Source organism: Equus caballus, chromosome 15 (genome assembly GCF_041296265.1).
Source record: "Equus caballus isolate H_3958 breed thoroughbred chromosome 15, TB-T2T, whole genome shotgun sequence".
Taxonomy (NCBI): domain Eukaryota; kingdom Metazoa; phylum Chordata; class Mammalia; order Perissodactyla; family Equidae; genus Equus; species Equus caballus.
The window spans coordinates 82,337,260-83,472,022 of NC_091698.1; the positions used below are offsets into that span (position 1 = coordinate 82,337,260).

The window sequence follows — 1,134,763 nt, forward strand, 5'->3', positions numbered from 1 at the left end:
TATAGTTGAATATTTGCTATCCTATTCTGGTTCTATCTATCTGTCTCCCTACTCTGTGGTTTGTGATCCCTTTCTCCCTTTTTTGTTTTTTCAGGTATGAGAGCCTTCTTGAGGATTTCTTGTAGTGGAGGACTTTTGGTTACAAATTCCCTTAACTTTTGGTTATCTGGAAAAGATTTAATTTCTCCCTCATATCTGAAGAATATTCTTGCTGGATAGAGTATTCTTGGCTGAAGATTTTTATCTTTTAAAGTTTTGAATATGTCACTCCATTCTCTCCTAGCTTGTAAGGTTTCTGTAGAGAAATCCACTGAAATTCTGATAGGAGTTCCTTTGTAGGTTATTTTCTTCTGTCTTGCTGCCCTGAGTATTCTTTCTTTGTCTTTCATTTTTTTGCCATTTTTACTACTATATGTCTTGCAGTAGGTCTTTTTACATTGACAAATCTAGGAGATCTGAAAGCTTCCTCTACACACATTTCTCCCTCAATCCCTGGATTTGGGAAGTTCTCTTCTATAATTTCATTAAGCACACTTTCTGCTGCATTTTCCTCTTCCACGTTCTTGGGAATTCCTAGGATCCTTAAATTCTTTCTCCTCATTGAATTCGCTATCTCTCGGAGATTTTCCTCATTCTTTTAATTCTTAGTTCTCTTTCTTCCTCTGTCTGGAGCCATTCAGCCTGTCTATCTTCGATTATGCTAATTTGCTTCTCTATGATGTCAACATGGGCATTCAGGGAATCCGTATTCTGTTTTATCTGGTCCATTGTGTTTTTCATCTCTAGTAATTCTGTTTGATTCTTCTTTATAATTTCAATCTCTTTTGTGAAGTAACTCCAGAACTCCTTGGCTTGTTTCTCTATTATTCTCTCTACCTCATTGAGTTTTTTGATGATAGCTACTCTGAACTCATTTTCACTTAGTTTACCTATTTCCAAGTCCTCAGGACTTAATTCTGTGTTTTTATTGTTTTCCTTCTGGTCTGGAGCTTTTATAAATTGCTGGATGGTAGAGGAGCGGTTCTTGCACATGATGGTAGAATTTGGTTGCAGTTACAGCCTGTCACCACTAGGGGGTCGAGAGCTGCACGTTCTGAGCTCTCTGCCTTCAGGCAAGATGGTGGCGCCCAGCGCAGTTTGCCAGGGGCTAAGGGCTGTTTCTCTTGCACACTGATGTGGTTTCGGATCAGCTCTGTTCTCTGGTCTCCCAGGCCAGGGCCCTGGCCTGATGGGGTCCCCACACATGGAAGCTTTCCCCCTTCAGTGGGTTTCCACTGCACCGGTGGCAGGAGTCCTGGACGATCCCCTGGTCGCGCGGCCCCTCCCCGGCTCCTTCCCTCACTCGCGGCAGCAATCCCAGTCTCTAGGGGAGGGAGCGAAGTTCTCTCCTACCCCATTTCAGCTCCTCCAAGGGTGGCTCCAGCCTCTGCATTCTGTGTCTTCTTACTCTGTAGGTCTCTGAAGGTCTTGGCATTAGGGGACATTGGTTGAAATTCAGTTTTTCCATTTCTTTGGTTTTATTTTGGAGGGGAGAGAGTCCCAGGTCAGCTCACCCCACCATTTTGCTCCACCTCTCCTGCTATTATTACTTTTTAAAATAACTATCTTAGTGGTATCTCATTGTGGATTTTATTTGCATTTCCCTGATGGCTAATAATGTTGAACATCTTTATGTACTTATTGGCTTTTGTATATATTCTCTGTAGAAATATCTATGCAAATCCTTTGCCTATTTTTTAATTAGGCTATTTGTCTTTATATTGTTGAGGTATAAGAGTTCTTTATAGGGGCTGGCCCCGTGGCCGAGTGGTTAAGTTCGCGCGCTTCGCTGCAGGCGGCCCAGTGTTTCGTTAGTTCGAATCCTGGGCGCGGACATGGCACTGCTCATCAGACCACGCTGAGGCAGCGTCCCACATGCCACAACTAGAAGAACCCACAACGAAGAATACACAACTATGTACCGGGGGGCTTTGGGGGGAAAAAGGAAAAAAAAAAAAAAAAAAAAGAGTTCTTTATATATATATATAAACTGGATCCTTATCAGATATGATTTACAAATATTTTCTCCAATTTTGTGGATTGTCTTTTCACTTTCTATATAGTGTCCTTAGAAGCACAAAGGTTTTTTATTTTGATGTAGTCCAGTTTCTCTATTTTTTCTTTGGTTGCTTGTGCTTTTGGTGTCATATCTAAGAAACTGTTGTGTAATCGAAGGTCAAAAAGATTTACACCTATGTTTTCTTCTAGGAGTTTTATAGTTATGGCACTTACATTTAGGTTTTTTACTCATTTTAAGTTAATTTTTGTATGTAATATGGGACAGATATGCAACTTCATTCTTTCACATGTTAGCATCCAGTTGTCCCAACACCGTTGTTGACAAGACTATTCTTTACCCTATTGAATTGTCTTGGCCTCCTTGTCAAAAATCAGTGGACCATAAATGTAAGGGTTGATTTCTGGATTCTCAGTTCTGTTCCATTGATCTATATGTCTACTCTTATGCCAGTACTACAATATCTTATTTACTGTAGCTTTGTGTTAATTTTTGATATTATGAAGTAAGACCTCCAGCTCTGTTCTTTATCCAGATTGTTTTGGCTATTTTGGGTTCCCTACATATCTATGTGAAATTTAGCTTTTCAATTTCTGCAAGAAAGCCAGCTGGGATTTTGATAGGGATTGTGTTAAATCTATAGATCAATTTGGTAAGTATTGCTATCTTAATAAGTCTTCCAATCCATGAACACAAGATGTTCTTCCATGTATTTAGGTTTAAAAAAATTTCTTTCAATGATGTTTTGTAGTTTGTAGTATAGAAGTCTTGCACTCTTTTTTAAAAATTGGTTTCTAAATATTTTATTCTTTTTGATGATATACATTAAGTTGTTTTCTTAATTTCATTTTCAGGTTGTTTGTTTCTAGTGTATAGAAATACAATTGATTATTCTATATTGATCTTGTCTCCTACAGTGTTGGCAAACCCTGTTTATTAGTTCTAACAGTTTGTGTGTGAATGTGTGTGTGTATGTGTATTCCTTAGGATTTTTTTAAATATACATGATCATGTCATCTGCAGATGTAGTCTTACTTCTTCCTTTCTAATCTGAATGCCTTTTCTTTCTTTTTCTTGCCTAATTGCCCTGACTAGAATGTCCAGTACAATTTTGAATATAAGTGGCAAGGATGAACATATCATCATCATAAGGATGATATTAGGGGTAAAGCCGTCAGTCTTTCACCATTAAGTTTGATATTAGCTGTGGCTTTTCATAGATTTCCTTTGTTGGGTTCCTTTCTATTTCTAGTTTGTTGAGTGATTTTATCATGAAAGAGTGGTAGATTTTGTCAAATGCTTTTTTCCATGCATCTGTTGAGATAATCATGTGGTTGTTGTCCTTTATTATGTTAATATGGTATATTACATTGATTGATTTTCATCTTTTGAGTCAACCTTATATCTCAAGATAAATCCTGCTTGTTAATGGTGTATAATCCGTTTTTTAATGTTGTTGTATTTGGCTTGCTAGTATTTTGTTGAAGATTTTTATGTCTGTATTTATAAGTGTTATTAGTCTGTAGTGTTCTGTTTTTGTGTGGTATCTATCTGGTTTTGGTATCAGGGTAATACTGACCACAGAGAGTGAATTGGTAAATATTCCCTTTTATTGTACTTTTTGGAAGAGTTCTGAAGAATTGTTATTAATTTATCTCTACATGATTAGTAGAATTCATGTACGGAACTGTCTGCTTCCAGGCTTTTCTTTATGGGGAGATATTTTATTACTAATTCAATTTCTTTACTTGTTATAGGTCTATTCAGATTTCCTGTTTCCTCTTGAGTTAGTTTTGGTAGATTGTGTATTTCTAAAATATTTGTCCATTTCATCTGGCTTGTCTAATTTGTTGGCATATGCTTTTTCATATTTCCTTATAATTCTTTTTGTTTCTATATGGTCAGTAGTAATTTTCCCTCTTTAATTCCTGATTTTAGTAATTTCAGTTTTATTTATTTTTTCTTGGTCAATCTAGCTAAAAGCTTGTCAATTTTGTTGATCTTTTCAAAGAACCAACTTAGTTTATTTTATTGCCTCTATTCTTCTATTTTCTATTTCACTTATTTCTTTGCTAATCTTTATTGTTTTCTTCCTTCTGCTTGCTTTGGGTTTAATTTTCTCTTCTTTTTTTCAGTTTCTCAAGATAGAAAATTAAGTTGCTGACTTACTCTTTTTTAAATAAAAATGTGTTAAACCTATAAATTTCTCTCTAAGCATAGCTTCAGCTGCACCTCGTAAGTTTTGGTATGTTGTGGTTTTGTTTTCATTTATCTCAAAGCATTTTCCTGTTTCCCTGTGGTTTCTTCTTTGACCCACTGATTATTTAGACTTGTGTTTTAAAATTTCCACATGTTTATGAATTTCCCAAGTGGACTTCTGTAATTGCTTTCTAATTTCATTCTCTGTCATCAAAGAACATACTTCATATGATTTCAAACATTTGAAATTTATTTAGGCCTATTTTATGGCCTAACGTGGTCTCTTCAGGCATTTGCATTTGAGAAGAATACAAATTCTGCTCTTGTTAGGTGAAGTGTTCTATAGATGTCACTTTTGTCTAGTTTTTCAAATCTTCTATTTCCTTCTTGATCTTGTCTATGTAGTTGTTCTGTCTGTTATTGAAAGTAGGATATTGAAGTCTCCAATGATTATTTTTGTGTTGTTTATTTCTCCTATCAGTTTCTGCTTCATTTATTTTGGGGCTCTCTTGGTAGGTGCATATATATTTGTAATTGTTGTATGTTCTTGATGGATTGACCCTTTTATTATTATAAAATGTCATTTGTTTAACAATTGCCTCTGATTGTTTTTGACAAATGCCCCCTGGGAAAATGTTCCCACTGAGCAAGCTGAAAGTCAGGTCAAATAATGACAAGCCTTGTGAGTAGGATCTTCCAGGGAACTATAAAACAGGTCAGATATTTGCAATTCTCTGGCAATTAAGCTTTGAAGCTGCTCCAACCCTGTTCTGCCCCCTCTAGTGGCTGCCAGGATGCTCATTTTCACCATGATTGTAGGCTGTTAAATCTATGGATAGGAGATATCAAGGATACTGTTGATCTGGGGATGGGGTAGGAACTGGAAATAGGGCAAGTTAAAATGCCATAATGGTAATTGTTCTTACTGAAATTTGGTCTTTTTTGTTGAATAAATGCTTGCTGGCATATTTCAAGGCTTTGGTTAATTTCTAGAGTTCCGAAAAAGTTAATTCTGGTAATTTTTTTGCCAGTGTTCTAGTTAATTTTATGGAGGAGAGGATTTTTAGAGGTCCTTACACTGCCAAATTTGCTGACCATCACTGGGTGTTTTTTCATATGGTAGAAGTAAGTACAATAATGATGAATTCCAAGGTGTGTGGGATGCCTTAAACAAATTTTAACAGAGGGAAGGCTTACACTTAGATAGAAAAGGGGAGGGAGTTTTCATGTGATTTGAGAGGCAGTCATGCTCCCAGGCTCCTAAAATGGAGAGTGTCATCTAGAGAATGATGGCTAAACTTGTCATCTTGGAAATATGTTCTCATCCTTAAAAGAAAAACTTTCATGATGCTATCTCACCTTCCACTTACTATTCCATCTTTCTCTTCTTATGTATACTTCTTGAAAGAGTGATATACCATCGTGTGTTGCTTAACCACAGGGATATGTTCTGATGAATGTGTTCTTAGGCGATTTCATTGTTGTGCAAACATGATAGAGTGTACTGAAGGGGAACAACATTTGCCACCCTAAAATGTATGTCTTTAACAGGAGGATTATTTTAGGCTATTATTTTTTTTTGGTGAGGGAGGTTGACCAGGAGCTAACATCTATAGCCAATCTTCCTCTTTTTGCTTGAGAAAGAGTGGCCCTGAGCTAACATCTGTGCCAGTCTTCCTCTATTTTGTATGTGGGACACCACCACAGCAAGGCTTGATGAGCAGTGTGTAGGTCTGCACCTGGGATATGAACCCATAAACCCCAGGCTGCCGAAGCAGAGTGCACAAACTTAACCATTATGCCAACAGGCCAGCCCCTACACTGATTGCTTTTAAGAAACAAAAGACTCCAAGTTTTTGTGTTACCTCCCCCTTAACTGCCTAAAAGAATTCAAGTACACAAACTTGTTTCAGGAAGTGAGCTATCACCTTAGTATTACATAAACTAGGTGATAGACAGGGAGGAACCTAGAAAAGCCTATTTGTTTGGTCCTCGTCTCTATTCTTCTGTTTCTGTGTGGCCAAATAAGCACTTGTTTTCCAAACATTTACTCCTTTTCACCTACCTGTGAATTGCCTTTTTTCCCTTTGAAGTTCCTGAATCTCCTCACCTCCAACAACTTTTTTGTCTTTAGTGGAGGATGGTATTTAAGATGAAGGCTTTAGCCATTTTGGTGAATTACTTGGTTTTCCTGAGTTTCTTATGTGTATACATGTTATTAAACTTCTGTTTGTTTTTCTCCTGTTAATGTGTCTCATGTCAATTTAATTAGGCCAGCCAGAAGGAGCTAGAAGAGTAGAGGAAACTTTCTTCCTCTCCTACAGTGCTTACACAAACCTAGATGGTATAGCTTACTACACATCTAGGCTATATGGTACTAATCTTATTGGACCACCATTGTATATGCAGTTTGTCGTTGACCGAAATGTCATTCTGTGGCACATGACTGTACAGTCTCTCATGTTATATGTCATCTTCAACCCGCTCTAATTTGGCTTCCCCTTCTGTCCAGAGGGTCTGGAGGAAGGGAGCCCTGAAAGAGAGTTATGCCAGCTCGGGATGGTTCTAGCAGAGAGTATGGATTTGGGCTCCGGACATGGAGAGAAAGGGGTGGAGCTGAGAAGGATACTCAGAGGACAAATTAGCCTAATTCAGAAACTAACCACCTAAGGAAAGAGAGAGGTCTGACCTCTCTCTTTAGTGAAATGGTTTTTAGTGAAATGGAGCAAGAGAGACAAACAAGCTAATTAACATGCATTAAGAAATGAAACCAAGGAAGTAATATTCTCATCGTACCCTTTGAGTGCATTGCTGTTCATATTTTCAACTGTAGAGTGTTTTCTAAATCAAGGCACAGATTAGGAGGAGGACATTCTTTCTGCTTGCCCCTTTGGCCAGGATAAAATTAGACTGAGGGTCAGAGCAGCCTTGATATAAGGGACTGAATAGGAACTTTTATTCTTTCTGATGGATAGTTGGATGAGGGCTGATGTTCAGCTCAGCCTGGTTCCTATCACCTTCTGTTTCCCTCTTTCTGCCTCAGCTCAGGGGAAAGATGAACTCACTTTTCCCGAACCCTCACTATCTGTCAGGCATTGTGCTAAGGTGCTCTAAGTGTGTTGTTCTCTGCCAAATCTTCACATTAACCCTAAGGGATGGGAATCATTGTTCTCACTATATAGATAAGCAAACTGAGACTTAGAAAGATTTTTATTTTCCCATGGTCATGCAGTGAATAAAAAAATAATCCAGCAAGATTGTAAATCTAGGGCTGACTGACTCAGTTTGTTGTATTTGTTCCATATTGCTTCTTTCTTTTTTTTACTTTCTGTCTTCAAAGAGTGACCCTATATCAGGTGGCAGGCAAAGAGTGCAAAGATAAATAAGATAAATAAGCCCTGGACCTTAGTCTCAGGGAGCTACCACAGGGAAGGAGACATGGAAATCAATGAGATAGAGCAGTACAGGTGCAGACCTAGATACTTGTAAGGGGAATGTTGGGGTGCAGAGGTAGGGGTGAGAAGTATGGCCTATGAAGGGGGAAATTCACTCTACTCTCAGGTGCTGTCAATAGAATCTGAGTTTTACCAGGTTAGTAGGTATGCCAGGGGGGCCTAGAGATCATTGTGGCTGAGTATTTTTGATGTAAATACTCCCTTCTTTTGTGTATGAGAGCCACAGCCCCTTTCTTCTTTTTGGTTTGGAAAAAAGCAAGAGCAATTTGGGCTCAGTTACTCTCTCTCTCTGTTCCAGGGGTTTGACTCAGAGCACAGCAGAGTTTCATTGCTTGAAGGAAGGGCTGGTGCATTTAGACAAAAGTAAAGAGAGAGAGAGAGAGAGAGAGACTTTCAGACTTTCAGAAATATGGAGGGAGCAAAACTAAGGTAGCAAAAGGACCTGCTGAATCTGTCTTCTCTATGGTAGATGGTGGGCACAGAGCCATCACAGGGTCACAAACTCAAATGCCCACAGGGCCAGGGCAGGTCACAATGAGAAAGGCAGGCAAGATATAGAAAACATGTGGCCTACTTGGTCAATCTTGGGTTTTCCCTTTTGGTGTACACATGGGGGTAAGAAATATTTTACTCTCTTCTCTCTATAAATAACAGATCAAGTGCAATGATAAATGGCAACTAACTGCTGGCTTCCCTGTAGGGAAGACAATAGGACAAGGAGCGGGGTCGGTGGTGATGGGAGAGCAGGTGTCTCACCTGAGATTAACAGGAATACTGGCTCAGGCAGTGTGTTGTCATGTAGAAACGTGGGCCCAGTTTTTCCAAATCTTCTGATTTTTCAAGAGAAGCTTGGGAAGCTAGATTTTTAAGTGAAATCACTCAATTTTTAAGTGTGAGCACCCTATTGAATTTTTTCTTAAGGCTGAGTAGGCTATTAATCTGCAGGCCAAACATGATAAATCTGCATGCTACTAGTTTCAACTCTCATCAAATCATTTTGCAACCAGGACCCAGCCATTTTTGGCCTTAGGGGTAAGCTTTCAAAGTATTTAGGAATCCAGGGTCCCTTTACCCCTTAGGGACCAGAAGAGCATCTGTGCTGGAATGGGAGTTGTTCTACTTTTTCACACCAGACTGACATGCCCTTCTTTCTCTTCCTGGCTCCTGTGGCGCACCATGCTTTATGCTTTTAGTCTCCCCAGACCCCTTCTTCTTTACTTGCTCATACACCTGAAGCAGGCATCTCTAGAATGACTGGGGAACATAAAAGAATGTGACTCTCTGGGGATCCCACCAGAACTATGCTATTCAATATGGTAGCTGCTAGGTGCATGTGACTATTGAGCAATTGAAATGTGTCTAGTCCAAATTGAGAGATGCTGTAAAAGTGAAATATATACAGATTACAAAGCCCTTGTTATGCAAAAAAGAATGTAAAATATCTCAGTAATTTTTTTTGTTGCTTACATATTGAAATGATATTTTAGATAGATTGGCTTAAATAAAATATATTATTAAAATTAATCTGCCTTTTTGTTTTCGCATTTTGTGTGTGTGTGTGAGGAACATTGTCCCTGAGCTACATCTGTGCCAGTCTTCCTCTATTTTATGTGGGATGCTGCCTCAGCGTGGCTTGATGAGTGATTCTAGGTCCCTCATGCCTGGGATCTGAACCCACAAACCCCAAGCCGCTGAAGTGGAGCATGCAAACTTAACCACCATGTCACTGGGCAGGCCCCTTCACATTGTTTTTTTAATGTGTATACTAGACAATTAAAATTTACATATACAGGTCACATTGTTTTTCCATTGGACAGTGCCGTAGTAGGCCCCTCCCATTCCTAGGGTAAACTGGGAAAAGATGATTGCTGATTCTATTCTCATCATTGTGAGAACAACCACCCTCAAGCTCATGGGAGATGATGGGGCTGTTGTGAGAGGAATAACCAGACCTAGCAATGTCGGGCAGGCATCACTTCTGATAGCTCTGCCTTTAAGTGGCAAATATATGCCCATGGAGTGGCCACTGAACCCTGAAAGGAAATGGCAGTCTAAGGGGATGATTGTAGGCTGAGTGCATCTCCACAGATCTGCTACTTGTTATTTCCCTTTATTTTGAACTTTGACCCTAGATTCTACCTCTCAGTACTCTCTAGGATCTGTCATTTGTCGTAGCCCCCCATGTCTGGACTTGAGGGAGTGGCCATGGCTATTTTGAGTAACAGCTCTTCCGTTGTGCAGTTGACACTGAACTGAGCCAAAGGGTGTTTGAGTGTGGGTGAGCAGGTTCAGGGATAAGAGGTCGTTCTGTCACCTCATGGCCAGAGGGTCAGCACAGGAATCCCCTTTCCTGTCTGTGTTGTAGGCTGGATAGTGGCCTCCCAACCACTCTGCCTCTGGTTGAGAGATTTATATTCCCTTACACCCCTGACAGAAGTTAGGAATCTATGCAGTAGAGACCCTGCCCCACTCCCTACCCCATGGGCCGAGGGGTATCTGGAGGATACCAATAGAGGCAAGGAAAACCTAGAGCCACAGTAGGCTCTGTTAACTGGGAGTGCTTGCTGAACACAAGTGCTGAACCCTGGCTGTGCCAGCAGGAATTTTAACCAGCAGAGGAATCAAAGCAGTAGGGATGAGAGTGCAAGTGTTGCATGAAGACATTAGAAATCACTTTTTAAAACACTGTGCTGCATGCTATCCACCTGCATTATCATAGAAAGTTCCTTTTCTTTCCCTCCTTCTTTGACCCTGCCCTCCCTCTCCCTGCCCCCTTTCTTACTTGCTTGCTTCTTTTTTTCTTCTTTCTCTGTGCTGGGGCATGAACCTGCCAACATGTCTTTGCAGTCTATCAGAGTCCTGATTTACACCACTCAGAAGTTTTGCATGGCTGTCACCTCATTAAGGTATTTATGTCCTGGCAGAGCCTGAACTTGAATCTACCTTGAAGGTGTAATTGTGTGTTGCTAATGTAATGGCTGGAGCTGCCCATGCAAAGAGTAACATGAGAAAGGTCATGGGGAGGAATGCAAGGTTACAGAGCCACCCGAAGCGTGCTCAGAGTTGATTTGCTCACTTCCTCCAATCCGAGGGAGAAGGCTCATGATGGCAGGTAAGGCCTGCAGAGGGGAATGGCTGCGGCATGGGCTCGTGCAGATGGGAACGGAGGGGAGCTTGTTGTGCTTTCCAAATGGCTAAAAGTCTCGCTGACAATCTGAGCACACACACAGCAATAACCCCAACTCAGATGCCCATAAATGTGGATGAATCAATGGTAGAGGTGGTTGCCTCTCTCCTAAAGATGGCATGCTGTTTCCCCAGCATTAGCAAATTTGTCTGCAAAACAACATAGGAAGATATTTTTCTTTTTAGAACTAGATGCAAAATCCAAGCTTGCTCTCTTGCATTTGATCTACTTCTCAGGTTCTTTGTGCCATGTTCTTACGTGGCATGAGAGATGTTGCTAGATGGGCCACTGTGATGCCTTTTTTCTCCTGCCACACAGGAAGGGGTGGCTGACTATGACCCAGGGGCCTCTGGCTCCCTGATTATATCACAGCTATAAATTCAGTGAATATTTATTAAGCACCTGCTGTGAGATGTGCCAGGTTCTGGGGATATAGCGGGGAACAAAACAAGCATGGAGTCTCCTCCCTTGCTCACTGACCAGGCGAGGATGCAGGCAACTCCAAATAATGTGGTAAGTGCTGTTACGAAGGACAGAGCAGGGTGCCAGGGCTGCAGAGAGAAGGGACATCTCACCCAGAACAGGTGGCACATGGAATGCTTCCTAGAGGAATAAGACCTTGTGAATCCTACATTTTCATGGATGGGACCTAAGAATACGTCTCATCTAATATTTGCAACAACAAAGAAATTGAGTCCTAGAGAAGCGAAGTAAAACCCCAAGTTTACACAGCTGGTAAGTAGAAGACCAACTGAAGTCAGGCCTCTTTACTTCAGCCTTTTACTCCATTCCACTAAAGTTATGTAATTCTCTTTTCATAATGTTGAGTGTTAAAGCAACTGAACTTTAAGACATAAGATGAAAGAGTGGATGGGAACCAAACTATTGCTGCTGTTAATGATCTAACAGATATAGGAGAATATGGTGTTAGGTGAAGGCTGAACTCCAGGATTAGGCAGACCTATCTGCCCTGTCCCAGAGGTGCTGGAGCCAAGAGAACACATGCATCTGTGGGCAGCTCACTTTGAAGAGAAAAATCAGAGGGAAGGTGACCCCTCCACCCCAGATTCGTCTTCCAAATGCGGCAATGGAATGGGCCATGCAACACCTCCCAGGGTTCAGTGAGTGTGGGGAGGGAATGAGCTAGGAGTGCTACATTAATGAGCTCCCTTCACAAAGAAGAAACACCAGGAGAGGGGAAGAAGCACACTCTCAAAATGCACCTTCCATACTCATTCATTTGTCCATCAAACATGTTTTTGAGCACGTTCTCCTAGCTGACAAAGATTTAAAGATGTCATCTTGGCTATCAGAGAAGTCATTACCTAGTAATGAATAGTATTTTCCCTGAAACTTAACTTTGGGAGAGGAGGGATTATTAAATGTAAATTCTAAGCAACACAGTCAGTAGTAGACAGAGTGCCTTTTTCTGTCCTTTGAATCTGTTGAAGAGAATCCACATGTGGCATGACTTACTATAATAATGCTCTCATCTCAGCTTTGTACAATCCAAACCACCATGAGGCGGTGGAAAGGAACAGAGTTCTGTCTTTCTGTGGTGAGAATGGGGCAATTGTTTCTCTCTTGCCTGTGGCTGCCAGGTTGTCCTATTACGTAGACACACCCTGTGTCCCTCCCTCCCCTCCTCCCATTCCCCTTCCAGGACACAGCATCTCTTCTCCATCTTCCCCCCATAAAGAAGGACCACCAGCCTTTGACTCACCTCTCTTCCAAAACTTAAATGACTAGTCTTCTCAGAGCACATTTGACTGATGTTACGGACCCTGAGATTGGAAGAGTCTCGGTATAAGTGGGCACTGACCTTAATATAAGTGAGATTTCTATTGTCTTATTTTTGGCATCCCCAAGAGGAAACCCTGAGACAGTAATTTGTTTGGGGGGCAGTTCCAGGAAGTAGCAGTAGGGGAGTGAGGAAGTGATAGAGGGAAAGGGAACAAAGCCAGCCAAGTGTGGGTTAACGAGCAAGTTACTGCTGTGGGTACCTGGGGCACTATTCCTAGGCCCTGAGAGAGGCTGTGTACAACAAGCCTCAGATTATCCCCGAGGGTGAGGAAGTCAGGGTATTTATCCACCAACTCCCATCCCTCACTAGGCAAAGGTTGCTCCTGGGACACCAACTCTCTGGGACTTCTGGCCTCCCCCGGAGCAGACTGGAGGCCAAAAAATGCCCTGAAGCAGAGAGACAGTGCAGAAAGCCATCCACATGGACTGAACTGTATGCAGTGACCTCCGGGGTTAACTGGGGGTGTGGGCAGGGCACTGACTCCCTTAGCCATGTCTCTGCTAGCCTCTTAAGCCACTCTTTTTTTTTGAAAAAAATATTGCACTTATCACACTTTTCAATTTTACATTAATTTGAAAGTTCCTATGTCTAATATCTGTCTGATTTACTACTATATACCCAATACCTAGCTCAGTGGCTGGAACCTAGAAGATCCTCAGTAATTATTTGTTAATTAAATGATTGAATGAATGAATGACTCCATGTCCCTGTGTCAGCTTTCAATTCTTGGGACATGTCTAGGACCTCTGGGGCTTTAATAACTGGGGGTAGGAGGAGAAGGTTGCAAATTATGCTTGATTCCAGGTAGTTCTTCCCCTGAGAATCTTTATAGGAACAGGGTATGGCAATCCTTCAAAGCATGTCCCCTCCCCACTCCTGGAACTTAAATCTTTCTGGATACCCTAAGATCTTATCATTGGTTTACTCATTTAACAAATATCAAGCACCCACTATGGACAGCACACTGCATTCAGAGTTCTAAGAAATGTAAGAAAGGTGCAAGACACAATTCTTGTCCTCATAGAGCTTAAAATCGAGTTGGGGGTAATAAAATAACCCGTGTGAATTACAAAATAGCTTATAATAAATTGAGGGATTGCATATCTTAGACTATTTTTAGGGTTCAGAATCACCAGCTGGGATTCAGTACAGCAAAGGGGAATGGAACAAGCTGTGGGCTTGTGGTGAAGAACCCTGGGTTTGAGTCCCTTCTCTATCACTAGACTCTAAGACTCTTGAGGGCACAGACTAGAGTTGATCTAATCTGACGGAAGAACTAATCACAGTACTTAGAGGCCATAGAAGCCACCTTGTTCTCAGCCCCAAGGCTGAGCTCTATGGATTACCTTAATGGTGCTGATGCTCTCTGGTTTCTGGTTGGGTTTGGCCAACGGAGAACCCAGTTGGAGGGAGGAGAGTGAGGCTGGGATATTGGCATTCTATGGCTCCCTCCATGTGGTCGCCTCAGCCTGGCTACTGGCTCTACCCCACTATTTCTGCTTGGGATCCATTTACCTGACCCTCTCTCATCTCTTTGGGTTTCTGCTAGTTCTGGATTTCCTCGCTATCCTTTGAGGTTCCTTATATCTTTCCCACACCTTTGTAAATTAGTCCCTTGGTAAATAAATCCTCTTTGCATTATCCAGTGTCAAGGTGCCATCTGTTTCCTATTGGAACCTGACTATTACAGAAATACTGAGGCTCTGACCTTAAGAAACTCACAGTCTAGTAGGAGAGAGAGCTCGAGACAAATCCACTTGTAATCAGAAGCAGACTGAAGGCAACATGCTGATGGTAACATGCTGAAGGTGTGATGATTCAGATTACAGATAGCTAGAGGGCCTTTCCAAATGCACTTTGTGATATACAGGTGACTTTCCTATAATTACACTAATTTAACTGTGGTAGCATGATTTACTGAAATAGCAGTTGGGGCTTTGTTGTTAATGCTAAACTGTTGATATTTTACATACCCCACCAAAGCCTGTGTCTCCTTACCCCAGGAGCTTCTGCAGGAAGCAGAAGTCCCCAGCACAGCCCTCTCGCCCCCCCAGTAGAAATGGCTCTCCTGACTTTTGTTTTGCCAAAGTCTGTGCTCCAGAGTGGAATGTGCTGAGCTGCAAGGAAAGGGAAGAAGGTAGAGGCAAGTGCTTGGCATTCAGCGTCATCCAAGAAGACGTTGAGGCTGCCATAGGAAAAAGACGATTTTAGAACATTCCCTAAGACCAGGAGAGAAAGAAAAGTTTTTGGGTTCATAAGGTATTAGACACCAGCGTCTGGCCCCTGCAGGTACTGCAGGGAGGTGACAGGATCTTAGGAGAGAATGACTCCTTGGGTGCCCCAGTGAGGCTGGACTTGACACACTGGACACTCAGCCTTGGCCTTGAGCCCAGGACAGAGAAGATGCTCACCTTTGTAGGATTTCATGGGCATTTGAACAATGACCATATTAGTGATGGACCATGGACCGGAGAGCCATTCTGAATGACATGCACTATGCCAGGTCCCTGGGACCTTTGCCAATCCTGAGTGAGAAAAGTACACTCCTGTAGTGACTAAAGTTAAATTTGCTACCAACCCAGTGGGATGGGAGCCCAGAAAAGATTAAATTTTATTTCAGGAGATAAAAATAACGTGAAATTTCTTATGTTCCATGTTGTAGAATAAAATTCGTGCCTGCTACATATGGGGATCTCATCTAGGACTGCTAAGAATCCCAGTGCAGAACTTATCTGTTCACAGATTGATTACTGTCCTAGCAGTGGGACCAACTGGTTTTGAGGAAATGGGTGTTTCTCTACTGCAAAACTAGTGGGCACAGATCAGTGTGAACTCTCAGAAGTCACAGCTGATTTTGGGAATACCATGCACCAGTGATGAAACTGAGTTTGAAAGAGTACTATAGAATGCTTTAAACTTCTAGGTTTACACAGGGTGGCTTATCAGTGTTTGGAAGGAAGAAAACACAAGTATATTTTTGTAATCTAGATTACACTGACAATATTAATTTCTCTGAAATTCCTGAGAGAATACAAAAACATTTTAGACTCAAAGAAGGAGAAATTTAATGCCCTGTCTCTGATTTTACTTTTAAAAACAAACAAAACTTAACCTCTTTCCAGCATAGAGAGACATCAGAGACTGATATCACTAGAGTCCCCCATAAGAGAACTCTCTATTTCCCAAGGTGATGGGTGAAGAGCAGACATCCCTGGGTGATTTTAGTGGCAGTCTTTCCAGCTGGGGCACATGGGATCTTAAAACAGAAGATAGACTGCCAGGGAGAGGAAGAGGCCTGCACCCCATTTGATGAGGCCGCTGAGAAGAAGTGAACTGAATATGCATTTGGCAGCTACCCCATTCTGTGCTCCTTAATGGAAGGGGTTATAGCCTCAGGTTCCAGTTCCACCAAAGGGACCCAGAGAAGTCCGAATGAATATAGGGACCACCTGCCCCCAAGTTTGACCCAGAGCCTGGGGCAGGATGATGACTTAGAAGATGTAGACTGCATGTTTTATATTCTATTGGAAAGATTCATTTATTCATGCAATAACAATATTTATTGAGCACTTATTGTGTGCTACATGCTTCTCTAGGTTCTGGAGATACAACAGTACACAAAATAGGCAAACATCCCTGCCCTCAGGAAGTGTGGCAGATTGCATTTTCTAAAAATGACTCAATATTGTTAAGGTATCAGTTTTCCCCAACTTGATCTGTAGATTCAATGAAATCCTAATCACAGTCTGGCAAGTTATTTTATGGATATTGACAAACTGACTCTAAAGTTTATATGGAAAGGCAAAAGACTCAGAATAGCCAACACAATCATGAAGAAGAACAAAGTTGGAGAACTGGTACAACCCGACTTCAGCTATAGTAATCTAGGCAGTGTGATATACATGAAAAAATAGACAAATAGATCAATTGAACAGAATAGAAAGCTCAGAAATAGACCCACACAAATACTGTCAATCAATCTTTGACAAAGAGCAAAGGCAATTCAATAGATAAAGAATTGTCTTTTCAACAAATGGTGTTGGAACAACAGGACATCCACATGCAAAAAGTTGAATCTAGACACTGACACCTTACACAAAAATTCACTCGAAATGGGTCACAGGCTTAAATGTAAAATGCAAAACTATAAAACTTCTAGAAGTTAAATAGGAGAAAATCTAGGTGACCTTGGGTTTGGTGATGAGTTTTTAGATGCAACACCAAAAGTACAGTCCATGAAAAAACATTGATAAACTGGACTTCACTAAAATTTAAAACTTCTGCTCTGTGAAAGACACTGTTAAGAGAATAAAAAAGATAAGCTAAAGACTTGGAAAAAATATTTACGAAACATCTATCTAGGGGGCCGGCCCTGTGGCCGAGTGGTTAAGTTCATGCGCTCTGCTGTGGCGGCCCAGGGTTTCGCCGGTTTGGATCCTGGGCACGGACATGGCACCGCTCATCATGCCACATTGAGGCAGCGTCCCACATGCCACAACTAGAAGGACCTGCAGCTAAGGTATATAACTATGTACTGGGGTGGGGAGCGGGGGGTGATTTGGGGGAGATAAAGCAGAAAAAAAGAAAAGATTGGCAACAGTTGTTAGCTCAGATGCCAATCTTTAAGAAAACAAACAAACAAAAAAACATGTATCTGATAAAGGACTTATATCCAAAATGCGGTCATGTGTTGTTTAGCAGCGGGGATACGTTCTGAGAAATGCATCGCTAGGCGATTTTGTTGTTGTGCAGACATTATAGAGTGTACTTACACAAACCTAGATGATATAGCCTAGTACGTACCTAAACTAATGGGACCACCATCATGTGTTGTCTGTTGTTGGCCAGAACATTATGGGGCATGTAACTGTATACAAAGAACTCTTAAAACTCAACAATAAGCAAACAAACAGCCCAATGAAAAAATGGGCAAAATATTTGAACAAACATTTCACTAAAGAATATGTACATATGGCAAATAAGTATATGAAAAAATGCTCAACATCGTATGTCATTAGGGCATTACAAATTAAAATGATAATGAGATATCACTATAAACCTATTAGAATGGCTAAAATCCAAAAAACTGACACCACCAAATGCTCATGAGGATGTGGAGCAACAGGAACTCTCATTTATTACTGATGGGAATGCAAAATGGCACAGCCACTTTGGAAGACAGTTTGGCAGGTTTTTACAAAGCTAAAAATAGTCTTGCCTTATGATCCAGTAATTGTGCTCCTAGGTATTTACCCAAATGAGTTGAAATCTTATGTCCACATGAAAACCTGCACATGAATGTTTACAGCAGCTTTATTCATAATTACCAAAAACTGGAAGCAACCAATATGTCCTTCAAAAGGGGGATGGGAAAACAAATTGTGGTGCCTCCATGCAATGGAATATTATTTGGCAATAAAAAGAAATGAGCTATCAAGTCATGAAAAGACATGCAAGAAACTTAAATGCTTATTCCTTAGTGAAAGAAACCAGTCTAAAAAGGCTATATACTTTCTAATTCCAACTATATGACATTCTAGAAAAGTCACCATGTTGTAAGGAAATTACACCTACGTAGAGGCATCATATGATGGTATTCCAGGCAAGAGTGCCAGCTAATGTCCCAGATGACAGAGGATCAACTACAAGATATAGGAGTACATGCTCCTTCAGATAATTCTAGCCCTCTGCTGTCAAGATACCCTTAGCCTTCTAGTCTTCCAGCTGAGGACCCGGATAACAAGAGCAGAGGCAAATCATCCCCACTGTGCCCTGTCTGAACTCCTGACTCATAGAATTCATAAACATAATAAATGCTTATCCTGCCTCTAAATGGCAGGATAACCTTATATCTTAGTAGCAATAGATAACTGGAACTTATATCTTATATTCTGGCTACCATTTTGTTTGTAGAAAATTCTTATGTGGTGGCTGTCAGGGAAGACTCAGAGACAAGCATTCAGAAAAGAAAGAAGGTTTACTTGCAAAGAAATGCAAGATAGTCAGAAGGACTGGCTCTCCAAATTACAAAAACCAAATGAACTAAATTCTTGTATTAGTTTCCTATGGCTGCTGTAACAAATTATCAAAAACTCAGTGGCTTAAAACAACACCTTTGTAGTATCTTGAGTTCTGGAGGTTAGAAGTTCGAAATGGGTCTCATTAGGCTAAAATCAAGGAAGGAGTCAGCAGAGCTGCATTCCTTCTGGAGGCTCCAGGGGACAATCTATTTTATTGTTTTTTTCTGGCTTCTTGAGGCTGCCCACATTCCTTGGCTCAAGGCCCCATTCTTTCATCTTCAAAGCCGGCAACATTGGGCCAAGTCTTTCTCACGTCGCCATCTCTCTTGTTCTCCTTTTGCCTCCCTCTTCCACTTATAAGGACCCTTGTGATTATATTGGGCTCACCCATATAATCCAGGATAATCTTCCCATCTCAAGGTCAGCTGATTAGCAACCTTAATTCCATCTGCAACCTTAATTCTCTTTTGTTATATAAACTTACATATTCACAGGTTCTGGAGTTTGGGACATAGACTTCTTTGAGGGCCGTTATTCTGCCTGCCAAAGTTCCATTCTAGCTTTGTTATCTATTATGGGATGGGAATTTTGGTAGGTGTTTCCATTCCCTAAGGTGGTTGAGAGTATGTTTCACACACTTTTGTCTCCCTCTGCAAACTTTACCTATAGTAGATTCTCAATAAATGTTTGTTGACTCCCTCCTCCTCAAAAAAAAGTACAAGTAGGGAAAGTAAGCATATTCACATATCAATTACATGGTTTTATGGAGAGAGAATAGTTAAGATGACGTGCAGACCGATCTGAAACCCAACTGGGATACATTAGCCTGCTCTTCTTTTTTTTTGTTTTTGAAGATTGGCACCTGAGCTAACATCTGTTGCCAATCTTTTTTCTTCTTTTTTTCCCCAAAGCCCCCCAGTTCATAGTTGTATATTCTAGTTGTAAGTGCCTCCGGTTGTGCTATGTGGGACGTTGCCTCAGCATGGCCTAAAGAGCAGTGCTGTGTCCGCGCCCACAATCTGAACTGGTGAAACCTTGGGCCGCCGAAGCGGAGTGCGTGAACTTAACCACTTGGCCACAGGGTCCGCCCCCTAACCAGCTCTTCTTATTCTGGTTTATCTCACTGAAGTCTTAGCTTAACTTTGTGAAGTAGGTGGGATAGTTCTGTTATCTGTATTTTAGAGATGGGAAAGGAAGTTGCAGGGAGGCTGAATGACCTCTCTAAGGTCACCAAGGAGTCCCTATAGAGCCAGCCTTGAGCTCTGTCTCATGTTTCCACATCCAGTGCTTTTCTTTTATCCTCCCTGATGTGCCAGCATCCCCTTGGCCTCTTCCTCAGAGGGTCAATTGCCTACTTGTGTCAATATCTTATGTTTGCTTTTGTTTTCCCCTTTTCTTCCTTTCTTGGCCTAGGGGATTTCTATTTTCCTCGCTCTGTCCTATGATTTCATTTCCAGTCTGTTCTTCATATGAAACTTGATATTTTGGGGCATTCTCAGGAACCAGCCAAGGAAAGCCAGCGCAGGGCAGCTTTGTGAGCTTTTTATCTCACTCTCTTCTACTGCATGCAGACACTTTAAATTCCATGATTTTATACCAGTATGTTTGGACTGGCGGCAGCTGATGAAGTCTTAACTAGCTCTTTAAGTCATGATCAAACTTCCAAGTGGTTTTTAGGGTTGTCAAGGGTAGAGAGAGCCAGAGTCACCAATAGCCCCCTCAATTGAATATTTGCTAATTTAAACATCCATCTAGCTATTTAAAAATATTTATGGACATATTTAGAGAAATGGAATTGTTCAAGATTTCTCAGCCAGTTAGAGGCAGAGATGGGATTAGAACCCAATCTACTTCCCCAGCTACACTCATCACCATTGTCAAACCATTGACGGGGAACATCATGGCAAGATGGTGTTGTCAGGCTGTGAGGGTTGTTCATCTTCATCAGTCCTCAGATGTAATTTTTTAAGCATTTTCAGGTTCAGGGGTTTGTTCACACTGGGAGATATCAGGGTTCAGAGGAAAAGACAGAGCTCAGAATGAGATTGGGGTTTGAATCTCAGCTCTAGAAGTTATTAGCTCTGTACAAGTAAGTTAAATAGCTCTGAACCTTACTCTCTTCTTTTTGTAATGAGAATAATGATACTATCTTTCTAAGACTTGTGAGGAATAAATGATATGGTTCACAAGAAAATGTGTGACAAAGTATGTGATACATAGCATGTACTCAGAAAATACCTGCTTCCTTCCCTCTTCCTGTCTGTAGTGCATTCAGCTACTCCTTAGCCCTGTCCGTGAGGAAGAAGACATTGAGGGTAGGTAAGGCATACCTGGTAACTGAAATTGAGTCTTGGTTCTGCCATTGTTGCCCTGGATAAGTTGCAACCTCATTCTGTTTATTGACTTTTTTATATCCATAAAAATGTGGGTAGTCAAGCCTAACCCTTCTCACCTCATGAGGCTTGGTGAATGTGGTAAGCTTCTAGGACTGAAAAATCTATAGAATAATGAGAAAAAAGAAGAGACACCACTTCTAATATCACTGTACCAGTGAGTAGAAAATAAGCAACCAGAGCAACTTGCCAATGATCGAGAACTGTAAATATTTCAGGATGAAATGAATTTAGAATTGATCAAAAAGCATTTGATTAATAGCTCCCAGGATTGAAATCGTTTTTCAGTGTAGTTACTATTGTTAATAGACTTGTATTGAACAACAGCTATGCTCTAGGCAGGCTACAAAGAAGAGTATTTAAACACAGCCCCTCCCCAGAGTCTACAATTAAAGGAGATCGAAAAACAAGCCAAACATGAGTAAATGAGAGATGTAATCAGGGGGCAAATGGGTGGGATTAGATTCATTGTGAATCAGGAGACCCCCTGAGCCCTATATATGCCATGGGGCTCAAAGTCTGAGAAAAGAGATGGGTAGCCAGTCCAAAAGAAAGTAGTGAAAATGGTAAAACGAATTCTGAAGGAAGATTAAATGCTTTGGGAGATTCCCCTGCAGAAGGAAGGGTTCAGGTTTGTGAGACTCCAACTGTCCATTGCACACACGTAGATCTATCTTCCTCTCAGCTATTTCCTCCTCTTCCCCTTGCCCCCCAACTCTTCATGGTCAGTTTCCAGTTTTACTAGACAGCAAGTCCTCTGAGGATAAGAATCATATCTTATTTGTCTTTGAATGAAGTCCACTGGAGCTTGTACAGAGTAAGGTGCTTATTGCATGTTTATTGGACTGTTGAGTGATTGGAAGGGTGGATGGATGTAAAGTGGCCAGGCCATAGGTGGCTCAGAGGAATAAGAAAATACAGGCTATTTGTCACTACTCAGAAAAGTGTCCTGACACATTAGTGGGCGGGATAATGGTTTGGATGTCATAGTGGATGTCTGTAGGTTGCTCACCTAGCTTCCAGTGCCGCCTTCCCCTCTTTCTCGTAGCACACAGCGTTCCTTCCTGTGGCTGAGGTGCAGAGTACCTCACCCTTGGGCCAATCAGTGTAATCTCATCTTCCTTGCCAGGGTGTTGGTCTAGGGCCAGGGGATAACCCAGGCCAAAGCTAATCAGTACATGGACATAACTTGGCCACTCTGATTCTTTTAGGTTGGTTCAAATCAGAGTGAAGCTTATTAGTCTTCTCCAAGTTTTGGAGAAGAGAAGGTTCATGTCTCTCTCTTCCCTCTGAATGATGTAGAGTGTGAATATTGTGTTGGAATCCCTGTAAACCACTTTGCTTCAGTCAGAGATGAAGCAAGTACATGGATAAGGGCAGAACCAGAGAAATGCAAGACAAGCCTGAATCAAACTGCACTAAAGACAGCTCTACACTGTGCTTTTCTGTATCAATCAATACATTCCCTTCATGTTTAAGTCAATTTGACTTGGATTTTATTAATATTCATAACACAATGCATGCTAAGTGATGCAGCCATAATTCTACCATCAAAGTTGGAAACTGAGAGGGAGTGGCATGGTGGTTAGGAGTTCAGGTCTGGCTCCACCACTGCATCACAAGCTCTGACACTAGGCAAGTTATTTGCACTTTCTGAGACTCAGTCTTTTTCATATGGAGAGTAGAGTAAGAATAATAGGCTTGTGAGGATTAAATGAGATAATTCATGTACACTGCTGAGCGTATAATGGGAGCTCAGAGGAGAGTAGCACAATGGTACTGACATAAACTGCACAACCTTGAAGGGGCCTGGCTGGGGTTTCTAGTATAAAATGATGTGTCCTAAGTTATAATAGAACTTTCTTATTACATTTCTCTTATTTAGGCGTGCTTACCTTAAGTTCTTTGTGTCTGTTTCTTAGAAGGTCAAGTCAACTCAAATGGCTTATTATTAATGACACTCTTCATTTTATTGTGTTTTACTCATACTTTAGTCAGGGTTCTCCAGAGAAAGAGAACGAATAGAATATGATATCTAGATACCTATCTATTGCTCTCTATATTTGTATATATATCAAGAGATTTATTGTAAGGAATTGGCTCACACAATTATGGAGGCTGAGAATTCTCAAGATCTGCAGTCAACAAGCTGGAGACCCAAGAGAGCTGGTGTAAGTTCCAGTCTGAGTCTGAAAGCCTCAGAACCAGGAAAGCTGATGGTGTAAGTGTCAGTCCAAGGGCAGGAGAAAACCAGTATCCCAACTCAAGCCACAGGCAGGTGAAGTTCCTTCTTACTCAGCCCTTTTGTTCTTTTCAGGTCTTCAACTGATTAGATGAGGCCCGCCCACATTAGGGAGGGCAAGCTGTTTTACTCAATCTGTCATTTCAAATGTTAATCTCATCAATAAACATCCTCACAGACACACTTAGCATAATGTTTGACCAGATATTTGGGCACACTGTGGCACAGTCAAGTTGACACATAAAATTAAACATCACATTTATTAATTGAAAAATACTTCTTGAGTACCTCCTGTATGCCAGGTAGTGTTTTAGGCATATGAGAGTGAAAAAAAGAAAGAAAGAAAGAAATTGCTTGTCTCATGAAGGTGTTTTTTTGTGTGAAAGTTTCTCTATAGTTTAGCAAGTTCTTTCTCTTTGTTGTCTCATTTAATCCTCAAAATAATCCTGTGAGGTTGTTCTGACAAGCATTATATCGTCACCATATAAAGGAGGAGATGGAGACACAGAGAGATTAATTTGTTGACTTGGCCAAGGTCACACGGCTCCTAAGCAGTAGAAACAAGATGAGAATAGAAATCCCCTGAATCCAATGTAATGCTATTTTCACTATACTGGATTTTTATATCCCTGTTTGCCCACGGAGAGCTGCAAAGTTGAGAAGAGTTCATTTGCAGAATTACCTATCTCCATTCTGCAGTGTGTTTAGGGACAGACCGTGCAGAATTGTCAGATCATGTGTAATTACTATTATTACTCATTCGCCAACACAGTCTAACAGCTTTCCATGTCTTTGTCCAATGAGCAACTGCATTTGAGAAACACACTTGGGTTGGCATCAGTTGATCACTTAATTCTCAACCTAAGACAAGCTCTTGCTTCGTTTAATGGCTCTCAAAACGTTAACATGCATGGGAGCACAAAACAGCACTCTTTCTTGTTTTTCCCTCCTTCTAAAACCACAAGAAATTATTTAAGGAAGTTTTAATGAAATGCATCTGTCACTTATTAAGATGGATGGCTGGAGTGCAGCTTTCCATTACTGGAAATGGCAGAATCAAATTAGGAAATAACAGTCCTCAGCATCTTCTCCAACTGGCTTTTGCATAATGTGTTGGGAAACATGCCACCTCGGCAGAAAACTGCTATTGTGAGGGCCAAGGTTCTTTCCCCAAAAAGGTTGTGTTTACCAGTGAGGTTCCTCTTCCCCTTTGGCGCATGAAATGGCTGGGCTTGAGAGTGGCTTCCTTGCCCAGGACACTTTGGTATTTGGAGGTTGGAAGCTCTGTTTCACAGTCCGGGAAGCTCAGAGAACCTCTTATGATGTATGCGTCTCTAAGTTAGAGCCCTGGCTTTTGATATGGCCTTCTGCGCATCAAACTTCTCATTTCTTATTGGACCCAGCAGCACCTATTCAACAAATCCTGGATGTCTACTCTGTGGCAGTAGCACTCTCTTGATACTGGAGTTACCAGTGAGAGCAAAACAATGTGCCTGTTTCACACTGCTACTACACTAGATGGGATCACAGTAAATAAAGTTCAGAAAGTGTTTCATGCTATCACAGTAATAAAGCAGAGCCACAAAATAAAGAGTAGGTGGAGGAGGGGTTTATTAGAAAGAATAAAATCTCTTTCACAAGTCATGAAACCTAGGCCCTTATTTCAGGATAACCATTGTATTTTTATGTCTCCTGGGGGAAACTGTGCAGTTAGTATTTTTTGTTGTTGTTGTTAAGCAGGATTTTGAGATCATTTAATTCATCTTCCATCTAAACACAGGAATCTGTTTTTCAACAACCCAATAAATGATAGTGGACTAGTCACTTTTTCGTGAGTACATCTAGACTCAATTTTCATTTCCCCAGAAGGAAGTCAAATCACCTCAAAATGTTTGTTGATCTGTATAGTCTTTCAGCAAACATTTATTTAGCCTCTTCTATGTGCCAGGCACAGTGTGAGGCACCTGGGAGAGAGCAGTAAACAAGGTACAGAACATCAGCAGCATACCCTTCATTTCCATAGCACTTTATCATTCGGAAGAACTTTCATGCATGTGATTTTATCCTCTTACCCATCCTGCAAAGTAGGCCGGACAAGTATAACCAAGACATTGAAGTTTATTATTGTCATTAGTGCTATCCTCTAAATGTTTCTGGCTCTCTACTTTCTGAGCACAACCCTTTTAAGTACTTGTGCTGGTATGACATGGTCTGGCCAATGAAATATGAAGAAGAAGGATCAAGTTAGCAATGAATAGAGGCTCTCAGAGGACCTTTCTCTTCCCTCTTTTGTGGTGATCATGGATGCTCATGTGCCCATCATCAGCTCACTGAGGAACCACAGAGAGCAAAGATCCTCCTGCCCCACATTGGATGTGTGGTGTGAGTGAGAAATTAAACTTTTGCCGTGTTAAGCTACTGAATTTTGCAGTGTTGTAACTGCCGCATAATCTGACCTCAACTAATACAAGGTTCCATCTGATCACCTTTCCTCACTGGGAGCTTACTATCTTGTGAGGGAACTTAGTGTCTCAGAGAGAGTCCATTCCATTACTAGAAAGTTCTAATTATTGGGAAATTCCTCCTTCGAAATTGAAATAAAAATCTTCTTTCCTATCATTTACTCTGACTCCTCATTCTTCCCTCTGGAGTATCAAGGGAGAAATCTACACCTCCTTCTGCATGGCTGCTCCTCACATAACATGACAGCTGTCATGTCTCCCCTCAGAGCTCTCTTCTGCAGAAGTGAAATGTGACTGATACCCCCAAGTGGTTCTTTGATGACACAATTCCCAGATGCCTCATTATTTTTGTTTCCAATCTTTTGATAAACTCTAACCTACCAGTGTAGCTTTTAAATGGGGAAATTGTAATTTCAAATGTTTTGTGACCAAATATACTTCAATGAAACCTCTGTTTTTTTTAATACTTAGGTACTAAAACTAAAAAAAACAATTTACAAGATTTAGTTATCTTTTAAGACAAATTCAGTCATATACTTCCTGCTTGAAACTGTTCAATAGCTCCCCGTTGTATTTAGGATAAAGCACTTACAAGACCTTAAGTGATCTGACCATAGCCTACTTTCTCAGTTTTATCTTTCCCAAGCATCCCTGTGTTGGTCATTTGCCTGTTTGCCCTCTGATCCCTTCCTTCCCCTCTACTCCTCTGTGTCACAGTGGGGCAGAAAGAATGCCTTCCGGGGCACCTTATCAGCTGGATTCCACCTAGGTTTGGCCCACTGAGGGCACTCACGGGAGATGAAAGGTAGGAGGGTATTTCTACTCCCCCACCAGTCTGCCTCAGATGGTGTCTCTAAGAAGTGGCTACGTTTCTTCCATCTCCTTGTGTCTCCAGCTCCCTCCAGGCTGCTATGTCCTCAGTAGCCCCACTCCTGCCAGGCAGTCACCCATGTTATGACCCCTATCAGATGGCTCTAGCTCTGGACTCTGGTAACCCCACTCCTTCCTTGACTTTCTGCTGTCACTGATCACTGCGTTGCTTCCTCATCCTCTGTTTATCTTCTCAACTCTTACATCACAGTTGTAAAAATTCTCTCTATTGAATTTCCTCTTTTGAAATACCTTGAGAGGTTTCTGTTTTCCTGATTTACCTTTATCCAGCATTCTGTTCTCAACCGCAGTGAACATATCTCAATTCTTGGACTAAGCCATGTTCTTGCGTATCTGAAACAGTTTTCTCTCTTTTCTCCTACACGTGACTAACTTCTATTCATTCTTCAATTCTCAGTGTAGGTATCTCCCCTCTGGGCTCCCTTAGCACTCATTGCCCTCTTTTATCAGTACATTCACTTACTATTGACTTGACCATTTCCGTTTGGAATTATGAGCTCATGGCAGACAAAGGTCATGTCTGCCTCATTCATTGTATTCTCAGAACCCAATGTAGAAGGTGCTCAATGAATAACTGAAGAACAAATGAATTAGTAGTTTATGCAAAACGTGGTTATGAACCCAACATTATGTATTTTGAAAAGTGAAATGAGTACCTTGGTAGCTATCAATAATGTCTAGAACTCTGAAGGCCATGAGGAGTATTTTGGTGAGGCCTTGTATTGTGGCTTCAATGTGTACAGAAACATGTGTGACCTGATTTATATTTTGGATATCTGTGAGGCAAGAAATTGCCTGAGTTTTTACTGCAAAGAGGATAAACTTGGATAAGGAATTGTTGTTGCCGTTGGTTATACCAGATGACCATACTATTGGCAACAGCCCAAGATTCTGTAAAAATGTGTAGATGGGACTGACTGTTGGCCAGGGCGTCCTCTAGTGCTAAGATTACCACTGGACGTTTGGCCAATTGTGCTGACCTTGGGTTCCACCTTGATCATGGATGTCCTGGTTAGGGAATGGAAAACTGCAGCTCTCCGGCAGGCTCCATCCCATGTGCTGGTGTCGCTATCATCCTTAATGTATATAGACTCCCTTTTCTGGTCACTCAGTTGATTCCAAGGTGGTCAATGGGTCTGGAAGAGGGGTCATACCTCTGGTGCCATTGCATCTAGCAAGGGATTGAGGACAGGGGAAGCCATTTTCTCCTCTAGGCACATTATTCCAGATGGCCCAGGTTTGACTTTATCCTACAAGTACTATTTCTGTTTCAATAAAGAAGCCTCTTTGGCCCTGCTGAGCCTGTGGGGTGCTCCTCTATGACCCAAGGCATAAAGTGCAGCTGGTAAAGACTGGTCTGGTAAAGCTGGGGGAGGGCTGGGCTCAGGGACTTTCATCCATCTCTAGAAGAGCCCAATATGTGGCCAGCAGTTGCTACTTTAATAATGTACAGTACAAAGCTGAAGAGTTTCTTGCACTGGAAGCCCATGAGCAATTTATGGCCAGCATGGGTGGTCCAGAGACTTCAGGAGGCACAAGAGGAGGTTTCTAATGTCTCTACAGTGAAAGAGTCTCTAGGGAGCACTATTGAGATTGCCTGTTGCATTGCAATTTGGACAGATGTTAGAGACTTTTGTTGTGTGTGTGTGTGTGGGGGGGGGCATTCAAAGTGGGCTGATTTGCAAGTAACAAATAAATGGGTTTAAATAAAATTTGTAAGTGAGGAAGATGTTGCCTCCAAATCTGAATAGATCCAGTAAGTATTGGGCCTGCCTTAAAGCAGTGGGTGCTGAGAAGGTGAGGAGTTGATTCCTTGATCAAATAATGCCCAGAAATGTTATTGAAGTGGTAGAGCCTTGAATCTTATGGGGAGCAATCGCTCAGCCCTAACTGGAAAAGTTCTATGACAAATGTTTATGTATCCTGTGTGAGTATATCCTTTGAATCTCCTCAGAGGAGGATGTCATCAGTGTGATGTCCTATTTGTGTTCCTGGAGAAAATTTCATGCAGTTAAGATATTGCCTGCAAAGACTGAGTGTGATGGAAGGCTGTTGAAATACCCCATGGGGAGGCAAGTGAAAGTACGTTGTGTTCCTTCAAAGGTGGGGGCAAATTTTGACTGAGAGGCTGTCAAAATAGGCATGAACAGAACATATTAGGCAAATCTATAACAGCAAAAATACTTTCCAGTTGCTGATTGGATGGAGTCAGTAATGTCAGTATTATGTATGGGGACCTTATCTGAGAGTATCATGGCGTTAAGGTTATGTAACCCGCTGTTGGGAATCATTTATTTTCACAGGTTTGAGGACTGGCCACATTGGGCCCATAAAGAGAGATGCAGAGCAGCAATGACCCCTTTGTTCAGTAAGTCTTGTATAATGGCTCTTAATTCCTGTATGCTTTGTGTGGAAAAAAAAAAAAAAATATATATATATATATATATATATAGGGCTATATTAAGTGTTTTAACCAGGTCGAAGAGAGATGTAGAGAAGATCTATGAGATTCCATTTTGTGAAACCAACTGTAATTGCCAAAGACTTCATTTTATTCAAATTTATTACTCATTGAGTCAGTGTGTCCATGCCTACCGCGGGATATTTTAGGGCCATGAGTGCTATGGCCATGGGGAATTTAGGTAAGATAAGAATGCTAATGTTTAAGGTGAAGCATACATGTTTGCCCTGTATTTTATGTCTCATAATTCTCCTAAGATTATAGGGAATACCTTGTTTACATTTTTTGGCATCCTAGGTATAACTGAAACTTGAGCCCAGCGTTGATTAAAGTTGTGAAGATTTGCCATTGTGGGGAGACCAAGGAATCACCAGAGAAGTATAAGGGCCATTACTCACAAGTGGTGGCTGGTGCCTGGGGGAGATGCTGAGTCCCTAGCAGGCTTGTGTTGGCTGCCATTGCCTAAAGTCAGGATATTGGTGCTGGGCCCTTGGGGTGACAGGGGCATGGGAGTCACAGAGGTTGAGGCAACATGCTGTATATCTGGTGTGGCCTGGCATTGGGGACCTTGTAGCTTCTCCATTGTCTGCTGTAATAAAGCTTGTAACTCTTTAGGGGTTATGCCCCAAGTTAAATGATTTTGGAAACTCAGAATTCAGAGTCTCCAATATCAGGCCTCTTTGATGAGGATCTTAGTTTTGGAGAGGCTGATTGCCTGGAGGCCCTTTACAAGTACTATTGCCTCATTTATAATTCTTATTCCCTTGATAGGCAAATATTTATTTGGGTTTCATCTTGTTCTTCATGGGTAACTAATAACTTTAGGCCATCTAACGCTTTCATAATAGTGGCAGCCTGGCTAATAAGGGGAGGTAAAGCTGCTTAATAATTTGGGGGTGCCCTTCTTAAAAATAATTGCTTTGTATCAGCATCAAAAGGCCCTGATTGGAGCTAGTAAGGGCCTCCGGTCGATTGGGATATTCAACAAAATAGTAACTCCACTGCACCATGCCAATTTCCTTAATAGCGGTTGTCCTTCCTCCAAGTTTTTCCAACTGTTGAAGGCATAAGCGTTTACAATGGTGACAGTGGGATGGGCTGTTTTGCATGCTATGAACACCCAGTGGACGAGAAAAAAGACAGGGAGATGAGCTCTAGAATGTTGCAGAGGTGCGTATTATGGGCCCACTTCAATAGCTTAAATGAGTTTCTCAATAAATTATTAATTTTGGGATCATGAGATATGCCCATTAATTGGCACATCTCAATAGATGTTAAAGTTAATTCTGAACTAGTGTTATAGAGGTGCAGAGACCAATTGGTTCCCTTTTCATCTTCCTGTTGAATAAATTCTTTTAGTTAATTTTGGATTTCTGATCAGGTCAAATCACAGGCCTCTGTTTCAGTTTTTGTTTCCTTCATTTGGATAAAAGTTTTTGAGCAGTTATAGGAACATTTCAGGGGAGGTCTCATCCTGTCCTGTCTTTAAACTTTTCTATCCAGGGAATCAGGGTCAGCAATTTCATCCCCCACATAACCTCACCCCACAGTACCACCTGTTCTGTAGCCATGTTGGAGTTGGAGTGGCACTTAGCTTGCTGAGTAGCAGTACCCAGAGTCTTTGGTGACCACTTTTTCAACTTTCCAATAAACTTATAGTTTCTTTTAGCCTCTTTGGGGAAACTAGGCTGAAACATTCTGGTACACTTTCATCAGGGTCTGTGCCTTGGGGCATCAAGGACTTCCGCCTGTATAATGCTAAGGATCAGGATCTTTTTTTTGAGACAGAGCAAAGCAGCAACAGCAGCAGAGGCACTTTCAGCCTCACAGAGTCCGAGTGAGCCGGGTGCCTTGTAGAGCTTATATCTCAGTGTGCCACATACTGGTTTCTCTTCCTCACGTCAGTGACCACCCAATGATGGTCATTGAGAAGAAAGACCTCCAGGTGGTGGTGATCATTGCCTAGACCTTCCTGCTTAACACTGCCTATTCTTGTGGTCGCCCATGAAGGGTGGGATCAATCTTTCTCTCAAAATTTGCTTGGATGTCAAGACTGATGATGCCACACATGCACCAAGAGGGTATGAAAAAAGTTCATTACTCACATATTGAGGCTTTCTGGAAAGAGCAGGGCATGCATCTAAGCCAATCTGAAATGGCTTGAGTGAAACAAAGGGATAATGGCTTTGGTTTTTATTGTAGTTAGAGGGTAGGAGTAGAGTGAGTGTTTCTGTGCACAGCCAGAGCTTGTGTGCTTTGAACTTCTCTGCTGGCACCAGGGAGAGAGCACTGGAGCTTTCTTCTTCTTTTTTTTTTTTGAGGAAGATTAGCCCAGGACTAACATCTGCTGCCAATCCTTCTCTTTTTTGCTGAGGAAGACTGGCCCTGAGCTAACGTCTGTGCCCATCTTCCTCTACTTTATATGTGGGACGCCTGCCACAGCATGGCGTGGCAAGTGGTGTATAAGTCTGCAGCCAGGATCTGAACCAGCAAACCCTGGGCCGCTGAAGAAAGCCTGCGAACTTAACCGCTACACCACTGGGCCAGCCCCTGGAACTTTCTTATCAGCTTGCCCAAATGTGGGGCACGAGGGTAAGAGAGAGGGGCAGGCCCTGTCAAATATGAAAAATGGAGTCAAACTTTTGATTACACTGATACAAAATGTTTTACAAAATTCTAATTTTGGCTTGAAAGCTCAAGTTATATCATTAGCAACAAGTATTGTCAAGTGTGTTACAAGAAGTGACAGTCTCACTTTGTTTGCTTTTGACAAAGTGTGTGTTAAATACACAAGTCTGAATAACTATAGCTTATTAGTTCAAGTAAAAATGGTGTTCCATGGAAAAAGTAGCTAGTGCAGTAAGCAACTCAGTCACACAAGTGCTTTTCCCCACGACAACCACAGTACTTGGATATGTGGCAGAAGTGCTTTCTGCTTTCTTCCCATTTATTCACATAGACTATTACAAAGACATTTACTCAGGCATCAAGATTTAATAAAATTAATCCTGTTTACTGCTTCATCAAGGAACTTTGTAGAGAAACTGGCGTTTTCTTTTGCAGTGACTGGATGGCTGTGAAGAACACCATGACTACTGGTACACTTTGGTGGCACAGCCTTGATTCATGCTCAGGCATCAGCAGTTTTACCCAGTGTTGCCTTGGCACCATCATGAAAATGTCAACCTTAGTGAAAAGGGCAAGTAATGTCTTAGTAGTATTATGAAGATAGTTTTGACCTCATAGCCCATCTGAAAGGATCTCAGAGACCACCCTGCCCCCTTTCAGATGTTTGCATTCCACTCTTTGCAAACTGCTGGACAAGATCAGAATCAAGTGGCGGGGCAGTACCCTTTGCCCTCCCTGAAGCTGTGGTGCGAAGGTGCTCCACAGGCGGGTGAAGAATTAGGACCAGTGATTCCATCTATCCTGATGGGTGTCTTATCAATCTCAGCTTGTCTCTAACTAAACTCATTCACTTAATTTACATTATGTTCCAGGCTGTATTTGGGGAATCAATAATAAACAATGGATAAGATGTGCCTCCTGATGTGTTCCCAGATCAGTAGAGGCTGGACACACTGCAATAAATGATCATAAAGCACTTATCAATAGGTCCTATGCTAGAAGTACATCCTGTGTGCTAAAGAAGCACGGTAACTAAACCTCCACAGTGGTCAGAAAAGACTTAACTAAGGATGCGATATTTAGGCCAAGTCTTGAAGGATAGTAGAAGCGTTAACATGGGGAAAGGATAGAGCTTTTGGCTGAGGGAATGACATGTAATATTATAAAGGCCACAAAAAGTGAAACCTGCTAACATTTCTTCAAAACCGGCTCCAACTCTGTCTCAGTGACTGCTTTAATCACCACAGATCACAATTTGAGGCTTATTCTCATCTCTACCTTCTCTTTAGCCATTCATTCTTTCATTCATTCATCAGATTTGTTTCAAGTACCTATTATACATTTTTAGAGTTGAGTCTTACTCAGGGCTGGTGCTCAAAAGTTGAGTGACTTTTGAGAAGGAAATTACATGCCATCACAGTTACCTCTGAAACTTCCTTAGATTACCCATAAAGCACAATCTATATGGTTTTACAAAGATTTGGGGATCCATGTTGCATGTAAGAAAGGACCTTTAACTATTAGACTTATACATCCCTGCTGTGAGATGCTCACACTGTGAGAGGCATGTGGGAGCTGAGACCAAGTGAAGGAATCAGATTCGTAGCTTCTGGTTTATGCTCACTCCCTGAAATATGACCACTGAGAAGAGTAGAGGGCAGATGAGCCTGCACATTTTAAATTGTTCTTCCCTGTCTTTCATGCATGCGCACACACTCATGTAGTTGAATCTGTAAAGATAAAATGCATGTACGACAAGACTCCCTTCTCTTTTGTCCCTGGTCATGTTGGCATTTATCACTTTCTTTCTGCCACCTCCAGTACCACCCTGCTCTGGGCTCCTAGATTGCTGTTAGAGTCCTGGATAGCTGGCTTCCAACTCTAGTCTCTGCATGCTTGTCTCCATTTTCAGTACTAGAGTCAGATGAAGCTCCTAAAACCTCCTAGATTAAAGCCTTCCACGTGGTCCCCCATTGCCAAGTGGACACTCAGCACAGATAACTTTGTACTATATGATTTTTTATCTCTCTGAATTCTTTCCCCAACCAGAATGTGAGGTCTTTAAGGGTAAAAATCACCTCTTTTACCCTCTGTATCCTCAGACTCTCCCCATAGTGGGATCCCAATGAATTTTGGTCCTTTTTGATGATGACGAAGATGACATTGAAGTGTACATTTTGCCCACTGCATGCAAACTGATGTTTACTTGGGTGTGTTTTTTTTCCTCCTGTGTCCACACAGCTCCTCCCTCACTCTGTCTTAAGATAGTTATCTGACAATGATTACTTGCTTTGTGAGCTTTGCTTCTAAGAAACCTAAAGCTGTCAATCATTTATCTTCTGCAGATCTGTTTTTTCAAACCTGATTCTCTTAAAGTCCCTAAAACGAGTACAACCAGTTTGTAATCATTTACAAGGTTGTTCTCACACATAGGAATCATTCCCAGAGTTCTTCCTTCTGCTTGGAGGGACTGTGTGTGGAATGGAACACCACGTATATTGGAGGGCTTTTCCACGTGCTTTGTCAGGCACCTGTGAAAAGGCAGGGGGGCCCCCATCCATGCAACACTGCACAGGGTAGGATTTAATAAATGTTCCTTATTATTTGTGCCCAACTTCTTTCTAAGAAGAATTCAGGGTAGTTTATAAGGAAAAATAAATTAACCATAAGAAAAAACAGAGGCAAAGAAGAGAGTTCAACCATGTAAGATGAAAAAAGGTAGTGCAAAAAGGCATACACTTGTAAAAGTGGGTCATTTATTTGCTCCTGGCTTTCCTGCCAAGACCCTGCAGTTGGAACTATCGTAGAATCACAGTGCCCTGAGGTGAAAAACAGTGCAGTCAGTTGAGAGAAGCACAATTCCTACTATTGAGTCCAGAGGGAAACTTCTCCCAAAGATTTCTACAAGGAGAATCCCTGTAGTAAACAATGTCCTCAACACTGTCTTACAATAGATGCAGTAGTGGATTTCTCAGGGCTGTTTCTTACAATGTCCCCAAAGATAGCCTGGAGGAAGTAGGATGTCTTGGAGAAAAGAGGCTTCCTTTGAGGCTGGCAGAGGAGGGAGTAGTCCTGAGCAGGACCAAGGCAGGGCTGGACAGGGCTGGGCAGGGCATGGTGGGGCAGGGTAGGGCTAAGCCAGGCAGGGCTGGCTGGGCAGGATTAAGCAGAGCATGAACTGAACTGAGCAGGGCTTAACTGGGTAAGGCAGAGTTGGGCAGGACCAGACAGTACTGGGCAGGGCTGCTAGGGCTGGGTAGAGCAGGGCAGAGTAAAGCAGGACTGGGCAGGACTAGACAAGACTGGACAGGTCTGGGGAGGGGACAAAGCATAGCAGGACAGGATCTTGGACTCTGGAAGGAGTCGCTGAAGGAAGGAGAATGTCCTCTGCTCCCAGCAGTCTTTAGAAACGATAATCCCAGAACTCATCCTCCCTGGATATCAGAAGGTTGCCTGCCCTGTTTCCATTGTGGATTATGAACCTGGCAAGAGTAGCGCAGACTCAGAGACCTCCCCTGAGAATACTGGTTCAGTTGTTGTGCACTGAACAGAGTAGCGTCATCACGGTTGGTGAAGACCATCTGGATCTAATGTGTCCTGTGCCTGGAAGGCCCCTCTTCCCTGGAAAACTCCTTGTCCTTCAAGGTTCAATGCAGATGGCACTTCCTCTCTGCCACCTTCCTCATGCCTCAGCTCTGCAATTCTCTGACCCTTCACCTACATCTACCTTGGAGTACCAATAATTTGTATCTGTGTCGTTCCTAGTGTTCGTTGAAATTCAGTCCTTTCTCTTCTGCTCATTCATCATCAAGAGTGAGAGTGATGTTACTTGAATGGACTCTAATTAGGCACACCTAATATTAGTAACAAACTGTTTGTAATACGCTTCATAGTGAACATGTCAGGACACCTCTGCTAGGATCTGCTTTCATAGGCTAAGATAGATTTGACTGCAGGATCAGGGAATAGAGTTGGAAGGGTTATTAAGAGGTCTTATTAGGAAACTGAGGCCCAGAGATAATTGACTTACCACAAGTGACCCAGAGAATTCTGGGGAGAACCTAGACAAACTTCTTCTGACTCTTGATCTGATATTTTCCCCTGCAGGACTTTGCAAAAACCTATGTCTTTATATCTCAGGGTGCTCTGGGTTAGTGGCTCTGAAACCAAGATTCTCAAAATGTGGGTCAGTAACTTTCAGGATTTGGGGATTTATAGAAACTGCTCTGGAATTTAACTGCCAAGCCTGAACTCATGACCCGTTCCCCCTTGATCCTGTGGCATCTGCAGGGGCTTCTTCTCCTTTTTATTTTAAAGATTGGCACCTGAGCTAACATCTGTTGCCAATTTTCTTTTTTCTTTTTTTCCTTCTTCTCCCCAAAGCCCCTCAGTACATAGTTGTATATTCTAGTGGTAGGCCCTTCTGGCTCTGCTCTGTGGGATGCCGCCCCAACATAGCTTGATGAGCAGTGCTAAGTCCCTGCCCAGGATCCGAACTGGTGAAAACCTGGGCTGCCCAAGTGGAGCGCGTGAACCAAACCACTCGGCCACGGGGCCAACCATTCTTCTCCTTTTAATGGTTTTGCTAGGGGAGTATAGGAGCCCCTGAAGTGGAGTAAGAATCACAAATAAACACATCCAGATCAGCCTGATGGAAAGAGGATGGACATTGGAGTCAGACCTGCGTTTTGACCCCTTTCATAACCTGAGTGAATCATTTACCATCCCTGAGTCTCAGTTTTCTAATCTGTGAACTTGTTGGACTGTCATGAGGAATGTGAGAGATAATAAATGCAAAATGCCTAGCACAAAGTAAGTCCTCAGTAGACACATTTTTTGCCTTTCCCCTTAAAGAGCCCTCAGCTGTCTTTTGTAGAGCCTGTTCATGCCTGGGAGGCAGTTCAGAACAGCAGGCTGCTTAGGAGTACAGGCTCTGAGGTCGACCCCAGCTCTAGTTTGGAGCTTTGCTGCCACTTACAGGCTGTGTCAGCTTGTGTAGGTGAGGTTCAGTTTCCACACTGGCCCTCCTCTACGGAACCATTGTGAGGCTTGAATGGAATACTGCATACAAACAGTTTAGCAGCTCAGTGCTTAGAACCAATCAATGCCAGCAGTTAATAGCGAAATTATTACCTATTAAAACACTTTAAACAGTTGACAATGAGAATCTTCCAAAGGCTGGAGCTCTCTACAGCTGACCAGCAACTCTCCTTAGACCCAGCTCTCCCACCAGGCCTGCTGAGCCCTGCAGACACCTCCTATGTCTGGGTTTGATCCTCCAGCCCTTATGAAAAAGGAAGGGGATTCATGGCAGCTGCCTCTCCCTCCCTGGGTGTGGTCAGCCCCATGCTTGTAAAGGGTTCAAAAACACGTCTGAAAACTGTATATGTAACAGTAATACGTGGTTAAACCAAGTACAGGGTTCTTCTCTTCTCCCCCTGCCCCAACTCAGGACCTCCCTCCCTCAGCCCCCTCCCCAGGACTGCTGCTACAGTACTGGATCCAGGACTTCTCCCTACTCTCCCCCTTCCCCCCTAGCTTGGCAGTCCCTGATTAGCATTGTAGATTTTCCTAGCCAAGACCTGCCTAATGCAGGGTTTGAAGCTTTACCCAGATAAACATTTAATGAACATGGAGTACAGTAGACTCCATCCTGAAGGGGTTGGGAGGGAGAGAAGCAGGCCCCTTGGGACCTGGAGCTGGAGAAGCAGCTGTTGCTTGCGTCTGTGCTCCACACCCCACTCTCCCTTCCTCTCAGTCTTGGCTGACCCAGCATGCTGCAAGGGCGTGTGCATTGGGCTAGCTCCCTGCATCTCAGAGGTATGGTTGCAGTCTCATCAGGTCACATCCACCCTGGCTGAGGCAGGGGTGTGATGTTGGGCCCAGACACATGATATAATTGAGAAACCATTGGCAGAGATGGACTAACAAGGCAGGAAGGGCAAGAAGGGCCCCTTCTTGGCCAATAGCCAGTCCTCAAGGGGAAAGTAAGGCATCAGCACTGTATTTTCTCTCTTCCATGTGCCATGCCTGGCTGGCCTCCTGGAGGGAGTTTGAGTTAACTCTGAAGGATGATGACTCCCAAGATATAGACATCACAAGAGGGCATCTCCAGGGACCTATGGAACACAATGAAATGAAACCACCAACTTGGAAACCATTTTCATATGTGTTATATATACATCATTTTGAGTTCCATAGTATGCCTATGAGGTGGGGGGGGGGGCACATTTCCACCTCCTGTTTATGGATGGGGGAACTGAGGCCTAGACAAGATGAGTGAAGTGCCTGAGGCTGCTCAGTGAATCAGGCAGGGCTAAGATTAGAACCACATTTTTACCACATTTTTAAGGTCTTCTGACTTGTGTCAATGCCCTTCCTAAGGGAGCGAGCTGCTCCAGGCTGCTCCACTAGAGGTCTTCTTTACTCCTGGGGAAGGTCCTCAGAGAGGCCCTGAAAGGCAGCTGGGCCAGGATGCCAGCACCTATGGGGTGAGCGCTGGGCATGCTGGACAGGGGAGCAAAAAGAGCTCTGATCTCCACTTGGCTAGGCAGCTTGGGTGTCAGTTATTCCACAGAACCTGTTTCATCCTCTGAAGAATGGGTACAAAAAGTGCTATTCCCCAGATATATTGGGATTATTGTGAGAATAAAATGAAATGTGTGTGAAAGTGTTTTGTATATTGTAAACAGTCATAAAAATGAATAGCATAATTAACAGAGAGTCAAGGAACTAGACTGGTAAACTTACAGAGGAAAACAACAAGCTAAGAGGAAAGGAGAGTGTTAAAATAGGGATGGTTTTCTTTCCTCGTTTCCTTCCATCTTCTATGCCAAGCTATCTGCTCTGTCTGTTTGGAACATGGTGATATGTTTTATTTTATCCAGAGACCCCAAGACCAGCTTTAAGATGAAAATGATTTTATGGGGCAAAACCCTAATGTATATTCCTAAATTTCCTTGAATTTCAGACTTTAAGCATGCTATTATATTGATATTTTTAATACTACTCTCTCTACTCCCAGGAATACAAATTAGGTATTTATCTGTTTGACACTATGCATGAAAAGAAAAACAATTTAATTTGGATGTGCTAATGTAACTTGCACACAGATACCACTTAAAAACCATGTCCTAAAAATGTCAAACTTACCTTGAACAAGTCTTAGTGGGGATGTATTGCAAAGCAGAGGAAATAAATGCATCATATAGAAAGTCGTAAAATATAGAAACCTTAATCAATTGCAAGTGCAAGTTTAGGCTCCAATAAAAGAGAATGATTATATGTGAGTGAATAATTATTTTAAATATAGGTATAAGTGGGATTACCTTTTGGCTCACATAAAATATTGTAAAACATGAGTTTTATGCAGCAAAGACATTTTGTCATCAGTTCCCATTATTCCTCATAGAATATTATTGGAGGAAAGAAGAGCTTTGCCAATGACTGCTTGGAAAGACCTAAGGGAATGGGTCAATATCATTAACCCTTACCTGAAGAAGGAACTGAAGGCTGGAGAATTTAAGTAATCCAACCAAGGTCACACAGTCATCAGTAGCAGAGGGGATAGTGTAGCCTAAGGGCCCTGACTTCTAAGCTTGTGCACTGGTCTTTAAAGTTTAAGTGCTGCTTTTCACTGTTAGTTTTTGTTAGAAATGTCATCTGGTGCTTCAATCTCCCTTTTTAAAATCTTTTTAAATCTTATTTATGGAGCTAAATATAGTTTTTTTCCTCTCATTAGTTTCAGATTATGTTGCAAGGAGACCCAGGGTTCTGTGAATGTGACTTCACCACAGCATGTGAGTGTGTGGTGGTAGAGAGGACTGGGGGTGGGGAGTGGTGGTGAATCAGCAGCGTCCTTCATCCTCAACCCCTCTTTATCCAGAACTGCTCCACTACTGTTTGTTACGTAGACTGAATTTCAGGAAAAAAAATTTTTTGAATTTGAAAAGAGGATTCCACTGCCAAAAAAATAATATGGAAACCACCACTGAGAGGAAACCATTCCCCTTGGATTGCCAGGTCTGGAGTTGTGGGGGGCAAGGGTAAATAGCAAAGGGTGGGGGCACTTGTTTCCAGTTCAGGGCAGGCCTGCAAAGAGTAGGACTGTGAGTATTCTCATTCCAGGTGAAAGTGGAGGAGCCAGGAAGCACCTGCCTCTCCCAGCTGCTCTGGGAGGTTCTGTTTGGCTCAGGGAATCCAGAGCAGCAGACAAGAGCTGCCTCAGAAACGAACAGGCTGTTTTCTGAAAATAGGACATTTGGTATCTTTAAAGGCAGTATACTCTGAGCTCCGCACGTTGAAAGGTAGCAAGTTTACAGAGATGTTCAGGGCTGAATGAAGGGTTCACAAACTTATACCATCGAGCCGTCCCAAACTCCATGTTTATGGGCCCAAATCCTTTCATCTTAGGATCTCAAAGCACCTTACCTGGCATTAAGGGTGATTACTTCAGCTGTATATAGAGAAAATAGAGACAGGAGAGAGAACAGAGCCTGCGGGATGAGCTAGTTAGGGGATAGTGAGCTGTGAATAAAACTTAGGGCTGGAGGAGACCTTGAGACACTATTGGAAATTTGATGGGATTTCTTTTTTTCTTTTCCTTGTGAAGCTTGAAATTAAGAAAGGGGAGATTATGTGCTTTTGGACCTGAATTTCATTTTTCATTCTTCAAAATATCACCAGTGAAATAATCCTAAAGTGGGGGTTAGATGATTATTAAGAAACCTGAAAAGCAAGCATATTCTACCCTTTGAATAGTTTGTGATATAAAAGAATAAAGAATACACTGCTTCGTTGTTTACACACCAATTCTAACCCCATTAATTTAGTGATAAAGCATCAGCGAGAGATCCAGAAGATATATCTGTGAGGATAAGCAACAAATCTGAAAAAATAAAAATGAAAGCTCAGAGTCCAAGAATCAATAATTATATCAAATAAAGAAGAGTGGTGGTGACAACTCTGTATGCATATTATATAGGCCAACTCATTTCATCCTCACAATATCCTTTAGAGGTGGGTATCATCATCTCCATTTTACAGGTGAAGAAATTGAGGTTCAGAGAGTTTATGACTTATTTAAGGTCACATGGTAAAGAAGAGGAAGAGTCAGGATTTGATTCCAGGTTTACTTGACTCTGAGGTCCATGTTCTTTTTATTCCACCATGGGTGAGTTCTGATTTGAGGCTAAAGATAAATGCTATTAGGCTTTTAAATGTGGTTAGGACAACAAAAAACGTAAAATATTTTGGAATAAACTTAACAAGAAACGTGCAAATCCTATATGAGGAAAACCATAAAACACGTCTGAGAGACACAAAAGTAGACTTGAACAAGTAGAAACACATCCCCTCTTCTTGGATAGGATATCTCAATATCATCAATACATTGGTTTTGTTTAAGTTAATTTATAAATTTGATGTAATCACAATAAAAATGCTAACATGCATTTTTTTCTGTAGCTAGAAAAGATGATACTGAAAGTTCACGCAGGGAAAATAAACATGAAAGGATAGCTTTATATGTGTCAGGGGTGGGTGTGTTAGGGAGGGTGGAAGGAGGGACAAGGTCTACCAGATATTAAAACACACTACAAAGTCTCTATAATTAAAATAGTATAGTACTGAAACATAAAGTAACAGACCAATGAAATAAAATAGAAAGTCCAAAATAGAAGCAAATCAAATACATATAGAAATTTAGTGTGTATGATAAAGCTGGCATCTAAAATCACTGGGGAAAAGATAGATGTTTTAATTTATAATGAGAGACAAATATATAGGCATATAGTAAAAGATAAAACTAGATCCATACAATGCGCAAGAATAAAGTTTGGATGGATCAGAGGGAGAGTGGAACTTCTGGCTGTGGTGGCATCAAGAAATTGGTATATTTTTTTCACTCTAAATAAGTATAAAACTGGAAAAAATTGTAAGAAAAATCATTTAATGGATTTAGAAATCAGCCAAAGGCAGAAAAAATATTGGGAAGCATTTATTCCTAAAATATTACTAGAGCTTAAAAAGTTACTGGAGTCTGCAACCTACTTGCTGAGGCTGCTGTCACCCTCCCACCACCATTCCTGCATCCACACACAGGTCTGTTGGCAGGAATTGTAATTTCACTGTTGTGGAATTGGCTGGGACAAACTGCAGCTTTGCTGCCAAGGAGGTTGAACTCAATAAGAGGCAGAGGGCAAAAACTCAGGGTCTAGTCAGTAAAAGTACAAAAGTATAAAATGAACAGGGAAAACCTACAACTCTTGCCTACCTGAGATTGTGGTTCCAGGGCAAGTAGGGGCAAGTGGTGGCTCAGTCAGATATTTAAGGGGGAACTCTGGAAATGAGAGTCATAGAAGAGCTATGTAAGCTCTCCACCTACCCTTGACTGACTGTGAAACTAGATGCATGCTCAGGAGAGCCTCAAGAGAGTCCACTAGAAAATGAAAGTTAAGGCAGACTTGAGAACTGGGTGAACTTTGAACTCTTCCTAACCTATACATAGATAAATCAGTAGTGGGGTAGGTAGAAGCCTTAAGGGATTGAGGTGTTTGAGAACAACCTCTACTCAAATCATTGGTTGTCCACTAAGCTATATAATCCTTAGAAAGTCAGGTTAAAAAATGAAGGTAGGAATAAAAAAAATTGATGAGAGATGTTAGTGTTTGCTAATCATAACAGAGAGAAATTCTGCAGCTGAAGTCCGGACAAGGTACTCCCTTCCACTAAAAGGGGAAAAAAACCCTCAGGAAAAAAAGCAGAATCCAGAGTTGTTACAAAATATTATCTAAAATGACATTTCCAACAAAAATTATGAAACATGGGGCTGTCCCCATGGCTGAGTGGTTAAGTTCACGTGCTCTTCTTTGGCGGCCCAGGGTTTCACCAGTTTCGGATCCTGGGTGCAGACATGGCACCACTCATCAGGCCATGCTGAGGCAGCGTCCCACATAGCACAACCAGAAGGATCTACAACTAGAATATACAACTGTGTAATGGGGGGCTTTGGGGAGAAGACGAAAAAAAGAAGATTGGCAACAGATGTTAGCTCAGATGCCAATCTTTAAAAAAAAAAGAAAAAATTATGAAACACGCAAAGAGACAGGAAAGTGTGATTCATATTCAAGAAAAAAAGAGAATTAAGTAGAAATGGATTCTGAGTGGGCTGAGAATATTAGATTTAACAAACAAAACTTTAAAGAGCTATTATAAATAGGTTCAAAGGATTAAAGGAAACTTTTTCCAAAGAATTAAAGGAAAATATAGTGACAATGACTCAACAAATAGAAAATTTCAATAGCAAAAACTTATGGAACCAAATGTAATATTCAGGATTGAAAAATATAATAATTTTAAAAATTACTAGATTTTCTCAATAGCAGATTTGATATAGCCATAGAAGGAACCAATGAAATAAAAAATAGTTCAATAAAATTAAGTTCAAAAGCAGTAAAAACCGTTATTGAAGAAAAATTAACAAAGCCTCAGAGACCTCTGGGACAATATCACACATACCAACATATCTGTAAAGGGAGTCCCAAAATCTTTGAGACGAGAGGAAAAAGAAGAGCGAATACTTAAAGAAATAATATTGAAAACTCCCCATATCAGATTTAAAAGATGAATCTACAGATCCGAGAGGCTCAACTAACCCCAAGTAGAATAAATACAAAGAGAACTGTACCTAGACACATAGTCAAAGATAAAATCCAAAGACAAAGAACATCTTGTAAGCAGCAAGAGAAAAATGATTCATCATATCAAAGGAACAACAACTTAATTGGCTGACTTCTCATCAGAAAAAATGAAGGTTATAAGGTAGTGTAATGACTTATTTTAAAGTGTTGAAAGTAAAAAGTGTCAACCAAGAATTCTGTATCCAGCAGCACTATCCTTCAAATATGAAGACAAAAATAAAGTTTTCCCAAGATAAACGAAACAGAGAATTCATTCTCTGAGTGAATAGGGTAGAGTAGCAGACCTACTCTTGTAGGTCTGCTGACCTACTCTACAAGAAATTCTAAAAAACTCCTTCAGACTGAAAGGAAGTGATATCAAATGTTAATTGAATACGTAGGAAGAAATGAAGAGCGCTAGAAATGGTAAATGTGTGGGTAAAGGATAAAGGACAGTGGAGGAAACTGAGCTATATTGGAGCAAACTTGCTGCATTCTACTGGAATTAAGACAATATTAACTTGAATTAGATTATGATTGATTGAAGAAATATAATGCAATACTTAAAGTGACCACTAAGAAAATAACTTAAAAACTATAACTGAAAATAAAATGAGCAACTGAAATGGTACACTAGAAGTATTTGTCTAATATAACAGCCACTAAAGGTGGACCAGAGAAACAAAAGGAAACAGAAGATGTATGGAAAATAAATAGCAAAATGGCACACATAAATCCAATCATATCAATAATTACACTAAATGTAAATGGATGAAAAACTCCACTTAAAAGGCAGAGCTTGGGGCCGGCCCAGTGGCTTGGTGGTTAAGTGTGCACATTCTGCTTAGCTGGTCCAGGGTTCACTGGTTCGGATCCCAGGTGCAGAAATGGCACCACTTGGCACGCCATGCTGTGGTAGGCGTCCCACATATAAAGTAGAGGAAGATAGGCATGGATGTTAGCTCAGAGCCAGTCTTCCTCAGCGAAAAGATGAGGATTGGCAGCAGTTAGCTCAGGGCTAATCTTCCTCAAAGAAAACAAAAGGCAGAGATTATCAGATTGGATTTCAAAAGCAAGATACAACTCTATGCTATTTACAAGAGAGCCACCTTAGATTCAAAGATACAAGTAAAAAGGAAAGAATATCCCATGCAAACAATAACTATAAGAGAACTGGAGTGGCTACAGATAATATTAGGCAAAGTAGACTTGAAGGCAAGAACTATAACTAGAGAGAATGAGGGAAATTTCATAATGATATAAGGGTGAATACATCGGGAAGATATCACAATTATAAACACCTAACAACAGAGCCCCAAAATACGTAAAGCAAAAAATGGCAGAATTGAATGGAGAAATAGACAATTCAATAATAATAGTTGCAGATTTCAGTACCACACCATCAATAATAAATAGAACCAGACAGAGAATTAATAAAGATATAGAAGACTTAACCAGATATTTCTAGAGCATGCCATTGAACAACAGCAGACTACACATTATTTTCAAGTGAAAAATAGAATATTCTCTAGGGTAGAATTTATGCTAGGCAATAAAACAAGTCAATAAATTTACAAGGATTGAAATCATACAAAATATGTTCTCCAACCACAACAGAAATAAATTAAGAAATCTGTAACAGAAAGAAATTTTTCAAATGCTCCAATTTTGAAAATTAAGCACACTTCTAAATAACCCATGGGTCAAAGAAGGAGAAATTAGAAAATATCTTGAAGAGACTGAAAATAAAAATACAACATATCAAAAGTTTTAAGCTGCAGTTAAAGCAGTGCTTAGAGGAAAATTTATAGCTTTAAAATGCTTGTATTAGAAAGGAAGAAAGATCCAAGATCAACAATCTAAATTTCCACTTCAAGAAACTAGAAACATAGGAATAAATCAAACTCAAAGTAAGTAGAAGGAAAGGAATAATACATTTTCAATGAATAGAAAACAGGAAAACAGTAGAGAAAATCAATGAAAAAGTTGTTTCCTTGAAAAGATTTTTTAAAAAGATAAATCTTTAGCTAGACTGACTTAACAAAAAGAGAAAACACAAATTGTCAAGAATCATGAACTGAAAAAGGCACATCATTACAAATGTTAGAGGAATTAAAGGAATTATAAGGGAATATTATGCCAACAAATTCAACAATTTAGATGAAACGAGCAAACTCCTAGACACAAATTACCAAAACTGACTCAAGAATAAATGGAAAATTTGAATAGAAATACAAAGAGTAAAAAAGTTGAATTAGTCATTAAAAATCATCCCACAAAGAAAAACCCAGGCCTAGATGAATTGAATTCAGTCTACTGAATTCAATCAAATATACGCCAATGTTACACAAACTTCTTCAGAAAATAGAGGAGAAGAGAACCCTTCTCAGCTCATTCTTTGAGGCCAGTATTACCCTGACACCAAAGCCAAATAATGACATCACAAGGAAAGAAAACTACAGAGCGTTATTCCTCATGAAAATAGAAGCAAAAATCCTTAACAAACTGAATCCAGCAAGATGTAAAAGGATTATGCACAGTGACCACATAGGGTTTATTCCAGGAATCCAAATGTATTAGAGACTTGCATTTGAAAAACAAAACTACACAACTGCTAGAATACAACATGGGTGAATTCTGTTATGACCTAGGTATATGCTTATTAATTCTGCTTTGAACTTTGATTGTAAAATCCAGATGTATTAAAAGAAAAGATTGATAAATTTGACTATCTCAAAATAAAAAAGAAACTTTTCAATGATAAAAAGGAAAAAAATGCATGCAACTTAACTCTCCTAATAAAAGAAATTAAAATTGTACTGAGAGATCATTTCTCACCCTTCAGAAATAGTGTTGGAAAATAGGAACTCTCATTCATCGCTAGTAGGAGTGTGAAATGATACAACCTCTACTGAGGGAATTTGGTAATTAACAAAACTACCTAAATATTTACTTTTGATCTAGATATCCCTTAATATACACCTATTTACTAGGTTATTCATTACAGTATTTTTGTAATTACAAGATATTGGAAAAAGCAGACTGGTTGAATAAACTATAGTACATTCACATAATGTAGTACTATGCAGTTGTATAAAAAGAGTAAGGAAGATCTCTATAAACTAACATGGAATGATTTCAAGGCTATATTGTTAAGTTTACAAAAAAACTTGTGGAAGAAAGCAAATATGGATATGGAATGGGGAAGGCAAGGAAGAACTCTGTGATTTGGTTGGATTGAAAGAGCAGCTATTAGTATAAACTCATTCTGTCTATCTCTCCATCTCTGTCTCTCTCTGTCAGTCTTTATCTTTCTATCTATCTGTCCGTCTGTCTTCATCTATCTATCTATCTATCCTACTTCTGCCTGCTGGAAGGGCCTGAAAGCAATGACTCCCCAGGACCAATCAGTACACTTAGAACCCAGATCTTATATTCCTCATTATTATTTCCCACTAAAAGAAACTAAGGCTCCTTGTAAAAATGACTGATTCCACAGTTGGGGCAGGAAAGATGCCAGGTGGGCCTGGAACATGTTGTGCTAGAAAATTAACTGCTAAAAAAAAAGATGAGGACATGTCAAAAAGAAACTGAGGGCTCCATTGACTGATGAATGGGTAAATAAAATGTGGTATAACCATACAATGAAGTATCACTCATCAATAAAAAGGAATGAAGTGCTGATTCATGCTACAACATGGATGAACTTTGAAAACAAAGTATGTAATAAATGAAAGAAGCCAGTCACAAGACACTACATATCATGTGATTCTATTTATTATGAAATATCCAGAATAAGGAAATCTATAGCGGTAAGAAGTAGGTTAATGGTTGTCTAGGGCTAGGAGGGTTGTGAGGGAACTGGTAGTGATTGCTAATGAGTACAGAGTTTCTTTTTGGGGTGAAGAAAGTATTCTACAATTGATTGTGATGATGGTTGCACAACTGTAAATATATTAAGACTATTGAATTGTGTACTTTACATGGGTGAATTGTATGGTATATGGATTATACTTCAATATAGCTGTTATGTTTGTATATTAAAAAAGACATTGGTGGCAGCTTGAAGGGATTCCTACCAGCCAAATTTGGGAAATTTGAGCATCCAGGTAAATTAGGACGGAAACGGATTATAACCTATTGAATAAAATAAGTATCCATGAGTCCGTAATGCTAGTAAATAAATAAATAAATTAGAAAGGAAAGCTCTTTTTACAGCAGAATGTCCACTATTAAAGATAGAAGAAATGATGCTGATAGAAAAGCAGCATTTTCCAACTATCATAGTACAAATTGACTCAAGCAAGTATCATCCATTATTCTAAATATGACAAGAGTGGGTTGAGGAAGTTCTAGGATTCAGGATACTTATGAAGTATCAACGTATCTCCTCACAATCACATATTAATTGCAAAAGGAAAATATTAAACATAGAGTGACAAAAATGAACAACTCTTTAAGCAAGTGATCAAAATGAACACAGCTGAATATGGGGTAAATGGATATATAGTGTCAGAAGTGGTGCCTGCAAATGTGTGTCTGAGAAGAGCACATTACTTATATAGTATCAGCCAAAAATATATACCATGAATCTACTCACGAGGAAACATCAAACACACTCAAATCAAGAGAAGTTCTATAAAATAACTGATGTGTAATCTTCAAAAATATCGATGACATGAATGACAGAGAAAGACTTAGGAAGTGTTTCAGATTAAAGAAAACTGACAACTAAATGCAATACGTTATCCTGGACTGGATCCTTTTCTGAAAAAAAAAATTACTGTAAGGACATTATTGGGACAATTGATGAAATTAGAAAACAATCTATAGTTAGATAAAATATATATTAATGTTGAAGTTTTGGAATTTGATAACTGTGTTATGTTTTATAAGAGGATATCCCTGTTCTTAGGAGAGATACATTGACATATTATGCGTTAAAGGGATATGATATATATAATTACTCTTGAATGGTTCAGAAAAAATTATTAAATATATACAACATATAATTTATATACTTATAAAGTATTAATTATTATCAATACTTTAATGATATATATGTATTAGAAATAATATATATGATATGATGTATATGTGTATATATATAGAGAGAGAATGATTAAATATGGCACAATGTTAAAAATATGGGTAAAGATTGTATGGAGGTTTTTTGCTGTTCTTGCAACTCTTCTGTAAGCTTGAAATTATTTGAAAATACAGAATTAACAACAAAATTAATGTGGCTAAAAAAAATATTCAAAGCTCTGTTAAGGCCTGCTCTGTATTATGTGTGAATTAGAGAATTAGATTGCCCTTTAGTCAAAAACCAGGGATACACAGCACTTTTCATGGACACTGGATTTTGAGATTTTTAATAACCCTTTTGGAAATAATCATTTTTCTTTTAAAATAAAACAATAGCAAAACTAATATACACACGTGGTTTATGGTGAGACCAACCCCCCCGGCCCAGTCTGGAGCTGCCCTTCCCATCCTCAACCTTGGCTCTGCTCCTCGGAAGCAATCCCTTTGGGCCCTTCCTGCATTTAGTCTGGCTCCCTTCATATGTTCTACGGCACACTGATATCACTCTCACCTCGAGAAAGTGTCAGTTGACTTCCTCCTGTGGTGAAGGAGGATGTAGTTTATTTATATTCTCATCCTCCCCTTTCTGTTCTTCTAGAAGAATGATGCCCCTGCTTTCAATTCCTTTAGCTTTTTCCTCCTCCAGCTTTTTTATATTGTTATACTGGATCATATCCATTGTTTCCTGGATCCCATAGCTTCCTCTTTATTTCCACCCATAATTTGTTGAAGTGCATCGTAAAGTAACTTTTAAGAGAGGATGCATGGAATGTTAAATTTCTGAGGTTTTGCATGTATCAAAAAACTTTTTTTCTAATTTCACTCTTGATTAATTAGTTTCCTGGATTACGAATAATTTTTCCTTAGCCTTTAAGATATTCTTCTGTTATAGTCTAGCATCCAGTGTTCCTGACGAGAAATATAGTGTCAATCTGATTTTTTTCTTTTGTAGGTAAACTTTTCTCCCCCTCTGGGTAGTTTTGTTAGCTTCTATTTAGGCTTGATTGTCCTGTTTCTGGATGTGGGTCAGTTTCTTTCATCCTCCTTGACACTGTTTTCTCTTCTAGGAACTCTCTCAATGGAATCTAGACTTTCTGAATTGACCACTGTCTCCTTTTTTCTCTCATATTTTACATCTCTTTGGTTTTTTTGTTCTCCATTCTGAAAGTAGTTCTTGACTTTATCTTCCAATGATTCTATTTATTTTTTCTGTGGGAAATTATATTTTTGATTTCTAAGAGATATTTATTGCTCTCTGATATTTAAAAATGGCACCCTGATCTTGTTTTGTTGAATTCCACTGGGGACATTTTCTTTTAATCTTGATGTTTCTTCATTATGAATACCACTGGGGACATTTCTTTTAATCTTGGTATTTCTTCACTATGCTATAGGCTTTGCTTGTCTGCTCATTTTTTGATTGAGACTGGGAAAAGGCTGACTGGGAACTCGGTACTTGTCTGGGCTTCTTGACTGGCAGCTTTCCTTAGCATGTGGAGTCTTGGGAGCCCTTATCCTACGGGCTGCCCAAATGCCCAAATGAGGAGGACTTTGCTCAGGGACCCAACCCTTCACAAGAAAGGCTCTAGTCCTCCCCACATAGTTTGTTCTAATTCATTAGAAAAAGAGACTTTCTTTTTTACTTCTTTGCTTGGGGCAAATGCTAATATCCAGTATTCTGTAAGTGAGAGTGGAGGTAAATTGTTCCATAAACATACCTCTAATCTTTACTCCATTCTGACTCCAAGTTCCATTGTACTTGTCCCCCCTGGAGTTTTGCCTGAAATTTAACTCCTTCCTCGTCTGTAGCCGACTCTAAGTGTATTCTAGGCTGTAGTTTCATCTGTGGTCAGTCAGTACTTACCAAATGATTTCCTTCTCCCTTTGTTGAGTACTCTGGTCTGCTGATGGCTCCCTGCTGTTCTGCTGTTCTGTTTGATCTTTAATGAGGTCTTGGGAGGAATAAGACATATATTCTGTCTACTATCTTTGGGAATAAGTTTTTTTTTTTAATGTTTATTTTCTTATTCTTTTTTTTTTAAAGGAAGATTAGCCCTGAGCTAACTGCTGCCAATCCTCCTCTTTTTGTTGAGGAAGACTGGCCCTGAGCTAAGATCCATGCCCATCTTCCTTTACTTTATATGTGGGACGCCTACCACAGCATGGCTTGCCAAGCAGTGCCATGTCTGTACCTGGTATCCAAACCGGCGAACCCCAGGCCGCTGAAGCAGAATGTGCGCACTTAACTGCTGCACCACTGGGCCAGCCCCTGGGAATAAGTCTTAATTATCAACGTTTTGCTAACAGGGGTCATTGCTCAAGTTCTCTGCCTCTGGCAATGCCACCATTGTGCGTTTGGACTAATCTTTATTTTAAATTTAGATATGGCAGTTCCACAAATATTTTTTTCTAGCACTCTATAAATGCATTCTGTTTTTAATTTTCCTAGGTATAAACCTACTCATCTCCCTCTGAGCCATCACAGCTGATTGTATGAAGCTTGGCCAGGACTCAAGGAAAACCAATCTATAGATGTGACAGCAGCCTATGAGGTGACTTTACCTTGCTTTACCTGATCAGACTGATGGCGACTAAACTGGATCATTTATTCTCTACTGCGTAGTTAGTTGATAGGTAAGAGGGTGAATGTAGTCAGCAACACATGGAGAGAAGCAAACACAGACACAAGCTGAGTCACATTAATGGTGAGGCATTAATGAATGACAAAACAAGACCAAGTGTCTTGGGACCCAAGTGACCTTTATCTAGTCCCGGACTCTATTAGTTTGGGTTGTGCCATGGGCCTGTTCTCCCATGACGTCTGGCTGGAAAGTGTTTCGTGATTTCTGTGAGACCTGGCCGATGGCTGGAGGTCTTTTGTCCTTAGTCCTGCCTGCATTCTAATCACTAGCCTCCCAGTGCTTGGGAATACCATAGAAAAGTTTTAGAACTCGAGCCAGAGTGAAACAAACCCAAAGGCACTCTTCAAAGGCCCCGTGGTTCATGAAACTTCCACTGCAACCCCAGGGATCTCTCCTTCCTCTAAATTTACAGAGCACTTTGAATATTATAGACAGTCCTTACAGGACATGCCCCATGCCCCGTATTTTGACTTTCACACCTGTCGTCTTATTCTGACAGGATTAGAAGAGCACGAGGACAAAGCCTTACACATGATTGTGACCTCCATCGTGCCTGGAGTAGGGATGACACATGGGAACCATTCACCGAATGTTTACTGAATCAGTGAATGAAAAGATGGAAGGGCAAGAAAAGGAGGGAGCAGTAGAGGGAAAGATTTTAATTAAATGCGTATGGGAATTTCTTTCTAGCTATTCTTTATTCCACTAAGCACATGGATGCATGAATTCATTTAACAAACCTTTTCTGGGGCATGTTTGCTGTCTATTAAGTGTTATAAATACAAAGAAAGATAAGAAAGCTACAACCTTCCTTCCTAAGGGATTCTAAATCAAATGTGAAAAAGGGAATTATAAAGTAATAATTACAATAAAATAAATGTTGTGTTCTGATAGTTCTCTGAAAGTAAAAGAGAATCTGATGTATAAACAAGGAAGTCTTCACCAAAGGGGAGGAGAGATTAATTTCCTACTGTATGTCTGCCCTCTGCATGGATTAACTCAGTTGATTCTCAGAGTAAGGTTTTCGTGGTCTATATACATCATTTGTTTCTTATAGGGGAAGAAATCAGGCTCAGGGGAATTTGGGCTGTGCCCTGGGTCCCACAGCCAGAAAGTGATGGAGACATAATTCCATCCAGCTCTTCTAACTTTAAACCCTCCTGCTTTCTTGAGTGTCGGATATCTGCCACAGGTAACTGTCTCCCAGAGCTTAACCCTGCTCAGACATAAGATTGGAGGCCAGAAAACAGAGGGTTTGATTTAAAAAGATTGTTCTGACTGTAACTAACACCCTTGGGACCTTTAGGGGAAAACAAACCCGCTGTTTATTGGCCTCACAAGACTCTTTTTAGCCTCAGCAGCTGGTTTCTGTTCTAAGGAGGGCTGGTTTGCCCATCTTGCACCTGGCCCTCAGACCCACGCGGCCGGGCCCCAGCTGCTGGGCCCAAAGGGAGGTGCATACACAGGCTCCAACCTGCAGCTCACCCGGCTGCTCTGGACCTGGGCTTTGCATCAGCTCTGCCTACAGGGCTTTGCTTAATTATTGCAAATCTGCTGACTCTGGGTTTTGGAGTTTTTCTTAAGTACTGGATATTTAAGTTCAGCAAGAGGCCTGGAAGAAGGATTGAATCTTTGGCAATGTCAGTACCAAAAGCAATCGGCAATTACCAGGCCACAGTTGTGCTGGAGCTAATCTGGAGCTCAGCCTGGCTCCAGGAGAGGAAAATGGAGACAGATATAAGAGGAGGGGGGCACTGGGAGCCCTGAGGGACTCCAGAGCCATCTTTTGCTACCGGTGAGCAAACATCCAAACACCCAAGTGTAAGGCAAGGGCCTAGCAGTGACAGGAGGGAGACACAGGCCCCAAGTGCTAGTCTAAGGGACGCTGCAAAGATGCCAACCTTTGCAGAGTGTGGCAGAGAGAAAGAGAGTGCAAACACATCACATTGCCCTTGAGCATCATGTGCTTTTCTTCCTGTGCCACAGAGCAGAGAGAACACTTCTGAGAGGGCACAGCTGCCCATGCCCTTCCTGACAATTTGCCCTCAGGGTTCGTCTCTTCAGGGTAACCCTCTTGAGCATATCATGTTCCATCCCCTACCCTACCTCTTATGAACGCTCTGAATGAATGATGGATGAGTATGTCCCAGGTTGGAAGAGAGAAGCTCACGCTGCTCCAGGGAGGGCAGACATGTATGTAGAGGTTAGGAGCACAGGCTTGAAAATCAGAACAAGCACTTTTCCAGCCCTACCGCTATCACTTTCTATCTGCAGGATTTGGCCAAGGAAGTTAGTTTCTCTAAGCCCCAATGATCTATAAAATAGGGCTAATGCTACCTACCTAGTAGTTTGTTGTAAGATTAAATGAGATAACATTTAAAGGGCGCAAGATATGGAGTAAGCACTCACTGAATGGTGCCTATTGTATGAGTAAAGGACCCTTAGTCTCACCCCATGAATAGGCTCAAGAGACTCCTTTATCCTCAGTGGACTGTCTGCATGAACCCATACCTTCTTCCAATTCCTGGGTTTGGATGGGTCTTACTGATCCTAAAATACTCAGATTAAGCATTTCGTTCTCTGGAACTTTCCTTGACCCCTACTAGGCTGAGCCAAATGTCCCTCCTCTGAGCTTCATGGTTTGCTTATATCCTACATTGTTTTGAAATGATCTGTTTATATATTTTTCTCTCCCACTAGAGGGCAAGCTCCAGGGTGGCAGGGTTTCTATTTTTCTCTTTATATTCAAGCATCACTCATAGTGTGTGGCATAGAAAGGTCCAATATGAACATAACCGAATTCAGGGTCTAAGTTTGTCCCTTTTTACAGGTCGGGGCCAGGTGCTTGCTGAAGGAAGTAGGGTCGACAGGATCAACCACATCTTTGACAGAACAGGATCCAAAGGGGAGTGAACTCTTATTCCTGCATACTTTGTCTGACCTGGCAATACCTGTGGGGGCTTTGGCAGATCTAAGCTATTAAAGGGAAGAGAACAAGGGCTCCACTTTTGGAGTCAAATTGTCTGGTTGGGATCGCAGTTCCATCAAATGGCCATTCACCTGGCTCTTTAAACCCTATTTTCTGTATTATACCATGTGGCTAATAATAACACCTATTTTATTGTTGTTACAAGGATTAAATGAGACTATCAGTATAGAAGCAGTTTTCAGAGTACTTGGTACATAGCAGGTGATCCATAAGTTATATCAATTATATAAATGTTGCTAATTTTTTCTGAATGTCCCAGGTCTGCCTCTGGAGCCTCAGAGAGTTGAGGGGAAAGAGGGATGAAGGAGAATCCTTGGATATAGGCTAATGTGGCCTAGAAAAAGATCTTCTCCTCTCCCGGTTTATGTTCGTTAAAATACTCAAAACATTTTACTACGTATCTAAGGGAATTAGCCATGTGGAGAGAGAAAAATAAAATCAACAACAGTGAAAAGAATGATCCTGCAGTCAGGATGTCTGAGTTCTGGTCTAAATCCCATGACTGCTCAGTTTTATAACGTTGGGCAAGTTCCATAAACTCTCTGGGTCTCTGCTTACTCATCTGTCAAATAAAGGAATTGGGGAGCCTGTCCAATGGCTTAGTGATTAAGTTCACACAGTCTGCTTTGGTGGCCTGGGGTTCACAGGTTTGGATCCTGGGCGCAGACCTACACACTGCTCATCAAGACATGCTGTGGTGGCGTCCCACATATAAAATAGAGGAAAATTGGCATAAATGTTAGCTCAGGGACAATCTTCCTCACCAAAAAAAAAAAATAAAAAATAAAGGAATTGGCCTGTAAGCTCTTTTTGGATTACAACCACCGTTGATTCTAATATCTAGCCAAACTGAGTTGAAACATTTTTTTTCCTTCTTGTCTACATTTACTTGCTACCCTACCCAGTTGGCTGGGGGCTATAAAGTGATTAATAGGCAAAGCACACATCACCAGACAGGCTTTTTGTAAAAGGAATTGATGGCTGAATAAATACAAGATATAACTAGCACTGTATGTTTAAGTGCTTAAGTTTAAGAACCCGAAGATTTCTGGGACAGAGGTAGGGGAGAGGTGAGAGTGGGCATGAGAAATACAGAGCTTTCTCAGAATGCAGAGCATGATTATGCATGCGTATGCATGGGCCCCTCTCTAAAATACAAGCAGTGACTGAATAAGGCAAAGTTTTCCATCTCAGGGAAGAGAGAACCAAGAGCAAATCACAATGATTGATTATACATAACCAAAGGGTTGTCTGATGCAGGAGGGCAGAGAGCTGTCTAATGGAGGAGGGCATAGCCTCCCATAGCACTCCAAGGGAGAACGATGACCAACAGGGCAAATTGCAGATTTCAGTGTAAGGTAAGAAAACTCATCCATTTCATTAAAAGCAAGGGTTGAGAAACTTTTTCTATAAAGGAACAGATAGTAGATATTCTAGGCTTTATGGGCCATACAGTCTTTGTCATGATTACTCAACTCTGCCACTGGAGTGTGAAAGCAGCCATAGACAGTACATAATAAGCGTGGCTGTGTGACAATAAAACATTATTTACAAAAGCAAGTGGCAGGCCAGATTTGGCCCGTGGGCCATAGTTTGCTGAGCCTGGCATTAGAGGACCACCTATAGGATTGTGTAGCTGTTGGAAGTAGGTAGTAAGTACCCCCCCTACCTCAACACCACAGGGAGGACAGGGTTCCAGTAGAGGTTGAAAGACCTTCTTAATAGTGCCAAGGTGTATATCTCTGTCTTGGGTAGGGGTTCTGATTAGCTGGCCTGTGGGGTCCCTTTTAACACTAAATCCCACACTTCTTAGAGGGTGGACATAGAGTGAGACCGTGCAGTCCTAAGTATCTGTGAGGGGACAGAAGACCTCAGAAGGGGAAGCTGGGGCTCATAAGACAAACTCCACAATTGGCCTGGGGCTGCTACAGTCTAGTTTGACACTTTCAACTTTGAGTCCTTTCTCTTTGGAGGACCATCATCTGGGAAGGATTTTCTGTTCTTATAATTTTGTTAGATTTGAAGGGGATCTCATGGAGATGGTCAATTACTAATATATAGATGGGAAAAAAAATTCTTTCTTCTTTCTTCTGGTATTTTGGTTCTTTCCTCACCCCGTTTGCCAACAAACACACACACACACACGCACACTTTTTTTACCACTCACTAGCTGTGTTTACATTTTCGTGCAGACCAGGTGAATATAGAACAGGCATCTAAGAACCCAAGAGAAGCACAGGCTGAGTAGAAAGCTGCAGCTCTGTCTCACCCCCATGGCCTCCTCTTCGTGGTTTGCTCCCCCTGAACACCATGCCGTTTTTGAATTTCCTTCATAATCTGTTCAGTCTTCCTGAAAAATATAGCATTGTTTGGAGGCAGAAGGAGGGCTTTGGGCTTGCTGGAAGGAATATTAAGTGTACACACACGAGGCTACTGTTATCTGACTCCAGGCCACCTGGCACTGCTGCACATGGAATGTTAAGACACTGGGATCCTCCAGGGGCTGCAAGCAGCTTATTGTGGATCCTGTAACAGCCCACTGATAAATTGAGTCCTTGTAAAGCCCAGCTCAGGTGGAGCCAGGCAGGATTGTAGCTCTTTGCCTGGCCATTCCCTCCAATCAAGAGCCAGTTAGGCATCCTGCAGACTTGGACTGAATTATCTTTCAGTCTTGTGGCATGACTGACTGCAGACTTCTAAGACCTGGTCTGTGGGATACTGGCATTTCTGCTATTTCAGCATCTGTAGCATGTCAGAGTAGAAACTTCATGGGAGTACGAGTCAAGACCATTTGGGTTCAAGTCCTGGCTTTGTCTCTTAGGAGATATGGGGCCTTGGGCAAGAAATGGAAATTTAAAAGTAACATAAAGTAAACCTGTTTGGAACAGTACAGTGGATTCTCTTTATTCACAGTAATGTTCTATAAAATTGCTGGGAACACTGAATTAGCAAATATTGAACCAGTGCTCCTGGAGGAAATACAAAGTTAGGTTCCTGCAAGCCTCTGGTCACACTAGTTTAATAGTCTGTCAATACATAATCCTGTCTTATGTCTGTTTCGTTTAAAGGCATCTTATTTAATGTACATTGTTGATTCCTTAACACTGAACTCCTGGCCAGCAGCTCTGTAACCCATGCCTGAATGAAGCCTATCTGACACACACATTTTTCCTGCCTTCTTACTGTGCAGCACTCCAGACTACACTTAGGGAGTATTTTAAACAGTGAAATCACCAACACAAAGCACAGAAGTGTGAAAAACATGTCATTAAATAGATGACAAAAAGGGCACTGGCTTTTGGTATGAGAATTGAAACAAAAAGAGCATCACCTTGTTTGACCTCAGCTGGGCACATGCACAATAATTTTCTCGCTGCTCTGTGCGTATCTGAGAACGACCATGAAAGCACTGTAAGAATTGATTTTGGAGTTACAAATAAATAGTGAGTAGGAGAATTTGCAAATATCAAGTATGTGAATAATGAGGATCAACTGTATTTGAGAGTCATCATGAGGATCTATTGTGATAAAGTCCAAAAGACTCCATCTAGTGTGCAAAGCCCTCCAAGATCTATTCCCTGCCTGCTTTTCCAGCCCTTTCTGCTGCTGCTCTGTGACTCACACCCCATTTTCCAGGCATCCTTGCTGCTCTCTGATTAGGGAATGCTGTTTCTTGCCTCTGTGCCATTGCACACAGTATTTTCTGCCTAAAATTCCTCTTTGTCCTCACAAAGGTAAGCTATTATTCTACTCAAGGGATGCCAATAGGTAGGAAACCTGGGCTTCCACAAATATGTATATTTGGCTCAGAATAAAAGGGTTTGATTTTCTTTTGGCATTTTTTAAATTAAGATTATGATAGTTAACAACCTTGTGAAATTACAGTTGTACATCATTATTAGTCATGTTGTAGGTACACCACTTCACCCCTACTGTCCTCCCCCCAGCCCCCCTTTCCCCTGGTAACCACTGATCAGTTCTCTTTGTCCATATGTTAACTACCACCTATGAGTGGAGTCATACAGAGTTCGTCTTTCTCTGTCTGGCTTATTTCACTCAACATAATACCCTCAAGGTCTATCCATGTTGTTGTAAATGGGACAACTTTGTCAAAAGGGTTTGATTTTTAAGATTTATTTTTTAAGGCACACGTAAGTCATGGGACAAACACATGAAAAATCTTCTTCGTTAAGGACCAGTTTCTTCTGATTCCCCTAATTGTCAGCTCTTACAAAATCTCAGTCCCTAGTGGATGCTATTAGGATCAAGGCTTGTGGGGAAATTCCTGCTTCATTTTTCCAGGCTTTTATACTCAAGATTTAGGGAACCCTCACTCCCACCCTGTGGTTTCCACCCTTGATCTAAACTTTTATCATATGAGACTCTTCAGAATGGTAACATTGGAACAGCCATCACCAAAATAACATCAGAAATCAAAGCCAACCCTTTATGTCTCAGAATGATAGTCCAGCCGTCAGACATGGTCACTCTAGGTCAGGGCTGGACTTCCTGGAGATGTGGACCAGTAATTCAGCGAGTCCCCTGAGTGTGGATCCCAGGTAATTGCCTCCGAGCAGCTTGGCTAGATGTCATTGCCAGCTGGGTTTGGACTCCCATCTGCTCTGCCTACCCCTTGAACATGCTTGCTCTGTTCCTGCCTTGTTTCATGCCTGCCTCTATCTGGCCTTGGGGCTTATTTCCATGTTTGTTTCATCTTCACTCCAGCCAGCTATTTCCAGCTGCTCCTGGCTTCTCCTACCTGCATGAACTGTCTTTCTGCCATCCCTCCTGCCAAGGCTCTGACAGTGCCATCTGATTCCGAGAAGTGGTGGCACCAGATAATGAGAGAATGATGAGTTCAAAGTTAAGCAGACATGTGTTTTGGCCCTGTTCCCACCTCTCATTATCTGGGTATTCTTTGCACATCTTTTATTTTTCTGTGCCCCAGTTTTCCCATCTGTAAAATGAAAAGGTTGACTAGATCGCTGAGGGCTTTTCCAGCATTCACATTTTATGATGCTATGAGTCTTGGAAAGGAGATGGGTGGGATGCACCTGATTTGTCCACTGGCGCATAAACTACCTTTGACTAGCTCCAGGGCTAATGAAAAATCTGCTCCATGACTGTTTGGTTGAAAAAGTTCAGCCTGTAGATCTATATTTCTCCAGGCTTAGTGATGACAACACCCCTGTGAGTGCTGTCGACAAAAATGAAAATTAGGCAAAAGCAACGACAGTATGGAGGGTGCATTATTTGGTTTTCCAAGTAATCTCACATTCACTCATTACTCCTCTTTTGGAGGAGAAAAACCTCTCAGGGTGTCAGAGAAAGCCTTACTGCTCACTTTTCTAATGCTGCTTGGTGGTTTAGAGATTGACTCAAAAAGGAAACGCAAGCAACCAAATGCCCATGAATCAAGGGAAGAGAACGTTCACTAATTAGGGGTGTTTGTAATTTAAAATGAGGACACATAATGATAATGATGAGGATGGTGGTGGTGATGGTAACACTAGCAATAGCCAGCACATACAGAGCATGTGTATTATGTGCTAGGGCCTGTGCTAAGTGTATACACATACTATTTCATTTAATCCTCAGAGCCATGTTGTATAATCCAAGGTCATACTAATGTATAAACAATGATGTTGTATAAACAACAAACCCAGACCTGCTTAGGGGACAATAGTAATGTCAGTAATAATAGTATTTTACATTTACTCCCAGTTTATAAGCCATTGCTCATCTGTGATACCTTTTCTGTTTTGACTTTGGCCACAACCCTAAGACCTGGAAAGAGTGGATATATCTCATGTTATAGACAAGGAAATTGAGACTAGTAAAGGTAAATTAACAGGCCAACAAATACCTAAGAAAGAATGATGAAGATCGCTTCAAGGGGATTGCATTGGGGTTTTGAGAAAGACAATCCCATCTTTGCAATTTTTACAAGAGAAAGAAAACAAAGTGTTTTCTCTTAGACGCGAAAGCATTTGCTTAGTTGTGTGCCCTTTGGCTCTGTTGAAACCTGATTTGGAAATATTTAAGACTGAAAAGTTCCCAAAATTCTTTAAAAAGAAAAATGTTCCCCTTCCCTTCTGTGACCCTGGGCTTACTGATTTTTCTGTCTGTTTTTCTGACCTGGTGAGACTCTGGCCTTGTCTGCTCAAAGCTCATTCCTTGGGTCAGTGGAGGGAGCTTTGTGGTATCATTGCAGCTACTGCTGCTCTCTGCCCTTCAGTGATGGCTGTTTTTTCTGATGAGTTTTTCTTTGAAATCATTGACCTTTGAAATTCTAGGGCTGCTTAATCTCCAATCTGTGTTGCCTTGGCTGCGGCCAACCCTTAACCCTGGCCCTATGCAGACTGCGGCGATGGACAGTGGAGTCTGAGACTGAGGCCTTCCCTTCTCCGCGCTGCTTTCAATCCCCCCAAGGTCAGCCAGACGGCTCAGACAAGAATAAAAGATGATCTCAGTGTGCTTGCTTCCAGTTTCTACACTCAAGAACTTTATGAACTCATTCTTTTAATCTTTCTTCACATTTCTGCCTTGTCTCAGCTTGGTACCATATGCCCTTCTGAGTAACTTTCTTTTTATTTCATCTTCTAGGTCATTCATAAGGATGTTAATCATTTAGAAGGATGGGAGCTTTCCCTACCTGGAGAATGCTTTTTCCTGAACTCATTGAAAGTCTGTTTGATTTGCCCAGAACTAAGAAAATAAAATCTAGACTAAGTGGGAAAATATTGTGTGTGAATAACATATTTATAAGCTCTGCGTGTTATGTCAAAATCCCCACATTGTGGAGAGGTCTGCTGGCTGCTCCCATTGGCAGAGTGGGTGGTTGCCTATATAGTGTGTTTTAAGGTTTGCTAGAAAAAGCTTCCTGCTTCTAAATATATTTCCTTGGATTCTTCTATTACAGATATATAATTTAGTGTTAAATATTGCCCTCTGTGTTCGTGTGATAGGGGTGAGAACCTGTTAAAATCAGAATAATCCTAGGGTGGTTTTCAGCTAGAATGGTGTTTGGGGTAACAGAGTCTGGACTGAGTTTTACCAGGTGTAGCAGATGCTTTCAGTACCCGACCCGTGCCTGTCTACAAGGGTCTTGCTGCTACTGCAGATGTCCCCAGTTTGGTCCTAGGGATTTTTCAGGTGATAGGAGCATGTTTGGCCTGTCTGCAGCGCAAGCCAGTGTGCTGGAGAATTAATGCCCTACAGAAACCACCCTCCTTCTAGGATGGATGAGATTTAATGCATGTGTACCCCAGCCCCTCTCCCTTCAGTGGAATAATTCTGGTGTGTGTTCTATTCATTCTCCCAGACTTCCCCAGTGGAACAAAGTTCCAGTTTCCCACTATGGTAATTGGCTTGATGACGCTGTTCTTGGCTTCCTTCCCTTCCTGTGTCACTTCCCATCCCCCTACTGGTGTTTCCTGGGATTACTTCCCAAATAAACTACAGTTGAAATCTAGACTCAGGCTGCTTCTGGGGAAACCCAGACTGAGACACCAGGTAACAGCAGGCACAATCCATGAGGCATGAAGGACCAGGCTGCTGCTTCCAGCTCTGCCATCTCCAGTCTGTGGTTTTCAATGTCATGATGGCAAGAGAGCTGCTGTCCCTCTAGGCCTTAGGTCCAAGTTTCAGGCAGTAAAAAGGAGAAAACAGCAAAAGCCAAGACAGAGACCAAAACCTTCTCCACCAGAAGCTTTGCCGTTTTAAACAAGAAGGGATGCCTTCTATAGAAAATTCTGCCTACACCTCTTTTGTCAGAATTAAGTCACCCCACCCCCACCCCAACTACAGTGGATACTGGGGAACTGAATGGTTTTAGCTGAGCATATTGCCCTCCCTAACAAAACTGCAACTCATTATAAAATAAAAGGAGCGTGGATATTGGGTAGGCAGTATTTATCACAGAAGTTAATGCCTTATAGTGTATTACTAACATCTAAGTGTGGCATGGTTTTATTAGATCCAGCCTACTCAAAGTATCTGAGTAGCAAGCATTGGCATCACCTGGGACCTTGTTAGAAATGCAGGATCTCAGGCCAACCCCAGACCTACTGTATCAGAAGCTGCTTTTTAACAAGAACCCCCTACCTTGTAATTGTATCAACAAACTTGTATGTTCTCGAGTTTGAGAAGCTTTGTCTTAAATGACTTTCCTTGGTGTCAAGATGAACAAGGGAATCCCTGGCTCTTGGTATCCTTTTCTTTGTCTTGCTCAGTGCCTTGTCCGTGGTAAATTTCTGCTGAATGATTGAATAACTCATGCCGACTCAAGGTTGGGGGAGAAGCTTCCTCCCTGGTCCCTCACAATCAAAGCGATTATGATCCCATCTCCTTTGCACAACCCTTGTCCTCCTTACTGCCCTCTGCATCCTTCTTGCCTGTATTATAGTCAGTTTTGAACTTCTCTCATTATTCTCTTGGATCAGAAAATTTAGGATCTTACCCATTCATCTTGGCATCCTTCATACCCCATCCCCTCCCAGCTGGGTGCTTTGCTAGGTTAAATTGAGCTGAATTAAACCTTCTTCTTTACCTAATTTCACCTTTGTTTTTATCATTGCTTTGACTATTTATTTCAATGTTCCTTTTCTTAAATTAAAGCAACTCCCACGACTAACAGGGTAGCGTTTTCTTTCTGTGGGTTTTCCTAGTATTGTTTGAAATGGCTATGGTATTTGAATAAAAAGAAAAGTATAGTGCAGAGGGTTCAAACATTTTGGGGCAGCAGGATTCTTTCTGCAAACATAGAAACTCAGTGTGTGCTCAGATTTGAGGCAAGTTGCTGTACTTAAATGAAGTGGGGAGTGGGCCAGACCCCCAGCCATAGGCTTCCCCACAGTGCCCCTCCTGACCCCCACAGTCCTTAAATGTTTTTGACCATAGTCTACTTGCATGAGGCAAAAGACTCCATGGCCTACCCATGCCGTCTGTCAGTGATGGATAGGAGTTGGCGAGGATCAAAAAGAATTGGAGAAAAACAAAATCAACAAATTGTGATAAACTTGTTGCTAGCAAGAAATACATATTGCATATTAGTCACATTGTAAAAGACGAAAGTGAGCATATGGAAGTCTGTATTTGCTAAAACAATGCCCTGTGATCTTAAAACAACCCAGTGATTTTATTACACTTTCTTTGATAGAAATTTCAAGTTATTCAAATGGCACAAGTTCACAGGCAGCACATTACAAATTAAATGTCCTTATAAAAGCAAATTAGCACAGGGATATAGATGATTAATGTTAAACTTTAATTAATGGAAAAATTATAGGCCTGAAATACTGTTAATACAACTATATATCACTACATACTGTAGCATTACCCAAATAATTGATAATTCTCTAAATTGATAATAATGAAGCTAAATGAACAGCAATTTATATATTTAAAAAATAAAAAGCTCTGAAAACCCTCACCAGCCCACAATAGTTGTGGTAATCTTCTTGCTAGTAAGAAATCACATGGAGTGTTATTTGCATTGTGAGTACAACTCACATTAGCACTGCAGACCTGGTGACAAGAAAGCTGACTTCCTCAAAGCTGTTGGAGCACAACTACCTATAAGGCATTGCATGAACAGGAAGGAGGAGCTGAGAAATGTTGCCAAGCTGTGCAGGCATCCTCTTTCAAGGATACCGAATTACACTCCTCTGCAAACTCTAATAATGAGATATTTTTAGTTTATGCATGCCAACATTTAATAACCTATATAACTCAATTTAAGGTGTTACTAAGTAGCCCATAGCCCCATGTCAAGATGAAAGCCTACAGAACAGCTCATCATTTCCGGGAAGAAAGGGAGATCTCTTGCATTTGCCAGGCTTTGAAAATCACTGTTGCAAAGAAGGCGGAGAGACAGGCTGGGAAAATGCTTTGCGTCCCTCAAAGGAGCTTTCTTCATTATGTTGTGCTGCTGGAGATAGAAGCTAAACTCACCAGATGGGCTCCCTTGATGGGCCAGGCGTGCGTTTGTGTCCCTGCAAACTCGCCTTGATGTAGTGTGACTTGTGGGGAAGTAACTGGCGGCAGTGGTGGAGGTTCGTTAGTGGAGTCCCTGAAGGCCCCAGGAGACATGTCAGCGGGATCGCTTCTGAGTGAGGGTTCCTTAATGGATTGAGCTGCTTTACTCTTTTGCTTAAAGACCAATTTAAAAGCAGTTCAGCAGTTCTGCCTCTTCTCACCACCCTTGACTCTGACCACAGGAGCTGCCTGTGGGTCTCCTCAGTGGCCCTGACTCTATGCACGTGAGCAGTAGATAGTTTGTAAATATGGTTGTTCATCTTCAGGGATGTTTATCCTTACCTGTGGCCATAACTCACGTGGGCTGTAGGGGAGACCTGCTCAGCATCATCAGACTATGGGGAAAAGGAAGAAGTAGGAAGAGGGCAGAGATGGGTATGGGACAATCAACCATCTCCCACAAAAATGGGAGCTGGCAGAGCAGTGATTGGGGCAACAAGGAGTGCAACAGATGCCATCTTGGCTCCTGTTAGCCTTAATATCTGAGGCAGTTCAGGAGCAGGTGTGTGGTTGTAAGACACTGTGGAATTAGAGCAGGCTTGTTCCATGGATATGGAGGTACAGAGCCAGCCTTGGGCACATTCTCTCTATAGCTGTAAAGGTCTCATTGTCATAGGCTCTCATGGCCCATTCCAGTAAAGGCTGATTTCTCTAAAGAAGAGTCCAACTTACCTCATCTAGTTCTGAGTTTAATGGACATGTCTTATCTACTTTCTACAGAATGTCTATTAGAATCTATCCAGGGATGATTTGGGTGTATCTCCATCTTCCCATAAATGCAGTGGAATCCTTGCAGACTCTGGGTCAAGATAGTTCAGAAATAGTGTTTATAGTGTTTATTCCTTCTAGGGTGGTCAGACCACACTTAAATAGCTCTAAGGACAGCCTGATGATTTAACTTGGACCTGAAAGAGTTGAGGAAGAAGAGTTGGACCTTCTAGGCCCTGGTGGGGGCGGGGGGTGCAGAGAGGGGATGGGAGATGGCGGGGCTTTTGTAACACTAATGGAACTATAAGGCGGCGATTCTCCTCAAATGTTGGTGTGCATAAGAATCAGCAGGTCTTGAGTAGAGCCCAGGATTCTAAGGTTTTAAGCAAGCCTCCTGGGTTATTGTTATGTTTCTTAGGAAACATTGCTATGAAGCGTGGTTTTACAGTCTGCACAGGGACAACATTAGTTGGTTTAGGGTCAGGATAGAGAATGTGTCTGAAATGGCTCTGGGGCTAGGGTTTAGCTATGCTTTGTGAGTCAGAGACAAGTAAGGACTTAGGAGGCTCAGGAGGGAGAGAGAGCTCAGATAGATCAATGATGTGTAAATAGGTTTGGGTTTGAAGATTTTGCAGGCACAGTTTCCTTTCCTTAAATGTTCCTTGAAAACTAGACAGGCCCCAATAGTAACTTCTCACTCACCCTAAATCGAAGTTTGTGTAGTGCCTCTTTTTTGGTAATCCCTTTTAGAGGATAATGTTTAAAAATACCCTGTCTTGGTCCTCAGGCCAGGGTTTACCACCTGACTCTAGACAACCAACTCATTCCTCCAATTTAAGATGTACACACACATTGTCTGGCAGGTGCTGGATGGCGGCCACAATGATTGATTGAGGGGTCTGAAATTTTGATGGGAGCATGGAGTTTGGAAATGTAAGAGTTGTAATTCAATAAAAATGATATATTTCTCAAGGAAAATCTCAGCATCAGGTGTAATGATACAATGTTCGAATCATTCCCATAAAGTCAGGAACAACAGGAAGCTCTACACTACCCTCACTAGGATTTAATTTTGTTTTTGGAGGAGCTAGCCAATAACATTTGATAAGAGAAGGAAAAGTGGTATGAAAGTTGGAGAGAAAAAGAAAAATATCATTGTTTGAGAGTGATATACTTGTATAGTTGGAAAATCCAAGAGGGTCAACTGAAAAACTGTTACAAGGAACAAGTGTATCTGGCAAGAAAGCTGAAAACAAAATGAGCATAGAAAAGTCAATAGCATCCCAATATATAATGCCAATAACTGGTTAGATACTATATTTTTTTAAAATCCCGTTTACAATAGCAAAAGAAATGATAGGAATAAACATTACAAGGAATATGCAAGAACTATATGAAGAAATTGTTAAATATTATTAAGAACATGGTAAAAAAGACCTCCTATATTCTTGGATAGAAAGATTCAATGTTATAAAGATGTAGATCTCCCTGTGTTAATCTGTAAATTTTAAGTGATCTCAATAAATAAAATAACAGGATTTTTTAAGCTAGTTGAGTCAGTTCTGAAATTCATATGGCAAAAAATAAGGAGCAAGAATAGATAGGTAAATTCTGTAAATGAAGAATAATTGGAAGGGCCAGCTTTCTACTTACTAACCTCTGGGAAGGGGTAGATGGATGGATCCATGAACAGAATGGGGGAACCAGAAAGAGACCCAAATAGCAGGCAAAAAATTATTTTATAATAAAGGTGGCATTTCTTATCAGTGGGGAAAATATTTTTTATAAAAGAATGTTGGGACAATGTGTCCCAAATAGGAAGAAAATTAAAAAATAAAGTTGAATTCTAATCTAATTATTTACCCCCCAAATCCAAATGCTTTACAAAGATTAAAAAATAATATCTCATAAAATACTAGAAGAAAATATAGGATAAAATTTAAAATATCATATGTGTGTTTGCAGGAGGATGAAGGAGTATATAACCTGGAAGCAAAGAAGAGATTATTAATTTGTTAGTTGCAAAATTTATTTTGCATAGTAAGATAAAATAATCAAATGGCAAAAGACATAAATGTGCTAATTGCCTTAATATATAAAGAAATCCTACTAATGGATGAGAAAGAACCAAAAAATCAAAAGACAAATGGGCAAAGTACATAAGCAGAGATTTTCCAGAGATGAAGATACAAAAGACTTTTCAAATAGGAAAATATGCGTGATCTACTCATAGTGAGAGAAGTGCAATTTAAAAGTACAATGAGATACCATGTGTATGTGTGTATATACATATTTTTTTTTTTTGAGGAAGATTATCCCTGAGCTAACATCTGCCACCAATCCTCCTCTTTTTGCTGAAGAAGACTGGCCCTGAGCTAACATCCATGCCCATCTTCTTCTACTTTATATGTGGGACACCTGCCACAACATGGCTTGACAAGCGGTGCTTAAGTCCGCACCCAGGACCCGAACCAATGAACCCCTGGCGCTGAAGTGGAGCACTCAGACTTAACCACTATGCCACCAGGCTGGCCTGGGGATACCATATTTTTAGTCATCAGATTTTAATGATCAAACGTTTGATAACACTGTGATGGTGAAGCTGTGAGGAAACAATCACTCTCAACCATTTTAGGTATAAACATTGATATATTCTCTATGGAAGGCAATTTGGCAGTACCGGTTTTAAATGTGCATACCCTTTGAGCCAGCAATTCCACCACTATGAATTTATTATAGAGCTATACGTGCATTTATACAAAATGAAGAGCATACAAGGTTATTCTGTGCAATATTTATTTTATGCAATAGTAATAATGAAGGCAAAGATTTGAAAAAAAAACTAAATTCCATCAATAGGAGCTGGTTGAATATGTATGGAATGACCACAAAATAGAATGAAATACAGTCACTTAAAAACACCAAGGCTGTTTTATAGGTGCTGAGATGAGATAATCTCAAAGATATATTGTCATATTAAAAAGAACCCTACAGAATAATGGGTATAGCATGCTACCATTTGTGTGTGTGTGTGTGTGTGTGTGTGTGTGTGTGTGTAGGTCTGTACCAACAGATCTCAAACATTTTGGTTTCAGGAGGCCTTTACACTCTTAAAAACTACTAAGGACTCCAATCGAGGATTGTCTTAGAAAATTCTAGAAAACCCCAAAATACACAAGTACACATTCCATTGGCTGTCCAAATGATGTCATCACATATCATGCAGCCTTTGGAAAACTTTGCCATACACTTGTGGGAGAGTAAATGTGAAGCAGGTGAATAATGCCTTGGTATTATGAGAATAGTTTTGACCTTATGGATTTCCTGAAAGGGTCTTGAGGACCCCTGGGAGTCTATGGACCACACTTTAAGAACCACTGATCTAGGAATATGTGATTGTATATACATAGAAAAGTTTTGTATGAATACCCAGGAATGGGTAAAAATTGTTGCCTGTGGAGAAAGACATTGGGAGGGCCAGGGAACCCTGATGTGAGAAAGATGTACTTACACTGCATAACCTTTTGTAACTTTTCAATTTCTCTGCATGTGTTAGCGCTTGCAGTTTTTACAAAGAAATTTAAGGATCTAGAGAAATGAATTGAAATGCAAACAGAGATTTATGAGCTGTAGAATTAATCAGAGTCATGGGCTAAGATTGATGTACATGAATATTTGTCACAGCATTATTTATAACAGCAAAGACTTGGAAACAGCTCACGTGTCCAAAAACAGAGACTAGTTAAACAAATTATGGAACATCTATACATTGTAATTCTGTGCAGTCATTAAAAATCATAAATCCCTAGAATGTTCTGCTATATGGGAAAATGCTTACAATATAATGCTAAGTTTAAAAAAACAGTGCAGGATATAACATTACATGGACCAAATTTCACTAATTTAAAACAATGCTGGAAGGAAATATACCAAAATTTTGAGTCATTTTTTTGGGTAGTGAGACTATGGGTTATTTAAACTTCCTTTTTAATATATTTTTGAAATTTCCAAATTTCCTATGATTAATATGTACCACTTTTATAATCAGAGAGAAAATACTATAAAAGAAAGAAAAAAATGGAAAGGATTCATTCCCAGGGTTATGAGGGGTTGTGTAGCTTCTGTTGCAGGTGCTGATGGAATGATGAAGTGGTTTTTGAGGGATATCCTGCCTCTGGCTACTGAGGCTGGGGGGCTGTGGCCTGTAGTGATGAACCCTATCTTGGGGATTTTTGGGCACTCATGGCACTAGCTGTGGTGGTTGGCCTGCAATGGCATGGTTTGGCTGGGAAAGCAGGTAAAAGAGGAGATAGAGGAAACTGGTGAATTGGAAGGGGTGGTTTATTTATTGTTTAGCACAAAACAAATTAATCCAAAACTTAACAACCTAAAATAGCAATAAATATTACCATCTCACAGGTTATATGAGTCAAGAATTTGACTTATCTTAGTGCTTCTGGCTCAGGGTCTCTAATGAGGTCACAGTCAAGGTATCATCTGAGGCTGCAGGCATCTGAATGCTTGACCTGGCTAGAGGGTCTGCTTCCAAGGCAAATTATTAACATGCCTGGCAAGTTAGGGCTGGCTATTGGCAGGAGTCCTTTGTTCCTTGCCATATGGACCTCTCTATAGGGCTTATCGAGTATTCTTATAATGTGGCAGCTGGCATCCCCCAGAGCAAGTGATCCAAGAAAGCCACAGTGTTTCTTATGATGAAACTCAGAAATCATACACTAGCATTTTCATATATCCTATGGTGACATTGGTGAGCCCCATTCAGGGAGGGGTTGGGAGGCCAATGCACAAAGGTGCAAATATAAGGAGAAAGGGCCATCTTTGATAATGGACACTTGCTGTTCAAAGTAATGAGCAAGGCTCCAGAGCTTGGCTAGTGTACCATGGCCAGGCACTGTGGACTGGTGGGAGGTTTGAGGGTCTGTTTCACAGAGTGGGACTGACTAGCTGGGCCATACCGAGGCTGCTAAGCCACCAGGAGCCATCAGGCAAGGTGTGGGACTTGGAAAGGGGAAGGAGGTATAGAAGAGGTTCTTCCCTCCTGAAACTAGATGGTGCTATTTTTTTTCCACACATGATTTTTGGTGAAGAAGATTGGCCCTGAGCTAACATCTCTTGCCAATCTTCCTCTTTTTTTTTTCCTCCCCAAAGCCCCAGTACATATTTGTATCTCTTAGTTGAAGTCATTCAAGTTCTTCTATGTGGGATGCTGCCACATCATGGCTTGATGAGGGGTGTGTAGATCTGTGCCCAGGATTGGAACTAGTGAACCCCAGGCCACCAAAGTGGAGCAGGCGAAATTAACCACTCGGCCATGGGGCTGGCCCTGGTTCTCCCTTTTTTTTAGGACTCTGTTGTGTGCTAGGAGCCCAAGTATGGGTCACTGGAATTATAACCCTGCATCCTGAATTCTTTGGATCAGCATGATGTAATTTTATTAGCCATAAAACCTTGAAATATCTGCAAAATATGAACATTGCAGCATCCAAATTGCCTGTTATGTGGAAACCTGCCATATAGAGAAGTCCTACCAGACCACATGTCCAGATCTGTGGCTTTGAAAATATGGTCCTTGTGAACCTAGGTTTCCCCAGTGTTGGCCAAATCCACCTGGGTACTCACTTCACAGTCAGCACAGAAGTGAAAACAGAGGACTCTGGGGCTTGGTCTTAATGGGATAAACCAAGCCAGTCCTGGATAGCAAGGTGAGCAGTGCTGGGGGTCAGATATTTCTGGGCTTAGAGAACAGTAGCTAGGTAGGACCTCTGCAGAGAGTCAGTGCCAGGAAGGACCAGCGAGAGGGAAAGGGCAAGTGTCCCAGCTTGTCTTAGCTTGATTTTATAGGAGCAAAGTCCATCCCAAATTTGCTCAAAAAAGTGAGATATTTATTGTAAGCTTATAGATCTGATGGAAAAATCAGTCCTCAGGAAAGGTGGCATTCTGGTGCCCCACTTTTTTTTTTTTTTTTTTTAAAGATTTTATTTTTTCCTTTTTCTCCCCAAAGCCCCCCGGTACATAGTTGTGTATTCTTCGTTGTGGGTTCCTCTAGTTGTGGCATGTGGGACGCTGCCTCAGCGTGGTCTGACGAGCAGTGCCATGTCCACGCCCAGGATTCGAACCGACGAAACACTGGGCCGCCTGCAGCAGAGCACGCGAACTTAACCACTCGGCCACGGGGCCAGCCCCTCTGGTGCCCCACTTTTAACATGACTCAACGGTCAGTTCCACAGTCTCTGCATTCTAGTTCAAAGTTTGGAGAGGGAAGCTGACTGGATTAACCTAGCCTGGGGATTGGATTCTCTAGAGTCAGGTGTTCAGCTCTGGTCTAATAAGCCATGGCCAGGGCCTGCATCCTGTGGTAATTAATGATGCTCCCTCTTGGCTGTGGGCCCAAAGAGAAGAATGAGGAAAGGGAGGAAAAATGGGCTTCTCTAGTTCACATCTCTGGGAGAAAGGGCTGGGAACTAGTATACAAACAGGTAGGCCGGCAAGGCATTGGCATCAGGGAAGCCAGTTAGTGGAGAGCGGACTTCAGAGAAAGGGTATGGCCTGGAGGGAGGGTCCTGTAAGAACAAGGCTAAGTCCATCCCTTTAAGAAATTAGGGATAAGGTATGGCTTGTTCACAAGGGCAAGAAAAAATAACAGTTATTTGAAATAGGATTCAAAGTAAGAAGGGGATTAGCATGAGAGTCAATTGATGCTGTACCTTCTGATCTTAATTCTTCCTAAGTAGAACCAAGATTGGTCTTTAAACTGGGTAGGGCTCAGTCAAGGGGTTCAATCAGCTCTGGGTCTGGGTAAGAAAGGAAGGGAGGGACAGAGGACTAGACATGGCAATGCAGATGTGGAATGATGGGACTGGCCAGTGGGAACCATCTGTTATTTTGATCATTAAGACAGCTAGAGCAAGTCAATTAGATGTAATCCATTGCTCGGAAATTGACTTGCCTGCCGTCAAACTGATCCATCATGTAGACATGACTAGGCTCTAAGATACCAAAGCCTTCTCCTTGAATCCACTAGAAGTCATAGGCCAGGGCACTAACCTGTGTTGGCTGAAAGTCAGAAAGAACTAAATGGAATGGACACCGTGCATTGGTTTGGAGCCCTTTAAAAGGCTTTTCAAGAAGACTATAGTGATAAGCAAATTGCCCCAACAGTTATATTTTCATCTTCCTCGACCAAAAAGGATATTTAAAAAGATGAAAAAATATTAGGATAGCAGCAGATAATAAGACCAACATGTGTTAGTTACAGTAATAGCTCACACCCTTCTTCCCTAATGTACCATGCTTTGGGAACCACCAGGATTGCTGTGAAGTGGTGAACTGTTTGCTTTGATCTCTCTCGTTGTTTCTCTCTCTTCGGTAAATGTGACATTGTTTATAGTCTCCAAGAGAGGGCTGTCACTCTTTAGTGTTTGAGAAGGACTTTTTCCATGTCTGTGCAGCCTCTCGTAGCATGCCTCGGGAGGGATGAGAGGGGTCTGAGCTCTTTTGTTGTTTCCACGATGATGTATGCACAGACTGAGAGGCTGTGCTAGCTGAGGGTGGCTGGGATCCCAGGGAAATCACAGTCGTTTTTCTCTGGGTAACTCTAGTCTTCTAGAACCCCTCCTGGTCTAAGTTATCTAATGCAACACTTGCAGGTTTTCTCCTTCTTTGGGAGTCAAAAAGGTTGTTTGCTAGATATTTCTAACTCTCTGCCTTGTGGGCCCTTCATGATAGGGTAGGACCACATGGATATTTCCAGACAGAGCTGTGAGTGGAAATGACATGTGCCGTTTCCGGGCTGGAGTATTTAATTGTTGGTAAAAGACCCTCCAAGTTTACAGTAGTGGCTGCTCCATCAGCCTCGATCCCTAAATGATTATGACGATCAGAGACCTCTGCTCACCTGAAGTGGACATGGACCATGAGAAGAACATACTTTATGGTTTTTAAGTTACTGAGATTTGAGGGTTTTTTTTTTGTTATTACAACATAACCTGACTATTCTGAGTGATAAAATTTCTTTAAAGGAGTCAAATTCTATTATTTATTATACAAAACCATTTAAAGTCATTCATAAAAAAGAAAAAAATCACCCACAATTCTGCCACCTCATTAAGTGTATTTTTCAATGTTTTCCTCTGGTTACTTTTTTTTGGTATTTGTAATTTTTGCTTAGTTGTAGGATAGGCATGAATTCAATTTTGTATTCTGGGTTTTTCATTTAATTTTAGCAAGGCCTCATGATGGTAGGAACCTTGACTGTTTTATTCACCACAGTCCTTCTCCTCAGCACTTCATGCAAAGCCAAGCATACAGTAGGTACCTAATAATAGTTGAATTAATAACTTTACTTTCTTCTTAGCATGATGATTATTAGAAGAATCTCATGACTGGTCAGAAATTGCAGGCTATAGATTCAGAGCTCAGGTTTGTCTAGAGGCAGAGATATTTTCTTAAAGATGTTTTTGTTTTGTTTTATTTTTCTTCTGGCCAGCCTAGGTCCAAGCTCATTTCCTGGTTCCCCTGAAAGTTCATAGTCTCCTTCTAGTTCCCGTCAATTCTGGTCCCCAATCTTGGATGAGACCTTTTAGTCACTTGGAGAATCTCACACGGAATTTAAGAGTGGATATTTGTCTCAAAGACTATAACTACTCCTTCTAATTTGATAGATGAGCCCAGAGGAATCAAGGGTTTTCCCAAGGTCTTAGAGTCTCTGAGAGCCAAGGCTGTGATTGAAATCCAGTTTCCTGAACCCAAATCCACAGTTCATTTGAATGTTTCTTCTGGTTCCCAATTCCTGCTCTTGGCCCAGTGTAAGCTACACTGGTTGTGGGTTTCCAATATCGTAGCAGTAAGTATCTTCTCTTGCCTTGCTTCAGCTTGACTTTACTGATTTTTCTCTTTCTCCTTCTCCTTCCTCTTCCTCCTGCTCCTCTTCCTCTTTCCCTCTTTCTCTCTCTTTCCTCCTCCTCCTCCTCCTCCTTTTTCTTGACCAGCTGAATGCCTGACTTAATTAACCCTGTAGGTCTCAGTCAGATTTTGCAGTTCTGAGGTGTGTTTTGCCTTAAGTCATTACTTCTTGGATTTGAAATGCTGTCTTTATTACTGCTTCCCTTATAGAGAATTCAAACCTCTCCTTAACTGAGTTGTCCACATCTCCATTTCCAGAAGTGGGGAATTTCCTGAGGAGGGTCTTGCTACTCTCAGTGTCCAGCTTGGCCCTTTCCTCTCTTGGTACCTGGTCTTTTCACTTTCCTCCCTCCTCAACTTAACTGCCGAAGTCATTGGCAAGGTGACCTGGAGCAGCTCACCTCATTAACTGTCTCCTCGGGGCTCCCAGTATCTCCTGTCTGTTCTCCCTGCCATTCCCATCCTCTGTCTGTCTCTTTTTGAGTCAGGCTTTCGGTTTCTTCCTCTGTTCACCTCTGTCCATCTCAGCCTATTCCATCCCCTCCATTTTCTGTCTTATGAGGTTCTCCAGGGTTTGAGAGCATGGGCTTCTTAGTCAGATATCCAGGTCCAAATCATGTAACAGATCTTGTCACCTGTGTAGTCTTCTTGTTGGGAAGTTACCCTCACTGAGCCATTCCATTTGTAATCTGTAAAATAGAGATACTATTACTTCCCCTTAGAGTGTTAATGTGAATGTTAAATGAGGTGACGCATGAAAATTATTTTGAAATATGCTGGCCCATAATAAGTGCACAAGATGTATTAACTGTCACTCTTGCTCACACTTTTTATCTTTCTATCTCTATTTCCTCCACTTACTCTTTCTCATCTTCTCCACTTTCTCATCTCCCATCCTCTAGATGGCAGTGATATAGGATAGAGGTGTCAAAATTTTAGCTGTAGGCATAGGGAAAAGACCTAATTTGTTCCAGTGGGACATGTAAATTTTGGAGAAAAAGAATCACTGGTTTTAATTCCAACTTTGTTATTTACTTGCTGTTTTACCTTGGGCAAATTATTTTGCCTCTCTGAGCCTTAACTGTTTTGTTTCTGTAATGGAAATAATAATATATACCTTCCCCTAAAAGACCACTGTGTGATGTGATACACACACACACACACACACACACACACACATACACATACACATGCACACACTCCTACAGATGCATATGTATAGTGACCAGTAGACCCTATCAATATTCATTCCTGCCTCCTTTTTTAAATTAACAAAAAGGGAACAACATTTTTGAAATTCGGTGTGATTTAATCTACAGGGAGAAGCACTCATCCTTCCTTGGGGGAAATTTGAGAGAATTTATACAAGTGTGAGAATTAATTGAGACCCCTGAGTCCACTAGGTGCAAAGGTAAATGGTCGGGGATATTATCTGGGAGAATGTTAAACCCTGGCAGCTCATCTGAAGTTTCAAGTCTCTGCAGCCCCCTAGTGGCCATTGATTGTAGGAGAAAATTTATAGTTAATTGACAAATTACTGGTGTCAATTTGACTTTGGGCAAGAATTATATAGAGAAATAAGAGATGGAATGGGGAGTGCAAGAGCCTACATTTTAGTCTTTTTAACACTTTAAATAGAAAATTATTCTTCCACTAGTGTGCATGCTAGCGAAATGAAAATCCAAACATATATGCTCACATACTAGGGAAGTATTAATCTCCATACCTTTTCCTTACTTTTCTCTTTCTCTTTCTTCCTCCCCCCTTCCTCCAACAAGGTAGGAGCATCATTTCTTCCACTTGGGTCAGATCATACTTTGCCTTGAACTTGTCAAGTCAGTGCACCCACTTTGAGTTCCAAGGAGAGGCAAGTTGCTTGTCAAATTAAGTGAGTTGTCAAACATAGAGCTGGAAGCAAGTCATTCCAAGAATCAATATTCTTTTGTTATTAGGTCTTCCAGTTGCCAAAGGCAAGCCACAATGCTCAAAGGAGCCCAACCTCAGAGAGCAGAGGCCCTGCTTGGCCACCACCTCCTGTGGGGCAGTGGGCAAGTTACTGCAGCCCTCTGTGACTCAGTGAGGAAGATTCAACTCCATTCTGTGCTCTAACTCTGTGAGGAAGCTCCTCTGCTACCTGCCAGGCTGTGAGCTCCTCAAGGGAGCATCTTGCCTTATTTTTAGCTCCGACAGTTAGCACAAGGCCTGACAATCAACCTTTGAGCAGAAGGAATGGAAGGATTTTTGTAAACCAAAGATTGTAGTTCTGTCTCTGGTTCTAGTGAACTACTTGTTATAAACACAGCCATTATCTGAGTTCTGTGTTGGCAGCTCAGGAGAGATGAAGGGAAAGAGAGACCAGAGGTACAGTTCTTATTTCACAGGTGAGTAAAAAAAGAACAGTGGTTCTGAACTCTTACTCCCAAGGCTGTGAGCAAGAGTGTCTGATCATTATCCCTTCCAGCTAAGTCACCCAGAGAGCTTCTTGGCTTGTTACTCATGGAGGGATATGGCAGAGCAGTGGTTAAGAGCACATGAGTAAGGGCTTGGGAGGCACATATGACTGTGCGACCCAAGGAAAATCAATTAAGATCTCTGTGACTCAGATTTCTCATCTCTGAAACTGGAATTTCAAATATTTACCTTGCAGAGACTAAAGGACACATGTTCAAGCACCCTTCTGAGAAAACGCGGGGTGGCTGAGAGGTCTGAAATAAATGAGTTGTAGCTGAAGAACTCTGCCAGATCGCTGCCACTTCCCACCTCCACCCTGCCAACTTTTCCTGTGTAGATGGTGGGACCACAGGTTCCCGGGATGTATTCAGATAACTGAAGGGTTAGAGAAGATTCTGTCTCAGGGCCCTAATCCAAGCTGTTCTTGGATTTGGCAGTGTCGTGCTGCCCCTCCTCCCTTCCCCTTACCACCAGTTTTATTCCAGAACCTGCTTTTCCAAAGTCGGACCTGTTTAATCTCTTAAGTGCATAGTTAGAAAGAGTGGTTGATTACAAAGGCCTCTTCCGGTCCTCACATTTATCCAAAACAGGCTCCTGTTCACACAGCAGAGAAATAGGGCAGGGAATCTGGAGGAGGGGAAGGAAGGAGAGAGGGGAGAGGCATAGAGGAAGGGCGGGGCGGGCTCTGTGCTTTTCTCAATGAATGCTGAAGCCTCTGCAGATTTGCATAGGAGCCGACCTCGGCGCGCCATTGGTTGGCGGGTGCGAGCGGGGCGGGGCGGGCCTGCGTGAACCAGGCAGCGGCGCGGACTTGGCGTTCGAGCCCCGCCCCCGCTGCGGCTGTGGCCCCGCCCCCTCCCAGAGCGCGCTCGCGGCTCCGCCAGCTGCAAGTGGCGGGCACCCAGGCAGATGCGATCCAGCGGCTCTGGGGGCGGCAACGGCGGTAGCAGCTGGTACCTCCCGCCGCTGCTGTCCGGAGGGTCACGGGGCACTGGGCTGCCTTCTGGCCGCCCTCTGGCCAGCTACCCGAAGTCTCGGGGGCTGCCGATGGATGAGGAGCGGGCAAGAAGATTTCGGGCTCTCCTGCCCTGAATGCTTTCCCTCCGCTTCTGCCTTCGGAGCCGCCTTGGTGCCTGAGAACTCTGAGGAGACGAGACGCGGGAGGAGAACAAGGACGCTGCAAACTTGCGCGGCAGCGGCCTGAGACTTTGCTTCACAGCGCGGGCGTTCAGTTCAAGCCCAGAAGTTCGGCGAGCAGTGCAGTCCGAAGACTTCCCGCTACGGAGGTTCGCAGGAGGGTGCACGAGAAAGCAGCCTCTACCCTTGGTTTCCCCCCCAGACGAGGGAGAGGAGCTCAGAGGAACCGAAAGGAGCACAGGAGGCGTCCAGGACAGCAGACACCAGCTCGGAGCCGCCGTTCCCAGCTAGAAAGTTACGGAGGATTGGAGGCCGCTCGAGAGCGGACAGAGCACAGCTCAGGCCGCGGGGGCAGGAGAGGACGGTACTGAATTACCACCTCCCTTCGACCATAGTAGTTTCTCTTGTTCCAGAGCGCAGCGGGCTACAGACGGGGGCGCGGCTCTCGGCGCGGCGAGCGAGAGGTACAGGGTCCCAGCTGCTAAAGACCTTCGCGCTTCAGGGTCTCTTGACACGCCCCTGAGCTTCCAGGCCCGTTTTACTCAGACTCCTCCTGCTCGCCTCTTTGCAGTTGGAGGAAAGCAAGAGAATCCAGTGCACGCACAATCCCCCAGAGATCAGGTAGAAGGAGCCATTCAGAACTAAGGACTGCTCGGAGCCCCTTTCCCATCTGGGGGCAAGCGAAGGCGAGGCTGGATCCCGGAGAGTCGGGAGACTAGTATAAGCAACCCTCCTCTGGCGGGATGGGAGGTATAGGGCTTCTATGGCGGCTGCTGCCGCTGCTTTCAGCGGCAGCCTCGGGCTCCGGGACCGGGACCGGGACCGGGACCGGCCAGCGCATGGGCTCACCGGCCGTGGGGCCGGCGCTGCAGCCCCGGGAGCCTCTCAGCTACTCGCGCCTGCAGAGGAAGAGCCTGGCAGTGGACTTCGTAGTGCCCTCGCTTTTCCGCGTCTATGCCCGGGACCTGCTGCTGCCGCCGTCGTCCGCCTCGGAGCCCAGGGCTGGCCGGCTGGAGGCGCGCGGCTCGCTGGCTCTCGACTGCGCCCCACTGCTTAGGCTGGTGGGGCCACCACCGGGGGTCTCTTGGACAGCAGGCGCCAGCTCGCCTGCCCCGGCCCCGGCGCGGATGCTGTCCAGGGTGCTGAAGGGCGGCTCGATTCGCAAGCTCCGGCGCGCCAAGCAGCTGGTGCTGGAGCTGGGAGAGGACGCGATCCTTGAGGGCTGCGTCGGGCCCCCAGAGGAGGCGGCTGCGGAACTGCTCCAATTCAACCTCAGCGAGCTGTTCAGCTGGTGGATTCGCCACGGCGAAGGGCGGCTGAGGATCCGCCTGATGCCTGAGAAGAAGGCGTCGGAAGTGGGCAGAGAGGGAAGGCTGTCCGCGGCGATCAGAGCCTCCCAGCCCCGCCTTCTCTTCCAGATCTTCGGGACCGGTGAGCAGCTCCTGCCTGAGCGTGTGGGGATTTGGTTTTTTAGTCACATCAATTTGCAATCACTTTCCACTAACGCCCGTTTGCAAAATCTCAGGCTCTGGTTATTAGCACGCTTTCCTTTTGCAAACCTCCTCCCCCAGTTAGACCATTTTTCTCCCTGGACGCAGTCAGTCCCCAAGTGTCTTCCACTCTAGCAACCAAGTTGGGAGGAAAGTTTCTTGGAGGAATTGCAGAATGCCTCCTTCTACTGACTTACACAGGGTCCCAGCCAAAATTGGGTTTCCTTCTTCCAGGGCCCCTGGAACAGTTGAAATGCCCCTATTACTTCTATGTTCCAAGCTTAGTTCTATATCTCAAAGCTATTGCCCTTCTTCCCTCCCCTTGTTCCTCTTCCCTGTCACCACAGATTTGGGAATTTGGTACACTTTCTCAGGGAATATAGAATTCCTCTTCATATTGTTCAGTCCTACCCAGCTGTCCCCTCTAAATATTGGCTCACCTAGGGATTGCCTCTGCTTCATTAATTCATTCTACCCACCCCTCTCCCCCAGCCCCAGTCTACTATTCATTCTCAGACTCTTGTTCTTCCTCTCAGATGTCATTGAGAAAGCCCCAGAGGAGCTAAGGTACAGGGGACCAGAGGGAGATGTGGAGAGAAGGGGCAAAGTTGCCAAGGTTGTCTTGCTTTGGGGGAGTCACTGTGAAGCCAAGGAGAGACAATAATTGAGTTCCCTGCCTTTCATCCCCCGCCCCCTCCCTCCCCTCCAATTCTTAGCTTGAATGTCTGCAGCAGCAGCTCTGGATGTCAGTCTCTGGCAGGCTTGTTTCACTGCAGATCTCTCTGCTGGAGACTCCTGAAATGAGGTTTCTGTTTCATTTCCTCTCTCATTTTCTTCCCTTATTCACTGAGTTGGGGGTGTGTGTGCAGGCACTTACTTCTAACTCTTCCCATAGTATCCTTTGCCTGGAAAACCAGGTGGTTTTCAATGGATATTTCTCCTGTAAGACCACTGGGGAAAGACTCGTGAATAAAATATACAGTGTAAATGAATGAGAAAGGCCAGAAAAGAAATCATGCCTTTTAAAAGCCTACACTAATTCCATTGAGCAAACCCAGCTTCTTTTCTATCATTCTCATCGTCAGAAATAAATGAAATTCTTATGCTCCACTGGTTACTAATGTCTAGTATTAATTGGATAGAAAGCATTGAAAAAGGCCTATTGTAGAGCTACAAGTATCTCCCCTGCTTATCCCAACACACACACACACTCCCACATACACCCAATACTCTCATGCAGCAGAGATCTCCAGAAGCTGAGGTTCCTCAGTTATTGCACAGAAAACATACTGGTGCGTGGTCCTCAAGGAAAACAGAGTCTGGATGCATATTTCAGCATTAGCATTAGTGGCATTGGCACCTAAAATGACCCCTTTGTGTTCAATGCTGGAATTTATATTTGTCTATAGTAGGAGGCAGGGTCTGATGAGTTTGATAGTGCCTTCTGAACTGAGATGGGAAACCAATACTGTTGTCTCACCACAGGTACTTTTGTAAAGAACAGCTGTGCTTTAAAGTCATTGTGGCCTCTGTGGTTTATACATGCAACATTCTCTTTTACTGCCTGATGTTTTTGTAATGGCTATAAAAAGGACTTCTCTAAAAATGTGGATTTTCTTTCATTTTCATGTCTATGAGCATCTCTGGAGTTTTGCATTCACCTCTTGTTAAATGACCACAGGTCCCAGCAGTCTATATCAGCTATTGTCAGATGTTGGTGACAGGCAAAGGGGTCTTTTCTGCAGCCTTGAACTTGCCTACTATATACAACCAGGTTGCATGAAGTTATCAGTGGGTGTCTCTAAAGAGTCTCATGCTTAGTGCATTTGAAGAATATACTCCAGTCAAGCCTTAGATAAGGAGTTGAAGCTGCTGAGTGGGGGAGTTTCATGTAGAAAGGAGTGAGCTCCAAGAGCTGCTCTGCCTCTGGAAGTAGGGAAGAACTGTGATCATCCCACGTCCTCCCTCAGCAGCACAGTCCATTTGGCAGCTGGACCAAGCCCTTATGCATCATTTGACACATCTAGCAATGCTGTTTTCATAAAGAGCCAGGATTCTGCCATTAAAAGGCTAGAAATTTTGGCTAGGTATTTTTCAGCAGGATTGGGATCAAATGATTATTGATGGGATCAAATAAGACACTAAGTGTAACTGGATGAGCTCCCCATGACCTCAAGAGAGACAGGTAGCTTATTGAAAAGCACTTCAGGCCTTGTGGTGATCACACTTGGAGCAGGCTGGACTCTCCTGTTCTGAGACATATGCTGTCTGCAGTTAGGCAGCCGGCCATGCAGGACTAGCCTCTCACCTTACCACTGCCTCCCTAGCCTCATTCAGATACGGTCACCACTGCAGACCTCCCCATGGAGGGAGTGGACACACCCTACTATATGATGTTTCATGTTTGGGGCAACATATGTCATTGTGGTTCCATTCATTTTCTTGTATGAAAATTCAAGCTTAGGTTCTCCCACTTGGATTGATTTTGCTATTTATCATGTTTGAGGAAATGGGTTTTTCTTTTTATATAGGCTCTGATTTATAGAAAAGGCATTTAACTCTTCTGTAACGTAAGATCTTCAATTATACAAAGGGAAAATAGGCACGACTCAGCTTATTTCTTTCTGCTTCTGCCCAAGTGATTGGTGGTCTTGTCTAGTGGAACACAATCATGCTGATGGAGCTATCTGTGGGGAGGGAAGGAGAGAGGATGGGTGTTCTGCTACCCCTTGTGGTGAGGGGGTTGGAGCAGACTATTTTTCTCAGACTGAAGAGAGCTTCCTAAATCTGAGCAGGACCATGACTAGGGATGTGGTAAAAATGGAAAAGCACCCAGTCAGGACAAAGCAAGACTTTCATATTTCTTGTTTGGTCTTTCTGAGAGGACAAAAGGATGTCTGAGAGGCCTTATAATGCATGACATGCTAATGTTTTTTTCTTTGTGGGCTGCTTTGAATTCATAAATGAGATCAGTGTTTCAAAGTCTGAGGCAGTTCCCCAGAACACCCATTCATGGAGAAGAGGTAGAGAGGCAGTTGCTGGGACTGTATGAATGGTGATGCACCATCCTGGGACAGCCCAGACCTCAGAAAAGGTGTTTACCCAGAGGCTACCACATTGCCAACAGCTCCACTTTGTAACCTGTTTTGTAGATGTTCTGACATCTTGCTTCCGTATTCCCCCAGGCTGATGATGACCTGTGGGATAGGAGGGCCTGTTTCCCTTTAAACACCTCCCTTCCCACTCCAGGAAAGGGGTTATATGACTGGGGACTTTACATGTACTATGGAGAGGCCTGAGCAATTTTAAGTGGATGTATGCAATGCAATATACCTGACTGTTGACCTCACGTATCTGTCAGTCTCTTCCCATTTCATTTCTGGAGAGGGCAAAGAGAGCAAAGGAAGATAGAGAGGAAATTGGAGCTCCCAGAAGGGATATCAGTTATTGGAGGTGAATTGGGAGAGTTGGAACTAGTCCAGAGAAGAGCACAGAGCTGATTTAAGAGTTGAAGGGACTGATTTACGATGAAAGATGAAAAGAATTAAATATATATGGCTGGGCTAAGTGGCGATGAAGGGAAAGCCATGGTAACAATCTACAAATCTCTGAGGAGGGAGAATGGCAGTGAAGGAGATGAGTTATTTAGTGTGGCCCATAGAAGTAATAGGATGAGACTTGCAGAAGGAAACTTCAGGTTGAATATCAGGGAAACCTTATTTTCTGAAATTGATATTCCTCTGACTATGGAATGGAATTCCAAGAGGGCAAAGAGTAAGGTGAGATGTGGGTCAGACAAGCCACAGCATTCATAATTAATCAGTTCTGTATTTTCAGATGTTGAGAAGCCACAACAGACAGGAGAGCTGGGATAGGGAAGAGCAGCAGGTATCAGGATCTTTTGGGATACAACTCTTGAGAGCCTTTGGGTACTGGTGTTTCCAGGGGGAAAAGAAAATTATTTCATATGTCTGTTTGAAGTTGATAGGAAGCACTTACAGAAGGTTGATACTGGAAAAAATATTTTGAAATACAGGGCTTCTTCGTCCCTACCTCCAGATTAAACATAGAATATTTTTCTGGGGTGCTGTGTGTACATCCGCTCGGGGGAGGCACACTTGCCAGGGCATTATGCATCTAAGATGCATCTATAGGCGTGTGCGGCATTGAGTCATTGGGCAAGGCGGAAGGTACCTGGGTCTTGAGCAGATGAGATCAGTTCTAGGTTTGGTGGAATCCTACTGGTTAACTGAAAACCCTTTGAAATGCTGAGAATATATATGACCATTTGAAAGATGAAGCTCATCTAAACCCAACTGATCCTTTCACAAATCAAAACCAGGTAAAAGAAGATCCATGAGGAGTTTGTGTGTGGGGTATGGGGGGAGAGTGTTATCATTAATAAAAGCGAATGCCTTTATAAGGAAGTTTGTCTGCTGAAGGTCAGGAGGGCCTGGCCTGCAGGTGAGAGAAGAAGAGAGGGAGAGTTGGGTCTGCAGAAGTTGCAGCTCCCTGCCACTCTTAGGATTACTGCCTGATAACCTCACTTCATGGGAATTTGCCCAGCCTGACTCATAAAGGACATTTTGCTTTCCTTTATAACCATTATTAATGTCTTGTTACAGTTATGTGAGACTTTACAATTTATAAAGGGCACATTTATTATTTTTACCAATCCTACAGTAGGCAGGGCAAGTATTTGCTTTATTTTATAAATGGAGTAACTGGAATCCAGACATTTGATAACACTTTTTCAAGCTTATACAGATAGAAAGTGGTAGACCTGACATTTTCATTTATGTGTTGAGAGGTTTTGAGATGCTAGATGCTGTGCTAGGTACTGACTAGGACCACAGATCTCCTTGCCTTCACATCAAGGCCCTTTTCACTAAGGGAATCATCTCAAGGTGCAGATTAATAAACAACCAAGACATGTAAATAGATGAAAAGCTTTACATTATCCTTATCAGAAGGCCATGCAACAAATATTTGCTGGTCAATAGCTGTGACTTGGAAAAGTTCCTTAAGATCTTTGAGGCTCAATTTCATCATTAGAAAAACGGGAATAGTAATCTCAAGGTATTGTCATGGAGAATAAATTAGATGATACATGTAAATCCTTAACCCAGTGCCTGACACATAACATAGTGCTCCATCAATATGAAGCGTATGGTTTTTTCTAGCAGCAGCAAAACCCCAGCGTTTGAATGCACAGATTGTTCACTCTACAACTCCAAGAGTTGCGTATATATTTTAGTCTATTTGAATGGTGCCATCTGGAGTTGTGTAGTTCCTTTGTGTGGCTGTATGTGGCAGTAGTCGTGATACTGTGGGTTCCCCATGCGACCAGTTTCTATTGTCTCGCCATAGACGGCCTGTCTTTCCTAGAAATGTGCATGAAGAGCAGGGTTGAGGTATGGTATTTACTTCATTTCTATCAACTAATATCCTCTTGTAGGTCTTTTGATCTTGGATTCATCCAAAGATTCAAGCAGCATATTCGTAATCCAATTCTTTTTTCTTCTACAGAAAGAAACTAAGCTTTAACTTTATGAAAATATGAAATCTAATACTGATGAAGAACAAGATAGAGGCATTACGGAAGAGTAGTTTTGTTATGTGGAAGGCAGGAGAGAGATGGAAAGCACCAACTGGTTAATGGACATGAGCCTGTTAAGAGCAGTTAAACCTTTTAGATTTCATGGAGACACATAGCCCAGGGACTTGAGTGGGAGGCTGCCTCAGGAAAGTGCCTCAACCTAAAAGGCTCTTAAGCATCCATACAGCATTTTATAGGTGGTGTTTTTTATGAACCATAGCTGAGCCATTGCCTCCAAAAGACGCACGTGGACATCATCTTTGCTTGGGAATAGATGAAGAATAGGGCATGTTGGTGAGGATGGTCATAGGTCCAGGGGTCACATGGAGAGAGCTATGAATAAAGCTATCAAGGAGCCTTCTTCCTTAGAGACATTGTGTTGTCCTCTAGGCTCAGATGTGGCCAGTGTAACTTAACCTAGTGATGACCTAGGCTCTTTCACACAGGTCAAGGTATAAGGGGGCAGCAGTTAAAAGACAGTGTTGGCTTGGTGATGGGGTAGTGAGAAGGTGGGAGGTACCCCAGTGACTTTTGTGTTGAGCCAGATTTCTCAGAACAACTTCTTTTTCATCAGTAAATCTTGTGATGAAGTTTCCAGCTGGGCCGTTATGAGCTTGGGTTCTTTCTCAGGGAAATTCTGTCAGATTCACTTGGTGATATAGGCATTCCAGAAAGTGGGAGGTCCCAGAACAGGGCTGAGGAGAGCTCCCTTGGGGCAGATAAACCCAACCATGTGGTTAAATAAGAGTCTTTGTTCCTTGAACCTTCCGTTTCTGGTTAAGTAACAACAAATGCCTGGAGAGGTAGGCAGTCAGAATTTGCTGGAGTAAGGAGAAGGCTAAAGGGAAGGTCTGAAAAATGTATGGAAAAAACCCAAAGGAAATCTAAGCAGGCTTAAAGGAAATCAGGCAAATAGCCAAAGGAAATCAGAAGGAAAATTTAAATCACTGACTATATTTTTCTTTTCCTCTTATTTATCTTTTATTCAGTTTTCTTTGGAATATGGGTTCATGAGGATGGGCATGGGTAGGATTCTTTATAGATCCTTTCCATATTCTCAGCCCAGATCATTAGAGTAAGTGTTCTGTGGTGGAGAGAGCACTACATTGGGAGCTAGAAGACTTAGATTCTCTTATGATATTTGCCTTTTATTAGCTTTGAAATCTTGTGCAACTCCCTTAAACTTGTTGAGCCTCTGGGTCTTTGTTCCTAAAGGAGATAACACATACCTTGTCTTGGCTACCTCATGGAGTCACTATGAGTGTTGTATGGTATAACCTAAGTAGAAACTCCAGTCTGGGTTATTCAGAAATAAATATATAATGCAGTAGAAAAATGAATATGCAAGATCATAAAAAGTGCTGAGATTCTGCTTCATCCATTCGTGGTTTCAACCAACCCTTGGCATTAGGAGGAGCAGTACAAGGTCCCAGCTTTGAGGCAGGCCTTGGGGTTCAGTTAACAGCCCAGCAGCCCTGAAAATGGATTGTGTGGCCCCTCTCCAAGGTTTCTCAGGATGATGTTCTTCTATTGAAGTCATTTTGCCCAATGCCAGACTTTTCTGGAAGAGAATACCTGGTAGTGGGACACAGGAACCTGCATTTTAACAACAGAATATGATTTCTTTTAAAATTGAGGGATTACAAATACAATTGAGTGTGTTAATCTTGTGTACAGCTTGCTGATAATTCACATATGCAACATCCATATAATCACCATCCAGATAAAGATACAGAACATTTCTAGCACCCCAGAAAGTTCCCTCCTGTCCTTTTCCAGTCGGTATTCATCCCTCACCCAAGGTAACTATCCTGATTTCCACATCATCAATTAGTTTTCCTTATTCTTGAACTTCATGTAGGTGGAATCATACCTGTGTCCTCTTGTGTGTCTGGCTTCTTTTACTCAACATGATTTCTGTGAGATTCATCAGTTTTGCTGTACCATGTTCTTTCTTTTTTATTGTTGTATTGTATTCCTTTATAAATATATCACCCTTTTAAAATCCATTTTCTTTTTTATTTTTCCTGCTAATGAATTAGATTTTTGGGAAATCAAAAATAAAAGTCAATATCAACTAATGGATAGAATAAGTCACAGATGGCCAACATTATATGATGGTTATTTTCAATTTTATTGAAGTATAATTCACATACAATAAAATGTACCTATTTTAAGTGTACAGTTTGATTTGTTTTATAAATTTATACACCTGTGTAACCACCATCCTAATTATGATATGGAACATTTCTGTCAATCCCCAAAAGGTCTTTCTTGACCTTTTGCAATGAACCCCCTACACTTCCTGCTTTAGCCAACATCTGATTTGATTTCTATCACGATATGTTAATTTTCTCTGTTCTGGAGGTTCATATAAGTGGAATCATACAATATGTTCTCTTCTGTGTCTGGTTTCTTTCACTTAGAATTCTAATGCTTTAAAGATTTATTTGTGTAGTTGTGTGTATTAGTAGTTCATTTCTTTTTATTGTTGAATAGTATTCCCTTGTATGAGTATACCACAACTTGTTTATCCGTTTGTCTTTTTTTTTTTTATCGGTTTTTTTTTTCTCGCCAAAACCCCAGTACATAGTTGTATGTCCTAGTTGTAAGTCATACTAGTTCTTCTATATGGGACACCACCACAGCATGGCTTGATGAATGGTGTGTAGGTCCACACCCAGGATCTGAACTGGTGAACCACCGAAGCAGAGTGTGCGAACCCAGCCACTCGGCCACTGGGCCAGCCCCTATCCATTCATCTTTTGATGGTTGATTTCAGTTTGGGGCTTTCATGAATAAAGCTGTTATGAACATTTTGTATACAAGTTCTTTTGTGGACATATGTTGTCATTTCTCTTAAATCCATTATGGAATTGCTGCATTGTATGGTAAATGTATGTTTAATTTTATAAAAAATTGACAAACTGTTTTTCCAAGTAGTTGTGCCATTTTACATTCCCACCAGTAATATATGAGAGTTCCGCTTGCCCCACTTCCTTGAGAATACTTGTTATTGTCAGAGTGTGGTGGCATCTCATGGTTTTAATTTACATTTCTTTTGTATTGGTTGTCTAATATTGCATAGGAAATCACCCCAAAAGTTTGTGGCTCAAAATACTACTAATAATTTATTATCTTTTATAGTTTCTACAAGTTAGGAATTTGAGAACAGCTTGGCTGGGTTATTTTTGCTTGGAGTCTTTCATGAGATTATAGTCAGAGCAGCCAAGGCTGCAGTCATTAAACCTTGACTGAGGCTGCTGGATCCGCTTACAAGGCTGGTGAGCTTGGGCTGGCTATTGGTGGGTGGTCTCAGTTTTTCTCCAGGTGGTCTTCTCCACAGTGCTGCGAGAACATCCTTATGACATAGTGTCTGGTTTCCCTCAGAGTGAGCATGTATTAAGATGATCATATAGTTTTTCTTCTTTATTTTGCAAATATGATGACTTACAGTGTTTGATTTTTAAATGTTGAATTAGCTTTACATTCCTAGGATAAACTCCACATGGTCATGTCATATTATCCTTTTACATATTGCTGGATCAGTTCACTAATATCATGTTGAGGATTTCTGCATCTATGTTCATGAGGATTGTTGGCCTGCGACAGGCTTTAGGGTCTGGGTGATGCTGGGTTCATAAAATGAGCTGGAAAGTGTTCCCTCTACTATTTTTCCTGGAAGAGGATTGCAACTTTTTCTTTCTTGAATTTTTGTTTAGTAGAATTTGCCTCTGAAGCCGTCTTGGCCTGGTGTAGTCTTTCTTGGGAAGTTTTAAATTACTAATTAGATTTATTTAATAATAATTGTTGGATTATTCAGATTATCTATTTCTTTTGGAGTGAAGTTTAGTTGTTTGTATCCCAAGAAATTGGTTCATCTAAGTTGCTGAATTAATGCAAGTTAAGTTGTTCATAGTATTCCTTTATCATTTTTCATGTTTGATATTGGTATTTGCATTGTCTCTCTCTTTTCTTTATGGTTATTCTGGCTAGAGCTTTACCAATTTTATTGGTTTTTTCTCCCCCCAAAACCCAGCTTTTTGTGATAGTGATTTCTTCTATTATTTTTCTTATTTTAATTTCATTGATTTCTTCTTTTATTTTATCTTTCCTTCATTTTGTTTGCCTTTGGTTAAATTTGCTCTTCTTGCTTCTAGTTTCTTTTTTCCTCTCTCTTTTTTTTTTTTAAGAATCACCCTGAGCTAACATCTATTGCCAATCTTCCTCCTTTTTTGCTTGAGGAAGACTAGCCCTGAGCTAACTTCTGTGCCAGTCCTCTTCTATTTTGCATGTGGGTTGTCATCACAGCATGCCTGAAGAGTGGTGTAGGTCTGCACCTGGGATCCGAACCTGTGAACCCACACTGCCAAAGTGAGCGAGCCGAAATTAATCACTATGCCATGGGGCCGGCCCCCCTCTAGTTTCTTAAGGTTAAAGCTTAGATCACTGGTTTGAGACCTTTCTTCTTTTTTTGACAGGAGCATGTAGTGCTAAAAATCCACTCTAATAGCTATTTCAGCTGCGCCTCATGAATTTCATTATGTTGTGATAAAATTTCATTTACTTTCAGTTAAAAATATTTTCTAATTTTCCATTTGGTTTTCTCTTTGACCCATGGTTATTTATAAGTGTGTTTTATTTCTGAATATTTGGAGATTTTCCAGATATCTTTCTCTTATTGATTTCTAGTTTAATTCTGATATGGCTGAGAACATACTTAGTTTGATTTCAATTATTTAAAATTTGTTAAGGTTTGTTTTATGGCTCAGAATATTGGCTCTCCTGTTGAAGGTTCCATGTATACTTGAAAAGAACATGTTTTCTGCTGTTGTTGGGTGGAGTGCTTAGTCAATGTCAATTAGGTCAATTTGGTTAATAGCATTGTTCAGGTCTTTTCTATGCTTACTGTTTTCTGTGTGTTTGTTATATATGTTAGCAATGGAGGAGTGCTAAAGTCTCTTAAGTTTTTGTTTTGTCTGTTTCTCCTTTCAATTCTATCATCTTTTTAAAGGCTTCGTTTATTTTGAAGCTCTCTTATTAGGTGCCTACACATTTAGGATCGTGATGCCTTCTTGATGATTTGACTCTTTTTTTTTTGAGGAAGATTAGCCCTGGGCTAACATCTGCCACTAATCCTCCTCTTTTTGCTGAGGAAGACTGGTCCTGAGCTAACATCTGTGCCTATCTTCCACTATTTTATATGGGACGCCTGCCACAGCATGGCTTGACAAGCAGTGCATAGGTCCGCACCTGGGATCTCAACTGGCAAACCCTGGGCTGCCGAAGTGGAACGTGTGCACTTAACTGCTGCACCACTGGGCCAGCCCTGATAATTTGACTCTTGTATTATTATTATGTAATATCTCTTTTTATCCCTGGTGATATTTATATTTTGAAGTTTATTCTGTTTGATATTAATATAGCCACTCCAGGTTTCTTTTGATTAGTGCTTGCATGGTATATCTGTTCCATTTTTTTACTTTTAATCTATTTATTAATTTAATCTGTTTATTAATTTAAACCCATTTAAAGTGGGTTTCTTGTAGAAAACATATAGTTAGATCTTATTTTTCTTTTAATTCAATTTCACAATGTCTATCTTTTACTTGGTGTGTTAGGCCACTTGTGTTTAATGTTATAATTGATATGATTGGATTTAGGTCTACCATTTTATTATTACTATTATTTGTTTCTCTCCCTGTTTTTTGTTCTTCCCTTGTCTCTTTCCTGACATCTTTTGGGTTATTTGAATATGTTTTAGTATTTCAGTTTTAATTTATCTATTTTTTTGGCTTATCTCTTTGTATTATTATTTTAGTGGTTACTCTGGACATTACATATATATGTGTATATATATTTATATATATATATATATATATATATAAAACTTTCATAGTCTACTTCAAGTTGACATTTTACTGCTTCACTACAGGGTCCCTTTACTCTCCTCGTTTATATTATAGTTGTCATATGTGTTATATCTACATAATTTAAAACTCTGCTAGACAAATTTTATATATTTATTTTTGCTTTCGGGAGTTATACATATCTTTAAAAACTTAAGAAGAGAAAATTAGTTCTTTATATTTACCCAGAGACATACCATTTCTTTTGCTTTTCCTTCTTCCTGAAGTTCCAATTTTTCCTATTTATCATTTTCTTTTAACCTAAAGAACTTCATTTTACATTTCTTTTAGAACAGGCCTTCTGGCAACAAATTCTCTTAGTTTTCATTTCTCTAATAATGTCCTTATTTCATCTTTATTTCTGAAGTATATTTTTACTGGGCACAGAATTCTGGGTTGACAATTCTTTTCTTTTCACACTTTAAGAATGCTATTCCTCTATTATTCATAGTTCTGGATGAGCATTCTGCCATTAAATTGTTCTTCTCTATATGTAGCTGTTTTCAGGATTTTTTTCTTTGTCTTGGTTTTCAGAAGTTTGATTTTGATGACTTGTGCATGATTTTATTTGTCTTTATCTGGCTTGCAGTTTGTTGAGATTCTTGAATCTGTAAGTTTATGTCTTTCATAAAATGTGGGTAGTTTTCAACCACTATTTTCTCATTTTTTGCTGCACCAATATCTTTCTCCCCATCTCTGAGTCTCCAATTACACAGCTATTAAACCTTTTAATATTGTTTCACATACTTTTGAGGCTCTGCTAATTTCTTTTTTCAATTTTTTTCTCTTTGTTCTGCAGATCAGACAATTTCTATGCTCTATCTTTAAATTTACTGAATCTTTCCTCTGTTGTCTTGATTTTGCTATAATTGTTAAGATATTCTACTTTTCAGTTTAAATTTTCCATTTTAAAATAATTTTATATAAATTACATAATTTAATGTATGTGATTTAAATAATTTCTATTTACTTACTGAGAACTACCTTTCTATCTATTTTCCACAATGTGAACTCTTGCCTCATGGAACATAGTTATAGTAGCTTCTTTAAAGTCTTTGTCTGATAATTCCAACATCTGCATCATCTCATTATTGGTATTTGTTGATTATCTTTCCCCTTAAGAATTGGTCACTTTTTATCTTTTGTATATTGAGTAATTTTAGATTGTATCCTGGAAAATTTGAATGTTATGTTGTTTGCTCTGAGACTTGGATGTGGTTTAAATCTTAGTTTTATTCTCAAAGCCTTTGTTATGCTGCTTTGAGTCTGTCCACACATGTGCTGCTCAGAGGTGAGCTGGGACCCTTGGCCAGTTTCTTCAAAGAATTTGCATATTTCCCTCTCCAACTCTCTTCTCTTTGAGTTTCTTCTTAAACTCAGAGTTTTACATATCTGTTACTATTGCATAATTCCTGCAACTAGGGTTGCCTCAGGCAAAACAGAGAGATAAGAAAGAGAAAGAAAACAGGACTTTCCTCCATACTCTTTGGCTTAAGGGGACCCCTTCCCTAGTCCTCTAGCCTGGAATATATGGTTTCTAACAGGGTTTTTATTAGGGTTTTGTCTGCTGACATCCGCAGCCATGCTGACTCTGCTGAGGGTTCACCATCATTGAAATGAGAGAAAAAAGAGAAGAAACAAAGAAATGGAAATTTACTTCCATAGTTTCTGGGTCACAGGGCCCCAGTTTTTGGCTTTTTGGCCAGAAAGAAAGGATTTCTCTGGGCATTTTAGCTGTCCATGGCACCAACACCATAGTTTTTCTGGGTGCCCATATTTGGCTCACAGATGCAAGAAAAAAGAGTTTTTCACCCGCCTATGGGTTGGTTTTCCAGGTTTTGGCTCTCTTCCTCAATATTCTCTGGTTTTATTTACTTTTCGGAGTCCGTTAGTAGTAATTTTTTTGTATTTTGTCCAGAGTTTTTGGTTGTAAGCAGCAGGGTCAGTAGGATGTAGTGGGCTTACTCCACCTTGGCTGCACTAGAAGTCCCTCATTCATTTTTTGACTCAGAGTGTCCATCAGCAATATTTTTCTTTCAGCCTTTAATAGTTAAGGTTATGCCATTCTTCCGTATTTAAATTCTTTCAGCTTTTGTTTGCTGAAAGTGTCTTTCATTTTTGAAGATTTTCACTGGATGTACTTTTAGATTGATAGCACTTCAATGATGTTCCATTGTTACATGGTTTGCATTGTTTCTGATCAGAAGTCAGAGATTATCTTTATATATGTTTCCCCTTATGTCTCCCTTCCCTCTCCTCCCACCTGGCTGCTTCAGGATTTTGTCTTTATCATAGGATTTCAACAATTTGATTATGATGTATCTTGTGGTTTTCTTTTTGTTTTTCTTGCTTGGGATTTGTTGAGAGACTCTTGGTTTTGTGGGTTTATATTTTTAATCATATTTGGAAATTTTTCAAATATTTTTTCTGCTCCCCCCTCCTAGGAATCTAATTACAATTATGTTATACTATTTAATATATTCCCACATTCCATTAAGATTCTGTTCATTTTTTTCTGCCCTCTTTCTCTCTATACTTCAGTCTGGATAGTTTTTATTGCTTGTCTTGAAGTTCACTTTCTTTTCTTCTGCGGTGTCTAATCTTATGTGCTAGCCCATCCAATACATTTTCAGCTCTAGAATTCCCATTTCCATTTTTGTTTCTTTCCTTATGTTTTTTTTTTTAGAGTCCTTGAACATATTTATAATAACTGTTTTAAAGTTTTTTCTGAGGCAATATGGTACCATGGGAAAGAGCACAACCATTAGAGTCAAAGTGCATGGGTTCAGATCTTAGTCTTAATGCTTGGAAGCTGAGTTGACCATAGGTAAGTTACTTAGCCTTTCTGTGCTTTAGTTTCCTTAAAGTGGTACAAAGAGATTACCTCCCTTGGAAGGTTGTTGTGAGAATAAATAAGATAATACATAATACTCTTAGAACAACAGTATCTTGCACATAACAAGCACTCAATAAATGTTGACTATTGTAAGATTTTTTTTTTAACTTCTTTTCTTCTAGTTAAAGTATTTCTGTCATTTATGTGTCTGTTTCTGCTCATCATTTTTTTGTCTTGGTTAAAGGTCACATTTTCCTGCTTCTTTGCATACCTAAAAATATTTTTACTGGATGTTGTGCATTATAAATATTACATTGTTGAGTATGTGGATTTTGTTCTCTTCATTTAAAGACTGTTAAGTTTTGTTGGCCAGGCAGTTAAATTACTTGCCCATCAATTTGATACTCTCAAAGATTATTGTCAAGCTTTGTTAGAAGGAGTTTAGAGGCACCTTTATTCTGTGGTTAGTTTAGGCCTGCTCTTAAATTGGCCATTTTGGGATTTCCACTGAATGCCTCAAGTGTTCAATGAGATTCTCCACTCTGGTTATTAAGCACTTAAACATTTCCCAACTCTGTGTGAGCTGCAGAAGTTGTTTAGCTTATAATCCCTGATAGATGTTCTTTTCCTGGCCTTGAGGAATGTACAACTTAATATTCAGCTAAAGACTCAAGGGGACCCCTAAGGCAGTTTTATGGAGTGTATTTCTCTCTCTGCCCCTTCTCTGGTTTTCTCCCTGGAAATTCAAGCTGTGTTAGCCTTCCCAAACTCCGTTCTCTGTTACCTTATGCCCAAGAGACCACCATGCTCTGTTTGGGTTCCTCCTTCCTGTATGGGTGTGGTAAATACCTCAAGGCAGAAAATCAGGACAGTGCTAGGGCTTACCACATTTATTTTCCCTCTCTCAAGGATTATAATCCTATGCTACAGATTATCCAGTAAAACCAGAATTTTTTCATATATTTTGTCCAATTTTACAGCTGTTTATGACAGAAGGGCTAGTCCAATGCTTGTTACTTCATAATATCTGGGAGCCTATATGATGAACTTTGAGATCACGGTCATATTGGCTTGTCTCTAGAGATGCCATATAGACCTGTATGAGGAGTGCTCACCAAATAGAAATTAGACATCCTTTTTATGGATATTTTTTGGACTTTTGCCTGAGGAAATGCTTATTTATTGGTTTGGGTTTTTTTACCAAGCCCTTACCAAGTTGAATGAAGTGCAATCTCTTTCTCCCAGGAGGAGTTCACAAACTAGTTGGGGAGAAAAGGCAGACAAAGCGTGCTAATAAATAACTCCAGTGAAAGGCAGCACTTGAATGCTGAACAAATGATGCAAGTGGGGGCCAGTGCGGTGGCACAGCAGTTAAGTTCACACATTCTGCTTCAGTGGCCTGGGGTCTGCCGGTTCAGATCCTGGGTGTGGACATGGCACCGCTTGGCAAGCCATGCTGTGGTAGATGTCCCACACATAAAGTAGAGGAAGATGGGGATGGATGTTAGCTCAGGGCCAGTCCTTCTCAGCAAAAAGAGGAAGATTGTGCCGCAGATGTTAGTTTAGGGCTAATCTTCCTCAAAAAAAAAAATGATGCAAGTGGTTACAGTGGTCCAATGGAGGTTGGAGAGTTCTATTCCTGCTGAGGTGATTAGGGACAGTTTCATTCTTTACTTCCAGATCTCAAAAACCTTCCCCTTAGGCTGATGAGCTTCACTTATTCAGTGCATGATGGGAGGGGTGAAGTTCTTCTGAGACAGGAAATTATAGCTCTGGAATTTTTGAAAGAGTAAGCTTATTGCCAAGTTGAAAGATATTTACTGAGAATGATGGTTTTCTTTTGGGATTGTGATATAAATGAGTTCGAAAAACTTTCAGAAAGAGGTGATTTGAGAACAGGGTCTTGGAGGGAGTGCAGAATTAGTCTGGAAAAAGAGAAGGGTAAAGGACCTTCCAAGTTGGGGCAATAGCACAAAATAATGCCCAGAGAATGAACAATTGGTTAGAGAAAGAGACAGACAGACAGACTGACTGACTCTGTATGTTTGTGGATATGTGTAAGAAAGTAGGAATAGCCAGAGCAGAGAGGTCTAAGGAGTATTGAAAGTTGAGGGAATGGGTGATGAGTCAGATACTCTGAGTTAGAGGTGGGACTGGCTTATTGAGCCAGGAATTTACATTCGATGCTGAAGAAGTCAGAAATTGTTTAGTTCTTGAGTAGGGGTGATACATGTTGACTGCACCTTGACTGCAGATTCTTCAGAAAATGTAGTTTAGTCACAGGTCTCAGGCCTGGATTTAAGCAAGAGCTGGTAGTTGGACTGGATCCCTGAGAGGCTGTTCCACTGGCTCAAGAGTGAGGGACTCAGAGCTGGGCCAAGAGATGCCCAGATATAAGGGGAAGAGAAAGGAAGGAGTCAAAGATCTAAGGTTTTGGCCTGAGGACCCTGCAGACTGGTGGTATTACTGATAAAGCAGACAGTTAGGAAGAGGATTTGGTCTACGGGGAGAGTGGCTGGCATAATAACTGTTGTAGTGGGCATCCATCTGAAGGTCGGGTTATCTGGTATGCACATGAAGATATGGAACAGAGGCAGAAACTGGTGAGAGGTCTAGGTGGAAGATATGGATGTGGGAGATATTTATATGGACCTGGTGGTTTAATTCTTGAGAGAAGATGCATTTTCCTGAGGAAGAAGAAAGAGGAAGGAAGGTCACACCTTGGATTTATGAAAGTTCATAATTAGATAGTGGAATGGAAGTCAATGATGTCACCAGAAAGAGCTTCTTACAAGAAGAAAGACAGACCACTGGACTGTGTGGTGTCATGGAAGCTAAGGGAAACAGATGTTCCACAGATGGAGTGGAAAGGCCATTGTATTTGGCCAAGAGCCTTCTGGAGTGCAGGCATAGGTAGAAGGAAGTTTAGAGGGAGTGCTGAAGAAATCGAAGCAAAATGTGCTTAAGTAATCTTTCAAGGATTCTGTCTGTGAAAGGAAGAAGGGAAGAAAAAGAGAATGAAATGTCAGTGATGTTAGAGGGTTCAGCAGAATGAAGAAAAGGTGTATTAAGGATAGATGAAACTTCTTAATGTTGAAAATTAGAAGGGAAAAGCTAAAGAGAAAGGAATTTTCAGGTGTCAGAAATGCAGGGGATAATTGTCTAGTAAGACCACTCAATATAGGAGTGCAGACTCTTATACGGGCCTTAGTTACATTCCTTCCAGGCTCCTGTCTGCTTCTGCTGTCTCTTCTTGAAATAGAGTCCCTGCCATCTCATCTTTTTACATAGTTCTGGGAGATGGGGTCACTATTTTACGAGGCTTGCCTGTGCTTTCTGGACAGATCTGTTGGGAAAATATTTAATAATGGCTGAACTTTACTCCTCTGTAACTTAATAATGATAACAGTTACCATTGGACAGTTCTTCAGAGATTACTTTATTTAATCCTCACTATAACATGGTAAGATTGATTTTATTATTATCCCCATTTTCCAGATAAAGAAACAGGCTTGAGAGGTTAATTAACTGGCCAAGGTCACATAGCTAATGAAAGAAGGATCTAGTATTTGAATCCCAGGCTGTTTAACTTCACAACTATAATCTCTATGTCTTATTGCTTCTACTTGTGAATGTCATTCTGCCCCCAAGTATTGTTCTTCTTCCAACATGAGGGTCCTTCAAACGTCTGAAGTCAGTTATCCCACGTTCCCTGGATAATTTCTTTTGTCTCCTTCTCTTCTTCCTTCTCCTCTTTCCTCCTTTTTTTCTTTTTTTTTCAGTTGTAAATTCAACAAATATTTTTTGAGCAGCTTCAGTATATCAGAGACTGTGCTAGGTGCTGCACAGCCAGTAATGAACAAAACAGACCAGGGCTTTGCCCTCATGGGTTTTTAGACTGGGGAGGGAAACCTGTTAAATGTGCAAATTAACAAATAAAAATATAATAAGAAATGATGATGAGTTCTGTGAAAGAAACAGACATTTCTAGCCTCCCTTGTCACTCTTCCTCATAAACTCTGAGTTTCAGAGTGCTCGCTATGCTTGCTTCTTTCCTCCTGACACCCTTCCCTCTTAAAGAGTGGCCTTCAAATGAGGACAAGTTTCTGCAGCTGTGATGTGACCATCCCAGAGCACAGTGAGGCTCTTAACTGGGAAACCTTGTGTTCCTGCAGCTTAGAGGCAAGAATGGGCAGGACCACAGGCAGGGGAGACTGGAGAGAAGGAACACAACTCCCTCCTCTGAGGCAAGAAAACAGAAGTCCAGAGGGCCATACAGAGACCAAGGATGGAGAGCTCAGGAATGGGGCCAGATGATCTCAATCCATTCCATGAAGTATGACCAGAGGTCATGCTAAATAGATCATGAAGCCATGCATCCCCTTCCATTCCACAGAACCTGCCTTTCTCTTCATGCTCCAGGCTCTGCCTCATCCCCCTGCGCACACAACTGCTTGACAAATGCAGCTGATAGGGAAGCACTAAATAGGCATTTGTCACTGTGGGCAGCTGAGGTAGCAAATGTGCTACAGGGAAATGTTTCTCCCCTTCCTGCCTTCCCTCCTTCCTTCCCTTCCTTCTCCTCCCTCCCTGTCCTCTCCCCTCTCCTGCTCGTCCTTCCACCCTTCCTTTTGCCAGCCCACTCTCCCTCTCTCTCTCTCCCTCTCTTTCTTTCTTTTATAGGATTAGTGTCAATACCATAATTTGGAAGCCCCTGGTTAGAGAAAAATGTCAAGAATCACAAATGCAGATTTGATACATCTGACCTTCCTTGTCTTCAGAACAATAAATGTCAAGTAGCTTAAAATGACAGCCAGGATGGCTAGAGATTATTTCTATGTTTAAATATTTAGGGAAGAAACATATAGTTTAGACTTAGGTCTAATTTACGTGAAGATTCTTCCCTACGAAGATCGTAAGTACTTTTAACGAGGCAGCATAAGCAGTGATGTTTACATTTCAGAAAACAGAAAATGTGAAAAATCAGCATAGAATGAAGTGGTAAACAATCCCTGATAGGTAATGAGAACAATTGATAATGTCAAGAAAGTATTTTGCAACACAAAATTGTGTTTGGGTTTTTCATATCTGCGTGATGTGGTATAGTGGCATTCCAGAGAAAGACCCACATTCACATTTCCTCTCCTTTGATTAAATACAAAATATTTTATATATGCATGTTTACTTGTATGACTTATCTTCATTTTACTAAAAACATTTTATTGTTAAAACAGAAAGAGGGAGAATTATCTTGCTCCAGCTGTGCAAATCCTGATAGAAGTATAATCCTCCAGCCTGGAGTGTAATTCTCTACTCAGCCTCATACTCAATTATCATCAGAAGCAGCAGTGTCCCTTTCAGACAGGAGGCTCTGAGAGGTGGTTTTCTGTTTTTTAAGAACTGTGAATGTTAGTTAACCCATTTACTTCTAAAAGGAGATGGTATTGCATTGTGTTAAGAAAACAGAATATGGAGTTAGTTCTGAGTTTGGTACCCAGCTCTAGAACTTACTAGTTAAAAGTTCTTAAGGTAGTAAGACAATAGCTAAACTTTTCTGCTTTTGGCATCCTCGTCTATAAAGTAGAGATTGTTATAGCACTTGCTTTATGAGGTTATTCATAGGAGTAAATGCAATAATTTTTAAAAAGAGTTTAGTGCAGCACCTGGCACATGGTTAAAGCACTGAAAATATTATACATTATCTTCTATTTTATTATTACTTTTGTTTTATTAATAAAGGGGTTTCCCCTGGTTATTTTTTGTGGCTTCCTTTCCATATCATCTTTTTTTTTTTTTTAAGGTTGGCACCTGAACTAACAACTGTTGCAATCTTCTTTTTTTTGCTTTTTCTCCCCAAAGCCCCCTAGTACATAGTTGTATTTTTTAGTCGTGGAGTCCTTCTAGTTGTGGCATGTGGGACACCGCCTCAGCATGGCCTCAGTGTGGCCTGACAAGCAGTGCCATGTCCGCGCCCAGGATCTGAACCAGCAAAACTGTGGGCTGCCGAAGTGGAGCGTGCAAACTTAACCACTCGGCCACAGGGCCGGCTCCTCCATGTCATCTTTGCTGAAATCTAACTATACTCAAAATTAGAGATTATCTTATAGAAAATACAATTAAATAAATGAAGGGCCAAAAATAAATCTTTAAATATTGTGGACTAAAGCAGCCTATTTACTCAAAGTGTAAAGTCATCGGAAAATCAGTGCCATCCCATTATGTGTTGCCTAAGGATTCCTTGTGGAACCAGCAGGTTTGTTTTTTTTTTTAATTTATTTTTTAGTGTTAAAGAATTTTAATTAAGGCATAAAGATTATTTCTAGACTCTTAAGATATTCCTTATAAGATCTTTTGCTTTCATAGTGGAAAAAGTCCTTATTTCAATAATTAACTATAAGTTTTGAAAAACTATAATGTGAGTTGAGGCAGTGGAAGGAGGGAGGAGAGTTCTGGACCAGGAGTTGTGGGATTAGGTTTTCATTTTAAGATGTGCTAAGTTGTCCTGTTTGAACCTGGGCAAATCACCTCAATTTTCTGTGTCTTAGTTTCTTTCATATCAAATAAGCAAGTTCTAATCTCTACTATCCCTTCCATATTAAAATTCTGTGATTCTAACTTATTTCCAGGGCTGGTGTTGAAGTATTCTGGAAAGATGCTATTTCTATAAACAGTTACAGGGTCAACTAGAATTTCACAGAGTTGTGAAAAGAAATGATAATCTTCTCTGATTCTTACATATTTGTAACTAGCAGATTATGATAAGAGCTGCTTACCTCTAGCTAATTTATCTTAGAGACAATGATAAGATTAAAGAAATTTATTTTCATTTCCACCCAAAAGGAAAACCCAAGTTATTTTGGTGCTTTTCTGGATAAACGGTAAACTCACTCCAGATGCTCTGTTCTGGTTTTCTGTTATGATCATTACAGACAGTCAGGGATCAATTGTGAGGACAGAGACGATCAATAGATAGGTAGACAGACAGATAGATAGACAGCCAAATACTTATCTACCTACCTACAAACATACATAAAAACTGTACTTCTTCTTCCTTATTTGGGTAGGGTTTATGTTAGGAGTAGGATTGAAGGATAAAGGAGTATTTGACTCATCTATCTCAGAATGAGGGACACAGAAGGTGCTCAGTAAATACTTGCTGAATCAATGAAGGAAGGAACAAAGAATGAATGAGGAATGAAAATATGGTATATGAAAAGGGCTATTGAGCAAGTTCTTTCCATCTTTAATAACCCATGCCCCAATGAACATAGTGTTTGTCTTATATTCACTCACTCACTTCTTGATGGCTCATTGACTCTTTCCTTAAGTTCAATTCTCCATTTAACAAATGATCATAGAGATCTCTTGTGTGTTCAGAATTTTGTAAAGTTTTATAGGGTAAAAGACAATAATTATAAATGTGGTACCTGGCTTTAAAGGACTTATAGTCTGATAAAAGACATAAAGTGTGGGATTTGCAGTCAAAAGTTGGGGATTCAAGACTTGACACCAGCATCAGTTAGCTTCATGATCTTCATTTAAGCTCTCCTGAGTCCTAGTGAAGTGCAGGGGATGATTCCAACCTCACAGGGTTGTTGAGAAGGTTGACTAAGATTATATATGTAGAATAGTGCTCTGTAAAATTGAGGGCATTGTAAGCATGACACCAGCTTTTTAATTGGAAATAGTACAAGAAGGTGTGGACTTAAAGGCTAAGTGTCTTGGGGCATAGAACTGTGAGTAGAGGTGGTGAGTAGACACTTCCCAATAGAGCTGAAGCTCGATGGGTTTTGGAGGATGAGTAGGGTTTGGAGAGTCAGGATGAAAGGAGAGCATTCCAGGCAGGGAGTATGGAGCATGAAGTAAGGGGTGCTCAATTCAGTTTGACTAAATCTACTAGTCTTCCTGGAGTACCTATTATGACCCTCATGCTCTGCTGTGACTTCTCTGTTTGGAGAGAGATTTTGTGTTGGAAAGTACAGTTGGATGGACAGGATGGGATCAGGACATGATAGGAGAGTCTTGGAGAGCAAGCAAGAGTGTTTAACCTTCATATAGCAAGAAACAGGCAGGAATCAATAGGTCTGATGTGAATAGCACTTCAGGAGGGTGAAACTAGTAATGGTGTGTAGTCCAGATTAGAATGTAGAGACTGGAATCAGTAGTCTGGGGTGGAGCGAGGGGGAAGATTTGGAAAGTGGGATAGCAGAGAAAAGTATGATTCCAGAAAAACTTCATGGCCCCTGTTATCAGAGGCAGAAGAGAGAGAAATTCAAGTTTTTCTATAACTTTCTGTGGGCAAAATTAGAATATCAGTGGTTCATTTGATAGGAAAGAAGAATTAGGGAAGAAAAGATTTTGGGAGGAAGAGTTGAGTTCCACTTGCACATGGGGAGCTGAGATGATAACTGACTCTGGGCAGCAACATCCTGTAAGCAATTGGAAATGTGGGACTAGAACTCATGAAAGAAGTCAGGGCTGGGCGTGGGGATTTGGGAATCATTAGCACAGAGACTTCTCATAAATTATGCACTTTGCTTAGAACTTAATTTCATGTTTTTTAGAAGATAAGAGAAATGAAAAGCTTGCTGAATTATGGATTATGCAACAGTATTAAAAGTAATTCTCTCTCCCTCTCGTCTGCCTCCCTGGTGATTTTTGTGTTCTGTTCTTCCCTCTGATCCACTCCCCCTTCCCCTAATACTTTATAAACTGAGGGACACAATAACTTCTATTTCTGTCAGATCAGAAGATTGTCAATGCAGAGATTAAGGTGATCAGGAATGTTCACCAGAAGATACGACGATCCTCTTGGCATCATCTCCAATCCTTCAGAGATCGGAGGGATAGAAGGTTTCTCTAGAGGAAAGCAACCATTTATATTTATAGGAGGAAATGTTTAAAGAGCTAAATTCTCAGTTCCCTGGACAACCCTGTTGTTTGATTTGCAGCTTTTCCTAAGTAAAGCACTGATTCTCAATGAGAGACAAGCTGCTTAGCAGATAATGTCATCAGATGAAATAGGGCTTTCATACCTCATGGATGGGCTTGAAGCTGGGACTCCTCTCCTGGCACCAAGCTTTCATCTGTGGTTTGGGCTGAGTTAGCACAAACAGCAGGCGCAGCAGTCAGGACTTGAATTTTCTTTAGTTTAATCCTCTTCTTCCTCCCCTTCAAGGAGAAAATTTCCTCAGCAATTTATTTAGATGTTCTCAAGAATTACCTGGCACAGACTTGACATTAGATAAGGTCATGATGGGGAGGGTGCGTTGGAGAAATAAGACACATGGTGCTAACATTTATTGAACATCTACTATATGCCAGGCACTTTACAGACATTCTCGTTTAGTCTTTATAGCTGCAAAAGATGGGTATTTTAATCTCTGTTTCACAAATGAGGCTCTGAGGGGTTATGTGACTTGTCAGATTATACAACTAGTAAGTGGCTGAACTAGGATTTGGTTCCCAGAACTAGGATTAGATTTCTAAGCCTGAAGATCCCCTCCTTGTTCCAAGCTTGTGCTTCCTTCCCATCCCTATTATAAGGAAAAATTATTTTTAAAAAAGACACTTGATTATAATTTTGCAGAGACCTGTGGAGTAGGATGAGAATCTGTAGTGCTCATCTCCTTCTACTTCTCAGCTGGATCAGTCATTTCCCTTGTCCCTCTTTCCGTCCTGCTTTCTCTGTTGTTTCTCCTCTGCCTGTCATACTGGGATTCCCTCTTCTCTTCTTACAATTCTTTCTCTTGAGATGGGCAGGTTAAAGGATGACGCAGAGTGTTGAAGCAACACAACATCAAGTCCTCCATTTTTCAGGGCATCCTGTGCACTTTTCATTGACCTTCTGTGGAGCCCAGTCAAAGGCATGTGGATACTACCATTGGCTGCATTACAGCTTCTGATTTTCTTGTTGGCTATGGACAGACATTGAAAGAAGTACCTCCTATGTACAAGGCACCACAGCGGGTGCTAGAAAAAATTACTTTAAGTGATTAAGTTGAAATTTACTTAAAATAAAAATAAAAGTGTGCTTTTGCGTGTGTGTGTGTGTGTGCATATTTAAGAACTATGTGCCAAGGGGAAAGTGGTGGGGAAGAGAGAAAGGCAGGCAGCAATTCTGCTTAGAACCTAACAGGTTCCTGGGGATAAAAGGCAAGGACAGCTTGATGTGTGGCCCTGGCCACCTGCCCTGGTCCACTATATGGCCACTTCTTGGTCCACAGCCCTCGTTTGTCCAGGGCTCTCTATTAGGCAGCCATTTCCACTGACATCCCTCAGGGAGTGATCCATGCAGATTTCCTTCTCCCCTTACCTTTTTCTCCTTCTCTAAAATCTAATACATGAATGAGTCGGCCTACCCTCAGGGTACATCCATCTGTACTTTTCAAGACCCATTAATCTGGGCAAGACAGGAAAATTGGAGTGGGTCGAGCCCTTTAAAGCACTCCCAGGTCAGCCAGTGCATGTTAACTATAGCCTTCCAGGGAAATGTTGCTAATAGTAAGGATTTTAGGTCAACAAGGAGATGAGGCCTGCTGTGAAGGTGAATTGAGATGATGCACATGAGGCAGTCACCCCAGCACTTAGCACATGGTAAGTGCGTATTCGTGTTATTTGTACTGTGATCATGCTTATTCTCATTGAGATCAGTTAAAATGCTTTTGGCTGCAAGTAATAAAGACCCAACTAAAAGTATCTAAATAGTCTTATATAATAAGAGATCGAGAGTTGGTGTGGCTCCAGGGTTGGTTAACTTTGCACACATGACAAATTCAAGGACCCAGGTCCTTCCTGTCTTTCCACTCTGCTTTCCTCAGGGTTGGTGGCTGCAGAAGCTCCAGGCACCTTCACACACAGCTGAAAAGGGGAAAGTGTCTGTCCTTTATTGCCTCATAAGAAGAAGGAAAACTTTTCCAAAGGGCCTCAGTGGATTTCCGCTTGTGTCCCATTTGCTAGGGCTGCCTCACATGACTATGCCGAAATCTAGAGGAAATAACACAATTCAATTAGTCTCCAACTTGAATGTGCGTTAGAATCACTGGCCAGGCTTGTTAATACAGATGTTGCTGGGCCCCATCCCCAGAGTTTTCTGATTCAGTTGGTCTAGGGTAGGGGCCTGAGGATTTGCATTTCTGTCAAGTGCTCTGTTGGTGTGGGGAACACACTTTGAGAACCATTGGCTTAAACTATTCAACAGTCATCTCCCAGGTCTACGGTAGTGCCTTGAAGTACATAGATGCCCCAAACCTGATCAAAGTAGAGCTTCTGTTAGCAAGAAGGAATGGGGAAATGCCTGCTGAGTAGCCACATCATCATCTTTAATATTTGGAGTTTTAGAAAGGACAGACAGTTCCATATAAGGCTCTTGATTCCCACTGGGTCATATCTTGTAGGGGGCTCTCTTCATTTGGGACAATTCTGGAGAATGTCTGGACTTCAAATCCAAGTCAGCTGAAGATAGGAGAAATTTCACTATCATTCTGGGACATAGGCTTGTGGGTATCAAAGATTTAGATTAGCCGACTACTGGAGATGGTGGTGGCAGCTTCTCCTTTCTCTTCCTCCTCTTTTTCTTCCCTACACACTTCAGTGTCATATGAAACTTCTACCTTTCAGAAGACCAAATTCTTCCTTGCCCTGGAATGAGTCCAGTCAAAGCTTCCCACTTTGGGGATTTGCAGCTCCTGTGGCTGCAAGGGCTGAGGGCCTTAAAGCTGGAAGCTGAGCAGTGCAGGCGGGCTCAGCCATCAGGGAGCTTGATGCTGTGGTTACTTCTAAATGAATGCTCATTATTGATGCTAATTGAACTTGAAGTTAATGAAAAAGGATTATTTTATAGGGCTTAAGTTGAGGCCAAAATTGTTATTACAGGTTAATTATTCTCCTTAAAAGGCACCATTACAGCCATGATTGTTTTTTATCAGCTTTTTCTCTGGTGCTGAAAGAGATTTCTTCAAAGGCAGATTCCTGATATAATTAGTCACCTCATCTAATTTTTAATCACCAATCATTTCTCTCCAGATAAAGGTTAATCAAAGGTATATGAATTGGATATTCTGCCTTAATTGCATTTGATCAGTTTCAAAGAAACTCTTTTCTCTTTCATTTTTGGTTAGGAATGTGGCCTTTCCCTGTGCTTTTAAACCTAAAACCTGGAAGAAGGAATCAAAATAGGCTCACTGAAAAAACGGACATGTTCTGCTACTGGTGGCAGCAGGAGATGGACATCTCTGGGTGTGCCTGGGGCTGGAGGACGGGTTGGGAGAGAGATTCTCTGTGGCTCTGTTAGGAGAAAACGGGGTCTTCTGCTATCCTTTCCCTTTATTCTCCTCCTTTCTTTTTTTCTTTCTTTTCATATGGGGGATTAAGGCTTCAACATAGGAATTTGAGGGCAACACAGTTTGGTCCACAGCAACACTCAGGTCGCCCTCGCAGCTCTGTGCTTTTGTCAAGCTGTTCCCTCTCCGGGATGCCCTTTCCATTCCTCTCCATCCTAGGAAATGCTCTTCATACCTCAAGTCTGCACAAATGTCAACTCCTCCAAGACACATAGCCTCCATAGCCTTCCCTGCCTCCACAAGAGGGACCTGCCCCCTCCTTCATGTTCCCCAAGAGCTTGTGACTGCATGCTTTGTCTTGCCAATTCTCTGGCAGTTTATCTACCTTCTTGCACTCCCACTATGACTGTCACCCTTCCATTGCAGGGAACAATTTGTGGACCCCATGCGGACATTCAGTAAGTGTCCCTTATTTCAGAATGGAGAGACTTATGCCAGAATCTTCTGGCAGCAAACACAATGTCGGGGACATGCATAGACAGCCAGGGAAAACAACAGACCCATAACCTTTCTTCACTCCAGCCATTGAGAATGCTGGAGAACCAGGGGCTTACTCCTGTGGTTCTGCTTTTGAATGCCCATTAGCAAAAACGAGAGTCCTGGGAGAGCCGATAACCTGGCTGGTAAACCAGTAATTGACCAAGTTGAGGCTCACAATTAACTGTTGAATTGAGATGGTGAGGGACCTCCTGGATTAAGCCACTGGAAGGACTATTAAAATGCAAATATTATCTAGAAGGAATAAAATAAGAAACTATGGCCAATCATGCAACACTCATTTACAAAGACATGAATTCTTTTCCACATTATTTAACCAGTCACCCAGTGGGTTTTTGAAGGAATGTTGCAGGAGCCAGACCATGGGTTAGCCAGGCTGACAGCCATAGTGCGGGGATCTTGGAGCCGCAGCTTTCTGCTTCCACTCTCAGTTTTTGTCTCTCTGCCAAGACTTTCAGTCATATAACTTTCCACTTACAGCCCATTCCCTTTTAGAGAAAAGCTTTGTCTTTTAACCCTTGTTCACTTTCAGTGTCTTTCATAATGAAAAAAGATTTTCTAATGGAATCCCGATTCACTCCAGTGTGCTCTGCCTTCTCAGGTTGTCACCCATTCACAGTGCAAACTGGCGGGGAGGAGGCCATCCCACATAATAAATTTCAGAGCTAATTAAGGTCTTAAATCATCCTAGAGAATTAAGATCAACCAGTGCCCCTCATGTGTACCACTGCAACTTGCCAACCCCAAATCCCGCGTTATCTCCAGGCATAAAAGCTACATTAAGTTTTAAGACCTTATTCAAAAATGCGTTATGGATAATGATGACACCTTGATGTTAAGTCTTCGGAAAGGAGCCTGGGCATATGACTTAACATAATGAAGTTTTACCACTAATAGAAACGTTAAGGTTTTTATGGTTCCCATTAATTGTTAAGCAAATACTATATCTTTCTATAGGAAATATTGACCCAAAAAGTGCATTTTAAGAGGAGCACGTGTAAGTGATTTGTGTGTATGTGTGTATATGTGTTTGAAGCATTACCATTCTCAGATATTGACATCTTCCCATGTCATCCTCCTAATGGAAAAGCAAAATATTTAAGAATTTAAAGGGAGTCCAGAATCAAAGAATATGCTGCATCTTTTAAAAAGTGTTTAGGAGTAAGAATGAAGCATTAGATAGATAACATTATACCACCTTGATGTTTAAAATTGTACTTTTCAACAGAGAAAATTTGCTGGACTAGAAATCATGCTGCTTGTGTTCTTGCTGCTCTCCCACTTATCAACTAGATGGTCTTAGATAAGTTATTGATGGTTTTAAGAGCTAACACTTTATTGGGTGTTTTTTATTTTGCTGAGGAACATTCGCCCTGAGCTAACATCTGTCGCCAATCTTCCTCTTTTTGCTTGAGGAAGATTTGCCCTGAGCTAACGTGTCCAAATCTTCCTCTATTTTGTATGTGGGTCACCTCCACAGCACAGCCATCAACAAGTGGTGTAGATCCATGCCCGGGAACCTAACCCCAGCTGCCAAAGTGGAGAGCGCTGAACTTAACCACTAGGCCACAGGGCTGGCCCCAAACGTGGTTTTTTTTTTTTGACCCAGGTTTTGCCTCCATTTCTCATATAACCCTCCCATCAACGCTATGAGGCAAATATGATTGCTTTTCTCATTTCACAGGGGCTTAGAGAAGTTTAAGTAACTTGCCCAAGTGGTAGAACTCTGGCTCAGGGCTTGCAGACTCCCAGCACCCGCCATTTGCCATCGTGCTATGTTGTAGTCTTGAGTCCAGCACTACCATCCATAACAGCAGTAAATATTCATCAAATGCTTCCCATGAGCCAGGCCCCAGGAACGGGATGGAGAGGGACATGACCCCTGTCCTTAGAGCTTGCAGACCAAAACAACTAAGTTCTTTCTGGGTTTCTTCACCTTCTACTGTAAAAAAAGAGTTTGGATCTTCAACATCCCTTTCAACTTGAAAGTTTATAAGCATTTAAACTATTTGCAATGACTTCTAATCTTCCATTTATTTATTAATAAATTAGCAGCACACTTTTATTGGATGACTGTCATGTGCCAGGCACTCTGCTAAGAGTTTTTATAGGACCATTGGATTTAGTGCTCATACTAGTCCAGGGAGAGACTGCAGATGAGGAAATGGAGGCTCAGAGAGGTTACCTCAGCCAAGGTCTGTCAGTTTATAAGTGGCAGGATTGGGATTTGAACCCAGCTCCCTCAGCCCCTTGCATTCCCTATGTAAGCAACTTCTTGAGCTACTGCTCTTGAAATTTAATAAGCTCCATTCATTTAAATGAACTAATTCCTATTACTACGGATAAAATGGAAACAGAAATCTAGGTAAGTGAGCAAGCTAGAAGCCCAGGCACCAGTCTGCTTATTATAGGCAGCGTTGTGTACCAGAGAATTCAGAACTGGACAGCCTCAACTCTGGTGTTTGGTTTGTTTGAAGCTGAGAATGAATCTGGGAACCCTCACATCATTAAGAGTTACCATTTCACCACAGTGAATAGAACTTGGGAAGTTGTTAGTTATAAAAACAACAACAAAGAACTGAAATTTATATGCCCCTTTATAGTTTCCCAGGCCCTTCCACATCCATCATCTCATTTGATAGTAGGAAAGAATAATGGAATGAGTTGGAAGCCTGCAAATATATAAAATGATATTGAGTCTGCCAGGGAGAAACTCAGAGCAATGAGAAGGAGGAGCAGGGTCACTCGTCAGAAGTCAACGGCTTATCTTTAAATACCTGATCAGGAAGGCAGCTGAGCAGGAGATAAATGTAAAAAGGACCATGAAGCTGAGAATAAATGGAGCAATCTTTTTCTGAATGGAAAGTAGCTGAAATTCCAGGGCCAGGGAAGGGGAGGGGTGGAAATATTCAGAAATTATGGCCTGAGAAGAATCCCTAAAGCTGTCAAGCAGCAGGGGATGACAGCAGCCCATCAAGAGTGGCCCGGAATAGATGGGGCTGTAAATCAAGGAAGGAACGTTACAGCCATTGCAAGGCATTGCGGTGCCCTAGTGGGGAATGGGCTGGAGGACTTTATAAAGCTGGGTCTACCAGGCTCTGGGATGATGGAATTGACTGTGTCAACCTTGGAAAGGCTCAAAATTCAACACGTCTCTGAAAGTGGGCTTGTAGGGTGCTTAGATTGTTTGGAAGATCCACAAGTCATTTATTTTCCTCTCTCAAGAGCTTATTTAAAATAAGAGATTATATTCTGTTGGGAAATAGTATGTGTGTGGGAGCAGGGAAGCAGTTCTGGGCCTCCAGGCCCTTATGTGTTCCAATTCCGTCAGTGCCCATAGAAGCAATCTGGAGTGGTGATAGTAGGAACCTCAGTCCTGGCACAGATGGTCTTGGTTTCAAGTTCCAGATCAGCCACATACCAGTCATGTGATCAATCCCTTCAGCTCTCAGCCCTCAGGTTTTCTCAGCCTCAATTTTATCATCTGTGAATTGGGGACAATAATATCTCAATTATAGCTCATTGTGAGGATCAAATGAGCTAATGATTGTAAAGCACTTAACACAGGGTCTAGTGCAGAGTAAATGATCAGAAGCAATTATTAGAGGGGAAAATAGGTGTATCCCTTCATTCAGGAATCACAATCCACCAAGTGAAGTGTGTAGTCGAAAGTTTTCTCTGGATTATACTGCATAAATAACATCAAACTCTTGTTGCTTTACAACATTTACGTATTTCTCATTCATGATGCTTGTTGGTGCCATGGGATAGCTGCTGCTGCTCTGCTCCAGGCTGTCAGTAGGTTCAGATCTGCTCCATGCATCTTCTCATTCTGGGATTCAGGGAGAAGGGGGCACCTCTTATCTAAGCCTCCATATTCTCATGGCAAGGAAAACTAGTGCCAGAGAGCTCTGAGAGCCTCTGTTTGGAGCTGGTACTTTGCTGCCTCTACATACATTTCAATTGCCAAAGGAAATCCTGAGGCCAAAGCCAACATCAGTGGGACAGGTAAGTATATCCTCCCATGGGGGGTGGGGAGGGGAGACTGAATATTTGCAGGACAATAATAGAGTCCACCTCAAGGGGTATGCTTGGGACCATGGCTGTGTATACAACGTTATTTGACTGGATCGAGGAGAGTGGTTGAACTCAGTTAAGCCACTGTTTACCCAAGCAGTGGGCACATGGTCAGAGAATGGGCTTTTGCTGCATCTTGCCCTTGGCTCTGGCATTGTGTGGAGGGAGGCTGGATGTTGGGAGGGCTGTGTCCAGGTTCTCCCTACCACTATTGCGCTTAGGTCTTGCTGCATACGTGCCTCCACTTGTGATGTGGCAGTGACCTCCCTGACCAGCTCCTTCAGCTGTCAGCTCTTGGGTGGCAGTTCCAGGTCTGTGTGAGTTGTTGGTGAGTCAGTGTCTCCCTAAGCAGTTGGATGCAAATGTTAACACTTGTTCCCAGGCAGCATCAGAATTCAGTGGTTTCTTATCGTTCTCCCCAGAATCATAAAATGTCCTTCTTTATGGGCCTCAGACTTGTCATTTTTAAATAAGATGTGGTAGAGTGATCTCTAAGGCCATTTCTACTTTCTATGGTCTATGACCATGATGATTTGACAAGTGTTTAGGAGGCATGTATAAAACTTCCTAATATAGATAAGTGTTAATTGCAACATTATGCTCATTAAAGATCGTTACATTACCCACTTTACTATAAAAGGGTGATTGTCACTCAGCATCCTCTCCAAGTCTCCTGTTACCCTGGGGTGCTTGTTTCTCCTATGTCCCGCTCTTTCAAGAAATCTGCTGCAAGCCTGCAGGGAGTCACTAAAGTGTGCATGACTGATCACTATTTCCATTCTTGGAGGAGATGAGTCTTTACCCCCAAAGGAATGACTTTCAAATCCCATGATGTGACAGGTGTATAGATGAAGACATTTTAGGGTGGAAGGGCCCTTTTCTTCCTTTATTCCAGTTTGATAAATATTTATAGAGCACCCATTATGTTTCTCACCAAGCCCTGTGCTTTAATTTATTTTGGCTCACTTAATCCTCACAGAACTCCCTTGAAGGAAATATTAGAATCCCCATTTTATAGATGAGAAAACTGAGCTCTAAATAAATTAACTTACCAAAAGTCACACAGCCAAGTATGGCAGATGTAGGATGCAAACTTAGGTCTCTTTCACTGCAATTTCCATTCTCCTTTTATTATATTTGGATGAGATGTGCACTGAGCTAAGAGTTGGGGGCCTCTGTCTAAGACTTGAGCCTGCTTCTGGTCCATGCAGGCTGAGGCAAGTCTCTGACAATGTGGCACTGAGGCACAGGAACATTTAGCTACTAGGAGACCTTTATTTTTAGATCCAGGTTCACAGCTTATTTATTCAATGACTTTAGTCACATATATAAAACAGGACTTATGATACCTATCCTGTCTACCTCGCACAGATTCTAAGGGAGTCTGAGGAAAGAATGCATGTGAAAAGACTTCATAAACTGTTTAATATTATTCAAATATATGGCATTGTTGGTGGTCCTCCTTAGAAGGAAATGGGAACAAAGCTAACTGCCACTTCCCCTCTTGAAGACATCAGTGGCTGGAGTTGATCTAGGCTTCCCATTGTGTGTGTGGATGGGGTGAGATTGGGGTGGGGGAACCCCATCCTGTTAACCTTCCTAACAGGGAAGTAAGGGACAAGGACTTTTTTTTTTTTTTTTTAAAGATTTTATTTTTTCCTTTTTCTCCCCAAAGGCCCCCGGTACATAGTTGTATATTCTTTGTTGTGGGTCCTTCTAGTTGTGGCATGTGGGACGCCGCCTCAGCGTGGTTTGATGAGCAGTGTCATGTCCGCGCCCAGGATCCGAACCAACGAAACACTGGGCCGCCTGCAGCGGAGCGCGCGAACTTAACCGCTCGGCCACGGGGCCAGCCCCCGACAAGGACTTTTTAATGCTTCTTTTTTTGAGAAAAAATTCCCTGTCAATATCAACAATAAGCTTACTTGTTTTTCTGTATATGACCAACAAAAAATGTTTGGGCATTAGGTAGAGTTGCTAGATTTAGCAAATAAAAATACAGTATGCCCAGTTAAATTTGAGTTTCAGATAAACATGTTCCGTACAATATTTGGGATATGCATGTGCTACACATTTATTCCTTATCTGCAATTCAATTTAATTGGGCATCCTGTATTTTATCAGGCAACTGTAGTATTAGGAAAATATAAATATCCCCTTTAACTCCTCATGTCTATTCCACAGGTGAGGTGAAACTTACTTGGTATTGTCTAGTTTTTATAGATAAATGAAGTTTCAATTTAACCCAGTGTAGTAGTTTATGTTGAGACATCATGTTTTGTTTATACATTATTTTTTGTTTCTTTTTGTTTTTCTTTTAAACGACCTGTTTGCAATTTGTCATTTAGTTTCTTCCTGTCTGCCTTTACTCTCCTGATTTTAACACTTTCAAGTCTGATGACCATAATTCTGGAAGGTGTTCTGCCTCAAGCCAAGGTTTGCTGTGAGGGGACGCCAAGGCTTTCATACTTAGAATCCTTCGTAAACTTTTGTGTTTAAACTTGGAAATGACTACATTTATTTAGACAACCTCACATGGTGTTCCTGTTTGCAGATGGACCAATTGGCTGGGGGCTGTCTTGCGGGGTGGGGGTCTTCACCAGGTTGCTGAAGAGCTGAGGATCACGACAGGAGGGCATAACAAAACAGGCTGTGCCCCACTCCTAGGACTCACTGGGTTCAGGAGTCTGCAGTTTCTCCCTCCAATTTGATGGCAGTAGAAATTATAGAGAATTTGAGGCTTAAGCCTAGGGAACGGGGAGGGGTACATGCAATGAAGAAGATGAGAGAGTGATTCATTTTGACCTGGAGAAGGTGAAGGGGATGGGGGAGGGTGAGGAGTTGGGAAAAGTTTCATGGAGGAGGTGGCATTTCAGCTGAGCCTTCAAAAGCTGGGTAAAATTTTTGCCCTGTTCTTGCCTGTGTAATCTCGTGCACTCTCCCTGTCCGATCATGTTAGTTTGTGAAGAGTGCAGCGGCCCAAATTGTAACAGCACACAGAGAAGGCAGGGAGACAGCCAGCAGCCTGTTGTGTCTGGATGAGCTGGCAGGGGAGCCTGCCCCACGGGCCTAGAAGTTTGCTGTGCCCACAATGCCACCATGCCCTTTGTTCCAGAGTCAGAACAATTCAGCGCCATCTATCTCTCTTGCTTCCTGTAAGATACAGAAATGCTGCTCTTTGAAACTTGGTGAAATCACCAACTTGCCAATCAGAGGAGGGAAGATCATAATTAATGATAATAGCCCTTTTTAATTGTAGCTATTTAGCAAGTTAGCAGAACAATACCAGTAACACAGCTCGACACTGAGTAGGTCGGGAGCAGCCTGCTGTTTCTCTCAGTATTCTCGCAGTGCCCCTGGAACTTTGCAAGGCTCAGCTCCCTGTAACTGGAGGGAGTGCATGTGAGAGCTAAACAGTCTGCATCTTCTCCTTCCCCAGCAAGATCTCTCTTCCTTGCTCTCTTCCATACAATTTGCATCTCATGCCAGGTGTATCTGGCTCAAGTGAGTGGCCTCTGAAGCTACAAGGTTGAAGGTAGACTTTCCTTCTGTTGGGGTAGAGGAAAGAACTATGCAGATCCCAGTGAGGTGCCTTCTGGGCTATCCATCCTTGAATAATCTCTCTGTCCTGGCTAGGCCTAGACGCCTACAAAGTTAGCCCTTGAATGGACCTTAGAGATTCTCTAATCGAGAAACTTTCAGACCTTTAAGGCTGGAAGAGCTGCTCTAATTGAAGGAGCAGGGTGAGAGAATGCCCACAAAACCCTGCTCACCCAGCCTCCAACTTGTCCCTGGCTATAGCCACCTGGTTGCTCCATGGAACCCTTAAGACTCCTTGAAGAAGTTATTTATCACCCTCATTTTTTAAGACGGGGGAAAAAGGAAATACAGCTCTCCTTCACCCAAGCAATTAGATACTGGAAGAATTAAAACCCAGATCTCCTCTCTCCCAGGCATATGCTCCTTGCAATAAACCCACTTAGGTTATTCTTTCAGTGCTGAAAATCCAAGTCCATCTATCCATAGATCACCCCAGGACCTAAGGAAAAGTCCTGGGAAGGGAGGAAAGGAGGAGCATAGGTAGGTCTTGAGGTGGGGGAGAGGCCCTAGGTCAGAGTCAGTGCCTTTTAAGCTGTGGTCCACAAGTGGGTTGGGGAATTGTGTGTGTGTGTGTGTGTGTGTGTAGTATTTATGGGCAATTTTTTTTTCCTTTTTGAGAAGAGAGTCCATAATTTTCATCAGATTTCAGCAGGATTCATGACTCCTGATATTTAAGGACCACTGCCCAAGATTACTCAGCAAGTCAGTGAAGGGCTCTGAGAAACCAAACCCCAAGCTCCTGTTTCCTTTCCAGATCAGATCATCACACCCTCCTGCCCTGGGGCACATCAGCCATCTCAGCTAGTTCTTCCTACTTCACAGCTAATTCCAAATGACCACAGACCTAATCAAGATAGAAACTGACAGATAGCAAAGGCGTGAAGCAGAATGGAGAGGAGCAGGTTCTTCCCCAAGGCAGCCAGGGGGATATTTGCTCTGAGAGATGACAAAGTGGCCTTGTCATTAATGAGGCAGACATCTCTCCAAGGAAGGGTCTGCAGAAAAGACAGCATTTCCCCAATCCCTTTTCTGACAAGATGCAGCCTTTAACAGATGCAGAAGAAATCTGTAGGACGAGGTTTCTTGGATCTGCTTTAAATCTGCCATGGGACATTGGCAGTCAGAGAAAATCATCTCAGGTGATAAAGAGTTGGATTAGCATCAGATGACTATGAAGTAATAATTCGTCCCTTTGAAATGATTCAGGCAGCCTTTCTTCTCTCTGACAGATTCAGCCCATGAAGTTTCAGCCTTGTTAGTTACCAGATTTACAGGAAACTTACTGTCTGCTTCTTACCAAAGGGAAGGGAAGTTTCTTCCTAAAAGACTTTGGCCTGGCAATCTTCTTTTCTCTTCTGATTCATAAGAGGACATGTCTCTTTGTTTCCAAGGAATAAGAACTCTATTGCTTTTGAAAACAAAAGGACAGAAGAAGCTAGTACATTACAGCCACCCCATCTTTTGAGTCAAGATGAATAGACCATTGTCTAGAAGGGGAGTCCTTGAGGCCCCAACTTCCCATGTTGTCAGTCTCCTGGGACACAAGTGGAATTGCAGTATTGGTGTGAGAGAGGGAGGGCATTAGACCAAGGAGCTGGAGCAGAATAGTTTGCAATAGGCTGCCTGGTCATACACCATTACCAGTCATTGATGAGGTAAGGATCTTTCCTCAGAGTGTAAATCATTTTCATCACTGAGTTCGTGGGTTAGTTTAGCTGACATCTTTTTCATTGCAAGACCTTCTCAAAGGAGGACACAGTATGTTGCTGCATGCTGGGTATACACTCCTTATTTCATCATGGACTGGCACTTTGAGAAGCACAGGTTGAAAATGAAAGTATTTCTTTAAGCTGCTTTGTCGATAGGTTGGAAGTTTTCCAGGCCAGATGAATCTTCCAGGCCAGAATCCAGGAGAATTGATTGGAGGAGGGATTCTTGTCCACTGGGTTAGGTCTGTGTGTCCTGGTGTTGCTACCTGTGGACAGTAGCCTTTTAGGACCACGCACAGGAAGCTGAGCATGACGAAAGCTGAGTGCCCTAGTTCATTTGGACCTCGTTCAAAGGACCTCAAGGTTCTGGAGTTGTTGTTGGCAAACTATGCTGAGTGGAGTTGCCTTCCCTGGGGGCATTAGGGCCCACCAGGGTGACACTCATCAGCATCAGTCCTATTTCTTGCCGGCTCACTTGCCAACTGTAATGCCCTCCAATCCCTCAGCCCAGCTCTCTGCTGGGCCTAGTGCCATTGTGCTAGCTAACTCCCCTACTTTGGAGTTCCCTTTGCTCACTAATCCTATGGCAAGGGAGTTCCTTCCTCATAGTGACTGGCAACAGGTTCATTCTCCAGGGTGGACTGGAAATTCCAAGGCCCCAGTAGTGACCTGGGCCCAATATCCAGATCTGAGCTAGTTGATGTTGTGTTAGAAAATGCCCCAGCAGGACAGTGCAGCATATTTGCCTAGGAATGATAGTCAAAGGACAAAATTGAGGCTTGGAATTAACTCTAGGGTTGATGGTTTACCAGCTGTTGGAGCTCAGGCAAGTCCCATGACCACTGAACCTCAGTTTCTCAGTCTATAAAGTATAGATAATCAAAGAAATGTGTGAGGACAATCAATGCAGTGGACATGCACTTAACACAAGGCTTGGCTTACAATAGTTTCCATTATTATCACTCAACCTCCTGGAGACCTAATTTCTGTAAAGACCCATAACTTTTTTTTGTCTTTTCTCTCTGATTTCTGCACCTCCTGTAGTCTTCACTAGGTAGAATACTGCAACTCCACACTAATATTTCTTGGAGGCAATCAAATCTCTTTATAAATGGTAAACAGGTGGTTTCTTGCTAAACAAAAGCTGTGTACTTGATTTATCCTGCAATCCAACGATGAAACAGCTTTTTATTCTGTACAATAGCAGAAAAGCCATTCTTACCAAACAATACTCTCCTCAATTTGTCTCCCAAGTTGGGGTGGATGGGATAATGGCGCCTACAGACTGCAGTAAGCATGGGGGCCCCCCCACCCTCTGATCCAGTGGTCATGTCTCTCCTCTGGGTCTGGGAAGGAGGCTGGTGTCCTAGAGCCACGTGGCAGCCCATTACACCCCAGGGAACAGCAGCTTCTGGGCAGTCCACTGCATTTTCCCACCACCGAGCTGGGGGCAACCATAAGGAGTAGCCTAGAAGCCCTCCTGCCTTGAAGGCCTGGTTCCCAAACCACAGAAGGGCAGAGCCTCTGTGTGGGAGGAGTGGTGAAGTGGAGGTCTTGCCCATTATTTGCCTCTACATGCTGTGAAATTTTGAACCAATTAAATTGATGATGGACTGGGGCCTTGGGAGTTCATACAGTAAATGATTGACTGACTTACTGACTGACTGACTGAATGAACAAATGAACAATTATTAGTTAATACCTACTGTGTGCCAGGTACCATTCTAGACAGTAGGAACACAGGAGTGAACAAAATGGAAAAAGGTTCCTGCTGTCATAGTGTTTATGTTCTAGAGAGGAGAGCAGACAATAAGCCACGAAATACATAACATATCAGGGAATGACAAGGTTTAGGGAGAAAATGGAGCCTGGAAAAGGGGTAGACAGTGATAAGGGGGTGCTCATTTACCTAGGAGGGGCAGGGAAGGCTCTGCATCAGGCTGATGTTAGAGCACGAGTGGGAATGATGTGAGAGATGGAGCCATGAGGATACCTGGAAGAAAGATCCCAGGCAGAGGGAACAGCAAGCACAAAGGATCCCAGGTGGGAGTATATGTTGATCCCACATTTGCCTCCAGCTATAACTTATGAGTCAGCAAAAAAGTTATATGCTTATTTCTGGTATGTTTAAGTGTGACTCCACGGGGGTCAAAGGAGACACTGATCCTCAAGCAAGTTACTTCACTGGACCTCAGTTTACTCATTTATGGTATAAATGCATTAGATTAGGTTTGCTCTGAGCTCCCTTCTATAGGACAGGGTTTGGAGACTGATTTTTATTATGGGTACTGGTAGGTTATGAATGCAGGGAGAAGCTAGGACCAAGGCATTCTGCTTAGGTGTGCTATCTTTGTTTGTTTCAGCCCTGTAGCATTCATACCCAGCGAAGAGGCGCTCAGTAAATGTTTGCTGAATGAATGAACTAGAAATCAGGCAGAAAGATGAGGGACAGAAGGAAAAGCTAAGTCAAGAATGGAGGTTGCACTTGGGAATGAAGGGGTTGAGGGGTCAATTTGGTGACCTTTAAGGTCACTTTTGGTCCTCAGAATCTAGTTCAACTCCAGTGTTTGAATACAGGTTTCGCTGCATATCAATTTATCCCAAAATTTAGCAGCAGCTTACAACAACAAACACTTATTATCTCACAGAGTTTCTAAGCAATGGCTTAGGTGGGGCTCACCTGAGGTTGTAGTCAACCGTTGGCCTGGGCTGCAGGCACCTCAAAGCTGGACCAGGGCTAGAGGATGTGCTTCCGAGATGGCTCACTCACATGGCTCTTGGAAAGAGGCCACAGTTCCTCATCTCTAGGGCCTCTCCAAAGGGTTGCTGGAGCGTCTGCACCAGGACCAGGACCAGAGACTAAGGTGAGGCAGGTTCTGGCTCTGTTCCTCACAGTGTGGCAGCTAGCTACCCCCAGTGAGAGTGACTCAAGAATGAGGGAGCAAGCCAGAAGCTGCAGGGCTTTGATCTCTTCTTTAGAAGCCAGTCTGTAGGTCCAGCTCATACTCTAGGGGAGGTGACACAGGCTCCCCCTCTTGAAGAAAGGAATGTGAAAGAATTTGTAGACTTTTAAAAATCACTACATCCACTTTTTAGCTGTGGGAACTTCATCAAATGGTTAACTTTTGTCCCTCAGGTGCTCATTTCTGGCTCTTAGCTTACTGCTTAAAACACGCAAGGCATTGGATATAATATTTATTCATTTATCTAGGAGAAAAGGCAAGAATGGATGCACAGAAGGCTGAGAGGGTGGTCAGGTGTTAAAAGACACATGGGCCACACCCAAGAGATTATGATTCAGGTGGTCTTAGGTGAGATTTGAGCACAAGTATGATTTTGTTTTAAGTTTTTTGTGCCTATTTAAAAAATATTTATGTATTTATTTCTTATTGTGGTAAAATATATATAAAATAAAATTTTAACCAGTTCTAAGTGTACACTGACATTCACAATGTTGTGCAACCATCACCACTCTCCATTTATAGAACTTGTTCATTACCCCAAACAAAACTTCTATACCCGTTAAATAAAAACTCCCCATTCTCCCCTTCCTCTAACCCCTGGTAACATCTATTCTACTTTCTGTCTCTATGAATTTTCCTTATCTAGGTCCTTCATATAAGTGGGATCATACAATATTTGATCTTTTGTGTCTGGCTTATTTCACTTAGCATAATGTTAATTGTGTGTGTATACCACACTTTGTTTATCCATTCATCCAGTGATGAACATTTGGGTTGTTTCCACCTTCATCTTCTGTGAATAATGCTGCTATGAATATGGGTGTACAGGTATTTATTTGAATCCTGCTTTAAATTTTTTGGATATCAACCCAAAAGTGGAATTACTGGATTATATAGTAATTTCATGTTAATTTTTTGAGGAAACTCCAAATACAGGTATGTTTTTAAAAGCTCCTTGGGTAACACAACCAGAAAGATCTACAACTAGAATATGCAACTGTGTATTGGGCAGATTTGGGGAGAAGAAGAAGAAAAAAAATAAAATAAAATCTCCTTGGGTGATTCTAATGTGCAGCCAGGGTGATAAGGACTGCCTGTATGTGAGGAGTACTAAGGAGGTTCATCTGATGGGTGGGAAATGTCTGAATTTTCTCATTGATCTCTGAGTTCCTCTCAAGAGGGAGGAAAATGTCCGGTGTGATGTATCTGATATTTCACTTAGTCCCTTTGGACTCAGCTTGTCATTGCCCAGGTTTCTTTCAAGTATATCAGCCTTTGTCACACCAAGACAGCATTTTTGTACTGGGCTTCAGCTGACAGATGTCAAGTGTTGCTTGTCCTGGGTGGTGGGGGTGGGCTGGGGACTGGTGAGGAAACCATAGATAAGGAAATAATCTTAGAATCTTTTAAAGCCACACAAGCAATCATACCAACAAGTATGATTTGGGATGTGCAAATCCTGGGGCATTGGACAAGAGGATTTATACGTCTTTTTCTTTTTTCCACTGCTAAATTTGGGGTATACCAAAAGGGAGAGCTTCCAGAACAAACTAGGTTCCCATGAGAAATGGAGAATTATCTGCTTTATTGACCAGAGGCCATTGCTTTCTTGGGGACATTAAAAGGGTCAGGCTTTTGCGGCCCAACATCAGAGTGGAAGTGCTTCTCAGGCAACTGCAGTCTGGATAGTGAGGAAACAGCAAGGGTTTTTATTGTTCTGGTGGCATTTCCATATCACAGGAGCCCAGGAAGGGTGACTCCAGCTCCATGGGCCACTGCTTTGCCCAGGAGGAGGCCACTGTGAGGTATCTGCTTCTTCCTGTCTGCTTCCTTTAAGATTCTGCTGTCACTCCTGATGCTGAATTCTATTCCTAGAATTTGGCTCTAGGCCCCTTATGGGTTCTGTCTCTGGGCAGATATCTAGCATCTTGGTTTGCTCCACTGATTTTAGTTGCCCTTCTACCTCCTGTCTGACCTGGAGCCAGTCCTTGAGCACGGTCGTTATTACTGTATCCCCACCATCACCACTAAGTTTCCCGCTCCAAGGGCCTGTATACACCAAATGCCAGTGCTCTGGTCCTGCCTCAGCTTCTATTCCTCCCTTGACATGTGCTGGCCTGGCTTCAGGAGCTCTCTGCATCCCAGTACACTCATTCTCTCCAGCTGCTCCCTCCACCCCCTCAAATGTCATCCTGGCTCTGTGTATCTTTGGGGGTATTGTGGGGAAGAGGCATCTGAAACTGAGCCATCAGATTCTTGACTTTTTATCATTAATCTTGAGAAATGATAGGTGGACCTCTTGCTTCTTTGCACTGGGAGCCCATAGCACTGAGCTGCCACTTTGATGAAACATTAGAGTCAGAGGCCAGAGCCACAGCCCAAGGTAGTCACCATCAGTGCCCTTGATTCCTGGAGGGAGTGTGGATGGGGACACAGAGAGCTGAGGAGCCCACACAGTCTGGGCCACTTCCAAGGAAGCCTTTGGAAATTCCCTGGGGCTCCTCTAAGGAGAGATACTGCTTACTTTTTGATGGCTAAATGCTCCAGCGAACTTGAAAGCGAGAAAGAGAGCTGCTTTTGAACAAATCTATAGCAGAGATGAGGAAGAAGAAACTTAAAGAAACATCTAGCTAGTTATAGGAGACCTTAGAGATGATCTTACTTGCCTACCTGTTTTGTCTCCTCATCAGAGGAGGAAGCTGAGGCCTGGAAAGATCACAAGATGCCGTAAGTGCCACACTACTCTCCACTCATCAGCTGCAGCCCCTGTCCGGCTCTGTTCTTAAATTCCTTGAATTTACAAGGCCCTCATTTCTTCTGAATTAAGAATGTTTAGTCAACTCTCTATCATCGTTAAAATATTCTGGAGCCTCTTCTCTGAAAGTATCTAGAACTTAATCTAAAAGAGAGGAAGGTGGAGGGTGTGAGGTTCCCTAAAGCTTGGGTCTGAGAGTCCAGGTGTCCAACAGGCCCATGAGAGCATTATGGATTTAACGGTACCCGATCTAGGGCTTGGCGGGCAACAGACTACATGGTTTCTTTAGCTGGGAGGGCAGGTTAGAAGAGGCCTTCTAACGAGCTATGAGTGGTTTCTCTCTAACCCAATGAGGCAGGTACTATCATTGCTTCAATTTTTTGATCGCTTCTTCAAAGCTAATGCCAGGCTTCTGTCAGAACTGGTTTAGAATATGCTGTGAACCACCTGTGCAACCTTGGACAAGTCACCTTCCCTCTCTGGACTTCACTTTTTCTCCTCTGTAAAACAAGGTGAGTTGCTGATATCTAAGACGTTTAGGGTGTCCATCATTCCATGACCCATGCAATATTCATAACATCCATTAAAGAGTGATTCAAACCTCTTTTTAAGCACATCTTTAGTTTCTGCCTTTCTAACAAGCTTCTTATGGTCAAGAATATAACTGGAGCCATTGGTTGAGAGTTGGTTCCAGAAGCAGAGGTTTTGTTGCTTTTAGATGCTGGGCCTACCCTGATTTGTTTTTTCTCTTTTCATATTACTTGTGCCTAATGAGCCTAAGCTTCCCACTGCCATGTGCTCAGCCAATGACCAATCTTAGACTCCTGTCTATGGGGGACTAAGTGGGCAAGGGTGAGAGGACCCCTATGAGGGAATGTAATGGCTGAACCCATGAAGCCCATCCAGGACATTCCATCCAGTAGGATTTATGAGGTCGGTGCTGGGTAGTTGCATGGATATATTATGGCTTTAGTACTAGTTGGAAATAACCCAGGAGAGCCTGGATTAGTAGATGCAAACTTCTGCTAGGCTGGAGGATGCCTGCACTGGTGATTGGTTGTAGGCTTGATCTCACTGGGATCTCTTTTCCGTAGTTAGGCATCCTATCCCTCAACACTTGGCTTCTACCAACTTTCCTAAAACCAGTGGGATCTATACCAAGGTTCATGTGTGTTGACCAGCTAGACCTCTCTGTCCCACAATGGACTGAAAAAGGAAAATGAAACATAGTCATCCACAAACTGAGAGCTGAAATACGACACAGCCTGGAGTCATCACATCTGGTCCCCTTTCCTCCAAAGTTGGTTATTTGAACTGCATTATGATTCTGCATGGATTTATGCTTCCTGTGGGCAGTGAGAATTGCTCTTCATCAGAGCCATACAGCACTTAACTCCTCCTACAGGGAAGTTGGGACCCATGTCTTAAATAGTCTTACCCTGATTTCTTTTTTCCTCCCTAAAAAATTCTACCAAGGGCCAGCCTGGTGGTGTGGTGGTTAAGTTTGTGCACTGTTTTGGCAGCCCAGGGTTCGCAGGTTTGGATCCCAGGCGTGGACATATGCAGGGCTCATCAAGCCATGCTGTGACAGTGTCCCACGTACAAAAAGAGGAAGACTGGCAACAGATGTTAGCTCAGGGCCAATCTTCTTCACACACACACACACACACACACACACACACAAAATCTACCAAAACAGAAATGTATAAAGTAGGTAAGTAAATTCGTCAATAATCCATAGAGATAACCAGCACTATTAGTTTGAGGTACATTTTCTTAGGCTTTCTTCTTTGCAGAAACATACCTATATTTGCATATTTTTATTTATTGAAAATTTGATTACATTTTCTACATCTTTAAAAACTTTTTGTAAACATGATTTTAATAAATATACAATATTTTCTAAAACAGATATATCATAATTTGATTATATCCTAATGCTGGAAATTTACCCTAAATTGTTTTCAAGGTATTTTTTCTTTTATTTTGCTTGCTGTTATGCATATTGCCAACATACTTCACCAAAAGTTATTTAAATGAACACTTCCACGAGCAATGTATGAGAACATTCAGCTCACAATGCACCATTATTATCATTTTGCTGTTATTGTAGAGGAAGATCATTATTACCTCATTATTATTTTAATGTGAAATTCTTTGATAACCCATCAGGCTGGATATTTACCATTTGGATTTTCTCATTTGGAATTTTTCTGTTTGCATCCTTTGCGCATTAATCAGTTGAGATCTTAGAGTTTTTGTTGTGTTTGTTTGTTTTTGGTGTTTGTTCTTTGCCTCTTTGTTGCAGATATAGTTCCTTGTTCATTGTCGTCTAATACTGTTTATAACTTTTTGGTATGCAATCCAGTCTATCAGTATTTTCCTTTATAATTCCTTTGCTTTTAAATTAGAAAGTCTTTACCCCCAAGAAATATAAAATATACCTTTATCTATATTTTCTTCTTTTTTACTTTTTTACTTTTTTACATTAAGCTCTTTGATTCATACTGAATTTATTTAAGTGTAGGATCTAAATTGATTTTCTTTCAAGTAGTAAACCAATTTTTCCAGTATCAATTTTTAAATAATCTTACTTTCTTTACTGATTTGTGACACTTCCTTTAACTTTCGTTAAGGTTTGTTTCTGGACTATTTGTTCTATTTTGCTGGTCTCTATTAGGGGTAATGTTGAAACTATTAGGCAGTTACTAGGTCAAGGGGCAAAGAAACACATTAATCTCACCTTAGTATAACTGCCTCTCCTCCCTGTGAGCTGCCTAAAGAAGGTATGTGCACAAGGGACAAGCAAATCAATAATATTTTATTATTAGCTTTAATATGGATGCTCCAGCTATCTCTTGCTGCATAACAAACCACTTGAACTTAGAGGCATAAAACAACCATTTTGTTATGCCCATGGATTATATGGGCCAGGAATGGGGAAGGACACTGCAAGGATGCCTTGTTTCTGCTCCATGATGTCTGAGGCTTCAGCTGGGAAGACTCAAAGGCTGGGAGTGATTCGTGGCTGGGTGCTGGAATCATCTGAAAGTTTGTTCACCCACCTGTCTACTGATAGAGGATGGCTGTCAGCCAGAATACATACTTGTAGTCCCTCCATGTGGCTGCTTGGGGTTCTTCACAGTGTGGTGGCTGGGTTCCAAGAGTGAGTGTCCCGTGAGAATCAGGCAGAACCCTTACTACCTTTATGGCTCAGCCTCAGAAGTTATGTAGGGTCATTTCTGCCAATGTCTCAAACCTGTCCAGATTCCAGGTAATGGAAGGAGTGTCAAAGTCACATTGTAAGGAAAGCATATGGGATGGGAGATACTGTTGTGGCCATCTTTGGATGAGGTACAAAATGTCAGAGCAGGGAACCTTGTCAAGCTAGACTAAGGCATTTCTCCTGCTTGATACCCTTGATACCCACATGGCTCACTGCCTCACTGACTTCAGATCTGTGCTCAAAGCCACCTTAGTGAGGTCTCCCCTTACTACCCTATTTAAGTTTCACCTTTCCCATATCCTGGAACTCTGTTACTATTCCTTGCTTTATTTTTTCTTCAATAAAATTTACCATCACCTGACATGCAGTCTAGTTGACTAATTTGTCATTTTATTGTTTATCGTCTGTCTCTCCTTTGTAGAATATACTCTCCACAAAAGTGGAATTTTTGTCTGTTGATATTTATGAGCATCTCCTAAGTGCCTAGAATAGTAAGTGGTACATAGTAGGTGCTCAAAATTATTGAATAAATGAATAGATGAATGAAGGACAGGAGGGCCTCGTCCCTTTCTTTCTCCTGGCCACCTTCCTTCTTGGGGATCTTTTGGAATCCAAAAGAGGCAACCAGTCCATCTGCTTTCCTTCATTTTCCTTTTTTGGCTTCTAGAATTCTCACTCCTACCTTCCTGCTCCAACTCTATAGCCTTTCTGCTCACTGTTCCTTCTTTAATGGCTGGCCCCTGCTCAGCCCCAGCTGAAGTCAGGGCAGTACTCTCCAGGCTCTGAGCCTTCCGGGTCACTCACACCTGCTCCTGCTACCTTTGCTCTCCACCTGTTTATGCAGGGCCTGTGTCTTCTCTGTCCTTCACCCCTCAGTGGGAAGTAACGTCACTGCTGTCTGGGCAGCTGCCTATTCCTTCATCCTCACCAACTGTGGCTGTGTCATCTCCTTCCACCACAGCCCTCGCTCAAGTGGGGTTAGGACACTTGGTCCTCTGGACAACTCTGGGAGGCAGGAAGGCCAAGCATGGAGACCCCCATCTGCAGATGAGGAAAGTGAAGAGTCATGTAGTAGAAGAGCATGCCCGGGGTTATAAAGAACAGCAGCTGGAGCTCAGATGCTCTGACTTGGAGTCCGTGAATCTCCATTTGTATACCTCAAACCTTCTGGTTGGCGACTGTCTTAATTTGTGACTCTGGGTTACTTTTCAGTCTCTTTGTGTTTAAGTTTCCCCAAAAGGAAATTAAAAAACATCCCAAGTTGTAAGGCAATTGTAAGCCCTCAAGTTATCAGGGACAGAAACAGCATTGTTGCAATTCATGAATCAGTTGAATAGCTTGAACATAGCAACAAAATGGTTGAATATCTCTTTAGGACAAGTGAACTTTGTAATTTGATCAAATTACCTTCCAGAAATACCATTTTGACTATTTTTAATACAGAAGTCACATACAGAGTAAATGACTGTTTTGGTTATGATACTTCTACTCCTGCTGCCTTCACTCTGGAGAACATTTTGACAATCTCTTAAATTTGTTTCTTTTTTTAAGGACTAAACTTCCTTGAAGGGACGTGAGCACACAAGAAAATAACTTTTTTTGGCCTTCTTTGACATGCTTGTTTGGCCTCCAGTCCTCGATAAAATGGAGACTATTTTCTAGAAGGTTCCCCTTCAACCTGTCATTCTGCTGTCATTTAGTGGAGTGTCCTGCAGAATGCAGAGTGGGCTAGAGGCTTTCTTTATGTAAATATATTAATCCTTCTACCACCCTGGAAACTGTCATCCAGTGCCAGCCTGATAATGAATTTTGCCCTTCAAATGTTGAGCCAGTATATGTACTTCAGCCAAAAGGTAGAAACCGGCTTGTCTGTAAGTGGCAGAAAGGCATAGGAATGTAGAATTTCGACAGGTGCTGTGGGTTTCCGGTGCACACTGCCTTCTATGAACCACAGATCAGAGATAGAGGAGCCTCACCGGGGCACCTGGTGTGCTTGTCTTGCCCACACAGCTGTTGCAAGAGTTTTGGAGTTTCAAACAGGTGACTTGTACTCCTTGTGGCACATTTTCCGTAGGCCTTTAAGGACTTTTTCCTTCAGTCCCTTCTCTGTTTCATTCTCTCTCAACTTCTTTAATCATGGAGTTCTTTTCATTTGCTAACTCTGATTCCTCCTGATGTAGGTTCTCTTTAGTCCTCGCTAGTCCCTGGTAAATTTGCATATCATAGTGATCAGCCTGGGGCATAGGGGTGTAGCTCATAAGTTTATCCTGTAAATAGAACTGGAGTTTAAGCTCCTTATTACCATAGAAATTAAAAATTCTTCCACTCACACGTAGGTTTGGTCCTTAGACAGGGTCTGCTAAACCCGCCAGCTCCTAGTGGGCTGTGAAACCCTTGTGCTTGCGACACACTGAGCTGGCACCTTCCTCTGAAAGGCATCACACCCTGCCAGCTCCCACTGCTCAAGGCCCCCAGTGTATTGTGTACTGTGCTGTCAAATGCTGCTCTGTATATGTGAGCAGGTTTCTCTGCCCTTCCTTTCACTCCAGTTACCAGAGAGTCAGTGGGAGTGAGTTCAGTGCCTGGAGCTGAGCTGGAGATGAGAGTTGATAGGGAGGAGGAAGACCCCATCTCCCCAGGGGCAAGGTGGCTTCATTCCACTTCCTAGGGGGTGGGAGGAGCTTCTCTGCTGCCTCTGGGCTGGTCAGGGTCAGTCTCTGGTTCCCCCTTGCTTTCCCCATGCTTTGTCTTTCTTTGCCCTGTGGAGAAAACCACTGATGTTACTGTAGTTCTAGAAACAATGGAAAACATCTGTTAGTTTAGTTAAAAAAAAAAAATTAAAGAACCGACTCCCTGCCAAACACTGGGCTAGATGCTGAGGATATGATGCTGAATTGACTGGTCCCTGCCCCCAGAGACCCTGGGGCCCTAGGAGAAAGACCCTGGGTATCCAGAGACCTAGTTTCAAGTTCTGAGTCCTCTCTTACTGGCAGTATGGCTCTGGGCAATAATAATGATAATAACTTCTGTTTTGGAGTGCTAGCTATGTGCCAGGCAGAATATTAGTGATTTCACACACATTATCTAAGTAAATTTTCCTTTTTGACCTTCAGTTTCTTTGTACTAGACAGATTTTTTTGTCAGCTCACTTCTTCTGCTACTGTTGTGCCCACCACCTGTGGCCATGGTTGTGTGATCTAGGGATGGATGTCTGAGCAAAGATGGGCCAAAGTTCCTTATTCTGGAATTTGGGGACAGGAGTGAGTTGTGTCAGGAGAGAGAGAGAGGAAGGTGGTGAGTCTGTGAGTCTCTGGGTGTATGGATTGTTACACATGAAACTTAGGAGCAGCCGAGGAGTAGAGGAAGTCAACTCACACTTAAGAAACAGATAAAGTATATTGGTAGAAAGGAGAAGACAAAAGAAGGTGAGAAGGTTCCAGGGGCTCCCCAGACCCAGGTACCAGTATGCCTTGGTTGCCCAGCTCTTTGCCTGATCTTGGGCTCTGTGAGACAGCCCAAGTTCTAGCAAAATCTTCCCTTCTTGGCTGGAGCTAGTAGGAATTGGCCCTCTAACCTTTGTAACAATAAGTCCTTAATAATACATTTCTTTTGTGCAAAAGGGAGTAATTGTCAGAATTAAATGTGACCACTTCTGAAGATGCTTTGTAATCTGTAAGAATTTATTTAAAATGCAAAAGATTACTGGATGATGATGATGATTATGATGATGATAATGATTAATATCATACAACAATAGACAGATTAAGCTGTTTATAAGTTGTGAGATGAGAAGAATTTTCCAGTAGAGCTTAAATGATGCTGGTATTACCTGGCATCAGGTGGAGTAGATCTGGATTCAGTGTTGGACCCACTGGCTTCCAGCATGACGTAGGAGCTGATCTAGAAGTTTGAGCTCAGTGAGTTTAGAGCTTGGGCCAGGGGAACAGCTGGGTTCCCTTTTAAAAGAGCCCCATGAACTATTATCCTAGATCTGCCAGAAAGGTTCTCCCTCCCTCCCAAGAAAGGATCTGTTTCCTCCTCCTATTCCTGGCAACTCCTGGCCCTAACCCCACTATTTTGAACTAGCTCTGGCCAGCTGCTCAGTAAGAGTAGGGAGCTAAATTGCAGTCACATGGAGTGCACATGCCCTGAACAGGTCACCTTAGGGTGGTGAGGAAGTCACAGCTATATTGGGAAGACGTCATTGAGCCAGATCACCCCAGCCACTAGCTCTGTTAATTTAATTGTCAACAGCAGAGTTCTGCCTTGGGCTGCCAGGGGTAAACCCTTTGAACTCAGTAGCATCAAGGCAGAGTGTGGCTGAAAGGACTTAGCTGACATCTCTGACACCTTTGATGGATATCAGCCCTACTTGGGCTCTAGTGTCCTTCAGGGGAGAGGACGGGAGGTGTTTGTCATCATGATGTGACTTGCATGTTGAACTGCTAGTTCTATGTTCTATACACGTCTCTTTTAGGAGAAACACTGCCTTTTCCCCAAAGATGGGACTTGTCCTTGTAGGCTGCAGACTCTCCCATCATCGGAGACACCCTGGCACCTGAAGCTATTTTGGGGATGTGAGGAGTGATCTTTTTCCATGGACTTAACCTTTCTCTTTTCTCCCTTTGTGTTCTCTTCCCTGTCATTAAACAAGGTAATATATGTGGGAAAATACCATGCAAATACATTCATTTATTCACCCATTCATTCATTTATTCAACAAATAATTTATTCAACAAATATTGACTGGCACACAGTCAATACACATTTGTACTGTACTAGGATTTATCCTATGACTGTACTAGGATTTATTAATACAATAGGAAGGGAAAGACATGATTCTAGGTATCATGGGACTTGCATTCTAGGGACAGAAGCAGATAAAAACACTAAGCAGGAAAGTAAAGGAAATAATCTTATATTGAAGTGAGTGCTGTGAAGGAGATAAACCAGGAACAGAGATAGAGAAAAACAGAAAGCATCTATTTAGTTAGGGAGGCCATGGCTATTTAGTTAGGGAGTACTCCCCTGCCAAAACCCAAAAGAGGAGAAGGAGCTAGCCCTTCATGAGAAGAGCATTCTAGATAGAAGAAACTGTGAGCAAAAACACAAGGCAGGAAGAACTGGGTGTGTTCAAGACACAGAATATCCCCAGTGTGACTGCAGTGTTCTTGGGCAAGGGCTTAACTCTATGCCTCATCTGAAAAATGGGGACAGTGGTACTTAAATCTTGGGTTATCATAGTAATAAAATGGGATAAAGCATTGTGTTCATTCAAGTCTTCTGAGGAACAGATGCCAAGACAGGATTAGCACTGCACTGGATGAAACATCTTGAAGAATAAAGGGGAGGAAGCCAGAAAAGGTGAGAGAGTCTTCAGACCTTGATGCAGGTCTGACACCTGTGAAGGAGAAGGGGAAGCAAGGCGTTCCAAGAAAGATTTGGTCAGGCCCGAAGGAGTACTTGAGCTAGAGCTGCTTGTTGGAGGAGTCTCAGACCCACAGAAATGGGCTGATAGTACTATCACTGCTTTGCTTAGTCATTGACTGGGAACTACCCAGGGAAAGGCGTGGCCTTGTTGTGGACCCCATGGAGCCAGAGGGATGGCTGCTGGGGCTGTCAGTCAACTGTGCTCCCACTGCAGAAGACCTGAGCAGCACATTTTCGTGACTGCCAACAGTATGTGCTTAGCAGACCCTCTGGTACATAACAAGCATTAAAATTAAAGTGCAGCTTTGGTTATTATTACCAAGAATTTTAATAATTACTATTGTTATCTTATCCTTGTTTCCTTGATTCCTTTTCTGTTTCTTTCTCCCCTGTCTTTGTTGTTCCCTAGCCAGCTGCTAGAACCTCTGGACATTACCCAACCTCATGATTGAGCAAGGGGGTTGCTAATAAGAGAGAGCAGGCAGTTGCCATTGGGAGATAACACTAAAATTGTCCTTTCCTAAAAAACAAAACAAAATACCTGTCACACTACCAGAAGTTCCGTCATTAAAAATTTCTTCTTTTGGAATAAGCCATAAACCACAGCTCCCAAAGGGAAGATTTCAAGGACTTATCCTTGTAGGTCTTTGTCTTTGTTCTCTTTGACCATTTGGAAGCACTCAATATTGCTTAATCTCTCCTTGAAATTCTCCCTGTCTTTTTCACCGGTCCCTGCTGTTCTGATTGTCCTAACCCCCTCCCCCTTCTTTGCTCCATATCTGTAATCTTTGTTGATTTCTCTTCTTCCTCCCACTCTTGGGGAACCCCAAGGCACTCTTACACCCCTCCCCTCAGAAATCTATGACTTCAACTAGAAGCATGACTGCCAAATCAATATCTCTAGTGTTTACCTTTCCCAAGCTTCATACCACATCTCTCAACTTTCCTATCATCATTTCTCCTAGAAGAAGTCCTGCCAGTAACTCAGTCTCAACATGACCAACCATCTTCTCCACCCCCAAACTTTGCCCTCTCTGGGTTTCCTGTTCACGTAGGCTGGAGATCTGGTCACTTCTATCTTCTTGGTCACTCAGGGCTGAAAACTGGGTATATGTGTGGCTATTCCCTCTCCTTCTCCTCCACTTCCAGTCACTCCTGAGTCTTCTGTTTATTTTTTCACAAGAGATCACTCTCTTCTCTCCAGCTTCTCTGCCATTGTATTAATTCAGCTTCTTTCCTTCCACCTGGGGTTTTGCTGTGACCTCCTCACTGGTCTTTTTGCTGCCTGCCCAAGATCCCTCCATTAATTTGGAACCATCTGTTGATTATTTAATATGCATGGGTGAAGTCAAAGTGTTTTCAAAGTTCTTGAAAATGGTTTGTCCTCAACAACTTCAGCAGCTTGCAACCTTCTTTACACACATCATTTCCATAGGTCTGGCTCTTAAGGGAGAGCAGACGCCAACTTCAGCATCAAGGCCTTTCTTTCAGGACTGGCCTGGGTCCCATCCCAGACCTGACCGCATGCAAGACAACGGTTATCTGCACCTGACCTTTCAGACACTGTATCTTCTTGTCATTCTCCCTGTCATCTACAGGGGGGTTCTGTCCCCAGTGCGTGGCTCCTCTAGCGGGACAAATCTAATTCCTAGCCTCAGCCCCTCCTCTGCGTCCTGCCTCAGCCACTCAAGTTGTTAAATAAGACAAAGTGGCTGGTTCCTGAGAATGTCAGAAAGTTGAATTGCATCAGACCCGTTGTCTATGTAGCCCACTGTTAGTGCATAAGACAGACTGTGTGAAAGGGAAAGTTCAACTTTTGGGTCTCAATTATTACCTCAAGAGATGTTCCTCATCCTTAATTATGTGCTGTTATCCATAAAATGTTAGAGCTCATATGATTCCATTTATATAACATTATTGAAATGACAAAATTATAGAGCTGGAGAACAGATTAGTAGTTATTGGGTGTTTGGAATGGGGGCGGAAGGGAGATGGGTGTGGTTGTAGAAGGGCAACATGACAGATCCTTGTAGTGAAGAACTGTTCTGTACTTTGGTGGTGGGTACAGAAGCTAAGGCATGTGATGAAACTGCACAGAACTAAACACACACAAGTACAAGTAAAACTGGGGAAATCTGACTAAGACTGTTGGATTGTAACATTGTCAGTAACCTGAGTATGCTCTTGTTAGTTATGCAATCTGTTACCACTGAGGGAAGCTGGGTAAAAGGTATACCACAGGATCTCTCTGTATAATTCTTACAACTGCTTGTGAATCTACACTTACCTCAAGATGTAAAGTTTAATTTAAAAAATGTTAGCACTCCTGGTTTTAATGCTCAGTGGTATTGTTGAACTGAGCTATTTATTCTTTCAGCCAATTCTGCCTCTTGGGAGTAATAAATTTCATGGGATTTTTGTTCAGTTAATGAGAGAATGTTTCCACTTTCTTTTCAAAATGTACCTCTGGCTTCAGCTTCTGCAGCATTCTCCTTATTATATTTATGATTTTGTAGACATCACTCACACCTTCACTGGTGTTCATGCCTATGGACTGAAGAATTCCAATAATTTTAGTGCAACCTCAGTGTCCCTTTAATAGTTTGAACTGCTCTTTTCTGGTCTCTCACCCATGCTTTTTTTTTTTTTCCCCTCTAAAGCAAAAGGGATTGAAACTCTATACTTGGCCACAGCCCACCAGTGACTGCACCATGATTTGGCACAGTCAGCATGGGATCTTCTGTTTGGTTTTTATTTTCTGTCTTCCTCATTTTTTTTCCTTTCCAATGCTTTTGGCTACAGAAACACATTAAATGGAATCCTTTCGGGTCCAGTCTGGGAAAGACCCCCAGGTGAATGAAAGCGTCTTAACTGAGAACTCAGAGCTCAGATTCTGAGTTGAGAAAACTCCCCTGCTGCCTTTCCTGCCTAGTCACGGTCTTCCAGGATCGTGTGGCTTCTTCCTATCAATTAGCCCATTCAATATCCAAAAAACCTCAATGCCACCTGCAAGATCTGAAAGTGTACTGCACATTCCATCCTCTGGGTAATTTATAAATAAGGTAAATAAGTTTGAATTCAATTCTAATTTCCCAGAAAAAACCCTTCTGCATGTATTCTACCTGTAGGTCAGGGCCCTGTATTTGCCACTTCCCATCCCCACAGTCCCCTGACCAGTACACACAGTTACACAAGGACAAGGAATATGACTTGTTAAAAAATAAGACTAAGAACTGTGGTCTACCTTACTCTAGAATCCTAGAGGCAGAAAAGACTGTGAGGACATCTCATTTCTAATTCAGCACTCTACTGACTGAGCTACTTCACTTGTTAGATGTTCTTTCTTATGGTGAGTCCAAGCTGTTCGCCCTCTTGAGGGACACAGGTCCCTCAACATATGATGCTTCTCTGTAAATTGAAACCGCTGTTTCCTTGGTGTTGCACCCACTCACTCTTTCAGCCATTTTGTGCATGTCAAGTGTAAACAGATGACACCACCAGTCCTTCTTTACTGCTTATTTGGGAGCATCTCCACGGAGGTGTGATTTGGTGAAAGCAGCCTGATAGTGGAGTTACACAGATCTGGGTTCAAATATCTATTCTTACACCTACTAACTGGGTGACCTTGAGCAAATTACTAACTCACACACAGACTGATTCTTCGTGTGTAAAACTTTTCTCAAAAGGTTGAAGTGAGAAGAAAGTGAGATCCTGTATGTAAAATACCTGGTACACTGTAGGTGCTTTCACTTTGACTACTTGCATTACTAGTAGTCATTGTAATAATTTACTGAGTTCTTATTATGTGCTAGATACCGTGCCGAGCACTTCACATGCAATATTTATCTTTGCTCCTTACAACCCTATGATAAAGGAGCTATTATCATTTCCCACTTCACAGATGAGAGAGCTGCGGCCAGTTAAGTCACTTGCCCAAGGCCACACGCTGGAAAGTGGTAGAGCCAAAATTCAACCTCAGATTTTTCTGACACCCGAGGAAAGAATCCTAACTCACAATTCCATGTCATCGGTTTTTCCCCTTCCTTCCTCTGAGAAGTTGAATACGTTAATCAGGCAGTCACCTCACATCTTTCTTGGGAAGAGAAGGCATATCAGTAAAGAAAATATGCGTATTTTAACTGGAGGGAGCCACAATACCTCACTCGATGTTTATGTAATTACCATGAATTTCAAATTAATGTCATCTGAATTAATGGGATCACATATTAAAGAAACAAAGCATGATCTTTAGGGTACTTTTTGGCTTTAAAATTTAATGATTCTATACACATAGCAAATTACAAGGGAATAAACAATTAAATAATGGAAGAATTGAGAAGACTAAACATAGGCTAATTTTCATCAGGATTGTTTTAGGAGCTGCAAAGCCATGGCCAAACTAAGACAAAATGGGCAGGGCTTCCATGTGTCCCACCCTCTCTGACCTAGTGGCTCTAAAGTGAGAACCAGAACTTATAAATTCCTGTAACCACTTATTTAAGAGAGGCTTGTAGACTTTTGTCAGTGTGTTGATTTCTACTAATTAATTTCTAGGAGCTCTTCTGTTAATTTTTCCTAAAGTTCAAGGGTGTAATACTTGAATATTGACCAATTAATTAAACGTTATGTATGTCCTGTTAATCAAGGTTCTCATCTTTATATTTTCACTTACCCAGGGGTGTGAGGTAGCAGTCTCTTGGTAGATGGAACAAGGGGATAACTCTTCCAGTGTTGTTCCTGGGATACGAGCATGGCACTGCATAAAGAGATGAGTCACTTATGCATCTAGGCAGCAGCACTGTGCAGCAGGAGCCCAAGATTCAAACTGACTCATGTATAAACCTCTTAACCTATGGGCCTTGGTGTATTAAGTATAGAAAGGAAATAATAGTAGTATTACTGTAGGGCAGCTGTGAAGATTAAATGAGATAATGTATGTTAAGGGCCGAGGTACCTGCTCCTCTGTTGGTTCATTCAATAAATATTTATTGAGCCCCTCTCTGTGCCAAGGCTGTGCCATGCACCAGGATTACCATGAGTCACATTGCTTACAGTGGAAAATAATGCAGGTTGTTCCTGCCCTCAAGGAGCTCACAGTCTAATGGAAAAGACAGACCGAAAAAAAGTCACAGATAAAATATATGATTACAAAATGTGATAAAGGACATGGAAAACAATGCAACATAAAAGAATATGTCAGGGGCTGGAAATGGGAAGTTTCTGTTCAAAGGGTACTTTATTTTTGTAAGATGAATAAGTTCTAGAGATCTGCAGTACAACATCGTGCCTATAGTCAACAATACTATGTTGTGCACTTAATCAGTTATTAAGGGGTAAATCTCATGTTAAGCATTCTTAGCACAATAAAATAAATGCACAAATAAACTAGTGTACCTAACTGTAAAAAGTCTGTATACACATCAATAAATTGATATTAGTAAAGCATTTAGAATATTGCCTGGTACAGAGGAAGTGCTATATAAATGTGTGTTGACTAAAATAAGTAAGTTCAAATATTAGGGCTTTGTTCTAAGAAAATAATCGTGAAATTTATGAAGATTTAATTGCAAGAATGTTTAACTCCAGGATTGTTAATCTAAAGTTGGAAACAACCTAAATGTCCAACAGTGGATGAATGACTAAGTAAATGATATTAATCCATAAAGAATAAATAAATAAAAGAGAACCCAGGGAGTGTTAATATAGATAGTGTGGATAGTGAAGACCTCTTTGAGGAGGTGACTGTTAAACCAATGAAGGATGAGAAAGACCCATTCTGGGCAGAATGGGGGGATGCATCAGGGTAGGAAGTGCACACTACTGGTGTAGAGGGAACAGTAAATGCAAAGGCTGGGAGTTGGGGGCGGGGCTCGGCAAGTCTGAAAGATGAGCCCCCAAGCCAGGCCAGAACTGAAGGAAGACGGAGAGTATCAGAGGCTGGGGAACCAAGCAGGATCTGATCTTGCCAGGTCTCTCAGGCCATCAGAATGAGTTTAGATTTTATTCTGAGTATTATGGGAAGCCTTTGAGGAAGTTTAAGTGGGAGGATGGCATGATCTGATTTACACGTTAAGAAGACTGTTCAGATGGCTACATGGAGAATCAGTGGGGAGGAGGGTAGAGGTGGAAACCAGGAGGCCAGTTGAGAGGCTGCTGGACAAGATTAGGTGAGAGATGATGGCAGCTGCACTAGGGTGGTCGAAGAGGGGAGAGCAAGATGGGCGACTCTGAGATGTTGATTGGAGTCAGAACCAGTAAGGCTTGCTGGTAGATTGGTATCCAGGTGAGAGAAGGTAAAGAATTAAGAATGAAGCCTGGATTTTTGGTTTAAGTAATAAGAAGAATCAAGGTGTCATTTACTAAGATGGGGAAGTCTGGTTTGTGGGGAGAAATAGAGTTCAGCTCTGGACATGTTGGGTTTGAGGTGCCTGTCAATTATCCAATTAGTGACATCAAACAAGCTGTGGAGGAGTTGGGATAAGTTTGGAAGTCATTATATTGCTATTTAATAATAATAATAGCAACTTCTATTTTATGAGTTTTCTCTGTGTGTTTTTCAGTTATAGCTGTGAAACACACGAATTAGGCTGTGTACCATCAGGAGATGTAACTGAGTGACTTAGGATAAGGGGAGAATTTGTGAAGGAAGATTTCAGAACTATTGGTGTTCTCTGCCAGGCAGCCTGCTCCTCCAACTCCAATTCATACAGCTGAGATTTGAGAGATCTGTCCCATGGTGTGAGAGACCTTCTCAACATTTTGGAATGCATCAACAGCAGCTGTCATACACTTAGGCCTACCTGGGGTGGCCTGTCTTGGTGAGCCTGGGTGTTGGTGGGTGAGGCAGCGGGCCCTTAGGGAGAGGCACATAGATTCCACTGCAGAGGAGCAAGTTCACAGCCTCTGCACTGACACACCCTGTCTGCCTGTCTGATTGTCACCTGGCTGGAAGTCTGTGATGTCCATGGAAAGGTAAGATGTTGTATCAATTATAGATCCATTGCTACCTTAGCCATATTAGCACAGCCCTCTCCAAGGAATCAAACTTTGTGCCACAGGTCACGGGATAAATGCTACATAATGGGCTAGAGTTCTTCTTTCTGTGGAGGCACCTGAGGGAATGGAAGAGAAGAATAGATAACAGTTTTTGTTCTGTCTCTATCTTCCCCAACAGGCAGATATGGCCAGAACAGAGTAATAATATGAAAAAGTTCTCTTGGGCTGAAACACAAGAAAATACAGGTTCTAGCATTCATTCTACTGCTGACTGCCTGTCTGACCTTTTTCTGCAAGTCCCCTGAGCATCCTGAACCTTAGTTGGTCCATCTGTGGAACAGGAGCAATCTATGCCTGCTCTGCTCTTCTTCTAGAGCTGTTTTAAAGATCAAATGAGACAACAAGTATGAAGGTGCTTTGGCAACATTAAAGTGCCATAAAAGTATGAGATATCTGTTTTCATGTATTCAGCCACAACCCCGCTCTCGTGGAAGTTACAGTCCTGTGAGGAGGATAAACACTGAAGGAACAATGACAAGTGTGGCCATAAAGTGGTAAGAAGAGGTGTCCTTGGAGACTATAACAAGGTGGGGGTCACTTGGTCTTGACCAGTGGTTCTCGAAGTGGGGTCCCCAGACTAGCAGCAGCATCACCTGGGAACTGGTTAAACATGCACATTTTCCAGGTTCAACCCCAAACCTACTGAATCAGAAAGGCTGAGAACTTGTATTTCAGTGAGCCCTCCAAGAGATTCTGATTCATGCCCAAGATTGAGAACCACTGCTCTAGACATTAAGGAAGGCTTTCCTGAGAAAATGATTTCAATGAAACCAGAGAAATAATTAGAATTTAGTCAGACAAAGAAGAGAGGAGTGTGGGGTTAAGAATACTATCCTAGAGGAAGGTCCTGCACAAGAGAGAACTTAGTCCTTTTGAGAAACTAAGTCTAATGAGGTGGTAGCAAAGAAAGAGCAAGTGTTGAAGAGAATGGAATGAAGGAACCCTGTGGAAGCGGCCTTGTAAGCCTCGGTAAGGACTTTGCAGTTTGTGTTCAGGTCAATGGGAAACCATTACAGGGTTTTGAGTGGGGAAGGGCTTTTGCTGGTCAATAACATGCTATTGTAATTTTAAAACGTTTCCTTACAATCCAATAAAGGCAGTTAATTGTCTTAATTGGACTTTACACTCTAATTCAAGAAAAGGCACAATATAACTAGTGGGCCAATCCATGAATATATAATCACCACTAATTGAGTGTTTGGCACTGTGCTAGGCACCATAAAGGATACAGAAAGAGATATGGTTCCTTCTTTCAAAGGATTGAGAACCTGGGTGAGAAGACGAGATGAAAGTACACACACAACTCCTGGTGAAGGATATCAGACATCTTCATGTTAAATTCCTAATCGCCTGCGTTGGCTGTGGCAGGATTCCAGAGACTAGGTAGTTAAAGAAGTGCTGTGGTAGCAGACAAGGCTTCCTGGAGGAGGTGGGGCACAAGCTTGGCTTGGCAGGGGAGGCGGACCTTGGAGGAAAGCATAGAGACAGAGATTAACAAGGAATTTCCCTGTGTCCTGAGGAACAGGCTTGACAGGAGTTCACATTTCCCATTGGGAAGTACTGGAAAATACAGTGAAAGGAGCAGCTAAGATCAGATTGTGCAACCCATGCAACCCAACCTAAGGAGAGAAGCCCCTCATCCTGGCCATGCAGGCCCCAGATGAAACCATCCTTGGGGTCATTGGCGTGGGCGCTGCTGGGAGGCCAGAATGATAGGGCCCATTTTCTTCAATAGCCCCTGAGAATTTCTTCTCCATTTCTTTCCCAGGCTCTTGGGCAGTCCTGATAGTTGACTGCTTTGTACTTGTTTTTAAATCCTTTCATTGAAATATACTAACCATAGAAAAAAGTGCACAGATCTTAAATTAACAGCGGAAAGAATTTCCCCAAATGAACACCCCTTCATTAACTCCACCACGATCAAGATACGGGACATTTCAGCACCCTGGAGCCTCCCCCACCCACCATTCCCCTTCCAGGTGCATCCCTCTCTAGAGACACTGTTCTGACTCCTAACTTGCTTCTTTTTGTACCTTATGGGCTCTCTGTTTCTGGCTTCCCAATGTTATGTTTGTGAGCTCAATTTGTGTTGTTGCCTGTAGTTGTAGATTATTCTTTCTCATTGCTGTAGGAAATTCTGTTGTGTGAATATGTGACAATTTACTGATCCATTCTACTGTTGATGGGTATTTAGGTAGTTTCCAGTTTGGGGCTGTTATTTTGTTGCATTTTAACCTTTGATCTGGGTCTTCTTCTTCAGTTTGCTCAGATTCCCCTTTTTGTCACTAAATTCATCTCCTCTGGACCTGTGAATGCTCTGTTGTATGTGTGTTTGGCAAAGAAAGTAAACAGAAAAGAATACAAAATAAAAAAATGAACAGCAAGAGGTAGGTGGTTGGAGAAACCCCACCTCCCCCATCTTCCTGCTCCTGCCCCCTCCTCCTCTTCCTCAGGGAACCCGGGTTAAGGGCACCTGCTGCAACTTGCTCAGGGGTACTAGCAGCCAGGCACCTGCACAACTGGGCCAGGTGGATTGCTCTCAGGAGCCTGTGGAGGGCGGGAAATGTATCTTGTTCATTTTTATAAATGCCTAGGTGTAGGCATATGGTAAATGTTTCTTGAATGAATGAGTTTCTAATGAAACAGAGCATACAAGTTGCTGTGAATCTATGATGTGCCAGGTAGGCCCTGAGAATACAGTGAGGTATGAAATCCTTCTCTTGAGGATCTTTTGAAAAATGTTTGTCAAGCACTATGCCTATCCCAGGCACCTGCTAGGCACTTTACATCCCTCACCTCCTTAAATTCTTATACAGCTCTGAGGGGTAGTTACTCTTCTTACCCCCATATGCAGATGAGGAAGCTGAGGCACAGCTGGCCGAAGTAACTTGCCAGGACCGTACTCTCAGAGAATGTCATAAGTAGCATTCATGATCAGTCTGGCTCGAATCCATGCTTTCACTGCCACACGGCTGGTGTCAAATGAGCAGGGCCCGCTGTGGGCCTATGGGAGGAGGGGCAGACATGGAGTAATTCCCAGGTGGGCTGTGGGAGGCCCAGATTTTCGGAGGATGTGGAGTTTGGGTGGAACCTTGAAGAATGGGTGATGCTTATGCAGCTGAAGAAGAGCAGGTAGGTCCTATGAGATGGGGGACCAGCTTCAGCACCCTCCTAGGGTGGGCCTGAGGAGGAGGCTGCTCAGAGGGGGTGGGACTCTGGGGAGAGGAGGGGCATATCCTGGTTGTACTTGGAATACAAACTCTAGGAGGATATTGTGGCAGTTCAATCCCCCAAGTTTTGCCTGAGTCAGTATTTCCCACTCTGGGGTCTCTGTGGCATGGCCACTGTTTGGCTCTCTGGCGCCAATTCTCTGTGGTCCTGACTTCTGCATTTCATCTGAGCTCAGCTTCCCTCCCAACCCAGTCTCCTAAGTTAGCTGCTGTCCTGCCCCCTGGGACATGGCCTTGCTTGGGGCCTTCGCCTGCACCCTCAGAGTGAGGCTGCCCTTACCTTGTCCTCTCGGCATCTGATTGCAGGATCTAGCTGTAGGGAGCTCAGAGCTGAGACCTGCCTGAGCCTCTCCCTTCCCACAGACCTGAGAGCTTACCCTGTAGTCCCCATCCTGGAGAACTCTCTGGACAACAAACAAATCCATTAACATTTGTTAAGATTTTGGAGGCTAGGTATTAAAACACTATACAGAAACCCAGCTTGCTAGCAGAAACGTTTTAGAATTCTCTCCTCATCCCCCTTTCAGTGCCAACAATTTGATAACTACCTTGAAGTCCTTATGGTTTGATCTGCATAGATATGTTCCTTTCCTTCTTCCCTTTAAGTCTAGCTCAGTGGTTCTCAACCTGGCTTGTGAAAAAGGCTTTCTAAACTAGGTGGCAAATGCAAAGCATGTATGCTGCACTTTATAGGCAATTTAACGGATTTTCAAGCATAGTTTTGACTCTATGACGTTTTTACCTTTTGTGCTGTCTTTGGAGTTGAAGCCCCACTATACTGCTGAGTTGGCTGGGAAGAAAAGCCTTCTTCCTTCCCCATTCCTGAAGGACTAAGGCACACTCAAGCCCTCTGCCCCTGAGCCCCTAGGGACTCTGGCAGCTGTGTACCCAGCCTTGCTAGCAGCCAAGAGGACACTTCTTAGAGACCTGGAAATCCCTGCCACTTATGGAGGGATTTAAATCCAGTTGGCTCCTGAGCTGAGCCTATGTTTTTGGAGCCAGGAGTCTGTCTCCCCCACTAGACAATGAGGTCATCAAAGGCAAAAGTGTGTCCTCTCCACTCCTCTTCTCCTTTCCCCCACTTCTCTTCTTTTTCCTCCTCCTTCTTCTTCTCCCTCCTGCCTTCTTCTCTCCTTTTCCTTCCCCCTCCATTCTTCCCCTCCATATTTCCACCATTGTGCACAGTGCCTGGCACAGAATAGCTATTCCATAGTGTTTGATAAATGGATGAATAAATGTCATTATTTGGCTTCAGAGGAAAATTTACTTTTTTTTTTTTTAAGTCTGGGGTGCTTGGAACTGGATTGTCGTGTTCACCTTTCTGTCTTTTTCATTATTCCCTGAAAGCACAAATTCAATTTAGGCTTTAGTGAAAAATGAAGAGCATTAGACCAACCTTTCAAAATTGCTTGGTCAGTACTTCTTGCTTGCCTCTACTTCACGGTGCTGTCATCACTGGGTAATTATAACATTAAGTATGTACCTGATCAGCAAGTTGCTTTTAATTAAAATCCCCTGTTGGTTTCCTAGCACCTCAGGGCTCCTGGAGCATTTGTTCAGCTCTTTGGGCTTGGCAAAGTTTCAGCTCCAGGGGGATAGGAGCAGACTTCCAGGGGTCCTGGGTCAACACATCATCCTCCTGATTCCTGTCCCCAGCTTTCCCAATAGTTTTTTTCTAACTGTGTGGGGAGCAACTCATTATGTTTACCTCTAGAAGAGGGGGCTACCTATCCACAGATAGGGGAATGCTGAGGCCCTGCAGAGGGGGGAGGAAACCCCTGGAACCAGAGCTTCTCTTGGCAATTCCTAAACCATGTCCCAGCCGCAAGGAGTTTCCTCCCTGTGCCTTAGCTGATGGAGCTTCCTGGCCCCTCTTCCCATGTTTCCATGCAGGGGAGATGGCAAGTGCGGCAGAGCTATTTCTGCTCTTATTCCCTTCATGGGAATTTACAGATATACAGATTCTACAGCTCCGCAAGAGTCTAGTTTTAGAGGTAGGCAGATCTGCTTATAAATCCTGGGGCAAATGATTTTTTCTGAGCTTTGTTTCCTCATCTGTAAAATGGAAATAATAATAACACCTATCTCTTGGAATTCTTGTGAGCGAGGATTAAATGATATATGTAAAGAGATTCCCATAGTTCCTGGCACATAGTACACTCTCAGTAAGGGGCGGCTACTGCTGCTCTTACCGCTACTGCTAGTAACAGCAGTACAAGTCGTTCTTCCCAACAACTGCCCAGTAAGGAGGTTGCCCAACTTTTGATGGTCTCCAGGGGAGGATGGCATCCCTTTCTTGCAGTGTTGAATGTCCTTCAATCCCAGGGAGAAGTGGTGGGTCTTGGACCACTCAGAAGACTGTGGATGGAGAAAAGAACACCTTCATCAGAATAGACTGGACAGGCTGTGGAGACTGAGAAAGTCTAAATATGGAGCAACATCAATCTTTGAACACCAACGTATGTGCCAGTAAAATTCACTAATACTTAAAATAAATGCCTATTTCTTTTGGACAATAGGTTATATTCCCCTCACCAATATAAACAAGAAAAAAGAAAATATAAAGTGTTACTGTTTTATTTCAATAAATACTTATTGGGCACTAACTGAGTAACAGATATTTATTCAATCACTCAGGGACCTTTTGTGTGCCTATTCTGAGTTGGAGGTAGGTGTACAATGGTGAATAAGCTGAGTTGCTGTGCAGAAGGAGGAAACGAGGCACAGAGAGGTCAAGAGCCTTCTCTAAGGGGACACAGACTTATTATTGTATCTAGACTTCCTCTTGCTTACCCTAGTGACTTTCGTCTGTACTGCACCAACAGTAGTCTCTGCCTTGAAAGGGATTGTGATATTTCTTATGGGACAAAAGTTATCAGCAATAAATCATTGAGAACATTCATTCATTTAACAAATATTTACATCCCTACTATATGCCAGGATCTAGGTGTTGGATGAATACAAGAGACAAGTTCTTGTTATGGAGCTTATATTCTAGAGGGGAAGACAGACAATAAATAAGCATAAAAATAAATGAACAAGGCAATTTTACATAGTGATAAGTATTGTGAAGAAATAAAACAGGGCAAGGGAACATTAGGTGATTTGGAGAGAGGTGCTGTTGAGTTCCAGTCACTGATGAGAAAGAGCCAGCCCGTGTGAACTGGCTGTGGGGCAGAGGAGAGGGCAAGTGCAAAGGGCCACGGGTAGGAATGAAGCTGACAAGAAACAGACAGGAGTCCAGGGTGACTGGCTTAGGAGAGGCCAGTTCACAGTGAGGTCAGAGAGACTGGCAGGGCCAGACCATGGAGAGCCTGCGAAACATAAGACATTGTGTTCCCGAGTCCCAAATTAAATTTCTTATAATCATGGGCCAAAATGTATGGCCCAGCCTATAAACACTAATGTAGACTGGACCATTGGAGAAGGCTTTCTTCATGAGGTGGGATTTAATATGTGTCTTGAATGGGAAATAAAAGTCGTGCATTGTGCTACAGAGAGCCCTGGCATGAAGCAGGGTACAGAGGCTCATAAAATGAGCACTTTGGAGAGCACATTTCCCAAGATCTGACTTGGAGCACAGATGCTGTGAGATGTTCAACCAAAGGCTTCTAGAAAAGTCTTTAAAATGTCTGGGGATTTTAAACTAAATTTCCTTCTCCAAGGTTAAAAAAATGCCCTAAAGAATTGGGGAAGTCTTGCAGCAAAGACGCCTATTTCACCTTTTGTAATCCAGAGTATCCCAAGTTACACTTGACCATGGAATATTATTTATTTTCAGAACTCCTATTACTCTTCTTTAGAATTAAGATACCAAGGAACATCCTTTAGGAATCACTGCTGATGAAAAAGCTGCGGTTTGTGTGGGCCTGAGGGATCGGTAGCTTTAGCCCCAGGATCCTGGGGTGAATGATTTACCACTTGTGCCCAGATTGTTCACGCTGATGATCCCCTCCAGTGACTCAAATCATTGAGTGTCAACTATGCCTTTGTTGGCTCTGATCCACTTGTTTTATTTTCACTTTGCTAGTAGGACAAGGGAGGGCCTGGAGAGAGGAAGTGAGTAGACATGCATTCATAATCCCCCCAGACTCGGCCGTGACTGAGCTGGTTATAAAAACGCTCTTGGATCTTAGACCACAGCCCTGTGAACCCCCAGTGCCAATCTCCTGAAAAGGTCAATAGCAGCAGCCTGTGAGAGGCCCTTTCCTTAGGATGGGCAGCGTGTGTGTGTGTGTGTGTGTGTGTGTGTGAGAGAGAGAGAGAGAGAGAGAGAGGAATCAGGATGAGGATGATTGTATTCTTTGCTCTACTCTAATGCTAGTGACATCAAACTAATGTTTTCTAACTTTTGGCTCTAATTTCACTGCTGGTGACAGTAAACCTTAATTTGTCAATCACCTGGATGACTCGAGGTTGGCCTTAGGCTCATGAATCTTAGACAGATGGAAGGGACTCTAATGAGAAATCATCCAATCCACTCTCCCAGTAAGAAACAGGATGATGATTCTAACCTTTGGAGGATTGTGTACCCCTTTGGGAATCTAATGACTACTGTGGACCTTGACCCTTGAGAAAAAGCACAGACAAATATTCAAATAACATTTTACCTACAACATCAGAGGTTTACAAGCCATTTTACATTCGTGGTATCCCTTATCTATAGTATATTCAGTAACCTTTTCATGAATATTTATTTAAATCCCCTTAATTGACTCTCTTTGCTCTTAGGATAAGGAAAGAGTGTTCTTTAAACTGGCACACACAGCCCTGCATGATCTGTCCCTGCTCCCTGCTGGCCTTATCTGGCACAACTCACTCTCTCTGCAAACATTTGCTGCCTGTCTAGCCATGCTGTGACCCCTTGGCACACAGTGGGTGCTCAGTGGTAACTGTGTGTGAGATGAGGGGATGATCTTTGGTTGCCAGTGTGTGCTGTATCTCCAGGTAACCCATTCCCTGGCCCCACAGCTTTTGTTGGCTTCTGGTTTTCTATAAGTGACAATTTATTGCTTGTGTCCATTATACCTACAAATGATGAGAGGTTTTGTCCTTCTGTAAGTAAACAATGACCACTTCAGTCTTTACAAAACTGTTGGCCAGGTCTCTCCAATATAAATTTCCCTCAATGGGCACATGTACAGGCAGAACTTGGAATTCACTCTGCCCACCCTCAGGCTGTAGGAGTATATGATGACCACATTCATCAGCAGCCATCCATACAATCACATGTACATTTCCTTCTTTCCTTCCTGCCTTCCTGCCTTCCTTCCTTCCTTCCACACTTCCTTCCTTTCTTCCTTCTTCCCTTCTTTTCTTCTTGCCTCCTTTCTTGTAGCAGTTGTATAGGCATCTTCAGAAGTTAAGAAATTGAGAAGATCATATTTATGTATATACACACATATACATATCTTGGAGGAAACTCTCTGTGTATGTGTATACCTAGTGGGTGGGAGTGGATGCAAAGTAAGACAAAATTTTACTATTCATAGTTGAAACTAACTACATAGTGACAGGGCACTAAGACCCCTCCTAGCTGATGAGTCCTTTCCCTTTCTACCCATTCCCATTGCCCTCCTCTCCATCAACACAACCTCATAATGTCACTATTACTCAAGTCTCAGGCTCTAATACCTTTCTCACTCAACCACCCTCACCTTCTCACCCTGCCCTGCCACTTGGTCCTTGAGACTTCACACAGTGGGAAGGAGAGAAGCCAGAGGCCTTCCCTTTTCTCATTTCCTCTGCACTTAATGCTAGAACATTCGCTAAAACTTTCCCTCAGCATCTCACCATCCAAATATTTATGGCCTTTGAGCCCATAGTTCCCCAGATACAACTTATCTCCCCACTTGCAAGATAGGATTTGGGATGAAACTAGATGTGAAAAGGATGTTTTCACAGCCCCAGGTGCTCAGAGTACACTGCTCTTATTGTTGAGACTACACAATCAAATATAGCACTTGGCAAAGATGCTCTGATGGAAATTAACCTTGCTTGCTCAGTACCTCCTCACCTTCTTCCCTCCCCATGTGGCTCAGTCCCAATGTTTGGTCCATGTTGTGGAGACCTGGAGGGTGGTGGTAATCAGCTGCCGCCCTATTGCCATTGAACATGCCTGGAGTCCTCACTGCCCCTTAACCACAGGTACCCCTAATTCAGAAGCAAGAGTGTCTTACTTGCAGAGCTGAGTGGTAACTGTGTGGTGTAGGGGGTGAGAAAGCCCATTGTTAAGTAAGAAAAAAACCCCCAGACATACAGGATGTAGCTGTGTGCCCTGGTGGAACATTAGAATAATAATCATTGAACCCCTAAAACGCCCTCAGGTTCCTATTCTCCCTCCAGTTCCTGCTTTTTCTGAGGTGTTATGATGGGGCTCTTCTTGAGTTCCTGTGCTCTGGTAACCTTCCAATAAATCCCTTGTTACTTAAAGTAACTCATTGCAACCACAAGACTCTAGCTAGCTAGAACCTCTTCTAGGGTTCTTAGTTTTTTTACTTTTTAAATAGTTGTAAATATACTTGCCATGTATTCCCTTTCAGATTATAAACGGAGGCAGATTCCAGTTCAGAGTCATCTTTCTAGCTTCTGATAAAAATTGTTAGAATAAAGAGAGAAAGGGAAGGAGGGAAGGAGAGGAGGTGTGAAGGAGGGAAAGAAGGAGGGAGTGAGGGAGAGAGGGAGAGAAGGAGGCAGAGTAAGAAGGAAGGAGGGGGAAAGAGAAGAATGGAGGGAGGAAGGAAGGAGGGAAAGTTAATTTTTAGGAATTATGTGACCTGCACAACCTGAATGTCATTACTCTGTACACCATGGCTGGGGTAAGAGTGGGGAGAAAGTGGGTAGAAGTTGGGATGAGGGTGAAGCTGAATTCTTCTTTAAGAAAGACCAGACAAGCCCTTGATTCAGAGCAGAGTTTTGTGTTTGGAGAAATTAATTTTGATGGATATTTTTGGAAGCTGAGAAAATGGAAGTTTATTTCACCGCCAAGTCTGCCTGTTTCAATTTGGCAAACAGATTTCTTCACCCCGTTTTGTGTTTCGGATGGCGCTGAAATGAGCAGCCCTAGCTGGGCTGTACTAACTTGACTCATTGATTGTTCAGTATTGCTGCCCAGGACTTCCTGAGCACAGCCCCCAGCAGAGGCTGTCTGCTATTACCCAGAAGGCCAATAGAGGGCTCCCGAGAACACTGAGCAGAAGTGGATGGAAGTCATCAAGAAGAGGTTCAACTATAATGGCAGTGGTTATTATGGTTACCTAACACACAAATGGATAGAACTGGATTCAAATGGTAAAGGTATGGATGGAGAAGAACCTGCCAGGAAAGCAATAGAAGTTGCTGCATTGGAGGGAGCTCAGGTTAGATTAGCTTGTAAACAGTATGTATACAGTATGCTGGATATGTTGAAGGCTTGATTCTGTGTACTGTTATCTTGGAAAAAATCACTTAATTTCTCTAGGCCTCAGTCTGCCTACTTAAAAAAAATGATGGTATGATAATTAGAGTCTGGCTTTCTAAAATCTTTTAAGGTATAACCTTCTATTACTACAACTTATAGGAACCACTTTCAGGAATGATCTGAGAAAACAAAGCTTACTCAAAAGGAAGTGGGTTAATCCTGTCTCCCCAACACAGGCATAACAAAATGGTCTTATTAAGTACCTCGAGTAATACTTAGATTATGGAAAGCAGTCTTTGATGACCAGTAAGCTAGAGATAGTATGGCATAGGAGAGAGATAACATTGACTATAGCCAAAAGACTTAGATTGTGATCTTGACTTTGTGTACTAGCTAATTACTTCACTTCTGTGAGTCTCAGTTTCTTCATCTATAAAGTTGGGATCATCCAAATTGCTTGCCTATTCCAAAGTGTGAAGATTAGGTAAGACAATACACTGGAAGTACTTTGCCTATTGCAATGTGTCACAGAAGTGTTCAGCTATTAATAGATGCACTAACTTACATGGTCTAAATTTAGTGGCGTAGTATGTGTGAATGCCTTGAGTCCTTTTTTTCTTGAACTTAAGATTTCATATAAACCACTTTATAGCCATAGTTTTTCTTTGTAATCTTCTTTCAACAGAAAATAAATTAGAAAAGAAATATTACTAAAGTGCAGAGAAACAGCAGCTAGATTTTCAGATCTTGGAAATGGAAGGGAATTCAAGAGACTGAGCAGAACCAGATGATTTTTAGCCAATATTGAGACAATGTTTGAAGTAGGAACTAAGATTGTATTCATTTATTTATTCATTTATTCGTTCATTTCAGTTGCTTGAGGAACTGAATACAAATTTTGTATTCTAGGAATACAAATTTTGGAATTTGAGAAAGAACTAGAGTCTCACAATGGGCTTGTCTATCTATCCATCCCTTCGAGCATATGTTGAGATGTACTTATTTGTCAGATACCAGGTTAGATGCAGGAGGCAATACAAAGATGTACAAACCATGATGCCTCCCTTCAAGGAACAGTGAGCACTTGGCCTGTTACGTAGTAAGTGATAGAGAGAGATAGATTTTTGTTCTTGTTCTTTTAAGATAAATGAGACGTGGATGTCAAGGTGGTAGTATAGTGGTTAATAACAAAAGCTGTGAAGTCAGAAAGCTTTGGGTCTAATCCTAGATCTGCTAGGTAGACTAGATTTGTCCTTGAGCAAGTTATTTGGCTTGTATAAACCTTGATTTCCTCTTCTATAAATTGGGTTAATGTTGCTTTCCTTGAAGAGTGACTGTAGGGATTAAATGAGCTGAGGTGTGTAAAGCACAGTGAGTAGCTTGTAGCAAACGACAATACATGGTAGTTATTATTGGTATCATCATCATTATTACAGGGGGTCACAGTACCAAGCCATGCTAGATTTCACAAGCCAGACAGTGAGAGCCACGGAAGTTCAGAGACGGGAGCACTCAGCAAGGCTTTGTGGGGAATGACCCTTAGGCTACTTAAAGGGTAAGAGGATTTGCCATTGGCAAATATAGGGAAAAACTCATTCGAGAGGAACACAGAAGTAAGGATATGAGCAAAGGAGGGAAGCAGGAGTGAATGTGGCAAGTTCTAGGAATGACGAGACATTCATTTTGCCATGAACAAAAAGCTCATGTTGTGATCTACTTAATGTATTCATCTGACTTTGAAATTTCCATAAAGATGTCTTGCCATGTCTCTCTGTGTAGGAAATTGCCTCAATTATCCTAATGCTTTGCTGGTCTGAATTGGAAGGCAGTTATGTGAAATCTTGAAGATGATGAAATTTGTCTTCTGGAATTCTCAGCTACTTTTCCCTCTACCAGTTTTCCATCTTGCTGGGGCCTTCCACCCTGCCCGGCCAAGTAGGATTTCCATGTACCTAAAAAAACTTCATTTATTTTTCTTAATACATAAGTAATATATATTTGTTGAGGAGAAATTATAATACAAGAAAAACTGTCTCCTGTGACCCTCATGGCATTTGACCCAGTCATCCCTCCAAAGACACATTCTTGGAAAAGGAGCTGATACACTAATTTATAATACAGTGCAAGTGGTTTTCAATGTGACCCTATTTAAGGGCTCTTTGCTTTTTGAACAAGCATAGAGCTTCAAGGTAAATGATTTGGAATTTCAGGCATCCATAGTCACACAGGGAAGTCATTTGGGTGGTAAAGATGATACCAGTGTGTACTTAAAAAATAAAAGCAAATTATTGACCACTTAGACATAGATGTTGATTTTATTTTACCTTTTACAAAAAATTTTTATTGAAAAAATATATATATCATGAGATGCACATATGTTTAGTATACAATTGGAAGAGTTTTGGCAACTGCATGCACCTACATAACCCTCATCCCTGTCAAGATGTACATTTCCATCACCACCAAAGGAAGCCTTATGCCCCTTGCCAGTAATCCCCCAGAAGCAACCACTGTTATTTCTTTCAACATAGATTCGTTTTGCCTGTTCTAGAACTTCATATAAGTGGAATGATACAGTATGTGTTCTTTTCTCTGACTTCTTTCACTTAGCATACTTTGACAAAAGTATTAGTTTTTGTGTCTGGCTTTTTTTGCTTAGCATAATATCTCTGAAACTGCCATATGTTGTTGTGTGTATCAGTTTGCTCTTTTCTATTGATGAATAGTATTCCATTATATAATGATATTATAAATTGTTTAAACATTCTCCTGTTGATGGACATTTGGGTTATTTACTGTTTGGAGCTATTATAGATAAAGTAAACTATGAACAGTCTTATCCAAATCTTTCAAGTCTCTAACATTTGTTTTTAACAGTTTGATTATGGTGTGTCCTGGTGTACCCTTCTTTGTTTATCTTGCTTAGGGTTGACTGAACTTCTTAGATCTGTAGATTCATAGTTTCCATCAAACTTGGAAAATTTTTCACTATTATTTCTTCAAATATTTTTTTCTGAACCAATCTTTCTTCTCTTTCTGTTAGAACTAACACATGTGTGTTACACTGCTTAATACTTTCCCAGAGATCACTAAGGCTGTGTTTATTTTTTCTTGTCATCCTTTTCTATCTGTTTGTGTCTTCCTTTTAGTTTGGATAGTTCCTATTTCCTGATTTTCAAGTTCACTGATCTTTTTTCTGCGGTATCATATGTTGTTAAGCCCATCCAGTGAAGTTTTCATTTCAGGTATTATATTTCTCTATTTTAGAATTGCCATTTGATGCTTTTTTTACTTGCCATTTTTCTATTTGATTCCTTCTTTACTTCTCCATTAAGGTCGTATTTTCCTTTATGATATTTATGCTATCTATGATTATTTATGATACCTATTTTAAAATCATGACTGCTAATTCATTCTTCTCTATCATTTCTGATCTGTTTCTACTAACTGACTTTTCTTCTGTTAATGGATCACATTTTCTTGTTTCTTTGCCTATCTGGTAATTTGTTTTGTATGTAGGACATTATTGATGCTACATTGTTGATTGCCTGGATTTTGTTGTCTTCCTTAAGAGATCATTGAATCTTTTTCTGGAAGGCAATTAGCTTACTTGTAAATCAGTTTAATCTTTTTGAGGCTTGTTATTAAACTTTCTTAGGGATGACCTAGAGTAGCCTTTAACCTAGGGCTAGCTTAAGCCTACTCTTAAGACACAGACTTTTTGGGGTCTCTACTGAATTACTGAGGATTTCCTGCTGTGATTGGTGAGAATTCTAATGTCTCCCAGTCCTGCACAGTCTTCAGTAGTTTAGGATACAAACTCTAATAGATAAGGGAACAGTTATCCTCTGGTGATTTTCTTTGGTATATGTTATTTTCCTGGCCCTGTGAAGTCTTGCCCTCCACGCACATATGCAGCACAGTGTTCAGCCAAAAATTCGAGGGGATTTCTGTGCAGATTTGTGGATCTCTTTCTTTGCACAGTTCTTTCTGGTATCATATCCCACAAATTACAGCCACCTCAGTAGCCCTGAACCCCAATATCTGTCTCCTGGGCTCAGGAAGATCATGTTTGGTTTCCCTCTTATTGTGCCACAGTCCAACAAGTGCCTTCAGATAGAAAACTGAGTCAATTGCATGGCTCATCTCTTCTGTCTCCCTTTTCTCAAGACTCAGTCTTTTGCTGCTTGCTGTCTAATGTCTGAAAACAATGATTTCATATTTTCATATATATTTTTCTGATTTTATAAATATTTTCTTTAGGACATATAACTCTGTACCAGTTATTTCATCTTGACCAAAGTGAAAGATCACATAAATATAGTTCATTTTGCATGTGGAGAAACCAAGGCATTGACCTTAGATTATCTAGGATCACCATATTACCACCCCATGGTAAAGCTGGAATAATGGCAACAGCTTTCAGCTCTTGGTTTCTCTAACCAACCACACATCTCTTGTAGAAAGTGTCTATAACCAGATTATGGGGATAAGTTGATATGCATGGAAACCAAACCGTATTTCATAGAGAGGCAACAGATCTAAGTTCTAAGCTCTAATTTACTGCAATACTCATTAGTGAAGTTTGCCCTGGCCTACTTTTAGTTGGGTTGGTCTATGAAACTAGTTCAGGACAATGAGTTCTTAGCAGAACTGGTATGTGTTAATTCTTAGTGAACACATTGCTGGCTGGGCCTTCCAGTCTCTGTTTTCATTGTCATGGTAACTGGCAAAGTTCAAGATGATGGCTCTGTCAGCCTGGGTCTCTGGGTGACTAAGGTGAGCAGAGACCACTTCTTAACTCTCAGTACACAGGTAGCATGAAAAAGAATAATCTTTTATTGTTTTAAGCCACTCAAATTTTGGGGAGTGTATGTTATCATGGTATATTTAGCCTATCCTGAGTAATAGAGAGAATTTTGATAAAACTTAATTTTCTTAGGTTGGTTCCCCAGAAGCAGACCCTGAGATGAAAATTAGTATCCACGTGACTTCTTTTATTTTATTTTATTTTTTTGGTGAGGAAGATTGACCCTGAGCTAACATCTGTTGCCAGTCTTCCTCATTTTTGCTTAAGGAAGCTTGTCGCTGAACTAACATCTGTGGCAATCTTCCTCTATTTTGTATGTGGGATGCCACCACAGCTTGGTGTGATGAGCAGGGCCTAGGTTCGTGTCCAGGATCAAAACTCATGAACCCTGGGCCGCTGAAGCAGAGCATGCAAACTTAACTGCTACCCAACTGGGCTGGCCCCTCCAAGTGACTTAAAGAAGTGCTCCCATGGGAGACTGCCAAGAGAGTGGTGGAAGCAGGATAGGGAAGGGGAGAAACTAAGTTAAGGTGTGATCTCAGGCAAACTTCCCTCAGATGGTATGTTGCAGCCTGATTTTGCAGGAGAATTCTGGAACTTAAGTTTTGCCTTGGTGTTGTCCCAACTCAAGGCAAGGGAGTAGGTCTTCCTTATGGCTACCTACAGCCAGGGTTGGGGAGGGGAGGCTGGTGCACATATAATGAGCAGAAGGCAATACCAGAGGATCTAGGTGAAGCACCAGCATGGCCCACTACGGTGATCACAGGGGAGGAAGGAAAAGCTCTGTACCTGCATTTGCAGTTCTGTATGGCAGGAAGACCCCTAACTTGTTATCATTTTTAAAAATGGCATGGAATAAATGCACTGTAATATTATTTGAGGATAAAAATGCTGGTGGTTGTAGAAGTCTCTGGTGGAAAAGCCTTTTCTCCCTTATTTCAGGATGTCTTGACTGCCAATAAACACTCCATGGTGTAGCTACTGAATTTTTGCCACAAATCTTTTTATTTTCTCCTACTTTTTCAGCCTCTGAATCAACTTAGAGCAAAAGAGAGCTTCAGAATTTGCCTTCAACTCTTGTTACTATTTATTATTTGCTGGCTGCCAGCAGAGTACTCAGACCCTTTTGCTCTACGAAAAGACATGGTCACAAGTGCTTGTTTCCTTGTCACTACTTGATTTCCCCCCTCCGCAGCCCAGCCTAAGTGATGGGGCTGCCTCCTTATTTGACTTAGATCACAAGGCATTGGGGAGCTTGTCTAATGGGGAGATTTTCTTTACTAAGAGAACTGAATGAGTTACTCTGCTTTGTGCTCTTTTGAAGGGTAAAGCAAATGGAATTTGCCTGCCATGATTTGAAGTGAAGGTGTATGCTTCTTTTGGTGCAGTTGATGGTACAATTAGTGCTGAAGGCAGATCAGGGAACTCTGGTCTTTTTGGGTTTTGGTGTGAGTGATGCGGAAAGACTTCTAAATTAGGTACAGTAAAGTGGTGTGAGACCAATCGCCAATTCAGAAGTATAGAATCATACCTCTCTTTTTCTTTCTCTCCTTTCTTTGTGGTCTCCTCTCCCCACACTCAAACCCCTTATGTTTGTTGACATTTCTGGACAAAGTATTTCCTATTGCAATCTCAGTTCTTCATCTTGATTTTTAAACTGATAGAATGTCTAATATATTGGCATTATAGCTGATGTCTAAATCAACTTTACTATTTACTTTGGAAAATCTTTACTGTCCTCTCCCACACTATCTAGTTTCTACAAGTTAGCATTGACCTAATTGTTTAGAGCTGATCCTTCCTGTAGAATTTTCTGCCTCCAGCTCTGTCAACCTGTTTACCAAAATAATCTTGTCAAATCAGTTGAGAAAATTGATGAGACTGGCTATTTGGCATTGTGTCAAGCCCACAAAACCTGGCTAACTCAGCTGAATTTTTTACTAATTGGGTGGGTACCATGTAGACAATAAACATACCATGTGATTGGAGCTCCCAGTCAGAAAGAAGCATTCTTCTCGCATTGTCCCTGAACAGTATTGTCCAAGAAGTCAGTGGTTTTGACCTTACCAGATGTGTGACCTTGCTGGATACATGGTCTAATTTCACTAGCATTTTGGAGTCTCAGATTCCTGGATGTATATCTTAGGATAATTTTAATAATATATCAAACATTTTTATGGCCCTTGGCAGTTTACAAAGTGCTTTTATACACCTGCCTCCATTTTATCTGCCCAACTATGTGTCCTCCTGACTTTACAGGGTTAAACTGTGCTCCCTGGCTTAAGAAAATGAGGGCTGGGTTGGGCTGGGAATGCAGTTGATATTGCTAATGACAGTCTACAAGGGGTCTCCAGAAGCCCCATAACTAACCTTCTAAGGACAATGGCACCAAACTCTCTAGAGCTGAAGGTTGTGAGTTGTGTTTGTAATTTTGCAGGAAAGGAGATACTACATGCCCTTTGCCTGTAGGGAAGGTCTTTAGAATCACGTAGACCTGAGCTCCAATTCTGAATCCACCATTTACTAACTGTGTCACCTTAGGTAAATTCTCCATCTTTGAGTCTGTTTCCTCATTTATAAATGAGGATTGGGTTAAAATGCCTACAATGTGCAGCATTGTTGTGAAGATAAAATGAAACAATTCTTGTGAAGCACATGTACAGTGCCTGGCTCATAGTAAGTGCTCTTACTATAAAGGCAACTATTATTCTGTGTACTGACTAATCCTTGCTATAGGGACTCCTTCATTATGTTTAACTTCAGTCTCTTAGAGAGCTCAGAATATGGAAAATAAATAACTGAATTCTTCAACTCAACTAGTGAAAATTCAGACTGTAGAGCATGGAAAACTGTTATCTCTAAAGACTTAGATAACATCAGGACAGCTAAATTTTCTATTTTGTCCAGTCTCTTCCAGATTCAGGGCCAACCCTCCAGGCTGCTATATTATTGATGGAGAGTTGGTCCTCACACAGGTGCTTTGAGGGGTGCAGGGCAGAGCTGCCTTTTCATCTCTCTTCCTGTCAGTTATCTGCAGAGATTCCAACAGAGGAGAGGAAACTAGGGGTCTGATGCCCACTGGTCTTCTGGGCATGAGGACTTCTAACTGGCTGGAATCTGAGGACTGCCCTGGAGGTCTTGTCCTTTGTAGACCTCTCTGTCCTGCGCAGTGAGACTCTACCTCACTGCCTCAAGTGCTCCCTGGCTCTCCACCCCACCCACAGTGGCCTTCTCTTGGCCCTCTTCCTTGCCATTCTCCTTGCCTCCATTGAGCATGCTCTTCCTACCCCTCTTTGCCAAGTCATTTTCTACATATCCTTCAGAGTGCAGCTCAACTGCTTTTTTCTCAGGGAAGTAACCCTCTCCTGACCTCCTAACTACATTAAATTCCCTTACTTGCTGTCATAATAGAGTGACAATTTTACATTCGTTTCTGTGCTTATTTGATCTATGTCCACAGTCTTTGAGATCCACAAGGGTGGGTACTGCCTCACTCAGAGTCTGGCACATAGTAGGTACTCCATAAATATTTGTAGACTGGGTGGATAAATGAGTAGATGGGTGAATATTAGGAAGCAGGCACAATGGTCTATGGTTGGCTCAATGTGCTGGAGAAGCAAGGTCTCTGGCTTTCCTGCCAGCTGTCAGAAGCTGAGGTCAGGAACTTTAAGATTCCCTGGACAAACACACGCATGTGTAGTCTGATGAGGCACAGGGAAAGCTAGGGCATTTGTGTAGGCCCTAGTGTGCACATGCCTTCACTCTCGTGTGCTTTCTACATATGCCTCCTCTCCAAAGACAACCTGTTTTGAGCTTCTTAGTTGTTGTTTCTTGTTTTGCCCCTTTGGGAGATCCACCTCTTTCTCTTCACTTCACGTTGGTTCCCTGGTTCTGACACACTGGGCTCTGTCTCTGCTTCTCAGACATACTCCTGCTTGTGAGACCTCCTGTCAGGGACTGATGTGTTGGGACTCCCGCACCCAGCTTTCTGAAATTGCCACCTGCTTACCCCATATTCCTGCTTTCTGGGTCTTCCGCTCTCTCTCTTCCTGCCACTAGTCCAGAGACCTATAGAATTTACTTCCGAACGTCCAGAATTTCAATCCAGTCTCTTCATGATGTTGAGTAAGATGCCCCACATTCCCATCCTTTGCCTGTCCATTTCTGTAGAGAGGACAATGAAGACCAGGGGAACTTACCTCCCAGTATAGTAGTGAAGATTCACCCTTACACACGATTCCTTTTCTGTTGCTAGAGGTTCTAAAAAAGCCTGTTAAGTTCACTGAGCTCTTTGAATGATAAGACGGTACCCAGTTGGAGAGTACTGTGAAATCCCAACTTTTCTAACAGTCTCAGAATTAAGAGTGCACTGAAGGTGGTTAGTCTATTCAGGAGATGGTGGCCATTAATTCAGACAGATGCTCACAAATAATGCTTTGCACTTGCTATATAATAATGAGCACTATTAAATATGAAAGACCTCATTTGTCCTCCTGGCATGTGTGTCCCATAGAGAGTGACACATATGTATATCACCATTTAGCATCTGGAGAAACTGTAGCCCAGATAGGTTAAGTGATTTTTATTAACAACCAAGGCTAACTATTAGGTGTTGAACCTTGGGAAGGCATTGCATTTGGTATACTTGTGCCATAAAAGCTGTAAATTAGAGTGAGGATGAGATGAGAAGCCCAAAATATAGAATGACCTGAGTCAACAGTGTTGAGACAGGGTCAGCATGGGACACAGTGCAAGCAGGAGAGGAGCTGACTTGGAACAAGCAGTTCAGCCTGTAGTGGAGTCATCATAACTAAGGGCACAAGGGACAGATCTGAAGCATGCTTCTCAAAGTTTAATATACACACAGATTTCCTGGGATCTTGTTAAAATGCAGATTCTGGTTCAAGTCAGGGGTGAAGCCTGAGATTCGGAATTTCTGAAAGGCTCCCAGGTGATGTTGATGCTATTGGCCACTGGATCACCTTGAATAGCCAGGGTCTCAGGACCCCTGGGCTGTGATGGGGAAAGATCTCGTACCAATAGGACTCTTCATAACTGAAGTCTCTTTTGAATGTCCCAGATCTACTTCCACAATGGGGTCTTCCTACATCCTAAGGTTGGGAAGGTAGTGACTGGCAGTGGGCATACTGGGCTGTGCCCACATCCTGGAAATTGACCAGTGGTTTTTCTCCTAGACTACATTAGGAACAACCCTACGTTTTGAAGATTGGGAATTTTTTTCCTCTGCAATGATTAATTCAGTTGAAAGAAGAGAGAACTCTGCCGTTGCTGTCTTTGTGAAGGACAAAGCATGCATTTGTTCATAGAGTTGAAAGAAATGATTGAAAATAAGTTTTCCTGAAGGTATTTACAGCCAAGAGCCTCACTAAAACATCCACTTCACATTGAATAGAGGGGGTGATAGGCTACACAAACACTCCGTCTTCAGCAAGTTGGAGCCAAGTCAACATTAAACTTCTCAGCAGCCAGCGGCTCCATGCCACTTCAGTTTGCCAAGAGAATGATGAAGGATGCCCAGATTGGAAAATGAAACCTTGAGAGAGACAGCAAATTATGGCATCAACTTAATGGAAATCTCAAATCCTCACCCAGAGGCTGACAGCTCCTGTGTTCCCATCAGCCCAGAGCATTTGCTGAGACTGTAGCTATTGAGAAGAGAGATCAAAGTCCAGGAGGCAAGAGAGCCTCACAGATGAGGGCCACACCAGGCTGAGGGGTAGATGCCTACACCTATAGCTTGGGGCAACAGGCTGCAGAGAATCTGGGACAGCCTTGCACTGGTAGCCTGGGATTTTTCTAACACCAGAACTCACTAGTATTTGGACGAGTTCACTGTTCACGGAGAATTAATCTAATGAATAATGTAATCCCTTCATGGGTGGGAATGTTCTTAGTAGTAGACCCACCTCATTCATACGAAAACACACCTATAGTCTGATTCTAAACATGTTGAAAACAATTGTGCCAGGCCTAAAGCATGTACAACCTTGCTTAGTGATGATCTTAGGCTCCATGCAATAGGGCTGAGAACAAGAGGTGTTCTTGCTCTCTGCTGTTATAAACAACACCCTAGGCTGCTTCCCACCCAGCTCCCTGGTCTTGGGAGAGATACCAGAATCTGTAAGCTCAGTTCCGGTGGAGGTGGGTTAGTTTAGCCATATCCACCCTTCATCCCAGGGCCCCTTGCAACGCCACTGGTGGGAAGCTTTTGGACTATGGAGCTAGTTTCTCAGTAGGGACACTAAATCACCTTAGACAGGGTTTGAGTCTGCCCATTAAGTCCCTGCCTCTGCCCTCAGCCAACAGAGTTCACTAAACACATTGGACTAAGTACTTGAAATAATAACAAAAAAGCACCTCTCATATGTAAACTCTGCAAAGGAATCATTTGATAGCAGCTCATAAGCAGAGAAGACCTGTACATTAGAGAACATCACATGATTACAGTGAATCACAGGGAGCAAGTGTGTTTCTCATTGGAAATGTTTGGCTTGCCCTTTCTTCTTAGAAGGTCAGTGGGGTTTTGCATTAGACAGTGAACCACAGATTAGGGATTTTGAACAAATTCCCTAGATTCTCCAGACCTTGACTCCTCACATTTAAAATAATCTTGGAGGCCTTCCCCTCCAGCTCTGATGTTCTAATTTTCCTGGGCTTGGCAAAAGCTATGTTTCCAGAGCTGGTTCTGAACTGTGTGCTGTCCTGAGACCATTACTTGATATCTCTAACCCTCTCTTTTCCTTCTAGCAATATTTGCTCCATCAAATATCTTACGATCATTGGTTGAAAGATACTGGATTGAAGCCAATTTCCCTGTTAGTCTCCAACACTTGGATTTGAGTTTGTATATTTGGAAATCTGTCTCCTGTAAGAGTGCAGTAGCTGAAGGCAAACCTTTCTGAAATGGTACACCATTAACATACTCCCTTAAATGGGTTTAAAGTTTGATATCTGACTGATATCACCAGAGCATCTGCCTGTAGAATTGCACCATGAGCTTGGATAAAAGCGTTCTGAGCACCAGTCCAATTTTCTGTTCCTTACGGCAAAGAAACCAGGAGTTGCCCTCTCTTCAGCGCTCAGTCAATGCTTGGGGGTCCCAAGGAGGTGGCAGGTAGCTGAAAAGAAAAACTTCTGATTTATTGCTCTGATTAATCATGGAGGGCAAGACAGGAGTTGCTCTGGTGTTGGACTTTCTCCTCAGAGAGTGTGAGAACATTATTCTCCTCATTCTTTGCACGCCACAAACATTTGCTGCTGCTTCAAGCACAGAAAGGGTTGCATAAACATTTTAATATTGCATGAGGCTTGTATAAGACTGAGTATGTGAACGCTAAACCGTGGCACATAAAGAGATGGAGAGAGAGAAAGAGAGAGCCTGGTAAAGACCTGAGATGGTCTCTTTTTTTTTTTTATCAACTGGTGAGGCTCTCTGTAGTGGCTCACAATATTTTGATGATTCTCATTGTAGAATTTTGTCATGGTGATATATCAAATCCCATGATAAATCAAGCCCAAGTGCCAAAAACTACAGGGATATTTTCTGGTTTTGCTTGATTTTTCACACACAAAAAAGTCTTATAAAATCGCAGCCGCTCTGTCTTCTTTTTTCTCCAAGAGTTTGGGGTTTTGCAGTTGGATTTCTACTATCCCAGATGGAGAGGCAGGCTTCCCATAGATTTCAGAACTCTGAGCTGATTGTCCTTCCTACAGAACTATCGGGCCATGACAGGGTTGCTGGGGAGGGGGTGGTAGGGCAGCACAAGGCAGGCCAGTCCCAGGTGAGTGGGTACCTCTTACCTGAAAGGGCCCCAGGAGAGCAGATGTGTAGGGAAAACTTCCTTTGTTTGGCTTAGTATTCAGTGAGTCACAAGACCAGGCCATGGGTCACCTGGCATCCTTAGTCATGATTCCCCAGCCTCCAGAGTGTCTTATAATCACTCTCCTCCGGGCAAAGAAGGGAGTCAATGTCTAGAGCAGACTCTTTCTACTGTAGCTCCTTCCACATACAATCAATCATTGAAATCAGAGATACAGGCCAGAACTGCAAGGACCTTAGGGACAATATAACCAACAGACTCATTTTATAGGTGAGGAAACCAAGGCTCTGACAAGTCGAATGATTCACCCAATAGCACATAGCCAGCTAGTGGCCTAAGACTAGAATCCAGGACTTCTAATGCATATTCTAGTAATTCTCCTGTATCCTTTGCTATATCTCCAAATATTTCATTTGTCAACTCCTAGAACTTTAGAGATAGTAAGAATCTCTTCATCATTTATGAATGAAGAACCTTACTGAGGCGCAGAAGGGAGAGGGACTTGCTCCAGGTCAGTTTTTATAAATTGCGAAAGTCCTAGAGAACAGGATGGACATCAGCTACTCAATTGTAGCCACTGCCAAGCCGAAGTGAGGCAACCCATGAGCCAACAGTGCATGGCTTTTGACTATAGATGAGGCAGGATGGTACCCCCAGCAAATGGTCAGAATTCAGATTCGGCCACACCAGCTTCACCTTTCCTCTGCCCTCCTCCAGCTGATAGCTGGTTCTGTCTTTGTCTTCTCTCTGCCTAATTGCCCTGGCACTTTAGCTCCTTAGGCTGGGGCTGCAAACCACCAGCAGATACTAGGCAGTGGTCCAAGACCAACTAGGTAGAATTCCAGATCCCTCTTGAGCAGCAGGGAGACATGGAACCACTCACTATTCTGTGTTTTGGTTCCTCCTTTTGGCTGAATTGGGAGGCATGCAGAGCCCGGGAACTGACTTTACTGGATTACCAGAAAAATGTGCATAAAATCCTTTGGACTCCTTGGGAAAAAGGACAATGTAAATTCCAGACATCATCTTTATTCCTTCCTGATTTTATGTTTAGAAACTAAGCAAACAGGGACTGAGAAAGCTTCCTGAGATCCTTTTACTTCCTAAGAGGCCATGAGGAGATGTCAGGACAACATGTGGGATAGCCACCTTGGAGTGGCCCTTCAGCCTCCAAATCCCCTGTCTGTGTTCATCTTTAGGAGGGTGACTGAGGGGAAGGGAAGTTCATACAAGACTGATTTTCCTTTGCTAAGACTTAATCATGGCTGGCAGGCAGGAGATTGAGTTTCCCTCTTCTTCCTTAGGTCTGAGGATGGGAATAACAGAGGGAAGCCAGGACAGTTCACTTTGTGAAATGCATCCCAGAGGTCTTCCAGTTAGTGCCAGGAAGATGTCAGGAGCCAAGTAGTCTGGAGTAATTGAGCACCTCAGAACCCCTCCAGATGCACTTCATAAGGGGTGGGTGGCCAGGGCTGGGGGTGGGCTGTCTTCTGTTTCATTCTCATTTGTGGGGATTGGTCTTGGCCCTCCCAGTGCAGGAAGATTGAGTCTCAGGTATCAAAACTTCTTACCCGGAGGGTCCCTTGGTCCTGAAGTTCAGGCTGTCTTCACTTTTGTCTTCTGTGCAAGAGAAATTTGTCAAGATTAGTGCTAGTCATCCCACAGTCTTTCTAAGGGGTAGATTCCTGAGGGGGGAGGGAACAGAGTACAAAGGAGAGGAAAACCAAGCAGGGTAGGAGAGGGTGGAAGGTGGGGTAGGAAAGAATACCCTCTATTATTCTCACAACCCTCCTTTTCTTTCTCTGGCACCAGTGGGTGGGAGAGCAGAAGGTGGATTCCACATGATTCCACATGGCGCCCCCTTCCCCAAGTGTCACAGGGATGCTTGGTTTGATGGCACTCTCGATCACTGCTCTGTGGAGGCTTCAGTCAGACACCTCCCCTCACCCAGGCAGGCACCAGATTGAGTAGATGTGCTATCCCCTCCCTCCCTCTTCTTCACACATCCTCCTCCTTCCCCACCCTCACCCCATAATAGCAACACTGGCCCCCAGTGCAAATGTACTGGGGTTAACAGCTATATAGGATCTGAGAGTTAGAAACAGAAAAAGGAGAAGGAGAAAGAGGAGAAGTATTGTAGGGGTAGCAACTCCAAGCCTTAGAGTCCCATAGGTTAGGTCTCAGACATCACATTGTCTCTATTCTTATAAGAGGAAGATCAGTTAATGGACTCATCCAATGCCACAAAACCAGTCAGTGGCAAGGCTAAAAGCAAACTCAGAATTCCAGGCTCCTAAGTCTGTGTCCTTCAAGATTATTAAGAAGACAAGGATTTTATGAGTCATCTTTTCTCATGGCCTGAGACTTGCTTCTTTTTCAGTTGAATCCCTATCCTCTTTCATTTCTCTGCATTGCTCAGGCTTTCAAAGACATCCATTTGACTTTTCCAAGGCCAGTTATAAGTTATCTTTTATTTAAGCCATATCACAGATTTCCCCAAAACTTAGTGGCTTGAAATGGCAATAAGTGTTTACTATATTACTCAGTTTTGGTGGGTCAGGCATCCAGGAAAGGCTTATTAGCTGGATGGTTTGGGCTCAGGGTCTTTCTCGTGGTTGCAGTCAAGTTATTGGTCAAGGTTGCAGTCATCCAAAGGCTTGACTGGGGATGGAGGATCTGCCTCCATGAAGGCCCACTCACATGGCCTCAGTTCCTTGCTATGTGGACGTCTCTGCAAAGCTGCTGGACGGAGTTAATGACATGATGATGTGGTAACTGGCTTCCGCCAGAGCAAGTGATCTAAGAGAGAGCAAGGAGGAAGCTGCAATGCCTTCTGTAACCTAATCTTGCAAGTCACATACATACTGTCACTTGCACCATATTCTATTCATTAGAAGTGAGTCACTAAGTCCTACTCACTTTCAGGGAGAGAGGAATGAAGCTCTACCTTTTGAAGAGAGGAGTATCAAAGAATTTGTGGACATATTTAAAAACCACCACAGCCTGTTACCCAAGTCACCTCAATCACAGGGACTGATGTTTTCTATCCTCATGCACTGGGATTGCCTGTGCTTCACCTGCAATGGGGCCAAGCCCTAGGAATGACACATTGCATTCTGGTCCACTCACTTAGCATCATGGATCAGAGAGTGTGGATGGTGTAAAGCAAGCAGTCACTTCTGGTAACATCTTTCAGTGCCTGCTGACTGTGGGGAGTCTACCTCTCAGGATAAAGTCTTTTTAGCGAAAGAGAATAAGGGTACGTACATCCTAATGCTGAATATGCTTGCTTTAGCCCATTCCTAAGGCCATGACTATAAATACTACCATTCAATCAATTTGGTGTGGCAACAAACTTTTCTGTGCACAACAGGGGGTTATGAAAACACCAGGGTGAATGGGAGTCTAAGGCTTCACCCAGTCATCCCTCTCAAGGTAGTAATAACACTCAGAGAACACTTACAATGAGCCAGGCACATTGTAAGTTTCAAGCAGTATTAACTAATTTCTTCACATAACAATTCTGTGAAATAAGTGCTGTAATTCATATCATAGATGAGGAAACTGAAACACAAAAAGTTTGTATAACATATCTAATATCAAATAAGCAGCAGAGTGGTTTTGACCCCTGCAGTGTCTGACTGCTGAATCTGAGCTCTTAGACATAGTCTTAGTGGCTTTATATATAGCCTTGAATGAAAGAAACAGGGGAATAAGACAATATTTCTCAATTTGTAATATGAATATGAGTCCAGGGGAACTTGTTAAAATGCAGATTCTGATTCAATGGGTTGTGATTGGGGGCTGAGATTCTGCCTTTTTAGCAGGCTCCCAGGTGATGCTGATGAAGTGGTAGGAACTACATTTTGAGTGACAAGATGTCCTTCCTTTTTCCCGATTCTTCTTCTGGGACAAAGGTTCTCCACCCAGGCTGGACTTTAGAATTGCTGGGGTTGGGGATGGATTGGAGGATGGCAATAGCAAAGAAAACAAAAATAAAAATGAAAGAAAAATGCTTCTGCGTGTCTTCCATCCTCAGATGTTCTAATTCACTTGGTATGGGGTGTCTTCCTGAGGAAGCAGTATTTTTAAAAGCACTCCAGTGATTCTCATGTGCAGCTAGGGTGTAGCACCAATAAGGGTAAATCTTCAGTCTAGTACCAGACCAGTATCATCTCCCTCTACAGAAGCCGTAGCACAGGTCCCCATGGTGAGGGCCGCCCCATGCTGGTCCAGGTACTATCAAACCCTTTATAAGCTGCCGAGCTGCTGAAAGGATTGGGGTCAGACTAGCTCAGAGTTGCATTACTTATGCAACAGAATATTCTTGGAGCACTAATGGGCTGCCTTGCTTTAGGGGAGAACATCAGGTCCCAGCCTGGAAAACCCGTGCGTTGTTTCTGGCCAGTGCATGTTGGAGATGCAGTGCACGCGCCCGGCTGGGCTTCCTCTAACGTCTCGTTTTGCATAACACTTTTTGTTTTCATTGTGCCTAAATTTGGCCTGCCCAGAGAGCGTGATTAAAATGAAAACCTTATTCTAATAGAGCTTGGAAAATGGGAGAGTGAATCTAAAAATAGGCCACGGAAAAGGGAAAAACTCAAATGGTATAATGACCAAGTTAGTTCAAACACACACAGTTGCAGTAATTTCTCTTGGAGAGAGAAAACAGCGGTGACGTCCACGCAGGTGTTTGTATAATCCAGGTCGCATCAAAACTCCTGTCTGTTTTACAGATTCAAAACCCTGGGAAAAATGGAAACAAACAGTAATAAGAGATAATGAGAGGAATAATAAGTCTTACTCCCTGCCTCTTGCAAAGTGGAGTTTGGCAAGCCAAGAGGATATCTGTAATGCACTTTGTTCTCTGTAGAGAAACGCTGGATGGTGAGAGGAAACATGTCATTAACATTCTAACACAAAGCCTGAGGAGGACTACCCCTGGGCACTTCGTTTTTGGTTTCATTCCTTGCTTTCTCTATAATTAGATAACCCACACTTAAGAGCTCTGCTTAAACTTTAAGCCTTTGTAGAAGGCATCCTCTAGTCCCCTGGCCTAAGTTAAATTCTCCAGCTCCAAGTCCCCAGCACCCCCTCCATTTCCCCATTAGGAGACTCGTTTCTCTTTGTTACTTTTGTTTAATCTAGGTGTAGCTCAGCCCTACATCTGCATGGCCTTGCACAATACAAGGCACATAGGAGATGCTTAGTATGAATGAATGAATGAATGAATGAATGAATGAGTCCCTGGGAAAGTTGTTTAAGTTCCCTGGGCCTCTGTGTTCAAGTGAGTACAGTGTTGGTGGAGAAGAGTTTGGGGAGATGATCTTGAAGTACCCTTTCTCTTCTGATGCCCCATTAAGAAACCTTTCATTTTTCTGGCTTAGCAGTCCACCTGCAGTTGGCTGGGCAGAGCAGTGACAGAAGACATGGCCCCAGTCTTCTTGCTCAGAGGAGCATAAAAGGCCACTAGAAAAGATACCACATTTAGTCACATTGCTTACTCAACTCACACCTCATCCCCAACTATGTTCATGCCGTGTGATCTGTAATTTGTTCTAGTGGTTGGGTGTTGAGTGTGTCAGCTCTGGGATCTTATTGCCAGGATTCAGATCCCAGGCCTTGCTCCTTACAAAGCTGTGTGACCTTGAACAAGTTATTACTTAGCCTCCCTTTGCCTCCATCTTGTCTCCTATAAAAGAGGAATGATAATTTTTCTACCTTGTAGGGTAGTTTTGAGGATTTAATGAGTTAATACACATAAAGCCCTTAAAACAGGGCTCGAAGTAGGTACTCAATAAATGTCAGCTCTTTTTATTACTCCCTTTCTCTTGTATATTCCTGTCTCTGCCTCTGCACCTTTATTCATGAGGTCCCACTCCTCTACTGAAATCTGATTCTACTTTCAAGGCCCAGCCCCTCATACGCCATAGATCACTGCCTGTCAAGCTGGGAGGAGCTGTGCAGATAATTGAATCCAACCCCCTCATTTTGCAGATGAAAAGTCAGAGGCACAGAGAGGCACAGCCAGTTGCTCAAGGTCGCAGAGCCAGCTGGTGCAGTACTGGCCACAAACCCAGGGGGACCGACCTTCCAGCCAGGGTTTTCCTTCTGACACTGGGCAGCCTCCCTCTTTGGAACTGAAAGCTCATGGTGTGGGCATCTTTCTTTCTGGTGGTTGCTCTCTTGTGAAGCCTTTTTACTAGGATGTGATTCGTAATCACTTTTAGAATAGCCTTTCTTGATTAATCTTACATCCCCATGTTCTGTGCATGTTGTTTTGTCCCTAGTAGGTATTCACTAATAATAATGAGCTGTATTGGATTAGGAGGTCATTATTTACAAAGTACTTTCAGATATATTACTATCTCATTGATGCAACAATGCCAAGAGGCAGGGATTATTTTTATCTCCTCTAGAGAGGAGGAAGCAGGTTTACAGAAAGGAAGAGAATTGCTCAGGGCCACCCAGCCAATAAGGAGGAAAACCCATCTGTCTGCAAATGGCCCTGCTATTCCTGCTTGCCTGAATGAATGAATCTGTTACCTAATGTTTCATGTGGATTTGTCTTGTTTCCTTCAGTGGAAGGCCTGGGCCATGTGTTAAGAATCCTGCATGTGAAAGAGCCTACAGTAATCACAGCAGGCTCACAATATGTGTTTGTTGAAGAAATTAGTAACAATTTTTCACTGTTGCCTCCAACCCTGAAGAGATAGACTCTGTTCAGACACAAGTATCATTGGCTATATGGCCTTAATCCACTTTCTTCTCAGTCTGTGTTTCTCTTTCTTCCTCTGGACAATGTGGTTAAAGCTATTTGCTTCCTTTCAAATTCTTGATGATGCTCTGAGAGCAGGCTGACAACTAAATGTTTGTGGACTCCTCAGGCTGTTTCAACACAAAGCTGGGAGAAAGTGCATCCGGGAGCTTCATAATTCAGAGGCCCAGTCGTGGAACAGGGTGTTTCAGGATTACATCAGGAAGCAAAAGTTGGGAGGGTCATGGACAGGAGGTGGGAGGGAGGCATCTGACTAACCCACTCCTGTACCCAATTTCCTCAATCTTTAATTACATCCTTATTTCATGAATTAATCATGGCATTACCGCCTTAATATTATTCATTAAAGCAGTCGATTCCATGCAACACTGCGTGGCCTCCTCTGTGAATCCTGCAAGAGAGACCTCTCTACGATCTGACAGCAGAAGGCTTCCAGGAGCAAACCCCACTCTGTCGGAGAGGGACAAGTGCAAGAAGGGGGCAGTGCACTGTCCAGGTGCCTCCGTTGCTTTCTGGGTCCTAACAAAGAGGATTGCTTAAATTAAACAGATGGTGGACCAGGAATAGTGGGGTCACTCAAAGACGTTGGTGAACAACCCCTACCTCCTCCCTTTTATTTTTAAATAAATTAGGAAGATCTGTAGAAACATGGAAAATTTTAATTTAGTCTAAAGGGGTCACAAATTTAAATGCCTGCAGGTGCAGGCAATTTATGCAATGAAATGAAAGAATGAAAAGAGGCCAGTCTGATAAAATGGGATGAGCTAGCTTCAACGAAAGAGGGCAGGCTTAGGCCAACTCTTGCCCTTTGGAAATCTGGAACCATAAGTGAAAGCTCACTGTTTTTAAGTGTTAGCAAATGATTTAAATGAAAACAAAATAAAACAACACACACACGCAAAACCTTGTGGGATAAACAAGACTGACTGTGGGGCAGGATACAACCTGCGCTACCAGTTTGAGAAATCCAATGGGGTGACTGCATCCATGTGACTGACGCCCAGGCCCCGAGCCTTGGGAAGGAGAGAAACTTTTGAAGGTGTATGGGAGGCCAGAAAGTTTTTGCTACTCATATTTTTTTTTAAGTATGAACCTAAGAGGTGTTAGTAGTGACTCTATAAAGAAATGCCAGATATGCGTTAAATACTTTACAAACTTTCACTCCTATCCTCATAACCCTGCGAATTTGCTGTTATCATCCCCATTTGACAGAGAAGAAAACAACGGCTATGAAAGTCTAAGTAACTTATTCAAAGTCACACAATTATTGAGTGACAGAAGTAGGATTTAACCCCAGTTTAGACTGCTGCACCAGAAATACCTGGGTTCCAGACACAATTCACAAGACATCTAGATTCTTACAGTTGTCCACTAAGAGCCTGCAACACACCAGAAACTGTATGTTATACCAAGGCTGGATCTACTCATCTGTTCGTCCTTTCATTCATTCCAGATTAGATTAGAGGGTCTCTAAGACTTGACGTTCCGTGATTCTGAGACACAACCACCACCCCTACTGTCAGTAACATTTCCTGCTAACTAGTTGCCAGGTGCTCTTATGTGCACTTAATTGCATGTAATTCTCAGACCAATCCTACGACACAATATTAGTCCCATTTCACAGAGAAGGAAACTAAAGCTCAGAGAAGTTAAATAACTTGCACAAGTTCAGTCAGCTAATAAGGCAGACTCAGGTTTGGGGCTTAGGTATAGCTTACTCTTAACTCCTAAGCAGAGGTGCCTGGATTGGGATCACAGCTCCATTACTTACAGTGAGTACAGTGTATCATGGTCAAGGGACTTAGCCTCTTTGAGCCTGAGTGCTTCATCTGTAAAACAGGATAACAGTAGTATACCTACCTCCTAGGGTTGTTGCTGAGTTAATGTATGTAGAGTGCTCAGAGACATGCCTGACACAGGCTGAAGTGTTAGCTGTTGTTTCTATTTTTTCCCTCATAGCCCTGAGCCTGTGTCCTCGCTCTGAGGGGAGGAGGTCAGCTGTGTGTCTGTTCTTCCCTTGCACCACTGTGGGAGAAATTCAGCCCCAGACCAAAAGAGCCTCTCTGATGTTATGGAAACATTAACTTATCGTGTCTTCTCTCCTTAAGTTTCTTTCAGCCATGACAGCCACAGACTTAATAGAATTCAATTCACTAAAGTTCTATTAGTTCTGGGTATGAGTGATAGAAGGAGCTTTCCTAGGGAGCTGTTTGTGGGGCTGGCAGGATAACAGCTATTCACCATACAATTATGAATTAAAGGGTTCCACAAGGAGAACATGCTTAGATAGTTTAGGTGAGAGTCTCGAAGTGGGCAGGTGTAGATGCTCTGGGGTGTGCTATAGAGTTCAGTGTCAGGTCTAGGTAATGAGTTGTTCTTACTACAATCGAACATTATTTGTGCAGGGTGGGGGCCTCTCATTTCTTGAGCAAACACACACCCATGTCCCTGAAAGTTCTAGGAGGTTTATTTTTGCCCTTCTCTTTTCATCTAAGTAATGAATTCAGCAGACTGCCTTGAGGGAGACATTGTCCCGTGCTTCTGGTCTAAGGAGAATAAGTATTCAATCTGAGCCCTGGACAGGGTTATTCCTTTGGCCTCATTCTCTGTCCACTCCCTACTTCCTCTTACACATCCATCCTTAGTGCCCAGAGATTCTAGCTTGTGACACCTCTTCTGTGCCCTTCTTTGGCGCTTGCTTGCCAGACTGAAAGGGATGATAGACACTTTCACCTTAATACAAGAAAAAGCATGTTGACCAGAGGATGAGGGATTCCGGAAGAGATGTTTGTATCTCCTTCGACGTCTGGCACAATGTGGAACCCTTAGTAGGGGTTCAGCAAATGCTGGCTGGAGGAAGGCATGAACATGCTGTACAAAGAATCAGCCATGTTTATTGGGATACTCCTCAACCTTCCATCACTTCCTCTGTGAAGCTTTTCCTGATTGTGTCTTCATCTGGAAATAGTGTCTTCCAATCTGAAGTCCCATGAAGTTTATCTTTACCTCTTAAGAGAGTATCATGCTTCACATTGTGTCATATGTAATTCCTGGTTCCTTGGCAGGACTGCAAATATCTTCAAGTCAGGACCAGCTTGACCCCATCTTTATTTTCTGTACAATGCCTAGCATGAGCCCACTAGTGAAAAGTGTGTGTGTGTGTGTGTCTGTGAACTTGAAAGCATTTTCTCTGTGAGGGTGGTCTGTATTATAACTCTGTCTGTCTCTCCCACCATTTTGTCAGCTCCTGCAGGCCAGAGACTGTGTCTTACTCATCTTTGCCTCCCTAGCCCATGGCAGAACCACATGCTTCTCAAACAACCATGTTTATAACCCCCGTATGCAACTGCATTTGTCATCTCTTTGTCAGAGATACACATTTCTACTCATCTTTCAAGACCCTGCTCAGTTACCCTACTCCCACCAGAAGAAGATCCACTGAAGAAGAATTGATTCTTCCTTTATTTGTGCCATCACTATACCTAATAGAGAACCTGGCTTATAGTGGCTAGGCAAAGAGATTGTTGAATAAATAACAGGATTGACATTTTATAAATATTTGCTGAATAGATGATGGAACCTGGGAAGGAGACCAGACTCCATATGCACCTATTCCACTGTCATATTATGTCTGTCCCCTCTCCTAGAGTGTGTATGTGTGTGTGTTTTTGTGTGTGTGAGTGTAGCCCCACTGCCCAGATCAGTGCCTAACACTTAATAAATGATCCATAAATATGTGCTGAATACATGAAAATCATGCAGGAGATGTTATGGGAGGAAAAACAGCCAAAGATGGTGGAAGGGATGGTGGGCTCTATGAAAGATCTCGGGGGTGGAGGTCTCCCAACAGATGGCTAACTCCCTTTCAGGTGACATCATCAGCCTGAATTGGCTGGGCCAAATCAGGGGTTCTTTGTGCCTCATTGGGCTTCTAGTTCCTGGAGCCAAGCACTATTTGGTGATACTGATACACTTACACTTGTTTGGTAGAAGGCAAGTGGAATTTAATCTAAAACCCAATAAAAACAGGAATGGGATATTTATATATATATATGGAATAATATAAAATTCTTAGGGTAACTGATGTGTATAAGATAATGAGCAGTTGTCAGTATCCTTGCATTTCCCTCCCCACAGTGGTGTGTTTGAGGTCGGTTCACACAGGCCCCTGAGAGCCAATTATGTGGATCTTTTCCAAACTCTGTTCAGTGACTTTTTGTTGGTAGCTAGAAGTTGACGATGGTGGGAGTGTTTACACCACAGAAATTGGCAAATGCTACAAATCAGAGTTTTTCTCCTCTATTTTCTTCGAAGCAGGTTGTTAAACATTTACCAGTGTACCCCTGACCTTCTTCCCCTCCTGCTCCAGGCTTTGCCTGTGTGTACTTGGTTTTGCTGTGTGTAGCTGCGATGGGCCCAGCATAGTAAGATATGTGAACAAGAACTGGGTGAATGTGGACTGTGTTGTAGCCTTCTGGGTCTCAAACCTTCTTCTCCCTTCAGGCAACTGCCTTTCCCCTGGCTAACAACCTGGTAGGCACAAGGAGGCATGGAGGACCTGAATTATTGTCATTTAAAATCAGGGATTTACCTTGTCATCTTTCACATTTGTCCATGTTCCTGTCAGTGAGTCACAAGCCTGGAGACTTGAAAGCTTCATACATGTATAGCCTTCATAATTAGGGAACACCCCATTTGAAAGGACTATTAAATTTGGTCTAATCCTCTTCTCTTGAGAAATGGCTGAACCTCATGATGACCCTATGTAAATACTGTTTTTAAACATCTCACAGGTTGGTAATCTCCATATTTCTTATAGGTACATATGGGAAGGACTTTGACCCCATCCTACCAAACTTCTCTCCATTGTGTCAACTCCTCAAGCTACTCCCCTGTCTCTTGCTCTTAAATTCCAAAGGAGGAGTCAAAATGTGCCTTCTCTGCCTCTGCACCTCCCCTTTGATCCCTCATAACCGTAGACCCCAGTGCTACATGAATGTTCCTCATTCGTGTGTCACTTTACAACTCTTTTCATACCTCATCTCTTTGGACCCTGTATTAGTCTGCTTGGGCTTCCATGACAAATACCACAGATTGGGTGGTTTAAATAACAATGTATTTTCTCACAGCTCTGGAGACTAGAAGCCCAAGATCAAGGTGCTATCACCTTGATTTCCGGTAAGACTTCTCTTTCTGGCTGTGGATGGCCACCTTCTTGCTGTGTTCTCACAAGGCCTTTCCTCTGTGTGTGCATAGAGAGAGAGTTTTCTGGTGTCCTTTTTCTTCTTATAAGGACACCAATCCTATCAGATTAGGGCCCCGCCTTTATGTACTCATTTAACCTTAAGAACCTCCCTAAAGCCCCTAGCTCCAGATACAGTCACATTGAGAATTAGGGCTTCAGCCTATGAATTCTAGGGGGAACACAATTCAGTCCAAAACATAACAGACCCTTAATATAAGGCCCAGGAGAAAGTCAGGACAGGCATTGTGATTGCCATTTTATTAGTATGGGATCTTTTTTTTTTTTTTTTCCTTTCTTTTAAAGATTGGCACCTGAGCTAACATCTGTTGCCAATCTTTTCTTTTTTCTTCTTCTTCTTCTCCCTGAAGCCCCCCAGTACATAGTTATGTGTTCTAGTTGTGAGTGCCTCCGGTTGTGCCATGTGGGACACTGCCTCAGCATGGCTTGATGGGTGGTGCCATGTACAGGATCGGAACTGATGAAACCCTGGGCCACCAAAGCAGAGTGAGCAAACTTAACCACTTGGCCATGGGGCCAGCCCCAGCATAGGATCTTGAGGCTCAGAAAGTTGACAGTGGAGTCAAATGACTTGTACAAGGTTGCCAGTCTGGTCAATTGGAAGCTGGGGAGAGAACTTGAGTTTTCTGACTCTGCCCCTGGCCTTTTCCCATTATTCTCCCAGGTCCTCCAACACAAGTCATCCCCAACTAAAAAATACCACAGTCTCTTCTCAGTCTTATCTCCTTGACAATATTTAACAATATGAGTACATACCCATTATTTTTTTAATGATTACATATCTATTAAATTAAATCGTAACAGAGAAAATTTTACCCAAAACACCACCATCTGCACACCATTGCTCTTCTCCTTTGTCTGTGTCACCTTTCAAGTTTTATCTATATATATTTATTATACTTGCTTTAATAAGTAAGTTGGCTCAGGAAATCCACGTGCTTGTCAAGCTCTTCAAATCAATCACTTGGGAGATTCCAAAGCCACATGCAGATATAAGTCCATGGAGTAGAAACTGGTCTCAGATAGACGGGCCCTTTCCCATGAGACTGGACTGTCCAATGCTACTCTGTTACTCTCTTCACAAACCACCACAATACTTCAGAAATAGTATTCACTAGTTGCTTTCTGAAATTTCTTGTCCTCATGTAGGTTTCTGGGAAGTAACCATTTGAATTCAAGACAGAGCAGTGGAAGACACATTGAGAGCCGCTTAAAGTCTATGCTCTGACTATCTCAAAATGGGAAGTGGGTGTCACTGGGATTTTATATACTCTTCCAAATGTCCCACACCCCTCATATCATGAGAAGGAGCTGTGAGGAAGCAAGATGTTAGGCTTAAAACGTCAAGAAGCAGCAGCCCCCCTCCTTAAATCAGGCTTCTTTACTGAGAGAAAAGTAGTAAGGTCTAGTAGAATGATTATGGATGGAGTGAGACCAGCTCTAGTTCACATCCCAACTGTGCCATGTAGTCATTCATTCTTTCCTATCCTCCCTTGTTCCAGCAAAATTTTAAAATGGCTTGCTGCCTTGCTACTTGCTATTGAGGTGACATTCAGCCAGCCTGAATTGATTTCTTAACTGATTTCTGACTCTCAGTATAACGGAGGTACTAACAGCTACCTTGAAAGGCTATTTGGAGAATTAAAAAAAATAATCCATGAAAGTTCCAAGTACAACATGTGGCACACAGTAGGTGCCCAATAAATAGTATCCATTATTTAAAAAATGGAAATGTGTGATAGGCTTATGTTTCCAAAGCCTTGTATGAGAGAATATCTCTTATCCATGTTCTTCTTTAAAACTCATATACTCTTGGATGGGGCTAAATTATTTACTTCATCAAAGTGTCTCTGAGCTTTATCGTGCCGACCTGTCATAGGAAGCTGTACATAAAGATGAATAATGGTCCCTTTAACTCAGGCATCTGAAAGGTCACCGAGGCTGTGGCAGACATACAAAGTTGTGTTTGCTGCATCCATCAAGATACAATTGTGTATGGATGTGATGCATGGCAGGTAGTGTGGGGGTGGACTTTGCTTTCCACTTTGTATTCTGGTCATGCTGGGCTGCCATGTGGAAAGGCTGCGATTAGCCCTCCAGAGGCCCAGAATCTTGTACTTACACCATTCTTTGCAGTCACAACCTCCTATGGTGGAGCATTCAGGACAGCAGGGGTTTGGAGAATGGAGCTGCGAATGTAGGATAATGGCATTGTCTGTTTTTCCATCTGATAGGTGTCCTGGCCTTGAGCTCCCTTATTATCTCCCAGGGATTTAGGAAATTGATGGAAAAGGAGAAGAAAATGAGATGAAGTGACTAATTCTGTCACTGCCATGTGACGTACCCCAGTGGGGGTCAGTGGACTCTTGATGTAGGTTTCCTGGCCTAAGAAGGAGGGACTGGCTCCTGCTGAGGCTCTTGGGACCCAGAGCTTTAGAACAGTCATGTGGCTTCTCCGAGTGCCAGATGCTTTTTGGATGAAGTTGACTTTCACCTTCTCTCCTTCTTCACAGGGCCCCAGCAGTAAGAGTAGAAGACAATAACCAGATGAGCCTCTGTGGGCAAGTCATTTCCTGCTCTGGGCCCAGCGTTCTTATTTTCCAAACTCCAGTCACATTTGTGTCACCTTCATTACCCATGTCCTATTTGTGTAATATGCACTTAATATTTTTTAAAATAGACAAATTTTTTATTTCAATAGATTTATTTTTAAGGAAGAAAGCTTGTATCATTATAGTAAGTGGATACAGAAAATACTTGAAAGAATAGATGAGAAGAAAACCAAACAATGAGATTAAATTCTTGCTAGATGTTTTGGCCACATCCAGTCTCTACACCTGAAGCTCACCTCTTTTTGTTAAAAAGGGAGCTTGGCAAGTGTTAGAGAAGTGGTAAAGATCTATTTGATCCAATGGAGACTTACTCTTTGAGATACTCAGAAGGTTAAAATAGAATTGAAACAGGAGTAACTTTTGCACAATGTAATTTAAGGTTATTTAATAACCCATCCTTGTGTCATCTACAGCATTTTCATATGTCATATTAACAGTGGTATGAATCCTATACTTTAGGGAAAACTAGTTTCCTTTCAACCCCAAATTTTTTTAGTTCCATCTATTATTCCTAATAATCACCTAATTAACCATTTCTATTTCCACTTTCATTTCTACTACTTGCTTACTGGCTTATATTAAGCTGGTATTTATTTAAACTGCCCATCCAGCACATTGCATCTTCAAAAAACTTCCAGGTGCTAAAAACCATTGACGCTTAAACTCAGTAAATTACTGGAGCCTAGAAGCGGGCCAAAGGAGTCCCTGAGAATCCCTCTGCCCATGGCTCCTGGCATGCATTGAGCCTGTGAGTGTAGAGCCTTCCCTAGCGGAAGAAAGCTTCCTCACTCCCTTCCTGAGGGCTGCTGCCGTTGCAATGAGTAATGTTTTGAGACAGATGCAAAATCAATAGCACTGGACTCACACCGCTCGGGTTATCTTCCATTCTTTCTCACTCAACCTCCCTTGGCTTCCCTAGATGAGAGTCTGGGGAGAGATTCATCTCCTCCCTTGTTTCTTATTATATCACTGTTGTAGCCACAGAGACGACAGTGACAGATATTGCTAGGTTGTCAAGGGAGAGAGAGGAAAGATGTGCTCTTTGTAGCACCTGACAACTCGCCATAAAGACCCACAGTGCTATTTGTGGGTTTTAAAAAAATTAACGTTTTAATTGTCATCTTCAGTCTGCCCAGACTGTAATCCTTGCTGAGGATTGCTCCCAAGTGAAGTTTAAAAGTACTTAAGGTGGTCGGGTTGTCTGAGACCCCTATAATGAAGCGGGGTGTGTGTGTATGTCTGTGTGTCTGTGTGTATCTACATTTTCCCTTATGCTTGTCTAATACAGACCGATGGTCTTTTCCTTCAAGACCCCTGCTTGTTCTTCTTATAACCGTCTAACTTGAGACCTTCCTCTGACACTCCCTCTTTTTTTTTCCTGTCTCTTAACCACCCAGAAATGGCACCCTGTCCAGGCCTGGATGCTCCCTGTGTGATGGGGAGAGCTGTCATGAATCAGTTATTTCTCTATCTGCCCTCCTCATAGTGTCACCAGTTCCTCGACATTCCCCTGGAAAGCTTTAGATATTCACCTCTGTGTTTCTCCCAGTCCCAGTATTCTAGAAACATCCACATTGCTCAAGTAGAAAATCTTGCCAGGCGAGCACATGGGAAGGATGGCCTCAACGGGCCGTAGGCCCTGCCCAAATTTGCCAGCCACCGTGGAGTCTTCAGGTAGATTTGTTTTACCCACATGGACTTGCAGCTCCTTCTCCCTAAATTCCAGTTAACAGTAGGGTCTACAGCTCTCCTGACATTTTACTGGAGTATCCCTAGCTTTCTATCTCACTTCCTGTTTTCTAAACTATTTTTTTCCTCTTCTTTTCCTCCGTGGACCCCTTTCCTTCCAATATATGACGCTATTAGTCTTTCTCAAATGCTATTAAGAAGCTAGTTTCAGGCCATTGCCATTCCGCACCCCTCCCCCAAACAACCACAACAGAAACAACACGCACATGCACACAGCTGCTTTAGGGCTTTTCAGTCAACTCTCTCTGGTCCTTGTCCTCAAACCTTAAAACCTCCCTAAAGCATTCAGGCCTTTCCATATGGTATCATAGCTAGAAGACAATGGGAAAGTATAACAATGCATTGGGATTTTTAATTAAATATCTGCATATTTGAAAGCTCCTGGAAGTTGCTCACCTACTGAAGCCTGAGATTTATAGATTCATCTTTAGTTTACCCATGTTGTTGTAGTGGGCATGGGGGTGTGTGTGTGTCATGGACAGACAGGGACAGAGAGATGGGAGAAACTAACAGCCTGACACACACAAACGATCCCAGGGAGGGGTGGTAATAATGAGAAAAAGTGCGCCCTGGGGCTTATGCCCATTTATATAGGGTTCTGTCTTGTAACCCTTGAGGGATGTGAAGTCTCCTTGTCTATTATCTCCGCTGTTCCCCACAAAGCCTGGAGGTTGGGAGGTGGGTACTATCCTTGTTCTCATTTCTTGAGTGATGGATCTAAGAACAGAATGTAGGCATATTGTGGAAGGTCAGAGGCAACACTAAAGGGCCAACACTCCCACGCCTGGTCAGCACCTTAAATCCAACACTGGCATTCCTCCAGAAAATGGAAAGCACAGAAGTATGGTGGGAGCCACAGGCCCTACCTCGAGGTAAGGAGGTTATTATTAGCTCGATAACCTCTCTGAACTTCTGTTGCCTTATCTGCTGAATGCAGTCTTCTTGGCCTTACTTATCTCACATGATCATGGTCATAGGCTGCATATGAGGTGAGAGTATGACCTAAAGAATGCTGTGCAAATATAAGGCTTTGGGGACTGATTCACACCCTGCATCCAGGCCCCCTCCAGCTCTCAGAGAACTCATTAGTTCCAAATGGAATGAAAGGGCCTCAAGCAGGACAGAGATGCTGGCTGCACTGCCTTGTACCCTACTTGTGACACCCCCCTCACCTGTCTGTGGGGCCAGGGGCAGCAGGCAGTCACCTTTAGCATTCGCTTGGAAATTTGTATGTAAATATAGTAGTCAGCTCTTGGAGGATGAGATTACTGTTCTGAAAACATTCTAACTGCTGGCTTCACAGATAGGCAGGCTTTTACATTTGCAATGCAGAAATGAAGGGAAAAAAAGAGATTCAGTTTTCCTGGTTTACCTCTGAGTATTGCCTAATTGTCTTGAAAAACAATTGACTTGGTATTTCTTACTCAGCTTCTAATACTAAGCATACATATATTATGTCTCCCAGCTTACTTCTCTATTTACCACTGTTGCTTGGGGAAGGTTAATTTCTACTCAGCCTAAGTTGTTTGTTTCCTGAAAATGCTGCCTTTAAGGGAGACTGAGGCTGAGCCCATATAGATGAATGGGGAAATGGAGAGTTGCGTGATTTACTGAGGCACAGATCCATGGAATGGTTTGGAACCCCCTTCCTGCCACCCTCGACCTCCAAGCTTGGGATCTGCACTATTTATCTGCATAACTGTCTCAGATCTACGTTTCACTGTGCAGACAACCCAAGACAATGTTTATTCTACATGAATGAATCAACCCTGGTGCAGTCAATTTATTTCTCTTAGTAGGATAAAAAGACAATTTCCACATGATGGATCTGATCAAGCATACAGCAATCGGAATTAATAGTTAAGAAGGTGAAGACCAGCACCCTGACAGCCCCATTTTATTTTTCTCTCTAAACAGAGCCAGCAACAGTTAAAACCCTCTATTTAATTTTTCATATCTTGACTATGAAGAATACCCCAAACATGATAGTAGGGTAGTGGACTTGTGCAAACAACTAGTTACTGTTTTAAGAAGTTAAGAACCAGTTGCTGGTTGTTTAATAATAAGTAAAATTGAATTAAAGTAAACGGGGGTTTGCTTGACTATATTCAGCTGTAAGCTTGTGGAAACTTGATCTCTTTTGGTCCACTCCCTGCCCAAGTCTATTCCCTAATGAGCTAAGTTGCTCAGAACCTCATGTTAATCGAGTTTTGGCAATGGCAGATTTCTTTGGTCTGAATTAGGTGGACAATTGCCCAAATTACCACTTTGTTTTGCTGGCATGGGCACAGATCATTGAAAGTATCTCCCTGAGGTTGCTTTAAAAAAAGATTTGGCATTTAATAAAGGCAATTCCTTACTTGTGTTACAGTTCAAGCTGTTTAGATAATTAAGAAAGAATTCCTTTGACTACATCTTAACTATTTTTAAATGTTCTCTCTCTCTTTTTTTTTAAACCCCATTTAGGTTATTTTCACATTCAATGGGAAACAGGTAAACTGGACTTAAGCCAGAATGCATGGTTTGGGGGTCAGTGTAGAGAGGATGGCTACAACTATCTAAAATGTGTCTTGGACTTCCTTTTTGGTTTTCAACCTCCTCCTTCTTTGTCATTGTTATAAATCAGAACTGCTAATCAAACAAATTAGTTTCAGTGTTTTGTTTCCTTGTCCCTTTTCAGTGTAGGGACAAAGGGATGGAACAGCGATTGAAAAATCATGTTGCCAAAGGGAGATGGGAAAAGCAAAGATTCTGAATAATCTACCAACTTGATAACCGGCACCTGAATACAGAATTGACTATAGAGGGTTTTCTCTCTCTCGAATGATAAGCAAGACCATGGAGTTGCCCACTACAATCAACTATGAAGCTTTCTTCTCCTCTCATTCAGTCTCTGTACTTGACTGACCTTAAGTGGGTGACTATTTTGGGAGACATATATGGGTTTCTTAGTTGACTAAGTCAAACATATTTGATCTTAATTAGGTTTGGGAGATTTTATTTTGTTTTGCTTGGACATTTAAGCCAAGTCAACATTTGAAGCAGAACTATTTTCTTCGACTGTATAGTTTATCTTACAAACCAGAGGCAGGTTTTGATTTGGAATCTACTATTATTATTATTATAATTATTATTTATGCCCTTCCTGACCTAGGGGTTAAGAAGTTGTTAATTCTATTATGTCCCAAACTGATTTGTCCTGCAACTGCATTAGTAGAAAGACTGTAGTAGAAAGACTACGGGCATAGGATCTGAGAGCTGACTCACTGAACAACTATGATTCCAGGCTGTTATTTCTTGCCCTTGATTTCCTCTATTTGAAGTGATGGAAGATTTCTAGAGACTCTTTTAACTTTAGTGGCCTATACTCCCAGCAAATGGAGAGATGTATTTCTTTCCTCCTGGAAAAAGATAGAAGTCAGGCAGAAGGAAAGAAAACAAAAAAGGAAAAAGTTAAGGGAAGAAAAGAAGTCAAAAACAAGGAGTAGAGGCCAGTTTCTACTGAAGTGGCTGTGTGGTTCCTCTGATCCTTAATGGCTAACGGTGGCATAACAGCAGCACACACAATGCATGGTATAGGCAAAGCTTATACATCTTGGAGCTGAATTCATAATCATTAAAAGTAAATGAGAAAACTGAAGCATTGCTCAGTATAGGTAGCAACTATAATGCTCCTTTTTTTCTTGTTTGTTTAATAACGGAACAGTCTCTGGGACCGAGTGATAGATGACTAGTCATTGAGCTTAAAAAATTCTATGCGTTTTTCAAATTGGGTGCAATGAAGGGGAACTGAAACTTGGGAAAGCAAATGGGTTATTGTCTCCCATGTTTCTTGTTTTCATGTCCCCTCTTACTCTTGGTGGGAGACATTTCTTACACCATCCATTAGTTAGTATGTATAGTTTTCTTTTTCCTCCATCAGCTATATGGGAGAAGGGTCTCCCTGGGCTCTGTAGTCTTCTCTGGGTGAAAGATGGCACCTGTCTTGCCATCTATGGGTTCATGGGAGCTTGGGAGAGCTGGTTCAGCACCTGTCCCTCCCTGGGGAAGGAGAAGGCTGTGCATGCCTTTAGGCTACTCTGCCCCTCACTGTGAGTAGGACCCATTTGAATCTAGATAAGAGAGAGAGAGAGAGAGAGGGCCAGTGCATATGGGAGCCAATAACGTGGGCATTCCCAGTTGCAAGGCTCTGCCCTGTCACCACATATGAGAGTTGTGAAATGACTAAGCTGTGAGTTAGCTCCCCAAATTGTCTTGCTTAGGACTTGGAGGCCCAAAGCCTTGAGGAAGTGGTGGTTCTTCTCTTCTGCTGCATTCCTTGGTGGCAGGAGTGGGTGGGGATAGATTTGAGCCAAAAGGATTCTTCTTGGGTCTCCAAGAGAAGAACCTGCTGGTAAGTCCTCTGTGGAGGAAATCTGAATGCTCTCAGGGCCCTGGCCCTTCTGAAAGATCTCCAGTTGCCAGCACTTCCCAGTGGAAGCTCCTGGGGGCCCTAATTTCATTGTGTTTTTTTGGGGGGTGGGGAGCAGTTGTATGGGGTTGTGAGCAGTCTTTCCCTGTTGACTGGTGCTCATAACAAGAATCCTGCTCCATAGCAGCTTATTCTCTGCATAGTCCTAAACTCCTTCCAACTCACTTTATGAAACCAGATTAGATTGCTTTTGAAATAGGGAAGAATATAAATAACAAATAAGTTAAACCAATGATTGGCTCAGGTTCCTTGTCTGAGCTTTAGGAAATGCTGGAATAATGAAGATACATGCAAGGGTTCGTTGTTCTGCCCAGATGAAGGCTAAGGGCTGACTAAATCTGGGGCCTTTCCTTCAGTCCGTATGGTGGTGGCTGGACCTACCTTAGATCTTTCTTCTCTGAGAGGTTGATCCTGCTGTGTTTTAGCCATGAAGGCCCTCCCCCACCTCTCATCCTTTTAGACTCAGTTCAAGCATCACCTCCTCTGAGGGATAGCCCCTTCCATGTTCCTCCACACCCCTCATTTCTACCTCTGAGCACCGTGAGTGTCCTCATTCTGGGTCGCCATCATTCTTAGAGTACTAAATGCACCACAATGAGTACAGTTGTTACTTTGCGTATTTACCACTCCTATTTGGAGTCAGGGCCTTTGTCCTCTTCTGCACCCTGATGCTACACAGTGCCTGGCACAGAGATCCTGAGCACAGGTACACTGAGTGAATAGAGGAATATATGAAATACTGGCTCTGGCCACAACTGTTGACATCATGCCTTTTTGGGGCCCACTTCTGCATTCCTTGTTCAGTAAAATGCAATTTGTTAACGATAGTACAATAATATGTCTGTTTCTCATTTTGAGATCTATCTTCTTTTATAATGATTTTTTCTCTATTTCTCTGTTTCTTTTGCTTTTTGGCCAACTGTTCTCTATCTTTAAAAACAAAAATGCAACAAAATACTAAGATTCTTAAAGTGATGCATGGACATTGTTGCCAACCTATCTCTTCCCTCAGCCCCATTCATTCAGAGCCATTTCAATATCCTCCCTGCTGCCCTGGCTGATCTCAGTGGATCATTCAGGACATTTTAAAATTGTTTTAAAAATTAGATGAGAAGTTTCTGAAAATGTTTCTTCTTTAATATAAAGAGAAGTGAAGTGAACAAAAAACATAGAGAAGATGCTGTGGAAACTTGTTTGGGCTGGTGAGAAATGCCACAACAAAAATAGCCAGCTGGTTGTAGGCATGAGTTCGTATTTCAGACATTTTCGCATCCCCTCATCTCAATGATTCCTTCAATTGCTCCGTGAGGTAGATGAAGCAAAACTTTATGTTCCCATTTTAAAGATGGTAAAACTGATACTCAGAAGGGTTCAACAACTTACTCAAGTTCTCATAGATAGTGAGCTCAGAGGCAGGACTAGGGCCAGGGCCCCTGACTGAAAGCACTATAGCAGATGGACTCCCTGTGCTCTCCCTATTTCTCTAGTTTTTGGGAAAACTCTCCAGAAAGGTCAGCATCCTTCCCTCTCTTTCTATGCACATTCTTCTTAGGGACAGGATAAAGGCTTCTTTACCTAAGTTGAGTTTGAAGGGTGAATGGAGTTCTTTGGGTTCTTAGCATCCTGTCTTTGGATGCCCATGGAGGTGTGGCAGGTTCTAGATGTGGTGGCAATTTACAGAACATGGTCAAGGATTGTTCCCTACTTCTCAAGAGCTTCACCATTCCTTAAATGCACATGAAAATACATTACTAGAAAGAGCTTGACATTAGGAGCAGGAAATTTTGTAGTTTGTGATGAGAAGACCAAATTCTACATATTTTCTATCCAACACAAAATCTATGTCATGTATGACTTCTAACTCCTGACTGACAATTCTCATTCCAGCAATATTAGAAACCACAACTTTCCAGCTGCAATTAAAAAGAATCTCAGTTCTTAGAGTTCCTTTTAATGCGACTTTTGTGGATAATTTTGTCTTTGTGAGTGAACCTATGATTGAGAACACTTGGCTATCCTAAAATTGAGGGGAGCTGGTGAAGATACTGATTTAATAATAAAGCATCCAAATACTTTCACACATGTGCACAGAAAGGGAGGATTTGGCCACATCGTAATTACCAAAGTGGCGGTAATTACTCCCCTATTGGATTTAGACTTCTGAGTTTTCTCCTGATTAGCTAATATAATAAAGGATATAGGCAGGTGTGAGAAATCTGTCTGCTTGCCCTCACCTTCCTGGATCAGTGCTTGATGGCAATACCAAGGTAGTGCTCACCCTTACAGTATCTAGTCATTAATGCTCAGGCAGCACTCCCGGCATCCCCCAGCCCTGCTCAGCTGTAAGACTTGCTTACCGACCAGGGAGATCTGAGGCTCACCACTGCACTGTCTTCTGCAGATGGTCCCACCTACTCATTTTTGGCTTCCCCTTATACCCCTTGGATGGCCAGGGCTAAAACTTTACTTCACCCAAACTTTTGGGCCAGTGACTACATGAATAAACAAGTCTAGTCTTTTGGTGAAAGTGAAAGACTGCTCACATTTCTCTGCTCTCTTTTTTTTTTATATTCAATTCAACAACTACTTATTGAACACCTACTTTGTGCATGGGTCTGGACATGAGTAAGAAAGAATCCCTGATCTTAAAAGAGATTTAAAATCTAAGAGTAGACAAATAACTAGTCAGTACATAAGTAGTTCGTTCATTCAACAAATATTTAGTGAGCACCTCTATGCCAAGCACTGTCCCAGGTATTTGGGCTAAATTGATGAATGAGACAGACCTGGTCCCTGCCCTCAGGTAGCCTAAAGTCCAGAAAGAGAGAGAGACCATTAAACAAGCAATGATAGTAAGGAGTAATAGATAATTTGATGGGGAAAGGAGAGGCTGCTCTGGGATCTCATAGTCAAGGTGACTATTCTAGTCAACTGGGTCTTAAGAGGAATTCAAAGGCAATAAATCAAATATAATTGGGGATGGAAGGGCAGAGATCAGAGGATATTTCAAGGAGAAACATTTGAAAAATACTCTTTGAAAGATCGGTGGATAGTGGCAGGAGGAGAGCATTTTGGTGGAGGGAATAAATAGCATAGGCAAAGGCAAAGGAGGTGGGAAAGCAGCGAATGTGCTCAAGAAACACAGAGTTATCTGGACTGTCAGAATGTAGAGTGTACACCCAATCATGGAGACAAGACTGTTAAAAGAAGTTACAGAACAAATTGTTTTTAAATTTAGTTTATTTTTTAAATCTTTTAAAAATGATTAAATTTAAAGAAAAGTTGCTAGAATAGTATTATAAATCTCCATATACACTTCTGTTAGATTTTCTAATTCTTAACATTTTACTAGATTTTCTCTCTCTTTCTGTATATGCATCTATCTATCTATATATATATACACATCTATATATAATTTTTTGTTATTGTTGTTATCATTGAACCATTTGATAGTAAGTTGTAGACATCATGACCCTATGTGTATCTCCTAAAATGAAACAAATAGGAATTTTATTTGCACTTATTCTTTTACATTAAAAAAAAACTTATTAAAAGACAGCTCAACCGCCCTCTCCTCTGTGATATTCATCGTGTATTGCTTCCATGCACTTCTGCCAGCCCCAAGTTTCCTTTAACGTAGTTCCATCTCCACCTGCATCTTTCTGAACCTCGAAGTGAACAGCTGCTGAATAGCCAGGTTGCTTGGAGTAAAGGAATAAGTTTAAACAACTCCAAAGTCACTTGCAGTCTCTGCTGGGTTGAAGCAGACAGGGCCATCTGTGCTTTCTGCTCATATCTCAGGATCTGAAAGAAAATATTCTATGAGGCTTGGGAGAAAATGACATAAAATGAATCCATTCTGCTGTCAGAGATCATAATGAAACTGGAGAAGAGGTACAAAATCAATTCATTCTTATTATAATTTTAAGATTGGCATTTTCCTGTTTGTTCAGATGCGGGTCTGATGGCTCAAATTGGTCTTTGGAATATTTAAGGAGCTTTCTTGGTCCCTTAATATTGGTTTATCAGTTCCAGTAATTTTACCTCCCAGAGTGAAATTGGCTGCTAACATTTAGAGGAAATCTATGCTGTATTTTTTCATAAGTTTTGCTGATCGTCACCCAGTAGGCTACAGTAAATGTGCTTCTGGCTTATTAGGAAGAAAGCCATGGAGACTGCGCATTTTATCAAAAGCCTCTGGTCCTTCCAGGAGCCTTTCCCCAGCAGAGAGAGCCTTTGTCAAGCATTTATCTATTTTTCTTCCTGCACAATACCTTAGATCTCCTGTTTAGGGGAAATTTTCCCATTTGGCTGCTAAGATAAAAGAGAAAAATCAGGCCTGCAACGAGTGATCCTTTTATTCCTCCTTCAAGGCCATGCATGTGGGCTTCATGGAGAGAGATTAGGAAGGAAGAGAAGGATAGAAAGAAAGGATGACTGAGCTTGAAGACCCAATCCCATTTTTCTTGTGTTGCAAAGTAAATAATTGGAATGTGCATCTATCTTCTGTTTATAAAGCTATAATATTTTAATTATAAAAATGATATATATTTTTTAAATAATTAAAAAATACAGGATATATAATTGTCCGTAATTCTACTAATCAAAAATAACTGCTTTTACAAAATTGTCCCATTCACAACAACATGGATGTACCTTGAAGGTATTGTTAGGTGAAATAAGCCAGATAGAGAAAGATGAACTTTGCATGACTCCACTCATAGGTGGAAGTTAAACATAGAGACAAAGAGAACTGATTGGTGGTTACTAGGAGAAAGGGGTGTCGGGGGAGGGCACAAAGGGTGAAGTGGTGCACCTACAACATGGCTAACAATAATGTACAACTGAAATTTCACAAGGTTGTAAACTATCATTATCTTAATAAAAAGTTAAAAAAAATAACTGCTTTTAACAATTTAATGTCTTCTTGCAGTACTTTGTGAATTATAAACATAGACTTGAAAATATATTACATATAAGCTTTTAAAGATGATATTTTCACTTAACATTACAGAAACTCTTAATAAACATCTGTGTCAGAGGTTACATAGTAACTTATCTTGCAGATGTCCATAATTTACTTTAGCATTTTTCATTTTGGACAGCTAGTTTGTTTCCTAGTTTTTATTTGTTTTTTGTTATTGTTTTATTTGGTTATATTTTTCCAATAAAGATTGCAGCAATGGATATCCTTATGCAAAAAGCTTTATGTGTATATCAGATCATTTTCTTGGGATAGATTTCAATAAGTTAAATTACTGGGTCAAAAGGTAGGTACCTTGTAAAGACTATCTGTATTTGCCTTTAGAGGGTTTGTAAAAATACTCTATAAGAACAATTTACATTTCCACTAGCAGTGTACAAGAATGCTTATCTCAGTGAACACTTGCCAGACCTGAATATTACTTTAAAAAATATTTTAATTTAATAGGTAAAGAAAAAATGCCGTTATATTTTAAATTGCAATTCTTTGCTTACTAGTGAGGTTGAACAATTTTTTATGTTCATTAGCAATTTGTGTGTGTTTACGTGTGTGTGAATTTTCTGTTAATGTTCATAGCATTTTTACCTATTAGTCTTATTAGTGTTTTTCTAAATTATTTGGATGATGTCAGGAGTAACTCTCTGACTACCATGTTTGTTGTAAATTTTTTCCCAGTTTGAAAGCCTTTTACATAATTTTTATGAAGTTTTAAAATTTCATGTGGTTAAATTTTCATCCTTTTTCTTTTAATTTTTTAATTGCTTTTAATCTTAGAAAGTCCTCTCTTATCGAGGGATACATAAAATACTACTTTGTATTTCCACTGAGTTTAGTTATAGATTAGTTTTGTTAATATATACTTACTTTATTCTATCTGCCTTTTGTGGTGGTGGATGATTTGAATTGAGGTTCTCCAAATAGTTAAACAGTGGTCCCAGCAGTATTTATTGACTAATCCTGCCCTCCCTACTAAACTGAGATATGCCATTTATGTTCATTGAATTCTTATGTAGACCTGGATCTGTTTCTAGAGTCTCTGTTCAGTTCCCCTGATCTATTTTGGTGTCAGCACCACACTTTTAAAGAAATAAAAGTTTATAAAATACCCTAATGTATGTTAAGAGAATCCTCCCTCCCTTCATTAATTTTCTTTTTCAAAAAAGGTTAAAACCGTTTTAAACTATTTGTTATAACAGGAATGTTAGAACCATTTTTCCAAGTTGCAAAGAAAACTTATTGGTGTTATTGGTTATTGGTATTATTGGTTATTTGGCTGGAATTGTTAAACCTGTACATGAACCCAAGCTTCTTCAAAGTTCCAAATTAACTTTTCTCTCATCAGCTCATGTTATCATCAGAATTGCTGATTCCCAAACATAAAATACTAAATGCTGATTTTCAGACTACTCGGTACATCTGAATCACCCTGATTGTTTGGAGAGAACTCTGAAATGGAATGTTTCAAATTCTCTAGAATTTCAGTTATTAATTGATCATTAATAACACAGTCTGTCTCCGGGACTATATTGGAGGAAACATGAAAACTAGTTGAATGTAAGTCAATGACATTTACAAATGGGCCATGAAAAACAAGAGATCTGACTTATCAGAGGCCTTCAGGGCCATCTGGGCAGAGTGACTGTTGCTTGGAAATCCCTGATATCAAGCCTGCTAGTAACAACCAATGGTTCCCCATTTATGGTACAGAGATCAGAAACTAAATATTTATTGAGCTATGCCAGGCATTTTGCTAGGTTCTTTTCATGTGTTATCTAACAAAAAAAAAATAAAGTAAAAGAAAAGATAATGGGGCCGGCCTGGTGGCACAGCAGTTAAGTTCACACGTTCCTCTTCTTGGCGGCCTGGGGTTCGCCGGTTCAGATACCGGATGCAGACATGGCACTGCTTGGCAAAAGCCATGCTGTGGTAGGCGTCCCATGTATAAAGTAGAGGAACATGGGCATGGATGTTAGCTCAGGGCCAGTCTTCCTCAGCAAAAAGAGGAGGATTGGCAGTAGTTAGCTCAGGGCTAATCTTCCTCAAAAAAAAAAGAAAAAAAAGGAAGGAAGATACTTACCCAGAGGTCATGGAGGTTCTAAGAGGTGGAGCCAGATTCAAATTTACGTGTTGGTCTCCAGAGTCTTGTGATTCATTTCAGTTCCTATAGTCTGTGCATGAGCAGGTCTAATGTATAGGTTCTCAAAGAAAGATTATTTCATCTGTTCCAATTTCAGTGTATCAAAAGTGGCACGGATAGTAATATTTTAGAAATAGAGTCCCACTGATGATTATTTACTCTTGGAAAAGACTGACAAGATTCTTCTTTTGTTCCTGTTATATGGAAGTTGGTCCACAAAGACTTTGGCCACAAAAGAGTCTACTGATAGACTTGAGGACCAGAGGATTCTACACAGATTAGCATTTTTTACGTCCAGTCCGTGTCAATTGTGATTGCACAAGCATGTCTCATGAAGACTTGACCTGACATCTAGTCTTAACAAGAGCAGACCTGCTTTAATCTACTTTCCACTCTGCCGCTCTCCGTCCAGGCAAGATAGTCTAATTATGGCAGATGCAGGGTTGTGAACTGTGGTTTACTCTTCCTAAAAAAAAATGACATTAATGTTGCTGTAATCATTCTTTAGCTGCATATATTAGAGATTTCTTCCCCAGAGCCCCAAACACTTTGCAAATATGATCTCATTAACCCACATGCCAACCCTCTGTGGTGGGTCAGCCGTCTTGGCGGCGTTAGGGAATTGAATTATGCAAAGAGAAAGTGGTCTTTTCAGAGCTGCTTGCCAGCTGAGGATGGGATCAACGTTAACAGAGAATCTTAGAACTGTACAGGGCCCTCCATAGTACCTGATCTAACATCCTAGTTAAATAAACAGGAAACTGGGGCTGGCCGGGTGGTGTAGTGGTTAAGTTCTCGTTCTCTGCTATGGTGGCCTGGGGTTCCCCAGTTCAGATCCTGGGCACAGACCTACGCACCACTTGTCAAGCCATGCTGTGACAGGCATCCCAAGTATACAGCAGAGGAAGATGGGCACAGATGTTAGCTCAGGGCTAATCTTCTTTAAAAAAAAAACAAAAAAACCAGCAAACTGAGGCCCAGAGGGGCCATATCACTGAGCTCCAGGATTCTCAGTCATGGTATGTGTTATTATCACCTGGGAAGCTTTAAAAATATGTGCCATTGCTGAGGTTCCACCCCAGACTAGTTTAATCAATGTCTCTGGGACCTCCCTCCATCAATGATTTGAAAAGCTTTCTAGATGATTCTAACGAGTATCCAGAGTTGAGATTTAGCTGGACAAAGGCAAACCCAGAGGAAGAAACCCTGTTTATACACTCTAGTCTAGGGATCCATCCATGGCTTCCCTTTGTCATTCTGTGTCATACAGTTTGGCTTATGGAAGAAATTCTTGAGATTTTAGCAATCCAGCCTGGCATCTTTGAAATAGGAAGTATTTGTAGTAATTTCTTAGCTTTTACTTCATTTCGCCAGCAGAGGCACATTGCAAAGCTGTGGCAACACCACGCTGAAGTAAATATATTATTCTTCCAAGCCAGTCAATCAACTAATCAAGTCACTGGAAAAAATTAGTCATATCAGTTGGTTGGGTGACTTAATCATTTCAGATAGAATGGTCTGCCTAGTTGTCTAGGTGTGGACATTACTTTTCTAGACCTTGCCTTTTACAGGGAGGTGTGATGATATTATATTTATATATTATATTATTTTCTATCATAAGCTCAGTGCTGGGGAGCACTGGAGACTCAGCATTAGCCCTCTAAGAGAAAAAGCTGAAATTGTATCCTCTGGCACTATAAGGATTAGACATTTAAGACTTCATCACAGTGCCCATAGTAGGTGCTCAGTAAATGGTAGCAATTGTTATACTCACATTGCCTTGGGATATTGCAATGAGCTAGACCCAGAACTAGACAGGCACAATGAGTGCACACACACATACATAGTGTGCCAGTATGGAGCAGGTTTTTAGACTTGACTATTTGCAAAAGTTAGCTAAAGTTGAGGTAGGAGGAAAAAACCACCAGTCTATTCACTCCTTCACCTCCAGAAAAAAGGAGGAGTACAGAAAGTGGCATTGATTGGGGAACTAGAAACACAAACAACAGAAAGCTGTGTCAGCATAAAACATGCAGTTACCCTTACTTTTTAGCTTACATGAGGTACAGCTATAGTGGATCTCTTGGCTTCTGCTCCTTAGCCCTCTGGCTCCTAAAACTAAAGCCCCTTGACCCTGGAATCTGGGATCACTCCCATTTCTCAGCTCAGTAGCTCTCCATGACCCTTTCAGTTTTATCATTTTTGACAGTAAGCCAGTCTCATTGAAGTCCTGCCCAGACCTGTGCTCTATTCCCAGTGATTTGAGTCTCACTATGTTGCCTGTGGACATTCTCCTGTTTCTTATTCAGGAACTGTGCCCTTGTCTATTTCTCTCCATTTCCCTTTGTTATGAGTCCCTATGTTCCTGTACAACCTCTAAGTTCTCCCAGGCCTAGGAATCCTGCCTCTGCATGACACAAGCAATAAAAATGGAAAGAAAGTGATCGATGTTCCCAGTCCTCAAGGCAGGTCTGTCTAGATCTCTCTTGTTTCAATAGCTAGACCCCTTCCCTCTCTGATGAAGAATGTTAACTTGTCCACTGGAACATCCCCTCACTGCCTGTCTCCCATGACACTCTAATCCTTCTTGGTACGAAACCTGTCATGACAGGTGCTGTGGCTATGTGGCCAGGATGTGAACCACGTCACTGAGGCACTTGGCAAGTTATTACGAGCCTCCTTAATTTAAACAGCTGTTCCACTGTCAGACGGCTGGATGAGCTAAGACAACTCCATTTGTTGTCCCTACAGACACGTCACAGCCTAAAGACCAGGCAGAGGCTATAAAGCAGATCTCTTACCAACTGTAATCACTGCTTCTAAGAAACTCTCTTACCTTCATAGAAATCCTTAATGGCTGCAGCAAATGATGATGTGTTTCCATTTCTACAATTATGCTCTCATGCCACACCTAACCAATATTTTCATATACCAACACTTTCAGTAAAGGTATAGATTCTAATTTTGCTAATGGAATAAAGGTTTACAGAAGAGTACCAAAGAGGATCATTGGTGACTTTGATCCCATTCTTTGGTGCAGGGCATGGTTGGTTATTTAGACCATGCATCATTTCCTGCTTCTGCTTCAAAGAACCATTTAAATGTTCTCCGTTATGGAATCCACCCTGCTCTCTCACAGAGCCATATTTTTATACTTGTTGCTCCCTCTCTCTCAAATGTCCTTTTCCCTCTCTTTCTGGATAATTCTTACTCATCCTTCAAACCTTGACCCACATGTCAACTTCCTTGTAAAGCCTTCCCCAAGCTATCCTCCTTCTCTGTGTCCAAGTACCTTTTGTGTACATCTCATAGACCACTTACATTTCTTTAAGCTCCTTGAGCAGAAGCCTTGGCATCATTTAGTTTCACATCCATTATGTGCACAGTATGAGTGCAACAAGTATTTTGGCACAAGTGAATAATTTAAGTGCAAAATAACAAACATGGGTCTTAGATTGCCATCTGTTACTTTTTGCTCAATCATGGAAAAATGTTAAGTGGCTTGAGGAATGAAGCTCCGATTAATTCATCTTTGTATCCTTCACCCATCACCTAGCACTGTGTCTAGTACATGGTAGGTGAATAATACATGTTTTCTAGACGAGTGGTCACCAGATGGATTACTGTGGTGCCAATGTGCCCTACCTAAAAATGATATTTGCTTAGGTTAGATGAACCTGATATGGAACATGCAGGAGAATTTTCTCTCTGTAGAGTGGGTTTCCTTTCCACTTTGAAAGCTCCCAGGACAATCCTTGGGGCATTTGTCTGTGCAAACTCAAGAAGCAGAAGGAAGAAAAGGAAACTTTTCATTTGCATTTATTTTTCACCTAGACTTTGGGCTGCCACTGAGACTCTGACTTCCTCCAGTCGGGGGACTGTGTGTTATTCTTCCTGAACCCTAATTCCCTAACCCAGTGCCTGGTACAAAATCAGTGCTTTATAAATATTTATTGAATGAAGGACCACATGGTGATGTCTATATTGCCCAGGTAAAGCCTCTAGCACCGTCTCTCCTAACACACATTTTGGTTTAAGGTCCATCGTCATGGATGCCATTTCCTCTCCAGGCGAAGTTATTTGTTCAAGTGCAGCTTGTTTGCCTTCGCATTGTCCTCAAAAAAGAATCCCTGACAGTTGTGCTGATGCTTTAGTTAAATGGAATGAGGTGGTTTCTATTTTCATATTGTTAGAAACTGCCGCTTGTGTTGGTTCATGGATATGGTTAGCACTGGGGGAGCAGCCCCTGTCCTTTTAGGCTCTATAGAAGTTTCAGATAATGGGAGGGAAAGAAATAAAAGATTGGGTGCTTTGAAGAAGATGGAAAAACTAAGCTAGGCAACAAAAACGAATATGAAAAAACTTCTCCAAAGGACACAAAAATTGGTGGCATTCATCATTAAAAAGATGAGCATCAGTCATTTCCGGTCTCATTTTATTCTCATTCTGTGTGTGAGTGAAGGCACAAGTGGAAATGACAATGGTGAATAACTTTTAAAAGCCACTTTATCTAGAAATAGCGAATAAGAAAGATATTTAGTTCCAACCTTGCAGATAGGATAGAAAAGAAATCCATCAACTCTAAAACCTTTTCCCCTGGGTGGATGAAATTCCTCTGAACCTTTCCTATACTTCCTAATATCAAGCGAATAGAGGACAAGGAGTAGTCAGACCCCATAAGGACGTGCCGTTGGTGAGACTAGGATGGGGGCTGGTGATGGTTCATGGCTGCAGTTGATGCTAAATTCTTTTTCCCACTGGATTCATTTTCAGTCCCATCTGCTTTCTTTCTGGGTCTTAGCCTCATGGCCTGCACAAATTTGCATGCCTTGCTTCTTGTTTTACACATTTTCCCAAATCACATGGACTCATACTCATATAACTCTCCTTTGTTAATGCAAGGCTGTGTGAAAGGTTGTGGACAAATGGAACTTTTGTAAATCTAATCATCTTTCAAATGTACTCTGGAGCTTTCTATTTAACAGAGGCCAGGCTCGAGTCTTGCACAAAATGAAAAAGACTTTAGCAATCCCTCTCACATACCAGTTTGTCTGCTCTGAAAGGTAATTTTTTTTTTAATCACCGGTTTTCTTAAAGCTGAGCCCGACTTTCCTGAAGCAATGAGTAGGTGTCTGCAGTTTGCAGAACATCAGTATACTCTGCTGAATCAGCTCCATTTCTCCATTCCCCTCACTTACCAACAGGAAGTGCCTGGCACAGAGCTGTCCTTTGCTTATGTCTAACACCTCACCCCCATTAGCACATGTGCACCCAGGTTTTCTGCAGTGCTTGGAGGCAAGGAGGGCAGGTAGGGCCCATCCATAACCATGCAAGAGTCTAGACCAAGCTCTCCAGATGTCTAAGCAAGTGCGTGTCCCTCTTTTTTCCATGCCATCACCCCATAGTAGAATTCATCCTAAAATGTGATACTTCTTGTCAATGATGTAGAGCGTGTTCCCCTTGATCCTCTCCTTCTCCATCACGGGCACATTCATAACTGCTAAAGGATGAAGATGCTGCCTTTGTGAATTTTTCACAGCTTCCCTACTTGAACTATACTTTATAAACTAAAGCACAAGAGAGCACTGAATCTCTTGCTTTGTCAACTGGGAGAATGGTTTAGGAGGCAGTATAACATAGTGGAAAGGCTGGCTTGGGTTCTTGAGTTCAATCATGGTCTAATTAATTATTAGCAGTGTGAACTTGGACCCGTTTCTTAACCTCTTTGAACCTCCGTTTCCTCATCTGTAACATGGGTATATTAATACCAACCTCAGAGAGCTGTGAATATCAGAGAAAATGTATACAAATGTATATACAGCAAGGTAGCTGCTGAATAAATAGAAACTGTTATTCTTAGTGTCTATTAGCACAAAAGTTGTTTTGACCTCATCTTTGTTTTAACCTCACCTCCTCACTTTGTCTACCCTTCCATTTTCTGTTGTCATACTTCTCTTGTGGTTGCCTAAAGACATTTTCTGCTTTCTGTCTCCTCACTCCCTAATCCCTCCACCCCCCTGGCTTGCTCACTCTCGCTCTCTCTCACATCTAATGCTATAGTATTCCTATTCTCTCTTTCATCTAAGAATCATAAAATTTCAGAGCTAAAATGGCCCTTGGAGATTCTGGGTTCTAGCTCCTGGGTGTCAGATGAGACAACTGAACCCCAAGGAAACTGGCTTCTATACCAGGTCACCAGGTAGTGGAATCCTAGAGGACTCAGGTGGGTGCCCAGCCTGCTTTCATGACTCTCTGTCCCTGGGGGTGGCCATGTGAGCGACATCTATCCCCACGGAGCCTGGGGAGGACAGAGATTTACAGTTTGCAGTCTCCCTAAAGGATAGCGTTTTTCCTCTTTCCTTTATAACCTTCAGGAGCATTTTATATTTCAAAGCTCTTTGATAAAACAGCTAAACCAGCTCATCTCCTGGGGCAGCAAAACTCAGCCGAGATTTCTCCTGAAATTCTCTTGTTGTTGGACTAGGGGTATTTGAAATTTTTTTTTTTTTAGTCATAAAAATATCTACAGTTGCTCAGCATGGATAGTACATCATGAATGAACAGTAGTGGGCCTTTGATCTAATTTTTGTGTGTGTCTGCTTTCTCAGTAATAAGTGGGCTTTTGTTATGAGACAAGTTGACACTTAATGAATTTGCTTTTCATTGGTCCGTGGCAAGTTGGAAGCGGCTGAGGATGTCTTCTCTTTTCTTAGTCCTGTAACAAAACTGTGATTTGACACGTAATCGGACACTGTTGCTTAGGCTCTTTCAATATTCTGGGCATTAGAAGAGAGAGAAAATTGTGTTCCATCTGGGAGAATAGCATCCAACGAAGTGTCAGGTGACAATTTAGCATAGGAGTGCCTGATATGATCCATCACAAAGGAGAGAAGAACTATTGATTATGGTGCTGAAAAGAGAAAAGCCCATCCTGGAGAAAAAGGCAGGAAAAAAATGGAGAGTCTGTAATGTAGCCTGCTATCTTTAAGTCATTGCTCTTGAGTAATGACAAATGTCTTGTGCTGGCCCAGATTTCTTTGAATCAGCCTGGAAATGGAGCCCAACATCTCTACCATCAAAGGCAGCAGGAATGATGTTAAAGAAAGCTGTTTTGACTAATGTTAATGTTGAGCAGAATGGCTCACACAACAAGACATCTGTCTAGAATGTGGTCGAGGGCACTCTGCAAAAGGGCCTGAGAATGAGGACTGGTGGAGAGGATCTGGCATAAACACGTCAAGAGGCTCATTTGTCTGTGCTCTCAAACAGGCGAGGTGAGAGGCTGAGGCGCATGGAAGGCTGGCTCTGGGGAGTGATAATGGTGCTTGGAGCCTTTTGCTTCGGTGCGGGTCACGGGTTCAGTTCAAACCCTAACTGCTGGAAATTGTTACGGCTTGATGGCTGATGGGAAATTAGGTCCTGGCTTTCAGTCGGCTTCCTAAAAGTATTCTCTGTAATTGGTCTCCCTTCCTGGAAGACTGCCGAAGCCTGGGAAGGGTAACAGATACAGAACTGTTCTGAGGCCAGGAGAGGATTCTGCTGGGATGAGGAGGGCGATAAATGCTGGGCAGGCATGAGAGGAAAGGCAGTGCAGTTGGTGGAGGAAAATGCTTTATTCCTCTGGTCCCTGAAAGTGTGAGGGCTGCAGGGATCCTGAGGGCAGCCTGTAGGCAGACCAGCTTGGGGACAATGGACAGAGAGCTGGACTGAGTCTCATGAAGAAAGCCACGTCTGACTCACAGACCTCTTCACCTTGCTCTGATTGAGCTCTAGCCCCCTCCTCCCCACATCTGCGAGTCCTAATCTAATTTCTGGACAGGGGATCATGATTTGTGAGCTAGCTTCCAAATCCCTTGTTTAAGCTTCTGGCTCTTCAGGTCTTAGGCTGTTGCAAAGCCCAGACTCTTGCAAAGCAAAAGCTTTGGCACTTAGATTTGAATCACTCTTCTTGGTTTTTCTACTCTTGTCACCCCTTCCCTGAAGCAGTGAATGGGGAAGGGAGAGTGTCACTGGGTAAGAGGAAATATACGGAATAAAAAGTCCATCAGTTCTTATCTCCAACTGTTATCCCGCTCCACTTCATTCCATATGTTTCTTTCAACACTTACCCTATTCCTGGGATTTGAAGCCTGCACCCAAGTCAGCTGGTGGACCCACCTGTGGGTCCATCAGCTTCTTGTTAAGAAGAAATTCTCCCTGCAAGCAATTCACAGATCCAAAAGCCCTGCAAAGGTCTGTTTTGCAGAGTAAGATAGGGGACAGAGGACAGGAGACAGAGGAAACAGCCCATAAGAAACCTGGCTGGATCTAATATTTTATGGCTTGCAATCTTTTTGTCACAAGGATGGGAGATGAGAGGGGAAAAAAATGCAATACAGCTCATCACCAGTCATAATAAGTGGGCAGTGTAATTTTGTATAGGTGAGATCATTTATTTGTTTGCTTTGCATATTGTAATAATTTCATGCCACTTTGCAGATGATCTGTTTCTAAAAAGTGTGCCTAGTGTGTCAACTGTGTGATCATGGGCATGTTCTCTCTCCACCCTAGAGATGGGGAGCAGTTTCTCCTCAGGGAAGGCCCATAGGTGAGTGGGGAAACTGGTCTGCTAGAGCTATCAGTAAGCCTGGGAGAAGCCCAGAGAGTGGTTTCCACTTGTTTCTTGAACACAGGATTTGTGCAAAAGCTTAAACGCTGGATACAGTTCTTTGAAGGAATGGCCCTGCCAAGGCAGAGGTTCAGAAAGAAAAGAAAGGTGGTATTCTCCAGAACAAGCTGCTGCATTTCTGCTGAGTGTCGGAAGGAGATAGATGTGTTTTAAATATCTGTGTGTGAGTTTCTCCTTCCTTACATCTTGAACTCCCTGGGGGGCAGTGTCTGAATTGTCTCTATTCCCTTCATTCCTAGCAACTGCCAGACACATAGTAGGTTCACAGAAAATACTTATTATAAGAGTGAGTGAAGGAGGCGAACAGAGCTCAGGGTAGTTCTCTGTTTTCTAAAGATGATGCTTGACTGCCTTGGAGTATTTTCAGTCAGTTCCTACCTGGCCTGCTATTGAAACTATGCTTAAGCATCCAGAAAGTTATCAAAAAACATTTTGCTGAGCAGGCAAGAAACAGATCTTAAAAAGTAGAACTTAGGCTTCCATATGATGATAAGGCCAAAGCTTAGTCAACAGAAAGGATGCTGGATATATTTGGAGAACCTCTCACCAGCATCACCTTCCTTAAGCAACATGGGCTCTTCCTTGTGGCATCTGTTTCCCCCCGCAATCCTCAGGCTAAACTAATCTGAACTATCCACTTCAGTGAGTGCTGCTCAGACCTCTCTTGGGTGTCCAGGGATTGACTTCCCCACCTGGCTTCCTCCTGTATGCTTGTGACCCCACAGGGGACCCTGTCATGTTGCATTTAGGCCCAATCAATAGTCTTTTTAAATAAGCTTTGCCCTTTGAAAACCAGCCCTAAGCACTTTGCATTCCTTTCCTGTTTGAAAAGTTCATTTTTGTTCTATGCTCAGTTCTAAAAGTACCTGAGTGAGTGGGAGGCTCAACTCCTGCAGTTCAAAGCTGGTCCAGTAGGTGAGGATCTCCAGGGCTTGATGATAAACTCACAGGGGTGAATGCATTACCTTCATGCCTTCAGGAAATGAGCTTTATGAAAGACAGACTAGGAAAGTGAGCATTCTGTCACCTGGCAATCTCAACTCCATGGAAGACAGGGGAGGGCACCAAGATCCTGAAAGTTGTTGAGATGCCTGAGTCGAAAATGGCTGTGACATGTCTCAAAACTTTTTTTCAAGATGGATGCAGTGTGTAGATAGTATTGACCGCAAGTCGGTTGATAATCTTCAGTCTGTTTTTGAGTGTGCATGTGGAGATCAGGAGTCGATACCCGTTGTCTTCAGGGCTGGGATTCTTATTTATTTATTTATTTGTTTGTTTATTTATTTATTTATTTTTAGGGCTGGGATTCTTAATCCACAGTTGATGCTGGTTATTTGGTTCTCAGCATTCCTGAGATCGAGGAGTCTTGTCCAAAAGCCCTGTACGTGAAAGACTGTTTGTGGGCGTGAGTGAAGTAATACATTTATTCCCTTTGCTCATAATTGTCCTAAAGTGGGTAGCAGAAACCTAATCTCTATTTTGACTCTGTGTCCTTGGAGAAGAAAAGCACAATGAGGTACGTGCTCTTCAAACACTAAGCTTTTTACACTCTGTTTATCTGATTCTTCTGTCTAATTAAAGTTACCTTCTATACTTGATTGGTTTTTAAAGCCCAATATTTGGCAATTAAACCTTCTTTATTCTAACAACTGGGTGGCACTTCCCTGAGTGATTTAGCACATAATGTATTATCTGCAGAACCAAGGACTGGCTTCCTTGGAGAGCTTCTCTTGCAGAATTTAATGTCTGAGTAGCCAGGCTGAACACCCACCAAGGAATCTGCAGATAGATTGTGTGCAACTCAGGAGTCCATGGAGCTGGTGTGGGGAGAGCCTTGGCTTGAATTAGGCATCAGGAGACCTGATTTAATGCCCACTGTGACCTTTCTTCTAGAGCTCCCTCAAGGTCTTCGAAAGTGCACTTTACCCATGTCTACTTGTCATGGCCAAAGAAGTGTGGCGGGTGCAGTTAGAGAAGCTAGCCAGCCCCCACGGTCACAGCGGGCACTTAGCCCAGTCACTCCAGGCCTCCCTGGTGTCCAGAGTGCTTCACGGTGGGATGCAGGACACCCAGGGCTTCCAAACTGGATTTGCTAAGACATCAGGAACAAATCGTCTCCACTTGGTCCTTCTTGGAAGCCCAGTCAAACCTCCACAAGGCTTTGCTTTATTCTATATATTTCTTTGCTTTATTCTATATTTGTTCCCTCAGACAGGAAAATCTGTGGCAGGATATGCAGGGGGTGGAGGGAGTGCCAAGGTGGTAATCACAACCCCTCCCCTTATCTCATAAGAGTGGACTCTATTTCCTATTCAAATTTGTTAGATTTTTGAAGGGCAGAGTTTTAGTGTTGTCTTTTCCACAGAAATAGAGAAAAGGTGGTTGAGTTGCCCTTCAAGTGCCATAGAAAGGAGGATGCTAAGGAAATGGCAACCATTTTACACAGAAAGGATCAGTGTGTTTACTTCTTCCTTTCCATCTTGCTCCTGCTCTCTCCCAGTACACACACACACATACACAAATTCATGCACACACATATGCACATGCACACATACATGCATATACACACACATGCATGCATGCACACACATAGCCTCACACCTGCAAAGCTGGTGAATCTGAGCTGACTACAAATGCAAATGGTACTGTCATTCTGGCCCATTCTCACCCTGGTGGGAAGACATCTTCTCCAAGTCTGGCACTTGAGCCAACTTGTGACCCTTCTTGGGAGCATGGTCCAACCACATAGGTGTTCTTTGTTTGAGAGTATTTTCAGTCTTTTATCCTCACATATGAGTCCAGAGTTATGCTTAAGGGAGGCTAAATTACTGCTGCCAACCTGATCTGATTCACCGTGAGGTGATTAGCTCTGCCACCTGACACCAAGGACTGTGGAGCGCATCCTAATGGGTTTGTATTTCCTGTACTGTGAATGCAAATGATTTAGGGAGTTTCTTCTAGACTTTTAATCCTTTCCTGAGGACTCCCCCGGGGAGGATAACTGGAGCTATTGAAGACCCGCTGTAGTCATTCTGGCGTGTTTGTAAGCTTCCTCAGCAACACAACCCTTTCTGGAGCTGAGGTGACTTCCTGCTCCCGGAGTCCTTCCGCATCTGAGCTTTCCTGTCTTCACCAGGTGGAAGACTGGGCTGGTGTGTGAGGATGGCACAGAAAGCAGGCGACCTGTAGGAATTACCCCTGAGACTTGATTGTTCTGGGAACTTCTAGCTGAGATGGTTCTGGGGCAAGCTCACAGGCTTGGGGCAGTCAGAGCTGGAAGATCCTCTAGTCCCTTCCTACACTTTTGTGGCCTGAGGACCAGAGACATCACCATCACCCATGAACTTGGTAGCATGCAGAATCTCAGCCCCTAACCTAGACATCCTGAATCAGAATCTGCATTTTTGACAAGAGCCCCAGGTGATGTGTAGGTATGTTAGAGAAGACAGCCAGTCAGCTTCCTCATCTTAAGAGCTATTCTCCTGATAACTGTCCCTCTGAGATATATTATATTTAGAAAATGTCCACGTGGAGAGCAGAAAGGAAGCAAGCCAGCAGGAATTTGCACCATGGATTTCTGACTCTGGAGTCTTGGCAGCAGAAGGACCAAGGAACCCAGCAGTAGGCAAAGGAATAGATGGTGGCATGAGGAGGTGCAGAGAAAAGTTTGAGTGGACACACACTTCCTTGACATCCCTTTCTCCTCTTCTCCTTCCCCACAAACCAACTACCACTGACCTTGTCAGGTGCTCATTTCTAGACTGGGTGATGATTTTAAGAGATGCTGGTCTCTAAGACTTTATATTGTACCCATTTCCCTACTCCTGCCATAGAATTAAAAATAAAATAGCAGTAAACTGTAAAACAAGTATAAAAAGTCCAATGAAAATCTAAATGTCCCCTTGATGAATACTTTGATCCTTGTTTTAAAATAGCAAATGTGAGTTTTGTGTGTGAGCCTCAGCTTTGTTGGTGCCCAAGTACATCACTAGGGCGTCAGACTCTGCCCCCTGCACCCTTGTCCCACCTTCGCTGCAGTTTGAGGAGACTTGCTCCTGACACTGGATGAGGAGACTGAGGTTCTGGCTCTGTGACTCCCTCCTGGTGACAGAGCCACTTACCAGTAGATCAGGGGCCAGAACCCTGGTTTCTGAGGTTCTACTTATTGAGGTGCTGCTGCTCAGGTCACAACTAATCCGAGGTCCCCCTTGGCAAAGCTGGCACCCTGAAGGAATCATGAAAATAATGCTGGCTTCCTGGGCATGACACAAACTAGAACCTGTTTTGAGTTTATCCACATCTTAGTGTCTGGATGCTGATGAAAAACAGACCTGACTCAGACTTGAAAAAAGCCAACTAGACATTTAACTACCAGCATTTCACTCAATGCTTGATGAGGATCAGAGGGACAAGTTGGCTTCCTGACAGACCCGCAGGAGGCATGCCTCAAGGGATGGGTCCCTGACAGACCCATTCAGGAGGTCAGCATAGCCAGGAGGGAAAGGGAGAAGCTGGCCTCCCAAAGGCTGTCCTCAACCTCTCTGCCACCACTGCTTCTCACTCAACACTGAATCAAGGTTGGCAGCGGAAGTATCGAGTTAGGGGTTAAGAATCATGGCTGCTTTTGACTCGTCAATCAATTTTTGATGAACATTCTTCTTGTCCATGCTTAAAGGGCCAGCTTAATTGTCACGAAGTCTTTCTGACAGTAAGCTCTCTTTTCCAAATTCCATTGCTTTTTTTTTTTTCGTTTACTTACCATTAAGAGGTATATATATATATATATATATATATATATATATATATATATATGTATATATTCTTCAAGGAAGATCTGAGTATAATTAAGCTGGGCGAGGAGAAGATGATCAACACATGTCTAATTCAGTGAAGGGTTTGTGATACCATAAGTCACATGGTTCACTACTTCAAAGGTGGAAATTAGAAAATGTTTCTCTCCACTGCCTTACAGATGTAATAGACCTGGGAGTTTCCTGATCTTTTAAAAGTCATGTGACTTTTTCAAAATGATCAAGAATTTGTGCAACACCCCATGATGCCAAGACTTCTCTTGCCATAACCTTCATGGTTCTCCTTCAATGTAATACTTTCTCACTAACTCTTTGAACTAAAGTAATTGCTCATTTTAGTATTCCTCAGGTGGTCTCTACAGTCCAGCCAGGAGGCTAAGCAGCTCTATTTAAATTAATTAATTTAATCCTACGATAGCCTATGGGTTAGTACTATTATTACCCCTATTTTACAGATTAAGTAACTGTCTCAAGATCACCCAGCTAGTAAGTGGGAAAGCAGAGATTTGAATCCAAAGAAGTCTGTCTAGAAGAGCCCAAGCTATTAACTGTTGTGTTATCATCTGCTAAAGGTATATGGAACCCTTTTTTCTCTCTCACTCTCTCTCTTTTTTTTTTTACCTCTGCTTTGGCTTTTCTGCAGAGGAGGAAGACTACTCATGTCCTACGTGGTGGAATAGGTTTCTGATTATGAGGAAGAGATTTGGGGTATAGCATCTGAGTCCTCCATGTCATCCCTCCATGTGGTGTTCAGTTACTTAGGAGGGGTTTCCTTCTCTCCTAGTGGCATCTCCGCTTTCTTTGATTAGCAAAATAAGACTCTGATGCTTTCCTTTAGGTCAAGTGTTTTGGTAACAGAATAGTCAGCTTCAGTGAAACATTACCCTGACTTCCAAGTTAGAGAATGGTTTTGCTCAGAGTTAATCAAGACCCAAAGGTTAGAAAGGATTTTAAAGGCCCTTTTGTCCAAATCTCCATCTAATTTACGACTCCCTTTTATAACCTTCCACCAAGCATTGTGTTGTATTTTGGTTTATCTGTTAATCAGTCAAAAGTGGTCTTGTGCTTGTTGACACTTCCAATGATTAAAATAAGAAATCATGGGGGTTTTTTTGCATTGTTCTGAATCTTTAATCTGGCTTCCTTTTTTTGTCTCCATCTTTTCTCCTCTTAGAACTTGCATATCTGCTGACATGAACATCCAGGTTAATTACATCCAGAAAGAAATCCCTTCTCTCAATTATAGAATGATTAACTATGTAAATTTAAATTAACCCATTCCCAAATCAGAATTTTGAAATCATCTTTTTCAGCGGCTCTTTGGTGAAGTTTGTTCCATCTACTGATTTTTCTTGGGAGTACAATTATGTCACCCATTTTCAAAGAGAGGCCATATATATACCACCAAAGCTATTTAATTGCTGTCTCTGTTTTTCACACTTTTCTGGTCCACAGAGTGGTGACTTTTGCATTCTATCACAAGAAATTTTTCAGATGTGCAGCATTCTATTTTTACTGCTAAGGCCCACCCCAGAGTTCAAATGTCAGCATTTTATGGAAAGAGCACTGGGCTAGAAGCCAAAATAACTGAGTGAATCCTAGGTTAGATTCTGCTCTGGGACCTTGGTCAAGGCATTAACTTTTGGGAATCCTGGTTTCATCCTCAGGAAAATGGGCTTTCTGCCAGCCTGCTCTTCTCATAGGATTGTTGAGAGGGTCAAAACAGGGAATGTATGTAAGAGCTCTTAGTAAATTATAATATAAGATGGCAAATGTAAGGCCAAAGTCCTGGGTTCCCAGAATGGTTATCAAGTGGGTAAGTTTGGAGATGGGGAACCAGAGAGCAAGAAAACCCCAGACTCTCAACCTGACAGTTGATTCTTGTCTATCCAGAGTGTGTGTTTGCAGATGTCTGGGAGGGGTTGAAATTAAGTTGCCTCAGAGCTGAGCATTCCTGTCAGTCAAAAGTGTGTCAGTCAGGGAATTTCAAAGCAATGGTGGGGAGAAAATCAGCTGACAGCCATTTGTACAAATTTAATGAACACTAATTAAGCATCCTGTTTGTAAATAGCACCAAAGATAGTATAACATAAACCTTACCTAGGCCATTTCAGGAGGTGGCGTGAACCAGAGGTGTGTTGCTCCAGTCACCACTGTGAGTTGCCTCCAATGGCTCTGAGCATCATCAGGCACATTATTTGTATCTTTTAGACATTTTCCTCAATAGAACTAGCTCTCAGTTGGATATTATGCTCCCAAATTACATTTTTCCGGAGATTTTTATAAATCTGGTGCCATCATAGTTCTAAGGCTTTCTCTTTAAAGAAATATTCACATTAAAGAAAACTTTACAGATCTTCCTTCTCCTTGTTTCCTTCAAGATTCTAAATTAATATCTTCCTCCTTTGAAGTCTTATTTTCTATGATGCTTTATGAAAAGAATAGAATATCACGAGGAAATTCATGAAACAAAATTCAGCCAAAAATGTACATAGTGCTAAATGCAATAAATAGTTCAGTTGTCATTTCCATCATTCATCCCAATAGATGAGTGTTTTACTTGTATTTCATTGAAAAATAATGAGCCTTTCAGTTATCAATAATTCTAAATTTTATACCAAAGAAATCCATTATTATGTAGTGAGTTTTGCCCTCTATGGTCATCAATGGCAATGCCCTTTGGGGAAACCCAACTAGTTGCTAATTGGTGAAATCAGAGCTGAGACCCTCCCAAAGGGCAGAGGCTTCCTCTCCCCAAGTGGTAGTGAATAAAGAGAGGAAAATAGAGGTTGCTTCCAAGAACACAGGCCTCTAAGGGATTACTTTGGTCAATTCTCTGTTTCTCATCAGGATTCCTCATTCCTCACTCATTCCTAAGCAATAGCTATGTAGGTCCAGAGGTGTGCTGGTAAATGTTTAATAACTAGCACTCTGAAAAGAAAAATGTGTGTTTGTATGTGCATGCGTATATATGTATGTATACACACACATTTACTGTATATTTTACTGATATAAAAGATGTGCAGTGCACAATTTACAAGTAATAATAAGGTATTCTTTTTCTTTGTAAATTCAAATTGATTCTCACAGAATGCTTTTGTTGATTTTTGCCAAAATTTTTCTCTGTAGCCAACATATGATTGTAATTAACAAATGAGTGTAGTTCTGACATCAATGTTGGTTGTTATTTTTATTTACATTAACAACTAAAACAAACATGAAACAGCAATGGTGTGTGTTGGAACTCCAGCGTATGTTCTGTGAGTCCCATCTTCCCAGAGCTATGAGGAGAAAGAGGTTTTCCCCCTAAGTCTAACCCAAAGTCCTCATGTTGCATGTTAAGCCAGTCCCCTGCTTTGGACATGAGAACAGATAGGAAGACACTGTTATTACCTGGGAGAGGAAAAGGCACTTGGAGACTTGAGATTCACACTCTTTTTTTACATTCTAATATTTTAGCAAATATTATACATGTCCATAGTTTAAAAAAATAAATAGTTTCCAATACTTATCGTGAGACACAGCAGTCTTCTCTCACCCTTCATTTCTTCTCAGCAGAGACTCCACCTTCAGCTCATTTAGCTGATTTGAGGAGCATGCAGCTCCATATCTGTAAAGAATATGCTTATATTGTTATTTCTTGATTTGGGATTTCAGACACTGTCTGTCGCCTTCCCACTGTGGTAAATGAGGAATGGATTCTTTCATGTGCCACCATCCCTGCCACCTGCCAGCCCCCACCCTAGTATACATACCAAGATATGCCTTTCTTTTCCTTCCACTCTCCCAATAGTGTTACATTTTAATTTTGTTCAAATAAATATTCAGTGTTTATATTATATAGTAATCAAATGATATTCATGGCTAAACCTCTACTTTTTCTTTCATGCACAATCTTTTATTTTCCCTAGAGGTTTTGTTTTGTTTTATATTTACATTTAGATTACATTATATCCTTTTATATTAGCTTTGTTTCCACTGAGTTTGTCACTGTTTCAACCCCAACTCTGCCGGTTGTCTAAATGTCTTCTCCACATATCAGATGCCTCCACTCTCCTGACAATCTCATCTTTAAGAAATCTCTCCTGGAGCACTCTGCCCCTCTTCGACCTGGATGGGTTACCCTCTGACATCCTGGGCCTTCCCGTTTGCCTCATCCTAGGAATTCTCTTTGCCTCTCTTATGTTAGACCCGTCTTTCAGGGTTCCACTGATAATTGGTGGGGCACATCCTCAGGCAGCTTCCTGAGAATAAGTATAGGGAGATAAAATATTGGAGACCTTGTGTATCTAACAAAGCCATTCTTTTACCTTCATATTTGATTGGTATTTTCTCTGTGTATAGAATTCTAGGTTGGGAGTCATTTCTCTTCAGATATTTGAAGGCAACATTCCATTGTTTTGTAGCTTCTGGCATTGCTATTGAGAAATTCAAAGACATTAAGATTCAGTCTTTCGAATGGGATCTGTTCTATTTTTCTCTCTCTGGAAGTTTATTTGATTGTGTCTTTTTCCTCCATGTTCTAAAATTTCATGACATTGTGCCTTTTGAGTTTATTTTAACATTGTTGTATGGACCCCTTTAATCTGGAAATTCAATTCTTTCAGTTTAGGAACATTTCCTTGAATTATTTTGTGGTTAATTTCTTTCCCTCTTTTGTGTATGTGTGTGTGTGTGTGTGTGTGTTTTGTTTTCTCTTTCTGCAATCCTTATTATTTGCATATTGGGCATCCTGGACTTGTCATTTACTTTTCCTAGCTTTCCTGTCCTGTTTTCTATCTCTTTATGTCATAACCCTCTATTGACTTTTTCCATTTCTATTATAATATTTTTAATTTCACCAGTCCTGTTTTCCTCTTTCAGTGTTCTTTTTTTGTATTATCCAGTTCTTGTTTTCATAAATGCAATATATGTCTTTTTATATTGCTCAGGATATTAAATATATTCTGAATATAAAATGTTTTCCTTGCATAGTTTTTGTTAGTTTTCTTTTATCCTGTTTGATTTGATTTCCATCTTTTATGTTAGCAATTTTCTTCAGATGTCTGTAAACTCTAGTTTCTGCTCCTATTAAGAGTGGAGCACTCAAATGCTGTCTGGAAGCTCTGAGCTTGCCACTGGGGCTTGTCACCTGTGGGCTTCACTGTAGGGTATTGTTGGAGAACCTTGATATCAGTGTCTTCAGGTGTTTCCTCTTGTGCTGTTGAAATCCTCCTGGGAAAGCTCTCACAGTCTCCTGCTTATAGGTGTAGGCCTGGCAGCCATGTTTATAAAAACTCAATGGTGAAGAAGGTTGGAAGTCTTGGCATTTAGAATGCAAATTCTCACTTCTTCCCCCTGTGTCAAGTACTCTGCCCTTGTCCTCTAGTTGTGCCTGGTGTCCCCTGGACCATGGAGTCTCCATTTCTCCCAGTCGAGAGAGCAAACATACCTCTCCCTCCTACTGGGGCTGGGGAGGAGATTTGTGGATCCTACTGCTTCTTGAGTGGACTTTGGTCAAGTTTCTTTGCTTAGCTCCCCTTCCCTCCCACACTCCCAGAGGTGGTAGAGTCAATTCTTCATCCTTTTGAGGGATTCTGTTGGGAAAACAGGGCTGCTTCTAGGCTCCACACTGTAAGTTGAGGTTACAGCTTTCTCAGATCTGTTAAATCAGTTGGTTATCAGTCTAGTCATCCACTTGCAGCCCAGTTTCCAAAATGTTGTTGCTGTTGTCTGCTTTCTCATTCTCTTTGTCCTTGAGCATTTATACCCCCCTTTTCTCTCGTAGCATTTCAGTACACGTTTATTTCATGGCATCTCTTTTTGTGTGTTATAGTTCACTGTAAATCTGTCTAATCTCTCCTCTAAAGAGGTAGCTCCTCTGAAGAAAAAGAGGCATACTGCAATTTAATAGCCCTCAGTACTTAGCAGTGAAAGATAGCTATGTGCTGAAGTGCACCTACCCTGAGGTCAGTTCAGTGGCCCAGACAGGCACAGGGCTAGGTGCTGAGGCTCAGACTCTGGTGGGCCCAGTCTCTCCCCTCAAGGAGCTTATGGTTGGGTGCTATTTTCCTCCCTCCAACCAGAGGGAGTCTGGTTCTGACTGTTGGCATCTCAATGGTTAAAGAAAGAAGTGATGGCTGTAATCATGAGCTTTCCTTGCTCTCTCTTTATCAGAAAAGAGACATAGAGGGTGGTGAAAGACAGCCTAGAAACAAAGAGACAACATTCTGTAGACTGGTAGGAAAAGGAAGGGTTGGGGTGAGGATGAATGTCGAGAGGCTCCAACCCCTTTCAGTATTCTTCTTTGCCCTCTTTTATATGGTTGTTTCCTGATTATGAAGCAGTACAAGCTCAATGTGGGAAGTTTGAGAAGTAAAGAGAAGTATAAAGAAAAAACAAAGTTGCTGATAATCCTACTATCTTTAAATATTCTGTTAAAATTGTGTTGATATATGCACATAAATATACATATATACACATATATAAACACATATATAATTTAATGACATTGGAATCATACCAAATACAGTATAATTACTGCTTTTGTACTCAATATTACATTGTGAGTTTTTCTTACATCATTAAATTTCTTTTGATAGCATGATTCTTAGTGGCTGCAAAATTCTACTGTGTAGCTATATTTTACATTTTAAACTATTTAGGCTATTTTATTATTATTATAAATAATGCTTTAATTATTATTCATATACAAAACCATTTAACTAATTTCTGGTTATTTATTTAGAATTTATAGAAATGGATTTACTGGATTATGGGGAATGGATGTTTTTAAAGAGCTTAATGAATATTATAAGAATGCTAAATAAAAAAGTTGCACTGATATGTAGTTCCACCAGCAGTATATGAAAGAGACTGTTTCTCTAGTCCTTCAAACAGTGTGTATGTGTGTGTGTGTATTTTTCACGAGAAAGTTTCATTTTTTAGATTTGCATTTCTATATTTGGTTAAACTATCCCCCTTCTTATTTTTTTAGATATTAAGTAACTTTTTAAAATTACTATTTTGTTAATTTCACTCAATTTAATAGTTTGAGGTTTATCATTTTTGGTTATTAAGAACTCTATATATCAATGTAGTCAACCTTGTGTTGTGTCTTTTCCTTAGGGTGTTTCCTCTTTTACTTTTGTTTTGACATCTCCTGACATAGAGATTAGTAGATTTTTATGTAATCAAAGCTATTCTTCTTTCTTTGCAATTTCTTTTTGCTTTATACTAAGAAAGTATACTAGGCGGATTTCCTGAACAGGACATCAGTAGGTTTATTTCTCTAAAAGCCATCAGATTTTCCTGCAGTTGCTCAATTACCATTTATTAGGCCCACATTTGCTCAGAATCTGAAGGCTGGCTCTGATACTGAATGTGAAGATTAGGCTCTTTAGAGCTCTGGCCTCTTTGCTAAATCAGTCTATTCTTCCCTCTGCCACTTTCACAGAGAGGACCTGCTCGCTGCTGTCAGAACCACAGACATTGCCCACAGCTGTCATCACATCTCTAAACCGTGAAAATTCCCCAGTAACCCCTTGGGATACTCCAGCTTATATCCACCTTAATTTGAAAGTCCGAGGCTCCTCTCCAGAAGACTTGCTAAAACAAGAAGTAGCAAAGACTGCTCCAGGCACTAACTGACAGCCGGACAGTAACAAGTCATTTTTCTTTCCTTGTAGCTACCTAATGAGCAATTGTCATGACTTCCCCCAGACTGGGGCTAGAGGATGAGCAGTGTTCCTTGGAGTTATGTCCTTTCATCTTGCCTGTTTGACGTCCCTGTTGACAGGACATGAGATGCTGGGCCAGATGGCACTAGGCACATTATGCAGATGAGTGGCAGAAGTCCAGGTGTGCTGGGGGTTGGGGGAGGGAGGCAGGGGAGAAACTGGGCATTTCATCACTGGAGTGTACTAGAAAGAACAGTTCCAGCTGGGGTATGTCTCTTCTTGAGAGCCTGAATGATTGATGTTCAAAACAGATTCTGAAATGCCCAGGACAAATAAACATGTGCATCCTAATGACTTCATCTTCCACTACAGAGAGAGAAAATAGTTTGCGGTGGAAAGAGCACCGTACTAGGGGTCAGAGGCCCTGGGTTCTACTCCCTTATACAGTGACTGACCATCCTGGTTTGCTTGGGACTGATGGGTTGCCCAGGACACAGGATGTTTCATTTTAAAATTGCAACATCCTGGGCAAACTGGGATGGTTAGTTTCCTTAACTAGCTGTGTCATTGACCATATCATTTATCCTGCTGAGCTCCTATCTCTGGACATCTGTCCCTGGTCTGCCTTTAAAGAGTTGAAGAAAAGATCACCAAGGTCTTGGAAGGCAGAGTAACTTATGGGTTGTGTGACCTTGATCAGGTTACTTAACCTCTTTACTGATCTTACCTTCTGGTCTCTACAAGGAGGGTAATACTAGTGAACACCTCATCAGATTACAGTGAGAATCAAATGAAGAGTAAAAATTCAATGTAAATTCCTCATCACAGTGCCTGGCATGTTGTAGGCCCTATTAAAAGTTAGCTGTGGCTCTCATTTTCATTGCATGTAGGACATTGTCAAAAGTAGGCTACACTTATATCATTATTACTGGAAGAGTCTTTGGATTTAGGAAGGTCCACTTAGGCCTTTCTGGGTTGGATTGCTCTCATCCTGAGGAGTCAGGAGTCTCAGAAGGCCAGGGTGTACACTAGCTTCTAAAAGAACCTTGTGGAGGCTGGGCTCTGATCAAGTTAGGAGCCACACTTGGAAGCTGGCAGGAAAGATCTCCTCCTCTTCCCCTGGACATGTGTTCCAATTCTGTCAACAATAGTTCCATGCTTCTTATTAGAAAGTAAATGCTGCAGGGGAGGTGGAAAAGTCTATACAGGGTTTATTCAACAATCATTTATTAAGCTCCAGCTCTGCTCCGGGCCTGGTACAAGTTGCTATGGATACAAAAGTGAGGGAGACTGAGTTCCAGTCATATCCTTGAGCGGTCACAGTCCTGTTGAGTAGACAGATCTACATAGCTTTGGGTCATAGATGTTTGTTTAGGTGCCATAACAGAGGTGTGTGTGCAGTGCTGGGAAGCCCAGAGGAAACACTGACTGCTCGGGATATGTCTTGAAGAATGAACAGGGGATGGTGGGGAAGAGAAGGGAGTTTCAGAGAGTGCAGAGACAATGCTCAAGTATGTGAGGCATAGCGTGTATGGAGAATATAGAGATGTAGAGTAATTCATGGTGTCTGGGAAGTGAATGGAGCCCACTCTGTGTAAGTTTAAATGCCCAGCTTGCAGCTTCAAGAGATCTGGAGCAGCCTGAAAGGCACTGAACACCCTGTGAAGGAGTTGGGCTTTTTGGGTGGTCCAAGGGGATCCATCCCAGATGTTTAAAGAGGAGATGGAGATGCTCAGATTTCTGGATTTGAACTTGCTTTGTCTACACAGATTTGTCTTCAGCTATTTTCCCCATGGCATTGTTTATAATAGCAAAAATTAGAAAGAATTTTTACGGATTCTGTTGAGTCCATTATGCTTTGATACAAGAGAATGTCACTGAGCTATTTAAAATTATATTGATGATGTATATTCATTGGCATGGAAAGACTTTAAAGATGGGATACAAAGAAGGATACAGTATTTCCACATGTTTTTAAAATTATGTGTGTATTTTACAGTGGTGTGCTGGAGCCAGATCATATGAGCTCAAAAGAACCAGTTGTTAGCATCTCTTCCCAAGTCTATGTTCAGTGACGTCATTCTGGTAGCTTGACATCAGCCAAGTGAAACTATTTGTCATGGATATGGGCAAATACTACAAATCAGGGCTTTTTGTTGTTATTGTTGTTAACAGAGAGCCACTTGTTAATTTATCAGCACACTGCTGTGTATTTATAAATATTCAGAGAGAAGCCTGGCCACCAGTAGGTGTTGTCATCAGAGGTGATTTCTTTGCTTGTCTGTATTTTCCAAGGTTTTGAAATTAACATGCATTACTTAGGTAAATTTTTAAAAATTTCCTAAAAATGGTGCTTACTCTGGCAGCATTATCATTATGAGGGATGGTAGAAGGGAGACTAATTAGGAGGTCATTTGGACCGTCCTGAGAGAACTCATGAGAGCCTGGGATAGGGCACTGCTAAAGGGAAAGAGGAGGATATTGCCGTAAGATTTCTGAAGGAGGCCACCTTATGACTTCAAAGACTCTCAGTCATATTCAGGTGAGAAATCCACAGAGAATGGATATTTGGGCAATACTTTTATACAACCAACCCAAGGAAAACCAGAAATAAATATGAAAATGAAGCATCCATGGGTTTGAACATGATTGCTGAACTTCATTCTAGCCCAGAATTTCAAGTCCTCTCCCAACCTCATTGTTATTGAAACTGATGACAAAAAGTAAAATAGCCAGATTTGAACATCTTTGCTCTTGGGATTCTCTGTGGACCCTATGGGGATAGATCAAGCCAGTGACAGAACAAACGACGTAAGTGGACAAGATCCTTTATTTGTTTTTATATCTGTAGTGCCTTGCATGGTGCCTTGCCCAGAGTGAGTGCTCAAATAATGTTGGATGGATGAATGAACAAAAGATGGGGCTACTCCTGTGGTGTGCTGGTAAATTTTGAACAACAAGCTCTCTGAAGGAAAGCTTCCTAATTTGTGGCATTTGTGCTATAAATGATCCCATCATGGCCAATTTCAAGCTATGTGTGAAGTCACCGAAGTTGGGGATGGAAATTGATGAGCACAGTGGGCTCTTGGGAGCATGTAGGAGCAGGCTCCAGCACACAGCAGGCTCACTTGATATTCAGGCCTCCAGTGACTACTAACAGGCACCTCTCTGTGTAGACCCACCCTCGCCCTAATCACTTAGAGAGCTCTGCTTTGCCTCCAGCCCTATAGTCATCCCAAGGCTTCTCCCTGACCTGGTAGACACTCACAATGACTGCTATGGTCCCTAAACAGAGTCTCAGAGAAGTTGAGGGATTGACCCCAAATAGGGAATCCATTGTCAACATTGCATTAGGTTTGAGGGAAATCTGGGTTCTGGTCATGGCTGACCACATGATGTCTCTGGTCTCTGTCCTCTCACTTATTTCTTGGAGATTAGTGATCTCTACTTCCCAAGGTAGCTGTGAGAGTAAAATAAGTAAGTTGTTACTGGAGGGAGCTTTAAGGATCCCTGAAAGTGAGCATGGAGCCCTGAAGAAAGCCCTTTCTTTCTCTTCCCATTTACATCTCTCTCCCTAAATTGGCCAGAGACCCTGTTATATGGGAACAAGAGCCAAGACTTACTTTTAGTATCCTGGGGTTAGAGGACATGGGTTAAGGTTTCAGGGATTTCATGCAGCTGAGATAATTTGTAAGTAAGTTGTAGAGCACAGCCCTCAAAACTAATATGAAAGAGACAGCAGGACAACCCTTCTGCTACAGCCTATAACCTGTCAGGCAGGGCCAACTGGTTTCCCTGCAGCAGAGGTGCTATGAGCTCCTCCAGAGGCAGTGGGTCTCCAATGGTGGATAAGCATGGAGACTGAGCCTGATTTGATGGGGAAACACCTAATTTCCTAATTTATGAAGCACTCATTTTTATTAACTGTCCTATTTTATTAGGCCTCATTCATGGCCTGGGAAAATCCCTATCCTCATGGTTCTCAATACCAAGATCTTCATCCAAAGAGAGAGATGCTCAGGAGTCACATCTCTGTGAGAAAAGCTGACTCTCAAAGAAGGAGATAATGGCATTTATATTAATTGTAATAACACTATTTTAGTGCCTGCTATGGGCCTGATCCTGGACTGTTGCCTTATGTGTCATCTAATCCTCAAAGCAACTCTATATGATGGATACCATTACCTCTATTATACAGATGAAGAAATTGAGGTTTAGCAAAGGTATGCAACTTGTCCAATGTCACACAGCTAGAAAGTGGTGGTATGAGACCCATATCAATGTCATCTGACTCCAGAGCCCATTTTTGAGGCACTGCCATAGATTCTTGGAGCTAGGAAGGAGCTTACAGCTCTCCCCTCAGCCTCCTTCTGTGACAGGGTACCCTCTGCTAGTTGTTTAACCCTCCCTGTGTCCCAGTTCCTCTTCTGTTTCGCAGTACAGGCACAGAGGGATATGTCTCCAAAAGCTATATATTTTAAGGTCTAACATTATCCCAGCCTTAACTGAGTCCTAACCAACCCTCTGTTTTTCTCTCTCTCTGCTGAAATGTGGATCGGGCATGATGCTTTTCTCTTGTCAGATGGATCGAGGGCTACAAGTTGCTCCACAATATATACTCTTGGGGTGACTGCAAAAAGCAACCCTCTGCTCAGCTATTAAAATAACCTTCCCTCTGTAATGGATTAGTTATTTCAGCAATGAGGCCCATTTGAAGAGAGATCATGAGATAATTGACTGTCAAACAGTTGAGCAATGTTAAGGTCAATTGTAGTAGAGGTCAATTCGTTTGAACAATGGGCTTGCTTCTGACAGGCCTCATAATGTTGATAATAATAACTTTGGTTTAATGGAAGTGTTCAATGATGTTAGAGAAGAATGAACTATTAGACATTCAGATTAAGTGTTGTCTAAACTCAGAAGGTTTTGGAGATGGTTTGGTCATAGCAAATGCAAAATCCTCGGCTAGGGAAAACTGATGTTAAAGAACAGCTGGATTTAATGTCAAAGGCAAATGATTTTCTTTCCCCCTTTACCGATTGACTTGAATTTACACTGTGCAGACCGTGATTATTCCCCGACTCTATATTTATAGCTTCTCATTTGCATTTTCCAGAATAAATAAGAATTTAACCTAGAATGGGCCATTTTTGAGTAGAGGTGAATGCTTTCTGATTTTTAAATGAACCGTCTAAATTAGATCCTAAATATACATTGTATTCTCCTTGCTTCCTGCTTAAAGTCCTTTTAAACTTCTGGACTCATTATTGGAACCCAAGGGGAGAGATTGCTCACTCCATTTAGAAGTCTTTTTCTGGGAGGGTGACTCTCATCCACAGAAGATGATCTGTTTCACAAATGTGACCCTATACCTGTGGTTGTGTGAAACCAGAGGACAAGCCCAGTGGCTCTTTAATGGGGCAGCGAGGGACTTACCCCTGAGTCCCCAGCAGACAGCAAAAGAAGAAGGCTGCTCCGTTTTCTTTGCTTAGATTCCACTGGAAATCGTTTCCAATCTATTTTGCTTTGCTTGCCAGTGCTGGCTCTTCCTTGTGCTTTTAAAGGATTTACTTCTCCAGGAAGAGTGTAACTCCCCACACCCCTGGGGTGACGCTGTCCTCCAGCTTCAGCTGAGAAGGGGAGAGCTAATCCTCAGGCGTGCCTGCTTCTCCAGGCAGAGTGTCATTATCCTTATCATTGCCCCCATTTGGCACAGGAGGGCTGAGCTCCAAGGATTAAGACACATGCCCCTCATCATGTGGCTGGAAAAACTAGGAGCTCAACCACATCTGTTGGCCTCGAAGTCTGTTTGCTCTTCCTCTCTACTGTGCTACCTCCCACATCTGTAAAGGAGGCCTCATATTCAGGTTCTTCAGAAAAGAAGACCCGTGTCTGCTTATGAAGTTTATTTTCTGTTAGTGGGTAGGGGGTCCCTATGGCCCTGCAGCTGCTGGATTCTGCAATATAACAACAAAGTTTCTAAGAGAGGGGAGGTGTTCTTTCTGGGCAGGTGGGCCCTATGTCTCCTGGCAGGCATGATCAGCTGCAGAGATAATTCCTGAGAGCTTTCTGGAAAACCTGCAGCCACAGGTAGTTGTTTCTTTCCTTAGAGGAGAAGGGAAGGTGGGCGGTACCATGAGGCTCTGGAGGGGTGTAGGTATGAAAACAGCCAGAGGCTCCTTCAGAGATCCAGGAAGGAAGGCAGGGCATGTTGAAGACAGCTCACCCGGTCTTTCTGAAGGTTAGTGAGTTGTCTGCAAAGTTCTCTGTATGCCTGGATTCCAGGGTCCCAAGCACTCTAAACAAAAATGAGCAGTGGTCCCCAACGTTAGTGTCTGTAATGTCCATTGTAAGAGAGGCAAATGCCAGTCAAACAGGGTAACCCATGAATTCACTGGCACTCACCTAGACCAGGTCATAGGTTGGACTAGTTAGCAAAGATCAAGCAAGAGAGCTTTATGGAATCCCATGGGTGCATTTTAAAGTCCAGCACTTGGGACATTACTGGGAAGGATGGGCCTTGGTGAAGGTCTGTGCTGGGGGAGCTTGGCTAATAGTAATAGCAATACTTGCTGACATTAGCAAGCCCTTACTAGGTACCAGTTGTGGTAGCCAGGACTTTGACCTGCATTTTGTCACTTTAGTCCTTACCCGATATGGATGCAAGTACTATTACTATCCCCATATCCAAATGAAGAAACTGAGTCTTGGAAGGGTAAATAGCTTGCCTGAGGTCACCCAGATAATAAGTGCTGGAACCAAGAGTCTCACCTAGGTCAGTCATTCAGATTCCAGAGACAGGCTGAGTATATGGAGAGGGGGGTGTGTGTGTGTAGGGGGTGATAAAAGGGTAGGAGATTTTGCCTACTTCACATTTTGTCTTGAGTTGCTTTGGAATTATTGTGACCATATGGGGAAAAAAAAAATACATATATATGGAAATTCCCAAAATAGACTGTATTTACCATCACTTTCTTCCCCATGGTGAGGGCTATCAGACAAGATTCTTGGTATAAATAGTGATCGGCTATTGCTATAAGGACTTCTGTTTATCTGGAAGGCTGGTATAAAATTCACAGAGTACACAATTTTCAAAGCTATTTCTCCAGTATAAAGGAGGAAAAAATAAAATTCATACGTGCTCAATGAATAGGCCTTTCCTGAAGACCTAGTAAGTAACTCTCCTTTGGAATCCATCTTCCCACCTTCTGGCTAGACAAAATGTGGCCAATCATCTTGCTCAACCTTCAAGCAGCAGTAGAATGGTTGCTGAATGAGAGACTTCTGGCTTAGTTACACTTCCTGTGACAGAAAAAAATGACTTTACCTCCATGAGAATGACAGACAGGGGTTTAAAAAATCCTGTAATATTTCCTTTGTTTTGGCTTCAAACATGCTGTTGATAACAGCTGTTACCAGTGCAGTGTGTTTATTGTTGAGTAATTATGTTTTGCTTTCATATTGGCAAAGCTATTATTTACACCCTTAGGAGCAGCGGACATCTTGTGTGCACAAATGAATTAATGTGACAGTGGCTTTTGACTTTGGAAGCAGAGACTTATTAGTACTTTCATCTGTAGTGTTGTTAAATAAATACTTATATCTGTTCATCGTGGTGCCTATCACTGATGGATTTCTCCAACTAGAAATTCCACAAGATTGTGCAACCCAAAGGATCAGATTATAAAAAAGAGGGAGAGAAATTATAGACATTTCTCTTATTATGATTTTGAACCTTGTCCAAAAGCCATAGAGTGTTTCCGATTTAAAACAGTCAGATTGGTCAAAGCCAGACATTGGAAACTCCCCAGAGTGGATGTCAAGGGGAAGATTCCTGCACTGTATCCCGTGCCTGGAAGACTAAATCAAAATGACATTCCTCTCCTTCCACCCCACACACGTGCGTGCACACACACACATACACACGCATGCACACAGATGCATATACAGAGATCTTTTCTTTTTCTAGAACTTCCTAAGTACCTGCTGGAGGGCTCAGTCAGTAGTATTGCTTGGCTGTTTTGTTATTACTCACCATTTTTTGTACACCAGGCACCATAGAGTTAGCTAAATCACCCACTAAATTGGCTGAATGGAAAGGCAGACAGAAATCCTAAGTTAGTTGAAGGATGAGGAATATTCTCAAGGGACAGGAAGGTATGATAATGAAGAAAATGGTCTTGTGTGAGGATCCTGTAGACTTGCATTCAAATTGGTTAACTTCAGAAAAGAGAGGCTGGCCAGCAGCAAGGGGACAGCTTAGACATACAGAGGAAGGGGATGGGGCATGAAAGAATTCCACTTGGCAAATATTCTCGTGCCTTATTTATGTGTAAAATGAAGTGTGGTTGGCAAAAAAAGAGCATGATGTGGCTTTTAATCCTTGGTGAAGTCAAATTGTATGACAATGTACACTACACATATAAAGAAACAGTGGTTTCCACACATATGAAGGGGCATTGTGGGATGTGGTGAGAGCAAAAGGCAAACAAGGCTCTGCCTCTGAGAGTCTTCCAGGCAAATCTGAAATGTCCAGAAAACAGGAAAGTTGAAGGTCTGGTGGAGGAGGGCGTGCATTTTGGCTGAAGCTTTTTAATTAACAAGAGAAGAAAGAAAGAAGCAGTAGAGGCCAGAGGAGGGTACCCATGAGGACGGGTGATGAATAAGGCAGGAGCAGAGTCTGGGGAGAGAGGAAAAAGCCAAGGAGAATGTCAGGGCCTAATGCAAACACACAGAGGAATGGGGAGCAGAAAGGAGCCCAAGGAGACTTGGTCCACAAGGTACAAATCCTGCTCATCTCTGACACATCCTGTGGGCATGAAATCACTGGGGTCAGATTACCATCCCAGACACAACTAGGACAGGCCTGATCCTCAGAAAAGGCTTATCCAGTGCCTTGTTAATCAGGAGCCATGTTGAACCGTAATGCCTAAATGAGTCCTAATTCTGAGGCCAGCAGGTGGCCGTTCCTCTAGTCAATGTTGAACCTAAAATCACAGCCAACCCCTCCATGCTCCCCAAATAAGAGTGTTGTGTGTAAGGTGTGAATACCATCTCTTATGAATGTGCGAGAGTTTTCTTGAGTGCGAAGAATCAAGACCTAAGTCAGATCTTGTCTGTTCAGTACTCAGAACTTTCTAGATCAAGGATCAGAACTTCAGACAGCATGCCCTGTGAGCTAAGAATGCTTTTTACATTTTCAAAGGGTTGTTGAAGACAAACAACAGCAACCAAAAACAAAGAATATGCAACATAGACTGTATGTCGCTTTCAAAGCCTAAAATGTTTACTATCTGACTTTTTGTAGTAGATGTTTGCCAACCTCTGCTGTATAGGATTCCAGCACATTTAGGAAAACTCCTGTTTATCATGGCTTACAGGTAGTGTTGATAGATCTGACAAAAAAATAAGTGACAACAACAACAAAAAGAGGACTCCCACACAATATTTGGATATACTTATACTAAAACACAACTTACTGTTTATCTGAATTCAGGTGTAACTAGGCATCCTGTATTTTATCGGGCAATCTTACAGGCAGAGCATAAAGGGGCTCTATAGCAAGGGCGTGGGCTCTGGAATCAGACCACCTGCATTCAAATCCCAGCTCTACCATTGACGTAACTTGGCAAGCAGTTGACCTTCCTGTGCCTCAGTTTGTCATCTGTAAAATAGGGATGATGGGATCTCATAGAGCATCTGGAAAGTGCCTGGCACTAGTAAGAGTGTTAGGAGCACCAGCTGTTGTTATTACATCATCTTGCTCCAGGCTATCTCTCTGACTTCAACCCCTGCTCCTCTCCCCTCCCAGATTTCACTCCAGCCACAGTGGCCCCCTGGTCTTTCCCAGACCCTGCACACAGCTCCTGCCTTAAAGTCTTTGCATCCACGGCATCACCTACCCAGAACTCTCGTCTAGCCAGTATCCCCTAGTGTTCATTCTCTCCGTGTATGCAGGATTCTGCTTAACCGCCATCTCCTCAAGAGACGATGCCTGGCCACCCTGTCAGTCTCTAGGCCCTTATTCTGCTTCACCTTGTCATCATAGCTTTTGCCACTACTTGTCATTATTCATTTATGCTATTTGCTCTTGGTCTGCACTCCCACTAGAATGCCAGCTTCCTGGGTGGCAGGATCTTGCTGGTCTTGTTTGCTGTTATGTTCCTAATCCCCAGCACAGCATCTGGCACTTATTTGAAGAAACAATGAGTGAATAAATGATGGACTGCACTTCCATAAGGGGCTTAGTTCAGAGTTGTGTGGCAGTTATAAAGTACAACACGTGTTTATGAGGGTCTTCTACGTGCCGAGGAGGGAGTGGTGAATAAGCAGATGAGGTCCTGGCCCCCTTTTGAGTTTACAGCCTAGTTGGGAAGGCTGGATATTACACAAGCACTTAGGAATGATGAAGGAGAAAATCCGAAAATGGCTGTTACGTCCTGGGGGCTTTGGGAGCATTTGGCAGGGAGGTCAGGGAAGGCTTCTCCCAGGAGGGGACCTCTGAGCTCAGCCATGAAACAAGACCAGAATTGAGCCAGGTAAAGAGGGGGAGGAAGAGCACTGCAGGCTGAGGGAACATCATGTGCAGGGCCTGGAGGTGGGGCAGCCACAGCATGTTCACGGAGCACAGAGGCGTCTAGGATGCCAAAGGGTGTGGGCGCTGTGTCGCCATATTCAGCAGCTTGTCAGTCCTGTGCCCCGTGTTCAGGTGTTTGTGTTCTGCTAGATGCTATGTCGGCACTACTGAGATGGATCTGGGCTAACAGCAGCCTCCTTGCACGTGCTTTTCAAAACTTGTGCTTTTTATTCTTTGTGAGTCCTCTTCGCACTGGTGGCAAGGGATGAACTGACAGGTCGAAAATTGATCTATGGACTCACCATACGGCATTAGATACCATGAGGGGCCACAATCCCCTTCATTGCCATTCCTTCTCGGGGGGGACAGCCTGTAGAAGAGCAGAGTCTTCCAGCCAGCCCTGTGTGTTCTTCCGCCCACAAGCTCTGACCTTGGGCAAGTTAGCTACCTTCTCAGAGCGTTGATTTCCCTGTGTACAAAATGGTGAGGTGGGCATTGAGGTGTGCCTCATAAAGTTAATAAAATAATTACATGAGAAGAGATATGCTCAGTTTGTTGCCTGTCACAGGCAGGGCACCCAGGAATAGGAGCTCCTGTCTCCCGCTCTCCCCTTCTCAAACCCAGCCCTCTTCTACTTGGCAGGATCCATTCTGGGAAGGAGGACTTTGGGTTAGCAACCATCATGTGTCCTTTGAATCCTGGTCACCTGAGAGTCTGCACAAATAGGTGCTGTGATAAAATAGGTCCCTGGAGGATTTCTCCCCCAAAACCTCATGGATTTGTCTCAGCACAGAGCCAGGATATTTGGATGTTTGACACACTGGAGCTTCCTGACAAAGTTGTTTTGTTCTGCAGCATAAGTCTTCACACAGGGCCACTCCCCTGTGGAGAGTCAAGGCTGGTGAGTGCAGGGTTGAGGTGTTTTGGAGTAAAGCAGGCTGGTCCCGTGAGGGGATGTGGACCTAAGAACCCAGCGTCCCACAGAGAGTGGGTTGACCGCTAGCTTCAGATGAAGTCACCTCTTTGTGGAAAACTGCCAGAGGGCCCCTCACTGCCCCTGCCCACTGGCCCTCCTGAAGTTACTGCCGTTAGAGAAGCTGCTGTAGGAGAAACTTCATAAACATTCCTTCGGAGGCAGCCAAGCTCAAAATCACCCATTCATGCATGCTTCATACCTGCTCTGGGGCTGGAGTCTGACAGAAGAGGCCTTGCCATCTGTATATCCATGCTAGCACCCAGCAGCTCCTCAGACTGAGGGAACAGCTTGTCCTGCACATTTGTACACACCTTTTCCTCAGATGAATTTAGAAGCTGTTGTGGTTGGGAAAATATGAACTCATTCAGAATTTTTTTTCTTATTAATAAATAATATAATTGACTAGTAAGGTACAATTACCAATATGCAAGGATTGGCAAAACTGTTTAGCCTAAGAAGGGATCTTCATTCCCAACTAGGTTTGGAATGTTGCTTTAGAATATTTGGTATTCCCTCATCAGAGATGAAGAAACTGAGTCACGGAGAGGCTGGTATCGTGCCTACAGTCAGTGAGGATGGGCAGGAGCTGTGTGTGCCAGTTCATGGCCTGTGTGATGGAGTCAGCCTTCAAACTTCCCAGTCCTCCGCGAAATCTCCTGCAGGGAGATGCATCTGGGGAAGAAAGGACGCTGTATTCTGCATTCTGTCATGCTTGCTCATGGTCACCCTTGATGGCTTTGAGGCCTGGCTGTCTTATCTGATAAGCCCACTCCTACATATGGGCTGGCAGCATCATGCAAAGATACGTGGCAGAGCAGAAAGAACACTGCATTAGGAGTCAGAAAGGCTGGATTCTAATCCAGCTTCACCATTTACTGTATTATCATCCTTGTGGTTGGGGCCGGTCAATTCATCATTGTTTTTTTTTTCTTTTTGGTTTCAATGCTCACATCTGTATAATGGGGAGTCGGGGGATCTCCTTTGTTTTCCTTGCAAAGATGCTTCAAAGTAACAAGATGTAAAACACTGAAAACATTTAAAGCAATTCAGCTAGATTCAGACTGCTGACTGTGTTTAGGTGTCAATGCCAACAGCAAATGTTTCCTTTCTTTTGGCATGTTCAGCATCAGATTCACGCCTAGAAGTATCAAAAACTGACCAGAAAAAAGTTTCTTGGAGTCTGTCAAGGGCACCCAGTTATAGTTCAGTTGAGTTTAAACCTTGGGAAGTTGCAGGATGAAATTGGAAATCGCTCTGGGTAATGGAGAGCCAAATTGGGCCTTAGAGCAGGTAGCAGGGTGACTTATTTTTTAATGTTTCCAACATGAAAGAACACAATTGATTTTTTCTCCTTAATCCCTCCAACTCCCTAGCTTTTATTGTTTCTAAAATAAGATAAACCAAGCAGGTGTTATTTCAGCTCTGTAAACAATCTTTATTTTTCTGGCTGATAGGAATAGAAATTGAGACGGAGACCAGGCTTGCGAGAGGGGGAAGCAAGGTAATCAAGGAAATCATTGATCTTAACTTAGCGACTCCCGGCACTTCTGCAATGCTCACAGTGCTCGTGCTCCCCTCTAATTCACCCTGCGGTCTTTGTTGATGCCTCATGGAAGTACCCAGCCTCCGGCAGCAAAATCTTCAAGTGCTCTGGTTGCTTGCACAGATCAAATCACACTCATTATTTTTTAAGATTAGTGGCCACTTCAACTATACTTTCTTGGCTTTACTTTCTTGATCCAGGCAAATAATTGTCAAATGATTTTATTTTAACACTTGGGTGCTGGGAACATTGGAAGGGTTTCCATTTTACTGCACATTCTGAAATTCGCAACCTGTTTCTCCTGCCTTTGTGTGTTTCTGCCATGGGCAGAACTACGTTAGCTCCAAAGTCCTTTTCTGAGCTGGCAGACCCTCAGCAAGATGTGAATGAGAGGAGGAATGAACCTGAATGGGCCTAGCAGAGGAGACAGGCCCTTTGTCCTGGGCTTGGGGTGAGTGCCAGGGTTGGCATGCACACAGCCCCACTGCCTCTAGCCTCAAGACCCCATGGCAGCTGGACACTTGTGGCATATAGGACATCCCCTTTGGCTCACATGCAGGCCCTGGCAGATACCCAACTAGCTGCTGCTGGAGTCCATCCAGCCAAGCGCCTGTCCCTCTTCCAGCTCCGAATCCCCTTGCTCAGCCTTGGGTGTGTCCCTCGACTTCTTGGGGAGCCAGGTTGACAAGACTGTTTTCCCTTCTTCTCACCTGCCAGGGCCATGCTCTGGTGTTGGGTGGTATGTAAGGGGAGGAGAAGCAGGGAAGAGAGAACGGGCAAGGTCTTTGGTGGCAGACAGACATGGATTAGATAGTGGTAGCTTTATGTAATTACTTAGCTCTCCGAGTCTCTGTTTGCTTATCTCTAAAATGGGACATTACCTATACAACACATCTCAAAAATATTAGTTGTAATTTTCATCACTATTATTTTACAATTATTATCAATAGTATTTCTAGGGTTTATGTATATTTCCATGACCAAAGATTAGGACTTGTGGTCAAATAAGAAGACAGAATATCTGAACCAGAAACTGTCCCCAAAAATCTAGAACGTGAGAACTCGATGAACACTTTCTCTGCCTCTACCTTATGTGGCTATGTCTCACCTCACCAAAGGTGGTTCCCGCCTCAGAACTGCACCTAAGCTTTGGCAAATTGGGGCCTCGTACAGGTAGGGTCCTGACAGTTGGGATCCTTTGCTGCCTTTTAAACCAGTTATCTGGTGTAATTCATTAACTCAGAGCAGCAGAAGGCAGGAGGAGCAGAAACTGCAGTCATTACATAGAACTAAAAACAGAAACTGAGATGTTCATACCCAATAAGTGTGAGACCCAACGCCTTCACCAGCACCAAGAACACAGGGCAGGCTGAACCCAAATAAAACTACTTCACGTGTGCCGGCCCCCTGTACACATGCTCAGCGGAGGTGCTATCTGTCTGGGACGGCTGTTAGCTCTGGTTTCCACCTCTTCCCTGAAATACTTCTCAAGGCTATTCCTTCCTGGCAGGGAGCCCTCATTTCTTCTGGTTAAGGCTGCCCTTGAGATGTCAGCATGAACCTGCTTTCAAGGGTCTGAGGCTGTTTTAGGGGAGGAGGACCACAACTCTAGTTACAACAGTTCACCGGGAGAAGGTGTTCTCCACAAAATCTTCAATGTCATTATCTCTTAAGGTACTGTCCACTAACTGTCTTCTATGAATCACTTGAGGTGCTTATTAAATATGCATATTCCTTGGTCCTACTTCAGATTTGCTGAATCAAAATCTTTGAGGTTGGGGGACTGGGGATAATGCATGTTTAACATGCTCCCCAGAACCTTCTTACACCCAGTAAATTTTAGGAATTACCTCATTGAATATACTCTCATTGCTCAAAGTATAGTCTGTAGACCATACCTGATGCATGGGCATCACCACCTGGGAGCTTGTTAGAAATGCAGAATCTAGGGCCGGCCCGGTGGCACAGTGGTTAAGTTCACACGTTCTGCTTTGGTGGCCTGGGGTTCATCGGTTCGGATCTCAGGTGCAGACATACGCACTCCTTGTCAAGCCATGCTGTGGCAGGCATCCCACATGTAAAGTAGAGGAAGATGGGCACGGATGTGAGCTCAGGGACAGTCTTCCTCAGCAAAAACACAGGAGGATTGGCAGCAGATGTTAGCTCAGGGCTAATCTTCCTCAAAAAAGAAAAAAAAAGAAATGCAGAATCTCAGACCAAGCCAGACCTACTGAATCAGAATCTGCATTTCCAACATAATCCCCGGGTGATTCATGTACATATTAACATTTGAGAAGCATTACCTTAAATCATGTGCCTGGAGCGCTTACTATATGTGGGCAGCTGATTCTTAGAGCTGTGAGTGGAGCTTGTCATTCCAGAGTAGACCAAGCACCCTTAAAGTACCCTGGTCCCATGGGTCCTGACTCAGACAGCCTGGAGCTTGCACCATTGTGTACTTAATGGGGTAATAGATACCTTTGCAAAGCACTGGAGAGATGACCAACACCTAATGAGTATAGGGTTGGGGGACACCGTGTGGATCCCTTGTTGTGAGTCTTGCATCTTTTCAGAAGGGGAAATGCACTCAAACGTCCTTCCAAACTACCACTTGTTTTTTCCAGAGGAGACAGGCAGTCTCAGTTTATTCTTACTACTTAGCCTAGAGAAGCAGAGACATGGGACTCACTTAACTCAATCTTTTGTTTGTAGTTGGTTTCTTGTAGCTTTCCAGAAAGGGCCTGCCAACAATCCTTCACACCTTAGTGTGAGTTGAGGTTAATTTATCTTTCCTTTTGGTCTTGACTATTTATTTATTTATTTTTTGAGGAAAATTACCCCTGAGCTAACATCCACTGCCAATCCTTCTCTTTTTGCTGAGGAAGATTGGCCCTGAGCTAACATCCATGCCCATCTTCCTGTATTTTATATGTGGGACGCCTGCCACAACATGGCTTCATGAGTAGCATGTAAGTCCACCCCCGGGATCTGAACCGTAGAACCCTGGGCCGATGAAGCAAAGCATGCGAACCGAATGGCTACGCTGCCGGGCCAGCCCCTTGACACTTTAGAAGGAAAATTTGATGGTGTGTACTGTGACCAGCTCTACGCTCCCATTAAAGGAACTTGAGGCATCTACAGCAGATGAAAAGGTGTTTGGGCATGGGGACTTTCAAGTACTGAGCCTTTCAGGAACTCCTGAGTTCATATCGGGTGTACCTGGGCCTAACCTCTGAATATTGCTTGTTTCTCTTTTGTATTTCTGGGAGGAAAATGGTTGAGCTGAATAGTCTCTAGGTCTCTTTCCATTTTTGGAAATTCTATGGAGTATTTGTTGAGCGTTCACTCTGTACTAGGCCCTGTGCTGGACATCGAGGGAATGAGAAGTTTAAGATGATGCTTCTTCTGGTCTCCCAGGCCGGGGTTGGTGAGAGGGACAGAGACATCTGCCCTCCCTCTGAGGTCCATGAGATATTCTCCTCCTCTCCCTCCAAAACCAATGTACCTGGATAGTGACCCAATAGTATCCATAAGGAATCTTATGGAAACCTCCACTTTTATTAGTGTGAGGAAACTCGTTCATTCTTCATTCATTTGTTCAACAATTTTTTTTAACATCTATTACTTGTAGATAATTGTTCCTGAGATTTGTTTTTAGGTTTGATTATGGGAGCAATCTCTCTTAAGTGCACCTGTTTCCAAAGATAAGTTTTTACAATTTCAGACTAGTTGGAACATATTATTGTGAATAAAGCACTAATTAGAGGAGAAGAAATGGGCTGTTTCTCCTCTGGTTTCCAAAAGGGCGGTCCAGTTGAAGTTCTGAATAAGGAGGACCTTTGCATCAGTCAGCATTGACTTCTCATAGAGTAGAGTGACCCCACACACATGCACACACTTGGAACTGGTGGAGGAGAGGCAGAAGGATCAGCTGTCATTGCTCAGGGCTTTGAGATGGGACATGGACTTGTTTGCCTCCTAAAGTAACTTCCAACCCTGAGATTCTGTGAGTAATATAGAAATGCATGCGATTCATCTCAAGGACTGTGGTTCTTTAGCATAACAACATCTGCATGGCTTATTCCATTGTATTTGTGCAACATGGATGGAAGGGCTGGCAAATGCAAGCTAGATTCTGTTTTTCTCTCCCAGGTGAGAAAACACTGGAATATAGCTCAAACGCAGTGGACTAAGTAGAAAACATAAAGGGCTTAGAGTGCAATAGATATCTTGAAGCTAGCAACTGGTAACAATTATAGGAACTTTTCCTCCTAAATTGGTCTAAAGCCCTAGAGTTATAGAGGAGCCCAGAAAACATCAGGCTCCTCCACTAACAGGTATCTAAGTTACTTGAGTGTATCACAAGATACATCTAGGGGAGATGTTGGAGATGGTATGGGGGCCACGTTCTGCATCAAACCCTATCCCTGTAGAAAACTGGGAAGTTAGTATAATTTACATCAAGTCATCCTCTTATTTAAAGGGTTCAAGCAAAGCCACACCTTGTTATTGCACTCCCTATTTGTCTTCAGAAGATGCAGGCTTCAAGAGGCTCATGAATGCTGCTCTTACAATTTAAGCACTTGTCACCAGTAAGCAGGGACCTGGTACAAATACTATCTTTACATCAGAAATGCATTTCCAGAGTTTCTGGTGTGTAATTCTCATTTTTCACAAAATTGATCTCCAGTTGCTTTTGTATCAGACCTTTAAAGAAACGCATAGTTAGCAGTATTGCCTAATAGCAAAGAGATGAGGCTGTGGAGTCAACCATATCTCAGTGGGAATCTTGGCTTTGATTCTTCCTAGTGGTGTTAACTTAGGGCAAGCTACATATCTTCACTGAACCTAAGTTTCCTTATCTAGAAAATGGGAATAGTTCTAACACCTATGCCACAGAGCTGTTATAAGGATTAAGTGAGATAATATTCATAAAGTGGTAGCAGAGTTATCTGACTCACAGTAAGTACTTCATTAAGATCACTATTATTATACCTGATCTTCCATAGTGGGGCTTGAGGGTGTGGACCTATGGTCCTAGTATCCTGGAGATCAAAAATTTATCTCAAGATTTTCACAGTCTGGGATCATTCTTTCATTCATTCGCTTGTTCATCCAACAAATACAACACCTACTCTCTGCTAGGCACTATTTTAGGCACTTGGTATAGATGAATAAGATAGAGATTGTCCCTGCCCTCATGGAGCTTACAGTCTAAAAGGGGAGTCAGACAATGAGCAAGTGACTAAACAGATATGTAATTGTAATTACAGATTGGGATGAACAACATGAAGGAAGTGAACAATGGACAGTGATGGAACATACCAGCGTGTGAGAACCTCCTCTGATAGGGTGATCAGGGCAGGACTTTTAAAGCAGGTGACTGTTAAGCTGGACCTGAAGGATGAAAAAGATCCAGCCATGCAAAGAACCACTGATCCCTCTATTAGCACACAAAGTAGACAGTTTCACCAGGAGTACTCCATCCAGATTGAGAGCCCCAGCTTTCTTCCTGTCTGTACAAGTAGACTTTGCCAGCTACTGGGAGAGAGTTTTGCTAATTTTACTGCATATGGTGGAGGGTTCAATCATATCACGGTTTTCTGTGCCTCAGCATTTTGGGGGATGTTGTACCATGTATTAGTTGCAGTTCTCCAGAGAAACAAAACCAATAGGATATACATATATATATATATATATATACACACACACACACACGCACATATATATACACACACATATGTATACGTATAGTGAGGTTTAAGATAAAGAATTGGCTCATGCAGTTATGGAGGCAGTCCCATGGTCTGCCATGTGCAAGCTGGAAACCTAGGAAAGCAAGTGGAGTAATTTCCAGTCTGAGTTGGAAGACCTGAAAACCAGAGCACCATGTTCTAGTTCAAGGGTAGGAGAAGACTCACGTCTCAGTTCAAGCAGTCAGGAAGAGAGAGAAAATTCAACCTTCCTCCCCGGTTTTGTTCTGTTCAGGCCATTAATGGATTGGGTGATGCCCACTCATACTGGGGAGGGCTATTTACTTTACGGCGTCCACCAATTCAAATGCTAATCTCTTCCAGAGACATCTGTACAGATATGCAGAAATAGTGTTTAACCAGATATCTGGGCATCCCTTAGCCCAGTCAAGTTGACACATAACGTTAACCATCACACATCACCAGGATACAGTTCCTACCCACTGCTGAAGAAGTGTAACTTGTGAGAAGAGAGTGGATTTAGATCCAGACCTGGGATACAACCTTTCTCTGCCACTTCCTAGTTGAGTGAACTTAGGCAAGTTAACCAATCTCTGAGTCTCAGTTTCCTCATCTGTAAAATATGAGTGTGGCTTCTGTTGTCGTTAGGACTGAAATTGAAATGAGGTAATGCATATAAAATGTTCAGTATAGTGTGTTTTATAGAGTAGGCACAGAGTAAAGCAAGTTTTCCTGTAGCATCATTAAAAATAGTGGAAACCAACCCCTATTTTCTACCCTGTGTGGTAGAAAAAGATGTCTTGGCTATGTGGTGACTTTAAAACATGTCTGCAAATTCTTTGACACTCCTCCTTTCTCCTTGAAAATGGGCTTGTCTGGACGACTCACACCTAACTAACAGAATGCAGCAGAAGTGATATTGAGTGACTTCTAAGGCTACATCAGAAAAAGTAATAGCTTCCTTCTGGCTCTCCTTCTCTTAGGATGCCCCCATCCCCCTGGAACCTAGCCACCATGCTGCCAAGAAGCCAATCAGCCACATGGAAAGGCCATTTATAGGTGTTCCAGTCACTGCCCTGGGTGAGGTCCCAGCCAACAGCCAGTATCAATTACCAGACATATGAGTGAACAAACCTTAGGATGATTCCAGGCTCTGGCTTTCAAATGCCCTAGCTGACTCTGAGAGGAACAGGGATGAGCTGCCCCTGCCAAGCCCTACCTAAACTTCAGATTTGTGAGCAAAATAAATATAGTTTTTGTTCTAAGCCTTAAGCATTAGAGTGGGATTTTACACAGCATCAGATAACTGGAATAGCACACTTCCCTGTCTTGGTCCATCCTGCTGCCTACCCAGTGTCTCTCTCATCACCCTGGGCTCAGAGTAGCAGGACACTGTACTGTAGTGGGTTCTTGTTTCTTCCACCAACACCCTTCCAAGTTTTGGGCAAGTAGCTTCTCCTCTGTGGGCCAGAGTTCCCTCCTCCGTTTGCTGGCTTTGGATTGGCTACTCTCTCAGGCATTTGCTAGTCACAATGTCATATAGGAAACCAATACAGAAATAGGAAAAGTTGCAAGCTTTAGGTATTTTGGATTATAAGCGTAAGTTTTACATGCCATAATGTCGAAATCCAGTGTTCTCTGAGAGTCTTCTTTGTGAATTTTCAGTTAAAGAAAACACAGTATAAGCACTTTTGATTTGAGAGGGAGATTTTGCACGTCTCCACACATCCATGTGAACCATGAAAGAGGCTTAGTTGGAACCTCGCAGGCCTGTCCTGATCCAATTGTCTAGTAATTCTCATGGAGTCCTCATTAGAACCTGCACCTCAAAGAGGCCTGCAATCCTGGGGGCCCATTTAACACCTGCAAATTCTCTTAAAGTTTAAACAAAGACTAGCCGGCCACAAGCTAACAGAGTTTTAAGCCCCCATCTGTTGAGTGGTTTCTGGCAGATGGTCTCTAAAGGGTGCTGTGTGTTTTATCATTTCAGTTTTTTCTGAAGAAGGATTTAAAATCAATTTAGGGGTCATGTTTGGGGACTTTGTCGAAACTACAGCCTCCGAAGTCAAACAGGAATCGGTCCTCAGGGGCTCTCTAATGACAACGGGAAGTGATCTGGGCTGTTTCAAGCATTCTTGTTCTCATCCCCTTCCTTTGCTGAGGCACTAGCTTTTCTTTTGAAGTCTATTGCCTCCTTCATTTATTCTTTAATTTCATACCACTGAGGTGAGTCAGCTCTGTCTTGTGTACATAACTACTGTCATAGGCTAGGCTTCTCCGATGAACAAAAGCTAGCCTGAAAGGGGTTTCTTTGAAAACCAGATCTTCATATTGAACATCACACTCTAAGTGAAACAGAAGAAAGTCTTCTAATTAAAGGAAAGTTCTTGGCAAGCTTTGGGAAGAAAAAATAAATAAAAGATTATAGAAGCTTTAGAGATCTCAGGTAGTTTATGGATTATCAATATGGAAAAATGGATTTGTTTGTTTTTCTCCCCCCTACCTCCACCCATATATAGGCAGATCATGAAACTCAATGTCAAAAATAGTTAGTACTGATAGCCCAGCAAGAACTCAACTTGTTTTTCTTGGTCTCTTTAAGGCTGCTGACATTGGATTATATTCCTGGGATATTGGTTTTTCTCTCCTACTACTGCTCGGAGCTTGGCCCTTATTGTGATATTGGCAGAGATGGTGCCAAAGTGTAAGAGGTGCTTGGCATTATGAGTCTTTAACCAAAGTGTGGCCCAGCACACGAGGAGCCCTGTTCATCAGCTGAGTTTTGCAGTTGTCATCTCGGTAGGGAGGCTGCAGCTGTGTGTAGAGTTGGCCCTTGCTCTGGGTTGCTCTCTCTGTCTTAGATCAAAGGAAAAGTGTGGAATAAACACTTTTGGGTTGGAATCTCAACTGAGATTTCTCACATGGCTAGAATAAGAGAGTAGGTCAGGTTTGACATGCCAGAGATCTCCTACCTGGGAGAGGGAGCTGTGGTTGTTGGCTTCTGTTGGTTAGAGCACTAGACTAAGGGGTCCATACCCAGTGTTGAATCCCTAGTTGGGTGAAGGATCTAAGACATGGATATAAAGGAGGCAGGTAAAATCAGAGCCAGGAGGGACCTTGGCAACCAATTAGTCTAGCCCCTTTCTATTACTGATGGAGAGACTGAGACCCACAGCTGGGGAGTGATTTTCCTATAGCCTGTAACAGAGGCAGGGCTGCCCATCTCTTCTCTCAACTCCAGGTGGGGCAGCCTGTTCTCAGGCCCTTGGTCACAAGGGTGACCAGAGGAGGAGGTTAGCACCATTAGCCCATACCAACTATCGGAAAAGCAGATTAGACTGTTTGCCCTACAAGTGTTTGTCAGCATTGCCACATTAGAGTTAAAGATGGCACCTTGCCTAATGAACTTATCCCTGCAGTCTCCTCCAGCAAGAGGGCTCTGGGCAAAATAACCTCCATGCCCAGTTCATCCATAGTCATACAGCCCTGCCTGATTTGAGGCTGAATGGAAACGCAGGCCCTGTCACCCGGGAGAGATTGTCTCCAAGTCCCAGGGGAGCCCTGTGGCAGTGAAGTTGTTGGTGTGCAGGAAGCCAGTATGCTCATTGACATGGGAGGCAGATTTCAGGTTTTGTTGCAAAAATATTTATATATTTTTTCATTTTCATGGATGACTGAAACCTTCTGAGTCCCAGCACTTTGGGTGAGTAATTCTCCTCCCCACTCCAGCTCCTCCTCCAAACTTCCTTCGGACCCAGTCATGTAACTGCCAGGCCTTGCTGACTAGAGTCCATCTGTGCCTATGTAGGAGCCGTGCAGCTTGAATCTGATTCAGTCAGTCTGTATGGTGCCTGCAACTTGCCCTGGAGACTTTTGTAAGAGGATGGAGGCCGAAGAGGCTTTTATCTTGGAAGAATCGTCATAAATGATTCTCTAATTCTAAGAGAGGGGTTGAACTTGGTCCTTGTGAGCTTACCAATGACTAGATGAATGTCATGAGGGAGACTCGGGCTGGTTAGCTTTAACAACCAACAGCTCAATTTAAAAGCTCAGAAATGGGGCCAGCCCTGGTGGCCTACTGGTTAAGTTAAGCGTGCTCCGCTTCGGCAGCCCGGGTTTGGTTCCTGGGTGTAGACCTACACCACTCGTCTGTTAGTGGCCATGCTGTGGTGGCGTCTCACGTCCAAAAATAAAAAGAGGAAGATTGGCAGTGGATGCTAGCTCAGGGAAAATCTTCTTCAGCAAAAACAAGCAAACAAACAAATAAAATAAAAGCTCAGGAATGGATAAGGACCTCTTTTTCAGATTTTTAGGCAAAGATCAATTGGCTTCAGTATGCAAATTATAGGAATTTAAAAAAATCAAATATGCTTACATTAGTATGATTTGTCTGTTTTTCTTGAGACTTACTATTGACATTCTTCATTACCAGTTAGAACCTAATGCTTTCACTCATTTTTAAAATATTTGTTTCAAAAGTCCATGAAATAGGAAGAACTGTCATGATCAAAAGTTAAGAGGATAGGTAATAGAGTCTTTCTGTCAGTCTGACTCTCCCTGTGTCTAACCAACTGTCCCTCTGTCTGGCTGACTGTCTCTTTGTCTGTCTTTCTGACTGCCCTCTGTCTGTGTGACTGACTGTCCCTCTCTCTCCCTCTCTCTTTCTATCTTCCCCTCTTCCACCTCTTCCTTTCTTTCTTCCTTTTTTTTTTATTGAATAAGTATTTGATCTCCTGCTGTATGGAAAGCTTTATTTTTTGTTAATTTATGAAGCTGATAGAACTCCTTTGTACCAGCGTGGAGCTTAATGGTTAGGTAAACTGGCCCTGCAGAGTCGAGGACAGAAAACTTCTCAGTGTCAGAACGAAGGACTTGAAACACCAGGCTCTGACCTCACATCAAAATGCAATAGCTCTCTGAAGTTTTACTAAACTAGAGAATGAATATGAATGGTGTAGGCATTCAATAAATGTTTGCTGAATTGAATGCAATAAAAATGATAAAAGAGACATTACAAATGCATTTTTTAAAACTTCATTACATGTACTGAAAGACGTTTTTGACATTTTATCTACATTCCTACTCACATCCCTAGCACCTGGCACATATGATGATAGAGTTCCTTGCTCTGCCGTGTTGTGATTCACTGGCTGCAGAGTCAAAACCCATGCTGGCCTCCAGTAATCTGATTCTAATGGGGAGTCGGGGGGCACTCACATTAAAGTGGGCATTGATATGTGCTTGGCATTCACAATACACATCTCATGAAATCTTTTAATAATCCCATAAGGCAGAATTTTCATCCCCATTATATTTTTTAACAATAAGAAAATTGAGACTTAGATATAGTCATTAATCCGCCTCAATCACATACCTAATAAGTGGTAGGATTGAATTGTAAATCCAAGGTTATCAAACTTTACAAAATATGTAATCATGTGCTTTCCACCTTTTTCTGTGCACCCTTGAAATCACATCACAGAAATAATACTTTGCTTTTTTTGGATTTGGGTTATCAATAGCAAATATTCTTTCATGTTCTATCTTAGAAACATTTCATTTTGAGTCTCATGAAACTTTAAGCATAAAGCTTCAAATTGTCAGGTAGTGCAAATGGCCCATGGTGTTCTTTACCATGTTTTAGCCCTAAATCCAGGCCACTCTTTAATGAATTCAATTCCAATAGAGGGTAAACGAGTCTCCCTTCAATAGGCCCTGGTTGAACATTTCATTTTTTCATTTTACACCCCTTCCCCATGTTGAAAAGTCTTAAGATCTATGGAGCAGTTCCCTCTTATCCGTGGTTTCACTTTCCGTGGTTTCCTTTACCTTTGGTCAACCACTATCAGAAAACAATGCTATGTCACAGTGCCTCTGTCGTTCACCTCACTTCATCTCATCACATAGGCATTGTATCATCTCACATCATCACAAGAAGAAGAATGGTGAATACAATACAATAAGATATTTAGAGAGAGTGACCACATTCACGTAACTTTTATTATAGTATATTGTTATAGTTCTATTTTATTATTATTGTTGTTCATCTCTTACTGTGCATAATTTATAAATTAAGCTTTATCATAGGTGTGTATGTATAGGAAAAAACGTAGTATATATAGGTTTCAATACTATCTGTGATATCAAGCATCTACTGAGGGTCTTAGAACTTATCCTCTGCAGATAATGGGGGATTACTGTATATTACTCAAAGCATACTTCAAAATTTTCTTGGTCTTAAAAACCTGGGCAACCTCCTCTAAATATGAGCAGGGAATGATACATAAGCTGCGTTATCACCACCCCGTAATTCTGGAGTGACAACAAAATAGTAGATGACTGTGCAAGTTAAAGAATTTGCCCAGTGGGCTCGTAAGCTAAATTATGCTGTCAGAATATAAACATGAAAGCCCATTTTATGATAAAAAGTAATGATACATAGAATTTGAGCATGATTCTTCTGCAAAAATAACATGTAAATTTGTAATGTGTCATTTACTTTTCAACAAAGTCCATTTGGTTGTTCTTTTTCTATTGAGACAGGCTCCAAGTTCCATGAGGGCCAGGGCCACTTGGCTTTAGAACTCAGCTTTATGTCTGCAGCACCCAAGTACTCAGGCAGTATTTGATGAAGAAATGAATGAGTATAATATAACATGAGATCCTCCGTGGCCTGAGGCTCTTTAAAAGCTACTGCTAAAGCTGTCTTTCTTCCTTGCTATTGGTGGGATTCTCAATGCTTCCCATGCCAGGAGCTTGGTTTCAAGGCTCTTATTAGGCCCATCAGGCTTGCATTTTAGCACCTGTCCCCTCTCGTACCTGTCTTTTTCCTTCTCAGTTACTCTCGGCAGGACCTTTCTGATCCTCCTGGGTCTCACTCCAATTCCAACTCAAACCATTCCCACTCTCCAAGCAGACATACTGTGTTATTCTGGGGCACCAGCCGAGGATATTTCCTAGTGGTAGATCCTCGGGGAAGATTATGTAAAAGAAGACAGACACCAGGTTGGGAAGATGATAGAGGGAATGCCTCCAGTAGACTCTTCTTTTCTGGGCAAACTTTGCTTATGGCAGATGTCCCTGCCACTTGCTTGTTTTGCTCTGGACTCCCTGGTTTGTTGGTTCTTTTCCTAAAACAATGCAAGAACTGAATGCAATCTTATCAATGTGCTTTGCCCACTGCAGAGCCCAGGGGAGTCACTGCTGCCCATAGTCTTGAGGTTTCATTGCTACTGGTGTCACTTAAGATTGGAATTAATGTCTTTTTACCTGCCATGCTGCACTGCTAGCTGTATAAGAGCTTAGGGCAATCATACATCAAGTTCTGTTTTTTCTTTTTTCTTTAGACATGAAATGTTGTAAAATCACCACCAACTGCAACACCCCAAAACACATTCTATAGTTGTATAGAAGATAGTTTTACATTTTTTTTAAAAAAGTAGTTCACATTCAACAGCCCTGGCTATTTACCACGTATGTATTTTAACCAACTGGGATCACACTGTTTATATTGTTTTATAACCTACCTTTTAACTTAACATATGAGGAAAACATTTCTACATCATTAAATAAATACCTATAATACCCTTTCCTGGATAATATTCTACTTTAGGGATGCCCACAGTATATTCAACCTATTATCTACTGTTACAAATCTGATTGTTTCTAATCTTTAGATATTACCAAGGAACATCACTGGGCCTAGGTCTTTGTGCAAGTTCTTAGTTATTTCCCTGGGAAGTTTCTAAAATCACATGAGCAAATTATTTTAAGACTTTTTTTTGGCAAAGTATTTGTATCGGTAGCTATTTATGTACGTTTGTACAAATCAATTAATAAACATATAAGAGGCAACAATGTATAAACAATATTTCAAGGCTAGTAGCTATAGTTTTATCATCAAAGTAAAAAAAAAACCATTATAATAATATCCAGTCCTGCTGTGTCTGCCTGCCTATGATACCTCCACTTTCTTTTTAATTTTATTTTTTGAACTTTTTTATTGAGGTGACATTGGTTTATAACATTATATGAATTTCAGGTGTACATCATTATATTTGGATTTCTATGTAGACGACATCATATTCACCACAATGTTTCCATCCATCACTGCACACATGTGCCCTGGCACCCCTTTTGTCCTCCTCCCTCCTCCCTTCCCCTCTGGTAACCACCAATCTAATCTCTGTATCTGTGTGTTTGTTTGTTGCTGTTGTTGTTTTTGTCTTCCACTTATGAGTGAGATCATACAGTATTTGACTTTCTCCCTCTGACTTACTTCACTTAGCATAATACTCTCAAGGTCCATTCATGTTGTCACAAATGGCCAGGTTTCATCTTTTTTATGGCTGAATAGTATTCCATTGTGCATATATACCACATCTTCTTTATCCATTCATCCGCTGATAGGCGATTAGTTTCTTTCCAGGTCTTGGTTATTGTGAATGATGCAACAATGAACGTAGGGGTGCAAATATCTTTTCACATTCATGTTTTCATGTTGTTTGGCTAAATACCCAGAAGTGAAATAGCTGGCTCATATGGTATTTCTGTTCTTAATTTTTTGAGGAATCTTCGTATGTTTTCCATAGTGGCTGCATCAGTTTACATTCTCACCAGCAGTGTATGAGGGTTCCCTTTTCTCCACATCCTCTCCAACATTTGTTATTTCTTGTCTTGTTAATTATAGCCATTCTGACAGTTGTGAGGTAATATCTCATTGTGGTTTTTATTTAAGATTTTTGATACATAAATGATACTTTGGAGACTTTAATGAGTATTACGTTTCATCTCACTTTGGCTTAGATAATTTTAAATCTTGACTCTATTCTCTGTTGCATCAGTTATCACTACAAATTTGATAAGCAATTCTTCCATGTCTTGTCATTGGTTTTTTGAAAAATGTTTAAAAAGCTAAGGTCACTCCTTCTGCAAATATTTTCCAAAAGTTAACACTGTATAAGGCACTCTGTTAGATATTGGGGTAAAAGGAATAGAAATTCAAGAGTACATAAGCCTTAATCTTGGTCCTCTTTTATTTACTTAATATAGAAAGCATTGTTCCATTAATAAACAATTTGAAACATTTTTTGTTAAACTTTTCCCCTTTCTTAATGTACTAAATATGTTACTTTGTCAAATTTTAAAATACGTTGTCGAAATGGAAATAAGGGTAATTCAGCACGAGCATGACTTCCTTTTTTTCACCCAGGATTTTTTTAAAAAGCACATGCTTATTTTAGTAAATTAGAAAAATTCAGAAAACTATAAAGAAAATAAATGACTCATAACCAGACCATTCAAAGACAATTACTGTTAATTGGTGTATTTCCTTCCAGGCTTTTTCTTTGTATATTTTTTACATAGCTGAGATCATATTATATATGCAATTTTCCAAGCGTATAATGTAAATATTTCCTCATGTTATGAAAAACTCTTTGAAAACATTATCTCTAATGGCTCCCTAATATTCCATCATGGAAGTAAATTAAATATATAGAGTTTGATAGTTAATAGTGAAAACTCTGGAGTAAGAGTGCATGGATTCTAGTCCTGATGCTGCCATGGTTAGCTTGTGATTTCTGGCAAGTCATTTACCTTTTCTGTGGCTCAGTTTCCTTATATCAAAACAGAGATAATTATGATCTCTATCTTTTAAGTTTTCTATAAGGAATACATGAGACAATTCAAATAAAGTTTAAACTAGTACATACCACATAATGAGCGTGCAATAAAAGTTATTATTACTACTATTATTTTCTTAATCATCCTACCTATTGCTAGATATTTAAGTTGTTTCTAACTGAGATAGCATTTACTATCTAATTCTTTTTTTATTGCAGTAACATTGGTTTATAACATTATATAAATTTCAGGTGTATATCATTGTATATTTCGATTTCTGTGTAGATTACATCATGTTCACCACCCAAAGACTAATTGCCATCCGTCACCGCTAACATGCACCTAATCACCCCTTTTGCCCACCTCCCTGCCCCCTTGCCCTCTGGTAACCACCACTTCAATCTCTGTTTCAATGTGTTTGTTTGTTGTTTTTATCTTCTACTTAAGAGTGAGATCATACAGTATTTGACTTTCTCCCTCTGACTTATTTCACTTAGCATAATACTCTCAAGGTCCATCCATGTTGTCACAAATGGCCAGATTTCGTCATTTCTAATGGCTGAGTAGTATTCCATGTGTATATACACCACATCTTCTTTATCCATTCGTCTCTTGACGGGCACCTAGGTTGCGTCCAAGTCTTGGCTATTGCGAATAATGCTGCGATGAACATAGGGGTGCATGTATTTTTGTGCATTCGTGTTTTCATGTTCTTTGGAAAAATACCTAGCAGTGGAATAGCTGGATCATATGGTAGATCTATTCTTAATTTTTTGAGGAATTTCCATACTGTTTTGCATAGTGGCTGCACGAGTTTGCATTCTCACCAGCAGTGTATGAAGGTTCCCTTCTCTCCACATCCTCTCCAACGCTTATTGTTTGCTGTCTTGTTGATTATAGCCATTCTGACTGGAGTGAGGTGATATCTCACTGTAGTTTTGATTTGCATTTCCCTGACAGTTAATGATGTAATTTAATTCTAAAATTACTGTAGAGTGTAATTGTTCACATCTTTATAACCTTGGGATATTTTCTTAGAAGAGAATCAAAGTCAGTGCTATATACGCTCTTAAGATTCTAAATATTGCCAGAATTGCTTATCTACAGTATAGTGCAGTGTTATTATTCTCAGCAGGGAGATATGTCCAAATCAGGATCACCTGTGGGAATTTTTCACCTCTTCACCCGTTCTCATCCTCCCTCCCCCAGATGACACTTGAGAATCAGAATCTCTGGGGCATTTGAAACTCGTATCTTCTTAATTTCTTCATATGCAAAATGAGGCTATCGATACCTATTTCGTAGGGTTGTTGCTATAAATAAATAAGATGATGCATGTGTATAGGGCTTTAAACATAGTAAGCACTCGTTGTTAGCCATTATTACATTATTTTTACAAATAACAATTAAATTTATAATTTATACTCCTACCAGGAATGTATAAAATTATCTATCTGATTGCCCCTCATCAGTCTTGAGCATTATTATTATAAAATTTATTTTAAATTAATTTAAACTATTTAAATTATTAAAAATTATTTTTAAATATTTTCTAATTCAATAAGTGAAAGGTAGTATTTCAGTGTTTTAATTTGCTTTCCTTTGATTACTGTTGGAGTTGAACTTTTGTCACATATTTCCTAGTCATTTGTATTTCTGTGTGTGAATATGTGTCAGAGGGTGGGGGAGAGGGAGAGAGAGAGATCAGGATCTATTTATTTTACAAGGGTCTTTGTTTTGTACATCTTTTCCTTTTTTAGGGGGAGACTGTGTTGCTCTTCTGATAGTAAGGATATTATCCTTAGTCTGATCATGTCTTATTCCTATTGAACTAGTTTTGTCTTCCTATGATCAGTATATGTTTCTAAAAGTTTCCAAGCCATCTAGTTAATTATCCATTTTAGAATTTTGTCAGAGAGTGTTGTTAAGCTTAGAAGTCTAAGGTCCCTGGACTCCATTCTTTTTTCCCAATAAAAAAAAAAATCTGGGGCTGGCCCGGTGGCGTAGCAGTTAAGTTCACACACTCTGCTTCAGAGACCCGGAGTTCACCGGTTTGGATCCCGGGTGTGGACCTAGCACCGCTCATCAAGCTATGCTGTGGCAGATGTCCCACATATAAAGTAGAGGAAGATGGGCATGGATGTTAGCTCAGGGCCACTCTTCCTCAGCAAAAAGAGGAGGATTGGCAGCAGATGTTAGTTCAAGGCTAATCTCCCTCAGGAAGAAAAAAATCTGAAAACATTAGCCAATCTCCTGTCTCTGGCACAACTTGAAAACTCCATGATTGCTCTGAGCTTCCAGAAGGTGATGGAGATTGTCTGCAGCACCTTTTCCTTGGGCTAGAAAGTGGGTTCAGGGGAATGAATATAAAGAGCACAGATTACTTGATTGTAGTCAATGAACCTGGGAGACAGGGCCAGAAGGATGCTGACACCTTGGCCCAGAGTTGGTTCTGTGCCCCGTCCCTCTGCTTGTTCTTCAGATCTCCCTCCTAATTGGGTCTCTAACTTGTTTTTCCACATCTGAGTTCTCACCTTGGTAACCTAATTTATGCTTTACTGGCTTCCAGACTGACAATGTATCTGGCACTCTCACCCTTTGTAAGCATCAGAACTCCAAGTTCAGGCAATCAACTGTTAGCCTCTCTGAATTGGCCAATGGTCTGCCAGGATCTGCAGGTCCAAGTTCCCAGTGCCACATTTCCTGAGACAGCCCCTTCAACCCCTCCTGTTACTGTCCACACAGCCCTGAAAACTGCTCCATCCCTGTGGTGGTGTCTGGATTCCGGATCTTTGCCCACTGCCCACAAAACTCATCTTCTCCCTCATAGGGGTCATACAGACTCCTCCCTGAAATTTTAGAACTCAGACCTCTTAATGGCTGCTGCCAAATTTTGTCCAGCATTCCCTTTATTTACTATAATAATAATACATTATTATTTATGGCAATATAAATAACATTTTCTGATTACTTACTCTGTGCTAGGCATTGTGCTAAGTAGTTCATAAGCACTCTCTCATGGCATCTTCAAGGCAAGCATTTAAGGTTGGTTCTTTCATTGTTCCCACATCACAGATGAGGAAATCGATGCTTAGAGAAGTTAAATAGCTGCCTGGGATCACCCCACTAGTAGTAAATGTTGGAGCCATGAGCTGATTTCAGGTCAGTGTGATGTCTAAGCCTGTGATCTAAACTCTAAGATATGGCACCATCTGGGATTCCCCATCTGGCCTCCTTTTCCTAATCAGTTTACATCCCCTTTCATAAACCTGCATCTCCTACCACATATTTCTTTTTTTTTTTTTTTTTTTAAAGATTTTATTTTTTCCTTTTTCTCCCCAAAGCCCCCCGGTACATAGTTGTGTATTCTTCGTTGTGGGTTCTTCTAGTTGTGGCATGTGGGACGCTGCCTCAGCGTGGTCTGATGAGCAGTGCCGTGTCCGCGCCCAGGATTCGAACTAACGAAACACTGGGCCGCCTGCAGCGGAGCGCGCGAACTTAACCACTCGGCCACGGGGCCAGCCCCATCCTACCACATATTTCTATAAACAAGGACAATTCAAAGCTGGGAAAGACCCTCACTGCCATTTCATTCTGCTGGGGTGACATCAGGTTTTCTCCTCCCTGATCCTGCTTGTAATTGCTACACAACTTCTGGGGAGCCCAGCTGAGTTACTCTTCTTCAGTGCTCCCCTTTCGGGGCAAAAGCCCCACCAGCCAGTCACGTATCTTTCTCTTTTGTCACCGTCTCCTATTTGCTTTGCAAGTGGACTTCCTTCTACTCACTTCCTAGCTCCTTCTTGCTCTTACTGGCAGGCTGCTTCACATTCTAGAGCTTCTCTCTGAGAGTCTTACATCTTTTCCACTTATATCCACTGTGGAGGTTCAGGATCTCAGTGTCTTTATCTTTGGGATCTCCCTAACAATTAGGAACCCACAAACATGCCTTCCTCAGGTCTGTTCACCTCAAGGGTGAGTTCAACCTATTATGGATATATTTGCTACTTATCTCAGACAGGAAAACTGCACAGATCTACAAATGTGGACAGCGAGGAAGTCACGGATAGAACTTCTGGGGGTGTGATGACAATTCTTTCCTCCTCCCTGCCCATTTCAAAGTCTGGAACTCCAGTATCTCCCAGCGAACTTCAATGTACCTGGAAAAGTAGCTTTTGTGTCTGGTCATATTCCTCTAACTTTCATGTACTGACTACAGCAACTTCTCAGTAGTGGCAGATTTAATAGTCACGGTTTCTACTATTTACAAGTGACTCCAAATTCCATGGTAGGTAGCAAATTGTCATTTTGCTGAGGTTAGAATTTGAAAATCTCATACTATTATTCTGGGTGTGGTCACAAGTCACTTAATGAGTGATTTATTCTTTTCTGAATGCATTTTATGGAGATAATGATATGCTACAGCAGTATCCACAGATATGGGGATTCCAGTAGTCTCTGGATGCATCCTGCGCAAAAAACAAGGGTTTAGTGTGGGTGCAATCCGAGGGCAGAGTGAGCCTCTCCTCCCCACCCACTGTAATCTGTTGCTGAGTGTGAGCAATCAGCAGGGAATTGACTTCACCTTCCTACAGCACCTTTCCAGGTCATTGACAGAAACTCCCTAGAAGTCAGAAATGCTCTTTATACACAATTATAAGTGATATAAATAATATTATCCAATTAGTCCATGTTTCATTCACCTGCTGCAATTATTTTTAATGCTTACTCCTGACTGCTTCTCTTGGGCTGGATTGGTATAGGGCACATTATCCTGCTGAGAATGGAAATGTTTGGTTTGCCTTTGGAGATATTTGAGGAATTGAGGAAATACTTTCATTTCTCCATCTAGAGGTTTAGTGTTGTGTAGATGCTGCCTGAGTGGAAACTGCCCATATGGAATATAACCTTTTATTTGTGGGCTAGAAAGTTTAGTTTCTCACATACCTGTTGCCAGCACCTGTCATGTCTCAGTACTACCCAGAATCTCCAATGACAGTAAGACCTGGGAATTCTTGGGGAGATAGAGTGTCACTTGCAGAAAAGGAGTCCATTATCTTGGAAGCCACTGCAGGAGTCATTCCCGAAAGCAATTTCTCAGAGCTTGTGCTCAAACCTTAGAAGGCTCTTCCTGCCACTGTGATTGAACGGGCAAGGAAGGGAGCCAAGCCCTCTTGGTCAGCAAATGTCATCAGTCATGATGAGCAACTAATCCTGATGAGACTTCTGATAAGGCTCTGGTATGATGACACATGAGGCCACATACAGCAGTTAACTCAGTTATTTGTAATCATTACTTTTTGGCCATTCAATAACCACTCTGTGAAATAATTTTCTGAATTTCCCAGAGTAGAGAAAGGAGCTGAGTTTTACCCCTTTTCTTTGGTGAAGCATCCGAGCTCTTATAAATGCTTGAAGGGAACTTTCTATAGCCCCATCAGATCTGACTTCAAGACTCTTAGTCACCTGAATCACCTGCTTTCTGTAGGGTGATGACACAGTGTTGGACACACCTGCTCTTTTCCTGACTCTGCCCACAGAGTAAACCCAAGGATTCTTCTGTGACTAACATCTCTGTTGCTGTTTCAAGATATCCCCAGGCAAGATGCAGAGTGATGGAGTGCTCTGTTGCTTCTCGCAGTACAAATGCGGCCACATCTCTTGGCCTAGAGCGTCCTTCCCTAGCAATGTGCTATGGTCATGCGTGTGCTGCAGTGGCCAACAAGTGTGTAGAGATACTGAACTATTGAGCCCCTCAGCACTGTGGGAGGCAGGTTGGACCAGGAGTGGCTGAAGCCCTTGGGCCAGTTGCCTCTAACTGTGGGCGGCCTCTTCTGTTTACCCCAGTGGGCCGTACAAATAGTATCATTTTCTGTGTGTCATGGTATGAAAAATGGTTAGGAAGCATTGACTTAACCTCTTTGATTTTCATTTTTCTCCTTTCTAAGTTGGGATTTTTTATTATTATCTTAGAAGACCATCGTGAAGATCAAAAACTTGAATGCATATGAAGAGACCTTAAGAACTGCCATACATTTGCTGGGTGCATCACTGGCCACTGAGAGACAGGAATCTATCTCCATTTATTCTCACTGGCTGTCCCTTTGAGTGTTTGATGGAATTCCACTTTTTTTCACTCTTTCCCAAGTCATGAAATCAATGAACTGCATCTATCATTGAGGTTCAAGCACTGACATGATACATTTTCTGTAGTCTTTGGTTCTTGTGATTTCTTTAAGATTTCTACCAGAGCAGAAGTTCCTTGCCCCTCTGCCCAGTGATGCTGAGGGTACACAGCAGTGTAGCTGCATCCATTGGTCTGTCTACATTCATGTCCCAGCTACTCCCAAGTCCACCCAGGCCAAGGCCTCGCCTTCTTGCTAAAGAGGGAGCCTTTGCTCCCTCTGAGCCTGTGTTGCCTTCGACTGTAGGCCCTTGCCCTGGGCCAAGAGCATCTCAGTTTTTCATGGTTTCAGCATCTGTGCTCTAGGGTGTGAGCTGGCTGGTCTTGGTACCCTAGGTGTTTCCAGAGAATGACTTCTCTTGGCCCTGCAGACAGAGATCTCATGGGCAGAGAGGAACTAGACTGTCCTCCTCAACAGGTCTAAAGCCAAATGCTATCTTGATAAGTATGTGAAAATCAATTCACAAAACAATACACCATAAAATGTTAACACTGGTTTTCTGGATGCTGGAAGTATGAATCATTTATTTTCTTCTTTAGAGCTTCTGATTTTTTCAGATTTTCTATAGTGAAACTGAAAGTGTATTTTAAATTATATTTCTAAAAGATGCACTCAAGATGTGCTGCATGAAGGCAAATAACAGCTCCAACATTCCTTCACACTTGCTGGCTGCAAATTACTGCCTCTGCTTTCAGAGCCAGGCGATTTGGAGGGGGTGGAAGCCAAGAGGGAGGGGGAGCAGGCAGCAATGTGGGCCATTGAATTTCCTCTTTTCAGACATTGCTCTGGCAGCTAATTCCAGGGTGCTCATCTGTATGGTGGCAGCGTGACTTTCATGTTTTCCCCAAGGTGTTTTATGGCCTTTTTACAGTGTAGTTTGAATAACTTTCTCTCAGTAACTTCCAAGTAGTGAAAAATATCAGGTAGTTTCTCTTTCTCCCTCTCTTTTCTTCTCTTCTTTGTTTCTGCCCATTCCTTAATGCTAATGTCTTTACTGTCTCTTCCTTCACCCTGCTCCTTCTTTTCTCTCTCTTCCTGCTGCCCCTCTTCCTCTTCACCTCTTTTCACCTAATCTTTAAAGTAAAATTAAACATGGTGGTGAGAAAGAAAGCATTTGATCATGTTGGCCCAGGCCTCAATGAGGGGAGTGAAAATATGGATTTATCATTAGGAGCTACGTGGCTGCAAGGGTGGTTCCAGGCACCTTTTCATCCCTCCACTTTTCCAAAAGGTAGTTTGGTTTTCAGACCTATAACAACTGACGTATCTTCATTTGACTTCATCATTGAGGGCAGGGAAGTCTGCTTAAGAAATTGATGCTTAAGCTGAGGCCCCAACATAGATGAGTAGTTAACTAGTTAAAGAGAATGGGATGGGGTGGGAGGCTGGAGAGGGCAAGGATCAACCAAGGGGATGGCCTAGAACTGCCACCTAGAATGCCTTCACCCTGTTGGTAGGACTTCCCTGTCCTGTTAATCATCTCTTGCCTTTTCTCTGATGCTCAGCCTGTTGGCCAAGCTTCCTACAGGGAAGGGGCCTGGAATCCAGACCCCAGACTCCAGCCCTTCCCTCTAGTGTCTGGCTGTGTTTGAGTTCTGAAGGTCTAATCCCCTGCAGTTTCCTCCTCAGCATGTTTTCCATCAGACTGCCAGGCCTCTGATAAATTTCATCCTAAGCATCCTTCCCCTGATCAGCCAAGGCCCCACTTCAGGGCCAAGCATCAGGCCTGGTGGGAGTTGCCATTGAAACAGTGCTGGCTGAGCTTGAGACCCTGGAGAGCCAGCTGCCCTGACTGAAGGTATATGTTTCTAGGTGACCTTCCTGGTTGACCTGAAGGAAGTCTGTCATCCTCCAGTTAGGAGAATGCTATAGGAAGGTCAGTGATCTGATCAATCTTTCTGCTATATATAATTCAATGTCCCTGTTTCAGGGGAATCAACATCATCTCCAAGATTTTCTGAATGGGACAGTGGCATCGCTGGTTGGTCCATACAACGAGGGTCCTCAGCAACACCTCACCTTTCTTGATTGTGAATAAGGAGCAGGTGCCCTACACTGAGACAGACTTGGGCTTGAGTAGACGCCTGCCATCTCCAGCCTCCCACCCCATCCCATTCTCTTTAACTAGTTAACTCTACTCATCCACCTTAGGGCCTCAGCTTAAGCATCAATTTCTTAGGCAGTCTTTCCCGGGCCTTAATGATGAAGTCAGATCCGTCTTTTCTTGTGTGAATAAGATTAGCTCTGAGCTAACATCTATGCCACTCTTTCTCTATTTTTTTTACGTGGGATGCCTCCACAGCATGGCTGATCAGCAGAGTAGGTCCACACCCAGCATCTGAACCAGCACCACCGAAGCAGAGCATGCAGAACTTTAACCAACTCCACCCCGGGGTTGGCCCCCAGATCCCTCTTTTATACATTCTCACACAGCTGTGTATCTCTCTTTCACAACACATACCCATGTTGAGACATTGCAAGGATTTGTGAGGTTGTTGGACTACTGTCTGCTGCCCCACCACCTCTAAGCTCCTCAGTCATAAGCTCTAAGGGCGTAATGATTAAGTTTGCCCAGTAATGCATCCTAACTGCCAAAGACAAAACTTGGCACATAGGAGATGCTCAATAAATATTCATTGAATTAATTAATTAATCTTAGTTCCATCCCTTTTCATTCCAGGACCTTGGGCAAGTTATTTAACCTCTCTGGGCCTCAGATCCCTCATTGGAAATGGAGATTATAATCCCCTATTCATAAAATTGTGGGATTTACATGAGAAAATTGTTGAAAAGAACCCATAATGGGGCCTGCATGCATAATAGGCATACGCATACAGTATTGGGTTTTTTCCATAGTTTCATTTTCACCTGAGAGTATTGCACAGATCCGTAGTTTAAGGGTTTAAAGAGCAAAAATACATGTCTCTCTATTTCTTTCCTCTTCTCCTTCTTTATTACCTTCTTCAGTGGTTGGGTAAGGCACAGAATGAAGGGTCAGAAGATCACATTCTCAATTTTTCACTAACGAGATGACCTTGGGTAAGGCATTGGCCTTTCTGTGTTTCAGCTTCCTTGTATATGTGATGGGAAGACGTAGACAAATGGTCTTTACAGTCCTTCCCAACTCTCTCACCCTGGGTCTCTGCATAGGGGTCAAGGGGAACATTGACCACTGTTGTTCACAGTGTAAGATGAATGGAAGCAAAAAAGGAAATGCAGCTTCAGAACAGGGAGAAGCAAATTAGGCTATTGGCCTATCTATTTTAATTCTGTACAAGCTAAGTGTATTTTAGTAATACAGGTGAAGAATGTTTTAAAATGTATCATCATGACAATGCCCCTTGGAAACAGCACAAGGATTTCTAGTGTATCTTTCTTCAAAAGAGCCTCAGGGCTTTGTATATACGGTCTCATTAATTCTCAGAGGATCCCTAAAGTTGGATGAGAAAGCATGATGAGTTCTGTTTTATATGCAGAGAAACAAAGCTTCAAAAAGGTTAAGTAGCTTACCCAAGGTCACACAGTAACAACACTGTTCCCAGACACCCAGCTCTCTATCTGGCACACCAGTCTGTTAGAGCATTCTGCTCCCAGTCTTGGAAATGTGTCCAGCCATGGGTAAGAGGTCTTTGTTCTGAGCAATGTGGTATTTAAAGTGTGGTTTCTTGGAGGCTAGACTCTTTTTACTGGAATGAGAGGGGTGACAAGTAGATAAAAAGGGTTTGAAAGGTTTGGAAGTTAGTAGAAAGTGTTCTGCCCCTCCTCCTCCTCCCACCACAGGTATCCTTTTTGTGGACCAACCAAGGGTCCATCTCAAGGGGCAAGCATCAGACCTGGTGGTGGTTGCCATGGAAACAGTGCTGGCTGAATTCGAGGCCCTGGAGAGCCAGCTGCCCTGACTGAAGGTGTATGTTTCTAGGTCACCTTCCTGGTTGACCTGAAAGGGTCCTGTCACCTCATTTAGGAGAATTCTGCAGGCATCTGTGATCTGATAAATCTTTCTGCTGTATTTGACTCAATGTCATTGTTCTCTCAGGCAGTCAACATCATCTCCAAGAGGTCTTTGTTGGAGAATGGCATTTCCAGTTGGTCCATGTATCAGGGGTCCTCAGTCATATGTCCTATCCTGATGCTAGCTGTGTGACCTTGGATAGGGCAGTTGTGCTTTTCGAGCCTCAATCTTCTCATCTGTAAAAGGGGTTAATTAACAGGACTATCATAAAGATTATAGGAGTAAATGGCTCTGAAAGGCATCAGTGGGTCAAAAGTCATGGTGCTTGTGTAAGTAGTTAGTATCCACTCTTTCCTGCTGGAGCTCACCTCTTCTTGTGAAAGTGGGCTCTCTCTAGGGAGGCACCTTGGTAACTGTTGCTTCCCAACTTGAAACATCAGGTCAAGAGAAGAGCTATTTGTTCCTGGATAGTTTGTAGCTTCTTATCCAGCTTATCTAGAGACTACTGGGTCCTCTGGTAAGTGGTCCCCACAGGCACTCCCTCGTTCCAAAAGAGAAAGGTCTTTCATTGGTGGATTTGGTTTTCTAGACTATCTGGTCTTTGTGTCACTTGCAGTACATCAATTATTTATTGCCTAGTAAAGCTTTCTGAGATCACAAGATAAAAGGCCTGGTGGCAGTTCAAAGTCTCTTCTTTTTGATTATTATTCTAGTCAACATATTTTGGGGGGAGAAAATAGACGTGAGATCACAGTGGAGTAAATTTCATAAAGAGTATAAGCAAGCTGCAGAAATGGAGCTGGGATGGACAGTTGTGTCCCTGCTGAGGGAAGCACTCAGGCTTGGGGTATGTGCTTGTGTGTGTGTGTGTGAATAATCAGGTCACCTGGATAGTGACACCCTCTTCATTGCTTTCATGAATTAGTACAAATGGCAGTTAGTCTTCCTCTGCTACCAAAAGCCATTGAGACCACCCTGGCTAGGTAGATAGGACTAGTGACCAAGTATACTTGGAACAGGGATTCCAGGACAAAAGGAGACATTGCAGGGCTCATAGGCCAGTCAGGAGCACTTGCTTGGGACACTGAAGTCATCTCTAGATAGGTCAAAATATGACAACTTGGAACACAAATTCTGAAGGGGCAGCATCAAGTATCACATTGCCATCATTATCTGGCTTTGACTATGAATTACAAGTCACCTACATAGACATGATATCCCCACCGATCAGGTGATCTCTGGGGTCTGTGCCCCTGATTTGGCCCTGACCTTGACCTTGGGGAGCATGTCCACCATGAGACTGAACAACAGTCCCTATAAATGAGGTTTTCCTAATTTCTTCTAAATCTGTGAGCTTGAGATCTATGAGTGAAATTAATACAATTATACTCTGTTGTCATGAATAACCAAGATAGTTTGAACAACATTTAATAAATGACCTAAATGCCCCTGTTCTAAGTGGCAATAAGCCATGGTGGTTAAGGAGGCAGGAGGGCCCAGTCGAAGTTTTGTTTCAGCCCACCCTGAATCTCAGCTCAACTGCTTTGATGGGGCTACAGCTCTGGGAAGATGGGGAGCCCTGGAGAAGGAAGAATTTGGTTTAGATCTTTAAGAAAGGGTGGGATTTAGGAAAGCAGGAGGTGAGGAAGGACGTTCTAGGCAGAAATCAGCTTGGGCAAAAATTTGGAGATGTGTGTAATGGAGACCATAGAATGTGAAAAGATTGAATGGGAAATAAGGCTGAACAAGTAAGAAGTGATCAAAGTGTGAAAGCTTCAAATTTATACGTTTTAGCCATTTCTGCAGCAACCTCTTTGTGATTCCCTTTTTGGTGTGGGCCCAATATAGTGCAGGTAAGCCACTCCCCAAGGGCAGAGACACATTAGTGATTTCCCTTGTATTGCCCTCCATGCTCCTTAAGACTGTGCCTTGGGAAGGAGTGCCTGCTTTTATTGGCTGACAGATATGGTTCACCACTGAATGAACTCAGTAGTGATCCATGGGTCCTTTTGGGCTTGGGGACAGGCAAGAAACGTGTTGAAACTATGACTTTCAATGGTACAAGGGAGTATTATGGGAGATAATAATTTTTGCTTCAAGACTTGAGCTGCCAAGACAGAGCACAAACTTGGTGGGTGGGAGTGGGGCTGGAGAAAGGTGAGGTGGAGAGGGGGCTGTTTACTTCCATTCAAATTCCGCCCCTGACACTAATAGCTCCTCTCTGAATGAGCCAGCTGCGAGGAAATGTGAAAGCAAACTACAGAGAACCAACTATGTGTGAACTGGAGAGGACCTTAGCGAACAGCCAGCCCAACCTCCTCATTTTCCAGGCCTCAGGAAGGTGTGGGGAGGTCTGTGTGTTTAGACAAAGGACACATCTGCTAACTCTCCCTTTCTTTTCTCTGAAGATCACATCTCTGTTTTTCAGATTAAATGAACTGCCTGTTACAACTCCAGCATCATGGCTGACTCTATTAGTCACGTAAATTCACTGAGAAGGTTTCTTTGGCTGAACAGGTGTGGGCTCAGCCCTGTGAATACCGAAGCCGCTTCCTTCGGCTGCCGATCCCAAACGGGGAGGCCCGCCCTGGGAGCCGGTCTTGCTATGCTTGCTCACCACCATTTGACATCCGGACAACTATTTATTTGCCCACATTAAGCTTTGCTTTGTGTGACACAAAATCATTGTAAAAGAATGCATTATTAAGTGTGTTTTCAAATAAGGGGGGGGAAGCTAGCAGGCTGTCACTGATTGTTTTATTGTTGGAAGAAAATAAATAAGTAAAATGTGTATGAGGCAAGGCAGGAGCAGTTCCAAGGAGTGTTTGGAATAGAAGCATTTTTACATTTTATTGATGTAAGTTTGTAAAACATGCTTGCTAGTGAACCCAGGGCATTCGTGTAAATAGCCATCACACACACATAGCTCTCTATTATTTATACCTATGCAAGTATGATATATCCACTGTAGTATGTACATTGGCTTAGGAATAAATAGACACACAGTAAGACATGTAAATAAAGGCTGGAAACAGAGACATTGCCAGTTGGCTGAAACTAGTGTAGTAGAGATCACGGACAGTTGGCTGAGTTAATAATTTACCAGTGAATGATAGAGAAGCAGCTCTTTGGGGGCACTTTTGATTTCTGGACATCGTATCCAAGATCCTTGGATATAGGAAATGAACCAAGACTGTCATTCATTTTGGATTCTGAAGCAGAGATAGAAACATAAAACTCAAGAATGGTGTGATTGATATTGAAAGAGTATATCATGCACACATTATCTCATCTGGCCCTTACAAAACCCTGCAAGTCGGTAGACCACACATTATTCTTGTTCTTATCATCATTTACAGAACATTGAGGTTCCACAGAGTAGGTGATTAGCCTGTAGTTCAACAGCTAATAAGTGCCAGAGCTAATAATTTTATCGAGGGCTGATTTCATTCATTTGAAAAATATTTATTTCTCAATATTTATTTCATAGTGCCTACTGTGTGTCAGACATGGGGCTGTAGCAATGACTAGTGCAGGAGGTATGCAATAAACAAGTGAAATTAAATATAAGAAATAATAAATGCAGGGCAAGGGGATAGAGGGTGGGTTATGGGCTGTGCTGTTTCTGACAGGATGATCAGGAAGTTCTTTCTGAGGAGGTGACATTTGAGCAGAGACCTGGATGGAGAGAGGGAATGAACACGTGCCTCTGGGAGAGAGGAGTTTTTTAAGGCTGAGAGAACCACCAGTGCAAAGGCCCTGAGGCAGGAGTGTGCTTGGCGAGTTTGAGGAATAGCAAGCAGGCCTATGGGGCTGGAGCTCCACAAGCAAGGAAAAAATGGTTGGAAATGAGGCAGAGAGAGAAGCAGGGGCCAGATCATGGGGCCTTCAAGGGCTGGGCCACAGCAAGAAATGTGAAAGCTATTTCAGGGCTGAAGCGTCAATCTAACTGCCGTGTGGAGAACACACTGAAAATGAACAATAGTAGCTGCAGGGAGTCTAGCTGGGAGCTTATAGCGGTAGTCAGGGTGAGAGGTGATGGGGGAGAGATGAGAAGGGGTAAAATTCAAGTAGAGCCATCAGATTTGTTCATGAATTGATGTGGGGTGTGGGAAAAAGAAAGAAGTCGAGGATTCCTCCTTGGTTTTGGTCCAAGCAACCAGGAGAGTTTTATCATCACTTTCAGAAATGGGGAATGCCTGGGGTGTAGGTGGAGGGAGATCTAGTGTTTATTTTTGCATGTGTTAAGTTTGAGCTACTCATCAGTCAATCAGATGGAGATTTCAGACTGGCAGTTGGATATATATTCTACTGTTCATGGGAGAGGTTGGGTCTGAAGATAGAAATTCAATAGCATTAGAATATAGATGGCATTTAACGCTATGACACTGGATGAGACTGCTTTGGGAGTAAGTTTGGATGGAGAAGAGGAAGGGCGCAAGCTCCCCAACTTTTACCGACTGTCAAATAATAAAACAAAGACCCCCCCCGCCCCCAGAGTTTAAAAAAAAAAAAAAGCTGATCTTATTAACATGTCAGGCAAGGAAAAAATTCACTGCGTAGTTAAGGAAGAAAAGTCAGAGTTTTTGAAAGCCTTAAGAAGAGGGTTACACAGTGGGCATGCTAATTTGGAATTGAAAATCAGCACTTTGGACAGGAGAGAATGAGTTCATAAGTCTGTACGTGCTTGGTTAAAACAAGTCCCTTCTGCATTTGTCAACAATCTCAGTGAGGTCAAGGAAGATGCTGGTGTCCTGGGGTCACTTGAAATTCGTGGTCATTGATCATTAAAAGCTGTTTAAAATCACTGTGATGAAATACAATAGTCAGCCGTGAAATCTCCTAGGTAATTGCTACTGGAAAGTGGAGAATGTTCCTTCTGTACACCCTTGAAAATGGGGAGGATCTGGCAAAGAAGAGTAAAGAGGACCTGCCACTGAAGTAGGAGCGAAGGACGGTGGCAACTAAGGACCATGTGGTCACCAAGATGTGAGGAATCCAAGAAGCAGGGAGGGGTCGGCAGGGTTACATGCTGCTGCGAGGTTAGTAAGATAAGGACCGACCAAGACTGTCCATTGTATCTGCAACTTGGATCACGGTGACTGGTGACCTTGGACTGGAGTAGTGGAGATAATCTTGATTTTATTGAGTTCAAGAGAAAATAGGAAAGAGAAAGTGGAGACAGGAGCATAGACAAATCTTTTAAGAGATTTAGCTGTAAAGGAGAGCAGAGTATTGGGACAATGGCTAAAGAAGAGAGTGGAGGTCAAGGATGTTTTTTCTTTTTCTTTTTTAAGATGGTACATGTTTGCTGCAGATGAGATTGACTTGGTAGAGGGGGCAGAATTGTTGATCCAGGAGAAAGGGGGACAATTATAACAGCACATTCCTTGAGGATGGGTGAGATAAGCACCTAAGTGGAGGGGCGGCCACTGCTCACCAGAATAGGCAGTATATCTGTTTTAACAGGAGAGAAAGTAGTGTATACAGGTACCAGTACTTGTAAGTTGGTAGATTTGGTTTTTTCCCTCAGTGACATGAGAAACAAGATGCCTAGCTGAGAATGTGGACGAATAGGGGGAAGTGGAGGTTTGAGGAGTAAGAGACATTTCAAAGTAATGGTGCTGGAGAGAGAGAGGGTGAATTCAGTGGGTCAGGGAATGCAGTAGGATTCCTGGGCAGTCCTGAGGGTCCTCTTGAGGTCTGTGGTCATGAATTTAAAGTGAGACTTGCGTCATCCTGGTGTATTCCTCCTCCCCTTCAGCCCCATTCCTCTCCCACCACCACATTCAGCAACTCAGGACAGTTGTGAAGGAGGAAAGAGGCAGGAGTTGTAGTTGTCTGCAAGGGAATTAACATAGTGATGAACCTGAAATCTAGGCCAAGGACACCAGAGGGTGATACACGGTGGAAAGAATAGCATCAAGAGGTTGGAGGTTTCACTCTGCCTGGACACCGTGCACTGTCTGGAAAGGGCTCAGGATATCACCAGAAAAAAAATCCCTAAAACGATCTTGTCTGTAGCCAATCAATAACGCCACCGTCCAGAGTGCATTTCTTTACTCTTCTCTCCTTAGCGGTCTTGGCCATTACTGGTCAGCCTCACTTGGGCACCTGGAAACTCTTGCTCCTACTTTCACCTTTCCTTTCTTTTCCACCCCTCTTCCCCAGGGTGCAAGTTACACTCTACTGCAGCCAGCAGGTCTTCATTCACGCCTTCTTCCCCTAAAGCTGTGCTGCTGAGGCCCACTTCACTCTGGATCCTCACATTTTCACAATGAAGCAGCAAGAAACCAAGCCTTTCTCTTGCTTACATGGATTGCTTCTCATGGCCTCACTTTTCCCTGCGCTAGATACCCCCTTCCCACCAAGAGTGAGGTAGGGGAGGAGAGGGAGTGTGAAGGGAACAGAGAGCCTCTTCCCTGCGTTTGTTAAATGCAGAGGTACTTTCTTCTTTTTATTCTAAATTTATGCATATTCTGTGAGTTTTTTTTTATTGAGTTCATGATAGGTTACAATCTTGTGTGATTTCAGTTGTACATTAATGTTTGTCATTCGTGTTGTAGGTGCACCACTTCACCCTTTGTGCCCACCCCCCCACCCCACCTTTCCCCTGGTAGCCACTAATCTGTTCTCTTTGTCCACATTTTTAAATTCCTCATATGAGTGGAGTCATACAGAGATTATCCTTCTCTAACTGGCTTATTTCACTTAACATAATTCCCTCAAGGTAATTCTGATCTCTTTATATCATACATAGAACAGTCAAAAACTCTTTTCTTGTACTCAGGACCCAGCACTTGTAACTCAGATCTTTGGAAGGCAGAGATAAGAGTGTTTCTGTTAGGAAGGAGACCATAGAATGCCGATCCTGTTCTACCTGCGGGGGCACATGGTCCTGTGGTCAGCTTTACCCAAGTGCAGCTGTACTGTTAGGGATCTGGAAACAAAAGGTTGTCATGGTCCTCCAGGCTAGTGATTTTCTTAAAACACGTGAAGAGCGGTTGATACTAAAAGGGGGTTGGAGGCAGGAGCCTAGGGCCCGGAGGAGCTGCTGCTGGAGGTGATGTGGAAGAGACTACAGAGAGCACAGGCTGGAAAAATGTTTCTGCTGCTGCTGCTTCATTTTCATCTTGCTTTTCTTCTTCCTCTTTTTTCTTTTCACCAAGTCACTCCAGGTGGTTTAAGAGTTACTGTTTGAGTAGCAAGCCAGCCCACTCATGGTAGAGCATGCCTTTTTGATGCTAGGTAAACTTGGGTTCAGTTCCTGATTCCATCATTTGTTCCTCTGAGCCTCAGTTGTTGCATCTGTAAAATGGGATGATGATGCTTATCTCAGAGAGCCACTGTGAATACAATGTGAGATTATGTGGGTAAAGAGCCTCGCATGGTGCCTGACCCATGGAAGCTTCAGAAGAAATCCTAGTTCCCTTCCTTCCTTCCTCCCCACACTCAGTCTTGCTACGCATCTATCTACCAAACAGAACCGATTCTCAAAACCCTTCCTTCTTTAACAGAAAAAGCTTTGCCTGCCATAAAACATTAGCAAATACTGATTGAATTGGGGATTTTCTGGGAAGAACTACGTAAGACCATGCAGTGTGTGTTAGTTTGATTTGTAGATATATTATAATTACTTTTCACCACACAAACTCACTTGAGGTACTATTAAAGCAATGGCATAATGCTGCCTCTTTCTTTTTCTCTCAACCCTTTTTTCTCGCTTGCAAATCAGAAATGTTAATCCTGTGGGGCTCCCTGGACTCTGGACTGTGGGAAAACCCATCACCTAGCTTTTATTCCCTGTGAAAATAACATAATTGCCAAAAACTCATAACTTCTGAGTGCAGTTTCATCCCTCTCATTGATAGGGCAATAACACAAGCAAACAACATTAGATGAAGTTACAAGTCTGAACATAAAGTAAAATGGAGGCATTATTTGGATGAGATGAATTGAAGTTCTCTATAAAGTTGCACAGATTCTTATAGGTAGGATAGGCTTTGGAGAGAGCTAGTAGAACAAGCTGTTAAGTAGCTTGGCTTCTAGTTCATCTCCCAGAGATCTTTGGCATGGCCTTGGTCACGAAGTTCAGGCTTCTTAGATCTGGCTGCCCCGGGTGGAAAATGTACACTGAGGTCCTGACGTCAATTAAGTCTACTAGTGGCTCAGTCTTTTTTTTCCCCTCATTTTCTAGTGGATGTAATGAAAGCCCTTTACAAACTTTCCTTTACAAGCAATATGAGTGACAGTTAAAAGATATATCCCACACACATGGATCAGTGTTCTCTTTGTTTTTGTGTCCAGGTCACAGCTTCTTGGAGTCACCAACAAACCTGCCTTCTCTTCCTCCTGATTCTTTTGCATGGAATCTGACCTGGATAATGAAAGATTCCTTTCCTTTCCTGTCTCATCGCAGTCGATATGGTAAGTACATTTTTATAGTTATTTGTGATGTGCAGTCACCACCTCTGTTTGTGACTCATGGCTCTCTGGCATCCCTTAGGCCCTTCTCAGAGGAAGGCCTTCTGTGTCCTTTGTCTTCCATTGGTACCCAACTCTACCAAACCATTCCAGCCAGACCTGCCCTCTCCAGACAGACAGCTGCATTCTGTATCCTGGAGGAAGCCAAGGGCTTTGTTGCCACCATATCCTGCTCCCTCCTCCCCCCAGCCTTTATGGTGTCTAGTATTCCTGACATCTCCTTACCAATCATTGGATGCAATGCTTATTTGCATTTTTACTGTGGTTTTCTAAATAGAGGGCTCTAACTCACGAGTATTTCTAACAATGGTGATCTCTTGAGAGAGTATTATTATTATGAGGGTCGCAGGTCTTCTGGGACCCTGCAAATGACTCTCTTACATTTGGGTAGCTCCTTAAAGGTACCCAGGTGTGTTTCTAGATATTATTTCAGCTCATTTGATTCTGCAACAACCTTGGAGGTAAGGAGGCCAGGTTCCATTCCGTTTTCACAGATGTGGAGACTGACTTAATCAGATCACACAGAGAGGATTCTCTAACTACAAAACCAGAGTTCTTCCTTTATGTTCATTTTTTCTCCCAGGGGGCCACCTACTCAGCCTTCTAGGTCCTGTCCTGGGAGCCCTCGGGAGGCCATATTTACATGGTGTAGTATTCCTCATTCTCCGTGCTCATCCTAACAGCTCATAGGAGCTGGGCTTCTGCAGAGGAAAGAGCAGGTTTGGAGGAGAGCTGATGTATTTCCAGGTGGACATTTTTTTTTCTCTTGAACTCCTCTGGAGTGAACGCTGTGAGGGCAGGCACAAAGTTGTGTTTGTTCTTCACTTTATCCCATCACATAGAAGACACTCATAGAGGTTGTGCGTGATGAATTGTGCAGAAGCCCTCCAGAGATAGAACTCACTCATCAGCCTGATTCAATTAAGTATTTATGAAGCCAGTACAGCACTGAGTTCTAGATTCCCTTCTGGGCATATTTACCTATTCCTGATGCTCAGTCTCTGCCCTTGGGCCTGAGCTTTTAAAAATGCACCTAACTGAGATCTTCCACTCACTGCTGTCCGTCATCCATAATGCGGTTAGTCTTGGTTAATAATAGCTATATCTTTCATTTCAAACTTAAAAGAATAAATGCATCAAAACCTTAGGGCACTTTCGGATTATATTCTGCTGGAACATTCCTGGTACACTAAAGCCTCCCCAGTGGGAAAGGAAGATCGGTAGTTGTCAGGAGATTCCAGATAAGAATTACTTCTTGATTTTATTTAAGCCAGACATTGAGTGTCATCTTATGATAAGGACAAGTGTCTATAAATAATTGAAATCTAGCCCTTTGTATTGTTATTGCCTTCTAACTAGATTTGTGATAAAACCAGTCTTTGGATAACATTTTTGAATTTGCTCTCAAAGTCATTCAGTATCTACACAGGATGACAACTTTTATAAAATGCAGAATGTCCAAAAAAGGTAAGTCTACCTCCTGCATGACACAGACAGCACTGTGTTTTCTGTGGAGCATCCACAGTTATAAGTTATACCAGTTATAAGTTGACAGGGGAAAACCACTGGAGTTTATTAACTGCTACCTAACATTACTTGGCCCTCATACACCTACTTCCTCACCCTGGTCCTCATCTTTCTTTTCTGTAAGATGAAGGTGGAGTGGCATGATGCCTAAGCAAAGGAGTAGATCTGGAAGATCCCTAAGGTCCCTTTTAAACTCTCCTTGTGGCCTAGAATCCTCATGATTTCCCTTCTTAGCAGAGGAGAGGACCCAAACCATCGGCCAGACATTGCCCAAATGCTCAGTGAGAATGCCAAAGTCAGCACCATTATTGCTATTGATTCACAGAGTGGGAAGAGCTTATTCTTAGTTGACGGCTCCTTGAATGAGTGTGGTGGTAATTTCAGAGCCTTTTCATCTTCTTCCTATATTTAACTCAGCTGAGACCCATAAAGACCCACCTGCCCCCCCAACCACCTCTGTGTGCCTGGTCCAGTGCCAGATGCCAGAGGTGATACAAGTGCAAAACTTAGTCTTGCTCTCTCAGAGGTCATAGACCAGAGAAATAATTCAATAGGCTGCTAGACCCATTGACACAAAAGGTGCCTTTGGGGGCTAACCCCAGAGCACAGAGGTTGAGGACTCACCCCAAGACCCATTGTAGAGCAAACTGAAGGCCAAGACTCCTGTCCCCTTAAGGATGTTTGTGAGGGCTCAGCCCACATGTCTCTATGAAGCAAAGAGGCCAGCAGATTCATTGGTGATAAATATACACCTTTCAACTGCCATGAGAGACATTTTAAGAAATGTTAACAACTTCATTAATTTTAAGGCCTCAGACTTGGGCAGAGAAATTTGACTGGAAAATTGCCGCCTGAAGGGATAGTTCTTCAGACAGTGAGAAGTAACCAAGTCTCAGCAAGTTGATGTGGGCACTTGAGTGGTGGAGCTTTCTGCCTGGCTGTCTGTCTTCACTTAGTTCTGGGGAGGAGGCAGGAGGAGACATTCTGGAGGGGAAGACAGGAGGGGGTGACAAGAGTAGGCATCCACAACCACAGGCATCATGATAGACAGCAGCAGCCCAGCCCTCTCAGGCAAGCTGTCCAGTCCTGAATTGAGTATAGCTTTCTTTTCACTGGTGTTTTATGAGAAGAGACGAGGTGGAGAGAGGCTAATAAGATTTACTCACCCCCAGCCTGTAATTATCTGCTTGAGGAAAAAGTTTGACCTACCTTTTTGAAGTCTCCCCATATTTCTTCTAATTTACATTGGGGCCTTTTATGTTGTGTAAAATATATTCTCTTCAGTGGCATTTGGTATCAGATTCCAGCTCTTTCTCGCCTCTTGTCTTGAATGATGGGAGCTCGCTAATTTCATCATCGACAAGCAGAGAGCCGCACATTCCTCCTCCAAGGCTTTGAAGGAGGGAGGACATCTAAAGAAAGCCTTTTTTTTTTTTTTTTCCTTTTATCATCAGCTCTGACATCTTAAGACTTATTTATAGGCTTGACTAAAGGATTGGGCTCTAATTACCTACCCAGATAAAAATCCGTTCCAACCAGTAGCTCCAGGTGCTAGGAGATTGAGGCCACTGGGGTTTTGATCACCTGAGTTCTAGAGCCACAGAGGCAGATGTATTCTGCCCAACTTTAATTCATGTTTGCCCACTCTGGGTGTGGGAAGAATCAGATCAACATTTAAAACAGAATTATCAAAGGTTCTGCCCCAGATGAGGGAGAGAAAGAGAATTTTCATTTGTTGAAAAAAAAGTTTGATAATTTGCAAAACTCTTTCACACCCCTTTTTCTCACTTAAGCTTGTTATAAAATTGTGGTGTGTAAATTACTTTATATCTCATTTTTATAGAAATGTAAATTGAGGGCCAAAGAAGTTTGTTAATGTGCTCTCAAGTTATGGAGCAGGTAAGCAGTTAGGCAAGCCGGAACCCAGATATTTCTGATTCCAAGTTGAGTGCTCTTTCCACACATCACAAAGTTAATTCAAAGATGAATTCTCCCCTCTGTGGAGAGGGCTCTCATTTCCCCAACAACCTGGTGTTTGGACTGAATGACCAGTCTGATAGCTAAGATTTTGGGCAACTGTAGGACCAACGCTTGATGTCCTCAAACAGACTATCCAAGGAAAGCCAGGTAATTCACCTCTTCCTAAACATGGACGTAAGCCCCCCAGGAACCATGGGCAGTCCCGTCTTCCTACTGTAGACTATGGTCCCTGTCATGGGTTGAATTGTGTCCTCCAAAAAGTTATGTTGAAGTTAATCCCTAGTGCCTGTGAATGTGACCTTATTTGGAAATAGAGTCTTTACAGATGCAATCAAGTTGAGTCCATACTGCATCAGAGGGATGCATCTGCAAGCTAAGGATTTCCAAGGGTTGCCGGCAACCACAGAAGCTAGGAGAGAGGCATGGGATGGATTCTCCCCTAGGAAAGAGAACAAGGCCCTGATGATGCCTTGATTTGGGACTTCTGGCTCCAGAACTGTGAGAGAATAACTTTCTGTTGTTTTAAGCTACCCAGTTTGTGGTACTTTGTTATGACAGTCCTAGCAAACCAATACAATCCTCCATCTCTCCAGTCCTTCAATGTCCAGAGCATTGACTCCTGGGAAAGAAAGATTCCTCCCAACATTCCAACATCAGAGCACACCAAAGCCATTGTTGGACTTTAAATAAAAGTTCTTTTAAAACTTTGTCTGCTTTCAAGCCCATGGGGACCCATTCAATTTAGGGGCTAGTGCTTTGGAAAGAAAGAAAAATTAGACTTTTTAATTACTTACCCTGCTGCTGCTACCACCATAACCAGTCCTGTCAATGTATCAATTTTTTTGATTGAAAAGACTGGGTAAATCAAATCTCTCTCTCTATCTCAAAGAACAGATCAACCTACCACAGAATCAAAAGTGGAAACCAAAAAGGCCCTCCAGCCCCCTGGGGAATTTGCTTCATAGGTCTGGCAGGAAGTCAGTTTGATCACATTTCTAAAATTACACATTTAATGTGGCTGGACATGATCAGCCATTCCACCTTCAAGAGCCTGACATCAGTGAAAAGCAGCTCCCAGCTCCTTTGTGGACCATTGTCAGGGCTGAAAGCCTTCTTACCAATTCCTCTGCCCTGATAGGCCAGGCCTTTTTGTGTTCTCTTCCCAGCCCTGCCTCATTGAACTTGGAAGTCAAGTTCTTTCCTAGTCCATGCATCTGCATTTTTATTTGCAACCTGGTAAGCAAAAGGCCTCTGGATACATTACCAAAAAGGTCGAGTCCCAAAGAGGACAGCAATGCTGGCTGTCATACAAGACCAAGAACAGGGAACTCTGTCACTGGCAAAACCACTGACCTACTGGGAGCCAATGAACAAAACCCATGGAAATTAAATAATAAGAAATTGGCTTAGGTGTTTTGAGGAGAGACTTGTTTAGAATACTCCACCTGATCATATACCTTACCTTTAAAATGAAGATGCATAAAGTCACTCAATAAATACCAATGATTTATCTCTACATTACTGGCAGATTGAGTAAGGAGACAAAGAAAGGAAACAAGTCAAATGAAAACATAAAAGAATGACCAACTGACACAAAGGCAAGAAAAGCAAGTCAAAAGAAATCCTTTAAAACTGTTGTTATGGACAGAGAGGGAAGAACATTGACAAAAAGGAAAGAAAAAGAGAGACAAGTGGATGAGGGAACAGAGGAGAGAAAGACACACAGAGACAGACAGACCAACAGTCAGACAAACATGATCACTCAGGGCTGTCTGATCTCCTGTCCCCATATTCTTTCTTCTGCTACTCACTCCTGGGCAGGTGGCTCCCTAATGCTTGCTCTAATCTTGACCTCTCTCCTCAGGGTCACTTGTGCATCCTTACCTGCCTGCATCATTTCCCCCTTAGTGTGTCTCTGACATCACAGAGAATGGGAGCATGGGTATAAACATTCTTTGAACACCAAGTGTATTCCTGGTTCTACTCTAGGCATGTCAGTTGTAAAGACAAAAAGGACACACTCCCTTCCTTCAAGGAGCTCTCAAGGAAGAGACAGACATGCCTGCTCTATGACAAGTGCAGTAACAGTAACATGTTCAAAGCTCCCTGATACAAAGGAAGAAGGGCCAGTTTTGTAGAGGATGCGTGAAGGTAGACGTTCTGCAGACAGGGACAGCTCAGCTAGGGCTTGGACCACAGGGACCACCAAGACCAGTGAGAAGGGCATTCCAGGTGGAGGGAACGAATGTGCAAAGACATGTTCAAGAACAGGTCAAGCTCAATGACATAGCATATAGAGGACCTGGGAGGAAGCAGCAAGGATGAGAAACAGTTGCTTCTGGGTTTAGACATGATCCTACATGTGAAGCATCGGTTGGAAAAGGAAGGGCAGGAAGGGAATCTGGGAGAGATTCTGGACATAAGGTGAGCATAACTTGGTTGACCATTCAGGAGAGTCCAGCATGAGTAATTGAGTAGATGGAGAGCCTATTAACTGAAACAAGGAGGATGAGAAACATTTAACAAAGAGAGATGGTCACCAAGACATTGAGAGGGAGGGGAGAAGGGGGTGAGATCTATGTTAAACAAGTTATGTTTGAAGTGCCTTCAGGACATCCAGATGCAGATGACCAGTAGAGTGTTGTAAATCCAGATCTTGGCTTTGAGGAGACAGGCGACATGGAGAGTCATTAGCCTAGAGATTGCAGTTGAGGCTGGTGATTGGAGGATGAAGACTCAGAGAATATCCAGAATGTTGCATTTAAGAGGTAAGCAGAGGAAGAAGAGCATCGCAAATAGTCATAAATGGAGAAATAGGGAAGACAGGAGGAGAACCAGAAGATGGTGTAGCCATAGAAGCCAGGGGATAAAGAATTTTAGGTGAAGGAATTTACAGTGTTGAAGCTGGCTAGAGATGAAGTAGAACAGGGACTGTAAGGAGGCTTTTCCTCACTCCAGTAAATTCCCTTTATGTTTTACGTTCTTCCTCCCCACGGCGCCACCGTGTTTCCTACTTTCTTGTTCCAGTTTGTCCCCATTGGTTTATTTTACTTTCCCTTGAACCTGTCTCCCTAAAGCCTACCTACTCCAACTTGCAAGGCCCAGTTCAGTCCTGGCCTCCACCACAGAGCTTTTCCTGAAGACCCAGGCTTCCCTGATAGCTCTTTCTCCTTGGATTGTTTTTTTTTTTTTTTTTTTTGCTTGAGGAAGATTAGCCCTGAGCTAACAGATATGCCAATTTTCCTTTACTTTGTATGTGGGATGCCTCCACAGCATGGCTGATGAGAGGAATAGGTCTGCACCTGGGATCAGAACCCACGAAACTTGTGCCCATGAAGTGGAGGGCACAGAACTTTAACCACTGGGCCATGGGGCTGGCCCCAATCCTTAGAATTTTTTGATAGAAAAATTTGATGGGATTTTTTTTATAACACTAGTGTAGTATCATTCCCTCTCTTGAGTCTGAGAAGATTCTGACTTGTACAGGGAATAGTTATTTCCTAAACATCCTCAATTCTTCAAGAATCCCATTGGATCATGCCCATCCTCACAAAACCTAGGGCTTCCCCAATGTTTCTTTTCAACCAAATCACTTTCTTCATTTGTATTTCAGTGTAAACCAGGTTACCTGGTAAAGCAAACATGGATGAATCTATTTTACCTAACCAGAAGGCAGAGATGTTAAATGTCACTATCTTTCTTCTATCTATCTATCTATCTATCTATCTACCTATCTATCTATCTATCTATCTATCTATCTATCTATCTATCTATCATCTATCACAGATTCATTCATCTGATGAGTGTCTACATTTGCCAAGCTCTTTGCCCCTGCCCCTCATTGAGATTCTAGCCTAGTTCATTTTTGTCATAGGTTTAGGATGGTCCCAAACATCCGTCAGGAAGGTGCTTCTTAAATATTTGTTGTATGATTGTTTTGTATGTGTATTCAGTACTCCTGGGTCTGATGAACCATTAAACCTAATAGGGGAGAGCTTCTTTTTAGATACCATATAATGAACATTCACACTCAGCAGCTGGTGACTACATTACCCCAAATTAGAACACCCTGCAAGGTTGTGGACCTTACTTTGTCCCCATTTTCTTACCGAGGAAGGTTATATAACACTTTGCCTGTCTGATGTAACATTTTTCCTCATATCTTAGTTACTTGTGAGCCTACATCATCACAACTCCTAGACTGGAAGCTCTTAGAGATCAAGGAATCCACATCTTGTTCCCTTTTGCATCCTTAGTACTGGTTAAGTACTTTGTGTTTTGTACTCGGTTGAGTTCTCAATAAATGTACACTAGATGAAGTTGCAATATTTGGTGAACAATCGGGGGCAAACTAGGAGCATACTTGAGTCTCTCAATTCCCATGCTGGGGCTTTTCCACCCCTGAGGTTCTCTGTTTTGGTAAAATGTAGAGATGTTCCCACCAGCCCTCTCATTCCTAAAGTCATATTAATTGGTTTCAGGAAAGACGTGTGTCTAAGGGGAAAACAATTCCTGGGCTGGACATACTTCGGTTTAGAATTCAAAACCGTGACTTTAAATACTTTGGGCAGGTTTATTTTTTCTCTTTTCAATCTAAAAAAGCATATTCAGCAGACATGAGCGAGCTGAGGGATTTTTATTTTGACAGCTTTGGGACATCTGAGATATTGTATACGGAGCATTTCTAACCAGCCTAAGAAGACATGTGTCCAAAACATATGCAGGAAAATGACTGATCCAGAGTGGGAAAAATGAGAGGAAATCCTCTTAAAATGAAATGTTTTCTCAAGAGCAACGTCAGATGCAAAACTTTATGTCAGAAGAGACCTCAGATTAACAGGACTTTAATGAGCCCATTTGGGTAGATGACTAGAATAATTTGGTCTGTGAGAAATTCACGGATTGTGAGCTGTGAGAGCCCACAGCAGTCTGGTCAAATAGCCTCATCTTACAGATGAGCAAACTGAGGCCAGAGAGGTCAGTAATCTGCCCAGGGTTAGTGCCAAAGCTGAGACTCAAACCCTGGCCAACTGCTTGGCAGAGCCCACATCTAACCCCTTCACCACAGAGGCATGGGTGATGGCTCATGCTTTCTCAATACTGGCGCTACAAAGCATTTCCTCACATGTCACTCCCATCTATTGCCTTACCCATCTCATCATTTTATATAATTTTTTTCCAGTTTTGTTGAGAAATAATTGACATACATCACCATGTAAGTTTAAGGTGTACAGCATGATGGTTTGATTTACATATATTGTGTAATGATTACCACAATAGGTTTAGTTAATATCCATCATCTCATATAGATAAAATAAAAAGAGAAGAAAAAAGTTTTTCCTTGTGATGAGAACTCTTAGGATTTACTCTCTTAACAACTTTCCTATGCATCATACAACAGTGTTAACTATAAGCATCATGTTGTACATTACATCCCTAGTACTTATTTATCTTATAACTGGAAGTTTGTGCCTTTTGTCCACCTCCCTCCAGCGCCCGCACCCCTTCACCTCCTGCCTCTGTTCACCATGAATCTGATTTCTTTTTCTGTGAGTTTGGTGTTTTGTTTTGTTTTTTAACTAGATTCCACAATATAACTGAGATCACACAGTATTTGTCTTTCTCTATCTGACTTATTTCACTTTGCATAATGCCTTCCATCCATGTTATCGGAAATGGCAGGATTTCTTCATTTTTTTATAGCTGAACAGTAAAATGCTTAGAAATAAATTTAACCAAGGAGGTGAAAGATCTCTACTCTGAAAACTACACAAGACATTGATGAAAGAAATCAAACAAGACACAAATATATGGAAAGTTATCCTATGTTTATGGAGTGGAAGAATTAATATTGTTAAAATGTCAATACTGCCAAAAGCTGTCTATAGATTCAATGCCATCCCTATCAAGATTCCAGTGGCATTTTTTACAGAAATAGAAAAAACAGTCCCAAAATTAAATGGAACCACGAAAGACCCTGAATAGCCAACAAAATCCTGAGAAAGAAAAACAAAGTAGGAGGCATCGCACTTCCTGATTTCAAGCTATACTATAAAGCTAGAGTAATTAAAACAGTGTGGTACTCACATAAAAACAGACAAATAGACCAATGGAAGAGAATAGAGAGCCTAGAAATAAACCCAAGTATATTCATAAACTAATATTTGACAAAGGAGTTAAGAATACCTAATGGAGAAAATATAGTCTCTTTAACAAATGGTGCTGGGAAAACTGGATATTCACATGTAAAATTATGTAACTTGACTCCTATCTTATACCACTCACGGAAATTAACTTGAAATGGATTAAAGACTTAAATATAAGACCTATATTTAGGTCTTATAACGATGAAACTCCTAGAAGAAAACAGGAAAAAAAGCTCTTTGATGTGGGTCTTGGTAATGATTTTTTGGAAATCACACCTAAGGTACAAGCAACTAAGTGAAAAATGAACAAGTGGGACTTCATGAAACTAAAAAGCTTCTGCATAGCGGAAGAAATCATCAAAAAGTGGAAAAACAACCTATGGAATGGGAAAAAATATTTGCAAATCTCCACATTAATTCCTTGAGTCTCCATCAGCCCAGCAGATTCGTGCTGTCCCAAGGGTTGCATCCGTGTAGGGTTAATATTGTCCTGGTGTGGATCAACCCACAGCCAGGCTCAGTCTAGTTGCCTCACAATCACCTGGGGAACTTCCTAAAACCAAGATTCTGGGGGCCCCAAACTGTGAGACTAGGTTTGGGAATCATGTATCTTTTGTTCTCCTCAGTGCCTATTTAAATCTCCTCTGTAACATCCAAGCCAGCCGTCTTCCAGCCTGTGTCTGGAAGCAAAGTGCAGAGGAGTTGGGGAAGAAACTCAAATTGGGATTTGAGACATGGAATTCATTCCCAGCTCTGGTTCTTGTGAGTTTTATTATCTTCAGCCAGTAAACCTCTCTCTTTGATTCTGTTTGTCATCTGAAAAATTAGCATGGTCATAATTCCTAATCAACAGTGTCACTATAAAGACTGACTATGAGGACAGATTTCCATGTGCCTGGAGCACAGGCACTTCTATAATGCTTCCTAAAGAGGAATGAGACCCATTCCAGTGAGAGGCCAGTAGCCTACATTTTGGTGGCATGGCTCTATTTGCTAGAAGATTTTTCCTCAAAATTCTTTAAGTCCATAGTTTTGTTCTCTGGAACCTAAAGAACTTTACCTTTAACCATGATACTATCTGAGCTGGGATTTAATCCCATGAAGTCCAGCTTCAGAATTCATGCAACTACACTAAAATGAGCAATATTAGTTCCCCACCTTCCTGGAATAATCTTATTCCTTCTTCTATTCATAAAAAACTTCCTGGCTAAACCTTTACCATCTGTCAAAATCCTTTCATCCTTCAAAATGCAGCCCCAAAATTGCCTCCTCCATGAGCTTCTGGTCCTTCCAGCAGACTCTCTCTTCTTCTGTGTCCCCATGGCCTCATTGTATCTACTTCCTGTGAGAGTCTAGTGTAAGTCCATTTCCCCAGTTGGACTAGGAGTCCCTGAAGGGCACAGGGTCTGTGCTAGGGAAGCCTAGCATCTGCTTGTTTGTTGAGATTGACATTAGGGAGGAACCCTGTGTTCAGCTCCAACACCCAGCAGACCCTTACCATCAGAGACAGAAGAGTAAATGGGGAGGGTCATTTTGCGTGTTCTGAGAGCATGACCTCCTATCATGGTCAGCCTCCTCCAGTTGTCATGGATGCCACGTTGCTCAGAGCTCTCCTCCAACCTTCTGCTTTCAGGAATGATCCCATTCGGATGGATGTCATGCTGAGCAGCATACAAACTACTAGGGTTTTCACCATGCTCTCTGGAGCCAGCTTCATTCTGTTAGAGACTTCGTATTCTGCATGAACACTCCTTGTAAATTGTAGGCAGAGGGCTGGACTGGAAGTCCAATATGGGTTCTGGTCTCTGCTCTCTTACTTCTCCAGACCCTAGATTATGCCACTTTGGCCAAGTCACTTCACCCTCCTGAACCTCAGTTTTCCCATCTATAAAATAAGGAGGCTGGACTAGTTAACTTCAGAATGTCTTGGATTTTAATTATTCTCAATTTTCTGTTCTGGGATGAAGAGCAAAGTCCCATTTCTTCAAACTGTAGTGTTGTTATGGCCACAGATAAGAGAAATGAGAAGCTTTCTGTGCCTATCTTCCACCATCGTGGGCATGTGTGCACACACACCCTCTTCCGAGACTGTATTTATATAATTGATTGATTGAAGGAGACTTGACCCTTTTTTGCTGCAGCTTGATTATAAGTGAGCTAAACAGATGTCTTGAATTGGGTGATTGGCTCCCAGATGCGTTCTAGGGAGCAAGCTGGTGGAAAGGAAGTGAGTGATTTCAGTTCTGGGGCCCCATGACAAATGAAGAGTGGTTGTGGGTGGGAGTGAGCAGGGGCCAGGTTTTGCACTTAGTCTTATGAAGTGAGTGACCAGATGTTGATGGCAGCTGGTGGATTGATATCAAAGGTGAGTGACTGGTGGGCTAAGTGCCCCTTTAGGAGATAACTCAGAAAGGGGGAGCAGAAGTTCCTAATCATTTAAGCCTGTTAGAGAGCATGTTTTGGCCATCTGCCCAAAAGGGGAAATTAGTCTTAGAATGGTAGAGATGGAAGAGACCTGAGAATAGTTTTATTCCACCACTTCATTTTTCAGATGAGGAAACTGAGGCCTAGAGGGGTTAAAGGACTTGTTTGAAGTCACACCACAGAGCCAGGGCTAGAACCAAGCTCTTCTTTCTCAAGGTCTAGTATGACTTCATGTCCAAAGGGAAGCTTGGTCACCACATCTAAAAGCAAAGATTGAGTAAGGAGTTTCAACAAGTTTTGACACAGTCAAAGCTTTCTACCTTCAGTGCTGGACACGCATCCCTTTCCCTCCCCTCTGCCATGGCTGACCCCTGGAACCACCTGAAGAGCAACAGCAATGACTGCCATCATTTAATAATAATCAAACTATGTGTAAGACACCACCCTAAGTGTTTGACATACATCCAGGCATACCTTGGAGATATTGCCAGTTTGATTCCAGACCACTGCAATAAAGCGAATACCGCAATAAAGTCACATGAACTTTTTGGTTTCCCAGTGCACATAAAAGTTATGTTTACACTACACTATAGTCTATTAAATGTGCGATAGCATTATGTTTAAAAAGCAATATATATACCTTAATGAAAAAGACTTTATTGCTGAAAAATTCTAGCCATCATCTGAGTCTTCAGCAAGTCATAATCTTCTTGCTAGTGGACGGTCTTGCCTCAATGTTGATGGCTGCTGACTGATCAGGGTGGTGGCAGCTGAAGGCTGGTGTGGGCTGTGGCAATTTCTTAAAGTAAGACAACAATGAAGTTTGCCACATGGATTTACTTTTCCTTTCATGAACCATTTCTCTGTAGCATGTGATGCTGTTTGATAGCTTTTTACCCACAGTTGAACTTCTTTCAAAATAGAAGTCAATCCTCTCAAACTCTGCAACTGCTTTATCAACTAAGTTTTTGTAGTATTCTAAATCCTTTGTTGTCGTTTCAGCAATCTTCACTGCATCTTCGCCAGAAGTAAATTCCATCTCAGGAAACCACTTTCTTTGCCCATCCATAAGAAGCAACTTCTCGCCCATTAAAGTTTTATCATGAGATTGCAGCAATTCAGTCACATCCTCAGGCTCCACTTCTTATTCTGGTTCTCTTGCTATTTCCGTCACATATGCATTACTTCCTCCACTGAAGTCTTGAACTCCTCAAAGGCGTCCATGAGGGTTGGAATCAACTTCTTCCAAACTCCTGTTAATGTTGATATTTTCACCTCTTCTCATGAATCACGAGTGCTCTTAATGGCATCTAGAATGGCGACTTCCTTCTAGAAGATTTACAATTCACTTTGTCCAGATCCATCAGAGGAATCACTCTCTATGGCAGCCATAGCCTCATGAAATATATTTGTTAAATAATAAGACTTGCAAGTCAAAATTACTGCTTGACCCATGGGCTGCAGAATGGATGTTGTGTTAGCAGGCATGAAAACAACATTAATCTCATCGTACATCTCCATCAGAGCTCTTGGGTGACTACGTACATTGTCAATGAGCAGTAATATTTTGAAAGGAATCTTTTTTTCTGAGCAGTAGGTCTCAACAGTGGGCTGAAAATATTCAGTAAACCATGTTGTAAACAGATGTGCCCTCATACAGGCTTCATTGTTCCGTTTATAGAACACATGCAGAGTAGATTTAGCACAATTCTTAAGGCCCCATGATGTTTGGAATGGGACATGAGCACTCACTTAAAATCACCAGCTGCATTAGCCCCTCACAAGAGAGAGAGCCTGTCCTTTGAAGCTTTGAAGCCAGGCGTTGATGTCCTCTCTCTAGCTGTGAAAGTCCTGGTGTCATCTTCTTCCGATATAAGGCTGTTTTGTCTATACTGAAAATCCGTTGTTTAGGGTAGCCACCTTCATTAATTATCTTAGCTAGATCTTCTGGATAACTTGATGTAGCTTCTACATCAGTACTTGCTGCTTCACCCTTCACTTTTATGTTATGGAGGTGGCATCTTTCCTTAAAGCTCATGAACCAAGCTCTGCTGGCTTCAGACTTTTCTTCTGCAGCTTCCTCACCTCTCTCAGCTCTCATAGAATTGGAGAGAGTCAGGGCCTTGCTCTAGATTAAGCTTTGCCTTAAGGGAATGTTGTGGCTGGTTTGATCTTCTCTCCAGACCACTAAAACTTTCTCCCTATCAGCAATAAGGCTATTTCACTTTCTTATCATTTGTATGTTCTCTAGAATAGCATTTTTAATTTTTTTCAATAAGTTTTCCTTTGTATTCACAACTTGCCTTTTTGGCTCAATATACCTAGCTTCTAGCCTATCTTGGCTTTCAATATGCCTTCTCACGAGGCTTAATCATTTCCAGCTTTTGATTTAAAGTGAGAGATGTGTGACTCTTCCTTTCACTTGAACACTTAGAAGCCATTGTAGTATTATTAATTGGCCTAATTTCAATATTGTTGTGTCTCAGGGAATAGGAAGGCCTGAGGAAAGGGAGAGAGAGACAGGAGGATGGCTGGTCAGTGGAGCAGTCAGAACACACACAACATCTATCAATTAAGTTCATCGTCTTATATGGATGCGGTTTGTGGTGCCCCAAAACAATTACAATAGTAACATCAAAGATCACTGACCACAGATCACCATAACAAATATAAGAATAATGAAAAAGCTTGAAATATTGTAAGAATTGCCAAAATGTGACACAGAGAGATGAAGTGAGCAAATGCTGTTGGGAAATGGCACCCATAGACTTGCTCAACACAGGGTTGCCATAAACCTTCAATTTGTAAAAAACACAATATCTTTGAAGTGCAATAAAGTGAAGCACAGTAGAACGAGGTATGCCTGTCTTGCATTTAATCCTCCTCATGATAAGTCCCTGAGGTGGTCCCTGCTTTAATCCCCATTTTACAGATGGAAAAATTCAGGCACAGAAAAATGAAATAATTTGCCCTGAGATATATAGCTAGTAAAGTGACAAAGCCATGCTTTCACCTTGAGCAGCCTGACCCCATGCAGGATCTATGCTTCTAATTACTACCCAGACCCTCTGGCGCCCCTCTGAGAGTCTGACATAAAACAGGACAAGGAAGGAGGATACCTGTTTACTCAGCATGCCTGTGGGTCTTCCAAGGTCAAGTCAGTTCAGCTCATCCCTAGGTTCCTGGTAGTAAATCTGAGGCCCAGGGAGACCAAGTGATGTGTCCTGCATCACAAGGCCAAAGTGGTAAGAACATCCATACAGAGTCTCATAGTTAAGAAATCACTTCCACACTCATTACCTTATTTGATTGTCACAGCAGATATTATTATTATTATTATTATTATTATTATTATTTTGATCATCATTATTGTGATAATTCTCTCTGGTTTATACATGAGGAAACCAAAACTCAAGTGTTAAATGAATTGCCCAAAAGCACAAGCCTGATTCGCTCAGAGCTGAAAGAGTTTCTAAGAGTTCTGTAGTGATCTCTCCTTTCCACTTCTAGGCCACCTCTTTCCCTCTCTCTGTTCTCACTGTAACTTCTGGCCTGTGCACAGACCTGCTCGCCAACAGGGAGCTTCCAGCAACCATCAAAAAACAGTTTGTTGGCAGAAGAGTACATCTAGGATGATAGAAGCCAGAAAGCCTTATTGGAGATTATGTGAGCCATCTAATCACTGGGAGATATTTGAAACCTAGCCATGTATGTTTTTGCCAGCTTATTCCAGAAAACCAGTATGGATTTTTGAGAATGTTCCTAATTGTTTAAGGTATTGTTTTGTTTGTTTTTTACTCATAGCTTTGTATATAATACTAAAAATCACATAGTTAGGAACTGAATTTCAGTACCAATTCTGTCACCCATCCACTGTGCATCCTTTGGCAAGCTCCATCATGTCTCTGGGCCTCAGTTTCATCTCAGATGGTCCCCAAGGTCACTCATGAGCATGAAGGTCAACGATTGGAAAGTTCTGGAAAATCTCTTGAGAAAAGGAGACCCTGCCTTGTGCCACAGGATTGATGGCTGCCAAGGGGATTCTCTTGAGTTGGATACAATCCTTAAGAACTGACAGTGTTTGAAGAATGTTGGTTTCTGGGGCTCTATTTAATGAACTGTAGCTTCAAATATGGATGCCTGTAAAGGCCATCTATAAGAGAATTCCCACATGTGCATGACGCTTCGTATGGTTCTTTATTGAATACACAAATCAGGCTTGTCAGGAATACATTGGCGTTTGTATATGCCACCTATGAAGCAATCCAGTCTCGGCTTAAATGTGCTACTAAGCCTGCCTGAGAAAGTAAGAGCTGGTGATTCAATAACTCTGACGTTCAACTTGGCCCAGGCCTCATGCTGCCTGGAAAAGATAGCATTCACAAAAGCCTCCACAGCTAAGAGAAATTCCCTCCACACTGTGTGTGAAGGACTCTCTGATTAGCCACATGACCCTGGGTAAGTCTTTTCTTTGCCTCGGTCTTGGTTTTTCTACCTGTCCAATGTGAGAAATGGTTGACCTCAAATGTCACTTCAAGTTCTAACAGTCTCTGACTCTGTGAGTATCACTTATAGGCAGACATGCCAATCTTCCAATGGTACAATAAAATACTGAGGAAATGGTCACCTGCAATCAGTTAGAATGCCCCACATAAATACTATTTCTCATGTTAAACAGGAGGCTGTGTTCAAAAACAACATGACTGTAAAAACTCTGAATCAGCTGATGTGGTTTTGGGATTTCTCCATTCCAAGCACATGCATCGTCTCATTGCATCCTCCCAGCGCTTCTGGGAAGTTGGTCTTATCACTGAGATGACCAAGGCTCAGAGAGTATGAGAGTGCCCCACATTGCACAGCTGTCAGGTGGCAGAATTGGAGTCAAATCTCAGATCTTGTGCTCTCTCTCTGAAAAGCAATCATGAACCTCTTTGATAATCGGAGTATCTGCCTAGCCTGTTTCACTAGGTGTGGTTTGGCCTCAAAAGAGCCGATTATCAGACTTTCCAGAGTTCAAAGATCCCAGGATTGATGCTGCTCCTTGCTGAGCTTGTATATTCTATTGTCTGCTTGTCCAAGATGTGCACAGGGCACATTTACCAGGCAGTGTCTGAGCTGGCATACCACACCCCTGTCCCAAATGGAAATAGGATGACTTTAATTGGAAGAGAAAATCCAAGGCAGAGAATGGGCTACAGAGGTTGAAGCTTCAGGAAAGGCACCAATAGTTGTCGATGTGGGATGAGGGCAGCTGGTAGCTTTCTCTTTCATCTTCTGACTTGATAACCCACTAATGTGGATGAATCTTTTTGACCATCCCCAAAGGAGCCAGGTTTAATGGCTACACCTTTCATTCTAAGGATAATTTTTGTGTTGCAAAGAACAAAATGCTGGATCGGTTTTGTCCTTGCATTCTGCTGTCAAAACCAGGTGCCTGGTAAGCAAGTCTTGAACATTAAGGCAGCTTACAATTCATGGACATCTACTTATAGAAGCAGCTCAGTCCTCAGAGGCAGGTAGAAAGTCCTCAAGGCTGATAAAATGTGTAGGCAGCAAGTGGCATGTCAACTCAAACAAGGCTAGCTCTGCCCGTTTCAGCTTGCCATTATAAAGGTGAATTGTCTGAGTCATGAAAGGGTGAGTGGTATTAACCTTAGGACCAGAAGGATGGCAGCTTCTGGAGAGAAACTGGTACATAAATCTCTGCAGGCCAGAAAGCAGAAAGATACTTAACAATGGTGTAATTGAAGGATTTTTTTCATTCCTTCCTAAACTTAGATAGTTTGGCTAGTGTCAATGGGAATTATTTTACTCCCACTCTGGGGCAGAGCCAGCTTCCTTTGGGTGTGATTAAGGGACAATCAGTGACTGGCTGCCTGTGATAGAATCAGTCCCACTTCTCTGCATTCTGAAATTCCCAACACCAGACTCATCTTGGAAATCAAGGGAGCAGTAGCCCCAGAAGCAGCTGTTAAAATACACAATGCTGGGGCTGGCCTGATGGCATAGTGGCTAAGTTTGCACGCTCCGCTTCAGCAGTCCAGGGTTCACAGGTTCAGATCCTGGGCACGGACCTACATACAGCTTGTCAAGCCATGCCGTGGCGATGTCCCATGTACAAAGTGCAGGAAGATTGGCACAGATGTTAGCTTAGGGCCAGTCTTCCTCACTGAAAAACAAAACAAAACAAAAAACACCCACCATACTAGTTGAGTGTTAGCACCCATTAGCACCACCATACAGATTGATTTATCAAATTAGCTATAACTCCTCTAAGAGTAAGGACTTTCAAATATTAAAAAAGTCAAATCAACAAGGAGCTTTAGAAAACACTTGGTTTGGGTCTCATCTTGTGTTTGAGGAACTTGAGGCCCAGAGAGATTAAGTGGCTTATCCAAGGTAACCAGCAAATTAGTGGCAGAGCTGGAGCTGGAACCCAGGTTTCATGGAGTGCTTGTTTCTAGAATCATCTAGTCTAAACCCCTTGTTTTGCAGATGAGGGTACCAAAGTCCACACATGAGAGGCAACTGGCTAAGCAAGGACACAAACAAAATTCCCCATATTCCTAGTTCAATGGTCTGTCCTTTATATCAGATTCTCTCTTTCTTCACATTCCCACAGCTGAGGGGAGACGATGAAGTGAAAGGTGACTGACTAATTTGCTTTTTGGCACACATTCTGTTGATCCATCAGCAAACATTGAGAGCTTATCATGTACAAAGTACTTCAGCCACTTTGGGTAATATACAATGAGTAAGGAAGGGACAAGAGAAGGTGAGCTACCCTAAAAGTAGGGCAGGCAGGGAGTGATTGGGACACAAGGATGACTCCCTCCAAAGAAGCCCAAAAACAGATCATAAAATGTCCCAGGGCATGGCTCTTTCTGCCCCGCTGTCTTTCTCTCCTTACCCAGTGACCTCCCCATTCCCTTCCCGAGAGAGAATAAGCCCTGATTAGCTGCCCTAGCCTTGGCCCTCTTCTCTGGAGGGCCTTGAAGGGTAGCTGACAGGGCTGGCATGCAGGGCTGTGAGTAAGACTTGTGTTCCCTTTGGCCTTTCTCTTCTCAGCCAGGGAAGGCTCAGGGTTTTTCCTGAGCATCGCCTGTGTCCCAGGCTCATGTATAAGATAAGGCATTATCCAACTAGTTCTTCCAGCAAACTCCACCAGTAGATATTATCATCTCCAATGTACAGGTAAGGAAATTTGAAGTCAGAAAGGTAAGTTTCTTGCCTGGAATCACCCAGTTGGTAAATGGCAGAGCCAGACTTACATTCAGACCTATCTGGTTGCAAAGCCGAGCTCTACCCATTTGACCTCAGGGCCTCTCCATGTCACCAGCTAATCTCATAGGATGCAGAGCTCCTCGTGGTCAACCTGTTGGCTTTCTTGTTTTTTTTTACTTGCCTTCTCTGAGGACTCCTTCCATAATCTGAATTATGCAAAGAACACTTTTTCTCTCCTAGTCCCCTTTTCCCCAATAGGAGCCTAGCCACCTGCGGAATTGGCAACTCACCACCCCTAGATAGGGTGAAGGTTGTGGATGAGATGAAGGCTAACTTCCTGAGGTGGAGGGATGGGGCTGGAAGGTGGTGTTTGGGAGACAGCTTGCTCCACTGACCTTTGGCTCTCGTTGCAGGTCTGGAGTGCAGCTTTGACTTCCCCTGTGAGCTAGAGTATTCCCCTCCATTGCACGACCTCGGGAATCAGAGCTGGTCCTGGCGCCGCGTCCCCTCCGAGGAGGCCTCCCAGATGGACCTGTTGGATGGACCCGAGGCAGAGCATTCCAAAGAGATGCCCAGAGGTAAGGGTAGAGGCCACTGTGAAGTGTTCTGGATCGGTCGGGACAGGGCTGGGACATCTATTTCTGTTTGATATTTTGAGGCTTGCCCACCTCTGCTCTATCCTTTTTCCCTTAAAACCTGTTTTTAATATCTATGCTTCTGCATGTCTTCTTGGGCTGCACAAGGAAAGGAGAATGCAAGTCCAGTTTCAAAATCAATCCAACCCTTTACTTTCTTACTAAGCAAATAGGATTTATAATTCTCTTTCATGCAGATTTCCCAATGTAAGATGCAGGAGAAAGTGCTAATCTGTTTGTTCATTTGAATAGGGTTGCCATATAAAATACAGGACATCCAGTTAAATTTGAGGTTCAGGTAAACAACAAATGATTTTTTAGTATAAGTATGTCTCATGCAATAGTTGGGAGATACTTATACTTAAAAATTATTCCAATTATACAGAAATATTCGAATATAATTGAGTGTCCTGCATTTTTATTTGCTAAATCCAGCAACCCTAATTTGGAAGATATTGTATAACTGGGTTAAATGTTAGTTTCAAAGCCATTAATGAATATTCAGGCTGAATATTAGCTTTGCAAGGTGCTTCTGGAAGTCCTGAGCTGTTTATGAACATCTTCTGAATGATCAGGGACTGGAAAAGGTAGGTTCTGGATAAGTGGTGGGTTATTTTAAGTATTTGCTGAGTTTTTAAGAGAGAGATGTGGAGGCACTAAGCCCTAGTCCTGCCTTCAGGTCCCTCTGAGGTAAATCTTAAAGCTCCGAATTCCTTGGACCCAGAAAACTCTACTGAGCCAGAACTGGCAGCCTATGGTTCTGGCTTTTAGGAAGAAATAACAACTGACATGGTAATAGACTTACTGGACATTCAAAGTAGTACTTTCACTTTGCAAAGCCCTTCCACCTGCACTGTCTCATTGGATTCCAGTTTTGTGAAGGAGGCAGGGCAGATGAAAAAGCCAGGGCTCAGGGAGGGGAAGTGACTTGGTGAAGATCACACAGCTTGTACATGTGGGTCCAGGTCTAGATGTCTGCTGTGATGCATCATAGACAAGGACACCATCTACCACATCGTGTTTCTGTCTTTGTAACATTGGCTATGGTGAAAGCCTTCCCTGGACCCAGTTCTTGGGGAAAATTATCTCAGGCTCATGCTGCTGAGAATCTAACAGGGATGGGGCTCAGGTAAGCTCATGGGGAAGGTTGGAGGTGGCACAAAAATAATTAATGCTCTCAGGCTTCTACACCAGCCTCGAACCTTGAACTGTGAGACACATTTCCTTTCTACACACTCTCCCAGGCTGACCTTTTCTGTTTTTATGACTCTCTTGCAATTGCTTGGTCTTGATTTATATTTTAAGTTGCTTTCACCTGGTTACTGATGTGTTTTGTGGTGTGTGTGTGTGTGTGTGTGTGTGTGTGTGTGTAGGTAAGTGGCTCAACCCGAGAGTGCCTCTGAATCTTCTGAAGAACTTGTGAAAAAATACTGCCTGGGCCCCACAGCCTGAGATTCTGATTTAATAAATGTGAGATGGAGCCTAGAAATCTGTATATTTTTAAATGTGCGAAAAAGTAGATAGAACATATATACATATGGGTTAAAGATTACAATAAAATCGACGCAGTGTTCTCACCACCAAGTGTAAGAATTTGACTATTGTCAGTCCCTCTTCTGTCTTCCACCTAGATCAAAATCTCTCCCTCCCTTGAGATAGCCCACTAGCCTGCATTTTCTGTTAATCATTCATTTGCTTTTCTTTATGGGCTTACCACTTATGTATTGAGCCCCAAACAACATATTGATTAGGTTTGCAACCTGTTATATAAATGGAATAATACTGGCATTTTGTGATTTGCCCATTTTGATGCATGTAGCTGTGGTTCATTTGGTTTTTAATCCCTTGCATTAAAATACCACAATTTATCTCTTCTACTGTCATTAGACATTTGGGTTGTTTCCAGGTTTTTATTATTACCAACACCACCACTGTAAGCATTTCTGTACATGTCTCTTGGTGCGTGTGCATGTCCAAGAGTTTCCCTAGAGCATAGAAGTAGGAGGGAATTGCTGGGTCTCGGGGTGCAGCTTCCATTTCAATAGGTAATACCAGTCTATTTTCCAAAGTGGTGACACTGAGGTATACTCCCACTAGTGATGTATTAGTATTCCTCCCCAGGACTGTACATCCTCGCCAGCACCTAGAATTGTCAGGCTTTGTCATTTTTGTCCATCTGGTGCATAAAATACACTATCTCATTGCAGCTTCAGTTTCCATGGGACCTTATGTTATTGTATGTTTTTATAAGTTTCTCAGGTGAATCTGAGGCATAGCTAGATTTGTTATACTATTAATGTGGATGCCCTTTCAGACTTACGCCCATTCAACTACCCCTAAGGATATCTCTGGATCCGAATTTCTAACTTCTAGAAACAGTCCTGGCAGTACATGCATTTTTAGTCATTGTAGATTTTTTTAATTTCATAACTATTGAATTGTGGTCACAGTTCAGTGAGATCAGGAGAGAGGGACAAGTGGCAATTGTCCACAGACTTTGTGGAGTCAGACTTTATAACTTTGAAAGTCAGTGCTTTTTAAATTTTTAAACAATTTTTTAAACAGTGCCCATAGATTGTGCATTGCCACTCTCTGACCTGTTTCTCCTCCTCCACCCTCTATCTTGTGATCTCTGGTGTCTGCATGTTACACTGAGAGCTGTGAGAAGAAAAATGGAAGAAGGAGAGGAGGGGAGGAAGAAATAAATGCTCACATCTCAATGTTCCTGAATGTGGAAATATATCGAGGCCTTTGTGTTTTTAAAAAGCTGGGTCCCCAGGGTCAGGACATGCACTGAATGTGAACCTTTTTCCATTAGATGAATCAGTCAGGATTGGAATACCCATTTTTTAGTAAGTGTTGTCAACTTCCATCTCTCTGAGAAACCATTGCTCTTCGCAACGTGGTGGTGTGTCACATCACTAAGAGCGGTGATGTGAACAACCACGGCAGAAGCCCCTGCGGATACACCAGTCCACTTCATCAAGTTCTTTAGTGAACTTGAACTTTAGTGGGGGAATCTCACTACTGTCAGAAGCTTGTGTTCATTTTTCCTGGGGTCTGATAGAGGGATCTATACTCTCACTGGCTTGATCAGTCTTAGAAACAAGGGACCAGCCTCCCAGCCTTTGTAGAGACACTTCTGGAATGTCACTGACAAGTGTTCAGAACTTCCAGTAATGGGCCAGTCATTGCTTTTTGAGTCAACTGATCACATCACTACCTGTTCCCTGAAGTAGAGTTGCTCCTCATGAAGCAGGCTGATGTATCTTAATGTCCCTTGACCTTCAGGGAAAGAGGTAAAGGTGAAGTGAGAGAAAATGATGTGCCCAATTTACGCAATAGCAAAGCAAGGACCTACATCCCAGTCCTAATGCTCAACTCTTTAGAATCTCACTTTCTCTGTCATTTTTGCAGAAAGATGCTGATGGTGGAGCTAGAAGGAGTGATGGGTGATCTTTAGGCTAGTGTAGTCACTAGAGGTTTTTTTTTTTTTAACTCAACATTTATTAGTTGGATGGTATTTAGACTCTACTGCAATATTTCTTGCCAGGGGATATAGAAGGGCCAGAAAAAGGCAGTGAGATAATACCAATCATAGATAATGAACTGTAAGAGTATAAATTGTGAATGATTTTAATTTATGGCCTCTGTAGCTGAGAATAATAAGGGAGATACAATTCAGAGCAGCAAGATAATAAAAAGTGATGATCTTGATGGAACACAATATTACAAATTAATAAAATCTTGAGGAATAATCAAGTTGAGGCATTCTGACTTTTTAAGAAGTGCCAGGGACATGTTTGATGTATACTACTTCCGGTGTTTTGGAATGTAGTTAAGGGAACATATTTTTCTTCTCCAGCAAGACAAGATTTTGATCTCTAGCATGAACCCTAGCTTGGAAATGGAAAACGGATCGGCAGCCCCTCCCCAACTCCTCGCTCATATGCACGTAGAGGAAGAATGGGAGTAGACTCAGCTGGGAGGGCTGACATTCTTCCTGTATCAACTCAAGTCTCTTCCAGGGCACTGATTTTCAAGTTCTTGCTTTTTTTATTTTGTTTCTGGTGGAGGTCCTAGATGGAACTCTGCTACTGAGATTATTCTGTTTATCAAGATGACTTAGTTTTCAAAAGGTTGAGAAACACTGTCTGGAGTTCTGGAATGGCTAACAATGTCACCACAGATGACTGGGTTACTGCAATGCCAGAATAGAGTCATTCAGACTTTTAGTCCACTCCTGTTGTACCTTTGTGTCTTAGTTTCTTGTAGTTGCTGTAACAAATTAACACAAACTGGGTCACTTAAAATAACAGAAATGTATTCTCTCACAGTTCTGGAAGCCAGCAGTCCAAAATCAAGTGAAGGGTTGGTACCCTCTGGAGGCTTTGCAGGAATATCCATTCCATGCCTCTTTCCTGGCTTCTGGTGATTGCTGGTAATCTCTGGTGTTCCTTGGCTTATAAATGATCACTCCAATTTCTGCCTCCATCTTCACATGGCATTCTTTTCTGGGACTCTATATCTCAAATTTGTCTCTTATAGGGACACATGTCACTGTATTTAGGTCCCACCTTAAATGTAGCCTGATTTCATCTCAAGATGCTTGATTATATCTGCAAAAACCTTGTTTCCAAATAAGATCACCTTCACAGGTGCCAGAGATTAGGACTTGGGTGTATCTTTTGGTGACCATTATTCAATTCACTACACATGATTTTTCTCTACTTACATGAGGGTTGGCATATGGATCCTGTGTGTCTCTCCCTGCATCTGTGGGCTGTGGATTCTTAGACTCTTCAAGAAGTTAGATTAGGCAGGTTCAGAGGAGTCGAGATTAATATCAGCATTTCTCATTATTCCTTCAATTCCTTCCCCTGCCCAAAGGGTCTGTAATATTCTGAAAAGAGTCCTTGAACACTTCTCAAGCAGACTCCATCCCAGGGGTAGCTGGAACCTGGGCTACCTTTTGAGCTGCAGATGCAGGCTTGACAGGAAATTTCTCTCAGGATACAGCTCCCTTTGCACTTGCAGTCACTGGAGGCTGCAGCTGGCTGACTGAGTTGGCTCTAAGTCTCATGCTCTGACCCTTGACCCTTTGTGGTGTTGATAGACAACTGGTGTGATGAAAGTCTACCCAGTACTTCTTCCTTCATCCAGAAACTTATCATTAGCTGCCCATTTCTGCCCTAAGGCTTTATTGGCTCATTGACTGGGACCCCATAAATTCACCTCTTCAGTCATTGACACACCTACATGTGAGTGGGTTCACAGATCTTTCTGGAGAGCAAGTTCCATAGATGAGTAAGGGAGGAGATGGCATGAGGATAGGCTGTCAGTGAGATGGCAGTGACGAGTCACTGAGAGCATGATCTCGGGCTTTGCCCTGGAAACACCCTTCTTGTCACCGCCCCGCACTGTTGTAGAGGTGCACTGTGCTAGTGTTGGCTTACAGTCAGGTGGTTAGAGCCCTCAGGGTTTAGTGGTCACCTTTAAGATATCCCGGTTAATGAGAGAGTCAATAATTGCTCACCTCATGTTGTCTGTATAAGCAGCCTTTAGCAAAGACCTCTGGTTTTGGAAGGATGTGGAAGCTGGAAGAGCAGTCAGGAGAGACAGGCAAACTGGAATAGAAGAAAAATGTAATTGGAGTGACAGATTTATATACACACCCACATAGACACACACACATACGTACATACACACATACATATTCTGGGACAGAACAATGTTCCTTTCTTTTCACTTATTTCAAGTGGGATGACCCAAACTGGGACTATCCATGCCAAGTGTTCATGGGTTCCGGCCTCCAGAAGCTCCCTTCCTCTGTTCGCTTTGTCTACTAGGAAGTTTCTGTTTTAAGGCAGTGGTCTCTAAATTTTATTTTATTGTGTGCCCCATCAGTAAAATATTTCTGAGCATACACCCCTACTATGTATATAGTCATCAATTATATGCATATATTTGTTCCTAACTGTGGAATATTGTTAGTAAAACTTAAGTTCTTTCTTAATTCTTTAGATAAAAATAAATGTTGTCATTGACAGACTTTGGAGACAACAGCAGGACATCTGTCCTCTATGGGATTCGACTTCCAGGTTCGCTAAGACATCTCATTCTGGCCCCAGGGTCACTGATGTCTCTTCCTTTTCCAGTCCTTTAAAAAGCCTCCTGGTCAGGTTTCTTCCTATGCACTCACTTCCCATCAGCTGGGCTGTGCTAGCCGGGCACTTCTTCACCAGGAAGGCCTTGCAGACAGATCTGGCCCTTGTAGGATCTCTGACTCTTAAGTTTCAAAGACCATTTAGTCTGTTTTCTCAGAATCTACATGGTTTGAGAGGAAAGAAATCACTTCTGGGCTGCGTGCTACTAACAATACTGACTCACCTTCAAAAATCAAAGATACCTTTCTCATAGAAATTCTTGTTTCCATTTCAACTGATAGACCTAAGGTACTGGGTTGCAACCAAGTATTTCCTACTGGCTTTTCTAAAAAAATTTCTTGTTGGTGTTGTTTATGGTGGTGAAAAATTAGAAATAATTTAAATGCTCAAACAATAAGGAATTAGTTAAATAAAATGTAGTACACCTGAAATATTATGGAGCCATTACATTTATGGTATGTAAAAATATTTAATAATTTGAGAAAGTATTCAAGGCTTATTATTAGATTTAAAAAATAGATTAAACCATGTGTGTTATATAACTTCTTTTGCAAAAGAGAAAACCATATATATACATTAGGAAAAAAGCCTATGAGAAAATATACCAACATAGTGGCAGAAGTTATTTCTAGATGACTGAATTATCAGTGATTTTTATTTTCTCCTAGTGCTTTTGGTATTTTCCAAATTTGAGTCCATGAACATGCATTACTTTTACAATAAGATAAAACACATTATTTTTTAATGCAAGGGGATCAAAAATTCTCATTTGAGGCTATATTCTATTAAATTATTTCAGACTTCTTTTGCAGAAAAAAACATTTAACTCTTTTCTGCCATAACAACAACCAAAAAAGCCAGAATTATTGACTGGAGTGAGATAGAAAAGTAGACAGACAAGCAAATTGCTTTCCCACCTGCTTGGGTAGGGTACAGGGCACCAGCAATTCACATCGGCTCACAAATCCAGAGTGCCCCCACCCAACCCTCTTTCTTCTTGTCTTATTCTTGAAGGGTGGGAAAGGGAGATTGTAGGAACCAAATGTGCGGCAGCTCAGGAATGTACCCAGGGACCAAGGGGAGCGCATAAGCAGTAGTGACACAAACATGTCCTAGTTTGATTCAGTCTTTGCCCCTTCAGACATATCAGAAGGGTTCCAGGTGGTCATGCCTTTCATTTGAGCATAACTTCTCATCATAAGATCACTGGGGGGATTTGTAGCCTCTTATCCCTGCTTCTCTTCTGGAACTCACCATGAGAGGCCACGTTAGTTCTTTGGTTTTGTTTGCAGAAGTGTGTCCTTCATCTCCCAAGCAATGAGGTAACCAGGTCTTAGATCTTGACACTTGAGTAATCCCTTCAATAAGAAGTGACTTGTGATTCATTTATCCTAATGAGATTCTGGTACCAACCTGGCAGCTGGAACTTGAGCTCCAGAGAGTGACTCAATGAGCTGGCATGCTTGCCTAAGGAATGGGTTGTCTGGTGAAGTATTTCCCACCTCCCCATCATGATGGGCCTCTCCCAGGGTATTGCCTCCTCTGCCTTTGAAGGAAAGTCTTCAGTGGGAGGGTATGCATTATGGTCGTTTGGTGAGCATTACACCCTTCCTAAGTAGAACCTAACAACCTTGCCCGTAGGGCGATGGGGAGGTAGGCATGTGGAAAAAGGAAAGCAGGATAAGTGTTGGAGGGAGAAGGGACCTGAGTTCTCATTCCAGCTCTCCATAAGTGACATCACTTACCTCTTTGGTCCTTGGGTTCCTCATCTGTAAGACAAAAGTCTTAGACTAGATTGTCACTAAGCCTATTTCTTGCTCTGATATAAGATTGGGGTTAGACATATCCATTGCAAAGGATGGCAATGTACCAGGCACAAAATCTGTTAGCTATAGAAATTCCTACCAGCTTTGAGAGAGATACCCATCCTTGGCCATGGCTTCTGTAAGTCTCACAGCCCCATGGCTCAGGTCACTCTTTGGACCACAGTGTCAAGATGTGAGCATTGCCTCTAGAAACCTGGGTGCCTGGACAGAAGAAAGAGGAGCTCCTGTGCCAATTAGCCCTTTAGTATAGAGGAATTTCTCAGGTTAGCTCCTTGAGGCTAGAGAGCCTGAGGAGAGTTAGCAGCATAGTGCTGTGGGCTAGTGTGGCACATAAAACGAGGCGGCCCAAAGAAGTCCCAATCTCAGGAACCTGTGACTGTCTTGCCTTACATGGGAAAAGGAGCTTTGCAGTTGCGATTATCCTGGATTGTCCGGGTGGGCCCAATGGAATCACAGGGGTCCAAATAAGTGAAATAGGGAAGCAGCAGAGCCAGAGTCAGAGAAGATGTAACAGTGGAAGCAGAGGTCAGAGAGAGAGAGAGATTTCAAAATCATTTAATTATGTGCTAGTTTGTATCAATTTTTATTTATTCTTTGAATCATATATCCCTTCATTAAGCCATCAATTGGTAAGCCCCTAGTGAATGCAGGACCCCGCAGGTTAAAATCTCAGTCAAAGGATCTAAAATCAAAGCGAGACAGTTCCATGTAAAGTGGTAGCACAGCAGCTGCTTGTGTTGAAGCTGGAGGAATAGACCGTGAGAGAAGGTATGCAGGCAGCTTCTGGAGTCTGGAAAAGGCAAGAAAATGGACGCTTCCTAAAATTTCACCCAGACGGAACACAGCCCCGTCAATCCATTTTAGACGTCTGACCTCCAGAACTGTAAGATAATAAATTTGTATTGTCTTAAGTCACTGAGTTTCTGGTAATTTGTTACAGCAGGAATCAGAAAGTAATACAGCTAGTCTTGACCAAGTTTGGAGGGAAAGTGGTATGCTCTCAGGGCACCATTCTCAAAAGGGCAGGGCTCAGAGGACTGACTGGGCCTTAGAGACACGCTTCTTTGTAGTTATTGTAGAAGGTGCTCAATGAGTCATTGCTGGGAGCGTAGTCTATTAACTGTCCCTTCCACTGGAAACAGAACAGACATCTCTGGACTAGAAATGGAACAGAAATAGCAATAGCAGGAGCTGAGGCTGGAAGCATGCAGCTCTTGTAGGTAAGAAGGACTGAAGGCACCCCCAGCAGGAGCCTGAAATGGAGCTTGGGTGAGCCTACCTTGCCCGAGGAAGGAACCCGTGATGCTGCCCAGGACAGTTTCTGCAAAGCTCCAGTATGAGCTGGCTGAAGGCAGCGAAACCACACACAGCGGGCCTGCAGCCAGCTGCCATCAGCTCAGAGACTGGCCTTGGGCTCTGTCCCAAATAAAACTAGCAAGAGCTATAGTCTGCAAAGTGCTTTTCCATCCGTGATCACATTTGTTTCTCACAACACAGAAAGATAGGTATTACTAGTGTCCCTGACATATAGATTGTTAACTGAGGCTAAATAGTAAGCTCCAAAGACTTACTGAGTTTTTCCTCATTCATTGTGGTGTCCCAAGAGCCCAAGGCCCAGTATAAAATAGAAATTCATCAAATATTTCTTGACCCATAGTTGGAAGCTTACAGAGATGAAAAAGGTTTGCTCAAGTCTGCAAAGCCAGTATGTGACAGAGCCAGACCTTGAATTCTGGTTTTTAAACACTGAATCTCATGTTCCTTCCATTATATAAAACTCTTCCTAAAACAATGTTTCCCATGCCTACTGCTATGTAAGACTTACCCTCATTAAATGTCTGGCAGTGCATTCAGAGTTCAGGGTATTGTCCACATACCCATGATGCTGGGGAGACTCACTCTGTCCTATGACATAACCAAATTATATTTCCTGTGGTATCTGGTAAGGGCAGTGTCTTCAGAAGGTCTTGGAAAGCTCACTCTCACCTATGTCTTCTTTGCAGACGGCTAGGGCAAGAAGTGCTGCGTAAGGCAGCCACAGCATGAAGCTTGCCATCCAGGCTACACAGTGATGCAATCAGTGTGAGAAGGTGGAATCAGATTACTGCAACCAGCCCTGCCCTTTTAGAAATGGAAGGGGCATTGTGCTGAGAATCAGGAGTGGTGGGTTTGCATTGGCAGACATGTGACCTCAGGTCTCAGTTTTTCAATTGGTAAATTGAGTGGGCAGGACTAGATAATTTCTTAGAGTATGTGAGGCTGTCTTTCTGATTTCCTACTTCCTCCTATTAAGAACCTTTTATTAGTGTTATCTGGAGCTTTTAGCCTCACTGATTTCTAAGTATCAAATGGTTCAGATAAGATACATCTTAAAGAAATATGGGCTCTGTTTAAGAAAAGCCATAAACTGCTCTGAATTTATGCTTGAAGAGAATTGAAGGAAAGCCAGGACCTTGAAAAGAGGAATAAAATAGAATTCTCTTGAATGGGGATACCTGTAGTGTAATTCTACTTAAGAGTGGAAACATAATCTTTACTCATTCAAGATGGAGAAAGACTGGTTCAGTGTAAGTTGAAGAGAGATCTGTGGGTCATTCTACTTCTGTGGCTCTCTCTCCTGACTTGTTATAAAAATCAATGGCAATAATGCACAAGAGACCACTCTGTAAACAGGAAAATGGCATAGTAGAGTATCGCGTAGCCTAGCCTGACAGCAGTCATCCCAGCCACAGCAGCCTGAAGCAAGGGGTTCTGCTCTGTCTTGATTTAAGAATCTTGATCATAAAAGGGAATAGGTGTATTTGGCCCAGGTATCCGTGTATAACATATCTAGGAGTGTTTTTAAACTTAAGACTTTTTGGACATGACAAAAGAATTTGCCACGAATGACTGAGCCCACCTGTGATGGTAATCATGCACATTTACGAATGGAATTGTGGTAGGCACTGAAGAATACACAAGGGTTCAGATCTCAGTGTCTAGTTCTCTCCACTCAAGTATTGGTAAGAACCTTTAACCTGGGTGGCTATGGTGTTAGGTTATTCTTATCTAAAGCATTATGATCTATTTTGATTCTTTCCACTTCTTGCTTTGGGATTCCTAGTACTGATTGCTAGTCTGACTTGATCGAAACGTGTTTGTTGGGTATCAGGTCTTTCTTAGTTGATTTTTATGGAAGCTGTTATTATGCTGTATGTAGGATTTACTTGTTATTGAAACTGGTTACATGCATGGTGTGGCAGTTTCCTGTGTCTCTAGAGTACCCTGAACTGCACTTGTGTTCTCTTTAGCAACTGTCTTCTCTCTGATGTGATCAGCATTCTTTGCACCTGAAAGCAGTAGAGGAGATATTTGAAATATTTTGTTGCAAATAAGAGATTATTGCAAGGTACTTAAAGTGAGAATGATCTTATCATTGCAAAGCAGATAGACATTAAATTCACTTCTGCAACAACAGCATAGGATGCTCCTATTTAATACGGTCATCTGTGACATTGCTTGGGTTACACAAATATAAAGTATTATTAAGGTATCACTCCTTAGATTATATACTACCCCTCTCCTAAGAATTCTTTTTCTCCATTTATTAATATGATGTTTTTATATTCAGAAGATATCCTTTTCATAGTGGTGTATACTCAGGGAGCTGAGTGTGGGAGAGCTCAGAGCAGTTGCTGCTATCCCTCCCATGTCCAAGCTCTAAACTCAGATTATATCCTATTTGGAGCCTTTAACTATAAGTTATATCAAGAGCACTGAGAATATCTTAAAAAAAAAAGAGAGAGAAATCAAAATAATGCTTTCAAGATGAGGATTTGGGAGAAGGTAAGAGTCTCAATTCTTTTGGCTTGGAAACCCTTCAGAGATCACTCACAATTTTCCAGCCATCACACCAGTGCCTCGTTCCTTTCTCCTATTTTTTTGGCTCTTACTTTTCCCTCTCTCTCCTCTTCCTGTGTCCTCTGTTCCTCTTCCCTCCTCAACCTCTCTTTCTGCTCAAAAGCTAAATGCATCCTTCCCATCTACAACTCTGAAAGCAGAACAGGCAAGATCAGCAGGGTTGGCTAGCACACAGACTGGAAGTGGGCTTCCCCTAACAATAAGACCAATTCAGACCTGTTGGCCTTTTGTGTCACACATGTATAAGGATAAATTTGAGGAACAAGAGAGTTAGGTGAATTCTAGAAGTCCTCTGCTCCATGAAGAAATAATTAAAATAAAAACCTCATGTAATAGAAAAATAGCTGGGTCAATTGGCTTCTTTATCTCTGGGATCAAAGGCAAGATGGAAAATCAGTGTCCTTCAAAAGAGAACCAAGTGCCTAGATGGAGTGAAAGAAGGATCCTGATGGAATCCTATGTCTTTCAGAGGGATTTAGAAATTGAGTTTCTGCAGGAAAACTAATTAACAGTACTCTTCCCAACACCCCACCATCAGCAGCAGCCCACAACTTTTTTTAAAATTCATGCTTCCATAAATCCATGAGTAAGTCATTGAGCCCATTTACCCTGGAAAAGGGGGAAAAACTAAAGTGAAAATAGAGGAGAAACAACCAAAGACCATCTTTTGTGTGAGCATGTTGGGCCAACTCTAGATAAAGGACTTAGCCTGCACTAAGGAGGGCCAGGAATGAGGGAAGAAAAGGCAACAGGAGCCAATGTTAAGGGACCAGCTAGGCTATATGGCACCTCTGTGTGAATTAGAAAAAACTTGCCTCCTCCAGGTGAGGAATTAGGAAAAGATGCCTCTTCTGGTTGGATGCAGCCAGTGCTACAACTCGTAGCTTGACAAGCAGAGCATGAGCTGAATCTCAGCCCCACTTGATCCCTCACTCAACACATTTGTGCAGGTTACAAATCACCCAACTGTGTACAATGACCCCATCAGTGTTTTTATCAAGGGCTTACTTTATGCTAAGCACTTATCATACATTGCCTTATATGATTCTTATGATAACCCCATAAAATAGTTTCAGAAACGTGAATATCCATGTTTCAGACTAATAAAGTGAGATTCAAACAAGTAAGGTGAGGCAGGACTTCCAGCTATGGCCAAGTGAAGAATTGGCAAATTCTCTCCCTAAAAAGCAGCCGAAAAGGTGGAAAAAGTTGACAAAAACAACCATTTTTAAGTATCTGAAAATTGACCAAATAAGTATAACAATTTGAGAAGCATTTGTACTTAAGAAACTGCGGAAGTTCTATCTTCCCTACAATGTGTGGTTGCAGATGAGACCCTGGTAAGAATCATGGGATTCTGTGGCATTCTCATGTGGTGCTTCTCCTGTCTGCCTTACTCAGCCTGAACAGAGGTCCTGACAAAGTAGGGTACACCATGAAGATCAACAGCTTCTATACTGCAATCCAAGGGGGCTCCCTTGATTTGGAGGATGGGATAGAATACATGTCCAGCAGTGTTGTAGGTGAAAGTGATAATCTATGATTCAACTGGCCTGAAGCTCAGTCATGGTTGGGGCAGGCATATTCATGGTGGAGACTGTGTATATTCCCAATGGAGGTGGGAAACAATCCCAGCTAGCCACAACTTTCTAGCCAACCCTAAGACTGCATGTAGATACAGAGTAGACATGAAATAAATCAACATCCTAAGCATTGAACGCACTCTCTTATGCACACACAGATCTATTGGCAAAAGACACAAGTCGTACTGGTTTAAGGTGTTTGAGCACATCCTTTGTCAAAATATTTGCAGACCTCTAAGCTACACACAGATGACCCATAGAAAGCCAGGATTAAAAATAAAAACAAGAACATTTTAAAAAACAAACTGAACAGAGACATCAGCAGCCACACACTACAGGGAAGACAGATTTTGCAGATATAGATTGGCTAAGTTATTAAACAAAGAAACAAACTAACAGTAAATATTAACGTAAATCCTTCAGGCTGAAATGAAATCATACCAGTAAATAACTTGAATCCACAGGAAGCAATGGAGAACACCAGAAATAGTAAATAAGCAGATTAATATAAAAGACTCAATAAAAATGTTTTTTCTTATTTATTTTCTTAACATCTTTGAAAGACAAAAGATTACATAAATGCACAAAGCTATATTGTTGGGTTGACATATATATAAACATAATATATATGACTATATAGAGCACAAAGGTTAGGAAATGAAATGGAGCTTTATTGGAGCAAAGTTTCTATATTTTACTGGATTTAGGTTGGTATTAATCTGAAGTAGACAGTGATAAGTTCAGATGCATGTAGCATAGAGCAACCAGTAAAAGAAAAACTTAAAAAATGTTTAAAAAAAATCAACAGAAGTTTTTAAATGGTACACTGAAAAATACTTGGCACTCAAGAGAGAACAGGGGAACGAAAACACATGAGACCTATAAAAAACAAATAGCAAAAAGAAAAATGTAAACCCAACCAAATTGCTGGTTACATTAAATGTAAATAGTCCAAACATTCAATCAAAAGGCAGAGATTGTCAGACTAGACATAAAAGCAAGATCCAACTATGTGCTTTCTACAAGAGGTACACCATAGATTCAAAGACACAAATAGGTTGAAAGTAAGAGGATAGAAAATGAGATACCATGAATTTGTAACAATAAGAGAACGGGAGTAGACAAATAGACTTTGTTAATATTAGTATCAAACAAATAGACTTTAGGACAAGAAACATTACTAAGGAAAAGATGGACATTTTTTAATGATAAAAGAGTCAATTCACCAGGAAGATATAACAATTATAAATATATATGTATCTAACAACGGAGCCTCCAAACACATGAAGCAAAACTGTCGCAACTGAAGGAGAAACAGATAGTTTAACAATTATAGTTGGAGATTTTAATAACCCACTCCCAGTGATGAAAAGAGCAGCTTAACTGAAACGGAGAAGACTTGGACAATACTATCCACCAACTCAATCTAACTGACAAATATAGGAGACTCAACCCAAGGACTACAGAATACACATTCCTTTCAAGGGCACAGAGAACTTTCTTCAGGATAAACTGTATGCTAGGCCAAAAAATAAGTTTCAATATTGAATCCATACAAAATATGTTCTCCAACCACAATGGAATAAATTAGAAGTTCACAACAGAAAGAAATCTGAGAAACCCACAAATATTAGGAAATTAAGCAAATAATTCGTTCTTGAAGAAATCACAAGCAAAATTAGAAAATGGTTTGGCTAAATAAAATTAAAATAAAACATATCAAAATTTATGGGATAAAACTAAAACCAAAAATGCTTAGAGAGAAATGTATCGCTTTAATGCCTACATTAGCAAAGAAGAAAAGTCTCCAATCCATAACCTAAGTTTCTGTTTCAAGAAACTGAAAAAAAAAAAATTCAATGAAAACCTAAAGATTAGAGGAGAAATCAATGAAATAGAAAACAGAAAACAATAGTGAGAATCAATGAAACCAAAAGTTGGTTGTTGGAAAAGACCAACAAATTTTTTTTTTTAAAGATTTTATTCTTTTCCTTTTTCTCCTCAAAGCCCCCTGGTACACAGTTGTATATTCTTCAGTGTGGGTCCTTCTAGTTGTGGCATGTGGGATGCTGCCTCAGCGTGGTTTGATGAGCAGTGCCACGTCCGTGCCCAGGATTCGAACCAACGAAACACTGGGCCGCCTGCAGCGGAGCGCGTGAACTTAACCACTTAACAACTTAGCCACGGGGCCAGCCCCCAAAACCAACAAATTTTTAACTAGACTAACCAAGGGGAAAAAAGAGTGAGAAGACAAAACAAATTACCAAAATCAGACATGAAAAAGGGAACATCACTACTGGCCCTAAGGAAATTAAATGATTGTAGGGAAATATTATAAATATTTTTTTTGCCAATAAATTAGACAACTTAAATGAAATGGACAAATTATTAGAAAGATATCAATTATCAGAACTAATGCAAGAATAAATAGAAAAATTTGAACAGACCTATAACAAATAAATAACTTGAATTAGTAATTAAAAATCTACAAAGCGCAAACCCAGACATCTTCACTGATGAATTCTATCAAATATTTAAAGAAAAAATAATACTAATTCTTCATTTACTCTTTTAGAAAATAGAGGAATGAACACCCAACTCATTTTATGAGGCCACTCACTTTTCCCTGATACTAAAGCTAGAAAAAGACATCATCAGGAAAGAAAACCACTTGCCAATATCCTTCATGAACAGAGATACAAAAATCCTTAGCAAAATGTTAGCAAACAAAATCCAGCCACATATGAAAAGGATGATGCTGTGATCAACTGGAAGTTACCCAGGAATGCAGGGTTGGTTTAACATCCACAAAGGAATTAATGTAATACACCATATTAACAGGATAAATGATGTAAACCATATGATCATCTCAAAAGACACAGAAAAATCTTTTAATAAAATTCAACATCGATTCATGATAAAATCTCTCTGCAAACTAGGAATAGCAGGGAATTTCCTAAACCTGATAAACAACATCTATAAAAAAACTCATACCTAACAATATACTTGATGAAAGACTGAAAGCTTTCCTTCAAGACTGGGAACAAGGCAAGGATGTCTGCTTTCATCACTTCTGTGCAACATTGAACCTGAACCTAGCCAGTGCAATAAGGAAAAGACAGAGAGAAATATGAGGGAGGGAGGAAGGGAAGGAAGTAAGGAAAAAATTAAAGCCATAGAGATTAAAAAGGAAAAAGTAAAATTTTATTAGTAGATAACATGATCCTTTATTTAGAAAATCCAAAAGAATTCACAAAAACCCAAAAACTAAAAGAACAAATAAGTCACTTTAGCAAAATCACAAGATACAAAATCAATATACAAAAGTCAGTTATATTTCTATGTTCTAACAACAGACAATTCCCACAAAGGGAATTAAGAAAACAGTTCAGATGACAAAATCATCAAAAAGAAGAAGATACTTAGGAATAAATTTAACAAAAGAAGAGTAAGCCTTGCACATTGGAAATTACAGAGCATTGCTGAAAAAAAATTAAGGATAATATAAGTAAAAAGAGACATTACATTTTCATGGATTGGAAAATTCAATAGTGTAAGATGGTATTTCTCACCAAATTGATCTGTAAATTCAATGCAATTCCTATCAAAATCCCAGCAGGCTTTTTTGTTGTTGTTGTTGTTGTAGCCTATTTTATATGAAAATGCAAAGGACCTGGAATAAATAAGACAATTTTTAAACAAGAAGAAAAAATGACAGAATTTGGAGGACTTATGCTACCTAATTTCAAAACTTACTTTAAAGCCAAAGTAATAAAGACGCTGTGATATTGGGACAAGGAGAGGCACATGTATCGATGGAACAGAATTGAAGAGTCCAGAAATAAATCCTTACATTCATGATCAATTGATTTTTGACAAAGATGCCTAGGCAATTCAGTGGGGGAAAGGTAGACTTTTCAACAAATTGTGCTGGAATCATTGGATATCCATATACAAAAAAATAAACTTAGACCCTTATCTCACATGATATACAAAATTAACTCAGAATGAAGCATAGTTGTGAGAGCTAAATATGAGAGCTAAAACCATACAGTTTCTAGAAAAAAACTTAGGAGTTTGTGACTTTGAAACTTTGTGACTTTGGATTGGGAAAATAGTTCTTAGATAGGACACTAAAATCACAATCAATAAAAGAAAAATTGATAAATTGTACCTTATCAAAATTCAAAACTTTTGTGCTTTAAAGACACCATTATGAAAATGAAATAAGCTACAGACTAGGATAAAATATTTGCAAATCATATATTATATAAAGGACTTGTATACAGAATATATAAATAACTCTTACAATTCAATAATAAGCCTAAAAGCACAATTAAAATTGAGAATCGTATCATCCACTTCAAAGGGATTTAGATCATCCACTTCAAAGGGAATTAAACAACATAATGCACTAAAGCTCTCTTTGGCACAATGTTTGGCATGTAATGAGTATTCAATAATGGCAGTGATAGTTATGACCAGAAAGGTTATCACCGTTTTACAAATAAACAAGTTGAGCTCCAAAGAAGGTAAAGAACTTGCCCAAGGACACTCAGCGTATAGGTAGCAGCATGAACCAGGCTCCAGCTTGCAGTGTCCAGGGAGGATTTAGAAAATTTCATAATGAATGTCACAATGGCTGAGTAGAAGGTGCTCCTTTGGACCATTCCATGATTTTAAGTGACCAAGAATAGGACCTCCTCCAGGGTCCCTATCCCATTAAGTTCTGCCGTCAGTGGAGATTGCTAGGGAGAGGAAGAGGGAGAAACAGCCTGCTTTAGTGGGCAACTCTCATGGTTTCACAGCTCTCACTCTCCCTCACTTAATTTTCATTGTTTTTCAACACTATTATAGTTCATTGTCAGTATTATTTCAAATAGAGAAAAATTGGAAACTACTTTAAATTCCCATTAACAGGGACCAGCCAAATTAACTAGGATTTATCCATAACAAATTTAATTACAAAATTAATACATATTGTGAAAAAATTTCAGACAGATATATGTATTGACATAGAAAGATATTGATATATAGTTAAATGAAAAGTGTTGTTTGTAAAACAGTATGCGTATTTTGGCCTCATTTTGGTTTGTATATGTGTATTTAGGTATAAAAATATCCTGGAAGCATATACATCAAACCATTATCACCAGTTATTTCTGGAGAGTAGAATTTTGGTTGGAGAGCCAAGGGGAGAAAACCCTTTTGTATTGTTAGAGTTTTTTTCACATATTTCGTTTATAATTAAAGACTAAAGAAATACAACTGTTTAATGTTTTTATTTAAAAATTCGTATTTACTTCCCATTAAAAAATAAAATAAAGTGACTTAACTTAAAGTCACACAGCTAGTAAATGGCACACTCAAGATTTGGACTCAGATCTGTGTCTTCTCCACCATACCATCCTCCTTTGGAAGGGACCTGGATGAAAAATTAGGAAGTGCTTCCTGAGCATGAGGTTGTGAATCATTGATTTAATTATCAAAAGAAGCCCAGACGCTTCTGTTAGGAGACATTGAATAATAGATACTGGTCTGAAATGATTTAGGAAAGTGATGAGAGCCTTGTGAAGAAATAAGGGCGTTGATCAAGTGACTTCTGGAAGCCCCTTTCTTATTCTTCTGTGATTCAACAGAATAAGGAAATACCATTCTGTTGATAGTATCAAATTAGATAGCAAACTTTCAAAGCATCAAGGGAAAAAGAGATCCTAGAAATAACCATCTAGTAATTCAATCCCTGTTAAAATAGTGGAACAAATATTAGGAGGAAAGAATACTATCTAGGATAATGGAATTATGAGCAATAAGCATTATGGGTTTTAAAAGAACAAATCATGCCAGACAAAGTTGATTGCTTTTTTGATTAGTAGACTAAGGGAATAGAGTAGATGTAATATATCTTGATTTTAGCAAAAGGTTTGATAGTGTCTCATGAAATTTTACTCAGGAAATTAATTGAAAATGGCCTAGAGATGAGCACTGTTGTGTGAACTTCAGCATGGTGGCAGGACAGCAGAAGAGAATGAGAAAGGGTGATGTATCATACTGAGGAGATGTGGGGTGGGGAGGTTCAGGTCAGAGGTCAGTTCTATTTAATTATTTCATTACTTCTCAGGAAGAAGAGGAGGCAGCTCTTACGTGAGTGAAATTTATCATAGATCTTATCTGTGTGCTTTAATGAAAAACTTCTTTGAAAGCTAGCAAGTCTACCTGGTTTTCAGTCCCAGGTGTAGCCTCGTTCTGGGTCCCAGGAGAAGTCTTATGGATGCAAATAATATCATGAGGTCCCATAATGAACTGCAACTCTAATTCAGAATACAATGGCCTTAGCCAAGAGCCTAACTTATCCTTGTCACCTTTCCCTTATCCTGCGCAGGTTCCCTCTCAACTCTTATTACCTGGGAGCCCTCCAACACCTCAGAGCCCAGCACTCAACCCTCTAATCAACTACTTATTACCTACTATGTGCCAGGCTCATGGTAGATACAAAGAATAAAGGGTGTCATAAATGTATAAGGCATAAAGGATAGATTATGGTTTAGAGTAGATGACAGACACATTAAACTGGTAGTGATCATTGCTGTAATCACATTTAAACAATATTCTATGGAAAAACAGGAGGCTGAGAGTAAAATTAGATGGGGGAAATGGAGAGTTTGGGAGAGCCTGAGGTTGCTGAGGCCAGCTTCAAAGAGGAGGTGATGTTTGACCAGGGGATTAAAAGAAAGGAAAAAATGTTGTATAGGATGGGGGAAGGAAAGTGCAATTCAGCCAGAGGATGGAGATAAGTTGCTCAACCTCTGTGAATGATCTGTAAAACTCTAACAGTAATCTATCAGCCCTGAGTGTTCTTGGGAGAATGAAGTAAAGAGTTATCTATATAAAACAGCACCATGCAGAACACAGAATAGAGGTTAAACAGTTGGAAGCCATTATTCTGCTGCTGTTGATGGGTCAAGGTGGGGTGGGGTTGTGGTGGGACATGAGGATGAAAAGACAGGTTTAGAGTCAACTGGTGAAGAAGGACCTTAAAATTCATATTAAGGAACCCAGACTTTAGAAGGCAGACAATGGGAAAACATTAATAGGCTTATAAACAGGGGGAGAACTTAGCCAGATCTGGTTTTGCCAACATCACTTTGATAGTGATGGATAAAAATATGGGGGAAGAGTGGCCCAAAAAAGGCCAAGAAGGGGCTACTTAAGTGACAGATGAAAACCCAAACCAGAGCAGTTGCGCTGGGAGTAGGAAAAAGGCTATGAATCTGAGGTCTGTCTTGATAGCCGAAGAAAAGAGAATCAATATTAACTTGATTGTATAGTTTTGGCAACTGGATATTTAGTAATACTATTATCTAAGAAATGGAGCTTAGAAATAGAAACAGTGGATTACAAATTTGGTTTTTTATCATCCCACAAAAAGCTTCTCTGGACTTATGCAAATCGAGGCTCTGAACTATAATGGGAATGCCATTCTCATGACTGCCTTTGTCTGTAGCAGTGAGATCTTAACAGGCTGACACTGAGCAGTCTCTCCCGGCAATAGCAGTGTTTGTAAGAGAAACATCTCTGGAGGTTTTACCTGGGGAAGAATTGGAAAAGCTGTACTAATTGGGAAGAAATAAATGAAGAACCAAGAAAGCAAGGGATTTTCCAAAGATACTACTCTCCTCTCTTTTCTCCTTCTTTTTTTGTTGTTTCAACATAACAAATACACATTTTCAGAAATCCCTCTCAAGGTGTTTCCAGCATGGAGCCACACATTTCATTATTTCTCTACTTGACATATAGGCTAATACTAGAGAGAAGCATTATAAATATCCTGACATGAAACGTATCAGCTTATAGACTAGATCTATTTGCTATGATTTTCCTGCATCATTACATGGAACCAAGTCTAACCTTTCATAAACCCTGATGTCCAGAGTTAGATTTTGTCCTATGCTTTACTTTAACCATTAAACAGAAGAGAATGAAAAATAGTTCAAGATATTGCCTGTTTCACTGAAACGTGTTGTGAGAAGATATTCAATATATCTTAGATACGTGACGCAACTGTGAGTCACCCACAATACAATCCAGTCCTCTTGAAATGGTCCTCGTGAGGTTAAACTCAATCGAGGGAAATTGCTCCAGGATCTCACAGCTGTCATCACTGCTTGTGCTCTCTCTTGGGTAAAAGTTTCTGAGAGAATGGGGGAGGGAGTGAAGGAGGATGATGGGAAAGAGAAAGGGAGGGCGAGCAATCATTTTTGGACCAAGAATTTTCTCTCAGTCTCTTCCGTTAGAGCTTTGACTGATTATGTTTACTTTGACTCACCTGAAGTGATTAATAAGAGCATGGCTTCATGAAAGAATTTTGTGTCAGCAAAATCAAGACATTTTTACTTAAACTTTTTTCAATGTCCCAAGACGTAATCACTAGGTCATTTTGGAATCATGTTTTATGGCTGCTCAGGAAGATGAATATTATGAGTTTCGATGGGAAAGTTAGACCCACAATTTAGTCTGCTCTAATTTATGAATTGCTCTTTAAGGAAATACAGTGGTAGTTGAACATAGGTTTATGGAAAGTCAGTGTTGTTCTGAGAATGTGTTCAGTAATGGGAGTATTAGTCTAATAGTCACACTTCCTAAGAGTCGGTGTACGAATATACAAATCTCTGGTTTCTTGTCAATCATCAAACAGCTCTTAAGCACCTGGTATCTACTGGGCACTCTTCTAGGCCTAGTGGGAAATACTAACAGTGTAAGATATGGTACTTGATCCAATGAGCTTATACTTTCATCAAAGTGCTAAGTCACAAACATGTAGCAAGTGTTAAAAACTGTATTATAAAAACTGGCATACAAATTCCTCTGGGGAAGAAACTGTCTTTATTTGGAAAAGTATCTTCATATGAATCACTTGAGGGGTAGATAGTAGATCTGAAGTCATGATGTCCATATGTTCTAAGGAAAATAATGAGAGAACATTTCCTGAATTAAGAGAGAAGGGAGAGAGGACCAATGGTTGAAGCCATCTTTGATGGTTTCTTACTGGAGGGGTGGTTGAAGACTGTAGGAGATAGCATGCCTAATGTTCATTTTGAGGTTGTTTACATTCCTCTGATGTAAATTCTTTCTCTGTATTATTGTTGCCTGGCACCACCACCACCAAATCTTGTTGTAAACATACAAATTGCCTTGTATAAGTGGGGTTTTTGATGGAATTCAAGGAAGGGATCACGTTTCACTTGGGGGCCAACTTGATATGAAACACACATGACATTGGCACAAATGAGACAATCTGTGAGTTTGAAGCCAGAAATGGCCATTACCACCTAGGAATTTTGGAAATCCTAATGAGAATTTGACAATATTAGACTTCCAAAAGGTATGGAACTGGAATTTTAAGCTCATGTTCTCTAGACCTCAAAGGGTAGGGAGGCAAGCTATAGTTGACTTTTGGTGACTTATGAACTGAAAAGATATCGATAAAAGACACAGTATGAAACCTGCTAAGTATGTTCAGCGAATAGGAGTATTTCTTACATTGGCCTCTGTTGAGTTGCAGTTTCCTGCTATGTAGATTCTAAATGATGCAGTCCAGCCATTTCAGTATGTGTATGAGTGGAATATAGAGTGGTTACCAGGACCATGGAGTCAGACTGCTTGAGATCAAATTGTGGCTCTATATTTATGAGCTATGAGATCCTGGGAAAATTACTTTATTTCTCATCTGTACAGTGAAAATAGAGAGTCCTACTTTATAGGATTATCGTGAGGATTGAATGATTAATACATGGCAAGGCCTTAGAACAGCACCTATAAAACCTAGACAATCATTATTCTATCTCGTGTTAGAATTCAAAAGGATTTCACACTTATGTGTCCTCACAACATTGCCATAAACTATTCTTATCTCGTTTATAGAAGTGGAAACATTTATTTATTCATTCAATGAAAATCTAATAAGCCAGACAATGTGGTAGGCTCTGGGGATATGCCCCAAATCACAGCATCAATGTGAAATTACTTTATCATCTATAAAAGAGGAATAATAATAATAATACCTTCTGGTAGGGCTATGATGAGATTTAAATGAGTCAACGTATATAAAATCCCTAGAACAGTGCTTAACATTCAATAAATGTTGGTCTCTTTCCTCTCTTTCCAACGCTATGTTTCCAGGAGCTAGAGAGGAGCAGAGGGGCAGTAAGTGCTCTTGACTACACAGGAAGATACTCAACATGAGGGCTTCATTGGAGAAGTCAACCAAGTGAGAAGTAGGGCAAGCACCACAGTTTCCATTAGGGCAATGTGTAGTCTAATTCCTCTATGCCTTTATGGCTAAAGCAGTACTTCAAGGTGGACATCGGGAGGGGTGGGGCTGTATAATCACATTCAGACAGAGGCATGAAATACAGAACATAAGGGAAATGGAGAAGATTCCAAAGGGAAGAAATCAGCACTCTTTGGTACAGTTGTGCACACTCGTGACTGGAAGCAAAGTTCCAGCCTTCCCTGCCTTCCTACCTGCTGCCTCTACTATTCTTCTTACCACCCTTTCATGCCATCCTTCTCCCTCCTCGCTTGGCCCTATCTCTCTATTTCTCCTCTTTTTCTTCTCCCCAGTCTTCTCCTGGTTTCCTTCATCTCCCTTTCATCCTCACCTCCTCCTCTGTATCTTTCCTTCCTCATCACACCCCATCTTTTGGAAAGGAAAGAAGGGGAAGCATTAAGCATTGGTTTGAGTGTTGACAGGGCTGGTTGGCTGGCATCCAGGAGGTAGCCCTGGCCCCACAGGTGACTTCCAGATGAGAGTGGCCTCTGGAGGAAGCAGCTGAGGCCTGCCTTGGCTACTGTCCTTGGACTGTTTGTTCCTGACTCCTCTGAACAAATTGGACACAGATGACTCAGGCTTTAGAAGGTTCTTGGGTCTGTGTTCACAGTCAGTCCATGTGCTTTCCTTGTTCAGCTGGTACAGCATCTCCCAGACCAGAGTTTAAGCACGCAACCAGTCAGCAAGCATGTCTAGGGTCTGTGGATGCAGAACCCTGGGCCCCAGGGGGACTATTCTGAGCAAACACTCAATGTTTCCATTTTCCATGGCACATCAGGGACTTGCTTGCTAAGGTCAAGGCTTCCTTCCAAAATTGTATATATTAAAGGACTGTTTATTTTATGATGTCCTGGGGTAGGAGTGTTGATCCTTCAAAAGACATATTCTAGCTAATCATACAGAAAATGAGGATATATAAGAAAAGGCCATATTAGGATAAGGAAAAGGGAGACAGCACAGAATAGGAGAGAAGAGAGGAGACAAAATGAGAAGGTGGAAAAGAATATAAAGAGCACAGATAGGAACAGAAAGAAGGAGGGAGGAAGGGTATCTCTAAGTGACTGATTAAATGGTTTATATTAAATTTTTTGATGGAGGTCAAAACCTCAAAATAAAAACAGATACATGTATACATTTATACATACATACATACATACATAAATTAAATTTTTAAAACTGACACCCACACTCACTTTCCAAGAGAATATTGAGTTAGAGTGAATTGTCAGAAATGCCTAGTCCGTGAGACAGCTCTTATAAATGTAAAGATGGGTGGGTTTTTATTTTGGGGTGTATTTACCTGGTAAGCTGGTGGAGTTTGTTTGCTTTCTTAATGTCATGGGTCTGGTCTCAGCCCAGAGAAACTAGGTAATTTGCTTTCATCTCTCTGAACTTTCAGTCTCCTGATGTGTAACACAGCAGTTAGAATGTCTCACCTTCCTTAAGGGGGGCTGCTTATAGGAATTGTGTGGCAAGCTTTTGTGAGCACTTCAGGTCCTATGCAGTGTCACGTCACGGTAAACGGCAGCAGCACTCACAGTGGAGAGCCCCTCCCATCTCCGCAGCTCACTTTCCCAAAGCAGAGGAGCCCACTCTCGGATGCATTGGTCTTAGTCATACATACCTGCCCATGTGGGACCCTCGCCCACTGATTTGCCACGGGACATGAAGTGCTGTCTATCCATGCAATACTTGTTTCATTAAGTAGCATTGTTCCTAGTGAGACTGCAAATCTCCCTATCAGCCGCTAATTCTTTTGTTTGAATGGTTTAGAGGATTCCAATCATTCCTGTTAACTACCTGCAGCAGGCTTGGCAGTGCATGTGCATTCTCTGGGAGGTGGAAGGAGAGGAAATCACAGTTCTCAAGCACCTGGATAGGCAATAAAACTTCGGCTTTATGAAGCCGGCCCTGTGGTGCAGCGGTTAAGTTCGCACGTTCCTCTTCTGGGCAGCCTGGGGTTCGCCAGTTCGGATCCTGGGTGCGGACATGGCACTGCTTGGCAATAAGCCGTGCTGTGGTAGGTGTCCCACATATAAAGTAGAGGAAGATGGGCATGGATGTTAGCTCAGGGCCAGTCTTCCTCAGCAAAATAGAGGAGGATTAGGTAGCAGATGTTAGCTCAGGGCTAATCTTCCTCAAAAAAAAAAAAAAAATACAAAAACTTGGGCTTTACATAGTCTCTTATTCAAGAGGAGGTGGAGGGAAGGTAGTTCTGAAAGCCCAGTAAAATGTGGGGACTTGAGATAATGAGCCCCATCCCAACCTGATTTTTTCTTTTTGGAGAAACTTTATAATTTTGAATAAAATATAAGAAATTTAAAAACCATAACAACTGAACAGTAGCTTAAACTGGCTCAAAGAGGGGATTAAACTTATGGTCCTGCTCCAGTGTAGTTTATGAGCCTCTTTATGTTGGTCTATTCTGGGGGTGAGCATGTAATAAATATTACATATATGTATTATATATTATGCAGCACACATAATTAAGGAAATTTGTATCACTTAATCCACCCTAGAAAGTAAATTTGCTAACATGAATATGTATGATAAACAAAACAGCATTCGCTGTACTTGCATATTACACATCTTTAAAAAAACTGCTAGTATTTTCTGAGGCCAGGTCACCCTCTGTACAAATATGTGGGTATTTTATTCGAGCGCTTTCTTAGCTCTGGCTCTCAAATCTCTGAAGAGGGGCTATACCAGGCCACTGATGTTTTTCTGCAAGCATGTGCAGTAGTATCTGACAAATGCTTATCATTTGTCTGAGAAGAGATATATTTATTAACTCAAACTTCCTAATTCTAGAAGAGATGCCAAATGAGCTTCTAAGAGAAACCTGGGGAAGGCAGGCAACCTTATCAAGGCACCAGAGCTCTTCAGTGGGAGAAGTGGGCCCATAGTCTGGACTAGGACTTCTGCAGGCCGCTGCAGTGTTCATTGCACTCTCCTCATTTGAAAGATGAACAGAGACAGAAATAACCTCATTCTCAGTATTTTTGTTTCCTTTGTATCTCGTGAAATTACAATCCTTTGGCCTGGCTTGAGTGGATCATGAAGGGAAAGGAGCAGGAGGAATGCTAGAAGTTCATGTTTTTTCCACCTTGTAGTTGGCCCCACCTCCTACTCCCAGAACCAGGACATATGCATGGCCTGGAGACACGCCTTCCATCCTTCCAGCTGTTCAGTTTAGTGAGACAGATGCTCTGGCCAGCAAGTGACCCGAAATGACTGGCAAAAATTAATTAACTTGCTGCAGAAGTAATAATAAGCTACTGGTTTGTTTTTTCTTTCCTTAGCACCAGTTGCCAGAGAGTTTTTCATTAGGGGGCTGAATGCTTCCTTTGTAACCAGAATTACCTCATTAGTTACTGTCTCATCACGGCTGGAGAGTTAGACAACAAATCATTGTCTCCTCTTCAGCCACATGACCTAACTTGTCATCTTTTATTGTCTTGCTGGGAGGAGTTTCTCTCCACCCCCAACATTCTCCATCCCTTCTTCAAGGTCTCTTTCAGGAGTGACTTTCAAGCATACCTACTTACAGTTTTTTTCTTGACAGCAGAGCTGTGTTGTGTTGACCTGGGCGTTTGTTGGAAAGAGAGTAATTCTGGCCTCTCCACGTCCATCTTCCTAACCTCCCTGGCTTCTACCCAGCTACCTTTAGTTGGTGCTTTGCCATTGTAATTCATATTTGCAGTGTGCTTTACAACGTGCACATCAGTTTCAAAGACATCTTTAGTCTTCAAAACAACCCTATTGTGCTATCCCCATTTTACAAATAAGGTCATTGAGGCTCGGAGAGGTAACATATCCAGAGTCATGCCTCTATTGAAAGGTGCAACTGGTATGAAAACCAGCGCTTCTGACTCTAAGTCAAGTGCTCTTTCTAACCCAATGCAGCTGCCTCTCGTCCCTTGTTTTCCCATGTTATCTTTGCAGAATAGATTTTGCATTCCCCTCTACCTACTCTCTTTCACCTTAGGCCTGTTGCTCCTTTAAGACTTTTGGGTCCAAGTGATTGTCTTAATCCCACCTTAAGTAAGTGGCAGGGCAGGGGCACTGGATTGCAAAGGATCCACCCAATTGGCTCATGCTCCTTGTAACTTCAAAAATCTTGCTTCAAGCTGGCAGCTCACCCAAACTGATGCCCTAAATCCTTGATGAATACTTTGTGTAGGTGCTTAGTGAGGAGGAGAAATTGAGGAGACAGATCAGGGAGACACCATGCTCCTAATCTAAATAGGAAAGGGTTTCTAAGATTTCTTCTCTGAACAATTTTATTCCATGCAAAAAGAGATGGAGAACGAAGACTAAGGACAACGAGGACCAAGTCTGTGATGGGGACTCATGGGCTCCAAAACTCCAGACCTACCTCTGCATGGAGTACAGTTTTATCCCGCCTCCCTCGCTGGATGCTGAGTCTCCCCACAAAGACTGCAGACTCAGCATCGGACTGCCCGGCTTTAAATCCTGGCTTCACTAGCAACTTGCTGTTTAGCTTTGAACAGGTCTCTATGTTTCACATTCCTCATGTGTAAAGTCAAGACAACAATCTCAGCTTCATAGGGCTGCTGTATTAAGAAAATTAGCATATGTATGTCATGTGGAAATGCTTGGCACACGAGAAGTATTTAATAAATATTAGCTAGTACTAACACATTAGCTAAGAATTGTGATATTAACGTTTTTTTTTCTTTCAATATGTTCCCTTGGGAATGAGAAGAAATGTGTGTATATATGTTAGCCAGGTTTTAAAACATGCTTATGGTCATTTATTCTCCTATTAGTGTTCTGTAGGATATAAATTTTAAAGTGCTTGGTTTGGGATGGTTTAAATATATTCATATAATATTAGAACTGGAAGAAACTCAAATATCTCTCTCTATATATATACAAGAGACTTTTGTATAGCATTCAGTCAATCCCTCTACTATTCCAGTGAGGTCCAGTGAGGACATGAAAGCTGGACTTAATCAAAGACTTTTGTCTTTAAGAATTTTATATATATATAGAGTATATAAATATGTATACTATATATATATGTATGGTTGGGTCTATTGAAGTATTTAATGTACAAATTTACATTTGTAAAATTCACCCTTTGTAATGTACAGTCCTATGAGTTTTGATAAACACATACAGCCGTGAAACCACTACCAAAATCAAGAAAAAATTTCTATCACCTCAAAAATTTCTGTCGTGCCTCCTCTGTGTACTTGGATTTGTATATACACACATGCTTTTGATGCTCAGACAGAATTATATGTTCTTAGAGGAAGAAGCCTAATAGATATAGATATATATATAAATATAGATATAGATATAGGCATTTAGCATCACAGATTCAACTCCTTTGACCCAATCTTCAGCTATTGTATGATCATACGTCAGTCAGTAGAGAAATGCAAGAAGTATTGAGAAACTTGAGATTTAATCCAGCGTTTTTCCAAGTTGTTTAAACTCAGCCCTTCAGAAAAGAGAAATTAATCTCTGTATTTTTAATTTTTTTCTGCACAGAGTATCTAGACTAGTTTATAGTTGTTAAAAAGCAATACATGTTGGTGAGCTTGTTTTTTAATGAACCTGACCTATGAAACTAGTTGAGACTTTACAACAGAAGGTGAGGGTGGCAGAGTCCAGAGATCATGGGCCTAGAACTCAAAGGACTATCTTCTTGCCCACGTGGTCATTACTGAACCTTTCTATACCTCCGTGGACACAGCTCAGAATAACCAGAGGGAGGACTTGATGAGTTCCTCATGGAATCTGTTGTAAGTTAGTAAGATTACAACATTAGTGTGGATCTCCTAAGATAACATGTTTAGTGTTTTTTCAAGCATCCAGGAGACTCACTTGGAAAAACTCCATAGGGAGCTGGCATATATCATTTACTATTCATTGGATGTCTTGAAGTCTTTCCAAAATTATGAAGCTCAAAACCATTCCGTTAGGTCCACAAAATGCACAGCTACCACTTTCTACAAATCTCTAGTTTATTAATGCCACCATATTCAACACCTACCAGCATTTCTGTAATATTCCAATGTTGCCACTTTTCCATCTGCAGGAGCATCCTGAGATCACTTTTCTCTAATCCAGACACAGAAAACCATCTTAGACTTTGAAGGTTGATTAATCAGAGACAAACATTGCTTGCTCTCTTTGGTTTTTGCACATTCCTGTTAGTTTTTCAATGTTTCTCTGAATTCTATTTCTGGAAACCAATATCTGGTCTGTAGCAGTTCAAATTCATTAAGCTTCTTGAAGATGTCTCCAGTTGGTAGAACAAAAGAACTAGCTTTATTGGCCTACAGCAAGCTAGCAATGACAGAACCAGCCAGTTTATCATCTTTTCTTTATTAACAGATGTCAGAGTAATTGATGGGGCCTTTCTTTTTTTCAACCTCTGGTATATTTTTTAAATGGATTGATTCTGGGGCATTTCAGCTCATTTACTGACAGTGTCTTAAGAACTAGAATGTGACTGTAATCAATTTTCATTATCATTGTGTAGTTAATAGGGCTAAAAATAAGAACTCTTAATTTGCTATGGCATGATTGATTATCCAAGAAGAATATGGAATAACGTCCTTTTAATATGCCTGGAGAGTTACATTAGACCTTTAAAATTTGTATCCTCAAAACATGCAACTTTGTGTAATTTTCTGTCCACTAATAACAACTCAGATCTCATAACATTACTTTCCTCTGGTTCTTAATTTCAATGGGTGACCTCAAGTTGTTATTTTCATATTCAGTGCTCCCCTGTATACAACCTCATGGCTCAAGCTTTCTTTCTCATAGATTCTGTCCATCCTTGTTGCTCTTGAAATAATTGTTGGAAGCCATGCTAGATTAAAAGACACAAAGCAGCTCCCTAGAGTCCTGACTCTGCTTGCATTAGTTCTTTCTTGACCAAAAGTAGGTCATCTGGAGGATATGATTCATCACGAAGTCCCTGGGCTGGTCTGGTAAAGATAGAAATTTGAATGTCATGTGGCCTCATGAGCAAAGTACTGGGCTAGGAATAAGGAGACATTGGGTTTAGTTCTAACTCTGTTCCATCATCTTGGCCAACTCTTAATCTTTAGGGCTTCAGCTTTCTCATCTGTAAAATGAATACTAATGCCCATTATGTCTCACAGGGTTATTGGGCTATGACAATGATATAATGTGCATAAATTTTCTTTGTAACTGTAAAATTCTGGATATTACTTTTACTACTCCATCTCATATTCTTTCTCTCCCTATTTTGCATCTTCTGACCTTCACACCTTACATTTTTCCCAATTGCTTTACCTTCCAATCAAACTTTGTTACCCTTTGCTCCTCTCAATTAGAACACCTTCATCCTTCTTGCCACTGATTTTAAATCACTGTTGTACAAAGAGAATTTCTTACCATTTTATTAACCAGTCTCAATTATTTTTTATTCTAGTATGGGCAGGAAACCCTAAACCAGGGGTCCCAAACTCAGAATTATTATGCCTGGGAAGTTATGATAAGGAATCCTGAAATCTGTCTGTGTCTAAAAAGATAAAATGCCTCACCCCTCTACAGGCTATTTTTCCCAAATATATAGTAGCAATACTGAAAAACAAAATACGAATTCATTTAAGAGCATCTCTAAATTCATAGGACAGTAGAAGCTCCCTTAATTAACCTCCACTTTACCAACTCACTGTATTAAGCACTTCCTCTGTAAAGCATCTTGATTGATGCCCACAGCAGCCTGAACACTCGAGGTCAACAGGCTATTCTCTAGTATACCTGCACACGTCTGCTGCCATCAGTTAAGATATTAGCTTCCCAAGAATACACTGGATTCGTTCTCAAAGATATTTATGGTAATTACAGAATTCAACTACAATGCAAGAAAAGAGCTATTGTTTCTATGAAAATTCAGTTGAATACTTGGGAAAGATTCAATAAAAGCAAGCCACTAAAAAAGAAGTTGCTGCTGCGTGAGGCAGGGCCACTGAGAAAGGCTCTATGGGTTGTTACCATGCAGCTCTAAGGAGCGGTCTGGATGATGCTCCCTTGAGTTATCTAGGGTATAACTGCAAAGCGGTGCACAGAGCCTTTGCACTGGGAGAAAGATGACTGTAAAAGTTTGGACAGAAAAGCATTAATATCTTTAAGAACTCTCTATTCAAAATGCTTCACAAATCTTTTCAGGTTCTTATTCCCCTTTATGTAAACCCAAATGGGAAATTATAGACAATGCATTAAGGGTATGGTGAATATAAGAAAGATGACTCACAAGCTGAGGACCTGAGACCTTGACCTTGGCCCCACATCAAAAGATTGGTGTATGAATATATATAAGAAAATAGAATGTTTAAAGTATCCTATTTTAGGATTCTCTGACTTAACTGGCTTTTTGGATTAACACGTGAGCTGCTTATCCCTGGGGACTCTAGCTTTTGCTTGTTTTACATGTTCTCAACCTGCAGGTACCCAAAGTATAGCCACTATCGTGTCCCAAGGAGTGGTCTGTGAAAAGTTCTGAAGTTACAAAGGACATTTGTTTTGGTGGCACTCAGCCAGCTCTTAACTGAGCACAGGGCTAGGTAATGCTGTCATCGTCAGACAGGGGAACTAGATTCCTGCAAACACCCATATCAGTTTCTGTGTATGCTACACACTCCCTGAATAGCCCACACCACTGTTGTTTCAAGAGCTCCAAGTCACTGTGAGGCGACTAGCAGACTCTGCATTCTCCATAATTACACCCAATTTTCCAATTGAATTATCGCATGATTTAATTCGTTGGCTGCATCTGGAGAGCATCAGCATTGTGCAGCTGTTGCAGCTTCAAGAGCTAATTGTTGCTAAGCACATTAAAAGTAGCCCTATTGCAATGCACTGGAGTCAGAGGGGAGGGGGAGCAAACTTTCACTTCCCATTTTCTCTTTGGTTGAATCATCACCCAAAGAGCCTGAGGGGTAGAAAACATTTAAGCCCTGTTAACATGGAGACCTCGTCGGGTATGGTTACTGTCACTGGATGAAAACCCTTAAGTGAGTCAGACATATCCAGATACCAAAATACACAGAGACCTGGGAGCTTTATTTGGCATGTCTCAAAGAATCATGACAAATGAGATTAGGTTCGAAACTAAAGGCCCTGTTAAAGGGGAGGCAGTGCACCGTCAAAAAAGTGCTAGGAAGCCAATTGTTGATGAGGCACTAAGACATCTAAAGACCCCCAAATCTTAGTTCCAGTAAGAAACTACCATTTACCTGCCACCCTCCCATATGTTAAGTTCACCTTAATATATTTCCATAGAGTATCTACTATGTGTATACTCGTTTGAAGACTTGCTTGAGTCTAAAATATCTCCTGATATTCATCTTCAATCTCTTGTTATCTAGTGTCTTAAAGTCAGGGACCTCTTAACTCTGAAAGGCATGAATTGGGTACTTCCTATTCTTCCTTCCCTTCTTCTGGTTCCAAGGATATGGAGTTTGATTCCCAAAGAGTCTCTGTCCTCTGCCTAAATTTAGGGGTCTACATATAGGCTCTATTTTTTATGTGGAAGATAAAAATTATGAGTTCATTAAAAATATCAAGGATATTATATCTGAACTGAAGGCTGGCAGGGGAGGAAAGTGGTTCATGGGGGAGCCATATGTAAAGGCTGAAAGGTAGAAGTGGGTCAACTGAGGGAAAGAATAGAGGGACCCAAAATGGAGTCTAAGGACAGAGACCAAGAGACAGACAGAGGTGAAAGCATAGGTTTGGACCATACTAACTACTGGAGATTAAGGGAGAATCTATATCCTGAATGGTGAGATTCCTTAGCCTATTCCTCATCCCCCAGGCTTCAGAAGAGTGGTAGTCAGGCTTATGCCCTCCTACCCAGGAAAGAAAGCAGAAGTTTCCTCCCTGAGGAGACTAGCAAGCCTAAGAGAAGGATCTACTGTATTGACAAGGGGGACCATTTACACAATGGTTAGGTCCAGGCCCAATCACCTCCTGTGAAGATTACAAGGTGAGAGCCCTCATTCATGCACACAGAAATTCCAATAGGCTTTTAATTTCTCCCAATCTTAAATAAGAAAGGACAACCCAAGACCACCAGATATTTGATGATAGAGTCCTAACAAAAAAAAACAGAGACCAAAACCGAAATCAAGAAGCAAAACAAAGAGGAAGAGAGGGTTCTCAGAGTCAATTCAGGGAGCAGGAATAAACTTTAAACACATGTCCCCCCCCACACACACATATACATATATAAATGATATCCTCAGAGAGTTCCTAGCACAATTAATTCCAAAATATAAGAAGCATCTACAATAACATATAATTGTGAAATTTTAGAACACTAAAGAATAAGGAAAGATTGTACATCCTTCAGAAGAAAATATATAGATCGCATCCAAATAATAGGGAATCAGAATAGTATCTGCTTTAGCAGCTGCAATTTTGGGGTCTAGTTGTCAATTGATAAATACCTTCAAAATCCCAGAGGAAAATAATTTCCAACCTAGAATTCCATACCCAGCCAAACTATCATTAAATGTGAAGTTAAAATAAAGATGCTTTCATAAATGCAAAGTCTCCAAAAATTTACCGTTTAGGCACCCTTTCTTAAAAAGATACTGGAGAGTGTGCCACCTGGAAATAAGGAAATAAAACAAACAATAGGAAAACATGGGAACCAGGAAACAGAAGATCCATCCCAGAAGAGAGGCAAAGAGAACTCTCAGTATAATAGTGAAAGGAAGTCCTGGGATGAATTAGAAGTGTTACATACTACAACATGGATGAATCTCGAAGTCATTCTGCAAAGTGAAATAAGCCAGTTACAAAAAGACAAATATTGTGTGATTCCACTTATATGAGATACCTGGAGTAGTCAAATTCATAGAGACAGAAAGTAGAATGTGCCTGCAGGGGGCTAGGAGGATGGGGAAATGAGGAGATATTGTTTAATGGCTATGGAGTTTCAGTTTGGGAAGAAGAAAAAAGTTCTGGAGATGGATGATAGTTTTGGTTGCACAACAATGTGAATGTATTTAATGCCACTGAACTCTACACTTAAAAATGGCTAAAATGGTAAATTTTATGTTGCATATATTTTACCACAATTTTTTTAAAAAGAATTGAAAATGTTTGCTCTGGGGAGTGGGAATTAGGAGGGAACAGCAACTGTTTTCTTTTTGTAAGCCTAGAATATTGATTGACTTTTAAAACTACGTATGGGTAATACTTTAATTAAATATTTTTTTTAAACTGAAACTAAATTTTAATTGCTATAGGCATTCCAGGCAAAGGGCACTGCGTGAACAAAGTCAGGGAGGCCTGAAACAGCGTGAGGGGAACCATAAGAAGTTCCATGTTCCTAGGGGGCATTCAACAGGCTTTGGGAAGGAGCCGGGGCTTTTTCCCCTAGGCCAGTTTCTCACAGCGTGTTGTGCACTTACAGATGTACCTGATGATCTTTGTCACTTGAATAGTTACATGTTTAATTTTAAGGTTACCTTCTATTCATAACAAATGACACTGGTTTTTAGTTTATGGTGGTGATAGTAGTAATATAGATTCTTTAAACTAAATTTTAGTTTATAAATGTGAGTTGGTTTTAGGAAAAACATTATGTGAATAATATTATGAGAGGCACACAACTGTTGCAAAAAATCGTGAAGGTGGTGCATGGATGACCAAAGTAGAGGAAACACTTTTGTGGGCGATAGGGAGCCCTTGATGGGTTGTGTGAGGCAGAGTGTCCAGGCCAAGTTTGAGTCCTGTATTGATCCAGGGAATATGAACTGCCTTCTACCGCTCCCTGATAACTGGAGACATCTTTAGAGGCTGTCTTGAGGTGAGAGATGGAGCTTCAGATAGATTCTCTGTTCTATGAGTCTGCTTACAAGTAAAAAGAAGTGGCCACTAAAAAATAAAAAATTGCAGACCCCCTGAGATAGATCATTCTGGGTGGAGGTAAATTAGGACAGAAAGACAGAGAACAGGGAGACAAGAGAGAAGCTACTGCAAGTGGCCCAACAGGAGACTATGGGGGCCTCGCCTGGGACAGTATATAGGGGAGAGGAGGAGACAGATTAGAGACATAGAGCTCCTGACTACAAGCCTAGTGTTCTACCTGGTGGCAGCTCATCTGAACTGCAAGTACAGCACTGATGAAGAAATAAACAGCTCTTTGAGAATAAGCCTTATAGGCCCAAATAAAGAAGTGATGGCAGAAGTTCATTGCCATATTGAATTCCCCATGATTAGTTACATCATTAGAAATAGCGGTATTAGAAACTTTTCCAAGCCCAGAAGAGTGTGAAACTAGAAGAGGAGCCACATGTTATAGTAGGACACTCGACTTGAAGCCATCCATTCATTCATTCATTTATTCATTCATTCATTTATACTAGAAGTATTTATTCAATACATGTGTGAGGAATTATTCTATATACTGGAAATCCATTGGTGAACAAAACTGACATCAATTCTTGCTTTCCCAGTGCTTATATTCTTGTAGAAAGAGACAGAAAAAAATAAACAAATAAAATTTACACTGTATTAGAAGAGAATAAGTGCTAAAAAGAATAATAAAGCTGAGAAGGTAGGAATGGTGGGGTATAATTTTTTAAAAGGTGGTCAGTTTAAGACTTGTATGAGGGTTGACATTTGAGCAAAGACTTAAAGGAGGTGAGATAATGAGCCATGCAGAAATCTTGGGGAAGAGCATCCAGGTAGAAGGAGTAGGAAGTACAAAGGCCCTGAGGCAGAATGCCTAAAATGTTCAGAAACAGCCAGGAGGCCAATGTAGCTGGAGCAGAGCAAGCCAGAAGAAGAGTAGCAGGAGATGAGGTCAGAGAGATTTGGTGGGGAGAGGGGGCTGGGGGCAGGCGTCACAGGGTCTTGTAGACCATTGTAAGGACTTTGGCTTTTATTTACTCTTAGAGAAATAGAAGACCTTTGGAGGATTTGGATCAGAGAGGTGACATGCCCTCACTTAAATTTTGAAAGGATCCCTTTAGCTGGAGTGTTGAGTCTAGACTACAGTGCAACAAAGTTAACTTGAATGAGATGCTAGCAGGACAAGTGGTAAGAAGTGATCAGATTTGAGGTGTATTTTGGAGGTAGAGCCAATGATTTGGATGTAGAATATGAGAGAAAGAAAGCAAATAAGAGTGACTCCAATGGATGTCAAGGATGGAGTTTCAGTTGATTGGGGTTAGGAATGACTCCGGATAGATCAAGTTTGTGTGGGTGGATCATGAATTCAATTTTTGACATGGAAAATTAGAAACACCATATTAGATGTCTAAGTGGAGATCTTAAGAAGGCGGAGAGATAAATGGGCCTGGCCTGGAAGTCAGGGGAGGGATTTGGGCTGAAGATTCTTCACCAGGGAGATAAGATTAGCCAAGGGAATGAGCTAAAGAAGAGCAAAGGTCCAAAGGCTGAGCTCTGGGGATCTCCAAAGTTAACAAGTTGGGGAGATTAAAAGCAACCAGGAAAAGAGATTGAAGAGAGGATGGTGAGGTCGGAGGAAAACCAAGAAGAGTCTGTGTCCTGGAAGTAAAGTGAAGAAAGTGTGGGAGTCGGAGTGATCAATTGGGAATAAATGCTGCTGATGTTCCAGGAAGAGCGTCAGAGGGCTGAGGATTGACTGCTAGATTTAGCTACACGGAGGTGGCTGGTGACCTTGACAGGAGCTGCTTGGTGGAAGGTGGAGGCAAAAGCCTGACCGGAGTCATAATTGCTGGGCTCTGGTCCATTCCACTAATGCGCTGGATGACTTTGGATAAATCACGCAACTTCTCTGGAGTCAGTTTCCTCATTTGTCAAGTGTGGAGGTTTGAGCTAGAAGATCTTTAAAGCTCCTTGTAGCTCTAAAATTTTAAGATTTTGTGATGATTCTAATGAAACAAATTTTATTCTTTTTGTGAAACTGATAACCCAAAAGTATTTGGAATCTGAAACTTGTGTATGGGGCTTCTCTTTCCTCAAAATGAGGAAAATGTGGGTGGAAATGCAAGACATTAGCAAACTGACCATTGGTTTTAATGTGAAAGAAGCCAAGTTAGTTTGTAGTTTATTTCAAGACAATTTGACAAACACACACACACAAATTTTATGACTTTTCCCACAGGGAAAGACACCTCATTTATATTTGTATTTTTGTTTTTGTTCTGTGTGTAATATTGATCCTATTTAATTAAGATTTCCAGACTCTCATTAAACAGAGTGTGTTTTGGTAATTTCCTGAAAGTGAGCCTTTACACTTTAGTAACTCCACCTTTCCCATGGATGCACCCACTTACTACCACCTGGTGGTAGCAAAAATATTACAAAATTGAGCAAAAGAGGAAAAGCAAAGAAAGGAGGCTTTCTTAGTTCACTGCTCCTAAGGATTGGTCCTAGGTCCTTCTGGGGAAGATATTGACTGTGTGATATCTCCAAGGCCTCCGAGACTGTGGGATCTGCATGACCTCAAGGAGCACTGATGCCTGGGGCTTGGCAAGGGGTCCTTACATCCAAGGCGGATGAAATCCAGACACACTGAATATTTTCCAAATATTCCTGGGGAAATAAACCAAGTAAGCAAGGGCCATTAAAATTAATCCTGATTTTCTGAAACCACTTTAACTCTCTCTTTAAGAAATTATCTAGGTAAGTGTTGTTTTTAAAATTGTCTTTATGAAAAAGTACTTCTAGAAAACTGTTTTTGGTAGAGGTTGAGTTTTTGTATTTTTAAGATCTTCCATCTGTGTCAGAGGCAAACTGTGAGCATATCTGGTTGCTAAGGGATATAAACTTCTTTAAATTATCAGCAAACGTAATAGGTAACAACTGGATTCCTACATGAATGGAGAAGATTCTGCTATCTCTGGAGAATAAAAAACAAGGTAAAACCAAGGAAAAACATTTCATTTGAAAAACTAGTTACTGAGATTTATTCTGCTGATGCAAAGACACACTGACATGACTATAATCTCTCTGTGTTTCTGAAAACATAGGGAAAGCAGGAAGCAGCTCTAAGCAAGGAATAATAACAGATAACAGGAAACTGCCAGATTTCTATCACTATAGCACCCCATCTCCTCTCCTCCCTGATTTTCCTGAGGCAGCTCAGAGAAGATGGTCTCAGTTCTAAGACAGAGAGAGCCATGGTTAGGAGTGACACTGAGGAGAAGGGAGATTTTCCCCAAAGAAGTCTATATTGTTGTCCTGAATAACCCGAGGATTCAACAGCAGATCAAATGAGTGAAATAAAGATATTGGAATTTCTCTATAATAAAGGAAGCAATTAAATATCACATGAATTTAAGATCACTTTAAAGGATAGCTTTACCTGGATGTTTATTTCTTGCAGTAGTTCTGTGTAAATGTATAAAAATTTAAAATCATTCTGCTTAATCTTTGGGTGGCAGTTTCACTAATCATGGTAGAAAATGAGAGGAAATGGGTAGGATCCAAAGAATGATGGAGATCTATACATGCTACAATCCAAATTTATAATTTGATATGGGAAGAAATCAGAAGCCATTGAAAGCCAGAAATGATCTTAGTTGAAGCAGAAGGCAGACCAAGTAAATTTCGTAGTAGAAGTGTCAAATGATCAGTGATTTGGCATTGGAAAGGAGAAAATGTGGCATATTTGAGTGATGCCGTGGAAAGTTAAACAACTGGTCTTCGTAATCTCCTTCATGTCAGAGTGGAAAGATACATAGAGTTAGACTGTGGATCTTCTGATCTACTTCCCTCCACTTTAGATGCAAACTCAAGGCCAGAGAAGTAGAATTATTTACCCTAAATCTCAAGGGAATTAGTGCAGCAGCAAAACTAGAATCTGGGTTTCCAAGGCTAGTATTCTTCCCAGTATTTCAGTGACATCTTTAAGCCCTCCATGAACTGTAAGACTTAAGAGGCATATCTGAATGAAGAGCTTTGCTAGAGATGGGTAGGGAAAGCCACTGTGAAGGACAGATGGGTGGTGGGGAGGGTAGATAGATCAGAAAGAATCTTCAGCTCTGCCATATTGATTTTATAACATCCAACTAAACACCCTTGGTGGATTCCTCTTCCTTCTCTTTATCCTGTCTCTTTCAATCCCATGGTCTCAACTCTTATCTTGAGATAGAGGATCCCCAAATCACTGTCTTTAGTCTCTTCTAGTCTCCAATATATATTTCCAATTGCCTGCCACACGTTTCCTCCAAGATTCCCCCTGACATCTCAGACTGAAGATGCCCAAACTGTATTTACTACCTTTACTTCAAAATGACCTTCTTGGTTTCCTAATTAGCACCATCATCCTCCTAGGCATCCTGATCCAAACATTTAGCATTACTTTTACTTCTTTCTCTTCCTTGCAAATCTCCCGATGAACTGTGGTCTAGTTAGAAGCCAACTGTAGTCACTTTTCTCATCATTGCATCTCTCACCCCTGCCCCATGTTCTATGCCTGCTCTTAGCTCACACCCTCGTTGCCCTGTACAAAGCCTTTTATGATACCCTTCCTCTGGGCCTTCAGAGTCTAGTACTCTTTTATCAGTGTTTTCCTCCAAAATCTCAGACTCGGCAATGTCACTTCTCTGTTGAGAAAGTCTTCAGTGCCTCCTATTGCTTATAGAGTAAAGTTCAAATTTCTTAGCCTAAAATTTTAACCCTCCACAATCTTTCTAACATATTTTTCCATTATTTATCTTCATGCAGGGGCCACTCATGTCAACTTTGCTAGATTCAGTTGTCCACTAACCCTATATGTGGTCATCACCTGGCCTTTGCATATGGTGTTCTCTTTGCTGGTGATGTCTTTCTTTTCATTGCCAACCCTGGAAAATATAACACCTACCAACACTATTTTCACTTTTCAATGCATATTTCCAACCCACTGTGATCCCTAAGAAACCTTTATTATTTTTCCCCAGCCAAAAGAATTCTCTCCTTTGGCTTTGTCCCAAACCATTTTATCTCTTTCTCTTTTGAAATCTTCACTTTTCACTTTCTGTTAGGTGTTATTATTCCTGAAGTTTAAATCCCTAACAAACTATGAGCCCCCAGAGAGTAAAGACAGGTTTCATTTAATTTCACTTAGTATGATACTCGGGGTATCAAACTAAGTAGGTGCTCAATAAATATTAGTTGAGTGACTAACTAAATGAATGTTAATAAATAAATTCCTGAAGACAATAGGCAACTTAGTTTTGCATGCAAGTAGAAAGGTGAGGATGGGAAGAGATTTGGAATTTATCCATATACTATTATCTATATACTACTGATGGAAGAAGTTACAACAGGTATTTGTCACTTATTTTGTTTACCTTTTTTTTCAGAGTAGCTGCAAAGGTGAGAGCAAGGTCTGAGACAAGGGAAACTGCAGAACTCAGCCCAGGATGAGAAGGACCCAGTGAAAAAGGATGTTGAAAGGGAGGAGGATATACACTACCCCTGAGGAGAAATTTATGCACACCCAGATTTGAAGTCAACCTCTGATTATCTACCATTTATATATTTTAAAGAAATATACACAAGATTTTAGTGCTTCCTTTTTTGTTTGTCTCCCAGTATATGCATGAGCCAGCACAATTCAAGACTTGATTTACCTTTGCTGATTCGGCTTCTTTTCTCTGAGCTTATTTATGGCTATGAGAGAGGTGTTGTGTCCTTGCTGATAAAGGACAACCGAACTATAGTCTAGCCTAAGCCACTGAGCTGCTGTGCGACTCCTCGAAAGTAGGTTTCTTCCCCACTGCCAAGTTTTTCTGAACTGTGGAAAATGAGGACCACATGTAAAAGGTAGAGTCCTAATCTAGAGTGTCTAAAATTTTAATGTGCATTCAATCTTCTGGGACTCTTGTTGAAAAGTTAGATTCTGTTTCAGCAGACCTATAGAGGAGCCTGAGATTCTGCATGTCTAACCAGCTCCCAGATGGACCACAATGCATAGTAGGGTCCCAGACTTTTGAAGACAGAAACAACCTTAGAGCTCAGCCAAGCCAGCGGTTCACAGACCCAACTGGTCACTGGAATCACCTGGGAAGCATCTTAGAATACAGATGCCCAGGCTGTACACCCAGAGTCTCGGATGGGGTCCAAACAGGTGAGTTTTCAGTAAGCTCCCTAGCTCATTCTGATGCACAGCTGCATTTGAGAACCACAAATATCATCTGATTCCCTCACTAGGGATGGCAAAACTGAGGCCCAGAGACTGCTTGAATTCCCTGAAGAAAGATTCCATTCAGAGGGTAGCAGTTTTCCTGAAAAAATAACCTCTCTGCATTTTGTTACTCTAGGAGAAAGTTCCCCTTCAAAGCCACAGAAATAACTGGATCCTGTGTATAATTTATTTCTTAAAAGCTACTAACACAGAAAACCAATTTTTTCTGCCTCTTTTAGAATGATAAATACTCTAGATTATTTTAGTTTCGTCCTAATGGTAGAGGATGGTGGTGGTGGCGGTGGTAAGGAATGGCTATTAAGCAATTATGTTATTCAAACACATCATTATTATTATTACCATGATCAGTGGACTCATTATAATTGAACAATAACAGCATGAATGACTTTGCGTTGTTATTAGTGTCTGTCTCAGGGCTCTTGCCTTTCCCAGGGGCTATTGCGTTCAGCAGACGTGATTCACAATGTACTGTACTTGCAGTGCTAGACTTGCAAGTTAATGGATTGGTTTTCAGAATCCAATGTGGTCATCTTTCCTTTACTGGTGCTGACCTATTGTTCATTCAAGACTCTTGCCCCCACCCCCAAATAAGGTAATCTTAGGAAGACTATGGTCTGCCTGCCCCCACTCTTGTCTTCCCATCCTTTTTTTCCCACAGAAGCTAGTAATCATCAAAATTGTGAATGGCATAATTCCCTTGCTTAAAACCTGCCAATAGCTGCTTGTTTCTTTTAGGATAAAATTAAAATCCTTGGCAAAGCTTCCCAGGCCCTATAAAACCGTGCCACTTCCTTCGGCAGCCTCATTACCAGCCATTCTTTCTCTCCCTCTAACCATACTGTTTTGGGCTTTTGGAATGTTCCAACATCTCTTAACCTAGGGACTTTGTACATGCTGTTCTCCCTGTTTGTAAGATACTTTCCCCAGCTATTTCCTCCTCTTTCTTCAGATCTCAGCTTAAATTTCTGTTTCTCATGGAGCCTTCCCTGACCATCAGACTAAATTAATACCCCAGTCAATCCCTTCCATAACACCTAATGCTTCTCTATTGGTAACAGTGACTACAGCAGTAATTACGTGTTCATTATCTTTCTTCTCTCTCTTATGATAAACCCCAAAAGGATGTGACTGTCCTTTCAAAGCTAATTTCTTATTTTTTTCTAACACATACCTGGCTTAATAGTTATTTGTTGGAGGAATGAGTTTAAGAATCCACCTGCCACCTGAACTAACCATACAGACTCATGGAATCTAAGGGGCACCGAAGGCACTGGGCCTCCCCCAGTCTAATCCCCAGAGTTAGGTGCTGCCTTTCTTTTCCCAGTGTCTACATCTCCCCTTCACCCTCCACCAAATATTTTATTAAAAACTTTCAGTGATTAGAATATTTTATCCCTAAATGGAACGTCAAAACCCAGCGTATTGGATCTACATCTCCTAGAACTGCTGCCTCAGTGTTACTCTAAGAGGGTGCATGGATAAAGCTGCACCGAACGCAGAACTATACTTTTGTGGATACATTGATGAGGATGCTGTTTGCATGCCCATGCCCCCTATGGAAAGGCCCACCCAAGAAATGGCTCTTTTAGATTTAAATGTTAGGAAGAATTCTGCTTCCTTCAGAAGCTGGTCAATGTTTTCCTTGTGTCCACTAAATTTGTGTACCATGTTTTTTTCTCTTAGCTTTTGCTGCCAGGAGCTCAAAGCCACATTCTCAGCCCAACTTTTGTATCTGTGGAAGCCTGTGGCTCACATGCTTGCACTGTAACCCTATCCTGGTCTTGATTTTCTATTCTAAATATATTTTCTCTTCTCTTGATTTATTAAATTATTTATAGCTTTCTATTTTGGAGTATGAAGTCTTGTAAGCTTCCTCAAATCCTTAATAGGATGAGGCAGGGAGATATATGAAAGAAAGAAATTGATGAGGCTCTGAGATACATTTCCTTTAAAGTGCAGAGTGTTCCTTTCTATGGGTGGTACTGGCAGGAGGGATGAATAGAGAGAGTCCTGCTGGCAAGAGTGTTCATTAGCCATGCAAAGACATGGCAGGGCTTCGAGGAAAGGAAACCCTTTTGGAAAAGCTTATTGAGGTGATTTTGTTTCTGATCTCTTGCCAAAGCTATCCTCAAGTGACCCAGAAGTGTAAGTAACTGTCCTCTGTTTGAGGTCTGAATCCTTTTCTGGGGAGTGGCTAGAGTAAGCCTTGTAATTTGTCCTGAAATTCTGTGTGAAAGCTAGATTTCCTTTGGCATAGATCTTCTATTATAAGGTCAGGGTTAGAGTGCTTTTGTAGGCAAGACTGTAATTTCTGCTACTTTCCAATTCTCCTTAAGTGTCCAACATTGCAGTGGAAACCCTATTTACTTTAAGAAGCTGGCATTCATTTCTGTCTCTAAGGAAAGCAGGAATGAGCACGTGATCTGCATGTACTGTACACTGGATACTATGTACGTACCTCACATGGGCTGATTTAACTCCTGTACCCACCCTGTGAAGTAGGCTCACTATCTGCTCATTATCGTATAACGTTTATTTATAGGTGAAACGAGGCTCAGAGAGAGAGACTTGCCCAAAGTCACCTGGCTAATGAGAGGTGATGCCAGGGTTATATCCAGATCCTCTGATCCCAGTGAGGCTGATCTTCTGTGGTCCACGGGAAGATCATGTGAGAGTAGGGAAAACTGATATGGTACAAAACAGACTGCTCAATGGGTGATATAAAGAGCAGTCACACGTGGAGCTGGGAGAGGACTCAGACACAAGCAGAAGAGAGAGGAGGAGACTCTCGTAAGGACCCAGCCTCTGTCCTCAGTGAAGATGTCCCTGCCCTAACCTACATCCATCTGCCTCCCCTTTCCCATCATCTTTGGCATGGTCTCGTTGCCACAAACAAGTTCCCTGACAGTCTAGGCTATCCTGGCTGTCCTCATTCTTGACTCTAGGAAATTATATATAGATAAAGATCAGATATAGATTTAGAAATAGATACAGATATAGATACAGATATAGACATATCCACAGCATCCTTCTGAGTGGAAGGTGCTTCTTGAAGGTGAATACTAATCACTGAATACTGATATTGGTAAAAGTTGCTACATATTGAGATATTGTCATGTTCTGAATCCTTTAGAGGCATTATTTCATTTAAACTTCACAAAACCTAGCATGGTAGACATTATTATCTGTGCAAGGTAGGTGAGAAGTTGAGGCTTACAGAGGTTTCCCATGGTCATGCTGTTAGCAAGTACCGGTGCTCCATTTTCTTGCCCCTTCTTTCTGTCATTGCTGAGATGCCAGTCATGGTCAGGAGAGTCTCTAAGTGTTAAGTTTGTGATATTTTTTTAGGCAGAATGGAGTCAATAAAGAGGAATGAATTTCGCAGACCTCCATACAGCTCTGATTTGAACACTAGTTCTCTCTATTCACTTGATTGACATGCACATTAATTTTTTTCAAGTTTATTTCAAAATTCTGTATTGGATTTAATTCCCAGCTTAAGTTTTAATAGCAACTATATATTTTTAATTAAACTTTTTATTTTGAGATAGTTATAGATTTACATGCTGTTGCAAGAAATAATATAGAAGATTCCATTTACCCTTTACCCAATATTTCTGTCAATGATAACATCTTGCAAAACTTAAGTATAACATCACAACCAGGATATTGGTATTGATAGAAGTAAGAAACAGAACAGTTACACAACCATAAAGATCCCTCATATTGTCCTTTTATAGCCACACTCAGTCCCCTTCCATCCCCATCCTTTCCTTAACTTCTGGCAACCCTAATCTGTTATCCATTCCTATAATTTCATAATTTCCAGAATGCTGTATAAATGGAATCATACAGTATGTAAACTTTTGGAATTGGCTTTTTTCACTCATTATAAATTCTCTGAAGATTCATCCAAATTGTTGCATATATCAATAGTTCTTTTCTTTTTATTGCTGAGTAGTATTTGATGGTATAAATGTACCACAATTTGTTTAACCATTCATACATTGGAGAACATTTGGGTTTCCAGTTTGGAGCTGTTGTGAATAAAGCTGCTCTAAACATTTGAGTTCAGGTTTTTGTGTGAACATGTCTTCATTTCTCTGGGATAAATTCCCAGGAATGCAATTGCTAGGTCATATGATAATTGCATGTTTAGTTTTATAAGAAACTGCCAAATTGTTTTCCAGAGACTGTACAATTTTACATTCTCACCAGCAATGTAGGAGTGCTGTAGTTTCTTTGTGTCCTTTCTAGTATTTAGCATCATCATTTTTTAAAATTTTAGCCATTCTGCTAGGTGTGTAGTGATATCTCGTTATGGTTTTAATTTGCATTTCCCTAATAATTATTGATGTTTAAAATCTTTTATGTGCTTATTTGCTGTCTATATATCCTCTTTGGTGAAATGTATCTTCATGTCTTCTGCCTATTTTCTAATTGGACTGTTTGATTTCTACTCTTGAATTTTGAGGTTCTTTATGTATTCTAGATACTAGTCTTTTCTCAGATATGTGATTCGCAAATATTTTCTCCCATTTGTAGCTTGTCTTTTCATCCTCTTAACAGGATCCTATTCAGAGCAAAAGTTTTTAGTCTTAGTGAAATCTAGCTTATCACTTTTTCCTTTTATAGATAGTGCTTTTGATGTCAAGTCTAAGAACTCTTTGCCTTGCCCCACGTCCACAAAATTTTCTCCTATGTTTCTTCTAAAAGTGTTATAGTTTTACATCTTCCATTTAAGTCCATGATTCATTTTGAGTTAATAGATGTCCAGTTCTCCAGGACCATTTGCAAAGGCTATCTTTCCTCCAATGAATTGCTTTTGCACCTTTGTCAAGAATGTGGGCATACTTCTGTGGGTCTGTTTCTGTCCCTCCACCAACACCACACGGTCTTGATTAATATAGCTATATAGTATTTTGAAATCAGGTAGAGTTACTCTTCCCACTTTATTTGCCTTTTTCAAAAGTGTTTTAGCTATTCTGGTTTCTTTTTTCTGTCTATATAAATTTTAGAATAATTTTGTTTATATCTACAAAAATTTTCCTGGGATTTTGATAAGAATTGTGTTAAACCTTATATTAATTTCCTGTGGCTGCTATAACAAATTATCACAAATTTGATGGCTTAAAGCAACAGAAATGTATTCTCTCAGAGTTCTGGAGGCCAGAAATTCAAAATCGAGATGTCAGTACAGCCGTCTCCCTCAGGAGGCTCTGAGAGGAGAATTGTTTCCTTGCCTTTTCCAGCTTCTGGTGCCTTCCAGCATTCCTTGGCCGTGTTGCTCCAATCTCTGCCTCTGCCATTACATCACCTTCTCCTCTGTGTGTGTATAATTGCCCTCTGCCACTCTGCTAACAAGAAAACTTGTGATTGGATCTTCCAATCAACTGGATAATCTAGAATACTCTTCCCATACCCAAGATCCTTAGCTTAATCACATCTGCAAAGAAGCTTTCTCCTTATAAGATAGTATTTAATTTACAGATTCCAGGGATTAGAACCTGATATATTTGGATGGTTATTATTATTCATTCCTACTATAAACCTGTATATCAATTTGGCAAAACTGACATCTTTACTATGCGGAGTCTTCTAATCTCTGAAGTCGTATGTCTCTCCATTTATTTAGATCTTCTTTGGTTTCTCTCATCAGCATTTTGTAGTTTTCGGCACACAAGTTCTTGTAGAGGTTTTGTTAGATTTCTACCCAAGTATTTCATTTTTGAGCAATTGTAAACTGCATTGTATTTTTAATTTTGATGCCCACGTGTTCATTGCTGGTATATAGAAATACAATTGATTTTCGTATTTTGAACTTGTGTCTGGCAACCTTGCTGAATTCACAGTTATGCAAATTTTTTAATTGATTCCTTGGGGTTTTCTATGTACACAATCATGTCGTCTGGAAATAAGGACAATTTTATGTCTTCCTTTCTGATACATATGCTTTTTATTTCCATTTATTTATTTATTGCCTTACTGTGCTGGCTATAAGTTCCAGTACTATATCGAATAGCAGTGATTAGAGTGGGCGTCATGCCTTGTTCTCAATCTTTGGGGAAGAGCCTTCACTGTTTTACCATTAAGTATGATATTAGCTATAGGGTTTTTGTAGACTTCTTTTATCAAGTTGAAGGAATTCCCCTCTATTCTTAGTTTTCTGAGAGTTTTTTATCATGAATGAGGGTTGAATTTGCCTATTGCTTTTTCTGCATCAATTGATAAGATTCTATGATTTTTCTTCTTAGCCTGTCAATATGGTGGATTATATTGATTGATTTTTAAGTATTGAATCAGCTTTGCTTTCCTGGAATAAATCCCACTTGGTCATGGGGCATAATTATTTTTATATGTTGCTGAATTTTATTTCTCAAACCTTTGTTGAGGACTTTTGCATGTATATGCAGGAGGGATGTTGGTCTGTAGTTTTGTGTTTTTATGCTGTCTCTGTCTAGTTTTGTTATCAGGGTGATTCTAACTTTATAAAATGAGTTGGGAAGTATACCTCTTCTGTTTTCTGGAAGAGATTGTGTAGAATTGGTGTTAATTCTCCCTCAAATGTTTGGTAGAAGTCTCCAATGAAACTATCTGGGCCTGGAGATTACTTTTTTGGGAGTTTTTAAATGGCAAATTCAATTTCCTTAATAGTTATAGGGCTGTTCAAATTATCTGTTTCATATTGGGTGAGTTGTAATAATTTCTGTTTTCAAGAATTGGTACATTTATCTACATTGTTAAATTGATGTGTGTAGAATTGCATATTCTCTTATTATCCTTTTGATGGCTGTGAGATCTGTAGGATCCCTTGTTTTAGTCCTCATATTCGTAATTTGCATCTTCCCTTTTTTTTCTTTGTTGTTCTTCCTGGAAGTTTGTCAATTATATTGATGTTTTCAAAGAACCAGCTCTTTGTTTTATTGATTATTTTATTGTTTTTTCTGTTTTCAATTTCATTGATTTCTGCTCTTATATTTATTATGCGCTTCCTTCTACTTGCTTGGGTTTATTTTCCCTTCTTTTTCTGGTTTCTTGAGTTGGGAGCATAGATTATTGATTTGCAAATTTTACTCTTTTCTGATGTTAGCATTTGGTGCTGTAAAATTCCCTTTCAGCACTGCTTTAGCTATCTCCCACAAATTTCGATGTGTTGTTTTTTCATTTTCCTTTAGTTCAATGTATTTTTAAATTTCCTTTGAGAATACCTCATTGACCCATGGGTAGTATTTGATGTGGGTAAAGCTATCCTACACCTCCTGAGCACATACGTGAAGTGGAGCCTCCTCACGTCCTAAAGATCATGTTTCACATCACTGTTATAACTATGATTATTCTACCAGAGGAAGAAGTGAGGATTTAAGCCTATTAAAATCCATGAGGTGGCTCATCGTGGACTTAGTTCACCCCCAGCCCAAGGTGCAGTATGTGCCCCTGCTGTCTCAGTCTCCTAGGGCTGCCATAACAAAATACCATAGACTGGGGGCTTAAACAACAGAAATTCATTTTCTTATAGTTCCAGAGGCTACAAGCCCAAGATCAGGGTGCCAACATGGTTGGTTTCTGGTGAGAGCCCTCTTCCTGGCTTGCTGATAGCCACCTTTTCACTGTGTCCTCATGTGAGAGAGAAAGGCCACCAATCCCATTGGATTAGGATCACACCCTTAATTACCTTTTCTAACCTTTTTATTTAACCCGAATTTGACCTTATTTATCCTAACCTTATTTAACCTTAATTACTTCAATCACCTAAATTTAACCTTAATTACCTCCTAAATTTAACCTTATTTACCCCCTAAATTGCATAAACTGAACATTAAGTACCTCCTTAAAGCTGTACTTCCAAGTACACCCACACTGGGGATTCAGGGCTTCAACATATGAACATATGAATGTGGGGGGAGACAATTCAGTCCGTAGCACTGGCACTCCCACCAGCTCCACACCCTGAGAGGAGAACCTGGCTCTCTCTTGGCTCTCCCAGATTCAGTTTGGCATCACTCACTTTTATTGACTTCATATTCCGTGTGAAGCTCTGTGTCAAACAGCATGGAGATGGAGAGGGAAGAGTCTCAGCCCTCTAGGAGTTTACCACCTACTCCAGGGAGAGACATGCAGAAACTCTGTATAGGAAGCAGCACTAAGAAACAGATTTGTACTCACCTCCTGGCTCTACCACTTACTAGTTGCATGGGACCTGGGCAGTTCACTCACTTACACCCTTATCTGCTAATTAGAGATAATCCCTATTCTGCCTGCATCAAAGGGTTGAGATGCAAAGCTGCCATATGGGAGAAAATGCTGACTTGATTCATGTTGCTGGAACAGAGGATACATGGATCAATGGAGGGAAAACTGAGGCAGGGTACATAAAATGGAACTAGATAGTGTAGGTCATTTAAGGCTATGTAGCAAGATCTAATCTTTATTCTTAAGACAGGTTAACTGTGAAGTTCAATGCATATCTCTTTTACAGCTTTCAGAAGACCTTGACATCCATTTTCATTTGATGCACAAACAGTCCTTTGAATTGCGCAGATCAGGTATTATTTTCTCAGTTTTAGACATTGGAAAAAAAAAAGAAGCTCAGTGAGGTTAACTAATTTGCCAAGATCATGCGGCTAGTAACTGGCAGAGCTGGGATTTCTAACTCCTACGCTAGTCCTTTGTTTACTGCCCTACCCAAATGTTGTAGGAATGTACAGCCAGTCCCTGAATAGGATCCAGAATCAAAGCCCATTTTCATGCTCAGTTTCACACATATTAGGCAAGCCAGGAGTAGGGGCTCCTCCATGTCAGCAAGATTTCCCCGATTGATCTGAACTCTCTTGAATTTAGGAATAGCTTACAGCTCCTACCTGGAATGATGATAAAGACTAGGTCTCCTTTGATTTGTGAACGTTTTAGACTTAATCTGCGTCACTCTTCTCATGGGATATGGCCCAAGGGCCAAAATCATCACTTGTTCATTGATGTCTATTAATGAGAAATTTTCTTTAATGAACCTTAATGAACATTTACAATGTAGAGAATGCATAAATGCTTTCTAAATCTTAAAGCTCTGTATATAACAGTAAGAACTTGTTATTCACTTAAATTTTTATTGAGTTTGTGTATATTTAGGACAATTTCACTTTGGTCATTTTATCTACAGACCTCTGAATTGGCTTTCTTATTTGCCAATCTTATCTTAAAAATGTACATTTGTAGATCCTCATCTTTCACAAAGAACCTAAAAAGTACCATGCACTACACAAATCACTCCTAAATACATCTATCAATAGAGGGATTAGCAATAGATCTTTGATGAATGTTGGCCAATGTGATGATGGGGCTTGTAAAATTAGCCCACAAGAAAAAGTAGGTATCAATAGGTAACTAGGCTGTGGGTCATGCAGTGTGTTGCCAAAGTTCCTCAAAGACATAGATAACCAAATTTCAAAATATAACCTATGGTAACTATGGTATATATTTCCTATGAAAATATGTCTTCATTAAGATAGCAAAGCATTAATCTAGGAGGATTGCTAATACTTGATGGTTTGCGTAACATTTTTTGTGATACTCTTAAGAACAACATTTAAAGTTATATGAAAATTATAAACAGAACTCACCTCAGAGGGTGGTTGTAAGGATTAGCTGAAATCATGTACATAAAGGACTTAGCATAGTGCCTGGCAGCACAATAATGTTAGATGTTGTTGTTGAAAGATAGATGGTGGTTACTAAGTGGACAACAATGCCTTGGATTGTGGTTTCTTAGAATCTGTGCTTGTTGTAACAGAAGGAATTATGGGAGCAATTTCATATTATTCAATTTAAGATTCTCCTATAAACTTTAGCTTTAAAAATCCTAAAAGAAAACTCTGACTGCTATGTGGGGAAAGTCAATATTTCATTTCAAGAAAGATTCAAACAAATAAAACTATTGTAGGCCATTGTATATCTGTTCACTATCATAGATGTCTGCTTGAAAAAACACCTGTAGTTAGAAAACAATTTTCCATTTGCCCCATTCTTGCCCTAGACTCTTGAACTTTCTAGCACTTTGTACTACTTTGTAAACTACAGTAAAGGTTTAAATATTTGATAAGACAGATTTGTTTAATCATAGTTAATAAGCAGTAGTCCTGTAGATGGGCTTTGAGTATGGGGCTTCTTAAGCACCCAGAAATACGTGCGAGGGGAGAATTCTTCCAGGGTGCCTAGGTCTAGATCTGACTCCATTGCTTTAGTGCACACATCGCTAAACAGAGTACTACGTGCCCTCTTTAAGTAACAACTTGCACTTATCAGAGAAAGTGTACAACTTTACCTTCTAAACATTTCCATGGTAGTCTTAGGCTCCATGTTTATTTTGATTCCTTTCATCTTCTCTAGATTAGAGAGAATGGCTCATCCCTGTGCATGGATCATTCTCTGTCTGTGGGGACGAGTCACAGAGTCTTGAACATACCAAATCTGTATCATGTAATGCTTTTATTATGGTCTCTCCATTTTTCTGTATTTGAATAGCTTTTCCTTTAAAGCTTCATTGATTTAAAAGTGACTTGCATTGAATTACTTGGGATTCACATGAACTATTTTAGAAAACAGGTTTTGCAGTCTGGTCTCTGCCAAAGCTTTGGTTTTAGTTCTTAAGGTGGCCAGACATATTTTTCTGACTCAAGCATTTTAAACAGAATTCCACTAAGTTTTAAAACAGAACTGTACACCAGTTTCTTTATAACACAACGTAGTATTTGCTATCAATAGCAAATGAATACAGTATAATACTTGTGAGGTAGTACAACTGAATTCTGTCCAAGAAAACTCCACCATATGGTTCCTCCAGCTCCTAAGTTTGGCTGAAATCCTGAGGCATTCTCCTGGTAACTGTGGCTGCTTATATACTTACGTCCCATGAAGTCATGAAAAATTGCAGTAAAATGAAAATTAGCTATATAACTTGTTTTAATGGAGAATACATGTGATTCATCCTGAATGTGCTAAGATTATATTGAAAAGTGTAAATTTTTCTTACAGTTTTGTGGGACAATTTAATGCTCATAGATGGCAGGGTTGACAAAGGTAGAATGCTTGCAGTGAATCGTAAGAGGCCTAAATGGTGCTTTTATTGTATTTTGGGGTCTCAAAGACACATATCTCAGAAATCATAATGGGAGTCAAAGGGAAAAGAATGGAGCTTAATACATACTTTTTAATTTTATGCATAGCTGTTTGAGGACTGGCTGAGATGCATGAAGTAAGATCAAGTTTTACTGAATTTACTTGTTCTTCTTCTAAAGAATTCTTAAACCAAGGCCTGTTGATTTCTCAACTGAACGCTGAGAGAGAATTAATGACATTTCCCAAGCCAAATCAAGTTCGATGCTCTAAAGATTATTTCACTCCTTTTTCCTTTTTCAGCACTTTCAACTTGGGCCCTTTGCAATGCCATCTAAAATGAAGCACGCTAAACTTTTCTGTCTTTTAAACACACAAAATCTCTTCTTGCCTAAACTGTAATGAATAAATTACTTTCTGCTGCCTGACAGAAAGATGAATTGTTTAGCACTTATTATGCAGCCATCTACTTTAAGCCCTGATTGCAGTTCAATTCACATTTGATTCATAGAACTTGAAGTATTCATTGTCCCACCCCCTTTCCCCCTTCGGAAGGTCCTGGGACATCTTCCTGTTGTGACAAACGAGACGTGACTCATGCCTTCTCGTTCCTCTCTCCTGCTGGGGTCTCATCAGTAAACCAGCCAGAGACACGTGTGCAAGAAATGAGACTTCAGTTGGATGGATCAAATGTTTCACAATTCCCTGTCCCACTGCAGTTCATTCAACATAAATACAATAATCGTCTTCATTTACTGAATTAGGGAGTGGAAATGGGCTACCTGCCATCTAATGCAGAAATCTGCAGCATCAACAGTGAGCAATGTTTTGAGGGAGAGGGAGTGGAGAGCAGGCAAATGTTCTTCCCTGCAAACAGCTCCATCTTTAGAATGCACAAAGTGATGTGTTGTCCTCTCTGGGTACTGTGTAGAGAGTGGCTGTGGGTGGAGAGCAGAGGAGAATTTTCTGTTATAATTGGGCTAGAAAGAAGTTTTTTATAAAACAGAGCCGTGGTGGTCTGGAAAACGCTGCTGTTTGCCTTCCGGAGATCATCTTGCCTGGCCGAACCTCCTTGCGTCAGCTGGGCCTCAGAGCCACAGCGGCGCCTGGCATTAAGCATCATTGGGGGATGATGGGCATGATTACCTGACACTGGTGTCTTTCTTTTTTGGAAACTGCAGCCAGGCTCCTAGAAGCAGGTCTAATAACTGCACTGGGTAGATTGCAGGTGGTTTGGAGGAGCCCCTGGTTGCAGGGCTGTTTGACAGCTGGAGAAGGAATAAGAGGAGCTTTCTTTTCACTGCAAGTCTCTCCTACTCCTGTGGACCTCCACCATCATCTCTGCAGAGATGGAGGCCTGTCTTGCTGGAAGGCAACCATGTCCAAAGTGAAAAGTAGAGAGGAGAAAGCATACTGTTCTTAATCTTCTTGGGCTGCTATAACACGATACCATAGACAGGGTGGCTAAAAACAGACACTTCTTCTACCAGTTCTCGAGGCTGGAAGTCTAAGGTCAGGGTACCAGTATGGTCAGGTTTTTGGTGGAAGCCCTCTTCCTGGCTTGCAGATAGTTGCCTTTTTGCTGTGTCTTCACATGGTGGAGAGAGAGAGAGAGAGAGAGAGAGAGAGAGAGGGAGCTCTGGTCTCTTCCTCTTCTTACAAGGACACTAATCTCATCATGAGGGCCCCACCCTCATTACCTTATCTAAGTCTAATTGCTTCCCAAAGGCCTCACCTCCTAATATCATCAAATTGGGAGTTAGAGCTTCAACATATGAATTTGGGGAGGACACAGACTTTCAGTTCATAACACGAACTGTCAGCAGCTCTCCAGAGCTCTGTGCTGCTTCTCACTTCTTTGCTTTTGTGTGAGTTGTTTCCTCTGATGAAAATGCCTTCATCTATCTTGCTGTCTTGGCAAACCCATGTTTTAAGATGCGGCTTGAGGGGTCCTTGAAGACCTCCCAGCCTTATCCTAGCTCCCCAGGTGGAGCATAAAGCCCCCAGTACATGCCCCATTCCAGAACCCTCCTCCTCTCTCCCCATGGCACGCAAAGTGCAGGGCCCTCCTCCCCATCAGGCAGGGACAGAGTCAGATTCTTCTCTCTATCCAGAGCCTGGCCCTGGCCTGGCCAACCAGCAGTAGTCAGAGAAGGTTTGCTGGATGAATGAGTCAAGCATGGGATTGACACTCAGAAAAGTGGGTTCACATACCTATTTTGCCTCTTACTAGTTTACTTATCTCTCGTACTCTCTGGTTATCAGTTTTCTAATTTGTAAAATTGAGGTAATTATAATTGCTACTTTGCTGGGCTATTCAGAGAATCAAATTAAACCTCAAGAGTGGAAGAGCTTTGTAAATGGTAAAGTATTGTTTGATGCAAACTCTTTGGAAAGCTTTTTGGGGACACATACATACATATATATGTACACACACACACACACACACACACACGTGTGGATCTTCTTCCTTCCTTCTACCTATGGATTTTGAAATCAAACAGTTATTTCTGAAGCTGAACTCCAGCCCCTTTTTAGCTACGTAATCTTTCATGATTAATTTTCTCATTTGTAAAACCAAGAAAATAAATATAGAATGTTGGTGAGGATGACATAATATATAGTAGTGAAATTGCTTAGCCCAGTGCCTATAGACTATCTACAGATGCTTGACCTTGTATCCCACACATACCTCAAGCCACAGTGACCCAGCACTCCTTGTATCCACAATATCCATGTTGGCAACTATGAATCCCACACAGTATGGGACTCTCAGTTACCTTTTCCCTGGGTGTTAATCTTATCTCCCCAACCAGTGGATATGCTCCTGGAGATGAGGCACCCCCGCCTCACCTAGCACGGGGCTCTGCCCACAGTGAACACCCTCCCTGTGAATATCAGTTGAATGAATGTTCTTGCTTATAGTGCCTTGGAGTGAGGACTGGGGCAGAATACAGTAACAATGAATCTTAGATATTGAGTAATGGTGATGGAGTCCTTCTCATGCTGCTCTGCGGGAATAGTTCCTCCAAACCAAGGTCTGCCCTTCTTTTCTGCAGGTATGAACACCAAGGTGAAAGAGGGGCCCTCTCCTCGACACTTCCTCTCTCTTGCAAACTTCACACCCCTTAGAATTTCTCTCACTCCTCACAGACATTAAACCTCCCTTTGTTAACACAGAAACATTTTTGTGTAAGAGCTCAAGGAATTCTGGAGGGTTGGTTCTGCTTTTATAAAAGACCTCAAATCGGATGAATTTGGAAGGAACTTAAGGATGCCATTCCTTGTGCACCAGAAGCAAGCATAGCACTGGTCTCCCCTCACCCAGTTCCACCTGAGCAGTTCCCCCAGGACCTGGTTTGTGGTTCTTACTACCAGCTAGAGCAGGGCTGGTGTGTGAGCAGAGGGAGAATTCTTTCTCCTTGACAGGGTCTCTCCAACACTGCAGGGAGCCTATTTTGCAAACTGAAAGCAGGACACATGGTTTGACAAAGGATTTTTTTCCTGACTAGTGAATTGATTTCTTTCTATGAAGAGTCTTGCCAGAGTATAAACATCTAATTCCATATGTTACACATTACAGTGAATACACTTTATTGAAAAGGAGGAAAAATGCACAAGCAGAAATACAGTTGTAGCTTTATGTGTATCTGTATGTGCATCAGGTAACTTAGTATTTAAACATTTTAATTCAAGACAGCTCCAGAATATGTAACCCAACAAATGAACAACTGTTGCAAACATTTTCCTCACTTTGCAAGTAGGCATTTGAAGATGACTTCTATATTATGATTAAATTGTTAATTTTTTAATTAACAATATTGTTCTGTTGTAAAGGTAGTATAAGCACATTATAGAAAACTTTAAATAGAGGGAAAAAAAGAAAAATATATATTTTCACAACCTTAAAGAGGCAATGACATTGTTTATTTTCTTCCAAATTCTGGATGAATTTTATATCATGGTGGTGAAGAACAGTCTCTGGACACAGGCTGGAGTCAAAATCAAGCTCTGTCACTTATTAGCCATATGATTTAGGGCAAGTTACTTAACCTTTCTGTGCTTCTGCCCCCATCGTCTATAAAATGGAAATGTTAAGAGCACTGTTAAAAAATTATTTATGACGTTTGTTAAAGAACAGTAAAGCAGACTTTATTTAAGGGGGGCCTGCTACAATGAGTTTGTAGTGGAGGAGAGAGATTGGCCTCAATTCTAAATACAACAAGGAAAAGTGAGAATTTATAGCCAAGGAGCAAGGTGAGGGGTAAGTGGGTAGAAAATTACTAAGAGGAAACACAGGGGTCAGGGAGGATTCTGGCTAAAGTGACCTAATGGGATTCTTGCTGAAGGCATGTCAGGGTGATCAGACCTACCCTGGGGAGTGGTGGAAGATGAAGAACCCAATCAAATATTGAGGGTGATCAGATATTGAGAGTTTCTGGCTAACCTGACATAGTAGGATTCTTGCTAGAACTGGACTCTGCAAAGAAGGACATGGGAGCCCAAGGTTGGGCCTAGTCAAAAAGAGAGCTCAGAAGAGCGTGCCTAGAGTTCAGTCAAGGAGAGAATCTTTGTCAGTACCTACCACAGAGGGTTGTTGTGAGAATTAAAAGAGTTAATACACATAAAGTAAGACACCATATATGCATTAGCTGTTATTTTTATTTTATATAGTCATAATCATCCTGTATATGCATTTTATATCTTTTTCATTAGTGTTTTATTGTAATTCTTTTCCACATTTGGTGTAGTTTTTCATAACCCTGATTTTTAATGGTTGCAAAACATTGCATCAGATTTTAATTAACCATTCCTCTATTATTGAACATTCAAGTTCATTCTAGGTATTTTCTATTTTAAATAACACTGCCCTGAATATCATCATGGAGATCACTTTTTCATAGTTTATACTATTTCCTGAGAATAGATTCCTAGACGAGGAGTATCAGGGTCAAAGGCTATAAAGTTGCTATTGCTCGTGATAAGTTGTGCCAAACAGTTTTCCAAGGGCCTTGATTCAATTTTTATTTTCACCACAAGGTAGAGAATGAGTGATGCAACTCACCCTCACAGAATTGTCCTATCATTTTTTTAATCAGGATATTTAACAGGTTAAAAAAAAGTGGTTCATTCATAATAAATATTGTTCAGCGTTTCCTAGGTGCCAGGCACTGGGTCTCACATTGAGGATGCTGGCTGGAGACCACTGGTTCTGCCTATGCTCTAGAGGAAGAAACTAGAAACTAAGCTAACAATTACAGCCAGAGTGATAAGTGCTGCAGAGTGCAGGACAGGGACCCTCACCTGGCCTGGGAAGTCAGGGAAGCCTTCCTGGAAGGGGCAGGCTTGAGTTTAGTCTTGAATGAGAAATAGTTGTTAGCCAGGTGGAAAGAGCTATGGAGATTCATTCCATGCGAAGGGAACAGCATGTGCAGAGGAGGTGTGAGAGGGCTGGCACATTTGGGGAGCTCCAAGAAATTGGGTATAGGTTTGTTTGAAGGAGTATTGAGAGATGAGACTGGGGCCAGGTCATGCAGAGAAGCTGGGTTCTTTTAAAGTTACAGTCTTTAAAGGTTATCTGTTTGTTTGTTTGTTCTTGATAAATTAAAGCAGCCTCAGTAAAACCCTGCAAGAGAGTTTCCGACTGCCTATGACCAGATTTACCAACTGGGTCACGGTATTAAATGTGAAAGTAATCGACGTTTCACTAAGTAAAGTTAACCTGTAAACTGCTAGTATCGTGCTTCACCGTGTGAAGTTATGGGCTTGTCATAGCCCATGAGGCAGAGTAGTGAGGCAGCAGAAATGATCCTCACTGTCTTCCTGGTGCCCCTCCTCACCCCGTTTTTGTTCCTCTCTTCCTGCCTAGTTCCCACCACAGGTTTGGGGCCCTGCCCTGCCCAGTTCCTCTCTAAGTAATCTCTCAGTACCATGGAGTACCATGGAGAAGCCTTGTTGAATTAAACTCTGACAGTAAGATGCTGGTGCGTGGTTAAGATGTCCAGCCCTCAGCTCTCCAGAAGCATTTGGATTTTAAAGGCGGTCACTTGGAGATAGAAATTCTTATAACTCAAAAAAATCTCCAATGGTGGAATTTCAGCCAGAAGGCTGGCCAGCGAAGGAGCTATTTAAAGTTGGGGCAGGCAGGCGGTGCCTTCTTGGCCCCTGCCATCATCCAGCACAGCAGAGTAACCTTTTTTACCACTGCCCAGGGTAGCTTTCACCTCAGATTGCCTATGCCATCATGCCTTCTAGATGGAGAATGGGATCAGTGTCCTGGGATAGTGTGTGTCTCATGACCAGCTGTCTCTGAAAGCTAATCAGACTCAGGCCGATGGCCCATGGCTGACTGGGGGGGGAAGCCTTCTGTGAAATGGCCACATTTCCATAACCTCAATTTCATCTACTTTTTTATCCCTGGTAGAAAAACATTGATATCTTTTTCCAACCTTCTAGGTAGCAAAAAAAAAAAAAAAAAAAATCATCTAGGACAGTACTTTTTTCCTCACCTCAGGAAAACATTGTAATTCCCTCCCAGAAGATTTCCTACATCTTAAATATCAGCTCAAACATTTATGCATGAAAAATTAGAGGCCATGAATGATGCATGTGTTCTGGAAAGTCTGCTCGTAAATCTCCCCTTCCTCCTTTCGAAAGTCCCAGGATGGCAGCCAAAGTTTCATTTCCAACCCTATTGAAGCCACCTGAGATGAAATTTCCTATTTGTTTCCAACTTGCCTGGCGTTCCCATCTTCAGCCCTCCCTTGTGGCAGATAAGTCTGCTATTATCTTGTCTGAGGTATTCTTCTTTTACTTGACCAGATTATAGCACAATGGTCTGTTTGCTCTTTAATAATCCTACTTCACAGGGGATTTGTAAGTATTAATAAAATAATGTTTGAAAACCACTTTGAATTTGTATGCACTCTTTCTGTGGTGGCTTGGGGGTTATTATTTCTTGGGATTTATACTGTATCTCCAGTGTAAGAAGTTTTACATGCTTGGCAAACATTTGGATCCATTTCAATTAGATGACGAAGCTATTGGCTGTTAGAGCTGGAGGGGCCTTTGAGATGATCTAGTCCTACCTTCATACTGAGGAGGCAAGGAAAAAGCTGAGGCCTAGAGGACTGATTCAATTTACCCAGTACCACACAGCTGCTTAGTGGTAGAGCTGGTTCTAGAATCTAGGTGCCCTGACTCCTTGTTCAGTTCTTCAAGTCTGTTATGGAATGAATTGTGCCCCTCCAAAAATTCGTATATTGAATTCCCAGCTCCCTCGTACCTCAGAATATGATCTGATTGGGAAATAGGGTTGTTGCAGAAGTAATCAGTTAAGATGAAGTCATGCTGGAAGAGGATGGGCCTCTAACCCAATATGACTTGTGTCCTTATAAAGGGGGAAACTTGGACACAGACACAGGTAGAGGGAGAGCACCATGTGAACATGAAGACGGCCACCTGCCAACCAAAGAAAGAGGCCTGGGAGGGATCCTTACCTCGTAGCCTTCAGAGGGAACAAGCTCTGCCAACGCCTTGATTGTGGACTTCTGGCCTCTAGAATTGTGAGACAATACATTTCTGTTGTTTAAGCCAGCAGTCCATTGTACTTCTTTAAAGCAGCCCTGGCAAACTAACACAAAGAGTTTCCTACTTTTAATACCAGTTTTTGCCAGTTAACACATTAAGAGGTTGAGACAGGAAAAAAGGGAGCTATTTGGTTCAAGGCTGGAAAGAAAAGTAATGAACCCAGACACCAATCTGCTTGTTTTCACTCACCCCAGGGCTCCTCTCAGGGCTGCTGAAGTTGGGCAGCCCTAGCTTGGGGTTTCTCGGAGGCCCTCATTGTGGATATAGGCACCTGATACAGCCCATAATGATATGCCAGTGCCCAAGGGCTGCTTCCTGGTGTTCCTCGGACATCCTTCACATCATCAGAAGGCAGCAGAAGAGCTGAGTGAGGGCAGCAGCCCAGGGACCCTCGCTGCATGCTGTTTGACAATCCAGGAGGGGTCTTCAACTATGAATGAGTGGAGATGGGTTCTAAAAGTCTTACTGTACATGAGACACTGGGAACTCGAAATCCACTCTCCTGGGATAAAGCACACTGTACATCAGGGTGGGGGGTGTTCCCAGCCCTGTCCACAAAGCCCATGTAAGTTGTATTGTTCTAGAAGCTGCATACTAGCAGTGCTGCTTGCTATTTAGGAAGTCACAATGTCATTGTAGAGGGCTCTTTCAGTGGGGTTGCCAGGCTGGCAGGCAGATTGTGAGGCTTTTAAGGGAGAGAAGGGTGAAGAATGCAATACCCTCAGAATCCACACACTCAAAAGGGAGGGAGAAAACTAGGAGAACTGGAACTTGGAGGTTCAGCACCCACAGCGAACAGTTTTGGAGGGTTGCATTTTACCACACTGCGAAAAACCCCAGCACATTGGAGAATCAGGAAAGGAGCCAGCCCCGAGAAATCACAAATGATCCTGAAGGAGGCCGAGGGAGGTTACGGCATTTCCCGAAGGCCACACGGCGAGTGAGTGGCGGAGCTGGGGCTCTTGGCTGCCAGCCCAGGGTTCTGTACTGTACGAAGATTGTCTAAACTTCAGTCCATTGTTGCCAAAGCCTCATATCACTCCCGCTATCATTTACTTGGTATTATTATAAGTCAGTTAACTTTTAAAAAAAAAAACTTAAATATATTTAACCTCATCTAAAGCAATAATATTCACAAAATTATGAGTTTGATGTGCTATATATGTAATTTTTTTCTTAATGCATATTCAAATTAAATGCATAATTACTTTTAAAGTGTTTTATTTTTTAATCATCTTGCACATCATCAGTAGTAACCACCTGTTCCATAGTTTGGGTGACTGCACTGGGAGATGGCGGGTGATGGGGACAGGAGAACTGGAGGCAGGGACAGCAGCTTAGAATCATGGAGGGAGAGAGAGGGGACCGGCTGGGAGCACAGGGGGAACGGTTAGGACTGGAGAGGAGGGGCGACCCTCTTCCCCCAAAATGAGGGCAAGTAGGTTCAGAGACAGAGCAGAACTGAAATGAGGTGAAAGAAGATGACAGAGCTCATGCTCACTGACCTTGATTTTTTCAACAAAGCAGTTTAACAACCTGATGACAACTTGAAAGGAGCACTGAGCTTTAGATTTTAAATTAAAATTGTATTATAGTCCCCTGAGATTCAACCTTGTTTGTCAAAGGTCAGAGGCAAGTTCTTTCAGAAAAAAAAGTTGGACTTTGAACCTCGACTATGGTTCTTAAAACACTACTGTAATTGCTTCTGGATTGGATTTTGAGGTTGACCTTTGATCAGAAACAGTGGTTTCCTAAGATGAGGCCTCTCCCTGAATAAAGGCAGGTTTGATTGCTCTGAACTAGGCTGAATGTGGGTCAGAGACTAGGAGCAGCTTCTAAAGGACTGACCAAACCCCTCCAGGGCAGTTCACCATATTGACCCTGAGGAAGGGGATTGAGGGATGTGCTGGGGCAGACTCTGTATCCCCCCTCCCATTTCACCCCAAAGTACCTGCCTGTGGTCACCATATAAGGGCAGGTCTCCCCAGACCAACTGTGATGCCAGGAAGGAAGAGTTATCACATGATTATAGAAGTGCTGCCTTTGCAGCCAGGAACTAGGTAGGCAAATCTCACAATCTCTTGAACCCTAGAAGAGAGGAAAGATAATGCAAATAATCATTGGCATGTACTGTTAAAGAGGAATGATTCTGACATTTGTTAAAAATGGTGAGGAAGGGGGCCGGCCCAGTGGTGCAGCGGTTAAGTTCGCACGTTCCGCTTCTCGGTGGCCCGGGGTTCGCCAGTTTGGATCCCAGGTGTGGATATGGCACCGCTTGGCACACCATGCTGTGGTAGGCATCCCACATGTAAAGTAGAGGAAGATGGGCACAGATGTTAGCTCAGGGCCAGGCTTCCTCAGCAAAAAGAGGAGGATTGGCAGCAGTTAGCTCAGGGCCAGGCTTCCTCAGCAAAAAGAGGAGGACTGGCAGTAGTTAGCTCAGGGCTAGTCTTCATCAAAAAAAAAAAATCAGACAACAACAACAACAACAACAAAACAAAGTGGTGAGGAAGACTTTATTCAAGAGTGTTGCAATAGGGGCGAGAGATCAGGCTCAATGCCAAACACAAGAAGGACATGGGGGGATCTATAGCCAAGGAGTAGGGTGAAGGGGTCAGCGGGTGGAAAATGACTAAGAGGAGACTTCAAAGGTAGGGGGATTCTTGCTAAACTGACTTGGCAGGATTCTTGCTAGAACTGGGCTAGGCAGGCCAAAGACAGGATGGGGCCTAAGGTTGAGGCCTAGTTGAGAAGAGGACTCAGTGGAGCCTGACCAAAGTTTGGTCAAGGAGGGTCTTTGTCAGTACTGAGTGCTCACTAGGTTCCAGGAACTGGGCTATAGCCTTTGAAAGGCAAGCATCATACCACCATAGGAAGTAGAAAGGCTTATTTCAACTTGATTAAACAGGAAACTGAGGCTCACCCATTGCCCATGGCCTATAGCCAATCAGGTATTAGATTTGGATTTGATTTCAGTGTCCTCTGATTCCCCAAGCCCAAAGTTTTCCCACCACATAGTGCTTCCTGACCCCATGTGTGGACTTCTCTTTCCCCAGAGGTGTTTGTAGAAAGAAAAGACACTTGTGTGTCTAGAATGGTCAACACAGATAGAAGAAGGAATTACCTGGTACCATTTCCTCACAGCTTCTTCACACCCCTCCATCCCTGAATCTTAAATCATCCTCCCTCTTGCCATTGTGAGCTCTGTGAAAGTTCAAAAGCGGAGCATAAGTTTAATTCCTAGATGGAAACTGAAGCAAAAATCTATAGCAGTTCCTTCTCCTTTCCTCCCCTCACTAGTCATTGCTGACAGTCCCTTCTCTTCTCTCTAGGCTGCCCTCCCCTCTAATTCCAACTGGAGAAATTTTGCCCATCTTCAAATTCCAGCACACATGATGGTTTCTCCACAAAACTTCCCAGGTATTCCGTGTAGGAGCTTCTCTCTCCCCGCTTAGAATCCCCATGTCCTTTCTAACACTCTGAGAGCTGTGACCACACTGTGCCTTGTGACATAACCTGGTTGGCTGACTCCACCATAGAGATGCCAATCCAACCAGATCAGGTCCTGAAGCTCTTCATCCCTGACTCAAAAACCGTCTTTGAGTAGAAGTCATTTAGGTGGGGCCCAAACCCTGGCCTCTGCATGGGAGATGTGGCCATATACCAAATGAGATTTGGAGGTTAGACTCAAAAGTGTCTGCCTCAGCCTCCTAAATATTAGGTAATTTGACTTCCTGAGGCGACATGAAAAAGGTATTCCTAGTGTTTCAAGCACTGTTTGCAGGCCCCTATTAAAATGCAAATAGACATATACTTTGGATATTAACCCCTTAGCAGATATATGGTTTGCAAATACTTTTTACCCATTCCATAGGTTGTCTTTCGTTTTGTTGGTTGTTTTCTTTGCTGTGCAGAAACTTTTAGTTTGGTGTAATCCCAACTATCTATGTTTTCTTTTGTTGCCTGTGATTTTGGTGTCATATCCAAAAAATTATTGCTAAGACCAATATGTTCCAGCAATCTTACTTCTGGCTATATATCCAAAGGCTCTGAAATCAGGATCAGGAAGAGATATCTGCACTCCCATGTTCATTGCAGCATTATTCACAATAAGCAAGACATGGAAACAATCTAAATGTTCTTTGATGGATGAATTGATAAAGAAAATGTGGTGTGTGTATATATATATATATATGTATATGTATATACACACACACAATGGCATATTATTCAACCTTAAAAAAGATGGAAATTCTACCGTTTGCCACATAATGGATGGAGCTGGAAGATGTTATGCTAAGTGAAATAAGCCAGACACAGAAAGACAAATACTGCATAATCTCACTTATAAGTGGAATCTAAAATGATCAAAATCCTAGAAGCGGAGAGTAGAATTGGTGGCTATCAGGAGAAGGAAATGGAGTGATGTTGACCAAAGGGTACAAAGTTTCTGTTATGTAAGATGAGTAAGTTCTAGAGATGCAATGTACAGCATGGTGACAATAATTAATAATACTGTATTGTATACTTGAAATTTGTGAAGAGGGTAGATCTTAAATTAAATCCTCTCAACACACATACACAGACACACCTACTAGTAACTATGTATAAGTGATGGATATGTTAATTAGCTTGATTGTGGTGATCTTTGAGACTGTATATGTATATCAAAACATCAAGTTGTACACCTTCAATATACACAACTTTTTTATATCAAAGATTTCTCAATAAGGCTGTTGAAAAAAAAATGCAAGTAAACTGCCAGAGAGGTCAAATGAAACCTGTAGCACCCATCAACACCTGCTGTGACTCCTTCATCAGACCTGTTGTTCTCGGCACAGGGACTGAGTGCCTACTGTGAGCCATGGTGATGTGAAACTGGAGGAAAAGTGCAAAGATGAATGAGACCCAAACCCTGCTGCTTGGTCTACGATGTGGTCTAGGTGATGTGGTGATAGGGAAGATAGTATTGATGACAATGATAATTATAAAATGTGAGAAGAGCTCTCATAACAATAATGGTAAAATTTATTGAGAACTTACTATGAGCCAGACACTATATCTAAGCACTTAAAAGAATAAATGCACGAGTACAACAACCCAGTGTGGTAGGTAGTATTATTATCCTCGTTTTTTGATGAAGGAACTGAGGCACAGACAGGTTAAATAACTTGATCAAGATCAAAAGTTAGAGAAAGGTGGAATTGGAATTTGACCCCAGCCTGGCTGATGCCAGAGCCCTGCACTAGACAGGAGTTGGTGGTAGGGGGTGAGGGTTATCCAATGACAATTTCACAGAGAAGGGTGACATTATATCTTGAAAAGTGAGTATTTAACCAAATAAGAAAGAGAAGAACAGGGAACAGCATTCCTAAAAGTCACAAGCAAGAGCACAGATGCTCAGGGTCTTATTAAAGAAAAAAATTGTCCATGACGCTTGTTAAAGAATGATAAGGAAGATTTTATTCAAGACTATTGCAATAGGGATTTTACAGTAAGGGAGAGAGATTGGGCTCAGCCCCCAATATGGCAAGGCAAAATGGGAATTTATAGCCACTGAGTTGGGGCTGAGGGGGGATGGAAAATTGCTAAGAGGAAACGTCAGGGATAAGGGAGGATTCTGGCTAAATGGATGTCACAGGAGTCTTGCTGAAGGCAGGGCCAGGGTGATCAGATATCAAGGATGGGGGATCCTGGCTAAACTATCTCGACAGGATTCTTGCTAAGTTGGGCTCAGAGGAGCCTGACTGAAGTTTGGTCAAGGAGAAAGTATTTGTCAGTCTCTGAATCATTTGCAGTGGAGATATGCTGTCATTCTAGAGGGGAGAACCTAGAAGAAAGCAGACCAGCTAGGTGGGTCTGCAGGGGAGGGGCTGGAGAATAGAGAATGAAGGAGACTAACCACAACAGAGCCTTTGCTGGTGGCCTAACATCATGCCAGGCACTTGAAATAGGTTAAAAATCTTAAAAAACAACTTTTTCAGCTTTGTTGAGATACAATTGACACATAACATTGTGTAAGTTTAAGGTATACAATGTGATGATTAAATACACTTATATATATTGCAAAATGATTACCACCATAGTATTAGCTAAAACCTGCATCCTGTCACATACTTACCATTTCTTTTTTGTGGTTAGAACATTTACAATCTACTCTCTTAGCAGCATTCAAACGTATGATACAGTATTAGTAACTATAATAACCGTGCTGTACAGATCAGGAAGAAGTTTTAAATCCCCAAACTTCTTAATCTTATAACTGGAAATTTGTACCCTTTGAGCAACATTTCCCGATTTTCCCACCCTCCAGCCCCTGGCAACCACCGCTCTGCTCTGTTTCTCTGAGTTTGTCTATTTTAGGTTCCACATATAAGTGATATGGTACAGTATTTGTCTTTCTCAGTCTGACATTTCACTTAGCGTAATGCCCTGAAGTTCCATCCATTTGTAGCAAATGGCAGGATTTCCTTTCTCATGGCCGAATAATATTCCATTGTGTGCATATATACCATGTCTTCTTTATCTATCATCCATTGATGCACACTTAGGTTGTTTCCATATGTTGGTAATTGTGAATAACACTTCGATAAACATGGGACTGCTGATGTCTTTTCATTCTGAAATAGGTTAAAATTTAATCAGGAGGTGGGTATTCTTCCCCCTGTTGAGCAAACCAAATTTCTAAGAGGTCAAGCGATACGGAGCTGGTAAGTGGCCGAGCTGGGCTTAGAAACCAGGTCGCACTGAGGCAGCATGCTCAGAACCTGCTTCAGGGGTTGCTGTCGAGGGAGGGGCTGGGAGGCAGGTGGCCATGGTCACCAGGTGTCTAAGGACCCCAGAGCCCAAGAAAAGTGGGGCACTGGTTTAGGGAAGGAATCACAGGAAAAGCAAAGGGAAAGTAACCATCCCCAGCTCCTCTCCACTTTTCCTGAGCCCCAGCATCCCTGATAATTCTTCTCTAGCCTGGGCTGCCTGGGCTGGATCAACACTGGTTGGAAGCAAGATGATGGAGTTAGGCAGCTGACACTGGCTTCTGCTTTATTTCCCATTAGTCCCTGCTTTAGAGCTTACCTTCTCCCTGACTCGCTGGAAGCCGATCAGCCTCTGCTTAGCCAGAGGGTAAAGCAAGTCCAGCTGGATTCGCCAAAGCTAAGTAACCAGGTTACCGCAGGGCGGGAGTAAATCACTCTTGGTAATTGCATTTGGCACTATTTGAAGCCATTTTGCTCGGACAGTGAAAATTCATTTTGTGGTATAAAATGCTGTTTATTTGTTGTGGAAAAACACAACTCAGGCCCACTACCTTGTGTTCAAATTCTCCATTCCATGGAGAAGAGGGTTTTATTTTCTTAGTGGAGGAGATATAGATGCATAAGGTGCTTGTGTACCTATGTGATATATGCCCCAGCCGAAGATCAAATGTCAGCTGATGTCCACAACAGGGAAGGACAGTGCCCAAGCCAATGGACTGTGTTTCCATTTATACTTGTGGTTCCAAAGCTGACTTTTTACAGGAAGGGCTTATTCCTTGAAAGGAAGTGTCAACATCTGAAAATATTAGCTAATTTGACTTCCTGAGGAGAAATGCAAAAGGGATTGAAGTGGTTTATTATGTTAAATCTCAAATAAACCCTAACAATTAAAAATGGAAGGGGAGCCAAAACTAATTAAAAGGAGAAGAGAATGAGAAATGCCAGGCATCTGGGATAAATTTATGATTGCAGTTGAACACTAAATTTAGCTCTAGGCCTCCTTTTGGTACAGGCATTCAAAGAATAATTTGGGTTAATAAGGTTTTTTAGGTTCATTTACAGAAAGCTACCAATGACCGCAATCATGGCAGAACACTTATGACTAAACAATTAGCTTGGGGATTGAAATGTAAATCAGACTAGAATTCATGAATTTGCTCTCAATTTTTTTCCTTTCCAGTGAAGCTCAGGTTTGGTATTGTACCTTAACATGTATACTCCGACGTATACATGTGTGTGTGTGTGCACGCCCAGAGTGAAAGGAGGTCATGCTCCCTAAATTTTTTATATGTTTTGATTCCTTTCTTCCCAAACTGGTCTGGAGTTGTTCTGTGGGAGATGCGTAGTATGGAACTCCAGAATTCCAGAGGTGTTTGTGGAAGTGTCAAAGAGAATCAGAGGTGGACAGCAGTTACAGTGGTAAAAAAATATTTTAGTCAGGAACAATTGCAATAGGAGAAAAGAGACCTCTGAATAGAACTGGGCTCAGTTCCAAATACGACAAAGTGAAGTGGGAATTTATGACCAAAGAGCAGTTGGTGAATGGAAAATTGCTAAAAGAGTAGGGTAATTCTTGTTACGTTGACCTAACAGTCAGTTGGCCTTCCTGAGGCAGGCTGAGGTAATCAGATATTACCTGGGGATTGTGGGCATTGAGTAATTTGGTCAGATATTGAGGGTGAGGGATTCTGGCTAAACAGACTTGACAGGATTCAAACTAAAATTGGGGTTATGCACACCCAACAGGGATGGAAACTGAAGGTCAAGGCCAGCGGGTTTAGAGCAGCCTGAGTAGAGTGAGGGCAGGTTGAGTTGTTAGTCAGAAGACAGGAGGGAAGGCAGCAAAGGTGCCTGTTCCCAGAGTCACCTCCTTATTAACATTAACAGCCCAACCCCTCAGTAAACCTTGTGCAGCAATCCCGGTCCCACTCTCACCCTCTTCATGAGCTACACCACCTGGAGAAGTGGCCATCCTGGACTCCTCCACAGCAGGGCGAGCCTTCAGGGCTTGGGGCCAGGGGAAAAGAAAGAGAAGTTCAGAAGAGCAGTGGCTGGAATGAGAATGACCACCAGGGAGAACCCTCCTCTGGACGAAGGTGATTCCTCCTTAGCTGGCTCAGCACTGGTTGATCTCATAATAACTTGGGGAACTGGGGAGAAATTGTCCGTGTTGGAAGTAGAATCCCTACATTGGTCTTCGGCGTGGAACCCTGCATTGTGCGCATGACTGCCAGGAATGAGTGAGACCAAGAAAGCAGAGTGAAATGAAACTCATCAGGGACTTTAATGATCATCCAGATAAAGATTTGTTTTAAAAAATCACAGCTAAAATGAAGGAGGCAGATACAAATTATATTTGTAAAGCCTTAATTTTTTTATTTCCTTACATTTAAAATCAGAGACACTGTTAGAACACTACTGAGGTGGTGACTGCAAGCACAAAGGCATTAAACAGATCATTAACAAGGAAGGCAGTGGGCACGGAAGGAGGGGGAAGCTTGGGTTCTGGGCAGCCCTGATGTCAAGGCCCAATTCTGCCACTTCTGGGCCGTGTGATCTTGGGCGAGTTGTTCTGCCTGGATCTGTTCCTGTAAGGAGGTGCTGGCATTGATACTGTAGAGGAAGAGCCTATTCCTCTGTCTGCTGTGTGTTCATTCATTTATCCAATGTCCCCCTTCCTCCTGGTAAGATTTCAGATGGCTGATGTAACCATTTAGTCGAACTGCTAACAGCAAATAAACAAGCAAAGACAAACAGGACATTAAAAGTCCCCCTATCTCACAGGGTTATGGTGAGGATTAAACGAAGTACTGTGTATGAGAATGTTTACTTTTGGATGGGCACATCACAGATACTCAGTAAATGGTTGTTGAATCTGAGCCCAAGGAGGTGAAGTGTTGTGGGTTCTGCCCACAATGCCCCAAGGAGAGCTAGAGAAAATCTCTTCTGCAGCTGCTTTTGCCTGTGCATCATCCCACAGCTCCCATGCCCTCAAGGCCTGTACCTCTGAGGGCCGGGCTGTTTGCTGCCATTTTCCTGCAGCCCGTCCCTCCTCAGAGGCTGTCAGGGGATGGGCAGCATTTTTCCAGCTGTCCCTCTCCCTCTCTGCCGTTGTAATTGACCCAGGTCACATGGAGGAAACTTCTGTTCTTCCCTAGGAGCTGTGCCTGAGAAATGGGCTCCAACAGAGATCTGGAAGAATCATTTAAGGGTCCCAGACATCTTGAATACATTTTTCAATGAGGTCCTGGAGAAAGTACAGTGTCAGCAACTCCAGACTGATTTCGGTAAAAATGAAATGTATTCAAGTAACAAAATTCACAAGCAGACCTAGAGTGTGATTTTATGCAGTCATTTTTTTAATTATTGTTGAGAGGCAGGATCCAGTTACAGAGAAATGATTTGATGCCAATGCCCAGACTCTAGCTGTAAAATGAGATACAGAGTAACATTTGCCCAATGACCTTTTCCTTCCACAGTACAATAAATAGATCCTATTTTTGTATAGCTATGATCTTGTCAGTTTAAATCCAACTTACTGACCAAACTGGAGAGAAACCTTTGTCTCCAACAGACCAAGGGCTCCTGTCTGCTGCTACCTAGAGTCAAGTTTGCTGGCCGATGTGAGTGGAATTTTAGCTTAATCAGGCCAGCAGTGGAGCAGAAATAATAAACATGGAATTCGAATGAAGGGAAAGCAGAAAGCAGAACTCATCTAAGAAGAATGAAACCCTTTAAATGAAAGTGCATCTTTCTCAATAATAGGAATTCTAATGTTCTTGGAGTCGTTATTATAATAGCTTTCTCCAGAGGATGCAGTACATTAGGGGATCCAAGTCGGAGCAAAGGATGAGCAGCCTGGAATCATTTGTCCACTGAGCCAACAACGAGTCACCTGTCATCCATATGCCTTGGTTTCCCCATCCACACCCTGCTAATGGCAATGCTTTATACTCCTGTTGCAGCCTGTGGGTAAATAGAAAGATTTACTAACCTATATTTGCTTCAATAGCCAACAGAGTTATACTTGTATCTAGGGCTAACACAAATGGAATGAATGCTTTCTCTATGCTCGTAGGCCTATCTGAAGACCTGGCAAATAAGTGAAAGGTGAGATTTACATGGGACTGGGGCTCAAGGAAGAAACCAAGACCAATGTTCGGAGGCTTTAGGGAGGCTGGTTTTTACTCATCCTAAGGAAAGTTGTGTGAGAGTGAATGTGTTTTACTGATCAAAGGGCTCAAGTGACGATCACCATATGTCACATATGTTTCAGGGATCACTACGTTGGTGCAAAATGTTGGGACAAAATGACGTTTGAGATCCCATCCAAATCTAAGATTCTGGGTTCCAAGATTTTATTTACTTTGAATGTGTAGATGAGGGAAGACTCTGAAACAATGATTCTTAACATTTTTCTGCTGTGGGCCGTCAGGATGGGATAAAGATCTCACAGAGCCCTGCCTCTCTCTGCTTGCTACTGTGTAGGCATACTTGCAATGCTTTGGACTAGCACCAGTGAAGGTGAACAAAATTAAAACTGTTTACCCAGATGAGGTATAAGCATTAAAAACTGGAAATGCAGATATGAGAGAACAACAAATAAATACTGGGACACCTCTCAAACCACACAAGATACCTAACACTTGTTAACAATGATAGTTTAGAGAGCTGAGGAAGTTGTTTTGAACGTGAGGTCTAAATTCATTTCCTATTGTAGAATCCTCTGTCTAAGACTTATGCCACATGAGGGAGTAATGGCTATTTAAGGGCAAACATCTTCTTGGTCTCAAAGGATCATTATGGTGTAATGATAACAAGGGGCCATAGAAAGAACCTGGCCTAGAGGTCAAGGGTCGAGTTGCTGTTCTCTGTACAAAGTGAGTCTTCTCTGAAAAACTCTACAAGAGCAGAAATGGAACCTGTGTCCCCACTGTCCATCACAGTGCTTGGCACTTAGTAGAAACTTAATAAATGACCAGGTTTCTAATATAAGGTCTACCACTAACAAGTCACTTGATTTGAGGCAAAAAGACCTAAACTTAACTCCCCTTGCTATGAAATTGTGTTAAACCCTAGAATCCTAAAGCAGACAATTCACACCTCTATTTATCCATCCTAAAATATTTCCTAAGTGCCTACTATTTGTCTCCCAGAGTTCACAGCCCCAGGATTATAGCAGAGAACAAAATAGTTCCTGCTTTCATGAAGCTTGTGTTCTAATGAGGTGAGACAAACAACTAACAAATACCTAAGCAGTTATAGAGGCTATCAGATGGTAAGAAGTCTTAAGAAGGAAAAAAAGCACAGTAAGGGAGCACTGGTAGGTGGGAGGCACGAGGGGTAAGGGTATTATTTATACATATATTTATAGAGAGTGGTCAGGGAGGACCTTACTGATAATGTGATATTTTAGCAGAAACATGAAAGAAGTGAGCCAAGCAAATTTCTGGGGAAAGAATGTTCCAGATTGAGGATAAAAATAGAAATGTGGGAGTCAATGGTATTTAAGGCCATGAGACAGGATAAGATTACCTAGAGAAAAGCATTGCAGTGAGGGACCTTGAGGCATTCCAGCAGTTGGAGGTCAGGGAGTTGAGGGTGACCCAAGGGGTAGCTGAGAAGGAGGAGCTGGTACAGTAGGAGGAGATCCAAAGGAGAGTGGGATCCCAGAAGCCAAGAGAAGAAAGTGTTTTGGGAAGGAGAGTCATTATCTGTGTAGAACGTTGCAGATATTTTGAGTATGATGACTGAGCCTTGACCATTGGGTTTAGCCACAGAGGTCATGTGACCTTGACGAGAGCCATTTCAGGGGAGTCACTGGGGAGAAAGCTTGACTACAGTGGGTTCAGAGAAAATAGGGAAATGTCAGGAGAGAAATGGGTGGTAGTTGTATGGGAATGGGGTTCAAGAGAGGGTTTGGGGGTTTTTTCGATATGAAAGATATTATGTTCTTTGCTCATAGGAATGATCCAATAAAGAGGGAAAATACGATAACACTGGAGGGGGATTCCTCTGGCTCACTGAGAGTTCTCCGCAATTTCTGATGTTGCCATCTCCCAGGGGAGAGAGGCACGACTCCCCTGTACTGCTCTGGCCTAAGCGGAACACAGCCCTCCCCTCAGATTGCATCAGCATAACTGTCACTAGACTGGAAAACCTAAATAAGGCTTGTCTACAGACTTAGAAAAAAATAGAAAGAAAATCAATTCAAAGAACAGTAATAAGCAACAAGATTGGTGCTTCGCTGAGTGTGCTCCTTATGCCCCATGGGATGTTGATAGGGTCAAGTGAGTCTGAGGAATGCTGAGTTAAACAAAGTTAAACAGATGTGTGTGCTGCACGACTTCTTGGAGTCTTTTAAAAGCCTAGCTGCACCCCACATTTCCAAGAGGGGCATCTAGTGTGAAGAATTTCCCCCAATATATTTGGGGCAATATCATATAGGATTAGCGTTACAAGGCATACAATACAGGAAATAGTGAACTAGATCAGGGCTTGGCAGACTTTTTCTGCAAAGGGCTAGATAGTATATATTTGAAGCTATTTGGGCCATAGTCTCTGTCGCAACTACTCAACTCTGCTGTTGTGATACAAAAGAAACCATAAGCAATAGATAAATTGATGAGAGTGGCTTTATTTAAATAAGATTTTATTTACAAAAATAGGCAACAGGAGGATTTGACCTGAGAGCCATAGTGGTTTGCCAACCATTGAATCAGATAATCTGCCTCAAGAGAAGAATTCATTCTCCTTCAGTCCAACTGCCCTTAGGGATGCCCAGTTTCTAGCCACCTCTATGTGGCGGGGACTATTGTTTCTTTACTTTTCACTTAGGAGCATTCTCAAATACACTTACACTCTTTGACATTCAGCACAGAGGCCCAAGACCTAGAATAACCCATCTAGATTCCCATTACCTTTCTGGGCCCTGCCCCTTTTCCCTCTTGTTAACACCAGGAGTATCCACTCTTTATGCCATTTCCACAAGACAACCATTTGGGTCCAAACTGAAAGCAGCTCTTAAGGAGGTAGATTGTGGCTTATCAAGTAGGCCTTTTACTTACTTGTGTCTCCTCATTTCCACTTCCTGGGAGGGAAACAGGGAAGGAAAATGAAGTGAACATCCACCACATTGGCTGCTTATTGTCTTTTTAGTAGAAACATGAGACTTGGAACCATATCATGTGAAGAATGGTTAGAAAATAGTAGTTTGTTGGGTCTGAAAAACAGAAGACTGGTAAGGTTATGGGGAGGTGGCAATGGGTGTAGGAAGTGGGGCTGGGTGGAATGTGGAGGGTGGGGACCAGCTGTTTCATTGAAGGGAAACTTTTCCTTTGGAATCCAAGGGATGGAAGCAAGACCAACAGGTTGGACTTATGGGGAGCAAATTTCAGGTGATGATCAGGAGTCATTTGATTTTGTCAGAGGAGTTGGGAGGTGGCATCATGAGCATTCAAGCAGAGGCTATGGAGAAGATACTCAAAACTCAGGTGTGTGGATGGGCTGGTGTCTTAGTTCAGGCTGCTATAACAAAACACCATAGACTCGGGAGCTTTAATCATAAACATTTTTTGCAGTTTAGAAGCTGAGAAGTCCAAGATCAAGGTGATGGCAGATTGGGCTCCAGGTGAGAGCCCTCTTTTCAACTTGCAGATGGCCACCTTCTCTTTAGCTTTGTCCTCACATAGTGGAGAGAGAGCAAGAGATCTCTGGTCACTCTTCCTCTTCTTATAAGGAAACTAATCCCATCATGGGGGCCCCACCCTCATGACCTAATCTAAACCTAGTTACCTCCCAAAGGCCCTACTTCCAAATAACATCAAATTAGGTGTTAGGATTTTAACACATGAATTTTAGGAGGACACAAATATTCAGTCTCTAACAGCTGGACAACCTTTTAAGATCCCTTCCAATCCTGAAAGTTTATGAGATCAAAGCTATCAACTCAAACATGGTTTTCCCTGGGCCATAGATTATTGTCTACGGCCTAGCTTTCTCCAACAACTACCTTGGTCCCCGTTGTCATTGAACATCACCTATATTTATTAGTTGGAGTGAAATATGCCAGAATATCCCAATGGCAATGATTGAGGAGAGGATTCACCAACTTTCAAGAGACTTGAATTGACACCAGTGTCACCACCTTTAAATGGCTCTAGTTTGAGCGGCGTAAGCTGAAGCAAGTCACTATAATCCACGGACATTTGTCTGCATGGGCCTGTGTCTTTCCTCCCATGTCAGAGATGTGAGCAGGAACAAATGCAAGATCTGAAAGCAGAGCAGTGTGGCCTCAGAACATGAAACTCCTAGGGTTACTGCATTTTGTAATAGAATGGAAACCAACCTCAACTTCAGCACAAACAGGACACGTCAGGCCTTTTCACCAGAAATGCTTTTATCCCTTTAAGTGTCCTTTCTCAGGGGGCTGTTCAAAGTGGCTTTTAACAAAGCACCTTTTATCCCGGGTCCTTGGGGATATTTACCTATCACGGATATCTAGAAAACCTGCCGAACAAGCGGGGGCCAGGTTAGCTTCTGGGCCATGGTTTTCGCAGTCCTTGTTGCCAGTTGGGGGAAATTCAATAAGTTGAAACCCTGCAGGAGTTTGAAAGGTCTGAGTTTAATCCCTGACACATTTCTGAACTTCAGTATGGACCTTCTCTGCTTTTTTTCTCTGTTATAACAACTTAACTCTGCCATTGTAACATGAAAGCAGGCAGAGTGAGTATATAAAAAATGGACATGGTCGTATTCCAATAAAACTATTTCTGGACACTAAAAGTTAAATTTCATATAATTTTCATGTCATGAAATGTTATTCTTCTTTTATTTTTTCCAAACCATTTAAAAATGTAAAAACTTTCCTCTACTCTTGGGTCACACAAAAACAGGCAGTGGGCCAGATTTGGCCCAGGGGCTATAGCTTGCCAACCTCTGTGCTAGACCTAAGGTATACAGAGGTGACAATGATGGATGTGGTCCTAGCCTCATGGCACTTACTGTTGATGGAAAAGATGGATATTAAACAATAATTTGAATAATTTTTATGTCATTACCAATTGCATAGGAAGGAAAATAAATGGTATAATTAGGGATTATAACAGGAAAATGCCATTTAGATTGGGAAATCAGCAAGTGAAATGAGAACAAAGACCTGAGGATGAGTGATATTTAGCCAGGAAAAAGTGGATAAAAAAGGAAGTGTTCCAGGCAGAGGGGAATTATAGCTCAAACTGATTAACTGAGTCGTGGTTTTTGTCCTTATTTGCAGTCCTAGCAGGCAATTAATTGCTCCAGGAAGTTTTCAGAGAGAATGTGGTGCCCCAGCACATGGGAAAAGTGTGAGAGAACAACCTCATCTCCAAATGTGATACAGGAAAGGAAGTTCCCTATGCCTCCCTTATTGCCCTCCTGTGTTTTCACAGAGACGCAGGCCTCTTCGTCCTGCTCTTTATCACTGTTATTCCTCCCTTAGGAGGCAGGTGAGGGGTAGTGACATTATGAAGCAAAACAGGAACTCTGTACAACTGGGAGTCGGGTGCCCTGGGTTCTGGATTTAGTTCTGCCACCACCTTGTCATGTGGTCCTGGGCACATTGCTTAACCTTTCCTAAACTGAGAAACAAAGAACTTTTGTACATCAGGAGTCTCCAGGCAAGTGACCTAAGAATGACTGAGTGGTGGGACTCTAGGCTCCTTCAGAGCGGCCCCATTTGCATCTGTTGTATATTAAGGAGTTTATTCAAAAACAGAGTTCCATAAAAAGCTTACTGGACTTCATGACTGCTGGGTCCTCCCCAGGCCTGGCCCTCTGTGATTCTGTGATAGGTATCTTCTCCAAGCCTGTCCATGTTGGATCCTGATGCGGGAGGGAACCCAGGTCTGGGTACTCCTTGGGCAAATGGATAAGGGAGTACCCATCCAAGCTTTCTGTAATGAGTCAGGGAGAATCAAGCTGTTTTCTTCAGGAAAATGATAGACCCCATCCTGCTGGCAAAATAACAGGAAAAATCAAAAATATACGATTCGTATTAAGGTTGTTCAGCTTTCTATTGCCTCAGTGGCACCACAGGCAATTAGTGACATAAACGAGGTGGCAGGCCTTTAATTGCCCAGTAAATCAGCGCCCTACCATGAGGGGCTCCCACCCCAGAGAATGCTGAGCTGAGCCAAGTTCCTGTACCCCTCAAACCTTCAGGTGTTGTCAGAGGCATCCTGGGGGCCTCTGCCTAACTCCATCCAGCTTCCTCACATGCCACTTTGAACATGCTTCTGTCAGAGCTTCTATCTCCCCCTCAGTTCTGATGGGCCCATAAGCTTTGCCTCTGGATCTGGTAAGGGACATCCAGACAAAGAATGCTAGGATGAGCTTCTGGACCCTGTTTGTGGAAACCTGCCCAAACTGTGTTCTGAGTCACCCAGACCCAGCATCAGTCCCCTGGACGTGCTCTTCGGGACTTTTTGTGTGACTTTCCTGCCTGCCTTTTTTTGATTCAGAGGATTTCCTTCCATGGCTCTCTTCACTCTACAGCACACTCAGAGAAGCTGAGTGAGCACCATAATGCTGTCCTGTCTTTTCCACACGATCATCACACTGAGAAAAAACCCACTGGTACTCTTGACATTTCCCACTGAAACGAATGGAGTCATTAGAATCCAAGCCTCTGTGCACCTCCTTCCCCTGGGGGTACATGCCCTCACCGCCTCTGCCCTGGGTTCACATCACAGTTAACAAAGTCTTTTCATTCATATCCTTGCAATGAATACTCAAGATAACCCTAATAGGTAGGCAGAGGAGGCATGATTATCCCCTGTGACACATGGGGAAACTGACGCACCAGGATCAAGTTATTAAATAGGGATGCAGCTAGAACTGTTGCCCAAGGTCTTGATTAAGTATCAAATTAATATTTGTGAAATGCTTAGAACTGGTCTGGGGGACTTGTTGCAACACACCAGGTTCCCACTCTTGGATTCCCCCGATATTTCTGTATTGCTCACAGAGGCCGTTTGCCAAGCTCTGAATTGACTGGCTTGAAAATGCTTTTAGAAGGGGCATCAGACACAGCAAATTTCTCTACATATAGGCAGAGCTATGTGCAAATGCAATTCTGGTTATTTTGAGCTATTTTACAGTGAATTTGAGCTCCAGAAACGAGTGCTTTTTTGAGTTATAAAATAGGTTACAAACCCAATTCTGAAACCTTTAACCAAATATAGTCGGTGATCCAAGCAGCCCTCTTCCTTTCCACCTAGGTGGATGTCCCTCTGGGCTTGCCTGTTAAGGAATTTGCCGTTAAGCTTCAGTGGAGACACTTAGTCCTTTCTTAGTTCTCGAAGCTAAGCTGCCTATTTCCAAATATACGACCTGAATTCCTTCCTGTCCTATGCCTCCCACCCACCCATCATGCGTCTCTGCTCTGCTCATTTCTATTTTGTTGTTTATTTACTACCCTAGCTCTTAAAATGCCCCAATCCTCTCCATTTGAATCATCTCATCCTACTGTCCAGCTTCCACTGAGTTCAGCCCTTCCTGTCCTCTGAGCTCTGAGGGCCACCCCATTGTGCAACCAGCACCACTCACAAGCAGCGCCTTGCACAGGGGCAGCTCCAAGGTCTCAGTCTGCACTGCTCACCTTGTCACCAGGTTGTTTCAGAGTCTGCTTCCCTTGTCCCATCTGCTTCTCCTCTAATGCCAAGAGCTATGTCTTCAGCCTCAGCATTTCATTTCACACATAAATGATACTCTAATTTCTTCTTCTACATTTACAGCCTTCATTTCCAAAATTTCTATGAATTTTCTTTTTTGAAACCAGCTCTTCTTATTCCATATCTTCTGTTCTTTTCCATGGATGTTATTGCCTCCTTTATCTTTTTGAGTTTCTTAAAGATTCTTAGAAGCTCGCTTAAGGTTATTCTATTTCTAATTCCTCATGTAAGTTCTTCTATTTGTTGTCTGCCTTTTGTGGTGTTACTCTCCCACACAGGCTTGAAGATTTTTGGTTTGTGAGCTCATCTTCCACCAGAGATTTCAGCTCTGAATTCTGGGTGATATCCCAGGAAAACAGTCTTGCAGAGCCTTAGCCCCAGGCCTGAAGAGAAGTGGCTCCCAGCCAGACCTGTGCTGACCACTGGTTTGACCCCCTTCTGGATGGGCGGTGTGGTTCTGAGCCCTGTCCTTACTGGTGACACTTGGCCTTGGGTCCTGATCTCATGTGACTGCAGTTTTTCTAACCTAGACACAGGTGAGCAGTTTGACATCACCGCCACCCAACCTTGGGAAGATGGCAGAGGTGGGGGATGACACAGCTCACTTCTGCAACACCAGTGAGCATCATAACCCAGCCCCCTGCCCCGTGAAGGTGGTCTTGGCCTCACTGTAGGCAAAAAATGTTGGCCCTATTGCCCATGATGGGTTTTCTTTTTTCTCTTCCCTTTTGAGGTTTAAGGAATCCCTATTTCGGTCTAATGAGCAGTCTCTTTCTTGCTTTTGAGAATAAATATATATTTGTTAACTCATATTACTCAAATATTTTATCTTTTTCTGCATTTGGTATGGAAAGTGAAATATCAGCTTGTGCTCAATTTTCCATCTTGAACAGAAAGTTCAAGTTCAAATTTTACCTTTCTGGTTCAGATAGGTCTCTGAGAACCTACATCTTCCTGCAGGTTCTGCAGACAAAACCCTGGTCACATTATTGTACCCCAAGAACAGACTCATTCAATGGCTTAATCTAAAAGCGCCCTCGGTACTTCATAATTCAGCCTCCAGCTTCCTTCATGAAAACTCCTCATCCCTGCTGAGGGATTTTTCAGCTTAAAGACGTGTTATCAGGTGAGAGAGCCACCATCCTACTCCTGGCAGTCAGTCCCTCATTGACTTTCAAACATTAAAAAGTACTTAACAGCTCACATTTTTGTTTTATCACATTTGGGATTGTCCCTTATACTAAGGATGTTCTTGTTACACCACAGGCTTTTCAATTACTTCCCACTCCTTTAGGACAGAGTGTAATATTTTTTTGCAGAGTCAGATATTTAAGTGAGTTTTACTGTCAGGTTTTCTTTGTAGCCATTTTAAAGCCAGCCACTGTTTCTTAAGCTACCTCTGAGGGTAACTTACCTATTGATGACACAGCTATATCTTTTTACAGTGTTCCACACCATACAGCTTAAGTGCCTGGACATCATTATTTTAAAGTAGAGAATATTTTTTTTGGTCTGTGATTTTCTCTGTGTCCTTTTATATGTAGTTTTAGGCATCCATTTATTTTGTGTTAGGGAACAAAAGACATGGCTTAAGGTGCCTTATAATTTAAAACATGGTACTTATTTGTAGACTATAAATTACATGTTTATAGTATTTTCCTGTTATAAAAGCAATTCACGTCCATTATGGAATATTCACCAAATACATATATGAACAAAATAAGAAAATAAAAATCTTTGATAATTCTATCATCCAGAGGCTATTAATCACTACTAATTTTTGGAGCATTTCCTTCTAGTCTTTTTTCAGTGCATATAAATGTACATATATATCATATATTCCATAATAGGAATCAGTATATATATGTAGATTTTATAGCCCACTATTTTCACTTAGTGTTATGTACTTTTAAATCCAGAACCAGATGCCCTTTGCTCCAGATGAGTTGCAGCTCCCTTTCTCCTTTCTAAGATGCTGAAACCATGAGCTTTCATGATGTCCCTAATAAAACGTGTTAGGATGAGAACACTTTGCTTTAGGATCATGCCGTGCCTTAGTGTCACCCCTAGCTTCCTATACTAGTCCATGTGCAAAAAAATGAGTGTGCCCTTTTTAAAAGTACTCTCTGAACCTCAGTTTTCTCCTCCATAAAGTGGAGAGGTAAGAGTAGATGTTAAAACTCTGGTCTCCCTTGGCAGACATTGGCTTTGGCACCACCACTCTTCTCATGCAGATGGTGCTCAGCCACTCTTCTCTCCATCCCTCCTCAGCTCTGTGCCTCCTACCTGCCCTGTGTCCTTTTAGTCTCCTGGAGCCCCTTTGCATCTCCTCCTCTGGTGAAGAAAAGAAAGCTCTCCAGGAGCTTCAAGGTTTTAATTAAACATGACGCCAGCCAAGCAGCAGTACATATTAAAACTTTTATTAAAAACACGGCTAAGGTTCCATGTTAATCAGGAAGCCACATCTTCCCTTAATGGACAGAATTACTCATTACACCGTTAGAATCAGTTGAGACCTCTCGGCTGTCAGATTTTTTTTTTCCCCTAATGCAAAATCTGTATGAGTCACTCTCATGTTAAGAATTAATAAATTTATTATTATTTGATTGGTTATGTAATTTTAAGAAAAGGGCACCTGGCTTTGTTGAGGAATGTCTGACGACTTTATGGCAAATGGAACAACTCAGCATCAAATTAGCAGTGTCGATTCATATTCTCATTTGATTTATCGTCTTTCACATGCTCTGAAGCACAACAGATATGATGGCTCTGGGAATGAGCACTAAATCTCCTTTTCCTCACCACCCTGTTGACAGTAGCTGCTTAAGTAGAGTCTGATTTGTGATGCTGGCCAGGCTTGCTGTCTACTACCTCTGTCACCGTCAGTCAGGGGATTGGATTTCCACAAGACTGTCCCTTTCTTTCCAATTTCCTTCACCTAACTTTTAATAATAATGTCATATTTCCCAAGCACTTTTTTGTGGCCTTAAAGAATTTCATTGACTTTGTCTCATTCCCTTGGAGTCTTGGGGTAAGTGGTATTTTCATGTCCATTTTGAAGTTGGGGGATGCTAAGAGATATAGGTACTGACTAGCCCATAGTTACACAAATTAAAGGCTCAATGGCCTAGACTAGACTGTTCCTTCTGGGAAGGAATTCAGCACCAGGCAAGGTCCCTTTAGACCCCATCACAAAGGGTAATGATGAAAGACCTCATGAACCAGTTTATGAGGTCTGACCTCATTCAAGATGTAGTAGCAGTATGCGCTCTGGAAGTATTCCTGGGAGGTTCCCCACATAACTCTCAATGCTCCTTATTAGGAGTTAGGACTTGCCCTAGTAAGCATGGAGAATTCTAGAGTGGCCAGAGTCCTTGCCACCACTTCAGCACTCGTCTAGAGTCATTTTCTCAAAGACTCGTTTGTCTACAACCAGCCCCTTACTATTAGAATTCCCAGAGCAGCAAAGAGACAGGGTGATGGCCCCAAGGCTGGGGCTGGGGTGGGCTGGGCTTGTGGTACTACAGGAATAAAGGATTGGAATTAGGAGGGATATGAGGGTGAGGAGGAGACCCAGAGGGAACAACAGATGCTCTGAGATTCCTCTGAGTACCCAAGGAGCCTTCAGGTGTGGGTTACTCAGGGGGCGACCCTTCCCCACTCTCATTTCCACTCCCTCAAGCCTGTCCCTGAGGATTTTGTCATCTGAGTTTTTTTGGAACTCGTTCTCCAGACAGTTTGCTCAGTCTTAAGTGTTGGGAGCCTTGACTTTGTATCTGAGATAGAAAGGGATCTTAAAAAGATTAGCAAAAGGGGATCTTAAGCTAAAAAGGATAAAGGTGGACCCATGAGAAAGACAGCAGACAGAATAAAACCCAGAATGAGTTCAGGTCCTGAAAAATGCTAGCAACAGCCTGAAAGGTTTGTTTTAGCTCTGATAACAGCAAAAATAAGAGGGCACAGGCCGCTGCCGCTTGGGCAGAACATGTAATATACATAACTAAGGTTCTGGGAATTGATTATTTTTGGGAAAAAAACATTCTTTTTTTCTTCCTTCTCCTACCAAGCCCCCTCCTTTCTCTTCTTTCATCTCTCTCTCTCTTTCTGTCTCTCTCTCTCTGTCTTTGCTGCTCTCCTTTCTTGCCTCCCTCTTGTCTCTGACCTTTAGTAAGAAAAATCCAAAACACAGTCTCCAAGGGGCTGCTTTGGAGCTCTACGTTTATTTCTGTCTCTTTAAATTCTGGCAGAATCCAGCCTTCCCCTGTGCTCCTCTGGTGTTCGATATTCTCCTGTCTTTCTAGCCGTCAACATTAATGTTTCACAGCTTAGCAGTGTAATTGAGGAGGCAGCCGTTCCCACTTGCCCAACTCCAGCCCTTCTTTATGCTCTGTCCTGCTTGCTGTGCTTCCCTTTGTTTCCCATACTGGGTATGGCTGACTAGATGCTTTGGTAAGCCAAATATTCTTTGAGATCTCAAATTTAAGAAGAGCTTTACATCTTTGAACTTCTTTCTAGTGACTAAAAGGAATGAGAGAAGAATTTAGCTTATCAGAATGAGGAATTCCAAAGGACCTGGGATAAATGAAATTGGTTTAGATGGCACTGGTGTTTTGTTTTAATATGGGAGTAATGAACATGTACATGAGTTTGGATGTAAAAAAATCAGCCTTTGAAAATGACCAACTGCAAATGAACTCCGGAACCATGCATGATTTGGGTATACCACTGTAGTGTAATTAATGAAATACAAATTAGTGACTGATTTTCAAACAATTAAAAACTACCAATAATAATATGTTTAGAATAACTAAATTGTGTCATAACTAAGAATGTACGCATTCTTCTTAGAGTGCCTCTAGTCATAATTATGTACATTGGTCATCATTGCCCTGTAGATGTAGGCACATGTTGGCTGATGAAGAAGTCCTTTCCATAACTAGTCCAACAAGCTAGCTTTGACTGTGGCTGGATAGCATTCCAGGGGCGATACTTCCCTAAGGTGCTCAAAAATGTCTTATTCCCTAGCACATAAACAATTTGACTCAATGACCCTCAGAGTCATTCCAGACTTGTAATTTGACAATCATACTACAGGATTCTTTGCTGTTTACTTTCCAATCTGTCAAAGAGCTTCCACCTGGCACAGAGATAACCACTCCCTGGCCACCGACTCCGTCTTTATAGAAGTACTTTTTGCCAGTTCTCTGAATATTGATTGGACCCTTTTGATCTTGGTCCTGTTCTGAAAATAGCTTATTCATCCATAAAATGGGGATAGTGCAACTTCCTATACTGGTATCATGGATGAGAAGGTCTCAACTCTGTACAATAATGGTAGAGTTACCCACTGCCTTGGGATATTGTTGTCTTAGTCACAGCCTGAAGACAGCGGGCTTCTCTGACACCTGTGATAGTAAAAACTGTGCAGTGTAGCAAACCCCGTAAGTTTCAGGACTCCAAAGACCTTTGTTAGAGTTCCAGCTCTACTGCTTATAAGCTGTGCAACCTGGAGCAAGTTGCTCAGTCTATGCCCCTTGGTTTGCTCAGTGTGCAAACTCAGGACCACCACATCTTTCCTGAACCTTCCTTGTGCAGGGCTGTTGTGAAGATCTTTCCCCATCTGAAAAAGGGTGAAGTTGGACTAGGTCAGAGTTTCTTCACCTTCTCCCATCACACAGCTCTGGGACATCCGTGACAGTCATCCTACATGCAAATTTCACCTGTCATTCATGATGTGGCAGACCCTTTCTCTCTACCCTAAGAAAGCAGATCAGAAGGCAAGTGAGAAAGAACAGCATTATTATAGTGAGAGTGTCGAATCTGCTTTAATTTACAAAGAGGCATAAATCACTCGCAAGCTTTGGTAGTTTATTATCAATAGCAAATTACTTAGGATACACCTCACTTATTGCTGCTCCATGGTTGAAAATAGGGGAGATGGTTCTTCCACCTCTAAAGATCTCAAACCCCATGCATGTGTTCAGGCTACGTAAATATAAATGTTGATGACAGTGTTACCAAATCTATACCAAGAGAACAGATCCAACAGAGCCCCTCCCAGAGGAGAGTGGAGGACTTATCCACCAGCACCTGTGAGTGTTCACAAAGCTGAGAGAATAGCACAGGGGCCAACTATGACTTGTTAGCCAAATCTGGCCCATGAGTTAAGAACGGCTTTTACATTTCAAATGGTTGAAAAAAATCAAAAGCAGAAAATTATTTTGTGACACGTCGAAATTGTATGAAATTCAGATTTCTGTGTCCATAAATAAAGATTTGTTGGAATACAGCCAAGCTCATTTGTTTATATATTGTCTATGGCCACTTTCTCTACAATAGCCAAATTGAGTAGTTGCAACAGAGACTGTCTGACCCACAAAGCCAGATTTTTACTATCACATATTTACTATCTGATCCTTTATAGAAAATGTTTGCCAGCTCCTGGAATAGAATGTGACTCACTTTACCTCAATCCCTAAATCTAGAGAGAAAAAAAGGGAGAGTTTAGTTTCTAATTTATTTCTTTCTCCACAAATAACTAGGGTAACTGTATAATTTATTGTCCAAACTAAGACCTTTTTGAGAGTATCTTAGTCCATTCAGGCTGCTATAACAACATACCACAGATTGGTAGCTTATAGACAACTGAAATTTATTTCTCACGGTTCTAGAGGCTGGAAGTCTGAGATCAGGGTACCAGGATCGTTGAGTAAGGGCTCTCTTGCTGGTCCCAGACTTCTCGTTGTATCCTCACATGGCAGAAGGGGCTAGGAAATTCTGCGGGGTCTCTTTTATAAGGGCACTAATCCCATTCATGAGTGTTCCACTCTCATGACTTAAGCACCTCCCAAAGGCCAACCTCCTAATACCATCACGAGGGGCATTAGAATTTCAACATAAGGATTTCTGAGGGACACAAATATTCAGACCATAGTACATAGTGAAGAAGACAATATGCATAAACTGAGACAGAATTTGGAAAGCTGGAACACACGGTCACCCTACTTAAAATCCTTGGTGTGAGCAAACTAAACTAAATTTATCCAAGGTGGGGACAGAAGGCTCTGTTGGCCCAAACTCTAAAAGATTCATTCTCAGGCTTCCTGAACTAGAAGAGGCATCTCTGCACAAGAATGGAGCCCCTTCTGGGCTGGGTCTGGGAGAGCTGACCTCCCCTTGCTCTATAGAGCTTGCTCTGCCTGCCCACCTCTTTCCCCTTCCCACGCCCCCATTGTTTACGCAATATTTCAATATTTTTATATGTTCTTGCTTCTGGAGGGATAAGCTACCTTTTTAAAATTTTTATTTTTAGCTCATAAGAGAATATTGAGCACAACATAAACACAGGATCTCACCTTTATTTGTCCTGGAAATCTCCTAAAAATATGTCCATCGCCCAGCCTCAAGTTATTTGAATGGGAGATCAGAAATGAAAGAAGTCAAAGGAAGAAATGTGAAGCTGCTGACAGTTATGCATTTTAAGGAAAACCAAAAGCAAAATGGTAAGTATTTGCCCCAGGCCAGCGAATTGACACATTAGCATGTGGTTGAACTGAAAAAGAAAGTGGTTTTCAGAGGCTGAGACCTTTGGATCCTCCAACTAGTTCATCTCAAGAAAAAAATAACCTGGTTGCCTCTGGTAAGGGCAAAAGGAAAAGTGATCTCTCAAAAAAAGTCAAGGCCATATCACCTTTGTCTTTATATTTCATTATGAAATCAATGCTTTGAGTTGTGCTTAAAAATAAGCTCACAGCCTAAGCCAGTTATGAAAGACATGTAACACACATCAAGCAACAGCCAGGGATTGCACGTCTGCTGTACCAGGAGACCAGGGACCTGGTGTCTGTGCCCAGGTCTGAAACTTGGAAACATCCTGCCCCTCCTTCACATACAGAGGAGAAAATATTACTGCCCCTCCAGTTGCCCTGGGTATTGCCCAACTCACCACACAGAAAGGTCCACTGTGAGAGTGAGACTATCTCTCAGGCTAGGGGAGGCAGGAGTAGGAAGATGCAGATGCAAAGCTGTGATCCAGACCCCACCCTCACAGGCAGGTTAGGTTGTGCCCACTTTAGCCTCATGAATCTCTCATTCCAGTGCTCTTCCATCCTGGATTCTGTCTCATTGAGTCTGGGACTCTTAGCTAAAAGTCTTGGAAAATAATCACTCCTAACTCTGGAAACCAACTCAAGGATTGTATTTCCCTGGCTTTTGTTTTTTGTTTGTTTGTTGCAATCTAATAGGAAGAAAAAGAATCTATGTATAATGGGGAAATTTGGGTCCTGTCCCTAGATGCTAAGGGTGCTGTATATATTTTGGTCTGTAGCAGTGGGGGATAGATCTTCCTGATTCACTTCTAATCACACCATGTAGGTTGTTACCGGCATTCCTTTCTCCAAAGAGGCAGGCCAATGCCAAGTCTTCTTATTTCCCAGGTTGGATAGCAGAACCACTGGCCCAGAGGATCTTGGAGAGAGCTGATGCGTTCTCATGGGCTCAAGCCTTGAGCCTTCAACAGGAGCCCAAAATATACCAAAATAAATCCTGGATTTTAGCCAAATTTAGTTAAATTTAAAGGACGAAAGCATTTTTTGAAACTTAAAAGAAAATATAAGTGGATAGTTGTTTCATCCTTGACTGTAGAAAGGAATTAAGATGAATTAAACAACTCTGTTGAGATAATTATATAAGAATTAAAATCCTGCAATCAAAAAATTATAAATAGAAATACAAACATACTTACCAAAAATACATAGGAAAGTAGTTAATGTATTTAATATATAAAAAGCTTCATATAAATAAAAAAGAAAAGCATTAATGCCCCCAAGAGATAAATGGGCAACTGATATGAAGCAACAATTCAAAGAAAAATACGTGAAAAAGATTAATAAAGAGATGAAGATTTTGATTGAGATTCTAGTAATCAAAAATGCAAATTAAATTTTGTAACAATGTATGGTGATGGATATTTAAAAATTTTTTTAAATGCAAAATAAAAAATAATTTTTTGCAATTACAAAATTAGCAAAGATTTTTAATGATAATAACACAATAATACCAGTGAAGTCACGATGAAATAGGCAAGCTTCCTGTGCTGCTAGCAGGAATGTGGCTGATGCAATATTTTTGGAAAGCAGTTGTACAATATAATCGAAGCATTAAAAATGTTTATTTCCTTTAAACTACTAATTCTCTAGGAATCTATCCTAGAAAAATGATTGAAAACTCCAACAAAAAAATTCTAGAAAGATCTTAATACGATGTTATTTATAAGATCAAAAACCAAAACCAAACCCTGAAAACATGTTAATTGAGACAATGTTTAAAGTAACAGAAAAATGCTCATGATACTGTAAGTGGAAAAAGCAAGATACAAATTTTATATATTGTATAATTCTAATTTTGTAAAAATGACAGAAAATATATCAAAATATTAGCAATGCATAATTTCTCTAGGTGTTGGGATTACAGTTGATTTTCACTTTCTTCTTTGCATCATCACTTAAATTGAGCATTTAAAAAATTTTTAATTATGCATTTATACCTTGCCTATTGCAAAAAGAACTTAGGGTTTAAAAATATGAATAATTGAGCCAGACAAAATACATTAAAATAATTAAGAAATTAAGATGGAGGAGAAAACGTGGATGAGAAAGTTACTATGGATCTCAAGATGCCCTTAGTACAAAAAATCATGCCATGTTTTATGATACACTGATCAAGGAAACCACAGATTTGGCTGTAGGCTTCCTAGCTGCCTGCACGAAGCATGAAATGCATTCAGTTACAAGATTCACAGTGCATCTAAAGTAAAATCAAACCAATTGCATAATAAGAAAATATACATGGTCTGAAACTATGACCAGAGAAAAATGTTTTAGATGGGTTCTTAAAGAAAGACCAACACTCTACGTCATCTGAATAATCATAGCAATGCATTTTATGCAGCATTGCTTACAATGACCTTAAAATATGGCCTGATGTCACCATACCAAGGTGTAAAATCAGAAAGTAGTTCTGGTCATTCGGCTAAATCCAGGGGTAGACTCTCAGGCCCCTAAGCCAGCCATTCTAGAATGAGTTCTGCAGATCCTTGATCGACAAGTTTCTTCATGAGAAGAGGAAGCTATGGCCCTAGGTGTGTGAGGACGCCCATGTACTCCACATGCCAGTGCATGAATACCAAATCAAACTTTGCTTAATTCAGGTTTGCCCAAATTTATTTGACTAATTTCTTTGAAAAATTTCTGTTCAGATCTAGATGAACCAGCCATTAGTCTTTCTCAGATTTTACTTTGGGAAAAACTCCCAAGGAACATTTATTGCTTTCAAAAACAGAAAAATATCGTTTAACAAATAATAAAAGAAGTTCCGCGTATCATGGAGTGACTGTGCATGCGGTTTCCTATGGATTCACGATGTCCTTACCCTTGCATTAAATCCTACTAAATTTGACTCCAGGATGGTTTCTAGAAACCCCACTCAGATTTGGTGATTCTTTGGAGGTTTTTTGGGTGGGAAGAGAGGCTCTGTCTTTTGAACTTCTGCCCCTCTCAACCTACCCCATTTGGCTGTCCTTTAGCACTTGGCTTCCTGCTGCTCCAGGGCCAAGATCCAAGAAAGACAGCTAATTTTTATTGTTACACTCCATGGCTAGAGTGGCCGAGATGCAGAGCTGGAGAAAAGGGTAAGAACCTTGATAGTCATACAGTAAATAAATCAGGCCTCTAATTAAATTTACATGATAAATAAATAGGTTGTCTCATTTATTTAGTAAACAAATTTTGGAAGGTAATCAGATTTCATCTGGAGGCTGTACAATGCCCCAGAGGCATATGCCAGCTATCACCCTGTTAACATTCCACATTTTCTGTAGAACGGTTTATCTGGCTCATCAGGTGGTTGTGTCTGCAAAAGAAGGGACAAGAGACAAACAGCAAGGAAGATGTGTCCCTGGTACCTCCATGGGTCTGTCCTCCCATTTGTGTTCACAGAAGAAATCAGAGAATAGCACCCAAGAAAGGGTTTTTTAGGGAAGAAGGGAGCAGGTTTCTCATGGTAATTGCAAGAGGAAAATGAATAGAACAGATGGAACATTTTTATCTCAGTGTTAAAAATCAGGAAACTGAGGTCAAGAGAGGTTGGCATTAGAATCAAGATATGTCTGGCATACGATCTCCATGTGGGCTCTGCTGCGACAAAGGCCTAGCAGAGAGGTCTAGCAGAGAGCCAGGCCATTTGGTTGCTTGGAGGAAGCTTTCTTGAATTAACAGAGACAGACTGCAGGATTTCCCACTGGCCAGTGGCGTGGCCTTGAGCAAATCATCCCATGTCTGTGTGACTTAATTTCCTCATCTCTAAGTAGAGACTAATAATGGTGAAAGGATCACCAAACGATTGTGAGACTCAGAGTGCTTTGCAAATTATAAAGCATGATGCAAATGTTTAGTTTTATTATAATATTATGTAAATAACAGCAGGAAGCAAAGTGTAGTGGAAAGAACAGTTTTTATGGATTAAGAAGAGAGCTGGCTTGAATTCTGACTTTTCTTTCTTGTCCCTGTGTGAAGACGATGTTGGAAAAATTCTGCCTCTCTGACTCAGTCTGTCTTTCTCTGTATCCATGTCTTGTACTCTATCTCACCCTCTGTCTCTCTCTATTTCTGTCTATGAAACAAATGTGACCACTTCTTGGAAAGGAATCTTCATCCAAGACTTTGGAGAATCCTGTTCCCCCAGAATTACTATGCAGGTGAACATTCTTTAGAGCCTCAACACAGGAACTAAGTGAATGAGATGGCATCACAGTGTCCCTTTAATTTGCAAGCCTCGTAGCCATACAAAAGCCCGGCAGAAAAAGAACAGGTGAGAATGTCCAGGACCAGGTATCTGGACAATCTGACGCTTCCGTGGCCCCCACCCAAACCCAAGATCCCAATTTTAGCTCCTAGTTATCAGATTGGTCCTATGATCTCCTGCCTCAAACTCCCTCTCCAGGCCCTGTTATGAAAAGACAGGATAAAATCCATTCTACATTTAGGGAGAAAAAAAAAAAAGACATAGGAGGAAAGTGAGATTCCCATCTTCCAGGATTGGAGATGGAGTTTCTAGGGTCAACTCAAACATCTCCCTCCTCCATGAGGTCTTCAGGATTGCCTGAGCAAGGCCATTCTCCTTCTGCTGCACCTGCACAGTGTTTTGTTTCTAACACTCTTAAGCATTCATCCCATTCTCTCCTCCAGGCACAGTTCTGTCTATGCAGATCTTCTTCTCTCTAAAAAGTGCAAACAATATGGGGTCAGGGACTGCATGGGAGATATTTCTATGTCTTTGCTGCACTGGTCCCATGCCTTGCAAACAGACAGAGCCTAATAAGTACTTGTTGAGTGAATGTTCTACTTGAGTCTACACTCAAGGATGGAGGAGGGATAGAATTGCACAGTGACTGTCACCCTGCAGCCCACTCTGCAGAGGCACCACATATTCACCCATGCCCACACTTCCCTTATGCTGGCCTTTCACACCTTTTCCTCTGCCTAAGACATGAGGAAATGAGGCAGGATGGGCATTTAAGCCATCAGGGGGCAGAATCTTGGCAGGGCCAAATGTCAGCCTTTTCAGAAACTATTCCAATTTGAAGAGAAAGAGAAAGAAGAGAGAAGAAAGAGACTCCTTCCTGATTTGGAAATCTAGGGACTGGGGTTCCTGCTTCACCCTCACTGCCCTGGTCTTCTATGATGGTCATCATTTCCTGGAGCTCTGGCTCTTGGTCCAGGTGACTCCCACCTCTAGCCTTGACCTGCAACCTGTAGACCCCCAAGGCGCCCCCAGGCCATATTTCACTTTCCCAGCCTCTCCTCCTCTAGTGCTCTGACAGCAGGGAACGGTGAGCAGAGCCTGGTGGGAAGTGGGCACAGCAAAGTTGTCCTAGCTGGTGTTCCCTTAGTTCTGGGGCTATGGGTGGATTCCACCAGATAAGACCTTGCCTCTGAGCTGTTGCTGTGCACAAGCTCTGCTCCATGCAGTTCTTGGTAGAACCACGTAGTAAGACCTTAGAGCTGTGTGAAACACCTTGACCTTGGGAAAAAGAGGCATTGTGTGTTCACCAATACTGATTCATCCCTTAGTCCTGGCCTTGACACTTCTTTCTTTGCCTGAGACATGAGGAAGCTAAGATAGAAAGGGCATTTAAGCCATCACTCAGCAGAACACGACAGAGCTGACCACTGCTGGGCCCATGGCGTGAGCCTGCCATTCAGCCTTTTTGACTTGATGCCACTGGGCAGCAGGACAGTAAAAATAGCCCCAAACCACGTCAGGGCCTGTCTTTGTTCAAGCTGAACTAAACTGTCATATGGATGGCAACTTTCCCCTCCACATCTGTTTAGAGTAATTTAAAAATCACAGCTCTTGCACCTACTCGATCGGCACCACATGTTGTTCATCTTCCTTATTATCCCAAATTAAAGTGTTGCCTGGTGTCTGGATTTTCTGCATTGCCTGTAATAATGGACCTCTAATCTGACTCTCAAACTTTGGGAGAAAACGTACTGAATCAGAGGGGAGTTATGTAAACCTGATTTCCACTTGGCCGCAGCAAAGGAGACCTCCCCTGTGGCTGGGCCTGAAATCCCAGGCTTTGGGTATAATGACATTCAGATGCCAGCGCTGGCCTTGTGGTTTGGCTCCTGTGCGTGACAGAGAGAGGGAGAGCAAGAGAGGACACTGAAGCGAGTGCATCTGGGCTTCATTAGTTGCAATGTAATTTACAAAAGGCAGCTTTTCAGATGTTGGGATAATCAGCAGGCTGTTATTGAGGTAGCGCACGGTAATCACGGGTTGACATGAGCAATCCATGCTCAGTGAGATAAATGGGTTTGACTGGCAGGGCAGCGGTTGGACTTTAATAAAAAACAAATTGAATTTTTTTTTCCTGTGGCTTAATATAAGAATCATCTGGACATATGCATAAAACCCACACAGTAGCAAAACCCCTGGCAGAAAGAAAATGCCACAGCACTGGGTCTCAGAGGCAATTTCTATATTATAAATTCTGTAGATGTTTGGGCAGCGGTTGAAATGGGGGTGGTGGGGTGAGGAGGAGAAAGCAATGCAGGGACCTCTCAGCCCAATCCTAGCATAAATCACATAATAATGGACAAGTAATTTAATACTGTTCTGAAGCCTCAGAGTGAATCATTGCTTTTTCCTACTATGAGTCTGGGCTCTGGTGGGTAAAGAACTTGAAGGTGTTGACTCCTAGAATTATGCCCTCTTTGGGGGCGATATATCCATGTGCCTAGCTTGGTCAAGATGGAAATCTTCGCTGAGGGGTCTGTTAACCTTTCCTCTTCGTATCCAGTATCCAGTACATGGAACTACCTTTAGTCTGCCATACGTCCCATCTCCACACCCTTGGGAGCTTCATAGAGGCCCTCTCATCCCTCCAAGCAGCTATTTCTTAGTCTGACTAGCTGGCTGTATGGTATTTTAAGTCTGGCACATAGCAGGTGCTCTTGGACAAGCTTTGGGATGACTCGTGTGCACTGAGTTAGTTTGCCTGGCCTGGAGGAAAAGAGCAAAGTATCAGTGAAGAGCACAGAGGACGTGCAGGGAGCTGTTGGAGCTTTGTTTGCACATAACAATGCAGGAAATCATCAAAGCTGGGCTGAATATTTTCTATCATGTCACTCCCGTGTGGACCAGAATATCACCTTTTTGGAGGTCAGATTAAATAAGCCATAGGAATCTTTAAGACACCTGAAGCTTGTGAATATAGAAAGGAGGAGCAGAGACCTATTTTTCATGGCAAGTTGATTTAAAATACAGACTTTGGTGCAAGGATGAAGTCATCGTTAAAGATCAGAGAAAGCCTAGAATTTTAAAGCTGGAAGAATCTTAGAAATAATCCATCCATTGATAAGGAGACTCAAAGACAAAATTGCTTACCCAAGGTCACACAGCAAAGTGGCTGCAGAGATAGGGCTAGAACCCTAGGCTCTTTGGTGCTGTTTCATGTCCTGTGGAGTCCCAACCTGTTCAGCAGGTGCTAAAGAAAGGGCCCGGCAAACCAAGAACTCCCCCAAAGCTCACACTGCAGGTAACTGCTGCTGCTTCAAGACTGTGCAGTCCCAGGTCAACATTGTATAGACTCCCTTCCACTTCCCACATCAGCTGTCCATGGCTACACTTCCTGGCATCACTAGCCAGGAAAGCACAGAGATAGCACCCAGATTGCTTGAAGGGCAGGTCAGGGGAAGAGATCGACTAAGCGCTGGGATCTGTACTAACAAGCTGGGTAAACTTGGGCAAGTCTCCTCAGTTCTCTGGACTTCAGGCTCCTTTGACTCTAAAATGTGGACATGGAATAAACCTTCTCTGGGGCTTTTGTGGCAGGGTTTTTTTTTTGGTTTTTTTTTTTTTTTTTTTTTTGCTGCAGTGGAAACCTTTTGTTCCAGATGACCCTTCATTGGCCACATACCCTAGCATTAAGAAAGAGATGTAGTGGAGTTGTTCTAGTCAAAGGCAGGGAGGAACATGTGCCTTCTTTCTCCCCTCTGCACCCCTGGCAGGCCATGAGGCCCCTTCTCAAGCTCGGACTCTGCAGAGTATGGTTAGAAAAACACTGGGATAGGCTATCTCAAAGGCCCTTTTAGCTGCAGCATTTTATGATTCTATTAATAGCCTGGACTCAGGTGTCTGGACAGAGACCGTATTAATACAGGGCATGATGCCCTGTGGCCCCTCCCTGAGCTATTGCAGATCAAGATCCTCTCGTGCTCCTCTTTACCCAGTGCAGGTAGGGGTGCCACCCCGGGCCTGCCCACCTCTGTGGTACCCAGTGCCTCTCTTTCAGCTTTCCCCTGATCCAGGCAGCAGCGTGGCTACAAGGATTGCGGACCCTACCCTGAAAGAAGAGAGGCCTTGGGTGTGTTGAGAAGTGGGTTAGACTGTCTGTTTAGTTTGCTGGAAAAGATTCATCACTTACCAGTTCACATGAGAACCGGGGCAGAGACTCACCAAGCACATGATTTGCTCTCGGATCAGTGTTTTAGGCCGTCTGGGAAACAAAGAGGCTGTGAGGAATGCTCCTGTATTTGCAGAGCTGGGCCGTGGGTGGGGGACATTGGCATTGCACATGCTAGAATGATGGTCCTGTGATAGGCAATAAAGCCTTGAGCTGCATCATCCCCCCAGATCCGACCCTTGTCTCCTTTCTCTACCTTTATTGATCATTCCCCTCTTAACTTAACCCCAAATCTCCTGTGTGTGGACTTACCAACCCCCCTTGCACCCACATATTATTATCTATGTTATGTAAGGCAATTAGACACACTCTCAACACTGGACTACTCACTAAATCCCTTCTTGCCTTTTTTCACACCTCAGGAAATGCTGTGTGATTTATTCAGTGACTGCTGGGTACCAGCACGGGACATATTGGAACTGCTACCAAAGTCATCTGCCTTAAGCTCATCTGAAGTAGATATCTTTTTTTATTTCCAAGTGAGGAAACTGAGGCTCAGAGGGGTAAAATAACTCAAAGAGAACAAAGGGTGGGCCCAAGATTTGAACTCAAATACACCAGAGTTTATTTTATGAACTTCCAATGCCGCTTCACGTAAGACTATGGATAAAGTCTAGGGCTCTCCCAAGAAACGTGAGGGGGCTCACAGGCAGCTGGGAAGTCCCCCTAGGGACCCGGGGAGGGGCTTTCAGGGGCATTGGCAATCAGCAGGTAGTTTTCCCAAGGGCACTGGGTGGACAAAGAAAGGATCTGAACCAGGAGGGAGCAGAGCTGGGTCCATTTCCTGGGTAAACATTAACAGAGAACCTGCTGGGGATGTACACCCCTCCCTCACCACGCTGATATTGACGCTTGGGAGGGGAAACCGCCAGGCTAGCCTGCAGTCAGAGATGTGCAGGAAGGAAGCTGAGGGAGGAAAATGAAGAGCCCTGCCCAGACTGGGGCCTGCGGCCACAGCCCTAGCAGAGGCAGGAGAGAGGGACTTGGAGTTTTTGCTCCTGGTCTCTGAGAGCTTAAAGGGCACATGAGTTTGAGGCAAAGCACACTTGTAAACTGGACCATTGCTGAATGTAGTGTGATGATTTGGGGATATATAGGCAACCCCTACTTTTTTTCAGCACATCATATTTCTCTGTTTCATTCATTTCACAGTCTCTAAAATGTATTTCTGTTGTGAGCGGCAAATCGGTCAGCCTCAGTCCCTGCCACTGCCCTGCTGTTCATCTACCGTCTGATAGAAAAGGAGTCGCAGGTGGCTCTCCACAGCAGGCTCTTGCCTGGAGTTCCTCCTCGTTTGGTCTTCAGCAGTGAGGCAGCCGGGAGACTGTTAGGAGCCTCCACTCGGGAGGCTGAAAATGCGCACAATGTTTTCAAATAAAAACATTTCCCTTGTGACACTCTGTAGTTTCCGGGGTACGCCTTTCAGGAGAACATCAACCACGTCCCTGGGTGAAGCCCCCAGGTCTCCATTCTGGTTGCATGTTTGGCGAGCCTGGCGCTAGGCAGACTTGGCCAACAGAAACACCATTCTGGGGCCACAGCACTGCAGAAGAGCAATCTTCTGCCCAGAAACCTTCCAGAGGGCTGGGAATTCACTTATCTGCCGGCAAAATTGCCAACGTGGGGATTCAGCGCTGCTTCTCTGCAAAACCAGGCGCTGAATTACCCCGCACTTAACAAATGGTTGCCCTGCTCTCCTAAAGCTGCCAACGCAAATTGAATTGTATTTTTTCACTGGCGTATACAGTGGGTGTGCTCTAGAGCCAGCACTAATTTCCCCCAAGCAAGATAAATGCACAGACCTGAGCCTTCCTGCTTACATTCTGCCTCATTCTAGCAAATTAAAATGTCACAGAGCTACAGTGATCCTTTAGGAGACCTGGTTAGATTGGGGGGTGGGGGAGCAGTTGGGGGTGGCCTATCATTTGATTTCACATCTCAGCCGCCACTTAGATAACTAAGGAGAATGAAAACTGGTTAAAACCCTCACAGCTTGCCATAAAATAAGTCTGTAGAAGGTGGTGTTGATGGACTCTTGCAAGAAGCAAAAAGCTATTATTTCGGCAGTTTTCTTAACAGTTATTTTTACATCACTGGTATCGTCTCGTGGATCCTTCCATCCCTGCCCCAGTTCACTCTTATAACCAACCACAATCGATTTGGTTTAATTGAGTTCTACGAAAATTTCCACCTAGAGTGACTATTTTGTGAATCAGAGTTTATCAGCAAACAAAGTTCACGAAATCAGAAATGGAGTTTGAGTCCGAGAGGCTCTCAGAGGAGAATTGCAGTAGGAAATGGAATTGTGTTTGCAGCAGAATGCCGCTGCTTGTGGCTGCCCGAGTTCTCTGAAGTTACCGAAGAACGAGTATTAATAATGTAACGCCTGGTTTTCACGTGCTCCTCTTCTCTCGGGCATCTCCCAGGCATCAAAGGGCATGCAGAGCTCACTCTCATCCTGAAGGCATCCTTTTAGGAAAGGGGTGTGTAGGTCTGTGCCCATCCATTTGCAGAGCAGAAAGCACAGGCCCATGAGAAGCTCCTGAGGACCTGAGCAGGAGCTGAGAGGAATCCAGGGACCACCCCCCCTGCCCCCCCCGACTCCTCACCAGCCAAGTGGTAGAAGCACGGGCCCTCAGAAGCACTGGGCTCAGAGCAATTCTAGAGAACTTTTACCTTTTCCTGCCCATGTGCCCAGAGGTCAGGCTTTCTCACCAAATCTTCATTAACAAGGGTCTGCAAAGGGGCACTTCGTGTGAGAAGCAGTCAGGAAATGTAGTTTGGAGGCTGAAATGTGAGGTTTTCTGGGACATTGCCATGGTTTACAGGGCCGGTGGGACCAAACATATGAAATCAAAGCTGTCCCAGAAAACTCAAGATAAATGGTAGCCAACCCATGGGGGCTTACAATCAAAAGCATAGACCAGCAGCAAAGACAGGCAGCGGAAGCCCATCAGGATGCTACTTAACCCCCTCATGCACATTTCCCCCTCATGCAGTTTAGAAAGAGACTTTGCATTCATGATCTCACTCGGCGTGCTGGGAAGAGGTGTCATGGCCCTGCTTTAGGGGCAAGGAGGCCGAGGTCAGGGGCATGGAATGGCAAGAGCACCTCTCCGAGCATAAGTGGGATCCAAACCCAGCTCTCCGGACATGCAGCCCTGATCCAACCACCGCACCACACTCCCTCTCCATACAAGAATAGAATCAGTGGAGCTTGCCCTCTCTGCTCCAGCATCAGTGAGTGCTGCAAGGAAAGTTTTCAAATGGAAAGTTCCGGCCAAGGACTCTCCTCCTTTGAGGCCTTTGCACTTAGTGCTCCCCACTACCTGAAATTCTCCCCCTATACATCCAAATCTCTCTCCTGCACATCCCTCAGGTCTCTGCTCAAATGCCAGCTCACTGGTGAGGTCTGTTCTTACCACTCACCCTTGCCCATCAAATTTATCCTCCTTACTCTCTTAAATTTTTCTCCATAGCATTTCTCACTTTTTATTTGTCAATGGCCTCTCTCCTCCCTCTGAGTCCAGCCCTGAGAGCTGAGATGTTGTTGTGCTTGTTGCTCCATCTCAGTGTCTAGATTAGGAGTTGGCTGTTTCTATAAAGGGCCAGACAGTAAATAGTTTAGGCTTTGGGGGATATACATTCTTTGCTGCAACTATTCAACTCTGCCACTGTAGTGTGAAAGCAGCCGTGGACAAGATGTAGACGAATGGGCATGGCTGTGTGCCAGTAGAATTTTCTTTATAGACACTGAAATTTGAATTTCATATAATTTTTACATGTCATAAAATATTCTCCTTTCTCTTTTCCCCAACCATTTAAAATATAAAAACTGTTCTTACCTGTGGGCTGTACAGAACAGGTGTTGGGTTGGATTTGGCCTTCAGGCCATAGTTTGCTGATCTCTGGTCTAGATCCGTGCCTGGCAAAGAGGAGGCATGCAGTAAATAATTGTGGAATGAGGGACTAAACAAATATGTAATGTAAGTACATCACGCAGTTGCAGCGAGCAACAGGTAAGCGGCTATCAGGTGTTTATGAAGCAGTAGGTGCCGTGAGGGGTGCTCCGGAAGCTCCAGAAGTCAGACACGGCTCTATGCTCTGGGAGCCCACACTCTTGTTTTACCTGTAAGGGGAAGGAGGGCAAGGAGGGAGCTGTTTATCAGGACAAGAGGAAGCCAGGGGGTTATCTCATCTTCCCTGAAGCTTACCCAGAGATTAGGTCCCCTTAATGCAAACCTCTTTGGACTTATGGAGAGACAGGATGCTGAGCTCAGAAGCCAGGGCTGAAGGGAGACCAAGTCATCTTTGGGGCCTGGTTCTCTAGAGAGACACTGCAGAATGCTTACCCCCAGATATGCATAGACAACTACAGTGCTGTGTGTCTAGGGCCCTGTGGGAAGGCAGGGAAAGAGGTCCCTCCCACTGCCTGGGGAAGCAGGGTGGATCTGAGGTACTTTCTCAGAAGGAAATATTTGAGGGAAGCCTTCCTTCATACATTCAACTACCACATGTTGAGAGACACTGGGATAGGAGCTGAAGATGAAGACAGGCGTGGCTTTGCCTTTGAAGAACTCCCAGTTGCAAGGGGTTCATAGACATTAACCATTATTTCATTAAATTTGTGGTAGGTGCTATGGAGAAGAAGTAGAGGGTACTATGAGAATATAATAGGCACCCAGACTAGGTGCTAAGAAGGGTATGGGTTTGTCTGGCAGACAAGGTGAGAAGGGGCATGCCATACATGTAGGGGATGTGCAAAGGCCCAGTGGTGTGGAGGAGCCATCAGTATGGCCACACAATGAGATGTGTGCTGGGGAATGGGGGTAAGGACCTTCCCATGAGGGAGTATGCAGCTCACATAGGGCCTTGTGTGCTGTTCTGAGGAGTTTAGGTTCAAATCCTTAAGTCTAAAATCTTTCATTTGAATGGTGGCCAAGTACCTCTCTGGATGCCTAAAATTTCAAGTTCCCCATCAAGGGTTCAAGACCTCTCATCAAATCTGCTTCACAGAGCAGTTTCCAAGAAAAGAAATCCCCTTCTACACTTAGGGCTGAATAAACCCCAAATGGCGTTAAGTGACACCAGCCAAGATACTCTAAACAAAGCACCACAATTTGGAAATGATCCTCTGAACACATGCCTATTTTTCTTCAAAGTGGGATGTGACTCTCCCCACTTTGCAGGATGAACAGTTCAGAGTTGTCTCCAGTGAGATATCCTCCCTCACAGTGGTTCTTAACCTTTATCACTCATTCTGGTAAGGGCCAGCACATTCTTCAGCTGAGTTTTCTTTGTTTTTGCATGTATTCTTGTTTATAAACCACCCTGGTGTGTGGCTGAGCCGCTGTGTATCTCTGGGTGCCTGAGTGTGCGGCTCTGTGTGGCTCTCCCTTCGTCTCCGTAGGTCCCTCTGCAGAGTGGGAAGAGGAGGCAAGTGATGCTGCCTCCCCGCCCTCCAGGCCTGTAGGCTCCTTCTGTGTTCCTCTGTTTCCATTTTTCTCTCCTCCAACTGTCTCTTTCCGCTTCCTCTCTCCCTGAGTCTCTGTTCCGTAATTATCCATAATATAAACAGAAGATTTTATTATTTTGTTATAATTATATGAAAAGATTTTATGTTTCCTGCTTCTGGTTTAAAAGTCTGATGAGAGAACAGTATTATACTCCTCTCACAGAAACAGGTAAATACAAGTTTTTCTTTGTTGATGAGCCCTCGTTGGATAAAATGTTTGCCATCTGCTCTCTGCACAAAGATGCCCTATGCCAGGGAACTCTATTCTCATCAGAATCACAGCCAGCTTTCCTATTGGGAGAGTGAAAAGTCTAAAAAGTAAGCTGTGCTTGTCAGAGGCTCTAAGGATCCCTACCCTGTTGTTGGAGTTACCAAGTCCTGAGGAAGAGCTTTCTCAGCCTTAAGTCCCGCTCCCTCTGAGGTTGTTTCCATCTCCGTGTGAGATCCTGTGCACTGGGACTGGGTGACCCTAACGAGCCCTTTCAGCCCATAGCACTTTCACAAACACACTTTCTGTTCAAATGTTTCCCTCTTCACACAGAACACTCCCAGAATTTTCTCCTTCTTGAGCACCATCAATCCTACCTGAGCAAACTTACCAAGCTCCCTGGGAGAAGAGGTCCTAAAAAACGAGCCAATTTCATATGCATAGATGACTACACATGCATATATCAACTCCTTTCCTTAACATCATCGTCCAGGTCTAGTGGCTCTGTGATATCTTGAGAATCAATCTTAGTTGTTTATCTTTTCTTTCTTTTTAGAAACCCATTAGAATCCTAGGTTTTAATAGTTGTTTCCTTGATGTAGGGAGTTTAATTGTGCAGCTCTTAGCATGCCCTAGAGAGTCTAATGAGAGATAAATAATCCTAAGTAGCCTCCCTTAGGGATGAAGGATAAACTCTTTACCCAGAGGCTCTTGTTAAGAAGATTTGCTAATTGTTTCAACAGTGGTAGGCTACTCCCCAATTAAGTAGGAGGTTCCTTCAGGGCTGGGATCATTTCTTTTCTTAAGAGAATATTTCCTTAAGTCTTCAGCATAGTCCCCAGGCAGAGAGGATTCTGTACTGCCCCCAGGAGCCCTTTGTCCCCCTTAATTGTTTGAGACATGGCTAAGGAACTCTATCAGGTTTCTTGTTGCCTCCATGTCCTTATCTGTAAAAGAAGACAGTCTCTCCACCTCCTTTGGGGGAAGAAAAGGGAAAAGAAGTCACATTTATTGAGCCTGGGTGACATCTGTGCTAGGTACTTTACCATCTGTTATTACTCCTATTCTCTATGAGGCACACTTTAGTATCCATCCCATTTTATAGACAAGGAAACTGAGGCTCAGCAAGTGAGGCTAAGTGATTTACCCAGGTAATACAGTTATTACCTGATAGTGATGGGATTAAGTGACTTACTCGGGGAGGGACCTAGAATGACAGTGGGAAGGGCTCAGGAGGTGGTCACCTCTGCTGCTGCCACTGCTGTGATTGCAAAGCCAGGCTCTGGCTTTGATTTCTAAGCTCAGGCTCTAAGAATGAATAAGAGGAAACATGCAAAATTCGTTGAGATAGCATGAGGAACCTCACACATTGGATGAGATTCAAGTAGTTTAAGCCATATACAGGTGCAGATTAACAGCCGTGTCCAAAGGGCTTGCCAGTGGAGCCCTGTGGTTGGAAGTCCTCTGGGCAGTCAGCGTCTGCATCCTTCCCTGGGTGTAGAGGTGTACAGCAGAGAGCCCAGGCTCCGGTCTCTAAAGAAAGACTTTCCCCCACCCCTACCCCACGGCCAGAAGCAGAGAGACTCAGCATAACTTTGGACAGTGCTCTGTCGGTCCCTCCTGCAGCCTGTACACCAGAGTCAGGTTGACGAGATGTCATCGCCGAAGGCCACACAGTGCCAAGCAATTACTTTTCACACCCAGCCCCACTGAGAAAATGTTGGCAACACACACCAATATTAGGACCCAGAAGAGAAGGGCTTCCTTCCAGTTCAAGTTAGTTCTTTCCCCTGTCTTCACCATCTCTGCCAACCAGGGCCCAGCCCACATTTTCTCTTTCTTCCTTCACTTCAGAGGCTGTGGGATCAGTGAGCAGGTAGATCAGGGGAGGTAAAGAGACATGTGGCCCCCAGGTTCTAGTGGCTGTGCTGTGCCCAGGGACCACTAGGAACCTCGACTTGAAAGGCCTGCCCTATGCTTTGAGTCACCCACCTAAAAAGCACACTGCACATTCAGAATTACTAACTGAAATCAGTTCTCCTTTTGATTTGCTCTGCCCCTTCTCGTTCCCCTGGCTGGACTTAGGCAGTGACACTTGTCACTGCCACAAAATGTGGTGGTGGAAAAAAAAAGGTCTCTGTGCTGTTGACAAAAGAGGAAAGGCACTCTGCTCAATCGACTGTGGGAGAGACTGAATTATTTATACTGCTTTTGTCAGTCACTGGGAAAGGTAATTTCGCTGCTGAATTTTAAGTTTTTCATTAATTAACCACTTTTTCAGTTCAGTGCTCTGCAGCTAGGCATAAACCCACGGGAGAGCCGTTCTCGGGGAGGGCTGGGGGCAGGGGGAGGGAGAGACTTGCCTTTGGCCCCGCTGCTGCCAGTGACATATGGATGTTTTCGTGTTTTTGTTTTTCTGCAGTTTCTTTGGCTGTGTGCTGGTGCAGATATTGGATGTTTCATTTAAGACTCAGTCTCACCCAAACTGTCTGCAATTTAATATGTCACAATATATACGTGGGTAAATCATCTCCATGTCATCTTTCTCAACGTTCTGTTATTAAAGCCCATTTTTCACAGTAAAATATTCCTTCAAGAGACGGCATGAGGTGCACACTTCTCCGCGCCTAGTATTTAACACTAATAGGCTGAGCCTTCTCTCTGAAACTAAACTAGGAATTGAGAAAATGTAGCAGAATAAATCAGGAAAACACTTTCTTGGAAATGGAATGAGATTTAGACTAGAAAGGAGATTCGGAAGAAAGCTGACATTTTAACTGAACTCTCCAGATAATTGCTTCATCTTTTCCAGTTTGCTCGGAAAGTAGAAACCTGGCTATACTTGCCTAGGGGAGAGCGAGTGACTTGTTTCAGGGAGTCTGTGCAGAGGGACTCTGTAAGGAAGGAGCGTGCAAAGTTTTCAGAACTTTTTCAAGTGTAGCAGTAAGTTGATGATATTCCGTGACTGTGAAACTTCTGTCTGAAGACGTTTTTGGCTAAGATCCTTTGAAATGTCACTCCTGCTGGAAACAGAGAGCAGATAGAAGCCTTGTGGATTCAAAGGAGATATGTGAGTGCCTACTACGTGCCAGGCATGGGACTGGTGCCGAGCACATGGGGAAGAACATGAGCCTGGCCCTGTCTGTTTATGAGTGACTGTGCTGAGATGGAAAACGTCAGCAGATCCTTCTTGCTGGCTCTTGGCAAGGCCTGTATTTCTGGGCCCTAGAAACGTGATTCCACTGTATCAATAAGCCGTAGGTAATCTGTCAACAAAGATGTATTGAGTGTCTAGTGAGTCCTTCATGTTGTGAAAATACAGAAGGCAGTAAGAGAACCAAGTGTGTTACCTGCTTTCTGTTGCCTTCGGTCACGTGGCGGCTGGCTTTTCTTGAAGACCCTTCTTGTACTATGACTTCTTCATTTACATAAAGCACAACCCAGAGTTCCTTGCATCTTAAAAAAATCACTTTCATAAGTTATTGTGGTTAAAATAACATATTCATTGTGAAAAACTGAGAAAACAAAAATAAGCAAAAAATACAGAAAGGTTACTCAACTTTATGACTGAAAGTTTACCACGTGTAACATTTTGGTACGTATCCTCCCAGTCTCTCTTTTTCCTGTGCATATATTTACATACATAGTTCATATATCATACTACAATTCTGTTTTGTGACTTTTTTTATTACATAGAAATATATTATGATCATCTTCCAGGTCATTAATTGTTCTCCTCCAACCTTATCTCCTATTCCCATTGTGTGCATGAATTACTTCGCTTAACTGTTCTCCTTTTTAGGCTGTTTCTATCTTCTTTTTAGGCTGTTTATACTTTTCTTTTTTTTGCTATTATAATCAATAGTTATTAGAGTATTCTGGATACTAAATTTTTACTCTCCTCTGTATCATTTCCATTCAACAAATTTTAAGTTTCGAGTTGGTGGGGCTAAGGTTTTTGCCAGATTTTAAGGTTCTTGCCAAATTTTCCACCAGAAATCTTCAACCAATTTACATTCCTACCAGCAATGTATGTGACAACTTGTTTCTCCACCTTCTTCCCTTGGTTTCTTGCAAGGATTAACTTCTTTATAACATGTGAGTATTTGGGGATATCCCACCCCAATATCATCAAACTTCCATGTGGACATGAGTCAGCATAGCCGGAGCATCTTATTTCTTGTATTGAGATACAGCAAGTTGATTTTGCTACTATTACAGGTTTCTTAAATATAATGAGGCAAGTGAGCAATGCTTCCTTGATGCTCTAGTAAGTTCTGTGTAAACCCAAGATGTCCAGATCAACCAAGGTGTGTCCACTCAAATCACTTGGGCCCTAATAACTGATTAGGAGTCAGCCATGGTGAGTGGCCACCATCAACAGCCTGGAATAAATTGTATAGGTTATAAAGAGGTCCAGGCAAGTCGCTCTGGCTTCAGCCTTCACTCGTTTTCCTGGCCTAGCTTTCCTCCCTGCAAGCTTGTAGCTCAAGCAAGGGACACCAGGTTGGACTTGCCGCAAAGGGCAGCTGCAGGAGACCCTCTATAACTAGCCACACTGGAAGAGTCTCTCAAGGCAGTAAAAGCTGATTTGGTGCTGATACACAAAGTTTTAAGTATTATTAGTGGTCCCCACATCTGTCCATAGATGTTTCTCTTTCTTTTCTCTTCTTTTTCCTTCCTTTCCTCTTCTTCTTGTTTTGTTTAACTGCTCTAATTCAGTCTCACCAAGTATTGAACTCATATGTGAAAGATAAGAGAATCATTTTAGTAGTAAAACAGAGCTTATGTTCAGAATAACAATCTGTCAGTTTTGCAAGGTGCTGTAAAGTTGCCGCTATGCACTAGTCACTGGGCAAGGTGAGGCTGGCTGCCTTTGTCTTGTTCTGCTTTTCCATATAATAAATCAAGCCCAGGGAAAAGTGGCCACTGGCAATTAGGAGAGCTGAGCTACTGCCTTGGGAATTCTCCACTGAATAATCTGACTGAGAAGTAGATCCCCAGGGCTCCTCTCATTTGCTTAGGCTCTGTTGTTGTTTATTCAGTAGTTATCAAATATTATTTTTCCATAACCCACTTGCTTGATGCCTAGTTCCTAACACTCCATTGTTTTTCTTTGCATCCCTTTGCTTTGTCTACCCTTCCTTCACTAACTGCATGTCTCCCTTAGGCTTGCTGAATAGCTAAACAGGGTCCTGAGATATCTATATCCTTGTCTATGTGTATATCTATACCCATTTCTATATCTATCTATCTATCTATCTTCCTGCACTTCTGCGCTCTTCATTCTCACCATTAGGAAGCTACATTCTAGTAAAACCTGTTTAAATCTGGGTTCTAACATTTAGGGTCATTTTGTTTAGACTTGAACCTTCTTTGCCTTGAAACTTCTTTGCAAAAATAGGTATAATGATCTTCTCTCCCAGATATTTATGTAAGGATCAAATGAGAATATATTAAGCCATCCTGCCATGCAGGGCCACAAAAGCACGCAAGCCTGAAGGGCACAGTTCACGTTGTCAGCTAGAGTTGTGCTGTGTAATCGTCCCTTCTCCAGCTCCATGCCTGGCACAGAGTACATAATTAGTACATGGAAGCTATAATTATTGTTGTTGTTATTACTATCATCTTCTACTTCTTTCTGAAAGCAGCCTCAAGTCATCAGGCCGGACTGTTATCCCCAAAGGATATCTGGTGAATGCCCGTGGTTATACGTGGCCTGCAAACCTGGGGTCCCAGTGAGAGGTTGCCGTTCTGCCTCTCTGGAAAGACCCATGAATGGTAGACCTGAAGGCAGACAAAGTCTTCTCCTTCCAAAGGAAGAAGGCAAGGTGCCTTTAAGGTTATCATGTGTCCATTATTTAGGCAGAGCAGGCCTGTGGAATGTTGCTTACACCTGTGAGAATGAAACTGGTTGCTTTGCTTGAGCTGCCCTAAAATCCCCATCATCAGATCACTGAGACTCACCTGGACCCCTTCTGTCAGATGTTGTGGTCAGAGTTTGGAACTGATCTCACTGTCAAACTGATCGATTCCTGGATCTCTTCTAGAAACAATGCTTTCCAGCAATTCATCCCAGTGGTTCCCAAATTTATCTGCACATTAGAATTTCCTGGAAATTTTTTCAAGTTGTCAAACCAGGTCCCACCCAGACCAATTAGTCACAATCTTGGGGGTGGGACATAGACACTATAGTTTTTTTAAGCCACCAGATGATTCCCATGACAGACCAGTTTGGGAGGCACTGGTTTAACCTAAGGTGGGAAGAAGGTCAAGGCTGTGCAGTGCCTCAGAGCCCAGCACGGTCCCTGCCTGCCGTTATCTGGTTCACCATAGCACTCCCCCAAGTAGGGTTGCTGGGAAATTTGCTATTTGTTTCATTCCATTGATCATGATGCCATGATGTCTTTTTCTAAGGCTACCTTCTGACATGCATCATGTGCACAGCATCTAATCTGTATTTTCCTGGGAAGAACTCAGAGGATGCTGTACAAATACCATAGTTAGAGCCTTAAGAGAAAGTAAACCAGAGGAGAAGTTTTCCATCACTCTGCCCTCTGCAGGCAGGACTCCCTCCTTTGGTCTCTCTATAATAAAGCAAGAAGGTACAGAGGTCCTCTCAGATCAAACCCCAAAAGAAACATGGAAAAATCAAGTTATAGCAGCACAAACACACCAAAAAATAAAGCAACAACCCAAAGATGATGAGCGTGGCTCAACCTGTCTCTGACTCAGAGCGGAGCTTTAGATAGTACTTCCCTTCTTGGGGCCTCTGATTCCTCACTCATGATGATCTCAGTGGATCCAGTGAGTTCTGCCATTCCAGAACTGAAAATATGGGTGCTTTTTATTATTTTCAATTATTTATTAAAAGAGAAATGAAGAAAGAAGAGAAGTAGATGGGACCATAGGCTGACTAACCCAGTGTGAGGCATCCCCTCAAGATGACCATGATAGTGACAGGAAATCTTGGAGGAGATGGGCAATTTGCTACATGGTCTCAACAGAGCTAGCAAGCAGCCATTTGTCCACTTTTACTAGGGATAGGAACTGGTGGTGGAGATCCTCCATGCCAGGCACAGGGCCAGGTGTTCTATGCTCACTCATTTTTGTTGGAACACCCATTTGACACTGTCTGTTCCTGTTGATTTTATTTTATTTTTATTTTGATAGTTAAATAAATAGATAAGTAAGAGAAAGGCCTGTCACCCCTTGAGATTGGCCTTTGCAAGTCCAAGTTGGAATGGTCTGTTCCCAGGGTTCAGAAGGATTATCCCATGGGAGGGTGTATTATCTGGGGGATGGGTGAGGCAGCTCCCCACATCAGAAAGAGGCTATTGGTTTGTATGTTACAATATCATCAATTGCCCTCCCTCCTGCTGGTATCTCTTTCAGCCTCTGCCATGTCAGTCTGTAGAATTTTGCTAATTTCCTGGGAAGAAGGAGCCATGATCCACATGAGCAGTGTCACTGTGGAAGGGGATGTGTTAGGTTTTGAAAATGATCCTAGTCTATGAACAGTCTCAAGATTAGGCAGGAAGACTAGATATTCCTGAGTTTTTCTGATACTTCCCTGGATCTTCTCCCATCTCCAACATCAACCCTGCATCCCCCTGGAGTCCAATGATCTTCTCTGAATAGCAATTGGTGTCTCCCTTCCATTCTACCATCCAAGTTACCCCATTGCAAAATATTGAATGTTTATATAATAAACCATATGTAAAGATACCCTACCTAGATATCTAGCACAGAGTGAGTATTTGATAAATGTAAATTGAATTTGAAATGAATTGTCTTTGGAGAGAGATGTGGGTAATTAAGCCAGCTAAGAAGCAAATACCTTCTACCATGTTCTGGGCACTATGCCAGCATAGAGGAGTCGAATGTGACCGCTGCTCTTTAGGAGGCCATGTTTTTGTGAGCAAATCTATGTAAGGCCCAGCTTCAATTCATAACATGGAATTTAAATGGCTTCTCCAGGCAGGGGATATGATTTGCATTTGATCTGGGCTTATCTTTGAGAACCAAGTCATTTCCCCAAATAGAATGTACCGTACCCAGGATGGGCCCAGCCTTTTCAGATCTGCTAAGCACTTTGCTGAGTATTGTCATTTTGCCTGTGTCCTCAACCTTTGGTTGCTGAAGCACTTGATGGAAGGCTAATAGTTAAGAAATATGTTAAAACAATGAGAATTCCTTTCTCTGCCCACAATCTCTTCGTTCTCTTAAATTGGGTCCCATTTACTCCAATGAGTATTTTGTGAAGTGCCATGCTCAATCAAAATTTTATAGATGAAAATTTGGGGAATCTAGCTTTCCCTACTTTTTTTCTTCTCTCTCCTCTTTCCAGTTGTTCTGCTATTTAGCCAAAGCAGTGTGGTGGTTGCATTACTAGGGGTGTAATGGCTTATCAAGGAATGTAATTGTCCTGCTATACTCGGGCATGGGCAGACACCATCTGGAGGATGAGCATTTGGAGTTTCCACATTATAAAGGGGAAATTGACAAACTCGTGCTGAGAGATGGTTACAGGCCTGGAGAGGAGGCCATGCCCGGAACAGATCAAGGAACTGGGTGTGTATAGTGTAGAATAGAGAGAGCCTAGAGGTCTTGATAATTGTTTTCAAATAATGGAAAGACCATTGTATGGAGAGAGGACAGACTTATTCAGTCTCGGCCAGATGGCAGGATAGGACCCGTAAGTAGACATTAGAGACATTAGAGAGCAGCAGGTTTGAGCTTGGACTAGGAGGCACATCTCACAATAAAAGCTTGTCCAACACAGAAGGAGCTGCGTCATAAACTGCAGGCAGCACCCTTCTAGAGGTTCTCCAGCAGAAGCTGCCAGGGAGAGCAGAGAGGGATTCCTGCCCTGGCTGGGAGGAAGACTGTAAAGTGTGCGTAGCCTGTGGGAGCCTGTGGTTCCTCCTTGTCCATCTCTTACTCCTCTTCTTTCTAGTAATCCCAAGTCCATTATTAAGTGCTTGCTGAGCAAGGCCCTAGATCGGTGACTCTGATGCTGGCCCATATTAGAGTCACTTTGAAAACCTCTCAAAATATCATTAGCAAGACTCCACCCTAGAGTAGTTAAATCAAAATATTTGGGGATGGGGCCCAGGCATCCACATATTTTTAAAGTCCCCCAGGTAATTTTAGTGGGAAGCTTGAACTGGGAACTAATGGCCCAGACAAGGAGAGAATGTGATAATACCTCCCCCCGCAACCAGGCCACTAACATCTACCCATTTAACATGCTGAATGATATTATTTTTAAAAATAAAATTTAGTTTTGTCTCAATAAATTAGTATCATTTAAGCTTAGATCCTCCTAGATGGTTTTAGTAGCTTATCCTCTTATATTATTTTAGCAGGTAATACTGGCGTTGAGAGATAAAGGATGTGGGGACATGTGCATTCACAGCAAACATGATCTATTTTCAGACATGATGGATGCTCTCCTGACACTGAACTTGGTTTCCCCTTATGCTCCTGTGTACCTCAGCTGGCAAAGAGCCACAGCTTCTTCCATGCCCAGTCCACACCCCTCTTCCAATCACCAGCGTGCTGTTGTATAGTCAGCCTGCAATCCTGGCAGTCCCCCCTACTTTAGAGTCTTGTGAGGGATGCAAGCCCTCTGTTCCCACATGGGGCTTGTTGTGAGCCAGGAGAAGGCAAACACATTCTCTGAAAATGAATGGAGATACGGGGATTATTTAGTTGGTATCATAGGACCTTCTAAAGTTGTGCTGTCCAATAGAGATATAATGCAAACTAGAGATGTAATTTGAAATTTTCTAGTAGCCACATTTAAAAAGAAGTAAAAATGAACAGATGAAATTAATTTTAATATTACATTTTATTTAGCCTAATATATCCAAAATATTATTATTTCAATATGTAAGTGATGTAAAAATTATTACATTACAAATTTCATTGGAAATTATTACATATTAATGAGCTAGTGAGTATAATTTACGTAATACAAACTTTTCTCATTTTAGAAATAAGATTTAATGATTTTTATTAAATTTATAGAGTTGGGTAACTATCACCACAGTCTAATTTCAAAACAGTTCCATCATCCTACGAAGAAGCCTTCAGTCCATTTATAGTCATTCTCAGTTCCCATCCCCCAGCCTAGGCAACCACTAATCTATTCCCTCTTTCCATACCCTTAAAGGTAATCATAAAATATGTGGTCTTCTGTGTTTGGCTTCTTTCATTAACATGATGTTTTTGACATTCATTCATATTGTAGCATGTGTCAGTACTTTGGGTGTTTTTATTGCTGAATAATATTCCATTGTGTGGATATGCCACCTTTTGTTTTTCCATTCACCAGTTAATGAAGATTTGAGTTGTTTTTAGTCTTTGGCTATTACGTATGAATAAAACTGCTATGAACAGTCACATCCAAATCTTTGTGTAGACATATGTTTTCATTTCTCTTGGGTAGGTATCTAAGAACGCAATTGCTGGTATATGTTAACTCTATGTTTAACATTTTAAGAAACTTTAAAATGGCTTTCCAAATAGACATTTCACATTTTTTTAAAATGATGTCTTCAAGATCTGCTGTGTATTTTACAATTATAACACATTTCAATTTGAACTAGCCACATTTCAAAAGCTCAAAGCCACATGGGGCTTGGAGCTACTATATTGGACAGTACAGACAAAAAGTGTACTGTGTCTCTGCCCAGACATCCTGTTTGAATACCAAGCCAGGTCTGGAGAATGTGTTTTGCAGACTCACACACACACACACACACCATAAAAACATGCACAGTAGCTCCACCCTCATTACTCTTCATTTATGATTTATTCTTTTGCCTTTACTGAATATTGCAATAATTAGATTATGCTAAATAAATATGCTTTACAATAATTTATCCATGGCTTGCTGAAATACATTTCTCATGGGACCGAAGGTGATAAATTAACAGAAGTATATCCCCCAAAATGAAGATATAGAACCTCATTAAGGGTTGATGGCAAATATTAAGAATGGAGAGAGACAACAAAGATTAGAAAGCTGAACATATTAAAAATTGTGCCATAATTCTGAAGATCTCTATTACTTATCAGAGATGACAAGTGTTCAGCCAGTGAAGCCTCTATTGGCAAGAGTTTTAGACACTTCTCCTACCTACTCCATCACTCCTACCCAGTTATCCAAGATGCCAAGATGTTTGGTCTCTTGGCTCTCTGAATCCCTAACAAGTAGCTTCAATGTAATTCTGAGTCTCCAAAACCACCTACAGAGTAAGGGTCCCACGGCCATCAGATGGGTCCCTCTTCAATACACTGATTCTTGGAAAGGTTGTTGAAGTTTAGTTTGGGGTTATCTATATGACTTTAGGCAGCTAAGCTGAAGTCCATCCAACATTTCAAGAACTCTCTTTACTTTCAGATCTGGGTAGACCTGTCTGAATCCTTCAAAGTGTGTCAGATACTGGATGCATATTGAGTATAGTAAAAGATAGCTTTCCCACTGTGCATGTATATGGTAGTGTTTATGGACAGAAAATTATAGACTACTATCTTAAAATTTTCAAATTTGATATAACAATTGACAGATTATATCACATTTCTATGTCTAAATTCCCTGTTAATTTAGTTCAGGAGTCATTTATAGGTATCTACTATGTGCCAGGACTGGGATAAATGCTGGAGAGAATGAATGAAAGAATCATGATTTATGCCCTTGGGGAGAACATAGACTACCTGGAAACACAGGCACACAGTCATAATAATGCCCTAAGTTTTATAACATATTAAGTACAAAGTTATGGATGGAGGAAGGGAAAACAAGACTACCTTTGCTTGAGGAAGTTGGAAGAGGAATCCCGGAGGAGATGACCTTTGAACGGACCTTGAAGTATGAGCAGGAGATTTCCAAGTGGAAAAGGGGAGGAAAGGCAGAGGGGATGGTCTGTGCAAAGGCTTGGTGGCATGGAGAAAGAAGAATGGCATCTTGGATGGCACTGACCAGCTCTGTGGATTGGGGGCTGGGTGACAGAGTGAATTCAGGACCTGAGGGCAGAGAGATGTAAAGAGGATGTTGGGTCGGGCTCAAGAGTTTGGGCTTAATTCTGTAGGTAAAACTAAGTAAAAAGGACTCCTAGGAGAAGCAGAGTGAAAGCATTTAGCCAAGGACTAACCCTGAGATAAGCAGGAATATGTTAGCATGGAATCAGAAATTTCCAATTCTAAGAGTCCCTCCAGGTCTAAAGTTCTTGATTTTGTAAATGATCTGAAGTGTTACAACATATGCCATAAACAAACGTATTTGAAAATGAAGAAGAGACCGTCCTTGATTAAGGACAATCATGTAGCATTTATAGATGCCAGAAAGAGGGAAGAATTTTTCACATCAGATTTGATTGGTGTCAGTCTTTTTCAGCAACCAGAAGAGTTTTTGAAATACAAGGAGTCAAACAAGGAATGCAGTGCAGACATCACTGACCAGACATGGAAGGAGGAAAGAGACAGCCTCTCATCTCTTTAAAGGCATGGAGGGCTCTTGGGCCCAGAAGACTCTTTTGCCAGGGCTTCAAAAGAGCACATGGTTGCAAGCTCAGACTCTCTGAGTCACCTTGGAGGAGAGAAGGCAGGAGATGGGACATATACAAATGCCTGACCTTAACCGATAACCTAAAAACCCAGCATGCATTATTTTACAACTCTCGCACTTATGACCTATCTGTGCCTTTTGTTTGTTCTTGCTTTTCTTTCCACTGTACCATATATTCCCTGAGGACAAGGAGGGTGTATCTACCCCTTTAGTGACATCCCCCACCCACCCAATATAATGCTGTGTATAGTAGATGCTTAAGATCTATTTCATAACCTATCAGTGGGTATTTTAGATGAAGGAGAATGCTTTCATTTGGGGGCCCTTCACCAGTTTTGTCTGGAGCCCTGCCGTTAATTAAAGGGTCAAAGTAAATGATGCTGACCTGCCTCTGCTACCTATTCCCGCTCTGGCCAGCTTCACATCCCTCTTGCTGAAAGCCCCAGGATCTGAGGCCAGTGAGCTCTGAGCCCTGAGCTCTGAGGATCTGATTGGAATTATTTCAGAAGCAGTTCCCTAAGAGAGTATCAGCATCCTTGGCAAGATAGGAAATACTGACATTGCTCATGAACATTTGGTTCCTGAGAACCAAGTGCTTTCAGTATACCTTAGTGTTTCCAAATGGGCTATTTGATGCTCTGCTCTAGGCTACTTACAAGCAGAATTTAGAGGATGTGTCTCAGTTTCAGGGTTATGCTTAGCTCCCGTATTCTTTTATTTTTTTCCATTAAAAAAATGGTTGCATTTGCTCTTTTTCAGCCATCAATCAGTCAGTGAACATCTACCTGTTAGTACCTACACAGTACTTAGAGAACAAAGTATGTGTGATTTTATTACACATTTGTGTGACAAATGATCCTATCCATGGAATAGACTGCATGCTCTATGAAATATTGTAGAAGGGAGTCAGATAATAAACCTGAAAGATTTGTAAAGATATTTCTGATTTAACTAGTTAGAAGGAAGAAATCAAAATATGGAAATGTAACTTATGACAAGTTGCTGGAGAAGAGAGATTTACAGCTTATAACATAAGCTAAACAGTGTAAGCTTATAAGGGGTCTAGTAACAAGCCTTGAGAAACCTAGAAGATGTCATCAGTAGAAACCTGTACAGGTAAAATATTGATCAGAAAACCCTAAGCTGAATGTCACTTCCAAGTTTAAATGAAACCTAGATAGTTCTCAGAGGCCCCACAAAAATCACTAGCAAACCCTAAGACTTCTTGATAATAACTTTTGTATTTAAAGAAAAGTAAACCTGGGGCCGGCCCAATGGCATAATGGTTAAGTGTGTACACTCCATTTTGGTGGCCCCAGGGTTCACAGGTTTGGATCCTGGGTAGAGACCTACAGCCCGCTCATCAAGCCATGCTGTGGCATCATCCCACATACAAAGTAAGGGAAGACTGACACAGATGTTAGACCAGTAGCAATCTTCCTCAAGCTAAAAGAAGAAGATGGGCAATAGATGTTAGCACAGGGCCAATCTCCCTCACCAAATAAATAAATAAATAAAAGAAGAGTGAACCTGTGAAATCACAGTGGCTGCCTTTCTAATCCCCCTGACTGGCCTACCCCAATTCAGGTCCGTATATAGTGACTGTGACCTGAGAATTTGTCTCTGCTGCATTTCTTTTATCCCTCATCGTTGAAAATTATCTTGACAGCAACACGAGTGCTCAGGACAGTCTTGTTTGTGATAGTAACAATTGTAATGACAATAATAGTGAGAGTGAGCTATTATTGAGCCCTTGCTGAATACCAGAGAGGATGCTAAGCCCTTTTGCATGGTTTTCCCCTGTTAATCACCACTGCTCTCTAAGAGGGTCCTATTGCCGTTTCTATTTTACAAATGCCTGAGAGAGGCTATTTACCTGATCCTACAGTATGACCACACAGCAAGTAATGCAGAGCCAGGATTTGGCCCAGGTGGTCAGAGCTCTGAACACTGGGACTAGAACCACTTTAGGCTACAGCGTCTCCCAGGTAGGCTCCCGGGTACCAGTTGGTCATTGCAGTTGGGCCAGCAGAGCTCTAATGGCAAGTTCCCCTTGGGGCCAGTTTGACTATCTCCTCGCTCAGTAGGGATGCAGCCACACAGGCTTGAAATCCCCTCTCCTATGTCAGGATCCCTTAGCCTGGCTCTTCAGGCAATTTTTTTCTGCACAAACTTACAGCTTTAACAATCTGAAGACCCATTTTTTCTTCCACAACCAAATTTTTTTTCTAAATCTCACTTATAAATATTTAACAGTTATCCTTTTCGTTTTCTTTAATCCTAGACAACTGACTGATGTTTGGTCTTTTTTTTTCTGATTTTTAAACTCATAGCATTCCTGCTTTTTAAAAAAATTGAGAGCCTGCCTCTATTTATTTACTGTCATTACCTGTGGCCATTAGGATGCAAGATGCAAGATACCAACTGCATCTTCAGGCTCTCCCAATGGGGGTCATTTCACCATTTACTTCTTTAGCTGGGCTTTAGTTACAGAATTTCTAAATTGATGTCAATATAAATTATAATCACTAAATGCAAACCAAGGGAGAGGGGAGCAGAGAGGGATATTGGGCAGAGGTGGGAAGCAGGCAGCAATTTCCACTTATAGAAATAGATCAAATACTCACAGATTAACTGATCTCAGTTCAGAAGCACTGGATTTAAGTTCAATGCTCATAGCTCCCTGGTTGGTAAGATTACCAAGCAGATCCAGGAGCCTGATTTGATGTCCTAAACCAAAACTCAAATGCCTACAGCAGCCTGGAAGACAAAGTAAACGAGTGAAGTGGGCCAAGAGTAAGATGATAAATGGCCACTGATCCTCATCCTCAGTGATGAGATGCGAGGGAGTGGTGGGGGCTGCAGGGAAGTGAGAGCACACGACCATCTGAGGGGTAGCAATACTCAGCTTCAGCCAATTATTGTCACCAAAAGACCAGGTCTATTGTTGCCAGATCTATCTTTTTTTAAATCTTGTCTAGAGCAGCTGGTATGCAGATATTTGTGTGATTGATGTTTCCTGACTCTTAAATGTTGACTACCAACTCAAATTTTAAAACAGTTGACCAAGACTTGGGCCAAAGGAAAGCCTACCCATAGGCAATGGGCTCTGAGGGCTGACAGTTTGCTGGCTCTTTCCCAAGTCTTCTTCAGGCTTGACTACTGTTTTGCAATTTAGATCTCACCTGAAATTTAGGGCTTTTCTCTCTACCTAGCTATAATAGCTATAAGAAGTCTAAAGAAAGCTCAATTTACAATATAAGTTCAGTGACTTCACTTAGATTTTCTTTTTTTTTCACATAATGATTTCTATGAATATAATTATGCTTAAAAGTTCCATCCAAAGACCCATAAAGTAATTGGTATACCTTTAAATAAAATGGTTATTCTCATCAAATATTATTGAAAGTATTACTATGCAAAGCCATTACAGAACATTCAAGTTCATAAATATAAAAAGACAAATTGGTAAACTTTATATATAAGATTTGATAGCATAAAATTGTTCAAATTTTTTACATTAAAAACAAACTTAAGGGGGCCAGCCTGGTGGCACAGTGGTTAATATCATGCACTCTGCTCCGGCGGCCTGGGGTTCACGGGTTCAGATCCTGGGCATGGACCTACACACTGCTCATCAAGCCATACTGTGGCAGCATCCCACATATAAAGTAGAGGAAGACTGGCACGGATGTTAGCTCAGGGCCAATCTTCCTCACCAAAAAATAAATAAATAAATAAATGACAAAGAACAAATGGGAGTAATTTCTTTTGCAAATATAAGAGACAAAGGGTTAATAGCCTTGTTTTAGAGTTTCTTACCAATCATTGAGGAAAACACTAAACCTCCTATAGGTAACTGAACAAAAGAAATGAATAGACAATTCATAAAAGAGGAGAAATTACTAATTAAAGAACATATGGGGAAATGATTCAACCACACTAGTAATTAAAGTAATGCAAATTGAAACAACAAATATTATAATTTGAAGTGCAGGCAAGAGTGCAACAAAACAGGAACCTCCATGCATTGCTGATAGATAAAATGGAAAGGCTTGTTGGTAAGCAGTTAGTTAATATAAATCAAGAGTTCAGTTCTGTTAAGAAATTGTGAGCTCCTTCTCTATGCTAGGCATTGGTGTATGCAGATGACAAAGGCCCACCCTTATTCTCAATGAGTGAGTATGTCCTGTGCTGGAGACAGACACAGATAACTCCATCATTAGGTGGCAAATGGCAGAAGCATCCACAGCATGTAGCAAATGCAGGAGTAAGACCATAGCTCGGTCGGAAGGGTTTGGAAGGATTATTTGAAGAAACGATCCTGAGCTGAATCTTAAAGGGTGATTAGAATTTAGCTGGATGAAAAAGAACAATGAGAAGGAAGAAAAGAAGGCAAGGCAATCTCTGCAAAAGGTAGCGCGTGGGCAAAGACGTGGTGTCTACAGGAAGGTTGGAACTGCTGCAGCATTGGGTGTGAGGCAGAGAGGCTGGATAGGAGGCTGCAGAGGGAGCCCGGCCAGCCCACGCTTTGGTAACGTGAACTTCACCCCAGGCTCAGCGCCAAGAATAGAAGCAGGGAAAGGACACAGTTAGATATGTTTTTTATTTTTAATCCTGCATAAAATTCATTGTGGTTTATTTTTCTAATTTAAAGAGTGACAGATATCCAAAGAAGATATACAAATGGCCAATAAGCACATGAAAAGATGTTCAACATCGCTAGTCATTAGGGAAATGCAAATCAAAACCACAATGAGATGCCACTTCATACCCATTAGGATGACTATTATTTGAAAAAAAAAGTAAAATAAATGTTGGTGAGGATATAGAAAAATCGGAATTGTTGCACATTGCTGGTGGGAATGAAAATAGTGTAGCCACTGTGGAAGACAACGTGGTGGTTCCTCAGAAGGTTCAACATATAATTACCACGTGACCCAGCAATTCCACTCCTAGGTGCATATCCAAAAGAACTGAAACCAGAGACTCAAACAGGTACTTGTACACACATGTTCATGGCAGCACTATTCACAAAAGCCAGAAGGTAGAAACAACCCAAATGTCCATCAACAGATGAGTAGATAAACAAAATGTGGCATGTACATACAATGGAATACTATTTGGCCTTAAAAAGAAGTGAAATTCCAGGGGCTAGCCCATGGCCTAGTGGTTAAGCTCAGCATGCTCTGCTTTGGAAGCCCAGGTTTGCTTCCTGGGCATGGACCTACACCACTTGTCAGCCATGCTGTGGCAGAGACCCACATACAAAATAGAGGAAGATTGTCACAAATATTAGCTCAGGGCAAATCTTCCTCCAGCAAAAAGAGGAAGATTGGCAAAAGATGTTAGCTCAGGGCAAATCTTCTTCAGAGAAAAAAAAACAAAAAGAAATGAAATTCTGACACATGCTATAATACAACATGGATAAGCCTTGAGGAAATTATGCTAAGTGAAATAAGCCAATCACAAAAGGACAAATTCCATATGATTCCACTTATATGAGTTACCTAGAGTAGTCAAATTCATACAGACAGAAATAGAAAAGAGGTTACCAGGGGCTGGTGGTGGGTAATGGCGAGTTTCTGTTTGCGATGATGAAAAAGTTCTAGAATTGGATAGTGGTGATAGTTGCACAACATTGTGAATGTACTTAATGCCACCAAATTGTACACTTAAAAATAGTTAAAATGGTAAGTTTTATGTTATGTATATTTTACTACCATAAAAAAATACAAAAAAGTAACATATGTTTTGGAAAATTAAAAAATATAATGAAAAATATTCTACCACCCAGAGTTACCCATCTAACCTTTTGGTAAATGCCCTCAAGTGTTTTCTTTTTCCATATACCTATTTTATTTCCATATAATTTGTTTATTATATTACATATTAAAAAATCTATATATTTATTAGATTTTGCTAAATTGAGATCAACTACCCATCCTGTTTGGTACCTTTCTTTTCCATCTAATGACAGAGCATGAACATCACAGGTATTTACATAGCATGAGTGAGGGTGTAAGCCCTGGAGACAGACCACCAGGTTTGTGTCTTAGTTCTATTGCTTACTCGGCAATGAGCAGTGTGGCCCTGAGAGGTCACCTAACCCTCTAAGCTTGTTTCCCCGTCTGTACAAAGGAAATGAGAATAATGATACCAAACACATTTGTTGTTGTTTAGGATTGCTAAGGATTAAAGAAGATCCTGAATATGCATAAACACAGTGCCTGGGACTCAATAAGGGAGAGCTGTTGTTATTATTAGCAATGGTGTTTAATAATCCTCACGTGTTCTTTAAGACAATATTTTTAGTGGCTTCATGAAGTGCCTCATCACATGGATACATCATACATTACTTAACTAATCTCCTATGTCAGACATTTGCCATTTCTAAATATTTGTTCGCCTAAATAACACTAAGCAACTTTGCAAAGAAGTCTTTATAGATACTCTTATTTTTTTGAAGCATATTCCTAGGAAAGGACTTGTTAGGTCAAAGAACTTGCACGGTTTAAGGTTTTTGGTACATGTGGGTAGACTGTCCCTCTAGGACGAGTATGATATTCAGAGGAACAGGGGAAAACTTTATATGAGCAAAAAACTGGAAACAACTGAATTGTCTAAACTAAAGCAATAGTTTAAATGTGATATCAACTTATTGGAATATTATACAGGTATTGATAAATATATTTACAAAGCCTACATAAGAGCAGAGAAAATGCTTATGACACAATGTTAAGTGAAAGAGCAAGAAAAAAAGCATATTTAGTGGAATTATAAATTTTAAACATCCCACGCATATGGAGGAACAAAAAACAAACAAAATAGAAAGTTTGAGTAGTAGGACTGTAGATAAATTGTTTTCTTTTACCTTTTTTTTTCTAAATTGTAATTAATGAGCATACACAATGTTTATAACAAAAGAAAAATAATTTCACTGGGAAAGTATGATTTGTCCCCATATTTGAAGGCTGATATATTGAAATTTAGTTTCACATTGCAAGTAGATCTTTAAATAAGCACCTTTAGTAATGAAGCTCATATTTCACTTTTCTGGCTGAAAATTTTTCAGATACAAAGTCACCTTCTCGAGCCTTATCTATATGTTCAAAGACTGTGGTGCTTCGAGATTTCTACTGTCTAGTATTGGAATCAGCAGTGAAAGAGGAAATTAATCTAACAGGCCTCTGGGAGGTACAGCTACATGTTACTCAAACAGAGCCCAGCGCTTTAATGAGAGCCCTAGTCCAGGGAAAGGCCCTAAGTATTCAGTCATCTGCGTGGACCTTCTAGTCTCAGGGCCCCTCAGTCTGCGCTACCTTGAGCTGATAGGCAGGTTAATCAATATCTTTGAGCCTCAGTTTTCTCATCTGAAAATGGGTATAATAATCACTTATCTACCTTATCAGGTTGTTGTAAAATCAAATGCAGTAACCTTGTAAAATGTTAACCTAGCGTCCAGGACATGTTAGGCGCTCATTAGATGTTAGCCCTCATTATCATTATTATCACCCTATAGTTCACTCACTCTTTTTAAAGATAACAGTGAGGCCCAGGGAGATGTGGCTTGTAGTTTAGTGGAAAGAGCTATGGGTTTGGAATCCAATGACCTGGGTTGTAATTGTGGTTGGAGCATTTACTCATCCAGTGGCCTAGGGCAAGACAGTTAATCCTTAGAGCAGTGCTGTCCAAGAGAAATATCATGTGAGCCAAAAATGTAATTTTGGATTTTCTAGAAACCACATTACAGAAAGTAAAAGGAAACAGGTGACTTAATTTTCGTAATATATTTGATTAATCCACTATATCCAATATTACCATTTCAACATGTAATCATATAGAATTACTAATGAAATATTGTATATTCTTTTTTCTGTACTAAATCTTTGAAATCTAGTGTGCATTTTACACTAATACTATATTTCATTTTGGAGGCTAAATTTTTATCTGAAATATTTTATCTGTATTTCATAAAATTTATTGTTGAAAAATTAGGTTCTCATGCCCAAGTTATTCCAAACATATTTTTCCAATAACTGAATCAAGCATCAATTTCTAATTTAAATTCGTTGAAATTAAATAAAATGAATTCAGTTCTTCAGTTGCATCAGCCACATTTCAAGTACTCAGTAGCCATGTATTGCTAGTGGCTGCCATGTTAGACACAGCTACAACTGGGGATAGCATCTGTTTCATTAAGTTGTTGTAAGATTGTTTGTATGAGAGAGTTTTATAAATCATAAAATGCTGTCCAAATAGATTACTTCTCCTCCCAAAGTCACCTAGCTAATGAAAGGTGGCTCAGGGGCCAGAAGCAGGCCAATGTAATTTCCATATATGGACCTGTCAACAATACTCATCTGGAGCCTTTCAGTTTTTTTTAACTGTGATCCACGGTGAGAAGTGTATTTTACAGAACAGCATGGTACGCAGAAGTGTGTTTGCGCGTGTGTGTGTGTGTACGTATAGATCAACAGCCATTATTTCCCAAAGGAAAATTACAATATGGATATTTAAAATTTCATTCTATTTTTTTTCCTCCTCCTGATCTCTTCCTCTCCTCTTCCTTTTGCTCCTTTTCATTTAATTCTGATCATGACCCACTCAATTGATTTCATGGCCCACTGATGAGTCACAAAACACAATTTAAAAAACACTGATCTTAGGAGTCCAAATTTCCAGGTGTTTAAAAATTGATTTGTTTTGGGCCGGCCCCATGGCCCATGGCCGAGTGGTTGAGTTTGTGCGCTCCGCTTCAGTGGCCCAGGGTTTCGCCGGTTCAGATGCTGGGCGCGGACGTGGCATCACTCGTCAATCATGCTGAGGCAACGTCCCACATAGCACAACCAGAGGCACTCACAACTAGAATATACAACTATGTGCCAGAGGGCTTTGGGCAAAATAAGGAGAAAAAAAAAAAAGAAGATTGGCAACAGATGTTAGCTCAGGTGCCAATCTTTAAAAAAAAACAACATTAGGTGATTTGTTTTGCATTGCAAATAATGCCCCTTCCTGTAGCCACCAGTCCATTCAAAAGGGAAAAGTGTTCTCCCCAATATAAATAAGAAGAATGACTCTATTTTAGATAAGACACAAGGAAACAAGTGAATTACCCCCTTTTCTATTAAGTATCATTTCTTTATCAATTCAGCAAATGTTTACTGAGGACGCACTGTCCCTGTCATTGTGTTAGGCACTGAAGAGCTGGCCCAAGACAGACAAGATCCCTGCTCACAGAGCATCAGCTACAAAACAACAGAAGTCCTCGTAACAGCGACTTAGCCAAATAAAGATCTTGGGTGTTTTATTTTCCCATAAGATGACCAGAGACAAGCAATGGTGCAGATGTCCAACAACACCATTAGTGACTCAGCTCTTGCTACCTTTCTATTCTACATGTTCATGCTTTTCACTTCATGGTCACAATACAGTTGCCACACTTCCAGCCATTATGTCCATGTTCCAGGCAAGAAGAAGAAGAAGAAAGAAGCAGGGAGGGGAAGTCTTCCCAAAATTCCCCAGCACATAGAGTTGCCAGATAAAGCACAGGATGACCAGTTAAACGTGAGTTTCAGATAGACAATAAGCAATGTTTTTAGTATAAGCATGTCCCGTGCAATATTCAAGACATATTTGTACTAAGAAATTATTCATCATTTATCTGAAATTCACATTTAACTAGGTGATCTGTATTTTTATTTGCTAACTCTGGCAACTCTATGAGCACAATTCTGCTTAGATTTTATTGGCCAGAACTGTGTCACATGGCCACTCCTATCTGTAATAAAAGTCAGTTAAATCAAGTCATTTTTTAACTTCCAGTCTCAGCAAAAGAGAAAGGCAGGAGAGAAGGGAGTCAGTCGGGGAGTTGAGTGACCCAACCTACTATACCTGCTACGGGTGAGTTCCCCTCGGGCCTTGTAGACCAAAGGTAAGGAACTTGGATTTTAATCTACGGTCAATGGGAAGCCATTGAAGGGAATGACTGAATTACATTTAAGGATATGGCTCTGGCTTCTGTGCGCAGAATGTATGGGAGGAGGATAAGTGAGAAGTGGGAAGACCAGTTAGAAGAAGCCCAGATCATTCTAGAACCTTTGAGAACTCAGCCTAGCCATCTTGCCATGCCTGGCCTGCCTCAGGCAGGTACCTCACCTTCCTACATGTGAGTTTCTGCTCCTGAAAAGTGAAGAGTTGGGAGGGATGGTCTCTTGGTGCTCCATGCAGCATTCCTAGAGTGACACGTGGGTGACACATGGTGGCCTTCCCTTGCTTTTCAGCTGCATGGCTTGGTTGCCAATATTCGCCCACATTTCATATTCCTCTTCAACAGTGTAGTGCTTGAGAGCCACAGGACATGGAACGTCAGAACTTATTATTATGAGTCTGCAATCCTGTGAGATTCCCACAAGGAAAGGGGTGAAAAATTGCTTTTTAATTTTTTTAATTAAAAGAAATCAATGAAATGCACAGAAAAAGTAATGAAATCTGCTGCCTCTTAGCAAAATTTGAAAAGCAACAGGGAAGATTTTTATACCCTGACATCTGGGACTTAAAGCAAAAACTGAACAGTGTGATTCCAGAGCTAAGAACCTACGTGGAAAGGGGAAAACTTGCTTTCGTGCTTCTCTCTCTGCAAAGTGGATTTTGTTACACCGAGGACACTGTGGGCCCCTACCTGCCTCCCTTCCCTACCGCCCACAGCAGGCACTTTCCTCTGTCCTTCCTCCCGTTTCTCATTGAGTTGAATCAATTGTGTAGTTTTCATTTGGCTTCCCTTTCTCCCTCTCATCAGATCAAGTGCTTTTCTGTTTTCCTTGAGGATTACCAAAATGAGCTCTTTGAGAAAAAGGGTTTCTCAGCACTTTAGCTTCTCTTTCCTTCTATTTATTTGCTTTGCCTTTTGTTATCTTTTTTTGCTGACACCCCAGGACGCACATGCAGTATGTAGGGATTATTAGCTTTTTCTCTTTTTGCTAAATGAAACCTGTGGTTAAAAAAACCACTGCGTCTCCTCCAGAAAGGTTTCTTCTTTTTAACAGGATCAGAAATCTAAAAGGGGGTCTATATAAACATACTCATGCACATACACACATACATACACATATATATTCCTACACATATATGTGTTTACGTGTGTGTGTGTATATATATGTATATGTAGCTGTACACACACAGGTATATACAGATACATATATTTACTATACATACAGATGAACATCAATATATTTTACCATTTCTAGGAAAATTGTGCCTCCGTTAACTTGGACCTGAGAGTAGTCTACAGAACTCCCCACGCATACACATGTACTGCTACTTTAGGCTACAACTGAACTCATAGCGTTAGGATTAATAACACTGTCGAGAACAATCAACTACCTCTACCTCCCTCCCCTCCCTTAACAAACACATTTTGTTTTTCTAATCATTTAAGCTCAAAAACTGATACCATTTCTCTTCAAACTGCTGCCCAGTGAAGGTGCATTTAAGTCATGGCAGTATAGGGTAACAAAGCTAATTCTAAATATTTGACCTCATGGCAGGGTAAGACAGTAAAAGTGCACAGGGCTGGTGTTGGAGGGTCCAAGTCCTAATGCAGCTCAGCTACCTGCTTATAGAAGCCAGGCATATCCCTTCACCCCATGGGACTGGATGTCCTCTCCCGCAAGGTGGAAAGGTTGGACTAAAGAGTCCCAAGAGTTCTAGGCCTTTGAAGTTCTGGGTTCCTACATTATCTCTCCATTAGGCAAAGCATGCCAATGAGGATGATCCCATCTATTCCTTCTTCTAAATTTCAAAATTCTCTAAAATCTAAAACCTCAGTTGAGGCTACATAGGGTCAAGGAATTAGAGGGTCATGGAATTAGAATTTGAAAAATAAACAATAAGGGAACTCTTTCAGTGGCCACAATTTGCTTTGGCCACCTTCATGAGACCACATGAACAGATGAGACCCTCAAATACTGCCCAGCTATCGGGGACGACCCTAAGCCCACATGAGTGATTTCCAAAGGAGGACTCATCTGTCTGGGTCCCACCTGCTCCGTCCTTTGTCTGTGACCTTTGAGGACAGTAAGATGGGTGGGCTTGAGACAATCTACTGGGCCTGATCCTCAGAGCTATGAGAGTGCAGAGAAAGGAAAGTGTTGTCTGGGTAAGTGGGGACCAAACCGTAGGACATTTGACTGAAAACATCATTGTAGATTTCTATCATGAACAGGCAGATGCTGAGTGTTCCACTGGACATGGAGTCTGAAAACTTTGCTTCTAATCCCAGATCTGCCACTAATTTGCAGTGTGACCTTGGCAAGTTCTTAACTTCTTTGCTTCTTGGTTTTCTCCCTGGTACAGCAAGGGTTAAGCTATGTGACTACAATGTTTTTTCCTAGTTCTGACATTCTGAAAGTCAGATATGGAATGTAGTGTTTTTACATCTCCCCAGGTAGAGACACAAAACAGTAATTCAGAGGAGTCTTTCCAAAAGCATAATTCTACCATAGAGCTTAGTTCTTTTTTTTGAGAAAGATTAGCTCTGAGCTAACATCTGCCGCCAATCCTCCTCTTTTTGCTGAGGAAGATTGGCCCTGAGCTGACACCCATGCCCATCTTCCTCTACTTTATATGTGGGATGCTTGCCACAGCACGGCTTGATAAGTGGTGTGTAGGTCAGCACCTGGGATCCAAACCAGCAAACCCTGGGCTGCCGAAGCAGAGCACACGAAATTAACTACTTTGTCACCAGGAGCTTAGTGCTTGATGAGAGAATAATTTGAAAGTCAGACAAACCGAGAAGATTTAAGAGATGGTATAGATGGATATAGATATAGATAAATTATTCACCTTCTACACGATCTTCTTGTTTCATGGTGTTTTTTTCCTTTCTTACTTTCTGCAAATAGTCACTAAAGCAGAAGTAGATTAGAGGAGAGTTTCCAAAGCATATTCCATGGTACACTATACACAATAGCAAAAGAGTTCTGTGCCTAAAGGAGTTTGGGAAATCTTCATTTTATATTCCACGCTTGAAGAGTCACAACTCTTATTGGCACATGAAGGTTCTAAGAAGTCCTGCAGTGAAAAAGCCTGTTTGGTCTTGTTTAACCCAGTAATCCGCAAACTTACTTGATCTCCGAGCTTTCTCATAGTACCTATTAGCACCTTGTGGAGCTTGTGTTCTGGGGAAGATACTCTGGGGGATGGCGCAGCATTATTCCCTGACGCTGCATTTAGTGGCATGTGTCTGTATGAGGCCTGTGTGCATCACGTTGCACTTCTTTTGTCCATATTCCAGACTGTTAAACTTCTGCTGTTCCTTAGGTCTCGTCTAATATGAATGGCATCATGATCAATTGAATGAGTATAGCTTATAAAAATGATTTAATAGTTTAATTGCAATATGGACAATTAGCCAATGGTGCCAGAATCATGTGTGATTTACTGAGATGGAAATCTGTCCATCTATACATTTGTTTATTTATGTTCTCACTTAATATTATTGAGAGGCTTCTGGTTCAGGATGGTGGATTGAGCACACGTTTGTCTTCTTCTCTCCTGCAATCCCACTAAATTGATAATAAAGGATTCAACGGAGGAGTAAATTATGAATAGCAAACAGAACAGAGAACCATGAGCAATTTCTAGGGCACAAAGAGGAGATGTTTATGGAGGAAATAAAGTGGCCATAGCTGAGAAGATGCAAAAGGGATTTGGAGCAGAGGAGGGAGCCCATCTGCTGGGAGGCATGACAATGAGTACTAATAAGGCATTGTCCAGAAGTAAGGATGATAGTACGGAAGAAGAAGGAAATTCCTCTATGGTGTGGTTAACCCATCTGGTCTTCACATCTTTTCAATCCCCTTTTTCCAGACTAAATAGTAGCAGGATGCTTAACCACAAGGGAAAGAAAAAGGGAGCTCATTTCTAAAAATTCAAGTGGACTGAAAGAAGTAGGGTTGCCAATCGGACCATTCATGCCCACGGTGATGTGTTCATCACGCTGGTGTTGGGGAACAAGCACCTGAAAAATGGCCTGCCCCCAACACTTGCCTAATATCAGGCCACTTCTGACATAGAGAACAAGCACCATCTATGGACACAGAGGTTCCTATAGTGTTCCTAGCCTCTCTTGCTCAAATATAAGGGGCTGATCCAGGATCATCCACCATATGAATAACCCAGTGGCAGGAAAAAGAAATATCAACATAAAAAATTGACCCCAGAGGAAACATAGATAAATTAGGTAACTGAGAAAAGATAAAGCTCTTCAGAAAGATTGAAGACTGAGAAGAGACGGGAATGACAGTAGCAGAGAAATAGTAAAGCAGATTTACCAGAGATGAAAGAGACACATGTTTTTCTGATTGAAAGAGCCTACCAAATGCTACTGAGGAATTTTTGTAGAGATCCATACTTTGATATATTGTATTGAAATTTCAGCACTTCGGTGTTAAAGAAAGAGCACGAAAGCTTCCAAAGAGAAAAATAGATTGACTACAAAGAAATTAACAATAAAACCCGCCTTAGACTTCTCCTCAGTCACACAGATGCTAGACAACACCGGAGCTGGGCCTTCAAATTTCTAAAGCAAAATTTCTGATCTAGAAACTATAGCGAGAAAAGCTATCAACCAAGTGTGAAGACAATATAAAAATATTTCAGATATTCAAAGATTGACAAAGAAATTTCCCCCTGAGAAAGTTTCCTGAGGGTGGTGGGACTAATGGAAGAGTCCCAGTGGAAAGAAATTATGGAATAATAGCTGTTCTGGAGGCCCAGAAAGCAACTGGTACAAATTAAAACAGAAAGTCAAGGTTTTCAAGAAGAAGGAAGTGAATTTTCAGAGTGTATAGAAGTGTTAGTGATATGGTGAAAAAGGCAGATAGAAAATAAATAAAAGAGAAGAAAGAACGAAGGGCCATATAAAATAAATACAAGAGTAATCAATTAGAAATTTCTGGAAAAACAAACTGCACCAGAAAGTTCTGGTGTAAATATAAGGCAAATTAAAATGTGGGACAATTTTGACAAGTGACAATGTAAGACAATGTAAGAGAGAGAAAGACAGAGAGAATATTCATTTGATCCTGATGCTAGGGACATTCTCCATGGATTGGGATGTATTCTTGAACTTATGGAGAAGATGATAAATACAACCTTTGTTCACTGTAGTGGGAAAATATATAGTCATCAGTATAAAAACTCTGTTTATTGATTTTCAACATTTAGCATTAACCTGTAAACAAAACACAAGACTTAATCATTCTTGCCCAACCTTGACAATGTACAGAAAAGCACAGCTGACTTGGGAGGTGGACATGGAAGAGAAAAAGTGCAGAGAGGGGTAGGAAGACTAATAGTTTCATCTTCTAGTGGGAGAGTCAGGTGATACTGTCTAACATGTATGGAACAAATAATAAATTTATCATGTAAAGTTACAAAGGTAAGTAATAAAAAAGTAAAAAGTGATTTTAAAAATTTAAGTATTAGGAGGGAGGAGTATAATTTTTCTTATTGTACCATTAATCTAAAAAGTATAAAGTTATTGCACCAACAAATAACACTATATCATAATATTTAAAGTTATGAAGGCAGTCATCAAAAGAAATTAGAAATCCTTAAAAATGTTTTTGGGACTTGGTGAGAAGAACAGGATTTTGGGATAGTTTTTAAAAAATTATTATTATGAGGTATTCTGAACTATTGGACTCCTTGCCATATGTATAAATTACTTTGATTTTTAAAGTCATTGAGTACCTGCCCTGTGGCAAGCATTGTGTTAAATTCCAGACATTTAAGGGTAGTACCAGCCTTATAGTAGAAGCGTCTACAGAAAGAAGTGATGCTAGGACAGGAGCCCTTCTCAGGGATGTATTTGTGTTAACTGGAAGAGAGGAAGCAGGGCAGGGAATCAGAGTTAATGGAGTATTTGGCCAGCTGGTTGAAACTGTTGGGATAGAATCCTCAGAGAGGTGAATTAAGAGAAGTCTTTAGGACTTGGGGGCTTGGAGAATTGACATGTTTCCTTTAGATTGATAATATTCTAGGCAGCAAGATAGAATTACTGACAGTTTGGAGCTCTATAGGTCCTTAGAGAGACTCTATCCAACCCTTTCATTTTACAAACAAAAGAAGCTTGGTAGTGGTAGAGCTCAGGCTCCAATTCAGACCTGATTCCAAGATTAGTGATGGATAAAAGGAGCTCCAGACTAAGACTCAAAGCAGGAAGTCAACATTTATCACATACCTACTAAGGGCCACTGTACTGGCCACTTCATGCATGTTATTTAATTTAGTCTCCACAACAGACGTATAAGGTAGGCTACCCATATTAAATTTGAGCAAACTAAGAGTTTAAATAATTTGTCTAAAGCCTAGAACTGGTTAGAGACAGAACCTGGATATGATAGAGTCTGTCTGACATCAAGGTTCAGGCCCCTTCGTTTCTGGCTCATAATTTGAGTCCTGCTGGCTGAGATGAGAGCAACATATCCCTATATTGGTGACCAGAGGTAGAAAATAATAACCGTTTCGTATTTCATTGAACATATCAACACGATCCAATAACAAGCAAAACATGATCCTGGCACCGTATAAACAGGACTCTTTGATCTGCTTCTCCACTCCCCCATGCCCACACTGGGGGAAGGTCTGTGAGCTGCCAGGCCATCCTTCTTAATTAGAAGGGACCCCAGGAGCCTTTGCGTAGCCCTAAGCTAGCCTGAGCAAAATAAACAGGAAACAGAAAAGAGGGCGAGGAGAGATGAATTCTCACTGACTTTAAAAGATTTATACTGACAATATCCTAAGGAGCTTATGAAATGTATTTTTCCTTTTTATTTTTGGTAGAGGAAAGCTGCTGATGAAGAGATAGCTCCCAACTATAGAGTTTCATTGAGAGTGAAAATACTTTAAGCTCAGTCTCTTATTGATAGTCCAGTTGCACAAAATAAAATTCATATAAACATCATCTCTCATATTAGAACTGGAAAAATAATCCGTCTTCCAGTCAGTTTTGAAAGAGTCTCATTATTGAGGTACTGAATTACAAGGACAGAATTTACATATGTTTCCACAGCCAGGAAGGAGGAACAGTAGTGCAGGAAGAGCCTCAGGCCCCAGCACCTTCAGGCTGATTTTCTCCTGCTGGGAACTTGAGTTTCCCAGGAGTGTGTGTGTCTGCACACATGCGCACATGCATGTAACCTTTCTGAGAAGGAGAATGCCTCCTTTATTTTGCCTACATTCTTTCCTTAAGTAGCTCAAAAAACTGGTCTCAAACCAACTTTCCTCCAACTTGAAAACGTCAGAGCAGGGTCTTAGACCAGGGCACAGTTGTTGCTCCCTTATGTGTGATGTGTGTGGCTTCATCCTAATCCCAGACCGTGCCCCCAAAGTGTCTGGAGCAAGACTCTGCCCCTAGAGATGCTTCCAGGACTCTCATCTGCTCTGGATAGATAGAAACTAATTTAGTATTGGCAACCCCAGGCGATCCCTGAGTCAGTCCCCAACATGGCACCTTTGCTTACAACAGTAACATACTAAATACCTCATATTTGCATGTATCCTTGCCTGATGCAGACTGGTGGTGCAGGATGACAAGGATGACGTTGGGTCAATAGGAAAGGATTCTTTCCTTTCCCTCACCATACCAGATTAATCTTCCTGAAGCACCACTCTGATGATGTGGCTATCTTGCTCAAAAACCTTTTCTAACTCCCTATGGTCCACAAAATAAAGCTGGACATCTTCAGCCAAGAGTTACATGTTCTCTATGAACTGGTCCCACATCCACAATCCAAACCTTCCTTATTTCCCAGTCTTCTCTACATGTACCCCACTCTGCAGTCAAATGCTACTGCACACTTTTTACATTTATGCCTTTACTCCTCTTCCTCTCAACTCTTGCACAGCCAGGTCTGCCAATATCTTTCTTTTCCTCTCTCTTTAAGACCTAGCTCAAAGCTCATCTTCTTTATGAACCTTCCCAACTGAACCTAATGTCTCCTTCCTGGAGCCTCCCAAAGTGCTTTACCTGTATGTATCTTGTGACTTTACAACCTCTACTTTTGATTATAGTTAATGCAGACATCTCATCATCCCTACTGTACCTGGAGTTTCTTAAAGGCCAGAACTGTGTCTGGTTCATATCTGTGTCTCCAGGGCAGAGCCAGTGCTTGGGTGTTTGCTCAAAGTAGGTATCCAATAAATGAAATTTCAGAGCAGAAAGGAGAGAATAAGGAAACCAGTGAACAAATGGATCTGGTCCAGTACCCATCTGCTTGTCTTTCTCCCTTTCCATCCTCTCGTTCCTGAACTACACAACTTGGCCACAAGCCACCCTGATCATACTTTAGGATAAAGGATACAGTGGGACGATGAGGAAGATACAAGGAAAAGAGCAGTGGTTAGGAGTCCAGAAACCTAGAGTCTGGTCTGGACTTTCAAAGTAAGACTTTGGACAAGTCATTTCTCCATTCGGATCTCCAGTCTGCTTCTCTAGAGAAGCAGGGGCATTATATCAGGTGATCTCTAAGTCCTTTCTAATTCTAAGTCTAATTGTAATTCTGAGTCTTTGATTCTAATCTGTTTCTTTTACCTCTGTGCCCATGACAAGAATGTGTCCCCGATTGTAAAACAGGGTAATAATATAGATTATTTACTGAGGGTTGTAGAGCACTTTTCAAAGGCCTATATGCCATGCTGAAACTTCCCAAGAATTAAAGAGGGTTCAGTTTCTAGTACTGACCCCATGTCGCCGATCCAGCTCAGAAACAGTCTTGTGCTGACCTCATCCTGAATTTAACTAGAAGTCACATTAATCTACTTCCAGAATACAGGCATGCCTTGGATATATTGCAGGTTCCAGACCACCACCATAAAGCCAATATTGCAATAAAGCAAGTCACATGAATTTTTTGGTTTCCCAGTGCATATAATAGTTATGTTTACACTATACTGTAATCTTTAAGTGTGCGATAGCATTCTATCTAAAAAATGTGAATACCTTAATTAAAAAAATACTTCATTGCTAAAAAAAATACTAGCCATCATCTGAGCCTTCAGTGAGTCTTAATCTTTTTGCTGGTAGAGGGTCTTGCCTTAATGTTGATGGCTGCTGACTGATCAGGATGGTGGTTGCTGATGGTTGGGTTGGCTGTGGCAATTTCTTAAAAGAAGATAATGATGAAGTTTGCTTCATCAATTGACTCTTCCTTTCTGATAGCATTTTACCCGCAGTAGAACTTCTTTCAAAGTTGGAGTCAATCCTCTCAAACTCTGCCACTGCTTTACCAACTAAGTTTACATAACATTCTAAATCCTTTGTTGTCATTTCAGCAATCTTCATAGCAACTTCACCAGGAGTAGAGTCCATCTCAAGAAACCACTTTATTTGCCCATCCATAAGAAGCAACTCCTCATCTGTTAAAGTTAAATGAGATTATAGAAATTCAGTCACATCTTCAGGCTCCGCTTCTAATTCTAGTTCTTTTGCTATTTCCACCACATCTGTCATTTCTTCCTCCACTGACATCTTGAACCCCTAAAAGTCATCCATGAGAGTCGGAATCAACTCCTCCCAAACGCCTGTTAATATTGATATTTTGACCTCTTCCCATGAATCATGAATGTTCTTAATGGCGTCTACAATAATGAATCCTTTCCAGAAGGTTTTCAACTTACTTTGCCCAGATCCATCAGATGAATCACTTATCTATGGTAGCTACATCCTTATGAAATGTATTTCTTAAATAATAAGTCTTGAAAGTTGAAATGACTCCTTGATCCATAAGCTGTAGAATGGATGTTGTCTTAGCAGGCGTGAAAACAACATTCATCTCATTGTGCATCTCCATCAGAACTCTTAGGTGACCATTGTCAGTGAGCAGTAATATTTTGAACAAAATCTTTTTTTCTGAACAGTAGCTCTCAACAGCTGGCTTAAAATATTCAGTAAACCATGTTGTGAACAGATATGCCCTCATCCAGGCTTTGTTATTCGATTTATAGAACACATGCAGAGTAGATTTAACATAATTCTTAAGATCCTTAGGATTTTGGGAATGGTGAGTGAGCACTGGCTTCAACTTAAAGTCACCAGCTGTATTAGCCCCTAACAGGAGATTGACCCTGTCCTTTGAAGCTTTGAAGCCAGGCTCTGACTTCTCTCTAGCTGTGAAAGTCCTAGGTGCCATCTTCTTCCAATATAAGGCTGTTTTGTCTATGCTGAAAATCTGCTGTTTAGTGTACCACCGTCATCACTTACCTTAGCTAGATCTTCTGCATAACTTGCTGCAGCTGCTGCATCACCACTGGCTGCTTCACCTTGCACTTTTATGCTATGGAGATGGCTGGTTTCCTTAAACCTCATGAACCAACCTCTGCTGGCTTCAGACTTTCCTTCTGCAGCTTCCTCACCTCTCTCAGCCTTCACAGAATTGAAGAGAATTAGGGGCTTGGTCTTGATTAGGCTTTGGCGTAAGAGAATATTGTGGCTGGTGTGATCTTCTAACCAGACCACTAAAACTTTCTCCATATCAGCAATAAGGCTGTTTCATGTTCTTATCATTCATATGTTCACTGGAGTACCACTTTTAATTTTGTTCGAGAACTTTTCCTTTGCATTCACAACTTGACTGTTTGGCACAAGAGCTCTAGCTGTTGGCCTGTCTTGGCTTTCGACATGCCCTCCTCACTAGGCTTAATCATTTCCAGCTTTTGATTTACAGTGAGAGATGTGTGACTCTTGCTTTCACTTGAACACTTAGAGGCCATTGTAGAGTTATTAATTGGTCTGATTTCAGTATTGTTGCGTCTCAAGGAATAGTGAGGCCTGAGGAGAGAGAGAGAGATGGGGCAGCCCGTGGAGAAGTCAGAACACACACGTTTATCGATTAAGTTCACTGTCTTATATGGGCACAGTTCATGGTGCTCCAAAAGAATTATGACAGTAACATCAAAGATCACTGATCACCCTAACAAATGCAATAATAATGAAAAAGGTTGAATTACTCTGAAAATGTGACACAGAGGCACAAAGTGAACAAATGCTTTTGGAAAAACGGTGCTGATAGACTTGCTCAATGCAGAGTTGCCGTAAACTTTCATTTTGTGAAAAAAGCAATATCTGTGAAGTGCAATAAAATGAGATATGCCCATATTGCAAATCTCCGGTTCCTGACACAATACCTTCTCCTTCACAAATGCTTGCTTTTGATAGGAACCCCCTTATTTCATCTACATTGTTCTCTATCGAAAGCTGCTAGTTCATTTGCCTACTTGGCAAATTGGATTATCAGCAGAAGGAGACCAATTCAAAGTGCCGGGGGGTGATTTAAGAAGAATGAGCACTCATTAGCTGGTTCCCACTGGAGAAGTCGGGGATCTTGTTGGAATAGGCTTCCACTGCTAAAGGAGCAGTGTCTAATGGTCCAAAACTTCAGTGCAGAAGTGTGGCAAGGAAAATTAATGCATCAGAAGGAATGCCTGGAACAATAAAATGCTACTGTGCTTTTACACTGACAGTAATCCCCATGAATATAGATTTCTTGTAGGTCACTTGGCCCGTGCTATTGGAATTAGGGTTGGCTTGCCCCTGAGGGAAACTCTGCCACAGGCATGGCACCAGGGGGGATTTGTAGGGCTTTCTTTGTGGAGACTAGTTGCAAATTCACATGACTCATAGACTTAAGAGCTGAAATGGATTTTAAGAGATTATTGAGTTCAGCCAACCCTTCTCACTCCATTTTATAAATGAGGAAACCTGAGAAAGTTGATGCTTTGCCCAAGATCACTCAGCTAGTAAACGAAGGAGCAGGAGCCATGATCTTAACCACTACATAATAAGCGACCCAAATGCTGCCTCTCCAAGCCACCCACCTCTCAAGGAAAACCTTTAACCAGTCATAACTATTTGAGAACATAGATCCAACCCATACATTCCTAGAAAACTCTGAATTGTCCAACAGACATGAATTCAGTTGTCAAGTTGGCTTGAATGTGATATGGAAAACTCAGATCTGCCTTGATTTAAACTGTGACCTATAGGGTGGCCTGAGATACCTCTGAGTGTCCTAGTTTGCAGGGTATGGAGATACCGTACATGGATGTTTACAAGATGACACTGATGTCCTGGCTCCACTCTTGGCACATTATGGAGGGAGTGACTCTGTTTAGCCTGTCACCCTAGACCAGGATGTAAATCTATAACAACATGTTAGCACCTGGGTTGGGTTTCTGACTCTGGTTACTCTTGGGGGGTTAGGTAATACTCCCTGTTCTTCCCATTTCCTATGGGACTTTGTTAGTTGTTCCTATTGGCTGGCAAAGAACCTGTGAACTGTCATCGTTTAACTTAGAGGACAGTTGAAATCAAATAATTGATTATTTAATAGGGTGCTTCCTCTCTGCCTAAAACTAGGTAAAGTATTCTCCATACGTATGTCACATAGACTAGTAAGCAGAGTAGCTAAGGTGAGAACTTCGGTCTGCCTGATTGTAAAACCTAAGACCTCAGTCACTGTCCTCTCGCTTCAGGCTTTAGTTTTTACAAAGTCAATCTAAGAGACAGGGAAGAGGGCTGAGTGTGTGTGAAGAAGGTGAGAAAAGCCTCCAGCATCACTGACTTTGTTGCCATTGGTCTCTAAATCCTGCAACAGAACTGCTGTTGGTCCTCCTTTCTGGACACACCTGCAGAGTCACTTTCCCTATTTCTTGGCAGGCTCCTTCCTCCTCCTCAACACTTCAGCGAACTCCAAGCACACCATCCTGAGCCCGTGGATGAGGAGCAGCAGCGAGCACTGCAGGCTGGCTGTCTCCGTGCACAGGCACCTGCAGCCCTCTGGGAGGTACGTCGCCCAGCTGCTGCCCCACAACGAGGCTGGCAGAGAGATCCTCCTGGTACCCACTCCAGGGAAGCATGGGTAAGTCGTTCCCCAAGTCCTAAATAGATTATATAAATGATTTGGCTTTTGGCTGCATATTTCCAGAGTCTGTGACATCTACTTAAAACTCACAATTGTCCTTTAAAGAGTAGGGTCCAGATTGAGCTATTACTGCTAATATCCTCTGGGTAGTGTCTTGGGCACTGATCTGTGGGATCCTCTGGCTGCCCAGGCTGGTAGTCCTTCCAGAGGCCAGAGAACCAGCTGGCAGATTCGGCATTTAATGAGTGGGTGTTAAAGATATTCATTTCCCAGAGTCCAGATGAAGCCAAGAAGAAAACAGCCAAGGGGAATGTTAAAAGACCAAAGTAAAAGTAACTTAATATGCTGGAAACAGTTTCAGCAGCAGAACTTGAGCAGGAACGGAAAGAGCAAACTACTGTGGCCACCCAAGGAGGTCCTACAGGAGTGTGGGACCCCAGAGAAGAATTGGTCAGGGAACCACAATGGTATCAATTCAGCAGAGATTGGAACAAGCTTTGTTCTAGAATCTCTAAGGCTTATACAACGCTGAAGTCACACCCAATATCTATGTCAGTAAATCCTCTAAGCTTCCAGGAAGTACTCACTTGCTCACTCAGTGATCCATCAGACCTCTAGAAGCAGTGACAGTGGGAAGCAGACTTGAACCAGGGCATCTCTGTGCCTTCCTTTTTTCCTCATTCCATGAGTATCAATTCCACCCTAAGACCTCAGTTTTGAGGAACAGCAGATCTGATTACTTTATAATCAGCAAGGCTGAGAGATCCTTCCTTGTGGCTTGTTTGCAGGAGAAAGAAGTCCAGTTTCTAGCTATACGTAGACTTTGCTTCCCTCTAAGAAAATATCTTTCAGAGGGCTCCCATCTGAACAATGCTATTACCCATCCTCCGCCTCCACTGTGTTCTGGATTGGTGAGGGAGATCTTACCTACTGCTTTTCCAATAAAGCTGTATGGCCTCCTTAGTAATTTCTTAAAAGTCTTTACCCCATTCCCCTGCTACTGTATTTAGTTGTGCTTCAAAGAACTGCAGGCTGCTACAATCCCAGCAGGAATGAAATCTTGGCTTCAAGAAGCTTCTCTCCCCATAGCTAAACTCATATCCATCTTCTTGCCTTTGAAATGCCTCATTGGGCTGGCTCATAACTATCAAGTGAGTTCCCATTTAACTGATGAGAAAACTGAGGCAGAGACAGGAAATAGGAAGTTATGTGGCCCAAACTGGACTCCAGGTCTCCTGTTTTATCGTTCATGCTCCTTCTGGGAAACCCATAGCCTCTCAGCAGGATCTCAGGGGGAAATGGTGGGTCAAGAGAGAGGAAATGGAAGGTGAAGGAACCTTGTGAAAAGAGATGATCTAGATTCTTTAGTGTGTCAAGACAGATGAGCCCAGGGGGCATGTGATGGCAGCCTTCCCATCACATGTGGTGAGAACAAGGAGACCAAGACCTGGCAGTGTGTGCAGACCATGAACTTCTCCTGAAGATGTCTCAGCTGCCAGCCTCAAGGTCCACCCCGCTGGCCAGTGCATTTTCTTCCCAAGGCGACTCTTCCATCACCAGAGCTGGTCTGCCCCCTGGAGGCTGGGAGTTGAGGCAGGAGAAAGGGAGCGGGGGTGCTGGGGCAAGCCCACCGACTTGATGGCCTTGCTGGGACTGCCTCTACATCTACAGGGGCTTTGCTTCAGGCCAGGCTCTGAGCATCTCCCTGCAGAGATGTTCTCCCCTAGCCCTGGGAGAGCCATCTTAAAGTTTGATGATGAGCAGGAGTGATTTCAAATTTAAATTAAAGATACCTGAGCCAGGCTTCCCAACTGCAACAAGATCAGCATGGTGAGGGTGGAAGGTAGCAGCTGGAGGTGCAATCCATAGGCTGTTCTGCTGTGGGGAGGAACTCTGCTGCCTCAGGCATCTTGGCAAGCTGCGGGACACAAGCACTTGTCCAGCAATTCCAAGAGCTCTGGGTGTTTGTATAGAGTTGGATCTGGCTTGCTCAGCCTCAGCACTATTGACATCTGGGGCTAGACAATTCTGTTTGTGGGCATCGTCCTGTGCATGGTCGCCAGCTTCCCAGGCCTCTACCCACTAGATGCGTAGCACCTCCCCTGGTTGTGACAACAAAAATGTCTTTAGACATTGCCAAATGTCCCCTGGGGGACAAAATCACCCCCATTGAGAACCCCTGAAATAAACAGAAGATTTTAGAGCTGGGAGGAACACAAGGATTTACCTGGTTCAACCTCGTCATTTCACAGGTGTGGGAACTGAGGCCCAGAAGGGCAAAGGGACTTGCTCCGTGTCACCTGATGAGTGTCAGTGTTGATAAACAAGTGTCGTAAGCCCTACACTCATGTATAGGTGCCAACCACTGTACTAGGTCCTGGGATCCAAAGATACGTAAGTCCCACTCCCTACCCTCGAGTAATAATAACTATTGCTAACACTTAAGGACTTCCTAGATGCACTAGCCAGTCACTGTTGTGCACTTTACATGCATTTTCTTGTTTAATACTCAACAGCACAATGAAGCATGTACTGTTATTATCTTTCACTTTACAGATGAGGAAATTTAGTGAAGTCAAATAACCGACCCAAGGTCACTGGCTAGACAGGGTGAAGGGATCTGAACCTAATCAGCCTGACCAGACTATTTTTACCCATTGTTGGAAGACCTCAATTAGGCCACGATAGTGCAGCAGAAAAATTATTATGCTGTGAATCAAAGCCCTGAATTTAATCCTAGTTCAATGAACAATCGTTTACTGGGTACTTTCTATTTGTTAGGACCATAAAGGTGCTAGGGATACAAAAGGCCAGCATTTGATGGTCCATGAAAGGATGTTCCATGAAAGAGCTCGATGACTTTAGGCAAATCCCACTTTCTCCCAAACCTCAGCTTCTCCATCTGTAAAGTGGGGATGATGTTGCTAGCCCTGCTCACATGCTTCTGTGGGGTCAATGCAATAAATGATATAGAGTTTTGTACACTCTGAGCAGGATGCAAACGTAAGAGGCCATTATTTAATACCTGAATCTGCTCTGCTCTGCTCAGAATTTGGGCTCACAAAGGATTGAGACTTATCTGCTCTCTGATTATGGGGTCAGTGCCAGTCTCAAGAATCCTTTGGTTTTGAGATCCTTGGCTGTTTTCTTCTCTGGAAGCTCATCCCCTTTAATGTCAGAGACAACCCCAGTAGCACAGTGCTCCGTATGGAGAGGGGAACACAGTGAAATCCTGGTGGTGATGACAGTGATGATTACAAATGGGACTGGCTTCCTGTCAGAACAGAACATGGTGGTTGGAGGACTGCTATTTGGAAAACAACATTCGGCATTTGTAGTAACAAGGGAGGAAGTTGTCATGACACAGTCGGCTGGGGAGAACCTGACTCAGAGGAGTGGGCTGAGAAACTACTAGTCAGGGGCCACTGAGCGCCCAGAAACCACCGAGTCGTGAGCACATGCTGCAACGTCAGAGGGAGAGGCAGCCTGCTTGGAGGTGCTGGAGGCAAGGGAAGGCAGTGGGGGAATCCTAGCAGCTGCTCCCTTCCTTGCTACCTAGAAAGCAGGAGCATGCATGAGTTCTAATGAATCACAGAACGTGAGCACATGCGTCTGCCAAGGCAGCCTGGCTTTGGCTGGGGTCTCCCAGGGGGCACATGGCAATGAATACCTGGCCTGCTCATCTGTTCATCTGCCTGGCCAGAATGGCCATAGAAGCAAGGAAGCAAAAAAATGAGCTGTCAAACAGACCAGCCCCTCTGGCCACAGAATCCAGCAGACATAGGACATCTTGACTAGAAATTAGAGGCCACAAAGTTCCCATGAATGAATGAATACGATGATACCCATTTAATACAGTGAATTGTGAAATTCACTGTATTAAAGGCGTAAGGAAAATGGTCACACTGTGCCCAACTGTAGTAGGCCCTTAATCCAAGCTAGATCCTTTTCAGCTCATACATTCATTTAACAACCATGGATTGAGCACCTCCTGTGTAATAAAGTGCTGGGAATACATAGCCAAAGACGACACGAGCACAGCTTTCAGGAGCATCCAGTCCAGTAAGGAAGACACAGGCAAACTAGAAACAGCACATGCTTGTGCAGATGTTTTTAAATTGGAGCCCAGAGATATAAAGAGGCTGAGCCAAGATCACTGGCCAGCAGAACCAGAATAGGCAGCCCAGCTCCTGCTTCCGCCTCCTGTGCCTTCCACTGCGCTTCCCTGCCTTTCTGCTGAAAGCTCTTTTAGAAAGAGCAATCCAGCAACAATTGGCAGCATGAAATCGTCACCCTCCTGGACTCAGGAACACAAGCTCAAGGACCAGTGGTGTTTCAGGCCATGGGAGCGACTCTCCAGGACTCCTTCCCGGACATCCATCACAAGTCTTCCTTCCTCTCCCAGTGCACGGCTTTCTCCTGCAGCCGTGGGTATCTTGGGGACTTTATTATGTGTGACCAGAACTACAAAGTGTGTGGAGGAAAGAACTGGGCCCTGAGGGGATAGAAGTTGCCAATCATTTGAATTACTAATACTTGAAAAGATGTTTTAAATCTAAAGGATTTAGTGATACTCGAGCCTGAGACAAGATAAGCTGTCAGGGCCATTTCGCAGCACAAACAAGGCTTATTCCAGGGGGTGGCAGAGAAATAAGATTCTCCTTGGTGCAAACTTCACCTTTCTGCAAGGTCTTAACCCCTGTGTTCAGAAGGGACTTGAGTTCAATCTTCTCCACACTCCCGTTGATTTCCTGATGGGGAAGCTGAGGCCAAGAGGACCATGTGATGTGATGAAGACCAAGTTGCAAGCCAGCACTCGTGTCCATGTTGGCACTCTGGAGCCCAGCCCTCCCACGCTCTCTTCAATCTGTCTCCTGGCTGAACAGCTTTGTCGAGAAATGCTCCAGCTCACCACTCTTAGATTAAAATCGACAGCCACCCTCCCCAGGTGAACATGCTGGGTACCCACACGGCTGCCACATTTCTTTAAACCAGTCAGTTCTGAGCAAAGATCCCAGCTGTAAAACCAGAAGCAATCCTAATTGGACACCTGCCGTAGTAATTTAATCTGGAGCAATATTGATTTCTGGGCATTCAGAGGATCAGTGTCAGTCCTGTTTCCACCACTAATTTGCAGCACAGTTATGGAACAACCACAGCCCTTCCTGGCCTCGGCTTCTTACCTTCTTAAGTGGACATTCAGCTGCACTCTGCCTTTCCTCCATTCTGCAATGCCAGCAACCTCACTTCAGGTTGCTACTCAAGACTGGGGTACCAGGAAATCGTTCCCCCCACCCATACTCCTGCTCTTTGCTCCCCTCCACTAGTCTGGCAAACAGGACAGTTACCGCTACTGACCCATGGAGACCTTCAGCCGCTAATATACAGAACCCTGACTTTTCCTGTAAATAGACTGAGTGGTCTCAAGAGGCTGAGCGAGGGATAGGCTCAGGGTAGAGCATCACGGAAAGGCACCACAAGCATTTGCTTCTGAAAAGATGCCTGACTGCCTTTGCCAAGCTGTGCTGGTTTTCACATCAGTCAGCCCAGGACAGTGTGGCAGGTCTGGCCAGTGTGGGAAAGTTAGAGGCGTGTGGCATTCAGCACCCCTGGCCAAAGTTCTCCTGCATCCTGCCTGCATGATAGACGGGATTGGGAATAAAAAAGGTGATCATTTATTGAAATTGATGCCCTCGAGTGGCAGTGTCACAATGATTTAATTTCAGGCCCAGCTTTTTCTCACTTTCAAAGTCATTCGTAGTGTCAGCTTCTCTCTTTTTCCCCTTGGTCTGAATAACACACTAATAAATATACAATAAGGGCTTTAATGTCTGGGTGATTTACACTAAAAAGAGAGAGCCATTCAAAGGCTTTAAAGATAATTTTTAAAGGCCTTAAAACTCACACCGAGGCTTGTCAGGGACATCTTTCCTGGACACCCTGACCCGAGAACAATAGTGCAACTCGGAGTTCTCTGAGCACAACACAGTCGTGAGAGTTGGGTCCTAAGTGCACTGAGAGGTAGCTCCCACACACAGCGTGAGCTTGGGCAAGTCTCTGAACCTCCGTGAGCCTCAGCCTTTCCATCTATAAAATGGTAATAACTGGCCCACCTCAAGGGATTGTTGGGAGGATTAAATTGATAACATGAAGAGTGGGTGCTAACAGTATTCCCCTTGCCCCGCTCCTGGCTGCCCCTCCTAGGGGTCCAGGGCCAGCCCTCCTCCAGCTGCTCAGGGTTATAGGGGAGTGGGTGTGAGGACAGCCAAGGCTAGTTATTTCACGCCTCGTTCTCAGAGTGACCATCTGTGTTCTCTATGTTGGATTCCAAAGTACCAGTCCTACTGACTGTCCCTGGATTTATCATATTTCTCACGCCTGTGGGTAGTAACATTGAAGCAACTACTAAAATGCTAGTACTCTCTGGAGCACCTGGACTTTAAGCCATTAACATGCTAGGTCTCAAGCCTTGGGGGTGCAAATCAGACTCCTTTCTCCATTCTGCAACACCAGTGATTTTTCAAAATTCATACAACTGAGTCCCATCCCAAGCAATTCTGATTTTATTCATCTTGGGAAGGGGGCATAAACATATGTATTTTTTTTAAAGTGCCATAGGGATTCTGGGGTGCATGAAAAATTAAGAATCACAGCTAACACTTCAACTTGAATTGGTTGATCACATATGCTGGTGACTTTCTATAACCATTTACTAAACACTAAAGGAGAAAAGTCAAAAAGAAAGCTTAAAGTGAGATAGACTTGTGTGCAGGGTGGAAAGTCTTTTTTTCTCCTCATGGTGGACAGGCTAGTGACAGGGCTGTTCAACTCTGGCCTGATTCTGCCTCTGTAGCCCCCAAGCTGGGGTAGCCAGGGTGTATTCAAGACCATGCATGGGACTTGTCTCCCTTGGTGGTTCTACTCAGGACACATCTGTTATTCTTTCTCCTAAAGGACTGTGGCTTTCAAGGCCACGGGGGACTGAGAAGAACACAGTGTGGACTAGAGAGACCTAGACTTTTCAGAGTCAGAAGGAGTCTCCATCCCATCCTTCCATCCATGCATCCATGTATTTATCCATCCATCCATCCATCCATCAATCCACCATCCACCATCCATCTTTGTTCTTCAGAATGTCACGTGTTGACTTTCGTCTAGGTCCATGTCATGTGTTGACTCTCATCTAGGTCCCAGGTTTATAGCAGAGCCATGGCACCCCTTTTTGTTCTTAAGAGGGAAATACTGTGTTGTCAGTATTCATGGTGAATATCTGTACAGTGCGTGTTCAGGTTATCAGGTTCATCAGCATCCATCAACTCATTTCATCTTCGCTACATTCTATGTCATATATATCATTATCCTCATTTTACAGATGAGTAACTGAATCTCAAAAGGTTCAGTGATTTGCTCATAGTCGTAATAACAGGGAACACAGGAAACTGAGAGCTGTGCTTATCCAGTCAGGAAAAGCTCTTCTTGAGGAGGACTCCTGATTTTTGGCCATCTAATTCTGGGCCACAAGCCTTGAAGGTGGAGATCTCGACTTGTACATCTTCTTATTCCCCGCAGTGCCTGGCACAGTGCCTAGCACACAGTGGGTGTTCTGTGTTAGGGAAATGGACATCATATCAATTTAAGGTAGTCTGTGATGTGACTCTTCTTAAGCCTAAGCTCTGGGTCTAAAACTTAAAGCCCAGTCAGAGATCCCAGAAGAGTCCCCAGTCAATGAAAAGATGGAAAGTATTTTCTCCCCACCCTCTGCTCACGCCCGGGGACAGATGGGTTCTCCGCCTCCAGGCTCAGGAAGCAGCTGTCAGAGTGCACCTCAACTGTGAAGGTTGCCACTAAGTACAAAGGACAGTTCCTTTCCTGGCAGGTACAACTTCTGCTCACAATTGCTTTCATTGATGGGCGTCAAGAAAAATAAGTGAAAAGACTATCGACGTCTGTCAGTTTTGACCTTCGAGATTTGGCAGCTCAAGGCTTGTAGTGGGGCTCTTTTGAACTGGTTGCCTTCATCTTCCCATTCTGCCCTGTATACTTGATGGATTGAACACTAGAAAGATGAGAGAACTGTGACTATCTAGAACCCCTTGGCTTGTCAGAATGCCATCTGGCAAATCCCATAATGATAAACACATGTTGTATACAAAGAAATGACAAAATGCCTGGAAACAATCACTTCTCATCTCAGAAGTGTTTATTGAGGCCTCACCATTTCCCCATGGGGAGGAAGATACTAAAAACAGGTGGAGGAATTTAGGCAATAGACCACTGGTATCAAGGAATTCACTCATTAATTCCATCGTGCTGTCAACAAACGTTTATGAGTCTTACTTTGTCCCCAGCACTGGTTGGACTCTGGTGGCTCATCCTGACTGCAAGGGACTCATAATGAGGTTTGGTGTTGGATGACAAGGCACAACTGCGATGCTGTGGGAAAAGGGGTATAATGGGTGCATGCACTGGTGCCATAGAGGTATAGGGGGGATGCATGCCTGTGTGTGCTGGTGGCCGGCAGGCAAGCTGGCCCAGAGAAGACAGCTTGAGCTGGCTCTGAAGGGAGAAGGGGAGTGGTCAGGTGGAAAATGACAAGACAACATTCCATGCCAAGAGGTCATGTGTGCCAAGGCCTGGCAGCCTGAGAAAGTAGGTGGGGTGCTGGGCCTGAACGATCACTTAGCCGTCCTGCCCCATCCAGTCTCTCAGAGTGCTCACACTTTCATGTGTATGTGCCACTGGCTTATGTGGCAACAGAACCCATCCTCTCGCCACCAGGGCAGCCTCCAAACAGAAGAATCTCATCCCTAGACCCTCCCCCACCTACCCCTCCACCCCCACCTCTTCTTGTGGTAAATGTGTTGCTACAAGTGTTCAAAAGATTTCACCCTGGGGCCAGGCACTTTCTTACTTTCTCTTTCTCTCCACAGTATCTTCCTCCCCATGAGGACTCCAAGTTCCTGTAGACAATTCATGTTTGCAAGTATTTTCTCCCCCAGCACAAGTGGATCTCAGAGTAGGAGCTAGTCACAGCTTCTGGTTACTGTTGGCTCAGACTCCAGGACTTTTCTGTCATCCCTCCACTCCGCCCCCTTTGCAGGGAGACGGGTCATTCCTCATGGATTGTCCTCTACCCCCTTCCCCACCACAGAGACTCTTACTCATTCTTCAGCACCCAGTTCAATGTCTCCTCCTCTGAGAAGCCATTTTAGGGTTCCCCAAATGGCACTGGCCCTGCAGCCTTGTGATGATCCAGCTATAAGCCTGTCTCTCCCACCAGTCGACAGGGGCTCAGGGTCCTTTCACTGCCAGCTCCTAAGTGCCAACACATAAAGGAAAGGGAGAGTGAGGCTGCTAGCTGGGGACAAGCCAGGCCTCTAGCAGCCTGAGTAGGAACTCATCTCCCTTCCTGCATTTCCCTTAATTTGTATAATAATAATAAGGAGGAGGAGGAGGAATGTCTTATTCCATTTGAGTTGCTATAACAGAATACCACTGACTGAGTGGGTTTATTTCTCGCAGTTCTGGAGTCGGAAGTCCAAGGTCAGGGTGCCAGCATGGTCATCTTCTGGTGAGGCCCCCTTCCTGGTTCATAGTTGGTGTCTTCTCACTGTGTCCTCACACAGTGGAAGGGGCAAGGGAGCTCTCTGGAGCCTCTTTTGTAAGAGTGCTAATCCCATTCATGTGGGCATCACCCTCACGACCTAATCGCCTCCCAAAGGTCCCCCTTTCTAATACCATCACTTTGGGGGTTAGGTTACAACACGTGAACTTGGAGGGGATACATTCAGATCATATAGCAAGGAGAGAGAGGAATAGTTACTTGGGGCTTACTCTGTGGTGCCGGGCATTGTTCTAAGTGCCTTCCATGTGTCATCTCACTTAATATTATGCTTATCAAGACTCATTGAGGAAGACATTTTTATTACCTGCATTTTGTAGTGAGGAAGCTGAAGCTCAGTGAAGTTAAGTAACTTGCCCAGAGTCACACAACTAGGAAGGAGCAGACTGGATTTGAACCCAGACAGTCTAGTTCTCCAGTCCATGTTCCTAATCACTATGCTCCAGGCTTCCCTATCACCAACCAATAATTAAGAATACATTATTATTTACCTTTGATGATTAACCATTGTTTATTCTTAATAAATACCAGCTGCATATTTTCTATGGTATATCTGTAATCCTTCACATCCAAAATAATGGGCAAAATTCTAAGGCCTTGGCTTACAGGAAAGCACATTTTGGGAACCAGGCAGCCCTGAAACAGGAACTAGAAAGCATTATGCCTGGCCCTGCAGAAGGTGTAGAAAGTCTACCCAGGGAACGTGGTCTTGGCTTCCCTGTTTCCTGAAGCTCTATGCCAATCCAGTCCCCCTTGCCTGCAGAGACCAGGTCTCTGTGGTGAGGAGGCAGAATCAGGTGATGGAATCATCAGCTCTTCTAGTCTTAATGGAAAAAGTCCAGGCAACCAGTGCTGATGGCACAGCAGAAGGAAACACCACGACCTGCTTAGCAGCCCCACTCAGCCTTGCATTTGCTCCGGGCCTCAAAGAAAACCTCCCTGTTTTTCATTTCCTGGCCTGCTTCTATGTATTCTTTTTTTCCCCTTTGTTTTGTTATAGTACCACTCTTACATGTCTAGCTAAACTCCTTGTTTTTTTAATAAAAATGCAGTCTCTCATGGTTCAGAGCCTTAGTTAAGAGCCATATCAACCATGGGCTTGTGCATTTAAAAGACTTTACAAAATCTACACACGGATTTGATGCAATGTCTATTCCTGAGAGGATGTCACCCCACTAAGCTCTGAGAAGGACTGTTGCCACTGCTTTCAAATTACTGATAGCTTTCCATCTGCTCTGGTAAGTCTTGTGATGGCGAGAAAGGGGAAGGCACGTAGGAAAGGCCACAGCTTTTTAATTTAGAGCAGGCTGAGCCCAGGCACGGGAACTGCCATTGCCAATGGCCTGGATATTTCCTGAGACCATTCATCCAAGGTCACCAGGTTGCCTGAGGGTCTGGGGCCTTCTTCCACCCCTCAAGGCAACTTCGCTCAAATGACTGGTACACAGCGGGAATCTGAGCAGAGAGTTGTATGCTGTGCTGCTTCCCCCTTGGCCCCACTTCTTGACTCAAAATTTCAGTTCATCTGAAGGAGGGTGAGTGAGAAGCCAGAGCCAAATTGTTCTTCCGTGTTGTATTGTTGATTCTGTAGAATGTTCCTTGAAGTCTTTGAGAATGATAACTTCTAGGACTCTTCCTGGGCATTAGGAAGTCCCAAAATGAAGCAAATCAAGACCTTGATGAGCGGACTGGCAGGTAAACATTGCAGGCTACTAATCTTCTGCTTCAAACCCTTCAAGGAACCCCTGTGGAACCCAGGATCAAGTCTGAGCTCCTAATTAGCGTGGCACACAGCCCTGATCTGGCCCCACCCCTCCTGAGCCTGGCTTACCCCATTGCTTTGGATCCATACTTCATTCACATCAAACTACTCACAGTGGCCCCCAGTGAAGCAAGCTGTTTCACACCCTCTTGCCTTCCCCCACCTCCCTGGCCACCAAGTACAATCCTCCTTCTTCAACAAAAGAATCTCTTAGCTCCCAGGCCTTTCCCGAGACCCAAGACCCACTGCAAGCAGTGTTGATTACACCATCCCTTGCACTAAGTTTTGTTGCCTGTTCCACATCTCTGTTAGAGTTCTCAGCACTGCACCACATTTGTTCCTTTATATGTCTTTCTCACCAATTAAGCTCCCTAAGAATAGGGATTGGCATTATTTATCATTGTATTTCCAGTGCCTGGCACAGTGCCTAACTCACAGTATATGTTGAAGAAATGCTTATTAAATGAACAAACCCCCAATTAATTGAACCAGGAACTCTTTGAGAACTTGAGATATGGTTTTAAGAAAAAGATGTGTCTAGAAAACTCGACCAAAATTCCATCTCTATCCTCCATAACAACTCACTTCCTTCTAACCAACCCCAGATATATTGACTGTCCTCAGCCTGTGTCATCTCCATTTGTAGCCCTAACCATCTCACACTACTAAGCAAATGCTGGCATACATTAGCCTTGGAAATGAGATGGTTCCCATGCTTTCTGATTCCCCTTTCTGTGTTCCTTTTAGCCCCTCTGATTTTCCAGGTAATTTCCTATATGTGTTTCCTGTAGGTTTTCTAATCTTCCACAAGAGACTCTACTTGGTATTTTCCCCCCAATTTCTCCCTTTCCTTAGTTTACTAGTGTTTATATTCCCACTTAAACACACTGACTCCTGTTGAGTTTTCATCTTTTCAGACTAGCCAGGATGAATTCCAATTGCATTCTCTCCAATTGTTCCTTAAATATTCCCTCCATTATTTTGTCTTTCTCTCCCAAAATTAAAATTCCTTCCTGACTCCATGAAATTCTAATCATTATTCTATTGACTGTTCATCTGCAGGCCTCAGAGTAACTCCTCTGTCTGCAGTTTTCCAACCTGGTCACTTTTCCTGGGAGCCTCTTGCTGCCCCCTGGGTCATCCTCTTAATAGACCTAGATGATTTCTGTTTCTAAAAATCCTCACTTGTCTATCAACTTTCTTGATTAACCTTCTGCTACTTTGTCTAACTTCAGGCTGGCCTCTGGGGCTTGGGGAGCTGGTGGCAGCAGGTTCATTGTATATGCAGTGTGAGCCAGGAAATTTGGTGGTTGGCAAAGCCAGAGTTCAGATGGAAATAAAAACTCCTGCATTTCACTGTATGCTTGTGGCCCTTGGGTCCTTGGACTGCTTCTGTGGCTGCTTCTCCAATTTCACATTCCCAGGTGACTATTTATGCTAAGATAGATTCTAGCCAGCAAAACTTGAAAAATATTTCAGTCATAGAACAAAAAAGAACCCTAGAAGTAATTGAATTCAATCCCTTGACCTCGACCCCAAACCAATGCAAGAGCCTCTTCCAAAGCTCATCTGACTTCAGCTTGCCTGAATCCAGCCAGTAGCAGCATGCTCACCATCTTGTGGAGCAGACCACCCCACCATGGGGCAGCTCCAGCCACTAGGAAGAACTTGCTAATGGCCTCCTGGCTTTGTAACCTTGGAAAGTTACTGAATGTCTCTAAGAAATTATTTAATTTCTTCAACCTCTGGTGTTTCATCCATAAAATGGGACTAGTAATGCCTACCTTATAGGAGCTTTGTAAGGATTATTGTTTTTAACAAGGATAGCTGAAGTGTATTGAGCGTTTACCATGTTCTTAGCTAAGGCATGTGATTGCATTTAATACTGCAGTGTCCCTATGAAGTAGTACTATGGTAAGGTGAATAAGGCACCTAGAATAATTTGAGCAGACAACATATGATAGTTCCTTCTCCTGTGTCACCATTATCTGGTTGATCCTCTGTTTCTCCTCTGGAATTATAGAGAACAGGCCTACTCTCTCCTACCAAGGCAGTTTTTCATTCTTTTGAGGATAGCTTTCACATCTCTTCTTAATGTTTTTTTCCCCCAAGCTAAACAATTTCAGTTTCTTCTGCAGCATATTTTCCAGAACCACATTCTTCCAATGTAGTCTTACAAGTGAAGGGGTCAGGGGCCTGTTCTTCAGTGATCTGGAAACCTCTACCCACCAATGTAGCTTAAGGTTGGCTCACTCTTCTACCAGCTGCATCCTGCTGTTTGAACCCCAGACACCCTAAAGTTGTCACCATTAGGAACCAGGGAGGCTGCTGGGACATTTCATCAAAACCATTTCTTAGATTGTTTGCATCTTTTCTTTCAGATGGAGAATCCTCATGTTTCTCTTGCAGGCAGTGAAGGCCTTTCTTGTTTGCTATTGACATTCCCCAAAATATCTGATTCAAAAAGAAATTTAATTCTGGCCCCAGCTTTCACGTCATCTTGCTTTGTTTGTCATCCTTGCAGTCCGCCAGCTTTGCCCCTTTGTTCCCCTAATTGCCAGAGACATTTTTATACTGAATAAATTGCATCAGGCTCACTGCAAAATGAATCAATTTGGGAAGTGTATGAGCGGCACTGTTGTCTTAAGTGTGCATTAACATTTAGATGCGTTATTTAAAACGGGTCCGAGGTTAGTGCCAGAGAGACAGCCTCATGACTATTCTGACTCATTCTCTGCAGCCGGCCAGACTCCAGAGAAGGGAACTGGGGAACCCTGTAGCCATCACCAGCCCTGTTTTACTCTCTGTCCCTTTAGCAAGGGCTTGAACTATGTGAGATCTTTTAAGAGCTCAGATTTGGGAATTTGATTGACAAACTGAGTTTGACTTGGTGATCTCAGAGTGAAGCCCAGGCTGGAGTAGGAGACAATCGGGGCTGGGGGGGGCAAGGCAGTAGGAAGGGAGACATTCTCCTTCTCTCTCATCATACATCAGGCATGCACACGACATCTAGGTTTAAGTACAAATCAGACAGCCAGAAGTCTTTGGCGGTAAAACAAAGCACACAGAAAGAAACAAAAGACACCAGCCAACCCTCTTTAGTGTCAAAATTAAACCATGTTCTGGAAACCAGTGAAGAAGAAAAGCTGCAATCCAGATGATCCTGTGGTGATTCAATGAGCTAATTCTTTTATCATCGAGAGAGTCAGGTAATATCTCCATTGGTCACAGAAGGTTTAAAAATTGGAAAGAGTGGCATCACCAGGACAATTGCTTGATTTATGCTTTTTCAATCCCCTGGGCTCATGGCCTAAACTGGTAATGGACTCCATCCATCAAAAAATTATTCCATCTGGCATCCTGGTTTCTGAGGAAATCTGGACGTCCTCATAGAGAATTGGCTAAATGACATAATGTGTGTGAAAGCCCTTAGCACAGTGCCTTAGTAAAAGGTGGTCGAATCTATTCAGTCTATTATAATTTTATGTTCAGAGATATGATGGTGCATTAGATAACATAAGAGAAATAAAATATCAGTTGTATAATTATGATCCTGAGGCCCTGAGATGTATGACTATGAGGATTGTAAGGGTGGCACCTTCTCTGGGACATCTGCCCAGACACCTCTGTCCCTGTGCATCCCTCTCTCTTAACCCCTAAGGCCCCTTGTAACTAATAGCTCCAATCCCATGGAAACTCACCAGTGCATTTCTGGCCATTTCCCCTAATAGAGACCAAACTTCACATAGGTATACACTGTACTTTCATTTTGGTGTGCCCAAAGTCCAAAACAGTGCCCGACACAGAACAGGTTTTTAATAAATATTTGTTGCCTGATATTTACAAGTAGACCTCAAAAATATTGTCCTGCTGATTTCTGAGTTGAAGTAGATGATGAGCGAAGGTATCTTGTGTTGTTGTGCTGGGCAGGCTGAAAGCAGTAGGATCCCTGACCAGAGATGGAAAACATGGATGAAGACCACTGCCACCACTTGTATGGCACTTACTATATGGCGGGTGTTATTCCAAGAACCTTTACTCATTCTATATTCAAATAGCCCTGTGAAGTAACATATCATTATTATCCCCATTTTATGGATGAAGAGACTGAACTTGCCCACAGTCCCACTAGTAATGATCAGAGCTAGGATTCGAACCTACAGAGTCTCGCTCCAGAGCCCATGACTACCATGCTATATGATATGACCTCTCCAAAAGAGATGTGAAGAGGTGGTTCGCCCCCACTCCCACCCCCCAGGGAGTTCACTGGTGGCCCTGTCAGGTGACATGTCAGGTGGACAGGGGCAAACACCATGAGAAGAGACTGTCTCCTCTACCTGTTTCATGTGAAACAGCACATCCATTGCCTACCCAGGGACACACCACCTCCTGCAGGGTAGAGAAATGAGCCCCTTAATTCAGCTAGCTGGGCCTGGGAGGAGGATGCTATGCAAAGCCTCATGTGTGGTGCTGGTTTGGGAAAAACGAGAGCAGAAGAAGAACAGGCTTTCAGTGTGAGCAGGAGAGAAGTTTACTGCACAGCCCTGTGTCCTGAGGACATGAGTAGGGAGGGGGAAGGGAGGAGATCAGATCCGCACTCCAACCAGACCCCAGCAGTGCACTTAGTCATTTTGTTCTATTTAGAGGCAAAATTGAATAACAAACCACTAAGGAGAGGGACGGGCGGAGGGATGCATACGTAATGTCTTATTGGATAAACTGAGGCAAGAAAAAATTAGATCTGCATGCTTACTGCTGTTTTGTGGAAACTCCTGCTGAGCTGGGACCCAGGTTCTAGCTCTCTCACTGCCGAGCCCCCACTCAAATCGTTGGACCCTGCTCTCTCCTCAACCCTGCTCAGTCAGGCTTGAACTGGCCTTTCACATCCCTGTGAATAGAATTTCCAAAAGTTCTAGAGGAAAAGTGAAAAGAATCACTCTCTTTTCCACTTGGCTAATGAGAATATCTTCCTCTAGTTGAACTTTCCCCTCTTGCTTGTGCCTTTTGATGCCTGCGCTTAATTGCTTTTAAACAGGAAGCTGCTGTGATCAGAGAATTCAGAGTTACATCTGCATCTTTTGTGCTGAACTGTTTTACCATAGGCTTCTAAAACTGGTTACAGGTTTTGATTTTGGTGAAAGCAATGTAGTCCCACCAGTCTCGCTATAATTAGTTGTCTGCTTACATGATTGGGGAGAGAAAATTATTTATTGATTCCCGATGCAAAAAGAAGATCAATAACGTGTTTCCCACAACCACATGATTCTATTCTGACCCCCCTGTCTTGGTGAGCTCGTGTCCCATGGCCTTCCTCCTTTCCATCCTAAATTGCCCTTCTCTTTATCTTCATTCATTCGTTCATTCAGTAAATACTTATCTCAATAACTATTCCTTTACTATGTGCAGGGAAATGTGCTAGACTGTAGAAATAGAGCTAGGAACAAGCAGAAACAATTGCTATCTTCATGAAGTTTACAGACTAGGTGGGGGAGATGAGCGTTAATAATTACATGTATAATCATGCAGTTACCAAGGAGTACAGGCTTCTATGAGCTCCTATAAAGGGGGACCCGACCTGGGCCGGGGGGTCAGAGGAACCTTCCCAAGGAAGTGGCATTTGAACTGAAGGCTGAAGGAAGAGTAGTAATATGACAAGTGGCAAGACTCTTCCTGGGAGCAGGAACAGCATGTGAGGGCCCTGAAGGGAAAGAGGTGAGACCTTTTTTAGGAAAACGGATACATCTGGCCCTGAAAGTGAAGAGAACCCTGGCTGAGAAAAAGGATGGGGAAAAAGACAGGCAGAGGAGAGATCAGGCACACTGAGGATCACAACCTTAATCTTAAGAGCCACAGAAAACTGATGTAGAGTGTTCAGGATAGGACTGAGAGCAAATTGGAGGTAGGGCAGCAGTGGGGATGGAGACCCCAGACCTTTGCAGCAGCCTAGGGCACAGGAGGGTAGTCCTAACTAGAGAGTAAGATATGGAGAGAATTAAATGGATTTGCAGATATGTGCAAGGTGCAATAGACAGGATTAGTAATGGATTAGATACAGGTAGGGGAGAAAGGGAGGTACTTTTGTCTTTACTAATTGGGTTGATGGAGCCATTTGCTAAAACAGGCAAAAATGAAGGAGGCACAGGCATGGAGAGGAAAGGAGAGAGTTCAGTTTGGAGATCGTGAGTTTTTAGGAACTTATAAACATCCAAGTGGATGTGCAGGTAGACACAGGGTCTGGAACTCATAGAAAAGATCTGGGCTAGAGAAAAACATTTAGGAGTTGTTGGCATGTTGGCATGACCTTGGAGCCATGGGAGTATATTAAAATACATAGGAAATTAACTGGTAAAGCATCATAGACCTAAATGTAAAATCTAAAACTATACAACTTCTAGAAGAAAACATAAGAGAAAATCTTTTCAAACTTGGGTCAACAAAGATTTCTTAGATAACACACAAAAAGCATAAACCATAAAACAAAATATTAATCAATTGGAGTTTATCAAAATTAAAAACTGTTGATCTTCAAGGGATTCCATTTAAAAAATGAAAAGCCAAGTCATAGAATAGAAGAAAATACTTGTGATTATATATCTCTCTGACGTATATATGTGTGTGTGTGTGTGTATATATATATGTGTGTATATATATATATATATACATATATATATATCTGACGAATGACTTGTACCCACCCAATTAAGAAATGGGCAAAAGATTTTAATAGACATTACACAAAAGAAGATATACAAATGGCCATTAAGCATGTGAAAAGATGGTCAACATCACTCATCATCAGGAAAATTAGAATGGCTAAAATTAGAAAAGCTGACTGTACCTAGTGTTGGCAAAGATGTGAAGGAACTAGAGCTCTCATAAACTGCTGATGAGAATGTGAGATGGCATAACCACTTTGGAAAACAGTTTGGAAGTTTCTTTGAAAATTAGGCATGCATCTCCCATACAACTTAGCTATCTCGTTCCTAGATATTTATCCAAGAGAATGAAAATATACGTTCACACAAAGGCTTACATGTTAAAATTCATAGCAGCTTTATTTGCAATAGTCCCAAACTGGATATGACTCACCAATAGGTAAGTGGATAAATAAATTGTGGTTTGTATATACAACGGAACACTATCCAGATACAAAAAGAAATGAACTATTGATATTTACAACAGTGCAGATGGATCTCAAAATCATTTCTGCCCAGGGAAGGAAACCAGGCACAAAGACCATATGGTGTATGCTTCCATTCGTATACAATTCCAGAAAATGCAAACTATTCTACTTATGTACAGTGACAGAAAGCAGGGCAGGGTGTACCTGGGGAGCAGGGAGGGACTGACTGCAAAGGGGCGAGAGGACTTTCAGGACGTGATGGGGAGATAATAGAAATGTTCTATATTTTGAATGTGGTTATGGTTTCCTGGTGCAACGACTTCTAAAACTCATCAAATTGTACACTTTAAATGAATGTAATTATTGCACATAAATTATACCTCAATAAAGTTGTTTGGAAAAAAAATCCCCAGAGGGAGAAAAGAGTGAGAAGACAAAAGAGCCGAGAATACAAGTAGTGAAAGGGAGATGGGAAACTGAGTGTGTGTGTGCAGACAATTATATTGAGGAGCTTAAGTGTAAAAGGTTGGTGAGAGTTGGTAGCTGGAGGGTCAGGGGGATCAAGGCCATTTATCCATGCCCTACCTCTCCTTCAGTCTGACTTGCATGGCTCAGATACAGCTGGTCAAGATGGAGCCCTTCATTCATGAGTCACCTCCCTCACGAAGGCTTCCTGGAAGACTTCAACCCACTCTATTCTCTTCTCTTCTCAACTCTGTCAAACTGTCTAGACTACAAAATACCACTCCAGTGTCCCATCTGATCAGATCATGCCTGTCAGTTGCTCTACTCAGTTCTTGTTTCCTTAGTCTAGCAATACCCAGTGGTACTTTTGTTCACAAATTGTTTGTGTAGAAGTTTCTGGTTTCCTCCAATGAGACTGTTCTTTCTCTACTAGTTTTGAAGTTTTGCTATAAGCTAAATAGTTTACAAATATTGTACATATTGAATACTTATCCTGTGAAGTAAATATTACTAACTTCAGTTTACAGGGAAGAAAAGTAAGGTTTAGGGAAATTAAGCAACTTCCCAAAGCAGTAGAACTAGGATTTGAACTTAGGTTTTTGTGAGTTCTGAGTTCTCAGTTCACTCTGAGTTCTAAAGCCTGTAGGCATGGCCACCTTCCAACTGGGGCCATGTTTTATACTTATTGTGCCCACCTTTTCAACTGGTATGATGCTAAGCACATTGCAGATGCAAAACAAGTATTGATTTATTCATTGGTTGATTCTCTCCGCTAATATTTTTATGCTTTAAAATAGCAACCACCTCCCTCCAGGGACTCTTAAGGGGCTTTAAGAATGTCAGTTATTAGGTACATTTCATCCTTGATGAAGCAGATGAAGGAATTAATTAAAGGGACGACAGGTTTTTGTCAGTGTCTGAGTGACACTCTTCTCTCTGCTCATCCCAGCTGCCTTTTCACCTCCTCTGGGACTTCTCCTTCCCTTCAAGAGAAGCTATGGTGATGTCAGGGGATTGTGGCCACTTCCACTGGTCACCTTAGCCCAGACCCAATGTAGGAGCTTCCATTATACTCATGATTCCATTTGGATTCCTGGAGCAGGAAGTGGTGACTGAAGCCACTGCTTGGTCTTTCTTCTTCTAAGTGCAAAGTGACAAGTCCCAAATGTGAAATACAAGGGAATCACAATTGCTAAACATAAAAACTACCTTTTAGTTTCCTTGCAAATAAAGTCCCCTCTTTAGCTCTCTCTTTTTTTTCTCTCTCTCTCTCTCTCAATGTCTGTCTCCCACTCTACCTTCTTTCCTTCTGACTCTCTAATGTCCCAAAAGTCTGCATTATAATTGCTTACCTGAAAGATTTTTTTAAGTTGTTGTAAAAGGCATTCGATTGAGAAATACATTGGAACTAGATTCCAGTTGTGTGTCCTTGATTTTTGCGTAATTTAGGATGAGTCACTGTTTTTTGATGAATCAGTGCAGGAATACGAATTCATTCATGAATACAGGTTTCTAAGGATTCATGAGGATCCAGAGTGAGATACTTGCCAAGAAGGTAGAAAGGCTCTTTCTTCCAGATTTCAGAGTTTATATTCAGTGAAAAGCATGAGAGTAGCAGGGACTGAAAGGGATTGTACTAGTGAGTACAGAAAGCTTTTGCTGATCTAATTTAATCTTAAACCAGCTTTCTCCATGGTTGAAGGAATCTGTGTTCTCCTTAAGCCTTTCTTTCTTGGCTACAATAAAAAAAAACGCAAAGTTTCTTTTAACATATCAGAGGAAACTAAGGATGTGTTGAAGATGCTTCAATGAGAGATAAAGCTGAAATCAGTAATGCTGGAAAAGGTCAAAGCCAGAATTGTTATTTAAATGTTGAACATCCAAAATTTGCTACAAATTGTTTATAAATATTCACAAGAATTAATGCTCTTTTCCTCTGGAAGCTTTCATTACAAGGAAGCCTCCCACACATGACCTCCCACATGTGACCCACACATGTCTCTGTGTGTGTGCGAGCATGTGCGTGTATGTGCGTGTGTTCCAGAAACAAGTGTCTTTTTATAGTATGGGTTGAGTATCCCTCTTCCCTTGACACATGGGAGTACCTGCACAAGCTACTCACATCCCATTTTTAACCTTTCTTCTTTTCCATTAAAGTAAAAATACCTACTGAATCAGAATCACCAAGAGAGGAACCTGGAAATCTCTTTAATAATGAAACCCAGATGACTCCCATGACTGAGGAAGCTTGAGAAACAAGAATTAGATGGTCTGAAGCAAAGCTTCTCCCGATTTGTTGTGCATGTGAATCACCTGGGCATCTAGTTAAAATGCAGATTCTGTTTCAGTAGTTCAGGGATGGAGCTGAAAATCTGCATTTCTAACCAGCTCCCAGGAGATGCTTATGCTGCTCCGACCCCTTTGGGTAACAAGGGTCTAAAGGAAATGCATCCGAATGTCCACACACAGGTATTAATTGGGACCAGAGGAGAGAACAATTATAGAGGCACCTTCTGCTCTTCTTGCTCATCTGATAGTAGAAAGGATTCTTAAGAAAGCCAGCACGGCCCTGCAGGGCAGCAATTTCTCAGTGTACTCACCAAGTTCTAGATCAGATCTTCAGTTTTGCAGGGCCATACGTGCTCCGGACCCAGGCTAACCACACTCCCAAAAGACATCTGTAAGTTATGTATGCTAATTTTTACATATCCAGTAAAACATATAATGATTACTGAGAATCCTGTCTTTGGTCAATGCATTCTCTGCCTGCAAGCAGATCCACATGGGCAGCCAAAATATCAGATTATAATCAGCAGGTGGCTTGGCGAGCAGGCCTTAAGAAGTGTCAGCTGAGTGATTTCAGTGGCCTCTTGCTCTACTGTGGGGACACATCTTAAGTCATGATTCAGTCAGCTTGGCCTGCCTTTCCTGCTGCTATTCTGAGAAGTTCTTGCTTCTCTTGAAGTGTTTGGGTTCAACTCATTCCTTCATCCCTCAAATGGGAAACCTTCCCAAGCCCCAGGTGCTCTGCGAGGTACTGGGGTCACAAAAATGCTAATGAAAATTGAGCCCTGCTTCTCCTGGTCTGCATCTGAAAACCATTCTGTCTCTTGTTCTTTTAATAATTTTTAATTTAAAAAAATTTTTATAGTGGTAAAATTTACATAAAATGTACCATCTTAACCATTTTTAAGTGTACAGTTCAGTTGTCTTAAATACATTTACATTGTTGTGCAACCATCATCACCATCTATCTCTGGAACTTTTTTACCATTCCAAACTGAAACTCCTACCCATTAAACACTGACTCCCCATCCTCACTCCTCCCAACCCCTGGCGACCACCATTCTACTTCATCTCCATGAATCTGACTACTCTCAGTACCTCATATAAGTGGAAACATACTGTATTTGTCCTTTTGCCATTGGCTTATTTCACTTACTGTAATGTCTTCAAGGTTCATCCATGTTTAGCATGTCAGAATTTCCTTCATTTTTAAGGCTGAATAATATCCCATTGTATGTATATACCACATTTTGTGTATCCATTCATCTGTCAATGGACATTTAAGTTGCTTCTGCATTTTGGCTATTGTGAATAATGCTGCTATGAACAAGAGTATACAAATGTCTCCCTGGGACCTGCTTTCAGTTCTTTTGGATCTATACTCAGAAGTGGAATTGCTGGATCATATGGTAATTCTATTTTTAATTATTTTGAGAACCACCATACTATTTCCATAGCAGTTGCACCATTTTACATTCCCATCAACAGTGCACAAGCGTTCCAGTATCCCAATATCCTTGCCAATACTTCTGCCTCTTACTTTAAGTGACTTCCTTAGCTATAATCTGGGCCATTGCCCCAGTGTCCCACTTGAAACACTCTGTCAGTCTTCTCTGTCCTCTACAAATCCTGCTCGACTTCTGAAGACAAGTCATCCCAAGTTTTCTAAAAAGTCTGTTGACATTAGCCCCTGATGAAATCACGTTGTCTACACCTGAGACTGCTCCTGTGTTCCCTTGACGGGGTGTCTCAATCTCGAATCTGTTGCTCCAACCAGAGGTCATGTTCTGTGCTCCTTGGTTTTACCTAGCAGTAAAAGCAATTGGTATTTGTTGTAACTTATTTGATAGAATAATATGAAGAAAAGCAAGAAGGATGCAGAAACTGAAAAAGGAATCAAATGCCCAAAGCTCGATTCCTGTTCTGAGAACTCTGTACAAGGAAAAAAGAAACTGAGTCCTGTTGCCCCAGAATGTTGTCTCTGGTGGAGACTTACTAAAAACCTCTGGACCCACCTGGTCAGACATCCTTCCCGCAGCCACGGTTGCCTTGGAGAGCACTGACCCTAAAGATCACAAGGTGAGGAGAGATGCTTCTCAGAGGAGGACTGGCTCTGCGAGGGCTAACCACAAATCTGTAGCAAGCCAGAATTCATTAGTTCAGGGGATTGCTGTGGGAGTCCATGTGGGTTTTATTACAACGTCTGCAGCCACTTACATTACACAAGTGCTGGGTTTTCTTCCACATGCATTCACCCAGTGGTAGACATCAGTAAACAGCCCCAGTGGGGCGCTGCTGACTGCTGAACCAAACAAATGTTACTTTTTTTTTTTCCAATTAATCTTCCCCCTTTTGTGTTTGAAATCTTCTCAGCCTCTCATTGGGTTCTCTTTAGGGAGGCTATAGTACCCTGTGGCTGCCTTATGTTATAGGAAGAGCTGATGGTGCTGGGATTGGCCTCTTTGAATGATGATTTCTCTGCCATCACATGAATGCTCTGACGTGATGTGTCTGCTACCATCTCTGGCTTTTCCTGCACCCATTTATCTGTATGAAGCAACTCCCTGAAGCTCCCAGCCACCACAGACAGTGCCTGCACAGCAGAGGGCCCAGTTCCAATGCCCTTTCAAGCTCTTCCACCCAGAATGAAATTCCAAGCATGTCAGGAGTGCCGGCCCAACACAGAGCTCCTCTCAAGCTCATCAGAACCAAAGAGAACGAGAAGCTCGGGCAGGTGGGAGACTTTTAGGATATTTAGTACAACTTCCAGCTGATACTTCAAGCCTCTGCCAAGTGTTTGAACTTCTGTGACAGGGAACTCACTACCCCCAAGACAGTTCAGTCATCTCTAGACAGCACATTTGTTCTGGGGTCATTGATGCTCCAAAAGTCTCCTGAGGAGGAACTGGCATGTTCCAAGGGAGAAGAAACCAGCTCCCCAGCTCTGGGGTAACAGCAGGTCTCTTGACACCACCCCTTCCTGACAGTCCTGGGATGCTGTGCTGAGGACTATGTCAGGACTGGGTGCCCCAGATGGTTAGAAAACTGCCATCAGGGTATCTCACCCAGTAGGGAATTCATCAGCCTTCCTGCCCTGAGAACCAGAGAGTAGCCCAGCTGCCCCCAAGTTATGCCCCATCAAGAGGCCCTAAAGGTCTCAGAATTACTCTCAGTCCAGTTGGCTTCCCTTACACCAGTCCAGTTACTGTCCCCTCCTAGATAGGAACCACATTTTCTTTCATAATCCTAACAGAGCCTGACACTTGGGTGTCAGCAGACAATAAGCAGTCTGGGGTCTCTTCATCTCTTGTCTTGACCGCTACCATCACCCTAGACTCCTCCCCCTGCCTTCCCCCCGCCCCACCTCTAGGCTCCCTACCTCCACTTGCCACCCAGCTGTCAAAACAACCTTCTAAAGTGCCAATCTGACTGATGCAGGCTCGGCGAGTCAAGGAGTCGAAAGAAAGATTTCTTGGACTCTCAAGGTCTGACAGTAGTGCTCCTTTATTCAGAGAATAGCATGGGGACAGGACCCACAGGCAGTAAAGAGCTGCAGGCACAGGGACAGGACCCACAGGCAGTAAAGAGCTGCAGGCATGGGGACAGGACCCATGGGCAGTGAAGAGCTGCCGGCATGGGGACAGGACCCACAGGCAGTAAAGAGCTGCAGGCATGGGGACAGGACCCATGGGCAGGAAGAGCTGCATCCATGGGGACAGGACCCATGGGCAGGAAGAGCTGCAACGTGTCGAGGATTAGACCTAAATTTATAAGGCATGGGTACGTGACTTATTTTTACTAGACAAAGAAAAGATGATGTAAAAAGTCATTAAATGGTTTCAGTGCAGATGGGGTCTGGTTATTGTGTGGTCGTATAACTTTAGATATGAATCTGGTCATATAGATCGGCATGTAGGCCAGGATGCCCTGGGCTTCTCTCCCTGGGGCAGCCTTGATCCACATCATGGTCACGTTATTCTTCTGCTCAGCATCATTCAGTGGCTTGCTATCTCCTAAGGGATCAAACCCAGTCTTGTGCCAAGCCTCGAGTTCTCTCCAGTTTCTTCATGTTAGTCCACCTTTGGCTGCCTCCTTCACCCCATCTCAGGAAGTGGCCCATCATCTGAGCATTACCCAAGGCCATGATTCTTCCTCATCTCCTCCTTCACCCCTCGCCACATGTTCTCTCTGAAAGCAAGCCCCGTCAATTCTACCTCCAAAATATATACTTACCCATTTACCCCCTTTCTCCTACCACTCTGGTTCAAGCCACTGTCATCTCTCACCAGGATACAGCAGTAGTCTCCTAACTAGCCTTCTTGCTTCCACTTTTGCTCCCTTTAATTCATTCTCTACATAGCAGCCAAAGTAAACTTTAAAAATATAAATCAAATTATGTCATTTCACAGTAAAACCTTTGAATGGCTTCCTATTGGTCTCAGAGTAAAATCTTTGCCAAAAGCCCTGTAGATCCTGGCTTCGCTCACATACCTGACCCTCTCTCATACCATTCTCCCCATAGTCACTGTCCATCTGTCTCTCCCAGCCACAGGCCCTTTGCACTTACTGCTCCCCCGAATACCCTTTCATCGGCTCTATACTGTCATCTCCTCCTCATCTTTTAGTTTCAGCTAAAACATCACCCCCTCAGGAATGCTTGCTGTGACCTATTTTTCTCTATCACAGCACCTTCTTTAGTTCCTTTTAGCACTACTCACAATCTGTAATTAATTAATGTATTTGGTTCCTTATTTATTGTCAGACTCCCTCAAAGCTCCATGAGGGCAAGAATTTTCTCTCATTATACCCACTGCATCTACAGCATCAAATGCAGTTCATATCATTTGGTAAGTGCTCCATAAATTTAGTTAATTGAATGCTAAATGAATCTAGCCCCTGCTCCTTCTCCAGTCTTTCTTCTCCGCCACTCCCCACCCCTACAGCCACATTCCAACCATGCTGACTGGAATTCCCTGAAGATGCAGGCTGCTTTATTTCTCTGTGCCTTTGCATATGCCCCTAGGTTGGGATTCTTAAACTGCCATGTCTACCTAGAAAATTCCTCTGATTGAAATATCATCTCTTCTCCAAAGCCTGTCCAGCCTCACCAAGTGAAGTTAGTGCCCTAAACCTCCATGTGCAACAGTATAGTGCCCATGCCTCTATTCTTGCTCTTGGAAATTTGATTGTAATGATTTTTATTCAAAACCATATCCTCTGTAAACTGTGATATCCCTGAGGAAAGAGATCATGTCTTCTCCATCTCCCCAATCTTCATTCACAATCAAGTATAGAACCTGGAACATGTTAGTTGCTTAACAAACATTTGTTGAAAAGATGACTGAATCAAGTGGGAGAACAGCCCATGGATGTCAGGTCAAGAGGCCAGATTACTAATCCCAGCACCCTGGTAATCCAAGTGACTGATAGTGCCATTTCGTGTCTCAGTTTCTCCACCTATAAATTGGGAATAATAGTTCATTGCCTATCTATCTCATAAGGTTAGTTTAAGAATAAAATGAAATAGTAAATATGAAAATAGTTTGAAAAATATAAATTCATTCATTTCAAAAGTATTTATTGAGTTCTCATTCAGTGCTAAGGTGCTCGAGTTACAAATATGAAGACAGGATCCCTTAAGGATTCTACTTCATCAAGATGGCATTATTGTTAGTTAGCTGCCCACCAGAAAAACATACCTACCCCTGACTGTCTTGGTTCTTGGTCTGCAGCATATTTGCATTAATCCTTTGCTCTTGGATTCACTGCATACCTGTATATTCTAGTTTTACTAGAGGTCTCTGCATGCTTCCAGCTATAATCACGGCTGAATGATTCCCTTACCAATCCTGGTTCCACTTCAGGAAAACTGTCAGCAGTACACACAGCACTAGTCCCATCCATCTGTGTAAGAGATAATGTAATTCTAAGACAATATTTAACATTGTAGGATGAGGCATAAACTCAATATGTTTTCAGGCAGAATAGAAAAAAATATGCGCCCCATCTCATTAATCACAATAAGAATGAGGGATGGGGCAGATACCCAGGCTGGTGCCGTTCTCTCCAAGTTAATCCATCTTCATACTAGGCCCTTGATAAAAAGAATGCCCATGTCGTCATTCTGCTTGTTCAATGGCAATTTACATTGGGGGAGCCCAAGATTTATGGAGTAACAGGAACCTCTCGGTAATAAAAACTTGAGTGATCCATGCTGTGTTTGGAGGTAACTTCTACTGCAAACACTCTCTAGAGATGAAACTTCAAGAGAAGGATTTCAAGGTATGTATTTATAAAACTGATCTATTCACAAGTGTTTATTGGGTTCATTCATTCACTCATTCAGCAAATTTTTACTGGGCACCAACTCTGTGCAAGAAGTTTTGTTAGGGGTTTGGGGCTGCCACAGGAGCCAGATATGGTCTGAACCCTCAAGGGACACCCATGAGGGAAGATGCAAGTCATACCCAGTGAGGGCACCACATGAACTGTAAGCTCCACAAAGACAGGGACGATGTCTGTTCACTCTCCAGTGAACTACCCAGTGTCTACCCAGTGCCTATCACAGGACCTGGCACAGAAAAGCTCATTAAAAATTTGTTAAATGACACCTGTCCATCAATGGTTGAATACATAAACAAAATGTGGCACATACATGCAATGGAATATTACTCAGCCTTTAAAAGGAAGGAAATTCTGACACATGCTACAACCTGAACAAACCTTGAAGACATTGTGCTAAGTGAAACAAGCCCATAATAAAAGGACAAATACTATATGAATCCACTTATATGAGATACCTAGTAGGTCAAATTCAGAGAGGCATAAAGTGAAATGGTGCTTGCCAGAGGTTGAGGGTAGGAGGGAATGTGGAATTATTATTTAATGAGTATAGCGTTTTTCAGTTTTGCAAGATGAAAAAAGTTCTGGAGATGTATAGTGGTGATGGTTGTAGTCCAAAGTAAATGCACTTAATGCCACTGAACTGTTCACTAAAAAGTGGTTACAATGGTAAATTTTATGTTATGTGTGTTTTGCCACCACCACCACCACAACAACAAAAATTTTTAAAGAGCTAGCAAGAAGTCCATAGAGAGCTTGAAGAGAGGCAACAGAGTGTTCCATGGAGAAGGGATCATTGGGAGGACGTATGCTTTCCCAGGGAGGGAGGAATCAGAGGGCATAGAATTGTGCTGAGGTTGTACTCCAGGAATGTCAAGGAAAGGAGGCCAAGGGAAAAGTGGTCAGAAATTGCAGGAGCAGTGGGCCAGTTAGGAACATGGAAATTAAGGGTCAGAGAGTTCCAAGGAGAGCCTTTAGAGAATGACAGCAGTTGATCAAAGCCTTTGGATTTGACAAGTAGGAGGTAACAGGCAACCCCTGGTAGAGCTTCTTCAGAGAATTGTGAACATGGCAGTGAGGCTGTGCAGGGTTAAATGCCAAGTGAATGGAGAATAAGACATTGAGCTTTGATAGTAAAGGAAGGAGAATAAGAGTGGAAACTTGAAGGAATCAGTGGAGGGGAGAGGAAAAAGAATTAACAAGGGACAGAGGATTAAAAGAAAAGGAGAGATGTTCTGGAAGGATCTAGAATGGCTGGGAAGGATGAGTTGGGGGAGTCCTCCTCCCTTTGAAACAAGAGATCAGGAGAAGATGATGGAAGAGGTATCAAGAAGAAGTAAGGTGGGGAAGAGGGAGCTGAAGGGCTCTTGTCTCCTCAGGGAGGTAGGAAGCAAGACCAAGTGCTGACAGTGAGAAGACGGGCATACACCAGAGAAGAGTTGGAGAGTTTGGAGCTGGTTTTATAGGGAATGTGGACAGGCACAAATTGGTGAAGACTACACTTTTTGATCCTGTGTGTACTAGGAGACCAGGGGACCTGACATGACAACACTTGGCTCCTGGTGACCTGAAGGAAGAGAGCAAATGGGAGATTTGCCCAGATGGGCATGGGTGAACAGGGTTAGCAGCAGGGAGACATGTTTCCTCAGGATAGGCAAGAGCATGGATAAAATCAATGTCCATCGAGTCCAGCCTGGATGGTAAGGAAATCGGGACCCAGGGGAGCTAGGAGGATATGAAGTCAGGGACTAGAGTTCATGATGAGGGTGAGGAGATGGTTCTGAAAGAAAGACAGGCTAAGGCCAGGCTGAAGGAAAGGAAACAGTAGCCAGAGAGGAAACTTGGGGTCTGAAATCGTGCTTGAGGAGCAGATGTGTGGGAGGGCAAGGAACAGGAGAGCAGTGCTCACGAGGAGTGGACAGCGTCCAAGTTTAAGCCAAGGAACTGTGAGGTCCAAGTATTTGTGGCATGTTGAAATGTCCCCAGTGATAGTGACAGGGTGATGAGGTGGAGACAAGTGTTAGATGAATGAGAAAATAAACCACTGGAGAGGGAAGAGGGGGGAAGGGGAGGGTTTGCTTGGCTGGCAAGGACAAAAAGGGAAGAGCTTCCTGAAAGATGGAGGCACAGCTCCTGGAGGGATGGGACCCGAGGACTCCAGAAGACGGAGTCTGTCAGGAAGAAACAGGCTGGGGGCAGGATGGACTTCCACTGAAGAGAGTTTGCTGTGGGAAAAGCTGAGGCCACCCATGAAGGAAGGATGATTGGAGGGAGAAAGCTGGAGTTTGGGATTTATAGTTTGGGCAATAATTGTGAAGAAGCTGGATGAAGAGGCAGACTAGAAAACTGAGAGAGGATTACAGAAGGGTGAAGTCAGGGAAATGTGTGTTGAGGAACTTGGGGTCAAAACTCCAAGTGTCTGTAAAACTAGTCAACCTTCAACCTGAATGTCATGGACCCCAGGAAGGAGGTCCAGAGCAGTACTCCAGTGTTGGATTCTGAAGTGCCACAAAACCAGGATGATGCGTCTTGGGAATGGAAGACTTCTGCTTCTAATGTGCAGGCCTGCCTGGCAGGATACCAGGGTTCTCATTCCAACTGCCACCGGGCAGCTTTATGAACTTAAGTAATAAGCCTTTCTTTCGGGGGAGGGGTGGATTTTCTGCATCTTGGACTCCTTTTCTGCAAAAAGAGAGTGTTTGGAATAGATGATCTAACAGCTTCCAAATGCTGTGATCCTGTGAATCTGTGTCCTTGGCCTCTTCATGCCACCGTTTCTGACTGTGTTTGGTTATAATGATGATCCAACTCCACATTCTCTCCACTGGTGGGAGGGATACACACTCATTAGGAAAATGTGGGAGCCCTTGGTTGAATAATATTGTCATTACATACTTATCTCAATCAGGATGCCACTAGCACAAACAGCTCCTTCTTGCAAATTAGAAAGAGCCCCCCAGCTCTTGGCAGACAAATGAGTAAAGACAGATGAGCAAAAGGCCGTGCTTGGCAAGCGGAGCCAGCCTGGACAGGGGCCCTCCTCCCCTCCACAGGCTGCTCCAGTGCAGGCCCCAGGCTGCACAGCTTCCACCCTGATTTCAATCCTTGTGACAACAGAAGTGTCATTGACAGAGAGGCAGCACTCCCATTTTACAGATGAAGAAATCAGAACACAGAAGCCTCGGTAATTTCCCCTACACCTAGGGAGCCCCCACACACAATACTCCAACCCTGCATGCTTTAGATTCCTGAAAAGGGTTGCGTTTCAAACTATTCTGTTTTGGTTTTTGTATATTTTATATCAATGAGTATTTCCTTGCCTTAATAGCTTAATATTTAATGGAGGATATCTCCCCCTCCCCACCAACCGGTCACCATGCTTTCCATGCCACTGTTCAAACCATATTTGGATATTTATCATATCACCCACAGTCAAAATGCCATCTCATTTACATGGAACATAGCTGCAGTATTAGGAAAGCATAGAATAAATACTGAAACTCATAATTCCTCATCGTCATCTCAGCTCCCATATGCACTTACTGAAATGCATTTGGCCAAATGAGAAGTGAGGAGGACAAATTAATCCTAAAGAAGTTAATAGAGGGACCGGCCCCAGAGGCCTACTGGTTAAGTTCAGTGCACTCAGCTTCAGCAGCCCGAGTTTGGTTCCCGGCTGCAGACCTACATTACTCTGTTAGCGGCCATGTTATGCTGGTGGCCGGCATAGGGAAAAATAGAGGAAGACTGGCACAGATGTTAGCTCAGGGTGAATCTTCCTCAGGGAAAAAAAAAAGAAAGGAGTTAACAGTAATGTCATAAGAAACTGTATTTTGACATGCTATTATTACTTATTACAAGTGATTGTATTATAAAGATATCAGGAGCTCGCAATTAGTTTTGTGTTTTTTGGACTTAAGAAGAGAGAAAAAATTTAAATTTACTTTCTGGACCAGGAGAGCAATAATCATTTTATGACTATATTCATTTTCTTAGCTCAGATGAAAAAGGTGACCAGGGACTAGTTATAACAAATGATCATGCTTTCTTTGTCAAGAAAGAAATGACCAAAACAATACGGTTTGTGGAGTTCCCATGGGAGCAGAGATTTGAACCTAAATGGAAGAAAAAGATTCTGTCTTCAAGGGATTTGCCTTCTTAATAGGAATCCAGAACCTCAATACCTAAAAGAGTTATAATGAGTTTTACAAAGACTTAAAAATCATCACCAAGCTCCGATTAGTAGAAAGCAACAGAGCATGAGTCTGTGCAGAGCTCACAGAGGAGAGAAGCGACCTGAGTGAGCTGAGGCCAGTGAGGACGTGCATAGAGCTGGGAGCTCAGGTTACTCTGGGTTGCAAGCACAATGTCTAACACAGACCAAGTCTTTGTATTTGATCAAAGTTTGAGGCAGGGCATAGGTTGTTAGAGAGGTGGGAGCCAGGTATTGTTAATAGAGGTATGCCAAGACGTGGAGAACATTGCCAGAGCTCTGGTGGAAGTTTTGTGTTCTCATGTAACCACAGCTATCATCATGTTCCAGGCGTTATAGATTCATCATCTTGAAATCCTTATAACTCTCTCAGGTAGTGATGACAAGTGGGTGTCAGCTGCATGTCAGCCCCATTTGGTTGGTAGTGGTCTCATGGGATACAGTGTGGGTGGTATCCAGCCTTGGTGAGAAAGGGCATCATCCATGCTAGGTTATTGGGATCTGCCATGGGCAGAGAGTGTTGTGGTACCCATGGCAAATATTTGCCATCTTTATTCTAAGGGGTGCACATTGATTAGCTAAGAAACCAGGGTTAGGTTAAAGAACTTTCATAAACTCACATAGTTGCTTTTTGTGAAGCTAGGAGAGGGTCATATTAGAAAAAGGCATACCTTTCTCAAGACATTTTATTTTTATGTGTTGTAAAATTGTCATAGTATACAATTTTAACAGAGCAAGCCACTCTACTACCATCTTCTGGAAAATTATCATAAAAAACATAATCATCTACAGCATCTATGATATGAGTACTTTAGATGTAGCATCCTTGTGCAGGACACACCCAGCACAGCTGTACACAGTGACCCTGAACTAGGATTTGATTCAAGGTGGTCTGTATTTTTTCCACTACTCCACACTGCCTTAATGAAAAAGCGAGGGAGTTGTAGAGGAAAGGCAGTATGTTTTTAGAGGGCTGTAAAATTTTGCCTGAAGAGTTTGGATCTGATGTAATAGGTAATGAGAAAAAGGGCCATTTATATGTGTATGCTCTCCTTAAATCAGATATTTATAGGTTGAGTACCTATAATGTTTTGCATCATGTGAAGCATGTTACACTTTTTAAAATACTTCATATAAGTTCTTTCATTTGATCCTACATGTGGAACTACAGTAGATTCCTGAGCAAAGAACCAGCATCAGTTGGCAGGGGAAGTGATCTCAGAGCAGGAGTTATATAAAGCTTCCCTCTTTAAAAAAAAAAAAAAAAAAATAGGCATGTAAGGTTGAGCTCTTTTCCTCAACCAGGTTTGGATTCTCTTAACTGAAACTGAAATGTGCATTTCAATATTTAATTTATCAGTATCTCAAGTAGACTTGAAATCTAAATCATAGCTCCATTCATTGGCTTGCCAGCATAACTAATTACTCTGTGAAACCTCCTGACAGCATTTTCCAGGGACTGAGAAAAAAATAGTAAACATAAGAAAACAGGAAAAACTGGGTCAACTTTCTATATATTCATCATGGTCTTCTTCAGTTTGAGTCCTGGCTTTGTGTAGTTGAGTGACCTTGGGTAAATCACTTCCTGAGTTTCCTCCTCTGTCACAATGAGGAAGTGAGAATAGATGATCTTTCATTCAAGGTGGCAGGAAGAAAGAGATGGCACATTCAAATTGGATAATTTGAGGTGATTTTAAGAAAGAAAATTCTTTATAAAGGTATGGGAAGGGTAAGGAAACCACTGGGGACAGGGCAGTAGCCCAGGGCCAGTAAACAGAGGCCATCACTACCCAAGTCCTGAAGGGGAAGAGGAGGCATGGTTACTAGAATCCAGAGGGAGACAGTGTGGAGAGAAGGCCGCCGCAAGAGGGGCAGTAATGTTTGTCCCAGCAAAGGAAGTAGAGAAATAAATTCCCCAATGCCACTCTTTTCCCTTCCTCCCTCTAATCTCTTGTGATGCTCCCCATTGTCCAAACCCAACCAGAAGCCAGAAAGCAAGGGACCAGGGGATGCACTCCATGCAACTCAATATCCTGCAGCATGAAGCAGGGAGGCAAAGGGCAGAGAGTGGGTCTAGGGGTAGGCAGGAGATACCCAACATGCTCCCTGAGTCCATCTAACGTGAACATACTAAAAGTACATCAAACACCTTGTCCCTTTAAGGATGCAAATGGAAATGTGTTATAAAAATTATTTTTTGAGTAGAGAATGTGCTAGTAACTTAGAAGAATATGATGTAAAGCATGGAGTCTGCCACAGTAGGTGAGCAAAATGCACTTACAGAATAAATAGATGAAAGAAAGAAAATAGCTCCACCTGAGGTCTAACAACAAAGGGCTATGAGACTCTACATATACACACACACAGAGCCTCTAAAGAGCTTTGAGCTTCTCACAATAGCATGGAATTTATGAGGCAGTGAGTCAATCCTGAGATTCCAGTCTTGAGACAAAATTATTAAGGCACCTAAAGGGCTCCATTATAATGCCATTTCACATGCCAGGCAGACCTGGAATCCCAGGATTTTAGGCCTGGGAAGGACTTGAGGGAGAAGTGGATCCAACCCACCCCCTTCTGTTCCAGAGTGGGTTACCATGAGCTGTAGAAGGGCCTGACTTGTCAGATCCCCACCTGGATGAGGCAGAGCCAGGCTCAGCCCCCAGTCCCCCACCAGCCCCTTTTAGGACTCAATGCCTCACTCCAATGTCTCAGCCCGTGTGAGTATGGGAAAGATTGCTGGTTTTTAAGATCCCGGAGACCCAAACTTCGTGGGCCTTCTGAACACCCTCTGTTTTGCCAAGCTCTCTGCAGTATTAGCATTCACCTGTCATCATTCATGTATTCCTCCCACAGCTTCTACTCAAGTGCTTTTAAATGCACTTTCACCATTAACAGAGACCCTGAAATGGATTAATTCCAAGTCTGAGGACCTAAAGGCTTGGGCTGTTTTTTATACTAATATTACTAAAAATAATAATAAAAACCTGCCATTTATTCAGCACCTTCTGGGTGCCAGGCTCTGATACAGGCAATCACATATGTTTTATCTTGAGTAATCCTCCCCAAACCCATCAAGTTGGGGATTCTGCTTATTATTGGTCATATGAAGACACAGGGACAGTTTCCCTAGACTCTGAGTAACCTGCCTGAGATTCCATGACAAGTTAGCGGGGGACCCAGTGTATCTCTCTGCACTCCCCTGCTTTCTCCTTTCTGCTCTGCCAGAATCAAAGACCTACAAGGGCAGGAAGAACCTGCTACTTCTCCGTGTTTGGGGCCATTTTATCCTGGCAGTGATGGCTTGCAAAGAGGGTCTCTGAGGGCTCCATCATTAACCAAGTCCCAAGGACTATGCAGGGCACCTCTCAGGGAGCCTTGTTCAGCCTCCTTAGCAAGTGTATGCCCTAGACCTGGGTGCTGGAAGAGGGGAGGGAACCAACATGTATCGAGGGCCTGTTCCGTGCTTTGTACTTCAGATAGGCCATGCCTCTTAACCCTCTCACAACCTTGTGAAGTAGGAATTATTATTCCCATTGTACATATGAGGAAACTGAGACTTACTGAATAAGTAAAGAGTGAAATCAATTGTTCTTTTTTTGTTAAGTACGCTTTTTGGTGAGGAAGATTGGCCCTGAGCTAACATCTGCTGCCAATCTTCCTCTTTTTTTTTTCCTCCCCAAAGCCCCAGTACATAGTTGTATATCCTAGTTGTAGGTCGTTCTGGTTCTTCTGTGTGGGACCCTGCCACAGCATGATTTGATGAGTGGTGCGTAGGTCCACACCCAAGATCCAAACCAGCGAACCTTCGGCTACCAAATTGGAGCGTGTGAACTTAACCACTCAGCTATGGGGCTGGACCCTCAATTCTGTTCTGAAAGTTAATATTCTTTTCACTGCACACTGCTCCCTCATATAGTGTGAGAAAAAAGGGACAACAGGAAAGTTTCAGAGATCATCTTGATTAACCTCTCATTGACACAGGGATGTCCTGGAAAATGTCCCGACTGGAACCCTTAATGCCCTCCAAGGCAGCTCATTCTGTTATGGGACAACTGGAGAAAATACTTACTCTCTGATGTAATATGCCTTTGACCTTGGCTGGGTTAGGGGACAGAGTTTTGGAATGAGGGGAGACCAGGGCCTGAACCAGAGGAGTCCTGAGGCAACTGGAGATGCCAAGATCTCCATTTGAAGCCAAAATGGAGCCATTTGAAAATCTGACTGGCAAGCCTTCTAGTCCTTATCCCACTGTTGGATAAAAACCTTCCACAGGACGAGGCAGAGGACAGAGAGACATTAATCCATATTCCTTTGCTGTTGACACTCAAGTAACTGTAAAGCCACTTAATACTGTTATCAACTAATCCACATCTGTCTTATTACTTGAATGGATAGCAAGAGAGATTTCATCAAAAGCTGAAATGAGATGCATGCTCTCTACTGCGTTATTGCCCAACCTGCCATGTGCCAAGCCCATCAGAAGAGAAAATGAGATTGGTTTCTGTGCCTGATTCTGAGTTTAGCCACGGTGGGTTTTTGGTGATCCCTGTATTCTTTTCTAAATGCTCCCAAACAATCTGGTTAGAAATATGTTTTAAAATTTGGCCAGGCATCTATGCCAATATTACCAGTATGAAGTTTATTTTTTAAATCAGAAGACTTAACTACATCTAATCAGCAACAGGCATCTGCATAACCAAACAGCTCGGGTTACCTCCATAGCTTAGACAACCACACCCTTGATGTTACATCTGGCCTCAAAAATCGCCTTTAAGCACTTTTATGAGCAGAAAGCAGTTCTCCATCTGTACTCTTGGTTTCATTCTCATTAGGCAGAACCACTAGACCAAAGAGAAGTCATCAAAACTTTTGTTAAGCGCCTGCTATGTGCCAGACACTAGCCAGGCACTGGAGAAGCCCAGAACTGAATAGGGCCCAGTCCAAGCCAATGCAGAGTCTCGTCCTAAGCCCCTGATTCTTTCTTCCCATTCCTAATGCCTTTCTCCTACTCTTTTTAAGCAACTCTAACCTGAACCACCGAGGACTTGCACCATTGTCTCTTCCCTCCTCAAGGGCAGGGACTGTTTTATTTCTAGATGCATCCCCACTGGACAGGCCTGTATCTTCCATGGAAAACACACTCAATACACACTTGCAACAATGATAAGAGTGTTGATGATGGATTGGGGCAAGAAGACACAGCCTAAAGATAGATAAATTTCTGATTCAGAAGGAAGAGGTTATGGAAACACATTAAGTACTGTTGCCAATTAATATGACTGAGTATTAAAAGGGACCCTGCAATACTGTAATTTGGAATAGTAACCCCAGCATTCTTCCATTCAGGCCAAGGGTAATATTTTTCATGATTAGCTTTTGATTAATACTACTAGATTGATATTTCATATATAGCCTATGCATTTGTTCATAAGGGTTTAAATGCTTGTGCAATTTATAAGCATTAGAATTGCTGTTATGTAAAGAAATTTCCAGTATCCAATTCACCTTTAAGATAATTAAATTAAGAGTGGTTAGTTAAGAACGTTAGATATCTATAAAAAGCCACGGAGAAAAATTTGCTTTGCTCAGATGAGAAGGTGGCCTTCTGCATTTCTTTTCAGTCATTTTGTATTTCTCCCAGATCCTGTGTCCTCCACATCTCCTCCCCTGTTAGTCCCTGCCTCTCTCCTCTCCTGCTGGCACCAACTAATTTGTCAGTTGAAGGACACATGTTGAGTAAAAGTAACAACCTGTTTCATAAACAAGCTCAGCTGCTTCCAAGAGAAACCAGAGGGACTCATGTTCCTTGCTGAGATGCTCTTCTCCTCAATTTGTTGAATTGTTTTCCAATTTTGATGGGATAATATTGCTCATGATATGTACATTCAACATGAATTTTAGAATCAGATAACTGAACTTACCTTTTCTTGACTCCCGGGTAAATAAGAAGAAATGTCCCATTTTAATAGTAGCCTAGGGTGCGTAAGGAGTAGAAAGAGCATGGACTTTTGAGGTAGGCAGGCTTGGTTTTCCTTCAATCCAGTTCAATTCATTCATTCATTCATTCAGCAAATACTTATTGAGCACAAACTATGGGCCCGGCCCTATTCTGGACATTGGGGAGAAACTAGTGGATTAGACAGGAAAACCTGATTCCTTAAACCTGCAGTCCATATTTACCAGCTGTGTAAGACATGGGATTTATTTCCTTAGTTCTCTGAGCCTCAATTTCCTCATCCATAAAATGAGAATATTAAAAATAAGATTGTTGGGGCCAGCCCTGCAGCCAAGCGGTTATGTTCACGTGCTCTGCTTCAGCGGCCTGGGTTTGCTGGTTTGGGTCCTGGATGCGGACATGGCGCTGCTCATCAAGCCATGCTATGGCAGCGTCCCACATGGAAGAATTAGAATGACCTGCAACTAGGATGGTGGGCAAAAGAAATAATAAGATTGTTAAAAGAATAAAATAAGATGATGTTTTTTAAGTACTTATACCAAAGATTTTAATCCTGGGTCCAATTGATGCTTAGAAGACTGTGGATAGAACTGCAAGGTCTGTGAACTTGGGAGGAAAAAATTGCATCTTTATTTTTATTGCTTGTAAGGGAAATTTAGCATTTCTTCGATTGTGAATGTAGGCAACAAATCTACTGCTGCCATAACTGTAGTAGTATATATGATTTTGTCACAATCACTGTCACATTATAGTTGTTGCAGACATCACGAAATACTGTTTAAGCTCATCACTACTTCAAATTTATGGATGTTATTAGATCTGCTATGATATACTCTTATTAAATGCGTTAATAAAGAAGCACACAGGGGCTGGCCTTATGGCCGAGTGGTTAAGTTCACACACTGCTCTTTGGCAGCCCGGGGATCGCTGGTTCAGATCCTGGGCACAGACCTTGCACTGCTGATCAAGCCATGCTGAGGCGACATCCCACATAGAAGAACTAGGAGGACAAAAAACTAGGAGGTGCAACTATGTACTGGGGGCTTTGGGGAGGGAAAAGAAAAAGAAAAAAGGGAAGATTGGCAACAGATGTTAGCTTAGGACCAATCTTCCAAAAAAGAAGTACACATTAGTATATCATAACTGTGTTTATATACTGATAACTGTATTTTAGTATAATTAGTTTCCTTTGTAGTTCTATGTATTTTATTTTATGTATTTGAAAACCTTACTCTAAGAAGGAGTCCATGGGCTTCACCAGACTGTCAAAAGTGTCTGTGACACACACAAATTGGAAGAACACCTGACGTAGACAGTGTCTACTACAGAGGTTCTCAAACTTGAGTGTGAGTCAAAATCACCTAAAGGGTTTATTAAGACACAAATTGCTGTCTCCCACCCCTTAAGTTTCTGATGCAGCAGGTCTGAGGGAAGGCTTAATAATTGGCATCTCTAATAAGTGCTCGGGTAAGGCTGATGCTGTGGATCCGGGGACCACGCTTTGAGAATATCGGCCTAATATACAATAAGAATTTAAATGTTGTTTCTCCCCGACACTGACCTGGCACATGAATACTTTCAGGTCATTGGGGTGCTAGCAAATGATTCAGCAACACATTTGTTCAGCAACACGTGAATACACCATCTGACTCTGCTGGCCCGGCCATGCTGGGCTTTAGATCCTCCTCTGCCCGTGGCCAAAGTCATGGCACCCTGCTGCTTGCAAGCTCAGCCCCTCTCCTGTCTCTAGCTCCACTTCTGACTTAGGGGCAGTTTAAGAAGCACTGAATATTCTGGCATCCAGCATCAAGTCATACTTGCTGCCTGGCCAACTCTAACCCCTTCTTCCCTGTCCCCAGGGATGATACCTAGCTTCCGCTTTATTCCATGGAACATGAGTCCCTTACTCATGCTCCACTCTCTGTTAGACAAGTGCTTGGCCCTATACTCAGGGTTTGGAGTCCTAGCCTGGGTGTGGTGCAATGACCCAGTACCTGCTATCTATAGAATGCTCACTTTCCTGCATTTATGAGCATTGCCTGCTATTGCTCTTCTTTTTAACACATTTCTTTCTTCTATGAGGCCACGTCTTCTTTAGAACAGCTGCATAACCAGCTGTTTATTGCCATATCTTCAGACACCAGATCCTGCACTTTTCCTGGGCTCAGTACCTGAGACAGCTCCCCATCCTGGAATAAGCTTCTGGGGTTGAGGTTCCAGCCTACTTCAGTTCACCCATCCTGCTGGAGTCCACTGTGACCTACCCCTCATGCCCCAGATAACACATTTGTCATGCTTTGTTATTTGGGGAAGGATCAAGCATCAGATTAATATAACATCTTTGGAAGTGCTAATACTTGTAGAATTAATCATTTACTGAGTGAGCATCTATTAAGTGCTGGCATCATGCCAGGCCCTAGGAATAAAAAAGGAAAAAACTAAGATGCAGACCTTGTTTAAAGAAATGCACAGACTAATATGAGATGTAAACATGTAAACAAATAATTGTGGTCTCTTTTCATCGCCTTTGCATATTGATTTGCATAGTTCTGCTCTAGTTGATAGTTCATCTCTAATTCTTCTTTAAGTGGACATTTTGTTTTTTTAAATCCTGAAGATGACCAATGTGAGTTCTCCTTTGGCAGATTTTCAGTCCTTTTGCTTTCTTCTCTGAGCATGTGGCCCCATTCACTACTCTACTGATCCCAGTGATTATTGGTATTGAGTTGGCTAATAAAGTGATATCCCTCTTCTTTGCTCCATGAAATCAAAGTAATGAGCTTGAACAAAGACAAGAGCCTCCCAAGATGGAAGAGGACCAGGCTGTGATCAAAAATGTTCAACTAATTTCACTTTCCTGCTAAGTCTACCTGGTATTCCCACTTCCAATGCCCTCATCTCCTTTTGAAGATACACCGTGGTTATGGGGCTCCATTGGGTCTGAACAATTTGATATTCTCCCTGTAGACCATCACTATTAAATGAGAGGTAGAGATCTTGAGTAAATTATGAAAAAAAAAGAATGTTAGACATCATTTTTTCCATTCTTTGCTTTTTCAACCAACCTCAGTGTAATTTATAAAATATGAACATGAAGGCTATCTGGATTCTTACCAATATTATCTGGCCCAAGCCAACCCTGTAGCTCCGATGCGATCAGTCATGCGAGGGGAGCTCCTTGACACACTCTGAACTAGTGCTGCTCTGCTCCAGTGCTTCTGTGATTAATTAGACGTTTAGGAAAGCTGGTGAGTCACCACTGTTTGAATATCAGTTTGGGGGGTTAGGAGTGACCCCAGCATTCTGCTGAGTACAACAGCATGATGAAACACAACTTATGTAATAGGATGTAGGCACCTCTTAGAGCATGGTGACAAATTATCAAAGAGTAAGGAACAGGAACTTGTCAGTTCCCTGAAAAGCAGCCTGTAAAACTAAGAGAATGCAAATAGTTCCTACGTAGGCATATATTAATACCACCTGTTTTGTCCAGAGAACTGTCCTGGGATTACCTAGAACTGCATATGGGATGGTTCCTGCTGCAATGAAGTCAAGACCACGTAGGGCAGACAGAATGTGGAAGGCTGTTGGTGTGTGTCTGTGTGCATGCATGTGTATATAACTGTTATGGAAGAGTCCAACAGAAACAAAAATAGCAATCCAGGAAAGTATGCTGAGCAGAGACGACGAAAATAACTCCAACTACTGGACACCCCTTGCCTTTGAGTATGGGCCGAGCTCCAGGAACAAGCACAAGACAGCATGCCTCCTGCAGGGAGGGGAGCAGACACACAAGCTGTCAGTGCTGGGTCTGGCCCTGTCTATAGCCCTGATTCTGTCTCAGTAAATGGGCAGGAAATTAAATGAAATAATGTTTAATATCTAGTGAGGTGACTGGTACATAGTAGGCACTGAAAAATGTTTCCCCACCTCCTGAATCGTCTACCATTAACCCCATTTTACAGTTTAGGAAACTGAGCCTCAGAGATTAAGTGAGCTGCCCAAGGTCACAGAGTTGTTAAACTACAAAGACAGGACTTCCAACCTTGAATCTGGTGCTCTGAACACTACACCATGTTACCTCACATTTCACATTTTCAGGAATTAACCATCTCAAGTAGGGTCCTTTCTTCAGGTGACGTTGGAGTTCATAAATAGCACAATCCAAATCACGTGCAACCTCCTTTCCTCAAAGTTCCTAGCTGGTACTTAGGAAAACAGTCTCACCTCATTATCTAACCTGAATCCTATTCCGTCAGCTGCAGATCCAGTCACAGCCACAGACAGCTGTCGGGGTTCGGCAGTCCTCCCACACTGCTCTCCCACCTCCTGCTCAGTTGCTGCCCTACGTGTAGCAGAGAGCTGATAGGAAGCGCCCGTTCAAGCTCCCCCACACGCAAATCTGTTTATTCCAGTTCCTTTTGGGCCATGATCCCAAACTGGCAGTCCTTAGAAATCCAATTTGGTCTACTTTTTTGATGACTCCAAAGTTCAAAAAGTTAGAGTGTTGCTTTTTAATTAATTCTACTTTCCAGAAGCTCAAAATGCTTAGTCCTACTAACAACTGTCACCTGTAACTCTACTAGAGAATGGATAGGGACCTGTCAGCTGGTATTGCTTTGGTCATTGTTATTCTCTTAAGATTCTGCTTTAGAAAAACTTGCATCTTTGAAATTGCTGTCATTTAATTCCATAGGCAGTTGATTTAAGCTTCATTTTTTTTCCCATTAAATGAAAATTAAATTAAGCTCATTATTGTATTGGACAGGCATTGATTGTACTCGCTTTGGTTTTAATTAAATGCTACTATTCATTATTTCCTCCTCTGTAGTGCTTTTAATTTTCTTTGGTATATAATTTGGGGTAAGAACAATATCAGTAAATTATCCCTCATAAATAATATTCAAAGAAAAAACATACAAAACACACTGTGAAAGCAATTTGAGGGTATTTGCTTATTGTTTTTAATTTACTGGTAGGATGTTTATCAGGGAATATTTTTCCATGTTGCTCCTTTGTGATAAAACAGGGCATGCCCATATCTCTCTTAAGCAGCTCTGACTTTTGCAGTTAATGGCTGACTTCAAGACATCATTGATCTTAAAAATGTGCTGACTTTATGTGCAACACTGAAGTCATTGTCCAGGGGTAGATGTTTGAATTTAAGCCTAAGAACATTATCAGAAATGTTCAGAAAAATATCCAGAGAAGCTTATTTAGTTTTTTCTATAACGTCTGTGAAGCACTCATTTCATGCCAATCTCCTTGGACCTGGAAATGCATGCAATGATAGAGAACCACAGACCTTGTCCTTTTGGTACTTGTATTCTAAAGGGTAGGAGATAACATAGTATATACTAACTCCAACCCTCTGAGAAAGCAGGATTCCCCATTAACCTGCTGACCGTGCCTGGACTATTCTCTGCAAATCTAGACTTGAGCAGGATCATGTATTTTGCACTCCCTTCTTCTTCTAAATATATCACAATAATAGGTATGGAATGGCATAACTGAGCTCAAAAGTGCAGATACCATCTCTCAAATCCAGAACAGAAGTGGAAAATAGTGAGCAGATCAAGCTGCAGGCCTGAAGGTCTCTGGGGAGGGAAGCAGCCACTGCAGCTAGGAATTTGGCCCCTTCAGGGTAGGTAGTTCTAAGGGTGACCACCCAAGATGAGAGCTCAGTGTTCAGTGCTTGCAGCCAGTGTTGACGTGGGATAACCTCCTTCAATCATAAAAGGAACCTAAAAAGTGCCAGTGAGGCTACTGTTTTTAGCAAGCCGCAGTCCTATGGACAATGTCTTGTGACCTGGAAGTGAACCAAACTGCCCAGTGATTGGTTCTGGTTCTGGCTTTGAGGGAGTTGCAAGCAGGGGCAACACAAACAACTAGAAAGGGAAAGGTGAGCCTGGCTGGGAAGAAGAGGACATGTAAATGAACACTGATCACTCAGAATGAGCCTAGCCTTAAAGTACACAATCCCAAAATGTACAAATATGCCGAGAAGAAAGCCTAAAATCAATGATCAGGCTATGAATGCTCTTCAAATTAAAAGAAGTTTTTGTACCAGTCTGAATAAGCTTCAGAATGAGTACATTTAGTATATAGTCAAATAGATACATGAAGGAAAACTACTTTTTAAAAGGTTAGGAAACAAAAGTTAGAAAACAAAAGCAGGCTGACATGAGAACCGAGGGATGTGAAAAGGAACCAATTATAAATATTAGAAATAAAGAAGTCATTAAAAAGGAATGTTTAAGTGAAATTTAACAGCTCAGTAGTTGAGATGAACTCTGGAATGGTCTTGTTCCAATAGAACATTGGTGGAGTGGATGGTTATACTCAAGGATTCTCTCAGAATACAGCAGAGAGAGACAAAGAGATTGTCTACATTTTTGAAAAAGCAGTTTAGAGAAGTGGAAGATAGAGAGGGTCTTACACAGTCTATTAGGGGGTCAGAAGGTCAGAAGGAAGCAGGGGAGATGGAGGAGAATCAACACTTAGGAAAATAATACGAGAATTTTCCAGAAGTGAAGAAATTGAGAATTACTTAGATTAAAAATTTCATTCCAAATATGCAGCAAAATTAAGATATTTAACAGATAATATTTAACAGAATATTAATAGAGATTCTCAGACAAATTATAGTAAAACTTCAGATTACCAAGGATAATAAAGAGAAAAATCTTAAAAGCTAGCAGAGTATTTTTTGAATTTTTTTAAGTGGAAGTATAATTGACATATAACATTAAATTAGTCTCAGGTATACAACACAATGATTCAATATTTGTATACGTTGTCCTAGTAGAATATTTTTAAGAGGATTGGTTATAATCAGAATATCAAGCTTCTCATTAGCAACAAAAGATACCAGAAAGCAGTAGACTAATAATATCTTCAAAGTGCTGGAGGAAAGTTGTCAACCTAGAATTTTAAAGCCATCTAAAGTATCTTTAAGGAACAAGGTCAAAATTAAGACATTTTCAGAATGATAAGGACTGGGAGAGTTTACAATCCATAGACTCTCATGAAAAGAACATTAAAGGATATATTTCATCAAAAAGGAAAATAAATCTAGTGGGAAAGTATGGGATATAAGTAACAGTAGCTAGCAGAGAAATAATTAAAATATGTTGGTAAATTTTAAAATATTACAATTAATCATTGATTACAAGAAATAATTTAGGATATTTTAAAAGATAAAACTAAAACTCTAGGGCCCAGCCCTGTGACATAGTACTTAAGTTTGGTGCACTCTGCTTCAGCAGCCCAGGTTTGCAGGTTCAGATCCCAGGGACAAACCTACACCACTCATCAGCCATGCTATGGTGGCAACCCACATATAAAGTGGAGGACGATTGGCACAGGTGTTACCTCAGGGCTAATCTTCCTCAAGCAAATAAAATGAGAAAGATTGGCAACAGATGTTAACAGGGCTAATCTTCCTCAGCAAAAACAAAATAAAAAACTAAAACTCTAGAAAAAGTAAAATAAAATTAAAACAAAATTGGAAGTGGTGTTCAATGGGTACTTTAAGGATGCTAAGTTCTATGTTGTTTTGGGGAGAAGGATAGAAACACTGAAAAAATTTAAATTTAGTTTTCTCAAAAACAAACTATAGTTATGTATGTATGTAAAAGTTTAAGACTGTTTCAAAGAATAGAAAGACAATCTATAGCTTCTAAATCAGCTTAGGGTAAAACGAATACAATATATATAGTATATACTATATATAGTATGTATAGAAATATAGTATAGTATGGAATTGATCTTAACAGCAGGCAAGGGGAAGAAATAAATGAAAGAAGATTGTAAAAATCAATGAAACCAAGAGCTGGTTCCTTGAAAAGAGAAACAAAATTGACAAACATTTAGCTAGACTCACCAAGAAAAAGAGAGAGAAGCCTCAAATAAATAAAATCAGAAATGAAAGAGGAGAAATTACAATGGACACCTCAGAAATACAAAAGATCATGGTGAACATGATGTAGTCTACACAGAATTCGAAATATATTACTGTGTACACTTGAAATTCATATAATGTTATAAACCAATGTTACCACAATAAATAAATAAATATTTTTTTAACAAATCAAAAAGATAATGATGGTAGTTGGTAGAAATAGGTCAAATATATCAGTAATCACACAAAAAGGTAAATTAACTGAATTCATCTATTAAAAAGACAGATTTTCATATTCTGTCTTTTTAATAGAATTAAGTTTTTAATTTAATTTAATTAAAGAATGTAATTTTTAATAGAATTAGAATTAATAGAATTTAATAGAATAATAGAATTTAATAGAATTAATAGAATTAAGATAAACAGAATTCTGCTACCTATTCCTTATGAGAAGCGTCCCTGAACAAAACCACGCAGGAAGGTTGAAAACAAGGAGATGAAAAAAGATTTACCATGTGGCCAAAAATATTATTAATATCAGTCAAAATAGAACTTACAGCAAAACCTTGTAATATGGATAAAGGGCACAGTAAAAATAATAAAGGAAGACTCTAGCAAGACCTCACAGCAGTACACTTTCATGCACTTAATGATATGACCTTGTTATGTCTAAAGTGTAACAGGCTGACCGAAAACAAAGAGGAGCTGACAAAGCCATTCTATCAGAAATTTGAAAATCAAACAGAAAAATAATTATTAAGGATATAGAATAGTTGAACAACTAAACTAACATGCAATATATTATTCACTCAATAAGTAAAGAGTGTACATTCCTTACATAGACATGTAGGACAATTATAAAAATGTATCACATTCCATATCCGGAGGAAGTCTTATATTTCACAGGACTGATGTCATAGAAATCACATTCTCTGATCACAGTGCAATTAAATTAAAATAATAATAATAAAAGATAGCTAAAAATAATACCAACATATGTTTGGAAACATAAAAATGTCCTCCTAAATAACTCAAGGATTAAAGAGACAAACACAGTGGAAATTACTAGATATCCAGAACCAGGAGACAATAAAAGTACTAATGAAAATGTGTGAAATGCAGCTACAGGGAGCTTTGAGGTCAAATTTATAGACTTATGCACATTTTCCAAAAAAATTTTATAAAATTCAATTCAACAAGCTACAAATATAAAGCATAACTAAACTTAAAGAAAACATAAGAAAAAAGTAATAAGTGGTTAACAAAGCTGAGTCTTTAAAAAAAAAGTAATAAATGAGACAAAAGAGAAAAAGGAAAATCAGGCAGTAACTACAGATACAACAGAATTTTTAAAAGATGAATGAACTAGACAATTTTATATCAATAAATTTGAAAACTCAGATGAATGCGTAATATTCTAGAAACAGATAAATTGCCAACATTGACTCAAAAAGAAATAGAAGCTCTGAATAAATCGATAACCATTAATAAAAAGGAATCAGTAATCAACCCCCTCGACACCCTACAAAAGACACAAGATCCAGATGGTCTTAGGCAAGCTTTTTTAACCCCCTAAGAAACAGATAAATAATTCCTATCTTTTACAAACAATTTCAGAGAATAGATAAAAAGATAAAGCTACTTGACTCATTTAATATGGTCAGCATACTCTTGATAACAAAACTGACAATGAAGAAACACTTGAGACCAATCTCATTTAATACCATAAGTCCTAAATAAAATACAAGAAACTAAATCCAGCAGTGTATTTAAAAAGTATATATCTCATAACCCATTATGATTTGTCCCAGGAATGGAAGGACGGATCAACAACAGAAAACCTATGAACTAGGCAAAGCCATTTTATCTGTGTATCTCTAACTATATATCAATTACCTACCTATGTAACAATGATATAAAAACATTTGTGAAATAGAAAAGCACCAAAGTCAGGATAGTAGCTACATCTGTGAAGAGGGGAAAAAGGTAAGATTCAAGATGAATACACAGAGGGGCTCCAACTTAAAATATATGTTACTACATTAAATAAAACCTAAAGTGAAGGGGTGAAAACTAATGATTTGATAAAGCTGGGTTGGGCATATGGATACTAATTAAATTATTTTCTAAGCATTTCTATATGTTAATAATGTTTCACAATTTAAAATAAAATGTTATTTAGAGATCGTCTGTGTAGGGGCTTCTTGTATGTGCATGAGAATCTTGTTAAAATGCAGAATCCCATTCGGTAGTTCTGTCAGCTGGGGCCTGGATTCTGCATTTCTGAAAAGTTCCCAGGTGATACTGATGCTACTGGTGCCTGGACCACACTTTGAGTAGCCATAGTCGTTCTCAAACCTGGACGTACATTAGAATTAGCTGGGGAGCTTTAGAAAGAATCTGATGCCTGTACCCCAGCCCCGGAGATTCTCATTAAGTTGGTCTGAGGTGGTGCCTAGACATTAGTACTTCTTGAAAGCTCCTCAAGTGATGCTATTATGCAGGTGTGGTTTAAAACCATTCAGTGAAGCTCATTCTATAGCTGAGGAAACTAAGACTCCAGGAGAGGTAGATACTTACCCAGGTTGCACAGCTGCCTGGGCACTAGAACCTACTCTTGCAATTCCTATTCCAATTCTCTTTCCAGGTGCAAATTTTTACTTTAGTCTCTTCCAAGTTCCTGCCGTTTCCTATTGTAGGGCACATGTTGCTCATTCACTCTTAGCCCAACTGTGTAGTCATAGCCAAGTGAAATAGAATTGGGCAGATCCACAGCATGGTGGTAAATCAAGTCAGGCTGCTATTGGCACTCTCCAGCCAACTTCCCGCTCTGTCCATTGCCCCTCTATGCACAAATGGGTACACTCTTGGGGAGCTTCTTGCCATGGATTTGAATAAATGACATCAAAGAGGAATAAAGAACTTTCTTCTCCAAAGACCAGGTCTCAGAGTTTTTCAATTTTTTGTTTCATTTTGTTTTGTTTTTTGCTTTGCTTTCTCTTCTACAGCAATCTCCTGCTCTCTTATCAGCTGAAGTATAAGACACTATAGTCATTCCATTGCACGCACAACCCAACTGCATCGGTCATTTATGTGCAAAGGACCCATAAGATCAGTGGATCTCATGCCAAAGAAAGCCTATTCTGTAACCACACGTCATGCTCTTAGCTCGGCACAGCCCTAAAACAGTGGGTAAACTTTTCCCAGGTGTTTTTAGTTTTCATCCTTCTCTTCTAGTCTTGACCTCTGTTCATTCTTACTAATCCACTCTGATTTGATACTTACTCCCTCAAATGTAGGCATAGACATCTTTCTCCCTTAGTTCTCCTTGACCTTGAACAAGTAGGATTTATGCCTGTGCTCCAAGTCCACCTTCAGATACAGAATCCTAGAACTTTATACTGTTAGAATTATGAGGCTAGAACCTTGCAGACCAACACTTCCTTTTTATAAAAACAAGGCCCTAAGTGGTAGGGTAACTTCCTCCTGCTCATGGCATGCTGTCCAGTGGTATATGTTATACTGACCACCTGGATCCTACCCCAGCAATACCATTCCAAGCCCAGAGAGAGCCTTTATGGTTCCAACTCTAATGGAGTTTTAATTTCTAAGTAGTCTCAAACTAGGACTGTCTCAAGGGAAGGAGGCAGAGGCTGGTCAGAATTTACCCAGTTCTGCTACACCAAAGGCTTATGCTTTGTCCATTTGAGATCTGTGGTCACAGGCAAGGAGGGAAAGTCACAATTGGCTTAATTAGGTTTTCTAACAGGCCCACTGCACCGACCATATTCTTTCTTCTAAGGCAGGTAGGACATGAGGCAATTAATTACTTTTTTTCCTTTGTGGGAAGAACTGAGGCTTAAGAGCCTTTGAAAATCAATCCACAAGTCATTCTGTTGCTGAGTTTTAAATATTTCCTTGACCTTCTTTCCTGAATATAAAGTAACTACTGTATCAATAGTCCTTCCTTTTACTTATCACTTTTCTGGGCAGGGAAGCTGTGAACCATGTAAAGAGAAGAATGACAGCTAGAGAGAAGAGTCCCAGAAAACCATATTCAAGGTATACAAAGAAGAAAGCTTTATACTCAAAAACTATTAAAACTGAAAAGACCTTAGAGACAATGAGTCCAACACCATTTTTAGGTGAAGAAATTGAAGCTTAAAGAAATAGCTTTGCCGAAGTCAGAGATTCTAGAAAGCTAAAGAAAGACACAGACCTAGAATCCGGCAGGAACAAAATAATCAGTTAAGGTGGGCCTTCATTTATGCAATGTGTGCTGATAAAATAGTATGAATAAATTGATTTTTGGCAAAATCAAATTATGTGTGATGTCTATTACAGGAGCTTGCAGTTTACAGGAATCCTATGATAAAAACTGAAAAACAATTTTTTTCCCTTCCCCATTCTTCTTTTATTTTAAATCTGGGTTTGGCTAAAGGGGAGTTGCTTAAAGCCAGCTATGTTGGCAATTCAATGGATTCTTACTGTTGAGTTTGTTTTCTTACCAAGATGAAAATGATGAAATGGTAAAATAGTTAAAGCCCTGAGTTACAGATCAGGAATCCAAGCTCTAGTCCAGATCTACCACTAACCAGCTGTGTGGCCTTGGGTGAGTCACTGAACTTCTGTGGGCAGTTATTTCCTCACCAGCTGTTCTGGAATAATCTCTAAGGCCTCTCCTTCACTAAAGCTGGAGTCAATCCTCAGACACAGGAGCACAGGCTCCTGTTAGAGGAATACATCCAAGAACTATGTGGGTGACTCAAAGGACCACACTGAATCTCTTTTTCCTTCTTTAGGACCTTGCTACTCAAAGTGTGGTCCTTGGACCAGCAGCAGTGGCATCACCTGGGAGCTTATTAGCAATGCAGAATCTCAGGCCTCACCCAGACCTACTGAATCAGAATCTGCATTTTAACAAGGCCTCGAGATTCATATGCACATTTAAGTTTGAGAAGCATTGGCTTAGGACACCTCTTCCAGTTTCCCAGACGATAGATGGCTTCTCTTTGAGCCTCGTCAGTGCCCACTTTTGCACCCACCTGTGTGACGAATTCCTGTTGGGCTCCTGCCTGACCCAGCCAGCCCAGTTCTGCTTGCCGTCCTGGGTCTGACTGGGCTCTCCTCTTGGCTGGGGTGTAGAGTAAGTGGGGAGGTTACTGACAACAGCAAGAAAAAAGTCATTGTGTTCCTGGGGCAAGGGGACAACAAAAAGCAGAGACAAGAAATATAAACAGACAACCTGGGACCATTTAGTTTAGAGATACAGTCCCATACAACTCAGCAAACTGAAAATACTTACAATACGATATGAGAAAGGGCTTAAGATATGTTTATTTAAAGAGTTGTCGTACAAGTTTTTCTAGTTCAAGAATAAAAAGCACAAAAGACAAGCAAATAAGGACAAGACTATGAACAGGAAATTCACTAAAGAGAAGACAGAATGGTCAGTAAATCCATGAAAAGATGCTCAACCTCAGGAAATTCAAATTAAAGCAATGAGATACTGTTTCACAACTCTCCATGTAATTTTTATTCTTTTTAAAATAATACTTTACTTTTAATTGTGAACTATGGCAGACATACAGAAAATAATATACCAACTTTAACAAACACTCATATACCCACTACTTAGAATTCATAGACGTTAACATTTTGCCCAGTTGCTTTGGTTTTGCCCCCTTTTTAATAAAGCCATAGCCTTGCTCCATTCCCCTTTTCTCCTGCCCCATTACCCTCCCGAAGTTGTTGGGTGTTACTCCACACGCGACTTTATACTTTCCCTGTATACGAATGTGTCCATAGTCAATGCATATTCTTGTTTTGATCACACTGTATGTATCTTTTGGAACTGGTGTTTCCTCACTCCACATTTTTTGGGGATTTTTCTGTTCTGAAATATATAGAGTTTATTCTTTTTTTTTAAAACCGCTGTTTAATATTTAACTGAATGAATAAAACAGGTTAAAGAGAATGAGAAAGGCTGTTTAGGAAAAAACCAAACAAATTTTAGTTATGTGTCTAGCGTATTTTAGGTCAAAGAATTTCTGTACCAGATTGCAAGAACCCCATGCCCCTCTTCTGGTCTAATTCTATGACTTCCACTCCTGAGAAGAATGTTCTTCTCCACATCTTCATAACTTCTTCCAAGGTCATTGCCAGAGCAAAAGCACCCATGCCTCTGGGTGGTGGCAGAAGGGCAGAGGACCAGCAACCCCCAGGGCCCACAGCCAAGCTACCTCATGTCCACCTGTCATACCCCATGGTCTGCAATCAAAGTGCCCGTGACTGGAGAAGGCTCAACTCCCTGCATCCAACAAGACATGGAGAAAATGTAAACACTTTATTGCTACAATTTATCCTAAAGGAGATTTGCAAAGTCGCATGCCTGAGATTTATGGTGTGACATCCAGAGATTTCATGCACTGTATTTCTCATTTATGAGCCTCAATTTAGTTAAGAGAAAAGAAGCTTTCTGGAGCAAAAACACCCTAAAGCTTTGTAAAGTGGGATATTTAATTAGTTCCAAAAATCACCAAGCGGTTAAAGAGTGAGTTCCAGACCTGTGTATTCAAGCGTCCTCTGGGCCTGCTTTTTAGCTCCCTCCTAGGTCTTGGCAACAGAGCTGAGAGACTGAGCATGTGCTTAGGGGCTCACATTCCACAGCCTTGAACCGAGAAAGCTCAGGGCAGAAACTTTCCCCTAAATAACTTGATGGTGTAAATTGATTTGCATATGCAAATAACTCATTCCTAGTAGGTCTGTAGGAGCCTCAAGAGCACAGAATTGAGTCCTCTACTCAAAGCTCTCCTACAGGTCAGCACAGAGTAAGGGGGTAGTAGAAAGAATGCAGCAGCCGCCAGGGCAGCAAGTCCTCCACCTGTCCACGGCTGTTTCCGCATTCACACACAGGTGACAGCACCTTCACTACCTGTCTTGGAAGGAGCTTGTGTGACTCCTGGCAGACAATGGACATGAGAGCTGTTTTGAGGTTGCAATGCACTTTATACAAAGTAAGGGTCATTATAGTCACGTGTACAGTAAAAGATGGGTTATTGATTGACTCTAAAAGGAACATGGCGTAAGCTGTCTTCCCCTAAAGATTAATGGAGATAGACATGTACCATATTCATATGTATGTTTTTTTATATTTTTGAACATATTTATGTTCATATGTGTGTTTGTATTCGTATTTGTGTTTGTGATGATATTAATATTTGTATTTCTGTTTGTTCTGGAGCCAAAAGCAGGGAACTGGGGAGCTCTGAGAAGCTGAAAGTGAGACAGTCTCTTCATTTCTTATGGATGGAGACACATACATCAAGTGGGGCAGTGCTTTGCACGGCTTATCAATATTGAACTCAGACTCGGGAAAATAGTCTTTTTTCTTTTTTGTTTAAAATCAATGTGGTATCTGCTGGCAAAAGATCTTTACTTACCTTGCCTATATGCTCCTGCACAGTACCTCCAGCTAGAACCCAAGCTTTTGGATCCTAAATCACGTTCAGATTCAGCTCGTATTTCCTCACCGCCAACCTTGTGCTGGCTGAGTAATCAATTTTCCCTAAGTCATCCAACCACATCTGAAGTCCCCACATTTCTTATTGCTACTTACCACAAAAAGCCCCCTCTTTCCCTCGCATCTCTCAGCACTCCCTATGCCTGCCATCACTGCAGCTCTAAAACTGGCAGCCAGTTAGGATCTGTCACCCTCAGAACTGCTATGTCCCAGAGCAGGAAGAGCTTGGACCTTTGAGGTCATCCTTTTGGTTTGTGACCTTCAAAACTTGGGAACCACTCTGGTATTAAGAATTATATAATGCCTCTGATGAAACAGGCTGAACCTGAGGGTGGGATTTATTGACTTGCTTAGCTGGGAAGGAAAGAAAATCAACATCAATAGAATACATATTGTATGCCAGGCCTTCTACTAGGCAAGTTCATAGTTTCCATCTTCCTAAATCGTCACCACAACTACAGAGGTAAGTATTGTGATTTATTTTATGAAATGGAAACTCAGAAAGGTTAAGTAATGTGTCCGAGACCACACAGCTGGTAAGTGACAGAGCAGCTGTTTCTGTTGCATGCTGCTACCTCTGGCTGGTGGGATAAGGTGCTACTAAGTATGTTGGTGATGGTTATATAATTTCAAGGCCCCCTGGCTCGTTCCAGTCTCTATGACCCACTCAAACCTTCTATGCCAGGAATCATCTCCTTGCTCTTGTTCAAACCTTACCCAACCTGCACTGCTCAGCTCAACTCTCCCTCATGGATCACCTCTTCCTGTGGACTCCCACAGCCTTTCTAGTCTGGGTGTTCCCAGTCTATACCACAACCCAGACCCTCCTGCATCCTCTGCCCACCAAGTGGTAAATGGGAATCCCCTCTCCCCATCACCCAGTCAAGCCCCCAAAGGCAAAGTGTAGGTCTCAGGAGGAACTTTAAGTACAGGCCCTGTTGGCAGTCGTCTGTGGCCCTCCATTTGGCTGGAGTTCCATTATTGGCATTCATTTATTTGGCTCCAGAGTTTATCATTGCTAATACGGGACGTAATAATGCACTGAGCTGTACCAGGCATTTGCATCCTTCTTTGATTTCACTTTATGAAAGTAGTTTTGATAGGAAAGGAAGAATCGTGTGAGGCCCATTGGAGTTACTCAAGGACAATTAAAAGGAGAATAGGAGTTGAGGGAGAAGGAGATTGAGTGGGAGAGGGATGAGAAAGGACAGGACAAAGTCGGCCTTGTCCATTTGCCATTTGCCTGAGGGCTGGGTAGTTGTTGACTGGGTTAGTCAAGGATTTTGGAATGGGAGAAGTAGAATTCTTAGGGATCATCTAAGGCCTGTTCCCAGAAATTACAGAAAAAGAAACTAAGGTCCACAAGAGGCAGCTGTCGTCTTTTAAAAACACAGAACTGACTGTGCCACTCCCATAATACCAGCTCTTCAGCACTATTGGCCACAGCAACCAGCCTTCAATCGAGACGAGCCTCAATCTCATGCATGATATATATCCCTTGGCATGTGCAGATTTTGATTTTTTTGCCATTCAATCCATAATTTTTTTAGTGCCTAGAATGTTCTAGCCCCTTTAGGAACCAACTGAGAAGTAATTTCCTCAGTAATTTCTTCATTCCTCCCAGTCGGGCCCTCCCCATGCAGAACCCCTGTGCTGATATTTCACTATGTTTGTCACCACTTACAATGAAACATTTACTGGTATGTTTATTTGTTTAAAGTCTACCCTCCCACCCCAACTAGTCTGTAAACTCCATGAGGCAGGGAAGTTTGTTCACCGTAGTGAAGTGTGTCAATTTTCTGGCACATATTGAATGAATAAATGACATGTGCTAGGGGCTGGGGATATGGTAAACATTGAGTCAGGTGTGGACTCTGCCCTCACAGAGCTCACAATCAGGGCAGGAAGGGAGACAAAGCACACAGTTGTCATGGGGCGGGAGTGACATGCTCACTTCTGGGGGGTGGCACCATCCTTGCTCTGCTGTACCCCTTTCCCATCCTCTCTTGAAGCCGATCAGTACGTGAATGAGGGAGAGTGAGGGCATAGTGACTGCCTTGAATCTGCTCTGCTGTAAATTAACTATAAAAAGACCAGTCAATCAATACTTGAAGAGTCATTAGTAAGAAATTACTAGCAATTCATCTCACAAGTAATTTCTGCAGTGCGACAACAGAGTGAGAAAGGCTACAGGATGGGATCCGAGTTCTTTGCAGGGCCCAGGAGCTCCTTTGCAATCTGCCTGAGGTGTCTTTGCAGTCTCTCCTCCCACCTCCTCTGCCAGCCCGCACACACCTTGAGTTCCAACCCACAGATCAGGTTTTCCTGCCCCTCCTGCACTCCCTCCCAGGGAAGCACTGCCCCCCTTCTCCACCTGGAAATACCCCTGGCCACTGGGCCTGATACCGTTTCTATTCTGTGCTCTGCCTCTTCCGCAGCACTGGTCACATGGAGCTATATCCATATCTGTAAACATGTTTAGTGGTTGTCTCCACATAGTGGGATTATGCGTGGTTTTTATTTCCTTCCTGATACTGTCAGATATTTTCTATTTTTTCTACAATGTATCTTTCCCACAAGTATCTTTATAAATGGAAAAAAATTGCTGGTGTTTAAAAAAGATCATAGTTATTTTATATCTGTCACTCCAACTGTACTATGGGCCAAGGCCAGAAACCAGGTCTGTTTTGTTTTATCTTCAAAGCTTAGAATCTATTGTGTGCTCATTGTGTGCCAGATGAATGAATGAATGGGTGAATGGATGAATGAATGAGAAGAAGAGGGCAGCAGTTGAGTTAGCAACTAAAGACGTGAATCCAAGCCTCACTTCACCATCTGGAGAGTGAGTAACAAAGCTCATTGGTCTCAGCATCATAAATTAGTAAATCGTTCCAAGGGAGTCTCATGACCATTCCCTTACACAGCAAGTGCAGCTCCCTGGCTGGGTCTCTGTCCCACTGTCCCCGCCCTTCTATCTGGGCAGCCCTACATGGCACAACTGAGGCTTTCTTTTCATTGCAGTTGTGGGACTTGATGTCACCGTCGCATTTGCCGCCTGTCTGGGGTTTTATAGACATGCTTTCTCTGTTTATTGTGATGTCAGTTTGCACAATTTCTCTTCAGGCGCACAGAACCTTTCAAGCATGAAGCTCCTAGAGATGAATGAGCCTTTATCAGGAGCTCAGTGCTCTTTACTCAGTGGAAGCCAGCTGTGCTCTTGGCTGTCTTAAATTTCTAGCCTGATTTTCCAAACCTTTGACTAAGAGGCCAGGGCCAAACGGAGACTGGCCCCAGGGGTTTGCTGTTATCTCCGTAGAGCAAGCAGGGACTCAGCCACTCAATAAAGCAGGGAAATGATCTGCCTCTGCTGCCAGCTGAGAGGGCCTGGAGTGTAACAGGCTCCTGCAGCTAACCCGAGGCGGCCCAGAAAGTTCCCCATGTGGGGGCCTGGAGAAGGGAGGAACCCCCACAGAGCGGGGAGGGGCTCTGGGATGAGAATGAAGGAAAAGGGATTCTGCCACCTACTCACTATGTGGCCTTGGGCAGGGGGCTTCACTTCTCTGAGCCTGTAGCCTCATCAGTCAAATGGGAATAATGTTACCTGAGACAATGTGGAGTACATAATAGACATTGGGTAAAGGGAAGTCTGTTTCTTTCAATGCTGCCTTTGGGCTCCCTGAGGCCTGGGTTTGTCCCAGAGATGTGCCTCTGGTTCAGCAAGGAGGGGATTTCTCCAGGACTGGCTGCTGGATCTCTGACCCTGCCTACTGCCTTCCTTGCTGTTTCTTCTCCACTCTCCTCCCTCTCCTGTTGAGGCTGGGCACTGCTTCTCCAGGAGGCGAGCTGAAGGAATCAAAGAGTTGATGGCCTAGTGGAGGGCAGGGGGGGCGGGGGGTGGCGCAGGGCGGGTGGAGGGGACTTCAGATGAGACAGAGGAGCCGGCGGCTGCTTCTGCAGGAACTTCAAGGGTCCCCTAAGGTCTCCCTTCAAAGTGACGCCGAAGGCTGGGCCCTGACAAGTGGCAGCAGTGGCAAGTGGGCTCTGACTGGCAAAGCTCTTTGAGTAGATAATTAGTTCAGGCCTTTGTGCTCTTCTGTCTTTGCCTTTCAACTTGATCTGATGAATCACCCCTCCCCGTACCCATCTTCTCCACATCCTCCCTCACTTTTATTCCTCTAGAAAACCAACCTGAACTAAACTTCCCCAAATCTAACAGAATAAGAAATGAATTAGGAGTAAGTTTCTGTACTATAATGCCATCTTTTGAAAGAGAGTGTATTCCTGAATTCACAATTTTTTCCCAGAGGCAAAATAGTCAGACATTGTTGCTGTAGAGTTAGTTACACAGTGTTAACTGGAACTCTGTACGTGATACTTGCGTGGAGCCCACTCCTTGGGCATTTGGGAAAAGATACACAAGTCTGCGTAGGAAGAGAAAGTCACCACTGTTGCCAACAGCATCCCAGCCACTACTCATTTTTTTCTTCTTTTAACTTTTAAACTTTTTATGAAATATAATATACTTACACTAAAAAGCACACGTCAGTGGATAAATTTTTATAAAAGGAAATCATTCATGTGACTACCACACAGATCAAGATATGGAACATTTACCACATGTGAGAAGCCTCTATCTACCCCTCCAATCATTAGAGATCTCTTAAAGATAATTATTATTTGGGCTACTTTCCCTATAGGTTAGGTTTTCCTGCTTTTAAAATGTATATAGCTTTATATGAATAAGCATATCAATAATATCAACTATTTTGTGTCTGTGAGATATTTCCATTTAGTGGTATGTAGCAGCAATTCAATTTTCATTATTGTTTAATATTCCATTGTATAAATTTAGCACAATTTATCCTGGTTTATTAGGTTGTTCTTGTACACGTCTTTTGATGCTCAATGGCACAATGTATGCATTTCTTTTGGATATTTAGTTAGGAGGGTCAAAAGTTTGTGTCCATTCAGTTTTAGAGGATATTGCTAAATAATTTGCCAAAATGGTTGTACCAATTTACACTCCCTCCAGCGATATATGAGACTTCCAGCTGCTCCATATTCTCAACTTGGTAGGGTCAGGTTTTTGTTTATTTTGTTCTGTTCTGTTTGTCTTTAACCATTCTGGTGGATGTGAAGTGGTATTTCATTGTACTTTTAGTTTGCATTTCTCTGATGAATAATGATGTTGAACATCTTTTCATGTGCTTATTGGACCTGTGCAAATCTTTTGCTCTTTCATGTTGTTATTGTATTATCTATATTTTTCTTATTGATTTTAGGAGTTCTTTATATGTTCTGAACAAAAGTCCTTTATCAGATTTTGCATTGTGAATATTGCAAATATTTTCCCCCATTCTGTGGCTTGCCTTTCCATTTACTTAACAGTATCTTCTAAGGAAAAGATTTTAATTTTTATGAAGTCCCACTTACCAATTTTTTTTTTATGATCAGAGAGTTTTATGTCCTGTATAAAAAATCTTTACCTGTCCCAACGTCATAAACATATCTCCCATGTTATCTTCTAGAAGCTGTATTGTTTTGCCATTCATATTTAGGACTATAATTCATTTAAAGTGGATTTTTATGTTCATCATGAAGGAGAGATGCATACTCACTTTTTCATATAACTATCCCATTGATCCAAGACTATTTGTTGAAAATATTATCCTTTCTCCATTGTCTTATGATGGAAACTTTGCTATAAGTCAGATGATAAATGTGGATTTGTTTCTGGACTCTATTCAGTTGGTCTCCATGTGTCTGTCTTTGCATCAATATCACTCTGTTTTAATTAATGTAGCTTCATATGTATCTTGATACCTGGCATTATAAGTGCTCCAATTTTGTTTTTCTTCAAGATTGTCTTTGCCATACTTAGCCCTTTATATTTTCATGTACATTTTAGAATCATCTCACATAAAAAGTGCCTGCTGAGATTTTGATTGGGAATGCATTGAATCTATAGATTAGCTTGAGAAGAACTGACATTCTTGCAATATTGAGTCGTCTGATCCATTAGCATAATAAAGCCTTCCATTTATTTAGGTCTTCCTTAATTTCCTTCAGTAATATTTTGTAATTTACTTTGTGTTCTTCCAGGTTTTCTTTAAGTTTATTTCTATGTGATTAAGTACCTTTGTAAAAGTTGTTTTAAAAATTTCATTTTTCTTTTGTGACTCATATTTAAAAATATAATTTTTGTCTTATATTGTATCCAAAGACCATGTTAAATGTATTGATTGATTCTAAAAATTTATAGATTATTTCAGATTTTCTATCTTATCTGCCAAAGTTGATAGTTTTATTTTTTCTTTTCTAAATAAAATGCCTTATATTTCTTTTTTTTTTTTTTTTTTGCCTTATTGTATTGGCTAAGGGAGCCACTAAAAATGTATAAGTAATGATAATGAGTATCATTGATTCATTTCTTAACTCAGAGGAAAGATGTCAATATCTCATCATTAGGTATGATGTTAGCTGTAGGATTTTCAAAGATCTCATTTATCAGATTGAGGAATTTTCCTTCTGCTCCAGTTCCCAAAACTTAGTGGCAAAAAGTAACCATTTATTATGCTCAGAGATTCTATGGGTCAGAAATTTAGAAAGGAAACAATAGAGAAGGCTTGTCTCTGCATCATAATGTCCAGGGCCTGGACTGGAAGCCTTGAAGTTGAGGAGATGGGATCATTTGAAAGCTTGTTCACTCATACATCTGGCAGTTGATGCTAGCTGTTGGCTGTGGTCCTCTCCATACAGTCTCTCCATACAGGTTAATTTGAGCTTTCTCATAGCATGGTAAACAGGTTTCAGTAGTGAGTATCCTATGAGAGGGCAGGGTAGAAGCTGCATTGCCTTTTATAATCTAATCTCAAAAGTCACACAGCATCATTTCTACTATGTACTATTCAACAAGATAGTCACAGAGTCCTGCAAGTTCTGGAAGAGCATGAGGGAACAGAAATATTGCTGTGGCCATTTTTGGAAAATACCATCTGCCACAACTTCTGTTCCTAGTGTGCTGAGGGTTTTATTCATGAATGGATGATGAATTGTAGCAAATGCTTTTTCTATATCTATCAAGCTGTTTATATAATGTTTATTCTTTTTTCTATTAATGTAGTGAATTACACTGAATGAGTTTTAAGAATTAAACAAAACTTATATCCTAGAATAAGTTCAACTTCTTGTGGTAGATTATCCACTTTATGTGTAACTCATAGCGATTTGCTAATATTTTGTTTAGAACTTTTACATGTATGTTCATGAGAGAGATTGACCTGTAATTTTTCCTTCTTGTAAGTCTTCTTAGTTTTTCTTATCAAAGTCATGCTAACCTTATAATACAAAATGGGAAGCCTTCCTTTTTTCTGTATTCTGCTAAGAGTTTGTTTGAAATTGACTTTACCCATCTTTAAATATTCGGAAGAATTCACTGGTAAAGCCACCTGGGCCTTCAATAATCTTTGTGAAAAAGTATTTATTGATGCATCCTATTACTTGTTAGTTATATATCCTTTGACTATGCTGTTAGTTGTTACCCTGGAGATCATTAGAGTATGTCTTAAATTAATATGCTTACCTTTCCTGAAGAAGGCGAGGACCTTAGATTACCTAAATTCCATTTACTCCCACCCTATCATTTGTCCTTTTGTTGTCACGTATTTTATTGCTACACATATTTTAAATCTCTCAAGACATTATTACTGTGTTAAATCGTCAAAATCCACTTAAATATTTCCCTATATTTTCACTTTCCAATTCTCTACAGTCCCTTGTTTTACTCTGCTTCTATCTGGGACCATTTTCTTTTGCCTCGAGAGCTCTCCTTAATATTTCTTTTAGTGAAGCTCTACTGGAAAAAAACTTCTCAGCTGTTTTGTCTGAAAACGTCTTTATTTTCCCTTCATTTCTGAAGGCTATTTTCACTGGGTAAATAATTCTTGGCTGGCATTCATTTTCTTTCTGCACTTTGCAAATATCCCTCTGTTTTCTGGCCTTTAGTGCCTCTGTTGAAAAGTCGGTTTTCAGCTTTATTGATGCTTCCTTGGAGACAATGTGTTTTTCCCTCTGGATATTTTAAAGATTTTCTTTTTGTCTTTTATTTTCAGCAGCTTTAGTATGATGCGATTAGATGTATTTTTCTTTATATGTATTCTGTTTGGGGCTTATAAAGAAACTTGATGTTTTTATTAATTTCAAAAAAATCCTCAGCCAGTATTTCTTCAAATATTGCCTCTGTCTTCTCCTCTCACTCCTCTCTTTCTGGAATTTCAAATTACATCTATTTTATGCCTTTTCATATGTCTTTCGGATGGTTTTCTGTATTTTTAATCTTTTTTTCTTTCTATGATTAAATTTAGATATTTTCTGCTGACCTCTCTTCTAATTTACTAATTCTCTCTTCTGCTGTGTCCAATCTACTATTAAACCCATCTGTTGAATTATTGATTTCAGTTATGATATTTTTCACTACTTGAATTTCCATCTGATTCTTATTTCGTAGATTCATGTTCTCTGATGAAATTCATATTTCATCAATTTTCTGGAGCATATTTTTCAAATAATTATTTTAAAGTATATATTTGATAACTCCAGTACCCAACTTCTTGGTCTGCTTTTCTCTGTTGTTTTTTATCTTGGCTTTGGGTCATTTGGTCCTGTTTCCTGTCATTCCTGGTTATATTTTATTGAATTACAGAAGCCCTGCATGATGTTGCTCTTCAGAGAAGTTTCATTTTCTTTTGGCAGGCGAATCATGTTGATCCAATCAAGGAGTAGATGATTCAGGGCTGTAGAGTCTCAATGAAAGACTGGGTAGAATTGGCAGGAATCACAAAGTTATTGAAAAACAGTGGCTGGAGGAAAGGGGATGGTTAGGATTGGCAAGAGAGAAGGAGAAGTCAAATACTCTTAGCTGGGAACCTCAGTGACAAGGAGGAGGATGCCATTAAGAGAGCTTCAAGGAGGAACAAAATTGGGAAAGAAAAGGGAAGGATTTGATTGCCATGGAATTGGAGCATGCCTGTGAAAGTATGCTGAAGCTGAATAGACACAGTGATTTTAGCTTTTGGGGAGAGAACACCTTGAAATACAAGTCAAAAATTAAAGTGAGAAGGACTTTATCAAAATACTTAGGCTAATAAAAGCTGTAATATCTGAAGCCCACCTGCTGCTTCCTTATTTGATATTCCTGTCGACATCACTGGCACTTCTCAATCCCTGTCAAAGCAAAGGCTCCGAGTATTGAGAAGCCAATTTGGCACAGAATAATGGCTGATGATCACTGATTTGGATAACTCCTTACATTGGACCAAAATATCAACAAATGTGACTAGATCGAACATTCATCTTTTCATTATCTTGTTGACAGGATGACTGCTCTTTCACTCAGATTGACAGTAAGAGTAGCTTCCTTCAGAAAGCTTCTTAGTACCATTTTTACCCTCTCAGGCCTCATTAGGGCTGGCTACTTCCAAGAAACATCAGGCAATTACTGCAGTTTGTTTTGTGCCAATTTAGATTGAAGCAGGAAGTTTTCATCTAGAAGGATAGACATGAGAGATGTGTGTTCATGAACTTATATTGCATACGCCTCCAGTAAGGTGGCATTCTTCTAATCTGTATCTCCATGACTCCTCGGTTTCACCACAAAATATATCTGTTGACCCACCAACTGCTCAGCACTGGTCTGGATTGGCAGGTCTCAAACTTTTTTATCTCAGGATCACTTGACACTCTTAAAAAATTATTGGGGAAGCCAAAAATTTGTGTTCATATGGGTTAAATCTCTTTACTTAATCATATTAGATATTAAACTGAGAAATTTTTAAAATATTTATCTATTAACTCATTTGCAAATAATAATAAACCCATTAGATCTTAACATAAATAACATATTTTAATGAAAACAAACTATTTTTGCCAAAACTAAAACAAATTTAATGACAAGGGTGACATTGTACATTTTTGCAAATCTCTTTAATGTCTGGCTTAAGAGAAGTCATGTAGCTTCTAGAAAACTGCACTATATACTCATGAGAGAGTGAGAGTGGAAAATGCAAATAATATCTAAATACTATTATGAAAATAGTTTTGTCCTTTTTGGCCCCCCAAAAGAGACTCAGGAACCTGGGGATCTTTGAGCCAAACCTTGAGAAGCGTTGGTCTAGCCAATAGGCTTTTATGCTAGAAAGAGTGAGAAGATTCCAAGTCCTGGTCTTCAATCATGCTCTTCTTTTTAAATCATCCTCTTAGCTTTTTAAATCAGAATTAGTAGTGTATTTGAACTCTTTCAAGTGACAGAAATTTAAGGTAAACTAATTTAGGTGAAAAAAGGAAGACTAATTGGCTCATGTATAAAATAATGGGACCAGGCTTCAGATTCCACCCTATCTAGGGACTCAAGAATTCCCTAGAATGTAAGACTTTAGAGGGCTTGTTCACTGCCATATCCCCAAGGTCAAGAACAGTGCTAAACACACAGTCAGTACTCAGTATATATTTTCTGATTAATTAAACAATAGATTAATTACCGTTAGCAGGACTGTTGTCATTCCTCAACTCTACTTTCCTCTTATTTTTTCTATTATCAGTAAGACTCCCTGGCAGGATGGCCCCTGGCAGCTCTGGCCAAACATGGTTCTTAGTGCCCATAATCCCAGAGAAAAGTCATCCCTTCCCTCACATAGCATCCACATTATTCCCCAGGGAGGAAAACTAGCTGTCATGTGCCCAAGCTGAATCAATTATTGTATGTGAGGGGAACGGACACTGCCAGCTTAAAAGGAGAGGTGGGGTGAAATTATTAACAACTTCACCAGAATAAAATTAAGTGAAAAATATGGCAATTCCCAAAAAGAAGGACCACTGAGCATACATGACACAAAATTACAGATGTCCACTCGAGATATCATAGTAACCTATCAACAGAGGGCTTATCTACTCAAGTGTGAACTCAAATTGTCAGATGTATAATATGTGATCTGGTCACATCCAAACAGAGAACTGTATGCCAGCCAAGTTAACAGTTGGGTGATTGATTTGTGATTTTTCAATTTAATTTTAGTCACTGAGCTTCAGAACAAACTATTTGACTTTTTTCTACCTCACTTTCATCAACTGTAAAATGTGTGAGAGCTCAGCTGTCATACATCACACCATTCAGAAACCAACAGTGGTTACTTGTTACCTGTGAGGATCTCAGATTCTCAAGGCCAAGCGCATTAGTTCATCCCAGTGGTTCCATGGTTCCTAACCTTTCCAAAACTGAGGAGCCCTTTAATGACTCCCATGTAGAAGAAGTTAATTGTTTAGTCATAAACATTAATTGATTAAAAAATGTATAATGACAGCAAATTCTATCAATTTAATAACACTTTAAAATAAATTTGCACCATGAGAGCATTCACATGTCTTTGAATATTCTTATACACATATTTGTGAGGCATATTTGACAGTCAGTCCCCAAATAAAATTTGGGATGTGTGTGTGTGTGTGTGTGTGCGTGTGCACGCATGTGGTCTCTGTGACTCTCTGGACATAGAATGACAGCAGATACTGAGAACTAAGATATCAACGCTTTTAAAGAGGTTTGGAGATTCTTTTATGAGGTCTGTACTAATGTTTTCATGGCTTTCTAAAGAATAAGAAATAAATTTGTCTGCATGGGGGCCAGAAGCCCTGGGACCATGAAGAGCTTCAAATTACTGGAATATTTTTTTAAATTCAACTTTAGCTCCACTTATGGTTTATTAGCTATACATGTGTGTTTTTATATCTTAATGGGTGTTCTAGGGTTTTTAGTATTCTTCTTAAAGTTATGTTACTTCATGTGTAGTATAAGATTGTTGTGTTAGTCTATGTCCAATCCCCCACCAGCCTTTGTGCTATTGTTGTTATACATTTTAATTCTACATATACTAGAAATCCCACAGTATGTTGTCATTATTTTTGCTTTATACACTCAAATCTTTTAAAGGGATGGAAAAATGAGACAAAATGTCTCTTATATTTACCTACATATTTGCCATTTCTGGCATTCTTTCCTTTGTGTAGATCCAAATTTCCATCTGGTATCATTTTTCTTCTGCCTGAAGAACTTTCTTTAACATGTCTTATAGTGAAAGTCTCTATCAATTTTTGTTTGTCTGCAAGACTCTTTACTTTGCCTTCATTTTTAAAAGATGTTTTTGCTGAATATAGAATTCTAAGTTGACAGTTTTTTCTTTCAGCACTTTAAAGATGTTGCTCTATTGTCTTCTGACCTACGTGACTTCTAACAATGAGTTGGCTGCCATTCTTATGTTTGCTCCCCTGTACCTAATGTATCCTTCTTCTCTGAATGCTTTAAATTATTTTTTATCACTGGTTTTAAGCAATTTGATTATGATAGGTCTTGATGTGATTTTCTCTTTTTTTAGTGAGGCAGATTGGCCCTGAGCTAACATTTGTTGCCAGCCCTCCTCTTTTTGCTTGAGGAAGATTGTCCCTGAGCCAGCATCTGTGCCAATCTTCCTCTATTTTGTATGTGGGACACCGCCACAGCATGGCTTGATGAGCCATGTGTAGGTCCAACCTGGGATCTGAACATGCAAACCCCAGGCCACCAAAACAGAGTGCATGAACTTAATCACTACATTATCATGTAAAACTCCACCTGAAGTCTCAAAGAGGCAAGTAAAATTATCACTCATTACATGTTTTTATTTTATTGTTGTTAGTATGTTAGTTTTAGGTCAGATTTATGGTGTAGATTTTTATGTTTATAAGTTATATGACTACTTTGATTATACAATAAGCCCAAATGTGCTATAATATGTTCAATATATTTATTCCCATTTTTATAGGACTTGGATCATCATTTTATTATTTCAAATGATGTTACATTTTTCTCTTGTGCCTTATTATTGGCTATATTTATAATTAATTGGATCCTACGTCTTTGGTTAGGCACACAAGCCTTTTTAGATATAATTCCTATGAGGGAAATAGGAATCATTTTATAATGATTTGATTTATAACACTGTTTTCAGGGACATATTGTAGCAAAAAGTAGCCTTTGCTGTAAAAGGCTTTAGTCTAACTCTTGCATTGCTCCTCAACATGGTATGTGTATATGTCTTATCTCCTCAACTAGGTAACAAATGTGCTGAAAACGAAGATGGAGTATGGTGGTTCTTTGTATCTATAATGCCTTACATATAACAGGAAGGCAGCATGGAATAATGCTACATTATTTTAAACTATTCTTTTAAGCAGAACCATTTTTTAAAATTATGTTTTGTGTGAAAGTCCAGTTTATAAAATAGATTAACAAGAATTCTTCTGATTGAAGTGGGATAAGGTGCCCAGCCTCCCAAGTCAGTGCATTCCTTCCACTTTTATTGTAAGGTAGTCACTGGGACCCCTTCATTGTAGAGTTAGGATCCAGAGTGGATGGTTCAAGATTTGAAGTCAGTCTATCTGAGTTCAAGTCCAGGACCCACTATTTACTTGCTGAGAGATTTTGAGCAAGTTACTTAACCTCTCTGAGTCTGTTTTCTATAAAGCAAGGATTTTAATCATTATGATACTTCTGTATCAGCTAGGGATGATTTTAGCTGAAAGTGACAGAGAAAATGTAATTTACAGTGACCTAAAAAAAACAGAGGTTTATTTTTCTCACTTAAAAACAAGTTCAGATGTATGCAGTTGCTGAGAGTTTTTTTCTCACAAGTTCAATGATATTGTTGGAGACCCCAGCTCTTTTTATCTTCCTGCTCTACCATAGTTAGCATTTTGTCTTTCATCCTTATGCTTGTTGCTTCAAGGTCACAAGATGGCTATTCATTTATGAGTTCCAGAAAGAAAGAAGAGCACGCATCCACCTCAGAGGTTGTTTGCTTTTTCAATTCAGGAAGGGAAATTTTTTCCAGCATACTTCTTTTTATATCTCATTGGCTAGAATATGCCCATCCTTTGTCAGTACGTTGCCAAAAGCAATGAGTTTGGACCAATCAAAAGTTTTCCCCTAGGGAAGGAATAGGGGACACATGTTCCCAGGTTTCATGGGATCTCCAGCACAACACAATGCATCAGGGTCCTGTTGGCATGGGAGAAGGAGGAGAAGAGGAGCGCTCACTGGTGTCTGCCATGTCTGCCCCCTACCTGCCTGATGAGGTTGAGGTGACTGCTGTGAGCTTCATAGGAGGTCATATGTGGAAGTGATTTTCAAACTGTAAAAGCACCATCAAAATAAGATTCTTCAGTATATTAACTTCTTGGCTAATGATTGAGAAGTGAATGAAGGGGGAAATTTCAGTAGAAAATAGGAATGGCACTGAAAGTCCTAAGTCAGTGGTTATCAAAGTATACTCCCATGATGCTTACATTGGGAGGCACCAGAAGGATTGATAACTGAAAATGTAAATTCAGACTTGCTAAAGGTGAACCTTTAGGTTTGTCCCAGGAACCTATATTTTAAAACATTTCCCAAATAATATTTCTGGCCCCTTTAAAATGGAGAACCATGGCCCTGCATGCCTGGGGACAACCCAGTGAGGTGGAACCAGGTATTCTTGGGTAGATCTGCACCTACAGTGGGTATTTGGGGCATGAGAGAGAGAGGAACACTGAACAAAAGAATGGACAGCTGAACAGCAACCGCACTTTCTCTTTAGCACAGCCCCACACACAGCGTAAGGACTCAATAAGGTTAGCAACTTTTCTGATTATTGACAATTTTCTCCAGCACCAGGAGACCTAGATCTTAATGGATGCCTCAGCTATGGTTCAGTTGTTCAGTCACCGTCTGTGAAATGAAGTCACTATCACCCAAGTCTGCCGGCAATAGACACCTTTGAAGTCTCCTAGTTCAATCCACAGGGAACGTAGGAGGTTTCCGATGCATTCTATAGGTCAATAAGAAATTTCAAGCCTCAAGATTGTTGTGAAGGTATTTGCAAGACTGATACAGTATCTTTAAAGGATATAGAGTCCCTCTAAATAAAGACAGCCTAAAACAAATTCAAGCTGTAATGATTAGTGTCATTTCCTTAGCCCAGAGTGTTGAGAAGGGCAGATGATAAATTACTGCAAGCCCTTGGCAGAATGCTGAAAAATTCTAGATAACATAACAACATAGCACGTCTGAAGCTAAGTATCTGGGTGTGATTGAGCAAATGCTTTCCTGGTTGATTTTGAAACAAATTAATCAAGTTATAGATGATCATTCTAGGCTGTGTATCCCTAGTTGCATAACTGGACCTGAAATGATTGTCAAATGCAAATACACACACACACACACACATATTTAAAATTATATATATGTGTGTATATGTCTATGTGTACATATACTCATACACATGCATATATAACACACATATATGCATATATATTTACATTTATTTATATATATACACACATACATGTTGTAAAAACAGCGTGGGGGCCACATAGTCAATGTGGTTATTGGCTTAAAAAGTAGACCGCATATCTCCACTTGTCATTCTTTCAACATTTTCCTATAAGCTAAACACAGCTCTAGAGCTTACACAAAGGCTGTTTGTAAGCATAGCATCTGAGACTTTCCTAAACTTCCTAACATGTTGATAGCACCTTCAAAATGCCGAAAAGTTAAGAAGGGGAAGGGTAAAAATGTATGGAAATAAGGAGGATTTTTTTTCCTTGGACAAGGCAACTAACCTCTCTCAACTTTAGTTTCCTCATTCAAGAGATGGGAATAATAATACCGACGTCACAGGATTGTTATGGGGATCGAATGGAATAATGTATATAAATATGTAATGTATATAAACAATGTAAATAGATAATGTAGATAAAGCACCTAGTACACGCATTAGGCCCTTGATAAACTGCCATTATTTTTACTTTTACTACCCTCTATACTTAGATGTGATAGGTTTGAAGAAGTGATTTGAGCCTAAGCTCCCTGATTCATAGTATTCAAAGGCATGGTCTGAACAGGAGGAACAGAGTCCCAGCCCCACCTGGCCAGGTGTGCTGTAGAGCTCAGGGCCTGGCCTGGGCTCCTGCTGGAAGAGTTCTCCCTGAGACCTGCAGGCTGCAAACTGTCCTCCAACATGGAGGCTTCAGACGCACCAAAAGTTGGATTTGGAAGAAGCATTAGAGAAGGAGCTTTTGGCATCATCGCTTGAAAGCCCATTTCCTGCCAGCTGTGGAACCGCTCCTCACATCTGCCTCAGGCAGGGACCCGCCCTCCAGTTTGCCTCCTCACCCTGTTTCTGAAGGGCTCCTGAGCATAGATGGGCAGGTGTGGTGGCTTCCACCCAGAAACCCCATTCAGCAAGGTGGGTGACATTCTGGTTCCCACAGCATAACTAAGCTCGTGCTGAAATGTTAGTTAGCACAGTGAACTAGGTAGGTAAGGAGGTTTTCCTTCACTTTTGAGACCTAGAAAAGTATTTCTCCCTCCCTGTTTTAAGTTCAAGAGAAATTTACAATGATCTCTCAGGTGCACCTTTCTCCATTCAGTTTGCTTCAAGGAGTAGATTACTTTTAAGGCATAAAATGGAAGGAAGCAGGGTCTCCAGACTAACCTGTAATTAATCTCTTGCTTCTTGGAGTGGGATATCTTTGTGTAGAAATGTTTTTCTATACCATCTCCATCTGCGCAGCCTCTTCTCAGTTATAATCCCCTCAGAAGGCAAGGAGATGCTCCATGTAAACTGTATATGCCTTATGGAGAAGGAAACCAGCATGTGTTGAGCAACTAGTGTGTGACAGACATTGTTCTAGATATTTTGCATGTGATATCTACTTTAGTCTTCAAAATAACCCTACAAGTTAGATTGTAATAGTCTTATTTTTCATTTGTGGTAAAATATACATAACATAAAATTTACCATTCTAACCATTTTAAGTGCAAAGTTTAGTGGCATTCACGTTTTTGTGCAACTATCACCACATTCATCTCCAGAACTTTCTTCATCTTCCCAAACTGAAACTCTGTACTCATTAAACACTAACTTCCCATTCTGCCTTCCTCTCAGCCCCTGGCAATCATTTCACTTTCTGTCTCTATGAATTTGACTAGTCTATATACTTCATGTAACCACGTACTTAATCATACAGTATCTGTCCTTCTATGACTGGCTTATTTCACTTAGCTTAATTTCCCAAGAGTCATCCATGCTGTGATATGTATCAGAATTTTCTTGCTTTGTAAGGTTAAATAATATTCCATTATATGTATATACCCCATTTTGTTTATCCATTCATCTATTGAAGGGCATTTGCATTTTTTCCGCCTTTTGGTTATTGTGATAATGTTGCTATGGACATTGGCGTACAATATCCATTTGAGTCCCTGCTTTCAATTCTTTTGGGTATATAACTAGGAGTGGAATTGCTAGATCTTATGGTAATTCCATGTTTAACTTTTTGAGGAACTGCCAAACTGTTCTCCACAGCAATTGCACCATTTTATATTTCTAGCAGCAATGCATGAGGGTTCCAGTTTCTCCAGATCCTCAACACTTGTTATTTTCTAGGTTTGGTTGTTGTTTGATAATAATCATCCTAATGGAAGTGAAGTGGCATTTCCATTTTATAGGTGGGGAAGCTGAGATTCAAAACTGAGAGGGAGCTTATTCAACATCAGGCTGTTAGTAAGCAAAAGAGTTTCAACTCTCGTCTAGAACTCTTAGACCTTAAACTTTTTGCTGTACTCTTTGCACCAGCAGAATGCTAGGGATTCAGGGCCCTCAGGAAAACCACAAAGGAGAAAGTCCGTTTAAGAGAAGAGCCCAGTTTAGTCTGTTTTCATTTCCAAGATCCACCCAAGGATGGACAGGCTGTTTCCATGATGTATTTGCCTGGGCAAGAGCACAACTCAGAATTTCAATTTCTACAGTTAAAAATAGAGAATTTTGAATTCCAGTTTCTCTTACTTCTCTTGGTCAGTCAAGTGGTTGTTGACCTTTTCTTTTCTTTCCTACAGCTGGACTAATGTTTTCCCTGGGGACATCGTGCATGTTCCTTTCTGCAGCCAATTAGATGATTTTGATTGTGGAGCTAACAAACAGCTTGTATTTGAAAACTGGGAGTGAGAGAGACACATACACACAGAGACAGACAGTGAAATAGAAGCAGTGAGGAAGAGAACAGATTGTGAGACTGATGTGATTAGCATGGCACAGCATTTCAGCCTGTTAAACAACTTCTGTATCTAACCCTGGCGTACAGGAAAACAGGAGTCTGCAATGGAAGACCAGATATAAGCCCCCCCTTGCCACTTTCCTGGAGTAGGAGAGGGCTTCCATATCTTCGTCTTCTGACAGATGGCACAGCTAAAGCTCAGACAGGGCAAATGCCTTGCCTGAGATCCCACAGCTAAAATAATATGAGAGGCAAGAAAGGACCCCAGTCTGGTGGCACCCTCTGGGCTTTCTGTACACTGTTCCCACTGGCCTCTTGCTTCAGCACTGTGTGAAAGAGACAATGGCCAAGGGCGCCTTTCTCTCAAAGTCTAGCCCATCTCACCTGCTAATGCCTATTACCAACATGAAAAAATGGGGCAAAACAGTGTAGAATTTAGATTAGATGATGTCTAAGACCCTTTTTCAGAGCTTCGGCTGTGACAGAGGTGGGCTTGAGTTTCTGGCTTCGTGACTTTAGTGCTGTGTAAATTAAGACCGGTCATTTGACCTCTCTGAGCTTCATTTTCCTCATCTGTGGAGCAGAAATATTAGCTTAATCTCAGATGGTTTTTACTGTGAACAATAAGGAAGTATATAACTAGATACTAGGCATGCAATTAGTCGTTGATATGTAGAATTAAAATAATATTCCTCAATGAAATTTCATTCCTCCTACTGGAAAGACACCCCAAATTTTGAGCCCTTTCTAGGTTCTTAGATTTGGAGGACAGCAGGGCACATAATTTTATATATCCTGCAATTAAAAATAAATTCAGTTCTTTAGGTCATCCCAGGATGGGCTATGTTTCACTGAATTAATTTTGCTGCAGTTTCCCACAGTCTATAGAAACTCACTTACCCATGCCCTCAGGACCCAGGCCTTAGACTGTGCCAATTCCACTCAGCAGCCAAAGTTATTAACCTGCCGACCAAAAGCTGGAGAACTTCCTTGGGAGGGCACTGTATGTGTTAATCCAACCGTTGCATTTAATCCAAGTCATTAACTACTTTAATTAAATCAAATTCAATAAATGTATACTGAACACCTAGAATGTGGCATGGGTGCTAGGTTCTGGGGACACAAAGATAAATAACCACAACCCCTGCCTGGGGGGCATCCCCAAGTGTTTGTATATCCATGGCATGTGACAGATGCTGTGAGTGAGCCTTTTCCTTGAGGACCTTAACAGATCTGTAATGTTTCACATCTTCTCCTTCAAGGGACACCTCAACTCTTCCCAAAGCCACATTCTTCCTCCTTCCCACACTTCCTCCAACTCTTCTAACTCCCTTCCCTCCCTCTTTTCCTTCACCAATTCCTCCTTTCCTCTATTCCATCCTTCTTTCTTCCTTCTCATCCTTCCTCCCATTCTCAAATAATGTTAATACCTGCTATGTAATAGGTACTGTTCTAGAAAATGATATATAAACCTCTGCTCAAGAAGTTTATATTTTTTTAGAAAAACCTTTATTTTGAGATAATTTTAGACCTAGATAAAAGTTGCAAGAATAGTTCAGAGAGTTCCTATATACCCTTCACTTAACTTCTCCTTCTGCCAACATCTTATATAGCTGTTGTAGAAATACTGAAACTAGGAAATTAACATTAATGCATTTCTATTACCAATCCTACAGATATTATTAGGATTTTTCCAGTTTCCCTACTCCTTTTTCTAGTCCAGGAGCCAATATAGGTTCCTGTATCATGTTTAGTTATCATGTCTCCTTACTTTTCTCCAGTCTAGGACAATCCTTCAGTCTTTGTGTGTCATGCCCTTGACACTTTTGAATAGAACTGGTCATGTATTCCATAGACTGTCACTCAATTTGGGACTGTCTAATGTTGTCTCATGATTAGATTGAGGTTCTACATTATTGGGTGGATACAACAGAAGTGATGTGTCCTTGGGGCGTCTTATCAAGGAGGTACATGATGTCACAATGTCTTGTCACTGGTGATGTTCATCCTGGGTTACACTGTTGAAGTTAACACTTGGTGAGTGTCTGATAGTTTTCTCCTCTGTAATAAAGTTACCATTTTCTATTTTGTAATTAATTAGTATTTTGCTGGGAGATAGTTTGAGACTATGCAAATCCTCTTTCTTGTCACGCTTTCACCCACCGATTTTATTGTGCCTTGGGTTTTTTGGGGTTGTTTTTTTTTGGTGAGGAAGATTGGCTCTGAGCTAATGTCTCTTACCAATCTTCCTCCTTTGTTCTTTTTTCTCCCCAAAGCCCCAGCATATAGTTGTATATCCTAGTTGTAAGTCCTTCTAGTTCTTCTATGTGGGATCCCACCACAGCATGGCTTGACAAGCAGTGTGTAGGTCCACACCCAGGATCTGAACCCCAAAACCCCAGGCCACCAAAGTGGAGCACATGAATCCAACCACTATACCACCAGGAGGTGGTATAGTGGTTTTTGAGCACTTCCTTACTCAAGAAGCTCACTTTTTATTCGGAGGAGTTAGACAATAAAGAAATAATGAAATAAATTAGGTGATTTTCCATGTGAAAGTGTCATAAAGAAAATATAAGAAGGTGGAGTGACAGAAAGAGAGGTCTACTTTAGTTGGCACTTCAGGGAAGTCCTCTCTAAGGAAGTGACATTTGAGCTGAGACCTGAATGACAAAAACCCAGCTGACTGAGATCTGAGAGAAGAGCACTCCAGGCAAAGCACACAGCAGGAGCAAGAGCCTGGAAGCCAGAAGGAGCAAAACCTGTTTGAGAACAGGAGACAAGCCAGGCACGGCTAGAGCAGAGTGAACATGGGGCGAAGGGGTCGGAGCTAAGGATGCAGAAGTAGGGAGAAAATAAGATATACAGATGGCCAACAGGCATATGAAAAGATGTTCAACATCATTAGCTATCAGGGAAATGCAAATCAAAACTACAATGAGGTATCACCTCTCTCCGGTCAGAATGGCTATAATTAACAAGACAGGAAACAACAAATGTTGGAGAGGGTGTGGAGAGAAGGGAACCCTTGTTCACTGCTGGTGGCAGTGCAAACTGGTGCAGCCACTATGGAAAGCAGTTTGGAGTATCCTCAGAAAATTAAGGATAGATCTACCATATGATCCAGCTATTCCACTGCTGGGTATTTATCCAAAGAACTTGAAAACACAAAGGCATACAGATACTTGCACCCCTATGTTCATTGCGGCATTATACACAATAGCCAAGACTTGGAAGCAACCTAGGTGCCCAACAAGGGACGAATGGATAAAGAAGATGTGGTATTTATACACGATGGACTACTACTCAGCCATAAGAAATGACAAAATCCGGCCATTTGTGACAACATGGATGGACCTTGAGGGTATTATGCTGAGTGAAATAAGTCAGAGGGAGAAAGTCAAATACCATATGATCTCACTCATAAGTAGAAGATAAAAACGACAAAAAAAAACAAAACACATAGCATTGGAGATTGGACTGGTGGTTACCATTGGGGAAGGGGGGAGGAGGGAGGGCAAAAGGGGTGAGTAGGGTCACATGTGAGGGGATGCACTATAATTAGTGTTCGGGTGGTGAACATGATGTAATGTATACAGAATTTGAAATATGATGTACATCCGAAAAAAGTAAAAGTAAAAAAAATTAAAAAAAAAAGAAATATTGGGAGAATTATCAAAATGTGACTCAGAGACACAAAGTAAGCAAATACTGTTGGAAAAATGGCACTGATAGACTTACTCCACCAGGGTTGCCACAAACCTTCAATTTGTAAAAAATACAATATTTGTAAAGCACAATAAAGCAAAGTGCAATAAAATGAGATAGGCCTGTATAGACATTTAAAACTATATGTTTCCCTCTAAGCACTGCTTTAGCTTTGTCCCACAAATTTTGACATATTGTGTTTTCATTATCATTCAGTTAAAATATTTTCTAATTTGCTATTTTTTCTTTGACTCCTTGTTCATTCAAAAATAAATTAGTTGATTTTTGGAAAAAAAAAAAAAAAGTAGGGAGAGCCAGACCAGGTGAACCCTGAAGGCGGGGTAGAGAGTTTGCAAGTTCTCTACGTGCAGTGCTGCTTCCTTCATTAAATGTGTTCTCTCTCTGTCTGTCCCATAGAGTATTTGCTAACCACATCTGCTACCTAAATTTAAGTTTTCATTGATTGAAATCAAATCAAATAAAAAATGCAGTTCCTCTGTCACAATATTAGCCATATTTTTAAGTGCTCAATAGTTACGGTTGTGGCTAGTGGTTATCCTATTGGATGACACAGATCATTTCCATCATGGTAGAAAGTTCTATCAGACAGAGCTCTTGTGTATGCCTTCTGGAAGTCATTCATTTGTTTGTTTCTGTGGGCAATACAGAAAAGAGTGAGTTACAGGCCCTGCTCTCCAGTAACTTTAAGATTAGTAGACAAATGTACAAATAAACACAAGATCAGGTAGTATGTATTAAGACCATGAGCATGGCCCAGGAAAACATGCTGTAGGATTTGGACAAAGCACTTCAACTGAAAGATAGAAAAGGCTTCATGGAGAAGCAGCACTTAAACGTCTAGAAGGATGGTAAGATTCTGAGGGGCTGAGATGAGGAAGTCATTCCTGATGAAAGGTTTGGTATGAGCTAAGGTTTTGGAGACATAAGGTACAAGATGAGGATGACGACTAGTCTAGATTGGCTGGAGTTTGGGGGTGTGTGTAGGAGAATGTGAGAGGAAGATTAGCAGGCAGGTGGGTGATACAGTGTGAAAGGCCTTGGAGCCAGGCTAAGGAGTTTCATCTTTATTCCACAGGCTGTGGGGAGCCATTGATGGTTTTTACCAAAGGAGTAACCTGATCAGAGCTGAGCTTCAGAAAGATTGGTCGATCTGTGGTGGATGAAGTGGACTGTGGTTAGGGAGAGACAGACTCCAGGGAGTGGGTTGGAAATCCATTTGCAGCAGAGCAAGCATGAGGTCATTCCTATTCCAGCATGTATTTTTCTAAAACCTAGAAGCATTCTCAAGCACAGAAAGACAGGCTGCTTGAAATATAACATTCAGAAAATAAACTTTGAGATTTGAAAATATACTACTTACTTTCTTTTGACTGAGGAAGATTCACCTTGAGCTAACATCTGTTGCCAATCTTCCTCTCTTTGCTTGAGGAAGATTGGCCCTGAGCTAATATCCCTGCCAGTCTTCCTCTATTTCGTATGTGGGACAACACCACAGCCTGGCCACCGATGAGTGGTGTAGGTCTGCACCAAGGAACGTGCTGAAGTTCAAGCACGCTGAACTTAACCACCAGGCTGTGGGCTGGCCCTTACCAGTTGCTCTTTGTAGCAAGCAAACATCTTATATAATTATAGTATAAATACTGAAACCATGAAATTAATATTAACCTATAAACTCCACAGGATTTGATTCAGGTATTTGATAAACAGATACTCTTTGTCCATGTTTATTGACCCAAATCAAAGTCTTTTGTTTTTTTTTTTTAAAGATTTTATTTTTTCTTTTTCTCCCACAGCTCCGTGGTACATAGTTGTGTATTTTTAGTTGTGGGTCCTTCTAGCTGTGGCATGTGGGATGTGCCTCAGCATGGCTTGATGAGCGGTGCTGTGTCCGCGCCCAGGATTCGAACTAGGGAAACCGAAGCAGATCACACAAACTTAACCATTCGGCCATGGGGCTGGCCCCCAAATCAAAGTTTTTTAAACTTTGGTGTTCATAAAAATCACCTGGGCAGCTTGCTACAATGCTGAGTCCTGGGCCCTGCCCCAGAGGTTCTGATTTATTAGGCATGGGTTCAGGCCTAGGACCTAGATTTTAACAAAAGGAGCAGAAACCTGAGGACAGGCACCCGAGAAACACTGGCCGCTCCCATTTCCTTATAAGCTTTCTGTCTTCAAGTTAAGAGACTTCCCTTCTCATTATTTATAGGCTGCAGCCCTGCAGATATTAAAAAATGTTCCTCTCCCATGATGCTTTTTTCTCCCACCTCCATGAAGTAGTAGATTTAAGAGAACTGTAGCATATTTTTTCACTTACAATTCTTTTTATTTTATCCACTTAAAATAGGCTTAAAGAAGTATCCCTTCATTTTCCTCTTTTTCCCGAGGTGCTGATTTCCAGAGCTTGATCTGTCTACCCTTCACCCATGCATCCCTGATGTTGACATTGTTTTGCTTTGTCTTGTCTGCACAACCAAAGGTCCTGTGAGGACATGCACTTGCACAAACCCTGCAGGGCTCACGCGGTGCCCTGGGATCACACGGTTGGCACTTGTATGACCCTCATAGCTCTGGCCCAACTGCTACCACAGTATTCTAATAACCCTGCTGAACTGGAGTCCTTACGAAAGCCATGTCACAGATGAGATTACCAAATCTCAGAGGGTTTAAGTGGCATCCTCAAAGGCACACAGTAAATATCCAAGTGGTTTTGGGGGCTGGCCCCGTGGCCGAGTGGTTGGGTTCGCGCGCTCCGCTGCAGGCGGCCCAGTGTTTCGTTGGTTCGGGTCCTGGGCGCGGACATGGCACTGCTCATCGGGCCACGCTGGGGCAGCGTCCCACATGCCACAACTAGAAAGACCCACAATGAAGAAGATACAACTATGTACCGGGGGGCTTTGGGGAGAAAAAGGAAAAAATAAAATCTTAAAAAAAAAAAAAAAAAAAAATATCCAAGTGGTTTTGAACCTGGGTCTCTGCACCCAGCATCCCATAGGTTTTGCTCTTCGCCACGTAGCCCGAAAGAAGATAGGTGTTTGGTGATGCTGCTGTTCTATCCCTGGGGTCATAGGAGCCCTATTTTCAGGAAGGGAACAGGAGAGTGACGGTATCTTCCGCTTTGCCCTTTGGGTTTTGCTTGCTGTCATTCACTTCCAGCTCTGGCACTTTCTCTTCCTATTTCTCCAATGCCATATGCCCAGGCTCTATCTGCACTAACAGGCAGCTGTTCCATTAGCCCATCTTCAAGAGGAGGGTTCCCAATTCACAGGTACCTGGGGAGTCCAGAGGGTGATAATTACAGACCTTGCCTCCAGTTCCACACAAGGAAGGAGCTTTCACAATTTAACATGGCCACTATCTTCCAAATATGTCACATTGCAGACAAAATGCTTGCAAAAGGAGCCTAAAGATTTCCTTTGGCAATCCATGCCTCGGTAAACCAGGTGAGGGTTTTGACACAAGAGCCTCACCTGCACAGACAGTTCCTGAGGGAAGTGACAGGGGAGGGAACTGACATCCATGAGCCTTCAGGTCCTCAGCCAGACCCTTGGGGGCATTGTCCTCTCCCAAGGGCTTCCCTGATCCAGATGAAGTGCCTCCAGGTTGCATACCTAAGTGAAGGAAACTGGGTCTGGACTGTGAGCAGAAAAGTGCCTAACAGTTGTGACTGTCAGAGCCTGTGTTAATGGAGACCCCAACACAGCAGCTGGGCAGACACCACCATGCAAATCTCCCAGTAAGGAATTTTCCAAGCAGCTTGAAAGAAGGTAGGAAATATGCAGCCATCAGAGTCCAAAATCAAAGTCACCACCTTAGGAGGGCTTCTCTGCTTCCACTCACCCTCCCTCCCACTAAGCAAATCAATCTGCTTTCCTGTACGCCCCCAGAGGGCATTGTTTAGACCTTCACTTACCACAGTAAATTCAAATTAGTTGATGAGGTATCTGATTCCCTATTACATTGTGAGAGCAGGTCCCAAGTCTTATCCACCTCATATCCCTAGACCGTGGTTTCTGGCACGCAGTAGATGCTCAATGCATGTTCAGCCGATGAATGAACAAATAAATTACATGGCATGACAGCTGTCTGCAACTATTGGAAGATTGTTGTGTAAAGAGAGATTGTTTTCACCATTTGTGCAGTAGTGGGTAGAACTAGGATCAAGCAGTAGATGCTATGATCTTAGCAACATAAAGTAGAGGGGTTTGTTTTGTTTTCTTTTTTAACCCTCTGGACACTGAGAAGTTGAGATGGATTAACTGCTGTGGAGAAGGCAGTAAGAGCCCCTTCATGGAAGGGGTTCAAACCAGAAACAGGAGGAGAATATGCAAAGATATTAAGAGGATTCACACATGGGCATTTGGATGAATGGTTGGTCTAGACACCTTTAAGGCTTCTTCCAACCTTGAGACTCCAATTTCAGGATTTGTTTTTATTCACCTGCATGGCTGCTTTATTGGCCTGAACATATATAGGGATATTTTTCATCTTCCAAAGTAATCCAGAGGCGGCCTCTCCACTTACCTAAGGAGCTTTTGGTGGGCAGCGTGGATTGACTTATAGTGGGACTGACTTGCATGTTGCATGATTCACTGTGCTCTCTAGATGCCCCCAAACACGTATATCATTGTGTCTGCCGTTCCAAGATGACACTGTTATTTCCCACCTGTGCAAATACAGCTGTAAAAAATGATGCATGGCCAGCCGTCCCTTCCCCAGAGTGTCGACAGAGAACACACACCCTCTGGCTTAACACACCCAAGAGGCACGCACACCTTCTTCTGAATTTCAACACCCATTTTCGAGCCTGGTAATAAGAGAAGAGAATTGCAAATGAACTCATGTTACCAGCAAAACCAAACCAGCCTCCCTCCTAAATTACTTTGTATAGTAAGTCTGGGGACTACAGAAGCCCCTCATCCTCTGTGGCTGCCTGGAAAATCAAAAAGGTTTCCAACAGTTTCAGCAAACAAGCAGGCTCTGAGCCTTCTCTCTTTGTTAGAGATTTGATTCAAACTGTGTTTGCGAGCAGTGAAATACAAAGGGAAAGAAAGTCAGTATGGTATAACTGAAATTTTTAGCAAGCATCATGGGAAAGAATAATAAACCATAAATTGCTGCATCTGGCCTTAAATTTATAAAGAAAACAATAATGCGAGAAACCAAAAATGTTACTCTTCTTTGTCATTTAAAAAAATAGTTTCAACTCTTCATCACTTTTTGTGCACCCTTTTGCTCCACCAATTGTGAAATTGCATCAAAAGTGACATTACTTTCTCCCCACCCCTCCATTAGGCAATACGCTCGTGCTGAAAAATTCACACAAATTCAAGCAGCAAAGAGATGGGGGAAAGTTGAGAGTGGTAAGGCCCTCCTCCCCAAAGATGAGAAAGCAAAGCCAGGAGCTTACCTGGAGGACCTGTGCCATTGCACCTGAGATTTAAAGTGGCCATCTGTGTTCAAGGTGAAATCTTTCCCCAGCCACCCTCTATTTTACCAAAGGTGCCATTGAATCGTGTCATCAACTAATAGAAACAGACTGTGGAAGGAAGGACAGGGCCTGACTCCATTTTCTTTTCTTTTATGTGTGCTCAGCAAACCAGGACCTCTTCGATTGTATTTCGTTCATTCGGGGCAATCATCTTGGACTGCATTATCATAAACACATAGGATTTTTTCCCCTCCTAAAGCCACTGCTTGCTGTGCTGCTCAAAATAATTTCCCAATCTGACAAAAGTACTGCCTGTCAGAGACCTGTTCTGTGTGCACTCTCTGTTCTCATCCTACCCAGAGGCTGTGGCTTAATCTGAATGCTCCCTGCCCAGGTGCTGGCATACCTACCAGAAAAGTTTCTGCAAGAAGTCATAACAGGCCACCCTAAAAAGCAACAGAAAATGCCCTCTGGACAAGTAATAGGACTTGCCCCTAGAGAGTCAGGGGTTAAGGGAGGTCTATGCCCTGTTTGCTCCTTCAGCCCTGTCGGGGGCGGTCGGGGGGGATACAGGGGGGTGGTAGGAGGTAGCTAGATGGTGCATCAGTGTTGAAGCTGTGCTGATGCACTGGGAATGAACCAAATGGGAGGGTGAATTGGTGGGAGAGTCAGAGGACACACGGAGGATCTCTGGGCACAGCGAGCCCATCTCACCTCTCCAGCCTGGCTCCTCCAGGTATGTTAAAAGTATTGATGCCTGGGCCTCACCTCTGAGATTCCATTTAATTGGTTGGGTTGGAGCCTAAGCACTGATCTGTTTCAAATCTCCCCAAGTGATGTTAGTATGCAGCCAGGTTGAAAACCTCTTGTCCAGACTCTGGAGGAGTGGAAGAAAGTTGCACAGTGCCTGACCCAGAGTTAACAGACAGGATGTGTGAGCTATCTCATTATTACTATTATTATTGTTAATCCAAAGGCTGCTTCCACACCATGGGAAGATCTAGATTGTAATCACCTGGAGGGGATGACCTTGTCCCAGGACTTCAGTGTCCCCTCACTGTTTTGCACCTGGTGTAGGTGTTGAATAAACATAGCCTGATTTGTTAAGATGACACCTAGAAACTGAGTCAACTCGATGTTTTCTCGTGCTTATGGCTGTAACCATGATCATGATCCGTTTGTTGTAAAGAGTCCTGGAGTTGGGTCAGGACACTTGTGTTCTTGGTCTAGCTCTACTACCTTGATCAATTCCACTCCTTTCTCTTGGCCTCAGTTTAGCCGTTTGTAGAACAAGAGCATTGGGTTATGTGATTGATCACTAAAAACTCACCTGCTCTGTCTTTGGCTTTGGAAGCATAAATTAACAAAACACTCCTGTTTGTGTACTAATGGGAGACCCAGGCCAGGAGCAATGATATAATGCTCTTTGATATTTGGGAAATAAGCAACATGAGAGGCACAGAGCAGGTGAATATGTTTGGAAGAATACTAGATATTACGTGCTCAACATTTGGGAAAAACAGAAGTTGTTTGAGGAGGGGAAGTGAGGGAGATTCTGATGGAAAGGGCACCTGGGGCTAGGTTGTGAAGAGTCCTGAGTGCCTCGATCAGGTATGTGGACTTTATTCAGAATGGAATTGGGCACCACACATGAGTGTGTGCCAGGAAGTTGATGCCCCAGCTGTGTTTTAACAGCCAGCACTGGTGTCCACATTGTCAGGGAGGTCCTTAAGGGAGGACTCATACCTTACTCTTTTTCCAGTGGTTAAGTGCCTGGCACTATCATTGTTGAATGATTACTGAATGAAAGTCTTGGCTTAACTGATGTCAGATATCCTGAGGAAGACTGACAAAGGATAATAACCACACATTAAACTCTAGGTGCCCTAACATCCACATTTTTTAAACATCTGGAAGAGTAACTGAAGTTTAAAATATTCTTCCTGATTCTTGTGACGATATAAACAGCCTTTGGCCACCAGATTTTTCTAAGCCAACACAGGGACACTATTTGCACATTATTTTGCATGAAATGTAGTCATTTACATACATTTGCATAGTGCTTTCAAAAAGCCTTAATTCCAAGTATGTCAAATAAAATAAAACAAATTAGTGTAATCTACTGCCATTGTATGGCAGCCCAGCTTGGGGATCCTGGTGGTGATAGGGCCAGTGACTGGAAGAGCAAAAAGCCGGCTTTTAGGAGCTATGACCACTGCTGCCTCAGTTAACCAGAGGTAAACAAACACAGTGAAGTGTGAGATCAGAGAACTCTTTTGAGCAGAGTAGTCTCAGGCATCTGGAGAGCACTTGGTAGTTCACAAATCCCATCCACAGCCCTTAATTTCATTTAAGCCTCACAAAATCCTGTGTGCTTGGTAGGGTTGGGGTTGTTATGAACTTTTAATTAGGAAGGAGATTGCAGAGGTGTAGTGACTTGCTCATGGCACACTAGTAAATGGTCATGCCTAGACGTAAACCTGAGACTTTATTCTAAATCTAGGCCTCTTGTTCCTCCAGAGCCTTGAGGCTCTGAGAATTGACCCAGAGGTCCCTCGAGAAGAGACATAATGTCCCCACTTACTGCTAATCCAGCATCTCCTCTTCAGCCATCACTCTGCCACTGGGAAGCTGTATGAGGGAACCCTCTGATGGCTCAGGGACTGCTTTCCCTAGCCTGTGATGCATCTGGCCCTAAGTAATTGCCTTTTTATCGTTTGAGACAGTTACTTGAAAGTTATGGTAATGGGATGAAAATATAAGCAGCTTATAGTTTACTAGAACATTAATCCTCTGGGGATGATTTCTTTTCCCTCTGAGCATCTCTGTAGGGGCTTTTCCATTGCATTATGTAGAATTTATTTTTAGACTTTCTCCCTATGATCCACCATCACCAATCCACCCTTGCCTAGTTACTAATTTTCACATGTGCTAAGGTATATATATATGTAAAGGTTTCTGATACAGGTCCTGGACAGGAAGGCCTCTGGTCTGGGGAAGTGGTGTTTAACAACAGCCCAGGGGTGATACACACAGTGAGAAGCAGGAGTCAGATCATGGGTTTTGGAGCCAAACAGAGCGAAATCCAAATCCTGGCTCCTCCATCTTTGACAACTTGACTGGCTTCTTTGAGCTTCAGTTTCTTGATCTATAAAAGCAGTGCACCTGTACCTCCTAGAAGCTCAAACTGATGCTGTGAGGCTGATCATAAGAATTTGGGTGGGCGTGGTCCGGATGGGCTTGGGCAGACCTGAGGGGTCACCTACTGTAGCCGGCAGCCCTAGGAAGCAGAAAATATCCCCAGGGCTGATGTATCCCTGAGCAGGCACAGTGCCTAGGGCCCATGATACTTTTAGGGTCCTATAAAAATATTTTAATTTCTTCTAAAATCTGAAAGGGAGAAAAGTGAGATTTTAGGTTGAATGAAGTGTTTTATTATATGCTATTAATATATTTATCTGTATATCGATGCAATTGTAAAATAGAATTTTTAACTTTTTTTTGAGGAAGTTTCCCATGAAGGCAAAAGTGCCCAAGCCCTCAAAAGTCATAATGCAGACCTAGATGCTCCTGCCTGGCCCTGTGTTGTCTTCTGGTCACCGATTCCCTTTTCCATGGCCCACCTCTTGCTCCTTGCCCTCTTCAGTCAGCAGTTGTTCAAATAGGGTAAATAAGTATTTCAATAGCAATCACATTGTTCTTACTGTACTTTATTTGATATAAACTGTTGAGAAAATAGGAGAACCAATGCCAATTCATGATATGATTTTCTCCTTTCTGTGCCTCAGTTTCTCTATTTGAAAATTGGGGCTAATAAGAGCAGCCTTGTAAGAGCAATGGGAAAGGGAATGAAATTACAACTGAGAAGGTGCAGAATGCCTTCAGAAGAAACATTCTAGCTGAGCCAGGAGTTATTATTAGCCTGAGTATCAGTCAGCTCCAGCCTCTCAGAGTGCCCAGGGCATAAGGACTTCCTGTGTTTACAGATCTAAATGTCCTCCTCCGCTTCCTTCCTGAATTACCATCCATTAACTTCATCACTACTGGAAGGGCCCTGATTTTCAGTTACTCTCACTTCACATCCACAACCTATAAAAGACTGAGTGAGCCAGCCGTCAGTTCAGCTTGGGGACTTAGCAATTCCTCTTCCCAACCACTTCTGAGAACCTTGGTCAACCTCATGGCAGGCCTGAAGTCTAAGGGGCGAGGAAACAGGAGCAAGAAGGGAAGAGTGAGATGGGAGAAAGATGTCATAGGGAAGGGAAAGGACACCCTCAACTGCCTGATTGTCACTCCAGGCCTGTGAGGAGTGCCCTCATTCCCCATTGCAGTCATCCCATGAGCAGGATACTCAGGAAGTGTTCCCCCGCCCCCTGCATGCTTGTCACATTGTAACCACCATGTGGCACCTAACCTTAGCCAGTGGTAGAGCTGTGGCTTTGTCCCTTTCATGTTCTGAGTTAGAATCAGTGGTCTTTGACCTGGAAACGGCATAGGAAATCATTTGTCTAACACTGTCTTTTTACAGGTGAGGAAATTGAAGCCCAGAAGCTTAAGGGACTTGTCCAAGTTCACACAGCAATGAAGTTGGGACTAAAACCCAAGTGTTCTGATGTCCAGCGCAGTGAGCCCAGTGTTCATTTCACTGTAGAGCATAAGGTTTCTGGGGGTGTGCATATGTATGTGTATACACACACCTGCACACAAACACACGCATGCTCAGGAGTCTGGGTGTGCTTTCATTATTTTATTCATCCTTATAGCAACCAGGCCTAGACAACAAGTAATATATCCCCATTTTTACCAGTGAAGAAGCTGAAGCCCAAAATGGCTAAGGGAGAATATTCAATATCACCCAGGTCATTGTAGCGAACCTGGTAAAAAACCAGTCTCCTGACTCTCAGACAATACACTTCCCACCACCCCACACTGCCTCAGAGCCAACTGTCCAGAGCTCTTGGCTATGGCACTTATGAAGGAGCCAGGATTATCATCCATATTTGTAGGAAAACTTCTGGCTCAACTGTATTCACGCTTGTAAGTCTCAACATTTTTTTTTTTAATTTATCAGGAAAGAGAGTAACAATGGAGTTGATGGGCAATTTGTATAATTAACACCCCATAGCTCCTAGTAATATAAGGTTTTTTGATTTAGTGCATTCTCCCGACAGATGCTCTTTTTACTGGTCAAGTGGCATTATCACAAGGATTATAATGGAGGGGGAAAGACGCCTGCCAGAAGAGAGTGGAGGGTAGGCATGATTTGGGTTTGTCATTAGTGATCTCAGGTACACTTTGATGTACCTGTGAGCCTGCTTCCTGCAAAGATTTGAATGATGAAACCAGCGAGTTCCAGATAAGGAGTTGGACATCTGCTTCTCAATTAGTGCTAATTTAGCTTGTTTGGAAGTGATTTGTGCCTCTACAAGACAGCATAGCTGAAAGTTGTTTCTTTCCTATGACCATAACTTTTTACTCTTCTCACAATGGGCCAGATGGATGCATCAGAGAAGCCTTGCTGAGCTGCGGAGGAATGATGGGTATTCCTGTTCCTGCCAGTGTTGGAAAAGACATTGTTACTCCTTAATCTCAGCACAGTCATGATACCCGAATCAAGGTCTTCAGAAATGTTCAGCCCCTTCCCCTTCATGGAAGCACGTAATAGGCTCTTTTATGGTTGTTAAACCAGGACTGAGGTCCAGGGGGTCCACACCACTACAACTGTGCTAGTTATTAAAACATTGACATATTTCCAGATAAGTTGGAAAATAGCCACTTCTCCAGGTGCCACAAGTGCCCCATCACTTCCCCAACTGCCCCACATTCAAGGAGCCCAGATGAGCCCCGACAAGGAGCTGTCCTGGCATCCACCAACCAGCCACTCAGGCCCCCCTGTCTTCTGCATGCCTGCCCCATTCCTACATGTCCCTCAGCTAAACAGGCTCTGTCCTGCTGAGGGAGACAGAATCTCTGACAGTCACAGTGGACCTCAAGCAGGCAAATGCCCATTCTGTTATTCTCCTAGAGGGACCCTGAGTGAGTGGTTACTAAATGGTTTTAATGTCATGCTGTGTATTCAAATTCCTTAGTGAGGTACACAGGGAAGCTGATGCTTCTCATAGGGGCCTCTGCAGGTATGGGGCCCTCTTGTTGGTTGACATGGGCAAGCCCAAAGAATACCACTGGAGCAGGGCATGCCAAGCCCTGCCCGTTACAGTGATGGGGTTGGCAATGTTGGAGGCTGCCTGCCTAGACTCTGACTGCAAGGCTAAGTTAAAGTCAAGTATGGTGGGGACTAGAAATCCAAAGTGACTATTGAAACCAGAGGCTCCTGATCAAGAGTCACCAGCCAAGGCCCAGAGCCAAACAGGTATCAGAGAACCAAGGGAGACAAGAAGGAATGAGAAATGGACAAAATCTAGATGTTTCTACCCCCCAATCAGAGTCCATGGACACACAAGGGTCTGTGAGTTCTCTATGATAATTTAAGCGATCTGTTTTCATTTTGATAGTAATCCGAAAGAAAGACATTTTCATTTCTACCTTTGGGCTTGTGTCTTCAATCACTTGGGTACCAAAGAGTGGTGCTTTAATTACCATGACACGTGAAAAGAGAAGTGAGACCTGGTGAGGGCTCATGCCCTTGACAGTCAAACAACCTCAGGGGACTCTGATAAGAGAAGAGTTTGCAGCAGTTGGCATAGCAAAAACTCAGAGAAGGATTGATTCATCACACAACTCATGCAGTGCGGGCATGTCAACTTGGAAGGATCTGTGTCCGTTTTCTGGGGCTGCTGTGACAAAGTACCACAAACTGAATGGCTTATTCTCTCACAATATTGGTGGCCAGAAGCCAGGAATCAAGTTGTCAGCTGGGCCATGCTCCCTTTGAGACTCTGGATGAATCCTACCTTGCTTCTCCCTACTTTGGTGGTGGCCACTGATCCTTGGCATTCCTTGGCTTGTAGCTGCATCACACCAATCTCTGCCTCTATTGTCACATGGACTTCTGTGTGTCTTTCCCTTTTTCTTCTTATAAGGATACCAGTCATATTGGATTAGTGCCCACACTAATGACCTCATCTTAACTTGACTGCATCTGCAGAAACCCTGTATAAGGTCGTATTCACAGGTACCAGGGATTAGGACTTCAACGTATCTTTTTGGGGGACCAAATTCAACCCATAACAGAACCTGAGTAGGAGCAATCTGTGCTCTAGTTGTGCTGTGAGCAGTGATATTGTTTCAGTAAATAGTACCTTCCACCAATTGAATTGGTCTGTTCATTTGAATTGCATGGTTTTGTACATTTGTTTGTATTTACTTTGTTAATACTTATTAAATTATTTTGTTGGTTTTAATAGTCATACAAGAGCTATACACATAAGGAGTTTATACTCACTTTTATGTTGAACATTTTTAAATAACATTATAATACAAATAATTTGTCAGTTCAGGTAGTCCTTAACAATTTTCATTTGCTCTATTTAAAGTAGCTGCATGTCGTTTCAGCACTAGTGCCCCTGGGGTCTAGATGAATTCCAGATGTGAGAGGAGGCAGTGCCTTTCCAAAGCTTGTTTGTACAAGTACGTCTGTTAAAAGGAGCTTGCCTGAGCATGTGGTCAGATTTCAAATTCCCTGAAGACCTGTGTACCTCTTGTGACCAGAATATGCCCCCAAGGTAAATGTTGGGTTCTGACATGGCCTGGAGCCAAGGTCAGTTCTGTTAAGATCTTCTCCCCTCCCTCTATGCCTCTTAGCAGTAATATCTGGGCCAGAGATGGGGCAGATTCTGGCTTGAGTCCCACAGGGAAGGCTGCTCTGGAGATAGCCAAGCTCCAGAAAGCTGGGTGGTCCTGGAACCCTAGGGAAGAACTGGCTTCTAGGACAAGTCCACAGCTCTTCTCCCCCAGAATCAATAGGAGCCCCAGGGGACATTGTACCCTACTCCATTGATCTTCACGGCCCTGAGGACAGGTTTGCCCTCAGTGCTCCAACGTGAGAGCCTCAATGTCAGTCCAAGATGTTTGGTTTATGCTTTTTCATCCAGAAACAGATGGATAGACATTAAATGGAATTCTCAACTTTACCTATGTATCTCTAAACACAGACCCTGGAGGGTGGAGGTGGGAATCTGAGAGAGTAGTCTTAAACTACTCGCAGCAAATAATGAATTTCTTTGTTTTCTTTTTATCTTTTTTTAAGTTATGTTTTAACTCCAAAATATTTAAACTTTATTCTTTTAAAAAATAATAAACTAACTTGTTTCCTCAAAAATCTTTGATTAAAACTGATGCTTCTGAAAGATATTCCAACTTATTCCCTTCTCACCTGCAATCTTCAGTTGGAGCACTAAATATCAAATAGTTGAGTGACTTCTTTCTTCCGTGACCAGCCAAGAAGAAAAAATACTGAATGTAGAGCAAGATGACTTCTCTCAAGGCCTTTTCCAATACTTAATAGACATTTGAATTTACACAACCCATTTAACCACACTAAGCCTCAATTTCCTAATCTGGAAAATGGGTCTAGTAACACCCACCTGCCTCTCTCATTGTCATGAAGACTGAATAAGATAAATGGGTGTGAAAGCTTTTTAAATGTAAATTGTTTGTTTAAATGTGAGTTGGTTTTGCCACTCATCAATGCCTTTCAGGCAAAGACCACCAGGAACACACCTGAAGTTCAGCAAGTTGATTTTATTACTCCTTGCAGTACAGAAAAGCAAATATCATGGAGTACCATGGGGTATCTCAGTAACAGGGTGTGAAAAAGAACCTGTTATGGGATTTGGGCTTCGATTGGATAATTTGAGGGAGGGTCTAGGCAAGAAGGGCTTGCTCCAAATTGGATTCTCTCACAAAGTGGGGCAATTCTGTGACTGGCTATCTCAATAAATCTTCTCTGTTGGGAAGGAAGACTAGAAGAGGATAAAGCTGTAATTTAATTGATAAGGAAGCAGGAATAACTCATCTTGGTCAACAAAGGGGGCTGTTTGGTATTTTGTATGCAGTACAGTGATCTTATTTTTGTCTGTGCTTAGAAGTGGCCTTGCTTTGTCTCATTTTATCATGATCTCAGAGTAACCTTGTCTGAGCTCAGTATTCTGTGCTCATGTCTGATAGGAAAATAGCATGGCCGAGCTGTGCGTGCCAGGCCAGGCTCTGCATGTCAGGGACTGCTCTTTTCTTCTTTCTCACATTACACATATTCAAACCAACAGAGTCTCTGTGGAACCATGGGCCCACATGGGGTTTCAAAAATAGATATACTCAGAGAAGGTAACAGAGAGAAGGAAGAAGGGAGGGAGAAAAACAAGGAGGAAGAAATGAGAAACTTAAAGGGGAAAAGAAGTTGTGAGGCTGTAGTGCGTTTGCACATCCACCAAGACTCTCCGGGAGCAGAGGAAGAACTCAAATGGATTGAGTTGTTTCCACTTCGTAATAGGCCCCCATTGGAGGCAGCACCAAAAGGGCAGCCTAGGAAACACCAAGACCACTCAATTCCCTTAAAGGGGCACCAGTTTAATCAAATCCTAGGACTGACTACAGATTTGGCCCTAACCACTGTGGGGGAGGAAGAGCAATTCTTCTACCTCCAAAGTCCTTCTGGCTGGTCTAAGAATTAAATTGATGTGAGACAGAATAACTGTCTCTGGAGAAAATCAAACTAAGTTTAATAATATGCGTACATGGGAGAAACCCAGGAAAACTGAGTAACTTGCCCAAATGGCTGAAGCCACCACAAATGTTTGCTGGGCCATCTATAAACAATTAGACACTAGAGACAGAACTTCAATAAAAAAAGGGGCTTAGCAAGGACCCCCCTAGTCTACCAATACCCAGAGTTATCTATGGTAATGGCCTGTCCTGGGGACAGGCCTTCTCTCTTAAATTTTTTTTGGTATTTAAGGGAAAGGTCAAAGATTTTTTCAGAGTCTTTTGTCCTTAAAAATAATCAAGCCAAAGAGATACATTTTGGGGTGGCAAATTCTGATCCCCCACACTACCTCTTCCATTGCCCCTGAATTCTATGTCACATACATCTCGGGATCTGCTTCCTAAATAGTTTGAGGAAGATTCCAGAGCCATTTTCTTCTTTGGCTGGTCTGTGATCAAAGTGCACAGATGTTTCATAAAACTTAAAATGACTAAGCCATTTACCTCAGATGGCTAATCAAGCAGTTTTAAAGAATTCCAAGGTATCAAGGAACCACAAGTGGAGAGTGGAAATTGAATTGCGGTCACAGACACGGTTTTGCCATTAAAAGCTAAACTTGATGGGCTAATAGAGAGTTACCAGCTGATGAGCAAACATTAATATGAAAGCAACAAAACTGGCCTCTGTTGAAAGGGGCTCTTCTCAAAGACCTCGTGATACCGAGAAGAAGATGAACTCTTGATACCTGCTATACCTCAGTTAATAGCTTCAGTTGAATCAGATTAATTTAAAGGGGCTAATGAAAATGATGTAGGAGAAGGTTTGGAGGTGATAATTTGTTGTAGAGATATCAGCTGAAAGATGATAACATTATGAAACCAGTCTCCTGGGGAATACGCAGCGAGTGCTGGCGAGTGAGACGCAAGCAGAAGGGTCCCCACCTCCCTTATCAGTTCACCATGTCTCACTCAGGCAGGAATGTGGCAAAATTGGTTGACATTTATCAGTAAAAAATTTTAAATGACTATCAGCTTTCTAAGGTGTTCAAATCTTACTAATAGTTTTATAACATATGGATTCAGCGTTTTTCTTGCATTGCTAGAAAAGTCCTCTGGAAACTTGCTGTGCCTTCTCGGCCTCTTGCTATCATTTTTTTGGACCAAAGTTATACTCGAAGCCAAATCAGCATTATTAGGCCATATCTTATACAGAAAAATAAAAATTACCTAAGACAAAAGTGGAAAATTAAATGGTTAACAAATAGGAGGAAAGAATTTTTTTTTTTTAAGATTTTATTTTTTTCCTTCTTCTCCCCAAAGCCCCCCAGTACATAGTTGTATATTCTTCGTTGTGGGTCCTTCTAGTTGTGGCATGTGGGACGCTGCCTCAGCATGGTTTGATGAGCAGTGCCATGTCTGTGCCCAGGCTTCAAACCAACGAAACCCTGGGCCACCTGCAGCGGAGCGCGTGAACTTAACCACTCGGCCACGGGGCCAGCCCCAGGCAGAGGAAAGAATTTTAATGGCCAAGTGGATCCCCCCTTTGCTACGTGTTTTGGTATGCGCGGGCTGCTCTAACAAGAACACCACAGACTGGGTGGCATAAACAAACATTTTCTCACAGTTCTGGAGACTGGGAAGTCCAAGATCATGACTGGCAGCTTTGGTGTCTGGTGAGGACCCACTTCCTGGTTTGCAGACAGCTGCTTTCTTGCTGTATCCTCACATGGTGGAGAGAGGAAGCTCTGGTGTATTCATTCCCTTATAAGGCCGCAAATCCCATCATCCCATCATCTCGTCATGATGGCTCCACCCTCATGAGCTAATCACCTCCCAAAGGCCCTGCCTCCAAATACCATCACATTGGGGATTTAGGCTTCAACATATGAATTTGGGGGTGGGGGGATGCACAAACATTCAGCCTATAGCATTACTTTAAGGGTTAAAGTTGCCAAGGTCTGTCTAGCTGACTGCTCTTGACAGTTCCTCAATAAAATTGATAAATAGAGGATGATGCTTACATTGCCTTTGGGGTTAACTTTACCTATATTCAAATCTTAGCTCCAGCTTTTATTACCTCTGTGACCTTGGATTGACTTCATAAAACCTTTCCAAACTTCTGGGTTCTTACGTTTGTTTTTTTTAAACATGGGGGTTGGGGGCGCGCAATACTTCACTGGTACTGCCAGAACTCGGTGAGGTCATAAATATGAAAGCACCTGGCACTGCACTTGAAGGTTCAGAAAGTTTTTGATATTATGTTGTTCTCAGTTATCCTCTTGCTTATAGCACCTGGCAGAGCCTCCTCTGACAGTTGCATAAAGGCGTTAGTCTTAAAGTAGAGATTCAGCAGAGTGGTTTTGGTGGCGCTGAACACTCCTATGAGTCTTTCTGTTGAGAAATGAGCTTTGTCCTTCTGGATAAGAGAGTTCAATGACTCCTCGGGATTTCGTCATTTGGGTGCCTGGCACATAGTAGGCTCAATATATATTTTGTGTAATGAATGAATGCCAACTGGTAGAGACTCTATTTGTTTCCTTTGATTGATTAGTTCATTTCTGTTGTGTTTTGGATCAAAGCTACAAAAATCTATTGGCAGAAATGGTAAGAGCCTACTAAACTGGAAGCTTCCAGGGCATTGCTTGATATCCGGCAGGTGCTTTCTTGAACTATACTGGCCTCACAACCAGGAAATGTGGGTGCTTTAAATAATCGTGCAACCTTGGGCAAATCAGTTCAGTTCTCTATGTCTTAGCTTCCTTATCTATGAAATGACAGCTTTGGGCTGAAAGATTTCTATGATTCCTTCCAGTTCTAATGATCTGTGATCCAAAATTGACGGTTCCCTTGCAAATGGATTCCCCACTGACCTAATGGGAAAAGATACAATTGCCTCTCAACCATGAGCCCAGTAATGTCCCTTAGAATTGGAAGGTGAGTCTCCATTGTAAGTGGATATTATATGTGTGGCGCCCTGATCAATCAATGCCTTTCCTTTGTGGGTGAAGTGTTATTTTGATAAATGCTTATCTTATGAATTTTAATCATGCAGATTGTCAGCACTCCTCAAACTCTAAAGACCAAACTATTGTTATTACTTATTGACTGATTTAGAGCCAGGTCAAAGAAACAAGTCCCAAACATTGCTAGCTGAAATATTTATGATGTAACTAGTGTCATGTCTAAGTAAGGCACACTGTATTCAGGAAGAAACACATTATGGCGAGCCAGGGCTTAAATTGATGAACATTTTTCCATTTTAGCCATGCAAATCATTCATCAGAGAGCAATCAATATGAATTTGATATTCCTAGGAGACAAAGCAGAGGTGGGAGTGGGCCTTAGGACTGATTCTGCTGTCTCAACTTTCAGAAAAGGACTAAGCTATCCCCAGTATCCCATAATAGCCCAAATCCTATTTTCATTCATCCATTATGCCCCTCCATTCTTTTTTTAAAGGACAGTGTGTCTACTTGGAGTGTGTCTTATAGATATATAAAATAGAGATTAGGAGTTTTTGAAAATATTCAGTTAAAAACTTTATGCATTCCCTTTGTAACCAAGGATAACACGTTGGGGATTCTGGTACAGGTGCAAGTGTGGTGAAGTGATAAGAAAAACATCCTTTATAAAACTGCAGGCAAAAGCATGCATCCCTATGCCTGCCGCTTCTCCACACTTTTCCTTTATGCAAAGCACACTGACTGGTTCCGAGTATTGGGAGGTTGGGGCCAAAGTAGCTCTGAGTTTAAAATATCTTGTTGTAGGTATTCCATTAAACTTGCCCTAAGAGATTCAGAAAGTCTTGATTGGAATTTCCAGGAGGATGGAATGTGATGTTCCAGGTTGAGGGAGCCATTTGGGCTATATTGCCCTAGGTAGTAAATAAGGAAAGAGATGCATTTTCTTCTAACCTTTACACATGAGTAAAATCCATCAATCAAGGAGCAAGCACTTACTAGGCACCTGCTTTGAGTAAGGCCTCAGGGTAAGCGCTTGGGGAGAACACAAGTTAGTGGAAATTTGGTATTCTCTCAGATATGGTATCAAGCTTCCTAATACAGGTCTCATGTCTCCTCATCAAAACCCTCTAGAACCTTGCTACTCAAAGTGTGGTCAACGTCAGCATTACCTGGGAGCTTTTTAGACATATGGAATTCCCAGCCTTTCCCTAGTCCTACTAAATCAAAATATGCATTTTAATAAAATCCTCCTGTCACTCATATGCACGTTAAATTTTAAGAAGCACTGCTGTAGACCGCAGGAGTCTGAGAAACAATCCCTTAGCCAATCAAAGAGTACTCACAGGGGACATCGTGAAGTCCCTACCATGCATCCAGTATTGTCATAACAGCCCATTATACTCGTTAAACATTGCCTGGTGCCTTGGGAAATAATTAGAGATTCTCTCTACAGGTCTGATAAAGAGAATGTTTTTGTTGATTATGTGAAATCATAGGTAGTGCAGCTGGGAAGGATCTGACTACCTGTTTCCTGCTGATAGAGACAAGGATACCCAGAGCAGGGACATAATCAATGGCGCATAGATAGTAAGTAGGAGAGCTGGGGCTAGAACTGAGGTTTCTCAACTTATTATCTAGTGCGTATTCACCTCCACTTCACTGAGAAATGAAGACAGAGCCTGAAGGGCTTGTCTGGATGAATCACTTACAAATCAGTTGCTATGCAATGGATCAGATTAGTCCGTAAAAAATGACTACATCTAGAGCCAGCCCTGATGGCCTAGTGGTTAAAGTTTGGCTGGCTCCGCTTCGGCAACCTAGGTTCAGTTCTCAGGCGTGGAACTATGCCACTCATCTTGTCAGTAGCCACGCTGTGGCAGCAGCTCACATAGAACAACTAGAAGGACTTATAACTAGAATATACAACTGTATACTGGGGCTTTGGGGAGAAAAGAAAAAGAGAGAGAGAGAGAGGAAGATTGGCAACACATGTTACCTCAGGGTGAATCTTAAAAAAAAAATGACTACATTTAATTTACCATTGGATAATCTGCCAATTTTTACCAATCCCAAGCAATGGATACAGTCAAATTCTCAAGGGGAGAAAATGAAATCATAGGGACATAGCTATTTTGTACTGTATAGTTAGGGCCATGGCATGAGTCAGGAACAGTATAGAGACTAACCAAGTTTAATCATCAAATAAATGACCTAGTTATACAATCTATGGTTACTCGTCCCCTGACAACCCCAGGAAATAAGTGTGTCAGAGAGAAATCTCAGGAATGAAGAGAGTCTCCTCAAAGTTCCTTTTGTGCTAGAATGCCCTCCCCCAAGCCCCATCCTTCAAGGGCTGGCTAAAATGCTGCCTCCTCCACTCAATGATTGGAAATGGGAATGAGAATGGAATGAAGTGGAACGCAATACAATAGAATGGAATGCAATGGGACAGAGCACTCTCTCCTCTACTGGCCTGGGAGTTCCTAAAGAGAGAATGCACGTCGGAATCATCTGGGTCCCCAAAGCATCTGGGCTCTCGTAGGCCTTTAATCACTATTTGTTTGGTGGAATGTTTAGGGGAGCTCTTTCATAGTTCACAGAATGAGTCAGCTTCCATCACAAGAATGATTATAGGAGCTGCAGGGAACCCCACATCTCCTGGCAGTCATCACCAGGGGTACAGACCTACCAGAACACCTCCAAAGTCCCGGTTGCTGTTCTTGCTTCAAGTTGGCATGGGACACACATCTGTCAGTCATCTGAGTCAAGGGGCAAGCAGGGAGTTTGCACAGAATCCTGAGCAAGAAGAAAAATTTGACCGAATTGAGTTGTCAGTTCTCATGTGTCTAGAATAGATTATTATGAATGGAGAAAATAAATTACTTCAGTAGTTTTTATTTGTGATTTAGTTTGGGCTAAAATTCAGACTCAGGTGGTTACAGGAGTCAAGAAGACTGACTCCCATCATCTACTTAATCCATTAGCCTGAATGTTCTGCTTTTCACACTGTTCTTTTCTGTCTTGTCAACGTAGCCTTAAATACACATTAATGACTCTTGAGGGTTACAACCAAAGAGCATGTTATCTTCCCATATTTATCATTTGGTTTTGTTTTACAACCTCCTGGGTCCCTTTGCATCTTATATCAGAAATCATTTGATTGAATTGCCTAAATCAATTTTCCTTTGCTGTCAGCTAGCTTACTGTTGTCCTTTCTGGCTCATAGCTTATAACGATTCCTTTGTGTCTGGCATCTCCAAATCTTTTTTGGAAGTGATTATGTTTCCAAGAACTCTTACTTTTACTCCCTAGTTATAGAAAAAAGCCTTCCCTTTGCAGTATAGCCCCTTGTGCTCACCTTGCATTTCAGCCCAGCTGCATTCCATCTGGAATGCTGAGAAAGTGTACCATCGCTGCCCTAGCTGGGCTGTGTTCCTCTTGAAACTCTCAATGGAGATGCCCCAAAACACAGGGTGTCAGGAGATTTGTGTGGAATCTAGCATCAGAATACATGGGAAATCATACACAATATATGGCCTTTGCCTTGCCTCATTCATTTCTTTGTTCATTCATTAAACAGTACTCATTAATTTTTCTTTTTATACCAGGTAATGAGCACCTATCACAGTCTGAGTACACCCATAGATTCCATTTTATCTCCAGAATTGACTTATTAGATTTACCTCTTTGTTTTATTTTTTAGGAGTTGCTCTTGTGCAGGGATTAGCAAACTATGACCCACAGGGCAGCCACCTGTTTTTATAAATAAAATTTTATTGCAACATAGCCATGCTTATCTGTCACATATTTTCTTTTCATTGTAGCCATTTCATGCTACAATGGCAAAGTTGAGTAGTTTTAATAGAGACTGTGTGAACTTCAAACCTAAAATATTTACTATATGGCTTTTAGAAAAAGTCTCCCTACCATTGATTTACAGTATTCATTGCACATTTTTAAATTGGTTTATATGTCTTTTTATTATTGAGTTGTAAGAGTTCTTTATGTATTTTAGATAAAATTCTCTTATCAGATATATGATTTGCAAATATATTCTCCCATTCTGTGGATTATCTTTTCACTTTCCTGATAGTATCCTTTGAAGTGCAAACATTTTTAATTTTGGTGAAATCAGATTTTTATATTTTTTCTTTTGCTGCTTGCATTTTTTATATCATATTTAAGACTCCATTGCCAAATCTAAGATCATAAAGATTTACTCCTATGTTTCCTTCTAAGACTTTTATAGTTTTAGCTCTTACATTTAAGTCCTTGACTATGTTGAGTTAACTTTTGTATATTGTGTGAGGTAGGGGTTCAACTTCATTCTTTTGCATTGAATATCCAGTTGTCCCAGCAACGTTTTTTGAAAATACTGTTCTTTCCCCCATTCAATGTCTTGGTACCCTCTCAAAAATCAATTGACCATAAATGTTATGGTATTTCGATTCTAATGCATTTATCTTTATGCCTATACCACATTGTCTTGAATGCTGTTGCATTGAAGAAAGGCTAAAATCAGGAAGTGTGAATCCTACTACTTTATTCTTATTAAAGACTGTTTTGACTATCCAGATACCTTGCAATTGCATATGAATTTTAGGATCAGCTTGTCAATTTCTACCAAAAAGTCACCTGGCGTTCTGATAGGGATTGCATTTCATCTCTAGATCAGTTTGGGAACTATTGCCACCATAACAATATTAAGTCTTATAATTCATGAATGTGGGATGCTTTTTCATTTATTTAGATCTTTGATTTTTTTCAACAATATTTTGTAGTTTTTCAGAGTGTAAGTTTTGCACTTATTTTATTTATAAAATTTTTATACTATTGTAAATAGGATTATTTTCTTAATTTTATTTTTGGATTATACATTGCAAGTGTGTAGAAATATAATTGATTTTTGTATCCTTCAACCTTGCTGAACTCATTTATTAGTTCTAATATTTTTTAGTGAATTCCTTAGGATTTTCTAAATACAAGATCATGTCATTTGCAAATAGAGAGAGTTTTACTTCTTCCTTTCCATCTGGATACCTTTTATTTCTTTTTCTTGCCTAAGTACCCTGGCTAGAACCTGGCTAGTAAATGTTGACTTTAAGTAGCCTGAGTTGATATCCTTATCTTATTTCTGATCTTAGAAGGAACCACTTAGTCTTTCAAAGTTAAGTATGATTTTGGCTCTGGGTTTTTTGTGGATGCCCTTAACTAGTTTGAGGAAGTTCCCTTCTATTCTTAGTTTGTTGAAGGTTTTCTAATAGAGCTTGTCAAATCCTTTTTTGTGTCTATTGAGATGATCCTGTGGTTTTGTTTTTCATTCTACTGATATGGTGTGTAGCATTGATTTTGGATATTAAACAAATTTTGCACAAATCTTACTTGGTCATGATGTATAATCCTTTTTATATGTTGCTAGATTCAATTTGCTAGTATTTTATTGAGGATATTTATGTTTATATCTGCAAAGGGTTCCTGGACCCAATTCCAATGTGTGTGTGTGTGGAGGCTTCCCCAGACCAATAAGGAATTCTTAGATGCCAGCACGGTGTCTGAGAATTCAACTCAATCCTGACATGATCTATCCAGAGAGAGAATCAGATTCCACAGGTAAAGGACTCAGTCTCACAAGACCACTCTTTACCTGAATGGATTATTGGGATGGATATTATGTCTGACTTGGGGATTGCTTCTCCTACCTAATATTGTAAAACAGAAAGCATGTAAGTATGCCCTCAGGCTAGTTTTAATTGGGCATGCTAAATGGGAACCATTAGAACTGCTTGAGCCCACATTTAATTGTATATGATGGTTAACTTAAAACAATATAGAATACCTAGTGGACAAAAGAGATTACCACTTTAAATAATGACATTCTAGAAGCTGGAGTGCTGGTACCAGTGACTTCACTGTATGATAGCCCTGTGTGCCCTGTAAAAAAAGGCAGATGGCTCATGGAGACTAACAGTAGACTACTGAGGCTTAAATAAAGTTGTACTGCCCATAGCCTCAGCAGTTCCTACCATACAGAAAAATGCAGCAGGCTAAAGGAGACTGGTACTCAGTGATTGACTTTTGCAAATGTTTTCTTCTCTATGTCAATCTCAGAAAAAAGCCAACTGCAGTTTGCCTTCACATGGGAAGGATCCCAATTTACTTTTGATGTGCTGCCACAGGGCTATCTGAACTCACTGGCTTATTGTCATAATTTGGTCAGAAGGGATTTGGACTTGATGCAGGTCTCAAGTGCAATAATAAATTATATTGATGATGATATGATAATATCGGAAACTGAAGAGCAGACTAGGACTGATTTGAATGCAGTGGTGATGCATGTGACCAACTGGGACTGGCTAATAAATTCAGGAAAGGTCTAAGGGCCTGCCCAAACAGTGAAATTCTTAGGAATTAACCTGGGCAGGAGCCACCAGAGCTATTCTACCAGTGATAAAAATAAACTGCTGTCACTACCCACCCCTAGCATCAAACAAGAAGGCTGATGTTTGGTTGGTTTATTTGGATTTTGGAGACCACATATTCCACATCTGGGAATATTGCTAAACTTCATATAAAATGGTTCAAAAGTCCCAATTTTCATTCAAACTTTCACCTTAATCCCATAAACCGTTGCATCTCCGTATCCTCCCAATCTAACTTTGGTCCCCGGTGAGACATCACCAAAAGGTTTTAGAATCACAGTGTTTTGGGCTCCTATATCAAGGAGTCCCAGAAAAGTTTATTCTCTACCCTCTGGCCATGTTACCAACACATGTGCATATGGCCTTGAGTCCCTGGCTGGGGGTGAGGCCAGAAGACCTTGGCCTCTATGTCAATCTTTACCTTGATTAATCTTCCTAAACAATCACCCCAGGGGATTCCTGGTCAGGTTTCTCATGTAATCTTTGCCTTCTGGCTTCCATTCCTCCAAACTGGGGTAAACAGAGCGGATTTGTTTGAGGTCCTTTCATGTCGTACCAGCAAAGGGTTCCATTGGTCCACCCAGTCTCTGGTAGGGCTGCATCAACACCTTTGTTTGAATTCCATCAATGTCCACTTTATTCATCCCATTTTTCAATAACCATCTGAAGACTTCCACTCTGCTGGCTTGAGTCCCTTGACTCTTCCTTTTGTCTTTCCCTATTTTCTTAATTACTTTAATGTTCTTAGTATCGATAAGACCCATACAGGGAAGTTGAGATAGCAAATCTGATAAGGCTTCTCAGACTGTTGTTTGATTCTGTGGCAGTAAAGTTCCACGGAGTTCCCATCCACCAGGGGCCCACCTTAATCATAGCATTTACCATAACCTGGGTAATGGGCATATTCAGTGGGTGAGTATGCCGGTCATCATGAAGCTGGCGCCACATGGCTTGCATACAAAGCATAGTAGGTACTTCATCTGGGGTGTTGCGTTTGGCATTTATACAGGGAATTGGGTAGTCCCCCTTCTCAGGATAACACACAGTGACTTTTATCCAGTCCACCGGGCCAGCTGTTCCCTCTGGAATAACCTCCTGTGTATCTGGATCACATACAGCCATCTGTGATTGTTCAATAGTGAGTTGCAGGTCCTGTATCAACCCGAACATACTCTTCTACTCTGCAGCATTCAAAACCAAAGACACAGCCCCCAAATTGGTTACTCTCATAATCCATTTTAGTAAAGGTTCTTTAGGAAGTTCATGATACCAACCCACACAATGAGCCAGTTCTTTCACACTGTTTCCCCTGGTTTCAGTCATTTCTTGATTTTTCCCCTCCCCTTACATTAACTACCTTCTTGGTGACCAGAGATCTTAGAGCTACTTTCTTTTGCCCTTGCATAATTTTTCCCTTTTCTGGGTGGCTTTAAGGCTAATGACCAAAGCTCAGACCCACCCAAACCTGAGCTTGGTTCAACATCAAGACTTGACCCAGCACTTTCTTTTACTTTCCTTTTGGCTATTTACAGATAATAATCACCAGGGAATTGTATATTTAACATGCTTCTTCTTATTTTGCATTTCCTTACACATCCAATGAGCCAACTCCTCAGGGGTCAGGTTTGCTGCCATTTCTCAAGTCCATTGGTAACTTTTACCTTTAGTAACTGATCATAGTGTTGCTGCAGTTTCATACCATAGGTGACTAGATAGCCATCTAGGGATCAAAGGTTCCTCATCCTCCAGCCTTTTATCTTTTCTCTTCAAAAAACACATGTTTCTGTGAGCCAGGGCCATTCTAGCAAATCCCACTTCACTGACACCAACTACAAAAGGGTTTGTGGACCCAATTCCAGAGAGAGAGAGAGAGAGTGTGTGTGTGTGTGTGTGGTCTTCCCCACACCAACAAGCAGTTCTCGGACACCAGCAGGGTGTCTGAGAATTCAACTCAATTCTAACATTATCTACCTGGAGACAGAATCAGATTCCACAGGCAAAGGGTTCAATCTCACAAGACCACTCTCCACTTCAGAGGTCAGTCAAAAGACCAGATTGTTACCTGTGCTACTGACCGAGTGGTTATAAACTGGAGATTCCAACAACAACCCCCCTACTGCCTGACACCCCGCCAACTCAGGATACCAATCACAAGTCCATGTCGTTATCTGTACTTCTGACCAACTGGCTACAACTCAGAAGTTCCCACGACCCTCTCCTCTGGTTTGATTAATTTGCTACAATGACTTACAGAACTCAAGAAAACCCATTTACTCACTAGATTACCAATTTATTACCAATCAACAGCCAGATAAAGAGGTACATAGGGCAAGGTCCCATACAAAACAGCTTCTGTCCTCATGGAGCCTGGGGCCCAGCAAGGTGGCATGTGGAAGTGTTCTGGTTCCCCAACATGGAAGCTCTGAACAAAGGCCAAGCTGTCCTTTTCGGTTTTTATGGAGGCTTCATTATGTAGTCATGATTGACCAAGTATTGGCCATTGGCAATGATTCCACCTCAAGCCCCCATCTTCCCTGGAAATCAGGGGGTAAGACTGAAAGTTCCAGTCCTCTGAACACATGGCTGGTTCTCCTGGCAACCAGCCCTCACTCTTGGGTGAGGTCCAAAAGTCACCTCATTCACATAACAAAAGACACCTTTATCACTCTCAACATTCAGAAGATTCCAAGGGTTTCAGGAGCTGTGAGCCAGAAACAGGGACAAAGACCAAATATATATTTCTTACAATAAACCACAATATCACAATATCCTTTAGAGATATTGGTAGGTAGTTTTCTTTTCTCATGATGTCTTTGTTTTTGGAGTCAGGTAAGACTGGCCTCATAGAATTAATCGGAAAGTGTTCCCTCCTCTTCTGATTTTTGGGAGAGTTTGTGAAGAACTGATATTATTTCTTTAAACTTTTGGTAAAATTCAGCAGTGAAGCCATTTGGGCCTGAAATTTTCTTTGTGGGTAGTTTTTTAATTACTGATTTAATCTCTTTATTTGTTATATATCTATTCAGATATTTTTATACAACTGTGATTTACATAAGTTAAGAGAAGGAAGCAGAAAAAAAAGCATTTTTACTGTCTTTTATGATTATATAATTACCTTTACCAGTGTTCCTTGTTTTTTTGTGTGTGAAATTAGTCTGGTGTTACTTGCTTTCGGCCTGAAGAATTTCCTGTAGTATTTCTTGTAAGGCAGGTCAGCTAGCAACAAATTCTCTCAGTTTTTGTTTACCTGGAAATGTTTTTACTTAACCTTCATTTTTGAAAAATAGTTTTGCTGGATATAAGATTCTTGTTTGAAGTTCTTTTCTTTTAATACTTTGAATATGTCATCCCACTTTCTTCTGGCCGCCATTGTTTCTTCTGAGAAGACAACGCTTAATGTTAGTGGGGTTCCTTTGTAAATAAGTCATCATTATTTTCTTGCTGCTTTTAAGATTTTCTTTTTGTCTTTAGCATTTTTACTACAATGAGTCTGTCTGTGGATATTATGGGTTGAATTGTGTCCCCCAATAAGAAACACTGACGTCGTAACCCCTCATACCTGTTACATGACCTTATTTGGCTTTAGTGAAGTCTGTTTCCATTGCACTGTGAAGCATCTGATGTCACTCTTCAGAGAGCATAGTCTTGGGCATGCTAGGATGACATCCTACAGTGACAGTGGTTTTAACAGGGCTCTCTTGGACCCTGATCTCTGTTAAACTGTTTGCCTCTGTTGGCATCGAATCAGCTGTTAACTTCCACTAATTGTTAGCTGATTGTTCTATTGTTTTTGGCAAAGCTCTGGAGCGTGTATTGCTCCACAGTATGATCCAATTAAATTTGCGTCCCTTTGTAGTCCTTGTAGTTTGTTTTGACCTCAGATGGGTTCTTCCTAGCTGTCTCTTTCCTTGGCTCTCTCTGGCAAAATAGCTGGTCAACTGTTTACCTTCTTGCTGTCATGAATCTACCAGTCTCCTCTCAACTGTTTACCCCCCAAATCACCATTGTTTTTGAGAGCATACTTAGGCTTGAATTTCTCTACCCTGTTTCAAAGAAAATAAGTTCCTTTGGGGAGAACTTTGGAGATCTCTGTTCTTATGGCCTGCCTCTCCCTGGGGGCTGGGAGCTGGGGGCTGGGGGCTGGAGATAGTGGCCCACTTCTCTTGGAATGATACCTGCTTTACGGGCAGGGTGCTGGGCAGGGTTAGTAGTTTCTCTTCTTTGCAACTTGCCTCTTCCAGCTTGGAACCTTCATCCTACCAGTGAGCTGTGGTCAGAACAGTCAGGACCCCAGTATTAGTGCCATGCCTGAGGTAGAGTCTCCACTATGAGTTGGGGCTGGTGGACTAAGAGAACCTTTTGCCACCTGGAATTTAGCTTTTGCCACACACAGCTGGGGAAGATGAGAAATGCCGGCAGCCTGCCCTACCTGGGGAGGTACCAGAACCCTAGATTGAGAGCTGGGGGAAGAGGGAGCCCTCTGTTCTTGACGGAACCTACCTGCAGTGGAGTTTCCATCACCATGAACAGGGAGGCAGATGGAGGGTTCCAATGTCACACATTTTCACTGTTCTTACTAGGTTTTAGTAGATTTTCTTGAATATTGTAAATTTGTGAGGTTTTTTCACTTGCTGTATGCTCTTAGGACAATTTCCAGAGACTTTAAATGATTGCATTTTTAAAAACAATTTTCACCAGTTATGCTTGTTTCACTGGGGAACAGGTCTTCAGAGCTCCTCATGTCACCATTCCAAAAGTGGGAACCCCTCTGCAATTCTTTCTTTATTTTTATCTCTCTTGTACCAGATGGTGAACTCCTTTAGAATAGGGAATGTGTCCAAATAATAATTGCTGCCTACATTTTCTGTGCTAGAAACCATGCTACTCTGTGAATATTATTTCTAATCCCCTCAATAGCAAGATGGTTATTACCACCACTTCACAGGTGAGGAAACTGAGGCTTAGGAGGTAGTGACTTGCCTGAAATCTCACCATTAGTAAGTGTTGGAGCCGAGAGTCCAAACCAAGTCTCTCTCTCGCTAAAGTCTGTGGTCTTCCCACTCTACCCTGATGCCCTTGTGTCTCTAGCACTCGGCATAGTACTTGGGATACAGGTGTTGGCTGGATAAATCAAAAAATTGTAAATGAACAAATAAATAAACTCTTAGGCCCAAAAAGCCTAAGAATCTCTATCAGCACATGGCCACCCTCATTCCTTTCCCATTTTGCCTTTAGGTTGATTGATGCCCCTTCACAGCAACCTCTCTGACTTTGCTAATTAGTTCCTTTGCCTTAGTGGCAATTACAACATATAAGAAGAACTTTAATCGTAAATTCATTAAATTAGATCAACGGGTATTATATAGGCACAATCTTCAGGAAGTATAATACTAAGCTCTTTGGAATTTGCAAAAGGTCTTCCCTTCAAGTTTATTTCAGTGACAAATCATAGTAATATTCTTTTGTGCTGTTTGAGTTTTACATAATTTGTCAGTTTGGCTATGTTTAGTTTGGTCATTTTTAATGCTGTATTGTTAAGAAATTTAGTCGGCCATACCATTCACAGTATGATGGTACCTGAGTCTGTTTATGACAGACACATCTATTAGACATCTTAACAGCTGAATCAGTAGCTTCATTCCAAACGTGAGCTTTATTTTTTTAAGTTCCACTTTTTGTTTCTTTCCTCCTCTTTCTTTTTTAGAATTAAATTTTCATTACCCAAGCAACACATGAATGTCTTCTCCCTGTGAAAATTTCTGTGGCTACATATTTGAGTGTGTGTGCCACACACATGGAAAAAGCCCTGAAAAGATATATTCCAAACTTAATATAGTGGTTACCTCTAGGGATGGAAATGGGAAGGTGAAGAATGGAGCTTACTGGTCAAAGAGAACACTGGGCTTGTTGCAATGTTTCAATATTTTACAGGGAGAACGTATCGTCCTCCCCTTGGTTCCCTGTGCCCACTGTCATTCTCAGGGCAAACGTGTGAGAATGTGTGCATCCCCACATGTATATGAGGTGAATTCAACCACAGCCTCCTAGTGGGTCCCCTCAGTGTCTCAAGGAATCACTCACCCCTTCTTAATTGTTCTCTCTTGAGTAGGAGAAATGGGGTATCATTATTCTTGCCTGTGCCTTTTTCATCTACAATATACATTTTCTATTAGCTTGGTCTACTGCAGTTTATGGCAGTTTTATTGCTTATATTATTTGCCAGTAAACACCAGCTTGATCCTGAAGAAGCAGAGAGAATTGAAGAGATACTTCTAGAGGCATATTCTGTTACCAATAGCTAGTCACTTCCTTGCTTAGATATTCAAGCTGAGGCAGCCCAGGGAAGACAGACTGTGGTGCAGCATATCCAGGCATTCATTTCGACCATCTCCTCAATTGACACTAATTGCTCCCGTGTAGTTAGTCACAAAAGGATGCAGATTGTTGGTTAGGTGAATGAATATGGTGGAGAGAACAATGACTTTGGGGTTTCAATCCTGATATAAATCCTAGTGTCATCTCTAGCTGAAGGGCTCATAGGCAAGTCACAGTCTCTTTCAAGTCACTTTTAGTTTCTCTCTCTTCTTCCTCCTTCTCCTTCCCTTCCTCCTCTTTCTAGAATTAAATAAAATGACATCGGAAAGAATGTAGTTCCAAGACTGCTGGGGCAAACAGAGGTGTTCTCTGATTGACTACCAGTTTCCTTTTCCCCTGCTAAAACAGAAAAAATATCTTTCTCCTTCTTCTGGCATTAATGTGTCCTCTATTTCTCCTTCTAAAAATACGGGGAGCAGACTTCACCATGCCCATCTCCATGGCATTGTTGGTGACCCTTCCAGGTAAGAGCCCTCAGAATGCACAGAAATTTGATGCAGGAAAAAAAAAAGTACCAAATGCTGTTCTGATTGAGGTTTGGAGCTGTCATAGACACCTCTTCTGAAGCAGTTCCTGAGAAAGCTTTTAAGACGAAAGACTTCCAGTATATGTAGGAGGAGTAAAGCTTAGGCCCCTGGAGGAACAATAGCCCTAGGCCATCCCAAATGCTTCCATCCTTCAGACGGGGCTCTCTTGAGGAAACCGCAGCTGGCAGGAGATGTCGTTGGCATTTCTTATTTCCATATGATAAGCTTGGTGTAAAGGATATCTAACAAGTCTCAAAAAGAAAAAAAAAACCTACATAAAAACTTCTTGAGCAGCATGTTGCTTTCATCAAGCATTTCCTTGGAAAGTAAGTGTTAGGGAAACTGGAAAACGGAGAGTGAGTGTCACATTCGACTAGCACCCCGGGAAACACTGAAACTCCTAATGCCTCTGAGATGCTGCTCCTCATTTGTGGTGAGAAGCCTCCCATAGGATCGGGAATGGGGTTTTCTCTGAGTGAGTAGATCCCACCAATTTGGGGCCTGCAGTCAGTCATCCTCAAGGGTGTCTGTGTGCCATGGGGGACTCTGTTTTCTATTAGTAAGTTGAGAGCTGAGTAACCCTCCTGGATCTCACTGGATTTTATTGGGTACCTTTAGGTTCTTCTGAAAAGGACTTGACTATCATTAAAGTCAGCCTTTTAATTCTATGATCCTGGCCCAGAGGGACTAAGTCACACCTACTTTACCTCCAGGCTCCTGAGAGACTATCCTGGTTTTCATTTCTAGACTCATTCCTTGGCCTCTCCTCATGGACAAAGCCCAAGGAGCCTCAAAGTAGAGAACTTATCAAAATGAAGTTGTCTGGGAAATTCCAGAATGGAGCGTACCTAAAAGCTAATCCTAAACATTCTTAGAGGTTAAGAAAAAGAGAAGTTGGCTATAAAATCAGTTGCTTCTCTAGAATTTCTAGCAAACAAAGGGTCTTCCTCAAGGTGTTACAGTGGAGGCAGTCCATAGTTTGTGATTTGCAGAATGGGGCTTTGCAGAAAGGTTCAAATATATGGCTCTTCTTTAACCCACCATGGCTGTGATCTGGGCAGAGATTACTCAGGATGCCCGAAGAAGGCCAGGTTTCTCGTGCCTGATTCAGATGCTCTGGCTCTCTGGCTCTCTTGGACATAGGAAGCAGCCAGGCTGAGCATGAAACAGTGAACCAAGAGTCAGAACCCACATCTCTAATCTGGTGCCCATCTCTGATGGGGTCAGAGAGCCCAGTCACCCACTCACAGACTGTTAGGGTGGGGAGTGGCCTTAGAAATGTCAAATATTGTCACAGTCACTTGGAGCCAAACACAGACTCACAAAAGATGGCCTCCTGCCTGCACTCCATCTGGCACCTTTCTTCTCATTCCTCTCTTGACCTCTGGATTGAGGGGGCTACAGCTTGCAGTACCAGCAGAGGATATCTGTTGACTTAGGTAGTGCATTGGAGCCAATTTCCCCACTGGATGACAAGAGGAAGGGACCCAACAGTGCTGGTCTACCAGAGCCACCCTGGGCAGAACATGGACTAACAGTGTGGAGACTAGAGGGGTCCCGAGCCAGCAGCAGCTCGCCTGGCCGCTGCTTTCCTGGCAAGTTCCGTGATGGAGGACGGAAGCCTCCAGATCGCTTCTGCTGCAGTTCTGGTATGTAACTGCAAAGCAGAGAGGCAAGTTTGTCAATGTAAAAAGTAAGATCTCGGCAGCATTCCATTTCCCCAGACTTTTTTAATAACGGGCTGCGGGGCTAGCATCTCTCCCCTCTGTGGTTATTATCTGTTTCTTTCTGCAAAGCAAGACATTCCCGTGAAGGGCGCTGAGACCGTAAGGCGGGTCATAAAGGGTGACAAAGCAGAAAGAGAGTCGCCCGCAGTCTCCTCTGTTGGCGATTCACTCCGCCTGGTTATTCATCCGCACAGAGGAGTCGCGGGCCTCACTCTTAAATGGCTTCATTCATGATGATTGACTTCGGAGATCTGCCTGTGCCTTTTGCAGAATGTTAAGCAGGAAAGGATTTGTCCCTCCTTTGAACCAGCTATGTTAGGAAGCTCTAGTTTCACAGGCATGGAGTGGGAGGCTGGCAGGAAAAATCAGCCGTCTGCAGGAATGCATTCCTAAAAATGAGAATAACCACTGAATAAATATGGTAATGAATCTGGGAGCAGCTCCATCATGGTGAAATTGATACCTCTGGGCACTTAGGTCTTTTTCTGACCAATTTTAAGCAGCATCTAAAACCTTCAAACACCAGTAAAAGTTTGTTTCCCTAACATACCTTCTGTCTACTGACTACCATTGATCCCTATGTTACAGAGGTTGGGGAACATTGTTCTTTACAAAATCCAGGTCAGGTGTATTAGTATGATGCCTTGCAGACCATTCCACTGTAGCCCCTACATTTCTAGTCAAACTATCACCACCCTAGTTCAAGCCTTATCCCCCTAAAGCTTGACCTTTGCACTAGTTTCCCAACATGGATCTGTCTCCACTCTTCCCGGTCCCCTTATCCTTAGCTATCTTGGTGATTGCCAATGCCAAGACATTGCTCCTATGGACCACTTTACATATACAACTTCCTTGACAATGATAAACCTTCATGAGCTCCCCAGTGACTCAAACAAAAAACAAACTCCTTCGTAGTGCAGGCAGGTCTTTTGCTGTGTATTATATTAATCCTCTGCCCTCTCCACTCCACCAAGTAGGTTCACTCCTCATTTTTAATCAACCTTCACACCTTCCAACTCCACAACCTTTACTTATGATTATTTCTCCACCTGGAAGGCCCTCACCTCCCATCTCTGCCTATCACATTCCAACTCATGCCCTAGGGTCAAGAAATCTTCATTGATAATTCCTGTTACTGAATTCCTTGTCTTATAGGCATATAATTCTACCCTGCCCCCTCACTTATAGTAGCCCACTGCTTTGTGCATCACAAACGGTTAATAAATAATTTTTTAAATGATGAATGAATATATAAATGAATAAGTGACCAAGAATTAATTAATTGGTTAATACTGGGCAAACCTTTCCTTAACCTCTAGTCTCTATTTTCCTATGCCAGCCAAAGCAAAAAAACTCCCCTCTTAGTAATGTGATTTGAAAAGCAAGGTTATAAAATATCTATTACTAATGCTTTTTCTCTGAAATCTTTGGTTGCAAAAATACTTTAAGAGAGTAAAGCATAAAAATTTGGAACTAAGGGCTGGGTTTTCTGGTCTCACGAATGCTCAAGGAGTGCTGTGGTGTGGAGATTGGAAAACCTCAGGAATTAGACCAGCCAGAGCACACAGAGGTTGACTGCTTTCTGGTCTGGGTGGATATTTTTTAATTGCAGAGTTGATTCAGCCCTCAAGGGTCATGAACTGGGAAATCTAGCTCTCTGTGGTTTTACTTAAATTAAGGACTACTTGAATCCAGTCAGTAAAAGCAAACCACTTCTTATAGGTTGTGAGTATAGGGTAAGAGAAGGAAGCCAGAAAGCATGAAGTTAAAGGGGTGCTGTGCCCCATGTGGTGAAGCTTACAGATCTCTTCTGTTGATTTTCACAAGTAGAATTACAGCCGTACTTTTAAAAAATAAATACACAAAATAAACATGTCCTGAAGCATACAAGCGTACAAGCCCTGCCACTAGGGTAAGTGCACTCTCAATCTTAAGCGTAGTGTTAGGCTGTGTTCCAGGACCTGGGACCGTCATACTCAGCACCTGCAAGAATAGAACAGAGCAGTTCCAGTCCTTATGCACGTAAAGCACAAGCAATTGGACAGCCTTGGGGAAGAGTCTCTCTTCCTGGTCTCATATCTGAATTTTTTATTTGGGTTGGAAGTATCTAGTTGGTGATCACAGGGTGTAGGCTAGAGGCTGTTTAATCAGAAGAAATAAGCTTGCCTTGGAATGAGCATGCTCTATCATTAGCTATGTGATCTTGGGCAAGTCTCTTCCCTCTCCATCAATCTCTTTATCTGGTGAACTAAGGGATTAGAATAGAGGGTCTCTAGGTCTGCTTTCAACTCTAGGGCTCTCATTTGTGCATGGAATTCTATGAGGGTATGAATCTTTGTTCTTTGTAGCATCTGCAGGACTCTAACTTTTCAGTACAAGTTAGTTCTTGAGATATCACAAGAACAGGTTCAAGAATTTTGAGAAAAGAAAGCAGAAATTTTCAAAAGTTCAATAGCAAAGCAAAGAAAGGCTGCTAACATTGATTGACCTGATAGAATGTTTGAAATGCACGAAACATCTATAAGACAGGGGTAATTCTTGTCTTATCACCAATTAGTTTTTGACTACATGCTACAAGGCAGGTATTAAGCCAGGTACGCCAGATGCAACATGGAGCTTATAGTCTAATTCCATTTTATAGATGGAAAAGCTGACGGTTAGAGAGGTTATGTAATTGGCATAAGGTCACGTAGCTTTGGTGGGTAGAATCACAATTTGAACCCTCGTCCCTCTGACTGCTTCAGTATGTCATATTGCATCCTGGGAATTGAGACAAAAGGACCAAAGGGAGTAGTGTCTGGAGCCTGAGACTGGATCTGACATCTTGATATTCTTCCTAATGGAGCCACCAAAGTAAATTTTTTGTGCTTCTTGACACTGTCCTCAAAGTCTGATAGTCTCTGAAAATCCTTTGCTCCTCTTAGTAATTTTTGTCGAAGCATCTTCTGTAAATCATGCTAATCCCTTGGAAAATTGCCTCTGGAAAACTCAAAACGAAATCTCTGAAGCCTGGCCCTTGGATCCCATATTTGGTATTTCTAGAAGCTAAAAGAGGACTTAGTCCTATTTTAGATCGCAAATCAGATACTTGAAGAAATAGCTAAAAGATAGCTCTCTGGCAAATTGGAATTTTATTCCCTAATCCCATTCCCTAAAGCCACTGGCTTCTTGTTGGATTAGCACATAGGCATTCAGTCACCTGGAAGAAATTATGAAGCCCCGTAGAACTGATTCTGTATCCGTCCCACCCTCCCACTTCTTCTGACCTTGCAGCCTTCGAGCCCATATCCTCAACACAGTGGTTCTGACTGGAGAGGCTGCTCATTCCAAACCTAATGGATTGAAGCCACACCATGCCAGCCTGAGGTAGCTCCTTGCCCACTATCTCCTCTAGGGCAGTAGGGTGGAGATCTGAAGGATCAAAGGGATCAAGGTGGGGGCTGGGGGGAGGCTAATGACCTGAGTTTAGATAGACTCCATCTTATGCCAAAAGGATAAAAATTGTTATTGAAGAGAGCATGCCAGTTAGGTGACCAAATAGAGCTTCAGCAGAAGAAACTAGACTAGAGATAAAGAACGTGTTTTGGGGGCACAGTGGAAAGATAATGAGTTTGAATGCCAGCTCAGCATACTAACCATGTGCCTTGGGTCACGAGGCATCAGTGTCTTCCTCAATTGAATGGGGATAATAACACTTCACTTGGAAGGATGTGAAGATAATTGCTAATATAGAGCAAAAGTCTAGTTTGCAATAAAAGGAACTTTCTACTATTTTTGCATTATATTTTGTATTATCCCTCATGAATCAGGCAAGATTTCAGACCTGGCATGTCAGCACCATGACATTCAATAGTCGCTTGTTAGTGAGGGAAAGAGAAGCTTAATTGTGAACAGACATATGTGATTTGGTTTTATGGGTATGTATACGTGTGGGGGTATGCCTGCCTATAAGTGCATGTGTGAGTGTGAACATAGCCTGTGTGTACGTGCATGCCCCTGTCCAGAACCGCACCTCCAGGCAGCATTTCCTGAAGTGACTGGGAATTTTGATAACCTCCCTTCTCATGCAGCCTGCCTTGAATGTGGCAGTTTGAGAATCCCAATTATAGATTCTTGTCTCAAAACGGCCTGGAAGACATAAAGACAAGCCTCACAAACATTGTCTCATTAGTTCAGTAAAACCTTACTAATTTATACTAATTGTGGGGAAGTATCGTTTGTATGCGGGAAATGTCTGAAAGGGGCCTGCTTTAATAAATAGACAGGACTTATTTGTAATTAGTGGTGCCACTCACACACAAACAATCAATGTGCTCAAGTCCTTAAAAACAGTTTGTTCTAGTAAGTGGGTTGCACATTCCCACTGTCATCTTGAAGCTGCTAATGCAAGGAGTGACCTGGGAGCAAGAGTCCTTTATTTTCCTTCTTATTTGCAAGTAAACAACAATCTAACAGATGGCCAGGGGAGTTGAACTAGGGCCTACTTGCAGGGAGGGAGGGAGACAACAATGACAAAGCTGGGAGTTTTGGCAAGAGTCAGGACTCAAAAGACCTAAATTCTCATCCCAGCTCAGTCCCCAATCTGTCAAATTACTTTATCTCTCTGGGTCTTAATTTCTCATCTCTCAAATGAAAGAGTTTAACTCAGTGGTCTCTCAGTGCTTTTAAATCATAGCATTTCAGAGCTGTAAGAGATCCTAGAGGTCATCCTTAATTTACAGGTAAAGATAGTAAGGGGTTCTTCCCATCTTATCTGCCTCTGAGCGTTCCTGAACTACAAATTATGAACGTTGAACATATGTTTAATAATGTATATGATTGAGATAAAGCTCAGGCAAGAGGATGGGACTGGAAGAACTTGACCCAAGTCAAGGTCCGACCAGAGAACAAGGAGCAGCCAATAGGGTATACAGAGAATGCGCAATCAGAGAAGCCATAAACAAGTGATAGAGTAGAGAAGTGGGCAGGAGAAATCTAGAGTTCAAGGAGCGAGTAAGGTCTGGGGTCACCAATGGAGCAGGCAGGCAAGTGGGAAGCCCACGAGGAATCAGGGACCCACATAAGGGTCTTGGCAAGTAAAAGCAGAACTCATCAAAATTATTGGGCCCAGCCCCAGGCACCAAAGAAGAGGATGAGGCTTGATGGAGAGCCATTGGGCCTGCCAGTGGTGGTAATTACAAGACGGGTGATCCAAAGGCATCTTCTCTGATTAAAGGAGAGCAGGGAAGCCCTGGGCTTGTGAATTGTTTTCTATCCTCTGGAGACATGTAGAATTATAAATGGAAGGCCTGGCTGATTGATTGAAAGGAGCTCTGTGTGATGGAGGACATCCAGGTAGAAATGGTTCAAAGCAGCAGGAAATACAGTGCTGATGGTCCAGGTGAGCCATCGGATCAGAGGTGGAGCTGAAGATCTGAAAATCATGCCCACAAAAGCAGCACTGAACCTGTGAGAATGGACAAGCTCTCTGCAGAGAGCAGAAAGAGAAAGAGAAAGGTCAAAGACAATCTTAGAGAACACCCCCATTCTGATTGGGCAAATAAATTAAAAGGTGACCTGTCCTCTTACCTTTCTAGAGGCTAATAGTGAAGTATATATTGAAGGCAGGTGGGAGAAAGGACTAGTAGCATTTTAAAGGACACAAGAATAAATATGGGCTTTCCTCCTTGAGTTGCATATTATCAGATCCACCTGTCTGCGCCTCTCCTTCACTTACCTTATTGTTCACTGATGAGATGGCATCTCCATTGTCTCCAGAATGCAAACAACAACAAAACAAGTCCCTAGTTTTCCTTTCCTTCAGAGAGTGTGGGTTGAGATGTGGAAGCCACAGAAATAAATCAGCCCCTCGATACGGATGTTTCTATGTTTCCTTCTTCCTGGGCACTTCCACTCCATAGAAAATATCAGCAAGTCCTGCTTTTCTCTTGATTCGTTTTCCTAACTGAGCATTCTAGTGCTCAAAACTGGTGACCTTGAGGCGGTCAGCTGGGGCAGCAATCTCAGAAAGGTCTGCCTGCCTCCCAAATGCCTGTCTTCTCAGCTTGAAATTGAACTAAAAACTATCTCATCTACCTCTTCCCCCTCTTTTTTTTAAACATGAAGAGCCAGTCCAGGAGAGATGAAATGGCTTGCTCAAGGTCATTAGTGCATATTATGGATTAGATAGTACTTCTCAAATCAGAGTATTTTGGATGAGCCCCTTTTAAAATAAAAAAGCATATATTATGAGTTCCTATAATATGTTCTTATTCCTCCAGGGAACTCCAGACTCCAGGTTAAGAGTCTGAAGATTAGTTCAAGGTGACTTGTTATAGGGACTTGTCTCCTGAAGAATCCAGTTGAAATGCGTTGTATGCTCCTCTCCCACTGGCATCCTGAGCTCCTGGAAGGTTCCATGAAAAGACTTTTTCCTGAATACTTTTGCCTCCAGGAATCTTCCCAGACCCCACCCCATAGCATTCTCATTCTTTCTCCTTTGACCAATGTAGTATATCTTTCTTTGTCTCTAGTCATAGGGGTCTCTGTGACTTTTTGGTTTCCAAGGCATCCCACTAGGTATTGGTCTTTATTCAGCTCACTTCCTCCCTCAGATCCACACTCATTCAGAAGGTGAGGCAGAAGAAGGTGGAGGAGTTTTCCAGGTGATGTGATGGCTGGGCCACATGACACGGCACATGGGGGAGAAAAATGTCAGTGGCCCAGTAGGAAGAAGGCACAACCTTGGGAAGCTCTGAATGGAATGTGGGGTAAAAAAACCTGCTGGGTCAAAGAGGGTGTGTTGGGACTTGATCCCTAGCATATGGGAACTGGAGGTCCCTAGGGGAATCCTAGACCCACTCCCCTATTTTACAAATAAAAAAGAAACCAAGTCCCAGAGACCCAAAGGGGCTTGCCTGGTTCCACAGGGATCAGGAGGCAGTACAGATAGTGGTTAAGAGCAGTAGTTTTGAAATTGGACAGACCTGGGTCCTCAGTTCAAACTCCACATCGATTATTAGCTGTGTGACCTTGAACAAGTCACCTAGCTTTCCTCAATTTCTGTTTTCTCATTGTGATAGAACTACCTCACATGGTTGTGGTGAACGTTGAGTGAAATGATGGATATGAAGTGCTTAACACAATGTCCAGCACCTAATAAGAACTCAAGAAATGTTGCCTGTGAATAGCAATAAAGGTGGAATTAGAAACCCAGGTCTCCTGAATCCCTCCTTTGGGATGTTACACATCTCACCCACAGGGGACAATTTAATTCACAGGTTTATTTATGGTTGAGCCTGGTGGAAAATATGTTCTGCTAAGAACATAAAGAACTGCCTCAGATGAGAAAGTTATGAATTCTAGGCAGTTAGAAGTGTTGGCTGGAGAGTTGAGGAACAGGATTGAGCACAGAGCATAGGGAATGCATGTGGACTGCATGCACAAAGTAAGATGTGCTGCTAATGGGGACAGTTGACACGTGGACAAAATCAGAGTGTGCCATGGGGTGGGGAACCAGAAAGTCCTACCTCTTGATCATTATTCAGGCCAGTTCCTTCCTGAAAATTCTGACTCTTTTAACTTCCTAAAACAGAAGGTCCAGGAGTTGGGCAGCACTCTCAGCTCCATGCAGGCTCTGCAAATGAGTAGAGGTGCAATCAGTGATTGGTGGGCTTCACTTCAGACGTGTTGGGCATCTGCCAGGCTGAGGCCTCTGAGCCTAAGAGGGAACTCATGTTTATTGAAGGCAAACTTGAGGATGGGTTGGGAATAATTCAGCTCACAGCCTCATAGATTCTCATCCCACCTCAAATCCTAAGGCGACTCAGTGCAAAGGGGTTCTGGGTGTGAGGAATGGAGAATGGAGAGGTGTGGAAGTGGGGTTTCAGGAGGTCAGAGTTCCTAGGGAAGACACAGGCAGCAGATTTGGTGGAATGATTTGTTCCTTCTGCCTTTGTTCCTTCTGCCTTTTCTGTAGAAGATACCCTAGCCTTCCCTGAATTGCATCCCTGGGGAATGGTAGGGGTTGACTTGTCCCAAGGTCATGCTCATCAGTGATAGGGATGGAGAAATGTCACTATAAGCCTTGTTGGCTCTGCAATTATTCAAATGCTTTGCTTATAATACAATCACAGCTCCTAGCTCTGATTATTGGCATCATCAACATCATCTATTAATGGGTTTTGAGCTCGTCTGGGTAGAGAGCATTGTACAAGATTCTAAACGGTGCCAAATACAGATTCAGAAAATGAAAGACAGAAAAGAGCAGAAAGTGGACCAAACCAGGCATCATTCTGAGTAGCAAGATCTAAATCAGCCTGAATCCATTCCTGCCAGCTAATCTTAAAGGGCCAGGGCCTCCTAAATTCCAGCAGGGCATTCACTATTCCAGAGTCTTTTTATTGTTCCTGTCTCCATTATTTTTAGCTGCCTACTTTTAACTAGAAGTATTTAAATTTCTATTAGCTTTCCTTTTATCCCTTTTGTTAAATAAACTTCTCTTTATCACCTATCAGCCTTTCCTGGTGTGGCTGTCTGCAGGGGGAGAACTAGCAGAAATCTAACAAAACAAAATAAATAGGTAAAGGAGGACTTGACTCCAAATTGGCCAGACTTTGCTGTGTTTGCACCGTGGTGCCTTGCTACCTGGTGTTTCTTCTTGATGGGACCTTGGGAACTCAGCACAAAGTGAGGAGACAAACTTTGCAGAAAATGCCCATCACCCTGGCATGAAACATGCTCAGCCCACTGCAGAGCTCCAAACATCTGTTCTACCTCCTTTCGTGCGTGTGCTTTTAAGCCGATGGTGGGAGACAGCCTGCCAGAAATGTCTGCGTTTCCACCAAAGACATATTGTAGGTTGGAAGGCAGACGGCTGTTGAATTGAAAACCTGTTCATCAGAGTTTCTGAAAGGAACAGATATGAAAGGTTCAAATGAACCCTTCAGGGTTTCTCCCTCTAACCAGGCCTTAAGCTCTGCCTCTCATTAATCTTTAATGAACAACAAAGAAAATGTGCCGCTGGCTAATTATCATGTAGGGTGGCAGATGCTGAGCGAGAAAAAGTCCCCAAAGTCACGTCATTTAAAGGGACACTGTCAGAAAGAAAGTCTTATTTTGAAACGGATTCCCTGACCTGTAACATTATCTGTTTCTTGTTAAACTTGAATTACGCTTCTCTCTCGACATTTTTACCATTATCTCTGACTGGGGGATTTGAACTTTAAAAGTCTGGAGTAATCAGGTGACAGAAACTCAAATTTGTCCCTGCACAGGAAATTCTCATCCCTCCTCACTGGAGCTGGATGGAAGGACTTAACGACAAGCTTCTTTTCCTCATGTCGTTGTGCTTACCTGCAATGTCTTTCCCCTGCATCTACTTCCTCCAAATTCTTCTTTCCCCAGTTAATTAATTAACTCTGACCCATGATGAGCTGGGCTCTCCCTTCCTTTGAATTTTCTCAGCGTTTAAGCAGTCTCAACATGTGAATTCTTGAGTGTAAGTTCACTGAGGGCAGGAACCCATATCCAGTACCTACCACATGCCTGCCACATACGATGCTCAGTAAGTGTTTGTCCAGTTCACTGACATTGCTTATATGTGCCTTGGGCTTATTAGTTTCTTATTCCATACTATCTCTGTAGTCTTCACCACTAAAAATTCCTTGAAGGCAGGATTCTTGTCTTATTCTTCCTTCGTTCTTCTGCTAGAACACTTGCTACAGACTCATGTAACGGGTTCTCCTCATGTTTGATGGCCGTGTTAATTGTTGTTTCAAGTCAGTTTTTTACACCCATCCAGCATGAACTATAAAGTGTCCTGTTGGAGTAAATAGTTATACACTCTCTATACATGATGAAACTGGGCTAATCTGAGTAGGTTTCCTTTTATAGCCAATTTTATTTTTAGATTTAAATGCAAGGATCTCAATCCTATATTTTTAGGATTCTGTTTATTTCAGGAGTCAATCAAAAAAAGTTTCAAATTTAAAAGTATTAACCCTAGTCAGATTCTAAACAAATTGCTGAAGTGGATTTGGCACTTTTAGAAAAGAATGCAGCACGTGCTCACCTAAAACCAGTCCTGGAAAACAGCTTCTTCAGAAGAGTCATGAGGTTAGTAGGATAAGGAATGTGACAGACACGGAAGATCTTTATTTAAGCAACACATATGACAATGTTTTCCTTGATGTTCTGGTGAGTGGGTCTGCTGCAAATGGAACACTTTCATCCAAAGAGGCATAGTGAGTGAACCTTGTTCTTCTGGAGGGCTCTCTGATAAAAGTGATGAAGGATTTTGCCTTCACTTTAGGCTCTTCTGTGTTTTTAATGTATGACTGAGGTGGTAGCAGAGAGGGACTCTAACATTTGTTCAGACCTACTACATTCTGGCCACATGCTAGAAGCTGTATGTTCATTATCTCATTTCATAGGAGGCCTCGTCTGCTGATGACTCCAAGCTTGGTAGGAGAGCTAATACCACAGATGACAGAATCTAAATTCTAGAAACCAAGCCAGTTAAAATTTGCTGCAGGAAATGTCATGGTCCTGCACTAAGGTTGAAAACAATCTGCTGCTGTGAGCCACAACCTGTAGGATCTGGGAAATCTGGTTTGGAAACAGTTTGTGGGAAAAGGATTAGGAGTAACCTAGGGAGGGGTGAGGAGGGGGGTGGATTGCTGTTGATCACTAGTTAACATACAGCCATAGTGTGCCGCAGCTTCTTGAGAAGCCAGTGCTCTAAGAGGCTGCAGGCGCAGAGCCCAAATCCCAGGGAGGGTGTCCTTAGCATTCCCTGCATTGACCAAACCAGTGCAAGGTACTGCCATCATCCTAGTTTCCAGGAGATGAAGGGAGCTTTAGGAGTCACCTAGCTGTATTTTTGTTGGAAAATTTTAAGGGAACAAACTTAAAATAAGTAGAGAGGAGAATGATCACACTGAGGTGAATACCAGAAACCAAAACAATGGAAACCTATTATAGCATATATTTGCAAAGCACTTTCCTGTTCATTCTGTCATTTAATCATCCCAGCAGTCCTGTGGGGAAGTTGATAAAGTAGAGGAACAGTGACCAGAAAGGTGAAGTGACTTGCCCAAAGCTCCCTAGCCAGTGAAGAAGCTGAATCTTAAACCAGGGTCTCCAAACTCTCAATCCAGCCCGCTTTTTGGCACCATGCTGCCTCTCCAGGCCAGCTCCCACCAACCCCTCACCCGGCATCTGCTCCCTGCAAAGTCTGGCCCAGAGCAGCTGCATGGCAGGCAAGGGCCCCTTGCACCTGTGGCTTTCAGCGGAGCTTGAGCTGGAGTTCACTAGGGAGCGGCTCTGCCAGGTTTTCACTCAACACCCCTCTGCCTGCCCGCCTTCCCGTCCTTCGCTGATTTCTTGTGAAGCAAGGGATATAAAACACAACCAAACACGAACCTGCGGTTCCCTGCCAGCCCGTCTCTCAGAGCTGCCCCGACTCCCAGAAACAATTCCCTGATTATCATTCATTATTTCTACTTCTTAGTATTAAACCCATTTAATATGGCATTGGAGACCATTGGGGAGTTTTAAATTTCATGTCAGATCAAGATTTATGGGCCAGTTCTGAAATTTTACCTCTGGGCTCGATAATTGCAATTCTCTTTTAATCGCTCTCTTAGACACCTCTGTTAAAGGACTTCAATTATTTCCACACAGTGGCCCCCGGGATTTGGCCCATCTGAATACTCTACTTGTGTCACCTCCTTTTGGAGGCCCACATGTGAGGCTTTAGCCACGAGTCCGGTTTGAAGATACCAGGTCTACCAAGCAGTCCCACCAAGGAGCCTGGGGGCTCTTAGGAAGGGAATCTGTCTTCACAAGGAGATTCCTTGTGAATCTCCACATGACTGGAAGGCCCCCATCCACCCCTGCCTGCCAATCCCCAATAGGAAGTAAGAAATTAATGTGTTAGGATGCGCATGTTCGCCATGCTTGTTGTGAAAGCTGTACAATTTTGAGAACATGCAAACGCATGTTGGGAATCCTTCCATGGGAAATAGCTTAAAGGAATATGACTTGAGGAGTCAAGTGAGAGGGTCAGGGAGGGGAGAGGTCCTTTAATTGAGCCCTAGAGAGCCCTGGGATGCTTTCTGTAAAAGCAGATGCTGTCTAAGGGGTTGTGCAGTATTGGAAAGGAACCCCCCAGCACCAAGGACAGAATGAGGACACCAGAGCAGCAACAGCCTGCAAAGGCAGCCAGGTCACAGAGAGGAGAGAAGAGCTGCAGTGACAGCAAGCTCTTACCCTGTTCTCAAAGACCCAACAGGTTCAGAATGTAGTGAACAGGGCTAAGACAGAATGCTAGGGGTGGGAATAGCTAGCAGAGCCACCTCTGAGATGTCATTTAGTGCTTTATATCTAGTGACAGCAATTTGTATGGGAGAAATGAGTAACTCTGTATCCAGAGTCACCAATTACTGAAAGAAGGTTTAATTATGGGCACAAACAGTTGCTTCTATTGGGAGATAGTGGGCTGGGTAGGGGACAGAGCTCAGGTAGGGAAAGCAGAATTCACCAAGGAGGCTTGGGAGAAAAAGAGAAAAACCAGGACTCAAGCCTCATACACTGATGTCCTAAGTCCTGTCCCTGGGTAGAGGCAGCCAAGAGAGAATGACACTCCACGACCTTGGTGAGGAGGTGCCCCCAGGCCCTCTGTCAGCAGGACTTCACAGGCTGCACAGGGACTGCCTGCACTGGCAAGAATGGTCCTTTAGAAGACGATTAATGGCTGGACCAAAGCAAGAAGAGCCTTCATCACGTAAGAGTGTTGATCTTCTAACATGGCACTAGGCTGAGCCAGTGCATCTCCAGATGGAGTGTCACCCCATGGGCATGCCAGATGATTCATGGGAGGTACTACTAACATAGCTGCTTATATGTATTACTTATTTAAAAATAAGATAGTAAGTTTTACTAGTTTTTAATATCAGATGGACAGGAGTACATGTGCATGCCCTAAAGATTTTTATAATGGAGGAAAATAAGTCATAAAATCTTTAAAATTAGATGATGTACTTGATGCTAAAGGATTTAGTGACATTTGATTTAATTCAACATGGGGCTCCAGCCCCTGGCCCATGCACAGGCACATACCCACAAACATACACAGAGCCAAGTCATAGATGAGGATGAAAGGCCCTGCAGTTACCTTTACTCAGTTCATGGAGAGACTACAAGGATTAGGCACCAGATGCTGGCCCTAGGAACCTAGTGTCTGTGCTCTTTTCCTATCTAAAAAATTGGGTTACATTTCCTTCTGCTTTCCATGCCTCAGTTTTCTCACCTGTGAAATGGGAAGAGTCATGCATTATCCCTGCCCTACAAGAACTGATGTTTATTTTCACCCAGGTAAAAATATGAGGAAGGAGGAGACTCCCAACTCAGATTTGTCAGAGGTTCCCCCTTCACACACACTTCTCATGCCCCTGCTAGGGGATGGCTCTAGAAACAGAAGAACATCTTCAATCAGGCTCCACATGTACCAGCACCAGGCAGACAACATGGTGGCCAATCCCACACATTGAGGCCCTTCCCATCTCCAAGTGTCTTCAGAGGATGGATAGGTGAACAGCAGCCTTGGAATCACAAAACCAAGCTCTAGCACTTCCAACTAGTCCTCTGAGCAACCCCCGTAACCCTTCATTCCTCATTACCTGGCTGAGTGACAAAGGGGATAAGAGCACCTGCGTGCTTGTCTCCCGGGTGGCTATAAGAATCAGATGAGATGGTGTGTGTGGAAACATGGAGCCCCCTCAGCTGGGAGCCAGTGTACTGAGGCAGAAGTCCCATGGCTGTCCCAAGGAGCACTCACTCAGTGAACCTGAATATTCTGGACTGAGAGTCCATCCATCTTCACCCTGAGCTCTTCTCAGGTTTAAATCTCTTGATACACAGAGTAAGTACTGTACTCTGCACACAGTGGGCCCTCAAGAAACTGTCTCAACCATCTCTGGAATTCCTCTCAGCTCTGAAGTTGTGGGATCTCTGAGTGTCTGAGGCCATCCTCTCCCATCTCCTCCAGCAGCCCAAGTTGCATCCTGCCTCTGTGGGAAGCTGGGGCATGTAGAGACAGCTGTGGACATGGAGTTTGACAGACCTGGGTTTGAATCTCAGCTGTTACTTACCAAATCAAGAACAAGATAATTGACCTACTGGAATCTCAGTTTTCTCATCTGTACAAGGGGGCAACAACTCCTCCCTCTTACAGCTCCTAAGAGGATTAAGTGAGGTAGCTCTGAAGAGTTCCTTCAAAGTGTCTGGCACAGCATTATAGACATTATAATAATTATAATAATCTAATAGCAGTATAACATTTATTTCCATCATTGCTTGGATGACACCACTGTCAGGTTGCCAAAGCCAAAGACACTAGCAGACCACAGATCCCTTCCACATCTTTCAGGATCCACCCACAGCAGCACCTGCCACATAACCCCTACTCTATGAGCCTGAAAAGCCAGATATAAGTGTTCACCACCTGTTTGGTGTAGAGGCCACCGGCCTCTTGAATCAAAGACTTGGGCTGTTGTGAGTGGTGTCTCTGAACCTTCTCTGAGCAATTGGCAGAGCTTTGGAACCACCTATAGAACTTGCAAGAGCCAGAGGCTTATGTGCTGGACTCTGTCTTCCCAGCCTTTGTCACAGTCCATTCCTGCAGCCCTCTGTCCTTTGAGGATGCTGTGGACTGAGAAGGAAAGAGAGCTTCTGCTCTCCCTCTTGGCCTCTTGGCTCCATTAGAAACATGCCAAACAACTGGGTAGACTCCAGCTTCCATGATCTATCAGTAAAAGGCCTGAGCAAAGAGATGGGTTTTACAGCCTCATCCCCAGGAGTCAGTTCTTATTGACTCTTTGGTTTAGTTTTAACAGAAAGGCTCACCAGTGGCTATGGTGACACAATACAGTGGATATCAAGGCAGCCCTTTCTTTTGATACATCTCTTAGGAGGCGGGTGAAGGAAGATGGGCTATTCTTGTCTTATAGGTGACTGATTTCTAGGTGATTATTAACTAAATGTATCACTGAGCATTGAACCAGCCCAAAGCCAGGAGCCTGCCTTCCCAGAAAAGTGCAACTTCCAGTGACCAGGGCCAGGGCCAGTGCCGAAGGATTCTGAGTGTTCAGGGCTTTCTTATTCTAAATATTCCAAGAACAAGAGGAATCAGGAGAGGAGAGGAAAGGCTGGCCCATGCCTGGGCATCCCTACCCATCCTGACCCCAGCCCAAAGCTTCCGTCTCCCCATGTGTCTCTGTTTCTAGCCCACACCCAGCATCCTTTAAAAGTATCAGGTCTCTATTTTGAGCTGACCCTCTAATATCGTTTGAAAATTATTGGTAGAAATTCCAGCCCAGAATTTGGCTCCCAGGTGAACACACCATTGGCAAAATCTCAGGGTCTCTCAAGCGGTTCTGTCTGCTATGTTCTGGAAAGCTCCCACATGGCTGACACAGTGGAAGCCTGAAGTCCAAATTCCATTAGTTTCCTCAAGCATGACTTAAAGGTCTGAGATTACCCGGGCGAATCTAATGGGCCCATGATTCCTGGGTTATTAGCAAGCACTTCCTCATATCCTTCTACAGTGGGGCCTCCCTGAAGGTGAAGGTGATATTATTCATCCAGAAGGCAGAGGTAAATGTGGAGGAAAATGTCCTGTGCTCTTTCTGGCCCCAAAGAAAATGGGGCTTCCTTGTGAGAACTGAGTTGTTTTCTCATTCGCCTGTGGGCTGTCTGTCCACAGGCTGGTCATCACACAGAAAAATGATGCTGTTCGTCCACAGTCGGTAAAAATATTTTAAAGTTTGTTTCTCTACTTGGTGAGGACAGTTTTGAACTATCCACCTATATTAGTTTTCTAGGGCTACCATAACAAACTACCACAAGCTGGTTGGCTTAAACAACCGTTCTGGAGGCTAGACATCCAAGCTCAGGTGTCAGCAGAGTTGGTTCCTTCTGAGGGCTGTGAGGAAGAATCGGTCCCACGCTTCTCTCCTAGCTTTTGGTAGTTTGTCGGCAATCTTTGCAATTCCTTGGTTTGTAGATGCATCACCCCAAATCTTTGCCTTCATCTTCACATGGCCTAATCCCTGTACATGTATCTGTCTCTATGTCCAAATTTCCCCTTATTATAAGGATATAGTCACACTGGACTCTGGCCCACCCTAACGATCCCATTTTTATCTTGATTACCTTTATAAAGACACTATTTCCAAATAAGGTCAAGTTTTGAGACACTGGGAGTTATGACTTCAACGTATCTTTTGCAGGGGAGGCGATTCAATACGTAACAGTAGCCTTTCTGCCCTTCTCTTCTAGACCCAGAGGAGGCCAGCCAATAATAATCAAAGTCACCTCCTCCAAGAAGCTTTCCTAAAAATTCCTCAGGCAGAGTTAGGCGTGTCTTACCCTTGTTCCCCTGTACCAGTTACCCGGTCCAACCTGGGAGTTGGATTCCTGAAGGACACCAAGCTGAGTCTTGATCTGATCAGCGAAGAACAGCCCAAGGGAGAAAAAGTAGAAAAGGGATTCCGGGTACAGGGAACACGCTGAGCACATGCACGGGGCAGGAAAGAACATATCCTGAGGCACGGTCAGGACCAGAGGCATTGGAGGTCCTGAGGGCATTGGAGAGCCTGGTCATGTTTGAGTTTTAAAGGGATTATTCTGGACACAAGGTATAGAATGGAACCCTCCTCTGTCTGCAGAGTGGAGGTGGGTATGTCCCCAGACCTCAGTCCTTCTCTGCCATGTTAGAGGATTAAACATGGTGATTTCTAAGATTCGTGCCCATCTTACATCTTTCAACCCCACAGTAACATCATCATCTGTGATACTTGCCACAGTACACTATAGGCACTGTAGCAGGCCAGTGAGCCCCTCTGCACCAAGGAGCTCAGAACATGGACCAGCCATGCCTCTGGCAACTACTTCCACATCCCTGGATGGCCACCCAGCAAAGGGGCAGGGCGGGAGCAGTGTGCGGAATGGGAGGTCATTTCCAGTGGGGACTAGACTGTGGGCTGTCCTGACTCCCCCTCACCAGGCCCCTCCAGCCTTTTCCAGGTGATCACTATCCCAGCCCCAGAATTTGCTTACAGGGCCACAGTTTATGGCCAGGTCTACCCTACCATATAAAGTTTCAGCACAGTGGCTCAACTTGGCCAGAAATTTATTCCTGAAATGGAGCCTCTGAGCTTGGGTGTCAGCATTTTGCTTGGTGCAGAGGCTTGCGTTCGTATTGAACCAATCAATACGCTAGCACATTAAATGGTATTTAGGCTGGCTCTCTAGAGAGCAGGATGGGCGACTGGCTGTCATTTGAGCATGGGCAGGGAGGACTGCTCCCAGGTCTGGGAAATCCTGGGCATTGAGGCGGGGGGCGCAGGATGACAGCCCCAACCCCAGCACCACTCAGGACTCAGGGCTTAAGCTGGAGGCAGACTGAGCTGAAGGAGGAATCCTACAGGAACAGCAACATTTCAGGTTTCAATGTTGTCTTTATCCTTCCCCCTGGAGAGGATGTATTTTAAAAAAACAAAAACAAAAGAACTAACTGCATTGAGTTGGCTTGAAAGAAAAGATTGTATTTGAAAAGAACAGATGGTGCTAAAAATTGTTGGAAGGAAAAGAGTTCAGAAACCAGATTCCAGATTCCCACTGGCTGCTGGTGGGTGATGTGCCCAAATCTCCTTACAGAGAGAGTTCAAAAGGCAAAATGATCACCTGGGACTCTCATCAAAGAATGTCCACCTCCTTCCCTGCCGGAGAGATTGTCGGACAGATCTGTGGAGTGAGGAACCCTGCTAAGATCCCTTCTTGTGCTCCCTTCTATCATTTTAAATGATTTCTGGAACGCCAGCACCAGCCAAACTCTCTCTTCTCTCCCTTCCCCTGTCCAGAATCCAGCTGGGTCCCTCCCCACAGTCCCTGATGAGGGATGTTCAGCAGATGCTGGAGGAAGTGGTGGTTTGCGTGGAACCTAATCCAAAATTCAGAGAAACTGAATGAGGGACTTCAGGATTCTCACGCTCGCTACTCTTGATTTGAAGAAGTTTCCTCTCACTTGATTTTTTTGCCTGGATAATCAGTATTCCTTCCTTTAAAAAGAAGAAAAAATACTAGTGAATCTTCTGTGTATTTCTTTATACAAAGGAGCAAAGAAGAAGCCCTCTTAGACAATAAGCTTGGGACCAATAGTTGCTGGGGAATCAACTTACATCCCTAAACATTTTATTTTAACTGCAACTTCTAAATGTATGCTAATTCACCAACCTCTTGATGTAGAACCCAGGCCTTTGCTTCCAGTATGGGTGTGTTGAGTGGAGTTCTGTGTTGTCTTTCTGCATAAATCACATTCATGACACCATGATGCCACATCTGTAATTTCCAGTTTCAGTTTCTCTAAAATAGAAATAATTTTTAAAAACTTGTGGAAAGCAGTATGGATTATCCTCAGAAAATTAGGAATCGATCTACGATATGATCCAGCTATCCCACTGCTGGGTATTTATCCAAAGAACTTGAAAACGCAAAAGCATAAAGATACTTGCACCTCTATGTTCATTGCAGCATTATACACAATAGCCAAGACTTGGAAGCAACCTAGGTGCCCATCAAGGGACGAATGGATAAAGAAGATGTGGTATTTGTACACAATGGAATACTGCTCAGCCATAAGAAATGATGAAATCCGGCCATTTGTGACAACATGGATGGACCTTGAGGGTATTATACTGAGTGACATAAGTCAGAGGGAGAAAGTCAAATACCGTATGATCTCTCATAAATAGAAGATAAAAACAACAACAAACAAACACATAGCAACAGAGAATGGATTGGTGGTTACCATGGGGGAAGGGGGAGAGGGCAAAAGGGGTGATTAGGCTCACATGTGAGGAGATGGACTATAATTAGTTTTTGGGTGGTGAACATGATGCAATCTACACAGAATTCGAAATATATTATGATGTACATCCCAAAGCTATATAATTTTATAACCCAATCTTACTGCAATTAAAAATAAATAAATAAATAAAATTGGGGGGGGAGAAAACGTGAACTGATCTAAAGGCTTTCTAGATTTTTAAGATTTCCCCCCCAATACTTTTTGTTGCCCCATTCACGCCTAATTAAACAGCAATTATTTATAGTGATGTGTCACTACTAGTCTTTACAAAGTAATTCAAATTTTTCTTGCTCATGTTGCACCAATTTAATGAGTACAAGTGGCATAAACAGGCCTGGGAACAGTGTAACTGACTCTCAGTGGGTGTATAACTCAAGTGATAGGAGCAGAATGTGTAGGAGTACTAGAGAGTAACCTTGAAAATTCAGTAACCTTGAGCATTTAGAGGGCACAGGGTGTTCCACTGAATGTAAAATGTAGAGACTGTGCTAATCCAGCAAGCAAATTGGTCACATGGAGGCCAATTAAGAACACTTCTTCTGCTATTATTTTTCCCTACAACTGTGGCTATGATCAGTCTACTCCCCCCCCACCCCGCAGTGAATGGGGGCTAGGTCTGCAGAGGTGGACTCTCAGTCTCCTGCTTCCTGGCCTGGTATGTAGACTGAAGAAGAAAATCTCAGCCGGAGACTAGGCTGGATGTCTGCCTCCCACAAGCCTGTGTATTCCAATCTGGTTATGATGATGTGGAAGTTGAGTAGAGAAGGAATAGGATGGCCTAGGGCAACACTGGGAAGAAGCCAAAATATTTCTCGGATACATGCTTTCCTGAGCACTGCTGTTCTTCAAATACTAGCCACCCCAACTCACCAAAAAGCTTTTTTAAAAAACTAATCATTTACATTTCATATAAATTTAAATCTATGTGCAATATAGTAGAAAGTGCAAGAGTTTTGAAGATAAATAGTCTTGGGTTCATATCGCCTCTTACCATTTACTACATGAGCAAATTATGTAAGCTCTCTGAGCCTCAATTTTTTAGCTTATAAAATGGGGGTGATAATATCTGTCTCATGCATTTATTGTGAATATTAAATGAGATAAAGTAAAATAGCTGCCTTAAATCCTTTCTGGAATGAGGCAGAACATAAATAAACACACATACAAACACATAAAATGTGTATCAAATGCCTGGCACACTGTTCCCCGGGTTATCTGCATTTGTGCACTCGTCTCTTCATCTCCTCATTGGGGAGTGAAAGGAGATCTGAAAATCTTGATGTCTGAGGTGGGAGGTTCTCCCCAAGTCCCTGAAATCCCACCACATGGTCAGTTCCTATTTCACCTTCTTGTAAGGTCATTCCTGCCACACTGGGTTTAGGAGAGAAAAGAAATACTAACAATAATAACTGTAATAGTAATGCTATTGAGTGTTAGCTAAGTGCTTTACACATCTTAAGCCATGGGATCTTCACAGCACCCCTGTAAGTTTCTACTATTATCCCCGCTTCTTAATGATGGAACTCTGGCACAGAGAGGTTAGGTTAGGTAGGCTGGCCAGAGGTCACAGGCAGTAAGAGGCAGAATTGAGATTATAAAGCAGGAGATCTGGCTCCCAGTTTTGTTCTCTTAATATATTTCTCTTGAAGGAAGGAAGGGAAAAAGGAAGGGAGAGAGTGAAGGAAGGAAGGAGGTACAATTAGGAGAAGCTAAAGAGAGACCAGGAAAAGGAGCCCAAGACCATTCATTTTTTCTTTGCACAATAAGCATAAGAGAGTAATTAGGAGATGTGCAGTCTGGGAATATTTTCTTAGCCCCACTCTGGGAAAGCTGGGCAGCCTTCCAGGTCTCCATCACCCGTACAGCATCTGTGATGAAAACCAAAACTGCTTTCCAGCTGCCAATGCTAAGGTCTCAACTGGTCCACCAGTGGCCCCACTGAGCCCTTCCCTATCTCAGCATGCCCTTTGTGCCCAGTGTCTCTCTAGCAGAGCGACAGGCCACGCTCAGCCTCTAGCTCTTTTCCACCACAAGCTGCTGGGAGCCACATCCTGGATCCACCTGAAACCTCATTTTCATCCAGACTTGATCCTCTCCAGGGCACATGCATCTAACTTCTGGGAAATTGTGAAGGGCAAAGGAACAACAAAGCCACGGCTACATGGATAAAAGACCCCATGTCACACATCAAGTGTTATCATTATTACAGAAAATTAACTAGCAACAAAGGACTTCGCACTAAAATTTACATTGATCTGGCGTTTTTTTCCCTGCTATCTCTCATAAAAATGCTTTAAATGCAGGCTGATTTAATGGAAATGATAAAAAATAGTGCTGAATGGTTTATATTTGCTGAAGACTTACTACAAGGTATATTGTAAGGAAAACTTAAAAGTTATGTGTGTTTTTTTCCTTTAGGATAAGATTTGGGAGGGAAGTACAAGTGGCTTTTTTTTTTCTTGTATTGATCTAGGTGGGCTCCCACAGGCTCAGTTCCTTGTTTCTAACGAAGCTTCACACCCACGTCCAGACACTTGTCAAGAGAGAGTCTTAACAAAGGGAGATGTGGGGGAATGTCAGCTGTGTGGCCTGAACCTTAACAGGGTCGTGCTCAGTAACATTAAGCTCAGTAATAATAATAATCATGTGACTGAGCTCTACATGAAAGGGACACAGCTAGTTGTCTAATTTCTGTGGTTTCCATAATCCTTAATATAACCCATGAGTTTGGCTGTACTGGCAAGGGGGTTAGTCACTACCTGAATGACTTGGGTCTGGAGACCACTACAGAGCGTGAGAATGGCCACATCTTTTAGCTTCACGTCCCCTACCATGTTCCAAGGCCAGAAGTTGAAACAAAGCCTCAAGAGGACGCGGTTTCTAATCTCAAGAAACTTAAAAGGGCAATTTAAGATGGTGTTCATAAAGACTATGGAGGCGCCAGCCCAGTGGCATAGTTGTGAAGTTTTCATGCTCTGCTTCAGTGGCCCAGGGTTCACGTGTTTGGATCCCAGGCATGGACCTACACCACTTATAAAGCCATGTGGTGGTGGTCACCCACATACAAAATAGAAGAAGATTGGTACAGGGCCGATCTTCCTCACCAAAAATAAAATAAAATAAAACCTTGGTTGAAAACTAAACTAGGAGCAGAATATACAGTAGGCCTTCAATAATGTTAACTATTGTTGTTGGTCATATTATTAGTGTTGTTACAGCTACTAATATTCATATTGACTTGGTTCAGGACTGACCTGCATTGTAGAGAACATTCATGCATCAGATGGGACCCCTTCTCGTTGAGCACTCAGGTCACCTCCACGTCTCAATTATAGTAAGTCTCTGATCCCTTCTTTGGGCTCTAGGTACATGAACAAGAGCTGATTTGATGGCTGCTTCCTATGGCCCTGCCCCTTTAAAGAGGGGGATTGTTGGCAAATCAGGAGCCAAGAGCTGTGTGATGAACCAACCCCCAAACTTCCCCAATCCTTAGGCTCCTCTTAACAGGAAGGGCATGAATTACTTGAATGGATGACAGCTAACAATAATGAACTGACATGAACTTTCAGATTAACTCAGCTCCCCTACAATATACATTTTGGCCAAGAATGTCAGAATCTTATCTGATTTAACAGAATCTGTTTGTGCATTTGTTCTCTCATTTAACAAATGTGTGTTGAGCATCTATGATGTACCAGGCCCTGGAGATGCAATGATGAATGATCCACCATTCTGGCTTTAAGGTGGGGAGCGGGTAAGACACAGGGGACCTACTTCCTATAGAGGCCAATGAAAAACATTGACTGCTGTCAGACTGGACCACCTGTTCTCAGAACGCAGACTGTATGGCCTCTGCTCATGTGCTCATGCCAACCTCTCTTTCTGCCTTGTTGTTTTCCCAACTCCTACCCTCTCTTCATAACCCATCCTCAAGTTACACCTCTCTTGATCAGCCAAACAGAGACAACACTTTGCCCTCTATGCTTCAAGAGTATAGAGTGCCTATGCCACTCACTTATTCTCTTCTATCTGCATTTTACTGTAAATTTTGGTACATGCTTCTACTCCTTCTCACTAATCTGTAAGCTCCTTGAGTGCAAAGCTAAATCCTAAACACTTAGGATCCCCAGAGTATTTAATACTTTACCTGGTGTGAAACAACACACCAATAAATCCTTAAGAAATGGAATTCAATTTGACAAATTCTAACCAAGATTCAGACACAAGACATCTTTTCACATGCTACAGGAAGATGCAACAGTAAATAAGAGGCCTGTACTATAAGTGAGATGGGATACTTTGGAGGGTTTTGAGCAGAATGTTGATCTGCTGTCATAATCTAATCCTAACATATTTTGTTGTAGGAGTGTTTCAACATAATTTCTTGGGATTGTTCTTTTTGGGGGGGGGGGGATTGTTCTTAACATGTGAAGATTCACTTAACTAAGATTTTTTTTTTTTTTGGTTTAAATAAATAAGGCAGCTGCTATTCGTAACTTGCAAATACCTTTCCTACCTTCTTTTACCTACATTCCTTTCCCTCTTGAATCTCACAAATGAGTTGAGATGCAGATAGTTTCATGGACCACTGCCATTTCATGAAGAAAGCTGTGGTCTTCTGTAAGTATAGTTCCCTCTTACTGAGCCCCCAATAAGAATGTTCCTTTGCATACATCCTTCTCACAAATTCTCACAAGTATCCAGCAAGCTAGGCATTATGACTTCCATCTTACAAATAAGGAAACCAAAGATTAGAGAAATTAAATCACTTGCCTAAGGTCTCTTAGCTAGTAAGTGGTGGGGCTGAGAACGCAGTCTAGGCCTCATGATATTGTGACAACTAAAACCATCTCAGGAAGGCATTCCATCGAATAGCATATAGAGTTTGAGGGCTCACTTTTGTGAGCCAGCCCTACATCAACATTATGCCTATTGGAATGTCACACAGAAGCAAGGTAATGCACATTCTTCTGTCTTGTCAACTGCCATCCGTGGCCATCAGGTGCTGCCAAAAAGTACCCCTTCATTCTGGGCTTAAAATAACTTGGTGCCTTCATCCTCTTGAGACGGCTGCCAAACCTTCAATGTCATCAGCAGCTTGCCTCACATCAAACATGCCAGATAGTTTCCTTTAAACATGTAGAGACTAACCTGGTATGGAGTGATGGGAGCCTTAGAAATTGTTTTTGTTTCCATGTCAGAGCTTCTTATAATTTTGGGTTCTGTGTGTGCATTTCCTGACAATGTCCATGTTTTGCTGTCTGGCTGGCCTGTCTATCCTCAGAATCCAGACTGGTGATCCCCCTAGCAATGCTACATAGACGTATCCTTTTCTATCTCTGTGATTCTAGTGATATGAAAAATGACTGGATACACAGACTGATCCAGAGATTGCATTGTCTCTTCTTGCAATCTGGGAGCAATAATATACTTGATTTTAATCTTAGGTCTGCAGATGACCAAACGTGTGCCCTTGGGCAAGTCTCTCCATTTCTCTGATGGGTGGAACTGAGTCTCTTTGCAGGAATAAATCTGTGATTTTTTTGACTAATTACTCTTCTTCCATCTTCTGTAGAACATTATTTGTCCATTGCAGCTTTCAGGGGTTTCATAAAGTGTTTTGTCGCTGGAACTCCTGCAATCTGCTAGAAAAGTATAGGCATCAGATCACCAAGGGACCTTGGAGAACTTAAATTCAATGCCCACATTTTGCTAATGAAAGAAACTAAATCTCAAGGAGGTGCAGGTACTTACCCTAACCCATGCAAATCCAGGACCAGAATCTGAGACTCAGCTCCCAAATGAGTGGCCTTTGTACATACCACTTCCAGCCTCCAGGTCAGAAATGGACCTTGATATTCACAAGCCAGCCCTCCTGCCTTTTCTGATGGACTCTAATGAATTCATTATGATGTAGCTACTCAGCAAAAGTGTGTGGTCAGGTTTTTTTTCCTCAGCAAATTCACACAAAGTTGGAGATACTTTTTCTGGTTGAGTAAAGTACCCTGTTCAAAGTCATCAGGCAGATGAGGGGCAGAGCCAGAACTCAAAGTGGAGAGCTCCAGAGAGACACCTGGAAGATAATGGATGGTGACAGGCTGTCCATACAGACCTTCTGGCTTCTCGAAGCCCAGATGGACTCCCCACACTGTCAAATTGATTGATGGAAGCACCAGTGCTAAGATGGCCACAAATCCCCAGCACATGGATACAGCTGCACTTTTGTTTCTTTGTTTCTCGGAGGCTCTAAGCTGGAACATAACCTTCTGCTTTTCAAGCACTAGTAGAGTTGTCACCAGCCAAAGAGGAAAACAGGACCCTAATGAGCGAGTTTCGTGACCACTAGGATGTAAGCAAAGAAAATGGAGGCGGACAGAAAAGAGAGCTTGGATTTGTTTTTCATGAGGATTTTGGCTGTCTCTTAAACAAATCTGACCCTAGGAATAGGCTTGCCCTTTTCTAGTCTCAGCTTCCCTGGTTATAAAATACATGTTTGGCGACTGCTCTGAAAGTTATTAAAGTTGCAGCAGTAAACTATGGGAGGCCAGAGAATTTCAGACAAAAGTTATTGCATCAGTAACTCAGAAACTAATTCCTAAAACTCTTGACACATTTATCCAGAGGGCTAGTGCCAATATAGAAATGGAAATCATTGTCAAGGGCCACTGTGTACCTGGAATTAAAATCCGTCATTCCTCGGAGCGGAGAGCTACAATTTTGGCAGAATATGAATAGTCATGCCTTTCACCACGATCTTTCTCAAAAATAGGGTCCTTTATTTTTCAGAAGAACAACAAAAATTCTGCTCTCTTTGTTTGTTTGTTTCCTTAAGAACCCCTCGTTTACATTTTCTTTTCAAATATTTCTTTGACAGTCCCACATTTAAACTGAAAGCCCTCCTTTTCCTTATTCAGTTGCACTGGTTTTATTTTGGATAGAAATCCTGCTGGGTACAGTAACAGAGAACAAACTTTACAACAGCAATAATCCCTTCTACAGCATCTATTGTGGGGAAACTTAATACACTTTTATTAAATGGCTGAGGCCTTGGCTCCGGTGATCTGAATTAACTACAGAAGGGCATAGAAAGGGAACAAAACTACCTTCTTCACTCAACAGACTCCCACTGCATGCCGAGCAATGTGGCAGGACTGGAGACTCAAACCTGCCATCCAAGAGTGCTCCCCTGAAAGACCGTTGATTGCCTTAGGTGATGCCTTCCTCACTGAAAGTTGGCAAAGACAGAAAAGACTTGACGGGTCTACTGTTAGCAAGTAAACGGACAAATGGGCCCTCTGATTCACTCTTGGAGGATTGACAATATGCCTCCGATTTTAAATTTACATGCACTTTGACTCAGGTTCTAAGAATTTATCCTAAGGCAGTATTTACTTAAATACACAGCATTAGCCTCAGCATGATTATAAAGAGAAAAAATCAGGAGGAATGCAGAAGTCATTAAAAATACAATCATTGACCTGATCATGTAACCTATATTTATTGTGTCCTGACATACTATTGAGTGGCAAAGTGCAGTCACAGAGAGCATATGTACTGTGGTCTCATTTATGTAGAATTGTAGCTGAAAGGCTGTTCACTAAAGTGTTAACCATGGTTATCTCTGGATAATGAGCTTCTGGGTGACTTTTACTTTCCTCTACCAACTCTTCTCAATGGTTAGATTTTTAATATTTTTTATAGTGAACATCACTTTATAGTTGGGGGGAGGGTGCTTTAAAAATTTCTTAAAACAGAAAGCTAGTCTTTCCCAAAATTCCTTAGCCATACCTAAGCCCAACCTAGTGGTAAGACGATGTGAAACATTGTGATGAGTTCATGGGTGTATACATACATCACAACTCCTCAGCTCTTACACGTCAATTCATCAGATTGTACACTTTTAGTACATGCAATTTACTGTACATCATTATACATCAATAAAATGTTTTTTCTTTAAAAGGAAAGAAACTATGAAATAGTCCAAGTAATTTTTATTCTCCACAGAAAATTGTCAAGATAACTATATATATATAAAACCTGAATCCATGTTGGAAAATAAATTTGATGTTCCAATCAGTGATGGGAGGCTATTCCAAGAGGCTAATAGCCTGGGTGTGGTGTAAAAATGTTCGTTTAGCTTATTCTCTGTTCTCCCGCGGTGTCAGAGTCCTTGGTTATAGATGGATGCGGAGCTCACTATTTGACCTGTTTCTGTCTTCTTCTGTTTGCACCTTTTTGCAGAGTCCACGTCAATCTAAGGTACCTTTTACCCCAAAATACATGCTTCGGTGCACTTTAATTTTCCTGCAATAAATAAGTAGCCCTTGTTAGCATCCCTTAAATAACTATACAGCAAACCTGAGGGTTCTGAGACTTTGGGATCAGATAAAATTCCAAAAACCAAGCATTCTTTCCAGAGATAATTATGAATACACTGATAAATGTTTTGAAGACAATTCTTTCACTCTGCCGACAGGTTTTCTCAAGTATAGATATTCTTTTCCTATAGGACTAGCTACTGAAATAGTTCAAAGGTCTGCAATTTCCTAAAACGAATATGACAAAAGAAACACCAGTGGCTATAGCGGGTGTGACTATTGGGCCTCTAAGCTGGACAAAAAGGAAACAAAAGTTTGCGTGTTGCTACCATGGTCACCATTCTTAGAGCCACTTAGGATTCCATCTCTTGGTGCCCATGAAGAACGTAGGCCCTGAAGTCACTGCAGGGGCAGGACCTCTCTGCATGTCAGGCCTGCTTCTCATCACTGTTTTTCTGTGTTCTTCCCCTCTGCTTTCCAATGCAACCAGCTGGACGGTGCTGCAGGGAAGGATTGGGCGCCCAGAGAACCCGTTCCGAGTGGCCCTGGAATACATCTCCAGTGGAAACCGAAGCTTGTCTGCAGTGGACTTCTTTGCCCTGAAGAACTGCAGTGAAGGTATCTGAATCTGGCTTTTCCCTCCACTCCTTGGCAGCTTGTTGTATTAAGTGTGTCAATAACTTGCCGCCATGATTAGCTGGGAATGTGCACACTTATATAGAAAAGTCTGTAGTTCTTTGGGGCTGATTCTGAGCATTACCAAGTGCTTCATAACCCAGCTGATCAATCTTCAAAGATTGAGTATAACATTATATCTGCCTAACTTAAAACTTCATCAAATAGAATATGGTCCTTGTTAGGTAACACATTAGCTTAACTTCCCTAGCTGAAAAATGCTTTCAGCTGTGTTTTGTTTTGTTTTTTTACTATGGAAAATTTCAAATGTGTACGAGTAAATAGAACAGTGCAATGAGCCCTCATATACACCCTCAACCCAATTTCGACAGTTGTCAACATCCCGCCATTTTTCTTTCACCTATATCTCTACCCATTCTTCACCCCACTGATTTGATAATGATTGTTACTTTACTTTTTTTTCCTGAGGCAAAATTAACAACTAAGTATTTTTAATGATTTGATTTAAGCTGTTGTTAAGGGACAACATGGGAAATGGTTATATGTGAAATTTTTGGTTTATTTTGTAAAAACCATTAGAGGATGGTCCACTGTGTCGTTGAATTCCTTTTGCATGAATCCCACATTGTGAGTTTATTTCAAGATTTATTACTAAGAGGAGACATCTCTCTCCTGAATAATAATTTGTCGGTTTTTTCCCTTTTGCCTTTGTTGTTATGAAACTCTGCACTAAATGCAATACTCAGTCACAGTAACTATATCTGTGTAGTTTTTTGATAAGCTTCTTTCTCCCTCCTCTACGGAGTTTTTGATCTTCTATTCCTATTTTCAAAATCATATTTTATATTTATCTTTCTTTAGACTTTGGCTCAAGTCTAATTGTAAGCGGGATGAAATGGATCATCAATAGATATATGAGGCTGATCTTTCCTTGATTCTTCAGAAAACCTAGGGTCATAATTATAAACATTGTTTCTCACGTGTAGAGGATATGGGAGATGGGCTTGAATTATACAAATCTTCAGGAAGAAGTTGCTTTTATTATTGCTATTCTTCTGCTCTGCCTGCCTCTGCCCAGAGGCTCACAGGGAAGGGAGCTCTCACCTGTGCCATGGAACCTATGGTCTGAGAGGCTCAAGAATGAAGTGTAGACAGGAAGGAAATTGTGTCACTCCCAGACCTAATTCTCAATTTAGACTGCTTGTAAATAACTATGAAAGCCCATAACACACAGCTATCTATTGCATGTAGAGACCCAGCCTTGAATCTTGTGCCTGTTGGAGGCTGGTATATGAAAAGGACTCGCTTAGGTAGGGAACCCACTGACCACCCAGCACTTTATGCTGCTGTGTCTCTTCATTCATTGTGGACCTTGTAAGAACTTTCACACAGTGCTTTTTTTCCCTTTAATCAAAGCTGGTTTATGTGTGGGAGAAAGAAAAATCATCATAACGTGATAGATTGAACTTCAGTTCAAGTTGAAAAGGTGGTTAACCTGTGATGTGAGGCAATGTACACGAAACATATGGTTTGGGAGAAAGCCAGGAGCTTGTACAAATGTTTCTGCACTCACGAACTTGGGGATTTGTGAATGTCTCTGGACATGATCAATCCTCACAGATGTCAAAGGTCTATGTACCGTCCAAAAGAGGCCATCTGTTGAAATGGAGCCAGTTAACAGGAATGTGACAGGGAGAAGGTATCAGTTCCCAGAATTGACCTAATCTCACTTGAGCAACATGAGGAGAAGGGAATAAGAGACTACAAAACCCCAGATATCAGGCCTAACAGAAATATTCCTGCAAAAATTTTGTACCTTTGAATCAAGGATCTCAACCAGTTCTGCCAATTTTTCCTCTCTTACCCCTACAACTCCCATTTACCCATAAAATCTTTCTCTGAAGCTTATGTTGCATTTGCAGTGAGTCTGCTGCAGAGATTAAAAGACCTGTTTCTTATCTGCTTCTCTACCATCATAAAACCAAGAGAGTTAACCTCCTAACTTTCTCTAATGATCCATGAAGTGTTTCTTCTGGCAGGACACTTTCTTAGAGGAGGGAGAAAAGAAGTCTGCCTCTAATGCTCTAAGGAAAGTGGATTGGCCAGGAGACTTAGGAAGGTTCTCATGGCCCAGCTACCTTCCCTCAGAGACTCCAGCTCCAAGAACAGATGGTCTCTTGGAGAAACAGATGTTCTCTGCACTCCTTCTCTGGCTGGGGCTTCTGTGGCCACCAAAGAGTGTGAAGGGATCAGTGTGGATGTGTAAAGCAGAGAGCAGAGAAGAACAAAGTGGTTCCAGTGTTCCCTGAGAACTTCTGACCCTCCCTCCCATAGTGGAACAAATTCAGGTGCACATCAGTTGGTGTGGACAACTTGCAAGCATAAGAAGCATCCTAAAACTACACTCACGTATTTAAAGAGAAGGAGTTATTTTGGAGGCATACTCAAGCCCTATTTGATGTAGATGAACATTGATGTTTTCTGAGGTCATCCATTTGGTTACGTCATGAAGGGGAAGAGATAGGAGAGAGAAGTAGTATGTTTGAGGGAGTGAAAAGGGCTGGTGACATGTCAGCCAAGGTTACAGATAGGTCTGCAGGATTCCTGGTCTATTTTCTGATAGCAACTTGGTCCCCCCATGATGCATCAGGCACAGACAGAGCATGAGGAGGAACACGCCTGTAAAACTCTACAGCCTTTCTGTGGCCCACATGAAGAAAGGCGTTATTTCAGTTAATCCACAAAGCCTTACAGGAGACATTAGGACAATTCTTTCCACATAGGAGATGATACCTATCTGTGGGTGTCATCAGGGCAGAGCCCATGCCTCTCTCCTCTCTGAATCCTAACACCTATCACAGTGTGTAACACTTAATAGGTGCTCAGTTAATAAGCAATAAAATCTAACTTGAACAGGGCACTTACCATGTGCAAAGGCAAAATGCTGATTGATCCCTTTACATGTGCTACCACTGTGAGCTTTACACTAACGCTATAGGGCAGGTACTATTATCCTCATTCTACAGATGGGGAACCTGAAGCTCACAGAACTTTCAACACTTACCAAGGTCATTCAGTTAAGGAAAGGTAGAGCTAAATTCAATCCCAAGTCAATCTGACCACCAAGCCAGTGCATCTGTCCACTACATTCTGCCACCTTTGTGGAATGCATAGAGACTGGGGATTTATTTATTACCAGAAATCTTAGGATTATCTTTGATTCTTCCTCTTGTCACTACATCCAAACGGCTGAGCCCTGGACTCTAGACTTGTGGCTGCCTTGCATCCTGTCTGTTGTTGTCTAAATTCTACTGTTGCTGCTTCTCAAATTTGCCTTTCTGACTTCATTTTCTCAGCAACAGGCTTAGCCAGGCCTTTGGAAATGCATACTTGGACTTTGGCAGTAGCCAGCTGGCCTCCCTGATACCATTACCCATCCTTCACTCATTACCAGACAAATCTCCCCAAAGATCCCTTTCCTTGTGGCACTTTCATGCAATTTCGGTAACTTCTTATTGCCTCCCACATCAGAAATATGGGGGCTAGACTGAGCCACCTCCCTCATTCCTGGGACCAGGAAAGTGATGTGCTGGGGATCACCCAGCTGGTTGGTGGTAGAGCTGAGACTGACATCAGGACTATCTTGCCTCTGGCCTTGGTACTTTCACCACTGCTCAATCCTGCCTGGAGAGCCCCAGTGTCTCTGCTTGATTTCCAAGGTCCTTTACAATCTGGCCCCACTGAACCCGCGACCATTATGCCCCCTGTTCTCCCACATCTCCTCCCTTCTCGTCGGACTGGTTTTCTGTACACTACACCAGGAACGGCCCGCTTGGTCCCAGGCCTTCCATCTGAACACAGACTGATCGCTTAAGATCCAGCTTGGGGCCCAAATCCTCCAGAATGTCATTCACAGCTACAGAAGTTTGTCTTGGAAGATTTGCTCTCTACATCTAAATTTAGTAGCTGTTTTATAATTATTTCCCAATTAGTTATTTGGGGACCCTAACTTGAGGTTCGAGACTTTGTCCTATATTTCGTTTTATTTCTCCAGGGGACAATGAACAGAGTGCTAAACACATAGGAAACACCACATAAATACTTGTTGACTGATTGTTGGTTAATGAATCAATTGATAAATGCTGCTCCTGCTTTAATAGCTTTGGGCTATTAGCCTTCTACTTCCAAAAAAAGTAGCAGTGAGTGGCAATTGCTTGGAAGAGTTTTTCCTGTTATCTTAAAAGAGCAGTTTGTATATTCAGCACTGACAGGAGGAATACCAGCCCCCAGAGGCTCCCACGCCTGGGCTCCCAGGGAACCCTTTCCCCATTCACAAAAACCTTTCTTCAGCAGATAGAACCTTGCTTTAGTTCTATAGCAGAACTATAGGATTATGCAGGACACTCATCAGGATCCCTCACATTCAGAGGAGCCTATAGAAAAACACGTGTCAGGATGGTCAGGAAGGACTAGCTCCTTGAAAAGGATTTTAAAAAGATCAGTGTGCCTCTTAGCAGCCATAAAAATATACATCATTGCAAGCACCCATCTAGCACCTTCTGTGCACCAGGGCCTGTTCTATGCATGTTGCATATATTAACTCATTTAATCCTACAACAAGACTATGAGGTATCTATTATTATTATCAGCACTTCCATTATATGGATGGGGAAATCAAGGCACAGAGACCTAAATAATTTACCCAAAGTCTCACAGCAGATATTGGGATGGAGGTCGTCTGCTCCAACATCCATGCTCTTAGCTCCACATGCTGCTGCTACCTGTGGAAAGTCACTGCTGGAAAGAACCCCTTCTAAGAAAGCATCTAATACTTCTAAAGATCCTCTGTCACCATGTGGAAACTGAATGAACAAACACCCCAAGATTTACCTTGAACTTTGACACAATAATTACTGACCAATCTAATGTGATTTCTGCCTCCACGTTATGGTTGTCAAGTTCTCAGGTTTTCTAAGAAACCAATTTAGAATTTCCTTCTCCTTGCCTGGGTTGGTCAAAAGTACCTTAGGTGTACCACTGCACTGGTCAACAGTGGACGCCCCCATCCATGAAAATCAAAGAACTGCAAATGGCTCCTGTATGAGCATAAATATATTTTATTGCAGGCCACCATAGTTCCCTTTCTCTTTCATGAACTTGCAAGAATCATGCCTGAGGTTTCTCAGGTCAGAGCCACATTCAGCTCACTAGCAGATTTCTCAATAAGAAATATTCTTAGCCCCTTACCCTATCGAGACCCTTTCATACACATTACCTCCTCTGACCCGTTCAGCAGAGAGGGTGTCATAACCCTCACATTACCCAGGAGGGGTTATTTCACTGAATTCTGTAGCTCAGGAAAGGGGAGGAATCAAGGTGTCAAATGCAGTCCCACTACCATGGATGCCTTAAAACGCATATCTCAAAAGAGTTGAAGATGCACAGATATCTTTACCTCTCTGAGCCTAAAATGAGGGCATTGGAACTAGATCCATGGTCTTCAAAGAGTTTTTAGAGGCTGAACCCTTAATTCTAACAAAGTCTTATATAAAAGTCCAGTATATAAAATTACATAAGTAGGACTGCCCGAGGGGAAGGGAGGGTGGGGGGCACAGAATTCACCTGCTCCACAGCCCTTCACACCCCCCCTCCAAATGGAGTTTCATGAAATACAGTTTGAGAAGCACTGACAGTCTGGTTTCAACTCTCTTATTAATTCCAGGCTTTTGATCCAATGATTCTGAACTTACTTAAAATGTGATAGCCAAAAATAGTTAGATAACCATACCTTCTTTAAACAGCTAGGACTAAGCACAAGGCTATTATACTTTGAATATGGGCCGTTTTCATGAGGCAAGTTCTTATCCCTCTGAGTCCTAGCTTTGAGATGCTAGGCATAGGGCTAGTATGAATGTTTCCAGTAAAAAAATGTGTGGCATCTGGGGCCCGGCCCAGTGGTATAGCGGTTAAGGTCGCGCACTCCACTTCGGCAGCCGGGGGTTCGCTGGTTTTGATCCTGGGTGTGGACCTACACACTGCTTATCAAGCCATGCTGTGGCAGATGTCCCATATATAAAGTAGAGGAAAATTGGCACAGATGTTAGCTCAGGGCCAATCTTCCTCAGCAAAAAGAGGAGTATTGGCAGCAGATGTTAGCTCAGGGCTAGTTTTCCTCAAAAAGAAAAAAGTGTGGCATCCCCCAGCTTTGTCCCCTCTGTCTCCTCCTAGTCCACCAAAGACAATGATGGGAAGTGGAGGATGTCCTACTTAACCAAGAGGGAACAAGAGGAAATGAGAGAAGCTGAACAAACAGATTCTAATCTTTGGCCAGCCATGTGGAACTGATCAGCCTCTGGAGTGGGCTTCAAAATCCAGCTGGGTAAAATGAGGGATTACCTCATGGGCTCCTGGCAGCCTGGCCCAAACTGGGCATTTTCTGTTCCAAAAGCAGAAAACGCCCCAGCAGGATCCTCCATTTGTGCTTGTAAAAGGGAAATTACTGTGGCATTCTGTCTTGGGGCTGCGAGCAGAAAACTCTGTATGGAGAGACTCATCCATCCATCCATCCATCCATGTGCTCACTCATTCATCTGACAGAAATTCACTGAGTAAATACTAAACTGAAAGCATACTGACATTGATGTAAATTTGTTGCTTCTATCTTAGGACTGAGTTTTGGTGTGATAGCTTTAAGATCTCCATTCTGCTCTGCACAGAAACTGCTCTCCAAAAGGCATCCCTGGACATACATTTAATTTGCACCAGAGGTGTCGAATAGGTGCTCCATTTATAGAGATGTCATCCTCCTACTAGTGCCAAGGTGCCTTTCTCAGAAAAACCACAGAATGAGCCCTGAACCCTCAATCAGGGGATGGAAGTCCCTTTTCCATCTCTTATTTACCATAGACTAGCCAACTTTTCAGTCCAGAAAGAACACTAAAGATCACCCTCAGAATTGGCACCTTGATTCTTTTTTAATTTAAAATAGGAATAACGATATGTCAGTGGCTATCCCAAAACTGTCCTTAATCAGGAGGGGCAAATGAGAAGATGGCTAAAGAAGTGTGTTATAGATGATGCCCTGAGCTACCTGACCTCTCTGGGCTTCACCTGGCTTGAAGCCTTTTAAAACCAAGTTGCTCTCTTGCTCCTGCTCACCTTCTCAAGGAGAAACTGCTGTTTACAGAAACAAATTGGCTCTTCTGCTGCCTCCTCCAAAACTTTGCAGTGTTAATGATAACCAAATGCCAAGTGGGTGATGAGAGTCACAGCACTGCCAACCTGAGGTGGCACCAAGGCGGCCATCCTCCAGGTTAGTCACTTCAAGGGACTGAGTCAACTCTGCAATGGTGAGATCTATTGCTTGGAAGCGAAAGCCAAGGAGAAAGCGTAGCCACAGTCTGTGTCCACACTCAGTTCTCATTGTGTCCTCCAGGTAGAGCATGAACCCTATTTCCAAACACCCCTCTTCTTAACTCCCTGTTTCTAAAACTTCCTGCTCATAATTTATCTGTGGGCTGTACTGTTTAAAAGATAAGATTAAAATTATAATTTCATCTAGCCACTGAGATCTACACTCATTTCTCCAAACACACCTCCCCACCCCAGGTGTTTGTCCTAGCTATACCCCTGCAGAGTGCTCTCCCTCTCCTCATTCCCATTCTGTCTTTCAAAGTCCTGCACCTCTTTTAAATCTCAGCTCAAACGTATCTTCTCCAAGAAGTCTCAGCTCAGAATTAAGTTTCGGTGTAGTTCTGTTTTAGAAGAGTCTGCTTCTTTCCAGAGTTATGTGTCTCATTCAATAGATGCTAAGTTCCTAGAATCAAATACTATGTATTTTTTTTAAATCTCTATATCCCAATTAACAACTAACAATGCTTTTCTCATGGCAAGCACAGCCACCAACATATTTTTAATATATTGAATAAAGGTTTTCTTGTTACAACGTAGGAGAGAGATTACAGGCTTTGGAATCAGCCAGAATGCATGTGGAATCCGAGCTCTGTGGCTTACCACCATTTTGAGCTTGGAAGAGTTTTCTAAAATCTGAGTTCCAGTTTTTCCATCAGTAAATGGGGCTAATAATACATAATTATAGGTTTGTTGGGAAATTAAAACTGATACAGTGTATAGAGCCCGTAGCACAGTTGGCACAATAAATACCATTGCCCTCTCTCTCCCGGGTCCCCTGACTCAGCTGAATGTTCTCATTCTGGAACCAGGGCTGAATAATTCTGCACGACTACCCCAGGGTATGTTTGCAGGTTCACATCCACCTTTCACTTTCCATCTCTGCCTTGTCTGAACCGTTGGGCCAAGGGAAAGGTTACCCCATTTCCATCAGAGACTCTGACAGCCCACGTCCGCAGTCTGGTTTCAATAGCAGCTGCTTCTCTACCCGCCACAATCTACGCTTTTATCCCTGATAAAGTCATTTTTCCTTTGTGGCTGGGTGAACAGAATCCCTCATGCTACGAAAAGGGTTAGGACTCTTTAATCCTGTGGGGATGGCTGGAGGCTGGGGAAGAGCCTGAAAGTCCTTCGGCATGTTTGTCACGCTGCCTCCCTCGGCAGACAGCACAGATCCTGAAACAGCCAGGCCCCCAGCTGGTGGAACCGGGAAAGAACTTGCAGCCCCTCCTCTGCTGCTGTTGGCAGAGACTTCCTTACTTTGGAATAGCTTCTTCATAATTGCTAATAAAGCCAATTAAAAATGCCCCGCAAAGTGCTTAGGAACAATAACGATTGCTTAGGCAACTATTTTAGATATGCGACCATTGGAAATCGCCTGGAAACGGGGGCAGACAAAAAAGGGTTTTAAATATAAATAAATAAGGAACCAGTGTGCTGAGGTCATTGTACTCCCAGAAGAAAATTACTTTCAAATTACAACTACATAAAAGAAATAATTGAAAAGATTAATCACACTAAAATAATTGTTCTATTTTACAAGTAATTTGGAGCAATATTCAGTCATTGACATCAATGTCTAGTAGTAAAATAGTAATGAATTTCATTCTCTGACTAATGTATTTATTTTATTAATGGTTCTAAATGGGGTTGTTACTGCTTATAAATATTTCATAACTTTTAATTCATTAAAATGTTCAAGGAATTTCCAAAAGTATTTATTAGTTTTAAATCATCCTTAGTATTCAATATGCAATTGCCACTCTGCCTGGGTAATTAAAAAAATTATTGTTTTGGGTAATGGGAGTCTCTTTGAATGTGGAGGATTAAGCCCCAGTTATTAATGAGACTGACTCCAGCTAGTGACGAATGAGGGGCTTGGTGAAGCTGTGTTCTTCCTTTAGGTCTCTAAGGCCTCTTTGTAGCCATTCCTTAAAATCTGTGGCTGTGAGGGGAACAGGGTGGGACCAGATAAATTAATTCCAGAGATGATAAGAGAAATGTCAGTTTAGACATCGGTTTCAATCCACCATCTCTCCCTCAGCCTCTCCATCTTCCTGAAACAGCTGACAGCAGAATTCATACTTTCCAACCTCTCCTCCTCTCTCTGTTTCTTTCATGCTTTGATAGAGGCCATAACAATTAAAATAGGCAGAAAGATGCAACAAGAAGAAAAGCAAGGGACTCTGCATCATGAATAGTGGGAAGAGGAGGATTTGGATAAGAAAACATGGATCTGAATCCTACCTGAGTTGTTGGGTGCTACGTGTCCATTACGTCTTGTAGTACTGGATAGTTCACATGTGAAATAAAGACAATGGTACCTACCCTGGGGTCTGTGTGAGGAGTAACTATGATACTGTGTGCACCCTACATGACACAGTGCCTAGAACCTACTGGCAAATCAAACAGGGTTAGTTCTACCCCTCCCTAAGTCCAAAGAGCGTATCGTGGTGGTGTTGACCCAATGGCTTTGGTAACTCTTAATTAACCCATAGTAGAAATGATTGGTATGAGTCATCAAGAAAAACTGGACCAACGGTGAATCGGTACAACTCAAGGGCTTGGTGAAGTCTAAGGACATCCCTGGAGCAGGGATGAGCTGACTCTGCTCTCTGTGCTCTGCCCCACAGTTCTGAGATCAGGCTCACTGCACTGCCTCCAGTGCCTCCTCCATGCAGGGAATGGTTAAAGGCAGTTGACGGTGGGCAAATCGGGAAGGGCCAGGATCCAGCAAGTGGCTTGGGGTAAACTGAGGCCTGCACTTCTCACACTTGGACACTTGTACCTCGAGAATATGTAGTAGTGTTCTGAGAGTGTCTAATCCCACAGAATCAATGGTACATCTTTCCAGAGCTTCAACTTTACCAAAAGATTGAGTGAAAGGACATTTTTAAATTAAAATTAGCATGGCCGCATATTGGGCTCCAACGCAACCTGCACACAAATTTTAAGATAGAACGTGGGCTTTAAAGACCTTTTCTGCTTGTAGTGATCCCTCACATTTTGAGAGCTGACTTCACTCTTCTCTGCCATTTGGGGCACAAAAGAGAGGGTGTTGATGAAGCACCACTCCGGGAGGACAGTGGGACATGGGTAAGAGAAGGAGATACAGCCAGATCTGGGATCACTTGCTGGACAGCTGGAGCCACAAGGAAGGTGTTCTCTCAGTGCAAGCCAGAGAAGGGCAGGATGGCAAGCAGAATCCCAAGGTGGCACTAGAGCCCAGCAGGGGCGCCCTAACCTACCAAATTAGTCAGATAAGGGCTCAGTTCCTAAAATTGAGGTACCAAGTCAGGGCCAGACTAACCAAATATTAGATTTAATATTTGTGCGTAGCCCTAAAGCTTCTTAAATTTCCCCAAGGACAGAACTGATCTCAGAGTTGGTTTTGTTTTGTTTGCAGGAGGATACAGGGAGGGCTACTAAACGTTTATCTGAAGAGCGAGGAGACATTGTACTTCCTCTCTGCCCAGACGCCTGGACAGAGCTCCTCACACCAGGGGCTGCGGGAACCAAAGTCCTCCGGAGTGGAGGAATGTGAGCGTGGGCGGAGGGAGCCAATTGCCAGCTGATGGACATAGACGGGAGTCCAGGCGTGCACTGCTGGGATGCGATGCTTTGTCTCTTTTCACTCGTGGTTATTTTGAAGTTTTTGGCATTCTCTGTCTTCAGGTTTTGCTGTGAGCACAGTTTTTGTGGAACCTTATTTTGCTTTTCCTGTTGAGATTGTTTGGGGAGGCAGCACTGGGAGATGCTTGCTGGGCAGCTGCGCAGAAGGCCCTGCAATGTGCAGTTTACAAACCACAGGGCAAATAGTCTCTGTGGTCCCTCCTTCCCTCAGCTCCAACAGTCTGGAATTCTATGAGCAACATTTGGGTGGATGTCAAGTCTTTTGGCTTTTGCTGCTTCTGCCTCTTCATTTAGCTCTTACCCTGCACTTTGTGTCTATAAAGCGCTTAACAAACGTTAACTAATTACTCCTCATTAATCATTCATGCAACTGGTAGGCCAGGGTCTTATCATTTCCTTCAAGAACACGGGTGCAATATCCTGTCTGGATCCCAAATCACATGCTTGGGAGGGTGATGGGACCATCATAGCAGCACTGGGATCCTCCCAAGCTCATTGGGGGTGTGGGCCAGAAGGTGGGCACAGGCTCTGTGAGGCTACAACCCCACTAGGATGCCATTCTGCTCTAATGAACAGGAAGGACGAGCCACATCACTGGCCAGTGGAAGCTGAGAGGCAATAAACTTTCATTAGAGGCTTCTTCCTAGAAATTCACATGGACATAATAAGTCTGTTGTCTTAAAAGGCCCAGAGAGGTTGAACACCTCAACTTTCTTTTGCTTTTATAAACTGATCCTTTTAATCATTTGTGAAATGTAAATATAATGAAAACATCAGTTCTGGACAAGGACTCTGATTAGCTTTCGAATGCTACAGGGACAGACAGCCTGAGACTAGAGTCGAGAAGCAACCTGTCTGTAGGTATATGGTTCAGGAACACACAGCAAGGAGGTGAACGAGCTGTCATGGCCAGAACAGCAGCAGAACCAAACCCTGGAGAGAGTCAGTTTAGTCTCTGGGAGGGCTGGGAATGGAGCAAGCATCCTGCACCCCAGGCCCCAGAGGTTGAGGAGAGCAGGTGAGGAGCCCAAAGCCTCTTCCTGTGGACTTGGTCTTATGAGCGTGTAAAGCTAGGGTGAGAAATTCCCAGAATTCCATTATGTGCATTAGAACAGAGAGCAGAATTACAAGGACAGGTGGTCTCTGATTTTCTTCTTACCACCTCAGGAGTCATACCTGTCTTTCTTATTAGTACACAGACACAAACTCTTGCTTGCTGGCTGTCATGCGCTCTGTCTCATATTTCCACTGTGCATGTCTGTACACTAATGTTAGAGCACTGTCCTCCTGTCCATTCTCTGCCATTCCTCCTCCTGCGTGGGCCTTTTCCCCATTCCTTTCTCTGCACTCGTTACCTGTGGCTACATGCAAAGCCAAAGCCTCTACTCAATCAGTGGTCATATCATCTGTTTTCTCTGTGTAATAATAAATAAGTAAAGGCAGACGGATCATTTCCCTTCTCCATTGTTTGTTTTGGCATCTTTGGACAGTCTCTCCTTACATCTCCCCATCCTCAGCCTCTCTTCCCTCTGTCTCTCCCAGACTCTGGATGCCATTGTCTTTTTGCTTGTCTATGACTCATTCTCACTTCCCAACTTTCTTCCTCTCATTTTGTGAGGGTAAGAAAACTAGGGTATGGAATTGGCCATCTGATCGCTGTGGGTACCCAATTATCAGCGAAGCCTACTCTGCTTTCACTCCAGGCACAGTCCTGAACCTCTGCACCCATGGACAATGGCTGACATGGTCAGACTGGCTATACTGGGGCCAGATCTAGGGTGTGCACACGTGGAGTTTTCCTCTCTTTTCTTCCTTACTCTAGGCATAGATTTTCTCCTCTCCTCATTTTTCCCTCTGCCTGTTCTTCCTCCGGTCCCATCATGTGCCTGTCATTCCCTCATTAGGAGACCTTACCCCCACACACACATATGCACACACGTGCACACATGGCATGCGCACACATGTGCACAGGAATAGTGAGGGGTTTTGTGGGGCATTTGGACATGGTGGTCCTAACGTGAGCCTCAGGGGCAAGACCACAGCCTTCAGTTGGAGAGTGAGGTCTTTCCTGGTGTTGATCACATGGCAAAGGCAAGGATCTAGGTAGATAAGAGGTCCAGCGTTCTCCTCTGGGGCTCAAGAAATGAAGTTTGAGAGGGCTTTTGGGTAATGGGAGCTGAGGTTGCACTGACTACATGGGAAGACACTAGAAGCTAGGAAGGAGAGTCTTGGGAAAACTCTCCTCCCTTCTTGGGTCAGCAAAGCACATGATGTGCATGGGAGGTTTTCTCCCTTGTCTTTCTCAGTCTTCTGTAAAGTCAGGTTGAACGTTCTAGCTTATTTTGGTTGTACTCCAAGAATTTTGTCTGGGCTTTGGCCAAGGTTTTAAAGGGTTTAAACATCACTCCTGAGACCTGATTGATGATGGCAGTAGTGATTCATAAGATTCTCCAAGGAAATGGCAAATCTCAGAAAAAGAGGAAGGAAGGGGGTAAGGAAAAGAGGGAGGGAGGGAGGAAGAAAAGGCTATGAGGTCTAGCCCCTCCCCCCACCATGAAGTGCTCCTTCTGCACCAAACTTGGTGGCTCTGAGCTGGCACTGATTGAAGAAGTGGGATCTCCCTACCCAGTACCAGTCCAGATGCATAAACTTGGCTCCCCATTTCCCCACCACCTAGTAACCATACTCCACAACAGAAGTCCATGCTTCCAGAACCTAGGCTGGAGACTTTATCAAAGAACTCAAACTCTTTGGGATTTTTTAAAAATCATATTTGTATTTTCATATTATTATATTATCTGGTGCAACTTCATCAGAAGCCCCACTGATATGAGGTCCCGCCATCTCTCATCATTGGTTGTTGCTTTTCAGAGATAAAAAATAGAAAAGGAGTCATATAGTCACCATTTGATGGGTTCTTTGGTCAGCTGTAGAGTTCTTCCCACTGTACCCCTGACTCCAGCCCTTGGTTCCAGCTACAAACACCCCCAGTAAGTATGGTATGAGGGGTAGCCCAGTGCTTTGTCTGCAGAGTTCTAGCAAGGCTTCTTCATCGGACTCAAGTGGATCATTCAAGTACTTTTGCTTCTCTTATTTTCCCTCCTGCTACATTGTGAGCCTTCCACCTCATCTCTACATTCCTAGTGCTTGGCTCAAAACCTGGCACGCAATAGGGGCTCCATGAATTTTTGTAGAGTGTTGAGTGAGTGAATGAACAATTGAGTCAGGAGGGAGTGGTATGCGAAAGTGTCTATGAATGCAGTCAGCAGCTAGAAATTGTAAACAAGGCAAGTATGTCAATATTTCAGATGATTTCAGATATCCATGTAATGATTGTAGGCGGGCATTCTACTTTGTAAGTATGAGCAAAAACGAACACACCCAGTAGCATAAGCTTAAATTCCAGATTCTCTCCTGCCAAAATACTGCTGCTGCTACTACTACTACTACTACTACTACTACTACTAATAATAATAATAATAATAATAATATTGCAAGAGCAGGCCCTTCAGTACACACCATCTAGAAACTCCTTCCCTGGGTCCTGAACACTACTGGGACAACTCAGGCTGTGATCAGCCATGTACTCACCCCCATATGATTTACTTAAGGTGGGACTTTGCCACTTCCCTGAAGATGTTACAACAGAATTGAACAGCAAGTGTCCTTGTACTGGCCATATTCTATCAACTCCCTTACCTTCTAGGGCTTCAGTTAACTAAACAATTCTTCACTTTTGAAAGTCACAAGTTCCATATAATTTAGCATCTGGAAAGGGCTTAAAGGATTTTGGGGGGGGGAGGGGTCTTCACTCCTCCCTAATTTTACAGATTAGCAGACTGAGGCCCAAAGACATTAAGGTTCTTAAATCACCAAGTAACCAAGTCTTAACTTTTCACCTCTTATTTCATTTTTCCTTCAACCTCACCCTGCTACTCCCTAGCTTGGGAAAGGTTAGAAAGTAGCTTTAACATCTATATGTTTCTGTTTCCTCTTCCTGGCTCCTCACCATCCAGCACAGAGCCTGGCACAGACCAGATGCTCAGTCAATGGTCTTAATTGAAATAAATGGAATACATAGAATCCTGATAAAGTATTAAATGCATGATAAGCCTACTGGAACCTTATGTCTCAGCTTGTATTTTCAAAGAGAGGACCAACCCATGCTCAGCCTAGGGAAAGGGCATGCTTAAGAAGAGAGGTATGGTGGGGGAAGAAAAGCCAGACCAGTTGTGAGAGAATCAGCCCATTGGAAAGGATTTCAAACATCATATAAAGGAAGTGAATTTTACAGTCCATATGCAAAAATTAAAAATTAAACTGAACTTGGCTCTTAGGAGAACCTCCCCATTTCCATTGCCGGCAAACAGCTTAATCTAAAGTCAGCTCTTAAAGTCAAATCTGACACAGGAATTTTCTTTATCCCTTTTGCATAGATATTCAGACAGTTCAGAATTCTCCCCTTTTCCTTCCCATTCTTCTGGGAAGCAAGAAAAAATGGAAGGCTTCTGTGCCATCTGGTAATGGAAGAGCCATCCACTCCACTCTGGCCTCCCCTGTTGGTCTTTGGTCATTGGGCCAGCCCCATGAGTGGGACTGAAAGAGTCCTTGCTTGCAGGTCATCTGGTCCACATGGATCACACAAGGTCCATCTACAAGGCCTCTACAGCTCTGCCCTCACCCTCTCAGCCACCTCTAGACCCAATCAGGGGGACACTGAGACTCTTGACACTCTCCCATGCTGTTCTCGGCTCTAGGGCTCTCCCTTTCAAGAATCTCCCGGCTGCCCCCTCCACTCTCCTGACTATTGAAGCAGCCGAGAGCACACATGTCGAACCTAGGGCACACATCTTCTTGCTCACAAGTCGCTCAAACTTTCTGGTCTTTCTCTCCTTCCCACACCTGTACCAGGGCAAGTCCCAGATAGGAAATGCAAGACCTTGTTGTCTTTGTCGGGCCACTTGCTTGCTCTCCTTCTGTCATTGTCTCTCTGCTCCCAATATACAGAGTCTATTCCACACCCTTGTACATTTTGCCTCACTCTGTGGCTTTTACTGTAGGCCTATGTTTGGGGGCCTACCAATTCTTGGTTCCAGATACTCAAAACTCAGAGCTTTTTACTCCAAAATCTGTTTTGCTCTCAAAAAGTCCAGATCTTATTGTTGAAAATCTGTGTTCAAGTGTATCTGCCCTCCACATCCAAGGCAGTACATGGAGAAAGTAATAGCAACTATCTAAATGGAGGAGGGCAAGGGAGTGGGTCTACAAAGCTCAGGAAAGAGAAACCTCAGATGATGTTTCCAAATAATATCATATTTTGAATTATAATGATCATAATCATAATAATATTATCATATTATCACATCCCCGGACTCCAGTTCTCTGCTGTGCCTCCAGCTAAACAATCACCAGTGAGAGCTATCAGCACCTCTTTTTAAGACCTTCTTGGGAAGAGTTTCCACAATAATTTTGATGGGAGACAAAGAACTCAAAATCTTTTAAAATTCTAAGATCTTCCAGCAAAGATTCACTCCTTTTGGGTGTGGACTGTAGTCCTGAATCAGGCTAAGAGCCAGCCCTGTGGGGCTATACGTGAATGTTTTTGGTTTACACCTTATTCTCCCCCATCAAAAGATCATGATCTAAGGCAGGATCCAGCCTGTGTTCTGTGATGGCCAGGTTCATTTTTTGAAAGAACTCTTACATCTTTTTCCTTCTTAATATCTCAATCACCTGTAAAGTTCAAAAACCTTGAAGCCTTTTTTCTCTGGCCCTAACGTACCTTCCCAGCCCTCTCCATTTTGGCCTCTGACTAAATCCCACACTCCAGCCCACCAAAGCAACAATCTGTCCTCTGAACAGGCCAGGGACAGTCATCCCATCTCTTCATCAAGGACCATCATGAATCTCATTTCATCCCCCAGTGGCATCCATGAGCACTTCCCACAGTATCGTCATTTAAACCACTCATTTGGCACTAACTAGCCTCAAGTCATCTGCTCATGACTTATAGAAAGTGATTTCATGTTTAGTACCAGTCTATGTTTTGGATGGAGTCTACCAACTCTTGATTCATCCAACACACATGAGAATGTGTTCCTGCCCATCTAGATGGTAAGCTTCCAAGGACTCTGCGCTACAGTGAAAAAGATTTTGGAGCCATACACAGCACTCATCTAACTCAACCTGTCTAAGCATTGGTTATTTCTCAACTAAAATGAGAATTGTTATAATGCAACATTATAGGGATGGGATTAAACTCAGTGAAACAACCTGTGTAAAAACAGGGCACAGAAAATTTTCAACAAAGCTGATTCTCTACCTTCTTTCTCTTTAGAGTTCTATATTTCCTCTTCTCCCACCTCCCACCCCTACTCACCAAAATGAGTCCTACCAACTCGCACAATGGCCTGATGCCTAAAGCATAATAAGTTCTCAATAAAGATGTGCTAGATGGATGAAAGATAAATGGATAAATGAAGTAATGAGAACAAACGACATGTCGGGATTGCTCCATGGCCCCCACTTGCTCTCTGTTCCACATTTGTTCTCCACCAGAGCAGCTTAGCCCAGCCTCGGGGAAGCTTCCTGACCACTGCCCTGAGCCCCAGCTCTTCGTTATCCGTTCTGCTACTGAAGAGCTTGGCAAGCATCCCTGAATGGGACTTCAGTTTCCTTGACCATGAAAACCAGGTCACATGTAAGGAATGATAGTTGGCTCTTTCCTCAAGGACAATGTGTCCTTCAGAAAGAACTGGCAGGATTTCTATCAGAACCAGATTCCCTCTTAGTGCAAGCATGTGAGGGGCTTCCAGCTTTCCTAAGCAGGAGCATGAAGCCCACATCAAGCCAACTTCATTTGCTGGCCCTTCCCCAGTTCAACTGCTGCCCTGCGTCTCAGAGAAGTCACCATAGCTCCTCACACTGCTCCATTTCCCTTTCCAGGAGGGAACAGAGAGATAGTCCTGAAACCAAAGCCTGTCAGCCCTGCCAGGTCTTATCATCACCCAAGCTGGGCATTTCTTTTCCTAGTCTGAAAACATCAGGTATCTGCCATGGAGGTGGGGTAGCTGTTTTAGACCCATGTATCTGGATAGGTAGCCTTGCTGTAATTAATCTCTGATCATGAAAGACTCCATTCAATATAAAACACTAACTCAGTAATATTTAGGTTTTCCCTTTTTAAGTCTGTGTTTGTAGCCCTTAATAATGAGGAACTATGAGGTTGGGTGACATTTTTAAGGGCTTAGATTTATTTCGGCAAAACCATTAGAGAGTTTCATAGTCTCGCTCACAAAATGGGAGGAAGCAGGAGGTCTTGTAGGGGAGGAGGTGCCACTTCATGCCAGCATTACTCCAGTTTCCAACGAAGACATTATGTTCTCCCGCCGCTTGTCACAAACAGATTGCAATCTGGTTTCCTCTATACATTTCTTAAGAACTTTTCTGAAGAGATGACTGAGTCTGAATTGTTGCCTCAAATTGTACCAGCTTTCCAAGCATCCTGCTTTCAGAGGTGGTAATTGTGAACTAAAGAATTATTTATATCAGTTTTTAAAAGGTGTCCATCACTGAGGTCCCTGGGATTGTGGACAAAGATTAAAAGACACAATTCCTTCAGAAAAATAGACTGAGTGACTGTATGCAGGCCAAGCCAACTACAATGTAGACAACCATGCAATCCCGCCCCTTCGGTCCAGGGGTGGTAGTGGTCCAGTGAGCTCATAGACCTATAGGATACATCCCAATAGAAGTGAAGTTTTCCTGAGGGTGTGAGAGAGGAGGCCAGGTGGCTTCCACCTACATTTTCAAGTCAAAAAGGCAGCCTCTTCGGGGCTGAGTGGTGTGAGCTCAGAGAGGCACCACTCCATGAAACAGGCCATTCCTCCAGGCCAACTCCATGCTGTTTCCAGGAAATAGCCCAGCAGCAGTGGATGAAGGCTCCCTAGGAAGAAAGAAGCCAAAGTGAGGTCTGTGCTCTGAGGAAAGAGACATTCCTAGGAGCCCTCAATTTATTATATTAGTGCACACCCCAGGCTCTGCCTGCGAAGAGATCCCTGAAACCCCACACTCTTAGAAAAAGGTTCTAGACAGCCAATATGAAAGGGAAACTGAGGTTAACTCACTTCTTCTCGGGACCCTGGGAGAAGGGAAGAGGCAGGTGCAAAAGAAAGGGAAGGGAAGGAAGAAGAAAGGAAAAGCGAGCAGGCAAGGCATGGATGTTGAGAAAAGCATTTGGAGAAACATCCTTCTCCCAAATTGTGGTGGTGTGATGGAAATAGTGTGTGGGGAGTCAGTTGTTGTGGTAAGCCATGTAAATGGGAACCAATAGAAGAAAGAAATTATATATGCCTAACACTTTCATTCAATGTGGTTTTTTGGTTTTGAGGGGATTTTTTGCATCTGCTGTTTGCTGGTGCTGTGCTAGGTACTGGGCAATATAAGTATAAAAGCAAATAAACAAGTTTCCTGGCCTTAAAGAGATCAGTCTAGTGAGTAAGACAGACATGGAAGGAAGTGATTACAATACAGTGAGGTGAATGCAGATAAAGCTGTTTCACAGCACTGCGTAAACATGGAGGATGGAATGACTAACTCAGGGCCTGCATGAAAGACGATAATTCAACAGAGCTATAGGGAGGGAACTACATAAGAGAAGAGCACAGAGATTCTTCTCATTTCATGAAACCCAGCTATCTCCATGAAGCCTCCTTGACCCTCCTTCCCTCCCCCAGTAGATTGATCCACTCCCCTTGCTGTGTGCACATGCCTCTTATGATGGTCTTTCCACACCTTGTCACACATTAAACACTGCCTCCTAATATACTGTAAACTCCTTGCATGCAAAGACCATGTTTTATTCATGTTTTCATCTTTAGCACTTAGAATATTGATGTAGAATATGGTGTGTGAGATTGTGGGCTGTTAATAAGTGTTTGTTGGAAAGAAGGAAGGAAGGAGGAAATAAGGAAAGAAGGCAGGAAGGAGGGCGGAAGGGAAGGAGAAGGGAGGAAGAGAGGGAATGAATTTCTTAAACTTGTAACACTTATTTCCATAACCTCTGTCATTCTCCTGTATTTGGCCTCCTTCCTGTAACTCTTTCTCCAAGTCTCTCCCTCTTCTCCCTGTTCTTTTTGAATTCTGCCTCCCATCCATGCCTGTACTCTCTCTCTCCCCTTCCATCCTCAGTCTCCCTTTATCTATTTCTCCTCCATTTCCTGCTCCTTCCCACGTCCCATCTTACCCCTGGGCCTTTGCATTCTTTCTCCATCCATCTCTCCCTAATTTCCCATTACTTTAGTGGGGTCAGAAGTCTGAAATGGGTCATGAAACACAATGAAGTGAGGGAAAGGATAAGCCAAATATAATTTGTTTCAAAGGCAGCCAATCTTCTTAGGCCTTAGGTCAATGAGGAGCAAAGAAGAACCCAGGCCCAATGCCTCCACAGCCTTCACTCTCGGGGGTCGGTGGCAGTGGATAGGCCACAGTATCCAAGCATCATGTTGCCAACCCATTTTGAGAGTTTCCAGCCCAAAGCAAGAATCATGGAGAGCCCACGGTCTCCTGAGAAAGAGCCCACATGGTAACCCCAAACCGCAGATGCCATGTGAATCACCTCTCCAGGCTGCCTCACTTTACAGCTTTGGAAACCCTGGCACCAGAGAAATTAAGAGACTTACCCAAGGTCACACAGCAAGTCACAGCTGAGCAAATCCAGAATCTGGTCTCTTTACCACTAGTCCTGTGATTTTCCCACCACAATGCTTTGCCTCTCGCCCTGCCAGTACATTTTCTACAAGCCAGGATTGATGCGGTTGACACGCACTCACACGCAGGGAGTCCTTCTTCCTGCTGAGAAATGCATCCAGTTTTGGGGAGGAAGGTGACAGCTGTTTAATAGAGCGCTGTGGGATGGTGCTGGACTTAGAATGTGGAATATTATCTCCTGCTAATGTGTTAGAGGAGACGCCGAGAAACAGAATGTAATTACCCAAATGGTTGTTTTTCCCCTATACCAAAATGAATTCTCCCGCTCTGGTGAATATGCTGGGGGGTCTTTAACAATTGGTTTATGCCCCGTCTGAAAGCCGTCACCACTCTTAATAGCACTGGGCCCTGTTTTCCAATCAGGGGTATCAATCTGAGACTGCCTCAGAGATCAGCCTGCGGATTCGTCAGTTCCCTGAGGGCTCCTGAGAGAGTGTCTCCAACAAGGAGGATCCGGGCAGACTTGGCTGCTCGGCTTCTGACAGCGCGGCCTCCGGGGGGGCCTCCCTCAGATAGGTCGTTCTTCTCCACTTCTTTCACTGAGCCCCTGGCAGCCTATGTGGTTCCAACGATGGATGGTACACAGGGAGTGGGGATTTAGAGAAACACTCTATTCTTAGAAGAACCCAGAACAAGTGGGCTTCCTACCACCTCTCTTTAAACAAACCTCATATACAAGCATCTCAATTATAAAGCACATAAATTAAGCATAATTAATTCATCTCATCAACCAAGAAATAAGTTCTTCTCCAACTGTCTGCAGACTTTTATTTTTACCACCATTATGGTACTTATGTTTTACCACAATTCCTAGTTATTTGTGCTCCTGTCACATCTGCTGTAAGATTGCTACTCTTTGAGGATAAGAGTCAATGAATCATCTCTGTATTTCCACTGTACCTGACAGCCACCACAGCACCGTACACAGGACAGATGCCCAATGAATAAACTTAACACGAATTAACTGACAAAAACATGTTAACTACATGGCTTTAGAGAAAAGTCTCCACAGTGTGCAGGAGTGAGCCTTGTTTAAGAAGCTTTGGACAGTGTGCGCCCTTTGTACTTCCTACTCTGCCAAGGCCAGTAGGCTACATGGAAGCTGGACCTGTGATGGGAGAGGATGGGCTGGCCAAGTTCAGGACAGTGCGCAAACTCTGCAGCAGCCCCTTACTCAGAAAGAAAGGAAACAGAGCCCACTCAGGCTAAAATGGAGCCTGGGACCCAGAAGACTCACTCACGGCTGCATAGACTCTGACCAGTAAGGGAGGGTTAGTGGACGGTAGAAGGCCAAGGACATTTGAGCTAAGCAGGAAAAACCACAACTCATGGCTTGTAAATCTGGTCAGGCTTTCAGACTCTGGACACTTACTGCCCTGGATATAGGAAGGGAGGTGAAGTGCATGTCTTTTTCCCCACGGCATGAGGAAGCATTTGGACAAAGTCTGCAAAGACGTAGGCACCACCAAAGGACCAAGCTGCATGGACTCTGTGTTAGGTAGAGTTGTCTGCAAGACGGGGAGAGGCGGTGAGACCACCCAACCAGACCGCCTGCTCAAGAGATTTTCAGTCTGAGGATGAGCTGGATCTCGCTGGCGGCCTTCTGGGAGGTGAACTGGCTGATGCACCCTACTAATGACATGCTGAGAGCCTTTATGAATTGAGTCTCTGAAAGTCCAACTAAAGATTGTATTGATCCCAAAGTCACCCTTAGGTGGAACAGCCATAAATTACCAGTCAGCTTTTATTATATGGAAGACTTTCACATTCTGAGAGTTTGACTTTCTCCCTTTTATTATCCTAATGAAATACCAGGACTTGACCCAACACAAGAAAGCACCCGGTGAAGAAGGAACAGAATTTCCGAGCTAATTGTCTAAGCTCCTCACTGAGAAGGCTGGGACACCAATCCTGCCAGGATACCTGCTGTGTGGGGGACAGTCTGAAAGTTAAGTGGCATAGCTTTAGTGGAACTCAAAGGGGCTGGAGGTCTGGAATTGGGGTGTAGAGGAGCACTAAGCCCAAATAATCCCCTCTTCAAGGGATGTGGAACTGGCTGCAGTACAACCCCCGACTTGATGCTCCAGGGAAGACACAGTCCCAGGTGGTATGTGTGAAGATATTACGGTGCAAGTTGAAGGGCACCTTTTAAATTCTGGTGTGGATCATCCTTCGAGATATACCTAGAATATTCTCAATTGTTCATCGCTTTGTTGAAAAAGTCCTATGCTGGAACTATTTATTTATTAATCCCCCAAACATTGATCGATCATCTATGAATGTGTGTAGTAGGGAATTGCTGATCCTCACAGAGCACATACAGTAGTAAAGGAGAAGTACATATGACAACTAAGTATAATGAAATGAAGTACCACCGTGGGGGAAGCTGGGGAAGCAGGGAAATGACGGGTGATTCCAGATGGGAGAGATGGCATCCACGCCTGCCTCTCACTGAGCCCACACTCAGTTTATTTATTGGAGATGCTGTTGGGAGGCTGTAGAGAAAGGTGGGTGCCCACGGGCAGAGCAAATCCACATTCGAGTAGAACTGGTGGATAGTCAGCTTTCCCGACGCTTGAGCAAACTTAAGATTGAAACAGCTCCTCCAGAGCCCTTGGAAGAATTTGCTGTCGGACAGACTGCTTCCTGGGGGCCATATGCATGGGGGAGACCTTTGTTCTTATTTGGAGACAAACATGACAGAGACCCCTAAACAAAGCAGGCTGAATCCCTAATATTCTGCTTGAGGCTCAAATATTTATTTGAATACAGTGTTTTGTCCATCTTCACTTTTCACCTAAGACCAGAACATGTATTAAAACTCATAGAATTTGGGGCTGGCCCAGTGGCATAGTGGTTAAGTTCACATGCTCTGCTTTGGCAGCCTGGGGTTCATGAGTTTGGATCCTGGGTGTGGACCCACACCCCTCATCAAGCCATGCTGTGGCAGCATCCCACGTACAAAATAGAGGAAGACTGGCACAGATGTTAGCTCAGCAACAATCTTCCTCTAGCAATAAGAGGAAGATTAGCAACAGATGTTAGCTCAGAGGCAGTCTTCCTCACCAAAAAAAAAAGAGAAATTATAGAATTTGATCAGTCCTGTCAGTCATCATTCAGAGATTTAAATTTCCAAATAAACAAGGTAAATTATCTTATGAGGACATCATTACTTATTTCAAAGAACAATACTTATCTCAGTACAATTATTGTTTTGTTTTGCAGGTTTCCTTGCATACGTTGTTTGTGACACACAAAAAAACCTTCAGAGGTACCCTGACAAACTCAACATCATTTTGGTTATGAACTCTGGCTCTAGAGTCTGACGTTCTAGGCTCGAGTCTCCCTTCTGCTGTTTACCAGTAGTGTGAACTTGGTCACTTCCTTTGCTCCTCTTAGCCTCAGCTTATCCATCTGTCAAATAGTGATAATAGTAGTGCCTATCTCATAGAAATACTGATTGGAGTAAATAAGATATCGCATATTCTGTATTTATCACAGTGCTTAGTACATAGGGAGATTTGATAACCAGTAATTATTATTTTTTAAGGACCCAGAAAAGGGCCAAGCCAATGAGATATCATTAAGCATCTCAGAAATCAAGGGGCTAGTTTCTGAGATATACCCTCGACCACCGCATACAAGAAGAGAGCTCCTTCCACCCACTCCTCCAGGAAGAACATGCTAAGTCAACCTGCAGATTCTGCAAGGGAGACTGCTGACGTAAAAGAACTTGCTACATCACATCCCAGCTAGAGCTTGGCACTTGACATGCGGGCATTCACTATTCCAAAGGACAGGGAGGCCAGGGGGGTTGCCACAGCAACACCTATGATCAGGAGGACAGAAGGGGAGTCGAAACTGACCCTGTTATGACCCTAAATAGCAAAGGCATCTGCCATGAAAGTTTGCCAAGACTGCTGAGACTTCAGGAATAATATAACTGGTCTTTCTAGAAGCTAGAAGCACTGTTATGACATGCTGTGTGAAGGGAGAGAGATCATTTCTTCCTTGAAGAGCCACAGAAGTCTTTAAGGACCATATGAGCTGGGCCTTGCCAGGGGTTAGAACTTGGACAGAGAGATGTGGAGATGATCCAGGTGCAGGGGACAGTGAGAATGATCATGAGGAGGGGATGAGGGCAGAACACCAGCTAACATCAGCATCATCACCATTAATCATTGCTGACTCGTGTTTAATCCTGGCCAGGTACCAAACTCTGTGCTAAGCGCTTTAGATGGGTTATCTCGTGCTCCTCACCATAGCCCACTTGGTAGCTCACTATCCCAATTTTAGATAGAAAGAACCTAAGCTTTAATTAGAGCCAATGTGTGAAAACAAAGGTGACAGCCGTGGCCTGGCTGAATCTTTTCATTCATTCAACACAGAAAAAAGTCTGGGGTTTGCTTAGGAAACTGTGACTTTTGAACTGAAGATCCAGAAGATGGGACTGGGAGTTTTTGAGGAAAGCCAAGCTCGGGCAGTCCAGCGTGGGTTACAAATGGTGAGAAGGCTTCAGGCACTAATAGGCTTCAGCTCATACCCTGGAACCTGGAAGATTCTTTACCCTCAGCTCAACTCAGGTCTCTCCTTCTCTGTCCAAGACAGCCCAGAATAAACAGCCCCCAGCAGCTGCACCAGAGCCCATGCTGTGTGTGGGGCCCAGATGGTGCACCTGACTTTATTTATTTATTTAGATGTCATTTTCAGCATGATTGAGTGATTCCACCCCCGCAGTGGGTCTGCTCAGTCTCCCATCCCACGATCAGACAGGAGGAGTGGAGCAAGTTTGGAGTTTGTGAAGTTTGCTTATCATTTATTGATTGAGCCAACTGTGAGCAAGCAGCTTCTACTAAATTTCAGAACCAGAAGCCGCAAAGTGGAGGAGGGTAGAAGGGAACACTCAGTCCCTCGATTCATACTTTAGTGAAAATGTTAGTTGATTTTCTGACATTTTTTTTACCTGGAACTTTTTTTCCTAAATTACGTCTGATCTGGAGAAGCAATATTGTGTAGAGGTTAAGAGTGTGAGTTAAGAGTCAGACTGCCTGAATTCAAATCCTGGTGCCACCTTCACTAGCTATGTGATCTGGGGTGAGTTACTTATCCTCTCTGAGCCTCATTTTCCTCATCTGCAAAAGGCAGTTAATAATGCTACCTACTCTTAGGGTTGTCAGGAGATAAAGCAAGTTAATACTTTTCAAGTATTGATGCTCAGGAAAGGTCAGCCACTATTGTTCTCTGGAACAGACGAGCAGGGCTGCCCAGGCTGCCTCAGGACTGAGGGACCTGCGCTCCCAACCCTTCAGCCTCCACTCCCACTCCCCGCCAGGATCCCTGTACCTCTGGGGGCCCAGGCAGTGGGGAGCTAGCAGATGTTTAACAACTGCTCTCCAGGGAGGTAGGAGAGAGGGAGCCCTGATTTTAGCATGTCTGCAATGTAAACGCCCCCGAAGGTCAATTTTAGATGTCATTTTCAGCATGATTGAGTGATTCCACCTCCACCCCACCCCCTCAGTGAGTCTGCTCAGTCTCCCATCCCAAAATAAGACAGGAAGAGTGGAGCCAATTCTAAGATGCCACCCTGAGGTCACTAAACACAAATTTGGGAAGAGACGCATGCACACAATTGGCTCCAGCACACCACTGACCCCAGGACTCTCAGGAGCCTAGTGTGGAACCCAGAGAATCTTGGAGGTCCCTCCTAGCACTGGCTTTGTATATCCTACATCAGGGTAGCCCAAACTTTGGAGTTAAGCTCCCCTCAATGGTGGGCAAACATCAGGGAATGGGCAGAGTATACAGCAAGAGAAACAGTTTGGAGAGTTCAGGGTCTTGGTTTTATGCCTAATCGGAAAGGCAATGTGTCTGACAGTTCAGTGACTCTTAATTAGATGAGATTGAATCAGCAGAACTGCTTCCTGTGGCTAAAAGGCTTTCCCTTTGAGTGCAGCCATTCAATTACTGCTAGGGCCCATTGGGCAACGAGCCTTAGCTGAGGGATGGGAGTGTGGCGTAATGGCGTGCATTGCAGAGACCTTCAAGGATGATAAGTGTGTGTGTGCGTGTGTGTGTGTGTGTGTGAATATGTGTATGTGTGTGTGTGGTGGGAGCACAGGCCAGGATGGGCTGAGAGTCTTGGACTTACAGACTCAGGAGTTATCTAGTAGAAGTGACCCAAGAACCAGAGAGATCCTGTAGAAAAGCGCTGGATTGAGAATCCAGGAGCCTGGGGTTTCAGCCCAGCCCTGTGTGATTTTGTTTCCCTTACTGAAAATATGAGAATCATGATGGCCACCTTGCCTTCTTCACAAGAGTATTGTAGAATCAAGTGAAATAATACCTGTGAAAGCTCTATCCAGATGGAAGAGAGTAAGCCCTACTCATCAGAGAAGTGGCAAAACACCCATGGTTTGGCCAAAGGCCTCTGAAACCAGTCAGTTGCTAGGGCAAGTATCAGACATCCACTCATGTCACCACCAAGAGGAGTGGGAGCATCATAAAGGTATTCATGTCCTGGGACTGGAACCAGAAATGTTCGGACACCAAGAAAGTGACTCTTTATCTTACTCCTCAAGGGAAAGATGAGAACATCTCACCTCTGCTCTTGTGTATTAGGGATGATTAAAGCCTCTGAGTTTTAGCTTTCTATGTCTGAAATTGGGGTAATGAGGAGAAAGGATGAAGAGTAAAATGAAGAGTTAGCATGGTGTCCCATGTGCAGTGTCCCTGCTTCTCCTGGGGTGCCACTCTGCTCTTCTTGCTCTGCTAATGATTTGCTTATTAATCTCAACTGGAGCATGACCAGGAAGGGCTGCCTCAGCCCCAAATCCACCCCAGGACTTTTCAGCTGAGCCCCCATGGACAACCAACACTGCATCAGTTTGAAATTCTGAAAAACAGCCTTGGACTGGCCCAGATGAGCCTTTTAAGCAAGGCCACATAAGCCATAGGTGGTTGGCCAGCCTGTGAAGGGACAGCTCTTCAACTGCAGCCAGGAAGAGGTCACACAGCACAGAGAGAACCTGGCCACTTAAGATGGGGCAGACTCTTGTAGGAGCCAGTGCAGGGAGCAGGCCACAGTTGGCTTCTCTGGGGCCCATGTTAGTGCCTACTAACATAGGTTCTTTACCTGTCACACAAGAGGGGCCAAACAAAAACTGGAATGCCAGGCTTATGGCAAGGAAAGGGTTTTTGTTTCGGGTGATATCAGATGGGAGACAAGAACGAGCCTTCAAATTTGTCTCGTTTCATCTTGTCTCCCTGAAAGAGGGTAGGCGAGGGGTTCTAAAAGGGGTTTGTGAGGAATGTGGCTGCTTGTAGAGAGGTGGCAGGAATCAGCAGCCTGGCTAGTCGGAGCTTTCCCACCAGCCTGCGTTTGCACGGAGGAGGAGGAGATGGTAAGGAATCTAGGTGGCTGTCCTTGGCGGTTTGTCTTCATGGCAAATAGTGGATTCTAGAGCCAGGGAGCCAGGGAGTAAGCAGGGAAGGAGTGCTCTGGTTTTAACCCCCTAAATGCTGGGTTTAGTGTAGGGGAACTGCCATCAGGGCCAGCATCACCCATATACTCAGAAATAAAATTCTGAAAGACCTTGTGGCTGGCACATGAGACCACCCTGCAGGTCGTACAAAAAGTGAAAATGTTAGTGGGACAATGGTTGGGGACATCTGAGCTGTAAGTGAAAGTAATATCTCAGTCTCAGAGTTAAGGCTCTTCCATAAATAGGGACCAAATGGTTATCCTCTGTTGAAACTTAAAGCATTCATCCATTTCTCTCCCTACCTTTGAGTCTCACTATCCTAATCAGGCAAAGGGAAGGAAAGATGTTTTCCTTGTGGAATGTTTATGAAGAGTTCAGCAGCATCTGTATGTATTAGACTGAATCATATGAAATTGCCAGGTTCTTGGGTCCAAAGTGGACCAATGTTGGCTATTTCAACCTAATAGGAGGCTTTCAATAAATACTTTCCTTGGGCCCCTCACTCCGCCATGACCTTCTCCACCAGAAAATGTTGAAACCTCAACATACTGCCTTCAGGTCATTTACAGAGCAACACAAGTGTGTCATATACAAAACACCTCTCTCTGGTATGCAGATGGAGCAGGCTTTAGCTCAGACAGCACCTTGTAAACCCCCTGTCCTCTGCCCTCTAGATGTGGGGGCTGCTGTGTATGGTGCCAGACCCAGACTTGGCAGCACAACAAAAGCTCTGTGTTCTCTGGTTGGAAAATTCCAGAAATGAGTTTCTCTTCAATCCAGTTTCTTTTTCCTTTTCCCTGGAAATTAGAGTAATTGCAAATGTAAATACAAAAAAAGTGAAAAATTGATGGTTGATTGATAGGGAAGAACAATGCATCCAGCTCATTATCTTCCCTTGGAGCCACACATGGCCAGCTCAGCAGCTCTTCTGGTGGAGGAGGTGGGGCATGGAGGAATGGTGGGAGGTAGCTGAGGCAGCACCTGAGGATGCTGACCTGCGGGTCAAGTCAGCCACTAACACCAGGGGACTCAGGACTAGTCCCTTTCCCTCTCTGGGGCTCAGATTTCTCATCTGCAAGATGAACTATCAGTTAAGCGTATTCTCACTCCTGTTCAGCATCAATGGTCTCTGAGACAGAGGTGCACATAGGCAGGTAACCTGGAGTGAGGGGGGAACTCAGGGTGAGCCCTGTGCCAACTGTGACTGTGAATGAGTGGTCCCTGCCTATTGACTCCCATGGCCTTGCCCCCTTTTCACTCTGCTTCCTTCCCAGACCCCTCTCTCCCGTCAGGCACTATTGGGCTGTGCCCTATTCCCACATCCCCTCTTATTCCTCACTACCCCCAGGCACCACCCTCTGACCTCTCTTCTCCTTCCTCTCACCCATCACAGTCTTGGAACCTTGAAGTCACTACTCCATAGATGGATCAGAAGCGCCTGACTTGCTAATTGCTGATTAGTTAGCTAACATCACAACATCATATAACCATTCTGGGGCCTCAGTTTTCCCATCTGACATTCTGTCCTCTGTGCCTTCGCTTTAACATACACAATACCTCCACCAGGCAGGCATGTGACATTTGGGGAGAGAGGTAGGAGAGCAAGGCTGGGGTGGGCCTCAAGCAGTGGTCTCCATGCTGCACTTCCTTTGGGACCACGTGGTCCTCCTTAGCTGGAGACTGGCTCATATGGCTCCCCAGCACAGTGCCGGCCCCCATGCAGCTTTTAAAAGCATCTCTGCCTTTCCTCTTTACCTACATTTCCACAATTAATAACAGTAATAAGTCTATGACACTCATGATTGTTTACCAAGGGCTTTCACATACGGTATCTCTTTTGTGCTTCTCCACAATCCTTATTGTCCCTAGGTTAGCAGTGGAGGAGGTGAGGGCACAGCATAGACATGAAGTGGGTGGCCAATGGTTAGAACAACTGGAACCGGAACCCAGATCACTGACTGCTAGCCCAGTGGTCTCTCCATAATACTGCACCACCTTGCTCTAAGATGGTGGTCATCTCCAATTCTGACACTGAAGGAAGCTGGAAGAAGAGATGGTGGCTGCCAAGGTTAGGAGTGATGATAGAGCTGGCTTCACTGTGGCCAGGGCTGAGGAGGTTCTGAATACCCAGGGCTGCAGAGATCCCAACAGGAGAGTTCTTGGCTTTTAAAGCCAACATCTGCTCTTCACATGGGTCAGCCCCAATTGAGTGTCAGTCTTCTCTTCGTCTTCCAACTTGAGCCGTCTACTTAAGGAATAAGTGTTTGACTCCCCCACTGTATCCCCAGCCTCTCATTGAGGTAATTGAATTGCACCTGGCCCACACTGGCCTCTCCAGCCTAACTCCACTTCAACACTTTTCAGCTACAATTGTCGCCATAAATCATCAAGTCTTTCCACGTGTTTGGTGAGATTTCTCAAGCTGAGACTCTGATTGTTCTAGCCTCTTTCTTCGAGCTGGACCACACAAGTGATAGGTTATGGTCAGCTTAGGAACTTATTGCCCCTGGCTCAATCAGATGTGGCTGGAACTGGTGTCGTGTGGTAGTGAGATGGCCTTTCAGGATGCAGTGAAAGCAGCAGGACTGACACATCCCCTGCAGGCATGTTATTTGTGCCCTGGCCTTTGCCTGGGACACCTTCTTTTCTGTCCTTGTCAGGTGGTCCCTACTGATCTGCCATAGCCCACCCCAAGTGATACCTCCTCTGCGAAGCCATCAGGGAGAGCGAGTCAGTCCTCCTTCTAAACTTGGATACATCTCTCCTCAGTTTTTACATGTCTTGACCCCCACAACAATATAAGATCCCAAAAGAATGAAAGTACTTTTCACCTATCTTTAATAATTCTATATGTTAATTCAAAAAAAGCCATGATGTAACAGTATTTTCCAACAATATTGAGGTGAAAACTTGCCCCATGTTCAAATATGTGTAATGAACACTGAGTTTTAAAATGATGCCCAAATTTCTCTAGTCCAGGACTTCTCAGAGCCTTTAATTTGCTGATGTGCAATGTAAATATCCAAGAGGAAAACAGAATATGTAGCCTTCCTGTACTTATTGCCAAGAAATTATCTTTTTATGAAGCAGCAAAAACAGCCCCCAGAGCCAATGTTTTCCACAGAAAACAGTTTGAGAGACACCAACGTAGCAGAAGTTAGAGATAGTAGCTTAGACTCAGGTAGAGATAAATCATAGTTCTGTAACATTGGACAAGTCACTTAACTTCTCTGGGCCTGGGTTTTTCATCTATTCAACAAAGATAATAATACCTAGTCAAAAGGTTGGTGGAAGGATGAAATGACATATAGAGTATGCAAAGTGACTGGCACAGTGACTGACATTGAGTGGGTGCTCCATACACGGTCACTGTTGGTTTCTGGGTATTCCTCCGCTGCTGAGTTTACTCTAGAGTAGGTATTCAGGAAGTGCCCATTCAGAAGCATAGCACCATGGAGAAGTCTGGAAGCCTCCTTGTAGCCAACAGAAACCCAGCAAGGCCAGAGCCAGTGGCAGCCCACCCCTGTGCAACCAGCTGACTCAGATACTCAGCTCAGTGCATGGGTCTTCCCAGGATCTCGCCCTCTGCCCATCCCCTTACCAGAACCAGAAATCATCAATAGATGACCAACTTCTTTCTGGCCACAACAAATGTCTACTGGCCCCAGGCCACTCTCATTCAGCACACTGAATAAAATATTAAAGTCACTTACATTTGCACGGTTCCTTTAAGTTCACAAAGAGCTTTCCTTTATGTCTTCTGTCTCATTATCTCAACCAAGTCAGATAGACCTCACATAGAATGCCCTGGAATTGTGCAACAGGACAGTTCTGATCCCAGCAACCCTGTAAGATAGACAGGACAGGGATTATTTATGCCCATTTTACAGATATGAAAAGCAAAACTTGGAAAGAGTAAGCCAGTTGCCCAAGCCTTTGCCCTAAGATCAACAGTCCATCAGCCTTTCCTGCTGGACGTGCTCTTACTGATTCTCAATCCTCCTCCCAGGCTCTGGGGCCTGCCAGCCTCCACCTTGAGTGTGTGATGCTCCTGTCTCATTGATTCCTCCCTTGCTTGGACCAAACTGTCTGACCAGTTTCCTCCTGACCAGCCCAGTCTATAGCCCTGGTGACAGGGACCTTATAGGCCCTGGTTCTCTTTATCCAGCTTGGAGCCTCACTATATACCCCAGGCTGCTCTCCGCTGGGCATGGCATATCCTCAGATGTTGAACGTATAAACCATGTCTCCACTCCTCTCCCTGCTCACATGTTCCCTCTCCATGAGCTGGCACCTGGACAACCTCTACACGTGCTTCATGCTACCTGCAAGGTGCCCCTCAAGAGCTGGAAATAGTTAAAGAAGAGACCACCAGCCAGGGGACAGGCTGCCACCAATTTTTGCCTTGAAGGACTGAAAGCAGCCCCAGTGCTGTGGAACCCCATTTCCTAGACGTGGAGTTGTTTTGTGTTTAAATGAACCTCTCTTTTTAGCCACTGCCCCCTACCCTCATAGATGCCATGCCAATTGCCTCCACATAATGCACTCTGATTTCGCCACTGTGATTCATAATGGACTATTAAGCCAGTGTTGCCCCAAGAATCTTAGCCTACAGGGCAGCAATCACAAGCAAGCAGTTTGAAATGACTTACCCTGGATGAGACCAAAACTCAGGCTAAGGCCTATTGTCAAGAAACCAGTCAGAGTGGGATCAAGAATGAAGGGGCAGGCTGTGCCCCAGGCCAGGAAAACCGTTGCTTCCTGGTAATTAGGACCCAGCAAGCCCCATAGAAAAAGGTGGACTCCACTGTCTTCACCAAGCTGATGGAAATGGTGGCCTACAACCCATTTCATCAGGAGAGTGACAGTAATGCAGCCAGCATTCATCAAGCTTTCCTCCAGGTCAGGCACCACCAAGAGCTTTATGGACACTGACTCGTTTGCTCTTCACAAAGACTCGATGAAGAAAGTACTCTTATCCCCATTATACACATGAGAAACTGCATGTTAGCAAGGGTAAGCCATTTGCCCAACCTAACAGACCCGTAAGTGATGGAGCCAAGAGTCAGGCAGCCTCTCTTCAGTGCTCAATTCAGCACCCACTGAGGGGTCCTGATTGAATTTGCGTCCCTCTTATGAAGCATCTCAATGAGCACTGTTAATGTGAAGAGGGCATTGAATTAAGAGTCTGTCCTGACAGAGGGAGCTGTAAATAGTAGAAAGTGGGCTGCCTTCAGCTCTGCTTCTCTCCTTCTACGTGATCTGGACAAGAACCAAACCTCTTAGTGGCTGTATAACTACCTCACAGAATTATTACAAAGCTTATATCTCATAATATGTGTCAAAGTGCTTCAGAAACCATAACGCGGACCATATGAGCCATTAGTACTCGCTGTCATATGAAGAGCCAGTGTATGAACTCTAGTCCTGCTACCGACTGGTTAACTGAAATGTCCTAACTGGCTTTGTAAATTGATACCTCTTAACTTCAGCTTTTCAACCATAGAATGACACAATTGATACATGGCCACCTTCTCACCTGGCTCCGACCTGATTGTCCAAGTTGTTGTAAAGCCCCAGTGAGCTGTCGCCCATCGGTACCCTGAGGATGCACAGTGCACCATATGAATGGAAAGCATTTATTACAATAGTGATTGCACTAAGATGCCCTCTCCAGAGAGCTGCCAGCACTTTACAGACACAGTTCATTCATTCTCATAAGCAGACCCAGATGGACCACCCTGGGGGACCATCTGGCTGGGTAGATGTGCCAACTCAGCCTCAGAGAAATGGGGAACCTCTGGCTTACTGGGGTGGGGATGGAATCCTGTAACTCACACTTTCAACCCCCGCCCAATCTGGCACAGACTGTGTTGCCTCTAAGAGACTAGGAGTAGACTCCTTCACCCACAAATTTCCCCTTGTCCTTAGGGACCATTTCACCAGCCCACATCAAGTTAATGGGAGAGTCTTCAGGGTGACACAGCAAATCCCTACAGCCATCCCTTGCAGCCAAACCCTTACAGCAGAGGTTCTCAAGGTGCATCCCAGGACCAGCACCATCAGAATTTGCATAATTAGAAATCCAAGTTATCAGGCTGTACCTTCCATCTACCGAATGAGAAATTCTGGGGGTTTTAAGAAGCATGTTTTTGATGCATGCTAAAGTTTAAGAACCACTTTCTTGAAGTAAACCCCAGTTCCAGGTGCGAAGATCATCTGTGGCTCATGGAAGGCACTCTCTGCAGAAGTATACGGTTAGATTTATGGCAGATCGGATCTTGAATAATCATTATTCCCAGGGCCAGAGCCTGAAAGGCAATGAGGTTAAAGTACCCCCTACTCAGTTATCACCCCTTTCTTCCCCCTTGATGCCTAAGTAGCCCCTGAATCTTAGAAGTGGATCGGACCATAATTCAGTTCTTTTATAATTAATAAGATGTGAGAGGAGACAGCCTTCCCAAACTCTTTTTCTTCAGGGCCCAGAATCTGGACCTAAATCTCCTCTCCGCACTCTGAGAAAGGCGCCAAGACCTTAGCTACAGGCAGACCCCAGAGGGCAGAGCATCAGCCTCATCACTCCCTCCCCACCCACACCCTACCCCATCCAAACCAAATGATTATCTTCAGTGGTCCTGTTCAGTATTTCTCCCAAGTGCTAATGAACTTCTCCCACCTCTCATTACTAAGCAGGGAAATCTGCTCTTGACAGATAGCTCCAGATTAACTGATAACAAGAATGTGATCAGAAGCAAGCAGGCATACTTTTTGTTTAGTCTGACATCCCAGCATATTGGTGTATCTGACTAGGGAAGCTCAGGGGCAAAGACCTTACCATGTCTCGTTTATCTCTGCTGCCCCGTACAGCATGTGGAAGGTGCTCTGTAATTGTTTTGGTTGCAGTGAATCTGCCCTGGGGTCACCAGAGTGATATCAGCAGAGCCTGGGTTGAAGGAATACTGAATTCAGTGCCGGACTGTGACCCTGTGGCTGGCAGGCAGCAACCCCGAGAGGGCTGGGGTTTGCTGAGGTCACTGCCTGCATAGATGTGGATTTTACTCATGATGCAATTCAGGGAGAGCTTGAGACTGGCCTGGGGAAAGCAGGCATTGCTACCAAGGGAATATTGGCATTGGCTGTGGTGAGAACCCATTGCCATCCCTCTGTCTTCATCATCACGGACCTCTCTGCCTATCAGGAGGCAGGGGCCAAGGAGAGGAGCCCAGGTTTGGGTGGCTGAAAGACAATTCTAGAACTAAACAGTGGAGTAGTCTTTGGAAAGTTACTAGACCTTCAAAAATTGCTTCTCATCTGGAATATGGAAAGAGCAAAACCTATGTTCCAGGGTTGCTGTGAGAAGCAAGTGAGCTGTCATATACCAAGCACCTTATCACGTAAGGTCACTTTCTCTTCTCTCCAGCCCTTCTTAGGACTCACTACTTTGACATAAGGACATAGGAATCTTGGGATCCTAAAATTTGAGGAAAATAGTTTCAAAATTAGTTGTATTATGGCTTGTAGAGTGAGTTAAAAATGGAACGATCTGGCCACACAAATCTGTGCTGTTAGGCTTGTGCCCAGAAGTTGGTGGTGGCCACTTGCTGATTGGAGTGGCTTCTCAGAAGTTTGTCATGAGTCCCTCCACATGTAGACAATAACCCCAAACAGAAGCCTCCCCATTGCAGTTCCCACCCCACCCTCCAGGGTCTGGGCTCTGAGATCAACAGGCAGCTTGATCAAGAATGGAGAAGGAGAAAGAGTCCATAGCATATGACTCCATTTATCTAAAAGTCATTCTAATCTAGAGTGACAGAATGCAGACCAGTACCTGGGCCTGAGGATAGAGGGAAAGGATGGACTACAGAGGGGCGCTAGGAATTTCTTGGGGGTGATGGAGATGTTCTCTATTTTGATTATGCTGATGGTTTTACAGTGTGTATCACTGTCATGCTTCATCGATTTGTACACTTTAAGTGAATGTGCTTTATTAAACATAAAATATTCCTCAGTGAAGCTGGTAAAAAAGAAAGAGGGAAAGGTCTCAGGCCCCCCAAATAATCATGAGGCTAGTTCAGCAAATGTAGATTAGATGCTTATTCTGCCATTTTAAAAAGAAGAGCCAGGACTTAAATAGATATTTGTATACCAATGTTTATAGCAGCATTATTCATAATAGCCAAAAGATGGAAGCAACCCAAGTGTCCATCAGTAGATAAACAAATTGTGGTATATGCACACAATGTATTATTTGGATAATACAGCTGAGTGCCTTAAAAAGGAAGGAAATTCTGACACATGCTATAACATGGATGAACTCTGAGGACATTATGCTAAGTGAAGTAAGCCAGTCACAAAAGGACAAATATTGTGATTCCACTTATATAAGGTACCTACAGTAGTCAAATTCATAGAGACAGAAAGGAGAAGAGCAGCTTCCAGAGGCTTTGGGGAGGGCAGAATGGAGAGTTTGTGTCTAATGGGTACAGAGTTTCAGTTTTGCAAGATAACAAGAGTTCTGTGAATGGATGGTGGTGATGGTAACAACAGTGTGAATGTACTTAATTCCACTGAACTGTATACTTAAAAATGGTTAACATAATAAATTTTATGTTATGTGTATTTTATCACTTTTTGTGTGTGTGTGTGTGTGAGTAAGATTGACCCTGAGTTAACATCTGTTGCCAATCTTCCTCTTTTTGCTTGAGGAAGATGGCCCCTGAGCTAACATCTGTGCCAGTCTCCCTCTATTTTGTATGTGGGATGGCGCCACAGTGCGGATTGACGAGCAGTACTAGGTCTGTGCCCAGGATCCAAACCCCAGGCTGCCATAGTGGAGCGCACCAACCCAACCACCACACCACTGGGCTGGCCCCCTACCACTATTTTCTTTTAAATATTAAAAAAGAAGGAGCCACCAGATGGCTGGCTAGTAGTCATGCTGTCTGGTCAGTGTGTTCTCCACAAGCACAGAAGCCCACCTGAAAAACCAGATTCTAGCAGAAGGAGAAAACCAGGGCTTTATAGGAATGGTCAGCGTTCTTCTCCTCAGGCAGGGTCAGAGACCCCATCCTCAGAGTGTTCTAGAAGGTTCTAGAAGGTGTACTAGACTGGCAACCAAGAGATCATAATTCTAGTCCTTCTCTACCCCTTACAACCATTCTGACCTTGAACCAGCTTTCTCATCTATAAAGTAGTGTCAGTGACATGTCATAGGGTTGTTCTCCGGATCAAATGAAAAAATTTATGTTGTTGAGCTTAGAAAAATGGATAGTGCTGTGTAAATGAAGGTCTTTATTATTCTGAGTCGCTGCTCTTCAAGGGAGACAAGTGAGGTCAGGGAAGCAGATGTAGAGCAAGTCTGACCATCAGGACAAGAAATTATGAGTGAAATTATCCCACTGGTTGTACCAGAGACCCAGAAACGTGTTGCAGAGTGAATGACCAGCTCCTGGGGACTGCCTGGCCCAGTCAGCTGCCTCTGGTTCATTCATCTTCTCCGAGTTCAGAGACTCTGACAGATGGATGCAGGAATTGCTTCCTAGTTCAGTGAGTGCAATGGACACAGTGAATAGTTTACAGTTTACCCCTGAGCCAGTAAATCCAAACTCCTCTGCACTGTGTTGTGCCTGGAACACATTAAATCTGGCATAAGACAGGACATAAAATATATCGGAGTTTAGTTGATTTGTTAATTTAGCTGTCAATGGAAATCAGATGTTGAGATTCACTGCAGTGCAAAGTAGCAATTTGTGCCTCTGTCGGAAGTGCGGGTCTAAACCGTGATTTAGAAGCCTTTCCAGAGCACTGTGGGTTTCTCCAGGCTTTGGTAGCCCTGAGAACTGCCACCAGCTTGGCGGTCCAGGCATGGGTAAGATCCATCTCCCCATCCCTACAGTGGTCCTCACCGCGACAGCAGGAGGTTCTCTGGCGTGGGTCAGGGGTGTGGATGAGGTGTAAATTCCTGAAAATAAAGCAGAGACTCCATTCAAGTGGTACCTTCCCATGGATCTTTTTTTCCCCTCTAAAGATGGATGGAATCCCCGCCCTGCCTGCCTCCTGCAGTGATTTGTGAGAAACCAATGAGATGATGGATGTGAAAGTGCTTTGAAGAGTTTCATGTATAGAAACGCCGGGTGGATTTGTCTCCTTAGAGTGTAAGCATTGGTCTAGGAAGAGAGGGAGGATTGACTTGCTCGTGCTTCTTTTAGAGTAACCTTACATCCTTTATTCTAATTATAAAAGTTGTATATGCCCATTATAGATCACATAAATTCAGAAAGATATGAAAAAGGAAACTCAAAGTATTCATAATCCTCCAGCTCAGAGGTAACTTTGGTTACCAATTTGATATATTCCTTCTAGTCTTTCTTTCTGTGTGTATATGGGTTTGGTCATGCTGTTCCAATAGTCTTAGATACAGGTGGCTTTGGTTTTTGTTTTTGTTTTAAGTTCATTTGTCATGAAAATTGTCTCATGCTAGTAAAAGTTCTTCAAAAGTCTTTCTTTGTGTGATGCAGGTGTGCCGGCTATTATTAGCAGTCTCCTGTTGTTGGGCATCTCGTTTTCTTGTTTTTACTTCTGTGGTATTATAATCTGCTGTGAATATCTTTGTGTCTAAATATCTGTATATGATCTATTTCCTCAAAGGCGTTTCCTAGAAGTGGGACTTCAAGGTCTAAGGGTCTGAATAAAATTTTTAAGGATCTTGAAACATATTGCCAAACTTTTCTAGAAAATTCCACCAGTTCACATTCTCACCAGCAGCATGTAAAAGTCCCTAACTCACTACATTCTTGCTAGTGCTGCTTGTTATTTTAAAACCTTTGTTAATTTGACGCAGCCCAATTTTTAAAAACCTAACCCTTAGGTGACTTATGTGCTTCAGAGACAGCACTATTAAAAATGGCTAAATGAACATACTACTGTATTGACTACACAGATGCAGGTCCCACTTATGAGGACCCACAAAACAATTTCTGTTGGAGCTCAATATCAGGAAGAGCATTCATTTTCCTATGAACACTTTGAACCTTACAATTGATCCTGATTCTCTTTTTGCTTAGGCTGCTAGGAAGCACAGAAATGTACTTGAGCCAAATTTTATGGCTGAAATCTTATGTAGAAATCTTATGGCACATTTGTACTAAAATATTACCCTTACATCACCTTGATTTATTTATTCACATATTTTTATCATATGTAATTGCAGGCAACCTCAAATCTTTTTCTGAACAATACAGAAATAGTTACATTTTTCATCTATTATTTTCAAAGACTTAAGCTTGTTTATTCTCATCAAAGAGAGTAGCTTTGCCATCAGTAAAGTAGACTTTGTGAGAAGTTCTGACTAGTGGTCTTCACCTTCGTTTCCTTTCTGAAACTTAAACTCACAGTGATGCACACATGGGTCTCCAGCACCAGAGTATTGGTAAAATTCAAATGTGATGAACTGGTTCACTAACCCACCATGCCTACTCCTTGTCATTCCCTCCCTCCTCCTTACCCTCCACTGGTGAGAGGCCTCAGGAGTTTGACATGACTGTTGCAGACAGTAGGCTGCTTAGCCCAGAGATGTTCAGTGCCCAAGCATCTTCCTGAGGGTCTTTTCTTTGCTGAGCCTGCTTTTGATCTAAGACATTCCAGGCTGGTAGATCTGGTCCTGTTGATGACTTGGATGAGTCCTGGTATCACCATTGGTGGTGCTGGTCTTTTGCCCAGAATCTGCAATAGGCAAGGAGGCTGCTCTGCCAGCACATTGACAATGCTCCAGGGAGGTCCAGAAATGGCTCTGCTGCTGCTTCACATTCCAACATTAGGCTTCAAAGTGGCCCAAACCCCTGTGGTCTGAGCCAGCATCCTCCCTCACACCTGGCACCTGCCCTCTCCCCTTTGCTGTGCCAAGCACTTCAACAGAGAGCCACGAGGGCACCCCCTGAAGCCAGGGCCTGCAACTGTCCACTAAGAGGCAGGTGTGTGCCAAGCAGAGGAGAGAGGCTCTCGTCTGCTCAGCTCAGCCGACAAGGCAGGCTAGTGGCTGCCAATCTGAGCTCAGAATGGAGCTTCCTGCCCATTCTCCTTGGTGGGATGGAATCCCAGGTGGGAGGACTGGAGAGCGGAATGTTACAGGCCAGACTCTCTCTGACTGCTTTCCTAAATGCTGCCTAATCCTAACAATCACCCTGCAAAAGAAAAAGATGGAAGAAGAGACTGAGACTCAGAGAGGTTGGACATATCCAAGGTCACACAACTAGTAAGTGGCTGAGCTGGGCTTGAACTTGGTCTACTAACTCCAGAGACTTTGACCCCTCCTCACCGTGCTCTGAGCAGTGGCGGGAGGGAGTGGCTGTGGCTGGGAAGGCTGTGACTCCCTGGGAGAAGCCCCCTGTGTCATCTCCACCATGTCACTCACCACAGGGGGAGCAGGACCAAAGCAGTGATGCAGCTGCCTGCCTCTCACCAGACACCATGACACTTCCATGCTAGCTCTACAACTGTTGGCATGAGTGCAGCTGATGTGGAGGAAGAGATGGACCCTTGGAGCAGAGGGAGAGAGAAGGCAGCCCTCCAGCTTTAGGCAAGTCTTGGCTTCACTAAGAATCCACGACACATAAACTCTTATGGTGACTGCAGGTTAGGGAGGGCCTGTGGAGCCTCAAGGACCATCCATCATGACAAGGAGCTGGTAGAGGGCAGCAGGGAGGAGCTTGTGATGGGGAGCTGAGTTAACACGGCCCATGGCCAGCTGGGTCACCAAGGCTGTGTCTCCACACCTTGCCCTTCTGCAGCCAACGGGTCCATCCCCACACGGTACCCTCATGCCAGCTCCTCCTGGAGCCCTGCTCCCCCAGAATGCTCCCTCACCTCAGGACAATCTTGGTCACACTACTCGGAGCCACAGTCGCAGTCCTCCTGGTACTCCCCAATGTGGCCCTGCCTCCTGGGCCTCCCTGATACCACAGCAGCTACCCTACGAGGCCCTGGAGGACCTGCAAGACGAAGGAACGGGGCAGCTCCTCTCATCTGCCTTTGCAGATAAAGGTCCACCATTGCCCAGACGTTTAAACCTCAGTGCCGCCTTGTACTTCTTCCCCCACCATCCCATAGTCTTATCCTGACAATTCTACCTTTGAGATAGCTCTCCCCAACCCCCTCCTCTCCACCCCATAGCCCTGTCCTGACCCTGGCCTCCCTGGACTCCTGCGATGGCCCTCTGGCCACCAGCATCTCTGACCCCCTCCCCTCCCCACCCCATGCCTTTCTCCACACCCTTCTAGGACATGATCCTAGTTCTGTCCCCTGCTCTTGTCCCATGCTTTCTGAAAGTATTTTAGATATTCTTTGTCACCTATGGGCTTGCAGTCCACAGTCCTCCCTCTTATTTATTCTTGAGGCTTCTAAAATGGCCTTTTATACCCTAGTGGGTCTAGCATATTGATTAAGAGCATGGGCTTCAGAGTCGGGCAGACCTATTCAAATCCTGGCTCTGCTGATACTCTGTGACCTCAGGAATGGCTTTACAGATCCTTGGATCCCAGTTTCCTTCTCAGTAAAATGGAGATAACAACTACCTCATGTAGTTGCTGTACAGTCTAAATAAGATAATACATATAAAGCCTAAAGTCTGAACTCTTCGCTGAGTCATTTGCGGCTTTTGTGAACTGCTTCCTGCTTGTTTTTCCAGCTTGCCTCCTGCCCCTGCTCGTACTGGGGCTCACTCAGGCAATTTGCTATTCCCTGAGCATGCCATCCTTTTCCTGGGGCTACCTTGTCCTTTCTCGCTGTTGGATCAACTATTGCCCATTCTTTGAGCACAACTCAAGTGTTACCTCTTTTCTAGAGCCTTCCTTTGCCCTATAGTCAGACACTCCTCTTTTGTGTGCCTATCCTTCATACATTCCCGTTATCTATTTCTCAGTAACAAATACTTCAGGGTGTAGCTGCTTAAAACAACAACTATTATATTTTGTCAGACAAGAATTTGGGCTGAGCTCAGCTAGGTAATCTTTTTGTACCACGTGACATTGATGGAGGTCATACAGTGGCATTTAGCTGACAGATCAAAGGGTGTGCAGGGTCCAGGATGGCATTGCTTACATGTCTGCTGCGTTGGCAAAATGGCAGGGAGGCTATGCTCAGCTGGCAATGTCACCAGAGTGCCTACCCTTGACCTCTCCAGCACAGCAGCCTTGGGATAGTCAGACTTCTTACATGGAAGCTCTAGGCTCCAAGGCCAAATGTATCCATGATCAAGGTGCAAACTGCATAGCTTTTTATGATCTAGCCTCAAAAGTCACATGGTGGCTACCACCATATGCTGTTAGTCCAAGCAGTCACATGCCCGCCTAGATTCAAGAGGAGGTGACAGAGATGCCCAACTCTCAATAATCCTCTCAAGAGGATTATTAAAAGAATTGGGAGGTAAGTTTTAAAACTGTCACAACACACACCTATTTTAGCTCACATATCTGCCCCAACACACAGGATGGCCTCAAGGATGTAGACTATGTTGTCTTCACCATTTACCATTTATGGAACACCTACTATGTACGGGACACTGAGGCTTACCTGTAGTTTTTCTAAACCTTAATACAACCCTGCGAGGTAGATGCTGAAGTTCAAGGCAATAGAGTACTTTGTATAAGACCAAGTGGTGAAGTGAGAATTCAAATTTAGTCCACCTGCCTTCAAAACCAAACTCTTTCCTTAGCCTCTGCACATGCTCAGCAAATTACAAAGTGGAGACTCAGGACAGCCACACAGTTAAAAACCTTTCCATTGGATCCATATAAAACAGGTCATCCTTGTAGAGTTCTATGACAAAACCTCTTTCCTTTCTGGACTGTTCCTGAACTGAGAGGATGCCCCTGCAACTTGGTGGGTCTGCCCAAGCCTGGTGGGCATAAACAGTCCTGTAGGTGTCCTCCCAGCCCTGTCCCATCAAGTCTTGTCTGTTTTCTCCCCTATTTTCTCTAAGCAAAGTTGTAAACTCTGTTCAGTAGCACTTCACTCTCGAGCATTTAGTACGCGGCAGAACTCCCCGAGTGTTCGGGAAATACTCATAAAAGTGGAAATGGAGCCTGTATGCCTGGGGACCTGCTGGGTCTGAAGCAGCCTTCTGTGTGACATGCCCCACATTTAATAGCAAGAGTAGGGACTGAGAGGTTTCTAGCTGAGCTGGGAGTCTCCCCATAGGCTTTCCAAATTGTCATCCACATTTATCACCATTACCAGCTCTCCTACCCCTCACCCTGGGGCCTTCTTCCTACATATGGAATTCTTCAGTGTTTCCTGTTGTTGGCTGAGACCTCGACCCCCCGGGGAGGAGGAATAAAAGCCCTTTAGAGCTCACCTGGTCCAATCCCACTATTTCCAGATAATCAGACCGAGGCCAAGAGAGGGCATATACCTGATCCACCAGCACTCAGTAGTACGTGGCGGTGTTAGGGCAGATCTAAGGCCTCCTCACTCGCTTGTGTCCACTGACTCACATACCAGCATATTCTACTGGAAACCAAACAGAAGAGGGATTTAAAAGAAGAGCCTGAACTCCTTGCAGGGCCACAGTAACAGGCTTTTCTCATTAAGTCACACTGATGTCTTGCCCTGCCATCTTAATTAGGCTTTATTTTCAAGGCTAGCATAATTAGTCGTCTTTTTTTTTAATTGTGGTAAAATACATATAACATGAAATTCATCATCTTAACTATTTTTAAGTGTACAGCTCAGTAGTGTTAAATATATTCACATTGTGCATCCAATTTCCAGAACTTTTTCATCTTGCAAAATTGAAACTCCGTACCCGTTAAACAACTCCCCAGCCCCTGGCAACCAGCATTCCACTTTCTGTCTCTACGAATTTGACTACTCTAGATACTTCATATAAGTGGGATCATAGAGTGCTTTTTGTCACTGATTTATTTCACTTAGCTCAGGGTTCATCCATGTTGCAGGATACTGTTTTCCCGCCAACAGTGTACAAGTGTTCCAATTTCTCCTCCACATCCTACCAAGACTTATTTTCCATTTTGTTGATAGTAGCCATTCTAAGTCACTCATCTTCTTGTATGTTTCATTTATGTCCAGTCAAAGAATCAAGTAAAACATAATAGACAAAAAATGGCTGATACCTAATAGGTACTCATTTAATAGTATTTCTTCTTCTTATTATTATTTATCCTTCCTACCTGCCTTTCCTTCTTCACTAGATTTCTTTCTTCACTAGATTTCTCCCAATTTTGTGGTGCTGAGCGAGTCAGACTCTAATATGAGAGTCTTAGAAAAGAACTAAAAACTAAAAGCCACCAAGAGATTCTTCACTCCTAGCCAAAGCAAGCAACTTTGATCTTTTCATAGGAGACTCTGCCACCTTCCCAGATTTCTTTACCCGGACTCTGCCTATCAAGTCAAATAACACAGAAGCTCATCACATCTCCTCCAAGGCAACCCTGCTTCCTCTTGACCCTGGCTGGAATGGGCTCATCCACTGAGCATTGCCAGCTTGGAGCTTGGTCCCAACTTCCCTCCTGGTTTGGGGAAGTACTTTCTGACAGTCTCCCATCCTCTCACTATTTACTGTGAATCAGCCATCTCTTCTCTCCTCTGTGTATGGTGGGCTCCCAGAAGCCTGCGCCTGCTGCAGCTTCATTAACCCCCTAGTTAGTCCTTCATTGTGGGTATGAGTATGCAGCCATCGTCCCGAATGGAGTTGGCAACACTGAGCAAGGTCCTTAGAAACAGAGAAGGCCACAGTCACTGCAATGAGACTCTAACATGATGTGCTTTCTCTATGGACAAATCCCAGCTTTGTGTACATGTAGCCATGGGGGTTAGGGCCACATGGAAGTCCTCTTCAGTGAAATGCCTTTTCTCTGAAATACGAATTCTAAATTGTGAATAAAACATAAATCCTGCTTCTGAATCCATTGCCCTCAATTTTTTATTAAAGAACATATATTCAGTTATTCTTCCAAAAACTTTTATTGAGAGCCCGCTATATGCCGGGCACTGTTCTAGGAACTTGGAATTCAGCAGTGAAGCACCCTAACCTCTCCATCCCCTCAATGCTAGCAAGGGAGAAAGACTAGTACCAAAACTACTAAGGAAAGGGTATAGTGCCCAAGAGTAAGTATCAGGAGAAACAGCACAGAGGGGAAGAGAGACAGGAAGTGTCTAGAGTAGGGCAGGGAGAGATTTTAATAAGGTCACCAGGGAAAGCCTCACTGAGAAGCTAACATTTCAGTAAAGACAACGAAGGGAGGGATGAGCCTCTTATGGCTTTGTGAGATCCTGTATGAATGTCAGGTGGTTAATACTAAAAATAAAATCTTTGTCATTTGCTAGCGTTCAGTGATTTACAAAGTACTTTTCCATAACTATCTCACTGGAGCCCAATAGTCTCTGAGAGAGATGGGATTTTTGCCTAGCCCAGGGAACACAGCATGAATTCTGATATTCAGGACCCATCTTGCTCCCCCGGGCTTGGATCACCTACCTGGTACATCATTCCCCTAAAAACATTTCACCAGCCCTTTGAGGGACTATCCAATCCAGAATCCCGGCCAGCCTCACTCTCCATCCTCCATCCCTCCAGAGTTCCCTGAGACTTCCGGCTTGCCTGCTTGGGTCTCTGTCTCCAGCCTCGTGCTCCACTGACTTGCAGTCCACCATCCTCCCTCTCATTTATTCCTGGAGCTTCTCACATGGCCTTTTCCACCTGGTAGGTCTAGTGTGTTGATAAAGAGCATGGGCTTCAGAGTCACACAGACATAAAATCCTGCCTCCATGACTTGGGAATGGTTTTGCAAATCCTTGGATCCCAGTTTCCTTCTCAGTAAAATGGAGATAATAACTACTGCACATAGTTGCTATAAGGTCTAAATAAAATAATGTGTATGGAGTCTTTAATATGGTACCTGGAAGATTAGAAACATTCAATAAATGGTAAGGATGGTACTTATTTTTACCATGATTGATATCTGCACCAGCACCCAATGGCTATCTTGTCTCTTCAGCAAGCAGCCATCCCTTCCTCCATGGCTACCATGGATCGAATAGAGCCAGGATGACCTCCCATCTATCTTCAAAGGACTGAATCCACCTGGCCCCCTTCAGTGGAGGTACCTGAAGAGGCCGCTCACATGATCAGTGCTCCTGTCTCTACTCCTCCAATCTGAATGATCCCTACTCACCTTTGCTCTCTGTTCCAAGAAGCCTTCTCCACTGCATAATCTGCATCGTCCCTCCAGTGGTCTCAGTTGTAGTTGTAATTTGTTTGTGATTAATATTAATTCTCCAAGGTGTGATTTGAGTTATTCATTGTTTACTGAACAAACAAGAGGAGAAAATGATATATTATATGGGGAGCTGTGGTGCAGAATGGTTAAATGTCACCGCTTTTCAGGGAGATTAATGGTAAAAAGTGCACAGAGGTCATTTACAATATTAAAAATAAAATTATTGCTGTGTCTTTTCATCAAAACAATGAAGATAAATGCCATATTGGGAGAGCTTGGGAAAAGGACCACACAACAAAATAAAGGGGATGTTGAAGATACAAAGGGATAAGAAAATTTTTAATTTCTTCAGAGAGCTCAACCATGAAAATGAAACACATTCTGCTTTCCTACTAATGGCCTACAGGAATCTTTGTGATTCTTCGTAAACTTACGTGGAGACTGACTTTGTCTGAGGATTTGGGATTTTGAAACAAATCCTCAGTGGCTCTGTCATGTCTGCTGGCAGCTGAGCTTTCGTCCTAGCACCATCTTTGATGTCCCGTCTCTCTCACACTTACCTCCAGGGCATCAGCCTGTCCTGTCAGGGTCACCTCCAACATGAAACTCATATCATTCACTTCTCTCCAGCTCCACCATCACCAGCCTCTGCAAGCTGCCTTCATCACTTGCCTGGTTGGTTATAACAACCAACGGCCTTCAAACTGATTTTCCCACTTCTAGTGCCCTCTCCAATCCATTCTCCCTCAATTGCTCAGAATGATCTTTCAAAAAACTAATCAAATTGTTTTCAATCTCTTGTCTAAACTCTTTAAGCAAAAACCACACCCCTTACCACAACCGGCAACATCCTGCGTGACTGGACCTATGCCTCCCTCCCCAGCCACACTTCACGACCCTCTGTGATCCTCTTGAACCGCACTGGCCTTTGCTCTGTTTCTAGATCATGAGCATCCTTCCCCACCCTTGCTGTTGCAGCTCTTGCTCCTCCAAAGCCTTTTGGTATGGCTGACACTCTCTTGTCCTTCAGCATCAGCTCAAATGTCACCTCCCCGGAGAGGACTCATGTGGCCCACCTATCAAACTAGGTCACCCGGGTTACTCTGTGTTCACTACTTTAACCCTAGTCCCAGGCTCTTAGCCGAAGCTCTGAACATAATTTAATCAATAATCCAAAGATTAATTGGGGGGAGGGGTGGGATTTCTACCATTTAACCTAAAGGAATTAACAATTTCCAGAATGAAAGGAAATTCCACTTCACCCCATTCTTCTACTTAAATTTGGTGATCTATTTTGCACTCCTTCAACATACATTCGTTAGCACTCACTACATGCCAGGCACTCTCCAGGAGATAAAATGAGTAGACAGACCCCCTGCCTCAAACAATTTAGACTTTAGTGAGAGAAGCTAGCAATGCAGACATAATCGTGCAACAGGGTGAGGTGAGTGCACAGTTAAAGGTGTACAGTGATAACCAGAGCACCCCAGAGGGAGCCACACATCTTTCTTAAAGGGAGAAGAACAAGCAATTGGGAAAGTGACGTCTGAGTTAGGAGGAATTGTTCAGATGGCGAAGGTGATTATAGACAACAGAATCGGGTTACACAAAGGCTGGGGTGATGACTGCATGTTCTAAAAACTGCAAGTCATGGTGTTTAGCTAAAGATACAGAGGAACGCGGCAAAGCTGGGCAAGTGGGCTGTGCCAGGCGTGCAAAGCCTCAATTTGAATTGAATGCCTTGGAAACCAGCAAAGATTCAAGGTAGGATTAGGACCTGAAAGGAGCTGGTCTCAGAAAGCTAATGCTGGTGGTGGGGTGACTCCAGAGACAACCTTGAAACTTCATCATTGCAATTATTATTTTTCATAGCTATCATTTGTGTTGCAAATTACTATTGCATCTGTTTCTATCATTGTTTTGCTGAAATGGTCTGGCCCTATAGATCTTCACTTCTACTATGGGATGTGAGGGATTCCCAAAGGTTCTGTCTGTCCCCGAGATCTGGCCTGTCCAGCCTTCTCATTGACACCTTCCCACCCACCCTCCATGGCCAATTCTCCCAAACTCCTTGAAAACTCTGTGAAATTAGCTCATTAGCACCCCATATATTGTTTCCTGTACACAATTTCACTTGATCTGCATAAAATCCTGTAAATTAGATAGCATCCCTAATTTACAGAAGAGAAAAACCCTGTGAACCATGTTAGAGTTCACACCGCTAGCTAGTAGAAGGGGAGACTGAACCTAGCATTATTTTCTCTACACCCTAGGGGTCTCCTCAATACGAAGAAAGCGCTCCCTCGGGTCTGCTGGAGTAAGAACAGAAATGTAGTCTAGGTGTGAAAGGAGCTCTGAGAACCCTGGACCAAGGAGGGAATCATCACGGTGAGGGGGTGGGTGGTGCTGGAAAGCTTGGGATTCTTCCAAGAGGGGAAGGAACTGAAGATCCATTTATTTCTCTAACACTAGAGGTTCTCAGACTTTGGTGCACCCAGTTGTCACCCAGGGAGCTTGTGGAACATGCAGTTCCAGGGTCCCACCCCCAGATATTCTGACTCTGTAGGTCTTCAGGGGGCCCCAGGAAGCAGCATGATTACCAAGCTCTTGTGTGGCTTCAATGCAGAGGGTCTGTGGACAAAACATCGACACAATGGCTGAAGCCCATGGTAAATGCAAATGGCTGGCTTCAGAGGGTCTACAGACAAGGAAACTGAGGCCCAGAGGAGAATTGACTTGCTCATGGCCCCGGAAGCCTAGAGGCAAGGCTAGGCTTCCAACCAGCTCTCCCAATTCCCAGTGCAGTGCTTTCTTACCCAGCCTGCTGGCAGCCCTCCACAGCTAGCCCCTCTCCTCGCCGATTTACATTTTGAGTAGGAACTCAAGATGTCAATTCTGTAATGAGGTTGTCCACACTACGATTTATGAGGCCCAAAGCCCTCAGCAGGACTGGTCTCTGCCAGGCTTAATTTACACAGTTCGAAGGCCTTCCAACACCCCCATTAACGTCAGCACAGTGGCAGCGGCTGTTAGCCTGTGCATGCTATTTGACTACATCCTCATCATGTCACCATCCATTTTCATGTCTCTGGGCTTGTTTACCCTTGAGCATCTGATTCTCCTCATCCTGGGAAACATTAAGTTTCCAATGGCAGGGAGGAACCTGGCCCAGCCTCTGGGCTCCAGCTCCAGCCCTACTCCTGACGTCCTTGCTCTAAAAGCCAGCCTCCTCCCACACGGAGTCTCCCCTTCTCTTTGAGAGAAAGACCTCCTTCTCACTGAAGCAGCACTCAATTTTCCCCTTTAACGAATCCTTGGTTAGGCAAGAGCAAGCAGGTGGGAGACAGCCCAGAAGCTGACACAAATATGCCTTTTTTAATGCCACATAAATCATCTTAATTAAAAGTTAAGTGCCCTAAAATTTGACATTCGTTTAAAAAATAAATTTGAGTTAGGAGAGTTGTTTAGATTTTGTAGCATCAAATCTCCAAGACATGATTGAAGGAGGAGAGTACATTCGGTTTCCGTTTTGAATGCACAATTAGGGAAAAGGAATCATTCTCAGCAAGTGAACCTAATAAGTCACCCGTGGTGTAGAACAGCGATTCACGTAACCTGACCCGGGCCACACGCGTCTCAGTTGCAAATCTGAACTAATTTCTACTGCATCAAGAGAGGAGATAAATGGGCAAAAGAATGTGTCATGCTGTTTTAGGAGAGATGTTCCAGGATGGAAATGACAGATGACTGGGACAGGAAAAGCCAACGTGAGGCAACGAAGAGAAGCTTGCTGGATGAATGGCTTAGTAAAGATGCGTGGGAGAACAGAAGCCTTCGAGGGGTGGGGGGGTGTCATCAAATGATCAGCATTAGTAAAGATGGCACTAACTATATCAAACCAGCCTTATAAACATAGAACCACTAACTATTGTCCAGAACCCCGGAATCAGGATGTTGCGGATGGAAGGGGTCTTGAAAGTTGTATTTGAGGCCACACCCTCATTTTACCAGGGGGCAATAGAGGCCCACAGAGGTAAAGGATGCACTCAAGACACACAGGTGCTCAGGGTCTGATCCTCTAGCTCTCCAAGGAAGTGACTCTCAACCCTATGCCCATGAGAATCACTTGGGGAGCTTTTAAAACCACCAATGCCAAGGGGGTCTCCTTCAGAGATACTGATTTCATTGGTCCGGTGCGGCCTAACGCCAACAGTGTTTCTAACTTCCCAGGTGACTCCCATGGGCAGACAGGGTGCTGCTCTAGAAGGTGATCTAATCTGAGTCATGGGAGAAGAACTCCACCTAGGATCATCTGACCAGGTTCTGGACCTTTCCCTGCAGTTTACTAGCTGTGAGACTGCAGGCAAAGCACCTATCAAGCAGCTGGTTGCCTTTTGTAGTGCCTCACTATTTAAAAAGCATTTCTCTGCACATGATTTACATGTCTCTCAAATCCTTGATCTTCTGATTAATCAAATGGGAATAATAATAACTGGTCTGCCAGTTTTTTATGAGGTTCAAACAAGAAGGATTAGGAAAGCACATTGTAAGCTATTAAAATGCTATACAAAAGTAAGGAATGATGACAATTTACTACCCCTGGTGACTTACATCATTATTCTGGGAACTGCTGTTTCAAAGGTAATAAATCAATTCCCACAGAGAAGACCCTTACTAACAAAAGATCGCCAAGCACCAACTCTCCCCTGAGTGGCTTGATCTTATATCTCCCTAACCTTTCTGTGATTAGGGCCTTTGGTGTTTCAGTGGTTGCCAGGAATCCCGGCACCTGGGGGTGGAAAACATCAGGAAGTGCCAGCAGGGAGCAGGGCTGGCTCTTCACGTCCAAGCCCCAGCCCTTCCCTGATGCTCCGGAGGCAGGCTGTGACCACCCCAGGCCTTAGGTTACCCCACTGTGTAAGCCAAAACAACCATTTCAAAACCACAGAGAGGATGCTGTTTAGGAAACTCAAGCCCTTGATTAAAACCTTTCACCAAGGGTACTTCCCTCCTTGGAATTTATGGGTTCCATAAAAAAAAAAACTTGAGAAGACAGAGCAGTTGTTTTTTGTTGCGCGTCATTAGTTTTGAGTTTGGGCTGGCAGTAGTCATCAGAGTACCAGGCGTCCATATAATTGAATCTCTCACAAGCACACAGTTCCCTGTGGTATGGAGGAGGCGATGCCAAGGAGCCTGTAGTCTCCAGCCAGGGGCAGGAGGTGGGGCAGAGCTGGTAGAAGCAGAGCTGAAGGATATGGCTGCTCTGGGCTGTGGTTGTGCTTTAGCCACGGAAGAAAATTCTTAAGGATGAGCTCCTCCCTGGCATCCAGAGAGAGAAAATGAAACTACCCTCCCCCCACTGGACCCCTCCTTGATGGGTTTGTAGGGGAAGGGCAGGGATGCCGACTTCCTGCCCTTCCATACACACCATCACGGCTCCTGAGGACACTCATAACCTGGAGGGGACCCCACAGACAGACACGGTACAAAGGACAGAGAACAAGATGTCAAAACTATGGATTTCCACCAATCCCTCAGGAAGCCGTGTTACCACTCCGGGCCTTTGTATTCTCAACTATAAAACATGCATAATAATACCTTCCACAGATAGTACAGAGGATCAGTTTACTTTTCAAATGTTGGGGTGGGAAGATCTCCATACAAGGCACTGTTGTAGACTCATGAAGATAAGATACCTCCCTTCAAGTCACTTACAGTTGGTGAGAAAGATAGGCATACAAGCAGCTAGTTATAACATAAGGCAGAATGTCCACTACGTTAAAGGCAAGAAGAAGTAATGTGCCATAGAAGTCCAAGTGAAGACATGGCTCATGGAGGGGCAGAACAGGGGAATCCACAAAAATGTCATCGATAAGGTGGTGAGGTCTAGACCCCCATTGTTAAAAGATGAGGAGATGGCAGAAGATGTTTCCAGATGAGAGGGCAACCCAAAGACTACACAGGTGACCCACACATTACCAATCCCACGTGGAACAAGCTCTCTAAGTGTAAAAGAACAAGAAGAAATCACCAAGGAAAATGCAGATAGGTTTGGATTACATACAAATTGAAAACTCCTTTATATCAAGATACGTTATAAACAGAACGAAAATACACGTAAAATACTAGGGAAAATTGTCAAAAATGTAGTAGTTTCACATCTTTATTAATAACTTCATACAATTAATAGGAAAACATGAAGGACCTAATAGATAAATTGGCAAAAGGAAGTGGGCAAATCTTTAAAAGTCAAAGTAAAATAAAGCTAGTAACATATGAAAAAGTACTCAGCTTCACTAACTGCCCAAGAAATACAAAATAAAACAGCCTGGAAATACTTTTAGTTAAAAATAAAAATCGTGATAATATTCAGGGTTGGCCAGGATGTAGTAAGAGGGGCACACATGTATGAACACAGCTGGTGGGAGTGTAAATTGGATTAATTTCTAGAAAGCAATTAGGCAATATGTATCAAGGACCTTTAAAATGTTTATACCCTTTGATTCAGTAATTCCACTTCTGGGAATCTATCCTATGAAAATAATCTGAAATGCCCGGAAAGGTTTATGCTCAAAGATGGTTTAAAGAGTTTTTGTAAACAGTCTAACAATCCAATCATTGAAGATTGTTTAAATAAATGATGGTACATATCACGCTGTATTGTAGCCATTAAAAAGTAGTCTTCTGGGGAATTTTTAAACCCTTGGAAAAGCTTGTGATATCACCTTAATTATTTTAAGGCACATGTACATATGACACAACTATACACGCTTTTAAAGTGTAGGCCAAAAAAACTGAAGAGAAATCTTCCACGATGTTAAAAATGATGGCCTCTGGATAGTGGGATTCTGGGCATTGTTTTTGTTTATTTTTACCCTGCTTTCGAACTTTAGACAATAGGCATATATTTTTAGAGTGAAGGAAAGTAAAAGAAACTGTAAGACATATTTGGGGAATGACAAGTCATTGGTGTGTGAAACACGCACATGTTCATGAAAACACAGTGAGGAACAAGGCCTAATTGTAAGGTATAAATAAAACACAACACAGCTGCCATTTGTTCCATAGGTTGAGGAAGACTTTACAGGTTTTTTATTTTACTACGTTTTCTTCAGTAGGGCTGAGAGCAAGGGCCATAAGGTCCTAAATGTATTTAATGATCACGTATAAGGCATAGGAAAAAATGCTTTGGAAACCAGAAATCACCAAGCAAAGGTAAAGGAGAATTTTTCTTATTATCCAAAACACCTTTGCGCTGAAGGAGGGCCAGAGGGAACAGCCGGTGTCAATGGGCAAGCGGGGCCAGGCAGCTGGGGTGGACACACCAGTCTGGCCCTCATAGCCGCCCCCCGCTGGAGGCCACTTGCCTGCCTCTCCCCTCCCCCTCAGTTAATTGGAAACTTCCCCCTGTTAAGTGGAAATAATAGAGCTACCCTGTTACAAGGTTTAGTGAGCAGGCAGGTAAAGGGCCTGATGCTGTGCTTGACAGTGTAGCAGGTATGCCGTATGTGATGCCAGGTGTCCTTGCCTTGATCTTGATCTTGATCTTGACTGCTAGGACGAAGTCCCCCCCATGCCCAGCAAAGCCCCCCCCCACCCCCCCACCCCCCCACCCCCCCCCACCCCCCCGCCGCAGTCAGTGCTCCAGGGAGGACACCCCTCCTCCCACTCTGCAGCGGGAGAACAGTGCCTTCCAGGGGCCAGCACCAGTTCCTTAGAAGCATTTTATTTCCCAGCTTCCAAGAAGGCATGACTGACAGGTAGAGAATTGATCCACAAAATTAAAGCCATAAAATGAATTTGACACTTTACTTTTGAGAACGAGCGTTGTCTCTCTGCGCTTTGATCCTGTGTGCTGAGTGTTTGGAACAGGGAGGCGGTGGGGTGAGTTTTCATTTGCATTTCCCTGCACTTGGCATTGATAAGGGGTTTGGAGAAAACATTGTCTTGGGCTGTCTTGAGGAACAGGGCTGGACGGGGGTGCGTTTTTCCTTCTGTGTGAGGAAGAAAGGGACAGAGGTGACTAGTCCAGGGAACCACAGAGACCAAGTCACAACACCAGGTCAAGAACTGAGAAGATGATCTGAAGCTACACTGGGTCCGGACGACCAGGGCCGCAGCTGCCTTAGTCTTTGATTTTAGCTGGAGTCAGGTTGGGACGGGGTGTTAGTTTCCTGTGGCTGCTGTAACAAACTACCACAAATTTGGCAGCTTAAAACAACACACAGTTATTCTCTGAGCGTTCTGAAGGCTGCAAGTCCCAAGTCAGTTTCACTGGCCTAGGGCATGTTGTGGGCAGGGCTGGCTCCTTCTGGAGGCTAAAGGGGGAATCTGCCTCCTTGCCTTTTCTGGCTTCTAGAGGCCGCCCGCATTCCTTGGCTCGTGACTCTTTCCTCATATTACTCCAGACTCCTGCTTCCATCATCACATCTCCTGTTTCTTACTTTGACTTTCCTCCTTCCCTCTTATAACCCAAGATAATCTTCTCATCTAAAGACCCTCACCTTAATCACATCAGTAAAGCCCATTTTACCACAAAAAGTAACATGTTCGCAGGATTAGGGTGTGGCTATTCGGGGGGCGGGGGGCGGGGGCGCTTTTATTCAGCCTACCACAGACAGGTAACCCAATGCACAGGCTTTCCATGAACCCTCTTAGGGGCAGGCACTGGCCAGGGCTAGGGAACACACAGAGGCTCAAACCACTTGCTGAATTCCATGAGAACATGTACATGAGTTCTGGAACGAGGTTACATGGAACCAACGCCAGACAAGACTGGAGCACAGGGGTTGTGGGGAGAGAAACAGACAAGTGAGACAGGAGAGGAAATTGGGGCCCAAATCACAGAGCACCTTGAAGAGCAGGTTAAAGAGTTTGCATGTGATTCCCTGAAGGAAGCAGGGCCTGCGCTTCCCGTGCCTGGGAGTCACAGAGAATGCGCAGCCAGGCTGGAGGCCCGTCTGACAATGTTGTGTGGCCATCTGCCCACAGCTGACAAATTGAGCCTCATCTGGACCAGCCTGTGAACGAGGGCCCAAGGCCACCTCCAGTGCCCTCTTTCCGTGAGATGGAGAAGGCAGCTTTGCAGTCTGACAGGCTGGGTCTGAATCCTACTTACTAGCTGTGTGACCTTAGGCAAGTCACTTAACCTCTCTGACTCAGTTTCCCACTTAGGAAATGGTCACTGTTAAGACTTGCCTAGCTTCTTTACAAGGCCAGATGTGCTGAGCTACACAGAGGGATTCTAGAAGTAAACAGGCTGGACTTGATGTTAGTTTCAGTGCTCCTGGCAACAGTCCAATGAACCAAAAAATTCATGGAATTTTAGATATTAAATCACCTAACCTGGAGCGTCCCACCTCACAATCAGCTGGGAGGTTTGATTACAGTAAAATTTAGTAGAGGGGAGTCTAATTTCACTGCCAGGTTTAGAGAAGCCCACCCCTTATGTGAGGCTCAGAGAGACTGTGAGACTTGTCCAAGTGGGGGTCCTGGTTTATCCTCCCCACCACCCAGCATTGAGGTGGGTGGGATGGGGGTGGGGAGACTGTTGAGGTACCAGCTACCATCAGGATGGAACAAGAAAAGAGAACAGAGTGCAAGGCAGCCAGACTTGGGGGGTCGACCCAGGTGGGCCCTGCCTGCTCATCTCCACAGGAGCCAGAGGCTCCCTCATCCCATATGATCCAAGAGCTGGGTGGCAGGAGGCACATTCAGAAGCACCAGCCAGGCCCTTGCTAGGTGGTCCCCAGACAAAGTCCCCCATACAGTAGGGCAGGCTAGGCCAGGCCAGCCTTCTCCCGGAATCCTGGCTCTCTGGGGTCACAGGTTAATTAATTATCAGAATGCATTGTTCTTGATACAGAAAGGAATAACTGCTGATATGTTCGTTATAAACTGCCCCCTCTCCCTTCATTCACTGGGTAATATGAGTTACCTAAGAATTTCAGAACTGGAATGGACCTTAGAAATATCACCACAATCCCTCCTTTTGTAGACAGGGAGACAGGGGGCCAGACAGAGCAGGGACAGGGTCAGCATCACACAGCCAGTCATGGAGGAGCTGGTCCAGGGCCCAGGGCCCTGGCTTTCACAATGGTGTTCTTCGCATTCCACGACAGAAAGTACTGCATGTTTCTAGAATCACTCCAGTGGCAGAATCTGGGATCAAGAACATGGGGGAGACACACGGAACCGCATATGCCCCAAATTCAACTTTGAGGGTAGAGCTGTCTGTATGCAGATGAGACTCCACCTGCAGGCTGTCCATCTAGCACATTGAAGCCATGGCTTTGAGGATGCCAGAGTATTGCGGGAACATGGACCAAACCTTGGGCCACTCTGCTACTCAACATCACTAGAAAGTGAGACTCCCAGGAGACTGGGGGTGTTAGGGGCTTTGACTTCCTCTCAGCTTCCTGGTGTGTGTCCTAGGTGTGGCCAGACTGAGATGCAGGTGGCTCAGTCAGCCTTTGGATGTGACTGGCAGGACAGAGTGATGCTCTCCCTGCAGCCTTCCCACAGGGCCACCCAAACTGACCAGGGCCATGTGTTTCTGTGTGCTCTCCAGGAACGTCCCCAGGCTCCAAGATGGCCTTGCAGAGTTCCTTCACTTGCTGGAACGGGACAGTCCTCCAGCTTGGGCAGGCCTGCGACTTCCACCGGGACTGCAACCAGGGAGAAGACGAGGGTCAGCTGTGCAGTGAGTAGATGGGGGCTTCCCCCCGCAACCCTACCCTCTATGCCCATATCCCCTTCCTGCCCTCATCACCCCAGGCACTGGAGCTTGGACAGCCTTCATTATGCCCAATGTCACTTGTGTCCTCTCAGTGGCAACTTTAAAAAGCTACGCAGTCTTCAAGAGACAGAGTTAAGATCTATGCTCTAGAAACAGCATATAAGTTGAGAATCAAGCAAATCTCGCAAGCTATGCTCTCAGCATCCTCATGGCACAGAGTGAATGTGCAAGCTAAAGCTCAGCTCTGTAACACGGCGTTAGGAGCCCTCAACGCCCATTCTTCCCTCACTTTTCCAGTTTTATCTTTCATCACCCACCTGCCTCTCTTGTCCTCCCAGTCTTCCATGGAGTCCAGCTCCAGCCATATCAAACCATTCTCAGCTCCCTCATGCCTCCATGGCTTTGCTCGTGCCACCATCCCTTGCCCAAAATGCTCTCTCCCTTCTAGAGTCACATTTGTTCCTCCAAGACTCATCTCAAGAGTCAGTTCTTCTGGGAAGTCTCCTCTGACCATCCCCCACAAGCACAGTTGGTTCTTCTTCCTCTGGACCCCCCATAACATCCATTATTTTTTATTAACAGCTTTTTGAGATATAATTCATATACCATATGGTTCACCCATTTAAAGTATACAATTCAGTGTTTTTGAGCATAGTCACAGGGTTGTGCAAACATCACCGCAATCTAACTTTAGATCAATTTTATCATCGCCAAAAGAAACCCCTAGCAATCTCTTGTCATTTCCCTCAGGCCCTCCCCCACATCCCCACCCCCACTAGCCCTAAGCAACCACTAATCTTCTTTCTGTTTCTACAGATTTACTTATGTGGGCTGCTGGGCATTTCATATAAATGGAATCATACAAAATGTAGTCTTTTATAATTAACATCTTTCACTTAGCGTGACGTTTTCAAGGTCCATCTGTGTTGCAGCATGTGTCAGTACTTCATTCCTTTGTATCATCAAATCATATTTCTTTGTATGGATATAACATATTTTGTTTATCCATTCATCGATTGATGGGCATTTGAGTTGTTTCCACTTTTTGGCTATTATGAATAATGCTGCTGTGAACATTTGTGTACAAGTTTTTGTGTGGACATATGTTTTCATTTCTCTTGAGTATATACTTAGGAGTAGAATTGCTGGATCATACGCTAACTCTAAATTTAACATTTTGCGGAACTTCCAAACTGTTTTCCAAAGTGACTGTACATCTTACATCCCCACCAGTAATGGATAAGGATTCCACTTGCTCCACATTCTCATCAATACTTATTATTATTTGTCTTTTTACTTTAGCCATCCTAGGGGGTGTGCATCCATTACATTTTATGGAGATGGTTTCCATGTGTCTCTCCCTCTCTGTGGACAGACTGGGTCTGGTACTCTTCCTCACATCAATATCTTCCCCCAGTCAATATCTCAAATGATTCCTGGCACAGTGTAGTGCTCACTGACTCTTTGTTGATTAAAATGGGTAAGTGAGGAGGGAAACTCGGCCTCTGTGGAGGAAAACAAATTGCTGAGGTCTCCCTGGTGGATAGGGGCAGAGTCAGACTCCTAGCCCAGTGCTCCCACCATTGAAGACAATGTTCCAGCAGCTGCCTGGCCAGGAGGAAACACTCAAAGGTTTTACATTTTTGTCAGGTAAACCACACACTTACAGAACACATATAATGTGAGCTAGAAAACATGCTAGATCCTGGAGCAGAGACGAAGAACACAGCACCTGCCCTCAAGATGCTGAAAATCCAGCGCAGGGGCGGGGAGTGAAACGAGGGAGCTGCAACTGGGCCAGGAAACAGCAGAGGCGCCTGGGGTGCCGTGAGGCCAGACACGGGGGCAAGTGCCTCATCCCACAGACACACTGGCCCCAAGACCCCATGGCCTGCAAGATAATTCTACCAAGTTAACAGTGTCCCCCAGGTCATCTGGAGGACAGATTAGCCCTTGGGGGGAAAAAGTGTTTATTCATTCTCTTTTAAATAAAGCAATAAAAAAATCCATTTGTCAATTTGAAAAACTTCCTTTTTATACAAAAGTTTCCAGGAAAGTTTTCCGATAATGAGGGAATTGTGGTTGTTTGGATAAAAGTGAGTAAGGAGCTGCAGGTAAGCCCTGTGCTTATCCCACACTGTCTTGCTCCTGGCCTTTCTCAGAGAGCTCTTCCTGTACACTTGGGCCAAAATGAATCCAGCCTGCACATGTTGCCCAGGCAGGGGCCTGTGTGTGTCTCTGTAGTTATTTGTGTCTGCCGTATTTCCAGCAGTGCCTCTGAGCTATGTGATTTTGCTTTTGCCTTTTTAAAGTTTTCTAATACCCACTTCCCAGCTGGGACACAGGTCAGACAGGCCACGCCCTAATTTACAATAGGGAAAATAAAAGCACAGAGAAGGTAATTGACTTGTTCAGGGTCACACAGCATGTCAGGAACAGAGCCGTGATTAGATCATTGAGCCTGCAGGATGCAGCCCATTACTGTGGGCTCAGGGCATTTTCCCACCACTCTGGGCTTGCCATTAACAGGTTTCCAGGGCCAACTCCAAGCTTGAGGGCAGGCTGGCTCTGGCACAGAGGGCAGGCACCTGGGGCCCATGGCCTTTCCAGCCACACTTGAAAGGCTGTTTGGACTAACTGTCAGAATGACAGCTCCACACTGGAGAAAATAACCCCACTGTGTTGAACACAAATCAGTTGCTGGGAAGAGAAGTTCAATTCAGAAGGAGAGTTATTCTGATCTTGTCCTTCTGATCTTGGCAGTACTCTTAGCAAACACACTTTTCCATATTTGTGTGCCCATTTCTCTCTGGCATTTTTGCTGTTTTCCCTGTCACAGTGACTGATGTTGATTCTGGAAATCATCCCCAAGAAGAGAAGAACAACAACAATGATAATAATACTGGCTAACATTTATTGAGCATTTACTGTGTGGCAGGAGCTGCTGCAAACCCTGTTCCTGTATTAACTTACTTCATCCTCACAGCTGTCCTAGGTGATGCTCTTAGACCCATTGTAGAGATGAGGAACCTGAAATCCGTGGTCGAACTGCTAGCCAGTGGCTGAGCAGTGATTCAGACTCAGTCTGACTCCAAAGCCCACGCTCTGAACAACTGCAGGCCAGACTCATTTGTTTTATGAGTTTCCAGTGGTTGGTTGTGCCAGGCACAACCCTAGCTATATATCTACCCAGGGAGAAGGAGCCAGGAAAAGTCAGGGAAGAGCCAGGGCTCTGCCACCACCTTTCTTGGGTGGGGGTTTCGGAAGCAGATTATTTGTCTCCACCCTCTGGGCCTGAGTTTCCTCATCTATGAGTTGGAAGATGATACCCACTGATGTGTTGATGATGTGTTGATGACCATGATGCATTTAGGACAATGCTCTTGACCTCACCTGGTCCTTCCCAACTAGTCTGGAACCTGGTAGAATGTTTTCTCTGAGCAGGCAGTCACCCCAAGCCCTGTTTGGGATATCCAGTCTTCTAAGGAACCCCAGTGAGGGTCACTAATCTTGGGCCAGGATAGTCAACCAAGCCCTGGCATGGTGGGAAAGAGTAGGATGTATCATGTCAACTCCAAGCCTCAACTCCCCACACCTGCCCCAGAGGGAATTCCCCACACTCTCTGGAACTTCACTGAGATTATCAGACTCAACCTGGAGCAATGTTTCTGGCCGGGGCAAGTGGGTGGCCTGAAATGGAAGTGACAGTGCCCTTGCCCTTCTCCATCCAGTCCTGAATGTGTCCATGCACAACCCATCCTCCCAAACCCACACAGCACACACCATCCTCCCTCCCTCTCTGACGCAGCCACACTGCATTTCCAGTTAAGCACTGCCAATCTCGCTGAGACATCCCAGGTTGATGTAACCCATCGAAGGGTGGCTTTAAGATTCCCTGTGTGTTGAGCAACAGCTTCAGGGGCATGCAGGTCCCCAGGAAAGGGTCAGGTGTCTCCACTTCATCCCCCGGATGGGTCATTGACTCACTGGGTATTGTGGGCAGCTCGCTTCCCCTCCCTGAACTCAATAATCTCATTGGTTTGGTGAGGATACTCTTCCTGCCAGGCAGAAACAGTTTTTTAAAAGTTTATTGTAAAATAAAACATGTTAGTTGTAAAATACTTGGGAAATCTAGAAAAGTACTCAGGAGAAAATAACTATTGCCCATAATCCTTCCTCTCAGACATTCAGAGATAACCATAATATTTTGATGTATTTTTTCTAGCATTTTCTCCCTTGACTCTATATTTTCAAGGAAATGTATAACACATATTTATCAAAAATGTTAACAGAGTTGTCACACAGGAAGGAAAAGAAGTAGTGTCATTTGGCCTGGAGTTTATACTTGGCAGCTCCAGCGGCTGCTGCCGAGGTCACATTTCCATGACTCTACCAATTTGTCTCTCTTAGAGTGGAATCAGGTGTCATAATTGCCAAATGTTGCGGGATTGATTGACCCACACACAGCCCGATTTGGCCATCCAGCCAATGAAATAACTGGCTGCAGCCCAAGAAGAGAGTTGGTTAGAGCCGTGCTTATCAGATGTTAAGGTACATAAGAATCACCTGGAGAGCTTTAAAAATGTAGATTCTGACTCAATAGGTGGTAGCAGGATGAAGGACCCAAGAGTGTGCACTTCTAACAGTTTCACAGGTGATGCGGATGTAGTTGGTTCCTGGACCACATTTTGAGTGGCAAGGGGTTAGAGGACTGAACCCACTCCCATTTCATTCAGAAAATAAGTATTGAGGTCCTACCATGTACCAAGCACGGAGAAGGTGATGATCAAAGGAGTTGACATTAGACCCAACTCTGTGTACCAACGTGCTCAACAATTGATCCTAGCAGCAATTTCCCAAATCTGGCCTGATCCACCAAGAGTCTTTGTTCTAGCACTTACCCCACCAGCTTCCTCAGGACTGACTGGCTTTTTGCTGAGCACTGATGTGCTTACAATAGTGGAAATCCTCTCAGCAAGCCCCTCCCGCTGCAAAGGTTTTAGTTGTCACATGAATTGTCAGTTGACCTAACTATGTTGCCTACCTCCTCTCCCTTTATTCAACCAGCCAAAAAGAAAGGGGCTTCTAAACTCAGCTCACCCTGGATCCTATGCCAAGCTAGGACAACGATGGGCTTCCAGAAGGTGGAAAATGCCAATGGCTTTCCTCCTTCCTGTCCCGGTGGAAGGCATAGGCAGAGCTACTGCAGGCATTTCCAGAGAGGCAGCAGAGGGACCTGTCTCTGCACCTAGGGCAGTGTTGGCTGTTTCAGGCCATCCCCTGATGAATTCCCCTGCCCCAGATGTGAATGATAATTAACAATGCCACCACTGCTCTGTGTTTACTCAACTCTGTCTGTTTACAACGTGTTCCATGCTCTCTCTTATTTTCTCCTCAAAACAGCCCTGTGAAACAGACACTAACATTACCCCATTTTACAGATGAGGGAGCTGAGGCTCTGAGGAAACAAGTGACTTGCCCAAGATCACACAGCAGAAAGCGGTGAGGCTAGGACTAGAGCCCAGGCGTCTTGATTCCCTGCTGCTGAGGTACCAACACCCATAAGTCAGGCTAGGTTCTCTGCCTCCACCCCCTAAAAGGAAAGGAAAAGGAAGGGGTGATGTGCCATGCAGGCCTCAGCTCAGCCCTGCCCTCTCCTTCAACCAGGAGTCCATCACCTGCTGGAACCTTCCATCGGGGTCCCCGGTTTAAAGCACGCTCGTGAAGGACACTTCGTGGAAGGTCACTTCCAGCTTCCAGTTAGTTTTTGCAAAAGAAGTGGATGTGGGATCCCTTCAGGGGGGCATAAAAAATAAAACAGAAAGATCTTAGCTTTTGGATTTTTAATCAGAGGAACGTGCAGGGCTTGGGGGGAAAATGATTTCTTCAGGGGGGTATAAATGGGAAGAGATGCTCAAAGTCAGTGACAGCTGGTTTTAATTTATAATTCTGCCTCTGTGTGAAATGCACAGAGAATCAGGGGGAAATGAGTAATAATTCACTAAGGTGCTGTCACAGCCAGGAAGCATTAGGGCCCTCTTTGTCAGCCTGCTGCTGCCAAGAAGCCTGAGACAGAGGAAGGACATGGAGAGCGGTGGGTCCAGCTGGAGAACGCCTTTCCCCCAGCAGAGATGTGGCCCTGCGGCTCTCTACAGGCTGGCCGGGGCTGTGGGTGCCATCACAATAGCCTGGAGAGGCTGCGCCTTCCCAGCAGCCCTTCTCTGAGTAAGCTGGGGATGCGAGCTCTCCCCAACCCTCTTCTCCTTCCCTCCTCCTTCTGGGGGAAGTTGGGAAATATATGGTCCTTAAAGCTGACTGTGGCCTTTTCAGTGGGACCTGAGGTCAATCTAATGTAGAGAAAAGGATAACAGAGCCCTTTATGCTGAGCCAACAGATGATATAAAGAGGCCTCAGGGACTGGGATGGTTGGTCAGGATAGGCTGGGTTATGCTGCCCTAATAAGCCGTCCTAAAATTTCAAGGGCTTAACAAAACATTTACAGTACCTTTCCACTGAAAGTTGGGGTGGGAGGGGCCTCTGCTCCACAGGGTCTCTCAGCGACTCAGGCTGGCAGGGCCTCCACCATCATACAGCAGCACCCCCTGAAATGAGAACTCCCCTTGGCCCCTTCAGCAGGGGAAGAGAGACTGAGAACTACACGAGGGCTTTTCAGTCTCCATCCAGGGGAGACGCACGTCACCTCCACTCACATTTCATTGGCCAGAACTACTCATGTGGCTTCCCTTAACTGCAAGGGGGTTGGAAAATAAAGGGGAGCAAACAGGGGTGATTTGAGGGACCCAAAACAACTCCAGGCCAACACTACCACTGGCATCACCACATTCTTGTCAATGTGTCGACCGTTAGAAATGTATTCTAGTGAGTTACATGTTGGCTTCTCCCAGGGTCACTTTCATGGTGGATCAGCATAAAGAGCACATAATTTAGAAGCTAGAAGATCCAGGTTCAAGTCCCAGCTAGGTTACCTGTTGGCTGTATGACTTTGGTCAGGTTGCTTAACATCTCTGAGCCTCTGCTTTGTCGTATATAAAATGGGTTAACTATACGGATTCTGTGGAGTTACTACTGTTTTATTTTCTAAAGATCAGAAAATCATAAACCAGCACATACACAAGTTAGAGATTGAGGCTTCTCTTCATTATGATCAGTTTCATTAGACATCAAGGGTCTGGCTGGAGAGCTGTTCCTAATAACAGTAATTTGGTCACGCCTGGCTAATTTTACTTGACGTTGGCCTATTTGCCTTTAGCAGTCCTGGAAATGACCGTGCCCCTGTCTTCTCCCTGCAGGTAAACTGCCTGCTGGTTTTTACTGCAACTTCGAGGATGGCTTCTGTGGCTGGACCCAAGGTGCAGTCTCGCCCCACAGGCCCCGATGGCAGGTCAGGACCCTAAAGGATGCCTGGTTCCCGGACCACCAAGGTACTGCCACTCTCTTCCCTTCCCGCTGGTGCGCACCTGGATAGAGAGTTAGGGCTCCACCCCAGGGCAGCTGCACCTCCCCTCACCCTGCAAGGCAAGCCCAGGAGGCTGCCCAGAGCTTGCCCTGGGGTGCTCACATACAATTCCCTCTTCTGTCCTGCCTGGGTTTTAGAATGATTGAATCAGGCCAAGGTAGATGTCACCTTTTGTCCCTTAAAATGAGAACTTTGATGAAGGATTAGCTGCAAGATAAGAAAAACAGAAACAATAATAATAATCCATTCACTCAGCAAGTGTTTGCTGGGAACCTACTCTATGTCTGGCACATAATTCATGAAGAGGTAAGGAAAATGTAGCCCTCTTTATGATTGGGGAGACTGAGGCACAGGGAGACCTGCTGTCATTGGCCCCAGGGCTGTGCCTGGGAACCTTGCCCCACACCTGGGCCATTCCATACAGCCCAGGCTCCTCAGCCATGCCCCACCCCCACCCCCAGCTCAAGCAGGCAACTCCTGCCCTGCTCACGCCAGAGCCCATCCTCCCACTACCCCTGCCCCACTGCCAGAGGGGCCGAGGGCCTCCACACACCCAGAAAATGGCCACTCACACCAGGCTGAGCTGACTCCTCACCTTGAAACAAAGGCCCTGGCCTGGGGTTAGAGGGGTCTGTGAGGCCAGCACAGCTCTGAGAGTCAGGCTGCTGGAGAGGCCAGACCATCCAGCCATGTACCCGGCCTTGGGCTGTGCCGGATGCCTAGGTCTGGGCAGGCCCTGGGGCCCCCCTTCCTGCAGGATGGAGCTAGAGGGTCTCTCTCCCCTTCCCTTCCCTGCATTTGCCTGCTTTTTGTGGGGCTAGAGACCCTCATACCAAAATCCCTCTCTTTTCAAGCAAAGATCACACATCCTATGGATTCTTTTAAGAATTAATAATAATACTAATAAAAGTGTGAGTGAGGACAAAATCCAGATCGACCACTGAGGATCCCAGAGCAGCGTAATTCCGTCCCTGGTCCTCAGAACCAGCTGCATCTGAGTGCGTTGGCTTTCAGCCCCATTAGAAAGAAGCCTGAGTTATGCAGCCACAGGAGAGTTCTGCAGGCCCTCACCAGATGTGGAAGCCCCAGGGCTCCTGCTTCTCCTCCCAGCCTCCCCCTAACCCTCTCTCCACCCTCCCCCACCCCCGCCACTGCATCATCCTCAGCACCTTGTCAGTAGGAGCAGAGAAGAGAAGCAGAGCTCAAAGCTAGCCGTGAAATGTGGAAAGAGTAGAAAAGAGTGAAGGTGGTAGAGAACACCGGAGAGCAAAGAGCTGGCATGACTGGAAATGGGGAGGGGTAGCCAGTGTGCTTCAGGCTCCTCAGCCATGCCCCACCCCCACCCCCAGTTCAAACTGGTACCTCCTGCCCTCCTCACGCCAGAACACATCCTCCCACTGCCCCTGCTCAACTGTCAGAGGGGCCGAGGGCCTCCACACACCCAGGAGATGGCCACTGGTTGATGTCTGAAGCCCAGTGTGCTTCAGGCTGCTCCTGGGCTACAGGCTAAAGCTGGTGACCTTGGGAGATCAAGGATGCCACAGCCCAGACATATGGTGCTGGGATATCCCAGGCCATTTGAAATGAGACCTTTGCGTGAGCCAAGTTTTATTGACAGTGGCTAGTAGGCGGTCTTATCCACAGTAGGCAGCAGAATCCAGCATCCTCAAAGATGTTCCTAGGCTAGAGAAGAACGGTACAGAGTCCATTAACCCTGCATCCTGGGTTCCTGCAGTGCATGATGGGGGTGCATTTTTGACTCTTCCTCTCTTGCCCCAGGCCACGCCCTGTTGCTCAGCACCACGGACGTCCCCACTTCTGAAAGTGCTACGGTGACCAGTGCTACGTTTCCTGCACCCATGAAGAGTTCTCCGTGTGAGGCAAGTCCCCTTGTTCCTCTAGTTCTCTGACTTCTCCTCCCACCACTCACCTTGGGCACTTTCAGATGGACCCAACCTTCTGAGCAAAGTACCCTGGATGGTCGGGCTGCTTGTTCTCCTGGAGGGGGGACAGGAGGGCCATCTTTGCTGTCTTCCAGGCAGAGTACCCACCAACATGGTACCATCCCACCTACAGAGAATCTCACCTTAAACACTCAGACTCAGCCACACTGAACTATTTGCAATAGGAGCTAGATTTAAGCAAACCCAGAAAATAGTTTCAAGGCGTAACAGGGGAAGGTAATAGTGATTTACAAGAGACTTTCCACAGAATCCTTCTTAAAATATCAAGCTCTTGTAATACATTTTAAATTTTAAAGAACGTCACATTTTGATTTGCATAAATTTCACTAAGCCATCCACGGCATTCGGTGAGATATCTCCAAAGCTGCTTACCCAAATGGTTGCTCTAGCTGTTCCTCTTTAGTGTGAGGACTGAGGGACTGCTGCTATGTTTCTTAGCCTAAGGTCATAGTCTCTAGGGAGTGAGAAATGTGCTTAAACCCCAACATGGCCCAGTGATTAAGCTCGTGGACTCTGGAATCAACTACCCAAGTCCAGGCCAGGTTCCCCCACTGATTGGCTATACAATTTGTTTGGGCAGTTAATAACCTCTCAGGACCTCAATTTCCCCCCCTGGAAAGTGGAGACAATAAGAATTCCTACCCCAAGGAGGTGAGGATTAAACAGGTTAATATGTGTAAAGGGCTTATCACAGCGTCTGGCACGGAGTAGGCACTACTGTAGTTAGCCAGCAGTGCCTGGCACCCTGTATCAACATACGAAAGCAGAAGGGAGGATATGAGGACCAGCCAAAACTCAGACTCTGCACTCTCAGAGGGCTGGGCCACGCCTGTGCTGCTTTGCATCTCCCCATGGCACTGCATCAACATCTTGCAAGTAGTAGAAAGCCAACACATAGGTTAGATCTGGCCAGTCCTCTCTTTCTGGAAACTCACAGGAGAAATTCCTTTCTGGCTTCGTTTTAAGGATAGCTATCTGCCCTCTGAGCAATTTCTTTTCTTTCATGTTGTGGACAGTATGAAACTGACTGGATTCGCTTCCCCTTCGCTGCCTGGTAGAAACCCCGGGAGGGGGGCTTTGACCAGCAAAGGTGCAGAAACAGGCTTTCCCTGCTAAGGGGCGCAGGCCAATTCAAGCCCTTCAGGCTCTTTGTGAGTAAAAACTCACAGATGTAAATAAGAATGGAAAAGATGTATCAATGAATTTTTTTTAATCAGAAGAATGGCCAAATTAAATCTGAGTCTCCCCTTTTGGTAAGCAAATCAGGGTTCAAGATGTGCCGTTTGTAGCAGCCTCACTCCTGGTTCCATTTTCTAACTCAACATTGGCCCCGTCTTTCTGACCCTCTTCTAGTTTATCTGAATGGATTTTATGTATCTCTGTGAGCCACCTTAAATCCTTTTTGGAAGAAGTCAGGGCACAAATAAATAGATTCATTACATTAAATTGTATTTGAGAAACCACGCTGTCTGATGCAGATGGTGGAATTGCACAGTCATCGCTGATATTTCTCAGGTGCCTCAGAGCAGGCACCTAGAAAGGAAGGCTTCTCAACGAAAATCTAAATGAGGAGAGAGGGTTGGCCCAGCTGAGAGGTTTGGGGGTTGGGGGGGGATCCTTAAAAGCATTTGATCTTTAAATTTACTCTTCACTGGATTTAATATGAGCCTAATTTCAGGAAAAGAAATGTCAAGGTAAAAATGATATTTTTCTAATACTTCATCATTTCTCTAATAACCTTTGGGTTGATCAATAGCTTACAAAGGTGTTGTGCTTTACTGGCCTGTTTTATTTTTCCTCCAGTGCAATTTGCTCTGGGCTATTTCTGCTATTTCCTGCCCTTTTCCAGAACTTGGCTCGGCAGGAGTGATGAAGGAAAGGCAGTGAGTCCGTTCCACTCTCAGCTCACAGCAATTTCACATTCAGGTTTTCAGACCATTCATCTAATGCCGATGGGTCTTTGAATTCCCAGTGTTGGGGGAAATGTTTCCATCAGAAAAATAAATAACCAAAATAGAAATATGCATTTCCAGGTTTGTAAGCCAGCCATTTATTTCATTGAGATCCTAAATGCAGAAGGCAGGAAGTTGATTTCCTTCTCCCAGGTTGGCTGAGCGTCGGTGACAGGGAAATGGATGTTGTGTTGCTATGTGAGACTGTGTGAGGTTAACTTAGGGCCTTCAAACCCCACCAACCTTAAAGACGCCCAAGTGCAGGAAGGTGGACACTAGACAGAACCGTGGGTAAAGGTCTCTGATGAGGGTCAGGCCCATAGGGACTGGTGGCTGGCCAAGCTGAGCTCCAGGGCTAACACCCACCACCGAGTGTCTTCTCTACACCCAGACCAGTCCTGGTCCATGGGACCTCTAGGAAGTTGAAATAATTGCAGAATATCTCAAAATGGTTCCTCAAGAAACCCTACAATCGTCAGTTTATCTGACGATTCCCATAGTGGATTCCCATAGGGGAACTGGTGTCACCTTTGATGCATTTCCTTGAAAATTTAGCTACAACCTAACTAGTAGGTCTGTGCTTCTCCAGTTGCAGTCGCTTGGAAAATGTAACAAATGCAGGTTCTTGGGCCCCACCCCAGATATCCTGGATGACATTACTGAGTGGGGCCCAGGGAATCTGCATTTTAAACTCCATCCTCCATGATTTGGATACAGAATGTAACTTGAGAGTAATTAGCCATAGGTGTACTTGCCAATTGTGACCGAAATTCATTCTGAGCCCATGCTGAGAGCTTTCCTCCATTACCTGTGGTCCCAAATAGTGTGATGTAACTTACTTTTAGAAAGATGAGTAAGAGAAGAGGTTAGAACTGACGGGGTGGGAGAAGAGGCAGAGGAGACAGAAAGGACTGGGAGAGCACCCTCAGAGCCCACATGGAGCCAGGTCAAATGCCCAGTGACAATGGAGACATGGCCAGGGTGAGCCTTTGCGCCAGTCAGCTTCCAGGGCATTACAGAAGTATGCTAACCTCAGCCTCCTCCCTCTAGGCTCCTGCTTCCACCAAAGACCAGCTGCCTCTCCCTGGCTGGCCGCAGTGCAGGCACTGCCTCTTCCATCGCTCTGCACAGTTGCATATGGGGCATGAATATTTAAAGACCTCTGCCTGGCCCAGCCACAAACCAGAGCGGGTGTTGTGGGGTTTAGTTAATGCCCCCTCCTCCCTACAAGCTATTCTCTGTGGGAAACCGGGGAAGCCACTACAATATATTCAGATTTTATTTTATTTTTATTCTTATTTTGCTGAGCTCCAGTTCAAATAATTACAGTTGCCACCGGGGAGGGGAGCCTCGCGGTGGCTTTCATGTGTTCACTTGCTGTCAGACCTGCTCTGCTCGCGGCTGCCTCGGCTGGGAGACACACTCGGATGTGTCTAGCATTGCAGCTGCTGGTGATAAAGAGCAGGGGCGAGTGGCTGGGGCCGTCTCCGCCCCTCCCCCTGCCTTTCACACATCCAGAAGCCTGAATGTCTCAACAAGCCCCGTGTGGTTTGAAATTCTATTTTATTTGAATAGCCTGCCTGTGACTAGAATAATTTAAACCATGTTCTCAGGACAGAACAAGGCCTCGGGGGAAAAAGTGGGCTTCTCTCATTTTCTTTCCCACTCCAAAGCGTAGAAGCAGTTTTCCTTCTATGAGGTGCATGGAAGGGACCCAGGAAGTGGGATGTGACCCACTTCATTGGTGGTGACACCCTAGGGCAGGTCACTTCCCAGCTGCTGGTTTTCTGACCTTGCTGGAGCTGCAGCCACCTCTGTCCTCTCCCCAGATGTGTGTACAAAGACACAGATATACAACCACACTGGGATCCTGGAACACAGCCTCAGAGGTTGCCTTGCTGCCTCTGACGCCAGCCCTGTAGGTATGAAAGGGTCGGCTTAGATTAGCTGCTGGGGGCTGCGGAAATCCGGGCAGAATGTGACCAGCAGGGCTCCTCTGTGTCGGAGGGGGCTATCTGGCCTGCCTGGAAGGAGACCTCCCCTCGGCATCATTAAAACCAGCAAATATGGCCCAGAGGGACGTGGGAGATCAGCTTAGCATCTGGACTTGTCCTCTGCCATCCCTTAAGCCCTGCTCAAAGCCCCACTGAGAAGGAGCCCCAAGGTGGCAGGCCCCGGAGACTGGAGGCCAGGGAGTTTTCCAGCAAATTGTTCTCTGGTTGATTTTGTTACAGCTTGTCAGGGTGCTGGTGTGGTTCCTGGACAAAGGGCCCATCCTTTCCTGGGGATTAGGCGGGTGGGGGGTTCTCCAGCATCTCAGTATCACTCAGAAGCAAAATAGGTAAGAGTCATGGCTGCGTTGATGGGGCTTATTCCAGCTGGCCCCGCTCCCTCCCTGTGGGCAGACAAATAGGGCTTTCAAGATAAGAAAGAAGGAGGAACTTTTATGACTGCTGTGTTTTAACAGTTTATTACACTCAGTGGCAAAATTTCTTAAGAAAAGGAGGATAAGAGTAATAGTAATTATTACAGGATGGCTTGAGGTAGAGGAGAAAACAAAAGCAGAAAGTTCTTGCTTTATCAGCCGCCACCAAACCCTTGATAAGGGGGGGCCAAGGCGGTAGAGCTAGAATCTTCTATTCAGCTCACTTTAGGGAGCAGATCCTACATGTCATAGGCTTCCGTGCCCACGATGGGATAGGGGGGCAGGTCGAGGAGCATGCTGGGCTGCCCAGGGGATGGGAGCAGCCCATCTGGGCAGAGCAGGAAAGAAATGTCGCAGAAATGCACAACCACTAAACATAAAATCAAGATCAAACTTAGACCTTATGACTCCGAGCCTCATGCTCTTTCTATCACACTGGCCTGCCCCTGCTAGCGGGGTGGGGGGAGCTGACACAGGCGACACAACAGAGGGTACCTCCTCAGCTTCAGGGGAGTCGATGTGGGCCACAAAAGCATCCCTGAGTCCTGACATCGCTCTCACCTAACCCAGAGCCCCCACCTCACCCCTCCTCAGATTCTTCATCTCAGGAGGCAGGAAAGAAATACCGCCCCATTTTGTAACAGACCAGTTGCCCACTTAGTCTCTCCTCAGGCCAGGACTAGTCACTGGGTCTAATTCCTGAGCAGCTGAGGGGACAGTGCTCCTCACCTACGGACTCAAATGTTATTTGTGCCTTGTGTGAGCCTTATTCTAAGCTCCCAGTGCTCTCACTTATTTCAGCAAATCAGGCAGGAAATGCTATTTCAAGAGGCCTCGTGGCCTTGATCCTGAATAGGGTTGTTGTTTCCTGGATCCAGTCCACCTTCTGTGTAGAACATGTGCCCATCTGTGGAGAAGGAAACTGCACCCTTCCTCTCTCCCTACTCACCCTTTCTCCCCTGTGTCACAGCCAACCTCTGACCAGTAGAAGAACAAGCAGTCCCTACCAGGGTCCACCTGGGAGCCTCTGCCCTAGTATGACCAAGCAATGCTGCACAAACACCTTGAGTGGCTGTAGAAACCCTCTTATAAATAGTTAGGGGCGAGTGCCAAGCTAGGGAGGATTCCAGGGTCCCATCATCCCTAGCTCCCCGCCAAAAGCCTGAGCACCTTTGCTCAGATATTTCAGGACAGGACATCTAACCCTATCTCATTGAATGCCATGGCATCCACTGCAGTGACAGAATGCTCACTGACTCTCAAGGTAGTCCAGCTCACCTTCAATAACTCCAGGCTTCAGTGCATGCCTGAATTAGGAGTAAATCCAGCTAGACTTTCCAGAGGTTGTTTTCACACTCTGTCCTCTGCACCGCCCCTCTTCCTGCTTTGGGGACCTTCTAAGAACCAGGAGCAGGACCCCAGGCTAACTGTGTGACATCCAGCTGGGTTGTCCACTCTCTGCCCAGGAAGACATAATGATCTACTGCCACTGTTACTATTATTATCTGACTTTTGTGATGATTCCAGGATCAAAGGCTAATGGAGCCTGCCCTATCCAAGCATCCTGAATCTGGAAATTTGGCCTCTGCTCTGCCCTGGATGACCCAGCAGTAGGGGGATGGGCAATACTGCCCAGCTCAATGACTGGGGTCTGAGAAAGCTAATGTTCTACCAGCAGCAGATGGGCCCCTGTCATGGCCCTCCCATCCCCACCAGCTCCTCTTCCATTCCCACTTGTGTCCCAGCAGCAGACACCTAAAGAAATGATATTGTCACCCTTTTATAAATGGGGAGAGTAAGGCTCGGGGGAGCCTGCGATCACGCGCAGCTGGCCAGCGGTGCAGCGGAGTGTCCTTAAGACACGAAAGCATCTCTTCAGGAGAACTCCTGTGAATGGAACAGTGGCAGTAAATGAGGGGACGACCGGAGAAAGGAGAGGAAGGCCAGATGAAGGGAACTGAGGCGGGTGGAGTCTGGCGAAATGACCCACAGCAGAACATCACAAGCCTGACTTTTCTTTTAAAAGCCCTTTTTGTAACTTTAAAATGAATGCCAATTATGTATTTTATTCCCTAACATCCGTGTTTGTTTGAATACAAAAACACAACTTATTACCGTCATCCCTCTATATCCACGAAATTTCAATCCACGGTTGGTTGAATCCACAGATACTGAAGGCCAACTGCAGATTCTGAGGGCCGACCGTATTCCCTGTACTGGGCCGTTTTATGTGAGGGGCTTGAGCTTCTGCACATTTTGGTAACCTCAGGCAGTCCTAGAACCAATCACCCTGCAGATACCAAGGGATGACTTGACTTAATTTTGAGTGGCTAATGTTCCAGGAAGATACACCCCATTTACCCTGCGGCTTTGGGTACCCCCAGGAGGATCTAGGAGTAGGCACCCTAGTTTAAGAAGCCCAGAGAAGAGCTCCAGCCCTCACTGCCTTTCTCTGAAACCCAAATCTTCCCCAGCTTGTGTGATCTCACTCCATCCCCCGTGGTCATCATTAGGCCCCTAGATGATGCATTTTGAAGAGTATTTGCCCTGCCTTGGTCACCCCTAAAGCCAGCCTCAACTATGGCTTCCCTCCCCACCCTGTGAGTCACTCTGACTCTGAGGCTTGTATCTGAAGCCCCAAGAGGGCCTTAGCTCCGGCAGCCACTAACACCCCGGTGATGGAGACAGTAATCTCAGAAAGCCTTTGCCTGGGGCCTAAGCATGTGCTACTTCACATGGGAGGGGAAGGAGGAGGAGGCTGGAAGTGGTTCCTGAGGCATTTCCAAGTGCCTTTTCCAAAGACCCACTGGATGAGTAAGAGATTTGGGGCCCCACTTTCAGTCCCTAATGACGCCCATCCTGCACACCTATAATAACGTCACCATAATTAGAATCCCCTATACATATGTCAAAGATTGCAGCGCCTATGCACCTCCCCACAGTCACCCTGTGAGGTAAATGAAATCTTTCCTGTTCTGCAGAGGAAGAAAGAGCCTCAGAGGGCTAGGAGATGCCCCAAGGTCACAAGTTAAGGCATGTAGAAACCAGGATTCAAATCCTGGTCTCCTGACTTAATAGGTAGCTACTCAGCCACTCCCTCAGGGGAGTCAGGGGTGGCACCCTAGGATGTGAAGGGTGGGCAGCTGCCGGGTAGGGACCAGAGAGGCAGGATGAAACTTGGCTGAGCAGGCATGCAGATGCCTGGCCTGGCAGGAGAGGTGAGGGAGGGAAGAGTACAGTGGGCCTCAGTTAGGCGGTGAGCCAGCAAGTACTCATTTCAAACCCACCATGTGGCCAGCCTTGCCGGAGACAGACTGCAGGAATCTGGGATCTCTTTAGGGAATTTATTCAACAGAAAAGTTAAGAAAACTTATTTTCAGTACTACAGGTCCTGGTCTCCAAGTTACTTATAGAGTGCTCAGCTGCATTGCGTTAAAAAGCAAGCCAAGATTCCTAACTAGAGCCCTCAAACACCCTAACTCCGCACTCCTGGGAGCAAGAAACCTTCCCTTAGTCTGGGGCTGAGGGAAGGGACCCTTTGTAATTGTAAAGCCAACTAAGAGAGTATTTTTAAAATACCAAATCCCTTCTGTGTAGCTGGCACTCTGCTAAGCAGTTCACATCCACGATCTCGTTACCAAAACAGGCTTGTGAGGAATTGTTACCCCCACTTACCGATGCAGAACCTGGGACTCAGAGAGCTCAAGTGACATGCCCAAGGTCATCCTGCTAGTGAGGGGCAGAGCCAGGACTCAAACTAGGTCTGTCCAACTCCACAGCCAAAGCTGCAAACACTCTAGGGTCACTAGAGCTGACTTAGGTCACCCAAGTTTGAATCCCAACTCTGCCACTTATGAGCCATAAGAACTCAAGCAAGTCACTCTCCATAACCGGGATAAAAACACCTGTTTTACTTGCTACGTGAGGCTGTTTCAAGGATCAGATGAAAATACAAAAACTCTTTGTAATCTCTACAAGATTTTATGAATGACAACACATTGTTATTATCCCTCTTCTTTGCACAGGCATAAAGATGTCACTGCCAATGTAATTTCAGACACTGGGTGTGCTCTTGCTTCTCCTCTCAATCAGCAACATGTGGGCAGGACGGAAGCACTGTTTTGCATGGTGCCTAGCATTAATGTCCAGGAGGACATGCCCAATGAACCCGCTTAATCAATAATTAATTAATTAGTTGGGCAGCCCCTTAATTGTAAGCATAACCCTGGTCCAGGATAAGAGCTAACAAGGAGATTTCTCATTGATTCTCAAGGATCCAATGAACACAACCCTACTGAGATTTCTGAGCCAAAATAATTTTTACCTCAGTACCTAGAGCTGAGAAGCCCCTGGCATCTCGCATTCTGTCACCACTTACTGTGATGTAGTTGATGCTGCCCGGACACATGCTAATGGGCTAAAGTAATCAACAGCAATTGTAATTACAGTCAGACATAATTAATTTAATACCTTTGAGCCATTCAAAATTAATACCTCTGCCATTACATGATGAAACTGAGGCATATGAAGATTTACTGTCAAAGCTCAGGGGTGTGAATAAAACCCTACTGGGCGCTTGGCAGAGATTTGGGTCACGTTCAAAATCCACATGTTAATCATGGACCCCCGTGGCTCCCACTGGTGGTGATCACTATAACACGTTTGGGCGGCTCATATATGGGAGGACACCCTGTTGAAAGCACAGACTCTCCCCAGCTGTCGGAGAATAATTACTGCCTGGGTGGCTATGGGCCCTGTAGACACTCGTGTGCCCGGAGTCCATTCTTTTTCCGATGGTTTCTGTGAAGGTTGTAGGAGTTTCACTGCAAAGAGTTGATCCTGTTCCCCAGCCAGAGGATTACAAAGCTATTTCTCAGCAGTGTCCCCATCACACACAGAGAAACTGAGGCACAGAGGAGATTGTGTGCTCAAGATCACCCCATTATAATGTAACTCAAAAGAAAATGTCAGCCTTGTCTTCCCATAAGACTGGAAAGACAATTCTCTGGAGAACCTGGAAGATAAAACACTGGACTGAAATTTTTAATACAGCCTTCACCCTGTCCTATTCTTGTTTGTGTGAGCTGTTTATCTCTGATATGGTGTCCCCTGCCCGCTCTTTCCAGTACAGGAGGAAGGAACTAACATTGATCGGATGTGTTTGGTAAGCTGAGCACGGGGCTCACATAATCTTATTAAAGTCCCCCAGTAACTCTATTTGGAGAGTACGATGAGCCCCATTCTGCAGATGAAGAGTGAGGCCCTGAGATAGTGTGTCCTAAGGAAAGACAGCCCCTCTCTTTCTGATTTCAAAGCCCTTGCTCTCTCCACAGCATGATCCCGCCTCATTCCCCAGAGGCTTCCACCTTCCCTCGGTCTTTCTCTCAAAGGTTCAGGCTAGAGAACCTGATCCTCCCTGAAGTGAGTAAAAGCACAACACTCTCTTTTCCCACTTTCCAACGACATCAGAATCCCCCTCGCTGCCTTTTCTAATACAGCATTTATTGTTTTTTCTGATTACAAAAGTCTCTATGTTCATTGTAGAATATTAGGAAAATAAAAGAAAGTGTGAAGAAGAAAATTGAAATTGCCCGTAGTCTTACCCCCCGCAAAGATAACTCCTATTACCATGTGGGTCCATTTCCTTCCAGACAGATAAATGTAGATTTGAGCAGAGTGATAGATAGTTTATACAAATTTGGTATCATACCATATAAGCATTTTGTGTCCTCTTTCCTTATTTAATATTATATTTTCCTGTATCAATATTATTCTTCATAAACATGCTTCTAATAGCTACATACTCTAAACTTCTTTTTTTTTTTTTGTTCTAGTTATCAAAGGTAATAGATGTTCATTGTAAAAAATGTAGAAAAGACCAAAGAAGAAAAAATACCTGTAACTCCACAACCTCACCAGCCAGGGATCCTATGGTTATTATTTTTATATGTAATCCTCATATATAAAATTCTCAAAAATCTCAGTCTTTCAAGTTTCCTACATGGCCAGAAATCCAGCATTTCTTAAGCCTCCATAATTGCAAGAATTTGCCAGCATATTTTACTTGCTTCTTATCAGAAGTCTGCATCTGGCCTGCTTCTTGCTGTGTTGGGTTGATGTTCATTAGGCTATTTATAGCTAGAGAATTGGTGTTTATTTTTTCCAGGTGAATTAGGAGATGGTGTACAAAAACACAGGGCTTTGCAGTGAGTCAATACTCTCAGTTAAACTTAATGAGACCATATTGAAACCAAGAAACTCTTAAAATTATGAGTTCACACCCAGAATCACAGCCCTATGGTGTCTTGGTTGGGAAGGAGACTTAACCTCCATTTAAAGCTCAGGTGCCCCTGACAACAACCCCAATCCTGGTTATCCTGTCGCTGCTGGACAACCTCCAGCATGGGGAATATCCAGGGAGCACCCACACCCCGAAACAAGCTCATCTTTGAGCATATCTGTCTGTTAAAAAGAACTTCCTTCTGTTGAAGTGAAATGCACACTAGAGTGTCCATCCTTGGTTTTGTCTCTACTGCTGGTATCCATGCAGCCCTTCAGAAATTCAAAGAAAGATAATCATTCCCTCTCATAGTATTTCCTACCTTAGGTGGCACTGCATGCAGAATGAACATTATTTGATACCATTGAGTCTCTTTTGTCCAACTTCAGCCTAAATTCCATGCTGATTTTTTTTAATGGGTTCAAAAGATTGTTATGAAGTTGCCACGAGGTATGCATAGCAAACACGGGGCATATTCTAGACGTAAAATTGCAGTAATTACCTCTGGAGGAGGAAAGGGCCATGAGAGAAATAATAGTGTTAGGCCTAGCCACAATGCTGCTCCTGCTTTACATACAGGACTTTAATTAATAAAATGACAAACACTGGTAGCACATAATTGGAAAGCCTATCGGGCCCCACCAAGAGGGAGGAAATAAAGGCCCTCGTGAAAGGGCTGGCCAGAGCCAGTAGCTATAATTGCTGGTGGTGTGCTTCTGGCGTTGTCTCTTTTCAATTGTCTCATTTGCTGTCTGCATATAAAAGAGTTTATTAGTTAAAGGCTGTCATTTATAACCTGTATCTATTAGGATGTGGCTAGAAGGATCAAAACGGTTATTGTTACAAGATCCAGCAAGTGTTATTTCCTATAAATATTATTTTGGATTTGTACGAGTTTTCCCATATTTGTGCGAATGCATTTTATGTAGAGAGAGATATAGATATCGATACATGCGTACATATACTTGTAACTATTAATTGTCTGGCAGAGACAAAGGTTGTAAGTTGTTTAAAATCCACTATTTCCCTTATTCCCTTAATGTGAAGATATTTCTGTGGTAAGATCTCGTTAAAATATAAACTCTGATTCAGTAGGTTTAGGGTGGGGCCTGAGACTCTGCATTTCTAATAAGCTCCCAGGTCATGCTGACACTGCTGGTCCTCAGACCACACTTTAAGCAACAAGGATCTAGAAAACCTTCACAATACACCCCAAAAGATTTAAGTATTACCATGATATATTACAGGTATACAGCACTATAGATATGGTAGAAAGAGCACAGAAACTAGTGTGGAATCCAGGTCTGCAGCATATGGGCTTAATGACCATGGGTGACTTGCTCAACCTCTCTAAGCCTCAGATTCCACATCTTAAAAAGGGGTATGACAGGGCTGGTCTGGTGACGTAGTGGTTAGGTTCATGCACTCTGCTTCAGTGGCCCGGGGTTCGGCGTTTCAGATCCCAGGTGCGGACATGGCACTGCTTATCAAGCCATGCTGTGGCAGGCGTCCCACATATAAAATAGAGGAGGATGGGCACGGATGGTAGCTCAGGGACAATCTTGCTCAGCAAAAAGAGAAGGATTTGTGACAGATGTTAGCTCAGGGGTAGTCTTCGTCAAAATGATAAATGGGTATGATCCTACAGGAAGGAATGTTGTGGGTATAAAATGAGACAGCATATGTACAAATGCTAGTGCAGCTCTCTAGTATTCAATAAATAGTCAACTAGCAAATTACTTAATTCTATAGGCCACCCGGATAGAAATTGGTCTTACTAACATCAAATTCAAAGAATGTTTTTTGCCCTCTCTGGGCACCTGAACCTTAACTGTCAAGATTGAGCTGGACCTGGCATGGGTATCTATATAGAACAATAACAAAGGAGTCTTCTATCTAGGACTGTGTAAGGAACATGGAAGTCTTTGAGAGGGACTTGAACCTGTGATCTGCTCTAGGAACCAAATATAGTTGCTCTGTATACTTAGATTCAAGTAATTAATAAAGGATATTCAGTAAGAATTGACATCAGTCCTCCAGTTCTTCCAGTTAAGAAATTAGTGACAACCTCTCCCGGTCAATCCAAGAGGATAGTTCTGGCCCTATTTGCATCCTCAGGTCATCCCCGCTCACCCTCAGCCCAGGGATCTCTCACTCCCAGGGTCATTCTCAGTCTTTGCCCAGGAGTGATGTGGCAGCCACATGAAGGCCTTGTGCTGAAGGCCATGTCCTCCCTCCTCCAGGAAAAACAATCCTTCTACACCTTGGTGATGGTGGGCACATTTTGAGCCATTTTTTAGTTATGAAGAATTGCCTCTTACTCAAAGTCCAAGATGAAAATGGACCCCTCACTGAGAAAGCCAGGCTACTTCCTGCTCTAAGTAGCCTCATCTCCCCAGTTACAACCTAGGCTGTACTTAAGAATCACCTGGAGAGATCTGAAAAACTGCTGATGCCTAGGACCTACCCAAGCCCAATTAAGTCAGATCTCTGGGGTGAAGCCCAGACATGGATAGTCTTGACAGCCCCCCAGGTGATTCTAATTTGCAGCCCGGGTTAAAAACCGCTGGTTTAACCATTTCATTCACAACATGTGAGGTCTACTTCCACATTCTTTATCTCACTTAAACTTTATAACCACCTTTTAAGGCAGGCAAGGAAGGCATGGTTATTATCACAAGCTTGTCTGTAAGAAAAATAGGCTTAGGGTGGATAAGTGATTGGCTTAAAGTCACACAGTTATTTCACTTTGGCCTTGAAGCCCAAACTCCAACTTATCCCCTGTCAACAGGCAAGGAAACAAGGATAGTTTGACAAGCCACCAAAGAATGAATGTTGATACAAATGGCAGTAGCTTTTGGTGCCACCTAGAAAGGAAGTGCGATGAGTCATAGGAGCACAGGGACAGGGTCCCAGAGGCTGCTCTCTAGCTTCATGTTTCTCTGCACATTCTAATGCAGTAGGTCTGGGGTAGGGCCAGAGATTCCACATGTCTAAATGAGTTCCCAGGTAACATACCAGCCCAAAGATGACACTATGAGTAGCAAAGCACTGACCAACTCTTAGAGGCGGGATCTGGAATCACTAGGGATAACTGTAGGTAAGAAGTAGGCCAAGTGAAAGACCACAGGTTCTGGACTGCTTGCATCTTGAGGAAGAATAACATCTGCCTGGATATGTCACCTTACCAAACCTTCAGTGGACGAAAAAATAAATAGCCAAACAACACACTTTGCCAGCCATCACTGGCTGGCAGTTTGCAATCTTAGTCCAAATCTTTTGTATCTGTTTCTAGAACTAGACCTTGCTAAAACTCAGACAGTGCATGCCTTGGTATGAGTCTGGGTGTAGGTATATGTTTTCTGCTATAAACATAGGTGGTGGTATTATAAGGTGAAAGGAAATTCAAATTTTTAATTCTTCTCTTTATCCATAGCTTTGAACCGTTGGGTCAAGTGGCCAATTTGACCCAAGTCCTGACTGTCAATGTCAAGTGTTTCGGCTGTCTTGTGTATTATGTCTTCACTGTCAGGTAGCTCCAGTTACTTCCTCTTTTGCTACACTCAGCACAATTACAATTACTCATTTAAATTCAAATTTCCCAACTAGGTGATAAGGTCCATGAAGGCAGGGAAGATATGCATAATGTGCAGCACATAGTAGACAGGCAGTAAATATTCATTGAATGAATGGATGATCATCTCCCTCAAGGACTGATACCAAGAGGGATCCTGGTGGACCACCTCAGGAGCTAAGGATGCCATTCTTGGCACCATCCCTTGGCAGCCAGCCCAGTTCTCTCTTGCCCAGGCCAATTGTCCTAAAACATAGTACAGGAAGATGGAGAAAGCTCAGTAGTTGGCTGGCCAATGGCCCCAGCATTGATATCACAGGGCTACATCTCAGCAACATGCTTAAGCCGCTAGCAGACTCTACTTCAAACTGAAAGTTTCCTAAGAGCAGCTGAGAACTGGGCAGTTTTGACTATAGCCAGTTGGCTGCAAAGCGGTTGGATCCTCTCCTCTTTCCTGTAAACTGACCCCTAGAATGCAAGAAAGTGCTAAGGAGCTTCACAGGATGGAAAGTTGATTTCTGTCCCTAAGAGGGGGACCTGGTAAGACAGGAGAGTCTTCTTGTATACGGATACATTTTGATTCCTTCTGATATTGATCGGCTCCCAGCCTGTGCCCTCCCTTGACTACCACTGTGAATTCAAGATGAACAAGACAGTCTCTGCCTTGAAGGAACTTATAATCCAAGGGGGATAGAGAGTATGGAGGGAAGATAAGGCAGCATAGCTGTGCCCTGTGGTGGTCCCAATAGCATCAGTTATAAGATTTCAGAGGAGGGAGAGGTCATTTCTGAGCTAAATGATTAGAAATGGCTCCTTAGAAAGAAAATGGATTTAACTTTTTTAAGTGTCAAGAAGGAAAGAGCACGTAGAGGAAATGGAAAGATCAAAAGCACAGAAGAAGAAAAATTCATGGCAGGTGCAAAACTGGCATGTGGACTGGTATGAGGGAGTTGAGGAACCAATATTCATTGAGCCCCCATGTGTGGACGACTGGGTGAGAACTCTGGCAGACCTCACTACTTATCTGGTTGCTCTAAGGTAGTATAGACAGTTCTTCAGTCACTTCAAAACATAAAATAAAGGCTTATGTAGAAATCAAAATGCCCATCCAGTCAAAACATCAATCTTGCTTTAAAGTTAGGGCTTCTTTCCCTCCCCTCCACCTACCACATTTGGCCCTATTGCCTGAAATCAAGAAAAGACTGGTCATTGATCTCTCTCCTCCTTCACTCAACTCTTCTCTTCTTCTTGTCTTGCTAACTTCTGACCCTTCAAGTTCTTAAGTACATAGAGGGAGAAGAGGTAAGGAGTGCAGGAGAGTTCTTACTTGACCAGGACTGTTGTGGTGACCTGGCTTTGGTATTTTCTGGATGTGACAAATGTTTAAGGCTTAATATCTCTCACAGGAGACACTTTTGTAGGCTCTTTGGAGATCTACCTTTCTCCCCACCCCCTCCACTATGGCTGGGAATCTTTTATCTTGACTAGGATATATGTATCTCCATTCCAGGTGGTCACTTACTCCTTTCTCTGCCCTCGAGCACCTTGAGGTACCTGCAGCTTCTTTCTGCTGAGTTCTATTTACTCCTCCAAGCAGCCCTCTAGGACAAGATCTAAAATGATCTACATGGACTCCCTCATATATAGCTCACTCTAGTCTATGTGCAACGCTCAGGCATTTTTGCCCCAGCAAACTCTGAGAGTACAGGCTACTCAATACTGCCACTTCACCTTTGTTCTGCCATCAGACCAGCTAACCAGCCACTTGTTCATACTTCAGATTTTCCAGTTATGAGACGGACACTAATCCACTGTGCTCACCCAAAATGGGAGTAAATTTCAAGTGCTCAGTGTAGTATCACTAACACTACTCTTGACTTGGGATGGAGAGGGAACCTTCTTTGCAGGAGGGTGAAGTGAGGTAGAACCCATGATATACCAAAAGTACATTCCAAAAACTCTCTCCTAATAGTCAACCACCAACTTTTTTATTTCCAAAGTGTAGTTGAGGAATTAAGAATTATGTAACTCATTTTCATCTACCTCTCTTGAAAGTCCTGCATCATTGTGTTCTCAGGCTTCCCTTTTAAATGCAGTTTCTATTCTAACAGAGTTTTAGCCAAAATTCCTTTTTAATACTTTGTTGCTTTATTTATTATTTCCTTTAATTATACTATAATCTTATAAGATAGATAAAACTATTCCCATCTTAGAGAATAGAGAACTGAGCTTCAAAATGACCAAAGGGGCAAGAATAGGTTTTGAATGTAGATCTCTCTGACTCTAGAGCTCTTAGACCATTCTAGAATGGAGGATACATGTGGATCAGCATAAGTACTGGATAAATATTCATTGAATGCCTAAAAAGCTGATTTGCTTACATTATAGAGGAATGCGAACACCATGATTTTAATTGATAGAGAGTGAAAAACTATTGAAGACTCACAGACGGCAGTGAAAAACAGGAAAACATGACAGAAATAGACAAAAGAGTGTAGAAGGGAGAAAGAGTGGAGAGGGAGACGCACTTTAGGAGGCTGTGGAAAGAGCTCAAAGAGTAAGTTATAAAAGACATAGTGAGTACTGCTTTGTTACTAAGGAGGATAGAAATCAGGTTGAAAGAAATTAAAGAGAGAAGGAGGGCCAAGGAAATAGAAGCAGCAGTTACATACCAGTTAGCCAAGATGTTCACATCTGAATGGAGGTACAGAAATAGGTGGCAAGCCAGAGGAGCTGACAGGATCAAATAAAGGATATTTTTCCAGGATAGGTGAAACCTGATCTTATTTTTAGACAGAAGAGCCAGAAGGTAGAGAGACTCTGAAGGTGCTGGAGAAAGGAGGGACAATTACTGAGAGCAAGGACTAAGGGGAGGTGAAATGAGAAGAGGTTAACACAGAAGAAGATGAAGGATACGTCTTCCTCTAAGACAGGAAATGAAGAGAGAAGCTGGGTAAATAGACACTTATGCTGCAAAAGAAAAGAGGCTGAAGGAGATTGCACCTGATAGAGTAAATCTTTGTCAGTAAAGTAGGAATCAAAATAATGGATCAGGATTTGGGGACCAGGAGGTGACAGCATCAGTGTTTGAGGAAGAGTTTGAAACACCTATTGTGCTATGTGTGTTCAGAAATCAACTGTGGAAATCAACAGTGGATGAATAAGTACCACCAACTGTCCAGGGCACTGAGGTTCAACATTTCACGGAATGTTTCACGGCATCCAAATCAACAACATTCTGTGTCCAAAGAGCAAAAGAAGAGAAAGCATGTGGTGAGCGTTATCCCAAGCTGGGCACTGTAACGCCTGGGCTGAGGCCTGAGAGGGTTTAGTTAGCAAGAGTAGGATTAAAATTTCCAGTCATGGCATCCAGACAGCACAAGAAAGCCAAATGGGACCAGAAAAAAGTCAACAGCTTTGTTAAATTATCCTAGGAGTTCTCAATGGAGACAAGTAATCGCTACAGTGGATTTGGAAATAGGAAAGGTGTAAGCGAAGAGGTTTATGGTTATAGACCAGGCTTACCTGACTCAGGCTCTCAGAAGTAGAACAGCACCTGGGCACCCCAACGTAGGTGTGGCCTTGTAGTGAAGGGGTTATATGCAACAGAGTGGGAAGCCGTTGGCTTCAGCACCTCACGGTACATAACCTCTCTGATCAAATTGTGAGGCAACCATGAGCTCAGGAAGTAGAAGACAAAGAAGCAGGAATTTACAGAGAAGCATGTCTTCAAACAATGAGAATCAAAGAAAAAGGGACACCATAGCTAATGAAAACTCCAGCTTACCACAGGACATATTTTACCTTCCTCTCTACAATAGCCATTTTTTACTACAGGATCTGAACAGGAATATTTGGAGCAATGATATGCTGTAGTTGTCCTAAGTTTTAAATGTTGTTTATTGATTGTTTCTATCAAACATACAACCTCTATTATTTTCAACACAAAGACCAGAGGCCCTGTTTATAGTATATACTACCTCTGAGCATAATCATACTCAACTTTCTTAGAAATATTAGCTACGATTGCCTTTCATATGTCCAGGGAACAGTGACAAAGAAGCCTTTAATAAAGACATAATGACAGGGCCGGCCCCATGGCCAAGTGGTTAAGTTCATGAGCTCTGCTTCAGCGGCCCAGGGTTTCGCTGGTTGGGATCCTAGGCGCGGACCCAGCACTGCTCATCAAGCCATGCTGAGGTGGCGTCCCACATAGCAGAGCCAGAAGGACCTACAACTAGAATATACAACTATGTACTGGGGGGCTTTGGGGAGAAGAAGAAGAAGGAGAAAAAAGAAGAAGATAGGCAACAGATGTTAGTGCAGGTGCCAATCTTAAAAACCAAAAAGACACAATGGAAATATATAGTTGTGGCTTCCTTTTGGCAAAGTGGGCATCTTCATTCTGAAAGATAACCTTGTTAAAAGATCTTGATATGTAGATTTTTGTCTCACCTTTGCTTACCAGTGGCTATAGGTATCAAGTCATAAGGTCTCCAGTTAACTAACATATAACATGGTACCATTCAAATGAAATTATTACAGTCTTTGGGGAAGGAATAAAAATCTATGACACTTAAATCACTGAAAGAAATTGAGTCACAAAGTGAATTGGAGCCACAGAAAAGAATCTTTGGGTCCTCTTTAGGAAGTTCATTTAATAACCCTCAGGGTATCTTGAGATCTTGATCTTGATCTCACCTCAGAGGCAGAATCTTGTGAAATTTAGGATGATGATATCAATCTGAACAAAGTTCCGAAACTGGCCATCAGTTGCCCCTCACAGCTCTTTGAACCTTAATGAAAGCCATTTTGGGAGACAGTGAGCGAGATCAGGCAGTGGGTGTCCAGCTCTCCTCACTGAGCAAACCTCAGCTGAGTCTCCAGCAAAATCCTGTAGGCTTCAGCTGAGAATTCCAGGAAGGACACCTAAGATTTCCTTTCAACATTAACACCTTGTCCTTCGGGCTCTTCTCTCCCTTGCAGCTCCGAATGTCCTGGCTCATCCGTGGAGTCTTGCAGGGAAACGTCTCCTTGGTGCTGGTGGAAAACAAAACTGGGAAGGAGCAAAGCAGGATGGTCTGGCATGTGGCCACCAATGAAGGCTTGAGCCTGTGGCAGTGGACGGTGCTACCTCTCCTGGATGTGGCCGACAGGTGGGTCTCTACCCATCCCCATCACTCCCTTTTCCTCTATCAGCCAAAATGCAGAAGGGGTCCATGGCTTCCCTCCCCGTGTCCCCTCTACCCAAGACACACATCCAGATGTGCACACATACAAATGTGCACACACACGTGCATGCATGCACAAGCACCCACCTACACCACACACACAGACCACACACACACACACACACTTTCTGCAGACTTACAGGGATCACTGAGTTTCTCCAAGGGATTTCTATGCTAATGAGCATTCATTTCTTGCATCTCTGGCCTGGCCTGATTGGCTGCCTCCAGTGTCTGTAGGAAAAAACAAAATTGAACAACTCATATTACTCCCAAATAATAATCAGCCTTCCTATGTTTATAGCACTTTCTCTTAATGGACTTTTACCTTGCTTTCCCATTTGACATCTTATTTATTCCTTATTAACCACAACAGAACCAGCAACGTAGGTAGGACATGCCTTATCATGTTCGCTATTTCTGCCCTTTTACAATGTCCTTATCTGCTGAGAACCAAAGAGATGAAGCACCAGCAAGTTGCTATCAGAGTGAGGACTGACGCTCAGGCCAGTCCAAGTCCAGTTCTCTGTGGAGTCAGGTCTCTGAGGCAGGTGGATGAGATGGATGACAAATTCTTCAGTAAACAGAGGAGTACTTCTACCAGAGGCCCTGCTTCCTATTTGGGTTCTATCACTAATGACCTTTGTGACCTTGAACTTCTCTGGGCATCAGTTTCCTCATCTTTACACTGAGAGGGTTGGATTAGAAGATCATTAACTCCATGTGGCTCTGATATAAAGCAGTAACCGCTGAGTTCAGCTGCCACTTGTCTCCCAGGATGGCACCAGTCTGCCACCTGCAGTCAGCCTTGAGCAAGCAGTGCTTGAGTAAAGTTGGCCCAGCACAGCAGCTCATGTGACACTCTGCTGTGTCATGCTGAACCCTAGATGGTTGGTGATGATCTGTTCCAGACCAAAAGGGCTGGAGGTGGGAGGAGGGTCATTTCTATAAAGGGGGTAAATAAATGGATCTGGAAGGGGCTAAATGTCAAACCCCATAATCCAGAGAAGCCTCTGCATTAAACTGCTAAAACAAATTCAAATTGCCATCCTGGTGGATCCACCTTCAAAAAGTGAGGGCAAAGGGCTTAAGTCAAGGAGGAGGGTATTTCAATTGGCACACAGCTTTGTAATATAAAGCTAGGTCTAAGATTCTTCACCTAAACTTCAGAGAGTCTGCTGTTTTCAAGAGCTCATAACTCGAGCTGTGCTGTCATAGGAAGAAACCATTGTCCTCACTCTGGGCACTGGCTTCCCACTCCTTCAGATGTGTGTGGGTTAAAGATCAAAGCCCTGGGACATGCTGAGCCTCAGTGCTGCCCCCAGGACAAATGGATTTAATTAAAGTGAAGGAAGGGGCAGTGTAGGCGCTCCCCACCATAGACTAGTCTTTGTCCTTTGGGATTGTGGAGGCTGTGTGCGGGGGATGGAGAACAAAAGGTGATGCCAGAGCCCTCCCTCCTGGGAGATGCTAAATTAATGTGGATGAATCAAAGGGATTTTTTCTCCTCACTCCAGCAAATCCTCTCTCTTTTGTAGCCACTCCAGGGGATTTAAAGCAACTAAGGTGTTGACTCTGTTCACTCCCATCTGCTAGAGTTTCATTTGGAAGGAGACTTTGTTCTTGGCTTCCCTCCTTCCTGTTAAAGGCTGTTTACCAGACTGATATATCCAATATTGATACTGAGACCAAACTGTCCAATGGGGATTCAGACAAAGGCAAGTTTGGTCTGATGATACCTTATGACCTAATAAGTGTGCAATTACAGAACACACAGATGCACCCATTCACTGGAAGCCTGCACACCACTGCTATGCTCTGACGTGGGAAGATGCCCCCTCAGAATCGAGACAATATAGGAGGCCTCAAGACCCAGAGGTAAATGGAACTGCAGGAGAATGAGGCACAGCAGTTTTCCCTTGCTAAAATCCAACTAGACTGTAGATGTAACTGGCCCATAAAACTAAAGTAGCACTGTGGACAACAGAGCATAGACTTTAGAATCATAGAGTATCAAGTTTAAAAACTGGCTCAGCCACTTACTAATTGTGTGACCTCAGCCAATTGCTGAACCTTTCTGAGCCTCAGCATCTGCATCTGTAAAATGACTCTAACAGTATGATTTCACAGGATTGTTATGAGACTAAATAAAATGACTATCAGAAGCATCTATTTATAGCAGATATTAATAAATCTTATTTCCCACATTCTCCATCCTCATGTCTCAGTTATATAGCCTTAGATAATTTATTGAATAAATAGCACAAATCACAACCACTGATCTTCTAAGTCAAGCCATATTTATAAAACAAACATAATAAAGTCTACCTCTTAGCAGCTTGGGGAAGTAAAGTGTTTGGTGAACTGCCTGGCCCGCAGTAAATGCTTAGTGAGTAATAACTACTAATAATATCTATAATGTGTAATAACAATATCTTCCCACCTAATGCCTCAGAAGAGGCTGGGATGGCCAATTTAACAATAACAACCAGTCATCCAACCCTAAGATGGAGTGAGGATTCTTATGAGTTTGCTATCATCAATACTCTGTAGACTTCTTATAAAGTGAAGTCACTGATGGAGGAGGAGCAAGAGGCACACTCTTCCCTCTTTCTTCCAGGGAGAGTGAGCTATAGCTGCCCAGATTGCCAGAAAATGAAAATGGGAGAAGAGAGAAGGTAGAGGAAGGAAATAAATAAGGGAAAGAGAAAAAGGAAATGGATAAAAGACAAAGAAAGACCAACTCCCTTCCTCCTGACCCTGAGGTAGGCTTTAGCACCTTGCACCACCTGCCCACATCCCATGAAGCTTCCTTAGGCAGGTCCTGGCTTCAGCACTTCAGCACCCGCCTCCTGGACAGCTCCCCAACCGTGGACCTGGAAGAGGCAGGAACTTTATTCCCTGTGATGTTCCAAATCACCTCTGCTCCCAGCTTACCCAACCTCCACACATTACCAAGTTTTTAAAAGCAACTTCATTAGGGCTTACAGGTTGGCCCTAAGGTTCTCCCAGGCTCTAGACACTGGTCATAGCCCCTGGGCATTACATGAAACTAGCCTAAGTCATTTACTCTTGCCTGCATATGGCAGGGATCTCCCAACTTGTCTCTTTGCCTCCATTTTTTGTCCCCGCCCAGTCCAGTCTACACAAGGCAGCTAGAATAAAATTCTTGAAATGTAAATATAATCATTTTCCCATTTTAAAAATACTTTCATGGCTTCCTGTGGGGTTTTAGGGTGCCTTTCAAACTCCTTTAATAAGACCTTTATTTAGGCCATGTGTGGTCTGTCCAACCCTAACTTCACCAGCCCCTTTTCATATCATTATTCCTCTATTATTCTACCCAGTAACCTCACTGACCTTCCTTCAACTCAGCTGTACCGTGCTAAATCCTTACTTCCAGGCTTTTGCACCTGCCATTGTCTCCACCTGAAATGTTCTCCTTGTACTTTTCATCTCTACCACTCTTCTTTCACTTTTTGAAGAAACCTCTCCAGACCCCCAGACTATATATTCCCACAACACAGTCTCATGGCTCTTGAAACATCCCTGTAATAACTTGCCACTCTTTACTACCTGTTTTTTAAATATCTGAATATACACACCAACAAGGCAGGGATCAGATCTATCATATATCACTATTACCTGAACATTTAGTACCATGCCTAACACATAGTATGTCCAATAAATATGTGTTGACAGAATGATGAACTGATGGAAATTGCATATATTTCCAAATTCCAGCTGAAGTAATTGAGAGTTTCACTTGTTGGAATCTATCTAACATTTCTCCTCTGTTCAACCTGTGTCTAACAAAACAGATAAAATCACATTATGATAAATACTACTGCGAAGTGTTCTGTACATCAAAGCAACACCTGTGTCCCATAAGATGAACCCAAACAGCATTTGTCACTCTTGTGACAAAGAATTCCCTTTAGAGATTTGCCTGGCACCTGTGCTTTCTTTGTCTCTGGTCACTGTCCTGTCAGAATCACTTTATAAGAAAGACTTTGATCTTAATTGTGTGCCTTGGTCCTTGTGAGTAGGAAGATGAAGAGCTGGACACTTGAGAGCAAAGAGCTATATTCAGATTGCTCCCACCACACAGTAGTCCTTCTGCGAAGGCTCAGAGAATATACCACAGGTATATAAAGGCTGATGACAGGGAGACATTGATCCATGGAATGAGATATTTCTTCTGCACATTTACAAACAGGAAAAGTGATAGAAATAATGCCATAGTCTGTCATCATTATGAAATGATATTAACTGTACAGCCACACTATAAAGGGTAACAGGAAACATCTCCAGGAGCAGTGCCCAAGATGTTTTGAGCAGTGGCAACATCCCTGGAATACAGATATGTGCTCTCAAAGTAATTTTGAAGGACAGCACCACTTCAAACATTGGCTTGACGTGTGCTTAAAAGTCATCTCGTTAGTTTACATCCACCTCATATAACTAGCTTTCTTCATTCTCGCCCCACTTCATCCGCTCCTCCCCCTCCATTCAATTGGTACTTTTTCTGTCAGAATTAATTCTACCTTTCTCAAAATGGATGAAAGGTAAGTTCTCCCCGATTATTCTAAATGTTGGTCTTTTGCAGGGACATACCCCGAGTCTTCCTTTTTATAATCACATATCCTGCTAAATTAAGCACAGTGTTCCCAGACCATCCAAAGCTTTGACATGCTTACAGAGTAGACACGAGTGCTAAGTTCAACTCATTATGAGATGGATTTGGAAACATCATGGGTCAAATTGTGTCCCACAAATCACTGCAATTGTACAGCCAAATAGAAAGTACATAACTTATCGCATGTGTGTAGGCTCCATTCCCCAGCATTATCATTATAAAGGCTTTTAGCTGTTCACTATATACATAGTCTAACAAGAAAAAATATTCCCTCTAGAGATATTTAGATTCCCTGTTTCCTTTGCATGCTTTGTCCTAAACGACAAGTAGTGTGTTTCACAAGTGCATCTTTCAAGTGGGATTGGTTAAACTCAGAGTTATGTCTTCATGTACTTAGACCAGAAGCTCCACAGACCCAAGATTTTTCTTCTATGCCATTCTTGTTTCTCATCCTCAGAATTTGCATTTTATATGGGTTCCTATCAATAACAATACCCTTCCTTTGTGTAGCATCTTTCTGTGATGAGAAAGGCATTAGAGAAACATTTTCATTACTTATTCTTACCTGAGTAGAAAAGTAGTAAATTCCAGTGAGTGGAAATCCAGAAATTTTCAATGAACCTTAGTTTCCAGGCCTAGACACATGCATGAAAAAGTTGTGTTCCATTAAGATTTTTGTAAGTTGAATCCCAACTCCTCATAGAGCCATGGGAAGAGTTGTGAATGATGATGATTAGAGCATTTGTTGAGTACTTAACTGCATGCCAGTCACTACAACAAGTACTTAACATGCATTATCTCATTTCATCCTTAAAACAGCTCCCTTGGGGTAGGCACTATAATTAATCCCCTTTTTAATGAGAGTAATCTGAGGTCTAAAGAGGTGAAATAATTTTCCCTTAACCCTCAGGCTAGTCTGCTTCCCATGTACATGCCTGAGGAAATGAATGCACAGTGCTTGGCATGCAGTAGACAACTTGATAAATGGTAGCCATTGTTATAACAAAATATTTTGGGTTTGTATGTTTTTTAGGCCACAGCTCTTAATCATTTTGAGTTACTTTACTGTTTTTTTCTTTGCTTCATCCACCCCCTAGAATCCGTCATCTTAATTCGCCACCACCAGCTTCTGCTAAAGACCACTCCCCACCCAGCCCCACCCTACCCCCCTTCTCTCTCACCTGCAGCCAGGCAGTATCACTGGCACAGGGAGAGTCTTCCCTTTTCCTCACAGGGCGCAATGGTCCCCTCCACATGCCTTTGCAGGTCACCACTCTAGTATACCTTTGACTATCTCTACTCCAAAACTAGAGAATAGGTTCTGATAGGCATCTTTTATTTGAAAACATATTAATGTTCTATGTCTAAAAAAAGCACAAAAATAAAACACATCTAGTTATACATTTAACAAATCATGCTTTAGTCGAGAGTGAAGTTCACTTCCCTAAGGACTGACACAGAAAATCCAGGTCATACAGTAGCTCCTCCTGTCCCTAGAAGAAGTCGGCAGGGGGTCAGGCCCCTCATGCATTCTTTGCCTTCTGCCTGCCTCCCCTTCTCCAGAAGTTTCCATTTGTAACTGCTTTGTCTCCACCTGTCCTTACCCAGGGAGGAGGGATGCCTGGGAGGAGTGTATGTCACACCCTACAAGCCCCTGCAATCAAGCGCCTGCTGCTCCTCTGCTGGACAGGGTGCTCTGACTGTTACAGCAGCTCCTGAACCTCCCCACACTCTGTCCCTGGGTTCTCCCCACCCTCAGCAGCCATGAACCTCCCTTTCCCGGTGCTTGACTCCTTCACAATGTGAGGTGCCCACTCCGTGCCACACCTCTGGGTAGCTAGGGCAGGTGTCATCCCCAATTGAGAAGACAGGCAGAGAGGGGTTAAATCAAGGTCCTACAGGTAGTTAAACGTAGAGGCTCCTCCTTAGAGCTCCTGCTTCATCTCCTTCCACTTCACCAGAGAGCACTCTGTGAAGATGCTCAAGTGTGAAATGATACTAACCTCCAAAGTCATCCAGCTATTATGTGTTCATTTATCCAGCCAACACTGACTGTCCTACTCAGTGCCAGGTGATGGGCTTACTTGAAAAGCAATACAGCCCCAGCCCCCTAGAAACGTCATCTATTAGGGGAGGCTGGCAGCAAAACAAGACTGTTGCATCACAGGGCAGTAAGGGCTGGGGGTTAGAGGGAGGCACAGAGAGGAAGAACAGCATGAGGCCCAGTAAAGCCACAGCTGGTGGGGCTCCTCACGTCCAAACAGGCACCTCTCGAGTAGTCAGCTTGGGGTTCTCCCTCACCAAATATGCCCATGCCAACAGAAGCAGAGGGCAATGACTGTTGCTCTGGATGGGTCTGCGTTTGTTCATTCTCTCACTATCAACAAACACGCAGCAGGGACTCACTCTGGAGCATCCCCACAGGTTCCAAAGTCGGAAGTGGAAGCAGAGGGCAGGGGAAAATCTCAAGGCTCTACTTTCCAGGGTGGTCCCTACCCCTCCTGAGGTGAGTCTGACTGCCCTGAGCCCATTAACGCCGGTAAAAGGTAGCCCTTCCAGGGCCCTCCTCACGGCGGGTGAAGAAAACAGAAGGTGCTCTTCCCCCTACCCAGCTCTGTCGCTTCCTGATGCTGCTGGGGCTGGGCCTCGACATGCTTATTAACATTAGGCTGAATCAGTTCTTTGAACTGAGAGAAAATGATGGGCTCCAGGGCAATTTTATGCCAAGCAGAGTGAATTGCACTAACTAAACCCATCAAGCTCAAAGCCCTTTGCAAGAAACTTGGCTTTGCTCTCCTTACTTTCCCAGAGGGAGGCAGGAATCTAGCATCCCAGAGCACTAGACCATGGTCCTTAAGTCCATTCTGCCTCACTCAGGCGTGTCCTTAATCCTAGAGTGGTGCTGAGTGTGCAGTGGGGAAGGCTGTAATGTGAGAGAAGGGTACCTCACATTGGCTACAGCCAGCCAAGGGCTAGCTTTACGCATCACCCCATCCCCAGGAGTGGGTTAGTTATCAACCCAACCACATCAGGTGTGTTGAACAACCTGAGTAACTAGGCTTGTGCTATGTGATAAATTAGTTGGGGTAACACTACCCAAAGTAACATTAAACCTCCAATTCTCAGGGCTGTACAAAAAGAAATGTATTTCTTGCTCATGTGAAATCCAAAGTGAACGTGCTAGTTGGTGGGTGGCCTTCCATCTGGTCATTCAGGGATCCAGACTCCTTCTCCCTGTGGCTCTACTCTTTTCTTCAATTTTATAATCCTTTGCATTCAGACAGCCAGTGGGGAAAGAGCATAGGGACTCTCACATAGGAAAATTTTTATGAATTATCACTTCAGCTCACTTTCCATTGGCTAGAACTCACATGGCCATACTTAACTGCAAGGGATATTGGTGAATGTCGTCTAGCTGTGTGCCCAGAAGAAGGGGAAATGAGTTTGATGAAAAAAAAAATATGCTATGTCATGGAATAAGCCAAGGAATACAACCTCCATCTCTGGGCATATATCAGAGTGTCACTTGAGAATACTGATTCCTTATTTAGCTACTCTGAGCATTGATCAGTCTTCTCCAAGAACCTTCATAATTCAAGGCTGAAATCAATTCCAGGATCTATTCTAAGGTATGAATGTTTCATTCCCCAAACTTTAGGATGTAGCAAAACCTCACCTTTTGACAGAAATCACCCCACAATTTCTCTCACTAAATTTTCTAAAACCAAAAATGTAAATTAACAGAAAAAAGTATTTTGAAAAGGCTTAAAACTAGTAGACAGCATAAGATAATGGTTTACAAACTTGGCTGAACATTATGATCACCTGGAAAACTTTTTTTTAATGCAGAGTCTGGGCCCCATGCACAGAGTTTCTAATTCAATAGATCACATATTGGGCCTGGGAATGTATATTTTTTTAAAAGTTCCTTAACCTTAATGAACTTAAGGTTCTTAAATGATTTTGATGTTTGACCACGTTTAGAAGTCACTGGCATAAAATGTCAGATGCACATGTCTTATGGGCAAGACAGGGAATCAAGTGACTGGAGAAGTGTCATTGGCTGTCATATTGTCAGCAAACATATACTAAGCCCCAGTCAAGTACAGAGGATGGAAAGGGTTGTATGACCCAGCCTCTTGCTGGGTCCCAGGCTTACATACTTGGGGGGGGTGACAAAAAGCATATGCATTGAGAGGCAAACAGTAACACGTGGAGCCTTGTGCAGGGTGCCACAGAGCATGGCTGGTGTTCTGACGGCGCAGTGATCTCCATGTGTCAGGGGAGCCTTCACGGAGAAAATGAGATTATTATAAGATGGACCTCGAGGAAAATTTAAGTCTCAAGGAAATGGGAACGAGACACGGGCATTCCAGAGAGGGTCATCAGGATGAGCAGAGGCTTAGAGACAGGAATGTTATATGTGGGTTCAAGGTTGTATCAGAGAATCCTGAGCAATCTCCTTGGGGTGAATGTGGATATTAGGCCAAGTATTTTGGACTCTGAGCTCTGGGGAATAGAGAGCCATTGAGCATAGAGATGGGCTGGAGGAAACCAGAGCAAGGAGACTGTTAGAGGCTCTTGTAAGGAACCGAATGTGAAATGATCTCAGCCTCAAAGTGGAGCTCAGAAAGAGGGAAGAGGAACTGAAGGAGAAGAGGCCCCTTCTGCTGCTGCCTTCCAAATGACACTATTGGCCCAGGACAGCCTTAATTTTAGGTCAGCCCTCTGAAAAGAGGGGGAGAGACATGGCTGGTGGTTCAGCAATACAATGTGCAACCAAGCATTGATATATACAAATCAAACATTCATAACTCTGGAAGGATCTGGCCCTGTTTCTTTCTCAGAAAATATCCCAGATCATTGGAGCAAGGAGTAGATTAGCAATTCTGAGCTTTAAATCCTGTTTCTAACACTGATTTACTGTGATGTTAGGGACAAGTTGTTGCTTTTGATTGCTAAGCTTCCACAATCAAGAGTGCAAAGCAGTGAGACAGATACGGCCTGTGAGCCTGGTTCAAGAAGTAGTCACTCAAAAAGGCAATAAGTGAACACCTTTAGAATAACAGCGTGTTCAGATCTGCTCCAGATTTTCTTGGTAATATCCATAGCTCAGTTTACAAGTTAACAGGTGCATATGTTTTTCATAACTCTTAGTGCCTCTGAAAATGTAGCTCTGCATTCTCAGCTCCTTCTCTCCCCAGGCATGAAGACTAGAATTAGGGGATAACTGGGCTTCTGACATTTGAAGCACAGCAGAATCTAATTCCATATTTGCTATTCTCCAAGAACCTCATTGATGTTCATGGCCTCTACCCTCACCTCCATGCAGATGACTCATAGTCTTTGTTTCCACCCAAGTTCCATACCTGCTTTTCCAGCTGCCTGATTGGCATCCTGCCCACACCTTCAACATGACCCCACCACAACACCTCACTCCTGAGTGATTCTTCTGTCCATGGCTCTACCATTCTCCTGGCACTCAGTTCTTCAAAGTCTTTCTTGACTTCTTCTCTCACTACCCAGATTCAATATTTTCCCAAGTTGTGTAGATTCTAGCTCTATGGAGGCATAAGTAAAAGGGACTTTGGAAATCCCCTAGTCAGTGAATAATATGAGTTCCTCAAGGCCAAGGTCCATGTCTTATGCATCCCTATACTCCCAGCTGTAGACACAGTGCCTGACTCACAGTAGGTGCTCAAATAATCTTTGTTCAAAGGCAGAGGGGGAGATATGTAACTTGTAATACTGTCTGAAGAAACACAGATTCCTAATAAAAATGTAATATAAAACAAGAACAATCAACCAGAATCTCCCATGCTAAAGAAAGACTTCCACTGTGAAAATACCCTCGTGACATAGATTTTTTAAAACCAACATGGCGCCTAACAAATTTCAGTGACTTGCCCAGAGTCCCACCAAGTATATAGCCCAGTCTTCACTCCACTCTGCCTTTTGAAACTCAGCCTCCACCAAACAGAGAAGGCTACTAATTCACCTTCATAAAGATATTTTTGTCAGGGGAGAAGGAAACCAGCAACCACCCTTTTCCTGGGTCTTCTCACCATGGGGAGTACCGCCATCTCTGGCACCATCTCAGCCCTCCAAGCCATAAGCCGGCACAGCAACAGAGGAAGCCACTGTTGGAAATGTCTGTGTGTCCCAAGAAAGGTGGAGCAGACATCCCAGTCTCTCTGGGAAGAATGGATGCAGGCAGTTTCTAACTCTGGACAGCCCACCAGGCCCCTAGTTGCTCCAAGGGGCTTATTTTACTTCACCAGTAGCATGGAGTACATAGGAGACTAAATGAGATTAAAGAATTTCGATAGTTCAGCAAGGGAAGGTAAAAGAAGTGGCCTAGGATGCTAGAGGACTGAGGTCCCACCTTGAAATCTGCTGCTGTCTCCCTGTGTGACCTGGCAAGTCAGATGATACTCCCAAGAGGTCCCTGCTCTTCCTTCTTTGGCTCTCTTCTTATGCTGACCCTCCCAGAGATAATCTAGCCTAAGTAACTCTGACAGGGACATCCATCCCAAAGAAAAGATTCACGGGCTCACAGGCTCTTGCTCCATCTCTCTCTCTCTCTGTCTCTCTCTCTCTTCTTCTCCCTCTCCCTCTTCCCACCAGAGGAAGTGGATTACTTCTCCTCCCTCAGGGCACTTGACACATTCCAGCCTGTGGAGCAGGTATTTTTGTGCACAGGCACGTCCTCTGCTGGACCAGGGCTCCAGGAAGCAAGATCCATCCTTGGCCTTTCCCCCTCAAAGCTTGGGACCTTGGAAGAGCTCCATGTAGGTGATGCAGAATGAGAGCATGAAAGAGCAGAACGGGAACTTGCTGGAGAAGGGCTTCTCCCCACCTGCAGGCTAGTGGGACATCCCTGTGATGACCTTTCCGATTGGTGGCATGTGGGGCAAAGTCAGAACCATTGGTGGCATGCAGAGCAAATGTGGGAACCATATCCTTTAATCTCAACCTCCAAAAGTGAGCTGATGCCTGGAAGTCTGGGACTGAGAATGTTGAAGAGTCTGAGTTATTCTCCATGCTTGGTCAGCCTGACTGAAATGTCCTTTTCTCCCCTATTCCACCCCAAAAAGCTCCCTCACAGAAGCCAGGTTCATTGTAAAAGATCTCTATGGCCCTTGGCAGCCCTGGAATCGCTCTGTATTGACTTCCTCTCACTGCTCAGTGGGGTCGTTATACCCAGAGGGGAAACCAAGTCAGGAGATGGTAAATTACTTCTGAGATGAGACTGAGCAGGGAGAGGGGGTGCTCCCACTGCTGAGTCTGGCCTTGAATGTCCAGCCCATGCCCATTTTACTGTGCTGGAGCCAAAGTCTCCTAGAGTCAGGATGCACATGTCCAGCCCTAGCCATGTTGATCCCAGCCAAGGCTGGTCCCAGGAACCCAAAGCTGGCCATCGGCCCCTCCTCTTCAATCAGTAACTGAAGTCAATTACGCAGATAATAGGATGGATGCAGCAGGGCTTTTTCATCACATACATTATTCTAATAGAAATGCATACTGCGACCCGAGCTTTGTGACAGTCCATTTTAGAAGATTTTTGCCGAGCAAATCAACTGCACAGTGAGAAATTGAAGAAAGCATTTTTCCTCGGCAGTATCTGCCAGTTCTATACCAAGCAGCCCGACCCCAGATAAGCCCCAGCTGCGAAAAGGGATGCAGAACACTCCCTCCTTCCTAGCCCACTAAATGGTGGATGGAGGAATCTGTTCATCCTTTAAATGCCTTTTACCCAGTCTGGCCGTTCTTTCTTGCTCTCTCTCCAAAGCGTTCCTATTCCCTCAGTCCACATTCAGACACATACCTTTTTGTCAGCTACTTAAAATCATTAAGTGAACTTAATTAGGTTTGTCAATCCCTAAGGCTGGCAGGGTGGCAAATAAGCCATTATATTCACTGTCCATTAACAGTCTGTTGCCTGAATGAGATTGTGCATTTTCCAAGCTGTGCATGAGCAGCATCAGCATATCCTACGCAGAGATCTGCTCAATGAGTCTGGGAGACACCCAGTTCCAAGGCTGCCCCCTCTAAGCCTGACCCACTGCCCCAATGGCCGCCTCCCAGAATCCCCCCAGGGCCAATTTTCAACAGGCCTCTCTGTAAAGCTGAGCAAAACAGAGTCAAGGGGTGCATTCTTTATGCAAAGCCAAGCTCCAACCAAGATCTCTAGCCAAGTCTGTTTTAGCTACAAGCTCTAAACCCCAGCGGCTGGAAAAAAAGAGAAAAAGCAACAACAACCCATGCAATCAAAAGTGTCTTCTTTGGAGAAACCAAAAGAGCTGAGCAGGTGTGAACTATTGAGGGGCAGGAAGTGAAATCTCCACTGCTAGGGGATAGAAAGAGGGGAGCTCAGCTGCCATGTTCTTAAATAGCACAGATCAGTGAGGGAGCTGGAGGAACCCCAAAGACCTGGCTCTTCCCTTGTCCTTGACCAGGCTGCCCACAGAGAGGGAGGGCAAGACTCTTCTAGCCATGGTGGCTCAAGCTTCCTTTCCCCACAGAGAGCTGAGGCTTTGGGATAAGGGGCAGTAGAGTAACCTCCATGTTTTTTAGAACCACCTGGCCCCTACAGTCGTGGCAGTAATGTGGCATGGGCCTTGCTTTCCCTCAGACCCAGAGCAATCCACCTGGTACGTGCTAGAACTTTCCCTCAGTCCCAGAGCAGTCCACCTGGTACGTGCTAGAACTTTCCCTCAGACCCGGAGCATTCCACCAGTTACATGCTAGAACTTCCTCTCCATCTCAGAGCAGTCTGTCTGGTACATACTAGAACTCAAGACCTGAGGCTGTGACTGACTCTGGAGAGTGACTTTGTATCTATACTTAGTGTGGCTCAATAGGAGAGATTGATTAGACCAGAAAGACTCTGAAAGCTTTGAGGAAGTCTTGCCCATCTGCAACAGGGAGGGAGTGAGCAGATCCAGGAGAAATCTCTTCTTCACCTAAGATTCAGGTAAAGACACACAACCAGGTACCATTCAAAGCAGAGAAGCCTGAATCCGGGTGGCCCTGATGGCCACCTGATCTCCTGGTCAGTGCTCCCACAGAAAAGAAACTCCTAGATTGGTTCTTCTGTCCCCTCCCTGCCTCAACACCTACCATCCCCGGACCCCATTCCCAGACTGCCTCTGCTTCACCCCTGCCCTCCCCGCACCCCAGCATGACCCCTCTTTATCCCCCCTGTCCCTTCCCTGCAGCCTCTCGAGCCTGGAGCATTTGGAGAAGGGTTGGCAGTGTGGTCTCCTGGGTGGACGGAGGCCGCATTACATGTTTACATCTGATTCGACATCTGATTGAGTCTTCCCCAATTGTTGTGAGTGTTCCTGACTCAAAATATGTGCAATTCCCAGTGCCAATCAAACTCTTTTAAACAGCAGCTGCCACTGCCGTTGCCTTGCAGAGCACTTTAGAAACTCTTCTATTTAGAAACCATTCCAGCCCCAGCTTGCATCATGCCATCCATGCTAAGAGGCCCCGTGGCTGGTTGAGAACTTTGCAGCTCTAATCTTTCAGTAATAAAGAAGGAAGGCAGAGAGAGGGGCAGGAGAACAGAGAGGGGAGGGGAGACGTGCAACTTCCCTGCAAGGCCCATGTACCAGAAAACAGGGAGTTTTTTTGTCCCCCTCCCCCACACTCGATAGGTATGCACATGTAGTTTACTTGCTCAGGCACCCCAGGCCCTCCTGGAAGGTACATTCATGTGTTCAGCACTAAGATCAGCACCTGGCCTGGCCCCTCTGCTGTGGATGACAGATTAGGAGATGGTGACCTGGAATAGAGAGCTGTAAAGGTGGGCTGTGTGGCCCTTACCCACTTCTGTTCCACTCAGGAACATGATTTCTTTCTAGTCACTATCTCCAAGTAGCTCTAAGTGCCTGTTCTCTTGCTGCCTGGGAACAGCATCTCCCTAACCCTGGCAACCCTGGCTGTAAAGAGAACGAGGCAGCAGTATCAAGGCCCCTATTTGCCACTTGAGAATCCCAGGCCTAACTTTGTCCAAAGTTACACAGGCTCAAGCCAGGAGCCCATCTGTGGACTGTGTCCCCATGGAGATCTGGAGAAACTGTGGCTGTGATTTGCCAAGACTCACGGAAAACCCCAATGCAGGTGTGTGACAACACATGCCTCTCACCATCTTACCTCCTTCCACAGCCCTCACACTAGAGCCAGAGGGGTCCGTTCCTGCTCTGACAGACCCCTCACTCCAGTTCCTCTACCGGAGACACCCTCTCCTCAGCACTCTCCATTGCCACACCCACATCTCTGATTCCTCTCCTTCCTTCAGAACCAACTGAAATACCACCTCCCCTGTGAAGTGCTCCCCATCTCCCCAGCCTGGTGGAACTTCTCCTTCCTCTGAGCTCTCAGAGCATTTTATCTGCATCTCTTCTGTAGCTTTTACCTCCTTCTATCTTATTCTGTACTAATGTATATACCCTTCATCTCTCCGTTGGACAGTAAGCAACTTGAATATAGCATTCTCATCTGATTTCTCTTAGAATCCCCCATAGGCCTAAAATAGGGCCCAATACTTGATAGGTGCGTGTGGAATGAAAATCAGTTCAATAGGTCATAATCAAGGTCATTATGCTTATCAAGGTCATAATGAAAGACGCCTCTCAGAGGCGTATGCCTAAGTGCTGAGAGCTGGCTGGACAAGCGGGTAGGTTCTTGTGTTTCCTGTCCCTCATACACACTCAACCAGCGTGCCCAGGTGTCTTGAAGGAATATTTGGGGATTCTCCACTGGGCACTCGTCCTTCTATGCCCAACCAACCACCAGCCCTCCTTGCTGGTCCATCCTGATTAAGGGGGGCATGTAGACCCCACCGTAGGGAGTGAGGCCTGAAGGGCACCAGTGGGGTTGGCCATGGTACAACAGAGTCAGACATTTCCTCTTTAGAATTGAACCAGATTTGGGCCCTCTAATTATGACTTTCAAACAGGAAGGATTATTTGTGAATGACCAGATTGCACAAGATGGGTGAAGGCAGTGATGGATTTACTGAGTAGTTTAGTTAAGAATAATCAGTCACAAATGTACTATTTAGATAAAAGTTTGCTTTTGATTTCAAGTCTTCCCCCCACAGGAGGCAGCAATTGTTCTCTGGCCAGGAGTAACCAAGCCAGCATCTAACTCTTGTACGTGTTGATCGGAGGTCATGTGCTCATGGGCGTGACGGGGACTTCCAGCCTCTGCGGCAATTCACTCGTTGACTATAAAGCTTTGCTGTCCTCACTGCAGATTCTGAGCAAACATTCTTTCTGCTTAATCTTCCTTTCCTATGTGCCCTTCCTCCCTTTCTTAACATTTTGCTTCCTATGCCCTCCCTGCCCTGTCTCCTCCGCACGTCAGTCTCCTACTGCTGCCCACGCTCCTGTTTTCTGCTCTTGCTACCCCTTGCTGCCAACACTCTATTGTCTAGGTTGCCTCTCTCTCTCCTTCTTTCTAACAGTTTTATCAAGCTATAATTTACATACCACAGAATTCACCTGTTTTAGGTGTACATGTCAATGACTTCTACCAAATTTATAGAACTATGAAAAGAGCACCACAAACCAATTTTAGAATATTTCCATCACCTCAAAAAGAGTTCTTGTGCTATTTTACAGTTGATACTGTTCCCACTCCCAGCCCCAGGCAACCCCTAATCTGCTTTCTGTCACTCTAGATTTGCCTATTCTAAACGTTTCATATAAATGGAATCATTTATACACATGGAATCATGAGGTCTTTAACTTATTGTCTGGCTTCTTTAACTTAGCATAATGTTTTGGAGGTCCATCCATTTTATGGCCTGCCTCCTGGTCCATTCTTTTTTATCAGGGAGTAGCATTCCGTCATGTGGCCATCCCACATGTGGTTTATCCAGTCACCAATTGATAGGCACAGCTTCCCTCTCTTGAGGGTGTTTTAACATCCACACTAGAGACTGCACACTCTTCTGCAGGTCATTCTGGATTGACTTTCTGAAAGTTTGGTTTTTAAAGGAAGGTTTTAAAAATTCTCCCAGGAGTAAGGAATTCATCCAGCCTTCTGGGAGGATGACTTCTCAGGAAACAAATGAACCGAAGATGTTTTCTATTTATCCTACTCTACAGCCTTCCCTGGCCACAGTCCAGGACCTGACCCTCCAAAGCTATGAAAGAGGTGGAAAGTGTCAATGTCTCCGTGGGTTTTACTGTTAACACTTATGGCCCACTCTGTGTTGGTTCCAGATACCCCTGAGGATCATATTCAAATCATTTAATATTTAACGACCAGTCAGGCACTGCACAGACCGACCCCAATCAGAACTGATGCTGGACAAGACATAGATCTTTGAGATCCCTACCATGTGAGGGTTATCCTTTTGGTTGCTGGATAATGAGGAGAACCAGGGCCACCAGGCAAGGAGCCAGGCTGCCTGAGGCAACAAGAAGGGAACACTCTGGGGACAGTGGCTTTTTATCAGTTGGGCCAGAAGCATTTCAATGTTTTAATAATGACTTCAACTCCACTGGGGAGCACTAGCTGAACATCAGGCCCATTTCAGCCTACTCTGCCCACCTAGAAGGTGAAAGAGGTATTCTCAGAGTTTCAGGGAGTCCTGGAGCCAAGCCCCAAACTCCAAATTTGATTAACGTATGGAGCCATCCCTCAGAAAGGGAAGTGCTTGCTGCTGGAGAAGTGGGAGGAGATGGTGACTGCTCCCCTATTGCAGCTGCTCTGAGATTAGGTGAGGCTGATAAAAGCTACAGTCATGAGCCAGGTATCAGCACACGTTTGCTGGGTGCTGAATCCTAAGACATGACCAACCCAGGTTGTACCTCACACACACTCCTCTTAACACACGTACAGGTTCTGGCTGCAGATTGTCGCTTGGTGGGGACAAGGATCCAGAGCCACCGTGGCTTTTGACAATATCTCCATCAGCCTGGACTGCTACCTCACCAGTGAGTTCACCCTTTCCCTGGCACTTGTCCCCAACCCAGACTACCCTGGGCCTCACTATCCCTCCTTAACCCAAGCCCAAGTGTCTCTCCCACTTTCCCTGGGGCAAACTCACCTTTCTCCCTTAAACTGAGTCTCATCTAACTCAGCCCACGTGTCTTCTCTATTCCAGTCAGTGGGGAGGACAAGATGCCACAGAATACAGCACCCAAATCAAGAAATCTGTTTGAAAGAAATTCAAACAAGGAGTCGAAACCCTGGGAAAATACACCAGGAGAGACCCCCATCTTTGACCCTACAGGTAAGAGTTCAACTTACAAATTTGATCAAAGTAATTTTTTGTTGCCAAAGGCAGAAGAAAGATGTGTGCTGTGATTGGGATGGGGAGATGTGTTTGAAGAATAAAATAGTCAGCCTTTAGAAGGAACATCACCTACCCACTGGCTATCGGGTGCCAAGAGGAAGCTGCTTGGTTCTCTTTTTGCCTGGGCAAATGGAGCTTCTGGAAATTGTGCAAAGGAACAGCTCTCCTCTGTGCCTGGGGAATACCCAGGCCCCGATCCCCATGGGAAGAACCAAGCTGGTAGCCTTTCCTCCACTCAGTCCCCTGAAACCACTCCCCATTTACTGAACGAAGAGAACCTTCCCTCAGATTTCTTCTCCTCATAAACAGGGTTGGGCCCAAGACCAAGGTTATCTGTTACACAAAGGCAGGATGCCCCACCAAGGGTAAAGCCCGAAAAGCTTCTGTTTCAACACATTTCCCCCAAAGCTTGGCTCCCCTCCAAAGCTGTTCGATTCAGCATCCCCCAGCTGAAAGACTTCTCACGGGGCCTCTTGCTGCTTCAAACTTCAGCCTCTTCAGCCTCTGACCCTAAAGCATGGGTGTGACTTCTTAGCTCCTCTTTGTACCAGGAGGAAATCCCTTGGAATCAGTCTCCAAACCCAGTATGATGTTCCTCGGGAGTTATTTGCTCAGAGGCTGAGAGCCTAGCCCCAGAGAAGCTGACTAAGGCCACCCAGGCCTGACACTAGCAAATCAAGGGGTCCCGTGCGTGGGCGTTGGTACCCAGGCACAAGAGAGGCTTCTTCCAACATGAGTAACCTGGAGACGAAGGTAGACAGCACACAATCCACCTACCCACGCTCTTTTTTCTCTAAAAGATAATTCTTTATTAAAATAACAATAAATGGCAAATCTCTCATTTCTACTTATGTGAAATCTTTGTTTAGTGCAAAATATAAAAAAAAGTAGAGGCTTATGCCTTCTCCACTAAATTAACTGTCAACTTATTAGGTAAATATTAGCTTTGCTTAGCCTTTGAAGAAATCTTTTCCTTTCTCCCTCGTAAAAAGCCACCCCAGGACTAATTCTTATCCCTTCGCTATCCATGCCTGATCTAATCTGCTGCCAAACCAGGGGAAAGAGTTGCTTTTTCCATCGCCTCTCCCCTTTCTTCCCTTCACCTTAACCAGAGCCTCAGAAAAACCTTTTCATTTTTCCACACAAGAGGGATAATGGCCTCCAGAGCTGCTCTCTCTCTCTGTTTCCCCACTCAGCCTCGTGGTCCGTGAAAACGTCTAATGTGAGGGAGGCAGCCTTCTATGTGAATTGTTCAGTGTGCCCTCCCACCCTCAGCGATTCCCCTCCGTTACTTCCTGGCCCTTGGTCAACCACTGCCTCCCCATGATAAATTCAGGACCTGATAAGTGAACATCATGGCAAGCCCCTGCCCACCTAACCACCAGCACTGATTACATAGCAGGGGCTTCAGAGACACTTATCGGTTGACTGGCGGGTGCTTGATGCTTGAGCTCAATTCTCAGATGTTGGTAGCCAGCTCCCCTGCAGCCAGCATGTAGGAAACAGCCATCCATCCTGCCTGACTCTCGAGTTTATCGCCATAGAACTCCCACTGTCCCTAAAAGTCTAATCAATAAGGGCCTGCCCAATGGCTACTCAGACTAACGAAATCACACCGCTGCTCGAAAGCAGAGATGCTCCCCTACCACCTCCAAATAAAGTTAGAAGCGAGTAGCTGCTTGAGAGGCTGAAGATGACAATGGCTGGAACACAGGCCTCCACCCTGCCCTGCCCCAGCCTCAGAGCAGCCATGACAGGCAAGTGGCTATGGGTCAGCATTCTGTCTCTAGACCCCCTTTCAGAGTGACCTCAGCTCAAAGGGAAGAAGACACAGAGCCAGTACATCCCCAGGAGGCCTTAGTAGGCTCCTCAGAAAGGCTTCAGAGCACTGAATAAAGAGCCAGTGCTTTCCCAGGAACCCACTGCCACATCGGGGAGCAGCTCAGCAGAGGCAGAAGCCGAGGCAGGCTCCCAACACCCCTTCTCCTGCTGTGTTCCAGTAGCAGGATGCATCTCTCCCCTATCCTGAGGGATCTCCCAGTCCCGCCTTGCTGCAGATCTCTAGCAGAGCAGGGTGGGGGTGTCTTTGTCTTCATAGGGAGCATTTATAGGGGGCAGGGGGAGCAGGGCCTCCTTTCCCCATCATTCACAGGACAACGTCCACTGGGCCCTTGAGGCAGCATTGGCCAGGACTCAGCCTCATGATCAGGGAGAACAGGCCAGATCCTGGGCCCATGCTGAGGCCCACCCTCACCTGGCTTTAATCTAGACCCAACCACAGTTCTCGTGCACTTCCCCTGTGGCTGGTTCAGTGCTCAGAGATGCTGAGCAGAACAAGACCCAGGTTAGAAGCTCAAAGATCTCATGGTCTAGGAGCGGAGACCGCAAATAGACAAATGGTTAAGGCCGAGCAACATGCCTACAGCCAGAGAAGTGCTGTGGGGAGGGGGCTCCTGGATGAGGAGAGGTCCAGCAGGCTCATGGGAAAGCCCAGGTCAAGGCCACACCCACTCAGAAATAATCACCCAGCGGACATTTGCCTGGCACCTCCCACAGCCCCAGCATTGTGTGGCTATGACAGGGGCCAGGATGTGGCCCAGAAGTCTACATTCTTTCAGCCAACTAAGCTACTTCTAGGTATCCAAGTCTAGTCAGAGCTCAACACTAAAAATGGGAAAGAGCAGGGAGAGCGTCCTAGACAGGGGCCCCTGCGTGACCAGTAAACAGATCAGCTCCAGCCCTCCGACGAAGGATGGAGAAGACAAGATAATAAGATTTTCTTCCCAAAGTTCAGTGCTGTCAGTTTCTGCTGGGCTGGAACAAGGGCAGCTGGTGGCATTTCAGCTCTTCTCCTGGCAGGCATTACAGCAACTCCTAGAAATGCAAAGGCCACATGGAGTCTTCTGAAAACAGTCACTCACAAAGCTCCCAAGTTTCCCTAAACACTCCTCATGTCCCCCAAGCCAGGTCTGCCTGTTGACGAGGGCCTGACCCTCTGAACAGTGGCTGAGGATGGTTCCCTCACCCCCCAGCCCACAGGGCAGAGCTGAGCCCCTGGAGCATCCAGGCAGGGAGACGCCTATCCAGGTGCTTCAGGAAGCATTCTCGGAAGGCTCTGAGTCACTTAAGCTAATCATATGAAGATACTAAGAGAGAAAATGGGGCAAGTATTAAGTCTGGGGAAATTACATTTGTCAGCTTTGCACATACAATTACGCTAACCACATGGTTGGGATAATGCAATCACGGGACTGCAGAGCTCTATTCCCCTCTCTCTCCCCCTCTCTCTCTCTCTGCCTCTCTCTTTCTCTCTCTCTCCTACTCTCTCTCTCTTTTTCTCTTTCTCTCTCTCTCTCTTTCTGTCTCTCTCTCTGGCAGCAATGAACGTTAGACATGAGGATGTGTAAGCAGGCTCTGCCACCCTTTCTGTCTCTAACAGCCCAGGTAAGGTCAGGCAGGACCCCCAGGTCCCAGTGCCCTGCCTCAGTTTCCTTATCCCTCTCCCCTTCTCCTACACCCACATGTGTAAGTAGAGTGCAAGGGAATCAGCTCAGTTTACCTAAGGACCAATCCAAACCTTGGGCCCAAGCCACAGTGTCTGCAACTCAAGGGGCCCTGGCATCAAACCACAGTCTTGCCTCTGAGTTGGTTGGTGACAGCTGGTTTGCTGTTTTCTGAGAACACATCTCTTGCCAAAGAGTGGAGGACAATGAAAAATGCATAGGCTCACGAAAAGAGCACTGGACCAGGAGTCAGAACCCCTGTGCACAGCCCTTGCTGGCCTGCACTAGCAAGCTGTGGTCCTGGGACAGGTCCTTTATATCTTGCATCCCCTGTATGGAGCTCGTGTGAGAGGAGCTAACATGAACACAGGCAAGGATGGAAAAATTGCTATTTTTAAAAGTCAAGGTTTGAAGTAGACAGTCTCCAGGTGCCTCTCCATCCCAGCTTCATGGTCCTAAGTGCTGAAGGGATATGGCATAAGGGAGCCAGAGCTTTATTTGGCCCATCTCTCTAATTAACCCATAGCACAGCTAATGTGCCCAGAAGTAAGGGTGACTGACTGTCCATTTCCACACGCACTCCTATGATTCAAGAACAGATGCCAATTCCATGGGAAAGTTTTATGTGTTTCATATAAATTGATTGGGTCTATTTCAGCTAAATGCATTATCCATTCACCACAGAACAACTATTAGAGTTAATAGAATTTGTAGCTAGAGCCATTATGTTCCAAGCACGCCCTTCTGGGGATGACGGCATTGTTGGGAGGCAGGCTTCGCAGGGCCTGGCCCCCCTCACTCAGAACCTTTCTTCGCACTCACTGGGGGTCTTTGTCTCCATGAAAGCCTTCTGTGCTCAGGCCCTGTAGGCCCAATAGTGAGGACTCACCCAGTTCCTAAATAAATAAATGTATCCTAATCCAGTTCCAAAAAGTCCTGTCATCTTATCACCTGTTGGCATTGCAGACCACCTCATGGCAGGTTGGGGGCAGAGAGGAACCTGGGATCCCATAACTCTTTACTATGTGCCAGTTTTGGAGGCAGGAGTCCCCAAAGGCATTAAGAGACAGGAAACAAGTGAGGATAGGAGAGCCAGGGAGCCCTGCTTACTCCAGTGGTCTCAGATTAGACTCTTATTCATTGTGTCACTAACAGCTTTCCCCAGAAGCCCCCAGGGACAGAATCTGGGACTTTGTGAGCACAGATCGAGCAGGTTGCCTGTCAGGCACCTAGATCAGGCACCAGGGTTTCTCCAAGTATGTCCTCATATCATCTGCTTCTGGTCACCTGGTTAGGGGAGGGGGGACCTGCAAGTGCTACTCATTAAAAATGCAGATTCCTGGGCCCAGCAGACCTGTGGAATCTGAATGTCTGGGAATGAGAGGTCAAACTGCATTTTTAACAAACTCTCAAGGAAAGCCTGATTCAAAACAAAGTTTAGGGACCCCAGGCTGCAGCCTGACCTCTTCAATATCAATAAGCCTGGGCCTTGGGAAGGTGAGAGGCAGCTCAGAGCCACACAGCATCCTTTTTTTTTTTTTTTTTTTAAAGACTTTGTTTTTCCTTTTTCTCCCCAAACCCCCCCTGGTACGTCATTGTATATTTTTAGTTTTGGGTCCTTCCAGTTGTGGCATGTGGGATGCCGCCTCAGCATGGCTTGATGAGTGGTGCCATGTCCACATCCAGGATCCAAACTGGTGAAACCCTGGGCCACCAAAGCAGAGCGTGCGAACCTAACCACTCAGCCACAGGGCCGGCCCCCCACACAGCATCCTTTTAAGGCTTCATCTCTCAGACACCAAAAGCCTTGTGTTATGTTGTTGCCTCTTTACACAGCCATAATAACCATTAGTCACTGAGTATTGCTGAGTGCCAGGCATTGTGCTGGGCTCTTTCAGAAGAATTATCTCATTTGTTGGTGTTGTAATATTATCCCCCTTTTACAGACAAGGAAACCAAGGCCCACAGAGGTGAAGTAACTTGCCCTAAGTTATACAACTTGTGTAAAAGGCTAAAGAATATGTTTCTTTAGAAATCACATAAAAAATAAAGTTTTCTAAGCCAGATCACATTTGGAAGGGCAAAGTTGTGATCAAGAAACCTTAAAGGAATCCCACTGTTGAATAAGTCTTCTAGAGGACTCTCTTTTCTCTGAAAAACTCTTTTTCTAGTGTCAGTCTTCGCTTAAACAGAGCACACATGCATCTTCACTAATATTCAAAACAGCGCACCAGGCACACCATGCACCCACACATGCGTAAGAAAGCTGATAATTGCAGCTAACTGGCATCCCTGAATGCACCCCAGCCTTCAGTGGTGCACATGGAGGTTGTTTCTCTCAGCGCCCATTCAACTGAGGGGAGCAACTCTTTAAGAGTTGAGCAGGCACGGGGCCATAGATACAATCCTTGGAACCCCTTTGGGCACTGGCCATGTCCCCGTTCAGCTGGCCTGCTATTTAACCAAGTGCTGCGTGTTCTCTCTTATTCTACTAATTTTAGATTATCACCTATTTATAGCAAGTGAGCTAGCGATGACGCATGAAGCACCAGCCTTAACAAGACTCCTGGGCCCCCAGTCACTGCAGCAGGTTCGGCGCTCTCCCAATTAGAATGTCACTCTTCATTTGGGTATGTCTCCCTTCTCTGGGAGCTAGCATGGCTGTGCTCCAGAAAGAGAGGTGGTGTGGAACTAATGCGTGATTCATGATCCCCATTACTGACATTAACAAGTCTCTTCCAGTGCAAGAGACTTGCGCGCGGGAGAGCCAGCTAGCATCCCCAAGAGGTAAGCAACAACGTCGAGGCCTGCAGGCAGCTTGGTTGCCAAGGGAGAGAAAGCACTTCCACAGGGATCTGGTGACGATGACGGGGTGGAACTGAAGGCTGCGTAGGAGGCCCTGCTCCCCAGGCAGAGCGCCCACCAGCAACAGGGCTTCCTGGGTGTATGTTCCACCATTTGCAGGCTGCCTCCTGTCGTCTGCACACCGGTCTACAGTTACTAAGCACATTCAGTGTCTCTCGTTTGATCCTTGCAGACTCCCCTCACCCAGGATAGGCATCACTATCAAGAAGCGATATGGCATAGTTTTTAAGAGCACAGACTACCTGTGCTCAGGTCCCAGCTATGCCACTTCCTTTAAATGACTGCTTTCTCCTTTCTGTGCCTTTGTTTCCTCACGTCAAAAAAATGGTGTTTCTATTCTTCATGCTTACATCTCATAGGTTTGATGAAAGAATCACATGACTCAATATGTGTCAAGGGCTTAGAGAGGTGCTTGACGCACAGTGAGCTACTTGAGCCTGCGCTGTTTTCCCTGCTTTAGAATTGAGGAAACAGAATCAGAGGCTTATGTGACTTGCCCACCAATCAGTGCAGGGTCAGGGTTCCCACTCAGGCTGGCTCACTCCAAATTCTTCCCGCTCTAACCCCACCACTGCCCAGCTGTTGACTGTGGCCAGGGAGAGGCTCCTGCTGCATCCAGCCTGGCCTGTCTGCTCTCCTCTCAGGAGATTCAACTCATCATTCCATGCAGAAAACATCATTGCTTTTTAGTAAATGTTTTCACAATTCCCTGGATCCCAATCCTAGAAAAAAAAATCATATAGAGCTAAGTTCAATTTAACAAGTATGTGCTGGGTGCCTGCTCTGTGCCAGGCACCGTGCGGGTGCCTCGGGGCCTGCAGCTGGCAAGGGACCAAAGTGCCACTCTTGAAAATGCACCCCCCAAAGCTGGGTCAACAAAACCTAATAGGAAGCCACTGTTGTCCCAGCACAAGAGAGACTCTGGTTCCCTTTCCAATTTCCAATTCTGATCACATCTGGAATTAGGACAGGTCCCCCTACTCCACAGCTCTGACTTCATCTTGCCCTGGATGGTGAGAAGGTCTTCATCCAAGATTGGTGCATTGCAAATTAGACTGAACTGATCATCATTTATGAAAAAAAATCTAGTGTCCTTTGAGAAAGCAGGAACTCAGTAGTGTTACTTCAGAACTTCCCAACCCTAGGCCCCACTGGAAAAATAGAATAGCGTCATCCAGCTCTGATTCACTCAAAAACACCTCACGAACCTCTGGTCTAACACTGGTAGTTGGAATTATGGCAAAGCTACAGATAAAATGCCTTAACGGCGCACTGTGGCTCCGCTCAGCAGTGGAGAAGACTCATTGCCTCTCCAAAAATAACATATTGTTTTTTGCCATTTGTTTCAGTGAAAGGTTACATAAGCGGGAGACAATAAATGATCCAGGAACTCTGGGCTCAGCACGCCTTGATTAAGACCATTTAGCTCCAAGACCAGCAGAATGCAGAATGCCCCTCCATCGGTGCAAGTGCATTAAGTGCATGTCGTTTGGGAAGACCACTTTTAATTACCATCCTTCTCCCAGACTTGCTGCTTCTACCTACAAAACAACCCTGCATCCCCTCAGAGCCTATTCGGCTCTCTGCTTGTTGCAGCAAAGCTTCAGTGGTCCTGGACAAAGAAATGTTATTATTTTTTTAATTCATCTAAACCCAGAGCTAGACAGAGGAATTAAGAGGAGAAAGGCTGAAATGCTAACTATAGATAACAAAAGAGGGTCCCCCCTGCTTGCCCCTCTACTGACAAGAGGAAAAGGGACAAGAAGTGGAATTGCCTTGACCATCACTGAGTCAAGAAGGAGAGAGAAGGCACAGGGAAGAACTCAGCCCAGCCAGCACCCTCCACACTGGGTGTTTACACAAAAGATGAGGAGGCCAAAGACAGTATTGACTGCTGGGAGAGCTTTAGGGCGGCTGGATAGTTATCTATTGCTTTGTAACGAACTACCATAAACATAGTGGCTTAAATTGTACAACACACATTTGTTATATCTGTTTCTGTGGGTTAAGAAAGCAGGCACAGCTCAGTTGGGTCCTCTGCTTCAGTTTCTCGTAAGGTTGTGATCAAGGTGTTTTCCAGAGCTGAAGTCTCATTTGAAAGTTTGACTGAGAAAGGAATCACTCCCTAGCTCACATGGTTGTTGGCGGTTCCTGGAGAAGCCAGTGAAGAGAGAGAGGGAGGGAGAGAGAGAGAGAGAGTGCTAGCAAGATGGAAGTTACAATCTTATGTAACATAACCATGAAAATGACACCCCCTCACCTTTGCCATATTCTATTGGTTAGAAGCAATTCACAGGTCTCACCCATACTCAAAGGGAGGGGGTTAAGCAAGGGTGTGACTACCAGGAGGTGGAGATCATTGGGGACCACCTTAGACCCTACCTGCAGTGGCTTTTGTATGCTAGAGATCAACCAATCACCAGGAAGCTTTGAGAGTTCATTGTGGATTCTGATGGGCAGAATTCCTGGCAGCAATCTCAAGCCTATCTGTTCAACATTGCACAGACACTTAAATATTCACAAAGTACCTACTGAGTGCCAGTCCATAGTAAGATGGTAAGTGGATCAGCAAAGGATCCTGGAGACCAAGGTTCTAGCTGTGCATCTTCAGGAGAGTCAAGCATTCTGGATCCCAGTTTTTTCTTCATCCATAAAGTAGGGATAACAATTACCTGCCACAGTTCTTTCTCAGAGCTGGCTATTGTAGTGAGCAAATGAAATAATTTCCAACAGGCTTTGAAACGTACAAGAGAATATACTAATATAAAATGATGTTATGATATTGTTATTAACATTGTTATTAAAATATATAACCAAAACGATTGGGCCAATTTGCTCCTCCCTCATATGTTGCCTTCTATAAATGTTCAGTGTATTCATAATCCTCCTTCTCCCCAACCTATGAGCTGTGCACTCTTTTGTATATACACGTAAGTGTGTGTTCTGGGTATAGTTTTCCTCAAATTTTTTTGCAAAAGTTTCAAGCAGTTTCCTATTTTTGACCACTTAAAGCTAGTATGTTAAGGAGGGGCAGTATTTTGGGTCCTCTTGGTCTGTCAAGTCCCCCAAGCAAATTGATCATCAATTTGTAGGTAAAACCCTTGAACTCCACTTGGAGGAAATAAACGAATTGTTTGGGGGCATAGAGAATTGCCCCAAAAGACCCACTCATCAATATAAATTGAAAGAGAGATTTTAGTCTTTTAAAGCTTGTCGAGATCTCAGAAATAAAGGAGACCTCAGAACTTTCTCCAGAAACATGTTTTCAAACAAATTCAAGGTGACCGGATCTGAGAGGCCTGATTTGGTTTTTGTAGTGAATTTTGACAGTGACGTTATAATAATGTGAGAGCACATTTTATTCATTTAATTATTATTTATTAAGTGACTGACAGATTGAGTGATCCTGTTCCACGATTAATGTGAAGCAGTAAGGACACTAAGGCATAGCTTGGGCTTGTCCAGCAGCCTAACTGAGAATCAGGAAAACTCCCCAAGCTTCAGAATAGCTCCCTGATAAAGAAGACTATTTCTTTTCCCTCAACCAGCTTTATGAATTTGATCCTACTAGCCAGTCCATTCAGTCTATTAGCTGGTGGGTTCCATCAACCATTGGGTCAGTGGAGTGTTCGCACTACTAAGGAGTAGGACTTGAGCATTTTCTTAAAGACTGAAGGGCTCCCTACACTTGTTACGTGAGTGTGGGTGTGCAAGTATGAGTGTGTGCTGGTGTGTGTGCGAATGAGTGTGTGAAGACATATGCCAGCTCCTCGGGAGCCTACCCCGTTTCTTCTGTGCAGTCACGGGTAAGAGACAAAATACCTTTCCATAAAGATACATGTATCCTGCCGGAACTCTTCTGGTTCACTCCATCCTATATTGCTCTAATTCTAATGCCAGAACTCTGAAGGGCCAAAGATGCTCCCACTGAGCCACACACAGGCACCCCAGCACACATGAGCTTCCCCTTCTGACCACTCAAGTGGCTTTGAGGGCTGGTGTTGGCCTATTCTCTTCTTTCTGTTTTGTTTTGTTTTGTTTTGTTTTTCGTTAAACAATGGTTTATTAACCACCTTCTTTGTGATGGGCACTGTTTTAGGTCATAGAGACGAAGCAGTGAACAAAATCGACTAAGCCCCACTCCTGTAGAGTTTACATGCTAGTGACAACAGGCCAGACAACAAACAAGTGTACAGATGATATAGTTTCAGATAGTGATGTGTTGTGAACAATAAAGCAATTTAAGGGGACAGAGATGATAGTGACAGAGCACGTATGCTATAATGATGGGGTGTTGAGGGAGAAAACTTTAGGTTCCTTCAAGTGTGCATCAGAGCAAAACCAGGATAATACTATTCATTACTAATATTAAGATCCTACTTTTCACTCTTAAGCTTGTGTGGCCTGGGGAGACCTCCAAGGCCCTCCACAACATAGCTACAACTCTCATAAGCTCTAACGGCCTTGACCACGAAACAAAGTGTGTGGAGTCACAGCAGAGGGTGGGTGAAGAAAGGAGAGCAGGCTGGGCCAGGGGAGTGACCCAGATGCCTGGCTCTCCACCAAGGAAAGCAGGCTGAAGGCCACGAACAGTGTCTAAAGAAGCATTGGAAACCTGGTCCCAATCCAGGCTGGCATTGCTGTTTGAGGGATAGCGGCAGAAGTCTCTGGTCAGTGGTGTTTTCATTGCAAGTGGAATATCTTAATTCTAGGAGGCTCCATTCAGATTGAAGTAGGACCCAGCCAATGGCTGGGAGCCCAAGAAAGCGTCCAGTGCCATAAGAAAAATCATTTTCTAGATGACTGATGATGTTAGTTCAGTGGCCCTATACATGACTACTGTCGTTAGTTCAATGACTGATGATGTCAAGACTCACATGTCTGAGATCTCAGCCTTTTCTTCTGCTTGTTGCCTGATGGCTGCTACATCTGCAGCCACCATGGCTGCACTGCAGGCAGGAATAAGAGAGAAGTGTCTCTTGCCTTCTTGTCTCTAGTCCTTTAGGCTTATATACTTTGTCTTCTCTTCTTGATCCATGGTTTGGTCCTACTTGCTCCCCAACTACTTTTGTTTCTGCCCTTGACATTTGGATTTCCCACCTTCTCATGTGTCCCTCTTCTCCAATTTATCTTAGAGGGTCCAGAACCCAGACCTACGTGTCAGGACATTTGTTCTTTCTAGTCCCAGATCACTTGGCCAGTTGGGCTGCCTGTACCTCCATCTGCCCATCTGTCAGAGGTGTTACAGTCCCAAGGGCCTTTTAAGGAGTTCACCCTTCATGACTTCCAACCAAACAATAGCAAGAACTACTAAGAATAAAGCAGTGAGGGGTTCTGGCCTCCCACACTGTTGCCTCCCTCTCAGGAACCAGTGAACCTTACAACAGGAGGCAGCAAGTCCTAATAACATAACCCCTATGACTGAGCACCAGAGCAAGGGTTTCTCTCCCTAGTCTGCAGACGAGAGCAGATGACAGCAGAAATCAGTGGCGCTTTGGGCCTGAGTGTGGCAAGGCTGGTATTGAACCACCACCATTTCCCACTTAAGCCTCAAAACCAAATCCATTATGTGTAACCACTAGATGGGTGAGTCCACAGCACCCATCTCAATATCAAATACTTTATTAACACAACTCTGGCCTGGAGCCAACTGGAAATAACTAAATTAGCCCCGAGGCCTCCCTTAATTTAATTTTTGCAGCTCTGCTTTCAGGATAGTGTTTTTCCCGTGACCTTTCTCTTCTCTCGCGTGTTACTAACTTTCCCTCAGGGAGCAGAGGATGGCTGAGAACACAGCACAGCAGCCGTCACAGGAGCCTCTGATTGCGGGGTGTCAGAGCTGTTTAGGGTAATTCAGGCCTGAAAGCAGCTTTTATCTCCACAGCCCTGACTTGCTGCCCTGTTGATGGGAATCTGGTCCACTTGGAGGTTCCTCTCAGCAAAGGGTGTCTGCCTCCCAGCAGAGAGGGACGTGGGCCTCTGGTCTTTGTTCCCAGGGAGACGGCAGCTTTATCAGGCATCCTGCCTGTCTAGAGGAACTGTGCGAGGGGCAAAGGAGAAAAGATGTAAAATAAAAAGAGCACAAAAGACAGGGTTGGTGTTGTAATTTTATTGTTACTACCTCCTAACTTCTCATCATCGAAAGGAACCAGAGGGGCCGGCCCCGTGGCCAAGTGGTTAAGCTCACATGCTCCACTTTGGTGGTCTAGGGTGTCACCAGATTGGATCCTGAGCGTGGACTTAGCACTGCTCATCAGGCCACACTGAGGCGGCGTCCCACATAGCAGAGCCAGAAGGATCTATAACTATAATATACCACTATGGACTGGGGGGCTTTAGGGAGAAGAATAAAAAAAAGAAGAATATTGTCAACAGATGTTAGCTCAGGTGCCAATATTTAACAAACAACAAAAAAAGAATCACTCTACAATAAAATGACTTTAAAAAAAAAAAAAAGAACAAGAGAGAAATGACCAGAAAGCTTTGCATGAATGAACAGGGTATGTGGGTGTGTGTGGGTGTGTGGGTGGGTGAGTGTATTGCATGTATACAAATTCAGTCTGATAAACAAATTAGAACAACAAGGAAAAATTCATCAACTGAAACTGTACTGTAGAAAGAGTAAATGTGACATGCGCCTCCTCACTTAGCCTCAAGTTTGTTCTGTGATCACAGGCCAATTGTTAAACTTTTCTACATGTTGCATATCTTATGAGATAAAAGTAACAATTCTTCCCCTTTGCCTATCTACCAATGTCACATTTACGGAGCTAAACTTACTGGAGAATAGAGGTGTTACATAAATGTACCGTAATTAAGCACACTGAAATTGAAGGCCTAAAGATTCCCAGCCCTGTTCATTCGGAATCATAGTAACATCCTTTTATATAAGGTATTCCAGTACCTTCCGCCATCCAGCAAATATGAGTACCAAAATAGAGATACATTACCAAACTGTGAAATAAAGTCTTCCTGCATTTAGCTGCCCCTCGGCCTGATGCACAGAGAAGCCTACGGCCATTCTCACACACTCACCCAACACTGGACATAAAATAAGATTAAACACAGGAGGACATGCTGACGTACTAAGAAAGTGCACCTGACAGTAGAGAGAGAAGAAAGTGAATCCATGTAAAATACTTCTGGGGCCGGACTGATCGTGTAGCGGTTAAGTTCACGTGCCATGCTTGGTGGCCCAGGGTTCACAGGTTTGGATCCCAGGTGCAGACGTACACACTGCTCATCAAGCCATGCTGTGGAGATGTCCCACATACAAAACAGAGGAAGATTGGCACAGATGTTAGCTCAGTGACAGTCATCCTGAAGCAAAAAGGGGAAGATTGACAATAGATGTTAGCTCAGGGCCAATCTTCCTCACCAAAATTATATATATATATCTGGGGCCATTTAATGAAAGGTGAAATAGCCCTAAACAACCTGTTAAGTCTGGGTGGCATTATCAAGAAAAAGTTAAATTATATTTAGGGGCAGTATCAAAAAAAAAAAAAGGCAAAACATAGTGTAACAGCAGGTTCTAGGCAATGGTCATTGGAGATGTCCCTGACATGAAATCTGAAAACCCTGCAGCTCTGGGAGTAGAAATACAGGTGAGGGACCTGACCAGATAGATGGTACAAAGGGGCTGATCACAGCAAATGACCTCAAGTGATACCTACATTGAAAAATTTTTGAGGGATTCTGGGAAGGTGGCAGTGATGGCGGTAGCAGCATAGTTTTTTTGACCTCTCTAAATGTAAAAACCAAGCAACCGTGTATCAAAACTGAAAACCCGTGACATTTACAACAAAATTTTTGATAAGATATTCCCCTCAAACCCCAAAATACAAGTATTGGAGGCAGACCACCAACAGCCACAAGACCTGCATAGCGTCAGCATCTGAACAAGAGAAAGAAGAGGAACGTGTCAGGCTGTCTTCCAAACCTGAGAACAGAAGAACCCTAAAAGAGCTGGCAGCTGTTTGCTAGAAATGACAGAAGACCAAGCTGAGAATAGCTAACTGGGGAGTCTTGCCCAATCCAGTAGCGTGTGAGTGCCAGGGGCCCACAGGTGACCCGAGGGAGTGGAGCAGCCTGGCCACCGTGCCTCCTTTCCAGGGAAGGGCCCACACTGAGAAGAAACTTCTGGGAGTGAAATCAATATTGAGTAGGACAGGGATCATAGAGACAAAATAAGAGGGTGTCCTGATAAAAGTTGGGGAAACAAACAGAGCCAGAAACATCAGAACGCAAACTGACTTTTTTTTAAACACCATATGGAAAAATGTGTAGAGGGAGCCCTGTGAAATTAGAAATCTCCTGAGCCCTAAAACTTCTAGAAAGCTAATTTCATATAAAAATGCATAATGGAGAAGTATTAAAATCAAATCCCATCCAAAATTACAATAAGAATTTTAAGAAGAGCATAGAGGACAGAATTAACACCCCAGAAAAATGAAAACATACCAAAAAGGCGTGCCCAGAATAGATCAAAATTGTAGCATTCTATCTCAAAGTGAGCTAAAAGACAGTAAAACAATGATACAAGACATGAAAAATAACATGAATCAGTATAACAAAAGATCAAAAACTAAGCGGTAGAACTCAGAAAATAATATGAAATAAAAGGAAAAAATAATTTCAGAAATGAAGACTAAATTAAAAAGAACATGAGCTAATAAACACAATAGTTAATGCCTTACAAGAAATACAAGGTGAAAAGAGAAAATTTTTTTAAAGATGACATACATCAAAGATAGGCAAAGAAGATCGAACATCTAGATAAGAGGAGCGCCTGAGGAAGAAAACCAAGAGAAACAAAACAGATACGGAAAGCTGTAATTCAAGAAAATTTTTCTGATTGAAACTACTTATGGAAGAGCACACTGTGAATCTGAGAATGTTGACCCAGGGTGAGCAATGCCAAAGGATACTCTAGTAAAATTGCTGAACCTTAAAGAAAAAAAAAAAAAACTTTAGGCACCTAAGCAAAAACAGCAAATTATTTATTAGAGAACGTAATTTAGATTATCGTCAGAGTTTTTGACAGTAATACTTTATACCAGAAGAAAATGGAGTAACATATTTAATATACTCAAAGGAAAAAAATATTGTCAACATCCAAGAACTCAAGCAATATTGCTCCCGTGAGACTTTCCTAAGGAATCTAGTTGAAAACAAGCTTCAGACAATCAAAATGACTAAAGATACATCAACATGTCTGATAAGAGCACTAAACATATAATACTTACAGAAGTAAGACTAACTAAGGACTAAATAGGAAAGAGAGTCATATGTAATGGCAGTATGCCCCAACAGTGCAGATAGAGTTCAACTTCAATGAATTACAGGAAAATGGAGAGCACATATACCAAAAAAATTTTTAACAGATCTCAGTTTTTATATTGATGATCGTATGGTAGTAGTGTTGTTACTCTGATACTATTGTGTATATAATGAAGGATAAAAAGTAAATAAATAATTACAGAATATTCTAATTCTATTATCACCTGTGTTCTTGAGAACCAAGATTATCAAGGATTTGTGGAAAAAGAAATACAGATGTAATATAGAAGAGGTTAAATTAAAAACCCTGTAGTCCTGAATTTGAGGTATCAATGTGAGCTCATGAGGTATTTTGTCATATACCTGTGTGTATTTCATATATATATGTTTGTACTGAAATACATATATACCCATACATATATATTTCCTAGCTCTGTCCACTAAAGAAGCCTAGAAACTATCCCCAAGCCAGTAGCAATGTGTCTATAGCACCTAGATTGTGTAATTAAAATACCTTTTTCCACTAAAAGAAAAGGCTTTTGAGAAAATGTCTGAGTCCAGGTGTGGGGAAGGAACATTTCATCACACCAGATAGCACGGAAGCAAAACAACTCAGGAAGCTATCACTGACCAAAAATGTGACAATTTGAGCTTATAAAGCATAATAATTGTGATTAGTTAAAACTCAAAAATATATTTAAATTCATGGATTCATAACATAAGAAGAACTAATTGGTCAACCTCAGAGGATGATAGAGAACCAAGTCATTATCTTGAAAACTGCAAATAAGGAGAAAGAATTGAGCATTTATCCTGCCTTTCCTATATGAACTATACCACTGGGTAACCAATAGTAGATGAGAGGAAACATCTCTTTATAAATGCTGTATATTCCAACTAAGAAGTAAAAATAATATAATTTGAATATCATTATTTTGCAGCTCTCAATAAATAAATGGACCTAGACATTAAACTTCAACACCTGCTAAAATCAAAAAAAGAAAGCAATGATCAGACATTGATCACATATCTAGGGGACACTGCTCTGTTTTTAAGGAGTCGAAACAGTTGGTAGAAATGTTTTAACCTCACAATGGCTACATTATTATATTATTTTCATTTCACCTTAATAAGGAGAACAATTTGTTAATTTTCATCATGTACTCAAAAAAAGTTACTTTTTCCAATTCGTAATAAAAAATGGCATCATATACATCTATGGATGGAATGATTATGTTTACTTGGATTTTGATCGTGATTTTTTTAATGGGATCCATGATGGCCATCAAAATGGTTCAATATCCCACAGCTTCCACAAAGTTCAGCTCATTCAATAGATATGGATAAAATTCAATTCCATGGATCAGAATCAAAATGCACAAAAGATTCACATAAGCCATTGAGTCTTTTCTGTGGTATAACCACACAGGCCTTCAGCGTGAGGCAGATCCTTATTATTGTGATTAATAGTGATAGTTGAGAACTTATTTTCCTTTGTATCACGCTTTATTTCTTTGCATTCAATTGAGCAGATGAGATGGCTTAGCAACAGTAATAAAACCAGTACAATCGCTGTCTAGCCTATTTTTTTTTAGCATTGTGCTGTGTATTACTAATTGATTTGTTTCTTCTTGGAGGGTGCTGCAATATACTTAAAATGAAACCCACGGCTTAATGGATTTTTCTTCACTCAGATGCCTATAAGCAATCAGTATTTTGATGTTTGGGGGTTCTTTATACAATTTAGATGTGAATGAGTATTAAACTAGGTTTCCAGTGTATGGTATAAGAACAAGATAAAGTAGTTCTCTTATATATTTTCTTTCATAAATGAGTTTTAATGCAATCATTTCTTAAGTAAGAGAGGAGGAAAGAGCCAGGCTTCCTCCCTCCCCTGCCTCCAATCCAGGTTCCTCCTTGAAGGACATTTGATCCTCCTACAGCTCCACAGAGCCTCGGGGACCAGTGTAGACTCTCCACTGGGGAAATATGAGGACCCTTGTACTCTCAGATTGGCAGTTTAGCATCAAGCCTTACTCACTGCTGGTCTCACTGTGACCTTGATCTTCTCTTCAGAAACCAAGCGTTTGCCTTGTTACCAATGACCCAATCCCTTTCTCTTATATCTCTGCTTCCTGACCTTGTAAACATTCCAGTTACTGGACTTCCCATTTGACACCTCCTGGCTCCCCATGGCCTCTCTGGGGACCAGATCCTGAAGCTGAGCACCTGCTTTCCCTGGCTTGTGCCTGTGACCCCCTAAAGCCCACTCACTGATAGGCTAAGCTACTATTGGTACCACTGTGGGGCTTTCGGGGCTGAGGGTCCACCTACCACAGTACCCTGACCAGGCCTTCACCTGTTCCCTCACGGTGGCCTGCCCAGACTCTGAGCCACCTTGGTATGGTCTGTCCTGGCTGTAAATGAGCCCTAGGCTCAAGGATTTAGAAGAAAAAAACCCAGACTCGCAGAAAGTTTCCATGAGGATTTCCTGGTGATCCTGGCACATTGTCAAGCCTTGAGCTTCGGCTCAGAAGATCTACGTTTAATTCCTGGCTTGACCAGTTATCCACTCTGCGCTGCAAGCTACTCACTTAGCTTCTCTAAACTTGAATTTGCTGGTTTATAAAGGGGGTACCTTCAGGACTGAGAAGCAAGTGTGAAGACACTTAATACATATGTAAAAACGCAGTGTCTGGCTTGTATTAGGTGCACAATAAATATTGAGAGGTTGCCCCCTTTGTGGGTAGAATTTACCTCTCAGGGGTCTAAGGTTCCGGGCTGCCCACACCCAGAAGGAGGCGTAAGACAAGTCAGGAAACAAATAGCTTCTACCTGGGGATCAAATCTCCTCTTGGCTTCTCCTGCCCTCTGGAACCACTGTCACTAATTCTCTTGCCTCTCAGGTGTTGAACCTGACTGCTTTATCTACAAAGTTGTACCCAATGCCTTCTACCCACAGACACTTCTGCAAATGGTAGGTTCTAACTCTATCTGCCTTAGCTTAGAACTGATCTCATGCCTACGCTGCCTGAAGTACCTGCCAGACCCTTCCTGCTCCCAGGGTTCCCTGTTCCAGGGGCCTCCTATGGGGCCCTCCTAGGCCCAGAGCAATTCCAGGCACAGAGCAATAGTTCGCCCCTCAGGTAAGGATCTGGAAATTATTATAATCTGTTCCCAGCAAGCCTCAACCCAGGTTCAGCTGAGGGAGGCCAACACTGTGTTAGACAGTGTCCCTTCAGAGACACACTAGCAATAAGGCAGAAGAGCCATTGTCCCCTTATACAAAGCCACAGGAACCCACAGTTCTGGTGACCTCAACTCAGAAAAGCAGATTCTTGCATTAAAGAAGGTCCTGAGAAGGACACGGGGATCAGGAACTCATGTAGGGACAACTTGAAAAGTCTAGAAGTCTTCAGGGCAGAAAGCTGGGAAGGGTTTGATCACCACCGAAGGATCCTTGGACAGAGAAGGAGGAACCCCCAGTTTTGGTTTCTTCTTCAATGCTGACTTACTCAGAAAAGTCACTTCCATTCTCTGGAATGTTTTCTCTCCATCTGGATAGTGAAGTAGGTGGGACTAGTTCACAAATTTGGTTGATTCATCTGGGAAGGTTTTTACATGATGCAAGTATTGCCTCCACCCTCACCCCAACCTAGGATCTATTGAATCTGAAGCTCCAAGCCCTGAAATCTGTATTTTTAAAAGTCCTCAGGTGATTTGGGAAACACCCAATTCAATGATCTCCAAGGTCCCAGCTTGCTGTGACGTTCCGTGATATCTATGAGATTCCAGACAGAAAGAACAGAGGAAAACAATGGGACGAAGTTTGAGCAAGACAATCCCACACACATAAGAGGCAAGACAACCTTTGCACAATGGGCAATAAACTCAGAAACCCCTACCCCTGAGAGGTGGTGCTGGCTGGACACATAAATTGATTCCAAACAACTCTGAGCAGATTTATGAGGGTCAACGCCATCCGAGGGAGCAGGGAGGACCACTATGCCTTGAAGGCTGCTGGGAGCAACAGAATTCTGGCTGAATGAATCATGGGTCTGACCTGGAATGGCAAATCCTCTGTTCCCACGGAATCCACTTCAGAAAGAATTCCCTCTCTGGACTTTCCATCAGAAATTGTTGAAAATAAAAACCAAATTTTGTGTGTAGAAACCACCTGAGACTAATATATGTCCACTGAGTTGGGAAAACACTAGTCCCTTTATTAAAAAACAGCCCTAGAGTCCCTCCTTTATGGAATGAAGAACATAAATCTTGAGATTGGGTGTCTCTGCTTCCAAGAGTGAGAAATTGAACAGGAAGTTACGCACTTTCTAAACTAATGCTGAGGTCTACACAGCTAGTCAGGGGCAAAATCCAGGAAGAGAAAGGTTGACCCATCTGGATCCAAAGCTCATGCTCCTCTTCCTACCTCACCAAATGCCCCACCTGGCCAAGAAGTAGAAGCCCAGCATCTCTGGGAATGTCTGAGAACCCTCAGAGCAACGTTAACCTAGGCTGAGGGTAGGATGTTCAGTGAGGGTGCAAAGCCCATACAGTCAGCTTTCTTCCTCAGCACATTCTTGAGAAAAATATATGTGTGTGTATGTGTGTGTACATGTATTTTTTTCCTTCATTTCCAGGACTGAATTAAGTAAATAAACTACCATGCTTCTGCCCCAGATTGACGAGGCTGCCCCCAAATCCAGGCTCTTTGCTGCAGGCACAGACAGGATCTGCAGAATAGGCTTCAAGGAGCTCAAGATCATGGAAGGAGTAGATTTTTCAACTCCCTTTCTGAGCTCTTCTTTTTTTCCTTGTCCCCATCCTCATCCCCAACTCACCAAGTTTAAATTTATAGGTGCTGCTGGCAAGGGACCTATTTGATAAAAACTCCCCTGGCCACATTTCCCATTGTCAGGAACAGCACATCTTGGGTGTAAGCAGGAGTCATTGACACACTCATATTTTTAGAGTTTTGGACTTTACAGTGACCATTCATACCACGTGCTTCCTTTAATACTCATGCTAATCCAACCCTTTTTATAGACAAAGGAACTCTATCAAGGTCCCACAACCAACACGTGATGAAGCTGCCCCCACTCCCTGGTGTTCTGGCTGACTTCAAAGCCTGTGTCCTTTCCACTTCATCCCTCTGGCACAGCCCACACATGTGATTCGGGCACTGGGGAGGGTAAAAGGGCAACAGGCCAAGAGAGCTCTGCTACGATGCCCTCACTACAGTTAGTCCTTTAAATTAACGGGTTAACTCTTTAAAATACGTAGATCAGAAAATTAACAGTCAGCCATTCACACCAAAGACGAATGGATTCATCATCTTCTTGCCTTTGAAATGACCTTCAGAAACCAAATAGAAATCAACATCTTCATTTGGAAAAAATAAAGCTGAGAAAAGAGTTGAGTACTCCGTGTTGAGTAGCCGTGTGTGTTGGAACCCCAATTAGAACTTCAGTCTCCTGGCCTCGGGGCCAGGGAAGTGTCACAAAAGCCCATCACAACTGGCCCAGTTTTCAGATTATCAAACTGCCTAGCATAATTTCAGTCTGATTGCTTATAATTAGCAACTCAACAATCTTTCATATTTGCATCACTAAATTAGTTGAAAGTTTTCAAAAAATGTTTGCTTCAATATTTTAGTGAATAGAGCTATGTACACCCAAATTAATTTCTCCATAATTTTCTGTAGATAGAATTTGACTTAATCTCTTTAAAGAGAAATAATTTCTGCAACCTTATAATGAGATTTTTGTACCTTAAGTAAAAGTAACTTATCAAGAACATTTTCTCAAAGTTTTTATAGATTGTAAAACTATTAGAATTCTGGCCAGCATGAAATCAGACAACTCCCCAAGGTCTAGCCCAGCTCAAAGACAGAAAGTTTGAAAGGAAATGGCCCAGTGGTGGTGGAGGGGTGGAGTGTGCTGAGTGTTCCTGAGGCACCCTTTGAAGACCACCTAAGGACGTTGGGTCCTCCAGGTGAGGACAGAGCACCAGGAAGTGGTGGCATGCACCAAAGACGAATGTGCCCTGCTTCCCCATTTTTTACACTCTCTGTTACACTGAGAGCCTGAAAATTGCTTTCATTGCATTTTGATACCCTAATGCTGCTGAATACAGAGGCTGAGCCCTTTTGAGGGCCTGACAGGTAGACAAAGACACTAGCCAAGAGTACAAGACTTCATGTTCCCACACTGTCCTGGGTCCCCGGGCCACCGGAGGGTCACGGAGCTGACTCTGCATCCGGGTTACTCTTTTGATCTTCTCCAAGCTAAGAGGATCCTGTATGCAGATGTCAGACCTTGAGAGCAGGTTAGATGCAGTCACAGTAGCTCAGATGGAGTGCCTCTTCTTTGTCCAGCACTGTGCTGGACTCAGTGAGAAAGCAGGAGAGGACCCAGTTGCTGCCCATGTCTGTCTCACCTGAAGGGGGTCATCTCTCCCTCCTCAGAACTCTCACAGTGCAGTATTAGCCAGGCCATCCTAGGGCTTTTTTTACTGCCCTGCATCGTGGCGGGTTGCATCCCTGTTGGTCTCCCTTAGCAGGCTGTAAGCTTCTTACAGCCAGGATCCAAGTCTACTCCATCTGTACTCTCCCCTCATATCTGCCCCAGGGCCCAGTGCATAGTAGATCTTCGACAGAAGTTTCCAGTTTTAATGACTGTTCAGTATTTCTTGCCCCGATCTTGCCGTCTTGGAATGTGGGTTTGGGGCCATGGGGCGGACAGCTCAGAGGCAGCCCAGGGAGAATCTGGAAGGAGGGACATCCAGGCCAAGAGAGTGACTGCCTTTCCTCTTGTGCTGCAGTTCACTGGCTCTTCACCACGTGCGGGGCCAGCGGGCCCCATGGCCCCACGCAGGCCCAGTGCAACAACGCCTACCGGAACTCCAACCTGAGCGTGGTGGTGGGGAGCGAGGGCCCCCTGAAGGGCATCCAGACCTGGAAGGTGCCAGCCACCGACACCTACAGGTGCGTATGGGGGAGGGGGAGGCCAAGGGGCAGATGCAACCCTCCTGAAGAGGACTAGGGTCCTGCCTGTGGGTGCATGCCCCCAGGGTACCCAGCACGCCAAGGCTCAGAGGCCACAGACTCTGGCTCACAGTGGGATGTAAGGGCTGGTAATGCGGAGATTTCGGGTAATGAAATATGGCAACAAAGGAAGATGTGTTCTCCATCCTCAAGGAGCCCACAGACTATTTGTGGAGATGATATGCATACATGAGATAGCTTCAGAACACTCTTTGTCTTTATTATTAATAATTATAGTTATGGTGGGCTGTTCTTTGAGTATTACTTGATGCTGTTCAAATGAGGCAGGGCATGTAAAAATGTTTGGGAAACAGAAGTATGATGCATGTAAAAAGTGATATTCTTATGTTTGATCCTCCTTTCCTGAGCGTTCATTGTGAGCAAGTAAAGCAACTATTCTCGAACTCTTCTCCCATACCCAACCCCAACCCTGCAGTATTCTGCTAGAGCAAGGCCAGGCTAGAGGAGGCCCAACTCTTCCAGGCCATGTAGCTAAGCAAAGCTAATGGCAAGGCTTAGACCAGTGCTTCTCAACCTTGAGAAGGCATTGGAATGAGTGAGGGGCTGGTTGGAACACAGATTGCTGGCCCCACTCGCAGAGCATCTGGTTTTGTAGGTCTGGAGTAGGGTCCAAGAACATGAATTTCTAACAAGTTCCCCGATGCTGCTGATGCAGCCCCTGAGAACCGTCGAGTTCCGTCAAACCCTTGACTATAGTCCTCACACAGCTCGATGGCGTAGGCAAGGCCAGTGCTGCAATCCTCATTTGACAAATGAGGAAACTGAAGCCCAGAGAATCAGGAGCCTCCCCATGTCACACAGTCCAGAAATCACCTCCAACCCCAGACTTCTGAGATGCAGCCTCCCTGCGGCTCCTTCCACTGAACGCAGCCAGGCTGTTTAAACAGGAAGCATCATAATTATGATGTTGGTGTGAACGCCCCCCAGAGGCTGAACACAGTGGGGAGTGAGCTCTCCTTCCCTTCCTGCAGTCCCCAGCCCCCAGCACATCCTCAGCCTCCTGGGAAGGAAAGGGGCCTCTCCAGCTGCCCTGTTTTCTGTGCAGCCTCACCCCTGGGACCTCAGTGTAAACACGCTTCGCATTTCAGGGACAGCCCTAAGTGCTTTTTAAATGACATTCTAGGCAGGAATGGAGTAACAAGGTTTGGCTGCAATCAGATTAGCTGTTCTAGATCCCACACATCCCCAGTAAATGGCTGAAGACACCAGCACCCCTGGCCCCGCCACACTGAGCGGGTCAGGCCTCCCTTCCTGTCTGGGCCATCCACTGATCCACTGTCCCAGAGAGAAGGGGATGAATGTTTGCTGAGGACCCACCGGGTAATTCTCCTCCTTTCAGCAGTGAGGCAGATGTCGTTATTATTGTTATTATTAATAGTCCCTTGTTTCCATATGAGGAAACTGGAGTCAGAGAAGCTTAGCAACAAATCTAAGGCCAATCAATCAGTGACAGAGCTGGAATTTGAACCCAGGGCCCTCTGGATCAAAGTCTGTGTGTTCTTTCCACTGAAACTCACACCTGGATTCTGAGAGTCATGCAGGGGACAGGAGGAATGGGAAGCGGGGTAGGCATAGGAATCACGCACCACCCACCCCAGGAGCATCTGGAAATGAGAGCCTGGGAGGGGAGGCCCCACCACCCGAAGGGATAGTGGTCAGCCAAGCCCTGGGTGCAGATGCCCATACACAAAAACAACGTGAAGAAGAAAGCAGAGGAGCTGTAAGGCAGACAGCGATGTCAACAGTAATCCCCAACAAGACCCATTGTCCTATCCCTGCTCAGGGCAACTCCCAAGCCAGCCTGGCTAGAAGTCCCTTGCTGTCTCTCTCAGAAAGATTGATAAACAGGAGGTACCACGTTTGGAGGTCCTATTGGGCTGCATTCCCCTGAGACAGTGTGGATCAGACTCACTTCTAAACTTGGGCAGGTTATGTAATTTCTTGAGACTCTGTTTTCCCATCTGTAAAGGGGGTTGGGGGGTTACTAACACCAGCTCAGCGGGTTGTGAAGATCATATACAAGTGCCTCACACAACGCTGCACGTGCTGCCTGCTCCCTGGCCTGTGGGGCTAGAGCAACGACAGTGGCAGGCAGCAGGCAGCAGCCAGACGGCATTCCAGGAACAGATTGATCCCACAGACAGTAGTACTTAACTTCTCTGCTTCAAAGTGCTTTTTTTCTGACTTCTTCAAATGGGCCCCAGGGTGTGAAAGATTTTGCCTGCCAAACTGCACTTATTAAATAATAATTAATTCATTTTCCCATTTTTTAAATTAATCACAGCCATATCTAAGTCTAGCCGGGTTTCTGACCTCCATGAATATTGCCACACTGCATTGATATAATCCCAGCCCAAATAGGCGAACTGTCTCCATTTCTCTCTTTGGAATATTGAGACTAGCTCACAGACCCCAGCGTTGCCTGGTGAATACTCACTGAAAACATACACGAGGAGCCATTTTTATGTTAAAGCAGGATACTTTGAAGTGTCCAAATTGGTAATGGGGACATTTTGATCTATGAGACTGTGTTGAACTGGCCTGAGATAGCACCATATCAAAATGGGAGAAGCAAAATGGAAAAACATTAGTTTGGGTTTTTTATTGTTGTTGTTGTTGTCGAGTCCTTGTTTTTTAACCCAATAAAGGCTATAACAGATATTCCTGACCCTCACCTTACCCTTGACCTTGGGTGAGGCCCAGGGCTTGGGCAATAATGTCTACTGGTCACATAGCTTAGTAATCAAAGAAGCAGACCATTTAATGACTTGCTTTTCAGACCCCATCAAAATGTCCCCAAGTGGGACTATCCATATTAAGTCAAGTGCCCTTTCTCTGGAAGACATTTTCTCCATATTAACTGATTCTTATTTAGTAAGTGCAGCTAATCTAGTGAGATAAATATGGGACACACTAGAGGACGTGCGAAAAACCTTCTTGGAAACAGAAAGGTTGGGAGCATTTCTTAGGGAGTCCATCTATTCCTTGATGAGTGTGGGCACTCAGCTAGTGCTGTCTGGCTGCTGCCCAAGGCCTGGCTCTATTATTGCTCCAGCTGACTTCTACCTGCTGGTTAGAGAGGTGAAGGAAAGGGAGCTCACACTTATCAAGCACCTACAGTATGCCAAGGTGGGGCCCTGATTGCCTGGGGCTTCCTCAGGGAAGCATACAGGTGAAAGCACCCGCACTCTTAACTGATCATTTACCCTGGGCCCATCTCCCACCCTCTACTGCGTTGCCCACCACCATGAAGGTAGAAGCCCAGAAAGAGGGAGAGAAAGAAGAGGCTGCAGAGAAGGAGACCACAGGCTGGGGTGGGGGTTCAGGAGCAACACCTAAATCCCATCTTTCCCACCTCCTTTCCTGGGCTTCCCCTTCCCCTGGATTCATCACTTCCTCTGTCAAAACAGGAGAAGTGATGCAGTCACTCTGTCCAAGTACCTATGTCCTGGTGTCCAGAACTGCTCCTCTCCTGCCTTGCAAATCTCAGTGGACCATAGTAAGCACCTATTTAGTACACTGGGCCTGACACAAAGTATGTAAAGATGAACAAGATCCACTCCCTGCCAAAGAGGAGCTCGAGCCAATGGGGGTGGTGGATGGAAGAACAAAGCATTTCAGTGTGAGGTGCAGAGGCCTACGAGGGAGGTTTACACCAGGCACTGCTGTCAGAGGCCAGGGGAAAGGATGAACTCATGAACGGCTTCCACAAAGACAGACGCCGGAGTTAAGTCTTGCAGGTGATGGAGCTGTCTACAAAGAAGAGGAGAGGGCCTTCCTGGCGCAAGGAGCACCAGGGCCAAGGCCTATCCAGCAGGAGCCAAGGCAGGACCTGGCCCTGGGGCTAGAACCTCACTTCCGAAGTGCCTTTAGCTCCCTGAGGTGATGGCTGGAGTGTGATTGTGAGAGAAACAAGCCTGGAGGCAGGGAGAGCAGAGGGAAGGCTGCTGCTGTCACGCAGGCAAGAGTCAGAAAGGGCTAAACCGGGGCAGGGAAAACATGGATGGAGGGGAGGGGTAGGGCCAAGAAGTGTTTGGGAGGTAGAATCAGCATGATTGGAGGATGGGGAGGAGGCAATGCCCAGAATGACAGGCATACCTGGGGTCTAAGGAAGCCAGGACAATGAGTGACAGCTACCATCTCAAGGAGCTTGATTGAGGAGGACAGGTGGGGATTAGGATAATGGTGAGAGGGGCACCTGATTAAGGGAGATTTCTGGGTCACAGTTCTGACTGATGACATCTAGAGTGTGCCGTGCAGGTGAGTGGCTGAAGTGGAGCACAAAAAGCGTGGATTGTGGGGTATGTGCTGGGCTGGACAAGATCCTCAGCCTCACCATAAAATAGAGACAGCCACTGACAGAACCCAGCTCCCAGGACTGCTGGGGATTTAGTGCAATTCTCTAGGTGACATCCTCACAAAGTCCACACTCAGAAGACGTCGGGGGCCATTTCTCGTTGTTCCTAACTTCTCCTCTTTATCCCTCTCTCTCTCCCTTCAGCTTTCCTTCTTTCCTTCCTACTTCTCTAGGGCTCAGCATCTTTCCTAGCCCTCCCAGTCCTTTCCCCTTTTCCCACATACACGCACATACATACAGATCGTCTATAAAAACATTTGTCAAGCACAGCCCACAGCTCCTGTTGGCGGTTCTCTCATGGTTCACTTATTCCTTAGACATTACGTACAAGAGGCCCCAGATCCCAGCTGGAGCCAGGAAATCCTGCCAGCTGACCTGGGCTACAGCTGTTTCTGATAGTCTCTAGCACTGACACTCATTTCCCCACCTGGCTCCAGGGACCCGGGTGTGCAGCTGTATGATACCATCATTCAACCCAACCCACAGCCATGGAGCTCCTACTGTGTGCTGAGCACTGAGCCATGGAGCTCCTACTGTGTGCCGGGCTCTGAGTAAGTGCTGCAGGACTTGTAGAGAAGACTGAGACTCTGGAACCTCACAGTCTTTGGAAAGACCACAGGGAAGAATAGTTAGATAACAGTGTACAATGCCAATAAAGTTCTAGACACTTGTAGAAGAGAGTCACAGGGCATGAACAGTGGCCCAAGTAATTGTGCAGATAGCCATGGCCATGAAGAGCACAGAGCAGGAAAGTCAGAGGCATGAGTGATTGTGCTAAGATGGGCTGCAGGCAGAATGGAGTTGGGTCCAACTTCTACCACCACCATGTCACGTGACCTTAAAGTGTGCTTTCCCCCTCTACAGGAGCCCCCTCTGGAGAGGGAGGGTTTGTAGAGAGAGGTCACTGAGATCTCTTCCAGCTCTGATATTCCCAGGCGCTTAGGGCTGTGCTGGTCAAAAAGTTGTAGGGAAGAAGTGGACGATGAGCCTTGCTCATTGGTGCAATCCAGAATGGAACTTGGGCAGCAAGGAGCACATGCCTCCACAGCTGGCCCTTCACCACTGACCCCCAGGGTGTCTCCTGATGGCTCTAATGTCCCACCTGGATAATACGACTATACATCTGAACAGTAATTTCCCACTGACCAAGCCCTGTACACGCTCACACGTCTCCTGTGCTCTCACGATAACCTGTCAGCTAGGATAAGCAGGGCGGATCTTACTAACCTGATTTCACAGAGGAGGAAACAGAGACTCAGAGGAGGGAAAAAACTGGCTCAAGGTTCCACTGGAAATTAGAGGCAGAGCCCAGAGCAGGGTGCAGGAGAGAAATGAGGTGCTCCACGCTTCTCCAAGTGGTGTCCACTCGCTCCTTCCCCTCCACCACCCACCAGCATCCTCTCGCAGGTGTGGTGCCGACACCGCCGTTGTGCAGCACACCAGCTGTGCTCTCATTTCATGATCCGGCAGGCAGCCACTTTGATTTGCTGCTAATTCTTTGTTTTAAAAAGATTCACGACTCAATTACATCAGGTAACAATAGCTCACAGTCAATAATACAAAACACAAATCCAATAAACATCCATTCTGACCAGGGGACATGGATTTAGATGAGGAAAAACAAAAAAATTACAGCATCAGCTCGTTGAGAAGAGTATCTTGTAATTTCCAGTATATTGGAACCACTGCGTGTCATTGTCCCCATTTGAGTGGCAGGTATATTAATTTGTTGTCATTTGTCAACCATCAAAAATAAATTGTTTACAAGGCATTGAGAGAAAGCTTCAGAGATTCAGACTGAGGTGATTATTCTGGCACGAGTTTGTGTAACATGATTCATATGGTTCCAGGGTCTTCAGAAGTGCCAAGGCTGGCCTGTGTTCCCACTGGCTCCCCAGAGAGGTGGGTCCCTGGTGAAACTGAACAGCCTTGACCCCAGGCCCCCTTGGCCACACCCTGCTCCACTTACTGTCCTTCTTTCTAGGAATCAAAGCCTCATTCACTCACCCCTTTCTGCTTCACAGAAGTCACCGCTAGGAGAGGAATGGACACCAGGCTCACCAGGGTACATCAGGACAGCAGCCACTATTTATTGCTCCCTGACAACCCTCTAGGTACTAAATTAGGTCCTTTATAGACATTATCTCATTTAATTCTCACAACAACCTTCATGGTAGACATTGTTATCCCCCTTTTATAGGTGAGGAAACTGGAGCTCAGAGAGGGTAAATAACCTACCCAAGGTCACACAGCTAGTGAGTAACACCAGCAGGGCCAGGACCAGGGGAGGTAAGCAAGGTGCTTCAAATAGAAAATTTAAGAAGGCACTGGCTCTCAGGGTGGATGGGTTACAGGATCAGCACCTGAGACGGAGGTGCCTCACCCAGCTCCTGGCCCTGAGTAACAGAGCTGGAATCTGGATCCAGGTCTATCTGCATTCAAGCCCATGCTTTTTTCACTGTGGCACAGCCCACTTCAGAGGAGATCAGCCTTGTAGTAGCAACTAGAAGCTTCCAAAGGAGTGAAGCTCTGTGGTGGGACCTCAGGCCTCAGAGGGCTGATGACAGAGGACTGCTTCCCACACTTAGTCCAGGCAGGCAGTTGCCTGCTCCCCATGACTTTAAGCAGTCCCTAGTCCAGGCTGGAAATGTGGGCCTGAGGCCACTGCACAGGAAAGCAAAATCGGCTGCTGACACCTGGTTGCCAAGCTCTACTCTCTACTGAGTGCTGACTCCCACAGAGTCTGACCTTGCACTTGGCATTGGTTTGCAGTCTTTTCAAATACACTACTTATCCCCATGAGGCCAGGGGTCCTTGTCCTCTCTTTTTTTCTTAGTAGGTGAGGCTAAGGCTCCAAGAAGTTAACCAAAGTTGCCCCAAGTCACACAGCCAGCAGAGCACCCAGCGTATGACTCAGAGCTCAGGGCTCTTTCCACCCCACCTCACAGCCAACAATTAGGTCAAGACCTCAATGGGGCTGGCATTCAGATTTGGTTGGGGGCAGGAGAAATAGGAAAGAAGGCTTAGGCAGGAACAAACAACTTCTGAAATATAATAATTTGGCTAAATTTAAACATGTGAAAGAGTTCAGAATGATTCATAATGCATGCAGATTGATGCAGATGACTATGCAAATGATGCAAAAAGGGATGAGAAGGGTACCACTTACCCCTCAGCCATAAGCTGGAGTAGGCAGAACAAGGACTCCGTCTCGGGCAGCAGTTTTCCAAGCTACACACCTTCAGGTTGAAAAGACTTTCTTATGCAACCTGACAAAGCCCCAGAAACCCGGAGCCATGAGCACAACAGAGGTGGGCCTGTCCACTTTGCTGTCTCTGGACTCTACACCGTCTCTAAGACCCCCACCATTCTCACCACCCCTCACCCCGGGCTTCCCTTCTCTGAGCTAAATAATTCTGCCTTCTTTCCTTTTACCAATAAGCTTTTCTTTTTCCTCAGCTTTTTAATTGTCCTTATCATCTTCTCCATTTCTAATGGGTCAGGAGCAAGTGTTTGGCTGAGGGGCAGAAGGAATTAGGATGGACAATAGCTTCTCAGACAACCACGCTTATTGTGCGTCCATGTGAGCCTCACAGCAGCATATTGGAGAGGAAATGTAGGGCGTTTGGACCAGCTGATCCGCTGCCACTGATCAGCTTTGTGGCCTCAGATGAGTCACTTAATCCCTCTGAGCCTCAGTTTCCTCACCTGTCGAATGAGATGACTAACGTCTTCTGTTTATGGCTGTTGGGGGATGCCATATGCGTTCATGCCTGGCACACTATAGGATACTCAGGAATTGACCTCTACTTCCCTCTGTGGACCCACAACCCCCGCCTCCCCACTTCAGCCACCTGCTGCAGTCAGACACACCACTGCCTCTTCGCTTCCATTCACACAGCCAGACTCCTGCCCTCCACCTCTTTCTGCTCGTCTGAGAGTCCAAACCCATCCAGCATCTCCACAGTGAAATCAACTTCAAAACTCCACCCCCCAGCCCCACAACCAACCAAGACCTGCAGTGTGCCGCTGCCTCCCATTCCTGTCAGTCATCCATCTCCCTCAGGGGCCCTGAGCACCTGACGGCCCTGAGTTTGTGCAGAGATTTGCCACTTTCTTGGAGCTTTTGCCCCATTATCTCTTGATGTTGAACCTCCCCACTACCCTGTGGGTTCATAAAAGCAGACATGGTTCTATTTGACTAGAAAGAAGCTGGGACTATGAGAGGACACACCTAGGAAATGGTCTGCTCTGATCATGGAAGCCCAGAGCCCTTTGGTCCCTCCACCTTGCCTCCCCAGTATAGCCGCCCTTATGGCGAGATTTCTCATTTCATAACTGTGACCGTCACCCCACTTTCTTTGTAAGCCCCTTGAGGGCCTGGAGACATCTCAGGTCTCCTCTTATGCACACAGCCTTCTGCCACAGCCAGCTCGCAGGGGGCTCCAATCAGTGCCTGGCCACCGACAGGGAGATGGGCACCAGACTCTCCTTTGCGCTCCACGGAGACCTCCGTTCCTCACCTTCCGTGTTAGCAGTCAGCCAGCCCTCCAGGCTTGTCTCTATAGAAAGGGCCTGAGCTCCACCTTAGGAGAGCCCCCAGGAGGCCGCTCGCACATTGGGAATGTGGGATATTTCCTAGAATTATAGGTGGAAAAGCCACCTGTGTGCACATGAGCAAAGCTGCCTTATATCTCTTCCTGGAAGCTTTTCGTAAAGGACCTTGGATCTGAATACACAGGGACATGGAAACCTCCTGACTCCCTTTCCCTGGCAGCCGGTCTCTGGTGTGGCATTTGCAGTTGGTCCCCTTGCTGTCTTCCAGATACATAGCTCTTCTGATACAGTTCACCAAATTGAGTTCTTTTTTCCCATCCTTGCTTGACTTCATCTCAGCAACCTAAGAGGCAGCAGAAATAATCCCGTGTCCTCACAGTCTGTTTTTATTTTCCTCATGATTTGTTGTTTGTTGTCTGCACACATATTGCTCCAGAAGGAGTTACTGGCAGGGTGGGAATAAACAGTCTGTGCTCATAGACACCACTCTCCTCTATCATTCTACATGGGACCACTGTGTGTCTAGACCTCGTGGGGAGACTTTAAGACTTTGTATCAAGTCAATTGCTGCTACTTCCACCATTAATAATAATAATCATAAATATTTATTGAGTGCTTATCATGTGCCAGCCACAATTCTAAGATTTGGGGTCTTAGTTCCTTTAATCCTCACAACACACATGGGCTAGAAGATACATTCTCTTATCCCCATTTGACAGATGTGGAACCAGAATGTTAAGTTACTTGTCTAAGGTCACATGAGTCTTTGATCTTGGACAGGGAGAGTAATCCATATTGGGAAATCCCAGGTATCCAGGACCCCATCACCCCAACACCCCACATTAATAGACTCTCTCTGTCCTCCTCCTCTCTCTTGCTCTCTCTCTCCTCCCTGCCCCCTGCCCCCCGCATTCTTCTCTCTCTCTTTCTCTCTTGCACCCCTTACTAGTTCTTTATCTTCCTAGCTCTGTGAGTGAGGCAATTCCCTGGCCCTCTTCTCTAAACTTCACTTTCCTCTCCTGATAGTGGGGAAAGGAACCCTCCTTGGGGACGTCATGGGCTGATGTGGGTGGGAACCCTCAGGATGGGGACGGTGGTACACTTGGCCCACTGGATGCTGCTGGGTTGGCAGGAAGGGGTCAGTTTTTGTACCAGGGCAGGAGCCCATGTGCTTTGTTCCATTGCAGCATCTCGGGCTATGGAGCTGCTGGCGGGAAAGGCGGGAAGAACACCATGATGCGGTCCCACGGCGTGTCTGTGCTGGGCATCTTCAACCTGGAGAAGGACGACATGCTGTACATCCTGGTCGGGCAACAGGGGGAAGACGCCTGCCCCAGCGTAAGTGCCCAGAGCGGGGGTCTCTCCTCCACACTCAGCAGGACCCAGGCAGGCCCCTCGGAGGGCACCAACGCTGGACACACTCCTTCTGAGAGCTCACATCAAAGACGGCAGGACTCGCCCCTTGCCCTGCCCTTTCCAGGGCCGTTCGGGTGCATGGGAAAGCAGGCGGTGTGGCTGTTGGGATCTCACATCCCCACAGGGAACAAGGCCAAGGCATGGGTCTCATAAGCAATCCTTAAAACTGAGGAACTGAATCCTACTTGAATGGGCAAATGATAGTTCTCAGCAGAAGTAGGAGCTGAAGCCCACTTCCTAAACTTTCCTGCTAGGGCACCGTTGTCTTCAGCCATATTGTTACAACCAGGAAAGCACCGTGTCAAACATTTCTCATTCAGCTCAAAGTCACAGACTCATAGCCACATATATGTACATAAATGCATAGAAAAAGTTCTGAGAGGTACAGATAACAGTGATTTCTTCGGGGAGGGGACTAGAGTTGAGGGGGCTTTGTCGGTTATGTCTGATACTGTTACCAAAAGAATGCATTCATATATTATTTGTTGTTTGTATGATTAAAAGTAAAAAGAAAAACTTGTAAAGCACAGACTCAGAGCTGGGAGACCATGTAATGCACGTTCCCCGTTTTACAGATGAGAAGAGGGAGACCGCTGAGATGAAGGGACTTGTCCAAAGTCACTGGTAGGGATTCTGGCCCCTGATTTCACTGCCCGACACTTGCTTGGACCTTGGTTTCTACAGCTTTTTTTCCCTTTTCCACTTATAGCCCATCACTTCACAAGCCAGACTACCATCCTTTGCAACCCCAGAGATAGCCTGTCATTGGTTCCTGACCCCACTTGGGTGTCCAGCTGTCAAAGAGGGACAGTTCCAATAGCAGGACTTAAGAAAGCCCATAGTGGTTTAAAATTCCCAGGAGAATGAGATAGTGAAGACTAATAAAGCAGGAGCCGTGCAAACTCCAAGCACCCCGGTTTTTTGCTTCTTGCCTATGTTGGGAGGAGGCAGGACCCTGGCAGGAACTCAGCACCTGCAGGATGTGTCTCCCCATCGGGCCAGGCCCCACCCTCACCTGAAGCCTGGTTTCTGGCCCAGTGGGCAGCGCTGGAACAGGGAGCTGCGTTCTAGTGCCCAGGACCCAGGGCTTCTTCTCCAGGAAATTATTCGAGAGCAGCTTTGGAGGACAGATGTGGGAACGAGGGCTACTGAGAAAGCAGTTCAGTTCCACAAAATAAACTCAGGGCTCCTAAGAGCTGGGTCTCAGGCTGGGAGCAAGCAGTAAAGCAGACGGATCCCCCACCCCCACTTACGGGGTTAAAACAAAGCAACAGCAGTAAGCTCTGCAGGTGCAGCCTCGGCATGAGAAATGTCTGGACTCCAACTTTTATTTAGCAACTATAGTCAGGATTTTCCAACCTGATATAATATATTAAATCATTAAATTACAGACTACTGTAATTTTCGCAGGAATTTATTGAGTGCTAATGTAATTCTTTCATCTAAGCAGAAAAATTGCATTGACTTCTGCAAGGGACTTTTACTTGATTGGATTGTAATCAGTTATGTCTTTTCACAGGACTGCATCCTTTTTTTTTTTTTAATTCAATTGTAATCTACTTGTTCCCCTGGGTTGTTGCACTTTATCATTTTATTAATCAACCTACTTGCTCTCGAACTTTATCGATGCGCAGGGAGAGTTCCAAAGAAGCTGATTCTCAGCCGGGGATGGAGGGCAGCCCTCTCTGCTGGTCAGGCCCGGCATAGCATGGACATGGGGGAAACGTAACTGGTCTTCCAGGTTGCTCCACACCTCCATCTCGCAGGAGTCACTGGGAGAGGGAGAAAGAAAGCCCATTTGCAGGCACTACCTCAATCTCTACTCCTCCCTGAGCAGAAGAACCGTGTTTAGAGAGGATCCTCTATAGAATGAAGTAGACTCTAAGAATTAAACTGCAGGATTTGGCAGCTTTGCTGGTTCAACTGCACATCTATGCAGTCACTCTTCCTTTGCGCCTGGCCACATCTGAGCCTAGAGCAGGTTCCAGCTGCTAGAAACCCCACACACATCCCCCTCAGCCCATTTCTCCAGTTCCTTCCTAGCTTCATCTTGTGGCATGACTCAGGACTTCTCCACATCAGCGCTATTGACTTTCCGGAGCAGATAATTCTTTGTGGTGGGGCTGTCCTGTGCACTGTATGCTGTTTAGCAGCATCCCTGGCCTCTGCCCACCAGATGCCAGCAGCATCCTCCAATAACGACAATCAAAAATGTATCTAGACATTTCCAATATCGCTGAGGGAGCAAAATCACTTGTCTGAATGTTAAATCTTACCATTACCATCACTCAAAAGGCAAATAAGGGGCTGGCCCGGTGGCGCAGCGGTTAAGTGCACACGTTCCGCTTCTCAGCGGCCCAGGGTTCGCTGGTTCGGATCCCAGATGCGGACATGGAACTGCTCAGCAAAAACCATCCTGTGGTAGGCGTCCCACGTATAAAGTAGAGGAAGATGGGCATGGATGTTGGCTCAGGGCCAGTCTTCCTCAGCAAAAAGAGGAGGATTGGCAGTAGTTAGCTCAGGGCTAATCTTCCTCAAAAAAAAACAAAAAGGACAAATAATTGTGAGGGGCCAGCCCACACCCAGACAGCTCCCAATTCATTCAAATGTATTCTGCAAATATTTATTGAGTACCTACTACATGGCAGTCACTGTTCTAAGAACTTGGGCTACATCCATGGACAAAAGATCTTTGCTCTCAAGGAGCTTCCGTTCATGCTGGGGAAGGAGGGATGAGCAGACAATAACTAGTAAACATAAATTAATCAGACTGTCCAAAAGTGAAGGTGTTGGGGGAGTAGAAACAGGGTAAAGGGAGTCAAGTGTGCAAGGCAGGTTGCAATTTTAAATAAGGTGGTCAAGAGAAGCCTATTCAAGAAATGACAGCTGAGCAGAGTCCTGAAAGAGGTGGAGGGTGTAACCAGAAGTTTGGGGACTCCGGGAGAGCAGAGGCCGAGCCCCTGAGGTAGGAGCGCACTTGGTGTACTCAAGAACAGCCAGGATGAGTGGAGGGAGCAAGGAGAGTAGGTGAGAGATGAGGCCAGGAGTAACGGGGACCTGATCAGGACATATTTAGACCATCAGAGGGTTTTGAGAATACTGACCTGATGTGATTTGCATACTAAAAGGCCCACTCTGGCTGCAAGGTGGAGAATAGACCCCATAGGCCCAAGGGAGGAGTCAGGGCAATGAACTCAATGGCCATTGCATTAATCTGGACAAGAGATGATGGCAGCTTGGACCAGAATGGTAACGGTAGAGGTGGTGAAAAGTGGTTGAATTCTGGCCATATTTGGAATGTAAAATCGAAAAAGATTTGTGTCCAATTAGGTGAAGGACTGAGAGAAAGAAAGGGTCCAGGAGGGCTCCAAAAATTGTGCCTGAGCTACTGGAACGTGGGAGCTGCTCTCACCTGAGTTGGGGAATGCTGCAGAAGGAGCAGGTTTGGGGGCAAGATCAGGAGTTCAGTGTTGGACATGCTGACTTGTACAGGTCTGGTATACAGCCAAGTGGGGACTTTGGTCGACAACGGGAGATGTGCCACTGGAGTTCAGGAGAGAAGTCTAGAGGGAAGATACTAATTTGAGAGAAATCGGCATAAAGTTAAGACAGGATAACAGGATGAGATCGCCTAGGGGGCATCACAGATTGAGAAGAAGACCAAAGACTGAGCCCTGGGGAACCTCAACATCTAGAAATTAGGGAAAAGAAGAGGAGCCAGCAAAAGAGGCTGAGGAGGAGGAGGAGCCAGGAGGTAGGAGGAGATTCCAGAGGGTGTGGCCTCCTGGAAGACAGGTGAAGAAAGTCTGTCAGGGAGAAGTGATCAACTCTGCCAAAAGCTGCAGCAAGATGCAGACTGAGAATGATTCCCTGCCCCCCCACCTGATTTAAAGGAGACACCCGAGCAGGGTCAGTGGGGGATGGGCATGAGTCCAGGCTCTAGTTAGAGGAAAGACCATCCTCCAGCCCGACTGCTCCCTCCTCTCCACTCCTGCAGTCTCCAGGCATCTTAGATTCTGTTCACGGGAAAAGGGCTTCCCCAAGGGACGGAGCCCCGCTGCTGCTGGGCAGAGGAGAAAAGGCCCGGGAGCAGGGTCTGAGGGGATGGACCATCTTAGAACCACTAGTTCAGACTGGGCAGCTCCCTGATTTACAGAGGAGGAGGCAGATCCTTGCAGGTGAGGTGCCTCACCAATGTGGCCCAGCGAATCTCTGGCAGAGCAGGTCAGGAAGCCAGAGTGGACCCTGTGTTCTGTGCTCTGCTCTTGCCTCCTGACAGCCCACACTTCCGTCGCCTACCCCCCAGGCTTGGCCCTCACTCGGGGCATGCCCCTTGCATCTCATGCCCTTCCCAGGCAGCAGTTAGCAGAGTTTTCTTCCAGCAGTCCCACCCTGCCCCCACCCCCTGCCCTGGACAGCACTGCACATACACAGGAGGAATGTCAGCTCTCATAAGACCAATTCAGAGCCTTCCATCCATACTAAATCCACTCTAAGAAATATCAAATTATTTCCATCATTAAATCCAAAATGCCATAAAACAAATTGCATCTCAGCTATTTATCTGGAAATTTCTGTAGTACTCATTGCAGGCACCCCTCAGTGCGTTAGCATAAAGAGTGGCTCAAGATGAAGTGCCATGTCCACTGGCTGGTTACACAGCAGCATTCAATGGAAATTTGATGTTTTATTGGCCCTTTTTCTATTAAGTGAAAGAAAAGTCATTTTCCTCTGAGATCAGGCCGATGTTTGGAGAGTTCATCTTAGCTGCTGTAACCAACAAGCAGGGCGGCTGTTCTTGAGGCATTGCCCTCTTTATTCAGGGATTCCAGGATTCAGGGAATTTCTGGCACATCCCCAAGGACTCCCAGATGCCTGGACCCACACTAAGACCACGTGTGAGCCCAGAAGTGAATCCAAAGAAAGTAACAGTGGCCGCTTATACAGTCCCTGACGCATGTGACACCATCCTAGATAACTTCCTGTACTTTCCTACAGTTTCTTTATTCCCGTCCTGCACTGCGGCTCAGAGACATTGAGCGCCTCCTCCACAGCCGTCCAGGGGTATCTGTGTGATCCACATTCTCACCTGTTCTCCATGGTGCACACAGAGAGCTCTCTTTACGGCTGTGCCAGGGGACTTCTGGAGGCAAGAAATGGGACATTAGCTGGGAGGAATGAGATGTCCAAGGGGGAGAAATGACGTTCCTAAAGATGAGCTGGGAAGAAGATCCAAGTCTGGCCTCCCTCTTCTTTTTCTCTTCCCATGAGGCTTCAGAACTGCAACTTCTCAAAAAACCTCAGTGGCTCCCCACTGCCTAGAGAATGAAGTCCGACTCTTTGTCTGATTATATTCAAGGCCTCTGGCCACAATCTGGCTGTCCAGTTTAATTCCCTCTACCTGTGCCCATTTACACTCCTTCCAGCCCTATCTCACCACCTAGGGCCCTTATCATCCTCTCCTTAGAGTCCAGAGGATCCTAACAGGTCCTCCTGGACTGACTCTCTGTCCTAAGATGGACTTTTCTGAGCCCAGGAGTCTCCTTGTGCTTTTCTCCAACTACCCCACTCACCTCCTTCCCTCTGGGCTCATGCTGCTCTCTCCTCCCAGAATGTCCTAACTTTCCCCTACTCTCTGTGTTTAAAATCTCCCTACCCTTCAAGGCCCAACTAAATGTCACCTCCTGTAGGCAGTCCTCCTTGATCACCAGTCGGTAACAAAGGCTGGCTCTCCCTCTGCTGACTTCCCAGGCATTTGCCATCAAAGCTACCCTTGGTCCTTCTTCAACGCTGCCCCAGAGTGACTGTTATATGTATGTATTTTTTGTCTCCTCAATTTAACTGTAAGCCATTGAGAGATTGCCAGACCCTATCTTTAAGCTTGGAAGGTCTATCTGCTGGGAGGTAGAGAACCCTGGGCACAACCTGAGGTGCTATCTGTTTCTACAGACAAACCGATTAATCCAGAAAGTCTGCATTGGAGAGAACAACGTGATAGAAGAAGAAATCCGCGTGAACAGAAGCGTGCATGAGTGGGCAGGAGGCGGCGGAGGAGGAGGCGGAGCCACCTACGTGTTTAAGGTAAGGCCAGCTTGCCAGCTCCCCACGGGCAGTGACTTCTGTGGGTCCTGGTGTTGGATCCTCACGACAACCAGGGGAACGAAACCCCTCAGGTGCTCTTAGTCCCATTTAGAGATGACGGAACCGAGGCCCAGAGGGGTGTAGGGTTCCCTGTCTGTCCAAGAAAGGCAGGCTCTTCTCTTGCTGATTACCAGCCCAATATCACCATGGAGGCCTTTGCCAGCCCTGCTTCAGAGTTCCAGAGAGTGCCCTGTGCCTTTCTCTGTCCTAAAGTGGACTTTTTGACATTATTGTAACTAGGCAAAGGCTCCCTGCTGGGTCCTTCCCCATGGACGGTGATGCTGAGGACTTAATCTTGAAGTTGTGGGGGTCAGAGCCAGAGACCCCTGAGAGCAGAGAGGAAGGTGAGAGCAGAGAGACCTGCTCCTAACCACTGGCACCCAGACCTCTGATGCTAGTCCGCGAAGCTCCAGGGAAGCGAGTGTGTAAGCAGCCTCTGAGGTGGATGCCCGCCTCCTGGAATTCATATGTCTGCTTCTATCTCCTGGTGCTTTTGTTTCTCTGATTGAACACTGGCTGATACAGGAGCTGGATGAGGTGGGGGTGGGAAGCCGATGGGCTGTTGTAACATGAGTTCAGAGCCCTCAGACCACCGAGATGCCCCCCAGTGCCCTGCAAACACTCAGACACATTTAAACATTTAAACCAGGGCTCGGGGTCTCCGGAGTGGAAGCCCAGCTCGGTTTCTCAGTCTCTGAATGTCTCCGGGCAGATGAAGGATGGCGTGCCCGTGCCCCTGATCATTGCAGCCGGCGGTGGCGGCCGGGCCTACGGGGCCAAGACAGACACATTCCACCCAGAGAGACTGGAGAATAACTCCTCGGTTCTGGGGCTCAACGGCAATTCCGGAGCCGCAGGTAAAGCACTGCAAGCCCGCCCTCTTCCAAAACATTCTCCCAGGACTGTGTGAGCTTCAGCTCAGCCAGGTGCCATCACACACCTGTGGGCATCATAGTCACTGGTACTTGAGATGCTGGGAGCTCTGGATATTGGTACCAAGGGAGGAAGGGCAGGCAGCACCTTGGGACCTGGAGGCCACCATGCTGACACCGGGTTCAGGCTTGCAGAAGGTCAGCAAGAAAAATGAGACAGGCGGCAGCATTCGGACGGCCAGCCCGACCGTCCCTGGGTTTTACCAAATGCAACTGGATGTGAGCAGGTAAAAGAAACCTTGTCAGGGTCGGGCCTCCCAGGCCCCTGTGTTCACACCTCCAGGCCCTGGGCTGCCAGCTCACACATCTCCTTGCTGGGAAATCTTTCTGGAATCTCCACAACTGGGCTCTCTGTTCTCGTTGGTGAGAGCCAACCACTCAGAAATAGGGGACAGATGTGACTTCTCTGATTCCTCTGAAGCCAGCCATCTCTAAAGAGAGAAAATGCAATTTATTTTTGCATCTTCTTTTCTCCACAATCAGACTGCAGGAGGAATTTTGAAGGTATTTAAGATTTGAGGTTAATTAAAACAAGTATTCAAACTTTCTCTTCAGTCGAGAGATGGCTAGAGATAGAAGAAAGAGCAGAAGTAGTTGTCAGGTCCACGGTGGGGAATTACCTCCAGCAATATTTACAGCGCTCCTTACACCGGTACAGCATTTACTGAATTACAGAGCACTTCCACATCTATTGTTCATGTGCTTTTCAAAACAATCCTGTAGGGTTTTCCAGAAAGATATTATTATTCCCATTTTACAGAACAGTCAATAAGCTCATAGAGATTGGGTGAATTTTTTCCTTAATTTGGCCAAACTGTTTTATACTCAATCCATTTTTTAAAACTTTGTTGTTATTGATTTGTTTTTATTTTTATGTCCATTGGTTTCTTTTCCATGTATTTGCTTAAAGGCTGCAAGGTGGGGTTAGGGGGTTAGAAACCACCTCAGCTGGGGACTGTGCAGGACGCAAGGGTGCAGGGAGTTGGGGGCAGGGGAGGGAGGGCAGACATGGTATCAGGCCCATCTCTTCCTAATTTATTTACTATGCTCATGGCCCTGGCGGCCTCCAGAGCCCACTTCTGCTCCCTAATGGAGCTGAGAGGCCTTCCCTCTGACACGCCACATCAGCCTTGACAAGCCCAAACCCCACCCTCTGGCTGGCAGAAGGGAGGCCAGCCGCTTGAAATTCAGGAGCAACTCAGCCCTGCGGTTCCCAAAGCTGACAGAAGGTCCCCATGACTTGCCTGGGGGCCTCGATTCAGCTCTGCTTGTCCCTGTCTGCAAGACCCAAGCTCGTTCCTGAAATTGGCCTCATTTCCTGAAACCTGGCTCGCTCTTTCTAGCACAGTAGTCATCTCTACCCCCACCTAGACATCCCTCTGCTGCCCATTCTGGGTTCAGAAGAACCTTGGCCACAAGTTCTTCCAGACAACCCTTCCAGGCCTGTTAAGCCTCGTGGTTCCAGCAGACCCACACACTCTGTTTCTCCAGGTCCCCACCCCCCATCATCTGCTGGAGCAGAAAGGCCTTTGGGGTCTTTTGGAGGAGACAGCTGGCTGAAATGTCATACAAAACAATGTGGTAGGAGAGGCTGGGGTCCTGGAATCTCAAGGGCCAGCAGGAGAGATTTATTGTGGTCAGCCGGTGGCCTTAAGATAAAGTTGCATTCACCCTCAGCTCTGTAAAAGCATTTCTTTTGCAAGAATTCAAAGCAGCCCCAGGCATTGGGGAGCACAGCTCTAGCTGCTGCCGTTGTCACCAAGATATCACCAACCAATGCCCCCAGGCCTCTCTGCACCTGACCTTGGAGCAGCTCCTTAGAATCAGGCAGGCAAGACACTGCCTGAGTTTCAGCCCCCAAAGCAGATTGAGCTTCACAGTGTGAGACCTTCTGCTCGAGTGTGTTCTGCCTCACAAATGCCCAAGGATCCCACATGTGGTGGTTTATGGACCATTTCATACACTCATTGTCACCTTTGATCCTAACATCAACCCCCACAAGTTACAAGTGAGAAAACTGAGACTCAGAATGGGGAAGGTCTTGCCCAAGGTTTCACAGCCAGTAAACACTAAAGCCCATTGGACTATGTGGTGCCTGGTCCAGGATTCCTGCAAGGAACTTCACTGCAGTGACCTGGCAGGGTTTGACAGTTGGCTGCCCAAAGACTGGCGGGTCCGGGTTCTTGTTGGGATGGGAAGCAGTTAATGAAGGAAGGCCCAGCACTTCTGAACTTGGCAGGCATGGAGACAAGGCAGAGGAACAAGTTTAGCTGGCATGCTGCCTGTGCCCTCACCTGCCCCCATCCTGAACCAAGCACACTCCCTGGCTTTTGAGCCAGAGGCCTGATGGGAAGCAGAGGTTCAAGGCACGCTCCCATCTGGACGTTCGTGACTGTGGCCAAACAGGTCCCCCAGGGCAAAGGGCACACTCCTGGTTTTCCAGCTGTGGACTCTGAAGCCCCCAGGCCCCTCTGAAGACAGGCCCCCTGGGTGCTGGGGCTGAAGCAGCACCCCTCAAAGCACTCCATGTCCTGCTTCCTTTACCAGCGGCTGATGGAAGCTTGCCAGCATCCTCACTTGGAGTTTTCTCCATCTCTGCCTGCAGGTGGTGGAGGTGGCTGGAATGATAACACTTCCTTGCTCTGGTCTGGAAAATCTTTGCTGGAGGGTGCCACCGGAGGACATTCCTGCCCCCAGGCCATGAAGAAGTGGGGGTGGGAGACAAGAGGGGGTTTCGGAGGGGGTGGCGGGGGGTGCTCCTCAGGTGGAGGAGGCGGAGGATATATAGGTAAAGATGATTCGTGTTCAAGGTGTCACTCCCCTCCCCTTAGTCCTAGGTCCCTCACCTCCCTGTCCTCTCCCTGGCCCTCCCCTGTCCTCCCCTGGCTGCCCCAAGTGTGGACTCCGATGTAACTGTGCACGCCTTCCTCTCAGCCCCGGACCAGCCAGAGGCAGGATGCTGGCTTGCGAGCCAGCATCCTGCCTTGAGGCTTCAATAATGACAGCATCAAGATCCTGTGTGATTCTTGATCTCCCCACCCCAAACACAATGACAAAGGGGCTTTGATTTCCAGAGCTATTCTCTGAGCCACCCTCAAGGTCGCACTGGCATGAGAACCTTGGAGGCCAGACTCCCCAGCCCCGTGCCTCCCTTTGGATGGCCTAGCCTGAGTCCTTGCCAAGCCAGCTCCCTAAGGACCTGGTTTGTGGCTTCTGGTCTCATGGACTTCTCACTCTCCCTTCCCTGCCCCAGCCCACCAGCTTCCAGAATGGCGTCACTCTCCATGCTGATGGGCGCTACTCTTTAGGGCAGCTTCAGGCAGCCCCAGCCCAGCTGGCCACTGGCCCCAGCTCTCCTCTGGGCTTCAGAGCAGAGCAGAAGAGCCTTCTGAAGCTGAGAGGCTGGGAGTTGATGGCTCCACTGTCCCCACAGATTAGGACACAATGCATGCATGCACTGTGATGTTCCGTCTGTGTTTTGCTTTATGCTCTGTGTAAGATGCTTTGCTTGTGTTAACCAGATGCTCTTCTTTTCCAAGCCCTGGGTGGGTGGGAGGAGCCCCCGGGCAGAGCCCAAAGATAACCCAGCCCCAGCTGAAAGGAGGGACAGGAGCCTAAAGGCACAGGGGCCCATCCCCCATGTCCAACCCTGACCGCATGAGACTGGAGAGCAACTCCTCAGTGATATTGCCCTGGTCAGTCTTGGAAGAGGCCCCAAGGGGCTAACCCAGCCTGGGGAGACTAGAACATTTCTGACCCTTGTTCACATGGACTGCTTCCTAGTGGGGCCCCAACAGAGTGCTGAAGACTTCCCATTGGGAGCTGGCCTGGACCTGGAGGGGAAAGTGGCCCACACACCTGGCGTCTACTGAGCCAAGCACAAGTGCAGCCTCTGTGCCCTGAGCCTCCCTTCCCTCCCCTCCCCATTGCCCCTGCCCCCGAGGCCCCTCACTGACCCCCACTGCATGCCCCGCTGATGCGCACGTGTGTTGAGACTGGGCACCCACCTCTCTGCGTTAAACTCTTCTCTGGTTTGCCACAGGCGGCAACGCAGCCTCAGACAATGACCCCGAGATGGACGGAGAGGATGGGGTCTCCTTCATCAGTCCACTGGGCATCCTGTACACCCCGGCTTTAAAAGGTACCCGCCTCTGCCAGGTGGCAGAACCAACTTCCTAAGGCCAGTTCTCCCTCCCAGCTAAAACCTCGGGCTACTGACATGCGTCCAGGATACAAAGGCATGATTATGGGTCCCTTGCAGGCAAGTCTTCCTAGTGCTCATCTTACCAAGTTTTCTGGAAGTCAGGATGTGTGGTCTAATGTGCACGCGGTGGCAGAATACTGACTACCAGGCAGGCTGGTCCTGGAAAACGCAGCAGTAATAGCGCCCTTACCTGTAGCAGCCAACCTACCGGCCATGCCTGTGGACCCTCCCACTCACCTGCAAACATGCACCCACACGTTCTCCACTTCCAGTGGCAGTAGGTCGTAGGAACAGGGACCCAAGAAGCCACACTGATCAGCTGGAGAAAAAGTACAGAGGCTGGGAATGGGGTGCAGGGCGGTCTTTGCAGCTTAGCCTGAAGCTTACCCTCCCTCCTTGTCACCAGTGATGGAGGGCCACGGGGAAGTAAATATTAAGCATTACCTAAACTGCAGCCACTGTGAGGTAGATGAGTGCCACATGGACCCCGAGAGCCACAAGATCATCTGCTTCTGTGACCATGGGACAGTGCTGGCAGAGGATGGCGTCTCCTGCATCGGTAAGGGGATGGGGAAGGAGTGATGGGGGCGGCGCCCAGAGCTTGAGCTTTGGCCCACGGTAGCTGCAGCTGGGTTCCATGGTCCCAGGACATCTCAGATGCAGCTTCCTGACCCCCATCTCTCTCCCCCCAGCGTGGGTGCTTTGAGGGCTGGGCAGAGGGACTGTGTGTGAAAGTTGAGTCATGGCTCCTGAAGGAGTCCTAAGCCATCTAGTTCCACCCCTAACCCAGGGTGTGAACCCTCACAGCCCCACCAAGGGGCCATCCCCATGTCTTCACTGCAGCACCCCCGGTGACAGGGACCTTGAGACTCCTAAGGCACGCTATTCCATCGGGGGGTTACAGAGCTGGGATCCTATTCCTTTCGACTTCTGCTGCTCCTCAGCCCCCTACTGGTAACAAACAGTCTTTCAGGGCTGTACGTGAACTCAGTGCTTGCATCCTCCTCCTGCAAGTCTTCTCCAGACTAAATAACCTGTTTATTTCAACCCGTTCATACAGGACACAGCTGTATGTCTCCCCCGCATCCTGGTATCCTACGTCTGCAGGTGTTCCCACTGTCAGTGTCCCTTTTGAAATGTAGTGTCTGGTACCAGGCATGATGCTTCAGTGTGGTCTGTGCCATGTGCCCCCAGGACCCTCCCTCCAGTGCTCTGGGCCCAGTGCTCCCAGGGCCTCAGGAAGTAATTCAGCCTCAGAGTGTTACTGATGGACACACTTACCATGAGGGCATATTGAGTTTGCTGTCACCTAAGGCCCTTGCGTCTCTTCTGTAGCCACAATTGGCTCACCTTTCATCCTCATCCTGTCATCGTGCACTTGATATTGTGGATCAATATCCAGAGTTTGATATTTCTTCCTGTTACATGTTCCCTCCACCCAAAAGTACTGTTGAAACCTGTAAACTAGGACAAACCTGCTTCACGCCCCGAGTCCACTGAAAAGGAAGGTGGACGAGGTCTCCAGGCACGAGGAGGAGTGGGCAGACTTTGTCCTGGCTGGGGAGGGTGTGTCTGACTTGGGGCCAGCTCAAAGGAGAATCGGCATGGTCATCAGTGCCCCCTGGGGACCTGTCTTCCAGTCTCACCCACCCCGGAGCCCCACCTGCCACTCTCGCTGATCCTCTCTGTCGTGACCTCTGCCCTCGTGGCCGCCCTCGTCCTGGCTTTCTCTGGCATCATGATCGGTGAGTGTGCTAGAGCCCAAATGGTTCCAGAGGGGCAGGGAAGGCAGATCTGGCAGAACAGAACAGCATCCCAGGCTGTGCCACAGATGCCAAGATGTCGCTCTGAGTGGGTGGTGATTCGGGCAGCCCAAGCCAAATCAGCATAGAAGCCCCAGCCCTCCACTGCCCAGCATAGCTGCAGTTACCTGCAGGAGCTCCTAATTCCAAACCTCAGCCCCATGTATGTCTCTTGGCTGCTTAAGGTGTGTGACAGGGGTGGGGGGCACTCAGCAGAGGCAGACACAACAGCTAAAGCTCACCGCCACCCCAGATTTCACTTTCAAGTCTCTCATCAGACGTGCGCTTCAGTGGGCATGGCTCCTGGTCTCACTCACTCCCTGTGTAAGGCCTCCAGCCCCACCCTTCCCCACTCTAGGCAGGAATGCAAGGTTGGTTTCTGAGTGTTTTCAGTTAGGTCCATAAGCCAAGGTGAGCTGAGGACAGAAAGGGTGCAGCAGGGTCCAGCCAAGCTCTTATTGCTGGAAATGCCCAGGGCAGATGGGCAGGGACATGAGGGAAGGCAAAGGGAAAGGCTCAGCTCCAGACAGCACTTTCAGACCAGCCCCCTGGGGGCGAGGGAATCTGGGGGTGCACAGGGAGATGGCAGCATGTGTTATTCCCATACGATGCCATCCTTCAAGGGGACAGGATGATTAGAGCTAACACTTGCTACACACTTTCCTCCTGCCAGGTGATTCACACATTTTAGTTCACTAAATCCTCAGATGACCCTGTGATCGTGATTGGTACATTTCACAGCAGTTGGCTTGCGTGCCCTGGCCCGTGGGCGGTGGGTAAACACAGAATCCAGAGGTGAATCACAGTGTCGTCCGCCTCCGTGCATCCTGCCTTACAGACGTTCTCACCTATAGCAATAACGGTGGTGGTGGTCACTTGCACTGGTAGAGTTCTTTAGAAGTCTCAAAGCCATTTTATGTTGGAGATTCATTTCATTATCACAAGCCTAGAGGGACAAGGCAGGAGTTACTGTCTCTGCTTACAGGGAAGGAGACTGAGGTCCAAAGAGGTCGCATGACCTGGTCGGGGTCCCTCAGCTGGTAAGTAGTGAAGGTGCAATTAGAATGCAGGTCCTCAGGCACCAGTTTAGAGACCTTTCACTCTTGGCAGCTCTCCAACTGCAGGAAGCACCGGTGTCCCGGAGCCCCAGCTGCTGTCTCACAACCATTTTCATGTTTGCACCAAGGCTGCCCCACCCAGCAACTGGGCCCTACAGAAATACTAAGGCAGGCCCATTCCTGGGAGACGTGGGGTTCCTCTAATGGCCAACTTTGGCTCCAGAACTTCCCAACGGTCTTGCTGAAAACTCTTCAGCCTGCATGGCCACCTAGGGTCTTTACTCAACCGTCCCTTGCTCTCTCCTGCTCATGCGGTTAGACTTTCAACACAGTCTGATGGCTCTCCCAGCCTTCCTAGGCTCGCTCACAATTTTTTCTCATAGATATTTTCCCTAATAAAATTCTTGCACATTTAATCCTGTCTTGGGTCGGCTTCTCAGAGGACCCAAACTAATGTATCTGTGCCCCTGTATGATACAATAAAATTGTTTCCATTTATAAGCATTTACTTTAAATAATCCTTCAATTAAAAGTACACTTTTGCATCTATAATCATTTTGTTAGTATTACTGAGTGTGATGGAAAGGTTTCGATCTCAGAGGAGGAGATAGAGATCCAGGAAGGCTTCTTGGAGGAGGTGGCCTGTGCTGGGCTTCAAGGGCCAGACTACCTGGTCCAAGCCACATTGTGACTGACCTCTGTCTGTCTGCAGTGTACCGCCGGAAGCACCAGGAGCTGCAAGCCATGCAGATGGAGCTGCAGAGTCCCGAGTACAAGCTGAGCAAGCTCCGCACTTCAACCATCATGACCGACTACAACCCCAACTACTGCTTTGCTGGCAAGACCTCCTCCATCAGTGACCTGAAGGAGGTGCCGCGGAAAAACATCACCCTCATTCGGTGAGTGCCCCGCTGCTGTCTTCTGGGGCTGTGGGGTGCGTTGGTGGGGGGAGCTCCAGGGGCTAGATGTCATCCCTGAACCATGCATTCCTCTCACCTCAAGAGACCAGCAAAGCCACCCCTCTGGGCACCTCCAGTGCTCCCAAGGGGAGAACATTTACTGTTTAAGGCCATTTGGTGGGCATTTAATCGTTTTAACCCCTCGTATATTCATGGGGTTTGTACGAGAGGAGGACTAGACGGAAAGAACTGGGGCACTCCTCAAAATCCACTTCTGTGCCCCTCCCAGGCCCCCCACCACCTGCTCCAAGCGCCCTGCGCATTCCTCTCTCACTCACTGACCACACTCCACAGAAGTATCCGCCAACGATCTGTCCCTCCCCAGGGAGTGTGAGCCTCCCCAGGGCGAGGACCAGGTCTTAGTCCCGTCTGTGTCCCAGGCAAACACCTGAGACCCCATAAGTGTTCATTGAATGAATGTTCAACCAGTGTCCCAAATCCCTGGTTGGAGTCTTTCTTGCCAGTTTTCAGATAAAGCAGTGGAGGCCCAGGAGTGCATAGCAAAGCCAGGGTGAGGCAGTTACTCTTGAGTGTGTGCATGACCCCTGCCGCCTGTGTGTGTCCACTAAACAAGCCCCTGGCCTCTTTCTCATGGCCCACCCAACTCTGCCTCATCTTGCCTTCTCCTTTGCACAGGGGTCTGGGCCATGGCGCATTTGGGGAGGTGTATGAAGGCCAGGTGTCTGGAATGCCCAACGACCCAAGCCCCCTGCAAGTGGCTGTAAAGGTAAGAGGGGCTCCCTCGTGGGCCTGACCTTGAGTGGTGGTCTCTGCAGGCCACAGCTCTCAGCTGACAGCCTCTCACTCCTGCTGCTCACGGGCTTCTCCTCTTTCCCCCCCCCCACTTGCCTTCTGTGCCCAGACGCTGCCTGAGGTATGTTCCGAACAGGATGAACTGGATTTCCTCATGGAAGCCCTGATCATCAGGTAAAGCCACAGAGAGACACTCACCCCTGCACCTCCCCACCCCTATAAGGAACATGGACACATTCCTAACAGATGGATGTCTCCGAGAGAAATTGTGCTGTCCTCCAGCATACCCGTTTCTCTCCAAAATTCTTAACACGTCTGACCAGAGTGGAACTGCCCCAGACGGTTATCTCAGAAAAAAGATGTCTGTGGCCTAAGAATCCAACCAATATCACTCTACCTTCAACCAGCATCCTGTGCCATCCATTCGTTTTTTTCCCCTTTTGCTTAAGAAATAGAGCGTCCTAGTGTTTGACAGTAGAAGATATCATCTCCTTGTAGGTAACTCTTCCATCAGGCCCTTCACCAATCCCAGCTCTTAGATCTCACATAAAGGAAATGCACCCCTAGCACGTCGGAGGCTGCCCCACCCTGGTCCACCGACTGGCCCGCACCCTTCAACTTGTGGCTCTGGGGCCCCTAACTGGGAATCTCAGCGCCTGGGGCTCTGACAGCAGATCACCTTAAAAACACAGATGTTTGACCTGGAGATCTGGCCAGGCTCATGGCTTCCTGTTGCCCTAGGGAACCTCGAACACCCCGATAGGTTGGGGAGGCCTGGGGTCTCCCTTTGGTGGAGTGGCAGGGAACTGAGGCCAGGGCAGTGTATGACATGCCTGTGTGGTCAGGAGCCACAGGAGGACACACAGTGGGCTCAGCATCTTGCTTTAAAAATAACTTATTTTCTGATTATACATGTAAAATGTGATTATTGAATAAAACTTGGAAAGGATAAGATTTTGTGGAAGGAGGCCCAAATCATTCAGTCTCATTACTTGCCAATAACTAACCCCTCTTATATTTCAGTGTCTAATCACCTAGTCTTTCAGCTCTGTGTGTGCCCATGTGGAGATCCCCCGCGCCACTGCCCTGTGTCCTAATAGGATCACATTAACAAAGAAACCCAAATCTCAGGGCCCTGTGAGGGATCCACAGTGGGATCCAGTACGCCTCTTTCTCGCTCTCTTTCATGCAACCACCTGGCAGGTCTCACACAGTCCCTCGTGGAAGCAGGTCCTCCAGCTTCCTCCTGAGCCCTTCCTTGGAGAACTCAAATGTGCATCCCAGCAAGTAGTCCAGGCACCAACCTCTGAGAAAGACACTCAACTCCCCTGTCCCCAAACCCCACTTCCTCACCCAAGTGCCTGTGCAGCGTCCTGGGCCTCCAACCAAGTATTCTTGTGCAAACTGGACTCCTGCAGGGCCCACCCTCTGCTGCTTCCACCTGCTCAGCAGTGAGTTTCTTGGCTTAGGCTCAGCATGGGACCCCTGCTACTCACATTTACAGGATGCATTCACATAATGCGGCTGCTGAAAACATAACTGTGCCCTGTTTTCCCCACTTAAGAGCTTCCCAGACTCAGTTCCATTAAATTTGGTTATTCCCCTCTGCTCTGCAGCAAATTCAACCACCAGAACATCGTGCGCTGTATTGGGGTGAGTCTGCAAGCCTTGCCCCGGTTTATCCTGCTGGAGCTCATGGCGGGAGGAGACCTCAAGTCCTTCCTCCGGGAGACCCGCCCTCGCCCGGTGAGTGAGAAGCAGTCTTTCCCCAGTTGTGCCAGGGAACAGAGCAAGGAGTGGAAGGAGCAAGAGGGGGCAGCCTGGGAAGCAACATACTCAGAGAGATCAAGGGAGCCAGTCCCCGGGCTTGGATCTGGGGGCAGGGCTGAGAGAGAGCGGACAGAAGGTGGACAACAGTGCTGGGGGGCTTATGCAAGGCTCATGCTGTGGATTCTCTGGCCTGAATCCATTTTTACAGCCTGCTGTTCTGGGATAGAGACAAGCACAGAGGGGGATCTTTCATGCCAGCCGTGTCATTAAACCAACTGACCTGGGGCAGATGACTCCATATCCACTCACTCTGGACCCCACGTCCTCATCTCACAAATGGGGACGTCCTGACCTTGTAGTTTTACTAGCAAAATAAAGTGCTGAAATATTTAGGAAGGCGCTGCCTATGTGTCATGGCGAAGGGGCTAGAGCTTGGAGGAGTGAAGAAACCTAGGTGGACCCGGGAATGCCACGCCGAGGTCTGCTTGGCCATTACACAACCATGTGACTTGGGGCAGTTTACCCCCTCTGACCTCAGTGTCTGCAATGTGAAGTCCGAGAGGTGGACCAGAACGTCTCAAAGGTGGTTCTAAATTATAAAACGCAGCACACTGGGCAAACCCACAGTCCAGCTACCCCCTCCTGTCACTGCTGGGGTCTTCAGAGGGCCCTCGCACCATGGACTGGAGCGGAGCAGACCCCTGAGTTAGGACCTGGCTTCCTTGAGTTGCCGCTGGACTGTGAGGACCACAGGGAAGACTTACACCCTCCCTACTCCCAGGAAAGCAGAGAAAGACCGAAAGCCACCCTGCTACAGAAGCCCAGAACCGGACACACTGTTCACAAGGACCCAGGTGGTGGCAGAACCCTTGACAGGCCACGCCTGCCCCAGTCCCACCTTCAGTCAGGCCCAATTTAGAATGCCTTAGCCTTAGGAGCGTCCACACTGTTCCTGCAAGCTCCCGGGTGACCTGTCTCGGCATCTAAGAGGAAATCCTGCTAACTCTTTGAAAAGATGAGCGTGTGTGCACCTGAGCACACGTGGCGGGAGGATGCAGGGGGGGAACTAACCCCACCTTATAATAATTCTCATCACCATTATTATCATCTTCCTCATAGTTTTCACATTTCTCAAAACCTTGTGAAATAAACAGATCTCGCCCCCATTTTACAGACGAGAAAACTGTGGCTCAGAGAGGTTATGTGACTTGCCGAGGCCACACAGGAAGTGGACGAGGTGGTCTAGAACTCAGGATTTGAGACTCCTGATTCAGTACTGCCTCCAACCTGCTATGCTGTTTATCCCAGTGATCCTCTTTGGGAAGCCAGGGAGTGTCAATGTGAGGTTGGGTCGAGAACCAACACTGCCCGCTATGCAGGCGGCTGTGCCAGGGTCTGAGCACCATCCTCAATGGCTTTCCCACCAGCACCCAGCCAGGGAGAGCCTTCAGCCCTCATGCCCTGAGATTCTCAGCAGTGCTTCTGGCAGAGGTCAAATGGGGGACTCATGACGTCAGAACTTGGGAGGAGCCATAGCCCTGGTTTTCCCACTGGACATTCCTGAGGCTTGAGGAGAAGGAAATATTGTGCATGCAGAAGAGAGACCTCCTTATCCAGGGGGCTCCGGGAACCCACTGGGCAAGTCCAAGGACCTTGGGGGTGGAGGGGCTTCTCTTTCTTGGAGGCAAAGTTATCTCACTCCCTTGATGATGAAAGACGACTTGAATATTGTCTCAAAGCACCAGCAAGGAAGGACAAATCATTGATATCTCCCACCACCTCCCACCCCAGTGCCACCCCAAGGAGGCTCAGAGCAGGAGCCTGCTGCCAAGTTCTGACCTCTACCAGCACGCGCTGCCCGGGGCACTCCCACAGCTGAGAAACAGTCTACTTCCCTTGGGAGAGCCACTTCTAAGGGTCAGGATTCCACCCACTAAATTTGCTCTTTTGATCCCTGATCCTGCTCTTCCTTTGTGTGGCTCCCCTTGCCAACCATGCCTCCAAGTCTCGGAGCACCCCAATCATCCTTCTCCTCACCCCCATACACACCCACCCATCCCAGGTGAGCTGGTCCTTCCTGAGATACCTGCCCACAAGGAGTGATTTTAAATGTCAGATTACAGCCCTTCAGGCGACCCCATGTAAATGTGTTTGTGGCAGCAGCTTCTCTAGGCGGGGCTAGGACATTTGCTGGGCATCCTACATGGATTCTCAGGGCCGCAAAATTCAGCTTAGCAGGGTGAGGACCAGGTTGACTGTGGGAAAGGAATGCGATTTCGAGTGGACAGAGGGGGCTAATATCAGTAAATCCCACACGTAATGAGGAAGGAACTGGCTAATGGACATCAGGGCTGGAGAAATATACAGGCTGAAGAGAGGGTGGGCAGAGTCGTGCCTCCAGACTGTGGAACTCACTGCATTCAAAGTCCTGAATGCCACCTGATTCATTTGCTTGCGTCCCCTGACACTGTGAGCGCTTACCTGATGCCATGCTGTGTGCAGGCACTCATTTGGGCATTCAGAATCAGAGGAGATCTCTCTCCTCACTTCCCACCTCTGTGGGGCTCAGTAGTCCATAGATTATCAGGATCAAAGGACTTCGGAGATGGGCTAAGAGGCTCTGGATTCAGATAACATATGTATGGACATGAAGTGACAAAATAAATGCACAGACACGGTGGACAGAATAGATGCTCTGGCCAACCATGTCTGTCATGGAAAGGAAAGTCATGAGTACAGATGAAAACATCATTTGGTCCCAGGACCCCAGCTCTTCAAGAAGAAAGGACCTTTTTTAAAGGCCAAAAGAAATTTGCAGACTGTCTATTCGACAAGTATTTATTGAGGGTTTAACATAGGCCAGATATAGGCTAATGGCTGTCTTTTACTATCTGTTGATTCAATCAAGAATGACAAAAGCCATTAAGGAGTTGGTAATCTCTTTATTAAAGGTGGCAGTCATTAACTACAGTAGTGTCTGTACCTATTCGGAATGTGACGATGCCTGTAGGTAATGCCTCTAGAGAAGATGCTCAGTACGTAGGTGGCTCTTTGGATCCCAGAGGACACAGCGTAGAGGTGAGAACCTCTGATGGACTAATGCTAAGGTTTAGATCTTTGGCTCTCATTTTGCAATACATGAAGAGGCATTTGGTGCCAGTGAAAAGTCGCCCACATCAGAAGCCAGGAAATATAAGGGCCCCAGCAGCAATAACTTCTCATCACCCTTCAAAATGGAGTTTTGCTGCTTTTTCTATTTTGTGTCCCCTGTCTGCATTTGCTTCTTCCTTTCATCTTTCTCTCTTACCCTTACACGCATCCATTTTTAAATATATCCCTATTCTGTTTTTCACTTGGTGAAACAGTTCCTATCCCGTGGCCTGTGGTTCTCCGTCTCTCAATGGTTATGGAGAAGCTACTTAAGGAAAGGATAAACATCGGTATTATTCTGTCTTTTATTAGTACGTATCACCCTTTGGGAATAGCCTCTCAGGAGCTGTGACTGAGGAAATCATTCCGCTTCACTGGGCCTGTTTTCGCACCTGTAAAAATAGAATATTGGTCTAAACAGTGTCCCAGAAAGGAAGCCGGTGCCCTGAAGTGCTGCATATGCACATGTATGCTCAAAAGAATTCTGTGGCCAACAAATTCCAGAGCCACTGCAGGCTCCACTCTCACTGATTCTCAATACACATTCGTGCGTAGCCAAGACTCTGATCATTTTTGTGATAAAGAAGCCTATTTAACCCGGGAATTCCCACGCCTGTTTGATCGAATGCCATCCCATAAGCCTGCTTCTGGAAATACTGGACAAGATCTCTCTGAGTACTGGACGGGCTACATCCATAACCGCGACTGCTTGAAGGATGTCTAGTTGCCAAAGGAAGTGCCACAGTCAGTGGCAGATTGGGCTGGGAGTGGGGGAAGGCTAATTGCAGCTCCTTCCTTGCCCAGGATGGACACAAATGGCATTAGGCACACTGGCTACGTGCTCACTGCTAGTTTAAGTATTGGTTTTGCCACAATGTCCACACCTCCCCTGGCCCCGCTACACACACACACACACACACACACACACACGGGCACACACACGCATGCACCCATGTGCCACGGATTGCCAACTATATGCTTCTGTGCAGACCGATTAGCAGAGCAGTTAATCTGCTCTGAGCAGCCAGAGACAGGGCGCCCAGATAAACCTGGTCCTAGGTTAATGCCTAGGAAGATTTAGCCCCTGCAGCGCCAGGCTCACAGAGCATTTGAGCAATGGTACTCGAATTCTGAGTGACGGGGGCTAAGACACAAAGAGACTTGGGGAAGCTAGGACTAGGTCCTCCTTTGGTAGGAACAAAAAGCCTTTTCCTGAAGAGAGGAAAGGTATTTCTAATGCTTATAATAGCAACATAGATGAATATTTCCCTTGGAAGTATATTACTTTTCTTTCCCCTAGGAAATGGGGACTGTCTCTCTCACAGTGCCCAGTACTTCTGACCCTAACAAGGCCCCTGGAGAAGCCAAACACAAGGACCATTTCCTGAGACCCCCACGGCCCTCCACACTGTAGCCCATGCATAACCACAGACCCCTCCATGAAGCATTCACTCTGTGCCCCTTTCTGTGGGTCCTCAGAACAATCCAGTGAGCTCAATAGTGTCATGCCGCTTTCACAGACAAGGGTACCGGGGCTTGGAAAGAGGCAGAGCACTTAGCTCCAGGTCACACAGCTAGTAAGGGTAAAACGGGTGAAGCCCAGGTCAGCTCAACTCACCTCCGAAATACGCCACATGCTGCATTTGTGTGCTGTATTCTGTACTCATTGGTGTACTGGGCACGGTAACCATGTAGACTGCCTCCCTTCTCTGACACGCTCTTCAGAGAAGCTCAACTTTAAATCCTAGAATCACGCCTTCCCCAACCCAGATTCTTAAAGCCCAGCTCAGGGCAGTTTCGGCTCCACCTAATTAGCTGTGTGACCTGGAGTGAGTCACTTAGCCTCTCTGAGGCCTCAGCCTTCTCATCTTTAACATGGAGGTAATGTCTCTTTCCTACCGATCACACAGGAAGTTGCACAGAGATTGTGTACTTGGACTTGCTCTGTTGGATATAAGGCACTGCCTGATGTTCCATGGGCAGAGACCATTCCCCTCCCTAAGTTGTCTGCTCCAGAAGTGAAGTGTGCCCTCAAGAAGCACGGCTCCTCTCTGCCTCCTCCAGACCCACGCAATTGCTCCAAGGAGTCCTGGGGAGGCCCCGATCTGTGGCAGAGAACCCCCTGCCGGCATCTAAGTAAATCCTAGTTCAACTGTAATCAACCAGCCCCCAATATCCATGGAGCCACTGCAGCTACCAGGCATTGTGCTGGGTACCGCAGGCACAGACCCTGACGTCCCTGCCTCGGGACCTCGGAGTTAACTTGGAGACGTGGAAAATTAAACACAGAACAAAGTGAATAAGGCCCTGCATGACGACATGCTCCTGCAGACTTTGGGGATTTAGGAATGAAAGCCAAGACGAGATGCAGCCTTCAGAAGAGACTTCGCAGCTCTCAACAGGCTGTCTGAGAAGCCAAGACAGGCTGCAGCCCAGAGAGGGTGACGTCTCCTTTTGCACGAAGGAGACTTCATCTTCATACAGAAAAAGCTTGAGCTGGCTCTTCAGCTCCCCAGAATTTTCCAAAAGCTTTTCTTTTTCAATCCCCTTTAGGTCTAGATCTTCTTGAAGAAAATGAATTTTTAAACATTTAAATACTGGAGTTAAAGAAAAGCATATTATCCCCCTTGATTTTCTCACAGGCTTGTTTGTAAGCTTGAGGGATTCAAATGTTTGTGAAGATTGGGGTGGAAGAATGTGCAGAATAAATGAAAAGGGAAAGTCTTCTGCCTCCCCCCGCCCCCGGGCTCCTGTGGTTTGGGGTTCTCAGCCTGGCTGCACGTTAACTCGCCCGGTGAGCTGTGAAACCTACAAACACCACGCCCACCGGAGAGGGATTCATGGGTCGGGGTGGAGGCCCAGGCCTCTGCATTTGTTTAAAGCTGCCAGGTGATTGCTTCTCTGCAGCCAGGGCCAGGGCCCCAAGTGGACAGCGTGTCCACGCTTGGCCTCCTGCGAGCACTGGAAGCTAGTGTTTCAGACTTTCTCTCCTCCAAGAGCTTCTCCTAAGTGGATCGCTTCTGTCTCCCCACAGAATCAGCCCTCCTCCCTGGCCATGCTGGACCTTCTGCACGTGGCTCAGGACATCGCCTGTGGTTGTCAGTATCTAGAGGAAAATCACTTCATCCACCGGTGAGTCAGTGACCCTGCTCTTCCCTCCACCTTCTGTGTGCTTCCCTATCCCAAGGGCCCAGATCTCCCCCTCAGAGTAGAATACTAGACCTCTCTCCAAAGTTGTTTGGATGATTCAGCTTTGTTTAAGATGATTACTTACGCTCTCAGGGCTTCATTTGCCCCATATATAAAATGGGTATCATAAATTACCCATCCCAGTGCTGGACATGAGCTATTCCTGACCTCCTTTGGGGACTCTTGCCTCTGTCTTGCAGTGGTGCATTCAAGTCCTATGTCACCTTAATGTCTCCCCCATCTAGAAAACTGGGCTCCCAAGGGGAAGTTAAAGGAGTCCGTATTTTCATGTATTTGACTATGGGTAACTCAAAGGTGAGGACTCTGTTTTATTCATATTTGTATCCCTGGCATGTAGTGGGGCACCATGATGTTAGAGAATTTTTTCCTAAAATACTCCGAGATGAAGCATAATGATTATTTTCTTTACTTCTCTACTTCATTTCTTCTACTCTATATGACCCTTGTGTTTGAATCGTGTTTGGAGTGGGAGATCAAGTCCACACGTAACGCTGTAGACATCATAGATCACACGAGTTTCTTTCCATGAGTCCAGACTCATCATGGATATTGATGACTTTCTCAGCTGACAGCATGATTCAGAAACCTGAAAAGTCAGATAGATTGTTAGGCTCTTTTCAAAGCTCTTCCTACTGATTTGCTTCTAATTTAGTAAATAACAACCTGGTGAACTAAAGTCTAACCCACGTCTTCAAAGAGGGTAGGTCGTGTTCCTAAAAAGTAGAATATGTAAGTACAAAGTGGGAAATGAGAGGCACTGGATGAGTTTAGAAATGGAAAAGCACGTAAGTCGATAACAAGCTATGCTTTCTTCCCTAATAAAAATGGGGAAATTAAAGATCAAGTAATACACTCACGTAAGTTCCCAAAGTCATTCCTAAAACAAGGTGATAAACTCTCCCGTTGGCTTATCATTTTACTGTCACTTCATGATTTTAGTCTTCAGATCTTCCTCTTGATTCTAAACCTTTCCAACTTGTAGATCATTGTGTGTGATCGAAATAATAGAAGCACGAGAGTTGCTGGGGCCAGTCCTTGATGTCCTCGTCCCTAGCTCACCCTCTGCCTCAGAGCTCAGGTCAGCCCTGCTATTGTCGTTTTTGCCCTTTGACTTGTGCTCAGAACTTTCCATAAATCTCAGCTCTGGGTTTTATTGTTGCTCAGACATGCCGAGGCTGTGCTCGTTTTGGAATTCATCCTTGGTTAGAGCCACCTTTCCACCTTTTGTCTTTGTCCTTTAAGTCTGGACTCATCCGAGAGCAACGTGTGCAGTCACCTTGGTGACTTCAGGTGTCAGAGCCTTTTGCTTTCTCACTGAGATCGTTTCTGCGTTTTCATCTCTGCCCCACGTTGGTCACCAAGCACACAGATTCTCTGGCTCAGGGATCATATCCATCTTTCCTCTGATATTTTGAAATCTGCTTCTCTAGAGCCGTGATAGATTTTGACTATATCCAGTGCTCTGTTACTATAGATAATAAGATAATAGGATCACATTTTCTCAAGATTCCTATCACTTTCATAGCTGTACGTAGTTCCTGAAGGTCGGAATTAGATCTCACAGTAATAGTTTGTCGCTCCTTTTATCTTTTTTGAGAAATGAAGTTGTCAAAGATCAAATCAAGAACATATCAGATGATCTGCTTTATAAGCAAAAGGCGACTTCTAGCAGAGATTGTGCATCTCAAAAAAACTTGTCTTCTGGGGTAACTGGTATTGGGAAAGCATCTTTTACATATTCTAGGAGGTCTGTGGCACATTCCCACAATAATATTACCTCTAATTCTCTCTCTCCTCCACCCTATATCTTCCTTAAGAGCCACAGACACCCGTGCATGTACACCTCCTGAATTCTGAGGGGAACTCCTTCACCAGATCTACACGCTCCCATTTTTCTATTAGATTGTTTCCTTTGGACATGGTTTATCGCCATTTCAAGAATTATGTGTCATTCTATCAATTCTTGGTGTGTTCTATGATACTGCATTTATTTTCTTGCCATTAAGTTCAAGATTACTTTTTTAAGCAACCATTTCATGCACATAGTGGTAAAGACCTGTCTGGAGCCATAAATATTGTTCCTGGTCTACTTCACTATATTTCTCTTGAGATGTAATGGCTATATATCCCACTATTTTTCTTCTTTTTGATGTCATACATTTTATGCTTTTATAGTTTTATTGGGGCATTTTATTCACCATTGCTCCTCAAAATTCAACTTAAACCTTCTGGATCAGGTCAGGGGCATCAACCACACTGTCTCCCATCCTGGCCCATTGTTTTGGTACCCTAAGTGATGAGCCTCAATCCAGATCCTATTTTTTTTTTTAATACTAACCAGTTGTTTATTTTCCATGTCCTTCTCTCTCAACCAAAGATCAGGACCTTCATGAAACCAGTTGAAAAAATGAAAACACCACCTATGCCCACTAAGAAGTACTTCCGTTTTTCTGTCCAGGACTTTAATATCATTAGAGACGCACTCCAGACTTTTTCTGGCTGCATCCTTCATTCCCACATACATGTCAAGAATGGATAAGCAGTCAGTGAGTAGAAGTTGATGAGTCTTGGAAAGCTTCAGATCATGCCTTAGAGGCATGTTGTAGGAAAATAGGCCAAACGGAGTAGAACAACAAACAAGACGAGATAACTTTATAACTTGAAAGAAGTGGTTCTTCAGCCATGTAGTGATCATGCACACGGCTTAGTAAAGGTTTTAGATAAAATCATGGATGTAAAAACCATAATGGCTTATTAAAAAAGGAAACTAGAAATATTTGGGAATACCTGGATCTACTTGAATTTGAGATCATGGAAGTTATGCTGTCTGTCCCAGAACACTCCTTCAAACAGCTGGCAGAAAAACAATCAGCAAAATGTATAAAACTTGGGGCCAGCTCAGTGGCGTAGTGGTTGGGTTCACGTGCTCCGTTTTGGTAGCATGGGGTTCCCTGGTTCAGATCCTGGGCGTGGACCTACACACCACTCATCAAGCCATGCTGTGGTTGCATCCCACATAGAAGAACTAGAAGGACTTACAACTAAGATATACAACTATGTACTGGGGCTTTGTGGAGGAAAAAAAGAGGAAGATTGGCAGCAGATATTAGCTCAGGGCCAATCTTCCTCACCAAAAAAAAACCCAAAAACAAAAACCAGTAGCCTAAAGCCAAATGGCATTTCTTATGTCTCTATATTATCTGCTTTTAGCTTAATTTTTTAAATAAAAATAGTACCCTGTATCTTACAGGGTTGTGGTGAGAATTAGATATGAACAGTGAACAATTAGATTAGAACAATGCTTAGTTTATAGTAAAAAGCCAATAAATTCCAGTTTCTATTATAGTTATTTTCATTATTATTATCCCATTAAACATTTCCAATCATCTCCCTAATCTTTTTCCATTTCCCAGTTAATGCTGAGGCCTAGAATTGGTCTAGCTATGTCTTTCAAACTGAAGTATAATGAAGTAAAGGAACTATAGGGCAGAGAAGGAAACTATTTGAACTTTGGATTGGAGGTGAAAATCCTTGTGATGAATATCATACACTTATCTTCCCAGGGATAAAATTGGGAAATGCATTTTCGCATTTTTTTTTCTTTTCAGGGACATTGCTGCCAGAAACTGCCTCCTGACCTGTCCAGGCCCTGGAAGAGTGGCCAAGATTGGGGACTTTGGAATGGCCCGAGATATCTACAGGTGGGTGAAGACTGCCATCACCCATCAAAGCCGCCTCCTCAACCTCATCTCCTCGAATGAATGGGATGCGGCCACTTGTGCCTTAAATCATCTCTGGCACCTCCTCAACTTGCCACCTAAAGTTCCACTAAGTTCCTTTTCAGGATATGGGAAACCTTAACTAGTACCCCTGCCTGAGGTCTAATCCTAGGACCACACTGCCTGCAGTAATTGACACCAGGTCCTTAACTGGGTTGTCTTTCTGGTTCCGACTCTAATCCTAGCATGCTCTGAGGCACCGAATCACCTCGATACTTGATATGGAAAAAGCTTCTAAGCGAACTTTAACTTACTCAACTCCTCTCCTCAGTACTCAGGAATTCTAAAAAGACTTAGCCTCCATCATCCCAGGCAAGAGCACCCCAGAACTGCCAAGGTACTGGGCCCAGCTCGTTGGTCTTCTTTACCCACAGGAGACGCAGGAGTGAAGGTCAAAGCCCATGGGTACCTAGCTTAGCTTCGTTTCTTTTTTCCTGTCATATTCTCAAGACTACATTAAAAAAAACAATTTTTAAAAAGAGAAAAAAAGAACACTTCTATTGTGCTTTATTTCACTTGCTCTTCCTAACCCCAGTTTCTTCTTTGTCTAATTATTTACAGCAGTGATTTGTTTCTTGAGCTGAGCAAGTCACTCTTTTGCATGGTCACTAATGACACCTTCCCTGATTCAGGAGTGGAGTGAGCCGAGATGGTCCTTTAGAGTTTTCTCTCTTTGGATAATAAGGAAGACCCCCTGAAGGCCTCCAACAGAAGTAGTAACAATCTCTGTGGGGTGAGAATGCTGATGGCATCCTGTTACACAGGGTAGCAGCACATGAGGATTATGGGTTAGGAATGTTTTGAACTACAGTCATCCACCACTGGTCCCCACCCAGTGTGTCTGTCTGCTCCACTCGACCTTCCTTTGCCACCCAGCATCTCAGTGTTCCTTCCCCCCTTTCTCAGAATACCCTGGGAGTGCCTGTGGTTTCAGATACAAATGCTGCAGCATGACTCAGGGAGCCCTCGGCGATCTGGCCCTTTCTCTCCATCCTTGATTCTGACAGCTCCCCAACACCAGGCTTCACCGCCCTAACTTACCGCAGAGCCACTGTTCCCACACACCCTGTGCAATTGCGCGTGTCAGGAGTGATCTTCTGGAAGAACTTCGTCACCACTCAGCCCCATCAGACCCCTCTATGACACCTTTCCTACACCATACCCCCCGCTTCAGTAGAACAAATTGATTCTCCATTTGTGTCACTGAGCTTGGTACATACCTACATCATTATTTGTGTTGTTCTGTACTGCAAATGTCTGTCTCTTCTACTAAACCATATCCTTGGAAGAGAGAGGCTATGACTTATTTATATCTTCAGCACCTGCCAGGGTACCTGATACAGGCTAAATACTCAGTATATGTTTAATGGAGTAATTAATTAATCTAGGCAGCTGGCGGGGAGCTGCCTCCCATAGCACACCATGACAGGAGAATATGGGGCTAGGGGTGGAGGTCTTCAAAGGCATGAGTTAATTTATTAGTTTTTGTCAGTGATGTCATTAATGCAACTCACTGATAAAAACTAATAAATTAACCTGTATCTTTGAAGCCACCTCCGCCCCTGGCCCTGTGTTCTCCTCCCAGCGTGTGCTCTGGGAGGCAGCTTCCCGCCAGCTCCTAGATTATTCGTTGAGTGCTTGTATCGAACTAAACGCAGTGTGAGTGTCATGGAGGATCCAAAGTGACTAAGACACAAGCCCTGCTCTCAGTTCTCCCATGTTGGATCTTGCGTTACTGTGGATCATAAGGAACACGCTGTCCTTACAAGGTTGCAGTAGTGTTATTCATTGTGAGTTACAACAAACAAAACCCATCGGGGAAATCTAACCATCTGCTAGTAGATATTTTAGTCATTGCACAGATTTTTTCTTTCATGCCTCCAGTGGGCTGTTTTGTCTCCTATTAAATGACCCCAAAGTTCTTAACTAAATGATCTGTGTTCCCCTTCTCTCCTCCTGAACCACAAGAACCCCTCATTAATTTCAGTCTTTTAATGGATAAACCCTGTTTTGCCACTTTCTCAAGTTGCCTGGAGCTTCCACTCAGAGCCGTCTCTGGAACCTAGTTCAGTTTTCCTCTTCTCTCCCACAGAGCAAGCTACTACCGAAAGGGAGGCTGTGCAATGCTGCCAGTCAAATGGATGCCCCCAGAGGCCTTCATGGAAGGAATATTTACTTCTAAAACAGACACGTGGTGAGTCTTTCTGCTGCCCTCCCCCAGGTCTCACCATGGGCCTTAAGATGGTGCTCTTTGGCCAAATGATCCCAGACTCTTACAGGGAAGGGTAAGAAGAAAAGACTCAACCTACCTCTACAACAGGGGCTCTCAAACATTGGCATATGTCAGAGTCATCAGAAAGCCTTAGTAAAACGCGGGTTACTAGACCCCACCCTGAGAGCTTATGATTTAGAAAGTCTGGGGTTGCTGAGAATTTGCCTTTCTAACAAGTTCCCAGGTGATGCTGATGATGTTGGCCAGAGGACCACAGACTGAGAGCCACATGTAATTTTTTTCTATATCTAACAACAAGGTTGGGTTCATTCCAAGAATGCAACATTGAATTAACATTAGAAAAATTGATTGATGAAATTCTCCACATTAACATAATAAAGGAGAAGAGGAAATAATTATCAGTACAAAAGTGCTGCCGGTGATCGTGGTGGTCAGACCTACGCTACAGTTAACAATAAGTTTGAAAAATACTGTCTGTAGATTAGATCCCCAGAACATATTCACCCTGCATAAGTACAACTTTGTCCTCCTTGACCAACATCTCCTCACTTCCCCCCCACCCCCAGCCCCTGACAGCCATCATTCTAGTCTCTGCTTCTATGAGTCCACATCTAAGTGAGATCGTGCAGTATTTGTCTTCCTGTGTGTGGCTTATTTCACTGAACATAACGTCCCCCAAGTTCATCCATGCTGTTCCAAATGGCAGGATTTTTTTCTTTTTTAAGGCTGAATGATATTCCGTTGTATATATACATGCCACATTTTCTTTATCCATTCATCTGTCAGTGGATATTTAAGTTGTTTCCATATCTTGGCTATTATGAATAATACTACAATGAACTTGGGAATGCACATATTTGAGATACTGATTTCATTTCCTTTGGATATACACCTAGAAGTGGGATTGCTGGATCTTAAGGTAGTTCTATTTTTGACTTTTGAGGAATCTCCATACCGTTTTACCTAATGACTGTAAGAGCAACACATAATTTTAAATGGCAGATTGAACCCATGCTTCCTCCCAAAATACACACACACACACACACACACACAAACCACTAAAGGGAGTCTTTTTCGTTCATAAAAATTCACAAGACAACAACAATGACAAAATTTTGGAAACTGGAAAGTTTATGGACAAGTGGTACCTTTCTGAGGAGACTAGAAAGTTGATATCTAAGTTCAGAAACAGCCTGGTCCGCTCTGCGTGAGAGCCCCAGGAAGGCCCAGGAATTGAAGGCCCCGGGCCTCTCTGAAGTAGAAGCACAGCAGGTAAGAAAATTAGTTACAGACGTTTAAGACGTAACTCGATCCTCTAGCCCATCCCCTCACGCCACCACCACCCCCCTCCATCCCCCCCAACCCCCCCCCCCCCCCGCCCCGTCCTTCCCCTTCCATCACGCAAGACTAGGAGCTCCTTCTCTGAAGAGACTGAACTAAAGTCTTTCTTGTCTTGGGGACATTAGACATCATCAAGGGTGAATACTATAAGCAGGGATATTTTTTTTAAATCCACCTACTTAAAGCTGTGTGCCCCCTTCCTCTCCTCGGTGCCAAGAACGCAGCACCAGGCAGGAGTAGGTTAGAGAATTCCTCATTGGAGGAACTGACCAAAGAAGAAAAAATTCCAGATACTGCAAGTGGTTGTAGGCTGAATAATGGCCATCCAAAGGTATCAAGTTGTAATCCCAGAAACCTGTAATTGTTACCTTCTAGGAAAAAGAGTCTGTGCAGATGTGAGTGAGGATCTTGAGGTGGGACAATTATCCTGGATTATCTGGATGGGCCCTAAATGCCATCACATGTGTCCTCATAGGAGAAAGGCAGAGGGAGATTTCACACACAGAGAGGAGGAGGCAATGTGAACACAGAGGTAGAGGTTGAAGAGATGTGGCCACAAGTCAAGGAATTCTGGCAGCCACCAGAAGCCGGAAGACACAAGGAACAGGTCTTCTCCTAGAGCCTTTGGAGGGCGTGTGGCCCTTCCATCACTTTGATGTCAGCCGACGATACTGATTTCTGATGTCTGGTCTTCAGAACTGTGAGAGGATAAACTTCTGTTATTTTCAGCCACCAATATGTATGTGGTAATTTGTTACAGCAGTCACAGGACACTAATACAGCCAGTGAAACAAGCCAGCCAGTCGCCCACCAGTCGACAAGCCTCATCTACACTGAGCTGCCCCATGGCTTTGTGATGTCCCAGTCTTAAAATATGAACAGACAGCCAAGAATCAACAAACATTTGAGAAAAGATTGTAGTCTTAAGGAGACAAATGTATAGAAAGCAACTTGTGTGGGGGCTGGCCCCGTGGCCAAGTGGTTAAGTCTGTGCGCTCCGCTACAGGCGGCCCAGTGTTTCGTTGGTTCGAATCCTGGGCACGGACATGGCACTGCTCATCAAACCACGTTGAGGCGGCATCCCACATGCTACAACTAGAAGGACCCACAACGAAGAATATACAACTATGTACTGGGGGGCTTTGGGGAGAAAAAGGAAAAAATAAAATCTTTAAAAAAAAAAAAAAAAAAAGAAAGAAACTTGTGCGGAAAAAATGCAGAAGGCCTAGAAAAACTTTTAAAAACTATAATGTCCTCAGAAACGTAAATGATTGTGACCATAATCTATGGACAAAAGATTACTTAAAACAATGTTTTCAGGAAATAAAGTTCTTAGAAATGAAAATATGATGACAGAGCCCTCAAGGAGATGGAGCATTAGTCCCCTGAAGCTTGTGTGGGCTGCATACAGCGCATCCTTTCAGAGAGCACAGGGAGAGAGGAAGAGGGGAAGAAAGAAGCCTTACAACCTCGACCTCAGCCAGGAGATCAAGGCCAGCTTCGACAGTGACAGCTCATGTTGATAGCATGCACCCCTGATATGATATGATGCAAATGGCACTTAACCTCTGTGATCTTTCTCCCCAGACCCAACAACTCCAGTCTAACCATAAAAAAAAAAAAAAGACAAATCCCAATTGGACATTCTAAAAAGTCCCTGACCAGTTCTCCTCAAAACTGTCAAGGTCATGAAAAACAGGAAAAGTCTGAGAAGTTGCCAAAGTCAAGAGTAGCCTAAGGAAACCTGATCTCAAGTGACATTCTAATGAACAGAACAGGATGTCCCGGAACAGAAAAAGGAAATTCAGCAAAAACTAAGGAAATCTGCATAAATTATGGGTTTTAGTTCATAATAATGCCTTAACATTGGCTCATTAATTGTAACAAATGTACCATACTAATATAAGATGCTAAAAAGAGAGGCAACTGAGTGTGGGGTATGTGGGAATTCTCTATCTTCATAATTTCTTTACAATCTCAAGCTGTTCTTAAGAAAATAAAGTTCGGGGCCAGCCCAGTGGTGCAGCAGTTAAGTTCGCACATTCCGCTTCAGCGGCCCGGGGTTCGCCAGTTCGGATCCCGGGTGCGGACATGGCACCACTTGGCAAGCCATGCTGTGGCAGGCATCCCACATATAAAGTAGAGGAAGATGGGCACGGATGCTAGCTCAGGGCCAGTCTTCCTCAGCAAAAAGAGGAGGATTGGCAGCAGATGTTAGCTCAAGGCTAATCTTCCTTAAAAAAAAAAGAAAAGAAAGTTCATCTTCTAGAAAATAAAACAACTATAAACACATGGGATATATAGGAAAGAAAAGAAAAGAAAATTAAGAGGATTAGACCATAAGATCCAATTACCTGACAGGTCCCAGAAAGAATGAACAGAGGAAATGAAGGGAATAAAAATATCAAAGAAATAATTCATGAATTTTTCCCAAAACAGAAGGACACACATTTCCAGAATGAAGCCATCCACCAAGTGCCAAGCACCGTGGATGAAAAGAGCCACGCAAGAGCACATCATCGTGAAATTTCAGACCAGTGGTAATTAAGATTCTCTAAGCTGCCAAGGAGAAAAATAAAATAATAGTAAAAAACGGTCAGAGATCAAAGATAGGGAATCCAAATGGCATAGAATTTCTCAACAGCAACACAGGAAATCAAGAAGACAATGGGCACAAGTCCTGCAAATTCTCAAAGCCTTGTGTTGAGAGAATGTTATAAGATGGTGGAGCCACAATGATCAGAGCCCCCTTTCTGATGCATGTTTGATAATGTGAGCAAAAGCCTTTGTTACTTTAAGCCACCAGGTTTGACTTACCCAAACCCAGTAAATCCCAAAGTGAGGACCTCAGATCAACAGCATCAGCATCACCTGGGAACTTGTTAGAAATGCAAATTCTCAGCAATCCCCACCTCAGGCCTAAGGAAATAGAAACTCTAGGGGTGGAGCCCAGCAATCTGTGTTTGAAGGAGCCCTCCAGGTGCACCAGGGTTAGAGCACCATCAATCTACCCTATCCAGATACAGATAGCAGTTTACATAATTAGGGAACTGTTCTGAACACGTGCATATCCTATGACCCGGCAATTCTCCTTCTAAGTGTCTACAATAGAGACAGGTTGGCACAAACAGACTTGGGCAAGGATGTCCATTTGCAACATTGTTTACAATAGAGAAAAAGCAAAAACAACCTAACTATCCCTCAAGTGGGGGATGGAAAAATCAACTGTGGTTTACTTACATGATGGAAAAGGATTCAGCAGAATAAAAGAACATGCTAAACCTACGTATATCAACATGAATAAATCTCAAGACGACATTTAGTGGAAATAAGGCAAGTTCCAAAAAGGGGTAGGATATCAAGTCTTGGCTATTGTGAATAATGCTGCAATGAACAGTGAGGTGCATATGTCTTTACACATTCATGTTTTCATGATCTTTGGGTAAATACCCAGCAGTGGAATATTCCACATCCTCTCCAACACTTGCTATTTCTTGTCTTGTTAATTATAGCCATTCTGACGAGTGAGGTGATATCTCGTACTTTTGATTTGCATTTCCCTAATAATTAGTAATGTTGAACATCTTTTCATGTATCTGTTGGTCATCTGTATATCTTCTTTGGAAAAATGTCTGTTCAGATCTTTTGCCCATTTTTTAATTGGGTTGTTAGTTTTTTTGTTGTCAAGATGTATGAGTTCTTTATATATTTTGGATATTAACCCCTTATCTGATATATGGTTTGTAAATATCTTCTCCCACTTGTTGGGTTGTCTTTTCTTTTGTTGATGGTTTCCTTTGCTGTGCAGATGTAGTCTCATTTGTTTGTTTTTTCTATTGTTTCCCTTGCCTGGTCAGACATGGTATTTGAAAATACGCTATTAAGACCCATGTGAAAGAGTGTACTGCCTACGTTTTCTTCTAGAAGTTTTATGGTTTCAGGTCTTACATTCAAGTCTTTAATCCATTTTGAGTTAATTTTTTGTGTATGGTGTAAGATAATAGTCTACTTTCATTCTTTTGCATGTGGCTGTTCAGTTTTCCCAACACTATTTGTTGAAGAGACTTCCCTTTCTTCACTGTATGTTCTTGGCTCCTTTGTTGAAAATTAGCTGTCCATAGATGTGTGGGTTTATTTCTGGGCTCTCAACTCTGTTCCATCAATCTGTGCGTCTGTTTTTGTGCCACTACCATGCTGTTTTGATTACTATAGCTTTGTAGTATGTGTTGAAAGCAGGGAGTGTGATACTTCCAGCTTTGTTCTTTTTCTCAGGGTTCCTTTGGCTATTCAGGGTCTTTTGTTGTTCCATATAAATTTTAGGATTCTTTGTTCTATTTCTGTGAAAAATGTGATACCAAATCAATATACAAAAATCAGTTGCGATTCTATACGCTAACAACAAAGTAGTAGAAAGAGAAATTAAGAATACAATACCATTTACAATTGCAACAAAAAGATTAAAATACCTGGGAATAAATTTAACCAAAGAGGTGAAAGACCTATATACTGAAAACTATAAAACGTTGTTGAAAGAAATTGAAGAAGACACAAAAAAATGGAAAGATACTCCGTGCTCTTGGATTTGAAGAATTAACATGGTTAAAATGTCCATACTTTCTAAAGCAATCTACAGATTCAATGTGATCTTTAAATAAAAACTTCACTCTGGCTGCCATTGGAAATAGACTGGAATGGGGTGGGGCAGGTGGAGATGGGAAACCAATTAGGAAAATACTGCACATCTCTAGATAACAGATGAGAGGAGCTAGGCACAGTCGTGGCAATGGAGGAAGTTAAATGTGGTCATATTGAAGCTCTGTCTTGACAGGAGTTAAGAGGACTGCTGAGAGTTGGATATGGAATGGGAGGTGTGAGAATGAGTGAGATCAAGGACAACTCCGAAGTTTGCAGCTTGAGTGGTACCACTCAACCGGAAAGAATGAAGAAGGAGATGGTTTGGATGCAGAAAGAGTTGTGTTTGTACATGTCAAGTCTGAGTTGCCTATTAAAATAGGACAGTGACGGGGCCGGCCCCGTGGCCGAGTGGTTAAGTTTGTGCGTTCCCCTGAAGCGGTCCAGGGTTTCGCTGGTTCGGATCCTAGGCGCGGACATGGCACCACTCATCAGGTCATGCTGAGGTGGCGCCCCACGTGCCACAACTAGAAGGACCCACAACTATAATATACAACTCTGTACTGGGGGGATTTAGGGAGAAAAAGCAGGAAGAAAGAAAAAAAAAAAGATTGACAACAGTTGTTAGCTCAGGTGCCAATCTTTAAAAAAATAAACTAGGCCAGTGAAGATGTTGAGCAGACTTCTCATATATGAATCTGAAGCTCAGAGAACTGAAAAATGCAGTGAAAACAGCTGGCTGGATATTTAAATACAATACAGTAACTTTTGTTCCTATTTTTATAAAAGTGTGCCCCACCTTCTACCACATCTGGTGACAATATTCCACTTTCAGGTTATGAATAAAGGAAAATAAAATTTAGCTTTAAAAGACTGATAAGCACAGCATAATGCATGATTTTAAAACTTTTCCATCAGATTATCTTCACTGATTCAAATTTTAAAAATAACAATTTAATCAGCACTTAAGCTATTTCTGTAATTTCCGGTAGAACAAATTTAATACCAAGAGAAGCAGAGTGGGATTTTCTTAAATATTTGTTTTTATTTGATTTTGAATGCTTTGGTGCAAAGCTTTGAGCCTTGTTGTTCCTCCTTAGGACAGGCTTATAGATGACTAAAGAACCATCTGGTACAAAATATAGATTTACCTTATCAAAAGGGTTGCTCCTATTTAGGACAATCTTAGCTTATCAGTGATTAAAGAACCATCTGGCATACAAAATATAGATTTACCTTATCTGTAGCCTTGCTAGATAAAATACAAAATGGCAATTTAAAATTGAATTTCAGATGAACAACAAACAATTTTTTAGTTTAAGTATATTCCATGCAATATTTGGGACATACTTATACTAAAAATGTATTTCTTATTTATCTGAAATTCAAAATTAATTGGTTGTCCTGTATGGTTATTTGCTAAATCTGACAACTGTACTTACCTGAAATTATCAAAGTTCTATAATCAACACTACTTTTTGCTCCCTTGAACTCTTGTCAACTTAAAAGGCAAGTTTGCCTGTTATTTTATCTCAAAATGAGTTTATTCAGGAATAGCCAAAAGAACTGCAATTTGGGATGTGCATGCTATGGTAAACCATAGGCAAATCCAACAAACAAAGGAGGGGAGCTGCTTTTATAGAGAAGAGGGGGGAACAGGGGAAATCCATTGGGGGTTAGTAACAGTTCAGGGCAGCAACAGCTTCTCGTTGGCTGGACTGTTCCCATTGGCTGGACTGTTGCCAGGTGGAGAGAGAAATCTTCCTTGAGTAGTAAAGTAGTTCTACTTCATGTCCAAGATGCAAGTGACCCTCTCTTCCTGTTTGGTGTAATTGATGATAGAGCCGCCCCTACAGGCCTTCTGATTCCAATTTAGTTAAGGTTTCTTTTATTAATTTCCACACTCTAAACCAAGGATATAAACATCTATTTGCAGTCTATATACTGGTTGTCTCAAAGGATACTACAATCTCTCTCTCTCTCTCCCTCTCTTTCTCCTTTTCTCTCTCTCTCCTCTCTCAACATACAGCTGGTATTCTTTAGGCCTTGTTGCCAGTTTCTTGCATGATTTTGCTTATTTTGTTTTGCCTTGGAGGCAAAAAGACCGCCAAACAGAGAGGAATAACATATGCGCCAGGCAATCTGTAGGTAGCAGAATCAAGAGAGCTAATAACGTACTCCAGTCTGTCTTGGATTAGTTGTATGGTAACCTCTGCTTCAGCCTCCTCATCTGAAAATACAGAAAACCTCTTTGTCCAGCCCTCCCCACGAGAGTCTCTGAAATTTCACCAAGATGATGTCAATAAATGTCCTTTGTGTTCCTCAGGAGATGGGGAGCCATTGTTCTCTACAATTGTGGAGGTAATATTTATTAACTTCAGAAAACTACAACCAGATACAAAAACAAAGAGAAGCTTTTTTTGTCAAAAAGCTAGTTATAAAATTAAAAGTTTAAAATAGAAATTTTAGTCAAAATATCAAGGAGATGATTCTGGAATATGATAAAAATCATTTTAAGGTTCATTTAAAATGAATAACAAATCAAATACATTTTCAAATCAAATCAAATCAAATCATTTCTTTAAATAGAGAGAAATCAAATACATTTCTTTAAATAGAGAGAACTAAGAAAAAAATGCCCTACCAGATATCAAATCATAAATACACAAAAAGTAAAACAAAATGGTATCAATGTAAGAAGCAGACAAATAGATTAAGTGAATGGATAGCCCAGAAACAGACCTGTTTCTACTCATGAGTCAGTGGGTAAGGGGAAAATTACTTTATGAATAGTATTAGAAGAGTGGTTGTTTGGAAAAACAAATCAATTTAGATCCTTACCTCACACTATACACCAAACTAAATTCTAACTGGATTGGAGAAGAGAGAAAAAACAAATACAACTGGAATAAAATAGCAAATATTCATCTAATTTGGGTAAAGGGAGGATTGTATAACCTATAAAACAGATGCAGGAAATCATGCATTTTCCAAAAAAGAGATTTGACTACCTAAAAATAAAAATCTTTGGTATTTTTACAAATAAAAAGTAGAATTAGAAAGCAACTAATAGAAGTGTTTGAATTTTAGATAAAAAGTTACCATCTCTGATATATAAAGTATGTCTCAAAACAAAAAGGAAAATTGGTACCAAAACAATATGTGGATAAAGATGGGGAAAAGATATGAACAATTCATAGGAGAAAAAAATAAAGTGAACTAATAAATATTTGAGAAAACACTCAACCATGTCAATTATCACGTCAAAAAAATTTTATCTTCTACCATTTTTTACCTTATAATCAGCAAAAGTTCTCATTTTTAGTAAGAACACTCAATGGTGGTGAGAGTACCTGATGCATTCTTGCCCAGTGCTGACTGATAAGCAGAGGGACACATTTGGAAGTCAAATGGACAATATGTGTCAAGAATTTTTCAGTGTTCGTGTACTTTTGACCTAGTAATTCCATTAGAATTACCCTAGATTTTCCTAGATTATCCTAATCCTAAATTTGGAGAATTTATCCTAAGGAAATTCTCATTTTAAAAACTGCACAAAGGTGTTCATCATAGTTTTGTAAATATTTCAAAAATTGAAAACAATATGGAAATGATAAGGCAAATTATGGCTCAACTATCCAGTGGAATGTTTTACAGCCATATAAAATTCCATTTGTATTAGCATGGAAAATGTTTATGCTATAATGAAATGTGCAAAAAAATCAAGGTTCAAAATTGCATATTGAATATCACTGCAATTAAGGTAAAAAAAAAAATCTAAGCACAGAAACTTAAGTAGAACAAAAAGATAACATGCTAACAGTGGTTACCTTTTTATGGAGCACTGCATGTGGCTACTTTGTCATTCTTTTATTTTTTTCCATATTAAGAACTCTCTACTGTAGAAAAGTGTGTAATAAAAAAATTTAAATTTTACATCGGTGTGTGTCCCCATGTGTATGTGTATGTATCTGTGTATGTGTCTGTGTGTGTGCGCACGCATGTGGGGATGTGTATCCATCTTCTGTGTCTTCTGTGTCGTGTGCAGGTCCTTCGGAGTGCTGCTGTGGGAAATATTTTCTCTCGGATATATGCCGTACCCTAGCAAAAGCAACCAGGAAGTTCTGGAGTTCGTCACCAGCGGAGGACGGATGGACCCACCTAAGAACTGCCCTGGGCCTGTGTACGACTCTTTTAGGAACATTTCTACAAGTTATTAAGCACAGTTTTCCTTTTCTGAAAATGTCTGCAGCCACATGTGCTTTTTTGTTTTTAGATGAAGGGGCAGATGGCTGACCTCATTTAATATGCCCCAAGATGGTAACGTGTCTGTGACTTCAATGAGATGGGTTAGTCTTCTGGCTCCTCGAAAGCAATAAGGTCATGCCTGAAAATATGTCCACTGTCTGGCTGGAGGCCATGGACTCACCAGGCCCACACTCCTCACGCCTCCTGGAATCTGTGTCCCGGCCTCCACATCTGCTGCCCCGCACCAACTCTGAGTCCCCCTTCCGTTTTTCCATGGCAGGCATTTTCTGCTGTCCTGTCTGGCATCCCTCACCTCCTTCCCACAAGCAGGGCACACAGGGAATGTAATCAGAGCGCTCTGCCCCAGAGGTGACTTTAATTCAGGAATGGAATGAGAGGAGCCAGATTTAATGTAAACACCAGGATGTCTGTGTTAATGAGCTTTGGTATTATAATAACTTTACACCTGGGCACAATTCCTTGGCCCATCAGCAGAGGGCAGCATATGCCAACCACATGGGACCTAGATGATTTGCCACCCTTGAAGACAGTGCCACCTTTAGTCCCATTTAGAAAACTGCTGGGAAAGAAAAAAATGTATTTTTCATCCTTGTTTCTCCTGATTTTAATTAATGTGCTTATTCTTCTTTTAGATACCGGATAATGACCCAGTGCTGGCAACACCAGCCTGAAGACAGGCCCAACTTTGCCATAATTTTGGAGAGGATTGAATACTGCACCCAGGTATGAACATTTTTTTCCCCTTGACCAGTATTTATATGGAGAAGTCTTAAAGATGGCAAACACCAAAATGTGAAATAAAAGTTAAACCAGCCAGAAAATGAGTTATGATCCTGAGAATGAATGTTAATTATCTATAAAGTAAAACGATTGTTATCTCAGTTTGCCTGGTTTGTAAATAAATACTAGTAACTGCCACTTTCTTCACCAGCACATGACAAAGTGGCAGAAACTCAGTAATATTGGGGAATCAATTAAATTCACAAGTATTAACTAAATCCCTACTGGGCACCTGATGTTTTGTTAGACAAAACTGGAGCTTCAAAGGATGGAAAACACCTGCTCTCAAAGAGGTCCTAGCCTGGCTGCAGAAACAATAAACAATAGCAAAAGTAAATAACAGTGTATGACTGTTGGATTAAAGGAAGGGAAGGTCGAAGGAATCTGGAGAAACTTTGACATCACCAATAGCATTAGTGTCTGTAATACACACATCACTGTTTATGTATCTCATTTTATCCTCACTGAGGCACAGGAAACGTCCCCAGTCTCCAGGCGAGGAGCTGAGGCTTGGAGGCTGTCCAAGCACAGTTTCCTAGCAATTCCGCTGGTTCGTGTGCAGATCCTTCTTCCGTTTCCTTCCGCAGTGACTCTCAATTTTCCCTTTTCTACTCCCCTTTCAGCAGACAACCATGCCTCGTACCTCCTCAAGAGCGGAGAGGCTAAGTGAGAATCTCCTCGGTTTCTCCGTCTTTGCATCTCGCCCATTCTCACCACCTTCCTTCCCGAGTCGGTGCAAGCGGTGTCCGTCCTCCCCTCCACGAGGAACCTCCCTACCTGCACCGCCAACCGCCCCTTGGGCCCGTCATTCCACCAGTCACCCCGCCTCCGATGCGTCTGCGTCCTTTCCCTCTCTCGGCTCTCATTCCGCCAGGAGATCTAATTTTGCAGAATATTTCAGCAGTCAGACAATAAGCCACTGCCTCTCTAAATTCCTTCATCTTAGTTGTGACAAAAGACGTATACATTTCAAACTACAGTCATTTCCTGGCCTCACGGTTCCATCCTTTCAGGTCCTTTTAGCTTAGAAGTAGATGGACTGGCATTTATCTGGATGGACGACTTTTATCAAGTTATTTGGGGTTCTTTCAGAGAACTTGGTGTTCAGTGGCATTTTAGGTTTATTATGTTGTAATATTAATGGAATATACCCACTTAATTATATATATGTTGGAGTAATTCTTCTCCAACGTATATAATATTCCTCTTTTTAAAAGCAGATCGTGGGGCCAGCCCGGTGGCGCAGCGGTTAAGTGCGCACATTCCGCTTCAGCGGCCCGGGGTTCGCTGGTTCTGATCTCAGATGCGGACATGGCACCGCTTAGCATGCCATGCTGTGATAGGCGTCCCACATATAAAGTAAAGGAAGATGGGCATGGATGTTAGCTCAGGGCCAGTCTTCCTCAGCAAAAAGAGGAGTGTTGGCAGTAGTTAGCTCAGGGCTGATCTTCCTCAAAAAAAATAATAAAAACAGATCGTTCTAATGAATGACTCACTATAGAAATTAATAATTAACAGGGAAGGAACTAAAGAATAAAAGAGAATCAGCATGTAGGTTTTTTTTTTTTTTATTCTTAAACTCTTTACTGACTGGACCAATGTGCTTTTCTGTTAAACTGAAGTAACAGTTTTCCCAATTTGCATAAAATATTAAAAGATTAAACTTCCCCAAGTTTAAGTTTCCTTCCACAAATTTCCCTTAAATCTCTGGCAACTGCTTTTGCTTTTCTATGTTATAGTCTATTGCTGTAAAATGATCTAGCACAGCACAAAGTTGGTTTTGTAAATGGTTTCCCTCCCAGCACTTCAGTATTTCCTGGGTCTCACTAAGGGCCTCATTATATCCACGCTAGTTAAAGAGCCACTGCATTGTGCTGTCTGCACATGTAGTGACATGATGCCATGACACAGAAGGAGTTACAATCCACTGCAACCCATCCACATATCATCAACTGGGAGGTAGCTAGGAAGAGAACAAGAGACACACCTTTCATAAGCCAACACGAGTGTCTCTCTCTCTCCTCTCCTCCCCCACCCCTTGCACCCACTCACATGCACACACACACATACACACACTTGAAGTCAAACACATAGACTTTTCTTTTTAGTTGGAATGATTTTATTAGAAATAGACTGGAATAATTTTTTAAACTAATTTATAATTTTTTAAAAATCCATGAATCTGTAAGATTTGCCCAAAGGTGGTCTCTGCAAAGCCTTTCCTGACCCCACTCCCTGCCCCAGGCAGGTGGCTGCTTCCCAGCACCCACACACACTTCTCCTGTAGCACTTATCCTCTAGGCTCTTCAAGGATGCGGATGATTTCCCGTTCGTTTCTTCTTCCCCAGGGCCTGTAAATTAACATACTCCCAATAAACACTGAATGGTTTCCTCATCTGTGAAATAAGTTTGGATGAGATCATTGCTAAAGTGTCTTCCAGATCCAACATTTTTTATTGTGGTTCAAAGTTTTAATCAGTTCGTTTCTCCTACCTGTAGGACCCAGATGTGATCAACACAGCTTTGCCAATAGAATATGGCCCACTCGTGGAGGAGGAAGAGAAAGTGCCTATGAGGCCCAAAGACCCCAAGGGAATGCCTCCTCTGCTAGTCTCTCCTCCCCAAGCTAAACGTGAGGAAGGACAGGGTCCAGCTGCCCCGCTCCCTCTGCCTTCCACTTCGTCTAGCAAAGCCATGAAGAAACCAACAGCTGCAGAGATCTCTGTTCGAGTCACTAGAGCGCCAGCCGTGGAAGGGGGACATGTTAATATGGCATTCTCTCAGTCCAACCCACCATCAGAGCTGCACAAAGTCCAGGGATCCAGAAACAAACCAACCAGCCTATGGAATCCAACTTATGGCTCATGGTTTACAGAGAAACCCGCCAAAAAGAACAATCCTCCAGCAAAGATGGAGCAACAGGAGAGGGGAAACTTGGGACGTGAGGGAAGCTGTACTGTCCCCCCTAACATGGCAGCTGGCAGACTTCCAGGCGCCTCTCTGCTCCTAGAACCATCTTCGCTGACTGCCAACATGAAGGAAGTTCCCCTGTTTAGGCTGCGTCACTTCCCGTGTGGAAATGTCAACTATGGCTACCAGCAACAGGGCTTACCTTTAGAGGCCACCCCTGCCCCTGGAACTAGTCATTATGAGGACGCCATTCTGAAAACCCAGCCTGGGCCCTGAGCCTGCTGGCACTCATTTCTCTTTCTTGGAAACCGTGAGCCCATGGAGGAGGGACAGGTAATGGCTCCTCCATAAACCAGAGACCAAACGTCACTTTTCATTTTGTGCCAACTTGTTTTGAAGTGCCACATAAAAGCTGTATTTTCAAAATGCTTTAGTTTTGAGCACGGGTTCATCCTATTCTTTCAAAAGAAGAAAATATCATAGAGACCAGTGATAAATACAAGGCCCAGATTTGGTTGCATCAGGTTTTCGTGCATGGTTGGTGTACACTTCCTCACGCTTCTTTCAAACTGTGTGTGCTCTGCTCAGTGCGGTCAGAATTAGCTGCTTACATGTTTCATAGTTGGAGTCGTAGGGGTTTCCTTACCTTGTTGATGTGGACATGGACCACTTGTGGGGAGAGAGACTAGAAATAAAAGAGTTATTTGTAATGCATCAGCATGGGAAAGGCATTCTTTACTTGGAAAAGAAAAATCATAGACAACTAACTGAAAAGTCCCGTTAGATGACGGTTAGGTCCTGTCAATTCTCCTGTTTCATCGGTGATGGTAAAAATGTGGTGAATAGTTACGTGGTATAGAGAAAGTGTATATATACTCATCTAAATGAACTGCAGACATTGCAAGTGCTTTGGCATGCTGCAACCCAGGACAGCTCCAGAGAGGCAAACATCCTATTAATACACCTCATGCCTTAAGAAAACCTGCCCACTGAAAGTGAACAACTGAGTGTGAGGTTTCCTACTGGACTGAAAACTCGAGATTTAAATTATTAATTACTTATTTTAAAACTTTCCACTAATTAAAATAAACTCTGATAATTTAAAAACAAAAATTTTAAGCAGCAGTGAACATCCAAGCATAGAAACATATCCATTCGTGGGCATAAGTGTCAATAGATCTTAGAGGAAAACCTTCTAACGATTCAATCATGAAGGTTAGTTACCAAGTTGGAGTTTCTACTTGTACTGATAGGTCATTCGAGTAACAGGCCGCTGGTGGCCCTGGGGAGAGGTAGCAATGCAGTATCCTTCCTTCCAGTGTTCACCTGAGCTTTCTCTCCTTCATCATGTGATCATAATATACATGGGCACACAAATCTGCTAAAATATACACAGCAGAATTTGTTTAGCTACCAAATGCAGATTAAAACGAGGGATTTCCCTCTGGGTGGCAATGAGTGAAGGAATTAGGAAGACGGAGCGCTGAGGTTAATGCTGACGTTATAGGGCGAGTGCGGAACTTGGTTTTCACGGGTGAGATTTATTTCCCTGAAAATGAACTGGGAATCTGTTAAATTTTACACACGTACTTATGCAATAACGCTTCACTTTGTCGGTAAATTGTCCTTTCATCCTTACTTTCTGCTGCTCTTCCATCTCCCGCCCAGTTTCCTTCCTGGTGGGAGCTATGCCAAAGCATCGCTTTGGGAGGAGAGCATTTTGTGGTACTTGCTAGGCACTAAGCAAAAGGACTGGACATGTCCCTACCTTCTCAGCTTCACCTACAGCAGAGGACCACTTTGGACTTGGGAAAGCCATTCTGTTCTAAGCCAACAGTAGAGAAGTTTCTTTCCTCCGATGGCAGATGCCACATCCTAGTGGGCGCTTCTGCACATCTGTAGGGGCCCTGATACCCTGGACGCCACATTTCCTGATCTTCTTAACTGCCAAAAATATTTTCATCAGACATACATGAAGATGAAACATCAATGAACCCATCTCTAAATAACTTTATCAAGACAGTTTGGACTCCTGCCAGGCACAAAAGTATATAGTATAATCATATAAACATCAATCTAACTCATAAACCACCTGCAGGGGCCCCAGAATGACTCTCTGAGAAACACTCTCCTAAAGCATAATAACAGAGGAACTGTCAAAACTAAGAACAATTTCATTTTCTATTTGTAACACCAGTAACCAATTAAACAGGGAGCATGCTAAATGGTTAAATAGACAATTCTTTATTGTTATTAACAGAGAAAAAATCTTATCCTTTTCTCTTCTTAAAAACTACAAATCCATTACATTTTCAGGTTGTGCCTTACTACCACAGAGATTGGTTGTTGATTGTCTCTGATCGTCCTTACCTGTATCAATTTTCATGTAAATGATAGTCAAGTCTTAAAAGCCTGTATACGTGGATAAGTAAATAAACACCTGCACACTGAGATATGATGACCTCAAGATGTTTCATTTAACTCGCTGTAAGCCCTAGGTATTGGCATGATATTAATCTGGACTGTCGTCCACTCAATATTGCTCCCACCATATGGCTACGGCAACTCACACAGAAGCTGTGGACTCTCATATTTATTAACTATGATAGAAAAATCCACCTAGAACATGGACAGGGACAATTAAAGTTTGAAGAAGCTATGCTAATTAAATCATAAGCTAGTATAATTATTTATATTCCGTGTCTATAAAGAAGCCCATCAAAAGTTCACAACCGTTCCATTGGGAAATTAGCAATTTGTGAGGAATGACCATTTTGTTAGTACGTGGCACCTCAGAATCAAAATTGCAGGAATACACTTTATTTTTTCCGAAGCGTATGACCTACTTAGTCAACAGACCGGATTCTCTTCCATCAGTTAGGGTGTGGGGCCCGGCTCTCTCTGGGTTATGGGACCTGTCTGTACCTTGGTGTCTCCAAATACAAAACAAAGCTAATAACCTCTTTCTCGCTGCCCCTCAGGGGACTCAGAACCTGTGTGAGAGCACAGGCACTCCCTCTTACACTTCTTGAATTCCCAAGTGATCTGGAGTTTGGTGCAGGGAGAAGTGCAAAAGTCAGACTGTGTCCACACACGTCTGCCCACTCTACGCCCCTCTGGCCCACTTGGCCCTCCCATTTGTATCATATTTAATTTCATCTGTCACTTGTGTAGTGACAGTAGCAAGAACCCTACCAGAAACCAAGTCCTTTGCATCCCAAAAGAAGAATGTGAAGACGCTTAGCACACTAAGAACTGGGTTCTAAGTGTTAAAGATAAGCATTACAGAAAGGAAGATATGTAATCAATTTGAGTAATTCTTTTTTTTAAATTTCTGCCATCTCCATATAATACCTGGTAAACTCTATCGCTGTATTATATTACGTAACTTCAGACTAAAGTTTATTCCACTAAGAAATTCTAAATGATCAGGATGTTTTCAAAGATTTTCTCCAATAATAGCAGGATTAAAATTCATATTAGCTTATAGACCTAAAACAAGATGCATATGAATTCAGACTACTCTGAATACCAGACTCCCCATGACAAGATTCATACAATTCTATGAAGTGAGCTGTCAATCTGTCTTTAGCTAATGACTTTTTAAATAGGTCCCCAAAGAACATACAATTTGACTTTGCTAATTTCATTGCAGCAGATGGTTCCCCATGTTGTGTGAACATACAAAACCCAAACCAGCACTCCCATAATCCCCCACAAGATGCCCTGAAATAAAAGATAATTACTGAGAACAAACAGTGAGGCTTCTATTAAGATTCTGATTTCATGTGATATCCTGAGTAAGTGTATTTAATTTTTAATGCACTACTCAAGTACAAAGCTATTTTTAGCTCTAGCTTAACTTTAAAACATTTGAAAAGCTCAGTGTAAGAACAGACTATTACCTGTAATTGGGGGAGGGAGATGAGCTATAGCCACAACACTAAAGCAATGACTTTCCTCTCAAAGTAAAACAAGTACGTTACCCTTCCAGGTAAAGATGGCGCCACCAGGCTAACCTCACAAGAACTGCAGGCACCAAGGGCTGCTGCAGTGCCAGGCTCAGATCCCTCTGCTTGACACACCCTCAGGCTATCCCCTCACTCCACCAATTTGCTAAGGCCTCTTGCCTCCTTGAAAACAATTACTCACAATTATTTATCCCACCATCACTAAAATGCTCGTTCAGTAGGCACATTTCAGCTGGTATTAGTTGAAAGGTAATCTTATTAAATGAACTCTCACTAAGCCTTAGCAACGAGTATATTAACGTTCCCTAGAATATTTACATTTTAAGAGCAGTTATTTGCCAATATAGACGAATATCACATTGATAAAACTTCACATGATTATAATATCTTGGATGGTTTCTGTTATAAGTGCAGATGGTGGTGCGGTTCCCTGACAGGGAAATGAACTGGGGCTGCAGTGGTGAGAGAGCCAAATCTTAACCACTATACCACCAGGCTGACCTTGCATGGCTTAGTACTCATCAGTTACATGAGAGATAGCAAGCAGATTGGGCAGGAGTTAAAAGACCCAGGTATTAGACTGCAATTATCTACCTATGCGACTCAAGCAAGTTACTTAAACTCACACTTTCTCATTTAAAAACGTGAGCAGTGAGTTTGGTCTCAAAGGCTCCTTCCAACTCTGAAGTCCATGATTCTTTAAGACTTCACCGCTCTATGAGGCAAATCCCAACACCTGGCCCACAATGGGTAGGACACGACTGGTATTGGCGGGGACGGGGCGGGGGGGGGGGGGGGGGGGGGGAGGGGAAGGGCTATTCCTTGACCCTGACTCTTAATTCATTTAGAACCAAAGCCAATTAATTCAGTGCACGACGCCACTGAGCCACATTTAAGCTTTATACAGAAGTAGAGCAGAAAGAAGTTCAGTATCAGTTACGTTTATTCTTTCTATTCAAAGCTCTTTTAACAAATCATAAAATCATTAACATAGCAAAATGAGGTCCATCAGGGATGGTTTCTTGAAAAAAGCAAAGCTGACAGGACTATGAGAATCATGTCCGTTAAATGCCCTTCATGCCTTCAGTGTCGCACCACTTATTTCTCTTTTGTTACATTTACTACAACTGCAGCCTTATTAGCAAAGTAAACTCATAAAATTTATCTTTTAAAGGCTATCTTTTACCACTCCTACTATTTGATGATATATCCGATGCACTTTCTGTCAGTTGTCAATTCACACCTCCCAGTGCTCATTCCCAAAGTGAGGGAGCAAAGCCCAGAGCAAGCCACATATTTGAGACCAGGAGTGGTCTGTGGAGTCAGGCATCCCTAAATAAGCGTCGTGGTGCCATTGTGATGAGGAATTCATTCATAACAGGAGCGCTCTCTCCCAAGTACCATAGGATTGGGCAGAATCCCTCCTTTTCAGGTTTATAGAGAGAACCACTGCCAGTGGATGGCAATTTTTGGAAACTGGTTGTGAATAATATAGCTTTACAGAGCTCTAGAAACAGGGAATCCCAAAAAGATACTCAATTCAAATATCTCACCAAAAGATAAGACTGTGAAGACTGCACACAAATTTTCTACATTTTAGAGCATCTAACAGTCAAGAAACAAACCAATTTAAATCTTTTTGCATTATTTCAAAGTAATATTTATATAGTATTTCATAGTTCTCAGAAGAACTAAAGTAATATTAAAGACAGAAATTCTTTTTCCTCATGTATGTACCAGTAAGCAGCTGTGATGTTTTATAAAAGAAACTAAAGCAGAACATTACACTGGATTTTCCTTTGTCACACACCAGGGAGTGTGAAGTGAGACCTCAAGAAATCTCATGCTATTTCTTAATTCCCTAAGCTCTACTCCCGTCAAGAAAGAGAAAAGATCATTTGAGAAAATAACAATATTTTTAACTGATATGTATAATCTACTGGAATTCTTACTAGAAATCCATTTTCATTGGCCAGTTCAATAAAAGGGACTGAAATTTTTCACTTTACTCTTCTTCTCTGTTGTCTACAGTGCAAAATCCACTTTCCCCTGCCATCAATATGGGACTTTTTATGACTATTGAAATTCATTTTAAAACCCATTTTAGGATATTTCTTCCAAAGATATTGGATAGTAACACCTACCCTTCATAACAAGAACTGTCAGGGACAGTCAATAGCAAAACTGTTGACTGAGATTAAGCTGAATCTCGGAGGTCATATTAGAGACGTAATAAAAAGAATGGCTTGAAGCTGTGTGAAGAGCTTTAACATGATTCATTTCCATGTCAGTCTGATTTGATTTGTTATGTGAAAAATAATTAGTTCAGTCTTCCAGAAGGTGAGTCTACTCCGAGTAAAGCTATGACGAACTCTATCAGGCTGGAGTTGAAAGGAAACTTCTCTGAGATTGACACAGGTCAAGGAGCACACAGCATGTGGATACTTACACTGTCTACACTTCAGAAAAGTTTACAATTCAAATTCAGCACAGTACAAGTAAATTTCTGAGACTCCCTATTAGTTTCATTTATTCAATTCAAACAAATCTAAGTATCCAATTCTGAGACCAAATTCCTCCTGACAAGGAAGCCCCAGGGCTGTGCACGTGTGTAAATACCAAAATAGCTACAGTAGAGACAAACTTGTATGTCGGGGTTCATTTAGGATTTTAGAGCTGGACTTAAGCCAGATTTGTGAGCATTTTTTAAATGACACCAGTGATGACTGGGAACGGGTTATATTTTAAGCTAATAGCCTCAATTTAAACACCTAAGATATCTTTACCAACATAATTCCGAACTTACTGCCCGCTCCCCAGCACCACCACATCCACCACACTTCCCATCTTAGCTGTACGGTAAATGACAAAACTTGCTGCTGCTTCACCATGAAAATTCTATTCATTATAAGATGCTCGAAAGGGATAAGAGGAAAAAGGTTCCCACACTCCTTGGTGCCTTCCTCCTCAAGGGAAAGGCTGCGAGCAGAAAGCCAGTTTCATTTCTACCAAGCTTAGTGAAAATATATCACCGTCAGTAAGATGTGCCCATCCACTCTAATTCCTCCACATATACTTCTTGTCCCCTCCTCTAAAAAGGAGCATTAGCAAAAATTTTGGTAGAAAAAATTCTTTTTGCCTATGCAAAGGCATCATATTCTGCTTGTAATAAAATCTTAACGGGTCCTAGTTAACTTATTCAGCTACACACAAGCTTCATTAGGAATGTCTGCTGTGGATTCAAGCGGCTTATGTGACATTGATTGTAAATAAGGGCCTGTGTACCAAGGGATACTATTAAACAATTACTAAAAAAATGTGATAATGTGAGTTTTGTATTAACTACTGTATTCGTATCATAAATAAGTGTAGTGAAGCAAAGGGCATGAAGAAAAATAAAAAACTCTCTTCCTGGCTTGCAGTGTGGTGATACGCATCATACATCTCTGAGTCAATCATTTACATAACAAATGTCTGGTGAGTAGTTAAAATTACTAGATCTCTTTCTTAATTAAGAATGATTCTTAACACATTAGGTCTCTAGCCATGGGTCAACATGGCTTAAATAACATTATCAGATATTCTAAGTAGGTAGGTCCAAAATAAAACTGAAATAAAAATACTTGACACCAGAGACCAATGCCGTGCACTCGTGAGTAAGGTCCGGTTCATTTGCTCTAGATTAGACCACACATGTTACTATATTCTCTAAACTGTCATCACAGCAAAACAGAAATTCAAAGCCAGCCCCAGGGCAAACACTAGGGCAGTGGCTTTGGTGGCCCTGTTCTTCTTTCCTCCCCCCTTTTCTACCCCAACACCAAACATCTTTCTCTCTCCTTCATGTCGCTACTTTGGGGTAAACTTGGGCTACCATGATTCAAATATTTCCTGTCCTCTTTCCTCCCTTATCTAGCAAAATTTACCAAGTCCTTGGCCTGGGCTCTCAAGGCCACCTGTCTGAAGCCAGCTAGATGATCTCTCCACTTTACATAATCGACGCCTTCACTGCCCCTGTTCATTCAACAAACGTTTACCCAGCATCTACTAGGTACCAAGGAGCATCCCGGGTGTGAGAGATGAAGCGACCAATGAAACAGTGTAGCATCCCACCCCTCAGTCTAGGGAGGAAAAAGAAACATAATAAGGAAAAAGTTCAGCATGACCAAGGGTGGTAAACGCTGAGGAGAAAAGAAAAACGTGAGATGGGGATGAGGAGGCGGGGAGAGGATGGGGCCTCACAGCAACGCCACAGCGCCCCAGCTCAGGGTCAGCAGCCGTCTGCGTCCGAACGCTTGTAAGCACTTAAAAACATTCCCACCAAATTAGCCTAAAATGCAGAAACAAAGCTTTTTAGTATAAAGTAGATAATTACTTATAAATTTTATTAATCTAAATTCCAAGTGTTCTATCCCACCCTAAATAAACAAATGAAAACCCACTAGTACAAAAGAAAGTTAAGTAATTTTAGAAAACTGTAGAAAAACCTTCTTTTCTTAAATGGCTCTCTGTCCATCAAAACAATATAACAGGAGGGTGGCTACCAACATAACTTTACTTGTCCAGAAGAAAGCATGATACTTTTCAAGCCTCTTTATAGAGACAGGACAAATTCAAGTCAGCACTGTAAGAAAAAAAAAAGTTGAGTCCATAGGACACGCACTCCAAGCGACTGAGACAAGAAGCTGCCGACGGGGAAAATGACCAGACGCCGTTCCCAAACCGAAAGAGCGTCCCTTTTTATTGATGCTCAAGAACTCTGAATGACAATTAATCAGCAAAACACAAATGAAAACGCCTAATCTCTACGTATAGTATATGGAAACATACACATTAAATGGATTTAGTCATCCTAACCTAAAGATGAGAACAAATGTTTCTCCAACCTCAAAATAAATTCAGTGCTGGCATTACTGGTTCTGACTTACAGCATTTCATATTTAACAGGGAGAATTACGGACACCCAAGTTCAGTGTAGCCATGAATTGCACATTAAGGTATAAATAGAGTTTTTAAGAAATAAGCTATATAATAAAATAAGTTTACTTTTGAATCGCAGTACAGTTATTTTCTTCAATCAATAAAAATATTCCTTGATTATAAAGCAGCCTTATTTTGCAAATGCATTTCAGGAAAATAGCTCTAGCAATATCTGAAATACCACAATATTTTTAAAAAGGCAGCAAAGCACCGGAATTTAGATTTTAACTAGTATATTGCAAAATAGTTCAACATATTATTCCTAAGCACAAAGCAAGCTCCAGTCTGAAGGAGACTTTTAATTTTATAAAGCAAACTGTTCCGATATTTCTGTGGTAAAGTCTAAATATCGACAATCAAAGATAAAGCTTTATACATACAGGACATAAACTTCAATACATATCCACGACGTAAACATTCTGCATTATTACAGGACTCTATTGTGAAGCTTAGTTTGTTAACATGTGCTCAAAAAGGAAAACGAAAACACGATGCAGTTCTCTAGCTTTCTAACAGACTGAATTCTGCAACAACCGAAAATACAAGAACAGCAATGATAGCAGAGAACACCAGTCTTATGAATAATGAAACAAAAGAATCAAGAAATCATAAACATTTAAATGAATAACTACTACATTCTTCCTAACACATCTTAATTTGCTCTCCTCTCTTAAATATAACTTTTTAAAATGTTTTTCACATCCCAGGAGGAATTGATGGCAAATTCTCCACAAAGATGAAAGTGCATCATGTTTTAAAAGTGCTTCGTGTATGGATGTGTGTTTTATAGATATGTCCAATAGGGAAGTTAAGTAAGTACGTGCAAAGAATTCTAATGATGGCTTGAATCCATAAACCTAATCATGGGTTTTTGTAGTTCATCCAAATGCAGCAGTCACCAACATGGAGGAAAAATCGGAGATTACACACTTTGTATAGAGGAAAGAGCATGAGCCACAGGTCAGGAGACCCACAGCCTGTTCTCAGCTCTGTTAACCAACCAGTTGGAGACTCCGGGGAAGAGAAGACCCACTGGAGATTCCACGTCCGTGTTTGCCAATGGGCGAGAGGCTGAGCTGGAGCCCCCGAGGCCCATGCAACCCCACAGGTCTACCTGATGTTTAGATGAGGCATTCCGGAAAGGATGAACAATTTTACCAAAAAATATGAAAAATACACTAGTCATATAGCTCCTCTTCTCTTATTGTACTTATTAGTACTGAAAGAAAGAAAAACTCCAAAAATACTTGACAGAAAAAGGTCATGTGAACATCATACGTTAACCAAAACTAGTGAAAACCTTCAGAATTATGGCATCTGAAAAATCCACTACTATGCGCAAAAGTGAACAGAGTAAGCAACGGCAGGTGGCCACCTAATGGCACGTTTTCCCCAAGTCTCAGAATGTTCCTGGGTATAAAGCTTTCAAAAAGGCTTATTTTGAAATTATTTTAAGAGGACCATGATTCCCATAGTTCATATTTCTAGCTTTTTAAAGGAGTCTCTCTGAATTGTTATAATAGTTTTTATGAAGATAGCTATACTTTCAAATTTTAAATAACGGCTAAATAAAGCAAACCATTCTCCATGGACTATTTTATACCATATATATATATATATATGTACATATGAGCTCATTTAATATTTTAGAAGTTTAACTCAACAATTCTCATCCACAAGCTTTGACCCATTTATTCCCCGATAGGTTACTCTGCTTGGTCTTACTAGGACGCCGTGGTTTGGCTTACAGGTGAAATAGCGCTTGTCACCCACCGCTCCATCGTTTTTTCCCTTGGCGCTTCGAAGCTCAAGTCCAAGCCAGATCCCTGAAGCGAAGTCCGTGGGGCCCACGTACCTCACGGTGCCCATCTCATTAGAGCTGGTGAGGAGGACCTGGGAGCCCTCGTGCAGCTTCACGGCCCCGTCCCCGCCGCCCGCCGTGGCCGTGCTGCTCCAGCTGCGCCGCAGAGCAGGCTTGGACCTGTTCACGGGGCAGAGGAAGGAAAACCCGTAAGAGTGAAAGCGACAGGATGCAATCAGTCACTCACTCCCACGGCCAGACTCACAGTTCATTCACAAAGGAGGATACTGCATGTTCACAGCTTGGCTTTTTTATTCTAAATAGCAACATTAGAATATACTTTAGTTTAACATTTAAGAAGTTTTTCCTCTTTTGGCTATTTTAATACTACCCTAATCTGGATTTAAGATTTCACTAGCAATTTCTAAATATATATATGCTTTCAGTAAAATAACAATTAGAAAAAAACACTTATACTGTTTAACTGCTGTCAATATTACCAAATAAAGCAAAAAGAAATGAACACTTTATTTTTTTATTAATGTTATGATAGATTACAACCTTGTGAGATTTCAGTTGTACGTTATTGTTAGTCATGTTGTGGGTACACCTCTTCCCCCTTTGTGCCCTCCCCCCACTCCCCCTTTTCCCTGGTAACCACCGATCAGATCTCCTTGTCAATATGTTAACTTCCACCTATGAGTAGAGTCATATAGAGTTCGTCTTTCTCTGACTGGCTTATTTCGCTTAACATAATACCCTCAAGGTCCATCCACGTTGCTGCGAATGGGCCAATTTTGTCTTTTTTTATGGCTGAGTAGTATTCCATTGTGTATATATACCATATCTTCTTTATCCAATCATCAGTTTCTGGGCATGTAGGTTGGTTCCACGTCTTGGCTATTGTAAATAATGCTGCGATGAACATAGGGGTGCAAGGGACTCTTGGGATTTCTGATTTCAGGTAGAAAAGAACACAGTCTTTTGATTGTGGTAAATTAAAATCGCCTTTTGTTCACTTTTTGTTTTTAAAGATTGGCACCTGCACTAACATCTGTTGCCAATCTTATCTTTTTCTTCCTTCTTCTTCTTCTCCCCAAAGCCCCCCACTACATAGTTGTACATTCTAGTTGTAGATCCTTCTGGTTATGCTTGTTCACTTCTTAAATACTTCTTTATATGAAAACAATTTTTAAAAATTGTTAATCTACAACTTTGGAAAATGAATTTATATATATATGTTCTATGAATGAACTCCAGTTTCACTTAAGGATGTATCGCCTGCCTCCTCGCACTTGCCACCAGCCTGACCTGATACAACCTGAGACTCATCCAAGACCTCAAGCCAGTTCTGCCCCAGAGCCTCCTCCACTGTCACCGGGAAGTAGCTGACCCTGAAACTCTCCCTCGAGAGAAACATTACGAGGATCTTGCTGTCCTGACCTGAGACATCTCGAAATGCTTATCCAGAAACCACCAGCAGTGGAGCCTTCCGCCCTCCATCTGATGTGGAATAAGGCTGCCCCAGCTAGAGAAGCCCAAGGTGACCTGGCCTACATGCCAAACTATACGACCCAGTGGACTTTTTTTTATGGTATGAATTAGGACCGCCCCAGGGAGAGAAGCCCAGGGCATCCTCACCTACATGCCGATCTATATGGCCAGATTCGTATCTAAAGTTATATGACCGCACAATAACCAGACCCCATCTGCACTGAAATCATTTAATGACTTTTTACATCATCTTTTCTTTTCTCCAGTAAAAATAAGTCACGTACCCATGCCTTATAAAATTAGCCCTAACCCTCAACTCAGGGCAGCAGCAGGAGCTCTGACTGCCTGTGGGTCCTGTCCCCACACACTAGCTCTGCCTGCCCATGGGACCTGTCCCCATGCCAGCGGGGGCAGCAGCAAGAGCTCTGACTGCCCATGGGTCCTGTCCCCATGTGGCAGCAGCAGGAGCTCTGACTGCCTGTGGGTCCTGTCCCCACGCATCAGCTCTGCCTGCCCATGGGACCTGTCCCCATGCCAGTGGGGGCAGCCGCAGGAGCTCTGCCTGCCCGTGGGTCCTGTCCCCATGCCAGCGGGGGCAGCAGCAGCTGCTCTGCCTGCCCATGGGCCCTGTCCCCATGCCAGTGGGGGCAGCAGAAGCGGCGGCAGCAGAAGCTCTGCCTGCCCATGGGTCCTGTCCCCATGCTATTCCACACTATTCTCTAAATAAAAGAGCACTACTGCCAGATCTTGGGAGTCTACGAAATCCTTCTTTCGACCCTCGGCTCACCGACCCGCATCACATCCACGCCGCCTCTCCTCCAGAAGAAGCCCTTCTCCCCGTCCCCACAGCAGAGAAAACGCAGAACCTGTCACCACAGCTGCACGGTACCTGATTGTGAACAGAATCTGGGGCCTGCTTATTTTCTATTTTATTTCACTTTCTATATTTTTTAACACACTATCACACACAGCATCTCATTTCCTCCCCTTAACAACCCTGGAAGAAAGGAAGCACACTCTAATTTTACGGGTAGGAAAACTGAGGCCCACAGACTTATCGTAAGCCACATTTGCCAAGTGATAGAATTCTAATTAGAAAGTATAATGGAAAAAAATTAATTACCACGTCAAATGCACAAATACAATGACAGATTAACAAAGAAAGACCTAATACCCGTAGGAAAAAGTATAAATCTTTACTGAAGAACATACAAATGAAAAATGAAAGAGCTTTGTTTGTGGATAGAAACATATACATGTCGATTCTCCCCAAATTCACCCCTAAAGGATATTTTTTGAAACCTCACAAAATTACTCTGTCATATAAATAATGACAATATCTATCATGTCCTGAGCACTCACTACCCCCAGACACTTCCCACACGCTATCTCACTCCACCTCACCCAAACCAGTGACATAGATATTATCTCCTTCTAATGCAAGAGAAACGTGAGGCTCAAAAAAAGTAAGCCATTCCCTGAGGTCAGAGAGATGGTAAACAGGAGAAAGCGACTCAGGCCCAAGGCTGTCCGCGTCCGAAGGCCAGGCTCTGATAACCACAATGGGTATCAGTAACTAAGAAAAGGTTGAAAAATAAGCAGCGAGATTTACACTGCCATTATGTTAGATTATAAAGTTACGATAATTAAAACAATGTGGCTCTGGCACAAGAATGTACTTTTAAATGACACAGAAAAGATATCTTAGAAAATACACACAACTATTTCTTACATGATAAAAAGTAAAACTTCAAATCAGCAGGAAAGGAGTGAACATTCAGTTAGGGATGCTGTAAAAACTGATTATTCTGGGGAAAAGAATACAATTCTTACCACTCACTGTATGTTAAAATACATTCCAAATAGATTAAAGAGTTAAATGAATAAATTGAAAAAAAGAAAGAACTAGAAGAAAATAAAGCTGGACATTTATCTAATCTCACACAGACACACACAACACACACAAACAGAGGTGGGGAAGGAGGGAAACATACATAATTTAAAAGTTTAGTATCTACTATTAGTTAAATTATGATATTTTCACTTATTATTATGCCTTAAAAATTTTTTCCATATCACAGCACAGTCTTTATAAAGATTTCAAAAGTCACACTGAGGAAAACTATGAAAGAATATGGGATATATTAAGAGGAAAAGCTTTCAAAGAGTATCTAGAGTATGACTTGTCCAATTTTGCTTAAAAATTCAGATACATGCTTTAGAAAAAAACTGGAAAAGTATCGACCGAAACGTTCATGTGATAACCTCATCCAGGTGATAAAATTACAGGTGATCTTTATCTGCATTTCGTTTTTGTAATTTTTCAAGCTCTGTACAATCAACTTTCATAATTAACAAAAAAATTGTTAAAGAAAGAAACAAGTAATAAATGCATTCAATGTCTAAACCAAAAATTAATGGTTTGGGTAAAGACTTAACATTCTAATAGGAATGATTTGATTCAAGTCATGTCAAAGCTCTAAAAGCCCAGGGGAGTGAGCCATTTAGAATTAGAGGACACCTGAGAGCTGTGTTTCCACATTCAAAAACATTATCTGACCACCTATGAAATGGCAGGCTGGGGGCGAGGTCCTAGGATCTGTGTATAATAACCAGGAAAATACTACAGATCCTGCAAGGAAGACTGTGCCCGGTGCAGAAGGAGCACAAAGGAAGAAAGAACCTCGCCTCCCGTCTTGAGGTTACTTGACAGATGAGCAGGCAGAACAGGGAAGCAGACAGGGAGCAAAATGTACAGACGCACGACTCTTTTACTGAACAGCAGAAAGCTTGTCACCCAAACACGACCATGTCTCTTAACCCTAAGATCTCCCAGCACCTACACTCTGTCTTTTGTTCCTTTCAACACTGATCACCAAACATTCTGGTCACATATTCTACAGTAAAAATAAATAATTTTAAAATTGATTATATATCCTCAATAAAAGTATATTTATTCCTTTTCTTAAATAGGTACTAGTCTCAATCTGTAGAAGTACCATAAAGCTTCATTTCTTTTTATTTTTGTAGAAACAAATAGAAGCACTGATGTTTTCTCCTCAGGTCAACAGGTCATCTGCGCACAACCATACCTGCCGTATAATCCTCACGGACCAGACGTTTCCTCCTTCCCTCGTTCCTCTGTATCATGCTCTTCCAGTCACCAACTTCTCAACACTGACTTTGACACCTCTCCCCCTTCAGAATCCTTATATCCTGGTTGTCTCTTCTTAGTTTTCTTCCATTCTACCTAAGAACTCTCCAATATCTTCAATAAACTGGAGCATAAAGTTACTGCCCTTAAACTCAAGCTACTCAAGTGAGGAGACCAATTTCAAAGTTCTCAAAATTGGTGAAGGTTTTGAGGAAGGGGAGGAAAATTGCCACCCGAGCCTGCCAAGCAGCAGCACCAGTGCCTCAGGTCCCACCAGGGTGCTCAGGTGAATTCCAGATCTTCGCGAAGCCTCCCAATAGCTTCCCACCAGATTCTGAGATAAATGGCCTGCCTGCCGCCCAGCGCAGCCTCCAGTCCCAGCGCTCAGGCTCCAATTCCTGGCGGCTTCTCAGCCGCTACTTCCGCAGGGACGTACACTGCCCACTCAGCTAGCCTCTCTCCTCCCCCAGGGCGTTATTCTATAGAGTAAAGAAAGGATTTAAAAAACCTCCTTAACCCAATCAGTCTCGAAGGGCCTCACATTCCTCTAAAAGCAACAAAGTTTCTAAAAGTCTCAGAAAACCACAGGAGACTAAAGCAGGTCTGGGAGAAATAAATATTTATAAAAGAAAAAAAGAATTTCTGTATAAAGTGGTTAAGTTCGCGCGCTCCGCTCCGGCGGCCCTGGGTTCGAATCTTGGGCGCGGACATGGCACCGCTCATCAGGCCACGTTGAGGCAGCGTCCCACATCCCACAACTAGAAGGACGTGCAACTAAGATATACAACTGTGTACTGTCGGGGGGGAGGGGGGGCGGGGGGGGCTTTGGAAATAAAGCAGGAAAAAAAAAAAAAGAAACAACAAAAAAATGGCATTTTGAGCAGTATACTCCACAAGAGGAAATGGGAGTATTTTTAAAATAATAATAAGATTACCTTACGCAAATAGGTCTGACATTTCTTTCACGTATTGCTGAAAATACTAACTCAAAGCTGACTAATTAGTCAACAGTTGAAAATCAACTCACCCTATTCAATGATAACACAAAATTTAAATTCCTCAGTACTAAGCCTCTTTGAGAACACATGCAGTACACTACTTTTAGTCACTGGCGACATTTTTAATTGAGTTTGCAAAGGAGGGAGGAAGAACTCTTCTCAATACACTCATCACGCCTTTGCTCCTAAGTGTTAAAATCCCACCAAGCAACGTAAAAGATGCAAAATTCCACTTTTTTTCTTCACAGAATCCTCTCATGTTCATCTCAAAAGGTATTTTTCTAAATCTTCTTAATACTCACTTGGCAAAAGCATTTCTTCTGTTAATCTCTTTTTGGGAAGAAGCAGAAGTTGTACTAAAACTTCTCCTAAAACCTAAATATGAAAGTTAAGGTCAAAAGAGGGAAAATAAATCACAAATTTCAGTCCTTATTAAAACTTATCTGTTATCATTTCTTCTACAGATGTTCTATGATATCAAATGTTTCTTTGGAAATAGAAAGCAAAGAAAATAAGTACATACAGAATATAACAGTAGTTTAGATTTCTTGACAAATTTTTTATCTTATCTTTCTCATCAAACTACACACATATATGAATAAGTTAAGATCGTGACATTATTTTGGAGGTTTTTATTATAAAATTTCCTGAAAACCAAATAACTGAATTATACATTTGTAAAGCTGAATCTTTCTAGTCTCAAATATTATAATCTTGATAAATCATATTGAAAAATAGCTTTAAAAAATCACTAAAGATATCCCATTTATAAAATACTGAACAATAAATTTCAGAGCTTATGGTTGTTGTCATCCCCAAATAACAGTCATTAAAAAAAAAAGACCTCACGAAAGGTAAATTTTTAAAAAGATGTTTTTAAAAAAAGAATGGGATTTCCAGTTCTGGCACTAATGACAGACCTGATGTGCTGAATGAATCTCTTGATTGAAGTGATTATAATTTAAAGCAACTATAATTTTGTTAAAACTACTGTTAAGCTGACACAAAAGGCACAATTTCAAAGAGGCCAAAAACCAAAAAGAGAAACCACGAGAGATAACCAAGCACCAAAGCAATTTGCCATCGTGTACCAGAGGACTGCCATCCTGTACCATAGGACTGCCATCTTGCACCAGAGGACTGCCATCTTGTACCACACGACTGCCATTCTGTACCAGAGGATTGCCATCGTGCACCACACGACTGCCATCTTGCACCAGAGGACTGCCATCTTGTACCACACGACTGCCATTCTGTACCAGAGGATTGCCATCGTGCACCACGGGACTGCCATCTTGTGCCACAGGGCTGCCACTGAACTCCAGGGAACTTGGGCTTCTGCCTCACTGGCCACACAGGAGATGGGCAAGGAAAGAAAGCCTGGGGCCTGTCAAGATGGGGATTCTAACGAAAGACTCCTGGTTAAGTGAGGATCCCAAACAGTTCACCCTCAGGGTAAAGTTAAATGAGAAACAATATGAAACATTGTTCAGGCAAAAACAAAGGAAAGTGGCTTGTGTCAACCTTAATGCTCAGAAGAAGTAGAATTTTCTCCCCTCAAAATTTTTGATCACAAGCCAAATTCACTTTGTCTGTGTAATGTAAAAAAACATTGCAGAGAATGTAAATTAAAGTAGTCCCAAGTTGACAGTGCCTCTAAGTAACTGGCAGAAGTAACTATAATCTTATCTGGAGGCATCAAATCAGGTCTCAAAGAACTCCCATCATCAAATTCTTAGTAAAATGAGCATCTCATGATAGGAAATTACAAGACTCACAAGGAAAGAAGTCACCATAAGTTAGGCTCAACAGAAGCAGATGGCAGAACCAGACTCACAAAGAATTCAGATGTTAAATTATTTCACATAAAAGATAATATTTAAAATGTTTAAAGACATAAAAGATAAACTTGAAAACATGGGGAAAGAATAAAGTGAGAAAGTAACAACCAAACAGATTCACAAACAGAAAAAAAGAAATGAAAATTTTATAATTAAAAACTTCTGGGGGCCAATGCCACAGCCAAGTGGTTAAGTTTGCACACTCCGCTTTGGCGCCCCAGGGTTTCGCCAGTTCGGATCCTGGGCGTGGACATGGCACCACTCATTAGGCCACGTTGAGGCAGCATCCCACATGCCACAACTAGAAGGACCCACAACTAAAAAAATATACGACTATATATTGGGGGGATTTGGGGAGAAAAAGCAGGAAAAAAAAAACCTTCTGGATTCAGCAGCAGAATAAACACAGCTGAAGAAAGAATCAGGAAACAGAAAGTAAGATCTGAAGACATCCAGAAGGCAGTCCAGAGACAAAGTTGTGAAAACTATGACAGAGACATGAGAAAGTGTATTGCACCCTCATCAGAGTTTCAGAAGGAGATGACAAAGAGAATGAAGGACAAGTGTACAAACAAGAATTTTAGTGAACTGATCAAAGATACTAATCCCAGATCCAGGAAGACCCATGATGCCAAACAGGATAAACTAAGGGAAGTCTCCACCGAGACACAGCATAGTGAACCCGTACAGCACAAAGGAAATAGAGGAGACCTCAAAAAGCAAGCAAAAAAGGAAAAGTTACCTACTACAGTATGGATGAGACAGACTCACAGATGACTTCTCAAAAAAAATGACAGGAATGACAGAAGACAGAAAACAGCACAATTATATTGCCAGTGTGCAGGGGAGAAAATATCTTTCAAACTAAAATGTTCACCAATTTTTAGTTTGACCCAGTAAAACTATCATTAGAAAAGACAAAAACTGAAAGAGTTTGCTACCAACGGACCTTTTCTAAAAGAACTGAAGAAGATACCTGAGGCAGAAACAAAATGCTCCCAAGTGGAAGTTCTGAGAATTAATGACTAAAGATATTAGTAAATATGTGAGCAAGTTAAATAAATATTGATTATATATAAACTATTATACTAATATGAAAATTGTGGGGAAATAACTGAATAACTCAGTTTTTAAGGATTTTCTATTATTTGGGAAAGGGTAAACATAATGATTAACTTTCAACTTTGCTAAGTTTGTATCTCAATGTACCCAGAGTAATCACCAAAAAGCATATTCATAGAGTATAACTTTTACACAAGTAGAGAATGGAATGGAAAAAAAGAGGTGGCTATGAATATAACCAGAATGAAGTCAAGAGCAAAAAACATGGAAGTATAAAAATGTTGAAAAAATAGAAAACAAATAGAATAGCATAAATAAATCCAAATATATGAGTAATTACAATAAATGCAAACAGGTGAAACCCTCAGGTTAAAACACAAAGATTGTCAGATCATATTTTATTTTAAAAAGTAACACCCAACTATATTCTATTTACAAAATATTCCAAAAACATAAGGACATGGAAAGGTTAAAAGGTAATGGATAGAAAAAGATATATGAGGCAAATAACCAAAAGAAAGCTAATATAGGTAAAAAAAAATTATTACAAAAGCAATACCATTTATATTGACACCAAAAAATGAAATATATGAATAAATCTAACAAAATATGTACAAAATCTATATGAGGAAAACCATAAATCTCTGATGAAAGAAATCAAAGAAGATCCAAAAAAATGGAGAGGTACTTGGTGCTCATGGATAGAAAGACTCAATATTGTGAAAACGTCAGTTCTTCCCAATTTTATCTATACATTCAACGCAATTCCAGTCAAAATCTGAATAAATTATTTTGTGGACATCAACAAACTGATTATAAAAAGTTTATATGGAAAGGCAAAGACCCAGAATAACCAGCACAATGTTGAGGGAGAAGATCAAAGTCAGAGGACTGACACTACCAAACGTGAAGATTTACGACAAAGCCACAGAAATCCTGACAGTGTGGTGTTAGTGAAAGAAAAGACAAACAGATCAATGGAACCGAACAGGGTACCCAGAAACAGACCCACACAAATACAGGCAACTGATCTTTCACAAAAGAGCAAAGGCAATTAATTCACTGGAGAAGAGACAGTCTTTTTAACGAATAGCGCTGGAACAACTAGACATTCACATGCAAAAAAAGAGAATCTAGACACAAACCTTACACATTTCACAAAATTTACCTCAACGAATCATGGATCTAAATGTATAACACAAAATTATAAAACTCCTGGAAGATAACACAGGAAAATATCAGGGTGACCTTGGGTTTGGGGATGACATTTTAGATACAACACCAAAAGCACATCCATGAAAGAAAAAACTGATAACTTGGACTTCATTAAAATTAAAAAGCCTGCTTGGGGCCGGCCCCATGGCCGAGTGGTTAAGTTCACACGCTCCGCTTTGGCGGCCCAGGGTTTCGCCGGTTCAAATCCTGGGCACGGACATGGCACCGCTCATCAGGCCATGCTGAGGCAGCATCCCATATGCCACAACTAGAAGGACTCACAACTGAAAATATACAACTATGTACCAGGGGGCTTTGGGAAGAAAAAGGAAAAATAAAATCTTAAAAAAAAAAAAAAAAAGTCTGCTCTATGATAGACACTGTTAGGACAGTGAAAAGACAAGCCACAGACTGAGAGAAAATATTTGTAAAATTCATTCTGATAAAAGTCTAGTATCCAAAATATACAAAGAACTCTTAAAACTCAATGACAAGAAAACAACGAACACAATTAAAAAACGGACAACTCACCACAGAAAATGTACAGATGACAAATAAGCATACGCAAAGATCCTCAACATGTATCATGGGCTGAACTGTGTCCCCCTAAATTCATATGTTGAAGGTGACCATACCCCTCGTACTTCAGAATGTCACTGTACTTGGAGATAGGGCCTTTAAAGTGGTAATTAAGTTAGACGGCCAACTACAAGGCAAGGAAAGAGGCCTTAGAAGAAACCAACCCTGCCAACACCTTGATCTTGGACTTCTAAGCCTCCAAGAAAACAAATTCCTCTTGTTTAAGCCACCCGACCTGTGGTACTTCGTTATGCTAGCCCCAGCAAACTAATACACCCTCATACGTCATGAGGGAATTCCAAATTAAAATAACAATGAGATACTACTAACACACCAATTAGAATGGCGAAAATCCACAGACCGTAAAATTAACCTCAACAAATATTTAAGGATTGGTACTATACAAATCATTCTTTCACAGATGGTTATCCATATGGGAAAAAAAAGAAATTAGATCCTTACTATACACTAAATCAGTTCCAGGTGAACTGACAAATACGAAAAGCAAAAATATAAAACTTTTAGAAATCTATATGGGAAAATATCTTCATGGTGTGTTTTGGGAAAAGATTTCTTAAGACAAGACATGCAAAACATAATTGTTTGCTATTTTGACTACTTAAAAATTAAGAACTTCTGCTCATTAATACACCAAAAAAAAAAAAAGGCAAAAGACAAGTCAAAAACTGGGCAAGATATCTGCAACACACAAAACTGAAAAAAATTAGTGTTCAAAAACATAAAGAAACCTACAAATTAATAAAATAAAGACATACCAACCAAAAGAAAAATGGGCAAGAGACTTAACAGGTTCATCATGAAATAGGAAATACATATAACCCATAAACACAAAAACAGGCTTAACCGTATCTGTAATCTGGAAAATGCAAATGAAAACCACAACAAGATACCATTTAAATCAGATTGGCAAAGATTTCTGAATCAAACAAGACTGTGTTGGTGAGGTGAGGAGCAACAGAGCCTCTCACGCCCTGCTCAGGAGAAGGTGCCTGCAGCCAGTCTGGCACTACCCAGGAAGGCTGAAGACACGATACCCTATGCCTGGAAATTCCAGAGTAACTTTGGTAAACGTGCACAATAGCATAGTTTGTAATACTAAAAACCAGGATATGACCCACATATCCATCAAATAAAGAATGAATAATATATTTTAATGGAATACTAAACAACAAAATAGCAAACGACAATCAAAACTAAACATATATTATTGATCTATCTGTATAGGAGTGATAAAGCTATAAAGACAATCAAGGGAAGAATTAAGAAAAAATTCAAGAGGCAGAGGAGCCGGGGGCTCCTCAAGGGTGTCTAGGGTGGAGGTGATCCTCTTCCTCTAGGGGTGGGTCATAGATGTTTGCTTTATGAGGACATGAACTACACAAAACACTTTATACACTCTTTGGTATACATATATACTTTACATTAAAAAATTTCTCAATAAATAAAAGCAAAGGAATAATTATTAGGAACATAAAACTACATAATCTTACCAGGATAAGAATGATTCTGTTTATTGGAAGAAATTTCCGAAAGAGCGTCCATGGAATCTGTCACTCTGTGAATAAAGCAAGGAATGCAGACCTCATTAGAAGCAGCTGGTCTTCAGATTTACGACTGGCTCTCAGCTGAGGTTTTCACACCAATGGTCATTTATTTCACTTATTTGACAAACATTTATTGGACATCTATTATGCACAAGGAATGAACTTTAGCATGGGAGACAGGCAATAATCCAAGGGTAGAAGTCCTCATTATCCAAGGATAATTAGTCCAGAAAAAATCAACTTAAAGTGAATTCACTTAAAATAGGGACCTAACTTCATTTCTTTGGAACTTCATCTTCAAAGATGAAACTAAAAACTGTGAAAATAAATTTATTTTATATATTAAATTTAACAAATGTTAGATTATAATTGTAAAAACATCACATTCTTAAATTGAAAAAAGATATTGCCTGAGTCTGTATATGTGTGCAATTTTTCTGAAAAACTTGTATGCCTAATACAATTCAACATCTCTTACTTTATGTCTAACTCTAAGCACAATCATAAAGGTCACTTTCCTAACAGATTTGTCTTTATTTTTTCATATTCAAATCATTCCTTATTTTTAAAAGCCAATCCTAACAGTCTCATTTCTTTCAATTGTTTACTGACTCAACTCTGCAAAGCCTTCCTTCTGTCACTCACTTCCTCCAGCATACTTTGGTAACATCAAGAAATCCTGCAACTCTCGCAATATTTTCCATTTCATCTTACAATTCATATGCATCATTTTTACATGATCTACAACATAAAGCAATCAATGAGAGACTAATGCACACAAAGAATATGACTTGATGAGGAAGACAGACACTTGAATTAAGTGGTGACGGATAGATGTGAAGAACTTAAGTCTAAAAGTAACCAGTTCACTGTTAATAAGTACTTAATGGCAAGAACTAAGAATAAGAAAATGAATACTATGCTGATACAGACCACTGGGGCAAAAAGCCAGACAGATAGGTAGGTAGGTAGGTAGGCAGATAGGTAGGTAGATAGGCAGATAGATAGATAGATAGATAAAGTAGATAGAGATTAGATCTAGTCAGTGAGTTTTCTTAAAATTTCTCTAAAGAAATATTGGTTGATTTATATGTTAATAGAAGAAAAGACATTAATTAGGTGCAAGTCTGGTGACAGCAGGTGGGTCTAGAAAGTCATCTAAGCAGAGGAAATAACCTGTGCAAAGATTCTGAGACAGAAGGCCCATTTTTAAAAAGGAGAAACGACGAGGCCAGCTTTGATCCGGGAAGGAGTCAGGTGCAAGGTGAGCCTGGCCACTACTGATGCAGACAGCCCTCCAACAGCCCCCAGTTTAAAACCCTTCCTTCCTGAAGATCTGTGGTGTCTTTAAAGAGCTCCAAAGCTGGGTTAAATTAGAAACTCCTCAAAATCAGGGACCATGTCTGTTTTATTTGCTTATACAATGCCTAGCACAGCACAAAGTGCTAAAGACACTTAATAGTATTTGATGATGATGAATGAGACAATCAGAAGATGACAGGAAGACAGCTGGAAGGAGACGGCAGTTCATTTAGAGAGACAGCCCTGTTTCTTTTAAGAAGAGGGGCTGCTTTTAAATGAAACACCTTAAAGAAGGCCAAATAGAAAGAGGGAAAAAAAATAAAGTAGAAAACATGGGTTCCATAAACAAAGCAAGAAAAAGATGAAACCACATGAAAGAAAGTGCCTCCACAATCTGAAAGAGAAGAAAAGCTGTTACAGCATAAAACACACTGCACAAGATTTGATCAATATTTACTGTGCCTACGAATGCACCACACCGTGTTCTCTGGGTAATCAAACTTGGGAGCAGGGCCCTCACGACTAGCAGACAAATCAAACTGCTCAGAGACTGGAGCAACGTGTCAATGAAGATCCGTCCAAAGCAATACGAGAACCCAGAAGACTGGTGATTCAGCACGGATTTTACTCCCAAATCAATCACTTATAAGATACGAGCCTTGAAGAAAGGCACTGAGCCTCTTTTAACCACTATAGGGTCATGGTTAAGAGCACAACACATCCTGATGCTAGACTACCCGGGTCCAAAAACCCACTTCGGAGCTGTGCACAACTGCACAACTCACTTAACCTCTCTGTGCCTTACTTTCCTCACCTGGGAAATAGGGATAATTATAGCCCCTGACCCTCAGGGCTGCTGCAGAGGACTAAACACACGTAGAGCACTAAAAACAGGGCTGGTCATGTAAGTGTAGTCATTAGCTATTACCTCTTTTTCTTCGTTTATAAAAGGACTGCCAAAAAAAAGCAAGGGCTTAGGAAAAAAACAACAAAATACACCTGGGCCAGGCCAGCTCCATCATTAACTAGCATAGGAGATCAAAATACGCCACCCCAAAACCTGCTGCTCTGGCATAAGGATAATTTTGAGCTGAAGACATCTGAGAATCAAGAAGCAGGGAGAGGCTCTTTCTGAACTCCCCTTATCTGCCTCAAACAGATCCTCCAAAAGAAAGAACTCAATCGTCTGAAATCCGTGCCCAGGAGTTTCATCACACAGAGAAGGAGGGGAGATGAGAAGTTAACACCACACCCAGACAGACATTGTCACAAACTATCACATCTCCCAACCATTTTTCAAGGGCCCATTCATCCTTCCTAAATATCATTTACTTTCCCACAAGGGGCCTTTCTCCTCCTCCCCTTCCCCTATTAATTAAGATGGCCTGTAAACACTCCAGTGTCACCACTCCTTTGCATATTCACTTCTTTCTGTGATGCCCCAGTGCATGTCAAATTAAAATTTAATAAATGCATATGCTTTTTTCCCCTGTTAATCTATCTGTTGTCAGTTTAATTCAAAGACCTCCCCCAACCAAGGACTGAAGCTAAGAGGGTAGAGGGAAAGCTTTCCCCCTACACTAACTATATGACTTTAGCTAAGTTACTTTATCTCTTGCAACTTTTCTTCTCCCACAAGATGAAAATGATCATAATACCTGACACCTCACTGGGTCTGGGGGGCTGTCGAGAGACGCACGGCAAGTGCACTGGACAGAGCCTGCCACTTACGAACAGCTCAATATATGTTTGTAATAGTTACTGTTCTTTTCCAGCACACCTGACCACATACTTAATAGGATCAAATGAAACAACATTTAATTGCAGATATTTTATAAACTACAAAGAATTATATAACATATGCCATGTTATCATAAATAATAGGAAAGAATTATTTCAAGTACATCATAGAAAGAAATGAATACAAAAATTGTGTGTAATTTTTCAATAAGGAAAACAAAGTGAGGAAGAAAACGGATATAAAAACTATTGAATTTGCCAGGAGGCAGTCACACAGTCCAGCTGGGAAGGAACTCGATGAGACTCCCAGGTTGTGACTGTAGATCTCGTCTCTCGGATGTGATTATACCATACATGTTATTTCACATTTCCCAACCGCCAAAAAGCACGCCAAGCAAACTTCTTTCAGCACGTAAGTCATTTCACATGATAGTACCTGGAATTTCATGAGGACTTACTTCTGCTCAACTTTATTTATTTATTTATTTATTTATTTATTGCCGAGGAAGATTGTCCCTGAGCTAACATCTGTGCCCATCTTCCTCTATTTTGTATGTGGGATGCTGCCACAACATGGCTTGATGAGTGGTGTGTAGGTCTGTGCCTGGGATCTGAACCCACGAACCCCAGGCAGCCAAAGCAGAGTACGTGAACTTAACCATTACACCACCAGGCCAGCCCCTCAACTTATTTTTTTAAGACCAGAGTAAGCTGATACAAAAGCGTACTATCTTAAGAAGAAACATCCAGGAGGTATATTATATATAAACCCTCGAAGCTTCACTTCTCCAAAGATCTACTGCCTATCTATTTTTGAAAACTAAAGAAATCAGAGGAAAAAGCCATTTTGGTTCCATTAGGTTTGTAGGAGAATGAATGGGGTGCCTGCTGGCAGGAAATTTAACGTAGTTAGGATGTGACTGAAGCAATCAGAGCGCATTTTCCCTTTTGTGTGCATGACAGATTAAGCTTGCTGCTCTCACTGTTCTTAGCCGCAAACGCCACTTCTAATAGCCTACACGTACTCATAGGGTTTGCAAATGAGGAATAAAGGAGGTTTTTAAAATTGCAAATCCTCAGCAAAGCAAATTTAGCTTTCCATGAGCCTCCTCTCTGAAGAAGGTGGTCGGTTAACCCCTTAAAAGAAGACACGAGCTGGAAGCAGTACGTGTCTTTAATATGAAATTAGAGATTCAAACTACAAACCATTGAAATTACAAGATGTTCTTGTGAATAAACATAAATTCCATTTTTCTCACCTTTGCACCCTGGATGGGGGAGCAAATATTCCATATCTTGGAGAACAACTAAAATATTGCACACCTCCAACTGAACCATCATTCTTGCCATGGGGTTTCTCAAGTTCTATTCCATACCAATATCCTAGAACAAAAACATTGGATTTTTAAAGCAGCTGCACTGTATCTAAAATTGTTATGCTATTCTACAAACACATAGTCTAGATGGTTTAACATTTCCACAAATGACCGAAATGATGGAAGAGCACCACGACGATTAAGCTTTCAAATGATAAAATTATAAAATAAAATTCAAAAATTTAAAAATTGAACAGGAAAAACATTTTACAAGCATAATTGCAGAGCTGTACATTAAGGGAGAAAGATAACATACATAAACACAAATTTGGCAAGGATTAGCTATTATGCAAGTAGCGAATGACCAAAATATATCTAAAAGCTCTAACGAATAAAGAACTGCCCTTGCCTCGGTAATATGGTGTGTTTAAATGAGAGAAGTAGAGCATAATATGGAGATGTATAAATCATAACATGAATATGCAATCTTTTATTTTACTCTCCCAATATTAGAACACCACAACAGTTCTTAAATAATTAAAGGATAAAAATAATATGGAAAATACAACTAGACTTCATGGTGACTCTTCTTTTTCTTTTTTTCCCAACCAGAATGAAAAAAAAAATCATTTTTAACCTAAATGAAAAGATTTAGGTTAGCTAATAGGAAGAATTTTCTAAAAGCCTTTTACGTATTTAAAAGGGCCCACTTGGAGGAAAGTAAAAGGATTTCCTTTTCTAGAGAGCCCGAAAGGAAAGTAGAAAGGTTGCTCTTAGTGTGGTAAATACGTGGTAAATATACATATACTCCTGCAGTAAGAGTTCTTGATTGAGGGTGTCTCAAGACCAGTTAAGAGCACCTAATAGTCCATTCAATTTTTGTTTAAAAGTAGTAAATGATTTCGGTCTCCTACCATCAGTATCAAAAAAAAGAAAAAATAAGAATATAGATACTGAGAAACTTATTGCAAATTACAAAATACAAAACTGCTTTTTCTTTCAGATTGCTGTTTCTTTCAGATTACTAGTTCAACTTAGTATATAACCTCTAAAATCACAAACGAGTAGTTCTTAATTTTTTTCCTGTAATATCCAAAAAGATGACACTTAAACCCATTTCCAGCTATTGGAGTCTGGGTTGAAAAGACTAATGCGTGACCGTTGTCTTTGATACTTAAACAGTCCTACCACACACAAGCACAGAGTAACGCACGCCAGCCTACTGCTGAGCTATATTAAGGCTCTGAAGAGAGGTCATCCCCTTGCTGAAGGTCATGAACCAGCCTAGTCTGGTGCCATTGTTATTTCCCTGAGTAACACAGTTACAATTTTCCAAGTTTTATTTCCTTCTGCCTTTGACGCTTTCCTCTATAATTTTTGCATTTTCCTATTTTAATATACCATATCACTGCTACATGTTTACCACATAACTCTTGAAAATGTGAACACACAGCAGAAAGACATTACAAGGAGTATTAACAGCAGTGACTGCGCATTGTCTGGTAGTGGGGAGATATGGATGTCTTCCCATTTAAATGGTAATTCTCTTTCAGAGGTGGGACTGATGGAAAATGCTGAAGAGGCTAAAGACGAGCTCTCTCAGGTTTAGATCTTATCATCTTTAAGAAGCCTACCACCACTGTTCTATAGAACTGACTGATCTAAATTTTGATGCCACAAAACATACATGCTACTACTTTCTAAAAGGGCAGAAGATTTTAACATAAAAGTTTCCAACTCTTATTATCTTTGCTTATTACTTCCCAAATTTCTAAATGCTTTACATTAGGAAGTTAAAAATTAAAAGTCAACCTACAATAATGAATTATATGCAACAAATCAAAACACTCTAGCTTTGCTTAACATAATCAGAGAAAGGGAACTCTTTTAAAAGACATATGGTGCTTGTGGAAAATAAACCTACCTCTGGGATTCCTCCATTTTCATTTAAGAATTATATTAAGAACATCCTAACTAATCTCAGTTACTACCTGGACTACAAGAGACATGAATTATAAAACATATAGTCCATCTCAAACCAATTAGTTGGATTGCAATTATAAGTGGTATTAATGAAACAAGAACATGCTGGGAGACAGTTCTCCTTGGCGCTCTCAGGTTTCTGCACATCTTACGGACAGAGGCATTACCCTCTTCTCATGGATGTCTGTACAGTGGACAGCCTTGGAGGATACAGACAGAGTCTCCCCATTGCAAAAGCCAGGCATGCTTACTGCCGAGCATAACAGGTCAGATTCTCTAAGCTCAGGGTCCTCTCCTGTAGCACAAACCACTGGGTATACTGGTGTCACCTGGAACTCTCTAGCTCATCCTCTGAGAATTGGGGCTCTGGGAACAAACGCAAGAAAATGCTAACTCTCTGGCTACTGCTATTGCTGTGAGCACTGAAGTCCCCTGTCTCAGAGGACCCAGGAGCCCAACATCTTCTGCCAGCATCTATGAAACCGTGGCAATCTAACTTGTTGCCTTGCAAATAAGGTAGCACCTCAGACCCTTCACAGTTCTTCACAGACTACCACAAACTTTTTAAAAAATCAGTTTTAGGTAACCTTATCCCAAAATGCCGCAATGCCACCATGTGTCAAAATAGCATATTGCTATTTAAAACATACAAATATGGTTTCATTCAACCGGCTTCTATTTGAAATTACAATCACTGAAAATGCAAAAGAAAGAAAATCGTTACTTTTGGAAACACAACAGTAAGTCTAGACTTGTATGAATATATGCGCACACAAATGTGCATTTTTAGGGTCCCAGGGTACCCAAAAGCTTTCTCATTTTCCTTTGAACCCTTTTGTTTGCTTTTCTCTCCAACCCACTCTGATAAAAGCTATATTCAGTGAACTCATTATCTACTCATTTTAAAGATTATTCTTAGCAAAAATTGAATCCTAAGATGTTTTCTCTGTCTTGTAGCACACTCGGCAATCAGTGAGAGTAAAATTGAAGAGTTATAACTAATTTTAACATTAGACAATTTAAAACACAATTGGCAAGAAAAACTTATGCTTAATAGTCAACCTGCGTAAAAACAGTCTGCGTTTTAACCACTGTTTTGCATTTATGTACCGCAGCCACCACCTACAGGAACTGTTAACCAAGAATTCTCTATAATTAAATTTTATTTACTTATAAAAGTTTAAACCTTTTGTATTCTAAAGAACTTAAATTGAGCAAAGACTATACCGATGAGTTACCTGGAGCAAAGTTTGTTGTCCCAAAGAACTTGATGGTACCAATTCTCTGGCCTACCACCAACACTCTGTCTCCGAGGTGGAGCTCGCCTTCGCAGCGGGTGTTATTCGCTATAGAAGTTGCTGAGGAATTCAAACCTGTTTAATCGGTTGGTGGGGGAAGGGGACAGGGCAAGAAAACAGGAGAAAAAACAAAAGGGAAAAAAACCCTCAAAATGCACATTAGCCAAAAAAGTCACTGTCTATTCTAACCAGTCTAGTTAGTTGGAGATTTCAATATATGACGCCTTTCATTATACACATCCTTGACAGCTGTGTTTCTCACATGTTCAGTCAAGCTACTCAAAGGAAGTTTGAAGGGTCTCCTGAGAAAATTACTGCCATGGGAAATTCACACTGGATCCCTGGTAAAGCATCGGCTCCACCCGCACTGCCCGGGCACTCTCTGCTAGAACAGAGAGGAAGGGGCTGGATAGTAAATATTTTAGGCTTTGCAAGCTATACCATCTCTGTCACAACCACTCACCTCTGCTGTTGGAGCACAAGAGCAGACACAGACAAATGGGCATGGAGTGCTGTAATAAAACTTCGTTTACAAAAACAGGTGGTGGGGTGGATTTGGCCCATGGGCTCTAGTGTGCCAATCCCTGTTCTAGGAAAATGCTGGAATTACAGTGGCCACCAAGTCTCAGAGTAAATGAAATATACAGGAATGTGATCTGAAAGTGAAATTGCTATAAAGTTCCAATTACCCCAAATTGACTTCCTCCTAATAGAACAAAACCACTCCCCTCCCCCGCCCTTGATTCAAACCTAAACCCTGAAAGGCCCACTATTAAACGTGAGAAGTCCTAGGGAAATACCAGCTAGAAAGCTGTTCAATGACAACAGAGAAGAGGTGGGCCCCTGCTTTCTGGACAAGTTTGCCATATAGGTAGGTAAGGGAACTGCAATAAATTCAACACATGTTGATTTTCATCAAGAAGTCTGATAAAGTGTTTCATATACATCCTTATACATAACTGAAGAAATGTGGACTGATGGTCACCACGCCTGTGGGAGCGACCTTCAACTGTGCTCACACTGAGAGGCAATAGTTCAGTTCTTCACGGTCGGCTGTGAGGGGTCTGGAGACCCTGCAGCATGAGGAAGAGCTGAAGGTACTTGGGATGGAGCGGGGACGGTAACAGCAGCAGAGAAAGCATCACACAGACCGGAGGGTAGAGCCCAGCTGTGCACTTAGAAACTACCATCATGCACCAAGGACTTACCTCCCTAAGCCTTGGTTTCCTCATTCAATAAATGAGGACGGCAATAATAGTACCTACCCCATAGGTTTATTTTGAGAATTACATGAAATAAGGTATGTAAAGAGCCTAGAATAGTATCTGAAATAATAAGCATACAATATATGTTAGTTATTAAGTTTGGATTAGAAAAGAGATAAGAAAGATAATAAACCATAGAGCTTCTGAGGATCTATCATAAAGTTTTAAAGTGAACCTTGAAGGGTTGGAGGCCTTAGACACATAGGGAGGAGAAGTCAGTCCAGACAAGGAAAATGGCGTGAGCACTGGGAGAAAGGCCGAGAACTCCAGAGTATGCTTACAAAGGGGAGGGAGGCGGAGGGCTAAGGAGGAGACAGGGAAGAGCGCAAGTAGCTCAGTCTAACTGAAGTGAAGGGTTCCTTCTACACATTTAAAAAGAGCAAATCTACTTACAAACAAACCAAGATAAAAAACACCAAGCAAGCCTGGTTGAAAAAGCCATAGATACCAGCACTGGCTCTAGATGAGACAGACGGGCTTTTGCTCATTGTCTTCTTGTTATGGCCACGTGCGCTCGGTTTCCTGGGGCAGCTCTGCTTGTGTTCCAGAGAAGACGTAGAGGAGGAGCTGCTGATGGATCCAAGCAGGGCAGCTAAAACAGCAAAGGAAGAGAATGTAGCAACGGATGGAAAAGAAGTGAACCAATGAGATGCTTTTCCAGGTAAACCCTTCTGAAACTCTCCATGTAGTTTCTTCAATTGTGGATTATCTAGCGTTGAATTAAATGCCTGGTTTCATCCAAATATATCATAGTTCATACATACAAGATTTTATGACCCAAGCAATTGCATTTTAGAAATTCACATTCTATGATGACAATCTTAGGTAGCAGAGTGTTGTCACCTCATTAATTTAAACTGACTACCTATTCCAACCGCCACTCTCTCTCACCTCTCACTTCAGAGGAGTTAGTAGAATCCCATCTTATTTATATAAAAAATGCTATTAATATGTTTTAAGGTAACAAAGCTTAACATGAAAATGTTGCGCGTTAACCAGAAGGAAGCGTGAACACCTGTGAATTTCCCACTCGTGTTCTAGTCACCCAGTGATTTGACAGCTAAAGGCAACCGGAAACATTATCATCAAGCCATCTACACGGTGGAATTTCCTTTGCTCTCTCTTTTAATCTAATCCAGTAGTTCTCTGATTTAAGTGTACTTAAGGGTCATGGTACAGGATTTTATACAAAAGCCATGTATAGACTTTATTATGAGCTGTTTAAGGGGTGTTCAAGGGTAATTTTTACTATAATAATTTTTCCCTTACAAAATTGAAAACTTAGCCGCACATAAGCTATATCACTATATTATTTTAAAGTTCCACCAATAAATTAAAATTTGAGAACAGAGTTCTAAATTACATTACCATCTTTCTCAGTTACAGTTTTCGATTCTTCACCAGGAGGCAATGAAAGTGTTGATCCAGAAGCGCTATCTTTTTTTGATGTCATTAATCCTAGGACACAGAAACAGTACGCTTTCAACCAAAAAGAATTTTGTTTAATGTTAAACATAAAAATGTGTTTGCTTTTTAAAGCACAGACATCCCTCATTATCTACATCTTAGCCACTTCTGAAAACATGTTGAATAACAAATTCACAGACGGCAGGGGCCAATATTTCATTATTTAAAGGGGAAAGAAAAGCATGCATGCCTAGCCCATCTGAAAACCCCAATCAATTTCCCCAAATATCTCTAAAGTATCTTTCAAACTCATTTAACAATCCACTAAGGAATTCTAGGTAACATAAACCATTTAAAACATAGTTACCTAGTGGTTTGACACTGAATGTGCTCATCAGCGTGTCTGCACAATGCGAGCAGGTAAAGCAAACCTAGCACAGCTGAGACAGGTCTGCTGCAGGCTTCCTGGCCCTTGCAAACAACTCACACAATTTCCCTGGTGTATGCACACCAATTCATTACAGAAGATTTTCTATTTAGAGAGCGAATTTTCGGTAAAAAATTTCGCCAATCATTGTAGCAACTATTCATGTAAGTGAGAGTCAGAGAGCGAGAAATCCTGTACTCTCTGCCACCGAATTCTGATATTCTGAAAATGACTACGCCATTGTCACCACACCCACTCCCACAAAAAACTCATTTTGAAAAAGAAAAAGCTCATCAATAATACTCTACCTCATGAAGACTTCTGTTTCAATTCTACAGAACCAAATTATTTAAATAAGAAACCTAATGGGCTACACTCAGTTTTAAATTCCATCAAGCATCCCTTCTACTTCTACTCAGAATTAAGCATTTTGGGTAAAAAACTGTGCTCGGCACTCTGAGCATCACAAACATGAACCAACCACGGTCCGAGTCCCAAAGGAGGACTTTTCAGTTCCGTGTGGTAGAGAGACATGGACACGGATAACTAAAATCTGCGGACACTGGTATACAAGCACTAGCACAGAAAGAGGAGACTATAATCACGGCCACGAAGACAAATTAATGGCTCATCAAGAAGATCACATTCTGAGACGGGTCTTGAGGGACAGGGCAGATTTCTTCCAGAGAATATTGGAGGTGTGGTCAGAAAGAACGGAGGGCAGGCATTCCGGATGGACAAAAGGAAAGAAATGTCTTAAAGACAGGATCAGAGGATGAGGAGCTTGGCTGGAATAGAGAGCACTTTTGAGATGTAGGATAAGTAACCTGCATATAGGTCACAGCAAAATCTGAGGGTGACAGTGCCAGCTAAGGAACTGTAACTCTTCTGTAAAGAATGAGGCTCTGATGGGCTTTAAAAAGGAAGACTGGCGTGAACAGAGTTGTAGGTGAATAACATTACCCTGACAGCAAAGTTTAGAAGGAAACTCGAGGAGAAGAGACTGGAGGTTTACACTGGTTAGAAGTTTGTTACAGGAGGCCCAGGATGAGGGCCAGAACCACAACAGCAGCAACTGAATGGAGCAGGGACCAGAGAGACTTTGTGAAGGCAAACCACAGAGAGAATTTCTTGTTTTTCAGTTCTAAAATACTCCTTTGGTTCTCTTTGTATTTGAATCTTTTATTGAGATAACTAGAGCTTCACACACAGTTGTAAAAAAACAGTACAGGGAGATGTGTTCTACATTTTGCCCAGTCTTCCCCAAAGATGACATTTTACAAACCGATAGTATAACATCACAACCAAGATACTGACGCTGATGCCATCCACTCATCTTAGATTACTCCAGTTTTACTTGTGCTCATTTGTGTGTGTGTGTGCGCGTGCACACACGTCATTTGTTTCTTCTTTGTATCTTCATTCCTCTGCTGAAACTTTTTTCCATTTGTTTCAAGAGTGTTCACCCTTAATTCTTAGAACATAGTTACAATATATTCTTTACAGTCTTTATCTGATAGATGTCTATGTCATCTCGAGGTTGGCATTCTTTGTCTTTTTCCTTGAGAGATGTTGAGATGTTGCTGGTTTTTCATATTTTCAGCCATTTTGGATTGTATCCTGTACATTTTGAATATTATGTGCCAGGACTCTAGGTCTTGTTCAAATCCTTTGGAGAATGTTGATTGTTTTGTTTTGAGGTCCACCCAGTTAAGCGCAGGCTGGAAGTTCCTATCCACCATCTGTGCACTGTGGGTCCAATGTCAGTTCAGTTGCCAAAGCCTTTTTGGGATCTTTCTCATGTGTTGTGCCACTCAGTACTCAGCCTGGGACCTGGGCAGTGGTCTACTCAGGAGACCAAAGCCTGGGGTCAGATTCATGCACACACAGCTTGGGAGTAAGCCCAGAAGTTTTTTGAGATCACTTTCTTGAGCTCCCTCCTCTCCGTGGTCTCCCTGACACTTTCCTGTTCCCAGGGGCACCCCTTCCTGGTATTCTGGGTAGACTGCCTGGCTTTAGCTTCCCTGCTCTGCCATACAATCTCCTGAGACTCTGACTCTGTCTCTGGAGCAAGTGGTGAGGAAAAAGGAAAAAGACTAACGAGGATTCCATGCATGTCCTTGGGACCACAATTTCTCTGGTCAGAGACAGAGTTCCCCTCCTGCGGAGTTTTAGGTGCCTGGCCATCCTCTGCTGCTGTCATACCATGCAGGATTGCCTAGGGACTGGGGTGGAAAAGAGCCAAAGGGAGAAAAATGCAATCAGGGGATTCCCTCCTCTTTCTGTCTAGTGGGCAGCCCCTTTTCTACTCCTCAGACCAGAAATAGAGGGTTTTTCTTTGAGCTTTCTTTCCATGTCTGCTGTGTACTTCTGGGTTTCAGGTTTAAAGGATACCATTTATGACATCATCAAAAAGTACAAAGTATCTAGAAACAGATCTAACTAAACAGGTACAAATCGTCTATAGAGAAAATTATAAAATGTTATTGAGATATTTTTAAAGGAACTAATTAAATAGTGAGAGCCAAAGCTCATAATTAAAACGCTGAATATTGTAAAGATATCAGTTCTTCCCAAATTGATTTAAGGTTTAAATGCAATACCAACTAAAACTTTGACAAATATTTTTTTAAAAGAAACTCAACAGCTTATTCAAAACCGTATATGGAAATGTGATTTGCAAGGGCCCAAACAAGCAAGACACTATTCGAGAATAAGGTAGGAGAATTTCCTCTACTCAATATCAGATTTCTTTTTTAAAAACTACAGTAATTACGAAGTGCAGTATTGACACAGGGATATTCAAACAGCCCAATGGAACAGAGAAGAAAAGCCAAGTAAACTCTGGGACAAAACCCTTCAATCACGGTAGAAAGCCCTTCCACTTCAGTTATTGATCAGTTAGCAAATATTTATCAAGCACCTATTTTATTTTATGTACTGCAGTGAACACGAAAGTATAAAATACTCTCACAGTCCACTTAAAGTTTAAGATTTTGCTGAGGGAATAAAAGCTCTGTACAAATAAAGCAATCAGAGGACAAAATCCAAGATAACAAGGAACAAGTGTGTGGTATGGATAAAAGTGTTTATGAAGTTAGTGAATGAAAGAGATCAAAGTGAACTGGGGTCATCAGGGAAATTTTCAAGGAGAAACAAGATCTGAAAAAGGAGGTAAAGAATGGCTAGGACCTCAAAAGGCAGACGTCAAATTCCTGCACCCAGAGAAATAGCATGAGACAAAGCATGAAGGACAGAGGGAGAACAATGTACACAAAAGGCAGTGAGATGTGACAAACACAGTCCAACCACGGACGCTGGAAGAGACTCCATCAAACAGAGCAAGGACTCTGCTGCTTTCAAGAGTCAGGGTGTTTTCTGATAAAAAAAAAGTCACTAAAATTCTTGAACAAGTGAGAAATATAAAGCTAGCTGAGTTGTATAAAGATTTATTGGAAGTATAAAATCTAGCCTCAAAAGGTGAGATTAGGGGGTGATAAAAGTACAGAGGTAGTAGGAAAGAACAAATCCGAAATATTCTGGTCAGGTACTAAAAGCATAAATCATGACTAAGGTTTAAAACAAGTAAGACGCAGATTTCATTAAATTCAGGTTTCACAATTAGCTAACAAAAAAGTGTGAAACAATCTAAATATGAGGCATTCCACAAATAAAATAAAAATGCTCAAGATATTTAACGTTCTGGTTTGACCTACCAGTATTTACTTTCGACGTTACGTGAGCGACATCTATTTTCTGGGACCTGATGAAAGGCACAGCTTTTGCAGGAGTGTGTACTATATTCTTCCTGCGATCTTTTGCTTTACTTATCTTTGAAAGAGGTGCAAAAATACCTAAGGGAGAATGTAGAATTTTAGTGTTAAGCCATTAAAAGAATTTCAAATAAAGGGGTAAGTACTGTTATTTGGTGATATAAATTTTTAAGTTCTTTTTTAGAGCCAACTATGTGGCCTGTAGTGAGAGACAGAAAAAAAGACACAGCACCTGCCCTCAAAGAGCTTACAATCTAGTTGTCAAGACTAACAACATGCACAATAATTTAAGAATCACATAAAAGATACATAATTGGTTATGAAGAGAAATTCAGGGAAAAGAGAAAGGAGTAAAGGCAACAGTTTGCCATTATAATTATTTCTGACTAAGCTATCGGCAAATAATAGTGCACTATATAGTATAGAAAGTATTCTTCTGTATCACTTTATCTGTATCTTTTTTAAGACATATTTTTCCCACACAATAGCTTTTTATGTCCATGTTGTCTCTGTCTTCCATACTGTATATCTTTAGAAGACAAAATTCAATGTTACTCCCCTCTGCATTGCCCCACTGCACCTAACAATCAGGGTGCCTTACACACCGTAGGGATATAAAAGATCCTTTTGAGTATGAAATAGAATCTTCCCAAAAGGCCTAGCCCTCAGCTCCTGACAATCAGAAACCACAGGGTGTTAGGGGGGAGCAATGCATGGACGGGGGAGCGGGGGGAGGGGGAGCGGGGGGAGGGGGGGCGGGCGGGGCCTATTTGCTGCCACTGAAAGTATAAAATTCCATTAAAAAAGTTCATCCTGGCAATACAATATTCAGTATAAATAAGTAGGCAAAGACATTAGAGATGGTAAATATGGACTATAAACACCAAGATTATCTCACTAAGACATTTTAAAAGACAAAATAAAGCCATAATTGTATGTTACACTCTTCCATTGAGTGTTAACAACCTAACAAAGACACATTATGACTAAAATGTAATGTATTAAAAACAAATTGTTTTAAAATAGGTTTGCAGAAATGCTCAGGACTCTACAAAAAGTGAGTGCTTTGTTAATAGCTAACAGGTGCCAACTATACTACTCTTCTGCTAATCTTGAAATTCTTTCCTCCCTTGGATTCGGCAATACTTTATCCTGATTTTCCCACTGCTTTTGACTTATGCACAATGTTCTCTCTCCTGTCTCCTGCCTATCAGATTTTCCCTGACTTTTATTCTTTTCTCTAAATTCTTTTCCTTGACAAATACACACACACACACACACACGCACGCACGCATGCACACACACGACCTTGATAATGATTACATTCAGTGTTGCCAAGGGTTGGAAGAAAAATATTATTTTATACTCTGGGAATATAAATTTGCATAGTCTTATTGGAAGTTAAAAATTCTGACCTAATCCACTTTATAGCATTAATTATAAGGAAATATTTATATTTAGAGGTGGGCAGAAAGGTTATAAGGTTACATTTGTATATTATAAGGAGAAGATAGATTTCCAGAGCCAAAATAATTTCTAGTTTACTACTACGACACAATCACACTTTTGGAAATTAATCATGAGAAAATAATCCAAAAAGGAGGGATAGGCCATATATCTGAATATGTCATCACTGCAATATTATTCATAAGTAGGAGAAAACAATTATTTGGCAATAGGATGAATGAATTTACTATATCTATGAACTATTACATCATCATTAAGTCAAACAATAAAGATTACATAGAATAAGAAAAATATGAAAAATCAAGAAAATAAAACTTGTTATATATTTGATTACATTATGATAACATCTGTGAAAACCGTATGTGTGGATGTAGGAAAGACTAAAAAATTGAAAACTAAAACATATTTATGAAAGACTATGAATTACTTTTCAAATTTATTTGTGTCATTAATGTCATAATAATGTTGCTCAATGAATGATTTTTTTTCTTAATTTGAGGAAAATTATGTGGTTTTTCCTTCAAGGTCTTAATAGAAAATTTCCACATCATAAAACACATTTGTTTCTTTTTTAAAAAAGGATTAAATATTTACTTCTATGGCTTTAAAAGATTTCTGTAGCATAGAAAACCTCACCTATGTAATTCTCAATTCTTCTTGTTTTTTAAATTAACTAAGTCATTTGGGAAAACTAAAACTAAATTTAAAGCAATGACTGGATATAATCGAAGCCCAGAGTGTGTGCAGCACACAGGCAACCTTCCTGCTCGGTAACTCATGCTAATCCAGTACTGACGGGATTTTTCATTGTATCCACGTATCCAGTACTGATGGGACATATAATTGTATGGCTTAACTAAAAATAAACACATAAGGAAGATTTATTTTAAAATAGAAGAGTAATAAATTTCCAGATAAACATGGCCCATTTTGTGTAACTCCAATTCCTCCCAAAACTCTTCTAGAATATTAGTAAGGAATAAAAATGGTATAAACTCTAAAGAAAATGACGAGGAGGAGAAAAAATACTAACAGCTTCCAAAGAAGGTTTTGCAGAGAAGGGGAAAGGTCAAAGACAGAAGACAGAAAGACTCTGAAACTTCTAAACAGCAACATTGGAAGCTCAAGATAGCAGTTGGCAAACTATGGGCCGGAGCCACATCCTGCCAACTGGCTATTTTTCCGAAGCTCTACTGGAACACAGCCACGCCCACTTGCTTACATACTGTCTGTGGCTGCTTCTTCACTACAACTGGAGAGCTGAATAGCTGCAACAAGAGACTGTATGGCCCATAAAGCCTAAAATACTTACTACCTGGTGGTTTACAGAAAAAGTTTGCCAAACTGCATTAATAGAGTATTACCTTCAAAATACTGAGAGAATATGAATCCCAATCTAACATTCCTTATCCCACCAAACTATCACAAGAAGTATGAGGGGAGAAATAAACATATTTTTTAAATGGAAGGTCTCAAAAAATTTACCTCCCACGAGTCCTTTGTCAAAAATCTACTGAAGGATGAGTTCCACCAAAACAAAGAAAAAAACTGACTTAGAATAGTAAGAGCACCAAATCTTTCTCTTCATAGTACGAAGTCAATAGATGTCTAAAATTGGAAAAATCAAGAAAGATCCATATAAATATATTATTTACAAATATGGATATTAATATCAGAAGATAAAGCTAAAGGGGTTGAAAAAGTTCTTGCCTCTAAAGAGCAGGACTCGGGGTCAGGTAAGGACAAGCCAGGGGAGGGTTGAGTTGTTGTTATTAATAAACCTTACAATACAGTTGGACTTACTAAACTAGGTACATGTAGTTACTTTGGTAATTACTGAAAGACATAAAAACTCTATTACAATATTAAAATTCATTATGAAATTTTCATAATTGCCAAACTTGGCAGGACCTGAGATACCTTCCAGTAGGTGAATGGATAAACAAACTGTGGTGCAGCTAGACAATGACATAGTACTCGGTGCTAAAAGGACATGGAGGAAACTTAAATGCATATTACCAAGTGAAAGAGGCCAACTTAGTAATGAAACTTAGTAGTGAAAAGGCTACAGACACACTGTAGGATTCCAATGATACGACATTCTGGAAAAGGCAAAACTATGGAGACAGTTACAAGATCAGTGGTTGCCAGGGATTGAGGGGGGAAAGGAAGGATGAATAGGCAAAGCATGAAGGATTTTTAGGGCAGTAAAAATACCATGTATAATACTATAATGATGGATACATGTCATTACACGTTTGTCTAAACCCATAGAATGTACAACACGAAGAGTGAACCCTACGGTAAACTATGAACTTTGAGTAACTATGATGTGTCAGTGTAGGTTCATCAATTGTAAAAAATGTACCTTCTGGTGAAGGGATGTTGACAACATGGAAGGCTATGCACGTGTGGGAGCAGGGGGTATATGGGAAACCTCTGTACCTTCCTCTCAATTTTGCTGTGGACCCAAAACTATCCTGAAAAAAAAGTCTTAAAAAATTACAAAATTTCTACAATTTTAAAAAATCTAATATATGCTAGAATTAAAGATCAATGGAGCAAAACAATCCTGAAACTGACTAGCATTTATAAGAATTTAATTTATAATAAAGGAAATACAACAAGCCAAAGGAAAAATGATAGATTTAGAAAGAGAGAGGGAAAAAACCATTGCTGAGAAGACATAAATCTTTGGCTTCTGCTTAGTCAGGGGATGTCCACCTCTCCTGCCCCCTCCAGCCTCAAGCAGTTTAGCAATGCCCGGGCTCAGCACCGAGCTGGCTCAGCAGGAAGGCAATGCCCATTTTCACATCATCCACCACATGATGCTTGCCCCCAACTTGCCTTTAAGTATATACGGGGGACAGAGACAACGTTCTTGGGTATCCAGCTTTATCCCAATCAGGCATGCCTCTCCTTAGGATGATGAGATTTGGGGAGGCCACATGCATTCTGTTACAATCTAAGCATTTCTCACAAATCTGATCTACAGCTGCCTTGTATGTTGCTAACGGTTTTTGATCTTGCCTTTAGTCTGCTTGACAGCTGCCAAAATTAGCTAATAGAGGAAAATTAAAATTAAATTCTTAATCTCTCACAACCAACCAAATAAATTCCAAATGGATTAAGTAATGTAGTATAAAAAATTGAAAGATTCAAAAAAATAAAATACATAACATAACTGATCCTTAAATTAGGAAGAATTCTCTTTCTAAGCATAAAAGCAATGTAGGAAATTATAAATGAAAAGTCTTTTAACTACATAAACCTATATGTCCAAAACATTGTAAATGAAGTTCAAAGGCAAATGACAAACTGGGCAAAATATTTGCAATAAATATAAAGCTTCATATCTTAAATACATATTGGTATTTTTTGAAACTCTTATCAGTTTTTTAAAAACCACTAATATCCCACCTTTTTAATGGATAAATAATACGAACAACTATTTGTTGGCAATTGCCAAGATAACACAGAGTCCATCTACTACAACAAAACATTTTAAATGTTTCATTTCACCACAAAGAAATTTGAATTCAAACATAGAAATTTTCACCCATCAAACTAGAAAAATTAAAGGAAATGAAGCCATTAAAAATCATATTTTTCAAACAATATTTAAAGATTTGGTGAAATTACAATAGGATGTCAAGTAAAAATGCAAAATATATAACTATATATAATCCAAATTTTGTGAAAAAATTTAAACAGAAAGAATATACAGGTGATTTTATTTTCTTCTTTTTTATGCTTTTCAAATCTTATACAATGAGTATTTTTTATAAACAAAAAAAATCTTTAATAACAGACCAACTCCCTCTTAAGGGTATGATAAAAGGAAACTGGTAATTTTGACAAATTTATCAGAGCTAGCAAATAGCTAATATTTTTTGAGTGCTTACAGGGAACCAAGCGCTATTCTAAGTGCTTTATGTATTTATCAACACATTTATAGTCCTCATATAAATTCCTGAGGTATTGTTATCCCCACTGTATCAAAGACAAACCAAGGCAAAGAAGAGAAAGGTCAAATAGCTGGTAGGTAGGGCAGCTGATTCATACCCGAGCAGTCCGAGTCCACAGTGCACACTCCTCAGCATTGTACCCCACTGCCTCCCTGTCAAGCTAGAAGATGAAATACCATGCAACCAAGGGAAAATATTCACAACATAGTAAGCGACAAAAGCAAATTGAAATCAATGTGTCAGTGTGTGTGTGTGTATGTGTGTGTGTCCATCCGTAAGAGACACAGAGAGAGAACATGAATTTAATTAAACAAACCTTTGTCAGAAAGAGAAAGAAGCATTCCAACTGAGGAGTACAGTAATGAAGTTGGCCTCACTTGCTTTTCCAATTTTTCAAGTTTTTCACCCTCCAGAGCTCTGTAGCACCTTGATAATAAAATCCCCCCCCTCAGTTATGATCCCACCATGAGGAGGATTTAGGGAGGTCTACAGAGCAGGGTGTACTCCTAGCGAGACACCTCCTCCCAATCACTCTACTGCTTACAGTAAAAAAAGGGTAGCCCCTTCATTTAGCATGTAAGTAACCAGGAGGAAAGTTTTATTTAAAAACAAGGAAAGAGTAAAATTTGATTATTTTAAATTAATTCCCATTAAGTTAGGTAGTATCTACCTTACCATATTTGGGAGCACATTTAAAGTACTGGACTTTTCCAACACTTCCATTGTTTTTTCCTTCTGGTTCATCCAACTCAATGCCAGCCCACTGCCCACTTGCAAATTCAGTTGTTCCACAAAATCTTAATGTTCCAACCTAAAGAAAATATAAATCAGAATACTTTTGAGTATTACTAGTAATTCTAAGAGTGCTACTCTTGAAACTTTACCACGGAAATTTTTAAAAACCATTCTCTCAAAGTAGACATCAGAACAACGAATATTAATGACATTAAATATAAAGAGACATTAAATAATGATAAAAAGAGTCAGTTCACCAAGAAGACATAAGAATCCTAAATCTGTACACACCTAACAACTGAGCTTCAAGTAAAACAGGAACTGATAAAACTGAAAAGAGAAATAGACAAAACCACAATTACAGGTGGAGACTTCAACACAACTCTCTCTGTAATCAATAGGCCAAGGAGGCAAAAAATAGTAAGGGTACAGAAAAACTGAAAGCTGACACTAGCTGTAAGCCAACTTGACCTAAGTGACATTTGTAAAACGCTCCACCCAAAACGGCAGAATACAAATGCAAAAGAATAGAAATCATACAAAATAGTTCTCAGACCATAATGCAATTAAACCGAAATTCACTAACAGAAAGATATATGGAAAAACTCCAAATATTTGGAAATTAAACAACATATTCCTAAATAACCCATGGTGAAAGAGAAAAGCATAAGGGAAATAAGAAAATATTTTGAATTGAATGAAAATGATAACACAATATATCAAAATTTGTGGGGTGCTGCAAAAGCAGTGCTTAGATATTTATAGCACTAAAATGCTTACATTAAAAAAGGTCTCAAATCAACGATACAAACTTCCACCTTAATAACTAGAAAGTGAAGACTCAAATTTGGCAAGCAAAAGAAAGGAAGTAATAAAGATAAGAAATTAAGAACAGAAAAACAACAGAGCAAATCAACGAAACCAAAAGTTGGTTCTTTGGAAAGATAAATAAAATAAACTTGTAGCTGGAGGTCAAAGAAAAAAAAAGATACAAATTACAAACATCATGAATGAAAGAGAGACATCATTAAATTCTGTCAATCACATAAAGAATAGTAAGAAAATACTATGAATAACTCTAAGCCTATAAATGTAACAAATGACATGAAATGTTCCAATTCCTGGAAAGGCAAAAATTGTCAAAGCTCACACCTGAATTTGTAGCGAAAAATCTTCAAAAAAGAAAACCTGCAGACCCAGATGGCCTCCCTCGTGAATTTCACCAAAGAATTTAAGGAAAAAATACTATCAGTTCTATACAAACTCTTCTAGAATATGAAAGTGGAGGGACCAATTACCAACTCATTTTATGAAGCCAGCATTACCTTGACACCAAAACCAGACAAAGATATTACAAGAAAAGAAAACTGTAGACCAATATCCCAAATGTACACAGACACAAGAATCCTCAACCAAATGATAGCAAATCAAATCCAGTGATACACAGAAAGGATAAAACATCATAACCAAGTGAGGTTTATCATGAGAATGCAAAGCTAGGTCAACATTTGAGAATTAGTCAACAAAGTTCATCATACCCACAGACTAAAGGGCAAGGAGGACCTTGTTCTCTGGACATATGCAGAAAAACCCTGAGCAAATTTCAACATCCTTTCATGATAATAATAATTTTTAAAAAAACCTCTCAGCAAACTAAGAATAGATGGAAACTTCCTCAACTTAATAAAAGACCTCTATACAAAACCTACAGCTAACAATTAACACACTAAATGATGAAAGACAGTGCTTTTCCCTTACGACTGGGAACAGGGCAAGGATGTTGGCTCTTTCCATTGCTATCCATCAATATACTGAAAGTCCCAGGCAATGAAATAAGGAAAGAAAAATAAATAAAAGATATACAGATTAGAAAGAATTAAAACTGTCACTATTCGCAGACAACATGATTGTTCACATAGGATATCTCAAAGAATCCACACAAAAAAAGCCCAATAGAACTAATAAATATAGCAAGGTTAAAGGATACGGGTCAATATACAAATATCAATTTTATTTCTCTATTCTAGCAATGAACAACTGGAAAATGAAATTTCAAACACACCACCATTTACAATAGCACCAAAGATCATGAAAAACTTAGGCACGAATCTAACAAAGTTTGTGCAACATCTACATGCTTAAAACAACAAACCTCTAATGAAATAAATCAAAGACCTATTAAATAGAGAGAGATGTTATGTTTGTGATTGAAAGGCTCAATATTTTAAGACGTCAATTTTCCTCAACTCATCTATGTTTAAAACAACTCTATTTAAAATCCCAGCAGGATTTTTTAATAAACATCTATAAGCCGATTCTAAAATGTACATGGTAAAGCAAAGGAACTAAACAAAAGAGAAAAGAAAAAAAGTTGAAGGCCTGAAACATATGATTGCAAGACTTCCTACAAAGCTACAGCAATCTTGACAGGACAGTATTGAAGAAAGTGTAACCGTGAGATCAACAGAGCAGAAGAGAATCCAGAAACATACCCACACATGTACGGTCAACCAAACAAGGTGAGAGGGCAATTCAAGAGAGAGCGAGAGAGAAACAAACTCTATCTATACCTAGTACACTATAAAATTTAACTCAAAATTAGATATAAAGCTAAATGTAAAACCTAAAACTATAAACTTATAGAAGAAAACATAGAAAATTTCTTAGATATACTAAACATATAATTCGTAAAAGAAAAAGGTGATAAAATGGACCTCATCAAAATTTAAAACTTCTGCTCTTTGACAGACACTCCCAAGACAATGAAAAGATGAGCAACAGACTGAGAGAAGCATAAATGTAATGAGCCTGGCCAGGAGACCGTCACGTTAAACCCAGCTGACTGGAACATGCATATTCATCCTGTGCCGCTGCTTTTATATAGCTCAAAATTATCCCAAATAAAAAGTAAAATGAAGCAACAGAATAACTCTTCTAAAAGTCCATTCTCAGACACAGGGTAGGAATACCAAAGAAGCTGAATATTAATCCTAAATAAAAAAACAAAAATGCTATGCATTCCTGACTTCTTGATATTTTAGCTCCACAGTTAGGACAACGAAAAACTAACGAAAGTCCTATGAATGTATGCTTTTGGAAGTTGGTAAATGTCATTCTCAATGTAATAGTTTGTAGCTTACTTCCCTTTTAAAAGTAATTTTCTCAGTAAATCAAACTGCCGGATTTCAGTGTTTTCTGAGACACCTGCATCACCTTTCCCACAAGCCCACCCAAATATTTAAATTTAACTATGTTAGGAAACTGAATACCCAAGCAGGAATTCTCTGTTCCATTCTCCATAGTGAGCCCCCTATTAACGCCAAAATTAAAAAAAAAAAAAAAAAAAAGAGAGAGAGAGAGAAACACCCCTCCCATATGAGGTATTAAAAGAGGGAGAAAGCAACAAGTGAGCGCCATAGGACACCGAGGCTTTGAAGGAAAAGAGGTGTCTGTGGGGAGCCCTATTCTCCACATCCGTTTTTATTATCAGGTTAAAATAAGACCTAAGATTTCTCTATTTGTGGGATCTCAAAGCCAAACGCCCCTGAATGGCGAGTCTCTCCTTTGCCCCATTTATTTCTGTGAGGTGGTAGCAGTGGGAGAAACACCATGAGGATGGCAGGGCGGCTGCAAGGAAAAGCCTCCAGGCCAGACGATTTCTCAGCTCACCGGCTAAATGCACCCAGCAGCTCTCCCTGTTCTTTTCCCATTCCAATAAAGATGTCTTCGTTATTAAGTTCAAATAGTTTACATTCTTAAATCATACTTTAAAGTAAATGTGCAGCTAAGTTTCACATTTTCTATTGAGTATCTTTCTACATACATATTGAATTTTTTTAAAAAGAACTCAAAACTCTGCCCACACTGCTTGCACCCTTGGCGCACAGGCCGCGGACATAACAACCTGGGACAGAGCTTTAGAGACTGTAGTTACTTAAGATACCTTCTGTCCTGCAATAACAACACGATCCCCCAACTTCAGGCCAAGGGACGTAAGCATTGTCTTGCTGGTAACACGATCATAATTTGGCAGGGCAGGCTTCGAGACATCACACGGCAGAGGCACCGCATCCAACAGCATCTGCTTGATTTCTTTAGCGGTTGCTGCGGCATCGGCCATTTCTAACGGCATTTCGACTGGGTCTGGGACAACATCAGCAGGGACCTGTCCTTTGTCATTCTGCAAACAAAGAGAAGAGGAAAACTGCAATGCATACCTACTTAGAGCTCCACACAGTCATGCAAAGTTGTTCTTGGATGTTTTAAATGTAAAAAGTTACGTTCATTCACCACTTCTTTATTCAAACACATTTAACATCTGCTATACGCCAGAGACCATTCTCAGTGCTAAAGGTACCACAGGGAAGAAAACAAAAGCCCTGCCCTCGAAGAGCACACATTCTGGCGGGAGAGACAGACTACAAAGACTCAAACAAGTAAAATATATGGTATATTAATGGGAAAAAGTGAAGAGAGAAAAAACAACCCAGGGAAGGGGAATAGGGGACCCTTGGACAGAGGTGGCTGTTCATGCAGTGGGTCAGGGGAGGCCTCACTGCTAAAATGCATTGACAAAGAGGCCTGAAGGAGATGAGGGGGTACCACGCAGGTTAGCTGGTAGGGAAATGCATGCCACACCTGGAAAAGAGCAAGTGCTAAGGCTGCCATGAGGCACAGCATGCCTGGCTGCACAGGTTTAGAGAAGGCAAGTGAGAGACAGAAGTCACAGGACTGACTGGCTCCCCCGCTCCAGATCTGAGCCCCTCTCCACCAGCCCACAGCCGCCACCTCAGCTCTGTGACCTTGACCCATCCTGCCCACTCACGGAGTGACTCAGATTTCAGGAACAGAAACTAGAGTTTTGATACTTCTAAAATTTGGGCTATAATCAAGAAAACAGCCCTGTTCTCACTAGAAAGGAGAGGCTGTATCCTCAGATTTATCCTGCAACAAGATAAAACGGTCAGTTGTATGCCCGCTCACATTTGCATGGTGTTTATTAATCAAAACCCTATCATATAAATTATCTCATTTGGTTCTCACATCAAGAAAAAGCTTGTGAATAAAACAGCTAAAAATCCTTGTCCATTAAGAATTTATATTGCAGTAGGAGAGACAATCACCAACTAAACAAGTAAAATATTACTAACATTTTCAGTTTGCCAATTAGGAAAATTAGGCATTAGAGATTAATGACTCGCTCAAAGCCATTTACACGATGACTGGCAGAGATGACATTATAGTCCACGTCTAGGACCCTCCAGACTCCCAGCCTTTCTCCTCCACGCTATCCTCCCCTCAAACAACTTATCTTTCCTCTATGTTCCCTAACCAAAAAACTCAGATTTCATGAGGAAGTTTCTAGATTATAATCTCTTTAATATAATAAATCAAGATTCTTTTGGCTGAGAAACTATTCTCCCTTTTCTTCTCGCAATAATTATCTTCAAATGATCCATATGGTTAAAAGAATGGGGCTGTTAGAACACACTTAGTTTGCAAGTATGTACCTCACATTTTTTGTTTTAAAATCCAAATTGGTTTGGCCCTAAGTCCAAATACAGTAGGAAGACATGTTGTCAAATTTCTGAGATGATGGTGAACTATTTTAATCCCAGATTTCAAAGAAAAAATACAAAACATAATGAAGATATGTACAACACTAATATGTACTAAGGATAAAAGGAGAGAGAGGGAAAAATTGTTTTTAAAAAATCTGTACTGATAAATTGTAAGCAGTGTTTACAATAAATATTTTACTTCAGATTTTAAGTCCTCACTTTTCTAGAATAAGTCACACACTTCTGTCAATTCCTATAAAATTTAGCAACGAAAACTTTTGTTAAAAAAAACACTAAATAATAAAAAAATAACGATGATATGCTAACATAAGAAGGCTTGTTCATGATTAATTTAGAATTCTATTTTCTTCTAAAATAGTGGTTATCAGAGTAGTATCCATGGGCTACTGCTGACCACATGTGACCACTTTTTTTTTTTAAGTATTAACCTTCAAAATATGGTAATCTATAATTAATTGTTTATGGCCTGAATTGGTAATTTACCTCAATGATGTACCTTACTACACCTTACTAAATTCAAAATATTCTCTCCACCAATGGGGCTGTGTCAACGGTTGTACTAGCGAAAGCAGACACATACCACCTTCACATTGCAGCCAAACTAAATTATCATCTCCTGGCCTTTGTGCAGGCTACTCTCTCCACCTAAAGTTCTTTTCTCACCTCCCTCCTCTGTCTGGTCAATTCTTAACTATGTTTAAGCACTCAATGTCACTTGTGCCAGGAAGCCTTCCTAAGGCTAGAACAGACGCCCCTCCTATGTGACCCCATGGTGCTCTGTGTAGACACCACCTGACCCCGTATCATAACACACCGAACTTAACACACTACAGTAAAACTGACGGCTTACTCGTCCATCATCCCCTGCAGATTAGTCTCCTCGAGGACAACTTTCATCTTATTTATTGCTGTATTCTCCCAGTGCCCAATAAACAATAGGGTATGAAGGAAGGAGAGAAGGAAGGAGGAAGGGTGAGGTTAACTAACTAATTGATGGGGTTAAACAGAAAGAAAAGTGGCAAACAAGTAGGGAGGAGAGGGGAAACAAGAAGGCGGGGAGACAAGAGGAAAACGGGCAGGAGGACTGCCCATTCGGCCCCTTCACGGGAAGGCAGAGACCCAGCTAATAACCCTGCCAGAGCCAGTCACTGTCATTAACACAAGGGAAAAGAACACTGGAAGCCGCTTCTGTGAAGACAATAAAACACCAAAGGATTTAAAGATTATGAAATTCCACCCTGAGTGTTAACTTTGTTAATCAGTGACATTACCATGAAAAAATAAATTTTTCCTTTAATTTGATTTTTAAAGGTTTACTCCATTCTTAAATATGCAATTTTTTAAATTGCCTGGAATAAAATTTCTTTCCAAAAGAATTTAAAATATCATTTAATACAGAAATACAACTTTAATATATGCATTTTTATTTAACAGCTAACTTTTTATAAATACATCAAAAGCCCAAATGAAAGATGCTTAAACTCAAAGATGATGACACTTTAAGGAGCTTTTTACTTTGCTGAATGAAATGAGTTTTGTAGAGCTTAACAAAATAAGGAGACTGAAAGTCACTGCTATGCTTTAAATTTATTTATTTATTTATTTATTTATTATGCTTTAAATTTATTTATTTATTTATTACCTTTTATATGGGGCACAAAATCATAAATTCTTTGCTCATATAAGAGTTCCACAGCAACATCCAAATTCTCTTTACTGGGAGATAATGTTAGACATTTTAATTCTTTTAATATTTTTCACTTTTAATTTAACCACTTACCCTAAACGCAGGATTTGCTCCAAGCTCCAATAAGCATTTCACAGTACCTGCGCACAAGTTATACGCGGCAATATGCAGAGCTGTTCCAAAATTAAAGTCACTGCAAGTGGCATCCACATCTGCAATTAAACATCACAAGCGTATTAACTAAAACTTTAAATTTAGCTCTTATAATGTAAAAGGAGACAGGCTGAGTTTTTGAGGGGGAGTTGGCAGAGGAGATTTCTTAGCCATTTATGAGATTTAAACCAACCCACCAGGTGCACCATTTCACAATGGAACAAAATCTTCATATTACAATCCAGTTAACCAATTATATTCTTAGTACAATGAAATTTCATTATAAAATGGACTGACGTTATCATGGGTTTTCCAACTATCACAAACTAAACTATACTTAAAAGCAATTAAAGGCAAATAACTACATTAGCAAAAGTAACTATCAATACAATCTCCTGTTAAACCTCTTGTATATTTGCCATGACAACTACAGTGAGGTAGTAGGGTTTAGGTCAGGGACCAGCAAACTATGGCCCACAGGCCAAATCAAACTCACCATCTGTTTTGGTAAATAAAGTTTTATTGGAACACAGCCACATGCATTCATTTACGTATTCTCTATGGCTACTTTCATGCCACAACTGCAGAAGCAAGTAGTTGCAACAGAGACCATAAAAAGCCTAAAATATTTACTATCTAGCCCTTTACCGAAAAAGGGGTAGGTAAAACAAAGGAGAATTTTCAAACTAGGAATACGTTAAAGACTAACTAAACATATAAATGCTTACATATGTACTCATTCATAACACTTTATTGAACAAATGAATTGGGACTTCACAGTAAGAAAAGGAATCTTGCGACTCTGAGGACATTTTAATAACTTCCCATAAATCATCATGATGCTATACTTAGACAGAGGAAATCCTCCAGACTTGGAGATCCCATTTAGAATGTTTTCTACAAGGGTTCCATAGACCTCTGGGTTCCGCTAATCCCACCTTAATCTAAACCACACCACTCCACATGCCCTACCCACAACTGCAAACAACCAAGACACGCTCAGGACAAACTCTCCTGAGTTATTAAAGACACTGAACTGTCAAGAGAGGCTTTCTTCCTAATGTCATTCAAAAAGTGAAAAGGTAAAAGTTAAAGAGCAAATGGACAAGTAAACAAAGCAAAGGTTAGAAACAAACATTCTGGGGAATTTACCCATTGAGTCTTCCACAAATGGAGAAAACACTGCATGCTGCCTTTAACTTAAAGCAATACTACTGCACTTGCTCTCATATTTTTCTCCAAAGAAAACTGACCCACTGAGAAGACCAGAGAGAAGGTCAAAATGCCAGGGCTGTAATTTAGACATTATGATGTTCAATTTTAGGATATCACCATCAAGAGAGGAAGAGAAAAAAATTACCCCCAAATTTCATCCTCTAATGGAATCACAGAATTTCAGAACTGGATGCCACCTAAATACATATTCTTTATGATTTCAATGCTTAGCTCTGAAGGCTTTACTGCTCTATTTCTGGCTACTCAAATAAGAAAAAAGAATTATAAAGCACAAAGATTCAATTACACTTTATAAAATCCAGGTTATACTGAGGACTTTGGAGAGATATAAAAACCCAGAGAACATGTTTTTATTTCGTTATTCATTGTAAAGCCTTTTTGTGAAAGGATAGTAATTAATCTTCAATAAAGAAATTTTAAACTATTTCTGGAAAAAGAAATTAGAAAGGAGGTCATGTGGAACAAGATGGATTAGAAGGGAAAACCTCTTTGAATTATCATCTTGATGCCACTAATAAAATGTTCAATTAGTAACATCTATTGGTGATCTCATAGTACTTGCCTTTTGGTTTTGATGTCTTCAAAATCACTCTTATAAGCTCAGGGACATCAAAATAAGCAGCATAATGCAAAGCATTCATATTTGTCCAGCGACTCCGCAAACTAACATCTGCTCCCAGATCAATAAGTTGAGTTGCAAATTTTACAGCTGTATCAACATCACCTAAAGAAGGTTTTCTAAATTATTTTTCTTCAGTACAATTTTAAGTTCCAATGGATGGCTATCTATGACCTCATTTAAAAAGCCAAAGCAAACAGCATACTGAATACACACTTACACCTCAAAAGTTTCACTTACAAGAAATTTATTCTAAGAAAATAATCATACTCAGGGATACGAATAAACACTTAACTGTAAAGATGTTCATCACAGCACTTTTTTATTATGAATAAAATTCTGAAACAACCTACAAGTACAATAACAAGAAACTGGTTAAATAAATTGTGAGACATCCATAATGGAATACTATAGAGCCATTAAAAAGAATGCGCTAGTCCAGCGCCACTCAAAGTGTGCTCCGTGGACCACTGCCAGCTCCAAGCTACAATTTGTCTGTAGTTTTGATAACTCATTTCTTTTTCTCTATATAATCATTTCTTCTGAATATCTCAATAAAACTGTAATTTTACGCCTTTGAAAAACATTTTGGCTTATATTTTATATGTCTTTATTTCATTTTTATATTAAAATTCATTTTTATTTTACAAATGTATCAGTCCATGATACTGCAAAAAAAAAACAAAAGAGTCCTTCACCATCCATAGTTTAAGAAGCCTTATATCAGATTACTGAAACAGGGACAGATGTTTACAATACACAGTCAAGTAAGAGAGGCAGGTTTACACGCATAAAGCACAGGAGAATACCAATTTGGGAAAATATGAACACATGTTAAGTGAATAGGAGCAGACCTGAGACAAGCCTAAAGACCGGGGTCTGAGGGGATTGGGATGCCTGGATTGTCAAACCTTCCGTAAACTCTCAGGAAGATTATAGGGTGTTACCAGTTACTCTCACCTAGAGAGCACGCAAGCATGAAGCTTATTCCAGAAAAGCTGGGAGGTGCCAGGAGGCTATAAAGACCCCCTTGAGAAATGGGAGAAAAGGGAACAAGGTTTTTGCAAGGACCTAACTGAATCCTTGCCTATTCAGGGAATACTATTATCATCAGCTAGGTGTCCTCACAGGGCCTCTGGCTGGCATAAACATAGCTTTTACACAAGCACAAATACAAATGTTCTGAGCAATTAATAGTTTTACACATACTTACCAATTCCATGAGCTCCTGACTTGCAAGTATAATGTAAGAGAGTCATATCTGTCAACCCATCTCTGTCATTCACATTGCAACCTCTCTTAAGAATCTGTGGAAACCAAGGAAGACACGATTACAACCTGGCTCCTGAAGTCAACTGATTTCAAACCAATGCTGGGAACCACATTATTAATCAAGTTAACGCTTATCTGAATTAGTTCTCAACAAAATGTGTGGATAGAACTGGCTTCACTTGAGGATATATTTTAAATCTGAACCCAACAACAATAATGAAAACCGAACTTGTCATCAGACTGAAGGAAATTCTTAAGAATATTTCAAGATAATCCGGCACTACAAACATGTTTCTAACCTCTCAAGGAATAAGCAAAGTATTCTTTCTAATGGGTGCAATGGTATTCGAAAAAAGTATAAGCTCCCTCCTCCTACGACATGACAACATGCTGGCCAGGGAGCCCAATTATTCTTTCATCCCTCCTTCAGAAAAATAAAATGTTTTTAAAAATCATATTTAAGCCTAGATCTTTATCAGGCCACCCAGATAAAACCCGATGGTAATCAAATCCCCTCATGAAATGTACTTTTTAAACTTTACAAAATTAATTCGTACAAAGAAAATAAACATGGAAAATGTCTGCTCCCACCAAGAGTCTATAATGTCACAGATGCAGCTATTAGAAAGTGAGGAGCAGGGGGAACAAGGGAAAGAACGTACGGTCCTCACTCACTGCTCCAAGAAAAACAAATAAACATCAGGGTCTTTAAAAGCTTTCTCCTTTATCACCATTCATATTGGGGAAAAAGAAAATCTATACCATTAACAATGCTAACAATGCAAAACTTAAAATCTAAGAATTCCTTACCTCATTTCCAATAATGTCGATGTTTTGCTGGACCTGAGGAACCCATTGTCTTAAAATGGCAAATAATTCGGATACAGAAGTTTTGGGATCAAAGAGAATTTCCTGGCATGATGTATCATTAGGATCAAAGAAAGAAAACTCTGAAATTAAAAAGGTGAAAATTAAATTTATTCAAAGTTCCAAATGAATACATTGAAAATAACAGACAATATGACCAGGGCTCAAATGATACAAATATTTTTAGATGCTAATAAAAGTAGGTTTACTTTAAGCAATTCTCACAACCAAAGTCAGGATCACCAAAAAGTATGAGGCACTCCTGAACTGTTGTGAGAATGAGATTTCCATTTATCATACCACATTTCATTATAGATGGAACAAAAATGTGAGTGTACAAACCCTAATCTCAAACACTCAACTTTCCAAGAACTATTTCTAAGGCACAGAAAATCTGTCAAATTTTACCAATATTTTCACCTCTCAAACAGAAATATGTCATAAACAGTAGATCCACATCTATAATTGAAACATACATATAAGGAAAGAAAAATGGCAAAATATCAACAGTGTACTAGAACAATGTGTAATTTAAAATATTCTTTTTATTTCTCTGCATTTTCCTAATCTTCTATAATAAACAGGCATTATTTTACCCACTGAAGAAGCATGAGGGGAACAGCTATGCCAACCCATAAGGAAACGATATCTGACAATGCAGAAGTGAAACCTTGGGACAAAGTGACGGGGTTGTTTTGGAACATGTATCAGTAAAAACATGGAATACTGGGCTGACCCCATGGCCTAGTGGTTAAGTTCAGCACACTCCACTTCAGCAGCCTGGGTTCAGTTCCTGGCTGTGGACCTACACCACTTGTCGGCAGCTATGCTATGGCGGCAACCCACATACCAAATAGAGAAAGCCTGGCATACATGTTAGCTCAGGGCAAACATTCCTCAGCAAAACAAAACGAAACAAAAAACATGGAATACTAGAAAAAATACAACATGATCCAAATATCTCCTAAAACTTCTTTCTTAAGGGGCTGGCCTGGTGGCATAGTGGGTTGTGGACTCCACTTCAGTGGCGCAGGGTTCGCAGGTTCGGATCCTGGGTGTGGACCTACACACCACTCATCAAGCTATGCTGTGGTGGCATCCCACACACAAAAGAGAGGAAGATTGGCACAGATGTTAGCTCAGTGACAGTCTTCCTCAAGCAAAAAGAGGAAGATTGGCTACAGATGTTACCTCAGGGCCAATCTTTCTCACCAAAAAAAAACTCACTTCCTTAAAATTCAGAGAAAAGTTAGATTGACCTATGGTTAGAGAATAAAAGAGAATGAAAGAAAATCAAATTCTACTACCTTGAACAATCCTTAAAAAGACAGGGAATCTAAAAAACTAGAGGCATCTGAAGAAGGGAAGCATTAGAAAGCCAACATTTGCCGAGTGCTTACCATTTACACCAAACACCTTACAAGTCCTCACAAACACCCTATCTGGCAATATTATTATTCTCCTCTTGCAGATGAGGAAACCAGAGCTCAGACTAAATAACACCTGCTCAAAGTAACACAGCTAGCAAGTGGCAAATGCGGGGCAGAGAACCAGGTCTCTCTTCCTGCCTCTACTATGCTGCCCCTAAGAGAACCCACGATTGAGCTCAGATCTTAACAGCACGCATGAGCAGCAGGGCTGGTGGTTTTTTTTAAATTTTCTTCTTTGTACTTTTATATATTTTCCAAAATGATATCATGTACATATAATTCTTACTTTTAGAATCAGGATAACAAAAAGATAAAAGGAGAGGCCAAAACCAAGGACATGCAGAAAAGTGGACTAGGAGTCCACTAGAAGAGAATCAGAAAGACTAAAACTAGAAGGAGATACTATCCAAAATCTCAGACAGCAAAATGGTCCTCTGTGCTCAGAAAAGGATCAGTATCCAGCGTGGAAAAGCACCTTGCATAGTTTCTTCATAGATTTGGGTGTGTTTCTTATAAATTTCAGTTGACTGGATTTTTTTTTTGGTCTAATTGATTCATCCATTCACTAAATATTTATGGATCAGTCACTTTACTAGGCATTGGGCATTTCCAGTAGAGAAATTTCTGAATATATACCTAAACAGACTCTTTTATATGCGTCCTAAGGAGACATGTACAAGAATGCTTATTCTAGCATTGATTATAATAGCAAAAGAAATCAGAAAACTGATTTATTCGTGGGAGGAGAGAGACAAAATTATTCTACAGTTCGTCTGTGCCAGAGCTTCTCAAACATTAACATACATAGGAATCACCTAGGGATCTTGTCACAATATAGATTCTGATCTAGCAGGTCTCAGGCGGGGCCTGGGATTACATTTCTAACAAGTTCCCAGTGATGCCAATGCTACTAGACTAAGGAACATGCTTTGAGTAGCAAAGATCTAGAAAGTAAATGTAAGAGTTATAAATAAGCAAGAACACTTGAACCAAGAAGAATAATGTTTGGGAGTCAGGGGGGACTAGCCCAATAAATACTAAAGCGTATAACAATGCTTCAGTAATTATACACTGAGGTAATGGCAAACAGCAGTCACCTCATTTAAATATTAACGATAAAATGTTATGCTTATCAAGTGCTTAATAAATGCCAGGCTGTTCTATGCACTTTACATATATTAACTTATTTAATCCTGATAACAACCATATGAGGTAGGTACTATATTATTCTCATTTTATCAAAGAAGAAACAAAGGGATAAAGAAAATATGTAATTTGTCCAAGATCACACAACTAGTAAGTGGTTCAGTCAGGATTAAAGCCAGACTGACCTATAATCTTAACCTCTATGCTATATCGCATATTAACAAATCTAACTACATCCAAATTTTAAGCTCCCATAGGGCAAAAAAATATTAATCAAAAGAAAGTGAGGGGAGAGGATGTCCCACTTCAAGTCAAGATGGCATAATGGGGACCAAATTTGCCCCTCCATCTGAAACAACCAAACAGCCAAAGGAAACAGATGAAACAGTTTTCAAGACACTGGACATCAGGCAATGAAAGACAGTGATCCCTCAGAGACAGGATACAAACAAGGTGAGTCTTAGAATTGCCCCAGGTTTCTGTCTTGAGAGTTTCCAGGCTCCAGAGCAGAGAAAGGGAAACCAAGAAAATACCTAGCAGACTCCCTGAGTTGAAGAGACAATGCTGACAGCCAAGGAAATCAAGGCAGCTAGAGTTCACAGGGCAGAGTACCAGAGAGAGATGCACAGCAAGAGAACCACCGAGATCTGCGGAGGTTCCCACCTGAGCATTTAACGTATGCTTGTGAGGAGGTACCTGAGGCAAGGGAAAGAACCATTCAAAAGGATTAGAGGGGTTAGTGCCCAGTGCTTATAAGGGCCGGGAACAGTGCCTGTTCCCACCAAAAGGGCTGGAAAAAAATTCACATGGCATTGGGTAGAGGAATAGTGAAGAATAATTAGCCCCAGAGGACCTCTGCTCCAGAACCACCTAACAAATCCTAAAAGCAAGACCTGAGAGGATCAAACCATTTCTAAGTAACTTAACTGCCTCCGAGAACAAAACTCAAGAATGTTCATAGGAATACAAAAATATCCAGCACTCAACAATGTAAAACTCACAATGTCTGGCATCCAATCAAAGTCCACCAGGCATGCAAAGAAAGCAGGAAATACAACCCATAATCATTGGAAAAATCAACTGAAACAGACGCAGAGTTGACAAAATATTATAATTAACAGAAAGGGACATTAAAACAGTGATTATACCTGTTTTCTAAATTTCCAAAAGGTTAAGTAAATACATGGACTATATATAAAAAATGCAAACCAAACTTTAGAGATAAAAACTACATCTGAGATGAAAACTACACTGGATAAGATCATCAGCTGATTAGACACTGCATAAGAAAAGATTAATGAACTTGAACACATAGCAATAGAAACTATCTGAAATGGAACACAGAAAGAAAAGAAATTTTTAAAATATGAAAAAAAGGGGGCCAGCCCAGTGGCACAGCAGTTAAGTTTGCACGTTCTGCTTCAGCAGCCCGGATTTTGCGGGTTCAGATCCTGGGTGTGGACCTACACACTACTTGTCAAGCCATGATGTGGCAGGTGTCCTACATATAAAGCAGAGGAAGATGGGCATGGATGTTAGCTCAGGGCCAGTCTTCCTCAGCAAAAAGGGGAGAACTAGCAGCAGACGTTAGCTCAGGGCTAATCTTCCTCAAAAATAAAATAAAATATGAAAAGCATCAGTGAGATGTGGGACAACTTGGAGTGGTCTAACATACGTGTAACTAGAGTTTCTAAAAGGTGGCGGGGCAGAAAAAAATATATGAAGAAATGATTACCCAAACTTGATGAAACCTGAAACCCACAGATCCAAGAAGCTTAACAGACCCTAAGCACAGAACATAAAGAAAATTATACCAATGTACATCATAATAAAACTGCTCAAAACCAATGATAAAGAGAAAATCTTAAAAGCAGCCAAGGGGAAAAAAAGACATGTTACATACAGAGAGACAACAATGACAGCAGATTTCTTGTCAGAAACAATGCAAGATGGAAGAGAGCGGAGCAACATTAAGTACTGAAAGAAAAAACTATCAACCTAGAATTCTACACCCAGCAAATATATTTTTCAAAAAAGAAGGTAAAATAAAGCTGTTTTCAAACACGTTAAGAGCTGAAAGCATTCTTCACCAGCAGACCTGCACCACAAGAAATGTTAAAGAAAGTCCTTTAGGCAGAAGGAAAATGGTCAAACGGAAATCTGGATCTACACAATGGAATGAAGAGCACTGTTTTGGTAACTTCATGGGTAAATAAGACTTTCTGTTATTATTTAAATCTCTTTAAGAGATAATTCACTGTTTAAGCAAAAATAATAATGTATTGTGGGGTTTATAGCACATGTAATGTGTGTTCTGTGTAAACTGGTTCCGATGGCATTCAAAGCAAAGGATTCCAAAAACCTTTAGTCTTCCAGGGAACCACCTTGAGAGTCAACGCTGAGCTGCATGTCTAAGCTCTGGTTTGTGTAGTTTGGTTTGTTTTTCTTTGTTTCTTGGTTTTAATCTCATTCTCACATTCAGTGGCTCCCATTCGCTGAGGCTTAAATGAGCCTGCATCATCTAGCCCTGTCGTCCTCTCCAACATCATCCCCTACCATTCTGCCCCTCAGTCACGTCACTTCTCAGCCACAATCGCTATCTATCATCCTTAGGGATTAAGAAAGAAAAAAAACAGTTTTTCCCCGAGTCTGTGTCTTCAACTTCCTATTCTGCCTGGAACACCTGTCTCCAGGCTCTTCTCATGGCCGACTCTCCTGTTCCTTCAGCGTCTACCTGTCTAGAACAGCCCCTCTTCCCCATCCTCTCTCACAGCACCCTGTCTCTTTTTTCCACAGAACTCATTATAGTCTATAATATTATGTTTTGTTTATTCATTTGTTTATTGTCTGTTTCCCCTACTAGAATGTCTGTCTGTCTTGGTCACTGTGCTATCCCCAGCATCTAGGACAGCACCTAGCACATAGCAGGCCCTCAATAAATACTTAATAACAACAATTCTGGATGCCACTTTTTAAGGGGACACTGAGTAGAGTATACTAAGAATAAAACATCTAGAATGAAAAGGGTTTAGAAATCCTGATAATGAGGGCCTGGTGAAGGAACTAGAAATGTGTAGCCGAAGGAAATACAGACTAAATAAAAATATGAAAATTATCTCCAAATATTTGAAGGCTATCATATAAAGAAGTGTTTGTTCCACATATCAAAGTAGTACCAGTTGGCCAAAGTTTCAAGGAGACATATTTTGAGTCCATATACAAAAACAATTTTATCACAACTGAAGCTTTTTTAACAATGAAATGGACTACTTCGTTAGTTTCCCACTATCAAAGACATCCAAGTGGCTGAATGGTTACCTGTCAGAGATCCTGAAAAAATATAATTTCTCTACTGGGAACTGAGCAGGGAAAGTTGAGCTATAGGACCATTCAGATTCTAAGAATCTCTAATTCTAAGAAGATAGGCAATGTTTAATTTCAGTTATACAAAGGGGTCAATATCCACTGTCACCTTTCATTCAATGTACCTATTCAAAAAACACTGACTGAGCAACTAATATCAACAAATGACTATATTAACCCTAATGAGATAAACAAAAATAAAACATGACTGCTACCCCATTCCAAAGAGCTTTAGGCTAGGAAAGGAAATACGACAACTATAACCAAAGACACAGTGAGGTAAGGGTCACAAGCTGGGTACAAAGGGCCTTAGTTCAAGGTTTTCCCCGCATAACTGATTTTGTTCCAACTGAAAATAAACCCAGTCAATTTTTGAAAAGCTGCAAATAATTCCTAGGATCTAGGCACAGGTTTTACATAATATTTTTGAAGATTGCAAGATAAGCTGCTGCAGAATCTGAACACATAAAAACAGCGTACTTGGAGATGAGCAGTTATTAGAATAGATATGACTAAAAAGAAAAATTCCCAATCCAGTAACTGTATACCTACTAATATTTAAAAACTGCGTCATCTCTACCTCTGAAGACAATTTGAAACAGTGACCCAATATTTTACTTGAAAAACTGTAACTAGATTACAAATGTAACAAATCTATCAAATTTATCTCCTGGTTTTCTTTCATTCCCCTACCAACTATCTGATAAAATATGGTCCTGGGGAAATAAGTCTAAATAGATAAAAACTAGAATACTTCCAGATTTACATTTTACAGAGGAAATTTAAATGAACCAATTTAAATATGAACCAATCTCACTCCGTATCCCAGGGAAAGGTCTCACCTTCTGCATAAGCAGAAGCCCAGAAAACATGGCTTTTTCATTTGTTTGTTTTACTATATGCTATCTGTGTATCCATTGATAATCACACTGGCGACCACAGAGACAGGATCCTAACAAGGCTTGCTTGCGTATTGAAACACTAACTTGTCCTTACATGTCACCCAAGCTTGAATCGTTTCGGCAGTGATTATCTGGCTTGTTAATTAGAATCCTAGCATTTCAGAGACAACAGGGCCCTTAGAGATGGCTATTTCACAGTGCTTTTAAATCATTTTTTTTAGTATATGGCTTTTTAAGCAAGTCAGTATATTTAAACAAAATACATCAATAGCAGAACAATGCTAGATGTCTAAGCACTATTGCATTCTAAAAATAAAATCCTCTAAATCCACCATGGTACTTAAAATGAACATTTTTACATAGTAAAAATGCTGACAGCAGAAATAAAACATTTAACTTAAGAGGCAGAAAAAGCAATAAGCAATTATATTTTTGAAAAAGGAAAACTTTCGGAATTTCATCAAAACCGTAACAAGTGGTTTTAGGAAAAATTATGAGTGCAAAAAGGGCATAAGACAGACATTAAGCTACCAGTTCATAGAAACAAACACAGCTACTTAACATACCACAGTCTGAAGGCATTGGCGCTGCAGAAATGGAAAAGATAACCGGCGTATCAGAACCTGGAAACAAAAATGGGTATCTTCCAATCAAAGAACTTCCTTCTAATGGAAAATCTGGAAGGTCTTCTATGGTCATCTTCTAGAAAGCCACCTTTAATGAGAGGGAAAAAACAGCATATCTATTATATTTGTATGCAACTTAGAATGACTGCTTTCAGTCACAAAAAGCCTACATTCTTTAATATCTAACCTACTGACATTTTTAACTTCAACCTTCAAGAATCTCTTTTAGAGGGGAAGGAAAAAACCTGGTTTTAGCAAACTGCTGTTAAAGAATGTATGTTGCTGCACACTCCCTCTCACTGAGTCAGCAGCACAGGCAATCCTTTCAGACAAAGCTCAGGGGTAATATCAACTCAGGAGTAATATTATTTCCCAACAATAGGTGAAGACATTTTTTCAATGCCGAGCTAATCTAAATGGGTGGTGTTCTCTTTACTCACAATAACAAACGAGAACATTATTCCTTGCTGATGGATCTGTTAACTTCTCACGGCATCTGACATGTTAGATCATCTGTCACCCAATAGCTCAAGCCATGCACTCATCACATGAAAATAACCTAGTTAGGAATGTTCTCATTATTTTCTGAAAGCCCAGAAAACTTTACTGAAAATTAATCACATCACTCGTACCAACTGAAGAGCTCACCGACACTGTTTCACCTCCTAACAATGTACAGGAGTTCTTCATTCTATTCTAGAAGATGGAAGGCCATGCCTTTTAGACCACATCGCTTATATCAGCCCTTTTTCCCAGAAAATATGAGCACTTAGAATAAATTTGCTCTAAATTAGACGGGTGCCGCACTCTTAGCCCACATATAAGAAATGACATAGAAAGCAGAGAAAATGTTAGTAAAACTGAACTATGAGGCTAAAAACCTTCCAGTTTCTTTTGCATCAATTCTTTAAAGTCTGAAATATTAAGAATCTCTATATGTTTTTAAATATAAGCAGAAAACCATATTACAAAACCAAATAAAATTATTTTAGATTATTTCAGTAGAAAGAATAGAATAAGCAAAAATGGTTAACTGACGGTTTCCTCTAGCATATAATACATGCTAGATCTTACTCAATGTGTGCTCTATCGTCCTTGGGTAACCAACCCTACATCTAACTTAGTCATCTTTACTATCACCACCCTTCTCCAAGGAAATAGTCACCTCTCTGAGCTAACTAGTTCCTTTCCAACTTGACTCGCAGGTTTTCTGAATACTAGTAGGAACCAGTAAAGAGTAAGATATTTCCTTTTTTCTCATAAGGTGCATGTTTACATGGACGCGGATATTGTATGTTAACCTAATCCAGAGTTACCACGTTAAAGGTACTCAAGTTTTCTTGAATGCTAAAATTACTTGCCACCCAATACTGTGAATCATTTTCACATTGACTATTAGTTACCACTAACTAATAGTTAATAACTATTATTAACCACATAGATAGGAAAATAACAAGGAATTGGTGTCACATAGCATGGGGATCTTCTTTAAACATTATCAATTCCAAAATGTAACACACAGCACAAAGACAGCGCTCCTCAAAACTCTAGCTTCTCAGGGCTGAAGTAACTCAGGATTTCTACTTGTGGGCCTCTACTTGCTTGGCAGCCAGTGTGGACAAAATATCCCACGCAGGGTGTGAAGCTTCCTTTAAAGTCAAAGAACAGAAATAAAATTTAATAAACATCTAATCACTATGTACAAGGTACTGCACTATTTTAGACGATTCCGAAAATACGAAAAGGAGTAAGAGATGGTCCATGCTTGTCGGTAGCTTACAACCTACTAGGGTGAATAAAATAGCACTAATAACTATAGATGATGAAACAGAATGGGATATGTTCCATAATGTGAGTACAAGCAATATCTGCTATGGGAGCTCCTGAGAATCAGAAAGGGTGCAGTGAAGAAGGCAGCACCTGAGATGGGTCCTGAAAGATGAGTCGGCAGAAACTGGGGCAGAAACTTAAAGGGGAGCACTTTAAAGGAACAGCAGGCTGGAACTCAGGGTACATCTAGGAAAACAGTAAGAGGTAAGGCTGTAATGGATTTTTAGGGACTTTAAATACCTGATCAAACACCAAACCACTCAATTCCATGAGGACCAGGAAATCGCCGATTTTTTTTTTAAAGGAGGGTGTCCCGATTCAAGCTGTGTTTTAGGGAGAGTAATCTGACTACAATCACACTTCAGGACTCAGTCACGTTGTTTATACTCTCACTTCTTCAGCAGAGTGGTTAAGTGGTGTCTTTCTGAGTCGGTTAAGAGAGGCCAGCTTTCCAACTCTCCTGTTCAAAGAGCGAGTAGGGTTTCCCACTCAAAAATGCTTCTTGAAAGTCATCCCCAGAGCACTTTTCGTTTCCTTGTAGACTGTTGAGATCCTTAGGATAAGACCTGTATCCTACACAACTATCACTTGCCACAGGAGCTAGATTAGTGTCTTACACATATTTAATAAATACTCAAATCCTAGATTCCAGGTAGAAAGATGATTCACTCAAAAAGATGTAATCAACTTCATCATTGTCAGTTAGCTACTTGAAGCCCAGAGAAGCTACATTACCTCACCAGTGTAGGGAACATTCTTTGTATTTTGCGTCTTCATGGCATTTTTCCCTAGTCCCATTTCCTTTCCTTCATGAAAAACCCAACATTCTACCTTTTGTCCCACCAAAAAAAATTATGCATTCTACAGACTTTTGGATAGTCTTAGAATCCTTCCCTAAAAGCCATTTCTGGATTTTGAGATGCATGACACCTGGGAATCTTGGTCAAACTTAGAGAGGTACTGATCTGAACTGCGTACATACTTTCAAATCCTGCTATGGTTAACTGGTGATGACAGGTGATATAGGTAAGCCTATAAAAGTCAGCCCTAATTAACTGTGTACCTAACAGATGCAATAACTAGAATCAAATTCCCCAATCTTTGATGTATACAGGAATCCCATCCTACACCATCACCACACATCAGCTCTGGGCAAAAGCATCTCGTAACGTGCCTATGCTATCTCATGACTTTTCAAGGATTCCTTGTCCATGCCCTAACACAGAATGGTGGTGAGTAGGCTGCCCGCTAAGTTCAGAGTGATTCAAGGCTGTTAGGGCCTCATTAAGGAATCTCACTGAGGGCGAGAGACTGCCGCAAATTTATTTGGAATATGGTTCAAGGGCGGCATCCTTGAGCTATTCAGCTAGGAGGCCCAAGCTGTGTCCCCACGAGTTGCCATCATGAGGTCCTTTTGTTCAGCCTCATAAGTATTTTGTCGTGAGTCTTCATTTTCATGAGTCTTTATTTTCACATTCCAAAAAGTAATTAACCAAAATAAGCATCTAAAACATATCTCCAGTTATCTATTTATTTGCCACCTACATGAAATTTGTTCAATCATTAAGCAGGTATTTGCAGTACTAGATACTTAGTCAGCTCTAGGCCCTAGAGAGAATATAAAAGATACCTGCCCTCAAGAAGTTTGTTTAGTCATTCAACAAATATTTATCCAGAGCTTCTTACTAAGTCCTAGGCTGGGCATAGCAAAGGTAAAGAAAACAGATATGCCCTTGCCCTCATGTAGATTACAGCCTGCTGTAGGATTCCTATAAGAAAGCCGTAACTACAGTATAACTGTAATAAATGCTCGATTCCAGAGGGCCAGGGGAGGCTTACTGAGGGACTAACAATTTAAAGTTGCAGTGCCCAACCAGGTAGCTACTGGCCACATGTGGCTATGTAAGTTAAATTAAAAATTCAGCTCCTCCATTGCTCTGGCCCCAGACAAGTGCTCAAAAGCCATATGTGGCTAGTGGCTGCCATACTAAACAGTGCAAAGAACACTTCCCTTGTCACAGAAAGTTCTCTTAAGCATCACTGAAGGAAAACAGTGCTGCTCAAACTCCAGATGAGAAAACAATATACCGATGCCTCAAACAACAAGAAACAAAAACTAACAAACGAAGCGAACCCATAGCAAGATAATTATACATAATGAACAAGGGAACAGTAAGCCTAAAAGTAACCAGATATTCGGAGGTTTAAACAGGGGGAAAGAGTTAAGCTGCTTCTATAAAATAAAGATCACTAGGATATGTTTCAAAATTGGAGTTGTCATAAGCAAACAAAGACACCATATAAATATCCCTTTTTTAAAAAATCTTGCTGGCGGGAAACGTATTTGTTAAACCTGAAATGTCTGACATAAATCCTACAAACATATCATGTGCCAAGTCTCCTATAAAATAGAAACATATTCATTACATTTCAAGATCCTATCTTGAAGACCAGGTAGTTCATCTCAAATCAAAGTATTTAAAGATGCATATTTATGTGAACAAAGTTAGCACCGGGATGGTTTTGCATCATAAAAATGTAGAAAGGGAGACTGCTGCCATTTTCAGTTGTGTGCTTTCCCTCCACAGTTGCTACATGTCCTGTACCACGTGATCTTCTGACATTCAGACGACTTCCTTTAAATTGTGCAGAAGATTCATAAAGGACAAATGTCAGTGTGAAAGTGAAGTACAAAGTATTTGGGGGGTGTTTCTAAGAAGGAGAGTGTTTCTTTATTGAAATATTTCAAAGGCACCGATTTACACCATGGCATTGCTGCAATACGAACCACAGTCTAGCCTGCAACATAGAGCCAGTTGTTACCCCTGGAGAATATCATCCTCTGATACATATCAAAACATTGTCTCAAACAGTTTAAATCCCAATTGAGTAAGTAGTCGCTGGATGAATGAGCAACCCGAGGTGTAATTCAAAAGAAAGCTGACAATATAAACCCATCCATCTAATCCACAAGGATGCGTCTCTAAACCGCGTCTCTGTGTAGGACAGGTTTCAGCGCAAGTATTTCCGCCAACTTCCCTTCCCAATTCCCACGACTTAAAATTAAGGAATCTCGGGGAAGCAAAAGACTGGAAGCAAAGTCATTTGCTTTAGCTTTGAATTCCCACTGGCAAAAGGTTTCTTAAACAGTTTAAGCAAAGGGAGACGCGAGAGATCTGAAGAGGCCCGTTCCAGGAAAACGACCAGGGCCGCGCACAGCGCGCAGCACACGGATGCCCGCGGGAGGCAGTCCCCGGGCGCAGGGCGGTCAAGGCTGGGGCGGCAGAGCTGGGGCCAAACCCAGCTCCTCCGCCCCGGAGTCCGGCCCATCCTACCCACCCCGCCGCGTCTCATCCTAAGGTAAACCGTCCGCGAGGAACGGAAACGAGAACCCACATCCTCGCCGGTGGGCCGCGCCGCCCCCACCCCCGCAGCCGCCCCGGGGAGGCCTCCCGGAGCCGGCGACACTGGCGCCCAGTGGAGGCGGCCGCGAGGCTGCCGGCGCCCCCAGCGCCTCCGCGCCGCCCTCCCCGAACTGCCAACCGCCCCGCCCGCCCGGCCGGCCCGGAGCCCCCGCGCGCTCCTGCCCCACCTGCCTCCTCCGGTCCTCTCGGGGCGGCCGGCTGGGAAGGCGCGGGCGCAGAGGAAAGGCCGAGGGGCGCGCTCCTCCGCCCGGCGCCTGTCTGCGGAGCCCGGCTGCGGAGCCTCCCGCCGCGCCGCTCCCGCCCTCGCCCGGCCCTCCCGCCTGCCGTCTGAGCGCGCCCGAGCCCGAGCCGGACCCACGCGGGGTCGGCGCGCGCGCGCAGTGCGGGCGCCCGGACTGCGCACAGGCCTCGGCGGCGGTCCCGCGCACGCGCCGGGAAGGGGGCACGGAGGCGAGGAGCGCGTGCTTGCCTCCGCTTTCCTGCTGCCTGTGACCCCGCAGCCCCTCCACCGACTGAAGGTTGGGCCTCGAGGTTAGGACTGTCTGGGGGTACCCTGGTTAACCTTGCGTGGAGGTGGTGCCGCTGTGATATTTCCACCGCAGCCCGAGGCAGGCTCTCGGAACACCTCCTGGCCCAGTGAATGTGGGAAGCACCCCATGACACAGGGTGCAGACATTCCTCCATTAGTGTCCTTAGCTAACCGAATCTGGCCTGCCTCCCTGTCCCCCATGCCTAGGCTAGAAGCCCTCCTACCACCTTCTTAGGAGCAGGGACTGTCTTACCTTTTTGGGCTACCCAGTGTCTAGCCTTGTGCATGGCCCAAAGTAGGTCCATCAGTCAATTACCTGTTTCCAGGTCTTGCTGTAAAAATCCTAGTCAATGCTATACCCAAGCTGAATAATTACACCCATGGGTGTCAGTGTAGCGGCAGAACGGGAGAAGTAAGTAGCCATCCCAGAAGTTTATTTCCCTTGGTGCTTGGCCCCCTTCTCACCCTCTTCTCTCCTGGTCCCCTTCTCCATCCTCCAAAAACCAGAAAGTGGTGACGAATGCTGACGTCCTGGTTTTCCTTCATCTGTCATCCATATGGCAGGAAAGGTGTTACTTGACACTTAATGAGTCCCCTTAACGAAGGGACTTAATGAGTCCCATGTTTCCCCAAGACTGAAGTTTGTAACACTGAGTCAGCAGTGTTACATCTGAACAACTCTCTCCGAGGCCTTTTTGTTCTGGCTCTGATAGACAAACTACCACACTGTACTTCTGTGTTCACCACGCACGGTACCAGGCAATAGCAGGTGTTAAACGAATGAATGTCTGTCGGAGACTCGTCAAGAGCAGAGCTAAGTGTCGGGCGCACACCAGAGCACCTTTTCCTGTTTGAATCATTGATTCCAGGCACTAGAAATGGCCCCCCTCCTGTTTCTTGAGCCCCCTGTACAATATCCTCCCACCGAGTGGCCATAGCTGAACACCTCCAGTAACCAGGGACTCACTTCCTTTGAGAGCAGGCGTTTTATCTTTGACCAGCCTTGTTGAAAAGTTCTTCCTACCTTGGGAGCTAAAATCTGGTTCCCTGCGTCTCCTTACTGGGCTGTTTCTACCCCAGAGACTTCCAGATCGCTTCTGACTCCAGGGTATTCAGGACAAGCATTCTCTATCCCTTAAGCTGCTCCTTATGTGACATGGTTGCCCTCCCACTCACCAGTGTGTTGAGGAACTCTTCGTGATGCATCCCAGCTTATCCAGAGCCTTCTTGAATGTGACGCTCAGGAATGAATGGGGCGTCCCATTGAGTGCAGAGGAGAGAAACTGCCACCTCTTTCTAGGTCCTCTGCTTCTATTAGCATAGCTCAAAATATCAAAACAGTTGTTTGCAACAGTCACGTCACATTGTTGCATCAGGTGCAGCATCCTGTCAACTAAAATCCATGGCACTTATGCAATAGTTAAGCACCATGACCACCCTACAGTCCCTGGTCAGCTGCCAGTATCCCTGCCCCTGCCGGTTCATCATCTTCGTTTGCTCTCAGGGATGCTAATGTGACACAGATGCTTCCTCCTCCCTTTGGGGATTCCACCTCACTCTCCCTGCTCTCATCACACCCTGTTCTTGTCTGACCTCGCCCACCTCTTTAAACTGGTTAAAAGGAGGAAGGTAATCTGCCCTTGGTTGGCTTTCAGCAATTGTAAATGAGCCCCTATTGTTAGTAAGTCATAGAAACTCATAAAGATCTGTGTTTAATAGAAGGTGCTGCTAGTGACATTCCCAAGGTATACAGTTCACTTTTATTGCTGATTTAAGCTATCCCTCAGAGACACTACTGTTAGTAGGTGTTAGGGTGTGGCTAGCTGAATTGTTCTTAACTATAATAGAAGTCTCTGTTAGAACCAGCCAGACTACTGGCCTTTTCTGCTACACCCAACACCATTCAGTATATGGGCAAATTCTCTACTCGTTTGGTGGCCTTAGTCCAAAATACTGAAGTTACTCCCTAGACCACCATCAAGAATGCAAGTACTCACTGGAGTCATGCTTCCTGGAACACCCCATGGGTCATACAAGTCTTAGAACCAGGTACTGCCCAGTTAACAAGAGTTGGATGGGGCAATGATATGGGGCCAGAACTTGGAACTTGAACCATCTGCTGGGATGGGAAGGCACATGGGGATATGGTCCAGCCACAGCTGCTCAGATTCGACTATATCTGAAGGCACATGAAGGTTCCTGGACAAAGAAGCAACAAACCACAATCCCAGGAGGTGCTCAGCATCAGTAGTCAGCATCAGTGTGGAGAAAGGGGCATTACTAAGCGACACCTGCATGATCCCTACCTATGAGCCCTTACTTCCTTCACTTCACAAATGAAGAAACAGACTCCAGGAGGCTGTAAAACTTGTTTGACGTACCCTGGGGCAGAAATAAGATTTAAATTTAAGTCTGTCTGATGTGAAGGCCTATGTTGATCCTCATTTTGCATTACCTACACAGGGTGTCCTTTAAGGCATTCAAGACACAGAAATGCAGCATTGAGCAGCAGGGATCATTGAGAAATTCAGGCAGACCACCAGATAGTCAGCATCAGGAAGGTCTGTCAGTGGCTAACGGGACCCTAAACCATGAGAAAACGGTTAGGGGAAAGAGACAAAAGAAGACAGGGCCACAGCTCTTACACGGACTGAGGTATTGGGCAGGATACCATTCACAGTGGAAGAATACAAGGGCTCATTTCCAGAATCTGAACGTACAGGGCATGAGGACCACAAGAGTCATCCGGCTGTCAGAATTGGGCTGCCAGATTGGAACCCAACTAGCAGAGGTAGTTAAATATAGAATAACAGAGCACTGGGTAGAACCCCTAAAATCCTCCTGTCATGTTTGCGGATGATATGATCATCAGCATAGAAGACCCAACACAATCAACTATTACAAGTAATAAATGAGTTCAATAAGATTGCCAAGTACGAGATCAATTTCTAAAAATCAATAGCTTCCTCTACGTCTGCAGTAAGCAATCAGAAAATATAATGGACAATAAGAGATCACTGACAACAGCAATGAAACTCTACAGCATAATATCCGGAAATTAACCTAACAACTCGCAAGAACTTTATGGAGAAAATTTTAAAACTCTGTGTAAGGACATAAGAGAAGCTTGAACAAATGAAGATATGCCATGGATAAGATGACTTTACATTGTAAAAATGTCCATTTAATCTCTAAATTCAATGTTATATCAACCAAAATTCCAGAGGGAACTCAAATTTTAAGGAATTTCAATAAACTTATAAAATATATAAGGAAAAATAAAATTTTCAATAGTTAAATCAATTTTGAAAAGCAAGAGCAAAGAAAGATATTATACATTACCACATAGTGATAAAAATAGTATGGGGCTACTACAGGAACAAATAAAACGGTGAAGCAGAATGGAGAGCTCAGAAGCAGACCCATGGGACCTCAATATATGTAAAGTTGGTACTAAAAATCAGTGAGAAAAATATAAATTATTTGGAAGATGGTGTTGGTGAAACAGACAGTTTATGAAGAAAAAATAAAGTTGGATGCCCCATGTGCACCATATACAAAGGTGAACTCCAGATAGATTAAAGGCCTACATTTGAAAGGTGGAAAAGAAAATGTAGAAGAATATCCTTATGAATATGAAGTAAGGATTTACTTCATAAAACTAGACTACAATAGCACAAATCTTAAAAGACTGGGAGATTTACCTACATCTCAGTTAATTGGCTACATCTTCATTGAAGAATAAGAAAAAATTGACAGACAGCTGACACATTGGGAGAAGATGTATGGTATGTTCAAAAGCAGCTAGGGATTAATATCTAAAATATATAAGAAGTTTTTGTAAACCAACAAAAAGAAGTCAGAAAATCCAACATAAAAATGAGAAAAGAATAAGGATAGGCAATTCACAGAAGGGAAAGCCAGAATGTCAAGCAAGCGTAGAAGAGATGCTCAAACTCACTAGTGATGAGAGAATAGAAATACAAACAGTATGATACTACCTATAGCCCCTGGTATGCTGATATATGTTTAAAAACCAGCTCTCAGGGTTGAGGGGAGAAAGTCCTAATTTGTAACATTTGCCAATTTCCGTGGTGTGATTACTCTCACACCTGCCAATTTTAAACTACTAGTGTGAAGTTACTGAAGAAGAAGTTGGGAAGGAGTGTGCTCAATCTGCTTTCATGAGCCGGCTCCAACACACAACTGCTTTACCCATCGGCTTGGCAAAAATTAGAAAGATAATCTCAAATATTGGCAAAGATGTGGGGAAATGGGAATCCTCGTGCACTGTTGATGGGAATGGTAAGTGCATAGTGTATGCGCAGTGTATAACTGGTAAATACGTAGTGTAGAGCAGACTGGCAGTATTTCATGAAAATGTTATCAGCATGCTTTATGACTTGGCAGTCACCCTCCTAGATATGCCTCAGAGAAACCCTTACAATGGTCTTATAAGGACCTTTTTCATGTGGCTTCCAGGAAGCCATTCTCTCATTTACGAAGTGATTTCATCCAGTCCATGGCTTTAAATACCATCTCTATTTTCATGATTCCAAAATTTCTATTTTCAGCCCTGAACTTCGGACATATATCCAACTGCCTACTCAGCATTTAGTCTATAGTGTATAATAAGCATCTCAAATATAACATGTTCGAAATAGAACCCTTCCCCATGTCAATAAATGACAACTCAATTCTTCTGTTTGCTCTCTGGAGTTATCCTTTCTTTCTTTGATATTTCTGGATTCCCCAAATCAAAGTCCCATTCTCCATTCTTAAAAAAAGTTTATGACATCATTTATTGATGAAGAAATTCATCAATACCACTGAAATCCCTACAAATCAATAGTCATTGGAGACTTCCTACTACTGTTACTTGAGCTTGCTTTCCTCTGACCATCTCTGCTTCTTTCTCAAGGCTTCAAGGGAGGACTGCCTGCTGAAGAGTGCCGCAAACTGAAGACCTCACAAGCCTTATTGTCTGAATCTATGGTTCTCATTCCTGGTTGCACATTTGAATCACCTGGGAATCTTTCACAAAATAAACCCTAAAGACCCCCTCAAATATTCTAATTCAACTATTTGTTCTAATTTAGATTCATGCTATTCTACAAGCTTATTCTCTCTTTTGTTAGCCTGGTTCCCATAAGACACAGACAAATGAGGGTTTCAAACCCAACTTGTTCTTATGTGGGGAATATCTTCCTAGGTCCTCCAGTTGGTGCCACTCCCAAACATCATGTAACACAACCACTTTTAAAAGTCTTCTTTACAGGCCAACATAAAGGAAGAAAGAACAAAGGGAGTGTTTCACGGCATGAGGATCAAAATTGCCACATTGTGCAAGAACTAAGTTTTTCATACTGGCTACCCAAATTTCTGGCCACCAAGACACCTCCAGAAACATCTCTGACACACAAAAATGGCATCAAGCCAGTTTCCACTAGAATGTTGGTTCCAATGCACTCTCTCCCCAATTGAAGCTGAATCTAACCAAGTCTCTAGATATAACTATCATTTTATACAAAACGTGAAGCATAAAGGAATATCATAAACAACACTATGAGGATGCAGTCAGCCAAATCCAAAATGTGGGAACTTATGCAGGGTAAACAATCCAATTCCTATAACCAAAAAATAGCTAAGAGACCTGGTATACATCAAAAGAGATCTAAGAGCTCTCTCCACAAGCTATAATGTGCAGACCCTGTTTGGATCTGGATTCAAACAAAGAAATGTAAAAAAATTCTTCAGACAATTGAGGGAAATTGAACTTGAATTGGATATTAAATGATATTTATAATTTATCATTTTTGTTAGGTATGATAATGACATTGCAATTATGTCTTTATTAAAAGTCTTTATCTGTTAGAGATTCATAGTGAAGTATGTATGATAAAATATTTAATATCTGAGATTTGCTTTCAAGTGCGCCATTAAAAATAAATCTGTGGTAGGAATGTAAATTGGTCCAACCACTATGGAAAACAATCTGGAGTTTCCTCAAAAGATTTAAAATAGATCTACCATACGATCCAGCAATTCCACATCTGGGTATATACCCAAAGGAAATGAAAGCAGAATTTCAACAAGATGTATCACTCCCATGTTTATCACAGCATTAGTCACAATAACCAAGATATGGAAACAACCCAAATGTCCATCAGTGGATGAATGGATAAAAAAGATGTGGTACATATACGCAATGGAATATTATTCAGCCATGAGAAAGAGGGATATCCTCCCATTTACAACAACATGGATGGACCTCGAGCACATTATGCTAAGCAAGATAAGTCAGAGAAAGACTAGTACTGTATGATGTCGCTTATATGTAGGATCTAAGATAATTAAACCTATAAAAAACAGAAAGTAAAATGGTAGTTAGCAGGGGGTGGGGGAGGGGAGATGAGAATGATGGTGTTTAAGGGTACAAACTTGTAACCAGTAGTAAATAAGCCATGGAGATCTAACGCACAGTATAATGAATATAAACAATAATATTGTACTATAATTATGTAATGTGGTAAATCTCACTACATCGGCAATCAGATTACAACATATAAAGTTCTCAGAGTAACACAAGGTACATCTTAAACTTACGCAATGTTACATGTCAAATTTATTCAATAAAAAAAGTGTACGATGGGAGGGATAGATGAAAAAAGAATGACAAAATATTGATAATTATTAAAACTGAGTGATGGGTATATTATTCTTTCTTCTTTTGCATAAATCTGAAATTTTTCCATAATAAAAAGTTTTAAAAGAAAAAGCACCAAGAGGGCAGAAATTTTAGTCTATTTCTGTCACTGCTATATCCTCATACCTAGAATAGTATCTGGCACCTAGTACAAATTCAATAAGCATGTGTTGACTGAATGGGCCTGGTTTTTTAAGATTTCAGCCTCAGTAGAGATAGACTATTATGTTTGATGAATTTAGAAATCACAGAAGTTGTCTTTGTATCACATGCCTGCACCCACTCTAAAGTGAGAACCATTCGTACATCATGAAAGCTCCATCAAGTTGTCTTTCCAGCAGCTGTTTACAAAACCAATACAGCTTTATCCTCCTTCACTGTAAACTGTCGGCTGCTTTAATAGCATCTTGATTAGAGGGTGAAAGAATGTCAGACCTATTGGAGCTTCCCCAGAGTGGGTGGAAAGCAGCTTGCACCTTGTCAACAACGGATCAAATAACTCACCTAACAAAGAAAGCCATTGACAGACCAATTAGCTGGTACTGAGTCATGAGAAATTCTCCTTTGTGACAAAAACAGCATTGATAATAAGACTATTTTGACATTTCTCATGTAGCCATATTTGCAACAGGAGGGAACAGTTAAGGGAAAAATAAATGTGAATTGCTTTTTTAGATTTACATGGGATTCAACCCAAGAAGAATAAGTTATAGTCTTTTTTTTTTTTTTTTTTTTTTTGCTGAGGAAGATTAGCCCTGAGCTAACATCCATTGCCAGTCTTCCTCTTTTTTCGCTTGAGGAAGGTTGTCACTGAGCTAACATCTGTGCCAATCTTCCTCCACTTTATATGTGGGATGCTACTGCAGCGTGGCTGACATGTATTGCACCCAGGATCTGAACCTACAAACCCAGGCTGCTGAAGCAGAGTGCACTGAACTTAACCACTAGGCCACGGGCCCGGCTCCTAATCTATCTTTTTAAAGCCCGTCAAGATACATCATGCAGTATCTTTATCATCATTAAGATAATCACAACCATAAGGCACTGAATGACACTTGGAAAAGCAGCCAAATCACACATTTGTCCATCAAATCACCAGAAGTACACTGAGTGCCTCCCACCTGAAGGGCAGAATGAAGGCAACCATGGTGTAAGATCCACTCCTTGTTTTCTAGGAAAGGAGGGAGAGTGTCATGGCTGCAACTGTGGGCAACCCGAGTTGGAACTCCAGAATCATCTCATCCTAGCTCTATAAGCTTAGCAAATCGCTTAACCTCTCTGAGCCTTAGTTTGCTCCTTTACAAAGTGAGGTAAAGAAGAATACCTGCCTCCAAGTGTTGTCATGAGCACAAGACCTGACTCTGAGTGAGTGCTCAATCAATGAAAACACAAGCATGAGCAAAGAACACCAACCATGTGCCAAAGGAACAGTGTCAGTACTCAGGATTTCCCAGGAGGAAGAGCACGTGGCAGGGTGGGGTGGTCAGGAAAGGCTCTAAGGAAGACAGAGCTTTTGAGCTAAGTGGGGAGGATAATGAGATCCAGTTCTATAAATGAGGAGCTAGCATTTACTGTGCGTTGTTCTAAGGACTTTTATGAATTATTTTGCTCCTGAAGGAGAAATACCATTTTAACTTCACTTTTCAGTCAGAGAACTCATGGCATAGAATACTTCAGTAACTTGCCCAAGATCACACAGTAAGTAGAAAAACCAGGATTTGAACCCAGACAGTCTAGTTCAAGAAATTAAACTTAACCATGACCCTTTGCAAGAGAAAGTCTTGGAGACAAAAAAGCTAACCGTGTGTTTAGAAGAAAACGAAGAATCTAGCTGGGGTAGAGCCTATGGTACAGGTGGGTAGGAGATGAGCTGAAAGATGGGTTGGGGCTAGACCAGGAATGGCCTTGAATGTCACACTGAGAGGCTGAGGGATTACCCCGTGGGGATGAGGAAAAGCCACTATGAGTTTCCAAAAAGGGAAAGACTAAGGAATCTGTCAGCACTGTTCAAAATGGAAACTCCTGCCTAACCTTTCTGCCCCATATCTGTTATGCTCTCTTAATAAAAAGCCTGAAACAAAAGCATATTTTCAAATTCAAGCATTTTGAAGTGAAATTTAGCGACTAAAAATAAGTTGCCTTGAGAGTCTTAATTCAAATAGATCTTTTAAAAATAGCAAATGATTTTTACAAATGCTTTCTCCACAGACAGCTTAGTTTTTATGTTTAATGTGTGCTCAATAATGACCTGCATTCAAAACAAAGTTGAGACAAGTTATACGGATGCCCTTGGGGGATGGAAATCTATTGTTTCTGCATTTCCCCTCACACCTCGTTAACCACTTTGTTGCATAGCAATAACATACATATCATCATTTTAACAGGATATTCTATAATAATGTAATATAATCATCTTTCGAACATATGCCCATTGCACGAAAGCACATTTCCAGCAAAAAAAGACCAGCCACTCAGCTTCCTTGGGTGCTGTCCATTCAACAAGGTGCTGACAGACTTATTGCCCACCCTAGGCACTCCACTCTTCTTGGCACCAGGGTTTCTGTTTCTCCAGCCTCACCCACGCCCTAACTCACATTTCATAGCAGTGCATCTCTCAAAGTTCAGCTTTTCTAGTGTGAGGCACCACACACTTACCGAGGAGCTTCATTTTCACCAATTTAGAGGCATTGTTGCGAGTAACAATAGCATAGCATCTTCTCAAGCAATGACCAGTGACATCACAGACACTTGTGCACCTCTGTTGCAAAGGCCACTGGCCGTGCTCAAGTCCCAGCTGCATCTAAAATCGGTCACCCCCAAGGACCCAGTCCTCAGCTCCTGCAACCCAAAGAGCCCAAGAAAAGAGCTGTGGCCTGTGAGGGGAGCTCCCAGTCCTTATTTGTCAAGCACTTACTAAGTAATTCTTAGGATAGTAAATACGAACAGATATCACCTTGTCTTTATGGATTTTATAATCCAACTGAAAGAAAAAAAAGTGAAACTCTCAAAAAAATGGAAAACATGATAGAATTCCAGCCTTTGAAGTCAGACATATAGAGTTTGCCTGGCACTGAGAAGGTTCCCAGAATATGGCACTTTTAGCTTTAAAACCAGAACAGTGCAGGAAAACCAGAACAAGATGGTCACCCCATAGATAGACCAAAGATCAAGTTTAATTAGCTTTGGGACCTTGAACAAATAGAATAACCTTTCAAATACTCAGCTTCTTCATTTATAAAGTAGGTATAATAGTTGTACCTACTTTATCACATGTTTCTTGTAAGAATTCAATAATCTGTTTTATAAAAAGAACTAAGCCCCATACCTGATGCTGAATAATTGCTCGATAAGTGTTAATACTGTATATATAATCAATAAGTACAATATAGCATATAATGAAAGACTGAATTAGATGCTTTAAGAACTGAAAGAATGAGATAAGGGAGAATTGGAACAAGAAAATGTTGCATAGTGGTAGGTTCACAGATAAAATATAGGGGCCCAATTAAATTTGAATTTCAGATAAACAACTAATAATCTTTTAGTATAAGTATGCACCGTATTTTTAAAAAATTATTTGTTGTTTATCTGAAATTCAAATTTAACTGGATATCTAGGTATTTTATTTGCTTAAAATGGCAACCCTACATAAGGAGGTAAAACTTAAATTTTTCTTTGAAGGATGAGGGAAGAAAAAAATGCCAGACAGAGGGATAAACATGAGCAGCAGTGAACAAAGACAGGAGCAATGCAAGGGAGAGCCTTGTAAGTGTTTAGGGGGAACACCTCGAGATCCAGGCCAAAGAGCTTACGTTTGATGCACAGTGTACAGGAGAGTTAAAGGTAAGGTCCTGGGATAAGATGGGAACCAAAAGGAAGAGATGTTTCAGAGAAAGAATGAGAGACTTCAGGAAGGAAAGGAACGGATCCAATGTTTTGAACTCAAGTCACTATGAGGGGCTCTATAGTCAAGGAGATCAATTGTGTGGCTGTTCTTATAGTCAGGTGGTGGCCTGAACTTAGGCGGTGGCAGTAGGAGTGGGGGAAAAAAAAGAGAGATACTATGAGGGAAGGTAATGTCTGTGGAGAAGGCAGTGACTGAAGTTCTGAATATGGATGTGTCCCTTCACTACAAAAACTCTCTTGAATCCTTGCAGTGTCATTTCTGGGACCTGAAGAAGCAATTGCGTGTAACTCTGGAGAGGCCTCTTGAGGTAAGTTAACTCAGACTAAGAAAACAAAAATGGGGCATTTAATGCCCTCTTTGTTCTTCCCTTAGTAGTGAGAAGAGATCAAAGCTATGGGATTCGTACATTTGCCCCATGGCTTTCCTCCCCCGTGAGAGGAAGTTCTCCTGCTCATCAGAAATGGCAGAGCTCTTCAAAGAGTGAGTTCAATGCAGCCAGTCAGAGAGGCCTGGAGAACTGAGGGAAAATTCCCTTCGGGTATGCGTGGCTATTTTTGACTTCCCAAGCAGGTTGCCTTCTTCCTGATGTGTGTACATGGGATGCTCCTCTTGTGGCAAATGAACAATCTGCAGTTCCATTTGGTGGCTTTTCCCAGAAGGGCAGTGCTTCTCTTTAGAAACACTCCCTGGCATGAGCCTGTAATTCTGATTCAAAGAAGAAAATGGTTCAGAATACCTGCCTTGAGGTGCATGTGAAACCAAAACCCAATAGTCCTGAAAGAACCAGACCCAAAGGATCTGCTTAGAAGCTCAACTCTAAGCGCTTTATCAAGTTCTGGTTACTACTCACATTGACATTCAGGACCTCTGTCTTTTTCGCTCTTTAATGTTGTTTCCCACCTCTGTCTGATGTAATAAAGCCCACTCCTCCAACATCCCCACCTCTGCATCCTTCTGCAGGCCACTTTCCTGCTTAGACCTTGACTCTAATCTACCTCCACCTACCCAAATGCTACTACCCTTCCAGGGCCTTCCTACTTCTCACCTCTTCCCTGGAGAGCTAACTCCCTAACTACTACAAACTACGCTAATTTCTTCCTTTTGCTAAGGAAAGACACATTTTAAAATCTAGTTGTATACTATTTTTTATTACTTGCTCAGGTGGAAGCAATTTTCCCTTCCTTCCCAGTGAGGTTGTAAACTCCATGAGGGCGGGGAACATTTCTTTTGTATGCCTAAAAGCACTCAATATCTAATGCTGTATTAAACTTAAAATTGAACGTTGTAACAAATGTATCACACTAATGCAAGATATTAATAATAGGGGGAACTGTGGGGGGCAAATGGGGCATGTAGGAATTCTCTATATTGTCTGCTGAATTTTCTGAAAACCCGAAACTGCTCTTAAAAAATAAAATCTGTTAATTTTTTTCTCTTTTTTTAAATTGAGATTCATAATAGTTCACATTATTGTGAAATTTCAGTTGTACATTATTTCTTGTCTGTCACCACACAAGTGCTCCCTTCAGCCCCTGTTCCCACCCTCTATTAATTTTTTTAAATGTTTAATTTAATATCTTTCTCCAAATCTTGAGTTCCTTCCTCTCTTTCAAGAGACAGAAAGAAGCAAAGAGAGAAAAGGACAAAGAATACGTTTAAAAAGTGGACCAATATAGAAAAATCAGTTGCTTTCTCATATACCAGCAATGAACAATTGGAATTTGAAATTATAAACACAACATCATAAACATTAGTATCAAAAAAAAGAGACAGAGAGAGATACTCAGGTATAAATTTAACAAAATATGTACAACAGCTATATAAGGAAAACTAGAAAACTCTGATGAAAGCGATTAAAGGATATCTAAATAAATGGGAAGATAGTCCTGTTCATGGATAAGAAGACTCAATATTATTAAGATGTCAGTTCTTCACAAATTGATCCATACATTCACTGCTATCCCAAGCAAAATCACAGTAAATTATTTTGTGGATACTGACAAAATGATTCTAAAGTTTATATCAAAAGGCAAAAGACCTAGAATAAGCAACACAATGTTGAAGAACAAAGTCAAAGGACTGGCAAGACTCGATTTAAAGACTTACTATAAAACTACAGTAATCAAGACAGTATGGTATTGGCAAAAGAAAAGACAAATAGATCAATGGAAAAGAATAGAGAGCCCAAAAATATACCCACACAAATATAGTCAACCAGCCTCTGACAAAGGAGAAAAGATAATTCAATGGGGAAAGGACAGTGTTTTCAACAAATGGTGCTGGAACCACTGGACATTCACATACAAAAAAATTAATCTAGACACAGACCTTACATCTTTCACAAAAATTAACTCAAAATGGATCATAGACATAAATGTAAAATGCAAAACCATAAAACATCTAGAAGATAACACAGGAGAAGATCTAGGGGACCCTAGATGTTGGTAATGACTTTCTGGATACAACACCAAATACATGATCCAGTTGTTTTATAGAAAAAATTAACAAGTTGAACTTCATTAGAACTAAAAACTTCTGCTCTGCAAAACGCCCTGTTTAGAGAATGAAAAGACAGCCACAGACAGGAAGAAAATCTTTGCAAAATGTCTGATAAAGGTCTTACACCCAAAATATACAAAGAACTCCTAAAACTCAACAATGAGAAAACACTCAACTAGAAAAACCAGTAAAAGATCTGAACAAAACTCAACAAAGAAGATATACAGGTGGCAAGTAAGTATATGAAAAGATGCTCAACATCGTATGTTATTAAAGAGTTAAAAAAACAATAAGATACCACTACAAACCTCTTAAAATGGCTAAAATCCTAAATCCTGACAATATCAAATTCTGGCAAGAATGTGGAGCAAGAGCAACTCTCATTCATTGCTGGTGGGAGTGAAAAATGGTACAGCCACTTTGGAAAACAGTTTGGCAATTTCTTATAAAGCTAAGTACAGTCTTACCACATGATCCAGCAATTACACTCCTAGATATTTACCCAAGCGATTTGAAAAGGTATGTCCATAAAAAAACCTCTACATGAATGTTTATAGCAGCTTTACTCATAATTGCCAAAAATTGGAAACAATCAAGATGTCCTTCTACAAGTGAATGGATAAACAAATTGTGGTTCATCTATACAATGGAATATTATTCAGTGTTTAAAAAGTAACGAGCTATCAAGCCACAAAAAGACTTAGAGGAACATTAAATATATAACGTTAAGTGCAAGTAGCCAGTCTGGAAAGGGTACATACTATATGATTCCAACTGTATGACATTCTGGAAAAGAAGAAGCTATAGAGACAGTAAAAAGATCAGTGGTTGCCAGAGTCTGGGAGGGAGGAAGAGAAGGGTGAACAGTGGAGCACAAGGGATTTTTAAGGTCAGTAAAACTATTCTATGTGAAACTAAACTAACTATGTAATGGTGAATACATGACATTATGCATTTGTCAAAACCCATAGAATGTACAACACAAAGAGTGAACCCTGACCTAAACTACAGCATTTAGTTAATAGTAACATATCAAGATTGGTTCACTGATTGTAAAAGGAAAAAAAAAAAAGTGGATCGTGAAGCATTTTTGATACTCCATTCAAGTTTTTTGCACTGAACTGACTTTTTGATGTTATCATGTACAAAAGGATGCATTTCTGTAAAATGTTTAAATTGCTTCACAATATATGTCCAATTTATTTGTCTAAAATAATATTATGCTTTGTTCAGGATGCTCACCTGTGCCTTAGCAGAAATGAGGTTTCATCGGAGGCCTGGGTAAGCATGAGATTCATTTTACAATGAAACTTACCCAAATCATGTCACTGTCTTCTCAATGTCACCCAGAAAAAAACCTTTCAGTTTTTCGTGAGTCTTCCTCAGCAAGAGCACAAATTGTTTAGCATGTGGGTTGGGAGTGTATGGAAATAAGTGTTTTCATAATGGGCTTCCTTGGACCCAGGTGCAGATGCGGATTACAGGAAGCCAGGGTGGTGGTGGCAGGCTTTGACTTGCCTTCCTCTGGTGGAGTCCTCCTTTGAGTGCACCAGCCTGCTTTCCTAACAGGCAGCAAATACATCACAATGACATTGCCTGTGGTGCTATGGATACCAGATTTAAAGGGCCAGAACCATCAGTTAGGGCCCTTAACCTACCTCTTAGGCTGCCAGCAGCAATGGCAGAGGAAGAAGAATCCTTATTGGGGCCTGGCCCTTCACCTCACAGAAAGGAAGAAGTCCCAGAAGCTGAAGAGACTCTCCCAAAGGGAGATGGGGGAATCAATACTCCCACTCACTCTTCTCGCTCCCTCCCAGCTCCCGCCAATGCCTCTCAAGGGCAGGAGCCCTGGTGATGCTCTGCCTAGGGATGGGGGTGGAGCGGCTTGCAGAGTGGGGCAAACAGAAGCTATCCAGCACAACCTGCAGTTTCATATCCTTCCCCTTTTGGTCAGAGGGTTATAATCTGGACCGGGCCTCCTCAGAACTCCAAAAAATATACTTTTTCTACCTATAAGCATTAGCGCTGCTTTCTGATATACAGAGAACTTTTTTGTGTTTTGGGGAAGATTTGCCCTGAGCTAACATCTGTGCCCGTCTTCCTCCATTTTATATGTGGGACACCAGCCCGTACAGCATGGCTGGATAAGCTGTGCAAAGGTCCGCACCCAGGATCCAAACCGGCGAACCCCGGGCAGCGGAAGTGGAGTACAGGAACTTAACTGCTACACCACCAGGCCGGCCCCTAGAAAGAGAACATTTTGAACAGAAATTTGAATGTATTTCTTCGTGATTTCTGATGATAAGACATTGCTCTGGCCATATGAGCTGCAGCCAGAGATCAGATAACACTCGGAAGTGCAGCCCGTAATGATTCTCTGGTCTAATAGTAAGATTTTACTGACACCTGGCTGCCTGCAATTATTGAAGCCAGTACAAATTTCACAGTCACTGACTCAAATGTGCAAAAACGTAATTTTCTCTATTGTCCTATAATTGAGTGTAATTTCTGCCTTGAGCCTCCATTCTCCTTCAAAGTAGAGAAAATTTAATCTTGTCACTCTCGGATCAACTCACTCAAATTCAGTCATTTCTTAGTCAAGTCAAGGGCATAATTCTACCACACTTGGGTTTAAAACTTCCCTACTCTCCCCCTCCCCTCCTTCTCTTCCTTGGAATTTAGCTCTCAAGGGCTTATCTGAGGGGCCCACTTATTGGTCTTGATCTGTCCCGCCTGGCTCTGGGTATAGCAGATGACATGTGTTCCCATGAGAGGAGACCGGGGTGGTCCATGGGACACAAGGGGTTCCCATTAGTTCTTTCCATTGAGAGGGCAGCTCCATCCTCACCTGGTTCTCGCATCTTATCCTGGGCTGACCGCCTGCTCTCTGTCTCTGCTAAATGTGTTCTACACGGTGGCCTTCAGGACATTGTGGGTATCTTCTTATGCCACTCTGACCTGCGGGAGACTGGGGCTGGCAAGTCTCTCATCCTTTTGAACTTAGACACGCCACACCACCTGTCCGACTCTGCCACATTAAGATGACCTGAGGCATTCTCCCCAAGGCTTGCTGGCTTGCTCTCTCCCCAACTCAGGCTGTAACCCAGGAAGGGGACACGGGCACCTCTTCTCTCAGGACTTGAGGCCTTGAGATCAGAGGGGAGGCACAGAGAGTCCCACACTCACACGTGACCCTGTGCCTTCTCTCTAAACTCTTTCCCATTCCTAGCCCAGGAGGTATTTTTTAACTATTGGGGCAGTGGTGTGGGGTGGAGACTGTTCTATTCTGTCTCCTCCAATCCCCGTGCAGATGTTTTCTTACGCCTGAAGGGGAGCCTTTGAACTTAGAAGTCAATGATTCATTGACCTGCTCTCGTTCTTCACTGAAAGGCTTCCCCAACACGGCCGTGAGGAAAGGGGCTCGAGATGCCCTGAGGAAATCTGATGAGTGTAAGGAGAGAGAAAATCACATCCATCAGCCTTCCACTTCAGAGTCTGCCGCAGTATCATCTGGTTTATTTCCATTTACTATTTTACCTTGTAAAGTACAACAAACAGTAATTAGACTAATTTTATTTCACTACTGAAATTGGCTCAAAAATATTCTAAATGAGATTGTTCTAAAAATATTTTTGGGAAACAGTTAGTTTTTGAAATACACGCTAATGGCCACCCTGCCACCATACCACTCCCAAGTCTCCACCTCCCCATTTCTGGCTGCTCATTTGGATATGTAAATTACTGAGGAATGGGGATCAAATTAGTCTCTTTACTTAATAATCACACTTCTTATCCTCATTCACTTTAAAGCTCACCTCTCACATTTTCCAGTCATCATATTAGTTTGCCATTTTGTGGCTCCCAAGAACTTAGTACCATATATCAGCCAGTTCACTTCCATTTTGAAAATTCTTTAAAACATTAAAACCAGTCGCAGAAATCCCTAAGAGAGGCCATAATTTACAGTCATCCTTCTTGAAACGAGTTCACTGTTAACTGTTTCAGAGACAAAGCTCAGTCTAGTCATGTCCTCCCATTTCACCAGAACCCAACTTTTAGAAATAATAACATCCCAAAAAACAATAATAATGGCTTCCTGAATCTAAATCTGTCCAGGTACTTTACAAAGTATGAATTTAGCCTTCCTAAACATGAGAATAAAGGTAGAAATGATAAAGAAAAAGACTGATAGAGTTGATTATGTGAAAAGAAAACTTGTGTACTCCAAAAATATCATAAGTAAACTTAGAAGTCAAAAGGAAAACTTTAAAAAAAAATACGGGCAACATGGCAACATATATGACCAGTTAAAATGTTAATATCCTGAAAATTAACAAAACAAAAATAAACACCCCAATTTTCAAAAATGAACAAAGGGTGTACAAGTAATCCCTGAAAGAAAATATGCCAATAGCCAACAAAATACATAATTTTTAAAATATAAAAACTCTCTAACAAACCCATAAATGTAAATTAAAATGAGATGCCATCTTTCCTCTTTAAAATCAGTAGATTTTTTGAAAAGATGATATCCAATGCTGGCAAGTTTGCAATAAAGTAGACACATATTCACACTGCTGCTGGGAATGTAAACTGGTAAAATCTTTCTGCAGACTAATTTCACAGTTTGTACCAAAAGCCTTAAAAACGTTTATATTTGGAGGGAGCAAAACTCCCCACTCCCTTGGTGTGGCTGCTCATCATATTTCCAAAGAAAGAGAGTAGTAGAGAAGTAGAGAAGGGGGGAATAACTTCACAGTTGAGTAACCGGACACGCATGGCGTCAGCCAGGTGATCAAGGTCAACATCAGCAGTCATAAATCATGTTGACAGCATGTACTTTTGATGTGATGTAATAAAAATGGCACAATACCTCTGTGATCTTCCTCTCAAAAGCCCATAATTCCCATCTAATCACAAGAAAAACATTGGACAAATCCCAATTGAGGGACATCCTACAATATGACCAGTACTTCTCAAAACTGTCAGGGTCACCAAAAATAAGGCAAGTCTAAGAAACTGTCGTAGCCAAGAGGGACCTAAGAAGTCCTGACAATTAAATGTGATGTGGTGTTCTGGATGGAATCCTGAAACAGAAAAATAACATTAGGCTAAAACTAAGCAAATCTGACTAACGTATGGACTTTAGTTAATAATTATGTATCCATATTGGTTCAATAATTGTAACAAATGTATCACACTAATGTAAGATGTTAATAATAGGGGAAACTGTAGAGTGAGGTTATATGGCAACTCTCTGCTCAATTTTTCTGTAAACTTAAGACTATTCTAGAAAAATAAAGTCAATTTTTTTTAATGTTTACATCCTTTGGCTAAGTAATTCCATGTCTCAGAATTTATCCTAGAAAATAATCACAAATGTGAGCAAAGATTTACCTACAAGGATATTTTAGTATTATTCAAAATAGAAATAACCTAAATGTTCAATGATTAGAGTCTGGCCAAAGAAACTATTTTTCCTCTATTCAATGGAATACTGTGTAGCCATTATAAGTGCTGTAAAGCATATTTGGTGATATGAATATAAATCTTTTTATGATATAGTAAGAGAAAAACTAGGTTCCAAATTGGAAGTATAGCAAGATCCTGTCTTTACTGAGACAGGATAGATAGATGATAGATAGATATTAATTTTTATTTCTCTTTGAGCTATCTGTATTTTCTAAATTTTTACATTGCATATATTGCTTTTTTATTCTAATAAAATACATATAGGGGCTGGCCCCGTGGCCGAGTGGTTAAGTCTGTGCGCTCTGCTGCAGGCGGCCCAGTGTTTTGTTGGTTCGAATCCTGGGCACGGACATGGCACTGCTCATCAAACCACGCTGAGGCAGCGTCCCACATGCTACAACTAGAAGGACCCACAACGAAGAATATACAACTATGTACTGGGGGGCTTTGGGGAGAAAAAGGAAAAAATAAAATCTTAAAAAAAAAATACATATAACATAAAGTTTACCTTTTTTTTTAGGAAGATTAGCCCTGAGCTAACATCTGCTGCCAATCCTCCTCTTTTTGCTGAGGAAGACTGGCCCTGAGCCAACATCCATGCCCATCTTCCTCTGCTTTATATGTGGGACGCCTACCACAGCATGGCTTGCCAAGTGGTGCCAGATCCACACCCGGGATCCGAACCAGCGAACCCTGGGCCACCGAGGCAAAACGTGCAAACTTAACCGTTGCGCCACCTGGCTGGCCCCAAAATTTACCATTTTAACCACTTCAAAGCACACACTTCAGTGACATTTAGTACATTCACATTGTTATGCAACTATCACCACTATCTATTTCCAGAACCTTTTCATCACCACAAAAGGAAACCTCTTACCCATTATCAGTCACTTCCATTCCCCCATCACCCCAGCCCCTGACAATCATTACTCTGCTTTCTGTCTCTATGGATTTGCATATTCTGGATATTCCATATAAATGGACTCATATAATATTGTGACCTTTTGTATCTAGCTTCTTTCGCTTGGCATAATTTTTCAAAGGTCAACGATGTCGTAGCATGTATCAATACTTCATTCTTTTTTGTGGCTGAATAATATTCCATTGTATGGATATAACACATTTTGTCAACCCATTCATCAGTTGATGGACATTCGAGTTCTTTCCACCTTTATCTGTAGTGCATAATACTGCTATAGACATTCATATACAAGTTTCTGTTTAAACATATTACTTCCGTAATAAAGAAAAATATCCTGTCTTAAAAATTAATATCTATCTTTGTCTTCTCGGGCTGCCATAACAAAATACCATAGACTGGGTGGCTTATACAGCAGAAATTTATTTTCTCCCAGTTCTGGAGGCTGGAAATCCAAGATCAAAGTTCTGGCTGATTCAGTTCAAGTATTTTAATCATCACCTGCCTGAGTTGTTCTTCAGAGTCAGTCCTGGATAATTAATCTCTCTTAAATATTATTATGAATACTTAGGGGCTTGGGGGGAAGATGACTATTTTTGTCTCAGTAATCCTAAATTTATAAACAGGATGTATTCAAAAGAGTTGTGAGTAAGCAGGAATGAAATTTCCCAGATAAGGTTATAAACGGTAGTAGGTGTCCCATCCCCCATTCAGCATGGACAAACCACTCCTACGGATGTAAAGGCTAAGGAGAACTGAGCCTGCTCTCTGCTCTTCAACCCAAAGGCAGTTTTGTTGGACTCTCAGAAAAAGTTACAGTATTTAAATATAAGGAAAAATGCACAAAGTTGTCTGCAGTATTACAAAGACTCTTGTCCAGTCTCTCTCTTACCCTGTTGCTAACCCTGGGAAATTATGAGACTTGGTCCTCGCTTATATTCCACCACGAATTCATATCATCGCCCGATGTCTTTCCCCAAAGTGGCTGCACACATGCAAAACCATAAACAGCAAGAGTAGAGAGTCTATTTTGAGAAGTTTGTACTGCTAACAGCTATCCTCCTTCCAAAGCCCAGGGTACATATGTTTAAAAGCAAGTACACAAATAAACACCCAGTCAGAAGTCCAGGAATTAGATTCTGTTGTTACTTCCCTGCTGGGGACTAGGAATTTTCCCGTGGGTCCTTCTGATGACACTTGGCTGAGCAGTGACCTAACAGTTTGGATGAATTCTCAGTTAATTCCTCTCCCGTGTGCTGTGTTCCGACTCCAAGGCCAGCAGTCCTTTGCCTGCACCATCTTATCTTCCCTGCGTTACAGATGGAGAGACCGAGACCTGGAGGGCGAAGGCAAAGAGCTAGGGATGTTCATGGGCATGGGGAGGGGAAGAAAGGGCAGGAGTGAAGAAAGCACGGGACTCCACTCACCCATGGAGCCAGGGTCTCTTCAGTTCAGAGTCTTCCTTACAACACCTCAGCGACCAGCTCCGGGAAAACCTAGGCTTAATTTTATCTTTCCTCTCTTCCTAGGGTGGGGTCTTGTCTAAAAACAACGTGAAATTCCATTTTCAGATGTTCAGTTTCACAACCCACTCCTCATGCAGTATGAGCTACAGACAGTGCAATTAAATAAGATATATAAAGTGTTTGCAACAGAGCCTGGCACACTCATGATGATAAATATTAACATCATCATCATCTCCGAATCAATAAGATTATTCACATTTTAGTTTTTTTCTTTATTTTCTGACTTACGTAGGTGCAGGGATTGTCTTCACATTGAGGAAAAATAGTAAGAACTTTTTTCAATTTTAAAAATATGATGATGAAAACAGTGGCATTAAGAAAGTTGGAAGAGGGGCCGGCCCGGTAGTGCAGCAGTTAAGTGCGCACGTTCGCTTTGGCGGCCCGGGATTCACCGTTCGGATCCCAGGTGCAGACGTTCGCACCGCTTGTCAAGCCATGCTGTGGTGGGCATCCCACATATAAAGCAGAGGAAGACGGGCATGGATGTTGGCTCAGGGCCAGTCTTCCTCAGCAAAAAGAGGAGGATTGGCAGCAGATGTTAGCTCAGGGCTAATCTTCCTCAAAAAAATAAAAGAAAGTTGGAAGACCATGAAGCTGTTGTACAATCTGATGAATGTCTATATTATTTTAATTAAAATCAGATCAATAAATCTTGACCAATAAGAGGAGAGGATTCCATGTTACTGGGTTTGAGAATTGGGTCCCTCTAACAATCACTAGTGAGGAGCGGATGGCAATCAGACTTCTACTCTATCGCTCTGTCTCTGTTAGGGACAAACGATTACAGAACCACAGTCTTAAGTATGGGGATGTTAGAAGCTGAAGGGCCTTGGAAATCATATATTCAATGGCACAGGGACTATGACAGCCCAGAATCGGGCACATGCTAGGTCCCAGTAGATCTTTGCTAAATCTCCTCACAAGATATTTTACAGGAAAACCCAATATATTAAACAGAGAAAAGTGGAAGTGCTTGGATCGAGTTGAGGTGTCCCTTGGACCCCTCATAGGCCTACCAGGATTCCTTAGAACAGAGTGTGAAAATCATTAACGCACTTCAACCTCCTCTTTTGCAGTTGTCACAGCAGACAGCCTCACACAGTGAAGAGAGCGGGAGCCTGAGAATCAGCCAGACCTGAGGTTAAGTCCTGGCTTGCCCGCTTTCAAGATGTTTGCTCTGCCACAGACATTGGCTTCTCAAATAAATCCTGTCCATTTGGTCACCCTTTTCTCCATCCACCTATGGCACAGGGTAGGTGTGTGGTTGTGTCTATATGCATTTCTGCACAGGACTTCTCTCTGAGAAACATCTGCCTTGGAAGAAGAGTTAGCAAATTCACGAATTGTGCTTTGATTTACAGCTTTGGAGACTCTGCTGTTTATCTTTTTGTTAAAGTCAGAGACTGCTGCCTTGATTATACACATCACAATTTTTTCCTTAAGTGCTTTGAAGGAGCATAACGTGGAAAATGTTAACAGTGTGTTGAAGTGAACAAGGATGATACAATGGTATGTACAACATGATTAGCAGCTGTGTAAAATATATATACAAATAGAAGAAAAGGGTGGAAAGTAATAAGCAAAAATAAAAATTACAATGCTTGTAAAATTCAACTGTGTTTATGGAATGCAAACATTTTTACTGAAATCAACATCTCCTACTTTAAAATCTCTCTGGGATAGAATTATATTCCTTATCTTCCCCTGGGAGAGACTTTAAATCTGTGGCCAATATGAAGCCACTTTACATGTTCAATTCTCTGGCCCCAACCTGGCAAGCTAGAGTCCTGGGAGGTGGGCCAGCTGAGGGCCAGAGACCCAGGAGGCTGGGCTGCTGTCAGAGGCTGTGGAGCGTGGGGCTTCCGGTGGGACCAAGAATTCAGGGCTAAGGGTTATCTGAAAGTCCCTATCCGAGGACAAAATTAAAACCAATGACCATCCAGCTGAGTCAGCAATCCAAAGGGACTGGTTAGAGACAGAGAAAGTTTGGAAGGGCAACTTAGGGGACTTCTTTGTGCTGCAGAGCAAACCTGAAGTTGCTTCTCCTAGGCTTCCATAAGCTTCCTCCTGGTGGGGCCAGAATCTGGGCACGTGACTGAAAAGTCCAACATGAGGTGGACAGCCAAGGCCCAGGGAAGCTTGAAATACAGATATCTTATGAAAAAAAAAAAAACATAGTAGGAACGACACAGATTTTGGAGCGGGAGAGACTAGGGTTCTAATCCCAGATCAACTACATGCTAGTTATGTGACTTGAGTAAATGATCCAAACTTTTCAGCCTCAGTTTCCTCATCTGAAAACATGGATGTGGTAGGGGAGACTACTTGGCCACCAAAGCTTGGGCGCCCCTTCCGTGGTATAGAGCTATTGCTAGAAAGTAGCTGTCCTGCCAGGGCTCCATTACAGTTCTCAGTTCTTTTGCATCTAAGTGGGGCCATGTGACAAGTCCTGGACATTAAAATGTGAGCGGAAAGGATGGGTGTCAACTGAGCAAAGACAGTTGAGTATCCACTATGCCTTCCCCATACTCTCTTCCTCTTCTGCCTTGGAAGTCATATTTTGAAGATATTGATGTTTCAGAATGGAAGGGCCCAGATCCCTGAGTCACCACTTGGAGGAAAGCTGTTTAAGAGACCAATCCAATCAAAGAATGTCTACACTGGCATTGTGTGGACCACAATAACTCTTAGTGTGTTGTCATTGAGATTTGGGGGTTGTTTGTTACAGCACTTAGCCTACTGTAAGGTAAATACCTAATTTATAGGTAAAAATTGAATCTATTTCAATTAATCAGCTTATCATGCAAGGGAAAAAAAGAAAAAACTGGATGAGTTTTTGCCAAATTTGGAGAGTACATTTAGGATACTTTGATTCCAAACACAGTCTGTATCATGCAGACGAATTTCCTTTTGATGGCTCCTTGGAAGCACCTCAAAGAGTTAAGCAGTCAACTTCCAGAGGTACAACGAGAGACCTGTGCGATGACTGATTCAGACAATAAGCCACATATACAAACATTTGGTGAGAACAAATAGGAGTTTCAAATGTGATCACTAATTCAGAAGTCACTTAGGGCAGACATCTGAATGTCTCACTGATCTCTGTTAGAATTGCTTATCACATGAGCCACTCTGGATGGACTGCTCTAAGGTATATAACGGCAGCCAAATTAATTTTTTAATGATGCTTAATGATTCTCGTCAGCAAAGCAGGGGAGGCAAGCTAGTAAAACAATGTATGTACAGCGCCTGACACGATGCCTAGAACACAAGCATTAGCCCCATTTTCCTGCCAGCTCACTACAGTGGTTGCTTGCTTGTTGCCTCTTCATCCGCATCTGGACCAGGGAATTGTGTCATAAAGAGCATCCCTTCAGAGCTGAAGTACCAGGTATGCCCTAGGCCTTGGCTACTGGAAAATTTTTCTTAGCTTTTAAGGTGTAGGAGAGCTCACTGCTGAAGCTGGTAGAATTTAAAAAATAAGACATTTTTTCAGATTGCTTAAATGACCTTCAGTCTTGGCTAAAAATTGATGCCACATTAGAACCATCTTTTGGCAATGAATTAGTTCAAATCCACATGGGGAAAAAAATGGGGTGGAATTTATTTAACATGCTGAAGGGCAAGGACGACCCTTTAGTAAATTAATGTTCACTGTGCATAGTTATGTTTTGGACGACATGGTTTGACCTATGATATGTCCAGATCTGTTTTTTTTAATGACCTTTGAACATGGTGCCTAGTTTTTCTCTCCTTGAGTGGGAACTGTACTTAGTCATTGGCTTCTAAAGAATAGAATGTGGAGAAAGTGAAGGTGTATGACTTCTGAGATAAGGACATAATAGCCTCCTCCTTGTTCTCTCTTGGACCCTTTGCTCTGGAGGAAGCCAGCCACCATGTTGTGAGGATGATCAAACAGCCCCATGGAGAGCTCCACATGACAAGAAGCTGAGACCTCCTGCAAAGATCCAGCAAAGAACTGAGGCCTTCTGTCAACTGTCATGTGAATGAGCTACCTTGGAAGTAAATCGACCAGCCCCAGTCAAGCCTTCAGATGACTGCAACCCTGGCTGATGTCTTGACTGCAATCTCTATGAGAGACCCTTAGCCAGAACTGCCCAGTGAGTTGCTCTCAAAGTCTAGGCCCACAGAAACATAGTGCTTCATAATGAGATAATGGTTGCTGTTTTAAGCTGCTAAATTTGGGGGTAATTTGTTACGCAACAATAGACAACTAATACAGGGACTCTTTTCCAAGATTGAGAGCATTATAAGTGGGACTCTCTTAGGCATAAAGTCAAGCATACAATACTGCATTTTAGTTAGGGGTGTGTGTGAGTTTGTGTGTGTGTGTGTGTTTTAACATAAATAGAGTAAAGTGCACAATTGAAGTGTACAACTCAAGGACTTTTTACCTATGTATATACCCATGTAACCACTCCCCAGGTCAAGATAGAGAACATTTCCATTACCCTAAGAAATTCCCTCACGTCCATATCCAGTTAATAATTCTCCCCAGAAGTAACCACTTTTCTGAGTTGTATTATTGATTCGTTTTGTATGTTCCTGAACTTCATATAAATGGAATCATTTGTGAAGTGTGTGCTCTTTTATGTCTGGCTTCTTTCGCTCAGCATAATACTTTTTAAATTTATGTTGTTCCATGTTCCAATAGTTTGTTCCTTTTACTGTTAGGTAGTATTCCATTAGACAATTATGCCAAGTTTATTTATTTCTCTATTGACAGACATTTGGATCATTTCCAATTCGAGGCTATTATGAGTAAAGCCAACATGAATATTCTTGTGCCTGTCCCTTTTGTGGACCTTTGCATTCAATACTCTTGGATAATTCTTAGGAGTGGAATTGGTGTGTCATAAGGTGGGTGTATGTTTAACTGTCAAACAATTTTTCAAGGTAATTGGGTCATGTTACATTCTCACTCAAAGTAATTTAGTTTGATTTTTTTTTTTCATTTGAAGCAACCCCAGTTTGAAAAGAAAGAAAAACTAAAGTGAGTCTTAATGAAAAATGAGTGGCAATGAATAAAGAGCATCGTAAATTATTTGGAATAGTTAAGAAAACCAGTCTACAAGGCACAGAGCTATCTGACAGCTGATCCTTCAGGCAAATACTTTTATTTTAATCGTCGGTTTGGAAATAATTTTAGCCACCTAGATCAAAGGTTTTCACAAAGATGATTTGAGCAGGGGCCCAAATCCCGAGAGGAGAAGAATTTACATAAAGAACTCTTCCCATGAGCTTTCCACTCTGTTAAATGGAAGAGAGAAGAATCTTCTCACATGGCGTGCTTGTTTACTTAGCCAGCTCTGGGCTGTGACAAATGGAACAACTTCTTGATGCCCAACACAGCTCGCCCCCAGGCACTGAGTCAGCTTTGTGTTTCCCATGAGTTCTACTTCAAATAAACAGACCGGAGAACTGTATTAATTATGCACTCTGGGGCGCAGGGCTGTGACTGGCTTCAGGCTCCACACTCGGCCCCAGTCGCTCGTCTCCAGCTAGCTCACGGCAGAGGAGGTGTCTCTAAGTCCTTTCCATTGCTGAACCTGTCCTGACACCCACAGTGCTATGTTCATTGGTTATACGGGGCACAAAGAGAAAATGGAAACTAAAAAGCCAGAATATCAACTCCAACCTCAGCAACTTCAGGAGACACTCAATGAAATATTTTTTCTATTAGGAAACTTAAAAATTGGCCACAAGTTAACTGTCAAAAAATGGGAAATGTTTTAATAAAAGCCCCTCCTCCTCCTGCAGTGGGTGGGAATTGTTGCGTGTTTAAGAGCTGAGAAATGACACACTGAGGCCTTAGAACTATCCTGAGGCAGCAGTGTGCTGGGCAGAGGGCACAGACACAGAATGGCCAAAGACCTGGATGCGGGGAGCTCCAAGCCCACCAGCTGGCAATTATTTCCAGACAATTCAGGAAAGAATTGGGGCTTGGTTCCTGACAAAGTAATGCATTTTCTAATGACTCTTATTATTATAATTGGCCTAGATACCAGGGGGAAAGGAATAAAGAATTTCTCTTCTTTCTTCATTTTTTTTTTTGCCAGGCTCTGCACCCAACACTTAACAAGCATTAATTGGCTAGATCCCCATCACAGCTCCATGAAGGAGGTACCATTATCCCCATTTCAAAGATGAGCTCTGCCTCGGGGAAGTTAAATAACTTGTGGAAGTTCCCCCACCTAAAAGAAGGAGTCAGGACGGAAACCCAAGTCTCCCTACGCCAAGCCCTTGCTCTAGACTTTACTGACAGCAAATAAGGTTTAAAAGGAGTTTAAAAATGGGCGGCTGCTACCCTTAGCCATGGGCAAGAGCACTATGCTCAGACTGAATAGAATCTGTGCTTGAAAAGGAAAAGGAAAACTTCCCTTGTGTTCTGCTCATAATGACCAAATGGTTCTCCACCCCCCAGTGTTAGTTTATTTTCCTGTGAGAATGGTCTAACAAGAAACCTCTTCCTATAAGAGCATCGCCTCCCTGAGCCCCTGCGGTCCACACTGACCAACCTTGAGCTTTAGATGGCGGTGAGGTTTTCCGCTTTCCTCCTCCAAACCAGGGAGGATGGCTTCCCTGCTGTCTAACTCACTTTTCTAATACAGAGGAAAGCCGCCCTGCCTTCTCTGTTCACTGTCTGATTTAAGGAAGTTCTCCAGCACTAGAGTTGTGGTGTTTCTGTAAGCCACACAAACCAGAATGTATTTCTTCAGCTACTGTCTGTTGTGTCTTTTGGGGTCTTGACAATAGCAGGTTGGAGCACACTCGCTGGTTTGCCCTTATTAAGCCGTGAAGGTCGCTTCTCTGCCAGGATCTATAGTCGGCAAGTCCTTGCTTCTCTTCCACAAATGTGTCTCTTCCAGCGCCTTTTGCAATTATGGCTCATTTCTCTAGGTTTCATGTGGCAGGCGCCTGAACAGAATTATAAGCATGAGCACGTGCAGAAATAATCCGCTTCCCAAGATAGCAAATGCTGAGGAGTTCTATATTAGAACACACTGGGAGTGCTGACTGGCTAGGGCGTGATTAACCTAATAGGCTTAAAGTTCCACTTGCCATCCACATCTGTCAGGACATGAGCGAAATGCAGGCCTGTAATCCACGAGACTGAGGTCTCTCAGAATTGCCCTGCTGCTCACTAACAGCGGAGGGTTCAAAACTTGCGACAACGACAGGACAACAGGCACCGTTACCTCCACGCGGCGGGGTCAAGGCAGTGAAGAAAGCTGGTTCCGAGTTCAGGACGCTGCACCTTGGACTTCACAGGATTCTGGCCTGGAAATTGCCTGGATGGATTAGTAAGACTGCCTTTTGTTCCTATTTCAAATACTGCTCTCTGAAGATTGTGACTGTTGTGGGTGGGAGATGACTACAAGGTGAGATCATGGGGTGCACACCTTCCCACAGTGAAATTGTTAACAGCGTCGCTAAGAGTGGCATCCAGTTTTTTAAAAAGCCCAAAGCAATTTTGCCAGGATGTCAGGGGGACAGTGAGAAATGCTCTATCCCGTTGCTGGCTCAAAGCTCCGCCTGCTCTGACTCTGGGAGGGGCTTGTCCCAGGGACAGAGGCCGGCGGAGGACCAGCCAAGTTCCAGATGGACTCAAACCAGAGCTGAAGGTCTTTCTCAGCTCATGAGAGATCCCACTACAGGCAAAAAGAAAGATGTGGAAGGACTGATCCCAGAAACCAGAACCTCCCCATTGCAGCTGAACAAATCAAAAAGTCACATGGCTAAGGACATTTCATTCAAGACACAGACCCATGAGTCACAAGGGGCAGCCTTTTCTGGGGAAGAGAGTGAAGAAAGCAATTCCCAGGAGACCTCCAAATGGGAAAGGAAGCCAAAATGCCACAAGTCAGGCAAACAGGGCCATTGCTGCCAAACTATCTTTCCTGCTCACGGGTCTGAAGTCAAAGTGGACTTCCCTGAGCCCCTGGTAAAGGCCCACCAGCACGCTTACACCTATCTGCACTCCTGCCTCTGCAAATATGAAGCAGTTCTGCACATCACCCATCAGGCCACCCAGACCCAGGAGCTGCTGCAGCCCATGGTCAGCTTCCTGCTGCTGTGCTTTGATGAGGTCAACCAGCTCCTGGGGGAGATCTCCAAGGACGGAGAAGTGCTCCTCCAGGAAGTCAGGGAGGATCTGGCTTGGCCGTTGAAGAAAGGAGAGCCCCAGGGGCAGCCAGATCTCCTGCAACAGCTTCTGCAGTACACAGTCAGCAAGCTGCAGGTGCTCAGTGGCGCAGTGGCCTCACTCACTGGCAGCTTCCTGGAGGGCTCCAGCAGCTACCTCCACACTACCGCAAGCCACTTGGGAAAAAAGCTGAGCACAAAGAGGGGTGCGGATGAACGCCTTCTAAGGGCTCTGGGGCAACTGGAGAGCTTAGCAAGCGACCACAGCGACCCTGGAGTACAAGGTCTACCCTTGTGCTCTGAGGACAGCGGCATTGGTGCCGACAATGACTCCGTGCTGCTGGCGGACAAGCTGGGCAAGCAAGCTAGCTTGGACTTAGGGCTGGAGCCTGCAGACTGGAAGTCGGGGATTTTACCCCCAGTGGAGTCCAGGCTGTTGGGACATGCCTGGCAGCAAAGTCCTTTCCAGATGGGTTCAGACAGACCCCAGGACTGCCCACTCTCAAGGCCTCTTACAGCAAAGGTTCAGCCAGCAGCACAGGGTGGAACAGGGAGCCCAGGCCCCTCCAGCACCAGCCCAGAAAATACCACCTCCAGGCCTCTGGGGATGGGCAAAAGCAATCCACATGAATCCCTTGGGATGGAGATCTCTGTGGAAGCACATCTTCCTAAAAGCTCCAGGTTGATGGACACACCATCCCTCAGCGAAGGTGAGGACAGCAGCCTAGAGGAGGAGGAAGACACTTCTTACCCAAGGCCAAGGTCTTCACCTGCTGGCCCAGAAAGCACATTTCAGCTACATCCCGGGAGACTCAGGAGCCCCCAGGCCCAGGAAATGATTCTGAAGATGAAGGAAGCCATCAGTGAAAGGATCAAGTTTGTCCCTTTGCCCTCTGGGCACCAGGACTGGGCTGAGGAGGAGGAGAGGAGGACAGCAGTCCCACCAAGACCCAGCACGGTCAGTGGCAGCAGGAGGGAGCCCGAGAGGCAGAGGAGGTCCCAGTCAGAGGGGTGTCTGAAGAGCCACATGGAGGACGCCACTCTCCAGGAGCTGCGGAGGGTCCAGAGAGACCTCAGCCAGAGGCTGGAGGCGTTTTACACCCTGGGCACCCAGCGGCAGGGGCAGGGCAAGGAGCAGGTTCTGCACCCCAGAGCAGCAGCTAGGAGGCCTGACAACAACTACAGGGTCCCCCCGAGCAACACCATCAGCAAGCTGAAGGCATCCTTCACCAAGAAGTTCAGCATTTTGCCAAGTCAGGACAAGAGCATTTTGCAGAAATGCAGTACCCCCCCGGAAGGTGAACAGCCCTGGCCGCCAAAAGCTGAGGGGCTTCCAAATGCCATCCCATCAGGCGAGAGGGCTAGTGAGGCTCCCGGGGCCAAGGACGGGAACATCAGGGGCCATCCCACTAGAACATCAGTCAAGAAACTCATTGAAACTTTCAGTCCCCCTGAGAAACTGACAACACTGGGGGATTCTAAGGACTCTGGGTTGAACTGCCTCAGGAAGTGGGGGGTCCCCATCATGCCTCCCAGATTTCCCATTTACAGGGGGCTTGCTCCTATGTATCCAAAGCCCCAGATTTCTCCAGCAGCAGGCAGAGACTCTCTCAAGTTGGGCACAGGCTGGAGGTGCTTAGCTCCAGTCTTTCCCCCTCTGCTCACAGCAGAAGCATCCAAGAGTGAGGACCTTAACTGTGAAATGCAGGAGGACCCAGAGCATCTCCCTCCACCACCTCTGGAAATCCTGATGGACAAATCTTTTGCTTCTCTGGATACCCCAGAAAGCAGCAATCTGAGGAGGAGCTCCCTTGAAGGAACCCACGTGCCGGGGCTGGGAAGGGCTGGCCCTTCCGGGAGAACGTGGGCTTCCTCAAAGCTCAGAGCCTCCATGAGCCCCACTGACCTGCTTCCCAGCAGGAGAACTGCCACCCTCACCGGGCCCCGCAGTGCAGGGCCAGGGAGCGGCAAGAGTGGGTGCAATACTGGAAAGCTCACCTTGGACCTGAACCATCTGCCAGCAACCAGCCAAAACCCAGAAGTGGAGGGTAGCAGGGCTCCAAGTCAGGCACGAGCGGACAGGGCTGCAAGCCTCTCCAAGCATCCCCGGAAGGCAGTCCCCTGGCAGCACTCCAGCCACGCATCTGGGCAGACCAGGACCTCGGAACCCAGCCTGGCCAGATCAACGCAAGGGCCACGTTCTCCGGAGGCTCTAAGACACAGCCAAGAGAGAAGCCCCCCAGTGATCAGAAAGGCCTCTCCCACAAGGGCACACTGGACACCCCGAGCAGACAAGAGTCACCCCAGCCTGCCCTCCTGTCACAGACATGCCCAGCCAAGTGTCCCCTCCACGCATGGCTCCCCCAGCCCACCACTCAGCCCTCTGGCAAGCCCCAGGGTGCTAAGTCCCCCAACAGTGAAGAAAGGAGCTTCCCCACCACCCCAGCACAAGCTGCCAGGCCCTCCCCTGGTGAGCTCACCTGCTCAGCACAAGGTCTCCACCCCCCCTACCCAGCGCACAGAAGCACGTTCTCCTGCCTCTGGCCCCTCCCTATCCCCCCCAGCGTCCCCTAGTCAGGGACTCAAGGAAACAAGAGATTCTGAAGACAGTTGGGAGGCCCCAGCCAAAGCACCTGGGAACACGTGTTCCATATTCTGCCCAGCCACCTCCTCTCTGTTTGAAGCGAAATCACCATTCTCAACAGCCCGCCCACTCACCCCACCATCACTGCCACCTGAAGTTGGGGACCATGGTGGGACCCCCACAGGATGCTGGAGGAGCAGCTCAGGGCCACGACTGAGGGGGGACGCACAGCGGGGAATGGCCCTGTGTGCCCTCAACCCCCAGCCCTTCATCAGAAGGACAGCCTCTGACCGCCGGCCAGGCGTCCGCCTTCATCTGCCTGTCGCCGGCACCACCAGCAACACTTGTGACTCCCACCTCGGCCAGAGCAGGTAAGGAGAGTCCTCGGGTCCTCAAGAACCCAAAACAGCCTTTGCATATATCGGTTGTATCTATCGCTTTTTACTATATGATAAATTAAAATTAAGAAATGTTTGAAATACTTATTAAATTTAAAAAAACAAAAATGACCCCCGTTAGGTTAACGTAAATAATTCCTTCTTGTGAAATTTAACTATATTTTCCACAAAAAAAAAAAAATTAGTGAAAAGAGTGGCACTGTCTTAAATTTTTGCAAATCTCTTGAGTGTGTGGCTTCACAGAAAGACAGCTGGATTTTCAGATCTTGTTCTGCAGTCAATCTTTTGGGATCTCACACATCGTGTAGACTGGAAAATTCCACTCTACATTCATGAAAGAATGAGTGAAAAGGGAAAATAACATCTTAGTATTATAATGAAGATAGTTTGGAACTCATGGACCCCCCTGAAAGGGTCTTGGGGACACCCAGGGGACCCGCTTTAAGAACGGCTGATCCTGGAGATATGGAGTATAAATGGTTGGCTTCCCCATTCCCCCAAGGACCTGTCCCCACTTCTCCATTCTAGCCTCATGTCCACCTCCCCCTTCAGAGGTGTGTAGAGTAAGAAAAAGACTCTTCATGAGTGCTGAGCACCAGACCCCAGGCCGAAGGGCTGTCATCCCCACCTTGGCAGAGTGAGTTCCAAGTGTGCCTTTTTCATGAGGGTCATGTCATTGGCCCAGCCATGCAGATGGGCCTGGGCATGTGGCTGCAATGGGCCCTGAGTCAAAGTATAGCCATAGCATGAGTGTTGAAAGAAGGACTCGTATGTTCAAGTGGTTGTTTTATAGAATACACATCTTTTCCAGAATAGTGGCATGGGGAAAAAATGTAAATCTGAGGCGTATTAGAGAGGGACTCTTATCAATATTTCCTGATACCAGATCAGACAAAGTTCAACCAGCCCCAGTCCTTGCTGTCTTTGCACTGCCCACGGTTGTGTAAATCAGCAGTTAATTTCTGCCAGAGTGATGCGTGTTACAGACTTCACAACCTGTCAAGGCATAAATGGTAATCTTTTACAAAGTAGTCGGCAGTCAGTTTTAAATAAAGATGTTATCTCTGGAAAGTTGGGCCTTATTATAGTTATATAAACTTCCCTAGCCGCTTGAAGGAAATGAAATATTGATTATTCTTGCAAGAATCTTAATGTAACATTGCTCTTTTCTTAAATCTAAAACAAGCCTCCTATAGCACAGAGCATTTCATCTGAGAACCTCTGTAAATGTTAATGGATTATTCCTCACACTAGCCACTTACTCAGTTATTAGATTTCTAAAACTGTGCCCTTCAGGAGAAGAGCTTGAGAGAACAGGGACAATAAAATGGCATTAATTAAAAACACTAACATTTAAAAACAGCAGGAGCAATAATAAAACAACATAAAATTGTTCAAGAAGAAAATAATGCCCTTCTCGCAGGCTTCTCCTTGGAATAGAGCAGCCTAAAAGGTTGTTTTATGTCCTGAATCTAAATACTTGGAGAGACGGGGGGAGGTGGAGAATTGCTTGTAGCTTAAAAGAGAGAGGAGGATGCATCAACAGGAGCCTTCCCAAGGTCGCACGGAAGGTCCCATAATGTTTGCACCCATTCCCCTGTCTCCTGGGAAGACCACATCTCTAAGCCGTTCCAAAGTGTGAAACTGTGAGCATGTGATGGGAAAATGCTGGCTCCCAGCCCCCTCACCACCTACCCAGCCCTGTCAAGTTGGCGTCTGTGAGCTGAAGCACACCAGCTCTAAGAGCACCAAGCATTTGCTGCTCAGTAGAGGACAAGCATTTTTTTTCTGCCAGCCTGCACGCCAGGGAACTGAGCGTGATTTCTCCAAGATCGTTCAACGAGCCAACAAGCCAGTACAGAGAGCCAGAAACTGCTCAGAACAGGCCGTTTCCCCAAACAGAGACTGGCAGGGACACAACCACACCCATCATATCTTGCAGCTGAGGCAGGCTTGCAGAAGGAACTGGCCTGCGTCCAGCGTTGACCACCACCCACCCCCCCCCCGCCCCCCGGTCATCCTGTGCTAGGCACGAGCCCCTTTTATAGAAAAAATGATGATGTTTCTATCCTCCTGATCTTGGAGCCCAGGGGATTGGCAACAGTCCTTGGAGGCTTACCCAGGAAGCTCAGTTACGGAGCTTCAACTGTTATTTATGCGTTGAATCCCCTGTGGAGGTGTCAGTCTCTACGTCTCAGCGTGCTGGGGCACTGTGAGCATCAAGAAGGTCCAGACCTTCTCCCCTAAATGCGGCACTTTTAGTTTTTGCCTGAACTGGACGGCCCAGGCAGGCGATCTCTGCGGCCCTCACCTCGTTTCCTGGATCAGACTGCTTGGGCAGGCTGCCTTCCCAGCAGTTCCAGAACCAGTAGAAACACAGCCACATCATGGCAGCCAGGAAAATCAACCTTCCAGCCTGAGCCTCGTGCAGATGTGGAAGCTGATTGGGGTTGAGGAAGACACAGTTCTAGGACCAAATCATTGGTCAGACCTCGGTGTCAGCACCACTGACACTGCATGCCACAGCCTGTCCTCTGACACGCCCCTCCCAGTCCTGCCAGCAGCTCCAGCTGGAGAGCAGAAGGGGTCATAGGTGAAGTGCATCCTGTATATGCCTTCCCCTGCTCCAAAAGGGGCACAGGGAGAAGAAGGAAGGAAGGTGGAAGCTGTGACCCACAAACCACACTGGGTCCTGCAGGGACCTGTAATGGGGCCGGAGGCTGACATGGGTGAGACTGGTCTAAGGAACACAATGGCTCCCCACTGCCTGAAAATCATGTCTGTGTGGCCGTCTTAGTGCCTGCCCCACCTCACCCCCGACTCATGCCACCTGATCTTGTAGGATCCAAACTCAAATTTGTCCTCCATTGGCTTGACATCCCATGTAAGCCTAACCACACAAGCTCAAGAATAGTCAAGAATGTGCTGTCACAGGCGGAGAGCAGGGCTTCTGCTGGTGCATGTGGGCAGCTGTGTCTAGTCCTGGCCCTGAAGCGACTGATGGAGAGGCCCTGACCATCAGGTGCCCACCTGCAGCATGACAGGGCTGTCCTGGGGTCCTTTCCAGGTGTGGCTTCCTACTCACACTACGAATCAGCACCAGAGTGACTGCTGGCCATTTACTGAGCAATTGTCACATGCTAGTTGGTACGCTAATGGTTTTACATGCTTCAACCAATATTGATAACTTTGAGTGCCCTATGAGATGGGTACCATTATTATCTCCATTTTACAAAGAAGGAAACAGAATCGGAGAGATTAATTAACACGCTACAGGTCACACAGTTGGTAAGAGGAAGACCCAGGACTTGAACCCAGGCAGCCAGACTCCACCCTCCACGCGGTAATTGTGAGGTGAGCATGCTAGCATGTGGCTTTCTGAGCTGATCCTCCTTCTGGCCTAGACTGCTCTATGCTTGGGACCGCCCTCTGTTCTGCACTCCCTGAGCACACTGGGTGTCCCTCCCCGTTCAAAGCCCCTCTTGCTGTATCACTCAGCAGTGGGGAAACTCTGTTATACCCAAATGCCAGCCTGGGCCAACCAGTCTCCATTTTACTCCATTCAGGAAAAGGGTGGCAGCTGAGCAAGGCAGGGGGGTTTTTACTGTTATTGTTGGTGGTGTTTTTAATTCAACTAACTAAATCTAGCCCTTTATTAAACAAGAAGTGCTTTGAAAACAAAAACAAAATGAAAGCCCGGCTCCCAGAACTCCTGAGGGAGTTGCTTTGTTCAAAGCAGCAGGATCCTGGGCATCAAGGGAAAGAACAAGACTCAACTTGTCAGCCGAAACCCCAGAAGCTTGGCTCCCACAGTGCCTGAGCACAGAGGAACGCACAAGGACGCCTGCAGGCAAACCTGACATGGAAAGGCAGAGGCCTGGCACCAAGGGTCCCCTTGGCCTGTGGCTGAGACAGACAGGGATTGACAGAGAGAGGCAGAGTGGAGAGCAAGGGAGGTCACCGGGAGGAACACTGGGTGAGTGTTTGATCTGCACCTGTTCTTTCTCTCGGCAGCAGCGGTGAGGAGAGCCCTAAGAAGGATGCAGAGCCGTGGAGCAGCCCCTGTGCCCCAGAGCTGAAGGGCAGCGGCAGGGGCGCATCTCCCCCGGAGCTCTGCGTGCTGGGCCACGGGCTGCAACGGGAGGCCAGCACTGGCTTCAGCCAGGACAAGCCCCAGCAGAAGGAAGCGGCTTGACAGGCTGGCCAACGGGGTCGCACTGATGCCAGTCACCCCAGAAGGCAAAGGGTGACAGCTAAGCATCAGGATAACCCACAGATGGTGGGCTAGCCCAAGTCCTACTGAGGTGTCCTGGAAAGGCCTGGAAGGAACACTACCCAGAGCGTCTGCTCCATTCTAAACATTCACCATTTTCAGTCCCAGATCCTGCTTGGCCTTCAGGTTCAAAGGTTCACTATAACTTTGGACCCTGCAACGACACTCTTTAATCCTTCAAGTACTGGCCTTAATTTAGGGGGAAAATGTGTTTACCGCGTGCTTGATGGGCCAGGTGTTTTACCTGGGTTAGCTCCCCGATATCATTTAATCCCCACAACAGTGAGTGAAGTGATAGCATTCTTCTGGTTTTGCAGATAAGCAAACCAAAGATCCCACCCGCCGAGTGTCTTGCCTGAGGTCACACAGCTAGGAAGAGAACAGAGCAAAAATTGGAACAGGTGTGCCTGGCACTGGAATCTATTGTCTTTCATTACATTTCATCACCCGGGACCACTCCATCACTGCATCTGCCTAAAGCATTCGTAGTTGCACAAATGGTTGGAAAGCTTTGGCTTTTTAAGGTTAAATAGTGGCACAGCATTGAAGTCCCCATTACAAGCTTTGTTTAGAAGCTGATTGTTTCAAGGATAAGGAGACTGAGGTGGAATCAAGATACAGCCCCATCCACCCTCCTTCCTTTCCTCCTTCCCAAGCTCAGCTCCAAAGCCCAAACATGAAGCTGCCAGCCCACTAGAGCAGCCGGCTGCCTCTCAGCGGAAGTGCGTCTCAGAGGCATGTCTCAAATGCTCTGCCCCACGCATCCACGTGCCTCACAGCCTGAGTGGGTACAACAAGGCTCCCCAACAAGCATGGACAAGCAGCCCATTCTCTGTGTCCATGGGGGCTGGGGCTCCGGAGGACGTGTGGGTACGGTGCACACGCACACACACACACACCAGTCTCCCCCACGGGCTCTTCAGCCAACTTTGTTCCCAGGTCACCTGCTGACCTTCTGCTGGAGTTGAAATTGAAGCAAAGAATGGCCATTCATGCCAAAAACCTGCTCTGCTGATGAGCTAGACTGGCTGCAGGTCTTGGAACTTTTCCACTGGAGGCTGTGGAGTACTTTCTATTCAGAAAAGAATTTGCAGTAATTGGGTGATTCAGTGCTGGCTCAGTGGGTTGTCAAAAGGCAAGAATTCTCACCCACGGGGTACAACTAAGGGACAATGCTCCAGATCTGCTGCAAAGCTGATTTTTTAAGTTTGAGAAAATTATAGACTTCAACTCCTTTATGTTGCAATAGATCATGACTCCAGAACATGTTAAACTGGGTCCCAGGGACCACAGCTACCTCTCCCAGGGATAGGCCATGACTCCGAGTCAATGAATCCCACTCTGACGTGTCCAGTTATTAAAATAGGAATAATCCCTTCAAAGGCATTCAAGGAACAGTTGATTAAACTCTACAAAGAGGGGCCACAACCCGCCCCTCTGTTGGGAAATGCACGCAGCCAGCTGTATGCTCACATTAGCTGTGTAGCCTCACTGGTCGTCAGAGCAGAGCCCAGGCAGCAGCAGAGCTGGTTCTGGGGCCGAGCCACACTCACCACAGGCGTGGGCCCTGGGAACCCCCTGGGCTGCCGACAATGGGAGGAAGTCCAGCTACCCAGGCAGGGCAGGGCTGAGGTAAGAGTGAGAACAGCCAGGTTTAGGAAACTTGCTTGATATAGATCTGGGCAGTCTCCCTGCAGGGTTAAGCTGGCAGCATGCGGAAGCGGGGTGGGCCCTGGGGAGACTGGGCACAGAGCTGAGCAGGCAGGAAGCAAGCAGTGTGGAGGGATCCAGATCATGAGGAAGAAGGCTAGTCAGAAAGTGAACCCCACCCTGTGCCAGGGTGGGGGCAGGCTTCCCGGAGGTCTGAAGAAACAAAGCAGAACCCCAGCTACAGGGAGACTGGACAGGGACACAGCTGATGAAACTGGGATACAACATGGGGCCTAACCACAGGAGAAATAAAAAGTCTAGTTACCTGAACCAGGATACGACGTGGGAGCCAGATCTGCAGGAAGCGGGAGTGAGGCTGAGTCTCCAGCCCAGGGCCTCCTTAAAGGGTCGCATCTTAGAGGTCTGGGGCTGACTTGAGTGTGTAGGTGGGGGCTGAGTGCACCCAGCTGGGGTAATGAGAGCTAGAGGTGGGAGGCCAGACAGCACCTTATATCATGGAGAGGACAGCATGAGAGAGAATGCCCTGGAAGAGTCTAGAATGAACCCTTGCTGCTCTCCATGAGCGTGCCTGGCAGGAGGCTCTCTGAGACGAGAGGTTGTCCCCTCCCCCAAGCTAGGCTGGTAGGCAGCAGCCAACACCGCGCCCCCCCCCCTTGCCCACCCCCACACTGCAGGCAGCAGTGAAGGCGTACATGGCTCCTCCCGCCATCAGCCCGGGAGCAGTTCATGACTCCTCCTCATCCCTCTACATTTGCTGAGCACCTACTCAGGCCAGGACAGGGCTAGGCTCCTGCGGCATATCTCCCTACTTGATATTATATAATGAGAGGCCCCCGCTGCCTCTAGGCCCAGGCAACAGGTACAATGAGCTGGTATAGCCATCCTGTTGCCCAAGTCCCCAAAGGCTTCAAGAATCCCAAGTCAGCTTCCCCAAGGGAAAAGGGGAGGAGTCACCAAGGCCAAGAGTCTCAGAGGTAGTCAAGGTCAAAGGTAAAGCAACTCCCAGCCGGCATAGGTCAAAGATGTGTTTCTGGCTACCATCCCAACCAGCAGACTTAGCCCAAATGACATGTGAATTAGACTTTGTACAAAAGAAGTTAAATCCACCACAACAGGCCACCTGTGTGGTGTCAACTCCATCTCACCCCTCTGGAGACCAGACCTTTCCTCAGCCCAGGCCTTTGGTCCTTCCTTGGACAGCATGCTGCTGGTGGCGGGAGGGGCATCCCAGCTCCACGGCTTCTCAGTGGTCACTCTTACCCGCCTCCCCTCCTCCCCAGAACCTCATCCTCGCTGGGCCCAATCCCCTTCCTGTGCTCAAGGGAGAAGAGGGGCAGGTTTTGTATCATTTTTTCTTTTTAAATCAAGTAAGCCAATGGATCCAGCCCATCAAGAAGAAATGTTGGGTATAAAAACAGAGGGAGTCCACCACAGGAGATCAATTTAAGGGGTGCATATTATCCACAAGTGTTTATTTGGGCCAACTCCGTTCTGGGGAGGGTATGGCCTTCATCCTCCACACCCACAGAGACCCCCAGAGCCGCGCGGAGGGAGACGCCCGGCCAGCTCTTTACCCAACACATTAGTAACAGAGCAAATAGTTCTGCCCCAGGGGAAAACCACAATTTTCTGGCTCCATCAAAAGGATTCATAGAGGAAAAAAAGCAAATATAATATTCTGGTGGAAAAGTGATAGCTTTTTGCAAGTGTAAATACAATCTTCAAGGTGAAATGTAACTTCCCTCCGAAGCTTGGGTCTGTGTGGTTGTTTACTATAAACAGTGTCTATTTTCCTGCCTTACATCTTACAGGTGGTTGAGAACCTAAAATAAGCCATGTTGAGAGAAAATGCAGGGCAGACAGAGCCAAGAGACCTTTCTTTCATTGTGAAGAGCTTGCCTCATAAACCCTACAATGTGAATGAAAGAGATTTTGATAAATATATTCTTTTTTCTAAAATAAACCAGTATTTTGCAGGTATCAGGGGAGCTGGTGCAGTGAATTATAAGTGTCAACATGTTTGTCAATTGATCATCTGGTTGACTGCTTACAGGCTGCCAACACCCACTCTGTCTTCCAAAGGAAAGCTTTTCAAAGGTAATATATTTTTAAGTAGCCCCACATCAAAGATTCTGTTGAACTGCTATAAAATAAATGTGGCCGGAGCCTATATTAACAGTAGATGTTATACTGCACTGTGGTTTACTCCCTGTGCCTACCTGAAGTTTAAATAAAGTTTCATCAATCCATCCAGACGTTTTTATGAAATGTAATTAAAGATGTGCTGCACACGCACAGGAGCGAACAGTTAATTCACTCAGCACTCTAATTCAATTTTATGGAGGACCCCGGACACTGCTGGCTTGATTACGCTCACGGACTTCGGAAAGTAACTTTGCAGATAGTCTGTGGGCCCTACATCAGTGACTATAGAATTCAACTGATCTAGTAGCCCAAGATCTGAATGCTGTAATTCTAGACACCCCTGATATCTAGCACACGAGAAAACCATCTGTTTTGGCTGGAATGGTGGCACTAGCAGGACTCAGGTAGTGCCCATGGACAAACCTGATAGTCCTGAATTAGAGGAAGAAGAATGAAACAAGGAAGAGGAGGAGAAAGAAGGAGGGATATGACAAATGTGTCAGTCACCTGGGGGAGCCAGAGTTGATCCCAGAGTTGATGGTGAGGAATTAGGACACAGGAGCTGAGGCCCAACGCCTCTATCACTCCACCCAGTGACCTGGCTTTGTTCCTAAGCCATCTTTTGAGCCACCGGGGGGAAGTGAATTCAATCTCTCTTTCTTTTCTTTTCATTTCTTTTCTTTCTTTTGGTGAGGAAGATTGGCCCTGAGCTAACATCTGTGCCCATCTTCCTCTATTTTACATGTGGAACCCCACCACAGCATGGCTTGATGAGTAGTGTTGGCCCACACCTGTGATCCGAAGCCATGAACTCGGGCCACCAAAGTGGACCACTTGGAACTTTATTATGCCACTGGGCTGGCCTCTCCATTTTTGTTTTTAATGTTCATCTCTGCCATCTCTTCACTTTAAGATTCTGATTAAGAAAAGAATTCAGGACCATTTCCCCCTCCTTCCCAATCTGCTTTGATCCTTGAAGAAAGTTAAAAACAGCTGTCAAACCCAGCTAGAATTGACTTCCTTCGTTCAAGGATTCCATGTCTTTCAAAGTGAAAAGGCTTTAAAACATTTTGCTTGCAATCACAACTACATATGTCAAATATACCAAACAGAAAAAAACAAATTAAGCTTCAGAACCTCCCATTTATTCCCGTGCTGAGTCGTGGGTGATCTGTCAGTCAGACAGTGGGAATGACTTTCGTGCCTTCTGAACAGCAGGTTTTCCTGGGATGAGACTAGAGTTAATAATAATTATACCTTTTCTTTGTGTATAACACTCTACTTTTTCAAAATACAATTATCCACACTGTTTTATTAGATCTTTAAAAAATCCTATGAGATGAACAAAGGAAGTATTTTTTCAATAGTTTTTACAAACGAGAAAAAAGAGGCTGAGAGATGTCAAATGTCTTGCTCCAAAGACACATTGCCAGCTAGAGGCAGATCTAGGTCCCCCAGCCTCTGGCCAGCCTTGGTTCTATGCCTACTGTGAGCCGTGTTTAGATTATTCTGGGGGCGGGAGGGTGGGGGAGGACAGCCCTAGAAAACGATACCACAACCTTCTTTGGAAAAAAATCTGAGTTTTCGCTAAGATTTACAAATAGGAAATTATTTTCCATATGCAGCCAAAGTCCGGTTGTAATTTTAGCCATTTCTCTTAAACTAGCTTGCATGGAAACTCAAAACAAAATTTCCAAAAGAATTTTTAAAAATGATAATCCTCTCTATGTACCTCAACCACTCCCCATCCCTCCCATGCATGTACTGGCATCAAGAAAAAAAGAGTTTTTCCAAAAAATCTTTGTTCCTCATCGCCACAAACCCCTGAAGTGTGCTTCAGGGTGAAACCCCCCAGCAGGAGCAAATGGCACTTCAGGAGACAGCTCTGACACTTCATCTTCAGGGCCCCAAAGTGGTAAAAACCAGTGCAAGAGACAGAAAGGAAATATAGACCCTGGGAAACAAATTGCCTTCATGAAAATTATTTATCTGGGTTTTTTTTTCTCCTTTGCAAGGGGGCAGGATTGGCTGTGTTTATAAGACCTGGTGACCTTTGAAAGCTATTGTTTAGTTAACAACTTCTGACACCAGCCTCAGGGATGCTGGATCACTTTCTGGATGTAAAAGTTCTCAAGGAGAACCCAAGGTGATGCTAATAACGGCTGTCATCCCACAGAGAGGTAATTATAAAGCCATGATTCAAACAAAACAAAACCTTCACATATTATAGCCTTCATCCCTGAAACACCAGGTGACAGGATACAGAGAAGCCATAATGCCCCTTGAATAAAGCCCAGTAATGATAAAGACCACACTGGAACCCCAAGTGGTCCCCGCCTCAGAAACACCCACCTGGTGAGCGGCCCCTTGCACATGGTGATGCTGCCTGGTCTGCCTGCCCAAGGGACCCCTGGAGCCCAGCTGGGACGAGACAGTCAGGGCACTGCTTCTCCAGCCTGCCTGATCCTAGGAATCACTCAGCTGCTCCATCATTTGCAGACTCCCACGCCCCTTGCTGGAGGGCCAGATCTACAGCTGAGACTAGGAATCTGAATTTCTAACAAGCACCCCATCCCCGTCTCCCTCCTCCCTCTCCCAAGCAATTGTTTTCATCAACCATGTTTGGGAAATACTGGCTTAGGAATGCTGACTCCCAGGTGTGGGCTAGCCTGGGAACCTAACAACCACTGAGAGCACTGGGACTGTAGTAGATGCACTGTCGAGAGCCAGGGGTCCTCACTTCAACGAGCACTACAGGTCCTGCTGTTGCTAGCAGGCCACAGTCCACACTGTGCCCACATCTTCCCCACGCTAGCAGCCTCCAATCACGGCATACCTCAAGTCTTCACTTTTTTGTACTATAAAACTTTTCCTCTTCTCTCCTGCCCTTGAGTCTCTGCCAAAACATAAGCTATCGTGGCTGACTCCCTTGCTACGGCAAGCCCTGAATAAATAGTCTTTGCTTTTTTCATTTGGCTGGTCTTTGGTTATTTCCACAAACCCTGTCCCCACCAAGGCCATGGTTGGATAGCCAAGAGTTTACAGCATGCCCTGATGAGCAGAGCAGACCAAGCAGACCCTCTGTGCCCTGAAGTTTTTAACGGCAAAACTCTGGGGCCAGCCTAATTCCAGGAGACCATGGAATTTCAACTGGTCCTCTCAACAGGCTCAGACCGACCCAAGGGGCGGTAAATGTCCTGGAGCCATAGATTATCCTGGAGCAGGTCAGGAGCTTTGGAGTCAAACAGACCTGAGCACAGATCCAAGCTCCAGCCACTTCCTAGCTGTGAATTAGGGCCTGGCCCCCACAATGTGGCCCCTGCCAGACCAGGAGCATCAACCTCACCTGGGGGCTTGTTGGAAATGCTGAATCTTGAGCCCCACACCAGACCTGCTGAATCAAAATCTGCACTTTCACAAGATTCCCAGTGATTTCCATGCACTGGCGGAGGTAGCTCCTCAAGCATCTGTTAAATGTTCTCAACACAAAAAGAAATGGTAATTATGTGATAGGATGGAAGTGTTAGCTAACGCTGTGGTGGGAATCATTTTGCAATATATAAATGTATCAAATCAGCACGTACACTTTAAACTTAATGTTATTATAATAGTATAATGTTATTCTGTTGATTATATCTCAGTAAAGCTGGGGGTGGCGGGCAGGGAGAAAGGACAAGACAGCTGCCTGGGCCCCACCCAACACCAACTGAATCCAAAATTCCTGGGGTGGGGCCCAGACATGAGTATGTTTTAAATCTCACCAGGTGATTCTGAAGCATAGTGAGAGTAGAGAAACACTTCGCTATGAAGGTAAGAGACAAAAAAGGAAAGAGAAAACAAGGCAAGAAGCGGGGCCTCTAGGAAAGTTTTCCTAAAATATGAAAAATTCCTAAGCAAGGAATTCCTCAGACCAGTCACATTGGAGAAAGAGAGAGAGAGAGAGCTCTTCCATAGCTAGAGGCTATATTCCCACACCCAAGGGCATCTTCAGCAAGTGGAGTTTCTGGCCACACGTGTGCGCGCGCGCACACACACACACACACACACAGTCAAGCAATGCACGGGTTGGGCTCGGTTCAGCCCCCTGGCTCTCAGGACAATCTTCATTTCCCGTGACCAGCCTTCCACTGGGACTCCTTCCTGCGGGCCCTCCCAACAGGCCCAGGCCCAGGTTACTAACGTGCTGTCTTCCTTTTGTTTTAAGAATAATGATGTGGGAAACCTTTTGAGGCTGAAATTTCCTGCGGTACCAGAACCACCCAGCCCCTCCCCAGTGGGGTGCCAAGGGGTCACCCCAGAGCCCAGCTGCCCAGAGGCTAGATTAAAACCTGAAATAGGGAAGGAAAAGAGGACCATGCAAAATTTATCCTTTGCTTTTCAGCTGTTTTCGGTTGTTTTAAACACCTCCGCCTATGAGGATGGGGACAGAGCACAGGGAACAGGAAGCTTCTGCCGTGCAGGTGTTCTTGGAAGTCGGGACCTGGATGCAGGAAGACAGGATAAGGCTTTTGAGCTTAATTTCTACCTTCAAAATCCCTGCCAGACTCCACGTCCCTGGGCTCCGACAGTTCTTAAAACTCCTGAAATCTTCTGATAGGTTCCAGGAACTTGACAAGCAGAAAATGCCAGTGTCCCGACCAAACCCGAGAAGTCTGCTCAGACTCCAAGCAAAACCAATTAATTAAACTGTGTAAAACTTTACGAATGTTTACAATCAGCTTTTTGGGGATCTTTGACGGCTCCCATCAAGAGGCCTTTAACCTGGTTCAGTCAGAATCAACACAGGACAGGGTAGCAGTGGAGAAGCCCCTGCTGGGGTCACAATTAGGTGAGAAGCAGCTCACACCGGGGCTGGAATTACCCAAAGTCACACTTAAGCCACCTATTAAAAGCCCAGGTCCCAAGATAATTGTGCCATGCCCAACCTCATGCCAGGGCATTGGGGGCGGGTGACCTAGTTACACCTGGCAACACAGGCAGGATGGAAAAGCGGCTACTTCAGCCAGGGGCACCCAAGGGGTTTGGAAATATATAAGTGAGTCGATTTGGGGCTTCCTAGCCTGCTGTGGGCGGAACTCCCCAGAAGCTCAGAACAGTGATGTGCAACTCACGTGATACCAGGGGGTGGGTGACGGTGGAGAGCGGCCCACTGGTGGGGCTGCCAGAAACTTGCTGGCATGAAGCCTCGGCTACCTGGATCTGCTCCCGAGTGTTGCTGTGGGTCTGGCCTCCTCAGCCGGGACTGGGATGTTGCCCTTTCAGCCTTCACCTTACCCGGGTGTTTGAGGTAATGACCTGAGTTCTCATTCTTTCTGGTCACACCATTGTCAACCTGCCACTGGCCCCAGGCAAAACAGAGCCACCCCTATGGTGTCCATAGCCCAAGCCCCAGATGTCCCCTTCTCACTGCCAGGGCCCCATTTCTCTGGCTGCTCTATCAGTGGGCAAGGCCTTCTCTCAGCTTCCTCAGGTCCTGGCCCATCCTGCATCCAACACAGCTCTCCAGCTCCATGATCGGCCCAGCCAGAGTAACCATGCAACTTCAGAGCCCCCCTGCCGCTTGATGGCTGCATGCGTGTAGCACTTTCTGCTCTACCACGCGCTTTCATTTCTGCTATTTCAAGTGTGAAACGTCGTCTAGTCCTCTTCAGAGCTAGCCAAAAAGCCAGCTTCCAGAGAAGGTTTTTAGTAATGCAAATGTCAAACTCTCCTTGCCTTTTGATAAGCCAGACAGATCCCCTTAGAAGGTTCCCGTGGGACCAACAGACACTTCACTGAAGATTTTGTAAGGCAGAAGCGCCATGCCCCCGGGGACGTCTGCTACACGTACCTCAAATCAGGCTCGTAGCAAATGGACTGGATCTGAATGACCAACTCAGGGACTCTGGGTCAAGAGGGGCTTGTTGAGCTGCTCACAGCTGGGAGCTTCAGCCCCAAAATGGTCTGCCACCCGTGGCTCTGTGCTACGCTTTTTCTCCCTAAGTTTTCATCTCAGTATCATCTGCAGCTGGTTTTGCTGTTGTCATGTTTTGTTTTCTTTGTCACAAACCTATTTACTGGAAAATTCTCTGAGGTTAAAAAAGTACAAGATAATAAAACCTTAGAAAAATAAGTAATTCTTTTATTTCTACTTCAAAATATACTATGTACATCTGGAACTCTAAGGGAAAGTAGACCAGGAGATTATTCCATCATAAAAATAAAATAAGATTAGAAATAGTGATTGCCCACTGCAGATCCATCTCGAATCCAGCCGAAACGGGCGAGAGCTGCCAGTCTTCTTGCTGTCAGGTTCCAGCCCTTGGTCGGCGATCTCAGAGCTGCCTCACAGGGATTCCGTGTGTAAGAGGTCCTGGAGTGTTTTGAGGACTTGCTTTGGCTGGCCGGCGGCCAAGTCCTGCAGCCGGGAGCCCATCTGCCCCCGGAGGCTCCTGGCCAGCCGGCACACCACAGTGCGGACGTTGCCACCGAGCCCAGGCAGGATGCGGCTCCCGAGCATGTTGTTCAGGAAGTACCAGAGGACCGGAAGCACGTGGCGCTCCACGGCCTGGGGCTTTCGGGGGTAAACCGAGGCCACCAGCACTATGGGGCAGAAAAAGGGGAGAGATACTTGAGTCAGGCACTCTCCCTCTCCCACTGCCCTCTCTTTGGACACCGACTCTGTCCCTCAAAGGGAAAGCAGCCCAGCAGTGCTGACTAATCCATTAGACACACTCCCTAGGGCTCACGACATGTTTAGGAGCCCTTGGAAATGTTTTAATTTCTTTTAACATCAGAAGAAGAAAATATGAAGATATCCAGCCTGGTTTATATTCATGTTTATGCCAACCAGTCATAAAAAAACCTATAATTTTTAATTTTTTTTTTAATGGAAGAAAGGCAAGAGTGCTGAAGGCCCGTGACAGTCATAAGCAGTCCCTGCAGCCCAGGGGAGAGGAAAGAGGGACACACACCTGGATTTCAATCCTGCCTCTGCTATTTACTAGCTGTGTGAGCTTGAGAAAGCCACCCAACCTTTCTGAGCCTGTTCCCTAATCTGTTAAGTAAGGATGATAATCCCGAACCAAACTTTAGAGATTGTTAGAGATTAGATAATAAATGTACATGAAGTGACTATTTAGGTAGCCAGTACTAGCATTGATTTAATCCACATTACCACCTATGAGAGTTCACAAGGAGAAAACCTACTAGGGAGAGAAGTCAAGACTCTCTCAAATGAGCATTCTGGAAAATAAACAGCCAACAGGAGATGAGAGACCCGTGGCCTCCCCAGTGTCTGGATGCCAAAGCTCACAAGAAGACCAGCAGGAATCCAGGAGGCGAGGACGTGCTTTGTAAAGCGTCGAGCTCTGCACAGACCCTTCCTCCCAGTGATGAAGCCCCCAAATCTGGTCACAAGGCCCCCATCTTCTCCAAACCCCAGAACAGCCAGAAGTAGGCTAAATCTGCCAGCCAGCCCTCCACCGCAGGGTAGACACCGGGGTTGCCCCCAATGTCAAAGCCACATCAAGGCTATCCCAAGTCGCTTCGGAGGGGCTGCTCCTGCCTCCAGCCATGGCTGTGTTACTCTAAGTGCCTTTGTGCTAACGAGGCCTGCTGTGTAACCCTTGCACTCTGCTGTCATCTTGCCAAAGGATAAGTGCTGCTGAAGGCAAATGACGCTGAGAGCAGCGCTGTATTTATTTATGGGGCCAAGAAACTGGAAGGTTCCCTGGGCCGAGACACCCCCAGGAAACCAGCATTGCCTGCGCCCTGAGTCTGGGGCTCAGAGCTTTGCAGCGTGACTCCATTTCATTCTCACAGCACCTGAGAGGCGGACACTCGTCCACTTCACAGAGGAGGAAACCAATTCTCAGGGATCACGGAGCTTGCCCAAGACCGCACAGCCAACAACGGCAGAGGTCAGAGGCCATGCCTGCCTCCGAAACCCATGCTCTCTCCACCTCTCGCTGTCCCAAACCTCTAGGGGTTCCGCATTTCAGAGGCTAGTCTGAAGTTTTGTTTTATTTTTAGTGAAACCCCCAATTTGTCCTTCCCTCATTAGCTTAACATCATCCATTCCCCCAGGATATCTTCCAGCAGGAGCCCCACGGGGCCCCTCTGATTTCAGAGCCAGTTGAGGACGATAGAGAACCAGAGAAGATGACCTCCCCCCCCCTCCAGCTCAGCCTGATGCTCTCAGTGCCATTTCCTGCAGAAGGTGTACGTTGTCTTTCAGGCCTCAGGGTGCCTGCACCCCACACTGTGGGGCTTCCCTTGAGGCTGCCCAAGTGTCACACAGCCCTCAGAAATAAAGGCAGTCCTTGTTACTGGGGAGGGCAGGACTACACCCAACCCAGCCGCCTCAGCAGCTTCATGAAGTGGGACAAAGAGGTGAGAGTTACTTCCTTGTGCTGGAAACAGGCTGCAAAGGGAGGGCACCATCACAGGAAAGCCACCCAGTGAGCTCCAAAAGAGGCGGGAGGGAGTGGGGAGGGGGAGAGAGAGGGAAGGAGAAGTGGAGATAAGAGGGAGACAGTCAGAAGGAACCTAAAGAAAACCAATAACTCTGATTAGCCACCTATGCCGAACAACTGCAACTCAGAGTTTTCCTAAATCTCCATGGAAACTCAGCTGCAAACAAAGGGAAGAACTTTCTCAAAAACCGGGCCCTGGCAGGGCTCCCCTGCCCCCAGCAAAGGGCAAGGGTTTCACCTGACCCTGCCCACTTCTCCTCCAGAGACACCACATTTGGCACCTGAACGCTCTCCCTCCCATCAGTGAGGCATCAGCTGCCCAGCCCCCAGGGCCAGGGAGGGGGCCGTCACCTGGCTGACAGCGGTGGGCCTTTCAAACTGGCAGAAGCAGCAGTGGCCCTCCTGGGAGTCATCATGAGGAAGAAAACCCCATTAAACGCAAGCTTAAAAGGCAGCTGAAGTAATTAGCCAAGATTTGCTCCTGTTAAGCTGTGCTATGATTAGTTCCCAGCTTGTGTCAATTGAAATTTTCTTCTCTGTTCCTGGCTGACACCAAATTAACAGAAGAACTATGTAGAAACTCTTGCTTTGGGATCTCTTGGAAATAGATGGAAAGTATTTACAGCAAATGGATAATCTAAAATGAAGTACCCGCCCGCCTCTGGGCCCCATAAATTACCTATACTAGGACAGGTAAGGGTTTCACCCAGAAAATGCTAATTTTGAGCAATAGAAAGTGTTTCTTGTCTGGTACCCAGGAGGGTCTCAGTTATGTGGGCCCATTCCCATCCCAGGGCACCCACGTCACGGCACTGTGGCTGCATCACGGCCCCCAGCCCCGCCTCACTTGCCCCAACTTCTTGGGGAAGGCCTGGCACCTGGATGGGAGGTAAGGGGTCATTCCAGGGACGCTGGGAGGATGGAACTGTCACCCACAAGTTGCCCCCGCCCCCAGGAACTCAAGCGGGTGTTTGGAAGCATTTAATTGTTTTTCCAAAGTGTTTTCCTTTTGTTATGTTAAGGAGATGCTATCACCAACCACCCTGAACCAGACCAAGCCTCACCAGAGAGCTACACCTGTGACCTTTGCCTTATTTTTAATGCTAAGATCACCTCTCCAGGAGGAGCTTAGGCCTTATCACCATAACCTGCAGTGTATGTGGAAGCATGTTTTCCAACTGAGCCTGCACAAGCGAATACCCACCTCTCCCTTTTGAATATTCATTATTCCCCATCCGAAATAAAAGGTCCCTGCTTCCCTTTGTTCGGGGTCGCCATGACTTTGGAAATGAGTCCTCATGGTCTCCTATTTGTTGCAAATATACTTTACTTTGTGAGACAACTACTTCTGCTGGAGAGTCTGATTTAACTCGCCAGGAGGGAACCCACTTTGGTTTCGGTAAGAGAACCAGGACACAGAGGCAAGGCCAGGAGCAAGAGACGGGGTGGCGGGGGAGCGGGACTGATGCTCCCAGCCAGACAACGTGTGCTGAGCACCCTCTGAGGGCCGACACCGCGAGGCCCTGGGTGGGCCAATGGACTGAGGCTGGCACCATGTGGAACCTCAGGCCAGAGGGCTGGGAGAACAGAGACAGAGGAGGTGATGTCAGAACCAAGTGGGCACCCACCAGGTGGAGGAAGGAGGGTGGAGAAGGGCTGTGCAGGCCGGGAGCCTGTGGGTAGGGGAAGGTGAGAGGATGGGAGATTAGCCTTAGCCGCTGTGAGGAGGTGAGGAGGGCAGCACACTGGCACCCAGAAGCAAAGGCAGGGCCGCTCAGGGAGAGGCAGCTTAGCACAGAGCGTGAGGGCGTGCCTCTGCAGCAGTCTCCTGGGGACAGATCCTGGATTACTTGCCAAGGGACCTTGGGCACTTAACCTTTCTGACCTCCATTTTCCTTCTTTGTACAAAAGGGATAATCATGGAACCCACACCCTCCTTGTGGGGTTGTTATGAGCATTAAATGATCCAGTGCATATAATAGGGGACGGAGGTTACAGGGCAGAGCCTAGAGGTCCAGGCAGCAACGGGCCTCGTGGGCCACTCCAAGGAGCCTGGACGCCATCCTGAAGACTGCTTGGGGGCTGTGCAAGGATTTAAGCAGGGGGGTGGCATGATCCACCCGCATTTTAGGAGGGCCTCTGGGAGTCTAGAGAACGAACTGAGTCTTTCTGCCTCCTTCCTGGACAGGACCTTCCTAAGACAGGGGAGAAGGCTTTTAGCAAGTAAGAAAAATGATAAAACCAAGTTAAGTAACCTGCCCAAGGTCACAGTCGACAGGTAGCAAATGGCTCCGTCCACGCAAAAGCCTGTGTCCTTTCCATGCTGCCACCTCAAGAGCCGCTCAGCCCCGGAATGAAATCACTTGAGCCTCATCCTTAAGACACAGTCCTGGAGCAAGCTTTCCTTGGCTGAAGCTTGAACAAGGCAGAACAGATTCAGGGTGAGGCCCCATCTCCACGTAACGCAGTCCCAGGCACCTGGCCGAGGGCTTAAGCGGGGTTGAAATCCAGGGCATGCTCTCTTGCCAGGCTGTGCAAGTCGAAGAAGGGGCAACTTTATCTAATTCTTAAGACAGTACTGCTGCTGACCAAGCCAGGCACCCACAAGGCAGCATCTGTCTGGAAGAGCAGCTTTTTCTGATTCACACAAAAGTGCCCTCTGGTCTAGTGGAAGTCCTGTTTGCAAAGACGAAGAAATCCATACTATTTTGGTTATGTATGAACATGCCTTATTTTGACCAAAAACCAAGACTGTATTCTAGCAATGTGAGGATTATCTTTAAAAAGCAGATTATCAAAATTTTTAAATGGTCTGTGATTATTTCTGGTCTAAGATAAGTGGGTAGTTCAACCACATGCCAGGAGAGAGGAACCGAGATTGACTAGGAGGCAGGGGTGGGGGCGGGGTGTGGGGGTGCTCACCTGACAGGCGTTCTGTGACATCAAGCACCGCACGGCCACTCAGGAAACGCACCCGCCCAGCAAATGCTTGTAGGAGGCAAAGGTTGTCTGGAAGAGATGGAGAGCATCAGTGGCCGTGATGCTGTGCCAGGTACCCACAACACCTATGTGAGGAGGCCCTTCTGGGAGCTGAATTAATTTTTCCAGGTCACAATTGGGCTACTTAAAAAGTGAATGTACATGGGGTGTTTGGGGAAGATCGAGTGGCTTAGCATAGTTAAACTGGCTTCCAAATGGACCTCATTTACTCCCACAGATCTGGTTCATACTGTCTGTGCTTCCTCAAAATTGCTGTGAGCTTTGGGGCAAAAGAGGGTAGATAGATAAATAGATAGAGACAGGTGATTAATGACAGATAGATAGGTAGATAGATAGATGATTGATAGATAGGTGATTGATGATAGATGATTGATAGCTAGATAGACAGATAGATGGATGAAAGAGATAGATAGATACATGAATATAGATGTGGATATGTAGATACATTTTTAGGGGAAGCTGAGGCACTGAGCCATGGTCACACCAAAGGTCAGTAAAGGGCTGGGGTCAGGATTCAGAAACTATGGCTCTCCTCAAAGCCTGAACTTATGCTCTAAGCAATAGAATTCCCCACAGCCAGATGGCCAGCTATTTCTACACTGAACATTTGCTGATATCTCTTTGTAATAGGCATGCAGCTAGAAACCAAATAAGACCCGCTCCTCCTCCTCCTCTTCCCCTCTAAGGGACTCCTTTCACGAGGAGACAGACACTTAAAAGTGAACCCTAACCCAGGGTGGGAAGTGCCATGCTCCTGTAACCAAGAGCCTGGGGTTCAGGAGCGAGCCTGACCAACTCGTCTCGGTCTGCCCAGACCTTCCCCGTTTCAGCACTGAGTCCACTTCCCGGGAAACCTCTCAGGCCCTGGCAAACCAGGATGGCTGTCTCCCTATCAGGAGCAGAAGTACCTGGCTGGTTCTGGTAGGGTCAGAGGAAGGAGCTTGCAGGTTGGGGGGCACATATCATCTCTCAATAGTTTATATACAACCCCACTGTGTGAGACCCAGGCCCAGATGACACACAAATAAAGACAGCAAAGTTGATCCCCCACATGCCCCCATTCACCTTTCACGAGGCTTAGGGAAAAGAGGGAGTTTTCATCTTTGTTTATTGTCCCAGCTCCCCCATACGCGCCCCGCACTCCAGCTCTCCCTGCTCCCAGCCACACCCATGGTGAAGCCTGGGGATGAGCGCTCCCCACTTGGATTCTGAAGGAGCATTTATCAGCGACGAACCACTAAAGGTGAAATCACAGGTGATGTTTCGGGATAAAGAGGCTCTCTGGCATTTTTTGACTGTATTTCTAAAGTCGACTCCAGCAGGATCCCACAGGTACTGAATTTAGAACGTGCTCATTCCTCCCCAGTCCAGCTGACATCTCCTGGTTTCTCAAACCATTAAACTGGAAGTCCCGCATTCCTCACACAGACATGCGAGGCAAGGAAAGCGACCCCTCACCTGGGAAAAGTGCGCTAACCTGGGAAATACACCTGAGGTCGGATTGCTCTCCTCTGACCTCCAGGTGGCCTCTGCCGTGGCCTGTGAAGGCACCCGGCACACCCAGCTCTCAACAGTTTGCAACCACAGCAATCACAGCATAATTCAGTGGGAGGCGGGACAAGTAAGAAAATGCATTTTTCAGGGCCGTGGCTTGGGGCCTGCTTGCACCTGTCAGCGAGGTGAGGGGCGTTACCACAGCCAGCCCCTGGGGCCCTGGGAGGTGACACCAGTCTTTTTAGACAGGTTCCACTTTTTCCAAGTTCCTTCAATCGCCCAGCACAGAGTGCCAGCATCCCCATAGATGTGCAATCAAAGCTTTGCTTCTCCCATCAGCCGACCGTTCTAGCTAAAAGCTAATTCCTGCTCCTCCTGCTCTCTTCCTGAGGCCTGGAAGGATATAGACAGGAACATGTACACACGTACATCTCTGCTGCTTGCAACAGCTCCATCCATAAGGCAAGAGTCTATAAAGTAATTTGCTCTGGAAGATAGAAGAGGTGCCAGCCTCTAGAATACTGCAGTTAGCAAGAATCAGTCTCAGAGTGTCTTGGTAAAGCTGTAGTTGTATAAGAAGAGGTTTTATGCATTATTGTTTCCAGGTGCTTCTATTTGTCCCATGCCCATCATTAGCCATGAGCTTGCCTCTGAGAATGAGGACTTTTCTCTGCTTGGTCTCCCCCACAATACTCAATCCAGGACATTCTTTGGACGCAGCCGGACCTCCCCACTCCTGGCCACTGACACAGCCTCTTGGATGCAGAGAGAGGTGAAGAACTTGGAGAATATTTGAAAATGCACATCTAGCAGACTTTTGGGCCAGACCATGTTCCCACACTGCCTGGCACACCACAGGTGCTCAATAAATGTTTGCAGGGCACAGGGTAACATTAAAGCAGAGACAGTGGTTGCCCATGCTGGTTTACACACCCGGGCACATGCCCCAGGGAGCTGGCTTCCCTTCCTCTGACCACTTTCACAGTGAAGGCTCACCTTCCAGGTCTCACCCAGGATTCATGGAAGGCGGTATCGTACGGTGGTTAAGGGTGTGCACTCGGGGTCCCGGATGGAAGGACTGAATCGCCTAGATTGAATCCTGGCTCTTCCACATCTTAGTGTGAATGTCACTTATCCTCTCAGCCTCAGTTTCCTCATCTATAAAATGGAGATAAAACTGGGACCTTCCTCACAGAGCTGCTGTGAGAATTAAGCGAGTTGACATAATGCTCAGGAAAGTGCCTCAAACATATAATTATGATGTCAGTATCAGCTATTATTGCTACTATTATTATTATCACCCTAAAATGCTCTGAAAGCCCAGCAAGCTTCACAGTGGAGAGATCAAATAAGAGGCTGGGATCTAACTTTTGAAACCTTGACACCCATGCTCCATGAGCCTCGTCTAGGGCATGCAAAGCCTCCTCTTCACAGGCTGCAGCACAAGGAAGCCCCGGCTGGCCACAGCGCTGCCACGCCAAAGGTGAGCAAAGCCGTGCAGTGGAGAGAAAACAGCCACCAGCTGGCAGGCCAGGCAGCCTGTCCTCCTCGGGCCTCGCCTCCCCCTCTACAATGCAGCAGAGGTCTAGGGGGCTGCACCCGTCCCATTCAGCCAAGCCCTGAGCCCACCAGGCCACATCATCCCAAGCTACTGGGAAGCCAGAGAAGAGCTTTTCAGAAAGCATAAAAACTACGGTAGTGGGGACAGTGACAGCAAAGAAACTGGAGTCAAACTGGACTCCCAAGAACAACCTCAGGACTCAGTAAGTTACGATGTCACACAGCCGAATTCTCCGCGGCCACCAAAACTAGGTCTGTTCATCACAGGAAAACCAGGAATGACCCACCTCAGCAGAAAAATGCAAGCTATGGTATAGCGTGGGGCAGAGCTGTCGCAAGTGACTTGTGTGTAATTATATGCAAATACTCATGCTCTGCATTTTTTTTTTTTTTTTTTTTTGCAGAGGAAGACTCATCTGAGCTCACATCCATTGCCAATCTTCCCTCTTTTTGTTGTTTGTTTGTGAGCTGCCACCACAGCATGGCCACTGGGAGATGAGTGGTGTAGGTCCATGCCTGGGAACCAAACCCAGGCCACCAAAGCAGAGTGCACCAAACTTAACCACTAGGCCACGGGAGCTGGCCCAGCATGCTCTGCTTTGTTTAAGAGCAGGATGCAAATTTAAATGTGTGATATAACCATGACTCTGTACACCAACATGCACAGAAAAAATATCTAAAATGAAAAATGCCAAATGTTAATAATTTCTTTCAGGAGTTGGGAGGTTTTTCTTTATAAATGAGTTTTTTTCCCCTTCCAAATGCTTTGTATTTTCCATTTTCTCAATAATTAATAAGTATGACTTTTACAGTGGTGGAAAGTAAACTTGATATTTTCAAGTTAATTAGAAAGACTGCATAATAGCATGAGAAACTGAGGAGTTTTAAATGAAAGAAGCAAAGTCAAAAAAGTATTTACATTATGCTTTTTAACCAGGGAAATCTGTATTCATGCAGACAGAAAATGGAAGACAGAGACATTTTTAAGCAGTTGGTATATGAGAGGGGCACCGAAGATGAATTTTTAAATTCCGTTAACAATATAATGTTGGTCCTAAGATTTATATAAGGTAATGAATTTAAAGTCAAAAGTAGATGCGAAGCCGCCCATTTCCAAGCTTATCTGCTCTCTCCAGCACCGGCCAGGGGCTGCGCTAAATTAAGAGAACTCCTTTTGGCACACAGTCTGGCCAGGAGTGGGTGAGCTGTCAGCAGCCTGATGTTTTCATTAGTGAAGTTTCTTCTGTAACTGACCCAGTAACAGAGCCCAGAGTCAGAACCAGCCAGTCTGCTCAGGAACTGCCTTGAACCCCAGAATAACTCCCCTGAAATCAGAAGGTCTTGGTGCTGAGTAGAAAGGATACCACTCCAGGCTCAGCCCTGGAGAGGCCCTGAGGCAGGCAGTGACAAAGGGCAGAGGTCAGGGAGCAAGGTGGCCAACATGTCTCCTTCCTCACCGCCTCCTAAAACGGGGACGTGGGCAGAAATCCCCACCTGCTCTCTCACCCAACACACCACCTGCCCCACTCGCCCTAGGGAAAACCAAGGAGCTAGAAGAGATGTGGTGGCTGATGAGTCAACTTTATCATGAGTTCCAGAATCAAGAGGGCTCTTAAGAGATCGCCTAAGAAGACCAACTTCCCAGTTTGGCTGTGTGATCTGGACTTCGTGCCAGCAGATGTCCTGGCTGTGTTCTTGATCCACTTGCCCCCCACCCCAATCGAGCATGAAACAAACAGTAACATGTTGAGCCATTGCTTTGTGACTCTCCACCTTTAAGTGCTTCACAGCACTTCACAGTTCCTCTCCATCCTGGAGCCCAGACTCCCCGGTGGGGCATGAAGAAGTAGGCTTGGGAGAAAGCTCTCTCTGCTCAGTGGCTCCACACCACTTCCAGAAGGGGCCTCAGGGTGCTAAGGGTTGACTAAAGCCACCAGGCTCAGCCTGGGTGATATGGGAAGGAAGATTGACACCCCTTCTCTTCTGTCACACCTGTCCCAGCCTCTGCTTCTACCACCCACTCCCCTGGGACAGTGGGAAGTGTAGTTACTTGCATCCATGTTTCCCTCTGCAGGCCAGGCTCACACCATTCCAGGCAGATGAGAACCATTCTCAGAGAGAGCGTGATTCTACCCTTGGCTCCCCCTGGCAGTGATGGATTCTTGTTGGCAAACGGAATCCCTCCAGTTGTGTTCTTTGTGGATATAGAAATCAGCTCGTTACTTCATAGTTAAGAAAACTTCCAAAACCGATGTTGCTGGTTGGACCGAGAGGGTATGGCTCACGGCAAAGCCACGTGGCCTCGAGAGCCCCCTGACACACCTGCTCAAAATGACCTGGAGCCAAGACCCCGTTATTCACACTTGGGACCCCAGAGGGGCCGTTTGCCAGGGGATTTCTGGGCTCTATCCATCCCTGTGAGACCAATCGCATTCTATTCCAGGCCAGCGCTGACCCTAGGATCAGAGAGGAAGACAGTACCCCTCACACCTGTCTCCATTCTCCCCGCACCAGATCCTCCAGCTGAGGGACCAGAGGGGGCCGTGTCCCAGGAGGAAGGAGAACTATAGGCATCTTCTTGTAAGCTGCAACCTGCCTCTAGGTGTGGGCAGATCACAAAAGCAGGCCATCTCCAGGCCTGCTTTCCAGGGTGTCCAGCCCAGGTGGGTACAACAGGGCCCCAAGTAGAGGGGTCCTGAGTCTTGGAACAACGTGAGACAGCAGATTCTGGAGCCCAAAGCCCCAGAGCTCCAGCATACTCAAGGAGGCCGGCGCAACGGCACGAAGGGGACCTGAAACGCCTGGAGAGGGAAGAGTTAAAAGCTCTCTCCCAGACAAGGGTGTTTATCCTCTTCAAATATCTAAGGACTATTTTGCTTGGTGCAGGTTTTCCCAATAAATCCAGGGCCACTGGTGATTTACCAAGAGCCTTGGTTACTGGCAACAGCAATCTCACTTACCCAGAGCCGCACTGAGAACAAGCCGTCATTTAGAGCTGGATTTATATTGTTTGTTCTACAGCAACACACTCAGCAAATCATAAATCCCCTCTGAGATGAAGAGAGGAAATTGACAATATTTATGAACTCAAGAGGCGGAGAAGGGCCTGACCAGGCCTTTGATTTGTAACTGAAACTTCTCCTAGAGGCTCCAGCCAAGGACACAGCTGCCGTCCCAGCCCCAGGCAGCTGGGCTCAGGCCAGGGTACAGGGATGGGGAGGAGGGATGTGTGCCAGGCGGTGTTTTCAGCCTCACCATGGGGAAGCTCTGTGCATCCTAAAGGCAGGACGCTGCTCTGTGCTCATTGGTCCATACGGTGACAAGGCAAGCAAGGGCGGGTCTCAGATCATAAGTTTCTCATGTTGAGGCAAGACTGGTTTGTGAAAACTCATGGTTCTACTGGTCTGGACATAAGTCTACTCATGTACTACATTCTCACTCACACCTGAGGTTTTGAACTTGCACTTCAGTCTATGTACTAGATACAGCAAATATCACTTCCTCATCATCTATGAAAGGAATGGAGAACAGAAGTAGATGCACCAAAAATTCCACCTAACGTTCAAGAACCAAGGTGTGATGCTGCAAAGCACACGAGGATCTGAGGAGCTCTTGCCTTTCCTGATGTCTCCCCCATAGCTCCCTCCTTTTTTTCTTTTCATTCCTCCCCCAATCTCCACTCCATGCTCACTCCCCACTCCTCACCCCAAATCCCTTCCACCCCAAGCCCTGGCCCCAAACAATCTTCCTAAAAGGGAACTCTCATCCATCCAATGCTCAAAAAAGACAATGGGGTCCTGGCCAGACTCCTGTGCCAGACAATCAAGGTAGCCAGCCCATTAGCCTTGTCCTCTCCAACAGGCTGGCCCTGCGGTCTCCCCAGCATCCTGCCTGATCCCCATACAAGCCACATCCACTGCTACCATCTCTGCAACTGAAAAAATTGCTGACAACTCTTCCCCAGTCCTTCCTGGCAATCCTGACCTGTTTTTCCGTCAGTGCCCTGTTGGCTCACTCACCATGGTGCTGTGTCACCCTGGGTGAGTCATCTCCGTCACATGTACTATGAGGAGGAAAGACTAGATCATCTCCACATCTCCTCCACTTCTTACCATCTAAGACACATGGGTCAATGTGACGTGGAAAAGCCTGCAAACCAAGAACCTCAGAGGCCCTGGGCTGCCGACCCCTGCCCTATGCAGCCTCTCAGGTAACCTTCAGCCTGACAGCCAACCAGTGCCTTTCACTGCGCTGCTGAGTCCCAGGCAGGAAGGGTGGGCCCACGCTAGGGAAGAACTAGGAAGGGAGCCAGCTGCCTCCCAGTGCCAAGAGAGGGCCGCGGCGGGAGGCTCACCCAGACTCTCAATCATTGCATCCAGGGCAGTCGCCGCGGCAGCGTAAATCCCTGAGTTCTTGGAGTTGAGGTTGTCTGCAACAGCGACGATGATGGAGAGCAGCATAGGTTGTAAGCTCTCTTTCAGGAGGGGAATCATCTTGGCGAGGGACTCCAGAGCCCATTGGTTCACTTTCTTGTTGGAATCCTGAAGCCTTGGGGTGAAAGCATCAAAGACCTATTGAGGGAACAGAAACCAAGAGCCCATGGGAACCCAGGCTGGGCAGGAGTCCCACAGATCAACCATCCATCCTGGGCAAGGATTCCTCCTGCGTTGTGACAGGGGTCATCCAACCTATGCCCAAATATTCCCAATGATGAAGAGCTCCCCTCTCAAAAGAGGAGGGGGTAAGAGGGAGGAATGAGCACATATTGGGCACCCATTGTGTGCACAGCCCTAGAGTATCATGCTGGATACTCTGCCCTCTCTGTTTCGTGAGGTGATCTTAACAACCCGAGAGGCAGGTGTTCTCATGCTCACTTCACATTAAAAACAAAAGAAAACAAAAGAAAAACGGAGGCTGAAAGAGGTTAAATGACTTGCCCCAGATCACACAGCTAGTAAGAAATTTGGATGGAAACCCAGGTTTGCTGACTTTAAGCCTGTGTCTTGACTACTCTGCTATGTGGCTTGACTGTCAGCAGCCTCGCTCCTGGAAGGAGCAGACATCTGCCCTGCTTCCAGCCTGTGAAAGCCTGTGCCCGCTCCTAACCTGCCTGTCCAGCCATACTGACCCAGTTGTCTTGTCAACCACACGCTCTGCCTCCCAAACAAAATGTGCATAGCTAGACCAGGAGCGGCCCCCAGCCCCAGCATCTTCCACCTCTGCCCTCCTCCCCATAAATCTGCTAGAGGGGCGAGAGATGCCCAGGACATCCCTGAGCCATCTCTGGCAGAGGCAGTGCCCTCGCCCCTTTGGCCACTTCCCAGTAGTCTTGTGGCATTACCAAGGCAACTGGACAGCAAGTGCTGGTTGGGCTCCCTTTACCCTGAGGGGTCTGACACAAGGTCTAACCCTGTTCCGAGTTTTCCAAACTGAAGTTGCACCCCCAGGGACAGACAGGCAGGAAGGCAGCCGTGGGGCAGTGCTCACCTGGACCAGGTTGGCGGTGATGAGCTCTGGCTTGGCCTTGCAGTGCTCCAGGAGCCGTCCCACACCTTCCATCCGTGACTGGTACTCCTTGGCCTCCAGCAGCCGTGTCAGCTCCCGCAGCTGCTCTACCGTCTCCAAGCCACCTCGCATGGAGGAGCGCAGCCCAGCCAGCCGCGGGCCATTGGAACTGAGCCTATGTGGAAGGAGCATCTGATCCAGGCAGCCCCAAGGGGTGGGCACATCTCTTGTCCCATGCCCCCTCACACAGACAGGTGGGCCTGAGACGGGAGTGTCACCTGCAGCTTAGCCCACCCCCAGCTTCTTCACTTGCTGCTTGGGAACACTGGCCCTGGGGACTCTGGAATTCCCTTTTCCTCAGGGTTGCCTAGAGGAATATGGAATACGGCTGCCTAGAGCCCCATCCCCTTGTCAGGGGGCAGGGCTCTCTCTTCCTGCCTTTTTTTCTCTTTTCAGAAGACATGTGAAACATAGGAGAAAAAGCTTGCAGTGAGGAAGTAGGGAATCCACAAAAAGATCTAGGAGTAGGGAAGATCCTGCTAGGTGCCTGCATCTTGACCCCTGGTTGTCCAGGACCTGCTCACACTCCTCTAGTAACTAGGGAAATGTTAAGAAGCACTGTTCTCTTGTGCCAGGATCACATGCCCGTTGTGTCCCCCTGGCCCCTTCCAACCAGCATGAGGGCAGATCGACACAGAAATCCTATCCCCCAACCTAGCTCAGAGCCTGGGTCTATGAGCTCATGCCCTACACCTGGGTCCCACACCACAGAGCCCAAACATCATTCATTCTGTCCTTCATTCCCACATTCCACGCTCTTTGCCAACTGAGCGCCAAGAGCTGTGCTGGGCACCGAGAACAATGAGATGAGAGACACAGTCTCTGCTCTAAGGCACTCACAAACCAATGGGAGAAGGGTAAGTCAAGGGGCTGAGAGAGGACTGAAGAACAGGGGCAACTTGTCCACCCGGAGGACATGGGGACACAGAGTGTCAGAGACAGAGCTTCTGAAAGAGGGTGACGGGTGATCCCAATTTTACAAAATAAACAGGCACATTCTAGGTTCAGATGGCACAGCACAAGGCAAAGGCACAGCATGAGCAAAGGCTCAGTAGGTAGAGAGTGCATGGAGAGGCAGGGAACGGGAGTCGCCCTGGTCTAGCTGAGAGAGGCTGCATGGGAGAGAGGCAGGAAGTTACCCTTGAAGAGGTGGGGGCGGGGAGTTCCGTGGGTGCCCTGCTAAGGAGTTCAGATGTGGACCTCCAGGGACACTGTGGAAGAGTTTTAAGTTTTAGGCACAGGAGCGACCATCAGATTCTGGCTTGGTTTCAAGCTCCGAGCTGCCCCCATCCAGCCCCTCAGCCCATTCCTTCTCATCTGCCTTGGTCCCAGCTCTGTATCTAAATTAGTCCCAGGCTGGCCTCTCTGATGGTGAAAGGATCTGCTGCCTTAAGTGAGCGGAGAAACACTGAGCTCACACAGTTAGCCTGACCAACAACATGCCCCACCTGTACCAGTGGAATGGCACCCACTCAGGCGAGACTGCAGGAACCCACTTCCACTGGCAGATGCTCCAGATCCCGGCATTTGGTCTCTCCAGATTTGGGTGGGGGAACACATTCCAGAAATGAATGTTCATTCATGAGTTCTGCAGACGCAACTAGGTCTCAGCTGTAGCCCAGACCCACACGCCCTCCCAGAGCCACTCCTGGCCCACAGCAAGCAGAACATCTCTGTCACAGTCTTGGAGGTGGAGCCCCAGAGAGACAAGAGCAGCCATACCCGAGCTCGCCGGGCAGCCCATTCTCACACACCACCAGGCTCCTTGACACCTTGCGGCCCTTGGCAGATGGAAGGTCCTCACCATCTTCTAGTCCCTTGAAAAATACACACAGAAGATGAGCCAAAACGGGTGGCCTCTGGGGAACTGCCAGACACTCCAGCCTAGATCATAACAAGAGAAATCTCTACTCCCTCCTGGGAGAGCTTCAGAGCCTTCCAGAGCAGTGGTAGTAGGGTCAGGGGTCAAGATCCCCATTTAACAGATGAAGGCGCAGAGGCCCAGGGATGCTTGAGCGACACAGGTAGTGAGGGGCAGAACCAGGTCGAGCACAGGGGGAAGGAGATCCCACCTGTCAGGAGTCAAGGAGGAAATGAAAGCCTCTGGTACACGCTCCCCCCTCCCCGAGTGGAGCAAGGGCTGCCAGGCTCAGCTGTGACCCCACCCAGACCCACCCACACCTCGCCACTCACCCGCTGTTTAATGGCTGCCATGACCTTCCGCAAGTCGTGAGATGGGAGGGACTGCTTCAGAAACGCATCAAACTTCGTGTTGGACATCAAGATATTCACCATCTTCCGGCCATAAAACCTGCCATGGGAGAAAGAGCAAGCTGAAGAAACAGCCACAGAAATGCATCAAAAACATACCTTGCATAAAGCTTTACATAATTTTTCCAATTATGGTAAGAGAGTTTTTAATACTTTTTCTAATTAGGACAGTAATACCTACCTAGTTAAAAACTAGATTCATAAAAGAATAAACATCATCCATAATCCCAAGAGAAATCCACTATTAAATTTTTACATATTTTCTTTTAGTCTTTTTTCAATGCATTTACATTTTAGTTGATATCAGAATGTATATACAACTTTCACCCAGCTTTTTTCACTTTATCATTAATTATCTTCCCATGTCATCCTTTTTAATGGCTACATAATATTCTGTTTGATGGCTATTCCAAAATGTACTTCACTTTTTTCTAGCATGGGACATTTAGAAGTCTGAGGAAGGGTACAGGGGGCAGTATAGGAGGGAGTGGTCAACTCTATCTGGTGAACAGTGGTGGTCTAGGGAGGGAATCAAGGAGGGCTTCATAGAAGAGGTGACCCTTGGGTTGGAACTCAAAAGATGAGTAGGAGTTCACAAGTGGGACAGGATTAGGGAGTAAGTGAGAGGATGGAGGCCATTCCAGGGTCCATAAGACAGGCTGACATGTCAGCAGGCATGTGCTTGGAGAATAGGGGGCAGGGACTGGACGCAGGAAGAGAATAGGCTGGAGAGGAAGGTAGGACCCTGTTTAGGGAGACGTGAATGAGTTGGGCTTTAACATGTAGACAATGGGAAGCTGAGGAAGGATCAGATGTGCGCTATAGTCAAAATGTCTCTGGTGGCAGTGTGGAGAATGGATCTTTGGGGACAAGCAAGGGGCCAGGGGACCTGTTAGGAGGCCATCATAATAGTCCTGGCACGAGACGATGAAAGCCTGAAACACAGCAGTAGAGTGGGGACAGGAAGGGGTGCTCGGATCCAAGAGCTGCTAAGGAGGTTGTAACTGCAGGACTTGGTGGCTGACTGGAGGTGGAGCACGAAGCATCTAGAACGATCATATTTCACCCAACCTAAGACTCCACTGATTATAAAATGAACATAGTTTATTTTCCACTTAGGAAAAATATAAAAAGAAAACACTGGCAACTTCAACTGCCTTCAATGACCCTGCCCCATGTGTGAAGGCAGCCCTTTGACATGTTATCTCAGAAACAAAGGTAACAACCCACAAATCTATGGACAGCTGATTTTCAACAAAGAAGCCAAAAATTGAGAAAGGAAAGTCTCTTCAATAATTGGTGTTGGGAAAACTGGACTGCCACACGCAAAAGAATGAAAGTAGACCATTATCTTACACCACACACAAAAAATTAACTCAAAATGGATTAAAGACTTGAATGTAAGACCTGAAACCATAAAACTTCTAGAAGAAAACACAGGCAGTGCACTCTGTTTTCAAGTACTATGTCTGTCCGGGCAAGAGAAACAATAGAAAAAATTTAAAAATGAGACTACATCAAACTTAAAAGCTTCTGCATAGCAAAGGAAATCATTAACAAAACGAAAAGACAACCTAACAATTCGGAAGAAGATATTTGCAAACAATATATCTGATAAGGGCTTAATATTCAAAATATATAAAGAACTCACACATCTCAACAACAAAAAAACTAACAACCCAGTTAGAAAATGGACAAAAGATCTGAACAGACATTTCTCCAAAGAAGATATACAGATGGCCAACAGACATATGAAAAAATGTTCAACATCACTATTTATCAGGGAAACGCAAATCAAAACTACAATGAGATATCACCTCACTCCCATCAGAATGGCTATAATTAACAAGACAGGAAATAATCAGCGTTGGAGAGGATGTGGAGAAAAGGGAACTCTTGCACACTGCTGGTGAGAGTGCAAACTGGTGCAGCCACTATGGAAAACAACATGGAGACTTCTCAAAAAATTAAGAATAGAACTACCATACCATCCAGCTATTCCATTGCTGGATATTTATCCAAGGAACATGAAAACACGAATGCATAAAGATACATGCACCCCTATGTTTACTGCAGCGTTATTCACAACTGAATGTAAACCAAGACTTGGAGGCAACATAGGTGCCCATCAAGGGACGAATGGATAAAGAAGATGTGGCATATATACACAATGGAATACTACTCAGCCATAAGAAATGATGAAATAGGCCATTTGTAACAACATGGATGGACATTGAGGGTACTTTACTAAGTGAAATAAGTCAGAAGGCAAAAGTCAAATACCGTATGATCTCACTCATAAGTAAAAGACAAAAACAACAACAATCACATAGAGACAGAGATTGGATCCGTGCTTACCAGAGGGGAAGTGGGGAGGGAGGAGGGCGACAGGGGTGATTAGACACATGTGTGTGGTGATGGATTGTAATTGGTCTTTGAGTGGTCAACATGACGTAATCTACACAGAAAACAAAATATAATGATGTACACCTGAAATTTATATAATGTTATAAACCAATGTTACTGTAATAAAAAAAGAAAAAAGAAATTCAAAAAAGAGAAAAAAGTACAAATCTTACTTTAAAGAAAAAAAAGAAACAGAGGTAATGTTACTTGTGGGTATTGTCCTTCCTTAGGTTGGGAAAGCACTTGGTGGTTGCTTTGCAACAAAATGTGGAATTTCAGTCATTCCTTCAATGATGAATATTTGCATTATTATCTAATTTATGCCCCATCACTCTATTTCCATGCCTTTTCTCATACACAATAACTTTTCATTTCAATGCCAAATAATAGTGTAATATTTCTAAGACATTTTAAGCAGCAATTAAACTCAACAATTCTCCACAGAGCATCCACAGTGACTTCTTAAAATAAACATAAAAGGCTAACAAGCAAAGAGAAGCTCATGGTGTAGTTCCTACAATGCAAACTTTAATTCAAAGGTTTATACTCTGAGCAACCATGACCAAGTTTGCAAACATGCAGATAGTAAAATCCTCATCATAACTGCTGCCTGGCCAACAGCAACTGTGAGATGCCTCTGACTGTAAGATAGTAAAAGCTGGGGGGAAATATGTGTCTTAGAATGGATGAAGTATGAAATTCCCCATATGTATCTTAGACAACTCAGTAAATAATAGCTACTGTTAACAATAGAAGGAACACAGCCAGAGAAGCAGGCTTGGGAGAAGGTAATGAGTTCATTTAGGGACACTGCACAGAAGATGACAGTGGAACATCCCGGTGATGGTCCTGTAGAAAGAGATAGGGGACTGATGCTCAGAGAAGGGTTGGTCTGGAGGGAGACACTGGGAAGCACCAGAGTCTGCTGTGACTGGAACCATGGGAAGTGATGAGACCCCTTAGGGAAAGTCTCATGACTCTCCGAGGGCAGGCAGGGTGGACAAATGGCCACAGAGGAATGGGGAGAACCAGGGAGTGCAGTGCCATGGAAACCGGGAAGCAGAGGGTTCCCAGAAAGAAAATGAAGCGTAGCCAACGCCATCCAGTGTGAGAGAGGGGTCAGAATGGAGAGGAATATTAGATGTGGAGAGAGGTTCGATCTCGATTTCCATCCCCCACCAACAATTCAAAACCAACAAAGCAAACCCTCTGCTTCCTCCCCCAATATTCCTCATCTTGGTAAATGGCACTATCATTCATCCAGTTGTTCAGTTTAAAAGTTGAGTCATCTTTGATTCCTCTTTGAAAGCCTCACCACCCACACCCTGTTGGCTGTGCCTTCAGATATACCCCAATCCGCCCCCTTCTCTCCCTGCTGCTAGCCTCCAGCACCTCTCGCCTGGACTGTGGGGCAGCCATCTACCTGGTGTCCCTCCTCCATCCTGGCCCCTCTCCCCACTAGCAATCCTCCAATGAGTGGCCAGAGGGATTTTATTTTTTAAATCAAAAGAATTAAAAAAAAGGCTAGCAAGCATATAAAGAAACATTCAAACTCATTAGTAATCAGGAAAAAATGCACTCTGAGACAACAATGAGCTGGCACTTTACCCATTATATCAATAAAAATTAGAAATCCAGAGACTGCAAGGTGGTGAGGATGTAGGCACTTCGGGCACTGCAGGAGGGGGGCAGCAGGCAGGAGGGGACAGAGGGGAACAGCATGCAGGAGGGGGCAGAGAGGAACAGCACACAGGAGGGGGACAGAGTGGCATGGCATGCAGGAGGGGGCAGAGGGGAAAAGCATGCAGGAGGGGGACAGAGAGACATGGCATGCAGGAGGGCGGCATGCAGGAGAGCTCCCGGCAATGCCTGGGCTGCTTAAGTGGACATGTGCCCCTGACCACAGCCCTGCTCCTGGGCATACTCCCAAAGACATTCTCCCTGGGCTCCACCAGGGCACATAGGAAGATGTTACATGCACACTGTTGCAGTGAGGAGGCTGGGAAGAAAAGCATGCCTTGCATCACTCCAGGCTGCACCCTCAGACCATCCATGTGAAGGCATCGCTTGGGATGCTGTACTGCTATGGTGATGATATGCAGTGAACTGAGCACTGTGATTAACTGAACCCCAACCCTTTGAAGATAATCCATCAAATGTTATCACTGTCCTGCTTAAACCATCTAATACTTCCTCATGCTCCTACTAAACAATCTTCCGATGTCTTCTAATCACATGCAAACCAAAATCCCAACTCCCAACCATGGCCTGGGAGGTCCTCCCCAGCCTAGCCCTGCCCACTCTCTGCCTCACTGCCTGCCACTCCCCCTCACTCACGATGCTCCACAAGCCCAGCCTTTCTCTTCCTTGAACACAAGCTTATTCCCATCCTGGGTGCCTTGGCACCATTTTCTTTGCCTGGGACTCTCACACCCCAGACCCTCAAAGAGCTGGCTCCTACTAGCCAATCAGTTGTCAACTCAAATGTCACTCTTTAGAAAAATCTCTCCCGACTCTCGGTGTACAGGAGCCCCCATCCCATTCTCCATCACATTTTGGGTTTTCTTCTATATCCATAATCTATATCTAAAATTATCATTATTTGTTTATTATCCATTAACCCTGACCACCAGGTAAACTCCAAGACAGCAGGGGACCTAATTTTTCTTATTCACTTCTGTACCCATAATAATGAAAAGAATGCTTATTGAATATCTCTTGAAAAAAATGAATGAATGGTCTTGCAGAGAATGGAGCTGGGGTGGGACAGGAACAAGAGCAAGACTGCAAGGCTAGCGAGGGAATGGAATGTGAGGAAGTGGAGGCGGGGAGTCTGACCATTCCCTGACCAGGCCTGGCTAAGCCGGTGGAGAGAGAGGGCATGGCAGCTGTGAGGAAAGGACACAGTCCCTCCATCTGTCCTTTCGACTGTGCCTCCACATGATCCCAGGGAAGCTGAGCTGCACAGGCCAGGGCCCTCAGGGCTGGCTGTTTGCCTTATCTGCTCTGGGCTGGCTGGGTCAGCAGCCTCAGGCCCTTGGCCCTGCCTTACCTGGTGTCCTGGTTGGAGTCCTGGGCCAGCCTCACCAGGTTGTGCACCAGTATGTCTGTGCTGTCCCTGGTGCCTGAGAGAAGCTTCTCGGCGCCTATCTGCTCCAGGACAGTCGAGAGGTGCTCGGCAGTGCATTTCCGGACTAAGGGGTTTCGGTGGCTGAAAGGAAACACAATCACCGTTAAGGGCTCAGTCAAGGAATGAGGTGTGGGGGTCCTCACACTAGCACACATGGACCTACAACTGCACATCCATGATTCACGCCGCAGTGGGCTCCAAATTCTGTCCATGTGGGCTAAAGGGACTCTTCAAGGAAAGTGCAATCATTTCCTGACGAGAGAAACAAGGACGAGGACAGCAACAAGGGGGAGGGAATAATGGTGCTGTGAAGCCACGTGATGTTCCCTTCCACACCATGTGCCTACGGTTCTCTGTGCCCTCCTGAGTTCTTAACCTGCCTTTGTCTAAATGCTCTTGCCCATCCTTTCCCCACCTACAAAGATCCTACCTCTGCCTTCCCCAGCCTCCCAGGCAGAACTGGATGCTCCCTGGGGGTAGCACTGTCCTGCTCCACTGGGCGGTACAGTTGCATCCCCGTGACTCCCCAGCCAGGCTGGGAGCTCCTGGGAGTGGACACCCAGCGCCCTCTCAGTCACATCCCCAGTGCCCAGCTGACACTTAGTGGGAGCTTACTGCACACTGCACAGTCGTTGAGCTGAATTGAGATGGGGGGATGGGGAATTTGGTAACCGTAACAAGGGGAACCTGAATTCTTATAAAAGAAACCCATCGGGATGTGACCTCTTTTTTTTTCACCCTTTTCAAGCAGACTCTAGATGTCCTCAGTCCACTAGGTGACACTAATGCCTTTTTCCCCCAAGGTCCCATCGCAGTGGAACACAAAGAGAGACTTCTGGGCTTTCCCTACTCAGTGTGGTCCATAGGCCAGCACTGTTAGTATCTGAATCAGAATCTGCATTTTAGCAAGATCCCCAGGAATTCAAATGCACAGCTCTGTTCCAGGCTCCCCTGAGCACCTGCCCCTGGTTCGTGCTGACGATGCTCAATTGCCCCAGTTTGTAGTGAGTGTACCCTCTGCGCCAGGCACTGTGGCCAGCACCTTCCATCCCTTATCTCCCATCAACTCCATAAGCTACTATGACTGTCATTTTGCAGGTGAAGAGGCTGAGGCAAAGGAAGGAATCCAGGAAAAAGTACAATTAATTTCCCCCATGTTAATGTCAGCGACAGTAAGCACTGAATACATGTTAGTAGAGGCAGGCACTGTCCTAAGTACTCTTTCATGAATCAATTCATTTACTCCTCACAACAATTTTATCATCCCCATTTTACAGATAGGGAAACTGAGGCAAAGAGAAGTTAAGTCACAGTCTAGGATATGAACCCAGGCAATGTGGCTCCAGAGCCCCTCACCCTTTACACTGGGCTGTGGTGCCATCAGCAAAGGCCTGCTGACTTCTACAACGCCCTGGGTTCCGTCTGAGAAGGCTCCTAGCCCAAGTGCCATGACTGGCTTTTTGGAGTTGAGAGTTGTCTACCTTGTGGGAGAAAGGGCTTGGAAAACGCTTTTGGTTTTGCTTTTGGTTTGGGTTTGTACTTAAGGGAAAAGCAAATCTGGGGCAGAAAGGCTCCAAGAGCAGCCAGCCCCTCCCCCTCCCCAGGAGAAGGTCCAGTGATGCCAAGTAAAGTATGAGATGCTGTGCCTTGCTCTCCTCACCGCCCAGATTTCATCAGAATGAAACATCCTCCCCTGGGAGGGGGCTGGAGCTCCTTAGGCACAGGGCTCAGGCTGCAGAGGCAGCCCAGTCTCCCCAGGACATTACCACAGCCAGTATGAGCTCCCCAGTCTTGAGCAGAACAGCACCTCTCCCCTTCCAGCTGGGGCTCAGGGCTGCCCTGAGCTCACTTCATTATCCCCAGCCTGGCCCATGAGAGGTGGGAGGAAGCCCACCAGGAAGCAGGGGTCTTCTTTCCCCAGCTAAATGCATGAGGCATTCACTTGAAGCCTGAGGTGGGCCCATCCTTCACCCTGACTCTCTGACCCTTCACCTGATCCTCTGACATCCTGAAGGACCCTGCTACAGCCTCAATTTCTGCCTCCCTCCCTCCCTGTGTCTTTCCATCCTTCCTTCCCGCGCCCCCATCTCCCTCCCCCTCTCCCTGGGCCTCTCCTCTTGCCTCATCTTCCCAGACCACCCTCACCCCTCAGACAACGGGCCTCCACGTACTAGACGCCCGCCGAGGTGAGGGCCACCAGGGATCGGGCAGGGGTCACGTTCTCCACCATGGCCCCCAGGGACCGGTTGGCTGCTCTCTGGATGAACTCGCTGGTGTTCCCCATCTTCTGGAGCAGGCAGCGGGCGATCTCCTCAGCCTCCTGGTCCATACTTTTCTTCAAGGCCCGGAAGAGGTCTCCCAGGGTGCTGATGGCCAGGCGAGACACCTTGGAGCGGAGGTTGGTGACCTTGGAGAGAGACAGGAGAGGGAGCCTCCTGGGCTGCTGGACCCTGACAACGGTTCCAGAACATACCAAGAATGGGGCACTGCACCACCCCTCCCGCCGCCTCCACCCTCACCCAAGGCCTAGGCCTCACCAGGCTGGAAAGGGAAATCCTACAGCAGCTCTGAGCAAAATAGTCCCATATTTTAAAAATACTATTATTGTTGTTACCATCATAATTGCTAATTCCACTATTATCACTATCATCTGAAATTCGTACAACACTTAGTCTTCAAAACACTTTTGCAAATAATGTCCAATTTGATCTTCACAAGGTCCCCCAGCTGAGACAGTCCATCCCCAAGGAAGGGACATGGCCTCCACACGTGATAAGATGCATCTTACTGCCCCTTTGGGTCCAGCCTTGGCCAAGCCCCAGCCCCATGGGAGAAAGGCCTTGGGAAATGCTACAACTGCCTTGAAGTTGGAGATCGGGCCCAGAACACTCCATCCCTCCTCTGACATTTTGAGTACAGAGGACAACGCAGGGCTGTGACAAATGGGCATACAAGACTGATTGTTTCAATACCCAGAGATTAGACGTCAGGAAACCCAGGTGTCAGTTCCTCGATCAGAAATGGATGGCTACCTCCCATCTCAGCGGTTGAGGGCTGAGAAGTAAGCAGGGGATGCCCATGTTCCGGGAGTCCCTCCGTGGCTGCTGTGTGACCAGCACTGAGCAGCAGCACCGGTGAAGAGGGACTGGCTTGGGCAGAGGGGTTTGGGGGGTGGGGGAGTGCGTGCAAGTGCACAGTACGCAGACTGTCTGGGAGGCCTCACCTCCCCACTCACGGCCAAGGACACGTCATGCAACCTCCCGGCGAGGACCTCTGAGTGACAGGCGGCCAGGCGCTGGATGCTCACCAGGCCCTTCTCCTTCATCTTCCTGAGAAGCAAGTCCAGACTCTGTCACAAGCAGGTGGGAGGGAGGAGCCCCCTCCCTCTGCAGACCACGGGCACCCATGTCACCACCCCTCCCAGCACCACTGCAGGTTGGGATTTGATGGCCTCGAAGGTAGGGTTTCCTGTTGGAACACCCAGGCTGAAATCCTAAAGTCCCGAAAAAGCCATTTTAAGGGACCTCTGGCTCACCCAGACCAGGATGGAAACCCACCCCCAGAACTCCAACCCACGCCTGACACAAAACCAGCACCTTCAAGAGAAGGTGCTTGAACATGAGGACTGAAGAGAGAGAGGGCTTCCGGAAAGTGTTCTGGACCACAAGTCGCTCATCACTCAGCTCATGACTAAGATTGTGTGTCCTGCCAGGGCAGTGGGAGGAACACTGGGAGCAGATTAAGCTTGATTTAGAGAAATAAAAGCCTGTGACCTTAAGGAAGTGTTGTGGAGTCAAATTTAATACTTGCCACACCTGGCTCTGGTGTGCCATAGAGCAGAGCACAGGGCTGCTTGGAAGTCCCAGGGCAGACACAGGAGGCGAGACTCACATGCACACACACGCACACATGCACTCCCTCTTCCATGGGACCAGGACCTGGCAGCAGGGGAGGAGGGCAGCTGGGGGCAGGAGCTATTCTGCCGCTCTCCCCCAGCGACAGCACACAAATGGGACGGTGTCTCCTCACCAGTCACTGCTGTCGAGGCACTGGAGGGCATCCATCAACCCCACCTCTGGGTTCGAGAAGGGCCTCAACTCCTTAAAGGCTCGAAGATGCGCCTCCTCCTCCTCCTCTTCCCATTCAGGAGACCCCAGCGTCAGCACCGCAGGTAACGAGTTAGCTGTACTCACAGAAAGAGGAAAGGAAGAGGACAGTTTCACCAGGAGGACAGGAGGGGAGGGGCACGCAGGGACAAGGGGCTGGGGGTGCTGAGAAGCCAGTGCCTGGCCTTCATTCACCAGGGAGCCTCTTTACCTCCTGTTGACTTTCTCCATTCCTGCCATTGCCAACCTGATTATTAGAAACAAACTGGCCTGTGATATACAGCTTAATGTCATGTGGCCAAGCCCATGAAACCAGTGATTCACCCCCAATCCTGCCCTATCTGTGGTTGGGGTGAGACCCACAGGTTTGTCAAGGATGACTCCCTACTCTCTTTGGTGGTGTTCTAACCTCGTTCCCCGCCAGGAGCCCGTGTTATCAGCTTCTCCTCCTTCCCCCCACTCTCCATCCTTTTGTGAAGTTGCTCGTGGGCAGGGAAGTGGTCCAAAGGCAGCTGGCCGGAGGAAGCAGAGGACAGTGAAAGCACCCCAAAGGCAATGTAGCTAACCAGCACCCACGTGGTCAAGATGTGGCCACCATTGCAGGGACTGACAATAAGCAGGAATGTTGTTTAAAAATCAGATCACGTTTTCTATGCTCTCCTTCGTTGGGGACAGATACTAGAATCATAAAATCCCAGAAGAACAGGAAGGAAGTTTAGAGCCATCTATTAGGTCCCATGCCTGAGTCACAGAGTTGAGGCATCAGAGGCCCAGAAAGGCTGGGGTCCCCAGCTGCAGTCCCCCAGCTCCTCTATCAGCAGAGCCAGGACAAAGGAGGTCACCAGCATTCTCTCTGCCACCTCTCACCTCCTGGCTAGTGTTCTTCAGAGGTTCATCTCCACTGGCATGATTTTCACTGTGGCATATCCAGGAGTTCCAATCGGAGTAGAGGGGCTATACTTCACTTAAGGCCAAGACACAAAGACCTCATTCCTGGACCCTCTTCTCAGCTCTGCCAGTGGATCATGAGTCATTAGCTAAAGTCTTAGTCCCTATGGGGCACCATCACCTTGAGTGACCTTGGGTGACCTTGGGTCTCTGGGTCTCAATTCTGCTGTCTATAAAATAAGTGGGGTGGGTTAGACAGATCAATATTTCCCAAGTATCAACCATTCGATTAATACTTTCATGATTTTTATCATATCTTTTAATTACCTATACTTTTATCCTTAATAGGTTTTGGGGTTGGTTTTTTTTTTTAAGACTGGCCCTGAGGGGCCGGCCCAGTGGTGCAGTGGTTAAGTTCACACGTTCCGCTTCTCAGCAGCCCGGGGTTCACCAGTTCGGATCCCAGGTGTGGACATGGCACCGCTTGGCACACTATGATGTGGTAGGCGTCCCACGTATAAAGTAGAGGAAGATGGGCACAGATGTTAGCTCAGGGCCTGGCTTCCTCAGCAAAAAAGAGGAGGACTGGCAGTAGTTAGCTCAGGGCTAATCTTCCTAAAAAAAAAAAAAAAAAGACTGGCCCTGAGCTAACATCTGTTGCCAATATTTTTTTTCTTCTTCTTCTTCTCCCCAAAGCCCCCCAGTACATAGTTGTATATTCTAGTTGTAGGTCCTTCTGGTTGTGCTGTGTGGGACGCTGCCTCAGCCTGGCTTGATGAGCTGTGCTAGGTCCATGCCCAGGATCCTAAGTGGCAAAACCCTGGGCCACCGAGGAGCGCACAAACTTAACTACTCACCATGGGGCCGGCCTCCATACTTTTATTTATATAGTATTTTTCTTCAAATCAATCATATATCAAATCCTAAATAAGTTTATTTTAAAGGGAAATTTGTGTCACTACCATAATTGGTAAACTAATACTACTTGTCACAGAACATGATAAATATTGACAGTAAAAATAAAATGTTGTAAACTCTAGCTATAAAAATTACAGCCAACTTCTGATGTCTTTGAGCCAGAAAGGTCTCTTTCTTTGAAAAGGAAATTTGCAAGTCTTAGAGAGGTACTAAAGACCAGCACCAAATTAAGACTTTCTGCTTGATGGAAGCAAAAGGACAGACAGACAATTGAAAAGGGTGGTGAATCAATATTATTTCTGGCACCAAAATGATGCTCTATTCTACCATCATGGTCCCGCTTAAAGAAACTCTGAACCTGGCTGGTTGTTTTCAAATGTTCTTTAGCAGCAAATTGTTTTCAAAGGAAATCTCATGTGGACGCCTAGTATAAAAAAGATGAGGCGAAATAGGCGCTCCTCTGGTAGAATGGGGACAGAGCACCCCCTTGTCCCTTAGCACCTTCCTGAGTGTCCTGTAGAATGTTTGGATCCTGGGATCCCGGGTTGAAACCAGCCCTGACATTTTATGAGACAAGATGCAGGAAACCAAGGTCTTCCCAGAACCCTCTCTTGCCCTTCCTGGTGTTTCTACCTACTTCCATGGATGCTGTTTCCCAGCATCTGTGGTCCTGGTGCACAGGCGTGCCCTCTAGGACATCTCACGCAGGCTGGGCACACTCGCCCAGCCATCCACAATTCCAGCTGCAATTCCCTGGGTCCCCAACCAGGCTCATAGATGCTTTTGACTCCCAGACACTGTTCCTCTTTCTCTGGCAAGGTGACAACACCCTAGGGTGCCCCTTACTCTAACATGGGCAATGGGAAGAAGCAGAACAGCTGAGGTCACCTTTGCCACACCCCAAAGAATCCCAAGGCAGCACAACCAGAGGGACACGTGCTCCCTGTCCATGGGATCTGGGCCCCACCTGAAGCATGCCGGGCGAAGCTGGGCTCCTGCTTGCTGACAGGGATGCTGGGCAGTGAGGCCCGGTTGGCCCTCTTCCTCAGGATGACGCCGATGTTGTTTCTGCGTGGGCTGCTCAGCCCAGTGGGCACAGACAGGGTCCCGCTGCCCCGGAGGGGAAGGAGGCCTGTGGAGGCAGAGAAAGTTCTAGACGGAGCTAACCCTGCCTGTCCCCCAAACCCAGTGTCCTCCTCTGGAAATGGGCTCATGAGCAGACTATGAGAGGTAGACAGCTCACGGTCCAGCCCCAGGGTGGGGAGGGTGGGGAGTTGTGGATATTTTCTCTCTTCACAAAAGTGTTTGCCAAGAAATTCCCTGGCCTGAGGGAATCCCGCCTCAGCCCCCAGTACCTTCCTTCATCAAGGTCCTCCGGGGGCCCAGGCTCTGGGAAGCAAGCTCCCTCTCCCTCTCTGGGTCCTTCACCCTCCGGAACAACTCCATCTCCTTCATCTGCTTCAGCCGCATCTTCTCCTGGGCAGACTTAGAGATGGTGACCTGGATCTGGTGCAAGGTCAAGTCAAACTCCATTACCCTTGGGGACCCAACTGTGCTTTCTATACCTTCATTCATTCAATCATCACAAGTATGAGTGGCTCCTTTGTGCCAATCGCTGTTCCGTGAGTGAACAAAATGACAACGGCCTTGCTCCCAAAGAGCTTTCCTGGAGGGGGAGACAGCAAACAGACCAGTCTCTAATGTCAGGCAATAAGAGCCTAAGGAAAGTAATGGACAGATGGGGACAGGGCTTCTGTTTTAGGTAGGAAGGCCCAGGGGGACTCTCTGAGGAGACGAAATTTAAGCAGAAGCATAAATGAAGTGAGGGAGCAGGCTGTGCAGATTTCTAGGAGAGAAGTGTTCTAAGCGAGAGAGCGGGCAATGCAAAGACCCTGAGGCTGGAGTGTGCTGGGCGTGGTTGGGAGCAGGGAGGAGAACCCTGGCTGGAGCACCCTGAGTCAGAGGATGGTAGAACATGGAGGGGGGTGCACGAAGTAGAGCCATAGCACGCTGGGCCCTGTGGTCCATGGTGAGGATTTGGGCTTTTCCTCTGAAGGACACAGCAAGCCACTGGAGGTTTTGAGCAGAAGAATGACATGATCTGACTTTCTTCTTTTTTTTCTTTTTTTTTGGTGGGGGGATTCTCTGTGTTGTTTTTTATAGCTTTTTATTTTGAAATAACTTAAGACTGACAAGAAGTTGCAAAAATAGAACCAAGAGTTCCCATGTGGTGGGGCTTGGACTAGAATAACAGGAATGGGGATGGTAGAATGGCCAGATTCTGAACACATTTCAAAAGCAGAGCCCACCGCTTTTGCTGATAATATGAGATGTGGGATGAGAGAGAAAGAAGAGGCAAGGAGGGGTCTAAGATTTTGGGCTGGAGCAGCTGAAGGCTGGAGTTGCTTTTTACCGCCGTTCACTGAGCGGGGATGCTGGGAAAAGAGGAGGTTTTGGAGGTGAGCATTCAATAGTTGAGTTTTGCACAAGGTAAGTTTGAACTGTAAATATCTGAATGAAGATGTTGAGCATCAGTTAATATATATATATAGATCATATAATTTAACTGCTACTGGAGTCGGGGAAGGTCTGGGCTGGAAAGGGAAATTTGGGAGTCCTCAGCATGTAGATGGTGCTTAATGCCATGACCGGATCAGTTCACAGGGGGTCAGTATAAATAGACAAGAGGCCAGAGGTCTGAGCTCGGGTACCTCCAGCATGGAGAGGTCAGGAAGATGAGGAGGAGCCAGCAAAGAGGGCCTGGGAAGGAGCTCACTTTGATGTAGGCAGAGAACCAAGAAAAAACCACCCCCTCACCTCCATCCCTAGGAGGGGGTTTCAAGAAGGATGAGCCAGAAAAGCTGCTGACGGGGCAAGTTAGAAGAGGACTGAAAGGCGCTGTACACGGGAAGGTGACAGCCATCGGTGACCTCAAGGCGGGCAGTTTCAGGGGGGAGGTGGGGACTAAGGCCCACCCGAGTGGAGTCAGGAGAGAATGAGGCAGTTCTGTTTTCTTAAAATGAAAGAAATAGCAGAAAGCTAAGATCCTGACAGGCGTGATCCAGTGTCAAGGAGAATATTGTCGACCAAGAGCAGGAACAAATGCTGGAGTTGGGGTATTAGATGGAGTGAATCAGAACAGGAGAAGGTGGTAAGGGACTGGGATGCTTGAAATTGAGATGACAGTGGGAGTGAAGGGACTGTCAGTGCCACGGTCTACGGTACGACCATGGGAGCCAGCGGCTCAGGTGGGGTGGGGGGTGAGATCATTTCATGGCACTGAATTATTCTTCCTTTGTTTCACGTTCTGTTGCCCTCATTGGAGTGGGAGCACTGTGGTGCCTGCACCTTATCACCATCATCGCTGGACCCTAGTCCTAACATAGCAGTACACGCACATAGCAGGCCTTCAGGATAAGTTTATTGCACTTTTACATCTCCGCTTAAAAGAATGAGCACGGTCCCCCAAAGTAGCGACTCTCCAAGTTCTGCTAAATCCATCAAGCCTAGGATCTGGATGAATCATCTGGACCAAGGTCACCTTAGAAGTGCAAGGTATTTGTCAGCCTGTCAAGCACAGCCTTTGGCAGATCTGCCTCTGAGTCAGCGGCCTCTCGGTTGCTATCTTGGGTGTTGGTTCAAATTACTCAGCTTGGTTCACCTAAGCCCCTCTGTGCTCTCCCCCACATCCTGCTTCCTTCCGAGCCACGTGTGACCTCCTTCTGCCCTCCCTTCCTCCCTCATCCCTGCCCCTCAGCTCCTGTTGTACTCTTCCCTTCCCCTAGTTTCCCACCCACATCCTTCTCCTCTCTCTTGTTTTTCATCCTTTCTTCAGCCCTCACCCCAAACCCACCTGCACGTTCTAGCCTTCACTACTAGGGGCAGCTGCCTTGGGGCTCTTCCTTGCTTTCCTCAAGCTGGTCCCACATTTGTATATTTCAGAAACATGCTTGTGTTCAGCCAGTGGTCCACTCAGACTCTGACTTCCTCCTCCCCTTGCTTTCCAGATACCTTGGTGCTGCTTTCCTTCTGGTCCTCTTCTTTTAGCAAGGGGTGGGCTTCTTTGGCATGGCTGAAGGAGAAGGCTGTCAGCGTAGGAGCAGACTGAGATGAAGGCAGGGCAGGCTTCTCAGGGGCTGTAGACCTGCCCCTGATGGGCAAGGCCAAAGGCTTTGGCTCTGGGGAGTCAAGAATAAGAATGGAGCTGAGGACACCCAGCACCCTGCAGCAGCAGCTGCCCCTTCGGGCTGCCGCTGAGCTCTGGTCAGTGTAACACTTTACTGCCTAAGCCCTCCACCCTCAATTCTTCTGCCCAATGCTTCCTTGATGGAGGAAGACACAAGTTAAATTTACTCTACAGAGCAGCATTGGCAGGCATAGAAGAGCTGCCCAAGGGCCAACAACCTCCTCCTTTCATTCATTCATCCATCCATCCATCTATCCATCCATCCATCCATCCAACTGCACACCTTAGTCTAAGGAGAGGGAGGAATGAGGCTGGGCAGGAAACAGGGGCAGATCAGTTATCTAAGAGGTATAAGATAGCTCCTGAGAATAGAAGTCTCTACTACCTGGGAGGCGTGTACCTCAGGAAGAGAAAAAATAAAATGAGCCCAGTGGCCATTTTATACCAGCACGGACCCATCTGAGACTGTGACACAGCATGAAGGGGCCAGAGAACTCACTATGCTAGTCCCATCCTGTCATTTCACAGGGAAAGCTGAGAGCCAGCAACCTTCAGATTCCCTTGTGATTGATAAAACACACATTCACTTCCAAATGACATCAAATCCACAGTATCTCTTTGTCATTCTGTATTTTCCCAATCAAATGATGTTAAAAGGACATTTCCTATCTTGGAGGCAGGGTCGGGGCAGGTTCATTAGCTCTTTTAATGAAAGAAGTGTTAACCTGGTTCTCCTGCTCACAAAGTCTGCAGCTCACTGTCCTTGGGTGAAACTGCAGATCTGAGGCCCAGTGGGATGGGGGCCACCTGCCTGAGGCTGAGACAGGAGCAGGGCTCCCAGGTCACTGCCGACCCCTGCTGGACCCATGCCTTCTGCCAAGGATCCCTCTGCTGGGTGCAGGAGGTGCTCAAAGACGTGGGAGACGGATTGAGGGCCAAGAAGGAGGGATGAAGGCTCCATGTGCCCAGAAGTAAGAGGCAGGGCAGAGGGCACAGGTGTCCAGGTGCCAGCTGACCAGGGCAAGGACTGCAGAAATGCCACCAGATTTGCGGAAGCTTCAGACAATACCACATGAGACCCTAGCATATGCTAGGAGGGTTACATGCATTGGGCAACATTAGCCCTAGCTGACAGCTGGAGGCTTAAGAGCCCTTTAAGGACTTCATATTTTGTATCCCCCTCCTCACCCACACCTCTAGGAGACACCTTGGAAAGCCTTGTCTGGGCAACCTGGCCCCTGCCCCCAAGCCCCTGGGGACCTGGTTCTCAAGCTGCAAGCTGGTGAGGCAGACGAGGGAGTAGTTTTGGAGTGGGATCTCCTGGCCCAAACCCCCAAGCCAGCATTCTCAGGGTTAGCTCTAAAGGGACACTCCAGGGGCCAGGGATGCTCCAGGGAGCGACAGGAGAAGCAGCCGCCTGCGAGGTTTCTGTGCCCGGCCTGCCTCTCGGGCCCAGCTGCACAGCCTGAGCCTGGGGCCTCTTGGGCAACAGCCTCCTTTCCACCACCTGCCCCACCTGCTGAGCGGATTACCAAGTGACCTGCCAGGAAGCTGGACTGGGAGTCCCCGCCTCCTGCCGGTCAGCACAGCAGCTGCCTCCAACCCCCACGGCCTGCGGCCAGGCTCAGGGTACTCTGCCCAGGTCCCCTCACCCAACCTGCCCAGGGCTCAGCTTCCATCTCTCCCCAGAGTTAGGGCATCAGGCTGGAGAGCCCCCTCCTCCCTCTCCTAAAGCCTCTGTGCACCTCGTCCTCCTGCCGGCCCGCCCGACCTCGCTTCCAGCCTGGTTGGCGCTATTCCCCTGACACCAAAACCTTCCAGGACCAGCTGACTAAAGGGTTTGTGGGATGTGGTTTAATTTCTTACTCGGTCTGGTGAGGAACACTCTCCTCTACTTGCTGAAACAGCGCAGGGGCAGCCGCATGATGTGTCAAAAGTGCCGGCTTTGGAGCCGTGCGGACCTGTGCAAATGTGACAGGCCTGCCTTCCCCATTGTGAGACCAGGAAGAGGGGCCGGCTCACTGAGCCTCAGTGCACCCCTTCTTCTGTCAAACGGGGCCAGCGCCTTCTCTCTCAGCTGGGACGTCGTGCAGCTACAGGTGCTGGTGCATGGCGACACGCCAGGCACAGAGCAGGGGCCGCCCCGCTGCATGGCACCGGGCAACTTCAGCCTCCCTGTTCATGAAATGAGGTGTTCGGGTACAAGAGCTCTCAGATATCCTCTGGCCCCAATTCTGATCCCATGACCCAGCCCAGGAACCAGGGAGTCGAAAAGCAAGCAGGGATGCGCATGGAGAGTACATACCCAGAGACTGAGGGGTCTTCTCCCGAGGCCCACTCTCCTGAACCAATCTTAAAAGAATGGGAGAAAAAAAGGCACCATGAGTGATGGCAAGCAAGAGCTCCTGCTGTGAGGAACCGGCACAGGTGGCTCAAGGAGGGGGTGATGGCCAAAATGGCAAAATGGGGGACACAGCAGATGGGGCTGTGGGTGGCCCTGTAAGAGGCTCTTGGCCAGGAGTTCAAAGCTGCAGTGGATGCAGCTCCTTCCGCAAACTCAAGGGCAGGCTGAGCAGCAGGCCAGACCCAGCCAGGCTGGGTGTCCACACACAGCTCTGAGCCCCATTTTCTGGCTGTACAGCCCACTGATTCCCCAGGAAGCAGCCTCCACATGGAAACTGCTCAGTCTTTTTTAAGAAGATTAGCCCTGAGCTAACTGCTGCAAATCCTCCTCTTTTCACTGAGGAAGGCTGACCCTGAGCTAACATCTGTGCCTATCTTCCTCTACTCTATATGTGGGACACGTACCACAGCATCGTGCGCCAAGCGGTGCCATGTCTGCACCCGGGATCCGAACCGGGCCACCCCGGGCCGCTGAAGTGGAACGTGCGCACTTAACCGCTGCACCACCGGGCTGGCCCTGGAAACCGCTCAGTCTTAAAGGAAGCCCAGGCCCCTGCTGTGCCCTCAGGAGAGCAGCTACAGCTGATGGGGTAAATCTCCCAGCTCAGAGCAGACTGAGCTCAAGTCCTCCAAACTGCCCAGCCCTGTGAGAGCTCAGAGACCCCTAAATTCCTCCTCCTCATGATAGTCATCCCCATCCCCCTGCCCCCTGGGTCTAGAGGGATTGACCCTCTTTGCTGCTGGTAGGAAATCCCCACTCTTGTATTCTAGAAACTCAATCCCAAACTCCCCACAGGAAGGGAAGACAGGGCATGTCCCGCACTGGTTTTAACTTTTTAAATAGGCAGCACCATTTACTCATTCAACAGATATTTGTTGAATACCTCCTCTGTGCCAAGCATGGTTCTAGACACCAGGAATAGAGCACCAATAAGATATACAACAATTGCTGCCTCATGGGGCTTACAGGCCCATAAATACCAGTTATGCATTATCCAATGTGGATTTTCCCTTCTCAGTGGAAATGCACAGACATCAGAACTGCTGGGGGCCTGACAGGGTAACAAGCCACAACAAAAGGACTGGGACACAACGTCCTGTGCTCTAGCCTCAGAGGATTCACTCAGCAAAATGACCCAGGCCGCGGTGGCTGGAGGCCAGGCAGCAGGAGGGCCCACTTCAGTGCCTGCCCAGTCCAGGGGACTCCTGTCTGAGGAGACTGAGGGCTCAGGGGGATCCTAGGTCCACAAGAGGAGAAGAGCTTCAGGCTGGGCCTGGACCCTGGAACAGGCAAAGCCTCTCGGATCTCGACCCACATGGAGGGCTTGTATGAACGGGAATTAGCAGGTAAATACCCTAGGGCACCCAGCCTAGGGACCCCACCCACCAGGTCTTTGCCATTGGGACCTACCACTGCCCAACTGCTCTAACAGGGTTGGGGGGCAGGAAGCGGAGCTGAGTCGTCCCTGTAGTTAACCCTCACTGCCTGAGGTGGGCGCAGGGCACTGAAAACTCTGGAGCCACTTCCTTCTCCCAGGCCTGGGTACATCCTGCTCCTGGCCTGCACCTTCGCCCCTTTGGCCTCAAGCTGAGGACTGCCTTTCCTCCCCCTCTGAGCAAGGATGTGGCCCCTGGCTCTGCCTCCTTGAAGCTGTGGACCTTGGGAAGGCTCTCAGCTTCCCTTCTCTAGAGACCCCTCAGCAGAAAGGACCGAGGCTGCGGCCATCCACACCCACCAGAGCCTCTGCCCTTCTCCACACAGCGTCCCAGTCCCTCCTCCCTCTGCTTGACCCACGGAAACCCCACCACAGCCTGAGGTCCTTCCCCAGGGAGAGGCGTGGGAACAGCGAAGCTCCATCTCCAGCAAGAGCCCTCTCCCTGCTCCAGGCTGGACATCAGAGCATCTACCTGTATCCCTGGGCGGCGCTAGCAGAACCCATCCAAGTGTGGCCTCACCACTGCCCCCAACCCCTGCTCCTCCTCCCAGTTCCCCTCCTCCATGAAGGACACCACCATCTGTCCAGCTGCTGAAGGCAGGAACTCCTCCATGGTCCTCAGCACCCCCGCCTTCATCCCACATCCAGGCGGTCACTAAGCCCAGCCATTCTTCCTTCTCCTGTCCAGTCCTCTGCATGCTCCACCGCAGACTTGGGCCTTTGCCTGGCTGGGCACCATGGCCTCTCCCCTGATTCCTGCAGCAGCCCCCCACCCAGGGTGCACCCCCCATGTCACTGTGTGGTTGCCAAAGTGGCCTTTCTAAATCAGATCTGATGTTACTCCACAACAAATAGCCTTCAGGGGCCTCTCATTTCTTCAGGATAAGCTCACACTCCTCGGCCCAGCACACAGGCCCCTTCAGCCCTGCTTATCTCACCCGTCTGCCTCCACAAACACGGGCGCAGCCGTGAAAACTCCTCGCAACTCCCTAAATGCCTCAGTTACTCCCCCTCCACCTCTCTCCCTCTTCTCCGTCTCACAAACTCTCCCTCAGCCTTCAAAACTCAGCTCAGCCCTCACCTCCTTCAAGAAGTCTTCCCAGCCAGATTGAGATCATTTTCCACTGGGCTCCCCAGAATGACAGCTGCCTTCCAACTTAGCACTGAGCTCACTGGACCTCAAGTCAATGGTTTACTCGTAGATCTCTCTCATGAGCACCTAGAACACAGACACTGTGTCTTGTCTGGCTTTGTTTCTACAGCACGTGGCACATAGTAGGTGCTTAATAGCTTTTAAGTGAGTAAATGGATGGGGAGATGGATGGCCAAATGAAAGAAGTGGCAGTAGAGGCTTCTTCCCACTCATTTGCTAGCAAGTCTCCCAGAGTCAATGGAGAGAAATCTATGTCACAACAAATGGCAAGTGGGTGGATATGGATTGTGTGAGTAACCCATACCAGGTCCCAAGCTTGACAGCATGGGAGCCACAGAGATATCGAGATATGGCCCTTGCCCTGTAGTTCTCCAAGTTAAAGAATAGAACAAGGTTTAAATAAAAGTTGAACAAATCAATGAAAGGGGTGGTCATGGAGTCCACGGGCTGGGTGCCATGTGGACAGTGCAGAGAAGGCAGTTCCCCTCCTTGCCACCCCAAGGAGGATACGGAAGACCTTAGAGCTAGGGTAGGCTAGACGTGGAGCTGACTGGGGGCGGGGGCGGTGAACAGGCAAAGGTGAAAGGCTCTTGTTGGGGCTGCAGGGATCGGGGAAGGGAGGTGACGTCCAGGGTCGGCACACCCACACACAGTCTGGAGTTGGGGAGGCTCTTGCAGGTCAGCACAGGAGGAAGAGTGTGGAGTGGTGGGCTGGGACACCCTGAATGTCAGACTGAGGAGACTTGTCTTTAAGCTGCTTCCACCAGGAAGTCAATAAAGATGAAGTGCATGGAAGAGGCTGTGGGGGTGGGGGCAGGGTGGGAAGGAGGATGTGAAAATGAAAGACTAGAATGCAGAGCCAAGGGCTGCAAGGAGACAGGCTAGCAGCTATCGGGGGAGGGCAAGAGGGGGCCGGTACGTGCAAGCTGAGAGGAAGGGCAGGGAAGAGAAAGGGATGGTAGCTTTTGTTGTTTTTCTTGTTGTTTAAGAAAAATCTGATGGGGTATGGCAATCTGTTAGGAACAGGAGGCAATAGGAGCAAGAGTCAAAGATGATGCCAAAATTAGAAGATCAAAGAGAATGCCCGCACCATGATGGAAATCAGGAGGTCAAGGCAGGGAGGCAGTTTAGGGGAACATGAGGTGCTCTGCAGCGTTGCTGTGATGGTGGCACATCCTCACTTCCTCCCTCTGATGCTGGATCTGCATCAGCCGTGAGGATGCTAGGGATGCCCAACAGGAGGATGGAAGCATGGAGCTTGACTCTGGGGAGACCTCAGGGCAGAGCAGGGGATGCACAAGTCACCCATCCACACATGGTGGGTGGAAGCCACGTGTACAGATAAGATTCCAGGGGAGAACAAGGAGATGGGAGCAAAGGGCCCTGGAACCAGTTTCAGCAACAGCCACATTTGAGAGACAGATGAAAGAGGTGCGCAGGAGACTGCCTGGAAGGTGGAGAAGCAGGCGTAAAGTCAGGAAGCCGAGGAAGGAGAAGAGTTCAAGGGAATCAACAGCTCAAACGACACAAAGAAGTCAACAGCAATGAGATGGGAGGAAAGGCCACTGTTCTGGGGCCAGAGAGTCATTATAGCCATCAAGAACACCTCTCAGAGGGGAGGAAGAGGCACATGTCAAGCAGGAAAGGAGGAGGAAGTGTCCGATGGTGAGGAAGGAGTGATCGATGGAGCAGGCGACTCTCTGAGGAGGCTGATGGCAAGAGTCAAGCAGAGAGCTCAGATCCAGGAGCAGATCCGCGGATGGGTTCCCACACGTCAGCAGGGTTGGTGGAAGATGCACACATGGGTATGGACAGAAGGGAAGGCAGCACGGGAGACAGAGAGAGAGAAGCAGCTTGAGAGAAATAGAATTCAGTACATCAGGCCTCAACGAAATGAGAGAAGGAAGTCACAGCAGGAACTTGACTGGTGACCCACGCTGGGTGAGCCAGGCCCATAGACCGTGAGCTCATTCTCTCTCTTTCCCCACGACACTTTCTCTCACACACACGCACCCGTGCACACACTTGCTCCGATATTAGTCTGGACTGACACAAGGCCATCTTGTTCTTGGCCATCTTGAAAGCACTGTCTGTCCCACTTACAAGCCATAAACCCAGATTCAAAACAACACTGAGACCTCTACCTGACTGGTTCCCAATCTTTTTTGGATATGAAGACCCCTTTTTAAGTCCAAAAGTTTTGTGGGCTACCCTTTCTCCCACCCCAAAGCCTCATGATGATGCTTGTATTTTTAGTATCCATTAAGAAAATATATAACAAAGAGCTACCATGAATTCAATAGAGCTTTAAAATAATTAGTATTTTATTTATCACTGCAGCAACCACATATATCAGGAAACTGGTAGAAAATGGAGGCTGAGACATTGTTTATTAAGCCCATACCCCCAGCTGGCCGGAGTCAAGGATCAGAGGAGGGCAACAAGGCTGCGGCCTCCCCAGGTCTGTGGCCCACGGCTAGGGGACACTGCCCTTCACATGCCCAGTCCCTCGGAGCTCTGCCCTGGGTGGAGGTTCAACCTTGGGGAGCCCAAGAGGATCTTGGGGGGATAGAAGGAGAGAGGACTGAACGGTAGTTTTGATTTAGGACTACTTACTGTGTTTGGGGGGCCTTCAGGCCCGTGAGACTGGCCTGGCCTGGAGGCAAGAGTCTCGGAAGGGAGCCAGCAGCACAGGAGGACGTCCCAGTGGGCACGCCAGCCTTTGGGATGGGTGGGATCACAATGCCCCCCAGTGACTTGTGCATCTTCTCGTCATGGCAGTGCAGGTATTGCCGGGAGATCTGCACCTGAGAGCCAAGGTCAGGGAGGGTTCTGGTCCACAGAAACATCCTACTCTGGATGCTCACCTCCCGGGCACCTCACACAGGGCAGCCCTTTCTATCAGGAGCCACCTGGGTGACGGTGCTGAGAAGTGTCCTCTGGTTTGTCTTCCTAGCCACACAACCCTGGGAGCCCTGGAAAACTCATTGTTTCCTTTCCACTCCAGGCGAGAAGACTGGGGGGTCCCCTCACCCCTACTCCAATCCCTTTGGTTGTTATTATTATTTGGTTTTTATGTTCTTCTCAGTTCCAAAATCCTAGAATGTCAAAACTGGAAAGGATCTCCAAAAACATTTGATCCAATCTCCTCTTTTCATAGATATGCAAACTGGGGCCTAGAGAGAGGAGTGACTTGCCCAATGTCACACAACCAGTGAGGGGGCAGACTGGAAACCAGAGTTCTAATTTTCTGCATCCTAGCCCAGCATTCTTTCCTCGCCACCACATGACCTCGCCTAAAATGGGGAGGGTCAGAAGCATGAGGAATTCTGAAACATTTCGACCAGAGAAGGCCTAGTGACCACCAAATGAAGGACAGATGGTCACACAGCCTCTGCTTGAGCAGGAGCTCAGCACCTGTGGGGCAGCCACCCAGAACTTCCAGGCCAGCTCCAAAGGTTTGGGATGCTGTGGGGGAAGATGAGAGGAGGGCCCCAAGCCCTTCCCAGTGCGGCCCCATCCACGAGGACAGCCCCTGAGATACCTCTAGGGAAGCTAAGGGCTCAAGAACAGGGGCTAGGGAAGGATAGACAGAAAGACAGAAGAAGAAGGAGACAAGACTCAGACGAGTCGAGTCACCTTACCTCCTGGGCACCGGGTCTCAGCTCCTGAGGACCCTGACTGCTCCCAAGTGGATCCAGGCTCTTCTCCTTGGCTCCGCTGGCCTCGGGGGTGGTGGGGATGCTCTGGATGGGAGGCATAGGCCTGGGCACCCTCAGCAACCTCTGAGAGGTGGCCCGGGGCATGGTACTCCTCAGGGCAACTCCTTTGGCGCCTCCCCCAGGATCCAGAGAGGCTGTATGGGATGGGGATGGGGAATAAGTCAGTCCCAGGAACACAGGAATTGGGGGCTAATTCAGATGCTGGCAATAGGCCCCTACGTCCTGGGCAAGGCTGGGATGGTGAGGGAGGAGGACAGATCCGCCCGGCCCCACCCCCACCCCACCACTAGACTGCACAAGCAGATGGTCCTGAGAGTCCTTTCCCACTTCGGTAAAATTTGACGGAAAATGCCAGTCAAAGTCCCCTATTTAAAATCCAAAGGCAGGTCGGGTAGAAAGGGAAACAAAATCAGTCCTAGATTAGGAGTGATTAGGCCTGGGGTCCCTGACCTTGGAACGGATGAGTGGCGGGTAGGCAGGGCCGAGGCTCACCTCGGGCAGATGCTGCCAAGCCCTCGGAGAGCCTCCTTTTCTTGAGCTTGTCCTTGATCTGGGTGGTGTCCCGGGCCACACTGTTGGCCTCCGACTCCAGCGAGAGGAGGGGCACCAGGGGGTGGGGCCCCAGAGACAGGGCCCCGAGGTTCCCGGGGTGGCCATTTCTGGCCTGCCAGCCCTTCCGGCGAGCATCCAACTTGAGGCTGCCAGGGTCCCCATGCCCACTCAAGAGCTGCGATGGCTTCTCTGGCAGGATGCTTGGCGTTGGCTGGAGGGAAGCTGAGGGAGACAGAGGCAAGAGTGGGTTAACACACAGCACCCAGGGTGGCACCAGGCACAGCAAACTCTTTGGTGTCGCTTCCTTGCAACAGTCGGCCGCTCACCTGGTGAGTCCCAGTCATTCAATGTTTCCATCACTCCTTGTCTCATTCATTCATTCAACAGTATCTATGAGGCCTGCAACCTGAACAAGACCTGTGTCATGAGGCACTCAGAGGATGAAAAGGGGAATCAACACGCAGCCCTATCAGAAGCACAGATGAGAGGCCATAAACACTCAGGGAAGGCCTTCTACCCGGGACCACCATCCACCAATCTCCAGGACCCAACCAATTCATTCAATTTTATGGGGCCCCTGACATACACCAAACACAAATTGAAAAGAGAAGTTCAGGTTGTTCACAGCAAAGCATGCTCCCATGCAGACACCAGTTTATCCAACTACTCACTCAACAAACATTCGATGAGCATCGAGTGTGCACCAAGCACTGTCCAGGCAGTTGGAGAGGCAGAGACGTGTGAGGTACAGTCTTTATCACTAAAGGACTTTCAGTCTCTTAGAGAAATAAGCTGTGTCCCTAGATGGGCTCATTACAAGGTAAAATGTGAGATGTGCCATAAGAGAAATATCAACAAAATGCTTTGTGCACGTCGAGGAGGAGGATGAGGATCTGGAAAACCTTCAAGAAGTCGTGGTGTTTGCACTGGGCCTTGAAGGAGCCTGGACCCTGGAGGCGCCGGGGAAAGCACACAAACAGACCAGCTTTCAGAATCTCTGCCACACACGTAGGCAGCACTTCTTGGAGCGCCTTGATGTAACCCACGAGACCCTGATGCCCAGGCCACAGACACTGGACCGGGCCTGGCACCAGACCCAGGGAAAGCCGGACTCAGTGCCAGCCACAGACCTGTAAGGGGACTGGCCTGAGAGAGGGCGAGTAACCAGAACAATCAGACTCCCCATCCAGAACACTGGAACTGCAGCTATGCAGAGAAGACCGTCTGCAGCTGGAAGCTAAAGCAGGAAGTCGCGGAGCAGAAAGTGGAGGAGAAGCTGAGGGGGTGTCCTGAAAATCACCACTCCAGCAGCGGTGGCTCCAGAGGTGCCCACTTCCCCACCACCACCCTGGATGCTGGACGTCCCCCAGACCCCGAAGTGTGGGGCTGCAGACCCTGTCTTCCCAGGGCTCATGGGGCTTCCCCTCGGGTTCTAGGCGAGCCAGGTACATGCTTCCCTGTTCTGAGGGTCACCCTCACAACACCTCCATCCCCTGAGACAGAATTGAAAAGACACACCTGAAACCAAAGGCCATTTTCAGCAGGGACTACAAGAAAAATAACACATGCTGGTAGCCTGAGGACACAGCCAGGCATCTAAACACACCCGTCTCATCCCTCCAGGAAGAGGCCCAAGCTCTGATCTGAGGCCACTGGCCCTGATTGGGTAGCTGCCAAGTGGGATCCCCCATTCTCTACCCAAAATCCCCAGAGAGACTGCCCAGAGCACTCAAAGGCCAGTTGGTGTGATCAAGTGACCAGGCCAGGCCCTCCCATCTCACCTTCTCTGTAGGTCTGCGGGCCGGAATCACTGCTTCCACCCAGGAGAGTGCGGGGCCCAGCACTGGTCCGAGGGACACTCCCACAGTACACAGCCACCGGAGCCAGAACCTTGGCTGGGGACGGAACCACGAGGAGAGCAGCATCTTAGAGTCATCTGAGGCCCATCCCCCACACTAGAGCCTGGCCCTCAGATGTGGGCCTGCCACCCCAAGCCCACCTGCCAGGGCACCAGGGTCCCCTCTCGGCCTGGCTGCCCCCTCCCTGCTCACACTCTGTGGTCCTTCTCCCTCCGGCTCTGCTCTACACCCAGCACCACAATGCCTCAGTCTGGGGCTCCGCTCCTCCACCACCCCTGCCCCCCGCCTCTGTCCCCTGCACGTCTCACACTAGCTGCTCTCCCTGGGCCGCCCTCTCACTGCCAGGACCTTAATTTCCACCTTCACACGGTAACCCCCAACCTGTGGCTTCGGCCCCCAGGGGCAGGACAGTGTCCCACCAGCTGCTCAGCTCCCCTCTGCTGGGAGCCCTCGAGCACCTCATCGGCTGTCCTGCACCGACCCTTCCCCTTCTCTCCTAAGCTCTCCAGCTCAGCAAACGGCACCATTGATCCCTACCGCAGATGTATATGAAGTGCTGCCCTGTCAGGGACTCTGCCCCTCACAGTCCCGGGTGGCACAGTCATGGGCAAGGCTGACTCCGTCCTCAATGGGACCTGAAGTCTGGGGGGGAGACAGCGAGCAGGAACGGTGTGGGGCCATGAGCCCTAGCCAGGGGCGGACCGGCAAGGCTTCCCGGGGGGAGAGTCAGGATAAGGGGAGCCTTGCCTTTGAGAAGTCTTGCCCTGCGCTCCCACGGTGCCCCAGGCACACCTCTGTTTTCTCCTCTCCCGTCCTGGCCTCTCCAGGTCTGGCCCTGTGCATCCTGGGGCAGAGACACCATCCTATTCATCTTTGTAGTACCTGCTCTTAGTAGGCAATTAGATGTTTGTGAGCTGAACCTCAGGACCATCCATGGAGCCCTAACGCACCACCTGGAGAAGCCACTACCAAGGTGGAAACCCAGCACACCCACCCCTGGGGTGGAAGGTCCCTAGACTAGGAGTCTGGATTCTCGTCCTGTTTCTGTCACCTGTGTGACCTTGAGGAAATAAGTTAACCTCTCTGAGTCTCGGTTCCCAGTTTGGTAAAAAAAAGGAGTTGTACAGGACCAGGGGCTCATACAGTCATACCTGCATTCTATTTCTAGATTTCTAGATTTTTCTTAAGCCTTCAGCACCTCCCGCTGCCCTACAAGAATCTAATGTCAGGCAGGCTCTGATGCAGCCCTAAATCATGCCGTTGTCTTCACCTCAATACCTCAAAGCCCCAGGGTACTCTGCCCTGAGCATAATGACCTCTTTCCTGAACAGCATCCCAGGTTCTCTACGTTCCTCCCCCATGCTCGCCTGGCCTCTGCTCCAGCCTCTCCGGGGAGAAGCAGCCCTCCACCTCACAAGCACTCGCTCTGTCTGGGGCAGGACCCATCGACCGCTCACTCTCCAGAGGAAACTGAGGCTCACACAGTCGGCTCCCAGGCCTGGAACCCCACCTCTGGACACTGAGCTGGCCACACAGTTCACACTCTCCTGCCTCGTCAGCTGAGGAGACGGGGACACAGCCCCACCCCAGGCCCCGGCCCCACAGCCTCTGCCCACGCACAGACTCCCACCCCAGAACCGGTCAGCCCCTCAGCCAGGCACCGGCTCAGAGAGTGGAGGCAAAGCTCAGGCCGAGTCCCTAGGACACTCCAAATCTGTCCTTGGGCCAGGGAGCCCCCGGACAGCCAGCTGCGCAGGGAGGGCCAGCATCCACTGGGCTGGGATGGGAAGGCACAGCCACCTGGCTCCATCTCCCAGGCAGATCACAGCCCTGCGGAGAACCCGAGGAGACCCCCGCCCCCATGGTCTCGCTCGGTGCCCTTTACCTGGGGGGACAGCATCACGGGTGCCCATGCCCTGGATGGAGAAGGGGCCTGGGAGGTTGTCCAGAGGCAGCAGCTATTTTGAGCCGTCCAGAGGTCCAGAGGGCCCCAACCTGTCAACACGCAGGGACCTGTGGTGGAGGGGCAGAGAGAAGTCAGTACCCACAGATAACAAATGCTTTCTAAACTCTCCACAGAAAGCCCATCAGGAGCTGAAGCATTCTCGTGATGAAAAATCTGTCCCTGGACCGAAGGACACTTCTCTGACATTTAGACTCTCTCGACACTCAGAGTTTCCAGGCGCCAAGGCTGCGTGACTGGGTGGTGCTCATTATGAAGAGTGTCCAGGAAATCCCGAACCTGGCTTCCATGCGGTTTTGATGTGGGCACCTTAGGGTCTCGGGGATGGTGGAATTCATCACGGGGAATCTGACATGTTTCTCCATCAGTTTCTATGCTCTTCAAAAACCCAGCACTCTACCAGCTGCCCTGGAGGCTCAGGATGGACGTTGAGCTTTATGTCCCCACTCATCACTCCAGTATCTGGCGACATCTCCCAGAAACCAGCTCTCTAGTTTTCCTTCAGGACACGCCTGCCTCCATCTGCATGACATTCTTGGTCCTGTTTCTCACCTCACTGACCAGGCCAATCCTCTGAGCCTCTCAGCATTTCATTGTCCTGTGGCTGACCACTTGAACTCACCATGCCCCTTCCCTGCCTCCCGTGAACCTCGGGGGTCAGTCATCAGCTCTTGCCCTTGACCTAACTTCATTCTCTTTCCATGTGACAAGGGTCTCACCACAGACTCTGTGGCTTCACACGATTTTATAAATTCCTTGCTGAGATAACAGGGACCCATTTTCACCCTGACAGGCAGGGAGGTGGACGGGTGATGTTAATTAGTGATAAAATTGGGGGTAAAGGCCACATCTCCCAATCTCTGCTCGAGAGCAGCTCCCTTGAGATATCACCTGGGGACACGGCAGGATGCAGTGCCAACTTCCTTTTGCTGAGCGACAAATCCCAACTCGGGAACTGAGGAAGCCCGCCTTCCATCTGGAAGCCAGCCCGCCACCGTCCCCACCCAGGCCCCAGCAGGCAGAGCAGCTCCTGGCAACCCTCCTGGCCAAACAGAGATGCCAGCCCAGCCCAGCTGCCCCGGCCCCAGCCAGCCCTTGTCCCAGCTTATGACCTTGAGCCCCTCGGTTCTCTGTCTGAGGAGAACTTTCCTCACAACCAGGGGAGAAGGCAGCTCCCTGTCTGCCGGCTGGTAGGATAAGCATTTGGCCACATGCTAGTGACAAGCAGCCAGGAATGTCCACGAGACAGAGCACTCCTCCTGAGCAAGGTGGCGGAAGATTGACTCCACAGGATCCAGCATCCCATCCCTCCCCCAGTGAGCTGGGAGAGAGACAAGAGATTGGCAAGGCAGCTGTTTCCTGCAAAGGAATGTTCCAGGAGGGGACAGACCTTCCACAGCTGAATTAAAGCAAACAAGCTGGAGCCCAGGCCTTGGGGACAGTGAGGGCTGCGGGCCCCACAGACCCCTGCTACCCATATCTAACCAGAGCGCAGACTTTCTATGCTAGTTATACGTAGAAAAGCAATATTTAGCTACAGCCCTTGTTTCAATCTCGGCTGCAGCTCAGAATCACCTGGGAACTGATTAAAATTACAGATTCCAAGGGCCCACCTTAGGCCTCCGCTGAGTTAGTCTTCTAGGGAGCAGGCCACAGGATGTGTCTGGTTTTTTCCTTAACTGCTGAGTGATTTTGATGTTCCAACAGCATTGAGGACCATTGGGCTATAGCTCAGACTCACTTCACAATAAGAGTGCAGTCTTATTTCTCACCTGAGGCTGTCAAAGTGGTGATTGCTGCCCCAGTTTCCCCAAAGTGGTCACTCTCTAGGAGGCTAAAGAAAAGATTGGGAGCTGCCTGAGTACAGATAGCATAGGGTTCAGCTGCCACCTCCACTGAAAAGGGCCTTCTGAACCCGACCATCCCCTGCCCCACCCACCACTGACTCCTCAGCAGGCCAAACGGCCCTGGCCAAGACAGCCCCCATTACTCCGGGCCCTGAGGACAACCAGCAGTACAGAGAGGAAGCCCAGATCCACTCCACAGCCTGCCAAGGCAGCCCAGCAGACAGAGCCCCTTTTAGGCCTCCCCTGCCTGTGTCTACACCTTTGACCCGCAGGCCCTCAGGGTCCACAGGTAGGATCTCCTAGGCTCCTGTCCAAGGGGAGGTGGCTATAGCTGCATAGGGACAAACAACCATGTCTCAAGTCTTTCATGAGCACCATGGGTGGAATCTCCCCAGGAAAGTCATTTAGGCCCAGGACATGGTGGGAACTTAAAGATCCATGTCCAAACTACAAAAACCAGAATCAGAAATTCCAGCCCGAATGTGGACAAAGCTTTGGGGTTTAGCATGGACAGCACTTAGCCTCTGACCCCCAAGGCACAATTCACTGAGCCCCTGTTCGTACCCAGCACTCTTCTGGACACCAAGGAGTGACTGTCCCCTATTGGAACAGCCCTGAACTAAAGGGCTAACAGCCAGTGGGTTCTGGGGACCAGGGTTCCATTCTCACTCCCTGATGCTCTGGATTGCCCGAGATGGCTAGCTGCTCCCTTCTCAGCCTCAGTTTCCCAGCTCAGGAATGGGGTGGCCCAAGGTAACTGACCGTTGTCCACTCCTTCCACTAAAGCTGTGGCTACCGAGGTTCCATGGTTATCAGCACCAAGGAATGAAGGAAGGTCACAGAAGGGACTCAGGTTTCAAGTGGGAAGGAAACAAAAGCTAGGACTGCCCCATAAAGAAGGTCAGCCCCAAGGACAAAATCCCAACCTCCATGTGCCTCGCATGGCCCGCAGGGAGCTAGTGCCCCGCTTCGTGTCCACCCTGGTCCCGAGGGAGCTGGGCAGAGACCAATCCCGAGAGAACAGCCCTCAGACAGGAGAGCAGGGAAAGGCTCTGCGGTGGGAGGAGGGATTAGAGCAGGGAGACCAGGGCAGGGATGCGCCCTGATCCTGGGGCGCAGCCTCCCCTCCCCCCCAGGGCTGCGGCTACAGAAGCTTCCTCCACATGGCCATGACACAACCCATTCTCCCCTTAGAGGCTTCTGAGAGACGTGTCCTAGTGAGTCAGAGATCTCAGCCCCTCAGGCATGTTCAGTGGGAACAATCAAGAAAGGGAGGAGGGGAAAGACAGGGGAGTTAACAAACCTAGTTACTGAACCCAAAACTGTGTCCCCCACTGAAATACACTCTGAAGAGAGGCCTCCGATCTGGGCAGCCCTCCCCTCCCACACTCCTGCCCGGGGATGCTCCTGAATGCCCCCCTAGGGACACCTAGAACTCTGGCTCTGGGGTCAGACAGCTGGGTTAGATCCCCGCCCTTGTCCCCTGGTATTAACTTGGGAAAGTTATGTAATTCCTCTGAGTTTCGATTTCTTCATTTGAAGAAATGTCCTAATAAAGGGTATTGTTAGGATTAAATAAAGTCATGTGCAAAACCAGTTTAGTACTACTGCTGGTAGATGGTCAATAAGGTGAGGTCTGTACTCTTCCTCCCCACCCTCATGCACACACATGCACACATATGCACACATGCACACCCACACTATCTTCAGAGTTACGATGGGCCAGTCCTCCTTTCCTACAAGAGAGACCCAAGTGACAGAGGCGTCCCTCACGAGGAGGAGAGAGACGTGTCTGTAGAGTGAGAGGCGCACACCACGCAGGCCCTCAACCTCCTGCGGTTCTTGCCCAGGACCCACGCTGCCACGTGAATGCTCCCCGCAGTACCCGGCAGAATGCAGTCCGTCCTAGGCTGAGATGGGCACTCAGGGAGACCAGCAGTGCTGGCTGACCTGGACTCTGGAGACGCTCCACGGAAGAGCAGCGTCCTTGCTGGGCCGGGAAGGAAGCGGGATCTAGATGGGTAGGGAAATGGGAAGGGCAAGCAGGCTGAGGAAACGGTCTGAGCGGAGGCCTGGGGGAACAAACGGACCTGTGAGTTTGGGGTCTGGAGGGAGGGCCCGAGTCTGGGAAGGCGGGTGAGGGCGGGATGGGGAGATGGGCCATGGGCCTCTTCTGCAGTCAGAGGGAACTCCAGAGGGTGGTGAGGAGAGGAATGATGTCATCTGACTTGTGTTTTCATGCAGACCCCTTGAGTGAGACCTGGGAAGGACTTCCTAGGGAAGGAAGCCTTTGACCAAATTTTAGGACTGAAACCAAGAGACCACTAGCCCAGAGAAAATATGCGAATGAGTCAAGATTTGCCGCTAGCTATTGACAGAGTTTAGACTGGGCAGAACACCCCTTCCTGTGCCCCAGGCTGTCTCCCTGAGGGCAAGGAGTGACGCCCCCACACCCCACCCCACCCCCCTCATCATACACACCCCTCCCCCTCCCCCCACGGGAGGCAGCCGTCCCCTAGACCTCCAGGGCAAGCTCTAGACATTCTCAGGTGACCTATGGGACTCTGACCTCCTGGGTTCAGTTTATCACTGAAAGTCTGAGATCCACTCACTCATTCAACCACACTCTAGGAACTAGGACACAACGGGAAAGGAGACTAAATTCCAGCACCTATGAGCTGTGTGACCACAGGCATGTTACCAAACTTCTCTGAATCCTAGTTTCTTTAACTGCAAAAATGGAGATGTTGCCTATCCCGCTTCAACAGTATATTCAATCAAATGCAAAAATCGCTTAGTCCTGGGTCTAGCCCCCAGCAAGTAATCGATACCCAGTGGCATTAGTATCGTTGCCCTGAACAAAGCTCGCAGCAGCTGCAGGCGGAGGACAGGTTTGGGTGGACAGGGTGGGAGGCTGTGGAAATAATCCCGGAGAGAGAGGATAAGAGTCTGACTTGCGGCAGAGGTGGTTCGAATGGGCACAGGGGGAGATCTGAGAACTATTTAGGAGGCAAATCAACAGACCATGAGACTGAATAGATTGGGGGCTGGAGGGAGTCTCGCCTGAGTGCAAGGTTCTGGCGTGGGGGCTGGGGGACCGGGTGCCGTTGGCTGCCCAGATGGTGAACACGGGAGGAGGTGCCAGCCTGGGAGAGATGCTGAGTCCTGGTTGGCACAGGCTGGTTTGTGGCTCTTCCAGGACTGCCAGGGGAAGGCACCCAGAAAGCAGCTGGTCTGAGGCTCCAGGGACGGAGGGCTGGGCTAGAGCTCCAGACCTGGAAACCCCCGGTAATCAGACAGCGATTGAAGCCCCGAGAGTAGACTCGACAGTGAGAAGACCTGGCCAAGTGCCCAGAGCAAGGACAGTCAGGGAGGCTGGGAGAGGGTGCCAGGAAAGCCGAGAGAGGAGAGTGAGCAGAAGTGTCAACTCAGTAAGGCCTGGGGAAAGCCATGTGACCATTGGGGAATATCCAGAAGGTTAGGGAGCATGTGGGGAACTGGAGGTCACAGAAAGGAGTGCTGGAAGGTCAAGAGTGCTGACAGCCAGCACAGACCACTCTTTGGAAATGTTGGATGAGAAAAGGAGGAGGGAGCCTGGGTGGTAGCTGGGGAGGAGCGAGCAGGGACGAAGCTTGTGCTGTTTCCTTGCTTGCTTGTTCTCTGTGTCTTTTTAAGGATAGACATTACTGGAGCATATTCATAGCAGGAGGGACAGAGCCAGGGGAAGGGACAGGCTGGAGACGTGGAGGGAGGAAGGGGAAAGAACAGAGCAGCATCCCAGAGCTCACTGGGCAGAGAGAAGGGTGCAGGACAGGAGGCACTCGCCCAGGCCGGAGGACGGCACCAGTCCTCGGGCACTGAGGAGGGCAGCCCAGGGCAGCCCAGGGGGAGCGGCAGGAAGGCGAGGATGGCCGTATTGGGAGGACTGTCCGTGAAGTAGGAGGTAAGACTGCCGAGCATGAGAGCTGGACTCAGGGATCTTTCAGATCAGTGAAGTTCTGCAACATGGCATATTTTGACCCCAGAAAAAACAAACAATTCTATACCTTTTCCCACCCCCACCCCAGCCAGATGCCTGGTCTTCATTAGCCTGGGGCAGGGCTGATGTCCACAACGACTCTCGTCTTCCAGATACTCAGCCACTCCTCGAGCTGGGAGTTCCAAGAGCCACCTCCACTCAAAACCGAGAGACTGAAACCCACCTCACCAGACTCTCTGGGAGGGGCATCCAATGGCCTTCCACTCAGGCTGCTGGCTCCAGCTGTGACCGGCACATGGGCCAGCAGGAGGGCAGTGCGCAGACGAGCCGGCCCCCTACCATAACTGCTCCTTTCCTGGGCCCTTCACCAGCTCTGGAGCGACAGCCACTGGCCGCAGATGCCACGTCCCCGCCATGGCATCATGTGGGGTCAACACTCCCGTGACCCCACTGTTCTGTCCTCCCGACAGTACGAGGCGCAGGTCAGCCAGGAGGACCACGGGAATTTAAAGAAATGCAGACCAGTGCCAAACACAGTGCCTGTAATAACTCAGTAACTGTGCGTAGCATGAATGAGTGAAGACATCAAAATTAAAGCACATCTTCCACACCACCTTGTTGAGAAGAGACTAAGTGAAGGAAACTAACATTCCTCAGTTCCAGGCTGCCACGTGCCAGGCACGGGGCAGGTGCTGCCAATTATTATGCCGTTTAACCTTTGAACTAGAGCAACAAGGCAGATATCAGTGTCCCCATTTTATAGATAAGATTGAGGCTCAGAGAGGTTAAGTAACCAGATCAAGGCCACAGAGCTCCTAAGTGTAAGCCTCAGGGCTGACGTTCTCTGCTCTTGGAGGTGGTGGAACAGAGCGTGCACTTAGGAGTCAACAGACTTGGATCAAGTCCCAGTGCCTGCCAGCCGTGTGACTTCCCACAGCCAAACTCCTCTGAGCACACAGCACGTCACTAAACTCCTCCAAGCCTCCTTTAACTGGAAAATGGAAATAATAATATGTCTCACAAGGTTATTGAGAGTATTCATGAAAATATGAAAAGCGTTTAATACCGTGTCTGGCCTCTAGCAAGTACCCAATAAACACTGGCTATTATTATTATTAATGTTTGTTTAATAACTATTTTACTGTGTGTGTTCAGGTGTTCAAGGAGAGGGAAAATGTTCTTTTTGAAAGTCTTGGGGCAGGGCCGGCCCAATGGGGCAGCAGTTAAGTTTGCACATTCTGCTTCGGCGGCCCAGGGTTCGCCGGTTTGGATCCTGGGTGCGGACATAGCACTGCTTGGCAAGCCATGCTGTGGTAGGCGTCCCGCAAATAAAGTGGAGGAAGACGGGCACAGATGTTAGCTCAGGGCCAGGCTTCCTCAGCAAAAAGAGGAGGATTGGCGGCAGATGTTAGCTGAGGGCTAACCTTCCTCAAAAAAAAAAAAGTCAGTCTTGGGGCAAGAAGCTACAGAGCCTAGGCTGGGTGGCCAAATGGAGGTGCCGCCTGGTGGAGCTGGCCGTCCTCCCACGGCAGGCGTCTTTGGGGTGAGCAGGAGGCAACAGGCAGGACACATAGAAGAGCAGCTCAGGTGCCACCTTGCTGGGAAACGCTGCAAGAGATCCTGTCTTGCCAGAACAGAGCCTGCTAAGGAGGCAGTGAGTGCCTGCATAGCATGTCCTCCCAAGACAGGGTGGATCTTGGGGTCAAGAGCCCAAAGCAGTGCTTCTCAAAGTATGTTATGCCCAACGCAGCTGAGGAATGCGGCCTGCTGTCCTATCTCCCAAGAAGGAGAACAGGAGGGTAGGGACAGAGGGGAAACAGAACAGAGGGCCGAGAGACAGGAGACCAGGGGAGGGGACCCAAGAGGAGGGACAGTGAGGAGCAAGAAAGGCCAGGGCGGGCACCCGGCTCCTGGGAATCAGGGAAACACAAACTAAAGTCAGAATGAAATGCTACCACCTGTCTGCCGAGATGGGCAAAAATTAGGATTCCAGATGATCCCACCTCATCTCTGATGAGACGCAGAGCGCCAGGGACTCACATCCGTGACGGGTGAGAGGTAACTGGGCACCGCCTCTCAAAGGCGTCTGGCTTTATCTGATAAAGTTAAAGACCTGCAAATCCTGCTCCTAGTATCCACCCTGGAGAAACTGAGAAAGAAGCATGAGAAGGTTCACAGCAGCTCTACTGATAACAGCCAAAATCTGGAAATAAGCCCAGTGCTCTGGAGGAAATACCAGCCCTTCCAGGGTCCTGGCCAGCATGGGCTCTTGTCCTGGAGCCGTGGTTCACAAACCCTGTTTCAGGAGCCCCAGATCTGCTCTAGAAAGGAATGCGATCATCTCCACAAGAGTAATAGCATCAACAAAAGCAGCTTCCGCTTAGCACAGGGGCTAACAGCTCGGTACCCTCCTTACAACCTCCACTCCTCACGAGCAGCCCCTGAGGGAGGCATTATGAGGAAACTGAGGCTCAGAAGGAAAAGAGACTAAGTCCACACAGCCAGTAAGAGGTGAAGCCAGAATTCGAACCCAGAGCTGAGACCCCCAAGGCCTGTGTGTTCCCCGGGCGCCACCGTGCCCCTAAGCAGAGAGCCTGCCAGCATGCCACCCCAACCCTCCCGGCACATTGCCCTCTGCACTCCCAGGAAGCCCCAGGCAGGTGGGTGCCTGGGCCACGTGGAGTTTACCCCCAAAGAGAGAGCTCTGACAGAGGCCATGGCCAGGAGGGGACAGCCCACAGCAGCCCTCCTTGCTTGGCTCATAGCACTCAGAGAACAGCCGTGCAACCTCCTCCAGAGCTGATGCAGGAAGGCCCAGAGAGAGGGAGGGACCTCCCAGCAGTCACACAGCCTCCATTTCATGGCATGATGCTTTTCCTCTCACGTGCCTTTTGTCCTCACTCCAGATCAGGTCCTTGATGCCCCTGCAAGGACTTCAGGTGCCCTGCCCTCCCCCCTCCCCGCTCAGATAGCTTGGTGGACATATCACCTCTCACCTCTCTGTCCAGAGGCCAAACCCCGTCACCAGAGGAATCCAGGTTCCATGGTCTCTCCACAGATGATGCTGCCTGTGGGTCCAGGGAGGCAAGGGCAGGGTGGCCCCACGTCTGACCTGCCCTGGCCCCAGCCCAGCCTTGCAGCCCTCGGCTGCGGGCTTCCTGTCTGGGCAGGTGTTGGGGCGGCTGCTGGCCCTGCTGCTGGCACCTCCTGCTCCCTGCCAGGCTCTCCTGGAATAAACAAGGCTGCATAGCAACCACTGCTCAGAAGGAGCCCACAGCTCCCTGCATGGGGGAGAGAGGGAGCCAGGAGACGGTTCCCCTTGGCCTCATTTCCCCTGGGGCTCACCAGGGCGCTGGGCACTCCCAAGTGGCCATCCTGTCCTGTGGGGCCACCGGAGAGAGAGCGCTGGGCCCACTGTGTGGCGACTGTGGCAAGGGAGGGAGTGGCAGGCTCAGGGCAGGGAGGCCCGCGGCAGTTAACCCCGGTTTTGCTGCAGTTGGTCTCTGGGCCCAGTTCCGGTTCAGCTCTCAAGCTGCTTCTAGAGGCAGAGCTGGCAGAGCTGGGTTTGAATCCTGATCCTGCTTCTTGCAGCTGTGTGACCCCAGCCAGGACTGAACCTTTCTCAGCCTCACTTTCCTTGTCTATAAAATAGGGCAAAAATAGTAATGACTTGACAGGGTTGCTGTCAGGATTGAATAGGGCAGCTGACAGGCTTGTGATTGTGTCTAGCCCATAGAAGGCCCTCCATCACTGGTAGCACCCTTCCCCAGAAATACTCACATAGCAGGAAGCCCGTGGCCTCCTCCCCAACCAGGTTCTACCGCCCCAACTTTTGGAAAATGTGAACCCTAGCAGCCGATGTGTGCTTCCTCATTGCGCCCAGGCTCTTGGATAGAAATCCCAAGCTGGTATCTCCCTGCCTCAAATGGCAACTGCTCCCACTCCTCACTCCACCCCCTTCCAACCCCCATCATCCAAGGGGCACAGAGGGAGGCAGAGGCTCACTGATTTTATGCAGCCTTGCAAAGAGCCACTCGCCCAAAGACACTAAGAACTTTTCCAGGCAGACCTCCCCATGTTCTTTACAGAGGAATCGGCAGGCGTGTGAAATACAGAGCAGGGAGAGATGGCGGGAGGCTGTTCACACATCCAGAAGGCCTGGCCGATGGAATCACTGCCCAGGGCTTGCTGACGGAACCCACACCGGGGCTTCCCAGCACTTTCCTGAGGTTCTCTCCTCTTCTCTGAGACACCACGGAGGACAGGCCCATGGGAGCCTCCTCTGAGTCCCTGGGAGGAGCAGCTTCATTAACCAAACTCCAAGAGGGGCCAAGGACAAGATCCCCCATGGTGGACACTGGCCCTGAGCCAGAGCCCAAAGGCCCGCTGGGCTCCACAGGGAGGCTGCTCCCCTCCATGGCCCCCCGGGTGGCAAGCTGGCAAGTTGAAGTGAATTCCTGAACTCTTCCCAACAGAGGCTCCATGAAAGAGGCATCTCCTAGTGCTTTGTATGAGGTAGGTATGAAGAAATCCAAGTTTACAGATGGGGAAACTGAGGCCCAGCAATGTCAACACTTGCCCAAGTTCTATAGCCTGTAAGTGAGAGTGAGTCACCAGTGGGAATACCAGACAGGGTGTAGGTGAGGGAGGCCGGCCCCCACGTCCCTTGGCTTGGCCTGGGAGAGGGCGTGTGTGCACCTCCCCCACACGCAAGCCCACCATCACATCACAGCCTAAGAGTCAGAGCTTCTAAGACACAGATCCAACAGTCGCTCTCCAGCTGGACATGCCCCATGGCTCCCAGTGTCCTTGGGGTAAAGGCCACACTTGGCACCATGGCGACAAGCCCCTCCACCGTGGGCCCTGCTCTGTCCTCCTTCAGCCGCGCCTCTTCCCACTCCCCTGGCTCACACCCTGACCCTGCTGGACCATCGAGCATTAAGCATTTCCCAAGGGCCGCCTGTGCCACACTCTGTGCCAAATCCTGGGAATACAGGAGAGACCACAGTCTGCCCTCAGGAGCCGAGTGATGGAGAGAAACCCCAACAGGCAACTCCCATGCATTGCTGCGTTACCTGTAACAAGGGGGGTGCATTTTGCACAGCCCTTGAGAACTAGAGCCCTGAAGCCAGACTGGACTTGCCCCCAGCCACCCTGTGACCCCAGGCAGGAAACTAACTTTCAGAGCAGGCACTGAGCCAGGTCACGTGCTCACCATTACTGCCACGATGTGATGACGAGAGGGAGCCTGGGGACCGTGAGGTGCGGCATCAACCTGAAGCCTGAAGGGTAAGCAGCTGGCCAGGTGACGGCAGGGGTGCAAACTGCTCAAGCTCCTGAAGCCCCAGCCCGGGGCCCTTGTGAGCCGGGCGTCACCCCACAGGAGAGAGCACCAGGTGGGGGCGGGGAGGGCAGGCTGCCATCTGGAAGCTCTCCGGTAACTCATCTGAAGGGATCTCAAAAGACAGGGACTGAAGCTCTTGGCCCCAATAATTCATTGTGATTTCTTTTATTGTTCTAAATAAATATTCACTTTCATATCTAATTCTGTCTTCTTTCTTGAAGAAGACCCCAAATTTTTTGAGCTTCAAGCCCCACAAAGCCTGGACTGACCCTTGATGGAAGGTGTCCAGGACACAGGCAGGCTCTCTGGAGAGGCCTACAGGCAGGCCAGGAGGCTCTGGAGGAATCGCAGGGCCTGAGGGCCTGTGGGGCAGGGGTGGCGGGAGGGAGAACGGCGGAAGGGGTGAGGGAGGAGCGGCCAGATGGCAAGGCCTTCCAAGCCGTCTGAGAGCAGCGTGTGCATGCACAGACCCCAAACAAGTGGTTCTTAGACCTCTGGGTGTCTGCTTAATAGACCCACCTAGACAGCACACCTACCCCCACACACATACACACACATGCACACCCACCCACACATGCTTGTCTGCCTAGGGGATCCTTACCCATCTTTCAAGACACACCTTGTTATGGATTGAATTGTGTCCCCCAAAAACTCATTGGTTGAAGTCTCCGCCCCCAGTACCTCAGAACGTCAGAATGCAACCTTATTTGGAAACAGGGTCATTGCAGATGTAATTAGTTAAGAGGAAGCCCTACTGTAGGAGGATGGGCCCTAATCCACTATGACTGGTGTCCTTATAAAAAGGGGAGATGTGGACACACACACCCACAGAGAACGTCGTGTGAAGACTGTAGTTACGCTGCCACAGCCAAGGAACAACCAGAAGCTGGAGAGAGGCCTCGAACATGCCTCCCTAGCACCTTCAGACGGAGCCTGGCCCTGCCCTTCCGGCCTCCAGACCTGTGAGACAATAAATGTCCGCTGCTCTAAGCTGCCCAGGGTGTGGTACTTTGTTACGACAGCCCCGGGAAACTAGCAAGGAGCTCAAGCGTCACGTCCTCGGCGAGGCCTCCCCCAAGGCCCCAGGTAGAGCTGGTGCTCCCTGTGGGAGTCCAGCGTAGGATACCTCCCATGCCTCTCCAGTCCTCTGTCCGTCCCCTCCACCCCGCTCTGTGCTGATCTGCTGACAGAGGCCCGCCCCTCTGGGCTATGTCAACAGGCCCTCCTGCCTCCAGATCCCTTGGGTTTGACCAATAGAGGAGAGAGGGCATGGTTCTACTCTCCCAGCTTCCTCCACTCAGTCCTGCTGGGCTGGCTGCACACCTCACCTGAAGGTGACGGCTCTACACCTGAAGGTCATGCCTCCAGACAGGCAATCCTCTCCATTTCTGAGACCCTACAACTACTCCCTTCAAGCCTAGGGGTCATCGGGGCCGGCCCAGTGGCGCAGCGGTTAAGTTCGCAGGTTTGGCTTCTTGGAGGCCCGCGGTTCGCCACGGGGTTCGCCAGTTCGGATCTCAGATGCGGACATGGCACCACTTGGCAAAAGCCATGCTGTGGTAGGCGTCCCACATATAAAGTAGAGAAAGATGGGCATGGAGGTTAGCTCAGGGCCAGTTTTCCTCAACAAAAAGAGGAAGATTGGCAGTAGTTAGCTCAGGGCTGATCTTCCTCAAAAAAAAAAAAGCCTAGGGGTGATGGAGGTGCCCAGCATGAGCAGCCAGCTGCTGTGCTACCCCTGTGGTTTCTCACCTGCCCACACCTGTATAGACCCCTGTCATGAAACTTTCCTCTGATCACCCAATGTCAGTGTAACTGTGTTCCCTGTCATCACACTGACTCTCTTAGGTGAGCTTGGGGACTCCGCGTCTGTGGCCCCCACCATTCAGTGAGTTCTCTGGAGACAAGGACCATCAAGTGCTTGTATGTTTCTATACACCCAGCATGGGACACAAGGCCCAGCCCGCCCCAGAAGGCATTGAACAAATACTTGAAATGAATGAATTAAACAGACTAACAGATCGTGCAGAATCACAGGCCGGGATGAGGGCTCTTAAAAGCCCCAAATAAGCAGCCTCCACCACATGCACACAGGACAGCCCTTGTCTACCCAGAAATCAGCTCAGGAAGATCTCAAAGACCAGTATCTGTAACTTTCCATGCTGATGAATTTGATCAGTGAAAGACAATTATGTCTGACACTATTCCCTCATTAAAAATGTCACTGAGGGTCCTCTTGGTCCTTGTTGATTTGTAAAATGAATTAAACTCCTTCTTTTTCCAGCAGCATGAAGGACTAGATATCCTGAACACACTTTCCACTGCAAACTGCCTGGATGTCCTGGTTAAATTATGCAAATAGCCTTCTAAATACACAGCTCGGCTCCGAGTAGGGACCTCACAGATGGATGCAGCTGCCATGCTCTTCCTCACTTCTGGCCTTTGCTTATGCTGTTCCCCGGACCTGGGAAGCCTTTCCCATAACCCTTCTTACCCCTTTATGTACACATATCGCCCTGGCCAAGTCCCACTTCCCTTTGGGGAGCTCTCCAAAGGGGCCCTCCTCTGCTTCTCTAGCCCCTGCATGTCCCCGTCGTAGCTCCACTCAGCACACTGAGCTGTAACTGTACACCTTGGCCCAGCCCCCCAGTCAGCCACACACACACTAGGCTGCGTGCTCCCTGAGGGAAGGGCCCATGTCTTTAGATCCCTAGAACCTAGTGCCAGCAGAGTGCACAGTAGACACTCAGTACATGTGGTGGGAGTGAGTGACACAAACCCCGACAGTGTGGGGGCGAGGGGATGGTTGGTGGCATAGAGCTCCTTTCCCAGCAACGTCCACTGCTTTTCCCAGGAGCAGACATTATCTCCAGGCTACAGACCAGAATCTGGGCACCAGACACTGTATGGCAGAGTGAGCAGGGCAGTGGGGGTGAGGGGATTGGAATTCTGATCCCTTGGCTGGCATTGCCCCATTAAAAACCAGAAGTGTCCTAGCCACAGCTAGAGTTTAGGTGATGTGGAGCATGTGGGGCAAAGCCGTCCTGGTGGGGACCCCAGGGAGGTGAAATGCCCAGGCTGGGCACCCCCCTGCTTCTGCCTCAGGTTCCTGCCTCTCCAGATAAAGTGAGTCCAGACTAACAATGATCAGCATGTGACCAGGCCAAGGGTTCCAGACAAGGAGACAAGGGAGTTGGTCCCAATCCTGACTCTCATCAACTTTACTGTGTGACTTCCAGCAAGTCCCCATCCTCCCTGGGTTTCCAAACTGTCATTTGTGAAACAGGAGGATCAGACACTGGATGACCTCCAGCTCCCTTCACTCTCTGACACCCTGTATTCTGGGTCCCACCCCAGGCTGAGGAGAAGGGCTGGAAGGCTCCCTCCCCTCCACAAGCCACATGCCCCCCACTCAGAGAAACAGAACAATGGAGGCAAGCTGGCACTGAGTCTAGACAGACACTTGGGCTGACTCATCCTTCCAAAATATCACTCATGTTCCTTCTTACCCCAGCCCACCCCTCAGAGCCCAGCCTAGGAGAGCCACAGAGATGCTGACTACATTGCAGGTTGGAGCAGGCCAAGGGCACAGAACAGGCCCCACCCAATGGGCATTTCCTCTGGGCTGGTTTGTTCCCTGGAAGTTCCCAGAAAACTACAAAATAATATATGCAACTTAAGCCACAGAGTTAGAGAGAGGACCATGCCAAATCCTTCAAATTACAGATGAGGGAAACTGAGGCCCAGAAGGTCACAAAGGAAATCAATGGTAGTAACAGGACATAGACCACGGCCTTCTGATTATGCTGCTTCTGGCCCCAGTTGTGCCTCAGGGATTTCTCCCAAAAGGAGCTAACCCCTTTCCCTACATGGGAGTATGCCCTTCCTCCCTTTCCCCCACAAAAGGGAGTGTTGGAGAAGGGAACAGCTTGCTGCCCCACAGCCACAGGAAGGGGCATGAGGCAGGGCATCTGTTTCTTCAACAATAAATGCACAGATGGGCAAAAGGATGGGAGGGAGGGAAGAAGGGAGGGAGGGAAACTAATATATGAATGAATGAATAAATAAATGAAATTAAAGAATGAATGTGAAGAAAGAGAGATGAAGGGTAGAGGGAGGGAAAGAATCAATAGATGAGTGAATAATTCTGGGAGCTAATAGAGAAAAAGGATTTGATATATTTTTATAAGAACATGCAAAGAAATAAGAAAATTCTTAAAATGTTCCCATATTTTCAGTTGTGAAAAATTCATCAATTTCATGATGCACATACATGATGAACTATGATATGTACACATTTCTGCATGTAAGTTGTTACTTTTTTAAAAAGACTCCACCCAGCAGGGTCCTGTGAGGAGTGGAATGAGGCAATGAGGCAAAGCTTGGCAGTGTGAGGCTGTGCCCTGATTTTGCTGGGATGGTGTCAGTGGGGCCCAGTGAGGAACTGAACATCCATCCCCACCCAGATCTGTGGGCTACACCTAAGCAGGGTGACTTCCTGAAAAAAAGAAGGTTAAATAGGATCTAGAGTCTCACAACATAATACCCAAACGTCCAGGACACAACCGAAAATCACTTATCATACCAAGAACAAAGAAAGTCTCAGGTTAAATGAGAAAAGACAATCGATGAGGCAACACCAAGGTGACAGAGCTGTTGGGATTATCTAACAAAGATTTTAAAACAGTCATCATTAAATGCTTTGATGAGCAATTATGAACATGCTTGAAACACATAAAAAAATGGAAAGTCTCAGCAAAGAAATTCAAAATATAAAGAAGAACCAACTGGAAATTTTAGAACCGTAAAAGACAACTGAAATAAACCACTCAATGTGAACAGGACTATGACAGAGGAAAGAATCAGTAAACATGAAGATAAAACAGTAAAAATTATCCAATATGAATAAGAGAGAATAGACTGAAAAGAAAATAACAGAGCTATGGGGCCTCATAGGACAATAAACAAAGATCTAACATTTGTACTATTGGAGTAGAAAGAAGAAAGAGTGCAGAAAACTAAAAAAGTATTCAAAGAAATAATGGCTAAAAGCTTCTGAAAGTTAGTGAAAGACATTAATCTACAGATCGAAGAAGCTGAGCAAATCTCAAATGGAATAAACCCAAAGAAATCCACATCAAGATATATCATAACCAAAATTCAGAAAACTAAAGACAAAGAAAATAATTTTTGAAAGAAAAAAATTGTCAACCCAGAATTTTATACCCAGCAAAATATCATTCAGAAATGCAGAGGAAATCAAGACATCCTTAAAAGAAGGAAACTAAGAGACATTGTCACCATTAGACCTACCCTAAAAGAATAGGTAAGGGTAGTTCTTCAAACAGAAAGGAAACGATAAAAGAAAGAAACTTGAAACATGAAGAAAGAACAAGGAAAAAGTAAAACTATGGGTAAATATAATTATATATATATATATATAAGGCTCTTCTTCTCTTTCCTGGAGAAGGGCAGCCACAGAGGGTGGAACAGTGTCCCACAGGCTTGGAAATCCGCAGGCACAGCTCACACAGTTGGACACCATCAAAGGACAGAGTGAAGGAGCATATATGAAGCATTTTGAGTCAAGCAACCCTCAAGCCCTACTGCTGATGGCAGCTAGTGTGCTTGTAAACGCCCTTTATTGCTGAAGACATTTTGACAGGGTTTTCTATTACTTGAAGCTGACAGCTTCCTAACTGACAAGGCAACTTTTTTACTGAGACTTTCTATCCAGTCAAAGACTCTTGTGCTGAGAAGAATGTAATGACTAAAAGAGAAAGCCTTAACACATCTTCCTCACTAGGGTGATACCCAATTCAAGCCTTGTGAACACAAATCGCATCCCTGGTGTGGACCTGTGTGGTACACACAGGCTAATCAAAGAAACTTCCCCATCATGTGAGAGCTGCTGCTCTAGGAGAAAGGCAAGCAGATGAGGACAACTTGACCCTTCTGGACCACAGCCTGGGGGCAGGTGCTGCTCTGGGCTCGGAAGGGAAATGCTCAGTCTGTTCAGATCTGCTCTCCCTCACTACACTGTGGGAAAGATATCAGCAAACCACAGCCCATCCAGAAGAAAGAGGATGCAATGGGGAGGGGCTCCAGACCACATCATGTAAGCAACAGTGAAGACATAGAGAAAAAGGACTCAGAGGGGAATCTGAGGGCTCCATTGGGCCACTGAAGGGGTAACAGGCCACAATGGACTGGGCGTGGCTGCATGGCTGCCTGTCCTAGAGGCCAGGACACTAATTTGTGGGTGTATAGGAGGATGAACTTCCAACACTCTAACAAATGGCTTCCCCAAGAAGCAGTAAACTCCCCATCCTTAGAGATGTTCGAGGAGAAGCCAGACAGCAACCTTACAGGATGTTTAATAGGGATGCAGGCTCCCTCCCCTCCAGCCTCCTGTTCCCCAGCCCCACTCAGTGATTCTGGAGTTTGGGGAAATGGGAGATACAGTCCCCTGTATTTCAGCTGATCCTATGTTTCATTTCAGCTACACTCTAGAATCATGCTATTGGCCAGACCTGCCTCAGGACCAGTGGGGATCTCCAGCCCAGCCAATGCCCAGTTGTGTTTTTTGGAACAAATGTGAATGTAAAAAAAAAAAAAAAAAAAAAAGAATCTGGTAAAGAAAGTTTGGGAAACATGAACTTAAATAATGTTGAACTAGTTTCTCAACTATACCACGTCTCGGGGTTTAATATGTTCAATGGACTGCGATGCTCCAATAAGGGCTAGGTGTGAAGCAATTTCCAAATCTACATGACCATACATCCATTTGTTCATGAAATACGTCTTAGGACCCGAGTTTTTAGGAGCGCACGTGGCAAAACAGTGCTCTGATCTGCCTCAAAGTTTCCAAGGCAACTAGCTCAGAACTTGAGCCTAATGAATAACAAATTTATAATTCAATCCAAATCATATTTTACTTCTTGGGATCGTCAAGACAAATCAGATCAAGAAAGGTGCCCAGATCAGTCAGGGTGTGTATCTCCCCCTCCACCTGGTACCAAAACATCATACTTCCCCCCAGAAAAGTCATCAGAATCGGAAGAGGAATAAAAATCCTTCAGAGAAAAAAATATCTCAGAGAAGATACAAAAGCAGCCTCAGGGGTGAGAAGAGGGAGGAGTTCATCTTCCCACCATCAGAAAGTCAACAGAGCTCCCCCTCACCGCCAATCTTTGCTCTAGAAACTAGACACTACCTACCACCAAAGGCAAGCTTTTCAGAGCAATTTCAGGCCCCTCTGGAATATGACTGACACCCACTTCCCCAAGCCTCCCACCCATTACCTGAGGAGCCAGGCTTCAGGGGAGTTTGCAAAGCGGACAGTCCTAGTCGCGGTTCTGCAGTCTCCAGGCTGGCTGGTCCCCAGCAGCCTCGAGCAGTCAGCCAGGGCTCCCTGGGAGGGAGAGGCGAGGAAGAGACACACACATCCTCCCGGAGACAAGCCAGGGCCGGCCAGAGGGAGAGCCAGGCCCAACCGTCTCTGGGCACTGGCTCGGCCTGATGTGGATGGAAAGAAAAGACTCTTGTTTCTCACTGTTCCCCTGGGTGACAGTTACCATGGATATAAATCAATTTTTGGAACCTGTCAGTCGCCGGTTGAACATGAAGAGCGAGCTTTCCCCGAGCCGCGGTCATGCGGAGACACACGGGAGACAGACTGAGAGCAGGCTCGGGTCTGCAGACAGAGTGGACACAAGTGGGCACCTGGTTCCGGAGAGCCCACTTGGGTTCCTAACACGGCACACAGCACACACTCTCATCAGGGAGAAGTAACCTAACGTAGAGAAGTATCCTTCATATTAACCCAGCACTCTACAAGACACGTCCCAGGAATACCCCAAGAAAACATCCAAACAGGAGCCCCTGAGGGAGGGCCTGCTAATGGCTCATTTGATAATCAGAGCTACCACTTACTTGCCAGTCGAAATGCTTTATAGATATTAGCTCATTTACCCTCAAAACAACCTTTGGGGGTAGATACTCTTATTATTCCCACTTTACAGATGAGGAAACTGAGGCTGAGAGAGGTCACTCAGCTCACAGTTGTAGGGCCAGGATCAAAGCCCAGCTTGTCTAGTTCCACAGCAGTTTTTCCGTGCCGTCAGGACCTCTGGAATCCAGATACAGCTCTGTGCCTGAAAATCATTAAATGTCCCTGGATCCCATTTTCTCATCTCTAAAACAGGAATAAAAATATTTCCCCTGCTTATGTCCCAGGATTGTTATAAGAATCATGTCAAAGGTATCCAAATTTAGGGAAGAGAAAAAGAAAGGAGGGGCCAGCCCCGTGGCCGAGTTGTTAAGTTCGCATGCTCCACTGCGACGGTCCAGGGTTCGGATCCTGGGTGCGGACATGGCACCGCTCGTCAGGCCACGTTGAGGCGGCGTCCCACATGCCACAACTAGAGGGACCTGCAACTAAGATATACAACTGTGTACCGGGGGGATTTGGGGAGAAAAAGCAGAAAAAAAAAAAAGGAAATTAATATTCGTCAATCACCTGCTGGGCCAAGCAGTTACACTGTTACTTACAATAGCTTATCTTTAATTCTGCCAGAAAAATAAGAACCCTAAGGGGAAAGCCTTGTGTCAAGGACCTCATAGTCAGGAAGCCCAAGAGTCTGGATTCCAACAAAGGTCTCTCTGATTCCCAAACTTTGGGTTTTTACATTTTTTGTGTTTGTATGTTTTTGTACACCAACATGTCACGGGTACACAAAGAACCCCATTAGCAACCCAAGTCCCCTTGGCACTCTGATGTTCTGGAATACACATTTGCCCATCAGCGTAGGCATGCTCTGTCTCACTGGCCACAGAAAGGCTGCAGCTTCCAACTTCTGCACTCGGGCAAGGTGCCCGCCCCAGCCCAAGATGCCCTGCCTCCGAGTCCTCTGTATCACCTGCTGCTCTGTCCCACATCCTGCCAGCTGGTTACAGACCCAATAGCCTCATCTTTCAGTGGGGCTAACACCAGCACTGAAGATAGCCATGGAAAGTCGCGAGCCCCGGAGGTGGGCTGCAGTGCAAACCTTGTGAAGCTGCTGACGCCCAGCTAGAATCCTCCTGGAGCCTCTCTGTGCACAGCGGACCCCGACGCTTCATCATAAAAGCACAGAGGGACCTTTGTCCTTCTTGCCATAAATAGCGATGGCACATTCTTCTGGTGAGATCAAAGAGCAAATATCCTGTGTTCCTCTCATGCTGATCTTCCTGGAGCTCACAGGGCTGCCTGGAGATGGCCTCATCCATCCTAGAAGCAGGGTGAGCCTGCTTGGGGACCCTCTGAAATACTGGCTGTGACCATGGCAGAAGCCATGGCTCTCTAAGGACCCTGTGGGTAACACGGGGGAGCTGTCCCCAGAAGCACATCCAGCATGCACAGTTTTCTTAGGGTGTGTGTGGGTTGGGGAAGGAGGACAAAAGTATAAAGGACTAAGATGGCCTGGTCTCCACCAAATAGACACACGGAGGCAAAGAGCAGACTCAGAGAGGAGGCGAAAGGAGGGGAAGGGACAGGAGCGAGACCGAGAGAGGGAGAGAATATCTTATAACAGCAGAGCACATCTCCAAGCGTAGAAGCCAAGGTGGTCACATGTAGAATTTGCAGTGTTATGAAAAAAAAAGAACCAACCAATTTAACTGTTGAAAAGAGTGGCCCTAACTGAAAATAGATGAAGATAGAGGGAATAAATGTACTTAGGTTGGAACAAGTCATTTTGTACTTGATGCTCTGCAGGCTCCGTGGTCTTAAGCTAGTTTCATAACATCTGAGGTTTTTTACTGAACAGCCATGTCGTGCTGCTCACTGGACACAACATACACTTTATTTTGTCTCATCTTCATAGCCACCCGCTGCGTTGCTCTTGTCTTCACTCTGTGGATGAGGAAATTGACACTCAAAGAAGGTAAGCGGCTTGCCAAAGGTCACAGAGGCAGTGCTAGCATCTGGGCCCTCATCCTGGAAGTCCAAAGCTCCTGCCATACTCAATTTCTTCACAGGAAAAAGCACGCAGGGCCAGCAACGGCTGCCTCTGATAGGGCCACTGTAGGGCCTTTCATGATAAGAGCTACAAAGCTTTAATTTGTACATTTTTCTTTTTTAGCAGAGTGGCCTATCTGGTTTTTTTCCCTCTCAACTTTAAAACATGCAAATTAATAAACAGTCCAGCCTTGGATAAATTTCTTGAAACCTGACAATCCATAAATCCATCTGTCTTTCCCACTCAAACAATGTCCTTGATGAGAAGCCTCCTGGGGGCCTAAAAATGCAAGGTCAAACCTGCTGCTTTTCTTCTCTTTCCTTTTTTCCTTTTTTTTTTTGGTTAAATAAAACTCTTCCTTTTGCAAATGCTTGCATTTGCAGAGCTGCAGACTTCACGGACTTCTTTTACACATGAAACTTCTCAAGTCTAGAGCCTTTTAAACGTCTCTGAAGCGCAGCAGGCTCTCCCATGAAGCTCACAAGCTGTCATGTGGATGAGAAGTGGGTGCCACTTCCCCACGTTCTTGGGGAGTAGGCAGTCGTTATAAACCATCGCCGTGGCATGGATGGTATGGTCTTATTTTTGTATTTATAGATACACATGCACAGAGAAAAGTCTGAAAGGATATACGCTAAAACATCATTTCTGCTTACTTCACAATGGGGGCATTAGAGATGATTTTTACTTCAATTAGTATTTCAAGGTTTTCTACTATGAACATAGATTATTTATATGCCTTTTAAAATTACTATAATAAAGACTACGTAGCCACATAAAAAAGCTCAATAACCAAAAGTTAAATGAGACTTTTCCTTCTGACATGATGGAATAACATGTACTGGATTTACCCTCCCTCAAGAAACACTTAGAAAACCAGACAAAATATATGAAACAATTATTTTCAGATGTGGACGACAGGCAGCACCGTGATTCCTGAGAGAAGGGCCACCGACGCAGTGAGCGCTTCAGCAGTCCTGCCTTCCTGCTCACAGGCACATTCCAGGCCGCGGGCAGGGAAGGGGAACCCCCATCCAGCTGTGTTGAGGAGAAAGAGATCGCGGTTCAGAGAACATGAGGAAGCTGGAAGCTGCAGGACAGAGTTCCGGCGAAGAGACAGATACATAGAAAAATGGCTCGAAGAATCCTGCCTAGGAATCCCCTCAAGTCTTTACTGAATACCAAGATGCTCATGTGCAGAATGAAATTCCAGGAGGCCAGACAAAGAGCTACCAAGAGACAGTGAGCTGAACAGTTCCCAGAGCTTACAGGGCAGTTAAGTTCCAACCAGCCGGAAAGCAGAGTCCTTGCTGATAACTCAGCGCACTCACTGGGAAACTCAGTGGGGCCATGCATCTTGTGACAAATATGGCAAACCCTAAAGCCATCACTAAAGAAACAAGACAAGGAAGTAGGGCAAATAAGCCAATAGCGAAGATAAAGTGGAATTTTAAAAATATCCAACCAAAAGTCACAAGAAAAGAAGGAAGAAAGAAGAGATAGACAAATAGAAAACAAATAGTAAAAAGGTACTCTTCATCCCAATCATGCTGACAATATATTAAGTGTAAATAGTTAAACATTCAAATTACAAGGAAGAGAGAGCCTGGGTAAATGCAAGACCCAATTACATGCTGCTTACAAGAAAAACACTTTAAAATTAAAAACACAGATAGGTTAAAAGTAAAAGGATGGAAAAAGATATATTATGCAAACAATAAGTATATGAAAACTGGAATGGCTAATTTAATATCAGACAAAGTAGACAGTAGGACAAGAGATGTTACCAGTTATAAAGAGAGACATCTCACGGGCTGGCCCGGTGGTATACTGGTTAAGTTTTCACGCTTCACTTCAGCCACCCAGGGTTCACAGGTTCAAATCCCAGGTGTGGACCTAGCACGGCTCATCAAGCCATACTGTAGGGGCGTCCCACATAGAGGAAGATGAGCACAGACGTTAGCTCAGCAACAATCTTCCTCAAGCAAAAAGAGGAAGACTGGCAACAGACGTTAGTGCAGGGTCAATCTTCCTCACAGAAAAAAAAGAGAGAGACATATCACAATGACAAAGAGGTCAATTCATCAAGAAGATGTAATAGTCTTAAACGTGTACACACTCAATAACAAAGCTTAATATACATGCAGCAAAAACTGGCAGTACTGAAGGAAAAACTGACAAATCCATGTTTATAGTTGAATACTTCAAAAGACTTATTTTGATAATTGATAAGTAGACACAAAAAGTAGGAAACCTGACTAACACTATCAAACAATTTGACCTAATTGATACTTATAGAATGCTCCACCCAAAATAGCAGGTACACATTCTTTTCAAGTGCATAAGAAACATTTACCAAGATAGGTATATACTGGGCCATAAAACAAGTCTCAATAAATCAAAAGAATTAAGTGACATAGAGGATGTTCACCCACTACAACAGAAGTAAATTAGAAATTAATAACAGAAAGATCTTTGGAAAATCCCCAAATTGTTTAGAAATTTAAAAATCACACTTCTAAATAATCCATGAGTCAAAGGAGAACTCACAAGAGAAAAGAGAAATTAGAGAATATTTGGAACTGAATGCAAATTAAAACACGGCAGCTGGCCAAGTGGTTAAGTTCATGTGCTCCACTTGGGCAGCCCCGGGTTCCCAGGTTTGGATCCTGGGCATGGACCTACACAGCACTCATCAAGCCATGCTGTGGAGGCATCCCACACAGAAGAACTAGAATGACTTGCAGCTAGGATATACAACTATGTACCAGGGCGGCTTTGGGGAGGGAAAAAAAAGAGGAAGATTGGCAACAGATGTTAGCTCAGGGCCAATCTTCCTCACCAAAAAAAAAAAAGCACACACCTTTAAAAAAAATAAAACATGGCATATCAAAATTTGTGGGGTACAGCTAAAGCAGTACTTAGAGGGAAAGTTTAGCTTTTAATGCTGTACTGAAAACAACCCAAATCTCCATCAACAAAAGGGATAAACAACTTGTGGCATATCCATACAATAGAATACCACTTGGCAATAAGTATATGATATATGCAACAACATGAACGAATCTCAAAAACATTATTGAGTTTCCTTCGTTGGAAACCCATAATCAAAAGAGTACATTTATATGAAGCTCTTGTAAAGGTATCTATTCCATAGTGATAGAAAGCATATCAGTGGTTGCCTCGGACTTGTGGGGAGGGGAGACATTTGGGATTAGCTGGGAAGACGCACAAGGGAACGTTTTGGGGTGACAGAAATTTCCTGTATCTGGACTCTGTAGTGGTTATACACACTTGTTGAAGAGTGTTGAAATCCATTGACCTGTACACTTAAAATAATGTTTTCATTGACTATACGTTATATCTCAATAAAGTTTTTTTTTAACTAGCATCACTAATAGTGGGGAAAAGCGCCATTATCTCACCTCCTGCTGAGTTGCAATATGAAGTATAAGCGCCACCTCTGATGTCTTGTCAAAACTATTAAACCTAAATCTAATCAAGCCTTAGGATCTGCGCTATCCCATACTATAGCCACCAGCCACATGTGACTGTTTAGATGTAAATTAATGAAAATTAAATAAAATTTAAAATTCAGTAACTGGGCGACACTGGCTACAATTTAAGTGCTTAATGGCCACATGTGGCTAGTGGCTACCTTATTGGACATGACAGAGAGCATTTCCATTATCATAGAAAGTTCTATTGGCTAGTGCTGAGATCTAACTTCCAGATTACAGAAAGCACAGGGGATGGAGGAATGAGTTAAACCCACAAGAGGGAAACAGTCAAATCCAGTCCATGGCTCATTCTACAAGACAGCTGGCCTGGTCTCTTCAATGTGTCAACGCCACAGAAAAAAGTAAGTGGGGAGAGAGGAAGAGACTGTTGCAGAACGAAAGTAACTAAAAAAAAGACTTCACCACCAAACCCAGTGAGTGAAACTTGACTGGATCCTGGTTTGAAAAGAGCCAGCTATAAAAGACATTTTGGGGACATACTAGGAAAAACTGAACGTGAGCTAGATATTAGTTGATATTGGGGAATTACCTTTTGTTTTTTTGGAGTCATATTGGTATGGCGGTCATGTAGGATGTCATAATCTTTAGGAACTTCCTACTGAAGTATTTAGGAGTAAAATGTCATGATATCGCCAATTTACTTTCTAAAAGATCAGCAAAAATAAATACATGCACTGGTCATTGCAGTATCTTTTGAAATGGAGCAAAACATAAAGTTATGTAAATTTTTATCAGCAGGGGACTAGCTAAGTAATATACGTCCATCTATACGCACAGACAGAGAGGGAGACACTATCTAGCAGGTGAAATGAATAAACTTAGATACGTTTCAACAAAGATAAATCTTAAAAGCATAACTTTGAAAAAGCAAGTTGCAAAACGGTCCTTGCAGTGTGATATTATGTGAAAGTTTTAAGAACACAAAATAATAGTATCCATTGTGGATCCAGATGGATAAATATGTATGATTTTAAAACCTGGATGGGATGATTCAAACCAATTAATTTTAAGACACAGGGTTCTCTGGTGGGGGGGAGTGGGGGGGGGGGAGAGGGAAATGGAATGGGAAAGTGTTCAACCATATCTGCAACATTATATTTCTTTAAGGAAAAATAAATGTAAATGTGTCAAATCTGGGTAGTGTTCACATACATCTCTATATCATTCTGTGTTATTTCTTTTGTATGCTTGAATGTTTGCGACATTTTAAAAAAATAGGGAAAAATAAATATATGTATACACATGTAGATAAAGCAAAATACAGCATAATATTCATAGTGGCTTAATCTAAGAGGTGTGCATACAGATAATTATACTAGTCTTTTAACTTTTCTGTATATTTGAAATTTTCATAAATTAGGAAAAGGAGTAAAAAATAATTCTACCCCCCCCCCCCCCCCACTATCATTGACATAATGTAAAATCATGGTTTTCAAGGACAAAGTCTCTGGGGTAAATTAATGCAGTTGGTGTATGGTGTGTGTGATTTTTCTCTGATTTTGGCTTTATCATTATTACTTCACTTTTGAAGGAAAGGCAGAAAGGGAAACATCTTTCAAGCTTCCCATGCTCGAGGACTGTTCCAGACCAAGAGCTGCTGCTGCTGTCCGTCAGCTGGGCATTTTGTCAGGCTGGCGTTTGTAGTCCAGTTGGGGTGTGGCCGGGTCCAGGATGGGTACAGGTAGACCAGCTGTCTGCTCGGACGCACTGCCTGAATCAGTGTATCTGGAGGTGCCAGCCCACCACGTGGAGACTCACTTTCCACTAAACTGGGCTTCATTCTGGGTCCCTCTCATGACACGTGTTTCCTGGGCTAGAGACCTTCAGGCTCTGCTTTGGGACCTGGACACCAGAAAAGAAACAGAGCTAGAAGCACCTCGGAGATTCCCTGGGCCAACTCCAGAAGATGCCGTACACAAAACACACCCCCGCCTGCTATGGGAGTTTAAACGGGCTGAGGTCACCACTAGCAACTCTTCCTCAGGACGCCTGGTCTGCAATAAGAAATTTGCACAAAGCAAGGCTGGCACCTAGTGTTTGTTTTTCATACTGACGGTGTCCTTCCAAGCTGAGAAATTAATGAGGGCAATCTGGATAGGCCTGGTGAAGAGGAGAGAAAATGTGATGACAACACCCACTAAATTCAGCAAATTCAATGAGAGCAATAAGCTAGACACACAAGTGCTCTAAACTCCAAACGTGGACTGTCCGGTGGGGAGAAAAGACCATTTGGGGATAACTGAGAAAAATGTGCCATATCTCCATCCATGAGAACTCAACTTGGTTTCTTAAAATTAAACAGTCTCCCACACTTAACTGAATCAGGGATGGACCTCAGTCCTAAGTGTTGGAGTTGCAAGTTTCTAGAAAGCACCTATTAAGCAACAATATTTGCCATTCACTTTACTCATTCTTGCCTCCTAGAAAAGGCCCTCCTTCAAGGCCTGGGTCAATGTATTCAGGCCCCTAATCATTCTGATCCCTGGCTGGGAACAGATCATCAATCTCTCCTGTCTCATGGCTTACACAGCACTCCACCTTTAAAAGTAAATGACATATACTTCATTCTACCTTATATTCTAATTAGTTACTTAACTGTATCTCCCTACTCATCCCCATCCCTAAATTATAAGTGCTACAGTTCCCATCCCAGGGACACTCCAATGCTGTGTGTCAAATGCAGTCAACTGTGTGCAAAGCACTGAGCACTCAGCTATGAGAGAAAGGCAAAAAATAGTCCTTCCCACTGAAGAGATTCCCAACTAGGCAGACCCCCAGTGCTTCCCCTATCCTATGGAAGTCCTAAATAAAAACACAAAATCATTCATTCAAGAGGTAAGAGCTTGCTAAATACAATGTGTAAGAGTCTTATCTACTTTGCCTAAACTGGGAGGTTCAGCTACACACAGTCTTAAAGGAGCAACTAGATCATTATTTCCAATGTAACTACCCCAGCCTGATGAGGTAGAAGCAAGAGCCATCATTAAAAAAAAAAAATTAACCACCATACTATGTTCCTATGAAATGAGAAAAGTAAATTTTAAAGTTGTAATATTCCATGATGAAATCAATTCTCTTAATCTATTGCTTTATCTCAAGCCTAATCAAAACTCCCATTGGATTTATTTTAAACTTGGGGGAAAAATCATTTGAAAGTTCATCTGTAGTTTGTTACAGCCACATTGCTAAGCAATTTGTCAGGATCTACTAAAACTTAAAGTACACATATCCTGTGACCTAGACTTCTCCTTCTCCGTATCCGCTCCAGGAAGATCCTGGCACACGTGTACTACAAGCACAGACAAGGTCACTGCAATACTATTTTATTTTTCTGAGAAAATGGAAACAATCTCAACGTCTAAATCAATCAGAGAATGGTTCAACAGCCTGAAACTGCAGGCGCGGTCCTCAAAAGCAAGTGTGCTCACAGAATGGCAGCATCAACGCCATGTGGGAGCTGGTTATAAACGCACGTTCAAGGGCCCCACCCTCGCTGACTCAGAAACTCCAGGGCGGGGCCCAGCAACCTGCCTTAACCAGCCTTCCAGCTGATCCTGACGCAGTTTAAAAGAATGAGGTAGTTCTCTATTACTAACTTGGAAAGTCCTCTAAGATATGCTGGATAATAAAAAGCAAGTTCAAGTTGCAGAATGCTACACACAGTATACGATTTATATGGGAAAAAAGAAACATTTCCTGAGAGCACAGATCTGTATGTATGCAAATGAACAGAAAAAGATTTGGAAGAATCTAAACTCTAAAATAACATGGTGACCTCTGCATACAACCACTGCAAGCAGGAAAGGGGTCAGGAGTGGTGAGCAAAGTTAGTTTAGCCTTATATGTAATGTTTTCATCCTTTTTTACAGGAACACATTTCTGTATTACTTAATTAAAATTTACTTTTTAATGAGATCCCTAGAGTAATCAAATTCACTGACAATAAGAATGGTGGTTGCCAGGGGCTGCAGGGAGGGGGAAATGAGTTAGTGTTTAATGGGTACAGAGTTTAAATTTGAGAAGATGAAAAAGTTCTGGAGATGGATGGTGGTGATGGTTACACAACAATGTGAATGTACTTAACGCCACGAAACTGTACACTTAAAAAGTGGTTAAGATGGGGGCTGGAACTGTGGCCGAATGGTTAAGTTCGCACACTCTGCTTGATAGATCCTGGGCGTGGACCTAGCACCGCTCAGCAGGCCATGCTGAGGTGGTGTCCCACATGCCACAACTAGGACCTGCAACTAGAATATACAGCTATGAACTGCGGGGCTTTGGAGAGAAGGGAAAAAAAAAAAGATTGACAACAGATGTTAGCTCAAGTGCCAATCTTTAAAAAAAAAATGGTTAAAATGATAAATTCTATTATTATATATATATTTTACAACTTAAAAAATTAAAAAGTGTATTTTTTTTAAATGCCTAAGCTATCTGTGAGGTAGACAGTATCGTAGTTCACAATGAACCCAGCTTTTGGCAGGACTACTGCTGTCTTCACAGGGGTCGGCTGGCAGGAGTCATCAGTGTGGTGTGTCACTGCCCCGGCCATGAAGGATTGGACATGGCGGACACCTGAAACAAGATGCACCCGGACAGTCTCTCCCAGGAATGGGCAATCTGGACTGGCTCAGGCTCCCAGCAGAACAGAGATGACACACTCAAACAGGGTATCTGAGGAGACTACTTACAAAGGTGTGAGTAGAGTTCAGGAAGAGAACAAGGGGAAGTGAAGCATCCTGGGACAGACAACAAAGGAAAGCAATCTTTAACGTGGAGCCACAAAAGCACAAAGGAAGGGAGTTGTTCCTGGGCTCCAGCTCGAGTTAAGGCACATGCAGAGGAAGGCAGCAGCCTCTGCCAAACCGCAGCCAGCAGAGAGCTCACCAGGGGAATTAATACTCTGACCTCCTCACCTCCCACCCTCCAACCTCTTGCCAGTACCGCCCACTGGCTGATGGCAACCAGAAGGCAGGGAAGGGAGCTGGGCTGATGCAGTTTGTAAAACTCAACCTCCTAGGGCATAGAGCAGATGGAGAAAGGGGGAGAGTGGGCCTGGAGAGACAAAGAGTATCTAGCTCTCCTGAGAATCAGCAAGTGGCTGGATTTTAACAGCATAAACTTGGGACTATAAGGCAGCCAAAGGCCAAGGAGAAAGAACTATTATTAGACAGCAGAGGGCAGCAGATAAGGGGCCACACGAAGGCCCTAAGGGTTCTTCCCCCTCCCACAGGTAATTCCTTCCTGGGGCCCAGCTGTTTCTGCCTGTGTATCGAGGTTCTTTGAAATTGTAACACATTTGTTTTGCTTAAGATGCCTCTAGTAAGTTTGTTTCTTACAACCAAAGAATCTTTACTTAATAATATGGAAGAATGAAAAGGCAAAAATTATTTAGGAAAATATTTCAAAGAGGTATAAAGATATCAACAACAAAAATGAATTATAAAGCTACAATAGTTAAAATGAATGTACCAGCACAAGAATCAATGGAATGGAATGGATAGCACAGAAACAGACATACCATATGATAAACATCTATAGACAGAAAAAGTATGTCTTAGTCTGTTTGGGCTGCTCTAACAAATTACCATAGAATAGGTGGCTTGGGCAACAAACATTTATTTCTCACAGTTCTGAAGGCTGAGAAGTCCAAGATCAAGGTGCCAGCCAGCAGATCTGGTACCTGGTGAGAACCTGCTTCCTGGTTTGCAGATGGCCGTCTTCTCATGGTATCCTCATGAGATAGAGGAAGCAAGCTGTCTTGTGTCTCTTCTTATAAGGACACTAATCCCATCATGAGGGCTCCACTCTCATGACTTTACCTCTCAAAGACCCCACCTCCAAATACCATCACATTGGGGGTTCTGACATATGAATTTTGGGGAGACACAAAATCAGTCCATAACAAATAAAGTGAAGAAAACTAGTGTGTGTATGGGAACCATAAGTTAGAGCCTCATCTCACAGATACACCAAAAAGAATTCCATACACTGAAAAACAATTCTTTTTCCACTGAAAAGAAAAAGATTAGAGCAGCAGCTTTCAAATGTCTCACCCACAGAAACACATGTTACATTGCAACCTGGTATATACATACGCCCCTCTAAAACAATCACCCTTAAGTACATGCAATGCACTGATATTTTCTATTAATACTAATGATCATTTCTACCTTGAAAAACGGTGGTTGCAACCCACTTCCTTTCACAATGCACTGATAAATCACAACCAGTTACTAGAGAGGTAAGTGTAAAAAATGAAGATATAAAACGACTAGAACAAAACACAAGGAGTATCTTCCTAAAGGGAAGTCTTTGAAGCTTAAAGAAAACTATAAAGGAAAATAGCACCATGAAAAAAATGAAAAGGCAAATTAGGGGAAATATTTGGTGCATGTGGTTGGTAAGGGATGAATATCATTCCTACACAAAAACCTTTACAGGTAAATAAGACAATCCCTTTAAGCATGGACAAGAACCCAAGCCCAAAAAGACACTAAAGAAATGCAAGTGGCAATGAAAAAAGCAGGTGAACTCAGGTTCCTGATGATATGGAAACACAAGCACTGCTTGTAGGGCTGGAAGTTGATGCCACCTTTGTGGAAAAGGATTTTGGCAAATTTCTTAAGTCTGAAGAGAATACAATATTCATGTATTTTATTAAGTAATGCACTCCCAGGACTATCTCATAAGGACACACAAAGAAAAAACAAAATGCGAGTAGGAATGTTCACTGTAGCATTACGTTAACAAACTATAACAGGAGAACGTTTAAAGTATAACATGGGTGGAATACTAAGAACCACAGCATCATTATTTCAAAGGACAATTAACAATTTAATATGTGACAAAGGATAAAATGAACACATATTATGATTCCACTTCTGTAAGAAAAATGTGTGCACTCATGCAAAGAGAAAAAGATTAAAAGGAAATACACTGGAACATTATAAATGGTTATCTTCATTACTACGATTTTATTTTCCTTCTTAATCTTTTCGGTATTTTCCAAAATTTACTTAATGTTATTACTTTTAAAACAATAGATTTAAAAGACACATTAAAGAAAAGGAAAAAGATTTAAGTTCACTTTTTCACCTGTGGAAAAGGGGGCTGTGTTTACCCATAAGGCTCTTCTGAATTTCTAAAAATGCCAGACGCAAAAAGGAGCTTCCCTTAGAACCTGTGCCGCACCCGCCCTTCCCACAGTGGGAAAATGTCGAATGATTCATTGTGCTGAAAACAATCTTTGCTAGGTGCTGCGCACTGCTGTTTAGTGTCCCAGAGACATTGTTCCATTTGGTTATCACAGCATCCTTGCGACAGACAGCACTGTCATCACTCTCCTGTCACAGGCCCAAAAAAGAAGAAATTAAGTAGATTTATCATCGCCATGCCACAGTGTGGACCCAGAATTAGAGCTTCTGCCCTAAATGTGGTCTCTCCACAACAGACTGATGGTATTCATGTTTGCCTCCTTTCATTGCCTGGACCTGATCCTATCACAAAAATCACCAATTAACAGACTCTGCCAGTGCACAACCATGTAAATGTACTTAATGCCACAGAACTGTACACTTAGAAATGGTTAAAATGGTACATTTTATGTATATTTACCACAATTAAAACAAAAAGTGGGAGGAGGCAGACTTTGTCAGGTTGAGAATAATTAACAAGGTCAAAGTTTGCCTGAAAACAGCAAGTGTGTTTCTTAAGTGTAACCATAATGTGATGGTATCCACGGTCAGGAGCAAGCTGCCCCCTGAATTATCAGAATACATCCTAACCAGCAGTCCTAAGTGGTGCCTGAGGAGATGCAAAACACCGACATTCCAACCACGGTTAACCGTCCTGTTGAAAGGAAAAGGACATGAAGTGAAAGGACCCAGAGCAACACATACGGAAACCAAGAATTCCAACCCCTCAGTACAGACTACACACTGTCCACTACAGAGCTACTGCCACCATCCAATTCATTTCTCTTATTCCAATTCCACACTCCGGGTCAAAGACAATCTTCTAACTGTAAAACTGGCTTACTGTGTGACTTTCTTATGGAGAAAAAGACACATCACCACCCAAAATGAACGCTCTGCTCCACTTGACAGGTCTATTTCTCATTATAAATAAATACACCATTGAAATACCAATTTTTCTTGGAAGCCTAGTTAATGGTTCAACTATATGAAATTGCATCAACTTTAGGGACAAAGACAAAATTAAGTTTCTGAACCTGCAAAGCTTTGGACCAGCTTCGGAACATCATGACCACATAGGTCCAGCTAAGGCAGCTGCCAAGTTGTCTGTGACTTTAGTGACTGCATCACCAGGCAAGCACATCCTTGCCCCTTTCAAACTAGAACAAATTCAACTACAACAGGGCCGAGGGCAAGCCTATAACAACACGCTTTCACACCTATTTATTTCCATTAGGAAATCCTTTTTTTAAACAGTAGCATCCAAAAAGTATATTTCCTCCCTCTTTGAGCCATTATTACCTAGAAAGAAAATGCCAGACAATTTTTAAACTGGTGATTTTCAACTTGTGGATTTTACATGACATTCCTTACCTCCTAAAGTGCATTCATAATCTCCCTGTTCTTCTCAGAACTATCTTCCTATTAAAAATTACTCATACACATATGTAAATCCATTACAGTACTGATGAGCACTGTCAATCTAGTTTTCTCACACCAAGTCAGCCAGCACTGCACAGAAGAATGGACACCACGGATCCTATGATTTCTCCCACATTGCTTCCTGTTTGAATGATGCCTGCTCACTCATTTACACTGTTGTGGCCTTTCGTTCCGCCAGTTTTCTGAGCCAGTGCACAATGTGGACGCACAACGGGTCAGCACAAGGGACAGTGCTGAGATGCCACAAAGATGAAGATCACTATGCTAGATTAGAAGAAAAACAAATTTTATGCCTGAGTTGCCTTCAAAGAAGGGATCGACAAATGGTCAATATGAAGGGCATCATAAAAACCATTGCAGCCTGGGAGGATTCACCAGTAATATCAATTACCGTGGAAAGAAATCATGGCTGAAGGATGTCATGAACTCAGATTTGAAGAGAATGGAAGACTAAAACGTCAATTCCTCCTACCGTGCCACCACTCTCTTGGTGTCCCTGGGGGTTTCTCTTCCCTTGTACTCCAATACTAGAGTGGTCAGGCCTGGGTGCTTTTCCTATGTACGTTTATTCCTGTGGGAAGGTCACCCAGTCTTGTGGCTTTACTGTCACATACAGGTCAATACCAAATCTCTACCTCCACCTCGCCCTCTCCCCGCAAGTTAACTGGGTATGTATTTTCATTCCCAAAAAACATCTATAACTCAACATGTCCAAAACTCAATTCCTGATCTCCCTTCCCAAACCTGTTCCACCCACAGCATCATCCAGGTGCTCCAGCAAAAAACACTTGGGAGTCCCACGTGACTCCTTTTTTCTCACAATTGACAGGAAAGCCCACTAGCTCTAACTTTGAAACAATCCCAGAAGCCGACCAAACTCCATTACTACCACCACCCTGGTCTAAGTCACCATCACCTCTCACCTGGATTACAACAAAAGCATCCTACTGGCTTCTGCCTGTTAGGATTCAGATCTCCAATTTCTTAACACACCACCAGGGCGATACTAAATTCTCAACACAGAAGCCAGACCACATCATTCCTCTGTTCAAACGCTGCAACTCCGTTTCAGGCAGAGCATAAACCAGTCCCTACAACGGCCCACAAGGCATTATGGAACCTGACTGCCCATGACCTCTCTGCTAATCTCTTGATGCAGTCTCTCTTTCTCTCTGTTCAGGTCGTATTTCTCTCTTCTCAATATTTCAACACATCAGACACACACTGGCCGTAGGGCCTTTGCTCATGCTGTTTCCTCTGCCAGAACACTCGTTCCCAGATAACCCACTTAGCTACCTCTGTCACTCCTCCTAGTCTATGTTCAAATCATGCCTTCTCAACAGGCCCTACTCTGATCATGTATTTAATTCTGCAACCGGCACTACCCTACCCCAACCCCCGATCTCTTTACTCCACTTTTTTCCCCCATAGCAGTTACCATCTTTTAACATACTATATAGAATTTACTTACTCATTACACACTGTTTATTGCCTCTATCTCTTTGGTAGAATGTCAGCTCCTCAGGACAAGCATCTTTTTTTGCTTTTTTCAGTGGTGTATACCAGGCAATTAAATCATTCCTGGCATAGAGCAGGCAATCAATAAATACTTGTTAAATGAATGAACGTGCAATGTTGAGAATTAACTTTCACAGGAATTGTTATAACAGCCTTATACAGCATCAACGTACCCAACGTTCTCACTACCAAGATCCCATTTCTGACACTCAAACAACCTGCTGCACTAAGGCTTCAAAAGTCCCAAAACTACAGCCTGGACATCTACTTAGGTCAAATCATACTAATACAGTCATGGGCTGCATAATGACCTTTCAGTCAATGAAGGAGCACATATACAATGGTGGTCTCATAAGAACAGTACCATACAGCTTAGGTGCGTAGTAGATGTGTCTATAGACGGGTGTACAAATGGCTATACATCTACATTTGTGTAAGTACGCTCTATGAAGTTCACACAAGGACGAAATCGCCTAGTGACACATTTCTCAGCATGTATCCCATCATTAAACAAGGCATAACTGTATACTCACCTATACCCAAAGAACTTTTTACAAAATAATCTCAAATACCACTATTTAGTATTCTTGCCAAAAAAACTTTAAACCAGAATATACTCATAAGGAAACAATCAGACAAATCCAGACTGTAGGACATTGTGCAACACAGCATAATTTACAAAGACTCTCATTTAAATATCAAAATCATGAAACACACACATATACAACAGGGAATATTCTGGAATAGAGCAGTATGACAGCCAATTACAATGTGTGATCCTGGATTTGAGCATGAATGGAGGGTTAAATTTTCAAAATAAAAAGTTGGGAAGAAAACTTAATCTCAGAAAATACACCACCACACAAACAAAACTTTTTTGTCTGGATTAGGAACGGAATAACCAGGTGAAATACCCTGAAACTAGAAAATTCTCTAACAAGTTTAATTTAACTCTGGATTCGTCTAAACCATAAAATAATTAGTAAGTAATTACCACTCAGTCACAGCTCTTTACTTCTTTAGAGAACCAGGTGCAGCAGGGAAATCTGACTCACAGACCCAAAACAGACTCCAATAATGAGCACGTGCACCCTCCTGTCACCGCTGCCTTGAGCTGGGGAAGAACGACCCGGCCAAGGGGGACTTCAGCAAGAAACAACCACTAGATTAAGACAAAGTTCTTGTTTCTTCCACTTCCAAACAAATGCCAGGTCACCCAGCAAGCCTTGAAAGCATTTACCTATTTTAACGCTAGTGAAGTTAAGATTGCTTTTTTGAAAGCTTCACACCACAAGGCCAAATATGTAGCTGTTCCTCTACATATACCACAAGACAAGCACAGGGTAAAGATGAATATTTATTCACTTTACAAAGAGAATGGTATTAAATTGCCATAAACAGCTCCATTTATAGACAAATATAACTGTACATTACACCAGTAGCTGGCTCAAACTTGCTTTCCCACGATGCTTATACGGCTCCAGCTCCATTAGTTGAGCACAGACATCTCTGTTCTGCCACTGATGATAAAAAGTCCCTCGGAGATAATGATTTTGTGTTTTACATATTCACAGGTGGGAAAAATAAACCCCTCTCCCCAGCTCTTCCTTAGAGTTGAGCTTCCATCTGCAAGTTCCCTAGAGAGCACTAAACAAATACTGGCTCATTCTTAAAAAAAAAGATTACCAATAATTTGAAAAGCTTTTGTTGCACACCAAAATACCTATCTATACATACATAAAAAATCTTCAGTCAGATTTATAATTTTAAAGGTAATAGATGCCCTAACACTGCCAAGGGTGGGTAATGAAAAAGAAGGAACACATTAAATTACTGAATTATAAAAATATTTTCTTTGGAAAAAAACTCCAACGAGGTTATCATTAATATCTAAAACCAAAGAGAAAAAATAAACAATTGTTCTTTGATCCATTAGTAATTTAAATAAAAATGAACACCTCTTCAAAAGCAGCTATAACTGAATTTTTTTAAAAGTTGTAGGTAATGAGCACTTCTAAATCTATACACTGATGATTCTTTACAGGCAACCAGAAGTCAAGAAAAATCCTTAATATGGCTAATTCTTTAGTTTTTTAATTACCATAATTTCTTGTGTTTTAAAAAAATATTTCAAATGACAGCTTAAAAAATAAGTGGTTGTTTTTGGCAAGCACTCCAAATACTCAATCTGACTCAAATCAGACCACCACAGTTAACAGACAAGCTAGGGATACTGGTGATTTTATTTTTTTAATCACAATCATTTTACTCCAGTTTTTAGTTACCCCTTTATATTTTATGAAAATGTACCAAATCAAATGTACCAAATTAAAAATTTTTTTCACTAGTGCTGTTTTACATCTAGATTTGATGAAAGATACCAACCTGAGATAAAAGCTGACTCCTTCACAAAAGTCCAGTTCTTGAATCCCTAAATGGGAAATGTCTTTATCTTCACTTTTGTCAATTCTTGGTATAACCAATCATACTAGGGAATTATAAAAATATACCATATATTGGACACATGTCAGTACATAGCAGAAAATGTATCTATTTACTGTGTAAAGTTTATTAACATTTGAATGAAACACTCTTATTTACACAGTTAAGTCTGGGGTGCTCAGGACAGCAAGGTGGTACGAGGGGCCACCATTAGAAATCTGGAAATGTGCAACGGTCCTTGGCAACCTGTCACAGAGATAACCCTCCCTAGGAGAACTCGGTAGCCCTGGGTAAGGAGAGCCAGAGTTTATACAGTTCAACTGGCTTGTTTTTCTATCTTCATTCTTCTTCACTTTCATTTTCAGGATCTAAATCAGAATCTCCATTTAATTCTTTTTCACTTGCCACATCTCGGTCCTCACCATTTTCTTCATCTTTTTCTTCAGTATCCTCATCTTCCTCTTCATTCTCTTCGTCAACATCCTCATCTTTTATGCTTTCTTTCTCTTCCTCATCTTCCTCATCCCAATTCTCCTAGTAGAAATATTAAGGCAAGGAAAGCATTCATGAAGGCCCCATTCTTACAAAGCACAAGGATCTAAAGGCAGATCTATGTACCAGGAAACAAATTACTCACATCAGAATCCTTATCTGCTATTTCATCATCAGACTCCTCTTCAGAAGATTCTGTTAAGAGTTGGAAAAAGCCCAGCCTTAATTTTGTGATCAAAGTAGAGGGCATAGCCTTGAAAACTAAACAGAATCAGATTCCTGAATTCACTTTAGAAATACTATATTCAGCTATCAACCATCTAAGAAGTAAATTACAATATTCTTATCCACATAAAAGCACATTTATGGTATCATTCCATCAAAATCTCATTGAGCAGGACGAAGTAATAAAACTCTAACAAAATCTTGGGCCAGCCTGGTGGTGCAGCGGTTAAGTTCGCACGTTCCACTTCAGCGGCCCAGGGTTCGCAGGTTCGGATCCCGGGTGCAGACACGGCACCGCTTGGCAAGCCATGCTGTGGTTGGCGTCCCATGTATAAAGTAGAGGAAGATGGGCACGGATGTGAGCTCAGGGCCACTCTTCCTCAGCAAAAAGGAGGATTGGCGGCAGATGTTAGCTTAGGGCTAATCTTCCTCAAAAAAACAAACAAAAAACAAAACAAAACAAAAAACTCTTAACAAAATCTCATCTTAAAAAACAAAGCTGAGAGTGGAGAAAAGAGAACCCTTGTGCACTGTTGGTGGGAAAGTAAACTGGTTCAGCCACTATGGAAAACAATATGGAGGTTCCTCAAAAAAACTAAAAATAGAATTACTGTATGATCTACCAATTTTACTTCTGGATATACAATGAAGGAAATGAAATCGGGATCTCAAAGAGTTATCTGCAGCCCATGTTCACGTGGCATTATTTAAGATAGTCAAGACGGAAACAATCTAAGTGTCCATCAATACATGAATGGATGAAGAAAATGTGTGTATATCTAAACAAAATAGAATATTACTTGGCCATAAAAAAAGGAAATCCTACCATTTGCGACAACATGGATGGACCTTGAGGGCACTGTGCTAAGTGAAATAAGTCAGACAGAAAAGGATAGATACTGTATGACCTCCACTTACATGTGCAATCTAAAAAACCAAACTCACAGATACACAGAACAGACTGGTGGTTGCCAGAGGTGGGGGATGTGGGAGTGGGGGAAATGTGTGAAGGTCAAAGGGTACAAACTTTCAATTATAAGATAAATGACTCCTGGGGATATAGTATACAGCGTGGTGACCATAGTTAACAATAAGGTACAGTGTCTTAGAAAGCTGCTAAGAGAGCAGATCTTAGAAGTTCTCATTGCAAGAAAAAAAAATGTAAACCTATGTGTGGTGATGAATGTTAATGAAATACATCTTGATGGTCATTTTGAAATATACACACATATCAAATCATTGTGTTGTACATCTAAAATGAATATAGTGTTATATGTCAATTATATCTCATTCAAACTGGAAAAAACTTCACGAGAAGTTTAATTAATTAATTCAGGTATGCTTTTATGTCCTTCAGTTATGTTTTATAACTTTCTCTATAAAGATTTTGTTTCATTTTTCAGATGTATTTCTAGGTAATCTAGGTACTTCATAGTTTTGATTGCTGCTATAAATGAGATCTTTTTCCTAATACGTTTTCTGACTGGGATATAAACTAGTTGACATAAAACACATTATTGGGACATAATAATGCTACTAATTCCTTTTTGCTGATCTTGGTATCCAGTCAACTTGCTTATTTGCATTATCTCATTAATAATGGTGTGACTCTAGAAGTCCAATGTTTTAGAATTCATTTCTTTCATACAGTACTAGGCAAGATATCCAGAAGCAATGAAAAGTACATTACTGTCCTGTTCCTGACTTTATGGGAATGCTTCTAAACTTTGTTTGATATAAATTTATTGAGGAAATTCCCTTAAATTCCTAGGTTGCTTAGACTATAAAATAATGAGATATGTGAAGACTGAATTTTATAAATTCTTTTTCTATATCTATTAAGACAATATATAGTGTTTCCCATTAATCTGTTAATATGGTGACTACACTGATAGGTTTCTTGATGCTAAATCACCTTTCAATCTTCAAATAAATTCTACTTGGTAATGACGTATTATTTTCCTTAAGCATGTCTATAATTAATCTGCTGATACTCAGGATATTTGAGGATGGCTGAAAATGTTATTGACTGTCCTTCTCTGGTTTTGATTCATAAAATGCCTAAATGGTTTGTATATGACAAAAATGACTTTTTCCTTGAAAGACTGATAAAATTCACCTGTAGAACCTGCCTGTAATCTCGTGAAGAAAAATGTTGATTAAGTCAATTTTAAAGTTATTGACTTGCTCAAGGCTTCCTCTACTTCTTTTTACTTTCAAGTCAATTTTCGTCATTGATATTTCCTAAGAAATCACCTATATCATCTAGGCTTTCTAACGTACGGGCAAAAAGTTTGTTCGGTGTTTTTCTATTTATATCTCTTCCATACCTAATGCCCTTTTTTGTTATTGTATTATATCTGTTAACTTCTCTTTTCTTATTTGATCATATTTTTGGCACAAGCTCGCCCATTTTTTTAGAGGTGTGCCAAAGCATCATCTTCTTCACAGTGATGTTTTTACCAAATAAGATAACAGAACAGAATCAATGTGAAAAACTAAATGTTTCAACTCTAGACTCTACCCTACCCCCAGCTTTACCTTCTTCATACACCAATTTTGCCTTCTGTGCAGGACAAGTCGTTCCCTTTGTTTTTTCTGATGCTGTAACCTGAAAGACAATAAAGTGCTATTATGAAGTGGAACATAAGTTAATCTCAAGCATCACAACCACCACCACAGCCAATTCTTCCCAAGAGAAAACTCACCCTCGATCACTATAATGGATGACGTTAATACAATGTAGATCAAATTCAGGGCAAAAAACATATTCGTCAAATACAAGAGGAAAAGAATTACTCTGTAAAAGTTGAAAAAACCTTTCAAGGCAATCAGAATTTCCTTCTGTGCCCAAATTTTTTACCTGTATAAATATCCTGTAACTTTTGTTCACAGTACCACAACCATCCTAACTATATTAACAATTGAGATATAATGGTGAGAGCCTTTGAATAAAAGTTGAAATAGGCAAACTAAGTTTACTTACTGTCAAATACATAAGATTTCCAAGTTAAAGACTAGATCCTGATTTACCAATTTCTTACTGTAATAGGGAGCTTTCAAAGTTCAGGGAAATGATCCTCACTCCTCCCCCCATTCCTATAACATCCAAACGTTTCAGGACAAAACAATTTACTTACTTGTGTGATTAGAAGGATAAGCTTTCCATGAAGGTGGGAGAGTTTCTGAAAAGTTTTTACTCTGCTTTCCATTAACTGATACAGTGTCCCCAGCTGGGGTACCAAGTCAGGCAACTAGGGGAAAAAAAGACCATTTGATATCATTATGACACAATATAGATAACACACAGAAATCATGCTCAGCTATGTCTGAGTATTTAGGCAGTGCACCACAAGCATCTGCTTGCATTTCCAGTGGCAGTGGCTGGTTGTGACACAGCCTAGCAATACTCAAACTTTCAGAGGCTTTCAAAGCAAAAAACAATACATTTAAAAAAGATACAAGGTCAGAAGGAGAAATTGCAAGGCAGAAAAAACTGCAGGGTGGCACTTCGTATCGATCGCAGTATTTCAGAGAAGGTCAATATACAGGAGACACTAAATAAAAGATAACCCCACCACATATCTCTAGGCTAAAGGGAGCTTTTCTTCCAAAACTTACTCTCTGATGATATCACATTATCTCTACCTTATAAAGCCCAGCAAGCTAGAGGAAGCTTTTCACAGCTTTTAGAGACCAACAGGACAGTGACAGTTATAAAGCTGACCTTACAGTATTTTGAACATACATTCTGTTAATGAATTCTCTGAAGCATGCTTAGGAAATTAAAGCAGGAAATTTTTACTTGTTCCTTCAGAGCTACAGAAAAAGGGACCCTCACTCTTTTGCCCTTTAATTAGCTTTTACCTGCCCTTCTATCTCCAACACTTTGGCATAAATAACAGTGTTTCATTCAAATGTTAAACTTTAAATAGTAAACAGACACAAAAATGAATAAAACAAAGTTTAATGTGATTGCACTTCAATTCCCATCATCTCCTTTGTATTTCTCCCTATTCAGACTACAAGTGCCAGGAGGATGGGGATCAGAGCATCTTGAACATTACCAAAGCCCCATGCCTAGCACAGTCCTTAGCCTAGAGAAGGTACTTAAAGATATCTGATAAGGAAGGAAGGTACAAAGGAAAGGCAAGAGGAAAAGCACTGTTTTCTGAGGAGAGAGAATTGCTGTGGGCTGTGGAGTCCTTCCTATCCCAAACTTGAAGGTCTGTTTGCCGTGACTTTGAATGTTACACTACTACTCCAGTACTTACACCTTAGGAGTTGATTCCAGAAGGGATTTCACTACAACAAGGCCTCCTAGGGCTCTTTCCACATTTAAACAAGTAACTCAGGTCACAAAATGAGTGTTGTGCTGTTTACCAGACACAGTCCCAACAGCTGAGGCTTATGGTGTCTTTCCACGCCCATCATCATGCCACTCGGCCACTCCACTCACCACTGCCCCCAACTCACTTCCCACGACTCCTTCAAGCTGGGAAACCCATATCCATTCTTACTGTTTGTCTCTTCCCCCAGTCTAATAGGCTGGCAGAGTTCTCCACGGACATACAAAGAACAAACTGCTGACTTCAACGCAAGTTATCCAATAGTTTTCCCTATTTCAAACTACTGAAGGCAAAAGAAGCCTGAGACAGAGAACAAGGTGCAGTGACAAGGCAGGAGCTGGGTGAAACAGTGTTAGGTAAGGAAGAGCTATAGTTTAAAGAGCAATTAAGAACTTTTTCAACTATCCACTATAACTTTTCAAGAAAATCTACTGTAAGGTGCTAGATAATGAAACAAAAGAAAAATTAAACTGTATAATTTTATTTCTAACCTAAAATTTAACTCACTTAATGATGTGGCAAAGAATCTAATTCATGTTGTGACATATAAAATTGTTTTTTTCTGGTACTCCTTTAAGATCTTATGCTCCCTCCCTTCTGTTCACGTAAATCAAGAGCTGACAATAGCCCGAGCAAAATGTCAGGCAGTAAAGCTTTAATTTATATCATTTTCATCACAAGCTACCTTTTATCCTCCTGGGAGAAGGCAGAACAAACATGTTAGCATACACACAAAACTTTAAAAATCTGCTAAGTTTTTAAGAGGGGAGGGGGTGAGATACATACAATTTAAAGATAATTTTGCTGAACAGGTTCATATAAAGAAAAAACATGAAGGCCAGCACGTCAATACATAACTTTTCTCCAAGTTCTCATACCATATGTCACTTTTATCCAGGGGACAAAAGACCTATTTATAAAAGGCAATAACAGTGACATTATGACCTTGTATCTGTAGAAACACAAAACCTCTAAAAGCAACAGCTGACAGCTAAAGGAAAGATGGAGAGAGGATGGTTTTGTTAAGCCATCAGTTTATAATCCTCATCAAAGTCAAATTATTCAGCAACTGTAGATGAAAAGACTTACTGTGGATAGATATGATGCATGGACTGTTAACACACATTTTAGCCACTGAACCATTAAAACAGCACTGAAAAAAGGGGGAAAAAATCCACGTAAACTAACGTACACAAATTCAAAATTAAATACAACTGAGTTATAAAATTAGAAAAACCCAGAAAGGCAAAGTGAACGTCTATAAATTGTGCTCTGTGAAAATGACTATAATAAAAAAAAATCCTGTGAATGTAATAGTCCTTTCATTCTTTTACTGAGTTTATTTCAGATCTATGTAATATAGTAATCTCTGGGGAGGCAAGGGGAAGTAGGATGGACTGGAAAACAAGACAAAAATTCCTTCTTCTAAAACAATTCAAGGATAAAACTCATGCTTTAGTTCATAATTAACTGATACCAGGACAGTAAACTGGGCTCAACTGACTTTGCATTTTTATGCTCAGACTATTTGAGGTCATCATCTACTCATCATCAGGCACAAACAGCATAAGATTTCCACACCAACATTAAAAGACACATATAGACCAAAAGTGTGTAAGCTGAGCCTAATAAATGATTCTTTTTTTTTTTAAGATTTTATTTTTCCTCTTTTTCCCAAAGCCCCCCGGTACACAGCTGTGTATTTTTAGTTTTGGGTCCTTCTAGTTGTGGCATGTGGGATGCTGCCTCAGCGTAGCCTGATGAATGGTGCCGTGTCCCAGCCCAGGATTTGAACCGGTAAAACCCTGGGCCGTCGCAGCAGAGTGCATGAACATAACCACTCAGCCACGGGGCTGGCCCCTAATTAATGATTCTTTAGCTTTCCTCTGTGAGCTCCAAAAGTTAATGGAGGCCATCAAGAAATAATAACTTAGAAAAGAAAGACTGATGGGGCCTGCCTGGTGGCGCAGCGGTTAAGTGCGCACGTTCCACTTTGGCGGCCCGGGGTTGGCCAGTTCAGATCCCGGGTGCAGACGTGGCACCGTTCAGCAAGCCATGCTGTGGTAGGCATCCCACATATAAAAATAGAGGAGGATGGACACAGATGTGAGCTCAGGGCCAGTCTTCCACAAAAAATAAAAAAAAAGAAAAGAAAAAGAAAAGAGTCTGTAAATTGTAGACACCGATAACACTATACTAGAAGCTTAGGTTCTTTAAGATAACTCCCTATTTAAATACTTAATCATAAAATCATTAAGAAAAAGACCCACAAAATTTAGTTTTTTACAAAATAGTTCTTTACAGTGTCTTAGTAGCTACCAGAGGTTAGGGAAGTTCTACAAATGGCAATTTTACATATCACGATTAGCACCAAATCATTATATAAGACTAATTCATTAAATGACCTGATAATAAAGCTGAAAAAACTACACAGGAGTTTTCTAAAAGAAAGAAAAAAACTACGATAAAAATCTTAGAAATAAGCATCATTTTACTTCAAATAAATGGGTAGAGTAATATTTGACACAAAGAGTTTTATTAGTTAGAATCTGGGGCTATCTACCATGTGATCTCATGCTGTCAAGACATTGCTGTTTTTAACAATTACCTCTAAAATATTCATAAAATCAAACAATTTAAGTCATCTAAAAATCTTACCTATTAGGATGTCCTTGCAATCTCTTTGTAAGCTGAGGGGGAGAAAAACAGCATTAACAAAAGCACTTCAGAGGCAATCCCCATCAACTCCCAGGAACACACATCCATGAGAACAAAGGAAACTAACGACTGTATTAGGAAATCATTATTCCTACATTTTCCAATCTCTGAACGTTTAACCAACATAACATAATCTAGGAATATACAAGTAACTATCTGATAAAAATCTAGGCTAGGATTTATATGAATGAATGACCAGAATAGGTAATCCACAGAAATAGCAAATAGATTATTGGATGCCAGAAACTGGAGATAAGGGAGAATGGGGTGTGACTAACAGGTATGAGGTTTCTTTTCCGTGTGACAACTGCACAACCTGTGAATACACTAAAAAGCACTGAACTGTACACTTTAAAAGGGTAAACCTTACGGTATGGGAATCATATCTCAATAAAAAAATACACAGAAAAAAATCTAGGTCAGGCAAATTTTGTTTGAGTAGATAAGATTCTAAAGCCATATGACCGGCTTTTCTAATATACAACACTGCTTTTCTAAATACAGGGGTTTCCCCTATCAATAATGGTAAACCAGCCCACATTAACATCAGAACTACACTCTCAAAATACTTCAGCATGTCAAACAAATGTAATCCAAGTATAATCTCTAATTACAAAGAATCTAACTTTAGGCCTATTTTACAATTTGTACCCATATTTTTAGGACAATCTTCAGTCAAACTATGTATACTTTTAAGAGACAAAAAAGATTTTCCTTTAGATAACTAATCATTACAAATTATTTGAATTGCATGTATGACACACCTCGGTAAACTACCTTCACTGGCCACCAAACGGCTCCAGACCCTGGGGTTTCACTGAGTTGGAGTTATCCCCTGGTGCCACTAACAGGCTGTCATCGATCGCACATATGCTTTCTGTCCCCAGAACTCCTATTAGCTTTTTCTTGTCTAGCTGCTACCTATCCCTTTCTTAAAATCCTGCAACAGAATTACTAAAGCAAAACCAGGGTGACCACTTGTCAGAAACAGTGAAAGTTACTCTTGTACAAGCCAAAGGCTGAACAACTACTAGACAATTAAAGCCCTCTCAAATTCCACACTGCCAGGCCTAGCGATTAACAGCTATTCTACAATAAAGAAAATCAAAACGTACAAAAGCGGTTTCAACGTTAGGTTAGGGTATCTAACAGGTCACAGAGAGAAAAACCAAAATGAGAATATGGTGGCTCTGTCTTGGGATTTCTACAGCAATCGTCCCATGCGGATGACATCATGCAGATACAGCCTTCAATGGTTCACTTTAAAAGTTCCCAGTGCCCTTCAGACACACAGAAACACACTCACCCTTAGTGGAATAAAAGTAAAAACGCCAATGACATCTCCTTTCATTGCCTCAGGAATTCACCAATTTCACTTTTCTTTCTCAAGTACGTTAAGAGATCCCCCGAGTCATCTATCATCCACTCTAAACACCCTGATACCCTGCTTGCTTACGTACTGCAAATCCATCTCTCTAAATACTGGATTTTATCTTTAACCCACAGCATTAGGACTTTAAAATGAAAAGCGGACTCAGTTACCTCTTGCAACAATGGAATAACAGCATGCAGGGGCATCCTTAACACAGTCCTCTTTATTAGGTTTAAATTCCTAGTTTGAAGTACTTTCTGTAAAAAAATAAATATAAAGATAAATATACTCAGTAGCTAAGAACACTACAGGAAAAACTGTCTGTAAAAATATTTTAAAAACCAAGGCAATAAACTACCAACTCAATTTTAGCAAATAAAGGTCAGAGGGACTGACTGAAGAACATCATATTGTGTCTTATCAGACAAGTAGGCTTCAGGTATCAGGACATTTACTTCAATAAACAGTTCCTTCTCTAAAAATTCTAAACTTTTATGAACTTTTGTATATAAAACAGAAAGGAACACCTCTAGAGACATTTGAATACAGACATATACTTTAAAGAAGTTCCCAAACCTTCATTTTATGAAATTAGCAATGTAGCCACATAAAGTAAACAAACCATACTAAAATCACATTTAGAAAGCAACAAACGTTTTAATATTAAATGTCAACTTCTTGATAAAATTTTAAGACAACCAAAAGATTACATGCGTGCTCAGTCAAAACCCTTCAAGGGCGCATCACTGGGCAAAACTCAGTCTGCACCGAGGGTGTAGAAAAGGACACAGAGCAGATTAGTCCCAATCCTAGCAGCCTTTCAACTTCTCCAAACCCCAGATGCTTCATCTATAGGAGGGGGTGGGAAATAAGAATCCTTTCAGGTCTCAAAATCCTGATTGCCCCCTTCTTCTTGAAAACTTTTAAATATTTATCCTTTCAAAAGGGTTTACTCCTAGAGGAACTTCCCTAATGGTTGGCACACGCTACGTTTTGGTGGTAGTTGTTCCTACAAAGGTCATACTCAGGATATAAACAGCAGAAGTACCCAAGGGCAAAATATAGAAAGTTAGTTTTCAACCTATTTTAACAGCCCTAACATATCCTCTCAGAATTCTCTATGGATTTTATTTGCTTTTAAAAGTATTTTTACACCAAGCCCTTCCAAATCCATCAAGTACTACTTAAAAACTATCACTGACAATAATTATATAGTTTCTTACGCAAAAGAAATAAACTTTTTAGACACAATCACTGGAGAACTGAGGGATGGACTGTCCTGATTTAGTAGTCCCAATTAAGATAATATTTTCATTTTCAAATAATCGAAATACAAGATTTCAAGCAAAATATGATCAGAACTTTAACGATAATTCACAAGCTGCTTGATACTAAACATCCCTCAAATCACCTCTTTACTATAAATATCAGTTACCACAAAGTTTCAGTGATATAAACTAGTCTACAAATTCCTCTTTGAGAGATGATATGCTCTTGTTAAGGTCCTCAGCTTTCAAGGATGCTCACTAAACCACCAGGCTTCACTGTCTTAAATGGCCAAATAGAGCAGCAGCACTTCAGGTCAAGCAATACACTCTTGACCTTGTTGCTGCACATTTTTTATACCAAAAGCTTGGTTAAGAAACATAATGTAGAACTGAAGCTTTGAAAAACACATACGTTTGTGAAATCTAGTGTGCTAAAGGTAAAGTAATCATCTAATTTCTTCTCCAAACTGGGACACTTCTGAGAATAAAAAGAGTCACTATTAACTACATCAAGAAGTGTAAACCAGAACTGTTACAGGCAAGTAAGAGTAGATGTGGCCTAGCTATTTAGAAGTTACTCCAAATTGCAGGGCAGAAGAATTTTCAACAAGCTCTCAGGTAATTCTTATGCTCACTAAAGACAGAGGCTCTATGATAACAATTCTCAAATTTAAAATAAGCAAATAAGTTATCCCAAATCAAGCAAAATGATAATGGATAGTTGAGTGAAACTTTTGCCAAGAATGTATTTAAAGAAATAACCCTATAAAACCACAGCTACAACTAGCAAAATGATACTGAAGGATCTTTCTTTTATAGTTTTACTGCTTTATGACTGAAGCATAATAAATAGTGCACATTTAATGTGTACTATTTGATCAATATGATATAAATGAATAGCCATGAAACAAAGACTACGATAAACTTTTCTATCACCCTCAACTCTCCTTGGGCCCCTTTACATTCTATCCCTCCTTCCGCCCATCCCCAAGCAACCACTGAACTATATATTGGTCTGAATTTTCTAGAATTTTTATATAAGTGGAATCATACACTATGTACTTTTTTTTGTCTGGATCCTTTCTCAATGCAAAAGTTTGAAATTCATCCATGCTGTTGATATATCAACACATTCCTTATAGAGCTAGATAAACAATTTGTTTATCCATTGTTACGTTGAGGGCCATATAGGTTCTTTCCAATTTTTGGTTATTACAAATAAAGTTGCTATTAATCAAATAAAGTTGCTATGGTTATTCACATACAAGTCTTTGCATGAACATTTGTTTTTGATTCTCTTGGTAAAAATACTTAGGAGTAGAATGGCTGGGTCATACGGTAGGTGTACCCTTAATTTTTAAGAAACTGCCAAACTGTTTTCCAAAGTAGTTGTATTCTTTTACATTCCCACCAGCACGATCTGAGAGCTCCAGCTGTTCTACATCATCACCAACAGATGGTACCGTCTTTTTAATTTTAATCAATCTATAAGGGTATGTAGCCTTATCTCACTGTGATTTTAATCTGCATCTGTGATGATTAATGACTATATAATACCTTTACATGTACTTATTGGCCATTTGATTTCTTTTGTGAAGTATCTGTTCACACATTTACCAATTGTTTTTTGAGTTGAGTCTCATTATTGAGTTAAGACTTCTTCATATTCTGGATATATGAGTTGTGAATATTTTTTCCAGCCTGCAGGATTCCTTTTCATTCTCTTAAGCGTCATTTCAAGAGCAAAAGTTTTTAATTTCCATGAAGTCCAAATGACCAATCTTTCCTTTAGAGTTTCATGCTTTTTGTGATGAAGCCATTCTCCACTCAAGTTTGCACAGATTTTCTCCTGTTTTCTTCTAGAAGTTCTGTAGGTTTCGGTTTTACATTTACGTCTATGATCACTTTTGTGTAAGCGATCTAAGAGTTGAGATCCATTTTCGTCCATATGGATATTCAGTTGGTTCAGCACCACTTGTTGAAAAGACTTTGCTTTCCCCATTGACTCAACTTAGTACCTTTACTGAAAACCAACTGTGTGTGATCTATTACTGGACTCTATTTTGCTTCCTTAATCTGTACTTATTTTTTCATCAATATCAAACTATCTTGACTACTATAGCTTTACTATGAAATCAGGTAGGGTAAGTCCTCCAATTTGGCTTTTTATCTTATAATTACTTTGGTTATTACATGCCCTCTGACTTTCTGAAAGGTAGCTGCTGGAATTTAATTGGGATTGCACTGAAGATACAGATTAGTTTGGGGAGAACTACTGATCTTAACAATGTTGTTGAATCTTCCAAACCGTCATCATCAATGACTTAGATCTTTGTTAATTTCTCTCAATTTTTGTTATTTTCAATGTAGAGGTAGAGGCATCTTTTGTAGATTTATCCTAGGTATTTTTTGGTACTACCATAAATGGAACTTTTAAAAAACATTTAATTTAAATAAATTTTTAAAAATATCTATCTCCTATGGGAGCCATGAATTACCTAAACGACTAGGCTTCTCTTTCTGCATAAGCTATAGACTATTTCTTTAGGTCAAACTTCCACCTTCCTAAAGGTATAAATTTTAATGTGAAGTTCTCTTAACCTCACTTCTGGACCCATGTTGCATGCCTGCCACTGCTCACTTTCTTCTTTCATTCCTTTCTTTAACGTCCTCCCACTGTATTTCATCTATCTTCAAAAAGTACCTTTTAGGAATGGGGAAGACTATTTTTAGGGGGAAAAAATATTTGATTCTTTTTTAACTTGCCTCTTTCTTCTTAGAGTGGCATACAGAATACATAAATGCATAATCTCCCAGGTAATAGTATGGGAATATTTGCATACTTTTACTTTTTTTTTAAGGGTTATTTTAAGCCCTTCACTATAACTTTCACAGGTCTTTTCCAGCACACAGTTTTTCAGGACTCAACTAATTTCCACTTAAGTAATATAACATATCAGCTCAAAGTCCTTAATAATGAAAGAGCTTTACATGTACAACCCTTTACAATTTAAGAGGTGCTTTTCATAAACATCATTTCATTTGTCCTCCCAACAATTCTATGATACCTGATAAAAGTATACACTGTCACCTTTGAAGTGCCAAAAGATTCTAATCTGAATCTCTTCAAGCTTCTAGATCCAGCTACCACTGTAAGGGAAATATGATAGAAAGAGGAACATTTTAAATGCTACTATTTATTGGGTTAAATGATCCAGTAAAATGGATTTTTGCAGGAGGCAAAATCCAGAATGTGAGAATCTCTATAGGGCAAATAACCTAGCTTCTCCAAAAGACAAATTCCAAGAGACAAAAGAGGCAGATCCACTAAATACAGTGTGGACATGACTGGGATCCTATTTTGAACAAAGTAAAAAGAAAAATAAAAAGTTTATGAGACAATCATGGAATTGTATACACCAACTGGATACTTGATGATTTTAAGGAATTGCTATTACTTTTATAGGTGTGATAATGGAATGTGGTTGTATTTTTAAAAGGAGTTGTCATCATCAGAGTTGAACAGGGATATATTTATGGATAAAATGGTACATCTGAGATTTGCTTCACTATCACCTGGGAAGGCATATGGGCAGACAGATGAAACAAGGATAGACTGGCTAATAGTGTTGATAATTTTTGAATCCGGGTAATGGGTTCATGGTGGTCCACTGTACTATTTTCACATGTTTTGGAATGTTTCTTCAAAAATTTTTAAGAAAAAAAACTTGGTAGCTGATTCACTTGTTACTGAGGAAGGTTTCAAACCATAGTTAAGTAAGGCAATGATGGCAGATAAGTTATATTTCACTTTAAAAACACTGCCAATTGTTCTCTACAGCTTCTTATTTTTCACCAAATCTTCACCTAGCTTCCACGCCATATTAAACTAAAATCTACCTTTCAAAATACATACACTCACAAACTGTTTTAAAAGTAATTTTAGGTTTTTAGACATGCTGGTTTCCCCTCGTTTTGCAAAATCATCTCAGACACAAATACAAGATACTCCTATTTAGATCAAAATATAAATCAGTGAGACACAACTCATAGGTTACATATTAAAGTCACATCTATACTAAGTGGCACCATATCACTGAGTCACTAAGAATAAATGCACTTAACAAACGTAAATTGCTATAATCTGATCAGGGAGTGCTTAAATACAATTTTTTGCACTTAAATTTTCTCTACAGACTACTATCAAATTTTGGAATTAAGAGGACAGAATTAAGAAACTTCATACAAACAGTCACCAACTTACAAACAAAGAAATCATAAATCCCTCCCTTTATACAAAATTTCTAGTACTTTTACCTCTAAATACTTTACAACATAACCCCCAACCCTCTTGAATTTTTACCCCAAACCTCCTACCCATTGCCAAGGTTCCACCTCACTGCCCCCTCTCACGGCCAGGGGGAAATAAGTTTCTGGAATCCAGAGTAAAAACTCAGGAACGCATTTTCCTACAGAAAAAAATATAAATTGTGATCTAGAATGCTGAGTGTTATAATTCAGCTACACTATGTTTATAAAGGCTTTTGTGAACTAAAGCCTAAGGACCTAATAACAATTCAGAACAATATTTCTATGAGAAAATGCATTCCAGGTTCAAAATAATTCAATACAATCCCTTTGTAGGTTGGTGACTGTCCGTATAGTGCCACCAAGTGATATATATTTTACTCAACACAAAATATTAAATTCAAAATGGCTACATGACTATTCACTCTGTGAATGTGCTATGTCAGTCACTTTCTAAGAAAAATTAACCATCTTAAATTCACTTAAAAACTGCTGTAATACTTACATTTAGCATTTCAAAATCATTACTCTCTAAACCCTGTGCAAGAAGAACTGGAAAGCTATTTGTCTGTGGAAGGTCATCCTTTTCTTTTCTTGTATCTATATCCAGTGCTCCCAGGCGCTCTTCAATGCTAACCTACAGAATAGAAATGACCTGTTAATGTTAAACCAGACAAGGTCTAAAGTAGTTTGGTCAAATCACTTTGTGCTTGTGTCTTAGGAGACAACAAGCACTGAGTGATTCACACCTCAATCCTAAAAACCATGAAAACGCTCTTTCTCATTCCAAAAAAATCTCATTATCATAAAGCCAGTGTTGGAGACAAGTGAAACATTTGCTATGCAAGTTTCCAGATTCTAGTGAAAAAAACAACTACGTAAGAAGCCATGATTTGAAAATGTAATTCATAAAAATTCCTTTACATGAAGATTCAAAGAAAGCAAGAATCTGGCATCTGATTACTAAAGCACAAGACAAGACCTATTACCACAGAAGCTTCACCCTCTATAACTATCCCTTGCCATCAACCTCAGATTTGCAAAAGGAAACAAATATTAGCAAAAGAGCATAAGGACAGTTATGTTCCCAAAAGATTTATGAAATTTCTTCCTATTTTCCTCTTTATAAGTTCCAAATGATGAGTTATTTTCTAGTAGATGCTATCCTACAACCAAGTTTCTTTAATACCAAAAATTTAAGTGTAAATAAACATGATGCAATTTGCTACACAAAAACTCAACTGTACAGAACTGACCGCTTACTAAAGCATGTCTAACAACCATGTTCTGCCAGCCCCTTGGTAACTAAATCAAAATACAGATGTTCTATGACTACCAAAGCAAACAGATATACCTTGGTAAAGCCTCTTGTTTGGGCTACCTTAACTTAGGAAAAACATAAAAAAGGCAGGAGGACATTAAAGGGTTGGATCTAGGCCAAGCTAAAGAAAGCTGGTTCACTATTTTTAAATACAGCTATCATACTATTGAGGAATAATTTTTATGAACAGCAATATTATTCCCAACTCCCCACTCAATAAAGTAAGACATTTAGAATCAGGTAAGAAATATGATCTTTCTCTAACGATAAAACAGTTAAAATTCTCGATCACTTAGACAAGAGTGACAAATGTAAATGGAAGATGAAAAAGAATGCTACATGGGGAAGTACAGTAACCATAGAAGGGTTCTGGGAGTTGAGAAAAAACGACGTTTATAGGCACTTTAAGAGCTTATAATGACAATCACTTTTAAAGTCCAACTAGCACTGAACCAGCCAGGATTGCTCAGACAGCCAAGAGAAGAGGCATCATCGGAAGTCAGCAACATGCGAAACCCAATGAAAATCATCACAGCAAGTCCTGGCTTAATCTATTCAATCAAGTTACTGAGCTATCAACAAATGGCCAAAACAGCACCCTCCTGAGTTCATAAGAGTTCTGTCTTCTCCATTAACAGTGGCCAAATAAGTCTCACAAAGGTCACAATCTGGAATTTTGGAACCAACATTGCTGGGGATGAGAGAGAGGAAAACAGCAGCAATCTCAGTAAGTTTCTGAAGTTTCAACTTTGGCTCTATCCTATATAGTTGTTAGAATCTCCCAAGCAATCCTAAATTTCAAACTCAAAAATGGTCAGAGTGATTGTATTTACCTCATTTTCCCCTAATTTCCTCTTGTTCTCTATTTCCTCAGTTTGTGGAAGAGCAGGCTTGATAGCTGCCTGATGACCAGGTATCCCAGGCACCAGAACTTTCGCTTCAGAATTCATCACTGGTGTTCTCACCTGTTAAACAGGAATACCAGAGGCGTGACCAAGGAAATTACACCTTAGTCCTTGCAAGATTTATCCCCAATGAGAACACTAACACCTTTTAAAAGGTTTTCCTGTTGGAAACAATGTAATACGAATTAAAGACAAATTTTTTTACTGAGGTCATACAAAGATAAATTTTAATGAAATGTTGGCAAATAAGTTTTTAAAGGATAACGAGAAAGTTCACGGTTTAAAGCTTTTAATACCACCTACGAGTAAAAACCAGGAAAAACAAAATCTACCACACAAGGACACAGTGACTTAAAAATGTTGAAGAGTGACGCTGTGTATTTTACAACCATCTCCAATAATCGATCTTTGCCAGAAATGCTCAGACAGCCAAGAGAAAGGTGTCATCTCTGAAACTCAGCCAGAAGCGAAACCATATGGGATGTCATCACAGCATGTCTTGGCTTTCCTTTTCTCGTAACTGCCAAACATGAGATATCTACATGTAGACGCAATGTTATATACAAAATAAAGCATCACGATGATGCTCTTATATATGGTATCAAATTCCAGCCCCATTATGATTTTAGGTTTTATTCCACCCTGAAATACAGCATTCCTCTCAACGAAGTTATGCTCCTTTAAGTATTGAGATTGACAAAATAATTTATTGATAAATTTGATATTGATATTTATTCCTACATACTTCCTTGCACAAATGATCATGCATAGGGGTCAGGAAGAACTAAATCTAAGGTTTTCAACTTCTAGTCACCTGAAACTCATTCATTCATTCAACAAATCAAGAGCAAAGAAATGAAGAAAGTTTTACAATCTTAATACGTCAAACCTAATCCCACAAACTTTAAGTCAAGATTGTAGAGGATATTAAAGAGTTTAAACACAGTATTACATAACAATTAAATTCACCCAAATCTTTTTTCTCAACTTCTAATACATAATGCACTCACCTTTGTTATAGCTGTTTCTACTTTTGGAGCCCAGCAGTTTGAAATATCTCTTACTAAACACACATGAGATTCTTTGGAATTTAATGCCTGGAAATATAATTTTAAAGGGGGAGTGGGGTGAGAAGGGGAAAAAAGAGAGAGACAATATCAAACAAAGCAATCGGGAATAAGAATAAAATGAAAAACTACATGTCCAGTTGTACATTTTTATAAAAATACAAAAAGTATGGACAGCTTCCACACAAAAATGTTAAGCCATTCAGAGTGATAACCATTCAGACTGATAGTGGCTGAGGAAAACGGATAAACTGAAGATACTGGGCATAACGTTTACTTTCTTCTTAAATTACATACTACTCAAATTTTTCACATATATAGTTTCAAAAGATCAACAGATTTTTTAAAAAATGTAACAGATTTTAAAGAAAACATATCAGTTCATCACCCTTGTAAAGAATAATCTGTGCTTTAAAAGAAAAAAAGTCCTACCCTAAAATTTTCTACTGCTATCCTTGTACAAGCAAGTCAAAGACAGCACCGCTGATTAAAACAAAGTGCTCCAAGGCGCATCTCCATGTTCTGACATGGTATTCAACAGGGGAGGGAAGTCAGTTGCAGCAAAGTACCTATGTACCCATAAAGCTTTAAGGTTTTATGTAATTCTCCATGCCCATACAATCAATCAATACCTGGACACAAAATAAACAGGAATCAATGGCTGCACCTGCAGAAAGAGGTTAAGGGGTTCCCATGTGGCAAGGAGACTTACGTTTACAGCTCAAAACTTTTCTTTTATTAAACCATATCCATGTGTTAAATATTTTTTTTATAAAGATTTTATTTTTCCTTTTTCTCCCCAAAGCCCTCCGGTACATAGTTGTATATTTTTAGTTGTGGGTCCTTCTAGTTGTGGCATGTGCTTCTAGTTGTGGCATGTGGGACGTACTTCAATATGGCCTGATGAGTGGTGCCATGTCCGTGCCCAGGATCTGAATCTGTGAAACCCTGGGCCACCAAAGCAGAGCGCGCCAACTTAACCCACCGGCCACAGGGCCAGCCCCCATGTGTTAAATTTTTAAAAAGTAAAAAGCATTTAAATAAACTCAACAAGAGCTTTCTTGGGCATGCAATATTCCACTCACAGTCCCCCTGAGGGCCTTACTGAATAAAACTATTATAAATGCAAGTTTAAGAAATCGCCTATTGGACATGTTCATAACTCACCGACAGTCTCCAAAGAAACTTCTGTAATCAGAAACGCTAACCCATTGCACTGCCCATTATATCTCTGCTTAGACAATTCAATGGGTGCTATTTCTAAGGGCTCTTTTTTGAAGATTTATCTTTTGCATAATTAGGCAAAATTCACCCATACCTATGCTGACCAAAATGGTAGCCACTAGGAATGTGTGACTATTGAGCACTTGAAATGCGGCTAGTCCAAATTGAGATGTGCTTGTAAAACATACACCAGATTTCAAAGACAAAATGCCAAAAAAAGGAGGAGAGGGAATAAAATATCTTAAATAATGTTTTATATTGACTAAGCATTAAAAAGATATTTTGGATGTACTGAGTTAAGTAAAATTTATACAAAGAAAGTTGTCACAAATTAAAATAAACCACTCAATGAAAGGTCCTTCAGTTAAGGGAAAATATGACTTTTGTAAGTATTCCTATAAGCAGACCAACGTATCATTTTAAAATCATTCTTTCCCATTGGACATGTTGATGCTCTATTGTTTTACTCTAAATTAGCATCTACGTACCACTCGCTCAATGGTGGGCTGAAACCAATTGCCATATACAAGCAACAATGACATTTTGTCTGAGCAAAAACCAGCTGCTAGAATAGGGATGGGTTTTGGTGTTGATTTCTTGCCTTTCCCAGGTGTTGCTATCTGAATTGTGCAGTTTGAAGTCAAGGGCTTTTTGCAGTATCTACAAATGGGGAGAAAATTAGATTAGAAAATTTGAAATAAGAACATTTCATACTGATTCTCCAAAGTTGGCATCAAGTGATGAAATGTGACCCTCCTCTCGCCTCCACACTACTATCAGAAGAGATCGGAGCCCCAGAGCACTAGTGTTCCTGTCAAGACTTCATCTATCCCCAACACCCGCAACATGAAGTACTCACCACCAAAATCTGCCTTGAGATCCATTTCCCACTGTCAACCCCGACATGAGGCCTCAAGCTCCCAAGTGTTCTCTCACCATCCTGAGCTTCAGTCCCAATGGCTCTGTACTTTCCCATTCCAACAAGCCCCACCTCCAATCACTCCCAACCCTCAAGAGCCTCACCACGACCCTACCACATAGTTCCAGGAACAAAATTATCAACAAAATATAACCAGCAAAATTATACTCTCAGTTTCTTCCCTAAGGGATCTCATCAACTTCTTGCTCTATGTCGACTCATCCCTCAGCCCTCCCAAGTTATAGTTGTTTTCTCTCCAACACCCTTTGTGCCAGGGCCTTGGACATGATTTAATTGTGCCCTTCCTTTGCTCTTCACTGACACTTCAAGACAAACAGTCTCTCCTTCACCTCTACAACTTTTGAAATTGTTGTCACCAGGTACCAGCTACGTTCCCCTCCTGCCATCATCCAATGATCTCTGGGTCACTCTCCCACATTTTTTAAAGATTTTAGTGGCTCACTGTCATTCTGTCCAACACTACTCCTGAGGACTTCCTTTCTTCTTCTTTTATATATATATATGTCTATGTGTGTTTTTTTGTTGAGGAAGATTTGCCCTAAGCTAACATCTGTGCCAATCCTCCTCTGTTTTTTAGTATGTAGGCCACCATCACAGCATGGCCACTAACAGTAGTGCAGGTCCACACTCAGGAACCAAACCTGGGCCACCAAAGCAGAGCACGTGGAACTTAACCACTAGGCCACCAGAGCTGGCCCAGAACTTCCTTCCTTAGCGTCTGATGATCCTTCTGACATTCTGGCCTCCCAATTCCTTAACTTTTCTACCTCCAACAACACTGTCTTCCACTGTATCTCAGCCGCTCACTCCTCACACCACAGACATCTTATCACCAGTTAGTGCACACCCATAATCTCCATTCTAAGCACCCCACTACCTCTATCTTTCCAACACACTCCTCCTTGTACCCTGACTCCACAACCATCTCTATCCAGGATTTCTGCTCTCTGCTCTGGTCTTTGCCCCTCTGTAGGCTATTCTCGACACATCAGAAAGAATAACTTAAGTCAAGGCCATCAATTCTCTGCTTAAAATCCTTTAAGGGCTTACTACTGGTCAAGTCCTCAGCAAGGCCCACTACTTCTGGACCTTCAATTATACATTCCATGTACACATTTTTGTTGTTAGTGCCATTGAGTCAATTCTGGCTCCTAACGACCCTGTACACTGCAGAGCGGAACCCTGCCCAGTCTTTTGCTCCATCCTCTCCTCTTCCAGCACTATATCACACAATGCTCCACTGCTCTTCATAGGGTTTTCAAGGCCAATTTTTTTAGCAATGGGTGGCCTGGTCCTTCTTCCTAGTCTGTCTGAGGCTGGAAGCTCCACTGAAACCTGTTCACCACGGGTGACCCTGCTGGTATTTGAAATACCGGTGGCATAACTTTCAGCATCACAACAAAACGCAGCCACCACAGTTTAACAACCGACAGACAGGTGATGTGGTTCCCCAACCAGCAAACAAACATGGGCTGTGGTGGCGAGAGTGTCGAATCTTAACCACCAGATTACCACAAATACAACTGGGTAAATAAAGGGCTCAATTGTCTTACGCTAAAATATTAACAGCTCTAGAGAGAACTCAATGGAAGGAGACTTGGATTTTATAATCAATTGTCTATGCATCCTGAATGTTTTAAAATAAATGTATACTGTTTTCAGAATTAATTTATATTTAAATAAATCCCTATACTAGGATTTTAAAAGAAAGGACAGCAATTGACAATAAAAGGTTGAAACCATTTTAAAGTTTAACATAACTGTGCACCTAACTGAGTCTCAGACCATGTTTATAAAGTATGGCAAGGACCAGCAAACTTTCTGTAAGGGGCTAGATAGCAAACATTTCATTATGCTGGAGGAGGGGCACACATGTTCTCTGTTAGATGTGGCCTGCAGGCCACACTTTGCTGGCCCTGCTCTATGCCTCCTACACAACCTACCAACAGCACTGCTCCCCTCTGTCCACCCAAACACTAGCACGGCCGGCCTCACTGATCCCCATCTGTGTGCCAAAGGGAAGCACTATCAAAAACAGGAATGAAGTCACCAAAGTTCATAAGCAAAGCCCTCCGACTGGACCACTTTCTTTTAAAATTTATCACTGGAACTACCAACATTTACTAAGCATACATCATAAAAAGCCACCCTCTTAACCACAAATATGAAGTGAAGAAATGGCCCACAATTCCAACAGCTTGAGTTCTCCCTGAGAATGTATATAGTCATATGAAGAAAGAATTAAGAATGCTTTCAAAATAATCTAACTGAAAAGTAATATAATGCAAAGAAAAAGTGGAAGTATGAAGAAATAAGTCAGGGACTTGAAAATTTCTTACTTACCCATTTAATATGTGTTCAAAAAGATGAACTTGACCATCTTTGCAAACAACAGCTAACTTGACAGGCTAAAAAAAAGCATTTATCTGATTACTCTAATAGGTAACATACTCTACTGTAATAGATAATTACTTGCATGATATACTTAGGAAAATTCAACTCTCCTCCCTGCTCCTTTAAATAATCAGAGAAAAAGAACAGCAATGATGCTCAACTCTTGCATTTAGAAATAATTACTGCCATGAAAATAACAATTTATGTTGTTAACATCAAAATTAAATGCAGCCTAGAAGTTAAGGGAGCGAAGTCACTACCAAGTGCAGAGGCTGACGACAGGGAGCTGGCATGCCCCACGGGTCAGAGCAGTCAGGGCTGCTGAAAATGCCACTGTGACCATCCTTTCCCCTCCTAAGAGCTCACCACAGTGATTTAATGGTTACTTCAAACAGTCTAGGAAGAATTTTATGTTTCATTCTTCCTCCCACATCCCCTCTTCCCCGAGTCATTAAATCATCAAAACCATGCTTTTAAAAGTAATATTTATGAAATCCAAAAACAAATTCTCAAAAATCGAGCCATTTACCTCTTCTTTGTTTTCTGACAAAGTCAAGTCAATATAGACAGGTTCATCCGTAACTGTAAAAGACATCACTGCATTCTTTTCTTTGTTTTCTGACCGGACTTGCCTAGATAACAAAACCAATGATTAGATAATAAGACAGATTTAAAAAGAAAAAAAAAGCAAACACCTACAGGTTGTTAGATTAGATTATTAGATTATGAAAAGCTTTTTCATCTTTTAAAAGCTAAATAAGGTGACTAGAGATCAAAATAAGGAAAGCATTCGTGTCACTACCATATAACATGGTTGTATGGGAAAAAAGTAAGCACTGATATGTTTATGGAAGATTTAAACAATGAGTTAACATTTTCTGTTCTTTTCCATTAATCGACTTGTCTATCTAGATGCCAATACCACACTATCATGATTACTGTAGCCTGACAACAAGTCCTCAAATCAGACAATGTTGGTCCTCCAACTGTTTTCTTGTTTTCACAGTCGTTTTGGCTATTCTATGTTTTCTGCACTTCCATTTGAATTTTAAAATCAAATTGTCAATTTCTACCAAAAAAAAAAAAATCTGCTGGAATTTTGACTGGGTTTGCATTGAATCTATAGATTAATTTGAGGAGAACATCACAATAATACTGAGAAAATAGAGTCCAGAAATAGACACAAATATATATATATATACACACACATACACAAATGATTCTCATTATTCACTGATTCCTTATTTGAGAATTCATCTACTTGCCAAAATTTATTTGCAACCCCCACAATCAATATTTGTGGCGCTTTCATGGTCTTTACCAGGCATGCACAGAGCAGTAAAAGTATGGGTTACCCCACAGGCACGAGGTCAAACAAGGCTGTGCTCTGTCTTCTTATTTCAACTCTCATACTATGAGCAAGTATTCTTTCTGCACTCTATTTTGTGCCATGTTTTTTGCTTTTGTGTTTTTTGTTGGTGATCTCACTGTTTAAAACGGCCCCGAAGAGTAGTGCTGAAGTGCTGTTTAGCGTTCTAACAAAAAAAAAAGCTGTGACGTGCCTTATGAAGAAAATATTTCTTTTAGATAAACATTGTTCTGACATGAGTTAACCATATGTGCATGTGTATATACATATATAAATATATATAAGGTATCTTTAAATACAAACACACATAAAACAAGGTTATATATTGATTAGATGACAAAAATGTTGTGACAAGAGAGGCTTGCAGAAACTTAACCCTGTGTTTTCCCACAAGAGTAATAGTATCACTAAGTCAGTGCTCATGAGGACTTTATACAACATTCCTGCTACAAATAATGAGAATTGACTGTATGTCTATACACAGGTATATATACAAAACCAATACACTAGAGACAGTCTTTTCAACAAATGGTACTGGGACCACTGGATAGCCACAATGCAAAAATATGAACTTAAATGCATTCCTCGTGCCACATTCACAAAATTAACTCAAAACAGATCACAGGGCCAGCCTTGGTGGCCTAGTGGTTAAGTTCAGCACACTCTGCTTCGGCAGCCCGGGTTCGCTTCTGGGTATGCACAGACACCACTCATCTGTCAGTGGCCATGCTGTGGTGGGGGCTCACATACAAAAAGAGAAGACTGGCAAGGGGTGCTGGGCAAATCTTCCTCAGGAAAAAAAAGACAGATCACAGAACCAAATGCAAGACCTAAAACCATAAAACTTCCAGGAGAAAACCTTCATGATCTTGGGTTAAGCAAAGATTTCTAAACATAATCAAGACTTCATCAAAATTAATAACTTCTTTTCTTCAAAAAGACAAGCCATAGACTAGGAGAAAATACTTGCAAAGCCTAAAACTGATAATGGACTTGTATTCAGAATATACACAGAACTCTCAAAACACAATAAGAAAACAAACAACTCAATAAAAAATAGGCCAAACAGCAAATAAGCAGATGAAAGATTCTCAACATCAATGGCCAACAGGGAAAAGCAAATTAAAACCACACTGAGATACTACCATATGCCTATTAGAATAGCTAAAATTAAATGACCATATCAAGTGCTGGTGAGGATGTGAAGAAATTAGCACTCTTATAGCTAGTGGGAATGTAAAATGGTACAATCACTTTGGAAAAAAATGGGCAATTTCTTAAAAAGTAAATATACACCTATCATATGATCCAGCCATTGCACTCCTAGGTATTTACCAGAGAAATTAATCATATGCCTGTACAAAGATCTGTACACAAATTTCCATAACAACTTTATTTGTAATGTCCCAAACATGTCAACAAGCCTGGAGATGGGGGTGGAGAAGGGGATTACAAAGATATGAGGAAACTCTTGGGAGCAATAAACATGGTCATTGTCTTGACTGTGATAACGATTTCATGGATGAACGCATATGTCAAAACTTATCACATTGTATGCTTTAAAGATGTGCAGTTTATGATACATCAATTATACCTCAATAAGGATGCTAAAAAAATCTAGGCACAAAAAAATAAACAATGAGTAACAGCAACAAACAATTTACAAACACGATTCAAAATCAGTTTCTTTTTAGCTTCTACAAGGCAAGGGAAAACAGGATTGAAACAAAAACACAAACCACCAACTGGGAAAAAATATCTGCAAATTATATCTGACAAAGGGTTAATCTCCATAACATATAAAGAACTCACACAACTCAACAACAAAAAATCAAACAACCTGATCAAAAAATGGGCAGGGGATATGATTTCTCCAAAGAAGATATACAGATGGCCAATAGTCACATGAAAAGATGCTCATCATCACTGATCATCAGGGAAATGCAAATCAAAACTACACTAAGATACCACCTTACACCTGTTAGAATGGCGAAAATAACCAAAACAAAAAATAACAAATGTTGGAGAGGTTGTCGAGAAAAGGGAACCCTCATACACTGCCAGTGAGAATGCAAACTGGTGCAGCCACTATGGCAAACAGTATGGAGATTTCTCAAAAAATTAAAAATAGAAATACCATATGACTCAGCCATCCCACTACTGGGTATCTATCCAAAGAACTTGAAGTCAGCAATTCAAAGAGACGCATGTACCCCTACGTTCATTGCAGCATTATTCACAATAGCCAAGACTTGGAGCAACCTAAGTGTCCATCTACTGAGGACTGGATAAAGAAGATATGGTGTGTACACACACACACACACACACACACACACACACACACACAATGGAATACTACTCAGTCATAAAAAAGGATAAAAATCGTCCCATTTCACAACAACACAGATGGACCTTGAGGGTATTATGTTAAGTGAAATAAGCCAGATAGAGAAAGACAATCTTTGTATGACTCCACTCATATGTGGAAGATAAACAAACATGTGGACAAAGAGAACAGATTAGTGGTTAACAGGGGAAAGGGGGTGTGGGGGGTGGGCACAAAGGGTGAAGTGGTGCACCTACAGTATGACTGACAAGTAATAACATACAACTGAAATTTCACAAAGTTGTAAACTATCATAATCTCAATAAAAAAGAAAAATCAGTTTATTTTTGTGAGACTCTATACATTTACCAGTGAACAATCTTCCAATATTTTTGTGTCGAGACCAAAATTAAGAGTTGATTTGATAAATTCTAAAGATTTCAGGCACAATAAAGTGTTAAGAAAACAAAATTCAGTCTAACATGAAGTCACTCGTACATGTTCAAAATCTCTGCCATCAGACCCCCATATACAGAAGAAACTATCTTAGCCCATCAATAGGAGATAGCAGTCTCCTTACAGTAATATGAAAGGTTTGTTTTTCTTTTTTAATTTTCATTCAGTGGCAAACTCTCAAATGTTATTTCCTTATAGAAACTGTCTTTCAAAGGTAATTATGGGACCTTACGGTGTTTGCTACCTTTGTTCTACCTACCAAAACAAAACTTCCGCAGCTTCAAAAATGGCCTTTTCAGGCAGCCTTTCAATACAGCTTTTTAATTTGTTTGTTTTTTAAGTTTACTCCCCGATTACTAGGAAGCCCCCAGGCATACAGATATTATTTTCAGGATCTTACAAGAGAAATCAACTTTTCTTTCGTAGAAGAAATTTTGTAGCTGGAGACCGCTAGGTCTAAGGAGCCAAAAAGGTGAAGCATTTAGAACTGAAGCACCTCAGTAATGTCAAGAGCCTTTGGTGGCAGATTTTAACTTCTTGACATTACTAATATCTTAAGTAAGTGTTAAATCCTCTAAAACTGAAAGAAATTATCCCAACAAGAGCTCCTTAAAAATCAGATACAGAACAGAAAACCAACTCAATTTGATACAAGAGGCATAATTAGAAACCAGGCCTTAGCTGATGGTTTTGAAGGTGAACAGAGGTCCACATTAGGCCTCATGAACCTTTCCCAACAAAACTACTTTAAGGAATACACATTTGATGAGTCCCACTTCTGAGTATTATTCCGTGTAAATTCAGAGTAACTTTATATAGCCAAGAACATGCTCAACTAATTGATTACTAAGATGAGAAACTATTCTATTTTTAAAATCTCTACTTATTTTGTCCATGAATAGTTGGTTTGAAAAAAGTTAACTTCACCAACAGATGATGTCATAAAATCCAAGGAATTTCCTATATTTCTTAAATTTAAAAACTTTTTGACAGCCCTTTAACATCAAATTATTCACTTTTAAAAGTAGTTTCAAAGGGAATGAGTAACAGCAACTACTGCAAATTTTCAGAGACAGCCAAGGAATTTAACGTCCTCAGCAAATCATCAGTAAATAGACACTACTGCACTAGATTAACCCAGTGGAGCCATCTACTTCAACAAAATCATAGATTTTCCTAAAATTTAAAAAAAAAAAAAAAAAGGTTATTTTTAAATTGCCCAGTCACAAAAACATCCAGGCTCCTGAACCTCCCAACAAGCAAGGAGGAGGCTCTATTATATAATGAATGCTCTTAACTTTTTCTCATAAAGATCTGTTTTTAGGCAGGCTCAATTCTTCATTACAAGTCAGTGTGAATTTAACATTAAATACAATAAAGCAAGTCTCATACTCATCATTTATATTAACCATGTAAGCTGTGACAGATTCTGTCTTTTCAAAGCAAAGCTACCTTCCAAATCCAAAAGACTACATACCAGACATTAAGTAACCGGTCATGCACTGCTCCAGATAAGAAATAAAGACCTGTAATTCCATCAAAGGGTTGGCTCTCATTAGGAGGTCTGATAGTAGTGAACAGAAGTGACGAAACCGGTGTCGCATGTCCTGTGAAGTGCTAGAGAAAGTTAAATCTCATTTAGCAGAGGACGGATACAGATCAGTAACAAAAACTAAGAGTCCAAATGTATCACAAGCAAGATATATATGATACATAACTGAAATTAGAGCTCTAGACTAAAGGTAACAGTTAAATTTAATTCTATGTAACTAAGATTATTTGCTAAATTCTTCTCACTTCTTAAAAACTCTATCTGAAAACAGTGAAAATCAAGATGTCCCTTTCAACTCCCATGACCCCGCCCACAATCTATTTCTTCAATTTTTGAGTTCAAGAATCACTTAATTCTATCCATTGTAAAAGGGGTGCTTGGGTGCTCAGACACAGCCAAGGAATTGTAGGTCTTCATTTTACTCTCAGTGAGTCGAAACCACAATTTTAAGGCATCATCACAGCACCAAGTGTTCAGTAACCCTTGAGTGTACTCAAAATGTGATACTCAATCTCCATAGTTAAATACTATCTGTGCACCAAATGCTGGATGCAAAATAGAGATCAAAATTACCATAATCACTGCATAGCAGAGTAAAAGATTTCTAATTCAAATTCCTCTCATTGTATTCGTTTTTCCAATGCATGTTAAGCAGACATGTCTAACCTATATAACATCAAGCAGATTTGGAGGCTAACTTTTGTCTATTAAGTTTACCTTTGGTAAGCTTGAAAATACAGACTGTATTCTTAAACCAATATTCTACGGCTCAGACTTCTGCCTTCTTCAGACTTACTCTAGATGACTGCTACGCTTATAACTAATTTGATTCACTCACTCTGTAGATTTCTTTGGTCTCCAAAACCCATAGTTTGATTGTTCGACCAGCTGAAAGCAACATTTTTCCATCTGGGCTGATACACAGAGAACTGACGCTGCTATTGTCACCTTTCCATTTGCTGTATTGTGAAGAGAAACAAAAATAGCTGAATGAATAGGGAGAAACCTTAATTCAGAGCAAAAGAATAACAAAAACAAATCAGGCATTAAAAATACCACCTAAGGTTCTAAGGCAAATTACATTCCCTAAAAATTTGTGTCAGGTAAACTAACCTTGGACATATCACTAAGATAAAGCCTCCCTGATGGGACGGTAAGAGAGATTCTTTTTTGTTTTTTAAAGATTGGCACCTGGGCTAACAACTGTTGCCAATCTTTTTTTTTTTTCTTCCTGCTTTATCTCCCCAAACCCCCCCTGTACACAGTTGTGTATCATTAGTTGCAGGTCCTTCTAGCTGTGGGATGTGGGACGCCGCCTCAACGTGGCCTAACGAGCCGTGCCATGTCCGAGCCCAGGATCCGAACCCTGGGCTGCCGCAGCAGAGCGCGCAAACTTAACCACTTGGCCACAGAGCCGGCCCCTAAGAGAGATTCTTAAGAGGTACCAGAAAATGGGTGAGTAAGAGTTACAAGAATGTAAAATGAGTAGTTGTATATCCTGTGATCCATGAGATGGATTTTGTTAATGCTCAGGAAACTTCCATGTTGGCTGGAATTCTGAGTGTCCATTCCATCCTCTCCATCTATCTTTAATTTACTTAGCACAGTCCAGAAAGGTGATTTGTATCCCAAATCCACACAGATGAGCCCTCATCTGATAGGGTAAAATAAATCAGTTATAGATGATCCCTTTCTAACACCTCAAATATGATTAGCAAATGAGACCTCGCAGTTGGTTGCACATGTTAAGGCTATTAGAGCCACAAGAAGCTTGGCTATTCATTTATAAAATCAAGAAATGACAGGAGCAATCTTATTACTAAAAGAGGTTAACTCTCAAGTGGAAGAAAATATATTGTTCTGCCAGTCACATGGGAATGTCAAATTACTCATTTGGAAAAACAAAATTAAGTTTCTACTTTACACTATACACACACAAAACTTACTGATATAAAAATAAGCATTAAAAAATATATAGCAGAATGTTTTTATAATCCTGGGGACAGGAAAGGCCTTTCAAAGCAATTACAAACCAGAAATCATAAAGGAAAAAATGACCTGATTTAATTAAATAAAACTCTGTACCATAAAATAAGTCATAAAATTAAAATAAAAGCAAAAGGCTAGGAGAAAATACCAAAGATATATACTACAGATGAAGGATTAATACTTGGAATACATAAACAGCTCATTATATCCAAGAAATAGCTTCTTGAGTTCAAGAAAAAACTCAAAAATAGACAAAGGCTATAAACAGGTAATTCATAGAAGAAACACCAATTGCTAATAAACATGTAAACATTCAACTGCACTACTAATCAAGGAAATGCAGCAACAACATAGGAGAGAACTCTTCCTTTACCCTCATTGGTCCCTAACATTTCTGACAATTTCTCATTAATTTCCACAGCTTTGATGCTCATTTATACACATTCTTCAACATCTATTCACTGAATTGATAATTTTTATAAAAAAAGACATATCCCCACCCTCCTCACAAGCTTCCTGAATCTACTTTCCCACTCAGCAGTGAAAATGTAAGCACAGAGCTAATAACACCACGGTCCCCGCCCCCTCCCCCTCTAAAAGAGCTTTGAGAATCAAAGTATAATCCTCCTACATCAGCATCACCTGAAAACTTGTTAGACGTAAAGACTCCCAAGCACCAGCCTAGACCTACTAAATCCTATCTGTATGCACAAGTAACGTACACCCACTTTAGAGCTCACTGAAAGCACTAGATAAGAAGACCCCTCTCTGGAAAACCTGACTGGTTCCAGAGAAATGACCCACACATACTGACATTTCCCAATCACTCTACAGATGAAGTCTAACAGTTGAGCCACACACCTACACAGGCCTTCTAATCAGCTTTGTAGTGTTTCATTTTCAAAAAGCAACAGGCAGCCAAGGATCTCCAGTCATCTGAAGCATGCCTTTAAGACGGAAGATAGAGACTAAAAGCAAACAAAAATCAAAACACATCCTCAAGAGGGAGATGATGTAAGGAACAAATGAAAAAAAACTTTAAATCCCATAATTAATAACTTCAGAGGATTAGAAAATATTCTATGCATAAAAGGAATATGATGCAACAAAAAAAATATTGAGAACAAAAAACACTTCCTGTGAGTTAAAAATATGCTGAGAGAAATTTTAAAATTCAATAGAAGATTTGGAAGATGAAATTGAAGAAATCTCCCAGGTAACAGTAGAAAAAGACAAAAGGGAAAAGTAAGAGAGAAAAAAGAAAAAAACATAAAGGATTAGTCCAGGAGATGCAACATCTAAATAACAGTAAGGAATACTAGAGAAAGATCAAAGAAAACAGAGGGGATGAAATTATCAAACGCAAAGTGCAAGAAAAATCAACAGGAATTTCCAGCCTAAACGGTCCCTCAAACGCCAATGTAGTTCATTGATTAAAGAACAAAACTCATAATATTTTTAGAATACTAAGGATAATTAACACCAAAAGCTAAAAAACCAACGAACCAACGCTTCAAAATCCTGAGGGAAAATTATTTCCAACCTAAAATTCTATAACCTCAAACTACCAATCAATTGTGAAGGTAGAATAAAGACACTGGCAGACAAGCAATAAATAAATGTACCATCCACACACCCTTTCTCAGGAAGCTACCAGTTCTTGTACTTCACCAAAAGGAAAGAGTAAACCAACAAAGAGAAAAATGAGATCCAAGAAATAGAGGCTCCATCTGACAAGAGAATTTTCAAGATGATGGTGAAAGGAAATCCCAGGACAATCACTGTTCAGCAGACCCTGGAAGACGGCAGAGAAGTCCTCCAAGAAATAAATGAAACTGGAGGAACACCTCCAAGAAACAAATAAAACTGATTAACTGATGTCCAAAAATAACTGAGAAGATTTACATTACTGTAGGAGAATGAACTAGTGATAGGTATATACAAAACTAAGCAAATGAAGAATAAGGCAATTATAAACCCCAAGAAAAGCAAAGTTACGTTACGTGCCAAAAATATAAACCTAGTACAGTCCAAGGCTCATCTATTACAATATTTAAGTAGTCAGAATGTAAACACTGAATACTTGCTTAATCAAAAACTGTGACATTATTGGGAAATGGGGAGGGTTACGTGGGGGCAGAGGTTATGAGAGCTAAATCTTCACCTTCCAGAAGGAAATAAAGAGATAGTACCTAAACCAGAAAACAAAATCAATTAACACCAGCATAAGAATGCCAAGAATGCAACTAGAACTCAATATTATGAGACAGCACAGTTTAGATGAGAGCTCAGGCTCTGATTTAACCTATTTCTCAACTGTAAAATAGGAGCCCAGCTCACAGTGTTATGACTAAATACGATACTGTGTACAACGGAACAGTGCCTTGAACATTACTAGTGCCTCTGTGAAGGACCTGACTTTGTGAACTCTCATCCAGATAGCATTTTAAAAATACAGTTGCATAATAACATGGATGGACCTTGAGGGAATTATGTTAAGTGAAACAAGCCAGCGAGAGGAGGATAATCTGTGTATGACTCCACTCATATGAGGAATTTAAAATTATGGACTAAGAACAGTTTAGTGGATACCGGGGGAAAGGTGGGGTGGGGGGTGGGCACAAAGGGTGAAGTGGTGCACCTACAACATGACTGACAAACATTAATGTACAACTGAAATTTCACAAGATTGTAACCTATCATTAACTCAATTAAAAAAAAAAAATACAGTTGCATGGGTCCCTCCCCAGACCCAGTGAATGACAATCTCCATACAGGTTTCTGACAGTCACCAGTATGGAAACTACTGCTCCAGGTAAATGGAGTACAAACCCTTACTGAGAACCTCTAGGCAGATGACTTACTCATCTGCACCTCCAGTCCCAAGCCCTCCTTTAAGTTCTAAGGCTCTATCACCAATCTGTCTGCTGGGTCTTGCCTTTCACATGCATTTCAAATTCAACTTGTCTAAATACTCCAAAACTATTTCCCTCTTTTGACCATAATTCTATTAACTGCACCACTACTCACCCAATAAGTTCATAAAGCTGAAAACTTAGTAGTTACCTTCAATTTAACTCCTTTCTGTCACTCAATACTCCCCTCCATCCTTCCCAAGTGTTGCTGATTCTTCTTGGTTGGTATCTTGTCCATTCTTACTTCCCACTCTTACCATCCTACACCTGGACTATTACAACCACCACCTGGGATCTGGCTTCTCTGTCTTTGAACTAGCCCATTCCCACATAGTCTACACATTGCTGACAGGTTACTTTTTCCCAAAGCATTATTTTGCTTATTCTCAAGACACTGACCTTTAATGGCTCTCTCCTGCTTACCAGACAGAATCTAAAGAAATGGTTTGAATAGAATCCAAGAAAGCAGTTTAAGTATGGGAGAAAAACACTACCAGAATTCAAACTCCTCTGCTACTTGTTAGCTGTAGGACCGTGGGCATCATTATCCTCATCTACACAAGTTCACAGTAAACTGAACTTCATTCAACAGTCCACATTTATTGAACATCTACTATATAGACAATCACAGAAGTAGGGGCTTGAATTAGAAAAGCAGTCTGAGATTTTTTTGTGTGTGTCTGAGGAAGATTGGCCCTGAGCTAACATCCGTTGCCAATCTTCCTCTTTTTCCTTGAGGAAGATTGTCACTGAGCTAACATCCGTGCCAATCTTCCTCCACTTTCTATGTGGGATGCCACAACAGATGGCTCAATGAGTGGTGTATAGGTCCACGCCCAGGATCCAAACCTGTGAACCCTGGGCTGCTAAAGTGGAGCACACACACTTAATCACTATGTCACCAGGCTGGCCCCTGTCTGAGATTTTTATCTATGACCCTTAAGGCCAGAGTCTTGAGATACTTTGGCCCATATCCTCCACCAGCCATTATCCCCTAGTATGCACCTCATCTAAATTACTCTACTCATTTGCAAGTACATCTTTCACTTCCCTTTCTCCTAGCCTTGCTCTTGCCACCTCTCCACCTTCCTTCCCCGCCCTTGAAAGGATCCTCCCATCCTCTTCCATCCAAATCTTACCCTATCCTAGCAAGCCCAAGTGAAATCTCCTCCCTTCCACCAGGCCTTCCCAACACTACCCTATTCATTTGACCAGTAATCACATGCTACCTTATGACTCTCCTGTGCAGTTATTTCACTCTTGTACCATTATTTAACCTTTATGTATTAAAATCTTACATGCCCTATTTTTGATTAAAAATTCCTTGAGAATAGCCTATAATTTTATTATTGTCTACATTCCCCCCATGTCCAATATCAAATTTTACTTATAGCAAGAATATAGTCCTGATTTGTCAAACGCTAAGGCATTTCCAAACAGTAACCAGGTTATCCATCCAACACCATAGAACCATCAATGTTACTCACCACTTTACTTTACACGTCTGCGTATTCCATTCCACAATATGCTTATCATCTGAACAACTATACAAATAGCCATTGTCTTGATGCCACTGTATGCAATTAACTTTGTTGTCATGTCCACCACTCTGCAGATTAAAAAAAATTAAAGAAAACAATAAAACTCATCTGGTATAATATGATAATATGCACCCTGAAATTTAGTTACTGAACAGTTAACTAAAATGTTAGGCCTTAATCTAAAAGAGCCTTCACCTACATCTATCCATTTCTAACATCAAAAATATGATAAATCAGCTATAACGCCATCAAATGTTAACCTTGCCTTCTCCTCTGCTGGAAAAACATACTTTCACATCTTTAAGTGAAAGGATACTAGTCCTAAATGCCACTTGCTTTTGACATGAACACCAGCACTAAGCATAATAAAATACTTCATGTATAGTGGCACAAAGTTTGAGACACGAGAGAACTAGTAAAGTCAAATTGTAAAGAGTTTAAAGCCAACACTTAAGGTGAAAATTATGTCTAGTCAAAACTATCCTTGAAAATTCCTTTTTTTTAAAAAGTGCCCAAACTATCTCTCAATAAAGAAATCACTGTTTCTTCAGGTAAACACTAAACGTTTCCTTGTGTTACAGATCATACCATACGAATGATACTTTAAACACATTCGGCATAGCAAGATGCTTGCTCACTCAGAGGCACATAGGAATGGAGACATCAACTGTGGAAGGGCAAATCAAGCCTCCCATCTCTCACACATTCCAGGACAAACTTGATTCAGTAGAATAAAGTGCTAAATCACCTACACTGCATGCAATTATCACGTTCACTCTTTCTACCTGAATTCACATAAATTAAATATACAATGAAACAGCACTATACATGTATCTAAGCTAAGGATAAAAGTTAAAACTCAAAATCAGTACTTCCATCATATAGAATGCTCCCATCTTAAAAGAAAAATATTTTTAAATGTTTAGTTCAGTTATTTCCCTTCTCCCTTATCATTCATCTATTCAAAGAACTAAGTCCTTTTTTACAGACACACAAAGAATTGAACAAAAATAAATTCCACAGGAAGAATTCCGTAAGAAAATAAATAAAAATTTTCAAAGTCAGTAATCCAAGAGATACAAATTTTTTAAAAAGTAACATTTTCAGTCCATTCATCTGGCAATTTGTTTAGCTTTTCTTTTTTTAAAGATTGGCAGCTGAGCTAACAACTGTTACCAATCTTCTTTTTTTTTCCTTTTTTTTGCTTTTTCTCCCCAAAGCCCCCAGTATACAGTTGTACATTTTAGTTGTGGGTCCTTCCAGTTGTGGCATGTGGGACGCCGCGTCAACGAGGCCTGATGAGTGGTGCCATGTCCGCGCCCAGGATCCGAACCAGAGAAACCCTGGGCCGCCGTAGTGGAGCACGGGAACTTAACCATTCAGCCACAGGGCCGGCCCCTGTTCAGCATTTTAAAACCCATGCTGGTAAGGTTATATAATAAACATGGCACTATCATATATTGCTAGGGCCTAGTACATCCTTTTGGAAAGCAATCTAGCAACTGTCCACTCATTCATTCATTTATTTGTTCAACAAACATTTACTCAATACCAATTACATGCCAGGCACTACACTCAGCACTTTCAATTGTATCATTATGTCTAAATCTCAATAAAGTCATGCAAGGTAGGTTATACAATATCCACTTAAGAGGTAAGAAGTTAAATTACTCATCCATGATGCCGTAACTAGAAAGATTCAACCTCCGAGCAGACAAGTTCCAATGCTGAGTCCTCTTCCACTTCGCCACATGATCCCAAGTCTCCTTACCCTGATCCTCTTGGTTCCTTTTTAATAAATTCACTCTCTGTTAAAGATTTAGGTAGTACAATCCTGTGAGGTATTGAAATGATCTAAAAAGAAGTTCTAGGCTCCATCAGCATCATGTCTGCAACCACGGCAGCTGAGTGAAGCAGCTATCACACTGTACAGGATACAGATACCTGCTGACCACAAAAGACTGACCAAATCAAAGGATGGGCTCCCGACTACAGTGGAGTAAAAAAGCCCATATGAGGACCACACTTAACTTGGGAGGAGAGGAGAGAGGAATAAAGGGAGATTCCCTTCCTGCTATACATACATTTGAATACTTTAATTTTTTTTTTACAGCTGTGTATTATTTTTATGATCTTTAATATGAAAACAACAGTCATGCACCACACAACACTGTTTTGGTCAATAGCGGACTGCACACATGACAACGGTCCCCTAAGATTAGTACCATACAGCCTAGTTGTATAGTAGGCTATATCATCTAGGTTTGCGTAACTCTACGCTCTACGATGTTCACACAACAACGAAATCACCTAATGATGCATCTCTCAGAACCTATTCCCTGTTGTCAAGGGACACATGACTGTATTTTTAAATGCTTTTCTAAAATCAGATAAAATTTTTCATGTATCAAATCAGCTAAGTTTTTGTTAGTGTTATTGCTGTTTTAATGGGAATATTCAATGGTGGCAATGACGCTATTGAAACACAGGTACTATCCTTCCATTGTGGATATAAGCACAAATTAGGAAAACTTCCAGAAAGTATTTTTATACTATGTGTAAAAAGCCTTAACACTCAAACCCTTTGACTAATTAGAGGTTAGCAATTCTGAGAATCCACGTAAGGAAAACAAATATTTATAACAACAAAAACAAAATCAGAAACCACCTAAATGGTCAGTAATAGTTAAATCACCAAGGGACTATCTAATGTAATGGGATTTTAGGCAGTCATTAAAAACGTTTATAATTAGTGCTTGACAAATATGCAAATTGCTTACATTGTAATTTAATGAAAAATATCAGGATACAAAATAGATGGACAAAACCCAACTTTGTTTTTTCAAACACATGCGTAAAGCAAAGAAATACACAATCTATTAAGCAGAAGATCCCTCAGTGATAAATGTCGGTATAAATTTTTTCCCTTTTCAACGTTATGTAGTTCCAAATTATCTTTCTACGTAATATCTACGTAGATATTACGTAAAAGAGAAAACATTGTTTTATTCATATATACAGAAAGTATTCCTATATACAGACCGTTCAGTGAACACCAAAAACACATTATAATAGATATCGCCTGAAACAAATTATGCCAGTTAAGCTACTGTCTTGCAGCACCAAACCCTCACTTCTCTGCTCTGCAATGCTGGGGCTGGCACTCTGCAAACCACCTCTGCTTTGCCAGCTGGATCGCCAGTAGGCTCCACCAATAAGGGGTGGTAGAAGGAGACAAGGCCGGAGAAGGAACAGGGACTTGTTCCTTCCTGTCTCCCAGTTTGCACCACCCCAACATTTCTTCACCCTAGCAGTGGAAATCCTTTTGGCAGCAGCTGAACTCACTATGCAATTTTTCCAACACTTGGAGAATCAGTTTCATCACCTCCCTTCAGAGACACCAGCAGTCAGCTGGAGCCCTCTCCTCAGAGGTCTGGACCCCAAGCCCATGGGGCCACACCTCCTCAAGAGACTGCAGCACTGAGAGCAACACCTGCTCCTCAAAAGTCTGAGTTTCAGCAATAACTCCAACTGCCTCCTTTGTTCCCCAGCCCCAGAGGTAGTGAGCTCCTTCTTGCAGTTGCTATTTCTGATACTTAGAATTGTGTTTACCCTTTCTTATTTTAAACCTAGTCAACAATTCCTCATATTCTAACCCATAATAAGGACTATATCACCTAGCATAGCTATTATCAAATATTCCCACTCAGAATTTTAATTGCAGAAGGGGCAGAAAAATACCCCTACAGTCTAGATCCTACAGCATATGCTGAACTGTTTTGGTTTTTACTTTTTGAGGAAGATTAGCCCTGAGCTAACATGTGTGCCCATCTTCCTCTATTTCATATGTGGGACACCTGCCACAGCATGGCTTGATAAGCAGTGTGTAGGTCAACACCCGGGATCTGAACCTGCGAACCCCAGGCCGCAGAAGCAGAACGTGTGAACTTAACTGCTACACCAATGGGCCAGCCCGTTTTTTGAAAATAAATCTCTAATAATCAGTTTCCCTGTCATCTCTCTTTTATATAAAATATACATACACACACATTATGTACTTACTATTAATTTACTGTGTAATTCTCCTTTTACTGTACTGTATAATAAAATACTACCGACTGCTGTACCAAGAGCCAACAAGTCAGTCTGGTTACTCGTTCCGATAGCTTCTGATTTTCTTTTTTTCCTCTGAGGAGTTTCCTGGGAAAAAAAGAAAAAACAATTGTTTTATTTTGTATTTCAAACACTGAAACATCATAAATGCATAAATGCAAACGCCCACTAGACAAAAAATGAAACATGACTGCTACTAAAAGACACTTCTTTAAAAAAAGGGGAGGGGGCCAGCCCCGTAGCCGAGTGGTTAAGTTCGCATGCTCGGTTTCTGTGGCCCAGGGTTTCACCAATTCAGATCCTGGGCACGGACATGGCACTGCTCATCAGGTCATGCTGAGGCAGCATCCTACATGCCACAACTAAAAGGACCCACAAGTAAAAGTATGCAACTATGTACCGGGGGGCCTTGGGGAGAAAAAGTAAAAAAAATAAAATAAAATCTTTAAAAAAAGGGGAGGTGGATTCCCTCTCAGATGATTCTTTCTCACTACTTACAAAAAAAAAAATCACTCCAATGGGAAGGAGAGCTCCTAATTCTGTCCCCCATCTCCTCCTGGAAGAAAGGTGTCAGATGGGACAATTTGGCATGCTGTTGGTATGCTCTCAACAGATCCGAGCAGCCCCACTGCTGCTTCCACTTCTCAGAAACCAACCACTCCTAACAGGCCAAAGTGAAGCCTCCACTCCCAGCAGTGATTAGAGCCCTACCAAAGCAGCCAATGCCTCCCCTGCGTCTCCCCTAACCTTCCCTTGCATTCTAGCTTCATTTGCAGAAAAAGGGACTCGAGTGTTTTCACATTTACAAGAATGCATTTACTTCAATTTGAGTCAAAAAATAGTTGTAACTAGTAGAGCAGCACAGAGCACTCTACAGAAGTTGCTCCTGTGACTAAGGGCTAGTCTGAGAAGTTCCACGTGGTCTTGCTGATTCTAATGACTTAAGAGGAACAAGTTTCAATCTAGCGTCAAATGCCACAAGACTTCTTTGATTTATTTCAAAAATGATACTAACAGCTCCTGTCTGTCCATCAAAAAGACAATCAATGATCACAACTTCAGAGTACTAAATCAGAGTTTATAATGCTGAAAAATTATTTAATTTCAGAATTTCTCTCAACAAGTGCAAGATCTTTGCTCTACAGCACAAAAAAGCAGCCCAGGATACATAAAAATCTGCCCAACTTGAAAACAACCAAGGAAAACTACAATCTTACCAGTGCACAAAGACTATCAAGGAGTAGACTTATAAAGCACTTTCTCTTTTTTTTTGTTTTAGTCATGAGGATGTTCCATTTGAAGAATTTGATTTCATTGGACACACTCAGGTCAACAAAAAGTAAAAAATTTATAAGGCAAAAAAGTGAAAAAAAAAATAAGGTAACTTTTTACATACAGAAAAACGTAATGCACATTTTGCAAGTCCTGAGAAATGTACTACCTTAATAAATCCAAAAGAGAAGTTACAATTAAAAGCCATAAAAATTAAAAAGTCTGATGGTCTCCTCAGTAACATTTAATTTGTCTGAAACATTGAAACTTTAGCACAAGGACTGTCCTAGGTCCCACCTTCAGTTAAATGAATTTCTAAAGCCACCTTTGAATGATTCCAGAGAGCGAATGTGCTTCTGCATAAGGTTATGAACACAAACACCTGTTTTGGGCAAGGACAGTGGGGGAAAGTATATCAACCTACTACTATCTCATCAGAAAACTCTTCTATGAAAGATTCCAGAAATTATTTCTTCTACTCTTGCTTTTTCCAAATCAAATTGAAATTATCTACACTGAGATTTCTAATGTGTGGAACACAGGCTAGTCCAAACATTTATGTTTTTCTACAGATATGAAATATGAATTTGGATTAAGAAGGGCAAAGAAATTTTAGAAATTAAACATTAACATATTCAAAACCCTAATTTCCCCATCAGCAAAATCTCTATTTCAGGAAGAAGCAAGCAGTCAAGCAGGAGGAGAATCCACAGAATCTCTGCCCAATTTTGAGGATCACTGATCTAAACTTAAATAATAATCCAATTAATTAATCTCAAAGAACTACTGACTCATCCAAGTTTTCTCCAAGTTGGATGATCTTTTTAAAAATAACTTCCCATTCAGCAAGGTGAACACACCCAAACAGGTAACACATCAACCAGATAAGTTTATATAAGCAATGTGCATTTTAGTGAAATCTAATATTATAAATATCACCCCATTACTAAATATTTCTGAACCCAAAGGTTTAGTGCTACTGATGATTAGATTATGTCAGACTTTTGTTGGTCTTTTCTCTCTGAACCTGTTACGCCTGTGATCAAAAACTTCAATGACTCCCCAGAGAAGAATGAATCAATATAAACAACTCTCTGGCATTCAAAAGCATCCACAATTTAACTCCAACCCACCTATTCCAGGCTTATTTCCAATTCCGTCCTTACATGACGCTCCCTAATCACAAATAAGCTTTCCAGTTTTGCTTTTGCTTTTCCCTCCACTTGGAGGGGCCTTTTCCTATTCACCTCAATTTTCATTTGGTTAAAAAATCTATCCATGTTTCAAAGTCCATCTCAAATATCTCTCCACAAAAACCTTTTCTTTCTCTTAAGGCACAAGCCATACTCTGCTCTGCATTATAAACATGGTATATCTGAATGTCGTTATTTCTTCTTTGATTTCTTAGTCGTACTCAGTTTTGTTTCCCCTAAAGTGCCTAGCACAATGTCATGTGCATATTAACTACATGCACAAATAAAGTAATGGAAAGGGTAGGCTAAAAACTTAGTTCATATATTTGTGACTGGAAAATCTGAGTTCCTGGATGTACCAGGAGTGAAGACCAAAGGATGTGATTTCTTAGACTGAAGAGTCTTTTCCAATGTGAAGGTGTGACTGAGTTAAGCAATAAATACCAAACCAGTCTGAAGAAAGCTGATGAGCATCTGACCCAGAAGGCTGACAATCAGAGTGAGAGTCTGAATGGCACATGTGCACAATTTATAAAAGCAAGACACGGTACAGAAGATGTTTGCAGATGTGGTGAAGACAGAGAGAAAAAGCACACCCAGGTGATGAGAAGTCTGAATTTGATCAATTAAGCAATGACTTTTAGACTGAGATCCCAGAGTAACAAAAGAGTTTACATGGAGAGTCAATATACACACTCCCAAAAACGTTATGTATACATAACTGAAACAAGTTTCACAAAAACTTTATCCTTTACCACACAAAACACACTCTGATATCGTCTATTTTTTAATGTTGTTACAACTCACTAAATCTATTTCGCAATCCACTAATGGATCAAAACCTGTTTTTGAAAAATACTGACCTCTAGACACTGAAAATTATGCCAAAGTCTCAAGTTTCATTCCTCAATTAGTCTCCTATGCCACGGTCTCTTGGCCTATCTTACTATCATTTATTCTAGCAAATGTTTAAGTTTCACGGATAACAGTGAACAAAATGCGTGCATTTTACAATACTTACCTACAGTATTTATATCAACAACAATTATAATTCTATTTCTGCCAATGGGATCTAATCTGCAAACTTTACCTTCTTTCAAAGTTTAAATACTGGAGAGACCTTAAGACAGCATTGTATAGGAAGTAGACTGTGCTGCACCTCTAAGGAAAGGTACTGGGGATACTCAGCCGAGATTTTTCCTACAAATATTCTTAATGCTACTGTGCTTGCCCTGTCCAATGTCTGAAATGCTATGTGATTCATTCAACAAGCACTAAGCTGTGTGGGATCATTTTAACTGCAGTGACAGCAAAGCAGCATAAGTGCATTTACTGTGGTAGCCAAGAGCAGACAAGGTCTGTTTCTCCAGGGCTCTACAGCAGTTAGGAGAGGAAAAGCAGACAAGTTTGAGGGATTTAAGGGGGCAATAAAATAGCAGGGTCAGTTCCTAGGTGGTTCAGCCACTTACTGTGTGGCTTGGGCATATCATTTACTCCAGTTTACACACACAAATTTAGAGGAGCTCTAAAAACAGCACCCATCTATAGTCCATCAATCTGTCTCCTTCCACTTTTCTTGTCATCATTAGAGGTCTTCTTCCCCAGGATCCATCAACCAAATGGAATGCTCAGCTGTGGAATATATATGAAAACCCTCTAAAAACTATTGTGGCATAAATGTAAAGTATCATAATCATTCTGTGACGAAGAACAAGCAGCAGCAATCTATTTTTTCTAAACATTTATGAACCATTGCTTTAACTCCTGTTACCCAAGAAATTCAGCACTCAAATTTCTCCAATGATAAGAGTAACATCACCAAACTTTCTCCTTGGATGGCAAACTGCCAATTACTGACCCAGATGCAGGACACTCTTACCAACTGATTTACATTGAAGAACAGAGCCGTAAATGATAAAATGAGGCCATACAGAACACTCATTGATTCATTCAAAAATAACAACTAACATTTATTGAGCATTTACCCCATGCCAGACCATACTATAACAGTCATATACATTGCTTCATTTAACCCTCTGAGGACCCTGAAGGGTGGTTGGCATAAGCTCCACTTCCCATTTGAGAGGACCAAGATCTTAACAAGGTGCTGGGAACATGGGCTTCAGAATAACATTCTTTTCATGCCTCATACCTTAAGCCTCAAAGTTGTAAAATAAAAGGACTTAATAAAATGAGAGCATCTTAAAACCTAAGTGCCAAGGATTGGAACCTGGGGACCTGAGAGCAGAGACTGTGGCAGTTGCTCAAAATCACTCTTCATTTCGTATCTTTAACAATCATGTAAATTTTTAATTTTACACCACAATATATATGCAAATTTGTTTTAATACAGGAAAACTGCTTCTCTAATTTTCAAGTAAAATTGATGCTGTAAGAGAATAAACCCCCAAGATGATGAGGCCTGGATATCTCTACATTCCTCCCAGCTCTCAATTCTGTGACTCAAGATCTAAGGTTACAGTGTAAGAGCACTGGACCAGGAGTCAGGGTACCTCGACTCTAGAGGCCTCAACTACTTTATTGGTTATTAAAGCTTGCGTGAAGTCATTTACACTTTAGTTCTGATTCTCAGTTTTCAAAAACATAATAATTTCAGGGCATCTCAGAGTTGTGTGGCTAAAATGAGAGCTATACAGGTAAAAAGATACTGAAACCTGTAAAAACTTTTTTAATGTAGCCCAACTCTCATTTTTCATTCAGGCCCCCAAAATTAAAGGGATTTGCTCAATGTAACAAAGCAAATTTGAGTTGAGTCCTGATTACAAAACCAAATCCAGGTATTTTTCTATTGTATCAAGAGTGTTATACATATTCTAAAACTAAGACTCTTAACAAAAAATTTAAGACTAGGCAAAAGTTTTATTCCTGAAGCACACAATGCAATTGTAAGTCAACAGAAAGGCAAAATGGGTAACAAATTTTTGCCAGCCTAATATTAACTACTTGTTGCAGATAATAGAGAACTGAGTTCTAAATACAATTCTGGTTCCATTTTTGGCTTTTTACAAGTTGCTTAACTTTCCAGAGCCTCAATTTCCTCTTCTCAAACAAGGCAAAAAGTTAATCTTTATCCACCTTGCAAGACTAACCACATGAATATGAAATACACAAGTACTTCATATTTGTACATGTATACACATACACATATGTCTAACAATAACAATTAACACTTGCAGCACTTGCCCACCAAGAACTATTCTAAATGCCATATGCATTATTAAATATGTTAACCTTCACAACCACTCTACCAGGTGGATACTACTATTCCCATCTGACAAATGGGGAACTAGAGGCACAATTACTACTATGAAGCCAAGCCTGGATTCAAATGTAGGCAGTATAGCTTGGGTCCTTGCATCTAATCACTGCTCCATATTTCCTCTCTCCATTAGTATTATCACTTTACAGGAATGTCAAAACACAAACTAGAAAACAACTTTGAGAAGGAAAAATATGCAGAGTGCACTAATTCTAACACTGACAACTATCATTTTTTTTAAAAAAGTCCAAGCTTTGTGCTTGAGTGCAAGCTCTGAGAAGGCTTCTCTTATTAATCAACAGGAGTCACTTTACCTACAGACTATGAAAATCTAGCTTAAAATTTGAAAATACCTAAACATACTCATCCAAAGTATAACAAGTCAGATGTATCTCTAGTTTCAACCTAAAAATTTAGCAGAAAGTTCCCCAGAGCAGTCAGATGGAGTTAAGATCTATACTAATCACTAGCTTTTGAAGTTGTACACATACTGTCAGCTGAACACCACTCATCTCACAATACCTGTTGCTTCCAAATCACACTGGACTGATTCGGTTTGGCTACCCCGTAACTGCAGTTCCCACGTGCGTGTGAGTTAGAGCAGATGTAGTCGAGTGACTCAACAGTGAATGAGACGGGTCCCTAAGTGAAAAGCCTTCCCTAACTCGGCAGTGTCCATTCTAAGAGAAACTTCACCTGGACTCATGTTCAATAAGCTAAACTACAACTTCACTCTACCTCCATATCCTAATGCAGACTTCAGCCTTGGGGGAAAAGAGGTGTATAAAAGGGAAGCCGAGCAGACATTAAAAATGAAAAAGCAAGAGGGTTCAAACGGCTGAAAATGGAAACGAGCCAGGGAAAGTCAAGAGTTTGAAGAGTGTGAGTCCCACATCCTGGACGTGGAAGAGAACACGTGGTGAGCCGGCACCCAAGCGGGGTTGCAGTTGTCCGGAAGCAAGGAAACAGCCTTGTCCATTCCAGCTGCCCGGGGCAAAGCCGATGAGCTGGGTTGGGGTCGGAGGAGTAACACATCCCCAAAGCGGAGCTCTGTCAAGGGCCAGGGCTCTAAAGAGCGCACGCTGATGAGCAAGGCCAGGCAGCAGGAAGCCGCCCCTGGGGGGCCGGGGACCTCTGCAAACATGGCGGCCCGGCGACTGCCGGGCGCGGGGTGCACACTGCATGGAGCCCGCCGGCAGGGCTCCGGCCCACGGCCCCTCGGGTCGGGCCGCGCCCTCTCTCGTTCCCTTGGGACAGGCGACACACGGGGCTGGCGGCGTGGGCCCAGTCTGCGCCGCCGCTGCGCCCCGTGCCTCCTCGCCCCGGGCCGTCGAGGGCCATGCGCGATGCCGAGTCAGGCGCCGCCGGGCCAGGGGCTCGCGGAAGCCGAATCCGACCAGCGCCCGCCCACCGCCGTCCCGCTCGCTTTACCTTGGCCTGCAGCCGCGCTGGCGCCCAGGCCAAGCAGGTGCAGGTACCACTGAGGTGCGCGGAAGGCACGTACTCTTGGTGCAGCCGGTTGTTGGCGGTCTCCCACACTCGCAGGTGACCGTCGGTAGACGCCAAAGCGAAGTAGGCTTGGCTCTGCGGGGAGAAGGCGCAGGGGACCCCCGCGGGAGACAGGGGGTCAGCAACGCCGCCGCCGCCCGCCGCCATTGCTGTTCTGGCTCCGCGGCAGCCACGTGTTCGCCCGTGCGCAGGCGCACCGGCGCGGGGCGGGGTCTGGAGAGAGGAAGTGGGGCGGAGGGAGCGCAGAGAGCCGAGGGCGTGGCTCTTCACAACGCAGGCGAGCGTTGGGCGGGCCCACCGTGTGGACGGTGGCCGGGTGGGCCAAAGCTAACTTGTACTGGGGCGGTAGGGGACGCGTGGAGGAACGTGACTGTCCTGGCGAGCGGGGCCCATACCTTCAAAAAAGGGTTTGGGTTGTGGGGTTTTTATTTGAATAATATGATTGAACGAAATGTTTAAAAGAAATATTCACTTGTAAGTCCATGATTGTAACACGTTTCTATTTTTTTCTATCCGCTTCCAGCCTGTCATGTATGCACATAATAACAATTTATTCAGTCATAATAGTGTAAAGTAATGGTGGCAGCAGCTATTCTCTTTTATTTCTTCAAGATTTATACCATGTTACTACATCAAATAGACAATTTTTAGTGTCTCCATAATATTTCACCAAATCTATGCATTCTGATGCAAGAAATGCCAGGTACTGTTCAACCCAGATAGAGTTTATTGCCTAGCCAGAAAGACAAAAAACACCAACCTCAGGGCTATGGGAAGACTAAAGCTTTTACAGTTAGGGAGTGCTGGGCATTTTAGATTATTTGGAATGTCATAAATTGATCTACATTCTTAAAAGGCCTGGATGCTAGGTGGAGACCGGTAGAGGGGCAAGCATGAAAGCAGACAGACAAGATAGAAGGATAATGGTGGGTTGGACTCAGATGAAAACAGTAAAGGTGGTGAGAAGATATAATCTGAAGTTATAGCCAACAGATTTGCTAAATTGATTGATTGTGAAGGGTGAGAAAAAGACATGAGTGAAAGATGACTCTAAGGCCTAAGCAAATAAGTGAATGGTGATACCATCAGCTCAGTGGGGAAAGAAGTTTAAGTGGAGTGGAAATCAAGAGTTCTGTTTTGGCCAGTGAAATATAATACGCTTGTTAGACATCCAAATAGAGTTGTTGTGTATGAAGTTGGGTATATGAAAAGATCACAGTCAGAGATATAGACTGTAGGTGCGTTAGGATACAGATGCTATTTGAAATTGTGGGACTGGTCAGATCGTATTGGGTGTAAGTATATATAGAGAAGAAAACTTAGCCCCAAGCTGTGCCAGTCTTTAGAGGTCAGGAAGAGGAAGAAGATCCAGCAAAGAAGATTAAGAAGAGGTAGGAGTGAGGCAGGATGAAAGTCCAGGAGAATGAGATGCCCTGGAAACCAAATTTTTATGAGAATTTCAGAAGCAAGATGTGATCAAAGCCATGTCAAATGCTATAAGATGAAGACAGTGTTAACCAGTGGACTTGCTAAGATCAAGGTCATTGGTGACTTTTCAAAAGCATTTTTAGTAGAAAGGTATGGGGAAAAATATTTATTTTAGAGAGTAGAGAGGGAAAAAGGTGAGAAAGTGCAGAAAAGTATAGACACCTATTTCAAGGATTTTTGTTAGAACAAACTGAGTCTGTGTCGAGAAATATCTGAGCTAGAGTTATAGATTTGTTAGTTATACATATACAAATAAAAGCTTATTGTGCACTTACTATATGTCAGGAACGGTTCTAAGTGTTGTATATGTATTAATTCATTTAGTCCTTACAACAGCCCTGGGATGTCGAAACTATCAATATCTCCATTTTTCAGATAAGAAAACTGAGGTATGGAGCTGGCCAGTGGAGGAGGAACTGGATTTCTAACCCAAGTCCTCTTTGGGCACTGATGACCTGACCCAATGAGACTAGTGTTCACGTAGTTGACCTTCCAGTACCCAAACATGTCATTCCTTGACCTCCTCCCTTTCAATGATTGGGATCTGCCCTATACTGGCCGCTCACTCCCATGATTGTATCGCAAACCTTATCATTACAATAACTGTACCCCCTCCATAATCTCAGTTTCCATACACCGCCCTCTAACCACCACCCCCTCTAAACACCCTGTGTTTTCAGCTTGCTCCCTCTAACTCCCAGGCTCCAGCCAGTCCTTCTACCCCACTGGACCATCAATTCATTGATCCTACAATCTTTTCACCAGCCCTCATCCCTCCTTCCTGATGGTTGCCCTTCCCTTTTAATTCATCTTAAACTCTCTCGTTGCAACCCTCAACTCCCTTGCCTGTTTCTCACGTCATAGTCCTTCCTTGGTAAAACTGCAAGCCTGGTAAAATCTAACTCTCCACCCAAAAGAGGCAAATGTGACTAAAGAAAAGCCACAACCACTCTATTATGACTCTTACCCACGTTAAATTTAGGGTCACAAGTGTCACGTGGGAAGTCAATGCTACCAAGTTATCAATTGCTCCCTAGTTCATTCACTCTTCCACTTTCCTAGACATGAATCTATACCCTATCACCTCAAACCTCCTCCTCCATCCTCGCTCTCAGTGGATGACTTTGCTTCCTGTTGTCTGAGAAAATAGAAACAATCAGAAGAGGACTTCCACAAGCTCCCAGTACCACAGACTCCACCCACACGGCCTCCATCCCTCCTGGTGCTACAAATGAATTGTCCATGCTCCCGGCAAAGGCCACTCCTCCACAAAAGTTCTAGATCCCATCCTCTCTTGCCTATTCAAGAATATTATTTCAAAAAGTCTTTCCTCTCTCTACCAGCATGAATTTTTGCTTCTCAGCTTAATCTTTCTCATCAACATAGAAACATAACAATATTTCTCCCTTCTTAAAAAATAAAATTCTCTTGACCAGACTTCCCCCTCTAGTTACTTTCCTAATATTTTCTTTCCTTTAAAACAAAACTCAAAAAAAGTAGTCGAATTTTCTGAAATTCTCTCCTCCAATGGGACTTTCATTCTCGCCCACCACTACAAAAAACCCTTCTCAAGGCCACCAATAACCTCCACACTGCCAAATATGCATCCATTCTAAGTCCGAATCTTCCTTGACTTGTCATGAGTGTGCTTGTCTTCCATGACATCACACCCTCCTGGCTTCCTTTGACTTCTCTGGCTGTTCCTCTCAGTCTTCTCTCCTGGCTCTTCCTCATGTCCCACTCTCTAACATCAGGGTGCCTTGGGGCACTTCTTTGCCTGGGCAAATGACTTTCCAGAATAAAGACTATACTTTCCAGCCTTCTTTGTAATATGAGGCCATGTGACTATGGGCCAGTACAAAAATATCCTTAAAGTGAGAGGGCATGCTATTCATCTTTGCTTTTTTCCTCTTAATCCCTGGCATTCAAATCTCATGGCCCAAACTGGAGCATCTATGTTGGACTTTGAGGGGAAAATAACATGCTAAGAATGGCAGAGCAGCAATATAGAAGGACCTAGAGACCCTGAAGCATTATATATGCCCTGGACCAAATCCTCTGAACGTCTTTTATACAAAGGAAAATAAACTTCCCTCTTGTTTAAACTACTGTATTTTGAGTTGTGTCACATGCAGCTGAACCTAATTGTTCTCATTCTTTTATATCCTTTGCCCCAGTTGGTGAGACCAGCAGCCATCCAGTTAACCACCGTAAAAAGCCAGAATTTAGCCCTGTTTATTACCCAATCCCATATCTCTCTTCCATCCAAACACATACACACATCTGATCAGTCATCATACTCTTTTTACCTCTTAAATAATTCCCCTCTCAATTTCCTCGTCTCCATCCAATTCTACCACCTCTGCTCTTATTTGAGCCTTATATCTTTCACCTGAACTGCCACCACTGCTTTGCTTGGACTCCCTTTCTCCAGGCTGTTCATTGGTATGATCTTTGCAAATCATAAATCTAACCATTCTGCCTCTCTACTTAAAACCCTTCACAGGGACCGGCCCGGTGGCACAGTGGCTAAGTGCGCATGTTCCGCTTCGGCGGCCCAGGGTTCACTGGTTCGGATCCCAAGTGCGGACATGGCACCGCTTGGCAAGCCATGCTGTGGCAGGTGTCCCACATATAAAGTAGAGGAAGATGGGCACGGATGTTAGCTCAGGGCCAGTCTTCCTCAGCAAAAAGAGGAGGATTGACAGCAGATGTTAGCTCAGAGCTGATCTTCCTCCAAAAAACAACAGCAACAAAAAAAACCCTTCACAAGCTTGCTGGCACCTATAGAAGAAAGTCTATACTGCTTAATATATATGGATTACAGGACAATCTGTAGTTTGGTCCCTATTGACCTCCCCAAAATCATCACTCACTATGGCTTGCTTCAAACATCACACCCCAGACCCTGAGTGGCTTCTGGTTTCCTGCCCTTACTACCTCGGTTCTGGGTTCTGCTCATTTTGTTCATGCCTGTAATTTAGCCTTTCCCAGTCTTCTCTCTGCCTGCAATTCCATCCCTTCATCCAACTTAGTAACTAAACTAATTCCTATAAATCCTAAAGAGTAATAGATCCTAACAATCTCTAATCCTTAACAAAATATTAGCAAGTCAAGTCCAGCAATTAGTAAAAAAGATTATATACCATGATCAAGTGGGATGTATCTCAGGAATGAAAAGTTGGTTTAACATTCAAAAATCAATAAATGCAATACACCACATTAATAGAATAAGGGATAAAAAACACATGATAATCTCAAGAGATACAGAAAAAGAACTGAACAAAATCCAACACTCATTCATGATTAAAAAAAAAAAAAACTTACCCCTCTGTCAGTTGCCGTGCTGTGGCAGTGGCTCACATAGAACTAGAATGACTGAGAACCAGGATACACAACCATGTGCTGGGGCTTTGGGGAGGGAAAAAGAAGAGGAAGATTGGCAACAGATGTTAGCTCAGGGCCAGTCTTTCCCTGTAAAAAACAAACAAACAAACAAAACCAAAAAACTTAACAAACTAGAAATAGAAGTGAACATCCTCAACCTGATAAAGGGAATCTACGAAAAATCCACAGCTCGCTTCATAGTTAATGGTGAAAGAATAATGCTTTCCTACTAAGAGTGAGAACAAGTCAGTCCTGTCCACTCTCACCAATTCTATTTGGTATTTTACTGAAAGTTCTAGCTACTGAAGCTTCTAGCTTATGGCATCCAAATTGGAGAGGAAGGAGTAAAAGTTTCTTTATTCACAGATGCATACAGAAAATCTCAAGGAATGCACAAGTTCTAAAACTAGTAAATAAATGTAGCAAGGTCACAAAACATAAAATCAATACACAAAAAATCAATTGTATCTCTACACAGTATTAATAGACAATCTGAAAAGTAAGAAAATGATTCCATTTCCAATAGCACTAGAAGGAATAAAATACTTCAGAAGAAATTTAACAAAAGAAGCTCAAGACTTGTACTCTGAAGAGAACAAAACATTGCTGAGAAAAATTAAGGAGACCTAAATAAATGGAAAGACATTGCATGTTCGTGAATTGGTAAACTCAATATTGTCAAAATGGCAATTCTCAATTCACTCTATAAATTCAATGCAATTCAATGAAATCCCTATCAAAATCTTAGCAGGACTATTGTAGAAATTGATAAGCTGATTCTAAAATTTATATGGAAATGCAAAGGACCTAAAATAGTGAAAACAATTTTTAAAAAGAAGAACAAAGTTGGTACACTCACACTGCCTAATTTCAAAACTAACTGTAAAGCTACAGTAATAAAGGCAGTGTGATAATGGTGCAAATATGGGCATATAGAGCAATGGAACAAAATCAAGAGTACAAAAATAAACTTTTACATTTAAAGTCAATTGATATAGACAAGATGCCAAGACAATTCAATAGCAAAGTACAGTCTTTTTCATAAATAGTACTGGGCCAACTGGATATCCACATGCAAAAAATATATGAATAATTAAGAAGACAACTGAAAAATCAGCAAAAGCATCAACTGATGATTGGCTAAAGAAGATGTGGTATATATACACAATGGAATACTACTCAGCCATAAAAAAGACAAAATCATCCCATGTGCAACAACATGGATGGACCTGGAGGGTATTATGCTAAGCGAAATAAGCCAGACAGAGAAAGACAAACACCCTATGATTTCACTCATATGTGGAATAAACAAACACATGGACAAAGAAAACAGGTCAGAGGTTACCAGGGGAAGAGAGGTGGGGGCATGGGTACAGGGGGTGAAGGAGAGCACTTATGTGGTGATGGACAAGAAATAAGGTACAACTGAAATTTCTCAATGATGTAAACTATTATGAACTCAAAAAAATGCATTCAGTTAAAAAAATTTTCTTTTAGTGGCTGGCTCTGTGGCCGAGTGGTTAAGTTCGCACACTCCGCTGCGGCGGCCCAGGGTTCAGATCCTGGGCGCAGACATGGCACTGCTCGTCAGGCCATGGTGTGGCGGCATCCCACATCCCACAACTAGAAGGACCTGCAGCTAAGATATACAACTATCTACAGGGGGTTTGGGAAGATGAAGCAGGAAAAAAAAAAAAAGATTGGTAACAGTTGTTAGCTCAAGTGCCAATCTTTAAAAAAGAAAAAAAAAATTTTCTTTTAAATTGGCAAAAGACTTGAATAGACAATTCATCAAATAAGATAAATGAATGGCTAATAAGCACATGAAAAGATGCTCAACATCATTAGCCATTAAGGAAATGCAAATTAAAACAACAAGATACCACCCCATGCCCACTGAGATAATTATAATAAAAAGAAAGACAACAGGGGCCGGCCCAGTGGCTGAGTGGTTAAGTTCGTGCTCTGCTTCGGCAGCCCCAGCGCTCGCCAGTTAGAATCCCAGGCGCAGACCTACACACCGCTTATCAAGCCATGCTGTGGTGGCATCCCACATATAAAATAAAGGAAGAGGGCCACAGATGTTAGCTCAGGGCCAATCTTCCTCAGCAAAAAGAGGAGGATTGGCGGCACATGTTAGCTCAGGGCTAATCTTCCTCAAAAAAAAAAAAGACAGACAATAACAAGTGTGGATGAGGATGTGGAGAAATATTTCTCATGGAAATGTAAAACAGTATAGCCTCTTTGGAAAGGAATTTGGTAGTTTCTTAAAATTTAACATGAACTGCCCATACAACTTAGCATTTCCACTCCTAGGTACCTACTCATAGAAATGAAAACATACGTCCACACAAAAACTTGTACATGTATATTCATGGCAGTAGTATTCATAGCCACAAACTATAAACAAATGTCTATCAACTAGTGAACGGATAAACAATATATGGTATATCCAAACAATGGAATATTGTTCAGCAATAAAAATGAAGTATTGATATATGCTACAATATGAGTGAGCCTCAAAATCATGCTAAGTAAAAGAAGTTTACTTAGACGCAAAAGACTACTTAATGTACAACTCCATTTATATGAAATATCCAGAAAAGCAATATTTATGTAGAGAGAAAACATACAGTGGTCACCTGGGGCTAAAGGTGGGAACAGAGATTAAGTGCGAATGGGCATGAGGAAATGTTTTAGGATGATAGAAATGTTCTAAAATTGGATTGTGGTAATGGTTGCACAACTGTACTTTAAAAATTTTTTTAGATCAGTGAATTGTTCACCTACAATGGATGAATTTTATGGCATGTAAATTACACCTCAATGAAGCTTTAAAAAAAAAGAGCCTTTCCTAAGTTGCTTTTTTATAGTATTAGTATTATCAGTGTCAACTAATTAGTATTACTAGAGGTATTAGCTTAGGGCCAATCTTCCTCACCAAAAAGCATTAAAAAAAATTGTGTGTGTGTGTGTGTGTTGTGTGCATGGAGAGAGACAGAAAGGGAGAAGGAGAAAATGAAACAGCAAAGGGGTTAACGTGTAAACAGTTGGTAAATCTGGACAAGAGGAATGGGAGACCCTTGTGCAACTTTTGAAATTATATCAACATAAAAGTTACCAAAAAAAAGTCTTCCTTGATCCCCAACGTCAAACACCCAACTTTGGACAATCAGTGTCTGAGTTTCCGCTATGATGATTTCTATCATCTCATTTAAAATAATTAAATAATTAAAATAATGTGCTCCAGAGTCTATCACCTCAGGGCATACCTAGCATACTTAACACGCAGAGTGGATCGTTTTTTAAAAAACAACCCCCTTCTCCAGATGACAAAATTGTTTTTAGTAGTAATCATGAAATGAAACAAATAATAATAAAGGGCATAAAAGAGACACATTGATAATTTTCTCTTACTGGACTTCACACATCCTGCCAGTTAAAAAAGATAAATAAATTATATAATAAATATTATAGTACAAAAAGGAAAAAGTTATAGATTCATATTTTTAATTACATTAAAACATTTTTAAACAGGGGAGCTTATATCTATATATTGGTCTGTTAAAGTAATTGGATAATAACATTAGTTTTGTTTTCAAGACTTTAACTTCTGCAGATTTGTCAATAACTTCAGCAAAATTGATCTTTACACATTCAAGTTCAATAGTCAGTGCTGCTAGAGTTGTCAATCTATATTTGCTCACACTGCAGACAACACTTTGTAGTAATTTTAAACCATTTCTTAACATGAAACAACATATACACGACTGGTTAAGAAAAGATTCAAACTTGGGATAAGCATGACAGAGAGATTTGTAAAAATCCTGTTCCATAACAGATTTCAGATATCGTAATACCGTCCATGGCTTTGTTCCTTTGAGTAGCTACGTAGCTTTCAGATGTCTCTACAGCTAAAATATTTTAAACACAAACAAAAAATCCGAGTAGTCACAGAATGACAGGATTGAAGTAATTCAAGTTCTGCTTCTTCATCTGTTTATAATTGTTGTGCTATCATCGTTCATTTTAAATCTCCCGTTGTAACACAGGAGTATGTAGTACCACAGGGACTGGAGGTGTGAATTGTGCCCGTAGAAAGCTTGAATGATTCTGAAACTTTCAGAACTTAGAAACAACTCTTGTAACTGAGTCTGTACATGTTGGGGCCGACTTACATAATTAGGAGTTCCTGGAATTAACTTCCTTAGACACTACAACCCTTATCTTAGGATAAGTAACAAAACTGTGCTAATTTGAAGCATTTATATACATACATGTATACATACATGTAATTAAAACTCACTGGTAACCACACCACTTGTTTAGAACATGAGCCAACAAAAGATTTTTTGGGAGAGAAGTATTTTACGCTGACATTGTTTAGAATGGGTGTTGTCTGGTGATAACAGGAAGCAGACTGGCTTTTCCCTGGTTTTGGTATTGTTTTTGAATTCTTCACAGATAGTGTACCCCTTTATAGCCTGGATGCTGGGCAGAGAGTTCCCACCACTCTCACTTTAGCATGCCACTGTGTCTCCCCTAATGGGCTGTGAATTCCTTGAGGGCAAGAATTACTCCCACCCGCCTCTTCAATCTCTGTATCCTCAGCCTGGCACAACGCATGGCGCACAGCAGATGCTCAACACGCATTATTAAATAACTGAATGGAAGAATGTGGAATAGGACTAGGGAGGCTTCAGGGGCAAGTAGTCAAATTTGGTGGTGGTTGAAATGGTCTGTTTCAGTAACTGTGCCTACAGTGGTGGCTAATGGGAATGGAAAGGAAATCCACAGGACTTGATCAGAGGTTGTGAGCATGTGTCTGTCTGTATCAGAAGAGACTTACAGAGAGAAGAATCACAGATGACCTGAAACTTCCTAGTGCAGAAATAATAGGAAATTGTGTGATTTTACTTGATACGGAGAATATAAGAGGACCAGGGTTCCAGGGAACTGGAAGAATAGAAGAATGGAGGAAAAGCAGAAATGATGACTTAGTTTACTTTGGGCCATGCTGAGTTTGACGTACCAGCATGTCAACCAGAGACGGTATATCTAGCAGACAGTTGAAAATATGGATTTTACATTTAATTTTTTGTTTAAAAGATACAAGTGGCTTGTTTATAGTTTCCTTTTTATTTTTTTTAAAGATTGGCACCTGAGCTAACAACTGTTGCCAATCGTTTGTTTTTTTCCTGCTTTTTCTCCCCTAATCCCCCCAGTATATAGCTATACACTTTAGTTGTGGGTTCTTCTAGTTGTGGCATGTGGGACGCCGCCTCAACATGGCTAATTAGAGCGGTGCCATGTCCGCACCCAGGATCTGAACCGGTGAAGCCCTGGGCCCCTAAGCGGAGCCCTCGAACTTAACCACTCAGCCACAGGGCCAGCCCCCCTCCATTGTCTTTTTCAATAGTGAACACTGCTTCAGCTACTTTATCCATAACTAGGTTTTTGAGCTGATCTGGGGACATAGCTATTTACACCACATTGCAAATCCTCTGTTTACAAGTTTAGGAATACAACACATTTATTAAATGAATTTTTAAATTTATTTATTAATAGAATAGATTTTTAGCTAGGCCCATGTTCAGCTGTAATAAAGACTAAATTCCTAAGCTTCCCTTGTGCTAGATCTGGCTGTGTGATGAGTCCTGGTCAATAAAATGTAAGCAGAAGTGATATGTGCATTTTTAGAGAAGCGTTTTTAAGGAACGAGAGAAGGATCTTTTTCCCTCTTCCCTCTTCTTGCTGACTGGAATGGGATGTAATGGCTGGAGCTTGAGCAGCCATGTTGAAGTATAAGGTAACCTTTGGAATGGAGACCACACCTAGGAGTATCTGACATTTCAGAGTGCCACTTAGCACTGAATTTTTTACCTTCTCTTACAGCCAAATTGTATCCTAACTAATACACAACCTTACCAAATTGTTTGAATTTAAGTGCACCAACAAGAGTCACTTAATTAGGCAGAATTGCTTATAGTAAGAAAACTCACAACAGTGGCACATGGACATGGTCTTGCTAAGGTTTTGCTGCTGTTTATACTCATTCATAATCTACAATATAAAGAGTCATGTGAGAAAAAGATTAGAGTATGACTATAATTTTATAAAAACTATATAAAAAGCAATGCATAGAAGAAAGATTAGAATAGTATTTGTCTTGGATGTTCCGAGGAGTCCTCTTGAGGTGAGATATGCATGATTAGGAGCCAATTATGCAAAGTAAATGAATGAACGAAGATGAATGGATAGATGGATGGATATGCTCAAAGTTTTAAGTTTTAAAAAGGTTTTAAGGGGCCAGCCTTGTGGCCAAGCGGTTAAGTTCACGCGCTCTGCTTCATTGGCCCAGGGTTTCGCCTGTTCGAATCCTGGGCACAGACATGGGACTGGATCATCAAGCCATGCTGGGACGGCATCCCACATGCCACAACTAGAAGGACCCACAACTAAAAATACACAACTATGTACCGGGGGACTTTGGGGAGCAAAAGGAAAGATAAAAGCTTTTAAGTTTCAAGTTTAGAAGAGTTTCATTCTCTTATGTGCATTCGTAAACAAAGAGAGAGTACATAAATAAAAATGCTTCACAATTAACTTTAAAAACAGAGGACTGGTTGTTGACCCGGGTCAGTTGGTGGCACCTGAAGAAGAGATGGAGGGCAGAAGGAAGGGGTGCAGTGTGGAGGTTCTCTGTGGCCCAGACTAGTGCTGGACCTTGCCTAGCAAAAGGGGGGGTGGAGATGGAGGTGATAGTCAGTCCACTCTCTGAAAGAAGGACCCTGAGGAAGAGGAAAGAGGATCTAAGAATCTCTCCAGGCAAGGACTCCCAAGAAGGACTGATCAGTTCTTGACAGTCTAAAATGATGGCTCACAATGACTCGAGGTCGTCTTCAAAGAATCCTCTAATTTAGGAACTAGAAGAAGGTGTTTAGTGAGTGGCGGCGGGTGATGATAAGCAAAAAGATCCTCCAATTCTAAATATCATGCAATTTTTCTTTAAAACCTGTACACATATTTGAGAAATTAAAACTTCTCTGGATTTAGATTTGCAATTTCTAATAATACAACAGTAAACCCTAGAGACGTTCTACAAGATCCAGATTCAAATTCAGCAGCAACTGAGGCAAAAAACGAAAAAGCAAAAGAAAAGCAGTTATATTCTGACTTAGAAACTTTATATTTCATTAAAAGTCAGTAAGAAAAAATCTTTGAACTTCAACAGCTCTAATAAAAGTTAAATACATGTACAGAAAAAGAACAAAACATACAACTATTAAATATAATTGGACCATATTTACACGTTGAACTATTTAATATAGGGACCTAGGTACCAGGGAAGCTGTTTTTCTCATTTCCTACTTTCTTCATTCCTATGACAAATGCTTATTGAGGGTATACTGTGTGCCAGGAACTATGACAGGCACCGGAATTATAATGATGAGTGAGACACAGCCCCCTCAACAGTCGTACCCTCTGACCTGGGAAATGGTAAAGAAACAGCGATTTCCATACAGTATGACTGGTGCCATGATAGTTCTAAAGACAGGACACACCAAGAGCACAGAGGAGAGGCACTTCTCCCAGACTTTCAGAGTCATTACAAGCCACTGTTCTGGTGGTAACGTGAGCTTGATACCTGAAGGACAAGCATAAGTTATACAAAATAGAGGGAAGAAACACATGCAAAGAGCTCGAGGAAGACATTTGTGGAACTAGAACTAGTGGTCTAGTTTGGTGATTCAAAAATGTCAGCTATCAGCCATAGTGTTTCTTGACAGCTATTTGGACTTTAAAGTAATTGCCTGACTAAATGCCACTAGATGATGGTGACTTTCTGGCTTTATATCATAATGTAAACATAATGAGTTGATAACGCCTCGTATTTTCAGAGAACAGTTTCAAAGTGCAGATTGACAGTTTCATAGGGAAGACAAAAGGAAATGAAAAGTATAGCCAGAAATAGAAAGGCATACATAGTGACTTTTTTTTTGAGAGTTTAAATACTCTGAAAGATCATGAATACATAAGGAATAATTCCATTTTTCAAAATGTATCAATGTATTTAATTAGATGTGTGTAGGACAAGATATTTATAACATTGTGTCTGTTATTAAAACAATAGAAAGGGATGCCATTTACTATTTATAGTTTATCTCAGAAATCAAAGATATGTAAATTTACTTCCCGTATTCTGTCAATATACCTTCTTTCCACTTCCTACTCCTTCGAAATAACAGCCAAATATAATTTAATCATATTTAAGAGATAATAAAGTAGGAATGATAAATTCAAACACCATTTTAGGGCTCAGGACTCAGAAGGTTCCAACTTAGGCCCATGCATAATAAAAAGATAGGTCATCAAAACCTTTCTTAAAAAACAAATCAAAACCAAAAGTGACACATGCAATTGGGGTAGAGAGAGAGCAGTTTCTTTATTCATTTTTAGGATTAAAAGAGAGAAATCCTGATGATGGAGTTCATGGTGACTGATGTTTTAGAAAGCACAGGTTAGAAAGTATTCATTTACGTCTTTGAAAGTAATAGCAAGACTTACTTATCAAACTTAAACTGAATTCATAGCCCTCTGAACATATTTTGACTTTATCTCTGAATTCATTTGACTGTTGACCAGTCTTTGAGAAGGGTGTTACGGTACAAAGAGCATGGACTGCTGAACCAGATTGACCCAGACAGGAAACTCTGTCCCGCTGCTTGTCAGCTATGGGATGTTGCCAAAATCATCTAATCTCCCTGGGTCTCTTTTCTTATGTGTAAAACAGGAATACTTATTTCTGACACAGGGTTGTTGTAAACTTAAATGAAATAAATATCTAATGTGCCTGGTATTGTCAGACCCTCAATAAACTTTTGCCAAGTGAATTAATATTAATCCAATAGGTTAGTAATATTTAATATTATTTGAGATTTTTGACTCCAAAGGTAACTTTTTCCCCTTTTTTTGTTTTTAGAATTAAATAAATTTTTTTTTAGTTTTTATTTTTTTCAAAGATTGGCACCTGATCTAATAACTTGCCAATCTTTTTTTTTTCTTTTTCTCCCTAAATCCCCCCAGTACATAGTTGTACATTTTAGTTGTGGGTCCTTCTAGTTGTGGCATGTGGGACGCTGCCTCAGCATGGCTTGATGAGCGATGCCATGTTGCTGCCCAGGATCCAAACGAGCAAAACCCTGGGCCGTCTAAGCGCAGTGCAGGAACTTAACCACTCGGCAACAGGGCCAGCGCCCTAAATAAATTTATTTTTATTTAATTTTTGGGAGTGCCAAAATCTGGGAATAATCAATTTCAAAAGAGATTCAATAAAAGGGAATCAGGAAATACAGTCAATGATCTCCCTCTCTCTTTTTTGTTTTTCTTGCCTTAAACAACAAATTTATTTTCTCACAGTTCTGGAGGCTAGAAGTACAACATCAAGGTGTAGCAGGTTTGGTTTCTTCTGAGGCTGCTCTCCTTGGCTTGCAGATGGCCACTTCCGCCTGTGTCCTCATAAGGTCTTCCCTCTATGCCTGTGTCCTTTAATCTCCTCTCCTCTAAGGACATCAGTCATATTGAATTAGGGCCCACCTTAATGACCTCATTTTAGCTTAATTACCTCTTTAAAGACCGGATCTCCAAGTACAGTCACATTCTGAGGTGCTGGGGGTTGAGACAACACGTGAATTTTGAGGGGATGAAATTTAGCCTGTAACGCCTCTCTACCCTGCCACCTGTTTTAGCAACGGCTTTTTCCGCCTTAAGATGCTTCCATGTAGTTTTGGGAAGGGTAAAATACTTAGTTGTTATATTTTAGTTATTAAAAACAACTCTGTTAAAGAAGCACACAGTGAATACTGACACTTTAATCGGCCGTCCTGGACTCTCTGGGCCTGGGGCGGGCAAGCAGGTGGCCAGAGCCAAGTCAAAAGGGACTTGCTAGGGCTGGGGATGAATGTCGCGGCCAGCTGGGAAAGCAACGCCGGTCAGCGGGTGGCCCGTCCAAACACGGCCTGTCAAACATATCTCAGACCCAGTTTACTTATAGATCTTGCAGGTGATTCGGTGACGTTCGTGCTCCTGATTACTGGCGAGCTACCCCTGGTGCGGAACTTCAGTCTACACAGCGCTTTGACAGGCTTTGTCTCTCTTATCCTCCTGCCACCGGGGGAGGCGCGAGGAGACTTCTCAGCGGTCAACTCTTTCCTCTGCCCACACTCCGAAGAGGAAAGCGGACCCTCGCACGGGCGTGGGACTCGCTCCTGGCACAGCTGCCCTGCTAGGCCCCGGGCACCCACGCGCAGGGCTCGGCCTCCCGCGCCGACCTGGACGCAGGCGCAGTAGCGGAGCTGTCCCCTCGGAGCTCCTCCGGGGAGGCCTGTGGAGCCCCCAGGCGGCTGCGTCAGCGCGCCGGGCAGCGGGAGGCGGGGGTCTACGTCACTCGCCAGAGACGGCGCCTGCGCGGGCTGCCATGCTGTCGGCTGGGCGCCGGGTTGCGATCGTGCTACAGCTGAAGCGCCTGCCGAGGCGGCCAGGGCACGGGGGCTGTTCACTCCTGCGCGGCCTCGGGCAAGAGCCCTTCTTGAGAGCCCGGTCACTGTGTTGCGATTCCTCGCCCAGAGACACACGAGATGGAGAGGGAGAGCGCGAGGCCGCACAGGGGAAAGCCCCCAGCGCGGAGTCGCCTCCATCTCTTCCTCCGCGCGTCCGGGGCTTTGGGACCAGATGTCTTTCGTCACTGGGAAGGCTCAGGCTGCAGATGCCGCAGGAGGAGTCACCCCCTCGAGAGCGCGAGGACTCGAACGGAGACCAGGGCCAGTGCTGTCCCGCACACCGGGGATCCGGGGGTCCTTTGCTGCCCGCCCTGGCCCAGTCCGCGACCGAGGTAGAAGAGCTTCACGTCTCCTCTTCCTGGTCAGCTCCCAGAGAGGGGCCCTTTCGGGCTGGGGAGCTGATCTTAGCTGAGACTGGGAAGAGAGATACACGATTTAAAAAATTGTTTAGGTTGAGCAATGCCGGACACTTAAATAGTAGCTGGGGGACAGTGCCGTTCAGCGAGATCGTGGGGAAGTTTCCCGGCCAGATACTGAGGAGTTCCTCTGGTAAGCGTTTCATGCTGAGGAGGCCGGCACTGGAAGACTATGTATTACTGATGAAAAGAGGGCCTGCCATAACGTATCCAAAGGTAATGCGATGGGAGTTAGTGCGTACAGTATTGGTTCCAAAAGGGCAAAAGTGATGCATTTCTACATCCTGATTCATGTACTTAAAGCACATCTCAGAACATTGAAAGTTTTTATGGTTCTCAGCCTTTTTTTTTTTAAACCAATGGATATGACTTTTACATTTCTTATTGCTAATTTTAGCAGGAAAAAGCTAGATTTTAATTTTAATTTGAGAGTCTTGATTATCTTATCTGTAAAGTGAAGAGAATATCAACTTATTATATAGAGTGATGTGGACTCACTAGGCACATAATAAGTACTTACGTTTCTTCCCCATAATTCTTACCATTTGCAAGTTGAGCACACAAGAGAATGTTGAACTCCTTTGGGAACAATTTTTTAGTACCTTATGGTGATATTTTAGTCATCATATTTAATAAGGTATGTTACTAGAGGTATATTTTACCAAAAATAGAAATATTACTGTGCCTTTCCCTTTAGGAAAAAAATAGAGTTTTGTATTAAAACAGCAAACGTTAAAGACTAAAAATAAAAGGAATATTCTTTATAAATAAATTATCTAGTTCCTTGTTACAATCTTATACTAGTGGTTTATTTCAGTCCTTAATCACAGTCACAGTCTTTGAGTAGAACGTTCGTTTGTAATTGTGACAACTCCTCTTGTCTCCAGATGAGGATTCATTTATTATTTATTCAGCAAATATCACCTACCTTCTATATTCGGGGCATTATTATAGGGAGATATAGTGGTGAACCATAGTCCTTGCTCTCAACATAGACCTTACATCCTAGAGGGGGTGACAAAGAACAAACGAGTAAAGGAAAGAATAAGATAATTTCAGGGAGTGTTTAGTGGCATGAAGACAAATAGATTAATAATGACATTGTGTTGGGTGGCCTGGGGGAGAATAATACTTATGTCACTTGGTTAGAGAAGGTCTTGAAGGAAGTACATTTGATAACCCTAATTATGGAAGACCAGCCATGCAAAGATCTAGAAACCAAGCATTCTTGCAAAGGGAAAAGTATTGCAGAGATTCTGTTGTGGTATGAGATGTGGTTGGAGGGATGAGAGTATTTTATTCCATGTGCATTGCGTGACCATTGGAAGTTTCTAAGTAGAATCCAATTTGTATTTTAAAAGGTCTACCTAGGGACTACCAAAACCTTCCCGGAGGCTTTACATCAGTGGGATATCATAAGGTCTTGATGGAAACTTTGCCCTTGTTTTAGTGTATCTCTTCTCTTTCCTCTTTTGACTGTTACAACCTAGCCATAAAAAAAGACTTTGGTAACTTCATTTTGCTTCCCCATGTCTTTTTTCCTCTGTGCTAGACAAAACCGTGAGAGAGTAGTTGTATTTTATAAAGTTATAAAGGTAAATCTTCAGTGCACTTTCTGCTCTTCCATTTATCACAGATAAAAGTCACAGTGTTCCGTTCTAAGGAGGGATTTAAATACTGGACTTGCTAGGTGTTGACTTCTTTGACCTCCCTTCTTTGACCTCCCAAGTGGTAGCTGCAGGAGATTTGATTTCAACCTTTTAAAGCTTTTTTTTTTTTTTTTTTTTAAGATTGGCACCTGAGGTAATATCTGTTGCCAGTCTTCCTTCTTCTTCTTCTCCCCAAAGCCCCCAGTACATAGTTGCATATTCTAGTTGTAGGTCCTTCTGGTTGTTCTATGTGGGACGCCGCCTCAGCATGGCCTGATGAGCAGTGCCATGTCTGTGCCCGGGCATGAACCAATGAAACCCTGGGCTACTGAAGTAGAGCACGCAAACTTAACTACTCTGCCATGGAGCTGGCCCCAACCTTTTACGACTTGGAAATGCTTTTTAAGGGAGTACTTCAACTGATTTTTGAAAGTTGATCTCTGCATTAGAAGTACATAGTTTTATCTTAATATTAAAAGTGGGTCTGTGGGAGCAATTTTAAATAAACTTCCTAACAGATGCTTGTGAAACGTCAACATTTCACATTGGTCAATATCAAATGATATTTTAGGTTGGAGTAGAAGTATAAATCACAATACTCCTCCAATTTTTAAATTAATCTTCTCTGGGGATTTGCATGATTATAACACTTATATAAGGACACTGGGGGAGTAGAAATTGTTGCCACTTAATGAAGACAAAAGTGTAGCCCAAATATTAAGACCTTAGGCTGAGGGTTAAATTTACATTATTGAGTTAATCAGCAAAGAGATTGGAATTCCTGCTGAGAAAAAAAAATGTAAGTCTAGAAGGTTTGTCTGAATGCCTGAAATTTTAAAATGCATAGAAAACTTAATGGTAGAGTGATGTTTCATAACTTTGGAGGAGTTTCCCAGTAGCTTCAAATCTCTTTAGGAAAGAGGCAGGGAAATGAATAAATGCTAATGTCCCACCCGTTTTGGACTGAAATTGCTGGGATCTATTTAGTGGGGTCCCACCTAGAAAATTCATCCCATTGAGACCATGTAACCTGAATGGCAGGAAGCAAATGCTAAAGTGTGCTCAAGTTTCTTTTTTTATAATGCTATAAGATACAGGTTTCTGTATCCTTATATGAAAGATCCAAGAAAATAAAAGTGCCTTCTCTAGGATATTCCATTGAGATGACTACTCAAGCTGCCTCCCACTCCTGGGTGAAGTTGTCTGTGCCCCCATGTGCCTGGCACTTAGGAAAGGCTAGCTATGTCTGAAAGACTCAGCATTTGTGAATGAAACTAATACATCTTAAAAACTACATTTCTGCATATCATTTGGTCCAACATTTCAGAAAATACATTTTGGCTTTTAAGTAGACAAGTGTACCTGTTAAATATTTCCTTACAGACCTGAACCTTATATTTAATACACGACCTTGTGGTGACTTGACAGAAGGATCCTAGAAACCTTCCTTCTTTTAGAATTTTCATAGCAGGTTTTCCCAGAGAAGGAAAAGATAGTAAAAACTTATCAGATGTGCTGTTTATTAGCAACTTTGAAAGGTTTGATATTGGGGGAGTGTTGAAATAAATGGTAAGATTTAAAATTCTCTGTGTAACACTTGGTATAGTGTAATGATCCCAAATGGTCTTTGGGAGTTTGACATCGGTCCTACTCCTGACTTGCCCGTTTAATTCCTGGCTGTGTGACGTTCAGCAAATTATTTAACCTCTTTCACTTCTCATATTTATAATGGGGGTGATGATACTTTACTCATATTCTTATTCTAATTAAACAAGATAATATGTGAAAGCAGTTTGCATAGTTATAGAAGCCTAGTATGTGGTAAAGTTTCAATAAACAGCTCTTGTTACTTCATCCATGATATTCCTGTTAAAACAATTCTTCATTTATAGCGTTTGGCAAATTGGTCCTCCTGTCTGTTCCTAGTACCCTAATTCTAAATGAGAGTTAATCATTTCATGCAGAGATTATGTAATAACTTCCTAACTGGTCTTTTGTCTCTAATTTTTCTCTACTCTAGTATATCCAGTATTCCCTTGATAGATTAATCTTCACAAAATGCCTTTTCTATTACCTTGATGATATACCCCAGTTACTCACCAGGTCAAGTTCAAATAAGTTCAAGTCTCTCCTTATCTCCCCTCCTGAGCCGAATGGGCAAACTGTATTTATTCTCCCTCTGTTTTGTTTAAAGCTGTTCCTACCTTGTGATTGTTTCCTTAAATTCTCCACTCTAGGTGTTTGAGCTAGGGCAGTCTGCTGACTTCTTTCTCTGAGCTTCTTTTGTACTTATTGTCTATAATTTCAGTATTATACTGAAGTGCTGTTTTATTTGCTAAGTGATTCTTGAATCTCTTATTTCATCAAGTATAATGTAAACTCTTGGAAGGCAGGGCCAGAGTTTAATCCTTTTTTTTCTACTCCTTTCTTCTCCACGTCCAACATTGTGTTTGATACATATTTATTGGTCACTGAGTCACCCATACTGTGTTTCACTCATAGGATATGAATATGATACTGTTGATGATGAATATCCACCCAGGTGATACTGTTTTGGAAGCTGGCTCGGGCTCTGGTGGAATGAGTTTATTTTTATCCAGAGCAGGTAAGAGATTGGGATAATTAAGCTGAATTTAGATGACAGAGAAAACATTCAATCTGTTCGTAATAACAGAAAGTTAAGTAGATAAAGATGTTTGGCAAAGTATTCACATAACTTTGTGATAGAGAGCATTCTCCTTGAAACCAAACATAAGCAACTATTTTTCTTTCCATTTTTTACATTTATTCCAGTCACTCTCGTTCTAACCCTATTTTCTTTGCTTTTGCTTGCTCCCTCCTTGCTTTTTAATGCTTCTACCTTTTTTAAAAAACTGAACTTTTTATTGGAGCATAACATAGCTACAGAAAACTGCACAGATTATAAGTGTATATCTCAGTGAATTTTTATATAGTGATCATACTTACATAGTAATTACCCAAATCAAGATAGGAACTGTTACTGCACCACTCCCCTCTCAGTCCTTATCCTCCCCAAAGGTAACCACTACTCTGACTTTTATCATCATTGATTAGTTTTGCCTATTTTGAACCTTATATAAAAGGAATCATACAGTATGTACTCTTTTGAGTTTGGCTACTTTCATTCAACATTCTGTTTGTGAGATTCAGTCATTCCATGTAACAGTAATTCTTTCATTTTAGTTGCTATATAGTTATTCCACTTTATAAAGAAATCACAATTTATCCATTCTGCTGCTGATGAGCATTTGAGTTGAATATTATGAATAGGTACTGCTCTGAACATTCTTGTTCTTGACTTTTGGTGCACATATGTACATTTTTTGGTTAATAATAGCACCAGATGAATACTTAGTACGAGAGAATATAGAAGGAGAAGGCCTGTCAGCTGCTGGGAAGGATCATATACTATTAAGGGCAAAGAATTATAATTGGTGTTCATAAATAAATAATCAAAATACAGAACTAGTTAAGTTAAAGCTAGATCATGAAGAATTTTCCTTTCTTTAAGAAAGTCTTTAAAAATTGTCAGTTGGTACAAGTACTGCTAAAAGTAATGCTTGAAGGTAGCACCTGATCAAAAGTCAACAGGTAAATAGTAAACATAAATATCTGTTCATGTTCCCACCACTTGATTTCTGGTTAGTGTTATCCTAGTTGCTTATTGCCCCCTTTGACCACTTACTCCTCTGAGTGTCAGGGTTGCTTTGACTGGTCTGGCTGCCTGTGCAGTGTTCCCCTCTTCACTTAATAGTAGATTGCTGAACAGTGGCAGCACTCTCTTTGGGTAGATTTTTGTTTTTTAATCATTCATGTTGTTCTTTATTTGTGCATTCTTTTTTAACTAATCAACTTTGTTGGAGCAGTTGTAGGGTAGAGCAGTATATGGGTAGATTTTATAAAGATTACAGATAGAAATATACTGAATTAAACCTAAACCTTTTGTTCTTTGACCTAATGCCATCACATACAAACATAATCCAGCTTATAATATTGTCAGGCAATTCATTCTAGGCTCCTCAATTCGTTTGTCTTACTCTTTTCTGTTCATAGTTAAAGGCAGTCATTTCTTCATAATCTGTGACAGATTCCAAAATGCTTTCGACAAAGTAAATTTATAAAAATTTGTCAGGCAGGAGGAGTGCCCATATTTCTAATATCTGCAGTATCAGAGGAGTATCATGGCATGAATGATCCAAAACTATGAGTGATCAAGAAATGATTGCTGTTTACACCTTTGGATGGATTTTTTCCCCCATAAATTTCTTTTCCACTTGTTTAGCTTATGCTACTGTTAACATTAATTTTTATCCCTTGAGAACAGGATGACTTGCAGCTGGAGTTACATTTCAAAAGACATCTTGGAATTTAAACTTTTCATTAGTAAACTACAGACTGATTGTCCTGAGACAGCCTCCAAATGGTATCAGATCACCTCAGATAGAGGTGGTGGAAAATTAATTGCCTTAAGTTAAAATGCAGTAGTCTTCTGTGAAACTGTAGTATTACTATGCTAAAAACTTTGAAAGTTCTTCAGACACACACAAAAATACATATATCTTTAAATATATGAAAGGCTTTACAGCATCCATAACAAAGGAAATGCAAATAAAAACTACAATGAAACTATATTCAACTTTTAGATTGACATAGATAAAGTTTGATAACTCTTTGTTGGAGAGAGTCTGGAGTAATAGGCAATCTAATACATTGTTGGTAGAGTGTAAATTGGTATCATTTTTGTGGAAGACAATTTGGTAGTAATTTTCAAAATAAAAATTTCGCATATCCTTTGAGCGAGCAGTTCCATTTTTAGGACATTATTCTATAGACATGCTGGCTCATGTGTACAAGAACTTAGGCACAATAATTTTCATTGCAATATTGTTTGAAATAGCATAAGACTAGAAACAAGCTAAATGTTCATTGGTAGGTAAGTGGTTAAATAAAACTATGGCATAGCCATATAGTGGAACATAATAGCTGTGAAAAAGAATACGTTAGATCATTAATCTAGTAGTATTGGTAAATAAGGAAGGTACAGGGCAGTCTATATAACATGTCACAATGAGTGTTAAAAGCAGACAGAGCACTGCCTATCTTGGGAAGGGTAAATAACTGGTAATATGGTTGCCTCTGAAGTGGGAGATTGACTGGGGATCTGGGATAGGATAGAAACTTTTGTAACCTTGAACTATTTGAATTATTTTTTCACATCGCATGTAATACCTTTGCAAAATAAATTTTTGACATTCTTTTATGAACTGATTAATATTATGAAATATCATAAATTATCCTTTTCAATTAAGTTGGATCACAAGGAAGAGTCATAAGTTTTGAAATACGAAAAGACCACCATGAACTGGCTAAGAAAAATTACAAACACTGGCGTGATTCATGGAAAATGAGTCATGTAGAAGAGTGGCCAGACAATGTGGATTTTATTCATAAGGATATTTCAGGAGCAAGTGAAGACATAAAATCTTTAACATTTGATGCGGTAAGTTTTTTAAAGTGGGTCCTATGATACTACATAATACTGAGTACAAATTAAAGAAGGATCATACTTCTTCTCTATGGATATGGATCTTCCTTCATTATTTGCCCCACTTCTATCTCTAGATGTGGGAGGAATATTTTCCTTTAATATGATGATGGGATTTAGAGCAGAGAGACATACTGAATCAAGTACATACTGAAAGAGTTGTTAATAAATGTGGGGTAATGACCAAATACTAGGAGCAGTAGTTAAGCATCGTGGACCTCAGCATTTTTGGGATAAAGGAATAATTTGGAAGCAGCAGGTTCCAGTGCCTAACCTCATGTTATGAGATTTGGGAGAATAAATAGCCTCTATTTGCAAGGAAACAGGCAAGGGCATCTTTAAGCAGTTCAAGTCAGGATGTAGAGGAGTATTCATTAAAGATGTTGAGGATAGAAGCATTTATTATGAACAAAGCTCCAGAAAGTGGAGTGGAAGGATTGGTGAGGAAGAGGAGCAGTGGGAGATTGAGTTATGGGAGAAGCAGCAGAGTAGTATCGAGGTAAAAGGATAGATGATGAGAGGATGACGTTTTAAGCTGTGACCAGTGATGGTGGAGATGTGGGTCTTGGAGGGTATTGGCTTCAGAGTTTCAGAATTCTAGGATAAGTTGTCTTGTCCTTGATGATGCCATTATCAGTTCATAGCTTGACACTATGGACTGAAGTCTGGTTAAGGAGTGTTCTTTACTTTTTTTAATTTGCTGTTGGAAGATGGATTATTTTGGGACCTTTGTAAGGGAAACTAGGTGGGAAACAAAGTAAAGTTCAAAGAGATTTTTCTCGGGCCTGGTTCACATCTTTAATTTAACTAAAACCTATAATTTTAGTGGCACAGCTTCCTGGACACAAAGACCACAGTTCTTTTTCCACATCCTTGTTTAGCTTGCATATTATAAGTCAGTAAAGGCAAAAAAAGGAGAATTGCTCTGCATAGGCCATCCATAGGAATGTCACAGACACCTAGGAGGTTAACTGATCATCAGAATTTTGCTTGATGAGCATGAAACACAACAAAGGATTTTAACAATATCATTGAAGCTTTGTAGAAACCTGCTGAACCATCTCATCTAAAGGAAAGAATACTCCTTAGTAGATTTATTGAGTTAAATCTCTCTTGAATAATACTACCAGATGAATACTCAGTATGAGAGAATATAGAAGGGAAGAGAGCTGTCAGCTGCTGGGGGAAGAGTCACTCCCCAGCAAAAGGGCAAAGAATTGTAGTTGGTGTTCATAAATAAATTAACCATAATATAGAACTGTTAAGTTAAAGCTAGATCATGAAGATTTTTCCTTTCTTTAAGAAAGTCTCTAAAAATTGTCAGTTGGTAAAAGTACTGCTTGAAGTTAGCAGTTACCCAAAAGTCAAGAGATGTATATTACACATAAATTTCTATTCATGTTCCGACCACTTGATTTCTGGTTACTGTTATCCTGGTTGATCATTGCTCCCTTTGACTACTTAATGCCTCTCCTAGATGCCATCTTCACACTTCCAATCCATTGTCCTCATCTCTAGATTAGTCTACTTCTGGCACTGTTACTCTCCTGCTGAAAAACCAATTATGATCTTTTCATTCAAAGACTTATGGTGTCCTTCAGAATCTGATCTCAACCTTCCTTTCTTCTCTAGCCCTTTATGTAAGCTGCCTATACTCCTGCCATCCAAAATAATGGTAAATGAATAAAAAAGTTGTTAAACCACAAAGACTAAGAGAACAGAAGAAAGAAAAATGGCTAATAAAAGATTTTAAACAAATTTTAGAAACAGCCTAACCATCAGAAGAGAAATGGACACAGTGGAATACTAGCAATAGTATTATTTAACATAGTGAAATAAATGTAGTATACATCAATAAATCTTTAAAGACATCGTGCTTATTGAAAAAAGCATTATAAAAGAATATGTATGGAATGGCCACATATATGTAAAATTTTAAACTACACAAAACAGTACCATATGTTGTTTGTAGCTATATACATATGTTGTAAAAGTATAAAATTATTTAGGAACATTAAACTTCAGGACAATGATTACCTCTGAGGAGAGAAAAGGAGGGGTGGGGGCATAGAAGGAAATAAGTTTTGGAGTCCATTCAGCCTGGGTCACTCCCAGGCTCCATAAGAGCCAATATGACCTTTTGTGCCTCAGTCACCTCATGTATTAAACAGAAATAACAATAATAATAGTACTTATTTCATAGAGTTGTGAGGATTAAGTGAGATAATTCATGTAAACCACATAGACAAGTACCTAGTATATAGTAAGCATTAAATAAATATTAGCTATGATTTTCATCATTATTATTTTATCTCTGTTTCCCTTTTCTCCACTTGTTTACATTCTACTCTTTCTTCAAGGCTTAGATCAAAGGTCTCCTCCATGGAATATACCATAATCATCTAACTGGAGGACTATCTTCCTCTGAATTACTGAACCACTTTGTTTCTTGATTCAACAAGCATTTATTAAAGACCTGCTATATGCCATGTACTAGGCTAACACAAAAATGAATTATACATTTAAAGGAGCTTTCAATCTAGAAGAAAAGATAGATATACAAACACTTATTAAAAAGACTCAGAGGGGCCGGTCCTGTGGCCTAGTGGTTAAGTTTGGCATGCTCTGTTTCAGTGGCCCAGGTTTGGCCCCACACATGCACCTATACCACACATTGGCAGCCATGCTGTGGCAGCAACCCACATACAAAATAGAGGAAGATTGGCACAGATGTTGGCTTGGGCAATCTCCCTCAGCAAAAAAAAAAAAAAAAAAAAAAAAGATTCAGAAACGTGAAACACCATGGTTGTAGAATTGGGTATAGTGAGGAGATGAAGCTGCAGATGCAGTCATGGGGGGCTATATAATGAAGAACACTTATATGTATATCAAGCTAGGGAGAATGGACATTCTCTTGTAAATAACGGAAAACTACTGATGAGTTTTTAAATAGGGGAGTACAATGTCCAGATTCCTATTTTAGAATAATTCTGGTGGAAGAATGGAGGCTATCAGTCTATATAGAAAGCTATTGTAATGTTTCAACAAGATATAAGGTCCTAACCTAAGGCATTAGTAGTACGATGAATTTGAGAAACACTTAAGAGGTATATTTGTGGGACTGGATCATTTTAATCCAAACAGAAGAATCAAAACCTCACAGATTCTCAAAAGAGAATCCAAGGTAAAGAAAAGGATGACTCCAAGTTTCTGGTTTGAGTGACTGGATGAATGGTAATGTTAACTGAGAATAGAGCATTCAAGAGGATTGACAGGTTTCTTGGTTATCTGATTTTTGGTAATTGTCAATAACATGGTAAAACTATAGTCAAAGAAACTCATTTCTGTCCATAATGTTGACCCTTTGATTCAGTCATTGAAATCTTTTTTTTTTTTTGCTGGGAAAGATTCTCATGACATTCAATGCTATTTGCTCTTGCGAGTCACCATCATCCTTTCTTGCCCTCTCCCAGTCTTTTCTATGTATGGATTTACAAAATAAATCAGAATGTACTTAATGCCACTGAATTGTACACTTAAAATGACGAATTTTATGTTGTGTTTACCACACACAAAAAATCTTTTTTTAAAGTCAGATCATGTCTAAAACTCTGCAGTGGCTTTTCTCTTCCTGAGTAAAGCTAAAGCCTGTGATAGTCTACATAATCTCTCCCTCTTCCACTCCCACCACCTTAGAACTCCTCTGTTACCATTTTCCCCGTTTTGTCTTCACTGCCACGACAGTGGCCTTCTCAGACTCACCAAGTATCCTACAGCCTCAGAGCATTCGTATTTTCTATTCTTTCTACCTGGAGCACATGTCCCCCCTAAATTTCCACAGGGTAAGCTTAAACATTTTCTTCAGGTCTCTTCACTGATCAGCTTATGTATGAAATAGCACTTCTTTTCCCTGCCCCATCACTCTCTCTCTCACATTCTGCTTTATAATTCTGTAGTTCTTCATGTCACTCATCACCCTCTGACTTACATATTTATTGGACTTTTGTTTAATGTCTATCCCTTTATTAGAATATAAGTTACCATGAAACAGAATATAAGCTCCTGTTATATCCTTACCACTTAGCAAAATGCTTGGCACATGGAAGGTGCTGAATAAACATTTGGTGGGTAAATTAATAATGGATAATGTTCCTTGACCCATCAGTACTGTTTTTTAAAAAAACACATAAACAATAGAATAATTTCTAATTTAAGTAAATATATTGATGTGCCAACTATTTTTAGCTTTCTAGAGTTATCTATCAATAAAAATCACTTTATTTCCTTCTTTTTTTTTTTACTATTGGTTTTTATTTTTTTCTTGCTTTTTCTCCCCACATCCCCCAGTACATAGTAGTATATTTTAGTTGTGGGTCCTTCTAGTTGTGGCATGTGGGATGCCACCTCAGCATGGCCTGATGAGTGGTGCCATGTCTGTGCCCAGGATCCGAACCGGCAAAACCCTGGGCTGCGGAAGCGGAGCGTGTGAACTTAACCACTTGACCACGAGGCCGGCCCCTATTTTCTATTTTGACTGAGTTTATTTTTGTTTCTAATGATTTTTTTTGAAAATTTCATTTACTCATTGTATTCATTTGACATATTTCATGAGTACAGCCCTGTATTCTGCAAGTGAATGAAGAAATAAGGGACCTGCATTTTAGGATCACTAAAATTAATATTCAAAACTTTTCTTGTGAACATAAAAATACCTGGAATAATGTGAATTCCTATTGCCAAAAGCTGAACTAAAGCTTTGAAACTTTATATATATGTATGTATAAGTATGTGTATAAAATAAAGCTAAAGAAAGATTCCTGTGTTATCAATATTGCCAAGTGCAAGACATGCCATTACGATTTTTATGTAGTCAAGACTATGATAAATTGTATAATAAGAAATATGCCTTTTTGGGAGCAGCAAAATGACAGTTAATAGTTTTATATTCTAAAAAATGAAATACTTTGAATAATTGCTTTCCAAAAGTGTATCATTTCACCACAGTAAGAAACGAAAACCTATGCTTCATTTAAACAGAACTCAGCCTGATTCTCTTTCCTCCCCCTACAGGTAGCTTTGGATATGTTGAATCCTCAAGTTGCTTTGCCTGTTTTATACCCAAATCTTAAACAGGGTGGTGTATGTGCTGTCTACCTAGCAAAGTGAGTAATATAGCTGTTCTTCTTAGTAATATGATTTTAGCACACTTTTATTTTGTCTTAAGTAGTAGGCTAAAGTGTTCATTTTATAACTGAGTTAGGTGTATGGCATCTCGTAAAAGTGTTATGAAATGATATATGTCCCAAATTCATACTGCTGTTTAAACCATCTTTTACATAAATGGTAATATAAGATACATACTTCTTCTGACAATTTAGAAGAAAAGTTTTAAAAGTGTAATGTGAACAATAATGTGAAATTATGGTCTCTGTATTTTTTTTACTTAGTATTCTGTGAAATTGTTTATTATATGCCCTAACTTGCATTTTTACTCCCCACCTTGATTTAACTATAGCATTTAAATTTGGGTAAGAGGTATGGTGAACTTAAAATAAATATAAGGTTATTATTAGAAATTTAAAGTACATTTCACTTTTCTAAAAGCATCACACAGGTCATTGAACTTTTAGATGGAATTCACATCTGTGAACTTGCTCTCTCATGTGAAAAGATAAGTGAAGTCATTGTCAGAGATTGGTTGGTTTGCCTTGCAAAACAGAAAAATGGAATTTTAGCTCAAAAAGTAGAACCTAAAATCAACACAGATTTACAGTTACATTCTCTAGAGAAAATTAGACTTGAAGATGAGATGTTTCAAGAGGATGAACATGGTGAGTTTCAGTTTTATTTTATGAATGTATTTCTAATAATAAATAGAGAATAGGTTCCTGAATGTTTTGACCAATACATTATAAAAATATTTCTCAGGGATTTATTTGTTTTTCCCATAGAAATTAAAATATGGTATTTACTCTGTTAAATTAAAAATCTCTAAGGGACAGAATAATGACTTTTTCTCTTTTCTATGTAAAACTGATACTTTTGAAGAATTGAGCTTCATATAGTATTCATACTTGTGACAAGGAAGTTGGCTTATGAAAAACTTTAAATATACTAAAGAATGTTTTTTAGATTAGTAATTATTACTGAAGGAAAAGAATTTAATAGGACCTGATATGCAACTAGCTAATATTCCATAAAGCAACTTCTAAGATGCTGCTGGAACTTTTCAGAGAACTAAATTTAGGTCCTTGTTGTATGTACACATTATTTAGGCCATGAACAAGTTTTCGTATGTCCATTGATTTATGATGTGGGCTTATCCATTTGGTTATAAAACCATATATGAGTTTATCATGCACTCTTTGACAAATTGTTTCTATAAAGTAACTGGCAGAGTAGCTCTAAAACAAATGCTAAAAAAAATGTCTGAGAGAAAAAACTTACAGTAAAGGACAGTAATTTGTATTTTAACAGTTTTGTGAACAAATTATAAAATATTTTATGCAGCTTATAATACGTATTTTGTTCTATAACAGAAGAATCACATTCTGATTTTCCATATGGATCATTTCCCTATATTGCTAGACCTATACACTGGCAAACTGGTCATACAGGTGAGTAATGTTTTCAGGCCATATTAAGTGGTGTTTGTTTCTAATTATTGTAATGACCTTACTTTTTTCTCCCCTTAAATTAGCTTTTCTTGTCAAGTTGAGAAAATTCAAACCACAACTTAACTGAGTACCTCAGATGACAACTGATATGAAGACGGAAAAATATTAAAATAGAGCTTTATACTGCAAATCACTACTTTCATAGATTGGTATTTTCAGCTCTTATTATGATTTGTATAACTTTTACATATAATTTTGAAAAATAACAAAAGTTAAAGAAAGATGTTTAACATTTCAAAACTACTTAAATGTCCCATTTGGACACTTGTCTTGCAGTTAGTACTTAATGATTCCACATTGGTTTAGTTGAGCCATCTCATTCTTCACTTCCTGTAAACCACTCCATAGATTTATCTTTCTCCATGAAATTAGTTTTCTTTTCTTTGTTTGATTGATGGTCATTGGCTACCAAAATAAAATATGCATTTTAAGATAAATTTTATGTATCTCTGTATTTTAAATACATGTTTTAATGGCTTGTATGTATCTTAAAAAATAAAGAAATCTGGGTTCTAGTAAATAATAGGGGGAAAACTGATAAGAATGATCTGACCACCTTAAAAATTATAACAGAAGATGTAACAATTCTTGAATCTCTTATCCTTTGCAGAATGATTTTAACCAGTTTGAAAGAACATCCGATTTGTTCTTTTATTGCATAAATTAAATGTTGTTTGGAGAAATACACTTTATAAATATGAATTAATTAGGACCAGGGCTTATTATCATTTATCGGTACCAGTTATTTAGCACTTACCATGTGCCTTACGTTGTTTTAAGAACTTTATAATGTTTTTTCATTTAATATGTCTAGCTCATCTTTAAGGTTATCCATATCTTACAGATAAACAAAAGCTTAGAGTACTTAGGTTATTGTTTAAATATAGATATTTTATAGGTTTTAAAGTGGTAGTGCTTGAGAGGATAAATGCTGCCATTCCTGGATTTATCCCTTAGGCTAGCACTATTTAAAGTAATAAGTATATGCTAAGTAACATTTTACATATTTTTATTATGTGGAAAATTTTAACCTAAAATCTCTGCCTTTATAGACTTTACAATCTATGGTAGAGCTAGACATTAAATAATCACACAAATATAAAACTAAACTGTTATAAATGCTCCAAAGAAGTATAAGGTACTATAATAGGGGTTTTGCTCTGGTCAAGTAATTATCTGTGCAAGTGACAATTGAGCTGAGACCTGAATGGTAAGTAGGAGTTAACTACAGCAGGGAAAATGAGAACAAAAAGGCCAGTGATGCTGGGGTTGAGTGAAAGAGAGTGGAGAGATAGGTAGGAGTCAGGCCATGCAGGATCTTGTAGACCATTAAGGAGTTTGTCTATCCTAAGAAAAATGGGGTGCCACTGAAGGATTTAATGAAGTAAGGGGTAACAGCCTTAGATCTGTGTTTTGAAAAAAATCACTCTCTTTGCATTTGGAGAACTGATTGAATCATAAGCAGGGTATTTTTCTGGTGTCATATTTCTGTATGGTAAGTATCTGAACTCATACAATAATAATGGCTTTATAGTTTTCGTAATATTTCCAGATATATAGAAGCTCCGAAGTACGTTTTTAAATTCCATGATGGAATACTCCCTTTTCTTCTGCCAGTCTATTTAACTATAGTGAAATTATGTCCTTCATTTATTGTTTTGAACGCAAGCTCTAAATGTACTACTTGGAGAAGGGGCTGACTTGAGATCAAAGAAAAGTTGTGCCTTCTACTTCTATTTCATGTAGAATAGTTTCTGTTCACTACACTGTGCTCAGAAGATGTTGAATTGAACAAGACCTCTCTAACAGTGTCAATTCTAGTACTGAGTTGAATTGAAAACCAAACTACATAAGCAACTAAGCATTTATTTATATAGTTATCAAAGTCCAGCTTAAGCCCTTTCTCCATCTCTCCATCAAACGTTAGCATGTTTACAGTCTGGCTCATGGGGCAGATGCCTTCTTCTAAAGCTAGCTTTCTCTGTTCATGTCTGGCTCTCATTTACCATACTGTAAACTCGTGGAGATTTGTGACTGACTCACAACTGTCTTCCCAGTACCTTCCAGAGGCCTCACCTTTTCCACCCAGTAAATGATCGATAAAAGTTTGCTGATGACTTTAAGCCTTTAACTCGGTCATGTATTGTGTCATCTGTTGACTTTGTTATTCTAGGGGGAAATTTAGTTATATAGCTCTTGGATTATGGAAGCCTTTGGGTTTTAACTTTATACTTCAGAGGCAGTAGGGAACTTCTGAAAGTTCCATCGTCATGTAAAAGGAGACTATTTTTTAAAAGTCTGTTTAGTGGTGTCTATGAGTATTTAAAGGAAGGAAAAAACTGTTAAATGAGAAGTTTCATAGTAATATATAGTGTACAACTATGAGGTGATTGGTAGTAATATACAACTATGAGGTGTGGAAAAGGGGCAGATGTAAAAAAATATTGTGAAGGAAGAACCAGATAAGCTGGTGATTCATTGAATGTAGAGGGAGAGAGGCTATGTATTTTCAAACTTTTATCTGCTATTCAGAAGCCCTTTCTCTTACTTCTCTGGGCAAAATAGGACTCAGTTAATGCCCAGCTCATACATTACTTCCTCTGAAAAGCCTTCACTAAGTCTCTCACCCCACAGAATTCTGGAATCTTTTGTGCTCCTAAATGTTGATCATATAGTTAGCATTGCCGTTATCATATCATTAATTTATAAGCCCTAATAATGCCTTCATTAAATGTAAGGATTTTAAACCTGGATGAATTGAACAGTGGTAATGACAAAAATAAAGTTCAGAGAAGGATTTATTTTTGAGGAAAAATTACTTGGTTTTATATTATATAACAATGCCCCATGCTTGCCTACATGACCCAGGACTAAGGTTTGGTATATTGTTTTTTTTCCTTGGCTCTACTCTAAAATCTTAGGAGTCCTCAGATAATACATAATAACACTTACTCATGTTTCAGATGGACTAGCCTAGGTATCATAAGGCTTGAGACAGCATAAAGTAAAGAGAAACAGTGTAATTTAGTTAGTATAAAAATGTGCTGTGTACTCAGATAGAACTGGGTTCCCATCTTGCTGTTTTTGTTGTTGCCGTTGTTTTACTTTGCAACTGTGACTTTTCTCAGTTTGTTTCTTCATCAGTGAAATCAGTGTCATAATGCCACTTCAAGATTTCTTGGGGGGTCAGGTGCTAAATGAGACTAGACTGTCTTTATAAAGTGCTGGTATATGATTGGTGATTGTGATGTATGTAAATTTGTAAAGAATGCCTCATCTATCCCCCCCAACCTTGTCAAAAAAATATTTTGTTCTTAATAAATGTCATAACATGTTTATGTAAAACTTGTTTTTCGAGCATGCTGTTTTGAGAGAAAAAAATTTTAAGGTAGAAAAACATGTCTACCTGAAAAGCGAGGAGTTGCTTGCTTGTGTTTGAAAGAAAGATGGAAGCATTGATTACCATCTGTAGCTAAGTTTTAGCATAAAAGCCTGGACAGAGCATCACCTCTTTGTGTCTGTCTTGGAGAATGCCGAATTGAGTTTTCTGCAACCACAAACTGTTAAGTGATTTCAACCACCTTATGTGGACTAGAGGAAGAAATTTTGCTAGCAGAGGTCACTACTGGGAATCAGCAGCTGCCGAGGCAGTGAGAGACTGATCACTGCTGCTGATAACATCATGTTACCCTTAAACTCCCCCACCCTGAATTAGCTCACTCCCTTGTAAAGCCTACTGAGCGAAAATGAATGTAAATGTTTACCGGTCAAGCATATGTATGAGCAGTACTTTTCTTTGTATTGCCTACCCTCTGTCATCCTGAAACAAAAGGTTTTTTACATTTAACCTTGAGTTAGTACTCTGAATAAAACAGTCGAGTAAATACTTGTTCCTTCCCATATAGGACCTCTATTATCCTAAACCAGGGCTTCCGGGCTTTCATCCAGGGACAGGATGAAAGCACAGTTCCATTTACAACTCCCCTAACTTAGGGCACCTGACTTAAGACCTGCTTTTTTTTCAAAGCAAGCTGACTGGCAGGCAGAGCCCCTTACTCTCTGGGTGTATTCTGATTTCCTGTTGAGATATCAAAGCCTAAAATATATAATGTTACTACTTTTGATATCTACAGGGGCTAGTCTGAATAAAATATAATTGCTTCTGTTCTGCTTTCTGTAAATACCTGTTCAAATTGTGGTTGGAATTCTCTCCTAATTCACTCCATACAGCCTTTCATCAGGGACATGGTTCTTTAGTGTGTGACACCACTTCGTTAGTCCTTAGTAGTCTGCTAGAAGACTTCTGTGGCAGCTTATTTTCACCACCAAAGGCAAGATTTCATCAAAGGGGGCAGTAGAGCATAATAGTTAGGAATTCAGGCTGCAGCCTAGAGTCAGAGACCTGGGTTCAAATGTCACACCACCACCTTGGGCAAATTATTTAACCTCTCTAAGCCTCAGTTTCCTTATCTGCAAAGTGGAGATAACAGTATTTACCTTAGGGTTGGCTGTGAATATTAAGTGAGATTATGAATGTAAAATGCTTAGCATATTGCCTGGAACATTTTAAACATCTAGTATTATAAGGATCAAAGAGTGTAGGCAAAAAGAGCTGGGAGAGAGGGAAGAGATACTAAAAGGCAATTCTTATTTTATATTTAGCTTTATGGTAGACCTTGCTTACCTTCAAATATGAGTGAACTGATAAAAATGATGCTTGGAAGTGTTGCAAGGGAAGAGATTACACTGTCAGTCAAATTTGTTTAGTAATTACTGTGGCCAGGGAATGGAACAATGACTGAGGCATGATCCCTATCTTGAAGAGTCTTAAGGGTCTAGTTTCTCTTTTAGTAAAACTCCAGTAGCCAATCACTGCTAATTTCATAAAGATGTGGTAAAAATAAATAGAGGAAATTCTGAAATAACGTGGGTCTCATCATAAAGTTAGAAAGAACCATAAGAAATCTGTCAGTCCTATCTTCAGATGGGTGAAAATCTGGAGACAGGCTTTGTAAGAAGTGAAAAGGATCACTGCTAGTAGAATATTATTCTGGTTCTGTTTCAAATTGAGAAATGTCAGAGAAATACTCTACCTTTATAAATATAATTTGAATGAAAACTATGGTGTAATTGACTAAAAGTATTTCTAGTTCATATGATTATTTTCTAATTAATATACTATTCTAAGCACCTTAAATCCCAACAAAAATGAAATAAGCAAATTATGATACTCATACTACGTGATGATTAAAAATCAGGTTTTCAAAGACTAACTAATAGCATGGGGAAATGCTTTATGATAAGTGAAAAGAAGCAGGTGTAGATATAGTATGGCTCTAATTTTTTAAAAACAGGAAATAGAAATAGGGGCCAGCCCCATGGCTGAGTGGTTAAGTTCGCACGCTCCACTTCAGCGGCCCAGGGTTTTGCCAGTTCAGATCCTGGGCAGGAACATGGCACTGCTCATCAAGCCATCCTGAGGCGGCATCCCACATGCCACAATTAGAAAGACCCACAACTAAAAGTATACAACTATGTACCGGGGGGCTTTGGGGAGAAAAAGGAAAAATAAAATCTTTAAAGAAAAAGAAATAGAAAAATATAGTATTATAAAGCTATAGTAATCAAAATAGTATGGTATTGACATAAAAACAGACACATAGATCGATGGAACAGAATAGAGAACCCAGAAATAAACCCACACATATATGGTAGATTAATTAAAGGAGCCAAGAATATACAATAGGGAAAGGATAATCTCTTCAATAAATGGTGCTGGAAAAACTGGACAGCCACATGCAAAAGAATGAAACTGGACCACTATCTTACACCATGCACAAAAAATAAATTCAAAATGGATTAAAGACTTGAATGTAAGACCATAAGAAGTAGAAGAAAACGAGGTGAGCTCCTTGACATTGGTCTTGGCAATGGTTTTTTGGATTTGACACAAAAGGTAAAGCAACAAAAGCAAAAATAAACAATGGGACTACATCAAACTAAAAATTTCTGTACAGGAAAGGAAATCATCAACAAAATGAAAAGGCAACCTATAGAATGGGAGAAAATATTTGCAAATAATATATCTGATAAGGGGTTAATATCCAAAATATATAAAGAACTCATACAACTCAATAGAAAAAAATCCAATTTAAAAATGGGCAGAGGGACTGAATAGACATTTTTCCAAAGACAACATAAATGGCCAACAGATACACGAAAAGGTGTTCAGCACCACTAATTATCACGGAAGTGCAAATCAAAAGCACAATGAGATATTACCTCACACCTGTTAGAATCACTATTATCAAAAAGACAAGAAATAACAAGTGTTGGTGAGGATGTGGAGAAAAGGAAATCCTTGTACACTGTTGGCAGTAATGTAAATTGCTGCACCACTATGGAAAACAGTATGGAGGTTTCTCAAAAAATTAAAAACAGAACTACCATATGATCCACCAATTTCACTTCTGGGTTATTATCCAAGAAACAAAATCACTGTCTTGAAAAAGATTCCTGCACCTCCATGTTCATTGCAGCATTATTTACAACAGTCAAGACATGGAAACAACCTAAGTGTCCATCGATGGATGAATGGATAAAGAAAATGTGGTATATATATATACAATGGGATATCACTCAGCCATAAAAAAGGAGGAAGTCTTGCCATTTGTGACAACATGGATGAGGGCATTATGCTAAGTGAAATAAGACAGAGAAAAATACTTTGTGATCCTATACATGGAATCCTATATGTGGAATCTAAAAAAACCTGAACTCATAGATACAGAGAACCCATTGGTGGTTGCCAGAGGCAGAAGGTGGAAGGTGGTTAAAACGTACAAACTTCCAGTTATAAGATAAATAAGTATTTTATAGCATGGCGACTATAGTTAACAATACTATATTATATATTTGAAAGTTGCTAAGAGAGTAGATTTTAAAAGTTCTCATCACAAGGAAAAAAAGTGTAACTGTGGTGATGGATGTTAACTAAACTTGTGGAAATCATTTAGCAATATATACATATATCACATCATGTCGTACATCTAAAACTAATACAATGTTATATGTCAATTGTATCTCAATTTTAAAAAGTGTATAGAAGAAAACCAATAGTTACTCTCTGATAAAGCTAGATGGTGAGGTTACAAGTAAATTTATTTTCTTGAAACTTGTTTTGAATAAAATAAACATTTCAAAGAAAACGGTTCAGGTTCTTAAAATACGTAATACTTAAAATACTTGAGACCCATGGTGTATTAGGTTTCAATTTAACATAAGTCAAATTAAAAATCGTTTAGGTAAGCTACCACCAAACAGATACTGACAGAAGACAAAAAGTAGTAACTGAAAAGGGGAAAACTTTTGATAGTAATTAACTTAGTATATAAATATTTATATATAAATTATGTACCTCTGCTTGTAAGGACTGACTACAGATCAATAAATAACTTAGATTTATTAATAACTTGCATAAATCTAATTCTGACATCACCAAATCATACCTTGAGAACAGCTATAAGCTTGAGAAGTATCAACTACCATGTCCATTGAGAATGAGTTGTGTGAGTCCTGAGAATGTTTATCCATCACCTCTACTGTATCACTGGATGAAGATGATGAAGACAATCCCAGTCTAACATATCTTCCTTTTTTACCACAGAGTGAACAATCCACCGGTGTGGCACTAGGTCCCCGGGGCAGTTGAATTTCATCTCTGTTGTAGTTTCTAACAGCTCCACTGTGATGCACAGAGCGTTCTCGTTGCCATATATAATGGGTTGGAGCAATGGCCATAACCTATAGTGGAAAGCTTTCTTTTAGAATTTTAATAAGATTTTAAAATTTTGTAAAATTAAGTACAAAAATTATAACTCAAGAACAGCTATCTCTAAAACTAGATCTAAAAACCCAAGCTACAAATGTTTAAAAAAAAAAAGCATCTCCAGATACGGCAAAATTACCTATAAAGTGATTTGTCGCTTTGGTCCTTAAGATAATAATTGACAAAGTATTTAAATTATTTCAAATAGGAAATAGGACTGAAGCCACCTTCCAGGTTTTTCAATTCTGAATATTCTAAGTTTGGGAAAGATAATACAATTAGCCCAAAACAATACATAATTCTTAATTTTGGAATATATTGGGTTGAAAATATTTTTAATTTAAGTTTCCAACTATGTATGTTAGGCTAATCTTAAAATGTTTGCAGTCATGCCAAGGGATATGGTGAATTAGAACACAGGTAAGTTACTTTGCCTCTCTGTTCCTCAGTTTCCTTGTCTGTAATATGGAGAGAATAATAGTGTCTATTTTAGAGGGTTGTTGCATGGATTAGATGAGGAATTATTTATAAAGCACTTAAGATTCCTCACTACATATAAGGCATTGTTCTCTATGGTTTGTTACACACAACATTGCCTTTAGAATCAGGATAGATATAGATGTATGATCCTGGGCAAGTTACTTAACCTTTCTGAGGCTCAATTTCTTCACATCTAAAATGAGGATACTATCTGCCTCAGGACTGTTCTGAGGATCAGATATGTGTAAAATCCTTGTCATATAGTAAGCATCTGGAAAATGATAGCCATTTAAGAAGTCAAGCTAGGAAAGTGTATCTATGTTCTGACCTCATGATGTCTAAAACTTCTAAGCAAAATGTTAGAATGTTACTTCTAAGCAAAAATGTTTAGTTGCAGTTATGAATGACTCAAAGTAAATGAGAACTGTAGAATTTGAGAGCTAGGTGGTACCTTATTAATTGCCTAGACCAGTGATTTTGAAACTGTTTTGAGAAGCCCCCAGGTTTCACTATATTAGAGGTTCCAGGAGGTGCTAAGGGAAGACAGAACAAGTAGAGAAGCTTAACTTTGGGAATTGTATGTAAAATTTTGTTTGGAAAGAAAGAAGGCTTTTGCTGTTAAAAATGAAAACTTCCTTAAAATCCCCAGATTAAGACCATTCCCCTCAGAAAATGGGGTATTGTGGCTTCCCCCAAGAAAATGGCATAAGGAATACTAGCCATGCTAATTTTTTAAAGTATATTTTAGGATTACATTTATTTTATAATCCACTTCTTAAATCTTTCAAAAAAGCTTTCAACCAAAGACATGTAATAAAGTTACATATCTTTAAAAAGGTAGAAATAAAGATGTTAACTTTAACTGTAAAAACTTCTGTAACAATGTAAAACTAGGTTCAGAGTTACCTAAGGTGAGGAAGTAGAATATCAGAATTTCTTATTCCTTCTATATTTATGTACTGTTTTTTCCTCAACACTTCTATATCTTTATTTCCCATGTCTGGAATGTCGTCTCCTTTTGCCTTAGCATTGCTTTTTCTTCAGTGCCCAGTGTAAGTCCCATCTTTCTAAAAACTCCAGCTCTCAGGTTTTCTTGTTAATGCTTTTATTAGGACTTTTAGCATATAAGTATCTAGTACTCAGATATATCTTTTTATGCATGTAACCTATTCTACTGAAAGTCTCCTCTGGGCAGGAATAGTCTCTTATACACCTATCAAATGCCCTCCACACAATATTATGCAGTCATTAAATATTTCTTAATGATAGATGAAAATAATTCAGAATTAGAGGCCACTGACATTATGAATTTTTTTATTGAGTTCATAATAGTTTACCACGTTGTGAAATTTCAGTTGTACGTTATTATTTGTCCATCACCATCTATGTGCTCCCCTTCACCCCCTGTGCCCTCCCTCCAGCCCCCTTCCCCTGGTAACCACCGAACTGTTTATTTGTCCGAGTGTTTGTTTAACTTCCACATGGGTAAAATCATAGGGTGTTTGTCTTTCTCTGTCTGGCTTATTTCACTTAACATAATACCCTCCAGGTCCATCCATGTTGTTGTGAATGAGATGATTCTTTTTTATGGCTGAGTAGTATTCCATTAGATATATGCCACATCTTCTTTATCCAATCATTGGTCCATGGGCACTTGGGTTGCTTCCATGTCTTGGCTATTGTGGATAATGCTGCAGTGCACATAGGGGTACCTAAGTCATTTTGAATTGTTGATTTCATGTTCTTTGAATAGATACCCAGTAGTGGGATAGCTGGGTCATATGGTATTTCTATTTTCTTAGTTTTTTGAGAAATCTCCATACTGTTTTCCATAGTGGCTGCACCTGTTTGCATTCCCACCAGCAGTGAATGAGGGTTCTCTCCTCTACACACCCTCTCCAACATTTGTTATTTTCTGTCTTAGAGATTATAGCCATTCTAACAGGTGTAAGGTGGCATCTTAGGGTAGTTTTGATTTGCATTTCTCTCATGATTAGTGATGTTGAACATCTTTTCATGTGCCATTATGAACTTTTGAAAATGTGATTTTTGGAGGAACTCTACAGCAGTCTAGTGAGAAGAGCAGAAGGATATACAAAGAGCACAAAATAGAAAATTTGGTAAACTGTTTTTTCTGCAATAAGCTATAGACATAGTCTCTCCACGTTAACCCAGCTAGAAAAATGTGTGCACACTTTTTTACTTTTAAATATATAGTTTACATATATTTTATACACATACATTTAGAATGTTATTGTGATAACACTGAATTAAAAAGAAAACTGTACCAGGGTTAAGAGAGCAGAATTTTGGTCTTAATTCTATTAGTTCTATGACCTTAAGCAAATTACATAACTTTCTGGGCCACAGGGTGTCTTTAATATATGAAAAAACAGGTCACTTACAGTCCTCAAATTCTGTGATTCTATGAAAGTGACTTTTCTGAAGCACTGGTAGCACCTGAACTACTAGAAACATTATCTTAGTTTTTACTTTGTCTTACTCTTCTGTCATTTTTAGTGATTTTTTTTTGATGCCTCTGTGGTGTTCTTAAAATTTAATACTTGATACTCTTGTTTTTCTCCATGTATACTCCTCTATATCTCAAGATAGTATAGTATAGGTGTTAAAAGCACTGACTTTGGCGTCAGACTGCCTAGATTTGAATACTGGTGTGGTGCTTTACTAATTGTGTGACCTTAGAGAATTCATTTAGTCTCTCTGTGCCTGTTTTCTCATCTGGGATTACCTAGCTATCTGCAGGAATTGTGAAAGTTAATACATGTGCAGTACTTAGAACAGTGCCTAACAAGTGCTCAAAAAGTATTAACATTACTTTCACCTTGGCTCTTTTATCTACGCTACCAAGCTTTAAACATCACTTATATGTGATGACTCATGTTACTCATACCTGTTGACCATTCACTTATTCAATTATCACCTTAAATTTATATGTCTAATACCAAATTCCTTATCTTCCAGTAAACCAGTTTGCTTTAGCCTTTCCTGTTTCCATTATGGAATCAATTACTCTTTCTGTTATATAGATTTGAAACTCTTGACAGCTCACTCTCCCATATGACCTATTTCCAACTGGTCACCAAGTAATTACAATTATAATTTTGTAACATTTATTTTTCTTCAGCACTAGCTTTACATCTTGCTTCCTGACCTATAGCGAGTTTAGGATTTTCCAGTACCTTCCCTATACTGGGTCCCTTCTGCATACTGTCATTGGATTATTTTCTTCAAAACACTGCTTATATCACATCACTGCTTTCTAAATTCCTATAGTAGTAGCTGATAGAGAAATCAGCTATGATGATATTATGCCATCTAGGCCAGAGTACATAACAAGAATAGAGAAAAGCTTCCTCTTGATAAAATTGCTACCTCCTGTGATGCATAAAGGGGCTAGAATTGGAGTCTAAGTCTTTTCATCAGATTGACATCCTTCATAATCTGTGAGTCAATCTGGAAAGCTATAATCAACCTAAATAAATTCTACCTCAGAGGAGCTGGTCTCCAAAAAGGTAAGCTGATTGTAGAAAGATAAGATCAGAATAAGTAGGGAAATAGTCTACTTTTTTCTGGAGCAGCCCTACATATATTTTTCAATTTAATCATACCTCATCTCATTCCAAAAAAAGATTTAAGGCAGCTGACAAAAAAAGCAAATGAAACTTTTTTTTCTTTAAGCTAGAACCCTGAAGGGAAAATCTGGTTAAAGGAAGAAAGCAGACGTGCCAGTAACGAAGGGTAAGAGTGATGTGGTTAAGGATAAAGCCTGGCGCTTAGCTTCTTTGCAGCAGGAAAGATTTTTTTAAAAAGGAGACAAATTACAAAATTCATATTATCTGAAAGGAGAGAATTAGGTTTTTTTAGACAACGGTGTATAATGGAAAGAGTGCTCAGTTTAAGTACTACCTAGCCCTGCCACTTATTAACTGAATGACTATGGATAAATCACCACCTTTCTAAGCCAGTTGCTTCCTCTAAAAAAATGGAGAGAATACTTATGCTATTTAATTCATGAGATAAAATAATAGATATAAATGCATTTTCTAAACTAACCAATATGAGAGGTGGAGGCTAGATGTCAGAGAAAACAGAACACTGGGAAATCATTAGATGTGAAGTCAAGTTCTGGTTCTGCCACTTAGCTGATGTATGATCTTGAGTAACTCTCAATCTCCTCGCTCCTCTGTTTCATCAGCTGTAAAATGAGAATGCTACAGCCTTCACAGGTAATTTTTGTGAGGATAAAAAAGATAATTTATATGAAAATATTTGTGAATTTGTAAAGCACAATGCAAATGTAGAGTATTATTATTGTAAGCCAGTTTGTAGCTACAGTCATAACTTGGGTTGATTTTAGGATATGAGACTAAAGAAATGGGTTGGCAGTATGACAGAACAGGGCTGTCAATAACAAATTCATAGAATTCTTAACTAAATTTCTAACAGCATGTCTTGCTACTTTAACACAGCAAACTGCAGGGCAAGGATGTGTAATACTTCTTTATAATATATCACAATAAAGACACTGAACTTACTGTCTTATTCATAATTTAGCTGTTGAATGAGTACTTAAGAGAACAGGATAAAATCTACTAAGTAATTGCCTTTCCTATGCACCAACATGATTCAAATGTACCTGGTTGGAACTGGGAAAAAAAATAGCTTATCTATATGCCAATAGAATAAGGGGCAGTGCTAAGTGAGCTCAGTGAAGAATTGTTTTATAGTTTATTGTTTTTCTATTTCATGGATAAAAAGGTATGAAAAAGAATTCAAAGCTTTAAGTTCCATTCATTCTCTCAGCCAGCAATATTTACTGAGTACCTACTATATTCCAGGCACTGTTCTAGGCACTGGAGATACAATAAGAACAAAATAAAGACCATGCCCTTTTGGAATTTATATTCTAGTAGGGGGAAATGGACAATAGCAAGATAAATAAGTAAAACAGAGTGTTATATGGTGGTTAAGTGCTATGAAGAAAACCGAGAAAAGGAATACAGAGTAACAGTAGGAGGTCTACTTAACAGCTTTATTGAGACTTAACTCAAATACCGTACAATTCACCCACTTAAAATGTACAATTCAATGGCTTTTTAGTATATTCAGAGTACCACAACCATTACCAGTCTTTTTTAGAACATTTTCACCACTCCATAAAGATCCCTGGTAAAAATCCCTGGTAACCACTAATCTACCTTGTTTCTTTGGATTTTATTCTAGACAGTTCATATAAATGGAATCATACAATATGTGGTTCTTTGTGACCAGCTTCTTTCGTTTAACATGTTTTCAGGGTTCATCCATGTTATAGCATGTGTCAGTTCTTCATTCCTTTTAATTGCCAAGTAATATATCATTGTATGGATATACCATATTTTGTTTACCCCTTCGTTAGTTGATAGACATTTGGGTTTTCACTTTTTGACTATAATGAATACTGCTATGAACATTCATGTACAAGTTTTTGTGTGGACACAGTTTTCATTTCTTTTGGGTATATAAGTAGGTGTGGAATTACTGGGTCATATAGTAACTCTACGTTTAGCCTTTTGAGGTACTGCCAGACTGTTGTCCAAAGCAACTATGCCATTTTACAGTACTACCAGAGGTGTATGAGGGTTCCAGTTTCTTCACATCCTTGCTAACACTTATCTTTTTTATTACAACCACCCTAGTGGGTGTGAAGTGGTTTTGGTTTTGCATTTCTCTGATGGCTAATGATGTTGAGCATCTTCTCATGTGCTTTTTTGCCCACTTGTATATCTTCTTTGGGAGAAATGCCTATTCAGATCCTTTGCCCTTTTTAAAATTGAGTTGTTTTTTTATTACTGAGTTGTAAGAACTCTTTATATACTCTATATACAAATTCCTTATCAGACTGATGATTTGTAAAAAATTTCTTCCATTTTATTGAATGTCTCTTCACTTTCTTGATGGTGTCCTTTGAAGGATAAAAGTTTTAACTTTTGACGATGTCCACTTTATATTTTCTTTTGTTGCTTGTACATTTTCTTTTGTTCTTATATCCAAGAAATCTAATCCAAGGTCATGAAGATTTACCCGTTTTCTTTTTACAGCTTTTAGCTTACATTTAGGTCTTTGATCCATTTTGAGTTAGTTTTTATATATGATATGAAGCAGAGGTCCAACTGCATGCTTTTGCATGTGGATATCCAGTTGTCCCAGCACCATTTGTTGAAGACTATTCTTTCCTCATTGAATCTTCTTGGTACTCCTTCTCAAAATTCAATTGAACATAAATGTGAGGGTTTATTTCTGGACTCTTCAATTTTCTTCCATTGAGGGAGATACTACTTGATATAGAATGGTAAGGAAAGGTTTCTCTGAGCTTACATTTAAGCAGAGTCCTGAATGGAGTGAGGAAGTGAAGCATACTGATATCTGGGGAAAAAGCGTTCCAGGTAATGGGATGGCAAGTGCAAAGACTCTGAAGTGGGAGTGTCCTTGCTGTGTTTGAGGAAGAGCAAGGCAGCCAATGTGACTGGAATGGAGTGAGAAAGGATGGAAGATGAAGTCAAAGAGATAAGGGAGGAGAGTTGGCAGACCATGTAGAACCATGATAAGGACTTTGCCTTTTACCCTATGTGAGATGGGAAGCCTCTGGAGGGTTTTGAGTAGAGGTGTCATGATTTGACTAACTTTCTAGAAGATTTACTCTCGCTACTGTATCAGGAATAGACTAGAGGAAGAAAGTTATAAGAGAGACTATTTGGAAGGTTATGGCAATAATTGAGGCAAGAGTTGAAGTAGGGTTTAGTAGTGGAGGTGGTAAAAAATGGTAAGATGCTGGATACTTTTAAGTTATGGATGTCTAGGGTGACAGTTTTTTGGCCTTAACAATGGATGAAGTTATTTATTAACATGTGGAAGACTGCAGGAGGAGCAGGTTTGGAGGTCTATGTGGAAGAATCAGAAGCTCAATTTTCGGCATATTAAATTTTATTATCTACTAGATAATGAGATATTAGTAAGAAACTTGATATACAGATCTGGAATTAGGGGCGAGATCTGTTAGTTCTCAGTGTTGAAGCCTTGAAAGACTAAACTTTTCTGTAAATCCATTTAGAACTGTCTAAAACTTTTTAGTCTTTTATACAAACAATGTAAAAGTCTTTTACAGACATGATGTTGCCATTAAGCCACATCATTCTCTGGCTCTTTAATAGCCTGGTGTCAGCAACTGAGGTAATTCCAGCTCCAATAGTGTAAATTAAAGTTGTTGCAGTTAAAATGCTAGTAGTTGTATCTTAGGAGAGGGTGGGCAGTTTGCCATGAGGTGAACATTGCTTATCCTGGCTTCTTGCTTCTGGTGCCCCCTCCATGCCCTTAGCTGAGTGTCCCATGGGGCTTGAAGCATTTACTCTGAAAAAATCAGAGTGTTCAAATAAGGCTCACTATCATGTCCAACAATGGCAGCTGGTGTGCAAAACCCACTCCTGACCTGGGGAGATAGTGACAAAAAATAACAATACAGGACTCTTTCAGTGTCCTGTAACTGGAATGAGTAATTTAAATCGTATAATGAGGATGGATCCATTAATTTGGGAGGGCCGTATATACCCAATTTCTCATATTTTCTATTGAATGTAATCTGGTAAAGACTTAACCTGCTGTATACTCTTGTAAGCTTTTTCTGAATCCTTTTATTTCCCCCAACATTTAACAATCCTCCTAATTTAATCCACAAATATGCATACTTGCCTTATCTTCATCTCATTAATAAATATAATTAACAAGGTTAGTTCTGCACAGAGTTCTTTGACACATGTCTAAAGTCTTCCCTCAGGTTTGACACTAATCCATTAATTCGCTCTTTTGGCCTATAGTCACTTAACTGTATATAACTTCATTTAATTACAGTATTATATAGTGTATATTTACCAGACTTTTCTGAAATAGTACTGGCTTACAGTAATCAGTGCCTTCCATTTAACTTTCTATTCTAGAATTTTTCTTTAGTTTGAAACATTAACTTTCTTCTTTATTGAAAACCAGAACATTAAATAAAATAACCGACCTTTTAATTTTTAGTGTCTTTCTGCTTTATTTTAATAGAATCTGGCATCAAGGAAACTCACTTTATCTATTCTTTGTGAAAAGAGGTATGGTTTTTAAGCATATTTAAATTTACTTAAATGTTATACCATGCAGTTCGCATTTCAATCTTGGGAACTTGAAATTTCATATATTTTATTTAATGGAAATTGTTATTCAACTCCAGTGTTATTACCATAAGATATTTTGGAATGTGTACACTGTCCTTTCCCAATATATTTGGTGATCTTTTAAGACAAGAGAAACACACTAAAATAAAAGTACTTACTACAGAAATAGACTGCTCTGAAAAACAGAAATGACAATTTTTAATTATTGTGGTGTGAAAGTGAAACATGACCACTGTGATACAAAAGTTGTACTCGTGTTAACCATGAAAGTTAATGGTCTACCCTTAAATATACAAAAATTGAAACATTAGAAGCACATTAACAAACAAGGAAAATTACATAAACAGAAGACAGAGATTACATATATAAAGTATCTTAAAATCTTACCTCCTCACAGCATCGCCTGCTTACAATAGCCCTATAGTCAATTCTATCCCAGAGTTGGTCCCTTAACTTTAAGAAATTAGGGAACAATTTTCTCCAGTTTTTCCCTAAAGCCCATGGAAAAATTTCATATTTGGATTCTTCTTCATCTTCTTCAACTGTATTAGCCAGATACCTAATAAAGAAGACCAACAACTCAAAAAAGAAATGGGTAAAGGACAAGAAATAGGCAGTTCATAAAAAAATGCAAATTGCTTATAAACACATACAATCACAACCATACGCACTCACAACTAGAATATACAACTATGTACTAGGGGGCTTTAGGGAGAAGAAGGGAAAAAAAAAGAGAAGATTGGCAGCAGTTGTTAGCTCAGGTGCCAGTCTTTTAAAAAAAAAAAACAAAACCACACACATAGAAGATATTCAACTTTACACATAATTAAAGAAATGTAGATCAAAAATTGAGATACAGAGGCCAGCCCAGTGGCATAGTGGTTAAGTTTGGGTGCTCCACTTCCACAGCCTGGGGTTCGCTGGTTCAGAGCCTGGGCGCGGATGTACAGACCACTTGTTAAGCCATGCTGTGGTGGCATCCCACATACAAAATAGAGGAAGACTGGCACAGATAGTTAGCTCAGGACCAATCTTCCTCACCAAAAAAAAAAAAAAAAAAAAAAAAACCAAAAAACTGAGATACAATGAATTTTACCCTGTTGAGTTCTGAATATTTTTGTATTCCTAGAAATCTTGAGCTTTGTTCTAGGAATGCAGATGTTACTTGGCAACAGTCTGATCCTCTCAGGTCTTGCTTTTATGATTTGTTAGGTGGATCTGGAGCAATGTTCAGTCTGGAGCTACTTATTCCCCACTACTGAGGCAAGACATTCCTGAGTACTCTACTCAATATCCTGTGAATTATGAGTTTTTTCTCTCTGGCGGGTGGGAACAGGCACTATTTACAGTCCTGGGTGAATGTTAGGTACTGTCCCCTCTAAGCCTTTCTTATGGTCTTTCCCCACGTTCAGGTAGTTTCCTTATACACATATGGAAATAAGTATCTTGCCATATACTGGAGGGGGATCAGGCATGCACAGAAGCAGGAAAACACGACCCATAATAAGAGGAATAATCAACCAAAACTGACACACATGGTAGAAGTAACAGACAAGGACATTAAAACAGTTATAATTATTCCAGATGTTCAAAAAGATAAGTAGACACATTGAAAGTGTACTTCTAAAGATGAAAACTATGTGTATAATGAAAAATACAAAGTGAGACTAATAGCAGATCAAATATTGCAGACTATCCAAAATGAAACACACAGAGAAAAAAACAAAAATATGAACAGAGCATCAATGAGCTGTGATTTAACTTAAAGCAGGCTAATAAAGGTGAAACTGGAGTCCCTAAAGGGTAGTGGGTGGACAGAAAAAATATTTGAAGAAATAATGGCTGAAAATTTTTTATTTTTTTTGCTCAGGAAGATTAGTCCTGAGCTAACATCTATGCCAGTCTTCCTTTATTTTTTTATATGTGGGTCACCACCACAGCATGGCTGACAAGTGGTGTAGGTCTGCACCTGGAATCTGAACCTGTGAACCCAGGCCACCGAAGCAAAGCATGCCAAATTTAACCACTAGGCCACCGGGCTGGCCCTGAACATTTTTGAAATTTGATGAAAATTATAAATTCACAAAGAAGCTCAATGAACCCCAAAGCACAAAACATGAAGAAAATTACACCAAGGCCCATCATAATCAAATTGCTCAAAACTAGTGATAAAAATCTTAAAAGCAGTCATAAAATAAAACACATGTTAGATAACACAGGAACAGAGGTATGGAGATTTCCCTAATCCCCCAGGATATCCAATGGGAAACAACACAAGCCCCATAGATGACTTTCCAAGAAAAATGGGCAACTTACGATAAAAAATTACAAAACACATAAGAGAACAAGTTACCATGAGCAGAAACAAACCCTGAAGTCTGAAGATACTGGAATTAATAGACAAACACCAAAGAAAGGGAGGTCTTAAAAGCAGTGAGAAAGGAAGGCAGGGTCAGTCCCAGTTGCCTAGTGGTTAAGTTCAGCATGCTCCACTTCAGTGGCCTGGGTTTGGTTCCCAGGTGTGGACCTACACCAGTTATCTATCAGTGGCCATGCTGTGGGTGGCAGCTCACATACAAAAAGAGGAAGATTGGCAGCAGATGTTAGCTCAGGGCAAATCTTCCTCAGCAAACAAAACAAAACAAACAAAAATAAAGAAAGAAAGGAAGGCAAATGATCTCAAGTGGAAGGTTTGAGATGCAAGAAAGAATAGTAAGCAAAGATATAAATATGTGGGTAAATCTATTTTTTCTTTTTTTGCTGAAGAAGATTTGCCCTGAGTTAACACCTGCTGCCAATCTTCCTCTTTTTGTATGTGAGCCAAACCCACAGCATGGCCACTGACAGATGAGTGGTGTAGGTCTGTGCCCGGGAACCGAACCCAGGCCACCAAAGCGGAGCATGCCAAACTTAACCACTAGGCCACCAGGGCTAGCCCTAAATATGTGGGTAAATCTAAAATGTTGAATGTATAAAATAACAAGAATAATGTCTAACTTTTTGGAGGACATCAGGTAGAACTATAGAATTGCAAAACGAGAATATAAGTTGGGAAGGGGGTGATTAAGAGTTAAAATGCTTAAGGTTCTTGTGATTAAAAATAACTAGAGTAATTGCTAAAAGAATAGATGTACACTGTATAATTTCCAAACAAGTAGAGGAAAAAAAGATGTCAAAAAGTAAAATTTAGGGGCCAGCCTGGTAGCATAACAGTTGAGTTTGCGTGCTTCGCTTCAGCGGCCCAGGGTTCACCAGTTTGGATTCCCAGCACAGACCCATGTCCCACTTATCAAGCCATGCTGTGGCAGGTGTCCCACATATAAAATAGAGGAAGATGGGCACAGATGTTAGCTCAGAGCCAATCTTCCTCAGCAGGCAGATGTTAGCTCAGAGCTAATCTTCCTCAAAAAAAAAGAAAGTAAAAATTAAAAAAATCTCAATCAAAAAGAAGATAAAAATGGAGGGGGAAGAAGAAATAGAAAAAATGGGCATACAGAAAGTACATAACACGATGGTAAAAAAAAAATCCAAATATATAAGCAACAATAAAATATTATTCCGCAGTGAAAATAAGTGAACTACAGCTACACGTATCAATATAAGTGAATCTCAAAATCATATTATAAAGCAAAAGAAGGAAATTACAGAAGAATAGTACACGATTCCTTTATATACAGATCAAAAACCGAAAAAAACAAATAATATATTATTAGAGGTATATACATAGAATAAAGAAAAGTAAGAAAATGATTACTTGTGGAAGGGAGGGCTCTAATTGGGAAACTGTACTGTAACCTTCTAAGATTCTGGCAATATTCTATCATTGAGTTGCGTCATGGGTACACGAGTATTTGTTTTGCTTTAATTCTTTCACACACATACATACACACTCCACACACTCTTTTGTAGATATTTCACATTTAAAACTTTTTAAAGGCATACAAGTATATAATACACTTCTATTCATGTAATATACACACTGGTTCATATACAGAAAATCATTTCTAGACAGATAGAGATGAAACTGTTAATTGTCCTTGAGGAGCAAGGCCAAGGTGTTGAGAGAGGAGGAAGTCTTACTTTTAACTGTATACCCTCTTATGTACTTTTTTTAAAAAACCATGTGCATATTCATATTTAGTTACATTAATATAAAATGATCACCTACATATTACTTTATCCTCCCTCAAAATAATTGTACATATTTTAATATTACCTTATTATAAAGCACCTCATTGTCAAACCTATTCAGGAGTCAAATCATGTCTTCTGTGAAACTGCATAAAGTAATTTCTTACTTTAGTATCCTTGATAGTTCTCAGTGAGGGGTAGACAGAGCCAAAGGTTGGCCCCTTTCATGCTTGCTAAGTGAAACATGGAAAATCTATAATGTATTATGGTACTATGACATCAGGATTACATCAAGATTCTATTCTAGATTAACAATTTTTCAGTCTCAATGTGATGAAATATCTGTATCGCATACATGTAAGTTATCTTCTAATTTGAAATTAACTAGTTAGATTTTCCTGGAGCAGAGTTCATTTCTTTTGCATAATAGCTACGTTTATTCAAATAAAGAATTAAGAAGCTGTCATATGTTAGCCACTGAAGGATGCAAAAAAAGGTAATATACAGGTTTCTTGCCCTTAAGGAGCCTACAGTCAAGTAGAAGAGGCAAGTAAGTATGAAACAAATAACTGTAAAAGAGAATATGAAGAATGACAATAGAAGTTAGAGTGTTATAAGAATATATACAAAGGAAAAGAACTTGAGTTAGAATTGTGGCTGAGAAAATATTTAATGAGAAGAACTATTGAGTCAGGCTATACAAAAAGTATGATTAGATATAAAATGGAAATTATGATTCATGTTATTTTTAATATGTATCATATAATACAACATGCAATGCAACCGCATAGACTACTACATAGTGTAAGCTGACACAGTGCTTTACTGGTAATAACTTTACAAAAAAAGTCAAACAAATCCACTTTCAAGCATCCAGTAAAATTTAAACTAAAGCTTCTTTTGGTTTGTTTTTAATTTTCAGGTGAGAAAAAACTACAAAATAGATAGTGCATCAACATACACATATCATACAATACTAAGAGACACGTAAAAAGCAATATGGCTTAGTGGTCAGTGGCTGAATTAGACCACTGGCAACTCACACCTGAATTTGCGCCCCAGCTCTGCAGCTTACTAACTTTTGTGATCTTGGAAAGTACTTAATCTTCCTAAGTCTCAATTTCCTCATCTGTAAAATGGGGATAATTTAAAAATGTATCTCATAGGGGAGGTTCAATGAACTTACAAAAAACATTTTTGTGGTCCCTGTACATCATATCCAATATCAGCTAATACTATTATATTCTTCCAATTTAGCAATCAGCACCAAATTTTATACTAAGTTCATTTTTCCGTATGCATGGGGAAATTTGTCTCCTGATTACATGCAGAGATGAGTTTCTTCTAGTCCTATTTCTTGAATCACACTTTGATTCTGAATTAAACAGACTTTGAGTAAAAACTTACTCTTCAGTGCTAACAGCTGTTGTGGTATTCAACAAAGTTAGTATGAACTGTCTAATATAAAGTGAATGGAAGAACTGGAAAACAAATTACATTCCTTGGTCACAGTTTAGTGTGTAGAGTAAAACAGTTAGTGGATACTAAAGGTATCAGATATGAATAACTCCTGATATACAATGAGTACGTCCAAAGCATTTTCCACAAACTATTCAATGTAAAAGGACAATGATGATGATGACTTTTACTATATATTAACTGGAAATTTTAAAAGAATACTTTGGTTTTTAAAAAAGATCTAAGTCCAAAAGAGGAAAATTTGGGATAATTTATATGGAGTACTTTGAAAAATGTAAAGGTACAATACAAACTCAAGTGGAATACTGAGTAAATGTTAGGTATGTAGCAGGATAAGATCAGTGAAAAGAATATAAAACTATCCTATTAAAGTAAAAAACCTAGTTTTTATACAGGAAAGCCTTGTGCAAAGATATATATCTTGTTTTAAACCACCTCTGTTTTAAATAAGGTATCGTATATATTATAATTAACTACCACAAAACTCACTTAGTAGAACAAAGCTGTAGTAATCAAAACAGCATGGTACTGGTACAAAAACAGACACACAGATCAATGGAACAGAACTGAAAGCCCAGAAATAAAACCACACATCTCCGGACAGCTAATCTTCGACAAAGGAGCCAAGAACGTACAATGGAGAAAGGAAAGTCTCTTCAATAAATGGTGTTGGGAAAACTAGACAGCCACATGCAAAAGAATGAAAGTAAACCATTATCTTACACCATACACAAAAATTAATTCAAAATGGATTTAAGACTTGAAGGTAAGATGTGAAACCATAAAACACCTGGAAGAAAATATAGGCAGTATACTCTTTGACATCAGTCTTACCAGCATCTTTTCAGGTACTATGTCTACTCAAGCAAGGGAAACAAAAGAAAAAAACAAATGGGACCACATCAGACTAAAGAGCTTCTGCAAGGCAAAGGAAACCAGGAACAAAATGAAAAGACAACCCACCAACTGGGAGAAAATATTTGCAAATAGTATATCTGACAAGGGGTTAATCTCTAAAATATATAAAGAACCCATACAACTCAACAATAAAACAAACAACCCGATCAAAAAATGGGCAGAGGATATGAACAGACATTCTTCCAAAGAAGATATACAGATGGCCAACAGTCACATGAAAAGATGTTCAACATCACTAATCATTAGGGAAATACAAATCAAAACTACAACAAGATATCACCTTATACCTGTTAGAATGGCTATAATTACCAAGACAAAAAATAAATGTTGGAGAGGCTGTGGAGAAAAGGGAAGCTTCATACACTGCTGGCAGGAATGCAAACTGGTGCAGCCACTACGGAAAACAGTATGGAGATTTCTCAAAAAATTAAAAATAGAAATACCATATGACCCAGCTATGCCACTATGGGGTATTTATCCAAAGAACTTGAAATCAACAATTCAAAGAGACCTATGCACCCCATGTTCATTGCAGCATTATTCACAATAGCCAAGATATGGAAGCAACCCAAGTGCCCATCAACTGATGAATGGATAAAGAAGATGTGGTATGTATATACAATGGAATACTACTCTGTCAGAGAAAAAGATAAAATGTCCCATTTGCAACAACATGGATGGACCTGGAGGGTATTATGTTAAGTGAAATAAGCCAGACAGAGAAAGACAAACACCATATGATTTCACTCATATGTAGAAGATAAACAAACACATGGACAAAGAGAACAGATTAGTGGTTACCAGAGGGGAAGGGGGTTGGGGGGGAGGGTGGGCATAAGGGGTAAAAGGGCACATATATATGGTGACTGACAAATAATAACGTAACCTGAAATTTCACAATGTTATAAACTATTACTAAAATTTTAAAAAATCACTTAGTAGAAAGCATACTTACAGAGCAGTAAAGAAATTTATCCTGGTATGCTCATTTATAGTAAATTTAGCCCTCTTGAAATAAACAAAGGTCATAGCCAAAAGATACTATGGGGAAAAAAGTTAAAAATTAATATTAACGTTTTGCTTTCATAAGTAAAACTGCTTTAAAAGTTACCTTTAAGATGAATAATAAGCTAAAACAATAAAGGATTATTTATCCTTATTATAGAATTATCTATTTGAGTCCTTATTTTTTGGCTTCTTGTAATCCATGTGAACAGTGAGAAATAGTTCTGGACTATTTATCATGATTAAGATTATAACTAGAATTAACTCCTAAATTTTATTATTGCCAATATTTTTTTAACCAAAACCCAATATATAGAGAAGCTGAAATAATAATAAAACAAATAACCATAGATCTTTCACCCAGATTCACCAGTTAACATGTTGCTACATTGGCTTGATGTATGTGTATATACAAAATTTTTTTTCCTGAACCCTTTGACTTAGTTGCAGACATCCATACTCTTTTTAAAATAATCTTTTAAAAATAACTTCTAATCAGAAATTAGAATAACTTGGCTCTATTGTCATTGGAAAAAAGTGTTTTAAATGTATTATTAGAAAGACACGTCTAGCTTGATATTAGGACACTATGCCAGGTTCTGCCTGTTCAAATGAAAAACAAGTTGTACTACTGATGTATTAGATTCCCTCCCTCAAAATGCCTCTTCATGCTAACTTCACAAGATTGGTGACAAAGGTGATTCCAAGTTTTCAAGGTAACTTTCAGTAGAGGTCTTTTGAAACTGTTAAGATTCAGTGCTCCTGGTTAGTTACTTTTAAAGCACTGCCCTCTGCTGTCCAACAACTTTAATTACTGTAACGCACTTAAAACTGTAACAGTTTAAAACTTTACAACTCCACAAAAACTGGATATTTGATCTTAAGGCATTACTGTTAATTTTTAAAAGTGTTACTGACATTGTGATCATGTTTAAAAAGATCTTGTCTTTTAAGAGATACATCTTGAAATATTTATGGATAAAATGTTAGGATGTCTGGGATTTGCTTCAAAGTAATCCAGTTTTGGGGAGATGGATTAAAAGAAACAAGAATGGCCATGAGTTGATGATTGTTGTAGCTAGATGACAGGCACATAGAGGGTCTTTGTTCTATTCTCTCTACCCTAAGTTGTATATGTTTGAAATTTTCCAAAATTAAAAAGTTTCTCTGATTTTATTTTTGCTATCTTAAGCTTGAAATAAAAAAGTTCACATCAATATTAACTTGTTGGGTATTTAATCACTAGCTAATCTTCTGTTCATTCCATTTTCTGTTGGTTGGCACATTAAGTGTAATGTGAAGTCATGTGGAATTTTCTGATAGGACTCCCTGGTCTAAGATGGTATTTACAAAGCTGAAATCAGAACTGTTCACCTAAATCTAAAGAGTATAGAAACATCATCATCCCTAGTATGTAAATTAGCATCATGATGTTTTTTGTGAAACACTGATCCTTAAAGACCAAGATAAACTAATTTTACTTTATGATTTATCTAAACTACCTTCAAAATATTAAAATGTACAACAGACTGCCTTAGTAGAATGAATCACAGAATATTCTTTCTCCACAGCCTGATAAAAGGTAATAATTCTGATCAAAACATATTAAGTCTACACAGATTCTTGTTTTCAATCAAACAGATATAGACTTAAGGTCATTTAAATTTATCAATAATACTCTACAACTCCTCAAGTATAGAATGAATCTATAGTGTATGCTAATTTCAAAAATTAGTGTGTAAGGATTTCACTTTGAAGGAGCAATGTAGGCTAGTTCTTTTCCTAACCTTAATAAGGTAGAAAATTTTTATAAGGTTTTGTTAAAGTTCTGGTGGTCTAGTAATATAATAATGCTGGTTAATGATTATATTGTTACCAAATTTACCTTGTCTGCAATCTTACAGCAGCAGTCCATCCACAAGAAATCTTGAATTAAATCATCATCTACAACAAAAGATAGCTATGACTTGTCTTTTAAAAATAGATTGTTTCCTTTTGAAGAATTAATTTCTACATAAGGAGATTATAAATGACGATTAGATATCAAACAAACTGGACCAGTGTTGCCTAAGGTGTAATTTTGAGTTCTTTGGTATATTTACCATTGCAAGCACTGTACAAAAAGCTATTGCTTTATTCTTTGGCTTTCCATCTGATTTGCCTTAATATATTAGCTAAGACTGGAGGGAGAATGTTAGAAGTGTTTGGTTTACTAAATATTCCAATAGCTCTTTGAGAAATATGTGTCGGGTAACTCTAGATTAGCTCTTTATTACTTTCCAAAATCAATCTTTAACAGGTGGAAATGGAATCTGATAAAAGATAACTCAGTCTTTAAGAAATAATGACTTAATGAATACTTTGTTTTCTAAATATGTTTTACTTTTTCTATTACTTTCTCCTTTGAGGTCCCAGGGTATTTTTTTAGTTTTGGATTCCTCTGCTCTCCTCCTATTTATCTCTATTATCCAAATACAAATGAAAATGTCTATATAAAGAAGATTCATAATTGATTAGTTACTTAACACTTAATTTAGGAAAAACTGAGTATTATAACAAAAAGATCAACAAACAAAAATACTGTTAAAAAGATGTTAGCTCAGGGCCAATCTTCCTCACCAAAAAAAAAAAAAAACTTGTTAAAAAAAGGAATAACATCCAAAAAGTAGGTCAAAACACTTATTTCTATTTTAAAAGGAGAAAATATATAATCCCAAAATATATGGGTAGTTGTTGGAATATAATCTGAGGAAATCTACTTTTTTCCAATGTCCCCTTCATTTTAAGTAACAAAGCATAACTTTATATTTTTACAACCTAGAAATATCATCAAAAAAGCCAAATGTATGGAAAGTTCCAAGAATAAGTACTGATTTTCTGAAAAAATTTCTGCCTTGTTAATTCTATTTCTATTTCTTAAATTACCGAAAATGGTAGAGCCAGGTATTTTCTTGTTTTAGCATGATCAGTTATGATTAATTAAGTTTCTGGGTAAATTATTTTGCTCTACTCTTAAGAGGGAAACTTGTATTAACAGCATTCTAGATCCTGACAGGGAACATCCTTACAGTTCAACATTTTTCTACTTATATTACTTAGATCTTTTTTCTTCTTCTTATCTCATCTTCTTATTTTGCTTTTCTTTAAATATTAACCAGCTTTCCCTCTTTTATTTTTATTTTTTTTAAGATTTCTGTCCTCTCAGCGGGGCAAATACTCTTATCCCCATCCCTCTCCTCTTACATGCATCTGCCATCCTCTAGAAACAAGGAATCCTGTTACCTGGGTCTACCAGACTGTGTTATCTACTTGACTTGATTTATTCCTGCAGATATTTACCAGATTCCATCTATCCTACCCTTTATTCTAATCTGTCTACCTCATTACCTTACTTAAAAAGAAAATCCCTTCTCTTTCTTGGCCAGGAGAAGTACTATAAAAAAGTTTCTTTTGGGCTATTTTTTAAAAATTTATCAGCAAAGTAGCACTGTCTGATGATCTGAACAAATTCAAACTCAATTTCATAATATGAATATGATGATAAAGCATAGTTAATTTTGGACAATATTTCCCAGATAAAATACTGAAACTTCTCTAGACTGACTAACATTTCCATAGTTTGCTCAGTTTTAGCACTGAAAGTCCTAGGAAACCCCTGAGGCCCAATCAAATGAGTCAGTTGGCTTACCTGAGACTTTATGTAGTATTTTATTTTAAGTTAAACAAAACTCATGCTATAAACTTGAGTTGCCTAGAATTTACATTTGACACTTGGATTTAAGTAGTCTAGAAGCTAAGTGAGTCTAAATTTCTAATCCAAAAGCAATCAAAAGATGGAAAATCTGACACAGAAAACAAGAGCATCCTCTTTGGTTACTATGAAAATGATAAAATAAATCTTTACATTCTCTCATTTTTAAGTACTTTACAATTACCACTATTATAATATTTTAAACCTACCAAATAATTTAAAGAAAGCAGTCATTTCCTGACGCTGTATAACTAGACAGGGTCCTTTGGGGCGTTTAGACTTTTTGCTATTATGTGCATTTTTTTCAGATGCTGGCCAACTATCTTTAAAAATAGGACGCTTCAGATTAACAGTTTTTTTAGGCTGATGTGATCTATTTGACCCTGATTTTACATGAACAGTGACAGTAGGTGGTGTCTCACAACACAGCTGATTATGCCTCATTTTGGTTTCCCAAGATTCCTGTAAAAATAAAACATACAATTATTTATCACACTCGTTCATTTCTATATAAAAACAATTGAATGACACTACCAGATGCAGTCATATGAAATGTTACTAAGCTTGTTACTAAAATGTTATCTGTGACAGTGACTCACAAGAGAAATTGCTTTTAAATTCAGTGCCAAGAAAAGCTGTGGGTAACTAATATGCCTCCTCTTCCCAAATAATAAGATCCTGCATAGTATTTTGCTTTGACAACAAGGGAACTCAAAACCAAATGTGAAAGTTAATTATAGAAACTGCTGAGTTTATAATCTATTTGTGATATTATTTTTTCCTGATAATTTTTTATTTTGCTTGTTTTTCTTTTATAAAGATTGGCACCTGAGCTAACATTTGTTGCCAATCTTCTTTTTCTTTTTTTCCTTCTTCTCCCCAAAGCCCCCCATATTCTGCTTGTTTTGACATAATTTTATCATATGGTTCTTATATGCCACCTCCAATTCTTTATAGAACAAGGCAAACTATTTCCAGAACTAAATTATTATCAATATCGTGTTATATTAAAAAACAACCCCCCCCCCACAAAAACATATTTTATTACTGGTAAATTCCTTGATATGTTACAAAATTCACTTATTCAACAAACATTTATTGGTATTTATTAAAAAGTTAAAAACAATTTTAGCAAAGAAATATATGGTATATGTGCTTTGAGGGAGTCTCATACACTGATCACTCTAATTTTTAAAGTTCTGAGTGCATGACCATTATATTTGAGTGGCTGATTATAAGTGTACATGAATGTATAGTGTTATAATCGAAAAAAATTTGAAACAGTTAATCCATCAATATTTAACAATATGCATAATCAGTATCATGTTTGGTGGTAATCAGTTCACGTAGTTACTACAGTCATTACTTTTGTGGTCAAAGTATTTATAGGGCAATAGGAAGTGAAGGTATGAATAAGCAAAGCAGGAAACTAGTCTAAGACCCTAATGAGAACCTCTGAATCCATAACTCACAGTGACCCAGGCAGCCATGCCTCCCTTGGTGTTCAAAGAGTTAGGTACAGATTCTCCTTCCTGACCCTCAGAAACTTCCCTGCTGAAGGAAGGAATGGAAAATAAGATTGGATACAGTGGGGCTAGATCAGTACTGTCGAATATAATGTGAGCCACATAGGTAATTTTCTATTTTTAAAGCCACATTAAAATAGTACAAATAAACAAGTGAATTTATTTTAGTAATAAAATTTATGTAACCTAATATAATCCAACATATTATTTTAACATGTAATCAATATAAAAATTAATGAGATATTTTATTCTTTTTTTGTGTACTAAGTCTTTGAAATCTCACATGTATTTACACTTACAGTGTATCTCAATTTGGATGCTAAATTTCCAACAGTTAAAGTGAAATACAGTCCTACCAAATTAAGTAGCTGTAAGGGAAAAATATTTTACACTCCTTCAGTATTTAATTTTAAATTAAAATAAAAATTCAATTCTTCAGTTGCACCAGCCACATTTCAAGTGCTCAATAGCTACCCTATGGGTTAGGCTAGTGGCTACCCTATTAGACAGTACAGGGCTAGATTATGAAGAATGGGCAGAGGAAATTCTATTCAGTTGATTCTCTAATTGCTTCTCTTCCCTCTATTTTGCTTCCCTCCTCTCTCCCCATCTTTCTTCCTAGATCCTAAGGTCCAACCAAATTGAAGGCAATTATGGAGTTGGGGGTAGGGGTGCTACAGGTGCCACAGAAAAAGGAATGGGTGATAAATTGAGCCCTGAGACTTGTGTAACAACTTTCTGCTCTTTCCTACCCACCTCATCTGGGAGACAGCTGGAGGCCTCATCTGCATCTTTTTTCCTGAAGCAAGAGCAGCCTTACAATCTAGATGGAAAAAACTAAATAGTCAGGCTTCTCAAATTGGGGAGGGAGGGGTGTGTGTGTGTGGGTTACGCTTGGGTTGGAATGTATCAGAATATAGAATAACTGTGGAATATCTACCAGGAGGTAAGATTTACTCAATGTTAAGTAACTTAAAATAGTGTTGTTATGCTAAAACAACCATGGATATATCATGAAATAGGATGCAAATTTTCTATGAATCAAAAAATAAATATCATGCTCACAGTATAGCTTTACACTGTTTCACTAAACCCTTATGTATGTGTTGGGATGTTTCCTATAAAATTGGAGAAAACAGAAAGAGAAGGAAATACCTGAAATTCCCAAAATAGAGATTCATTGAGGTTAACGAGCAAACACTGGCAGGAGTTATGGAGAAGGAGCTTAAGGAGAGAAGCTATTAATGCTACCTTCTTGGTCAAATTGCACCTTGAGGTAGCTTTTAAATTTTGCTCTTCATTTAGATATAACAAGAGAATTAGGGGTTCGATGGCAAGCAAGAGGGAAAGAATGAAAGGCAAATTAAAATATGGGCCATTTCAGGGAAGGGCAAGAGATAAGGAAGGAGGGGGAACTACGAGAAACTATGCTCATACGGCAAGATCCTTTACTGAGTTTTTACATGGACTCCACCACCATGAAAAAAAATCATACCAGAATTCACACTTGAATAGGATGCCTAGGATTTTTTTTTTTTTTGGTAAGTAGACCACAGCTAATGTATAGGCATCTAAAATAATTTCTTCTCTCTAGGGGTAATATAAAGAGTGACAGGGTGGGTGTTCACAGAATCATACAATAGAAGTAGTAGTATAGGGATTCATCTGCCTATATGAAAAATCTAATAGCAATACCCACTGGCAATTCAGGGCAGGCATGTAAGCCTTAACTTCTTTAGAACTGCTTCACACCAAGCACTTAGTATGTGCCAGACACTATTCTAAAAGTTTTACATGTATTATCTCATTTAATTCTCAAAACATTTCTATAAGGTGGGTACTATTGTATCCTTATTTTCTAGGTAAGAAGTTGGAGGCTTAGGGAAGTTAAGAAATTTGCCCATGGCCACATAATTAGCGAGTGATAAAGCTGGGACTTGAATCCAGGACTGTCCCACACCAAAGCCCCCTATTCTTTAACCACTAAAGAATTGTTTTAAAGATTAAAATACTTGACACACAGTAAGCGGTCCGATATTACTTACTGCATTCCTCCCCAGGAAAACAAACCCAGCTATAAGTGAACATTAAAAAAAAATTATTCTAGCATTTGCAGTGTAAATGGGCACAATAAATTGTGACTTGGTTAAATAAGCCATCGCTGCGGGGAGGAAAGGTGGGCTTATCACCTTTTTGCTAAAATAAAATAACTCTTAAAAAAGAATCCTTATTGAAATGACTAAAGCATTTTTTTCTGTCATAACCACAGAATCTAATTATTGAAAAACAATACAGCAAATTTAGAAAAAAATATTGTGGCAAAGTAGTTGGAAGCTTTGCCGGGGCTGTTCTCAAATCTCCACTCTTCTGATGCTTTAAAGATTTTTTTTCTAATTTAACTAATCATCTAACGGCTGTAGCACACTTAGCCTCAGCCAAGGGCTAGGTGCTGCGGCGTCTGTGCAGTTCCACGCGCAGCTGCCTCAGTAAGTTCAAACCTGACGAGACATCCAAGCCATGGGTGGACGGAGCAGCTCCCCTCGCCGGAGTGGGGGCGACTCGGAGCCTGGTGGACAGAACGCGGGGAGCGGGAGCTGGAACGGGTGAACGCCTCCCTCCGCTTGTTAGACGCGGCGGGGATGAGAAAGAGGAAAGGAGCGGCAGCCCGAAGGACAAGTCAGGCGAGGGTGCTCTAAGACCAGCGCTCTCGGGCGCGCCTGGGGCGGCAGGAGCAGAGCCCGCGGAGGCCCCTGGGAACCCCCGCCCAGACCTGCAGCGAGAGCCGGCGTCTCACCGCGACCTCGCGCCGCGACACTGCGGGAGCCCCGTCTCCTCCCCTAGGAGCTCGGGGTAACGAGAGGATTTTTAAAAGTGCTCCGTTAAAGAATAAAATTTGTAGACAAACAGGATCTGACTTCTAACACAGCATGGGTTCATCAGCCTTTAAATGTTAAATTACTTCGAAGGCTTCTTTTTGTCTGTTTGAATGAAGCTGGTTGGTCTCCAGCCGTCGAGAGAAGGCAGGGAGGCCACGTGTGGCGCCGAGAGCCGGCTCGGGACACAGCGTGTCCGACGGGACCCGAGCTGGGAGGCCGGGCCGGGCCACTCCGCAGGGCCCTCTCCGCCGGGCGGCCCGTCCTGGTCCCGTCCCCGGCCCGGCCTGCCGGCCAGCACGACCTAAGCCGCGAGGCGAGGAGCCGGCGACAGCCCCTGCGAACCCGAGCGCGGCCCCTCGTCGCCCCCGCCCGCCCGCTCAAGCACAGCCCGAAGGAGCTGGGAGGGAGTGCTCCAGGCGCAGCGAAGCACCTGAGGGGACTCATGGACAGAAGCGTGAGGGGAAGGGGCCAAGGCCGCCACACTCTCACACGCCGGGGGCGGCGGGGCTGGGGACGAGCGGGAATGGGGGGACCAGGCGCAGCCGAAAGCGGAAAGCCGCCGGCGAGGCGCGGGCGGAGGTACCTGCCGAAACCTGGGGCTGAGGAGCGGGGCCGAGCCAGAGGCCGGCCTCCAGCAGACGCTCTCGGACCTCAGACGGTTGCTCGCTGGTCGCTACACAGCCGCAAGCCCCGCCTGGAGACCTCCCGCCAACCCGGAGCGAGGCCGGCGCGGGCCAATCAGCGCGCGGGGTCCGCCGCCGGGGGCGGGGCCGGCCGGAGGCTGCGCGCGCCGCGTCTCCGGCTCCCGGCCGCCAGCCGGCTGCGACCGGAGTCCCCGCCGCTGGCAGAAGTTCTACCGTTGGGCTGCTCTGCTTACCCTCCCGGCAAGGCCCTGGCAGAGCGCCTTGGCCCTCCCACATCTCCTCTTGCATCCTAATGTAACCCCTTTCCTTGGACACTTATCAAAGCCAGGCTAGTAGTAGAACCATTAATCTTCCCTCCAGCTAGATGGAGAGGCCCCCAGAGCTGGGACTTCAGGTCTTACCTCACCTCCCCGCCCCGGCACGGCTCGGCGCCTTGCACTCACACGGGCGGGAACTCGGCGCCTTGCACACACACGGGCGAGAGCTCGGCGCTTTGCACACACACGGGCGGGAACTCCATAAATGGAGAGGTCAGTAGCAGGACAGAGAATCAGAAGTGAACTTCGCAGCAGCAATTATAATGTGTATTCAATTACTGCTATTTAAAAATAATTACATAAACAGAGGAAGAGACCACTTCCAACTAAAAAAGAAAGGTGTGAATACCGCAGCTCTTCGTGGGAAGGGTTAATGTTACTCTATTCTGTTAAATCTACTGTTCTAAGCTGTAAATTCTACAGGTACCTTTTCTTTTTGGCCTCATCCTAGCCTTTGGCCTGGTGCCTGGGATGTAGTAGGTGCTTAATAAATGTTTGTTAAACGAATAAATAAAAGGCTTCTTCATAGCTTCTTAATTTTTTCTGTGACATGATTTCCTCTTCACTTCTCTTTTACCTGATGTGTAACCTCCTTTCTCCCCGTTTTTTACATGTTGCTACAGTCTTTCTAGGTATTTTTAGTGAATGCACAATACTCCAGAATGGGTGGCCAAATTTAAATCATTTTTATATTTGGATTGCTTCCAGATTTTTCAGCTGTTATAATTACTACACTTAAAAAGCAATTTGGCCTTGCCTATTTGTGGTACTAACCCAGCAATTAGTTCTTTGGTCAGCAACTGAAGAATAAATGTATTAGTTCTTTCTTGGGCTCTCACATAGCGAAATGATGGCAAAATCACCTACAAGGAAGATAACAGTGCAATCTGGTAACTCATTTTTCCTTACAAATGCCTTTGACATTTCCCCCGTGGCCCTTAAATAGAGGGGCAGATCAAGAAGCATCAACTGGTTGTGAAAACTTTCAATATTGATTCTCCTAGGAAAATGACTGCTTCAAACCTCATCTCTCATTCCCTGGTTCTTCTCTTTTTTCCCTCAAGGTATCAGGGTTTACCGTGATTACTAGTTTTCAGTCTTGAGTACAGAATGTTTACTGAACAATGAATGTTTACTATATGGAAGGCACTGTCACAAAATGGGAGGCAAAGTAGTAGGCAATGATGAATACGACATGGCCCTACCTTTCTAGAACTTTCTAGACAGATACACAAATAACTGAAATATAAGACACAATGAGTTGTGCCATGAGAGAGATGCAAATATAATGCAAATGTAAAGTACAGTTAGGAGGGTACTCCTTAGGATCCCAAAATTTTCACAGGAATTTGTTTTTACTTAAGCGAAATTTGCACACACAAGTCAGCAAATACACACAGATGTTAACCAAGCTATTGGAGAAGCAGCTTATCACTTAAGTTTTGGCTTCAAGTTAAGGGTTACTACCAGCGAGGCCTTCATGAGTGTTCTCATTCTTAAGTTTTTTACTATGTTGGGCCTGTGACATACAAGAAAGAAAATGTACTTTAGAATCACAGACCTGGTTTGAATATAAGCACTTCCATTTTACCAGCTCTATGAATGTGGGCAAATTACTTAACCTCTGTATGCTCAGTTAAATGTAAATGTGGGGGGCCGGCCCCAAGGCCGAGTGGTTAAGTTTGGTGTTTCACTTTGGTGGCCCCAGGTTCACCGGTTCAGATCTGGGCGTGGGCCTACGCACCGCTCATCAAGCCATGCTGTGATGGCCTCCCACATAGAACTAGAATGACCTACAACTAGGATATCCAAGTACATACTGGGGCTTGGGGGAGAAAAAAACGTAAATGTGGGATACTATCTCCTTTGTAAGAGTGTATGGGACATACTGTGTCTAGCAGGGGACTGGCACATAGCAGGCATTTAATTCCCTTCTTGCCTCCTTCATTTGATCTGGAACTTGCATAACTCCTCAAGCATTTATTTAAGTGAACAGCCTCTGCGATATTGTCTACAGTCCCTTTCCTCTTCTTATCCATCTAGTCGACCATCTCTAAATATGGCTTTATTATTCCCTTACTAAAAAAATCATTGATGATTGCCCACAGCCCACACTGCCCTGTACTGGGTTGTCTGCATTGCCTCTTTTGTCCCCATTCTACTTTCAAATATACTGCCCCACTTTTATCCGTTAAGAATTCTTTACTCCAGACTTACTAACATACTTGCTTTTCTCTGAGCATGTCTTGAACTTTCCCACTTCTTTGAGCTTGCATATATTGTCTTCTGTCTTCATCACCTTCACTTAAATTTTCTATCTGGTATCCATCCTTTAAGATCCAGCTTAAGTCAGCAGCCAGTCATTTGAGTGCTTAACAAGTGCAGGGCTCTGTGCCACTCTTAAATTCTTACAGCACTTTCTAAAGTTCTGCTTTATGTACTCTTATTAACCAGCTATCTTTTTTATAAAACATTATTTTTATTATGTGTACGTATAGATACAATTTTACATAAATGGGATTGCATACACACTTTAAAAAATGGAATATTTGATATGTACAAAAGAATGTATGTAACAGATATGCAGCCTAAAGCATAATAAAAACTAAACACTACTTACCAAAAAAGCATGAACATTCAAGAAATAAAACATATAGTACTGTCGAGATTCTGTATGCTCCTTCTTCTCCCCTTCTCTGAAGAGCTTTTGTTTTTCCCATTCCTTTTTCTTTAGATTTACCCTAAGTATCCTTAAGTACAAATCTTGTTTGTAAATTTAATACTCTTCGTATTCTTTATGTTTAACTTTTAGACATGCTAATGCATGACCCTTTCAGCATGCATCATTTTCAGTGCTGTATAGAATTCTATGAATGTACCATAATGTATCAATGCTCCTGTCAATGGTAGTATTTATTTATAGTTGGCACAGGTTCTGATTAGTTGGTAGTCTAATCGGTCGGTTCCCATCTTTTAAAGTCAAATATTTTGACTACTACTTCTGCTCATATACACTCCACGGTGCACACGTAGTTTTTAATAAATGCTTTAAAGTGAAACTGATGGGTTTTAGGGCATACACATTTTCAACTTTACAAGATTATGAATGCTTAATTTTCTAGATAGTTGCTACTAGTTTTTAAGAGTTCCTATCAGTCTACATCTTGTCAATTTCATATTTCAGACTTTTTATGACTAGATTATCTTTTGAAGTATATCACAGAGGACAGCTTTGGATTTTTTCAGTGTCCCTTTTCTAGGAAACGTTCTACTCAACCTCCCAAACCACTTGGGTACAGAAGTAGCAGCCACATTCCTGCAATATCACCTTTCCCCTTCCTCATTCATTCAGGTCATAAGGGCCCTTCATCCAAGCTGGGACAAATTTCCTTCCTGGAATTTTGCACTAAGACCAAGAATTCAGCCTGGCTGCTGGCTGACTGCTCTTTTTCTTTTTTTTTTTAAAGATTGGCACCTGAGTTAAAAACTGTTGCCAATCTTTTCTTCTCCCCAAAGCCCCCCAGTACGTAGTTGTATATTCTAGTTGTAGTTCCTTCTGGTTGTGCTAGGTGGGACACTGCCTCAGCATGGCCTGATGAGCGGTGCCATGTCGGTGCCAGGGATCTGCACCAGCGAAACCCCAGGCCACCAAAGCGGAGCACGCAAACTTAACCACTTGGCCACGAGGCCGGCCCCCTGACTGCTCTTTTATATGGTAGAGATAAAAACTCTTGAGAAGTATCAGGATAGAATAATGAGCAATCTAATTAGATAAAAGGACCGTATTAAATTTCTCTAGAGTAGTTTTTGCTACTATATCTCTTTTTTGTTCCTTACTAAAAATATCTTTTTCTTGATCTTTTCCCATAGTTATTTCTGCCTACGACATAATCCTTATTTGTTATATTGAGGCAACAGCCTCTACACTTTGAACTTTTGTTTCCTGGTTTTAAGTGTTCATATTTACTAGGTTACTTTTGAAAGACAAAATGTTATACGAACTATAGTATGTTCCTAAAAATGTTTGAAGTGGCTCAGGGGCTGGCCCTGTGGCCGAGTGGTTAAGTTCGCGCGCTCCGCTGCAAGCGGCCCAGTGTTTTGTTGGTTCGAATCCTGGGTGCAGACATGGCACTGCTCATCAAACCACACTGAGGCAGCATCCCACATGCCACAACTAGAAGGACCCACAACGAAGAATATACAACTATGTACCGGGGGGCTTTGGGGAGAAAAAGGAAAAAATAAAATCATTAAAAAAAAAAAATGAAGTTGCTCACAACAAAGATGACTTTAAGGTCAATAAAGCAGAGAACCTAGACTACAGAAAGGGGGAGGCAAGAAAGTAACAATAAGGACCCTGGGAAGTTTGATTCTGAACAAGAGGCAACTTCCCAATGTGCCTGTCAGGTGCTAGCTGTGAAATGTTCCTTCAAGTAACTGAACACTGACTTTTCATATTTACCAATATTTTACCAAATACGGATTACAGTTTTGACAACAAACTATTTATTTTGGCCATACAGACCCAGATCAATTTTCTCCTGAGACTCTTCCAGAAACAAAAAGCAGTTAGATGAGGATAAATGAAAACTGAAACTATATTATTTTTGGCTAATTTTTCCAAAAGGCCAAGGTGTTAAAATAGTAATAATTTTTGAAACTCACTTGCCATTCATTAAACAAACATGTGCGTGCATGCATACTATGTGCCAGGCACCACTTGAGGAGCTGGAAATACAACAGTTAACAAGAGACAAAAATCTCTGCCCATATGAGCTTACATTCTAGTGGCATACACTTAGACTGATCTAGACCTAAAGGGTTCTAAGGGCCAACTATAACAAAGTTTTGAAGGAATGCCCAACATTCTAACGGATCTGTGACACACTCATTTGTGATCTTCCACCCTATTGAAACCCAAAACAGTGTAGGTTACAAGTAAGATTTTATAATCACAGTAGCTGGCAAAGATCCCTAAGAGGAAAGAAGCAAAGATTTATGGCCCCTCTTGTAAAAATAAGTGTTTTACTAAACACTGGCTACCTGAATGAGAAAATAAATTACAATGAAAAATTAAAGAAGTTTCTGATAAGTCAACCAATGTAGGAAGGGGTGGCTGAAGGAAGTAAGTTTTGACTTTTTAAATTTCCCAATCAGGATTTGTTTAGAAATTCTGGCTTTCAAAGGTACCCGTAAAATCCAATTTTAACAGGAGAACAAAATTGTTACACTGTATCAGGATTTCACTTTTGTCAAAGAAACCTTATAAAGAGAATAAATATATTAAAACTTCAGCTGTATACTTACAAGGAATCAGTTTAGGTCTTATTTAACTATTGTTCATTTTGTAAGGTATGCTGGCACTTTAAAATCCTTTTAACCACTTTTTAACCATTTAAGAACACTGTAAAACACTGAAATCTACTAGCAAAAAGGGGACATAGTAATCTAAGTGGATGCCACTGGTATAATCAGGTTATTAAGTGTCTTCTCAGGTGCAACTTTGATTCAGAATGGATTCACAAGGAGGAGAGGTGGTGGATTCGGTCAGGGTAGCAAAAGCAGAGTAAGCCTGACCATTTTCCCTCTCTAAAGACATTTTTAGCATAAAGATGTGAAAGAAAAATTCTTCTTTTGGTTCAAAAGTGACAGCTGCCAAGAAGACAAAGGAATGTACCTGAACTTATGAAAGAAGATATATTTCAATTCCTTGGCTCAATATAATAAACCTTTATATTCTTAAATGACACATCTCAAGATATTCCTTGCTTTCCCTCAAATGAATTTATTTTTTGAAAGGCATATAAATCCTCTGAACACTCTCACACTTCCAATTAACCACCTTTTAGCCTTTAAAATTCTTCTTGCTGGCACTTTGACTCAACATTTTACACAAATTAGTCTTGCTGATCATGATTAAAATTTGTCCCCGGGCAAAATTAAAACAATGAATGTTTAAGCTTCAAATGCAAGGGGTCCAATGTAGTCCATTCTTGCCATTCAAGAACTAATAGAAATTGGGGCTGGCCCTGTGGCCGAGTGGTTAAGTTTTCAAGCTCCACTTCGGCAGCCCAGGGTTTCGCTGGTTCGAATCCTGGGTGAGGACATGGCGCCGCTCATCAAGTCATGCTGAGACGGCGTCCCACATGCCACAACTAGAAGGACCCACAACTAAAAATATACAACTATGTACCAGGGGTCTTTGGGAAGAAAAAGGAAAAATAAAATCTTTAAAGAAAACAAAAAAGGAACTAATAGAAATTGACCTTAATAATCCACGTGACCCATCACATATCACAGTTATCTAGTGTTTAACGATTTTGAATGTCATGACATTTGTAATAAGGAGAAACTTAAATATAGAAAATATTAAAAATTAGAGAGGAAGAATGATATACATTAGTGACACTAGAATTACAGGATACTTTTCTCCTAAGAAATAAAGTTTGATTTATTTCAAGTAGCAGTGTTACCAAGTAAATAACATTTGTAATGAACACATTGTATGAACAGAATCTAGTGAAGTGGTTGTAAGACTGCCTGAATAATTTTTTAAACATGATAAATTTCTATCCTTTAAATTTAATGACTAAATATTAATTTGCTTAGTGACTTTTTTCATATTCAGTACTGACTAGATGAATTATTAAAAAAAAAAATCCAGTAAGTAGGATCCAAATTAATGTGTTTTGACTAATACTGAGATTAATAAAAGACTGCCCTGTCTCCTGCAAAAGGCTTATTTTCTAGACCCACTTCACTATGATTACTAAGAGCACATCTAAAATTAAGAGATTGCTCAACTTGCACCCCAATTAGGAAGATATTTAAATCACATTAGATAAAAGCCTGTGTGACCTAATCTAATACATCATATGCAGTACATGAACACTTTCAGAAAAGAATCAATTCAATATATGTTAAAGACATTAAAATCTATTTGAATAAAATGTGTTTAAATGTCTCACTGTTAAGGAAGAAAAAGAACAAAATAACCAGTCAGACTTCATATCAATTAGACAACTTTTACTAAATGAGAAAACTACATTTAAAATGTGCTTTAAAACAAAATGGAATTAGAAAAAAAGACATATGCATTTGAAAGAACTTTGCACTGTGCTGAAAATCAAATCTCTTGCAGTAATACAATATGCCAATTCATAAAATGTAAGTTAACAGAATTCTCAATTTAACATTTTCAAAGACGATATTAAGGTCAAGAATTTCACATCTATGGTAGCACATATAGAAGGGCATTATAAATATGATGTCCATCCCTATGAAGCTTACAAATTTGACAATGCTCAATAAAAGCTTTTAGAATCACATCCAAAAGTGTCGCATCCAAAGAATCACAAATCTGTGTCCCGTAAGTTCTCCTTCTAAAATCTCTATGCTGACTTTTCTACTCCTTGTCATTTGTTAATACTAACCCTTAAAAAAAAGAGAGAACAGGAAAAGAAATGCTGCAATAAACCCTTGATCATGTACAGAAATTATTGCTACTATAGTTCACTACAAAGCATGTCTATACAATATTATATGAACTTTGATCATGAAAAATCAGAATAAAAATCTTTAGTGACATAAGCCTTACAATCGTATACAACATTCACATGGCAATATTAGACAGTTAAGCACCCAAAACCATAGTTGACAAAATGTCCCACTGACCGGCATTCATTTAAATACATCCTTCGTACAGAGGGAGGAAAAAAAGAGATAGTCAGCTTTCCAAGGCTTGTCAAAAAAGGATTCTCATGTTCTGTGGATCTAAAAACAAACAACAATAACAACAAAAAAAAAAACCCAAAAAACAAAACCAATGCAGGTGAGGGTGTTACCAGAAAGTTAAGCATGCCAAAGGTGTTCCGTGCGAATTAAAACCTAAAGCCAAGGTACCACATAATCACATTACCAACTAGTTGGGTAATACTATATGAGCCTTATCTTAAAGTTAAATGAAATGCTACTGCACAATAGAGCATCAATAAGTTAAAAATTAGAGTGCACAAATCCAAATCAGTGGCAATTTCAGTATAAAGCAAAATATTCACTATCAGCTGTAAAGTTTGCCCAGTCAAACTGTTGATTAAATCACTGGATTGGACAGTTTACCTATTTTTTAAAAATATCAATCTCTAAAATTCCTTTTTATTGTAATGAGGCAGAAGTTTTAGTAAGATCAAATAGGTCTGTAAGTAAATAAGCAAGGGAAAAATAATAGTCAGCGAATGTCTTTAAAGCTCTTCCACATTTCATTTTTTAAAATGTTTAGGGAAAAAATTTTAAGATATTTGCCATCATTCTAGCAAAAACAAACAAAACAAAACAAAACAAGCCCAAAATAATTAAACAACCAAGCAACACTAAAACCACATTACACAGATGGATCATCATGCTTTCATCTGGTTTAACTATCACATCTAGTTTAACTGGGATGCTTTTCAACTTTAAAAACTGTGATACATGAAGATGTAACTTTATTGGGTAATTTTGAATTTGGATTTAACTTTGTTGAATATTATAACAGAGTATACTTATTACAATACAGTGTAGCACATCTTTCTATTAGAAAAAAATTTAAGATCCTTTACCCGTCTCCTTAAGTTAAAGGTGTGACATCATAAAGGGTGTCAAATGGCTGGATGGTTTTACAGTGCACACTTATATATTATGAAGTATGTCCTTAACAAATCTGATGGTTTCTTTACACAGTTCCTTTCTTCACCTTTTCTTCGGTGGATTAGCTGTCCGAGGTGGAGTGACGGGACGTCCTGAATTCAGTCCACCATATTGGTACTTAGCTTTCTTTTCAGATGGTTTCAATATCTTAAAGTAAACAATGTATTAACAATGTTATTCTTTCAAGTGCAGTAAGTTTAAGACAATTGTTGTAATAGTGGGTTTTTCAATAAGTGACATGAATTGTTGTAAAAGTGCAATAAAAACGCATAAAAAACCAGCAAAGTTCCAAACATTTCTCATATTTAAAGTGTGCAAATGTCGGAATACTGCTATTATTTGTCATTCCGTTGATAATTTAATAACAAAAGCTCGAGTACATGAGTCCTATCAACTATCCAACCCTTAGATTTAAGTAAAACTTTTTTCAAATTAGTATATATCTGTGGTGTGGAAAGAACACTAGTCTAGGAGTCAAAAGACCTAGGTCCTCATCATAATTCTGTCACTATTTATTTAGAGAGTAATTAGTCAAAAATTCTTCAGACCATTTTTTATGTGTAAATAGATTTTAAAAAATAGTTTGATTTATACATATTAAATATCATAACGTTCACCCATTTAAAATGTACAAATCGATGATCTTTAGTATATTTACTGAGTTGTACAGCCACTGTTACTATCTAATTTTTGGACATTTTTATTACCCCAAAAAGAAACCTTGTCCCCATAAGCAATCATTCTTCATTTCCACTCTCCACTCCCCTGACCCTGTGGCAACTCCAAACCACCACTAATCTACTTTCTTTCTCTATTGATTTGTTTTTTCTGGCTTATTTTATATAAGTGGAACCGTACAGTGTGTGATCTTTTGTGACTGGCTTCTTTCACTGAGATGTTTCTGAGGTTCATTCATGCTGTAGCACACCTATCAGTACTTCACTACTTTTAACTGCCAAACAATATGCCACTTTACGGACATTCCACACCCCAGTCATTCTTTAGTTGATGGACATTTGGGTTGTTTCTACCTTCTGGTTATTATAAATAACACTCCTACGAATATGCATATAAATGTACGAGTACCTGTTTTCAATTCTTTCGGGTATATAGCTGGGAGTGAAAATTGCTGGGTCATCTAGAAACTCTATTTTTAACTTTTTGAGGGACTGCCAAACTGTTTTCCAAGGCAGCTGCATCATTTTACATTCCCACCATCAGTGTATGAAGGTTCCAACTTCTCCATATCCTCACCAATACCTGTTACTGTCTGACTTTTTTATTATATTCATTCTGGTGGGTATAAATAGAGCTTTAACCTACATTATAGATAGAAAATCTCAATATTTACACAAAAAGTGTGTAGAGAAGATTTATGAAGCATTTCTTAGAACTCTTCAGAGAATCATAGCGCCTCAGTGAAAAAAACATAGTAATCCAACTCCACTATGGTGACTGGTGAAGCATAAGGCCTGGTTACTATCCTTAAATTGTAAGTGAGAAGTCAAACGTTTACCATTCAATTGTACTAGTTCATAGAAACAGTATAATGCAATAAAGAGAAAAAGGGATGGGAAAGTCCCTATACATTTAAAAGGTGTGTGCATATTAGGGACATAAAATAATCTTTGCAAAACCAAAGTATTAAAGTTGTTTTAGTCCGTGAACACGAATGATGTTAAGTAGCACACTAAAGCTATAGTTGGTCTCTTTTTAAAATGTAAATGGTTCTGTATTTATAAATGGGTATTTTAAGATTATTTGGAAAGTTTTTTCTTAGGTAAATATTCTATGTTATTTTCATCTAGTTTACAATATAATTCTTTTTCCTCAATGTCTGTCCTACCCGCTCATCTTGCAAAACAAAACAAAAATCTAAATAAACTATTCACTGAATTCACATTCTTTTAGCAGGTAAGCCACTATCCAAGGAGTCATACAGGAATTTAACAATTTAAACACTTGCATCAAGAATGACTGACATGGGGCCAGCCCCATGGCTGAGTGGTTAAGGTAGTATGCTCTGCTTTAGTGGCCTGGAGTTTTGCCAGTTCGGATCCTGGGCGCCAACATGGCATGGTTCATCAGGCCATGCTGAAGCGGCATCCCACACAGCACAACCAGAAGCACTCACAAGTAGAATATACAACTATGTACTGGGGGGGCGGGGGGGAAGTTAGGGATAAGAGGAAGGGGAAACAAAAGAAGATTGGCAACACATGTTAGCTCAGATGCTAATCTTAAAAAAAAAAAAAAATGACTGACTTACCGTAGGTTCCCTAAGACTCTAATTAATTTGATATATACCAAAAAGGCTGGAACCCCTTTGTGAACGAAACTAGAAATCTCTAATAAGTCTATGAGTGATCATCACTTCTGAATAAAACCAATTTTCTATACTTGCTCAAGGAAAGAACACAAATTGAAAAGAAAAATTCTTCTGATAATAGTTTTAATTAGATTTCTAATTGTTATAAATTTATATTTATATCATACCTGAAATGAACACATCAAAGTTTCATCCACACTCATCATTCCACCAGCATTATCAAACTCGCCACAGTAATTTGGGGCTGAAAATAGGGTTACCAATTGTCGTTTAGCAAAAAATTCATATCCATCTTCCACCACCTGTCAAAGGAAACATCAAAAGAAAAAACACTTATTTATAGGTAATTCTCAACCATCTATACTAACTGAAATTAACGTGACAAAGACCTGGAAAAAAACCCTTGTTTTGTTAATGAAATAAAAATAAAGTTATGATTATTAAAAAGTTAAAAAATCATGCCAGTTCCAAGGCTTTCCATATGCTAATAGGTACAGAGTCTACAGGGAGCTAGGACACCAAATACTTCTTAAGATGATGGCATTACAATCCAACTATAGAATCCTTAATTCAATGAATCATAACCAGACAATGAAAGACAGATTATGTCAAGAATGTTTTTCTTGCTCTAATTTTCTATTAGTATTATGTAGCTAGACACTGAAACCTTTACTAAGTTGAGCTTAATTTACACAGACCAAGCTCCTAATAAAAATTAGCTGCTTATAGATTTTTATGTGTATAATTCTTTTTCTTAAGGATTTAACATGATTTCTAGAATCTGTTGTCAATTCCAGAGTGATTTAAACAATTTACGTTTCTCAGCTTTACAAATTTGAGAGGTAGGCAATGACATGTAAACGTTTTATATTTATTTATAGCAGGCAAGAATACTTTTGAAATCTTTTAGGTATCTTTTGATTAAGCAAAATTATCCTACGATATTTGCTCATAAGAAAGTACCTCCAAAATAATTCACATGAAAAAAAAATAATTCCTACCTTAGTATCAGGTACATGTTCCTGTTGTACATGTTCCTGCTGTAATTATCTCATGGTAGAATTTAGATATTAACCTTTTCTGTTAAGACCTTGGTTACTTTATCTACTCCAGCTCAGCATGTTGCCTGGCACTCAGTACATCCTTTTAGTTTAGTTTGAATGTTCACTTATTCATTCATTCAGACATTTACTAAAAGAACAGGTTTTTTTAAAGGAAATATCTTTAGTTTGTGTTTCACATTATAAATCTCTTAATTTTAGAGATAATATGTTTGATTAAGTAGAATAGATATTGGAGGTGTCTGGAAAAAGACCGTGCAAACTAAGGTAGATCAGTAACCTGACTTTTTAAAATCACCCATTTCTGAAAAGACCAGTGAATGGAGATCTATAGCTTACACTTAGGTTTTACCTTAACAGACAAAGAATTAACAAAGAATATTTAAAAATATTATATTTACGAATTTCAAATACTTTTAGTATTTTAAAAGTAACCAAAAAAGATTTTTTAAAATGTCTTTCAATGTATTTCATACCAATTATGTTTTAGAGAGGGTGAAGACTTAATATATTAAATTGTTAAAACAAGCTTTTGTTAATTTTTATTCAACAAACACTAAATGCACGCTACAGTATGTCAGTAAATTTACATGGCAATGGATATTCAAAGGTGAGTAAGTTGCGATCCCCTCCTTAAAGAATGTACAATCTAGTGGTAGAGGAGGACATAGAACAAACAAACAAACAAACCTACATTGTATATGTATTTTAAGAACGAAAATTCAAATACACGCAAAAGCAGACAAAGAAGAGCTCAATAAAATCCCATTTACTCACCACCCTGATTCAATTACCAGAATTTTGCTACGTTTGTTTCATTTATCCCCCTTTTTCTTTGTTGATGCATTTTAAAGCAAATCCTAGACATGTCGTTTTACCTCTACATACCTGAGTATGCATTTCTGAAAAATATGGACATCCTTCTCACATAACAATAATATCATCACAGCTAAAACAATTAATAATGACTCCTTGATATAATACCCAGTCTATAATCGAATTTTCCCAACTGTCTCAAAAATTGTTAAATTGTCTTTTTATATATGGTTTGCTCTTATCAAAATGCACACAATTCATTTGATTATTACCTATAACAGGTAAACATCATATTAATACAGGATCAAGTATTTCTAGAAAGCTTTAGACAATCACTGAAAAATTTGCTGGCATTGCAGTATACTGCAAAAATATATTCTTTTGAAATATTTCCTCTTAGAGAGTGAGAAAGGGTTAACAAATCATAAGATTGTTAATTATGAGATCAAGGTTCAGGCTTCACCTCTCCCACTGCTTTCCTCGTATAATTAGCTTTCTTGGATCTCAGTTTCCTCAAAAATAAAAGGAGCGAACTTGTGTGAAGTTAATAAATATTAAAATATCCAAAAGTTTTATATTTCATACCTGATGAGCTCGACAAATCAAGTCTAAATCATGACGATTCAGGAATTTACTGACTACATCAGCTCCAAAAGTGAAGGAAACACCACGATCATTTTCTCCCCAGCCTTGCACATCCTTATCTGGGTCAGACCACAGCAAATCACAGAGCAGACCTTTAAAGAATAAAAGCACAGCAATGAAAAAAGCAGAACAAAGTTTATTAAATAAGGTATAACTATATCACATTTCTTCTCCTGCCCTCTTACCTTTTAAAAAACAGTAACAATCACTTGGTCCCCAGAATCCCAGCTCACTGAACTGAGCCACTCTTTATTAAAGCAATCATACAAATATATCTTGCCTGGCTGCTTAAGGTAGCCAGGCAACCTTTCCGACCCTTCCCACAGACAGGGAATATGTGTATGGCACACTTTAAGCACACGATATGTGGAAGAGACTTCTCATCTTTTGTATATAGTTTTCCCGTAGTGATAACCAATTGACCCAGCAGGATTTCCTGAATAGCTCATCCTTTCCTTACAGAGCTACCTATACTGTCTGTTTCTGGGTGCCACAGTCTATTGCATTAATCTATTTTATGTATCCTTGAGCCAATAACACACTAGAGCTTTTAAATAAATCTTTTTATTTGGTAGGACTAGTATCCCCACTTAATACTTTTCTTCAGGATTGTTTTGGTTACTTTTAATTCTTTGTTCTTCCACATATAAAATTCTGAATCAGTTTGTCTAATTCTGTGAACTCAATTCAGATTTCATTGGAATTGCATTTGATCTATAGATCAATTTGAGGGAAGAAAACATTTTCCATGAAGGCCTAGAGGATTTAAGTAAAATATGGAGGAACAAAATCATTGGCTTTAGTAATGTTTTGGGCTTAAGAAAAGAGGTCAGAGCTAAAAATATTTATCTGGCTATCTTTATCATAGTAATAGTACTACAAATCTTAGAAGGGACTGAGACCACCTTGGGAATGCAAAGTGAGAAGACCAGTAAATAAACTCTGAGGAATTAAACATTTAATAAGCAAGCTGAGGAGGGGGAATCAATAAAAAATATTGAGTAGGAATGGTCAAAACAAGGAAGAGATTAGACTAGCAAAGATCTCCTGAAAGACCTAAGAATTATCTAGAAGTAGGAAACAATTAAGTTTGAAGTGCAATGAACAAGTGGAGTAGGATGAAAACCAAAAGTGCCACAGAGAATTAGATCATAAGACCTAATGAAAGCAGTTTCTTGATGGCTGATGGGACGAGAGTGGGTTAGAATCAAATTGTAGTGAGACTAAGAGGGGGTGGATGTTGAGAAGATGATAAGTACTTTTCTAAGAACGATGGTGCTAAGGGAAGAAAAAATTAGTGTTAAGGGAAGATTTTTTTTTATAGCCCACAAACTTCATAATATAGGTCGGTCATCAGGAAAGGAGATGTTCATTTTGAGTCACAGTATAACTTGTCTTGATAGGCGAATTATCTAAAACACCCTTCACAATTAGTGGCAATGTACTCTTAATTTCTATCATTATTTCCTAAGCTCCTACTATAATGTTCTAAGAAATCCACCAGCATACAAAATCCATTGGGACAGTTAGTCTCAATTTACAAGCTCTGATTTCTAAAGAACACAAGCTGATTCTTTAAAAAAATACATACACACCCTCCCAGGGCTCTTTAATGTTCATACTTTCTAGTGTTTCCACAGGAGAAGCTGTGAGCAGGAGTCCAAGACAGTAATCTAAATATATACATACATTTTGTTGTTGTTGTTAAGGAAGATTTGCCCCGAGCTAACATTGTGCCAATCTTCCTCTATTTCTTTTTTTTAGTACCTGGGACTCCAGCACAGCATGGCCACTAACAGAGTGGTGTAGATCTGTGCCCAAGAACTGAACCCAGGCTGCTGAAGCAGAGTGCACTAAACTTAACCACTAGGCCACCAGGGCTGGCCCCTGTAATTTTTATGTGATGATAAAACTAGAATGTAGTTGCTTTCAGAATTATTTGGGAAATATGACAGGGTCAACACATACAAAATGAGATAACAGTAACAACAACAATCTGGCATCCTTCAACCTTAATGGAATCAAGATAAGAATCTGAGAGTCAAAGTTCAATGTTTTCTAATTCAATTCCTAATGAACAAGCATCACAATCATTAGACTACTGCTTTAAAAAATGTGTTAATTTATAAATTTATAAACTAAATTTCTGAAGCTTATAGAGAATATCAAAGCTTAAAATGACTGTTTTCAGCATCTCAGAAACTTTCCACTAGAATATGTTAAAGAGAGAAACTTGTCACCCCTGAAACTGATTTATGTCTGAACTATACCATTAACAGAAACCCTGAAGATGTAATGCTTGAAATATATATTTATATTGTACCTTATTTTAAATAAATGCCCTATTATTTCAATACTAGTTTCTATTAGATTTAGTCAAATATATTCTATAATTACAATCAAAATCCGGTAAAATGCATGCTTTTCCTTTTATAATCAAGACAAGTTGTGCTACTTACACAAGTAAGTTCTGAGGCAACTTACTACAACATGCAATATGTCAGTGGCTTACTAACAAAAGAGGATCTATACAATTGTTTATAATGGTTGATGTTTAGTCATGAGTAGCATTTTAAGTGATATTATCAGCTTTCAGTACACCGAGCAAAACAATCCAATCATACTTGAAAACAAGCAACCAGGGGGGTCGGCCCTGTGGCCAAACGGTAAGTCCACATGCGCTTGGGCAGCCCAGGGTTCACCAGTTCAGATCCCAGGTGTGGACTTACGCACCACTCATCAAGCCATGCTGTGGCAGCATCCCTCGTGGAGGAACTAGAATGACATGCAACTAGAAGACACAACTATGTACTGGGGCTTTGGAGAGAAGAAAAAAAAAAAAAATGAGGAAGACTGGCAACAGATATTAGCTCAGGGCCAATCTTCCTCACAAAAGAAAAAAAAGGCCAAGGAGAGCAGAGAGAGAGAGAAAAAAACAAGCAACCAAATGCACATTCTTAGTCCAATTTAAAGATTTGCTTATGTTTTGCTCGGGGACTGAGTTACATACATTTTTTAATGTTTATCTTTCTACAGAATCTTTAGATCTTAAGAGTGGGAAATGAACTTATTAACTAACCAGCTCAACCCTATTTGATGAACAATCAATTCCTCTTTACTCAATTACCAATAAACAATCCCAGTATCAGTAAACTAAAAGATTTTTTCTCCATATATATGATGTTCCTAATTTATAACAGGATTTCTAGACCCTATGGCACTCTAGGTAATCCTCATTTTGAAGATATTCAAGTCTGTTGAGAATTGATGATACAATACATAAAGGGTAGGTCTGATTACACAAATGACAATGGGACAATTAATTCAACCATGTAAGTCTGCCTAAAAAAAAAAGTCTGGTAGAAACTGAGGGAAAGGGCAGTTTTGCTTATGCTAATGTTTTTAATAGTATGACAGTGTGATACAATAAAAATATATTTGGTCTTTGTTCCCATTCTTGGCATAAAGCTCCTAAAACCCTTGGAATTTCCTGAGTGATAAGAGTATCTTTTGTTATTCATAAGGATCCCCTTTCCATCACACCTGAGTTTATGTTAATGAGGTGACCTAGAGCCTCCTAGACAGCTTCAGAAAAGGGGCTAGTCAACAGAAAGATGAAATGTGATTAGAGTTGGAACTTTTAGCCCTCTCACCCTGTCCCTGCCACCTCTGGGAAGGGAAGTGGGAACTGGAAATTCAGTTCTATAAAAACCCTTCAACAATTAGATTTGAGGAACTTCCAGGTTGGTGAAAGCCGTTCACCAACACTGCCCCCCATACCTTGCCCTATGCATCTCTTCCATTTGGCTGTTCCTGAATTGTATCCTTCATAATAAACTGGTAAATGTAAGTAAAGCATCTGAGGATGTGGTTGTGGAAACCCCCTTGTAGAAGAAGTGGTGTCAGAAAATGCCACACAGGGGCTGGCCAGGTGGCGTAGCGGTTGGGTTCCCGAGCTCCGCTTTGGCAGTCCAGGGTTCGCAGGTTCGGATCCGGGCGGAGACCTAGCACTGCTCGTCAAGACACGCTGTGGCAGTATCCCACATAAAACAGAGGAAGATTGGCACAGATGTTAGCTCAGGGCCAATCTTCTACACAAAAAGAAAAAAGAAAATGCCACACAGAAAGGTATTGATGTGTTAAGCAAAAGCTGAACTGCGGAAATAGAACTTAACTGCACTAAATTCTCAGGTCTTCATGGCATCTTATGATATGAATACCACGACTAGTACACACCTTAGTAAATACACTGGTACTCAAATATGAATAATTACCATTTAAAAGGCAACAGAAAAGTTAGGATAACTGGCAACTGTGCCTAGCACTTATTTTTAAAATTAAATTGGGCTCATTTATTAATCAACACAACAATTTATCCTCAAATGGAACTTAAATGCTTTTGTTTTGACTTGCTTCACTTATCTAAGAGATATCTGGAATTCTGAATACTCAATTTTCATAAATCTTTCAGACACAATTTTCATAATTCACCACACATCTAAAGAGCCTTCCATCTCAAGAGCCTTAAAGTTTAGCTCTAAAAATTTGAAATAGAGATGATGTAGAAAACAATGAAAAACTACTAGATAATTTAAAAGAAGCTACTTGTAATTCTTGGTTAAGAAAGAAAAATTTTCCTTTTTTTTTTTTTTTGGTGAGGAAGATTGGCCCTGAGCAAATATCTGTTGCCAATCTTCCTCCTTTTGCTTGAGGAAGATTGTCCCTGAGCTAACATCCATGCCAATCTTCCTCTACTTTATGTGGGATACCGCCACAGCGTGTCTTGATGAGCAGTGCTAGGTCTGCGCCCAGATCCAAACCCACAAACCTCGGGCTGCCGAAGCAAAGCATGTGAACTTAACCACTATGCCACCAGGCTGGCCACAAGAAAAATTAGATTAATTAAAAAACTTTGACTAATTTTTAACAAGTCTTTGAAGGACATAACCAATGGTGATATGAATGAGAGTTTTGAAAGACAGGAAGGTAAGGGAAATCAATAGCAAGATCTTTTGTGATAAGTTTGACAGAACCATATTTAGAAGTTCTGCACTTCGGGGAATAACTAGTGAAAGTGGAAGTATCTTATATTACTGCAAGTAATCTGTAGTTAGCTTACTGACTACAAAAAAAACTCTATTATTTATTACACAAACCAATCCTACTTCCACTAAGTATAATTAAGTTCAAATATGCCAACATTTTATATATAACAACTAAACTTCTCTATATACTTAACCTGTATCAGGGACATCAGTGGGTCTCATAATTCTCCGAATCTGCTCCATAGACTGCAGGTCTGGTGACAGTCCTATAATAAAAAGATGAGTCATAGTACTGACATCTAAAAGTTTTTCACTCAAATAAAATAAAAGTATTTAATCAAAGTAGATTTACTATATGAAATTAAAGATATTTAAAGTTTTCCTTTTAATGTTATCTTTAATACACTGAGTTATTAAACAGAATCCCACATTGATATAATAGAACATTATGATTAGGTCTTCTCCACTTTTCCCTAACAGGGAAATGAAATTCTCTTTCATTTCAAAAGATTTCTCAAGGAAAGAAATCCTACTACGTTCTTTCTTTCCAAACATTCCCCGCCCTTCACAGGTACGTACTCAATTCTAATCCTACGCTTTTGCCACTTCTTACCACCTAATCTTAAACATGTTCACTTCCAAGTTAAAGTGTCTCACTCTGTCCCAGAAGACCTTCATACATCCCACTCCAACAGGCTCATTATCTTCAATAAAAGCGCAATTGTTGATCAGAAGGGATAAACAAGAAAAAGCACATGAAAATACTTTGCAAGCTTTGAAGGAGTACATAAATATAAGCTACTATTTTTCTTTGGTAGACAATCCAAGTATCATCACAAAGAATAAAGCTAAATATTCACATTCCATACTGCTATATTTCTATTCTTAGCTATACTGATGCGCAAGAGCTACCATTTCTGAAATATTTAGTATCCACTGTTGAATGTTTCAATTAATATAGTGAATTATGCTCTATCGGAGAATGAACCATTGATTACCTCAGGCCTAGACAAGTACATCTATCTTTTTAGCATTTTCCACCTTTAATTCTTCCCACATATTAATGAAAAACTAATTTTCTTACAGTATTTTCACTAAATTACTTCCCTGTACAAAAACCCAATATGGTTATTAAACCAGTCAACAAACTCCTTTGCTGAGTATTCAAATCTCTTTAATCTGATCCCATCATTCCCCAACATGTACTTGACATTCTACTTGGGCCAGTTACTCACACATTCCTTGAATTAGACAACATAAAAAAGACTGTCTCAAGTGCTCTTCACCTCTCCAAACTCTATTTATCCTCCACACTCAATGCCTTCATAAACATTCACCCAATAATTCTCTCCCTTTTGTGACTTCTCATAACAACTACTATCTCTACAAGTACTTTGACATAATTAAATTCCATTCATTCCTCAATGTTTTGAAATATACATTTTATCAACAGGTTTTTAAATTCCTCAAGATAGATCATAAACTGTCCATATATTTTCATGGCATCTAGCCAAGTGCAAGACACATATTTAGTTTTTCAAATGAACGTTCATATATTCAAGCTTACCCAGAGAATAAATTATCACTCTACCAAAAAATTATTTTTAGGACTAAAACAGATGTATTACCTAAAACCTAGAACTCTTGGCATGTGGAAATATTAAGCTCAATTCCATCTGGATTCTGATGAAAGGTGTTTAATATAGGCAGGAAAATCATCATGATCCTCTTTCCCCGCCTTTTTTTCCCCCCTTTTTCTCCCCAAAGCCCCCTGGTAGATAGTTTTATATTCTTCGTTGTGGGTCCTTCTAGTTGTGGCATGTGGGATGCTGCCTCAGCGTGGTTTGATGAGCAGTGCCATGTCTGCACCCAGGATTCGAACCAACAAAACACTGGGCCGCCTGTAGCAGAGTGCGCGAACTTAACCACTCGGCCACGGGACCAGCCCCATGATCCTCTCCCTTTTACTGATAGCGGTTATCTTTCTGTCAAAACTGAGGCAAAGGGAAGACATTTTTTCAAGCAAAACTCTGGTTAACCTCCTCATACGTGAAATTCCTTAAAGGCAAGTACTAGATTTCCATTTTCATTATGTATAAATAACCATAAATTTCTAGTTATTAAAAGAAATTTTAGCTACGTTTAAAAGAGTTTTAATCACTTGAGTTTTCACACAAGCACTGCTTTGTTTTCCCATAGCAGCTTAATTATTATAGGTCTTTTCTAAATACAGTCATGAGTTGCTTAATGGCAGGGATACGTTCTGAGAAATGTATCGTTAGATGATATCGTTGTGCGAACATCATACAGTGTATTTACACAAACCTAGATGATGTAGCCTACTACACACCTAGCCCACAACGGTACTAATCTTATGGGACCACCATCGTATATGCAATCCATCATTGACCAAAATGTTATTATGCAGCGCATGACTATAATGGAATAGTAAGAAAAATCCAAAGGTAAATTTACTAGTCGGCTTACCTCCATGACAACAGAAGATCTTCTCATCCACAATGGCAGCTATAGGCAGACAGTTGAAACAATCGGTGAAGGTCTTCCACAACTTAATATTAAACCTTCGCTTGCCTATAAAAAGAAGAAATAGAGTAAATAAATCTGAAATCTCAGCCACAGGATTACGAATGATTTCAATTTTCTTCTGTTTACCTAGCAATCTGTTTTTTCTCTAAGTGTTACTTGTATACTTTTAAAAAGGTAATAAATATTCAGCACCTTCAGTAAAGTTACAAAAGACTTCCAAGTCTGTCCTATAGGTACTTTATGAAACAAATACATGAAAAACTTTTGTCTTTTAAGATCACATTTATAATATAACAACTTTGAAACAGTCTAATAGACTATTAGTTTATTTTTTCCATTCAACATGTACACTAGTTAACCTAGCCAAATTAGTAAGAAGTGAAAGTGGTGCCTCTGGAGACTGTCCATTTTAACTCTAATGCATTAAGTAACACAGCATAAACTTACTGCCAAGAAAGGAATTTCCAAGTGCTTAACTGGTAATCACTTTTGAGTGAATTATAACTTTGCACTGTAGCAAGTATAAATAGAAACACAAAGGCCATAATTTTCCTGAAGTCTAGCATAAAGAGCTACAACAAAGACAATCTCAAGTGTTCACCTTTTTTAGTGTTACCCGATTTTTCTGAATTTGGCAACAAATTGCAACAACCAACCCAGGGGAGGGATGAAAGACACAAGCACTAACTTCCTATGTTTTTATGCCATAACCTGCCTCTCAATAAATAAGTATAACTCAAAACAGTTTTCACAAGCTGTTCTCATACATATTATTTCATTTGATGTCATTTCTATCCTCAAGGATATTCAAGCCCATATTTTATCCTTTAAGAATATATATCTATTTCTGATTTAGCTTTAGCTAAGTGGTTATAGTTTGACGTACTACACCCACTTTCTGTCTACTGGTCTGATTTAAATAATTGGAACCATGCATTACACCTCAGAAATAAAAATGCAATATAAAATCAAACATAGAATCATTCTCATTAGAACATAAGCTTCATGAGAATAGAGATCACCTGTTTGTGCACTGCTGCATTCCCAGTGTTTAGAATAGTGCCTGGCATATAACATTTCTTCAAACACTTGTCAAATAAATGACTACATGAATCAAGGAAGTAAGAATTTAAATAAGGACTCTACTAAATTTAAGGATGAAAAAAAGCAAAAATAGATTCTAATTGAGAATTCAGCACTAAAAAACAAATTCAATTTGAAAATCATTGTAATTAGTTCTAAATTGTAATTAACCAAACATATGTTCACTCCCATACCCTAACAAAAGTAAAAGACCAAATTCAAATGTAGTAGTGTAATTTAGTAATAACACTTGGAAACACCACTATACAACAGCAAATCAGTGATTTCTTCCTGATGAAAAAGAGCACAATAAAATAAGGATATCCTGGAGTATTCAGTATCCTTATCTCTCTAGGTTTAAAAGCATAGATTAAAAATCTAATAATACACTTCAACTTTTAAATAAGTTCAAAGAAGTTCTCAGTATTTTCTGTCACACAGGGCCCATGGGAGTTTCTGTCCTATCATAAGAATGCTGAGAGCTAAAAGCTTAATGGACACTAGAAAACCAGAGGCTACTGTCTATAGTGTACCTCTGTTTCACTTGGCTATTTTACCCGGTAAACTAATTAAAACAAGGCCTTTCAGCTGAGTAAGCTACAGTCAACCTGAAACTACGTGATCAAGGAGATCCGAAGGAATCAATTTAATTAGTAACCTGTTTCCCAGCTTCAGGTTGCTCTTTCATTAAAGGCTCTCTTCTTGGGCTTATGCTTGCTATGCTTGCTAGATCACGTTTTTAAAAACCTCTGAATTGAAGGAACTCTTTTGAAATGGAAAATTGGGGAATTTTCCATTAATATTAATTAAATTAATAAAAATAAATTTTTATTTTTACTTACATTCATCATAGAATCCATAAATGCGATTGATGCTAGCACACTCATGGTTTCCTCTTAAGAGAAAGAAGTTCTCTGGATATTTGATTTTATAAGCCAACAGCAAACAAATGGTTTCCAAAGACTGCTTTCCTCTGTCCACATAATCGCCTAAGAAAAGATAGTTGGCTTCTGGTGGGAAACCTCCATATTCAAATAATCGCAGTAAATCTGTATACTGTCCATGAATATCTCCTAAAAATAGAAAAAGTCAGTTTTAGAAAATTTGGTTACGGTGGTAAATAGCTTCTATGAAATGATTCCTAATGTTTACACCCTTTGTATAATCCTCTCCCCTTGAATGCAGGCTGTAGCTGGTGACTTACTTCTAACAAAGAGAACACAGCAAAAGTGAGATAAGCTGTCCCTTCTGCGATTAGGTTACAAAAGTTTGTGACTTTGGCCTTGCTTGCACTCTTTTGCGTTCTCTCATGCTCAATAATGACACCAGCTGCCTTATGGAGAAGCACACATGACAAAAGAACTGAAGGAGGCCTCTGGTGAACAACTCATTAGGAACTGAGGCCCTCAGTCCACTGGCCCATAAGAAACTTAATCCTTTCACAGTTGAGCCTTCAGATGACTGCAGCCCAGATAACACCTTGATCGCCGCCTTGTGAGAGACCCAGAACCAGACAACCCAGCTAAGCTGTGCCCAAATTCCTGACCCTCTGAAACTACAAGATGACAAATTAATATTTGTTGTTTTAAGCCACAAAGTTTTGGGAAAATTTGTTATACAACAATGAATAACTAATACAGCTACTCTTATTATCTGGTGGTGTAACTTAGGTCATTTTGTTATACCAAATAGAGAGACAAACAGCAAAAACTTAGAAATATTTAGTATAAATTACTTCTATTACCTTCAAGTTATTTCTACATTAAAGCCTTTTAAAGAGTATCTTGCTGAGAATTCAAATCATTTTATGATGACTTAAAAGTAACTACGTGTGCTTCATTTAAATTCACAAAAGGGACTGACCATTTCAACAAAATTCCAAACTACTACCTCTTACTTAAAGGTGATACTCTAAGCTAATTAATTAATTTATTCAACAAACATTTATTTAGCTAATATCTCTTATTTGCTAGGCAATGTACAAAGGAGCACCAAGCATATGACTTAATAAACCACATGAATAAAGAAAAAAAAGTTTTTCAGGGGCACACTAAGCACCCACAAGTTACATGGTATGAATGTGGAGAACTAAGAAACACGTAGGGGAATGAAAGTTTTTGCATATAGCAAATAAGCCTTGACTGAGCAAAAGTTGATGATTACGCTCATAAAAGCTATGTCATAAAGACTAACAGCCAATACAAATAAAAACTGCGTTATTAAACCAAAAGCCAGTACAATATATTATTTATACCACTTTCTGCTGTTATGTGAACTACAGAAAAATGCTTTCTGTGTGATAATTTTTATGGCTATAACAATGCAATCATTGAACTCAAGGTCACAAGTTTTTGCTTTTGGCCAAAAGCCACTGTAAAACTTAACAAATACAGATTGTAAAGCTATTCTTCAAAATAAATTAAAATGATTATAACAAAGTTAGAAGACCATGGATACTGTCATATTGACCCCTCCAAATTCTATTTTTTTCTAACCAGTACATCAGAATGCCCATTTCTCCACATCCTTGCAACACTGGATATCAATTTTTGACACTTTTTAATCTGATCAGAGTTTGAGATTTGTTTTTAAATTGTATTTCACTGATAATTAGTGAGGTTGAGGATCTTATGTTTATTGGCCGTTTGAATTTCTTCTAAGATCTGCTTCTTTTTTTTGTTATATTCCTACTGCAGTGGCTTTTTCTTATTAACTTCTAAGAACTGTTTATATAGTGTGACTAGCAATCTTTTTATACATGTAGCAAATTATTTTCTTCTTGTAACTTGTCATTTTAGTAAAGTTTCAATTTTTATATAATTTTATGTAATAAAAACTATAAATCTCTTTTATAAAAAAATTTTTAAATGTTTTCTGCAGATAATCTTCAATGTAAATATGGGATGAAAACCAGGATTCAAAAGAGATCATTCCTAACTTTATCCTTTTACATACCACAAATTTTCAGTGGTGCTTCCAATTCCAAAAGAATAGGCTGGCTGAGAAATATCTCCCGAGACTTGATACATAAGCCCCGAACTTCTGCTTCAGTCATCTGCACAATCTTTCCTGGACGACATCCTCGTACTGATAAACAATGAATAAAATGGTCAGTTTTCCAAAATTTATCCATAAAATAATAATCCTTAAAAAAGTGTCATGCCCATTATTTCGAAGACCAGAAAAGGCACACAGGCAGCAAACCACGAGACACTCTATTGTGTCCTATGACTAACAGTAAGGTTCTTCTAATATCTCTGGCTTCTCTCTACACTCCTGCTGGTTCCTGATGCTGCTACTGCCTGATGAGGCTGCTGCCACGGAAATGCAGTCCTATTTTTTGCTTTCCAGTAGCCAACTGGAAGCCTCGCAGCCCAAGAGATCTAAAAAGTTTCAGGGACAGCAACTTTCAGTGTCTGTCCTACTCTCTCAGCAAAGTCTTGCATTTAGTAGAAGGCCAAAATAGCATCATTAAGAACCAGTGACTATGAAGAAAGGGAGACCAAATAAACATATCTGTCAGTAGGTGGTTTAGCTTCACATACTTCCTTGGAATATTATGAGCAGTCCCAAAAATTTAGCAATCACGACCTCCATTTTCTGACTAAAACAAAACAAATTATAAAAAGGTGCCAGATATTTATTAAATTTTAATGCATTATTATGTTCACAATAGGGCATTATATTTAGCTATTTAGATGGAAGAAGGCATTTTTCATATGAATGGGCAATAAAATCCATTAACTAATATAGTTCCCAGTAACTTCTGGGATAGAGTGGGGAGGAATGGTGAATGCAGAGTTTCTTATTTGCCCTACCGAATTGAACTTGTAATCATTTCCTTTCAACATTATCTTCTCCACTGGTTCTCTTTAATCGTTAAATATACTGCTAGCTCCCATTTAATCTTAACTGAAAAGGCATTTAAAAAGAGAAAACACAGACTACATTTCTATACACCTCTATTAATCCCCATTTACAATTAAGTCCACGTTTCTTGCTAAAAATTGCTATGATTCCTTTGTCGTGTCCAGAGGCTTAAAAAAAAGGCCCCACATGCAAAAGTCAACCCATGTATATATATTCAATTAATATAGTAAGATATAAGGAACAAAGAAGAGACAGAGACAATGTTGAAATGTGCTTCAGCAAGTATGACTGTTAATAACACCATTCCTGAAATTCAAAACGATGATTAGCAGAACTACTTTTATTATGGGAACTTAGCATAGCTTCTACCTTAGTACTAGCTCTCAAACATCAATTATCTACTTCCCAAAGACATTTGGATTTCTCTAAGACAGAAAAAGACATCTAACTTTGTACCTTCTTCCATTAAGTATCTAGACTGCTGCTTAGATTCAATGTCCTGCAATAGGAACACTTTTTAATCTTGGCATTAAATTTTAAATCTGGGAAGTGATGGTTAAAAAATATAGTTGCACCATCAGGGCATCAAATATCTATCTGTTTCAGTTTGGGGGGGAAAAGTACTCTCCTTGAAGGATTAAAGATCTCTGGTTGCTTCAGGATGACAAATACACACCTAAAAGTAATTATTTAAAGATAATGAGCAACAGACAGACAAAATGCTTTTGGCTCTTGCAAAAGCTTCTACAATTTCTTTTGTGATTGTGTAGTGATAAAACACTTAAGTTATCAAAATTTAGTTGTAACTTGATGGCAATCATTATTAAGTCAAAACTAGTGTGGGTCACTTTGATGTATGGATTTAAAGTGTCTAAACTACAATGGTAAATATTTTATCTCATATTTGTTTTATTTTCTCTGTAAATTACGTCTATTTAATTTTGACCTCAAGTGAATAATTTAGGTTACACTAACATGCACTTTGACTAACATTTATACAGAGCTAAAAATGCCTCAATTTATAAGCTATGCTAATCCACAGAAACTAAAAATTTACCAAAACAAACACACCACACAAAATCTCTTATATTTCACTGATTCTAAGATTCATGTTTTTTCTGCAATTAACATCTCTGAAGTTAGGAGATATCCCGCAATCAATCATTTCTTACAATTGTAATTGGCAGTGGCTTTTTTCTCCCTTCATGGCACATAAAATAATAGTTCATTTCAAAATCAATCACCTCTAAGAGTTGATGAAATGCAGTTAGAGAAGCTAAAGGTTCTTTCAAAGGTTAAGCCTTTGACAAGTAACCAAATCTTAGGAACAAATGAGCCAAATGTTTGGGAGAAGAGGGTAGATGGCTCAGGGCAATCCCAGCTGCCTTTCAATTCAAAAGCTGTGTTCCCTTATCCACCGGTATGTACTCCCAGACTTCCAAGAGCAATTAAAATTTCTGAGAGTCACCTGAAAAAAAGGAATAAATCAACGCACCCTGTTACGTAGGGGAACTACATCACTATCACTATCCATGGGGGATTCCAGAATTTGTGTACATGAGCCTAGACCCAAGTGTCTCACCAGATTACGAAGATACTATAAATCTGGATAATTCATTAGGTACAAAGCAATTTCACATCAATCATCTCATTCAATCCTTTCGCTATCCCAGGAATTAGAAAGAGAAGTTATTATCTACACTGTACAATGCTAAGAGATTAAATAACTTGTATAAGATTACAGAGCCCAGGTTTTATAAGACTAGAGGTAGTAAAAAACAGAAGAAAAGAATTTAGAACCAAGGTCTTCTAACTCAAAAGCCAATACTCTTTCTACTCCATCATATAAAATTTTTAGTCAAAAATTTCCCAGAAAAAGAAATTTCAGCAGGTAATAATTGCAAATCAGGTAAAAAACCCTGTTATAGCAAATTATCTACTACACTATTACTGTTTAGAAAACATTTTGAGGTATTACATACATACAGAAAAGTACACTAACATTATGTGCATAATTCAATGAGTTTTAACTATATATATACCTAAGTAACCACCACCCAGATCAAGATACAGAATACTTCTAGGAGGCTCCCTTAAGCCCTAACCATTCAATAATAATGCCCAAGCTTACTTTCTTGATTTCTTTCAGTAAGATTAATCTGACCTGTTTTCCAATTTTAGATAAATATACAGTATATACTTTTGCTCATTATTATATCTGTGAGATCCATGTTATTGTGTTTAGTGGCCATATGAAATATTTCACTGTATGAATATACCATAATATACTTATCTACTCTATTTAGGTCATTCCCATTTTGGGGCTATTATGAATGCTATGATTATTCACATACATTTCTCTTGGGTGTGTGTATATATAAAAATATATATGACACAGGAGTAGACCAGCTGGGTCACAGGGAATACTAGCTTTATTAAGAAGTAGATACTGCCAGTTTCTCAAAGCGGTTACACCAATTTACAATTCCACCAACAATGTTGCTTTACATCTTTGCCAACAATGGATATTATTAGTCTTTTTAACTTTAGCCATTTTGTTGGGTGTACAGTGGTGTTTGTTGAGATTTTAATTTGCATTTCCCTAATAAGTAATGTTGTTGAGTAATGTTGGGCCATTTGGATATCCTTTTTGGTGAAGTTCCTTTTAAATCTTTTGTTGATTCTTTAAAACCAGACTGTCTTTTAAAAATTTATTTGCAATAATTCTTTATATATTCCAGATGAATCCTCTGTTGAATATACGTGTTACAAGTACTTTCTCCCAGTTTATGCCTTGCTTTTTCCCTCTCTTAATGCTATCTTTTGATGAAAACAGAAGTTATTTTAATAACTTTAAATCCATCTTAATTAAATTTAATCAATTTTTTCTTTTTTGGTTAGTGTATTTTGCATCTTGTTGAAGAAACTTTTGCATTCTCTAAAGATATATCCTTATGTTTCCTTCTAGACGCTTTATTGTTTCAGCCTATCTCATTCAATAATCCATCTTAAATTAACTTTGTGTATGGTTTGAGGTAAAGATCAAGGTTCATTTTTATCCATACAGATATCCAATTGATTTAGCACCGTTTATTATAAAGATCATCCTTTCTCCACTGAACTGCAGGGGTAGCTTTGTAGAAAAATCAGGTGACTATACATGAATGGGTCTGTTTCTGGACACTCTTTACAGTCTATTAATCTGTTTATTCTCACATCAGTACTACACTCTCTTAATTACTGCAGCTTTTTATAAAGTCTTGGTATCTGGTAATGTAAGCATTCTAATTTTGTTAAGATTGACTTGGCTAATCTAGGTCCTTTCGCATTTTCAAATATGTTTTAAAACTGGCTAGTGTGGTTTTAATTGGGAACAAATAGATGAGTCTAGGGAGAACCGGTATCTTAACAATTTTGAGTCTTTAAATCCATGAACATGACATCTCTCCTTTTATTTAGGTTGTCATTTGTTTCTCTCAGCAGTTTTGTAGCTGTTAGTGTGGCAGTCTTGCACATTTTTCATTAAATTGATTTTGGCGGGGGGGGACAGCTGCTATTCTAAAAGTATTTTTTTTACTTTATTTTCCAACTATTTGATGTTAGTATACAGAAATACAACTGATTTTTGAAAACTGACTTTGCTTCCTATTCTAACAGTTTGTAGATTCCTTTGGATTTTCCAAATACACAATCATATCATCTGTGAAAAGACAGTTTTACGTCTTTTCCAATATTTATATCTTTTATTTTTTGTCCTTATTGAATTGGCTAGGACCTCCAGGACAATGCTGAACAGAAGTGGTGCTAATGATCTTCCTTGTCTTGTTTCTGAACTTGAAGGAAAAAGCATTCAATTTTTCTTTAAGATTGGCAGCTGAGCCAATCTTCTTCTTTTTTTCCTTCTTCTTCTCCCCAAAGCCCCCCAGTACACTGTTATGTATTCTAGTTGGAGGTCCTTTTGGTTGTGCTATGTGGGACGCCACCTCAGTATGATCTGATGAGCCGTGCCAAGTCCGCACCCAGGATCTGAACTGGCGAAACCCTGCGCCACTGAAGTGCAGCGCGCAAACTTAACCGTTTGGGCACAGGGCCGGCCCCAAACATTCAATATTTTACCATTAAGTATGACAGCTATCGCTTTGTACATACTCGTCTGGTTTGCTAACAAATTTTATCATGGTGTTAAAACTGGTCAAATACTATATCTCATCTATTGAGATAATCATATGATTTCCCTCTCTTTATTCTGTTAATATGATTTATATTGTTAAGCTAACCTTGGATTTCTAGAATAAACTCTACCAAAATGTGACATTCTCTCTCTTATATACTGCAGAATTCAACTTGCTCATATTTTGCTCAGGATTTTTGTGGCTATATTCATGAGATATTGACCAGTAATTTCCTTTCCTTGTTATTTGTCAGATTTTGGTATTAAGGTTGTGCTAGCTTCTAAAAACAAACTGGGAAGTGTTATCTCTTTTTCTATTTTCTGTAAGAGACTGTATAAAATCGGTAAATTTCTTCTTTAAATGTTTAGGTCACAAGTGAAACCACCTGGGCCTGGAAATTTCTTTTTGAGAAGTATTACAAGTATGAATTCATTCTCTTGAACAGAGATAAGACTATTCAGATTTTTTACTTCTTGTGTCAGTTTTGCCAAAATGAGTTTCTCTAAATTATCAAATTTATTAGCATTATTTATAATATCTTACTATCCTTAACATATATTACTTTTCTCTGAATCATTTGAGAATAGATTGCATACAACACGCTCCTTTACCCTTAATACATCAGTATACATTTCCTAAGAATATTCTCTTAGATAGCCACAGTACAAGTTATCAGATTCAGGGAATCTAATATTGCTAAAAATCTTAAAGATTATACTAGAATTTTAAGAACTGTTTCAGTCACGTCCTTTATAGCATTTTCTTCTCTAGCAGAGAATTCAATCCAGGATTACATTATTGCATTTATTCCATCTCTTTAGTGTCCTTCAATAGTGATGTCTCCCATATCTTTCTTGATACTGGCAATTTATTTTCTACTTTTTACATTTCAGGCTTTCTAGGGGTTTATCAATTTTATTCATCTTTTTAACAATTTCATTTAAACAAAATCATAGACCTGTTTTTTATTTGATTTCTGCTCTTATCTTTCCTTCTACCTTCTTTCAGTTATAATTTGCTTATTCTTCTCTTGTCTTGAGATAGAAGCTTAATGTTCAGCCTTTCTTTTTGCTTATACATTCAAAGCTGTATGTATCCCTCTATGCATCGCTTCTAGCTGCACTTCACAAGCTTTTCTTTCTTTTTTTTTTTAAAGATTGGCACCTGAACTAACATCTGTTGCAAATCTTATCGGTTTTTTTTCCTTCTTCTTCTTCTCCCAAAGCTCCCCCAGTACATAGTTGTATGTTCTAGTCGTTAGGTCCTTCTGGTTCTGCTAGGTGGGGTGTCGCCTCAGCATGGCTTGATGAGCAGTACTAGGTCCAAGCCCCAGATCCAAACTGGCAAAACCCTGGGCTGCCGAAGCAGAGCGCACACGCTTAACCACTCGGCCAAGGGGCTGGCCCCTTGGACAAATTTTGACACATTTTTTCATTATTATTCAGGTCAACATATTTTATAATTTTAACTGATATTTCTTCTTTAGCCAATATGTAGAAGTTTGTTGTTTTTAGTGCCATCAAGTCGATATTTAAAAACAACACTGCCTAATTTCTAAATATTTGAGGACTTTCCAGTTACCTGCTATTGCTTTCTAGATTATCACCACTGAAGTCAGAGAACATATCTGAAATCTCATTTCTTTCAAATTTACTAAGATTTGCTTTATGGTACGGCATATGATATATTTCAGAAAATGCTTCATATGTAGTACAGTCATGTGCCGCACAACGGCATTTTGGTCAAGCACAGACTGCAGGTACAACAGTGGTCCCATAAGATTAGCACCGTAAAGCCTAAGTGTAACACCATAGCTAACACTAAGTGTGTAGTAAGTAGGCTATACCACCTATGTTTGTATAAGTACACTCTATGATGTTTACGCTACAAAATCACCTAATGACTTACTTCTCAGAACGTCTCCCCATCATTATGTGACACATGACTGGATGACAATAAAGCTAGTCACACTTTTTTATTTCCCAGTGTATATACAACATGTATTTACACTGTAGTCTATTAAGCATTACGTCTAAAAAAAACCGTATATACCTTAATTAAAAAATACGTTATTGCTTAAAAATGCTAACCATCATCTGAGCCTTCAGCAAGTCATAATCTTTTTGCTGGTTAAGGGTCCTGTAAAAACACAATAATACATGAAAAGTACAATAAAATGAGCTATGCCTGTATCTGAAAAGCACGTATATCCTGTAGTTGTTGGGGAAAGTGTTCTATGGGTGTCGATTAGGTCAAGTTGACTGTAGGTCTTTGACAATTTTTTTCTTGTTTGTCCTGTTAGTTACTAAGAAAGGTGCACAAGCCTACTACAGTTGTGGTTCTGTCATTTTAAACTTTTGGGTCAGCCATCTTTTCCTTCTTGTGTTTTAGACCTGTATTATTAAATACCTAAAAGACGTAAGATTCTTATATCTTCCTGTTGAATTTATCCTTTTAACACTATGCAATGCACTTCTTTACCTCTAACCATACTTCTTGCCTTACAGTCTACTTTTTCTGACATAAACAGCCAATCCTGGTGTCTTTTGGTTAACGTGTGCACGATACATTTTTCTCATTCTTTCACTTACTCACCTGTGACCTGAAGTTTAAAATATGTCCCTTGTAAACGGTGCATAGTTAGGTCTTCTAAGTTTTGTCTTAAGCTTTTGTTCCTTTTACATTTACTTAATTACTAGGTTGAGCTGAAGTCTACCATCCTGTCATTTATTTTGTTTATCTCATCTGTTCTTTATTCCTTTCTCTTTTCTTGCATTTCTTTGGCAGAATCAATTATCTTTTATTATTCCACTTTCTCCTCTACGAGCTTTTTAGCTACATATTCTTTTTCTTTGGGTGGTCACTCTAGAGATAGCTAATGTGCTTTTCACTGATTTGCCAGTCTCCAGCCTTTTGTTCTACAGTTGTCACATACCGCTTCCACAGATTTTAACCCCCACAAGCCATAATTATTTTAAACAGTATTAATTTATATTTACACACATTTATCCTCATCATTGTCCTTTATTTGTTTCTGCAGTTCTGTGCCTTTATCTGGGATAATTTTCTTTCAACATGAACTTCTTCTAGTATTTTCTAGTGCCAGTCTATCATCAATAAATTTTCTTAGCTTTAGTCTGTCCTATTTTGCCTTCACTTTTGAAGGATATGCTCACTGGATTTAGAATTCTAGATTAGCACTCTTTTTTCTTTCAGCACTTTAAGAGGTCATTCTGTTGATTTCTGACTTCTTAATTTCAGGTGACATCTCAATTATCACTCTTATTGTTCTCCTGAAGGTAATGACTTCTTTCCTTCTGGCAGCTTTAAGATTTTCTTTTTCTTTGATTTTTAGCAGTTTAGTCTACGACAGGTCTCAATAAGCTTTTATTTGTATTTTTCCTGCTTGGAATTCACATAGAGCTTCTTTAATCTGTGTTTTGGTATCTTTCTCGGTTTTGGACAATTCGTGGTCAATATTTCGTCCATCCTGTATCTCCTCTCCTTCTGGGACTCACATTAGACATGTTAAACCCCTCCACCGTCTCATTCTTTCTTTCTGTATTTCCCCTCCATTTTTTCTCTCTTAGCACTGCATAATTTCTATTCAACTCTTTTCTTCTAGTTTACTATTCCTCTATTCTGCTGTTTCTAATTTGCTAGTAAACCCAACTACCAAATTCTTAATTTAGTTAATGTATTTTCTTAGTCATAGAGTTTCCAGGTCTCTGATAAAATTTTTTCCTCTTTATCTTGAGCATATTAAAATCAGTTATTCTAAACTCTGTGTCGAGCCAGCCCTGATGGCCTAATGGTTAAAGTTTGGCGTGTTTTGGTGGCCAGGAGTCACTTCCTGGGTGCAGAACTACACCACTAGCCTGTCAAGAGCCATGCTGTGGAGGTGGTTCACATTAGAACTAGAAGGACCTACAAACAGAAAATACAACTACATATTGGGGCTTTGGGGAGGAAAAGAAAAAAATTGTTAACGTCTCTGTGTGATAATTCTAATATCTGAATTATCTGTGGATTTACTCCTTTTTTCCCCCCTCTTGATTTTTGGTCAATTAACATCCTACAGCATTTTCCTGAATGAAATATTTGATTATGGATTAAAAATTATAGAAGTTCTAGGTGACACCTTCCTCCAGAGAGCGTTATTCCCTTATAGCAGCAGAAAGAGTACCAATGACTCACCCACATTTTCTTGAGGGCTGGGCTATTTCAGTTTTGCCCCCAATCTTAGGGAATGGCCCTGATGGGCTCTCAATGGAAAACTTGGCAGAGTTTGAACTTCAACTTTGCCTCTTTGGCACTAGGGGGTTGTTGGAATCTCTGTTCAGAGCTTAGCTTCCCAGCTACTGTTTTCTTCTGGGTTCCTTAGAATCTTATCTTACACAAGTGTACCTTAGAAGTCAGTCAATGACTTTGGGATACCTGACTAGGGATTTTGAGGCCAGAATCTATGTAGTTCTCTCCTCTTTTGGACTGAAGTTTCAACTGCTTTAGTGGCCCCAGACCTCTTTAGTCCAGTAAGACTGCCACCTTCTGTTTGGGCTCTATTCCTATGCCTCCAGGAAAAAAGCCAGAGTGACTGGGGAGCTCACTGGTGCTTTCCTTCTCTCAAAGATCAAAATCCTCAAAAACTTTCTGTGTTGGTTGCTCTTCAACAATGGAATGGCTGCTCAATTAAAAACAGAGAGGTATACAACATGATTACCAGATACATATTAGAAATTGAGATGATTACATAAAGAATTTTGAGAAATACCTTGCCAAGGACTAGGCACTATGGGCCCTAACACCATATTTTACCTGACTGAATCAGTCACACAACTTTGGTGGGAGCACCAAGGTCTAGCTGACTCCTGATAAGGTAATCTTTCTGCACAATCATGTTTACATTAGAAAAGGGGGAAAACACTACGGCCTGAGGGTCAAACTTGGCCCAATGTCTGCTTTTATGTGACTTGTAAGAGTAATTTTTACATTCTTTTAAATGGTTGCGGGGAAAAAAGAACAATGCTTTGTGACACACAGAAATTATATGAAATTCAAATTTCCGTGTCCATAAATCAGTCTTACTGGAATACTATCACTCTTATTTGTTTGTGTATTATCTACGGCACTTTCACAATACAATGGCATTTGAGTAGTTACTTCACACTGCTTCTCAGAGTACTACAGATTATACAGATGCAGTTATAACTCAACAGTGCCTTGAGTGTCACGCTTACTGCTGTACTGCAACATTTTATTTTACTTTTATTACCAGTGCATACTCATGATGTCAAAACAAGAAAAGTGGAATGTGAATGTCATGCTTTTAAGGCACAGTGGAGTATGGATTATTTTGTTATTGAATCAGATGGTGAGGCATTGTATCTACAACATTATAGCTGTGCTAAAAGAATACAATATATGTTCACATTACCAGACTAAGCACTCATCAAAACATTCCCAATGCACAAGAAAGTGAGTCAGAAACACTTAAAAATTTTAAGTGAAATCTCATCACAGTAGAATTTCTTCACAAAAATTAAAATGAGGCTGCAACCAAAATAAGTTTGCAACTGGTTCAAGTGTTAGCAAGACAGGAAAGCCATTTACTAAAGTGAATTAATTAAATCGTGTTTGACTGGAAAAGCCAAAGAAATATGTCCCAAGACAATAAACTTGTTTAAGACTATTAGCCTTTCTGTAAAACAGGTGAGTTGAGGACACTGGAAGCAATAATCAGTTAAAAAACAAATGATTTTGAGTGGTTTTCCTTGGCTTTTGATGAGTTCACAGATATTACCAATACTTAGTTGTTCATTATTTAAGGAGCTGAATCTGAAGTGACTGAAGAGTTACTCTCTATGAATGGTTTGTGTGGAACAAATAGAGGCAAGCATATTCTTGAAGAAGCTGACCAAAAAAAACCTGATGGTAGTAAAAATACGCATGGAGCAAAAAAAGACTTAACCAGACAATTTTACAAAGTTTATGAAAACTTAAGGTGCTTAAAACTCTATAGTGCAATTACTCAGTGGAAAAACATTTTAAGCTATCATATATTATTATTATTATTTTCTTTTGTTTGGCTGAGGAAGATTCGCCCTGAGCTAACATCCATTGCCAATCCTTCTTTTTTTTTTTTTTGCTTGAGGAAGATTAGCTCTGAGCTAACATCTGCACCAGTCTTCCTCTATTTTGTATGTGGGATGCCTCTACAGCATGACTGATGAGTGGAGTAGGTCCATACCCAGGACCCGAACCCCAGAACTCGGGTTTCTGAAGTGGAGCACAGGGAACTTTAACCACTCAGCCATGGGGCCAGCCCCTATCATGGATTACTGAACCAGTACTATCAATGATGAACTTCATTAGCTCTCATGAACTTAACCACTGTCAGTTCTATGAATATTTCTCACAAATAAAAGCTGAATATCTTGACTTGTCCTATTACACAGCTGTTTGATGGCTTAGTAGTGATAAAGTTTTATTATGATTTTTTTGAGCTCAGGGCCAATACAGAAATTTTTCTGAATGAGAAGAATACCTGCAATCACTATTACCAAACACTGAGTAGTTTTATAAACCCGATTTTGCTGCAAACCTGGTAATGTTTCTTAATGACTCAACTTTCCAGTGCTGTCAAAAGTTAAAACAAGATCTTCATTCCTTCACAAATGTGTATCAGATTTATTTCCTAAGCTCAAATCACAGTTTCAACAGCATTCTTTAGACCTCAATGCTAGTGCAAAATATATGAAAATCAGTGCAGTTTGAGAAGCTTCCACCTAATCCTCTACTGGAATTCATTAATCGGCAAGGTAATGACATGTTAAAAGGCAAATATCAAGAGAGGACTTAGAGAATTCTATAAATGCCTTCCAGGTGATGACTAAAATCACTTAACTAAAATCATACACTTGTACATTGATATCAGTATTTTGCGCTACCTATCTGTCATAGATCCTCCAAGATGAAATATGTAAAATCTCATTACAGATCAGCATTAACAGAGGAACACTTGGAATTGATTTTGATAATACAGAACACTAACTCTGAAACTTAATTAAGCAAAACGTTACCTTCTCCCAAAAGAATTCCCCTCCTCTCATGACAAAACTGTACTCAATCACTAATATTTCAAATTTCATATTCATGTAAAAACTTTGTCAACGACGGTTTGTCTTTTAAATTACAAATGGTGTATGATATATGTATGTGTGCTGTGCATGTATACTAAATTTTATCTTCCAATAACCATCTGATTTTTCCTTCAGAAGTTCTTACTATTAACTGCCTTCTCTAAAACAGAAAGAATGCCAAGAAAAAACAACCGATTCCACTATCACACCTGTCCAATGAAATCTTAGTAATCTTCATTAGCCTTTAATATTTTAATTCCCACTTATTCTACCCTACCCCACCCCCAAAAAAGATTCACTCAAGGTTACATATTAATTAATAGCAAAGCTAACTTAAATCCAGATTTCTTGATTTTTTCTGTATGATGAAATGGCAATTTCTCCATATGTAGCACACAACTCTACCTTTAAGCCACAAAAAAGGAATAAAAGTAAAACTTTTACAATTGGCTAAAATATGGAATTTTGATTTTAAGTGAAGGAACTAGGCAGCTGCCATAATTTCAATTTCCTTAAGTCTGCCTGATAGGAATGATTAATGTGGTTTCAGAGCCTCCAGATGGCCTTCAGGAGCTCTGTATAATTAATATCCCAAACTGCCTGTATTATTATGTACATGAACATATATATTTTCCTGAGAAGGCCCATGGCTTTCATGAATTCTCAAAGGAGTGTGTGAATCATCATGAGTTAAAAAAAATCATTCCAGATACACTGGTAAACAAACAGATAATGAGAAAAGAGTAAAGAAGAAAAGTAACAGATATAGGTAAGGGATGGGGGACAGACATTTCAGGAATGGAGGAAAGAGTGCCCTAGCCCTATAGTTCTCAAAGTGTGTCCCCTTTTCACTGTTTGCATCAACATCTGCACAGTGCAAAAGCAAAAGCAATGGTTAGTAAAACTGCTGGCATCTTAGCACAGACCAAGTCAGTGGTGCCAAATTATACTGGTAATCACTGGTGGTCACTGCCATGCACCTACAGTGCAACACAAAAAAGTCCACTTTCATTTAAGAATGCCCCTGATGAAGAAGTAAAAATGATCAATTTTATCAAAACAACACCACTTAGGGGCCAGCCCCGCGGCTAAGCGGTTAAGTTTGCGCACTCTACTTGGGCGGCCCAGGGTTTCTCGGGTTCGGATCCTGGGCCCAGACCTATCACCACTCATCAAGCCATGCTGAGGCAGCGTCCCACGTAGCACAACTAGAAGATACAACTATACACTGGGGGACTTTGGGGAGAAAGAAAGAAAGAAAGAGAAAAAAGAAGATTGGCAACAGATGTTAGCTCAGGTGCCGATTTTTAAAAAATAAAAATAGGGGCCGGCCCCATTGCCAAGTGGTTAAGTTCAGAGGCTCTCCACTTTAGCGGCCTGGGGTTTTGCCAGTTCGGATCCTGGGTGTGGACATGGCACTGCTCATGCACATGGCACTGCTCATCAAGCCATGCTGAGGCAGTGTCCCACAGAGCAGAATCAAAAGGACCAATAACTAGAATATAGAACTATGTACTGGGGGGTTTGGGGGAGGAGGAGGAGGAGGAGAAGAAGAAGAAAAAAAAACTCCACCACTGAGCATACACCTTTTTAACATTCTGTATGATGAAATGGAAAGTATCCATAAAGCATTTCTGCTGCATACCAAAGTACAATGGTTGTCTTCAAGAAAAACACTTGTGTGACTGTTTTAGTTCCAAGCTGATCTAGCCACTTTTTTTCATGGAACATCTTTTTTACTGAAAAACATAACTGACAAACTATGGTTATTCACAGTTAGATATTTAACAGATACTCAGGAAAAGGAACAAAGTGAATCTGTCATTTCAAGGAAAACAACTGACAGTATTTGTGGCTAACGATAAAATTCAAGCTTTCAAGTGAAAATTAAAATTTTGGAAACATATCCAGCACCATGAATTTGACAGCTTCTCCCTACTTAAGGACTCTTCTATATTGTTGTAACATTAACAAATGTATTTTTTTTTATATTGCATAAGACGTGTCAACATTTGAAAATCTGTGTAACTCAGCTTAACCAGTATTTTCCAAATGACCAATGCATAGTACGAGGTCATGTGTAAGATCCATTTAAAGTAAGTGCAAGATAAGTCAATGGACTTTAATGCAAGAAACCAAAAAATTCACCAATATTTTAGATTCTATATTACAACTAACCTTAAAGAAATTACCAGTTGTCAATTTTTGGCATGATGTTAAAGAATATCCACAATTATCTTAAAAAGCTATTAAAATACTCCTTCCTTTTTCAATTACTTATCTGTACAAGTATAGATTTTCTTCATAGGCTTCAACCAAAATAACATTTCAAAACAGATTGAAGTAAAGCAGATATGAGAATTTAGCTGTTCTCTACAAAACCAGACATTATAGACATTTGCTTACCACTAATTTTTTTCTTTCAGAAAACAAACATTATTATGCTAAAATGTAATGAGTTATTATTATTGTTACTTTAAAGGAATCAAATAGATTTTTAAAATTGTTTTAATTTCTAATACAGTACTGAAAAATAACTCATAAATAAAAGCTCTTGTCCTCAATTCTTTCTACAAATATAAAGTGGTATTAAAACTCAAAAAGTTTGCAGATCCATTGCTCTAGTCCCTAGCCAAAAGAAAGCATACAACGAATCTCCTTAAATCACCTTTCACCATTTTATTCTGCCTAGAAATCTCTCTCTCCCTCAGCACCAACACTGCATGCCAAACCAGATTATGAACTCTGGATAATGGGAATAGGAAAGAATGTTATACATACAAATATATGAGAAGAGGGGTTGTATGCAATAACCACAATGTGGAGGACACAATTTCTGTGAGATCCTCACAAGGAATAGCCTTCTCAAAAATGACTATGGGGAAGGTCCATGGCTCATCAGCATAGGAAGCCTTCTATTACCGATTTCTCAGTTCAGGTTTATACTAAACAATAACAACAGCTAACATTTTCTGAGCTTTTACTATGTGCCAAGAATTTTGTTTGAAGTATTTTACTTGTTTAATCTGTACAGATACATTATGAAGTAGGTACTTACTATCATCCTCAATACACAGAAGAAATCGGGGCAAAGCTGAAATTAAAATACATGCAGAACCTGTACTCTTAACCAGTATAAACATGGCCTCCCACTATATCCATCTTTACTGATATATCTTGAGTAAACACTTAATTGCATAAACATCTGATTATCACTCAGGACTCACATAACTATTGCAGTTAAGGTCTGATGGTCATAAATATATTCCTTTGTGTGATCATGTAATCCAGATCTTTCTCTCACTTTCACTCAGAAGCCTGGTCATTTCTCTCACTACTTTGGCCCAATTATTTGATAAATACTCAAACACACAGACAAAACCTTCAAATACCTAAGAAGTTTCCTTCTCAATTTACTATTTAAAATAAAAAGCTATTATAACTGCTAAATATTACACTAGAGAAAGCTATATAACAGATGTTCTCAAACTTCTTTTATTAAAAGTAACTTTTGATTTCTCTAAATCTTGAAAATAGGAGGTAGGATTGGGGGAAAGGTTAAAATGGTGTCAGACAAGTACTCAAAGCAAGAAAATGTTTTGGTCAACCTGTAACTGACTAGATGTGAACTCAGGGACATTCTGAAGATAAAATTCCTTTATGACGAAATAAACTGTGTTAAAACCTCCAAATTACACAGTTTTGGCACATCTCAAGATCCAAAGGCAATGCTCCCACTAGATTACGTTCATAACGTAAATGCATCTTCAGGTAAATATGGGGAGTGAGAATTGCGAGGCCAGTGACTTTTCAGGAAGGTTATATATACCCTCATAAATCACTTTGCTACACATGTGAACAGTGCAGAGGCAGAATAAAAGACAAGTGTCACTATTCTTGTACTACTTTTTCTACTAACAAGTAGCCACCAAGACCAGGGACTGAATTCCTCCATCAAACTAGGAAAAGACTGGCTACTGGTTATTTATATTTATTTAATGTCAGAATGAGTTTCTCCTTTTTTAGTCTTCTAACTCTAATTAGGGAATGAAGACTTTATTTCATTAAAGCATTTTAATTTTATCTAACAGACAGAAAATCTCTGTTGTATCGTGTATTTCAGAGAATGAGGTGTAAAAAAATTACATTTCACTTACTAATAACCAAGACCTCAAAGGTAATCCAATTCAATCTTGGGGGAAGAAAGACAGTGCACAAGAAGAAAGAGCTGTGACCTTTATCTCCTCCTCCTTCCAGTCCTCACTGATCCTCTATTTTTACAGGAATAAGCCTTGAAAAGGCTATTTACAGCTGCCAGAGGAGCAGTGATTCCTGCCTAAGGGTATAAATTTGTATCCACTCAAAATTAAATCCTAGATGATACAACTGGGAATCTCTATTCTCTATCACAACACCACTGCTAAACTTACTGACATTTACAAACCACTTCTGCTCCTTGCATCACTATATTCCAAGACTTCCAGGATAATCTTTGTTTCAGAAACACTTAATGAGATTTCAGTTATTATTCCTAACTATCTTTATATTCCTATATACCTACATTATTTTACTTCTTTTAGAGTTGTTTGAGAATGCATGTCACTTGAATGGATACTCTGTTAAACAATAAATGTCGAGAATAAGATATGAGAGAAAAAACCCTACTGGATACAATTTACTATCTTCCTCACTAATCCTAAATCTTAATATAATCCTGTCTCTAGACTCAAATGCAACTAGACTCCTAAATCCCCATGAATCCTAATCTTGGATTTAGACATTTACCAGAAAAACTTCAGCTCTGCATTCAAATAGCAAAATAAAAACACTTCTGGACTACTTCAAATTGTCAGTTTCCCACAACTGATGGAACTAATTAATGGGAAAATAATCTCTAAATCAGTTAAATTACCTGTATGCCTCCTCCAGGTTCTCATCCAAGAAGCAGCCAAGAAAAGAAAGTGTCCCTCAGATGATCTCCCCGACTCCCCAACCTGCTCTTTTCTAACAGACTTGGTCTTGGATCTATGCGGAAGCTGAGGTTGCCAGAAGCAACTAGCACTTCCTTCAAACTGTCTAACCTTTAGACTGCTGGGTCATAATTAAACAATTTAATCAGAAAAGAGGCTTTAAACAGCCTGGCAATTTCTCAAAAGGTTAAACACAGACTTACCATATGACCCAGTAATTCCACTCCTAACTATATACCCAAGGGAACTGAAAACATATGACCACTCAAAAACTTGTACACGAATGTTCATAGTAGTATTATTCACAATAACCAAAAAGGGGAAACAACACAAATGGCCATCAAGTGATGAATGGATAAAATGTGGTATGGTCACGCAATGAAATATTATTCAGCCATAGAGGAATGAAATACTGACACATGCTACAACATGGATGAACTTTAAAAACATTAAAAGAAGCCAATCACAAGAGACCACATATTGTATGATTTCACTTACATGAAATCCCCAGAATAGGCAAAATTCATAGAGACAGAAAGTAGATTAGTGGTTGCCTAGTGCTAGGGGGATGGGTGAAGAGAAAAAGAGCATGTCAGCTAATGGGAACAGGGCTGTGTTTGAGGGTGGTGGTGGTGAAAATGTTCTAAAGTTGATTGTGGTGATGACTGCACAACTCTGTGAATATGTTAAAAACCACTGAATTATACATTTCCAATAGGTGAACTGTATGGTACGTGATTTACATCTCAATAAAACTGTTATTTAAAAAGGAGGACATGCAATAATGTGGTTTCATTAATCTATTTCATTTTTCAAATTCAATCCTTTTTTTAACTTTCAAAAGGATCCATGAGAGGAAAATTTCCTATTTGCTAGTCTGTCAGCCTAGCTAAATGTTAAAAGTACATGATCCTGTACAACTGAAATCTCACAAGGTTGTAATCTATCATAACATTAATAAAAAAAAAAAAAAGTACATGATCCACAAGAAAGGAAAGGGAGATATACACTAAACGATGACAGCAGTTCCACAAATTCAGACATCTGACGGCTTGATATTAAGTGAAAAATGGATCAAAAAACAAAACAAGAACACACACAACCGAAGATTTTCATAAAGCTATCAGTGGGCCAAAAATATAAACACAATCATTTTCTGCCATGAAAGTTTATACAGTGCTAACTATCTACAATTCATGCTGTAATATTCAAGCTTAGCTTTGTTGCAAAGTAAACTTAAAAAAACCTTTTCTACCATACAGCAAATAGCTTTTAAAGTATTTCTGAAAACATTTCAATGACAAGGAAAAATGGTCATGATGCCCAATATTTGAAAAATTAACTCATAAAGCTATATAAACATTCTAACGAGGTAAAGTATGTGAACAAAAATTTATAAAAATCCCAGATGCACAGTTTTACACATATATATGATATATATAATCAAACATATTTATATAATAGGTATATGTTATCATCAACTGGTACAGCCAGTTTTTAAACCCTTGGATCTAGTCTGTGGCGGGAACAGAACCAGTACTATCTTAATCAGCGGGAAGCAGTTTTCTACACTATCCTCTTCCCAAACACATCAGATTCTACTCATCCCATTTCACCTCCTCCAAAATAAACTTCACATTTATAGTTCGAATAAAGTTGCCCAGGTAATTCTGCTATACTCTCACTGCCATCCTAACTCCTTTTGGAACTACTGAGATCAAAGTAAAAAGCTTTTACTGGATTTTCTAGGACATCCATAGGAACTAGCTTTAATTTAAACAGTCAGTCGAGAGCACTATGATAACCCGTGAGAATGTGGTAGCAGGGTCTCTACAGGGGATAGAGTGGCAGGCATCTCTGGCTTTTAGTTCTAAGTAAAACGTTAACCCAAGAAAATATACTGGAGGAAAACGTACTATCCAAACAATGAATTAGTCTATTGTTTTGCATTAAAAAAGTAACAAAATTTTTAAAATGTTCTAAAGGTGTTTTGAAAATATTACATCAATGATATGCCCACCTAAAAAAGAAAAAGACGAAGCAACTCAAAAATGTAGTTACTAAAAGTGTTATAGCTGATTGACAATTTGATGTAAGAAAAAAGAATCAAGTATATGCTATGGAACTACAATCAACATTTTAAAATAAGATCAAGTCCTGTTGATTTTTCCCCCTAATATAGAGAAATTATGACCAAATTTTAAGGTGTACTTTCATTCAATACTAAAAAAAAAAAATCTAACTGTAGTTATTCTGCTTGGGCAGCTTTACAAAATACCACCACTTGAATTTTAGTTAAATTTAATTAGCACATAACATCACTGAAAATCAAGGCAGACAAAAAAAAGTTTTTAACCGAAGACTAAAAATAATTACTTATTAGAAAATCAAAGTCTGTTTTGGAAGAAGTCTGGATTTTGAAAGAGGGAAGGAAAGGAGGAGCCTGGAGAATTTAAGAATCCCAGGGAGACCCTGTCAAACTAAATATACTTTCGGGGATTAAGAAGCAACTAATGAAATTCTTTACTGACGAGTGTGTGTTGAACATATAAACAGAAAGGAGGCTAGGAAAGCCGGAAAATCACTTGTTTAGACTGGGAGCTCCTTAAGTGAAGAGATTGTCTTATCTCTGGATTCCTGGTGACTGGCACGAAGCAGGTTAATAAACGCTTGGTAATTTAAAAGGGGGAAAATGTCTTGACTAGAATTCTCACCATAAAAAAAGGAAAAAACACCATCCAAAACCAAAACCAAACATTTTATTTGAATTCACAAAAACAAATGGAATCACTTAGCCTATTTTTCACGCCATATCTTTTTTCCAATAACCATGAACAATTCACTAGCGAAGCTTCTTACATATCTATAATCATAAAAAGCTACGTCCGACTTAAAAGGTTCCAGATCAACCATTTTGAAACACACAAATCTACTGTTTTATTCCTATAAAGTATATAAATATGTAAGTATACGGAAAACAAAAGTGAAGAAGTTGAGCCACACATTAGATTTTTTAAGTATTTAAATTTACAAGCTAAGTTTAAGATTTATAAAAATGGTGGTGGCCCTAAATGTCCCCCAAAGGTACCAAGACATTGAAGTTTTTAAATAGCTATCATTTCACTCTTTGAACAATGCACAATTACAAAATACAAGTCTTGTCAGAGCAAATGTCTCACAGACCCAGCAAGATGTGCGCCTCTGTTCAAGTCCACCAAGTCTTAAGCAGCGAACACTGACTGCAGGCACCAGGGGGCCTCCCAGGAATAACTTGATAGTAAAGGAAAAGGTAAATAAGAGTTCCTGGCGAAACTCTGCTTCTTATCCAGTCTTAGACTGCTGGAAGGCTTTCACATCTGGAGCAAATAAACTGTATTTTGTTACACAACGGATACATACAGAACCGATGAGATACCCACACATTGGTTGAAAGAAGGAACGAGCGCCCTCCCCCCATTCCCAATCATACAATCTTCTCTGATGATTTTCCAAACGTAACAACAAACTGCTTCACAGTAGTAAACAATTACCTTCGGGTAATTTGAAAGCAAGTAATAACAGTTATGCATATGCAGTCCTTCGAAGGTTTCTGACACAGAGAATTCTAAATGGAAAGGCTTAATTTCTTTTCTACACACTCACAAAGCAATTAGTGATGACGCAAATTTCAGGGTGCAGGGATTCACCGGCAGAAGACCGCGATTAACTTTGAGTAATATCCTGGCCTCTCCATCTCGTCCCTTTCCTTCAATCCCCCACCCCAACATAAAACTGTCCAATAAAAACAGAAGGGCCCGGAAACTTCAAACGCTGCGAAGACTTGTAAATATCTTTTAAACACAAGAGAGACTTTACAACAGACCTTTTCTAAGTTTGTGCAGAAATTAAATCCTGCTGAAACCTGTTAAATTCTCAAACCCGAAAGCCAATCCCTGCAACAAATGTGCCTACATATTTCACAGTTCTTGCGTGCATCTTCACCTCAAAGACTTTTGTTTTACTATTTTTTTAAGCTAAATAATAAATGGGAGGTACTCAACTCCCGCTGTTATCCTCTACTTAAATAAACTTCGTTCTATAGCATGATGTGAAAACGCAGAACAGATCAAATAACCGTCTCAAGGAGGAGGTTTTTAGAATATTCACTCCTGGAACAAGAGTCGGAGGCAGCCAAGAGCAATGCACAAAGAGGACCGAGAGAAATACACGTTCCACGCACATACAAGGCACCCGAGCACGCATCCCGGCCCTCCCGGGGAAGGGTCACCGAGCACCCCCGGCCGGCGCGCCGCCCAGCCGGTCCCCGAAGGTCCGCAGGGCCCCTGCCCGCCAGGCCCTGGACCGGCTGCCTGCGGGGACAGTCCCTCTCATCCTGCCTCCCCCCGACCGTGTTCGCGGAGGCCGCTCCCCCGACCAGCCGGCCTCTTCGTCCCCTCCTCGGCGGGAGCCTCGGGGAGGGAAAGGGGGGTCCCCTTGGGTGTCGGCGGCGGAGGGGAAACGAGGGCTGAAGCCGACGGCCCCCTGCGGCCGGCCGGGTCCCGCACTCACCCTCCAGCAGTCGGGTGATGAGACTGTCCACGTTCAGCTCCCCGTCCGCCATCTTGTCGGCACCAGACGCTCCTTCCCGGCAGCGGGAACAAGGGCTTCTCGGCGGCGGAGGCTGCGGCGACGGCTCGGCGTTCCCTCACCTACAAGTCACGCGGCGTTTCGACCCCGGTTCCAACTCCCCCTTTCCCCCGGGCCCTCCCCCCACCCCCACCCCACCAAGTAGTGAGCGCGCGCACTCGGAGGCACACACGAGAAATAAATAAATAAACAAGTGGGGCCCCCACGAACCGGGCCGCGTCAGACCCAGCCGCCACCTCCTCCTCCTCGGCACCGCCCAACTCCGCAAAGCTCACCAGCGCCGCCGACGGCCCCACCCGCAGCGCCACTCACTCTACACCGCCCTTCCCCGCCACCGCGCCACGCAGCCCTCCGCGCAGGCGCACGGCGCACTCCTTCAGAGCCGCCCGGCTACCCTCCCGCCCCCCGCACGCCCCGGCCTTCGCGCAACCGCACTGGGCTCGGTTCTCCCGCCACGGCCGCCTTCGCGCAGGTGCGTCGCTGTCTCTCACCACTTTCACTGCGCCGAATCGCCCCGGCGCGCAGGCGCCCGAGAGGCTCCCGCGGTTTGCTGCGCCTAGGAAGCTCCCGTTACGCAGAGCGCGTCTAGGCTGTGCTGACCTTCCGGCTTCACAGCTGCCCCTGTTGGGGTGCTCTGCAGAAGTCGTTCTTGTGCCTTTCCCGCCTTGCTTTTCTTTCCTTGGCTTTATTCCCTGGTCTTGGAAGCAATTCCTCATGTTTCCGTTAAACGGGAAATGCGGACTACATTACTCATATTTGAAACTCGAGTTTGCGCGTTTGGAAAGCAAGAAAGGGTTCCTCTGCTGAAAGAGTTTGACATTGCAAATAACGGGTTTTATACCCTACCGTTTCACAAGGCTAGTTGCCCAAGTGTCCCTGGGTGAAATAAGTTAAAGTGGGCCCTGGAGGCGTCAGCAGTAGTAATATATGACGTGGGTACCGCTCTCTGCCTTCTGTTGAGTGCTTTCGTGAATCTTACGTCTCCGTCCTCTCTGTTAAAGAACATTTATTTATACTCTGCTTTATTTCAGAAGAAGGGGTTTAAGCTAGCTTAGTTAAGTAAATGCAAAGGATAAATTAAGAACAGTACAGAGAAATATAGGACAAAAGAAAACGGAGAGTGGGAAAGATAAGATTAAACCAGTTTTCATGCAAAATGCATGGTTTCCTAAGGACAGGTCACAAATATGATTCTAAGCTTTCTAGCAATCAAGAAAAAGATCAGTTGCGAGGGGAGTAGGTGTTCAGGCTGAGCTGGACCTGGGACTTGAATCTGCTGTAGCAGATTGTGGAGTTGGACGCCCCTTTTCCAAATCTCTTCCATGAGACTCTTAAAGAGTAACAGAATGTCTGCTTATCCTTCAATTTTCGTGGGCCCATGAATTCCATGAAAAAAACTTTGAACCCTGTCCACAATTAGGGTTCAAGTATATGCAGACATATTTAATGGACAAAGGACACCCGAAGGAAACTCGACCGGGCAAAGTGAATGAGCTCTGAGAGAAAAACACCACCAGTGGGGAAGAGAAAGGCCAGACTCAGCAGAGTCCTGAGAGTCAGAAGGGATTGAGAGTGGTTCTGAGTATTGCCTGCAGATGTCCCCTTCTCCACCCTCCACCAGGTTTTCTAGTGCCTTGGAATCCTGAGAAAGAATTACTATAAAAATGAAAAAGCTGTATCATTAGGGGCCTAACCAACTTTTCTGTGGGAATCTCCCTCCAAAAAAATTATATAAGAATTCAGACTCAGAATTCTTCAGATTTTGAAGTTTAACTGGTGCATATACTATGTATTACTTAATACCCCAGCAGCTTCTGGTGCAGCTCACTGTAATCTGAAACATTAACTTTTTTTAAGAAATCATATAAGGGGCTGGCCTGGTGGCACAGCTGTTAAGTTCTTGAGCCCCGCTTAGGTGGCCTGTGTTCGCTGCGGGCACCTCCGCCCAGCTCATCAAGCCATGCTGTGGCAGGCTCCCACATATAAAGTAAAGGACGAGGGGCACAGATGTTGGCTCAGGGCCAATCTTCCCCAGCAAAAAGAAGAGGATTGGCGGTGGATGTTAGCTCAGGGCTAATCTTCCTCAAAAAAATATTTTTTTAAATTAAAAACCAGTCATATGAATATTTACATCACTGAAGATAAAGACTACATTACACCTTATATCAGTTCAGGTCAGATTTACCATTAAAGTAGCCTTTTTTTATCTTCTCAGAATAAAAAGTGTTTACTGAAGGAAATTTATAAAACAAAGAAAAAATATAAAAATCACCTATAATTTCACCAGCCATAGATAACCACTTTGTTGTCTTATTTCTGGGGCAAAAATATATTTTTATATGTACACACACATACCTATTTTATAAAATTGAGATTATGCTTCACTTCCATTTTATTCTACTTTGTTAAATGAGTTTTGGTGCCACATTTACATGAAACTCAGTTTTCAAAGTTTATTTGGACTTTAAAATACAGATAAGAGGTTGAGGACAGAGAAAGAGGTAAGAGGAGGAGAACTGGAGACTGGAGAAGACAATGCTGTAGGTAGCAGCAGCAACAAAGGCAGTCAGAGCCAGCATGAGGTTCAGGGGCAGGTGGGTACGTAGGTGGGTACCAAGGCGAGAGAAGCCCCACTTGGCAGATACTGACATTGAGGAGACTTCTGGCCTGGGTGTAAGCAGTAGTCTGTGGGGAGAGAGGAAGTCACCAGTTGGGGAAGCTGGCACCTTGGAAGCAGAGACATGAGAAGGCTGCCATTGGTGTAGGAGACATTAGTTGGACCAGGCACTGTGGTGGGCAGCAGCCCTGTAGAGCACCCAAGCCTGGAGACTAGTAGACTTTGGAGCAGGGCAGATAGTGGTTCTGATTGCATGTAGGAAACTGCCTCCCACTCTTTCTGGACATGTGGCACAACTCAGGAAAGGAATCAGGCTAAGGTCTTGCTCCTTGTTAGACTAGGATTGTTAATCTAACAGACCAAAGGGCAAACTATTAGTTGGGACTCCCAAACCAGTAGGGCTTTAGCTAGTGGTGTGCTGGAGCCAGCTTATACTGGCTCATGAGAGTCAATCGTTAAACTTTCAGGAATTTTGCAAGCCAGTTGTTAAACAGAGCCATTATTTAATAATTAAATTATATACACAGAAATAATTAAATTATACTAAAAACGATGACAATGATTACTCAAAACTCATCACATCCTATTTATGTTGCTGCATTTTATTATTATGTATAGTCTAGAGGTTGTTTACATCTATTGTATCTGTATGGTGGAAACACTACATAATGTTATGCTACTAGGCATCTTTTTCCAGCTCCACATTCAGTGATGTCATATTGACCACAGTGGAAATATTTACACCAAAGAAATTAGCAAATGCTATAAATCTATTGCTTTTTCCACCAGGGAGCTGGTTGTTAAACATTTACAAGCACACCACTGGGCTTAGGGAGACATTTGGGTCACATATGTCAATATTCTTGGGTAATCCCAGAAACATCTGTGAAGGGAAATTGGACTTCCTGATTGCAAGAGACTTAGGGAATTATGATTTGGGGTCTTAATAAAATCATGATCTTATTTGTACTTACTAACAGGAAATGCCTTGGACACACCAGTAACCATTAGATAAAGGCAGACCAGTACTCAGAGAAACCCAACCATCACTGTGCTGAGACCAGAGAGATATCACTATGGATTGTCCTCAAAGAAGGCACTTTGGAACACAGTGAACAGCGGCCTCGTGATTTCTTTTAGCCCAGACTTTTACAGGGATTTTATATGCCTCTCAATATTAGCCAATAGCCAATATAATATGAAAGTGAATAGGTTTACGTAGCAAAATGTGGAGGTTGTGATATGATATATAGCTGTTTGCTGCCCTGACTAATCCAAGATAGCTTATAAATGAGTGAATCAACATTCATTGGGCTGTCCTTCCATAAGTATGGTTCTTCCTAATCAAATCTTTAATAAGTCTTAAGTGGCAGTAGATTTTACTACATAGATCTTGAGTGTAGCCATTCTGAATATCAAATACCATAGGCTTTTGTAGTCAGCTTAATTCAAGGATGTTGAGAAACCAGAGGAAGACACATGCATCAGTAGGAGGCCACCCCTCTTAATACAGAGCCAGGCCTAGGTGTTACACCCAGGCAGGACCAAGATTTTTCCTTAAAGTTTAGTTTGAATTTCATTTCAATACACATATGAAAAAATAATCAAGCTCCAAAGTTTCAGCTAAGTCATAGGTATGTCATCAGTCATTTTAGCCCCCCAAATTAGGAAGCTGGGTGGAACCAAAGGCCTCTTCCCTTGCCCTTGGCCCATACCCTCCCATCCCCACCCCTGGCCCCCTTTTGATCCCCCAGCACATAAACGCAAACTCACAGTGGTGTGTTGTCTCTTAAACTATCCCTGGTATATCCTTCAAGATAAAATAATTGCCAAATAAATTCCTAGTAATTGAAGGAGTTAACAGGCTACATACAACTGTTAACTATAAGGCAATTAAAGTTGGAAGCAGCTACCACAAAGGATGACTATTTAATTTTTGAAGAGTTGATCTGTGGCCCTTCTTTCTTTCTTCTAATTAGATTACAGGGCCAGCTGTCTATTTAGGTCACTCATAGTTTGTTACAATAAAACCATGTCATCTACATATGTGAAATTGTTTCTCTTTCAGTGCGCTCCCATCCTGCTCATTCAAACAAGATACCAGAAAATAACTATGTTTGTTGGTGAAGAAAAGTATTCAAAATGTGAAGGTTTGTTTCAAATAAAACAATTTTAAATGTTTTGTTTCTAGTGATGGTTGCTCTCCTTATACAGTGTATCCAAATGCATGAGTCTCCTTTTCATTTGGAGAAGGTTTACTTCTGAATGGTTTCATAAGACTCTGTTTCAATCGGTTTTGGTAAATAAAACAAACAAAGCATTATTAAGCTTTCTAATGTAGTTATGAAATGAGTAGCACTCCCCTAAGAACATGTTAAAATAAATGGCATGTATCTCCTAAAGTTAAAACAAAATGTGTCTGTGAGCTGCGAAAAATATTTATTGAGGAGACCCAACACCAATGGGTCCTTTTATGTAGAAACACTGGTTAAATAGAATATTTGTGAATCATTATTCAAATCTTCATTTACACCAAATCCAGTCTATTGTAAATAAATTTTTAATTGAAATGCCCTAATGGTCTTTGTTATTAAGGAAATCTTACAATGAATAGACTTCTAAATCAAAGTGAATAATGAACCAATTAAGTATTTATGAAACATTTAGTATGTTTGATTCTGTGCTGAAGAAGACTTGCTCTTCCCAACTTTCAAGTGGTTTAATGACTATATGGGAAAATGACCACAAAGTGATTTGGATAATGGGAAAAGCTTTGACTTAGAGGTGAGAGACCAAAGCAGCTGAATAACCTTAGACAAATCTCTCTGTCTTTCCAAACCTTGGTTTCATTAACTACAAAATTAGTTCATTAATAAATGATTTCCAAAGTTTCTTCCAGCTCTAACAAGTCTTTGATTCTAGGACATACAAATGAAACCTAAAATGTAACATAATATTGTACAGGCTGTCCTCAACTTAGGAACTGGATCGACTCCAAAAGGTCAATTGTTTGGAAGACGGAATACATTTTCCCGCACACACTGAGGTACAAGTGGTGGTTTAATTCCCACATCAGTCTGCAAAATTAATTAAATCCTTAATATAACTGTAGAAGAGTATCCATAGTAATGTGGACTCTAACCACCAATTATAACAAAGTTTATGGGGAAAAGCCATTGAGGTTTCTAATTTAGCGTGGCAGAAAACAACTATCAGTGTTCTCTGCTACCCTGAGCAATAGGCATGAAGACAATTCCAGTTCTAATTCACAGGGAAACCTGGGCCCTAAATGTGAGATGAAGGCTACACCGGCAGCTTGGAGAGTGAGGGAGGCTCTGATACCTCTGATCCCATAAGCGGAGTGGGCTGAGGACAATCCGTGGTATCTGGAGGTTTGGTTGCCAGGAGGAAGTTGGCTCCAAAGCAAAAGATAGAGAATGTAAGGGCAGAAGGGAAAAAGGGAGTAAACATACGTGCTGGGAACTTTTTAAAAAAAGATACAATTGATTTTAATCTCACTCACAGGGCACTTGAGGAAGTTAAGATCTAGGAAGGTCAAATTGCATTGACTTAATAGCAAAACTACCGCTTGAATCTGGAACTTATGATTTTCAGCCCAAATCTGTCCCTCTCTCTCTCTCTCTGTCTCTCTGTCTCTGTCTCTGTCTCTCTCTCTGTCATTTTTACTTGAAAGCTATCACTCTGTGAAAGAACCTACTCTTCTCATCCCCTTCCTTCCTGTGCAGGAATCCTTTAGACCCCTGCACCCGCATGCCCAGCCTCTTCCTACTTTTCATCCTCTGGTCTTCCAGGGCAGCCTGGTCAACGATCAGCACAGCAGTTTCCCATTTTGCGTGTTTTAATATAGCTACCAGCTCAAAGAATGACTTTCTAGTTGCTGAAGAGAGGTTGCCCTAGCCCCTCATATTCCAGTCCTGTTTGAACAAACCACCCAGAGAATGAGAGTGAGTAATCTCAAATTCTAATAACATTGGGTTACTTATAGTAGCAATGCTTATGTTAAGACAGAACCCAAACTGGCTGGGAGAACCAGCGTCCCAAGGACCAGAGGATGGGCATTGCTCCTTTGTCAGGAAGAAGGCTTCTAGCTGGAGATTCCTAAGTGTACCACATACTGGGAATTTTTACTGACATTATCACACGTAATCTCCCTGAAAGTCCTGTGAGGTAAGGATTTTTCCTTTTGTAGATGTGGGAAGGAAGTTTCAGAGGTTTTGATTTGTCTCTAGTCAATGGGTCAGTCTGATTCCAAAGCCCTGGCTGGAACAACCAGGCAGCATGACTCAGAGGTTGAGGCTAGTTAGGTTAGGTGGACCAGCTCTAGGACACTGTTCTGAGAAATGAGTAGAGGTGTGCACTGGGCCAGTGGCTGTAATCTGCTTTGATGGCTAGGTCACGGCAGGATGCCAGCGGGCAGAATGTGGGTGATTTTGCAGTGGGGCAGAGTCTTCAGGAATGAGAGGAAAGGAGGGGTCATTCTCAGCTACAGCAAGGGGAAGGGTAAGGAATGCCTGCTCCACACATCTGAGGGCTCCAGGGCTCAATAAACAGTCCCCATAAGCAATCCTGATTTGTCCATATTCTCATGCCAGTCCTGCAGGACTCGTGCTCAGGATTGTGGTGCACATCCTAAGCTTTTTAGAATTCCAAAGAGGGAGAGGACAATGAGGTCAAGTAAGGCCTTAATAGAGATCATATAGCTGAGGGACCTGAACTGAGTTGTGAAGTACTGTGGGGTTTAGATCAATGCCTTTCAAATAGCGGTTGCGTGTTTGTTGTCAGAATCATCTGGGAAGCTTTTTCAAAATACCAGTTTGATTTCCCCTCCTGCCTCCAGGACGTCCTATCTAATTCTCAGCATTGGGAGAGGAAGAGTTTGTATTTTGAAACAATACCCTGCAGAATTCTGATAGGAACTCATGCATCCCTCCTCTACTTTTCACTGGAATAGATCTCAGAAAATAAAACAAAACATATCAAAGAGACTGACTCAGGATAGAAGAGCCAGTGGAGGCTCTTCAGGTGAAGGGATCATTTCTGGTGAAGTTTGCAAAAGTGTAAGGATACTGGAATGCGAGGGGCAGAGGGGTGCACAGAGGGAGCGGTAGGAAATAGGGTGGGGTAATTAAGACGGACAGTCAAGGAGGAACTGGAATGCTGGGCAGGAGAGTTTAGACCTGATGTTATTTGAAACAGGAAATTATTCATGTATTCACTCATTCAGTAAATATCAACTGAGCACCTACTCTGTGCCAGGCACTGTGTTATGTGCTGGGGATACAGCAAAGAACAAAATTAAGTCTTTTCCTTGTCAAGCCTATATTCTGGTAGGGGAAGTATAGGGCGATCAATCCATTTTGGTTTGCCTGGGACTTTCTGGGTTTTAGCACTAAAAGTCCCTTGGCCCAGGAACCCCCTGGGCAAACCAGGATGGTTGGTTTCCTAGGAGGTGGACTATGTGTGTGTGCATGTGTGTAGTGCTAAGGGCCATAAAGAAAAATAAAGCAGGGTAAGAAGTTTGGGATAAAGAAGGATGCTATTTTAGTCAGGGCTTTCCTGACTAGGAAAGATCTCTCTGAGGACATGACAAATGAGCAGCAATCTGAATAAAATGAGAGTGAGGGCCATGTAAATATCTCAGGGTCATTTGGAGGGGGGCGATTACTTCTAGCAGAGAGAAGTACCATGTAAGGCCCCTGAGGTGGAAACATGCTTGGCACAGATGTAGTGCAGTAAGTTGGCAGAGAGGTTGAAAGGAGAAAGTCAGAAGCAGAGAAGGGTCAGATAGAGTGAGCCATGTCAAGGATGCAGGATTATATTGAGTGTGATGGGAGCCACTGGAGTATTGAGAACAGAGGCACAACCTAATCACTCAGAAAGTGTGGGAAAACTAGAGTGGAACTAGGAAGACCATTTAGGAAGAAACTTCATGAGGAAGTCCTGAAGAGTTCCTTCTCAGTTTGATCAGAGAGAGAGAGCAGGATACAATGCCATTCAGGTAAATTAGCCTGGTATCAGATCAGCGTGGGCAGGACTCGGCTGACCCAGGCTACACTATAGTGATGGAGTTGGGGAATGGATCTAGAGTTGTCCTGGAGATGCGATTAACAGAAGTTTGTGGGACAGGATTTACAGAGGGATGAAGGAGAGTGATGAATCAAAGAAGATTCCAAATCTTTCCCACACTAGTTTTCCAAATTTGATGTTCTCCCTCAATTGTCATGATCCACACTTCATGGGAGAAGAGAATGTTATACTACTTTCTACTAGAATGAGGAAGTCTCCGTGACAGAGTAGCAAGAGCTTAGAATCATACAGACCAGGGCTCTCACCCCAGCTCCACCACAAACAACCACACCCTTCAGGCAGCGCATCTAAGCTCTGGGCATCTCGGTATGCCTGCCAGTAAAATAGGAGTAATAATACCTGCCTGGCAGAGTTGGGAGCACCAAATGAGGTAACACCCATAAAGGACCTAATTCTCAGTTTGGGTTCATTCTCTCCTCTGTTTGTGCCCTTGGAGATCAGCATGTATGCCTACACATTTTCAGAAGTGATCAGTATTATCTATGTCATTTACGCTCTTTGCCCCCATTCCTCTAGCCCACTTACTCTGTAGCCTTAGCCCACTCCTCTAGCCCACTTACTCCATAAACATATTTCTGTGTATTGGTGGGATCCACATTCTTGTCATTTGGTCGCTCTCCTTCATCTTCACTGGCACTGCCTCTGTTCAAATGTACCTTTCCTTTCATTGGGACAGCAACAGAAACTTTCCATCTGGTTTCCCCACCCTCCTCCTTGGAGTCTATGTCCCAAAGTGGAATGATCCGTTAATGATAGGAACAGTTGTATAGCTCTTTTACACGTATTCACAGATTGTTCTTCAGTAAAATTTGTCCAATGACAAACGCCCAACTGTAGGAGACTAAACAATAGTATATTTGTGTAGAGGAATATTATGCAGCCATTGAATATCATGTTTCTCCACAGTTTAGCTATTACCAGGTATTTATCATTTCCACTCATTGTTGCTAGTTTAATAGGTGGGTAGTGATACATCAAAGTCATTTTAATTTGCATTTTTAATGAGCCTCTCCATTTTTCTGAATGGTGACTTACAACGTTTATAATCAAATGTGCAAACTTTTGGTTCATTTATTTGATTGCTTATCAAATATAATTGGATATTGGCCATGCATATTTGAATCTATATATTTGCATAAATTTCTATCAATATATTTTGGATTGGAAGATCCTATTGTTTATATTTAACATATGTATTTTTCTTCATTCTGTGTTTTATTTTAAATAGGTATTTTATGTTCTGATCTGTTTTGTTTATTTGAATTCATCTATTTTGTCTCTACCAATGGCATTCATTAAGTAAAATTGTAGAACATTAGAGCTTGGAGGAACTTTAATGTCATGGTCCTTATTCTTTTCATAAACAAGGAATCTGAGGGTCCAAGAATCTGATGGACTTAATCACAAAATTGTCATTTTTCACTAGCTAAAAACAAAATTTTCTCCTGTAGCTGAGGTGAATAGAATATTTTCTAGTTTAAAAAAAAAAATCCCAGATATTCCTGTATAGAATAGGATTAGCTTGAGCCATAAAACATGTAAATGTAGTGTTTAATGTAGTGTCCTCATTCTCAGAGAATGAGAAGAAACTTTTGTTTAACACCTTATGCTAGCTGTTTATTGTACTCTGTGTGTGTGTGTGTGTGTGTGTGTCTCTCTCTTTCTCCCTCTCTGTCTCTCATTTGCTTTCTTTCTTACCACACTTTAATGTGTAACTAACACACACATGCAGACTCAGAGAGAAAACCCTTGATTCCTCTTCTCGAAAGTCCCTTTTACACAGCAGTCCGCTTACAGATTTGTGTCTACAATGAAAACTATCACAGAGTTTCTCGTAACAGTGAAAAATTAGAAATAATTTAAATATCTAATGATTAGGAGTTATTTTAACTATGGTGCTTCCATATAGTGGAATACTATGCAGCATTACAAATCATTTTGTAGAAGAATATTTAATGACGTAGTTAGATATACGTAATCTATTGTTAAGTGAAAAAAAGTAGACTACAATTAAAGAAGACATAAGTAAATGGAGCTATATATCATGTTCATGAATCGGAAACTCAGTATTAAGATATCAATCTTTTCCAAATTAATCTACAGATTCAATGTACTCCTAGTCAAAATCTTAACTACTTTTTTCTTGGGTGATGGGGAGGTGGTCAAAATTGACAAGTTATCTCTAAAATGTGTATGGAAGTGCAAAGGGTCTAAAATAGACAAGATTATTTTGAAGAGAAAGAACAAAGTTAGTGGATTATACTATCAGATTAAAAGATTTAATATAAAATGACAGTAATTAAGATGGTGTCGTATTGGTACAAGAATAGACAAACCAATAGAAGAGAGTATAGAGTCCTGAAACAGACTCATACATAAATGGTGGGGGGAAAATGGTCTTATCAATAAATGACTCTGGAGGGGCCAGCCTGGTGGCACAGCAGTTAAGTGCGCACGTTCTGCTTTGGTGGCCTGGGGTTTGCCAGTATGGATCCTGGGTGTGGACATAGCACCGCTTGACAAGCCATGCTGTGGTAGGCATCCCACATATAAAGTAGAGGAACATGGGCACGGATGTTAGCTCAGGGCCAGGCTTCCTCAGCAAAAAGAGGAGGATTGGCAGCAGTTAGCTCAGGGCTAATCTTCCTCAAAAAAATTTAAATAAATAAATGACTCTGGAGCAATTGGAAATTCTTATGGAAAAGAAATGAGCTTTGACTATTACTTCAGACCATACCCAAAAAGTTGACTTGAGATGGATCATAGACCTAAATGATAAAACAATGAAGCTTCTGAAGAAAACATGGGAGAGTATCTTCATGACCTGAGGGCAGTGAAAGACTTCTTAAACAGGACACAAAAATAATTAACCATAAAAGGAAAGATTGATAAATTGGACTTCATTAAAATTAAGAAGTTTTGTGAAAGAGCAAGTCACAGACTGAGAGAAGATATCATATACGTCTATATATAGTATAAATAATATATATGTATATATATCCAACAAAGAACCCAAATCCTATAAACCAATAAGAAAAAAGCAAACAACCCATTCTAAAAATGGACAAATGACTTGAAAAAACTTTCACAGAATGATGTCCAAATGTCCCTTATATGTCTGAAAAAGTGCTCAACATCATTAGTCACCAGGGAAATGCAACTGAAAACCACAATGAGATACCAAGTTACACTCTTCGGAATGGCTAAAATTAAAAAGACTTAAAATATCAAGTGTTGGTGAGGATGTATTTTGGAATTCTTACACCTTGCTGACACGACTGCAAAAAGGTACAACCAGTTTGGAATGCTGGCACATCTATGAAGGCCAGATGCAAGACTGCCCTGTGACTTAGCAATTCTGCTCCTGGGTATATACCCAGCAGAATGCATGCATATGACACTAAAAGACACAGACAAAACATTCACAGCAGGTTTATTTTTGATAACCAAAATTTGGAAACAAGTTAAATATCCCTCAAGAGGGGAATTGATAAATTGTAGTGTATTCAGAGGGTGGAATTTTACACAGCAGAAACAAACAAAAAACCAATCTGCTTCTACGTGTAACAACATGGATGAAACCTACAGACCTTATAATGAATGAAAAAAGGAAGATATAAAAAGTGCATACTGTATGATTCCACTGAAATTCAAAAACAGATAAAATGGACCAAAAGTAATAAATGTCAGAATAGAATTTACCTCTGGGGCATGGGGATATTGACTGGGAAGGGGCAAGTGAGAACTTTCCACAGTGCTAGAGTGTCCTTTATGTTGATCTAGGTGGTGGTTAAACAAGTATATACTTACATAAAAGTGTATCAGAATGCATATTTAATTTATTTAATGTATGCTTTACTAGATAGATATTATACCTCAATAAAGAGTATTACAGGAAATTTTAATTCTCTTCCTTTTGCTGTGTGTTCTAAATGTTCTCACCTTTCTCTCAGCTATATTTTCCAAAAAGTTTAAAATGAAGACATGATAAATTTTAACAAGAGAAAAATAGAAGTTATTATTTTTAAAAGCTAGAGCTGAATCTCAGCTACCTATCCAGATTTAGTGCCCTGAGCCCTGGACCCAGCTAAAAATAGTTCAGAGCCTTGCCAGCTGGTGACCTGGGAGCTGGGCAATGTTTAGCAGAAACCAGCATGAAAGTGAAATGGACTGGAACCAAGCAGAGCTCTCGGGGTCTGGTGGACATGGCTGTCTCTCAGCAGACTGTTGGGGCCACGCTCGTCATCAGTAAAACTGGCTCTTTCTTCCACGGCAGGCCAGCAGCACAGTGTGGGCTCATGGTTTAATGGGGAAGTGGAAATGAGAAGGAGGAACAGGAATCCAAATCGATCAGAAGGGGAGAGGTCCAGGTTAGACATAAAGGAGGTCAGAAGAGCTAAGGCCAGGCGAATCCCTTCCTTTTCCTTCACAAGGTTGGACTTTTAATTTTTGTTTTTGCAAAAATGTACCCATTTTTCAACAACTCAGGTTTAAATGTTATTCTTAAGTCTGAGGACACCAGTTGCAGAACTAAAGATTGCAGTGATGAGAAGTTCCCTGAGTGGTTTTGCTGCTGAATCAGCCTAACCTGAAGAATTACCTACATTTAATGTCTTCCTCCTGTAATGTGCCCATTTAAAATGCAAGAACGATGACTAGTGTAATTGTGTCACAGGAATGTTTTGAGGCTTAATTAATGTTTATAACCCACTCTGAAGTATTCAGATGAAGAGAGAGGTGATAAGAATGGTGCCGCTCTAAGTTCTACTTACGAACTCTGACAAGTTATAAAGCATGGTGTGTGGTAGTCCGCTTCTAAATGTACTAGCATGGCGCCCCCAAGATTCCATCTGATTTAGTTAAAATCACTGTCACTTACTTGTTACTAGTCAAAAGGACTCCATTTCTACATTTTGTCCATGTTTTAAAGGAGGGTGTAAATAGAAGGGTAATTCATAACGTGGCAACATTTAGGGAGATGACTTTAAACAAGTTGATATGCTGCTGTTGTCAGCAGACAGAGAACTGGTAGCCCTAAAGTAAGATGCAATCCAACTTTCAAGACAGGGCGAGGATGTGCCAAACTCTGAGATCAAAGGTAAGGTTTAAGTCAAACACTGTGGACACCATTAGAAACCTTCCCCCAAATTAATTCATCCTGCTGCATGATTTTGAAATGGCTTAGGACACTATCTTTTCCTCCTTAAAAAGCAGAAAGCCTGCAATGTCATCAATGGAAAAACAGTCTGGGAGATGCTACTAAGACTCTGTCAAGGGTGTGGTCTCCATTACTATAGTGACCAATAAACTTGGTTTTGCTGGATTAAAAAATAATCAAATCTGTGAGCAAACAGAAATGTGGTGGGCTGAATAATGACGATGAAGATGATGACAATAATGGTGGTAATCATAATAACAGCAAGCACGTAATCATAATAATAACATAATAATAGCAAGCAATAATAGCAATACTGAGGGCTCACTAGGTGCCAGACACCGTTCTAAGGGCTTCACATGTCTTGATTCAGCTGAGTCTGACAATAACCCTAGAAAATAAGACCTATTATTATCCCTGTTTTACAGACAAAATAAACTGAGGCTTGGAGAAGTTAAGTAACTAACTCGCCTAAGGTTTTATAGCTTGGAAGCTAGCAGTGGTTTTCAAAACGTTACTGTGTTTACAGTCCTCTGAAAAACGAGTTAAAATTAATATTCCCAGCCCAAGACCAGAGATTCTGATGCAGAAGTGAGGGACAGGACCTAAAAAAAATGCATTTCTAATAAATACCCAAGACAAATTTACCATAGGTTGCCCTTAGACCACCCTTTGGGAAGCAGTGGTCCAGATCTAGAAAAATGAGAGGGTGGGAGTAAAACTTGACCAGTGTTTCGCCATCACTGGCCTTCTCTGTCCAGTCTGTCAGACTGCTAGATCATTTGCCCGGCTGGCACTGTATGCCCTTGTAGTGAAAAAAGACTGTATCAGGCTGCCATTGCTTAATGAAAATAGCCCTTTGAAACACCCAACTTGATTTGTTCAGCTTCCATATTTAACATTTAACCTTCTGACTTTAATTTGATTTCTTAAATAGATTTTCCTACCAGGAGGAGTACGTGCTGACCAACAGACAGGAATTTCAGCCAGTAGTTATAATTCTCACAGGAAATGAATAAATGACATTGTACTTTATTAATCAGTCTACTATAACTCTGATTAATGCAAATTAATTTCTCAGAATCAGCTCTGTCCCGAATGAACTGAGAACAATGAGTTTATAAACATGCAAGCCTCAAGGCCAACATACATTTTGAGACCTGATTTATCCTTTTCTTAGTATACACACATCACTTAGCTGGAGAACACATTTTGAGCCCCAGAATCCTGATACCTCCATTCCTCCAAAAAGATAAGATGATCAAGTTTAAGATGACAATTCATAAAAAGTCATTCACCTGGATTTTTAACACTTGTGACCCCTGAAATACAGAGGGGCATGGTGATGAATTTTTAACATCCTTGCCCTTTTGTTCTTCTCAAATGTCATTTGTTTGATTTGGAACATGGTGCTACCTGGTAAATCTGGAAAAGACACACAAATGAGCTTGGCCAGGGACAGTGTATGGAGACAGAACCAACCCATATGACACAACTACCTTTCCTTATACATTTTTAAAAGAGAGCAAAAACATGAGTCAAGGTGAAGCAGTCTCAGTTTCCACAGGAAACCATCGAGGTATTTGCCCCTGCACACATTCCACATCCTATGCTCTGGATGGAACACTTCTTATGGCCACTCTGCTCCTTGCGGGCCGCACTCCACTGCATTAGCCGTCTTTCTCTTTCCACACTCACCAAGCCTGCTCCTGCTTTTGGGCCTTTGTCCCCAGCCTCCTCTACCTATAATGTTCTTCACCCTCATTTTCCTATGATTGGCTCCTTCTTGTCGTTCAGGTCTCAGCTTAAACATCACCCCTCAGAGAGGTCTTTACAATGACCCCATCTAAAGTAGTCACAATTACATTATTCAGTTTTATTCTCTGTATAGCACTTACTGGGTGGTGATTTTTTTTTTTCGTCTACTTACTTTTTTTCTTGTAGTCTGTCTCCCTCAACCAGAACGTAAGCCCCATTTGGTCAAGAATCTTCTATTATATCATATCTTCACTGTTATATCTACAGTGCCAAAAACTATGCTTAACTCAGGAAAGATGTTTGGGAAGGAAAATAGGAAGACACTGGGGAAAGACATTTTTGATCTGAGGCCGATTCTGATTGTCAGAGGCATCCAACTGGCTATTTCTTTGCTTAAGAGTAAAGTATTTTTATTTGCCTCCTTTGGAAATAAATCAGAGACCTTAAAGACGTGCTGAGTTTATTGCATAAGACTATTTAACAGCCGTTAAAAAAACAGATGAGTTACACTGAGAGTCTTTACTAGATATTTGTCATCATTAACTCAGTCTCATAAGTTACAACACCATGAAATCAGGAAAAACTGCTTAAGTTCTTGAATTCAGGTAATTAAGTTTCAAAGTATAATAAAAACTCTTATAAAGGTTTTCTTTCCAAAGAGGTCAAAAATACCTTGTTGGCAGTAAATGGGGTAATAGTAAAATGTCTTCCAAAGAAACCTGGAAATAGGAAATGAGGTTGCATTCTAAGAGTTAAATCAGTAAGACATACACACACACACACACACACACACACACACGTATACACAGAGATTATGGTAAATCGACCGAAAAAGTAAATTGATAGGTAACCAGTCTGTAACTAAAGACCTTGGAAACAACTATAACTTCAGCCAAGGTGACCTTGGGGTAATCTTAGGATGATGAGGACCAGAATGTGACAATTTAACAAGTGTAAAGCTAAGCAATTGTTTGGAGAAAGCCTGGATGAACAGAGGCAGCGTGTATCGGCACTGTCAGCCTACAGCATGGAAATGCCTAATCCCAAGAAACCAGAAGCGTAGCACCTTCCTAAATACTGTTGAGGGGAGAAGGGGCCTTGGCCTAAGGCCTTGAGCTCTCAGATCTCTGTGGCAAATGTTTTCTTTGATAAACCATCTATCTACCTCTCTTTACTCAGGTTTCATGCTCTAAATACAGAATTTAAGTCACTTTGCTCCCTGTCCACAGGGAGCAAGTGCCCTGATCTCCTAGTGTGAAGGCCCATCTGCTAGCTGGTTGCGTGTATCATTGTCGTTGTTGTTAGTGCCGTGGAATCAATTCTGACTCCTAGTGACCCTGTGTACAGCTGAGTGGAATCCTGCCCACTCTTTTCCCAGCATCCCCTCACCTTTCAGTACTATATTAGACAATGCTCCACTGCTCTTCCTAGGGTTTTCATGGCCAATTTTTTGGGAAGTGGCTGGCCAGGTCCCTCTTCCTAGTCTGTTTAATCTAGAAGCTCTGTTGAAGCCTGTCCACCATGGGTAACTCTGCTGGTATTTGAAATATCGGTGGTATAGCTTTCAGCCTCAGAGTAACAAGCAGCTGCCACAGTATGACAACCGACAGACAGGTGGTATGGTTCCCTGACAGGGAACAAACCCAGGCTGCGGCGGTGACAGCCGAATCTTAACCACTAGATCACCAGGGCTGGCTATGTTTATCAGTAAAATGGAATGAATTTGAATTCTGGCTATATAGCAGCCTCTGTGAGCCTGCGTTTGTGTGAGTCTACTCCCGAGATAAAGTTCTAGAGCAGAGTGACTTAGCTTGGCCCCACACTGCATGGCACGGAGTAGACCAGAATTTATACTGCCTGTGACAGGCTGGCTCTGAGAAGACAAAGGCTGACGTAAGCTCAGTTCTTTCTCTCAAGTTCACCAATCATATAACTCACATGACTTCTTGAGAGGCTATTGAGTGAGGGAAAGACTAGAGGCCAGGAGTGTATTCTAGCTGGACACATCCTCAAGAACCCACAAATCCCCAATAGAGGAGCCATGAGTACTCTAGTCCACAGGTTAGCAAACTTTTTCTGTAAAGGGCCAGATAGCAAATACATTAGGCTTTGATAACCAAGGAGACAGGTAGGCCCAATTGGGGAACAAGGACCACAGCGGCTGCACAAGAGCTGTTGTCTCTGGGAACACTTGAGAGAACAAGGGTTATCAGAACTAAAGGCAGGGGGCAGAGCAAGATGAGACTTTCTAGAGACGGCTAAGGAGAAAATGCCCTTGGCCAGGAATGAGATGAATTCAGGTAACTGGCGGAAAATACCAAATCCAAGGGCTCTCTGAGACATCTCATAAGCGTCTCCAAGCTACACACTCACCCCTCTGTGGCTCTGTAACTGACCGGCTCTGCTAGGCCCTGTCAGCTCTCTACCATTCGTCTGAGTAAAGGGATCTGCCCCAGGAGTTTGGACAACGTGCCTCAATTGCACCCTGGTGAATGAACGGGCATCATTTTGAAAGTGGATCCTCTAGCTACAATTGATTGTCTGTTTTCTTGTGGAGGGAACAAGACTTACTGAAAGAACCCAATTTAACCAACTTTGCTGTTTGTTTTTTGGTATAAGTATAGTAGACAGTCTAAATATATTTTTTCCATGATACCTTTTTCATTATCTAGTTCGTTCTTCAGAATTTGTCACTTTAAATTTTTATTTATTTAAACTCGAAATATGCAAATATACAGATTAGTGTAACCAACCCGAAGATGAAACAGGATCACAGAGAAGTTGGGGAGCTTTTATCCCTCCTTACCCCCCAGTTGAAATTCGCTGATCTACAATTCATCTCATTTTGCTTTGGGTGTTCTTGAGACCTTTTCAAACAAAGCAAAACAAAAAAACACATGAGTGTTACAACTCAAGCTGGAGAACGGTTCTACTTATTTAGAAGTGGCCAGCAGAAAAGCCATAAAGAACAGAATGATTCCTTAATCAGCAAACCCTATGGGCTTGGATGATGCAAACAAAGAGACTGTGGCTGAAACCAGCCTCATTTACTGGCAAGAAGCCACCCAATAAATCATAAGGTAGAACCATTTTAAGGCCTCTCTTTTCTAAAATAGAAGAGAGAAGTATGTCTCAGACTCATATTCATTTTGAAAGGATCAAAGACAAGTAAATTCTTTTATAATTTGAATCTTTGGCAAGTTAAGTAACTTGAGTGAGATGACAAAACCATTCTCCATCAAATGTGAGTGGACTGAAGGGGTACTGCACTCTCAGATCATACCCACACCAACATCTTTCCCCCTTAATGGAAAAAATGAAACTGTAAGGCTTTAGGTAGGTTAATAACATCAGGAAAACATTAAGAGGAGCCTGGAAGGGACTAAGACTGATCCTGGCATCAGCATTACAGATGTATTGTAGCTACTAAACACCTTGTCTGAAATAACATGAAACCTAGAGTCATCAACTAGAATCATACACGTTTTAGAGTTTGAATGGACCCTAGAGAAGTTATCCAGATGAACAAACTGAACCCCTCCTCTGGACTCAAAATCTGAGGGTGGACTGGGCCAGGAACCCTCCGCATGCCTCTAGCATAACATAGCACACATCACACAGTATCCCCATTGTCTGAGTCCTAAAGACTGAACTCCTTGACTGCAAAGATTGTATTCTTCATCTTTGAATTCCAAACATCTAGTATGGTGTCTGGCACTTAATAAGTGCCCAGTAATGTTTGTTAAACCGATCAGAAGAAGGAGCGTAAATCCTAGGGCAGTAGGAAAAAAAAAATTAAAGGAAAAATCCTTCTCTGCTTTTCCAGGGCACGGCAGGGCAAAATTACCCCAAAAAGCAAAAGTGAGCTTGACCTCAGTGTGTCTTTTTTTAGGTGAACACCCAAGTCACAGGTGAGCATTTGCTAGACTGCCCAGAGTTATCACTTCCATCATTGCTATTAACAACATGGCGTGCTTATTTTGTGTCATTGGAGTATTAGAATGAGTTCACTCACAATTAAGTTCCCTACTTGAATTATAGCAGAAATAGAAATTAGGCAGATGAGTGACTTTCATTCAAGTATTTCAGAAATGTTTTACTTTTGAAGTCTGAAGTATTAAGGGTAGATAAAAATAGTATTTTGTTTGAAGTTAAAAGCAGAGGTTATCTCCTCATGGAAATAGATTAAATGTAATTCTATCTACCTTATAATTATAACAGTTCATCAGATTTAGTAACTGTTGGGACACAATCATATCTTTTCTGTATCTAAATTATTTGGTTCTTTTCCCTGAAAAGACTAAAAATACTGTGACCCCTTAATTTCAATGGCACAGAGAATTGTGCATTGCATTTTTATAAGCCAGCCACAGGACAAAGGGAAGCCATAAAGAATTAAACATTGCATTCTCTTGGGAAATATTTTCTTCCAGTGTTACGTAAAATCTTTGTGCTTTTCCATTTTCTTTTTGAAACGAAGTAACCCTATGACATTTCAAAGTGAAATAACTACACACACAATTTTTATAGAGAGGCCAGGATGACTTTTCTTTAGAATGAAGTATAATTAACCACACACAACATATTATTCATTGTCCTATGACCTTTGTTATTTAATTTCGTATTCTGAAAATGTTTGCTTCTAAATTTAGTCAGGAAAATGAGGGAATGTCATGGTTGCTTTGCTGGCTGTATGTTACAGTGGATTATACCTAGAAGAATTTGCAAATGTGGATGTTTAAAAAATATATATTGTTTGCCTGCTTTGGCGTGTGAAAGGTTTAATACAGCCTAGCAATCTGGAATTGCAGAAAGACTCCCCATCCAAGGTCCTGAAAAATTCGAAGTAACTGTAAAGGACTGTGCCTGGCGGAGTCAAGGAGCACACCTATTGCTTACAAGGGGGCAAAAGCCGGTGTCAGTTGACGTCCCTGAAAACGCACCCCTCCCCACACTGGTTCTCCCTCCTTTCCCATTGCATCCAGAGACTATGATGTGGCTGGTCTAGATCTGGAGTTTAAAGAAACTTTTTTTTTTTTTAAAAAGTTGTATGATCTCTTCTTTCAAACAAAAGCAAAAACAAGAACAAAACCTACACTACCCATCAGGTGACAAGGAGCCTCTATGGTTGATGTGTGGTTTTGGGATGGGAGTCAGAGGTACCTCAATGGAACCTAAGCGTGCATAGAATGGAATTTCGGAATCTCTGCTCCAATGTGTCACACCAGAAGTTGGGCCACCTTCCCTGCTCTAGTGTGGCCGCCACTTCTCAGGCCAGAGCTGCATGCATGGTAGTGCAAGTTGTGTGCTGTGCTTGATGCCCAGCCAAGGGGGCCACTGGGGCTTAAATCCAGACCTGGCTTGTCTTGCCAAACCCAGGTTCTTGGCCTGTGGCTGCTACTGCAAGAAGGAAAGGGCACCTTTTATGTCTCATCTGCCTAAGGGGGATGTAGTGTTCTTATTAGCACAAAAGTCTTAGGAACTGGCAAGGCCCAGGCCCAAGGCTCTGAATGTTCCTGAGAGAGATTCTGACGCCACTCCTGTCCCCACCTTCCTGGCCTGCACGTCCCTGGGATTTGTAGTGCTCCAGCCAGGGTGAGAATCCCCGGGATGAGCATCGAAGAGCAGTGTTTCCCGGACAGTCAAGTCCTGAGGGGGGAGGCAGTCTCTCAGCTCGAAGGGGCCTTGGTCAGGCAGGGTAGGAGGCTCTGAATGGCTCCTTCCACCCCCATTGGGAAGTGTTAGTGCATCAGGCCTTGTTCGGCTTTAGTATGAAAAACTGGCATGGAGACTTGGGCTTGTTATTGGTTCTTGTCTTCCTCTTCCTCCCTCCACTCAATTTCTTTACTCCAGAGGAAAAGACTCATAAAATGTCTCCACCTCCAAAGTTTTAGAGGCTTGATTCATTTTTTCTCTTAGGTGAATTTTAAGTGTGCTCAGAGAAGTATGACCACCCAAAAGAATTCCTGGAATTTTTATTTTCAGAGAGAAAGGCAAGGATTCAGGCCTTCCCCTGAACTCCCCAACTCATCTCTTATATTTAAAATGCCTAGATAAGCTGGACCTGTCTAGAAGCAGGCTGGGTAAGGGCACAACAGAGACCCACATGCCCTATGTTCACACACTTAGAAGTTGTAAAAAAGGTCAAATAAAATGTGTTCTATCCTTCAATCTTGACAAATCAATGACAAAATCCAAAAAGACTGATAAAGTTTTGGTCTTTATATGATGAAAGGCAGGAAAATATCAAAGATGGCTGAATTTAATTATTATTGCCCATGTTTGGATGAGCTAGCGACATTTTGTATGAGTAAAAAAACACATAAATAATTCCTAAATCATTCATTTCTTCTATAACATTTATTTTACTTTCTTCATTTTAGAAAAAACACTACTTATGTTGTTACCATAAAGATTTTCATGTAAATTGTGCTCAAGTGACAGCAATACAACAGATTAAAAATAAAGTGTAATTGTATACAAAATGTTTAAAATTTGGGTATATTTTTATCAAAATGTAAGTTAAAGTAAATGTAAATTGTAAATTATAATTACTTTGTGTATTTTCAAAAAGTTATTGTTTTAAAATATTTATATTATTTATTAAAATTAAAATAAAAATACACCAATATACCAACATTTTAAATGAAAATTATTTAAATATAGCTGAACCTTTTTTTTATTGGGGTCATATTGGCTTATTTTGTACACATTTGTACTTTTCAGGTATACATCACTATATTTCAGTTTCTGTATAGACTGCTTCGTGTTCACCACCAGCAGTCCAGTTTTTATCCATTACCATATATGTATGTGCGCCTTTACCCCTTTTGCCCTGCCTTGACGCCCTTCTCCTCTGATAACCACTAATCTGGTCTCCTTATCTATGTAGTTGTTATCTTCCACATATGAGTGAAATCATATGGTATTTGTCTCTGTCTGACTTATTTCACTCATAAATATGACTGAACTTTTAAATTTAATTCCAAATATTTGATTAAATCTTATTAAATATATTTATGAAAATTAAATTATTATTGCAATCCTAGTGTTTAATATCCATCTAGTTGTCAGTATAAAGAATCAGTATAGTGTTTCGTGCATGCTACAGCTATATCTATATATTTACATTCTAAAAGTAACATGAATTGTTTGCTATTACAAAATATCCTCAGTTACTGTTTTTGAGGATAACTGCTGCGAACACCTCTCAAATCCCTCCAGGACCGTGAGATAAAACACGAAGAGAAGCAAGAAAAGGGATGCTCAGTACTCCTGGATAATGATACTTCGTTATGCAAGAATCTATTGCATTCACACTCTTTGAGAGGAAGGATTTGACAACTTAATTAATTAGTCTTTTCTCACCTAAGAGCTTCCGCCACTCAAATCTGTCCAAAGCAGTTTTTATTTCTAATATTGGCAGCAACACAACCCAAAAATCTTCTTTTCTTTTGAAGACATAGGGCAGAGAGGTACAGAGGTGTTTCTGTGAGTCCTGGATGGTGTTATCTAGGGAAGAAACGTTTAGGGTTCACTGAGTCAGCCTGGAGTCCCGGATCCTGAGGACCAGATGCACATGTCTGTCCTTTAATCAATTTAGTGTGTGTGTGGTAAATATAGGGTGTATGTCAGGGGTCTCTGTTGTCTGGGTCTCAGGGTGGTACTATCTCGAAGTTTCAGTGTCAGAATTCAGAAGCAGATATTTCCGTGGTAGAGATTCCACTTTAATTAGCAAATTACAAATAACAGTTACGCTAAAATTTTACTTCCCATTTTGCTGTGAGAGTAGTTCTTTTTTTTTCTTTTCTTTTTCCTTGTTCCTTCTTTCCTTCCTTCTTTTCTTTCTCCTCTTTCCTCTCCACATATGTTACCAGCACAAATTTAAACTGGTCTGGGATCCATCGATCAATTTGCATTCTGACCTTGGTGCCAGAATTTATTTACGTATTTTTGGCTAACGGTCTTATTGAGGTATAATTCACGTATCATCCACTTTACCCATTTCAAGTGTACACATCAATTGCTTTTTTCTATATTCACTGAGCTGTGCAACCATCACCACAATCAACTTTAGAACACTTTCATATCCCAAAATGAATGATAAACTCCATAGCCATTAGGAGATACTTCTTATTTCCCTTCAAACCCCTCTCTGTTCCTTCTCCCTCCCCTACCTGGCCCCAGACAACCACTAATCGACTTTCTGTCTCTAAAGATTTGCCTATTATGGACATTTCATATAATTGCCGTCATACAGTACGTTGTCTTTTGTGACTAACTTCTTCCACTTATAATGTTTTCAAGGTTCACCCATGTTGTAGCATGTATCAGGACTTCATTCCTTTTCGTTGCTGAATAACATTCCATTGTTTGGATATATTACATTTTATGTATCCATTCCTCAGTTGATGCACATTTGAATTATTTCTACTCTTTGGGTATTATGAGTAATGCTGCTATGAACATTTGTGTGCAAGTGTTTGTGTGGACATATGTTTTCATTTCTCTTGGGTGTATAGCTAGGAGTGGAATTGCTAGGTCATATGGTAACTCTGTATTTAACTTTTGAGGAACTGCCAGACTGTTTTCCAAAGAGGCTGCACCATTTTACGTTCCCATCAACAATGTATGAAGGTTCCAGTATCTTCACATCCTTGTCGATACTTGTATTGTCTGTCTTTTTTATTACAGCCATCCTAGTAGGTAGGAAGTTGTATCTCATTGTGATTTTGATCTGTATTTCTCTAATGGCTAATGATGTTGACAGTTCTTTTTAACTGGCTATTCCTGGTGAAAGAGAGAACAAAAAGCTTTGCTAACAAACGCCTTCACTCAATGCCACTCTCATGGTGTTTAGATATAAAGCAATGCATAGAAGAAAGGCCTTAGGAGGGACCTTAGACCCAGGGCAGGCTCATATGACATAGCTCACCTGCAGTGCTGGGTGTTCACTCCTTCCACTATCACAAAGTTCTGATCTTTAGCCAGACCGTTTTTTCTTTTTAATCTGGAACTTCTCATCACTTTGTCTAGTTTTGCTCTTTGAAGCATGGCAGCTCTCTCCTCACCTCAGCATTCTTCTCCTTCACTTGACTAAACCCATCTACACATTTTTAAAGACAACTTTGGCATTCCACTAAGTTGAAGCATTTTTCCTTTCCCTTTTGAGTTAATGGACCTAGCCTGAGGCTGGTATGCAGATCTGGCCACACTTTCAGGCTGCAGCAACTCAGAAAGTCCGGGCTCAGAAAGTCCGGACCAAAATCTGGGCGGATTGGGTGTAAGTAACTTGAAGAAACATATTCTGAAATCACCTTGCTCTGTTTTTAGTGACTGTATTTATTTTGAAATTTCAAACAACTTTCAAAGAGGGTGTGTGAATTTTATGTGTACTGAAAGGGAACAAAGTTTAAGAAGGTGCTGAGAATGCAGTCTATAAAAGCAGAGGCTTGGCCATCCTGCTTCCTGTATTAAAAAAGATACATTAGCTCATTTCCCTCAACCTGGCACTTTGAAAAGGCACCTGCTACTGCTGCGTGCGCCTATGCCTGTGTAAGTGCGCAGACCTGTCTGTGTATTAGCTCCTGCCTGTCGGTCTCCTCCACCCCCTCCAGGAACTTGATCTTCCCTCTCCAATTTACCTCGTCTCCAGTTCTCAGTTCTTCCTCTTCAGACCTCTAAAGAGGATTCTCTCTCCTGCTTCTACTCAAACTCTGGAACTCTGTGGGCAAAATATCCTAAACTAATTTCTATTTCATATTTCCAATGCCCCATTCTTCCTTACCCAAAACTGATGATTTTCTCTTGAAGGCACCATGCCCCTTTATCTCTTTCTTAGAGATCTCATCTTTTTCTTGCTCTCTGCCACCACCTTTGGAGCCTGTACTGTTGCATTGGCCTCTCCTCTCTGCTCCTCAGACTCCAGTCTCTTTCTACTCTGTGCCATTGCCCACATGGCTGCCACATTATTTTGCTGAAATCACGGACACCCCCAACTCCCATAGCTTGGAATGGAATCAGAAGCCCTTCATAATGTGAATTTCTCACCTTTGGCAGAGGGCACTTCTTTCTCTCTTGACATGGATCCAGGCCAGTGACCTAGCAGCTACACATGGCCTTCACATGTGGGTGATTAGACTCCAGGAATGGCTCACCAAATTCCTTCTTTTTTTCTGGAGTGCATGGAGCTGATGCTCCTCTCAAAGCCTTTGCATTGGGCTGTTCTTCTGACTGGAACACTCTTCCAGGTGTTTTCTCCTGGACTCACTTCTTTTCATTACTCAGATGTCAGCTCAGATAGCACTTCTTCTGAGCCACCTTCCCTGACCACCCTCAAATGTAGCTCAGTGACAGAAGAGATTTCTGTCTGCTTTATTCACTGCAGTACTGCCAGCATCTAGAACAGAGCTGGATCATGGCAGGCACTTGATAAATACCTGCTGAATTATTAGAATAAAGCAGCTTTGGCAAAAAGGACTAGGTTGCATAAATTCTGCCATTCTATGTTAGACAAGAAAGGAAATGAGGAATAAACAAAGGAAGGAGACGCCAATAAGAGAAGAGGGGATAAGAGCTCCTTGCAGGGCAGAGGACAAACATGGATAGCTGGAGAGAAAAGAGGGCACAGGGTTTAAGGCCTGTTCTCCACTTTCTCTGCTGTGGAAAGGCTTTCTGCTGGATTAAAGCAAACAGCAGGCTTAACTTGCAGAAAAGGGCATTTTTGAAGAAACCAGAAAAGGAGATAACCCTTCTCCCATCCCTCCAGCCTCCCCTTATCAATTTCCAATTTTCATCACTAAATAAAAAATGGGTAGATAAGTGTCAATTCCCACTGCATATTAGACAATTCTTTAATTGAAAATAGCGTAAATGGGATCTAAATTCAAAGAATACAATTTTGTCTGATATTTTAAAAAGTAGTTCCTTCTAAAGTGTACATTATTTCCTAAGACTTTTTGGCTATTCTCTAAGATGTTTTGTTCACGACAGAGAAAATTCCCTGTTGTGGTAGAAACTGACACTACATAAAGGACATTCCCAACTCAGAATCCCATTGTGCAACTGTTCTTGATCTTTTTTGTCAAACTGGATCTTCTGCTTCCTTTGCCAACTGAAATCAAATGGATGTGTTAGGTCATGGCGTTCATAGGAAAGAGTTTCCACACTTGTTTTTCTTTCTCCTTTCTTACCCCTTTGCGTTACGTGTAACAAGTCAGATTGTAGTTATGAAAGTGAGGAAGGAAAGCAGCTTGCTAGCACTCTCAGGCTGAACTCTGCTACTGGTCTTGTTTAAACCTCTCGGTGACAGCCCAAGGGTGTTAGTCACACGATTGTTTAGGATGTGCAATCAGCCTAGGCTAAAATGATGTCATCAGGAAGAATTACTCTGGGACTTTGCAAATCTGCAATGTAGGATTTACTGAGGAAAATGAAACCATTAGCTCTTTTTACCCCTCCCATCCCCCATGTAAGTACTGCAGTATTATTTTTCTAGTGGCTTTGATTTTATGCTGAAAAGGAATTTGGTCTGGTCCTTCTTTCTGGTACATGAAAGTATCATAGAAACTAAAGCTTCATGGATGTGAAGACATCACCGCTTCAAGTGTTTTAATTTTTCACCCCTTCAAGTGTTTTAATTTTTCTTTCTCAGTGTAATTATCCAATGCTCTAGACCTCTGTACGTGCTGTGTGTTCTCACTTCTCTGGCTTCAGTGTGTGATATTTCCTCTGCCTGGCACACTCTTCTCCCTGGCCTCTCCCTTTGTCTTTCTCGTGAATTCCTACTCATCCTTTGAGGCTTTTTCAAATGACTCCTCCTATGTGAATTTTAAGTACATATAAGTTTAGAGTTGTTGCATCTCTCTCATGAATTAAAACTTTTATCAAAATGTAGTGACTTACTTTATCCCTAATAATGCTTTTTGTCTCGAACTCATTTTTCTCACATTAAGAACAGCCACATTAGCTTTTTTTTTTTGCTTAGTATTGGCTAGCTCTATCCTTTTTCATACTTCTATTTTCTGTCTTTCTGTATCCTTATAGTTTAGCAAGTCTCTTATAAAAAGTATATCTAGATTTATAATATTTTTCAATCTAATATTTTCTGTATTTTTAATAGGCCAGTTTAATCCATTTACATTTATTGTGATTACTGATATTTGGATTTATTTCTATAAATAATTTCTATAATCTCTTTTTGTGCTTCCTGTTTGTACTGCTTTCTCTCTGCTTCCTTCTCTCCTGTTTTTTCTAATGTTGTAACAAACTTAGACTTTGTGGTTCTTCCTTTTTCATAAACAAGTTTGACATGCTACACATATGTAAGGATTGAACTAGCAGATTTCTGTCTTCTTGTTTCTTAGGGTTTTGTCTTTTAACTAGGCAAATGAGAAGATTCTAGAGGATATTAATAACTACTCATTGCATCATCAAGAAAGAATAGCTAAGAGGAGACTTGGATAAAAACTTTATTTCTTAACAATTCTCACTGGGGAACAAAGCAGTTTAACAGCCAAGTAGCTAGTCCTCAAAATGATGATTCAACACGTTATGTAATGCTGGATACAGAAAGATGGAATCTCTACAATGTATCTGCTTCCAACATGACCATGGTACGTAAGGGGCAAATCCTGGGGAGCTTAGCATGCTTGTACTGCTACATGCTGTGTGACTGTGTGAGGAAGAAATTCTCCCATGATATGTCCCAAAACTCTCATTGATTCAGTGGGCCATAATAGTATTTGGCCTCCTTTTGGTTACAAATTAATCATACAGAAACATGGTATGTTTAAGATGCCATTAAATTGTGTGACAGGACTCAGTTATAATTGGATTGCTCAATGATCCAGAATATGCTTATATCAATTTTTAAGCTTATCATTTAAACAAAAACACATATTTTTAATATACTTATGACAAGCTTTGCTTTGTGATATCTTTTTTGGATTTCTTTTTTCTGGAAAAACAAGTATAGCAGTTGATAGTGTGCAATCTGGGGTTTGGATTCTGATTCTTCCATGCACTAGCCACGTGATCTAAGGCAAGTTACTCAATCATGCCAAACCTCAGTCTCCTCATTCCTATGGAAGGCTAACGATAAATATGCGCATAGGGTTGTCATGATAATTTAATAAATTAAAGCATAATAAATTATAAACCCTTTGGCATAAAGTCAGTACTCAAAAAAAAAAAAGTAGTAGCTATTATAATAATTTTTTTTTTTATATAAATAAGGAGCTTCTTGGAGGCACTCCTTCTTCAACCCCCGTTCCTCGGCACAAAGTAATAAGCGGAAGATAGGGTCTTGGGATGGAGCTAGAAGTAGGTGAATATTGATCTCTTTGCTTCAGGGATTTCACAGCCTGAGTATGGCGGAAATCCCTTTGAATTTTAAGATGCCCCGACGGACATCAGGAGTGTGACTTATACCATCGTGTGTGCCATCCTGAGGCAACGGATATCAGGGGTGTTGGTAAACTCTTTGTTTCAGTAGATGTGACCTACTTGATAAGGCTAGCATGAGCTTATACCCTCAAATCTTGATCTCCTCTCCAAACCCAGTTAGAAAGCCATTAGGTACACAGAGTTGACAAGCTTTTCCTTCTTAGGAGTCCTTACTTCGAGGGTATTTTCCTAGCCAAATGTGATTATTTGTAGGTGATATGTACCCTTGGACTCAATACTATTAACAGTGGGTAAAATAAGACCTTTAGGTCCTACCAGAGATCCTAACCTCTTTAAATAAGGTTTCCCTATGGGAAATGTGTTCTCGGTTCCAAATGACTGATTTACAAATAAAATATTGAAACACAAGCCATTAGGAAAGTGGGGCTGCAATCATTCACATCTTTAGTGCAAAAAAAGGAAGGGAAATTCTGAAGACTGTCCAAAGTGTAAGAACAGTTGAGCACTGTGTACTTTTCTAAACTGGATGTCAGACAGGACATCAGATGAGCAGTTTCTTGCAAAGAGCAACACCAGCTCCTTAGTGACTCCTGAAGATGGGGACATTGAATTAGGTTTGGCCTCATAGCCACCCCTGTGCCCTTGTTGTATCTGGATGCTTCATTATTCCTTGGAGAGCCTTTCTCAGAGGAGAGAAAACCACCTTCCTTCCCAAGGCTTTCTAGAAGTTTCTGAGTATTGCCTAGAGGGGGCCTCTGTGCCTACACTCCTTCACCCTAAATCAGCCTGCCCCTAAGCAGCAATCCAAACTCTCTTTGCAAAATCACTTTCTATCCTTCTGTCACGCTTATCTCTGTGTTTGACTGCCCTGGGCATGGATCTCTCATCAATCAGTCAGTTAACAGGTAGATGCCAAGAGTCTACTGTTGTGCAGGATTTCTTCTAGGCTCCGCAAGAGTATAGAAAAGAAGGACAGCATCTCTGCTCTTGAGGAACTTACAAACTAGTTCAGGAAGCAGTATATCCTAGATGTTAAAACACAGCAGTCAAGTCAGCCAGCCCTCATCTGAATCTCAGGTCTACCATTTCTTAGCTGTGTACTTTGAGTCTCATTTTTTTCATCCATAAAATGGGGATGATAAAAGTAGCCATCTCAAAGGGTTATCATGAGGATTATGTTACAAGATAAAGCACTTAGCAATGCCTGCACATAGTAAGTATTCAATAAATGTTAACTATTATTATTATTATTATTATTATTTTCTTGCTAAGGAAGATTCACCCTGAGCTAACATCTGTGCCAATCTTTCTCTATTTTGTATGTGGGTCGCTGCCACAGAATGGCTGCTGATGAACGGTGTCAGTCTGCGCCTGGGAACGGAACCTGGCCTGCTGAAGTGGAGCATGCTGAACTTAACCAGTAGGCCACAGGGCCAGCCCCAACTATTATTATTAATATTATTATTCAGAAAGTCCAAGATGGGGTATAGACTAGTCTAGGCTGTGTGGGAAACTAGTAACACTTTCCTCAGTGTCCTCCTTAGTCTTCTCGGACCTGGGGAGGAAGTACTGCTCTGTGGGTCACAGAAATGGACGGGGATGAGTTGGTGGGGGAGGGGCTTTGAGGCACATTGAAGAGCTGCTTTTGACTTCCCAGTAAAGGCAGTCTGCCTGTCTTGGCTCAGTTCTGCACTGAGCCTCTTATTGGGCTTGGGACCCAAACAATTGGAACTTCCTCTGCCTTTGAAGAATTTGCCAGCTAGGTGGGGATTCAAGGACATTCACACAAGATGCAGCTTCAGCATAATAATGAGGAAGCATCTCTATTAACAAGAACAGAATGACATGGTAAAAACTTGATACACTTATGATAAATGTTTAGGGCAAGAAATGCTTATTGACAAGTCTAAACTCTGGAGAGCTGGGTAAAATTTTCTGAACGTGCTAATACCATTCATAGCTCTGTGGAAATCAAGCAGAGAGGCCCTTTATTACCAGCCCTTCCCCACCCCTCACCCCGCCCCGCCCAAACCTGCCTCTCTGCCCACTGTGTCTGTTTCTCTCCCCAAGCTGTGGTCTGGACCAGCCAGTGACACATAATTCCAAATCCTGCCCACAGTCTTCTGTGACTTTGGAGGAAAGGCCAGAGTGTTTTCCTAGGGGAGCCCCGTGTTTTCACATTTTAAAGCAGGTACTGGTGGAGCGATGAATGGTGAAAGCTCTCTCTTTAAAAGACCGAGGGTGGCTTTAGGTGACTGCTAATTTGGGCTTTTGCGGAGGATGATGTTTACTTCACAGACTAATGACAGGGCTGGCTTTCTGGGAGTGTTGCAATGAAAAAGATTCAGACTCCACGGAACTCCTCCCTAGCAAGGCTGCTCCAGCCAGCATTACGAGGGCAGTTCCACTGAGCTCAGGATTTGGGTGTGAGACACAGCTTTCGTCAGAAGATTTTTAACCAAATGTGTGTGTGGTTTTGTCCTCTGGATAAATGTGTGGGTTCAGTAGCAGCCGTATCTCCTCGCCACATTCTCTTAGCTGGTTATGCGACTGTGAGAAGAAAAGCAAGAACAAAACAAAAAACATAGTTGTGACTCTATATTAGTTAAAAATACACCTATGGAATTTGAAGGCACCACAGAAGTCATCTGCAAATGGGAAAAACTGAAGCCCAGAGAAGGAGAGTGCCCTGTCCAAAGTCACACAGCAAGTGAGTGGAGGAGCAAAGACTGAAACTCAGGTTTTCAAAACTGGTCCTGTTCTCTTTTCATTATTCTACTTCTGTTGACAACCATGGAGAGTTCTTTCTCCCTTTCACTGGACTCTTTTTCCTTCCCAAACCCCTCAAAGAGCCAAGATGATCCAGGAAATCGTAATTCACTTCCAAAGGCAATTTGTTGTCTGTTGGCCATGCTGTATGGCTTGCTCTTTCAATTAAGTTTTTCAACATTTCCTATGAAAGCATGCAAATTACCACTGATTCTAAATAAATCAATTTAGGTATTCAGGGCTTATAAATATAGAGAATCTTGCTTTCCCTCTCATTCTCTCTCTCTTCCCTGGCTTTCTTCCTTGCACCGCCTCCGTGAAGATACTTTTTTTTTTAAGACACAAATTTTGGTGAAAGCCTTAATATTTTTCTTCCTTCTCAATTTTTATATTGTCGTTGTTATAATGACAAATGTTATAATAGTTTGCATTTTGCAGATTGTTTTAGTGCATAATTTGCAGTGTCACTTTCTCAAGATTTCTAGTGAGAAGGAGGAGGGTGCAGATAGGACTAGGGAGAGAGACTTTGGAAAATGTGGGCAGGGTGTTTGTGAATGTCTGGGCAGTGGAATATTTTTGCGGCATGGTGGGTGTTTTGAACTCTCTGGAAGCTAACAAGCAAGCTCCACACATACACTGGATGGAAGTCCTCCAGACTTTGGGCAACACAGAAGCTTTTCAGAGATCTGAACTGCGTCCAAGTCAAATGACGGCCCAGTGTGCTAGAGCAAAGGGGAGGCAGAGTGGAGCAGAAGGAATGACACTGGTCCAGGACCCCCAGGAGACCCGGGCCCTGCACTGGTTTTACCACTAGTGGTTATTTTCCTGTCTGTGAAAAAGGATAATAATGGCTCTGACCTTGTGGAGTTGCTTTGACAATAAAAATAAAATGATACATGTAAAGTGCTGAGCCCAATGCCTGGCACATAATAAGTAGTGGTTATTTGTATGCGATGCCAATAAGCTTCTGGAGAACGGACAGTCAATTAGGGAAGGTCCCACTCGGGCTGTGAGGCACCGAGGCTACAGCCACAGGCTTCAAAGTTAGACACAGATGGGTTTAGATCCCAGCTCCAGCATTTTCAAGCCGCATGATCCTGAGCAAGTGACCTAACTTCTGCCAGCCTCAGTGCCCATCTCACAGGGTCAGTGCATGGATTAGTGACGCAGCCCACGGAGAGCCCTGGCTTAGTGCCTTGCACGTAGTAGGTGCTCAATAAATGGTGGTTATTGTTTCAGGTTCTTAGAGAAGGGGCCATAAGAAATTGGCAGAGTGAGGCAGACAAGACAGTTGTTAAACCGGGGGAGGGGGTGTTGAAAGAAACTGGGAGAGCAAGCTCAACACCTTTGGGGCCCATCTTAGTTTTCTCTGGTTGCCATAACAAATTACCATAAACTTAGTGGCTTAAAACAATGGCGATGTATTCTCTCACAGTTCTGGAGGCCAGAAGTCTGAAATCAGTATTGCTGGGCTGAAATCAAGGTGTCGGCGGGGCCATGCTCTCCAGAGACCCTAGGGGAGAATCTGTTCCTTGCCTCTTCCAGCTTCTGGTGGCTGTTGACATTCTTCGGTTTGCTGCTGCCTCTCTCCAATCTCTGCCTCTGGCTTCACAGGGCCTTCTCCTTTGTGTGTGTGTGTGTGTGTGTATGCATGTGTGTGTGTGTGTGAAATCTCCCTCGGATTCTCTCCTATAGGGACACTTGCACTAGCATTTAGGGCCCATCTGGATAATCCAGGATAATTACTCCACCTCGAGATCATTAATTTAATCACTCTGCCAAGACCCTTTTTTCTTATAAGGTAACATTTGCAGGTTCTAGGGATTAGGACCTGATCTCTGGGGAGTCATTATTCTGCCTAACAGGGGACCTAAGGCACCAGTGGTCGGGAGACGATTCTGGTTTGCCTTTCCCTGGGGTGACGTAGCAGGGACAGGAGCGTGATGAGAGGAGGAGAGCTGTCACCAGGGAAGAGGCAAGACAAAGCAGGGCAGAGCAGAAATGTGGGGGAGGCTGGTGGGGACCAATGGCAATAGGCAGGGTGACATCAGCAAAGCCGTGGGGCAGAGTGGAGCTCAGTACCAACATCTGGGTAGGGGCATGTTAATGGCCTCCAGGAAAAAGCATGAGTTACTTGGACACCAGGCCAGGAGAAGGAGGAGACCAAGGCCTGGCTGATTGCACTGCTTGGGCTCAGAGCCATGGTGGGCTGCACTGGGAGCCTCAGACCCAAGAGCCCGTGCTCAGCCTCTCTCAACTGTGCCCAGCTGGGCCACAATGAATAGGACAGTCTGATGAGTTCACATTCTAGTGGGGGAGGCAGGGATGTTAAAAGTGTTCTGTTAGTAATGCACATATCTATAGGGGTCTGAGGGAACATATATAAAACGATAGCTACTCTACCTGGAGCCAGAGGGTGGTAGATCTAGAAATTTTCTAAGAGAAGAGACATTTGAGGTGGGTCTTAAGTTCAAGAAGAAGTTTTCTAGGCAGAGGTGGACAAAGTCCGGCTGAGAGATAAGGAGGAATGTGGGGTTGGGAAAGGGATCACGACTTTCTATGTTTCCTGATTTCAACTTGCTATGAGACAAGTGGCTCCTTCTTCACACCTAAACAGGCAACTGAGCATTGCCAAAGTGTTATAATCAATGTGGAACTACAATATAAAACAGAACTCTGAAATTGGAGTCAGAAGACGCAAGCTCAAATCATGGCTTTGCCATTGACTAGTTGAGTGACCTTGGGCAAACCACTCAAATGCCCTTCGTGCCCCATTGTCGTATTTGTAAAATGAGGGTAGTAACATCTTCCTCAGAAGCGTATTTTCAAGATTCAGTAAAATAATGCAAGGGAAATAGTCTGAAAATCTACATGATCAAATAAGCGTTAGTTTCCTTCCTTCCTGAGACTTAAGGCAGTTTAGTGTGACAGACCATCACTGGGGCAAATGCTGTTTCTGCTGGGGGTGGGACAAGCACATTATCTAATACCCTCATGGCTGTTAAAGGCATCCCCACCTTACCAGAAACTAGACTTGTTTGTTTTCTCAATAGTATTTTCTTCCTTATTCTTCCCTCTCCCTTTGCTCATAGGAAAACACTGGGGAGGATTTTGCTTGATCATTTTGCATATTTGTCCTTCTCAATTTTGCTGATTTGAGACTGCTCACTCCTAAAAAGAAGGGGGTCTCCCAGTCATGGTGGCACTAATAAATACACTTACACACCCTCGACCCCAAGGGTCAACCATCACACTCCTTCATCCTAGCTTTCTGGAAGCAGAGCCAGTGCCCTCCACCACGGTTCCCTTGACCACTCCCATCATGCTTCTGACAGCCCAGTTCTGAGAGCAAGGCTATTCAAAGGTCTGCAGGGGCTTCCTCAGGAGAGTCGTTAAGAGCATGGGGTTTGGGGCAAGCGAGAGCCTGTGTTTAAGTCCTGGCTCTGCCGTTTAACCTCTAAGCCTCAATGTTTTCTTCTGCAAAGTGCAATACTGATGATATCCACCTCTTAGGAAGGTTGCAAGGATTAAGTAAAATGCTTGTAAATTACTTAGCACAGTGCAGGGCTACTATTACCTGGTTTGAAAGGGAAGGATTAGGAATAGAAAGAAGCAAAAGAAATAAGAAAAGAAAGCCAGGAGGAGATGAAATGGTGAAACAGCACTTTCAACTCTCCCACGATTTCCTGTGATTGGGTCAAAGTGGCAAATTCACAGTAAGTTGTGTCCTGATGGGAGGGCTGCTGATAAAAGAGCCTTTTCTCAAAGCTAAAAAGAGGCCAGAGTGGAGCCTGAAATTTCAGCTCCTAGAGAACTACTCTCTTGACAAAGGCGTTATGTCTCTAGGAGTTCTCTGATAAAACAGAGAGGTAACACATTAAATCATCAGCAATTTTGCTCAAAATATTTAACATCTCATTGGGACCTGAAGGAATGAAGCATAGGACAGGTAAATTTTGACAGGGGAGGTGTAGTGAGTTGAATGGTGGCCTCCAAAAGGTATGTCCACATCCTGGAACCTGTGAATGTGACTCTATTTGCAAAAAGAGTCCCTGCAAATGTAATCAAGTTAAGAGATGAGACCATCCTGGATTATTCAGGTGGGCCCTAAATTCAAGGACCAAGTATCTTTATAAGAGATATGGAGGAGAGACACCTGGAGAAGACACAAAGGGAAGAGAGCCCTGTGAAGATGGAGATATGCTTGTCTCCCCCACTAAGATGTGAATTCGTCAAGGACAGGGATTGTTTCCTATTCATTGTGGCCCAGCTGAGCCCAGTTGAGAGAGGTTGGGCACGGGCTTTCAGGTCCAGGAAAGGCTCCCAGGAGGCTCCCAGTGCAGCCCACCATGGCTCTGAGCCCAAGCAGTGCAATCAGCCAGGCCTTGGTCTCCTCCTTCCCCTGGCCTGGTGTCCAAGTAACTCATGCTTTTTCCTGGAGGCCATTAACATGCCCCTACCCAGATGTTGGTACTGAGCTCCACTCTGCCCCACGGCTTTGCTGATGTCACCCTGCCTATTGCCATTGGTCCCCACCAGCCTCCCCCACATTTCTGCTCTGCCCTGCTTTGTCTTGCCTCTTCCCTGGTGACAGCTCTCCTCCTCTCATCACGCTCCTGTCCCTGCTACGTCACCCCAGGGAAAGGCAAACCAGAATCGTCTCCCGACCACTGGTGCCTTAGGTCCCCTGTTAGGCAGAATAATGACTCCCCAGAGATCAGGTCCTAATCCCTAGAACCTGCAAATGTTACCCTATAAGAAAAAAGGGTCTTGGCAGAGTGATTAGATTAACGATCTTGAGATGGAGTAATTATCCTGGATTATCCAGATGGGCCCTAAATGCTACTGCCAAGTGTCCCTATGAGACAGAAGCAGAGGGAGACTTCAGAGAAAGAGAGAAAGAGGGCGGGAGGAGGGGAGGAGGAGGAGAAGGCCCTGAGAAGCCCAAGACAAAGACTGGAGAGATGCAGCCACAAACCAAGGAATGTCAACAGCCACCAGAAGCTGGAAGAGGCAAGGAAGGATTCCCCCTTCCTTACAGAGCCTCTGGAGGGAGTGTGTCCTGCTGACACTTTGATTTTGGCCCATCAACACTTATTTTGGACTTCTGGCCTCTACAACTGTGAGAGAATACATTCCTGCTGTTTTAAGCCACCAAATTTGTCACAGTTCATTCCAGCAGCTGGAGGAAACTAAGCCAGGATTTAGGAAGGAGAGAGAGGAAGGCCTTACTGTGCGCTTGCCAAACTGTGCTCTAGGCTCTGAGCACAAGGCGGTGGGACCCCTGCCCTCACGGTGTTCCCGGTCTGTGGAACTGCACCAGCCCTCAGCCTGTGTCTTGGACTCTGTCCTTGCTGTCACTCACACTTGGATCTGGCAGGGGCATTGCAGACATCGAGTTCTGACCTTAACCAGGACCTTAACTTGTTCTACTTGTTTCCAGCTTTGGCTCTTTCTTGGTCCCTGCTCCTCTTCCATCTGCTCCTTTTCTTTCCAGGGCTGGCGCTTGCTCCTGCTACAGGTTTGCCCCAGCCTGGCATTTTGGATCAGTGACGCTGACCGCTCCAGCCAGCCGGCACCCCGTCGTGGACCCATCCGCAATTTGCGATTCTATTTTCTGACTTCATCTCCTAACATCCTGCTTCGCCTTCTGAACATAGCTTCACAGTGGTTCTTTGGATTTAACCGCTGCACTTGCTCTGTTGGTTCTGTTCCAAATTCAAAAGGTCATTAGTAATTTACAGCTATTGACCTGCCCCACTTTCCTGGATCTAGGATGGTGGAGGTACCCAGAGCAGGTTAAAGAAGGCCGTAAGGAAGTGGACAAGATTTCTATGTTATTGTGATCTTGAGATGAATGCCAGCCCCGTCGACTGACAGTTTAATTGTCATGGTGCTTCCAAAGGAGGAAACACTTGGCTGGCTTCTTTTTTATACACTGGGGTTTAAGTCAGGTTAATAATTCCTCTTTGTAGACTTTAAATAATCTCTTTCAAAGATCTCATTCAAAGCAATCTGTTTATTTTGGTGTGTCTAACGCAAGGATCAGCAGATACAACTCTCCACAACTTTCTCCTGGGTTCATTTTTCATTCTTCTCTTGCCTAGTAAAGGGTAGAAAAGGGTGAAAGGAAACATTTGCAGTGTCTAAACCAAAAGAATATGTGTCTGAGGTTTTTAATAATCAAATGCATCTCCTTTTAGAACATTGGGTACTGGAGGGCCCTGAATGTATCTTTGTGTTTATTTCTCCACAGTGCTTTGTAGCAAAGGAGTGGGAACGTGGAGGAGGATGGGAGAAGCGAGCTGACTGTTACTGAGTGCCTTTAAGTGTCAGGCATTGAGGTAGGTACTTTATAGATATTACCTCATTTAAGGCTCACAACAATCTTCAGAGTTAGGTACTATTATCCCATTTTATAGATGAGGGAATTGAGACTGAAAGCTCACGAGACTTGCCCAAGGTCACGCAGTCGGGATTGGGAGCTGGAACTTGAACCCACATACTGACGCAGGTATTTAATGCAAATAGACTAATAGTCATGAAATGCTTTTTAGAAATCAGCTAGCAACGTAGCCCAAAACCCTCAAGGCATTATACGTCTTTGCTAGAACAAGGGCTGACATGGGCTTTAAAAACCTTGAATTTCTTTCTTAATGGAGGCTTATAAGCATAAAAAGAACCACAGTCGTAGCTGGAGGTTGCCGCCTGCAAGTCTGCTTTTTTAGACTGTGTCTTGCATTAATTAACATTCCCAGAACTCTTTGAGATAGAAAGATAAGAGATGTCATAGGCGTGACAAGTATGACTATAACTCTGCCTAAAAAGCAAGGAAACATTCCAGGGACATCTCCAGGGCCTGGCTGATGCAACGGCCCGCATGGTATAGAGAAGCCCCTGTGCTTGGAATCAAGCATCTTCCCTTTGGAGAGGCATCAAAGTGAAATTCTGCAGGGAGATTTCAGTGCCAGAAGGTTCTCACCCTCACTAAAATATAAATGGTCTTTGGAGGTATTAGTGGTTATCTGTTACTTTCACCTGGGTGGGAAGGAATTTCAGATTCTGTCCAGAGATCAGGTGGCGGGGGGCTGGGAAGGGGAAGGTTAGAGCAGGTGGGCGTACAAAAACCAGCAGCTGGAGACCAGCTCTACCCCATCCCACATTTTGCTTGGGGTTGGTCCTCGGAATGAAACAGTATTTTAATTCTCCAGCTAAAGGCCCAGGTACAGGAACAGATCTAGGCACTAACTGCAAACAGGGATTGGAGCCTTGGAGGTAGATGGAAACTTCCAGGGAAAGAAAATAGAAGCACAAAGAATGAGCAAAGGGCAGAAAGGTATTTCAGAATTTGAGGTCAAAATGATTTCCCAGGGCTGGGGGTGAAGATAGGGAGCTAGAAAACAGCAGTGAGAGATCCACATGTGATGGGAAGAAGATTTAGAATCATCTAATGTTTTCTGATTGTCTATGACAAGACAGAAAATGCTCTGTGTTGGTGTTTTCACCAGGATAGCTCTACCCTCTGAGATGATGTTGTTATCCACTGTCCATGGGGAAGCTGAGGTCCAGAGACTAGAAGGGACGTGTCCCAGGTCATCCAGTTAGCAGGTAGGACCTGGGATCCAGGTGTGCCGACTCCATGCCTGTGCTTTTCCCACCAGCCCACAGCTGCTTCCCGTGTGCATCATTATCGAGGATCCAAGGAACCAAGACAGATGAACGAACACAGTGCAAAGAACCCGAGCTGTAGCTCCAGCAGATCTGAGTTTGAATCTTGGCTCCAACACTCATTCGTTGTGTGGCCTTAGCAAGGATTTGACCTCCTCAGCCTCGTTTTCTCAAGTTATAGAGGGGGTGAGAGTTCCTGCCTCTTACATGTTTTAGAAGCCATTCATTTCACACTTACAGTAAAATGCAGATAATGATGATAAAGAAAGTCACAGTAGTTCACATGTATTGAGTAATTACTATATACCAGACACAGGTCTAAGCACCTCCCATATATTAACTTATTTAATCCTTATAACAACTCTTTTGACAGAGATTATTAGAATCCCCATATTATAGATGAGGAAACTAATGCACAGTGAGGTTAAGTACGTTGCACAAGGCTCCATAGGTAGCAACTGGGAAGTTACACTCAGTAAGAGAAGCACGGAAAAACCCCTGGGACTGGGGGTGTGCAGATCTGCATGGATTGGGAAAGAGCTGGCCTTGTGCCACCACTGTGCCTTGCTCTGTCTCTGCTCAGGTGGGAGCTTAACAGGTAATGCTGACAACAATCAGTTTCTTTTTCCAGGTCCTCCCTGCCTTGGTCATTTTCCCCAGAGGCTTCTCTCTCTATCTCCAGCCTTGATTTCCTCCTTGCTGCTTTTCAGCTGCAGCCCTTGTGACTCAGTTCACCTCTCCTACAGGCTTTCTCTCCTCAGTGAGGTCTTGACTCCATCATGCCTCATAAATCTCCACCCCGTAGAACACTCAGTTTCCTGTCTTTTGCTCCTCTGGTTTCTCTATTTCCAGGTACCCCATCACTTCCCTATCGTCTCTTCTTAGAGTCTGATCCTGGGAGGCAACTTATCCTGGCTTCAGCTCCCTAGACTTTTACTCCCAGGAGCATTTGGCCCAGTGGGAGTAGGCAGAGGCTATAGGACGTCTGCATGTCAGAGTAGAAGGAGGGAGGTTGGACGTGATTGACCTTAAGAGTACTTTAATAAAGCAAACACCGAGCTAGCATGTGCTGGGCCTAGTATAGGGAAACAGAGTCAAAGGAATGGCACCTGGAGGTCCTGGTCACCCAGACCTGAGAAGGCCATGTGGCTTCAAGTTTGAATTTCAGGGGCAAAGTTGTCAATTCAAGGCCTTGGAAAGTAAGTTGAGCCCCCACTGCTGGGCTTCTTGCTGCAATGCAGCTCTCCACCCCCATTCTCTGAATTTGTCCAAGAAGCTACAGGTGGTGGCAAAATCATCTGATGATGAAAAAAAACCCCACTTTGATTACCCAAGGCAAACCTGGAAGAGTAGAGATCCAAAAAAATCCCACACTTCCAGGTCTGAAAACAGGTTAAAAGAGTGAATGGAACTTGTGACCCTACATGGCAAACAATGCTGTTCCAGCTGGGGGAGCGCGGTGCTCAGCAGCCACAGTAACTGACCAGGAACACACCCAGCTCAGCATCTCAGATACAGCCAAGGCCCTGAAGCCTTCTCTCCTGGTGATTCTGCTGCTGTTTGAAGCCCGTGGGTCCCTCCTGGAGGTGGAGCAGCCGCCCCCCTATCCCGGCCCCCGCAGCAGCCCGTGCTACTCTGGGCCTGGAGGAGGGAGCAACCTGACTGATTACACCCACTTCCCCAAAGCTCCTTTTAGTGCGGGCTGTTCCACTTTCCCTGTAGCTTAGCAACCTGAGCCCCTGACAGCTGATTTACTGGAAAAAAGCTTGACTTTCTGAAAACAACTTTTCTTTTTCCTTCCTTCCTTCGTTCCTTCCTTCTTTCCTTCCTCTCCCTTTCTTCTTCCTTCCTTCCAAATAATCAAACCTTGACTATTACAAGGTCCTTGTGAATTCCTCCCAGGGAGGCAGATTTCACTTCCTCTTGCTTGTGTGCATTCCTGCATGGACACCAGCCTTCTCCTTGGTCCTCCAACCACGGGTTTCTCCCCAAGTCCCTCCTCCATACTGTAGCCAGAGTGGTCTTTCTAAAGGTCAGTTCTGATAAGCTTCCTCTCTTGCTTAAAACTCTCCAATAGTTCCCAGGAGAAATGTTCTCGCAGGATCCTGCAGCAACCAGCCCTGCCTATCTATTTGATGTCACCCCGTTCTTCATCACACTGTCATACCCTCTGCCTCACCAGATTATAGTTCTCTTTCTTGTCTCCATGTCTTTGCATATGCTGTTCTCTCTGCTCAGCCCTACTTCTGTTTACTTAGCTGTGAAATATTCTTTAAGATCCAGCTTAAATACCGGCTCCTCTTTGAACCTTCCCTGATGGCTCTCCAGGTAGAACTGAACATCCCTTCCTCTGCTTCGGTGGGTTATATATGGCCTTCTACTGCAAAAGTCTGTTTATGTGGGATTGTCACTAGACTGTGAACTCCTGGAGGCAAGGAGTAGTCTCATTCTCCAACGTGTCCCCAGAGCCCAGCACAGTGCCTGACACACAGAGTGCAATCCATATGTGATCAAATGAGCGAATGAGGAATATTGGAAGGAAGGAAGGAAGGAAAGGAGGGATAATGGGAGGGAGCAAGAAAAGAGGGAAGGAAGGAAGCAAGGAAGGAAGAAAGGAAAGAAGGAGTATGTGATAGAAACAAGCGAGTCTGAACATCCAGAAGCCAACATCCAGGGAAGTGGGGAATGAAGGCCAGAATGACATCTGGCCACCAGGATGAAAGCAGCTTCTCATTGATTTGCAGGCCCCAACCTTGTGGATCAAAGGCAAAGAAAGGTGGGCTTCTGGAGGCCTGGCACAAGTACATGGTACCAGCTGAACCCATTTGCTCTTACATCTATTCCTTGCCTATTTCTTGCTCTGCTCTGAACCACAGGGAGGCTGACCACTGAAGGCTTCATGTCAGTGGCTTCTGGGTGGGTTTGACCAATGGGAGGTGTTGGTGGGAAGCTGGAGGTAGGGAGGAGGGGAGAAGCTAGGATACTTTTCCCTGTCTCTCTCTAGTGGCATTTCTGACAGTGACTGTTTCTGGGTCTCTGGTTCCTGCCAGATAGACCTGCTACTATTCCGGCTTTTGGTGGGTGACCCTGGCCCCTGGGCTCAGGTAATTCTGCTTCTCCTTCTCCTTGTGCACCCAGCCCTTGAAGGGGTGAGCATTACTTCCGGCTGCTTGGGGTTGCCTCATCATCACCTGGTAGATTTCCCAACTCCGCAGTCACTCGTGTAACCAATTCTCTGTATTAAATCTCCCTTGTTGTAAGTATTCAGAGTGGTTTCTCCTTTCTAGGTTGGACTCTGACTAATATACCAGCTTAGTTAGTGACTGTACTTTAGAGAGTAAGGTCACTGATGTTTATCTTGGAGGAGGTGGTGTATTTCTTTTTGTATTTTTCCAGTTAATTATGGGGCAAGGTTGTGTGTGTATGAACAAACCAGCTGGATACATTTGTGTGGTCTGCCAGACCACATTGTTGCTCAGTTTGAGCTCTGAGGGCTCCCTGTGCAAGTTCTGCATAGGCAACATGCCCTCTGGACTTCAGAGACTCTGCATGACCCCTGCCTGCAGCCCCAGCCCTAGTGAGAAGACAGGAGTCGGGTCTCAGCCCCTGAGTTCCTGTTGGAAAAGTAGCATAAAGAAGGATGTTGGGGAAGCCAGGAACTGGTGAAAGGAGAGACTGAGAGGCATGAAGAAGGAAGGAAAGGAAGGGGAAAGAGAGAATGGAACAGGTGTATCCGTGTGTAGCACAGTGTCTCTACATAGAAGGGCTCAATGGGTATCTGCTGAATGAATGAAAGACTAGAGGAAGTAGACGGAACAAGTAGAGAGTGTGGGTAGTACTGGCAAAGACCGAGCGGACCTTTGTCTCCATTCCTGCTGCTGTCACCCTGCTTCAGGGCTTCCAAACAGGTCACCTATGACAACAGCCTCCTAACTGGTTTCCTGGCCTCCAGTCTTCCTGACCACTGCTTCAGTAGTCTTTTCCAAAATCACAATCTCAGTTGCTTGAGCCTAAATGTGTTAGTGGCTCCTGGATGAGTAGTGATTAAATTCTGTCGTGTACTTGTGAGCCTCATCTTCTACTTTACTACCCTACTTTCCACCTGGACTCTTCACAGTGTTCCCCACTCCTGGAACGTGTAGGGGGATGGACATGTCCTTACCCTCAGACCTGCTCCCTAAACCTGCTTCCTCGGTTTTTATCTTTGTCTGTTTGAGGCCTGGGACGCTACCGTGACTTGGGACAGGGTTGGGGAACAGAAAGTTGGGTAACTAAACTCACATCTGGCCCTTGACCCCACCTCCTGCTCTCCCTCTCCCCATAATTCCTTTCGGCTCTTGAAGAGCCTGGGACGGTGGTCCCACTGCAGCAGCCTGGAGGTCACTCAGAGGTTCTCACACGCCGGGCTCCTGAGAGAGAATGGGTGGGGAGCCAGGCTGTTAGTGCCAAAAGGGCCAGCTCCCCAAGCAGGCTTTCTTCCTGCTCAGAGAGGTCTCACCGTGACTGCTGCCAAGCTGTGTATGCCAGAGCAGAAGTACAGACTGGCTCTGTGTGAGTGAGAAGACAAATGAGCATGTCAAATGTGCTTCCCCATAGCCTGGCAGGGTAGGCTGGGACTGCATGGGAAGCCAGGCTGGGACTGGAAGATTTTTGCTGACTTTGCTGGAAGAGCTGGAAGACACCTACTTCAACCACGCCACTCGAATTCAATCCAATTAACATTTGCAGATTCCTGTGACACGACATGGTGGTTTTGATTTGCACAGACCTGGGTGTGAATCTTTGCTCTGTTGCTTACCTGCTATGCAGGCAAATTACTTAATCTCTCATTTTCCTCATCTGTAAAATGGACTAATAAATACTCTCCTTATAGAGTACCAAGTATTTTGCACCTGATAATGCTTCAATAAAAGGACACTATTATTATTACTGCTATTTATTAATTTATTATTTGACACCTCTTGGGGCTAAACTCTGCTTGGCCTCCAGGCTACAGGTAAAGGCACAGAGATGAATAAGAGCCTGTCAGTACTTTAGGGAGCTGACAGTCTAGAGCAGAGGTGGGCAAACTACAACCGATGGGTCAATTCTGGCCTAGTGCCTGTTTTTGTAAACAAAGTTTTATTAGAACACAGCCATGTCCATTCACTTACATACCGTCTATGACAGTTTTCATGCTGTAATGGTGGAATCAGGTAGTTGCAACAGAGACCATATGACCCACAAAGTCCAAAATATTTATCAATTCGATCTTTATAGAAAAAGTTTTGCTGACCCTGGAGAGGAAGATAGATATATAATCAGGATGAAGCCTGTTGCAGGAAAGGTATAAATCATCTAAACTGACAGCCCAGAAAAAGAGACAAGCAATTCTGACTTGAGTGGGCAGCAGGGTTTTTAAGCCAGGCCTTGAAGGCTAAGAAGGAATTTGATTCCCAGAGCCTGGGAGTGGGGAGAGGTGGGAATGGATATGTCAAGAAGGACCATGGGAGTTTTAAAGGGATATAGTGCATATGAGGATGGAAGGGACTGGAAATTAAATGGCTAGTTCTCTTTGGAGTCAGAACTTGAACCTGGCTCAGTGCCTTGTAGAATTTACATCACATTATATTTAGATGGCATTCCATAAAATACAAAATGCATTAACAAATACTATCTTATTTTATCCTCACAACCACATTGGGAGGTAGGTATTACTAGCCTGATTTTACAGAAAAGGGACATTAAAATGATTAAGAATCATTCAGCCAAGAAGTGACATTGCTGGGCCTTGATCCAGGAGTGGGGTCTATGACCATGGCTAGGATGCAAAACCAGTGCAGGTTGGAACTGTCACAGGAATATGTCTGATTGCCTGGTGCCTGATGTAAATGACAGGCCTCAAAACATAGGCAGGGTGACCTCAGGCCTTCATATCCTCTGGGTCATTCAAAATTCAATATGTCTTTAGTAAAGATCTGTTGTGTATGTGCACAGAGCTAGATGCTGAGAGAAAAGCCCAGGGAAGCATAAGACAAGATCATATTGGTGTCCAAGGGCTGTAGGTTTAAGAGGGCATAACCCTCAAAGTCCCGTAACGGCATGAGGCCATGTGTGCTGAGTGACCAATGTGTGGTGCTAATGACAAGGGCACAGGAGTTAGAGGCTGTTTCAGGAATGCTCCATAAAGGGTGTGGGGCTGGAGCTGGGGTCTGGCTAAGCCGATGCCATGGATTAATTCAGGTGGCCATGTGCTCACATTGCAAAATTCTCATAAAACCATAGAACCTCAGAGATGGAAGGGACTCTAGTTCTTCCTATCAGTTTACAGATGGGAAAACTGAGTCCCAAAGAAAGACTGAGTTGCCTAATAAGTATGATATGGACTCAAACCCAGGTTTCTCTTTGAAGTTCAGGCCTCTTTCTATAGTCCTGTTTTGTACCGTTCCTCTGAATTAACCCCATAGCCTTTGGCTTTTCCTTTTCAAATCTGCCCTATAGAGTGCTCATAAATGAATACTTCAAAAACTCCAGTGGGTGCATGCCACTCTTCTTGCTCTCCTCTCCCTACCTGCCGTTTTTAATATCTCCTGGCTTCCTTCAGGATAAAGATCAAGACTTAGCTTGAGAGGCTGTCAAGGATAATGGATAAGAATGTGAGAACTGGTATCAAACTCTGGGTTTGAACCCCTGCTCTACTACTTAATCACTGTGTGACCTGGACAAGTAATATAAGCATTCTGTGCTTTAGTTTCCTTGTCTTTATAGTGGAAGTAATCATAGTAACTACTCAGAAGGTTGTAAGGAATAAACAAGATAATTCATGAACAAAACACAGATTAGTGTCTGGTACCTAGTAGGTACTCAATAAAAGTTAGCTAAATTATTGTTATTAGCCTGGTATTTATCTGCCCCTGTAATTGTACTCCAGCCCATTTCTCCAATCTGGCCTCCCAAAACAAGCCTACTTAGTGTCTCTTATTAGCCATGTGCCGTTGTGTCTCTTGAACTCTCCTGTCTGTTCCCCTTGCTTTCCCTGCATTAACCTCACACTCTTTCTACTTATCTAAGTCTACCTGTCTCCTACTGGATGCCCTTGAATCCCAGGCTCCGGTGCCATTATCCATCTTGTATGTCCACATCTAACAGTTCCAAGGGGGCCAGGGGTTCTCGGTGCACCTAGCACTTCACATCAGCTTTTGCACATGGCAGGCAGGCACTCATCCAATATGTCTTCGTTTATTGAGCCCCTACTATATGAAGAGAACTTTGCTTGACACTAGGGATACAGGACTGAGGAGCCCCGTCTCCAACCTCACAGTGTGGTGGGAGACGCAGACTCATAGCCAAGTGCTCAGCACTGGAATGGAAGTGAGACTGCTGCTCAGGGGAGCCCATGGAGAGGGGACTAACTGGTACAGGATGAATGTTTGAGGGCGATGACAAACAAGGGTGATGGAACTGAAGAGGGCGATTCTAGAGTCATTATACCAGAAGAGGAGAGATGCAGGCGCTGAAGGACAGGGAGGAGTTCAAGCTGATTCTGGGATTTCCAGCCTGCACAACTGATGGCATCTGTCTGAGACATACCCGAGCCTGGTCAGGGCTGCCACGAGCAGGGAAATGTGTGACGACACAGGACCCAGCTGAAGGGCGATCTGTTACTCCAGCTTGGTAAAGGAGGGACCCCAAGTCTGTGGCTGGGAATAGCAAGAAGATTGACAGCCAGGGAAGAAGGTCCCTCTGTGCATGGCACTGGAGGGGGTGGCCTGAAGAAGAGGGACAGCAGCAGCAGCAAGGCCAAAGGGTAACAGGCCTGGGTAGGGGGTAGGGTGGTTTGGGAGTGAATTCTGAGAGTGCCCATTGCTCAGAGTCACTGAGCACTTGGGGCCCACGGGTGGGATTTCAAAGGCCCCACTGGTACTGGGCAGTGTTGTTGGCAGAAACAGAGAAGTCCAGGAGGAGGAGAAAGGTTTCACTTTGGGATTTGAGTTTGGAAAAGGAATTGGGGTACTTTGGGGGCAATAGCATGCTGACTCTGATGCTAACTGCATGTACAAGCACCAATGCCCAGAGGGCTGTTGGGAAATAGGAACTTGAGTTTTTGGGTCAACAACTTTGAAGTGATGATTGGAACTGTGGTGATAAGCCCATCCTCTGAGGGAGAGACCATCAAGGAGAGAAGAGGGCCTGAGAGACTGGGGGGCAGGAGGAAGAGGCACCGGTGGAGAGGTCACAGGAGGTGGGATCAGAGAGGTAGGATGAAGACCTGAGGAGGCGCCTCACAGGAAAACCTGGGGTGAGACAAGCTTCCTTGATTCAGCAGTGGGCCTTGTTCCTGTGGAAAGTTCTGAGTGAAAAGTCAGTATTGAAGAAACGCCTGGGGAGGTTCTCTGATCAATTCACTTTATACCAAATGATGAACCAAGCTTTTCGAAGTAAGGAGGAGAGAGGGGGGGTCTGTCAGGACTTCATAGCAATTTAATTCTCTATGGGTGCTGAAGCTGAACACCAACACCACCAACAACAAAGGATCTCCCCAGGGGCCCGAGTGGCCCTGACCACCTGCCTTGTGAGAGGGAGCAGGTCCAGGTGGGAGGGGAGCAGGAACAGGAAGAGACTCTCAAGATAAAAGCACAGAGAGTGTGGGGCTGGCCCAGTGACGTAGTGGTTAAGTTCGGTACACTCTGCTTCAGCAGCCTGGGTTCGTGGGTTCACATCCCAGGTGCGGACCTACACCACTTGTCAGCCAAGCTGTGGTGGAGACCAACATATAAAATAGGGGAAGATTGGCACAGACGTTAGTTAGTTCAGGGCTAATCTTCCTTGGCAAAAAAATTTTTTTAAAGCACAGAGAGCTTCTTTAATGTGTGAGACTCTGGTGAAGGGAGATGGAGAGTGGCAGAAAGAGACTGACCTCAGGGAGCTTCCAAGTCAATGGAGTAAGAGAGGCCCAGTCCTAGGTGGAGTGTGACAAGTGACACTGGGCAGAGATAAAATGCAGGGTCATTTCAGGAGGCAGGGTGGGGTGGGAAGGAAGAGGGAGGATGTGGGTGGATCAGGGAAGCCTCTGTGAGGGAAAGGGCATTTGAGGCCACCCTGATAGAGAGGGTAGGATTTCAAAAGGTGGAGCCAGGGGACTGTATGCTAGGTGGAGAGACCAGCATGAGTACTGGGGGGAAAGCTGGAGGGGTAAACTGCAGTCAGATGGAGAAGGATACTGGATGCTGGGCTGAGGAGTTTAAATAGGAGCTTGGCAGTGGGAAGTGGCCACTGAAGATTTAAGGCAGGGGACTAACACTGATATGATTCAAACTGGCTTTTAGAGAGTTCAGAATGGAAGTCCTACCTAGAGTGGATTGAAGTAGGAAGTGCCTGGCACTGGGGAGACCTTCTAGAAGGCCATTGCCATAGTCCAGTAGCCAGAGCTTATCATTTCCCTGTTGGGGACCTGGAACCACCTTGCCACCATCCTTGCTGTGCTGGCCCTCACTTGCTGTGCCAGACAGGGCTCCTGATAAGGCGGCCGGGTTACATAGGCCAGCCGGGCAGTGGCTGCAGCTCAGTGCCGGTGTCAGAGATAAGCGGGATCCTCTCTCATGCCCTGACCTTATCCGGTCACTTTGGGGGCGGGGAGAGGATCAAGTAGCTGTACCTGGCTCTTCCCTTTCCAGTCAGGCTGCTGCTTCGAAACTCAGGCTTTTTATGAGTGCTTGATGATCTGGAGGGTCACCCCCCTTTCAGATTCCTTGTTCCTTTTTATTCACCACTCTTTGTTTACTTGTTTGCATTAGGGACTTCCTTGAAATCAAGAATTGCATCTTTTCCAACGTTGTATACCTCACACTATGTGTTGCACATAGTAGGCGTGTGACGTTCTTGCCAACATCAAACCCAACTAAACAAACTCTTCCTACCCCCCATGAATTATTCCGTCCCGTCCCTAAGGTGCTCAGACAGATCCCTGCCCCTGTTGACCAGCACTACAGGATCTCATCAAGCAGAGACGGGAGAATCAAATAAAAACATTCCCTCAGCATCAGCACTTTCCGTGGATAGAGGAGGAATTGTTCTCCCAATGGTACAGGGGTTTTGTAAAGGTATGTGAAGTGTTAATTAAATCCCTGCCCACAGGACTTGGCCATATAAAGGCATTCCATCCAGAAGGAATGTGGGAGTCCTGCTGGGAAACAGGTTTCTCTCCAGGCTGGCGGGGAGTGCTGGAGCCAAGGCTAATGTCTGGGGCTGCACTGCCGAGGCAGGGAGGCACAGGTCCCTGGGGCCACGGAGCATGATGGAGAGCACTCAGCTTCCTCTGCTGGCCTGTGCCTACCCTGGAGGTGCCCATGTGAGTCCAAAGAGTGATGTGGCTCCTGAATGGGGACGACTCAAAATAGCGATAATCGTTACAGCAGCTGCTGTTGGCTGAGCGCCCCCTGCGAGCAGGCCCCCTGCCAGGAGTTCTCTGTGTGTGACCTCATGTCCACCCCGCCCCCGGGAGCCTGTGCCTCCTGAGGACATGTGGCCATGACAGCCCCCTGGAAGGGTGGACCTCTTGGCCTTTCGTTGGTCCTGGACCTGCAGCACATCTTTGAGTTTTGTTCTCGGCTGACTCCCCAGTACCAGGCAGATAGTAGGCGCTCAGGAAGGAATGAAGTGAGTGGTCTCACCTTTAATTTGAGCATGAAGGAGGCAACTCACAGTCTTTTGCCTCACCTTCTCTGGCTCTGGGAGGGGTGGTGTTATTATCCCTTGGCTCGCTGGGTGGAAATATTTATCTTTTCTCTCCTCTCAGTTGATCAGTGTTTACTTGCCGCAAGATCTCCTTCGAATACATTTATTCTGTGAAGCCTTACTAAATTCACTCTCTCAGAGCTCCCTCAATATGCGTGTGTATATTATATATGTATGTGATAATTATATGTCTTTTTGTATTAATCAAGGTTTTTTTCTTTCCAAGAATTTTACTCCCTTGCCGTTACCCCGGCCCCCCTCAAACAGCCAGGCCTTCCTGAACCTGTCACCTCAGGGGAGGGATGTGACATGGCAGAGGAAGAAACAAAGGCGTCTTCCTGTCTTTGGAGTGCCATAAACTTTATCTTTGGGCGACCAGAGGGGACTATGTGCATAGACAGACAAACCCCTGGGGAAGAGCAGGAGATCTGAGTTTGGGGCGAGGGAGGGGAGCTGTGGGCCCAGAGAAAGGGGCCCTGCACTCAGCTTCCTGCAGCAGGGCCCTGGGGAGGTAGCCAGACCTCCAGAGAGGATGGCCATTTGGTGACCCTTGGCTGACAAGGCCTTGGCCAGCCTTAGAGAACTCCCAGTGTGGCGTGGAATGGGGGAACGAGTGCCCTGCCCTGAGCATGGAGCACCCTGCTGGAGGACAAGAACGAAGAAGAGCTGGGGCAACCCACATGGGGCGTGATGACTGAGGCCTGGATGGGTCAGTGAACCCCAGACAAACCTGAGCGTGAGATGCCCCTTGGCACTTGGTGGGCCCCCCAGACCATGTATACACCTCAGGGAAAACGGAAGAGGAGTCACGAAGGGACACAACTTAGGTTTCTGCTTCCCCAGTGGAGGGGGACTTGGCGTAGAAATTTAGTTCGCACAGAGGAAGAGGGTAGTGGTTAAGCATCCAGACTCCAGAGCCAGACTGCTTGGGTTTAGATCCCAGCTGTGTGACCTTGGGCGAGCCACTCCATTTCATTTCTTGGAGCCTCAGATTTTTGTTTTCTGGTTTTTTAATCTCTAAAGTGATGGTTCCCATCAGTTGTAAGACAGACTCTGGTTCCAAACCTGGCCGAGCCATTAATTAGCTGTGTGACTCTGGGACAGTCACTTAATTACTTTGTGACCAAGTTTCCTCATAATAAGCCCTACTGGCCTCATAGGACTATCGTGGAGATCACACGAAACGTATGATCTTCCTTTGATGGTGCCCTAAGCTGGAGTTACTTTCTAAATTCTAATGCATTTTATAAGTAACATCGATTATGATGATGATTCCTGACTTATAAGTAGATAATAAATAACTTGAGGGCAATACTGAATTTAAGCTGTGCCAAGAAAATGGATGTGCCTCACCCAAGTCTCATTCTGCCCCGACCTGGCTCAGGGCCCCATCACAGAGAAAGCTCAATAAATGTCTGTTATTAATGTGGATTCTTAAGGACTAGATGTAATTTTATTTACAAAGAGGCTGAAAACAAGGTTTGGTTCTGAGGGTTGAGAGATGTGATCTGTCAAATAGAAGATTCTATTAGCAGAAACCAATAGAACTTACAGTTTTGACTTTGCTCAACTCTGTGACTAGCCTTCCAGGAAAGTAGCCTAACGAAATGGGCCTGACCCCAGGCAGTGGTCCCAGGAACAGACCCGCTGGGGTCATGGCGATTTCCCACATTCCTCAGTTCTCATTTCCTGAGTCGTGTCAGCAGAAGCACGTCCATTTAGACCCAATCTAAATCTCAACTCCACCCTGGACAAATGTTGGGATCCTGCTTGAGCTACCTAATTAATCCCCTTACATCTCAGTGTCCTCGTCTATAAACTGCAGCCAGTACCACCCACTTTATAGGGTTCCTGTTGGGATTAAATTGGGTCATGTGTGCACAGTCCTCTATCCAGAGCTCGGCACAGAGGAGGTGCTTCCAACATTTGTTTTCATCTCCTTCCCTTCCCTTTTTGGGGAGCTCGCTTAGTAGGAAAAATCTAAAAGCAGCCAGCTGGAACTTTCATCCTGCCATGAAAGGGATGGCGCAAGTGATGTTTGCCCCTGATGAGGGCAAGATTTACTAGATATGCAGCTGCTTAAGGGATGTGAAAAGCCCTCGCTCTCCTCTGGGGTCAGCGAAGGGCAGGCT

General features: G+C 42.5%; 8 protein-coding genes, 2 long non-coding RNA genes and 3 other non-coding genes across 39 annotated transcripts; 4 read left to right on the plus strand and 9 right to left on the minus strand.

Moving 5' to 3' along the window:
* Positions 1-77,149: 77,149 nt before the first annotated feature.
* Positions 77,150-732,263, plus strand: ALK (ALK receptor tyrosine kinase). Of its 2 annotated transcripts, XM_070235623.1 has the most exons (29): positions 77,150-78,879; positions 256,223-256,342; positions 276,114-276,278; positions 412,505-412,706; positions 548,570-548,697; positions 605,811-605,942; positions 613,289-613,420; positions 615,235-615,335; positions 634,637-634,806; positions 652,382-652,476; positions 652,647-652,775; positions 675,314-675,476; positions 685,659-685,809; positions 691,837-691,968; positions 692,741-692,885; positions 695,566-695,748; positions 697,003-697,101; positions 697,571-697,723; positions 698,805-698,909; positions 700,737-700,923; positions 701,620-701,710; positions 701,846-701,910; positions 703,353-703,482; positions 709,691-709,788; positions 713,475-713,567; positions 715,738-715,839; positions 725,900-726,034; positions 726,753-726,843; positions 729,400-732,263. In XM_070235623.1, exons 1-29 carry the CDS (start codon positions 78,192-78,194, stop codon positions 730,084-730,086), a joined length of 4,872 nt encoding a protein of 1,623 aa, XP_070091724.1. In that variant the 5' UTR covers positions 77,150-78,191; the 3' UTR covers positions 730,087-732,263. The 2 variants fall into 2 exon arrangements, with proteins under 2 accessions (XP_070091724.1, XP_070091725.1); XM_070235624.1 differs by lacking the exon at positions 695,566-695,748 and having other exon boundaries at positions 77,172-78,879.
* On the minus strand, positions 566,989-586,098 carry LOC102148349 (uncharacterized). The gene is made up of 5 exons (XR_288455.4): positions 585,986-586,098; positions 583,843-583,950; positions 580,721-580,853; positions 569,439-569,610; positions 566,989-567,703 (listed from the first exon to the last, which is right to left on the minus strand). It is a non-coding gene; the product is annotated as an uncharacterized lncRNA (long non-coding RNA).
* A 6,232-nt stretch (positions 732,264-738,495) lies between the features above and the next one.
* On the minus strand, positions 738,496-812,524 carry CLIP4 (CAP-Gly domain containing linker protein family member 4). 14 transcript variants are annotated; one of them, XM_023619302.2, is made up of 16 exons: positions 812,173-812,524; positions 791,975-792,122; positions 784,511-784,650; positions 783,642-783,735; positions 782,372-782,533; positions 780,514-780,632; positions 777,095-777,331; positions 773,092-773,227; positions 766,925-767,062; positions 762,743-762,832; positions 761,823-761,966; positions 760,050-760,184; positions 756,772-756,895; positions 752,417-752,481; positions 746,511-746,583; positions 738,496-740,742 (listed from the first exon to the last, which is right to left on the minus strand). In XM_023619302.2, exons 2-16 carry the CDS (start codon positions 792,105-792,107, stop codon positions 740,421-740,423), a joined length of 2,112 nt encoding a protein of 703 aa, XP_023475070.1. In that variant the 5' UTR covers positions 792,108-792,122; positions 812,173-812,524; the 3' UTR covers positions 738,496-740,420. The 14 variants fall into 14 exon arrangements, with proteins under 14 accessions (XP_023475070.1, XP_023475068.1, XP_023475072.1 ...); XM_023619300.2 differs by having other exon boundaries at positions 812,246-812,518; XM_023619304.2 differs by lacking the exon at positions 812,173-812,524 and adding an exon at positions 798,995-800,019.
* Positions 812,525-824,917: 12,393 nt separating this feature from the next.
* Positions 824,918-837,922, plus strand: PCARE (photoreceptor cilium actin regulator). Its single transcript, XM_001500583.5, has 2 exons — positions 824,918-829,968; positions 834,010-837,922. Exons 1-2 carry the CDS (start codon positions 826,259-826,261, stop codon positions 834,188-834,190), a joined length of 3,891 nt encoding a protein of 1,296 aa, XP_001500633.2. The 5' UTR covers positions 824,918-826,258; the 3' UTR covers positions 834,191-837,922.
* Positions 837,923-844,184: 6,262 nt separating this feature from the next.
* On the minus strand, positions 844,185-907,875 carry TOGARAM2 (TOG array regulator of axonemal microtubules 2). 7 transcript variants are annotated; one of them, XM_070235636.1, is made up of 22 exons: positions 907,627-907,875; positions 889,075-889,202; positions 887,112-887,225; positions 886,002-886,280; positions 885,657-885,736; positions 885,271-885,552; positions 884,701-884,912; positions 883,673-883,863; positions 878,370-878,416; positions 875,890-876,056; positions 873,234-873,384; positions 872,846-873,010; positions 869,996-870,149; positions 869,190-869,295; positions 868,138-868,373; positions 865,889-866,047; positions 860,353-860,470; positions 859,882-859,976; positions 858,082-858,274; positions 856,949-857,165; positions 849,463-849,549; positions 844,185-844,666 (listed from the first exon to the last, which is right to left on the minus strand). In XM_070235636.1, the coding sequence occupies exons 5-22, from the start codon at positions 885,700-885,702 to the stop codon at positions 844,410-844,412; spliced, it is 2,883 nt and encodes a 960-aa protein (XP_070091737.1). In that variant the 5' UTR covers positions 885,703-885,736; positions 886,002-886,280; positions 887,112-887,225; positions 889,075-889,202; positions 907,627-907,875; the 3' UTR covers positions 844,185-844,409. The 7 variants fall into 7 exon arrangements, 5 of the variants coding, with proteins under 5 accessions (XP_070091737.1, XP_070091735.1, XP_023475077.1 ...); XR_002800239.2 differs by lacking the exons at positions 885,657-885,736; positions 886,002-886,280; positions 907,627-907,875 and adding exons at positions 859,299-859,370; positions 897,975-898,407 and having other exon boundaries at positions 856,949-857,142; XM_070235634.1 differs by lacking the exons at positions 885,657-885,736; positions 886,002-886,280 and adding an exon at positions 859,299-859,370 and having other exon boundaries at positions 907,627-907,832.
* Positions 907,876-925,345: 17,470 nt separating this feature from the next.
* Positions 925,346-972,831, minus strand: WDR43 (WD repeat domain 43). The gene is made up of 18 exons (XM_014731234.3): positions 972,464-972,831; positions 965,237-965,374; positions 961,121-961,242; positions 955,568-955,688; positions 954,655-954,794; positions 949,556-949,658; positions 948,976-949,040; positions 946,181-946,352; positions 944,412-944,498; positions 943,330-943,461; positions 941,681-941,812; positions 935,770-935,856; positions 934,168-934,199; positions 932,599-932,662; positions 930,301-930,414; positions 929,702-929,771; positions 927,081-927,130; positions 925,346-926,977 (listed from the first exon to the last, which is right to left on the minus strand). The coding sequence occupies exons 1-18, from the start codon at positions 972,686-972,688 to the stop codon at positions 926,783-926,785; spliced, it is 2,049 nt and encodes a 682-aa protein (XP_014586720.2). The 5' UTR covers positions 972,689-972,831; the 3' UTR covers positions 925,346-926,782.
* Positions 942,959-943,034, minus strand: LOC111768255 (small nucleolar RNA SNORD53/SNORD92). The gene has a single exon (XR_002800434.1). It is a non-coding gene; the product is annotated as a small nucleolar RNA SNORD53/SNORD92 (small nucleolar RNA).
* LOC111768254 (small nucleolar RNA SNORD53/SNORD92) lies at positions 943,819-943,897 on the minus strand. Its single transcript, XR_002800433.1, has one exon. It is a non-coding gene; the product is annotated as a small nucleolar RNA SNORD53/SNORD92 (small nucleolar RNA).
* Positions 955,111-955,195, minus strand: LOC111768256 (small nucleolar RNA SNORD53/SNORD92). The gene has a single exon (XR_002800435.1). It is a non-coding gene; the product is annotated as a small nucleolar RNA SNORD53/SNORD92 (small nucleolar RNA).
* A 14,661-nt stretch (positions 972,832-987,492) lies between the features above and the next one.
* TRMT61B (tRNA methyltransferase 61B) lies at positions 987,493-1,005,628 on the plus strand. The gene is made up of 7 exons (XM_005600104.4): positions 987,493-988,607; positions 992,543-992,645; positions 995,371-995,561; positions 1,000,677-1,000,768; positions 1,001,211-1,001,437; positions 1,002,146-1,002,223; positions 1,002,307-1,005,628. Exons 1-7 carry the CDS (start codon positions 987,894-987,896, stop codon positions 1,002,348-1,002,350), a joined length of 1,449 nt encoding a protein of 482 aa, XP_005600161.1. The 5' UTR covers positions 987,493-987,893; the 3' UTR covers positions 1,002,351-1,005,628.
* SPDYA (speedy/RINGO cell cycle regulator family member A) lies at positions 1,002,053-1,035,247 on the minus strand. 4 transcript variants are annotated; one of them, XM_023619311.2, is made up of 9 exons: positions 1,035,071-1,035,221; positions 1,032,368-1,032,434; positions 1,031,558-1,031,636; positions 1,030,295-1,030,547; positions 1,028,220-1,028,278; positions 1,026,285-1,026,370; positions 1,019,189-1,019,360; positions 1,009,792-1,010,086; positions 1,002,053-1,002,688 (listed from the first exon to the last, which is right to left on the minus strand). In XM_023619311.2, the coding sequence occupies exons 2-9, from the start codon at positions 1,032,400-1,032,402 to the stop codon at positions 1,002,600-1,002,602; spliced, it is 1,068 nt and encodes a 355-aa protein (XP_023475079.1). In that variant the 5' UTR covers positions 1,032,403-1,032,434; positions 1,035,071-1,035,221; the 3' UTR covers positions 1,002,053-1,002,599. The 4 variants fall into 4 exon arrangements, with proteins under 4 accessions (XP_023475079.1, XP_023475078.1, XP_023475081.1 ...); XM_023619310.2 differs by having other exon boundaries at positions 1,031,558-1,031,639; positions 1,035,071-1,035,212; XM_023619313.2 differs by lacking the exon at positions 1,031,558-1,031,636 and having other exon boundaries at positions 1,035,071-1,035,223.
* Positions 1,035,248-1,042,459: 7,212 nt separating this feature from the next.
* Positions 1,042,460-1,083,304, minus strand: PPP1CB (protein phosphatase 1 catalytic subunit beta). Of its 4 annotated transcripts, none has more exons than XM_070235638.1 (9): positions 1,082,928-1,083,304; positions 1,082,359-1,082,498; positions 1,060,615-1,060,746; positions 1,058,502-1,058,732; positions 1,056,517-1,056,621; positions 1,054,224-1,054,295; positions 1,048,925-1,049,076; positions 1,046,630-1,046,764; positions 1,042,460-1,044,280 (listed from the first exon to the last, which is right to left on the minus strand). In XM_070235638.1, the coding sequence occupies exons 2-9, from the start codon at positions 1,082,408-1,082,410 to the stop codon at positions 1,044,176-1,044,178; spliced, it is 984 nt and encodes a 327-aa protein (XP_070091739.1). In that variant the 5' UTR covers positions 1,082,411-1,082,498; positions 1,082,928-1,083,304; the 3' UTR covers positions 1,042,460-1,044,175. The 4 variants fall into 4 exon arrangements, with proteins under 4 accessions (XP_070091739.1, XP_070091738.1, XP_023475083.1 ...); XM_070235637.1 differs by having other exon boundaries at positions 1,082,872-1,082,966; XM_023619315.2 differs by lacking the exon at positions 1,082,928-1,083,304 and adding an exon at positions 1,082,712-1,082,921.
* Positions 1,083,305-1,109,302: 25,998 nt separating this feature from the next.
* Positions 1,109,303-1,126,847, plus strand: LOC111768130 (uncharacterized). The gene is made up of 6 exons (XR_011426131.1): positions 1,109,303-1,109,544; positions 1,110,440-1,110,688; positions 1,112,821-1,114,191; positions 1,120,507-1,120,594; positions 1,121,912-1,122,104; positions 1,124,663-1,126,847. It is a non-coding gene; the product is annotated as an uncharacterized lncRNA (long non-coding RNA).
* Positions 1,126,848-1,134,763: the final 7,916 nt, after the last annotated feature.

What these genes read in the sequence shown, in the direction of transcription:
- ALK (XM_070235623.1), top strand. Translation starts at nt 78,192, where the DNA reads ATGGGAGGTATAGGGCTTCTATGGCGGCTGCTGCCGCTGCTTTCAGCG. An exon ending in CCCCATCTTTGACCCTACAG is followed by an intron (nt 652,776 to 675,313) that starts GTAAGAGTTCAA and finishes CTTGTGCTGCAG; the next exon opens with TTCACTGGCTCTTCACCACG. An exon ending in AGGAGGCGGAGGATATATAG is followed by an intron (nt 695,749 to 697,002) that starts GTAAAGATGATT and finishes GGTTTGCCACAG; the next exon opens with GCGGCAACGCAGCCTCAGAC.
- CLIP4 (XM_023619302.2), bottom strand. Translation starts at nt 792,107, where the DNA reads ATGACCATAGAAGACCTTCCAGATTTTCCATTAGAAGGAAGTTCTTTG. An exon ending in TCGACATTATTGGAAATGAG is followed by an intron (nt 783,736 to 784,510) that starts GTAAGGAATTCT and finishes TGGTTTCCACAG; the next exon opens with ATTCTTAAGAGAGGTTGCAA. An exon ending in CTCATCTAGAGCCAGTGCTG is followed by an intron (nt 760,185 to 761,822) that starts GTATCTATGGCT and finishes CCGATTAAACAG; the next exon opens with GTTTGAATTCCTCAGCAACT.
- PCARE (XM_001500583.5), top strand. Translation starts at nt 826,259, where the DNA reads ATGGGGTGCACACCTTCCCACAGTGAAATTGTTAACAGCGTCGCTAAG. An exon ending in TCCCACCTCGGCCAGAGCAG is followed by an intron (nt 829,969 to 834,009) that starts GTAAGGAGAGTC and finishes TTCTCTCGGCAG; the next exon opens with CAGCGGTGAGGAGAGCCCTA.
- TOGARAM2 (XM_070235634.1), bottom strand. Translation starts at nt 889,102, where the DNA reads ATGGGCACCCGTGATGCTGTCCCCCCAG. An exon ending in CTGAAGGCCCCCCAAACACA is followed by an intron (nt 878,417 to 883,672) that starts GTAAGTAGTCCT and finishes CATTCTTTTAAG; the next exon opens with ATTGGTTCAGGAGAGTGGGC. An exon ending in CCTTGGCCGTGAGTGGGGAG is followed by an intron (nt 868,374 to 869,189) that starts GTGAGGCCTCCC and finishes TCTCTCTCCAAG; the next exon opens with GTCACCAACCTCCGCTCCAA.
- WDR43 (XM_014731234.3), bottom strand. Translation starts at nt 972,688, where the DNA reads ATGGCGGCGGGCGGCGGCGGCGTTGCTGACCCCCTGTCTCCCGCGGGG. An exon ending in AGACCAAAGAAATCTACAGA is followed by an intron (nt 954,795 to 955,567) that starts GTGAGTGAATCA and finishes AACTTTCTCTAG; the next exon opens with CACTTCACAGGACATGCGAC. An exon ending in TGTCAGAAAACAAAGAAGAG is followed by an intron (nt 949,041 to 949,555) that starts GTAAATGGCTCG and finishes GCTTTTTTTTAG; the next exon opens with CCTGTCAAGTTAGCTGTTGT.
- TRMT61B (XM_005600104.4), top strand. Translation starts at nt 987,894, where the DNA reads ATGCTGTCGGCTGGGCGCCGGGTTGCGATCGTGCTACAGCTGAAGCGC. An exon ending in TTTATTTTTATCCAGAGCAG is followed by an intron (nt 992,646 to 995,370) that starts GTAAGAGATTGG and finishes TTTTCAATTAAG; the next exon opens with TTGGATCACAAGGAAGAGTC. An exon ending in AATCTTTAACATTTGATGCG is followed by an intron (nt 995,562 to 1,000,676) that starts GTAAGTTTTTTA and finishes CTCCCCCTACAG; the next exon opens with GTAGCTTTGGATATGTTGAA.
- SPDYA (XM_023619310.2), bottom strand. Translation starts at nt 1,032,402, where the DNA reads ATGCAGATGAGGCCTCCAGCTGTCTCCCAGATGAG. An exon ending in CCAGCTGTCTCCCAGATGAG is followed by an intron (nt 1,031,640 to 1,032,367) that starts GTGGGTAGGAAA and finishes TCCTTCCTTCAG; the next exon opens with CAGGGAAGTTTCTGAGGGTC. An exon ending in TGCTTTCTTTAAATTATTTG is followed by an intron (nt 1,028,279 to 1,030,294) that starts GTAGGTTTAAAA and finishes CTTTTGTTGTAG; the next exon opens with ATGATGATTTAATTCAAGAT.
- PPP1CB (XM_070235638.1), bottom strand. Translation starts at nt 1,082,410, where the DNA reads ATGGCGGACGGGGAGCTGAACGTGGACAGTCTCATCACCCGACTGCTG. An exon ending in AGCACCACTGAAAATTTGTG is followed by an intron (nt 1,058,733 to 1,060,614) that starts GTATGTAAAAGG and finishes TTCTATTTTTAG; the next exon opens with GAGATATTCATGGACAGTAT. An exon ending in CTTTGATGTGTTCATTTCAG is followed by an intron (nt 1,044,281 to 1,046,629) that starts GTATGATATAAA and finishes GTTTACTTTAAG; the next exon opens with ATATTGAAACCATCTGAAAA.